This window comes from Lathamus discolor, chromosome 6 (assembly GCF_037157495.1).
Source record: "Lathamus discolor isolate bLatDis1 chromosome 6, bLatDis1.hap1, whole genome shotgun sequence".
Lineage (NCBI taxonomy): Eukaryota > Metazoa > Chordata > Aves > Psittaciformes > Psittacidae > Lathamus > Lathamus discolor.
This window is the reverse complement of record NC_088889.1, coordinates 90,888,726-91,731,636: the sequence shown is the minus strand read 5'-3', so window position 1 is coordinate 91,731,636 and position 842,911 is coordinate 90,888,726. Positions and strand designations below refer to the sequence as shown.

The 842,911-nt window shown below is 53.2% G+C and overlaps 34 protein-coding genes, 3 long non-coding RNA genes and 1 other non-coding gene across 87 annotated transcripts in view; 14 read left to right on the top strand and 24 right to left on the bottom strand.

Moving 5' to 3' along the window:
- TNRC6A (trinucleotide repeat containing adaptor 6A) overlaps positions 1-41,524 on the bottom strand; it is a 47,356-nt gene extending 5,832 nt beyond the window's left edge. The window contains exons 1-18 of one of the 4 annotated variants that reach the window (XM_065684935.1): positions 41,345-41,524; positions 40,702-40,749; positions 38,306-38,341; positions 28,669-28,759; positions 26,038-26,059; positions 18,549-18,884; positions 14,953-15,000; positions 8,934-11,522; positions 8,018-8,182; positions 7,668-7,843; positions 7,404-7,484; positions 6,921-6,972; positions 5,371-5,513; positions 4,569-4,706; positions 4,211-4,339; positions 4,025-4,102; positions 3,554-3,764; positions 1,341-1,472 (exon numbers count right to left, since the gene is read on the bottom strand). In XM_065684935.1, coding sequence (XP_065541007.1) covers positions 1,341-1,472; positions 3,554-3,764; positions 4,025-4,102; positions 4,211-4,339; positions 4,569-4,706; positions 5,371-5,513; positions 6,921-6,972; positions 7,404-7,484; positions 7,668-7,843; positions 8,018-8,182; positions 8,934-11,522; positions 14,953-15,000; positions 18,549-18,884; positions 26,038-26,059; positions 28,669-28,759; positions 38,306-38,341; positions 40,702-40,749; positions 41,345-41,349 — 4,480 coding nt within the window. In that variant the 5' untranslated portion in view covers positions 41,350-41,524. Of the gene's footprint in view, positions 1-1,340; positions 1,473-3,553; positions 3,765-4,024; positions 4,103-4,210; positions 4,340-4,568; positions 4,707-5,370; positions 5,514-6,920; positions 6,973-7,403; positions 7,485-7,667; positions 7,844-8,017; positions 8,183-8,933; positions 11,523-14,952; positions 15,001-18,548; positions 18,885-26,037; positions 26,060-28,668; positions 28,760-38,305; positions 38,342-40,701; positions 40,779-41,344 lie in introns of those variants that run through there. The other 3 variants (XM_065684937.1, XM_065684936.1, XM_065684934.1) reach the window with 3 other exon arrangements.
- A 26,299-nt stretch (positions 41,525-67,823) lies between these two features.
- Positions 67,824-97,071, bottom strand: RBBP6 (RB binding protein 6, ubiquitin ligase). 4 transcript variants are annotated; one of them, XM_065684930.1, is made up of 18 exons: positions 96,453-97,071; positions 90,434-90,533; positions 88,445-88,483; positions 87,758-87,794; positions 83,098-83,142; positions 80,639-80,727; positions 80,425-80,521; positions 79,551-79,690; positions 78,719-78,891; positions 78,117-78,220; positions 77,322-77,677; positions 76,230-76,323; positions 76,071-76,149; positions 75,916-75,973; positions 74,393-74,758; positions 73,936-74,037; positions 70,812-72,560; positions 67,824-70,040 (listed from the first exon to the last, which is right to left on the bottom strand). In XM_065684930.1, the coding sequence occupies exons 1-18, from the start codon at positions 96,616-96,618 to the stop codon at positions 68,246-68,248; spliced, it is 5,589 nt and encodes a 1,862-aa protein (XP_065541002.1). In that variant the 5' UTR covers positions 96,619-97,071; the 3' UTR covers positions 67,824-68,245. The 4 variants fall into 4 exon arrangements, with proteins under 4 accessions (XP_065541002.1, XP_065541004.1, XP_065541003.1 ...); XM_065684932.1 differs by lacking the exon at positions 73,936-74,037; XM_065684931.1 differs by lacking the exon at positions 88,445-88,483.
- Positions 97,072-118,261: 21,190 nt separating this feature from the next.
- CACNG3 (calcium voltage-gated channel auxiliary subunit gamma 3) lies at positions 118,262-144,714 on the bottom strand. Of its 2 annotated transcripts, none has more exons than XM_065686631.1 (4): positions 144,461-144,714; positions 122,452-122,535; positions 120,410-120,550; positions 118,262-119,305 (listed from the first exon to the last, which is right to left on the bottom strand). In XM_065686631.1, the coding sequence occupies exons 1-4, from the start codon at positions 144,669-144,671 to the stop codon at positions 118,794-118,796; spliced, it is 948 nt and encodes a 315-aa protein (XP_065542703.1). In that variant the 5' UTR covers positions 144,672-144,714; the 3' UTR covers positions 118,262-118,793. The 2 variants fall into 2 exon arrangements, with proteins under 2 accessions (XP_065542703.1, XP_065542704.1); XM_065686632.1 differs by lacking the exon at positions 144,461-144,714 and adding an exon at positions 122,828-122,915.
- Positions 144,715-149,261: 4,547 nt separating this feature from the next.
- On the bottom strand, positions 149,262-254,480 carry PRKCB (protein kinase C beta). 2 transcript variants are annotated; one of them, XM_065684927.1, is made up of 17 exons: positions 254,111-254,480; positions 253,949-253,980; positions 213,548-213,630; positions 202,174-202,285; positions 201,007-201,135; positions 190,665-190,821; positions 190,173-190,307; positions 188,586-188,682; positions 185,136-185,282; positions 179,387-179,560; positions 175,523-175,614; positions 174,568-174,630; positions 172,478-172,616; positions 169,111-169,191; positions 168,762-168,869; positions 163,400-163,540; positions 149,262-153,401 (listed from the first exon to the last, which is right to left on the bottom strand). In XM_065684927.1, exons 1-17 carry the CDS (start codon positions 254,278-254,280, stop codon positions 153,249-153,251), a joined length of 2,013 nt encoding a protein of 670 aa, XP_065540999.1. In that variant the 5' UTR covers positions 254,281-254,480; the 3' UTR covers positions 149,262-153,248. The 2 variants fall into 2 exon arrangements, with proteins under 2 accessions (XP_065540999.1, XP_065540998.1); XM_065684926.1 differs by lacking the exon at positions 149,262-153,401 and adding an exon at positions 156,794-158,148 and having other exon boundaries at positions 254,111-254,478.
- Positions 254,481-270,587: 16,107 nt separating this feature from the next.
- Positions 270,588-275,082, bottom strand: AQP8 (aquaporin 8). The gene is made up of 5 exons (XM_065686630.1): positions 274,829-275,082; positions 273,070-273,196; positions 272,165-272,379; positions 271,022-271,156; positions 270,588-270,664 (listed from the first exon to the last, which is right to left on the bottom strand). Exons 1-5 carry the CDS (start codon positions 275,080-275,082, stop codon positions 270,622-270,624), a joined length of 774 nt encoding a protein of 257 aa, XP_065542702.1. The 3' UTR covers positions 270,588-270,621.
- A 7,227-nt stretch (positions 275,083-282,309) lies between these two features.
- On the bottom strand, positions 282,310-303,144 carry LCMT1 (leucine carboxyl methyltransferase 1). 3 transcript variants are annotated; one of them, XM_065684920.1, is made up of 11 exons: positions 302,888-303,144; positions 301,255-301,346; positions 300,624-300,745; positions 299,085-299,161; positions 298,387-298,448; positions 290,155-290,257; positions 288,201-288,321; positions 287,353-287,454; positions 286,842-286,933; positions 284,767-284,864; positions 282,310-283,238 (listed from the first exon to the last, which is right to left on the bottom strand). In XM_065684920.1, exons 1-11 carry the CDS (start codon positions 303,127-303,129, stop codon positions 283,216-283,218), a joined length of 1,134 nt encoding a protein of 377 aa, XP_065540992.1. In that variant the 5' UTR covers positions 303,130-303,144; the 3' UTR covers positions 282,310-283,215. The 3 variants fall into 3 exon arrangements, with proteins under 3 accessions (XP_065540992.1, XP_065540994.1, XP_065540993.1); XM_065684922.1 differs by lacking the exon at positions 302,888-303,144 and adding an exon at positions 302,788-302,875; XM_065684921.1 differs by lacking the exon at positions 302,888-303,144 and adding an exon at positions 302,585-302,763.
- Positions 303,145-303,169: 25 nt separating this feature from the next.
- ARHGAP17 (Rho GTPase activating protein 17) lies at positions 303,170-347,757 on the top strand. 5 transcript variants are annotated; one of them, XM_065684917.1, is made up of 22 exons: positions 303,170-303,308; positions 325,085-325,124; positions 329,037-329,141; positions 329,942-330,018; positions 331,115-331,226; positions 331,421-331,497; positions 332,098-332,209; positions 333,154-333,222; positions 333,379-333,460; positions 335,398-335,525; positions 335,906-336,017; positions 336,576-336,657; positions 337,092-337,172; positions 337,845-337,958; positions 338,317-338,408; positions 338,544-338,700; positions 339,910-340,152; positions 341,778-341,938; positions 342,334-342,951; positions 343,872-343,895; positions 345,824-345,868; positions 346,869-346,955. In XM_065684917.1, exons 1-20 carry the CDS (start codon positions 303,256-303,258, stop codon positions 343,892-343,894), a joined length of 2,538 nt encoding a protein of 845 aa, XP_065540989.1. In that variant the 5' UTR covers positions 303,170-303,255; the 3' UTR covers position 343,895; positions 345,824-345,868; positions 346,869-346,955. The 5 variants fall into 5 exon arrangements, with proteins under 5 accessions (XP_065540989.1, XP_065540988.1, XP_065540990.1 ...); XM_065684916.1 differs by lacking the exon at positions 345,824-345,868 and having other exon boundaries at positions 346,869-346,956; XM_065684918.1 differs by lacking the exon at positions 343,872-343,895.
- On the bottom strand, positions 347,281-351,810 carry TEX47 (testis expressed 47). 3 transcript variants are annotated; one of them, XM_065684923.1, is made up of 6 exons: positions 351,380-351,810; positions 350,452-350,555; positions 350,044-350,108; positions 349,047-349,245; positions 348,432-348,591; positions 347,901-348,025 (listed from the first exon to the last, which is right to left on the bottom strand). In XM_065684923.1, exons 1-6 carry the CDS (start codon positions 351,594-351,596, stop codon positions 347,988-347,990), a joined length of 783 nt encoding a protein of 260 aa, XP_065540995.1. In that variant the 5' UTR covers positions 351,597-351,810; the 3' UTR covers positions 347,901-347,987. The 3 variants fall into 3 exon arrangements, with proteins under 3 accessions (XP_065540997.1, XP_065540995.1, XP_065540996.1); XM_065684924.1 differs by having other exon boundaries at positions 348,432-348,546; XM_065684925.1 differs by lacking the exon at positions 348,432-348,591 and having other exon boundaries at positions 347,281-348,025.
- Positions 351,811-352,066: 256 nt separating this feature from the next.
- On the bottom strand, positions 352,067-365,197 carry SLC5A11 (solute carrier family 5 member 11). Of its 2 annotated transcripts, XM_065684911.1 has the most exons (16): positions 365,002-365,197; positions 363,219-363,389; positions 362,244-362,315; positions 361,504-361,608; positions 361,224-361,283; positions 360,949-361,053; positions 359,681-359,786; positions 358,889-358,969; positions 358,229-358,434; positions 357,551-357,686; positions 356,610-356,717; positions 356,059-356,209; positions 355,661-355,829; positions 354,748-354,963; positions 353,430-353,592; positions 352,067-352,420 (listed from the first exon to the last, which is right to left on the bottom strand). In XM_065684911.1, the coding sequence occupies exons 2-16, from the start codon at positions 363,342-363,344 to the stop codon at positions 352,200-352,202; spliced, it is 2,025 nt and encodes a 674-aa protein (XP_065540983.1). In that variant the 5' UTR covers positions 363,345-363,389; positions 365,002-365,197; the 3' UTR covers positions 352,067-352,199. The 2 variants fall into 2 exon arrangements, with proteins under 2 accessions (XP_065540983.1, XP_065540984.1); XM_065684912.1 differs by lacking the exons at positions 362,244-362,315; positions 363,219-363,389 and having other exon boundaries at positions 365,002-365,016.
- A 2,196-nt stretch (positions 365,198-367,393) lies between these two features.
- Positions 367,394-404,701, bottom strand: GRID2IP (Grid2 interacting protein). The gene is made up of 23 exons (XM_065684899.1): positions 403,860-404,701; positions 399,484-400,055; positions 397,049-397,203; positions 387,610-387,864; positions 386,012-386,097; positions 385,547-385,616; positions 384,252-384,346; positions 382,408-382,591; positions 380,642-380,796; positions 379,326-379,424; positions 378,049-378,146; positions 377,545-377,662; positions 377,061-377,380; positions 376,458-376,871; positions 375,338-375,425; positions 374,145-374,222; positions 373,215-373,411; positions 372,622-372,777; positions 371,655-371,741; positions 371,058-371,187; positions 370,098-370,216; positions 369,347-369,511; positions 367,394-368,976 (listed from the first exon to the last, which is right to left on the bottom strand). The coding sequence occupies exons 2-23, from the start codon at positions 400,045-400,047 to the stop codon at positions 368,905-368,907; spliced, it is 3,705 nt and encodes a 1,234-aa protein (XP_065540971.1). The 5' UTR covers positions 400,048-400,055; positions 403,860-404,701; the 3' UTR covers positions 367,394-368,904.
- Positions 376,948-380,395, top strand: LOC136017027 (uncharacterized). 2 transcript variants are annotated; one of them, XR_010613807.1, is made up of 3 exons: positions 376,948-377,886; positions 378,108-378,530; positions 378,655-380,395. It is a non-coding gene; the product is annotated as an uncharacterized LOC136017027 (long non-coding RNA). The 2 variants fall into 2 exon arrangements; XR_010613806.1 differs by having other exon boundaries at positions 376,948-378,530; positions 378,655-378,779; positions 378,848-380,395.
- Positions 404,008-420,686, top strand: ZDHHC4 (zinc finger DHHC-type palmitoyltransferase 4). 5 transcript variants are annotated; one of them, XM_065684907.1, is made up of 7 exons: positions 404,008-404,376; positions 405,057-405,187; positions 407,785-407,858; positions 409,042-409,220; positions 409,318-409,443; positions 409,766-410,010; positions 418,998-420,686. In XM_065684907.1, exons 1-7 carry the CDS (start codon positions 404,178-404,180, stop codon positions 419,079-419,081), a joined length of 1,038 nt encoding a protein of 345 aa, XP_065540979.1. In that variant the 5' UTR covers positions 404,008-404,177; the 3' UTR covers positions 419,082-420,686. The 5 variants fall into 5 exon arrangements, with proteins under 5 accessions (XP_065540979.1, XP_065540978.1, XP_065540977.1 ...); XM_065684905.1 differs by lacking the exon at positions 418,998-420,686 and adding an exon at positions 411,041-411,461 and having other exon boundaries at positions 404,025-404,376; XM_065684909.1 differs by lacking the exons at positions 404,008-404,376; positions 418,998-420,686 and adding exons at positions 404,784-404,961; positions 411,041-411,461.
- Positions 412,644-422,671, bottom strand: E4F1 (E4F transcription factor 1). Of its 4 annotated transcripts, none has more exons than XM_065684903.1 (14): positions 422,253-422,671; positions 421,700-421,848; positions 421,495-421,594; positions 420,475-420,680; positions 419,954-420,074; positions 419,556-419,708; positions 419,098-419,264; positions 418,367-418,594; positions 417,964-418,069; positions 417,236-417,453; positions 416,588-416,786; positions 415,367-415,527; positions 414,512-414,574; positions 412,644-413,729 (listed from the first exon to the last, which is right to left on the bottom strand). In XM_065684903.1, exons 1-14 carry the CDS (start codon positions 422,407-422,409, stop codon positions 413,382-413,384), a joined length of 2,376 nt encoding a protein of 791 aa, XP_065540975.1. In that variant the 5' UTR covers positions 422,410-422,671; the 3' UTR covers positions 412,644-413,381. The 4 variants fall into 4 exon arrangements, with proteins under 4 accessions (XP_065540975.1, XP_065540973.1, XP_065540974.1 ...); XM_065684901.1 differs by having other exon boundaries at positions 418,367-418,597; positions 422,253-422,670; XM_065684902.1 differs by having other exon boundaries at positions 418,367-418,597; positions 421,495-421,591; positions 422,253-422,670.
- A 107-nt stretch (positions 422,672-422,778) lies between these two features.
- On the top strand, positions 422,779-425,944 carry PGP (phosphoglycolate phosphatase). The gene is made up of 2 exons (XM_065684910.1): positions 422,779-423,425; positions 423,774-425,944. Exons 1-2 carry the CDS (start codon positions 422,807-422,809, stop codon positions 424,097-424,099), a joined length of 945 nt encoding a protein of 314 aa, XP_065540982.1. The 5' UTR covers positions 422,779-422,806; the 3' UTR covers positions 424,100-425,944.
- Positions 425,945-426,922: 978 nt separating this feature from the next.
- On the top strand, positions 426,923-432,746 carry BRICD5 (BRICHOS domain containing 5). Of its 3 annotated transcripts, XM_065684897.1 has the most exons (6): positions 426,923-427,486; positions 428,690-428,818; positions 430,307-430,459; positions 430,705-430,812; positions 431,668-431,821; positions 432,275-432,746. In XM_065684897.1, the coding sequence occupies exons 1-6, from the start codon at positions 427,448-427,450 to the stop codon at positions 432,367-432,369; spliced, it is 678 nt and encodes a 225-aa protein (XP_065540969.1). In that variant the 5' UTR covers positions 426,923-427,447; the 3' UTR covers positions 432,370-432,746. The 3 variants fall into 3 exon arrangements, with proteins under 3 accessions (XP_065540969.1, XP_065540968.1, XP_065540970.1); XM_065684896.1 differs by lacking the exon at positions 432,275-432,746 and having other exon boundaries at positions 431,668-432,264; XM_065684898.1 differs by lacking the exons at positions 430,705-430,812; positions 432,275-432,746 and having other exon boundaries at positions 431,668-432,264.
- On the bottom strand, positions 432,526-437,310 carry MLST8 (MTOR associated protein, LST8 homolog). The gene is made up of 8 exons (XM_065684895.1): positions 437,077-437,310; positions 436,927-436,978; positions 436,683-436,845; positions 436,502-436,577; positions 434,708-434,860; positions 434,437-434,561; positions 433,843-434,006; positions 432,526-433,278 (listed from the first exon to the last, which is right to left on the bottom strand). Exons 1-8 carry the CDS (start codon positions 437,203-437,205, stop codon positions 433,160-433,162), a joined length of 981 nt encoding a protein of 326 aa, XP_065540967.1. The 5' UTR covers positions 437,206-437,310; the 3' UTR covers positions 432,526-433,159.
- A 200-nt stretch (positions 437,311-437,510) lies between these two features.
- LOC136017899 (hexosaminidase D-like) lies at positions 437,511-444,509 on the top strand. 2 transcript variants are annotated; one of them, XM_065686622.1, is made up of 15 exons: positions 437,511-438,246; positions 440,892-441,089; positions 441,287-441,383; positions 441,477-441,717; positions 441,793-441,902; positions 442,139-442,226; positions 442,310-442,474; positions 442,567-442,750; positions 442,925-442,996; positions 443,087-443,291; positions 443,361-443,443; positions 443,612-443,690; positions 443,840-443,941; positions 444,051-444,140; positions 444,236-444,509. In XM_065686622.1, the coding sequence occupies exons 3-15, from the start codon at positions 441,289-441,291 to the stop codon at positions 444,417-444,419; spliced, it is 1,698 nt and encodes a 565-aa protein (XP_065542694.1). In that variant the 5' UTR covers positions 437,511-438,246; positions 440,892-441,089; positions 441,287-441,288; the 3' UTR covers positions 444,420-444,509. The 2 variants fall into 2 exon arrangements, with proteins under 2 accessions (XP_065542694.1, XP_065542695.1); XM_065686623.1 differs by lacking the exon at positions 440,892-441,089.
- Positions 444,510-446,604: 2,095 nt separating this feature from the next.
- CASKIN1 (CASK interacting protein 1) lies at positions 446,605-476,240 on the top strand. The gene is made up of 21 exons (XM_065686621.1): positions 446,605-446,738; positions 459,823-459,874; positions 462,025-462,122; positions 462,215-462,360; positions 462,441-462,536; positions 462,756-462,886; positions 462,971-463,079; positions 463,244-463,352; positions 463,802-463,896; positions 463,966-464,083; positions 465,641-465,856; positions 468,310-468,417; positions 468,526-468,644; positions 469,806-469,893; positions 471,443-471,540; positions 471,823-471,933; positions 472,013-472,114; positions 472,535-472,673; positions 472,752-474,848; positions 474,938-475,328; positions 475,947-476,240. Exons 1-21 carry the CDS (start codon positions 446,645-446,647, stop codon positions 476,041-476,043), a joined length of 4,614 nt encoding a protein of 1,537 aa, XP_065542693.1. The 5' UTR covers positions 446,605-446,644; the 3' UTR covers positions 476,044-476,240.
- Positions 476,241-478,588: 2,348 nt separating this feature from the next.
- On the bottom strand, positions 478,589-506,237 carry TRAF7 (TNF receptor associated factor 7). The gene is made up of 21 exons (XM_065684894.1): positions 506,114-506,237; positions 496,892-497,010; positions 496,631-496,688; positions 495,438-495,529; positions 491,970-492,086; positions 490,623-490,715; positions 488,911-488,944; positions 487,698-487,881; positions 486,839-486,973; positions 485,706-485,923; positions 485,440-485,513; positions 484,557-484,605; positions 483,949-484,076; positions 482,850-482,932; positions 482,409-482,448; positions 481,904-482,020; positions 480,694-480,816; positions 480,260-480,379; positions 479,937-480,068; positions 479,598-479,717; positions 478,589-479,356 (listed from the first exon to the last, which is right to left on the bottom strand). Exons 2-21 carry the CDS (start codon positions 496,970-496,972, stop codon positions 479,342-479,344), a joined length of 2,013 nt encoding a protein of 670 aa, XP_065540966.1. The 5' UTR covers positions 496,973-497,010; positions 506,114-506,237; the 3' UTR covers positions 478,589-479,341.
- A 2,166-nt stretch (positions 506,238-508,403) lies between these two features.
- RAB26 (RAB26, member RAS oncogene family) lies at positions 508,404-533,021 on the bottom strand. Its single transcript, XM_065686620.1, has 9 exons — positions 532,792-533,021; positions 530,571-530,681; positions 513,992-514,033; positions 513,317-513,383; positions 512,956-513,008; positions 511,155-511,220; positions 510,925-510,981; positions 510,425-510,501; positions 508,404-510,273 (listed from the first exon to the last, which is right to left on the bottom strand). Exons 1-9 carry the CDS (start codon positions 532,999-533,001, stop codon positions 510,171-510,173), a joined length of 786 nt encoding a protein of 261 aa, XP_065542692.1. The 5' UTR covers positions 533,002-533,021; the 3' UTR covers positions 508,404-510,170.
- Positions 533,022-542,132: 9,111 nt separating this feature from the next.
- On the top strand, positions 542,133-630,747 carry PKD1 (polycystin 1, transient receptor potential channel interacting). Its single transcript, XM_065684893.1, has 46 exons — positions 542,133-542,415; positions 579,676-579,747; positions 579,922-579,993; positions 581,089-581,258; positions 583,236-583,904; positions 584,198-584,381; positions 587,416-587,630; positions 588,576-588,688; positions 588,761-588,887; positions 589,815-590,092; positions 590,560-591,309; positions 592,357-592,488; positions 594,044-594,219; positions 594,619-594,752; positions 594,866-598,488; positions 599,358-599,504; positions 601,618-601,761; positions 602,947-603,226; positions 604,461-604,677; positions 605,210-605,360; positions 606,280-606,432; positions 608,640-608,784; positions 609,471-610,073; positions 610,533-610,689; positions 611,781-612,033; positions 612,597-612,792; positions 613,907-614,077; positions 614,485-614,628; positions 614,936-615,146; positions 615,482-615,608; positions 616,329-616,445; positions 616,834-616,883; positions 617,020-617,222; positions 617,804-617,909; positions 618,117-618,235; positions 619,241-619,443; positions 619,623-619,817; positions 620,937-621,076; positions 622,193-622,320; positions 622,745-622,913; positions 623,603-623,728; positions 623,853-624,027; positions 624,605-624,892; positions 625,236-625,370; positions 625,631-625,945; positions 626,297-630,747. Exons 1-46 carry the CDS (start codon positions 542,162-542,164, stop codon positions 626,909-626,911), a joined length of 13,152 nt encoding a protein of 4,383 aa, XP_065540965.1. The 5' UTR covers positions 542,133-542,161; the 3' UTR covers positions 626,912-630,747.
- A 300-nt stretch (positions 630,748-631,047) lies between these two features.
- Positions 631,048-663,756, bottom strand: TSC2 (TSC complex subunit 2). 7 transcript variants are annotated; one of them, XM_065684885.1, is made up of 42 exons: positions 663,704-663,756; positions 662,380-662,544; positions 661,584-661,670; positions 660,879-660,989; positions 659,908-660,052; positions 659,656-659,773; positions 659,113-659,161; positions 658,601-658,726; positions 658,173-658,246; positions 657,706-657,832; positions 657,460-657,603; positions 657,102-657,239; positions 656,784-656,887; positions 655,896-655,977; positions 655,139-655,294; positions 654,711-654,827; positions 653,977-654,099; positions 653,582-653,688; positions 652,807-652,960; positions 651,970-652,092; positions 651,519-651,653; positions 650,900-651,089; positions 650,370-650,463; positions 649,997-650,099; positions 649,513-649,607; positions 646,942-647,073; positions 645,113-645,277; positions 644,361-644,513; positions 644,110-644,222; positions 643,175-643,396; positions 642,361-642,576; positions 640,700-640,768; positions 638,374-638,534; positions 637,533-638,032; positions 636,659-636,734; positions 635,767-635,853; positions 635,341-635,527; positions 634,164-634,303; positions 633,884-633,962; positions 633,273-633,364; positions 632,901-632,999; positions 631,048-632,575 (listed from the first exon to the last, which is right to left on the bottom strand). In XM_065684885.1, exons 2-42 carry the CDS (start codon positions 662,515-662,517, stop codon positions 632,408-632,410), a joined length of 5,499 nt encoding a protein of 1,832 aa, XP_065540957.1. In that variant the 5' UTR covers positions 662,518-662,544; positions 663,704-663,756; the 3' UTR covers positions 631,048-632,407. The 7 variants fall into 7 exon arrangements, with proteins under 7 accessions (XP_065540957.1, XP_065540958.1, XP_065540964.1 ...); XM_065684886.1 differs by having other exon boundaries at positions 646,942-647,070; XM_065684892.1 differs by lacking the exon at positions 663,704-663,756 and adding an exon at positions 663,515-663,613.
- A 51-nt stretch (positions 663,757-663,807) lies between these two features.
- NTHL1 (nth like DNA glycosylase 1) lies at positions 663,808-670,081 on the top strand. Of its 4 annotated transcripts, none has more exons than XR_010613801.1 (8): positions 663,808-663,939; positions 664,276-664,505; positions 666,434-666,604; positions 666,894-667,053; positions 668,811-668,916; positions 668,997-669,132; positions 669,209-669,488; positions 669,581-669,670. XR_010613801.1 is itself a non-coding variant. In XM_065684880.1 (6 exons), the coding sequence occupies exons 1-6, from the start codon at positions 663,852-663,854 to the stop codon at positions 669,702-669,704; spliced, it is 879 nt and encodes a 292-aa protein (XP_065540952.1). In that variant the 5' UTR covers positions 663,811-663,851; the 3' UTR covers positions 669,705-670,081. The 4 variants fall into 4 exon arrangements, 2 of the variants coding, with proteins under 2 accessions (XP_065540952.1, XP_065540953.1); XR_010613802.1 differs by having other exon boundaries at positions 663,809-663,927; XM_065684880.1 differs by lacking the exons at positions 668,997-669,132; positions 669,209-669,488 and having other exon boundaries at positions 663,811-663,939; positions 669,581-670,081.
- A 548-nt stretch (positions 670,082-670,629) lies between these two features.
- On the bottom strand, positions 670,630-702,964 carry NHERF2 (NHERF family PDZ scaffold protein 2). 2 transcript variants are annotated; one of them, XM_065684878.1, is made up of 7 exons: positions 702,608-702,964; positions 698,305-698,562; positions 680,071-680,247; positions 677,091-677,244; positions 675,869-675,912; positions 675,205-675,267; positions 670,630-673,342 (listed from the first exon to the last, which is right to left on the bottom strand). In XM_065684878.1, the coding sequence occupies exons 1-7, from the start codon at positions 702,815-702,817 to the stop codon at positions 673,184-673,186; spliced, it is 1,065 nt and encodes a 354-aa protein (XP_065540950.1). In that variant the 5' UTR covers positions 702,818-702,964; the 3' UTR covers positions 670,630-673,183. The 2 variants fall into 2 exon arrangements, with proteins under 2 accessions (XP_065540950.1, XP_065540951.1); XM_065684879.1 differs by lacking the exon at positions 702,608-702,964 and adding an exon at positions 700,449-700,525.
- Positions 702,965-709,934: 6,970 nt separating this feature from the next.
- Positions 709,935-724,539, bottom strand: NPW (neuropeptide W). Of its 4 annotated transcripts, none has more exons than XR_010613804.1 (3): positions 724,379-724,539; positions 722,260-722,584; positions 710,048-710,342 (listed from the first exon to the last, which is right to left on the bottom strand). XR_010613804.1 is itself a non-coding variant. In XM_065684884.1 (2 exons), the coding sequence occupies exons 1-2, from the start codon at positions 712,161-712,163 to the stop codon at positions 710,329-710,331; spliced, it is 399 nt and encodes a 132-aa protein (XP_065540956.1). In that variant the 5' UTR covers positions 712,164-712,220; the 3' UTR covers positions 709,935-710,328. The 4 variants fall into 4 exon arrangements, 1 of the variants encoding a protein (XP_065540956.1); XR_010613803.1 differs by lacking the exon at positions 724,379-724,539 and adding an exon at positions 723,591-723,720; XR_010613805.1 differs by lacking the exons at positions 710,048-710,342; positions 724,379-724,539 and adding exons at positions 719,675-721,338; positions 723,591-723,720.
- Positions 723,773-740,433, top strand: ZNF598 (zinc finger protein 598, E3 ubiquitin ligase). 3 transcript variants are annotated; one of them, XM_065684870.1, is made up of 12 exons: positions 723,773-724,133; positions 727,959-728,071; positions 728,981-729,110; positions 731,245-731,456; positions 731,992-732,209; positions 732,944-733,061; positions 733,707-733,813; positions 734,815-734,887; positions 735,460-736,229; positions 737,138-737,273; positions 738,181-738,325; positions 738,456-740,433. In XM_065684870.1, the coding sequence occupies exons 1-12, from the start codon at positions 723,963-723,965 to the stop codon at positions 738,801-738,803; spliced, it is 2,541 nt and encodes an 846-aa protein (XP_065540942.1). In that variant the 5' UTR covers positions 723,773-723,962; the 3' UTR covers positions 738,804-740,433. The 3 variants fall into 3 exon arrangements, with proteins under 3 accessions (XP_065540942.1, XP_065540941.1, XP_065540940.1); XM_065684869.1 differs by having other exon boundaries at positions 733,707-733,888; positions 734,818-734,887; XM_065684868.1 differs by having other exon boundaries at positions 733,707-733,888.
- Positions 740,434-742,458: 2,025 nt separating this feature from the next.
- On the bottom strand, positions 742,459-760,082 carry SYNGR3 (synaptogyrin 3). Its single transcript, XM_065684882.1, has 4 exons — positions 759,928-760,082; positions 749,864-750,104; positions 747,248-747,390; positions 742,459-744,865 (listed from the first exon to the last, which is right to left on the bottom strand). The coding sequence occupies exons 1-4, from the start codon at positions 760,024-760,026 to the stop codon at positions 744,656-744,658; spliced, it is 693 nt and encodes a 230-aa protein (XP_065540954.1). The 5' UTR covers positions 760,027-760,082; the 3' UTR covers positions 742,459-744,655.
- Positions 753,548-755,591, bottom strand: LOC136017892 (uncharacterized). The gene is made up of 2 exons (XR_010614141.1): positions 754,037-755,591; positions 753,548-753,910 (listed from the first exon to the last, which is right to left on the bottom strand). It is a non-coding gene; the product is annotated as an uncharacterized LOC136017892 (long non-coding RNA).
- Positions 760,083-771,638: 11,556 nt separating the features above from the next.
- Positions 771,639-773,432, bottom strand: GFER (growth factor, augmenter of liver regeneration). The gene is made up of 3 exons (XM_065684883.1): positions 773,186-773,432; positions 772,700-772,911; positions 771,639-771,948 (listed from the first exon to the last, which is right to left on the bottom strand). The coding sequence occupies exons 1-3, from the start codon at positions 773,411-773,413 to the stop codon at positions 771,786-771,788; spliced, it is 603 nt and encodes a 200-aa protein (XP_065540955.1). The 5' UTR covers positions 773,414-773,432; the 3' UTR covers positions 771,639-771,785.
- Positions 773,433-776,791: 3,359 nt separating this feature from the next.
- Positions 776,792-788,035, top strand: NOXO1 (NADPH oxidase organizer 1). Of its 4 annotated transcripts, none has more exons than XM_065684873.1 (9): positions 776,792-776,975; positions 782,124-782,230; positions 784,574-784,654; positions 784,767-784,842; positions 785,062-785,242; positions 785,498-785,700; positions 785,940-786,053; positions 786,159-786,276; positions 786,515-788,035. In XM_065684873.1, the coding sequence occupies exons 2-9, from the start codon at positions 782,138-782,140 to the stop codon at positions 787,179-787,181; spliced, it is 1,533 nt and encodes a 510-aa protein (XP_065540945.1). In that variant the 5' UTR covers positions 776,792-776,975; positions 782,124-782,137; the 3' UTR covers positions 787,182-788,035. The 4 variants fall into 4 exon arrangements, with proteins under 4 accessions (XP_065540945.1, XP_065540946.1, XP_065540947.1 ...); XM_065684875.1 differs by lacking the exons at positions 776,792-776,975; positions 782,124-782,230 and adding exons at positions 784,007-784,049; positions 784,159-784,198; XM_065684874.1 differs by lacking the exons at positions 776,792-776,975; positions 782,124-782,230 and adding an exon at positions 783,973-784,101.
- A 247-nt stretch (positions 788,036-788,282) lies between these two features.
- On the bottom strand, positions 788,283-797,053 carry TBL3 (transducin beta like 3). 2 transcript variants are annotated; one of them, XM_065684871.1, is made up of 22 exons: positions 796,955-797,053; positions 796,748-796,799; positions 796,572-796,664; positions 796,266-796,313; positions 795,849-795,990; positions 795,263-795,347; positions 794,647-794,814; positions 794,277-794,352; positions 793,745-793,841; positions 793,156-793,352; positions 792,882-793,023; positions 792,406-792,464; positions 791,819-791,922; positions 791,556-791,706; positions 791,187-791,417; positions 790,840-790,910; positions 790,285-790,441; positions 789,817-789,875; positions 789,240-789,343; positions 788,939-789,010; positions 788,637-788,795; positions 788,283-788,510 (listed from the first exon to the last, which is right to left on the bottom strand). In XM_065684871.1, exons 1-22 carry the CDS (start codon positions 796,993-796,995, stop codon positions 788,398-788,400), a joined length of 2,421 nt encoding a protein of 806 aa, XP_065540943.1. In that variant the 5' UTR covers positions 796,996-797,053; the 3' UTR covers positions 788,283-788,397. The 2 variants fall into 2 exon arrangements, with proteins under 2 accessions (XP_065540943.1, XP_065540944.1); XM_065684872.1 differs by lacking the exon at positions 788,283-788,510 and having other exon boundaries at positions 788,650-788,793.
- A 256-nt stretch (positions 797,054-797,309) lies between these two features.
- LOC136017003 (uncharacterized) lies at positions 797,310-797,996 on the bottom strand. Its single transcript, XR_010613798.1, has 2 exons — positions 797,911-797,996; positions 797,310-797,508 (listed from the first exon to the last, which is right to left on the bottom strand). It is a non-coding gene; the product is annotated as an uncharacterized LOC136017003 (long non-coding RNA).
- Positions 797,610-797,734, bottom strand: LOC136018030 (small nucleolar RNA ACA64). Its single transcript, XR_010614194.1, has one exon. It is a non-coding gene; the product is annotated as a small nucleolar RNA ACA64 (small nucleolar RNA).
- A 267-nt stretch (positions 797,997-798,263) lies between the features above and the next one.
- RPS2 (ribosomal protein S2) lies at positions 798,264-801,150 on the top strand. Its single transcript, XM_065684856.1, has 7 exons — positions 798,264-798,455; positions 798,585-798,674; positions 799,128-799,235; positions 799,801-799,974; positions 800,050-800,209; positions 800,658-800,749; positions 801,028-801,150. Exons 1-7 carry the CDS (start codon positions 798,300-798,302, stop codon positions 801,106-801,108), a joined length of 861 nt encoding a protein of 286 aa, XP_065540928.1. The 5' UTR covers positions 798,264-798,299; the 3' UTR covers positions 801,109-801,150.
- A 368-nt stretch (positions 801,151-801,518) lies between these two features.
- Positions 801,519-803,709, bottom strand: NDUFB10 (NADH:ubiquinone oxidoreductase subunit B10). The gene is made up of 4 exons (XM_065684857.1): positions 803,514-803,709; positions 802,366-802,504; positions 801,943-802,082; positions 801,519-801,738 (listed from the first exon to the last, which is right to left on the bottom strand). Exons 1-4 carry the CDS (start codon positions 803,659-803,661, stop codon positions 801,638-801,640), a joined length of 528 nt encoding a protein of 175 aa, XP_065540929.1. The 5' UTR covers positions 803,662-803,709; the 3' UTR covers positions 801,519-801,637.
- A 1,795-nt stretch (positions 803,710-805,504) lies between these two features.
- RPL3L (ribosomal protein L3 like) lies at positions 805,505-812,265 on the top strand. Its single transcript, XM_065686616.1, has 9 exons — positions 805,505-805,673; positions 806,294-806,462; positions 807,280-807,415; positions 808,505-808,691; positions 809,224-809,384; positions 809,622-809,723; positions 810,362-810,457; positions 810,883-811,002; positions 812,150-812,265. The coding sequence occupies exons 1-9, from the start codon at positions 805,634-805,636 to the stop codon at positions 812,204-812,206; spliced, it is 1,068 nt and encodes a 355-aa protein (XP_065542688.1). The 5' UTR covers positions 805,505-805,633; the 3' UTR covers positions 812,207-812,265.
- A 459-nt stretch (positions 812,266-812,724) lies between these two features.
- Positions 812,725-820,670, bottom strand: LOC136016997 (testis-expressed protein 2-like). 3 transcript variants are annotated; one of them, XM_065684852.1, is made up of 14 exons: positions 820,163-820,670; positions 819,037-819,189; positions 818,597-818,662; positions 816,784-817,655; positions 816,480-816,680; positions 816,099-816,393; positions 815,613-815,824; positions 815,305-815,451; positions 815,101-815,200; positions 814,828-814,960; positions 814,589-814,726; positions 814,207-814,419; positions 813,790-813,910; positions 812,725-813,287 (listed from the first exon to the last, which is right to left on the bottom strand). In XM_065684852.1, exons 4-14 carry the CDS (start codon positions 817,645-817,647, stop codon positions 813,114-813,116), a joined length of 2,598 nt encoding a protein of 865 aa, XP_065540924.1. In that variant the 5' UTR covers positions 817,648-817,655; positions 818,597-818,662; positions 819,037-819,189; positions 820,163-820,670; the 3' UTR covers positions 812,725-813,113. The 3 variants fall into 3 exon arrangements, with proteins under 3 accessions (XP_065540924.1, XP_065540923.1, XP_065540925.1); XM_065684851.1 differs by lacking the exon at positions 818,597-818,662; XM_065684853.1 differs by lacking the exons at positions 812,725-813,287; positions 818,597-818,662 and having other exon boundaries at positions 813,821-814,105.
- A 20-nt stretch (positions 820,671-820,690) lies between these two features.
- MSRB1 (methionine sulfoxide reductase B1) lies at positions 820,691-823,478 on the top strand. Its single transcript, XM_065684855.1, has 4 exons — positions 820,691-820,799; positions 821,203-821,345; positions 821,677-821,791; positions 822,368-823,478. The coding sequence occupies exons 1-4, from the start codon at positions 820,745-820,747 to the stop codon at positions 822,397-822,399; spliced, it is 345 nt and encodes a 114-aa protein (XP_065540927.1). The 5' UTR covers positions 820,691-820,744; the 3' UTR covers positions 822,400-823,478.
- The last annotated feature ends 19,433 nt before the right edge of the window (positions 823,479-842,911 follow it).

The window sequence follows — 842,911 nt, the reverse complement described above, 5'->3', positions numbered from 1 at the left end:
ATACGATCTAAAATGAAATGTCTCTGAATAATTCAGGAGGAAAATGTAAGAATCATGAAATCATTTCATTCAAATAGGATACTTAAATTTAATAAGTTAAACATCCATTCAAGAGGGCAAGAGCTTTCTGTGAGACCTAACAGGTTAGCAGGGGTAGTGAACAGAATCACAGAATATTCTGTGATGGGAGGGCTCCTGGAAGAAGCATCTAACCAAATCTGAAGGATCTTGAGCTACTGCAAAGTTCTGCAACTCCTACTCATATTCCTGGCAGGGCAAAACAGCGAATGTAGAAATCACTGGAGACAGAGGAATGAATGGAAGCAGAGCACAGCATCAAACAGAGTCTGTACAAGTCCTGTAAGGACAAGCTGAAAAGTTATTAGGCAGCAAAGCCAAAGACATTCTATGGTTCTGAGGGAACAGAGGACTTTTACTAGGGATTTGATGTGATATGGAGTTCAAACAATCAAATTCCTGATGCCATTCAGAAAACATCACCCACAGCTAAAGTAACACAGCACGGACTGCTGTGGGTAACAATCAGACGAGGTTCAGAGGTGCAGTGACAGGACACCTCCACTAGACACATAAGGTAGCAAGTCAATTCACAGTAGTAAAGCAGCTGACAAGTCTATAAATATCCCAACAACCTCAAGACTGGAAAGTAAAAGGAGACTGGAGACATCTTATAGCTATCTTTAGACACAGAACCTTTGTGCTATAGACTCACATTTTAACTGGATGAGATTTCAAGCAACTGAAACAGTTTAAATGTCATATGAATCCTGATTACTGGGACGAACTAAGACGTAACCAAGTCCTCTGCCTCCTCCAACACTGAGTATAGCATTGGTACTTGTCTGTCCTTCTAAGCTCTCCCTGTTTTTGGAATGCAAACATACACATTCACAACCAGAACCTGTAATCAGAAATGTCAGACATGACCAGAGTTAAATCCCCATAAACCCTCTTAAGGCCAGCAGGGTCAGAGGAACCAAACTAGAAACCTGCAGCTTTTGGTTCCAGAAGACATGAAGCATTCCAGTTGAGATCAAGGTAAAGCTAGGAGCAGCAGTCACACTCAAAGACAAGTCTGGTTGGAAAGGGCATTCTGTACATTTCTATTAAATCCCATCACAACATCATTTCTGTAGGTAAAATCACTCAGGCAGCTCTGGGCTGCTGCAGGAGACGAGCAGCATGTTTGGCACAGACAAGACAATACAAATTCTGACAGCTATGAGCAACACAGTATTTACACCTCCAGACCTAACCACAGCAAACCTGCGTGTGAGAGCCAGAAGGTGAAAACAGGCTGTGAGGTGTGAAACACGTACCATGTTTGCTGGAGTTTTGATCCAAGGATGTGTTCACAGAAATGCTGTCGACTGTAGTCCATTTCCTCAAGCGAGATTGTGGCTCTTTAATACTGCTCATATCCATGTTTACATTCAAGTTCGAGTTCATTCCTAGAAACATATATAACTTATGAAATACAGGCTGAATGTTTTTCTTCTGCTAACCACCCCTGTTGTCCTAATGAACATTTAAGAGCATGTTACTACGGTTCTTTCACGCTTCCAAGTCTCTGTTTTTGAGAAACATTCTAGCACTTAACACAGTGAACTTACTCTGGACAGAAGCTAAGCTAAGCAATGCAAAGCACCCGAAGTTCTCAGCTGATGTCTTCATGCAAAAAGGACAGTGGAAGAAGCCATTGGGAAGTCAGAGAAGCTCAAATACCAGCCCAGCGGCAGCACAGATCTCACCTGGATGGAGCAGAGGTACTGCCCTTTGGGGAGCTACACTCAGTTAGAAAGGACACTTGTCTCACTGGGGGTCTGCATTCATCCCTGTTCAGCAGAAGTTAAGTCCTGGTGTCTGCAGTTACAACCTCACTCCTATTCTTGCCCATGCTGTTCCAAGACACCTCGCCAGCCTCAGACCGCACAAATAACACCGTCCCCTCTCCATTTACCCTCCTCACACTGAGCAGTGAAACCTCAGTAAGAAGAAACCAAACACAACCTGTCTTTGCCTGTTCTAGGCTGTTGTCTCCATTTCAAAACATTTATCTGCCAGGGAATCAACACAATGCCAACTCAAATGAAAGCAAATACCTATGAGCACCAGCTATTCTGGGGGTTTGGACAACTATGCCCATGCTCTGGTCTTTGGCATGCCTGCTCCCTTTCCAGGTCAGGAAGAATCCTTAATTCCCAACCATACCTGGTTACCTTTCTAGCCCTTCAGATCTGTTTACTCCAGCTCTGAAAATAAACCACTACAATGTTTTAACTCAGGGCCAGAGACACCCAGGGAATGTCTCAAATCTCTACCAGAAACTCATTCATTCAACACTGAAAACCAGTGCTTAATCGTGCTCCTGAGGGGCTGCTCATTGCCATAGAGGAGCTGGTTTGGTTTTTCATTTGTTTGGTTGGGATTTTCAGTTTAGGCATGAGCAGATGTGGATGCCAGAAAAGCAGCACCTCCAAAAGCCTCAGAGAAACTGTCTCATATACTGCAGATGAGAAAGCAGCTAATAGTACAAGTACACAACAATTCAACTTGGGAAATGAAACAGAAAGGAACCTCATGCAGGCAGGAAGCCTGAACTTAAGAGTGGCCATAAGCAAAACTCCTGTGTGGCACATGCAAGGCAAGAGCATGGCCTGCACTAATGCTCTGCCTCCATCAAGCTCCACCTGTAAGCACAAGGGTTTCAGCAGCAGCCTCTACCAAACAGACTGCTCTACGAGGGGCAATGAGAATGCAAAGAAATCAGGCCAACAGAAATGACCAGATTAGGATAAAATAGAAGAAAAGCAAATTGGAGGAAATAAACTGGGATAAGGAACAGAGGTAAATGGTAAACAGCTGTAGTAAGCATAAGACAGCATTACAAAGGGACCTAAAGTAAGGAGAAAATATACAAGCCTGGAATTTCTGAAGTAGAAATTGGACAGAAGCCTGGAAATGCGGGGAGAAAGAAACAGGAGATGTTTGTATATATAAACGTTCAGACATTCTGCCTGAAATGAGACAACCATTCTTTAAAAATGAACAGCTTAAAGCTTTCTTCCCAGGACAAAACCACCACAGGGGAAATGAACATTTTGCTCTACCTATGCAATTCCAGATGCATTGAAATGGTTTTAAAATCCAAAGAAATGAGAGCACTTCAATGGATTCTTTGTATGGATTCCGTTTCTAAAAGTCCTTTAGCTCCAGGAATTCTAACTGCAAAAGGACTTTGTATCATCCTTGGAACCCAGAGGGTAAAAAAGAAAGAAAACCAGACAGACATTCTTTAAGAATGTACAGCATCTGCACTGAAATACAATCACTTCAGGCAATAAGTGTACTTGCGACATGAGTTCTTTGGTGAACAAAGATAACTGGATAAGCCCCAAAAGAATTACCACTTCCGTAAGAACTGTAAGCGCTAACAGGATTACGGTCCCTGTTGTTTTCCCAGGCAAATGAAAAGAAAGGGTGGGTGTTCTGTAAGCATTTAACTGTATGAAGTTAGTGTGGAGAAACCCACCTATGGGGAAGCTGCTGAACGCATTTATTGGCGATGGCCCTTTCTGCAGCTCAGGAGTAGCGTGGGGTATGACATTCTCAAGGAAGGATTTCATGGAGGGTTGGTGGAGTGACTGCTGCTGAGAGGGTGGAGTTTGCTGCTTCATTAACAGGTTTGGATCAAGCTGACGGGACTGTTGCATCATCTGTTGCTGCATACTAAGAGATCGACCCTTAAAAAAACCAGAGCGGTTAAAATATAAATGGGCAAAAAGCTTTTTCACATTTAAAGAAAGATCAAGAAATGCATCTCTGTGCTCTGTGCACCTATGCGCAGCAGAGCCCAGCCTTAAGCTAAGTCTTTTTATTAGAGCTTGTCAAAACTACATTCACTCTTGCACACTTTAATGGCATTTCTAACAAGAAAGGCAGCTCAGACAATGAACAGATTTTAAAGCTAGCTAGAGAAGTGAATAATAAAAGGGTTTGTTACCTGCTGCTCCTGCTGTTGACGACCACCAGAAGGCATGCTTCTTTGATTCTGCGCTTTTTGCTGCTGAGCCAACAACCGCTAGGAGACAGTGTTTGGTGGTGGTGTTTGTGAGAATAGTTTAGAGCTGATGTGAAGTCTCTACTTAGACTTCCAAACAGAACCGAGCGACCAGCTCTGGTGGCTTACCTGTAACTGGGAGATCTGAGAAAGCTGGTTTAACTGGGACAGTTGATTCAACATGGCTACCTGTTGTGGGCCAAAAAGTGGGCTCAGGCCACCGTTGTTTGGTGCATACTTCAGTAATGATACTGGAACCTGCAAAACAGACCAGAATGAAGAGTGCCTGACAGTAACATGCCACCGGTTACACTGGATGCAGGATATTATAACCTCTGTCAACAGCTGCCTAGTTTCTGAAACCCTCCGCCAAAAGCCCTTTCATATATTGACAGAACAAACATCAGCAACACCCATAAACAAACCCCAATTTTCTGAAGCAGCATTTTGGTAGTTTACACCCAGAATGTTTTATGTACTTTATTACCTGAGGGGATAGTAATGGAGGAGGCACTTGAGCACGTGGATTAGGCTGAGATGAATTAAGAGGTTGTGCTGGAGGCTGCTGCATGCTCCTGGGCTGTGCTGCTAAATTACCAACACCAAACATACTGGGATTGCCATTCTGCGGAAAGGAAGGACAGTGAGTGTCAGCAACCCTCTTCTGCTGCTCCTCCCACCCCTATGCATTTGCATTAGAAATTAAGTACATATCAATCACATAGGTAGGACGTTATATCAAAAGGTATTAAATGCTGTCAAGTAACATGCCAAGGATATGCACACAGTCTTACCTGTCTAACAGAATTCAAGTTTTGCATACCCAGCCCTGCTAGGGAGCCAAGGGCTTGGTTAGGTAGTGCATTATTTGAAGGGGGAAGCTTCATGTTTTGATTGGACATAAACTGCATGTTTTGGGACTCGTCTGCTACAATGCCATCCTGATGGGACAGACAAACCGATGCGCAACACCCAGCCAGCAAGCAAGCAGAAGGGAGAAACCATTGGCAGGAACAGAAGGGAAGAGTCACAGACAGTCCAGCACCACCAGGAAACAGGCAGAAAACAAAAGAGATCAGGTTAGTCATTTGTACTGCAAAGGGGCTACAGAAAGTGCTTAGTATTACATATCAGTAAGTTAAAAAGAACAAACATCTCTTATGGATTAACAAGAAAGCCCCGGTTTTCCCCTCCACTAAATGCAGAAAGCTAAAAGGAGCACACAGGTAACTACTCTGAATGCAGAGTCAAAGAAGTTTCAAGCGTCCACCAGCGGGACGCCTACTGACCTTATCAAAGTAAGGACTGCGATCCATGGAAGACTCTTTGGAAATCTGAGGACGAGAACCAGGGCCTTTTCCAACCACACGGTTGTAATCTCCCACACTGAGGCCATGCTTATCCATCTCCATCCGCTTATCTGGCAATAACCCTGGGAAAAGGCAAGAGAGGTGACTGCAGCACTGCAGGATCCCGCAGTATTCCAGACACCAGCAAGCAGCCTGTGCTTCTGAAGAGCTGCACTGATGCTGCTCTCAAGCTAGAGACTAATGAAAGAAAACACCAGTTTAGCTTTGAACTCTCTGGGCTTTACTGAAAAGGGAAAGGAAACACTATGGATCAATGGGTATAGACAATTGAGAACTTGGCATCAGCACGCGGCGTCAGCAGGTTTTGCTGGACTCCACAAAAATGTTGCTCTCAGTTCTTAAAACCAAGAAAGTTTAATTGTTCAAATGGGAGTTTCCAGTTGTGAACGCCACGTGTCTGGTTTGGAAGCAAAAATCATTGTCTTGGCTTTGAAGCAGTAGCTTTATCACATCCCTACATTCGTGTAGTATTTCAGAAGCCCTTTAATTTGATTCGGTAAAGAAAAAACCCTATTAGCTAAAACCCAACCAAACAAAAACCTTCACAAATGTACAGTATTGGTGTTTATTAAAAGCAAGTATGAAGTTATCTTCTCATGAATTCTAGGCAAGCTACAAGATCAAAATGCAAGCAGTAAAAAAGGGTCCACTTAATCTTTCACTGCATTCAGTGCAAGAGAATTACTTCCAAAACTGATGTTTTAAACTCAAAATTGAAAAAAGAAATTATTTAAATATGGGGCTTCCCCTTAATATTCAGATCTAAAATTCAAAGAACAAGTTCTTTACACAATTAGACTGTGAACCTAGAAGTGAAAATACCCAATTTGATACTGGAGTAAGAAGACTGCAACTCCAATAAACAGTACCGTGCCACAGATACTTTTAAGTAAGAATTCTATCATTATAATATCAGTGTATTACAGAACTATGCTGGTTTTTATTTGCTGGAGGAATCATAACAGTCACTGGATTCAAATAAAACCAGAACTGCTCCCAAGTCATTTCACACTCAGGTTTAAACACTTCTGAAATAACTACTCAGTATTAATTTAGTTCCTAGAACTGAGAATGTGTTTCCAAGAATGAACCACAACGAGGGACTGTGGGATTCGGAACGTGTCTGTGTGGAGTGAAGGATGTATCCCGAGGGCAGGCCAGACACTTACACTGCAAGAAGCAAAATCACCACACCCTGAAAACACTCTTTCATGTCAGCTCAGCTTGATTTATATGGAGTATCACTAGAGCAACCAGGTGATTCATGTGTGCAGCATTACTCACACACACACAGTTTTTTTCTTTACAAGGGTATTCCTCTTCTTTAGGGAAGCATATTTAACTATATATAGCTGTAGCTATATATATGATATATATAGTTTTTGAAAAGTAATTTACAGAAGGATATAAACTAAAAGAGACACTGGGAAGGAAAGCAATAAAAGCCAGGCTGGCTCTCCTAGCCTTACCTCCAGACATGTCCATCTTATTGCTCTGTATGGTTTCTTCTGGTGATTCTCTCTGAAGTAATAAAATGAATCATAATTATTTAGTAGTATTTTTAAAAGCTAACCTAAAGAGATTCCTATAATACTATTTATAGTCAAACCTGCAAGGGGAAAAAAAGAGACAAATCAGATGCTTTTTAAAACCCTTTAGTTGGTATCCAACTGAAAACAGGTATTGCACCAAAATACGTGTGTAAGGTTAAGTAAAAACCCAGAGTACCGGGTGAACACCAGGGTGGTGTTCACAAAACCACTTTTCATCAACCAACTGGTGCTTTCATAATGAAGATTCAAAGCAAAGGGGTGGGTGACAGAGGGGAGATAAACAGAAGTAAGGAGAAAAGCACTACAAAACAAACCCCAGTCAACTGAGCGTGTTACTCCCTGTGCATTACAGTCAGCACTGTAAGAAGGCAGTAGAGCCAGGTAAAGGCAAATACTTACTGAAAAAGCGAGATTTGTGAATTGCTTAATGAATGGATTGATCCATGTTTCATCTTGCTTATTTCCACCTTTCATTATTCCCTTAAAAACAGAAAGGAATTCCTGAGATGCTCAGAAGACGTTTACCACCTACTGCTAAAATGACATCATAGAACATTATGAATGAAGATTAAAGCTTAATGGCCCCTCTCAGGGCAGCACTGCTCTGACTCAGCTTTTAGATATGCCAACAGTGCAGAAACCTCAACCCAGGCCCCTCATTACCTTTGTGGGCATTTTCTTCATGTACGGTGGCCAATTTAAAGATGAGTTAGCTTCTTGTGACGAACTGCTGTTCCACATTCCAATCTCCACATCCTCCTCTTCCTCCCAGCTGGTCTGACGACTGCCTGTCAATGGCATATCATCTCCACACCAACTATCTTGCATAGATTTAGGCCCTGGTTGTAAAAAAAACAAGCCCAGGACTTCAGCATTTCAGTAGCAACTGACTGCCCTCAACACAGACCTTAGCTTGGTCCTTACTTCAAGATCAGAAGCTCTCAGAAACATAAAGCTTCTGCAGAGCTGCTTCCCCATCCCCTTTCCTCAGAGATGACACAGGAAGCACTCACCGGGTTTATTTGAAGCCTGTTGACCAAGAGGAGTGTTTCCCCAGCCAGAGGTGCCTGCTGCATCGCTGATGGGCTCTCCCCAGCTAGTACCAGTATCCATGGGCTTACCCCACGCTGAAGTTCCATTATCTACAGTAGTGGCTGGAGTAGAAGGCTCTCCCCAACCTTTTTAAAGCAGTATGAGTTACTGGCATGTTTTTAAACAGGATTATAAAAGCTACCTAAAGAAACTCAAGTGCTTTGCTTTTCTAGAGCCATAACACAATAAAAAGCATGTTAGTGCACATATACATATTATAACTGTAAGCTGTTAAAAAGTAATTATAAAAATACACACTTCACATGTAAAACATTCCATTTTGGTAATAGAAATGTCCAAGATGTTAAGTTCCTAAGAACTGCTCATTATATTTAAGCTACTCCTCTCCACACTTGAAAGACAGAGCACAAAATACTTTATAAGCACCACACAAGCTCATCTACAAATATCATTCACTGCTCCCGAAACTACAAGATCAGAAAGTCTGATCTTGAGTCCATATAAACCATCCTCCTTCATTCTGTCCCTCCTGGAGTGGGCTCTTTGGTAACATTAGGTTTTAACTGGTTTAGAATCAAATGAAGAAAATCACTTTCATTCCTCAAGATACTAGGAGGTATTTCCTCTGTTTCCACATCCCAGAATTCAGGTAGAGCTGGGTTACTTTAACTCCTCAAGCTATTTAAAACTAGATCTTCCAATCTGCGTAAAAATACCAATGTCTACGAGCATTGCTGTTGGGTGTTTTTCCTAAATAAGAATGGTACTTCACCGGCACCCCCCTTTCCACTTTAAGCTAAAATATTGTTACACAAAGCAAGAACAAAAGAAGCGGTTTACAGCTAGCAGAAAACAGGGCATAAAACCAAGCCTTACCAGAACCCGAACTGCTCTCCTTGCTAGACATGGCACTTGAAGACAGTAGCTGCTGATGTACCTGTGCTTGCTGGTCTGAACTGCTGCTACTGTTTGGGACATTTTTATTCCACATATTCACATTTTTGTAGTTGTACTTGCTCGGATCCCCCCAAGCAGAAGTTCCATCATCAATCTCCATTTTGCGGCGTATTGATTCGGGGGATGGCTCCTCCCAGCCCGTGGGCTCTTCCTCCTTTGCCGGCGCCGGCATCGGCCCCCCCAGCCAGCCCGAGCCGGGCGGCTTGTTCGGGGCAGACGGTGCTCCCCAAGAGCCAACATCTTGCTTGTTCCACTCTGGAGAGTTGATTGGCTTGGATGAATCCCCCCAAACTTGAGGCTGATTGGATTTAGGAGGGTCTCCCCAGCCCTGGTTCTGATTAGGCTTCGCAGGCTCATCCCATCCTGAAGAAGTATTTGCGTTTGTACTATTACCTCCCCAGGAAACAGAATTTGATTTACCTGGCTCATTCCAACCAGATACTGATCTGTCACTGTTGCTACCTCCGGAACTGGATTTCTTAGCCTCACCCCAATGGTTACTTCTTGAGTTTTCACCCCAGCTATCACCGGCAGAAACTGCCCAACCCTGGCTGGCCTTCTGTCCATCCGCCCATCCCTGTTTGATCTTCTGTGCATCATTCCAAGATGACTTTTCCTCTTTGCCACTTCCCCATGATTGATTGCTCTTGACCATTACTGTAGCAGCAGAATCTTCTTCCCACCCCCCTTGGCTGTTTGACCCTTTGGAGTCTCCCCACCTTGTAGCAGACTTTGGATCTCCCCACCCTGATACAGATGAGGTATCATTATTATTAGGGTTAGGTCTATCCACACACCCCCCTGAGCTGGAAGTCTGTGTCACAGAGCCCCCCCAGGCCTCTGTCCCATTGTCAGTTTTTCTTTCACCCCTCGGTGATGTTTCGGTATCCCAGGCAGTGTTCTGTTTGATTGGAGTCTGTCCCCAACCAGAGTTGGAAAGGACACGTGGATCTAAGTCAGTTCTGTTCACTATGCTTTGGAGTAACGCGTGCTGGTCGACTTTCCTTCTCTCCCGGTTCTGTCCTTCCGCAGTGGCTCGATCTTCATGGCACCCAGAGCTCTCAGCGCTGCCCTCACTCTCTGCTGTACCTGCTTTGGTCCACGCGCTGCTCTGCTCCGTGAGCTGAGGAGCAGCAGGACTCTGGCTGCTGAGGTCCTCCTCCTCTGCAGACTTCCATCCGTTTGTAAACTTCCTGCCATTGCCATTCACGCTTTCATTGGAATGCTGATTACTGGGCAGTTTACTCCATTCCCCATTTGAAATGTTAGTGCCAGTGTTTTGTGCAGGGTTCCCCCATCCTCTTCTATTCCCGCCGGCACTCGAACCATTCCCACTTCCCCATGGCATGTTCTGGGAGTTGACTGTCCCTGCCTCCCACACCCCTCCTCCTTTATTCCCATTGATTTGAAAGTTAGTGCTGCCAGGCCCGCTAATGCCTGGCTGCATTAGAGTTGCATTCACAGTGTCACCATTAGCTTGGCTGTTTGGGCCTGAACATTTGTCTCCAGAGTAATTAGAACCATAGGCACCCCATGTAGTACCATAAGATCCACCATTTTTCGCCTCACCATTGCTAAGATGAGAAATGGAAGTGCCATTTGAAACTGGAGAGGCCTGAATCTGAGAATGATTCATTGTGCTCACGCGCCAGGCCCCATGCCCTGTATTATTAGGCAGTTCGTTAATCTGCACTGAACCAGCAGAGTTTGGTAAACTAGAGGTCATAAAGTTAGTAGTGTTATTTGGTCCATTCATTTCAGTGTTAAGGTTTTGAGGTTGCCCACTGAATGAAACATTCCTTGTACCACTTACTTCAGAATCACAACTTTCCTGAAGGCTTCCCCAGGAACCATGGGCTGAACCACCCACCTTAGAGTTAATACTCTGACTATTAGATATCTGACCTATGGTACTGCACTGAATACTTGTGCCAGGATTACCACTCCCTACAGACCCTTTCAGGGCATGTCCATTGTTCTCCAATACAGACCAGGCACCATGGTTGCCATTTGAATTCAAAGTGCTTGGATTTAACCCTCCATTTGATGAAGAGTTTATGGTGCCCCAAGCATTCATTCTATTGTTGCTACTTTCAGATTTGCTGTCAGGAGCATCCACAGAAACTTGACATGTGCTTATTATGGTTCCGTGGGATAAGCCCCACGGCCCATTAATACTTCCATTGCCCACATTATTGCTGTTGCTACCAACCACAAACTTATTCTGAGAACCATGTCCAATGCCATTCCGAATGCCATCGCTTTCTCCACCTGTGCTCCCTGAAGCCATTATCACGAGGTTCCTCTCTGACCCAGAGCTAGAGGCAGAGTCAGTGTCCATACATTCTGATGTCAGCTCTGGGTCACTGCCAGTGATTGATGGCCATGCTTCTTTGTCAGAGCCGTCTACAATAACTTTATCCCAGTTTGTGCTGGAGTCACTATTTGAAGAGACTGGTCCCCAGTGAGAATTTTCATAATGGGATCCTAGACCACTGTGGTTCAGATCTAAAGGGAAGAGGGAAAGTCCAAGAGCATTATTATAAATTTAGTATTATTACTTCATTAAAGCAGAAGAGGAAAATAAACACATAAAGGTGCTAAGCCAAGAATCCTGTTGCATATTTGAACACCCTAGTCCTGAAGATGACAGAGAAAGCTTCCGGGTAAGTACTGCTGCTCAGAACGCTGCCCCACACACAACCTAGAACACTTTTCACCAGCAGGCAAAGCGGCACTCACAAGAGCACGAAGCAGCACTCCTGAAGGTACAGGTTGTCTTTCCCGGAGAAACAGCTGGGGTATTTAAATACTCTGGATTTAAAGTACTTTCTAGAAACATGTCCATATTAAACCTTAATACTACATAAAAATCAAAGATATTTGGAAAGGCAGAAATCTGAACAGGATATTACACTGACCTAGCAGCACCAACTGCTGTGTGACAGGAGCTAGAGAAACACCTTCCCACCTCATTAAGACATCATAGAAGGATTCTTAAGTTATTGAGGAGATTTTCTTTTATCCAACAGCCCATATAAACCCCACAAGACCAGGCTAAAGTTCTGCCCTGCAGAAGCTCAGATTAAGTGGCTGAACTGACACTTCTCACTTATCTAAGAATCACTGCTTCTATTTCACTAGATAAGCTGATGTGGGAATCAGGAAGACACAGACCTTAATTCATTTACACACTTTGCATGGTAAATACGGGCACATTTGGTACAAAACAAGCACCATCAATTCTCATCTCAGGTGTCCAACGCTTTATGCAGAGACCTCCCCCATGACTTGCTTAATCAAAGCATCAGCAGAAGATGGGACTATGGAAGTGTGAAGCGTGTGGAACACAGTGATGAAGCTGGCAAAGGAACACAAGTACAAAAGGCCACTGGAGCTTTTTACTTTGTATTTGCCTGCATTGAGAGAATAACCACACTGGTGCGCGCTCAATGGCTGCGCATGCAGCAGCTTCTCGGCACATAAAAACATTTAGTTGGGGTTTTTTAAGTAAACAACACTTCTTTGTAATATTCCCTTCTTTGCCTTTACTTGGGCTATTCAAAACGTACGTACCCCTGGGAGGGCTGGGAGACATTCCTTTAGCTGAACATAACCCCAGACCTGCCTGTTAATGTGTTACTAGAAAAACCACTGCGGTATCTGAGCAAAATCCAGCGAACCCCAGGATCTCCAGTCTCACACTGGTGTTTAAAGAAAAGAAGTCATTTAACCTGTATTAAAAGACTAACCAAAGGTAAGAGTTGTCTGCACTCTCATGAAGGAGAGAATCAACAGCACCAAAAGCCGCACAAATGAAACATCTGGATTAAAAACATCATCTCAGTAACAGATCAACTGGAAAAGCAACACTGAAGTGTACAGCTGCGAACAGCCCAAATTCAACATGGGGAAAGAGACACAGGTTATGAGTACAGAACAGAGTGAAACAGCGAACAAACCTTCACTGCACAACAACAGAAGCCCTGTATTTAATAAAGACCTATTATCCTAATTTAGATGTGATGCACAGTTTGTAAGGAGCCAATACACAGAGAGCAGGTAATGACTGATTTCCAGCCATGCAGAAAGTGATCCCACTGCATGCAGAACTACCCGGACTGACAGTTTTTCCTCGACATAAACGTGTGTTAGTGCTTTCTAGTGGGAACCACTGTTCTGGTATCTCCCTGCTGGAATCTCCACACCCCATGAACGTCTGAGATTAAGAATACAAATACTGAGTAAGCAGGAGATAATCTCTGGTGTTCTGTGTTTGGCAGGTACCACAAAACCACCATAAACATTGAGAAATCCCAGCTGACAACATACTGCCCTTAGTGCCCAGCAAACCCTGGCAACAGCAGCCCAGGCCTGGGCTTCTCCCCAGGACTATTCAGAAGTTGCAGGTGAACTTTTGCTGCTTAAATCCTGGACATAAACAAATTACATAAACCTGAGCTTCTTACAATCCAGTCTGTGCCTTGCTAAAGCACTCCAAACTCGGGAATGAGCAATTGCAGCTGTTGGCTTCTGCAGTGGTTTCCTAACTGAAGCAAAGGACAGGAGAGCTGCCAGGGCAAGGGCATGGCGTCCTGCTGCATCCAACCCTGATCCCAAAGAGGGACCATGCCACAAGCTTCCCCTCTCCTCTCCCTGACACAGAGGAAGAGGGAGGATGAGGAAAGGAGGCTTAACACCTCCCCTTGAGAGCAGGCTTCGAGGAAAATGTGAAGGATGAAAACTTCAAGGAAAAAACAAAAAAGATGCGATGTGAAATGTTCTCCCAAGCCCTGTGCCTGCTGCAGCCTTATGGGGACATGAGCTAGAGCCACTACAGCCCCACAGCACTACCTGTGCTACTCAAGGCTTGTTAGACCCACCTGGGAATACTGTGTTCAGTTTTGGACCTTGCTATACAGAAGAGTTGTGGACAGGCTGGGGAGGGTCCAGAGAAGGGCCACAAAGATGATCCAAGGACTGGGAAGACACGTGAGTAAAGGCTGAGAGAGCTGGAACTGTTCAGCCTGGAGAACAGAAGGCTCAGGGGAAACCTTAGCCTCATGTTTGTGTTTAAAGAGTGGCTACAAAGAAGACGGAGACTCCCTTTTTACAAAGGGTCACATGGAAAGATACGGAGTGCTGGGTACAAGTTACTCCTGGGGAGATTCTGACAGGATCAAGAGCAAGAGTTTCTACAACAAGAACAACCAGCCACTGGAATAACCTCCCCAGGGAAGAGTGCATTCCCCAGCGCTGGACACTGCTAAGAATCCGCTGGACAGGGTGCTGGGACATCTAGTCTAGGTCATGCTGTGCTTGGAAAGGTTGGAGCAGATGATTCCTGAGGACCCTTCAGAACCCTGGGATTCTGTGGTTTCCTATGCATGTCCCCACATCCTCACATAGCACATTTACTCCAAAATATCCTGAAGAAATAAACAGCCAGTGTTCTTCACAACGACAAAGAGCAGCAGGGAACATGCAGAGCTGCAGGTATTACCCCAGTGTAAACTCAGCATTCAAACCAGAAAGGCCCAGACATGATTTCCTCCACAGTGCTGTGCAATGTCTCTAATCTAAAGCACAGGCTTGCACAGATTATTCAGTTTAGTACCACAAAGAGGCAATTCAACATGTGAGCAGAAAGGTAAAAAATAGAGGATACTTAGTATTTTTAAGCTGAGGTGCCACACAGTCAAAACATCCGTTCTGGTGTGAATTCTGATGTTATTTTAGACAATGAAAAGGTTTAAGCAAATGTAGGATGCGATGGCACAGGGAAGGTTTGTGTCAGACATTCACACAGCACATGCTATTGGAAAACAGAAGCCAAAGGAAAAAAACATGAATAAAACACTCAGACGAGACTGTGTGACACATGTAACTACTACAAAGATACGCAGTGCAAAGCAAAGGGGAGATGTAAAGAGCTAACCTGACTGGTTAGGGGAGTGGCTCACCAAGTCCCGAATGGGAGGCATGCCTACGGAAAGAAAAGCAAGACAGTCACAGAAGTGTTACTCTGGTAAAGTACCAACAGCCCCCAGAGCACTCATTGCTCTAACCCCATGTGTTAGCACCCCGTCCTCAGGAGAGGTTCAGCTGAGGAGCCACACACAGTCCAACTCCGGTTTAACACCAGTGTGTGCACAACAAACTTTTCTCTAGCCCTCTCTCCTAGCTTCTTCCTCCTAAGAGTCCCACAGGCACTGTATGAAATCAAAGTGAATGTTTCCAATTCACAAGTTCTACAGTTGGAGACCACAACTGTTATATTTAAGGCACTGTTTCCTAAAATGAAGTCAGCCCCCACCACTTCTAACTACAGATCCCTGACCAAGGAAAACCCCTCAACTTACAGGAAGAACCTTTTGTTCCCCCAGGCTTTGTCTGTAACATCATTTTGCAGCTCTGCTGGGAGATGCACATGGATAAAACGAGACCCACTTGCGCCAGAGCAGGACTCTGAGCAACTGGACTAACTCCAGCAGCCCAGCGCTGCTCTCCCATTCTGCTCTGTCCCACAGTTGTAAGCAATTACTGCTGGCAAGTATTTCAGTGTATAAATCATTTCATTGTGGAACAACCACCTGGCCAGCCCCATGTGTTACAAAGCAGAGGCAAACATGCTGAGGCAGCATTCAAGACCTTCCTTTCATGTGAAGTTTACATACAGGGGTGAAATATCAGCAAAACAAACAACTGAGCTGGGTATCAAAATGTTCTGATCAAGAGCCACTTATGTAGATTTCTTAAAATAACCACCTTGGTACAGACTCTATCTTTTTCACAAGTACTGCACGCCATGGGCTTCACTTGCATGTTTTTATTAAAGAGATAGGCCAAACGTCCTAGGAACAGCAGAAAAGAACAACTCACAGCACTACCCCTTCTTCAGCTTTACTTGTAAAAAAAAGGGGTTCTTTTTCAGAAGAGGAGATGATTGTCCACACAAAACATATGTGAACCATTGACACAGTTAAAAACTTCTCCAATACCAAACACTTAAAACACTTAGTGTGGCCAGGGCAGTTAAAAGAAGACTCTAAGTTTAGCAGTACTGGTGCTCCTAGCTTTCATAAAGCACCTACCAAGCAGTTACTGCCCCAGCTGGAACTGGGGATTGATCCTACCCCAGGGTATGCCAAGGAATAACAGATCAAACTCCTGCAGCCATTACAAAGTCCTGCAACTCTGACTGCAACACTTGAAGCTACAGTTTTCCTTTTAGCCCTAAAATACAGATCAACCCCAATATCCATCAAATAATGCTTTAAAAATAAAGAACTTAATCTTCAAAGATATTGTGTTAAGGGTATAAAATCTGTCAACCCAAATGGCCTATATGTGGATATTCTTTCAATAGGAAGGCATCTACAGACATGCCAAATTTAATGAGATTTTGAGTTTCGAAGATAACAAGGAGAGCACCCAGAAGGAGGCTAAAAGAGGAACTGGAGAGTGAGACTGGGGCAGGCAAATGTCAGTGGTATTTCCTTTCAGATACCGAGGTGCCAGAAGGCATTAAGCCACTCACATGCTGCTGGACTACAGCCACCTCCGTGTTACAGGAGTCTGAAACCACCACAAAAATCCAGCACTGAAAAGCACTTTCTTTACATTATCACCTTCCCTACATTTCTTAAAGCACATGACAAACGGGGAACTCCTGGTTATAGGAAAGAGCTCTTCCAAGCATACGGACACATGGCACCAAGGCAGGAGACCTTTGCTGCACAGCCCCACTTGTCTGATCCTGGTCCCCCAGAGCACAGCACCAAGCTAACAAAGGCCCAATAGGATGCTGCAGACAATGCAAACCTTTTCTTAAGATGGGAAAGGGCTTTGGCCAAACTTTCTCTCCCTAAAGGCTCCCAGAACCTTTCTGTTACCAGCTCGACGTGTGGACAAACAACTAGCCTATTCTTCAAACCACAGAACTACTCCAGTAAAGGAGGTCTCCACACACTCGCTGTAGCACTGTGGCACAGGGACACGCTGGCATCTCCCAGCCTAAAAGGCCCCCCAGCCACAGCAGCACAAAATCAAGCAAAACTGGGAAGAATGTGATACACAAATGGGAACCCAACAAAGGACACTATGCTCAAAGAGATCCTCTGGATACAATGAGGTGGTTTAACAGGTTGTATAAAGAGTAATAATTCTTGAATCAGTTTACCTGTGAGGTTTTATCTAAATCACTACTGGCTACCATGTAACTTCACCAGTAGAGGATATATGCTAGAGAAAAAGTTGCATCTTAGAAGCAAGCAAGTATACAAAAGGTTACGTTAAACCTGACTATTGACAGAATTATACAGGTGAACTAAAACCCCAAACATTAACTACTTAAAAATGACTTCTTGGAGTGGTAAAGAGTTCTCCCAGGATGTGACAAAAATAATACTGGAAAGTAATACCCAGCATTACTCAGGGGGCACAGGGATAAGCTGCTTCCAATGCTCTGTTTACTTTCAGTTTAAATGTGCTTCTTCAAGATTAAGTAATCAGAACAGCTCAAAATTGAACTACAATTTGAAATATCATGGCTATTTTCCAGAAACATTCTTTTTTTTAGCTGAAGGGAGCAGGAGTCACATCCCTTGTGGTGCACAGAACACCAATATTGAGAAACAAACCTTGAGTGTGGAAGAAACTATTTGTGGGAAGAAGTTCCATCAACATGCAAGTACAAAAATAAGAAGGTATTTGCCCACCATATAAAGTGTTGGCATTAATACCAAATCCCTTTGAAAACCTACGTCCCTATGGAGAAGGTTACTTTTTTATCCAGCCTAAATTAGACTGCCCTTATTGCCTCCCCAAATTGTCTGAGCTGCAGGCCAGTACATTCACTGAACAGCAAATTACACGCATGTTACAGGTAAGCTTACTACTCTTAGAAGGGTATTTGAAGAGAATGTGTAACAAGCCAACATAATAAAGGATAACTCTAATTAAATAGTAAATGGTAAAGGTCGATCCATTTGCTAAGACAACCAAGCTTTAGGTAGATGAACAAAGAAAAACTCTGACCTACTAGCAAAAAGCAACTCTCGTATTCCAACCAAGCTGCATCTTGTCTGTCTTGCTAGATAGGAAGAAGAAAAAACCCTGAAGTCTAGAGATGCTGTTCAGAACTAAGTGAACGACACTTTCTTGGGAAATCTGTATCAAAACTGGATGCAGAAAGTGGCACTTCGTACCACGACCATGCTTGCACCAATCATTAGGATAAAGACTGGTAACTCAGAGCAGAGCAGTGGTCATATTGGCTCCTGTTCAGAACCAGACACATCCACTGTGCACTACTTGCAACAAGAAGCAACTACGATGTCTCAGGTTTCTATATGCAACTTGCACAGGGATGGCCCGAAGCATCCTGCAGCGTTTAACATTAAACTACGACACACGACAATGTCTCATCATGCCATAGCTTACATGGAAAGTTTAAAGGTTAGCTCAAGTATTTCACTGACAATTGAATTGAAACTGTTTGAGTTCAAAGGACCACACGGTACCTGCCCTCACCTGGCTGTTTTTTGCTGCTGTTCGGCACCTCTCCGTTGGTCACTGGCTGTTTGTTTGCGACAGTGCTGCCTCCTGACTGGCCGTTCGATACTTTAGGAGTAGATCCCAGGTTTGCAGCTATCACTGGTAACTGCTGACCTCGTTTCAGAAGCTGTTTCTGTTCCTGGTGTCGAAATCGAGGTGGTACTTCACGAGGAGGGTATCGAGGCAAGGGCTGCTGCTGCTGGCTGCTGGCTGGGGCCCGCTTGGCATTATTATTAGTGCTGGTTGCTGGGGAAGTGCCGCTGGAGGTGACAGGCTGAGGCTGGCTTACACTGGTCTTGGTTTGTTCTGGCACTGCCCCCACCCCCAGAAAGAGAGAAAGTTGGACAAAGTTATTCATAAGAACAGCAACCCCAATTGAAGACTAAGCCAATATTCTTACACATCTGTATGTAGCATGTAACGGCAGCATTTCTTCTCATTCCAGTGGTAACTCATTCCCCATTAAAAGCTCAATTATCCCATAACCACGCAGCTTTAATAGCACAGATTGGGAAGTAGAAATATATCTATCACTCCTAACAAAATTATCTTGGCTAAAGTATGCTACTACTAACAAACTCTTTCTACAGGGTTTTCTGACAAATCAGCTTATTTAAGCATTTAAACTATTTTAATAAATACTTAAGTACTAAACCCCCGAAATCTTACTCCAATGGGAAATTTAAGCGTTATACTTAGAAAAATGTTCTGGTTTTGCCCCAGAAGTACAAGAGGTGAACAGGACACACAGAACACCAGGGACTTGCCTGCTTCAGCAGCCCTAGCATCCCAAGGGACCAGTGTTGGTGCCCTCAGGTCAAGCTGCTCCAGCAGGAGCAGCTAACAGCACCGGTACCCCACACACAGCTTGGCAGGACTGTGCCAGTGGGCAACTGCAGCTCCAAAGTACCCTTCAGTCTTGGCAGCATGGACCCTTCAAGGCCAGATGAAGGTCAAACAACTTACAGAGGGCAGCTGTGAGGGAACACACCAAACCCCGGTGCTGGATGAAGGGAAAACCACAGCGTCCTCCACCCAACAGCTCTGCCCAGCCAGTACAGTGGTGGTGAGCTCGGGGTGTCCAAGTGTAGCTAATGTCACAGGTAAGTGTACTTCCTCTCTTATGCTTACCTGTACTGCCTGTCACAGGTAAGCGTACTTCCAACCCCTCACTCTACTGACATGTCAATGTACTTTCCAGATTTCTCCATGAGATATCCACACAATGTGTATACGTTCACTGTGGAACTCCCTGAGATAGCACAAGACTCGATCACGACCTCCCTCAGCACTGACCTGCCTGTGTGATTGTCACCATCTCTGCTCAGAGCTTCACAAGGTCTGAGTGGCTGAAGGCAAACAGTTTAATCCATGTGGCATTCCTGCTGCTAACAGCAAGGGACAGTTTGGTGGGGACAGCTTCTCCGGTGACAAACACACGGCTGGATTTACTTCAAGAATAGCACTGCACATTGGCAGCATCTAAGCATACACAACTTGAGACTGAAGAGCAGCATCCTCCAACCATTTCCCCGCTGTCTTCCTTCAACAACTCCCTGGCATGGCAGCAGCAGGAACACTGTTACCACATGACCGTGTTTAATTTGTTTAAAGACCATTTTCTCATTTACTTTCAAGAACAGACTTGTGTGAATTCAACATAAAAAATAAATGAAAACAAGCTCTTTAGGCTTTTGAACCCACTTGAACACTGACAGTGACACTTATGACTATTGTTTCTTTTTGCTTCTCCTGTAATACACAGTTACATGCTCTGAAAAACACAAGCGCAAAGGCCTTCAGAATAAAATGTCACCTCAGAGGCAGCACCTTCAGGTGCTCACCACCACACTGGCTCCACAGCAGTGACCCTGCTCCTCTATTTCACAGCTGACTGGAGCGGGACAGAATCAAGGAGAGGAATGGCCAGGACAGAGGTTGATTTAATGTCCGTGGGGAACAGGAGGTGTTCAAATGCCATTAGATACATGGGCAAGTTGATAGAAATCACCAGCACCGTATCAGATGCCACCAGTTTAAGCTATTGCCTGTATTAACAGTAGGTAACTGATTCCTCGCACAGTGTTTTGATGCATGTAATGCAGCAACAGATAATGATCAAAACCAGGTTTCACAAAGTAGTCCTGAACAAAGCTCTCCCGTTTATTCCTTTTAAAATTCCCTGTGTTAAAAATCATTAAAATGAGTGAAAGTGACTAAACCTTGGTGAGAGGAGCGCTATTTCAGCAACTAGCTAAGAATTTGTCACCGCTTCAATGCATGAGCTCTTATAGCACATTTCTGTGGTCTGGGTACTGCAACAAGCTTTGAAACTCAAAAAACCAACAGAAAACCACCAAAATTCTTCACATACCCCAATCTGTGCCACTGCATCCCAAATCTTGCTGCTCTGATCCATCAAAGTGCCTCCTGCTGCCACCCATCCACACCAACAGCTCTGCACAGCGAGAGGTGCCGACAAGGACAACCACTGCCCGCAGGCAGGGCACCCCTATCAAGCAATGGCACCAGGAGGGGCACAAACCCCTCTGCACACTGTACCTGAGCTTTCTCATGAATGTCGGCTTAGGTGGAGAGTACCCCCAGCTTGAGGGGATTTTGATACAACCCACAACACTCCTGAGCAGACCATGGAGGAGACTCAGTTTTCCTGTGCTCTCCCTTCATTCCGTGCAACTGCTCCTTTGGATCAAGTAAAATCATTTCTATGTGACATTCCATGAGACACCCCAACCCAGCTGCCAGCAGCACTTAGAGCAATGCAGCAACACTAATACTTCCATAATTAAAGCTGCTTTAAGACAAAGTGTGCATTATAACAGAATCCAACTTGCAGGTAACCGAATCCCCCTCGACCATAAACACACCCTGTCCTGCCCAGCCAGCCCCTGGGCTACGACACAAACAGCTCAAGACATCTGTATTTCTCATGTATTCTGTGCATTCATTTCCTTAGCAAACATGGCCATAAAGCCAGCAAACTGAATGGAAATCTACCCTGTAATAGCTGCACCAAAGAATCAACAGTTTACATTCATATGTTAATTTCAAACTGGAATTAACCCAAAGTGCAACATGGATTAATTTCAGTTTCCCATCACCTCCCCAAGTACCCCAGACTTCAGTTTTAAGCAATACAATTTACCCTGTCCAACGTTTTCTGGTCCACAACTTCAGCAGACTAAATAATACATTAATATTCCAACATGGCTACGATAAATTCCCACAGCCCTTAATCCCTACCTTAACATTTCAGTTTGTCATAAACGAGTTGCTGGCTTGGTAAAAGTTTGCTCTGCCCACCAGTATGGAATGTAGAATCACATCAGGGCAGAAAGCTTCCACTACCACCAGCACAGCTCATTTACCATCAGCGAGCTTACAGAAGCGAGCAGTAAAAAGGAGGTTTCCATAAAGCACAAACCTGCTGCAAGCCCGGAGCAGGGGATGGAGAGGTTACAGTGAACAGAGGGATTCCAAAGAGAGACGCTTCCAACTTGTGTTGCTTTCCCACTCGGCAGACTTCACCAGAAAATGGAGGAGAAGCATGGTGTCATTTTACTGCTCCCGGAGAGCCGCTGCCAGCTCCTCCTGAGCGGGGCCACGGCTCCCTCCAGCCCCAAAAATGGCAGCCCTGCCACTAACTTTAGTGCAGATGGAAACCAGCTTCTCACTCGCACCGGCTCGGCGGGCAGAGATCAAATCACTCCCGAAGCACACAAAGAGCAGCACCGAGCTGTCATTTAAGTGTTTCTTCTCGCTGCTGCCGGAGCTGACCTCCGAGAAATGTGGTGTGAGGCTCCCTGCCCGCGTGCCATGCCCCCGAGAGTTGTCAGTGCTGGAATGCTGAAGGGCAAGCGGAGGAAGCCTGGCGCTGGCGCTGACACACGTAAGATGTAGTGCTAGAATTTTCCTGCTGGAAAAATGGCCGCAGCTGTAAGCTGAGCGAGCTGAGCTGGAAAATATCCCACCGCTGCCAAGCCGTTAACCCCTGCGCCGCCGCGCCGAGGGGAGCCCCGGCTCTCCCAGCACAGTGCTCCTCACCGGGCATCCACGCTGCTCACCTCCAGCATCGAACCGCTGACAGGCTTCCCGAGCTGCAACAGCACAGGGAGGGAAGTGACAGAAAAAACCCCACATTGACCAGAGGAGTCTGTGCTGGGGCAATGGTGCTTCCCAGCGAAGAAAATGAGTACCAAGTTTCCAAGGTGGGAAATATGAGTCAAAGATTTCAGCTCCACACCCAGCTATTTTTAAAAGCACTTTCCGTTTCAGTGGTTGACTCAAAGTTGATTCTGCTCTGCAATAGGAGCAGTGCTTTACGCCTCTGCCTTGACAAAGCAGAGCAATCCGGGGCTGAAGACTGACAGCAGTTTTCAGCTCCTGCTCGCACTGTTTCCCAACACGCAGCAGCATTGGGAACAGCTCACCACAACACCAGCACCTACACTGCCCTTTGGCTTTCACAAACTACTTTGCTAGGGTATTATGTATGTGCACTGAAGTGTGTGCAGAGAGACATTTCAGCTCCTGAGGACATCTCCTGCTGGAGAAGCACACTGTGATTGCTGAAGTGGGCACAACAAAACTCAAATGTTCTTAAACAGCATCTACTCGAGTGCTTGGCTTCTCAGCAGCTACTTGTGGCCATGGTGCAGTTTGTAGAGCCCTGTTTTAGGAGGAATTGAGCATAAATGGACTGATTTGTCCATCTTTAATAGCACTGACATTAAACACAGCAAAAATATCCTGCTGTGGTAGAAGGAATACCACAACACTTGTCAGTTCTGCAGTATTCTCCTCAAATAAGGCCCTTCAAATGATGCTTATTTTTTCCCCAAAGGCCTGGTACTGGGGCACTCAGAGGGCACTTGTTGAGTGTGAATGTGTTGTGCCAGCTGCTGCACAAACAAACCTTCACTTGGCAGCTAAGCTATACACTAACTCCTATGAACTGCCTCTTTTCCTTTAATACAGCCAGACATGTAAAACTAGACGGGTTGGACCATCTGAAATCCACAGGAATGACATACATGCATTTTTAATGACAATACTACAGTATTAAAACATTCCTTGTACCAGAAACATCTGGATCAGCATCATCTTCATTACGTCCGTCCCTAATCCTGAACAGGAAAAAAATCAGCACTACTAACTTCCTCGGAAGGCAGTCTTAGTGCTTTACATGACCACAGGTACCTACCTTCAGCTGTTAAACAGCAACTTCTACCTTCGCTAAAGCAACATTTTGGAGCCTCCCGAACTACGCTTAAACCCAAGAAATAACCAACTACCCGCGCCACTTAACCGGCTCCTTCCTGAAAGAAGGAACATAAGTGTGAATTATTTAGAGATCCCATACTCTGCTATTTTATCTTCAGCTCATGCACAGAATGAATTATTTAAGACATTAACGTGATGGAAACTTGGAAACTAATGAAACATTCATTTGCATCCTGAACACAAGCAGGCAGAACCAACGATGCCACGAAAGCGCTTTGTGCAAGGTAACCACGAATTTTGTTCCTACAGAAACTGTTGCACGAAGTCCTCTGTCTGAACCCCCTCATGTCCCCTCTGCTTCAGGACAGCCAGCGTGTGTGTGTGTCTCTGACAGCTCCACATTCCTGGTGAACTTCCCGAAATACCCTGTTAATAGTAAGAATGTAACACTAAAGCTGGAACTTAACACTTCCTCAGTAACCATCAGGCTCCAAGGAGAAAATGAACAGAACATAATAAAAAGACTGTCTATGCTTCAGGAGAATCAGTTTTCACCCAACCAGGTACCTCAGGGCAGGATTTGTGCCCTCCTGCTATTTTTAGCCATGCTGTGATGCCAGGATGCCAGCGCAGCACAAGTCCACAGGTCAAATGTTCATTCAAAATGGACCTTATTATTTACACTCTAAGCGTTTCACCACTTTCTTCTTCGCTATCTTTTCAGATATATTTTATTGCTTCAGAGTAAAACCAAACACTTTGACAATTCTTTATTTACATCTGGCATATTATCTTGGAAGCTTTATGGCAGGAATGTGCAGGAGAAAACAATCGCTCAGCCTGTACCACAAGTGTAATTCCATGCACTGTTTGAAAAAGGGTGCTTTAAAAAACAGGCAAAGCGTATTTGTTGATTACAATACTCTTTCAGCAGTTTTATTAAGCATTCATACAAAGACACACACAGAATTCCCAACTGGTTTCAGTGACTGGACCCAGGCTGGAAGGGCAGGACCCACACTCAGCCCTGTGAAACCCAGAGCATGGCTGCACATCTGGAACTTGGGCTCTCATCACCAGCACTGGTGCAGCTCTCACCACCTCAAGTGATCACTACTCACAGTGAAAGCACCATCCTCCTCCTCACAAAGCAACCCGAGACACGAACCCAGGCTGCCCTCACTCCCTCCTCAGAGCCTTGGCACACACCAAAAACCTGCTGCTCCTCCTCTTATCTATTTTCTTTTCCCATTTAAACAGGCACTAAAGTATACATTGCACTTAAATAAACGAGACAAAACCATGCCTCCTGATAGCTGTAATTGCGCTGCAGCCCTCAGCGGGAGCATCAGTGCATTTTGTATGTGAGGAACCTGCCTCCTCCATTCCAACCTCATGTGAACGAGGATGCTGCTTCAAAGGCACACCTCAGTAATGGCCACTTCCATTTGTTTCTCTGCTCTTCCCAAGCACAGTATGTCCTCAACCATTTTACTACCTTCATGCCAGAACAGCACTTCAAACACCTTTTGATTTTCCAGCAGTAATTGCATCTCTGCCAAGCAGGGCTTCTGAGCTCCTGCTTCTACCACTGCTCCAGTGAGTAGTAAATTAAAGCCAATGTTCCCCGAAAACAGGGATGCAGCAAGCACTCCACATGAACACCTAAGCAATTACTGTCCACTTCCCAACTAACAGGTTAAGAGCTAGAGTTAAAGAGCAAGTGAAAAGAATCCCTCTTCGCCTTCTCTGGAGGCCAGCTGGAATGGGGATCTGCATAAACCGCACAAACATTCAGAGTAACTGTGGCATTCTCAGCCTGCCACCAAACATCGGAATTACAGCTTCCAGATATGGTCATTGTGATCATTCTGGCAGGATGAACCCTCCACATGCAATAGCTGGTTACGGCCAGATATATCCATTACTTGTCTATCAAAAAAGGGGGAGGCAGAAAGCAAATAAAAGAACTCAAGGTATTATGTATATGCCTGGTGCTGCCCAAGTAACAGAGCATGGAAACCAGGAAGAACAGAACAGTCCAATCCCTGCAGTACACCCTTGGTCACTACTCTTCTGTGGTCACTGAAATAGTACAACCAAAGTTTCAAGAAGCCCATCATTCAGTTGTGATAAGAGCTTTTGGGTGACCCATCTGATTCAACATATTTAACAATGAAGGAATAACACAGAGAATAGAAATAACTGTAAAGTAACTTACCTTTGATTTTTTGTTCAATGGCCTAGAACAAGAAAAGAGAAGTGTCAGTGATGTGTGCAGATAAAACCCCTGTATGCACATGCCGCTTCATAAAGCAACATTAGCTTCTGATTCCCCTCTTTTAACATGTTTTAGAGTTATTTAATTATCTACTTCAGAAGTGTCTCTAACCACACCATGCCTATTATTCTTCATGCCTAGAAAGCTGTTTAAATGTTATAGAAGACAAAATTAATTTGAAAGATAAGTACATGAAACAGACTGCATTAAACTTGCAAATGAAGATGTTTTGAGCGAGTTAAAAACTGTGCCTGGAAGCAAAGAACTGCCACCACTTTTATTGCAGAGGGAGGGGCTAGACATGTAAAGAAGAAAGGAAATGCAAAGACTTTCCAAGTCATTTTCAAGACTCAACCGGTTACACCAACTGCCAACATTACAGATCTGTTTGACTAAAATGGCAATTAAAAATCACAGGATAAATACAGAGAGAAACACATCTGGCATGGAAGCACACCTTAACTGCAAGGGTTTAACTATAAACCAGCAAAACTGAGTTCTCAAAAGCACAGCTCATAGTTCTCCCTACCTGCAACTAGAGTTTTCTTAATTATCACTATTAAAATGCACTATTGCCAAAGCACAACGAGATTTAATTGGATATGGTCACTCTGGTAGCTGTATACAGCCCATTTTAATTATGGTACCACATATATTCATAGGAGGCAATAAATTTGCCATAATACTTAAGCTATGATTGTCTATAATTGAAACCGTGAGGAGAAAGGAGCCCGTGCGAGTGCAATAGAGATTTACTGATCCACTGATCTAATCTGAGTCTTGGCCAGGTTCAGACACTAGCACTGGTAGGGCTGACGAATGAAACACTCTTAACAGCTCTCCAGTGCCACAGCCTCACTTCTCCTAGGGAAACCAAGAGAGCATTAAACCCCCCATCTCAGCTTCTTTAGCTGACAAAGGCAAGTATACAGACAGAAATTGTAGCTGTACCGTCCAGAAGTTCAAAATCTGGCCTCTTGCTCCCACGAAACCCTGAGCAGAAGCTTTTCAGGTTTCTTATTTATGCTCTTTGCTAAAAATAGCTGCAGATGGAGACCCTGCAAAGCCTCTGAAGAACTCCACTTACTGCAGCGCATCAGCCACCAAGCTAGGAAACCAAACCAGGGCTAACGCTTGCACCAGTGTTACCAAGCCCCCACCCTGCTTCAGTTTCAGTTTTGCCCATTTTACCCTATTACGCTGCCTCCAACACCACTGCCCGTATCCCCATCTGCCAGAAGGCAGCTCCTGTGCTTGGGGCCTCATATAACGCACCACAACTCCTCATCACACTCTGCTCGACAGATCTGGTTCAAAACTGTATTTTGAAGGCTTGGGAAGTTTGTGTATGCATTTCAGCTCCTGGGTGTTGTATGCATAGCAGCTGGCTTTGAACCAAGTGTCCAAACCCCATTTGTATACTGTCATAAAAAGGAGACTGGAATACAGCAGCCGATGTCCCACAGAAGCTGCTCAGCATCAGGATGTAAGTGCAGAGCATGCCTTCTCCAGGTCAACTATGACACCTGTGTGACTGCTGCTGCTGTTCTAGTATGCCTTTTAGTTCAAATTATCATAAAACTACAGAATATATAAACTCAAGTACTGGCTTTCTCTTCCACAGCACAATCACATGATGTCCCTTCAGCTCTTGCCATGCCCATGTGCATGTTTAGAGCTTACCCTGGAGAGCTGGTAACCTCCTCCCCTCCCCAGCTCTGACTTCAGAGCCAACTCACTGACCCATGAACAGCAACATGAGACAACCTAGAACTTTTCAATCAATTTTTTGCCTTTTCTGACCCTCCACAGCACCCAAAGAGATGAGTGGAACAGAAAAGGTCACATTCCAAAATACACCAGAACTTGGTCACAGTAAAACGCTTTAAAAGGCTTTGCTGGAGAGTCTGCAGTCGAGAACACAAAGCAGGACGTTCTTAAGGGACACAGCCTGCTAAGCAGGCTCCCTCTGCTCCCACCTGAAACGGACACGTTTACAGACACATTTACAAGCTCCTCTCAAGCTCAGGGTCAATATGAAGAATCAATGGCCATGATGAGTATCTTGACCATAAACAGGACTCTGAAGCATTTACTCTGAAGCGTTTCTGTGATGTTTCCATCCCAATACACCTCTGCTGTCAATATTTTCATTTTTATCCACCTTCCTTCATACAAACTGTCTTATGACGCATGTTTCCATATGGAAGGATAAGAATATATAGTAAAGGAAGGACGCAGCTGAAAGTCAGCATCTTAAAAAAGAGCTAATTTTATTCTACTAATAAATGCATTAACGTTGAGGAAGTTTTTAAACATGAAACCACTTCAACTGGCCATCAGGAAAAAGAATGCTCATCTCAGAACATTCAACCTCTGAAATGGATCACAAAGCCAATAAACACGTTCAATGTATCAGTTACCACTAAATAACTGACAGTACATTTGAAGCTTAGAACATTAAATTAAACAGAAAACACTTCTGAATAACCACAGCTGACCCAGTATTTACCAGTGATGAAACTAAAGTAACCCAGAAGCTGGGGGGTTATCTTTGAATGTCCAACATACCTTTTTTTGAGCAGCTTCCTTCTTCTTCTTGTCTTCTTTTCTCTTTTTCCTTTCTTCCATCAACTGTTCTTCCTCTTCTTGCACAAAATCCCTGAACCACATAGTTTGTAATTAACTTTCCCAAAATACAATCTGTACACACTTACATTCATTTTAGAACAATTATTTCACAGTGACACAAAAGGACAGGGGAATTCTACTTCTAATTGGATAATATTTCTATAGGGACTGTGCAAACCACAAGTGACACAACGTGAAGAGCAGCTGCAGTGTCAGGGTACGTGTAAGAGTTTCTTTTTCCAAAAGTTACAATGAAGGCTCAGTCATGAATCCCATTCAAAAGGCAGCACAAATTCAGATGTAGGTTAATCCCTGCCTGCTATTGTGCATTGCTATGACTGAGCACACACGTCACGGCTCACCCTGCCAGGCAATGGGGTTCCCTGCAGCCACACAGACCCTTTGGTGCTGCCCCCACTGCCTGGACACCCATCAGCTCCCTGATCCCAAGCACCACCTCTGCCAAGAAACACCCCCTGTGTGCACTGTATGCGTGGCACTGCTGACATGAAGCACACATGAGCTAGATGGCACATGAGCTGAAGAGCATGGGCACACCAGAGCTGTCAACAGCAGAGCAATTCTGGAGCGCCTTAAACAAGTAGCAAAACCATAACTTGACAAAAGTGAAAACAAACCCCATGGCATTAATCTGAATTCAGTTAATACAAGGTTTTACCTGCTAGAACGGAAGGTTTAGCAGCAACAGCACTCTGTGGATTGCACTGTTTAAAAACAGACTTCAGCCAAGGCAAGACGAAAGGCAGGACATGGGGAGTATAAAAAGCAGGAAGAACTGCAGAAGTGCAAGCACACTTGAAGGCATCAGGGACTGAAGGGACTAAGATGTGACACAAATGTCAGGATAATGAAAACAAGCTTTTCTTTAAGGCCATGCTTGGAGAAGTACAGGGATTCTTGGTAAGAATGAGGACATGACCAACAGAACAGACTGCAGTCATGGGCAGGCACAGAAGCATCGGGGCTAATGGTGCAAAGAGCTCGTGACAATATGAATGTGCAAGTGAAGATCGGTTGTGTTGTACATGTGTCCTGGGTTGAGCAGCAGCAGTCATTTTTCTCCTTCTTAGGAGCTAGTACAGTGCTGTGTTTTGATCTTTTGGCCTTGGAACAGTGGTGATAACGCCTATGTTTTCAGTTGCTGCTCGAATGTTTGGTCTGGCCAAGGACTTTCTGAGCCTCATGCTCTGCCAGGGAGGAGGGGAGGCCGGGAGGAAGCAGAGACAGGATACCTGACCCAAACTAGCCAAAGAGGTATTCCATACCACAGCACGTCATGCCCAGGAGGTAACTTAGAGTGACCCGGAAGGGGTAGAGGGACTGCAGGGTTGGAGGAGGTATCGGTCGGTGCTTGGCTGGGGGGAGTGGGGTGAGTTATTGGTCGGCTGGTGTTGAGGTGTTGTATTCTTTCCTCTTGTTATTTCCTTTAGCACTATTATTATTGGTGGTAGCAGTAGTGATTTGTGTTATACCTTAGTTACTAAACTGTTCTTATCTCAACCTGTGGGAGTTGCATTCTTTTTGATTCTCCTCTCCGTCCCTCCAGAAGCAGGGGGAGGGCAAGAAGGGGGGGAGTGAGTAAAAGAGCTTTGTGGTTGGGTTTAAACCACGACAACATGAGAATAAAACCAACTGCTCACAGAAAGGACGATTCTGAAGTTTAGGAAGTAACACTAAAGCTGGATATAAACATCAAACAGTGGTGGCAGTTAGCTTTTGCTACAGCACGATAACAGGGAGAGAGAACATACAGCTACTTAAGCATCTGAGACTTGGATAACAAAGCCTTCCTGTAGACTAGAAAGCCTACCTGCAAGACAATTCTCTGCCCTTTCAGGGTCAGGAATATTTCTGAGTTCAAAGCTCGGAAGCTGTTGCCTCACCAATGCTGACCATACAGTCGGGTGATGAGATTTGAAGAACAGGCTGAAGATGTTTTTCAGACCTCTTTCTGCAGCATATGTCTAGGGTATAACACACATCCCTCCCATGTCCTGAATCTCAACATGAGCTCCACTGCACATCCACCCTTTCACTGGGCAAACCGCTTCTTCACACTAATCCTAATTTCTGTGATACTCTGAGTGGGATGTGGGAACAAATTCCATACGTGTTGAGTAAGTTAAGGAAGAAGATATCAAGTTTACTCTTTGAATAACCTTCAAAGATCAGCACAAGTCCTCTGTTTTAAAGGAACACTTCACATGGAGCTGCTGTTCTTCCAATCTGTGCACACTCTATCCCATCAGCTGCAGCTCAAGTAACAGGAGGTGCTCGGATTCAAAGCTGCTGTGGAGATCTCTGGGCGGCAAAACTGTTCAGAGACATGGAGGTGATTTACTGTGGCAAAAGAAAAGGCCAAGAAACAACTGCTGGAAGGGAATGAACACCCCTGTTTGTGACAAGTGGTCCTGTCTGGTGTCTATCTTCAGAATTCAGCTCTGCACATGAAAAGCACTGCTTTTATCTTTGCCAAGATACATCCACACATCAGAAGCAAAGCCAATTGAATACAGTAAAACCCAAGACACTCCGCAAATATTAGGACTTTCATTACTTATTTAGCTATATAAGTAATTGGTGAATTCTACTTTTAAGACAGCTCAAGTCCCTTTTAAAATGAGTGCAAGTGCAGGCATCACTCTGGTTTGGTTTTGCCTTTTCTCATTTTTGGTTTTTAAACCCACATGTGCCTCCCAGGTGCCTGGCTCCACTGGGACAAATCCACGCCACCGCCTCCCTTTTTAATTAGACAGAAGCTTCTTTCAGCACGTGCCTTCCGCTGCAGTGGTGTCAGTGTAAGCGATACTCAACAGCAGCTCAGCAGGTCTCCTCCTTACAGCAGCTCAGCACACTCTGCACTCTGTAACACTGCCATGCCCTGGGAAGAGAATGTACCCCCCTTCCTGCTGCCCACCTGAGCTCTACCTTTAAACTCTGAGCCTGTTCTTTTGCCCATTGTGTGATTCTTCAGCATGAAAAGTGGTTCCCCTCCCGCTAAGGTCAATGCTGTAATAACGATACTTGTATTTGAATGTCAAGTTGTGGCCACTTGGCTATTATTAATAGCGGTTTCAAACGAGAAGAGCTGTGGCAGTATTTTCACATGACATTCACTGTGGAAGAAAAGAGCTAGCAACATGTAAATTATTTATAGGGCACAGAAACTTCTGAGACTATTAATGTGAGCACACCAGGAAAAAAAACTCAGGACTGCATTTTGGGTAAGTGACCAAAGCAGTTTTCTCCAATCTATTTTTATTACTACTAATACTGCCAGACAGCAGCTATGCTTTATCTGGATGGCAAAAATCAATTTGTCTGGGGGGAGGAAGGTTTCGTATTCCCAAACCAAGTATTTCTTAATTAGAAATCTCTTTTCTGACTTCTCTCTGTAAACAGTCTTTGGAACACTGTTACATGTGTCTGTAGAGCAACTCACACAAACAAGGATCAGTTTTCATCCCCACCTGTTGAAATCTTTGCTCTCACTGCAACTCCGATTTCATCCTCTACTGGTTTCTTTTCCCAGTGCTCCCTTCTGTTGGAATAACACTGATCTCATATACATCCAGCATCCTTTTTCTCCTCTCCCACTCTTAGGGTGACTTCTAAGTGCCCATCAGCCCATGCTATGTGTCACCAGATGCAGCCTGTCACTGCAGACATTTACCAGAGGAAGAGCTGTAGCGTACTCTGACCATGAGCAGTCAAACACCACCCAACTCCTTCACCCTGCATACCCAGATCAGCAGAGCACGGCTCCCAAGAGTTTCCACAGATCAGATGCTGTCTTTTAAGATTCTCTAATACCAGAGAGCAAGCATTAGTTAGTTCTTTTTAAAAGGAATTACTGCTGATGCTTTTAGGTTTGCAAAAAAGAAAAAACACCGCCACCCTAAAAATGTTATTTCTGAGCCCCCTCTACTTCAGTTGCACTGAAAGTCACAAACCATCACATACACTGTGGCTGTTTGGCGTTTGATCACAGTTTCATCACCCAGCTGCAACCAGTCTCACTGGAAATGCAGTGCTGCATTTGCAATTAGGGCTCAGAAATTATTTCATGGACAACTATGAGGTTATTCACGTACCCACAGAACACAGTCACAGTCGGCCAGTTTCATTTAAAGCAACCCCCTGGATGCTTTACAAAGCTGAGGTAATGATTAGCCTGCAGTGACACGTGTGCTCTGTAAAGGTGATGCAGAAGCCAGCTTTGTCCATCCTGCCACCTTCCCATGACATCCGCTTTCCCAAGAGGAGGGAGCATGCTGTGACCCAGAGTCATTGTTGTGCAGCATCAGCCTCTTCTGGCCACTCTCCTTCCTGGGGTCCCCCATCCCCAGGTCTCCCCAGCACTGGCTGTGCATGTCTGACGGGAGGCAGTGTCCAAGGCCAGGCTGGACGGGGCTTGGAGAGACCTGCTCTAGTGGAAGGTGTCCCTGCCCACAGCAGGGGGTTGGAAGTGGGTGAGCTTTAAGGTCCCTTCAATCCCAACCATCCTACAAGCCTATGAGGTGCACCAATGCTGCAGGGTGGTACATTGCTTAGGATTGCGGATGGGAACAAAACTTCCAGGGGTCCTAATAACCTAAGATTTCTAGGAGATAAGAAAGCCACTGGTGCTTTGCCTTGTGTGACAACTTTTCGTATGTCACATTCAAAAGGAACGTGAACTGAATACACGAACTGAAAAACCATTCCGTGTTTAGAAGCAAGCTGTAGCACTTTCAAGACCAAGCAGAATGCAAAGTGGCATTTCACAGGAAAAAAAAAAGTAACTCATCAATCCTGCTGCAGCCACATCAACAAGATTAGGTTTTATTTTTGGAATACAGATGCTAACACTAACACACCAAGGTCTCTGGAATATTCTAGCACAGCATCAGCTTTTTGTTCCCACACAGGAGCTATAAAACTCCTAAATGATGACACCATGATCATTCTGTTTTCATGTATTTAAGAAAAACAGCTTTCAGATTACAAAGCCACGTTAGAACACATTGAAAACCTCTGTGATGACTATCAGAACCTTGGCAACACTTGAAAAAACATTATCCACCTACAGTCCATGACACGTTTTTAAGAGTATTAGATGATCATTGTAATGTTAATTCTCAGTGACTGGAAAACAAAACTAACCCAACTGTACAGTTAAATAACAACAGTAACAGGCTTACTGCCCCTGCTCCTCATAGGAAATGGAATCTCTCCAGGGGGGCAGCCCTATTCCCACCACCCTCCTACACAAACATAAACCTGAGATACAAATCCAGGTTCACCTATTAAGTCATCACATCTGAAGCAGAGCTCCTGCATCGCCATCTCTGACAGCTGAAGGCGCACACTCCCTTTATTCTTGCTAACACATTAACACAGGCCCTCAACAGACAGCAAATGATGGTATTTATGCCTCAGATTCCAGAACCCATTAGAACACACCACAAACAAGCTACATTTTTAATGCTACTCCTTGAGAAACACAAGTGCTATGCAGTGTTTCCCATTTATCAACCGAGGCTTTAATAGCCACCTTTTCCCGCTGTATTATTCTTTGTGTACAAACTATCAGCAGCTTCATGTTATTTTATAGCACATAACAGAAACACTGCAGGAATCTGGTCTCACAGTAACAAGACAAAGCCAGAAAGCGAGCAAGTTCTTTTGCTGGGCTTTGCCCTACATACGGGTGGGTTTAATCCATCCCCCTGTGTCAGAGGTGTCTGTCACAGCACGCTCGGTCCATCAGCTGGCCAAATGAAAAGCAACAACTGAGAACTGAGTTTGGATTTATGAGATGAAGATATAAACAGACCTCTGCTATCCCCCATCAGCCGCCCAACTTTCACTGAAACACATGCACGGGGAGTTTCCTTTTCCTCCTGTATAGCTGGATTGGCTTGCTCAAGGTTAAATGGTCTTAGCAGAAACGCAAACCCTATTTTTCATTTTAGATCAACTGAAAATTAAATACCTCATCATAAGAAATGCACATCTGAGGCTGGAGCAGAGGCCTGGGCTTTAAACAGCTTAACTTGAAAAGGGCTTTATGTTCAAGCGACACCGAATGAAAATGGATCTAGATCTCAGGAGAGGCTGCACATCAATGGCTCTGAGAGGATACAAGCAGAACCTGCCAGAATCTGCCTAACTTCAAACAGAGGGAGCATCAGATAAATATTTACTGTTATTTACTGAAAAATGCCTTTTCTCCAGGTGTGCACCTCAGCACAAATCTTGTTTGTGTACATGGAAAAAAACCAACAAGCTACCAAAACACCTTCCTCAACTAACCCATTAAAGTAAGTATTGTCACCTTCTAGACCAGTATCATTCTGGCAGGACAGAGTGATCCTGGTAATCTTTGACAGCAAGTCTCCCCCTCCATCACCATCACAATTGTGTGCCGTTAAACAAGAGCAGCCACATTGTGACTTCCACAGCCAGCACTCCTCCAGCTCTCCTCACGCCTCCTGTGTCTCAGGTTTTGATGATGCTAGCTTTATGAACGGCTTGCTTTGTTATTTGGCTTGTGAACTGGAAAAAAGCTGTAACCTCACCGTGTAAACATTTCAGGTAACATTTATAGCAAATCATATTTCACTTATTGATTCTTGGAAAAAAAAGTTCTATTCATCTTTAATTTGAAAAGCGCCAGCTTGGCTTTGTAAAAAATACCTGGGCTGAACTAGACATATTTAACCTCTATTCCTACATTATGGAGGAGGAGAATCCAGGATACCCCTATTTTCCTCAAAGACTTGCTGAAGATGTGGTAATTACTGTCTGTGCAGCATGTTATCTTCTGCTATAATATACAAAAGGGAAACATGTTATGCCACAATAAAATTACAATTCCAGTCACCTCGCTGAGGAAATTACAGTTATGAGCAGGATTCTGACACAAACTAAGCCCTAAGACACAGCACTACATTATTACAACCTGAACTCAGTATTCATCTCTGAGTGAAAGCGCGTGAGTTGCACACAGCAAACTCCAGCACCAAAATAAACCAGGCTGCCATCCACAGTGAACACATTACCTGGTGCTCCCCAAACCAGAACCACCCACACAACAGCACTGTGCTTTCTGGATTCTGCAGGCTGGCACTAACTGCTAGCTCTGCCCCCCACAAACGCTGCTCAAGCTGCCGGCAGCATTCCAGATGCTCACACAAACAGCATTTTCTGGCCAGACACCCTCAAACCCCCTCCAAACCCACACCACCCCACAAGACGATGCTAGCGCGGTTTAAAGACGCTGCTTCCATCTCAACAAGTGCTTTTAGAAGCCTTGAGGCTGTGAAGCGGTTCTTCCAGACGTATGTCTGCAGTGGGTCTCCTCTGAAGCACCCTGAAGGCTGCAGACACACTGGGGTCTGGTGTCATTGCAATGTCCCTGCATGCTGAGCAGACAAGGGATCACTGGTCATGGGTCTCACAGGGGAACTGCTTTGCCGTGGGCAAAGAGCAGTGAAACCAGAAGCCAGCCTCTCAGCAGCCTTTGTTCTAACTGAACCTGAAAAGGTAACTAAAAGGTTTTATCTTCTGCCCAGATACTACATGGAGTAAGTGCAAAAGTAAGAATCAGAAGTGATTATACACTGGGGTTTTGAAAGCACTCTAAAAGCTTCTAGTGACAAATATAAAACAGGAATTTTTGGGGAAGGAAACAAATTCTTTCCCCCATTTGCTGCTCTTTTTGTTACACATGAACTTGCCATGCTACAGGTGCAACACTGCCAGATAGCTGCATTTAAGTGTCTGGCACTGAAAGATCCTTCACAATTCTGCGAAGACAGTAAAGACAGATGGATGCACACATGCTGCTACCTATTCAACCTGTGTGTGACATTCCACACTGACTGTCCAACATTGCTGAGGCTTTATGTTTTGATAATATTTCTGTATTCTGACCTACAAGTTCCCTAATCCTTATTTTTTAAATTATGCAATTACACACATGCCAATAAAAATGATTTCTTTTTCTGTTAAACCCCCAACAGCTTTTCTGCTAAACCATCATTATACAAGAATTAACTGTAAAATGTGGATTTTGATTAAAAATGGAACCTCCATGTCCTCTGCCAGCGCTTCCCACAAAATAGCAAACAGAGCACTCTCCAAGTGGATGGAATAGAAACCAGTGCTTTGAAGTTAACAAAGAAACAAAACCAACAAACCCCACCAGTGCCTTAAATGGAAAGGCTCTGGCAACCAAAACCACTCAGTGTTTAACACAGGAGCAAAGGAAGCCTCAGGCACCAATAACAAAACAAAACCACTTTACACAAGTGCCTGTGTTGTTCTTTCCAGCTATTAACATATAGAAGAGGTGCTGCCAAGCTAAAAATTGAAACAATTACTCCAGTGAATAATTAATTCATGTTTGTCAGCTACTTTCTGTTCTGCTTTTAGTACCTCAGTCTTTAAATTATCACCCTAAAAGTGATCGAATTCTGACTACCAGATCTCCCTCTACCAATTGCTTGAACACACTCACCTCTCCCACTCTGCTAACACGGGAGCTGCTCACCAGAACTAACTCCAAACTACAAGCACTGTAAATGCACCACAGCTCCGGAGTAGGATTTCTGTTACAGTTTCACCCTGAAGTTTCGGCAAAGACGTTCACTGCCACACACACATATAAAAGACAAATATCTCTCCCAAGAAGTTTATGATCTAAATACGTAAGGCATCAGTAGCAGCAATAAACAATCCCTATCTTCACTTAACAAATGGGGAACCGAAGGAGACAGATTAAACTGCTTCTCCATAATCACACTGGTCACACTGGGTATCTGTAACAGATGCACAAACCCAAAGGACTGTTCAAGTCCAGCATCTTAACTGTAAGACCACGCATACTCCAGACGGCTTCAGTTTTATTAGCACACCATCAAGTATATGGCACAACGGCCTTGCTGTAAGCCTAGGAAAACAGAAGGTAAAATGCAAGTTACCTGATGGGGACAACCTGATGATTTTGCATGAGCCGAAAAAGTGTGCGGAGAGGAGAAAGTAATGTTTGATTTTGCCCAAGTATCACTAAAACTCTTGAGAAGTATGAACAGATGCTGTCTCTTTGCAGCCAACATTTCCCAGTTGCTGAAGTCTTCCATAAGAAGTTTATTAGGAAAAAAAACCCCAACAGAAATCCAAGAGCTTAAATATCAACAGACACAACTCCATTTCTCACTCTTTCTCTATGCCTCTGTCACTGAGCCATCTCATCGGTTTCCTGCAGCGCACAAGGAAAGCCTCATGGAAATATGGTGGTTATTGAACATGGAAGAGTAAACCAAATAAATTGTACAGTAAGAACTTAGGAGATGGATGGAAACTAGAGGTATGCATGGTTTTAGGCAAAAACCTTTCTCTCCCAGGACATGGGCAGCCTGCAACCAATGCAGATGGAACCTCTGAAGCAGAAACACAGGTGAATGAAAGCAGTGGGTGAATCTTCCCTATGATTTGCATGCGTGTGAAGTGAGAGTCAAAACCCTGGGTTTGGGGAAAAAAATACTGTAAACGTATTTCAGATATTTACCTTCTCTCAGTTCCACATAAATGAGGCAGGAAAGCCCTGTTTACCAAACAGAAGTCAACAGTTAGGTCTTTAGTCATAAGAACTAAATGGTGATTTTTACTGGTCCTGGTTTTGATCAAATGTAGCTCTTGCATTTCTCCAGTCAGTAACAGACAGCTCTCATCCAGCACGAGACTGAACAGGTGACATTTAACTCTTAAACAGGACACAAGACAGAGTGCAACAGATTCGTCTGAATTACTGATGCAAATCGTGCACTCCGCTTATTTCTGCGACCAAGAATATTTGCACAGGACCAGGCATGTAGGCATTTAAAAGAGAACACAGACCAAACGTAGATTCTTCTCCAAAAGGCCAAACAAGGCAAATTGCTAATCCCGAGTTTAAAGCAGTAATCACTGCGACTGGATAAGCAAGCTCTGGCAAAATCTAGAACACTTGTCCTATCGCAAACCCACAGTCCAGGCCAATATTCCCAGTAAGATAAAAGAAGGATATTTACTACCCATCAGTTTAGAAGCACAGACTCCAAAGGTGACTTCAGCATGTCCATGAAGCCACACCAACGTTCCCTGGAGCTTACAGTCTATATATATACCCTGCAGTTTTAGATTAAGAACAACTGTAGCATGGGTCTATTTGCCTTTCCCAGGAAAAGCTATTTGCTCTCTCACAATTTGACTGGGTCACTGCAAATTTAATAAGATCGTAAATAATGACATTAGAGAAAGAATGAGGGCTATCTGTTGAGTTCTACAACTGGAACACTATTAATCAGGCTATCCAGAGCAGGCAGGCCACAGTTTTATCAGCCTGTGTGCTCACATGGTGGAAACTCCCTCCCTGAACATAAGCAGGTTTCTGAAAACAACCGGTGTATTAATGTTAACTTGAAACTAGCTCTTTTAAACACATGAAACATCCACCTCTGTGTCAGGAAACACACAGACCATTCCAGAGCAGAGCTCAGTGAACCTTGCTCTGTCCCCATGCCCCAGCAAGTGCTGAGCTGCAGCAGTTCTATGGGTCACTTTCCCTTCTGTCGCTACCTGTCACGTCTGCCAGCGTGCCCAGAGGCCTCTCTTAAGGTCAGAAAACTGTGAAGAACTACCAACTTACTAAGACTTCATTCGAGTATTGTTTTGTTAGCACTCTGTCCATCCCAAAATCGCTCCTGGCATCACGGCCACACCAAGCGCTTCCCAGCCCACCAACCATTCCATTTTCTATTTACACAGCATTTTGGTACCTTTTCTTGACAGGTTCCTTCAAGAGCTGCAATTTAAAATCACTCTCTTCAAGTAAATGCCATTTACCAGTGACTTTGACACTACATTTAAAAGCAATATGCTCAGTGTATCTTAAAGATTGTAGGTATTTCAGCAACAAAATGGGAAAAACTAGTTGTGTGTAAGCACAGTACCAAAACCAAGGAAGACACACACTGCCAGCAGGGGAGAGCCAGTCAGTTTTCAGTGTAACCACGAATCAACCTGGACACTGGAGACTGATTAGACATGGCAAATAAGAAAAGGTGCCAGACCCGACTATTCTATCAGTTACACTCAGGTTTCAGCAGATTCCAAACAGCCTCGGTAGAAGGCCCTTTGAAGTTCAGCTGCAAAAGTCCCTTTAGGGTCTGATTGAAAGAGAACACAAAAAGAAAGTAGGACAAAAGTCAAACCCAAAGAATGCAACCAACGGAAAGAGGCAGGTATCTGCAAGGAAGGCACCACACTAAAAATAAACGGTGCACAGGAAGTAACTTCTGAAGTACCAAAGGCATGGATGCTACTGGCACAGAATTCCCAACATAACTCTTACTCCTGAGCTGAGGAACTGAGAAAAGGAGCTGAACAGTCTGCAAAGTTCTCAATCAAGAGTTACGTGCTCATGAGAAACTCGCCATGTTTAACTCCTCATGGAAAAAGAGGCAAAGTGCTAAGAGTTATACGGCAACATGGAGCTTATGGAGCTTAAAGCTTCTTGCCAAAAGCAACTACTTCTGGCCTCCCAATAATATTTACCTGAACTTTATAGAAAAAATCCCCAAACCAAGCAAGCCTTTAATTGAATTCTCAGTTATTGTTGGGTGCCACATGTCAGGACAGAAAAGTAAGTTATTCTTCCCTTCGAAACCCTGCCCTATTAAAGAAACTCTATTCTAGAGCCTGATACTGTTATTATGTAAATAAGGCACGATAAAAAGGTGTTTACAGAATTAAATAAATTGCAGGGATTTCGCTATGCAGCAGAGGACATTTTCAAATTCAGGGTGGTTTTTACTCCTTACAATTAACACGAGATTAAAGCTCCAGATTAAGCCCACAACGATTTCTAGCCCAAGGCCAATTCTTGTTCCAAACTGTAGGAGTGAATACAAATGAGCATCTTACCTGCTTAGTTTTCTTTCGACTTCTTTGGTAGCTTTGGCTTCCAATTCTCTGGAACAGAAAGCGGTGTTGGTTTCCATGTCAACAGTAATGCAGCACGAGGCAAAAAATAAACCAGGAGCGGGGTTAAGGTGCCCTCAGGGCTCCCAGTGCGGGCTCCTCCGGAGCAAACACCAGGCTGCCGAGCACCCCGGGGCTGCTCACCCAGGGGCGGGGAGGCGATGGGGCACGGCCACCACCAGCCACCCATCCTGCGCTGCGCACCCGAGCGCTCGGAGGAGAACAATTCTGCTGCATCACTTTCCCCGAGAACTTGCCCGGCGCCCGCCAGCCCCGGATCGGCGGCCACAAAGCGCTGCCCGCTCCGCGGAGCGAACAATGCAGAGCCCGGCGGGGCAAAGCTCGGCCCCGCAGCGGGGAACCCGCTGCCTCCGGCCGAGCCCCCCGGCCGCGGCCCCTCCCGCCCGGGCGGGCTCCGTGCCCGCAGCCCCGCTCCAAGCCGGGCCGCCGCCCGCCCGCCCCCCCCCGCCGCAGCAGGGCCGCCCCGAGGGGCTCCCCCCGCCGCCCGGCCCCTCCCCACCCGCCGGGCCCCCGCTGCGCCTCGCCTCGCCTCGCCTCGGCCCGGCGGCTCCCGGCCCCGCGGTACCTCATGTATGTAAAGTGCTCGGAGTCCGTCCCGGCGGGGCTGCGGCGCGGGCCCGGGCTGCCGCGGCGGCTCTATGCGGGCGGGGCCCGGCACTGCGGAGCGGGAGGGCCCGGCAGCTGCTGCAGCACCGCCGCCATTTCCTGCCTCCTCACCCGGCCCGGCCCGGCCCCGCCGCACAGGAACCGAAACCCCGCCCCGGGCAGCGCTTCCGGGGCACCGCGCTCGCCCGACATGGCGCCGCAGCAAGCGGCGCTAGCAACGGGGCGAGGCGCCGGGCCTGCCGCTGCGGGGGGACCGGGGCGGGGGGGAGCCGAGCCCCGATCACCGCCACCGGGCCCGGCCCCGCCGAGCGCTGCTCTGGGAGGGTCTGTCCGGAGCCCGCAAGGGCCGCGGCGGCAGCGCCCGGGGACAGGGTGACCCCCGTGGGGCGGGCAGCGGCCGGTGCTGGGGCCCAGCGCACCCCCGGGGCTCCTCCTGGCAGCCGCTGCCCCGCCACCGCAGAGCGGGCACTGCGGGACGGGGACGGGCAGGGGGCAGCGGCGCTTCCGAGCGTCTCTCCCCCTGCACGAGCAGCTCCGTGAGGTGCCGCGCTCTGCGCTGGCAGTAACTGCAGTGGTGCAAAAGACGCGTTAAAGTGCGGGTGACCGGCCCGGGGCCAGCCGGAGCGGTCTCTGCTCCCTCCGCCGGCTTTGTGGGGCGGAGGGAGGGGATGGGGAGGTCTCCAGCGCTTGCAAACCGAGGTAGAACCGAGGTAGATGAGTGTGAGCACACAGCTTGATCCCCGCGGTACACAGAGAGGGGCTAAGGTCACCTCCGCGGAACGGAGAGCGAGGGAGAGCGGAGCCGGGTCCGCGCCGCCGCGCTTGGCTTCGGCAGCGATGTCCCGGTGTCGTGGTTTAAACCCAACCACAAACCTCGTCCACTCACTCCCCCCCTTCTTGCCCTCCTCCTGCTCCTGGAGGGACGGAGAGGAGAATCGAAAAGAATGCAACTCCCACGGGTTGAGATAAGAACAGTTTAGTAACTAAGGTATAACACAAACCACTACTGCTGCCACCAGTAATAATAGTGCTAAAGGAAATAACAAGAGGAAAGAATACAACACCTCAACACCAGCCGACCAATAACTCGCCCCACTCCCCCCAGCCAAGCACCGACCGATACCTCCTCCAACCCTGCAGTCCCACACCCCTTCTGGGTCACTCCAAGTTACATCCTGGGCATGACGTGCTGTGGTATGGATACCTCTTTGGCTAACTTGGGTCAGGTGTCCTGTCTCTGCTTCCTCCCAGCCTCCCCTCCTCCCTGGCAGAGCATGAGGCTCAGAAAGTCCTTGGCCAGACCAAACATTCGAGCAGCATCCGAAAACATCGGCGTTATCACCACTGTTCCCAGGCCAAAAGATCAAAACACAGCACTGTACTAGCTCCTAAGAAGGAGAAAAATGACTGCTGCTGCTCAACCCAGGACACCCGGAAATGAATCTGGAGGAGGCAGAGGAGTGAAAGGGCCGACAGGGAGAAAGGGAGGGGGTTAAGAGCCCCGGTGCGAGGAAGTCGCACGGTGCAGAGCGGCAAGAAAGCGTGTTTTAAGTGCTTTTAACATTTTAAAGTGGTATTACTGGCGTCAATAGGAATGTAGAGCAAGGAGCTTGCTTAGAATATTGCTTTGAAACTCTTGAGTCCATTTAACATACCTGCATTTGAAAACATTATGGCTCGTTTCTGCTTCCGATTTCCAGTGCCTACAGCAAGATGCAGATGTGCAGCAAAGTGATAGTGAGTGACTACAGGTAATGGGTTTCTGCTTAGAAATGGAACTGAGAAGGAGTTAGTGCAGAAAAGTACACCGGTCGTGAGGGTGTATCACACTTGTAGCTACACCTCTGCCAAACAACCTTAGACAAGCTATTGAGCTGTACCAGTCTGGCTGTACGCCGTCTGGCTGCAGGGCTGGGTTCCTCCAGTGCAGAGCTGTTGCTGGGGTGGCTGTTACTGCCCTGAGCTCTAAAGCGCTGGCTCAAAACACCCCAGCAGCCCGCACAGCTGCTCTCCAACGGGTTGATTGTTATTGGAGGTGCTACAGAGCTGCTCAGGAGTTTAATTTGCTTCTCATCTCCCACTATTTGCATGAAAATGAGCATCATCCTGTCAGCTGGATTGCAAGAGCTACTGAGGGAAGGGTGTTTGTTGGCATAGGGAAGTTCTTGGTCTCATTTTGCATCTGGCTTGCACATTGTCACAAGCATTTTCCAGCCCAGTTTCAGCTGGCCTTTACCATTCCTGTTAAAGCTAGTTGAGAAATGAATGCTGTTCTGTTCACCTACAAAATAAATGGATGCTCTGGACAAATGAGCAATCGTCTCTGGAAATCTGCTGCAATATCAACTGTCTTTCTGCCAGCATGAACGGAGCAGGGCATTTTTCAGCTGAAGAGGATCCTACATTATTAAAGATAAGCATTTATGACAACATAGCATAGCCAGTAAGGGTGTTTTTGTCCCCTTCTTGGAGGCTTAATAGTACAGCATGCATGGCTGTGAGCCGAACATGCACATGCTTAAAGTGATTGTATTATCTTTGATGTACTTGAAAGGGCACTGACAATTTAAAACTGGTTTCTCAGCTTCTATTAGTAACTCATAAGTGATTTGGCCCTGTTTATTTTTGTTCATATGAAAAAGTTGGGATTGCCATGTAATAGTGTGTAACTGAAAGTCAGTATTTCCTGACGTGTGATTCAGCTTCCTGTTACCGTTTCATTCACAGCACTTCTGTTTTATCTGTCTAACGGCTTGATGTAGGAGGACTGCCGTTGAGTCTGTCCTCAGTTAAGAAGGCTAATAAATGTTATGTCATTTCGTTAACTGCATTATGCCACTGTCAATAAAATTCATAGTCAAGGTCTGTAGCTTTCTTTATTGTTTTAGATTGTTCTCTAATTTTATTTATGCACATGCCCCTAGCAACTAGACCGCTGCACTGATTGCTTCCATTCTGCCTTGTAAATACTACAGCTGGTTGTACACTGTCAGCAGATCCTTTGCATTTACTAACCCTCTACTACTTACCCCACCGTCTCCTCCTTGCATTCGAGTGGCTCTAAAGCACCGTGGTCATACATGAAATTAGGGATAATGAAACACAACTATTCAGGGGCAAACAACCTGCAGCTGCCAAGGATGGATCTGTGCAGTTACACTTCCACCACTTGGTAAACATGCCCTTCTGGGCAGTGATCCCCAAATGCCTTTACCCAGCAACAGCAGGCTCCATCTGCCCCCCGCCAGCCTGGCACGCACCCGGCTCCTCCCGCCTTCACATCCCCATTAGCTTTTTAATTAGGATTTCCACACAATCGGAGCGAGAGACGGAGCTGTGGGAGGCAGGAAAGGCACTGACGGAAAACAGTTCAAACCGAGCTGGCGCCATTTCAGTGCTTCCCATCCCCTCCACCCTTCCCCTTCGTCTGCAGTTTGCTGTCAGGGCTCCACGCAAAATGAAGGCTTCAGCGTGGAGCTGCAAAGCCGACGCGATGTGAGACGCTTTCTGCCTAGCGTCTGGGGAAAATAAAGCAAGGCGCTGCCTTTTCTCAGGCGACCTGAGAAGGGCAGGCCTGGCAACGTGAGGATTTGCTGTCAATAACCCTTCGCCGCTTGTTCCATTCAGCATCATTGCACAGAATGAAGACGCTGTCATGAGCAAAACAGATTGTTTTCAATATTGCACTTGACTTAAACAATCCAAATGAGCTGATGTGACAGACAAGGGAAAACAGTCTTCTCGCTAACACAGAGCTCTGTGTGCTCCTCTGCTCGCAGGCTCATTTCCTTCTTCATTGTGGAGGCTTCATTTGCAAGATTTAAAAATAGCCCCGGCGATGGGAAGAAGTGGTGATCTAAAGGTACAGAGCAGCAGTGCTTACTCATGAAAGCAATGCCCGCTTAGGAGCTCCGTTAAGTCAACCAGATTCTTTACGTTAGCAAGGAATATCTGGGTCTCTGTAAGATGCTTCATTAGGAGGAAGAAACCCCAAATGACAAAGTTGGAAGTCGCTAACAGACAGCATTCGGCTCACCTTCCAAACAGAGCTAGGAAGCAGCAGCACCTTGGGCTAAGGCTTGTGATTAAACACTCGGTGCCTGCTCCACAGGCTGCGGCAGCAAACAGCCATTAGATCTGTGCTCAGGAGAAGCAGCAGCGCTGCCTTTCCTCCAGGCTCCCTTCCCAGCATTTGCACCCTCACACAGAGTGCTCTGAGCAGGGGACAGCAGGCACTTGCTGTTATTAAATGAGAATTTAATCCTACCCTTTAAATCAGAAAAAAAAGTATAAAAGATAAAGACTTTCCCTGTGCTTTACAGCTAGCGCAACTTGCCTCCCCTGGTCTGCGCTTGGGAAGGCTGCCAACTGCAAAATGGAATCGCTGAGCCTGGATTTCACTCTGCATCCAGCCAATTACGCCATCCACACATCCCCGGCCCCTCAAGTGGTGCAGTGCAAGAGACGTTTCCAATCCCCATTTATTTACCAGGCCTGCAGCGCGCTCCAAAAGGAAATCGCAGCGATGGGCTCACTGCGGCTTCCCCTTTCTGCCAGTCCCTGCGCTCTGTTAGCGGTACAGCCCAGCCCAAATCACTGGTGGAGGCTGGTTCCAGAGTCTCCCCTGGCTCGGAAGGCTCCCCTGGAGGTGCTGTCACCACAGCAGTGTCCAGCCATGTGTCCCCTGGGCACTGCCTGCCACTGCAGCCAGCTCGGCACGAAGCCTGCCGGGTCACCGTGTGCTGGTGTCCCTTTCACAGGCATGGCTCTTTCTAGCTTGTTTGTAGGTTTCAGGAGGTAGTGGGACACTGTTTGGAGAGCCCACAGAGCTACAAAGCACTGCCCTTCTTCACCACCAGCAGGAAGATGTGGACGATGCATGCAGGACCCTCCGGTCCCAATATTTGCCATGGACTCATGCAAACACTGATATTCACGGAGGAAATGTTTTCCCTCACCTTCAACCCCCCAGCTACATCCAAGGCACAGCTCAGGCCCCTGCTCTGGGCTGGTGAATTGGGGAGCGAATGAGCCAGTTCTCCAGGGAAACCACCGGAGCCACAGGAGAGGGATGGGAGCCGCAGTGGGCAGCTCCTGCCCTCTCCTTGAGGGATGCACACCCTGCTTGGCCATGGGCTGCAGTTTATGTACATCTCGTCTGTCCTCCATCACGTTTAGCAGGAGTAAGCCTCTCTGTAATCAATGCTTATTGATTGTCTAACTCAACAGCCGCCCTTCCTCACACAGCACCACATTAACAGATCTCACCTACTTCTATTGCACTTCTTGCTGACAATAGCACAAACGATTTCCACTACCACAGACCGTTGCTTTTTGTGCCAGCAATATTCGCTGGTTTAGGCTTCCGAAAGCAACTCGTCTGCTGAATTTCCTGATTACACAGAATAAAATGGGGCCAGGACACACTTTATCAGCAGCACCATAGACCACAACATGAGCCCTGGCACTTGCTACCTCTGGGGACTGTCTCCAGGTAGGTTAAGTGTCCCCATGCAAAGTCATGCCCGTGCTGCCAGTCCATGCCTGGACTGTGGATCTCCAGTAGTGGGTCTCCACTAAACCAAACCACAGTGATACACCTATGCATACACATGCATACTTTTGCCTGTACCTCTGCACACTGAAGCAGATGCATAATACCACATTTTCTATGCCTTGAACTCCACCAGAAACAAGGACAGGCACTGCAATTAATGGATCACATCCTCCAGTGGGTTGTCTTCACCCTGCATTCATCAGCAGCAGCAGGAACTGCAGAAGGGAAGTGGCTGTTCCAGTGGTCCAGTATTCCAGGCTGCCTAGAGAAGCTGTGGCTGCCCCATCCCTGGCAGTGTTCAAGGCCAGGTTGGACACAGGGGCTTGGAGCAAGCTGCTCCAGTGGAAGGGGTCCCTGCCCATGGCTGGAAGTGGATGAGCCTGGATAGTGGAGATAGAAAGAGAATGTCCCCCCCTGCTTGCTGCTGCCCCTCTGCAGCAGGTGCAGCCCCATCCCTGCAGGCTCACAGGGTGATGTGTGCTCTGTGGGGCTATTCCCTGGGTGCAGGTAGAAGCCAGCCCCAGCTCCGCTGAGCCACCGCACCTTGGCTGTGAGCAAGACGGAAGGCAAAGAAACACGGTGTTCTCGGCTGATTGAATCACATCTATTTCTGAGCAGCTATTTCACCAAGAACACAAAGGCTGCTTTGAAATGGATGCCTGGCCTGGCCGCCTGCCAGCGCCGAGCAGGAGACAAAGCCTGGGAATACAAATGCAGCGCTGGAAGTGGCGAGCCAAGGATGCCGCTGCGGCAGGAGCGCGCGTTGCCATGGGGACACAGTGGAGAAAGGGCCCACACTGGGATGGACTGGGAGCCACTGGAGCCAAGAGACAGGGCCCCTGGTCCCCCAGTGCCCCCAGAGAGGGGGGTAGCATTCAGGACCATATGCCAGCTCTTGGTCATGCCAATGCCCAGTCCCGGGCTGTCCCGGTGGGTGGGGATGGAGAAGGGGGTTCTTGGAAAGCACACAGGCTTTAAACAGAAAGGTGGGAACTTGGGGGTCCTCATATGGGTGCTTAGCACTGGGCTGGCCCATGGGGTACCCCATCACAGTCCTCATCCGTGACCAGGCACAAGAACAGGGTGGCTCATGGGTGGATAGCTGGGTCATAAAAGATCAACAGCAGCTCTCACCTGGGCAGAACAATGACTCTCAGCTTGGAGGAAATTCACTTTCCCCAGCCTGTGCAGCTCCCTGGGTTGATGTAGAGCATGGAGAAGGCAGGCTGCAGTGAAGGAGAGCTGCAGTGGTGGCTCTCTGAAGGTGAGAGCCTTAGGATGGGGCAGTGAGGGCAGGTCAGGCAGGAGAGGATGCATCCTGCCGGGAAGCCTGATCTCGGTGTCAGGCTGTGGCTGGAAGAACTGTGGGAAACAGAAGGTGAGCCCGTAACCACTGAGGGCTGGGACCAAATCTGATTTTATACATTCAGATCATCAGAAACGGAGGGGTTAGGCTCTGTCCTAGCCATGGGTGAAGTGGGGGACAAGGTGGACCCTTCCCCATGGGCAACTCAGGAGTGAATGGGAATATAAATCCCTGCACTCTTAATAACTCCGAGGCCCTTCGCAGCTTTGCAGAGCAGATAAGGGAGAAACAAACCATCACTGTTTAAGCAATGGGAGCACTCAGGTACTCTGTGATAGCGGCTGTATAAATAGCTAGAGACAGATTAGACAGAACAGAGCACACTGTCAGCACACGACAAAGAATAAACGAAGGATAAGAATCCCCGGGGAGGCACTTTTCTAATAAATGACATTTTGATCTATAGCTCTAACAACTCGTCCCAAGCCATCATGTACTGAATTAGGGGAAGGAAACCCCTAACCTGCCCTGTCAGTCCTGAGGAGGGTCAGAGAGGCATAAATACAGCGGCGTGCAGGGTAATGAAGACATTTACAGCGCTCGCAGTGTGCCCGTTCTGCCAGAGTCCCTTGTCAGCTTTACCTCTGATAAAAACAACCAGCTGGGGCTCTGTTTCCAGCATTGAACTGTTGATGCTCTGCAGCCCGGCGCCGTGCTCCCTCTGTTCCTGCCCTGTGGTCTCTGCAACACGTGGTGAAACAAGAGCAAAAGCAGCCTGGGTGTCTTCACGGTTGTAATGAACTGCTTAAGCAGGCTGACATCTCGAGACAGGTATTTTCCATTTAAATCAAGCCCACTGTCTCTGCAGAGGGGCTCAACATCACCATCGCTTCCAGGGGCCGTGCTAGACCAGGCTGCGATTGCGATGGCTCCAAAGGCCAAAGAGCCCCGTCCCCACCAAACCAATGGGCAAACGCCTCCTGGCAGCCCTCTAACAGCAGCCTGTGATGGGCCACCTCTGGAACTCACTTGTGCTTGTGCAGCAATTGAAACTTGATTTATCTTGCTTTAATTAAAGCTAAAAAATTCAGCAGCCTTCAACTTCCCTCATTGCTTTGCAGGGAATAAAAAAAAGCTGGGAGGATAAAGGGAGAGGCTGGAAAGAAAGACCTTTGAAATAAACATGTGCTGGTTCCATTGGCTTCCATTTAATATATGTAGCCCTTTCCTTAAAAGAAATAATTACGTTTCAAAACCTCCTTTCCCCGTTCAGAGCGCTGCCTCTTTCCACATTAATGCTATTTGCATGCGCCATCTCCTCCTACCCTTCAATAATTTAAACCTTCATTTTTTATTCACTCAGTTGTCAGATTCATTTCCATATCATATATCTATATTTAACTCTGAGTTCGCTCGCCTCCTCTCTTTTTTCCAACAAGAAATAGATTTCCCTTCTAATTTAACAACATCTCGGGAGCAGCTGGCTGTGAGAACATCACTTACACTTGTGTCAGTGAGCAGAGGTGCTGAGCTCTGCCTGGGTGGGAGGCAGAGGTGCAGGCCGGGGCTCGCAGCCCTTATGGCCAAGCCGGTACCTTCATCTCCTCCATGTGGGAACTGGGTTAAAGCCACGTCCTCTCCATGTGTATGAAGAGAAAACCCCGTTGTTACCCCCCCGGGCTGGGGCCAGGGCATCGCTCCAGGCTTCTGCTCGAATGTTTGCTGTGGCTTGGCAGCTCTGCCTTCGTTAATAGCCCAGTGCAATTAATGTGATTGCTGTTAACACTGTATTAATTGTTGGGTTTGTGAGCCAGGAGCCTGCCCTTGTCCCAAGCCCCTCTCCAGGTTTCCTGCAGCCACTTTAGGCACTGGAGCTGCTCTCAGGTCTCCCCTTCAGGAGCCTTCTCTTCTCCAGGCTGACCCAGCCCAGCACTGTCAGCCTGGCTCCAGAGCAGAGCTGCTCCAGCCCTCGCAGCATCCTCAGGGGGCTGGATGATGTCCCAAGCCATTACACACACTGCATTAGGAAAAGGAAGCCTGTAACCTGCCCTGTCAGTCCTGAAGAGGGTCAGAGAGGCTTACATAAATATACCTATGGCTGCTGGTACAGGTGAAAAGCAAACACCCCTTCCCCTTGCCCAGGTTTTGCTCTCAGACCACCCTGGCCTCACCAGGATAGCATCACAGGCCCCTTACACAGCATCCCTGCGGTGCCAGGATAAAAGGACACGTAGCAGTGTCTGATCTGTCCTATAAGCTCAGTATTGTGGGAGCAAAGGGTTATGTTCCACATGGAAAGGCTTAAGACCTGTGGAGAATAAACAGCATTAAAGGCAGTTTGAAAGAGAGGAGATGATTGAGAAAGGGGTAAATCAAAGTGTCGGCCACTGAGGGAGGCTCAGATCCCCCTCCCTCATTTTCCACATTACCAGAAGAAGGAGTGAACTGGTACCAGCCAAACGAGCCCTCTGGAGCCGGTGCTTCAAGTTAATGAGCTCCCCTTGAGCTCTTCCAGGGAACGGAGCCTCCCAGCACCTACCCTTTGCCACAGCCTCTAATGAGCAAAGCCACCGCCATCTATCTCCATCCCAGCAGAGGAGATGGCTCCTGTCGGATGCTCAGGATTTACACCTTGCGCTCAGTGCAGGGACATCCTCACCCCATCCAGCAGCAGGAAGAGCCTGGGGACTTGCAGCATCTCCGGATGGAGCCAGCTCAGCCTCTTCCCGACCCCATTGCAGCAGGCACAGGGGGATGCTGCCCATGGCAAAGGGGTGCAGGGCCCTGGAGCCACCGGCACTGTAAGAGCTGGGATGGTTTGGTGGTCGCTGCCTCCACAATGAGCACCGACAGCTCACCCAGCACATTCCTGCATTCCCCCGGTGCTTCAGCATCAACCTGCAGCTGAGCCTGTGTGTCTGCCTGGTTCAAACAGAACCTCTTGTTTCAGGAGGAAATTGCTTTTCCTGCCCCCAGGAACCTCTTTGCAGTCTTTGTCGGGAGACTTCAGATGGACTTCAGTGTGTTATTAAAATTCTCCTTCATAATTGCCCTGTGCAGGGCTGTGGGGTGCGGGAGGTGCAGGGCAGGCTCCATGGCTCCATGGCTCCATCCCTCCCCTGGTATCGAGCTTAAATTATCAGGGATGTTTTCATAAATTGAAGGCTAATTTCCCCTTGGGAGCAGATCATTGAATTACGGAATACAAATGACAACTCACAGCATCCGCGGGGGGGCGGAGGGAGCGTTTGTTGGTATTTTGCCCTTTTTCCACTCCTGTCTGGCCATGGTTGCAGCCGCGAAGGAGCTCAGGAGAGGAGCCGGACACATCCATGGAGCTTGGAGGACCAACAACACCCCAGCCCATGGAGAAACGGGTCTGCAGCCCTTGAAGGAGGCAGCAGAGGGGGATGAGACCCCTCCATCCTCTCATGCCAGTGGTCAGAGCTTTGCTTCCCCAGCCACTACTGTGGGCAGTGTGGGGCTCCTTCACCCTGTGCTGTGCCCATCACCCCTCCTCAGGCCTGTCCTGCAGCGTGGCGGTGACCATCGCCCTGGCAACGGCGCTGGCGGGAGATGCGGTGCATCGCGGTGGTACTAAAGAACAGTCCCACTTGACGGCTGTATTTTTCCAGTCGAGCTCAGTTTCTGTGGAGCAACGGAGGCTCAATAGATCTGGGAGCGTGGAGCTGCCTCCGGAGGGGGGGCACACTGGGGAGCATTGTGTCTGGGGGGCTCGGAGTGAGGAAATGCAGATTTCTGTATTGCTTTGATCATGCATAATTTAAATATTCAAACGGCTCTGGGAGCCATTGAATTATACATGAAGTGCGCAGGCAGCAGTTTCGTACCTCCTGGAGACAGTCTGGGGGTTTCTCTCCCTTCCGAACCTTCTCTAAGCTTAAAAAATCCAAAGCAGTCCCAAGCCAGATCCCCTCGAGAGCAGCCCCATGGCTGGTAATGGTGCTGAGTTAATGACCGAGTGATTTGGTGATCACGGTTTGCTGTTGGCTGTAGCTGAATGTGTTTTATAGTGGTGCTTAGGTCAGTCCCGCACAGTGAGCAGGCTCCTGTGAGCCTTGTCCCCACTGGGGTGCTCCAGCATCGATCAGGGCTGTGCATCCCCCTCCAAGCAAGCCCTGGCTCATCAACCTCACACTGTCGGGATCATCCTGGATGAAGGCTCATGGAGCACTGGCCACGCAAGAGGCTGAGCCCCTGCCCTGCACAGAGAGACCAGAGAGCCCAAGCCAAAGGAGGTTCTGTCCCAGCCAGTGATCATGAAAGCAAAACCCATTCTGGAAGCGTAGCCACACACTCAGGGAAAGGTCTCCAGTGGAGCCTCCTTCCTGGTCCCATTTTCCATGGCACTTTAAACCCCAATGCGGGACGTGCTGTGCACATCTGGCCCTCAGACAGCGTCTCCTATCCGTGAGCAGCCAAGGGCCAGATGTTGTGGGATGGAGGGAGCCAGCCAGGTGGAGCAGTGCAGATCAGTGACGGCTGCCAGCGCGTGCACCGCAGGGCCGTGGTGCTGCTGAGAGGCAGCGCGTTACCTTCCATGGGCAGGGTGGCTGCGGAAGGGAGAGCTCTGGGATGCTGCCAGCAGCCAGGCCCCAGCCTCTGCTTCTGCTCCAGCCCTGAGCTGGGGGCTCTCATGGGAGGCAGCAAATGAACCCCCCCAGAGAACCAGACGCGAGAGCTTTGCTCTTTCCCAGCGGGCGCTGGACCAGACACGGGCTTTTCTTTTGCACCTTGTTTTTCCCTCACAGGCCCCACCTGGTTCGTCACTCGCTGTGCCGCTGATTCCCGGGATTGCCTCATGGAAGTGACCCCAGGTCCTGTTCGGCTGGGACCGGACTGGGATGTGTGTTCACTGGGGAGGGGAACACAAGGTGTACAGCACAACGAGCCCAAACCTGGCCCTGCCAGGGGTTAAGATGCTCTGATTAAAGCCCATTGGAGAAGCACAGGCTCGCCTGTCCCTTGCTTCCATCAGATCCAGTGATGAAGCTCCCTGGCAGGGATGAAGCCAGGCGGTGCGCCCGGTGTCACTCAGGATTCCCGTTTCCAGGGGGAACATTTCCCAGCCCCAGAAAGTTCTCTGGGGAGCAAGAGGGAGTCGGGAAGAGAAGCAGGGATACAGCCGCCCTGTTTGCAGCCTCGCCTTCGTTAGCTCATTCTTCATTATCCTTCCCTACCCTTTTAATTTCTCCCTAAACTCAACCAGCTATTGCTGTTCAAACTGAAATAATTAATTGGAACAAAATTGCCACTGTAGGAGAAAAGAATGATTAAACCTATCCAGCGGACAATGGGGCAATCACAGCCTAAGCATCTAATTACAGGGTTAGAGAGCGTGGATGCGGGGATAATAACGGCGCCTTGTGTAAACTGTGTGGCTGGATGAGCAGGGAGGAGGGCCCGGCTTGCCTTCGCTCCAGGTTTAGTGCCTCATTCCCAGAGTAAAGATACAAATGCAAGAGGAAAAGATCATCAGGGACACAAAGGTCTGTGGGAGAAACAGGAGCAGCGGGAGCGCGAACAGCTCCATGTCTGCTGTATGGGTGGGAGATGCTCAAGGTGTGAGCCCCTGCGAGGAGATGGGCGCCGAGCCCAATGGTGGCGTGTGTAACTGGGGGAGTTATTAAAGCACATCACCCACGTGTGCATACCTGTACCCATCGCGCATAAAGAGATGCCACGAGGAATCACACCGTCAGGAGGTCCAGAAGGAGCACAGCAGCCTGGTGACCCCACTGGCATCGCATCAGGGCTTGTGCCCAAAGGGCCATCACGGGGGTCCCTGCAAAGCCTGGGGGCAGCCCCACAACTGCAGAGCTGCAGGAGGAACCCTGCAGATGCTCCTTTAGCCCCACCCACAGGCAGTGAGGTTTTGCCCTCCCTGGTGATGAAGCCCAAGCACTTCTGGAAGCATCCCTGCGATCCCACCAGGAGAAGCATCACCAGCGAGGCCTTCCCAAGCTGGTTTTCCTTTCTGCAGTTACAGCTCTTGTAAGCATTTACATCCTGCCTGGTTTGGGTCCCACCGGTACAGACTCATACTCCTACTGGTTCCATATCCTGCTGGTTGGGTGACCCAGGATCAGCCAGAGGTGGGGCAAAGCAGGACCACGGCAGCTGGAGATGCTCTGGCACGTGAAGACAGTGAGGAACAAACAAGTGATGCTCTGGGGTATCCCCTGCTGCTTCTGCAGAAGCGGGTGCTGGTTGGTCCGGTGCCCAGCAGGGCAGCCGGACAGCACTGGGGCAGGGGAGCTGGAGGAAGCATTGCAATGGGACTGTCATGGATTTATGGACATGGAACAAACAGAGCCATGACAGAAGGGAAGAGCAACACCTGCGATATCCCCTGGGTGACGGATGCACACCTCAGTCTTGGCCTGCAGGCATAGCCAAGCCCTGCACTCTTCCCAACATCCCCATGGTTTACACCTCCGCGTTGAACCCAGCACATCAGAGGCCACTTCCTCCCACACCCATGAAATGTGGGGCAATGGAGAGCTCCAGAAGCCACCTCGCTGGCCCAAAGTGCCCCCAACCATCTCAAGGGGGTCAAAGCAGCAGGAAAACCAAAGAGAAACCCTTTGTTCAGAGCGGCTCCCGCGGGAGCTCAGTGGCCAGCGATGCTCCCCCTCCTCGCTAACGTTGAAGCACATTTAGCAGCCACGCAGGGGCCTGTGACTTCCCTTAATAAAGACATTTTTCATCTCCCCAGGCTCAATGAGGGCGAGTTTAAAGCGGTGTGAAATTGCAAACGGTCACGGTGCGGTAGTGGCCGAGGCTTCCCCAGGTATCCGGCAAACGGGCTCCAGCTGCCCAGAGACTATAAATCCTGAGCAGCTCCGAGTCACCTGCAGGAAGAGTTCATTTTCTCATCTGATTTTGAGCGGAGCCTCTAAAAGGCATTTCCAGCCACGGGCTTGCCCAGGGCTGACTCCGCTCCATTGCCCCACCGCGCCGGTGGCTGTGGTTGGTGCCACTGCAGTGCTCACAGGCTTCCTGCACCCCTGGCCCCGGCACAGGGCATGGTCACAGCATGGGACCAGTGCTGGTGGCTTCTGGCAGCACCAGGCGATCCCTTCATCCCTCACCAGCTGCACCTTTGCTGCCATCGCGGTGCAGCCGCACTCAGGTGCGTCTCCGCGCAGCAGCACACGACAGCAAACCTTTCCTAGCATGCAAATAGCGTGTGCCCCGTCCCCATTGCTGCTGGCAGGGTCTCTTCCCATCTCCCATGCAGGATCCCAGCTAATGCATGGATTTGCCTGCACAGCAGCCCTGGCCTGACGGCACAGCCTGAACAACGGAGCTCAGGCAGCGGCGCTTCCCAAGATCCCTAAGAGCAGCCTGGCCGGGATCCCATGCTCCAGGCTGGGTGCCAGCTCCAGCCATTGCCGTAACTAAACCAAGGTCCTGCACAGCCAGGCAGACACTGCTGACCCCTGCGTGTCTGTGCTGCTCTGCTGTGGTCTAAGCCCAGCTGGTAACTCAGAACCACGCAGCCACTCGCTCAGTCCCCCTCAAAGCGTTGCTGAGAGGACAGGACAAGACCCCATCCCCATCCCCAACACAACCGTTTGTGGGACTAAACTACAGAAAAGGCAAAGAAACAACCCCCTGCAGTCAGACTTGTGACAGAAGGAAAAGGAATGACCAACGTAAAACAGGCAACCAAGCAGTGACCGTCCGGGAAGAAAGAGCAGCTGCCTTACTGTTCAAAGTCTTCTTGCACCAGAGGGTGGAAGTTCTCTTCTTGGCACTTAAAGGACGATGACTCTTCTTTGACCTTTGTGGAAACAAAAGACAGGAGAGGTTTCAGCTCTGCTGCAGTGCCGGGAGCCAGCTCCAAGAGCGAGGGGCAGGAAAGAGGCACAGGGACCCGCGAGATGCAGCAGAGGTTTGGTGATGCTGAACTGGGGACCACAGACTTCCCTGGTCCCAGAGCCGCTGTGACACAGAGAGGGACACAGGCCATGGGCTGCCAGGGGGGATGAGACCCTGATGCTGAGTGAATGCACCCAGCTCCTGCTTCTGCTTTTCTGTGGGGGCTTTCACCCCGCAGCAAACCTTTGTCCTGTGTTCGCACCGTGCAGACTGGCACCAGCTCAGCGGGGTATGGCCTGCGGTTAAAACCAAGCTGTGAACCCAGGCCCTGCAGGTGTCAGAAGCTGGTGGCACAGGACCACGCTCGGCACCCTTGGATTCCACACTTTGAGCTTGTGAAAGGAGAATAAAACTGAGTTAGAGCAGCCCCGGTGACACACTTTCGGAGCAGCTCAGTGAGAGCGGACGAGGCTCTGAGTTATTTTAAGCGCAATTCATCCTTGCAGTGCTAAAAGTGAGGCCAGCGCGGTGCTGGGCTTGGAGATGGCACTGGGAGCAAACCAGGGCAGTGCGGGCAGCCCCAGGGCAGGAACCTCACCAGGGCCCCTTCAGCATCTCCCTGCTCATCCTGCTGCTGCTCGGGGTTTGCCTGGTGCACCCCTCCCGGTACCAGCCATGGCCACGGCCAGCAGCATCCCTGCTTCCCTGTCCCACTGCCTCGTGGCTCCCTGGCACGCCAAGTGCAGCGCATGGATTTGGGTTTTCCCCCTGAATGCTCTAGAAGAGAAGTAACGGGACCGAGCGCAGGCTGCAGATTTTGCTGCCTCTCTGTGAGGCAGCCAAGAGCAAACACAGCCACCGAACAGGCCTGCAACACTAACACATCCAGCCTAATTAATCACATTACTCATGAAAATATATTGGTATAATTAATAACACAAGGCATCTATATTGGCCTCTGTGGCACAGCAAATTACGAGGCAGTGATACTTGGATGTGTTGACCTGCGTTTCATACATAATCCATCAACCATTCCCGCCGGATCGGGTCTCCAGAGGCACCAACAATACAGAAATGATAATTAAACAAAAGCCAGATGGACAGCAATAGCGGCACATTAATCATTCGCATGCTGTGGGGAAGGGATGGGTCACCCTGGGGTTGTCCTGCGTGCCCTTACACTTTGTGCAGGGTTTGGGGGTTTAATGGGTCTGGAAGGGGATCTGTTTGTTGCAGGTGAGAACAGGTTATGGTTTGGTGGGTACCGCAGTGTGGTGATCCGGGAGCAGGGATGCAGGGATGCTGGGGCAGGTGCCTGGGTGAGGGCTGGAGGCTGATGTGGCACCGGGAGGTGATGGGGGCACAGCAGGGCAGAGACACACAGGTCTGTGCCTGCTGCATGGAGGGATAGCACAGGGCCCCCAAGGCTGTACCTGGGTTGGGAGGGCTCCCACCAAAACTTCACCTATAGAATAGTTTAATCACGTCTGTCATGAGTCATCTTTGTTGGAGCCCTCATTTGGAGGCCTTTTAAAGGGGATTAGAGGAAATCTCCTCTCTTTATTCCTACACAAGAGTGATTCACTCTCAGGCATTTTCATACTGATGGAAAGAAGCAAAATGAACTCATGACCACAAACCCAGTGCCCTCACCATGAACCAGGCCTCAAAGCCAGCACTAGGGAAGGAATTATGAGATGGCACCCGGGATGCTCATTGGAACGCAGAAAAGACAGTAAACATGCTGTTTAAAAAACCCCAATCGACAGGAAGATATTAAACGCTACAATTCAGGATGAACCCAATGCAGCTACTGCAAAACCCATCCGACGCTTTGAATTACACAGAGGAAAGCCTTTATCTGGAGGTGCAATTTGTGTGGTTCCAACAAGTGGGAAGCTCGGCAGAGGAATCCTTGCCCTGAGGAGGGGATGAAGCATGTGGGCACTGTGTCTATAAAATCCAATCTATCTAATACAAACTAATTCAACGTAACTCATAACAGAATGTTCAGAAGCAAACCAGGTACTCGCTAAGCCTGCAGGCCACCGGGAGACAGACGCTGGGAGCCAGGGCAACAGGCACTGAACCATCCAGAACAGTTCATTTTCTTGCTCTTTAGCTCTGTGCAGGCAGCTGCCTGCTGCGATCCTGCGCCCTGCTCTCCTCATCATCCTCATCTCCGCGTCAGCCATTCCTGCCCTGCGAAGCCAGCCCGGCTCTGCCTGCACCCCGCAACCCGACCCATGGCATCCCCCTGCCTCCCGCCTACAGCCAAAGCCCCCCCGTGACACAAGCACGCTGACAGAGCCGCTGCCATAACGCCTGCTTGCCCCTTTGCCCCTCGCCACGGTGCTCTCGGGACCCCCCGGCCCCGGCTGCGCTTGTGCCGGCACCTCCAGCGCGGCAGAGCCGCGGCTGCGGCCGGTGACCCCTTCCCTTCCTCCGGCAGAGAGGAGCCTGCGGCGCTGCGAGCAGCCCTGCCCGGAGCGGACCCTGCTTTGGGAGCCTCATTCACCGCTACCGGAGCGCGGGGCTGGGCTGGGACGTTCCTCACCCGTCAGCGCGAAGGGCTCCCGGCGGGGCCGCTCCTCCGGCGAGCACCGCAGGCTTTGCGGGCAGAGAGACGGGCAAACGGAACCCGCTCACAGCAGCGCGGCGCCCGCATCCCCTGCGCCGGCAGCAGCCCGCATCCCGCACCGCCCGCGGCCTCGATACTGACCTCGCCTGGGCTCCGCTCCAGCGGCCGGCGAGCCGGGGGCCGGCGGCGCGGCGCGGAGCGAGGGCCGCATGGCTCAGCGGGGCCGCTGCTTCCCGGTGCTGACGGCGAGGGTGGTGCCGGGGGTCCCCGGCAGCACCGCGGCTCCCCGCGCTGCCGGCAGCGGCTCTGCCATCGCGCAGCGCGGCCGTCCCGGCACGCCGCTCACCGGACATCCCCTGAACAGGAGCGGATTAAAACGCATGGGGGCAAAGCCCGTCCGCGGTCCTGCTCGAGGAGCCTGCGTTCAAGTGGCTTTTCTGACTCCGGTTTTGGATTTAGCATCTACCGAGACAAGTCCTCGGTGCATTCTGTGCTAAACAACTAAGGTTAATTTGATTTGATGCACCACTTCATTATCATAAACTGCTCGCAGTATGTCAGTCCTCTGTAATTACAGTTCCTACAGCCGGCATCCTGTTCATTTTCCATCACTGGTGGTGCTTCCCTAGGATCACCTCGCAGCCAAGCACTTCTGCCTGAACTTCCCTCGGCAGTAATTAGGTGTCATTTATTCTGTGGCTGACGGTTACACTAATTTACAAAAATAGGGGCAGGGATATTGGATTTACTTTTCATCGCAGCCACATTTGCCTCTGTGGCTGCGTGTGCAGGGGGGCAGGGGGGGAGGAGAAGGGATGCTCAGAAGGAAAGATGTTGCTGGTGAGGGGTTGATGTGGTCACCCAGTCCTCCGCTGAAACCTCATCCCACCAAGGCTTCCCAGCCAGCTTCCCTGTACATGGACCCACATCCCAGGAGGGCTCTGCTGGGGAGCATCAATGGCCCCAGTGCCCCTAACACAGCACCTCCAGTGCTAACTGCATGAGATGAGCTGGCACCAGGCCCTGCCATAGGGAGCCAGCATGGAGCACGGGGGTGTTGGACCATTACAGCTCAGCTGAGTTATCACCCCCAACTGCAGCACGAGCCTTCCCAAGACACAGTGGCTGATGAGGGTTTCCTCATTGTCTCACACTTAATTACATCCCTGTTTGGAGGTGCAGTGCTGGAGATGCTCACCGCTGATTGTGCTTGACAAACAACTCTGGTGTCTGGTGTCTTCCTCATTTGCAGCTGCAGAAACCCGGCCGTGTTGGCTCATCCTGCAGCCAGAACAGCGTGGCTGGTGCGGCAAATCCCACAGCACCACACGGTCCAAGCATCATCAGCCACCGGGACATGAGGAGTTTGGGTAAACTCGGATTAATGGTGTGGGAAAAAGGAAAAGCGGGACATGGGGGCTGTGGGTGGAGCTGGGGATGCCATGAACCTCCCCAACCCCATGATGGCAAAGGTTAGGAAACCCCAATGATAGAGCAGCAGCCCTGCCCTGGGATGAGTAACGCTGCTCCCAAGGCCAGCACTGGGAAGCGGTACATGGCATGCAAGAATAACCAGTATGTGACAGGAATGTCCCGTACACAAGAGGAATAGCCAGGTTATGACAGGAATACCCAGTACACAAGCACCACACCCAGTCTATGAGAGGAATACCCCAGTATAGAGGAGGAACAGCCAGTGCACAACAGAAATACCCTGTGTATGACAGGAATACCCAGTGCACACAAGAGGAATACCTGGTATATGACAGGAATACCCGGTGCACCGGCAGCACACGCAGTCCATGAGGGGGATACCTCAGGAGAGCCTTGAACCCCGGCCCCAGGCTGCTCCTGCTGGCTCCATCTGCTCCTGCCGCTCGGGACAGGCAGCGGTGGCCTCAGACCCATCCTGGTACCCGGCTGCAGCACGTGGGTTCCACGAAGCCGCCCCCAGCCTGGCGCCCATCACCGCAGCGCTGTGCCGGGCTCCATCCCTCCTCACCGGGCCGTGCTCCGTGGTGCGATGCTCCTCACGCAGGTCCCTGCTCAGTGGGCAGCCAAGAGCCCGCTGGCAGAAGTCCCTCTCCGTCACCATCCCTGGGCTTTGCCAATTGAAACCCTTCGGTGTCAGTGCCGGCTGTGGGATCAGGGCACCCGCCTGGAGCGATGCCACGTCTGTGCTGTTAAAAGCCACTTCAGGCTCCCTCTGGAACGGTTTGCTGAGCTCTGAGCCCAGGGGACAGCCCTTGGTTACCGCTGGGACCAGAGCAATTGCTCCAGAGCTGAGCAAATCCCTTACGGGGTGGTTGGCCTCTTAAAACACCAACACATCCCTCTCTCGGCTGCTGATGTGGCTCCTGCCCCTGTTGCACCGCGTTGGGCTTGGGAGTTCACTGGCATTTTGTTTGGTTCAAAGCTACATTTAGAAGGAAAATACCCCCAGAGCTCTCACTTTCCCGGAGCCCAAGCTGCAGAGGGACCCCCTGGCTCCCCCCCACTCATAGAACCTGGTTTTCATCTCGGCTTTTGTCTTCCTTCCTGTTGCCTTGTTGCATGGTCTAAACACAGGCCCCAGCTGCAGGTCTTTAATTCGCAGAGATCCTTTGGAGCCCCAAGACTCCCATTTAGCTCTTGCCATCGGAATCTCCATCTGCCCTGCGAGCGCCAGTGCTTGCGGCGGGGATGCTGACGGCCCAGCAGAGCTGCTCCTCTGAAAGCCTCACATCGAGAGGAGGAAGGGGCTGGTGCAGCTGCGGGCACCCCGCGGTGACAGCGCAGCCAGGGGAGGCAGAAAGTGCTTCCCAGGAAGAGGGGGCATTCCTTTCTGTCTGCCAAGACCCAGGGAAGATGGAGAACGTACAAGGGATGGGGATTCGTGCCTTAACCCACTGCGGTTACGCTCTCCCCTTCTTTCAATGCCTTCTGGCGAGATCTCTCCCTGCATCTGATGTTTTATTTTCACGTCTTTCATGGCATTCCCAGGTTCTTACTAAATCAGACCCCAGAGCTCTGTGTCCTGTGCTGCTGCGCAGACAGGGAACCCGGGGACCAGGTGGAGCGGATGGGGATGCCCAAGATGAGGGTCTGGATACGGCTGATCCCAGTGGGAAGCTGGGGAACAGGACATGGGGCTGGTCTGTCGCTCCGGAGGGGCAGCGAGGGGCCTGGGAGGGCTGTGGGGCAGGGCTATGGGGCCTGAAACAAGACAAGTGCCTGGGAGGGCTGGGGCCCAGCAGCGGGAGGCATTGCTGTGGGGACTTAGGGCAGTGGTGAAGCTCAGCACCATGGGGACCCTCCTCTAATGGGAGCACGGGCGGGCTTTGCCTACATGGGTTTTAATCCATCCCCACACCATTGGCACAAGGACATCCCAGCAGGAAATGGATCCCTGGGTTTTCATCCAGCACAGGAGAAGGCTGGGCACAAACCTGCACAAGCAGAGGCAAGCAGGACCCCTCAGAGAGCTTCTTACACAGCACAGTGCGCCGAGAACAGCCGGGGAGGGTGCACAGCCAGGGCGGATGGAGCCGGGGGTGAGGAATAACGATGGGCACTGGGCTTGTGTGGTTCAGAGGAGGGGGAGCAGAGAGAACGCCACAGCCCCAGGGGTCCGGGCAGACCCGCAGGGGTGAAATCACCTTTGGAGCCCCCTGCTCCTCTCTCCACAGCTCCTCCTGTGGCTGGGGTCCTCCTTACCCCGGCTGGGCTCCCGATCCCCACCAGCTTCCCAGGGGCTGCATGCAGCAAAGTCCCCATTTCCCTTCTTCATCACCGAGCCTTTGTTAACGGCCTCAGCAAATCCATCCCGTCACAGCTCCCGTTCATAACTCCCTGATTTCAGCTCCAGCCAAATCTCATTGGCTCTTGCTGGACCCAGGGCTGGACTCATCCAGACACATCAGCTGAAGGGCAACCACACCACGTCCCCTCTTGTGGTGGCAGCAGCCTCCTGGTCCTGACATTGCCCCGAGGATGTTGCTCGCTGCAGCCGCTCGCAGCCCTGTGCCGTCAAACGGCGCGGAGGGCACCACCAGCCCGGGTAGCTCGCAGGAGCCGGCTCTCCTCGTTGCTTACCCCCTTTGTCCCACCGGGAGCGCCCACCCCGGCAGGCTGGGCTGGGAGCAGGCCCGCTTCCCATGGACCTGCCACGGAGCCAAGGAAAAGCGAATCAGAATAAAGTGCGTGAGCAAAGAGCCGTGGCGGGGCAGAAGCGAGCCGGGGCCGCGGCGCCTCCTCTGGTCACGGGCACACGTGGCTCCGAGCCCCAGCATCCGCACCAGCAGCAGACGGGGATGATTCCGAGGCAGCGACGCCGCAGAAGCCGCTTCCCTCCGACCGCATCGAACCGGGCCCAGGCTGGGGCGAGCAGCGAACGTGGCAAAGGGCAGGGCAGGCGCCGGGGGCGATGGGACGCTCGCACGGCTCGTTCCCCGCACGGCAAAGCCCGGCTGCGGGCAGGAGCCCGCGGTGGCCGGAGCCGCCGCAGCGCCTCCCGTGTGAGGCCAGCGGAGCCGGCAGGACGCGGGTGATCGGCAGCTGCATTCAGCAGCGCGCAGAAACCCCTTTTCCTGCTGCTCCCGCAGCACCCCTAAGGCTGTCGCGGAAGCATATGGCCCCCTTCAGCGGCACAAAGGGGCTAACGACGGCCCGGGAATGCCCCGAGCGTTAAACATGGGATGGCCGCGGCTACAGCGCCGCACCAGAGCCGTGATTCCTGCTCGGTGTCAGCTCGAAGGAGAATCAGCTCAAAGACAAAATGAACCCAGCCGGGACTGGTGCTGCAGTGGCGAGCCTGCCGCACTGCCCGCCGCGCTGCCCGCCGCACTGCCCGCCGCGCTGCCCGCCGCGCTGCCCGCCGCGCTGCCCGCCGCACTGCCTGCACTGCCAGCCGCACTGCCCGCCGCACTGCCCGCCGCGCTGCCCGCCGCGCTGCCCGCCGCACTGCCTGCACTGCCAGCCGCACTGCCCGCCGCACTGCCTGCACTGCCCGCCGCACTGCCTGCACTGCCAGCCGCACTGCCCGCCGCGCTGCCCGCCGCACTGCCCGCCGCACTGCCTGCACTGCCAGCCGCACTGCCTGCCGCACTGCCTGCCGCGCTGCCCGCCGCACTGCCCGCCGCACTGCCTGCACTGCCAGCCGCACTGCCCGCCGCACTGCCTGCCGCGCTGCCTGCCGCAGAGCGCCGGCCCCTTCCCTTCCCTGCCGACAATGCCCCGGCACAAAGGCTGCTCCCGAGAGGGGCAGTGGCGGCCCCGCGCCCCGCACGCAGCTGCCCCAGCCACCGCTCCACCCGGCGCTGCGCTCCCGTGGTCTCCAGGGAGATGGCGGTGGAGCTGCATCCTAACGACGGCCGCGCCCGCACCGCATCGCGTGGCACAGCACCACAGCACCCACCGAGCGGCTCCCTCCAGCCCCTTCCAGGCTGGGGCTGCCCGGCACCGGCACTTGTGGCTTTATGGATTCAACCCCAGCTCCTGCACAGCTCCAGCCCTGAGCAGGACATCATAGGGAGTGCTGAGGCACCAGTGGAGCACCAAAACAAACCCACACCCACTCCGGGACCAGCATCTGATCACCAGCACTGCGAGCATCCAGAACCCTCCCCGGGACGCGGACGGAAAGGGGAACAACCCCCCCCAAACCCACCCCACTCAGGACACGTCACTGTTGAGACCCTGGCGTGGAGGCAGGAAGAGCCGGCGGCCAAGGCGCACCCTGAACCCAGCAGCGAGGAGCCCTTTGTGCAGCATCCCAGTGCTCACAGGGAGGCACCGGTGAGAGGACGCCAACACCCACCACGAGCCCACCGCAGCCTCGATGCCCCAACGCTGCCCATCCATTTGGGCTGGTGAGGCTGCACCCAGCGAGCACCCAGCGCACCAGTGAGCCGCTGCCGGTTAACTGCTGGCAGGACCCATCAACTCACCGAGCGCGGAGCTGTGGTGCTAAACGGGAGGGCAGGGCCTGGCTGTGCCGTGCTGGCACCCAGCTCCCCAGGGCCTGGTTTACACTTCTGTGTTCCAACCCTCCTCTCTTGCAGCTCAGTTAGGGTCACAGGCTGCAGCCAGCACCGGTCGGCACCATCACCGGAAGAGCAAACCTAATGTGGCATCGACCCTAAAAACCGCAGCTGTATAAAAACCGCAATTAATGAAGCAAGGAGCTCCCGGCGCCGGCTGCCAACCTCTGGAACCCAGGAACTTCAGGGGGAAGGGGCAGGAGATGGGAGCGAAATGCCAGGGCTTCAATGAGGGTTTAGTCCCCATCAGCGCCCGCGCCATCGCCCACCACCTGTCCACCCTGGCCTTGCCATAGTGGGTCCCCCTTCTCCTGCCCCACCGAGGCCACACGTGGGTCTGTCCGGTCAGAGACCCCCCTCACACTCCACTGCATCCCCAGCCATGTCCTGCTCCTCCGGCCCACATCTCCCGTGGATGACTCAGGCAAGGATCTGCTGCAGCCCAAAGGACCACTGTGTAATTCAGGCGTGCACCCAGTTCACTACCGATACCAGCGCAGGCTTCCAGCGGAGCTTTGCTGAGCGCAGCAGAGCCAAACGCTTCGTTTCCATCCGCTCTGTCAGAGAGGAAAGGGCGGATTTGTGTGAGCACACCACCAAAGCCCAGCAAACCCCCCCGGGCTGCAGCCCGCGCTCACTGACAGCAGCTCCGCAGCCACGTCCCAGGAGATCCATTGGAGATCCATTGGAGATCCATTACCGGGCAGAGCGCGTCCCGGGGGCATCCGGATGATTGGAACCGTGAGTGCAGGATCTGTGTTAACGAAACTCCAACGAGGCGCAGGGACAGGGATGCGGCGCTCCCGGGGCAGGATTGCTCACGCGCTGCAGGGGATGCGGGGATCACGGGGGCAGCTCTCGGTGATGGGAAAGCCCAAACGCTTCCAACCTGCAGCTTCCCTTCAGGCTTCCCGAGCTGCCCGGGCCCCCCGGACACAGACCTCCATAAGAGCCCCACTGCCAAAGAAGGATCCCAAACACAACCCTGGCCCCTCTTGGATGCTGAATGGAGCACAGGGTTTCATGCGCTCAGTCTGGGGCTGTCCCACTGCCGTGCCCATGCCATGGTGGGGAGATCCTGACATCCCTGTGGAGCATCCCTGCTTTGCTCCATCCCAAACTGCGGATGCCAAAGCATCAGCCGTAGGCAGAAAGAGGCAACACTTGCGGGCCGGTACATCCAGCTCCAGAGAAAAGTTGGATGCTGTCTAACCGGGATTAGAGAGAAAGAGAAGAAAAGGCCAGCCCAGCACCACATTAACCACTGCGGGACTGGGGAGCCCGAGTCCATCCTCCAACTGGTCCTGAGCTTCACTGTGTGCTCTTGGAGCTCACCACAGCTGAACCGGGGCAGGGTCCGGCTGCGCTGCCCATCGCTGCAGGGTGGCAGTGGGTGACAGGGGTGCCGCCAAGCACGCAGAGCACCGGAGCTCCCACCACCGAGCGCTGCTCCCGTTTGGATTAGGAAGCCCCCCCCCCCCCCAGCAGGACTCCCCAGAGCCCCCGGCCTTGATTAGCGCTTCCCTTTAATTAGCTGCATCCGGAGGTGCTGCCTCCCTCAACCTTGGGCTGCCTCTGCCTCCTCTGCCTCACCCCACGGGCAGCGGCTGCCTCCCCCGACAGGGCTGTGCCCAAAGGTCCCTCCTCATCAGCAACCAAGGCTGCAATCGCTGCAGCCCTGGAAGGCGCCAGGCTGCACGCAGGAATTAACCTCCATCCCCCCTCCACAACACCCACTTTGGTCACTAACGACGAGCGAGGCTGGCTGCTGCCTGTCTGACCCCTCAGTGGGGAGGCTGCTACACAGACAGGATGGGAATCACCCAACAGCTTTGGCTGCTGAACAAGCCTAAAAGATGCTAAAGGACAGACAGTGGTGCCTTGGCCGTGGTGCCTTACCCGTAGGTGACATGCCACAGGGACCCAGAGGCACTGTGATTCTATGATTTCTCAGTCACAGACCCAAAGTACCTGTTCCATCCTTTGTTCTGGGGCACGAGAAGCCCATCACACCTGTCTCCATCACCTGTAAGGAAACCCCACACGTCCTACAGCATCTCCTCTAACCCCATTTCCTTCACACATTGCAACCTATGTGAACAACTGCCAAACCCTCCCCCTTTGTAATCACTCCTACAAAACCATCTTTGAATCAGAGAAAGCCATTGGCAGAAGCTGTCCAGAATCCAGCTCAAGACAACCCAGCTCCCCAGGCCTGGCTGAGTCCTGGACCTGCTGGCGCTCCCCTGCCCTCTGTGCAGCGCCAAGGCAAGGCAAATACCAGGAACACTTCTGCCTGAACCACAAACATCTTGATCAGCATCACGAGACACAGCAGAGTACAGCGTGTGTGTAAGTGTTTGCTGGCAGCAACAGCAGCTTTCTGAGCGAGCCGAACACTGCTGAGATGCTGGAAACAAGCAGAAGTCAGCCTACTAGGGACAAACCAGACTGGTTTGGGCTGGAAGGGACCTTAGAGACCATCTGGTTCCAAACCTGCCACAGGCAGGGACACCTTCCAGTAGACCAGGCTGCTTCCACAGCTCCCATCTGCACGGGAGATGCTCACCCACTCTGCAGGCTGCTGCCACATCAGACTAGGAACAAGCAGACAAACACACACACACTCCGGATGGCTTCATTTATAGAGCACCTTGGGGTAGATTTCTACTTTTACCATTTCATTCTCTGATCCTCGCCCCCTCTCCTTCAAGATGTTTCTGATGACTGCCGGGTATTTACAGTCTTACTGCTCGATATCCACCAGCAAACCGCAGTCACCTCCACTGCACACTGCCTTACACACCATGAAGAACTCCAGCCAGCGCGATGAGGTGAGGGTCGGAAGTAACAGCAGTTACCATTTAAATTACAGTCTGGGACCACACATACCTTGCACGAGAGCTCCAAGCCTGCCTGGCCCCAGTAACAGCGCACCCCCGAGCAGCACCCCCCCGTACCGCGTCAGATCACAGGATCCAACACCCTACCGCTCACTTCAGAGCCAAACCCATGGGTACGCCGCGGTGCACCCGCCGGCCACCAGCAAAGCCTTCCTCAGAGCAATCCCTGCCGCTGCTCTCCCTGCTCGTGCCCAGCTCTCACCGCGAGTCTCACCACAGGGGATAGTTTACTGAAAACCTTTTATTGTAATCAAAAAGTGACAGAACAGGGCTGCGATGTTCTCCACAAACCATCCCGCCGGGCCCGGGCCGCTCAGCCCAGCTGCTTCTGCCAGGCGATAAAACCCGACCCAGATGTGAAAGTCTTCACAGTACAGGGAACTCACCCAAAGCAACCGCCGGTGGTGAAAAAGAAGATGCCCCAGCAAAACCTTTCATGTTACATGGTCACAACTCACAATTCTGTACAAAATGTTCACTTTTTATAAAGCTCTGATGTAAAAATCAAACAATCAAGCAGCAATAGTTTAAGTGCAGCACAGGGTCTTCCATGTCATTATTTACAACGCTTGAATTCGTTTACATTTTAACAAAATTTAATACAGATGACTTAGGAATTAAGTCATTTTTTTATCATCTGTCATTCTATGTCGTGACAGATTTCACTTTTTGGTCATCTTTCTCTTTATCTTTGCTCTTCTTCGATTTCTTCTTCTTGTGTTTGTGTTTTTGGCTCTTTTCCAATTCCGTTTCGTTGCCGAGGTGTTTCTTATGCTTCTTGTGTTTCTTATGCTTCTTGTGCTTCTTCTTCTCCTTCTTCTTCTTCTTCTTCTTGCTGTCCTGGCTCTCCCCGGAGCTGGCACTGCTGCTGTGGCTCCGAGTCTGACTCTCGGACGGGCTGTGGCTGCGGCTGCGGCTGACGCTGGGGCTGCTCTGACTTTGACTCCTGCTGGCTTCAGGCTGCTCAGCTGCGGGAGGAGCGGCCGCATCCTCCTTCACCTTCTCAGCAGCCTTTTCTTTCGGCTCTTTCGGGTTCTTCGCTGCAGCTTCCTCCTCTTTAGCAGACACGTTACTCTCACTGTCACTCTCGTTGTAGTCTGGGACGAACGCAGCCTCGTCAGTCTCTCGGGTCAGATCAGAGGAGAGCCGTGAGGAGTTGCTGACCTGAGGCTTGGGCTTGACAACGCCTTTATCGTTCTGTCCAGCCACGTTCTCTTTCTCATTCTTTGCCTCTGGTGATTCTTGTTTCACAGGTGGTTTGGTAACACTTGGCTCTTTCTCTTTATTGCTCTTTATTTCTTGGAGGTGCTTCTCTTTCTCCTTTTCTTTTTCTTTCTCCTTTTCTTTTTCCTTTTCCTTTTCTTTTTCTTTTTCCTTTTCTTTTTCCTTTTCCTTTTCTTTCTCCTTTTCTTTTTCCTTTTCCTTTTCTTTTTCCTTTTCCTTTTCCTTTTCTTTTTCCTTTTCCTTTTCCTTTTCTTTTTCCTTTTCCTTTTCTTTTTCCTTTTCCTTTTCTTTTTCCTTTTCCTTTTCTTTCTCTTTCTCCTTCTCTTTTACTGAATTTTTATCCAGAGGTTTGTGTTCCTCTGATGTACGCTTGGACTCGTGAGCAGCTTTGTGCTCAGACTGCTTCCGCTCACGCGAGGGACTGTAGCTGCTCCTTTTGGCCTCTCCAGTGCCCTTTTTGGACGGCTCTGCTCGCTCCTCTCTCGGTTTACTCTTCTGAGTGGATGCAGAGTCTCTGTTTCGAGAAGGGGAGTCTTTTCTCCTCGCTAGCTCACTCTTCTCATCTCTGCGTTTGGAACTAGAATGATCTCTGCTGCCATCATGGTCAGATTTCTTGTCTCGGTTGGGAGTGAAGTCCTTGGCAGTGGATCCACGGCCAGGATCGTGCTTCTCTGATCTGCCCTCCTTGGAAGACTGGGAAACGGTTTTTCCATTTCCTTGCTCAGCTGCACGTTCCAAGTGGTCTTTTTCTGGCTGAGCACTGCTTTTTCTCTTCTCCGAGGTGTCCTTGTCTGATAACGAATGATCCCGCTCTTTGGCTTTGCCTTTTTCACTCGACACAGAACTTTTTGAGCTCTTGGCATCATGCTGGGAGCTTTCATAACTCGCCTCTTTTGTAGATTTCTGTGCTTTCTCCAAAGGCTCTATCTCTTTTTCACTGTGTTTTATGGGGTTTGCTGGCTTAGCACTCACATTTTTTATAACACTAGCAGGTTTTCCTATGCTTGTGGGCACCTGGGTAGATTTAATGTCTTCCTCTTCAGACTCGAAGTCATCTTTATCCCACTTTGACTGAGGGACCTGGATCATAATAATGACATCTTCAGCAGGGGCTGTTATATCATTATTATACTCCTCCATGGTCTTAATGACAGTTCGTTTGGTATCTGTCTTTTCTTCAGGCTTTCTGACAGGGCTTCCTCCAGTAGAACTAGTGCTAAGAGGAAAAAAGCATGTATTAGTAACGGGTGAGATACACACCCCACCATCTTTGTGGCACTTTACAAACAGCTTTTGTTTCAGTTCTCAGTCTTCAGCATTTTTCCAAAAGATGTTCTATAAAACATCTCAGTGAGTGTGGATCTTGGTGAATCCACTGCCTCAGAGTATGAGCAATCAGTTCATTCAGTATCCTGCCCCTATACGTCTAATTAACAAAGACACAAGGTTATCAGCTTGGGGACTTCCTGATCTGGTAATTCCTTCATGTCCTATTTCTACCAACGGCAGATAAATCAGATCTTCATTCTTGTTTCAATATCTAAGCAAGCAATTATGGAGAGGTGACTACAGAGAACCGAAGCTTTGTCCTTGTGCTCCAGTGTTCTTTACAGGACCTTGAAATGTTTAAAATGCACAATACTGCCTGGCGCAGCCACATCTGTTCTCCTTGCCTTTTGAAATAAGCTGGACTTGAAGGAAAACAGAGGGGACACCTCAGTCAACATGTAATGAACAAGAGGGGAAAATGAAGTCCTAGAAGTCAGGGTCAAACATATCCCCAGTGAATTAACGTTACCAGCTTTCTGCACGGCCTGCTTGATTTCTTTAACAAAACTTGATTTTGACCCAAGAGTAGTTTGAGAGGAAGGATTATTCACTCATTCAGCATGGATTTAGCTGTTAGTTCAGTAGTCACCAACCACAACTATACACATTTTGGGAGGGGAGGAGGAAAAAAAGAATAGGAAAAGGAATGCGGAGGTACCTGGTGTAGTCTACAAGAGTAGAACTAGATGCATCAGCTGCTGTTACTTTTCTCCTCACTTTCCCCTTTGTTTTCTCTTGTTTCACTTTGCTGCTGCTTGGCTCAGGTTTCTCCACAGGTTCTTTTGCAGGTGGCGCGTTCTCTCCACTCACAATCTTTTTGCCGGTTTCTCGGTTCAGTTTAATCTTTTTGGCAGGGTTGTTGAGAAAAGCAGATTTGTCCTTGTCTGGAGTTTTCTCTCCTTTCTCACCATCAGGCTCAGCCTTCCCCTTTGGCGATGTTTTCGATTCTGCAGTTTCTGGTTTCGACGCCTTTGTGGAAGTGGCTTCATGCTCTTTATCAACCTTTTCCTCTGCTTTTCGTTTTCTTTTTTCAGGTTTTGCATCAGAGGGTTTGCCCTTTTCTGCAGGTTTTTTTGTCTTGTCCTCTTTGGTGGAGGGCTTCTCCGACTTGGCTTCTTTCGGATGGTCTTTCTTTGCCTTCTCCTCCTTGGCTGGTCTGGTTTCTGGGTGATCTTTTGCTGCTTTAGGGTGAACTTTCCGTGGGGTACCAAGAGCCTTCTCGTCCTTTTGAGAGGAAGATGCTTTAACACTGTCTGTCTTTGGCAACTCCTCCTTCACCTTCTTCACGGGAGGTTCTGTTCGAGGAGATTTTTCCCGGTCAGGGTCCACCTTCTCTTGGGAAGCTTTGCCTGGCTTCACTGCGCTGTCCTTCTTAGGAGGAACGGCCGCATCTGCTTTCCGCTTTGTCTTGTCAGTCTTTGCTTTTGGTTTATCCTTCTCTTTTTTCTCCTTTTCAGACACGGGTTTGAAAGCGATGGAATCTGCTTCCATGGGCTCATCTCTTACAGGAGTGGCATCATCCCTGCTTGGAAGTATGAACAGGGAGTCTGTTTTAGCATCTTCTGTTGCAACTGCCTCTCTTGGTTTTCTCGTACTTTCCAACATCTCAGTATTAGCAAATCCTTCATTCTCATCTCCTTTCCTTCTCTTTCGGTGTTTTTTATGCTTATTTCCCTTGCCATCTCCCAGTGGATTTTCTATCTCCTTCTCTTTCGATTTTGTAGGATCTTTGACACCATGGCTCTCTCTTCCAGAGGGTTTTTCGGGGTAATTTCCAGCTATACTACGATTGCGGTGGCTCTGCCCACCAGGATAATCCTCCCTACGCCCCCGAGCATAGGGAGAGTTCTCCCTCCTGGTCCCGGGGGCACCAAACCTCTCTGGAGAAAAGTTTTCCCTGCTGACAGGAGGCCGAGGTTGAGCACCAACAGCATAGCCCTTGTAAAACTTCTCGTACCATTCTCTGTAGTTCCTTTCCCATTCTCTGTATCTTTCCTTCTCAAACGGGTCTCTGAAGTCCACAGATCTGCCATAATAGGCTTTCATATCGTATGGTGGAACTTCTCTGTATCTGTTAAAATACTCCCTTTCTCCCTCCCCCTGAGGTACAGTTCGTTTAGTGGGAGACTGGCCTCGAAACACTGGAGACCTTGATCGTGAGTGGTACCTTCTGTATGGGGGTGACCTTGACCTGGAGCGGTGGTACCCATGTGACCGGGAGCGAGACCGATAGTTCCGACTCTTCCCTTTGCCTCTCCTCTGGTACGGTGGAGATCGCGAGTAGGAACGAGAATGAGAACGGCTGAACGAGCGAGAGTAGGAGCGAGAGCGGGAGGAACCTGATCTTGACTTGGAGTAGGTGTAGGAGCTCCTAGAGTAAGATGAAGCACTATAGGGAGACTTGGACCTTAAAAGAAAACACAACACAAGAAAATAAATGAAGTTAATTCAAACCAGTCGCGCCCCCCTGGTTTTTATTTCCCAAATTTGGTCTGGTTTTTTTCTCTTCAAATGCTTATGTCAAAGCTTCCTTCAGCTGCTGACATAACGCTACTGCAAACTGAAAAACTTGATAACACGTAAAGTTTCTGCTGACAAGACAGAACAGCTGCTGCTTTGTTAGTGTAAAACATACAGGAAGGGTAAGTCTATTTCCACTCACTTCTATTACAGGAGCTACCAGCGCTAGGGATTGATTTAAGGTGGTGTGTACTGGCCTCTACTGGTACGTGAACACGCACATTTTCCACTATTCGGCTACTACATGCAATGCAAATCGTTTTTGTTGCAGTAAAATGCAAAAAGAGCAAGTCTTAATGGCTACAGTGCAGTATCAAACATCCAGAAAACACAGTTTAGCCTGCAGACAGCAAAGCTCAGTGTTAAAGGCCAGCTCAGTCTGTTCAACCTCACTGCTTGTCAGTTAGTGCTGCAGTCTTACATACAGGACTACTTAATAAACACCTCCAGCCAGATCTCCTAGAGACTTTTGCACATCTCTCACTCTAACCGAGCTTAGCGACCACATTGCAAGAAAATTCCAATCTAAAAGCTTCTAAACTCAGCCTCTAGCAACATGACTCAGTGCCTAGGAAAGATACTGACAGCGTTACTAATGGAGAGCTATTCAGATTCCTGCCCAAGTCACTCTGGAGACAGAACACATAAGCTGTCCTCAGTGGTTCCATCACAAGTTTTTCTTTTATATTTAAGAGCCATTTCACATCATTCCACGTTTGTTCACTATCATCATTCCTCATCTCCAAGTCCTTCACCAAGATTTCCCTATAAACAAGCCTGATCCTTTAAATCCAAAGAAAAATTTAACATTGTCGACAAAATACCAGCCTGCAGTCCAGGTTAACGTCTCTCCAGGTTGCCACATGAGATAAACAGAGGAAATGAAGACAATTTCTCTCACTTATCTCCTCCAAAGGGCTTTGAGGTAATGGTTATAATCAGAGAAGGGAGACGCAGAAAATCCAGTCATTATCCCTGTCCAGTCTCTGGCCTCCTCACGCTGTCTGGAGGGGAAGGATATCACTGCAGAGACACAGTATAAGAGAGCCCTGCTCCTTGACAGCTACTGCTCAATTCTATCTACCAGTCCACTAATCATTGCCGTAACCTAGTAAGCTAAGTGAGCTAGTAACCTGCACATGAACTCCTATCACTGCTAATCCCCTGAATCATCCAATCCATCTAACGACAGAGGTGGAGTGAACTCCTCCTGATTCTTCTAGACAATCTGCTTCTCCATTACGGACATGTAAAGCAGTTACCTGGAAAACGAACGCCTACGCTCCTTTTGAATCTTTTTATATTCCATCAATTCCTTAGCAAAATCATTTGTAAACTCATCAAGTTTGGACTTTTTCTTTTCCCTGTTAAAATAAGTTTGACCTTTATTACAATTATAGTTTGACCTTTATTACAAAAAGACATCAAGAAACAAAACATGGCCAATATGAGAAAATGTATACTGCATGCAACGCAACAGGTGAACATCCTATTTAAGCAAAAACAGTTGAGAATTCCTACACGTTTTAGGGAAAGTTTTAGAATTACATTTGTCTGGTTTAGCTTTGCATGTTTACCATCTGCAATGGAAAAGTATACTGGAAGAAACACTATGTCATTTTTGCTTATCTCAGATGCACTTTAGTGTAACTGCAGTCCGATACACTACCGAAATACAACAATAAAAAGCAATGCAACATCAGCGAGCCAAATACTTACTCCTCTTTTAGTCTCCGTTGCTCTCTGTAAAACTCCTCCCTAGATAAGGGAGGTGCTTGGGTCGTTGGGATGGTATTGGAATGAGCCGTTGGTACTGCTGTTGGTACCCACGCTGATGACATGTTTGCAGGAGCTGGGGGATATCCTGGAGGGGGGACAGTGTACCCAGCGGATGGAGGCTGCCCAGGTGGAAACTGAGGAGGAAACTGTGGTGGTGGTACCCCAGGAGGAAGAGGAAGTGCATGTGGTGGTGGAGGATACAAGGGAGGTGGAGGCACAGGCACAAAGACTGGTGCTGATGCTGGTAGTGATGGGGCCTGAGTCCTTTGGGCACGGTCACCATGCAGGCGTCCTCGATTTGAACTTCTAAAGAAATCCAAAAACTCGTGTCACTGATTGTCACACCATGCCCTGATTTCAAAGAGGAAAGCGAAGGAAGCGGGAGCATGGTGGCGAGCACTTCTTGCTCTCAACTGATGCATTTGTCTCCCTGTTTTCTGTTAATTTGAGACCACAGCTACTTCTTGATCCTCATACTTGCCTTCCACATCCTCACCCCCAGCAGTTCCCTCAGTCTTCACTCCTTACACTCAGCCTTCTGACTGGGGATGGTGCTGCCCATGCTTAAGAGACTCCTATCTCCCATGCACCCAGTGCCCACTGCTCCTCTGCCGCTCCTTGAGGCACTTCACACTTCTGATCTTCACAGTACTGCACAAATGTAAACTCATCTTCTCTCAAACTTCTTCTAACTTCTCCCACCTACGCTTCCTACAGTGTTGCCTCGTGACGATGCATTTGGCCTGTTCTTGTCCCTGAACTCTTATTTTCTTATTTACTGAATATGAGATTTTAGGCAATCTGTGGGAGGGATCCTGGGTTTTGTTTAGATTGATCTTAAGACTCTATAAACGCAACACACCCTTACAATCCATCTGTAACATTATATATATGTACGCACACCAAAAGGACTAACTTGACACTGCAATAACATATAGTACAGATTCCCCTCTCTGCAACTGAGAGAGGGCAGCCTGGCTGTTTGAGATGACTAAATTAGAGAAATTCAAAACTGTCATAAAATAACAGCGTTGATTCTTCCAATCATTTGCTCAATCAGCATCAACTAAGTTGCTGAAGAATGCTGGAGGCTGATTTCTATTAAGCTATCAATTTCTTCAGCCCTATTCAGCCAGTGATCAAATGGGTGGCCTTCCATTGATCTTTACATTAGACTTGATTTTTATAGGTAATTATGGTTTCCTCAAAGAGAGTTCATTTTTCAGAGTCCTCTCTTCAATTATGGACTGGAGTTTCATGTTACATGATCTTTCTGCATGCACGGATCCCCTTTGTTAAAAGTAATTCAAATTAAGCCATTGAAAAATTAATTACCACTTGTATTCTCCACAGCTCTGTGTGTAGTTTCATTATAAATCAGCAGATGTGTAAGTTACATGGTACAGCCTAATTTAACAGCTTACATGTAGCAGCAATATATAGAATTTGTGTAGGATACTTACAGTTCCCAGCCTGGTCTGCCGCCTGCTGAGCGAATGGCTCCGGCTCTCATGGGATGACCTTTGGGAGTGGGAAGAAGAAAAAGAAAAACCTCTCAACCATTCAGTTTATCTAAATAGGATATTTTAGAAGAAATTCTGAAGTTACCGCTACTTACCAGTTGTGGGTATTGATTGTCCTTGAGGGCCCAGAAGACTTGGTAATGCTGGCTGTCTTAGTACAGGAACCTGATAGCCCTTGGAAAGAAAAGCAAACAGTTAGGAAGTGAGCTCTACTGAAGTCCAAGAACCACTGCTTATGTTGAAATAAAAGTTACCTTCTCTTCCAACAGACTGGTGATTGACAGTGGGGAAGATTTAGAAAGCTCAGCAGCAGTCACCAGAGCAGCAGGAGGTATAACAGTATCATCACTACAAAACAACAGATTAGGTTATTCAAACAGTGTTTTGAAGTGCTACTGGAAATACAAAGTCCCAGGTGAGGAAAGGCTGGCTGCTGTAAATAGAGAAAAAAGCAGAATATAATCTTCCCCAGATTGACAAACGTGAGGTTGGCAGATTCCAAAGGAAGCACTGACGAGAGATCAATCTGGGCTCCTGCTATTCAAAGAGCTCACTCAAAAAACATCTTATTAAGCAGGCTGCACGTGAATGGATCAGAGTTTTGGAAGATGCAGGAACCGAAATGCTATTAGGAAATGTGCATGTGCTAGTTCAGAGGCTGCCTTAGAGGTTCTGCTGAACTGTGACCCTCTGTGCTGAGCATTACAGCTGAGCCTGGCACTCCTGTGGACAGAGCAGCTATTTGAATGCAGGGCATAAAGCTGGAAGGATGTAAACCCTGAACTATAGCCCAGATCTTTAATGTATTTTCATGACTTCACTGGGTTGCAAAATTAGACTGTCATGTTTATAAACACTTCAAATCTGTAGTGTTTCAGTTTCATTATGTATCACTGACTACACTCTGTATGATTGAGGATGACTCTAACTTATCGTAATAGTGATGAAAAATAGTGTAGAAAAAAGCAATGTGAAAACACCTGGTCAATTTTACCTATAATCCTGCTTTTACACTTCATGGAAGTATTTCCCCAGTACTAAAGAGAACTTGATGCACCTCAAGGTTTGGCATAACTACGGAATTGCTAGCCATTTAAAATCAAAGGCTCCTGGGGACCAAAAGGCTCCTCCTCCAGGGTAAACCTGTACTGAATGACTGTAAGGGAACCAAACAGAAATACTTCTGAGGAAATTCTTGCATGAGGCACACTTGAACTTACCAAAGCAAAAAGAAAACCCAGAACTTCCATAGTTACCTGGAACTGCCCCTAACTATACACAAATCACTAGCTGAGAACTCAAGAATCTGATTACAGCATATTCATCTTGTCTACAGATTTACTCACCGGAAAGGTCCATCTGGCTTTTCACCACGGAGAGACAGGGACACTGCTGGAGGGAGATCAGAGACAACAACAGAAGATGGATTTACAGGCAGCCCAGCTGCCACGGATGATGGACCTGGAGCCAAAGATGACAGAGCAGAACGCGAGGCCAGAGAAGCTAATGGAATCATCAGTGGTTCCGGTCTCGTTGGCCGGAGCAGAGGCTGCAGGTTGCGTGTTATTGTTTGTCTCATAAGAGGTGGTGGAGGTGGTGGTGGTGGCGGCAGCTGCTGCTGCTGTTGCTGCTGCTGCTGCTGCTGAATCTGCTTACGGAGCCTTTTTGTGTAACCGGTTTCATTTTTGAAGTTGTTCACAGCCTAAAGGCAGAAGAACATTTACAACAAGGTACAGTGAAATTTCAGCAGATGCAGGAACAAACCCTCCACAGAGTACAATTACTTGTGTATTCCTGTAAATGCCATCCATCTTGAACTAAATCAACACACAGCTGTATGAACACAGTACATGGAACACTGATGTTAATGACTGGTAACTCAAGAGCATCTGTATTTCAAGCACTTCAATGTTAACACCAAATGTGAAAGGCAACGATGTTAAACAACAGCATGACCTCAATTTGCCAAATCGTCTCTAATGAGTTGTCAGCTTCTGTTAACAACAGACAAGGTATTTGAAGAGTAAACGTAGCCTTGTTCAATTTACCCTTGCTTAAGGAGATACAAATTGGTATTTTCTTTCCTTTCTGCTTGTCACAAATAAGACTTCCCTTACAGTTTACACAGAAGCAGTTGTTACCTGGCGTAGGAACTTGTTGGCAATTAAAGCATCAGGAGAAACATCTGTCTGATGACACGTTGGGCATGTATGTTCCTCAGACTCCAGTAATGCTGTTCTAATACCTGTGAATTAGAATAACCAAAACTGTTTTTAGCCAAACTAAGGAAATACTTGGGGTTATAACAAATTCTAAAAACACTTCAATGACAACCTTTAGGTAAATGAACAAAACACATCTCAAAACACTGGCAGGTCTGAGTTCTGAACGTTTTAACCACCACTCCCATAGAGAACAACGTGGATTAAACGCCCAACTGTCTGTGTGTTGCAGACCCGAGTAAGTCACCAGACTTGGCTGTATAATCATCTATGAGAAAGGGCTGTGGACAAACTCAGTGTATTTGATATCTAATACTGTAATCACCTTCACATACTTATTCTTCCATGTGTAAAGAACACTTAACTAGATACATAAGAAGGGAAAAAAGCTTTCTACCATTTCTTCCCCTCCTTATACTCTTATATATTCCTGTTTAAAGTATACTCAAGTATTAAATGGAATTAGTAATAATTTCCTTTTAGCAGATTAGATTTGACATTTCAAATTAACACACACTTACATTCATCACAATAACTGTTTCCACAGCAGGGAATAACAACTGCGTCCGTCATGATATCTTTACAAATGAGACATAACAGCTCATCTGGAATAGGATCGTCTTCTTCTGAGGAGGAGGACGGCTCCTCTGGTAAAAAAGGAGGCTTTTCCTTCTTTCCTATAGCATAAGCTTCCCTGGAGGGAGGGTGGGGAAAGAAGAAGAAAAAAGTTAAAGGGAAACTTTTCCAAGCTTTGCATTTTACCAAGGGAAGGTAACAGATGGAATCCTCACTCCACATCAGCCTTCTGAAATACAGGCATTTAGTTTCAACTACTTTTCTACAGCCACACCACTACAATAGGGAGGGGGAACAATCTTCCTTCTGCAGAACTCTCCCACTCATTGGACCAAGTAAGACATTAGCTCAGACTAGAAAAATATTTGACAGCTAGAAATCAGATGAAATGAATCCCATCTCTCCTTTGCCAGGGGGCAAACGTAAATTGCAGGCTCAGGATAAAGCTAGTCTCCAAGTAACTGCATTTGATGAAGGAAAGAAGTCAATGTTACAGCTTCTACAAAAGGAGATCCATGACAGAAAAACTGACGCGCCACCAAGTGCATTTTAAAGCAGCCACTCTTGTCAGCACACACAGTATTTTCTCAGCTTATAGCAACAGCGGAACTTCAGTCTGTTTCACACTATGATTTTAAGGTTGAGATACAATGACAATGACTCCTCTCCCTTCTCTAGAGAAGCTGGCCAACTTGGTTGCAGTGCTACTCAGGCATTTACATACGGTTTCTCTCACTCCCTTTGTGGTCAGGAATTCCCAATGGATTCCATACTTACGCATCAATGGTTGGTATGGCGTATTTTCCAGTGTTTGTGAGCATGGCACCCTTGGTGTTGGGATCTTTCACCTCCATCATGAAACTCCTTGGAATTCCTGTGCTCTTTTTAATTCTGGGAACAGACTCAAAGTTTTTGTCCTGTTAAGAAAAGCACATTCCTCATCTCAAACACACTCTTCAAATGAGACTGCAATTATCATTTTAAGCAGCAAAAGCCTTTAATCCTCTCCTTTTACCTAGCATAAGAGTTGCTCAACTAAAACACTTATTATCCTAAATGAGCATGGCCAGGATGTTCCAAAGGCCTGAGCAGAGTTTTGAGCTCAGTCGATAGTCTTGGCTTAACCACAGGTTCCTTAAGGGTGAAACATGTCTTAGCTCACCATCCCCTGGGAGAAGAGACAAACGTGCTCCTCCTCCAAATTCCAAGGGAGAGCTTAAGTCAAGGCTCTGGATCAGCCACTGGAGAAACTTCTATTCACCAGCTATAGACGAAGGCTGACTTCACACCTCATGCATATATTCAGTGACTAATATTAAATGTATGAATACTCAACCAGAGACTTGGGTAAATAAAACATGAAAATATTTAACACATGGGGTCAACAGAACCATCTTTTTACACAGAATACTAAAAATTATCAACTGTCATGAAAAGAAAGGGTTAAAAAAGAGAAAAATTCCCAGTAACATCAAAATACATCAAAATACACTTGGAAGTTCACAGAGAAAGATCCAGACACGTTTAATGCCTATGACCTAGAAAAAAGCAATTCTTAACATGAGCATGCCTGGATTTGTTACCAGCTGCCAAGGTAACGAAATGCAATCGTCAGCAAGAGCACAAGCCCCCCCCCCCCCCCCAACCTTACCCCATTTGTTGGGCAGTTCTTTATATAGTGGCCAGGTTTCCCACAGCGAAAGCAAGTGTATGATGGTGGAGGCGGACCCACGGGCTTCTTCATGTAACTAGAAGGTTTTGGGGAAAAAAAGAGAGAAGGGATGGGTGTGTGTTTTGTTAAAACCAACGTCTCCACTATTGTTACACAATCTTCAGAGAACACATTTGACATTCCGGACACTTACTTGACGGGATCATATTCATGGCCAGACTGTGTCATCATAGCTTTTATTTTATCTTCTTCGGAAGCATTGGCTTCAGCCAGATTGGCGGTCTGTTTAACAGGCAATTATTTGACACACACATTAGAAACACATTTAAGCCCACACAGCCAAAGACAACACCACTCATCCAATCCTGTAAAGAGCAGCACAACACTAGCTGAGCTTGCATGAAAACAGCTGCTTATATAAAATATATTTGTCCTGAAGATGTTCTGGGGAGTCCTTACGCCATTACATGATGTTTATGTGCCTGTCAGCCTACTTGAAAAGAGCATTGTTGGGCACTCAAACCTTAGGCTCTGTTTGTACCTGACATAAAGGCTTGTGTAACCAGTCCAGTTTTCTTCCACGTGGACTGAAGCAATGTGTAGAAAAAAATATATACACTATCCAGTGTTTTTAAACTGATTTTGAAGCTCCAGACTATTTGAAGGAGAAGATACACACTGTACAATTGATTAAGATGTATGCAAGTAGCATTATCAACATTTTGCAGCATTAAAAGGACACACAACTTAGGAGTTGGGGCAGCTGTTTTTGCTTGCTGAAATTCAGACATGGAAGCACTGAAATGAACCCAGCTCTTTCTGATGCCTCAGAAAGACACAAAGTTCTCTTCAGCAGAAATGCGACCATCATGTGCTATGGGCAGCCCAAACTGCGTGTTCCCCCCACTAACTTCTCCAGATCAAATGATTTAACTACAATGAGAACAACCTGCAGGTTCTTCCCAGTTGACTGTGTCCTTTTAATTTACAAATTGTAATAGAAACCTTATGCAGAACTAGATCTTCAAATTACTGAAGCCAGCTGAATAAAGTAGCATTTGTTAAAGTATTTTTATTACACACTAGTCCAGATACAAGCAGGGTCTAAGGGAGTGACTGTAAATGATTTGGACCTTCAAGCACCTACCATTCAGATCAAGCACTCATGGTTCTGGTTTTATATGCATTCATTCACAAAAGCAACCAACTAGTTTCAACTTTTTATTAAATGGTTGTTTCATATACACAGGAGTTTCCCAACAGTAACACAATCCAGATCAACAGCTATGAAATCATTGCCATTAACACGTACAGAAAACTTTACAGGTATTTGACTAATTTGTTTGAACCCAAACGGTTTACAAAATACATCCAAAGCCCACAAAACATTACTAGGAATAGACCAAAATTCAAAGATGGCATTTAATACAGAGCAATAATAAACCAGAAAACTGTTAACACATTGCCTCCACGCTAAGGCAGCCTGGATTCAAGAGGTTAGAGGAAGTAACAGTTTTGAGCTGCTTTCTGATATGTTCCTGCATTTGCCTGAAATCCTTAGTTTTCCTCCAAAGTTTATCCGTGTACACACCTGGACAGCTTGTCACATTTTAGAGTAAAACTTCACATGAGTTTACAGAGCCGAGGACACGGTTAGGGACAGCACTAATGGAGACCAATTGCTTTTGGTGGCTACCTCCAGAACTATTTTGCGGGGTTTTTTTCTGCCCAATGCACACAATTTGATTTCTGCAGTGGGACAGGGAAGAAGTCACCGGGGGAAAAGATTCCTTTCTTGGAAATTAGCTCCAGCCTTTGTTTTGGGAAGAAAGAACTAGCTCCTCTGCACTGGGCCCTGCCTTCTCTAAGCTGTGTCACTTCAAAGACTAGGAATTAAGTGGCTGGCACTATGCCTTTTCACCGAGTGCAGTCACTAGTGCTTTCCCAGACAAAGTTACACATCGTTGAGCAAAAAAAGCAAGCAGTTCCATCGCAAAACATGGCATTACAACAGTTCCAGAAGGTCACAGCTGCTACTTTATGCCACACATACACATTGGTATATTCCTATGAACAATTAGGTACATTTACACAATTTACACAGTCTGCGTTCAAACAAATTAGATCGGGTTGTCCACTGTCTACTACAGCTTATGGAATTGTGCAGCATTCCAAGAATGGCTCTGTAACTGGAATGACTAGGAATTCAGAAATAAGCCATGCAATTGTCCATGTTATTGTGGCTGTTGCAGCCCCCCTGCAATGTCCGGAACTTACAGCCAATTAAATTCTTCTGCAAAAATTGTGTTAGTTTCCAACGCAAAATAAACCAAAGGTATGAAAAACGGTAAAGAGCTTCTGAAGGGCTTCTTCTTTGTGTCTTGAGGATGAGTAACACTGCAACATTATGCTGAGGCTGATAAGGCACTCCCCTTCTATCTTCCCAAACTGGGAACTACTCTTTACAGGATAGTATCAAAATATACACACATTTTAAAGTTAAAATGAATACTTTAAATTATTAAGGATTAAGCTAAAGCTTTGTTCTGATTACAACAGTTATCCAGCTATAGAGCACAGTAGAGATTTAGAAATAAGAAACAAACACTTTTCTTTAAAGTATTTGACAAGAATATATATATATATATATACCTTAGTAAGCTGGGCCAGAGAAATAGATGCAGAAGAGTCATCAATCTGTTCACAAAAAATTAAACACATATTCAAGTTCTACAATCAAAACATGGCAACAGTTAACCTCTACTGTAGTCTGAAAGGCTGCCCTACACCCACTGAGTGTTCCCTGGAAGAGGCATTTCCAACCCAGTGTCAATTGTATTTGTTCAAAACAAAGTCCAAACCTATGGCAGCCTAAGGGTTCCTATGTGGTTAATGATAAGGAAGTAAAATAACCAAACCCGCCTGAGATGGACTTATTGCTCCAGAGTATCTCACAGAGGGACCCTCCCAAACGCTCACAGGGGCTTAGGAGTCAAAGGGGGAAGGAAACTGTCAGTTTTCAGTTAAAAAGGGCTTAAAAGCATCACTGCAGGAAGCTTCAGCGGAGTTTGTCAGTTAATCAGTTACAAATGCACATGGTTATGCTTTTATGAATCCAGAACAGCTGCTGTCAGAATGAAGCAAGAGCCCTGAACCATGAACTCTGCCTCTCCTGTCAGTAAGTTTAAAAATGCCAAACTCGGACCCCACCAAACCCAACTAAAACCACTGATCCGAAGCATCAGTCCTAACAGTACCCCGCCATTCTGCCTAGAAGAAAACAACTGCTGAAACTGTATTTAAATAAATGTGTTTATCATGACAGAGTAGCCTATAAAAACTGAGAGAACTCCTTTTCAGGGTATTTTATTAGACCACATTATCCAAATTAACTTGGGAAGTGAGAATTTAGTATTTCCTTGCTACCCAAAAGAACTCGGGACTAAATGAACAAAGGCAGAAAGTGCAACGCACACTCCTGATATTGAAAACACGGATTTCGAGCACAGCCCTGTATTTTTCTCTCCAATGGAACTACACTGCTCCCTTCCAGCTACCTACAGCTACAGCTTGTAGGAAGGAAGTCCCGGGCCACTAGTGGGGAACTGGCCACAGTGTTTGCTGAGAACTAAACACTGGAGCAGTTCTTCCACAAGTAAAAAGGGAAACTCTTCCCCCTGATCCACTATATTGAATGATATTATGCCATAAACTGCAGTTAAGCTTAAGTCATTATCAGGAAGGGACTCGAATCACTGCTTATTGTGTCTTTAGTTGTTCAAAACCACTGAATAAAATGTCACAATGAAAACTGAACAGCTCTCCTCATGAGGCCACTGAATTGGAGAAAGCTCCTGTCTTTCCCTGCACTAGGTAATAAAGAATTGAAGGACCAATTTTATCAGACTGGGGAAAAAATACCTCAAATCCATTAATCATTCCTTCTCTACATGTCTAGGAGAGCACATACAACATTACTGCATTACTAACTATAAGCTCTTAAAATGTGCATTTGAAGAGGAACATGCAGATCTGAAAAGAGAGACCTTCTTTCCATTGCAAGTCTTACCAAAGACTGATCTGTCCTCCTTCTGAGAACATTTTGTACCTAGCTCTGTTAAAGGGAAGTCTGATCACAGATTCGGTAGCTTCACACTCCATATGCCACTCTTTTTTACATGTGGGAAAACAGGCCTGCGTTCTCTCATGGCAAGCACAACCACTGTCATTCCATGGTTTTTCAGAAGGAAACAAGGGATTAGGGAAGCTCCCTGTTGGAGCCTGGTGTTAAGTGGTCTAGGACTGACCAGTAATCAAAACAGACCAGTTAGTAAACTGGGGTTTTTCAGGAAGCAGTTATTAGATGGCTTGCAGGCAACAGTCCAATTCCTTAAAGGAGGCAGCAGCACTCCTTTCTACTCAGGAGATACCAAAAGCAGCAAATAGATAATCAGTGGACTGTGTGGTATGTTTGCCCAAGAGCCACCTTCCAATGACCGTACATTCCTGTGTCTATTCCCACCTTTAAATTTCTGCCAGTCCCTCCACTCAGTCCAGCACGAACAACATCTCCATGATACTTGCATACAACCCAGAGATAAAACTGCAGAAGAATTGGGGAGGGGACACGGGCAACCCCCCTCCCAAACCATACTCAACAGTCAATGTATTAATTCCCATTTCATAGAAAAGACTTAGCAGAAACTAATGCAAAGCAAGTGGGACAGGGGACAGAAAATGGGAGGAAAAGGCTGATCTCACTGCTGGAGTGCTACATTTAAATCACTGTGGCTTCCTAACCCCTATAGCTTGGATGAACTAAAAATCCAGCCAGGAAGGGTCACACTTGTGCTTGATGGCATTAAACCAGCAGGCAGGACTCTCTGCACTTCTGCAGCCTCTAAGGACAAGCATCAACCGGAGATCCCTGCAGTTCCTGAAATGGGAATACTAAACCAAAAAGGATCCACCTTCTTGCTCTGGCTGTATTAAGAGTAGGACAGCAGCACAACTTTGGGTGTAGAATGACAGCTAACCTAAGAGCAAGACAACGAAGAAACAGAGTTTGGCTTTGTGCATCCTTTAAAAAAAAAAAAAAAAAAATCTTAACTCATTTCCATTTTGCTGCTTTACCCTTCAACAAGAATTGGCAAGTTTTCCAGGGATTTACTCCTGCCACACTAAGATCCAGGTTCTGCTTTCAAATACAGACAGAAATATGTGTACGAAAAACAAACCCCAAACCCCAATGAACAAACCCCCATGCTTCAGACCAGGCCCTGAGTTAGCTTTAACAGTGCTCAGTGTGTCTCCACCACCAGAAGCACCTGAGGCTGCAGTGCTTTTACAGTAAGAGACAGGACTTAAGAGTGATGTGAGGCTTCCACCCTCCCTATGCTACCCACAACCCAATTCAGGTACAGCCAGAGCAAACAGAAGGGAATGTTTTGCTCTTTCATTCACTTTAATTAGTTCTAACTAACACTAAGTCTTCCCTCCCACTCCATGATTTTATCTTTTTTGATGTATCTATGTTAGCTTATGGTAAGATGCTACTCAGAAATGTAATACAGACATGCCAGGGAACACACAAGGCTAAAAGAATGTTAACTTTATTTATGAACATGTGATTTGTGCTTATACACATGCTAGTAAACAAAAAGAAAAGTAACTGTTTTCAAGAAATAAAAACCCATTGGAATTAGATCAAATCCTGTAAAAGTGGTTTACATAAATGCATTACATTAACTACTAGGGTCACTGGGCAAGCTATCTCCAACTCGAATGAGAGGCATTCATGTCCAAAAAGGAATTCGAATCAATCAGCAATAGAATTACGGATGCAGATTTGGACTTGGTGGTTTTAGACCTACGCACACAAGTTTTCAATTTGCAGTTGTTGGATGGCATTCCGTGAGAATCAGAGGCTGTATCCTTCACAGAACACAGACCCTGACTTCATCAATTTCTACATCAAGGTATCCTAAGAGCTTATCAAATGGTCAGATCCAATGATCCAGGGTTAGTGTAATGCCTCACACCAGTCTAGTGAAGGAAAAGCAGATATACTTGAAATAAAGATGAAAAATAAAAAGCACCAAGTCGTAACTTTTATACTGTAAGGACTATTTCAAAATGAGCATTTACACATCATATTTGACCCAAGAGGCAAATCAAGATCTAGACCATTACCAGCCCAGTATTTCTGTGTGTTACTTATAGTTTAGCAGCAGACAACAGTGTTTTCGAACCTGAAAAATGCTGCCCCTTTTCCAAACGCAAACTCAAAGTGGTGGTATACTAAAGAAAGGCTTAACCTTTGGGAGATGAAAGCAGCACCCAACCCTGAAGTCACCCAGACCCAAAAATGTACTGCAGGCAGTGCAGAAAAACAACAGGGGCTTTTGCCCAGCAATGCACCAGGCTCTGACCTTGTGCCAGAATTTGTTTTAGGTATTTTCATTTGCAAACTATGAAACAGCTTCATCAGGTAAAGGGAAAAGAGCAAATGCAAAACTTTAGAATACCACTTTGTGTAGCAACGATATTTAAATTCATGGCAATCTATTAAAGACATTCAGGTACTCAGATGGGCCCAAACAGTATCACCTTAGTTACACAGTTTCAGGACAAATGCCCAAGTATTTAAGGACATGAAAAGGAATCAATTCAGCTGAACAGAACTGTCCTCAGAACGTACGGGATATGTAGGGGTTGGGACTTGTTTGAACCCCAAGTCAGAAGGAACAGCACCAAGGTTAACAACAGTGGTTTCTCAGTGGTTTTTGATCACATCTTCAAAAACCATTAGGCAAAAAAAAGAAAAAAAAAAGTATTTAAAACAAAAAGCTAAGTGATACAATGTGAAAATGGCAAAAGTACACTCCAAACAACTTTTATTGCAAGAAACAAAAAGCACACAACAACCTATACAAACATACATATTACTAGCTATAGACAGACAGATGTAGAACATGGCACCATGTTCAATTGTGCAAACCTCCAACCGCCAGGATCTGAACCCGAGCGCACAGAATCTGTACAACACAGAGTCATACAGGAATAGTCTATCATATGCAATAGGAAATACAATCCAGTACTAGCACAAATACCAGTATTCACATTAGAACTGTGCAAATAATGGCATTACTCAGTTTTTACTATGCTGAATCAAATACATTGTATTTACAACAAACACTATATTTTACTGGAAAATAGATTAAGTTAATGTTTGGAAAATTAATAAAAGGCTACGTTGTGTAAAATTAAGTGCAGTGTGTAGAAAAAAGTGTGAGATTGGGTTTTTACATACTGCTTTTGATGTTCCACTCACTGGCTCAGTTCGACTTCTAGAAGAAGAAATAAAGGTGATCAGAATTTAAAATAAAGCACTGGTACCCAACACAAAACAGTGAAAACAGATGATAAAACCTGAACATCAAATCATCAAGTCCCTATAGGCTAGGGAATGTGGAAATTTATTCATATACATAAACTGTTCTCTCTTGGTACATTCAGAGCAACTAAAAACCCACCAAATACCACATTTATACTTTGTCAGCAATTACTCTGAGACTCACAGATATAGAACACAACAGTGCAAGAGGAAGTCCTCATTTTGTCTGCTACGGAAGTATCAAAAATAGGAAGCCTGTATCACAGTTTTGTGTTCTTAAATAATCAACTGTCAAGCTATGAAGGTCACTTTAGCCAATCTGTACATCCTTAGTGTTACAACCAGGTGCCAGAGACAGCACTTCAGTTCCTAAGACAGAACAGTGAGAGTCTCAACACCATGAAGTGCAAGCTCACTTCAGTGAAAAACCTCAGTCATCTGACAAAGAACAAAACTGTTGGCAGCTTAGTCTTTACAACAGTGTTTCTTTGTGGAAGCCCAAGCACTGTGTTCAGATATCTACTGTATTTAGCCATGAAAGCACCAAAATACTAAACGTGTTACATATGCTATATTGACTAAAAATAGTAGTAGAAATGTCACCTGAAAGCAGTTTCTAGGATTTTGTGCGATTTAGGAGTCCTGTGACAGAAAAAAAGGTCTTAATTGCCAGAATTTGCTTTAAGATCATCTTGAAAACGCTACAGTATTTTAGGAAATATTTATTACATTTGAAAACCTGCTGAGATTCCACATACTCATCAATCTGTACCTGCATGCTATTCATCATGAACCAGACATGCAACCACGGAGACGGATAACAAACAATGCACACATCATCCAAAGCGTCCCATGAGCAGAGGCAATTTAAAAGCTGCTGCTGTGGAATTTATGTACAAAGAGAAAGGCTCGTGCTTCCTGCCACTGCTAGAACACCCTCAGGCTCCCAATTACAGCCACGTACCCCCTGAAGATGAGGAAGTACAAGGAAATACTTTGGATTACCACACTGTGGTTGCTTCATCCATTTACCTTGAATAGTACAAGGTGAGTAAAGCATTTTTGAAGGCCTCTCCACTGTTGCAGCAGACCTTCACCATTCCCAAGCATTTAACACTCTACCAGTTGGTTCTGCAGTGTTCCCAGCTGCAGGAATAGGAAGCTGATCTGCCTGGTTAATTTTCAACAGCAGTGCCATTCTTTCCTTATCCCATACAAATAATGTATGCCTGCGATCTTTGCTGCCTGCAGCACCTATCTTCTCGCTTTAGGGCAGCATCACAATACCAGAGGAGGGAGGGTTCCACCCAACCCAAAAGGGAGGATGCACTGACAAGACAGCACTAAGCACACATATTTAAACTGACTCCCCAACCAAGGCTACATTTATAAGCACAACGCTGTGGCCTCCAGAATTACTAGGCAGTGCCTGAGAGCAACAACTGCTGCTGTAATATGCCCAAAGTTTACATGCAGAGCCATGTTGAATTAATTCAGGGCTTTTTGCCTGCAAATGCTTCATGGGTACCAGGATGCTGCTGTACTGTTTGTTTGAGTCAGACTGTAACTCAGTCTATTTACTGAGAACCAACATGGGAAAGACATGGCAAAACCACAAGTTAATATCATCTACTGATTGTGGGGGAGAGGTGTGTCTTTCAGAGGGCTGGAAAACATGACCACTCAAACAGTGCTGATGTAGCTGATACAGAAATGGTCTGTATGAATACATAAGTGACATCAGTAATGCCGTTGTCAGGATTGCATGTGAATAGCTGTAACTTTCATCAATACATCTGATGCTCTGTCTTGCAGAAATATTAAGAACTCAGAATTAAAAGCTGGAGCACAGATACCAGCTTAAGGCAAAAACAGACTTAGGAAGATAACTAATTAACATTTGGTAACGTGCTAAACTGCTTCCTGAGTCTCAGGTTTGGAAAGGACTAGCTATTCCTTCATCATACCCGCACAAAAGGCAATGCACTTCAGGATATTGTTGTTCTCTTGCCCAAAATGGACATTGCCTTTAAGAAAGTAATAGGAATCACTTAGGAATGAACTTATTATGTGCATGGTTTGCCAGCTGGCAAGCCTTGGTCTTTCCTCTACAGCTACTATGTAAAAACCCACACTTCAGGTGGAAGAATATTGCCATAACCCAATCTCCTCTCCCAGATGCAACATATAGCCAAACACTGAGAATCAGACTCTTCTAGACGAGAATAAGCCACAAATTCACACTAAAATGCATTATCTGTCTTTACTATAAATGCAAACACATAGAATAAGGAATCTCCCCAAGCAGAGGAACTAGGATCTACAACCTGGCTCTCAGCAAAATCAGCTCCAAGACCAAACCCCATAGAATCATCTTACAGGTTTGCCAGTGTTGGGGTTTGAACCCCGTGTGCCAGCAGAGCTAAAAATGCTAAGTCTACTTTGGGACATACATTAAAACCTACCCCATTCTGACAAAAATTACCAGCAGCTTTAACAAGAAAGATACAACCTGAATGCCTCTATAAACTAAGATAAATTATAAGTTCACCCACTGACACCCTGCTCCGTACATGCTTTATTGACACTCACATAACGTATGTTTTGCTGGTAGCTTTCACTCCGCCAATAGGGATTCTTCTCACAATTACAGATGAGTTCTTCGGAATCAGGGCATTATCATCTGTGTATTCTGAAACCAACATAAAACCAGAACAAACATTAGTCAATTTGTAAGAATATATACAGCTATCACTCAGCAGTTCAGAGAATCCCTTTACTGATCTAAAAGCCAAATTTTAGGTGTAGTATTGCGCTTTTACCGTCTTATCACACTGAAAGTGTATTTCAAGAAAGCTTCAGGTTGGGTTATCAAGCACAAACAACAAAATCTTTTTCTTCTTATTTATCGTTTTTTAATAGTTTGAATGCCAACAGCAAAATCCCTAAAAATCTCTCAGGTCACTAAAGGAGAGTCTGCTAGTGCAGGGGGTGGTCTTTCCCCATCTAGCTTAAGTTGCTTTGGCTGCTGTTAAGGCTGCAAAACCAACAGATCTCTGGGGAAAACTAGGCCACAGCAAAGTCTCACCTGCACAGAGGGTTCTGAAGTGTGATTCGCTTGCCCTGCACAAGGCTAAAGTGTGAAAACTCCATGCCACTGCTTTCACTACTGTTAACCAAGAGCAATTCACTTGTGCTGCTAGTGCAGAACACAGAACCGAGCCCACATCTCCCTTTCTTGGAGCTTAACCCATCAACAACCACACCTCCCAGCTGCTCAGTCAGTGTACAGTGAAACTGAGTTAGTTCTGTGAAGGGACCTGATACCAGCTGGCTGTAATACCTTTAACTTTGACTCAATTCATTGAGCTCATTTTGGTGATGAAATGTTATTAAATATAGGGTAAAGAGTTAACTGGTTACTTTTCAAACAGGAAAGAACTAAAGCTGGAGTGCTGCTCCTGAGGTCCCTTGAAATCTGTGTTTGTTTGGTCTGAATTTAACAGATGCCAGCTCAGTCTAACAGTTCTTGGACTAAACTGGCAGCTCCCAGCAGGAAGCTGTTCCCTGCAGGCAGCAGCATCCCCCAGCAGAGACTTGGCAACCTCCAGGACCTGCAAAGCAGCGTCACTGCCTTACCACATGACTCCACATCTGCAAAGCCACCAGTGGCATCGTGCTCAACAAGGCTACTCCTCACATTTGTTCAAGCTCCAACAGAAAGGGTTCAAAGTAGCTGGAGGCAACGATGTTGCTGATTCCTATTCCCCTGACAACACAAAACTCATTTTACTGCCAGTGATGGCCAGTAAGTGGCACTGGGCTTTTGTCAATCTGACCTGTGATTAAACATAAGGATTCAATTAACTCAGGAAGCTTACAAAAGCAAAGGAAGATTCGGATGCTAAAGTCAAAAGCAGAAGAAACGGAACAGTCTAAAGCCTGCTGTATGTTCTACAAGCAGTATGCTTGAAAGTCAAAGGAAAGCAGTATTTCAAGGAAGGAATGGAGGCAGACAAGAGCTGCCCTACACTGATTTAGAAATCCTAAGCCAACAATTGCATTAGTGTCCACAACCTTCTTCCTGCAGCAAACAGCTCGGGTTATGCTCTGAAGGTTACACTGCTTCACATTTAATGCATGATCTAAAAATCACACTTTTAAATTCAGCTGTAATTTTGAAAATCTACTCATTTTAGTACTATGTGTCACACATTTGCTATGAACAAGGTACTGAAAAAGTTCCTGCTTTATTTCATGGCCTGCTTTAATCCACCATTTTGAGTCTGACAGCGTTGCAAAAGCATCTCTCTGAGCACTGTCTACAGAAGTATTTTCACCCAGATACAGTACACCAGAAGCTCACCAAAACAGATGTCATCAGAAGGCAAGCCTGGGTGTGAAACAACAAAGAAAAGCCTTTACCAGGCTTAGGTGCTTTGCAACCAGCTATTATGCTGCTGGGGGAATGATTTGCAGAGTAAGAGACAAAAATGACTACTCACATGCCAGACTGTCTCTGCTGGGAAAGAGGGTAACTCCCAAGCACACATTTTCTCTCCAGTGCTTAAAAATCTGCTTTCTCATGATGTACCTTTTTAACTCTGTTCTGCTCAGCACCACTGGCACACTGCGACAAGGAAATCATCTCTGTAGCTGGCACCGAAGGCACTGCCTTGAAACATCCCCAGTAATCCTGCCCAGACTACTATTTCTGGCATTTCAGCTTCCACCAGAATAGGTATCAATGATCTCACCTACAACTGGGATATCATCATTCCTTGAATGAGCTAGTTCAGTAGGCCAAGCAGTTCACAGAACTTGCATTTGCATTACAATTATACAGTGCTGTGCTCCAAAAGAGCACCTATGTTGCTTTGAAAGGACAAGTCAACCAAATCTAGCATACTTTCAATCATCAATCTGATTACATTGACTGCCTGATGCCTTCAGGTCTTGTTGGCACTGCTTGTTGCTTCAGTGTGTGACCAGGAAAGCAAAAGCCACGTTGGAAACAAGGTGGTCATGGACCAAACACAGTCTGCCAGAAGGACCTGGCCAAGGGAGATGATCTGAGCTGACAGCAGACTGCCAAGGTCCCAAACCCGCTGGTGACAGAGCCAAAGCACCAGGTGAGCTCCACTGGAATATGAAGGGTTTTAAACAGGTATGTGACTGCCTCCAACCCCACCAGGCAAACAGGAACATTATCATAGAATCATAGAATAGTTAGGGTTGGAAAGGACCTCAAGATCATCTAGTTCCAACCCCCCTGCCATGGACAGGGACACCTCACACTAAACCATCCCACACAAGGCTTCATCCAACCTGGCCTTGAACACTGCCAGGGATAGAGCACTCACAACCTCCCTGGGCAACCCATTCCAGTGCCTCACCACCCTAACAGGAAAGAATTTCCTCCTTATATCCAATCTAAACTTCCCCTGTTTCAGTTTGAACCCGTTACCCCTTGTCCTGTCACTACAGTCCCTGACGAAGAGTCCCTCCCCAGCATCCCTATAGGCCCCCTTCAGGTACTGGAAGGCTGCTAATTATGTCCTTCCTAAAAGCTCCACAGAATAATGCTGCATGGCAGCCTGGGAATTCACCACACTCTGAGCTGGAACCAAAGCAATGCCCCAGACTAGCACTACACCATGGAACAGCCCAGCAATGGCTGGGTTTGAAACTTGCTTAAAAGTCTTCCCTAAAATGCTATGTTGGTAGAGTGTTGAAGACATCCCAGCAGACAGACAAACATCAGCTGTGAGACCAAGTGACTTCATTCACAGTCAGCATGAGCTTGTCTTGAAGACATCACATGGTGGCATTACTAAAACGGTCAAGTGCACACTCCAACACTGAACTCAGGCAAGTTCTGAGCTCAAGAGACAAGTCTTATAAGAGCATCCATTGCCCTTCAGATGATTCCTCTAACACCAGTTTGGAGTTCCAGGTTTGGTTTTCTATATGATTTTGCTCGATAAGGAGAACAGCACATTTCCCAAGTGTCTTGAGTCAGAATGTTACAGGATTTGCAATTCTTGAACAATACTGGGAAAGCATCTACTATAAAAGACAGGTCAAGAAACTCAGATAAAATTGAGAGAAGGGGAGTTTAAACCCATCACTCGATATACTCAAAATGAGTATCTTTTTGAAGGGAATTCTACTTTTACAGAACATGCTTACAGAGTAAGCACAGAGGACACCCATCCCTTTAGACAGGTCCCAGCCACCCATTCTTTCCCATCATCTTAAAAAGAGCCAAAAAGAGCTTAAAATCCTGTTTACTTTTAGCTTTTATTACCAGATATCCATTATGAAAAGCAACAGTTACTGATCCATAAAAGCTCAGAGCACATGGAAAAACCAGAACAAGTCGGTCATCTTCATTCAAGGTTCACTTTGATCTTTCCAAGATCACACCAACTTTCAGTCCAGACTCCTGCACAGAGTTGTGGTATGTCCACAAGTAAGCACTCCAAACATCCCACTGAGGCAGTACATCCTGGTCTAGTTTTTTTTTCCTTTATCTTCTGAAGGAGAGTTTAGGCATCAAATCTGATTGATAAAAACTGAAATTCATGGTTATGCATATAAACCAAAAATTTGGCATATATATTGCGCTGAAATGTATTCTGCAGCCTTGCTCTGAAAACTACTGGGGGATTTTTGTGTTTGCGCAGAGAAATGCCCTTACAAAAGCTTCAATAAGTACCCGTGTCACTAATCTGTAATTTGGAGTTTGATACTGATTTTTCAAAAGTCAAAGTGCAACACAACTGACCCAGAGGAGGATCCCATCCCTGTTACACAAAAGCAATGCTCTTCGAAATATGAAAGATACACCTTCCTTAGCTTCACCTTCAGGCAACATCACATGTAACAGAACCTAGTTAAGCAGATGTTTGTTCTCCACTGGATTCTGATTACATAGAGAACCAAAGCACCAACCTCTGCAGAACTGCATTGTGGATACTGGAGGGCTGTTTTATGGGGTAGCATATTTAAGAGCATAATTTTATCGTCTATAATCTTTGCTTCCTGCTCCTCACCTGCTGTAACACTGGCCTATTTCAGAGCATGTTTTAGTTCTGGTGATGATAACTGGGCTCCATCACAGTTTACCACCATCCAATGTGCTGGTCTCAAGGCTGTTTTACCCAGCCTAGCCTGCTACAGGAATGACGTCAGGCAGTGGCCATTCAGGCTGCCAGTGCTGGGAAGCTGCAAGTACAGCAGCAACGGAAGAGAAACCCCAGAGTCCCCTCTGCAGCAAAGCCCTTCATGAAACAGTTCTCAACACCTCTTTACAATTTTGTTCAGTGCTACTGGAACAATTCAAGACTTCTGAAGTGCACCTCTACCTACGCACATCACACAAGCCAACAGCATCCTTGAGGCCCCAAAGTTGTGCTGTTGAGTCTCTTCACAGAAATTCTCCTCAAGACAGTCTAAGCATCTGTAGATAAAGCACGAGCTTTAGGCCCAACCACTTTAAAGGCTGGGGCTGAAGTTGCAGTTACTGCAGCAAACACACTATTCTGTTTTAATACTTCAAGCAGGAAGAGAAAAAAACCCACCAGCACCTGTTTTAAAGAAAAGACTGTTGTAGGAGTGGCACAGAAGCACAGGGGGGGGAAATGAACAAATGAAACCACTTTACAAGTCTTTTTACTTCTGAGAAGTCACTTCCCAAAGTCTTTAATTACTTGCAAACTTATCAACATGGCAAATAACCAATCTGAAATCTCACACTAAGAGGAAACCCTCATCACAGCTGAGAATCAAGCACCATTTGTTAGATTTAGAAGAAGTTATGACTTCTGAGAACATTTCTTACGTATGTTCACCATAAATGCTCTGCCATAGAACTCCAGGGCTGCCCTGATGTGGCTAACACATAGTACCAGGGGAAATAAAAAAGCATGAAAAAAGGTTAGAGATGAATAAATGAATAATGAAATGAGGCTCAACAGCATCTGAATGACAATGTCTTGGGTGTAGAAAAGTTACATTAACAAGACATTCCAGAGTGTAATTGAGACACTCAGGTGCAAGATGGCTTTAAAAGGCCTCTTCACTCACGGATAAACTCTGGTTCCAAAACGCTGCTAGCGAGCACTTTCGGCAACAGGCACAAAACTAGTTTTCCCACGAAGTGTGGGGTAAAGGACGCTGAAGACAATACTGAGCCAACAAAACCCCTTTTCAAATCAGCCATCTCTTCTATTTCCATGACTATGAGCTTTCTCCTCCGGATTAAAAAGAAACCCGGCAGGTTTGTTGTTACCCTCCTCCATTTCCGCATTATTTTCCCCAGAAGATTTCCAGGAAACCCCGACTGTGGTAACCCCTGTATGCAGCACATCAACCTCGTATTCCTCCACGCCTAGCCCCGCGTCTGAAGCGCGGAGCCGGAGGTGCTTGTCACAACGACTACAAAAGAACAGCTCCGCGAGGCCACAGCGCCCGGCACCGCTACCGACCGCGGCCGAACCGCGTTACCGCTCCCAGCCCGCTTTACTCCCGCCGGCGGCCCGGGCCCCACGCTCGGGGCCGAGGCACAAAGCGCGGCTCCCGCAGGCCGCGCCGCCGCCCCACGCACCTTCTTTGGTCTGGGCGTTGGTGATCTGCAGGTCGCAGTCGGCCGCCTTCAGCTTCTCGCGACCCATGATCTGGCGCTTGAGGTCGCACAGGGAGATGTGGAGGCCGTCGAAGGTGACCGTGTCATAGTTGAGCTTGGACGAGAATTTGTAGTGCACGCACGACATGGTCGGAGCCGGGCCGTGCCCGCTCCTCGATGGCGCCGACAGCAGCCGTTGGCGGCGCGGCCTCCGCGCCGGGCTGGGGCCCGCGAGCGAGGGCCCACCGCGGGGCCGGGGCGGGCTGTGCTCACAGGCCGCGGCGCTGGGCCATGGCCAGGCCGCGCGGCCTCAGGCACACTCAGCCGCTGGAGGCCTCAGGGCTCCATCGCGCCGGCGCTGCGAGGCCCCGGCCCCCGCCCCCGCAACGACTCCGGCCCGCAGCGATCGAGCTGGGCCGCGGCGGCGGCTCCCGCCGGGCTCCTCCTCGCGGCGCTGGCGCAGGCCCCGCGCGGCCCCGGCTCCACTCGGGCTGGGCGCGGCCCCCCCCGCGCTCCCGGGCCCTCCGCTCGCGATGGCGACTCCGGCACCGCCGCGTCCCGCCGAGGGGTTTCCCGGCCCCAACCGCACGGGCCACGGCGAGCGCGTCACGGCGCAGGCGCAACGGCACGGGCACGCCGCGCCCACACGCGCCCTGTTACCCCCTCCCCGCGTGCGGGCGGGCTTGCGTGCCCCACGTGACCCAGCGCATTATGACAAAAGACCACGCCCTCTCCGTCCGAGCCGTGAGCGCCCCCCAGGGGACGGTCGCTACCGGGACTGGCCCCCCCCCGGTCCCTCCTGTGTTCGGTACCGGGCCTCTCAGTGCGAGAGACAAGGAGCTGCTGGAGAGGGTCCAGCGGGGGCCACGGGGGTGATCGGGGTCTGGAGCACCCCTGTGCTGAGCGGAGACTGCGGGAGCTGGGTCTGGTTGGTCCAGGGAAGAGCTGAGAGGGGATCCATCCAAGCAGCAGCTCAAAGGCGCTGCCAGCAGGATGGTGCCGGACTCCTGCCAGTGGTGCCCAGCGGCAGGACGAGGAGCAATGGCCATAAACTAAAACGCAAGTGTCACCTCCACACGAGGAAGGACTTCTTCCCATTGAGGGTGGCAGAGCCCTGGCACAGGCTGCCCGGGGGCGGTGTGGAGTCTCCCTCTCCCACCGTGGACACGTTCCTGCGGGCTCTGCTCTGGGTGGCCCTGCCTCGGCAGGGGCTTGGACTGAGTGATCTCCAGGGCTCACTTCCCCTCATGATGCTGTGACTCTGAGATGCAATGGCTTTGCCGTGCGGTACTTGGTGAAGGGAGGGGAGAACCCTCCTGGCACCCCGTGAGCTTCACCTTCCTGCTTTGTCTTTGGGGAGCAACAGCAGCATCCCCCTTATTTCCCTCGCTGGTGAGCAATGTGCGCAGGAGATCATGAGGTTTCCACTCCTGCTCAGAAGCAACAGTGTGACCCTATCAGAGGAGCGATCCCCGTGCCACTGTCCTGCAGAGCTGACGGCACTCGGGGCAGGAGGGACAGGGCACAGAGGACAAAAACACCAGGGGAAGATAATAGTGCTCTGTCTTTGTGCTTGCATCTCAGAATGCCCCATGGAAACACAAGCGGCTGAATTCCCCACTGCCAAATGACTGACACGCAGCCGAGCATCACCCTGACAGCAGAGACCCGACACAGTGACTGATAAACCAAACAAGAGCAGGTTTCAGGTTGTTGTTTCCAAGGGAAGAATGGTTAATCTGGATGAGAAAAAAATTGATTAGAACAGGGAACAGAACTTGAGCAGTAATAAGGAAGTTAAACATGTGCTAACAGCAAAATAAACAGCATGAGGGCAGAATAATCATTATCATCTTACAGTTTTCATTATGTAGGCAATGACTGTGACTTAAGATATCTATTAATGCTTTATTATGCAGATTATTGCTTTTTTAAAGGAGCTATTTGTTATTTCCACAAATCTATGACGCACACTTCTCTTCCTTTCCAGGCATCTAAGCTTTTTACAAGACCAAGTAATTTATACTGTGCACATTTCTGTATGAATCCTCATTTTTCCTCTACCAGTTATCTGCCCACTAATACGCTGCAGAAAAGTAAGTTATACAGTTAGTCACCTTCTTGTGGGCTTCATACTTCTATTAATGTCATGATTAAACCCCCAACTGTTTCGATTTATGTACTGGTTGCACGTCCACCCATTTATTCAAACTCCCAATCCATCACTTTAAAAATGTTCATTTTCTAATCCTCTGGCCACAAGTGTTTAAAGAGAAAACCTTTGGAACCTGTGCAGTGCTATTGTAAACGAATCAGTCCAAAGGCAAGTACATTGTCAGAGTGAAAATAGGGAAGGCTTGGAGAAAACCACTTCTCATCTAAAACGTCTGGAAGACTTCTGATATCTGAACCCTACAACTGCCACTTAGGGTTTTCATCCCCTCCAGGGTAAAAGGATCTGCATGAACAAGGGTACCTGGAGTCTCCATACTAAGTAAGTTCTACGTAGAACAATTTGCCTCCATTAGAGAGTGGGGAGTACATTGGCTTGGGTTTAGTTTCAATAGTCAGAGAACATCAGCATGCCCAGATTGCCATTTCTTAAACCAGCTTCCACTGTGTACCGGGTGTATGTGCTGTGGATCGCCCTGGATTGATGCACTGTGAGTCAGCTATGGGCAGAGCCATACCGTGCTGCAGGGGTTTGGAGCTGGATGAGCTTTAAGGTCACTTCCAACCCAAATGAGTCTGGGATTCTGTGATTCAATGGAGCCCTGCCTTAGAGTCTGCTCACACAGCCAGGAGATGACGCATCCGAGGTGACCGGCGGCTTTACACCCCCCTGCTCTCCACAGCGCTGCCCAGCCCAGGTTAATCATGCTCCAGCAGAACCTGCTTGGTCTCTCCCTCCAGCATTTCAGCCGGAACGGTGATGATCTCCTCAAGCTAACACTGCTCGTTGGAACCTGAGCAGGACAACGGATGCTCCCAGGAGCAGCCAAGCTGTGGGACCAGAGCAGCGACCACTGGCAGGAGGGTGGTGGGAGCAGTGCAAGTCAGGGCAGCAGTCGCCCAGGAGGATGTGTGATCGCATCCCAACTACCCGAGATGTTGTCACAGCTTTACTTGGACAAATCCATCTTACACCACAGGTTTGAAGCGCCCATTAAAGGATGTTTTCCACGCTCAGCAGAAATGCTCATGTCATAACAATTAGCTTGCTGTTGTAGCACGTAAGAAGGCATTCTCTGCTACCCACATTTAGAACCCTAAAAGCCAATCAGGACCCTCCTAGGGAGGCACAGAAATACCCTGTGGCTTTCAGAGGGAGCAGGGGTATGTTCCGAAAGTCATTTGAAAATGAGAGCAGCGTTAAGGCTCAGTGTGCCCTGCACACCTGCTGGCATCAGGACTGGCTTTGTGGGTTGAAGTTGGTTCTGAAACTGTAATTTAACTCTTTTGCTTCCAAATGCACCCAGCGGCACGTTGTTCTCCAAGGAAGTTAACCCAAGTTATGCTGTCAGTTTTATAGGTCATACTCTCACATTAGTTGAAAAAGAGCAATAAAGAGAAACTATACTTTAAAATGTGGTTTTGGTGTTTTCCCATTACAGGTTATTAGGAGCTGTAGGGAGCATCTCGTTTACCAATTTCTTGCTTTAGAAGCAGCTTACCCATGCCCAGCTCTGCTGTGCTGCATTAAGCCCCTCTTGCTGAGTCCCTGGTGCTTTCATTCTGAAACACACAAGTGCTCGGAGCAAGGGCTGGGACAGAATTGCTCCTGAGGGTCTGCAAAGCACCTCTGGTATTGCTGAACAATAGAAAAAGCAATGAAAAGACCCCTCAAAACCGGGAAGGGTGAACTATTTCTGGCAGCTTCTGAACCTCATGAACAGGGACATGCAAATAAACAGGCTGGCACAATGGGAAGGTGCGTTTGCATTTCCTGCTTCAGTTTGCTTTGTCAGGAACAAAGTGTTCCGTTTGCTTGTTGGGTTTTCCTTTAGCTGTGAATTCTGCGAAGGAGAAGACCCAGCATTGCCACGAGCACCCAGGGGCTGAGCGACGGGAGCCCATAGACCGAGGGCACACGTGGCTGGTTGGGCTGGAATGTCCACATTGCTCTCCAGGTCATGGTTGTGAGGCTCAGAGTCATCAGGCCGGCTTCTGAGGTAGCACAGCCGCTGTGGGCAGGCACTGGTTAAAGTCAGCTTCAATTAAGAATGACGATACCATTGACTTAGAAACCCAAAGCAAAACCGATCCCAGACTCTGATTCCTATCTGCTCCTGCTCACTTGTCCTTAGCTCCTGTGCCTCCATGTGCACACACCGCAGACACACCAAATCCTGTCACACGCCACACCACACCAACTGATGTTTACCCTTGATAAATCATTACATTTTGAGCACAACAATCAAAACTTGGAGCCTGGAGGGGGGTAAGAGAAGGCGTCTGATGAGACAAGAGGAACAGCATGCAAATGTCTGCACTTCGCATTGCTGAAGAATGGAAGCAAGCAGATCCTGGAACCAGCATGTGACATCTGTACGCAGTCAGTGAACGCGTTAGGGGGGGCAACACCTCCTATTCACCACAAATCCCAAATGCCAGCACAGCATGAAGGAGGGAGGAACACGCCTGGAGAGAGCCCTCTATGAAAACCCACCCCTCCAGATTTCTTTCCATAGACAACAGTATCAGCTGAGAAAGAAACCCAGACTTTCCCTTATCTCTGCCACTGTAACTTGAGGAACTTTGTCAGAACCACAGAACCGCTAATCAGAGCACATCCTCTTGGTTTTGATTGTTCTGCCATTGTCCTGACTGAGGACTGAAACAAACCAAAACAGGTTTTCTGGTTTGGTTTGCCTCAAAACAGGCACGGCCTGGTGAATACATGGGAAGTGTGCTGATAGCCCAGCTGGGGAGCTGTGAATCCTCCACTTATTCCCAGAACAACACAGAATGATTACGGGATCAAGAAGCAGAATTCTCTTACTTTGTGCCCAAACTGAATCATCGGCCCTTCTGCTGGGAGAGTGAAGAAGGAGCTTGGCTGTGACATTTGTACCCATGCCTGGAAACTGGAGGATCACAAGCTCCTTTTCCTCCACAGCTGCCCAGTGGGTTGCCCAGGATGGCCTTTATCTACTTGTCTGAGCCCAAAGCAGTTACCCAGATGTGGAAGCTGGTTTTGCTAAAGCTTCAGCTCTAGCATCTGCCTGTCATCCCATAAACCACACAGTTACCTCTGCATGGAAAACTCCACCACGGTTCCAGGACAATCTATTAAAGATATGGTGATGGTCAGGGCTGCACCACCAGCCAGCCGTCTGCAACTGGAGTGGTGCTCTGCACAGGGCACTGCATCAGGGTGCTGGTACTCAAACGATGTATCAGCATCGTACATCATCACACCATCACTGCTCTGCTGATGGATGGCCTCTGGGGTGGCACTGGCTGGGACAGATGGGCCCAGCAGCCCAGAAAGGTGTTATTTATTATTTTAAATGCTAATAAATGTAATGGATATCTGTGAGGAGCTGCTCTGCAGCTTATAAAGTGAAAGGGATAAGAAATAATTAACAGGCAAAGGAGAGGACCTAGACACTGAATAGCAGTTTGATGTCACAGGCTTTGGTCTTTTTGGCAATGCTACATCTATTTCCCAAGATTAACGAGGGAGTTGGCTCTCCCCACAGATTTGGTGCTGCTCACATGGATCACCAGGGATGCTCGGATGTTTTGGGATCCCTTATACCTACAGCTCCTTTGCTATGTAGCATCTGAACAAAAATACACCACTTCTGTTGGAATCTGGTGTTAAAGGCAATGGGGAAGGGAATTTTGTGTGGGTTTTGTCCTGTTACCGCACAGAGGCACATAGTGGCCCTATGGAAGCAGACGCTCGTTTCAGCCTGGCTGTGTTTCAGACCCCAGCACCACAGACACTGGTACTTCAATGTGTGAGTGCCACCAGAAAACATCCAGCAAAACATCACTGTGGGTCAGGCCTCATCCTGACCAACCTGTTCACTGGGGTTGTGACACGTTTGTGCTTTTCATCTCTAAATTGCTTCCCAACCAGTAATTAAGCCTTGCAGTGCTGCAAAGCCAGGGCAGCTGGCGATGTCTGTGGTGACGGTGTGCCCAGACCTCAGAGCCGATTGCTCCCACAGGCTTTTGGGGACACCCGGCCCCTTGCTAATGCCCTGCTCAGAAAAAACCACTTTGGATTTCCTTAAGAGAGTGTCTTTTACCGTGGTTTGTGTCCTGCGCTGCTGAAGATGCTCATGGGCTCTCGGTGCCTTGCTTGCAAGAGTTCCAGGGGTTGGGGTTGGACTCAGATACCTTCATAGCCCTGTGATGGTCTCTGTGGAGCCAGGGTCTTCTCACAGGCATGGAGAGCTCCTACCGATCTCCAGTCTGGGCATCCTTTCTCATGATTTTACATGCATGTCTGAATTTACTGCTAGGGAGGAGAAAATAGACCCAGTCAGCTAGGCAGAGAGAAGGTGAGAGCTCATTCCTTCCTCGGCAGGGGTTTGCTATCATCACAGAATGAATCAGGAGAGACAGAACAGAACGAACTACTCCTCTCTGTGTGAACAGGGCTCTGGAGTAAAAGTGACTTTTTCTGTGCTAATCAGGGCTAATTCACCCAAGCAGTCACAAAACCCACATGAAGAACTTCATTAGTAAGTTTCCTCCTAATGAGGACCACCGCTGCTCCTGCCTGGAAGCAGACTCAGCCCCAACACTGTGCACCCTACACAGAGCCTGTCCCTCAGGAATGGTGCTCTGCTGGAGTCACGATCCCAACTGAAGGCGAGATCCCCTCTGCAGAGGGTTTTCCTTTGATCCTGTCCCAAAACGGTGCCATGGGATGAGCCCACCCCTGGGTCTGGCATCGGAGCACAGACCTCTGCAACCTGACTGCTAGAGAGAGCAGAGGGCTCGGGCTCAAAGCAAGCACAGGCGTCGCTTCAGCCCCCTTACAGCTCCGCAGGGTGGAGAGGGATCACGTCTCCCCTTCTCTGGGGAATCCACTGGCTCTGGGAAGATGCTGTCTCGTTATCCCGCTGTCACTGACAGCGCTCAGCACCACCTCTGGATCCTACCCCTGCTCCCAGCGGGAGCAGCGCCAGGGGTGACCTTGCTGCTTGATGAATTCCCAGTCACTGATTGTCCTGCTCTGCGAAAGAAGACAAAACTAACTCGCCATTGCCACCTCGTGAGAGAAGGAGCTGATGCCTTTCAGCAGCAGCATGGAACAGGGCTTGCAGCCCCACTGAGCCTGGAGGATGGTGGCCCATGGCAGGCAGGAGAATGGCTTCATGTTGGGTGTCCAAACGCTGTCAGCAGCGTGATGAAACTGCCTCTGGACCCTCCATGAGCTGGGTTTGGGGTTTGCCTCCCACTCGGGGGTTTTGCCTCTCACTCGAGGGTTTTGCCAAGCTCCCTCCTCCATGTCCCGCAGCAGGACCCTGCTCTGTTCCCCAGCTCAAAGCTTTGCCATGGCCCTGATGTGAGGAGCCTGAAAGCACCAGGCTGGAGGAGATGGTGCCTGCCCACCTCCTCCTGCTCCTGCCGCTGTGCAGGGGGGAGCCGGGCCGTGTTACCCGACGCAGGCTGATGTTACTCGAGCGCATAAACGTGCACCAAAGTGCTCCTCAGCAAAGCCACCGAGGGCCAGCCCCGCCGCTGCCAGCGCCGTCAGTAGGCTCCAGAGTCACGGCGGCACGGGGCGAGCCAAGAGGAGCCGTGGCTCACGGAGCTGGCGCTCCTGAAGGCTCCCAACCGGCCCCGGTCCCCGCCTGCCACTAGAGGTCATTTTAGCACCGGGATAGGGACGGGCGGCGGCGGCAGCCCCGGGGGGAGCCTGGCTCAGGGGTTCGGGGGTTCAGGGTTGGAAGCATCCAGCAAAGCGCCGTTTCCAGCCGCAGAATGCCCCGGGCAGGAGCTCGCTGCTGGGAGACCCATGGAGCTTGACAGAGACCCCCGTCCATCACCGAACTCCTCTGGTCCCCCCAGGTGCAGTGGGTCCACAGCCATCCGTGGTCCCTGTGAGGATCTTGTTCTCTGCATCACTGTGATGCCCCAGTGATCACTGGAGAGAAACGTGCTGGTGCCTGTGCTGGGTGGTTGTGCCCTCTAGGAATGGCAGGAAACTTCCTCCTGGTATTGCACAGTCACATCCAGGGGCAAGATTGGTACTGGTTTGTGCACAAGAGAGCCCCATGCACGTGGCTGTTCCCAGTGCCATCCATCATTCAAGCAAGCACAGAGAATGTGGATCCTGCACCAGTGAGCAGCCCAAGCCCTCTGCATGCAGAGCAGACACTGCCAGGCCTCAACCAACGTGGAAAACAGCAGCTTCTGCGCCTTTCCCAGTGCCACCGTGTTCCCTGGAGCATTGGAAACATTGCCTCTGTCCCATCGGTGCTCATCAGCCCTCTGCTCCTGGGTCCTTGGCTCAAACCTCTCTTGCCTCCCCTCACCTCTGCCCTCTAGCCTTCTACAGCGCCTTGGCCACATCCGCATCGCACCTCACATCAAAGCAAGCCCCGCTTTCCTCCTAATGCTTAGCTGCATGACACATTTGACATCAGAGTTAATTAGAAGGGATCAAAGGCCCCTTCTCCATATCCTCTGGAGCCCTCCTTCCCCATCCGGCCAGGCCTGGCTGGCCGCGGCTGCAGCTATCGCAGCCGGCAGATGCTGACTTTCAGGGGGGAGAGGCAGAAGGAAGCCCTTTCCCCGTGCCAGCTCCCTGTGCGGCCGCACTAATCGCTCCGGAGACGCTGCTGAGTGTGTGGAATTGGCTGATGATGGGACCGCTGCAGTTTGACTTTATCCCTTGGATGCTGCCTTTCCTTGAGTCATCTTAGTTCTGAGTCACCAGCAGCCGCTAATCCCCCAGCGATAACGGCCTCATCCAGCACTTTCTATGCAGGTACTTTTGCCTCCGCGCTTAATGCTTCCAAATAGGGACTAAATACATGTGAGCAGAGGTGCTGGTGGGAGCACACCAGGACACGCTGCGGGATTGCTCCTGTCACCTTGTGCAGCAGCACCAGGGCTCTCGGCCAAACCTGCTCAGCCCATCCTGCTCCCTGGATCCGCTGCTGTCTGGGGTTCCCTACGGATACACCCTGTCTGCCCCATGCGTGTCCTCTCTCGGCACCACCAGGAGCAGGACCACACCATGGGGACGCAGAGCCCCCCCTGTGATTGACACACCGCCCTCAGTGCGAGGTGAGGCGAGGTGACACACCACCCTCGCTCAGAGGGCGAGCTGAGGTGGAGCATCGTTCATGGCCTTCCTTGTCAAACCTTCTACGCATCCTTTGGTAAATTGTTCCCCGATTAATTCCACCCGTTGTCGAAAGGCGTGCTTGGATCGCAGCTGCAATCTGTCTCACTGGAGCAGCTTGTTATGTCATCTGCTGTCAAAACCTTCACACACAGGTACTTGGAGACCACAGCCCAGGGATCTTTTAACCCCCTCTTGTCAAGACCCACAGGCTCACCTCTTTCTTCTTTCCTCTGTAGCAGATTTCCGGACCTCAAGCAGCTCTCGGAGCTCCTGCCAGGAATCTGCTGTTTCTTAACACCTTCCTGGGAGTGTGGCTGCTGGGTGTTAGTGGTGCTGGACAGAGATGTCTCCTCTCCATGGGGATACCCAGGGATCACAAGCCACAGCATCACTCTGGGATCTTAGGCAGTGGTACCTGTTCTGTGCCCTTGAGCCTCTTGCAGGGTCACCCCTTTCCAGCACACACTCCCCTTTGCCCAGCCCCTCTCTGCTGCCTGCCCTCACCCCTCTGCAGCACCCCCTGCATGGGGCAGCCCCCAGGAAGCACTCTGAGAGTCCCTCTGCTTTCTTCTTCTGAGTACCTGCCATTATACACAAAGCAGCTGCTGGTTCCAGGAGCAGCATCCCTCCTTCCAGTCTCACCCCATACCCGGATGCAGGAGAAAAGGCTTCATCCTGTTTCAGTGAGGCACACCTGAGCATTGAGCTCTGTCTGAGCTGATCCCAGCCCATTTGTGCTCCCTCAGCACCCCAGGGATGCTGCTCTGTGAACCCAGCCTTCCCAACCAGCCTGGAGGGTGGGGAGCCCTCCCTGCCTGCTCCAGCTCCCTGGAGCTCAGCTGCACTGCATTGGCCTCACCCAGTCCTCAGGGATGGTTTTCTCCTCCTGTGCCATTCTCCTTAACGCAGGGGGTGGAAGCCACATTTGCATGCAGAGTTTAGGAGCTGCTGGGCAATTAAATTGCTTTCTAATTATTGTATATCTCATATTAGCAATTTCCACCATGCTAATATTAATTGCTAACAAGGCGATAAGGCCTATCAGGCAGTCATGGTAGAGAGTTTGCTTGCCTGGGGGAGATGCGTGAAAGCAGAGCGCCTGGAGTGAGACCAGCAATCCCTGCAGGCATGGGCATCCAGCAGCTGGAAGATGCTGCCTGGCCTGGGAGCGCTGGGCACACAGGAGCGCTGTGCAAGGTCACACTGTGCGCGGCTACGGACTGGTTACGTTGGAGATGTGCATGGTCCCCCCTCCCACCACAGGGTGTTTGTGCCTTACTGCATTTATGGTTAAAGAAGCCAGTGACCGGTTGGTTCTTAAGATGCAGCTCCCTCATCCCTGTCCAGAGCCGCTCTCCCAAACTCCACCAGGGATGTTCCTCCCGACAGTGACAAGGACAGATATGGGCTGGGAAACAGAGCTCTTTGTCCTGGTCCATCGTGCCTGTCACATCCAGCTTCCTTCACCTCTGCCAGGCTGGTATCACCATTAAAGCCCCACGGTGGCTGTGGGGATGGACATGGACATCCAGCTTCAGCCAAGCTCTGGGGCTGATGTTGTGGTTTAGCAGGACCTGCTCTGGGCTTGCCGCAGGCTCTGGCTGCCAGGAAGTGCTTCCCCCATCACAGCCCATGTGTTAAAGAGCCTGACATCACACAGGGACATCAAAGAGATCGAAGCCGAGGCAGCTGGAACAGCCTCTGTGTATTAGCACAGCCCTTTGAGAGTTAATGAAGGACAGAATGAGCCCAGCAGCTGTGAAATTCACCCAAACAGGAGGCCCGAAGGGGCCTGTGGCAACAGAGCTCTTGGCTTTGCAAGGAAACCCTTCCTCCAGACTTGCATCCCCACGTCACCCAGCCTGGGCCCTCCGGCTGCCCAGGGCGGGCTGCCTGGAGCCGGCTCCTCACCTGGAGCAGCAGTGATGGAATATCAGCTCCTTCCAGTGAGGTAATTCTGTCCTGAGGGTTATTTATCTGTCTGTTGGAAGAGAAAGAGAGCTCTGTGTGAGTCAGAGCCTGCACCACAAACCCTGATACATTACATTTGGACATATGCTAAATGACATTTACCAATAAATTTATGCAGATATCTCCCGTAATCCCTCTCCTCCATCAAAAGTAGTAATACTTTCTCTAATGCAGATGCACCGCCGGAGCCTCACACATCAGACAGGAGCTGTGCCGGGTTGTTAAGAACTAAACGATAATCTCCATTGTGCTCATGAGCAGTCATTTCCTATTGATGATGTTTAGTGATGCCTCGGAGAGCCTGGCTGCACGCAGCCCCCGCTGCGGTCCAGATGCTCCAGCTGCCCAGGCCTGGCTCTGGCCAGCCGTGCCATCACATTTCATGCTCATTTCCCTCCTTGCTTCATGTGTTCCTTGTGCAGCAGAAGATTTAATGGGCTCCACTAACGAGGGAGCTGAGCGCGGCCCCGTGCCGCTGCAGCACATACACCGTGGTGCGGGGTCCTGGGCTGACCTCTTCATCAGCACCCGCTGCCAAACCCTTCCCTTGCGAACCCAGTCTGGCTTGTGAGGCTCTGTGCAGGCTCCATCACGGGATGTCAGGAGGGTCCAGTTCAAGCCATAATCATGGGACACATCCATACTGACCAAAACTTCTGGCTTCCGAGGACCCTCAATGGCTGCATCTTCAGCCTCCAAATCAGTGCTGTGCTCCGTGGGTGTCACAAGGAAAGGCTCCTGCTTTCCATCCCCTCTCAGAGCTGCTTTTCTGGAGAGGGCAGGAGAAAGCAGCTTGGAAATGTTGGGGGGCACAGGGCAAGGTCTGGGGCTCGGTGACATCTCAGTTATCCGGGGCTGGAAGCTGCAGGGTGTCTGCGGGTTGGACAACGCAGGGATCACAGTGAAACCAGAGGGTGCTGGTGGGTGGCTGGGGGTGCAAAGCCCTTTGCCACCTCCTGTCAGTGGGGCTGATGTGTTTAACCATTCTGAAAGCTGATTGCATCTGGAGCAGCAATGATCTAAGCTAATGAGCACCCTGCCTCTTTGTGGCCTGGCAGGGAAAGCCGTGCTGCAGGAGTTGTGGTTTTCCTCCCTTCAATCCAAACCACGGGCATTGTGGAAATGAATTATTCCTTTTCACAGTCATTTAATACAATTTGCTCTGTGCTGGGTTTTATGAGATGCTGCAGCTCATTAAAACAATGATCAGATCGAGGGATAGGACACAGGTCATGAACAGCAGCTGCAGCAAGCCCCGTGTCTGACACGTAGTGCTTGGACTTGATGAGCTTAAAGGTCTGTTCCAACCCAGCTGATTCTCTCTAGTGTCGAGCTGGGCTGGGTTCATCCCCTTGGGCAGCTCCTCCTGGGCTCTCTGTGCATCCAGGGGCTCTGAGTTAACTGGGGGCAAGGGGCAGCTCCAGCCTCAGAAAGCTGATGCTCAGTGTCCGTTCCCATTCACAGGAGAAGTGGGATTTCTGCCCTCCTGGCTCTCACACTTTACACAGCACATTCAGTCCCTCCTTTTAGGACATTTAACCAGTGCCAGAGGTGAACCTGGCCCCCCGGCAGCCCGCAGTGAGGGTTTGCAGCTTGGTTTTGGACTGCGAGACACTTAAAAGACCTCACAAGCAAGACAAAGAGTTCCTGCAGGGCTTCATGATCTGAGAGGTTAAAAAGCACTTGAACCCCAAGGTGAGAGCCTCTGGGATGCACTGCGAGAGTGATTTATAGCTTCTGCATGTGCCCAGAGCCAGCTGCTTCCCTTCTTCTGCTTCTGCTCCTTTCTCTTGTTACCACTGTGAAATAAACACCAAGAGGGACAACAGGGCTGAGGCACATCCCAGCATCGCACCAGTGACAGGTCTCTTCTTCTTCTTGGAGTATCCATAGAAGCCCAGGCTGCCTGCCCACGTTGTGCCTGGCACTGACTTGGTCCTGAGAGGAGCTGCATTGGTGGATGCTGTCTTGCATCCACTGGGCACAGTGGTTCATGCTGCTCAGGTCATGGGCTGCTCCAGATGTGTTGGGACACAGTTCCCCACCATCCCATCACCATCCTGGGTCCCCAGCACTGCCCAGAGAGCCACAGCTAGCATCTATCTGGTGACAACATAACCCCTGCTACTGCTGACTTTAGAAAGGAAGCTTTGAGAGATGAAATCTTGGCCTCTCTATAACCATTTCCATTACAAGTTTCCGGCACTTCTTTCCTAAGATAAACACATTTCAATTGCAAATTGCTTCTGCTGTCTTTAACCATCCCCCAGCACTGCGAGCAGCTGTTTGGTTTGGTGTTTAATGGGATTGCCCCTGGCATGTGCTAGGTTGCAGCAGCAGCCCCGCTCTGCCCATAGAGGGGCAGCAAGCCCTATTCTACACCAGTTCACAGCCCCGCCACGGTCCCTTCCCACCGAGCAGCATCCCAGTGGAAGCAGCAATGAGCGGAGGCACCGTATCCCCTGTGCCCCCACTGCCTGTCCCCAGAGCCGCTGGTGATGAGGAGATGCAATTGGCGCTACGGGCGGCATCCCACACGCTGCCACTCGCAGGTCAGGTCTCTGCGGCACAAGGCTCCTCCTGCCAGATCCAGGCTTAACCCTCACTCCTCACCGGCAGCAGGCTGTGGCTCTGGCAGTGACAGGGGCTGTGCTGGTGCAGGAGTGGGGGGCACGAGGGCTGGGGGCTGCCAGACACCAAACTCCATTCCTGAACACTGAAGCTCTCTGGGCTGAGCAGCAGCGCAGGAGAGATGGCACGGGCAGGGCATCTGCACCAGCACCAGCACCATGGGTGCCTGCTCCCATCCCTGTCCCCATCCCATCTCCTGGCCACACTGTGGCTGCTCATCACCTACTGAGATGCTTCGGCTGTGTCCCCATCCTGCATCCCACCGGGACCCAACCCCTCCAACCCCAAACCCCAGACACCTGTGGGATGATGGCTGTGGCCATGGGGAGCTTATGCCACCTTCTTGCTCCTGGAGGTTGTTCAGTCTGTCCTGGGCAGCTCCCTGCTGCCTTCCACAGCACCTTCACACCAGCCATGGGCTTTGCGTGCGCTGCGGTGACACCAAACCTGCCCTAAATCCCTGGGGCTGTGGCAGGGCCGGGAATGGGACACGTCAGGGTGTTCCCATGGTGAGGCCAGTGATGTCAGTGGTCAGGGATCCGGACAGCCGGGACAGGAGGAGGGCTGCCCAGGCAGGCAGGACCCGACAGCAATAAAGAGCGATTCCCTGGCTGCAGCTTGCTGAGCAGGGGCAGGAAGCACAGGCTAATTAAGCCTGGGGAGCACAAGGAGATCACTCGCCTGCTCTGAGCTCCGGTCTGCACCCGAAAATAGCTCTCCATTAAAAAAGAGAGGTGAAAAATGAGCCTGCAGGGTTAAATGCTCCTGCTGTTTACCAGGAGGTTAGTGAGCACTCGTTAGCCTTTTCTATTGGCTTTGCTGCTAGGTTAACTGGCTCTAAAGCCTCTCTGGAGATATATGATGCATTTAAAGAGTCTCCAGAAGCTCATCTGTGTTCCCAGGGTGCTGGGAGAGGTGTTCCTCATCCATCCCATAGCACTGCTCACCGTGCCGCTCTCACACTGGTGTTACAGGTACAAATAACAGCCCTTTACCTGCCGCCAGCTCCTTGCTTCGCTGTTTGCTGTGAGCTGGGTGAGTTAAACCAGCACCTTCTGCTCAGCCACATCCCTGACACCGACATCGCTTGCAGAGCTCCAGCAGAGCAGGGATGAGGGATGTCCTGGGTGCTATCAGGTCTCACCCCTCGGTGCCGCTGCAGTCAATGCACCCAATTAGCCCCCTTGCTGTGCTATGGGCTCCTCATAGAGCCCCTTGCAGTGTCAGGGGGTGGTGCAGGGATGGGTGGGGGGACACCCATACGGTGATCTCAGGGCAGGCCCCTGCCGTGCATTGGCTGCCTGGACATCCCATCCACAGGCTGTTCCAGGAGCCTCTGAAGCACCCGTGTGCTATGGGTGGTGGCTGTACTGACAGCCACCAGCATGGCACAGGGCACAAAGCCCTGCTCCTGCACTGCAGGCAGCTTCCCACATCCCCCCATGTACCACCCGCAGCCCCTTCAGACCAGCACCCTTGGGACACCCCTACTCCTTATCCCAGCTGCTGCCTTGTCCCAGAACAGGCTGGAAACTGCCCATCAGTGACTGGTGTGCATCAGGACAGCCCTTCCCACAGTCCAGAGCTGCTGGGATGAGCATTTAGACAGTCATTAATATACCCAAATTTAGACAATAGCATGTGCCCAGTCACTGCCCAGGCAGCTCCCCTGCTCCATCCCAGCACTGCAGATCCCTGCTCAGCTCCCATTCAGCTGCAGAACATGTACGTGAGTGCCGGGCTCTCCTGCCAGGTTTCATTACTACATATGCTCTTTTTAAGACCGTCAATAAAACACTGTGGTCATGGCTTACATCGATATGCAGGGGACATCCCCGGCTCCTGGGGAGGCTCTGCTGCTTTGTCTGCTCTCTGTGCTGCTAACACGTAGCTGCAGCAGGAGCCGGCGGGATGCTCCATCCCTGCAGGCTGCCGGCACAGGCAGAGGGACGTGCATCGTTCACATAGCTCAGCAGTGCAGCACCAGCTCCATTGGGAATGAGCCACTGGCACTCACCAGCCCCCCCGGAGCTTGGCCAGGAGCAGATGAGGCTTTGAAGCCTCATTGGAGCATTTACCATTGTTTTTAATTGATGAACATGGATGAGCCCAAGCACAGGGCTCGGATGGCATTTACTGTGAGCCTGCCGAATGCGCAAGGATTGCTTGGAATCACTGGGAAGAGCCAGTGATTAAAGCACAAGCAACATTGCATGTTTATAAACTATGCCCTCGGTATGGAAGAGGAATATTGACGGCCAGCCCCTGCCTTGCTCCGGCTGCACAGGTCCTTCACTGGCTTGTTCTGCTTGAACCCAACCTGCACAGCCCCGCAGGCACCAGGATGCAGTAGGAACCATCCCAGTGCTCCCAAAGCTCTGCCTTTTTTCCTTTGCTTTTCCCTCTCCCTTTGCTTTCCCTTTTTTCCCCCTTTCTCTCTTCAAATCTTCCTTTGAAACCAAAACTTCCTGTAGTTTGAAATGGACAATCAGGCCTCTCCGGCAGCTGCAGCCCGAGAGCTTCAGCTCTTGGCAGGAGGATCAGAACTACAAAACTCTTTCTTTGAGGCAGATTATGCATTCATCGAGCTCATTTGAAACAAAATATGATTTGCAATTTAACTTTCCATAATGAGCTCCTGCTATTATACCGTTTCCATAATGGCTGGTTTCATTGGAACAGATTGTTGGTGCACATGGTTTACAAAACATTTTCCATGCAAGCCCCGTTTTTTCTTATTTTAAATAGCAACAGCTGCTAAGCATGATAATTATTGTATTTCATCCAGATAAACTTACCAAGTTGCTGCTTAATGCTACTCGCTGCAGTTTTCCAGCGCACCTATGGGTTACTAAAGAAGCTGGAACTTTAGCTGGGTAAAGAGAGAGCAGCACCATAGACATGAACTTGGTGCCTGAACGGTTGGAGCGGGGGGGAACCGCATCCTTCCGGGAATGCCTAAATCCTGCTTTGCATTACACATAACAGATTCCTGCCCTTCCTTGCACCTATGGCTCCATCCGTGGTTGTTTCAGGCCCCTGGGCACTGCTGAGCCCGAACCGACAGAGACCGTCCAGAAACTGTGACAACAAACCCCAAAGATGGGAAGCGAGGCCAGTTTGTGCAATCCAAGCACAGTTTGTTATCAGCCTCGTCCTGCACTTGGCAGGGCCAGAGCAAGCCTGGAATGATTTATATCCTTGGCTGGCTCCTTTAGCCCGTGACAGACACCAGCTTAGCAAGAGAAAGGGAGCTCTGCTTCACTTAAAACCCCTCTCTGCTGGCCTCTGAGCAAGGGGCACCCCGGAGAAGTGGCACACACAAATGCTTCCATCAGTCTGCTCCTTCTGATCCTGCTGAGGCCTCAGCACCAGCATCACCAACACCAGTAACCAGTGGTGGGGACCAGCCGAGATGTGGCTGGACTGGTTTACCCCTCTGGGAGTGCACACCCGCACCAATGGACCCCATGGGCTGCTCAGCAGCAGCAGCCACAAGGGCTGGTGCTTTATTTGGGGTTGCTTCCCAAAAGATCTGATCTCCTGGAAGCCCCCAAGACCCCAGAGAAGCTGCACAAGGGCTGTACCTTGTGGATCTATAGCGACCATCAGCTGCCCTCCCCAGGCACAAGGCCCCTCAGGGCTGCACCCGCTGCCAGGAGCAGGTAATGCGAAGCGGCGATAACTGGTTCCTAGTTGCACTTACCTGCATTGCTGTGTCCCGTGGCACTCCCAGCGCACCCAGCAGGAAGCACCATGAGGTGGTTCCCCTGCTCCGGGGCAGCACCGGAGATGTGATCACAGGCACCAAGCTCCCATCCCCACCATCCCAGACACCCCCAGCTCCTGGTGACCTCCTCTAACACAGGCTCAGGAGGGGTCAGGCTGCTTTTCTCCCCTGGTGAGGAGAAGGGGGTTAATGACAAGAGTTCATCAGCACAGAGCCTGGGCTGTGCAAGCGGTGAAAGCCTCATTGAACACGTTCTGGGGGCCTTTTAAGAGCTGGGTTTAGTGGCCGCGGTCAGCAGAAGATTTATGGACGTGCAGGCACTCACGGTGGGTGATAACAATGCTGGAGAAGCTGGTCCAGCCCCTAGTGAAAGGCTGCCCTTTAAAGCATCTCAGCGTTTGGATTTGGATGACATATAGTAATGGCACCCCAGAAGCCATTACTGTCCATCAAGTAAATAATAAACACGTGATAGGAATTGCTTGGACTTACCTGGGCTTTCATGAGCTATTGCAAAGAGTACAAAACCCCAACAAATCAAAGGGAGAAAGGGCAAAGGACAAGGAAGAGAAAGGAGCAGGCAGAGGAGGCTGCTCGACAGAGGGAGCTTCCCTTGCAGAAAACCGTGGTGAAGTCTGGTGCAGATTTGGACTTGGGGATAAAGGGGAAAGGAAAAGCTCTCTGCTGCAGCCCAGGAAACATCTCCCCTCTGTGGCTCTCTGTGCGAGGGGGGCACCTTCTGCAGGCTGATGGCAGGGTCACCGTCGGGTTTCCATCTATTGCAGCACTGATACAGCGATTAAAAACCTCCCTTGAGAGGTAACAGGAACATAAGCCCATGATGACCAGCAAATCAAGGCCCCAGCAATTACTGGAAGCCATCAACAGCTCCCCTTGGTTATCGCTGGGTGCCTCTGCACCCATGGGGCTACAGCCAGCACCCACGGGGCTACAGCCAGCACCCACGGGGCTACAGCCAGCACCCACACATGCAGCCTGTGATTCCGAATCCCATTTACCCACAGTGACAGCCACCTCAGACCTGGCACTGGAATGGAAGACCACTGATGTCTCTTTTTCCCATCCAGCAGGATCACTCCAAGGGCAATGACTGGGTTACTCCAAGTCTTCTGCTCCAGCCAGATGAGCCTACAAGCTTGTGCTCCTTTTGCACTATTTACAGTGATCACACGATGATTTAGCACTGCATAAAGGCCTTGTAGGGTAAATATAGAGCACTGCAGCACCCTTAAATCAGCCTGCTCGGAAGCACAGAGGAGGATTGGGTTGGTTTGTGCGATGTGGGTCCTTCGGGACTCAGTTAAGGGGGAGTGGGTGCATCTACATGAACACCCATCCCCTTCATGGCCACCCTGGGCTGTCCTGCCTGTGATGGAGGTGCCCATGGGCACCGGCACAATCGCAGCTGGTGGGATGGATGCGGGACGGCATGGCTAGCGTTGGGAATGACACTGGCCATGGCACCGGGAGCCACGCAATGATGATGGGCTGTCACACTGTTTAGCAAGGTCTGGCAGGAAGCAAACAAAGTAGTGGGGCATTTGCTGATTCAATTCGTTGAATTTGAGCAAATCTTTATGATCTTCCTCCCTGAAGGCTTGGGAAGGTCAGGAAATGGGCCGAATGAGCGCTTTCAGGTATTGAAATTAAACTGAAGAAATCCATATTGATTTGCACTTCGCTGAAAAATATTGAAGCCTCCAGATTTAGCCTGGGTATTGATTTTCCCTTCCAGGGGAAAGACATTGGCACAATGGAAAGACATTACACGTTAAAGGCAGTAAACACCTTCAATCACCACCCGCACTCCCGGCAGGAACAAATGGCCCTGTGGCTGCAGCCGCTGCCAGCACTGCGACACGGGGACGTGCAGGCAGCTCCACAGGCACACAGTGCCCTGCTCCCTCCCCTCTTCCCAACCCGGCACTGGACACCTTGCCTGGGCCGGAACAAGCACCATGGTCCTGGTCATGTATTGGCCGGTCACTGGGTTCCCTCCAGGCGCAGGACCATGGATCTCCGCAGCTTCCTGAGGAGGGAATGTGGACAAGGAGGTGCTGGTCTCTTCTCCCTGGGATCCTGGGACAGGACACCTGGGAATGGTTCAAAGCTGCACCAGGGGAGGTTCTGAATGGACATTTCTTTGCCAAGAGCGTGGTCAAACACTGGAATGGGCTTTCCAGGGAGGTGGTGGATGCCCAAAGCCTGTCAGTGTTGAACAGGCATTTGGACATTGCCCTTAATGTCAAGCTGTGGCGTTTGGTCAGCCCTGCCGTGGTCAGGCAGTTGGACCAGATGATCACTGGAGGTCACTTCTATTCTATTCTACCCTATTCTATCCCATTCCATTCTGTTCAAACTGTAGGACAGAAACCAGTCACAGAGCCTGGAACCAAAGGGCAATGGCACTGGGAAGAGCAGTGGCCGAAGTTACGCTGCCTTCAGGTCACAGATTCAGCCTTAAGCTAGAACAGTTTGCTGCCTGGTGCCCCAGCGCGCAGCAAGATGCAGGGAAGGTGCTGAGCCGTGCACGTCCTGGGGCACCTCCTGCTTCCATTCAATCACTTCAGGGATAACTTGGTTAAAAATCCATCCTTTCTTTGAAGCAAAATCCTTTCCCAACCCATCTCCTGCCTCACTGCCCCTCAGGAGAGCCGCTGGCGTGACAAAGTGCCCTGAATGGGGCTTCAATGACACGGGAAGGCACCGAGTGTCCTGTGTGCGCACAGGTGATGGCACAGCAGCCCGCTGGGACCTGATAAATGGGTTTACTGCCACGACGGCAATAACCACACAGCGACAGCAGTACTGATACTGAGAACACCTCCTCCAGGTACGTTATCAACGCTCACCCTGCGCCGCATAAAGCAACCCCTGCCTTTGCTCTGATGCTGTTTTCACAGGGCAGGTCCCTGGGGAAAGAGGCTGCAGGAGGAGCTGGGCAGGAGCCCGGCAGCCAGAGGCCAGGTAAGGTATAAACTGCAGCTTGCTCTGTATTGAAACTGCCAGTCCTTCCAGGGCTTTGTTTTGAAACATTTCCCCGAGATCAGAGCCCTGCACTGCACTGTTTTTAACACATGCAATCAGCAGCTCCAGCAATTAAGAGCTCTAATTAGCATCTGAATCAGTGCTCTCACACAAACCCCCTTCGCAGGAGCAAACGAACGGTAAGGAGATGGAGAACCTGCACATGGGTGTGCTCTGGCTCTGGGCAGGAGACCCAGGGCAAGGCTGCTACATGGAACACACAGCAGGAACCAGACGTTTCCCTTCTGCAGAGCACAGTAAAGGGGAGCTCCACTGGCCAGGAGCCCCCGGGTCTGGTGGGCATCATCCCTTTTGCCAGCAGGTTAAATGGCATTCCAGTGAAGCGACACCTCACACTGCACAAACAGCTTCGAAACCGCCTCTCTTCTGATGAGGAGGTGTTCAAAGGCAACCTCCCCTGCGCACACGCACCTTGGCATTTCAAGGCTGATGTCCCCCTGGCTCGGGGGCACGCACACCTCACCCCCACCCTGCGATGCCCCATCCCTCCTCACCCCACAGCCCAAACCAGGGCAGGGACTGCACCCCCGAGCACCGCACGCAACCACAGCAGGGTCCGAGGGCTGCCATGAGGGATGCCAGGGAGCCCCCATGGCACAGAGCGCGCGATGCTCTGCAGCAGGGTCAGCGTGGCCCGGTTGAGCGTGACCTGCTCAGTGACTTGCTTGCCAAACTGGACGATTTTATTGTTGCTTTGCTCATTGATCTCCGGGGCATTACAGAATCGTACACCATCGCACGCAGCCCGAGCCGAGCCACCCACCCAGCTTCTCCTTCAGCACCACCGGGGCAAGTGTTGCCTCCTTGCTTGTGCCCAGACGGTAATTGGTGACCGTGTATTAATTTTAGGGAATTAATTAATTTCCTTGCAACATGAGAGGTTAATTAAACGCTGGCTAGTTGCTACCAGTCATTGGAGGAATTCTGCTCCTGAGTCCTTTCATGGCCTGAATGCGCCAAAGGAAGAAAAAAGGAAAGAAGGAAGGAAGGAAGGAAGGAACGAAAGAAGCCCTTTCAAGACCACAGAAAATTGCAAAAGGATGTTTCTTCCAACCCGACATGACAAAATTGAATTCCAAGCTATTTAATGCATGCACGAAACGCCAGAGGGAAACCCAGCCCGAGCACTCCATCCAGCACGACAGGGGAAGGGGGTTCGCAACACGAGCACTCGCTACGGCACCGACTCAGTGCTACCAACTCCGGACTTCCAGGCGGTTTCGCTCAAGTGTCACTACCGGATTTAAGGAATCTCACAGACAGGGCTATCGCCAGCATTTCCATGGGACATACAGCTAAGGTAACACTGCGGCTATGATCAACATTAACGATGGACACCTCGGGAAGCCACGGTCCCGGGTGGCGCTGGGAGCCCCGCTCAGTCTGCAGGGGCACCATGGCCCCCCCCGCCGGGGAGGGGGTCCCGGTCCCACTGTGGGTGCAGCGGCCCGGCCTGGCCAGTGGTGTTTGAGCAGTGACAAACCAGCCCCGCGGTGGGGACATGGGGAGCCACCTGGGTTTGTCCTTAAAACCGGGGTTTCAGGGGTTACACCGCCACGAGGAGGATGCCATGCAGCCTGGCGGGACGCCCCTGCCCGCCTCACACCGGCGTGGTTCGTCTGTTGGCCGGGTTGTTGTGCAAAGACTCCTTGAACTCTTTGGGGATGGAGTTATGGACCTGTAAAAACCCATGGTCCCGCTCCGAGTTGAGCAGCGTCCCCATGGTGACCTTGGAGGGATCCCTGGAGAGGGTGAACATGGAGATGTCGGTGGAGGGGATGGTGCTGAAGCCCTTGCTGACGGGCGACATGTCCCGGGACCGCGGCTCGGTGGAGCGGGAGCTGGACCGCCGGCGGAAGCGGTACCTGTAGGGCGGGAGGCGGGTGAAGGCCGACTTCTTCAGCAGCTCCGAGTGGGACTTGGCGCGGATCTGGCGGTGCTTCTCGATGTACATGTGCACGGCGATCACCCCCACCATCTCGGCGATGATGAAGGACAGGGCTCCGAAGTAGAAGGACCAGCCGTAGGAGTAGCTCTTCTTGGAGTCGCTCTGCCCCGGGTCCCCCGCGTTGGCCGAGATGTAGACGATGATCCCGATGATGTTGCTGAGACCTTCAGGGGAGGATGAGAGGGAAAGGAGCTTGTCTGAGTGGCAGGAGAGGGATGGAAGACCCCGGTGGAGCAGGAAGGGTGCTGGGGATGATGGCTGCGTCGCCATGGGGCACCAACCCCTCTGCTAGCACACTAGGACCAAACCCCCTCACTGACCTCTGCTGCCATCCCCATGTACAGATACAGCCACATACATATTCATGTATATTCTCATATATTGAAGGAACAACAACCACTGTTTCGTTTAGAAAAGGGACATTTCAAGAGCTGGGGCTGTGGCCTGAGCAGAGCCAACCGATGGGGCAATGAGAGGATCCCTATAGACTGAACCCAGCTTGGCATGGCCCTGGCAATGCAGGGAAGAAGGAAAGGCTCCATCTCTTCTCATTTCTGCTGGAGCCCAAGGGCTTTATTTGGGATCGGGGCAGTTTTTGCACTGCCAGCAGCACCGGGGCTGGGGAGCAGCTGATGGATTCCTGGATTTACTTAATGAATTGATTATGTTCTTTCTGTTGTTTTCTCATCTGCATCAGCAGCTCCTGCCAGCCGAAAGAGGGAGAGCAATTTGTCTCTTTGTGGGGAGAGGAAATACACAAAATAGAGCAGTTTCTTGAGACAAAGACATTGTCATGCGATAATCAGTGGAAGCATTGGGGAACAGCGCACTGAGAAATGAGTAATCCATAAGGAACGGCCTCACAGGGGAGCGGTTTTCCTTGCAGGACTGCAGCATCCTCTGTGCCTGCTGCCAGCACAGTGCCTGCCCTTGCCTGGTCCTGCAACTGCTGCTTGGGGTGACGGAGGGTAGAGCCCCTGAAAACTGCCCAGGGCTGGGTTACGCTATGGGAGCCCCTCCTGGGCTGCAGCACCCACATAGGGACCACTGGGGAGAGCCAGTGGGTGCTTAAAGTGCTGCTCAGCTTCGTGACCATGTGCCAGAAACCTCTGCTGGGTTTTCCCTGCAGTGAGGGTTTATCCAAGGGACAAGAGAGCTCACAAAGCCCTGGGAGGACCCACGGCCCATCCCCGGCTCCCCCAGGTCCTCCCATGCTTCCAGCACGCTGGAAGAGCTGCCTGCTCCCAACCCCGCCAGGCAGCTCCCACCTGCAGAGACGAAGAAGATGCCGGCGCTGAGGATGACGTTGTGTTTGCTCTTGTAGAACTCGCTGGCCGCCACGCAGAGGCCCCCGAAGAACAGCAGACCCACGCTGAGGATGGGGAAGATGCTGGAGGCTCGCACCGCGCCTGCGGGACGGGGAGAGGGAAGGGAAAGCATCACCGCAGTGCCCCGCTTGGTTACTGCCACGAGGGATGGGCAGACCCGGTCCCTGCTATGAATCCTCTGCTTGTCCCCGAGCTGCTCTGGAGCCCAGCAGCAGCGCTGCAAACCCAGTGATTCAGGCCTCCCGTCCCAAAACCGTCTTAAACACTGAGGTTCTTTCTTTATCCTCATAGGAAATTGAAGGAGTTCTCTCTTCTGGAGTTGTCACACACTCAGCACGAGCATTTTACCTTCCCATTGCCAAACACACACCCATGGGTTTTGGCATTGCCTCGAGGCTGGGACTGCAGAACCCCCAGGCGTCACCAGGCTGGCAGGGACCAGCACCACCAGCCACAAGGGTCAGGACCCTGTTTCTTGGCTCCCCGAACTGTGTCAGCTGCTCTGAAAGTCAAGAATTTACAAACTAACACACCTAAAAAGTCATCAAAAAGTCATTTCGTGGTGTAGGGAGAAACACCATCAAAAGGAACAAAAAGCCCACGACCCAGAGCCCACCGCATGCAATGCGATGGCTCCTGTGCCGGGCTCCATCCCCATGGGATTAACTCCAGCAGTGCCCGGCTCTGCACGCTCGGGAGTCACTCATTGAGCCCCACACAGAATGGGCTTTTCTACATGGTCTCTCGGAAGTTCAGCTTCCAAAATGACAGTAAAGAGTAACGAATGCAGCAAAACTCTACCTGCTGCACCGAAAATACGCTGTGCCTTGGTTCGGGCTCTCATCCCCCTCTTAGGGCCTTTGTTAAAAGCACCGAAATACAGAGAAGCCCCATTAAAATGCCATTCTGGGGCTTCGAAATAGACTTTTAATGTCAAATGTGGGAGGGGGTGGGAGAACTTCAATGCAGATGTACCAAAACTGCAAACCAACTCCGCTGAGTTCATCCCCCCCTCAGACGGGTGAGTGGAGCTGACGGAGCCCTGCGGCTCTGGGGAATGGGAGCTCAGGGCAGCAGCTGGGTCAGGCAGGGGCTGCTGCTGGGCCCTGCGCTGAGCACAGGGTGATGGGATCGGGGGTCCCTGCACCTCAGGATCCCTCCTGGCTCCAGCAGCTCAGAGCACCCAGCGATGCCAACGCTGCGAGGCTGCCCTGTGCTCCTGCTGCTCTGTGCTCTTGTTTGGTAACCTGGGGGTTCAAACGAGCCTTTTGCCATGCCCACACGTGTGTGCGCTTGCCAGCGTGCCGGGCAGCACACATCCGTGCTGCTTTGCCTGTCAGGGTGTGTGTCATCTGCGCCCAGCCTCTGTCAACCTGCACCTCGGTGCAGCAAAGGGCTCAGGGACCATGCCTCTTCCCTGCAGGGTCAGCCTCACCCCAGCACCGACTCCCCCATGTAAACCCCTGTGGGTCCCGCAGGCCGCCAGGACAGGAGGACTCTGCTCTTCCTATTGGATCATCCAGCTCTGCTCCTGCTCCGTCTCCCTGCTCAGCTCCTGCCGGCAGAGCACACATCTGATGCTCCCTGTGCTCTCCCAGTGAGCACCAGCAAACCCAGCCCGGGGAACGACCAGGAACACGCACCCCGTGGGGCAGCACCAAGGACCTGCCTTGCTCCCCGGCACCCCTCATGCCCCAACAAGCTCAGGCTGTGCTGCTGCTGCTGGGAGCAGCCTCGGGGACAGCCAGCGCCAGACAAATGTGCCATTAGCGCTGCCACTGCAGCGTGACGTGGCCACGCTCGGGTCACCGCTGCTGCGCGGGGAGCCCGGGGGGCTGCGGCCCATCAGCACCCTGCAGCAGCGGGGGGACCTGCGGGGTTAAGCTCTGCGTGGTGGGGATGGGGGTCCCTATGGAGCGCATGCGGTCCCCGTTGCGCAGCCCCATTGCGCAGCCCCATCGCGCCCCGGGAAGCAGACTCACGGAGCAGGTACTCGGCCGTGTCTTGCTCGTAGTCAGCATCCTCGGGGAAGTGGTCGATTTTCTTGCACACGCCTCGGAAGGTGCCTGGGGAGACACAAGCAGGAAGCCCTCAAACCCCTCTGTGCTGGCAGGAGCTGCTGGATGCGCAACCGCAAACACTGGTCCCCATGGACAGTTCGGTGCCGGGATGCTCCTGCACCCCCAGTGCCCTCCAGTGAGGCTGCACGTTTGTACCTCACTATGAGCCCTATCTCAACACTCCCGATGAGCTTGGAGGAGAGGCTCAAACTGCCCTGGTCCCCCTGCATCCCCCACCAGAGCCCCTCCATGCTCCATCAGTGTGGTGAAGGGGAGGGGAAGCAGGGCAGGCACTTACCAGCACCCAGGCAAACCCCCTCAGCTCTGACAGCAAATCCATGAGATGTGAATAACCCTCCCATCCTTCAGGTCTGACCAACACCTTATTCAGCTGCACTGGGGGCTCCTTTGGGATGTCAGGATCATACAGTCACATAAATCCTGCTGGGAGACCAACAGCACCAGGGTCGGGGGGGCTGATCCAGCAGAGCCCCTGCCCCAGCACTGCAGCACTGACTGATCGGCCTGATCCTCCCAGCCTGGCTCCTTGGCAGCACAAAGGAGCAGCTTGGATTTCCTGCTGACCCACAAGGGCAGGGCACGGACAAGGAGCCCAAGCACGTTTGCTCAAGGAACATCTGGGCACAGCTCAACTTCCGAGATGAGATTATTTTGGAGGCACAGATGAGTCATTTAAATGACTTACAAAGAGATCCCATCCTGCTCACCCTTCCTGCCGCTTCCCAGCGCCGCTTCCTGCCCGGAACACCACTGCTGGGCAGAGCCAGAGCCGGCAGAAGGTCACCCTGATGAGCGGTCCGTACCCTACATCAGCCACACGTCCCCCACAGCAGCCCCATGCATGGCCATGGATGAGCCCCCTCCCTTCTCCTGCTCATGGGTCCCCACGGCACAGCTCCGGACTGGGGGCGAGAGCATCGCCACTGTGGTGGGCACCGGCAGCACTGACTGTAAGGCCTGGGGATGGAGGCAGATGCTCTGGCATCTGCTGGCCTCCCACTGAGCGTTTGGGGGAGAAAAAGGCTCTTTTTTCCCTGTGGTTTTTTGTTTCCCCCTCCCTGCCTCTGAAGCAAACCAAACACATTTCATCTTTAAGCACCCGCCTGTTTGCTTTGGCTTTCTGCTCGCTGCGCTTTCGGGCTCAGCTCTCTCCTGGGCCAAAGCCATATAACTGTGCCACGGGAGGAAAAAGCCAAGGAAAAGCCAAGGACGAGGCAGGCTCCAGTGAGTGATGTCCTGTGGACTCAGCTCCACGCTGCAGAATGTGGATTTGGGGTGTGAATGGGGCAGAATGGCTGCGTCCAGGGCAGGGGAGAGCCTTGGGCTTCGGATGGGTTCATGGGACTGGCTGTGAATGGGCTCTGGCCTCTTCTGCTCATGCATCCCGCAGCCCCAGCAGCCTGGTCTGTGCTGGACAGGCAGGGAGAAACTAAAGGCATTAAAAACTAATGAAGGAAGTCCCGGCTCTGCCCAGTTCCACTCATGGATCTGTTGTGACGGATGCAGCCATCACCTCCTGCGGGTGCTGTGAGCCTGCTCCTCACCGCAGCCTGCCAAGGCCCCATGTACTGCGCTCGGTGTCTGCTGGGGATGGCTCAGAGCTTGGCTCGTGCCATGGTGAGGGATGGGAACACAGCTCCTCAGGGTCCAGGGTGTCTGCAGGATTCATGGATCTGTCCTCTCCAGAGCAAGCTGCAAAAGGTAACGCAAGAGCAGGCGCGATGCTGTCCTCAGTGCTACAAATGGGGAAACCGAGGCACAGAGCGAGACTTCTCTGCAGTGCAAAGGGGCAGAGTGAGGTGGAGGAACCCCTGCAGTGTCTAAACAGAGGAAGGGCAGCCCCTCACCTGGGCACACGGTCAGGTCGTGCTGGGCCTGTCCCTTCTCCTATGGGCCAGACAGGAGCCAGGGGACACGGCAGGAGCCAGCCGGCTCGGTGTCCCACGTGGCAGCACGCTGCTGCTCTGCACCCCGGCTCCGGGCTCGGGGGAGCTGAGCATCGTGACAGGCATCAATTACAGCCTGGAGATGAAGCTCTGGAGGTGGGAAGCTGTCATCCAAGAGGGAGACACGGCACCGAGGGAGAGCCGCCTGCTCCCGTTGCTTTGGGAACTGCGGGCGAAGGGGAGGCTGAAAACCAGCACCACGAATGGGGCTGGGGAGGCAGCGGGCACGGCGAGGACGGCAGCTGCACAGCACAGCCCACCCTCCTCCTCATCATCCTCCTCCTCTCCCTGGTACCTGCCAGCAGGGCTCTGCCCCACACACCCCACAGCCACGTCCCACATCTGTCCCTTTGCTCTCCAGCCATCGGGCACAGAGTGGGGCTGTGCTGACCCACAGCACCCCAACGCACCCCAGCATCCCCAAGCACAACTGCTGCGGTGGGGCAGGTCCACCCTCTCCCACTTGGAATGTCTGCAGAGCTGCTGTCAGCGTGCAGGACATGGCACCGTGTCCCTCCGCAGCAGCCTCCTGGGTCATGGGACCATTGTTCCTTATCTGACCTGGGAGAGGACGCTCTCCCTTGGTGCCATGGGGGAACAGAGTCTACAGCCTGTGTAGGCCCATCAGCACAGTGCGCCAGTGAGGACACTGATCTTGGGCTGGAGCTCTGAAGCTCTCGGAGCTCCCTGTGCTGCTGAGCCTACACCGAAACCCAGTGCTGGGCTGTGGGGACTGACCCACATCCCCCCTGCCCTGAGCAGCAGCAGGCCGAGGACCCCCACATCCTCACTTCCATCATACACAGCATCCAAGATAAACCTGATGTGAGGGAAAGGGCAAGCCTTGGAGCAGGAGACCCCTGTGAGTGCAGGGGATGTCCTGTTCCAATGCAAATACCCCCTGCTCCATCAGTGCGGGCACACTGCTCATCCCTCCCTCCCTGCTGCAGCCAGGTCCGCACAGAGCCATGCTGCATCCACACTGTCTCATCAGCATCTGCAACCTCTCCCTTTCCTTCAGTCCTGCTGGTCCCAGGCAAACACTCCCTTTGCAACAGAAATGGGATAGGAGAAAATAAATATCATAATCATGGAATGGTTTGTGTTGGAAGGGACCTTAAAGCTCATCCAGTTCCAACTCCCACCACACCTTCCACTAGAGCTGCTTGCTCCAAGCCCCATCCAACCTGGCCTTATGAACTAGACGAAATCAAGCACCTTTCTCAGTGTTGCTGCTGCCCTGCTTGGTCCCCAAAGGTGAAGGGACCCCAAGCCCGTGCAGGGCAGCCCCATGCAGGGAGGGGACAGGCTTTGGGGACAGCCCCACTGCCCGCCCGGCTCCGCAGCATCTATTTCATGCTCTGACATTTGTTTTGGATCCTTTACTCCCTCTGTTCATTAACTGATGCTCGTCGCCATGGCAACCGCTGAGTCACCTGACACACAACTTCCCAGCCTCCAAACAAATACCACAACAAGGCTTAAACGACAGAAAGCATCCCCTGACCCCCAAAATGCTCCCTGAGGATGGGGCCCTGCCACTTGCACCCCCAAGGCACAACCTCAGCCTCCAGAGAGCAGCAGCAGTGGCTGCAGCTCTGCCTTTCCTGCTCTGGCCTCACAGCTGGGCCCTGGTGTAAAACAAACATCACAGGCATAAAGGAGGTGGGTTTTGACCCAGTCCTCATCGCTGGAGCCTCCTTCCTCTGCCCATGCTTTCTTAGTAAGGACTCAAGGCAGAGGCAGCGCCGGATCTCCTGCTCCCCCGCCAGAACCAAGGCTGTGGCTGTGAGCTCCGGCACAAGATGCTCTTGGCTCAGCCTCTGCTGATGCCTGGGTGGCTCCATGCCCTGTTGCCATCACTGAGCCATGAGCTCCTGGCCGGGGCACAGCACCCAGAGCAGTTCATGCCGTACAGACGCCTCCCCCTTTGCCAGTGCTCGGGCTCCTCTCCCTGCACAGCAGGAAAGGGAGAGCTCTGGCACATCCCAGCCTGCTCGGAGCAATGCCCATGGCTGTGTGCATCAGTCACGGCACCGTGGGTTAAACTCATCTGCGGGCCCAGAAAGCACCAGCGGAGGCAGAGGCTGCGGCTCTTCACCCCCCATCACCCATCTCTGGTGGATGTGGGTAATTTTCCCTCTATCAGTGTGAGCCCTGATGAGCCAGCTTGGCTTTTCCCTGCGCTTCCCTGCCTGAGCAGCTCTGCTCACAGCCGCTCCAGAGCTGGGAAGCAGGAATGTGCCGGGAGCCTCGTTCCGTCGGCGCTGCCTCCCTTGCCCATCCCAGCACAGGACAGCTTCTCCCTTCCCTGTTTCCATCCTAAGGAGCCAGACCTGCCCGTCCCCTCCTCCAGAACACATGGGGCACATCCAGCACACAAGGCAGTCAATAAGCTGCTGCCCTGGTGCTCTCCCATAGCCAGTGCCACTGCCAGCCCCGGGAGCAGGGGCACTGTTGCCAGCCGGGACAAGAATGTCCTTCAAACACCCACTGTGCTGCCCAGGCTGGATTGAAACCTCCTGAGCTGAGCAGCTCCCGACCATCCCACGGCTGCAGGTGCAGCTCCAGCACCTTCCCGATGGATCAACCAAGCTTGTCCTTTGCAGTGGCTTTAAGCCAGAGCCATCCGCGCCCTGCACCAGCCTCAGTGAGCATCAGCTCGAGCTCTCGAATGAATGGAGCCACTTTAACCCAGGCTCTGCAGGGAAGCCCTCTCCACTTGGCAAATCTTCCAGGGCATTTCCTGCCTGTAAGCACCGTGCGTGGCAATGGGATCATCAGCTGCGCAGTGCCTGCAGGGTGTCCCTGCCTGATGGCTCCGGGCTCACTGCAGCCTTCAGCTAACATCAGATTGAATTTGGATGAGATGAACTCATATCACTAAAGCAGTGAATGCAGGATGTGTTAAGGCATGCCTTGCCTTGCCTTCCCTTCTCCTCCCGCAGGGCTGCTTTCATCCCCTGCTCTGCAGGATTCTTCGATCCCTCTCATCCCACTGGATCAGAGCATCCCCACACCGTGCATTAGATAACGTGACTAAGGCTGGTTCCTGCTCCCGGACAAGGGCTGCCTTCCACAAGGATTTGTCGCTGCTGCTTTGGCTCATTCATATGTCCACGTCCAAACTCTCCGAGCTGCATTTAGTGCAGGATGCAAAGGCAATTAACTGATCTGATCTCAGGCCTTTCTCTTCTCAAAGCCCTTTTCCCCAGGGAGGGGGTTGAGGGAAGCGCGCTCCTCATGATGGTGAAAATACGGCGAAGGACATGAATCCTAACCCGAGAGGCGGAAGACTAACGAGCCCCAGTTATGGCTTTAAAATCTCATTACTCCTCATCCAGTGGAACAGTTTTCCAGGGACTGTTCTGCTTGTTACTGCTCAGTGAGCAAACACGCTCGGGCTGGGGAAGAGGAGCTAAATCCTTCCAAAGCAAGAACCCAATTCCTCACGTTGGCTGGCTCAGCCAGAAGTCCTGGGGCAAGGTCACGTTTCAGCCCTCAGCAGTCCATACTGCCCAATAAATTCAAGTGATTTATATCCCACGTTGTGGTTTACAGTAATGGCCTTCCTAAGGAGACCGTGTCATGGCAAATGCGTTTGGAGGCAGTGGTGGGGCCATGATAGTGCAAGTCCTCTCAAAATTAATGGTGCTTGGAGACCCAGAGGTCCAGGCTTTGCTGGCAAGCGCTGGGGACGAGCCTGCGGCACATCCTCAAGAGATGCTCAGGCTCTGCACTCCCTTGAGTAACAAGAGCAAGATACCTAAATATCTCCAAGGAATTAAAACTTCAGGGCTCATCTTTTTTTACCTCCCACCCACCTCCCAGATGCTTGGAGAGATGGAAAGAAATGCATCTTTATTCCTTCCCTTCCCCAGCTTCATGCTCTGCAAGGGATCCTGAGGCTCTTTGCATAAAGTCCCTGGTGTGAGATTGTGAAGCTGTGTGGTTTCAGGTCCACGTTAGACCCATCCATCACCTGGAGACAAGATGCCGCTGTGCAGGGCTTGGCTCATCCTAGAGCAACCCAGCTGGAAGAGCTGCTCAAGCCAAGGATGCTGCCCGATGTGGAAGCCTTGGGAAGGGCTTTGCTCTCCTTCCAAAGCCAGGAAAACCTTTGGGAGCCAGGCAACCAACCCGTCCTCTCCATCAGCTCAGTTTCATGGCTCTTCAGACCACAAGCTGTCACCGCATGCATCTGTCCGCTTCAAACTTCACTGGGGAGCAGCTCAATTAAGGCAAAACCTTTGCACTCATTAGAAGAGCCCCCTGCTCCGTGTTACTCTCCATGGCTAACAGCTCTCTCCTGCTGGGATGGATGCTGGGATCCTGCCAGCAGGATGAATCCCCCTCCTAGGGCCGAGTTCTCCCCCAGCACATCCCCATCGCTCCAGCAGCCCCACACCAGCTTCCCACCGGGGTCCTGGCGCAATGTGGCTCCATCTCCACTTCACACCCTCTCCCCCTCCCTGCGGTGGTGGCTTGTGTCTGAGCAGTCTCCTACACAGATCTGCCTTTCCTGAAGGACTTTTTCCCTCTTGCAGGAAAAAAAAGAAACCAGTGGAAAAACCCCAAGTAAATGGAAGGAGCACAACAGCGAGGGGGTGGCAGGGGTGGGCTCCGTGGCGCCGGTGCGAGGCCAGTGTGAGCACACACACAGCAGTGCAAGAACTGCCCCCCCCCGTGCACCCCGGCAGCTCAGCACTGGGGGGAGCAGCACCCAGCTCCACACTGGGCATCCCCACACATCATGGGCACAGCGCGGGCACTCGCACCGGGGTGGACCGGGAGCTCCTGCCAGTTTTCGGCAGGGAGATGCTGGTGCTCAGCGTGTGTCACAGACCTGACTCTTCAGCACTGCTGAAAGGGGGAAAAAGAAGGGGAAGAAAATCTCCATTTTTGACAGTGACTCATCATCTCCCGTTCTGGAACCTGTGGGGTTGGTGCAACCTACACAAGGCACTTCAGAAAAGCAAAACAATTCTGAATAATAGAGGAGGAAGGAAAAAAAGTTTGGAAATGATGGGTAATTTCCAGCGTTCTGCTCAAAGGGTTTAGCTTCGGTTTTCTCATTACAGAAGTAATCAGGTAATGCACCGGAGCTGCCTCCCGGGGTCTCCCCCTGGGTTTCCTTCCTCCCTCCCTCCATCCTTCCACTTCCGTGGAGCTCATGGCAGGGAAATGCTGCCAGGAAGATGCGGGGCTTCCCCGGGAAGGAGGGCGCATGGGCTGCGGCAAACGCAGTGCCCAGGGTGGCCAGCACACTGCCAACGCCAAGAGCCTGGGTTAGGCTGGGGAGGAGCACGCTCATCAGCGTGCCGAGGGAAACCGTCCCATGTTTTATCTTGAGCAGTGAATAAACAGTGATTTTGATTTCAGAAGGTCATTGACATCCCTATGACAGTGAAGTGAGCGCCGGAGCAGCCAGAATCAGCGTAAATAAGCCATGTGGTAGAAATTAATGAGCTTCCCTGATTGAGTTTATCCCTTTAAATTAATACAATTCTAGCAATTAAAAAAATAATGATCTTTATCATTAGCTTGTTCGCCTGCCTGGAGACGCTGATGGGAAGAGACGGGGCAGGAGCATCCCCGTGCCTGAGGTACGGCCACAGACGGGCAGGACTCCCCTCTCCTTCCTTTACTGAACATTTTAGACCCACTTGGGTTGGGTGATGGGCTCCTGGGAAGGGGCTGCCTCCCAGCCTCCTCTCTGGCTTCAGCAGCAGGGGCAGCCAGCTCAGCCCCAGGAGATTCCCGGATCACAAAGCTTTTTGCTAACAGGACATAGGGAAGCGGGTCTGTCCCCTAGCATGGAGCTCTGTGCCCATTTGGGAAGGAGAGCTGATGCTCCCGGAGCCATGGCTGCCTGCCAGGCACCCATCCTACAGCAGCCGGGGACTGTTTGAGAGTAAAGACTCTTTTGGTGCTTTTGATGCCTTCAGCAATTTGCCCTTCACGATCATTTCTGCCCCCGTTACAACAGCTCCTCATTGAATTTGTCGAAATTCAGGCCCCTTTCTGCTTCTCTTTGTGGACACAACTTCCATACTTCAAATGATGGCTTTTCCCTCCTCTGCTCTTTCACTGTAATGGGTTTTTTGGTCTTCTTCACTGCCGGTGTCTCCCCAGCCTGGCTCCATCACATTTGCAGCCATCGTTCCTCATCAGCCCACTCCGATCGCTAAATAACAGCACGGACGTGGGATGCAGGACTCAAGTTGTGTCCCTTGCCAGAGCATGGACCAGCTCCTCCAAAAAGCATCATTCACAGTGTCTGCAGCTCCCGTTTCTGCACCTCATCTCCGGGTGCTGCTTCTGCAGCCTGTGGGATAACTGAAGTTTCCTGTTGACAGGATCCATCTTCAGCCTCCGCAGCCTCTCCAGCACCAGGGCTGTGTCAGTGAGCCTCACACACAGCTGCGCTGATCCCAAACCCACCTCTGGAGCCAGAGGTCACCGCTCCAGCAGTCACAGCCTCACAGCAGCGGTCAGCATTAAACCAGCAGAAAGAGGATGGAGGAAGCAGGGACGACCCGAGCCCTCCTCCAGCGCAACTTGAAGATAGTGAGGACAAACCTCACCAAGCAAGCCCAAGGCAGCCTTTCAGTGCCTGCACATCCGAGCTGGCATAACTCACAGAAGGACCTGGACTCATCTATTGGAGCGCGTTTGACTCACATTGAGATATGGGCAGAACACTGAAAACTGGTGACAGAACCACCCATGAGGGACCAGGTGGGAAAACCCAGGATCAAGACTGTAATAACCTGGGATTCTCTGGTTAAACAAGTGCTGCTAATTGAGACAATGCTAACACATAGGTATAGGATGCTCTGGTGCTGCTCCAGAGCCATGCCCGGGCCAGATCATCCCCAGGGCTGCGTAACCGCCTATTTATCATAAGTAGGAGCAAAAGCTGCATTACGCCAGGAAGCCGGAGGTTTCACTTTGCCAGTATTAAAACATCCTCGGAATTGCTAAAACCCTATAAATGACAATCTCATCGCTCTGAAGCGCCCAGCACAGGGGAGTGCTATTTTAGACTCTGTGTTGACAGCTGAAGGGGAATGGATCACAGAATTAAGAACTAGTCGCTGCTCAAGTCCAAGCAATCATGACTTGATTACGCTTCTTATGGGCAGAAGCAAGTCCCAGGCATCGGCGTATACTCTGAACGCTTTGAGATGTCAACGCACAGAGCAGAAAACAATTATAAGGCAAATCAGTGCGGAGAATGGCTTTAAGCATAAAGGCATGACTGTGAATAGAGAATGATTTGGGCGTTTCACCCCAAAACTCACAGCCGCAACAGGAGTTTGCATCTGGTGAAAGACTGCCTGGCTAATATGTGAACAGCTGTAAACATACAAACATGGCCAGCAAAAGGAAGAAAGGAGATGTTCGGAACTCTGAATATAAAGCAGCAGCGAGGAATTGCAGAGCACTGAGAGAGGACACAAACAAACAGTAGAAACCCATCAAAACATCTTTCCGCGCTGCATGAGGATGAACAACCACAGGAGCAACGCAGCCGCCCGTTACCCAGCGCAAATGGCACAAGCATTAGTCACGGGACTGAGCAATGTTAAATAACTGTTATTACAACCGTGGCATTTCATATTCAGCACATTCACAGCCCAGAGCTTAAAGAGAAGCACCGGAGCAGCCAACGGAGCAACTAACAGCGATGCCTAAAACCTCAAACCTCGCCAGGACATTGCTGAGGAGGATGAGGATGGTGATGGCCTGTGGCAGCGCACAGTGGTGGGGCTGCTGCTGTGCGCAGCTCCAGCATGCCCTGACCCCAGTGCTCGGGCTGGTATCTGATGGCACAAGGTGGGACTCAGAACAAAGGGATAGGCCATGGACAGCACTGCTAAGGTTGCGGTCACCAAGTTTGCTTTGGTGCAACCACCAGCAGGCTGTGGGAGTGCTGATGAGGGCACGTTCGTGATGGTGAGCACAGAGCCAGGGCTTGGGCAGCCCAGCAGCAAGCAGGGGATGATAAGCTTGTCGGCCAAAGGAGCTAACCTGGTGCTTTGATGCACAGCAGCCTGCAATAACAGCTTCAAAGTCGTATTCCCTATTTCAAGGTGAAGCAGATGCTCCAGTGTGTGACCAGTATCACTGACCGTATTCGCAGGAAGATGTTTATAGAAGCAGGGAGGGTTCCAAGAGGCTCCAGAGGTGCCATGAGGAGCCTGGCTGGCCAGAGAGCCCCTCCGCACAGCCCGAGCCCAGCACTCTGAATCGTACCGAGGGCTGCGGACAGCAAATCCTTTCCCAAAGGAGCCCCATGGCACGGAACAGCAGGGCTAAAAACACGTGGAAGGGCCCGGGAAGCGCTGTCAGAGCTCCAGCGAGACGAGCCCGTTGCCAAAAGGCAACTCTGCAGCTCCAAGCGCCGCACGAGGCAATAAAAAGGTCACTCCTGAAAGGAGGCTCTTGACAAATAGACCCGTTTGCCGCGGCCGCGGTGAGTCACGGCGGAGCGGAGCGCAGCACCTCCCAGCCCGATGCTTCTGACAGGCCACGAGCGGGGCGAGCGCTTCCTGGTTACAGCTCAGCAATAGCTTTAAGAGCCGCAGAGTCAATCCCGAAAGCACGTTCAGCCTGGGAGGAGGCTCCTTGAAAAAAGAGGTATTAATTTTGTTCTTCCTCTCTCACGGCACTGATTTGGAGGTATTTGAACTTCAGATACGTGACTGCCACTCAAGCACCTGCCTTTTTATATATGTATATTTCTGTCACATCTCCCCAACGATATAAATATTTGAAGTTTTCAGCTGATGCGCTGAAAGGGACTCGATCCATCAAAGCCAATTTATTTCAGGGAATTCAGTGGGCACCGTGCTGCGTGTTTGCTGCTGCAGGAGGAGGCTGCTGGCAACCTGCAGCCACCGGCTCCCCTTCTCCAGCGCTGGGCTCATCCAGGGGGTCGCGGTCCGGCGCAGCCCCAGGCGCTATCCCAAGGACCGGAGCACATCCAGCACGGACGGATTTAGCTCGTTGCTGCCGGGAGGCAGAGCCGCCTCCTCACCATCTGCGGGAGGGGAAGAGAGCCCCGGGAAGCTGCTTCCAACGCCCCAGATGGGGAAAAGCGACATTCGAGAGTAGCACCGTAGTTTCACTCTTGGATTTTTTGGGAGAACAAGAAGGGACTGTGCTATAGACTGAGCATTAGGAGAGGACTGGGCTGGTGAGGGAGTGAGCAATGCAAACCTTGCCTGATACATAAAAGATGCCTACCTATGCCTGGGTAAGCTTTCCAGAAGTTATCACAGAATCCCAGACTGGTTTGGGTTGAAGGGACCTTGAAACTCATCCAGCCATGGGCAGGGACCCCTTCCACTGGAGCAGCTTGCTCCAAGCCCCTGTGTCCAACCTGGCCTTGAGCACTGCCAGGGATGGGGCAGCCACAGCTTCTCTGGGCACCCTGTGCCAGCGCCTCAGCACCCTCACAGGGAAGAGCTTCTGCCTAAGAGCTCAGCTCAGTCTCCCCTCGGGCAGGTTCAAGCCATTCCCCTTGGCCTGTCCCTACAGGCCCTTGTCCAAAGCCCCTCTCCAGCTTTCTTGTTGGTCCCCTTTAGGCACTGGAGCTGCTCTCAGGTCTCCCCTTCAGGAGCCTTCTCTTCTCCAGGCTGCCCCAGCCCAGCTCTCTCAGCCTGGCTCAGAGCAGAGCTGCTCCAGCTCTCGCAGCATCTCATGGTCCCCACAGCAATTTCCACCCTACAGCCCTCGCTCTGCCCCAATGCCTTTGGGAGGGCTTTGCCATTGGAAACACCGTGCAGACAGTGCACTCCCTGCCTGGGGTGGCAGCAAGGGCAGATACAGGATGAGAGTGCATCCTGTCCATCACCCATCGCCTTGGGATTTCACAGCACCAAGAGACCAAATGTACTGGAACAAGCTTCCTTGGGCTTTTAAACACTGTCCTGCCCACAGCAGCACATGGAACTCCTCTATCTAATGCTCTCCTTTCCCCTGCCTGTGTCACAGCCCCAGCACTGCAGGCTCAGCTCCAGCCACCCTTAGGCAGAAAACAGAACCACACTCCCAGCTACAAACCTGCTCCACTTTCAGATGGATCAGACCTGTGCAAACTGCCCCTGAGCCGCCTATGCCATTACCTTGGCCACAACCCAGCCTCATCTTCACCCAGCTCCCAAACCTGAGTGAAAGCACAGAACACTTTGCTGCATTAACTCCAGGAGCATAAAGGACCATGAGATGGATGGGCAGCAGAAGCCAAGGCTTTCCATCATCTTCCTGTTCCGCATTAAACCACACGGAAGAGCCCATCCTGCTGCTGTTGAAGCCAGGCGATGCTTTGCCATCAGCTTTGAGGACAGCAGAGCACAGCGAGCTGGGGGTTTGTCCCTGCCAGAGGCAATTGAGTCCCCCAGGCACACACAAACCACAGTGGCTGCCTCTGCACTGCCCCGGCTCTCCCAGCACCTACCTGGGCCTTCCCCTGCAGGTTTGCTCGCACGTTTCCAGCTCAGGGCCCACCATTTCACCCTCAGCGCTGCTCAGCCCTCACTGCACATCCTCACAGCCTTTTGATGGCTCTGGCCCAGCTGCAGCTCAGCAGCTCCACCTTCGTTAATGCTCATGGCACACACCTGGAGGATGCTCCAGCATCTCCTTTTGGCTGAAGGAGATGACGAAAAGTGCCCTGAAGGCTGGACTGTGGGGATGGGGCAGCCTGGGGCCAGCTTGTCTGTGCTGGGTTACAGTATTTGCTACCATATCACTTCCCATCCCACCTGCAGCTCCCCTGGGACGTTCAGCCCCCTGTCTATTCACTATCCACCGTCAGCGCTCAATGTGCAGCCCTGGCCTCATCCACCTCTCCTGCTGCTAAGGAGGAGCAATTCCCCCTCCACAGGCTCCTGCTCGGTTCCGGCAGCACCGGAGCATCTCAGCGGCTCCAGGGGCTCCTGCTGGGGCCGGTGACGCTGTCCCCGGTGTGCAGATGGGCGGTGGGGGCTGCAGATCACAAGCGTCTGCTCATTTTGGGTGCTCAGCTGGAGCCGCGCGGAGCCGGGAATTCACAGCCCTGGAAATAGGCTCTGCGCGGGAGGTGATGGTGCAGCGGCCCAAAGCGCTGCCAGCGCCGCGCTGCCGCCGGGGCTCAGCACCACGAAACCCAGGGCCAGAGGAGCAGAGCTCCCGAGTGCCAATGGGGTGCTCTGGTGCTGCTTCCTGGGGGACCTCTCCTCATCCTCCGGGAGGAGATGTGTCCACATTGACAATGCACATCACTTCTAATCAAGGGACTGAACCTGTGTATCCTGTAAAGCCTCTGCTTAAGACGTGGGCTGCTTCCGAGATGCTCCCGTGCTGCAGGAGCACAGCTCAGGGTGGAGGAGATGTCATGTCCGTCACTTCAGCGAGCTGGGACGGGCAGGAAAGCCTCACAGAACACTTCAGTGGGGAACGGCATTTGGCTGCGGGGATGCTTCTGTCCCAAAGGACCAAGCTGGTGATGCTGCCTGGGAGTGGGGACCAGCAGCTCCCGTGCTTCCCACAGCAGCGCTGGAAATGGGGCTGGGGCAATATGCAGAGTAGATAGTATTTTAATCTATCCTTTTGATTTAAAGCTATTTAAGATGCACACATGCTTCCCCCGGCCCCACTGCCATCCCCGTGCTCTTGCTGGAGCACACTTTGCTCAGTGACAAGCAGACAGCCTGGCTCCCTCTTCCTACCCAGGCTCAGAGGTCTCACACCTCAGGCTGCAGCTCTCCTACTTCCTACAAAAGGCTGAATCACTCCTGCCCTTGTCCAGCATTCCACGTTGGAGGAAAGGCCAAAGACTGAGGTAGAGAAAACACTGTCACCCTCAGCTAAAGCATGCAGAGGAACAAGAGACTTTCCAGGCACAGAGGGAAGGAGCCTCGGGGCTGCGAGAGGCTTCCAAATGGCAGGAAAAGCCAATGTGAGGTCTTGGGCTGTCTCCCGAAGTGACAGTGACCTTTCCCAGGCACTAAAGCAGCCCCGGGCTCGGCGTCAGCCCCGGGGGGAGGCAGCCGGTGACTGTCACAGCGCCTTGCAATCGCTCGCGCAATGGCACGGTTGTGATGCAACCGATGATGCAGATGCATCAAAGCGCTCTGACAGCTGGAAAAAGAACTGGAAGTCGGTCTTTAACACCCAGGCAAGCACCAGCCAGCCCGTCCTGAAGAGCTTCTGCTCTCTCTGCCCATCCTCTCCAGGAGGAGGGAAGTGTCACCCGTGGGACCTGGGGCAGTTGTGCAGGACTTGGGCACCTCAATGAGGGTGCCGTAGCATCAGCCAATACTGATTTTAATCAGCTAAAATCAGGAACACATTAAAAGGGTAGCTGCTTGTTGGTAGCCTCTCTGGGGGCTGCTTTTCCCTCCCCTTGTGACTCCAGAGAGTAAAGGTATAATTAGAGGACAATTACCAAACCATCAGTGACACTGGAAATGTGAGCATTCGAGAAGCACAGACACAAATGTCACCCTCAAACAATGGCTCTTGTCATTGCTCATCACTGCCCGGGTGCCCCGGGGTGTATTGTTGCCAACCCCAGCACCCCACAGGCTCCCAGCACCCAGAAAGGCTTGGGGAGGGGGGGTGTCACACATCCCCCCTCCTCCCTATGCCCACCCTGGGGCTCCTCTCCCAGCTCCTGTCCCAGCCTGATCCTCCTCCTTCCATGCAAACCACTTGGCATAAAACAAGTGCACAAAGTGCCCAGCGGGGACGGTGGGATGGCAGTGAGGGGATGGCAGCGAGGGGATGGCTTCTCCCACGCTGTCTTTCTGCTGTCCCCTGCCTGCCCTGGCATTTCCTGATGGATCTGTTTGGAGATGTGTTGTTCTGTTATACAAAGAGCCTGACATGGGAACGACGGAGCCATCCTCTGCAGCCCGACAGCACCGGGTCTGCCCATGGATTGCGGTGTCAGGAGATAAGGAGCAGGCAGTACGTGAGGAAATCCTCGCGCAGCATCACCCATCCAGCAGCCACAAGCGTTCCTCCTGCCTCTGCCCTCGATGACTGTGAAAAATCCGGGTATTTTCAAGCCTGTCAAATGCACTCACGCAGCGTGCAAATGATTCCTGCAAGGTGAGATGAGCAAAGCCGTGGACCTTTCGGAAGGGAGGTGAAGCCACTCTCTCCACGCCAAGCACTAACCCAGAATGCAAACACCCGCGTCAAGGAGTCTGCTTCCAGGTGCCATGTGGAAGCGAGTTTTAGACGCTGTAGCAGAGCCGCAGGGGAGCAGGGCAGCGGGAGCCCTCCCTGGTTCCTCCAGCATCACAGGCACACGGTGAAAACCCGCTCTGAATGCACAGCCCTGTTCACTCCCTGTCTCCCTGCGGGTGCTTCAGGGTGACTCGGAGTGGGCACCTTTCCCCTCAATGTCTTTGACTAACTCAAAGACCTACCGCACTGATGTGCATCAATGACCGTGGATAGGTTGCATCTGCAACCCGGCAGTGCAGGGCCATGACTCAGCCAGAGGCTGGCAAAGGGACCCAGGGATTAACCCCCTGCCACGTGCGGCCCCTTGGGCAGCAGCTGAGAGACCCCCCTGTCCTTAAGGGTTAGCACATTTACAACCTTTTCAGAGCAATTATGGAAAAGGAGGTTAATGCCCATTCATGAAGAGCTCATTGTGTCCATCAAAAAAACCCCATGGTGAAATCCATGTGCAAAGTAGCCACCGAGAGCAAGTTTAATGCTGCGGCTGCCTCACCCCATCTCATCTGAGACAGCATGGGCTGCTGAAAGCATCGCAGGGCTCCACACCCAGGCTGTTACCTGGACCGCTGTGCCAAGGAGCACAGCAGGGTCCAACGGGATGTGCTGGTGGGCAGGGCAGGGGCTTGACCCTATGGCCAGTGATAACAGTGCTGTGTGCCTGCCTGGAGCTGTATCAGAACCCGCACGGCCTCACATGACAAAAGGCAAAACTCATGCGGAGGGAAGTGAAGTGATCTACCAAGGGCCACGTAACTCAGCAGCGGAGCCAAGCATCAGTCCCCGCTCCCTGGCTGCTCTCAGCAAACGTCATCCGCTGGCACCTCCCCGGGGACTGGAGGATCCGGGATCGATCCATGGGCATCCTCCCCCAGCGCATGGCTGCGGTCCCAGTGCCAGCCCCAGCACCAGGGTTCGTTAGCCAACACTAATTACCCACAGCCGTAATGGAGGTAGTGACCTTGCATGGGAAAAAAATACCCACTCGAGCCTCATTCAGATGCAGACTTCCACCTCTATTAACCACTAACAGCTCTTGAGATGACAGGCTCTGCACCACGCCTATGCAGCAATAAAATGCCTGTTTCTGAGCTGTTCACAGCACACATTCTACCCATCACGTGCTGCTCGCAGGCAGTGTGGGAACCAGCTCTGCACCCCACCCCAGAAGATGGGAATTGTGTCCACACTAATACCGCAGCATCCCGGGAGGGTGAGCTCTGCGCCCCCCGTTTGAAGCGATGGCTTCTCAAAGCAGAGCTTTGAGCACACAGCTCCTCCCCGGACACGTTCCCAGCAGCAACACGTTCCGAAGGCACGGTGTCAGCTGGCAGCGGCCCGGGACCCCTCTCTGTCCAGAAGGGTTGTTGTGGCTCTTAACGTCTGGCCACATGCCACAGGAACATGGGTCTGGAGCGGAGCGAGGCTCCAGCTAGCCTCATGGCCAGCGGCGTTACAGGACAGGAATTAAAGCTTATTCAGTACATCCTCCACCAAGGTGAGGGGAGACTGAGCTGAGCTCTTAGGCAGAAGCTCTTCCCTGTGAGGGTGCTGAGGCGCTGGCACAGGGTGCCCAGAGAAGCTGTGGCTGCCCCATCCCTGGCAGTGCTCAAGGCCAGGTTGGACACAGGGGCTTGGAGCAAGCTGCTCCAGTGGAAGGGGACCCTGCCCGTGGCAGGGGCTGGAGCTGGATGAGCTTTAAGGTCTGTTCCAATCCAAACCATTCTATTTTATGATCCTATTCTATCTCAGATGCCTCCATTGTCTTCTTTACATCACATGAGTTAACACAACGCCTCTTAGCTCTTACAACATGAAGAGCAAATAACCCCTCCCCATTCATCTGCCCAAACCTTCCATGCTGTCATAGACCCGTCCTGTCTCCCACTCCACCACCTCCAGCCCATGCCAGCAGCCCCCATCCGTGCCACCCATCTCGGCATGGCATCATCCCCTTGAGCTGTGACGGAGCTGGCGAGCATCCCCGGGACAGAGCTGTGCTGCCAGCCAGGGAGAGCAGGATGGCTGCGTACGGAGAGCCTGGCACAGCACCGCAGAGACCCCGCCACAGCGCCTGGACCACGAGCGCCTTGCCGAAGTGTTGGACTGCACATCGGGCTGTTGATGAGAATCTATTACAGACGCCAACCAGACAGAGGAACAGGATGAGCAGCTCCTTAAATACCCACCTATAATGAGTGGTGAGCAAAAGTGCTCGATCATGGATGATTGCAATCTCAGGGACATTTGCTTGGCGCGTTAAAAATTAAAGATAATAACTTTCTAACAGAAACAATATTGCTGTCACCTTGGGGAAATGCTCTGCTTGGAAGGACTGAGAGGAGCTGGAAGCGGGGGAAGAGCTGGTGGCGGTCCAGGGGCAGCTGCTTCCAGCCCGGTTTAACGCCTTCGCTGTGAACCAGCTCAGTAGAGCCAAAAGCAGCCATGGACAAAACCAGCTGGGAGGAAATGGAAAGGCAGAAGCAGGAGTGGTACCTGGGAGCAAGGGGTACCCTGAGCATCCTTCAGGCCTGCTGAAAGGGAACTGAAAATGTAATTAGAAAGTTAAAACCAGGGCTTTTGGCATTGGAAGTAGCAGTCAGGACATGTACACAGCTGATAAGAGAAGCTACTGGGATCAGCTGAAATAAACCTGCCACCAAAAGGGTTAAGCAAAGCAAGTAGGAATTCTCCAGCCAGCTGTAGTCCCAGCTCCACTGCCTATGTAAACCACCACCAGATCATGACAGTGCAACTGTCAGTCATGAAGCAGAAGTGACACACAATTATTTATTCATCAGCTACTCCTGTTCTGTACTTGGAGACAAATAGGCTCCTGTGTTCCTGCAGGAGCTGGTGAGGATGCTGAACAGCGACATGAAGTGCGAACATGAAGCTGGTCAGGCTGGAGAACTCTCTCCCAAGAGCGCTCAGAGAATAGGCTGAGAAGGTGTCTGAAGGCCTGAAATGGAGTTTAATAAACCTTGGCACTCTGTTGGATTTCTAGAGGATGGGATGAGCTGGTTTAATGCCATGAGGGATGGCGCCGGGCAGTGGTAGGAGCAGCATCGCCCATGGGTGAGCAGTAGGAGGACCCCAATGGGGAGATAAATGTCAAACATCCGTGTGGAAAACAGACTCATCAAACTCCTCACATTTTTCCTGATACGGTTACAAATCCAGTTGATAAAGGAAATCAGTAACATAATATGTTTAGAGTTCCACAGGGTATTTGATTTAGCTCTCCTGAAAAAGGAAAAAGACTGGTATTATGCAGAATCAACAGTGCTTTATTAAAGGGACTGGGAGGCAGATTGCAGGGATTGTACCTTGTCATCCGATGGGATATTTCTACACAAATCGCCTGCTACGAGGGTAGCGCTGAACTATGGCAATATCTTTATCAAGGATATTAAAGAAAACATGGAATAATTGCTGGTAAAAGAGACAAACGGCGGAGAAAAGACTGACTGCAATACTGGGGAGTGATGGAGGTGGGTTGGTACCATGGACTCATTCAGTGATGGCCCTTTTATGCAGCCAAGTCCAAGACTAGGAGAGCAAGCTGCAGTCTGGGGGTAGGAGATAACACCCTGGCACTGGGCAGCACAGAAGGGGCTCGGGTCGTGATGGACCCCATGTGTGGGAGCTTCCTGTGAGATGCTGTACCTAAGGGGGCTGGGGCACAACCAGACCAACAGCATGAAGAAAGAAGGAAAACCAGCTTTTGTGGCTATGTGAGACTTAAATACCAGGCATTATTTCATAGAATCACAGAGACATGGAATGGTTTGGGCTGGAAAGGACCTTGAAGCTCATCCAGCTCCAACCCTTGCCACGGGCAGGGACACCTTTCCTCACCTTTTTGCTCCAAGCCCCGTCCAACCTAGCCTTGAACACTGCCAGGGATGGAAATATCTCTTAAAATATGGGATTTCAAGCAGCCCTGTGCAAATCCTCCTGCTATCTCTGCCTGGTTCAGATCCACATGACGCCATGGAGCCAGGCCCAGTGGGTACCGTGCAGCAGTGAGGACAAGGAGGCTCCCTGCCTTTAACCATGCTGAATTTAATTAAACTTGATGAAAGCAGAAGTTGTTTTCCTTTCCCAGAAACAACACAAACCAAAGCAGCTATTTCCCAACACGAGCTTTTTCCCCGAAGTGCCGTGCGCTTCCCTACCTTTCCTATTAACAAGGAAGTCACAGGGGACAAGGACTGACAATAAACAGCCACAGGGGACAGACACACCAGCAAACACTGGCCATGTTGGAGCAGAAGCACCAGATGACATATGCCAAGTATCCACACACTGTAGAGGTGACAGTCAGAACTGAAACGCTGCGGTTTGGAGCAGGGGCTCTCCCAGCACAGCAGCCCAGGAGCACCCGCAAGACTCCAGGTCCCACATCACCCCTGATCCGTGCTCCCCGGTGCCGGTCTCTCCATCGCTCTGCGGTGGCTTCATTCAGGATTTCTCCACTCTGTGCTATGGGTTCCGGTGCTCACGTGCTCTGTGCCACTGGCTCCGGCGCAGGCGCCGTGTGTGTGACTGACACGGGCTGAACGAGCAGCTGCGACGGAGCGTGCAGCAGCCCCGCGTCCGTCACCTCAGTACCCATCCATGCACCCCGCCAGGCCAGCGGCTGGGGCTCGCTCTTAGTGCTTCCATCCCCACACACATTAAACCCCCGATAGCAGCGGGAAGTTCAAGGCCAAGGTGTATCCCGAGGGACAGGGAGCACAGCTCCCTGCTCAGAGCATCCTCTGCACCGCAGGAGAGCCCACCCTTCGCACTGACCGTGCTCAGTCCTAGCACAGGGTGATCAAGTGCTACCTTTGCCCGTCTTTCAAGCCAGATGCAGAGAGCGCACAGAAAGCAGAGACACGGCAGGGCCTGACAGCAGGAAGCAGGCAGGACCTGCTGCATGGGAAAGGGTGCAGGGGCTCAGCACAGAGAGCAGCTCCCAGTGCAGAGAGCACTGACCCTCATCCTGGGGGACCTCAGCCCCCCAGCAGCACCAGCACAGAGCACACAGGAGCCCTGCACAGCTCGGATGTGGAAGTTCTCCCTTCCCAGCATCGCGGCAGTTAGCAGCCTGTGAGACACCAACACCAGTGCCTTTCCCCAGCAGAATTCCAGAGGGTGATGAGCATCCTTGCCACGTCCCTGCAGCCCCACGGCAGCTCCTTGTGCTCACCCCGAGCACTGATGGGACTGATCCAGCCCAGTGCTGCATGCTCCCGCCGCTCCATCGCCCATCGCTCCTCCGCAGCCCTGTCACCCACCCACAGCCCTGTTGCTCACCCCCAGCTCCATCACCCACCCGCACACTCCTGCACACACAGGGAATGACAGAGCCTGTGCCCGGAGTCAGGCCTCAATTGTGCCATGGGTATGGCCAAGCAGCACCGGCGCAGCACCGGGCAGAGCCACCCTGCTCCCACAGTGCCAGTCCAGGGACTGGGGATGATGAGCCCCATGGCCAGCACATGCTCAGGGTGATGGGCTGTGATTCAGTGCTGAGCTCTGCCATGGCACCGCTGAGCCCTTTCTGAGCGTGCTGTGCCCAGAAGAGCGGGGCCTCCCCGGCTCCTTCCCGAGCAGTGATTTATCGCAGGAGGGAAGCATAAAGCATTCGCTGTGAAAAAGAAATGCAGCTAGCAACCCCAAGGATTTTGGAAATCACTCATTGCTTCCAGCGATCCCATCTCCCACAGCCCTGGCTGCTGCCTCCTTGGCTCCCTCAGCCCAAGAGGGCTGACAGATTATCTCAAATAATTTATTATGGAATTAGAGCATGATCCAAACCCTCCTTGAATCAGTAAGAAAGCTCTGACTGACTTCATGGGGTTTAGGAGCGAGCACCAGGACCAGACCGGGTATTTCTGCATCCCTGGCTGTGACTCACCGAGAACTTTCCAATGTGGAGGAAGCAGCTCCGTGCCGCGGCTCGCTGCCCCCACTGATGGAGACATCGCTCCGGGGCCCGCAGGACAGCGGGGACGGTCCCCCCAGGGCACAGGACACCGACTGCTGCTGCTGATTACAAAAGTTATGGCCCAGTGCGATCCCAGCAGCCCCGTTTTGCTGTGCAGGTACCACCAGGACCTGGCTCCAGCCAAGCTCATGCTCAAGCACAGCCTGTTGTTGCTCACATCGCCTCAACCAGCAGCTCTGGGGCGAAATCGCCCCCAAAGCGCGCCTGGAGTGAAGCAATGGGGTGAAGCGGGGAGGTGGGTGCCTGGCTGTGGGGTGCAGTCCCCTAGGGACACGTTGCGGTGGGGCAGCAGCAGCAGCATCAGTGCACCCTGCACCGCTCTGCTGCTGGGAGGGGAAGAGCTGGGGGCTCCGCTGTGAAGATTCGGGGTGCGCAGCGGGGACGTGGCCCCTGCAGAGCCCCGGGAGGAGAGAGCTGAGGGGCTCTGCCCCCCGGGCGCTTCGCGTTTAAACAGCGCCAGGGGCCGGGAGGGACCCGCGGTCCCCAGCCTGAGGCTCCCGCCTCCCAGGGAGGATGCACAGCGCCGGTCCCCACGGACAGCGCCGGTCCCCGGGCACGGAGGGACCCCGCGTTCAGAGCCCCCCGCGGCGGTGCCACGGCCGAGCACCCCCGTGTTGCACCCTCCAGGGTCCGGCTTTGGGGCTGGGGGTCCCGGGACCCCCCCCCCCGAAGTACTTGTGGGCAGGGCCGGGGACGGGTTTTGGGGGTGCTTCGGTACCTTCCAGGCAGCACGTCCTCCAGAGCCCCGAGTGGGTCATCACCTCCTCGTTCTTGCGGCTCGTGTCGTTGTCGCTCGTGGACTTAGTCCTGCACACGCCGCGCGAGTAGAGCCAGTAGTCGGTGCCCACGGCGATGGTCATCAGGCTGAAGGCTGCGAAGGCTCCCACCGTGGTGATGAGCATCTGGACGCCTCTGTCACACATCCTCATGCTGCTTCATCCTACGGCGGCGGCTAGCAGGGGAAGGGCCGGCGCCGCCGCCCGCCGCCGCTCTCCGCGCTCGGCGCCTCATGCCCCCGCGGCCCGCGGCGCGCCGGGCCCCCGCGGAGGCGCAGCGCGGGGCCGCCGAGCCCCCGGGCTCCCGGGCATGGCCCAGCGGCGGCGCGGGGCGCGGAGCGGCTCCGCCGTGCGCCCGCGGCGGGAGCGCGGCGCCTCTCCCGGCGCCTCCCCCCGCGCCGCCCGGACAAGGCAGCGGCGGGGGGCGGCGGGGGCAGCGCAGGGCGGGCCGCGGGGGGGGGGGGGGGGGGGCAGCGCCGACGGGAAAGCGGCACCGCCCGCGGATGGGGCCGGGCCGGGAGGGGCGGGGGCAGCGGGCACCGGGAGCGGGCACCGGCACCGGGCGCGAATGACCCGGGGGCGGGGACCCGCAGCGGCGCCGCGAGGGGGAGCCCACAGCGGGGTGACGGGACCGCCACGGACCGGGACCGGGACCCCCACACCGGGATGCTGGGAGCGGGGCCGGGCAGAGACCCTACCCCGGCGTGCCGAGACCGGCATTGCCCCTGGCACCGGGACCCCCACCCCCGGGGTGCCGGTCGGAACCCGCCCCTGCTCCCCCAGCACTCCCGAAGCCGCCACCGGCACCGGAGCTGCCGCCCCGGTACCGGGCGCTGAGCGCCGGCTGACAGCAGCGCCACAGCCCCGCGCACCGCAGACAGCGGGAGGTCAGCCCGAGGGGCCTCCCCGCCCCGGCGCCGGGTCAGAGCAGGACCAGCCGGTGCACCGCGGAGGGCACATCACGGCCCGGCATCGTTTGCCACCGGTTAAGCCCCTCACCAGTTAAACCCACCACCAGTTAAACCCCTCACTCTCTCCCGCGCCTCTCTGCTGCCTCCTCCTCTTATCTCCAACGTTTCTGCAGCCGCTCGGCTGAGCTTATGACTCATGCGACCTTTCAAATAAGCCCTATAATATACTCACCTCCTAAATTAATAGTCTTTTAAGGGCTACGGGTGAGACAGGAAAGCTGTGATTTACCTGATAGCGTGCACTTGCACAGTGCTCATTTGTATGCACGCGCATGTAAATACTAGTTATTTACTCCCAAAATACAAACAGAAAATTATGGATGTTACAAAAAACTCGGGTACTGAGAAATTAAGCGGTGTGACAATTAAGTAGCCTCCTCAACCTTAAATCACTGCATGCACTCATCAGGCAGGGAGTGCTGACTGCATCCTCCCGCAGCACCCTGCCACACGCAGGCATGGGGGATTCGGGGGCTGTGGTCAGAAGCATCCACTCGAGCAGCATCACAGGGATTTTTCCTGCGTGTTTTTTGAGGAGGGGTTATAGTTGTTCAGATCCTGAACAACCCGTGGGTGGTGCTGGCAGTGGCACAACACAGTCACTGGTGACACCTTGTCTGGACACCGGTATGAGCCCCATGCGTGGCTGCACCAGGATGCTGCTCCTGAGGGATCCAGTGGGTCCTGCTCGGGGCAGGGTGCAGGGAGAGTCTGCAATGCCTCAGCCGTGGCATTCCCATTCCTGCTCCCTCATCCCACAGCCCGCTCTGCTCCCACAGCTGTCACCCAGCCCCGGCAGCGCGTGGGGCAGAGCCTGACACCGGCCCCCGTCCTGCGCGGTGCCAGGCAGCAAAGATATCTCACACCTACAGCGAAGGGGCTGCAAACTGCATCCCGGGTGGGGGATTTTGCAGCCTTAATTGTGTTATTTTAACACAGCGTGTGTAGGTGTGTGCACAGTGCACATGTGCCGTTTCCTAGGCTTTTAACAAGGCGAGCTCCGACAGAACCAAAGTCCACGTCGGAGCATGCTGGCCCTTGTAGGGGTTGGTGGTGGGGGTACCCCTCACGGAGCCCTGCACAGCTCTTACTACTTCTTGCACGGAGCAGGCAGTCCCAGGAGCAGCCACTCGTGGGGACATGCAGGGGGCCCACTCAGATCTGCAGCCAACAGCAATTTGGGGTCCTCAGCACCCTGCTCTGCAGCTCAGGCTCCAGAGGGCTGTGTGCTCCCTCCTGGACTCCTCCAGCTCCTGCCCAGTCACCCCTTGCTGTTCACCCCCTTATCCATCATCATCGCCCTCCCGCTCACAGACCCTCTGGAGCTGGGCAAGGTAGAAACAAACACCAAAACCCAGCCCATGCAGCAAAGGTCGTACAACTTGTGCGAGACTAAAAAGCTGTCCTTGCAGGCAAACCCATCCTGAACCAAGATCTGTGGGGCTTTGTCCTTCCACATGCAGGGATGAAAGCTCTGCTGCATTGAAATTGGCAAAGTGACAGAAAGAAAGTAGTCAGAAATAATCCCTAGCTGGATTAGGTTTTTCCTTGAAGGAAGAGAGGCTGTGCGACAAGGCGAGTTTAGGCTATTAGCAATGCAGCGAGATGCTGAGCTCCAGCCTTGCCTAGTCTCCATTTCCCTGCTCCTGGGGACTGCAGGGGGATAAGATCTCCAGAGCCTTCGGCACATGCGTTCATCCTTCCCCACTCCCACAAGGGATTATTTATATCTGCACACGCTCCGGGCGTGCCGGTTGCGATCTCCTGCCTCGAACGGGATCCAGCGGTGGGGCCGGTGTGTCCTCGGGTGCTGTGCTACCACATCAGGAGGTTCTCTGCGTGTGGCACAAGTGAGCAGTGCCCAATGCGCCACCAGCCCCAGAGCGCGTGGCACGAGCTCCTGTGGCTCCCTACCAGCCCTGCAGCTCCCAGAGGGACTCCCGATAGTGCAGTAGCAATAGGAATAGCAGGGGAGAGAAGCAGAAATCCTTTCCTATGGATTTCTCTTTGCTCTGGGAAGATGCGGAGCGGGTGCAGGGGTGGCCATGGACAGGGCAGCATCGGCCTCCCAGTGAACCAGGACCTTTGCCCACACAGCAGCTCCCCATCCCAGCAGCCCTGCTGGAAACATCCTCATCTCAATCCCAAGGCGAAGGATGGAAGCTGAGGAATCCTTTCTCCGAGGTCATCCAAAGAGCAGCCTCTACACAGAGCACATCTGCATGGGATGGGGTGGGAAAGGAGAAGATCATCAAAGGGTCTCCATGAGGCAGTGGTACCACAGAAGTAATAAGAGAACAAATAGCAGCAGATTAAAGACGTTCTATAGCCCGAGTCCGGCCGGGCTGTGCTGAGCCTCCACAAAGGGTTTGCTGCTGCTCCAGCCCACCACAATTTAATTGATTTGATTTAAATTCTTTGAAGCAGCAGCGGATACCGAATAATGAGGCAAACAGGATTGTAATGCAAATGAAAGAGATGAAAGATGGCTTCAGGGAGACGGCTCTTGAAGGTCAGAGCCTAACGCGAAGCTGCTTCTGGTCACTCAATTCACACATTAATGAGGCTCTGTTCCTCCCGATGCCTTTGATGGATGGAGGGACGGCTCCGAGGCAATCGCTCCGCTGGTGCCTGGCCTTTCTTCTCTCATCCCCTCACAGCCATGGGGAGGATTTTACCTGGCACATTGGGGGGACTTGGGTTGCTGCTGCCTGTGGTACAGGGGGGAAGCAAACTGCTCAACTGGGTTTTTCCAGCTACTCCAATGGAGACTCCAAACTTCAGCATTAATTAACTTCACTATCAGAAGCTGAGTCATTTGTCACAATGCTTTTGTCATTAGCTCCCGTAATTAAGGGAAGTGTCACAAAACCAAATGTTTCATTTATACAAGCCAGGAGAACTGACGCTCAGCAGCATTCCCAGCATGCTGGGGATGGGCATGTAGTGAGTCTGGGTAAGGGGATCGACCGGGCACCACGAAAACCTGCTCTGGGGCCATGGGAGACCTTCCCGATGGATCATGGATCCTGCAGTGCCGACAGCAGGGGCTGTGCTCAGGTAGGAAGAGGGACAGAGCAGGACGAGGGATGCTGGAGATACACTGGCCAAGCCCTGCAGTTCCCTCCCATCCCACATCAGTCGGGATGGGCCCCAGTGACCATCAGCCTCACCAGGCAGGAGAGGCAAGGACGTCTTGCCCAAGGCTTAGCTGAAGTACCCAAAGGGAGAAGGAAAGACCCTTCCCCACGTGCTCACCAGCTTCCACATGGGCATGTCCTCACAAAGCAGGGCTCCTGGATGGGGAAGAGCAGGTATCACTGTGCAGCTCCTCTGCCCCAGGATGCGCCTGCACCCAGCACCCCCATGAGGGACAGGTAGTGGGAACCAGTGCTTATAGAGGGTGGGAAGAGCATCTGCAATGTGTTAATTAACTCATCTTAATTAGCAATAACAACTTACTCCTTCCCTCCTCCTCCCCACTGGTCTGTATGTATGCTTAAGTGCAGCCACAGGTCTCCAGACCCACATTCAGGCAGGTTCCACTCACCAACACCCTCCAGTTGCACCAATATCCATCTTTCTAACAAAAAAAGCCGCAGCATCTCAGTGTTTGGGGGCTCAGTGGGGCTCCTCTGGGTGACCATACTGATGCTCAACAGCCAGAACCAGCACTCAAGGGCCGGGGACCCCCTGGCATACCCAGCCCTTCGGATATCCCCCCCACCCAGCGCTGGAATCCAGCAGGAAAAGGAAGTGAAGCCATCAGGGGTTCTTTAAAATTAGATATTTTATTTTGTTCTTCGTACATGCAGCAAATAGAATAAAGAGTATATGCCCATCTAAAAGGAGGTCTTTAGGAGAATCTTTTGACGACACACAGCAGGTAGTCTAGGATGTAGAAAAGTCATCAAATACTTGCAGGTGAAATCAAGTTCACGAACACAAACTGTTCAACAATAAACATTTCCTTTTTTTTTGTATGTTTTTTCCTTGTTTTAATTGCCACTTTGAACGTGATCAGAACTAAACAGCTCGGGTGACACTCCCGTGCACGGAGCAGGATGCTGTTTGCTTCTGCTGCTGTTGCAGGCTCGTGGCTCGCCCACTTGTGCAAAAGCAGAGAAGCCGCAGCACTTGTCAATGTGTTAATTCCCCCCTCCAGATGTGAGCCCTTCCTTCTGAGCAGCTGGATCCAGGCGCTCGGAGCTGGAAACCTTGTTCTGCGCTTGCATTAGAGCTCCTGCGACTCAATCACCAGAGCAGATCTACTGCCAGAGCGCTCGCTCATCTTCCCGTCTTTGACACTGCCTCTGTGGGCTGGCCAAACCTGCCTTTATTAGATGGATCAATACCTCCTGCAGTGATGGCTCTCTTACCAAGGGATGCTCACATGTCTAGCCAGGGGAGACAGCAGCAGCAAGTCCCCCATCTCTGGCATTGCCCTGGGGCTATCCCCTGGCACCCTCTGGAGAGCTGACACTTGGTGACAGCCCTGCACAGACTCACCCTGAACTGCAGCGTGCTGGCTCTGCAGCCGTGCTCCACTGCCATGGGCACCCGGCAGCCTCCCCACTGCTCCCCAGCTCAAGCTGGGCTGTGCTTTACACCAGGAACATGGACAAACATCCACGGTCCTCTCCCTTTGGCAAAGCAGCCAAGTGAAAGAGTAGGGCATGCCCAGGGAGCACCTTAGGGTATCTGCACCCTAACATCCCCACAGGCAGGAATGGAAACCTGCTCCTGCACCAAGAAATACCTGGTGCATTTCCAAATGCCAGCATTGGGGAAACAAGTTCTTAGCCAGTGGGTAAATTCAGGTGACTCCCTCTCTGCCTCCAGGAACCTCAGTCCTCCTGTCCCATCCATGTCTTCTTCACTCAGCACTGGTCTCCTTTGCAAAGCCCCCGGCCTGGGTGCAGGATCTGTGCAGGTTCTGCTGCCTGGAGCAGCCCCTGAGCAGCAGCAAAGGGGCCAGCACAGCCCCTGTGTGTCTGACCCAACCTGCCCCACTGGGAACCACAGGGGGAACCTGAACCCCACTTACCTGCAGCGCCCAGGTGTGATCCAGCCCAGCAGAGAGCCAGGACGTGACATCCTTCATGGGTGGGTGACTGTCCTGCCTCCTCTGCCCTGCCCTGGGGACACGCAGGGCTCTGGGTCCCACTCTGTCACTGCTGGGCCCCGCTCCCAGTCCCACCACAGCCGGGATGCTCAGTGTGGGACACCAGACTTGCAGAAAACCCCATCCCCAGGCATGCGACAAGGCTCAGGTGCACCCTGTGAGCCTCCTCTGTCCCCATGAGCCTCACCCGCTGCCTGCTTGCACTGTCCCCTTGCTCGCCAGCACTGTGCTGGGGCACACAGCTGTGGGTGCCCCCACAGACATCGTTTTACTGAGCTTTATCCATGCATTGGAGCACCCGGGACTCTCCTGAAGCCTCTCAGCATCTCTGATCCTCTGTGAGCATCTTCCTGAAGCACTGCTTTCCCCATCCAACAGCAACGATTAAATCATCGAATTACAGCAAACAGTGAGTCAACCACTGTCACTCTGCCCTTCCTTGGAAGAGCCGGTACAAATCTCAACGTCTGTGCAGGGACAGGCATATCCCGCTACACAAAGAAACAAGTCATCTGGAAACGGACCTCGGAGTAAGAGTTTGGCAAGCCGCAGAACGGCCAGCGTCAGACACACTCATTGCGTGAGTCCTGCAGACAGGATCCAGCCTTTGCTAAGCTCTCCCTGGAGCACAGACCTTACCCCGGAGCTGCCCGGCAGCACAACGCCTGCTCCATGCACAAGTGCCACCCTGACACGAACACAGATAGTCCTAAACGGAACAGACGTAGCCCTCCCGCAGCAGCCCCTGCGCGTACCCGCGGCTCCCTCGGCACGGAGACCCTGCAGCATCCTCCTGGACCGACCCCGGGAGCGGCTCTGGAGCTGAAGGTACGGAAATGAACAACACTCACCACTGAGGGAATACTAATTCTGCAGCAACAGGTTTGATAGTTACAGCAACGGACATGCTCTGAACATCAACTGTGCTCTGCAGAGGATGGCGACGCGTCTTCTGAGCCTGGTGCTGGTGTTACGAGAGCCCTCACCAGAAACCAGCCCACGTGAGGCTGCAGCTGGGGCAGAGCATCTCATAAACCCGCCCGTCAGTCTGGCACAATTTGCAGTTTTAATGGGGTTCGGTTTGGTTCCTCCAGCCCAGGACAGTGCCTGAGGCCGTGGGCTCCCAGCTCACATCCCCAGCACCCACAGGGCGCTGTGTTTAGTAACAGGGCACGGACCCCGGCCGCTGCCCGCAAGGAGGGATGTTGGCCTGAGCTTCTGGCGGCCTTTTTTACCTCATTGAATCATTAAAAGAAAATGATCGCAAAAGTAGAGTTTGGTGCTTATAAAAGATCTACAAACCAGATTTTCCTTTGTAGGATTCCTCGTGATTCATAGAATTCCACCCCCATCTTCCCCTATAGGCATGGAGTGATGTGTATTTACATTAGAACCAGTAGTGGTTCAAGTATATATATACAGGGGTGGGGTGTTTTGGGAACCAACTGAACTGGTGTGTAATAAGAGGGGGGTAACAGCCAGTACTCGAAGGATGCTCCTCGCACTCAGGGCTTACCCTCTGATGGGCAGCTCCTGCTTGCCCCTACCCTTCCTGCCCCTGCCTGCACACACAGCACAGCTCCGCCTTACAAACAGCTGCTGGAATTGTCTCTTCTGATTCAGATCGGTTTTTGAATGATGCAGAAATTCCTGGATTTCTCAGTAAAATCCCCAGGAATTTTGGCTGAAATCAGGTAACTCAAGATGCTTCTTTGAGCCTTGAGGAGAACAGCAGAGGGTGTAAAGTAGAAAAGTTACCTTTAGAAATAGCCCTCAGTGCAGCCCTTTTGTAGCAGGCGCATTTTCAGTTGGTGAATTGTAAACCGAGGATATAAATGCGTTTTGTTTTGGTAGAATATTAATACCCTTTTACAGAGCTGTGACATCTCGACAGCGCCTGTGAAAAAACCAGGGGAGGGATCTATGAGCGCGCTGACAGAGCGTATCAAAACTGCAAACTGCTCCAGATGTTAGAAAAAACCATCCCACCTTTCGCTTAGAAAAAGGGTTTGCTCTGATTTACAAGAACTGGCATGGAACTGGTTGGGAGCCGTAATGCCTGAGTGAAGGGAAGGCCGTATGGCGAGCGCAGGCTGGCGGGAGGCGAGGGAGGAAGACGGCTTCGGTATGTACACCGCGTTTAAAAATATATGTCTATAAGCAGACTTCTCCACACTGATCAAATGTATCCATGTCTTGAACAAAAGGCTCCTCTAAGACAAGCTCACAGTCATCGCAAGCTTCAGCACAACGGTTTAAGATATCAACCATGCTCAGCATTCAACAGAAACGATTTGTGAGTAGCTAGGGTCACTGGAATCTCAGCAGCCCGCTTCAAAGGTTACAAAGACTGTAGCGATTTGGTATATTTCTGTTTAAAAACTCTATTAGTCACCACCAACTATAGCTCCTAGAAGTATTACTGACTGTTAACTCGAACCCCAAACATCTCCAGCTAAGGAAACCAAGCTAGCAAGTGACACAGACATAGAAAGGCCTCCTAAACCAAGCGATCGGCGCGTTTCACGTGAGGGTGCGTATGTCTGCACTGCTAATCCCGGAAGACTATGTCGGTATGTACAAGGCGGGCTGGAGCTGGGGACTGCGAGGAGAGGGCGGGCGGCCGCGCCGCGACTACACGTTAATGATAAACTCGGGGTTGGTGTAGGAGAATCCAGCAAACTCGTTCTGGTCCAAGTTCATGATGAAGAGTTTGTCCGTGGGTGTGAGCTCCACCGGCTGCCGGGTGAACTCTTTGTCGAAGTTGGAAGTGTCGCGTTTGTCCTTCTGTTGAGCGGAAAGCACAGAGTTAAACGCAGCAAAGGGGTGAGCGCGAGCGAGCGGAGGGTGATGGAGCACCCGAGGCAGCCGGGCTGCGCCCGGCTTCACCCCAGAACCCAGCATCTCCACACCAGCTCCTCAAGCTGTCGCCGATGAGGAACACGTACCCAGCCTGGCAGTGCAGCCCCTGTACAACAGGAGCAACCCCACACCGCAGGCAAGAAGAGAGGAACAACAGCTGAACATGCTTCAAACACACAACCAGAAAGGAAAGGGAGGTGATGAGAGCACGGCGCTCCTCAGCAGAGCATCCCTCTGCTCCTGAGTCTGCGGGAGAGAGCAACAGAGCAGGTCCTCAGCATGCAAAACCACCACTGCAAACAGATCCACACTGCACAGGGGGAAGGAGCCTGGAGGAAGCAACATGCCTTGAAATGGAAGCAAGCGTTCAATAGGGCTTCAGTGTTGGCACAAAATAATCAGCTGCGGGAGCTCCTTCTGCTTAAGCTGGATTGTTAAAAATTATGCTATGATATGGTATTAAGCAGCACAGTGATTTATTGATTTGGGGATGCGATTTGCTCCAGGGTTCTCTGTAGAAAATACACAGTAGCTTAAAACCTCAAAGAACGAACATTCCGCAGACGCAACCTTTCACCGTTGCGATTTCGGAACAACAACAACTTTGCAGCTACATCCAAGCTAATAAATAAATAATAAAACAAAGAGTTATCATCTCGATTAGTGCTGGTAACCTGCTACAGGCACTGCAGAGCCCATCCTTTGGGGACACTTGTGCGGTTGTTATAAACGTGTGTGTATCTGAGATTGCCCAACTCAGGGATGCTCTGCCTGCGGCGCGGTTACGGTGCCTTGGCTGAATGGGGAACTGCAGCACTGAAGACACAATATAAGGACCCAGGATCCTTCATCATAAAGGGAGGCAGCGGAGGGACACCTCCCCTGCAGCGCACAGGCAGGGAATGTGCTCTGCTTCATCCCATTACCAAAGCAAGCACGGACAAAAGACCTTCCCCATCTTTTCCTCTGGGTCTCTGTGCAGGAGCTGAACGGAGGTGGGAGCACAGGAGGTGCCGCTCCCCGGTGTGGCACTGGCAGGGCGCTGCCGCAAAAGTGGTGCCTGGCAGAAACCTGAGAAAAGGCTTTTTGGGTTTTCTCTGTTTCAGATTTGCCTTTGAAGGGCAGCCCATCACACTCACACCACCGGCTCCACCAACGGGCACGCATGTGGGCCATGGCAGGGACCACGCGGGACCTGGCTGTGCCCTGCTCCTGCTCCCTCCACCGCAGCCACCCCCCCCGCTGCTCTGCACTGGCCAGGCACCCAGTGGGTGATGTGTCCTGCCCAGATGCCAGCAGCGGACCAGGACCTCCAAAGCTGCACGGAGACTCCAGATGCTGTAGAAGACATCCCATCAGGACAGCTTCAGCCCTGCGGGGGCAAGACCAAATTGGGCTGAGAGGAGGCAAGGTGGGGAGGAAAACAGGGCTGGAGCTCAAGCAGCAGAGAGAGAAAAGCCAGAAGAGCCAGGACAAGGCTGTGCCATCAGGTCCCAGCCTGTTCCAATCCTGGAGCTGGGTTTTTGCCTTTGCTTTCAGCAAGTGGCTCTTGGGAGCCATCAGAGTCCCTGCAGGGCTCCTCTCCCAACACAGAGAAGGAAGAAGATGCAGATTTGCAGGCACAGAGCAGGACCAGGGAAGAGCGGATGGGGTGAAGGAGCTGAGTTCAGGCGCAGAGTTCTGCCAGGCAAAGGGTGAGGCAGCTGAAGTACAAGTGTAAGCCCACCTCAGTGGAAGCCCGCACCCCTGAGGGTGAGAGGGACTGGTGGGTTGTGGGGCCATGGGAGAGCAGAGGCAGTGCCCTTCGCTGCCAAGAGCTTGTTTCGAAGCTGTCCCACATGGAATCTCTTGCATCCCCACTTGTGTAGGTGGAAGGAGCTGACTGTGGCACCAGGCTCCTATCCCATTCCTGGAGGGATGCTGAGCTGACCAAACAGTTCCTGAAGGCCACATCCACCTGAACCAACACTGGCCGAGCCAGGAGCTCCTCCTGAGCAGGAATGCTGTGGGATGCTGCAACGGGGAATGAAACATCCACATTTGCCACTGCGGTCCCAGCCCTTTGGAGTGGCCTCTGCTGGTGGCACTGGGCAGGACGAGTGCCCAGCCTGGAGCCCTTGAGTGCCCAAAAGCTGCTGCTGCTTTGGCAAGGGCTGGGATGTGCTGGGAGGGGGCTCAGGGCCGCCCATCTCCCCCTGCACTGCTGCAGGGCTCACAGGAGAGCGCAGCACTGGGAGGGCCCAGCTGCCAGCCTCCAGAGTGGGGTTTGCTGGTTCTTACCTTGAGTTTTGCCTGAAATTGGTGGCAATTTGGCCCCTGTCAAAGATGATGGATATCCTGGGAGCTGGTGGGGAACGGCTGCATGGATCCGGCAAACAGAGAGGGGAAGGCAAGGGAAATTCAAGGCCGAAAGTACCTCCAGCATGGGGCTAATGGACTCTGGGAGGTGTCGAGGAGCAGGGGATGGATGGTGCGGCAGAGACACCGCAGCTCCCCATGCCCAGGGCAGCGCGCCTGCATCCTGCATCCCAGGGGATCAGAATCCTCCCTGATCACCACAGCTGCATCCAAGCCCCTTCCCCATGCCAGAGCTCCAGGGCTGTATGGGTGAAGGAAGCTGGGGAGCAGCTCTTGCTGTGCTGATGCTGCTGCTCGGTGCCTTTCAGAATGATCCCACAGAGCTCAGAGCCGCAGCCGTTCAGCAGAAGCAGATTTCCAAAGCCAGGAGGGGAATCCAGACGTGCTCCGAAGGGAGGTGAACGGGAACCTTCAATTCCTCGTTAGCTCAAACTGCCAATTGCTTTTAACAGCAGATCCTAATCCTGTTAAGAGCAATTGCTCGTAACAGCTGGGAGAGCGCAGCGGCTGTGAGTCACCGACATGCACTGCAGCGAGTGAAGTGCATCCCACAGTGGTCTCTGATCAAGGCATTTAGGAAGATCTCCAAGGGGCAGAGCTCTGCAGCACCGCAGGGGAGGGGGTGCTCACACCCCAAAGCATCCTTCCTCCAAGGGATGGCCGAGAGAAGCTCCTTTCCCTGCCTGTGATGGAGCAGGATGAGCTGGTGCAGAGGACAAGCAGGCATTCAGTGTCTGCTTGGAAGATGCTTCCAGTACATCACACTTCAGTTTGGGGATGCTGCAGAGGATGAAGGGGCTGTGGCTCTGCGTTGTGATGTGGACTGCTGCCTGCGCTGCTGCCTGCGCTGCTCTGGGTTGTGCATCCCCAAGCATCCATGGCACAGCCCCAGGTCTCAGCGCTCCTGGCATCCCTGAGCTCAGCACTGTAGAAACTCGTTATTGCCAAACACATGCAGGTTTCTGTGATGTTATTTCTCACTTTTTATTTTATAATCAGTATTTGGGGGGAAAAAAAGTAAAATTGGCACATTACAACTCGAAGCAGATCGATACAGTGACAGCCCACGAACATCTGCAGAGGAGTATGAAGGGAAGCTGCATAATTGTTATTGTTTCAGGAGAAATTCACCCTTCCTGGAATGTTTTCCTCAATGCCAGAAACAAAACCTGGGTCTAGACTGAAAAACCAGATTTAAATACCTAGAGGCATTTTTTAAAAGAGCATTAGTTGAACCCAAATCCTTTACAAGCTTCAGATCAGAACCCACAATACTGTTCACAGTTAAATAGCATCCCATTTGTGCTAATACCTTTTTTGACACCTTTAAAGCGCAGGTAACAAACTCAATCCATTGCTTTGGCATTTGGAAAAAGGGAAAGGTTTTGCTCTGAAGACCAAAGTTGCGTGGGATTTACCAGGGTGACCATGGATTCAAAGCATCGCAACAGCTCTTTCAAACATCCCGGTTACCACTGGAGGTGCTGCTCTGGATCTAAACCATGCTACTTAGAAGCTGCACAACCAGGAGAAATCTTTGCAAGCAGCAGATCTGGCTTCCCTAATCCTTGATCTCATGCTGCAAAGACCCGGCACAGAGAACCACTTGCCCAAGGCTGTGTGCGTATAAGGCGATGCTGGCACCGGGTGCTGCAAACAGCAGGACAGAGCTACCAAAGAAGCCAGATTTGGCTTCAGCTCTGCAGCGGAGCTGCTTAGAGCCAGGGGCTCAGTGGCAGCGCCTGCGCTGCACATTCACACCGTGAAGGGGTCATTAAAAACACTCACTGGCTACTCAGTCAGCTAAACAAGAAGTTTTTGTGATTATATTAGAAAAAGGGAAGAGCAGGAATCAAGACAGATACTGAAGAGATTTCTCCTTGTTGTCACAGCTTACCCCTCTCCGTTCCACCTCCATCCGCCAGGGAACCGTTTCCATCTTCTCCAAATGATATGCCATAAAAGCACAACTGCAGCGTGCATCACTCACCCTGCAATCACCCCCCACATCACCCTTCAGGCTTTGAAATATGGTCACGCGAGTAGTAGCACTAAAGGAAAAAAAACCCATGAGTTCAAGTTTTGCAATGGAAAACGTCACATCAGCAGCTGGGGCTGGATGAGAGGGATGCGGGCACGAGATGTACGCCGCTACTTAGCTCTTAGCTTCGGGCTTAAAAAACTCAGAGTTAAGAAAGGAAAATCCTTCGAATTCTGACTGGTCAATGTTCCTGATGACTTCCTGGTCGGGAGGTGTGAGGACGGGCGGATGGCGGGTGAAAAACCGGTCGAAGTTCTCAGCATTGCGTCCGCACTATGAGAGGGGAAGAAAAGAATGAATGGTGGGTGGAGAAAGCAGCGCATGGGATGGGGCAGCAGCCCCCCCCAGCCTCGCCGCCCACGCCTCCCTGCGGCACTGCCGGGAAGGAAAAGGCACAAAACACTTGAATACACGGATGGAGAATGTGAAAAGTTGCATCTATCCACAGTATCCCATGCTCTGCCTTGTGAGGTTTGCGTAGTGTTTGAATGCGTAAGACCTTGCCCTGGACAGAAAACCAAAGAGCATTTACTTCGGGAGCTTTCACATGGATAAAATAAATACTTTAAGGCTGGAAATTGCCTTTGGGTTTACAGATGCCACATCCAAGCCCAAAGCCAAGGACTGAAGGCTGTCACCATGCACTTGTGCTGCTCTGCATGCGTGTCCTGAGCTGCCCCGTGATGCCCCAATGCCACCGGCTCTTGGAATGTGGCAGGTTGTGTTGCAGTGGCCAAGGCCCAACGCTGCAGGCGTGTCAGACACAAGGTCTGGCCCACACGAGTGATAAGGGAAAGCAGGAAGGAAAAAAGGCTTTATTTTCCCTTTAAAGCTTCCGAAATGAAACTCCCCATTGAAGGGCAGGGGACATTCTGCATGGAGTTCTACATTGATCTAAAGCCACGTTGTGAAAACTCTGCCTCATTTTAGTACTCTATTAATGTACAGGCATCACTCCATCCTGAATGGAGAAAGGGGGAGGGTGGGAATTTGTCTTATATAAATCCCCAATGTGTCCTGTCTAATATTTATAGCCAGCACAGAATGACTTTTCTTTCCGAGCTGCAGAAATAAAACTGTCAGCTAGAAGATAGCCTTTCTATTTTATCAGTTTCCAGCTTGATTTCAAGCAGAGACAAAAGGCATAATATAGTTTTTTCCGTTGATCCCGAGATGCAATCAAAAATCACAAGAAGCCAAGGATGGATGCCCTCCAGCTGTGATGGAGCCCTTGCTCCAGCGCCAAGGAGAAGCAGTGGGCTGAAGATACCCTCCACTTCCCAGGTTTTGGGCCCAAACCAGGGTACAGCCAGAATCCCACAAGCCTCACAGGCATCTCTGGCCTTCCTGGGTTAGAAACCTGGCTCCTTGCTACCCAAGGGAGGATCAGGGCTTGCAGACACCTCTGGCAAGAGATGCATCATGTTTAGGGGAATTTGGGCCCAGCATGAACCTGGAGCCTCACCAAGAGCCCCTTTGCACTGGTCAGCGGCAATGATGGTGCCTTTGTTGGTAAGCGCCTGGTTAAGATCCCGTATCCCTGCTCAGGATGCTCCAGCACATTGATCCTTGCTCCAGGCAACGGCTGGGAGCATTCACTGCGAGGGCTTTCTGATGTAGGACCCTGGCTTTCATCTCTCCAACGAACAAAGCCGAGTTTCTTCCCAGTACACTGGAAATAATCGGCTGAATAATCAGAGGGGACTCTCAGAGACTCAAAGTCTTTATGGGACCCTGAGGCTACCGGGGTAAATCTTGATTACGAGAGGAGATGTTTAACCTGAACACATCCGACCGCCTCCCCACGGCAGCCTCCTGCCCGCTGCTGGCCTCCTCAATCCTTAAATCTCATCTAATTAGGGAATTACTTAGGCAAACACTCAAACTCACCTCGTAGAGACTGCAACTAAGGCTACCGAAAGGCTCACGCAGGGGAAGCAGCGTTTTGACACATCCAGGTCTATAAATGGCATTTCGATATTAATTAATGCAAAGCAGTTAGAGCAAAGTTAATTTATGCAATTAAAAATTATTAGATTAAAAGCCATTTTTTTTTTAAGGCCCTGTCCTGTTGTGACTAATCCTGTGCGCTGCCATGTGATTTCAATGCTTCAGAATGAGGAGACTTTGCAAATCACCAGGCTTTATGGAAAGTAAAGGAGTAATTAGATACCCAAACCAATAATTATCTCGGTGAGAGACAGGGAAAGCAGGCAAGTGTAAACACGCTCCCGGGGGAACCGCAGCCCCGCGAAAGGAATTGTTATGCACAAGCCAAAGCACGGAGCAGCCAAGCACAGCCCCATGTCAAACCCGCCGTGTTTCTGCATGCCAAAGACAGCCCAGCCCCTGATCTGTCTCGTTACCGTCTCTGTGATAAAGGTTAATCAAGCACAAAGCAGGAAGCAACACACGAGCTCTCGGGAATTCATTTTCAGCTCCGTACGTAACATCCCAGCCAGGCGCAGGGCTGAACGGGGAGGCTTTTGTGAGCAGACGCTGAGCCCATGTTTGTGTCTCATTCCATCCCGCGGAATGACAAGGCCAGGTTGGATGCAGGGGCTTGGAGCAAGCTGCTCCAGGGGAAGGGGTCCCTGCCCGTGGCAGGGGTTGGGGCTGGAGGAGCTTTAAGGACCCTTCAACCCAAACCAGGCTGGGATTCCCTAACAACACCTTTACAGAAGCTGATTGAAAGAAAAAGATTAAAGCCAAGGTAAAGAGCACAAACGCCCTCTGCAGTAGGGCTCAACCCCTGTGTGAGCGTTGCTCAGGAGCAGTGAGCAATGTGCTTCCTCTGACCCGGCCAATACATAGCGAAGGTGCCCAAGCCTGGATTGCCATCCCTGTGCCGCTCTGGTCTGCGCTCACAGCTGGCGTGAAAGGAGTAGCGTTTTCCAGCACGGATGCACTGCTGCTGAAATATCAGCTACCAGCAGGTACCTGAGTTGTCTTAATCCTACCTAAATCCCACAGCAACTGCGCCTACCCTTCTGCTAATCTCCCTGTCCTATCAAAGGGCGATTTCTCCTCAGTGCCAGCCGGTAGGTGAGAAGTGATGGGCAGCAGCTTCCCACCCCCCTTCCGAGGTCCAGTGTCAAAAGGGTTTTAAAGAAATCAGACATTTAAAGCGGGATGAAATTTGCACAGTTTAAACCATAAAACCAGTAAGAAAGCACTGCTGGTAGAATCCAACAGTTAACCCCAAAACACCAAACAACAGCACTGTGCCACATCCCGAGGCAAACCGCGGCACTGGGAATCTGCTCGGGAGGAAAGGGCAGGGTGGAAGGGAGGTGCAGCAGCAGCTCCGTTAGCAAAGGAACACGGAGGTGGGAAACAGCGGGAGCTGTGGATTCCAGGAGAAATGGGCTCTTGTAGAACAGGACCGCAAAGCCACGGTGCCTGCCCAGCCTTGCCAATGGGCTCCGGTGCAGAGCAGCATCCCTGCCATGTGTGTCAGCATCCTTTGGGCAAAGGTCATAGCTCACCCTCAGCCAGCAAATCACAGTGTGTACAAACAGCCCCAAATAGTCTTGCACCATTATCCTTCGATATCAAAGCTAATGCCTTCCCAGTAATGCCTTTCCTACATGGTGTAACGGCTTGAAGATTCTATTCCTTCCGAAGGAGAGGAAAGCAGCAGCAATGCAGAGCCCTATGATAACCATCACCAGCTGCCTACCAGCAACTGGATCTCCACATTCCTGACACAAGGAAATTGGGACACTGCTGTCTTGGTTAATGCAGAGGGCAGCCTGAGACTGCACCACACCAAGGCAGCTCTCAGCCATGGAAGTGAAAGGCTCTGAGGACAGCGCCCCATAGAGCTTCTTGCAAACGCGTAGCTGCAGGAGTTCGCATAAAGAGTTGCCTAAAAAGTAACATTTGTATAAATAAAAAAGTAATATTTTTATAAATATTTGTCTAAAAATAACTTTTTTATAAATACTTGTCTAAAAAGTAACACTTGTAGAAATATTTGTCTAAAAAATAACATTTGCATATATAATTGAATAGAAACTTGATAAAAATATTTGAAACTAAAAGGCAGGCCCAAATGCAGGCAGAGCATCACTGGCAGCCCCAGGGCAAGGAGCAGACCTCCTGCTGCCCCATCCATGCTGCACACCAGGAGGAAGAGGAGGCCCCTGCCAGGCCCAGCTAATGGCTTATTCCTCTTTGATCAGCCAAGCAAAGAGCTGTAGAAGGGAAAAGGCTGCTGCAGCAGAGAGTATTTAGAGGGAGGAGAGCTGAAAGAGCTGAGCATCCTGCACCAAATGGGTTCCCACTCCATCTTTTCCCACTCCACGTTTTCCCTGTTTTTCCAAGCACTGAAGGGGTCCCTTCAAAAGGACAGGTTTAAATAAAGCCAAGGAAAAGCAGATGTGTCCAGGCTGTTAAGGGCAGTGGGGCAGGCTCTGTTAAACGCAGGGAGCATCTCTGGACTCCGAGTTATGATCCACTATGACGGATTAAGAGAGCATGCCATCACAGGATCACAGACTGGTTTGGGTTGGAAGGGCCCTTAAAGTTTCTCTAGTTCCAAGCCCTTGGTCACTGGGCATCAACACCAGTGTGTATCAGCCACGTCAATCAGATTTAACTTCAGATTCACAGTCGGCTGTAAAACACCAGTGCCCAACTAGGGCACAGCAGCAATAGGCATGCAGGAGGTGGACGCACAAGAAATGGGCTCGTGCCTTAGGGACCTGGACCACTGTGGAGACCCAGACTTAGCTGTGACCTTACCTCACTGCACAGCATGAACCCTTTGTGCAGGCATTAACACCCACTCTTCAGCTCCTGCTGCACCCCTGCACCGGCACTGCAGGGTCACTGCAATGATGGCCGGGCCCAGGAGCACTCAAGTAATCAGCCTTTGTGTCTCTTTTGACCACCAGCTTTCACATTACTCCTGTCTCTGCCTCAGTTTTGCTGCTTGAAGCTCATCTCCCCCCACAACATGCATGCACAGCATCTCTGGCTAGAACAGCCCATCCCAAAGGGATAGCAGAGAGCATCCAGATCCTCACTGCAGAGCTCCTCCACCTGCAAGCCCTGCTCCATCCTTCCACTGCTTAACCTTGGAGAGAAACTGAGAGTGAAATCCAGCTCCATTGCCAACTCAGACAGGATGGTGCTGAGCTATAGCGCTTGAAATAAAGTTTAGATTAAAGAGACCTGTTCAGATGGAGAAGAAAGGAGGGAAAGAAACCAACAGAAAGACCGACCCCTGGGGTAAGAGACAGACAGCATGGCAATGGAATTACATCCATGAGCTGAACGTGAGGTGCTGCTACCCCTGCAAGCCAGAGAGATGAAGCATCTGAGCGTTATCCTTTCACAGCCAGGGTTTGGCACGTGCCGAATCTGAGGAGACACGGTGCTCTGAGCAGAGAAACGGGGCCTCCACGCTGCACCTATGCGGGTGCGCACCCACCAGCACGAGTGGGAGATGTTGTGTAGGAGAGAACCGGCATGGAGGAAGGGATGGGAGAACCGCGCTTCCCGCGGGCACACTTACAGCCTTTGGCTTGAAGGGAGGCTGGATCTCCTTCCGCTCCAGCTTGTCCCAGTCGATGTAGCGGAAGAACGCGTGCTCCTTGATGTCCCGCTCCCCTTCTGGGCCGCATCCCAGGCGCTTGGCAGGGTGCTTGGTCATCAGCTTGGGGAGAGGAAGAGAAGGAACAGTCACAGCGTGTCCAACGGCAGTGATGCTCCTGGCAGCCTGCACCCGCTGCCCCAGGACACCCCGCACCAGGGCCTGCACCCCAAGAGGGGCTCCCACCTCCTCTGCCTGAGGTTGCTGCTCGAGGCAGAGGACAGAGGGAGAAGCTGGAGCTCCAGGACAGGGATGGCTGACGTCGGCTTGTGAGCCAGACTAAGCAGGCTGCACATGAGCGCTGGATGGGATGAGCACATCCCCTGCTCCTCTGGGAAGGAAACTGGCTCACCAAGAGGTAACTCCCTGCAGCCACAGCAGCCTGCTGCTGGAGGAAAAGGCCCAACAGTCCATTAATGTTGTTTATCATCTAACCTTCTCCTCTCCACTGGCTCAATAAGAGAAGCGAAACGGGCCATGGGAATTAAGGGCAGCCGTACAATATTAATATCCTGGGGGCATTGTTTGAGCTGTGTCCAGAGATCAGATGGAGATTCCAGCGAGTCACAAGACATTGATAAGCACAGAGAATATGAGCTGTACACTCGCTATGAGAGGGCTGCTTTATTAAAAGCAGGGCAGTTAAAACTGAGCCCAGAGCTGTGCAGAGGTTGACTCTGGATCCTGGGGCCCAACTTCTGTCGGATCTGGCCCCCCAAAGGAAAGGGTTTTATAAGTGTTTTGTGATGAACAGACACGTCAGCCCAAGCACTGGGCAGCCCACTGGGCCCCAGGGGTGAACAAGCCCCAGACACATTACCCCGGCCGTCCATGGGTGCACAAACCAAACCTGCTCAGGGAAGCTCATCTTTAAAAGTAATGCTATGGCGGGGAGCTGAAACCAAGGAAAACCCTGCTAAAACCCCCCAGAATAATAAAAAAACATCCTTTAAAGAAAAAACCTCAACAAATGTGAAGCAAGAGCAGAGCTGCTCACCATGGCGCTAGCAAATAGCCCTGCATCCATGGCGAGGCAACCTGCAGCTCCAAGACTGATGGAGCGAGGCTTCCCTGAGCCAGCAGCACTCCCTCGGAATCCCATCTGCACACAGCAAGGGCCCACCAGGCTTCCCAAGCTGGACAAGTGATTTTCCAGATGGCAAGACCTGCCTCTCCGCAGGGCAGGGATGTGACTGGCATCAGCATCAGCCTGCAGAGCCCATCCTGTGCGAGGAGCCACGCTGGAGCCGCACTGGTGGGCTGCAAGTGAGGGCAGGGGGCAGCTGGCAGCAAAAAAGCAAAGCGAGATGTTTTTCTAACCCCTGTTTTATGTTTTGGGGGTAAGTAACACGGTTTGTCTTGGTATTGCAGCAGGCAGCCCTGCATAAGGGAAACCATCAACAAATCCCAGTGTAAGAAGCCTGGTAAGGTGGAAGATGTTCTGTGTCCTGGTCTCCTGAAAGAGCAGCAGGGACAAGCAGGATGGGCTGGATCTGGCCACTGTCCCCTGCCAGGAGAGGAGAGTGGTGCCACCAGCAGGCAGGGAGCCCAGCACCGCCAAGGCAGCACAGCAAGGCAGCTTTCACATCACCTTGCACATGGGCAGGTACCTGCCCACTTCCGGCCCCACTGAACCTCACAGTCCCTCGGCTCTCACTGCATCCCCTTCACGCTGACTTAGGTTCACCGAAGCAAGAGCATCTTTTTGCATCTCCTCAGCGAGCTCTAAACAGCATCCTGACCATTCAGTCGGGTCCCCCTTAGCAGTGAGAAAGCCTCCTATGACTCAATAAGGTTTTCCTAGGTTGAATGGTGCTTGGAGCAACCTGCTCTAGAGGAAGATGTCCCTCTCATGGCAGGGGGTTGGAACTGGATGAGCTTTAAGGTCCCTTCCGACACAAACCAGGCTGTGATTCTAGGATAAAGCAATTTTTTGACAGCAATGTGAAAGTCTGGAACATGCTAACAAACTGATATAGCGATATGGCTGTCACATCAAATAGAATCATAGAATCGTTTACTTTGGAAAGGACCTTTAAGATCATCGAGTCCAGCCATTAACCCAGCACTGCCAAGGCCACCACTAACCTGTGTCCCCAAGCACTTCCAGGGATGGTGACTCCAGCACTGCCCTGGGCAGCCTGTTCCGGTGCTTGACAGCCCTCTCATTGAAGATGTTTTTCCTAAGATCCCATCCAAATAGCTTTGTTTGCAGCAAACATGTAAAGAAATCCATCTGTGAGGCTTTGCTGTGAAGTGCTGCTCCTGAACACACCAACACCTCTAGCTTCAACGGCCACATCACAGTATTTCTACAGATGCCTCCAGAAATTACGTTTTCTTGTTTTCCTATTGTGTTTTTATGCATGTGAGCATAAAGGTACCATCTGTTATTGATATATAGGACCCCATAAACATGCAGATTGATTCTCCTGGCTTACGTAGGATCATCATTTAGCTTTGTTTGTATTAAACAGGAACAGGTTGATTTAATCCCCATACTAACGCAGTGAAAACCCTTCAGGCTTCTGCAGATGAGGATGCTTCAGATCAAATCACACCTGATGTTTGCAGCTCAGATACAGGGAAAGTCCAAGTCTGGATTCAACTGCTTTGCCAAACCCCAGCTTTAGCTGGGGTTCTTCCTGTCTGGAAAGCACATGGATGCTGCGTGTTCGTTGAACAGCACCAAGAGGAACAGAGGTGACGCAGGTGATCTTTGCCCATGTTTGTGAGACCCCACAGCTCATGGACAGCAGCTCCACTAGGACCTTCCCATCAGGACACCACCAGTCCCTTCACCTGGGCATGCTTCTGTGCCATGCTACCATAACAGCAGGGCCTGATCCCATCCCAGCCTCAGCCAGGAGTGGATCCCAATGCTCCCAACCCTCCAGCTGCCCTTCTACCCACAGCCACTGACACGGGCACACGTGAGAGATGCACTGCTGGAAATACCACTCAAAATACATGGGATCTTCACTGCACAAAACCTGACAGTGAATGCCTTTGCTACCAGGGATAGACTAAAAAGGGAGCTTCTATTCACAGCCTGCTCACCTGGAATGGGCTGCTTTGCTCAAGCAGTCAAACCCCTCCATAGGGGATGGAAAACAGCTGATGGCTTGTGCCAGTGCCCTGGAATGGGAGCCTGGCTCCCGATAAGCAAAGCAGAGCTCAAGAGAGCAGCGCTGAGCTACCTGCGCCATGGACCAGCAGCTCCAACACAGCCTTCAGACAAAACCGGAGCTGACAGCAGAGGAGGGAGATGCTCCGTTTGATCTGGTAATTGCTGCTGACTGCGAGTCAAGGAGCTGCGTCCTGGTTAACTCTCCGTTTGCTTCCCAGCCAACGATCCCTGATGAATGCTTGTTTCTTGGCTCCGGCAACACAAGGCTTTCAGAATCAAAGGGTTCTCATCTCTGCGCTGTGCAGCAGTAAGCGGTGACTGGCACCGGCGCGTGGAGCGAAACCGTGTGGGAACACCACCATTGTTTCAGAGAGCACTGAAATACCAAACCCTTCACACGCAGGAGCTGAGGCTTCTCCAACTGATTGTCCTCTGGACTGGTACCGCGCTGGGTTTGTGCCCTCTTGCAAGACCCACCGCGTACAACACAAGCAGCCTCAGCGCCTCTGCAGTTCATTGAGACCTGTGTCACTGTATTCCAGGGGAAACACAACCAGTTGGTTTCCACCTTACTGACAGCTCTTAAACACTGCACTCATTTCTACTTGAACTTCCTGGTGTAGCAGCTTGGCGGTGACGAGGAATGTCACGAGTTTGGGTGCACTTCCTGAAAGAACAGTTGTACAGAGGGAACTGCCACTTCCCTGCAAAAACCCACAGGAGCTCATAAGAGCCGAGCCCTCCCTGCACAGCTGAGCATCCTCCCAGCTCCCGAAGTGAGACAAGCCACTGCAGCTACACCCAGCAGATGTTTCAGTCATGGGCTCTTCTCGTCTATTTACAGCATCCCCATCCTGACTGATGCAACAGCAATGAAGCTGACAGTGAGACTCAACCCTGCTCCAGCCCCCGCTCCCTCAGGCGCCGTGGGTATAACGGTGTTCACAGCGTCACCAAAAGCATCCTTCCTCCATCCTGCCTGGCTGCTGGACTTTTCCCTTATGTCCTGGCCGATGACACAAATGATGGCGCCGAAAGCCTGTGGAAATTCCCCCTTTGATCACCATGTTTCTGAATCAAGGACTTCATTTTCCTATGTTTCGAAGGATGCCTGGACAGCATCCCCCTCCCTGTGCCCACGGGATCACCTGCAGCAGCTTCTCCCACGGGACAAGCGAATACTCCTCTTTAACACCAGTGTTGAAGCCTGGCAACACTGGGAAGAGGCTCTGAAATGCCGCAGTGGGAGCGTGAAGCGCGAGATGTGTCATTTGTAGATGGAAACGCTATTTTGGGGCACAGAATGCTCAGATGTTTTAAATATTAACTGTTAAAAGCAAACATTTTTTAAATTCCTACACAAACACGTATTTATAGCACCGTTTGACACTGCCTGGCTGAGATGAGGCTCGGTCCCAAGCAATAACCACATGCACAATAACATCAGGACCTAGCCAGCCTTTATTCATCACAACGCAAATCAGTGCAGACTGCATCTAAGTCTTGCCTAGGGCCAGCCTATAGAGAGCTCAGGGCATTGGGCAATGCAGAGCTTCACTGCAAACTGAGAGCTATAGTGGAAAGACTGCCCTGACCCAGCAGTACTGGGGCACTGAACCGGAGGTGCCCCAAGGGACAGCTCATCACAGCTACGTGGGAAATGCTGCAGGATGAAGGGTTTGTACCTGATCTTAGGAAAACTGGTTAGAAACCACAGTCATCTTCTCTGAGCATCATTTTTCCTTGCGAGTAAAGATGCACAAAGCTCCCCTGTTGGCACCTAACAGGGAGCAGGATTTCTGTGCAGATGCCTTCAATCCCCACGTCCCAGCCAATGCTCCCATTTCCTCCTGACCTTCGCTTGCGCAAAACCAGGCCTCTGGTCCTACCTGAGCTTCTGCTCAGTGTCATGGCACAGAACAGATCTAGGTGATATTTTTACTTGGTTTCAGTACATATACACACATTAACACCAGCTGTGTTGTAGGAGCACAGCACAGCAGAACACAGCCGGGGTTTGCCACATTCCCCTGGAGCAGAGCAAGGAGAAGCTGGGACCATGCACATAGGACTGCACACTGCTGGAGGTGCATGCACATCCCTGCACCCACGGCTGCACCTCTCCCCCACAGCACAACACGGGCCAGCCCTTACCCCTTTGCAGATCGCCACAGCCTCCTTGGACATGGACTTGGGGTAGGCGACGTTGTGTTCCATGATGGACTGGAAGAGCTCGTCTTCATCTTCCCCCTCAAAGGGAGCCTAGAGCGAAGCAAACAGAGGTTCAGTGGCGTTTCCTGGTCTCTGAGCTTCCATGTGCTCTGTGATCCCCGGCCACAAGGCCAGCTCTGGCTGCACTGCACAGTGCCCTGTGTCTCAGTGCTGCATCCACCATCCCCAGCACCGAGGAGACACCCCCCAACCGTGTGCCAGCAACAGAACAAATCACAGCTCGCAATGGAACCTAACCCAGTCCCATAGGAATCAATTAAAACTCAATTACCTGGCCAGCTAACATTTCATAGAGCAGGACTCCAAATGCCCACCAGTCCACAGACTTCCCATAGGGCTGATAAGCAATAATCTGAAACAACACAAACAGCAGGGTTACGCTCCCGTTTTTAACCTGTTGGCACAACACAAGCCCATTTCCAGTTGTAGTCCGGGTCAGAAGGACAAGGTTATTTACTGAGACATCAGTCCCTGACCAGGGGGAGCTGCAATTACAAACAGCATGCGGTAGGCAGAGGGTTCAGCAGCTTTAAAACATCATCAGGTCTCAAGTGTGCACTAAATATTAGAAACACAAATAGAATATTTGCTGTGATTTGAGACAGATTCACTCGGATTTAGGTGGAACTTCTGCATATTCGCTGCGGTTTCCAGCCTGGGCACAGCCAGGCCCATTGGAGCAGGCGCCGTTCCCATTCACCCTCATCCCCTTTGGAATTTCTCTTCCCCACTAAAATCAGTGCGGTTGGTTTGAAACCTCAGCACGGAGTTTATCCCTGTGCGGGTGGTACATGGCCCTTTCAAACAAACCTGCAGCATACGGGCAGCCAAACCCCTCTGCACCCCAGGCTGCCAGTTTGCTTTTGGATATTTATTGAGGAGCATCCCTCACAAAGAGCCTAATAACTGACAGCCCTACCCTCACCCAGCAGCGTGGCTGTGCTGGAGCCGGGATCTAACTCGGAGGTTTTAGATTTAAAAATACCAACGTTTATTTTGGGTAAGGCACCAAACCACGAATTGTATTTTCCATGATTCACCCTGCAAAACCCGAAATACCCCAAATTCCACCATTGTATGAACCGGCAGCAAAGCCACCTGGTGAACCTGCCGCTGTAGAGTGGGTGCCCTCACCCGTGTGTGTTGGTGCTTTGGGGGAACCTACAGCTGAACCCCATGGAGGCGTTAGTCCCTTGCTACTGAAGCTCACAGCAAGCCCACTTGTTCCCCTTAAGCACGGGGGTCCCACCACCCTCCATCCACATCTGGGGGGAGCAGTGAGAGGTCCCACATGGGGACCACAGGAGGAGCCGGTCTTCCGTGGGTCTTCCACTCCGGTTTAGTTGCTGTGCGGCTGGTGCTGGGCATCACTGCAGTGCTCAGGCTTCGACAGGCCCCGGGCTCCGCCATCTGTTACTTAATGCAAAACAATTACATGATGCATTCATCCTAATTGCAGGGTTCTATTCCGCAAAGATTCCTGCACTCCAGCAAAAATGCAAATCGTATGCTAATCATGGGAGAACGCACGAGCAATCCAGCTCCAGGGGACTGTCCCCAGGCAAGGCTCCAGACCCGCGGGCAAATCACAGAATCATGGAAAGGTTTGGGTTGGAAGGGACCTTAAAGCTCATCCAGTTCCAACCCCTGCCACGGGCAGGGACACCTTCCACTAGAGCTGCTTGCTCCAGTCCTTGTCCAACCTGGCCTTGAACACTGCCAGGGATGGGCCTTCAGCCTCAAGTCTTCACATTCAATAACTCTAGAAAGACCACTGCAGTATCCAAAGGGATCCAGCCAGGGGGTACATCAGGATGCAGGGCAAGTGCTGCCACCCCACCTAAGAACAGGTGACTTCCACCCAGCTCCAATCTTTTCTGCCCTGGTCCTGGTCCAGACACATGCCCAAACACAGTGATACAACCCCAACTGCCTTGACAGCATCCTGTGGTCTGGCCAGACCCTTCCCGTCTAGATCAGATGCTGACTTTCAAGCTCTGAACTTCCTTGACTGAGCACACTTGAAGTTCCTCCCACTTGCTCTTTAGATGATGTACAAGAGCTCTGGGAAACTGAGGTGTGAACTGCTCATGCCAAAAAGGCCTTTACAGGAAAACAGCACTTAGGAGAAATCCTTGCAGGAGAGCATCTCTGCAAATTGAAGCCACTACGGTATGTTGGGGGAGGTCAGAACCCAACACGTTTTGTTCAGAGGGAACTACACGAATGGGGTATCTGCACCCAGTACCTGTGCCCTTGGCACATAGCGCTGTATCTTAGAATAGAAAAAGCCCTAAAAATGGGTCAAGCAAATCACAGGACATGTTTACCCTGAAGATGTGTTGGCTTGAGAGCACTGCAGCTTCCTAAGGGAGGAAGCATGGTCCAGCAGGAAGACCCTGGAGTGTTGCAGGCTTGGCTGCCCAGCTGGAGAGCACAGCAGAAGGGCATCCCCCTGTTGCCAGCCACAAAACAGGCGAGGTGTAAATTCACTCTTCGAGACCCACTACAGCAGATTTAATACCATCCCTGTGCACTGTGGTGATTTGCATCCTCATTTCCCACTTCCTGTTTTCCTTTGGGGGGAGCAAAAACTTTGAGCAAGGAGAAGAGAATGAGTGGAAGTGAATGCTCAGGCAAACACCTTAGAACTGGTCATTTGCCCTGCTTTGAAGGAGTATTAATCACACAGCGACAGAGCTATGGACCAGCAGAACACCAGTATCAATCTCTGTAGGATATGGGTATGTAACGCACATTGGAGTGAGTAATTAAACACTGCTGTGGCTGCAGCAAGACACAATGCAGCTCAGCACACAAGCATCTCCATGTCCCAGCAAAGAGAACCTCTTTCTCTAAAATATTTAAATGAATAAATATTAAATCTCATCATTGAAAATTCAGTGGAGGGAGAAGACTTGGGAGGGAACAGACATTTGGGAACAGTTACCCACCTGAGTTTCACAAGCCTGACATAAAATGGCACCCCATAGCACTTCATGTGTCATGTGTGACTCCATCACGAGTAATAACCAAACGTAAAGTCACTTTGGAGTGATCTAGAGCCGCAGACAAGAAGCCTCCCCTCACTAGACACAGCCCTCCACTGCGAGCAGCAAGCTGGAGAGATCTAAAGGTTTTCCCTTCACATGGAAATATTATCCATTGATAATTCCATTATTCCCAGCGGTCTCATTGTGCTGCAAGCGCTGTCACACATGGGCTGAGCTCCTGAGCTCTTCTTCTCCAGGAGCAAGGAAGCGTGTGAGGAGCAGCCCCCGGTGGGTTTGAGTGTGCCAAGGACCAGACAGGCGTGGTGATGCCAGCAGCACAGACAAGGGAAAAACACCCAGAGAGGACAAACACACTGCAGGGACAGCAGCACGGAGGATCTGCTGTACTCGGAGGCAGAAGCAGGGCAGATAGCCAACAGAGAGGCAGATCCAGCATCACTGCTTCCTTAGGTAGCCCTTGGGGACAGCCAGTGCTGAGGGGATGGACTTCCCAGGCTGATGGTGAATTAACTAATGTCCCTGTTCCAATCAGCTGCCCAAAGCAAGGTCATCCCATAGGAAAGAGCATCAGCCAGGCTGCTGGAACACACACAGAAGAGCAGTGGCTGCCTCTGCAAACCCTACCTCAGGTGCAATGTAGTCTGGAGTGCCGCAGAAGGTCTTGGTGGTCACCCCGTCCCAGATGTTCTCCTTGCACATGCCAAAGTCTGCAATCTTTATGTGCCCCTCGCTGTCCAGCATCACGTTGTCCAGCTTTAGGTCCCTATAAAGCGAAGCAGAGCAATGACACCAAAGACCACGCATGAAGCCACCCAGCAAGGATGCAGTTTGCTGGCTCCAGGAGCCCTCCCACAGGCGAGCTCTGGCTTTGTCTCACACCCAGGCTCTTTGCAGGGTAACGCTGGGGGAAATGAGCACAAATAAGCCGGGGCTCTGTCAGGATGCAGGGTTTAGTTTACTTTTAACCCACAGGAACACCATGCTGGGCAAATCGCTTTTAAGTGTCTGAGGGAAGCACTTTCATCTACCAGGGAGGCAGATTTAATAGAGCTATTTTTTTGCACCTATGGAAATCAAAGTGTACTTAACGCTCCCCGGCGATGCAGCAGCACCTGCTCAGCAGACATCCTGCATCACCTGCGCTGCGCTCCCCCATGGCAACACCGATCACTGCGTTTCCCTCTGATCCTCGGCCACAGAATACCTGTTACTTGGACCCAACCCTGTGGGAGCTCTGCTCTTCAGCACAAACTGCAGAGGCAGTTACAGAGCTCCTGATCTTATCCCTGGCTCCTCCAGGGAGGGGGTTCCAGCCCGAGGTTCCATATGGTTCCACATGGTTCCATAGCCAGTGCTCAGTATTTCATGTGCAATTTGTACATTACCAGCCATGTAATTACCACACGGTTCTGAGATGTGGGACACTCCTGGCTTACGTTCTATGCAGTAAAGCGTTACCCAAAGGTCTCCAGTTCAATATTGGAGCATGGTGCAAGATTTCCCTGGCCTGAGTGCGACAGTGAGCTCCCAGGCAGGTGAGAAACCTGGAGAGGGGCTTTGGACAAGGGCCTGTAGGGCCAGGCCAAGGGGAATGGCTTGAACCTGCCCGAGGAGAGAGTGAGCTGAGCTCTTAGGCAGAAGCTCTTCCCTGTGAGGGTGCTGAGGCGCTGGCACAGGGTGCCCAGAGAAGCTGTGGCTGCCCCATCCCTGGCAGTGCTCAAGGCCAGGTTGGACACAGGGGCTTGGAGCAAGCTGCTCCAGTGGAAGGGGTCCCTGCCCGGGGCAGGGGCTGGAGCTGGATGGGCTTTAAGGTCCCTTCCAACCCAAACCAGGCTGGGTTTCTATGGCCCCGTTGGGAACAGCCTGCTCAGCAATGCTGTGGGGCTGCACAGTGCACAAGGCTTATGTGCAGTAAGCACCCAGGAAAAGAAACAGTGCAATTTACAACTTGCTGTTTTCTAACACTGTTTTATCCAATTACTGTATCAGTTCTCAGAACCCTGACAGGCCAAAGGCAGACAGACACAGCCTGGATTCGGATTCGGAGGAAGGAAGGAAGAAGTGGCACTGGGGACTGACAGACCTAGAATCTCTCTGTAGTGGCTAATGGCAAAAAACATCGCTCACATCAGGTTTGCTCCACTTCTTTCATCTTCAGAACAGTCTTGAGCATCTCCTAACTTCACAGCTGGCATCTCTTTTTTGCAAAGCACTTAATGGTATCTGACACTCATTAGGATGCTCTGCTCTACCTCGGGCTTTGGGAATACTCTGGAGCAGGGATGAGGAGCGGTACACTAGTTTTAGTGCTTAACCAGAGCCTGGTCCAGCATCATTAACACTAAGATAAGTGCAGATAAGGCTTCATAAGTGCATACTCTGGTGTTAATGGTAAGAAAATAGTGCCCTGCAGCAGAACAAGTGACTCAGCATCAGTCCACGCTGCCAGTATTTGTGTTGTATGGACTGAAATGCATGAAACGGAGCAAGAGAGGAACCAGAGCTGCCCTCCTATAAAACAGGGACAAAGATGAGGACCTGCTCCAAACCCAGTGACACTCTGAGGTTCACAGCCCCGGTCTGGGTGGCAGCTGCCAGGCCCTATCCATGGCACGAGTATTACAGAGCCCTGCACAGCATCATGGTCCTGACACTGCTCTGGCTGTGGCTGGAGTCCTGAGGGGGAGTGAGGAAGGAGGAACTTGCTCACCTACCGGTAAATGATGCCTTTGCTCTGCAGGAAGAAGAGGCCGATGGCTATTTCTGCTGCGTAGAATCTGCAATGAAAGGATCGAAAGGGACACCCATCATTAAAGGAGATGAATCGAAATGAAAACCTTTCCAAAGCAACCGCACCCAGTGAAAGGCATGGGGCATACGTGACCAAAGGATAAGACAGCACGGCATAAACCCACCAGACAAGCATCGCAGGAGAATGACACAAGCTGGCATCGGGCAGGGATGTGATCGGGTTGCTGTGGGCTAGCAGGGGCTGTCACTTTGTGTTACACAAACTCGCATCAAGTGAGAGCTGCTCGCTATTGTGAGCTGGCAATGGGGCTTGAGAAGTTATCTGTCATCTCGGGAGGCCGAGGAGGCAACACACAGGGCACTGCCTGCTTTACAGAACGTTCTGGGTCTGGGAGGGCTCTGCCAAGGGCCCAAAGCACCAGCTCACACCCACCAGGCTCTGCTCTCTCGCTGTGTCTTTGTTTAAGCAGATGAAGGCTTTCACAAACACGTTCTGCTCTGTCCACGTTACAGGGAGCAGGAGCCAAAAGCTGCCCGTTAACAGCCAGGCTGGCAACCCCAGCAGAGCAGCCAAAGACCCCACGTCCCTCTTATGCCATGGAAAGGGTACAGGGGAGACCAGAGGCATGCTCCCGGTGTCTCCCAGGAGCCTCCAATCCTCCTGCCTGGTGCTTTTATGGAGGTCAATTATTTGCCTATCAACCACTGCAATGTATCCCACAGATGAGCTGGAGGTGCCAGCACCCTTAGCACCAGGCAGAGTCATCCTGCACCTTCTGATTCCTGCTGGCCTCCCTTTCCCTACCCTTTCTGTCAAGGCACCACAAATGCCTGTGGCTTGGGCTATCTTTCCAGCTGCACGACAAAGGTACATCAAATACCTACCCTAAGGTGTCAAATGAGGGCTACCGAACTTACACAGCATGTGGCTCTTTAAACCTCCCAACCTGCTGGATCTGGTACATTAAGTCTCCACCGTTCACATATTCCATCACAAAATACAAGCGATCCTAGAGGAAAAACAAAAGCAAGCAGTTAGCAGCACAATTATCAGAGCAGGGAATCCGCAGGGGTCAGAGCTGGCAGCTCCAGCCTGGAGCTTTCATGGCAATACAACTGTCGTCATTGCCCTCCCCAAGGGGTGCAGGTGGAGCTGGTGCTCACCCAGAGCCCATCAGACGCATGTGCCAATTGCTTTGCAATGCTCTGGTCTTTAGCTCTGCACCTCTGCACATCAATCCGAAGGGGAAGGCGAGTGGAGGAATTCCTAAACCAGCTTTTTCACTTTCCATTGACGAATCTGCTCTCATCCTTCACCGAGGCCGTTTGCAGGGTGCTGGAGCAGACACCTCCCTGTTGGTATTTGCCCAGGCTCTGCACAGCTTCAGCTAAGGGATGCTCAAGAGTCAGGAGTTGCCACGAGCAGGCAGTGACCGGTGTGATTTGGCCAGGCACCAGCAGGGATGCGCGGCATTCCCAGCTCCCAACTTGAGGTGGGAAGGTGGAAGGAGGCTGCATCACCCCCACCACCCCCCATCCCAGCCTGGGCTGAGGCTGCACTTAATGTTCACTCGTCGTTAATGGAGTAACTGTTAAAGGTAGAACAGGTCAGTCAGTGCCTGTGACATGTGCAGGCAGATGCAGCCACAGCCACCAAGGAGCACACACTGGCTTTGCCTGTGATGTGCAAACCGAGCTTTGCTTGCGTTAATTCTCTCCAGATGGAAGCATTCCTCCTCTTCCATAGCCACAGAGGTGCAGACCTGACCAAGCAAGCTTCTGAAGGGATGTGTTTTGCTCTGCACCATGCTTGGAGCTTGCACCCTGCACCGCCCTAGAGCTGTGGTGAGCTGGCGGCGGTGTGGAATAGTCAGCATGGCTCCTGCATCCATTGGGAGTGCTGGATGTAAGCCCAGTCCTCAAAACATTGCTGGGAATTCTAGAAACTGTGGGAGATGATCAACGCTGAGAGCGGCAAGGCAAGAAGCAAGACCTGAGCATTCCCACACAATCAGATTAATAGTGCAAAAGAAGCTGGATTTTATCGTGCTGCACCCCAAACAGAGCCCTGCAAGTCCCGGGAGCCCTGGGCAAGTAGGAGCTCCACTCACCAACAGCTTTCCCTGGGGAATCGTGCCCTTGGAACACCACCTCCCTCGGATGGTTTTTTCTAATGGGAATTGCCTGTGAGGAAAACCCTGCAAGATTGCCTAAGGCATGAAATTAGACCACTGCGGGATGCTCCTCTGGGAAGAAGAAGCAGCAGCTCTGGACCACCATCCGAGTGGGTCCTCCCTGCCAGCAGACATCTGCTGTAATAAAGACCATAAAGCTCCTCCAGCTCCAACCCCTGCCACGGGCAGGGACCCCTCCCACTGGAGCAGCTTGCTCCAAGCCCCTGTGTCCAACCTGGCCTGGAGCACTGCCAGGGATGGGGCAGCCACAGCTTCTCTGGGCACCCTCACATTAACTCATTGTATTTCCCATTCCTCGTTTCCCCCTTAAACAAACCTTTCCCTGCTTTTCAGACAGCAAGGATGAGCAGCCCAGAAGATATGCAAATGTGATCATTAGCACAACAAGAGCTATGGAATAACTTGGGTAATCAGCTCCTCCACCCATCACAGCCCCAATGCACAGCCCTGACAGCAGGGCAGCCTCAAAGGTAATGAGACTGCACCAGAGGGGCAATCAGGCTGTGTAAAACATGTGGCACTGATGGGATAGGAGGGATTTCGGCTTATGAGTGGGAATTTGGGAGCATACCCCTCTGTAATGAGCAGCCTCTGCCAAGGTGTGGATCCAGTGCAGCAGCAAGGCACGGGGCAAAGTCACCTTCAGCAGCCAGTGCCACGCTTGTCCCCCTGTGACAGCAACTGGAAAGTGAAGCAATGCTATGCTCGCTGCAGCTGCTTCCTAAATATATCGATCGACTTCAAGTAGGAAGAATATTAAAGAGATGGTCTCTTGAAACAGGCAGCTGAGCTCTAAAAGCAGGATTCAAGCTTTCCTCATTTGGGTGGAGAAGAGAACGCTGGTGCTTCAGAGAGAAGAGCTGTCATGAATAAAGCAGCCAGATGGCTGGCGAGCCGAAGGGCTGGAGGGAGGAGGGACATGGAAAGCTCTTGTCTACAGCAGAAAAGGATGGGATCTGTCCAGGTCTGGGGCATCTGAACTCACCGAGCAACAGCAAGTTACGGATACGTAAATACCCCCTTGCATGAGCCAAGATGCAACTCCCAGGGCTCCTTCCAACACCCTCCTCCCAATTACCCACCCTTTGGTCCAGCTCCTGCCTGCGCCCATGCTGGGAGCCAGAGTCAGAGCCACATTCCCCATCCACCCGCTATTTTCATCTCAGCATCACCGCTGCTGCTGTGCCCTTCACTGCTGAGCCCCAAGGGACACCCCCAGGAGCTTTTTGGGGCAGAGCACTGCAGGGCCCCTCAGCCAGGCCAGCACGGGGCTTCTCTGGTGCATCGGCCCCAGGCAGGAGCTCTCTCACTGCTCATCTTCCCTTCTTTCAAATGCAGATCTGGGGCTTTTCTGTCTCCCACCAGTCACTGACAGCCCCGGCTGAGAGCCGTGCTCTGCGCTGTGCTCCCAGAAATCAAAGTGCTTTGTGCCAGCACTCGATAATACACCCTGCTATACATTTTGATTACATTACAAATACGATTACTATTAAGCTACTATAGGTCTGCCAGGAATAATCCTGCGCTGACTCACTTGAGATGCCAGAGATGCTGTGTGAAATAGCTTCTCCTGCCACAGCCTGATTGCTGTGCTGCAAAGCCGGTCCACGGGCTTTAAATACACTGAATGTGTTCCGTAAATGAAATTCCTGGGATAATATTAAAATGTAATCCTCCTGGAAAGCATTGTCATGGCTCTAAAGGACCGTGCAGAGTCCCTCTCCCTTCCCACTCACATGTACGGGGACATTTTCATTCACAGGTCACTCATGGCCGGGCAGAGATTGCTTTAAAGGTCCCCTGTCCCCTTCCCGCTGCCCCTTTCTGCTTCTGATTTGTACAAACTCAATCACACGCCTGTTTCAGACTGAATTTCCTGTGGTTTCTATCAGGCTTCGCTCTCTGCGAAGAGTGAATCCAAAGGAAAAGCACAGCACTTTGCTATCGGATCGCAACAGACATAGGCTGAGGGCCACTTGGGGGGCTGGGGAATCACGTCCAACACCACCAACAGCTCCTGATGAAACAACCTCAGGGGTGCAGGTACTGTATGTTACAGCCTCCAGTTTAACACATGGACATAAAATCCCAGACTGGTTTGGGTTGGAAGGGAGCTTAAAGCTCACCCAGTTCCAACCCCTGCCACGGGCAGGGACCCCTTCCACTGGAGCAGCTTGCTCCAAGCCCCTGTGTCCAACCTGGCCTTGAGCGCTGCCAGGGATGGGACATGTTGTTCATGGAGATGCATTTCCAAGGAAACTGGACAAGTTGTGAGGTTGCCAAGGCAGAAAATACACTGCTGCTTTGGCAAGGGCAGTGATGTGCGTCGGGAAAGAAACATGAATGAAAGCAAAGGTAAGTTGTCAAGAAGCAAAGATACATGACCAGGGCAGAAGTCTCTATAGCTCCATCCCCACGGCTTCTGGGTGCCCCGCAGCCATCCAGAGAGGCACTGGTCTGGGTAACTGGTGACACCGGCTCTCTAAGAGGGTTTCTGCCCATAGACTCACCAGTTACTAAAACCCATTGTGCAAAGTGCCCAGCATTCAGGGTGCAGCAGGGTTGCAGCACTGGCACCAGCACTTACCATGGTCTGAAAGCAGGAGTGGAGCTGGGTCAGGAACGGCGGCTTCCCAGAGAGAGCCAGGACGCGCTTTTCAACCATCGTGCACTCTACATCATCGTCCTGGATTACAACGTCCTTCTTCAAGATCTTAACAGCATAGAGCTCATCTGTGCCCTTCCTCTCCGCCAGCATCACCTGCACGGGGAGAGGACAGCAGTGGGTAAAGGAAAACATGGCTCTGCAACACTTCCAGCTTGCCATGGCCAACAGTTGAACTTAACACCTTGCTGTTTATCCTGCAGCTCCCATTATAACCCCAAAGGGATGCAGAAAGCTACCAGTGGTATATCCAGGAGTATTTAGGAACCCCAAGTCTAACAAGTAGCGCTTCTACATCCTCATCCCATAATCACCTCAAGGAACACAGAAAAGGGTTTGCTCATGGCTGAGCCACTGATCACCTCTTGTCACCTTCCACCCCTGAGTCGTGCCTCAGTTCAGCACCCTCAAAGTGCAAGCAGCATCGGAGCAGGGTGTCAGGAGTCTGAACGCAGACTCCATCACGTTACGAAGTGGTAAAAGCTGCAAGTTGGAAAGAGTCAGTTTATAGCCAAGAGTAAGAAAACCCAGTAAGATTTTCTCCTCCTCACACCTCTCTGCATTGCACACAGTGATCAAAACCCAGCTACGTGCTGGTTCATCACCCAGGCAAAGCCCCCCCTCATCCGACAGAATCCAACCTCCCATTTTAAACCAGTTTCACCCATTTGAGGGTTAATTTATCACAATAAATGGGATGCACTGCTTCTGCTGGTGCAATTTGCCCTGTTAATCCCATCAGCCCCAGTGAGGATCCTCAGACCACGCTCCATCAATGTAAGCTGCTCCTCAGGCTGCTGTAAAACAGACTGACCTTGCTTGCATCTCTCCTCCCTGCACTCCCTCATCACATTAGATTCGAGTGCTCAGTGGAAGTGAATTGCTTTCCATTCAACAAAGTCTGCTGAAAGCCTCCAGTCACAGCAGCAACACGAGTCTGGGTGTTTTGAAAATAAACCATGAGAAGCCAGCATCACTGGGGTGGAACTGAAACGCATTTCAGGCTGGAGCAGACGGGCAGAGGAAACGTGAACGGGTCTCACATGTGACTTTTGAGACACTGAGGATGGTGGAATTCACCCTCTTGTCAGCCCAAGGCAGACACAGGGACAGAGCCCTGTGCTCCCTGCTGCAACATACACAGATTCCCCACGGAGCCCTGAGCATCCCTTTGGAGCTGGGGCAGAGCTGGTCCCGGCGCGGAGCAGCCCAGTTTGGGGTCTGGGGCGCAGGCAGCGCTGTGTCAGCCCTGGAGCAGTGAGGCAGGAGGGGAAAGGCTGGGGACGAGGCAGGGAACACAGCTCAGGGACTGGGGACAAAGCAGGGGACACAGCCCAAGGTCTTCAACGCTCACCCACTTGTTAGAGTGGAGACAACACCATGCTGGGGAAGAGCCCTGTTGGGAACACGCGGCTCTGGCTCGCTCAGGCACTTGGCTCATCCGGGCCTGGCTGTCCTTGACACGCTGCTGGCTCAGGATTAGCTGGGAAAGGCACTGGGGCTCCGCAGCGCCAAGTGCTTTGGAGACGCCTCTGACATTCCCATCTCCATCAGCAGGGCTGGGACTGCAGCAGCCACACACCGTGCTCATCCCTTGGCAGGGCTGAGCAGCACAGTGACAGCTTCAGCGGCTTCAGGAGCTCATTTATTTACTCCCTGATGTTGGAGGAAAGTTGAGAACCGGAGCCCAGAACAGCTCAAAGTGCTGTTGTGATGCAGCCCAGTAAAGCACTGCCACTGGGACTGTATTAGTGCTTCATCCTTGCCACTGACAGCTCCCTGAGGGGTCTTGCCACAGCCCTTTGCACCCAGTGATGAGCTCAGAGCACCCACCAGCATGGGCAGCCGGGTGCCCTGCCTGCAGCCAGGGCAGCAGACACTGCAGCTCCCCTGCCCTCATGCACAAACCAAACAACCCCTTTCAGTCCATCACCTCCAGTTATCTTCACCATTTATACGCAAGTTGAGATTTGCAAGTCACCATGGGCAGGTGCTAAAAGCCAGGACTGGTTTTTAAGTGATAAAAGCAGATGGGCTTTTCCCATTCAAAGGTGGTGGAAAAAGGGAAGTGACTGCTCCAGGAATGCAGTTTATGGGAAGAGAAAACTAGGAGTAAGTACACTTTATGCAACATCAACTATATACAGACCTACCTTGCTATCATAACCCTTCCAGAGTAACTAAACCGGGGAATCCCTGAGCTCACAATATGCTATATTGCCCCAGACGGACCACCAAGACATCCATGTGTGATCCCCACAGGAGCAGGGATGTGGCTACCACCACCACCGCACACTTGGGCTCTGCAGCACAGCGAGAGCCAGAGGTTGGCTGGTGCACCACAACCAATGCAAACCACTGCTCCGGGGTGTACATGGACTGTGAATGTTTCCCGCAGCAGCTTCCCAATGACGTGGCGATCCCGAGCCACAGCTGAGCCATCCAGCCCTGCTTCACTGAGATGCGAAAGGAAAAGGACTCTGCAGCTGCCTGCACCCAGCTGCACCCACAGCGAGGAGGCCCAGAGGGAGAGCGGGTGTCTGGCGAGCGCAGAGGATGCCGATACCCTCACGTCATCTCTCACATCTGGGCTGGCAGAGCGGGCGGCTCCAGATGCTGTCAGGGTGTTGCAGGGACTGGCAATCTGCACACAGAGGGGATTGCAGGCTCTGGTCTACAGCCAACAGAGAAACTACCTCCTGCACCCTGCATGAAGGCACGAAGAGCAGGCTTGGCCTCTTCTCCAAGCAGAAGATGGGGCTGTTCACAGCCCATGGGCTTGTGTGACCGTCTCGGACACTGTTTCGCTCCAACCCTGCCCGTGGCAGCCCGGTGGTGCAGGGCCAGGGTGACAGCTTGGAGCCGCAGCTCATCCCGCTGTGTGTGGAGGAGCCTGCTCTGTGCTCGCGTGTGCCAGGGGCTGGCTCCCGCTGGCTCCTGCATGCTGGCATCACAGCTCCTGTGTGACTGCAGCACGGGGACAGGTAAGGACACAGGAGGAGGACAGCCACCGATGAGCCAGCTTCATGATAAGGCCAAAGGAAAAGATTGGGACCCACTCACTGTAGATACAGGAAGATTCACACAAGTGAATGCCCTCTGCACAGTTTGGAAATGCCATGAAAATCATGGGTGAAGGAGGGAGCGGGCACCCAAACCCCACCGTGTGCCCAGGGACAGGGCACAGCTCTGCAAGTTATAGAGCGAGACCAGCCCTTCTGCCACGTCTCATACCAAGAGAGGGGAGAAAAGCATTTTACAGCTCAAAGATTATCAACAGGACATGGAAATTGTCTCCCATTGCAATGTAATCCATAACCGCATAGGCAAAATAATCAGCCCTGCTCAGAAATACACCACAAAACCCCCGGGAAAGATCGACAGCTTGATAGCATGACAGATTGATTAGCTGCAAAAATATGAGCAAGCCACATAATTTAACTTTCCTCTATTTATATTACAGCGAAGCAAGCCCAGGGTGGGCTGTGCCAAGCGCTGCCTTCTCCAGTCGGGAACATCTCCCATCCCTGTGCCAGCCCAGTGCCGGAGGACTGCCACCAGTCACTGCTCCTGGGGGCACTGATGGACCCCATGCCAGGTGGGCAGCAGCAGGGACCAGGCCAAAGCCACCTAAACCCAGCAAGGAGCCCCCAGGGTCACCCTGTGTCCCGAGGCTGAAGACGCTGAGCCAGGGCCATGCACAGCCCAGCCCCTGCCCCTGAGCTCTTTTCCAAACAATTTCCAATGCAATCATCCAGCCCCTGAACCTTGATGTTCAAGGCCAGGCTGCACAGGGCTTGGAGCACCCTGCTCTAGTGGAAGGTGTCCCTGCCCGTGGCAGGGGTTGGAATTGGATGAGCTTTAAGGTCCCTTCCAACCCAAACCAGTCTGTGACTATGATTTATTCCTGTACTACAGAGTCCTTGTTTGGGAATGCTCCAGCACAGTAACCGGAGATATTCTGATGCTGAGCATAGAACAAGCAAGTTTATCAAACTCCACCAACACATGGATACTCCTGATCCTGGACACCACAGCAGTGGTGGAGGGAGACAAATACCGGTCAGTAAACCCAGGTGCTGATGCCCAGGGGTGAATAAGCTCATGCCTGAGGCAGACTCCCTCATGCAGGAGGATCACGCTCAGAGAGAGCCAGGCAGCAGGGCCCGCAGGAGGGATGCTGGCAGCACGCAGCCAGCACAGGAGCAGGCAGTGCCAGCCCTGGAGGAGGACGGTGCTGCCGCGGACACCACCCGGGGTGCCGAGGGCTGGGGACCCGCAGGATCCGACACCGGGGAGCTGGGCTCCTCTCCCACCGCATGGCACAGATGGGGGCACCTCTGGCTCCTTCCAACACATCCAGCACCTCCGTGAATGCGCAACATGCAGGTAGCAAAGTGTCCTCTGCACAGGGCACTATGGGCACCATTGACCGCACCACCTCAGCATCCCCACCCCGGAGGCAGGCAGTGGGACACCGGGAGGGGATCCGCAGGGAATGCTGCCCGGCGAGGCGCAGGCACACGTGAGGGTGAGGCTGCATCAAGCCACAGAAACCAACGTGCTGTTTTAATTAGCACGAATTAGCATATTTATAACATTCTGTTCCAGGGAACAGTTTCTGTCACACATCCCCTTATATAAGCCACGATGCCGACGGAAGCGCTTGCTAATGTTTCTCAAATTGAAAGGGGGGGGGGAACCACAACTACAGAGTTTCCAGATGCCAGGCACAGATTTAAAAGGGATTAGGTGTTGAGAGGGAGAGAAAAGGGGGCAAAAGTGATGTGGAAACTGGGATGTGAGCACATTCCTGAGGGAGAGCAGCACAGACACAACGCACGGAGCTTTCCTGCTCCTCGTGCTAACGCACAGCGAAGGTGTAAAACACAGAGTAACAGCAGCCTCCTCCCTGGCAGCATCGCTGGTGGATGCTCCACATGCTGGGGACCATCAGGAGCTCCCCACCCTCCTCCTGTCACAGCTGTTTCAGTGCAGGGAGCAGGAACCAGCTCTGAAAGGCGGCTTCACCCTCATGTTCAGGAGATGATGGCTGAGCATCACTCCCCTGGCATCCCCTCCCTGCCCGCCTGAAGGCAGAGCAACATTCCCTGCAATTAAGGCAATTCCCTCATCAGAGCAGTGTTGGGCCATCATCCATCACAGCAGCAAACACAGTGCTGGTGCACAGCAGACGCAGCCCCCTTCCTCCGGAGCCCCAGCAGCCACTTGAGCGCTGGCATTCCTAATGGAAATCATGACAAAGTTGGCAAGACCCCAAGAAAAAGGCAGGCTCCAAGTCCCATAATTACTCGAAGAATGAAATTCTGGTACCACTCACAACCCGTCTGGAAAGTTAATTAAAATGTTCATGTATATTTGTAATTATTGGAGGAAAAAATGGCCACATCAAAGAGGACTTTAAAGGCACAGCACACGCATCGCTTCCCACAGAGAACCCCTGAGATCTGTGGTGGTCTCATCAGACATCTCAGCTCCTCCTCACTATGACATGGCAGCACACAGTCCATAAGAGAGCCAACCGACTGGGCTCCCATCACCTTAACACCAGAGCTCCCAGTCAGAGCAAGGACAGATCACACTGGGGCATCCCCATGGCTGCAGCACATGGGTCCAATACGGAAAGCATATGGTGAATGTTGTGTCCCACCTTCCCAAAGCTCCCTTTGCCCAGCACCATCAGGAAGTTGAAATCCGACAGTTTCATCCGATCTCTGCTCCCGTTGTTGTCGAATTTGGAGATGGCATTTCTTGTCTTCTCATCTGCAGCCTTGGACCCTGTTCCAATCTTGGCTCTCTGCAAAGATGGAGATGGGATGGGGAGAGAAGAGAAGGTATTACTGAAAACTGGGGAGAGAAGTCGTTATAAACCAGTGAGTGCTCCTGAAACCCTGCGTTCATCAGCTCTTTTCCAGCTCCCCTGAGCTACAAGAACCTCTTCTGCAAGAGACCTGGTCTACTGGGAGGTGTCCCTGCCCATGGCAGCGGGGTGAAACCGGATGAGCTTAAGGTGCCTTCTAACCCAAACCATTCTGTAACTGTGACAGGGACAGAGCCAAGAAGGGCACTGGGGGAGTCACCAGCCCCAACACTTTGCCCTGTTTATTTGGCTGGTTCCCAGTTAAATCTATGCAAAAGGATCTGGGAATCAAATCTGCCCATTACCTTATCACCCCCACTGCAGCCTCTGCATCCTGGAGCTGCCCCATAATGTGCTCTAGGTCATCCAAAGTGCAGAACGGAGGCTTAAATAAGCTTTTTTTCTTTCCCCCTCAAAACCGGCTTCTGTCTCTCACCCCACTAGAAAAGGGCAGATGAATAGAACTATATTAAGGTAAAACACAGGACTTTTTATTCAGCTCCACCTCCGTTACTCTCTGATACTGATGAGAATTGCTCTCCTGTGCCGGCTGAGGCTGAACGTGGGAAGCTACAAACGCATTTGGAACGAAGCAGAATAGAAAGCACAGCTCCTGCTCCCCCAGCATCCGCTGCATCACAACTGCCTATTAAGGAGCATCACAAACCCCCCCCCAGTTTTAAACACTGAGTCTCATCGGTGGCCCGGTGCCTCCTCGCTGGGCTGGGGGCTCTCTCCTTTGCTGAGCCACCGTTTGTAAAAGCTATCTCACAATTTCAATGTTTAGAAAGAGGCGATGGGATGAGGCTTGCGCCGAGCTCAGTCTAGCATGAAATTCCATTAACCCGATTCCAGCAGTTCAATTTGGCTGCTGCTCGCCGCTCCTCCAGATAGGAGCCTCACAAGTAATCTCCAAGCCTTTGCTGCTGCTAATTGGTTCTTGCAGGGTTCTCCGTGCTGTAGAAACCTCTGCTCAAGGTCACCTGCAGCGCCTACAAGCATCCCAAGAACTCCAGCACTGAAAACTAAAGGAATAGTCCCCGGGAATTGCCAACATCAGCTCTGCACCAGGGGAGAGGCAGAAACCTCCCAGCAGCTGCTGGTACCCGCTGCTGTGTGAGCAGAGCTGCACACGGGATGTGATGGCTTTCCAATGGGAAAGAGCCATGTACTGACAAGGCAGCAGTCACCTCTCCCCGTGTACAAGCAGTTTTCCTTACTGTAATCCTTAGGCTTCCGCAATGTCCCTACAAGAAGGGGATGCTGAATCAGAGCATTTTACTTCAGATCAGCTCAGGTGGCGCAGAGCAGCTCCGACACCAACCAAAGGCAATGAGGACTCTCTGGGGCACCCGACAGCAGCAGCCTCTGCGTCTCCCCCAAGCCAGCCCTGTGCTGTGTGACTCTGCCTTCAGCAATCCTCACCCTGTTGTAGTTCAAAGCCATCTTCAAAGGGAAGGTGTACTTAGCAGCAGTTATATTCCATGAAAGCTTCCTGAATACTCTATCACGGCTGAGAAGCAACGTCATCAGATCAGCCCTGACACCAAATTAACCTTTGTGAGAACAAGCTGCAATAAAATACAAGGGCACTATTATGTTTCCGTTACATGGCACCCAAAAGAACAGCTCTGTTTCAGACGAGCCCATATTCCTCCACACATCCGCAGCCCAGCAGCACTGGGCTTGGCCATGGGCCCCCATGGAGCATGGACCAAAGCAGGGCAAGGCTTTCAGCCCTGGGCAGAGGGGAAAAGAGCAACACAAAGAGGGGAGAAGGAAGAGGATTCCCATTCACTTCACCGCAGCAAACCAGCCAGCTTCAGGCACAGCGTTCCACCACCCAAGGGTGAGAGTGACCTCGGGTCCCTCCTGCTGCCTGCAGCTGCTCCCGAGCAGTGTCTGAAGAGGGGCTGCTGCAACCACCCTCGGTCTCACACCCGACCTGCAGTCGTTCGCACAGGATGGCCCCAGGAGACAAGGTGAGGACACAGGCACAGCGCAGCATCCCTGGCACAGCGGGCTCAGCAGGCAGCCTGGCCGGGAGGGGAAAGGGGTTTCCAGGGAAGAGCCCATAATAAGAGTCAGGAAGAGGTGAAGATCATCACCGCAACTGACGTGTCCTGCTTTGGCTATCGAGTGTCTCTGATGTCTCTAAGTGAGTACAAAAGTCCTTTAACCTGTATTTAACAGGCTCACACCATCTCAAGACCTCTTCCAGGTTTGAACCGTGGCAAATGCTGCCCACATATTGTGTTAAAAGCACCCCTGACCTTCGCTGCCCGGCTCCATTTGTCAGCGTGAATTTACTACACCTGAGTCTGTGCTATAGCAGCGGCTGAGGCTCCCATCCATCAACCTGTCCCAGCAAGCTGCTGATAAAGACGGAGCAGAATTGGCAGCTTCCCGCAGTGCTTTTGTGGTGTGAAGCCCAGGATGTGCAGGATCTGGGCCACCACAGGGATCACTGGTGCCATGTGCCACCCCACCCAGCCATTGCCCTCCTCAAAACCCATCCCGGCCCCAGGGCACCCGGCTGGGCACAGGGGCTGCCATGATGTGTAAAGGCTCAGAGAGGTTTCCTTCCTGAGATCAGATCCAAATCCAATGCTATTAATATCTTAATTCACCTCAGTTGATGATATTAATTCATAATCAGCAGTATGACATTAAAAACAGATGAACAAGTCCTGTTATATGGCACCTCAGAGGGTGCATCTGCTGTACCACGTGCTGGCATCAGGAGCATGGTTACATCAGGTCATTCTGGGCCATCCACTATTCTCATCCCTCTTCAACTGGAATTCAGTGTTAGAAACACGTTAACTGATGATAATGTGCAACCCGTTTGAGCTGCACTTTTGGCCACCACAAACGGTGGATTGCGTGGCCCTGACAGAAAGACATTGAAACAACGCACATGAAAGGGCAGTGTTTGCTGTGCTGCGAGGAAAAACGATTTAGAAATGGTGTCGGACTCCTTCCTGCTCCCCGGTAGCAGGGGCAGGGGACCAAGCACACCCTTAGCAGCGCACAGGGCGTTACGCAGAACTGCGCTGCGCAATAATCTGCTGTATTTTCAACCTGACGTAAATGCTAAAGCATCGTTTGCATCGCTCTCATCTCCTCACCCACCAGACGTGACTGCTCCTTTCCGAGGTGGCAGGGAGAGTCCCTTGCGAAGGGCATGGCGGGAGGCAGCAAAGAAAACCCCCAGATACGCAGGAGAAATCAATTCACCTCAAACTTCTGCCTCAGCTCCTCGTTTCCTTCTTCTCCCTCCGGAGGCACCGGGACGTTGAAATACTCGCCCTCCTCCTGGCTCAGCAGCTTAAACCTGGAGGGACACAGGGAGGCGTCAAGGTCAGGATGGGAGGCAGGGGGAGAGGTCAAGCAGCAGCTATCAGAGATCATGGAAGCGTTGCTCAGATCCAAGGTGTCTCACACAGCCCAGGGCAAAGCCTCGGCTCCATCCTGAACCTGGGAATTAGGTGGGTGTTATCCAGAGACTGCCCTGAAGGGACAAAGGGGATAACAGAGGGGCAGGCTCTTCCTTTAAGCTTGTTTTCCCCATTAGCTGCAGTTGTTTAGGTATGAAACACACATCAGAGCTCCTGCTGGAGCGCACTCCAGCCAAACGCTGTGACTTAGATTTCCACTCGCAGGAGTTTTAAAAGGCTGGGAAAACAACCAGGCTGTGGCAGCGCACCGACACACGCATCCCTGCAGGAGACGGGGAATCTGGGGGGGAGTAACAGTTTTCTCCTGTTTTCCAGAGGAGAAGCCACATCTCCATCAGGGCCTGGTCTGTGACAACGAAGGCTCGCAGACACCCACACAACATCACAGCCAGACCCTGCTGCAGCCCTATGATGGGCCAGGGCTCCCTAGGAACACCATGGAGGCAGCGGGATCCAGGGAGGGCCCGGTCCTATGTGGGTGTCCAGCCCATCCCCTATTTCTCCTCTCCATTCCCTGCTTTAAAAGAGATACATACTCCTTCCATGGTGGAAAAGACAAGACAGAGTCAGGGGTGTTTGCTCAACTGGTGTCATGCAAATGAACAGCACGGGTTTCGGTTTCCAGAAGACATAATATCTATTTCCAATTATTACATTTGACATGGAAAGGGAACAGAGCTCTCAGGCATCACTGGCTGGGGAAAAAACCCAAGGAAATAAGCAGCATGTGTCCTGCTTGGGGAGATAAAATGGAAATGAAGAGACCCATTCAGTGCGGTGTCGCAAACCCACAATGCTCATCTTCCATATGGGAACGCGGGTAATTACACACTGGAGCATTTCTCCTCCTGGCGAACAGTGCCCCTTGGCATGGGTTCTGCTAGCCTGAGTGCTATGGAAGGGCTGTCCCCGCCACACATCACAGTCACAGCGTGTTCCGTTCACCAGCTCACAGCCGGGCTCTCCTGCCCAGTTCAGACACCAAGGAATTCAACCAGAAAATGCTGGAAAATGTTGCCTTGGCAAATGCTGGGGAAGTGAGAGCCTGCGGGGACACCAGGCAGAGCCACCCGTGGTTGTTCCTGCCCATGGGAGGGAAAACCCCACCTCCAGCAATGCTTTGAGGGGCAGGAGGACGCAGGAGGTGACACAAAGCCAGCCCATGCAGGGACACCCAGGCACCCAGTGCCCACAGGACACCCATATCCTGTTGGAGCAGCACCCTCCATGGGAGCCACAGCGACTGCTGGTTCTTGAACAGAAGGATGCTGGTAAAGGACAATGGGCTGTCACATCTTCCATCATGTACAAAACCCATCAGAGCTGCTTTTGCCCGTTGTGTTTTTAAAGCAATCGCCACCCTTACCATCCATCGACTCCCGACTTCTGCAGCTCAGAAATCCCGAAGGACAAGGAGCCCATGAAATCATTCCTGCTGGTCAGATCCCAGTCCCAGATCTCCACAGACAACCGCCTGTCTTTGTCTGCCTCTTTCAGTTGGCTGGAAGAGAGCAAAGAGAAAGGGCTGGTTTAATTCCAGAAGCCATTGCTACACCACCATGGATGCAAACGGAAAGGATGGTCCTCAATGACTGTTCAATGCTCTAATATTTAGTCTCCCAACCACATCCATTTCAAACGGAGGATGAGGTTCCTGCCCTCAAACACTCAGCTTTGATCAGGGGTCAGGGCAGAAGCTGGCGTGTTTCTGAGTCCCACTTACAGCACCAAAAAGAATTACTTCTCATTGAATCGGCTTAATGCCTCTGAATAATTAAATCAGTGCAAACCCAATCCCATTAATTCTTAGGGGTGAGAAGAATGAGTTGGAAAGTTTAAACGTTTTTCTTCTACTCACAATTTAAATGTCTCGTTCCACTCAGGATTCAGGGAGCACTTGATAGTTTTGGTCTTCTGTTTGCTTTCGTTTTTGGGGTCCGGGATTAGTTTAAGCTTCACGTAGGGATCTGACAAGCCATTAGGGTCCATAGGAACTAGGTTTTTAGCATCTCTTACTGGGGAAGAGAGAAAGGATTAAATTCAGTATCCAAAGTACAAAAATACCCAACAATTGACAACTTCCCTGTGCGCCAAGAGCAAGTGTGAAAACAGTGATTAAAACCGGAACCAAAGCTGAGTATGTGCAGACCCAGCCATTCCATGGGGAATGACGGGCAGTTACCAACGCGAAGCAAGCACAGCTCCAATGGATGAGGGAGGCTTTAGGAGCAACTAAAGAGATCATTTTCCCTTTCTGATGGGATGACTTGTTGTTTGCTCTTGGGTTTAAACAGTTTAAAGCTGCTCTTGCACTTTGGTAAGCAGAATTACACTGATTTGCATCCTTTTGGGAGAGGTAGGAGCATCAGGATAGCACTTTCCATGGAGAGTGGAAATAGGAACAGAACATGGCGCAGCTGGCACCAGGATGCACCAGGCTAGTGGTTGAGCACAGAGCTCTCCCTCTGGATCCCCTCGGCCTCAGATGCCATGGTCCCAAGGGGATGTCCAAGGGAGCAGGAGCAGAAGAGGGGAGAGCAAACCTGTGGGCAACTTCGACTGCTTGCAATTGGGATGCAGCTTTGACAACCTGAATACGATCAGGCTGATACAAGCATCTCTCCCCAGATTAAGTCAGAGTCTGTCTCCTGGGAGAAGGGTCTTATCTTCCCTCTAAGCCCAATAAAGACACCAGAGATGGAAAGTCCAATGGGACATGATGGAGCAGGGCTGTAACCGGGGGAAAGGCTGCTCATTGGAAGCCCAGAGCAGGAACTCCCTCCCCTGCACTGCAGCCGGGACTCACCGCTCCTGTGGTGCCTTTCCCAGGCTTTCCAACCCAAACCCCCCCAGATCTGTGCAGGCAGCACTGCTCCTGCCAAGCCCTGCGGTTACAGAGCCCCCAGCTCCTCCTCGGCACAGCATCAGCTCCCCAGGCCAGTGCCCACCTCGGGATCAGGCACATGGGTTGTGCCAGGAACAGGGAATGTGGCACTGCCCAAACTGCCATGGGATCACTCAGCTCTGCTGCGAGGTTCACTGGGGACGCAGCTTCACCCCCTAATCCGGCTGCGTGTGCAGTGCTGCAGGATGTTAGAAGATCCTTTCAGAGAGTCAGCAGGAGCAAACACAATTGCTCTGTTCCCAAATCACCAGTGAGGCGTTCCCAAGGCAAGGCTGGGAGCCAGATAGGTTTGAAAAGCAAATGAATGCTCCGAAATCTGCAATCTGCTGCTGTCCTCCTGAAGCATCGCCCAATTTCCGGCTCTGTGGAAGAAAACTCGTAGCCAAAGCTCCAGTTTGCATGGATAAACCAGCTCATTTATCAAACGGGACACCCTTGACAGCAGCTCGTGAGACACAGAGAGGGGAGCCTGCTGGGAATTGCCTGCTGCCCAATTGCAGGTGCCTGGCAGCTCTATCGATTCCATAGCACTGGATATTCCCCAGACAGGCCTGAAGAGCCAGAGCCACCTCCCGCCCCTCTGGCAGAGGGGGAAGGAATGACTTCATCCCTGACAGCCCCACAGCAGCGATATACAGCAACCTCACTGCGGATCCATGGTCCCTGGGGCAGGTCGGATCTCTGCTGGGAGATGGAGGCTCACCAGTGGTCCATGAGGTCAGGGATGCAGATGCAGCATCAGCACTTACAAACAGCTTTCTGTGCTCAAGTGCGAGAGGCAGAGGACACGTGGGGAGGCTGTGGTCCCCGGGGCAGTCTCCTCCTGTAAGGTGTTCAGGCAGCAGCCAGCTCATCCTCCCAGCAGGGATGAACTGTGCCAGCGCCTCAGCACCCTCACAGGGAAGAGCTTCTGCCTAAGAGCTCAGCTCAGTCTCCCCTCGGGCAGGTTCAAGCCATTCCCCTTGGCCTGGCCCTACAGGCCCTTGTCCCAAGCCCCTCTCCAGGTTCCCTGCAGCCCCTTTAGGCACTGGAGCTGCTCTCAGGTCTCCCCTTCAGGAGCCTTCTCTTCTCCAGGCTGACCCAGCCCAGCATTATCAGCCTGTCTCTGGAGGACAATAAAACACCAGCCATCTGAGTGGCTTTCAAGCCAATTGGTTATTGCCAATGTGTTATGTATTGCACAGGCTGCTCTCTGAGTTCGGGTCAGCTTTGCCCTGGGCCATCCATCTCTCCATGGGTAGAAACCCACAGCAGCACCAGGGCTGGTGAAGCAACAGCCCCTGATGTGTGTTACCTGCTCTGCACCAACCTCATCCCTGTACTAACCTGCACAGCACCACCAGCCCAACAGTCACACCTTCCTCTGTCTGTAACCATTCCCTGTGACACACAGTGAGCCTTCAGTTCTGTAACATCCTAACAATCACTTGCATGGGCCATCTAATGAGTCTTCCCCAAAGCCTGGACATCAATCCCCACTCTGCACTTCAGAGGATGCTCAGCAGTTACTCTGCAGGTCATTGTGGACTCGCAGTCAAAACCTTCTGCTCCAAGCTTTGTACCACATGAGCAGACAGGCTTCCAATCTGCTGGCGGAGATCTCCAAGTAATGGGTTTCATTTCCAAGGGCCCTGCCAAGGCTCTGCACTGATAGGGCCGAAATGCCTTCCTCACCCCTTATCACAGAGGAGAAGAATACATATTTTCTCATCATTGTTACAAGCTTTTATCTGAGCCTTTTTGATAGGGAAAAAGGCAATCTTTATAACCATGCTTTTGAATGATAAAACACAGAAGTGTATTAGTGAAAAGCCCCGCGGTAAGTCCCGCCGAGGCACTGCCTGACTCCTTTTACAACCTTCCTGGCTTGAAAATGATTACAAACCCCTATTTTCAGTGACCCTGGCCATCTGCAGCATAGGGAGATGTTGGAGCATTGGGGGAATATCCCATCTCCACACCAAAAGCAGCCCGCTGCCGTCATGTAGGACCACTCAACCAGGCAAAACTGACGTCGTTGAAGGTGTCCTTGCTCATTGCAGGGGGCTGGATGAGATGAGCTTTGAAGGTCTTTTCCAACCCAAACTATTCAATGATTCTATTCTATGATTCTCAGAAGCCACTTGCCAGTGGGAATCAAACAAGACCATGTCCCCTCACAGAGAGAGGATGCAAAACCATCTCACACTGACTCAGTGCTGCATGTTTCACCAGTGCAATGTCCTCCAGAGACGAATAAGGCTTCAACATTTATCAGGCCATTGTTTGCTTCTTTAAGGAACAGAAAAAGTTATTCCTGACCCTCACAGTTAATCAGTTTATGCCCTGAAGCATGAGATTTGATTACCTCTGTTATTATCTCAGCATGCAGGCCTAAGAATTTCATTAATGGGAATAATTTTATCTATTCATTTAAAAAACCCCAAACGCTTCTGCCTGACCTTAAGTAACTTTCTGGCTTTTCAAGCAGAAATCAACAATTAAGTGAAAGAGAAATAAAAGCCCCCAGAGGTGCAGCAGTAATACCTCGCCTCGGGAGGAACGCGCTCCTCTCCAACCGCTCCCAGCATTTCTGTGACAGTCAAATTTGATGGAAATTACTTTCATATCAGTCACATTCTGACAGTTTTGTGCATCATTAAGAAGTAGTAACATCATTATTAATAGTGATGAGTAAGAGTATTACAATCCCATTTACAGCAGCTGGTCTTAAATCACTTTGGGTACCAAGCTGAAGAGAAGCTGCTCTGATTGTAGTCAGGAGGAGGCATTGAAAAGCCTTGGACTTCCCTGGATCCAGGGGGGATTTAGGGTTGGGGCCATGCTGGCACATCCTCTGCACACCAGCAAGGATGCTCAGGGGGTGTTCTATGAGGAAGAGACTCTCCCTTACCCAGGGAGTGCAGCAATGGGTTGGGGACACCAATCCCTTGCCAGGGAAGGAGATGGCACCAGCTCCAGCTTGTAGGGCCAGGGCAGGTAGAGCTGGTTGAGTGATATCTGAATAATTTCCTGTCCAATATGTGCAATAGCTTCCAAACAAATTATTCAGACAACATCTTTTAATTACTCAGCCAGCCGTAACTGCAGGAACAGGCTTGGGAGGAGACACTGATTTCAGACACCCACATCTCCAATGGAAAACACGGGGAGAAATAGCACTGGAACAAATGTCCAAAGCAGGAAGGAACACAGCCCTTTCCAGCAGCTTCTTGTGGCCATGGGCAGGAGCTCACAGTGCCTGTGCGAGCAGGGTAAGGCCCTTCCTCCAGCCCCAGCAGGAGCTGCACCCTGGAGAAGCGGGACAGGCAGCACCGGAGCTGCCAAATGCCATAGGTTCCCAGGCTCCCAAGGGAAGGCAAGATGAGTATGCTGGATAAATAAAGACCAGAAAGTTCTTTGCTAAATATGCAGCGCCATATGGGGGTTCACTTTCATGTTCAAAAAAGAAAGCCTACAACAAAACCCACTCCCACCCCGCTCTCAGAGACAGCTTACACCGGCTGCCAGATCCTTCACCTTCATCTCCGAGTAAGCAAGGCCACCACCACACAGTGAGGGCAGAGAGCTCGGCTTCCCGCTGCTCACCGAGGACAATACCCTTCCGAAAGCCCTGCTCACTGCAAGGAGAGGTCAGAGCTCAACACCCCATCCCTGCCCGACCACCTCACCATAGCCTCAGCCAGCAAAGTGCTGCGCCATGCCTGCCGCACCCCCTTTAACACCTCCTGGACAGCACCTGGAGAGGGGATGCTCTTGGGCTGCCCTGCAGCTCTCATCTTCCTCCCTCCAGCAGCACACACCAGCTCCAGCTGGGAGCAGCCACATTCCAGTGAGCACCCAGCGCTGGGATTAACACCCTCATGTGTTAAAACACTGAATTAATGCTCTGCAGGAGCATCTATTTGCACATGCTTCTGCAATAGAAAAGGCTCAGGATTCATTATGGCTGCGTCTTCCTGGGCTGGTGATTATTAATTAACACACTTCCAGCTCGTTTATCTAATCACAGAGTAATTGGTTTCAGTTTTGGTCAATGTTGTACTTCATCAGCTTGGTAAATAGCAATGCTCCGGTCCCGGCAGCCTCTGCTGTAACCCCGAGATGAAGCCTCATTCCACAGCTCCCAGTGAGGTCTTGGCTTTGCAGGAGCCACCCTGGACTCCCAAGAGGGAGGAGGGAACCCAACATTGTCCCAGTGCTCCAGCAGCCCTTGCACAAGGACAGGAACCCTGCGCTTTCACATGGGCATGGCTCAAAGTCACCTGAAGATGCTGAAGTCTCCATCTCCCATAGGTACCCCTGAATGCACAGTATAAACCTGTCATGTTTTTTCTGCCTTTAGTCCCTGTAGGTCACCACTTCCCTGAGACAAGCAATGAACACACTGACACAGCGACAGAGGACAGCATCGTTAAGCAGCATCCAAAGGGAATTAACTTGCTTTGGCAGTTTGAGTCATCTCGGAGCATTGCTAGGTACCTACATCACGTTTACCAGGCCCAAAAGATGACTTCTATTTTGTCAAGCAGCTCAAGGTGCGGGTGGCTCAAGTTGTGAGAAGCTGTGGCTGCCCCATCCCTGGCAGTGCTCAAGGCCAGGTTGGACACAGGGGCTTGGAGCAAGCTGCTCCAGTGGAAGGGGTCCCTGCCCGTGGCTGGGGTTGGAACTGAAGGAGCTTTAAGGTCCCTTCCAACCCAGACCAGTCTGGGGCTCAGTGATTCTATGATTCAAACTAAATAACCAGCCCACGCTACCTCCTTGGTATGACAAAGCCACGAGGAAGAGTTTGCCGTGGTTTACATGGTGGCTGAGGGAAGCAGAGATCGCATTTTGCTGCTCAAGGAGAAGCGACAGAGCCATCCCCATGCCCAGCTGCCACCACTGGCTCCAGAGGCTCCGACAGCCTCCCAAACACCACACAACTTGCATGCACCTTGGCACAAGTGGAAGAGACTCCAAATATCACGTTATGAATGTTGTGGTGTTAATGTAAGGAAGCCAAGTGCTGAACAGGCTTCTCCCTGTATGGCCTACAGGAAGGTAACCCACGGCAGCTCAGGCTTTTGCCTCGAGGACATACATGGGACCCAATTCATCACAGCACCAACTGCAGGGATGCTCTATCCTGATTTAAACCAACACACTCGCAAGCAGAGCTGCCAACACAATCAGCCATTTCTAGCCAGCTACTCGAGGTTTTCCAGCCTCCTGCACCGGTTCCCTGGGTCTGGTCTGTTCAGCACTGAAATAAGCACTTTCAACACCAGCCAGCCTGAACACAGAAACGCCGGACATCCAGCACATGGTCGGACCAGCTGATCCCTGAGGTCCCTTCAACCTGGGATTCTGTTCTATGATCTTGGCTCATCAGGCTCCGAGGCAAAGCCAGCTCCATCTCAGGACCTCGCTCACGCGCAGGATGCTGATCACACAGTCCCCACACAGCTCGTGTCGATGCTTCAGAAGCGCTTGCCAAGAGCACGTATCCAAGTGTTCCTGGATGAGATGCAGGCTGGTTTGTCCCCTTATCAACAAGCCCTCAGAAACCTCCTGCATTTCGGAAACCACCTTTGGCTGGTGGAGCTGTGAGCCCTGCTCCCAGCACGGAGCTGGGGGACACGCTGAGCCAACAGCGCCAAGCCACAGGTGTTAGGAAGGTGCCATTTATTTGCCCTATTATTAGCCAAAGCCTGGCCTGTCCTGGGCACATGTTGTAGATTTTGGGAGATCTGGGGGTTTGGCTACTGAATTTCAACCCCTGCCTCTGCCCGCAGCCTCACTGGCCCCCCAAGGACCGATATGGATGCTCTCGCCAGCCTCCTACCCTCCAGCTCTGAGATTCATCCTGGCTCTTCAGAACCAAGAATGGGTTAAAAACATTGACATTTGGATCCCTCGCATGTTATTGTTATGATTTCACAATCCCAGTATCTGGCAGACCGTGCCGTAGGCAGGCCCGTGCTGTGCCAAGAGCTGTGCATTAGCAGAGCATGAGCACAGCCCTGGCACAGCCTACGGCTGACCTGGGTCTGCTCCATCCCTGCACTATGGTGGGTGTGGGGTCAAACCCGCGCCCTGCAGCAGTGGGATTCATGGTGTGAGTCTGTGTTAGGTTTAAACACGTCTTCTTCTTTGCTGAGCTTCATTTGTGAGCTGAAGACGGGGAGTGCTCACCACACTGGACCCACAGCGTCTCCTACCTGCTGCCAGTGCACAGAGGAGGTCTCAGATCACACAGATCAGGGGGGGAAAAACACCGGCCATGGTCATCTTCAGAGAGGTGGATGCAAGTAGATGCAGCTTTTCAGGCCGCTAGCTCACCAAATAGGTCATTCCAAGTCAATCAACGCACTTTGCTTAAGCAAAAAGCTGCGTTTCACATCGTGAGGAAAAGGTTTGCTTCAGAAAGAGCAGGTTTTAAATAGAAAACCACGCTGCCAAAAGGCACACGGCAAAATCCTGACAGATTCCTCGAGCCGATGGTAAAACGAGAAACAAAAAGCTTTGGCTGTGCCTGTGCTGCCGCCTGCAGGCATCTCTCCCTGCCCAGCCGAACACTGCTCGCTCCAAGGGCCAGCAACAGGGGCCTCTCACGTTGGACACCACAGCTGCGATGCTCTTCGCCATGGCTCAGCCCACCGAAGTTCTGGGCAAGGGTCTCCAGCCCTGGTGGGACAGAGGGAAGATCCTGCCCTGTGTTTTACTGGGACCAAAGGCACCACAGACAGTCCGTTGGGCACAGAGCCCAACAGCTTCAGCCCACTGCAGCATCCTGCACCTCCTGCTTGCGCCAGCAGAGATGCTCATATGAAAACAGAGATCCCAGCACCCCAATTTCAGTCCGGTGTGACCAAGCTCTGCCTGTCAGTATAGGCAGCCCTGCCCATGCTTGGCTGAGTCTCTGCCTGCTCCATGCCAACACAGGGGCAGGCCTGGAGCAGGGAGAGCACACAGTGTTGGAACATGCTGATGAACACTGGGACTGACCATGGGAGCAGAGGCTCATCCACCCCTTAGTGCAGCTCCCGGGCCAGGAAACCCCATCCAGACGCTGGACAAGGTCCATCATTAACTTTCACGTCCATGTCCCTCCCTGCAGCACAAACAGCAGTGCCCAGCCTGTGTCCCCACAGCACACAGCTCCCATGGGCTGGGTGCCCGCGTGTGCTCTGGTCTGAGCAGACTTTTCCATCTCCTTCCAAGTTATGGAGCAGGAATCCTGAGCCCCTCAGCAGCCTGGAGGGCAGGAGGGATGGACAGGCTGCACCCCCAGTGCGCTCCCTCCTCCTCCTCCAAGCGCTCCCACTCCTCCATCAGCTCTGCGGCAGAGCTGGGGAGCACAGTGCGCTTCCTGCCTTCTGGAAGAGCCAACAGATGACATGTTATCACCAACACCTCCATAAAGGGCCAGAAATAAAACAGCCTTTCAAAGCCAGCTGAAGGAAAGGAAAATCCAGCTGCACAGAATGGGGCCGGGGGAGTTTCTCCCTTCCCTTTGGAGCGATGGGAACACGGCTCCGGTGCCAGCAGGAGCGATGGGAGGCTGGGTACCAGTCCCGCCTCATCCCCCGGAGGGAAGGTGCCTGGGAAGCAGGGTTCTGTGAAAGGAAGCTCTGTGTGGTTCATTGAAGCTCCCCTTTAGGGACAAATCAAACCCCAAATGAACACATTTTTAATGTGTTAGTGTCGCACTTTTTTTCATTAATATTTTCAGCAACTTCGTGTTGTTCTTGCAAACATTTCTGGTGGTTCATTAGGCCAGAGATGATCCTGGCTCTTCTCTGCACTCCTGGATCATAGAATCAGACAATGGTCTGGGTTGGAAGGGACCTTAAAGCTCCTCCAGCTCCAACCCCTGCCACGGGCAGGGACCCCTTCCACTGGAGCAGCTTGCTCCAAGCCCCTGTGTCCAACCTGGCCTTGAGCACTGCCAGGGATGGGGCAGCCACAGCTTCTCTGGGCACCCTGTGCCAGCGCCTCAGCACCCTCACAGGGAAGAGCTTCTGCCTAAGAGCTCAGCTCAGTCTCCCCTGGGGCAGGTTCAAGCCATTCCCCTTGGCCTGTCCCTACAGGCCCTTGTAACAGGTCACCCAGCACCCCGAGGACTGGCTCAGACCACCCCTCATCAGAGTAGAGAAGGGGCAGGAGGGGCTGGTTTGGGAGGCTGGAGCCCCTGGCCGGGATCACACAGGTTGTAGCTGTCTCCATTTGGCTCCGCTGAGCCTGCCCTCCCAGCAAGGAGCATCCCAGAGCAGCAGCTCAGCCCCACAGCCTCACACTCCCCCGGGCACCCATCAGAGCGGTGCTGAGCTCAGTGGGACATCCCAGAGCTGACCCCATCCCACGGAAGCAAACCCTGTGGATGTCACAGCATCTCCTGCTGCCAGCCCAGCTGTCCTGCAGGATGAGGGAACCAGACTGGTGCGATGCTGGAGGATCCGGTCCTCGTTATCAGCATCATCAGCCTGGCACCCCCGGGACCCCGTCTGCAGCGTGGGCAGGAAGGTGTCATTTCACACCCCATGGCTTGAACTCATCCTGTGAACAGCTTGGGAACCCTGCAGAGACCAACTGGACCTCCGGAGCTCCAGCTCTGTGCAAGCTGTGCCCACAGACAGCTCTGCCTGCCTCCTACCCCTGCCAGCACCCAAGACACCAGCACCCGACAGGGAGTCACATCTCCAGCCTGATCTCTCCGTGCAGGGAACAAGAGGCTTTACAAGAGCCCAGTTTATGTTTCACAATGTGCTTACAGGTCACGGGGGAAGCAGCATCCCCTAGGAACTCAAAGCTTTTAGGGATGGGATAATCCTGTTTTCTGCCACAGGCTGAGAATGGAGGAGTTCCAGGACAGAGGAAACTGGGATGAGGGACAAGGGGCTCCCCCACAGGTGGCTGTTGGGTCCCTGGGACAGAGCAGAGCACAGCACTGCCTGGCTGCCTCCACCAGCCCCATCTCCTACCACTGAGACGCCAACCAAGACCTGTATGGGCCCAGGTGCAGTTAAAAGGCATAGGAAGAAGAGCAGGGAATGTTCACCACCACAGGGCCAGCACAATCCAAACCACGGGCTTTTTCGCACGGCACAGCTAAACAGAGGAACTTTCTGCCACTCCTCCCTAGGGATGCTGGAATCCTACATGATTCAAAACGCAGTTTGAGAAGTCTCCGACTGGAAAAGCCACTGAACCCAGGAGCCCCCGGAGCACCAGCCAGGGCTTGCCAGAGGGCAGGAGCATGCTTGGAGGAGACCAAAAGCCTTGTCCCACCTCACCTGGGTCTCACACTTACCTACAACAGTGAGCACGTCCTTCTCGATGTCAGCCCTGATGTAGATGCGGCCGCGGCGCTCGGTGTGGTCCGTCCCGCACAGGCTGGGGACGTTCATCACGCAGCGCTTGTGCACGTTCATCATGCAGGCTGCGGGGAGGACAGGAAGAAAGGGACAGTCGGTGCTGGGGTCACCTCTGCCCCGGCTCACAGGGTTTGAGGGGATGGGGGAGAACTTGTCCTCGCTTTAAATGGGGATGCTTTAAGGGATTCGGGGGTAAACGTGCAGCAAATGGAGCTTCAAATGCAGCTGGAGACTGGCAGAGCCCTGCCAGGACACAGGGACCCCCCCCCAGCTCTGGGTCTTACCAATGAAGATTAAAAGATTTCAGCCCTTACTCTAATTACTTGAATTTTCCCGGTTTGTCAAACTTCTCCTCCATCACACCCATGCAGTGCTGGGTATTGAGTGGGTTCACCAGGAGCTGACAGGGGGCATTAAATATCACCTGTGTATGTGTATTCATATACACGTGCATAGAAAGTTACATATGTATAAAATATATAAATATATATATCTGTAATTTTTTATTCTAAAGAAATTCCTTTCCACTTGGTAACATTTTAAAGGTGATAATGAATACACTGTTCCCACAACAGTCAGCAAGCTTCTATATTTATGGGAAAGGCAGCACATGGCGAGCAGCAGAGTGTGCTGCTCCCCGCCGGCAGCACGAGCGCGGAAGCAGAGCTGTGTATTCACAGTCCTTTTAAATAGGAACGTACAAGAGTAACATGGAAAATAACTGATCTCTCCCTCTCCATCCTCTCCCTATTCTTTCATCCCCCATTTCCTCCTCTTTGGACAATAATTCTCCTGGTTTGCAGTGCAAAACGCTCTGCAGAGGCTGTCTCACTGCAGCCAGCATGGCCACGGGGTGTCAGTCGGAGCCAGCTCTGTGAGAGCTGGAGAAGGGATGCAGGAAGATTGGAGGGATGCAGGGATACTGGGGGGGGAGATGTGGAGGATGCTGTGGGGGAAAATGTGGGGATGCTGTGGAGGATGCTGGGAGGGGGGAGATGATGTGGGGATGCTGCGTAGGGGGAGAGATGATGTGGGGGAGCCCTTGCCCAGGACCTTGGGGTGCCAGAGCCCCCCATGGCTGCAACTGCCGTTCCATCACTTACTGTCACATTTCATCCCCTGGTGAATGAGCCCGTAGAGCAACGACCCGCAGTGGTCACAGAAGGTGGGGCTGGAGTACGTGTGGATTTTAAACTTGTGTTTGCTCCGGGGATCCTGGGAGGAAAACACACCATCAAGATTATGAACTTGCATTAAACATTGGCAGGGCCCCACCGCTCTCCACGTTTCACACGCCAGCTGGCTACGGAGGTGCTGTTAATGGACTTCACTCAACTGCCACCGACTGATGTGGACCTTTTCCAACAGTCGCCAAGATCCAGCGTTATTACTCTTTGGATGTGTTGCCATAACAATGAGAAAGCAACGCGTTGGCTTCTCTGGCGATTCACTGCTTTTAAATAACTTGGCCTTAGCATAGCAAGCACCAGGTGAAATTGGTGCCTAAGAACCAGCACAAGGGCTGGACCCTACTCAACTTCCATGTAAAGCAGAAAAAGCCACCCGTTATTCCATCTGTATTCAGGGTACCCAGGGAGCACCTTTGTGCTCCAGTGCCAGTCCCTCCCCAGCACACTCCGGGGGAACTGAGCTGCTCAGTAAAATACTACTTGGATATTTTGAGCTTTCTTAAAGCCAACGGCAGATTTTCTGCAACAGCAGAACATGCAAACCAGGAGGCACCGGTTTATCCTGGACACTGGTTGCAATCCTGCACAGACACTTTGCAAACAGGGCTCCTCTGCTCCAGCAAGGATCTACAGAATCATGGAATGGTTTGGGTTGGAAGGGACCTTAAAGCTCATCCATCTCCAACCCCTGCCATAGACAGGGACACCTTCCACTTTCCACTAGAGCAGCTTGCTCCAAGCCCCGAAGCGACTTCAAGAGGGACATCGAACCAACCATGGGAAGAAATGACTGAGGCAGACCAAAGATTTGGTGTTTCTTGGTGTCTTCCATGCAAGACAAGACAATTCTGGAAGCCCTGATCAAACCTCAGTTATTCAGACCAACACTGAGCATCTTTAAGACAACACCAGGTTATGTCAGAACCATACAGGGACCACATGAGGACCACGGGCACACTGGGGCAGGCAGTGCTGCTCCTGCAAGGGAGCCCAGAGCAGCTCAGCGCTGCAGAGTAGGGTGCTGGCAGCATCACACACAGGAGAGGAAGAGGATTATAGTGAGAAGCTGTTGGCTTCATCTCATCTCAGGTTAATTGCAGGGTTAGGGACGAGGCGCAGCTCCCAGCTTGGCCATTTGAGCTCAGTGGCTTTCTAATGGCCTGGAAAGGAGCCCAGGTGTTAGGAAAGACACCTTTACAGGGCCCTGCGAGCCACCTAAATAAATAAAGAGTGGAGCAGAACTGAGCTATAACAGAGCTGCCAATACATCACCTCCCCCATTCCAATTCATTTTCCTACCACTACTGCGCTGAGCCTTCCAGTCACGTTAATCACTTCATATTCTGCATTATTTCACAGCACCACAGATAACTTGAGTGATACCAGGAAGGCGGAAAAGTAGCGGAGCTTCATTTGATTCAGTCTGTTGAGTGCCAGGGATCAGGCACACGCTTCAGCAAGTTTATTGTATTTGAAACTGAAATCATCTTACAGCTTACCCTAAGCAAAGCGCTCCTATATGTGGAGCGGAGCACAGCTCTGTCTGGTAGCTCGTGTGTCAGCTGGAAGGCAGAGAGGATGAGGGTTCATGGTTAACCTGGCTTCTGGACACCCCCAGCTACCAAAAGGACAGCTCTCCGCGTGACACTGCGCCTTGGCATTCCCCAGGGATGTAACAGACCACAGAACACTTCAGCCTGGGTTTCAGGCTAGAAGAGGTGTGGAAATGAAAGCTTTGGTGGGCAGACTGCAGGCAGGGGGCTGGAGCTGGGCAGCCCATGATGATGAGCGCAGTGCTGCAGGCAGGTACCACGGAGCGCTGCTGCCCAAAGGGACACCAGGACGAGCACACACCCCCCCTAAGAGGCTTAGGGGGTTAGCGCAATCCCTGCACTGGACGTGCTGTAAGCCTCTGAAAACTTGATTTTATGACCTGAGCTCTGCTTGTGCAGCAGCTCAGGGACATCCCCGTAAGCAGCTTTGCCCACCTCCCATGGATGGGCCTGTGTCACTGAGGGCCTCGTCTCCACGGTGTGTGAGCACCTGCAGGGCCGGTGCCTGCAGCCCTGCCCTGGGCAGCCTGTTCCAATGCTGAGCACCCTCTGGGGCAGGAATTGTTCCTCAGCTCCATCTAAACCTGCCCTGGGGCAGCTTGAGGCCGGTTCCTCTTGTCCCATCCCTTGTTCCTCGGGAGCAGAGCCCAGCCCCTCCTGGCTCCACCCTCCTGTCAGGCACTTGTAGGGAGCCATCAGGTCCCCCCTGAGTCCTCTGCACCCTGCAGAGCCCTGGGCACGGCTGCAGAGGACACCCCGGGGTGCTCGGGCATCGTCCCATCACCAGCAGCAGTAGGATGAGGTTGATGACACGGGGGCAGCAATAGCAGAAGCCACGTGCTAAACCCCAGCGTGTGACACGGGGAGGAATCGCCCCCGAGCGCTCCAGTTTCTGTGTTCCCTTCTAGAAACAGATATTCCTGTTTAGGCAAATGAAAGCTTTAGTCATTCATAAAGAAAAAAAAAACCAACCCAACAAACCACAAGCTTAATGCAAAATGAGACAATTCATGTGAAAGATGTTAAATTCCCACTGGAAATGGGAGTTAAAAAAGCCAGAGCCAGAAAAGCAAAGTGCGCACTGAGCCATGCTGCGGCAGCAACAGCATCTTCCAAACTGCTCCATCAGCATCCCAGCCCTGCTCGGAGGGAGCTGGACCCCTCATGGGCTTCACCTTCTGCTCCCACCCCAAGGGCTGTATTCTGGATTGACCCAGCACCCAGAGCCCAAAGGATATGAGGGTGATGGATGCAGCCAGGCACAGAGAGGCAGAATTGCTTCTCTGGTGTGAGGGCCCTGTTTCACCTTGACCGGGGCTTTAGAAGGTGCCAGAAACTGGAAAGTCTGGATATCATTTTCAACCCAGGCTCAAGTCATTTTACAAAGAGCCTATTTTTGTACCAGAGACAGGGATGACGAGGTCCCTGTGTGTGCAGATGCTGAGACTTACACCAAGAATGATTGAAAAAGAAGTTTGCCAAGAAAATGAGAAGTGTTCCTCCTGCATCCCGCCAGCACAGAGGAGCAGGGCAGAGGAGCCCTTCTTCAACAGAGCTGAGAAACACCATGAGGAGAGTTTTACTGCACTGCGAGGCTCTGACCTTTTGAATCAGCGCTGCCACAGACCCGTGACGCTGCAAGGGGAGGGATGTGTGTCTTGAGGATGTGAGCCCGAACGCGTGCGAACATGAGCCAGGAAAGGAAAGAAGCTGTTGGCTTCAACCTGGTACCCTGCAATGACCCATTAGGGGTGGCTTCTGCTTCCCAGCGCGACAGCAGGTTTCAGGTCTGAAATGAGCCAGTGCAGTATCGCATCCTCGAGGTACTGCAGCCCTGACCTGCAGAGCAAACCTGGCTCTCCCCAGAACCCCACACACCTCTCGCTGCTCCCACCCTACTGTGCTGGGTATGGGGGCCTGTGTGTGCTGCCTGCAGCAGCCCGAGCTCTCCTGCTCTCCCAGGAACACAAGAAACGTGATTCATAAGCAAGCAGCCAAGCCCTGGCCCCCGAGGCACTGTGAGCACAGTCCCCAGGCTCAGCAGTCACCTGCACCGTTCTTCAGGGTCATACCCACCACGGAGCTCGCTGAAGGACCACACCAATGTCAGGCACCTCCTGCCAAACACTGATGGAGATGCTGATGCAGGAGCTGCTGCTCCCCAGTTCCTTGCCGGCAGGCAGCTGGTGGCATTGATCAGAAGGACAATTTATGTGCTGCTCACGGTAGCCAGGATCCCTTTGCTCCTGAGCAGCAGCCTGCCTGGGCAGTGGCTCAGCACACAGCGGGAAGCCAAGGGGGGAGAGCGGAGCAGAGCAGCACCACGCTGCACAACAAGCAAGGGCGTTTGGCTTCAGCTATTCCTCATGCCAAGTCCGTGTCCTGGCAAGGGCAGCAGCCCTCCGTCATAGCCAGGGTGCAAACCCTGGGCTGGATGCTGCCTGGGTTTAGTCACTTCTGCACTGCATCAGTGTTGCCTCTCCTGGTGCAGGGAGGAGGTGGGATGCAGGGGGAGGCCCAGACCCTTCCTCAGACCCAGCAGTCTGAGCCATAAAACACTTGCAAAGCGCATCCAGCTCACTTGGATTCACCCCTACAGTCAGTCACACATGAAGGGCACTGAAATGTCTTCTATTCCCTCATGCAAATAACCCCTCCCCAGATCCCAGGTCCCATCACCAGCCCTTCATCAGGGGCTGTTGCCTGCGGTCCCCAGGAAGCCAAGAGCCCAGCTGATGGCCGATGCTGCTTTAATCCTTTGTACTGACAGTTGCTGGACCCCACACAACAGCCACAGAAGTCTGCTGCAGGATGACTTGCCCCTATTTCCCCATCTCAGTGCAGAGAAAGCTTTAAACTGCCTTTTCCAAAGAAGAATCAACGCAGTTCATGTGAAGAGACTATTTCAAAGTGAATTTTCTGGCAATTTTAAGCCGCATAATAGCAGAGCAAATAGAACACAGCATGAGCTTAGTGCCTGCACCTACTGAAACCCAGGCAGCAGATGTAAAACCAGAAACCTCGCTCTTTGTTCCAGCGTTTCCCCTGGGAAAATCCCCTCTGTTATGCAGGGAACACCTCAAGCACATGCAGAAGTGGCCTGACAGTGACTCTAAAGGTGATGAAGGAGAGAAAAGCTTCTCTTTCCTTCCAGGGAACTGAAGACAACAGTGGTCACCAGAAATGGGGCCGCTGTGCTGCTGGCAAGGACAGGCTCTCAAGCAGCACTCACTGGCACTATCCTGTTTGGACCCTACAGCCAGGAGCCAAGGATGCACCTCCCGCACCCAGCCTGCACAGCGCTGGAGAAACACCTCTGGTGAGAAACAGCTCCAAATCCCAGCAAAAACCACGCAAGGAAGCTAAGGAACAAGCAAATGAGCAGTGGGTCTTGTCTCCAATGAAAAGAAACCATAGGGGCTGCACTGAGAGGAGGTTACACACAGGAGGAGAACACAGGTCCTGGTCATGGCTAGAGGACAAAGGTCTGGGGTCCATCACTGGAGCATCTTTTCTGCCAGTACTGAACTCCTCAGGAGCCACATCCTAAAGACAGTTTGGCACCGCTGCACCAGCAAGCGCTACCAGCATTACTGCTGTTGTTTCAGCCTCCCAGCACAGGGCCCGAGGGCACAGCAGTGCAGGCAGCTCCTCTGCCCAGACCCCAGCTGTGGAAGGACAAGTGGTCCTCGAGCACAGCCGGCAACACAGCAGCAGCATCACAGCTTGGGCTGCTTCCATGTCAAACACCCAGCCCCGGATAAAACCTGCCCTTGACAGCTTCCCATGACAGCTTCCAGCAAGTGAATACATTTTTATTGACAGAAGATCTCATCTGCTAGTCAGACAACTGCAGAGGGCTATGGATGACAATTATTCTTCTGCTGCTGCCAACACTGAATAAAACGCACTCTTTTACCCAGCAGCACAAGAGAAAAAGCCAAACTCAGCTTTTTTCCCCTGAGCAGCGTTAGCAGCTCGGCATCATTCAGAAATGTTTGTTATCCTTCACGTACCTCGAGAGTCATTTTATTATGGCATAACCTCTGAAAGAACGGGGTTGCCGCAGTGCTTCCCTGCTCCCTGCAGCCTCAGGGTGGCCTGAAGCAGCACAGAGAAGCCCCCCATGCCCACAGGACCCCCAATTGGTACCATCTCCTACCCCACCATCCTCCTCATGGTGATGCTCTGCACAAACCCAGCTCCAATCCAGCCATCCCAAGCCCCCTCCTTTAACCAGGGGGGCTGGAACCGTAACAGGCAAAACAGACGCACACAGGTGCCAAGAAAACAAGAGCAGCTTCTGAGTGCCGGGGCTGAAGACATGTGCGGGCTGGCAGGAGGAGAAGCCGCGCTCCAGCAGCGCCCAGGGAAGCACCAGAAGGTGCTGGGAGGGCGCAAGGCAGAGACATCTTCATCCCACGGGAGCTGTCAGCGGCTGGCAGGAGCAGCGAGCATGTGCCCTCGCGCAAGGGGCAGATGGCACACCATGAGACGGAGAACTTCATTAGCAAGACAAGGGAAAGCAGCAAGCTGCAGCAGGGCTGTGAAGATCGGCTCATGCACCAGGCCCGGCGCATCCCAGGGGTACGTGGAAGATCAGGATCCCGCTCCCTAAGGCAGGACCTGGGCAAGAGGGTGCTTGGGGTCTTCAGGAGTGTCCTGGCTCAATGGGCATGTCAGAGGGAAGGGGAAGTGGCTGCACATCCCACCCTCAACAGGCAAACCCTGTGCAAAGGGACTACACGGCAACAGGCATCCCTTTCCCACTGAGATAACCCCAGAAAGGGGAATCTTGAACAAGCTGCTAGTTTTTAGGCATCCTCGGTTATTCTCATTGCTGACTGTTGCCAGCCCACATCTCCCAAATCCTCTAAGAGAAGAAACCAAACTTGGGAAAGCAGAATGAGCCTCTGCATCCGGCTACAAGTGCCGGCTTGGATCTGGTGATGCTGTGCATGGGCAGAACGACCACGTACCAATGCTGGGAAGACCACATCAGGCTAACACCACCTGTATGACCCACACTCCCCTAAGCCAGAGTGGCAGCAATACTTCCTTCTGCACAAACACGCATCTCCGGAGCTATCTGAGGAAGGAGGAGCCCAGGACAGAGACAAACTGATGCTGCCTCCAGCAAACAGAGCCTGGAAAGACCGAAGGCACCGTGGTGACAGCATCACAGAAACCCTCTAAAGCTGCAAACAGTGGGAAAATGAAATGCAGATTTGCAATGAAGCTACAATGGCCCGTTACCTACCCACAGCAGCTCTGGGATTTATTAACGCATCCTGATTAGATGACCTTTACCAGGATAAGGCAAAGAAGGTCATTTTCATGATTATTTTGTCTACAATTTAAATAATTATGCATTCTACTAATAGCTCCTACTATAATTAGGTTTGCCAACTGCATTACATTACACACGCCCGACTTCAGCTCCTGAAGACCTTGCCATACTTGAGGAAGCTTCTGCTTGAATGGTCACGCTCGCTCAGCCTCCTGTGAACAGGAGAGCATGGGAGCATCAGAGGTTGCCATGACAACCCACAGAGTGACACTGGTCCTCCTGGGCAGAACAGCTCACCAGTGGTCACTTTGGGAGGCTGGGGAGGGACCTGAGAGCACGTTAATGTGAAGGGTACATGGAGCTCAGGCCTTTTGGTGGGATCCTGGAATGGAGTTGGAAGGGACCTTACGCATCCTCTAGTTCCAACCCCATGCACATCACACAGCCGTGGAGCCCAGCCCAACAACGTGGTGCGGGTAAATCACGCAGCCCTCATCACCAGTGCTTCAAAGCTCAGCATAACACAGGTTCAGACAAAGTTAGGGAAGGAACCGGTAAAATCTGCCCTCAGTGAGCCTGTACCACGTACCAGGAACACTCGTCAGCAACAGCACCACCCAGATCACTGACCCACATCGCATCTCCAGCCATCAGGAAAAGCCACGTCCTGCCACGACTTCAGAGCAGTCCAGCATGAAAGCAGCCCTGGTGTCTTCAGTACCAGCGTTTACAGCTCCAGCTTCATTCCCCATTGCAAGAAGCAATTAGTTTTCATGCTCTTTTCCTCAGAGGCCCTCTATCAGTGTGTAATTAGTCCCCTCCTAGATGGAAGCTTCCTATTCAGTAGGCTTTGCGAGGTTAAACACACGCGCGCTCTCCTCAAGGAGGTTCATGCACAACCAGATCAAACAGAGCCTGCTCCAGAGCAGGATGAGTCCAAGTCTTTCTGTTACCACCGACATTTCACCGCTCTCCACTTACTTGGTCATGCTCCAAAAAGCACCAAGTGCCAGCACCCCTTGGCTGCTTGACACATGCACGAACCACCCCGTAGACTTGAGCACGTACTTAACTTCAAACAGACTCATTTCAAGTAACCAGTATTACTTGGGTGTTTAAAATTAAGCATCCATATGCACCATAAGCACTTTACAGGACACAAAACCGTTCTCTCCTTGATTCTTAAGTGCCACAAGATACAGAGATCAAGGAGCAAAGATAGAAATCCTTTTTGGCTTTGATGTATTTTTTCCCTTGGCTCCGTGAGTCGAATACCAGAAAAGAGCAGCTCTAGGGATGAAACCCAGCAGCCAGCTGGCACTGAGAGCTCCAGCCAGGCTGGGATCCGGCTGGAACGGCAGCATCCATCTCTCCCCTGCATCCCCAGCCTCTCCTGCCCCTGCAGATGCCATCTCACTGAGCAGCCCTTCCCTCCCCAGCTCAGCAGAGTCACGCGGGCCTCTGAGGATGAGCGCACTGCGAGGTTTAAACACATGCAATAAATTAAGCTCATTCTTTCTGCAGGATTACATTGGGTATTAATTATTTGTGCAAGGAAAGGCGGTCACCAGACCGCTGCACCAAATGAGACAGGGCAGAGCTATCACCACCACAACCCAGATGCCACCAGTGCCTGACAGCATCAGTTGCTCTGGATTCATGCTGTGGTTACTGGCAAGAGCAGAGCAGAGGAAGGCTCAAGCTCTGCATCATCAGTTCAACACGAAGCATTCCCAAAGCAGACAGGGCATTGCTGTTTGCTGGAGTAGTTTTACATCTCCTGATTCAAAGCTCCTTAAGGATTATAGCACTGTAAGAAACTTGATTGGCAGTGCTGAAGGAACGATGTCTGCTCTGCACGAATCCCCTGTTACAGCCCAGGGAACAGTTGTGCAGGGCACAAACCAGAGGGCTCTACTGAACTGCCAAAAGAACAGCTACAAAAGGGCCATTTCTGCTCCTTGCTTTAACTCCCAAGCATCTGCATTCCTCTATTCATCTTTAGAAAGGAGGAGAAACAAATCAGTTCATGCCAGCCTGGTGGCTTTTACCTGTCTGCTCCGTGAGCTGCAGTGGCAACCCTCACCCAGCGGTAAGAGCAAGCAATAGAGAACCTGGTTAAAGGCCTTTCTTGCGCCCTGGTATCAAGTGGCCCCTCTTAAAATGTGACACCTTAGAGTTAATTTAGACCTTTCCCATCTCAGGCAGAGGCTGCCCACAGTAACCCATCACCAGCTGGACAGCCACAGGGCAGGAGGCATGTGTAGAACCCCAGGCTGGTTTGGGTTGAAGGGACCTTAAAGCTCCTCCAGCCCCAAGCAGGGACCCCTTCCACTGGAGCAGCTTGCTCCAAGCCCCTGTGTCCAACCTGGCCTTGAGCACTGCCAGGGATGGGGCAGCCACAGCTTCTCTGGGCACCCTGTGCCAGCGCCTCAGCACCCTCACAGGGGAGAGCTTCTGCCTAAGAGCTCATCTCAGTCTCCCCTCGGGCAGGTTAAAGGCACAGGAAAGCTGCTGGCCCAGGATCAAAGGGCTGTGCTGGGGGGAAGGCCCAGGCTGCCCAAGGGCTCCTCACTGCTCCTGGCTTGCTCTAGATTGGACAGGGAGAAGCAGAGAAGCATTGCAACCACTTGAGCCAGAGCTGCGCAGAACCAGGCAAAGCACAATGCCAGTACCTGCTGCTGCCCAGATGATGATGATCAAGGCTGGCGGGCAGGCTGCCCGGCGCTCCAGAGGTGGCATCTGGATCACAGCCCTCCCTGCTCTCCTGCTGCCAAAGCTCATTTTCCTTGAGCAAGGTTAAGTGGCTCCAGCATTCCCACCTCCCGCTGCCGTGGTCACCTTGGCTGGCACCTTCCTGCTGCTTCTGCATCACCCCAGGGCAGGTTCAGACCCAGAGGTTCAGACCACATCATCCTGCAGCACCCACCCTGCTCCCGGGGCTGCTGCAGCAGCAAGGGGCCTCTTCCAGCCATGGAGCTGGTGGCCTTTTGCCCGGTGCCATCACCTCCTCTGGGTACCACAGCCCAGCCAGGGATGGGAGCCAGGGCTCAGCTCAGACACCAGCTCCTTCTCCCCCGCTATAAGTGGCTGCCCCCAGCTCTGACCCCCCTCCCCAAAGCCCCCATTTATCACCACCCCTGCGGCTGACACTGTGTGTTTAGCCTCAGCTAAACAACCCTCACTGCCTGTTGCACCGCCTGCTCCCACTGCTGCTATTTTGAAGGGTGAGAGTTGTGGAGCGCTGCCGTTTCCCCAATTCGCTCCCTTCCCTCCCAGCAGTTCCCCAAATTAGCCAGTTTCCACGGGAAAACACACAAACTGCCAGACAGACCCGAGAGGCGCTGGCAGAGGAGCCGCAGGCAGCAATGCTGCTCCAGCAATCCCACTCGCAGCCCGGGGATGCTCCGGGAAATTAAGGCCTTGTGACAACCGGGATGGGGATTGACTTAGTGGGAATTTGGGTGGTTTTCTGGTCTTCTAAAGCACAGCAATGCTGCTTTCCAACAGGCACACCTAAACCGGTGCTTCCCGGTAATCCTGCTGTCCTCGATGGGGCTGCCCGGTCTGGGCTGTGCTTTCTGAGGGAGTCGGAGCAAACGCAGCAACGCTGATGATGCAAATCACAGGCATGAAATGTGCCTGTGGGCTGTGTTTCCCCCTTGGGAAGAGCAAACAGATGCATCGGTTGAATTAAACCTGCAAGATGAGATGGAACAGACTGAAAACCTGCGCCTGCTTTTAGTGAGGAGACCCCTGCAGCGAGGAGCAGGTAATGCTGAACCATGGGGCAATGCAGGACCAACATGGAAATAGTGATGTGGGGCAGGGATGCCTTCAGAGTAAGGGATGAGCTGAGGAGGAACGAGCTCAGGCACACTGCCCAGGCTGCCTCTAGTCTAGCAGCACTGTGAGCACCTTAAATGAGAGCTAATGCTTTCAGGTGTTTCACTTGTGAAAAAGGAATCGATCAGGACCGAACCAGGCCCTGCCAGAAGAGGCGCCTTCAGCCCAGGACACATCAGCCAAAGCCTTAAAGCAGCTCTTCAGCCCTTACTGCTTCATTCATCTTAATTGAGCCCAAACCTAAAACCTCAGCTCAGGTGGCAGAACCTGGAAATGTCATTTTACCAGTGTGGAAACTGAGGCTGTGAGTCGAGGGACAAAAGGGAGCTGCAGACTCAACCCCAAACAGAAATGTCTCTGCATTCCCACACGTTCTCCCTGCTCTCAGAGCAAGTTATTGGATGACTTGAAAGTGTTTTAGGTGTCTCAGAATCTCAGAGCCCCCACGGCTGTGAATAACAATGAATTCGAGATGCCTGTGAAGTAACAGCACAGAACTGCCATTGCCAAGAACACTGTCTCCAAATTGCTGTGAAACACCATGGTCCACAAAACACCATGTTGTGCCTTCACCCAGAGCACTGGAGCAGGTACTTACATCCGAGGCAGGGCCTTTATCAGCACCGGGGCAGGAGAAGGTGACGAACTCATGGCACCGCTTGTGCACAACGAAGCAGCAAACTGCAAAGAGAAGACAGTGACAGTGTCAGTCACACGTTAAGGGATTGGCACCACGACATTTCAGAGCTTAGGAAAACAAAGAGCTCTTATGTCTGACTTAGGATATTCAGGACTCTAAAGCTGTGGCAGGTTTTAAACCCTATTGAGCATCACCAGCTGGATTTATTGAGCATCACCAAGTGGACCTGTTGAGTATCACCAACTGGGCCCACTGAGCATCACCAAGTGGACCCATTGAGCAGCACCAAGTGGACCCATTGAGCAGCACCAACTGGACCAGGCACTTCAGCAAAGGCAGAAGCAAAGTGCTGAGCAAGGGAGGGCTGGGAGCCCTTCTATTCACTTGGAGCTTGCTGTCATCCACAGCGCACGCTCCGAGGTCACCCCGGGTATGAAGAGAGGGAGAATCTGGCATTTGTGGGGATTGGAGCTGAAAGTGCATGTGTCCAAAAATGGAATGGTGTACCGATGGAACAGGTGGGCATCTCCCTCCCACAGCCCTGCTTCGCTTCAGCAGCTCCGCAGCCTCCCTCTGCCAGACCAGCAGACACACGTCTCCCTCTCCTCAACACACGCAGTCGATGACAGTCACCCTTCTGGGAACGTTAATCCCAACATGCTGCTACCCAGACTTTCAAGCCTAAGTATCCAGAACTAAATCCACATCCCTTCAACTACCGAACCCTCACGGCACACACTAATCTGACACTGTCAGCCCTGGTTTTGCAATCAAAGCACTCTACTTAAAGGCTAATTTCTTCCCTAAATGCAAAATAAGCACCTTATTTTCAGCAAAGCTGGAGAGGGGCTTTGGACAAGGGCCTGTAGGGACAGGCCAAGGGGAACGGCTTGAACCTGCCCGAGGGGAGGCTGAGATGAGCTCTTAGGCAGAAGCTCTTCCCTGTGAGGGTGCTGAGGCGCTGGCACAGGGTGCTCAGAGCACCTCAGCTCCAAGGGGTGACACCATGCACAATGGGAGCAAAGGGAATAAGAGAGCAAAGCACAGATGTGCAAAGACTGCCTCTGTCTGGGGAAACCAGGGCATCAAACTCAGCTCTGTCGCAGGGCTCTCTTACTTGCCACATCCCTTTCCCAAGAGCCATGGTTATGCTAAAGGAAACAGTGATGAGAAGATCAGATATAGCACATAACCCAGGCTGAGCGGTGCAGGCTTCAGCTGCATCATTATCAGACTTCCAAGGAACAAGAAAAAGGCCAAGTGACGTTCGCTATTGAACTCACAATCCCCTTATCGTGCCCTGCTACCTCCAGCTTTAAATTCCTTTTCCCTTTTCCATTTTTCATTGTGAAAAGAACAAACCCAGAAGCTTTCAGAGGCACAAGAGCTGCCAAGAACCCTCCCCTTGCAGGGCCTCTCATTTGCCTTTCCAGCAAATAAACAGCTTCTTGAAAACATTGCTCACCATTTCTGTCATTTGGATACAGAGACAGAGGCATCTGGGAAGCAGGAAGGAAGAAATTAGAACTCTATTAGCAAAGATTTGTCCTGAAGTGTGGGGATAAACTCAATAAAGCTCCGCAGCACGCTGGGCGCAGGCGCTGCCGGGAGCTGATGCCAGCATCCAGGCTGCAGCAAGAGCTTCCCAGTGGAGCTGGAATGATTCCACTTCAGTGCAAGAAATATAGAGCTGCTGGGCTGAACTTCCTAATGCCATTCCTCTCTGCCAGGCCTTGGAGCAAGCTGCTCTAGTGGAAGGTGTCCCTGCCCATGGCAGGGGGCTGGAACTGGATGAGCTTTAAGGTCCCATCCAACTCAAACCATTCCCTGATTCTGTGATATTCAGTTGCCACAAAAATGACTTATAGGGACTTGGTTCTCATTTGCTTATATGAGCTGCAATGCAATGCTTTGAACACTTCAGGGCTTCTTGACCTAAACCACTGAGAAAACCCCTTGAGAAAAACCATAAAGCAATTTCCAAGCCGATCACAGATGCTGCCAAGCAGAAAAACCTCTTCGAAACGTGTTCCTGGAGTATGAACATCGCAGTGCACACGTCTGGCTGCTCCTCGGCATGGGGGGACCTCCTGGGGCAGTGAGGGCTGCGGGTGGAGCACAGCAGAGGCAGAGCATCCGCTAGCACTGGCTGCCGCGAGCCAGGCCAGTGAATTAAAGCTTTATCCAGCAGCGCGTGGCCGGGAGCGTGTTCGGAACAGCGCTGCAAATCACTGCAGTGGACAAAGCTGTTGCAAAGTCCTCGGCAATGGCAGGAGGGAGAAATCCAGCCCTTGACTGCGCTGCATGGCGATGCTGCTGCAAGAATTCCCCTGCTTCCTAAGGGCTTTTGTCACTGCAGGCCCACGCTGTCGGGCAGGATGAGCTGCACGCTGACCTTGGCCAGGACTCCCCTCCAGCACTGCCTGCCCTGTGGTTTCTGTGGGTGTCCCCGATGCAAGGCAAGGTCTTACCCCCATGCTGGCAACCAACATTTGGTCCGGTGAGGTCAACAGCACAGAGCAGATAAAACCACTGTCACAGTGAACCATCAGAGAGGACAGACCCTGCCATTATCCAGTGTGCAGTTAGGGAAGAGCAGGCACCTCCAGCATCATGACCTCCAGCCAGCTTAAACGCACATCACCTTAGCATGGGGAAGAGATGATGGAAACATCCAACACCGTGCACCCAGGGAGCTGCACAGGGCTCTGCACATCACGCTATGGCATGGGAGCTGCTCAACACACAGGACCCATCACAAGTGTCTGTGTCAGCAAGGCACTGGGCAGAGCCACTAATCAGGAATTTCCTCACAGCCACCGCAGCTTGCCCCATAGCATAGCCAGCCCTGCGGGAATGGAGAATCCTCTCATCCCTTCAACACTCCCAGCAGAAAACTCTTTGAGGAAGGGAACAGGAAAAGACATTGCAGCGTGACAGGACCAGCATTTATGCCCATCAGGGCGGCCCTGGGCAGAGGGATGCACTGTCCAGCACTCCTCAGGGGCTGTGAAGGAGCGAGGTCCCCCTCTTCCTGCCCACCCTGTGCAGGGAGCAGCCCCAGCTGTGAGGCCAAAGCCCACCCCTGTGAGGGCCTCCCATGACCGATAGCCCAGGGAGGAGCAGAGCAGCCCTGCCCATGCTGATGAGCATCACAGCTATCACTGCCTTTGTCTCCCCAGGTCTGTTGACAGCAAACAGCACCCATTTGCTGTGCCCCTGCACATCCCCTTCCTTCACCAGCGGAGCGTTTTCTCCTGTTTACAAGATGTAAACAGCTGTAAGAGTTTCCCCACCACGCTCACCTCACATGCTCCGTCTCCGTTCCGATGCCTTCCCAAAAGCAGACAGTTGGGCAGTTTGCCCAAAGAGACAACAATGCTGAAAGGTTTGCTCTTAGAATACAGAATCCTTCCCAGTGCAGCAGTTCCTGCCCAGGAAAAGCCCTTTAGCAAAGCTTTAAGCTCCTTACCCTGGCAGCAGGCTACCCGGGGAGCCAGCCCAACAGGAGCATAGGGGCTCCCAGGAAGATGAAAGCCCAGAGGGTGTCAGGGCTCGTGTTTTATTTGCAAGCTCCAAGTGCCTGACACTGCTGAGTGCATCCTGGACTGCAGCAGGACCCAAGCGCTGGAGCTGTATCTCTGTGCTGTTACTGCCAGGACACATTGCTCAGAGCAGGTCTTTTGGAGTATTTTGGGGTCCCATTTTTCCACTTTAACCTTGCTTTGGATCAGGTGTTGGGGATGCAAGAAGCATATTCGAGAGGGAAAATGGCCTTGCCCTTGCTATGGACCCACTGCAAGGTGCTGGGTGGCTGTGAGGGGTCATAGATACTGGAGGCAAAGCAGCAGCTTGGTGCCACCCATGGGACCACATCTCCACGCAGCCCAGGAGAGCCCCAGAGCTGCCACCAACAGCCCTGACACGAGCCCTTGGCTACCAGCACGGGGCCCTGGCACCAGCCCACAGCCCGGGGCTTACCAATGGCAGGAGAGCAGAGAGCTGCGAGGTGCTGGCAGGCAGAGCCAGGCTGGCTGGAGATGCTAAATCATTTCCTGACCCCTGCACGCTATCGGCTTGGAGCTGCCCCGCGGGATCCGATTAGCCTCATCTCCCACATGGAACATCGTTAGCTGGCAGGAAGGTATCCAGCCCTCCTCAAACCCAGACGCTGTGACAAATGACTTCCTGCAGGAATGAACCCTGCCTAGCAACTCCATGCTGCATAAAGCGGAGTTGCCTTTTATTTGATCTCCATTTGTTGCTCTAATTTCATTGCATGAACTCCCTGCCCTGATGTGCTGAAGAAAGGGCTAATCCATTTTCCCCGAGTCCCTCACAAAATGAATTATTCAGGGAATTCACCTCCCATGCCTCCCCCCAGCGCATCCCTTCCCAGAACACACGTTCCTTAGGAAGGGAAGCCCTCTGCCCACCTCCACTGGGCAAGGCAGAGGGCTGGAGGCACCCAGACCCGTCTCAGATATGTCGAATAAGGCAGACAGATGGAGAGTTAACAGAGACAGAAGAAGGTTCAAGCCAGATTCATCTCTAAAGCAAACCCAGGGAGGAGTTCAAACCTCCCCGGAGAGCTGACAGAGCCGTGCTTTGGCAGATGGTTCCAATAGCACAAAGCTCAAAGATTATTTCGAGCGTATCTCAGTGCGTGGCTGCTCCCTTACAACCTGTGGAAATTCTCCTTCGGGTAACATTTCCCTGCCTAAAGAGCTCGAGATTCAGGAAACAGCTTTGGAAAGAGGATTGCCAAAACTGGAGAGAAAACGCGATTAAAAAGGCTTTTTAAAGGAGCTTTGTGTCGCTCCGCCTACGCTGGGCAAACCCACGGGGTCGGACGCATCGGCCTGGCTCTGCCCCGATGCTGCACCGAAATGCACCGCAGCCAGCACTTGCCCACAGTTTTCCATTCCCACGTTACAAAATGAGCCTTGCGACATCAAGCAGAGCCAGCGGAGCGTGGTAATCACAAAATAAGGGGAAAGAAGGCTTCCAGGAGGGGAAGTCCTGAATTCCTGACAGTGCTTTACAGCTTCTAATCACTGAGAGCACACAGATTGAAGCTGAGCTAAAATTTATGCTATTTGGATTTAATCCCCAGCTTTGGATGAAAGCTTTCCGGAGTTCTTACAACACAACAAAGATCTTCAGCTCCTCATCAGACTTGAGCGGTTTTCCCATTATCAGCTCCAGGGAGATGCGGTGATTGTGCCTGGGGAGTTTTGGGCAGTGGTTTTCCGCTATGGAAACCCACCAGGAACAGCTCCAGGGATTGAGGATGGGGGATTGAGGAGTGGAAAGATAATAAATAAAAGGAAAGCCTGAGCCATCCAAGTCCCCTTCTGCGAGGTCTCAGCAGCCTCATGGCTCTCGAAGACTCTGATTCCCTGAACAGCGACAAAGACTTTCAATCCAAGGGAGCAACTCTTATTCAGACCGGTTAATTCTGCACGAACGGTGCAAAGAAACCTTCATTACAGATATGAAGAAGCCCAGCCCTGCAAATCAGTGCTGGGAAAGCTGTCACTCAGTGCCAGGGAGATAGAGCTGCATTTCCTGGTATTTCTGCTGTAAAGCAGCAGGATACAGTTTTTTAAAGCTATACAATCTTCCAGCCATTATAAAACCAACTGGCTCTGTCCATTCCGCTCTGCAGCACATCCCGTCAGTGGCTCCCAAGGCAGGGACCACATAAGACCCTTTTACACAGGCAGGACTTGCACCCATTATTCCTCATCCCAGGCTGGCTGCTGGAAAGGGATGCAGCATGGACAGGGGATCTGGGCCTGCCATGCCTTCCCCGGGTGCCCCTTGGCTGGTGCCATTCCCTGTTTTCACAGGGAGAGGAGGATGCTCCTGCTCATCCCGGCGCCCCAGGCCTTTCCCCAGGGCTGCGGGAAAGACTGAGCCTTCCATGCGGGAAGCTCAGTGGCAGGGATTAGGTGCCTGAAGAGGAGGAATCCTCTGTGCAAATCCCTGCTGGGGAAAGGGCAGGCTGAAACATCCTCATTTATTCAGGCTCCTTGTCTGCCCCAACGCCCGGTACCAGCTCAGGGCTTTTTGCTCACATCTCCCACTGACTCTGCAGGGGGTGTTCCCAGGTCTCCAAGAATCACAGAAGGGTTTGGGTTGAAGGGACCTTAAAGCTCCTCCAGCTCCAACCCCTGCCCCGGGCAGGGACCCCTTCCACTGGAGCAGCTTGCTCCAAGCCCCTGTGTCCAACCTGGCCTTGAGCACTGCCAGGGATGGGGCAGCCACAGCTTCTCTGGGCACCCTGTGCCAGCGCCTCAGCACCCTCACAGGGAAGAGCTTCTGCCTAAGAGCTCAGCTCAGTCTCCCCTCGGGCAGGTTCAAGCCATTCCCCTTGGCCTGTCCCTACAGGCCCTTGGCCAAAGCCCCTCTCCAGGTTTCCTGCAGCCCCTTTGAGTATTAAGAAAATCAACCCCATTGCTCATCTACTGCTTGCTCTTTGGGAGGGGAAAAGGGTCAACACCAGCTTCGTGAAGAGACCCAGGCCGCTGCAGGAAGAGCCGCTCTCCAGGACCCACGTCCCAGCGCCGGCGATGCTGACCCGCACCCAGGCCAGGGCTGCGGCTATTTCCAGAGACACAAAGGCATTAATTTTACATTAGAGCCTGATCCCGGCTCGGGGAGCAGTTAAATACTTCATCAGCTCCCTCCCAGCCCCGGGGAACAGACTCACTTGCACACTGAATAATTCAGCCCCGTGCACGCTCCCGGCCGGCGCGGCACAGGAGGAGGCAGCTGCGGCTCTGCCAGATGTGCCGCAGGAGCCAGCTGTGCCAGCAGCAGCTTGGTGAAGCCCCCAGGCCTTCTGCAGTGGCATCAGGCTCTGAACAGGCGGAAGGATGTGCCACAAGCCCCAGTGCTGAGCAAAAGGCCGGCTGTGCCAGGCTGGCTTTACCCTGCCCCTGGTTCCTACAGGAGTTACACAAGTTTAGGGACTATCCGGGAATGTTCCTGCATTAGTGATGCCTTAGATAGGGAGGAAAATGCATTCTGGTGCCGAGGGGTTTCCTGAGCAGGATCTGGACTGCTCCTTGCACTGGGTAATTTGGAAGGCTCCTGCAGATGCCATCATCTCCTCTGCTGCAGCTCACGGATGACTGAGCCTCAGCTTGTGCTGTCTCCACGCTCTGGTGCTCATCCGCATTTCCATGGCATCTCCCACCCATGGCTCAGCATGGCAGCACCCACCTCATCTCCAAGAGCAGGCTGGCTCGGGTGCAGCTGCTGAGCCCTTCTGCACCTCCGGCAGATGGGAATCTGCTGCCCATGCCCCTGCTCACACTACTGCAGTGCAGGCAGGACACCCAAGGGAGCTCTCAACACATCCAGCAACAGCATCACTACCCTCATCCCTACCACATACCCACATGCTATCAGTTATCTGTGCCCCTTCCTCATAACCCAGTTATGGCCTATTCACTCTTTGAGCTCCTCCACTTTCTCGTGGTGTTTCCAATGCTCAAGGGCCACATGAACTCCGCACACCCCAGTTTTGCCCCAACCCTCAGCAGTAGCACCCACATTTGGTGAGGGGGCTTGGAGTAAGCTGCTCCAGTGGAAGGTGCCCCTGCCCACAGAAGCAGCTGGAACTTGATGAGCTTTAAGGCTCCTTCCAGCCCAAACCAGTCTGGGATTCTATGATCCATTAAAAGCACAAGCAATGCTTCTGGGCACTGATTTCCCCACATAATTTAGGGACTTAAGAAAACACAAAGAACACAAAACCACAAAGATAACACAGCCTTGCAGAACTGTACAAGGACACCTTGCTGCTCCCTTTGCAAATGGAGGGCTGAGAGACCCTATAGGAGGTGTAGGGTCAAATGCTCCCCTGCTACAGCAGAGCTCCCTCCCTGCTCCATCCAACATCCCTCCAGCGCCAGGGAACATCCCTCCGGCACCAGGCAGCATTCAGGTGCCAGAGCTGGGGGTAGCAGTGGCATTTGTGGCTTCCCGAGGTAAGACCCTGCCAACAGAAATCAAGTGAATGCAGTGCCTGCCATGCAGGAGCAGCCCACAGGGGCTGTGCTGAAGAGCAGGGGCAGGATGGTTGCTCTGCTGTTCACTCCCGACAGAGACATCCTCAGTAGTCCTTTCTTTTCTTAAAGGGTCACATACTTTGAGCTCAGCCACGCACTTGTAGAGGGATTTGTGTACATACGAAGGAAACACTGAAGCAAGTCTGCAGTTCTATATGGAATACCAGTAATGAAGTGACAACACCCTCTGCATGACAATGAATGTATTGTAGCCATGCGGGATGAGGAACATCAATCATCCCTGGCAATGCAATGGGTGTGGGTGGGGAAGGGGATGGTGATAGCGTTAGAACTGGGATCGGGGAAAGATCCTCCTTCTCCCACCACATGTGCCAGAGAAACACCTCGAGCCACATCCATGCTGCAGGGATGGGGATGCTCAGAAGTGCTGCCCCGGGCAGCACACGGGTACTGCTGCTGACCTGGCTTGTGCAGCTCTTGCTGGCACAGGGCTCACTGGCTGGACTCAAGTCCAGCTGCTGCTTCCTCTCCAATGTACTTTGGGCTAATAAAGCAGCTTGGAGCAGTGAGCAGTGCACCCCAGCAGCTTCATCCCAGCATCCAGAGACACCCCACGGGAGCTGCTCCATCCTCCCACTCCCCATGCAGGCAGGGATGGTGCTGCAGGTACACAGCCAAGTCCCACCACAAGCACACTATTGAGAGACCAACAAAAGCCCCAGCAGAACGTCTTGCCTGCAGGAGCCTGTACAGAGAGGCTGTTTGCAGTGAGCAGAACTGCACGCCCAGCACCAGGATGGGGGCAGCCACGTGGGCCACGCACGGTGCAGGCACCACGCTGATCCACTCCTGCTCTCCAAGCATCCTGGGATGCAGCCGGGGCCAGCAGAGGAGTTCAAAGCAAGGAGAACGAAGCCATCAATGTGTTTCCCTGCATGAGGCACAGACACCTTTCTTCTCTGCTCCTTCTTCCTGTGCCAGGTGCTGTTGCAGAGACCCACGCACAGAACTGCACCAGCCGGGAAGCTGCCCACACACCGGCCCTGAATGAACGGGAGGGAAACATGCCATTCCCTACCTAATCTCTCATTATAGCCAGGTGACACGCTGCAGCAACACTAACAGGTAATTTTGCAAGTTGGAATTTATTTCTTCCCATGTTAACATCTCCTCTAACCTGTTTCTTAAAGGCCCAGATCACAATGCTGCACACAGGGGACTTCATCATGGCCTCAGGGGTGAGCCCGTGCTGGGCTGGAGCAGGATGGTTACAGCTCCTGGACCATGGAGGCAAGCAGGGATGCTGGTGGGAATGGCAGGCACTAGAGGAGGAGCACCCAGACACTGGCTGAGGGTGGAAAGATGAGAGGCTTCTCAAGATGCAGGACCGATGGACAAACTCATTTTCTACCTTATACAAACAGGGACAGGCAGCATCGAGGAAACTGCTGCATCCACCTCAGAGCCTGGTCTCTGTGCAAGGGGACATGGGTCCCTAGGGACGGCCTGGGGACAGCCCAGTGCCTGCAGCCAGCTCTGCTCACAAACACCCACCCAACAGCTCCAGATGCATCCCCACCCCACAGAACACCCTCAGCATCTCCACCAGCGAGCGATGTAAGAAGTACTCTGTGATTAATCCAGGCCCCGAGGGACCAGATTAAAGAGTCTTGGCAATTAGTTCTGGATTTCGTCGGAAGGCGCTGGAAGGCAGTGGAAAGCTGCTGCAGTCCCTGGAGGATGAGCACCAGCTCCTCTCGGAACCTGCCTCGCCTGCACCAGTTACACAACCCACCGCTGCCATGTGCTCCGTTACCGACGGTCTCAGCGCAGGGATGGAAAGGAGGCTTGGAAAAACCCCAAACCCCTGCACACGACAAGAGAGAGGAGATCATTAAAAACCTGGCAGACCTACTTCGACTTCAGTGACCTGGTAATTTAAGATTGTAATTGAAACTCGGGGCCAGCCTCTTGAGAGCAGGCAGAAATATGGGCAGGTATCCCAGCGGGGTCCATCCTGCCCAGAGAACAAGTCAGACACTGGGAGGGGGCGGTCGGGGTGCAGGTAACCCACCAGCATCCCAGTTGCTGCATCGCAGAGCCCTGGAAGATGGCTGCTCGCCTGCTTTGAAGACAGCGTGTTTGTAATGGTGTATTAATCCTATTTAAGGAAGATAAAAAGCCAGTCCCCAAAGCGCTAATAATGTAACTGAGTTAAAGCTGAGTTTTGTCACTTATCTCCAAGACAGAGAGGGGAATTTCACTCCCATTTCCTTCCTCACATCCGCGCTGCCTTCAATTTTCCTATCTGAACTGTGTCTTGTTCCCAAAGGCAGAGACGAGGGTAGCCATTAAATAGCAGTGCTCAGATAAACACCACCTTCACCTCCAGCGAGCAAGGAGGCTCCAAGGGCACCAGGCTGGTGAAGGATCTTTCAGCCTTTAAACAGCTGCTGGTGCATGTATCCTCACCCCATGTACCACCGACACGCTTCCATGTCCCATCACCCTGCCCCAATTCCGGCTCATCCTGAAGCCTGGTGCCCAGGCACTGCTCAGCAGAGCAGGTATCGGCTCCTCTGCCCCATCACAACCTTTGTGGCATCAAGGGAAAAGCCACTCTATCCTCTGTCCCCGCTGCCTTCCCTTTCCACAGTGCTGGCTTTGTCTCTGCCCCACCAGCGTTCCAAGATGCTCACCCCAGCAGCACCTGCCAGGCTTGTCAGACATAACCAAGGCAACCCCCAGTGATGCTTTCCCAAATGGGATTCAAAGTTACTGGCAGAAACACGGCAGCTTCTCAAAAGGTGTCATTCAAACGCTACAGAGGAGCCTGTGGGGAGGAACCGGGTGTCACAGACTACACGGGGGGGGGGGGTCAGGAGGTGCTCATAGTGGCTGCAGGGAGACCTGGGCTCGCTTCTCTGGGTTCCCACTGGGAGCTCAGCAGGACCTGCAAGGGCAGCCGCTGCTCCAAGCCCTGTGAGGGCAATATGATCTGCACAAATCCATTACGGTTAGAGTTTTATCTGCCTAAAAGAGCTGGTGTCACGTAAGCCTCAGTGATGCACCACAAGCCGTGGGTAAGCAACCCTACAGGCAGCTCCAGCCCAGGAACCGGGACACTTAGCTAAGGGAAGGGGATGAAGGAGCCTTTTCTACACATGGCAAGCATCAAACCAGTTTCCTGTATAAACCATGGAGCTTGTGTAGGTTCAGAGCATCTCAGGATGATGGGACCAGGGTCAGCCTCATGCCTATGATGACGTGTCAGCAGCTGACCCGTAACCATCCTCTCACTGGCGTCCCCACATCAACTGCCCCAAGGCCCCACAGCGGCGTGGGGTACAGAAATGCTCCAAACAGACCATGTCTTCCTCCTGAACCTGCAGCACGCTGAAACCCATAGATGGAATCAAAGCAGGATGAGGACTTCACAGTGCTCATGAGCCTCTGGCCAAGAGCTGTCAGAATCCCGATATCAACATTAATTTTCCATGGCACTGGAGATCCAGGGACAGACTGAGCCGCGCTTTGTTCCCGAACACTACAGCGAGAGGAATTTATGCTGAGCACAGAGTGCAAGATAAAGCACTCGTTTCCTTTAGAGGCTCTATTTTGGGTACAGAGCCGAGCCTGTGCATGGGTGAGAAACTTCTCAAGCACCCTTGGCCAGAAGCATCACTTCTGCCTTCCCAAGCACCTTCACGTTATCTCCAGACGCTCATAACCAGGTGAGCCCAGGCTGGAGCTCAAAGCTGGCCCTAAAACGTGAAGAACTGAAGATCTTTCACCAAGACAACATCAAGAGCAGCATCAACACGAACGCAGAGCTCCTGCCAAGTCTGGGAGGCACTTGTCTACTGCTAAAACCAGCATGGTCTATAATCGTGTTCCCTCTGTTCCTAAAAAACAGCCTTGAAATAAATCAGGCTAATCCCAGTTTGGGGAGATGCGTAAAGTAAACCCATTCAGAACAAGAGAAGGGGCTTCGTTCCTCGCATCACTGCAGGAGCTCCTTTTCCCTGCATTCATTGCACGCACCATGCAGCACCCAGACCCCACACGGTCCCAGCGCTGACCCTGTAACCGCACCGGAGCTGATGCACAGTCCCTTCGCTTTTCAGGAAGGGCGCAATATAATCGCCGTGCATACAGCAGCAACACTCACTTGTGGGTTTGGACTGATAGGAAGAGTGATGACTTCCCTGCGCTGCCTCCGGCTTCATCCAAGCAGGCTGCATCTTGGGAGCTTGTTCTCTATACACCAAGTGATGTCTGAAGGGTTCCTTGAACCCCCAGGAACAGCAGCAGATCAATTTGAGTACGGCTGAAAGCAGCAGTTATCCAGGGTCCTTGCAAGGTGAAGCTTCCTACATGGGATTTATTAAGTGCTGTAACTGTGTCGTGCGATTGTGCCACCGTCCTGGCTTTCCTGCAGCAAAACGCTGCTGTGTCTGTGCTCTGCTGCCTTCCCCAGATCACCCAGTGCTCACCAGCACCAGCCCAGCATCACAGAGGGCAGGAACCCTCCACCCTGACAGTGCCTTGAACACAAGCACAAACAGCACAGACATTAACATCCCCTCCATGCATGCCACCCATCAAAAAGCAAATGGGAGGGTTCAAGACAACCTCAAGACACTTTCCAGTTTCCCTCTGGCCTTTCTCCCCTGCACAGTGCTGCACGGGACCTTCTGCCCCAGCTCTGCAAGCCACAGCCCAAGGATCAGACCCAGAGTGTCCTTCAGCCCTTCCACTTCTACCTAAATCAACGGGCAGGTCTCCCCAGCTCATCCAGCATGCTTTGGAGCCTGCAAGCCCATGAGACAGTCTCACAGGCCCTGAGATGCAGCAGGAGATGAAGCTCCATCCCTGCTCCTGTGGGGGGGGAAGCCAGAGAACACTCCGGTGTGGCTGGCCATAGGCAGGCAGGCTGGCTCCTGGAGCCCCTGGGAGGTGGGTCTGTGCTGCTCCCCCTGCACCCAGCCAGAGAGCAGCCACTGGACTTTATCTTGGTATTGCAACCACTTCCTCCTGCATCATGCCAGCAGAACACAGGCTCAGCTGCAACAGCTCTGAAGCCGGGTAGCAGTTGCCTTCAGCGTTTGATTCTGCCATGAGAGGAGTGTGGGTCCCAAAGCCTCCCCTGGGGTTTAGAGGAGGGATTCGGGTTTGTGGTCCAAGCATGGCAGCAGGCACCAGCTCTGCATGGCCAAGCCTTCAGCAGCATCACGGAGGCCAGGAGGAGAGTCCAAGGGGCAGAGCAGGGCTCAGCAGCCACCCCCTGCAAGCAACAGCCTCAACAACAAGCTGCTCCACATCCATCAAGTCTACTTTAAAATAGGAAGAACAAAATAACCAAGTCCTGCTTGGTCCTCACTGTCTCTGCTTTAAGATCACTGCTAACATAGGCAGGAGGAACAAATGCCCCAGGAAGCCGCAGGCAGTGGCAGGACATCCTGTGATAGCTGGGATGCTTTCCATCAGCAACTCCCACTGAGGTGCCTCCCCAAACAGCCACCAGCAGCTATTTCCCCTCACTGCAACATCTTCACCTAGGCAAATAAACGCTGCTCAATCAGCAATTGCCCCATTAAGGCTAACAAGGAAGTCAGTAGCTACTTCACCTTCGGGAAGCAGAAGCCACACAGTGCGCCGAGAGGACACAGCAAGGGAAGAGCAAAACCTGAGTTTGTTGTCACCCCAGCAGACACTGCTCATGTCACAGAACCACAGAATCACAGGATGGCTTGGGTTGAAGGGACCTTAAAGCTCATCCAGTTCCAACCCCTGTCACAGGCAGGGACACCTTCCAATAGAGCAGCTTGCTCCAAGCCCCTGTGTCCAACCTGGCCTTGAACGCTGCCAGAGATGGGGCAGCCACAGCTTCTTTTCAAGCCTGTTCAGTCCTAAACTCCACAGGGGAATTTTGGGAAGTCTCGCAGGCTTCCTGCTCCCTGTGCTGCAGATGGGAATGTGCTGATAAGAAATCCAGCCACTTCCTCTGCAGAAAACAGCGCTAGTGAACAGAGGGTGAGAGCAGGGCAGCTCCAGCAGCACACAGCGCTGGGGCAGAAAGGAAGGATGCTCAGCCCTGATTCCTGCTGCATCTTCACCTCTCCTTGGTCCTGTTTGTCCTGCCAATGTAGCAGAGCCCAGCCAAGGCCTGGGGACACCGGATTAATGCTAATTATGGATCCATGGGGATTTGCCCACAGCGAGTCACCAAGCACTGGACCCTGCCTGGCTGCCACGGAGCAGCACGAGGGGCATGAAGCCAGCTCTCACATGAGGCAGGATGCTCACCATGGCATTGAGCGCTTTCCCGGCTCACCTTGGCTGCAGCCAAGGAGATGGATGCTCACTTCCCAGGAAAGGCTTGCCAACAGCACCACAAGCAGCAGGATCCCTCCGTGCTGACCCTAAGACAAGTGCTGCCCCTCTCCAGCCCCCACCTGGCACGGCCGCCCTGCTGCAGGAGGGGATGCAGATCACACTGGGGCTTGTTGTTCTCCCTCCCTTGAAAACAGGCCATTATCTCACGGCAGTTTGTAGCACTATGTGTTATTACACTGCAACATTACAGCCTTTAAGACCTTCAAAGGGCTGCAGCTGGCAAGATCTCTAGTGTACTTGGCACTCCTTTTGATGCTCTACAGATAAGGTATTAAAATAACATCTCCAACATGTAGATGCTCTGCGTCTGCTCGCTCGTCTCTCTCCAGCCAGAGCTGCTCAGAACAAGGTTTTATTGACGCTGCAAGACAGGCGATGCACAGCACAGCACGGGCTGGAGGAGTCACCTTGCTGGGGGAGGCAGCTCTGTCCTGGGGATCTGGGTGTCCCTGACCCACGTTTTCCCAAGGGAAGGTCTGGGATTCAGCACTGGGTAGGATGAACGCAGAGGCCTGTTCAACACAATGGCCATGGAGAGCTGACGGCTGAGGGGCACCGGCACTCGCATTAAGGGAAGTCTTGAAACACGTTTTGGGGCAGGAAGAAATAACCTGCTTAATGTTTAACTTTGCTTTAAAGCTACTGCTGTTTAGGTGAATCTTGCTCTACACGGCTGGTATGCTCAGCTCCTGCTTCACTCACTGAACTTCAAGCCATGAACTAAGTTTGCTCTTCTTGAGCAGCCATCCTGTACAGCTCCATGGCACTGTGCTGGATTAAAGCATCACCCAGGCTGCCAGCCTGAGGAGAGGAAAAGAGAAGAGCCGTTTCATTTACATGGAGCAAAGAGCTCCCTTGGCTCCCTCTCCACACCATGTCCCTGCTGGCCAATACAACTTTATTAATGTTTACGATGTGGCCTCCTTTTTAATGCCGCTCTGGCCCAGGGAAAGAAAGAATCCATTTGCATTTTTAATGGCATTTGGATAAGCAATTTAAGCCTGGCCTCCATCCCCTTCAGCCAAAGCCTGTGGAGCGTCAGCCTGAGGTTCCTGGCTTCTGGATGTCCAAGTACCTTACAGAGCATCCTCCTCACTGATGGGGACCACTGTACACTGAGCCTGTGCTGCTGCAGCTGGCACAGCATCCCCTCCATCCTCAGCACAATAAATGTGGGCCATCACCAGCAGCCCACAGGCAGCTTTCCATTCAGTTTATTTTAATAAAGCAATAGAGGGAAACGCGCCATACATAAGATACTAAATGGCACAATAAAAACCTTTAAGCTCGCCTGAAATCTCTCCCAGCTGTGATGCAGTACTTCACCGACATGAAATAGGGCAGATTTCACAAGTACTGGGCTGAGTTCTGCCTGTGCAGCTCCAGTTCCCACTGGTTTCTCCTGTTCTCCCTCTGCCACAGAGGATAAAGGGAGCACCCTCAGTGCCGAGCCCTAAGGAGCTGCCTGCAGAGCTGGGGGAAGAACAGAAGCTTCCAGTAGCTTGCTGGAAGTGGCAGCAGCCGCTCACGCAGCAGCCCCCAGCCCGTGCCCACCTTTGCCAGCCTGACAGACACCCCGGCTGCTCCATTGGCTGTGCCATGGCTGCCGCGGCATCCCTCAGCGTGGTTTGGGGATGAAAACCTCATCTTCAGCAGAAGGAGATGCTCACCTTCTACCTGCGCCATGCTACAGGGCCAGGCTGATCAAATCCTACCCCTCCACACAACCAGCCCTTGGGCATCTCAAGTTCCCCCTTCTCCTCGCAAGAAGCAAGAGTGCAGCATCCCCCCCATCGAGCCACCTCAGCCATCCTGCAATGGCTCCCAGCACCTGTAGAACCAAGGGAGTCACAGATGTCCTCAAAACTGCTTTGTGCAGCAGCTTCTTGCACACCCCTGCATGGAGATGAATGTTCCTCAGAACCTAAAGGATGCCCAGAACTGTTGGTGCCGAATCAGGAGGCACATACATGAAGCCCCATCACTGGTCAGGCTTGGAGCTGGTGGGCAGAGACCCACCTAGAGGGGGTTATGTGGAGGGAGCTGCTGCCCATGGCCCCACAGCAAGCTCCTCATTGCTGAAGGATGCTCCCCCACTGTTCTGCCTTCAAAGCTCCCCGCAAAGCCACCCAAAAGCCATTGCAAGCACAAACCTGTGTCTGTCCAAAGCATTTGGGATGAGAAAACCTCTAAAAAGGGTGCCTTCCCATCCAGATTTCATTTGAACCCCCCCCCCCCATTTCATGCTGCCTTCCAGTCTCCCCCTGATACCTGCACCATGGTTGACCACCTGCAGGGTCCCCCCAGCCCACTCTGCTCCCTGGCATGCTATGGGCTGGGCTGGAGGAGCACTGACAGCCCTGGGATGGCAATGACATTCCCTGCCACATCAACCACATCTCAGATCCAGCCTCATGTGAGACTGGCAGCTGCCTGGGGGCGGTTTTCCATTCCTGAACGCGCGGCACCCGCTCCTCAGCACGGGATTAGTAATAAATATTTGGAAAGATTAGTTATTCCATATAAACAGGCACAACCTATTGCAGAGGCTGGCTTAGAGCCCGCTCCTTGCTCAAAGCTCTCCGGGGGTCCATGGTGCTGCTCCGAGCCCTGCCAGTTCTGGGAATGACCCACTCCACGCCACGCACCCCAGCACCCAGAGAGGATGCTGCAAGGGATGCCAGATACAGGACCCCCTCATCCCAGACTTCTGGTTCTTCACTTTGGATCTCCAAGCTGTAACCAGCCTCTCCAGAGCATTACCAGAGCATCCCCTCTCAAAGCATTACCAGAGCATGGCACAAGTGCACACCTCTCCCAGCTCTGTTTTCCTAGCCCTCCCTTTGACATGGGAGCCTTGAAACAAAGGGAACCCCAGGCTCATCCCGCTTTCCTCCTTCATCTCCTGCCTGCTCCCATCCCCAAGCACTGGGCAAGCCTGTCAAACGTACAGGAGACCCCCGAGACCCCCAGTGCAGCTCTTCAAGCTAGAACAAATACAGTCCCTCTGTGAAACAATGCAAACACACAGGCTGCTCACCCTGGGATTGATGGAGACGGGAGCTACACGAGCAGCAGGTTCAGCCCAGGACACAAACCCATTTGCCTGCCACCCCCAGGAAAGCACTTCTCTGCCCTTCAGATTCCAGGAACATCAAACACACACCCACAAAAAGGTGTTTTCCCAAAAAATTCATCTGGTTTACACCCTGCCAGCATCCTAATTCACTGGAAATGTGCTTCCCAAACAGAGCACATTCATACAGCTGAATCTCTCTCTGTACTGCCTGTTCTCCTGCCTTACATCATCCTTGCTCCTTTAGCAGCTCCAGGACCTTCCTCCCTTCTATCACCACTGGGGCACTGCTGCTCGGCCGTGGCCCAACATGACACTTGCCTGCCTGTGTCAGCTCTATTCCAACTTCGGAGCCATTAATCACAGTTACATTATAATTCTGTTTCATTACGATGTTATGTGGATGGCAAAGGCTGAACCCAGCATATTCACATTGCTAATGGAATTAATCCCTCACCTCCTGCAGCCCCGAGCACCCGGGCAAGTGGGACCCTTGTGCTCCTCTTGTGCAAGCATCAGCTCATTCCAGGCTTCCAACTTCAGCCTGCAGACAGGTCCCCCCATGCAAGTGTCCTCATGGCCATGTTCACAGGAAGACACTGGCGAGCTGCCCAGCACCTATCTAACAGCCCTCCAACCCTGCAGTAAACAGGCTTTAGAGAGCTACAGGCTTACACAGCCAGCCAGAAGCATCCAGAAGTGAAAAGGAAACTGCTAAAAGCACGCTTTGATGCTGTTCAAGCTTCTTTTCCCCAAGGTTAGAGCCTGGTGAAGCACAGCAGGACTCGGGGCAGGGCTTGGACTGAGGTTCCAACACACACGTGGGATTTTCACCGCCACCACTGATGGCGGTTTAGAAAGCAAGAGGGTAAGTGAGCCCCCAGGAGCATTGACAGAGCCTCTTGGCACTGAAGGCTGATTTCTTTTACAGTGTTGTTCTACTAAAGTTGTAGTGTCGCCCATGTGTGCCAAGCTCAAGAAGAGTAAGTGGGCTGATGTAACCAGGGAACGGCTCCTTTGAAGATGCTTCCTCCCATAAGACTACAGGAAACCTGGAGAGGGGCTTTGGCCAAGGGCCTGTAGGGACAGGCCAAGGGGAATGGCTTGAACCTGCCCGAGGGGAGACTGAGCTGAGCTCTTAGGCAGAAGCTCTTCCCTGTGAGGGTGCTGAGGCGCTGGCACAGGGTGCCCAGAGAAGCTGTGGCTGCCCCATCCCTGGCAGTGCTCAAGGCCAGGTTGGACACAGGGGCTTGGAGCAAGCTGCTCCAGTGGAAGGGGTCCCTGCCCGTGGCAGGGGTTGGAGCTGGAGGAGCTTTAAGGTCCCTTCCAACACAAACCAGGCTGGGGTTCTATGATTTAGCCCACATTAAACCCCATTACTCCCTGAGCAACCTCCTGAGGCCCCTCTAGCAAGACAGGAACATTCTGGGCAATCCTTGTTCAAACCCCCAAACGTTACAAACCAGCTCGAGTTCAGCTCATCGCCTCCATCCTGCAAATTACAGGCTTGTGAAGGCCTCCCCTCCCGTACCTGCCTCCAGCACCTTACAAAGACATCCCCACCTCTCACTGCATTAAAGAAAAAATACCCCAGCTATCAATAGATGCAATATTAGAAGCCAAAATACCCTCTATGGCAACCTGAAAGGTCTTAATTATCCAGGCAGGTGGCAGAGTGAGCAGCCCCGGGGCACACGGAGCTGCTGAACTTTGCTTTTGATAGTGGGTATTGAGGAACAGACAAAAACAGTCTCATTGAACCCCCTGGGAGCTGAGGCAGCTCTTTCATTAGCCAGAGACGTTGTTGAAGTCCCCGCACAACCTGAGAGACCATTGTATTCACAACTCAAATTCCATCCCAGTGTCTTAACTAGGAGGGAGCAGAGAGGAAAGGAATTGAATCAGGTTTCCAACCCGTTCCCGTAGCAACGGCAGCAGAACCCCAGTTTGCCGCATGCAGATTCCTGCTCCGGATGGAACAAACCTCCCCATGGAGCAGCCCGGGATGGGCGCGAGCATTTCCCTTGGGAATTATCAACTCCCCAGTGCATTCCTGAGCAGCCCCATGAGATAGGGCTTGAGGGTGCTGAGGCGCTGGCACAGGGTGCCCAGAGAAGCTGTGGCTGCCCCATCCCTGGCAGTGCTCAAGGCCAGGTTGGACACAGGGGCTTAGAGCAAGCTGCTCCAGTGGAAGGGGTCCCTGCCTGGGGCTGGATGAGCTTTAAGGTCCCTTCAACCCAAACCAGGCTGGGATCCTATGATAAAGATCAGAAAAAACCAATCTTAATCTTCAACAGGATCAGCCTGAAAGCAACTTTCGAGTCAAACTTGTGAGGTGACTCTCAGTGAGAAAAAAGCTCCTTAATCCAAAAGTCATCACGAGAATGAAACACAACCCTTGAGTCTCACCACTCCTCTTTAGAGATTCATTTTTCAACCAGCTCTACACTGACAGTGACCCAACGTCATCGCACAGCGATGCTGAGAACAACAACAAATATGCTCCAAATGCACTCTTTCAAAGCCTGACACGCAGACAAGTGATTCTGGCTCATTTCTGTCTCAGCCATGCGGAGCAGACCTGGTAGAACCACCGAGAAGCTTCTAACAGAGTTAAGACTGAAGAGCTTGGCTGTCCCCATACAAGAGCCGAGCACTATGTGTTTACAGCAGCATCCATATGGCACAGGGGAGTTATGTGCATCAGAAGCCAGGCTGCTGTACGTGCAACGAGGGCACGAGCTTGCCATGCATTCAGCTCACACTTCTCAAATGTGGTCACAGGAGTTCCACCCCCACAACAGCAACAGAGCAAGAACTGCACCAGCACCGCACTGGGCCTTGGGCACACCAAAGTGAGCGATGTGAAACCATCCATCACACTAGAGCTGCCAGCATAGGAAGCACCAAGCATTGCCAACAAGCTGATGTCCAAGGACTCAGTAATTTTCCTTCCTGCAGCACCCCTGTTCCTTGCAAATGCTTTCCATGCAATCATGGACAGAGCTCACTGAAGATTCACATTTGGTGCCACAAAGGTTTGGGCACGTTTGGTTGAGAAGAGGCAGGAGCACAGCCGTGCAAAGGCACCATGAAGGCACCACCTCACCATCCACCTTCAGCTGCCAAAGAAACCTTCGCTTTGGGGATCCACTTTAGCAGCTTCAGGACTCCAGGTTCACACAAAAGCAAGTGCCAGTGAGCCCATGGGGCTGGACAGGAAAGATGCAGTGGATGGTAAGAGCTACAGGCAGGGCAGCAGATGTTGAAAGGACTGACCCAGCTCCTGCATGCAACAGCATCACATTCATACCGGATAGAGGCATTCCGTCTGCAACAGGCCTTGTGCACAGCAAGAGATGTGCCCACCCGTGGAAAGCCCTCACCCCATCTCACCCATCCCTGGGACCTGAAGCCTCAGCACCAGCTGAATCCCTGGGTTTGCCCCTGCCACACGGCTTCACTGCAGGGCAGCCCTGAACCATCACTGCACTGAAACCCAGGCTTCCATCTCCAAGCCCGACCTCAGGACTGCAGCACAAGAGGCTTTCTGCAACCACAGCCCATGCAGAGCAAGGCAGCTCTTCCTGCACACCCCGACACCTTCAACCAGAGAACCTCCTGCGAATCCCATTGCCAGTTTCTAGCAGCAAGTCCGGAACAGGGATTTCTTTAAGCAAAAATAAACGACTGAAGAGCCAGCAGCAGTCAAAGCTGCCGCCTTCATGGGGGCTGCAGCAGAAACTTCCCCTCAGGGCAGCGTTTTGACCTCCCTTGCCTAAGAAGGGCTCACCACAAACCAGTGCTGCTCAGCTGACATGAGGCTCTAGACGTGAGCTGCTCTCACCCAGCATGGGCAGTTACCTTGTCCTCAGCACTCCAAACTTCGGCTGCTACATCAGCTTTTCACTTGGGAGCAGAGACAAACCCAGCTCAGCCTCCCACATGGGTGATCCCATGTGAGGACCCAGTCCTGCTCCTACACCATCCCACTACCCATCAGCTTCAATGGGAACAGCCCCAAGCACTTCTCACCCCCGCTCAGGAGGCTTCACTCCAGCCCTTGCATCCTCCACCTTATCAAGAGGCAGATGGACCATTCTCACGTCAAAGGAAAGACAGACCAAGTCAAAACAGAGGAGATGCCTTTCAAATTGACCGACTGCGGGGAGGGTGCTGGTGCTGCTGACAGAACCAGGCAGCGTCCCCAGGGACACCGCTCAAGACAGCTTTTTGCCTGAGTACAGAAGTGGGAGAGCAATTAGGAAGAACAGCAATGAGCTTCTCCCCCCTTCAGCCTTCCCACTCATGAACACCTTCCACCGTGCCGCAGTGCCAGGGAATGGCTCCCGCCTCACTGGGGCCCCCAGCACCTCCACACCAACCCCAGCGTGGGGGACTTGCCCCTTTGAGCATCACAAGAGGTGACAGTCAAAGCCATAATGAGGTTGTAGAGGGGCTGGGGATGGAGCTGCTGCCTGGTCTCACCACTGGGCAGAGATGGGCTGTTGGAAAGCCAGGGCTGCCACAGAACAACGGCAGCACAGGGGACACCAGCAAAGCAGCATTCCAGCCCTGGCTGCAAGCTGGGCTCAGTACTGCACTCAGCATCTTGGTTTTGAGCTGAGCAAGCAGAGAGGGAAGAGGAAAGGCTGTGGAGCGACACAAGGAGATGGCAGGAGAGCCGGGATGAGGAAGGCGGTGAGCTCCTGTAGGCTGCTGCCAGGGTGCCAGCCATCGCTGGGCCTGTACAGGGACTTCCATCTTGCCTTACAAGCCCTGACCCACTCACAGGAAGCTTTATCGCAACAGGATAAGTCTAATTTGGCCCCAATGCCCCAGTTCAGAGAGCAAAGGAGGTGAACGCCATGGTACTGATGGGGAGTACCGAGAAAAGCAGTGCTCTGGCACAGGAGGAAGAGGATGGGCAATTCAGAGCCAAAAGCTACATGTGGCAGCAAGGACATGCTGAGCACAGCACAGAAGTCCCCTGCAAGGGGAAGTATCCTGACTGCTGCCCAGGGGAACAACTGGGGGCTTCGAACCTCAGTCAGTCACCGAAGGGTGAGCATATTCCGGCCACTTCCCTTTGCTGCAGGACTTCCAGGAGCAAGCCCAGCTGGACCCGGGATGTCCAGGCTTCACCGTGCCCAGGCTCTGCCGGCAGCAAAGCAAGACAAGCTCAAGCTGCTTAGCGAGAGCCTCCAGCTCCACAAATAGCTTTGGGGAAGCGATACTCGAGCTGATGCTCCAGGGCACACACGGGGACTTCTCGAGGCACAGCACCCGGTGCTGCTGCAGCTTCCTGCTCTCCCACGGGCACCAGGACCTGCCCCAGCCTGCGCGCTGCCATCTTCCCTCGGTTTCATTTCTGCTCCTGTGCCTTGGTATGCAGTCATGTGTTGAAGTTATCGGAGAGCTGGAAGTGAGTCAGCGCAGTCAACGACAGCCTAAGAATGGAACTAATTAAAACTATTCACTCAAGCCAGCATGTTCCAACGTACTCAAGACCCTAAACAAAGCCAGTTGCATCAGTGGGATGCAGCGCGCAACCCCGGTACGTTGGCTCCCACCTTCTGCAGCAGATTGCACAAAGAACAAGTCACATTCCAACGCAGAAGTCAGGGCTTTGCTACCAGGGACCACATTCCCCAAGGGAGACGAGTTCTCAGAGAGCTTTACTCCAGCCTCAGAGGCTGCAGAAGTCGTGTTTCAGTTGAGGGAACACCTGAAGCCATCACCAACCCACCGAGGGGTAGAAGGCAAAGAGCAGTGTTCGTACGAGACCGAACAAATTGATGACATGGATGCAGCAGTCAAGCCAGCGGCAGAAATGAACCGACTCATCTTCAGTCCGTGCAGGATGAACCGGGAGGAGCACGTCAGCCAAAGACCTTGCTACCCTCAATATATTTATCCTTCCCTCCTCTTTTTAAGGGGTGGGAGTGAAGTTTGCTGACCAAGACTGACAGACCCTGAGGTGATGCAGATGAAACAGGGATCTGATCCCACAGTGCTTCCCAGGTCCAAAAGCCATGCCTTAAGCCAGATCTGCTGTGACTGGGAAGGACCTAAATGCTCCATTGTCACCAAAGGGCACTGCTGGTGTTATGGAAATGCTATGCAAACGGATGCTGGGACATCCATTTGCAGAGATACCCACAGGGACAGGTCTGCAAAACTGGGAGGAGAAAAGCGTGTTGTTGTAAGCACTCGTGGGCATCCCACGCGCAGAGCAGTGAGGAACAGGGCTGCCTTGGTTTTCATCCCCCATAGACACAAACCAGGGTGAACATCGAGAGACGAGTGGAAAAGGCACCTTCCATACACACGTCAACATCCACATAGGCTGCCCCGCCAGTCAGTGCCTCCTTATACATCAACACCACCCATTACAGAGCACAGGAGCAAGGCAGATCAAAAGCATTTTAATCACCAGCTTCCAGGAATAAAGAGCATTTAGTTACAGACCCTCTCTGCTGCAGAGAGCGCTTCCTTTACACAATTGAGATGGAGTATGAGAGCATGAAACCGAATCCAGCAAGTGCAGAGATGCAGCGGGTGAGGAGGGCAGCAGAGCCTGCAGCAGCATCAGCCACATCAGAGAGTGATGCCATTGAACCCATCCAGGCACACACCACAGTGGGGCAACAGACTTGATTTACGAGACCCCTGTAGCCTTTATTTAGCATTAAAATACAGAGATGCTGAGCACTTTACCACACTACTCATCTTCCTTCCAACCAAGATAAAACATAAAGATCCAAGACCCCGTCATGGATCATTTAATAAAACACATGTATGCGATAAGACTTGGCTTATGCTAACAAACTTTGACAGAACATAACTAACCATCCAGCTAGGAGCCGCAAGAATAACATCAATTAAATGGCACTTCTAAAAATAGACTACCTGACCTGCTACCACTTGTGACTATCAATCCAGCTTTCCCTGCAGAGAAGCTGCTGAAGTTGAGTCAAACCTCAAAATACTGCCTCAAAATAGTTGTTCTCGCATGTGAAGTGGTGCTGTGTCTGTAAGCGATCCACCCCTTCCTCCATTTAGATTGCTCAGAGACCTTCGCAGAAGGATAAATCACTACGTGTCAAGGCAGAAGCAGAGAGAGACAGATATTGAAGGCAGCAGCAACAAAAGCGGTTGCAAAAACTGGGGCGAGATGCACACGCCTCTGGAGAAGTCAATGGGGAAGGAGCAGGCAGCGCTTGGACATCAGCGCACGCTGCCTGGGGAGCTCGAGCTGCCCTGTAGGAGGTTTAAGAAATAAGGCATTTGAAGCCTTTGAATCACAGTTATCCTGAGCTGTTGTCCAGGCAAACTAGACCAGGAACATCCCAGTTCAGCAGAGATGCCTTTAACAGCTCCTCCACTGCTACTCCAGCACTCCCAAACCTGAAAGCTCTCCCAGATCCTGCTCTTTAACCTTTCAGCTTGGTTTCCATCCATCTGACAGCAAGAAAAAGCCATTCACACGAAGTTCCTCTATGGTTTCCGTGTTACTTCAGCATAGCCCCGCTTACGAAACCTGCACCAAGGAGCTCTATGATATGCTCCAGGATAGGACCTATGCTCCAGGATAGGACCAACGCCACCAAAAGCATCCTGCCGGGATTTGCCACCTCCTGCCCAGGTCACCAGCAGCTGGCAGGGACCAGGGGTGGCAGTTCCAAAGGGCAGGCAGCATTATGGCAGGCGTGGGAGCCAGAGGCTTCATAGGAGACACGCAGCATCCTGCACTGCTCCCCAGCTCTTCCACACGAGACAGGGTAATTATCACATCCTTTCTTCCCCCTCCAACAACAGCTATAAGGCTGTGTCGGGATGTCTCCTGACAGCACAGCTGAGCTCAGACATCACGGGAACAGCATCACAGTGCACAGCACCCGGCATCAGACAAGGAGCCCCAGTCTGGCCACACAGACACCAGAGCTTCCAGCCAAGCTTCACAATACAAACACATGGCTATTAGCTAAGCAGACTCTACCATGGGATCCAGCCATCCTTGCAGAGCATCACCCACCACAGGCTGCACCCGGAGCTCATCCCCTCCAACATCTGCTTCCATCCACCGTGCTGAGAGGGCTAGAAGCTGCACACCCCAAACATTTAGAGCTCCAATAACAAAGGAAAAGTGGTTTTGCTTTTCAGGACATCACAAACCACCACTTCTCTCAGCTCTTTCAGCCTGGGTTTGTTGTTCTTCCTAGGCACAAGCAGCACCAGAGCTCCCCGCCAGCTCCCGCTCCCACCGATGCGATCAGCGATGCTGAGCCACAAGCCTTCCCAATTAGGCTGCTCATTTCACTATAATGGCTTGGCAGTCCCCATACAGCAGGGCCTGGGCAGCAAATAAAACCTGAACAGGACAAGACCTGAATGTGCAATAACCCGATCAAAGGGGAACAGCTGCCCTGACAGGCAGCCACCTCCAGAAGGCCACTGCAGAGCAATTCGGAGGCCAATTGTCTCCGCAGCGGTGGAAAGATGAGATACGAGTTCTTTATTAGCCATCCATCAGCCCTCGCTCATTAGACAAGCACATCAAACCCAATAGCCAATAAAGAGGACTTCAAATGCAAGCAGCAGGGTTCATTTACAGACCCCTCTGTTACGAAAGGACCCAGCAGCATCTGCCCCAGCACACGCTCCTGAGTGCTTCCACGTTCCAGGGTCACGAATCTGCCCCAGAAATGTTATGAACAGAAGTGTTAAAAGAAACTGCTTGACTCCAGCTCTCTTGGAAGCTCAGGTTTGGCCTTGTAATAAATGGACAAGTACTAACAGCTCCTCAAAACAGCAGATCGTGGTCCTGAGAGAGACCATCTCAAAGCACATACCCTGTGTGGCTAAGATGCAGATACACACACCTGCAGCTTGCCTAGAGCCCACCAGCACTTGTTTGCTAACTGTCATTCCTAAAGCCATAAGCTTTAGCTCCCTATACAAGTCAGCAGTGAGCTGACAGCTATTATTTTAGGAGTCCATATGGACCCATCACAGCATCTTGCAGCTCTAATTCAGGGCACAGGTGGACATGGGGCGGATGGCTCTGCTGAACAGAGGAGCTGTGGGAGCTCAGACCCTGCTCACCCAAAAATACATTCAAGGAATGAGTGTCTTTAGAGAGGGGGGGAAATACCCTTCCCCTTGTGCATCGCTCACCGTGATGTTGAGAAGGGATCCTGCTCCAAAGACAGCAACAGCCACCAGGCAGCCAAACACCCCTGGGGAGGCTGAGAAGCTCCTGTCAGCAGCACTGTCAAACCCCAGAGACATCTGAGAGCAGCCCCTTGCCCTGCTTCCACAGCACTGAGCAGTGTGTGATGCAAACTGGTCCCACTGCAATGCCGTGGGGCTCCTGCTTCACCCACACCAGTCAGCACGTCCCTATGCTCCCCAGGGACACCAGCCTCCATCTCCCTGCCCCAGCGCTGCTTCCCACACTAACCAGCCGCAGGCAGCACCACCCAGCTGAGCCCACTGCAATGGTTCAAACTGACAGGGGGGGTTTAGATTAGACATCAGGACTAAGCTCTTCCCTGTGAGGGTGCTGAGGCGCTGGCACAGGGTGCCCAGAGAAGCTGTGGCTGCCCCATCCCTGGCAGTGCTCAAGGCCAGGTTGGACACAGGGGCTTGGAGCAAGCTGCTCCAGTGGAAGGGGTCCCTGCCCGTGGCAGGGGTTGGAGCTGGAGGGGCTTCAAGGTCCCTTCCAACCCCAGCTGTGCAGGGGAGAGGATGGCAGCAGAGCCTGGCAGCCCCTTTGCTTCCCCATTCGGAAGTGACCAGAGCAGCCACGTTATTTCGAACCCACTGCTTATTCACATGAATTTCCTCTTGCTTTTTACAGAAGTGTTCTTGTTTCACTCTGACACGGTGGAAGGAAAATGACAGCCAAGCAGGCAGCGATAAGGAAGGAACTCGCAGCTGAGCTGCAGGGTCTGTAGCACCCAGACACTGAGGAATGAAATCAAGTCCCTGTGCCCCATAGTCAGGCAAGTCTCCTATGCTGCCAGAGCACCAGGGCTGAGCGGACACAGGCTTCAGGAAAGGCTTACTGCCTTCAGAGCCCCACACATGGGAAGAGGTCTGAGAAAGGGCAGGATGATGAAAATCACCAAGTTGTTTCCATGTGGAGAATGATGGAGCACCCCATCACCTGAAGGGGCGATAAATGGAGCCTATAGAATCCTAGCTGATACTGCAGGGGTGAGGACCAGCTCCTCTGCCTCTTCCAGGGCCAGAGCTGGAAGCCATCAAACACTAGTGACAGTGGGGGCAAAAGCACACAAGACGGTGGTAGCTGAGGTTGTGGGAGAGCAGGGGCCACCCCTGCAGCCAGTCATGGCATCACCAGCACTAAAGCACGGTGTCAATCTCAGTTTGGTGGCCCTAGAGCGGAGCATCCCAAAGGCAATCTGCAGGTAACCGCTGGATGCGGTATTCCTTTACAAGAAGCACAGCCTTATAATTTCTGCAATTAGAAAGGGAGTTTTTCTACCCTGATCTAAAATAGAAGTTTTTGTCACAAATTACCAGCTTTCACTCCCCTCATACCTGAGCTTAAACTGAAACCAAAATGGAAATTTACAGGAGAATGAGAAAGTGAGTCAGTCTGCCCTTCCGACAGCCGTTTATTTTCCTCCTCATGGACTCACTCAATAGTAACATCAGAGAAATGAAGTTTCTTCCAAATTTCCAAAGCCCAGAACAGGGCAGGTGGCTTGGGAAGGGAGCTTCACTGTGCCATGGACCATTGCAGTGCTGGGATTAGCTGCTTGGCTTCCCTCCCCATCCAGTGCTACGATCCCATCTTTTCCTACCCACACAAGCAAGCAGCTCTTGTACCAACTTGCGAAACTGGCTAAAGCCAACCTAACAAGCCTCTTGCCCCATCACCTGCTCTTTGGCCAACCTGTAGCCAGGTGAAGGCAGAAGGAGCTTTGATTCCTGAAGCATGGCACACGGAGGCCAAACCCATTGGAGATTCCTAACTTCTCTTTGGGAAAGGAACAGGAACCACTTGGAACAAAGCCCGAGACCAAACAAAACCAACCCTCCAGAAAGATCCATGCAGAGAAGCCTCTCGAGCAAGCTCAGAGGGAAAAGCAGCCCCAGGTACCCCCTAGCCCAGCTGAGCAGGGGCCCTGGGGACAGCCCCTTGAGCAGCACAACAGCAGAGACGGGTGGTCCTGCCCCAGGTAAAGCCCTGGTGACACTGCCTTCAAACACCCAGCCTATGCACGGCCACCCACCACCAACCGCAGCCACGGGGTAACGCAGATGCAGAGCCTGGAGCAACAGCCAGCCCAAGGTTAAGAGCTCTGCTCTTTTTGCAGTGACAACGCTCAGCACCGCCGTGTGCAAGCACAACACGGGCAGGAGCCAGGAAAAGTTTCCAGGATGCATTTCAAAGCACCCGATTTTGAGCAGAGCCGAGATTCAGAAAGCACGCTGCAGAGCTCCTACCCCAGTACACGTCCCCCGAGGATTCGGGTCAACAGAGGCGCTGCTGTTCGAGGAGAAATCCTTTCAGGTATATAATAGGGGAGAATCTAATTCTGCTCCAAGGCTGCGGGAAGCAAGCCATTTGTCAGGCAGGGTTTGATGGCATTGCCCGTCCACAACCCAGACAAGTGCTCGCTTCCCTCACAGCAGAGCGAGAGCAGCAAACAAAGGAATCCAAACTCCAAACCTCCTGGCACCGAGACAGATATTCACAGATTCCGAGAAGGAAGAAATTCCAACTGGAGTTTGAAGCTATTTTAGAAACATTCTCTGCCAGGGTTTCGTGCTCAGCCAAAATGCAAATCCCCACCATGGCTTCCCAAGCAAATGAGCTAGTGGTGCTTTTTTCCAGTCCAGCAGCATCTTGCTCTGAGATCTAAGAGCAGCCCTACTGAGCAGCAGCTAATTAAAGCCCTTCCTCCTGCCAAAACCCCAGACTCGGTCTCTCAATGACCCAGCAAGTGAGACTTTTCCCCCCTGCACAAGCCCTGGGAGACTCCAGGTCAGAAGCTCTGCCCTTGTCATGTACCACGCAGCTGCTCATGTGCCATGCTCTACCCACCCGTGGTACCCAGCGTGCGGGTAGCATGGAGTGATGGCAGGTTGGATGGGGCTTGGAGCAACCTGGTCCAATGGAAAGTGTCCCTGCCCACAGCAGGGGGCTGGAACTGGATCAGCTTTAAGGTCCGTTCCAATCAGGCTTCTGGGACAGCCATGTGCCATCCTCTGCAGAGGATGACTCGCAGGGCAAGGTATCAGACCAAGCTGTAGATAGGGATGTCCAAAGCAGGGAGAAACCCCAGAAGCAAACTCTTGGCATCAGCTCCTCAAGGTCACTTTGTCTTACCCAGAAGAAGAACTCGCTGCTGCTACAGACCTACAAGCCTCATTTCCAGAGGACTCTGGCCCTGAGGCACCACTTCATCAAAGACAAACGAGTAAGACAAATTTGGAACTTAATGGACTGCGCTCCTCGAGACGGTCCTTAGACACTTGATGTGAATTAGTTCAGTCTCACAGCTATGCCGGGGGCAGCCAGCAGCAATCTCCTGCAGCAGAGATGTCCTGCTCAGCCCCTTGCTCCCTCCCCTTGCACGCGAGGATGTGGCAGCTCCATCATCCTCAGAAACTCTCTCCATGGAAGTGCACTTTGCTCAGATCAGATCCCCCAAAAGGACAGTTATTCCATCAGACTCCTCAGAAACCAAGTCAGAGATGTGGATAACCCCTCCTATAAAGGTTGCTTTCCCAAAGCAACCTAAAGTTTCCCCAAAGCACATCAAGGCTGAAGCAGCCTGTAACAAAGCTCATCTCCATCAGGACAACACAGCAAAGGCTGCTCCACAGCAAAAGCAATGTCAAGCTCTGGGGAGTCTATAAATAACCATTTTGGAGGAATGTTTCAAGCTGTGCACAAAGCCTTCCATCAGCTTGGGAAAGGTGACAATGCCTTGGCTTACCCTGAGCCACAGCAGCTGAAAGCAGTGAGCACCACAGAGACCACACTGGCACAGCCTTGTGCTGCGTGGTGAGGAAGGTGCATCCATCCCAGTGAGCAGGACACAGGCTGCACTGGTTTTATCACTTAGACAATCCTCCTCTAGGTTAATGGCAAGTTATGGAGTGTTTCCAAGTGTTTTTTCCTAAGCCAAGCTAAAGTTGAAGCGGTGTAATGAATGCAAAGGAAGGAAAAAAACCTAAAAACAAATTACTCAGCCTCTTGGGTAGGCACAATATTAAGCACCAATGACAAGCACCATCATTTTGCTTACAAGGCAAGTGTTAACGGTCCCTGCCAAGTGAAACACCGAGGTAATGATCTCTGAATCAGCCTCTCTCCAAAGCATGGCATTGATAAAGGCACCAGATCTGGAGATGGTAAATAATGACTTTGCACTGCGTCAGGAGCTAATCCACTCAGTGATGCAAATTAAAGTCGTGGGCCACTTCCCCCTCACTCCAGCTTCTGACTGATGTTATAAAACAATCTCCGTACTGGCTCCTGACTCCAGAGCGATGTCACCCAGCAAAGTTGGGTGAAGCCATTCAGGAGAGCCAAGGCAACTTCCCCTCCTCTTCACAACCTTCTTCATTCTTCTCCTATAATTGGGAATCATGAAAACACATCTGTTCATGTGCTAAGAGCGTCAACTTACTGAATACACTTGCTGCTCAGGCCATCAGAATAAAGATATTTAACTGTTCTCTCCAAAGGTGAAGCTATGACTGTTGCATTATTTCACATGGCAACAGAAGACGGGGAGGAATCTACCAGCACAAGCACCAGCATCACAGCATGAGGAAGAGGAGGAGTGGCTGAAGGCTGGGATTCAGGCAGCAGAATCTTTTTTAGCTTCCCTGCTGCTGACTAAATATCAGATGTAGGAAGACCAGAGCGGAACTACAGGAAACTGAAGCTTTTAAATGTGATCCCCAACTGAGAGCAGAGGCAGAGCCCCCCTTGAGCAGCCAGTTATTGCCATTGCTCTCCCTCCGCATCCACCGGGGCTGCCTGCACCAGCATCCCCATGCCCTGCTCGAGCCCAGCAGCTCCAGGGACCTCCCTGCAGTACCATTCATTACCCCCTACTACCCCGACCACCCCTCAGAAACGTTCACCTGCTTCCCTTCTGCTTGGAGATAAGGTTCTCTTGCTCAGGTTGCTCTGAGCACTGAGCACTCCCACCCGAGGAGGAAGAACACAGATGTCACCGGATGCAAAAGAGCCAGTTTAAGGGGAGCTGCACCATAGCAAGCCCGGTAACTTGCACACACTGGAGCCTGTTAACGCTGGCTCTTCTGGCAGGCACTGCCTGGCCAGCGAGGATTAGCAGCGAGCCTGTCCTGCTCGTTGTATTTAAACAAGATGTATAAATCTGGCACTAAAGCAAGACCAAATATGGAAGCAAAACGTTTGACCCAACCAGATCTAACTCAAATGCATTACAGGTATCCTGCAATCAATGCACATCAGCCGGGGCAGGGAGACTCATGCTCCTGTGCTCCACAAGTCAAATTAGCATGAGGCTGATGAGGTTAAGGGTGCTCACCCCAAACTCTCACTGATTCAAGCACCATGCTGGGAACTCGCTTGGGTCGGGTTGGTTTTTCACATGCTGGGAAGAGCAGGACGGCTACAAACGGCAGAGGAATCAGCCCAAATCCCTCAGAACCAACAGCTTGAGCAGAGCTGGGGTTATGCCCCAGGTCAACCATGAGCCACAAGGCCTTGGGCAGCCAAGACACGTGGTTCCTGACTGCAGACACCATCCCACCAGCCTGCGAGCACCCTGTGTGCTGACACATGCCAGCAATGCCCTGTGCAGGCAACTGGGGCGTTTAGATCTTCATCTAGACAGCGTTTATCAGCACCTAACAGCAGAGTGATGCTTGTCACCACTCAGGTCTGCCTGGCCTTGGACGGCTTCCAGATGGAGATGCTTTATAAACAAGAAGAGAAAGCGGCTTCAAGTCACCTCTTTGCAGGAAGATGACGACGAGTCCCACTCCAGCCTGCAATGAGCATTGGAGCAGCGACACAATTACAGGGAACCAAAGCCACTGATGTGCTGCAGACCAGCCCCTGGCCACGGCTGCAGCAGATGCCGAGATGAACAACCACGGCAGCGCGCAGCTCCATCTGCACAGCGATGCTGCAGCAGCAGAGCTGGCACCTTCACAACGTGCCTTTCCTGCTATAGGGAGCCAGGATCCTTCTACAGGGAATCAGGATCAGCCGCCAGGATCAAAGGTGGGGGCTGGCACACTGCATCAAGTGGGACCCTGTAAGCACTCCTCATGCTTCCTCCCTATCAATGAACAGTTAAACAATCCTGAACAGGGGAAAAAAGGGCTGCTGCCTGCAAGTTATTACTGTAATTACACAGAATTCAGGTGGCCTGCTCCTAAAGAGAACATTTAATTTATTTCACTTTTCCAATGGGGGCCGGTCTAACAGGACAGATAAATCCCTCGCAGCCGGTATTAAGGTAATCGGAACAGAACAGCGGTGCTGCCCCAAGGCAGCCGTGCACCATGGACATCCCCTCTTCTCAAGGCACAGCCCACATCAACCGCCGCAGCACATGGGGGCATGCACCCACCCCAGCACCCCAGTTCCTGGGATGGGAGGGGTTTGCTCACCCCCCTTGTCCCCACCAGCTACAAACCCACGGAAGCATCTCTCACGGGGTAGAAGCTGTTGTAGGAGGCAACGGCTTCCAACCACCTCCCCATGCACGGCTCTGGGGCCGACCAGGACTGAACACGTGGCTGCAGCTCCACGTGGAGCCGCAGGAATCCTCCTCATCCCAGGAACATGAGCCAAGCGCTCGGCTGCTTCTGCCCTTGCGCAGCATCGGGTGCAGCATTCCCCAGGAAGAACGCTGCTTCCCGGGAAGCGTTACAGCCGGCACCGCTGCTTCTGGGAATTGGACTGCTCGAGATGAGGTGCTTGGCTGCTACCGAGCTCCACTCAAGCGCAGCTTTCTTCCCGTCACCCATCCCTCCTGGGGCTTCTGTGGAAAACCAGACTCCTCGGTGAGGGCTGCTCCAGGCAGGACAGGGCCAGCCAGGGTCAAGTCTCCTGGTGACTTAGCCAGGGATAGCCCCATGCACTGGGGCTAACATTAGCCCCAACGGGAGCGAAAGCTCTGAAGAGGCTTTCACCTCCATCCACTGGCTCACTGTCTGGAGCACTACAGCATTTACCGCACCCATTTTACACCTCTGCAGCACTATCACCTCTCTGCCTTGAGGGACTCCTGGCCAATGATAACCAACAACAGGTTTGGCTTGGGGCGGGAAGCAGAAGCCCACAGACATCCTTTCCCAAGGGAACATGAAACCCAAGGGACAGCCCTTGTTTCTACTGCATTGGGAATCCCAGCCTGGTTTGGGCTGAAAGGGACCTTAAACGTTATCCAGTTCCAACCCCTGCCACGGGCAGGGACACCTTCCACTAGAGCAGGGTGCTCCAAGACCCATCCAACCTGGCCTTGAGCACTGCCAGGGATGGGGCAGGGTCCAGGCACCCTACATCCCATGTCTCTGCTTGGGTATAAGATCCAGCTGCAGCGCCTCCCTCCAGGAAGTCCTTGCAGGGGTCCCACCCCAAGGAGTGCAGTGGCTCCAGTACGAGTTCCTGCTGAAACTCCAGGTACAGGACACCAGCCCTGGGGACGAACAACTCCTTGGCCGTTCCGTTTCCTACGGCATCATTTGGAAAGCCTGGAGGGTCTCTGGAACACTTTGCCCTTTCTCCTCCCGCTTCCCCTCACCCAGATCTCAGAGACAGCACCCCCATCAGGAAAGCACAGGGTGTTTGTGCTGGCGACACACAAGGCAACACCGGAACACGGCAATGGAAACCCAATCTGCATCCAGGATCGTTGCACAAGCACTGCAGCTCCTCCACTTTTGTTTCTATTGCCTTTTCCACAGGGCTTGGTCCCTGCAGCCTGCCTTGGGTTGCTGCCCACAAGACCTGCAGTTACCCCTCTCCTACAGGGAGCCTCTTACTCACCTCCTCTAAATGGCTCTAATTCATGGGCTCTCAGAACAATGATTCATGAAGCCACCGGAGGAATGAACCGCGCAGCCCTGCGGACGCCCTCCACCACTGCCCCGTGCTGGCCTCCACACCAGAGCTTACCCTGGGCAGAAGGGGGCCACGGGCCCTCGGCCAGGCTCTGTGTGCGTCCATGCACAGCTCTAACACGGCACAGCTGGCTCCTGCAGGAAAAACCCACCCAAACATTCCTCTTGGCCAAAATCCCATCCACCCACCACTACAAGCATCCCTTTGTCCTTCGCACACATGTTCCATTCAGACCAGGGGACACGCTTTAACACTCCCCTTCTGACCGCACGCTCTACAGTGATGCGTTCCAAGCAGCTCTGGCCTGAACTAAATGACGGGCACAGCTAGCGGTTGATTTCTTAGTCACTGCGATCATGCAGCTCATCTGCTGATCAATCCGAAGGGGACTGGATGGCATTGACAAGTGTCTCGAGCATTTTTAGACTGTTGTCTTTTCAGATGCAGCCTGCAGAGCGAGGAGCCGTGCTGGGAAGGGGGGCAGAGCCCACCAGAAGGGCTGGTGCAGCTCCTCTAGCTTCGGTTTCTAGATAAAACCCCATCAGTTGACAGAACTCACACTGAGTTTGGAGAGGAGATTCAACCCCACCTCCTGTTCTACATCAGATATCAAACCCTCAAGGTCTTGCTCTGCTTTGCAGCCCCAGCATCTTCTGCTGGCACCGAGACCAGTGAGCATCCACCCACGGTTACTGCTAGTGCAAGATGCCCTGCACACCCTTCCAGGAGCCCGTGTGCCGCAGGGATTTGTAGGATCACATACACGTGAGCCGGCAGACGTACAGAAATGCCTGCACTGTTTGCTGAGATGTATCCTTAGAGACAGCCCAGGCATTAGATTCCCCTGGAAGACTCACTACACAGAGAACAATCACAGCAGAAGCTCTATACTGGGGTGGTTTAAACCCTGCAGTGGAATCACAGCTGAGAGACACCAGTGAGACATGATGCAAACCCTCCTGCCACCCCCAAAGCACCCAAACACCCCAGAGGCAGCCCCGAGACCCTCTGCCCAGCCGGCTGGTGCTGACACTGGTCAGTGACAGATACCCTGGGAAGGAAACAGACCTCCTCATTAGGAAACCCTAACATCATTTCAGGATGACAGCTACCCCAGCAGATAAAGAAAAATCTGCCATGCTCACTGCAAAGGGGGAAGGAAAAGAGAAACCACTTGCACAGAGAACCCTTCTGCACTGTAAGGAGACACTGACGGTGCTCGAGAGACCAAGTGATCCCTGCTGAATGCCACAGGCACCGGCCCAGTGCTGTGAGAACCTTCTGCAGGTCCAGATTTCCTTCCAAACCAGATCCTCTTCCCCATCCGTTCCTCTGAGATGAGCTGCAGGTGTCTGTGCAGGGGAGAGCAGAGTCAAAGAAGCCAGCTCAGGCTTTAAACCAAGTCTTTGAATGAGACCTGAGCCTTCAACCAGAACACAAAGGGGCCACGTCTTCCCATTTCCCCCCAGTCAACTGTATTCACAGCACTGCAAAACCACAGACCAGCTGATGGCTGCAGGGGACCAGGCCCACTTCCCCTTTCCATTCCTACCTGCCCCAATGGAGGGAGATCCAAGCTCCAGCGCCAGGAATTGTATTATCACTGCAAGGAGCAAAAAAAAACCCCACACCCTCCAAAATGATGTTTCCAATTTCTGCAGCATTATATAATTAGCATCGTTTGTGTTGCAAAAGTAATTGCAGTAACATTTTTAATTAGTCTATTTGAACACTAACATTCCTCCAGCGTGCATAATATGTTGACACAAAATTACTGGGTTGGAGGCAACTCTGAAATGATTGGAGTTTGTTTTGCTTTTGTTTCTCACTTGCTTAATACAGTCAATAGAAGCGCACGCTGGATGCCTGCATGAAGCTGATGGTGAGAACCCAAAACCCGCAGCAGCAGGAGCTGCAGCAAAGACCAGAGCTGGGCTGGGTTTCACTTCCGTCTGGAGGGCAGCGAGGAGGTGGGGGAAGGAAGGGTGGGTTTGAAGCAGACAGCAAGAGAAACACTCACTTGGAAGGTAAAGCCTGGGTAACATTCGCCAGTGGCTCGGGTCTGGTACCTAAGGTTGAGTTGTGAGTGCACAAAGCAAAACGAGAGCCCTGGATTTGGGAAGGAGGAGTTGTGTCTGGTAGGAAGTTTGGGAAGAGATTAGCTCTGAAGAGCATCTTGGCTTGCTGAGCCGTAACCAGGGGTAAGAAGCAAACATTTCACCCAGAAAAGTTACTGCAGCCAGTACTACACGATGCTTTTTTTGTTTCCCTTAAGGAATCACATTCTTCTTTCCAAGACCTTTACTTCTTCGCACACGTGAGCGCAGTAACAGATGCTGGTTATTTTCTGCTCCTAAGTGAGAACTGGGCTGCCTGGCTCTTCGCCTTTACATGCACACCTCTTCCTGAGCTCCCAAGGTGGGAGCCCAGCCCAGCCACTGGGATCGTGACTCTGGGTTAAACAAACCCAGCTCTCAGCAAGGTGCCCCCTCACAAAACCTCCATGCACCAGGTACCCTGATCTACAGGGGACCAGGCACTTCCTGAGCAGCAGGAGAAAGATACCCCAAGGATGCCAGGAGGGAACATGAGCAGAGCAGACGGAGAAAGCTGCCAGCTCCCAGAAGCGGCACATTCCGAGAACGAGACCAAGAATTTCCCTCTCGACAGCTTTCAAACCAGCTCCTTCAGCATCCTCAAAGCGCTCGAGTGAGAAGTGAGCGGCGAGCAGCAAAGCCATCGGCTGTAACTTGGCACCCTGCAGTAGCGAGAGGCTGCTGCTGCCTCCCTCCTCACATGGTCCCTGGTAATGGTATCGGACAAAGGGATCTCGAAACCCGGGAAGTGGAGAACGCATACACCCCCTCTCTGTTATTTATGAGTTCACATGAGAGCTCAGGTACCTCCCAGCTACCACAGAGCCAGAAACCTGCTCTGTACCATGGGCTGACACAGCCGGGAAAGATTCCCCCAGGAAGAGCTGGACTTCCAGGCACATCCGTAGCGCTTCACCCTCCCAGCATCCACAATACATCAGTGTTCGTTGCCAGCCTGCAAGAGCCAGCCCTGCTCCTTGGGGCAGAGCTGCTGCTGGCCAGCACAGCTCCGCTTCTGGGCTCTGAAGAGAGATGTTAGCCCAGGAAGTGCTCAGATGCTTAAGAAGGAGATGGTATACAAGGATAAGAAGCGGATTAGCAGGCAATTAAGTGGCATTTGTGGTATCTGTTAGTACTTCAAGCTACAAAGTGTCAGTTTCTGCCAACTTCCTGCCAAAAGTCACAAGTACTGAGCTAATTACCAAACTAATTATTGCAAATGCCCTAGAAAGAAACCAGGGCACAGGTGAAAACCCACTTAGAGCAAGCACAGCAGCAGGAGACAGCCCAGGAACGAGCCAGGAACACGCCTCAGCTGCATTCCCAGCCATCCCTCTGAGGAACAGGAGAAAACAGTTGGGGAAGTTGTTGAATTCAAGCTGCATTCGATAAAGAGCGAGCTCAACGCTGCAGTCAAAGCTGACTGCAAGCCTGGAGGGCTGAAGGGAAAGAGCCCCTAAGGAGAAGCGAGTCCTGAGGGCCGCAGAACCACCGGAGCCTCTCGGGGTAGCTGTGATTCCCAAGCAGATGGCAGGCGGCACCGACTTCTAGCTCGTGCTTGACTTTCCAACCTGGAAGCATTGCACATGGAGCCTTCCACCGAGTGGCACCAGCCCTGCGAGGCTGTCACTAACGAGGATGGCACCCACAGTGACCCTCGCTAACGGGAGTGCTTCCAGCTGGGACCTCAGAGCCTTGCACAAGGGGATGTGCATGAAAATCCGCTTTTGGGGAAGTGCTCAGGGTAAAGCCTGCTCTGCTCTGCACAGCGCAGCCTGCAAAATTTCCCACTGCAGCACAGTAACGGGGCTTTCATGTCTGTAACAGCGGAATAACCTGGAAAGTGGTTTCATAGGGCAGAAAGGTACATTGCAGACACCCTTAGAGGTGTCAACAAGCAATCCTGCAGGCTCTTAAGGCAGAAGGGTAAGCCACAGACCACACACACGGCAATCCCACCGCACTCCTGCAGCCTCACAGGGCTCCAACCCTAAGATGCACACACCAGGACCACGCTGCTCGACATCCACGAGCTGGGGAAAGCTCTCCCCATCTGGAAGCCAACTACTGCGTGTTAGTACCTTGGTGAGCACCATCACAGGTACCATTCGCTGACCTCGCACGAAAGACTGGCTTAATACTGGTTAAAAGCTTTAAAGAATAAGCCCTGAGGCATGTGCGCAATTACAGGTTTGGACAACAGCTCCTAATGGCTGGGAGAGAGACTTGAAAAGGCTCCAGTTACCCGATAATGAATGCTATAGGTAAAACTGAGGGAAGCACTGCGAATGACATAGGAAAACCCTGCCTGCCAGCACACAACGCCACCCCCCCCCCCAGCTTTTCTAGCACGCTTCACATTTGGGGGCATCGTGTTTGCACAAATCCAGGCGGTGTGAGCTGCCTGCACCATGAGGGAAGTCAGACAATCAACGCCTGGGTGAAGCTGGGAAGACCTACAGCAAAAGCTGAGCTGCACAAAACTCCTCCGAGTAGCATGACCGCCCAAGTATGAAACCTCAGGTGCCAGGGGAAGCTGTGACCTTGAGAAACACCACTAGGACACGGTTTAGTCTCCACATCTGCTTTCCTCTGCTTGCCAGCACCAGCCCAGTCTTTTCGGTGGGGGGTTATGAGGCAGCAGGGAGATGCTTTCGGTATTTTAAGGTTATGCTCCTAAGGATGCAGGGCTATTTAGACCGGACAACGCTTACACTGCTTGTAGAAGCATCTGCAGAGATGCTCCCGAGAGCACACAAGACAAAAGTCCTTCTGCCTGCAGGCAGAGGTGCCCCCCAGCCCCACCAGCTTTGGTTCTGCACCACACCATACCCGGGGGAGGGTCTGTTTTCTGCTTCGGATACAGAGGAAAGCTGCCAGGATGAGCTGTTCTTCAGATACCAGAGCTACAGCGCGTTTATTTTCATGCTAAATACCTCCACTCGCGATTCAGCCACCTGCCGAAATAAAACTCAGCCTCGAACACTCCCGAAAGCAGAATTTCACTGCCAGGAGCCGCAGCAGCAGCCAGCGCTGCCTGAATCCCCTGCCCCGACCCTAACCTCACGCAGGTGGGACCCACAGCATCATAACAAGGGCTCATCACCGGCACCTGAGACCTGCAGCTGGGCGAGCCCCGAGCAACCGGGCACAGCCCCGTTAACCCGCCCCGATTCCCCGAGGAGACACCACAACATCCCAGCGCTACCGGAACAAAGAATCCTGGCCGTAGTAACCCAGAATCTACTGCAACACATTCGGTTATAACGCCTATCTTTCCCTTCACCAGCAGCACACCGAAGCCGTTCAAGTCCTGCCGGGGCTGCACAGCCAGGGTCTGGCACTGCCGCTCCTCCGTTAAAACACCCGGGTTTGGGTTAAGTACGTTTAAAAACAATAAACTTCCCTCTGCCTGTTCCGGGGGGACGCAGCTGAAGTCTCGGCCCCTTTTTCCCTGCTGGCGGCACCCAAACGGCTCCAAAGCACCGAGCGCTTGATTGAAAAAATGACGAAGCTGCTTCCCCGGTGCCCGCGGGAGCTGCCCGCCGGCCCCAGCCGCGATGCTCGGACCCACCGGGGGACAGACAGTGCCCCCCCCATTCCCGGCAGCGCAACACTCACCTTGGCACTGGAAGCCCTGCTTGCCGAAGCCCCTGTGGAAAGAGAGGCGGTGTGAGAGCCCGACCGGGAGGCAGCGGCCCTGCCCGGTGCGGGGAGCGGCACAGGGGGGCGAGGGGAAGGGATGCCCGGGGAGGGAGGGGGGGGTCCCGGCGGGGCGCTCACCAGATGAAGTCGGTGCAGTGGCTGCAGAAGGTGGGCTGCTTGAAGAACCGCGCCGTGAACTTGTGGTTCTTCACCTCGTGCACGTTCTTCTGCCGCAGGGCGCCTTTGCGGGCGAACCGCACCGGGCCCTCCTCGCCCTCCGGGCCCGGCGCTGCCGGCGGCTCGGCCATGCTCTGCGAGGGCTGCCGGCCGCCGGCTCCGCTCGGTTCGGTTCGGCTCGGTGCGGGTCTGACCGGCTCGGCTCGGCTCGGCCCGGCCCGGCCCGGCCCGGCCCGGCTCGGTCCGCCCGCTGCAGCTGTGCCCGGGGCTCGGCCGCGCGCACCGTACCTCTATCTGCAGCTGGCGGGAGGCACGGACACACACCCGGCGGCGCCCCGCCCCCTCATTTACATACAGCCTCAGCTCCGCCCATCTCATCTGCATAACAAGCCACGCCCCCTCCCGTCGATGCTTCTCTGTAAGACTAAGCCCTGCCCTCTTATTTGCATGTTAATTTGCATAGCCCGCTCGCGGAGCGCGCAGTGGTCCAGGCCAGCAGAGGCTCCTCCCATCGGCTCAGTTGCGTTCAGCTTCTGCATCCCCGACCCGGGCTGCCCGGTGCCACCGGGGAACCCGGGCAGGGACCGCGGGGTGACCGGCAGCAACACGGGCAGCGGTGCGGGCGGCAGCACTGCCAGAAGCAGCGTGGGCTGCCCTGTGGGCACTGGTGTGGGCTGCGCTGTGGGCAGCAGCACAGGCAGCGGTGCAGGCAGTGGGTAGCGGTCCCAGTGCATGGGCAGCCCTGCTCTCCCCAGGCCAGCCCCACTGCAGGGACATTGTCCTCTCCGATTGCGTTGCTGCCCATGCAGGCAGGGTGAGGAAAAGAGCAGGAGTCCATGGGAGGTGGGTAAGTACTGATAATAGTGGTAATAATGGTAACAACAACAGTAAAAGCCCAAGGGAAATCCTGCTGCACTGCTGGCATCCAGACACTGAAAATCAGATCTGCCGGCCTCCTGCTCCAATGACCAGTGCTGCTGGTCTGGGAGCCGAGGAAATGAAAATCCAAATCCAAGCAGGACACAACTTTAATTGGAACATAATCATGGACTGGAAATGTTCAAGGCCAGGTTGGACACAGGGGCTTGGAGCAAGCTGCTCCAGTGGAAGGGGTCCCCGCCCGTGGCAGGGGTTGGAACTGGGTGAACTTTAAGGTCCCTTCCAACCCAAACCAGGCTGGGATCCTGTGATTCTATGAAATATTCCTGGGAACAGCAAGACTTTCTAAATTGTCACTTGCAGGATTTAATTCCGGCTCTGCAGCCGTGTGATCATTCTTCTGCAGCTCCAGAGCATCCCTGCTCTCCTGCGTTCCAGCCCTCCGTCCCACAAGCTCTTTCTCGGATCAGCGCTCCTCCAGCTCTATGGAATTAGGCACCCAGGAGACTTACCAGAAATAGGCCCAGAGCTGTTATTATGCAGCTGCTTTAAAAGGCTCATTACAATAATGAGACATAACTGACCTGTCCTGCTGATGTCGTCCTTCCATCAACAGACAGGCTTGTCACTAACACCCAGCCCCGTGTGCTTTTAGTGCTAAGAAGAACTGAATTGCAGGCATCTCTCTGCCTGCCGCGCCTGTGCCGTGAGGGGGTGAAGGGAGCCCTCCCAGGCCTCCCGCTGTCCCAGCGCTGGGGCTGGTTCTGCCCTGGCTGCGGGGTGTCCTCTGCTCACTGCTGGGTGGCACATAGAAATCCCCCCGACAGAAAGAACTCCTTCTGCATGCGAAGGAGCGGGAGCAATCATGAAAATAATAACAGGTCATTTGGATGCCTTTCCTGTGTACTTTCCCACAGCAGAGCGGCGCATTACCCTCAACACAGGCTGCACTTAACGCGTAGCCGCGCTAGGCTCAATCCCTCTCATTTTGATTGTAAACCCTGGGCTTTGCCTGCCTCGTCTTTGTTCTTCTTTCACTGTGTGTTCCCATTTTCCAAGCCCAGCCCGCACAGCTGCTGCACAGGAAACCCAGCAGCAGCAGGAACCACAGAGAAAACGGCTTTAATTTCCCCCTCCAAGCACCGATGCCCGTGTTGGTATTCATGCACGAGCTTTCCTCACTCTGCTGCTCCAAGAAGTACAAAAGCCAGGTACAGGCCGTGCTCTCGGGGGGTGTTTTCTTGTTTCTTTATTTTGCTGTTTCATTATTCAGCACACTCAGAGCTCTAGCACATTAAAGGCAGCATTTTCAAGACCACTTTGGAACGTGGGGCTGAACATCCCAGAGCTCCTTCCTCTGAGGAAGCGGCTGTATTTCTTCATGCAAGAGAAGTCCCTGCAGGTGCGGTGAGGGGACTTCACAAACAGCTCTGGTCCCGCTCTCTCAGGGGAGCAGTGCACGGCCCAATTCATTCCCGTTTCCAGGTTCTGTAGCACATTTTCCCCTCCATCAGCTCCTGTCATCAGATAGAGCAGGGCACCAAAACCCAGCCGGTGATACAGGCAGCCAGGGTCAGTTTTCCCTGTTGAATACCTCTAGGAGCACAGCACTGCACAACCCAGGCTCACCTTGACCCGCAGGCTCAATGGCCTCCCTCTGCTGCTGGGGGTGGGAGAGCAGCCCCGCAGGCACCGGAGATGCAGAGACAACGGGTGCAGGAGCAGGCTCCCATAGAGACATGATTCACATCCTGAGGAAGGGACCTCATCCTCCCACCAGGCAACTGAGAGGCTGCTTTGTGGAAGGGAAAGCACCGGGTGTGCTGCAGGGAAACGTGTGAGCAGGGAGCCTGGCCTGAGGCTGCGGGGTCAGGGATGCAGCAGCCAAGCAGCACAAACCTTTGCTGGCAAGCCCCCTGCACCACAGCGAACAAATCACAGGGTTCAGGTCAGAAACCCGCTGCAATCACAGAGCCCGGTGTGCTGCACCAAGGCACGCTGCAACCGCCCCAGCCCTGCAGCCTGGCTCTGCGCCGCGATGGGGAGAGCCAGCGCCAGCCCCCAGCAAGGAGGCAGAATCCCAACAGACACAGTAAATTCTCCCTGTTTCCCAAGCAAGCTCTGCCTCCAGATGTGCAGGAGCCCCAGACACTGCTGGTGTGGATGGGAGCTGCCACCCCAGAGCTGCAGCTCACATGGAAGCATAAGCAAGCTCCTGGCGAGCACACTGCAGCCTCCAGCCTGGCACTGATGTAGGGATGCTGCTCCCTTGGTGCCCACATTGGCATTTTCTAAAGAGCTCAAAGTAGCTGGAGAACAGATTTTTCTCCTCTCCTCAGCGTTACGTTTCTGAGGGACCTAAATCCGCTGCAGGAAACAGGTGGAGGAAAAGCCAAACTCTAATTAAATATCAAGGTGTCTCAGCAGCCTCCGCCTGCGTTTGCAGATGCTCTCTTGCCCCTGAACATGCTGGCAGGACCAAGGCAGGGATAGGGCACCCTGGAGCAGGGGCAGGGGATGCTGGCGCAAGGACCTGCTGTGCCCTCCCTGTGGATGCAGCCAAGCAGCAATCTCTCCATGAGCAGCCAGCCTTCGCTCTGGCTCTTACACTGTGCAACAACTCATGTGGCTCAGCAGAGCTCATGTGGAGCTTTCTGAGGACATTCCTGAGTGCACTTTAAGCTCATAGGAGGAGGATGCAGGCTGGTGGTGTCCTGGGAATGATGCTCAGGGGTGTACGCTGCAGCAGCAGCACTGCTCTGTTGGGTCTAGGAGACATAAGAAGAGGTTTAAGAGCTTTCACCCAAAATGTTCTTGCCAGGGAAGGGCAGATCCACACACATGCTTGTTTTCTTCTCTCTTTGGAGGAAAGCCCTTGGTTGCAGGTACCCGCAGAGCAGCGTGGCTGCGGTAACAACACACAAGGCTAAAGCCTGAGGGGCAGCTGGGGCATCCCTAGCATTGCTGCTGCTCTGGGGATGGAGTTCTGCTCCAGGCCCTGTGGGGAGCAAAAGAGCTACCTTGCAGGACCCTGCAGCCGGGCGACATCAGCTGTGCTGGTTTTTCCCTTCCTGCTTTCCCAGTTTGGGCATCTTTCACGTCCTCCGTGCACAGAGGATGGAGAGAGGAAGAGCAGAAGCTGCATTCATGTGAGGAGAGACCTAGTTACCCACCCACCAGAGGCAGGAGCATCCTTCGCAGCCAGCCACTGTGTGAGAAAACGCATCCCAGACGTTGGTGCCTGCACGTTACATAAACCCACACGAGTGGCCAGGGTGGGGAGAGCACGGGGAGAGCCGCAGCAGCACAGCCAGCAGCGAAGCACGGTGCAACAGCCGCTGCTCCTGTTCTGGATGCCAGAAGCAATCGTCTTCATTTACCTCCACCCGACTCCTTGAGCAGCCTCGGGTTGGTCCAGCAGTGGCTGCCAGCTCTGGATGTGCTGGATGGGAGTCAGATGGAGCTGTTTCAAACACGGGGAGCAGAGGCACCCAGGTATATTGGACAGAGAGGAGGAAACCTGGGCAAAGAAACAAAGCAATGTTATCCCAGCGGTCCCCAGCGTGCAGGTTGTTCAGCTGGCATCCACACAGTCATCCCAGGGCAGAAGCAAGTGAAGGGACTTCAGTAAATGGTAGTTAACAGGGATCCATCAGCCCAGAGCAGCAGGACAGCATCTCCCCATCACACCAGGGAACCCAGCTGCCTGCAAGAGCAGAGCTCATGTCCCGTTGCTGCTCTGTGCTCCTTTGCCTGGGTCCCACAGGCACCCAAGAGCAAGATGGGATGTGAGGACAGCCCAGGGGTGCAGCCAGGCTGTGAGGGGCCAGCCGGTCCCTGCTGCAGCAGCGGACTTGCAGTGCTGGTGTTCAGGGCTTGGGGAAGCTCATTGCTGTTTTTCAAGCCCACCAATGTTTCCTCCACCCGCCCTCCAGGCAAAGCAGGCTGCAGGTGAAGAAATGAGATGAGGAGCTTGTGCTCTTCACTGCCCCATGCTCCATGCTCCAACCCCCCCACAGAGCGGCAGAACACGGGTACCCCGCACCTGCGTCACACCGTGGGTACACGGTTCAGCACATCACAGACATGGGTAGGCTATTTAAACATTTCTGCTGCTGGCTTTCAGGGAGAACAAATCAATTCTGTTTCATGTGCCCAGCAAGGGCCCACATCAAACTGCCTTCCTGCACAGTTGCTTAAACAAAGTCAGAGTTAAAATCCTTGAGCTTTTGCTGTTTGCTTCCAAGCCCATTTGACTGATAAGTGGCTTTCCTGCCCTATGACTCTAAGGTAGGAAGTGGTCATCACCTCTTGCTATTGATCCATACCCATGGGCATTTCCCGCTGCCTTCCAAGCTGGGTTAGCACCTGGGTGGACTGAATGGTGACATTACCACCACCATAGGTCTCACCAGTGGGCACGGGGTGCTCCAGGCTCAGGGCAGCAGTTCAGGGTTAAGAACACCATTGCAGTTGTCTGCTGGATTATAAAAGCAGGATTCAAAGTGAAGAGCAACGAGACCAAGCTGTAAGTGATGTGCTCAGGCTGATGTATGGTGATTGCCCATCCCGCTGTGCTGATGTTCCCTGTGCTCACCGGTGCCTGGCACACTCCTGGCTGGGCAGCTCTTCATCCCCCTCCCTTCCTTGGGATCGGTCTTATCTGGGCCTAAGCCAGGCTCTTGGAGGCCGAGCAGAGGGGAGCTGAAGTGCAGCAGAGGTGCCACCAGCCCCTGCAGTCCTCTCCCACCTCTCAGCCCTGCAGCAGCCGCCTCCTCTGGGATGCAAAATAACACTGCTTGTGCCATGGCAAACTCCAGCTGCTCCCGCCCAGGAGCTGGATTTGAATCCTTCTCATAGGGATGGCTGGTTTTATACACACGGTTCATCGCATTGCTCAGAAAAATCATCTGATGATGAAGTTATTCACCCAGCCCCGCAAGGAGCTCCATTTAAATAACAATGAGGCTCAGTTACAGGCGCGGGGCTGAGCCACTGCACAACCACTTCTTCATTAAGCTTTGCCTCCGAGGGCTTTCCTCACAGCTGAGCCATTAACCTCTTCTCGTACAGCCACTTCCTGCTGCTCCGCACCCAGCGGGTCCTGCCCTGAGCCAGCAAACCCTGACCCACAGAGCCCCATGGGCCAGGCTGCAGGTCAGGGATGCGCTGGGGGATGCTCTGGAGCATCATCTGCACGTGGAAAATCCCGAGGGATGGAAATCCTCAAATACATGTTCCTTCCAGAGCTTTGGTCTTTGACCGCCCCAGTTTATCCTGGCATCGCTGCTGGCCTGTCCTTGGCACAGGGCAAATCCCTTCACACAGAAGCATGAGTCTCACTTGGCTGGTACCTCTGAAATACGGTGCTCGTGCTCTGCTCCCTTTCCTGCAGCAGCTCTGCTCCCCCATGTCTCCAGCTGCTCGGGTCACTTCGCAGCAGACCCAAGCCTGGGATAAAGCCCAGATCTCCTGTTTGTGTGTGGGGGGGTGCCTGTTCTCACCAATTTTGTCTTGTGTCATTTCCCACTGGGGATCATTCCAGCTTGAAGGTGGGAGCTGCTGGCCAGGCCTGCTGGGGTCCTGCCCTGTGCTCCCACATTCCATTGCCGCAGGCAGGGACCCCTTCCACTGGAGCAGCTTGCTCCAGGCCCCTGTGTCCAACCTGGCCTTGAGCACTGCCAGGGATGGGGCAGCCACAGCTTCTCTGGGCACCCTGTGCCAGCGCCTCAGCACCCTCACAGGGAAGAGCTTCTGCCTAAGAGCTCAGCTCAGTCTCCCCCCGGGCAGGTTCAAGCCATTCCCCTTGGCCTGTCCCTACAGGCCCTTGTCCCAAGCCCCTCTCCAGGTTCCTGCAGCCCCTTTAGGCACTGGAGCTGCTCTCAGGTCTCCCCTTCAGGAGCCTTCTCTTCTCCAGGCTGCCCCAGCCCAGCTCTCTCAGCCTGGCTCCAGAGCAGAGCTGCTCCAGCCCTCGCAGCATCTCCATGGCCTCCTCTGGCCTCCCTCCAACAGCTCCACGTCCCTCTTGTGCTGCTGCCCCAGAGCTGGACACAGCCACTGCTTTGTCATTGACTTATGGCTGCATCTGCATCTGCAGCATCACCTCCCTCAGCTTGGTTGCTCCTCTCCAGCAGGTCCAGCAGTGCAGGAGTGAGCTCCTGTTTGTGGTGGCCTCTCTCCAGCACTGGAGCTGCAGGGATGCTGCTCTGTAACGCACTGCATGGAGCAGTGGGTTGGCCCAGCAGCACTCGGACCACAAACGTTTCAAATCAGGCAGAGCTGGGGAGGAAAAGCAATGGAAGCACTGGAAGGTGAGAACAGCCCACTTGTTGATGGGCTTCCAGAAATGATTTAAATTAAAAAATGGGGGGGGGGGGGGGGGGGAAGAAAAAGCCCCAGGAAGACTTGCTGCTAATTTAGAAATCAAAAGAACTTCTGAATGGAAACCATTTGCATGAGGCTCTCACTCCCCTCTAACTAAATGACTGGGGGCTGGTTTTGGATGGCAGCACCTCAGCTGCTGCTGGGTTTCAGTTACCCCAGAGGGTCACAGGTTGGAGGGACGGGGATGCCGGCGTCCTGTTGTGTCCCCTGGTCCTGCCCCAGCCGCTCACCATCAGCCCCAGCATCGGCCGGGTGTCCCCGTGTGCTGTAAATCACAGCCGGTTGGTTATTCCACCCCTGTGAGGTTGATTTCTCCCTCCCTCTGCTCCCTCTGTGTTTGTCGCTCACATCGCACCGGTTCCATCTGCAGGAAGCTGTCACTTACTCTCTGGCTCCTCCAGCTCCTTCCTGCCCCTCACATCATGCATGATCCAACCGCTGCCCATGGGATGCTGGAGGGGATCCAGGGGCACAAAGCACCAGAGAAGCCCCTGTTTTCCAGGGGATCTCTGCTTGTTTCTGTGTGTGGATGCCAGGCCATGGCCAGCCCAGCCCCGGAGCTGCTGCAATGAGCTCAGGTGAACATAATCCTCATCACCAGCGCTGCTCACATCGCCGTGACACAGGGGCAGGGTCTGTGCTGGAGCAGCTTCCCCAGCTCTCTCCCTGTGTTCCTCTTCCCAACCTCCCCATGGAGCCCAGTCACTCCCACACCGCTAAGGAGGAGCAGTCAATGTCACCCAGGCTTCCCCAAGCATCCTGCCTGCCCCTGGCACAAGTGGAAGGTTGAATCCTCAGCACTCCCAGCTCAGTCCGGACCACATCCACTAGGATCCTGAGAGCTCTTTAGGGACCAACATTTGGCTTATCAAGAGCCATCCTGCTCTTTCCCCCCTTCATTCGAGGTGGAATTTCCTCCCCTGACACGACCTGCTGGATGTCAGTGGGTATCTGAGCATAATTAAATCCCGCTGCTATTCCCAAAGTCCTCGGAAGCCTGACCCAGTTCTGCTGCATCCCAGCGAGGGCAGTGCCGTGGGGGGCTCTGACTGCTCCAGCCCTTCCCTGGGTACCACTGTGGGCCTGGGGGTGACCATCAGAGAGTGAGAGCTGCTCGCAGGGGAAACCCCACCTGAGGGAGCCCCCAGCCGTGTCCCCCCCCCCGGCTGACATGGGATGTCACCGTTGCCATGGCAACGGGAGAGCTGCAAAATAAAGGGAGAAAAAGGAAGAAAGGAGGAAAAAAAGAGGAAAGGAGCTGGGGAGGGGATGCAGAGGGAGGGCTGGGACCCAGAGGCCATCCCTACCCCGCAGGGACAGTCCTCAAGCAGGGGGATGCTCATCAGTGTGTGCATCACGGAGAGGACTCAATCCAGCCCCCATGCCCTAGCCCAGGCTTGGGGGGCTCTGCAGGATGGGAGGGGGTTTCCCATACAGGAGAGGGGTTCCTGGGGCTGGGAACCAGTCACCTCCCCAGTACTGGCCCAGCATCACTCCTGTCAGACCCTCAGAACCCAGGAATGGTCAGTTCACCCTGTCCCTGCCCCTCTGCGACCCCAGCATGAGAGATTTTCTCCATGTCTCCATGTTTTTCCTAAATCCGTGCCATGTCCCAAGTCACGATATCATCCTAGGGCCTGGAGTTGGGAAATAACATTGGGGATGGGCAGCAAAGCAGAGCTGGGGCAGGTCGCAGCCCGCAGACACAGCAGGGCAGACACAGGAGAATCCTGTGTCCGTGAGAGGGGTTTTGCAGCTCAGCATCCTCTGCCCAACCCTCCCCTGGCCTCTTTGCAGAGCATCACCAGGACCATTGCGGCTGCCCCATCCCTGGCAGTGCTCAAGCCCAGGTTGGACACAGGGGCTTGGAGCACCCTGCTTTAGTGGAAGGGGTCCCTGCACTGACAGGGATTGGAGCTGGGTGAGCTTTAAGGTCCCTTCCAACCCAAACCAGGCTGGGGTTCTACGACCGAGCTGCCAAACCCCAGTGACAGGGACCGTGGTCCCCCAGCTCCCAGCGCTGCCGGTGCCCTGCGCCATCCTTCCCACAGTGGTTGCGAAGAAGAGGAAGAAGCCACACCAGCACCAAGGTGCCAATTGCTCCTTCATTAGCAGCCAGTGTGTCTCTTTATCAGCCCCGTGCCTCTCTGTACAATGTTGATCGTTTTGATGGAGCATTTGTCTTAATTTCCCAAATGAGGAAGCAATCTTGTAAATATTGTGCAGTAATTAAAATGGCTATTTATTGTGCAGCATTCCGCCTGCTGCCAGCACAGATCCCATTAGCATTCCCCTTCCGCCCAGCCTCTGCTCCAGCCGGTCCTGCTGCTCCAGAGAGATCCTTCATCCTCGTGCCTCTCATCCAGCCGGTGATGCACAGACCAGGCACATCCACACACATCAGTCCTGCTGCTGAGGTTCCTCGTGCTCAAACCCAAACGAGGGTTTGATGCCCTCCAGAAGCTGAGAAACCCAGTGAAGAGCAGGAGAAACTCTTGTTTCTGAAGCCAAACCCACTCCTTGGGGTCTTGCTGCCTGCAGTGGGATCAGCCACTATGGGGACAAGGGAATAACAGGGGGTCTGAAGGAGAGCGGTGCCCTGGTGCAGTGACCCCTTTGCCAGCTTGGACCTGCCTGCTCTCTGCTTGGCTTGGGAAGGATGGCACCTGCCCGAAGGATCGTGGTGGTCCTGCATCATGGCCAGAGCATCCCAAGGGAGAGGTGAGAAGCCCACTGGGAACTGCCCTTGTCCTTGGGCTCCCAGCCCTGCCATGGGGCCAGGAGGTGATTTCAGCTCATTTCAAGAGCATAGGTTTGTGTCTCTGCAATGGACATCGTCCCAAGGACAGCACACGGTCCCAGCAGAGCCCGTGAGCAGCACCAGTGACCTTGGAGGAGGACATGGGTGCGAATGGGGTGTATGGTCATGTGTGTGGTCATGCAGTCGGCTCTGCAGCCCCCGCATGGGGCTGTGCAACACGAAGCTGCAGCCCAGCGAGGGAACAAGAGGCTGTGCAGGGCTGGGGGGGCAGGAGTTCCTCCGAGATGGTTCAAAATCCTCATCCCAGGTCTCCATGGTGACCAGGAGCTGTGCTGGCTCCGGCGTGGGGTGCAGGGATGGAGGGCAGGTGGTGGACATCGCAGTGCTGGGGACCACAGAGTGCCGGGGACATGCTATGGGGTGCAGAGGCCTAAAGAGTGGGACCAAGGGCTCCTCCGCCACCCGCACGCACACCAAACCTTATGGTGAGGGTCTGAAGGCAGACTTCTCACCCCTTTGCACGAGCGCAGATCGGTGCCTGAGGCTTTGCCCTGCGTGTTTCTGTTCATTTCCTCGCCGCAGACATTCGAAGGGGCCAAAGCTGCAATAAACCACAGCCAGCTGGAAATAAACATCAATCCAAACGCACCGTAAACCCCTCCAACATGGAATCCCTGCAGCTCCATGGTGCTGGGGGAAGTGGGGCTGAACATCACTGGGGGTGCAGAGAGGAGGCTCCGCTCCCCCAGGAGCCGGGGGCAATCGGGGATCCGGAGGTCTCCCCCCACACACACACTGCCCATAGGATGTCAGGAATCCCAGGAGCTACGTTCCTGTGGGCTCCTCTCCGGAGAGCCCGAGTGGGCTGGTGATGGCAGCGAGAAGAAATTGAAGATCAATAAAATGAGGAGCTGAAGCAGAAGCAGGGGGTGGGAAGCGGAGGGATCACCCCTTCTCACCCCGGTTCCCTTCACCAGCCGTGCTCCAGGGTCTCTGCACTCTGATGTGGGGGCAGCCAGGTATGGAAGTGCTTTGGCTCCCAAAACCGTGATGGAGAAGACGTCACCATGAAAGACCCCAGGTCTCTGCCTGTCATTGCTTGCAGAAGCCCTGGAGCTTGTTGTGGTGCTGGGGCTCTGCTCTGTGCTCAGATGCAAGTCAGGGGGAGGCTGCTCTGGCATCCGCACCAGGTTCTTGGGCAGCAGCAAATACAGCAGCAGAGGATGGTGCAGTGATTGCGGCTGCACACAGGGAGGGACGTGGCACACAGGGAAGGATGTGGCACACAATGAGGGACGTGGCACACAATGAGGGATGTGGCACACAGGGAGGGACGTGGCACACAGGGAGGGACGTGGCACACAGGGAGGGACGTGGCACACAGGGAGGGACGTGGTACACAATGAGGGACGTGGCACACAGTGAGGGACGTGGCACACAGTGAGGGATGTGGCACACAGTGAGGGACGTGGCACACAGTGAGGGATGTGGCACACAGTGAGGGATGTGGCACACAATGAGGGATGTGGCACACAGGGAGGGACGTGGCACACAGTGAGGGATGTGGCACACAGGGAGGGACGTGGCACACAGTGAGGGACGTGGCACACAGTGAGGGATGTGGCACACAGGGAGGGACGTGGCACACAGTGAGGGACGTGGCACACAGTGAGGGATGTGGCACACAATGAGGGACGTGGCACACAATGAGGGACGTGGCACACAGTGAGGGACGTGGCACACAGGGAGGGATGTGGCACACAGGGAGGATGCTGCCCAGCCTCGAGGTCCTCAACCCCTCGGGCACAGGAGGGCAGGATGCTTCCTCCTGCCTGGACCCCGCTAATGGCTTCAAAAGCCTCCCCAGAACACATTTCCACTCCCACTCCCTTCTCCATCGCCTCGCTCCCGTCTCCTACATGCAGATGCCAGCTCACGCGCGGCACCGGCTCCGCACGTCATCGCCCACCTCCGCTGTCCCCACGTCCCCATGGCAGTGCCCACACAGCACCCGGCAGCGGCGCCCCGGGGAGCTCCCCGTGGCACCAGCACCAGGGCGGCAAGCGGGGGGCTCCCAGGGCTGGTGCAGGCACCCGGGAGATGAGCATGGGGTGGGCTGGGAGAGACGTGCCAGGCACAGCATGGGCTGCATGGGAAGCATTGCAGGGCTGCCGGTGGTGTGAGGGCTGCAGGAGATACAGGAGCTGCTGGAGACAGGGGGCACGAGGGACACGTGGGACATGCGGGAGATGCAGGAGATGTGGAAGATGTGGGAGCTATGGAAGATGCAGGAGATGCAGGAGCTGCGCTGCTCCCTGTGCCTGTGCAGCTCCTCATATAAGGTCATTGCTGCAGGTGCGATTTATGGGATCTGAAGGTTTCTTTGCACAGGCTGGTTCCAGAGCCCCCCAGTTCACTCCCACAGGAAGGAGGGAGCCAGGAGGAGCAAACTGGTGCCATGGGTCCAGCCCTGCCTGGTGAGGGTTAGAGCATCCTGCTGTGGTTCTGCCCAATGGATAAAATGAGCTATAAGAGCCCAGTCACCTTTCATTTCCAAGGCTGTGATTGCTGCAGCTGCAGGCTGGCAAAGCCTTTCCAGAAGAGCACAGTGAGAATTCCCAGATGCTCTCATGGGGCATGTTCTAAAAGCATCCATCCATCATGCTCTGCCGCAGCCACACTCCTGGCACCTTGTGCTGCCTCTGCTCGGGGATGCTGCTATTGTAGGAGGCTTTGGGGAGCACGTTAAGACACCCCCAGTCCTTCCAAGGGGAGAATGGAAGGAAAACACCCAGGGGCTCCTGATTCCCTCGGCAGCGGGGTCAGGGATAGTGAGGGAACAGCGAGGCCTTGTTCTGCCCACGAGTGAATGAAAAGGCTTTTATGAGCCTCGCTGTGTGCATGGCCCCTCTGATTTCCTCTTGTTCCGAGCGCTGTTGTTGCTAACACACAGTTACTGCTGCTTCCGCATGCTCTTCCTCACCGCTTGGACCATCCCTGTCCTGGAGGTGAGCTCAGCGGTGCTTGGGCATCACTGCAGTGATGGAGCTGGGTCTCCGGCCATGAGGGAGTCAGTCCTGCAACATAGAAACATGGAATCGCAAAGTGGTTTGAGTTGAAAGGACCTTAAAACTCATCCATTTCCAAGCCGCTGCCATGGGCAGGGACACTTACCACTAGAGCAGCTTGCTCCAAGCCCCAGCCAGCTCCTTTCCTTAAGGAATGGCATTAGGAAGTTCAGCCCAGTAGCCGTGTATTCCTTGTGCTGAACTGGAAGCAGCCCAAGTCCACTTGGGTCTTCATCAGGAGCCTCCTGCATGGACAAACCTCAGCTGCTCCCTGTGATGGGTGGCACTGGGATGCTCACCTCAGCACGGCTTCTCCCCCAGTCATAGTTTAACCAGGGAGTTTATCCAGTGTGGAAGAGCTGCAGTGTGAGGGCAGCATGGACACACATCCCCTGACGCTCTTCCCGGAGCACACCCTGAGTTTTTCCATGTCCCCAAAGCGCTGGCACCAACCACAGCCGATAACACCCAGGTGAGGATGTGCAGGATGACTGCAGAGCCTTTGGGTGCCCTGGGATCCCCCCGGGGTCTGCATCCCTCAGGGGTGTGAGCATCAGGCTCCTGCCACCCCGCACCTCACCACTGTCCCCCCATTAGGCTCAGGTGCCCCCCTGCCAGCTCCCAAGCAGCATCTCCATCCCAGTGCATGTGGAAAGCCTGGAAAACACCAGGACACATCCCTGCTCCGTGGCAGATCCATGTGCTGACAAACACACGGTGCAGACCCATGGCCAGGCCTGACGCAAATTGGATTGAAGGGGAATGAGATGTATTTTATGTCCTTAAAACACATCAAGTGCTTGGGAGTTAATTGGTATTTAATTAGCATAAATTAAGCTCTTTAATAATACTCCAGGAAAACAAGGCACTGTTACAGATGCTGTATGAAGAGTCACCCTGACGGAGGAACCCCGCGTGTTCTGAGCAAAGCAGCAGCAAGACAGGGGAGCGCACGCAGCCCTGCACGGGACATCCTCCTTCTGCCTCCCTTGCCTGAGCCATGCAACAAGGGCTGATGCTCAGGAGCATCCCCACCGCAGTGGGACCGTGGCCCTGAGACCCTGCACCCACCAGAAACAGCACCCTAGGGTGCAGCAGGGACTTGGGGTGCAGCAGGGAATCAGCTCCATGCAGAGGCAGCTGTAGCCACGAGCGTGTTTCCTGCACACCCGGGAGTGATGCTTCCTCTCAAAGGGGGAAGATGGGCACCCACCGTGCCCATTGCACCCATAGCCCCAGTCCCACAGGGGTCAACAGCCTGAGCAGGGCCCAGGACAGGTTGGGACTCCCCCATCAGCTTCCCATACCCCGAGGCTCTCTATGGGGAGGAGACAGTGAGGTTGATCCTTGCTTGGTTTGGCACTTTTGGTGGCGTTGCCATGACAACCATCCCAGTGACATCTTCATGCGCTTTGTCTCCTCCTGGGGGGTTGCATCATTTTCCTCCCTGAATGAGCAGCTGCCTGTGCCCTGGTCACCAGGGCGCACGCTGTCCATCGTGGGGTACCACAGGGTACCACATCCCCCTGCCCAGCCCTGTGGGCAGGGATGCAGGCAGACACCCCCTGCGTCAGGGATGCTTTAATTCTGGCACTTCCTCACTTCAGCATCTCCCCAGCCTTGTCCTTTTCTAAATACAGACGCATCTCTGTGCGTGTGTGTGCACGTGTGGGTCACCTCCCAGGCTGGGAAAATAGAAACCAAGCTGGAAATAGAGAGGAGACAGCGTGCAGGGCTCTGCCAGCCCCGCGGGGACACCGGGAAGCTGGGAACATCCTCCCTGCTACAGCAACGGCTTTCCTGCCTCTGCGTGGAGCAGCCTGTGAGGAGAGGTAGGAAGCATCTCCTCTATCCAGGGGGATTCCTCCCTCCAGATCCGCTGGCTGCAGGAGAAAGGGAGAACCCAGGGCTCAGCACATGGGTCCTGGCCCTGGAAAGATGCTGCTGCTCCCACCTGCAGCAGCCTGGCCCATTCGCACTCACACCAGCCCTGTTCATGGACCAGGATCGCAGTACGGGGCTGGTGGGCAGCCCCATAAAGGGGACATGGCTCTCCCAGCACAGCCCCTTCCCCAGGGCACACTTGTAGGGGCTGGGAAAGCAACGGGCATTTCCCAAGGTCAGTTTGCAGCATTCGGAGTGACCAAAACCCAGGTGAGCTGAGGGGCTCCTGGCTGGGAGCACTCCCAGCGGCAGCGGGTGCTGCTTTATCACTCTGAGCGGTGGGGATGGGACGGGGTCCCTATGAACCCCCCCTGGAGCCCACACGATGAGTCAGGGCAGAGCTGCCGTCGGGGCCGGGTACCGCTGACGCAGAGCCCTGCGCTGGCTCCTCTCCCCCTGCCCACACAGCTCCATCACCCTCCTCCTGCCGGCTCCTGCTTACGGCAGCAGCTCCCGCTGGCACACAGCCCCTCCCCTCGCCCCCCGGGCCCAGCACTCATCCTGTGGCAGGGGATGATGGACCCACCCCGAGCTCTTAACGGGTGCATCCCCCCCTGGTCCTCATGATGCTGAGGGGGGCCATAAATCGGCTGTCACCAAAGATCCCTCCTCCCATCACCCTCCTCTGTGGCAGCTTCTGTGGGCATCATCCTGGACCTGCTTGAGGAGCCACAGCACAAAATGAGGAGTGGGATCCCATAGGGGAGCATCCTGGGTGCTGGAACGTGGGATCTCCATGGGCTGGGTGCTGAGGAGGGAGCAGGAATGCCCGAATGGGAGACACGCAGGAGCCAGCGTGGAGCAGGGGATGGAGCCTGCCAGTGCCCGTCAGCACGTTTGGGGCTCTCAGAGGCCCGTGCCCGGGTAGAGGGAGCCACCTCCATCAGGCCTAGGAATTAACATTGCTTTAAGTTCAAAAGTGACCGGTGCCACCCGGCCCCCAGGCAGAGCTGCTCCACCCGGCTCCTCATCACCTGAGCAGGGGCAGGCAGGCTCCCCCCGGGGTGTCTGGGAGCCAGCAGCTCTCACTGCCTGCACTAGGGAGCTGGAGATGCTGCCGGCCACAGGCACACACACCAGAGCACACGGGGATGGCCGGTGCCCACGGCCGGTGCCAGGGGAGGCTGGGACCACATGGGCACTGGTGCAGGTCAGAGGATGCTCTTGGTGAGCTGGTCCTGGGGCGGAGCGGTGATGCCCGGCCCTGGTGCCAGCACGGGGATGCCCAGCTCAGAGCTGCTGCTTTCCATTGTCCCTGCAGCATCCAGTGAAGCATCTCCTGAGCTGGGGCTTGTGAGGAGAGGTAGAGCGGAGGTGGGATCGTGAGGAGCAGGAGCAGGAGCAGGAACAGGGTGGGCTTCACAGCAGCTGTGCTGAGCTGCACCAGGCCGTGGCAGGTCAGTAACAATGGCACAAACATAGCCCCATGCCCAGCATCACTTGAGGAGCAGGCGGGTGCTCCCGTCACCAAGCAGGGTCCTTTGGGGAGGTAAGAGAGAGAAACCTGGGGTCAGTGCTTTTGCCATTGCAAGCACACAACAGAAATACAGTGACGAGAGCCCGGTGCCAGCCTGAGCCTGAAGTTGCCCCACACGACAGCATGGATGTAGCAAATGCATGGATTCAGGCACAGGCTGATGTCTCCCTGTCCTCATGAGAAGGAGAGGGGAAAGGAGTCTCCAAGCCCTTGGATATTTCCATGGAAAAGGGGTTGATTGCAGGCTGCAGGGCAGAGCCCTTGGGGGGGGGGGGGGGGAAGGGGAAGGGGGGGCACCTTGGGGTAGGGGGACTCATCCTGCACAGCTCCTCTCTCTTTACCACCGCAGCATCACCTACCTCACCAGTGTGCTGACAAGGAGGGCAGCAACCATGGGCCCTACCCAGTAAACCCAGTGATAATCCCAGTAGTTGGCCACCAGAGCTGGCCCGAAGGCTCTGGCAGGGTTCATGCAGGCTCCAGACACAGCACCTCTGAAAGAGAAATGAATCAGCCACATCAGCCCTTGTGGGATACAGGACCAGCACCGGGCCCTTCGTAGGGTGATGCTGAGGGCATCAGCAGCACCCTGGACCACCCATTCATGCATGGATGCTTGATGCTCGGATGGCAGCCTAAAGAGCTGCAGCACAGGGGCCATCCCAACCCCGCAGCTTCTCCCCACCAGGCACCTGCCTGTGCTCCCGAGGGCTCACCAGCTAGAGGGGAAAACCCAGCGCTGGGTGGAAGCACAAAGGCTGGGTCTGTTCTGGGGCTGAGGAGGAGCGGGGCTCTAAGCAGGGGATGCTCCGGAGCACGGCTTGGAGCGGGGCAGGAGGAGCAGCAGCGTTTGGAGATGAAAGGAAGCTGAGGTGGGGAAATGTTTGCACGGGGGGGTTGTGCCGCGGTGAAATCACAGCCCCGGATCCCGCTAGAGGGGGCACTGCCTTAACTAAAAAGCGCATTAACATGCAGGGCTGCGCGCTCGGTACCCACCGCAGCGGCACCAGAGCCCGGCCGCACCGAGCGGGTGCGGATGAACCCGCTCCGGCCGGTTCAGGGCTTCCTCGGACAAGCACTGCCCTTGGGTGCTCTCGCCCCATCGCAGAGCCATGCGAAGGCTGCGCTGGTTCCAGTGCAGCAGCTCCCCCCAGCACATCACAGGGGCACCTGGGTCATTGGCAGCCTCACCGGTTTTCCTCAGTTTCCCTTGCAGCAGGCCCTGTGCTGTGCTGCAAGGGGCCACATCCCATCCCATCCACAGGCACTCTCCTCCCTGACGCAGGATGCAGCAGCCGGGATGGAGCAGGGAACCATGATGCTGGGTGCTATGAGCTGCCCCTGGCACTGCAGGATGCTCTGAGCACCAGCTCCATCCCTGCAGCTGATGGTCCCATCCTGACCCCTGCCCGGGGCACCCTGACTGGTGACAGCAGTTGCAGGAGCAGACAGCATCAGCTGCCTGATAGGAATGTGCATGGAGATAGGACTCATGAGCTCACCCTGCCAAGATGTTGACCGTGACCGAGAAGCCGATGCAGAAAGGTGCCAGCGGGGTCTTGGTCTTCCCGTTGGCAGCGCCCATGCAGACCACGAGGACGAGGAAGGAGGTCAGGATGATCTCACCCCCGAGGACGGAGGGGACCTGATCGTCAGCTGTGATGATGGTGAAGGCTCCTCCGCTGGCGTTCCCGTACCGCTCGCTCGCTGCCACAGCCTGTGCAGGAACAGCCCTGGTTGCGCCTCCATGCTCCACACTGGGGGCTTTAGAAGGCACGTGTGCTCGCTGTCAGGACAGCGTGGGCAGCATCACGGTAAGAGGAGCTGATCTCATCGCTTTGCTCCTGAAAGCCAGGCCTGAGCGAATGTAAACTCATTATTGAGGGCTCTTAGCATCAACCCAGATAATAACGATAATGAGCCAGGCACTGAGGCACCGTGCATGGGATGCCCGGATGCGGGGAATGGGCAGCACCAAGTTTAAGCTAACCCCAGAGCGCAGGCAAACACCGGGTGTGAAAGTGCCTGGAGCTGCAGAGGGGCCGTTCCGTGCACAATGGGTGAGGACAGAAACCTCTGGAGAGCAGCTGCCGGGGAGGAGGAATCACCCCAGATGTGCCCCCCCCCCCCCCCCCCGCATCTGCACTGCGCTGCCAGCCCCAAACCACAGCGGGGGCGACTTGTCTGAGCCCTGCAGCCAGACTGTGAAAGAGCTGGAGGAGGAACCAGACACCCGAGCACCAGACAAGCCCCGAGCCCACACAGCAGCCTCCGAGCGTGTCACCCTGTGAGCAATCAGCCTGCAGTCACCCACAGAGCCGAGCACTGGGTCCCCCTCACCCTCCCCATCACACACACACTGCAGCTGGAGCCCCTGGGCTGTCCCTGTACCCCAAACCATCCATACCTTTGCCAGGCCGGCTCCTATGGTTGCTCCGCAGAGCTGGGAGACCCAGTAAGGGATGAGCATCGTGATGTTCAACCCCCCGACCAGCCACATGCCCAAGGACACGGCGGGGTTCAGGTGGCCTCCGCTGTGAAGAAGGGAGGAGCATCAGTGAGGGGTTCACCCCTGGGGCTGAGCACTGTGCTCACCACGGGCTGGAAGCACAAAGGAGTCTTCAGCCCTTCCATGGGAAGATGCTGTGGAGAGCAGAATCCGGACATCTCCTGTCTCTGCAGCAGCTGCTTCAAAGCAGAGTGCGTTCTTCCTCTGGATACCTGACCCCTGCGGTGCTGGCAGGGGCTGGGCTGCCCTGCTGTGGTTTGGTGCAGGGAGAAGGGCTCTCTCCCAGTGCTGCGGGGTGCAGAGGGCACCCACACCCTGCTCAAGGCCCTGGTGCAGGGGGGGTTACCCCTCTGCATCTCCTCCAGCAAAAGCCTTGCTTGTGGCAGCAGCACCCCCCGGCCTCCAGCGCGCTCTGGAGCAGCAGCTCCAGGGGCACAGGCTGAGGGACCAGGGTCATTCCCTGTTACACAGAGCAGCGATCCCTGCCCTGCTGCGGGAGGGGAGGCACGGATGGAGCTGGTACCCAGCCCCGCAGCACCACATCCCCAGGGAGCTGGCGGGAGGGCGGAGGCCGCTGGGACTGTCAGGGTTCATCTGCCCCTGCTCCGTGCCAAGGTGAAGGCACAGGGGTCCCTCTGCATCCCTGCCCACCACGGCCCCAGGAAGGGCTGGACCTCTCCTCCTTACCAGCCAGCCCTAAGTCATTCATCTTGAAGACCACATGCAAGACAAGCTCAGATACCTTCTAATTAAAAGAGATTATCATGAGACACACTTTAATGAACAAGTTTCATAACCAATCAGCCCTAATAATAATTGCTGGTGCAGCCGATGACTCAGAATGTCTAGGAACTATAATCACATCTTATTCTTCAGCTGTAATTAAAGACCCATCATACGAGAGCAGGAAGGGGGGGTTGCTTAGGCTGGAAATGTCTCTGCTGGACAGGGCTCTGGCTGCAAACACCCCAGGGATGGGTGGGATACCGGGAGCTGGAGGAGGACCTGGCTGCAGATAAACCCCTGCCTAGAGCACCAACCACCACCCCATCCATGAGCCAGCCAAGGGGAAGGGAATGAAACTCCACAGTGGCTGTTCCAGCTTCTTCCTTCAGGATAAATCTGTATCTTAGCATCAAACAGCACATTGTTCAACCAGCAGGTTCATCTAAATATTGCTTTTGAGGTATTGAAGACACTTGTGAATGGAATAATCCAGGTTTTCCACCGGCAAATACACAGGGGAATAGACTGCTCAGGTCAAAACATTTTGCTCTGACATCCTTTTAAAAGGAAATTTCTCAGCTTTCCGCAGGAATGCTTCAGCTTTGACCGTTTCTATTAAAAGGGGCTAAAAATAAAGGGTGGCAATCGCAAGCCAAACAAACTCCCCCAGACCCGAGGTGTTACCGGCAACCATACCCCGTGATTCATCGCAAGGAGTGGGTTTGCCGTCCCCTGCCATTCCTCAGGGCGCTGCTGGGCTGCTTCTGGCACGTGTAAAAAGCCACCCAGTAACAGAGGGGCTTGATGGCAGCGCACCATTGCTGCAGACACCAGTGTATGGGCAGGGAGGATCCTATGGGCAGTGGGGCAACACGAGCATCTCTGTCCACCAGCAAGGACCGCACAGCCCCGGGTACCAGCCTGCTCCTACCTGATGTCTCCCAGGACGGCGATGCTGAGCCCCAGGGCCAGCCCGTGCGCCAGGGCCGGCTGCAGCCTCCCGGTGCCCGCAGCATCCTCCACCGACGAGAGGCAGCCGATGCAGACGAAGAGCGCGGTGCCCAGCAGCTCAGCCACGCAGGGCTGGACCCGGCGCTCGTACCAGTGTGGCTGCGGGGGCTTGGCCTTGGTGTCCATGTCCATCACCAGCTTCACCGGGTGGTGACTGCACTCAGCTGCGGCCATGGGATGGAGCAGGGATGGAGAGCCCTGGGGGCAGCCGGTCCCGCAGGCACAGTGAGGAGATGCTGCAGAGCAGAGGCTTGAGGGACCGGAGCTGCAGGCTCAGGTCTCCAGTGGGTCCTGGTGCAGGGATGAGGAGCACTTGTCCCACTGCAAGGCTGGCAGGCTCCCCTTGACCTGTATGAAGAGGTAGTGGATGGGAGGCTCTACAAATGGATCGGATTTGCATTGCTTAAAGAGAAGGGGAAAAAAAAAGGGCAATAAAAGGCGATAGCCCAGCCCCCAGCAATATAAAGCTCTTTATCACCACCCTGATAAAAACTCCTTGCTTCAAGGTTCTGGATTTATTTTTTTCCCTGTGGGTATTTTTTTATCATCGCCAAGACCTGGGATGTGATTCTGTTCCCATTGCTGCCCACAGCATGGGGACCTGTGCGAAGCCCTGCTGGCTGCCTTCGCCGGGTGGCTTTTACCATGCCAAGAGGCAGCACGTACCATGGGGACACGCAGGGATCCAGCAGCACCATGAGAAATGGCTGATGCAACTCTGGGGGGGGGGAACCCCCCCCATGACAAATCACTCCTATGCAGACCCATCACCAAACCCCTTCTACAGCCCCCAGAGAGCAGGTGAAGTGGCTGATTTGCTTTAAGTTACTGAAGGAGCCTGTACCACAGTCAGAGCTGATGCCCCTAAACCTCAGCCCAGGTCCTGCCAGAGCTCCTCAAGTGCCTGTATCCCTCTTGCTCTCAATTGAAGATTGCTGATGAGGGTGCCAAGGGATCTGGGTGCTGGAAGCATTCAAGGCCAGGTTGGATGGAGCTTGGAGCAAGCTGCTCTAGTGGAAGGTGCCCCTGCCCATGGCAGGGGTTGCAACTGAATGAGCTCTAAGATCCCTTCAACGCAAGCCACGCCATGATGCTATAGCCCACCTTTGAAACCTGATGTTGACCAAACACTTAAAACCTCCCAAAGCCCCACTGCACCCAGTAAGGGATCACTGCCCTGAAAGCCAGATTCAAGCCACAGCAGAGGCCGTGGAGCTGGGAATCACCACCACAGGCAATGGGCACGGTGTTACAGACACACAGTCTCTGGGGCGCAGAGGACACAGCTCATCCCACAGGGGATGAGCCCTGCAGCTCTTCACCTTGAGCAATCACCCTTAGTGACTGGTGTTTGTGGTGGGTAATTAAGGATTGGGTTTATAGATGGATTTTCCCCTCTTGTAAGCAAGGGTAAAGAACAGCACGGGTGGTTTATGGTGTTTTCACAGGACACTGGGGACTGCAAGGAAATTTCCACTTGCCTGTCCCAGGGAGTCCTGCTGCTGGCCACACAATGGACAAACACCAGGCTGGAGCTATGGGGGAATCCAGGCATCTCTAAATGAGCCCCTGTCAGCTCATTTCTCCTGCTGAGAGCTTGCTTCCTATTGACAAAAGGTTATAGAAAGCGCAGCAATATGGATAGGGAACGCAGGGGTTGGTGGGTCTTTGGGGCTCCTCTTCGAACCCCTTACATGGACCTATGGAACAGGAAAATACCTGATTCAATGTCAGCTGGAGCCGGTTTCCAACGGGTTCATTGAATCCATCCATCACCATGTCCCGCAGCACAACCAGACAGGGGTTCCATTGGGAGGGATTTTAATTCAGGCAAAAGGAATCCAGATTTCATTTGTTTGTCAGGGTATTTATTATGAGAGATTAATGTAACACATTTCCACATTTCATCTGGTGCTTCCTACCCGCAGCTCTCAAAGTGCTGGAGGAGTGATGCTGGCACGGTGTCAGGGCACCAGGAGGGGGCTGAGCCGCCCCATGTCACCAGGCAGCAGCACTGGGCATCGGGACATGCCCAGGGAGCCAGCCCATGGCTCTGCCCCTCCTTGGCCAGGCCAACAGCAGGAAAACAGCTGCTTCCAGATGCTGATGCCATGTACATGGTGATGAATGCGGCTGATGGCAATGCCACTGTGCCCAGACCACGGCTGTTCAGGCTGCTCGTGGTGACTCCAAGCAGAGCAACAGCTTCAGAAGGTCACAAGCCAAAAGTGAGGATTAACCCCACGTCCTTGGCTTTTAAACATTTACCGTCATTGTCTGGGGAGCAGGGACGTTTGCCTGAGCCTTCCACAGGAAATGCTCCGCGTTCAGGCAACAAAGGAAGTCATTATTGATAACCAAGCACAAGGCAGAGACCCCTTCCACTGGAGCAGCTTGCTCCAAGCCCCTGTGTCCAACCTGGCCTTGAGCACTGCCAGGGATGGGGCAGCAACAGCTTCTCTGGGCACCCTGTGCCAGCGCCTCAGCACCCTCACAGGGAAGAGCTTCTGCCTAAGAGCTCAGCTCAGTCTCCCCTCGGGGAGGTTAAAGCCATTCCCCTTGGCCTGGCCCTACAGGCCCTTGTCCCAAGCCCCTCTCCAGGTTCCCTGCAGCCCCTTTAGGCACTGGAGCTGCTCTCAGGTCTCCCCTTCAGGAGCCTTCTCTTCTCCAGGCTGCCCCAGCCCAGCTTTCCCACCCTACAGCTCCCAAGCACAATACATGTTCCATACTTGACTGCTACAGACCCATTTTAAGCTCCATCTTCCTTCTGTGCCACCCCTAGAAGGGGCTGCTCCAGCACCCATCTCCTGTTGAGAGGCACCACTAACATGCAAAGCAAACAACCCTGCGCTCAGCACCCTTTGCCCCTCCTGGATAAGATTAAATACTTGGCACTAAGGTTTGCTCAGTAAGCGGCAGAGAAACTCCGCTGGGGGAAAGGCGTGGGGATGAGCAGGGATAAATCTGCTCATATTAGCAGACACTTATTTTTGTCCTTGTTTGTGCTTGCACCGATTTGTTAAATGAGTGACAACAGCAACTGTGTCAATTGGGAAAGGAAACGGTGGCACAAAACACGCAACAGCGCTGAGAAATCCCTTTTAGGAACGGCAGGGAACAGCTCCCATGTCCATCTCCCTGGGTGGGAAAGCCACAACACCCCTGTTTTATCCAACACCCACTCCCCACACATTTCATTCTGTTTCTCCTTGCTTCACCCTGCAGATCTGCAACGTTTCAGTTGCTTTTCCATAGGAACCATAGCACCCAAACTCAAAAAGCACTTAGACACTGAAGAGCATCTCCAGGTGCCATTAACATCTATGAACACTGAAGTGCAGGACTGGAGCAGATGTGGACTCTCTGCTGCCCCAGTACAGGTACATTTCTCAGGACAGAGGTCCCACTGGGGTCTATACAAGCAATCACAAAGGATTTCAGTGCTGCACAATGGGGTTGCTTCGAGGAGAGACCTCAGCATCCGTGGTCAGCTCTTTTAATAAGCCATAAAAGCAAAGGCAACTCATTTGACACTGCCTTATCTTGCCAGTGTTTATCTTGGAGCTCCAGAGCCTGAATGATTACCCAACTGTTGGTGAATGAGAACCTGCAGAAGTATTTGCAGCTCGTAGCAGTAACACGGATGAGCTGACCTCTGCCCCCTTATAGAGCCTATCTTGCATAATGACTTCACCTCCCATCGCTACCATCCTGCTCCGGCGTGGATGGAAATTTCCAAAGGCTCTCCACACACTTACCATTGCCTGCTGGAAAACAGGGACAGATTCAGGGCGGTTCTGGGGATTGAGAAGGGAAAATTAAGGATGAAGCCACACTCAAAACCTTAATTTTGGCATTTAACGTTAAAACCCAGCAAGCTCTCAAAGGGAGGGATGCTCCCGGTCCCAGGCAGCTCACACACGCGCACATCTTCCCAGTCACCCAGAACTTGGCTCCCTGTGACTATCCCATAAGGCTGACAACAACGGAACGTTTCCGGCCTCAACAGCCACATTTCCCTTTGCTCCGGCAGCACAGAGACCTCAAAGCCCTTGTAAGTATGAAATGAGGAACTGGCAATGCTGCAGAGAAGCTTGAAATGGTGTGTGCTAAGGCAGCAGCTGCTTTTCAGTCAGTTCCTAGAGCCAAATAATCCCTGTAAGGAACTAAATGATTGAATTTTCTAGAAGGGGACTAGTTTTATCTATCTTTTGAGCAGGCAATGCTCAGACACGAGTAACGTGGATGGAACACAGGCACAATGAAGTGTTATCATCTGAACTGTGGTTGAAGCTTAGACAGACTGAGGACCAACACGCAGGGCTCAGCATGGAGCAGATCAGAGGATGTTCTTGTACCTGACAGAACAGTTTGTGACAGCAGCTCAATGGCAGGCAAGGACCACGCTCGGCTCCCTCCCTTTGCCATGGCAACTGGGCATCCTCATCCTGCAGATGCTTCACAACTGCAGGCAAGGGGAGAAGCAGAGGACTAACAGCACCTTCCTTCACGGACAGCAAGCATGACCAGACAGAACTCCCACGTGTTACCCACCTTTCCTGGCTGACCTTCCTTCCTGGACCCCAGCTCCATCTCCCACCTTGCAGTCAGAATGCAGCAGAAGGATATGGGGGAGTTAGAACTTTTTAGGTGCTCCACAACTCACAACACAGCAAGGAACATCACAGGCTCTGCACTGCAGGAGACTTGGAGACCTTTTTCCATGGATGACATCAAATCTCCTGCTGTTATTATATTTACAGACATAGAAACTCTATTCAGCGGGAAAGAGGAAACTTGTTCAAGTACTTTCAAGAGATCTGCAGCAGAATGGCACAGGTATGGCTGTGACACACAGACCAGAGCTTGATGCAAGGCCAATATGGCATATACCAGTAGCAAAGTGGACAGTGCTGTCCCCTAACCAACAGGTACCAGGAGGCAGGGCCAGGCTAAACCCTTGGAGCATCAGAGGAAGCTGCCAGAGGGGCAGCAGGTTGCAAAGGGAATGCTCAAGCTCCACAGCTGGAACAATGCCTCCCATCTTACAGTTCATTCAAGCTTAAGTGATTTTCTTTTTCCCCTTTAAACAAAGGATTTGCAGGGATGAATTCTCCTGCACTGTCAGTACCAATAAACCAGGCGAAAGTTTGGGCTGGGAACAGAGGAGAGGCAGAGATTTGCCATGCAGCTCAATGGAGCCGTGGCTGACAAATGGAATCACACAAAGCACAGCAAGCAGCAGGCAAAGGCCACCTCTCCTGGCTAGAAAACCTCTCTCAGCCTTTTACTTTGCAGCCAAGTAGCGTCATTCAGCAGCACCAGGCACTCTCAAACCCGAACACTCCCTGAACTGAGGCGGAAGATCGATTTCAGTTAGTGTAATCACAGGAACCAGACTGCCCACACGGGCTGCCAGGGATCACAAACCCCTTTCATCCTTGTATAACCCTGAAGCACAAGGTGACCTACTCCACCACTGCTGCCACCCAGTCTCTTGAAGAGCTCTTGTAGGAATGGCTCCCCGTCTCCTAGCTGGGTGCTCATCCATTTAGCTGAACGGATGCAAGACAGACTCATCTACAGGAAGAGCAAACAGGGCACCATCGTGCCTTCCATCCCACGGCCCCGGCTCTGCTCCTGTGCCACAGCCTTCAGTGCTTCCCTCAGACGAACAAATTATACAGGGACCTAAAATAGAAATTGATGAGCAGCAATTCCAGCAGCATCTGCCTCATGCTGGCAGAGACATCATTTCCCAACACAGACAGGATTAAACTATGACAGAGATGACAACAAAGATGACTGACAGAGCACAGGACCATCTCCTGTAGCGAGCCACATTCAAGGCCCATTGACATGACAAATTCAACAGTTCAAAGGTTGCATCTCAGATGTCAGCTGGTTCAAAGGGAACAGATTTGTTCCAGAGCAGGTAAGACCACAGCACCCCCTCATAAAGAGGCCCAAGAGGGGTTTTGCCAAAATTAAATTGATAGTAGAGATGGGCTTTTACACTACTAAATAAAATGTATTCATCTTACTTAAAAGGAATCAGCAGGATAGTCTTGTTGCCACAGAACAAGCATTAGTCACTGCACTAGACTCCTGCAGTGCAGAGGGTGTTACAGGGCTTCTGGTTTGTTGGTGGGTTTTCAGTTTCTTTAATCCCTTGTTCTTACTAACAGAGAGATTAACTGTCAAGTAACATGTCAAACTTGGCTATGAGCATGTCTGTGACATTACACATTGTCTTGTTTCTCTCATCTTCATATTTAAGCACCTTTGACTCAGCTATTTCAGACAGTTTCTGCATGCTAATTGAAATCAAGAGGTTTTTCAGGACATCATGTCCCATAAGTGCTCAGGCAGCACCCAACAGAGGATGCCAATGCCAGCAAGCCAGATCAGAGCTGTTTGTGGACAGAGATCAAGGAGCAGAATATCAAAGGCTGCAAGGCAGAGCAGCTGCACAGCGGGAATGAGAAATATTCAAACACTCTTGTGTTTTATGTAACCACAGTGTGAAACCAGGAGGCAAACCCAGAAGCTGCAGGCCACTGAATGCACCAGGATAACTGCCCCTGCTTCCTAGAACCTGTCTGCTCCAATCCAGGGAGCAGGCAACCGCGTGGGAAGCCACCCAGAGGCAAACCCTGCAGTCCCTGGTTACAGATGCTGTGCTCAAGAAGGCACTTGGATGGTAAGGTGTAAAAATGAGACCTGTCCTCCTGGTCTCCCGCATCTGCACAGAGAAAGGCTCAACGCTACTGCAGACACAGCCTGCACGCACCTCTTCATGGAAGAGGGGTGCAGATAAGCCCAAACATCTCAAACGTGCAGACATCAGCATACCATTGATATTGTTATCTAGGAAGCAAAGGTTATAAGCTCCTTTCATAACTGCACAGTCCATCCCTTCCCTTTGGGGGCACAGAGCTTGTGTGAACACTCTGCAAAGACCGAGCAGAACATAAACCAAATACCGTATTTCTGAGTCTTGGCATTCACGAAACCAGCTTGACACAAAGGTGACAGCAGGAGGCCTGTAGCTGCCAGTCACTAAACTCGGTGATGGAGAGGAGGGCAGTGCAGGGAAGGCTGTTTCCTTTTACTGCTTCTGTTCCTCTGCAATTATCACTGTCACTTCTGAGAACTCCTTACTTTTCCTGGTATCTCAATAATCCCCTTCCCACATCTCCAGTCCAAGCCCACGTCAACTATTTCCAAAGCCAGGTATTCCCACACCACAGAAAGTCACACACAGCATGAAAATGGTTGCTTATGCTTGCAACTGCTTTAAAAAGATACTCTTTTTGGCAAGGGTTTTGGTGAAAGAGGAGAAAACGCAATCACTAAACCAGATACAAATAAGTAATATCTCATGAGCAAGACACTGGGCAAATTATAAATACCAAACATTTATTGTTTTTCTCATAGGAAGGTCGCAAGATTCCATCTCAAACAATGAGGAAAGGTCTTTCACTGCTGTTGGGATTTTGTTTTGTTTCTTTTAAGGGAAAAGAAAGAAGAATGAGAAACTGGTGTAAAGGTACTACCAGAAGCAGTGCAAATTTAGAGTCATCTCTTTCTTACCTTCACCAGCCCAGTGTGAACTGCCAAGCTAAGCCCTTCCCAGTTAAATAAAGCCTACTTTCACATCATCCAGCTTCTTGTACATCATTGCCCAAGACCCACACCTCCCTTTCTTCTTTCCAAACTACAAGAACACACCCAGTACAGGGAGAGCCCTGCAGCACCAGTAAAGCCTGGAGAAAGCTGACACGATGGCACTGCATAAAAATGAAACCTCAACATAATGAAAATGAACAGGATTTAACTTTCATGATCAGCTATGCACAGTGCAGAGATACCCAATAACGCAGCTCACCAGCGTGCGCTTTCCAGCTTCCTGTCACAAATACATTTTACACATCCACAAGAAGACAAAAAGAGGAAAACTGTATCATCCAGGAACACTTCACTTCCAGTTTTAAATTAAGGAAGGCAAACTTTTAAGCAGGAATTACTGACATCTTATGGAAGTCCATCATTGTGTATTTGGGAACAGGGGGAAAGTCTTGCCTGGTAACAGTTGCTCACAATGGGTGCCAATAATCCATTAGAACTCCCAAAAGCCAACAGGGCAGTGACACCTGCAGCACCCATCACCTCCTGCATTGGCACTGCTTGCACAGAGGGCAGATGGAAGCTGGCACATGCAAAGTCCCATCACATCTATGATCTTGTCTCCAGCAGAAGGCAGTCACTGCGGCTTCCCGGCTCAGTTTCCCTCCAGCAAGCCCATCAGAATGCGATGTTTGCAAGACCTGTTTGAGAAGTGGGTGTGGAGAAACAAGTGTTTAATCTTACCCTACAGGTACTTCACTACTATTAGGACAGCGAGACATGGGAAGAGGGATGCTTTGAGAATTTCTGGGTTTTTTTTCAACTAAAACATGAAGGAATTGGTGGGAGGGGAGGAAACGAGGAAACAGGTTGAGCTGTACTTTTTTAGCCCTTTTCTGATTGTGATGCAGCAATTAATGTGAACAAGCCAATCTGAAGGAGTGCTGAAGCTCTTCGTGACAGAAGGAACAACACAGTGTCTGCCCATGACATTTAAAAAGAGAAAGCTGGGGAAAGTACCATTAAGGAGGGCAGTGAATTCACACCGGATAAAGGAAAGCCGCTTTAGATTAAGGCACAGCCACGCATTAGACATTAGATTATCTCCTTTGAGATCTGTCTTTTCTGACTTCTAAGGTACACTATAACACAACCTCAATACCCCAAATTGTCCTAAACATTCCTCTAATCACAGCAAATAATAATGCTGGAGTTCCCAGAAATACTGGCTGCTATGAGCTGGGGAACATTTTGGCCTTACCTCCTCTAGTTCTGTACTACAGGCATCACCTTTTAGCTGTAAGAAATCAAATGAAACCGCATTTCTGCAGCTCAACACTATCAAAGCTGTGGATTCAGGCAGGCAGAGACCACAGGCTCGCATCTCTATTACAGCAGGGTATTGAAGATCTAGTTTTACCAGCTGTATCAGATGCTTTGCTGCTCAGTCTGGCTGCACAGCTTCAGCCTATTACATCTATTCCATTTGCTCAGGAGCAGACAATAGAATTTGCTTTGAATATTGCTTTGTCAGGAGCAAGGGAAGGGTAGAGAATGAGAAGAGGAAGGGATAAAACAGTGGGCAGAGAAGTCTTCTAGAAAGACTAAAGTCCCTGAAATTGCAGACAGAAACAAAGCTAAAACTGAGCCTGCAACAGAGTTGTCCTTCTTATTTGGACAAAGAACGGCTGGAGACACCCATCCTCCCCCTGAACCATAATCTTGAGGGAATTTTCTCCCCCAGGAGAAAGGAGCACAGAAAACCTAAGTCTCAAGTGGATGTAAATGGGGCCAGTGCAGATGAAGACTGGGCTAAGGAATGCAGATTTATTTTTATGTTGTCAGGACACCATGATTTCATATACTGTGTGCCCATATGGTGCTTTACATGCCTGGGATTTGTAAACCTCTCAATTAGCACTGATAGTATAAAGCAGGCAGTTATTTATGGTAACCCATACGGCATCTTTCAGTGTAAGGATTCTAACTCCCCTCTGCTGCATGGGCTTCCTGCTGGGCAACTCAGATGCCTTATACAAACCCTCAAAAGGCTGTGGAGAAACAGCCATGAGACACCCCTTGGGAGGTGTTCACAGCCCCAGTGACACAGCAGCAGACCCCATTCCTGTGATGGGGTGCTTCTGTCACCTATCTGGTGTGCATAGTCCCAGCCTTCCCACATCAGACCTCAGTGTGAAGGGTCACCTACTAGGCGTTGGAGAACATTACCCAGATCACTGCTGTCCTTTGAAGCCCAGCAGATGCAGTAGTGCTGCATTAGTTGTTCAAACAGCTCCTTTTCATCTAGGAATTCAAGTCCTTCTATCCTGTAGGAATAAAATACAAGTTGTGATGCCAGCTGGAGCCTCGGTACAGTTTTTAATGTATTCTTTCATGTGAAAACTATGGTAAATAAGGCAGTTACCCCTCTAGTAAATTAATAGAGGTATCTGTCCACAATGAAGATACCACTACTCCTTGCCTTTGTTGTCAATGAATGAAACAAGCGACCCACAAGATGCTTCCAACTTCTCAGCCCTGGAAATTCATGTCTGGGGACTAATATGTATAACTTCTCACAAACCCCAGTACTTGCCTTCTAACCCCTTTTACTGCATGTACCTGGTCTTGCTGGATGTAAGCAGACATACTAGTACATTGTAATGGAAGGAGATTTATCTTTATCAAAGGCTTACAGTGAACAGTTGAAGATGGCATTTTCTCCAGACAATAACAAGTCCATATTATGTCTTGGAAGAGTGATGGGTACACCAGTGCCGTTCTAACAACTCTCCCACATGAGCTCATGCTGAAGCACAAACCAAATGGCATATACAAGATCTGAGGATTTGTTTTCCTAAAATGGCTCCTGCCTAGGCTTCTTAAAGCAAGATCTTTGAATGTCTTCCACCAAACAAATGGGAGAACTTCTCCCAAGCTGCGCTTGCTTTAAAAAGTTTAACCTGGCACATTCCTCTCTTTCTCTCTACTTGAATACCAGAGTGCTTAATTTCCATGCTAAGTACTTGGAAGGGCTGCTACTGGGGATCTAAAGTGGGGCAAGAGTTCCTCACAGATATGCAGATGCTGCAGAAGACCACTTTTGTGAAGACTTCCATAAGCAGAAAGCATTATTTGCCTCATTAATACCAAGGGACAGAGTTTACGTAACCCATCTCTTGGCATCTGGAACAAGAGGAAGGAGCTGAACCAATCTAAGGTAGACAAACGTGCTGCAAGAAAACAGCACAAGTTATGTCTCTCCACAAGTGCCATATGGTGCAGCCACACAGCGAGTGTTCCCATTTAAACAACCTATGACTTCCAGTCTCACCTGTTCAGTCCCACGCTTTGAGAAATCCCCATATGTGAACACTTACTCTGGCCAAGGTAAGTGGTTTGGCTAATTCCAGCTATAGTTAATGAATGACCGAGTAATTCACACTTCACATTCAGAAGTCACTCAATAAAAGCAGTTTCCCCATTTTTAGCTTTTCTTCAATGCAAAAAACCTAGTAAAATCCATGGAGATTACTGTTACAACAGTCTTTGGTTATACCCTCTGTGTACTAAGCTCTGTCTGCAGACCCAGCAGCCTAGCTCCTGGAGATGATATGAATGGAAGATGCATCCATCTGTTGAGAAATAATCACACCACGCTGTTGGGCACACTTCTCCTCCCTCTCCCTCTTTGCCTGCACAGTAAACCAGGTCACAGCTCTACATTACTGCCCTGCCTTGGCTCATTACCTAAATATGCTGCCAAGAAAGAAGGGAGGGAAGATCAGGCCTGGCCATTTTCCACTCATAGTGAAAATGCAAACAGGTAAGTAGTCCCACCCAGGCCTGGAGCAAAGACCTGGATGTCATCTCCCTTGGGGACATGAAAAGTGGCTGCCTGTTCTGAGCGTATTTTAGGACTCCACTGCACACACATACTGTTGTGGAGGCTGGATATCCACAAGAACCACCTTAGGTACTTTACAAACACAGCATTTCTGTAGCATCTTTTAGCTGCAAACTGCAAGCTGCTGTCATAAGATGCTTTAGATCACACCCAAATAAATCATGAGCATTGCCAGTCTACTCCTGGCAGCAATAACCCTCTGGATCATTAATGCTGCTCCAGGCATTAGCCTTCAGGCTCTGCAGAGCTCCACTCAGAAATGTTCTGTCTACAAAGCATCTGCACACAGCCTCCACTCCATTATAGTAGGGGATCCCGTACTACATGTCGATGTGAAACTACCTTGGAAATGGCGTCTGAAGATGACTTTTGGCTGCAAGCAAGCTATCAGTAATACCTTTTGACATCGGCCTGTGGCAAAAAGCTGTACACTTTCATCATATCAATGGCATGTGCCGTTTCCCAGCCATTTAGCAGCAGTCGTTCCCTCTGCGAAGTAAACAAGCAGTACAGTTTTCAGATAACTCAAGTTAAAATGCCAGAGAACAGTTTTTCCCCTAAGGATTTTCTATGCCATCTGCCTGACCTGTTCTTTGAAGAGCTCTTACACTCTTTTCTAAGCATGTGCTGTTAACCTCTGCGCAGAGAGGACAGTGGGATAGATGGAGCTGTGTTGTGATCTACTGCAGTTCTTGTACAGTTACCAAACGAAGCGATAACAGGAAACCATGGCACTGATTACAGGGAATCATGTAAAGGGGGTAGGAAAGGATTTCAGCAGGTAGCAGCTGCTCCACCAACCCTGCTTTGGCCATTGCTCTGAGCCTTACAGTGCACACAGAGAGGAAGAAGTTGCAGACAGGTTAAGTTTGCTACCAAACCCACGCAAAGCTCTGTGCCCCTTTTACCTGAGACTCTAAGGACTTGCAGACCTCCACACCAGCCAGGTTACACTGTCGTCTCTGCAGGTTCTCAATCATGATCTGTCCAAACCGGTCTGTCATGTTCACCTCAGGTAGAGAAGGAGACAAAAGTGTTCCCCCTTCCGAAAAGAATGCAATCCCAGTGAAAAGCAGTAACTTGGTTAAACTCTTGAATTGTCCACGTCACAAAACGTACAGGATAACATTAAAGTAAGCTTCATGTTCTTACACCAGGTCTCATTTCCCACTGCCACAATCTCCTCAGCTACCTCAGGTTTACAAGCCGAGTGCTAGTTTAATTGGTCACAATGCTAGGGATTTGGGCACTGAAAACTGACTCTGCTTCAAGTTGTTCATAACTTGGTTCGGCTCTCCAGCTGTGATTTACAGCTTGGAAGATCCTGTTTCTAATTCCTGGAGCCACCTACTTCCCCCAAGCAGCATTTACTTCCATAGAGAGAAGCCGAGTTCATGCTGATGTGATTTTTGCTCCCCTTTGCCAAAGAACACAGAGAGGCAATTACGCAATGTTACACACTCGCATCCAACATTCAGCACCATTTCTTCTTCCTCTGTCTTAGTTAAACCAATATTCTGTGGTTTTTTTCCACATATGGATTAAGTCTCAACTACTTTGGCTCAACATAATCCAGAAACTGTCTTTCAGAATAGCTCTATATTGCATACGATGAGCTTTCCCATCTCCAAGGTAAAACACATTACAACAGAAACTGCTCTCTCTACAAAAGGACATGGCCCACTCTTATTTCACAAGCAGAAATCCCACTCTTGATGGCAATAACCCAGGTCTAAAAGAGCCAGTTTTGTTTTACCTGCTCATAGTTGATGAACATGGCCACTGGGAAGGTGCTGGCTGCCCACTTCAGGAGACTTGCAGACTGCTGTGGGGTCATGTAAACCAGCACACACTCTGCTACCAGCAGCGTTGGCAAACTTGGAAACAAAACACAAGAGAACGATCTCTTCAAAAGAACAAGAAAAATCTATAAAGAATTATAAGCAAAGTAATTTTATGTCCCCAAAATTTCTTAGAAGAACTACCCTTTTTATGAACTACACATTTAAGACTGAATAAAATCACTTCAGTTGACCAGAACTGGGTTTTCTGTCAGGCAATGAATTAACCACAGCGAACTCCTGGGGTTACCACACAGAGACTCTGGGAAACAATCTCCCCATAGTCAGCCACACTACTGAGGAACATGTATTCTCTAAGTCTTCTCTGGGCTGTGCGCATGAACTGGAGTGCATATTGAAAGTCATTCTGCAGAAGAACTGTTCCCTGTATACACGATGTGCTCTCTCTCAGAGATCAGTTAAATTAGGAATAAAAATGGAAAAAGTTTTCTCTTGAAAGAAGTTCCATGAAGAATTTTAATTAGACAAATGTGTTCAGTATCTGCAAAATAAGCTCCACTTTATTATCTAGCAAAATGCAATCTACAGTTTGCACATTGCCTCTTCCCCCTCCATCCACAGAGAAAGAAAAATAGACATCTACACGAGTAGTTTTGCTCAGAATTATGGAGTTTTCTTTTAATTGCTAGAATGAACAGGAAAAAAAAAGTCACTAGAAGCAGGAGAAATCCCACAAGGAGCAGCAATGTAGGCAAGCAAGGCAAGATTTCAGAGGATGGAAGTGTAAAGATTTAAATGGCAATTTGATGCATTCTGCTTGCCCATATGCTCTCTCCCACCCAGCCAGATAGCTGCTATTTATATATCTTATATTTGAAAGGTATGTCCATCATCCACTCTAAAAACTTAAATCTTGCCCCTTCCAGAAACCTAATGCCTGAACAATAAACCCCCAGGTATTAGCTTCTGGAGTTCAGTTCTCAAAAGACTCCATGGCAATCACTTGTCAAAGGTGGAGGGAACAACAGGGGGGTTAAGTGGAGGCAACAGAAAATAATTACAAAGATAAAACTCTGAAATAATTGAAGACTGACAAGAATTATTCTTCATTTTAGCAGCTGAGCTCCCAGAAATCTTGACTCATACAGCTCATGGGGTGGAACATGCTCGCTGCTTTAGGTACTGCCCATCACTCAGCGCTGAAACTAAATGCAACTGAACCAACTCTTTCAAAAGGCAATTTATGACATTTGGATACATTTCTAGTTAGAGATTCCCCTTGAATAACTTGCGATTCTATTGACTAAATTTCAACCTAATTCAAGCAAGGGGTAACTCTTTGAGAGATTTCTAAAAGAGTTGAATCATGAAGCAGAGGAAGAAAACTCATGTGAGCTGAGGCAGAAAATGGCTGTTGAGGGAACTCATCCCCTTCAGGGCAAGGGATAGGGAAAGCAAGAAGGAATCACAGCTTCCTGCTCTGCAACAAGAGCTTGAACTCATGTGAAAGGATCACAGACCCCAAAGAGAACCAGCCACGAGGAGCTCATTCACAGAAGCTATACTTCACTCCCCACAGTGTTTTAAGAACAAGGAGCAAATAGCTCTGTAATGTTTGATCTTTCCAGGAAGGAAGAAAACGCAGTTTGCAGAAGAGGCTACACGAGGAGCAACCTTGCTTCAGCCGTGGAGCTCTGGAGCAGTCCTGGCAGTGCCAGCAGGCTCCATGAGGCTGCAGGAGGTGTCTGCACAATTCCTACTGCTCCAGGGGCTCAGGAAAAGGTAACCATGGAAATGGCATAATGAGCACTGGATGCAGCTACTGTATGCCCAAGCCTGACTTGACTCGCTTCATGAGTACTTTCCATGAGCCCTCATAAACCCCCCCGAAGGTGAAGATAACCTTACTGTACATCCAGGTTATGTTTCTTTAGCTTTTCCTCCAGCTCTGATGAGAAACGCAGGTCTGCTCCTTGTATGGAATATCGACTGGAGTCCAGGCTGTGAGAGTCTGCAAGTTGAAAATGTTGAAAGACTAAAGGTTACAAAGAGGAAGGAAGGTGAAATTAGCAACGAAGAATTACACAGGAACACATGAACTTGAAGTGAAGATTTGACTGTTATACCTAGCATCAACAGCAAACTCTTCCTTCTAGAACACTAACTGCCCTTCTACCTGCCTGCTGTGGTTTACAGATGGTGATATATCAGCACCAGACTCTGCCACAAGCCTCCTCCTTCACTCGGCAGCCACTCTAATGCAGATGGGTTATCCCACCCGTTACCATGGTTTCAAGGAATGCAGAGAGAAGAAAAATGTGAAGATTAAAGGTGTGGGGAGTTGTTTTGATTGTAAAGTCTTTTTAAATGACCCAATGTATGCACATGAGGAACTACATTTAAAAAAGTATATACATTCCTGAAAAACTAAGTAAGAGTAACAATGTTCCAAATATTAACAATAGATACAGCTATATCAATTAATGATACAGACAGATACATATGAGTATTAGACAGATTTTGGTGCCAAAAGAAGTTACCATTTAGCCTTTCTGCATGCTCTAGCAATGGTATTTAGTGCGGAGTCCAGTTAGAAAAGGTATTCTGAGAAACAAATATTCACCCTGGGCTGCAACAGCCAGCGAGCTCCTGCAAATGCTTCCCAACATGGAGGAGGAACTAACACTGAAGTCAAAAGATGCTTTGCCATGCTAGAAGAACTGGAAGGAAGCCAGCAGCAACACGAGCATCTTGCCATCAATAATTCTGACAACCAGTTGCAATGCATTGCACTCGATGAGCCCAGCCCCCATATAAAAGCACTCTGCACGTGCAGCATCAAACCCACTTAAAAACAAAGTTCTGCAGGAATAGATCATTGTTCTTTCATGCTTCAACTTTACTAGAGTGAAGCCATTAGGACAAAATAGCACAAAGCTTCCTCTCTTACCATACAAGGGTAACAGAGCAAGAGATAAAATAAGCTAAACACTGAAAACCCCACCACAGTGAGAGTTTGAAGTGGCAAATCCATATGTGCCTGCAGTGGTGGGCTTGGGATCGGCTGCAGTCAGACACAGCTCCTGAATGGTAACACAGGAGCAGGTGCCAAGAGCTACATGAAGAGACCTAGAGAAGCCAAGAGGCTGAAGAGGCAGAATGAAAGGGTTTCCACTGCAGGAGAGGAAACAAAAGAGGAAAGAAAACATTAGGGGTGGAGGGGAAAAGGCAACTTCTTAACTGAAGCGGTGCTTCAAAGTGGGGGAGATGCACCTTCATTTAGTTCTCAAGAGACCAACTGAAAACAGCACTAGGAAGTGACAACAGCATCTTTCCAGCAACATTTCTGACCAGAGAGAGGAACCAGAACTGTTCATAGAGAGTTACAGGAGGGGAAAAAAAAAAAAAAAAAGAGAAAAAGGGAAAAAAGTTGTGCAGCAAATGATTCAACATTTTGAGTCAAGGCTTTTTTCCATGTGCATGTTCTGTAATAGCTTTACTACTTCCCACTCCCTTCTATTTCAGTTATTACATCAAGGCCATGATAATGGCATCAAAAAAAAGCCACACAAGAACCCCTCACCACACACAGGAAAGTATTTATATAGTGGTTGGTTTGGTGTCCAGAGAGAGCACAGGGTGAGCATCAGCACCACAATTAACATGAAATGGATGCAATCTTCTTGTCCAGCTTCACTGACCTGGCCACATAAACACATTCAATATAACCAGAAATAAACAACAGTTTTTAAGTGATCCAGTAACAGCAGTAGTACAGACACTTCAGAAGTGGAACTGAATGCCTCTTGCTCGCACGCCATTGATTCAAGCATTTTTATCACTGAAGAACAGGAAGGAGCAGGTCAGAAAAACACTTTCCAAAAGCAATCACCATTCCTAACATTGGCTTAAATAAGCCTGTGATACATGAACAAGCCACAGAACTTCTGTTATGCTCTGACATGGTGGGAGAGCGGACAGCCAAAGGAAGCAACCTGGAGAACCTCAGCACCAAGTTGTGCAGCCCAGTACATGAACAGTTGGAGATGGAGGTTGTGGACAAGTGAACATAAGCAGCCATGTAGCCATAGCCCGATTATTCAAAGTTAACTACTGGGGAGAAACCAACCCAACACCAGATTGGAACAGGTTTCTTTAAGGATGATTTGGTTCAGTGGAAACAGTCTTCAAACCTTAAAGCCAAATATATTCATGCCTTAACACAGGAGTCCCTACAGCAGAAAGGCCAAGAAAGCTGACGAGGAACAGATTGTCTCTTCTCTTCAGAAGCCTTTCACTCCAAATACAATCACTTCACTCCCATTCCCAGTATCCGGCTGCCTGGTTCTCCTCCTCTGGTCCATTCAGACAGAATGTACTTGTTCCTCCACACATTCTGCTGCCAGCTTCCCTCGACTCTCCATTGATGGTTGTTGGCAAACACGAGCACAGATAGTACTGAGGCAGAGCAGCACACGCAGTACACACAAGCTGATACAATTGCTAAAAATTGTACACTTTACACATATCTGAAAGCACTTCATTTAATACTTCCAGTATTCGTAGATTTTCACATTTATAATCCACACTTTTCTCTTGCAGGAAATGTGAGGGGAAAATATGGAATTTACACTGGTCAATTTTAAAAAGCAAGGAGAGGCACAAGGACAAAAAGCAAGAGCAAAGAGTTTAAGCTAAGCCTCATCCAAACTTCCTTGTAAGATCTCCTGCTAGCTTCCACCTTTAGCCTGCACATGGCATTAAAAATACCCTTTTATAGCTAAAGTCAAAGAGATGATACTTAACTAGACAAATAACTTGAAGATTTTAAAATCAGACTTACAACAGCTCCATCACTTCACACTCAATAGCAGACACTCATTGCTATTGTGAGAGCTGGAGCTGTTGTTGCTCCCAGCCTGGAGGCTGAAAGTCCAAGTACAGCCATAAACATCACAGACAATGATGTACTGGTACATGGTCTGGCACCAATTTCTACTTTATTGCAGAGCTTGATGCCCTGAGTATGAAACATTGAAAACATGCTGCCAGCCTGACTGAGCAGCGCTGGTACAAGTGTGTTCTACAATACCTGCCTCTACAGAGCAGCTGGAAGGAAAAAGCAAGTTTTGGCCTGGTAACACAGGCACGTGGTCTCCATTGATTTCTTCGTATGAACAAGAAGTTTCTTTTAACTGAATCAATTCCTTTTCCTGTTAAAACCTCACTTGTTTTTCTCACTGTGGTCTCACCCCTCTGAAGGTATCTGCCACAGGGACCTCGGCAGAGAGGAGAGCCCCACATGCTCCAGCGGACCTGTGCTGCCAGGAGCACTGCTGCCTTCCCTCCTGGCTGGGATGCAGACCCCCATGCTGCACTAACATGTACATCATGGCCACCTTGCTGTGACTCAGGCCAACTGCCCTACCGCTGGGATACAAGCAACATTTTGTGGCTTAATTCATTGAATATCCCACATTCCAAGCACTAATTCCAAGCCAGGCACCAATACTTCAGGTTGGTTTTCAGCAAAGTTGTTTGGTCATGATGTTCTTTTCTAAAGCATGGAGCTACCTTATGGTTCTGTGATGCTCACACTCAGCACGTTCAGCTATGTGAAAGTTTCTCTCTTGTACTTGTCTGAAATGAGGGTTTGAGAAATACCAGATTCCAATTTCATTTAAGAAATAAAAGGGAGGGGAGAAGAGGCTGCTCAGAGAAGCTGTGGCCTCCCCATCCCTGGCAGTGTTCGAGGCCAGGTTGGACGGGGCTTGGAGCAAGCTGCTCTAGTGGAAGGTGTCCCTGCCCATGGCAAGGGGTTGGAACTGGATGAGCTTTAAGGTCCCTTCCAACCCAAACCAGTCTGGGACTCTACGAGTGAAAGAGAGCAAGCAAATGAGCCCCACTGCTCCAGCCCACCCCCTCTGCCCAACAGAGACACTCAGCCAAGGTGCACGCTCCTGCTATCTGTGTGAAACGCAGCAGAGAAGGTTTTGCTCTGCTCATACCAGTTGGATGTGTGTTTTCCATGACTCTTGGCACAGAAATAACAATACAAGTGTTCCAAATTTAGACATCATTTCGGTAACTAAAGAGTAGCAGGATTTATTTATAGTTGCCTTCTGACCTGCCTGCAATAAAGTTTTTCTCCACAAAAACATGCCAGTAAATGTTGATTTACAGCAGCCCTCAGGCACTCACCTGCTACCTTAACACATCTGCTGAAGCAGCACTGCATAACCTGTCACAGGAGCACGAAGCAGTGTTTCCTCTGCTACAAGAATCCAGCGAAACAATTTCCTGGAGGTTTTCCAAGAGACAGCATGCAGGATGCTATTGACTCAAACCGATTTCATTAGGATTTTCATCCTAAGGTATCTTTAGCAGCCTTACAAGCAACCAGCCCATACAACCTATTCTGCAGACTCACAGCCATGATAAAGTCTTACTCAGGTTGTTTAACTACAACATCAGAACAGGGTATGTGTCAAAACACAAAGGCATTTAGCTGGTATTGCACATGCAGGATCATCCCCAGCACCAGTCACCAACACCCCTGTGCACTGTCACTGGCAAGCTTGGAAATGTTGGGAAAAGGAAGCTCACCCAACCAACTGGACTAGATGAGGCAGGAAGCACACGAGTGGCACTGAAAGGTAATAGCTCATTAAAGCATAATTAGCACCTGCAAGGTAGCAAAGGTGGAGTGCTACCTTCCCAGCACGAGTGACTGCACTGTAAACCAGATAGTGCCACTGAACTTTGAAAACTATTTAACCTGATATGGCCACAGCGATGTCAAATCACTGCACAGATTCCCTGCTCTCCCTTGGACACCTCATGCATCCTAGAAAATGCCAAAGCTGTTCAATGACAAGTGTCATTTTCCTGCATTCAAGGGCAGAGGCCAGAGATATCCACCCTTGAATTACAAGCCATGCTGTCACTGCTTTGGGTAAAGGGCAAGGAGGAAGCAGATGTTGCCCTGACGCTGATGAAGTTGTCTATTAGCACTAGCGTCATGAAATGAAAACATTTAGTGTGAGAAGAAAAGCAGTAAGGGAACAAAGAGTCATGTCCATCAATATTAAAACTCAATTTCCAAAGCATCTAAGCAAATTATTCCTGATATACAAGAGAAAGCAGTGTGGAACCATCCCCGGCAGTGTTCAAGGCCACGTTGGACGCGGCTTGGAGCAACCCTCTCTAGTGGAAGGCATCCCTGTCCGTGGCAGGGGGTTGCAACTGAATGAGCTTTAAGGTGCCTTCCAACCCAAACCATTCTATGATTCTGTGAACTGATTTGGCAGAGGGAGAGGCCAGGACAATCTCACCCCAAAACTAACAGAAATAAGGAACATTCCCCTGCCTGGAAATGCTGCTTCCTTATGCCCCACTATGCTCCCTATGACAGGAGGCATTCCCAGGACACTGCATTAGTCTAAGAGCTGTCTACGAGCTGTTATCAGGTCAGACCAAAGGTCCCCCTACTTTGCTGTCCTGCCTCTCCCAGATGCCAACAGCAGCTACCTAGGGAAAAGACAGAGCACAAACATGCGCTGCTAATCCTGGGGTCTGTGCTGTTTCCTAACTTTTTTCTTAGAATCCTTACATTTGGATCTGGATTTCTGTCCCATTACTGAGCCACTGTTTTCACCTATCTATTTATTCAATACCCAGATCTTGTATGGGGGCAGCAACATTCATCCAGCATTGACAGTCTCATTTACATGTGAGGCACTAACTATTTTTTCCACCCATGTGCATCACTTGATATTAATCCACATGGAATTTATCACCAACTCACTAAAAAACAGGATTCTTCCACAGTTCTTCACCACTCTGAAGAGTTGGGACTTGCCAACGAACTGCCACTCACTGATCACTCCACTTTCCTAATTATTTCTTGGTGTTGAACAACAACATATCCTTAAGCATAGATCTCCATCTCCCTCCATAATGAGAATTAACAGCATATGCCTAACCGCCATCCCCAGCTCTTTATCCATATGAGAACCATTCCTTTCCCTTACAAAAACCATGCAACTTCTTTGGCACACTTTGGTAAGTGATGCTGCCAAAACACATTTCTTAAATTCAAGCACTGATTAATTCAATGTACTTCCCCAATGTATCTGTTGACTGTCAGAGAGCTCCAATAGGTTTGTGAGGCATAATTTACCCTATCAAAAGCCACGTGGGCTCATTCTCAACACATTATATTACTCCTGTGCTCCACTAAGTCTGTCTGTTAGAGTTTCTACTCATTTGCCCAGTAGAGATATCAGTCCTACTGGCTTGGAGTGCCCTAGATTTCTCCTGCAGCCCATTTGAGCCATAGCCACCACCTTCCAGTTCTCAGGTCCTAAGTTTTAAAACAAGATGGTATATACCAGTTAGTAGCTGAGTGAATCCATAGTCAAGCTCCTTTAGATATGTAAGAAATCTCTATTCATCTGACTATTTATCTACTTATTCCACAGCTTCTTCTGGTGGCACTTCCACATGAAGCAGTTCCATTAATATGTCCTTACAAGATAGTTCCCATATGGATTTCACTTGAACTGACCTGCGGTTTTTGAGTGCCACTTCAAACTGGGATTCCACAACACACTCCCACCAGCTACAAGTTATCTGACAAGATGTTACATCCCAAAGATCTCAGTGTAGTGAAGCCTACATCAGCCTGGTTACTGTAAAATTGCTACCCTAGGGTACTTAAAACCCAGCACTGAGAAAGAACAAGAGAAACAGTTTTAAAGAAATAAGCCACTCCAATACATTCAAACAGTGATATGTCAATTGCTGTTGGCTGCTACAACTTGCTATTAATAGCTTCTGATTACAACACACCACTGTAACTTGATAACTTGGCAGTTGTTTTGCTGTACTACACATATATACAGCTGTTCAGCAGCACAAATACTATCAAACCCTTCTGATCGACCTTGTAGTGATGCCTTTTCAACAGTGCTAGCACAGCAGATCTCATTGTATATGAGAGACATGTCCTAAGAAGGTCTCCTGGCTGAAACACAGTGGTTCTTAGGAGCAGTTTTAATGAGATGGGGCACTGGGCTTTCATCTTTTGAGACCTGAATGCATGATAAGAATTCTGCCACTCAAATGACATCTAAAAGGTTGGTAGGTTAAGAGCCTCTAATATGAAGCAATAAAATGTGCATAATTTGTATTAAAATGCACAAACAAGTCAGTGCGTGGCAGTACTCTGATCCAAGTTAAAGCACAAAGAGCCGTGGGGTGAAGCACCTACACCTTGCCCCCAGAAGCACCTCCTCACTCTTTGCACTCTTCCTCACTCTCTGGAAGGCTCTTTCAAGCCCCCCAGACCCTGAGCTAGAATCATGCTTATTAAAAGCACCTATACGTATGATCATATCAGGACACAAAACACTGCTGGCTCTGCTTTAAGGTCACATCTGCTAACACAAGTTAGTTGGTATGGTAAACACAGATAATCACAGTTCCTCCTAAAGGGTTCAAAGCAGCTGCTACAGTGCCTGAATAGCAGATACTGCACTAAAAACATTACTCAACAGAACCCAGGACTTTTTCCACAAGTAAAGATGTTTTCAAGTTACAGTCCTGACTCAAACACAATGAGGCTAAAGTCAAGATAGGTCAAGCACACTCCACAACCAGAATCTAATGTCCTCTTACTACTAAAATTAAACAGCTGACTCTGGTTCCTGAGGATGGACTCTGCAGGTTCTTTCTTCTGTGAAGACTCTGCTAAATTTAAAGACTTGTGCTCTTAATGAGACAGAAGAGAGAAGAAAACACTCCATAGATATTTTAATCCAGTACACATGACTATCAGTAGCACTTTCCTTTTTCTGTGGCAGAAAAGAAAACCTAACTTAAGCTATATAGAAGAGAGAAAAAACCCCAACAACTTTCTGGCAGACTAAAACCACTTCAAGAGAAGACATCTCTAATATGTCACAGAACAAATGGGCAAGAGTCTGTAAGAGAAGAAAGAAGTTTCTCTTCCCTCTCAATTCTCTGTCCAAACAGCATTTCAAACATTAAAAGCCTGCCCACATAGCAGAACAAAATGATCAGAAAAGTTTTAAAAGTGCTGCAGAACATTGCAGACTTCTTTTTAGGATGACTCACCTATTAGAAGAGAGTCCCCTGAATGGGATTCCATAATTGGTTTTGACAGGGGAGGTTTTGATCTGTGGGAAGAAGGAAGAAGCATCTCTGAGCAGTTAAGCTGGTTTAACAGTGTGAATACAATTTGATTTTTTTAACATATAAATGTGTGTGTGTATGTGTTAAAAACAGACAAGAGATACCTCTGCCCTCTACTGGAAACACAAACGTCTGCAAGTTTGACTTACTATTAAGTTGCAGTTGAGTTTTAGACCCAATGACTCAAGTTCTGAGGTAATCTATCGAAAGGATTCCTGACACTCTCTCCAAGCATCCTCCATAAGCTCTCATGTATTAGTTCAAACAGAATATTCCTGTATCACACCAGCTATCCCACCTAACTGAACATCAGGTCTGGGAATTTACTACTGTCTTCAACAGTAAAAGAAGATGAATTAATGGCCTCTAATCATTGTGAGGCTGCCCCTGCCCAAGCAGAGTAAAGCCTGCTTGCCTTCCTAAAGCTTCCACATACCACCTTCTGCAGTGGAGAATAGCAGATGTAGAGCTACACGTATGACTTGCCTGCATAATGAAACCTCCATTCTAAAATGAGTTTCCCAGAAGACAGCTGAAGTAATTGTAGCTTGCCACTCATGGCATTTTGCTGCATGACACTCTGTTTCAAACAGCTAAACACAGGATTACACCATACTTACTTGATGTGATGTATTTTTCTTGCAACTATCATCGGAAAATCCACTTCAAAATATTTTTTAGGGAGAAGATTTTCATCCTGAGAATTGGAGAGAGACTCTAGAATTAGAGACATTCAAATTTCACAGGCACATGACAAAATATAACCTCCTTAAGTCCTGAACAATTCTGGTCTAGTTTACACTGGCATTGGTAACAGCAGTGTAACAATGTCCAACAGCTGAAAAACTCCACTAAAACGACAAAAACAGTTCAGAGGCATCAGAATGCACTCTAAGCATTAAGGATATTATTTAGCTTTTTATGCCATGCAGCAATCCTAGACACCAGATCACTGGAACAATGTATTCCAACAATGTACTATCAGGATCTAGAAGAGCACAGCAACAGGAAACTATTACAACATTTACCACGCAGCCTTGGTGTATTCTTCTAAGAAGGGAATCAGGAACATTTTGCACAGATTTACACAGAAAGTGACCACATTCCACAACCTGTCCTCAGACAGACATCCAGACTAAACACACATCAGTACTTCTCTGCTACAAAGAAAGGGAAAACCTCTTCATTTCACATTGTCACTATCTGACACCCTGATGGATAAACTGTGCCAAGTTTCTCCCTATGCAGCAATCCTTTTGTGATGGATTTGCACTGCAAGTTCTAGCTTGTCAACTTCATGAATTTCTAAACAGAAGATTGAATCAGCCAGAACACTGAAGTGTTCAGTTAACTGGGTCCCATCTTCTGTATGTTAATGATACCACACCTCTTCACAAGGAGAAAGAATTGGAACTAGAGGTCCCACTTTAGCTTTTAAAATCATTGCTACAGAAAGTTAATAAAACTGTGTAGTGACAGCTTTCATAGGAATGCAAGTAAGAAAAAAGCTTCACCTCTCAGAAACAAAGTAATTCTTTTTTTTCCTTCTATTGAATGAAATATAATGAACTGTGACCAAGCAAAAGGCATCTAGTTGCCTTGGGCTTTCTTCCAGACACCAAACGAACAGATGTAAATGCTAACGAGAAGGTAACTTAGAGGTGTGTGCAGTCAAATGATACTATCAGATGGTATCAGAGTAATCTGCATTTTTGTGAGTTACATAAATACAGAGAGACATGTATATTTACATAAATAAATTCACATTTACATACATAAAGTAACATGTAAATCGATCCTCTACAATCCTGTACTTTGGTACCTTATTCCTGGTTTAATATAGGATAAAAAAAGTGAAATCTTAAAGCTGAAAGAGGACAGGCAAAGGTGGCATCAAGCTCTGCTCCTGGAAGTCCACTAGAGGTCAGTTTCCTGTCACAGACTTTTCGGTAAGTAACAGTGAAAACTGCACCGACATTTAAAGGTACCTAAATCAATCCCAAGCAAGACCTGAGGAAAGACACAGCCTGGCTGCATTACTCCTCACCCTACTACAGAACACAACACCAACAAGCCCTCACAGAATCACAGAAGAGTACTCCAGGCATCCACACAGATCCTTGTGTGCAGCCCAGCTCAATACTCCCAAGGGTCATTACCTTCAACCTCCAGAACAAGGTGTCCATGCCAGCCCCCAGATTTACAATCTGACAGTTGCATTCTGTCTTCTTCAGAAAAGCTTTAATCAGGTAACTGACTCCATGGACACGGGCGTAATAGCCTGTTAACAGCAGCAGGGAACAAGGTTTGGTTTTCATTATTGTTTTCACTTAGTACTCGATGATTAACACTTGCTAAGATTTTTAGGTAGCCTTTTTAAAAATGGCTTTTCTTAGGAAGAATAATGCATTCTTTAGCACACCTAAAAGATTTGTTTGATTTTAATTATTAATAACATCTGATGTACTGATAAAACAAGATACCTCTCAATAAAAGTTTTAGCCAAGTTTCATCTGGAACTGAGCAGAATGATTTTAGCTGGGGAGCACACTCTGCAGAGACACACCCCAATGTCCTGGGTCAAAACAACACTTCAGATTGCTTTGTAATGATTAGTGCACAGAGGCACAGAAAGACATTCCATTAAGAACACAGAAAGCAAAAAAGAGTTTTGATTCAAATTTCCTACATTCCACAATATCCAGTACAGAATGGTTTTGCCAGGTGCTCTTCCAGAGTAGTTAAGAACACATTTGCACTGTCTTCATTCGCATTCACATGCCAACTTGCCTCTATTGATTTCAGGTGCTTTTCTTTCTTTGGCTTGTCTCACAAAATACTGGATGTAAGGGTCCTTCCAGTAGCCAACACTTACAGCAAACCTGTCCAGCAGAGGGGGGAAATGAGAGAATTAGGAAATAAGGCCACTGAGATTTACTCTAAAAGACACACACAGGCTGAAGAGGTCTCTGGCCTGGGTGAGCAGATGGAGACACAGGTTACAACAATCTGTTGAATCAAACAGAACCCCAAACTGGTTTGTGTTGAAGGGACGTTAAAGCTCATGCAGCTCCAACCCCTGCCACGGGCAGGGACCCCTTCCACTGGAGCAGCTTGCTCCAAGCCCCTGTGTCCAACCTGGCCTTGAGCACTGCCAGGGATGGGGCAGCCACAGCTTCTCTGGGCACCCTGTGCTAGCGCCTCAGCACTCTCACAATAATACATGGAACTATTTCAACTAAGAAGTTACATAAAGTGTAGTTAACTTTTTAGCTGCTGCTACATTAAACAAGCAACTTTTCAATGGCCTCTGCGCTACTGGATGAACTTTTGCAGGCGCAGAACCTAATCTCAAATGTTTCCTCTTTGAGGGCCCATCAAACACAGGAATTGTCTGCCCACAGCTCTTCAGAGCACACACAAAGTGCACTTTACCTATACACATCACTAAGCTAGGAGCTGTTTGCCCTAGTTCCAGAGCTTCTGGAGACCACTTTAACCCAGACAACAGTGCTATTTTATTCTAACAGAACTCACTGGCATTACAGCTGATTTGAAAGGGTAAACTCTAGAAAACAAACACAACCACCCAACAATTTGCTGCTGCTCCAGTAACAAAAGGACGGTACAAAAGGCAGCAATAACAGAAGGGAGCTTCACACCCACACACAGCAGAGTAGCAGAACTGACCCCCTCTCCCAGCCCAGCCTGCAGAAAAGGAGAAGCAAGGAATTGTGGAAAGTATCAAGGGATTTTAACCGAGATATCAAACCAGAGTGAAGGTCCCGACCCCGCTATTAGCACCACGCACGCTGCGGTACAAACAGGCTCTAAGCTGGAAGCCGGGCAGTGCTCTAGAGCAGGGCAGGACTGCCGGGAGCAGCCCTACGGGCTAAACCCGAGCCAGGCCGCGCTCCCACAGCGGAACGCCACCGCGCTCCGAGGTTCATCCCCCCAGCCGCTCGGGCCCTGCGCGGACACCGGACACCCTCCCGCAGACAACGGGCTCTTCTCCCTTTCCTCCGGCCCCCGTTATCCGAGGGCCGGCCCGCCCTCCGCCTGCTCTCGGTCCCCCGCAGCACCGTCTCTGCCGGAGGACATCGCCCCAGGACACCGCTACCGTTTGCAGACGGACGCGTCCTCGCACGTCCCCCGGACCGCCTCGTCCGCCTCATCGATGCCGGCAGAGGCCAGGCCGTCACAGGCAGCCGCCGCCATGGAGCGTGCCAAACCCGGCCGGCCGGCCGCCCGCCACTGCCGCCACCACCCCGGCGGCCCGCCCCCTGCTGACCCTCATTGGGCGGCCTCCGCACGGCTACCCACAGAAACTCAGCAGCTATTGGCTCACTGTCCCATCCATCCCCACAGCGTCCAATGAGAAAGGGCGGGCTGCACCGCTCCGCCCAGGAAGCGGTAGTGGTACCGCAAGGGAAGCTGGGAGCGGTAGTCTTGGGGGACGCTCGGTAATGGCGCCGCGTTGGTGCGGGCCGGAGCCCGGTACTGTGCGCTCCGGGAGGACGGGAAGCGGCGGCGGCAGCAGCGGGCGGAGGAGCCTCCCTCCCGCCGCAGCGCTCCAAAATCCGGGCTCTGGGCGGGACATCCGGGTTTCCTCCCCCTTCTTCTCCTCACGGGGGGCGCGGCCACACCCCTACGGGCACGTGACATTGTGGGCGGGGACGGAAGTGACGGCGCGTCGCGGTGTGGGCGGGGCGGCGGCCGGGCCGGGCGGTGTGGCGGCGGCGGCGGCGGCGCGGCAGGAGTCCGGCGGGAGGCCGGGGAGCGGCCGCCGCCATGAAGAAGCAGTTCAACCGCATGAAGCAGCTGGCCAACCAGACCGTGGGCAGGTGGGCGCCGGGGTCCGGCGGCGGCTCCGGGGAGCGGGCGGAGGCCGTCCGCAGTCTTGGCCGCTTCTCGGGGTGGGGATGGCACCGGGCACGGCGGGGCCTGCGGCGGGGAAGGCTTCTGTCTGCTCGGGAGGGGCAGAGGATCCGGTTGTTCGGAGTCGGGAGCGGGCTCTGGGCGGGCGTTTGCCCCGGCCCGCCGTGAAGTGGCGTCGTTCCGCCCGTCTCCGTTAGCGCCGGGCCCTCCGTGTGCCCCGCTGTACGTGTTGTTAGCCCGCTGGCGGGGCGAGGTTGGTGGGGGCAGCGCGGGTCCCAGGGGGGGTTACCTGAAGGGCCCCCAGCGGGTTCCCTGGCGGTGTGATTCGGTCTGTACGGGCCTTCGTCACAGCACGAAGCACATCCTCTGCGGCTGAGCTTCAACAGAAGGGACTGAAGTCTCTTAGGTCTGAGTGACACCTATTTACAGGTGTCTGGGAAAGGCTTTCTTCTCCTTCTGTGGAGAGAAACCTGAGCAGACCCCAGGTGGGTCCTTAACCTGCAGCTCTTCTCCCTGCTAAAGCCTCAGTGCAACCTCACTGTCCCCTGAGGAGAGTTCTGTGTCCCCCACCTAGAAACTCTTCTGCTTTTAGCAAAAGCTTCATCTGGAAGCATGCACTGGTCCTGAGAGTACAAACTGCCGTTCTATCTGAGCTTGTGTTTTCGTGGCCTCCGCTCCAGTCACTCACTTAACACGGTGGTTGTTTTCTTGGGGCCTGCATACATACAAAACAGGTCAAGTATGTCAGCTAATAATGGATAAGTAGGAGACTTTTACTGGGGTGTTGGTTTTGTTATTAAAGAGCAAAACTTCCAGCTCGTTTCGTGCCCATTCATTTGTGCTTGATGGAAAGTAAGAGAGTTTTTTGTTGCGTATTGTTGGAGTGATTATTTTGCGTGTGTTGGGCCCACAGCTCCAAATCCCAAGTGGAATTTCAAGTAATCTGTGTTGTGCTGAGCAGGATAAACATCTCAGGCTGCTTTCAGCTTCCAGGGGCAAATGGATTAAAGCTGGAGATCTGTTCAGAGCCAGGAAGGGGTTGGGAGGCTCCTGATGACCTTTGACTGGAAGCAGCTGAAACCTGTGGGAGTTGTGGCCATCCCACAGTGAAGCTTCCCAGGGTGTGGTTGTCTGTGCAGGATCATTGCTCCTGCAGCAGGTACCTGTGGGTGCCTCAGCAGCCTGGCTCTGGAGCAGTGGTGATAAAATACAGGCGAGAGCCTGTAATTGGTTTTCATTAAAACTCTTTAAAATGACATTGACTGATTCAGTTTTATAAGCTTAATAGGTAGGTAATAAACTTGAACTGTTTCTCTTCCCTATTTTAGTTGGTATTAAATACAAGCACGTTTTTATTGCTTCTCTTAGCTGTGTGTTTTAATAATAACGTATCTTAAGTTAGTTCTTAGTTAAGTGTCTTTGAATAATGAAGTATCTCAAGTTAGTCATATGGATTCTTTACACAAGAACATGCAAACTTTTCTTTGAATTAAATAGAGGTGAGAAGACTCTGAAGAGTGAGTGTGATAGTAAAGCTTTGACCAGTGCTTGTTGCCTTTTTTGTGTGTAGATACGTTTCTGTATATATAACATTTATACCCTCATGTTTGTAAGGGCTTTGAATGCACTAAACTGTTCCTTCCAGGGGTTCCTTCGCATGGTCTTGGTAGCACAAGTTGGCACTCACCCTTTTGTTGCTGACCTTCATATTTGACACTTTCCAAATTAAGGAAAAGTGCTTATGTTTGAGATAACTTTCAGCACTGTAAAGCTGCATTCATTCTAATGAAATGCAGGGAACTTAATTTATGGAGGTGGTTTGGGGATGGGAGGGGAAGAAACAAAGCTCAGGAGGTTTGTGCTGGCTTTTGTGATGTCTGATGACCGTACGTGTAGGAGCTGTAACAGTTGAAACTCAGTGGAGGTGTTTCCATGTTTCTCAAAGCAAAGTGTATTTGTGTGCGTGACTGAGCATTGTTTTTTCTTAAACATGTTTTTATCTGACTGTTGTCTGTGAAGAGGCTGAAATTCATCATTTGCATTAGATGTTCGCTTAGGTACAGTGTTTTAGATAGTGAGTGCATTTGAGTGCATCAAGAAATGAAGCCTGATTAGACCAGTCAGTGTACAGTGGAGGGGAAACGGTTCATTTCACAGTTCTGACCAAAGTTACCTCTTGAAGCAAAATGCTTTTTAAGTTGTCAGCTGTGCTATTAATTAATTGGTGAATATTTAGTGCTGCTCATCTCCTTACACTTCACGTACGGGCCAAGCATTCCAGTAGTCTCCGGGGTCTTACTTCATTTCCCAAAGTGCCATCGCTTAGCAGTGACAGATCTGTAACTGGTTTTGCTTATGAGTATCAGGGCTGAGGCTGTTGGATTTCGGGTGGTACTGCGTTCTGTGGTTGTGGTAAGCTCTGTAGAGCTTGTGGGAACCACGACAGTCATCAGTAAGTAGGATCTTGCAGGCAAGCATCAGCAGAAGCGAGCAGTTCTGGCGCCAGGTACCAAGCCAGGAGTGAACCATTTCCCTTTTCTAACATTGAAAAAGACAAGAAAAAGTTGTGGTGTGCTTCCCATCCAGTACTGCTGCAGATGGCTGCTTTAGGGTGGATTTACACTGAGTTAGTTTTACATTGACTTTACACACTCATTTATTAGCTTTTCAGGCTTGGGCAGAATGAGGAGACAAATCCTGTGTCAAAAGAACTCTTTTGGTTGTGTAAATGCCTTGAAGCGGTGTTTGGAGGAGCAGTTTAAGCTGTGCTGGGGGTCATGTACCCCCATCTCTGCAGGCTTTCTGCTTTGGGACATGATTTAAACTTACTTTCTCCGGGATATGCACCTTTCAATGTAATCTTTAACTGGCAGCTGCTTTTCATGGTCCTGTGTTTGGGAGGGATATCTTCTGCTTTTTCACTCATTCAGAGCTTTTTCTCACCATGACTGAGGGAAGGGAGCACAGGGGTGGTACCATGAGGTCAGTAGAACTTGGCTCTGCATCAGTGTTGTGTCTTCACCATGGTTTTGTTCACCTTAACAGGGGCATTTAACTCAGATAATTCAGGACTTAGCCCATCCAACTTGCCATAGGTGTGAATGACATCCCAAGGTTGGCATCTTTGTCCTTTTACCATGAATATTTGACTTAAGATCAGAGAAGTACCACCTTAGTGTGGAAAATGGGATGGGAAAGAGCTTCCTTGAAGCAGAGCAATGGCATTTATGGGAAGCCTGTGAGTCTGCATGGATAGTATTCTATAGAATTATGAAATATATGTAGGAAACTAATGAAAGAGGGGATTAGCTGAGTGGAACAGGATTCCAGGATAATTAATAGATGTGTTAAATATTTTGCAGCTATTACCTTGTGGATGTTGTTGGGTGCCGTAAGACAAGTATTCAGTCTGCCACCAAGTACTGAGTTTTTATGTGTTAGGTCTGTTGTGAGTGCTGCAGGTGCTAGTGAGGGTTTCTGTTGAGGGGAACAACTCAAGCTCTCATTAACCTGCAAAGCAGAATATCAGTTTCTTGTCTGTTTAAACTTGGGGGAAAGAGGGAAATGAAACAAGATCATTTGCCTTTCATTGGAGCCTGGCAGCTCAAGTCTGGTCCCTCTGGTTTCGTTGACTGGTGCAAGCTACACTGGTGCTTTGCAGGGACTGCCCAAGGTGGCTTCAGTGCTTTCTTAGGGGAGCTGTAGCCAGAGGAACAAACTCTGGGTCATGGCATGTGTCTTTCTCACGTCATTGTGAAGGATCTCCTATTGAGTCACAGACAGGTCAGGGCTGGGGTCTGCAGCGGAGCAGAGGCACAGCTTGCCGGGAAATCACTTCCATGTGAGCTAACGCATCAGAATAAACTGGCACCTTGACCATGACAGATACCAGCATATGACATGAAAGAGCTAGCTTAAAGCTAATCTTATTTTGAGCTCTATCCCAACTCCAGCCCACACAACTGGAAGCAGCTTGGAACTTGTAGTGAGGCTTAAAAAATGAAGGGGAGGAAGTGGAGAAGAAAAAGAGTAACTTTCATTCTGAACTTCCTGATTGTCAGCTGGCCTGTGATTCCCAGAGACCATCTCCTGGGGTTGCTTTTAATGGGAGTTATGTATTCATTCCTCTAAACCTTCATCTGTTTTAAGGACGAAGGCTCATATCCACTGATACGAGCACATCCATATGCACATTTCATGTGTGCTTCATCTGGGTACAGTGCGTTCCGAAATGGAAGTTGTGGAATGTGTTTCTGTATGTGCCATCTTGTGATGTGAGATGCTGCTTTCCTGCTGTGGGAAGCATCCCAGGGATGCTTCCTGAGCGGATATTCCTCCTGGCAGATCAGCTCTGTGTTAGGCTCAGAAATCATAGGCGGGATTATATTATGTACAGCGTCAACAAGGTAATTGTTCAGTATCTATAAGTGCTTGTCTTTGCTTCATACCCATTTATAAATGACAAAGGGAGACAGGTTTTGGTGAGAAGCTCAACAGCTATTCCACTTTATAGCTGCAGTCATGTCTAATGAAAATAAATGGTCAGGGGCATTGTTATTAAAGGCTTTCAAGTGACACTTTAATAAGCATTCAAACTGCATAGCTAAGTAATTTATGTGAGGAATGAGTCCACAGAGGGGTTTGTATCACGCTGTTTACTTACAGAGCCACCAGGCTGGTAATCAATGGCACTTGTTAGGCTGTGTAACATTGTGAGTTGGGCTTTCCTGCCTCTGGGGATGTTGTGCCCATCAATTTTGTTTTCCATCTTTCAGGTGCAATCAGCAGAATAATGTACAGGTTAAAAATTGCTCCAGCCAACCGGTCTGGAAGGTGCAGAGCTGGTGAAGTCGTGTCAGGTTGAGACTGCTGGACGAGTGGATATACTCACTGTCTGCTTGAGAGATACTCTATCTGTCCTTAGGCTGTTGCAGTAATTTAAACCAGGGACAGGCAGATCTGACTAATTAGAAATCTGAAAGAGGCCACAAACCACCTCAGATCTTTTTTTATGCAAGAAGCTAACTTCTGTAGCTTTTTCACTAGTTTTCCGCTGGTTAAACACAACTTCTTGTGTACAAATAAGTTTTTCCAGGCCCTGTATGCATGACATTACTGTGATACAAGGGGAGCATTTGAACGTATCTTTTAATAGCTCCTGCCCTGCATAAAAGTTGCAGTGCTGAACTATATTTAGGATTTCATCAAGCCACTTGGCAACGTGTAAATCGTGAGTTGGGATTGGTGTGGTTGTAACATCACTATTACATTGTGTTAAATGTTATGTTAGAATGCCTGGTACTGAATGATTGTTCAGCGAGGAGCTGCCTACGCTTGCTTTGTACAGGGGGAAACCTGCTGGAAAGTGATAACTTTTAGTAGTGCTTCATGGGAAAAGCAGATGCCCCACATTATTAGTTTTTCATCCCTGCTAAAGTGTTATCCATTGATCCCAGTCTTTTACAGAATTGTCCTGTGAATCATTACTTAAAGAGGTTCTTTTACTCCCTCATCTTTTGGTGATAGTACTTATGTAAGCTAGCTTTTACAAGCATCCAGGGTGGTAAAACAAGAGTACACTCATCTCTGATAAGCCCAAACCACTTAAGTCAGTGTAATATTAACCCTACAGGGCCATTTAATGTCCAAGAAATGGTTCTTTAATGTTTTTCTAGCTCTTGTTTAGAAAACATGACGATTGTGACCCCAGTATTTGAAAACTCATGGCTCACCCAAGCATCCTTTAAAAGGTTACCCATGATAAGCATTACTTGCTTGGAATGCTTGTTGTCATTGGCAGAGATCTGTGGAAGAGTGGTAAACAACATTGAAATAACATTCATATTTATGGGCAGGGGAGAGCCTGCTTTGTGCTTGGTCTTTTAGGCTGGCATCTGGCTGCAGCTGAGTGCTCATGAAAAGGAAAAGCAAAATCTCATGTCCGTGTTTAGAAGAGTTATCTTAAACATTTCCTGTTTATCTCCAAATGAAGTTCGAGGTCTCTTTAATGAGAAAATTGACTTAGATCTTTCTGGAAGGCAGATTAATTCAATGACAGGTTTAAAGGCTTGGAGGAGATTGAATTAGGGCAGATCTGTTTTCCTGAGCATGTGCAGGCGCCTGGACTCTGTGTAACTGTCAGGGACTGATTGAAATAAAATGTGTGTGAATGCTAAAGCACTTGTATACTAATAGGAAAGGGAATGCATTATCTAAACATCTGCGTGCTAGTAGCCTGGCTGTTGAACAGGCGGAGCAAGGAGGAGGTAAGCTTGATACTGACTGAGACACTGGAGCTGGCTCCATAAACTGTTCATTACCTCTTGGCTGCGCTCGGGCTCCTGTATGGGCTCTGCAGCAGCACAAAACCTCATGAAATGGCGTTTCCATGTGAGATGTAAGCAAAGAACCAACAGTTTCCCCTTTAACACCACAGCTCAGCCCCAGCAGGAGCAACAGAGCTCCTTGGTATCTGCGTATTTATCTGTTTCCTGCGCCCTTTGGGGAGCTCGGACACAATGTAATGCCTTGTGCAGCTCGGGAATCTGATTTTTCTAACAGCACAAACTTCCAATTATAGAAAACATGCAGCTATTCTGTTTTCAGTTTGGGGCTGCTTCTGGTGGTAAGACTTGGCACCCGTCGGTGTATTTGTGACTGCCATTAATGCAGCGAGAAACGGAAGAGCTTGGGGATGTGAATTGTGTCCAGGCTGTGGTCTAGGTTAAGCTTTGTGAGCAGGTCTGTTAATCCCATTGGCGAGTGTACCTTCAAAGAAGATTGCTAAAGCCAAAGGAAAAATGACCTGAATTGAAGCTGAGGACTTCATAGTGACTTTCTTCAGTTGTGTCTCAGAGGACAGGCTCTGAGCTGGTGAGGTCTGTAAGGCTGGTGCTGCTGGTGAGAAGCTGTGCTGCTGTATGGGAACCCCCGGTAAGAAGAGAGGTTTTGTGTGGGAGCAGATGGTCAAGAAGCAAAGCAGTGTTTCTGCCATGCTTTTAGGTGTTCCTCCAAGGTCTGTGAAGGCAGTCTGTATATCAGTATCTCTTAACTCCTCAGGGACCAAGAATGCTCCCCAGTTGGTTTAAAGTGTAGGTTGTTAGGAATCCTCAAGATTAGAAACCATTAATAAATGATGCTCTGTTTTTAAGAAGCTTATTTCCCTGCAGAAGCTGTTTGCTGTGTCCTGCTGTGTCCTGCTGTGCTCTTGGTGCATTGCAGGGTCCTGTATCCAGAAAACCACCGTGTGAAACTGTCTGGATACTTCCCGTTGCAGTTGTGCTCTTGCAGGGAAGCACCAGCTTTTAAATTGATGAGTAAGTATTTGCTCAGCCTCAGATTAAAAAGCCTCATTGCTTGTGATCTGATTCCAGACCACATGAAAACCTTGGAGTGCCCTGACGGGGCCGCATCTGCCTTGCCCAACATCAGGGGCCACAAGCAGGATCTGCAGGAAGGGTGCGATGCTTGTGTATCCCAGATGCTTGTGGCTGCCAGTTGTGTCTGCCTTGGAAGGTTCTGGAGCCAGAGGTGGCTTCTGATGTCTGATACCACCAGAAGACACCTCTGAAGCACCGGATGACATTCATACCTGATGTCTGATAGTACAAGCGTGTGGTGGTCCCTGTGTTGGCTGCATCGTCATTGCTGTGTGGAGTTCTGCCTTACCCACCAGCTAGAGAGTGTGTTGGAGCTGTGGCCTGCTCCCCTGCTTCTCAGAAAACCAAACTGTGTGATAGTTCCAGCTATTTGTTGTAACTTTAAGTGAATCTTGTATGAGACAATCATGCTTCTCTGTGCCTGCAGTGGGTGAGAATGAGGCTCTTGGGTGCATTACCTTGTTTTTCTGAGCAGTGGGTGCTTCCGAAGTAGATGAAGCTTCACTGATTTTGCTTCCCCTTAATAGAGGCAGAAAATGGTTTTCAAAATTACAAATTCTGGTATTTGGTGGTGAAGAGTGACTTGGGTTAGTTGTGCTAAATTTCATTCACTTGAAGGCACCTTAATAAGACATTGTGCTTTCCAGTAGGGAGCTAGCTAAAGCCTCTTGGTTAGAAGAGAAAAGTTACAACTCTGTGGCAGAGGCTGTGTGCCAGCTGCTGAGTGGGCAGCATGTAAAATACTTGAGATTTTTGTTGAAGAAAAAGAAATTAAAAGATTCCAAACTCGGAGATTGGGGGAATATTAATTGCCCTCCTGCGTGCATGTCCTCATCTCCTTTGGCTCTGTTCTCATGCTACTGCTTGATGAAACAAATCAGGGGATTGATAAAATTATACAATCCCAGTGTGGTTTGGCTTGGAAAGGACCTTAAAGCTCATCCAGCTCCAACCCCTGCCGTGGGCAGGGACCCCTTCCACTGGAGCAGCTTGCTCCAAGCCCCTGTGTCCAACCTGGCCTTGAGCACTGCCAGGGATGGGGCAGCCACAGCTTCTCTGGGCACCCTGTGCCAAAGAAGGGAGTGTCTGTCTGTCTCTGGAAAGCCCAGTCTTACATTGCCTTAAAATGATGGATAAAATGTCCTTTTTGTGCAGATATTGAGTGGTTTCACAAGCATTTGAAGGCTCTGAGGCAGCCAGAATGGTCCTGCCAAGCCCAGTACTTTGTGTGGTGTCACAGCACATAACCGGAGCCTGAGTCACCCTCCCTGGCCCGGACCTGGGCAGCTATGGTGTGGAGGACCAAAGGGAAGCTGAAAGAGTAGGAAAGGATGTGTTGGCTGGGGTGTTAGGTGCATCTGAGGTGGAGGCTTTGGGGTGAAGGTAAAAATATGCTTGGATCTGCTGTTGTGAGAGCTGCTCAGCACAGGGGCAGCTGGGCACCTGCACTCTTAGGTACAGCCCAACTCTTCTTGCATTTATTCATTTAAATCATGTAATCCTGGTGTTACCCTGTTTGTGGATGAAGCTGAGATTGCCTCATTCTAACATCATCTGATGGTGGCTCTTCAGAGCAAGTAACTTTAATATCAATTTATGCCTAGAGTCAAAAGCCTAAAATAGTGATGATTTAATCTACTAAAATAAGTGGAAGTGATCTACTAAGTGATTTCAACCTGGTACTGTAACGTGACACTTGGAATCTATGAAAGCAAATGTATTTCTTAGATACTCCCATGGTATTTTTAGGTTATGATAATGTATCTGTGCCCAGAACTGCTCTTCAGAGGTCCTTGTATTAGCAAATGAAGTGCCAAATATATAGGGTTTTTTAGGAGGTGGTTCAATGAAAAGTGTCTTAATGTGCTACAAATATGTTCTAATATTAGGCACTGTTTCCAGAAGGAAAGGTTTCATAACTTAAAAGAAGTAGGTCCATTTTTGGTGTATAAGGAGAACCCCTAGACCTGTGTTGGGCCTTGCATAAGGCATCAATTACCTGTCTCCATTTGCCACAGCTCTGATCCGAAACCTGCAGGAGTTTAACACTGGCAATTAATAAACCAGGTAAGGTGCGGCTGGTCTCCTGTAATTCAGAACCAAGGAGCATCACAGCACTTGGCGGTGACACATGAAGTGATTTGAGCAGCTCCACTGGGCTTGATTACCTCATTTTCAGGGCTGCCTGATGGTTGCAGGTACCAGTCTTGACAGGAAAGCTAAATTTGATCCTCACCGACTGTTGTGCTAAAAGCAGCACTTGGTGTCTAGACAAGAAGAATATGGGGAACTTACACATAGCCTTTTTATCTGCAAGGTTGCTTTGTTGACTGAATTGGGACATTTTGGTTAAAATGTATTCCTTAGGAACCAGATAGCCTCAAAAACTCTTCGATTACCATGGCTGATGGAAGCCTGTCGGGGTAGTTGTGCATCTCTGCTCGGACAGTGCCGCTGTCTCCACAGGAAGAGTGTTCAGGAATACCGGGTGAGGTCACGAGCTCTCCTGAGTGAGGTGGAGCCTATTTTTCCTTGACACAGATTGTTTTCTTGTGAAGTTAATGGCATTGCAGAGCGACAGGAACATCCTGGAGTGAATCAAATGAGGATGCGTAATATCCAAATCAGTTTCAGGGGAGAAGGATCAATGGAGGAAAAGGTTTTTCCTTCTGTCTTATGAGTTGTCCTTTGCCAGCAATTGCTGGAGTGAAGCTTTTATACAGATACATGCACTGGCTGTATTGCTGTTTCTCAAGATCCCCAGGGCACTTCCAGAATGGGAATTAATAAAAGGACAACTGCTAACTGGTGCAGCTGAGCCTTGCACAGAAGTGGGTCACTGTGGAGAGCTGCAATGCTGTTGCAGCACGTCCTTTGTGGCATGCAGTTGTACACGCGTCCTGGGTGACAGAGTTAAGGCTACAGAAGACTGCTTCAGCCAGTGACAGGAAGATGCAGTTATAAAGGTTGGCCTTTCTTAGAAGATAAATCTCCTTGCATGCAGTTTGGGAAGTTGTGGCTGTGATACGGCTTTGCAAAGTGCCGTAGTTACTCAAATGCGAACCTTTTGGGCTTCTATGAACTAACTATCAAGCAATGGATAGGAAATACTAATCCACATGATGGAAAGTTCCGTGTTCTGTAGAAAATGAAGGTAGAAAGGTATCATTTTCATGCAGAAAAATGAAGGTGTGAGCTAAACTGCTGCAGCTTCTGTTTCAGTGAAGCATTTAACTGGCTTGTGTTGCTCTGAGCTGATTTAATACGCAGATTAAGTGTTCTGAACTGATGTTTTTTGTAGGAATGGAACAGGAGGGTAGAGTAATCCTGGATTTGTAACAGCAGGTCCAAGTGTGTGCTCAAGTGCAGCTACAGGTTGTTAAACCTTGATCAGAATATTAGTTTGGGGCTTGTATTTCCTTCTGGGAAATCTAGCAATAGAGTTAACATTCTGTTTCCTGTTGGAACAGCAAAAAGCATTATGTGCAGCACATGGCAGGGCGGTGATGATGTGGGGCTGTTACACACAGCAATAGGGTCTGTATGCACTGTATCTGAGCGTTATAAACCCATATAGGTATAGCCAGTGCCCTAAACCCAGTAGTTGGAGGAGTTGTCTAGTTGCGGGCTAATTGTGGGACTTAGCTCAGAAGCTTGCTTTCCTGTCGGTGAAACATAATGGGGGATTCAGGCATTAAGTGTTAATCATGGCTGAAATCAGTGCAGGGGCTTCACTGTGAAGGAGTAAGCACAAAGAATGATCTCTGTTTTGTCACTAACCTGTTGGTTTTGTGTAACTTCAGGTCCCTGAATTCCCTTATACTTGTTTTTCTGTTAGTCCAAAGCTCCCAGCTCCTCCTGGCATTTGTACTTTCTATTCCTACTTCATTGTTCTGTCTTTTCTGTGTTTCCTTGTTTTGCTTCTTGTGTTGATTCAGTCTGGTTCCTTTTCAAAGGCTTTCTCTTGCCAGTTTTGTGAATCCCCAGGCTTAAAATAGACCTGTCTGGACAGCAGATTAAATTAAGAACAGCATTACCTTTGATGCAATGTGCATTTCTGGATCGGAGTTTTTGACACGTATGCAAGGTAAAATGTAGCTGAAAGGTCCTGCGAAAAGGCAAAAAAGCAAACAAATGTGTAAAACAACACCCAGGATTATTTTTTTTTAGCAGTTCAGTGTATTTTGCTCATTACTGTATTGCATATTTTTCCTATTCAAACATGTCTGCACTGTAAGATGTTAGTCTTTGCACAAGGCAGTCCTGCTGCTTGGAGGGTTTTCCAGTGCCTGACAGTGCAGGACTTCTGGTAAAAGAATTGATAACATTTAAAAGTGGCTTAAGTTAGAGGGGCCATCTCCCTAGTTTATGCCTAGATGGAAAGTTCAGGCCATGTTTAAGGGACTTTTGGTGGGTGGTTGAGGTTTTTTCCCTTCTCAAATGTGAAGGAGTTCTCATGTCAGCAGGTGGTTTGGCAAGAGGCTGCTCCTCGCCTAAAACTAGAAGCTGCCAAACCCACACGAAGGAAATTCATGAGCCATTCTCTTACCTAGGAACATCAGTTCCTGCCTTAACTCTGTGGTCAGGGTGTGTAACTGCAGCAGTGCTCTTGCTGCCAAGCCTCCATTCCCTAGTGTCCTTTCATTTACTGCCACTGGCACAGGGTGCCCAGAGAAGCTGCCCCATCCCTTGCAGTGTTCAAGGCCAGGTTGGACACAGGGGCTTGGAGCAAGTTGCTCCAGTGGAAGGGGTCCCTGCCTGTGGCAGGGGGTTGGAGATGAGCTTTAAGGTCCCTTTAACCCAAACCAGGCTGGGATTCTGTGATTCTTTGTTGTTATGATTTAATCGGATTGAAAAATAGGGTTTCTTCCACCCAAGTTAGTTTTCAGTCAGGTCGGTCCTTGGAGCTGGTGACTACTGCAGATGCTTGTGCCAGGCCCAGGGGGATGTGAGGAACCAGGGGGTGGTGGGAGGGAGGACACCACAGCTTTGGTCAGCAGCTCTGCCAGCTGATGTCACCTCTTGTCAGTGAAATGTTGGCCCCAGGGTGCAGTTTCATGATCAGTGTGAGCTGCTCTCAGGTAGCTGAAGGGGACAGATTCCCCTTTTGCTGTGCTGGTTCCAGCTCCCCTGCCTGGGGACAGGGGCGGTGCAGCTGTGGGGTGGCCCAGAACAACAGGAATCCAGTAATTTATTGCATGTAATTCCAGCCAGAGCTGCCTATGTCTGCCAGTGGTACAGAGGAGGGCTATAAGGACCTGTCCCTGAACTTGGAGAAGGGGAACTACTTCACATAGGACTCCTGAAAGGAAAAAGGATGTAGGGAATCATGCGAGGCGGGGATCCAACGTCTGCTCCTTGCCATAGGTTTGATGTGGTGGTGACTGGAGCTGGCACAACTGGAGGCTGCTGTGGAGAGCTGGGGTGAGCAGCTCAGCAGAGGCAGCCCTAGGAAGGGAGGTGGCTGCAGGCACCTTTATTGCTGCTTTTCAGCTGGGTTAATTTTCAACCAGACCTGGTGCTCCGGTGGGACTCTGGCTGCTGCAGAAGCACAAAGGTGGGATTCCCATTGTGGCACCAGCTCCGTTGGTGCTGGCGTGCGGGGATTGTAACACTGCACCTGAGATGTTAAGGAATGACAAATTCAATATGATTTAGGTTGCTTTCTGCTCTGCTGTCTCTTACATCAAAACCGTACCCAGCTAATTTTACATAAAGCTATTCTCCATCAGTAAAAGGTTGTTGCTTGCTCGGAGGAGGGAAAGACCTTGTGTGAAAACAAACTTAATATCAGTAAATAGTGGGCAGTTAAATATTGAAACCAGTTCTTTACTAAGACATGGTGTGAGGGTGCTTGTGTACCTTTGTTAATGAATTACATCAATAACTTGTTTGAAAAGCTCAAGTTTTGTAGTAATATTAAGTAGGGTGCACTTGGCTTGGGAAATGCGAAACTGGTGTGAACCAGCAGGCTAGCAGCAGGTATTTGATTCGCTGGGACAGTAGTCAACTGGAAGCACTCAATTGTAAATTGAATTTGTATCCAGAAGTTGAAAGCTTTCAGCATCCTCAGGCTACTCACTGAAACATCGCTTCTTTCATCAAGCAATTGCTTTAAATCCAGTTCTGCATTTAAACCACAATCATAGTTTTGCTGGAAGTTCAACTTAGATTTAACTATTTCTTGGTGTGTGTGGCTCAATTATCTTTCTGGATCTGTTAGGCTTAACTGAACAGTATCAAACTGCACCGTATTTGGTTTAATTCTCAGTACCTAACTTGAAAACCCAGCATATATTTTACAGGGAGGGTTGGAGCTCTGTAGGGCGGCACAGGGCCCCACTGCAGTCACTGCGCCTCCGAGAGTGGCCCTAAAATAGGATTTGGCATGAACCATGGTTGTTCTAAACAGCTAAATTTACTGCCCCGCTTGGGAAGGGAGCCTTGGATCCATTTCACCGAGGGAGGAATTTCAGATCCCCTAATGTGAACAGTCTGTCATGGGTTTCCCTGCAAAGGAGCAGCCTGCTTTCTCTCCAAGATGATTATCTTCCTAAAGCCTGGCCTGCCTTTAATTAGAGCAGGCAGGCTTCATGCCTCAGCACCGGGTGAGGAGATTATCAGAAACATCAAAGTTGCAGCTTTTAGGATTGAGGCACTGAGCAAAGCTTGATGGAGGAACTCGATGAGGAAATGAAAGAGGAAGACAGGAGCAGAGATCTTTATCTGTTTATTGAGGCCTGAATTGGAGTTGTGCAGCTCCTGGGTTTCTGGCGATACAGATCTTGATTAATGAAACATTTTGGTGCCTTGGAGGTGATGCTCCGTGTTTTAAAGCACTTCTAAAGGATTAGTAACTGTATGGGTTAAAATGACCTGAGTGTCACTTCAGCATGAAAGCTGGTTCTGCACCAAGGACTGTCCATAGGAAGTGAGCTGGAGGGTGTCTCCTCTGCTGTGATTTCTGCTGCTAAAGCACCAGATTGACAGCAGAAGCATTTTAATACTTGTGCAGAAGTGTATGTTGTTAATTTGGGTGGAAAACAGGCATAGTAGGCAAACTCAGTTGAATGGGTGGCTGGCTGTGAGTGGTGTTCCCTGCGTACTAATACTGAAAGTGGTGGTTATCATCTGACAGTCACTCTGATTTTAAATGGTTAAAAATAACTCCGAGAACATTGGTACTTACCCTTGGGTCATGCCGGTTTCAACCACACAGAGGATCCCCGTTCGTCACCTTGACTCTCTGTATGAATTCTGGGCTTTTTGAGTCAAAACCGGATTAATCTGGGGCTTGTGTGATGTAAGGAACATGGTTCCTCTGATACTTGGCCAAACATGTTTCTGCTGTGGCTCCTCTTCAGAATGCTGTGCAGGTGGAACCAGACTCCTCCACCAAGCTGAGTATTGCCGTGGGCTGCCAAAGGAAGCAAAATTAATCCTTTGTAATAAAGTGGGTTTGAAAAGTGGCTTTTAATATATGTGTTTATGAAGGCCACGGGTGTAGGAAACAAGTTTCCTGCATCACCTCAATTTCTTACAGCCAAAACCAAGCAAAAAGGAAGGAAGGTACCACTATAAACACTGATTTATTTCATGTTTGGGTACTGACTGCAGCAGTCCCTTCAGTGTCCAGTAAATGGTACCCAGGAGCTTCCTCCCTGAAAAGGCATCACTGGTTTCTCTCTGGTCTTGTTCAGCTGTTTCAGCTCTTTCACCAGATTGAAGCTTTCATTTAGTCTTAAAACTGACGTATTTGATAATCAGGTTCCATAAACTTGGATTATGAAATACAGGGTTCATCCAGCTTGGGAGGGAAGCCTGTTCCTGGAATTCAGTATGACGTCAGATGAGGAAAGCTGAACCACCTTTGAGTTGCATTTTCTATGGAGTCTCTCGTATTGAATGTTAAAAAGTGAACCTTTTAGAAGGGAAATTGTCACCTAATTCTGCATTCCTTGTTTTGGAACGGAGCTGCTGATTCTTTCATTTTTTCCTGGCAGCAAATCCTGCCTATTGTATGTGGAAAGCAGGCAGGATGTGCTGCCAGCCCGGTGAAGGTGCTCTGAAGTGTTAACTCGCCAGCCAGCGGAGCTAATCTCGTTACTCCTGGTAACAAACAACTGCTTTGTTTAGGGAAAACCAGCAGGGAAGGCTAGCTTTAACTCTGGCTCATGTTTCGGGTGGATTCTCCTTGCTTCCACTGAAATCTTTCCAGAAATCAGGAATGTGGATGTGTTTTGTTGTGAGCTGCCCTCCTGCGGCATCACCTTCCGCCAGCTGCTCCTCCCATCACAGTGTGTGAGTCAAGGTTTCTGTTTCCACTTTGACATCTGAACTGAGTCACTTGTTCTGTTGTGAATGTCCAGGGGGTTTATGGCTCTTCATGTTAGGTTTGCTCTTGTTGCTTCCTTGTTAGCCTTTCGGGAGTGGAAATTTCTACTGGATCCATAGCTTTGACCTGCTCTGGGGATCAGGCCCTGAGTCAGGGTGCCCCAGTGGTGAGCAGGACCCTACTGTGAAGCCAGTGAGATGTCAGCCTTTGTTTTGATGAAGCCTAATTTTGTTAAATCTCCAGTGCTGGTTTAATAGAGCTTCTTCATTTCATATAGGGAAATGTGAATTCTTCCTCTGTGGAAGAGAAACACTTTTATCTCAGGAATTCTCATCTGCTGTTTCCAGATGTACAGAAGGAGGCTTCTGGTCTGGGAGTGTGAAGGAGCTGTACAATGAAAAAGTGAGGGGATGAGTTTTAAACCTGTGGGGTGAGAGCTGTTCTGCACATCCTGCTCTAGGCTGATCCAGGCAGGAAGCTGAGCTGAAGGGCCTTTCCCGAAAGGAGGAGAGAAATAAAACAAGTGATGCCATAAAACACTTAGAGTGGGCCAATACACTTTAAATGTCCCTGCAAGCTAAGGTGTTGTAATTGAGGTATCTGCAATAAAAAATACACTTTTCCCACTCCCAAACCTCTTGGGTTTTTGCTTGGAGTGAGTTAAAGGTAATTACTCATGACCATGCCATCCCCAAATAGAAAATGGCACCAGCATTGATGTGGCATGGCATATTTCATGTTAAGTATGCTATTTGCTGTCTTGGAAAGAAAAGTTGTGTGGAGAATCAATCTGGCAATGAAAAGCTTGTTGAAGATGACAGTTCCTTAGTGTTAGGGTATCAGAAAGGGAGAAGCTGTAGCTGCTCAGGTGTCTTGGTTCTCATTCACTAACTGAGCTGTACTCAGAGCCTGACCTGCTCTTTGCTGCCTGTCCCACCCCAGAGCTGTGTCAGGTTGGTTGTCCCAGGAGTGCATTTTGGTTGTCCCGGGGTGGATTTTTGGAGCTGATTTGGCTGAGAAGTAACTGTTTCTGTCAGTTAATTTCCAGTCAGCTTGGCTGCCTGAGCTGGCTTAGGGCTGAACCCATTGTACCAGTGCAGGAGGGTGAGGAGGCGAAGCCGCCAGCTGCTCGTGCAGGATGGTGCGCTCTCTCGGTGTGAAAAGCAGTTTGAAAGTATTGGTTTGACTGAATTCAGTAGCTTTATCCTCTTCATTTGGTGGGGGTTAATTGTAGCTGTAACAAATGATTGTTCAGGGTTGGTTTTAAAAGCAGCCTTTTAAAAGGCAGAGCCCAATTTTAATTGGAAAACTTTGTGCCAGTTGGTGTGTATCAAGGGTCTGGTGGCACAGGTGTCCTGACCCCGTGCTGTAGCAGCAAAACCTCAGTTCTCAGAGACCTTCCTTTCCCATGGGACCAGCTCCATTCCTGTTTCCAGAGCCCGTGCCAGCCCAGCAGCTCTGCTCTGACCAGCCCTGGGGTGCGATGCCAAGCCCTGTGCATCCCCCAGGCTCCTGCTTATGCCCCATCACGCCAACACCATGGCTGTCAGCGAAGGTGCTGGGAGGCTCCATGCTGGGCAGCTCCCGTTTCCCTGCCGCGTGCCGGCAGATCCAGCCTTCCGGAAGCACGGGGATGGCTCCTGCAGGAACAACTCAGGCTGGGGCCTTGGGAGGGGCTGGGGAGGCAGGGCATGCTTTCCCCATTAGTAATGCCTTGGAGGGACCTCGTTTTGCAACTGAGAATTAACTGTTAGCGTTGGATCAGGTTTGGTTGCCTGGATGTAAACAGCCATAGCTGCGCTAGTCTGAGCTTCAGTATCAGTTTGGGATGGGCTGTGGTCGTGGTATCTGAGAGGGAGCTGCCAGTGGAGGGTCTCCAGCTGCTGGGCTTGATAAAAGCCCTTGGGAAACACTCTCTGCAGCTAAATCTGATTCTTCATCGGTTCTTGATTCCAGAAGGATTTCTTCATCACTTTGTGCTGCTAGAGAGATACAAATAAGACCTAACAAGGACAGAACTTCAGGTAGCAGGGAAAAAGAAATGCTGTTATTTTCTACAAGCTTGCTGATAGATTAGTTGGCAGCATCCCTTGAAGCTGCAGTTAGATGGAAACTTTGAACTGGTTGTACTTGCTGCTTAGAGGGAGACAGGAGCCTTGTAGCTTTTCCCTGCTCAGTAAGGATTAGGTTGTGCTGCTCTCACAAGGTGGCATTTTCTGTTTCATGGTTGTGGGCACTGAGAACCAATATTATTTAGTGGCTCTTTCTTGGCTTCCTTATTAAATTTGGAATGTGGGCCTGCAGGAAGGGTGAGGTCTCCTCTCCATTTCCAAACCCAGCATCATCATCATCATCGGTGGCTTTTCTGAACCGATGCCGTACTGCTGCCACCAGGGACTGGGGAAAATCCATCCCTGACTTCAGAGGGGGAGATCCAGATTTTCCAGCTGAGGCTTTAGATCCTTGATAAACCAATGAGGTGTACAAAGAGGGCTAGAGATAGAGATGAAAATTGGTTTGCATTTCACATGGTGATAGGTAGTCTGTGGGAAGCTGTATTTAACATGGAAACAGTTTCTGTTGACGCATTACTGTCCTATCTCTGCTTTTCACTCTACTGGATAGAATCCTAGGAAAAAGGAGGGGGAAGGAGAAATGAAACTTTTAATTGGTCTGAAGATGTATGGAAGCTCTGTTCTACTATTTGATGGTATTTAAATGGCCAAAGCCATTCAGAAGCATCCAGCAACATCGCGGTAGTGTAATGAAAGATCAACTGAACACCAATATGGAATAATATTGGAAGGAACATTGATTCCTCCAAGGATAACTTCTGTAAAATGCAGTTTGTGATTCCCAGTAGCTAAAAGTGAGTTTACAATATCCTGTAGTGGCTTGGTTATTGCAGCTTGGGTGGGAGGTTCAGTGACCTCTCAGGCAGTGGCTGTGACTATCAGCAGCTCCGAGGTTTAATGATGTTTACATATCCAGTTGTAAGTACTCTGAAAGCTGGTTTGAATTGTGCCTCCCGGGTTGCCTGGTTTCTTTCCTAAAGCTGCCACCGAGGGTAAGGTGGTGTCTTCTCATCTGCTGCCTCAGATCTTCCCTTCTGAGGTGTCTGGTCTGTGTCACGGCGCTGTGACAGCAGCCAGGGCAAGGGAGCTGCTGAAACGCCCTTGTCTGATCTGACTTTCTCTTTATGCTGAGCAAGGGCCAGAGAGACTCATGGGGGAGTCAGCTCAAATCTCGTTGTGTCATGTACATGTAGAAACCAGTGCTGATGTTTTCTTACACAGGTTTCTAGGCAGAAGGAGGAAACTGAGCCCTGAGTGTTTGAATCTGAATCTCTGGAGCTGCTCGAGTGAGTCCAGAGGAGGCCATAGAGATGCTGCTAGGGCTGGAGCAGCTCTGCTCTGAAGCCAGGCTGAGAGAGCTGGGCTGGGGCAGCCTGGAGAAGAGAAGGCTCCTGAAGGGGAGACCTGAGAGCAGCTCCAGTGCCTAAAGGGGCTGCAGGGAACCTGGAGAGGGGCTTGGGACAAGGGCCTGTAGGGACAGGCCAAGGGGAATGGCTTGAACCTGCCCGAGGGGAGCCTGAGCTGAGCTCTCAGGCAGAAGCTCTTCCCTGTGAGGGTGCTGAGGCGCTGGCACAGGGTGCCCAGAGAAGCTGTGGCTGCCCCATCCCTGGCAGTGCTCAAGGCCAGGTTGGACACAGGGGCTTGGAGCAAGCTGCTCCAGTGGAAGGGGTCCTGCCCATGGCAGGGGTTGGAATTGGATGAGCTTTAAGGTCCCTTCCAAACCAACCCGAACATGAAGGTGGAGAAGGTGGCTGCTCCCCCACTTCTGTGGTCTGTTATAATGGGTAATCCCTGTGTACGTGGCACTGCTGCTGTCCTGCTGCTGCTTTTCCAAGTGACCTGGCAAGCCTGAGCACTGGCAGTGGCTGCTGGAGCTCTGCTCAGCTGCCACACTGATGTTTGCTCCATGCCGATTGCTTTAACCGGAGAACCTTCATATGGCTGGAAGTGCAAGGAGCTGTTCTGAAACATCAGAGCGAAGCAATTTCCAGTTGGCTGATTTATTCATAAGCTGCATCTGTTGCTGAAAGAAGTCCCTGGGTTTGCAGAAGACACCTTGGGCTGTGTTTTAAGCAAGCTATGGCAGGTAGATATCTGTTCAGTTGCTTCCTTCACAAGGCTGCTACCCTTCATCTGCAGCCTCTTGATCCTGGCAGTTGCTGCCTCCGTCGGGGTTTTACCCAACAGATACTTGAATCAGTGCCTTTTCTATGCATCTCAAATTCAGTATTAGAAATAGAGGTGCTCATCTTCTGCTCTCTGTTGAAGGACAGAAACCTGTGGGTGCTGAGGAATTTGGTGTAAAACCATTATCATGCACAGCACTATGTTTCTACAGAAATATCTGGTAGCTCTGTATTCTTCCGTGAGATCAGTTTACTCATGTGTAGTACTTGCCACTTTGGGTTAAAGCCTGTTTAAGCGTGTGCTGCTGTAACTGGACTATTCTTACACTGTGGTTCTTCCATGTCATTTCAGGTGGGGTTTTGAAAGACTTAAGAAGAAAATAACTAACTCTAATTGCTCTCTAGCAGGATACACTTGGGATCAGACGCAACATTTCTGTTAGCGTGGAAGTGAAGTTTGCCAACCTTGTGTTTCCCAAACAAATAGATATTGCAGTGCTGGCCGTTTATTTGCTATCAAAGTATTGAAGTGGCTTTTGTCTTCCCGCGGTTCTGAGCATTCCTGTATTCTGGTACTTAATTATTAATCACCTTATGGGTCACAAACAGTTCAAGCAGATAATGCGCCATGAAACTGAAGTCAAATGCCTTAACCCCCCCCCCCCCCCTTCATGTGACTGAATGTTGTCTTTGGGGGCATTTTGCATGTTCAGCTGATGAAGCCCGATCAGGAAGATGAGGTCTCTGTGCATGCCCAGCTTTGCTGTAGGTTATTACACAGATTGCAGGATCAGAAGGAAGTTGGTGTAGGAGATGAGGAACTCTGACAGCAGCGGGGGAAACTCTGAACAGGAAAGCAGAGTACTGGAGTACCTCCAAGGCCTCTATAGCCATCGACGTGCAGTAACAGTGAGCAGCCAAGTGGGAGAGATCACGGGTGAGCTAAACTTCTCTTGCTCTGCTTTATCGATCTGGCAGAGGCAAGATAAAGCAGTGTTACAGCAAATGAGTCAATGCCAAACAAATCTGTGTCAACATTAAACAAATCAAAGTTTATATGTAAGCTGGGATTGGGAAAAAGGTGTGGAATTGTATGTGAATGTTTGAGTGTGTTTGTAACAACTGTTAATGTTTTGTCTGGGAGTATGTGTGAGTATTCAGCTGCTTTTCTGTTGAGGTTAGACCTTTACTGGGAATACTGTTAACTTCTGCTGATGGTTTAAAGTAATAAATCTTCTATCCTCCTTTAGTATTAAAGAAATCAGGAAAATGAGGTAATGGGAGATGTCTGACAGTTGTGTGCAGTAAGGTTGAGGGAAGGTCTTCAGGCTGCCATTTCCACTGACTGCTGGTTGATAAAGCTCTGCAGGGATAAAATACAAAATGAAGTTGGCTGCCCTACTTTTCTCCCGTCTTTATACACCCTTACACTCAGGTACATTGATAGCATTACCTGATCAGAGCATGAAGTGAAATTAAATTGCTTCAGTATATCTTTGCATTCAAGTGAAGCGACTCAGGATCCTAGTTTGCTTTGTGTTAAACCGTGTGCAGTTGGAAATACCATTTGGAGCAGTGGGATGGTGCTGTGGGCCGAGGATTCTGGGAATGTCAGCCTTTCCCAAGCACCCTGTGCTAAGCAAGCCATCTGTGTTTGATGTGCTGGGGCTGGGAGCCAGTGCTCCATCCTGAATGTGGTGCTGCTTGCAGCCATGGTCATAACGGGATTATAGCTTCAAGCTGAACTGGTTTAGTTGCTAAAGTGCTTTCAGCCTTTGACCCCATGTGTGCTAATCACTCTGACAATGGTCTTTTTTTCTTCCCTAGGGCTGAGAAAACAGAGGTACTCAGTGAAGACCTGTTGCAGGTATTGTAACACAATTAATATGTATACTTTCTCATAGAATTGACTGGGTTGGAAAAGACCTTTAAGATCATCACATCCAACCGTTACCCCAGGATGGCCAAGACCACCACTAAACCATATCACTAAGGATCTTACTTACGTATTTTAAGTTGCTCTTTGTGGGGTTTGAACCTCCTGAGTTTTGTGAAGTACCTGATGTGGGGAAAATACTGCAGATGATGGGGAGGAAAACAAGGGGTCTTTGGCTGACTTCTCAGCATGTGCAAAAACTGTGATCCACGATGAGTGGAGAAACTCTAGTACTTCTGTTTCTGCATCTGATCCTTGGCCTGATAAAGTGGAGGAGGAAGAGTCTTGCTTTCCATTAGCTGAACTGTCTTATGAAGCTTATGAGCTAATAGTGCTAATGACTTGCCAGTCTGTCTGCTGGAGGAGCATGAGCTGGGAAGAAGCGATGATCAGGCACAGCTGGTTTCTGTCTTCATGTCTGTTTCTCTTCAAGAGGTCAACTTGGGCCTTAAGAGAAGTGGCAAAAAAAACCCTTGCCAAGTGCTTGCTAATAGATTTTTCTCTGGAAGTCTGGAATTGCTTTATTTAAGTGTGTAAATGCTGCTTGCTTAGCTTGTGATACTTGTTCTCAGTTTTGTCACGCTGACATTTGATGTGTTTGCAGACTTGTCAGCTTTTTGCAGGCATGCCGTCTAATCAAACACTACTTCCATGGTGGGATCTCAGTTGCAACTGTTACATTAACAAGGTTGACTCATTACATAGGACAAATCTGACTGCAGACTTGGTCTACATAGCTTTCTTCCTGTGGTTACTTTGTGGAAGACTAAAAATAAAGAGCCAGAACATGCATTGTCACAGAGGTCAGGCTCAGTGCTCTGTGAGACCTCAAGCGTCACAGCTATTTCAAATAGATAACGAAGCATCTTGGTATGCTGAAGTGCAGGACCTGTAGATGAAACACAGAAGCCAAATCCATGATGCAAATACTTTTATTTCAGCCCTTTCCAGCTGTTTAAAGTAGATGAGAGAACGCAGCAGCCTTAAAACTTGAATTCAGCACAAGCACATGAAATCATCTTGGGTAATGGTGAAACGAGCTGACCCGAAACACTTTGCCCTGCTTTGAGGGGGGCTGCTTCACTTGAAGCACAAATACCTCCCCAGTCTGACAATCCTGGGTTTAGTTCCTGGAGAGATGTGTGCAATGAAATGGTGTAAAGGATGTTAAAGCACCTCGATTGCCTCCGAGAACCTGTGTGTTCTTGGGTAGCTGCAGAACAGTAACAAGAAGTGAAAGCCAAAAGCACTGCTGTGTGTTGCCAAAAGAATTTTGCAAGCAAGGCTTTCCCAGGCCCAGAGCAGCCTGGCTACACCCAAGTGGAAGAATTTACTCACTTGTTTGTTTGCTCTTGGGGGCTTGTGGAGGGGAGGAAGGCTCTTATCTAACCAAAGGGCTGAGAAGCGTGGTACTGTTCACTTTACAAACATGTTTCACTGTGTTCTTTATATTTAGCTCCAGCTCTGACATGGGATTGCCATGGCTCTTTTTCTGCTTTCTGAAGTGCTCCATTTCAAGTATCTCTGTTAAATGTGTTCCTGTCTGAAGACAAGGAGTATAATTGAGTACTCGAAAGGCTTCTACAATAGACCCACTTTCTGGCATGCCCCTGTGGCATATAATAAAGCAATTGTGAGATGTTTTGTACAGTGAAGATGCCCTGGGGGTGCAGACTGCATGGCCTGTGGGTCACATTTTCACTTCAAAGGTAGCTTAATGGAGATTAATGTCATTCATGGTTCTTCTAGCATCTTTGAACTCAAAAGCTGATCAGAAAGGAAGTTGTGGGGTCATGTTCCTCCTATCAGGTTTCTGCCCTTTGAGTTTGGCATTCAGGCTGCCTGGAAGAGACTGTTGGGAATACGTGTGCCCCAGAGGCTTCCAAATGAGTGTAAGCCACTGCACATGGCTGTGTTATCCTGCTGGGGTCTGTCAGATGGTTCCGTTACAGGATGTCCCTGTTTCACGTGTGAAAAACCCCAACTATGCTCAGTGTTTTAAGAAGTCTTCACTACAGAACCTTGCAAGAATAAATAGAATAAATGCAGACCACAAATAGTTCATTCCTTTTCATGTATCTTCACATGGACTGAATTCTGAGCTTGTTGATACATGCTCTGTAATGAAAAGGCAGTGCCTTGTGCAGCTTCTCTGCACCTTTCTCTGCCATGAAGGGTTTTTACTGAGCTTTTTGAGCACCTCAGCTTGGATTCATCTTGTAGCTGCCAGGAGCTTTTAGTCCCTTTACTGCCTCATGTAGCCAGTGAAACTTCAGTCTTCCTGCAGTGGTCCTTCAGCTCACCAGCCCTCCTCTGTTGGTTCTGTTTCACTTTCCCTCTGGCCTTGCAAAAGCTGAGGCTGGGTGGCACAGTCCCAAGGTCCAGCTTTGGGTCCTCCTTCAGGCTGCTGCTCCCCTCCTCTGAAAGGGAACAGGGAGCCCAGGCCAGCACTTGTTTATGCATCAGGATAGGGCTCACACATCCAGCAGTGGTGCTGTGCTGACCCACACCAAGTCCTGGCTGTTCTGTGCCTCTCTCCACTGGCATCTTGAGCTTCTCCCAACCCACACCCTGCAGGCTCTTCTGTTGAATCTCAGTCCCTTTTAGCAGCTGTAGTTTTTACTCTTTGCTCTTGTTGGGACCTAATTACATCCTTCCAGTTGTAACCACATTAGGAATATACATATCTCAGCATAGTGGCACCAAGTAAACCTTTTGGGAGAAAAACCCATGTCATTCTCACCTGGATGTGTCACATTCTAAATGAGAATTTATAGCATTTCATGTTCATTACAACATAGTCTGCCTCCTGGAGAAACCAGCAGTGTATCTCCTGCTTTAAATCCGTGGGGCATCATAACTTAGAACCGAAATTGCTGCTCTGACAGCTCATCTTTATTTATCATGGATAGGAAAGCTGGGGAGAATTACTGCCCTGCTGAAACTGTAATAGCAGTGATTTTAGAGCTGTATCAAAAACTGGAAGTGGTTCAGACTATTTCTGCAGATGAAATCTCCCTTTTCCCCCTTGCTTTTTAACGGGAAGCCATTCCAAAGAGCCTCCTTTTATTCTTGGTGAGTCATCAAAATGCAGATAAACCGCATTCTTTCGGAGCTGTGCGTAGAGAGCTCGCTGCCATAAGCAGTTCTGTCCCAGTGCTCGTCACTTGCTTTGCTTTTGGTGTTCCTTGAAATAAGTCAAAATTCCATACTTGAAATCCCTTAAAAGAGCAGTTTATTAATGTCATATTGTCTTTGTCATGTTCACAGTCTATGTATTAAGCCATGTTTTGAATACAGTGTGACAAACAGAAGTCGTTTGTGCATTGCTGCCTGTTTTTTTCACTCCATATCCCTTTTGAATCCTGTTAATCTACTGTTTTGTAGCATGTAGGAGTGGAGCTTTGTCCTTGTATTTAATGGCCAGAGAAGGAAAAAGCATAGAAAGCAGTGCATAGGTTTGGTGCAGTGTAAAGCAGCAGTCAGATACGTCTTTAGCCTTCTACTTTACAAGGTCACAATCAAGAAATGAGTGTTTTCCTCCCTGAATTAGTGTCTATCTGCATGTGCTGTTATCTCCAATGGCAGGTATCAACCTGATTCTCTTCTACTGAGACAAAAGCAGGGACAATGTTTTTCTTCCTCTTCCACGCTTCCCAGTCCTGTGAGTGTTTCTGCAGTGGGGCACTTCTGCTGAGCAGCTGAACTTGTGAGCCGGAGAGCTTGAGAAACAGTGCAAGCACCAAGTGTGGGGCAGGAGGAAGCTTTCTGCTGAGGCCAGGGAAATAACTTCTGTTTTCTGTTTTGTTTTCTCTTCCTCCTCCTTCCCCCTGCACCGACCAGATCGAGAGGCGCCTGGACACTGTGAGGTCTGTTTGCCACATTGCACAGAAGCGGTTAATTGCCTGTTTCCAGGGCCAGCATGGTACAGATCCTGATAAAAGACATGTAAGTACAACACCCTCTTGGCTTCTCTTCTGAGACCAGTCTGAATGCGGTCTGGCCTGAACACTGACCAGCTGCTGTGCCTCCAGTTATACAAGGGGAGAAAACCCTGTAGAATCATCTCATGTGTTGACATTAGATGGTAAAACACTAATTGTAATTCCCCAGCCATATACGCTACCACAACATTGGAGTGCCTTCATAGTGTCAGGTCACTCACATATTTCTGCAGTGTGCTGAGGACTTACAGCTTTCACAAGACCTGACTAAGAAGAGCAGATACTCTGGAACTCTGGTCAGGCTCCCCATAGTTTGAATTCCCTTTGTGCACTGGTATCTCCAGTTAACTTAAAATGTTTACCAGTACACGTTTGATTTCTACCCCTCTTTAGCAAAGCCATAGGTAGGTATTTGTAAAGTGTTATAACCAGAAGTAATGAGCATTCAAGTCGTCTTCTTTTATTGAATAGTAGAGACATCCTGAATGCACAGAATGGACCTCTGCAGGGAGACATATGCCAAGCTTGTTTAGATCTCAAGTTAAAGCTGTTTACTTGTCTTTGATAGTAGTTGAGGCACATTTTGAGTCAGTTATGTCAACTAAGACTGAAAAGAAAATGCTTTTCAAAGTACCTGAGAACAGGAGTCTTGAAACTTCTTGTGACTTAGCATTTTCTTAGTGCCAAAGAATGAGCTGTGCGTGTACGTAATGGAAACCATATGGAAGAAAAAGAGGGGATGTACTGGGAAAGCTGGAAAGGGTGAGTAGCACTAAGCTAAGCAGTGTTCCTTTTGCTCCATAGAAAAAACTTCCTCTGACAGCTCTTGCTCAGAACATGCAAGAAGGCTCTGTCCAGCTAAGCGATGAAACTCTGCTGGGGTAAGTGCTTGGCTTTATAAGTGGCAGCCTGTGATTTTGTTGCCTGCAGGGCTCTAATCAAGGACTTTGGGTGCACAAAGGCTGTTTTCAATCTAATGAAACTAATATTTCTAGATTCCTTCTCTAATCCAAAGGGAGAAAAAGTGAGCAAGCGTTTCTTCTGGAGTGATGCTGGGGGCAAGGTTCAGGCTTGCTCTGGGTTGCATTCCAGAGGCTTCCAATTCTCTGCTCTCTGCAAAGCTTTAGAAAATGGCTCATGTTCTTGTGGGTTAGCAGAATTACTGTCTCCATTTAAAGTTTGCGATTCAGTGTAAATACTGCCTTCTGCAGGTTGGCGTTAATGGCTTTAATGCTAATCTGCATGAATGACTTCTAGCTTAAAATAAAGCCAGTTTCCTTCTCCTGGCAAAGTGCATGCTTGCGACTTCCAGGAAAGTGGCTGAAACAAATGAATGTCAATATACTGAATTCCTAGAGCAAATGTGTTTCCTCATCGCTGATGGGAATTTGTATGGAAACAGTGGAAAATGACCTTAAAAACCTTGGTGTGCGTTTTTGTGAGCTCTTGCAGGAGATGTAAACACGGATAAAAATCTTACAGGACAGGGGTTTTCCTTAGAACAAGCTTAAAACAAAGGTCAAATCATGGCTTTGGAACCTGAGAGTGCTGCTTATGTGATCGCTTGGCATGATGGTGTTGAGACTTTTTCACATGAAAGGGGCTTAGGAGAAAATGAAATGCTGCGTTAAGCAGTTTTCCTGCATCTGGTGAGGTGGAAGGATGGGCTTTGAATAGATACAAACTTCTCTGCCCTTAGGGCTGGCGTAGTCACCTGCATGAGTTAAAGCCTCCACAAATGTTGTCATGGCTAAGGAATTTTAGAACACAGAGGTTTAATAACACTCCTGGCTTATCCCAAATTTGCCCATGACAGCACAGAGCATCTTGGGCTTGTGCCATTGAATGTTGCCTTGCCTTATGCAAACACAGCTTTCCAGAAGGGTAGCAGACAACAAAGGGCCACCACTGTTTTGTTTGAATCATTCCTCCTTAGTCAGTAATAACTCACATTAAATTTTCCTATAATTCTTAAAGGAAAATGCTAGATACATGTGGTGATGCAGAGAACAAACTGGCAATGGAGCTCTCTCAGCATGAAGTACAGATCGAGAAAGAAGTCTTAGATCCACTGTATCTACTAACAGAGGTAAGTCACCTCGGCCTGCCTGAGGAAATACATCTGGATTTATGTATAGACTGAGCAAAAAGGCATTATCTCACTGCTAATAATAAAACTGCTTTAAGGAGCCATGCATAAGTGATCGAATGTGGATAAGAAATCTACAAACAGTAGTTCATTACGATACACAAGTGAAGGTAAACCTTGACTTCTCCTTCTAGACAGAGATCCCGAACATTCAGAAGCAGAGGAAACAGCTTGCTAAGCTGGTGTTGGACTGGGATTCTGCAAGAGGAAGGTAAGAATTTGAATTACTAGATCCTCTTCATGGCAGCTTCTTATTGGCACCTCATGGCATCTGATCTGATGCTGTCACTTGCTTCTGAAGTGTTCCTGTGTGCATGTCAATACTTCGCTGAAAAAAGATGAATTTATATTTTACTCAAAAAAAGGACTCATAATTACTAGATCCAAAGAGAATTAAGATTTTGGAGCTCTTTCATGCCTTTATATAATTGGAAAAATGCTCAAAACTCAGCTGCTTTCCGGTTCACTTAAGTTGTCATCTTAAATAATAGGAGTCTAATTTTGTAACCATATGAAGTGCTTTTACAGCATTATATTGAACCATCTCATTGGCAGGGTCCTGGGTTGATCAATTTAAGTCCCCTTAAATGGTCTTAAACTGTGGTGATAATTTAAGTAGCAATTTCTGGGATTAGTAGTTCCAATGTGTTATGCACCCATGTTAGACTGTGGCCAGTGTATCATTTCTTGGGGATTTTCAACTGAAACTATTGGATTTGTTTCCTGTCAGAAGAAACCAATGTCAAGGAAGCCATAAATGCAGTTGCTTGTTTAATATAGTTTTCAACCGACCAAAGCTTTTTTTCCACAGGTATAACCAAGCCCACAAGACTTCAGGAACAAATTTTCAAGTGCATCCTTCAAAAATAGAATCACTAAAGGAAGAGATGGATGAAGCTGGAAATAAAGTAGAACAGTGCAAGGTACGACAAGTCTGTCCTTCACACACCTCTCATTAGCAGCAGTAGCAATCAGAATAGGGCTGCTCCTGGAAGCCTTGCGCAGCCACAGATTATGTGGCTGTTAACGAACTGCGTGTCTTAAAGGTATATTGTATCATAGAATGGTTTGGGTTGAAAGGGACCTTAAAGCTCACCCAGGTCCAATCCCCTGCCACGGGCAGAGATGCTTTCCACTAGAGCAGGTTGCTCCAAGCCCCTGTGTCCCACCTGGCCTTGAACACTGCCAGGGATGGGGCAGCCACAGCTTCTCTGGGCAGCCTGCACCAGCGCTTCAGCACCCTCACAGGGAAGAATTTTAATGATGAATATTGATGCTGGCTGAGCTCTGTCTGAATTGCTTTAACTTAGTAGGGTTTGGGGTTTTTTTAAGATGGGTATTTTACATTGTTTTCTGTTTCAGCCTGAGGCACGAAGAACTGTGTCTTAGCCTTGACTGAAACGCTCTGGGTGTCTGTGTGCTCAGGCCACTGAGTAGCTGTGCAGCGTGAGCTAGCTGGGTGAAATTCAAGCTGCTGCCATAAAAGGAGCATTCTGACTATTACAGCTCTGAACAGTTGCCATTCAGTTTCACTTCTTGATTGTCAAATACTACAGTTGAGCTGAGCCCCCAGAACCTCTTAGTAGTACTTGTGTGCAAATATTGGCTGTAAATAACATACTGCCCTACAGTCCAACTGTTACTTCAGTGGGCAACTGCTTTGCTGTATAAAACATGCGTTTTGAATAGATGTTCCTTGAAAGAATACACGTAGCAGAGCAGGAGGATTAGTGGCTTGCTGTGCTGCTGAAGTGATAGTTCAAACTCACTGCAGACAACATAGCCATACATTCTCCTGTCTTTCTGTAGAAGTTGAAATGCCCCTGTGAATGTGATGTCCTATTTTGCATCCTTCTCTTTTTCAAAGGATCAACTAGCAGCAGACATGTATAACTTTGTGTCCAAAGAAGGGGAATATGCCAGATGTTTTGTTATGGTGAGTAGTTTTCCCATCTGACTTCGCAGCACATATGTGCATAGACACTCAATCCTCAAAGATAACATTTTGTGTGCTAAACCTTCTAGTCTTGTATTATGTTCTCATCAGAAGCTAATGCTCTTTTTGTTTTTAAAATGTGGCTTCTGTTCTCAGTTATTAGAAGCACAAGCAGATTACCATAGAAAAGCATTAGCAGTCATAGAAAAGGTCCTACCCGAAATTCAAGCCCATCAAGGTAAAGTAACCTGTGCTCTGGCTGATGCTTCTCTTGCCTGTGCCACCTATGCACAATATTCTCCTCCTTTATCTTGATTCTCTTGCATGCAGACTTATTTAATAAGGCCATTTTGATCTACTTACCAATTTTACATTCCCAAGCATAATTCCATCTTTGTGTTCTCTGGAGTTCTCCAGCCATACTTTAACACACTAATAAAATCCTGAGGAGCTGTCGGATACCCAAGAGGGCAAAGGAAGGATTTTTCTATTTGCTTGCACTTTTTCCTTGACACCATGTGGCCTTTTGCTGATCCATACCTGGCTTTTCAGGCCAATGAAGATTTCATTGTGATTTAGGAGCTTCTTTGGGTCCTTCTTCTTGAATTACTTAGTGATTATCAGAAAAACTCCCCTTATTTTGAGGTTGACTCTTTCCCTTCTCATATGCACTCCTTTTTCTCAGTGTACGTACTGCACTACAGCCAGCTAATGGAGTGTTTGGATTATTGGGTTGAGTATCAGCAGTTAAAGGCTTCAGTTCTTCCCCATGCTACTAAACTTTGTCAGTGGGAGTTCAGGTGTATTATAGTGGTTTGGTGTTGGTTTCCTAAACGCTGGCTCTGCTGTGTCTTAATCTTCTAATTGCTTTGAAGAAGTAGTAGGCTGAACAAAGTCTGAGCAAAATGTAATCTGAGCTGAGCAAGGCTCAGGTATCTTCAGTTGTGGAAAACGTGCAAGTTGTAAAAGGTGAACCATTTGAATATATGAGCATCTTGCTGAAAGACGCTGTAGAATATCTGTTTCGCCAGTCTGATGGGAGACGAGTAACGCAAACACATGATGCTCACACAGAATGAGGGCTGTGTTATGGCTCAGGGCAAGGTTCTCTGTTCACAGATGTGACTGCTTTAGATTTTGTGGTTTCTTAGCTGCTTTGTACAGACTTTCCATATGAACAGATTAGTCCTCCTAGGTGGAATAGGTAGTGTCCAAGTGGTCCAGCGTCTCAGGGTATGGCATTGCTTCAGTTGTGTTTCTAGCTGTGAATTGCTGAGACTCCGAGCAGTTACTAAGATTTCTCATCCTAATGTTTGCTGTAATTTGCAAAACTGGGGAAAATGACGTACTCCTTGTGGAGTGTTAATGAAGGAGAAGAACTAAGGCCTTAGGAGGGATGTAGTTGATGTGGGTAAGTTGAATGCTCTGCAGGAACGCAGTGTGTCTCAGAGGACTCTGTCGAAGTCTTTCTTTCTTAACCTTTTTTCCACATAAAAGAAATAACACATCTGTACTAACAGTGACCTTCTACATCTGCATTTTTTCAATTAAGGCAGCAGAAATGGGAGAAAATAAATTGTGGGAAACAAGAAATTCACATTCAGTTTGGAGAAACTTGTGCCAATTTCAACTTTGAGTTCAGCAACATTAAGAAATGGAAGATTTGTGCAATTTTACAGCAATGGGCTGTTAATGTAATGCTCATGGAAGAGGTTGGGGCTGTTAACATCCATTTTTGAGGTGCTGATTCCTTAAATCAGCAATAAACATTGTGTGAACAGCTCAGTTTTTATCTACGTAAAATACAGCTAAAACTGAGATCAGCCCAGGGTGTGCAACCTGGATAAATGTCTTCTCTAAAGATTCTCTTGTAACTTAATGTAACTTGCAGCCATGTGGTGGCACTTGTGTTGAGGGGACGTGCTCTTCCAGTCATAGAGGATGTGTGTGTTATTCCATCCAGAAAGATGCAGAAGTATTTCTTCTTAAACACCAGCAGGCTCATTCTCTCTTTACTCATGATAGAAAGGACTTTACCAATCAAGGGCTGTAAAACTCCTACTGTATTCTGATAATTTCTTCACTGTACTGGAGGCTTTCTTCTTTTTCTTGTCTGGGACATGATTAAGGTGTTTGTTAGATACTTTGCTCAGTGTTTTGATACTCTCCAACTAGACAAATGGACTGAAAAACCAGCTTTTGGAACTCCATTAGAAGAGCATCTCAAGCGCAGTGGTCGTGAAATTGCAGTCCCCATTGAAGCCTGTGTAATGATGCTTTTGGAAACGGGAATGAGAGAGGAGGTAGGTGATGCCATACCACATGTGAAGGATGGGGAAAAGGAGCTCAAGCTCATGGGCTGGTGTCTGTACTAGTTAACAAGTTGCTTAAGTCATTTGTTCGTTAGTGTAGATGATAAACCTTTTACGTCAGAATAACCTTCAGCACTGTTGGAAGTATCTTTGAGCTAGAATAATAAATTAGGAATGGGCCAAGGGTGTGAGGTAACTATAAAGCACTGTCACATGGCAGCAACACATTTAGAGCCAGGTTGGTCATAATGGTGTAAGGTGAAGACACGAAGCTTAGAACTGTTCTAAAAGAGGCTGTCATAAAACTGCTGTTTCATGCTTGTACTAACGTGTTGTTTCCGGTCAAATAACGCTTCCTTTTTACTATGCAGGGCTTATTCAGAATTGCTGCTGGAGCCTCCAAATTAAAAAAGCTGAAAGCTGCCTTGGACTGTTCAACTTCCCAGCTTGATGAGTTCTATTCCGATCCCCATGCTGTCGCAGGTATCGTGAATGTTCTGAATCAAAACCAGGTATAAACTGGTACAACACAAGTTTATGCTATTGATTTAAGTGCTGGCTTGCTGCAGTTTAAGGTATTGATCTCTGCAGATAAACTAGAAATGGAAATAAGTTTATTTCATTGCACAAACTAACACGGAGAAGTCTAGGGTACGCGAGCTCATGTGCGTGATGTGTTCCTGTCTGCGTGACAGAGGTGTCTAAAATTCAGGTGATCATAATAATACAAGTGTATTTCCCCTCATGATAAAAGTGTTAAGGTGATCAAGGGAGATTAGAGTCATATGAAGACCTTTAATGGGGTCTGAAGAGATGATTCATGGTTTTGTAGTCCATATTTCTGTCAAATTACAGTAATTCCTGGAAGACCTGTTGTGTCAAGCATTGAGCAGATGTACTGGGGAAGCGTCAGGTTATTCCGCTGTTTCACTGGAACCTGGGTCCCATTGAACAGATGAAATTGCAAATTTGAGGACAGAATTTGGAATGCAGACTGAAAGCATTGGCTAAGAAGCCACCTTTTTGTGCTCTGCGTTGCAGGTGCCTTGAAATCCTATCTGCGAGAGTTGCCAGAACCTTTAATGACCTACAGTCTGTATGAAGAATGGACACAAGCTGCAAAGTAAGCATACTAAAACTAGGTATATAGGAAAACATTCTACATAGTCTTATTGAATTTGGTTCTTCATATATGAGTTCAAAGGCAAGACCAAGCTCACACAGTTTACTTTGTTATTTTTGCTCTTAAAGGTAAATATTTTGTGTAACAAATGATTTTAAATGTGGTTTAGCTTAATACTAATTGCATAAAAATGTGGTGGAATACCTGTGGTTAGACATGAGGGCTGCTTCAGACTGTTGGCTGCACAGCAATGATGCTTAAGCAGTTCTCTTTTGTTGTAGTAAGAGATAATTCAGCAGGTTAGAGCATTACTGAATACAAACCAATGTGTTTCTTTGGCATAAATGGAAGGTTGTGCAGTCATCCCTGTTCACTGCAGAAACAACAATTTTCTGATCTGAAAGTAAGGTGTAACAGGTTGGTTTTCCTTTCAGTATCCAGGACCAGGATAAGAAGCTGCAGGAGTTATGGAGAATTTGTAACAGATTACCTAAGCATTACCATGCGAATTTCAGGTGTGTATGAGCATCCGCTGGCATGCAGCACAGCCACTTTGGTGCTGGAGTGCTGCGTTTCACAGCTGGTTAACCAAAACTTAAATCCAGTGGTATCTATCTTGGCCAAATTCAATTAGATTTATAAAAGGACATCCTGTTTGATGGAGCAGTTGGTGTGCATTGGTGGCAATAGACTTTCAGTCAAGTTAATTCACTGTTGACCATAATGAAGTAGTGATGCACAGAACCCTCCTACTGAAGGGTCATGCTGCTGGTAGTCATCCCTATCTTTACACTAGCTGGGCTTTTCATTGTATTTTCCACTTAGGAATCACCTGGATGTATCTTACACGTGTTATTTGTCCTTTTGGTTATTGTCTTTTGGGAATGAATTGGAACAAAACCAACTCTGCTGACTCCTATAAGTGTGGGAGTTCCATTACAGGATATGAAAATAGCTGTTGAGTAGGGACTCACAATCTAAGTAGTTTTTCTGAAGATATAATAGTTCTGTAGTTCCATTTTGCTAAGGTGGGAGTAGAACCGTAGTAGCCAGCTACCAAGCAAGAAGGCTGTTTGTCTTATTTGTTTCACTGGGAGCTGTCTTTGAGTTCTTTTGGTTTTGTTGGCTGCTTTCAACAAGAAATGCTCTTAATTCCTGCTGGATAATTATTTCTTTCCCTCTTGTAGGTATTTAATCAAATTTTTAGCAAAGCTTGCACAGAACAGTGATGTTAACAAAATGACACCCAGCAACGTCGCCATCGTCTTAGGCCCCAACTTGTTATGGGCAAAGAATGAAGGGTAAGTTGTTTGAGGGAAGCTACAAAACGGAACTTCCATGGAGCTGTAGCATTTGTTCTAAATCATGTCAGCTATTCACAGCAACAGATTATTTGCCTAAAAACTACTTCAGATGTTCTTTCAACCTGTGCCTTGAGATCCTTTTAGGCACGAGTCCTTTTAGGAGTGTTTTCAAATGCTATGAATGTACTGATTAGTCTAGACTCCATCTAGTGTGAAGTTGCTCTTTGTGTGGTACTTAGGAGTCTTCAGACATCATATTTAGCATAATTTGTCATTTGGGTAATATGAATTAATCACTATTATTATTTACTTTGATAGAACTCTGTATGAAGTGATGTACAAATTCTTTCTGCAGATCTCTTGCTGAAATGGCAGCAGCAACTTCAGTCCATGTGGTAGCAGTTATTGAGCCAATTATTCAGCACGCAGACTGGTTCTTCCCTGGAGGTAAATTCTTGCCATAGTTAAAAGGGTTCTGTGTTTGTGATAACCGGACACAGGTAATCCTCCAATAGCTTTTGCAGTGGGGCACCGTTTTGTATACGTGTGTCTTAGGATGCTTTCTGTCTGTCTCTCTCTCAGATCAAGATTTCAATGTATCTGGGGCATTTGTTGCAATTCCTGCTGTTAATTCAAATCACTTGTCACACACTGGGAACGAATATGAATCTGGCACACTGGAACGGAAGAGGCCTGTTAGCATGACAGTAATGGAAGGGGATTTATTGAAGAAGGAAAGGTAGGTTTCATTCTTGGGTTAGGTTTCAATTATTAGCCCACTCCTGAGAACTGGACTGATGAGGAGGCTGTGATTGGAAACACTTTTATTGGTCTCAGGAGGAGGATTTTATGGAAGTACTATAGGTAACAATAGTGATTTACTTCCCCCCCACGTGGTGTTGCAGCCTAAGGAAGGTTCAAAGGTAATGTAACAGTATTTGCTTCCAGTTAAACTCTGCATGATGGAAACCAAGCAGATAGTTACTGCTTCCAGTTACCATTTTCCTATTCCAGATCTGGGGGGTCTAAAATCCACTGAAACAGCAGTGTGTATAGTAGCATCTCTCAGTATCTAACTTCTGATATTCCATGGCTTCTTTTTCAAAGCCCATAAGCTGAGGTGGTGCTACCTGGTGCCTTCATGGTAAGACTTCTCAGTTGATGATGGTACAGTATATACCACAGCAAACAGTAGAATGCTAAAAATACACCCAAAACGTGTTGTTTTCCCATATAACACGTAGTGTAATGTTCATTTATTATCACTCATACCATGAATATTCAAGTGATGTGCTGTTTTGGTTTTAGCTGTTGATGCAAATGTTGTTACTGAATGTTAACTATGGCTAGCCACATGCAAATTCACAGCACTGACCCAGGAAGAAGAAAATCACTGTTCTTAACACAGGAATAAAATTAAACCCTAGACTGAATGTGCTGTATGCATTCTAAAATCCGTTAGAATTTTAGTCCATTTATCCTTAGCTTCCCATTAAACACAAATCATAGCGTATATCCAGTGCCTTTCCTTGTCTGTCTCGAAATCTGTACTGCAGCTTAGTGTGTAATAGAAACAAAATTCATGTGGCAAGATATATTCAGTGAGGAGGTACTCTGGTATGTAAGGAAATGGATGTATTTATGTGTAAAATTACTGATTTTGACTAGTTTGACCTCATTGTCATCAGTGTCTGTCTTCAAATGTAATTGAGTAGTTTGTTCCACGTATGTTTAGCTTACCCCTCTGTGTGGAGAAGCCAAATAGTGCTGCATGTCTTAACATTAATGGTGTTCTATGCAGAAAGTTTCAGCTTTCCTTGTTGCTGCTTTGCATGCCAAGCAACAGGGGTTGCACTTGTCTTTGTGGGTTATAACATCCAGTTGTCCTGTTGCTTTAGTTACCTGGTGTTGGCTGGCGTGGTGTGTTTACTCTCTCTTCTTTCTGTAGCTTTGGTGTCAAGGTTATGGACTTCCAAGCGAACCCTCGGAGATGTGGCACTATAAATAGAAAGCACACATCCCCAGCTTTCCAGCCGCCACTTCCACCCACCGAGGCTGGCGTGCTGGCTCAGCCAGGAGCGGAGCAGCACTCCCAAGCTTCTGTGGCTGAAACAAGCCCAGTGGGTGCTGGTTTTGCTCTCTCTGCTGGCACAGCAGAACAGTTACAAAGTCAAGGAAATGAGGATGTCAGGTAAGAGGCATGGCTTCTGCTGGCAAGGGCTTATTAGCAGGCTGCTGCAGCAGCAAACTGATGCGTCAACTGGATCTGCCTCACAAGGCACCTCCTCTAAGTGGCAGAAGTGTAAAGACTTTTCAGGCATGGGCAGAAGCACTATGCAGGAGCTGTTTGCCACACACTGTTCCTCTAAAATAACATACATTGTTCTGTGTGTTCCAGAATTGGTCTTCTAATATAAGAGAATTCCTGGAGGGAAAAATGATGAAAAATACTAAGAAAAGTCTGTGCTTCTACCCATGATGACCTTTCCAAGTCACACTCTAGAGGTGGCCACACAGCGACTATCAGTTTGCTGCTGAAAGAACAAAACCTACCAGTGGCAATACTAGAAACCTGTTGGTCTTATTTGTTGTTTCTCGTGCATGTTATCTGGATATGTCTCTTTTGTCTGTAGCAAGTGTTAGCGATGACCAGACTTGGTAGAAAACAGGAAGTTGATTTATCATATTTCACTATTATTTTCTATAGGATAAGCATGTATACGGGTTGTTTGGTACTTTGTTACTACTGAAACTGTGCAATTATGTCCCCAGTTATTAGTATACCTGGGCTAATTGCAGTAGCCTTGACTTTCCCTTTCATGTATGGTGAAAGCAGTGCTTTGCTTTCAACATTTGTGTGGTATGAGAGAGAAGAAACCACATGTAAAGGCTGAGCGCTCTCCAAGCATCAGCCTCTCACACAGCATCTCGTGGTGAAACAGCACTGTGGAGTAAGGCAGCACCGACTCTTGTTTTACACACAGCTTTTGTTCCCTGGTGATGCTTCTACAGAAACAGCTTGTTCAGAAATCCCCTGGAGACTGAGGCTTCCTCCACAGATACTTCTTGTGGGAGAGGCAGTGAAAACGAAACCTTGAGTTGAAAAGCTGCATTTAAAATCTGCACGGGCTCTGGGTTCAAGTACTTGCAATTTACTGATGGCATCTGGAGAACCTAGAGCTGCAATGTGCCAGTAAAAGTCCTTGAAAGTCACTCCTTTTGAGACAAGTAAGATGCTGCAAAAGATGAGAGAAATGAGTAAGGACTGCAAGTGTGAGCAAGAGAAGGGGGGGCACTGCCCAGTACCCTCTCAGCTGGTGCTCACTCAAGTGCTGTGTTTCCTCACAGTTCTTCATAGCTAAGGGTCAGGAAGAGCTGACTTCCCTAATCTGAATCTCGAAGGTTTTGCAGGGGTTGCTTCCTTGAGACAAGTTCTGGTCTCCCAGCAAGGTGAAAGTTTAACTCCAGCTTATAAAGGTCTAAAGGTATAGAGCCAGGTATAAAGGATTGCAGATGCACCAGGAGTGGGAGACTGTGCTCCTGGTTGTTGCAGTCAGACAGGTACTGTGACAGTGCAGAACTACGTGGATTCCTGATTTGATTTTGGTAACGAATCTTTTATACAGGCTTGCTTAAAGCCGACTTGGCACTGATCTGAGGAGCTGTAGCAGTGGTAGGTCTGGGAGGAAACAACAGCAGTTTGTGGAAGTGTTGGAGGGTCAGAATCATAGCAGAGTTCACAGTGTTAGCCTGAGTGGGTGCAGCTGATCTGGGCACTTTTCAGTCACTTTCTAATATAAGATGCTTACTTTTCAGCACCTCAAAATCGAAGGACAACACATCTGCAGCTACTCCTCCACCCGTGAGGAACGGCGGGCATGCCGCTGCCCAGAGCCAGCCAGCCAGCTGCGTTAATCAACTCCCTGTCAATCAGCCACAGAATTCGGCATGTCCCAGTCCCCATCTCATGAGGAGAAGTGTGTTTCTTCCTTTGGTTTTCCAATAAGATCTAATTCCTCATGTACTGCATAAGTGCTTGCTAAAATACCTGTAATGGTGTCTCTGCCTTTATAGCAGATAATGATTTAATTCACTTGCATTTCACTGAGGCCTAGCTGTAGTGCATCTTTGGCTTTGGGCTCTTTCATGAATGCTTGTAGTAACGTTACTAGTGCTGTTGAACAAACTCACTCAAAGGCCATTGATCTGTAAAGCCTGAGTGCACGTTTCTGTAGCTTCCTATTGCCTTATTTAGTAATGCACCATTTTACTTTGCCAACCTACCTGTGAGTTCCTTTGTGTTACCGATTTCTCCCTCAGCAGTTTGGTTTCACAGTCCATGACCATGAAATGTCACCTCTTCTCTTACCAGCTGTTAAGAAGCCCGCACCAGCCCCCCCTAAGCCGGCCAACCCGCCACCGGGGCAGCCAGGAAGCCAAAGCTCTGCCGCTGCTGCTCAGCCACCGTCTGTGTCTCCAAAGCCACCTGCCAGAAGCTCATCCCCTCCTGCTCAACATGCAACCCAAGGAGCAGCCCAGACCTCCACTTCCCAGGTCTCTGCACCTCGGAGATACTCCAGCAGCCTTTCCCCAATCCAGGCTCCCAGCCATCCACCACCACAGCCCCCAACACAGGCTACTCCTCCACTGCAGCCCAAATCTAACAGTCAAGCATCTCCTCCTGCTGCACCCAGCAGTGAGCACGGACCAGAGCAGCCCTGCTACACTCCTCCACAGACCCCGACACCGCCCGATACACCCCCTCTAGGAAAACACAATGGCAGTTCCCCAGCGGCACAGCCACAGCCAGCTACTCCAGAAACCTCCCAGTCTCACTCTCTACCTCAGAGTGGTACACTGCCGAGGCCACGGCCAGTACCGAAACCCAGAAACAGACCTAGCGTCCCCCCTCCACCTCATCCTCCTTCTCAGCTGGCTGGAGATGGTATTATTGCAAATCCCACCCAAACAGCTTCCAAAATTGTAACAGGTGAGTGGATTCTTCCATGTTCAGTGCCACCTCAGGGAGCGGAAATGTAGAAAATGTGATGCCTGTAGCTGTAAATCTCAGGGGGAGGGACCGAGAGGCGCAAGTAACAGTTAAAATACTAAATTACTCGTCTCCAGTTAAAATGCCCACCACCCATTCTGTGCAGAAGGGTTTTGGGGGAAGTGTAGATCAGCTTGCTTAATTTTTCTTCCTGCTTTGGAAGCAGAGCACTATTATAGCAACCAACTCTCTGGGGCTTTCTCCAGGCTCAGCATCGTGGCAGGCTCAACTATGCTTATACAGCTGTTGCCAAAAAGCAAATATTTGGAGGAGGGAGAGGATGTAGCCAAGGATACACAAGGATAGCACATACAGAAGATAAGAAAATCGCTTCAGTGGTCACTGATACACATTCTAGTAGACAAGATCCTAACAAAGCACATGTTTTACTTTGTGAGGACAAAGTCTTCTGATGGGCTTTAAGCTGGACATCCAGAAGCTGAGGAATCACATACACTGAATTCTGTGTCTTGGGTTAATTTGTAGATTGATCTTCATATTTTAAATGCAGCCTCCTTTTGGTGAGACATTTGCAAAGAGAAACTCCTACTCACAGGAACTTCGTGAAGCTTTTAGTTACTAGTTTGGTAGGGTTAATTTAAGTCTTGGTGGGGAAAAAGTAACTACTGAGGACAGTTAAAAGTAGATCTCATATTCTGCCGAGTCTCTGCTTATTATAGGAAATACTAAAGGAAGAGATGATAAATGTAGGAGACTAATAATGCTTTTAAATCACCTTACATTTAATAATGGTTTAAACTTTCCAATGGCTCTGCAGCTTCTCTAGACTAGGACTAATGTATTGGAATGCCAAGTATAAATTCTGTTGCCTAACAGCTTTACCCCCGATGCCTTCACAGGTGGGGCTGGTTACTGCGAATAAGGTTTGTACTTACAGAACCATGCAATACAAGCTCAAATGCTCCTGCACAGCAATACTTTTCTTTGTAGCTTTATTTTGTATATGTGCTTTGGAATATGTGCTGTCAACTCTGTGTTACCTCATTACTACATATCATTCTGTTCAGAAGAGATTTTAAGACCTGAGCTGCTTGATTTTAATAGTCCTGTGAACATAAAGGTAGTCCTTAAGTTGTGAAAATACCTACAATGAAGGGAGTAACACTTCACACAGGAAGTACATGTCCACAAGTGAAGCAGTTACCTTTTAAGACAGCTTTATTCTCATCAGTGCAGGTAAATACCAAAGCTGATGGGTTTTCCTCCAATCCAGTGGTTTATGATTGCAGTTTAAGGTAGTTTTCACTTCAGGTTTTCAGCTATTAGGAACTACTTGGAATTTATTTGGCAAAATACATGTTCATGTGACTAAACCCTTTTGCAGAAGAGCACCCGGCAGCATCTGCCTTCTGGCATGTGTAGCATCCTGTCAGCTCCAGCCTCACTAATAGCACCAGTCTGCTCAGTCGCAGCTGCCAAACAGCACATTATTAATCTTCCTATTCATTTACAGTGGGTTAGAGATGGTGCCTTTCGAAGGTACCAACTGCATGACAGGCTCAAAGAATTGAGGCTGCACTCCTGAGTTATCTCAAGATTTGAGTGCTTACAGGAAGGACACAAATTAGGATTGAGAGTCAAGTTGAAAATAGTTTTAGTTTTAGAGAAGCTGGCAGTAAATGATCTGCTTGAGCAACTGAAAAGCAGGTTTGCTGCTTAAAATAGGTCTTTTCCTGATTGAAGTTGTTTTTGTCAGTATCTTTACAGTGTAGTTTATGGGCAATTTATTGCCCAGCTGAATTCAGAAATAAGGCTGGGCTCTGGCTCTTTACAGCACTTGTAAGTTAAGACTGGGAACTGTGCTGATGAGTCAAACTTCAAGGAAAGAGCCTTAATTTCTAAGTCACGTTTCCTAGGTTGACAGCATCTGGGAATTTGTCTGGCCAAGGAAATGGCTTTTGTGCCAGCAGATGAGCAGGGTTTGGTTCCCCCAGTGTAAATGGAGAAATAGCTGCCTTCAGACCAACACCCAGCTGGTGTGCTGGTGGAGTTTAAGTTCTCCAAGGCCAGGATCTGCCAGGGGGAGTGATGGGCACAACTGAGGCTGTGTCCAGAGCTAGGATGTAGCCCTGACTCCCTTTCAGCTGAGCTACAGCTCAAACGGAGGCACACAACTGGGTGCATATAGAAAAATACTGACATCAACAGTGTTGAAATTAAACAGTGCTAAAACTGGAGAGACTTCCTATCACTCCTTTGAAGTGCAGCCATGGCAAGTTGGCCATGAAGCTGCGTTCAGTAAAACCACAGCAATGAAAGCTGCTGTGCAGGCAGACATGCACAGGAGAGCTGCTGGCAAAGGGTTCCCTAGCAAAGCTGATAGAGGAGCCTAGGAAATGAAGTGTTTTGCAAAATAACCCCTTGGGGAGCAGTTGAAGTGATACCAGGCTTACCTATAGCAGCACACTAGTGCAGGATCAACACCTTTTCCAGGTGGATCACTTTTTAAAGGATTAATATTTGTTCTGAATTAACACCACTGCATATTACATGAGTATCTGCTCTAACATTTACACATGCACATACCAGCACTTACTATAGACTGACTTACCTAATTCACAATGACAATTAGCTGGGTTTAATTCTAACCTTGAAAAAGATGGGAATAATGGAAGCCAAAATCAAGTTGCCAGAAGTACCTGAACAGGAATTGTGCATGGCTTTCAGGATACTGTTGAGTTCCTTTGTCCACGTGCTGGACTTTAATAATGCCTCAAGTTCTATTAATGGTGTTAAAGTGCTAAGGCCTAGAGAAGAATATTCTAATCAAAAGTTTTATTAAATAATCTAGATGTTTGACCTGCATTCAGTAGGAACTGTATTGGAAAATTAAATGGTAAGGAAAAGGCATATGATTGGCCCCAAATGTTGCTAATTCACAATCATCATGTGTGTGCTCACGCTCACTACTAACCCGTCCCCAGTAACACTGCTTGCTTGCATTACCGTTAGCGTGGCATGCACCAGGAATGGCTGTTTGATGCTTGCTCTTACATTAACGTACTAAAAGTGTTGGAGACTAGAATGTTCACGTTGTCACTGGCCAGTTTCATATTGTATTTATTCCATGTACAGGAAATCCTATCTAGAAATCCATGTTTATAGAGAGGTTCATTTTGTATTTGATAGCTACACTGTTGTGTCAAATTCTCTCCCCTGTGTCTCTTCACCCTCTGTTACCTACTTTTCCGATTCATTCTTCAGTCATGGTAGGGAGAACTTCAATACCTGCACATAAAGCTGGAATACACCTTTCGAATGGTACTTTAAGTGAAAATCCAAGGTAACCCCCAGTGCTGTTAGGTGTTAGAACACAGTGCCTCTCCCTCCCCTCAGAAGAGGCAAAGATGTTCCCTGGTACACACAGGAAAGGGGTTTAAGTAGTTTCTTCTTCTTGTGGCAGTGCCTCCTTCTGACACCAGACATACTGCTGTTCCTTCTAAAGGTGGTAGGTGGTGGTTATGTGGCTGAGGATTTAGGTGCCAAATTTATTTGCTGAGGGACCGTTGTGCTTTGATGTCAAAGCCTGGAGTAAGGTATCACTCGTAAGGGGCATGGAGGAATCTGATACTAAATCCTACTCTCTGCCTTCCAGTCTTCAGAATGAATCTCTTATTATGTACCAGAGTAAAAAAGGTGTGTAGGAGAAGCAAGTCCTGAGCTTTTGAGTTTAGCTTAACCTTTCTGTGTCCATGTGTGCACACGTGTGCCAGCCCTCTGTTTGAAAAGCCTTTGTTGATCTTTCCCTTTTCTTCCTAAGGAAATGCCCCAGCAATGCAGCAGTGACGAGAGGTCACTGGCCAGCCTGCTAAACTTGCTCTTGGTTTTTTGTGCAGACTCTAATCCCAGTACCCAAGAACCACTTCAACCCCCTTCTTCAGAGCCTCTCCCAGAGACAGCGAGCAAAGAGCTGCACAACCACCTCGTGCTCGATGTTGACAATGATACAGAAAGCACTGCTCTGTAGTGGAAACTGCCCAAGTCCTTACAGGTTCCTCTCCTGGTGGGAAAACCCAACGGTGAAAAGCTTCTTTTGACGCTGTGGCAGGACTGTGTAGAGCTGGGAAGGGGATTTAGCCAGTCAGAAGAAGTTTAATGATCTGTGTCTCAACAATGGTTTTCAGAATCCTGGATGGAAGGAACCACTTACTGCAGAAATGTGCATAGGAAGCGTAATTGCTGCTGATACAGGTGGTATTGGCAGAGATTCCAGAAGCAGCAGAACATTAGTTATTTAAAGTGCATGTATTATGGAAATAATCTTTTTAATGTCACGGTTAGACTTTTATTCCTAGTTCTTAGCCATTACAAGGAGCTGCGTTGCAAGAGACATTCCCTCACTGATTTGCTGCAGATTCTTTTTAAACCATGAACCAAAAAAAGCCAGAGTGCTGGTGGCGACCGCGGGTTATCGGTCGCCTGGTCGAAACTGTGGATGTATTTTAGTGCCTTGAAGGACTGTCATACTGTAGAAGGAAACTCACTGTATCTTTAATCATTTCATTGCTACTTAACGATCAGTACTTACTACTTATGTCATAGTTACTTGTATTAACCAAGCCTGCTTTTGTTTATGTGAAACTCGCGACTGTTTCAGGATGCAGCTGTGGAAGTGGGGTTTGTGCTTTCCTTGGAATCGGTTGGATTTGGAAAGACCTTTGAAATGGCTCTTTGGGTTCCTCACTTGGGTGAACATTTATAAAATTAAAGATTGTCTTTTGTCAACTTGAAGGCATCTTTATTCATGTTTGTGAGTAGCGTCACTTCCAGTGGACGCGGAAGGTGACGCAGTCACTCCCCGGGCTTTGCAGCTCACCTGGTCTTGTTCTTGGAAGGACTGGCATTGGAAGCATACTGGGAACTAGGAATGAATATGTATGTATTTTTTAATATGTATATTCATGTTAAGCAAAAGTGAGTTCAGCTGCTGAGGGGAACCCTGGATACAGCCTGTATCACATGGAGAGATAAGATGGAACAGGCCACACCGTTTCTGTGAATGAGAGAGGGAGAGGAAAGCAGTCAGTTCAGGTAACATTCATACAACTACTTGAATTAATTTACTTAACCTGTAAATTCCTTAATATTCCATCATACATTTTATTGAAATTATTAATCTAGACCTCGGGCTTAACTGCGTTTCATACAAGCCTCAACAAGACACATTGCTGTTACTGTCTTGATGCCTCAGTGTGAATCTTGGGGGCTGCCCCATTGTTCCTTGTTCAGACAGCTTGTAAGAGGGAAGATGAGCCTTGCTACTGGCTGCAGACCTGCTTTCCTCTGGCACTACACCAGCACGGTACCAAGTTCTTGTAACTCAGAATTCAGTGTTAGGAGCCACAGTTTCTAATTCTATCGCTAAATTTGATGCTGATCCCAAACTGCCCCTAGGGTACCTGAGTCCAGGGTGGGTTGTGAAGGACCTAAGTAAGTTCTCAGAAACTCTTCAGGACTGGTACACTCCTCAGCTTTACACAAGTAGTTAATTGTCTCTGCTGGGATCAGCAGCTCCTGTTCAACAGTGGGTATGCTCTCAGTTGCATCCTCGCTGTCATCCTTGGTAACAAACAGCACATTCCATGCAGTTACAATAAGAGCATAGGGCTATGATGCTGTTAAAACTGAGGGTATATGCCCAAAGCACCAGGGCAGGAGCTAATCCCCATTTACTAAACACAGCTCAATCCTCTGGTCCTAGGAGTGCCCAGCAGCAAGCAGGGGTAGAGACTATGCTAGGTAATGCTGAGCGAGTGACTTTCACTTGGCTGTGTTGGTCAATTCATTAGTGAATCAAATGGCTGCATGAAATAACCCCACAGAGGTCTAGAAAGAAACTTGGGATAATATAATGAGGTTCTGTAATGCTTTAACACTGCTGTTCCCGTCTGCTCAGGTGTGTGTGCTTGTAAATGCTGCTTGAAAGGCGAGTGGGGCTGCTTGTTTGTGTGGTTTTGGGGGGATTTGGAGCTGAATTAGGTAGGTTCCTTACAGCCCAGATAGCTGAGGCTTACCTCAAAGCTCTGGATGGAGGCTGCCAGCTTGAGCCCGAGGGCAAGGCACCCTGCAACCACCTCTGCTGTCGACTGTGACTGGATGGTCCTTGATGGCCATGTCACGGGAGATGTCGCTACTGCCACTACCCAGTCTGGGAACAGTCTGGTGGGGATGTCATGGGCCACCACTAAAACTTTAATATCCTGGAGTAAAGCACTGCATGGGAAGAGAGTGAATTCCATCCGAAAGCACAGCACGGAGTTCTTATCAGCAGGTCAAGTTCCATAAACTAAGCAGTGAGTTGTTGTTTGCATTCCTAGGGCTGTGCTGGGGGATGGTGCATGCAGAGCATGGTGCACGCTTCCCAGCCAGCCAGCAGAAACCTTTTCTGACTACTCCAAAGGTCTTGAGTGGATGTGAGGGGAAGAAATGAGCATAAAAGCAGTAGGGATTTGATAAGCAAACGCAGGAGCCTGACAGCAGCTTGCTTTAAGAGGAATTCCCTTCACAGCAGAGGAAAAGATGCAGTTTTCATGAACCTGGATTTTGGGGAATTAACACAGGGCCCTGGAGCAACAAAGCTAAAGGCAAGAACTGGCTGAACTTTGTGGGAGTGGTTCGGTCGTGTTGTGAAAGGGCAAATAGCAGGCTGGAGGGCAGTGACTAACAGTCTAAAGATAATTTCTGGAATTCCAGTACATAAATCTACAACTGTTTACAAAGCAGGCTCCAGAAATGGCAGTGATTCCCAAGAAAGGAATTTTCCTGTTTTGTGAAGGCTATTAATGAAGTCTCCGTGCCTCAAAGATGGGCTGTAGTGCAAGAGGGCTGAGCAGGAGCCTGCTGGCAGCCCCTCCGCTGCATCCAGGAAAGGATGGGAGGACCTCGGCTCCTCTGTGGTCAGCAGGTATTCAGTGGGAGAAGAAAAGCTTGATACAACCATAGCTGATGTTCAGCCGAGCCTTAAAGAAGCATTCTCCCACTTCTGGTACTATAGTACTGTGAAACACTTACCTTGGACCTTGGCTTTGGAGGGATGCTAAATCTTGGATGATGAGGTGGATTGTGCTGCTGCAGCCCTGCAAAGGAATTGCTCATTGAAAACTCACTGTGACTATAAAACAATTCATCACCTACCTTACACAGGCTTTCCCTTTCAGTCACAGGTGCTGAGGACAGAGCAGGTTGTTCCTGTTGTGACAGAACATGCCATCTAATTCCATCAGGATAATGGTCTGGGCCAGTTGCCTGAATCCCAAAGCTGGGATCCCTGAGCCCACCCCAGCATTAGTCAGGTCTTTAAGCCTACGTATGGAGTAAGAGATGGGTTAGTAAGAGCTGTAGTTCCCTGGATCTAGAAGCCAAACGTGTACAAGGGTGCATTAAGGTTACTTGGCCACACAGGCAATCCATGTAGCTCACCTCCACTACATGGAACACACGGCTGGGGTAGAGAAGCAGCAGACCTGAGACGGGTTCTCCTCCGTGGTCCTCTAAGATGTTTTCAAGCAGTTCTCTGTGATAACCTTGTTTTAAAGGAGGAAATGGCAATTTGTCAAGTGATTTATGGCCCTAGGTCAGCGTTAGTGCTGTGCGCTCTGTTCTGTGCTCTCTGCTGCCACAGACAACGTGTTCACAGATCATGCTTCTATTATGCAGGAGGGACACCAAATCAGAGACATGAAAGCGTTGCTGCCATGGGACCCTCTTCTTGACGTAAGCACACTGCAATTCACATTAGCTCCTGAAAGTGTGCCCAAACCCGCAATGTTTCAGTAGCTGAAGTCTAAAATCCCCATTAAAGGTGTCCTTACGTCGTTACTGCTGGAGCTGCATCACCTGCAGGCCCCAAAGGTGATGTGGAAGCCCGGTGTGTGCAGCTGAGTCCTTCCTCATTGGCACTCACTGATACAGGTGTTTAAAATCACCTTAATGAGCCTCCGCACCAGATAAAAGCACTGGGCACCCATGGGCTGTTGGAGGGGTTTATGTAGAGCACTGCTCGCAAGACAGCATCAGGCTGTTTATGGAGCCTGTCTGCGCCCCGGGTTTCTCCTGACTGCTCTTCCTTTGCTAAGGCAGGGTTCCCCAGTGGCAGTTCCCTTTGTACGGTCCCGGAGCCCAGGCTTTTCCTGCTGTACGGACTCCGGCAATGCCTGCACTCCCCGCTGCTGCAGCCCCGCTGGGTTACCGGCTGCAGAGGCAGCACCGCAGTGGTGATCCTGGCTGCAGCCCCGCCGCCCCGGACGTGCCCTAGGCCACGGCGATGACCGCGGCGGGGAGCGGAGCGCCGGGGCCCTGCCATGGGGCCGTGCTCGCCCCCCCCCCCCCCCGCAGCCCCGGCACCCACCTGCGGCCGCCGCCGATCGCCGGCCCAGGCGGGCCAGCACCAGGAGCCTGTGGAGCGGGAGCCGGCCCGGCCTGGCCCGGGGCGCAGGGGAGCGGGGGCCGGCTCGCACCGCGAGGGCCCCGCCGGGCAGCCCCGGCCCCGCCGCGCCGTCACCTCCCCGCCGCGGGCCCAGGTTCGGAGGGCCCGGCCGGGGCCGCGCCGCCGCCTCCTCCGCCATGGCCGCAGCGCCCCGAGCGGCGCTCGCTCTTGTCGCCGTTACGGGCGGCCCGGGGACGGGGCTCCGCAGCAGGGCGGCCGCTGATGCAGGGGCAGGGTGGGTGCGGGTGCCCCATGCTGGGGCGGCTGGGCCGGGTTGGATCCCTCGGGGGTGCCCGGGGGCAGCTCCCTGCCCCGACAGAGCCCAGCAGCCTCCTCTGGGCACATGGAGGCGTTACCTGCCACGGGCATGGAAGCAGAGGGGAGCCAGGCGGTGGCTGCTGGTTCTGGACGCATCAAGCGAATCCAGACTGTTCAGGCAGTGCTCTGACCCCAAGGAGCTTAATTAAGTACTTATAACAGCCAAACGCCCCTCTTTCTGCCCTTCTCTTTACCCCCATTGTGTTGCAGGTTCAGGTCTGACAGTGGTGATGCTGAGCACTCGGCGCCTGTCACAGCCCGGCCCCCGTTAGAAATGAGGAAAGGACCACAGAGGAAGGTCTGTCTTCTTAAATAAAGGAAGAACGTTTAGGAAGCATTAAGAATTACATCGACCCTCTGCTAACTATTCTTATTTACACCAACTGACATTAGTCGCTGCCAGCTGGAGGCCAGCAGCCGAGCGCTACGCGAAGTACGCCCAGAGGAAGATGCCGGCGCACACGCACAGGAGCAGGTTGATGTTGAGGACGTGCTTCACCAGCGGCTTCTCCTCTAGGCAAGCCCCGGGGAGCGGCTCGGGTTTGGCCGGTGCCGTGTTGTCGGTGCTGGGCTGCTTGCGCTCCATCCCGCAGAGCCACAGGAGCGTGGTGAGCAGCTTGGAGTCCCCTTTGCTGTTAGTGGGACCTGGGGAGACAGCCAGCAGTGAGGTGTGAGTCGCGCCAGCAGAACGCATCCCAGCGCTCCTGCGCAAAGGGGGTTGACGCTGAAACACACCAGTGTTCTTTGACCGCACACACTAGCTACGCTGAGGTGTAGGGAGCCCTTCCATTAGCACCTCTGGGGGCTGCAGGACCCATTTTCCTCTTCCCTGGAACACTGAGCTGAAGTTCTATTCCCAGCATCGTAAGAAACGGTAACAGGAGACTAAGCCTAAAAGCTGAGCTGCGGCTGCTCGGTGCCCAGCGGCTTCATCACGCGATGCGGGGTTACCCCACGCGTGTAAAGTGGGTTTCCCCAGCAATGGTGTGGGTTAGGACATGCATGACTAAAAGCTGGGGAGACAGCGCTCGTGCCCCACAGGCGTGGGGCTCCCCAGCGCCAGGGCTCTTCCCAACAGCTTTTCCTAGATCAAAGGAACCGGCAGCAGAAGCTGCAGTTACATCGACAGTGTCCCGAGCCTGGCAGGACCAAGGGATGGTTGCTCAGCGCTGGAAGAGGCGCAGCGAGTTGCTCCCCGTGTTTGTACCTAATACGGACAAGTACAAGTTTTAAACACTGCAAATCCTCCTTCACTGATCTGTCAAGCTCTCCGCCCAGGGCTCTGGGGTCTCCCTGCTGCTAGAGGCGAGCAGAAACCACCACTGCAAAACAGAAACGGAACGCCATGAAAAGAGCTCTGCTTGGCCTCCACCCTCCCCTTTTCCGGCCACTCCTCCTGGCAGCACCCGCAGCTAGCGCGGGGCACCGGGCATGGCTTTCTGCATCCCATCAGCTCCTCCTCGGTTCCAAGCATAGGTAATGCCAGCAAGAGATGGAAGAGAAACTAAACCGCTGAGGTAAAACTGTCACTTTCAGCATGCCCTGAGGTGACTGAATCCAGAGGAAGGGGTTTAAGGTTTCTTGTCTTCAAAGCCTTTACACAGTGCCTAGGGTTAAGGGTAGGTGTTACTGGGCACGACGTTGGAGCACTTACATTTATTATCATCTGAACTATTCTCAGAAGCAATGCTTATATCCAGCTGGAGAGCTGGGCGCTCAGCTTCACACACTCCTTTGGCAGCATCAGGGGAAGGGCTGACTGCTAGGTCTGTCTTGGCTGGTAGATCCCCACGTGTGAACCAGGTAAGCCGACTTATCTGATGGCATGAAGAGCGGTGTTAAAGGAAACTGCTTTCTGGTTGCTTAAAGGGCTGCCTCAGCAGCAGAGCCTGCAGAGAGAATACTTAGAGGGGCCAAACCCTGTTCTCCTGCTCGGCTGGAGCAGGGGAACAGCCAAGTGCTCAGTTGGTTAACTACAGAAGTGGTGGCTACCATCAGTGTGGTGGGTTTAGCTGGGTCTGGAACACGACAGTTGTCTGCACAGGATGCTGTTCTTCTCTCTTTAACCAAGGAGGAGGCTTTTCTGCACGGGACCATCACTGGATGCAGATTGGGAGCGGGTCAGTGAGCAAAAAGAATGGGAATTGTGGCCGGAGAGGAATGACTCAAAAGAACTGGGGTTGCTGGGAGAAGACAGGCGGGAGTTAGGGTAATTTTCTTCAAATACGTAAGAGACTCGTGAAAGAGGAAAGTTCTCAATGTCAAGGAGAGGGTAAAGGAAAGGAGGAGCACGATGGAAGCTGGAAAGATTCAGGTTGGAGATGAGTTAAAGCCGGTGCTGGGAGGGAGGTGGGCTCTTGAGCTGAGCACGCACCCCCATGGGCACTCTCCCTCTCAGAGGAGGTTCGGAAAGGTGCAGGTTAGTGCTGTCTCCAAGCAAGAGGATGCGTTGGCTCTTTGGTTCCTGGCCCTCCTTCCTCCTGGTGATGCTTCTCTGTAGCCTCATTCTACCTACTGAAAGGAGTCGAACTGGCACAAACCTGTTCCAGGGGAAGTTTCTCTCTGCCCTTGAGTTCTCTTTTTCCTGTGAGTAAAAATGCTTCCTCGCTAAATTAGTAAGAGAGTTGGTAAAGATGACCCAGAAGCTGGAATTTCTTGGGAAAGACAGGGAAAAAAGCTAATTTGTCATGGTTAAACACACACGTTTGAGCTTAAGAACAGCTCTTTGTAGCATCTACTGTTGACCAGTTTCCAAGGTGGGACTCTGGATTTCTGGGACCTAAATGGCAGCAGGGTGCTGGAGCAGAGGAGGGGTTGTTGTTAGGGGTTAAGGCAAGTGTGACGGTCAATACTGAATGGAAACTTGCATTTCTGGGTTATTTATCCCCACGTGATTCCATATCCATGGATGTAGCGTGGGGCACACAGGGAACCGTTAAGAGATAACACAAGGACCCTGGCGGGTGACGCACCATTTCCTCCGCGGGGGGCTCTGTGAGCAGGCTCACGACCAGCACGGTCAGCGTGGAGATGGTGGCCAGGACCATGGAGAAGTAGAGGTAGTGCATGTACTTCACCACGCCCGGGCGCAGGTCGCTCTCTCCGCACTGCGGCTCTGGGTAGATGAAGTCCAGCACCAGCCGGATGGCGCCCAGCAGCAGCCCGATCACCAGGCCCCAGAACGCGCCCTGGGAGAGGAAGGATCTGCTTTACTGGAGCAAGGAGCACGTTTCCACGAGGATCCAGCCTCCTCCTCGGGATACAGGCTGGGCTGAGGCTGCCTTCTCAGGGGGTCTTTTCCTTCCTTCGCTGCTCTTGCGCTCTGGGTCTGCCGGTGGTGGTTCAGGAGCCTGGTACCTCTCTGTGGGCTCAAGTGGGTCATTAGTCTTGGTGTGGAGGGGAAGGATAACATCCGATATGCCAGGAGACCCTCAACCCTGGTGTTTATATCCCAATGGTTGCCTTAACCTGCAGGGCTGACAGCTGCTCTCTGCCTAACCACAGCCTGGTTTGGGAAGATTTTACCCTTACCCAGCCCCAGTCTTTATGGAGAAGCTGGAGCCTTAGGACTCCTGATGCCGTTTGGTCTGGCTCCTTCACTCTCTGTGCTCACTGTGCTTTCTCTAGTCCACGTAATAAGCAAGCCAACGGCTAACAAGGCCCTAAGAGGCTTCAGGAGGTGCGAAGGACATGCTGCAATGGAGCAGTGCAGTCACCTCACTCCTGAAGTGCCAGTGGAGCCTTGGAAAGCAGCAGGAGTTGCTCCCTCCCATCCATCCTGAAGATGGATGTCTGGGGTCAGGGCTGGGTGTCTTCCCCAGCAGAAGGTGGGTTTGAGTTCTAAAGGACTCCTGTGAGGGCAGCGAGGCCACAGGGAGCTGTTACCTTTTCATTCGCTCTTTTCCAGAAGCAGCCCAGGATGAACACCATCGCCACGGGGGGCTGCAGGTAGGAGCTGATGGACTGGATGTAGATGAAGAGCTGCCCTCCCTGGCCAGCCTGAACCAGAGGGATCCACAGGATGGAGACCACAGTGAGCAGCAGCACAAAGACCCTGGGCAAGAGAAAGGCACCGTTAGGCTTAGCTCAGGCTGTGCTTTTCCCATTGCTCAGCATGCAAGAGCCCAGCTGAGCTCTCTTGTAACCACGAGGCCTCCGCTCCACCACGGGTGGTCAGTATGAAGCTGCTACATCTGTACAGGGGCAGCGGGCTCTGAGGTGTGCCCAGATGTGTCCCTGATGCGGAGGCTCTGATATAACATCCATGTTGTGGCTCTCTGTACCTGCCAACAATCATGAGCTCCCACTCGGAGCACCGAGGACGGAAGTGCTTCCAGAGGTCCATGGTGAAGATGGTGCTGGCGCTATTGAAGATGGAAGTCAGGGAGGACATGAGAGCTGCGATCATCACCGACATCATCAGGCCCCTGAGTCCTGGGAACAGAAGGAGAAGTTCAGCAGCGCTGAGGAGTCCCCAGTGACCCCCTTGGGGTGTCCTCGAGTTCTTCTTTCAACTAGAACAGACCTGAAAAGGTGGGTTTAGCCCCAGTTTTAAATGGCACTGACAGGGAGGAGTTAGCGTTGATTCTTACCATTAACCACCTGGGCTTTATCTCCTATCCAGATTGGACTGAATTGGAGCTCTGGGTGCTGGATCATCACCCATCTCCTCTTGCACGCTGTCCCTTGCCACCGTCCCACCAAGCCCAGCATAAACCCCACTGAAAGTATAGCCGTGGGGTATGGTCCTCTCTGAACCTTTCTCACAGACACCCTTAGGCTGGGGAGTACTGCACCCATCCATCAGTGCCAGCACCGGCACCAAGCTCCTTACCTGTAGGCAGCAGCTCTAGGACCAGCTTGGGATAAGCAATATCGGAGCAGCCAGATGGGTTGCCACAGACTTTTCGGCAGATTTCTGCATCTGCACAAGCCACCAGATCTGAAATGAGCACAGGGGAGGGGGAGGCAGGGTTCTGCAGCCGCCATAAACCTGTCTGAACACGTCGGTCCAGTGAACGCCGTAAATCAAAGAGGGAAATACGGAAAGCTTGGAAAGCTTCCAGCCCAGGACGGGGCTGTCCCAGCACAGTGAGAAAGCGGCTCTGGCCTTCCCTGGTTTCCCTTTTCTTCCTTCCATGCAAAAGATAGAATCAGTGGAGGCAGCTGGCCTGCGTGCCTCACTCTTCCCTAGGAATGTTCCTTGCTTGAGGACTATCCACAGCCCAGCTCCTCAGGACAAGCGCATCCGCACGTTCCCACCTGGTGAGCACTCACTGACATTTGGGGTTGCTCTGAGTGCCCCAAACTTAACTTGCAGGGATAGCAGCACGCGGGGTGCAGGAGGGGCCCGATCACAGCGTGGAGCAGCAGCAGGGAGCAAGCTCAGACCCCATCAGCGCAACTGCTGTGAGCAGGATGACAGCACACGGAGCAGTGCATGGGGAGCCTGTGCCTGGGGTCTGCTGCCAGAGGATGCGTGTTCTCCAGCCACAGCTGGAAGAAAATGTCTTTATACGTGGGGCATTTGATGCATTGCAGCCTTTTCATTTATTGCTAAGGGCTGGTCCCGCTCCATAGAGTAGGCACAGCCAGTGACAGAGAGAATGCAGCTGTGTACAAGGCCGGGTTGGACACGGGGGCTTGGAGCAAGCTGCTCCAGTGGAAGGGGTCCCTGCCCGTGGCAGGGGTTGGAGCTGGAGGAGCTTTGAGGTCCCTTCCAACCCAAACCAGGCCGGGGTTCTGGGATATTATGGTCTCTCCTTCAGCACTTACCTGGGAAGAGAATTCTGCTGATCATGCCTGGCATCACCATCATAAAGAGGGGCAGGATTTTCAGGTAGGAGGTCATCAGGGAGCCTCCTTTGGCATGAGAGAGGTTTTTAGCAGCAAGGGACCTCTGAACAATGACCTAGAAATGAAGGCATTGGTTTGGTGCTGTCAGCAGAGGGGAGCCAGTGCAGGTGATGTGATACTGACTGCATACACTTTGTTCTCCTCTGAACTATTGAAATCCAACAAGGGTGAGCACTGAGCTTGGCTCTAGCTCTGCAATTCTTACTGCAGATCCTGATAAACTCACAGAATCACAGCCCTGAGCAACGCTGCTTGTGTCGCCAAACCTGACCTTGCTTCTGCAGTGCACTGTGCTGCACAGCCTGTGCCCGAACCACCCATAGTCAGGCTTCACAGCAAGGGAAAGGCTTAAGTTAAAAGCAAAGTTGGGATTAACTCCCAAACCCGGTCTGAGCCCTTTTTACATTGAGACGATTCCCCAGATTTCCTTGTGTTCGTCAGGTTTTGCATGTTCAGGATTGAAACCATCAGGTTTTACTGGACCCCACCAGGAGCAGCAGAGCAGTCCAGGCTGTGTCCAGGCACACCCGAGGTCTGCGACCAGATCCAGCCGACCAACCGCACGCTCTTGAAAGCAAAGAGCAAGCGGGCACGCACCTGATCTGTGCACCAGTACCACAGGGACGGGATGGTCATTCCCACCAGGACCCCTGGCCAGGGGAGGTCGGAGTTAACGGGGTCTCGGAATATGTGGAAAGCATCTTCCCTTGGCAAGCCGCAGCTGCTGTTCTCCTTGCGGGAGCTGGGAATGGCAGCGAAGTATTTTGTCTGCAAGCCTTCGAGACCACCAACTTCAACAAAGCCTGGAACAGGTCAGGAGGAGCAGTTACCACCTCTGCCCGGTGGGTACCCTGAGCTTCAGTCTGTAGTTTGCCATGGGTGATGCTCCGCAAGTGCTGTGTGCAGCATCACCCATAGCATCAAGTGTACTTTGCTATGGGTGATGCTTTAAAAACCCAAAGCTATGGACTCATGGGGTGGGGGATAGCACAACGCTAAAGGTTCTGCCTAGAGAAGGTGTTTGTTCACCTGTAGCACTGCTTCTGGATGTGTTTCTTTAGAGGTTTTCAGAGGGAACTTGTGCATTTTTAACACACAAAGAATTACTATTACATGAGCATCTATTCCAACAGGAGAACACAGAGAAAGCCACTCCAGAGCATCAGTTGTGTGTTAATTGTGATGATCCACCTTGTCTGTAGCCCTTGGTACAGCTTCTATCACAGTGTTAGGAATACCCCCCAGGGAAACACTCACTGAAGACCATGAGAGTCAGAGCCCCAATGAGCATGATGAAGGTCTGCAGCGCGTCCGTGTAGATCACTGCGGCCAGGCCACCTGGGAGGGCAGAGAAGCACCAAACTGGGACTGACCTGTAGCATCCTGTGCTCTGCAAACTGGTCACACTGGGACTCGGAGCATGTTGGGCTGAAATTTCTCATGTTTGAATCATAATGAGTCACCACTTTGTCACTAAAAAAGCCAAAGTCCAATGCAAGAGCCTGTACGGGAAATACATGGAAAAACTCCAGAGCAAAGCCCAAGCTGAATAAGGAGAAGTGAAATAAAAGGGTGTCTTTATGAGCAACATCACCAGGGGTGAGCAGTGGGAAAGGAGAAACCTTTATGGGTTTGGGATTTGCTGCTCGCTCTGTGCATGGCTCTTTTCCATTTGGCCACTCATAGGCCCTGAAAGGGCATCCAGGATTGACAATGCTTTCCACATTCCAGGGCTCATTGTTATGGAAAGCACTCATACCTCCAGAAAGCCCAGAGGAAAATGTATTGTGCAAATGCCTCAAGCGTAACTTCTCCTTAAAGCAGAAGTGCTCTGCATCCACGCATCCCTGTCGCCTGTGGCCCTACGAGGGGTATTAACTTACTCCTACCGGGTAATAGTTGCTTATCAGGCAAGTTGTCAGCTGCTTTCCCCCCTCCCTGTTATCCATACTGCTGACAAACCCAGCTTGCATGGGAAAGGCTGGACTCTGAGCACTGGTGCACTCATCACACAGGATCTGTGGCATGATCCGAAACTCAGCCCCGTACCTGCAACGGTGTAAACGGCCGTGATGGCCAGCAAGCCCACCACGGCGATGTAGAGGTCCCAGTGTAAGGCTTGCTGGATGAAGAGGGCCCCAGCGTACATGTCCACCTGGAGGGAGAAGGGTGTCAGCACGGTTCTAGTGCCCCTCGAAGCAGGTAGTGCCAGGGAACGTGAGCGTTCAGCTGACTGAGCTGTCTCCTACAGCAGAACCAACCTGGTTGGTAGCTGCTCGTGACCCCCAGCTCCCCGCTGTGTCCCCTCCATGCAGCACATCCCTCTGCAGCCCAAGCTCCTGCACACTGCGGATCAGGACCTGGTTCAATTCCTTGCCGGTGTTCAGGTGGGATGAGCTGATCCCTTCCCGGAGCCCCAGAGCCAGGGAATTGTGGCACCTCCTGCATTTGCTGTGATGGGAATTTCTCCCTGACGTGGTGACAGGGAGGTAACAGGGAGGAAAGGTGTCCTGGGGGCTGGGGCCAGCCCTGACCAGCTCGCTCTGCAGCCAGGTGAAGATGCTGCAGTTTGGGAGAGCTTTGGGATAGGCAGAGTGCAGGCCACAGAACGACGGGTATGAAAGCATCCTGGATGCAGGAATTGGGTTATCAGAGATCTCCATTAAAGAGCTGGTTTTTCCTAGAGCCACCTGCACCCCCTGACCTGTGGCTGTTTTAGCGGGGACAAGGCAGGCGTGGGTCACACAGCACATCCCTCTTTAGCCCTGTGCGTACAGGAAGAACACGAGCGGGGACCTGTCTGACTTCACAGGTCCCTGCCCCACCTCAGGTTAATGAACAGCAGCGAGGTGTTGTGCAAGGGTCGGGTCAGTTATTTATTCAAGGCCCTGCATCAGGCAGGAGCAGTGAATTGCTCCGCACTCTTCACCTGAGCACAAACCACCTCCTACGTCCTCATTCCCCCCGCATGCAACAGCGTCTGGTGTCTGTGCAGGCAGTAAATGTGCAAAGGGAAGCATCCGGGTGAGCTGCCAGATGTATGAAAGCTAACAACAGACACATCCGCACGCACAGCCCGACTCCTCAGTGAGCCGCTGCTCAGGATGCTGACACCCAGCTTCCCCCCCACTGCAGCAAGCGTTCAGGTGCTCCGTAGGGGAAAAGGAGTTACTCTGGGGGGGTTCTCACAATGCCTATAGTCTAATTTCCTCCGGTATTTTAACACAGCCTTTTCTGCAGCCAGCTGCTGCATCTCGGAGCCTCACCGATCCCGTTTCCAGCCCGAATTCAGGCTGATTCCAGTGTTTTCTACTTACTGATATTTTGGTGAAGATGTAGATGAACAAATAGAGAATCGCCAGGAACATCTGGATTCTTTTGCCTCCAAAACGTTTCTGCAAGTACTCTGGCATGGTAGTAACCTGTGGGAGACACAGGCCATCGGAACGGTGGTACCCAGCAGCTCTCCTCCCCATTAGCCCAGGCCCTGCAGAAGGACCCCAGCTGCAGCAGGAGATGTTAAACCCAGCAGCCAAGCAGGTGCTTTAGATCCCGGTAAATCACTGCTGGACACAACGTCCCACCTACGTACCCCCGCTGCGATGTAAATTGGCAGGAAGAGCCAGGCCAGCACCAGGACAGAGAACATCCCCTGCGGAGCAAACGGGAAGGAAGGTGAGGGATGCTGGGCAGGGTTGCGAGCGGCTGGCTCTGTGGGACACAGGGATGGGGTTATCCTGCAGAGGCCTCAAACCGCAGCAGCCCCTGGTGCCAGCCGGCTCCTGCAGCACGACTCTGAGCCTCTGGAGCTGCCGGACCTGCAGGGGCTGGAGTTGCCCTGCACAGCACCAGCGTCGCTGCTCCGCACTCACATTCCACTCGTAGGCAGTTGCGGCAATTCCCGAGGCGGCTCCTGACCCAGCCAGGCCGATGAAGTGGCCGCTTCCAACATTGCTGGCAAACAGGGATGCGCCCACCTGGAGAAAGAGGGAAAATCGGATCCGGCTCTGCACAAGGTGAGTGGGAACACAGGGATGCTGTTCCCCCGCTTGTGACTATGGAGGATGTGAAATCCTTGTCACCCGCTGCCACCTGCTTCTTTTCCCTACACATTCAGTGTCTCTGGCACCTTTATCCAGCTTCTTTCATTATTCACTGCCTATCGCTCATTCTGGGGCATGTTTAGCCCCATCTTGCTTCCAAAACCGTGTCTGGTCTTGTGCAGGGCAGCAGGGCAGAAGGTGGGAGGTAACAAGTAGAAATGTCAGGTCATGAGGTTCCTCTGTTAGTACGCACTGACTGAGCAGCCCAAATGGAAGACCTCAGTATAAAGCTGTGTCTGTGATGGGTAATTCTGGATGTCTCCAGGTCAAAGCATGCAGGACCAGGCTGGCATGAGGCCCAGGCTGCAGCATGTGGCCTGCAGCAGCTCTGCTCCCCCTGTCTCACATACGGAATAAACCAGGCAGTTTTGTAACTGCATCCATGCAAAACATGGAAGCACTGTTTATTCCTGTTTCCTGTTTGGAGAATTAAGTTCTGCTGGGCCAGAAGTGCTTTTGGCCTTGCTGTAGCCGATGGGCACAAGCGGTGTAATGATGGAGATACTTACAGGCCACCAAACCATCTGGCCTCCAGCTAGGAAGTAGCCTTTCACAGTGCTGCGCTGCGTCTTCCACATGGACTGGGGAAGCAGAAAAGCACAACAGAGGTTTCAGGAACCACTTCTTTGTGGAGCAGAGCATCACCAAGAGGGACTTCCCCTGCAGGAGACTCTGTGCTGCCATCGGGTGAAAGCAAAGGGTTCCTGGAAGGGCCTGCAGTTCCTGTTGGGAAATCCCAGCGGACAAGAGAGCAGCAGACAAGGGAGGGAGCGGCCGTGCACAAGGTTTTCTCCCATCTCAGCATCCTGATTGACTGCTGTGATAAGCAAAGTAAATCCCTCCAGATCAGCGAGGAAGTCAAACGGTTTTGGACAAGAGCTATGGGCATCCCTAAGTTTTGGGTCCGACCGGGAGCAATGCTCAGCATTGCACGTATTACTGACTCCTCTTCCTCAGGGATTTCAGGCGGTTTCATGCAATACCAGCACCATTATCACCGCATTGGAAGGGAGCAGCTATTCATCTCTGCCTTATGACAGCCACATTGTGCTTTTGCTCTTACAAAAGCCATGCCAAAAGGATGTCCTTCTGCCTTAATTACAACCAAACAGCGTTTGTAATTTACGAACTCCGCTGTCTAGACCACTGTGGCCAGGCTCAGGTGATTTATAGGACAGCAATTCCTTCCAGGATGAACAAAACATTATTCTTAGCAATACTTTATACTTAAACGACCTCTTCCTTACAAGGGTTCTTAAAGCTTGGCAAGCACTGGAGCTGAATAGCTCTCCTGGAGCACTAAGCACCCTTCCCCAGGCCGGAGAGAGGAAAAGGACCTGTAGACTCTTATCTCTCTGCTTGTTCAGTTGAACCCAGTGAAGTGCTGCCGGATTCAAGCCAAAGTGAAAGACTCTGGGGCCAAAGCAGCCCTGGTCTTCGGTAGAACAGGGCACATAGGAGGGCTCTCAATGGTATCTGCTTACCCACAGCCCAACCGCGAGGACGAACACGAAGTACAGCACAAGGACAGCGATGTCCACGGCTTCCAGTGTCCTCTGGGGAAACACGTCCCACGGGGGGGTCACAGGGGTGCTGCTGGTGCTCTCCATGGCTCCCTATGCAGGCCCGGTGCTTCTTCGCCTCGATGCATGTATCTGTTAAAGAACGGGTTGCCTGGTCAGGAGGGACCCGGCCTCCTCCTGCCTGTGGCTGGCCAGGTCCTTCGGCCTCTCTTGCACTTGTGAAGCCACATTTATAAGCTCCCCCCTGCAGAAGGTGGGGCGAGGGGTGGCCTTCAGCAGCCCGGGGCTCCCGCATGGACCAGCAGAGAGCAGGCGGTGGAACAAGTTCTTCCTCTGAGCACCATCGTGCAGCAGAGCACGGACCAGAGCAGCCTCAGCCACCCCGTCCCTCGGCCACAACCGGCTTCACCGCATTGTCCACGTGGGAACTGCAGCTGGAACCTGCCCTGAACTCCCCATGGGATGAGGTGAAACCACTGCAGTCCTGCACCCATTGCCAAGGGGTATGAATGAAGCCAAGAGGATGGAGGGGCAGGTGCAGTGGTGATGGAGATGCTGCGGTTTCTCCTGCTGGGCAGTATCCGGAGGGCAAACCTTGCCCTGTGTGCCCATTACACCCAGTCCTGCAGCACTGGGGCTGCGGGCTTGTGCACTTATGGAGAGGCTGGACAACAAATAAGGAGTTTTCTGGTGGTTGATACCATCCCATCAGCCGCTTTCCACAGCAGCAGCCTCCAGTACCAGGGCTCAATATGGTGCTGAGCTATGTTGGGGTTGAGTGGCAGTGGTAGCAGCACCAGGCTGGGACCAGGGGCCTGCAGCACCTTGTCAGAGCCTCTTCTGTGCCTCATAGAGCCCCCACATAACACTGAATTCCTTGGGAGCTTCTGCCTGGCAAGGATGCAGGGCGCCGAAGCTCAGTCTTACCTCTTTAAGAGGCAATATGTCTTGGCTGTCACTGAGTTTTTACTGGCATGTTTAGCTAGGAAAAGACAAACAGGGTTTGGTATGTCAGCCCCGGGATGCTGCTGACCCCATGCTGACACCTCCTGCTTTCCCTTTCTCAGCTCTGACAGCGCTGTTTCTCTCCATCCCAAGACACTTCCCATCTCAGGTGGGTAGCACGGCAGCACAGACAGCGCTATAGGATACACACGCTCAGTCCCAGTCAGGATTCAGCCCACACAGAGGAGAGAGTTGTGTCCATCCCTCCAAAACGCATGTGGATTCAGAGCTCTGCACGCATTAGCTGTGCCCATCGGTGGTGAAAGGTGGGGGATGCTCCAGGGGCATCCCCGGAGCTGAGAGCCAGTGCCCCATTGAGGCTGCTGGAGCCGGCAGGCCCTAGGGAAGGGGCAGCGCTCGGGCGCTCTGGTTTCACATCCCGACTGCACGGCCCAGTGGAAATTTTGCCTGCTTTGTGCATGCAGCTCACGGCTCGGTGCCCTCGGCTCCTGGCACCGACGGCAGCGCTGTCCCCGCCAGAGACCGCGCGGCAGGAACATCCGTGGCATGGAAATGAAGCGGCTGAAGCCAGCCCTGTATCAATGGTGCCGGGAGAGGCGCAGCCCACGTGGGGCTCGAGGGACCCACCGGGACCACTGGAAATGCCTCCTCGAAGGGGGGGGTTAAAGCATCCCCAGGTCCATCCATCCTCCTGAGGACACAGCGCTGGACCACGGCCCCCAACCCTCGCACCGACCACAGCTCCCCGACTCGAGGTACAAGCTGAAAGGGAACTTACTGCGCTCAGCCGGGTCTCATTCTGTCCCCTGCGCCGGGCACCACCGAGCCTCTGCCAGCTGACAGCTTAAATATTGCCAGAGGGTCGGGATTTGCCAGCGGAGCCGTTAGCGGTGTCCCAAGGAATGAGGAGGAATATCGATAGTCAAAGTTAAACTACTGGCCCGGCGTCCCTCTCTCGGTGTCCCGTGGCTCTGGTGAGGAGCCGCGCGTTATTTTCACTCTCAGGGCTCACGGGTCAAACTCCACAGAGTGCCTTTCTCTTAAGCAATCTGCACAGCCAGAGAAGGGACAGGCAACAATAACCCAGCCACGCTGATGTCCTCCGAGCTGACAGCCCGCGGCACGGGGGGGAGCTGACAGCAGAGTGCCGGAGCCTCGCAGAGAGCAGAATCCACCCATGGGATGGATGGCGTTTGTCACTTGCTCCCAGTTAATCCCAGCGCCAGGCTGGAGGTTTTGGCTTCAGCATCATCGGTCTGAGAACCTGATAAACACCTACAGGCAATTCTTGACATTGATAATAGAAGCGAGTTTGTTAACGAGAAAAGGGCACCCCAGGCTCTGTAATAACAGAAAGCAAAGCCTTGGTGTCTGTATTTTGTCCCCTTGTTTCACTTTTGGCTTATAGTGCAGATGAACATAGCTAAAGGTCTTTGAACCTTGCCATTGGAGATGCTTTCATTTGATCTGCTGGAACTTGGAAAACTCAGATTTCCCCAAATTGCGTTGGAATTTGGGGCTTCAGACCCAGCAATCAGGTGCACTGCGCTGGCTCCCCGTCTGTGCCCCTTTTTCCTGACTTCCAGCCCTTCCATTCTGGAGGTGATACCTCAGTTTGTCTCTTTGGCATCCTTTATGGCACCTGGAAAATCATTATAGATAGTGGCCCTTCGAACCATTATCAAGATACTTAGAGAGAGGGTTCAAAGTGGTTGCACTTTGGCTTGGAGATGCCAGCCTCGTGCTAGTTTCCCCCTGCTACAGCTGCCCTCGTGCCTTCACCGTGACTTCGCTAAAGCTGCTCATTTCCTCTTTGAAGCCTTTTCCCCCATTTCTTGCAGGGAAGGGTGAAACCCCTTAAATACTCCGAGCTTCGGGATGTAGCCGGGGTTGTCAGGTCACTGCTCCCGGCTCTGGCAGCGGGGGAAGCAGCACCCGAGGAGCTGGAGCCTGCATTCCCTGCCTGACCCCGCGCTGCTGCCTGACTTATTATTTCCTTCCCAAGGACAGGCTTTCCTGTGCCGAGGATCCCGTGACCGGGGCTGACGCAGGGGCTCTGTTGAGCCGGGGCTGTGAGGGGAGTGCCAGGGCACCGGTTCTGGGGAGAAATGCGTTCCTGTTTGCAGTTACCAAGAAGCAGCAAAGGCAGCGTGCGATGGGTGATGCTGACTGCCAGGGAGGCTCCGGGATCGGTTCTGCAATGGGCAGTGGGAGGTTTTGCATCTGCACTGGGCAGCTTGGGAGCCTTCCAGTGCCTGAAGGGGCTACAAGAAAGCTGGAGAGGGGCTTTGTAAATGGGCACATAGGGACAGGCCAAGGGGAATGGCTTGAACCTGCCCGAGGGGAGACTGAGCTGAGCTCTCAGGCAGAAGCTCTTCCCTGTGAGGGTGCTGAGGCGCTGGCACAGGGTGCCCAGAGAAGCTGTGGCTGCCCCATCCCTGGCAGTGCTCAAGGCCAGGTTGGACACAGGGGCTTGGAGCAAGCTGCTCCAGTGGAAGGGGTTCCTGCTTGGAGCTGGATGAGCTTTAAGGTCCCTTCAACCCCAACCAGGCTGGGGTTCCACGATTATCCCCAGGGCTGCGGAAGAGCCAGGCTGGCTGAGCCGGGAGCAGCAGGAGGGCCTGAGCACTGTAAATGCACGTGTCCAGCAGGGGATTTCTACCGGTCACCTCTCTGTTAGCTCTGCTCAGGGCTCTTTGACAGTTGCCGGTGCTGTGGCCTTCAGGGAGGCACGAGCAGCCTGCTGTAAACAGGCTAAACTACAAGCAGAAAGCCGATAGCAGCCGGCCCCTATCTGCTCTTAGTGTAAAGGAGATAAACCCCTCTGGGGACATAAACCCAGCCTCAGCCAGGAATTCCTTTGCAGAGAGAAACAGCCCCTGGCTCATCCACTCTCTCGATGCTTTCTTCTGAAGGCTGCAGGAATACTCCGCGCTATGCCAAGAATGCGCTGCTCACACCCAGCACATGAACCTGGCTGCGGGTGCGCACGCAGGGCCGGGCGCGCTTGTGCCGTTGTTTGCCCTGTTCCCAGCCCAGGGTCGGATCCTGCAGCTCCCTCCTGGAGGGGTGAGGGTCAGCGGTCACAGCAGTGCCTGGGGCAGGATTCCACCTGCAGCCGTCACACGAGCAGTGTCGCGCACAACACCGAGGTCCGTGCCATCAGGAGGCAGAAGGCAGTAGCTTTATTTCGGGGACGGCACACAGGCATGGGGGAGAGGCTGAACTGTGACTACGCACGAGTCCCATTATCAAATAATACGACCGTAAGTCAGAAGTTCTGGTTCTTCGAAAATATTCCCATAAAAATACCAAAGGGGTTGGAGTTCCACCCGTGCTGGGAAGGTACGACACGTAGCAAAACCTATGTACAGCGCTTTCACCTTTGCGAGGGAAAGAACCTCGGGCGGTTTCGATACTGAATATGCGGTTAGAAAAATAAACCCAAATGAACTGAATGCAGTGTGCAGCATCCCAGCCACGTGGAGCTGGGGCAGCGCTGCCCTGGCCCTGCTGTCAGGGCTGGACAACACTAGAAGCTACCTGGCACTTCAAGCTGTATGAGCTGAGAACACTTGTGGAAATGCACTTCACTCCCTAGAGCAGGGCTTAAAACCGGACTGAACCCCCCAGATTTGATGGTCATCAGGTCCCCCCTAAGTAATGCACCAGTCCCTGCGCTTGAGCAGGGGCTGCAGGAGGAGCTCTGGCTCTGGCAATAGACGGGAGGAAGGTTCCCTACGCTATGTCTTCCACTGGGCAGGATGTCGGAGCGAGTGGAGTCTGAAAGGCAATGGATGCGGGTTGCACGGAGCGATGCTTCCCAGTGCGAACGCACTGGAATGTGGTTGCTGCTGGCAAGCTCGGGGGGCACCGTGTCACCCCGAGGGGCATGCACTGAGCAGGGGATGCTGCTTCCCTTCCGTCCCAGGGACACCGCATCTAAACAACAAGCAGACATTGTTGGAAGGTTGGACCTGCACACTCCGAGTTCCCTGGGTACACTCAGCATGAACAACCGGCCATAGACGAAAGGGACTCTCGGGATTCCAGCCCTTGGGAGCAAATATAGGACAGGGATCTATTTCTCACTGGTCTCTGCCCCTGAGGCACCAGAATGCTCAGGGATTTGTGTCTCCTGGTGAGTTCCAATAAGCCTGTAGTGCTGCTGCTAAACTCTTGGGATGATGCCAAGACCTGCCAGTCTCTAACACACCTTTAAGCAAAGCTGGTGGCCAGGAAGGACTCTGGCCTTCCCTTACTCCAGCACAGCTGGGCAGAACCAGACTGGCTCACATTTGGGACCACACCGACCTGCCAGAAGGGTTCTGAAAGTTGTGTGGCATCCCGTTGCCACCGGCCAGCAATGGCATGCTCTGGGAACACGAGATGGGGGGGCTTTACCCAGGGGCGTCTAAATCCTGGAATAAGCTGGGAATGGAGGACACCAGGAAAGCTCTTGTCAAGACCAGTGAGCTGCTCACCTTCATGTCCCTGTGCCTCACCCTCGCACCCATCCACCACCCCCTGTGGTGCCCTGTCAGCATCCCGACTGCCCCGAGCCCCGGTCCATGCTGTGCTGGGTGGGAGCAGGCTGCAGCAGCGGGCACACAACCGGCCTCAACGGGAGCAAATCGCACTTGGTTGGCAATGAACGCCGCAGCTCATGGGATGCTGCCCATCACCAGGCCAGGGGGGACGTCATCCGGGGGCTGCGCTGGCTCTCGCCGACCTGCACGTCACTGAGCGCCCGCTGCAGAGAGAGCAGAGAGAGGAGATGCGCACGGGCCAGGGATGTCCTGGCTTAATTCTACCCCTGCTTCCCACTGGATGAGTGTTGTGGTTTAAGGCTGAACCCAGGACAAGAAGGCAGTGCAAGTGTCTGCTTTGCAAAGCTCCAACCCAGCCTCCGTTAACCAAGAACGCTGGACCATGACAATCTGCTTGACTCTCCATGGGGCTGGTGACCCTCAACCCTCCTGCACCCACCAACCAACCTGGGCACTGAAACCTGGCACCTTACAGACACAGAGCCCTCATCTGGCTCCCACAGCTCACGTGCAGGTAAAACACGGACATTTAACAGAGCCCCCTCGCCGGCTGCCTTTGCGAGCGGAGCTCACCTCAAACTTGCTCATGAATTCTGCAAAAATGCCAAAGAAAGCCTCAGAAGTTGTCATTTTCGAGTCCTCCCCGAAGAAGGACAGCACCTTGCCGAACTCCTCCATGGCCTTGTGCTGCAGATCGTCCAGGGATCGCATGGCAGGCTGGGCACTCTCCAGGAAGGACTGAGGGAAGCGGCTTAAGGACAAACAGCCTGGTACAGGTCAGGGTCACTTCTGCTTATCAAATGGCTGGGTTTCATCTTGGGTCTAAGAAAGGAGCTGCTGCAGATGCTGGCTGCGAAGGGGGCCCACTGGCACGCTCAGCTTCCCCGGCAGCGCTTATAGAACCTTAGGTTTGGGTTGAAGGGACCTTAAAGCTCCTCCAGCCCCAACCCCTGCCATGGCCAGGGGCCCCTTCCACTGGAGCAGCTTGCTCCAAGCCCCTGTGTCCAACCTGGCCTTGAGCACTGCCAGGGATGGGGCAGCCACAGCTGCTCGGGGCCAGTGTGGAAGGATGAACAGCTCAGCAAGCTCGCTGGCCTCGTGGCACTGGGTTTGCCCTGCGGAAGCAGGGGAACCGGTGCCCATCACCAGGGCTGTTTCCCATACTAAGAGTGGGTGGAGAGGGAAGATTCACCGAGTGCTGAGATGAGGCTTTCCTATAGCCAGACACAGCCCCGCTGCTGCCCAAGGGGCGCAACGACACCGAATGGTTTCACCGGAGGCAGTGAAGTCACCTCGGTGATGTGCCCCATTCGCAGAAGGATACGGCCATCACAACAGCAAACCTGTCCTCCGCGGTAGCTGGCATGTTGTGACAGGCCGTCTGAATGTCACTGACAGTGGTGTGCAGGTCCTTTAGGTCAGCTGTGAGCGTTCTCTGATTCACTGCATGAGAAGAGAGGGGTCAGGGTTAGGAGGCTTAGGGCTGGCTTCCTGCAGCACAGTGAGAGCCATGGGTGAGGCAAGGTCTGACACTGGGTATAAAGCGGCAGCAGTTTGGGCAGCAGTGAGCCTTCAGTGACAGAGCGGTTGGGGCAGATACAAAATCCAGCTGGAAAGCTACAGGTACAGACTTCCAAGTGGGAATTTACATCCCCGGGCCTGCATTTCCTCCTTTATTTACCCACTGTGGCACTAATTCCCAAGGGAATTGCCCACAGCCAGCAGGGGATGGGGTTCAAGGATGCAGGCTCTGCTCTGTGTGCAGCCAGCCTCTGTGGCACCACCTCAGTGGATGGGTGATCCCCAGCAGCTCTGTCACTTGTCTATGGCAGGCAGGGAAGCAGGATGATGCCCAGCAGTGCCATAGCTGTTCCCGGATGGTGAACCCAGCACACAGGGTGCTGTGCACTCTGTACCACCCGCAGCAATAGCGCTGGCGCCCGCGCTGGGGATGCAAGGAGGCAGGGGCTGGGTGGAGCAGAGCAGCTCCCGGCCCTTCCCTCTGCTGCACGGACACCTCTGCACTTGGGAAGCCCTGCTCCAGGTCAGGAGGCTCAGGTCAGGGCGCAGAGCACTGCTGAGGCACTGCCATGTGCGGCAGCACGGGATGGATGGGACCTCCCGTCACCGAGCTCATCCCTCCCTAACCCCATCCTCTCACTCAGGACCATCCCTCACTCATTTCGCTGCCATCCTGCTCATGCCAATGCTGTGCAGCTCACGACTGATTCCAGACCCAAACAGAACCAAGGCACAGAGCTCACAGATGCTTTCGTCCCTTTACCTTTGGCAGCGAGCGGCACTGTGGGAAGATCCTTGGCAAAGCCCAGGAGCTCTGGGAAGTGTTGGCTGAGTGACTTGGCAAGGATGTGCAGGAAGGTGGATTTCCCATCTACGGTCTTGGTGGTGTTCAGCTGCAGCAAAGCAAAACAGGTCAGGAGGTCCCTATGCAGAGGAGACTGGGGTTTGCCGTGTGCTCAGCATCGGTCACCAGACACACAGGGGCTCCTCTGCTCTCTCAGCTCACCCCGCGTTCACGTGCGTGGCAATACCAGCCGTGATATGTGGATTAATGGTTAAATCGGACATTTAATGTTTAGACAGCACGTTGCACCCAGAGGAGTGGTGTCGAGGTGCTATTCGATGCTCTCACCCCATCCTCCACAGCAGCCCACGTGGGATGAAGACCTTTGGTTTCTCCAACCCCACAGCCTCTCAGCGAGCACGGGTCTGAGGCCCCAGCACACTGAAGCATCAGAGCACTGGTACAGCCTCTCTGAAGCCCACCCTGCACATCAATCCGGGACCCTTGTAGAGGGACAGGCACTTGGAGCTCCCAGCATTGGTGCCTCCCCGACAGAACAGCCACACGTTGTCCTACCTCAGTGAGAAAGTTGATTTTGAAGCCCGTGGTTTTGCTGGTCCGGGGCTGCCCGTTGTTCAGGTAGTTCCCCATCGCCAGCACAAACTGCAGGGAGAAACCCCAGTGAGAGACTGACCAGTGACCTCCAGCACTTACATTGTCCCTTCTCCTTCTGGGTCACAGGGACCTACAAGTGATGTGGTAGGAGCAGAGCTAAGAAGCCACCCCCTGTACCTGGGGCCTCTTCTGTGCCAGGTCACTTCTGCTAAGGGGCCCCTAGAGGCGTTCATAGAGCATCAGTAATAAAACACGACCAGTTCCTTCAATGGGTTAGACTGGGTGCGTGGGTACATGTAAAGGCAGAATTCCTGCTGGTTCTGTACACACTGGCAATGCCAAAGCTCTCCTCTCCCTGAAGCCTTTTGTGACTTTTACCTGTAAGGGGGTGTTTCAAAGGGAACAGTGACCAGCAGAGCCGGCTTTCCCCTCCAGAATGCTCCAGTTCCTTCTGCTGCAGCTGCGCAGCCTTGGAGGCACATCAGGACCCCGGAGTGGGCTCACCCGAGTCCCAGCATCCCTCCTGGGGCCTGGCGAGCAGCAGGGACCTCGGACCATGGGGGTTTCAGGCTGGGGCTCTCTGTTCACCTCCCATTAATGTGCAACGAGCCATTGCCCCCTGTTGACTTGGTGTTGGGGGTTAGTGCCCAGGTGCCACTAATCTGGAAATGCCTTTGTCGCATTTTGACCTCATTTGTGCCACCTGCTGCTTTTAAACCCCCATTGAACATCAGTGTGGGGCAGCTGATGTCAGTGGGGTCAAGGAGCCCTGCAGCAGGATCTGTTCTCTCCTGCAAGCTGCTCAAGCTGCACCCGGAGAGGTGCAGGGCTCAGCGCTGGGACCGGAGCTGTGCCTGCGATGCCCAGGCTCCTGCAGGCATTCCTATGGGTGCCGGTGGCTGACAGCAGCAGGAAGGACTGTGCTGACCTCCAGGATCTTGGCCAGCTTCTTGCTGCTCTTCAGCTCCAGAGAGGCCTTGCAGATGCACTCGTAGCTCGCCTTGATCTCCTCTGTCTTCTCCTGCAGAGTGGTCTTAAAGTGCAGGCTGCGCAGGCGGATCTTGTACTCTGGCACTGACAGCATCTGGGATCAAAAGGAGGGGGGAGTTATCACTGCTCCCGTCAGCCTTAACCCTCCTGTATGGGGTTTTTCCTGGGATATTTCCCTGTACAGGGGAGCAGCCTGCACAGGCAACCACATGGAGCAGCCTGACAGTGGCTGGAAGTCGCAGGGCACAGCCAGTTTGCTGCCACAGGATGGGGACATTTCATGCCAATATCCACAAGTGACTTTGTCACCAGGAGCCGGGCAAAGTCATGGAGCAAACATCAAGGGATGCTTCGGCAGTGGGAGCTGCTGGATGCCGCAGCCTGAGCATCAGTGCCCAGCGGTCCCTGTGACCGATGCCACCAGCTCTTCCCATCCCACAGCATGCAGGAGCATCCCGCGGATTGCTCTGTGCTTTCCTCCCCTGCAGCTCCAGCGGGACATCCCTGGAGCACATCCCTGCCCGCAGGTACCTGCAGCACAAACTGGTCGGGCTCACTCAGCTTCCCAGGGTTCTCCTTGTAGCTCTGGAAGCGCTGCACTTCCTCCCCATCCGGCGCGTACAGCAGGAGCTGCTTGATGTGGGAAGGCTCCAGCCGGTCCGTCTCCATCGTCATGAGGATCTGGCGCAGCTCCGTGTGCGACAGCTTGAGGTGGGCTATGAGGATGGCTGTGGGAAGGGAGGGATGTCACTTGGAGGGGAGGAGGACAGGACCCCGGTGGGGACGGCTGTGCTGGGAACAGGCTGCCCAGCAGCGTAGGGCCAGGAGGAGATGCTCAAGGTGTGAATGGTGTGGACCGCTCCATGTGCCCGCACTGGCACACAGTAATCCCTAGGGAAAAGAAGGGCTTCCCACTCCATAGGGCCCTGCAGAGGCTGCATGGGGACCCCGAGGAGTCGCTCTGGTCCTGCAGACCCCCCCAGGGCATTGCATTCTGTGCATGCACATCCCCAATGCGTCCGGCTGGGTTGCTATGGAAGCCACCCCCTGCGTCTCCTCTTCTCCCACATCCCTCATGGACAGGAGACCTGGGCCCCACAGGGTCCCACCAAGCCCTTCCATGCTCCTTTACATCAGAAGCACATCCTGGAGAAGCAGCACTGCCCCTTGCACACCCTCCCTGCTCCATGGGACCATGCAGGCTCTGTCCCTCTGCCCCCCGAGGCCAATGAGCCACATCCCATCTCCATCCCTTGTTGGAAACGCTGCTTCTTCCCCCTGCCCAGGGCTGAGCCCAGCCTGGAGGCTGCAGGAAGAGCCCAGAGCAGCAGAGCTGTGCAGGGATTGTGCCCATGGGATTGTGCTCATGTGGCCTCCTTCCTGTTACCTTTCCAGTTCTCTACATCCCCGGCCCCATCTCTGGGCCCGTTTTGGGCTGGGTTCACCCTGCTCTTTACTCACATGTGTTGTAGGCCTTTTTGTGGGACAAAATCTCAACCACGTCTTTCTTTTTAAAGTTTTCAGGCATGAGAGTTGGCTCTGGAAGAGAAACTGAGAGATTTAATCATGGGTAAGGACGGGCTCAGCCGGCTCCAGCGGGAAGAAAACTGTCCTGAAAACAGGGAAACCATGAGTGACACAACGGATGCTTTGCACACAGCAATGGCTCCGGGAATCCTTGAATTCAGCGATTCAAAGATCTCCTCAATGGAGGACTCAGTTGGAGCTGGAAAAGGCAAAACGAGAGGTGAGACACACAGAAAACCCCAGACTGCCCAGAAACAGCCCCAAAATGATGCGTCCCATTTCATCCCACTGCCAGTCCCAGCTGTATCTGCCCTTTCCGGCTTAGCTCTGCCCATGCTGCCATCATGTATCTCGTCCCTTGCAGCAGAGCTCAGCCATCCCATTGGCATTTTGCTTTCCCAGGGTAAATGAGGCCATGCTGCCCCACGGATCCCTTTGGGAATCCTGTGCGGGACAGGAGCTCTCTGCTTGCACCCTGAATGTGTCAGTCCATGGGTCTGCAGGAGACCCCTATTCAAGAGCAAGAGGGGAGATGTGCGGTAGCTGTGGACCCCATACATAGGTCTTGTGGGGAGCTAGCATATTATATATGCAAAAAGAGAAGTGGTGTTTGTACTGCTCTTTATGGACACAGAAATGTTCTCGTGGCTTTCTCAGGGCCGACTTCCCAAAGCTCCAATTCGCTTCCCAACTGCAGCCATTCAGGCAGGGCCGTGCACGGCGCTGGCCGTCCCCACTGCATGGACCACGGCAAGCAGAGGCTGTGCCCAGCTCATTACTACGTGGTGCAGGTTTGAGCTTCTGCTGTGGTGTGGGGCCACTCCAGCATTCCAATGGCAATGGTGCTGTGAGAGCTGGGAAGCAGCGTGGGGAGAGAAACTCCAGCTGAGTTTCCTGCCCCAACCAACTGAAACGTGGGGAGAACACAGGGAACAGCAGCCAGGGACATTAAGGGAGATGGGGAAGCAATCTCCCCATAGTGACTGCTGAGCCACACAATGCTGAGCATGAGCAAAGGCCGTGCTGGGTGATGCTGGGACCAGACACTGCCCCTCTGCCCCCCAGCTCCTCCCAGCGCCCTGGTCTCTGACCAGTACCAGGACCTGTTCTGGGGCTCAGGTACTTACTCGTAGGCTTCTGCGTCCCGAAGTGCAGCTCCAGGTCGAGGTATTTGACCATGTCGCTGAGCTTGTCGTAATCGGAGTCCTCCCCGAGCTGCGGGAGGAGGGAGAGTCAGGAGCCGCAGGGACACCCAGCACTGCCCAGTGGTGCCCAGTGGCCACCTTCCCTCCGCCCCAGCTCAGCTCCATGTCCCTAAGGAAACCAGGCCAGGTTGGTGGCACTGGAGACTCGGCCATCGCAAACCCTGGGCAGAAACCAGAGCCTGGTGAACCGGTCACCTCCATGCAGGTGGCTTCTGCAGGAGTCACCAAACCCAAGTGATGGGACCTGATCTGCTCTCGGAAGAGAGGAATAAACCTGGAGATGCACCCCAGGAGCGTTCCCTCGCGGCTGCAGCCTGCGGGTTCATTGAGCTTTAGCAGAACCCACAGAGCCCTCCCTGCTGCTCCTCCCTTGGGACGCCATCACCACAGCTGGGTCCGAACAATTCCAATGTTGAGAAGAAACAGCATCAGGGAATGCTTAGGTTGGAAGGGACCTTAAAGCTCCTCCAGCTCCAACCCCTGCCCCGGCCAGGGACCCCTTCCACTGGAGCAGCTTGCTCCAAGCCCCTGTGTCCAACCTGGCCTTGAGCACTGCCAGGGATGGGGCAGCCACAGCTTCTCTGGGCACCCTGTGCCAGCGCCTCAGCACCCTCACAGGGAAGAGCTTCTGCCTAAGAGCTCAGCTCAGTCTCCCCTCGGGCAGGCTCAAGCCATTCCCCTTGGCCTGTCCCTAATATGAGACTTTCTGTAATGTTGCATCTTCAGAGTTCATTCCCATGGCCAAGGTGTTGAATGTGTGGCCCAACGAGGGGTTAGGACATTGTGCCCCATCCCTAGCAGTGCTCAAGGCCAGGCTGGACACAGGGGCTTGGAGCAAGCTGCTCCAGTGGAAGGGGTCCCTGCCCGTGGCAGGGGTTGGAGCTGGAGGAGCTTTAAGGTCCCTTCAACCCAAACCATTCCATGATTCCATGCTCTGGGCAGTGCTCAGGGATGCTCCCGATGACCTGCACAGCCTCAGCACAGGGGCCCTTCCCCATCCCACATGGACCCTCACCCCACAGCCCCCTCTCCATGTCCATACCTGCCCCCAGATGGTCCCTTCCGAGTTCTCGACCTGCTCCCACCGCAGCCTCTTGACGCTCATGTGGTTGGACTCGCTGCGGCGGTGCAGGAGCCCGCGGTGCAGGGGGGGCGCGCAGGGCACCGGGGGGGGCGGCGGCGGCGGCGGGGGGGGCGGGATGGGCTGCAGGTGGCTCAGCAGGGACTTGGCTGCCGGCGCTGCCACCGTCTTTGTGGCCTCGGCCTTGGCGGGGACAGCCTGGGCGTCATGGAACTGCAGGGGGGGCGGCGGAGGGGGGGGGCTCAGCGGCGGGGGGGGGATGTGGTCCGACAGCGTGGAGTAGGTGAGGGAGCTGCCCTCGTCGCTGCTGCTGATGTACTCGCTGCTGCTGACGTCGTTGGTGACGTAGCTGCCCTGGTCATCGTGGAAACTCATCTGGTGATGGAGAGAGCAGAGGATGAAGGTGGGACCTCATCGGGGTCCTGCCCTGTGCTGTGCATCCCTCCCTCTGCCCTCCACAGAGCCCCACGGGCGGCTGCGCATCCATCCCAGTGCAGGCTGCCCATGGGTGGCTCCGCAACCAGGGCAAAGACCGTCACCGAGCCACCCCTGCGCCGCGCTCACCTCCTCGTAGTCATTCTCAGGGGTGAGGAAATCATCCACGATGGTGACCCGGTGCCCCAGCTGCTCGCTGAGGGCATCCAGGAAGCGGTCGGTGTCGCGGCTGCGCGGGGGCCTGGAGAAGGTGAAGAGCTTCTTCCGTCGCGACAGAGGGCTGGGCGCGTAGTCCCGGTGCCGGGGCGATGGGGCCGGGCTGCTGTCGAGGCTGACGTAGGGGTTGGACTCGGTGCTGCTCGGGGAGGCCACGCTGCTGTGCAGGCGGTAGTAGCACTGCTGGGACGACACCGGGTCGCTGGGCCAGGAGATCACTGACTTGCGAGAAGCTGCGGGGCAGAGCAGCGCTGAGGGGCCCTGCAGGTGCAGCTCTGCAGGAGCTCGCGCGTGGCACCATCGCTGCTTCGTGATAACGCAGCACCAAGGGGAAGCTGCAAGCCAGCAGTGCTGAGCCCCCCGGCACTGCCTGTCGCCATGGGGCGCTGATGCTCACCTGTAGCGTGTGGCAGCTCCGGGGCAGGAGGCGATGCTCTGTGCCGGGCAGTGCTCCCCATCTTGCCAGCAAAGCTGCTGAGCAGGCGGTTTTCCAGCTCTGCGTAGACGGCCGACATCTGCAAACCAGGCAAAGAGCTGCTGTTGATGCCTGAATCAATACAGGGCTTGTGGAGACCCCAGAGACCTGCGATGGGGACAGGACAGCCACAGCGGACCCCCAGCTCTTTAATAGAGAGCTTCACCCAGCCCAAGGCTATTCCCCAAGAGCCTCACAAGGCAGCAGGAGGATGCTGGCAGACACCAGTTAAAGCTGTCTAATTGCCCAGGGAAGTGATCGGAGGTGAGCTCTGAGGCAGGGATGCTGCAGCCACCAGCAGGTATTTACATGGGCACATCCTTTCCCATTCCCTTTCCTCTGCTTTCCTGCATTAGCACTAAAGGGGTCAAACTGCTGATGCTGTAAACGCGATGGTCCCGCACAGGTCGGCCAAGGGCATCGCACCATTTTGGGGTTGGGTGTCTCCGGCAGGGATGTGCCGTCTCCAGCCTGTCTCTCCCCAGGGATCAGCCGAACCGGGACCTCCACGGTGTCGCTCTGGCCTGCGGGGAAGGGAAGGAAGAGACAAACCAGTCAGGGACCCCCCTCTGCCTGTGCCCCCCGGTGCCCCTGACCCATCAAGGTTCCCCCATCTCCTGCTGGGACCCGGCACATGGTGAAGCACCCGGAGCTGCCGGGTCTAGGAATCCCAAGGGATTGATGCAGGGCAGGTGACGGCCCCGTGCGTGGGCTGTGTGAAACAGAGAATGTCTTACTGCAGCTCCCCTGGGTGGCAGCAGGAGTCACCCGGCAATGAAGCATCATGTGTGCTAGAAAACAAGTGCGATGGAGCAAAAGTCCTCTTGTGCCTTGCCCTTCGCCTCTCCAGATTCCCTTTGTTCCTCTCTAAAATGAAGACAGTATTCATCTCTCAGTCCACCCAACTGGTAGGTTCGAAGGTGCCTGTAAATCCTCAGCACCAGAGCAGTGCTGTGACCATGGTGCTGTCACTGCGTCCCTCAGTAGTGCTGCACACAGGGGATGGTGCCAAACGTGGGGTTTCCATTGCAGTATTTCAGGGCAAGAGAATTATCCAGGACACGTGCGGGACTTTGTGCTGTGCTGAGAACCCTTGGGTCACTGAGACACCGCCGTGCCTTGGGTGCTCCTTTATGGTTCCTTGTTCAGCCTCCCTGGTAGGTGCTGGACAGGGGTCACCACTTGCAGCATCGAGGCTGCAGAGTCCCAGATCTGATCCTTTCAGTTGCAGATGCCCAGGCAGCACCGGCCACCCCAGCAGTGTCCCTGAGACAGGGCTCTGCAGGGCACATGAGGAGGGAGGGGGATCCGGACCCCATGAAGGCACAAGGAGTGACGTTGGTTTGACGGGCTCCAGATAAAGCTGTTGTTCCCTCCGCATCCATGGGGTGGATGCTCAGAGGCTGATGCTGCAGCCCTGTAAGCTCCCAGTTTATCCCCAAGGGCATGTGAGGCGCTGCCGGGAGGACGCAGCCCGCAATCCCTGCCTTTCCCAAGCCACCGGAGGGCAGGTCGGACGGATTCGCATTGCCCGCAGCCACCAGGCAGGAGCCAGGACATCCAAGCCCTGGGCTGGATGGATCGATGCTCACTCCGCCTTTCCCCCCCGTTCCTGCTTAGACCGGGCCGGGCCGGGCGGCTTGGGCACAGCGGAGCCCGCGGGACCCAGCTCCCCCCTCCCCAGGGGACCCCCCTGTACCCACCTGCGGCCCCGTCCTCGGGGCGGGGGGTCCGAAGGCTTCCCCTGCACACAGAGGCTCCTCGCACGGAGCTGCGGTACCGCTCCTCTGCCTCCGGCTCCGCTGCGGCACAGAACATCCCCGTGAGGCACGGACCCCGCGGCTCCCCCGGCCCCTCGCCGTGACCCGGGGCTCCCCCCGCGCTCCAACAGGACACGGGGTGGCTTTATCCAGCGGGACTGGCATCCAACAGCTTGTGGGGCACATGAGCTCCAGCCCTGGGCTCGGCTGGTCCAGAGGGACCTGGCTGACGCCTTCCGGCCCTCAGGAAGGGAGAAGGGGCCAGCCCTGAAATGGTGCCTGGAAGAACCACGGTGTGTGATGGATTGGTCCATGTGCAGTGCAGGGCTCAGGCTTACAGCAGGGTGAAGATACCGGAGCATCAGGCTCCATGGTATCTGACAGACCAGTGCGTGGACAGCCCGGTACACACAAGCACCAGAGATCATCGCTGTTTGGAAGAAGCCCAGGTGAGGGACTAACCCAAACTCAGAGATCTCTGGCCATTGGGCTTCCCTGCATGGACACACACACAATGCACCAGCACAACCAGAGCTCCACATGGTCTGAGGTTGTCCCTTTCACCTGAGAAGCTGAAAGGAGCGAAGTACATCAGGTTCCCTCTGCTCTAAGGTTTATACGCTCATTTTAGGGTCTAAGTCCTACAACACGTTAGGTAGGCTGGGGCATGATTCCACACACACAGTGGTAATTGAGAGTGTAAATGAGGTGAGCAAACACCCAACAGGTTTCCATGTGCGCCAGGGGAAAGGCTGTGCTACAATAACTGTGCTCCTCCAAAAGTCTCTCTGGAAGCACCCCTTCCTCTTACCTACGTTGAGTCTAGAATAAACACCTCAACACAACGTAAATAGCTTGGAATAGATGAATTTGAAAGCAGTTAAGAAGTCTGAATCCAAAGGTTAAGCCATTTCAGCCCGAATTTGCCCTTGCTTTTCTGCTGTCTGACTGCAAACCCCGTGTTCCTCAGCTTCCAAAAGCCTTTGCTCCTGAAGGCATCATCTCTGGTGTCATCTCCCCTCTCAATGTGGTTTCCTTCCAAAACCGCAAGGTACAGAAAAGGTGACCTCCTGCCTGACATCTGCAAATCAACCTCATCAGTGACAGGAGCTGGAGACCCCTTTGTGCTGCTCTACATCCCACATGTAAGGGCAGTGAATGGGCAGGAGCCAGGCTGCAGCTGGCTCCCAGTGTGAGGGAGCACGGTCCCCATGGACCTGGTGGGACATAGCACATCCATGTTGGGACTTTCCTCTCACCTTCCAAGGACTTGTAACCCAGAAACCTGGCAATCTTTTGCTGGCAGTGCTCCTGCTCCTCATAGGTCAGCAGCTGGTAGATAAACTGCCAGATGACTTGCTTGGCCGGTGTGTCCAGCACCGGGTACACATCCACAATGAGAGTGTCAATGTTCCTGCAGAACGGGAAAGAGAGGCTGGGCAGTGAGCGCATCCCTATGGCACAGCCCCGCTTCCCTGGGCTCTGCCGGAGCTCTGCCATTGGGCATTGACGCAAACAGATCATTCCAGAGGTGTTGGGTTATAAGGAAGGGATGAGCCCTTTGGGAAGTGGAGTTGTGCTGCTGGGGCTAACGGGGAGCATGGGGTGATCAGCAGCACCTGACAGCCAGGGATAGAACCTGGTGCTAGGGAGGGACAGGGTGGGCTGGTGGTTGAGGTTAACCAGGCTCAGTGCTGGGTCCTGCATTTGGGTCACGACAATGCCATGGAAAGCTCCAGCCTTGGGAAGAGTGGCTGGAAAGGTGCCTATGGAAAAGGACCTGGGGGCATTGGCCCACAGCAGGTAAAGATGAGCCAGCAGCGTGCCCCGGTGGCCAAGAAGGCCAAGAGCATCCTGGCCTGTATCAGCATGGCCGGCAGGACCAGAGCAGTGATTGTGCCCCTGCCCTGGGCACTGGTGAGGCCGCACCTTGAATCCTGTGCTCAGCTCTGGGGCCCTCACTACAGGAGAGACATTGAGGGGCTGGAGCGGGGCCAGAGAAGGGAATGGAGCTGGTGCAGGGCCTGGAGCCCAAGTGTGATGGGGAACGGCTGAGGGACCTGGGGGGGTCAGATGGAGAAGAGAAGGCTCAGGGGGGACACGGTCACTCCCTACAAGTGCCTGACAGGAGGATGGAGTGAGGCGGGTCCATCTTTCCTCCCAAGGAACAAGTATCAGGATAAGAGGAAGCATCCCTGATCCCCACAGCCAGCAGCTCTGGGGTGGGCAGCAGGTAAAACACTGCTGGAAGACCAAGCAACGTGTGCTGCCCTGCCCTGTGCTGGGAGGGGAGCCTGGGGGCTTGGCTCATGCTACTGGGGTTCATTCTTGCGCCACTGAGCAAGAGCAGATATCCTGCTAGGATCAGGTCTGTATTTCCCAGTTGCAGACCCCAGGGACTGGATCTGCTCTCACAGCTGCTGCTCCTCAGGCTGAAATACCCAGCTGGGGAACCCCATAGGAGAGCGCAAGCAATGGTTTCTGCTGCCTCCCCCAGCAGTGCAGGCACAGCGGCAGCCCATCCGCATCCCGAGTGGGACCCAGGCTCCTGAGGAGCAGCACAGCCCAGCTCTGCGGGAAGAGGCAGAAGCATCACCCGGCACGGAAGGGACGGCTCCTTCCCTGTGCTGCAGGAAGGTTAAAGATCAAGGGCAGGAAACAAGGGCACTACTGAAAGCCTGGAGTCTGCAAAGGGATCAGTTTCAACCCTTGCAGCAGAGCAGAGTGTGCTCCATCACAGGGTGAGGGCTCTGCCAGCCGCGGCATTCCTGCACTGCCACCAAGGGCGTGCTGCTGCTGAGCTGCTCAGAGTGAGAAGACAAGGATGAAACACTGGAAATTCACTGGAAGAGGTGGAACGGGGCTGTTGGGAACAGCCAGAGAGCAAGAGAGCCTGCAGCATGGGGGACCAGGGTCACCCTGAGGGGTTAGGGATGTGCTGCCAGCAAAGGGGTCTGCATTCTGCTCGGGCATCACTACCAGGCTGGGTACCAGCACTAAAGGGATGGAGCTGCTGCCGAGTTACCGATGTTGGAAGAAGCCTTCCAGCGCCTTGCAGACTGAATAGCGCTCAGGGGGGGTCAGCAGATGCTCCAGCTGCTGCGTGAAGGTCCGTCCTTGGATCTTGATGCTAGAGGGGAGGATCTCTGCCACCCACTGCAGGGAGGTGAGCGCGGAGGAGCTGCTTGGGGAGTCGGCAGCATCCGAGTCTGCAGGGCGCGGGTAGAGAGAGAAGAGACAATTGAACAGATGGAGTCTCCACCGTGGGTTTAAAGGCTGGTCCTGAAACCAAGGGGCAGAGCTGGGGATGCCGGGGCAGCTGAGCGCAACGGGGTTTGGTCAGTGGGCTGGGGACGGTCCTGTCTGTGTGCCCCCAGCCCCTGCCTGCAGCCGAAACACTCGCACACCTTGGGCTCCACCTCCTGGTCCTCAATACCTCGGATAAGGGAGACCTCAGAGCGTGGAGCCTCAGCCCCATAGAAATACAAATCCTGATGTGCTCACACAGAGGCTGTGGCCACAGGGTAGAAACAAGCAGGTTTCAGGCACTGGAAGGCAGCATGGGGACCAGGTTGACTGCCCCTGCCTTCCTGGACCAGCTCCCTGGAGCTCGTGGCTGCTCCAGTAGGACCTGCTGGGCATGAGCTGGGGTATTTTGACAGGGATGCTCTCTGGGATCTATCTCTTCACCCGTGCTTCTTCCCACTTGCTGAGAGCACATGCAGCTGTTGTCCCTTCTCTGGCTCTCTAAAGCCTCTGCTCATGTTTTAAAGTACTTTATGATAATCACTGACTTCAAAAGCAGCATCAGTCAAGGGTTACTTCTGAGTGAACCGAGGCTTGGAAGGGCATTTGCTTTGCCAGGTTCATCTGCACAGGTCCCTGTGCTGCCTCTGCAGTGAGTGCAGGGCAGTACAGCTGCAAAAAGGGACTTGAACAAAACCATGGGATACGCTTATTCATCTAGGAGTATCCATGGGATGTGCTGATCCACTTAGGAATATGAGTAAAGAAGCAGGAGAAAAAATATCCATCTTTCCTTGGTTTCTCCTGGGAGGCAGTGAAGCAGTTTGAGGGCCACTGCTCAGTAGTGTCAAGTAGTGATGTGCTGATCCACTTAGGAATATGAGTAAAGAAGCAGGAGAAAAAATATCCATCTTTCCTTGGTTTCTCCTGGGAGGCAGTGAAGCAGTTTGAGGGCCACTGCTCAGTAGTGTCAAGTAGTGAGGTGCTCAGGTTTGGTCCTAGCACACGTACAAATGAGTTGGTATCACAGATCTCCTAAGGTGCAGCTCTGGAGGGTCCATTGCTGCTCCAGAGGGAAAAGTCAGTCCCTAATTCCTGCCCTGTGGAGCAGCATCCCAATAACACACTGCCCCTCCTGCCTTTGGGAACGCAGCGGTGACCGCGCTCTGCCCTGGGCTGTGGTCCTGTCCCTCTGCTCAAGCGGTGCTGACAGGCACCCGCCTGGCCCCAGCCGCCCTCCCCTGCTGCTGTGCTCACCACAGCAGCTGAATTATTCATCCAGCAGCAGCTATTCCGAGCAGCAACGTCCACACACAACGAGGGGTTTGCACAGCGGCCATGGATGCACGGGGTTGGGTTACTCCAGTCAAGTACACGGCACGGAAAGGACATCGGCAAAGGCTGTCAAGGGCGATCACACACTAGGATGAACCCTTCCGCAGAGCAGCCAAGCCGGAGATCGAGCCTGATCCCAGAAAGCAGGCGAGGGGAGCAGCGCTCCAGGCAGTGCATTGAACCTGCTGAGCCTAGGGCAGCTGTTTGGCAATTCCCACTGTGGGGAATTGGAGCTGGAGATCCAGCGAGGGAGTCCTGCAGCCCCAAACCCTCCTCCCATGCTCTTACCATTGGAGACGTTGACGATTCCCTCTTCCACCACCAAGGTGGGCATCGCCCCGCTGCCCTGCAGCATCGACACCACCTTGTCATGGGAGCAGCTCCTGGGGACGCAGAGAGGCAGGGTTAGGGCAGCACTGGGCAGCAGCTCAGGGTTAGGGCAGCAGCTCAGGGTTAGGGCAGCGCTGTGGGCAGCAGCTCAGAGAGCGCAGCAGTGAAGCAGAGCCTGCAGACACCTCTCTTTGTCTTACAGAAAGCCTCCTCCCATTGCCCCACTCTGACCCCCCCCTGCCCCCAGACTCTCAATCTGTGCTTGGTTTTATCTGTGCTGCACAGAGAAGAGCCCCAGTCTCGCCCTGCGACTGAACCGGTGGTACTTTAAGCTATGCTCAGCCACAGAAGATGAGCTTCTCATTTCAGTGGTGCCGTGCTGCAGGTCTCTCCTTGCCTGGCCTAATTCTGCAGCAAAGGAAAACACAAGGTGGGTGTAAAATGTATTTTTGTAGGCAAAACCATCTCAGAGTGCCCTTGGAAAAGGGTACGGGCCGGCGTGGGACAGCGCCTGTGCAGAGGACAATCTTCAGCTCGTTTCTCCTCTATTCTCTGGCAATGCTGCATCAGCCCTGGGTGTGCTGGATCAGCTGAAACGTGAGGACCTGAGCACTGGCAGAAGCAGCATCAGATGTTTAACCTTTAAATATTCATCACTCGCATCCTGCAGCCTCCTCGCATCTTTTGCTCGTGCTTTTTGGGTGGAAAGCCCAGCCCCAGGACACAGGGGCTGCAGGGGGGGGTGCACGCTCACCTCTGGTTTGATTGCTGTGAGCAAATAACACAGAAGCATTAACTCCTGCGCGGAAATGCATTGCCCGTGGTTCTAAGTTTATGATCCCATTCTGGGAGTGATCCATGGGCTGGCTGGTGCCCTGCTGCTTTCAAAAGCAGAGCCCCAGGGGTTTAACATGTCCAGCATCACCCACAGTGGCTCGGATCAGGGTCTGGGGTGGGTTGCAGTCAGGACACCAGTTACATACAGTGCCACGCATTGTACACGGTTACTGGTACAGAGAAGTCAAAGGAGGAGCAGGGATGGAGCAGAAACACCACTCGCAGAGCCAGTTTTCATATGGGAATGTTAAAGGAGATGTCCACATGGACCAACAGCCCCATGCACCTCAGCAGAGAGCTCTCAGGGGTCACCAGCTCTCATTTGGGTTGCACAAGAGTGAACAATGAAGATACAGGTGCGTGGCCACCTTCCACCCCAGCACCCCTTGGCACAGGTCTTCTAAAGAGCCTCCTACCTCATGTCCAGGCCATTGAGGAATAGGATCCGGTCTCCAGCCTTGAGGGCAGCCTTCTCCGCCGGGCTCCCTAAATCCACAGGGAACAAGAGGGGCTTTAGCTGGCAGATCCCTGCTCACAGGGATGGGGTCCCAGGTCTCCAACTCCTCCATGGCCAGGGACCCCCCCACCCCGGAGCAGGGAATCCACAGCAGCTGGGTTATCTGAGTGAGCTGGGGCCATTCACTGGGCATGGTGATGCCAGCACCCAGCTTGCGTTGGAAACGCAGGTATGATTCCAGGCTATTCACAGCACATGGAACACTTCCCACCTTTCAAGACAGGGAATGCCTAAAGCCAAACCAAAACGCACCAAAGGCACCAGTTACTTGTGCCGTTTTCCATCCAACAGCAGGTGCTGAAAGCTTCCAGTTCAGACCCGAGACAAATCAGCGCCTGAATCCGGTGGCTGGGGGTTTCCTTACCTGGCAGCACGGACTCGATCCACACCGGGGCATGGCCACGCAACGTGAAGCCGAAGCTTCTGTTGCCTTTATAGACTCGCACAGTTCTGCAGGGGAAAAGCAAGCGTGAAACCAGAGCCCAGTGCTTGGTTCTTGTTCCATTCCCCAGCCCCTCCAGAGCCCTGGCATCGCCTTGGGGAGGGCTGGAGGGATGCAGGTGCCATCCCTTACGCTCTATCACCGCAGCCCTGAGGCAGATGCAGTCCCCACTGGGACCAGGCCACCCAGGCTGGAGCTCTGGGGGGGCTCCTTTAGACCCAGTTACTGCTTTCTGCAAGCTAAAGCTTAACATCCATTAACCAGGGCTCCAGCGTGGGGAGGTTGGAGCGTCTGGAGGAGACAACAGCTCTTTAGGGCAAAGCCCCTGAGCACGGACGTTGACTCTACATTAAACACTTAACTCACAAAGCCACCACCCAGCCCTTCAAATCCAATGTGGTTTTAAAGCGGGACGTGGGATATAGCTCGTATATTGCACAGAATAGGAGGGAGCGTGCTTCAAGGGCAAAGATCTCGTCGGCTGATGAGAGGAATTGCATTGCGCTAGGAAATTTTGGAAGGAGCGTTAGGAAATCGCCCGCTGGGAGGCTGATTGGAGCTGGGAGTTGTTCCCTGCAGGAAGCTGGGGGGAAGCAGCGTTACTGAGATCCTTTGCAACCACAGAGCCTGTGGTAGGGATGTATCCTGCGCTGTCAGGAAAGGAGACTGTGCTGGAGCTGGATTTTGGACCACTCACACCAAAAATTACCCTGGCAGAGGCTGGATGCTGCTGAGCACCCTGCAGATACCAGCTGCAGGCCGGGGAGGAGCTCGGGGCATGCCTGTGGCAGCACTGCCCATCCTGGAGGATTCCCCAGCTGCGCTGTCAGAGCAAATCCTGCTGGGAATGCAGCAGGAGGCACCGCCAGCTGAGCTCTGGCCACATGAGCAGTGGGAAATGGGTCAATCCCCTGCGCACCAGGGTTTGTCCCTCTTTCGTCCTTCCTCCCGTGGCCTCAGACACAGACACCCACTGGGGCAGGGCAGGACAGCACAGCCTGTTCTGTGCCAAGGTGCCTGGCACGGCCACGTATCCTGCATCCCATTGGCACGGCCAGGTACCCTGTATCCCACCAGTACATCCATGTGCCCTGCATCCCAATGGCACATCAAAGTACCCTGCATCCCTCCAGCATGGTCAGGTACCCTGTATCCCACTGACACATCCAGGTACCCTCTATCCCAATGACACTTCAAGGTCCTGTGTGTCCCACTGGCACATCAAAGTACCCCACATCCCATTGTCACAGAAGACAGCATCCCCTCACACCCTGCCAGTGCCACCTCAGCTCCTCCTGCGGCTCATCCCAGCCAGCCCTATGGCAGCGAGGAGACAGAAAGAGTGGCTCAGAGCTGGGACAAGGGGCACAAACATGCCCAGTGAAAGGCCTTTGCTCACCCTCATCCCAGTTGGATTCCACCCACTCCTCACCCCAAAGGCACCCCCTTTCCCTGCCATCCCTCCACACAGAACCGGAGGCTGCCTCCATGAACCCAGGGGCACGCAGGAGCGGTGTTACCTGCGGGCAGCCCCCGAGGCCACATTGCTGGTGAGGAGCGAGGTGGATTTGCGCAGGCTCTTGCTGAGCTCCTCGTGGCTGCGGGGCACGGAGCTGGCGCGGGTGGACACGAGGAGCCGCTCCTGGTGGTCCTCGCTCCGGCTGCGCCGCAGGCGGTGGCTGTGCTGCTGGCTCTTGGAGCGGCAGAGCTTGCTGATGAGGCTCTGCGACACCACCTCGTCAAACCGCTGCCGGTGCTTCTTGGGGATGAAGATCCTGCAAGAGTGACCCCAGGGAAGGAGTGAGGAGCGCGGGGCGGATGTGGCCCGGAGCTCCGGATCCAGCCATACCTGGGAGCCCTAGCTCCTCCTGCGCCCTTGGGCTCAGTCCTCCCAGAGCTGCGGACACCAGGATACTGGAGACACCAGGGATGCCAGAGACACCAGGGGTGCTGGGGGCACCAGGGATGCCGGAGACACCAGGGGTGCTGGGGGCACCAGGGATGCCGGAGACACCAGGGGTGCTGGGGGCACCAGGGATGCCGGAGACACCAGGGATGCCAGAGACACCAGGGGTGCCGGGGGCACCAGGGATGCCAGCAGCGTCTCTTGCCCCATGCCATGCACGGCTCCAGCAGGATGAGGATATCAGACCTCTCCAGAGCACTGAGGCTGATTCAAACAGCCCAGACAAGACTCCACATTCCCTGGCTCCAGCCTTGGCCATTGCCACCCTCCTGCTCCCGTCTATGGCCAGGCAGGACCCTCACACCCCTTGTGAGATGCTGATGCTGCGGGGATGAGGATGCTGCAAAGTGGACACCACTGAGAACTTGCTCTGCTTCAGGTCACCCCCCTGCCCGGTAGGAGCTGCCGTGCCAGCAGCCGAGTGGCCCTTGTGCCCCCCAAAAGGACCCCTGAACCCCCAGTGGAGGCAAAGTGGGATCCTGGGAGGAGGGCCCATCCACACCGCTCCCACCTCAGCCAGGGTGCCACCACTGTAACACGCCGAGACACCTTTCCTTTCCCTTCTGCCACCACAACAGTGAGACACCGACACCCCCTCACCTCCTCCCACCTCCCGTTTGCACATTTTGGGGCTTCAGGAGGAGCTGTTATCTCCGGGTGTTTCTATAGCAACCCCACACCGGGCTGCTCCTCGCAGCTGCGTTAGACAATAGCATCCTGTGAGGTTCATTAGTGCTCATCACCTCGCGGTGCATGGGGAAGCGCTCCCTACATTAGCACAAACCCGGACACTTGTGCTGCAGGAGGGACGTGAGCATCACCTCAAACTGCAGGGACCTCATCCCCTGGGGAGCATTAACTGGGGCAAACTCCGCGTCACAGGACCCACAGCACCTTGCTTTATGGGGCTGCATTGGATGCGATGAGGGTGGCTGGAGAGGCTGGGCCTGCCATCGGTCCCCTTCCTCAGGCAGTGTCACCAAAGGAACCCAAAAGCCTGGCTGAAGCCAGAGGAGAAGGAAGGGGAGGCTTCAAACCCTAAACCTGCCATGACCAGGACATCTCTATTTCCCCCCAACAAAAGGCAGAACTCAAAATAAGCGCTGATGAGTAGGAGCAAACAGACCGCCGCCATCCCGAGCCTGGCATATGCTCCCACAAAGCATTTGGTGACGATTTAAAATAAGCAACACGCTGGTACAATTCACAATCACTTTGTGATCAAGCAGCAACCAGAAAAGAGTGAGGTGATGCCAACAGATGCTCCAAACTCAGCGGTGAGCAGGCTCCTATGGGGCCGCAGCCCTGTGGCAGGGAAGGATGCAGCGGAGCAGGGGGTCCCGGCTGCATCCCACACCTCTGGCCCATGATGGGCTCCCACCAGGGAGAAGTCCGGGTTCCTTGCAGGGAAAACCGGCACGTTCCCATTTCAGTTGGCCAAATTAAGCTGCCCTGCTCGCTGCAGCAGGGCTGCCCCACTTTGCGCTGCCTGATGCAGACATCAGGGCTGGGGTGTGAAGTACGGCTCGGCTCGATAACCAGGCGAAGGACGTGCTTCAGGGATGAACTGACTCAGCGCTGGGAGTAAAGCGGTGTCTTAGCAAGGAGAGGAGGTAAAAATAATCCCGTTAAAGCATGCAAAAGAGTTTCCTGCTGCAACCCCCCCTGAGAGGAGCCACAGTGCTGCTGGGTGCTGGACCCCCGAGCTCCCAACACCCTGTGCTTCAGCAGGGGATGCCTCCGAGCTGTGGGTGCCAAGGTCTGGTGCTGAACAAGGGACCCTCCAAAGGTAGCACATGGGATGTCATTAGACATCGTTGGTGCCTCAGCCTGTCCCTTGCTCCAGCACAGTGCCCAGTGCTTAGTGAGGAACCGTGGCTATTTCTGCAGCTCCCGGCAATCCCATGGGATAAACCTGCCTTTGCCCATCAGCCTGGCACCAAGGAGCAGCACCCAGCTGGGGTTTCCCTCTCCCAGCAAATCCCACTGGAGCGCAGGAAGCATGGATGCGCCCACCCTGTTTGGGCAGACGGGGAGGGCTTGGGATCTGTGCAGTGCTGACCTCTTGCCTTCAGCTTCCTCTTCCTCCTCCTCAGGTGCTCCAGGTCAGCCCTGGCTCTGTTCCCTGTTGGAAAGGGGATGGGAAGAGCACCCCCAGCCCGCGCTCTGAATGTGAATTCAGGGTGTTTTCCAGGCCAGGAGAGGCCCAGAGGCTGCAGGGTGCTGCGCCTTCCATCCTGCTCTGAAGCAGCCCAGCCGGGGCAGCAGCACAGTGCTGCAGGATGGTCCCCATGCACTCAGCTCCCTGCTCTGGCGCTCATCTTGGTCTCAATCACACTCACTGCTTTTACACCCCAAGACAGGCCCCTTGCAGCTCCCCTGTGGACAAACATCCCTGTTCCTGCAGCCCGTGCTCGCTGACAACCCCGCACCATGGAAAACCACTTTCACAAGCGCACAGGTCCTGCGGTGGGCACCCAGCGCACACGGACGGTGCCGCCCTGGGATGCTGGGTGCTGAGATTCACCAGTGCCAGATGCATCCCGTTAAGCAGGGCAGTGGTGCTGGCTCCAGCCTTGGTGGGAGTAGGTAGAAGCAGCCCCAGGTTTGCTCAGAGCTCGTGCTCAGGCGGTGCTGGGAGCAAGAGGACCCCAATGCTCGCTCCATCACCCCCTGCACCACGCAGCACCCCCAAACCCCATCCTCACCACCCATCCCTTGCTGGACCACAGTGACGGAGACAACGCAGACCCAGACGGGCTCTTCCTGCCTCTCCCCAGCTCCCACCCCAGTTTTCCATCTGAGCTTCACCCAACTCCCCCCAACAGCTCCCGATGAGCCTCTACGACACCACCTCATGCCAGAGACATCGCGGGGACGTTTCCCACCGCATCCAGCACCACGCACGCCACGCGCCGAGCGGAGCGCGGACACGTACCGAAAATGCCGGGAGAAGCTCCGGTCCTTTCCCATTTGTTAGGATATGGCAGCGGGAACAAAGGGGAGACGCTTCAGATCCTCATGCAGCTGAGCCTCAGCCTCGGCTCACGCCCACGACGCGGCCGGATCCAACAACCAAGCCCTGCGCCAGCCGGTGCCGCCCTGTCACTTGTCACCCCTGCGGTGCGCGGGGATGCGGCCAGATGGGCCGGCGAGCAGCAAACCCGACCTGTGCCGAGCCCCTGCCTGCTGCCCGCCACGCACCCAGCCCCGGCTGGACCCGCACCATCCACCCCGTGCCTCCTGCTCAGCGATGGGGCTCCAGTGCCTGCTCTGCCCTCCCTGCTCCGGCTCCAGAGCCGCTCGCCTTCCCTAAGCACCGCAGCCGCTGCGATGTGTATCTGGAAGGATCTCGCAGCAGAAAGGAGGGCACGGCTCGGCGCCGAACTCCGGGGGGATGCCTCCCTGGTGCTAATTAGTTGACTTCTAAAGTGCTTCTGTTTAAATTACACGCTGCAATAATGGGTGAGAAAGCTTAAAGGCAAACGGCATCGGGGATGTGGCAGGTGGAGATGCCTTGGACCAGGACCAGCATCAGCATCAAAACCATGGGCCCAAAGCTCTCCCCATGCCACAGAGCATCATTTAACACAGCAGCGCTGTGCATTAAGGGTAGAAGATAATAAACCCCACATCTTTAATTTAAATAAAGCCATCTTTAAGCACAGCGCTCGCGTTTGATGAAGAGGATGTGAAGCTTCCCAGAGCTGCCAACATCAGACGTGGTCTCCGGGTAGCAAAGGAAGGAAAAATGCAAAGTGGATGGTTTAGTCCCAAAACAACAAACAAAGGCCTGACCTTGAGTCTGTCGGTTGTGCAGGGAAAAACACATCCCAGAGTGGATTAAAGCCCCGAGCTACTCTTGGGTTAGGTCTGAACTGCGCTATGTAACAGCTCCCAGTCTGGTGAAGCGCTTCCCCACAGTGTGCTGCAGTGCTGGAATTCATACACTTTGGGGAGGGAAAACTCTTGCACAGCCTTACCCAGGCTCAGGACTTCTGCTGGTGAACCTGCACTGAGTTGATCCATCCTAACCGACCCGTGTGCAGCCGTGCACTGGCTTCCAGCCCCAGCAGCACCGACAGCCCCAGGGGACATGGAACATCCGAACCCTCCTGCACGAGCAGGACTCGCTCCAGCCCGGCAGCGAGCCGGACCTGCAGCTTTCACAGAGGCTGTTATCCCATTATCCCTGGTAATGGAGGCTCCGTAATCACTCCTCTGGCTGCAGATGTTTTGCAGATGTGGCCGTTGTTACCATTAAATAGGAATGAAGGTGCTTTTGCACCCAAGAGCCCAGACACGGTGGGATGCAGTGGCTGTATGTGGGGTTCAGGAGCCTCTCACAGCCATTCTCCAGCCACTCCACTGCTTCTTGGGGACATCCCAAACCCCTGAGCCCTGCACAGGGGCCTCTGGGGAGGGTCACCCTCTCCTGACCCATCCCTGCACCGGCTCCAGTGGTGATTGATGCATCAGCTGCTGGTAAGAGCCTCTCTGGAGCAGCGCCGCAGCCCATGCCTGGCTGGGGTCACCTTCCCCATCAGGCCGGGTGCTTTCACTTCTCCCAAACCCAATGCCCCTGTGTGCAAACCAAGAGCCGGTGGCTTTGTCCTTCCCTGGCAGGGACAGAGAGCCCTGAAGCTGCTGGGGACCTTCAAAGAAGCCCCCAGGAAGCACCAGCATCTCTTGTGTCACCTCCTGCTTCCCAGAGCCACAGGGAGCAGCCTGCTCAGCCCCCTGCCCCAGCCTGCTTTCTGCTGGGAACAGCAGCACAAACGCAGCTTTCCATGTTCTATGTAAGGTACTGGCACACTCAGACCACGTAACCACTTCCCAAAGGGAAGAGGTGGCTGGGTGCTGGGGCACAAGCGGACCAGGCTGCCACAACCTGCACTCCAGCCATGGTTCGATTGTCGGAAGAATCTGATCTCCGTTTGCACCGAGGCATTTTGGCCATGACCTATTTGAACTCCGCCAATGAAAACGGAACTCTGCTCCCCAATGTTTCACTGCTGGCACGGTTTTTATCCCTGCTGCCCTAATTCCCTTTTTTTGGGCAGCTGAACATATGCCGGGCCATCGGATTAGGGATTCTTTAGAATGGAAGCAAACCAGAGCTGCTTTTCCTCCATCACCAGAGGCTCTACGCCCGCAGGGGGCCAGTGTCTGTGTGTGGTTTGAGGTGCTGCATCAGGCACAGCCAGAGCGATGCGGGATGGGGGGGGGTCACCCAATACAAGCTGCATCAGTGCCCGAAAGACCTGGAAAGCTCCCCCCAGCCCTAGAGGAGCGGATACATGGAGAGGACCACAAGCAGGGAAGCAGCACAACCCATAATATATAAATCCTGATGGCTCAAATGAAATTTCTTATCCAGAGACAGTCACAGATGGCTGGAGCCTTTTAATACGGGAACACGCCAAGCGCTGTTATTACTGTGAAAAACAAGCCGAGACAAATAGATCGCGTTTGGAGCGCCGTTAGAATGAACCCGATGGAATTTCTCCCGTTATAAGGGAACCCCTGATGGGCAGTGATTTTATCTTTGTCACGGATCAAAAGGGGCTGCAACCAAAGCAGCACTCGCCCAGCCCATCAGGCCAGCAACTTGGGCTGCTCGCTTTGGGTTTCCCATCAGAACAGGGGCTATTTGGGAAGCAAACAGACCGTAACCAAAGCAGGGAAGTGACAAACTACCCCAAACTGTTCTCCCTGCAGCAGAGCGAAGCACAACACGAGCCAAAGCAGATCCATGACAACACAGAGCAGTCCGAACAGCCCGAGAGTTATCACCTAATGAATTAATGGGGCCAGGGTGAGAGGCTGGATGTGCTCCGGAGCACACCCGCATCCCGCTATCCAAATCCAGGTTAATGGGACGATGTCCAGCAAGCGTCAACACCGGTGCTTTATGCACCAGCTTTTGTAACACTGCAGGTGAGTGAGGAGGAGTGGACCTGTGTCCCCATCGCTCCCCAGTTCCCATGCAAAAAGGCAGCTCGGACCTAAACGCAATGCAGAGCACTGGGTGCAGAGCACTGGGTGCAGAGCACTGGGTGCAGAGCACTGGGTGCAGAGCCGGTGCCGTTCCTCTGCTGGAACCACAGCCGTGCCCTGGTTTGAAACCAGCTCAGAAACAAGAGCAGAGCCAAAGCGCTCGCCCCTGGGACCCCGGCGTGCCCAGAGTAACCGCTCCCCTCCACAAGCCCTGCACACGCGTTTGGTATCACCATGGGGAGCAGGGGAGACAAACGCCGCGGTTCCCCCAGGACCAGACCCGGGCTCTGCTATTTGCAACCACAAGACAAGAGATTCCCTCTCCCCGCAGACCCCTGACAAGAGCAGCCCCGACGCCACACGGATGCTAAGAGTTAATTAACTTTTAGCACATCTCGCTTGTGCTCGGTTTGAGAATTAAGCTCTTTAAAAGCCATTCCCCTCCCAGCCGCCCAGGAAAGGTCCATCCGTTACTCACCCGAGACAGCTCATCTTCCCCCCTCGCTGCCGTATTTCATCCTTCTTGAGCAGAACTACAGTTGTGCACTTTTACTACAGCCATATGGGCAGGGGATGGGAGCGGGGAGGAACCGGCGCAGCACGTGCGTTATCCCTGCTATCCACAGCCACAGGGATGAGGAAAATGTCAGCAAATTAAAACCTGCAGGAGCTTAATTCTGGGCAAATGGGATGGAATCCGTTTGAGCTAAAGGGAAATAAACGAACCAGCCCAACAATGCTGGAAAAAGCCCAGCTCGAGGCGAGCAGAGGAGAAACATCTGCAGCCCCCGGGTCGATGGAGTCGGGGGGTCTTGGGTTACGCTGCGCTGCTGCAGTCTGCAGGGAGCACGTTAAACCCCGGGGGGACAGGAGGGGAGGGAGGACAGAGCAGCACCAACAGCCTGAAAATAAACCCAGCTGGTGCAGAGGGAAGATGCAATGAGGCCAGCGTGAGGGTCAGCGGCACACGGGCACGTGGGCACCTAGAGTGGGACACTGCCATGCACCCCATGACAGGGCTTAAAGAGCAGGGAGAGTGTTGGGGACCCCTGACCATCACCCTCATCATTGCTCCCTGGTCCCTGGCTGAGGGGCATCACCACCACTGGAGGGAAGGGTGATCCCAGCCCCTTGGAGTTTCCTGTCGGCTGCTGTCCTCTGGGCTCTGCAGGGCAGGAGGCACGGGTGAGCTGAAGGAGTGTGATTTCACCCCAGCATCTTGGGTGGAAACAGCCCAGAGAGCTGGGCACAGCCTCATAGGGCCCCCAGGGCTGGACGGGGGGTACCCGTGTGGTCACAAGCCCATCCTTGAACAGATCCATGTGCCTGCAGGCGTTGTCCTGCAGGATGAGCCCCAGGCAGCTCAGATGGGATCTCTGTGCACCTAAATTGCACCACCACATACCGCTGCCCGGGGGTGGCTGCTCTGTACCCTGGGGACAATGGGACAGCCACACCAGCACCCCATCGCAGTGCCAGAGATAGGTTTCCCCCTTGCATGAATCTCCCTGCACAGCCCTTCCCCAGTCCCAGGATGCTGGCTCCGGGCACAGCGATGGACTAAACTGGCTCAAGCCATGGGGAAATCACCCACGGAGCACCCAGGAGCTGCCCACACCTTTCACGGGGATATTAAAAGCATTAAAAGCTCTTGCTCAGCACCAAACCCATCGGCTGGGAGACCCCAGGATCAGCCGCTCATATTGGGTACAGCAGCACACACGGAGCTGCCTCTGGCTCCCCAGCACCCTGCAGCTTGGAAACCAGCTCCCAAAGCACCTTGATTTTTTATTGTCCTCACTCCATTAAGATGAAATGGTAAATCTTGTCTCTAAGCTGAATATTTCATTTCCATTACGCCAAGATCAGCTTCCTGATACACGGTGCCTCTTGCCCCAGCGTTAACCCTTTACACAGGGGCATGGGGCAGCAGCAGGGTTTCAATGCGATATCAGGGGGGCTGTACTGTGGTGCTGCCCCATGGCATACAGGGCTGGGCATGGGGATGTCAGCACCGGGTTCAGCCACATTCTCCTCTGCTAACATGGGGGTCACTGGGATGGGGATATCCTGGGGGAACCTGCTGTGCCCCTGCAGATGGGCTTGCGTCCAGAGGAGCTACTTGGATGCTTATTCAGATCCACTCTGAGCAGGAAATGATCTTGTGTGATTATAGGGAATATGTAATCATATGGGATACAATAATCCCCTCCGCATGCTGGCTCTACAGGGCTCTGTGCCTGTCCCCACTCCACTACAGGGGGGTTCCAGCTGACCCATGCTCAGCCACAGCAGAGCATGGGGACACCGCATGGCAAGGGCCACTGACCCGCTCTTCCCACCATCCCCATCACCGGATCATCGGCTGGCGGCGGGCACGGCGGAGACCCCGGCACGGGGACGTTGTTATGGTAACTGTAATATCTCGCAATTCCACTGATTAAAGCAGGAATTGGAAAGCCGGGCCCGGAGCGCGGCCAGATGGAGACCTGATTCCCTAATGGCCATCGTCTCAGCCCGGCTCTAATCCCCACCACGTGTCCATGCACTGCCCTGCAGTCCACGCTGCGGCAAGAGCGGGGGACCCGCTGCACCCCCACTGTGCCAGGGGCTCAGGAGGTGCCCAAACCCAAGCAGAGCATGCCCAGAGCCTCCCGGGATGCTGCGGGCAGTGCCCATGGTCCCAACAGAGCCCCCCCCAGCTGCCCCCCACCTGGGTTATTTCCTGGCCAGGCTCTTGAAGAGCCGCCAGCCCTTCTGCAGCCAATCCCATCTCGCTTGGGACTGACAGCCACAAACGGGAGCCACATCCGTGCTGCAGGAGGAGGTGGTGGCTCCATGGGGCTGTGAGCACTGCAGGGATGGGGATGGCCGGTGGCTGGTACAGTGCAGGTCACCGATCTCCTGAGCCATGCCCGCACTGCTCATCACCCACAGGCTGATGGACACCCGTGGCTTACAGACCAGCACAGGAGGTTACTGTCACCCTGTACCTGATGCTGTCAATGAGATGCTGGTGGGACTCCTGGGTGAGGACCATGCAGAGGGCATAGGCCAAGTATTCCACCTTCCGCTCTGCTGCGTATTGCTTCAGGACAGTGAACACCTTCTCCTTCACCGCCGGCTGGTCACCGAGGATGTCATCCACCTGCAACAAGGGAGACGGGAAAGGAGAAGGAAGGGACATTGAGCAGAGCAGGTAATGGTGTGTATGGAGGCACTGAGGGTGCAGAAAACACGTCCATCTCATCGCAGCACCCAGTCAGCAAAGGGGGAACACGTATGGGGAAGAAGGAGAAACACCAGACACCAGCCCATCATACAGCACTGCTGGGGTCTCCCACATGTCCCTGGTGGGCCTGTTCTGTGTGTTACAAACATGGCACCAGGACAGAGAGGCTGTGGCATGGCCAGGCTGGGATCTGGCTGATCAGTTTGGAATCTGCCTTCCATTGCGATGGGCTTTTGGAGGTGACGCTTGAAACAGCATCAGCAGCACCAAGCTGCTGTCCCGTCCCCTCCACCTGTGACAGCCCTGACAGGCAGAGCAATCAGCTAATCACCACCCAGCCAATCACCCCCAGTGGGACCCTCCTTATCAGCCCCTTCCGAGGCCAGGGGCTGCTCTTTGGCCTGGGGTTGTGCTGTATGGGGAGTGCTGGTACCCGCAGCCTGGCTGTGTGCACTGAATGCATGGGGAGCAGAAACTCCCTGTGACTGCCCTGCAGTCCCTGTGTGCGTCGGGTTTTCCTGCAAGGTGATGGATTTGTGCCGACAGCAGCTCTGTGAGCGCAGGGGGATGCAGCAGTGAGGGGAGCAGAGCCCTTCACCCTTCCTTGGTGTGCATCCTGCAGCAGCACTGCATGGGGACCAGCAGCCATCACCCAGCCAAGCCCCTTGCACCATGTGGGAGCATCCCTCATCCAGGGAAGAGGAAAAGCCAAGTCTTCCAGGTGCTTGTCCCACTTGGCAGCTCTCATGGGAGGGTCGGTGCTGGTGCTGTCCCCCCACTGTGGCTCCCTGGGTGCTTTGGGTCTGCGCAGCCGCCGGCAGCAGCGCTTCAAGGTTATGGAATCTGGGGCAGCCGCATCCCCTGGGCTCACTCGTGTGCTGCCGAGTCCTAAGGTCCAGCTCGGAAATGACAAAGAACCACGGTGTTCCTGGTGGGATGAATCCCGGGGTGCTGCCGTTAAATGTTTGCCTGGGATGGGAATCCCAGGGCTTGGCGGGTGGGAAAAGGGGGGGCTGCTGCCTGTCATGTCAGCGCAGTCCCAGAGCACGCAGGGGACAAGAGGAGATGACCTGGAGCTGAGACCATGAGCATCTCCATCACGGGAGCACTGCACCAGCGCCAGGAGCACCAACCAGAGCTGAGCTCTCCGGTAAAGAGGGGTAAAGTGTTCTATTACTCTCTGCATCATGTAAAAAGATGAAGCCACTTAAATCGCCCCCCATTAACTCCCTCTGGAGAGGTGCTTGCCCGCTGAGCTGTGCTCCAGCACCCAGGAGCCAGCGGCACATGTGCTCCTCAAACCCACTTCTGGCCAGGGCAGCTTTGCTGGGCAAGGAAGGGATGCAGCAGAGGTGCTGCTGTGGGAGCTCGCAGCACCACGAGCATCCTGCTGGCTCCAAAAGTGCTCTCCTGTGCCCATGCAGGAAGTGTTTACTCGGTTTAATGTGACTTCAGGAGATGGAGGCAGCATGGAGCAGCCTCCCAGCCTGTTGTGCATCTCCTGTAATCAGCAGGTATCTGTTTCACACACGATGCTTTGCTTTATGAATCCGAACCTCAGCGCACAGTTGTGAATCTTTAATGCAGAAGCTGACTGAGGGGATTCAGCCGACACCCGCACATCTCTTTGTGAATGTCTTGTTCCTTTATTAACTCAGGATCCAAGAACCCTCAGCCCTGGTTATTCTCATAACAGTATCTTAAAAGGCCACTTTGAAATGGAAATTAGAGACATTAAAAAACCCCAGCCATGATCAAAATTATAGTCAGCGTGAGGAGATGGGGTTGGTAAACTACCCACTAGGAAGCTTTCAGGAACACAATGAAGATGTAATCATGTTGATGTTTTGTCTCTGCAACAAAATTAGAGCTAAAATGTCTGCGGGAGGATGCGCAGGAGATGGGGATCTGCCCCTGTGGGCTTCCACATGCTCTTGTAGTGCAAAAGAACAAGCACTTGGGGTCAGCACCCAGAGGGTCCCCAAGCTCTTTGCAGCATCCATCTGTTCTCCATGGGGCTACTGACATACAGGTGGTTGTCAGGGCCTTCTCTTGGGTGCTGGTGCCCCACATCTGCTCTCCAGTCCCATGACCAAGCCAGAAGCATCCCCATGTCCAAGCACCCTGCAAAGGCCGGATGTGGAGATTTCCAGCGCCTGCGGCAGCGGTGCCTGGAGCCCCACAGCCCATCCTTACCTTCCTGCTGAACTCCTGCGCTTTCTGCCTCCTCTCCTGGCGCACGGCATCAGCGCTGGGGATGGGGTCCCGTGTCCCAGCCCCGCGCTGCAGCCGCAGCACCCCCAGCTGCAGGGACCGCCCGTGGCAGGACCCCACCAGGGCAGCGACCGCCTCGGGCAGCATCACCGGCATCCCATTGACTTCCAGCACGAGATCCCCCGGCTCCATCCCGCAGGCAGCAGCGGGAGAGTCCGGGCTGACCCCGGCCACTCTTGGGGGGCTGCCGCTCGCCAGCTCGAAGCCGAAGCATCCCCATGGAGCAGGGGGGATGCGGAGGTGCTGCAGGCGCAACACCACCCCGATGCTGGGGGGCACGTTGGGGCAGCGCCGGGCCAGCGCCAGCAGCGCCTCGCAGCCCAGGCTGGACACGGGCTGCCCCTCGATCTCCAGCACCTCGTCCCCCGGCCGCAGCCCCGCTGCCGCTGCGCTGCTGCCTTCCTGCACCCAGAGGATGTAGCATGGACCAGTCCCCGTTATCTTGAACCCGAAGGCCTCGGGCCAGCCCTGGTTGGTTGCTGGCATGGCTGCGACTGGAAAAGAAGGGAAAAACAGGAGCTGTGGTGTTTTCTATCCTTAACGTTAGTTCTTGTAGATGCCATGTGGGTCCCATTGGGTGTGCAGGTGCTGCACATCCAAGTGTGGGAAGAAATGCCCCAATGGGGACGCTTTTCCTCTATATTTCACTAAAAAATAGCTTTTCTTCTTCCACCATCAAGCTGCCAGCAGTGCCAGTGCCATTAGCAGTGAGGAAGCTGGATTGGCTGGATGGGGGGGGCTATGCCTGGCACCCAGACCATGGCCTTGCACAGCCTGTGTCCCACTGGAGGTGGCACGTTCCCCATCTCCATCTCACCAGGAGGTGTCTTTAGGCTCCTGCTTGTATTTATTTGTCTATCAATCAAACTGATTACTTCATTTCCCTGGCATGTCCCATTAATGAACAGCTCATCCAATGGCTTCAGACAGCCTGGTTTTAACCAGCTCTTTGCAATACCCAATATTGGAGCTGTTTGCAACTGCGAGATTAACACTAACTCATTAGAATTTGTCAGATCCTCTCAGTTCTCCCAGGGGTATTCTCTGTGTCCTGTGTACAGGATTAACCTGATCACAGCATCCTGACATGCAAAGATGAGGATCCTCAAAAGGACTTGTTTGTGGTTGCGTTGAAGGGTCAGGACTGGCTCCATGGATGCTCAAGGAGAACGCGGGCACATCAGCCCTCAACGTCTGCAGAAGTCATCTTTGCCCCAGGTAAATCAGAGCAGCTGATGTGTGCAGCTCACTTGGATGCCCTTTCGATGCTGCTGATGTGTAAGTATCTCCATGGATGGCTGACACTTGCTATAATGATTTGCATGTAGATTTTCATTTGATCTCGGCTGTCTGCAGAGATGCTTTTTACCCCCATGCTTATTCCACGTGTGCCACTTAACATGTGTTAAACACTTACAAAATGAAACGCAGCCTGTTTTACCTGGGCGAAGCATCTTACAGAGACTATGAGGACTCAGCATCACTCCAGAGTAACATCCTCACTAACGCACCTCGAGTTTTGTGCTCTTCAGATCAAAAAGCCTCAAACACAGGCTCAGAAGCACAGCCTAAAGCTGGCTTTTGGTTCATCCCCCTTGGACAGCTCAGAGGGTCCCACTTTGCTCTGGTCCATGCTGCTGCCAGCACAGCAAAGGCATCACCTCCCACCTCTACCTCACTGGGCAGCTTGGCTTTGATCTGAATGATAAAATGGCTTTTTCTTCTGCTCCTTTCAAGGGAAATATTGGTTTATACCCTATTATAGACCAGGGAGATGAAAGGAACTCTCCTCATGTCCATTTTCAGCAGAGGTAATACAGACCAGCTTGCTCTGAGAGCACAATCACAAGGATGGGCAGAGAGCACAGCAGAGATCTGTGTTAATAACCTGAGCCTGCTCTACTCCTGCAAACAGCTGCTCAAGGCTGTATGAGAGAGCACCAGATGTGCTACCTTCATGAGGAAATAACAAAAAGGAGCAAGCAACGTGCTGTCACTCACATTAGAAGTGTAATGATCTTGTCCTCCTCTGTGGAGCAGTGCTGATTAAAATGCTGTACAAAATCAGGGATTACTGCTATTTTTTAAAGAGGAAATAAAGCCGTTGCCCATGTTAACAGGTACAGATGCGAAGGACCGGAGGAGAAGTGTCCAGGGTGAAGCATGGGGCAAGTCTGGCAGCAGCGGGATGCAACCCATCTGCAGCTGAACACCAGCACACAAGCTCAAGCACTGAAGGCTCCAGCAAGCGCCCAGTAACCACTGGGACAGCCCCAGTGCTGCCGCTCTGGGCTGAGCTCCACAGCGAAGCCCAGCAGAGCAGCAGCCATCGCCTCGCTGCAGCACCCCTTCCACCTCTACACCCTACGCTCGAGCACTTACAGAAGTCTGCAGCCATCCACGCGAGCCTGGCGGGCCCTCACCACCAGCAGGTTGGTCCCGCTAAGGGGTTGGTGCTTTCCTGGTCCTCCTCCATCACCCCTGGAAGCTTTCGCTGGTCCAGGGGTGGGCAAACGGCTCCTGCGCCATGGAGCTGGGGCAGAGCCAGGGGCGCTGCTCCTTCCCAGGCTTCTTACTCAAGCCCTGTGCTCTTCCAGTGGCTCCCTGTCAGCCCCAGGCAGGCAGAAAGGGCTGGTTTGCCTTTTCCTGTTCTAATTAACTCTATTTCCATAGCAAAGAGAAGCAAGGACAAGCTAATTGCTGTGCTGGTCCTGGCTGAGTCTGGGGCTGAGCTGAGCCTGCAGATCTGGGGGGAATTAGGAGCTGGAAGGAGGTAAAAGGGATTAGTGGCCATGGAGGGAAATCCCTCACCCACAGGGCGAATCTGAAGGGACAGCACTTTGCGAAGCAGCAGATGCAGACGGTACCTGGATGTGCTGAGACCTCGCTGGCCCCATCACTGCTGGTTTGAGTGGGACAGCGGAGATTTCGGGAGCGTGATTCTGTCAAATGACGCAGGGTTTGCTGCAGGGATTTGGGGGCCTGGACCAGGCTGCTCCATGCAGGGCCCTCACAGCAGGAGCAGCTGGGAATGTTTCCCAGCAGAGCCCCCCCACTGGCACTGTTTGTTAAGCTGCTATTTCTGGTTTTCTCCTCTGCTTCCTCAGTACTGAGGGATCCCAGGGCTTAGCACACTAAGAGGGTTTAGGGTATTACACGTCCTGCTGCGGCACCAGCAGGAGGGGTCATCTGCATCCCATCCCTGACAACACAGGGATCCCTTGGTCTTCCCTTTGCACTGGTGTGGACTGGGCTGTCAGCAGCAATGGGCTGGAGGGGAAACAACCCTTCAGGAAACCCGGGAGCCTTCTCATGGGATCAGGTAAAGCCTCACGATGGAGAGCTGCATGGACCTGCTCTGCCCAACCCGAAGGTGAGCATGATGCAGTGGACAGTCTTCCTCCTACTTGTGCCCTTCATTGCTCATGAACATCACTGCTGCAAGGGACTTTAAGACCTCTTCCTCCTGTCCTCCCAGCCCTGGTGCTGGTGATGCTCTGCTGGAGAGGGGACATGGCTCCACTCTCACAGGTTCTGTACAAGCACAAATCTCCTTCTCAGCAGCCAAGATGCTCGGCCATGTATTGGGGGGAGCATGCACTGCCCTCCCGTGTTGACACAGAAACACACACACCCCTCCTGCTCAGGGCACCTTCTTCATTACCCGCTGCCCAAACAGGCAGGCAAAACTGTGGTGGTTGTGAGCAAGTGAAGCAACTGATATCAAAGCTATTTTCTGGCTGTTTGAAGACCAGGAAGAGTGGATGGAGCTCCTCAGCAGTGCAGGTGATGGTACCCTGCTTCGTAACACTCACTGCAGGCAGCTCCAGCACCCAAACCCTGCCTGTCTGCCTGCAGACAAAACAACCTCCTTGTGTCCATGCTGATGCCATCCACCCATCCCAGGACCCCTTCTATGCTGCCAAACTTACCAGGTTACATCCATCATCCCAATGAAACCTACCATTGTACCTGGAGCAGCGCAGGAATTCTGGTGTGTCAACAGGGAGAAAACAGCTTTTCACTACAGCCTCTCCCAGGAGCAAAGCACCTCGGGCTTCACCCCAGGATCCCTGTGCCCTGACAATGTTTTGGGTGCATTTCTCTCTCTTAGGTTCTGGTTTAGTGCATTGAGGGGAAGGAACTTACCAGGGAAAACAAGGTCCCCTTCCTGAAACTCAGCCTCAGCTGATGCTGTGCCTCAACCAAGCCAGTTAGCGTCCTCTTGGTGCCAATGCTGCTGTGCCTCAACCACTCCTCTTGGTACCCAAGCATCCCGAGCACCCCTCGGGGCTTACCTGTGGTGCCCGGGATCCAGCCAACGGGACCCCCGGCGCGGGCGAGACCATCACAGCAGTTCCGGCCGCTGCTCTTGGCTGTCTCCCGGCGGCAGCGCCCGGCCCAGTTTCTATGGCAAACTCTACCCGGGCACCGTAACCCAATCGGCCGCGGAGGGCACCGGCCGCGGCGGTTTCAGTTGACAGCCCCCGCGCAGGGCACCGGGGCAGGGCTGCCCCTCCTGCCGCGCCAGCACACGGGTGCCCGGGAGACCCTGCGGGTACCGGGGCACAGGGCCCCTGCACCCCGTGCTCCTGCCCTGCAGCGCCAGGGAGGTGATGGTGGGAGTGGAGGCTCTGTTTCAATGGGATCTAACGCCGGGAGCTCCTCTGGAAGACCAAAGGATTCCGATCACCAAAGGCAGCAACTTCCTGCACATCCCTAAGCAGCGACACACGGAATCGCCAGGCGGGCTGCGGTGCCACACGGACCCCCTAGAAACGGCGAAGAACGGCGCGTCCCCGCTCAGCCCGCACGGTAAGGAGCGGCCCGGGACGGTCCGACCGGACATGGGGTTTGTAACGGTGAGGTAACGTTTATTGCTACCGCTTTACCCTTCGCTTCGGCTGCGCACGGAGGAAGGCGCCCGGCACACGTGGCGCTGCCCCGCGGCCTCAGCTCCTCCGGGAGGCGATCGGTGGCTTCTCCCGTGCCGGAGGCGGCCCAGCGGCTGCCCCGTTCCTTCAGCCCGGGACCCCCCCACCGCGGAGCCGCTGGGCCCCGGGAACGGCGGCTCCGGACAGCGGGGCCTGCCCGCGCTCACCGCGCGGCCGGTACCGGGCAGGCGCTCCCGCCGCTGTAGATCCCCGAGCGACCGGAGGGGGCAGGCGAGCTCGGCGATCGATTAGCCGGCCTCGGCGGGAGGGTTGGCGCTGAGCGCGCCCCCTGCCGGGCGGGGGGACACCCGCCGGTGCGAGCTGAGGGAGCGCCTCGGGCTGGGGTCGTTCCGCTCGGTGACCCCCGGGGCCTGCGACCGGACACCCCGCGGGCCCCGACCGAGCCCCCCCGGGCACCTCGGGCCCGTGTCCCCGCGGGCTCCAGGGCTTGGTGTGAGGCCTGCAGGTGCGCGGCTCCTCGGTGAGGCAGGGCTGGGCCTGAGGGCTGCCCCGAGCGCCGGCCCCCGGCGGCACTGACGCGGGGCTGGTGGTGTGTTGCAGGGCGCGGGATGGACTTCCTGACCCTGTTCCTCATCTACTCGTGCGCTGTGCTCTCTGCCATGGCCCTGCTGTGCCTCTGCTCGGGGAGGAGGGAGAGCGGCCTCGCTAGAAGCGTCAGCGCTGTGAGCCAGGTAAAGAACCCCGCTCTCGGAGCGATGGTCATCTCCAGTGAGCTCAACAGGTTCATTGTGCTAAATCAGTGCAGCTGCTGCCTCTCTCCTCTATAAACCCACTGATATATATGGTCAGAGGGATGGCAGAATCATGGGATGGTTTGGGTTGGAAGGGACCTTAAAGCTCCTCCAGCTCCAACCCCTGCCATGGGCAGGGACCCCTTCCACTGGAGCAGCTTGCTCCAAGCCCCTGTGTCCAACCTGGCCTCGAGCACTGCCAGGGATGGGGCAGCCACAGCTTCTCTGGGCACCCTGTGCCAGCGCCTCAGCACCCTAATACACACGATGTGCTGTGTCTCACATTTCGTCTTATTTTGACAACTGCTCTCAAGTAATTGGGGTTGGAAATAGAACCACACTTCCTTCCAGCTCCTGATATCCAGCCCAAGCAGGTAGGAAAAGCCCATTTGTGTCTCATGGCTCCTGTGTGTGCCAGTCTGGCTGCAGTGCTGAGGGTGGTTGCACGGATGGGAGTTGTTGTGATGCTCAAAGTGTGGTGTTCAGTGACACTGTAACACGTCAGCTTTGAGACATGAAATAACGAGGTCCCGTGTATTCGCAGTTTCATGGTAGTTGCTGCTGTCATTAAGAGGAAGAAGGTGGGAGGAGGTTTGAGGATTAAAATAGAGAATTACAACTGGTGGCAAATGTTTTAGGGGAAGCTCTTTAATGGGAGCCTGTAATAATGCTGCCGGCTGCTGTTCCTAAGAAAGGGGGGGAATGATGAGCTTTAAAGGAGGATTAAGAATTGGCATTTTATTGCAAAAGCAGGGAATGAATTGATAAGGCATAAGCTTATTTTTCTGTCTGTTGGACTGTGAATGAAGAGGGAAAAGGAAAAGGGGCGATATTCTTGGAAGGGAAAGGATAAGAGAATTGTCATTTAAATTATAAATAATACTTAATGCAGTTCACATGAGTCTAAACAGACTGTGATTACTAGTATTATACTTTGTATCATAGACTCCCAGACTGGTTTGTGTTGAAGGGACCTTAAAGCTCATCCAGTTCCAGCTCCCTCCATGGGCAGGGAAACCTTCCACTAGAGCAGGGTGCTCCAAGCCCCATCCAACCAGGCTTTGTATTGCTTTATAGACACATAGATCACTGTGCAGAGAGACATTAATAGCTGCTTCTATGAAACATGTAACAGTCAGCAATTCAAATACTGCTGAGATGTAAAGTCACTTGCTGGAGAAATGGAACCGATGCTTGTCCTCATGAAATACATAAAGGTAATCCTGAGTAGCTTCTCTGGACGCTGTAGTTTAGATTGGTATCTGACTGTAACTGATGAAGGGTACAAGCCTGGAAGTTTAAGTTGTTTGACTGTGCTTTTGTAAGATCCTTTCAGATATTCATTGTGAGGGAGATGAAGGCATTAACTCACACAGAGCACAGCTCTGAGCAGGTCAGCTTCCATCCCTGGGCTGCTTTCCTTGCTGCCAGTGGTTCGGTTGTGCGAGGTGGTTATATTCATGGTGCAATTCTTCTCACTTTCTCCTACTTCCGTCATCCCTGCAGGCACAAATGGTGTTTGTAAGAGCCTCTTGCTCTGGTGTAAGCAGTGGCTGAAATACAGGGAATTGCTGTGCTGTACATGGGAGGATGATGGGTATTGAATGCAATGTTACACCATACTAACACACAGTTAATATTTGATGCAGACTGCTTTCCTGTCTAGTTCTGTGTTTCCTAGTGCAGAACACAGCCTCATTTTTGAAGCAAGACTTGTCACTTGAACTGCTATTAGAGGCATACCAGTTAAAAGAAAAATATTTAGCATCTTCTCAACTCTTACATATGCTTTTTGCCTTCTGGTCTTTCACATCTGAGACAAGAAGCTCTCACTGCATATTTTCTTTCCATGTCAGCTAGAAATAGGCTCAGCTGCTCTAATTCCTGCACTGCTGATGGAGCAGCGTGTTGCTATAGAGATCTATCACCCTCTGAAGAGCAGAGTCAGACAGCTCAGCAGTCACAGACTGCTGCTGAGAAGCTCACTGAATGAACACAGACACTTTCCTTCTTCATCGTGGCTGGCTGGTTTGAAGCAGCAGTCAGACATGGCTGGGCCATAGCTGTAGTTGAAGAACTGTAGATTTGGGGGTTTTGGGGGGGGTTTGTTTGGGTTTTGGTTGGGTTGTGGGGTTTTTTTTCCCTTCTGGAGGGCATCTGGCTTTATCCCTTTGCTTATCTGTGCTTGCATCTGTCAGATGTCCTGATGAAGCATATTGTAGATTGGGAATTGCTCAGTTCTATCCCCTGCTTAACCAGTTACCAGCCTGTAACCCACTATAAGCTCCTTACAACTTTCACACATTAACCCAGATACGTTTGTGCCTGTTGGGCTCCCAAGAACGCAGAACTTTACTCCCACGGTGAAAAGCCCTGCAACATTCCTGCTGTATACTTAGGAGTTCACATACCCTGAAAATGAGCTCCCTCCCCACTGATACAGATCCATAACTGAGGGATTAGGCAACTTGTGTTTCTATTTGACCTTTCCACAGGCAGAAACATTCAGGTAACAACAGTGTTTTCATTTGCTTCAGGCATTGTCATTTGTGATCCCTGCACAGCTCCAGAGGGTGGCACAGAGGGTGCTTCACAGGCTCTTCCACACAAGGTATTGCACTTCTTAATGCTTTTGACATTATTTTTTACTGTATTTCTGGTTCTTATTGTGACCTCCTACCCCTTACAGAGCTTTCAGTGTTACCCTTAGATGCCCTCTCTTTGTTACGGGTGCTTGTCAAGGATGACAGGTTCCCTTTAAGGTTTGCCACACTGTAGTTTCTTTGTTCCTTGCTTATTGTTTAGAAGATGGTGCCCTGAAATATTTGACAGATAAAGATGCTGTGGTTGCCAGCGTAACAGATGTTGGTCACACTGGTGGAGTACAACAGCCTCTAGACAGAGCTGGCAACCCACATCCTCTCCCTAAAATCCCATTACTCTCAGTCCGGCAGTTCGGGTGTCTGGCTGGCTCAAGAGGAAGCTTCACAGCTGCCAAGGTTGGGGGCATCTTCTTGTAGCCCTGAGAGACTTCACAGGATCTTGCTGGATTGCACATGAAATGGTGGAGGAGAGAGCGTTAGAAGAGAGCTTGTCTGCAACAGACTTCCCCCTGTAGTAAAGTACACATCACTAGTTATTTAAAACTCATAATACAAGCCCAGCAAACTGATGTGTAATGCAGAAAACTGTAGTAAGCGAGCATTGCTTTCCTAATGTGTGGCTTATCCTGGTGTCTCTTTGCCAGGCTGCTGGAAGTTGTTCTCAGTGTGATGCATCCCAAACAAACCTGTGTGCCAAGTGGTGGTGCAACGTGCCTCGCAGAAGCTGCAGCCTGGCACCAGTGCTGGCCCTTGCTAACTCCTGCCACACTTGTCTCCTCACAGCTGCTTAGGTCATTACAGGGTTTTTAAGCTCAGCTTTCACTGGGGTTTTCTTTGCTTGCAGAGCAGCACATAGCAAATGTCTTCTGGCAGAATGCTTTGTGCCCTATTGCTGTGGCATGTTTTGTCAGCAGCAGGTGATTAAGAGACTTTGTACTTTACTGATGGGAAAAGAAAGTCAAAGGAGATGCCAATAGTGGAAGTGAATTTACCTGGTGTATTGTAAGGAATATGTGGGAAGAAGAGAAGGAAGGCTTTGGAAGGAGAAAACACTATTAATATGCAATCCATGCTGGCCTGAAAACCTGAAACGTGTCTCCTTGTGTTTGGAAAGTCTTTGCTGGTCACCTCTGAGGGTACCTGTTAATCAGGATGCTGTGTATTGAATAGACTGTCCCCTTGCTGTTACAGAAGCTGTTTGTTTGTTGTCCTGCACGTAGTCTTGCAAGCTGCAGTGTATGTGGAATACACGTGGGAAGTGTTTGTGTACTGCTGGGAGCTGCAATTTCACCTCCTCATCCTCCTCCTGCCCTACCTGCTGCTGGCTGGGAACGTGGGCTGCTTCATCCTCTGCTCCCGGGCCAATCCCGGTAAGCTCTTGCTGACTGGGAGCTGTAGCCATTTGAAAATGAACCTAAAAAAGGCTACAAACACCATTGCTAACCATTTCTCTTGTTTCTTTCACAGGTATAATAACTAAATCAAATCATGCATCTTTGGTTAAGATTTATGCATATGATGGTGTATTGTTTCAGAAGGGCATCGTGTGTCCTACGTGTGGCTTGGAGAAGCCAGCCAGGTCAAAACACTGCAGTAAGAATCTTAACTTCCTTGATAAGCAAAACAGTGGTACCTGCCAAATCAGTTCTCCAGAGCTGCAGTCTCTGCCTTTCCTCTGCTTTGCTGGGCAGTGCTGTCAGAGAAAACAAAGTCTGTGAGCTGCAGTCTTAGGGAATAAAAGAGGAAATAGATAGCACAGCTTTAGGTTTAGTATTGGGGTTAGTGTGTTTGCTTAAAATCATGACCATAATTCTTGGATTTTGTCAGATGAAAAACTATCCTAGACTGTGTAAAAATCAAATTGATCACTTAAACCCCAAGCAACTGACCTGCCCTGTGGCTCCCTCCTCCCCAGGTTTCTGCAGCACGTGTGTGCATCGGTTTGATCACCACTGTGTGTGGGTCAACAACTGCATTGGTGCCTCCAATGCCAAGTACTTCTTCCTTTACCTCTTCACGCTGACTGCCATGGCAGCAACCACTGCAGTCATCTCAGCAACATTCCTTATCGAAGTGGTGCTGCTCTCAGGCATGATGCATGGAAGCTACATTGATGACCAAGGACAGGAGCGTGCTGTTGATATTCTCTTCCTCATCCAGGTGAGTTTATGCTGTCTGGGCTATTAATTTATATATAAAGGTTTAGCTCAGTCTTTGCTCTCAGGAATCTTGTTAATCCTCCTCGCAGCAGATGTGGACAAATGCAGGGGTTTACCACCTTCACACAGCTAATGCAGTGTAGAAAACTGCTGTTGCAGAATGCTTTAAAAGTACAGGGTTTTTCTCATAGCATTTCATTCCAGTCTCCCATTCTTTAGATTTCTGTCTCTGGGCTGCTTTCACTCAGCAGATCTGGTTCATAGGGAGTGATTTCACATTCCAGTGACCATCTACTGCAGGAATGTTTAGGAAACAGTTGAAAATCCTTGAGATGTCTTCATGGAGATGTTCAAGCAGGACTCTACTGCCCTGGAATTTAGATACTTGAACGTTTTCTCTCACATACAAACAAAGGGTAACTTTGAGCTTCTCTAGCACTTGAGCCATTTGCTTTTCAATCCCCTCACCCCTTTCTGTAGTTGGGCAGTGAGGAGATAAATACCAAATGCTTTCTCTTTTCCTCATCCTAAACACCAGATGTTTCAGCCTTGGACTGTTATAAAGGGATCTTGGGGAGGGAGCATTTGCTCATGTTTGAGCTGTACCATTCCCGCTCCCCAGCACTGGAATTTAACTCAGGGAAGAGCTGCTTAAACTGCATCGTGTCAGCAAAACCTGAAGTTGCACCAGATTGTGGCCCCTTTGTTTGGCAGTTTGTTTTCAGATGATCTGCATTAATGATTTTCTTAATTAAGAAACCCAACAAGCAGAACTCTGCTATGAAATACAACATTCAGAGATAGATGGATGGAGAAAATACTCCCACATATTAGCCAGGCTTTGGGAATCCGCATGCTCTACTCAAGGATTCAGTCACTGAGCTGACAGATGGCTGTGACCTCCTTCCTGGGGCTCCACAGTTCCATGTGTGCCCAGATGTTCTTTGCAGCTGCATGCTGAGCACTCGCATCCCTCCATGTGATTTAATGCCCCATCTTTGTAACTGAGTTGTTCTTTTCTTTCTTTGCAGCACCTTTTCTTGACTTTCCCTAGGATTGTCTTCATGCTTGGCTTTGTCATTCTCCTCACACTGGTTCTGGGTGCATACTCCTGTTTCAATCTCTATCTGGCCTTAACCAACCAAACTTCCAATGAATGGTATAAATGCAGAAGACACAGGTGTTGCCACCATCCAACACTGCAGCCTCATGACAGACAAGCTGTCTACAAGAACATTTATTCTAAAGGAGTCTGGAGGAATTTGATGGAAATCTTTAAGCCTCCTGCAGTGCTGGAAAGCAAGAAGAAAACATGAAGATACCAGTGTTTGTATGTTTGTTTTTAAGCTTTTTGTAGGACTTTATTCCAGCAATGAGCTCTGATGCCCAAGCAGCTTTTGTAAAAAGGTGACTGTATCTCAATGAAATGATTGGAAACTGTGTTTGCATAAAGCTGACCAGTCTGTCTGTGGCACTGACATTGCACCGGTGGCAGCTGCCTGTAAGTCTTTTCAGACACAGTCACAGTGCAGAAGCATTAGGATTAGGACCAGCTAAAGAACGCATAGATAAGGAACTGGGGTTTTTATGGTTAGTTTTGTATGCTGCGTAATATATACCACTGTATGACTGAGTTCCTCAGTTGCTTTAGTCCATCTTAAGTAGGTCTTCCTTCCTGCAGGAGACACTGCTATATTCCTGCAGTGTCACAGATGTGGAAGTGGCACTGCTTTGTCAATCATTCACCTTTTTCTTTTGCTCTGTAGGAAAACAGTAACAGAGTTGACTGCAGTGCTCTGGTTAACAATGCCTCAGCAGAGCAATATATAAGATACTACCCTGGGTGAGATCTCTGAGGTTAAGCTTGGTCCTCTTGTTTCCTTGTTGGAGGGAGCCAATAGTGAATTGACTAGTTCGGAGGGACAAGTTGGGTCCATCTTACTGGAGTGAATCTTTCTCCCTGTGCACACTTGCAAGGGAAGAGCTAACAAAGAGCGAGCTGCTGTGAACTGTGAGGAAGCTTCATCTTTGTGTGAGTATCTTTGTTTGGCAAATGATTAACCCATTTCTGTTAATGATATGGAGAACAAGTTGCATGGATTTAGCTGAAAGACTTCATGATTACTGGCAGAATCTGAACAAGTGAGGTGCTTGGTGAGGTGCTGGCACAGGGTGCCCAGAGAAGCTGTGGCTGCCCCATCCCTGGCAGTGCGCAAGGCCAGGTTGGACGGGGCTTGGAGCAAGCTGCTCTAGTGGAAGGTGTCCCGGTTTGTGGCAGGGGTTGGAACTGGATGAGCTTTAAGGTCCCTTCCAACACAAACCAGTCTGTACCAGGATTCTGTAGGTGAGCACTAGAAGGCACTTCATGGCTGTCCCCCAGAAAACCCTTGACCTTAATAGCAGAAGACGAAAGTTAACTTAGAGCTGTGCAAGTGGCCGCTGCCATCCCCCTACCTGGGGATCATGTGAAAGGCTCCCAAGCACACATGTACTGGCTGCTTCTGGAGGCTTGTTTGGGGAAAAAGCATTTGACTCACCTAATGATGAGGGTTTCTTAGGCACAACGTCAAGGGGCCCCGTTCTCTTTCCAGACATCCTTCTGTTTGGGTGACAACAGAGCAGAAATTGGCCAAGTCTAGTAAGAACTTTAAATAACTTTATTTTTACAAAGGTGTTTATTTACATGCTGGAGCTGTACAATATGCAAATAAAAACCCAGATACGCTTTAAAAAAAAGAAACTATCATATACAATATGGCTTTACACTCCACCAGGCCCCTCTCAGGGCAGCCTGTCTGGCACTGCAAGGGTACAATGATGCATTCTTTCATAGACCAGTACATAAGGCTATTTGTCCAGGATATAAAATGAAGATACTGCAGTACCATGCCTTAGCAGGCATAAAGGAGTGAGGTTAAAGGCATGAAAGTTTGAGTGGTGGTGAACACACACCAGAACTCCTTAGGTTTGGTTTCCTTGGTTTGCTTTAAATGCATATGCTAAGTAGTCTCTTATGAGACCCTACATCTTTGTTTCACTTTCTGAATGCTTTTGAACACCAGAACACCACTGTCCTGTGGTCAGAGGTCAATACTTTTACAAGGAACCTTCCTTTATTTGAGGCAGCTGTACAAACTACTGAGACTGTCAACTCTGGTGCATCGGTCACTTCCACAGTACAACCATGTAGAGGATTTTAACTATCAGTACTTCCATTTTAAACAGGAAACATCTCAGCACCGTACCTTCCTGTTAAGTCACTTCCCTATGGAAGCATTCCCTCCCTTGGCAAAGGTAGGACTGCTCAAACTCCCAAACCAAGAAACCCAGGAAGTTTTACATTAGCATCTGTCACAGGGTGCATGCTGCTCATCACACAATGAGAGTCTGGACTTCCACCTCTGCCTCCTGCGAGGCAATCACAAACTCTCCTGCGTGCTCCATGATTTCAATGTCCTCAGATGCCACCATGGTCACCGTCGCCTCTTCCGTCTCGATGCCACCCTCTGTGGTCAGCACTGCTCCCTCTCCGATGGCAGAAGCCAGTGTCATGGCCACCTGCTCAGTGAGGCTCTCGGGGGTGGCGATGGTGATGGTGTCTGCAGCATCAGTGGTTACTTCAGAGTTCTCAGCCACGGTGACGTTCTGCACAATGATCTGGTGACCAGAGTTTGCTTGATTCACTATTTGCTGCACGACCTTCATAATGTGGCTGTCGACCTATGTGGAGAGAAAAGAGGACTCGTTATGTCTCGGTGTGGTGTTCTCTCTTAGAAGTGTGGACAATTCTCACCACCACAAGTAGGGCAGTGCAACAGCATTTAATTCCACTTTCCTCCAGCTGTTGAAGTACTCATCATTCCCGGAACAGCAGACTCCTAGAACATGTCATACCTCACGTCACTGAAGATATTTTGCCAGCAGGACACTTGCCACAGAATCATAGAATGGTTTGGGTTTGGAAGGACCTTAAGATCACCTAGGTCCAACCTGGCCTTTGACACTGCCAGGGATGGAGCATTACCACTTCTCTGGGCAGCCTGTTCCAGTGCCTCACCACCCTCACAGGGAAGAACTTCCTTGTATCCAACCTGAACTTCCCCTGTTTCAGTTTGAATCCTTCACCCCTTGTCCTATCAATCACTACAGTTTCTGATGAAGAGTCCCTCTCCAGCACCCCTCAGATGTCAAACTATTTATAGACAAATCCAAGCAACGCATGCCAGCACCTTTGAACTGACAGAATCCAGGAGTCCAGCCAGCTTCTGACTGTGCAGCAAGAACCATTTTTAGCATTCTGGAATGCACTGCAATGACCTAGGGTTACCAGTACTAACCCAGTCATACCAGTACGACCAGTACAGACAGCTGTGCAAACCTACAGAGGTCAGTCAATTCATTATCTGAAGCTGGGTTTACTCAGCATGACTTCCAGGACACCAAAAGCAATTCATTTCATCTACAGCAAGTCCCCATACTAATCCTTCATGTGGCTGCTTTACCTCGTGTCTTGTTCCCTCTATGATTTCAGTAGCTTCATTGGTCTCCATGTCTTCAGTAGCAGTCTTGAAAGACAAAATATGATGATTTTTAGATTATTACCAAAACCACTTTTATTACCAAGATATAAGACATTAAGATCTTTTATAAGTCTGTCTGTTCCTTTCCTGCTGCAGTAGCTCCTCTAAAGCCAACTCCTCCTTGACATTACCTTCAAATCCCATTGTCAAGAGCTACTTAAAAGTAACTCACAGTGCTCACAGATAACCAGAAGAGAACATCCTCTCTCAGCAGGACTTGGCCAACTGGCAGGTTCTTTTATTGGAGAAGAACTGTGGCAGCACTAAAGGGGCTCAGTAAATGAACTGTGTTGTTCTCCACTGATGAGTACTGGCTCTTTGCCACAAGGGGGGAGAGAGCAAAATGTGCAGAATTCATTGCTTTTGGCAGCCACAGCCAGTTAAAACCTGAGATTATTTCTCTGCTAAATTATTTCTTTAAGTTAAATAGAAATGGGAGAAAATAGAAGGTAAAAGTTGAGGGAAAGCTGAAGCAAGTCAGTGAGGACATAAAATGTGGTGTGGTCAGTTCTCAGTCTCAGCTTTCTGATGTCTTCCTGCATTCCCATTTTCCTGCGTACATTACAGGAAGGCTTTGGGAAGGGGGTGAAGTAGGCTCCCGGTGCTCTCCTTCTGAACAAGATTCTTTAATCCTACTTATTCCTGGGGTCATGCATTGGCTAGATCCTATTTTACCTTCTCCCAAGGGCCTAGGGGAGGAACATCATGCACAACCGCAGTTTCAGTGACAAAACACTGTGCTGAGGTCAGCAGGCAAAGGCATTGCCCACTTCTCACCTCGATGATGTACTCCTGAGTGTCTGCCACCACTGAAGAGAACTCCACCAGCACCGTGTGAGGATCTTCGGAGATGACCGTGGCAGCCAAGTTGTCAGCAGACTGGCTTTCCTCAGACACCATCACTTCCTCCACCTCTTTCAAACCCAGGAGGCAGCCACCTGAACGGTATTCCAAAAATGCCAAAAGAACATAATTTTTCATAATCATCTCAAATACAGGAGATGGTAATTTCTGGGTCCTCATGGAAAATACTACACAGCACAAATAAGGACCTGTAACAGAATACCACTGGCAAATACCAGCTACCAGGCTCTCATCCGACTGAGATCAGCCAAGTAACACCAAACAGAACTGAGACTGGAGCAAAGCCACTGTCCAGTACAGTGCCAAAAGACACACAGCTGTAAATCCACAGATGTAAATCCATACTGGATCTCAAAAGCTGTGTGTGAAGAACAGCATATCTTTTCTTCTTACACATTTCTGTATCTACTGGGGAACTCTTTTTTTTCCTTCCAGTGAACTTGTATTGTTCTTTGCAATCTAAGCACCTCATCGTCACTACCTGACAAAGCTGGAAAATCCATGCTTAGGAGCTAAACTAATCTGATCAAACAAGATTATCTGTGAGAACTCAAGACATTTTCCTCACAGAACAACCATGCTTTCTGTTCTTAAAGTTCACCTCTTCCCCAGCACAGGAATCGAGCTCTCTGGCATTACTCTGTGGCAATGTTCATTTTCTCGCTCTTTGTGTATAGCCTTGGACCAGAGCCCCTTCACAGTTTGGGGTAGGCTCTGGTAGGGTGCAGGCTCTGTCTTCGTTACTCAGGACAGTGGTGACACTGCTGGGACCACTTAGGCTAGAGGCTGGAGCAGAGAACACGCAGCACTGCTGCAATTAGAGTCTTGATGCAAGCCCCGTTTTGCTTATCTTTATATAGATGATCTAGATTTTATATTAGAACTGATTTACAGCTGTTTGTTCAGCTGACTCTTGGTCAGAAAAATCACAATAGAAATATTCATTAATACAGATTAAAAAAACCCATAATACATCTCCTGATGCAACTGGGATGCAGATAAATAGCCCTGGATGCCAGTCATTAGCTCTACTCCAAGAAACCATCACCACTCAGCCAAAGAGCAGCTCATCCAAACCCAACCTAAGACCACCCCACACTCCCACCCATCACAGCCAAACTCTTGCCACCTCACCTTTGGTTTTGAGGTGCCTGTTGAGGGTGCCGTGCTCTGCGAAGCCTCTCCCACACCGGTAGCACTTGAAAGGCTTCTCTCCGGTGTGGTGGCGGATGTGGCGCACCAGCGAGCCCTTCTCCCGGAAGCCGCGGCTGCAGAACTGACACACGTAGGGCTTGTCCTCCAGGTGCGTGCGGAAATGGACTTGCTGGGCGTTCTGTACCAAAGGGAGGAGCAGGATAAGGGAGCTAAAGGGAATTGCGAACTGGAACAAGCAGTATTTTAGCTTCCTGGATAAAAGTTAACATCCTTGAAGACTTCTTCTCATGTAAGATATGATAAAAAACAGGTTTTACTGTTATTACGTAGAGTCTTCCAGACAGTCTCTTCACAAATGTGAAGGTTTTACTAAGATCTTAACCGGAAGTTGTCCCTGCCTATGGCAGAATATTGGAACTGGATGATCTCTAAGTTCCCTTCAATCCAAACCATTCTATGATTCTATGACTAGCCCTCTCTCTCCTTACTAAAAAGCCTCCTTCTGGAGCTTCAGCTCATGAAGAGGCAAGTGGCCTCTGTTTTTCCGGAGCAAAGCCTCCTAACTTCTCCCAAACCCTGGCTCTGGAAAAGGAAACCTGGAGGGCAGGCTGTGGTGAGGGAGTTCACCTTTGTCTTGTACCGCTTGCCACACTTGGGGCAGGAATAGGGCCGCTCATCGGAGTGCACTCGTCGATGTCCCTTCACATGTGCAATGGTCTTGTAGAGCTTCCCGCACTCTCCACAGCGGAAACGCCGCTCGTTCACGTGTACCTCCTGGTGCTTCTTTAGCAGGTAGCCCTTGGTGAACTCTTTGCCACATTCCTCACACTTAAAAGGCTTGTAATCTAGAGAGAAAGAGAGGACACGTGGTTGGTACACAACAACCCACAGAAGCAACTGTCTCCTATGTGTAGCAACAGAATCCTTGCCAAAAACATGACCCAGGAGGAGGAGGGAAATTCTATTAACTGTGTGTCTCATTCAGAAGTGAATTCTGCTCCCATGTTGCTCTCCTGGTCTTTGGTGCCTCTCAAGCAGCAGGTCCAGCCTATCAACCTGTTCTGCCTCACCAACCTTTTTCCTGGCCTCTTCATCAAATTCCACTTGCAAGGATGTAGTGCACCCCCGAAATGTGAAACTTAGGAGTGGTTTTTGTAAGTTTTTTTCTTTTACCCTTTATTCTAGAGCTCGCCCAAAGTCAGCCTTTTCATATTAGTGTGTCACTAATTGATTTTAATCAGTTGTTTTTGCATGGCTAAGGCCATGTAAAGGCAAGGGAGTTGAAACAAAGCAAGCTGTGCTATGTGAGACACCTCACATTTTAGACACTTTAAGCATAAGCAATAGAACTTTACCTAAATGACCTTTGATGTGTGTTTCAAGGGAAGTAGCTTCACTGAAGGCTTCGTTACAGTGAGGACAAACGTAACTTTTGTACCCATTTGTTCTTTCTGCATCTGTCTATTGGAAAGAAAATGGTACAACATGTTTGTACTGGTGTGGATAGTAAGTATTGCAGTTAAATACTCCAGCTTTGACCAGGAAGAGATCTGTATGGTTAACAGGAGAGAGAGAGCACCTCTGTGTCCTAACACCACACTTAAAGCACATGTGAAATATGTTTAACTATAAAATCTGACACAGCTCCCAGGGCATGGGGATTGATGCAGAGAGGGTAACATGCTAACAGTGCTGTGCACAGCCAAGTGCAGGCAAGGAACATTACACAATGAATCTATTTACGGAATACAAACATACAGCCTCTGCTTGCTCTACTTCAACACACTGCTCCCCACATGGCTCCTCTTCTGCTTCCACCACTTCATTCTGCAGTCCTTCTGCAGCAGCCACAGCAGGCTCCGTGTCTGGCTTCTGCATCTCCTCCACAGCGACTCGCTCTATCACGATACCCGAGTTCCTCATGGCCTCCCTCAGCAGGTTCTCACTTGTTGCTTCCCCCTCACATGGCAGCTCCTCGGGATGTGACTGCTGAAGGAAGGAACAGTCTGGTAACTGGTACAGCAAATACACCCTCAGCCCTCTCTTTAGAGCCATTCTTTCTAAGGTATCTAGTGCTGTGATACAAGGTTGAAAAGTCAGCAAGGGAATGATCTTGGACTGGGGAGGAAGAGGAGGTGAATGTGTACTCTGAAGACATACAGTCTGAGGGATGATAAGCCTTTGCTGCTATCACAGTGTCTTGCAGCAGGGAATGATCAACAAGAACACCCTTTCACCTTCTGGGTCATTCAGTGCATGGTGGTGAATCCTACACATCCTCCTGCATACTACAGAGGTGCTGCTAAGCTCAGCCGGACTCTAGCAGAGCAGAACCTTTATGTGCTTGGGTGAAAAAGCAGCTCATTAACCATTTATTCCCATCACACAGATTTTTAGCACCTATGAGAATTCTGTCTGTGAGGCGAAATACTTCAAAATACTTCTCTGCATACAGCACATCAAGAGCCTTTAAGAGAAAATGCACTCACATCTTGGTCCAGCGATTTTGCATCAACAACAGGAAGCTCCTGCATTTGAACATGGACTTCGTGAAGCACATTGCCTTTTGCATCTGTCACCAGGTGAATGACGGGTGAGCTCTCGATGGACTCACTTGCTATTGAGGAAACAGTGTCTGGGTTTGAACTAGAGGATCCTGCAAGAAAAGCAGCACAGTGAGTCACAGGTGTGCTGCCACCCTCCCCAGCCTGCTGTGCCTGGCAGAAAATGTGCCTCAGAACACAAAGTGCCTGCTAAAACCAGCTCTATTCCAGAGCATCAAACACTCTTCACAGTCACTGCCTGGCTATAGAGCTTCAGGTTAATACTTTAGCTCTATAAATTACTTTTTCCTATATAAAATCAGAAATTGAATACCACAGAAGTGGGTTTAATTTATATGCTCAGTTCTCCCAGACATGAGGCAGGTGCTGGCTACAGCACTGACCTGTTGGAAGATCCTCTTTATTGACCACTATTTCTTTGTTCATGTTGAAGCGAATCTTTTCAGTGCAGGGTGTAAGAGATTTCAGGTGCCGCGTCAAAGCTCCTGATTCCCGGAAGCTCTTCCCACATTTCTTGCATTTGTAAGGTCTTTCATCTGGGAATGACACGAATCAAAATGAGTATTAAGGTAACTACTGCCAGCATGAGGAACACTTTCAGCTTCCTACAGCCAGCCCTGTGCTTATCCCTTGTGTTGCCTCCCAGCAGCCCAGCACTGTGGAGCTCAAAAGGCTCAGCTCAGCAGCAGGAAAGCAGTGAATTCCACTGGAAGGTAACCTGGCTCCCCACACACAGAGCACACCCCAGCAAAGAGGAGTTCTTATTCTGCAGAGCTCTTACCAGTGTGACGCCGATGGTGTCGAATCAGAGACCCTTTTGTCCTAAAGGAAGTGCCACAGAGTTTGCATTCATAGTCCTTCCTGCTGCTGTGAGTGATCATGTGAGCTTTGAGGATGCTGGCCTGGGGAAAGAATTTCATTTTAAAAGATGTTTCAAGTCACAGAACCCCAGACTGGGTTGGGCTGGAAGGGACCCTAAAGCTCATCCAGTTCCAACCCTCTGCCACGGGCAGGGACCCCTTCCACTGGAGCAGCTTGCTCCAAGCCCCTGTGTCCAACCTGGCCTTGAGCACTGTCAGGGATGGGGCAGCCACAGCTTCTCAGAGCTAAAGTTACGGATTTTAGAGGTTAAGTATTTTACATTTCAGCTGTAAAGAAAAACAGTGCTCCTTCAGAAAGTAGGACTTCCCTTTTGGAAGCATCACATGCACTAGAACAGCACAATGTTATTGAGCCTTGAGATATCTTGGTGACCTTTTAGCCTAAATAACTCACTAACCCAAACACAGAGGTGATACTTACTGTTTTAAATGTCTTCTGGCATAATTCACATACATATCTCCCTTCTTTGTTAACCAGCAGCTTAACCTTGATCAGTTCCGTGGAGATATCCTGCTCCGGATCGTCAGGGTTGCCTGGCTCTTCTGGGACTTCCCCATCAGTGTGTCCATCTGGGTTTTCAAAAACATGATCTCCTGCAACAATGACTTCTTTGATGTGCCCGCTACCTGGGAAGAGGGTAGGACAGTTATGTCCTTTGCAGAAGAGCTTTACCTAACTCCATCGATTTACTGTTGTAGCGTTTCATACAGCAGGGTCGTTGCACAGTTCTCGCTATTTACTTTAGGTGCTGGACCAGGTCCAGAGAAGGGCACTTGAGCTGGTGCAGGGCCTGGAGCCCAAGTGTGATGGGGAACGGCTGAGGGACCTGGGGGGTTCAGTCTGGAGAAGAGAAGGCTCAGGGGGGACCTGATCGCTCCCTACAAGTGCCTGACAGGAGGATGGAGCCAGGAGGGGCTGGGCTCTGCTCCCAAGAACAAGGGATGGGACAAGAGGAACCGGCCTCAAGCTGCACCAGGGCAGGTTTAGATGGAGCTGAGGAACAATTCCTGCCGCAGAGGGTGCTCAGGCATTGGAACAGGCTGCCCAGGGCAGGGCTGCAGGCACCGTCCCTGCAAGTGCTCACACACCGTGGAGACGAGGCCTCAGTGCCATGGGTTAGTGGTGGCCTTGGCAGTGCTGAGGAATGGTTGGACTGGATGAGCTTAAAGGGCTTTTCCAACCTGGCTGATTCTATGATTCTATTGCAGCATAACTATTAAAATGGCCACTTCCAGACCAGAGTTTTAACTCTTAATTTATTATTGCAGAACAACTGCAGAGCTGGCCAAGGGATGACTCTCACACCCTCAGCCCCAAGTCCTGCAGCAACATGGAGGCATCACGTGCCTGACCACACACAGATCACACTCCAGAGCACACTGGAAGGGAGAACAGGCTCCTGACCCAGCCAGGTACAGAACCAGGCACCCCAAAGCTCACCTACTATAGCAGAGGCATTGCTGATTTCCTCCGCTATCGAAGATGCTTCAACCACTATATGAGCAACAGTTATGGACTCCTCGACAGAAGGAACGACCTGCTGTGACAGACAACACTTTAGCAGAGGAGTTTTATGACCTTTAAAGCCACTGTGTACTGCTCCCTCCCCTCCAACAGCCCCGGCTGCAGGAGAAGCTGCTGTCACCTTTTGCACGTCCTGGCCGAGGCCCGGCGGTGCCGCAGGCAGAGCCTCGGGGACTCTGTGACAGACCTTCTGCAGCTTGTGGTGCACGAACTCTTCCAGGGAGGTGAACTCGGCCTGGCAGCGCCCGCACTTGTGCACGTCATCTTCATCTGAGGGAGAATTCGGGCACGGCTTAAGAAACAGACATGCAAAACGCCTATGCTGCGTGTGGAGGTGAGCTCCCGCACCGGGGGGCGAGTGGTCCCGGGCCTGGGGGTGTTTCCGAGCCGGTTTCCGGCAGGGAACGGGGCGATCCCCCCACCCGGGCCCAGGTCCCCTCCCGGAGCCCGGCGCACGGACGGGAGGCAGAGGGGCACCAGCTCGGCCGCCTGCTGACAGAACCAGCACGGTGAGGGCCCGCTCCGCCCCGCGCCGGGCACCGAGGGCTCGGTTCCGCCGGGCCGGGCCCCCTCGGGCGGCTCCGCGGGCCCCGCCGCCCCACCCAGGCTCCGCTTTTCCCCTTAGCTCCGGCCGGGCCCTGTCGCGGCGGCACCGCCCGCCCCGCGGCTGGTACCTTCCTCGCTGAAGGGCGCCGGGAGGCTGAGGAAGGCGGCGGGGCCCGCGGCGGTCACGGCAGCTCCGGAGCCCGCCGCCACCGCCGCCTCCCGCTCCTCTGCCGCGCCTGCCGTAAGCCCCGCCGGCCCGGCGCTCGTTGCCATCGCGGCCTCCATGTCGCAACGAGCCGCACCGCCAAGATGGCGGCTTTACGGCCGTGTCGTCATAACAACAGTCCCGTGTGCCGCGGGACTGGCCCACAGCGGGGCGGGGGGGGGGGAAGGGGGAGCTCGGCGAGGAACGCGGCCGCCACGCGGGGGGAGGGCGATCCCCGGGGCCGCGCGCGTATCGGTGTCCGGTGCGCGGCCCCCGGGTGACCTCTGACCCCGGGTGCCCACACGGACCGGGAGCCTTAACGAGTTACCTAACGAGCCCCCGCGGCGGCCGGGCGGCCCAATGGCCTGAGGTGACCGCGGGCTCCTGGCCAATGGCAGCGCGCGGGGGGCGGGCAGCCAATGAGAGCGCAGCGGCGGCGCCGTGCGGGCGGGGGCGCGCGGCTGAGGTGCGGCGGCCATGGCGGGCGGCGGAGGGCAGCGGCGGTGCCGGCGGCTGGAGGCCGAGGCGGCCCGGGCCGTGCTAGACGCCGCCGACACGTTGCTCTTTGACTGCGACGGGGTGCTGTGGCGGGGCGAGGCGGCGGTGAGCGGAGCGGCGGCGGCGCTGGGCCGGCTGGCGGCGGCGGGCAAGCGGCTGTGCTACGTGACCAACAACAGCAGCCGGACGCGCGCGGCCTACACCGAGAAGCTGCGGCGGTTGGGCTTCCCGCCCGCAGAGCCCCGCAACGTGTTCGGCTCGGCCTACTGCGCCGCCCGCTACCTGCGCCAGGCCCTGCCGCCCGGCGCCGCCGCGTACGTGCTGGGCAGCCCCGCGCTCGCCGCCGAGCTGGAGGCTGTCGGTATCCCGCACCTCGGGCCCGGCCCCGCCGCCCTGCCCGGCCCCGCGCCCGCTGACTGGGCCCAAGCGCCGCTCGACCCCGCCGTGCGCGCTGTCCTCGTGGGCTTCGACGAGCACTTCAGCTACGCCAAGCTGTGCCAGGCGCTGCGGTACCTCCTGCGCGGCGGCACCGACTGCCTCCTCGTCGGCACCAACCGCGACCATCGGCTCCCGCTCGAAGGCGGCGCCGCCATCCCCGGTGCGCGGGGCGGGAGCGGGTTGGGAGGTGGCTCTGGGTGTCCCCGAGCTCAGCCCTGCGTCTTGCTGCGTAGCAGTGTGGCAGGCTCAGTGTCCCAGAGCCTGTGCCCCACACTGAAAGAGGGAGAATCCTTGCAGATCCTTTATTCGGGAATAGCGGCTCCTTCCTGATCCCGGTGTGACAGCATTCCTGCCTCCTGGCAGGTTTTGTCCACCACCTCAGAGCTCTTTCCCTGCCCGTCTTGTCTGTGGTATTGTGTTTCCAAGCCCTGTATGGTATTGTGCTGGCTTGTGTGGATGCTGAGTTTCCTCTGCAGTCCCTAACTGGCGTTTCCTGCTTTCTCTGTAGGGACGGGCTGCCTGGTGAAAGCAGTGGAGACAGCAGCCCAGCGCGAGGCATTCATCGTGGGGAAGCCCAACCGGTACATGTTCGATTGTGTGGCGAGTGAGTTCAACATCGACCCTGCTCGTACCATCATGGTGGGAGATAGGCTTGACACAGACATCCTCATGGGCAACTCCTGCGGTCTCACCACCCTGCTCACGCTGACCGGGGTCAGCACGCTGGATGAAGTGAGGGGCCACCAGGACAGCGACTGTCCGACCAGGCAGAGCCTGGTGCCCGATTACTACGTCGACAGCATCTCCGACCTCCTGCCGGCACTGGGGGAGTAGGAGAGCAGAGTGCTTGCAGCCTCTGCAGCCGTACCCTCTTAATCACCCTGTGGCAGTAACTAGCATACTGCCCGGAGTTAGCAGCCCTTAGCAGCTTTTTAACCTTCCTGTCCTCCCGATATGATTTTGTTTACATCTCAGTCTTTAAATGCACTTTGAAGCCAAAAGGGCATTAGTGTCACCCATGTCCTGAGGGCTTGGGGCTGTTTTTAAATGAATCCTAAGCCACAATCTATCCAAATGTTTGTTTTGTTCAATGTCACCTTGTCCTGTAGACTGAGTTGAGGGAAGTAGAGCTGGTCGATCTGAGGAAAAGAACCCAGCATCTTGTGGTGTGTACTTACCTGGACAGGTTGTAACTTGGTCTGGTTTATTCAGGGAAACCTGGAATGTTTAGTATCAGCTATTTTGGGTAATGCCTACAGGCACTGGCAGGTGGCAGGATTAGTCTTTAGCCGTGGGTTGAATTTTCTTCTTCCAGCCCAATGCAGATGTCACAGAAACTGAAACCGTCTTTGTTCATGTGACCACTGCAGATTGCACTAGTGCAGATTAGGAGGATTCCCCTCTCACAATACAAGCAGGGTTTTCGGTCTCACTGTGTTTGTCCAAGTGCTGGGTGTATGTATAAAGCACGTGTACATACAGAGCTACCCCCATCCTAAATATATATCAGAATATATTTAAATTATAAATTTAAGTATAGTATATGATAATATATCTTGTTTCCCAAAAGGGAGGATAAGAGGAATGTACTTCACTGATCACAGTAGATCCAAGCTTTTGCATTTGGTAATGCAGAAAGTCTGTACCCACATAGGACTGTCCTTCACTACTGCTGCTTCCCGGATAACTGGATCCGTTAGTAACAAGTTAATTCTTGTACTTCCCTCAGCATCCAAATAGATCTTTCCTTGGCTTTAGCTGCAGCATCAGAGGTGATGCTCGGCAAACAGGGGCTGGATGTAGCACAGCTTTCCTCTCAAAGAATCCTGAGGCTGTGTGTGATGGTGACACGTGCTTCCTTCAGTACCTGAGGTTCAGCTCTTCCCTGTGGGCCTGGGGCCGGGTGCTTGGCTGCAGAGCAGCACTCGCTGGCTCAGGTGATGATTCCAGTTTGATCTTGAGCTGAGTTTGGGTGATGCACAGCTCTGTCCATGATAGCTGGATCCAAGGCCACAGGTGAAAGCTTTTGCATTACAGAATTAAGTGACAAATTAAATATGCAAATAAGCTGCTTTTATCCATAGCTTCCACTGTTGGTAGCTGAATTTAAACAACTTCCTTCCTTCACCTCCCACTGTGCAGCCAGGCAGCTCTGGCAGTGTGTTGGTGCCGTTTCCTTCCAGTCACAAGGAGTCACTTGTTTGTAGAGCAATAACCTTGCAGTTCACGTTGTCTTTTGGTGTTAACCAGAGTATTAGCTGATCCTGTCCAAGGTGTTCCCTTGTGTTGGGAAGCACGGATTGCCTCTTCCCTGCTCCTCCTTCCAGCTGGAAGCCTGTGGCTGTGTGAAGTCACAGATAAACCCTTAGAGGTAGAACCGGGTTAATGTGGAAATGGATGTGATGGATTTCCTTCAGGGAGAGCCTGGCTTCCGGATGAGTTCCTGTATGTGGTGCTTGGAATGTCAGAAGATGACAAGTAAAGCAGCAAACACCAGGAGAGGCCTGTCCTGGCTGGAGCCAGCGCTGGCCCTGCACAAGGGACTTGTTACCTCGAGTTGTGTGTGCTGAAACGTGTGGGTGAAGGTGTCAGCTGTGCTTCGAAACTCTGTGCAACTTCCAAACGGTTTTTAAGCCTCTACTTGAATTCACATTAAACTTCAAAACCTGCTTTCCCCGGCATTGTCTCACTTTGAAGTCTCTTCTCTGTGATCTTTGGCACAGCTGTGCTGCATGGAGGTTGTGGGAGTTAGGGGTTGGTTTGTGGTTGTTTTCTTTATGCCTCACGTGCAGAAATGGGGAGAGAAATCTGAGGTCTGGAGGGTATTTTTGGGGCTCGGGTCCCAAATCTCTTGGTGTGGGCTGGGATTTGCTTCTTGAAGAGCACAGTGCTGAGCAGAACACAGCAATCCTGTCACCACCAGTGTTTTGTAGAGCGTTTTGCTTCATTCTGTGCCTCAGATTAGGCAGGGCCTCCATTTCTTAGAGCAAGAAAGTGTCTCCTGCGTGGCTGTTAACAGTCTCTTTGGGAAGAACCCCCCATCTCTGTGTTGCTGCTTGGTTCTCACACCTCTTGTGCGAAGCTCAGCTGCAGGTGGTGATGTGGGAGCAGTGCTGGGTCCCCTGCGCATCGCCCAGCGAAGCAGAGCTGTGGTTTGGCTGTGCCAGCCCTGTCCTGCTCTCAGCAGTGCCATGGCACAGGGTGTGTTTGTTGGGAACTGGAGCTCGCATCCCATGGAAGCATCGTGCCAGAACTGGATGGATGCTGCCACTGAAATAGCTAACTTTTGACATACAGCAGGAAAGAGAGTGAGTGGGGAGGGATTGCCAGTGCTTTGGTGACGAGAAGCTCCAGGATGAGCTGCCCTCTTGGCTGAATTGGATCAGTCCTGGGCTGTGCTTAATAGGAAAATGTCCAAAAGCCTTATTTTCCCTTAACAGAGACTACATGAAGGAATTCTGAGCTTTTCCTTGCCTCCATCCAGTTGCTTGCATCTCGCTGGCAGGTCTCAAACCCACAAACCTCTCCTGGGGACTCCTGTGGATGGCACAGCCCGGTGGGGCATGGGCATGCGTGCAGCTGGGGTTGTGGTGATGCCTCGCTAGCAGAGATCCTTCTCTTCAGGAGCTACCTACCACAAGGTCTGCTGGAGCACAAGCATGTCTGTGCAGCTGAGGCTTGCAGGGCAGCAGCCTGGAGGAGGAACACTCGGCTTCAGCCTGTGGAGCTCCGGCAGCACGAGCTTTGTGTTGACAGTGGGAAGTAACTGATGACAGGGGCTGGCTACCCCTCCTCTCTGCTCTATTTTCTGCTCTTCATGAGCTTGCAGTGGTCCTGCCAGCAGGGAAGGCCAGGACAAAGTCCCTGACTGTCATCCTGTCCCCTCCAGCCCGCTCACAAGGAAGCACCGTGTTAGGCATTGACAGCGTCACTCGGCACTCCTGGATTCAGCCCTGTCTCTTCCCCTCTCCCCAGGTGGCAACTCTCAGGTTTCAGCCTCCCAAAGTCTGAGCTGAGGAGCTCCTGGCTGGGATTACTTTTGGCACGATGGACCATTTCTTCTAGATGCACGCTTGTTTTATTTTGGGTTTCCAAGTGTACCAGGAGTTGTAATTGTATAGACAGTCTGCATACAACCAGGAGGCAGAGCTGCAGGAGCAAGGTCCTCATTTGAAGCGGAGGATGGAGGGCAGGAATAACACTGGCAGCGCTGTCTCCACAGTGAGTATCCCTTATCCCCTCCTATCACAGAGGGAGACCCCACTCTGGGCTTGATCAATTCTTTATTGAAGGGGCTGAGCTCCTCCTTTTCTGGGGGATCCTGGTGAGGTTTTGTTCATCCTGTCAGATGGATTTTCTTAGACATGCCTGGATTTCCACAAGGCAGGGCAGGATGGTCAGGGTAGAGGTGCTGAAGCACCCCACTTGCACCCTGCAGAGCCGCTCGGGATGTGTGTGCATGGGAGAGCCTCAGGGCTGGGAGTCACTGCATTTTTCTCTTTGCACCTTTCCCATGCAGGGAATTCCATTAGCTATTGAAAACGTGCCTGGGAGTATAGGGCTTGAGCACTATCGCATCTGAATTGCTAAGCCTGCAGCTCTGCACAGGCTGGACTGTAGTGAGACTCACTGCTTCTGTGGTGGGACAGGTCTGGAGGTTACATATCACCAAAAAAGATCCATAACTGACCTAGAGCCTGGAAGAGCCCTTTCCTCGTGTGGCTGCAGCAGTTCCAACCACAGACATGTATTGGATTTCTTCATGTCCTTCAGAATGAGAAACAGGTTGTTTCTTTTTTAATGGGGACTGCACAGCTGGGATTACTGGAAGCACATCCTTTCTGCTTGCAAAGAATAACGTTAGGTGCCATTAAGTTAAAGTTGTTTCCATATAAGCATGAAGGTGAGTGCCAAGCTCTTTTGCTTCAGGTGACAGCTTGGTCTGCATGAGAACAGCTGATCAAGAAGGTGAATACAACCAAACACAGAGTGGGGCATTGAAGCAGCATCGCTCCAACAGGGGCTGTTCCAAATGCTGATGGTTCTCTGGGGATTTCTGCTATAAACCAAAGTAATTTAATTTGCTGCTAAAGCACAGCACCAGCAGTTCGTCTTCATGGAAAGCTTCCAGCTCCAGCCCTTCTCCAATGGATTCCCAGCGTTTCCATGCTCCCGTGGCTGCAGCAGGAAGGTGCTCAGCTGTGGGAGTACCCATCACTGGGATGTTGGACCTGAAACTCCAGCACTGTGGGATAAAGGTGATATTATTCCAGGGCTGCTGCGATGTTTGGGCAGTTCTGCACTCAAACCCCCTCAGTTTGTGCAATGATCTGTGTCATCAGTGGGAATTGCCTGTTATAGGGAAGAAGAATAATCAGTAGGAGGGTTGATTTTAACACCTTTCCTTTTTGCCTTGGCTCCCAGGACAGGAGAGCTGCAGTGTGCTTCACAACTCCACGCAGGACCTTCTGCATCATCCTGTCCATTGCCTTGCTTTGTGCCATTGGCATCGGCATCCTGGGGGTTCTCATCTTCTCCCCCAGCTCTGCTGAGGTAAGAGACCCCAGTCAGGCAGGAAGCCTTCCGCTCACCACAGCCTTAATGTGTGTCAGCACTTAGTAGGAGGGATGAATGGGCTGCTGTCCTGGATTCAGCTGTTTTTCAACTTTACAGTTGTTTTTCTCCTTCTTAGTAGCTGGTGCAGAGCTGGTTTAGCTTTAGCCTGAGAACAGTGCTGATAACACACTGATGTTTTAGTTGTTGCTCAGTAAAGTTTACTCTGATCAAGGACTTTCAGTCTCATGCTCTGCCAGTGAGGAGGGGCACGGGAAGCTGGAAGGAAGCAGAGTCAGGACCCCTGACCCAAACTAACCAAGGGGTATTCGGTCCCACAGCACATCATGCCCATGATAGAAACTGGGGTGGAGTTACTCAGAAGGCCCAGGTCACTGCTCTGGTCAGGCTGGGTTAGTGGGTGCTGGGTAATTGCATTGGGAATCCTTTGTGTTTATTGTTGGGTTTTTCCCTTCCCTTTTTAGTTTCATATTCTCTCCCCTTGTTATTCCCCTTATTATTATTGGTGGTAGCAGCAGTGGGTTTGTGTTATACCTGAGTTACTGCACTGTTCCTGTCTCAATCCATGGGATTTACATTCTGTCAATTCTGCTCCCCATCCCTCCGGGAGCAGAGGTGGACACAGAGGGGGTGTGAGCATGGTTCTGGGTTACCCGCTGGGCTTAAACCATGACAGCTGTGATCTGGGCTGGCTTCAGCTGGTTGCCAGCTGAAAGACCAGCAGGCACAGGGGCAGGAAGGTGCTGGCAGTGCTGCTGAAGTGGATGCTAAAAACAGCATCCCTTCGAGTGAGTCACAGTGTGAGCGCTGAGCTGCTCTGTGTCAAAGCAGGAGAGTTCCAGTGTGTGGCCTCTGAGGGAGAGTGAGCTCCAGTGAGCTGTGCTGGCTGGGGAGGCAGATCCTGCTCTCCTGAGCTCCCCCCTGCATCCTGCATACAGCTCTGGGGCAGCAGCACAAGAGAGACATGGAGCTGTTGGAGTAAGTCCAGAGGAGGCCATGAGGATAATCAGGAGCAGGAGCAACTCCTATATGGAGCCAGGCTGAGAGAGCTGGGCTGGGTCAGCCTGGAGAAGAGAAGGCTCCTGAAGGGGAGACCTTAGAGCAGCTCCAGTGCCTAAAGGGGCTGCAGGAAACATGGAGAGGGGCTTTGGGCAAGGGCCTGTAGGGACAGGCCAAGGGGAATGGCTTGAACCTGCCCAAGGGGAGACTGAGCTGAGCTCTTAGGCAGAAGCTCTTCCCTGTGAGGGTGCTGAGGCGCTGGCACAGGGTGCCCAGAGAAGCTGTGGCTGCCCCATCCCTGGCAGTGCTCAAGGCCAGGTTGGACACAGGGGCTTGGAGCAAGCTGCTCCAGTGGAAGGGGTCCCTGCCCATGGCAGGGGTTGGAACTGGAGGAGCTTTAAGGTCCCTTCAACCCAAACCAGGCTGGGATTCTATGATTGGTGGCACTGTCTCTCTCTTTGTGCTCAGGCTGACTCGCAGCTCGTCCGCCTGACACTTCAGGGCCATCAGGACCTCCTGAGAAATCAGACAGCTTTGGTGGACAAGTCCAGGAGCACCGTGACCTATTACATCACCTCAGAGAGCAACCACACCGCCGTGGTGCTGTACGACAGCAGGAATGTAAGTGTGTTAAATCACCTTCCTCTTGTGCATGGGAGTGAACAGAGGAGCCCAGGCTGGTGGGAGAAGATTTGCAGAGGTGGGAGCAGGAGGTGTAGACCAGGAAATGCATTAACTTTAGGTGCCCTTCTCTGCACCTTTAGTTAGGAAAGAACACAGGGCAAAAGGAGGGATGTCCATTTGGGGCTGTTAAGGTACCTGTGGGAGCCGCTGACTGCTCTAAGGGGGCACAATCTGGCTTGCAGGGCTATGTGTGCTACAAGCCCATGGAGCAGCGTGTGTGCTACCTGAAGAGGATGGACTCCTGGGACCTCCAAGCCCTACAGACACTTCTCAACACGTCTGAGCAGAGAGTGAGCAGCGGCTGCGGCCGCTCCTGGGGCAGCTGAGTGGTCAGGGGTGATGAACTGGGCTTTGCACAGTCCTGCCTTGCTGAAGGCCCTTTCCTGCAGGGATTTGGGTTTGCAGTGCCGACTCTTTAACACCAGCATCCCAAATGTGGCTAAATGAGGGCAGGGGCTCTCCCAGCCTGGGGTAGCAGCAGCAGTTCACTGCTTGGTGGGGCTGGGTTGGTGCCTGGCACAGGAGCAGGGCTCTGCTTTGGAGTGCTGTGTATGAGCTCAGAGCAGCAGCTCCTGCTTCTATGGATACCCAATCTGTGAGAAACAGCAGAGCTGCACTTGGGAAGGGGGGGATATGTCCCATGGGGTGAATAGCAGGGCTCTCGCAGGACCCGCTCCCACTGGATTCTGTTACCTGCTCAGAAATCCAGGGAACAAAAAACAAAGGGGTCTTGTTAGCAATTCACAGGGAGGAAGGTTGGAGCAAAGCATGTACAGGGACCCTCTGAACTCAATGCTAATGGATGCATGGGCAGGGGGCAGATTCTGTTTCAAGAAGACAGAAGGCCCCATGGTTTTGTGCCCCTGTCATCTGCTCTCCATTTACTCTGGGTCTCCTTTGCCTGCTGCTGTACTGTTTAACCCACAGCAGTGAAGGAGCACAGCACCCACCAGGGCAGGCTACCAAAGGAATTGCAAAGAGGAGAAAGCATCTGCCTGGCTCTGAGGCTCCTTAATGGGAGTCAAAGAGTCGGTGGTGCCTGTCCCGGCCACCAAATGGCCTGTGTGTCCTCTGCTCCCCAAACCGCAGGGCCAGGAGGGACAAAGTGCCTGAGGAGGAACTAACAGGGACGTTGTTTGTTCCAGGCTGATGAGCTGCTCCGTTCCAATAACCAGACCAGGCACTACCAGGAGTTCCTGGGTGTTCTGGCAGGGGGAGAGGTGGACCCCAGGGGCCTGGGGGAGGCTGTGCAGGCCCTATGTGAGCAGACACCCATCTTCAAGGTCAGGAGACGCGAGGGTGAGTGGCGTGTGTTGCCCTTTGCACAGGAGGGAGGTGTGGTTGTTCTAGTACCTCTGAGGAGCAGGTTGGGCTGTGCAGAAGCTGATGCATGTCCTAGAATGGGCTGCCAAGGGACAGGTGACCTCTAGTTAGAATCAAACCATTGTTAGTGCTCCCCAAGGGCTGGCTCGTACCCACAACCTGCAGTGAACCGGCTGGCAAAGGCTCCGAGGCCCCTTCTCCAGGCAGCACAGCAGCTTGTGCAGCCACAGAGCAGTCCCCTGCACTGCTGGTGGCTTAATGCTTGTCTCCTCCATCCTCACCAAAGCAGCCTGCTGAGCTCTCCTTCTGTTCCATCTCACTCCAGCTTTAATGGAAAAGGTCATTCCTGGAGGCTCTCTGCTTGGCTGGCTCCCCAGTGACTACAGGAGCTTTCCCCTCACCCTGCTTCTGTCCTTGCTCATTTGGCAGGTCCAGGGAAGCAGCGCTTGATCTACCTTTGCATTGACATCTGCTTTCCAAGCAACATTTGTGTGTCTATCTGCTTCTATTACCTCCCTGAGTAAGTCCTGCAGCCGTGGATTCCCTCTCTACATACTTGAACTGGATTCCTGAGACACCTCTGATTCCAAGGAAGGTAACAGCTTCACCAGCCCCCAGCGCTTCCTGATCTCATGTGCTGCTGGCAAGGACTGTTTAGAGAATGACCATAACTCTGCAGCTGACCATGACAGACACTTTATTTGCAGCTGTGCTCAGGGCTGCACTGTGTACATAGGTATTAGGAGATCCAGGCCTAGAGGCATTTTGTGGTGTAGCTTGTGTTACATGGCTACAAGCCCTGCTCAACACAAGGTTATTACACTTGTTGGGGGGGTTGGCTTTGTACCAGTGCAGCTCTCCCAGCGAGTCTGTGACACACTTTGAATAAAGGGATTGCAAACCAAGGAATCAGCTCCCTCTCCTCTGCTCAGCCTCTTCCAGCAGTTAGAAAGGCTGATTTATTTTTCCCCACTTTGGGGTACAGAACATCACACAGCTGTCAGCAGCTGATGCCACGGGAATTCCTCTGGCTGAACAGCACCCTGCTGCCCTCAGTAGGATCCTGCCTCCCTCTCCCATTCCCTTTTGTCCAGGCAGCTTCCCTTGGAAGCCACATGTGTTTCAGTGATGATGTGCTCGGAGCTGCAGCCTGGTCCCACTGAGGCAGAGGCAGCTGCTGCTGCTGCCAGAGACTGAGCCCTCCACCACAGGAGGGGATGGTGGTTGCAGGTTGTGTCTCGGGCTCCAGAGAGGGTGTTGCCACTGCAGGACAAGGGACAACAAGCAGAGGTCCTCTCCTCCCACCTGTGGCCATTAGCCCAAGACGCTGTCATTGAAAGCCAGGCAGACAACTGCTTTCTGGTGGCCGCTGTATTCCCTCTTGATCTCTCCTGTCTCCACACACCAAAGTCTGGCCAGGTTGTCAGAGGAGGCTGGAGAGAAATGGAAGAAGAATGGGGTAAACTGCATTAACCTTTATACTGACTTTTAAATTACTATTACAAGACTTTCCCCTTGCTTCATTCAACACCATTATTACGACAAGAGGTAAGGGAGCTGTGCAGAGCAAGAAGCTTACTGCATTTCTGTATTACACAGAGGTTTATGTGTTACTGTGGAAGTTACAATGTGCGTGGTTTGAAGGGACCATCCTCCTGCATGCTGCAAGCAGCAGTGCTATCAGGTGAAACACTGCACAGGTGAAAAACATCCCTCCAGTTTAAACAGATGCCCTGTTGCAGCACAGGGAGTTAGTAGACACTTAGAGGAGTTAGTAGATGCTTAAGAGAGTTTAAAAGTAGACACTTAAGGGAGTCAGTAGATGCTTAAGGGAGTTAGTAGACACTTAAGGGAGTTAGTAAGGTGTGTTGTGGGTGTAAAGCTGCGTGCTCTCCTCACACAGCTGGGTATGGCAATGTCCCAGGTATAGAAATGGGTGAGTCCTGTGCTAGTGCAGGGCCCTGGAGCCCAAACCAAGCGGTGCAGCAGGGCCTCACCTGTGACGATGTACTGGGAGTCCCCGGAGAAGGCGCAGTCCCACATCCAGCCCCGAGACGTTTCTCCTGGGTTATTGCTCTTAATGCTCAGCTCCGTCATCAGTGAGAAGTTTGAAGTCCTCCAGATCTTGCAGGTCTGATCTGCAGAACACGTAGCCAAGAGCCTGCGAGGAAGAGATGTGCAAGGGCAGCCTTATTAGTCACGCTGCATGCCCAAGGGCCTCTCGTTAACTTGGGCCTGGACCAGTAGCAAACTGGAGACCTGAGCTCATTGCAATCACATTTCTTTACACCTATGTCATCTGCTTTACCAGATTTGAGCTGAACAGGCTTGTGAAAGACACCAAGTTCCCCACTTTGCTCCTGAAGATCAGCAACTGAACCCCAGCTTTAAAACACCTCAGGGCCACAAAGCTTGTTGAGATCATGGTCCACAAGGCTGGGATGCACTGACAGCAACTCAGCGCCATGTCCTGCTCCTCCCTGGGGACCTGCAGGGCAGCATGGAGCCAGCACCAGCCACATCTGGAGGCGCAGCTGGCCTCTGCCTGCCCAAAAGGACCATCAGTTCCCATTGCTGGCTGCAGCACTCACGTGGAGTCGGGGCTGAACTTGCACTGAAGTGCGTAGCGGTTGTGCGCAGGGATCTTGGTCTTGGGGATCAGCTGAGTCACCTCCTCCCCTATGCCACCCGTCAGGTTCCACACGTAGCAGTTTCCCTGTGGGGAGACAGTGGGTGATGGTCGCCCACCCCAAAGCAGCCTGGACTTCCCATGTCCGGCCCCAGCCACGCTGCAAGTAATGCTGGTACGTGCATCTGAGCACCATAAATCCCCCCCCAACACTGGATGCCATCGGGGCTCACCGAGCTGTTCACAGCTGCCATGTAACTGGCATCGGGGTCAATGTGAACTGAGTTCACGGAAACTTCGGGCTCTGGAATCAGCTGCTCGTTGTGGTCGGTTTTCAGGTCCCAGATGTGAATCGCGCCGCTCTGATCACCCACGATCAGCTCTGCCTGCAAGAGAGCAGCAGAGCCTCGTGTCTCTGGGGAGAACCCCGCAAGCAGCAGCCTCAAGCTGATGCTCAGATCATGCCCATGGAGCCTTGCTCTGGTTTTAAGCATCATGGTCTTGCTTTGCCTCATTATTCTGCAGCACAGGGCTGCTTCAGAGCCCTAGGAGCCTGCTGAGTGCCTGTGCACTGAGAGCAAGCCGAGCACGGACCTCACACTGCAAAAAGGCTTTACAGAAGCATTTGCTCATTTTATATACCCCAGAGCAGGCAGAAGCTGCCCCAATTCCAGAACCTTTGCACAGCTCCAGCAGCTTCCATAGAAGCCAGAGGATTTTCAGCACGTCCCAGCCGCGGGCATTCAGATGCGGGTTGGCCGGTGAACAACCAAAGCACTCAGGAGTGTACAAATACCTGAGAACCTCCAGCCTAAATGGGCTTTTCTCCCTCCCTCCCCTTCTCAGGGGAAGGACAAGAGGAAGCTGAAGGGCAGAGCTCTGGCTCCACTCCCATGCTCGGAGCAGACCGTGCTGGCAGCTCTCCACTAACCCAGGGTTTTTATCGACAGCTATGCGACAGCACCGCTTCAGCAGGGTCCCTGCAGGACAGCAGGTCCCAGGACCAGCTATTCCTGTCCCCCGAAGCAAAGGCTGGTTCCTGAGGAACACAGTTTGGAGTCTTTTTTGGTTCTTGAGACCCAACTCCCTCTTAGCAGCTTTAAATGCCATTGCTAAAGCCATCACCGCTGTACCCAGGCTGTGAGAAGCCTCTCACCAGCATCATGGCAACAGGGAATTACAGAGGGATGAAGCTATCTGCATAAACACTGCCACCTTTGGACTAACTAACTGCCTTCTTCTCACAGACCAGCACCTCAGGAGCATCTTGGCTAGTGATTACTTCATGTGCAAGATCCATGTACAGCAATAATGCTTGGCTTTAACACTGTACATTGACACAGCACCGCTCTATAGGAGCATCAGCAGCGTCTGGGTAAAGTGTGATCCAAATCATTGCTCTCAAATCGGGTCTGAAATTCCAGACTTGGAGGTTAAACCTTCTGAAGATCAAACACAAAGAAACATTTCTGGTGCTCGGCTGTTTACAAAGGTTTGTGCTGCCGAGTCTGTGAACACAAAATGGACCAGATGGGTTATTAACACTGCAGTGATACCACCACCATTCCCTCCAAGGCTCTGTGCTCCAGCTTAGCATCGTTTCTCAAGCCCTGGCCATCCCTCTCTTCATCACCCCAGTGGTGAACATGAACCTTGAGCAAATCTGACCCAAGTCCTGATGGTAACTGCAGCCCTGGGGTGCATGCCTTGGCAGAGGTAACACCCTCACACTCGCCATCCCACCCCGTGCCACCACTTCTACCCCAGTACATCCCCTTAGTCATGTCTATGGGGCAGACAGCCCCAAAGGAGTGGGGACACTCCCAGTGCTGCCACTACTGTCCCTTTGCAAGAGCCACCAGGTAACGAGCACAAATGTGGCTGCTCCATGTCCTGCAATGCTCATGGGTCTTTGCCACCAGATCTCTTGCTGTGGATGCCACATAGAACTCTGCAGCCCCTCAGGCCCACCCGGAGGAGCAAGAGCAAAGCCTGGGCTGTGAAGCCACAGTGAGACCGGTGCTCACCTGGTTGGGGTGCAGGCACACACAGTTAATGGGAGCGTTCACCTGGAAGATGCGCTGGCACTGGAGGTTACGAGACCTGCAAGAGAACAGCGAGCACAGAGCGTGGTTAACGGCGTGTGATGAGCTCCACAGCTTTTGGGATGCTGCTGCTGCTGGTGTTGGTGGTGGTGCCGGTGCCCACCTGAGGTCCCAGATCCTGGCCATGCAGTCCTCCCCGCCCGTGTACATCCAGCGCCCGTCCTCGTGGAACCCCACCGAGGTGATGTTCTTGCTCACGCCGTCGTAGTTGATGACGGGGTTGGGGTTGTTGGAGTTGAGGTCGTACATGCGGATGTGCTGGTAGCCTGCAGCGAGGAGCGGGCAGCGGGTGACCCACGGCCCCGCCGCCACCCGTGCCCGTTGTCACCGCGGCCGGGCGCGCTCACCTGCGGCAGCGATCATGCTGCGGTCCGGGGTGATCTCCAGCGCGTTCACCTGCTGCACGCACCCGTTAAGGTCCGTACGAAGCAGCCGCAGCCGGAGCCCGACCCCCGCGCTCCCGCACCCGGTGCGCGGCACCCCCCGCTGAAGGATACGGAGTCCTGGTGCTGCACGGTGCGGGTGCAGATGCCGCTGTGCGCCTGCCAGAACCGCACCGTGTGGTCGTAGCCGGCCGTGGCCAGGATGACCGGGTCGCTGCCCACCGTGCCCTGCGCTGCGTTCATGGTCCGGCCCAGGCTCACCGCCCCGCGGGCACCGGGACCCAGCGCCGCCGCAGCTCCCTCCCGGTACCGGCGCTGAGCGCTCTGCGCACGCGCGGAGGGCGGGGGCAGCTCAGCGCGCATGGAGTGACGGCGCTTGAGGCGGGCTCTGTAGGAAGGCGCATGTGCAGAGCGGGGCGGTGGGAGGTACCATGAGCACTGCCGGGGGGGGGGGGCGAGACCATGGAGCAACGGGGGGAGGAGCGGGCTGCCAGCGGAGCCGCCAGGGGGCGCTTGCTGAGAGCCGCGGGAGGGCAGCGGGGACCGGAACCGGGCACCGGAACCGGGCACACACCGGAACCGGGCACTGGAACCGGGCACTGGAACCGGGCACTGGAACCGGGCACACACCGGAACCGGGCACCGGAACCGGGCACTGGAACCGGGCACCGGAACCGGGCACACACCGGAACCGGGCACTGGAACCGGGCACTGGAACCGGGCACACACCGGAACCGGGCACACACCGGAACCGGGCACTGGAACCGGGCACACACCGGAACCGGGCACCGGAACCGGGCGCACACCGGAACCGGGCACACACCGGAACAGGGCACTGGAACCGGAACCGGGCACTGGAACCGGGCACACACCGGAACCGGGCACCGGAACCGGGCGCACACCGGAACCGGGCACACACCGGAACAGGGCACTGGAACCGGAACCGGGCACTGGAACCGGGCACACACCGGAACCGGGCACCGGAGCCGGGCACACACCGGGCTCCTGCAGGCCCGCCGAGGAGCGGTCCCGGTGCCACCCCCGGGGCCGGGCCGTGCCGGTGTCCCCTCCGCGCCTGTGTCGCACCGGTGCGTGGGGCCCGGTCCCCGCCCTGCCGGTGCCGCCCCGCTGTGCACGGCTGTGTCGGGGCCCGGAGCATCCTCCGCGCTTCCCACCGCAGCGCCCGCGGTGCCGCCGCAGAACGGGCCCTTTAAGAGCGGCAGCGGCTGCGGCCCGAGCTCGAACTCGCTCCCGGCAGTGCCCGCGGCGGCCCCGCACCTGCCGGTAAGGGCCGGGAGAGCCGGGGATGGCCGGAGGGGAGGGGATGCCGGGATGCCCGGTGGGATGCAGGGATGCTCAGGGGGATGCCGGGGTAACCGGTGGGATGCAGGGATGCTCAGGGGGATGCCGGGATGCCCGGTGGGATGCAGGGATGCTCAGGGCGATGCCGGGATAACCGGTGGGATGCAGGGATGCTCAGGGGGATGCCGGGATGCCCGGTGGGATGCAGGGATGCTGGAATGCCCAATTGCCCGGGGGATGCAGGGATGCTCAGTGGGATGCAGAGATTGCCGGTGCCGCAGTGGGGACCAGGGCCGCCAGGATGGAGAGCAGAGCCCAGAGGCTGCTGTAGGGCATGGGGATGCCTGAGGGGTACCCAGGACGTGGGGTGGCCCCGCTTGTGAGGTGCAGGGGATGGACAGGGCCCCTCCTGCTGCTGTTAGGGCTCAGGGTCCTCAGCTCCCCATGGCAAGGGGCAGCTCATCCCGCAATGGAACACCCGGGAATGAGGGGTGGCCTCGGCCAGGCTGGCGGAGGAAGGCTCTGGAAGCGTGTGAGCGTGCACGTGAGGGTGAGCGTGCACAGCGGGGTGCACGGAGCAGCGTCACTCTTCTCCTGATGGGAGCGAGGGTTTGGCATGGCAATGGCTGGGAATGACAGAGCAGAGGGGTGAGCGGGGGGTGGCATCCAAACCCCACAGCGGCACCCCAAATCCTGCTGCCAGCCCCTGCCTTGCAGCGGCACCCAGCACCCTGGAGGCTCTCAGCTCCATCCTCCCCATGGCCCCACTCTCCCCAGGCCCACGTCTGGATTTGCTTCCGTTCCCCCCTCCTCCAGGCTCGGGAAGGTGAGCAGGGAACCGGGCTGGTTTTGGGGAGCTGGGATCAAACCCCACCTGTGTGGATGCAGGCAAGGGGGTGAGGGTCCATTCGCTCCTTGCCCCATGGCTCCTGTGAGCCCTGAGCCAGGGGCTGCTTTGAGCCTCCTGGGGACCGTGCCAGCACCATCCCCAAAGCGTTGGCAGAGGAAGATGTCACATTCCCAAAGCCAGCGGGTGCTGGCGGCGGGATGCCGGGAGCGAGGGGCGGCATCGATCAGCTGAGCCCTGCCTACAAAGGGATCACCCACCGGCACTGGCACCGCGTCGTGGCTGCCCCGTCCCCCCTTGGTGCTGTGCCCCACGTGCCCACCCTGCCTGGGCCGTGCCAGAGAGGCTTGGATCCCAGAACCTGTTCTCTGTTTAAATAAGATCACGCAGTAAAAGCGCCAGCTCTGAGCAGGCTGACAGCGTCTGTCTCAATATTGATCCCTGCTCCGACCCGGCGCGGTGCGCCCATCGCAGCACCGTCAGCACTCGGCATGGTTATGGTCTTCCTGGGTGCTGGGCTCCCCATGCCCACCCCGTGCCCACTCCCATGTCTCCTTGTGCCTTCCCATGCACCCAATGGAGGTGACACTGGGCTGGCAGCATCCCCAGCCTGGCACATCCCTATCCCCGGCCTGGCACGTTCCTATTCCCAGCTTGGCACATCCCTGCTGCGCTGTGCTGGAGCTGCCAGGAGCACCCAGGGCTGGACAGGGCAGAATGTGGGTGCCACGTCTGTCCCCTGAGCACCGGGCATTGTGTCCGTGCAGGGGTGTGAGTGCAGGGGACAGCACAGGCACAACATGCCCCAAAACCTGGCCCCTGCCCTGCAGCCTGTGCACGAGCACTGAGGGACCTGGTACCTGTGGGGTCTGGGCGATGGGGATGGGGATGGGGATGGGGATGGGATGCTCCAGCTCCTTCCAGCACTGCCCTATGATGCGGCTGTGCTGGGGCCTTGTGCTCTGAGGACAGCGCATCCCAGGCTGGCTCTGCAGGATGTGCCAGGGGTCCCGCTCTCTGCACCCTTCCTGTGCCCCATGGCAGTGGAAGAGCGTGTCCAGAGGGCTTAGTGCTGTGTCTTGGGCAAGGGCTGGTTCAGAGCCCTGGCACGGGGCAGCTCAGCGGCTGTGCCCCGGTGCCAAAGCTCTGGCACCACCAACCGAACGCTCAGGATCGGCTGAGCCTGTTGTGCACCACCAAAGCTGCTTTCCAGTTCCCAAATCCATCAGCTGCCGGATTGAACCCTGAATTCAGGTGCAGCTTGGCCAAAAGGGCTTTGGGAGCTGCTGGGGTGTCCCAGTGCTGTCCCAGTGTGGTGCTCACCAGGGTTTGGGCACGTGGAGCATCTCCTGCTGCTGCGGGGCCGGTGTCGGGGCTGGTCAAGCACTGAACACAAATCTCTGCACAAGCCCTCGAGCTGTGGCCATGGGGGGGGGCAGCAGGGCAGGGGCACCCCCTGCCTCCTGCTCCATGGAGCTGCCTGTGGTTTGGGCTCACACCCGGCTAAACTGGTCCATCCCCATCTCAGGAGTGATCAGAGTTGCTTTAGGGGGGGGAAAAAAAGGACTTTGAATGAATATTATTGACCTTAATTGTGGCAACTCTGACTCGAGCTTTCCTTGTCCCACGGGGGATCAGATGCCGGTTTGTGCCCCTGCCCCTCCATGGTGCGTGGTGCCCGTCCCCGTGGGTGCTGGGGGGTCCGTGCTGGATGCACTGCACTCACGCCAGCGCCCATCCCGTGTTCCCGGTGGTCCAATCCCCTCCCCTCCATCCGCAGGGGTCCCCCTTGGTGCCACCGCAGCCACCGGCCCCGTGTCACTGCCCCGGCCTCGCAGGGCTCAGGGGACCCCGCTGGGGACCTGCCCCGCAGCCACCACCCTGTTTGCTCCAGCGCTGGCAGAGCCAAGGAGGCTGCGCCCGTGCAGGCAGAGGCAAAGGCAGCTCCGGCCGCTGGCCCCAGGCTGGGGCACCTGAGGTAGGAGGGACACGGGGTACCCTGCGCCTGGCCCCATGGGGAGCAGGCTGCTGGGAGGGTACCCCCCGTGTCCCCTTTGTCTGGGTCTGGTGCTGCCCCGGCCAGGAGCAGGGCACGGTACATGGGGATGGATGCGGGTGCTGGGGTCCCTGCCCGGCCCCGGGGTGCTGCCTGGGACCTCCGTGTGTGTCCTGCAGGGATGGGCTTCCAGCGGAGCCACCGGCTGAACCTGCTGCGCCTCATCGTGCTGCTCCTCGTGGCCTTGGCCGGCATCAAGTTCCTGTTCCGTGACAGGTAAAGAGACAGCAGGAGCCCGGCGGTGGGTTGGGGTTCATGGGGACGCCCTGGGTGTGTGGGGGCACCCCAGCAATGCTGCGGTCCCTGCAGCTTTACCCTGGAGCTGCACAAGCAGGCGAGCAAGGACAGCGGGTTCTGGGGGGACGCTGGTGACACCATCGAGGACACCGGCCCCCAGAGCCAGGTCCTGCTGCTGCCCGTGGCCAAGATAACAGCCCCGAGGCAGGAGCCTGGCCAGCAGCAGGTCACCAGGGACATCAGTGCCACCGAGATGAGGCTGGTCCACCTGGACCTCAAGGGAGCTGCGCCCCGCATCTCCTACCTGGAGCAGGTGAGATGCTGGGGATGGGAGGGATGTGCCGGGGGGGGCTGAGCACCAGGAACGAGCCCACGCTGCCCCATGCAGGTGTTCCCGCTCCTGTCCCTGCTGGGAGCCAACGGCGTCCTCATGGAGTACGAGGACATGTTCCCCTTCAAAGGGGAGCTGGAAGTCCTCAAGTCCCCGTACGCGTACAGGTGAGCCAGGGCTGGGCGTGACGTGCCTGGCCCCATGATAACCACGGTGCGAGGCGCGGGCCGTGTGCCCCAGCCCCGCTTCCTGCCCCGCCGGGTCAATATTTGTGTCCCCATAGCAAAGTCCACGCGGTTGTGGGGCGGCCGGGGCCGCGCGGGCAGGGTGCCGGGGAGCAGGAGGAGGGAACGGCCTCGCGCTCTGCCCCGTGCCCGCGCTGAGCCTGTCCCTGCCCTGCCAGCGAGGAGGACATCGAGCGCATCCAGCAGCTGGCGGAGCTGCACAAGCTGGAGGTGGTTCCCCTGGTGCAGACCTTTGGGCACGTGGAGGTAGGAGATGCTCCTGCTCCTCAACCCGCATCGTGATGGGGGGTCCAGGGTGATGGCAGCCCCTGAGGGCTCCTCCGGTGCAGTTCATCCTCAAGCACGAGAAGTACCAGCGCCTGCGGGAGGTCGAGCGCTTCCCCAACAGCTTCAACCCTCACATCCCTGACACCCTGGCCCTGCTCAAGAGCATCCTGGCACAGGTGATCGAGAAGCACAAGCGCTCCACATGGATCCACATCGGGGCAGATGAGGTGGGCACGGGGCTCTGCCGGGACCCCAGCCCTCAGCCAGGCTCTGTAGGTGTTCCTAGGGGTGCTGAGCATCCTCCTTCCCCCAAATCCAGGTCTTCCATCTCGGGGAGGGGATGGACTCCAAGAACTGGATGAGCCACAACAAGGGCGACACGGGGACCATGTACCTGAACCACATCAAGGAGGTGCTGGGCTTCATCACCGCGCAGTACTGGGGGCTGCGGGTGCTCATGTGGGACGACATGCTGCGGAAGATCAGTGTGGGAGCCCTGCAGGGTGAGAGGACGGGGATAAAGCAGCCGGTGGCACAGGAGCTTCGGTGTCTTTGCACGGTGTCGTGGCTGGTGCCTGGTCCTGCAGGGATGCAGGTCCAGGGGAGCATGAGGAGCACCAGGCATCCTCCTGCTGCTGGCACCAGCACCCACATCCCTGTCCCTGCTCCCTCCGCAGAGTCTGGGATAGCAAAGCACGTCTCGCCTGTGGTGTGGTTCTATGCACCCGACTTTGAGGCCGAGCAGCTCGGTAAGGCGATGCGCCGGGGCTGGTGGAGGAGGCTGCCCTCAGGTCCCCCCAGCCGCCCGGGTACGGTACCGCCGGTGTCTCCCCCCCCAGTGCCGTTCCTCACCAAGTACGCGGAGAGCGGCTTCGAGGCCGTGTGGTTCGCCAGCGCCTTCAAGGGCACCACAGGACCAGCGCAGGCCTGGCCCCCGCTGAGCCTGCACCTGAGGAACCACCTGAGCTGGCTGCGGGTGATGGAGGCGCTGCCCCAGCTGGCCCCGCTGCGCCTCCAGGGCATCGTCCTCACGGGCTGGCAGAGGTGAGGGCGCTGGTACCCGCGTGCCCCCCGGTGCCGTGCAGGAGGTGATGGGTGATGCTCCCGCCGCAGGTACGATCATTACTCGGTGCTCTGCGAGCTGCTGCCTGTTGGAATCCCCTCGCTGGCCATCTGCCTGCAGACCCTGGTGACCGGTGAGCCCCCCCCCCGCCCCGCTGCTAGCCCCATCTCCCTACCCCACAGCGAGACCCCGTCCCGCAGGGAAGGGTGCTGGGAGGTGGGAAGCAGGGGAAGGATGGGTTCAGCTCCCTTGGCTTTGCTGGTGGGGTGGCCCCTTCTGCCCCTCTCTTTGCTCTGCCCAGGAGGATTCACGGAAGAGACAAAGAAGAAGGTCCTGGATGTGCTGGGCTTCGAGAGCATGCAGCTGGAGCAGAGCACATGGTGAGTGGCTGTGTTGGGGGTGCCCAGAGCACCGCTGTCCCATGGCATCTGAAGGGATGCACAGAGCAGGTCCCAGACCCACTTGGGGCTGAGGACACCCCAGCCCTGGGCACCCCACATGTTGAGCTCTCACCTTCTCCCTTCCCCAGCGAGGGCAGGGGAGTGTTCCCCGGCGCAGAGATCTACCACATGGTTGAGCAGGTTAATGGCCACCTGAAGGAGAGCATCCATAAAGCCCTGGAGGAGGAGAGGTAACAGACAGCAGGGCTGGAGCATGGGAGTTTTCCCATGGGATGGGACTTGCTCCCCCTGCGGGTCCCCATCCCTGGGTGCCCCCCACTCTCCCTTGTGCCTCCCCAGCGCCATCAAGGGCTGGTTCAGCCCCTACCATCGGAAGCACCAGTTTGGTAACCCCCGAAACATGGAGAGCTTTGGCAGCAAGGTGCTCAAGTACGTGATGCTGGCAGCGCCCAGGGGTGTGTGAGGGGCTCAGCTCTGGGGTCCCTCACAGGAGGGAGCTGGAATCCCCTTTTTGCCCCCACCAGGCTCCATGAGGACTGGGAGAGCTTCATCCGTGACCTGCGCACCCACTTGGAGAGGGTCTATTACCCCGACACGGTGGAGGAGTGGATGGAGGAGAACGTCAACCCCTACCTGGACCAGCTGCGGGACCTGGTGCGGGACTACCGGGCCATCATCCGCCTCAACGCCCGGCCCAAGGCCACGTAGGGGCCACTGAGACATCCCCCCCCCCCCCCCCCGGCTCCCGCTGCCTCCCCTGCACTGGGCTTTGGGGCCACGTTGCGTGCCTGCCGGTGCCTGCGCTGCTGCTGTGGCTGCCCTGTACAGAGCTCCTCCTGCACACCCCGCATCCACAATAAAGTATTTTCGTAGATGCTGCTGGGTGCTGGAGGGGGCCACGGCTCTGCCCACCCTGTGCAGGCCGGGGGCAGCTGGGGTCTGTCTTGTGACAGCCCATGGGCTCCTGAGTCCTGCTCTGCAGAGCGTGATGGAGGGCAGGGAGAGGGCAGCCTATGCCCCGTGGTGCCTCTGGGCACATGGAGATGTCCGTGTGTGCCCTGTGCTGTTCTTGAGAGCGGCTGTGTCCTCCCTGCAGGACCAGAGGATCATGGAATGGTGAGAAGGGACCTTAAAGCTCATCCAGCTCCAAGCAGGGACCCCTTCCACTGGAGCAGCTTGCTCCAAGCCCCTGTGTCCAACCCGGCCTTGAGCACTGCCAGGGATGGGGCAGCCACAGCTTCTCTGGGCACCCTGTTCCTGTGTCCCTTCCCACCATCCTCAGCAGCGAGGGGAGGTGAATCCACCCCCGCCATGCCCTCAGCTCTGCCTGTTCGGGGCTGGCTGGGGCTCGGTGTGTGCAGGGCAGCAGCACAGACGTTTCGCTGCACATTCCTCTGCTCTCCACAGCCCGACTTGGCAAGAGCCCGGAGGCAGCCGCAGGAACGCGAGATGGTTTGAGCTCCTCTGCAGGAGCCTGGCTTAGGGGACAGTGGCCGTGTGCCCCCCTCAGCTCACACAGCCCCGCTGCCTGGGTCCTGGCTCGGTCACAACGGTCCCGGTGCCCAGTGAGGCCAATGGGGCTGCCCCGTCCCGTGTCAGTGCCGGGTCCCTGAGTGCAGGAGCCTGGCAGGAGAGAGCAATGGGCACAAAGGGACCTTTGTTGAGGAGCTTCGTTTGTTATCAAGTGGTGGCAGATGTGAGGGATGCCCCTGACCTGCCTGGGCCCCCGGGCACGTTGGGAGCCCCAGCCCCCAGCCCAGGGAGACCCAGAGCAGCCCAAGCCCCCCATGCAGCCGCACGCAGCCCGGCTGTGGGATTAGAGGGCAGATTAGACGGCGTTTCCCGCTGGCATCCCAAATGTCCTGGATTGGAAAGTGGGGGTGGGGAGAGGAGATGGACCCCGCTGCCCCTGAAGGGGGGGGGCAGCCTGGAGCTGGGCGCTGAAAAGGGAGTTGGAGGCTGCAAAGATCCTTGAGATCCAGCTTGGGGCATCAGGAGGAGCTCGGTTCCCTCCATCATTCCCGCTGCAGCCTCCCATCCCCATGCAGTGACCAATGCATTAGTGGCCAGCTGGGTACCGGTCTTCTGGACCAGCATGCCCCAATATCGGCTTGCTGGAGCCAGGACCTGCGCAGGGCTTTTAGACGGGAACTAACTTGGGAAGCAGGAATTTGGGCGTGATCCTGTGCGGTGATGGCTGGGGATGCACTGACCAGGCTCTATCAGCACATCAATGCCTCGTCCATGGCTGGCCCCATTTCCCATCTGGTTCATCAGCATCCCCAGCCCTCAGCACAGCCAAACACCCCCCCCCCAACCCCCGCCCGCCTTTAATGTCTCAGCCATTTAAGGCACAAAAAAGTGGAAGGGGACGAGTGTCCCTGGCCATTGTGGCTGCAGGAGTGGGAAACGAGGCGGTGATAAAGGCTTTATTTAAAGAAACGGGAAAGCTGCTCCAGCCTGGTTCCCATTAGCGGCCACCGCAGGCTGGCGGTCGCCAGGCAGGGCTGCGGAGCGGGGAGCAGGGGGGTCCTCCCCGAGGCAGGAGAGGCCGCGGGCAGCCTCACGGGGCGGCTGAGACCCCACGGCCCCGGGGCCTCGGCACCTTCCCCCGCACCGGGGGATCCCCGCGCCCCGCCCGCGGGCACCGGCGCGGCCCCCGCCCCTTCCCCTCTTCCTCCTCCTCCTCCTCCTCTCCCCTCCCTCCCGCCGCGCTCCCGGTGCGGCCCCCCCCGCCCCGCCGCGCCCCGCCCCGCCCCGGGCGCCCGCCGCCGCCGCCGCCGCCGCCGCCTCCGGAGCGGGCTGGGCGGGGGGGCCCGCGCCGCGCCGTGCCCGTACCGAGCCGTGCGGAGCCCAGCCGAGCCGCCCGCCCCGAGCCGCGGAGGATGCTCGGGCCGTGAGCCCGCAGCCGGCAGCCCCGGCGCGGCGGAGCCATGGGCAAGGACCAGGAGCTGGTGCAGGCGGTGAAGGCGGAGGACATCGCGGCCGTGCAGAAGCTGCTGCAGAGGCCCAAGCCCGGCAAAGCCAGTGAGTGCCGCGGCGGCGGGGCCGGGCCGGGGGCGCCGGTGGCGGCGGAGGACGGGGAAGGTGGTGGTGGGGGGGGGCTCGGACCGGCGTCGCAGGAGCGGGCGCGGCGGCGCGGGGCCCGCATCCCGGCCGGGATGCCGCCCTGCCCGGCCCCGGAGCATCCCCGGCCCTTCCCCTGTGCGGAGCGGGCGGCCGGGGACCGTAAACGTGCCGGGACCCCTCCCCGGGGGCACCCCGGTATTGAGAGCAGGGGCAGCCCGGCGTGGGGGGCACTGGCGGCTGCGGAGCATCCCGGCCGGGATCACTGCACAGCCTCGCCAAACCGGTCCCGGTGCAGCAGCCCGGTACGGCCGGGCTGCCCTTGCCCTGTGCCCAGGAGCACGTCCCGGGGCCCCGGGGAGCGGGGCCGGGCCGGTGTCCCGGGGCTTGGCCTGGGCACAGACAGGGGCTGTCGGTATCTTGGTGTGCGCGGAGCGTGTGTGCACGGCCCGTGCGTGTGTGCACCGGGGCTGCCGGTGCCTGCACACATCTGCATGTGCCTGTGCGCGTGTACGTGCGTGCACGCGTGTCTGTGTTTGGGTGCGTGTCTGTGTTTGTGTATCCGTGTACCCTGGCATATGTGTGCTTGGATGGGGCTGTGTTGGTGGTGCTGTGTGTGGGGGTGTTTGGATGAGGCTCCACGGGTATCTCCCTGGGCGCATCCCTGCGGCTGGGTTTGCACATCCCCGTGTGTGCACCCTCGGTGCGTGCGTGTGTGTGCCCCGGTGCGAGCCTGCAGGGCCGGACGTGTGGGGATGTGTGTGTCTGCGTGTGGACGTGTGTGTAGCTCCAGGAGTATCTGCTCGCTGTACAGTGTAAGTGCTCTGGTGAAGGCGTTCCACCCGGGACTGAATTATTCATGGTGCTGATGCAGCCGCAGGTTTCAGGCCTGCTGCGTGGGGCTGGGAGCATCCCCGGGCACAAGCAGGGACCACAGGGAGCACTGGTGTGGCATCGGGACACTGGGCGTGCAGCCCCTTTGCCTCCCAGGATGGATGTGGCACCCCATGCCCCTGGAGCTGGTGCAGTGTCCCCCGTCCCTGGTCTCATGAAGGGGTGGTCCTGGTCAAGCAGAGCACAGCTGCCTCTGTGTCCTGGTGCTGAGCAGGCATCCCCCTGTCCCTGGTGTCATGCAGGGCTGGTGTGGCATCCCTCGTGTCTCCAGTGTCTTGTAGGGCTGGTTTGTGGTCCTTCATGCATGGCTGTTGTTGTGCCCCCCCATGTCCCTGGTGCCATCGATGCTCTCGCTGCCAAGGGACTACACAGGGAGAGAAGCGGCTCCAGCTCGGAGCCCCCTTCATCCCAACCCACCCCAGGTGCTGCCGGAGTAGCGTGTGGGGATGGGGATGAGGCCTGTGTCCAGTGTGATCCCCTGCACACAGCTGGCGTTGCTGTGGCAACGGCCAGAGGTGCCTGAGTGCCACCACCTCCTCCTGCATCCATCCCAGCCCTGCTCTGCTGCGTCTCCCGCTGCAGAGCTCTCTGGCCACGGGGCCAGTGGTGCTCCCTGTGCTGGGCTCATGGGACAGGGATAAGGGGCTCCCAGTGAGGCCGTGCTTGGCCAGCCTGCTGCTGGGGTGATTCCTGCTGTGGGCCTGGATGCTTGCACGTCTCCAGCTCTGCCAAACCCACCACTGTTGGTGCTGGGATGCTCTGGTGCTGTTTCCCCCCCTGGACCTGATTCCTGTGTGGTGCCATGCTCATGGCACAGGGTGCACAAACACCTCTGGTTGCAGCAGCAGGGCTGGAGGAGCTGCGCATGGCCCAGGGTGGGAGAGCACCGAGCAGGATCTGTCCCCATGCGGTGCCATCCCCGCATCCCCCCTGCGTGCCAGCCCCACGCGTGCCTCCGGTGCTCCCCACGCTGTGCAGCACGGGCAGGGTTGTAACTGAGCTCTGTGATGTGGGCAATATCCTGTTCATGTGGGGTTTAATAAATGGGATTTCTGAAATCCCTGCGTGAATTACCACGGGTTGCCATGGTGACGTGGGGCCCGATTTAGCCGGAGGAGTACGAGTTTGTGGGGCCCGGGCCGGCCGCAGCGCGCACCGCGCTTGCTTCCCGGGCATCCATAATTGATGAGGTTGTCTGAAAGTTACGCAAATCAGATGCAGGGATTTGGCAGCAAAACTGTTCCCCTCCCTGGTCCCTCCTCCCGGTGCTACCTCGAAGAATTGTGGTGACTTGGCGTTTTCCCCTCCATTCCCTGGCCCCGGGCACCATGGGATGGGATGGGGCGCTGGGGTGGCCCTAACAGCATCCATGCCTGCCCCTATCCCAGGCACTCGGGGCTTTGGGAAGCAGGGGATGGTGCTGTGGTGTGCAGAGGAGCTGTGGTTCCTTGGCTGTGGAATGTTGGAGCGAGGAGGCTGCTTCCCTGCGAGGCTGGTGCTGCCAGCGGCTTTTCCCTTTGGAAGCAACTCCTGTCTGGCACCCACTGGTGCCATAGGAGGGATGTTGAGCCAAGGGTTGGACCCTGTGCCCAGCTTCTCCCATTGGGCTGGGGGGGTTTACAAAGAGCTTCCATGTGGCAGCTTCATCCAGCAAGGATGTCCCAGCACAAGGCAGGGAGAGCATCCAGCGTGGCAGGGGCTGGCTGCAGCCTGGACGTGGGGCTGGGAGCCGGGGCTGCACCCTGCAGAGCTGCGCTGCCCACCCCATGCCTGGCCCTTGGTCCCCCGTACATCAGGGCTCGTGTCCTCATGTGTCTGCCTGGGGTGCTGGAGCTGCCTGGCTGGGCTCCGGACCCGTCCATGGGGCTCTGAACCCCTCTAAGCGAGAGTAAAACCCAGCCCAGCCTGGCCCCAGCGCCAGTGGCTGCCTCCAGCCAAACTCCGGCTGTGCCGGGCAGGAAGAGCTCCCCAGCAGTGAAAAGCCCAGGACAGGAGCCAGGCAGCTCCTCGGATGGATGTGCCCGGTGCAGGCAGCGCAGGCACAGCCTGCCTGGGAGCAGGGCAGGGACCCCAAGGCTCAGCGAGTTCATCACCCTCCGGGGTGCTGGATCCTGTGGGAAACATCCCGGGATGCGAGCGGGGCTGCAGCAGCTCAGCGGGATGCGGGACAGTGGGAACAGGAGCCACATCCCTTGGGAACAGGAACTTCCTGGGCAGGACCTCGCTGGCTGCCTCCTGCCCTATGGCCAGTTAATTCTGGGTTGGGTTTTTGTGTTGCCTGCATTTGATTGCATTAATAATCTCCTCTGATCACAGGATTTAATAAAACCAGGCTAATATGGCGCAGTTGGGAAATGTCTTTGACATTTCACAATTCAATTTCCATGCAGTAAAAGGCCGGGCAGCTGCAAATCCAATTGTGGGGCAGTGCCCAGGGTGCCGGAGCTGCCCGGGTGCCCCCGCTGGCACTGGAAACCTCCCCGGTGCTGCCAGCACCTCATGGCTCCTGCTCCTTGCCCACGGGCACTGGGGAGAAGCCCAGGCAGGGGGGAGCTGGCCGGGACCCCGGAGCCCCTGGGTGCTGCAGCCTCTGGAGCCATTGGTGTTGAGCAGGAGGAAGTGGCTGCAGGTGCAGATCCTGGGTCAGCTTGGCCTAAGGGCTGCTGGGCCCCCCGTGTATCCCCATGGCCCTCCCTGGTCCCCTTGGCACAGATTAAGGGGTGAAACATCGGGATGCGGGTGGTGATGCCGGCATGGGGTGATGCTGGCACCAGGCGATGCTGGTGCATCCCAGGCACGGGGCCTCGGGGCCGTCCAGGCTGAGCAGCTCCTGCTGCTGCTGTGTTCGATGGTGCCAGCAGGTCCCTTATAAACTTCTTGGGGCTTCCAGCCCGCGTGTGAAGCTCGCTCCCAGCAGGACTTGGCAGGAGGGCGCAGGCTGGCGGGTGCCAAGTTCCCTTCCAGCGCCGGGTTCCTGCTCAGCCTGGGGCACAGCTCCCTGGTTTACATCTCCTGGCCTCCCCATTGTGGCTGGGCTGGAGCCGTGGGTCCAAACCCTCCTTTAGCCTCCCATTGCGGGGTCCCTCTTTGCCATGGGATGCTGTGGGGGACCTGGGGCTCTTGGCTGCTGCGGAGCAAAGGAGCTGTGAGCCGACAGCTCCAGTCCCAGCTCGAGGCTCCCTTGCTGGCCTTGATTCTCTTGCACAGTCCCAAATTCGCCTGGATTGACACCAATTCGCCCTTTGCCAGCTCCGGGCAGCCCCTTGTGCCCGTGGCTCTCCCATGGCCGCTGTTTCTGGCTGTTTCCCACACCAGGACCTTGCTGCCGGGTGCTGCGGTACCGCTGCTGCCCGTGTGCTGTGGTGGGTGATGCTCCCAGCGTGGCAGGGATGCGGGTGATGGTGCTGTGGGTGCTCTGAGCCCCATCCGCAGTCCCTTCTCTGCCAGCCCATCGTGGTTTCCAGTAGCCAGGCTGGCGTCTGGCTCCTCTCCCCTGCTCTGCGCTCCCTTTAACTCTTCCTTCCCTTTCCAAGCTGCTGGGAAAGGCTCTGATCAGCCCCCTCCTTGGCTTGGGGTGCCCCCAGCCCATTCCCGCTCCCGTTGTGCCCGCAGGAGGGTGCGGGAAGTGGGAGTGGGATGCTGCACCATCTGCAGCATCCTCCAACCTATGGAGGCAATGCTCATGGATGGCAGCTGCACGGTGCTGTGGCAGGGTCCCAATGGAGGCCAAAGCAGTGCCGGGTCCTCAGGAGCTGTGTTATTGCTGGCAGGGTGAGTGGTGAAAGGGGCTGCTTGGCTCTGGGGTGATGCTCAGGGCTGTTCTTGCATGTGTTTGCCATGGTGCTCCCATCCTGGTGCTGCTCCATCACCTCGTTCTGTCCCACCTGTGGCCGAGGGTACCACGAGGAAGGGCTGTGCTGGGTTAGTGCAGCACTGATGTCCACCCCTGTCCCAGGTTACCATCCCATCCTGCAGCTGGGATATGTGGGTTCACCCTCCTGGTCCCCTCTCCTTGGAGCAACAGGGTCCAGCCCATCCTGCCTGGCACAGGAGTGATCCCGCCGGCGGGCCGGCTCTTTGTGCCGGGCTGAGAGGGATCTTTAAGCTGTAATGAAATGTTAATAGTATTTTCCAACTCGATACGGGAGCAGAAAATGAGGTGTTTAACACTGGGCTCCGCAGCGACAGGAGCAATCAGCCTGAGAAATGGGAAGCTGGGGATGCTGCACCGGCCCTGGCTCAGCCTGATGGCACTGCACTGCTGGGCCTGCTCTGGTGATGGATGGCTACCGGTGCATGGCGTGAGCCATCGGCCAGGGAAGCGCGGTGCTGGGAAGAGCCGCTGGTCTGCATGGGTCTCCTTGGGTCTCACCAGCAAGGTCAGTGCTGGCTGCATGGTAAGAACCAAGCAGATCAAGGTGGTTGTGTGGCTGGGGTGCACTGGGATGATGGGACCCCCATGGCCTGGATCAGCTGGAGATGGAGAGGATGGAGATGGTGCCCAAGCAGCTGCTATGGGCACAGCCTGGACACTGATTCTCTGAGCACCATCCCCTGGTGCTCTGCACCAGCGCTACTCTGCCAGTGTGCCTGTGTGTGCCCCTCTGCATCCGTGTGTGTGTGAGCATCCATGTGCCGTGGCAGGGCATTGGAACTAGGTGGTCTTAAGGTTCTTTTCAAGCCAAACCATGCTGTGATTCTGTGACTCTATGTGGCCAGGTCCATGCTTGCATCCATGTGTGCTGTGCGCCTCTGCATCCGTGTGCATGCGTGTGCCCGTGTGCATCTGCCCTGTGTGCCCACGGCTGCTCCGGCAGTGCCTCCTCCCCGGCCTGCTGTGGGGCTCGGGGCCGGGCTCTCAGCAGCAGCAGCTTGATCCCTTCCAGATGTGTGCCAGCGGCGCGGCTCCGCGTCCCCTCCTCCTCCTCCTCGCTGAGGCCCCGCTCGGTTTTCTGCCGCCGGAGCGGTTGGAGCAGACAAAGCAGCCGCCTGCCCGGCTCCTGCATTGCAGCTGGGCTGTTTACAGCGCGCTCCTCGCTCTGTGCAGCTCCGCAGCGGCTGCATCCTCCGGGATGGCTCTGCCCCGGCGTGTGCGGGTCCTGGGGCTGCCTTTAAACCCCATCTCCCAGCAGCGATGGAGCAGGGGTCCCCCATTGCCATCCTGGGGACTGCACTGGTTGCCTTCTTATTTATCTGGCCCACCTGCATGCACACGCATGCACATGCACACGCATGCACATGCACACGCATGCACATGCTCTGTATGCTGGGGAGCTCCCCACCACTTCCCAGTGACGCTGGGCTGCAGCAGGGTTCGTGGGAGGTCAGATGGTAGCAACTATTCGTTAGTTAATGATGCTTTAAGCAACCCAAAGCTCCTGGTCCCTCCCTGCAGGCTAGCACGGCTGGGTTGGTCCTCCCAGGGTTCCCTGGCTCCGCAGAGGAGGTGAGGATGAGGATGGGGAGGATGGAGCTGGGCAGCCCTGGGATGGAGGTGAGTGGGGCCAGCATCTGCCTCCCTCTGCCCTCGTGTCCTGGGCAGCCGCTGCTCAGGCACCGGGGATGCGCGGTGCCGGGATGCGGATGGAGGGGTGGATGCTGCCGGTAGCTCCGAGCAGCCCCATCCCGTCCCCTGCCGCGGCAGCCTCGCCGTGTGCCGGCGGTGACTCCTTCCAGCCGCGGTGATTACTGGAAATTACCTGTTTGCTGCTGCCTCGGCGCGGGGGGGCCGGGCTCTCAATGCAAGCGACACCAACACGCGTTTCCGCAGAGACGAGGGTGGGCGTGCGGCTGGCACCGGGCTGGAGCGATGCTTGGAGCTGGTTCCATGGAGCTGAGCGTGACACCCGTGTCCCCAGTGCGCTGCCTGCACCCCTGCCTGCACCCATCCCTGTCACCGGCTTCCTGCATCCCTGCTTGCACAGGGCCGAGCCCCTGGCATGGCAGAGCAGTGCTGCCAATGCGCTGTTCAGGGGTCAGCGGGTTTGCCAGCAGCATGGAATGGGCAGGAGGCTGCTGGGAATTCACAGCAGGAAGGGTTTGGGGGGCTGCATGGCTGAGCCCCAAACTGGGGCTGGGGGCGATCCTGCGGGATGCTGCATGGCTTGGGCAGGCTTTATGGCACCACAAGGAAAGGTCGGGTGAGGATAAGGCTCGGTGATGCAGGGAGAGCCAGGATGCTCAGCTGGTGAGCGTGGCACTGGTGGGTACCGTGGCGTGCTGGGTCCCTTGCATGGCTCCCAGCCCCAGGTTGGCTCTGCCTTGAGTACAGCCGTGTCCTCCATCCCTGCCTCCTCCTGCTCCTGCTGCAGGGATCGGCCCCTCGGACTCCCTTGGGAGCAGGAAGTTTCCCTATTTTTGAAAATGAAATCACGGAGGAGTCCCCACAGCCTCTTGAAAGCTGCGTTTAAGTTGCTTCATCCTGGCCCCAGGGGACAGCCCTGCGCTGCTGCAGCACCGTGACTCAGGCTGCCACAGCCGATCGATTCCCAAGCGCTGATTCCCAGCTCCCCAGGGAAGGCTCCGTGTGAGGGATGAGCGTCCAGAGCTCGCACTGGGCACGGGGCAGCATCCTCCACAAGGGCCTTGGGGTTTGGGGAAGGGCTTGTGATGGCACTGGGGCCCTCAGTTGTGAGCGTCCAGCTGTGATGGGCAGTTGTTATCCAGTTGTGATGGGCACTGGTGCATCCAGCTGTGATTGGGCAGTTGTTATCCAGTTGTGATGGGCACTGGTGCATCCAGCTGTGATGGGCAGTTGTTATCCAGTTGTGATGGGCACTGGTGCATCCAGCTGTGATTGGGCAGTTGTTTTCCAGCTATGATGAGCACTGGGGTATCCAGCTGTGATGGGTATTGGGGTTTCCAGCTGCGGCAAGTGGTGTGTGTCCAGCTGTGATGGGCACTGATGCATCCAGCTGTGATGGGCAGCTGTTATCCAGCTGTAATGGTCACCGGTGCATCTAGCTGTGATGGGCAATTGTTGTCCAGCTGTGATGGGCAGTAGTTATCCAGCTGGTGTGTGTCCAGCTGTGATGGTCACTGGTACATCCAGCTGTGATGCGCAGTAGTTATCCAGCTGTGATGGAAACTGAGGTATTCAGCTGTGGTGAGCAGTGTATGTCCAGCTGTGGTGGTCACTGGTGCATCCAGCTGTGATGGTCAGTCATTCATCTGTGATGTGCAGTTGTTATCCAGCTGTGATGGGGAGTTGCTGTCCAGTTGTGGTCACTGGTGCATCCAGCTGTGATGGGGAGTTGTTGTCCAGTGGTGGTCACTGGTGCATCCAGCTGTGCTGGTCAGTCATTATCCAGCTGTGATGGGCAGTTGTTATCCAGCTGTGTTGGGAACTGGACTGCAATAGGCCCATCCCATCCCTGCCACCTCTTTGCCCCAGGCAATCCCTTCCCATGTCCCAGAGCTTCCCGGTGCATTATTTATACAGCCTGAATCGATCAGAAGATGATAACGGCTTCATTAGCATCCGGGCATCGCGCTTGACATGACCTTGGCTGCAAGAGTACAAGCTTCTTGCTGCCTCTCAGCAGCAAGGACCGGCTCCCTGGTGTTGGGGATGCTCTGCCCACCTCTGCGGGGTCCCCATGGGGGCATGTGCATGGGCAGAGCTCGTGGCCACGAGCTCTGCCCATGCACATGCCCCCATGGGGACCCCAATCCTTGCTGCGAGGGAATAAGCCCCCTTTTGCCACTGCTCCTCGTGCAGCGCCCGTTGTTTGCGTGGCACTCGTCAGCAGGGATATAATTAAGAGCAGCTATTTTGGATGCTTCCTTTATCCGGCAGCTCACGGCGATGCCGCTGCGGGGTCCTCCTCCCTCTTCCGAAATAGGCTCCTTGCTTGGCCTTCCTCAGGGGTGCTTGCTCCTGAGGGCACCCATTGTGTTTGGGGCAAGGTGGGGGGGGGCACACATTGAGTCCTGCTGCCTGCATGGGCTGGGTATAAGGGGGTGGCAGGGATGATGGGGATGGAGAGGAGGGGACCACTGCAGCGGGGTGATGGAAAGGATGGAGATAAGGATGTAGAGGGCTGCCCTGGCTCATTCTTCACTGCCACCAAGAGAAGGGGGGGGGAAGCAGCGATGGTTTTCCCCTCATTAAGAAGGTGTTGATATCGCGGAGGCTGGAGCCATCTGCTTGGAGCAGCCCCACTCCCTGCGAGCTGGCAGGAGCTGGGATGTGCTTTGTCAGCGGGGGCTTGGCCAGGAGCCCCTGCGCCCCGGATGGGCATCGATCGCTGCTGGCGCAGCTCTGCCTGCGGATGCAGGGGGCTGGCGCCTGAGCACTGCATGGACCCGATGCTGGGGATGGAGAGGGGCCCCCCGAGGCACTGAGGAGTTCCACTGTGTGGGGCTGTGGCTTTGGACATGTGTGTAGTGAAAGGGCTGGAGCAGCCGGGCATGGGGGTCTCCTCATGGCATGCACTGGGATGCCTGGAGCAGTGGTTGTATGTGGGAGTCACCCTGCAGCGTGCACCAGGATGCCTGGAGCTGTAGGTGGGCATGGGGGTCTCACTGCAGCATGCACTGCGACGCCCAGAGCAGTGGTTGGACACAAGGGTCTCCCTGTGGCATGCACTGGGATGCCCAGAGCAGCAGGTGGGCACAGCGGGCTTCCCATTGCACGCGTGAGGATGCTCGGAGCAGTGACTGGGCACTGGCCTTTCCCTGCTGCATACACTGGGATGCCCAGAGCGTAGTTGAGCACAGCGGTCTCCCCATGGCACACACAAGGATGCCAGGAGCAGTGGTTGGGCATGGTGGTCACTCTGTGGCATGCACTGAGATACCCAGAGCAATGGTTGGTCACTGGGCAATCTCTGTGGCACACACCACGATGCCAGGAGCAGTGGCTGGGCACAGGGGTATCCCTGGGGCATGCACGAGGATGCTCGGAGCAGCGCTTGGGCACTGGGCTCTCCCTGCAGCACACACCGGGGTACCCAGGGCAGGGTTTGTGCATGGCACAGGGGTCCCGGTGAGGAGCCCGGAGGCTGATCCCGAGTGCGCCTCCGGCTCCCGTGCTCCCGGTGCTCAAGCGGAGCCGTTTCTGGAGCCGCGGCCGGGCTGCGCTCCCCGCGGCGCTGCTCACCCGCGGCAGGCGCTGCTTGCAGTCGGTGCCTGTGGAGGCGGCTGCGGCTCCCGCTGCACGCAGGAGCTGCGGGATGGAGCTGGAGGTGCCGGTGCTGGGGCTCGCTGCACCCCGCAGCGCATCCCCTGCCCTGCGGTCCCAAGGACCCTGCTCGGCGCCATCGGCCTTTGCAAGCTGCTCTGAGAGCTGGGAGGGGGGGACTGTGCCATGGGGCGGGGTGCAAGGAGAGCATCAGCTGAGCACCCCATAAGGAGCAAGGAGAGGACATTGAGGTGTCCCGAGGACACTGAGAGGGTCCAACCGAGGGGTCTCAGTGCTGGGGGTGCCAATGCCGCCCTGTGCTCCCTCTCAACATCTGCCTGGTGGCCCCAGCGCCTGCCTCTGCGCAGGATGGTGCTCGTGGGTGCTTGGTGCTCTGTGTCACCCCTCGGTGATCCCGCAGGGAGGGTGGCCAGGGGCACACTCGGTGCCCGCTGGCAGCGTGGCCGTGCAGGAGCCCTGCTCTCTCCTCCCCACCGTGCTCTCTCCTTTTGTGGCTCGTATTTTCACTTGGCAGCTCCCTTCCTGCTCCCTTCCCTCTCCCTTGTTAATGGAGGAGTTTTCCTTGTGCTTCCCAGCCACTACCGAGCTCTCCCACGTCTCACTTCCCAATCCAGGCTGCAGATCGCAGGCGGCAGCAGTGGGGCTGAGGTGACCCAGGGCTATGGGTGATGTGCTGGGTGCCCGTCCTGCTCCCCCTGCACTGGGAACTGCGGGCTCCAAGCTGCAGTGGGGCTGTGCCAAGGGTCTGGTTGGGGTCCAGGCTCAGCCACAGCTTCTCTGGGTGCCCTGTGCGAGCGCCCCAGCACCCTCACTGGGAAGAGTTTTCTTCCTGATGCCTAAGAAGTGCCGCTGCTGGGTCACAGGGAGTGATGGGGACACCAGCGGGGGCCCGAAGGCACTGGGAGGGCCAGGGTACTGCAGGATGCCCACTGCCAACTCCTCTCATCCTCCTTCCAGCAACCGAAAGCCCAAGCTCCACGTGATGGAGCATCCACACTGTTCATTTAACACATGAACAAACCATGCCAGCAACAAGTCCCCATTATGGGGTAACAGCCTTGTGCTCCCCTGGGAAGAGCTGGACGTTGCTGATGGGCAGAGCCCCACAGCATCAGGACCGACCGCAGCGGACGGGGTGAGCTGCTCCCCGCCAGCCCGGAGCTGTGGCCAAGCTCCCCAACAAAGGTGCTATTCAGTGCTGATGGAGAGGAGCCCAGCGCCGCTTCCGCTGCCGTCCAGAGCCAAGAAACAGCTCCCAGGAGAAGGGGGCCGAGATGCACCCCCAGGGATGCAGACAAAAGGAGCCGGTGGGCGCAGGAGCGGCACCGTGCCCGGCACTGGCTTCGATCTCCGGCCCCAAGACGGGCCCCGCTTGTGTTAACTGGTCCTTGAAGAGAGATGGAGGTCTGCAGGGCTTGGTTTTAACCATGGGCTGCTCCCAGGAAGGGGTTGGAATGGGGCAATGCCTGAGGATCGGCGCTGCACCCCTTGACACCCATCCCCAGCATCCATCACCATCATCAACCAAACACACCGGAGCAGCAAATCCCTCCTCCCTGCACCTGCAGGAGAGGTTGTGGCTGCCAAAATCTCTTTAGCACTTCCATCAGTGCCTGTGCCAAGTGCTTAGTCAGTGACTTCCAGCCATGCAGTGGTTTGACTTTGGTTAAAGCTCTGGCAGAGGCCGTGAGCATCCTGGTGCGCTCAGGCCCTGGCTTGGATTCAAAGCGGCCAGGGAAAGGGCTTTAGGTGCAGCATGGGGCTGATGGGGTTCCATAGGGTTGGTTCTATGTCACAGCAGGGTGCCACCCACAAGGAGCCAGGGCAAGGTCCTACATGGTGGGAGCTGGTGTGGTACTGGTGGAGGATCAGCCCCATGTTTGCACCAGCACCAGGGCCCTTGAAGGACAGCGGCTTCACGCTGGCAGGGGATAATGGGTTTAAACAGTGTAGATTTAGGTTAGATCTTAGGCAGAAGCTCTTCCCTGTGAGGGTGCTGAGGCGCTGGCACAGGGTGCCCAGAGAAGCTGTGGCTGCCCCATCCCTGGCAGTGCTCAAGGCCAGGTTGGACACAGGGGTTTGGAGCAAGCTGCTCCAGTGGAAGGGGTCCCTGCTTGGAGCTGGATGAGCTTTAAGGTCCCTTCAACCCAAACCAGGCTGGGGTTCCATGGTTCTTAGCCCACAGCCCCCTGTAGCGCTGTGCTCTGGGGGATGGGGGCTGATGGTGGTGGCTGTTCCGAAGCCATCCTCTGTAGCTCTCACCCACTGGCACTGGGCTGTGCCATTAACAAACGCGCTGCAGCTCCGGCCGTCAGGCAGCTGATGGGGTGCAGGAGGGTGCAGAGCCTGGGAGCCCCTGCATGGGAAGGGAGAAATCTCTGCCACCACCCTGGCCACTCCTGGGTCCCTCCATCACACATGGACCAGGCTCACGGGTCAGAGCCGCTCTTGCTACTGCTGGTGCCCTGTTTGCCAGCACAGGCTTTTGTGCCACATAATGAATGGGATGGTGACCAGGAGACACAGCACAGGGGCAGCAAGCAAGGCCATGGCCATGACGCATCAGGAGCATCCCTCTGCTCCCTGTCTCCCTTCCCTGCCTGAGGTTGCCCCTTTTGGTGTGGACACCAGGCCTGCATCCCCATCCCAGGGCTCTGCCGTGCTGCAGCCACCCTCCTCTTCCTCCTGCTCCTGCTCCGTGTTGCTGCTGGGCTGTGAGGAAGAGCAGGCTCGCTGCAAAGCCTGAGTGGCACTTTCCTGATAAATCTCATGTAAATCTGGCTCCATCCCTCCTCGGGTGTTAATGGGATTGGATCGCCCCGAGGTGCTTTGTGTGCCCACAAAGGCGAGCGTGGGGTGGGAAATGTGCAGAGCTGCAGGGAGCCAAAACCACGGTGGGGAGGGAGATCTGGAGCTGCAGCTTCATCCCCCTCCATGCACCCCTGGTCCCTGTCCCGGCCACCTCCTGTGCTGCTCTCACGTGCTGTCCCCTTCCCTCCCTCACAGAGCTCCTCGGATCCGCAAAGAAAGTCAACGTCAACTTCCAAGACACTGATGGGTGAGTGGGAGCCCTGTGCCTGCATGCAGGGGGGTGCGCGGGCAAGGGTGCGCGCGCTGCGGGGTGCCACGGACAGGGGTGCGTGTGCTTGGGTGCGTGTGCATGGCAGGGTGCAGCGAGCAAGAGTTGTGTGGGCACACCGGGCTCTCCGGAGCAATGGAGTTGGGCTGTCAGGGTTTGGGTGGGCAAAGCATCCCTTGCACCCCCAGGGTCCCCCCGCACTGAGCAGGGTGGCAGGACATGGGGCTGGGCGATGCCACTTGGTCCCAAGGGATGGGTCACTGTGCCCATGGAAATGGTGCTGAGCAGAGGGGCCGGATGAGGTCAGGAATGGGGGAACACGTGGCTGCAGCAGCGCAGGTCCCACATCCTCGCCCCGTGGCAATGGGCATCCTTTGGTACCATCAGCACATCAGCTCTTCTGAGCCACGCATGAGCACGTGTGTGTGTGCACGGGTGCATGCGAGCATGCAGATGTGCTGCTGAGCGCGTGTGTGCGTGCAGGCATCGGTGCACACGTGTGAGCACATCAACCAGTGGTGGGGAGGGGGCCTGGTGCTGCCTGCATGGGGCAGGGGCTGGAGGGTGCGATGTGGGGCAGGGCAAGGGGGTGCATCACCCCATGGACCACCTTGTGTCATGGATGCTGGAGCTGGCACATCAAAACGGGGCTGTGTTGTGGTAGAGGTAGGATGGTCATTGAGAGCTGCAGGCAGGGCCCTGCTCACATCCTGCTCTGGCTCTGGCTGGCTTGGGGGTGCAGAAGCAGCCCTGCACCACCTCCAGCCTCCAGTGATGCTCCTGGAAAGGATCCAGCCCCATTGCTGTGCCTCAGGTCCCTATCTCCTGCTGACTGCAGGGCTGGTGGGTGCCATGGGTGAGCACCCACTGTGCCCGTGTCCCCAGGGGACCGTGCCCTGCACAGAGTGTGGCCATTGCAGCCAGCTGGGCTGTGCCAGGGGGGAGCCCCTGAGGCAGCCCCGGGGGGCGGGGGGTGCGATTGGCACCATCTTGAACGGATCTGAGCTGGGCGCTGGAGCGGAAAACGCTGACATTTCCCCAGCAGATGCTGGGGATCGGCTCCGCAGGAGCTGTCTGCTCACATCCCTGCTCCTGCAGCGCATCCCGGGCGGCAGCTCCGCGGGGAGCGTGGTGGCTGAAGCACGGTACCCAGAGCGGATGTGTCCCCCTTGACCGGCGTCCTGGTGATGGGGGTCAGATGGGATCATCGCCCCATCAACCTCTTGGGCACTGGGACATCTACTGGGGTCCGTGCTCCAGGGACACCGGGTGGCCTGGGGATGGGATGAGGATGCTGTGTGCGACAGGGCCCGCAGCAGCAGGCAGCGGGTGCGAGCGCAGCCGCATGGAGGATGCTGCTGCCGGGAGCAGCAAGTAGGTCAGCTCCTGGCCTGCTTCCCAGCCATGAGCCTCCCGGCGTGGCCCATCCATCCCGGCTGCTGTGGAAGCAGAGCGGGATGTAGGACCGGGGGCTTCCCCCAGCACCGGGCAGGGGCACCGCTGCCATCTGGCAGCCTGGGTCCCCTTGTGCCAGTGCCTGTGGCTGCATTGCCAGCGCTAGGCTGGGGGAAGTGGGTCAGTGGGGAGGGAGGGCAGCTCCACGGCTCTCCCATCCTCAGTGGGGACCCCCCCTGTGCCTGCCCTGCCCATTACCTCCAGCCCCACGGGGTCTTCTCAGCTTCCCCAGGGAGCGTTTCATCGGCATCTGCATCCGTCTCTCCCCAGCATCCCTGGACCACCATTCTAGGCACACCAGCCCTTCAGCATCCCCAGCCCTGCATCCCACTGCATGGGCTGTGGGGTTTGTCCTGCAGCTGCAGAGCCCCAAGGGAACGTGATGGGCTGGAGACCAAACCCCTATCCGTGCTGGCACATCCCACCCTCTGGCCCATGTTGCACACTGGGATGTGGCTGGCTTCTTTCTCGAACACGGCTGTGTAAAAATCCCTGTGGCTCTTTATCCCAAGGAGGGAGGTAGAGCTTGGGGTACCCGGGGAGCTTGGGGGCACATACACATCGGGGGTTGCAGGATGCAGAGCGGGTGCCCTGGGGTGCTGCGATGGGGGCGGGCTGAAGGTCATGCTGCCGGCACAGGGACAATGGACCCTGACACCGCGGCTGGTCCCCAGGTTCTCGGCTCTGCACCATGCAGCTCTTAACGGCAACACGGAGCTCATCTCGCTGCTGCTGGAGGCGCAGGCTGCGGTGGACATCAAGGACAACAAAGGCAAGTCCCTGGGTGCTGGCCACGGCCCCCTGCCCCTCTGCAGGCTCTGGTTGCACAGGCACACCGGGGGCTCACAGCCTGGCCACACACAGGCATGCGGCCCCTGCACTATGCGGCTTGGCAAGGCAAGAAAGAGCCCATGAAGATGGTGCTGAAAGCAGGCTCCTCCGTGAACATCCCATCGGACGAGGGGCAGATCCCCCTGCACTTGGCGGCTCAGCACGGGCACTACGACGTGGTACGGTGGGGCCGGCAGCGCCGGGGGGGCCCGGGCTGCCCTCCCTGCCCTCGCCGAGCTGGGGTCTCGCTCCTCCGCAGTCAGAGATGCTCCTGCAGCACCAGTCCAACCCCTGCATCATGGATAACTCCGGGAAGACACCTCTGGATCTGGCATGCGAGTTCGGCCGGGTCGGGGTAAGTCATCACAGGGCCGGGGACACCAAGGGGAAGACGATGGGGACATAGCGACATCCCTGGGGATGCTGGAGCATCCCTGCGGGGCGCTGGGCAGCATCAGGGACGGGCAGTGGTGGGGACCAGGGTCTCTGTCTGGGGGCTGGGAGCGGGGCCGTGGCCGTGGCAGGCGGCTGAGCCGCCCTTGCAGCCCTGCTCCGTCTGTGCTCGCTGATGCAGGTGGTGCAACTGCTCCTGAACAGCAACATGTGCGCGGCGCTGCTGGAGCCCAAGCCGGGGGACGCCACCGACCCCAACGGCACCAGCCCCCTGCACCTCGCCGCCAAGAACGGCCACATCGACATCATCCGGTGGGTGCCGCGGGCAGGGGGCAGCACCGGGATGTGTGTGTGCATCCCCGCCCCCGGCTGAGCCCACCGCCTGCCCCGCTGCAGGCTGCTGCTCCAGGCTGGCATCGACATCAACCGGCAGACCAAGGCGGGCACGGCGCTGCACGAGGCGGCTCTCTGCGGCAAGACCGACGTGGTGCGGCTGCTGCTGGATGTAAGGGCCCCCCCAGCGCTGCGGGATGGGGATGCGGCACGGCGTGTTCATGGGGCCGGAGGGTGCTGGGGGGACAGCGAGTTGTCTTAGGGTGGTCCAAGAGGTCCGATGGGGTGGAAGGGAGGAGGACAGCGCCTTCCAAAGCTCTTTCCATGCTCTTGCAGAGCGGGATCAATGCCCACGTCAGGAACACCTACAACCAAACAGCTCTGGACATCGTCAACCAGTTCACCACCAGCCAGGCCAGCAAGGAGATCAAGCAGATGCTGCGGGGTAGGGGGGGACTGGGAATGGAGGGATGGAGCACCTCTGCTCTGGGGAATGGCTGAGAGCGTTGGGGTTGTTCAGCATGGAGAAGAGAAGGCTTAGAGCAGCTTTCAGTTCTAAAAGGGGCTTATAAGAAAGATGGGGAGAGACTTTTTAGCAGGGCCTGTTGCAACAGAATGAGGGGTGATGGTTTTAAACTGAAAGAGGGAGATTGAGCCTGGATGAGAGGGGAAATGCTCTTTAGAATGAGGGTGGTAAAATACTGGCACAGGTTACCCAGAGAGGCGATGGATGCGCCATCATCTGCATGTGTTCTGAGCAGCCTGATGTAGTTGAAGATGTCCCTGATCATTGCAGGCGGTTGGAACTGGACGAGCTTTAAGGTCCCTTCCAACCCAAACCATTCCATGATTCCATTCCATGGGCACCCAGCGCCATTCCCGCTCTTCCCGCAGATGCCTCCGCCGCTCTGCAGGTCCGGGCCATCAAGGACTATTGCAACAACTACGACCTGACCAGCCTCAACGTGAAAGCCGGGGACGTGATCACGGTGAGTGCGGCTGGGGGGGCCGGGGGGCCCCGTTGGTGACACCGGCCCCTGACCCGGCCGTGCCCCCAGGTGCTGGAGCAGCACGCGGACGGGCGATGGAAGGGCTGCATCCACGACAACCGCACCGGCAACGACCGCGTCGGATACTTCCCCTCCAGCCTCGTCGAGGCCATAAGCAAGAGAACAGGCAAATAATGTCCCCTTCTCCATTCCTTGTGTGGGGCTGCTCCCAGACTGCAGCCCCAGGGAGTCCCGTTTCAGTCTGGTGGGGACTGGGGTGTTGGGGGTCAAGCTCAGCTGGGGTGATGCCCTTGTCATGCATTTGGGGTCAGTGTCCCCACCATGGGCATGGCGATGGTGCCATGGAATACGTGGAGTTGGTGTCCCCGTCATGTATGTGTGGTTGGTGCCATCGAGCACATGGGCTTGGTGTCCCTGCCATGTGCATGGGGACAGTGATGTTGAGTGTGTGGGGTTGGTGTTCCCGTCATGCATGTGGGGCCGGTGCCCTGTGAAGTCCATGGGGCTGATGTCCCCATCAAGCGCATGGTGTTGGTGTCCCCACCGTGCATGTGGCGCTGGTGTCCCCATGGAGTGTGTGGGGTCGCTGCCCCTGTTGTGCCTGTGGGTTCAATGCCCACCTGATGCACAGGGGGCTTGGTGCCAGCAGCCCCAGTGCTGGTCTGGTGTTGGGCTTGGGGAGGCACTTGTGGTGCCAGGAGATTGGTGCATGGGGAGAGCCGGGGGCATCACTGCAGACTGGGGGGGATTGTGCAGTGGTGGGGACACGGGACCTGGTGCTCGGGGTCTGAGCAGGGCTTGGGCACTGATGCCAGGGACCCGGCACTGCCCCATGGGGGCCAGGGGCTGTCTGAGGGATCGCGCCCTGCTCCCCTGCCCTGCGGCTGCCTGTCCCCATCCCCATCCCCATCCCTGGAGGTTACCTGGGGGGTGTGTGGTCCCCCGTGGCTGTCCCTGCTGCCAGGAGCAGCACAATGGGGCTGGTACCTCTGTGGGCAGCATTGAAAGGTCCCACATCAACCATCTTGCTCCCCACTGCCCAGCCCTACCCAGTCTTGAGGGTGGCCACATCGCTGGTACACGGGTAGAGAATGGCACAGAGGTGCCATGTGCTGGCCAGGCAGGGGTAGGGCCACCCTCTATGTGTCGGTCATGCTGGTCCCACGGGATGAGGTTCAATGTGTGCGCTGTGTGCCGGTACCATGGGATGAGATCCTTGACTCCTGGGATGCCTCTTGGCTCCGTAGCAGTGACTCCAGGGTGTGGGGCTCTGTAGCCACCCCATCGGCTGCAGCCCTGAGCTCCGTGCAGTGGGGCAGCAGCATGGGGCACAGTGGGGTGGCTGCAGTAGCACTTGGCCAGCTGGGCACGGGGGTGCCGGCACTGCAGCCCTGCCCTTCCCAGGATGCTGTTATGTGCCCCACGTCCATGCCCTCATGGGGGGCCGCCGTGCGGCACTGGATGTGCCATGGGCTGTACCCTGCGCCGGGCTGGGCCCTGCGCTGAGCTCCCGCTGCTGCTCCTTGGCTCCGCATCGGTTCCGTCTCGGTTCTGGCTTCTCCACGTCCCTTTGGTGGCTTTTTTCTTTTTGTTTGCTGCTTTGGTTTTTTGCCCCGTTTCTTTTTCTGTTCTTTTGGTTTATTTCCATTTTTGTGGTGGCGCTGAGCGGGTCTCGGTTATTTTGATTCTTTTCATTTTGTCTCTTGTTATGTTTTATTATCAGGTTCATGGGAGACTGTAACAATCCCCCAACAGTACCAAAAGATCCCGCTCCCGGCTTACGGGGCTGCTGTGCTAAACGGTGACGCCTCGTCCCATCCGTTCCATTCCCTGCCTCCACCTCCACCTCCACCACCACATTCCCATCAGACTCTTTTCAGTTCCTTTGGCTATCACAGGCTCTCCCCTAGCAGTGCCGACGAGCCGCCTTACGGACAAGGTAGTTCACCGCTCGCTTCGTGCTCTCGATGGATTTCTTTCGTTGCCTTTAACGTGTGTATCGAGTCTTTTCTCTCTGCTCGGCCTCTCCCCCCCCCCCCTTCTGCCGTGCTGCGTTCGCCCATGCGCAGGCGTGTGCGAGTGCGTGCCCGTGGGTGTGCATGCAGGCGCGTGCATGTGTGTGTGTGTGCATGCAGGCGTGTGCGTGCACAGATGCGTGTACACGTGCATGTCCCTTCCACTGCACCCCCTCACCAGCGCTGCTGTAGCACTGCGGGGCCCATGGCTCTGCTGCTGGGACATCCCCAGTGCCCCGCATCCCACCCGCACCACCCGGTGACCCCCATCCCACCATCCCATGTCCACATCCCACCCACAGCATCCCAGTGACCCTCATCCCACCATCCCATGTCCATATACCACCTGCAGCATCCCAGTGACCCCCATCCCACCATCCCATGTCCATATCCCACCTGCAGCATCCCAGTGACCCCCATCCCACAATCCCATGTTCATATCCCACCTGCAGCATCCCAGTGACCCCCATCCCACTATCCCATGTCCACATCCCACCTGTAGCATCCCAGTGACCCTCATCTCACCGTCCCATGTCCGCATCCCACCTGCAGCATCCCAGTGACCCCCATCCCACTGTTCCATGTCCCACATCCCACTTGCACCATCCTGTGTCCCACAACCCACCTGCAGCACCCCAGTGTCCCACATCCCACCCACACCTCCCTGGTGTCCCCCATCCCACCCACACCATCCTGATATCCCACATCCAACCTGCAGCACCCCAGTGTCCCACATCCCACCTGCACCATCCTGGTATCCCACGTCCCAGCTGCAGCACCCCCATGTCCGGCATCCCACCAACACCATCCTGGTGACCCACATCCTACCCACACCTCCCCAGTGTTCCCCATCCCTCCTGCACCACCCCATGTTCCCCATCCCACCCTCATCACCCTGGTGTCCCCCATCCCACCCGCAGCACCCTGCAGCCCCTGCTCTTCTTCCCACCCTGCCCCTGTGCATGGGGACCCCCAAAACCACCCTTGCCCAGCGGGGAGCCGGGGGCACAGGGACCCTCTGCCTGTTGCAGCCTCTCCCACCGAGTGTTTGACACCCCATGAGCAGCTCTAACCGGGCTGGGGCTGTGGTGCTGGGTGTGCTTCCTGGGGGATGCTCTCGGGGCTGGCTCAGTGCTCAGCTAAACACTGGGGACCATCCCTGTGTGCGGGCAGGCGATGGACGCTGCAGGTCTATGAGTTGAGCAGAGATTTGGTGGGGGGTCTGCATTGTGCAGCCCATGCCATGGCCTGGGGGCTGCCACCGGCTCTCTGGCACCGGGGGTCTTTGCCTGAGCCCCAGTGGTGCTGGTGCAGTGGGGTTGCACTGGGAGAGCACTGGGCTGGCGGTGCTGGCGATGGAGACAAGGGAGCAGAACCTTTCCTGCAGGGTTTCTCTCGGTGCTGGGTTGCACCAAGCCTGACCCCAGCGGCGCGGGCTCCTCTCGGTGCGGCTCAGGGATGTCCCATCGTGATCGTGGTGTGGCCATTTGTCCCCTTGGTGCTTCTTCGGTGACTTTATCAGCTCGGACCATCCCCCTGACTGCTAACGGGGCGAAGGGCTTAAGGAATTGAAACGGGCAGTGTTGGGGTGGCAATGACCGAAGCCGGTGGTGGGACTGGGCTGAGCCAGGCCCCTCGGTGGCTGGTGCTGGGGCTGTGGCAGTGCCAAGCTTCCCAGGGCTGGTGTCCATCTCACCTGGTGCTGGTTTGAGCTGTGCTCTCTCTGTGGGCATCCCTGTGGGCCCCGGTGCAAGCAGGAGGTGGCAGAGGTGGGCAGTGCGGTGAGCCGGCGATGGATGGAGCGGTGCTGCGGGGTGGCTGGATTCTCTCACCCACTGCTGTGTCACTGGTTGCCATGGGGCACCCTGGGGGGCACAGGGGCGTTCAGCTCTCATTCCTGGCCCCACATGGCCCCTGTGTCCTCCCTCAGATGGGCTCAGGCAGCCGCAGGGCCGTGGCCAGCATCGCCTTGGCCCATGGACAGGGAGGTGGGAACCCTGGTCCCCGCTGCTCAACTTTGCTTCCCTGCACTGGGTCTTGTCCCCATCCTGCTCTGTACAGGGACAACGCGGCCCCTGTGCTCTGCCTGGGCTGAGCTGCGGCACTGGGGAATCCTGGCATAGGTCTGGCGGCAGGGAAGGGAGAGCCCTGTGTGGTGTGGTCCCAGGCTGGTCACCGTCACCCTGCGGCATCTGCTTGGGGGGTACCAGCCCCTGGGACAGCGCTGGCACCCCTGGGCACGGCTGGGGACCCCACACCTTCACTGCATGTGGCAGTGATGGGCCCCGGGTCACCTCGTCCCGTGCCACACCGCTGCGAGCCCGAGCGCACGGAGCCGCGCATGCCTGATGGCTGCTCTCTCTGCTCTGCCACCAAGGGTCCCGCGGGGCCGACATGAGCCCATCGCACCTCTCGCCGTCGCAGGGCGGATCGGCTGCACCGGCTCCCACCGAGGAGATCTGGGTGCTGCGGAAACCCTTCGCAGGTACGACCCTCCCCGTCCCCATGGGGAGCACGCCCCGGTGGTGGGGCACGGTGTGCCCCATCCTGGCCATGGCGCCTGGTGCCCTCATGGCATCTCCTCTCTGCGCAGGTGGTGACCGCAGCAGCCTGGGCAGCACGGGCAGCGTGGCCTCGGCGCGCAGCTCGGGCAGCGGGCAGAGCGCGGGCAGCGGGGCGCACGCCCTGCACGCCGGCTCGGAAGGTGTCAAGGTAAGAGGAGCCCCGAGGCGGCCGTGCCAGCCCCTGGTAGCACTCGGCTCCCGGCCGGGCACCGGCACTGGTGTGGGTGTTTGCTGCCCTGGCAGCTGCCCTTGGTCACTGATGGGATTGATGCTCAGATGGGTCCTGTACGTTCTGCCTGCACCCGGAGTGTCGCTGATGGTAGCCACCAGCGTGTCTGCTCCAGGAGGCAAGCTTAGACCTGGCACGATGTCCTGCTGTGCTTCAGGGGCTGCGTGTGCGTGCAGGATCCTGCTAAAGCTGTGTGCTGTGTCTCTGCTGCCACTTGCAGGGTCCCTCTGCGCTGCACTGTACACTGCTGGCATGCTGCCCACTGCAGCTCCACACTGCATAGAGCATCTGCCTGCTGCTGCCAGCACACAGCACACTGCACACTGCAAACTGCTGCCAGCATGTTGCTCACTGCATCCTGATGCTGCTGCCGGCACATTGCCTGCTGCATCCTGATGCTGCTGCCAGCACATTGCCCGCTGCATCCTGATGCTCACTGCATCCTGATGCTGCTGCCGGCACATTGCCCGCTGCATCCTGATGCTCACTGCATCCTGATACTGCTGGCGGCACATTGCCCACTGCATCCTGATGCTGCTGCCAGCACATTGCCTGCTGCATCCTGATGCTGCTGTTGGCGTATTTCCCACTGCATCCTATGCTGCTGTCGGCATGTTGCCCACTGCATCCTGATGCTGCTGCCAGCACATTGCCCACTGCATCCTGATGCTGCTGTTGGCATTCTGCCCACTGCATCCTGATGCTGCTGCCAGCACATCGTGCTTTGTGCAGCACCGTGGAGTGTCCTGGCCTGAGGCTCCCGTGACCCCATCTCCCCTGGCATCCTGCCTTAGGGATGCTGGGCACTGAGGTCGCTGTAGGCTCTGCTTTGCACCGGGGGTCCCCCCTCCACCAGCACCAGCAGCCTGTGCCGGATACGTGCCGGGCTGGATTCGGGGCACCGCGGGCGCTCGCTGCCTGCGAGGCACCATCTGTGCTGCTGCCGCTCTCCCCTCCGCAGCCCGGATCCGCTGCGCCTCTCCCTGCCCACCCTCGCCCGGGCGCAGCACCCGCAGCGGCGCCCGCAGCACCCGCCTCACTCCTGCCTGCTCTTCCCCCCTTTCCCGGGGTGTTTTTCAGCTGCTGGCAACCGTCCTTTCCCAGAAGGCTTCTGCGCAAGAGTGTGCCGTGGGCGATGGGCCGGCCAAGGCGCAGGACATCCCCGCAGGTGCGTGCTGCCGGAGCAGGAGCAGCCCTGGCCCTGCCGCGGGCGCGCCGTGGATCCAGGGATCTGTCTTTTTGTTTTATTGCCACGGCGCCCGTCGCCAGAAGGAAAACGTGTGGGTAAAAAATGACTCTGTCGCCTTTCGGCTGCTGCCAGGCCTTCTCCTGCCTCGGTTAGTGGGGGCCCCGTGGGGGGGTAGGGGGGGCGGCGCGGCGGGCAGGGGACGGCAGCGTTCCTCCCCGGCCCCTTCCCTTCCCCTGGCCCCCCACCAGCCCCACCGGAGTCCCAGCTGGGGCCGGCACCGCCAGGCGGGGGAGGGCTGAGGGCTGGGGGCTGCGCTGGCAGCGGGGAGCACGGGCACGGCACGGGGGAGGCACAAGCTTTTTATTGGGGGGGGGAACACAGATGGGAGATGCTCATGCGAGGAGGATGCACACGTGGGAGATGAGCGTGGGGGGTGCTCGGGCTGCGGAGATGCACATGCAACGGGGATGGGAACCTGGGAGGGAGGGATGTGAGCACGGGGAGGGGGATACGTGCAGAGCGGGGATGCACGCACAGCGGGGGAGATGCACACGCAGAGGGGATGCACACACAGAGGGGGATGCGCACACAGAGGGGAGATGCACGTACACAGAGGGGATGCACACGTTGCTGGAGGAGGGGGAAAGCACACACTGGAGAGGAGGATGCACACGCAAGTGGGATGCAGACGTGAGGGAGATGCACACAGCAGAGAGATGCACATGTAAAGAGGATGCCCACGCAAGTGGGATGCAGTTGCCAGAGGGATGCACATGCAAGGAGGATGCACACGCGCACAGGCACATTGGATACACACGCACACACATTGGAGGCACACGCACGCACATCGGATGCACACAACGGATGCACACATGCAGGGAGGATGCAATTCCCAGCCGGGGGAAGGGGCTGCTCTTGCTGGTCCCCATCAGAAATAGGAGGCAGGAATTTCTGGGCAGCCCTCATCACCCCCAGGGCTGGCGAAGGCACGAGCTGGAGGGTGGGTGGGCACCGGGGGGCCCTGGGGGACAGGGCAGTGTGTGCTGCTGGGCCCGTAGGGGTGCAGCGGGTGGATGAGCCCCGTCACTCAGTGGCATGGCTGGAGCAGGGCTGGAGGCTTTGGGCAGCCAGGAAACCTGCTCTGAAGGGGGTTCTGGCTGGGTCCCTCTGCTCAGAGCTGCACTGGATGGAGGGTCCTGCAGCACCAAGGCTGGGCTGGGGGCTCGCCTGGTGCAAGGTGGCTGTCCCAGCAGTGCCATAGCATTTGCGAGCTGAGTACCCCATGGTGCTGGTGGCCCACGCCAGCCTTGCCAGGATGGAATGACAGGGCTGCCTGCCAGGGCCTGGGCACAGTGCCCTGCACCACCCCTGCCCATCCCAAGGGAACAGACCCTGTGCAGGGCATCCTGGGATGCTCGGGACTGCTGTGCCGGGTGGGTGTCACTGTCCCATGCCTGCCCTGGGCGCCGTGGCGGCGGCACCCGCGGGTGTCCAGCCGCAGCCCTGGTGACCGGTGCCTCCCCGGTAGGTGCCTCGAGGTCGCAGAGCGTGGCCAGCTCCCCATACACCCCCCAGCCCCCCGCCGAGCCCCAGCTGAAGAAAATGGAGCCACCATCAGAGGGGAAGGTGAGTGGGGGGCACCGGGCTGGGGAGACCCTGGGGAGGGGGGCACTGGTCCAGCCCCCATTGCTGCAGGTGGCAGCCCTGTGATGCTGGCACGGCTCTGGTGCCTTTGCCGTGCCGTGAACCAGTGCTGTGAGTGAGTGACCCCATGGCCCCAGCCCCTGCACACCCCATGGCACAGACCCTGCCGGCGCACGGATGGATGTGGGGGCAGCCCAGGGCAGGGGTTATGGGTCCCCATCCCTGCGGCTGCCCTGAGCCCTGCTGTCCCTCTCGCTGCCCCAGAGCTCGGAGGCCGTGTACCAGTGGCTCTGCAAGTTCCAGCTCCAGCTCTATGCACCCAACTTCATCAACGCCGGCTACGACATCACCACCATCAGCCGCATGACGCCCGAGGTGAGCCCGTGGGCCGGCGGTGCCACGGGGAGGGTGGCACAGTGGTGTGGGGTGGCCCTGACCCCTTGCTCTGCCCCAGGACCTCACGGCCATCGGTGTCACCAAGCCGGGGCACAGGAAGAAGATTGCGTCTGAGATCAACAACCTCAGCATCCCCGAGTGGCTGCCGGAGTACAAACCGGTAAGGGCTGCGTGGGGATGGGGATGGGGAAGCCACATCCAGGGTGGTGCCTGGTCCCCTGCACCCTGTCCCCTTCGGGCAAGGGTGGCAGAGGGGGATGAGGCTGGGCAGTGCCAGATGGTGCCAACATCAAGCTTAAACAGGGGAGGTTTAGGTTGGATATAAAGAAGCTCTTCCCTGTGAGGGTGCTGAGGCGCTGGCACAGGGTGCCCAGAGAAGCTGTGGCTGCCCCATCCCTGGCAGTGCTCAAGGCCAGGTTGGACACAGGGGCTCGGAGCAAGCTGCTCCAGTGGAAGGGGTCCCTGCACTGGCAGGGGCTGGAGCTGGATGAGCTTTAAGGTCCAGCAGGACGGGATCACCGCCGTGACACGGGTGCTGTGCTGCCATCCAGCACTGAGCTGTGCCCCGTGTACCCCCCAGGCCAACCTGGCGCTGTGGCTCTCCATGATCGGCCTGTCCCAGTACTACAAGGTGCTGGTGGAGAACGGCTACGAGAACATCGACTTCATCACCGACATCACCTGGGAGGACCTGCAGGAGATCGGCATCACCAAGCTGGGTAAGGCCCGGTGCTGCCGCGCCCGCTGCAGTGCCTCCATCCCCGGGGGCGATGCTGATGCCCCTGTGCCACCCCCAGGCCACCAGAAGAAGCTGATGCTGGCGGTGAAGAAGCTGGCGGAGCTGCAGCGCGCCGAGATGGGCAAGTACGAGCCGGGCACATTGAAGAGGAAGGCGGCCGCCGCGGCGTGCCCGGAGGTGCTGGCTATCGAGTCCCCCCCGCCGGAGCCCCCCGAGTGCCAGTCGCCCAAGATGACCACGTTCCAGGACAGCGAGCTCAGCAGCGAGCTGCAGGTGGCCATGACGGGCGAGGGCCCCGAGGAGCCCGCGGAGAAGGCGGCGAACCCGGCGGGCCCGGTGACGGGGCTGGGCGGCCGCGCCAGGGTGATGAGCAGCTCGCAGGAGCTGCTGGGGGACGGCCCCCGCGGTGCCCCCGCCGCGGCCATCTCCAAGAGCCAGGAGTACCTGGCCGATGGGGCCGGCGAGGGTCAACCCACGCCGCACAAGGAGGGGCGGCCGCCACGGCACGGTCACCCGGTGAAGCGTGCCAGCGTGCCGCCCGTGCCCGGCAAGCCCCGGCAGCCCTTCCCTGCCGCCAGCGGGCAGCTGACACCGCCGCAGACCCCCGGCAAGCCGCGGCCCCCATCCCCGCAGGGCCCGTCGGTGCCCCACGCCACCGCCAAGGTGAAGCCGACCCCGCAGCTCCTACCACCGGGCGAGCGCCCGGCATCGCCGCGCTCGCTGCCGCAGTCCCCGACGCACCGCGGCTTCGCCTATGTCCTGCCGCAGCCCGCCGAGGGCGAGGGCAGCCCCGCGGCCGTGCCCGTGCTGCCGGTGTCGGTGCCGGTGCTGTGCCTGCCGCCCGCGGGCGAGGGCGAGGAGGAGCCGGGCCGGCCGAAGAAGCGGGCGCACAGCCTGAACCGCTACGCGGCCTCCGACAGCGAGCAGGAGCGGGACGAGCTGCTGGTGCCGGACGCGGGGCCCTACGCCACGGTGCAGCGGCGCGTGGGGCGCAGCCACTCGGTGCGGGCCCCCGCCGGCGGGGACAAGAACGTCAACCGCAGCCAGTCCTTCGCCGTCCGGCCCAAGAAGAAGGGGCCGCCGCCACCGCCGCCGAAGCGCTCCAGCTCCGCCATCTCCAGCGCCGGCATGGCCGAGGACTTCCCCAAGGATGGCGAAGGAGAGGCGGCCACCAGGGCCCCCGCCGCCGCCGATGGGGAGAGCCGCCGCGAGCAGCGTCGGGCCAGCGACCTGGGCGGCAGCGTGGACACGGGCAGCGCGGGCAGCGTGCGCAGCATCGCGGCCATGCTGGAGATGTCGTCCATCGGCGGCGGCGCGCGGGCGCTGGCGCTGCAGAAGCCGCACGGGGCCCCGGTGCCGGCCAAGGCGCCCGATGGCTACTACCTGCAGCCGGGACCCCCGCCGGGCAGCCCCGACCGCGCGCGCGTGGCCACCGTCCTGGCCACCGTCAAGCACAAGGAGGCCATCGGGCTGGACGGGGAGGTGGTGAACCGGCGCCGGACCATCAGCGGCCCCGTCACCGGCCTGGTGGCAGCCGCCCGCCGCGAGCGCGCCGACAGCGTGCGGTCAGAGACGGGCACCGACGGCGCTGGCGAGCGGCTGCGGGCGGAGCGCGGCGGCTCCCCCGACGGCATCCCCTTCGCCGAGGAGGGCACCCTCACCATCAAGCAGCGGCCACGGCCGCTGGGGCCAGCGCGGGGCGAGGCAGGTGAGGGGCTGTCCCCAGCGCACCGCCACGGCGACCTGGCCAAGGTGGAGGCCAGCGCCACGCTCAAGCGCCGGATCCGGGCCCGGCAGAGCCAGCAGGATGGAGTCCGCTTCGTACTCACCGAGTCCGACACCGTCAAGCGCCGGCCCAAGGCCAAGGACAAGGAGCCGGCGCTGGAACCGGCCTCGCTCGCCGTCTACCAGAACGGCACCGGCACCGTGAAGCGGCGGCCGGCCTCGGAGCTGAGCGGGGCTGAGCCTCCCGCCACCCCACCGCCCGCTGCCCGCACCGACGGCCCCGACTACGCCGTGCCGCCCGTCGAGCACAAGAAGCCCTTCAAGCCACCGGTGTCCCCCAAGCCCGTGCTGGCTCAGCTGCCACAGAAGGTGCCCGGGCCACCCGCACCCATCCCCAAAAAGGTGCCCATCCCGAGCCCCGGCAGCCCAGGTAGGTGCCAAACCCCCCCCCACCCCGCCCCGCTCCCCAGTGGGGTGGCACCGCGCATCCCACCACCCCTGTGCCCCTTCTCTCCGCAGAGGTGAAGCGGGTCCATGGCACGCCGCCGCCGGTGTCCCCCAAGCCCACGCCGCCCCCCACGGCGCCGAAGCCCCCCAAGCCCCACGCCGCCATCCAGTCGGTGAGCGCCGGCTCGACGCCGGCCCCGTCGCCGGCGCGGCAGCTGGGTGCCGGCACGGCCAAGCCGTCCAGCACGCCGCCCTCGCTGTGCTCCAGCCCCGCCAAGCCGCTGTCACCCGGCGCGCAGCCCGTGCCGGTGAAGCCGCCGCGCTCTGCCATCGCCAGCCCCTCCGTCGACAGCGCCGGCTCCGAGCTGGCGCAGCAGAAGCTGGAGGAGACGAGCGCGTCCCTGGCCGCGGCGCTGCAGGCTGTGGAGGAGAAGATCAAGCAGGAGGACAGTCAAGCGCCAGAGTAAGGGCCGAGGGCGGCCGGTGGCAATGGGGAGGGCGTGGGGCTGTGACGGGCATGGGGATGGAGCGGGACAGGAGGTAACAGGGGTTTGGGCTGTGCCACCGTGGTGGGAGTGGGACTGTGCCGGGGTGACATTGGAAGGATGCTCCTCGAGAGCATCACGAGCCTTTGGCTGGAACCACGTTGAGGAGGTGACCCTAGAGAGGGCACCAGCTCCAGCGCAGGATGGGCAGGGATTCCAGGGCATTGGGTGCACTGTCTTGGAGAGGTGGCAATGGGGAACCTTGAACTGGAGCGTACTGGGGCTGGGTTGGACCCATGGGGAGGTGACACTGGGGAACGTGGTGCTGGAGCAGAACGGACAGGGAGACGTGGGTGCGCTGTCTTAGAGAGGTGACATTAGGGGACCTTAAACCAGAGCACGGTTGGGCTGGGCCGGGCCCAGCCATGCAGCGATGCTGGGGAGGTGACACTGAGGAGGTGACCCTGGGGACATGGTGCTGAGCTCTGCAGGGCAGGAAGGGGCAAGGAGGGCCACGGCATGGAGCAGAGGGGGGGGGGGTGTACAGTGCTATTGCCCCCATACATGTCCCTGACCCTTCCCCACCTCTCACCCAGCTCTGCCGCGGAGTCGAAGAGCACCGTGAGCATCCTGGACGACATCGGCAGCATGTTCGACGACCTGGCGGACCAGCTGGATGCCATGCTGGAGTGAGGGGCGCCAGGGCCCCCCGAACCTCAGGGCTTACGTGGGCACAAGGGCACAACGATCCACGACCCCCCCCCCTGCCCCAACCCCGGCCCCGCCGCCCTCCTCCCCGTCCCCTTTGTACAGCCGTCCCCTCCCGGACGTCCCGTCCCTCGGGGTTTGCACAAAGAAGAAGATACCTCAGGATTGTGCTCACGGACTCGGCGCGGCTCCGGCAGAGCTTTTGCAGCAGCAAAAAAAACAACCAACCCAACACCAGAAGCAGCAAAGCAGCGCATCCCGGATGGACACGGTGCCGGTTGGGGTGGGGAGAGGGGGTCCTCGACAGCCCCGGTGCCGCTGCTCACCGCGAATGTAGCACAAGCCCTGCCCGGCGCGGCGGCCCCGGTGCCGTGTGCCAGCGGCCGATGGCACCGCAGGTGACGGCGCTGGTGGCGGGGCCGGGTGGGCAAATGCACTTGGGTTTCTTTTCTCCTCATTTCTTTTAACTCTTCCTTTGTCAATGCTCTTCCTTCCCCCCGCCCCGCCACGGTTGGCGGCGGCGCAGGGGCCGGGGTTGCCCCATGGAGGGATGCTGGGGGGCAGCGGGACGTGCCCCTGCCCGGCCCCTCCTTGCAAAGGGGGGGGGACAGGACAGTGATAAGCTATAAAGAAGTATTAATTTATTGGAGGGGAAGGCAAGAAAGATATAAAGCAGAATTCCCTCCCCCTTCACCCCCCCCCCCAAGATAATAAAAAGAATAAACTTTAACAAATATATATTTAAAAGATTTAAAAGTATTAGCAATTATATATAAAGCAGTTTAAAAGAAATCAAGAGAAAACTGGATTTTAGCTTGAGAAGAAGAAGAAGAAGAAACAAAACACTATTAGATTATACTAAGCTGTGTGTCTTGTGGCAAACTCATTCTCCGAGTAGCACAATATTTACCTGTTCTCTGGGTGGAAGGCTCGTGCAAGCGGTTTCGTTCCGTTGGGATTCAGTGTTGGCGTCTTTCTGTTCTGCTCCACCGTTCCGAACTCAAAGGATGTGCCTTGTTTTCTGGAGGTTTTTGTTACTCCTTCTCCTGGAGGTGGTTCATTTCCTTTGGAGCGTCTTCAGGCTCGGGTTGGGTTTCTTTCTATTCGTTCCTTATGGCATCCGTTGGGGTGTGCGTGGGGTGTCTGTGTGCGTGCGAGCGTGCGTGTGCTTCGGGTGTTCATCCCGGTGTATATTCCTGTATAAACTGGAGTTGGAGTCTGGTTCAGTCGCTTGAGTCCTGATGAATGCATCTCTCTGCTTGTGGGGTCCAAAGTGTTGCTGGTCCTTTCTCTACCAGAGGCTACGCAGTGGTCTCCATCCCCCTGCCTTCCTCCTCCTCTTCCTCTCCATCCGCCCCCTTGCCCCCTCGCCTCCCTCCCGTTGTGGTCGCTGATCCAGATGTGTTTGGCACAACTTTGACATTTCTTTACAAAAGAGGAAAAAAAAACCGTTAAAAAAAAAAAAAAGACAAAAAAGACTTTAAAAATAGCAAAAAAAAAAAAAAAACATTAAAAAAAAAATCACTCGCCTGAAAATATCTGTTGAAAAAGAAAAAAAAAAAAGATGTATCTAAACCAGAAACCCCCATAAAGTTCTACATGATGGATATATACATATATATATTTTTTATGATTAAGTTATGGACTCTGTATCGTACCCCATCTGTCGAGCTATGCATCTTGGTGCTTCTCCCCGCTCTCCTGTGCTTAGATTTCACCTCTACTCGTCTTATTCTTCCTATTCTGAATAGTAGGTGGCTCGTGGTGCTGTGAAGAAGTTTGCTCCTATACCAAGTCTGGCAACAACTATTTAAAGAAAAATAAAAGAACCTAAAACCCTGCGGGCTGCCAGCACTGTTTGTGTCCCGAACAGCAGCAATGGGGTGAGATGGACCCTGTGGGTGCTGTGTCGTGGTGGGTGTTACACTGTGAGGGCCAACACTGGGGTGGGTGACAACAGCGGCACAATGGGGCAAGCCCCAGCACAGAGACTGGGGGAGAATGGCTTGAGCAGCCCCTTGGTCAGCCTGAAGGAGACCTGAGAGCAGCTCCAGTGCCTAAAGGGGCTGCAGGAAACCTGGAGAGGGGGCTTTGGCCAAGGGCCTGTAGGGACAGGCCAAGGGGAATGGCTTGAACCTGCCCGAGGGGAGCCTGAGCTGAGCTCTTAGGCAGAAGCTCTTCCCTGGGAGGGTGCTGAGGCGCTGGCACAGGGTGCCCAGAGAAGCTGTGGCTGCCCCATCCCTGGCAGTGCTCAAGGCCAGGTTGGACACAGGGGCTTGGAGCAAGCTGCTCCAGTGGAAGGGGTCCCTGCCCGGGGCAGGGATTGGAACTGGAGGAGCTTTGAGGTCCCTTCCAACCCAGCCCAGTCTGGGATTGTATGAACTCACCTCCCCGTCCCTGCACCCCTCCGGGATGAACAGTGCAGCTCTCAGCAGCACCAGGCACAGGATGGAAGCAGGAGGTGCCTCAGGGCTGGTGCTGGCCACTGGTCCCCACCACGAGCCTGCAATAACTCACACTGGCCAGGAACAACTCTTTCCACTTTTATTGTCAATGAGGAAATAATCAAATCTATATTACAATCTTAAAAACAGTAGAAAATGTGAGTAAAAATGCAACGGAGTCTTTTTAATGTGGAGACCATTGTTACATGGCGGTGAACGATGGGCTTGTGTTATTTGAGAACTAGCTGTGGCATAAAAATCGTACCTGGCTACTCAAGGAAACACCTCTTCCCACACGGATCAGCCTGACATCGTGGCAGTAAAATTAAATACTAGAGACAGAAAAGGGGTCAGGGTCCAACCCAGGGCAAGGCCTAATGCTCAGTTCTACCACTGACAAGGGCACAGCCTCTTCCCAGTGTCACTGCCCTGGCTGGGCTGGCTCCTGCCTGTGATAACTGAGCCATTCATCCCATCGGTGGCCCAAGGGCTGTGCTGCAGCCACACCGGTGCCCCATGGGCTGGAGGCCTGGCCCTGGCCCCAAAGGCTGCTCCCTGGCAGGGGAGATGCAGGCAGAGGAGTGCAGCCTGTGGTGATGGAGGTGCTGGCACCACAACAGCGGATCTGAGGGAACATCTGGAGCAGCCATGGCCTGGACCCATCCTGAGAGCTGCCAGCGGGGTCCATGGGGTGGGGACCAGCCGGTGGGCAGCAGTGGGCAGTGGTCGGTGTGGAGAGGAGCTGCAGCAGTTGCTCTGGAGTGGTGCTGTCACCCAGCAGGCGACGGAGGGCAGGAGTTTTTGGTCTTTCAGTGTGCAGGACTAGGGTGGTGTTCTTGCTAGCACGTCCAGACCTGCGGCGCAGAGACAAGAACCATGGCAGTGACTGTTCTGAGCAGCTCTGTGGGCTTCAGCCTCTTGGAGAGCTTCCCCTTGGGCTTCCAGCACCCACAACGCCCTCTGCCAGCAGTTAAACCTCCCACCCACTGAGAACCATCCCTTGTTTGTTTGGAGACGGCTCCTAACTCATGTAATGCCCCAAGTCCTAGGACTGGAAGAGACCAAACCATGGAGGAGAAGCCTGAGGGAACCAACCTTTACAGTGCTGTCCACGGCGCCGGAGAAGAGGCGGCCCCTGGAGACTGCGAGGGCAGTGACACTACCCTGGTGTCGCAGCAGCGTCTGGGTACAGATCATGTTGTCCATGCTCCACACCTATGGGGACACAGGAGGCGTGAGCCAAGCGAGCGGCACGGGGCTCTGGAACAACCCTGAGCACCAGGAGGGATGGGAGATGCTGTGTGAACACCAGTGACATGATACATGCAGGGGTGAGGATGAAGGGATGAGGATGCGGGGATGAGGATGCAGGGATGAGGATTCCCCAACCTTCCTTTCCAAGGCAGATGCAGCTGCACAGCCCTGGCCACATACCCTTAGAGACCGGTCGTACGATGCACTGAAGACTTTGGTTTGATCTGGTGTGGAGATGACAGCAAGGGCATAGACTGTCCCCACGTGCCCGGTCAGCGTGCGGACCTGCTCCTTTGTCTCTATATCCCAGACCTGTGAGACAAGAGCAGGGCCTGGAGGTTGCAGCAGGCTGCAGGCCACCAGCTTCTCCTCCCAGAGGTGTTTCCACCTCCATGCACATCTTCAGGGTGGGCTCTGTGCCATGATGAGGACAGGCAGAGACAGGCACCCATCTCCTTGCCCAGCCTCAAGCCAAGCAATGCCTCCAACCCCTCAGCCCTTACGTGGATGAGGTTCTCGTAGGTGCCACACACGATGTGGTGGTTGGTCACAGCGATGGAGTAGACGCTGCCTCCTGACGTCTGCAGCACGTGGACACACTCCAGGTTGCGGATGTCCCAGATCTGAAAGAGAAGCCGGAGCAGAGGCAGGATGAGACCCGTGCAGGGACCCTTTTCCAGGACGGAGCTGCCTTGAAGCTACTCTGCAGCACTGAGTCAGCCCGGCTCCCTGTGTGCCCACATCACAGGCGTATCCAGCTGGGAATGGTCAGCACTGATGAGCAAAGTCCTGTTACCTTATTTAACTGCCCAGCTTTGAACATCAGGGCTGAAGAAGCTGGGAGACCGCACCCCCTCTGCATGTGCCTGTGCACACAACCCCGTCCCGGATGGCACCAAAACCTGATTTACCGCTGGCACCAGCCTCAGGCTCCCACCTTGATCGTTTGGTAGGATCCACTGTAGAGATAGTTCTGAGAAGCCACCAGCGCCCGCACCCAGTGGTTGAGGCCTGTCAGCTCCTTCTTCAGCTTCAGCTCGGTACCTACAATATCCCAGACCTGCAGCAAGCACAGACAGACACACGGACATGCAGGAGGCTCTCAGTGGGACTGGGGCAGCCTCCAGCACTGCTCACCCCTGCCCAGTCAGCACAAAGCCCAAAGCTCACTATGGAAACCTTGTGCTGGTTCTGCCTGGTGGGAATTGTCTGAACCCACTGCCTTGCAGATAAAACACACAATCACTGTGCTGAATAAGCATGTTCCTAACGGCCCGGGAGAGCCAGCTTGGAGCCTGCATTATCACTGGCAGAGCCCTTCCCTAGCTGAGAACCCTAAACCAAACCTGCAGTAAAGAACTGCAATGGATTACACTCCCAGCCTGTCCAAAGCTCCATTCCCACAGCTCCTGGAAAACGATGCTTGAAACCCTCAGCACACAGGGACCAGCAGAGCTCACTCCCCATTCCAAGCAGAGCTGCTCAGCTCCTCTGGCAGAAAGTGGCTGAGGATAACAAAAGAAAAGGCCCCAGGTTCTCCTTCTGCTCAGCGCTGTCTCATTGCTCCTCCAGCCTGAAGAGCTGAGGCCCCAGATGAAGAAAAGAGCATGTGCCTTCCTACAGACGGACGGTCCCATAAGCCTCACACCAGGAGCTGGAAGCAGAACCAAGGGAATCCAGCCAAGGCTTTAAAGGGCAACTTGCAAAGCTGTTCCCTGATTTCTGCATGCTTTAGGTAAAGAATGCAGATTCGTGATCCTCTGGAGGGGGTTTCAAAACAGAGAGCCTGGATCCCCAGCCAATTCTGGACCGCAGGCACAATTCCCAATGGTCTGAGTAAGGTCTCTTGGGGGCCCAAGGACACACACACTCAGGAACTGTCAAGATATTCCCCCTGCAGCCTCAGGTTCACAGAGTTTGGAGGAAAAAAGTGGTTTTCAGCCAAGTCCCAGAACATCTTTGACCTCAGCAGAGCAAGGGCTAAACCTCTGCAGTGCTGGCTGCTCTTGGAGCTGTGCTCCTCTGTGTGGCTCAGACAGACTAATAACAAGGTCACCTACACACCAAAGTGCCACTTTCTGCCTGTCTGGACACTGCTGCCTGCCAATGTACCACTGGTCCCCAACCAGACCACCCCAGAGCTTTACCTTGATGGCTTTGAGCGAGCCACTGAACAGCATGTTGTGTGAGGAGACCAAAGTGCAAACAGGATTGTCGTGTGCTCGAATCGTGTTCACCTTCTGCAGGTTCTGAATGTCCCACACCTGCAAAGGAGAAGAAGAATGAGCATGAGGGGCAGGCCCCTTGTGCTGGAGCCCTTTCCCTTTGCCTCTGCAGGCAGGGAATCACACACAGGAGAGGGCACTTGTATGAGCCTGCTGAGGACTGACCCCCCTGCCCCAGCTCAGCACCAGCCTCCTGCTCCCCATGCAGGAGCAGGGAGTGGGAAATACTGCAGGAAACAGCCAAATCCAACCCAGGAGCAAGCTGGCTGAAGGCAGGGTGTAAAGCAGACACAGGGTTATCAGTCTTACACCACTGGCAGCTGAAGAGCCTTAGACAAAAGAGGATGCAGGTCCCTGACCTACAGCAGCCTGGGGCTGGGCTGTGGATCTCACATCCCAGAGCAGAGCAGGGGCCCTGGGTACTCACAATGATGGTGCAGTCAGCAGAGCCACTGTACAGCTTGTTCCTGTAACGGACCAGAGAACAAAGAGAGGTCAGTGAGGGACAGCAATGTGTTCCCAAGGGGATCCCAGCACTGTGCTGGGCCAGGAGCTGCAGCCCCATAGCCTCACTAGGCCAAGACTCAACACACCAACCCCAGGAGCAGAGCCCAAGTCTCATGGGGAAGCCAGGCCCTTTGAGCAGGAGGCCAGGCTCCCCTCTGGTGACCAGGGAAGGAGCCAGGACAGAAGGGAAGGCCAAAGAGAGTCACATTTTGTCAGTTTTAAAGAGCAAAGGGATAAGATGTGCCTCTCATTCACAATCTTGGCATGTGCAGGACAGAGGATGGGAATTGTAAGGCCATGCTTAGGAACCCCAGTGCTCTCCCCCCTCTCTCTGCAGGGGCAGGTGTCCCTCTCCACTCACCCCTGGATGCAGAGAGCCAGTACAATTCCATCATGACCCTCCAAGGTCTTTTGGCACTTGTATGTGGTACAGGTATCCCACACCTAACAGGAAACACAAGTGAGCAAGAGGGTCACAAGCCAGCAAACAGAGCAGCTGGGACCAGGGCAGGACGTCAGCAAAGCCACAGAGGCACCGAAAGGAGGAAACGGGCTGTCACTGGGCACCTGCCTGCGGGCTCCCAGGCACAGATAAGCCTGGCTAGGGAAGGAAATGTACTGCAAAGGGTCAGGTTGAAGTCAGTGAGACACTGGACAGCAGCAAACAGCAGCTCTGCCTTTCCCAGCCCAACACAACACACTGAACCAGAGAAGCAGCTCTTGGGCTCCTGCTTCAGCAGCTCACACCCTGTCTTAGGGCTCCAATGGCACAGCACAGCCTCTGCCACTGCAAAGGTTTCCCCACTGAGCTCACACCACTCTCTCAAAGAGAGGGATGTGGTGTCCAGAGCAGCCAGTGGAGAAAGCTGATTTCTATCGATTAAATACATTGATGTCCATTTTCTTCCATGCGGCTCTTGCTATTGCTCGAAGAAACCAAACCCAAGCTCCACTCCTGGCAGGGCAGCCCGTGTGGCTCCCCAGCCCAGCCAGCAGCCCCCACAGTGACACTGGGAGCTGTTGTTTAGCTCAGTGCTGTCATTTTGAGTTACTGAAAACAGGACAAAGAAAAACAAACATGCCATAAAATGGAGAAGGGAGAGATCTGAGCGGGGAATTGGCTGTTTTCTCTGATGGCTTTTTAGAGCAAGGGGAAATAAAATCAGAAGCTGAAATAAGCTGGAATGCTCTAAACACCATATAAAGCCAAGGCAGCAGCAGCAGGGATGAGATTCTAATCAGGCTTTGCAGAAGCCACCATTTGTCTCTCCACAGTTGGAGACTAATCACACAGTGCTGCCCTGCAGAGAATTCTGTCCAATTGAACTGCAAAGAACCATTGTGATTCTCTGGAGAAACTCTGGGAAGTGGCACCTTCACCCCCAAACTGCGGCTCAGCTTCTGTCCCACCTGATGCACGTTTCCAATGCAGCAGATACACGGCAGAGGTGAGCTCTTACCTTAATGGTTTTGTCTGAAGAGCCACTGAAGAGCAGGTCTCCTATGGAGTAAACGCACAAACACCAGACAGGGCCCTGGTGGCCCACAAAGGTTCCCTTGCACTTGAAGATCTGCTGAGGATCATAGGCTGCAGAAACAAGAGGGCAGGTCAGAGATGGGACAGTGCTGTGCCTGGTCATGGTGCTTTTGGAGGGGACAGAGCTCCCTGCACTGGCCCAGTAGGTCCTTGCACTTCACCTTGTTGCAGGCCGGAAGGAACCTTGCAACCTGGTTGGAAGGTCTCACATCCCACCCTTAAAGCTCATCAATGTATCATTGCTTTGAGCCCCAGCACTCATGTCCCTAAAGCAGCTCCTGGTTTGGAGCTAAGGAGGCCAGAGGTGCAGAGGCCACTTGACATCTCCCCAGCAGCTAAGAACCCTGCAGCACTGTGAGCTCCCCTTGGCCAGTGCTTCTGGCAAACTCCCCCACTAGTGTCTTCCTCCTGCAGGAAACAAATTCCTGCTGCACCCAGAGACAACTCTGCATAGCTGTGACCTGGCCTAAAAGGGATTCATTGCGCCACCACCCCAAACCCAGCCTGAGAGGAGGAAAACCTGATACTCACATCCAAGGATGCCCATGTTGAGCCGAGCATTAATGTGGGAGAGCTCATCCTGTAAAACAGAACAAGCTGCATGAGCTGCAGACCCACCATGACCAGCCTGGCCTCCTGGGCATGGCCTTAGGACTGTCCCCTCCACTCTAAAACCACTCCTGCCTTTGGACAGGTCTCTGACTGAGGTCTCTCCTCTAGGACTCCACGTGTACATCCCTGTCACCTCCCTCCAGAGGCCACAGAGCTCTGACAGCATCTCAGACCTGCACTGAACTCTTCAGTATTCAGGCAGGCACAGAAATACCTTTCAGAATTCACTGCCCTTGCTCTGCCATTCACCAAACTGCTAAAAATACTCAACTGGGTTATGGGACTGCTTGCTCAGCTGGGCTCCTGAAGCCCACCTTGCTGGAGAAGAATTAGCAGATCTCTTTGTAGTCTCCTCCATGTGTAGTCTCCTCCACAGTCCCTGGAGGAGACTACAAAGAGGAGCCCCACTGCGTCCATGGGGCTCCTCTTCATTAGTTTGCATAGTTAAAGCAGGGCGAGATCCTCCTAATCAGTACATCCAGTGGGATGCAGCCTGCCTGAACTAGGGAGGAATGTCTATCCAACAGCAGTGCTCGAATAATGTCTGAAATGATGAGACAGCTCTCACTCCCAGCTTGTTAGCAGGGACCTGCTCATCTTCCTGCTTTCCCTGCAGGTAGGGAGAAGGGGATACTGTCCCTGGCCAGTATAAAAGGTACCAGGCTTTGGAACAGAAGGGTCTCTCCCGGCTGAAGCAGGGAATCACAAAGATTCCCCACTGCAGGAGAGGCCTAACCAGCAGCAGAGCCAGGTAACACTGCATGTGATCCCTACTGCACCCCAGGCCCCAGCCCCTCCTCACGTTCAGCATGGAGGCATCCCTGCGGAATTCCATCAGGTCCTCGCTCAGCTTGCTCTGGTTCTCGTCCAGCACATCTACAAGAGATGAACAGGTCCTGTGATGTTCTGGCAGCAGAGAAGTCAATGGAACCCCTATTTGCTCCTCTGCAAGGAATATCTGAGCCTTCCGAAAGCTGCTCAGCACCAGTTTTAAACAGGGAATGAATCTACCACCCAACAAGCTGTCCCTACAGCTCTGACCACAGAGCTCATCCGGTGCAGACTCACCAAACTTGAGCTCCAGGTTCTTCTCCAGCTGATCAATCTTCTCCGAGAGCTTCCCCAGCATGGAGCGCAGGAAGGCGATTTCCTGGTCCTTCTGGGCCATTGCCACCTGCATCTCATGGAAGCGGTCATCTGTCTGCTGCAGGAACTCCTTCAGACCCTCAAACTTGCATGTCTCCAAGTGGGTCTCGTAAGTGTCTTGATTTCCTATGAACGTACACCTAAAGGGGAAGGCAGACATGGCTGGAGCAGGGCTCATGCTGCAGGTCTTGCTCAGCTGGCTCCTCAGAAGGTCTGAAGCCTGTGGTGGGCCTCTACCTGCTCTGCTCCTCCTACCAGGAGCAGTGAAACTGCAGTTCACCATCCTGATGGGTGTAGGCACTGCACGGCAGCACAGAGGCCAAGCAGCTTCCATAATACCCACCAGCACATTGGGCTCAAACTGAACTGCCTGCAAGGAAAACCAGATCTTGGCAAGAGACAGAATGTGGTGCTGGTTTGTGTGCTCACCAGGAGCCCATCTAGAGCCATCAAAACCAATGGATAGAACAGCAGCCAACCTCAGCAGATGCTGCCTTGGGCCTGCAGCATGGCAAGGAATCAGGGCTGCACTCTCAGGACCTGTCCGTGCCAAGACAGCTTGCTTCTGCCAAGCCATCTCTTCCTGCAACAGTAACCTGAAGTGTGCATATTGCGAGGAGCCCCCAGCCTGAGCTGCCCTCCTGCTTGGGTGAGAATCAACCCTGATCAGCACTTCCCTTGCCCTGGCAGAAGGTCTGACTTAAAGACACTGCCAGGATGCCTGAATTACTCTTGTAGTCATCCTCCTCCCTGCGTGGCACTGGCCACATCCACTGACTCTCCTCCAGCTGATTCTTCTCCCTACACACCTCGCCCTCCTCCTCCTCATCTCAACAGCAGGGCTTACATCTGGGCAGTGACCTGCCTGTTCTCAACAAGTGCCTCGGGGCTGCCTTCTGCAAGCCCCGCAAGCCTGGTTTCAGTCTTAGGCCATTGTACAGCACTGGGGAGAGCTGCTCAGAGCCCACGGGGCTACCCCAAAGCTGTGGTAGTCAAAATGCAGCTCAGAAATGAGCTTGGTGAATTGTTGCCACTAAAAAGCATCAGCTCCTTACCCGTACTTGGAGTGGGGACACTTGATGTGCTCACACTCTTTCAGATGTGCCTCCAGGTTCATTTTGAGGAGTGGGGGGCAGCTGGGGTTATTGGGGCAGCGAACAGGCCTGTAGTCACAGCTGCTTTCATGATCTCTGCCCATGGAGAGAAGCCAAAGGAGGGAGAATCAGCAATAAGCAAAACTTAATGGAAACAACAGAAATTAGCAGGAAAGGAGCAAACAGCCCTGTGAGACTCTCAGGTGATTGAAAGCCTCTGCTCCAAGACTGCAATTACAGCTTTAAATTCTTATTTGGACAGTAAGCTGAAAGTAATAACAGGCCACATTTACACAGGAAACATCTACTTCTGCAGCTGATGGGCTGAGCCCTCAGGCAGCTATCAACAGGCAATGGGCAGGGGATAGGGAAGGCAATGAACGCATTTGGGATGGGGAAGAAGACAGATTCCAGGTTATTAGGATATAACTAGAATAACTCCTCACACAGAAAGAATCCCAAGGTCTCTGCTTGACCATAACCACAGTGTTTCAACCTAGATGTGAGGTGGCTGCTTTCACAGTGCATCCCTTATCCTGATGACATGTGTTAGTGGTGGACTTGGCAGTCCTGGAGTAAAGGTTTGACTTCATGATCTCAAAGGTCTTTTCCAACCTATATGACTCTATGATGCTGAGACACTGAAGTGGGAGCAGAGACCTTTCCTGACACCAGCCCATGTGCCACCATCCTAAGACTGAGGCACAGCACCCTCAAGTCCTGCCCATTCTCACAGCCCTGCACACCCCAGCAGCCACAGAGCAGCTCAGACAGGACAGCAGGCTGCTGGTGGTGCGGCACACTGGTGAGGAACACTTACTTCCTGGCACTGAGTTTGATTGTGAAGGGACAGCCGCGGGGATCCACCTCGAAGGCTGCGGGCTTGCTGCTGGCCGCAGGCCGGCACCCGTACTTGCAGTGAATGAAGAGCTCCCCGATCTGCTCGGCCACGGCGATGTTGTTCACCACCACGGTCAGCTTGGCATTGTCCACCGGGCACTTCTCTGCCAGGCAGGGGAGCAAAAGAGACATCGGCAAGGACTGAACCACTGGAGGAACATTGCACACAGCTCTGAGCCTCCTCTGGCCAACAGAGCCAGCTCCCAGATGGGGGCAATGGAACACGCCATGAATATTCACTCAAGGTCTACAAGCCACTATCCTGGGCTCGTGCTGGGGCTTGGTGAAAAGTTATTTATGTTAATCCAGGATCATTTGAGCTAACAGCCCATGAAAAGTGACACTGACTCAGACTACCTTGTGCTTGCTGAAGTGTGAGTGTTCACAGTGACCACAGACCAAGAGATGCCCCATACATAACTCAGCTCAGCACAACACTGCAGGCCAGTGATGCTGCACTAAGCAAAACAGGAGCAAAACTGAACAACCCAGAACTGCAACTACAAAGCCTTCTGCTACAGATCTGTTGGTTGGGATAGACGTAGCAGGACATGGCGACAAGGAATTAACATGGAAAGCAGAGAGATGCCTCCCATGTGGAACATGAACACCTTAAGGCAGGAAGAGCTGCAGAGTTCAAACCAAATGGCAGGTGGTTAGGCCAGGCCAGCAGCCAGGCACTTGGGCTCCATCAGGTTTCTGGAAGAGCTGGGTGAGCTAAAGCAACTCCAAGTGCTGCTGTGCAGGGGCTCAACACTATGGGACGGGGGAGGAAGGTTTTGGTGGGTCCCTGTTGAACCTGTTCCTCAGGCAGCCACAGAAAAGCTTTCTGTCTGCAGTCAGTGGGTAAACCCTGGGCGAGATATGCATTATCCTGGGATTATCCATTGCATACTCCAGGATTTGAGAACATCCTGTGCCCAGCCCTCTGGTGCCATGTTAATAGCATGTACAGCTTGGAGCTGCACAGCCACCCATGCCCCAGCCCCTCACTGCTGCAGAGGCACCCTCTGACTGGCAGCTTGTTTCAAGCCCTTCAGACATCTCTCTGCAGGTCTCTTTCAAAGTGAAACCACACAAACCAGAACACAACAGCTTTTGGCTGCATCCCACACGAGCAGTTCTGTACTCACCAGATGTTAAGGCACATCTCCTACAAAACGTGTGCTGTGGAGACAAAGAGGAACAGCAGCGTCAGCATAAACAACATTGGACAAATGATTCCCTGTGGCGAATGATGGGAAAGGTGGTAGATATCAAAGGCTGTGGCTCAGGGGCTCAGCAGATGTTCTACCTGCTTACAGCTCAGTGTGCTCTTGTGTCTGCATCACAGGGCAAAACCCAGCTGCTTGCTCCTGCAGCTCGGGGTGCAACACGGGTCCTATTCCTGAACATAATACCTGTCAGCAGGTATTAAGCTTGAAACTCTGGGGGTTCTGCCCTGTTCAGGATCAGGCTGTGATCATGGGGCCAGCCAAAGCTATCAGCCACACTGATACTCCTACACTCCAAGTCTGAATAGGGTTTCTCTACTTCACTTTAGTCCCTGTCATTCCTCTCATGTCCCTGAGCAGTCCTTAAGAGGAAGAGCAAGAGCAAGTCTGGCCTCCCACTGTCCTTGGCCAGTCAACCCATCACATATACCCCCCCCTGTAGCTCTTAAGCTCCTGCTGTCAGGTGGATGGGACAGCTGGTTTGTAAGCCCATTGAATGCACAGTAAATTTGGCCACTTTAAATATATCTTTCTTTATTCTCACCGCAGAAATGTATACGAACAATTGAACTTGATAAAGCAGCAAACACAATCTAACATGCTAATGGATATGAAGGGAGGAACAAAGGCTGCAGCAGCATTTCACTGGTCCTGAACTTGCCCCAGGGTTCCCTGGAGCCTCCTCACCCCATTCCCCTGCCTGGCAGCAGCACTGGAGAGGCTGCAAGTCACTTCTCAGAGCTGTTATCTGCTGCCCTGCTCATGCAGCCTCTTCCTGCCCTGCACAGCTGCATGGTGCTCCCTCCCGAGCTGCCAAACCAGGGCTACAAGTGAAGCCAGGCTGCTTCCTGCACCAGATTTTTGTTTCCATATTAACCAGTAAATCTCAGTGTCTCCACAAATTGCTGCCTACTGAAACGGTGCAGTGAATCTGCACCCACTTCCAGCACCTTTGGGGATAGCACCCCCACTGCAATAAACCATCCTGCTCTCTGCTTTTGTTGCTGCAGCTCCATCCCAACAATCGGAAGCATGTCAGAAGCATTAGAGAGCCTATCATAAAGTCATCTTTCTCCGCATGTAGCACAGAACCATAATAATATACAGTTTCTATTAAATCCCAGTAAAATGGAACATACAAGAATATTCATAACACTGTGCCTTTCATTAGAGGATCTCAAATCCCTCTGCAAGCATTAACTAAATGAAGCTTCGAGCCATTCTTGTTTTATAAGAAAGACACTTCACAACTGAAGCGCAGCCGTTCCCGGGGTGCTCAGGAGGCAGCAGCACCCTGCAGAGCCCTTGAGGACAGAGAATGGGGAGGTTCAGACCTCACTGAAGCCACACAAAGAGGCTTGAATGGTGCCAGTTCTCCTGGGGAAAGCTGCCCCGTTTCAAGCTTATCCCAGGCTTCTGTGGGTAAGTGCTGAGTGCCCCACACACCCCACTGCAGGCTGGTTCAGCATCTCTGCTCCGACACTGGCCTGGCTCCCTGGTCAGGGGCTGCCTTCTCTTTGCTCACTCAGGCTGACAGTGGTCAGGGACAATCACTAGGGACAGTCAGGGCTCGGCTGTAGCTCACACATCTGTGGAGCCCACACTTGTGATCTGGAAGAGTGCTGCCTTACCCCACACGTTGTGATGACCGGATCCTTAAACACACTACAGCAGAGCTGGCAGCACAGCTTCACGGACGGCTGTTCAGCAAACACCAGTGGCTCCTGCAGAGGAGAGAAAGGGACAGAGAGCACAGGGTTAGAGCCTCCAGCTCTGCAGAAAGAATGAAACAACTCCTCAGCGGTGATCCTTTGGGAGCCTGGGGCACAGGGAACACTAAGGACTGGATCTGCTGATCTCCAGGGTGTAAGAGGTAGGGAGGAATGCACTTGGGAATGGCTGGAAACCCTCAGCTCATCACAAACCAAGGGCCGCCAGCATCTGGGCTGATCAGGACCCAATCAGGACCAAGTTCTTTCCCCGAGTGACTCAAGTCAGCAGAACTGAATGATCTGCACTGTCTGGTACTTTTTGCTTGGTTGGACTGAATAGAGCAATGTCAAAACTATCCCCTTTACTAAGCCTGAAGTTTAAAAGCAATTTGAAACCAGCTTGTCCCTTGGTGTTTTTAAAACCTCCTGAAGGAAAGGCTCTTTCACTCCCTTAGGAAGCAGAAACAACATCACTTCTGCTGTGACGGGCCCATCTCTCCAGTTCTGTTCACCAGCTAAGACTGCTGGAGCTCTGAGCAATGTCCTCCAGCAGCAGCACCGCTCTCCCCTCTACACCAGAGCAGAGTTTCACATTCCAGAGCATTTCAGATCAATCACTGCAGCTCGGGCTGTCCTTTCATCCTGTGTTCCCTCAGAAATGCAAACACAACCCCCCCCCCCCGCCGGGTTCCTAAATATGAAACACACTTTTATCCCAGATCAGCAACAAAATGCTGCTTGGTCTTTTATGCATCCAGTGTGAGGTTAGTTACAAAGCTCAGCTTAACAGTGTTCTCCTCCAATAAGAATCAATGTGGACAATTCCTTGCACCCTCCTGGGGCTTACAATTAATCAGTGGGGTGCCTCAAGGCCCTAAATGCAGGATGGGGCTCTGAATAAGAGGGGAAATTGTATTAGTCTCACTGCCTGGGGCTAGACCACCAGCCTAAAGACGGGCAACCCCTACTGCTGTGCAGCAGAGCCAGGGAGGCCCACATGACCTTGCAAAGACTTACAGTTGTTCCAAGAAGCAGAAAACTCTCACCATTGTCCTCTCTTTACAGACAGGGAAACAGTGCACAAGGAGGCAGAGAAACTTGCAGAAGTCAGTGGTGGAAACAAAAGTAACATCAGGAGTCCTGCCAGCCAGCCATGCCCAAAAACCTGCCCACCACAGCTCCACGTACTCACAAGAGTCCACAAAGTTACTCTTTTTGACACTGAACTTCCTAATACAGCTCCTTCAGACAATCCCAAATACCTACTGGCTCCTCCTCTTCCTCATGGAGTGAAAACGTGGAGCGCAAGGACATGTTGGACTCGGAGTGCAATGAACGGACGGAGATAGCGGAGTCGGAGCGGCGCGGAGTGCTGATGGGAGGCTTCAACGAGAGGAAAACCAGCCCTGGTTAGAAAATCATTCCCTTGCTCCAATCCCCTCTGCACTGACTTCAAGCTCAGTGTCCCCCCTCCACAAAACTCAGTGGCCGCCACAAGTTGCACGTCTCACCGCTGCCTGCCCTTCCCAGGAGCTGGAATGCTGCTCCATGCTCCAAGACAGGACAAGCATCAGTCAGGTTGAACCTACTAAACCAAGCTGACAACTGAATTCCAAGCACGTAACTTTCTCAAAGGTGCATTCCTCTGCATACTTACCGTGTGCACCAGCAAAGCAATGGCTTGGAAGAATTAATCCTTCATGGAAAGCTTTGGAAATCTCCCCCAGAGACAGCACCAGCTTCTGCAATGCCTCTAATCTCTGCAGCAGCACTTGTTGTTTCACTCGCTATCTAACTCTGCCAAATTGCTTTGCGTAAGTGTGGAGACTTCCTTCTATTGAATTCAGTGCAGACTGGCTTTGTCGCTTCCTGCTCAGGAGGGGACAGCTCAGTGGACACTGCATGCACCAATCAAGGACTATCCCACTGCTTACAGCAGCCTTGGGATTGGCTTGGAGGGAACGCTGCTGCTGGAATATTAACCAGCAGCACATCGCTAAGGGTGGAATATCAACCAGCAGCACGTAGCCAAGATGGGATTCAGTGTCAAAGTGAAGCTGGAGAGTCTTCAACCCATGGGGTGATTGGACGCGGGGTCTAGCACAGCACAGGCACAGCTGGGCTACTCTGGAAGAGAGGCTGCTGGGAAGATGTGACTGGGAAGAGCACAGAGAGCAGGAATAAGTCTTCAAGGATCAGATGAGCTGATGAAGAAAAGGGAGAATGAAGCCATGAGCTTCAGACCCTCGGCAGCAAGAGATGACCAATGCCCAGGCTACCTGACTGTAGGCTACATCAGTCACAAACCCTTAGAAGTGCTGGCAGAAGGAGATCTGAAGGCTCTGATGCTCACTGAGGAGGGATTCTCCCCAGCCCTGGCTTGTATCAGCCCTGGCACTGCCCATCTGGAACAGGGAAAACTGCGTGGATGAGCCTCTGCCGTTCTGAGATCCTCTCCTGCACTACCTTGTGTACACAACAGTTTTCCCTCCTGTTCAATCTGAACCTCCAGAGCCACATTTCATTTGCTTCCCCTGGGTGAACGTGTGCAACATGAGACAAAAGCAATGTCAGAGGCCAGGAAATTCAGCAATGGAAGATGTGAGATGAGGTTCAGGGGCTGCTGCCTTCCCCAGAGACAAACTACACTGCAGTGAGTGCGGAAGAGGAGCCGAGCAGGATCCTGCTGGTTCCTCACACTGTTCTGCTGCTTCATTTTCATGCTACCAGGATCCTAGGAGCTCAGAAATGCTGTGGCTGCTTCAAAGCCAAAGCATACAGCTCTTTTTCTTTAAGACAGCATATTTACTGGACAAACATGTCCAGTTCCTTGAGGACGAACGGTTATAACGAGATAAATCAATTTGATGGGCATCCACTTTATTATTTTCCTCCACTAGTAACAGAAGTCACTGAAGTAACAAGAATGACTGTGCAGAGTTCCCAGGCTGGAGGTGACACAGAGAGCAGGGCAGCAGGGAGGCTCTCCTGGGAGGCAGCTTTATCAGGAGCTACATCCTGTGTGGATCACCACTGGAAAAGGGGGAACTGCAGCCTAAGAGCACTTTCAGGAGGCAGGGGAGCGATGCACAGCCTTACTAGGCTTGTGCCACACTGTGGGCTCATTTCCCTGGGTCCTGGCTGGCGTTAACTACACAGGAGAGAAGAAAGATCACTGCACCTGAGCTGTAGAAACAGCACTGCATGGCAGAGGTGTGTGCTGGCATTTAATACCCCTCGAGGTATCTGCAGCTTTTGTTTTTGCCAAGCAAACAAGGTTAAGAGTTGAGAAACCTCAGCTGGAAGATGGATAGTTTGTGGCTGGCCTGTAACTCAGTCCAGCTTCTGCTTCAGAGATGAAGCTCCCTGTAAACAACCAAGACTTTGGACATCAAGTCAGTTCTCCATCCATTAGGACACGTCTGCTTCAATACTGAGCTGTAATCTTTATGTGCAGCTCCCACCATGTCAGCTACAAAAGCAGCTTGCACATGAAGGCTCTAATGCACTCCTCGCTCCTGCTCCCTATAGGCACAGTGAGGAAGGGAAGCCATGGCACTGTTTTGAGGGAAGATGACAGCAGCCACTCAATCACCCCTGCCTCGCACACAGAACAGGCTGCTCTGCTTTTGGTTTCATTAACAGAATAGCTTTAAAAAGACAGAAAAAGGGGTGGTGGATGTGCAGGAAGGCTCTGACTTGTCTCGAGCTGTCTTTCTGATTGCTGACAAGTCCCTGGCAGCTTCTGGAGAAGGGAAAATTTAGCCATGAGGAAAGGAAATCCCAGGTTATTCCTTGACAAAGTGAAGGAAGCTTCCTAAAAGCTACGATTCTATGGTTCTGTTCTATTCTACTTACTTCATTTGAAGTCTGCTATTAACATGCTTCAATCTAAACAGGAGCTTGTGGTTACAAGATGTGGCTGGAGCACTAGGGACAGGAGAAGGACAAGGCCTCAGAGGTGCCCATCCGTTCACTGAGCTTTGCTTTGCTGTGGCTGTTCTTGATTTAGCTGTTTGAGTTTCTCTGTAAGCAGCTAACCCGGAGGCCTGTGGGACCACTGAATTCCCCCAAAAGAAGCTGCTCAGAAGTGAGTGTGATGGGTAAGAAAGCTGGATATGAAACTGGGAAGTGCTTCACTGCAGAGATACTGTGAGATATGGGAATGGTTTGTGTGAGAAGCCCCCGATGATGTAATCCCCAGGAGCTGAGCACAGTCTGTAGTGCCCCACATCCCACTCTGCAGGCTTCAAACCTGCTTTTGTGGTCAGAAGCCCCATCTGGAGGTGGAAATAGGAATGGATTTTCTGGTCGTAACTGCAGGGGCAGCTGTGCTGCTGGATGGTCCATCCAACACACCCCGATCCACACTGACTGCCCCAGTCCCAGCCCCAGACATCCCTGACAGCAGCTCTGCTGTCTCCTGAGCTTTAAGACCCTCACATCAGGAGGCAGGCACATCCTCACGAGTAGGCCTGTGGGCTTTGTACCCACATACCATTCTCAAGCAGTCTGAAAATGAGCACCAGCCTAATGCCCAGGTCAGAATTAGCCTCTCTGCTTCCCCACTGCACCAACCATAGGAGCAGCCAGGAAATGCTGAGGCTGATCCTGCCTCTGGTACAACACAGCACAGGGGAAAGATGAGGGAGGCAGAGAAGTCCAGAGGAGCACGAGACACCTCTCACTGGACATATAACCAGCTAAGCCAGCCAGCTCCCTGGCAACACCTACCATGCCATCGTCCTCGTCTCGTGGGGAGTAGGTGAGTGTGCTGGAGGAGGATGGTGTCCGGCGGTGCTGTTTGAAAGTGTTGGTCCCGTCAGCTTTAAAGCAAACAAAAGGAGAAAAAGGCATTCATTCAGGCTCCTCGGTGACATTTCCAAGCTACAGCTCAGTCTCCATAGCTGTAAGTGCTCCTTAGAAAAGGAAAAGATTAGGGATTCCCCAACTGCAGTTCATGACCTGGGTATATCAGGCAGAACAGTCCTGATCTCTGACAGCTCGCTGACATGCACACAGACCTTTGAAGGCAGCTTGCCCAGAAAAGAGCACACATAATATTCTCCCAGGTCCTTAGGTTAAAATACTATTAAAAGGAAACCTTATACTCCCACATATCTCAGTCATCAAGATCTGCTTTGATCAAGGGAGGTCTGGATATTCTTGCAGCACAAGGGAAGCATGTTAAATTAAATATGAGAGTTGTATAACGATCATGTTACTGACTTATATATAATTGTGACTGTAAGTACTCAAGAGTCCTAAACCATCTAGAGCCCAGAGCCCTGCACCAGTGTAATCCTAACAGCTAACCCGGGCAGATGTTCATAAATCAGTGTCAAAGGCCATGGTCTGTCTTTAGCAAAATACAGCTTATTCCGAGACGGAACCAAACCTCTTCCTGCATTCACCCCCGTGTCAGGGCACAGACTTCACCTGCTGTGAGGAACAAAGCTCAGGGATTTCAAACGAGCAGGAACACTTGCACCCCCTCGTGTCTGAGCTAAAAACGGCCGCGGGGGTTTTACCCAAGCATCCAGAGTGACTCACAGCCAGGCAGAGCGGAGATGGGAATTTTCAGCGCTGGGAATGACTGCATGAGAAGCCACAGGGCTAAATAAGCTTTGGTACCGAGCTCTGGATCAAACCCTGTCATACCATCCTGGCTGCAGCAGGGGCTTCCCAGTGGAACTGTTAAATCCGCCTAATTTACATGCGCAAGCTCCTTTCCATCATGCCTGGTGATGAGATGCCATGATTAAACACCGCTTGGGCTGCATAATACCGAAACCAGCACCTCAGAGCCTGACTGTAACGAAACAGGGATTCTCTCAACAGCTTTGTGAGTTGTAAAACAACAAGAAACCTGTTAGGAATCACACCTAATGCTTTAGGGAGAAGCTCCATGCATGGAATCCACTCACCCTTTGTGATGGTTGTCACAGGAGGGTAGGCTGGTCCAAAAGTTGTTTCCATTCTTGTCTGAAACATTGCAAAGTGAAGGTCAGTGCGATCAGCGCAGCACAGCCCAAAGGCTTGCTGCCTTTGTGCAGACATATTCCCAGCTTTTATTTATGGATACTGGGATTTTTAAGAGGCAAGAAAACACCTTTATTTTCAACAGGCATCTTCACTGTCTCCGAAGAAAGGATAACACAAAAAGCAGCACCACCACTGAGCCTTACCCCGTTAGTGTTTTCGGAAGGGGTGATGCTCGTTGTGCCACTGGAGAAACGATTGTAGCGAGTGTTCTTGCTTGAGCTCATAATCTAGCCCAGCATCTGTTAGTCATGGGAAGTTTGCTCTGTGGAAGAAGAAAGGAAGAGTCAGGTTCATTGTCTGTATTTTCCTGTGCTCAGAGAACGCTCTCCTGTAGCATTAAGTCCAAGGATTTACCTAAACTCACTTGGAGTTCCAGAAAGAAGTGGAAAGGGCAAAGCGAGCTTCCTTCAAATCATTCCTGATTCATTCCCGTTTTCTAAAAGTGCATTTATCTTTTAAAATAACCCCTTAACAGCCCAAAGACTGGAATACCCGGAATCATCGCCTGCTTTTAAGTATAGAACTGTTTGAACAGCAGAGGAGACTTCTCAGGAGATGACGCTACAAGAGCTTCCCACTGGATCTTTCAGCCTGCTGGGAGCTGAGTGCACGGAGGGCAGAAAAGGTCCCTGGATGTAAAGCTATACCAGTAAAACCCTTATCCCATTAACTGGGAGGCTCAAGCTGAGCTGACCTGGAGGCCAGGGTGCTTGTTCATTCCCAGCTTTGTGACTTAGGCCAATTCCTGAGCACAGGACAGAAACAGCCCATTTGGTCACCAGGGCTTTGCTTTAATGGGATTGTTGTCACAGCCTTCCTCTCTCCAAGGACTCTGATGAAGAGGTGCCCTGGAAGCTTAGCAGCCCCACATCCCCATCAGGCAGGCAGAGAGGGATTCCTCCAAGGAAGCCCCTCTCCTGAGCAGGCTGTGCAGCACCTTCTGCACATCCAGCCAAGGAAACCAAGGCCTGACCTCCCCTGCAGCCCCAGAACTCAGGGCTGTCTTGTACTGAAGAGCATGATGAGCACAGGGCCTCATCCTCTTCTTGTGATGAACTCAGTGGGAGTTTTTCTATTTAACTCAAAGCCCTGGGCTGTGCTGCTGAACACAAAGCCAGGCAAAAAAGCCCACACTTGATTTAGGCACATTTGCATTAAAGGAGTTCTTTCCAGCATGATCTGAGCTACGAGGTCATGGAACCCATGAAAGAAACCTTACTTTCATGTAAGTGAGACAGTTGTGATGCTGGAGCTCACTCCCAGTTTCTGCTCAGAAACAAGCAGCACAGTCTGGATCTGCAAGAGAAACCCTCTCCCCCACAGTCAGCAGATGGGCTCGCTTCTCTTCCTCCATTGTTTACACAGGTTTTGACTGGGTTCAGTTTTGCAGAGTCAAGTATTACACAATAATGATCTGCAGAACACATGGAGTTTGTGTTTAACCTCCCGTGAAACCCAACACTGGCTTCAGGGCACAGAACAATGCTGTTGTCCCAGAGAATGTGATGAGATGCTCTCGGAGTCTCCTTCTGAGCCAGGATACCCATAGGAAGGAGCTGCACCTCTTCTGTGCCATCAGAAGGAGATGTTTCTGGCTTGAGCAGAAGGTTCCATCCAAGACAAGGGTTCAGCAGGGCACTGAGCTCTCCTCCCAAGCTGTCCCTTCATCTGTCACCCCAGACAGGGACTCTGTGCCCCAGGAATAAGGTGCTCAGGAAGGGTCCTGATTAAGTGATCCTTTTACACCCAAGGTATGGTTAAGTCTTGCTGCTCACTGTCAGTATCAGAGTCCAAGGGCTAAACAGACCAGACAGACATCTGCATGGAAGACAGACAGGCCAGAAATGGTTTGCTAAGACACAACCCAAGTCCCTTTTTGCAGGACAAGAGCCAACCACCAGCAAAGAACACCACAGAAGGTGATGCTGCAATCAGCCAACATGGAGCTCCTGGTCCCTGCTGAGATGGAACCACTCAGGGCAGGTTTCTGCACTCCTGTTGCTCACACTTCCAACTTGTGGGGAGCTGAAGTGGCCGGGGTGGTTCTAGTGATTGGTTTTCTCTTCTCGGAGGGTCACAAGTCCTAAACCTCCAGGCTCTTCATAAAGGAGACCACTGATTTCTCCACCTTACAGAAAGGAAAACTGAGGCTCAAAGAGAGACACGAGGTAGCTGTGACCTGGGGCCTCCCAGCCCCTGCCTAAGAGCATGGCCACCTCCTCCCTGAGACCAGCACAAGGCAGCCTGCACACGGGGCTGGTCACATCCTGCACTCACATTTTAAACGCTGCAAAGGCAATCCTCAAGCTGTGCTCAAGCTGCCCTTGGCCAAGAGCTCAGCCCTGCCTGACACAGCACTTCTTGGTGCTCGCTGTGGTTCTGTATCAGACATCTGCCAGGCTACAGCAGCAGCACAGTGCAGGGAATCACTGCTCAAGGCTAAACCCTTGGAAAAAGCTGCAGTCTCAACCCAAACCCCACCAGAAACCCATCAAACAAACAGAAACCCCAAGCCCAAACCCATCTGAAAACCCGGGATCTGGCTAATGTTTTCCACACGTCTGCAAGCACTGTCCTGGCCGTTTGCAAATGCCAGATCCCCCAGGAGATGCTGAGCAGAGTTGTTGGAGCTGTCTCAAGAACAGCAGGAATGAAGCAGTGTTGTGCTGCTGCATCATGGAGACCTGCCGAGCTGAGAGCTGGGCTCCAGCAAGTGGGAAGTTTGGCCACCAGGATCCTGTTATTCCTTTGCTTAGAACACGGACAGCAGAAGGCGCAGGGAGGGTGGGTGGTGGTGAGAGGATGGGCAATGCTTCCAGGTAACACACTGGCTGTGATCTGAACCCCACTGAGGCTCTCATCCCCTGCAACCACGGCCACGCCATCGGAGCTCTCTGCTTCCTCCCTGCATCAGCCTCCTTAGTTCACGTCTTCTGCACAGTGTATCTGGACCACAAAGCCTGAAGATGAAAGTCTTTGGACTCCTATGACTCTGCCTACCTGCAAGCAGCAGCAGGAGCCTGCTTCGTGTCTTCTCCAAACAGAAACCCGAGGAATGTGAGCAATGGAAACAATGTGGGCTATCAGCCAGGCTGCAGAGCATCAGCCACTGCAAGAACATCAGGTTCCAAATCCCCGCAACCACCACATACAGGAAGCGTTTGAACAGAGCAAACACCTCTCCAGAGCACTGCCCACTGGCTCCTTCACCTCTTCCAAAAGGTGCTGAGAAAGGCCTTTGCCAGCTGCTATCTAAGAAGTTAAAAGGAGGCAGACAAGAGCTGGTGTTGGTGACATGAATACCAGCTCCCCGCAGCGCCCGCAAACACCACCTGATCCCTGAGGCTTGTGTTGGCATCTGAACCCCGTTATGGCTACAGCAAAATGGGCTGCAGAGCACCCTGACACCTGCAGTGGGAGGACACACTCGGTTTGATCCGAAAGAACAAGAACTGCTGCAGGAACACAGCACAAGCATTGAAGCAACTTCAACAGCACAGGGCTGTTGACACACGTGGATCCACGTGTCTGGAGATCAGGTTGAGAACCCAGCCTGGATCCAGGCTCCCCTTGCCTGGAGTTCATTCTTATTATTGTTATTTTAACATGGAACTTTAGTGGTTTTGACAGTAAAAAAGAGGGGAAAAATCCACCCTGGAGAAGGAAGCTGTGGGGACCCACTGTTTGCTAAGTCACCCGCCTGATAGTAACCAGATGGAGGGGAAGGGAGAGGTTTCAGTACTTGCACAACACAGGGATCAGGTCTGGCTTTTGAGACTCGGGGAGAAGAAAAGCCTTAAAATTCCTCCTTCAGTAATCCAGGCAAGGGAAATCCAGCCCCCAGCGGCCACAGGGCTGGGGAGAGCAGGGCTCTTGCTCCCCACTGCACAGACCAACAGGACCAACCCCATCTCTGCACCTCATCACAGGGACAGGAACCACCTCTGGAGCAGTGGCTCAGCTGATCCTCTGCTTGTGCTGAAGAGCTTGCCCACAAGAGAGGTCTGGTGGGACCAGCGTGGTCTCCCTCCTCCCAGCCCCAGAGCACAGCCTCCATTTGCTATCCCCAATAGTCAGCAAAAGATCCTTACAACCAACCTCAAGATGAAGGCCAAGGCTTTGAGGGGGGATGTGGCATGAGGAGAAGGGATTAGTGGAGTATCTCATCCTCTACAAACATCATGTAACCTGCCTGGTCCCAACTAGGAGCCAGTTCCTAATGTGGGAATCACAGCATTACAACAGCACCGCTGGGATCGGTGCTGGGGCTGCTCTCTGGGGTTACAACATCTCTTCACTAAGAAACTTGCCCCCATCTCTGCCTTACACAATCACCAGCCCATAAAGCCCAGCACCATGTTCTACTTCTGCTTTGCCCTTCTTCCCACCTCCCTCTCTCAATCCACTGAAGCTGTCTCTAAGGTTCTTCACCCCTCAGGAAGCTGTTGGGTTGGCAAAATCATCCACACAGCAGGGCTGTCTGCTGGCCTCCTGAGCAGGGCAGGGATGGGGTTATCCCGCTCCAGCTGGGAACAGCCTCTGGGTGATGTGGCTTTCCTTATTCCACAGCCTGGGGATTGATGGCACATGACACAAGCTTCCGTTCCTCTTACAACATCAGAACGAGAAGGGTGACACTTGGGAGTATTGGCACATCACTGGGGAAATACTCTTACAGAAGCTAAACCTGCTGCTCGATGGGACAAGGACCAGGCAAGCAGGTCCTGAGAGCAGGAGGTGTGGGATCGTGGACACCCCTTTGTCACTGCATCCTGAGCTCTCATGCTTCCAGGCTCCAGGGGAGGTAACAGGGCAGGTCAATCCAGTCCAGGTTGGGCAGCTCTGGCCACCCTGTCCTGCAGTACCGAGGGGCTGCCCTTACATCTGTGAACTGATCTCCTGGCCCACAGTGACCTGCAAGGGAACATCTCACACCAAAGCACAAACGAGGCAAGACTCACGAGCTCAAATGCCAGCACTTCTACAGAGACGATCACGGGACAGTCACAATGGCCTGCTCTGTCAGTGTCTCAGGTGGAAACAGCACTCTAAGGGCTTGTGAACTGCATTAACAGGGCTTAAAGAACACGGTGACGAGGACCGTCAGCATCCAGTCTGACTCGTAAAACACGGGCCATAGGAATGTGTGTGAGGTACCGCAGACTATGGAGATAGACATCTCTCAGGGCAGGAAGCAGAGGGTGGAGCTCCATGGTCACTGCTCAGGTTAGAGAAGACACTGCAAGAGCTGCCCAGGAACTGCTGAGCAAGCTTTGTCAAGGTTGTAGGTGAAGGTGCTGAACAAAGAGCGAGCAGCAGCTCTGGTCTTTGCTTCAGGAGGGCTCAGTGCAGTCAGAGAAACTTCAGGGAATGACAAATGGAATTATCACAGAACGGTTTGGGGTGGAAGAGGCCTTAAAGCTCATCTAGTCCAGCCCCCTGCCAGGGCAGGGACACCTTCCACTAGAGCAGCTTGCTCCAAGCCCTATCCGACCTGACCTAGACGTTATCCCTAATCCAGCTACTCTGAGCGATGGGAAAATACGAGGCAAACACATGGCAGGATGTGGTCAGGTCCGTGTGCTCTCCAAACTGCTGGAGAACTGGGACCAGGCAGAGCAATGCTCTCACCCATTTCTCACCCTCTTGTTACACAAGGAGAGGTCACTGTTCTTAGGCTCCTTCAAGGCCAGGCTCAGATGCTGAGCTGTGCGGTCAGCACTAGAACATAAAACATGAGCAGCAGTTCAGGCTTACTGAGAGAGCAGAGCACTTCTGTGCTCTTTGGTTCTGTGGAGCAGAAAGAGCCTTCTCCTTGTTCACAAGGTGCTGCAGCGCTCTTTACAGTCACACAGACTGTTGGGAGGTACTTCAAGCAGGACCATGGCTGTACTGAGCCATCAGCAACAAGAGCAGGGGTATCTGTAATTGCTGCTGCTTTTACCAGTGCTTCAGTTGGCTGCAGAGCTGAGAGAGCATCTGAACACTGCCATTCCTTTGTGCAAATGCAGCTCAGAGGAACATCATTTAGAATCAGGTGCTTTTCCTACAGGGTAACAAGCCCTTGGGATAGAAAAGCTTTTGGCAATACCTCATGTTGAAACCTAAAGCATCAAATGTGCCCATAACCTGATCAAAAGTGACTGCTCTGGGGGAATGAAGCATCTCTTTTCCCCCAAAGCCTAAGCTCAAGTCAGAACAGAGGCCAGTGTCCAATGCTATTTCCATGACACAAAAGCCACACTTGAAGCTTCCATGTCAGGAAACCTGGAAGCATTCACCTACTACAGCATTTTCTTACTCATAAGGCCACAGACCCGGGCTCAGCAGCACCAAACCCCTGCAGCTGAGACCAACATCCTGGCAAAATACCAGCAAAGCAGTGATCTCCTGCCCTTTGCTGCACAAGCACGGATTCAGAAAGACACCAGTGGATGGGGACACTTCCACTGTGGCAAAGTTACTGACAGCTTTTCAGACTGACACCATTCAGTGTCCCACAAGCACCTAACACCACACTGGGAAAGCTGGATCTAAATCACTCCCCCAAGGTACCAACAGCAGCTGTACTGAGGCCAGGATGAGTTAGGATGAGGCAGGGGGAGAGACCTCCTCTGCTCCCAAACCTGGCTGCTTTGCTTAGAGAACATTGAGTTCCACATCTGAAACCACCAGAAACCACCTCAGGAATCACTTGCTGGGTTGCTACAGTCAAACACCACACATCCTTGCAGAGGTCACTGTGAACGATCCCCACATCAGCATAACACAGCTCCGACACAGGTGACAGGTACCCGCTTCTAAACTGGCGCTGGGTTTCGGACACCTCCTGCTTCTCCACCAGGATCCAGCCCCAGGGATGAGAACGATTCCTCCCTCCCTGCCTGCTAAAGCACAGCAGCCCCCGGGGAGCACTGCAGAGACAGCCCTGACATCCAGCACCAGGACAAGCACCATTCCTTGGAGGAAACTCACCCTTGGCCGTCCCAGCGGAGCCCGGCAGGATGCCACCATGACCGAGTTCCTACGCTGTGGGCAGCTTCTCCTCGGTCAGAGAGTCTCTTCCGCTATCTGTGTGTGTGCGTGTGTGTGTGTGTGGCTCCTCATGATGCAAACACAAAGGCATGCAGAGCAGTGGGCGATATGTAAATCCAGCTGGAAAATCCCAGAGCTCAGCCAATCTCCACGCTGCCTTCCCTGGCTGCTCCGAGCTGGAGGGGTTTAGGCCAGTGCAGGACAAACAGCCACCCTCTCAGCACACACAGATCATCCTCTGATCACAGACCTCCAGGGACAGCACAGTCCATCCTCACTTTAAAGGGAGACGGAGGTTCTCCCCCTCTTTAGCTGGCTCCCAAGCTGTTCTATATTCACACTAGCTATCAAACAGCGCAACAAACAGCCTTTGTTTGCAGAGACAATCCAAGGAAATCCATCCAGTTAGCTAAGAAACAGCACAGAAAGGCAGAGCGATTGAGCAGCGCTCGCCCCACTCATGGTGGGGGACTGGTACAGCCGGGACACCCACCCCATGGAGGAGAACAAGGGGCTGAGGCTCTCCCAGAGCAGGCGCTGGCCCGCTCCAGCCCCAAGACAGCTCCTGCAGTTCCACACCTCAGCAGAAGCAGGAAGGTCACTGAGGCAGCTCCCAGCCTGGGCTGTGCTGATGCTGAACCTGGGTAAGTTGGGGTGCTGCTGCCCTGGGGTGGGGGGTGCTGAGCTTGAAAGAAAGGTGACACATACCCCTGTGAGCAAGCACGCGCCACCTCCCTTGTCCCGAATGGCTGCTCCAGCCCCTGATCCAACCCACGGGCGAGGGGATGCGTCAGTGTGTGCCTCGAAACACCCAGAGCAGAGGAGCAGAGGAGCACAGGCAGAAGAGGGAAGAGGAGCGACTTGGGGGCATCAAAATGGGGAGGGTCCTGACAGACTGAACGTGTCCATGTAGTCACAGTATTCAGTGAAGCAGGGAGGGGTTTGTGTCACAGTGGCTCAGTCCCACCGCTCTCAGGCAGAGTGGCCGGGATCACATTGTGATCCTTTGGGACAGGGAACCAAACTGCTTGAAAACCACGGATTTGGGGGTTTCCCCCTTGGTTTCAATCAACACGGTGAAAATTCCCATTCCAGTGACAGCACCTGCACTCCCTGAGCGACCGCCCTGGTCACAGCAGCTTGGTTTAGGTTTCCCACAGCCACTTGGTCGAGTTTAACCTCCCTCACCATGAAACCTTCCCTTCCGCAGGGCAGCTGCACCTGCAAGCGCTCTGCTGCTGCATCAAACCAAGCTGCAGAGCTGGAGTTACCACGTCCCTTCTCAGCCTGGCTTGCGACAGCAGTGCCCAGGACCCCAGGACTCAGAGGGGGACCCAGCACACTGAGGACAGGTCCCTGCATGAAGCATTTGAGTTTCTGCTGCCAACTGCCCTCGGCAAAGGCTTTCTGGAGCTGTCCTTCACTCACCCAACCCTCTCCCTTCACCCCAACAGATGCTGTGGCTGTAAATAAGAGTCACTGTCAGACAAACGCTGGAAGCCACAACGCAGCAGCTGTTTAACAGCAACACTAAGTGCTTAGTACAGGCTGAACAGAATACACTGCTGCGGGGGAAACGCACCAGGAGGCACAATTAAAGCGCTGGGATTGAAACAAAGCGCTTGGCAGCAGTGTCAGAGCTGACAAAACCCCTGCCAGGCTGGAGTTCTGCACAACGCAGTTACCCCTGCGGGTGCAATAGCCCGGCCCTGGATTGTTCCATACAGATCAAACCTGACCGATGTTTACGTACCAGCTTCCATCACACACCCCAGCAGAGCCGGTGCTTGATCCAGTGGAGCTCAGAACCGAGCTGCACCGGAAGCTGGCCCTCACCTCTGGCTCTCAAGCACCACAACGGGCTCCTCAGCTCACAGCCATGGCTCAGGCAGGAGGAAAGGGTTTGACAGCGAGTGCCTCGGCGGGGCAGCAGGAGGGGCAGCACTAAACGGCACGTTTGCAATGGAGATCTACCAGCAGACACCCCTCACCGCGCAAGCGGCGACACCGAATCACAAGGGAACGGCGCTACTCGAGACCACGAGAGGAGCAGCAGCGACACGGGCGGTAACGGGGCACAAAGAGGCAAACCTGAGCCCGCGGCAGGACACACCAAAGGGAAGACACGGCGAGGCACGGGCGGGAGCCCCGCAGCAGCTCCTCGGGGCCCCTCAGCAACCACGGCGGCACCAGCACGGCGCTGGAAACCCGGCAACGAGCGGCCCGACCGGAGGGACCGAGCGGCCCCGAGCACCTCCCCACAGCGGGGCCGCCCCCCGGCAGAGCCCCAGCGCCCCCGGCCCTCGCTGCCCGCCCGGCCCGGCCCGTACCTGGCAGCGGCGGCGGCCGCAGCGCCGGTGCCCGGCCCCGGCACATCGCGACCCCAGGCCTGCTCCCCGCTCGTCTGGCGGCTTCGCTGCCGCCCGGGCCGGAAGCGCCGCCCTCGGAGCTCCTCGGGAGTTGTAGTCCATCTGCCGCTCCTCTCCGCGGCTTCCTGCCCTGCCTGGACTACAACTCCCAATATCCCTCGCGGCCCCGCACTGATTGGCGCGTTCTCAGTCACTCTATGCTACAACCACTGTTGCTACTGGCTTGGCTCGGCCTCCTCCAGGGACCAATCAGGCGGCGGCAGACCACCGCCTCGGGCCACGCTGCGCTGCGCCGCGCTATTGGAGGGAGGAAAGGCGGCCACCAATGAGCGCGGGGAGGGGCGGGACGGCGATCACGCCAGCTGCTTGTGACTGGCTGCGTCTGCAGGCAGCCTGACCAATAGCGGTGTGGGCAGCGCTATAAAGGCTGCCGCGGAGGGGTTTCTCGTTCTTTCATCGTTTGGAGGTGAGCGCGGTACCGGTAACGAGGCGGGGAGCGGGGCCGGTAACGGGGCCGCGGCGTGAGGGCCGGGCCGGTGATGATCTCCTCCATGTTCCCTTTCTGACACCTCGTCTGAGGGCGGCGGGCGGCCGCGGCCCCTGCTGAGGAGGCACGGCTGAGGCCCGAGGGAGCGGCGGGGCCGGGCGGGCGGCGCAGCGGCGGGGCCTGCTCTCACCGCGCTCCCTTCTCTCCTCAGGCCGCCGGATCTCGCCGCCGAGGGCACGGTCGCGGCGGAGGGCGGCGTTACCGGGGTTGCCGTGCCCCAAGGGGAGCCGCCGCTCCTGCGGTCTGGGTGGGCTTTGGGCCATGCGGAGCCGCTGAGGAGCTGGGTGCGCTGGAAGAAGCCCGAGGTCGGTTTAACCCTGCCGCATGGGGCGGCTGGGGGTACCCGTGGTGTGGGGAGCGGGGGGGGTTTGCAGCCTGAGCTCCGGTGCTAGGTTGTGTAGAGCTCGTTGAAGTGATGTAAATCTCCGCGCCCTTGGTGCTAACGAGCTTTTTGGTGTATAAAGTGCTCAGCTGATGTTCTTTACCCAGCCTGAGCTCAACTTAAGCCCTTGTAGTTGTTTCGTGTTGCATTAGGCCAATTTTAGAGCTTAAAAATGGAATAAAGCTTTGAAAAGATTTGCTTTGCTTTTGCTTCTGTTATTGACACGTCCCTGGTATATAAAACCACAGGCTGACTTCACACTGTATTAGGGCACCTGGCAGAGTATCTGTGCTCTCTTACCTGCAGGGGAGCCAGAGTATCTTAACACACATGCTACAGCTCAGCTTAGACCTGAGCCCTTTAATTAGAAGCATAGAACTGTTTTAGGTTGGAAAAGTCCTTTGAGCTCACCCAGTCCAACCGTTCCCAGCGCTGCCAAGGCCACCCCTAACCCATGTCACCGAGGGCCTCGTCTCCACGGTGTGTGAGCACTCGAAGGGCCGGTGCCTGCAGCCCTTCCCTGGGCAGCCTGTTCCAATGCTGAGCACCCTCTGGGGCAGGAATTGTTCCTCAGCTCCATCTAAACCTGCCCTGGGGCAGCTTGAGGCCGGTTCCTCTTGTCCCATCCCTTGTTCCTTGGGAGCAGAGCCCAGCCCCTCCTGGCTCCATCCTCCTGTCAGGCAGCTGCAGGGAGCCATCAGGTCCCCCCTGAGCCTTCTCCGGACTGAACCCCCCCGGGTCCCTCAGCCGTTCCCATCACACTTGTGCTCCAGGCCCTGCACCAGCACCTCAGTGTCTTGCAGTGTGCTCAGTGCCCTTATCCAGATCATTAAGACATTAAACAACTGTCCCCAACACTAAGCCCTGGGGAACACCACTTGTGACCAGCCACTGACTGGGTTTAACTCCATTCTCACCACTTTCTGGGCTCAGCTAGTTTTTTACCCAGCAAAGATTATGCTCATCCCAAGCCAGGAGCAGCCAGTTTCTCCAGGAGGATGCTGTGGGAAGCAGTCAAAGGCTTTACGGAAGTCCAGGTAAGACAGCATCCACTGAGCAGCTCACTTTGTGGAAGATCAGGTTCGTTAGACACCAGTCGTGATGTTCCTGCTGCATCCAGTAGAGGATGGAGATGCCCCTTGTTCCTTCTGCTTATAGATTTATAAGAACATTTGGAATGGCAGTAGCCAGATTAAGCCAATTAACACAGAGCACCCGAGCCCATGCTGGTCATTGAAGGCTCAAGATGGGCTCAGGAATGAGCTATGTGATTCCTCTGCAGGCATCTCCATTGGACAATCAGATCCCTTTGTAACCAGAGGGGTTATTAAAAAACTTTATTAACAGGAATGGAACCAAAGCTGTAACCAGGAGGCAGCGGAACACGGAGTTGTGTGCGCGGCCGAGTGCTCTGCTCCGGGAGCGCACCCGGCTCTGGATTCCTAATCGCTTGGTGGCAGTAACGGCCCATGGAAAACCCAACCCCAACCCATGGGATACCAGTCCTACAGCAGGAACCTGCGGCTGGGAATGCTGGGGGCTGAGTCTGCCTTAGGGTTCCGGTGTAACCCCTCCGACACAGTTGTGATGTGGCTGCTGTAGCAGAGTCAGCTCCCAGCTGGCTTAGCTAAAGCACTCCAAAGGGCAGCAGTGACATCTCCCTTGTTTAAATCAGTTTTTAAACTGGTTTTGGTCCCACATTGAAGAAGTGAAGAGCTGACAGCTCCTTCTTCAGAACAGCAAGATAGATGCAAGACTGTTCTGCCCTGCGAGAAGGCTGGGAGCGTGATGAATACCACTGCTTAGGGACTCCCTGTAGCTTTGTGTCTGTGCAACGAGGGGCACTGGGGCCAGGGATGTGCTGAACAGAATGAGCATGGAGGTGGCTGTGAGATGAATCATGGAATGGTTTGGGTTGAAGGGACCTTAAGGCTCATCCAGTTCCAATCCCCCTGCCACAGGCAGGGACACAATAGATCAGCAGCTTCATGAGAGGCTGATGAAGGTCACCCGAGCAGCGAGTGGCTGGAGTCGTGTTGGGGATGGATGGGTTGTGTTGCTTCGCGTGGGTCATTTAGGGCAGCGCAGGGAAACACAATTTGCAAAGAGGAGAATGGCCAAAGGCCGAGCTCTTCCTCTCGCTTCAAATTTGGACTTAGCAGTGCTGCTTTTTGTAAGTAAAAAAAGCCAAAAGCCCGACACAGACCCAAGGGGTGAGGAGCCCATTGAAGGGAGCTGGTGGGAGAGCCTGAAGCCTGTAAAAGCCAGGCCTGCAGCATTGCCCCCAGCTTGCTTCGTTAAAAGAACGAGCTGTCCCAAGAGGACTTTGAAGATACCAAAGCGTTGTTGCAGTCTAAAAATGCTGTTGCACGCACATGAAGGCATTTAGAACAAGCTGCGATGCACTGGGTTTCTTCTCCATTAAAGTACTAGAAACGGCAGAATGGGAGAACCAAAGCCTTTACCCGACAGAGAGGCACCCGGGAGATCTCTGTACAACACACAGGGGAGCAGGAGCTTACCCAGAGCTTACTCGGACAGTGAAGCTCTTCTGCAGGGCAGAGGACGAGCCTCTGTTGTGTTTTACACCACGGAAAAGATGGGCAGATGGACACAACTACAAAAACGGTTGCCTCCAAAACAGTCTTTCCTGTGTGCCCCCGGGCTCTGAACAGCAGAATTCCAGGTATGCAGGGAAAGAAAAGGGAACTCAGGACCTTTTCCTACCTGGATGTCAGTGGGGAGAAGGTGTTTGTTCCCCTTGGTCACACCATGATTCTTACTAACGTCAAAGAAGCTCCTGGCTGCTGCTGAAGGGATGGAGACGACCGGGTTTACCCATCCGGGTCCCTTCCCAAGCACCCACCTCCCATCCACACCGGGAATGCCAATGGATGCGACGGGGGCTCGGGAAGCAGCGCCTGGCCCACGGCTCAGCACCCCAGAGCGCTTTTCCTGCGGCTCCCCGTGCCTCGGCTCACCTCGCGGGCAGGTACGGACAGGACACACAGACATGCACACACTGGCCACAGGGAGAGCGCGGCACACGGACACTTGGCATGAGTCTCTGTACACACGCGCCGGGCGCATTAGGACCTGCAGCAGCCCGAGCCTCGCACTTCCTTCTTCACGTAGTCGTGGAGCTTGAATTTGGGCTCGTTGGGCAGCTTCATGGATCTGTGCTTCAGTTCCCTGCGGGAAGAGGGAACCACGTTAGGCTCCGAGCTGCCTGGTCCAGCAGGACTCGACTCCGTGTCGATCACAGGCCCTTGGAACGGTTTGGGTTGAAGGACCTCATCCAATTCCAACCCCTGCCCCAGTGCCCAGCACAGCCACCACTTACTTTGCAATGGCTGTGAATGCTAATTCCACATTGAGGCCACTTTTTGCGCTGGTCTCCATAAAGGGCACTCCGTATTCCTGCAGGAAAAGGCACAGGGGGGTCAGAAACATCACTGGGGATATCCCTGAGGGCTCCCAGCTTGCACCGAGCCCCGGCCAACATCGGTTCCTGTCACAGGAGCCAATACCCTGCCCTGGGGCAGGGGCTGTGTGTGTTGGGCAGGAAAAGCTGATCAAGGATCCACAGCTCAGGCATTTCTTACACACCCTTGAACTGGGTTTTGAGGGCAAAGAAGCTCAAAATGTCAGTGCAAGCGGAGCAGGAAGGAGAGGAGGAGGAAGAGGAGGAGGAAGAGGAAAGCACAAGGGAAGCAAAGCATTCCCAGAGGTATTGTGGGCCAGGCGGGTCTCCCGTTAACCAGTTCATGGGGTGCACCTGCATGCGCGCTCATGCATCCCCATCAGCGCACGGAGCCACCACCAGCAGCAGCCCTCATGTACCTTGGCTAATTTTTCTCCATCTTCCCTCTTCACCACTCTGTCCTGGGCTGAATCCACCTGCAAACAGCAGCAGCACAGAGCCATTTGGGGTGCTTCGGAAGGTCCTTGTCCTTCGAAACCAGTATCCCCATGGACCCTGACACCCCGCTGGGGTCCCTGCAGCACGTCTCCATCCCAGGACCAGCACAGGAGGAAGAGGAGGCTCTGGCAGTGCCAGGGGCTGCGCTCACCTTGTTTCCCAGGAGCATGAGCACCACGTCTTGCTGTGCGTATTCATGGATCTCTGTCAGCCAGGCCTGCAGGGACACAGCCAGGGGTCAGCGACAGCCCGGGATGAGGAGGAGGATGGATGTGAAACAGGCAGGAGCTGCAGGCAGGGATTCGGCATTGCCCTGCCTGAGGAGCTGCCTCTTCCCCTGTGGCTGCAGGACTTAAAGCTCAGCTGAGCTGTTCAGATTAACTCTCCTTTTGGAGGATAAGGATAAGGGTTTGCCCCAGGATGTGCCCATCCTGCCCGTGCTGTCCCTTGTGCCCAATGCGCTCATCCCGGCATGGGGCTGACCCTGCCTCTCCAAGCCGTGGGGCGCCTTCCCAGCCCTCAAATCCACGCTAATCCAATCAAACCTGCCCTAATTCCCTGGGATCCCGGACCCCGCGGTGTGAGCAGCCTCTTGCTGGGTGGGCAGCGCTGCTGCAGCTCGGGCCCCGGCTCCCAGCACCCATGGGTGATGCTCACCCGGCAGCATCCTGCATCAGCACCCAGAGGCCAGGGAAGAGAAGGGGGATCCAGGGTTAGAGCCTAACCCGTGCAGATGCAGCCCCTGGTCCCCATCACACCCCATCTGGGCTCAGTGCACTCAGCTCCATGGAGGTGTTGGTCCAAGGGACACTCAGTCCCTCATAACAACACTCTCAGCTCCCTTCTGGCACCTTGCAATAGCCCTGGGCGCTGATTCCTCCCTGGAGGGGCTACGAATGCCCCATGGATGTCCCTCCCGTGCCCCCATGGGGCTGATGCTGCAGATGGGGCCATGTTACCCAGCAGCATCAAACCTCCAAGTGATTTTCTGCCTGGTTGCAGCATCACAGCCTCAGTGCAGACCCCCAGCCCCATTAACCACCAGCACCCACACTCCGTTACACCAGTAACAGACACCTCTCCCGGAGCCATCCAGCTGCAGTGCCACCACCGGCCACCCCAGCCTGCAGGAAGCATTCCCAGCGCTGGTGACACGGGAGCAGGGTGCCAGGATGCGCCCTGTCCCCACCACAGGGCTGTGGGCACAGGGGGGTGGCAGGAGAAGGATGCTGCGGAGCGGGGCCCGCTCCAGGCACCCATGGCCAGGGGGGTGCAGGGACCCCCAGGCCCCACACCTCGGGGTGTCAGTGCCTCACGGCAGCTCCCGCACAGGGTGCGTTTGCCAGCTCAGAGCCTGCTCAGCGCACGCTGTACAGAGCGTCCAGGACGTGAGCAATCGCATCCTGTTGTGCAGGGCACCACAGACCGGGTTTAACAGAGCCTTTGGCCCCAGCGCCAGCACCCCTGAAGCACCCAAGGGGGGATCAGCTCCGTGAGGAGGGGACAGACTCGAGCAGCACAAGGAACCCCCCGAAAGCCATCGGGAAGGGCAGGTCTGCAGGGGCGAGGAGCGCGCAGCAGGATGGGATCCTCTCCTCTGCCTGGGTTTGGCACTAGGGTAGACGGGGCAATGCAGTGCCCACACCTGAGCCATTGGGGCCCAAAGGAGCAGAGAAAGACGAGGGAGCATCTCGCTCGGTAAAGCTGTGACTACACACAGCGTTAATTTGCTGCTCAACAGAATCCATCACCCCCTTTATGCGCTACTGAAGAGAAACCTCCTCTGCCTGTGCCCCTGCGTCCTCGTGGGCAGACCCCCATCAGACAGGAGCTCAGCACCAAGCACAGCCCTTCTGGACACGGTTCACACCTCCACCACCATCCCCTGCAGCTCAGACGGACCCACAACCACCCCCAGCCCATCACAGGGGGCCCTGGGGGTGCTGCTGTACCTGGATGTTGTCGAATGATGCTTTGTTGGTGACATCGTAGAGCAGGAGCAGGGCTGCGGAGACAGGGGCGGTGCATTAGTGCCAGGGCAAGCAGAGTCCATGGCTCAGAGCCTGTTCTGCACCGGTCCCCAGGGCCCTGCTGCGGGTCACGCCTGGGGACATGGTGCTACAGCATCACCAAGTCCCCTGGTGTAAAATACACCTTGGGAGCCTTGGACTCCTGGTGCCTGCGCCTTGCAAGCAGAGGCTGCTCCATCCTTGGTGCCTGCTTCCCAGTGATTCCCGACTCCCCTGGCCTGGAATCGCAGCTCGGAGGGAGCCACGGAGCCGGGGGCGGAGGGAGCACGGGGTCCATGCTTACCATGGGCATCCCGGTAATAGGCGTGTGTGACGCTGCGGAAGCGCTCCTGCCCCGCTGTGTCCCAGATCTGCAGGGCAGAATGGAGCAGAGGGATCAGTCATAACCTGGTACCGCCCCAAGGGACCCTCCTAAACCCAGCCCCAACCCCTCAGGGTGCATCCCCAAGAGGCTCCTTCATCCTTTTGCTTCCAAGCGCCGGTAACAAGGAAAATGACAAGTGCGATCGATGCTGCAGCATCACCTCCAGCTCCTCAGTGTGCGGAGATAATGGTGCGTGGCAAAGGGCTCCCAGCGTGCTCCTTAATGGGAAAATCCATCGGGCAGATGGATGAGTGGGGACCCACTGATTTAATTCATCAGTTCTTAATGCAGCAATGTGCTTGCGGAGGGCAGGGGGGGGATCAGCACTAATGGTGTTACTGAGCTCCGGGCAGAGGGATCAGGGAAACGGGGGGGTCTCAGGGGGGCTGGAGCAGCTCCGGCTGTGGAGGGACATGGAATCTCCTGCCTGTCACCAGAGCAGGCTCCTGCCCATGGGGCAGAGCAGCCAAAAGGGCTCACAAGCCTGGGAGATGCAGCAGCAAAGGATGGAGATGGGGATCCTGCTTCTGGGGTGCTTCTCTGCTGGGGGGCTTTGCTCAGCCCCAAACACCCTTTGGGATCATGGGGACGTACCTGCAGCTTCACCTTCACCCCATCCACCGTCAGCACCTTGTTCTGAAAGAGAAGGGAAAGGACAGTGAGGGGTGAGCACGTGTGGGATCCCAAGGGGATGGGGCAGCCGGCCCCACATCCCAGTGTTTCCCCCCCCATAATCCCTCTGCTGATCTCCTCTTCCTGCTTTTCAACTCACATCCCTTCATCCCAGCCCCTGTTGGAGCCATTCTCACTGCGGCCCAGCCCAGAGATCATCCATCCCCTGCACCCGCTGCGAGCTGCTTCTCTTTGGGTACTTCACTGGGCAGTACTTTGGTGCGCGGTGAGGGCTGGGAGACCTCCGGCAGTAACTTAATGAGCACCAGCAGCCCGACTTCATGGCCTCCAGGAGACGGAGCCGAGCACTCCGTACGCAGGCAGCAGCTTAAAAATAACTCCTTTTCCTGCTCTTTGTGCCCGTTTTTCTCCCAGCGAGCGCTGGTTTGTCTCCATGCTGTTTTTTCTTCCGTCTTTTGCTTGGTTTCAGCAGGAAAGGTGGGAAGGAGGAGAGAGGTTTGTGCGGATATGGAGCCCATCAGTGCGCCTCTGGGTGCTGTCCTGGCTAACGAGGGCAGGGGATGGATCCAGACCACATCCCAGAGCATCTGCCAGTCCAACGCACTGCACCGCATTCATCAAACACAATCCCAAAGATCCAGCGGTCCCGGGGGAAGGAGCAGGGAAGAGATTGATTTGCCTGCTTAGATCCACAGGAATCAGCACAACAATCAGTAGGATGGGATGAAAACACAGCCAGGGAATGGTGCACCAGGATGAGGCAGCGTTTGCTGCTGCGGTGATGACTCCAGAGCAGCCATAGGGTGCTCTATGCCCCTATGGGATGGTCAGAGACGCCCTCATCCCGTTTGGCTCCCTGCCTTTCCCAGCCAGGCTCTGCCACCAGCTCTGGTATCACCAAACCCCTCCGAGGCAAACAGCAGCACACACCCCAAAAGCCACCCCCGTGCATCCCGCATCACCCGGCACCAAGCACCGGCACCTCGGGATGTGGGTACCCAGCAGCACCAACCAGGATGATGCCAATGAGGCTTTTCATTGCCAGCTGCTGTAGCCAAGGATGTGGCCATGTCCCCACCATGGCCACGCTCCAAGTGTGCCCGGTCACTGTGAGCAGGATGGAGGGAGGGAGAACATGGCCCTGAGCGTGGACCATGACAGTGGAACATCTGCTGAGCAGCTGAGGAAGCTGGAGCCCCAGTGCTGCACCTCATGCGTCAACCTCCACTCCAGGAGCTTCATTAGCAGCAAAGCTGGCAGCAGCAGGAGACGCACTAATTACAACTGACTTACATTGTGGAGGAGGCGGAATGCTGAAACCTCATTAAAGGCTGCACGTGGCCCCAGGTGCTGCTGGACCAGGAGGAGGAAGGAAATGGATCCCACAGGGTTTGGGTATGGAGCTGAGCAGCGTTTCAGGGTGATGAGCTGCAGAGATGCTCCTGCAGGCAGGAGACACAGGCAGAGCCATCCAGAGCAGCAGCTCCTGCCTGCATCCCTGCACCATCCCAGCCTACATCCCTGCCTCCATCCCTGCTCCATTCCTGTGCCTGAGCACAGTGCAAAACACCGGTAAGAAGCCAAGGAGAAGGTGGGAAGAGCAGGGGTGGGAAGGGCTGGGGCTGCCTCCAGCAGCACACAATGACTCCCATCAGTGCCATGCCAACCAGACACCCAAATCTTCCCCCTACCTCAGTTAATAGACTTCCCAGCTTCCAAATCTCATTACTTTTTAAGGAGCTGCTGCTCAATCCCATACTCCCAGCCCTTCAAAGGCACGGCTGCGGGGCTGAACTGCTAACAAGCATCCAAAGACAAAAGACGGGTTGTCAATGCACCGAGACTGATGGCAACGAGAGCGGTTGTGTTACTCGGGGCTTGTTCTTCATCTTGCACACTTTAACGTAACAGAGGCAGTAGAGCAGAGCACCCTCCCCACCGGAGCAGGCAGGGATCCATCCCCACAGCCCTGCTCTTTGCAATGGCAGTCTTTATGCGTCCTTTTTCCTGGGGCATTGGCTGTGTTGTGTCCTTGCAGGGGCTGCAGCGGGATGCCTGGCGTGCCTGTGTTGGAGGGACATGATGCTCGGGAGTTAAACAACCCTCAGGTCGTTGGATAAATAAAGCTGGAACCTTGCAGATGCAGGGAAAATTGAATTACCAAGTGCAGATGGTCCTCAATTAAGAGCAGCATTAACAGCACAGCAGCGGCCCCAGCAGGATCCTGCCCCAGCGACTGGATGAGAGCAGCTATTTGAAGGCGGAAAGGGAAGAGAAGATGCCCACAACAGAGGGAATGTGCGTCCTGCCATGGGTGATGCTCCCACCCAAATCAAGGTGTCCCCAATGCCCCCTCCTACCTGGTCCACAGGGTCCCCAATGTGCCAGGGAACCACACTGGGAGTGACTGGCACATCCCAGCCCATTCACTGAGCCCGCACCAGCAAAGCAGCAGCAAAACTCAGGGTCAGCAACCACACAACAGCCCGGCCTCGGCCCAGCTTTTCCACGCATTAACTCATTAATTAAAGCCTTAAAGGTTAAATTGGATACATGGATTAACACCCTTCACAATTAAGCTGACAAACAGGAGGCTGCTCGCTGATGCCATTCAGGCTCCAAGCAGTGGAACCCCCTACCCTGACTCCCTGGTACCTCTGATGGGTGCTGGCCCCAGTGATGCTGCCCAGAAGCACCCATCAGAGCATCCCCCAGGGGTGCTGGGCATGGCTGCAAAGGACACACAGCACTTGGGGACCGGCAAAGGGACCACCCCATGGCCCTGCTCCTCCCCAAGCCATTGCGGTGGTCACCAGGAGATGGGGAGATGGGTGATGGATTGGGGCATCCTTTCTTTTGGGAAGCCAAGAAGAAAACAAGCAGCACAGCAGGGCAATGGGACACTGAGGGGATGCTGGGGGCTCCCAGCCCCATGGCAAGGCAGGACTCGGATCCAAATCCCATGGAGCCTGTGCCTCTGCAAGCACAAGGGCTCCAGTGCTGGGAGGAAGGGGATGCAGTGGTGATGGGGCTGTAGCAGACAGACAAATAAACCACCTCCAAAAGCGGCTGCAAAAATAGATTAAGGATCAATGTGGAACCGTGCCCAAAGCAGCAGGACCCGGCATTAACTCTGCTCATTAAAGCCCCCAAGTTTCCACACACACACACGCGCCGATGCCAGCCCCGGCAGCTCCGCATCTCCTCCAGCCGCAGCCGCCTGGCACAGGGATAACACAGCCCTTTGCCAAGGTCGGGGTGCAAAGAGACCCCCCCACACACCTTTGCTCCCAAAGGTCCCCAAAGTTAAAGCAGCCAAACTGGGTGATCCTGATCGCGTTTTCATTGGGGAAATTGAAACCAAACCAAACTGGGCACAAAGAGTGCCTAAAAGGGGGTGCAGGAGGCTGGGATGTGGCAGTGGGGTCTGGCCTGGGGTATGGGCCACCCGAGCAGGCTCTGGGTGAGGAGCTGGAGCTTTTCCAACCTTCCAGCTCTGCATTATCCACAGCCCAGGAACAACGTGGCACTGGGAGCGCGGCAGCAGCTTGATACGAACAAAAAGGAGGCAGTCTCAGCCCCTGGATCCGTGCTTCCTCAATCCAGGTCTGGTCAGAGACACAAACAGAAACTGGGAACAAGGAGTTAAGTTTCATCAGCCCTGAGCAGGCACCGGGGCTCTAAGAGCAGCGCTGAGCTCTCCTCTTGACTTCACAGCAGCTTTCAAAGCAGGTTACAGCAGGGCTGCTCTGCCCATCACTGAACCACAGGGCAGCGCACCCAGCATGGACCCCCATCTCCTCTCTCGGTGGAGAGCACATCCAGCCCAACCCCTCCAGCCTAGGGATAAACCATCTCGGAAGCACATCCCCTGCGAGACAAGGGAGGGAAGAGCCCAGCGCTGTGCTGGAGCCTGTGGAAAGCCGCTGAGGACAGGGAGAGCGGGCAGGGACAGGGGCTGGATGCGGGGCTGTGCCATGGTGTGCCTGGATGCGGTCCCGCTCCATCCATGCTGACCCCCTGGAGGATGCCCCAGGCACTGGGATGCACCTTTGGTGATCCCCCTGTGCCACCACCAGCGCACCCTGCCCAGCCCCTCCTCCTCACCCCATGGACGAGGCGCTTCTCCTCCTCATCCCACGGACCTTCTGCTCTCAGAGACATCCCAACCACTCACTCCAGGGCAGGTGATTCCTCGGCAGCTCCGTGCATTCCAACCCTGCAGCTAAACCCAGCGACTTCTGCCTCGTGTTTTCCCCCCAGGACTCACACGCTCCTGCCTGCTCGGAGCCAGGCACCGATCCCGGGTGCCAAGATCCTTTGGGAAGCACTGACGTGTCAGCACTCGCTGCTCAGCTCAGCAGCAGACCCCATGGAAGGCAGCAGCACAGCACCGAGCAGCAGACGGGGCCTCTGACCTGCTCTGATCCCTGTGTCCCCTCCACATGGCCCCATTGAGGGGTCACACACTGCGTCCCCCCTCTCCTCCGTGCCAGGGCACAACCTGCCCCACACACTGCAGACAACACGGGAGAAGCCACGATCTGCCCTATAGAAAACATGGAATCAACCAGGCTGGAAAAGCCCTTTAAGCTCATCAAGTCCCAGCACTGCCAAGGCCACCAGTAACCCACGGCACTCATCTCCATCTAAACCTCCGCTTGTGCAGCTTGATGGGCACAAACCCCCCATATGCCCTGCAGAGCCCCTCGGGCAGCACAGCCCCTTCCCTGCACCCCACAGCACCCCAGGCATGTCTGCAGCACCAGGCTTTGTCAGGACCCATGTACGCTGCATTAGAGCACAATCAGCATCTCCCTGGCTGCCAGCCCTGCAGCAGATAAGAGTCAAGGCTCTTGTTAGAGCAGACGCACCGAAGAATTAGTGACTTATCATCTGCCATTCACATCAGGCTGCGAAGAAAAGGGGTTTCTGGCAAGGAGAATCCTGTCTTAGGGACAGATTAGAGCTAAGAGGATCTGGTTAGGATCATACAGTTTAAAGTCTTTAAACTCTGCTTCCCGGCATCGCCTGTGCCCTGCAGCATCCAGCACTGGGCCCATGGCATCCTCCCTCCCAGCCCGGCTGCTCCCAGGGGGATGGTTCCTTAAAGGAGACACAGGCAGATGAGGCTATCGATGCTTGCAAGCCCAATGGGGCTGCTCGGGCTCATCCCAACAGGAGGAGATGTGGCTGCATGAGGCTTCAGACATCCCCGCCACATCACAGCAAGCCTGTACCCCAGCCCCATGGACAACCATGGAAAATGGGCTTTCCACCATGAAAAATCCATAGGATAGGATGTGCTACAGCAGCCCTGGAGACCACAGCCATTAAAGTGCAATAGTCAGGAGGAAGGCTGCAGCCCATCCCTGCAGCTCCCAGCACAACGCTGGGTACCAGGATCAGATGGAGCCCATGGGATGGTGATCCCTCCACCCTCACCTGCATTCCTCACCTTTCATCTCTTCTTATTTCCTGCTTTATAATCGATGCTTTAAAACCACCCCTGTTTCTAAAGGAAGCATCCTTGGAGACAAAGGGGCAGAGCAGGCTCCTGCAGATCCTGCCCGCACCAAGGGCCAGCAACGTGCTGCTCCACGCATTCCTCTTCATTTTCCTCATCGAGGACATGCCACGCTGCAAAGTGGGACAGGAATCTCTATGGAGCATTTATTGCCCTATCATTGCTCATTCACAGCAAACACAATGCCTGCCAATGGCCTGGGAAGGAAAAATGGGGCATCCATTGCTGCTATAGAGGGAACTGTTTACTCTGGAGCGGGGGGGGGGGGGGGGGATAAAGACTTGCATCAGTTTTATGAACTTAAAGGTCTTTTCCAACTTAAATGACTTCAAGTTCAATGCCAAAGGAGCCAGTCCTTGTGTCAGAAGTGCAGCGGTACCCAGCGCCCCCATCACAGCAGCCGGAGCCGTGGGATGATCCGGGGAGCCCCAAGCCCATCCCTTCTCTGGGAAAGCCCCAAGCAAGCAGTTAGGAAACATTACCTTTGCGTTATGCTTCATCCGAACCTTTTCCGTTCGGCCTATCCCAGTCTGAAGGCCATTTATAACCTGGCTTTGGAGCCACAGAACCAGCTTTCGGTATGATCCCGGCTGTAAACCGCAGCTTTCCTGAAGGCAGTGGGGTCACTGCTGCTGAGGAAGGCCCTGGAGCCCTGGCCACCGGGACTCCCTGGTGCAGCACAGTGCATGCAGTCAGCTATACCTGCACAGCCCCTTCATGGGCCCACAGTTTCCGAGGGGACTTTGCAAGCCAATTACAAGAAGCAAAACTCGGGTCTGAACACATCAGCGCCAACGACCCAGCAGCAAACCTCTGACACTAACGCAGCATCTCCTGCAGACACCCTTGCAAACAGCGCTGTTAAACAGCGCTTCTCGTCCCTAAAAATAAAAGCAATAATCCCCAGAGACCTGGCAAGGGGATCTGTGGCTTCGTGTCGCACACGCACACAACACATCCCTCACCTGCAGCTCTCGCTGTGCCATAAAGCCAAATCCTTCATAGGATCCGAGGAGAAGAGAGCGGCTGAACAACCAGCATGGGCTTTTCCCAAGTCTGCACAAGTCCAGGAAGAGGCTGGGAATGGCACAGACCAGGTCTGTGATGCTCAGAGCTGTGATGCTCACTGATGCCAGCCTGTCTCTGTGGTGCTGCAGCAGCTCCCATGCATGGCGCAGTGGCAGTGATGGTTGAAGCTGGTGAGCCTTGGCTTCCTCCCAAGGCCAGGACCCTCCTTAGCTCTGTGGCTGCTTCCTGGCATCCATATGGGGTTTTCCGAGGTTGCACCTCCTCCTCACTCACTACAATGGCTCTGCTTTGCCATGGGTGGCAATGCCACCACGGCCCTGCCCAGCCACTGGCACCACCACCCGTGCTCTGGTCCATTGGATGCACTGACCCTGCTGCACCAGCACACTCACACCACCATGGGATGTGTCCTGGAGACGGGGAGGTGCTTCCACACCAACCCCCCCGCCATCAGTCAAACCAGTTCGGCCCAACCAAAGCCATCATTCGCCCTCCTGGTGAGCCAGTGCCGGGCACGGGGAGGCATGAGGGGCAGCACCAGGCTGATCCCACAGAGCATCAATCACGTCCCTGGCAGCACCCCATGGCACCACCGGTGCCCCCAGCAGCTCGGCCTCACGTGTGCATCATTCAGGAGGGAAAAGCACATCTGCCAGGCACGGAGGCATGCTCGGGAACAGGGCTATTTTGGGCATTGTCAAGCGCTTCTCACATTAATTCATGCACATTCATAAGAGCAGCACATTGATGGGTTTGGGGACGCTGGGGTTGAACTCAGTCCCACCTGCCACAGGGAGCCACTCGCCAAGCTCTGATGCACCGGGGTACAGAGCGCACCCCATTGCAGCAGGACCAGCTCTCCACATGGGGTGCTCGTCCCCCACAGCAGATGATGCTCCAGTGCTGTCAAGCGGGCACATTTGGGGTGTTTTCATCCCTGCAACTCTCTGCTGGGGTGCACTGCAGGGATGCAGCACAGGGATGCTCCATGGCAATGCACCACAGGGATGCCCCACAGAGGTAACCCGGAGCCATCCCTTCTCCCGAACAGTGCAGCAGGATTCACCAGGAAGCAATTCCCAGCCCTGCTCTGGGCCCATCACATCAGCCACATCAGCAAACTATGGCAGGTCTAGGGAAGGAGCTGGGGAAGAGGCTGCTGGCCCCATGGCTGGGCTCCCTGGGCAGGAGCAGAGCCAGTGGGGCTCAGGACCCAGAACCATTCAAGCTGCACAGGGTTGGCTCCAGACCACGTGTGCTGCAGCACCAAGAGGACAAAAGAAAGTCCCACGCATCCGAAACCTGGGATGCATGAGCTCCCAAGAATGCTTTTTGCTTGGAAAGCTCTGACTCATGGGAGCCTGAAGATGCAACACAGCAGAGTAATGGCTTGGGATGCTTCACATCCCTTCCATCCACCAGGAGCACACAGGACCCCTATGGAAACACCCAAAAGCTTACGGCCACAGCAGAGCAAACCCAGCGGTGCCGGCTGCCCGGGCAGCGTGCCATGGACCATGCACCACAGGGCTCTGCCCAGCCTGCAGGACCAGCACTGCTGGGCTGTGCCATGGGGGCCGTGCCGGGCACAGCCGGCCCACATCCCGGATCCTGGAAAGCCGCATCCCGGCAGAGCTGGGGGCCCTTCCCGAGGCCGGCGCTGCTCCGGGCTGGGTGGGCGCCGCTGCCAAAGCCTGTGCTGGGCTCTGAAAGCTGACACCAGGAGGAGCAGCAGTCCCGGTGCTTCCGGGTGATGCCATGGATGGGTGCAGGAGGGGAAGGTGCTCAGGAGATGACCCTGGAAACAGGGCTGCTTCCCTGCAGCTCCCGAGAGCCCGGCGCGCTTAACACCGAGCGGGGAAGCACACATTAAAGCCTAAACGCAGTGGGAAGGGGTCCCTTGCACCGCCTGGGGCACTGAATCCCCGTTCCAAGATGCTCATCCAGGGACCAGCCCCCTTCAACAAGCTGGTCCCTGGGGTCTTTGCTAGGAGCCCCTCAGCAACAAACTGGGCTGAATCATTCCCCCTGCCACACAGTTGTGTTTTTCTTAGTCACTGGCTCAGAGGAAGCAGCGAGGGATGGAGGGGCTGACAGGGAACGGTGGGAGCAAACCCAGGGCTAATTCAGCATCACTGTCCAATGGAAGGCAAGGGCCTCGCCTCTGGGGCGGGAGGGGAGGGGGCTGGATGCTTCCAACAGCCTCCTGCTCCTCTGGAGGGAGAGAATACGAACAGGGATTTGTTTCAAGGTTGGGAGCAAAAGGGTAACACCAGCGGCTCACCTCAGCATCAGGAGCCTATTTCAGTCCAGCCTCATTATCCATATGGAGCAGCGCATCCCACCGCAGGTGCTCATCGCCAGCATCCGCGCTAATGCCATAATCCGGCTCCGGGGGGTGGCCGCGCCGTTGCCGTGGTGACGCTGCACCAGCCAAGCTGGAAAAGGCAAAGCCGCCATTTCCCTGGTGTGACACCAGGGCCGGGAATGTCACAGCTCGGCAGGAGGGGACATGTCCTGTGACACCAGCAGATGAGGCCCCGGCTCGGCTCCGTGGCTGGAATCGGCTGCAGTGATGCAGCAGGGACCAGCTCCCACCACTGCCCTCCCTTCGATGGATTAAACAGAGATAACCCACCCGAAATGAAGCCCAGCCTGCCCGGATGCTCACGGCAGGACCAGCTGCATCCTCAGATGGGCTCACAACCCCTCTTAGACAACCTTTCCTTTCCTGCCTGCAGGCAGCACTGACCCCAGACCCGCCATGTCTGTCACAACAGCATCTTCCCCAACCTGAAGCATCCCCAATGCTTCTCCTCACCCTAGGACAGCCATGGACCAGGGCAACAAGCACCGCTGTTTAAAGCTGAAGGGCCACACGCTCCAACACATGAGTTACGAGCATGGAGAAGTCTTTTTTTCCAGTGCAGGCATAAAGATGAAATATTTGTTGTTGCTTTTGAGAGGTTCTTCAATCCTTCAAGGCAATGACTTGGTGCTCAGTCAGGATTAGGAATGCTTTATGCCCCTGTTAAACAAACAAAGCCGCACCAGTCACACTGCTCCTACTGCAGATCCTTGCCAGGGAGCAGGGGAGCTCCATCACCCTTGGATGGAGGCAGCAGCACCACGTGTACAGCAGCACCATGGCTCTGCTCCACTGCGGGCTGGACCAGGAGCAGCCCAGCAAGGAGAGCATCACCCCTGCACGGCACTGAGCTGAGCCCATCCCCTGCTCCAAGGCAGGGATGTCCTCATGGTACCACCAGTGTTGCCTCATGCAGGAATCCCACAGCTCCCTGTGCTTTCCCAACCCTCTTCCTTGGGGCAGCAGCCCCCCCAGGTCGCCCTGCTCTCTGCATCCTTCAGTCACCAACAACGCATTCCGCTTCCGAAGGTTCTGCAGGTAATCAAGCCCTGGATCCCTCACTGCCATAGGAACAGTGTATCCCCATCACCAGCCAAGGACAAGTGGATAAGTGCTCAGACACACCACACTGCAGCCCCATCCATCGGAAACACAGCTCCGATCCACTTGGATGGGATTGGTTTCCCTGTTTTTTCCTCCTCTCAAAGGGATGCTCTTCCACCAGCACTCTCAGTTCCAGGCTTTGGAACAGCCGATTGCCGTCATTTCGCTTTGCCACGCTGACACTCCATCATCCCAGAGCCCAACAAAAGGGACCAGATGGGACCGACCTGACCCCATCTCCACCCTCTGCAGACACAAGGAGGAAAGTGGATCCTAGGGAAGAGGATGAAGGTGCTGGTGTTTCAGGATGATGCCCCTGCACAGGGGCTGAGCGAGGTGAGAGCCATGGGACCGGGGTGCCCCCAAATGCCTGTCAGTGGGGGGCAGAGCACCCCAAAGCCTGCCCATCCCCATAAGCCCCTCTGCTTTCAAAGAAAGCCCAGTTCTGCGCAGCTGAATTTGATGCTTTATCACAAAGATGAGCATGAAATTAAGCCAAATGTATTCCATTAAATAGTCAAAGCATTTAGACTGACTCTAGACCCATTTAAATGTTTTATTGGCTATAAAATGCTCCCTCCCAGGCCCCGGCACCATGAGCAGACCCAGCATCACACAGCAGCTCATGCTCCAGCACCCAAATGGGCCAATTCCTGACCTGGCACCATCCAGAGAGGCACAGACAGACCCCATCTGCGTGCCCACAGCCTTCCTCCTCACCCTGCTCCTCCATGGGGAGCCTGACAAGCTGGAGTGAAGCAGAGAGCGGAGCATGGACCCGCACCCCTGGAGATGGGGAAGTGCCTCAGAGTGGGCAGAGCGGTCCCATGGTGATGGGTGATGCAGGGAAGATGCTCACAAGCAGATCCATCACCCTGCACCAAAACGCGGCTCCCCACAGGGCAAAAACTCCCATGGCTTTCCAAGGCACATCCCTTCCAATGCTCCTGCAGGGAAACACCCTGAGCTATTGACACCTTTCACTCCAACCATCCCAGACCTGGACAGACCCACGTGGATGTGAGCTGCTGGCGTGCACTGGGAAGCCTGGGAGACGCCAGCACCATTCCCAGAGCATCTCCCACGGAACCCCCATTCCCAGCGCTGAAACGCAAGATTTCACACCCGGATCGAACGCGATCTATTCCCGGGGGTATTTCCCCAGGCACCAAAGGGGTGGGAGAGCTCCCTGCGCTCCGAGAGCAGGGAAGGCACTTTCGCACCCTGCAAACCGGTTAAGAGCTTGCTTAACGGCCTCTGTGTCTTGATGCCGCTCAGTTAAAGAGCGGCTCAAGCACTCCTCCGCTTGAAGGCACCCATCCCATCCCCTGCTGCTTTCCCCAGGGCAGGAACGGAGCCGGTTGTCCGCGGGGACCCCGCCAGCACACGGGTGCTTGTGATTTGCTGCCGTGCTGCAGCCCTGGAGCCCATCGAGGGGGGTGAGGAGGAACAGGAGCCACAGGACCATGAATAAAACACCAGGCGCCACGGGCGCCGCTCGCAGCATCTCTTGGCAACTGAGCCCCTGCATGCAAACGGCAGGCTCGGCCGCCTGCAGAGCCCTGTCCCTCTGCAAGGCAGAGAGCGGCGGCTCGCAGCGAAGCAGGGCTCCGCTCCCCAGGAAAAATGGCTCTTTGCTCCCTGGAGCTCCCATCCTGCGAGCGGGGATAGGGACAGGCAGCAGCCACGGAGAGAGGCGGATGTCCCGATAGTCACACATGGCATAAACCCATGGAACCAAGGCTTCTTGTGGCCAGCAAAGCTCCTGCCCTCACTGCGTGGATGCCTCAGGACCTGCCTGAGCTGCTGCTGGATTCAGGCAGCTCCTCATCCTCATGGCACCAGTGCCATCATCTCGCCTGCAAACCAGGGAGAAGAGATGGAAAGCGTCACAGGAAAGCTCCCCCGGGTGGATTCAGCCCAGCTTTCCTCACAGTGAGAAACAGCAAAGTATGAAACCAGCTGCTGGCTCCTATTAAGATTCAGTTGGAGCAGTTGGAGATGCAGAATGAGCCCATTTCAGGCACATTGCTGCTGGAAACACATACCCAAGGCTGGAGCACAAGCATCCCCCTGCCATGCTCAGGGCTCCTGTCGCAGCCTGGTCACATCCATTGGTACAGCAAACCCATGGCAGGGACCAGCCTAACCTCATCCAAGTGCTGCAGCCCTTCACACAACCCCACACATGACCATGATACATGGCAAAGACTGAGAACAGAGGCACCAAACACTGCTCGATGCCAAGACCCCCTTCCCTCGAATGTTCCGGGATAATTTTCCATAAAGACACGCTGGAATTAAACCCCTTCACTTCCTTTCTTCTGGCCTCAGCAAATCCCCTCCCACTTCTTTCCAGATTGATCCATCAGAAAATTAGCCCTGCTAATGCTCCATGCCAACCGCTGAGATAAAAGCCAGCTCTTGGCTTTCACGCAGCTCCAGGTTGCACCAACCCTTCCAAGGGAGGCACCAGGGCAAAGGCTGCACTGGAGCATCACAGGGTGGAGACCCAGGACCTGCTGGATCCAGTGGTGGTTTGCACACCAGGATTGAAGCTTCCCATCTCTCATGCTAAGCTCAGCAGCTGCTGTTGTGCTGATGGAAGGTGCACACACACACACTATAGAAAACAGAGATGCAACAAACCTCTTATACAAAGCCCTATATTATACCCTGCTGATTCCACCCCCAGAGCAGCGCAGGGCTCGCTGTAATCAAGAGTCCTCAAAGCTCAGGGTCACAAGTGACAGCTTCAATTCACAGCAGCCGCCCCAGCGGGAGGATGAACTGAGGCACAGCCAAGGCTGGAGCAGAGCGGGGCAGGGTCCTGCAGGGTAACAACCAGCACAAACCCATCCTGGGGCAAAGCCTGGCTTCAGAGGGAACGTTCCCTCTGCCCAGCTGCCTGCTTGGGAAGCACAAAGCGGTGCTGGAGCTGCTTCCCTCCTCCTCCCGCATCATTTAAGCTTTGCACCAGGCGGACGCTGGTTTGCTCCTTCCCTTGGGGCAGCAAGAGCAGCGATACCAGCGATACCACTATACACCTTGGGGAACACAAAGGCATGTTCTGTCCTTGCTCTGAACTCCGCCAGCAAAGCGCTTCCCGATGGATTCATCCCCCTGACTAACACAGAAACCATCCCCCTGCTAATGCAGAGAAGCTCATTAGCACCTTCCCAGGGAGAAAAACCTCATCTTTCTCTTTCCCCCTTTATGTTCTCCTCTTTTCAGGCCCCATCAGTACAAATGTCTTGACTCTCCTGACCCTGCACAGCTGGGGATGGAGCACGGGGCTGTGACCACCAGCCATAGAGCCCATCGCCAGCGAGGGGCACAGGCGGTGCTCACGTGGCACTTTGGCAAGCCTCCTCTCCCGTTAGCTCGCTGTTGTGACAAGGCAGAGGCACTGTTGGCTGCACAGCTTCGATTCCTGACGAAGTTTCCGCAGCATTCCCAGAATTGCAGCGCAAAGCAGCTCCTCCGGCAGCACCAAGATGGGATTCACACCCCTGAGAGACAAACCTGCTCTTTTCCAGGAGACTCTTCTCCTTGAAATCCCACCATATGGAGCTGGAAAAGCATGCAGGGTCTGCTGAGACCCCGCAGCCGTGGGGAAGAGGAGGAAGAGCTCATAGCATGGCTCAGCACAGCCACAGCACGGCTCATGGGGAGGCCCTTGTTATCCAGCAATGGCTGGAAGCCCCAAAAGCAATGCCTGTGACTGAGATGCTCAAGCAGGGTGTAGTTTTCCACCCCCCCCAAGAGGGTTTCCCCTCTGTAGGATGCAGCTCAATCGCTCAGACAGGAGTTTCTGTTGCTCCAAGCAAGCCCCTGCAGGAGTAGGACCCCTGGCCCCAGGGGTACCCACAGAGTGGGGCTCCATAAACCCGACTTCCAAAGGAAGGAAACCAAAGGGCTCGGCACCTCCAAAGCTGGAAGCCACCAGGTACCATTTGGATGCATTTTCTAATCCTACAATCACCGCTGTTTCCCCAGTATCAGCAGTTCATTTTCCAGATATAATTACATCAACATCCTTCTTCGTTTAACAGATGATGATAAACAAACACAAGAGGTTCTCCCTAAAGGAAAACAGTAGGAGGGAAAAGCCTGGTGGGCCACTAGGAATTGCAATGGCAGACTCGAGCAGCCTGCTCTAGTGGAAGGTGTCCCTGCCCATGGCAGGGGTTGGAACTGGGTGAGCTTTAAGGTCCCTTCCAACACAAACCAGTTTGGGATTCTATGACTCATTTTGAGTGTATTTCTGTTCATTTCCACACCCTCGTGCCTACATTGCCTGTTAGCCACAGCTTTGCATTTATCTGATGGTTTGACACCCTCGAAAACAAGCGGCTGACGCTGCAGCCCACTGGGACCAGTGGATGGACCGGGAGAGGAGGCAGAGAGCGGCTGGGTGGGTGCAGGGGCTGCTCCCCAACACGCTCCATCCCATCCCGGAGAGCAGCGGCATCAAGAGGAGTGAAAAGAGTCCCCAGAACAATGTGAGGAGCTGGCAGCTCCATCCCTGTGACTTCCCAGCCTTTCCCAGGGTCCCAGCAGCTTCCAGCATCCCCAGTTCAACGAGGCTGTGCATGCACAGGAGCACAGCTCAGCCTTGAGGAGGTCCCTGCGGTCTCTGCCAGGACTCAGGGACCACCACAAACCCCACCAAACCCCCCAATGCACCAAACCCCCACCTTTGCTCAGCACCTTACACTGCTCCGAGGCAGCGAAATCCGCGACTGCCTTCACCCAGCGCCGCAAACAGGCGCGCTCGCTGCAGCCAGGAAAGCGGCTGCCAAATCCCGGGATCACAGCGGGAAGGAGCTGCGATGTGACAGCTCTGCTGTTAGATAGACACACGGTAAAGCCAAAATGCGCTCTCGCAGCAGAAGCCTCCAGCGCTCCCACCCAAGAGCTTCCTCTGCATCGTGATGCGAACGGTGAGAGGGGCTCAGTTACAGGGCACCTGCGAGTAGGATTATCCTGATGGAAACGGAGATGTGGGATCAAAAACTACTTCCACGTCCCCCCCGTCCCCCCCCCAAATTATAAGCACCTTTTAAAGCTGATAATAACAAGTTCGGGGCACACACATGATCTTCCCACTGCATAATCTGCCCATTTCAAACCGATGTAGCTCCAGCAGCTCTATCACAGCAGTAAATTAACCCTAATTTGATTGCTTCTCAGTAGCAGTGGTTTGCTCTAATCAATAAGTCACAGGACCGTGCGACTGCCCTCGGTGTCAATCACTGCAATGAGTAATAGAAAGCTTTTCATTGTAAGAACACCTGAAACATCGTGTAATTACCTCTGTACAGAACGATGGGCTCCAATTTACCAGTCCCACCACGCTCGGCACCGCGAGCCTGTTCGCAGGAAGGATCAGCCTTTTCTAAAGGCTTTCAGAGCTATCCCCCATCTCTTCCACTTGTCACCGTACCAGCAAGTTATTATTCGCACCCCAGTGAAACAGCAGGTTACAAGAGACACTCATCTTCCGTAATCCTCCAGGAAAGCGGAAGATGCAAGATGCTGCTGAGGAAAGGCGGTTGGGAAGATGCAACACCGGTGTGTGGCATCACCACCCGCTCTTCACTGCGCCCACCCATCGCCACTGCAGCACCGAAACGGAGCCAAAAAGCATGGAGAGACAGAGACGGTGCCCTGAGATGAGGGCAGGGACAGAACAGACACTGGGCATATACTGGTCCTGAGGGTGCATTTGGGGGGGAAGCAGATGGGTATGGAACTATGAGGGACCTAGAGCACCGATCCTCGGGCCAGAAACCCAAACTTCGGCAGCAAAAGCTCCCTTGTTTGCCCTTCACAGCCACCATAAGGTTATTTTGATGCCACCTCTATAAAGTGACTGCCCCCATTGCTCTGCTGTCCCATGGGGGTGCTGGACCACAGCATCCCTGAGCATCCATCACCAGGCCCAGGACGTTCCCACCTGACAAAGGATGCTCTGCACACACCAGGGCATGGCAGGACATGATGTATGGCCCCTTCTGCCCCTGTTCCTCACATCATCCCCTCCACCCAGCAGCTCCAATGTGCTGCTGTTACATTCTGAGAGCTCAGAGACCCCTTGGCACGGCACATCCCCTCCGTGCCAGAGGGGAGCAGGAGCCACCCCAGCACCACATCCCCACGCTGGCACCCCAGAGCTGTGCCTGGGGGGTGTTCCCAGGGGATTCTGGTTTATGCAAGGTTTCATTTGTGTTTATTTGTTGGTTCTTTGGAAAAGCAAATCTGAAACCCACTGAAACTGACTGAGAGAAACGCTTCCACCGGGCAGCTGCTCTTACACAAAGCATCCCCAGGACCCAGAGCAGATGCTCCCGCATCCTCCTGCAAAGCACCAGTGAAGCGGTGCCATCAGATGGTGCCCAGCTGGAGCTGACACCCATCGGGATGATGAGGTTTGAGTCCTTGGAGCAACGTTTTGTCGCTCATGAGCAGACCCCAGCCGGGGGCCAAGGAGCCCCCAGAGCACTTACCCTGAAGTCGATTCCAACCGTGGAAATGAAGCTGCCGGCCAGGAAGGCGCCGTCCTTGAAGCGCACCAGCAAACAGGTCTTGCCAACCCCCGAGTCACCCACCAGCATCACCTGCATGGAGGGACGGGGTGTGAGAGACTGGCTTTGGGAAGGACCCCCCTCCCCGCCACGGCTGTTACCCGAATCCATCCCAAGAACCCAGTACCGGGAGCTGGCAGCAGATCCCTGCACCATGTGTGTCCCTGAGCACTGGCCAAACTCAAGACTCTTTCCCCCACCCAATACTTAACAGATCCCCATGGGGGCACAAACACCCCTTGAAACCCACAGGTGCTCTCTGGGCAAGGCAAGCTGAGACCCCCTGGGGGTTGTGGGCCCCACGCTGTCCCCAGGGCACCCACAAAACATCCCACACGTGTGGAGCTCCCAGTGCCGCCTGCCTCAGTTTCCCCGCTCCGCAGCAGCCCCAGGATGCAGAGAGGGCAGGCACCCACCCTGCTGCAAGGAAACCACAGCAGAGCAGAGGCTGCTCCCAAACGCAGCTCCCCAAAGCCTCTGCTCCTCGTGAGCCCTCCTGACATCCATGGGCCACCAACCCCATTCCCATTGGCAGGGTCACAGCTTCCGCCCATCCTGAAATCCGGATCCATGCCCCTGAGCTCTGTTAGGGGCTCCTGCACCCGCAGTGACTTCCATGGCTTCACCGTCTCTCCCCAAAGCACTGCGGTTGCTTGCCAGAAGCCATTAGCCCGCGACTGGATTGCAATGGTTTGAAGGCAGGTGCTGCCCTGGGTCACACTGAACCCACACGGGAGCCACCAGGAGCGGCAAATGCCACCAGCACCACGCTGCAGCCCAGCCTCTGAGAGGTGGCACTGCTGGAACCTGGTCTGGGGCAGTGGGATGCAGCCGTGGTGCTCCAGCACCCGGTGTCCCAGCAGAGCCGCACACCAAGCCCTGGCACAACAGGGGCAGGAGAGCCAATGGCAGCGGCAAAACTGTCATTTTTAGTGCAAAATCCCGGTATCGGTGTTTTTAAACGTCCCTACCCCTTCTCTGGAGCAGGACCCTGCAAAGCCACCGCTCCCTGCCCAGCACCACTAACACCTCACCCAAGGCACACCGCAGCACCAGGAGCCCGGCTCAGGGCAAGGGATCGATGGTCAGGATCCAGCCCCATTCCTGGAACTGATGTTTGGTCACTGCCCTGGCAGAGCTGGGGAGCCTCCAGCGAGGGACAGGGGAAGGAGAGAGCTTCATAGCCCAGGTTTTGCTGAATACAAACCCTTTTCTCTCTACCACTAAGATCGTTAGCAGGGGATTTGGCTACCCGGTGCATCCGGGCTTACCCAGCACCTCGTTCAGCTCATCCCTGTGCCGTGGGGACAATCCTGAGCGACAGCCACATCCTGGGCAGGGAGAAGCACGCTCCAGGAGCCAAGGACCAGCGTGAACACAGAGCTGGCTCCATTTTAGGGAAGCTGTTGAACCTTACTGCAGCTGTATCAGGACCAACCGCCTCCCACAGCGATCAAATCCACTTCTTGGACCCCAGGTCCCAAATCTCAACACCACGATGGCCACACCGAGTGCCACCAGCACCGGTCTCCCCAATGCAGCGTGCCAAGGCTGCGCTTGCCATGGCAAACAGCATCTCCTCCAAGCCTAATAATCCGCAGCCTCAGAAGCACTAAGGCAGCTCCAGGCTGGGAGCATGATGGAGGGGGTGCAGGCACATTTCGTCTGTGACTCGCTCGCCAGGCTCTGAAGGAGCAAGAAACCATCCGAGCCCTTTAATAAAGCCTAAGCTGGAGCCGTTTCAACCGCAACCAGTGCGGATCCGGCGCGACCCAGAGCGCACCGTCACCCGCTCCACAACCGCATTTTGACGTTGTTACGGAGGAAGCAGGCGGTTGCGATAACCCAGCGCAGCGGAACGCCTTTGGTCAGCACTTGCTAAAGTTCCGCAGGAGCGGAGGGCTCCGCCGGTGCAGCCGCGCCCGGCCCCAGCGGGCAGGAGGCACGGGATGCCGGGCTGGGCTGGAGGGATGGAGAGACGGTGGGATGGAGAGGGATGGAGGATCAGGGGAAGGACGGATGCAGGGATGGACGGATGCAGGGATGGACGGATGCAGGGATGGACGGATGCAGGGATGCCCGCCCGGTCCCGGCCCCTCGAACTTCTCCGTTGGCCGCCCCCGTGCCCGCCCCATCCCCGCACCTTGAACGCGAGGTCGTAGAACTCTCCGCTGCTGCTGAGCGAGGGCCGCCCGGCCGCGGCCGCGCCGCCGTTGCGGGGCAGGTCGGGGGCCGGCGCGGAGCCCCTCGGGGCGGCGGCGCGGCCGTGGCCATGGCCCTGCTGTGCGGGGGGCAGCGCTGCGGAGGGCGCGGCGCCGCTGCCCTTGCTCCGAGCCGCTTTCTTCCGCGACATCCCGGGGCCGCGGCTCCGCGCCGGCCGCTGCGGGGCGGGGACGGGGTGAGGGATGCACCGACCGCCGCCGCCCCGGGCCCGCCCCGCCCCGCACAAGCCCCGCCTCTCCCTGCCTCGCCACCAATGGGAGCGCAGAGGGGGCGTGTCTTCGTCACCCCACCCCGCGCCCACGTGCCAGTTTGCAGCCCCCCCCCCCCCCCCCCCCCGGTACCCCAACACCGACACCGGGAGGGATGGGGGGGGTTCAGCGGGGTCGTAGCCGCGGCTGGGGGCCGGACCCCTGGGGTACCCCGGGTTTGGCACCGAGCGGGACGTGGAGGCATGGAGAGGTTTGGGTGGGGAAGGAGCTCATGGCCCCGCTCCCCTTTGTGTGCTCATCACCCCGGCGACCCAGCCGGGAGGTGGAAGACCCTCCTGGCCAGAGCAGCCTCCGCGCCAGCGGTTTGCGCTGTAATCTGATTTTCCAGGGCAGCTGCAGTCAATAGAGGCTGAGGCCCTGGAGCAAAGTGCGATGCTGGAGCCATCTGTGCGTCTGGAGGGGGGTTAACTGGTCATTGAGCAGTGATGAGGACGTGGCGGAGCTTTTCCCTGGTGCTACCCGCACCAAGGAGGGGATACACAGCGCGGTCCACCCCCCTAGCTGGTACACAGGGACCTTTCCCCCCTCTCAGCCGATGATGACGATGGAAATCTCCATCACCTGCCTCATGTTCCAGAGCAAACAAAGCCAGCTGCTTATCACCCCTGCATCGGGGCAACGGTGGAGAGGATGGCCTCTTATCACAGTGGGAGCACGGAAACACACCTGGATACTCCTGCCTTTCCCAAAGGTTGTGTACTCAGCGCTGCTCCTCACACCCTGGCACCCCCAAATTTCACCTGGAGCAGGGGCAAAGCTCCGGGTACCGCAGGGAGAAGCATCTCCAGCAAGTTTCTCTCTTGGAAAACGTGTACGTGGAGACACTGCTCAGCAATTGCAGTCACGCCTGGAGATGTTGCTCCTTGTATAGTTACAGGAACTAATCAGATAGCTGCAGCTGAGCGAAGGGGGATATGCTTGCTAAAAATAGATTGATGGAGCAACAGACGCCTGAAGACACGGCGTGCAGTGGGGAAGCAGGGCTGCGGAGCCTGGCAGGGCTCTGAGCAGGGCTGGCCGTGGTGGTGCGTATCTGTTACAGCGGGGAAATCTGCTTTTTGAGGCAGAAAATCAGCTTGTCCCCATAAGGGCCGCCAGCCCAAGAGGTCTGTTGCATTGCAGCATATGGGGGGTGTAAATGCAGCCAGTGCCAGCGCTTCTGCCGGTGCCAACAGCCCCTTCAGGGCCGCGGGGAATGGCACCTCTCTGCTCGGCATTCGTAGCCAGGGGACAGAGGTCTGAGCAGGGCTGGAGACACAAAGAGCCTTCCCTGGGCTCTGAGCAGCTGCTCTGCACAGACACCGTGCTCCAGGGTTTTCAATGTGGCTGTTTTCCTTGGCATGGGAATCCGCAGGGTTCTGCGTGTGCCAGAAGTCACACGTTGTGCTCGGAGCCAAGCGAGATATTTCAGTGCGAGGCCACATCCCTCCTTCCTCCTGCTGGCCCACGTTGCTCCGGCACTGCTCCAGGGATGCTCGCCTCATCCTGGATGCCTCTCCCAGCATCCCAGGAACGTGTTGAGCTGCTGCCCTCCTGGTCGCAGCTCTTTGCCAGCGCAGATGGAGCAGAGATGTCTCTTCAGCAGGCAGGCTGCAAGGACGAGCTATTCCCATCAGACACGATGTCAGCTGCGCCGTCTTGGAAGGCATTCATCTCCTTTGCCTGGTGGCTGCGGGAATACCGGTGCAGGCTCCTTCCATGTGCTGATGGAAACGCGGAGGTCACCTATTGCAGAGCCACCAGCCGAGGTTCAGGGGACTTTTATCCTCATCAGATGTCAACCTGGAGCTCTTCCCACTCTGTTCTGCTACAGGGCACACACAGCTCCCACTCCAAAGCGGCTGTAGAGATAGGGCCTGAAGGCAGTAGGCATCATTGGATGCCGGAGGGCAGACGGGGACAGAGGCGACACTATGCTCGTGGGGCTGACTCAATACATAGAGCTCAGTTTCATGTTGTACATGAACAGGGAGCACATCCACTGGAGACATCAGCCCTGCTCCAGCAAGCATCCCCCCATGGAGCAGAGCCCATGCAGGAGGTGTGGGGCTGCGGGAGGCACAAGGGGCATGGATGGGATGCAGGACATGTGCTGGATATGCTCAATAGCAAAGGGCTTTCTGCCACCTCGGGAAGAGCACGGCCCACGCTGTACTGAGCAGGCACCATTCCCTCCCTCGCCATTTATTGTCCTTCCCTCCCCATCACTCACGTACCTTTGAATGCTCCAATCTCGCTGCCTCTGGCTCTGGCTTTAATTGAAATTCCTCAGACATCTTCCCATCATTACAGCCCATCCGTTAGGTTTTGTGTGGGAAGTGATTGTTTCCTTTTGCAGCTGTGGAAGTTCAATTCCAGCATTTTGCTGCGAGACTGCTTTTATCTCTTCCCTCTCTTACATAGCCACAACCCTCCTTCCTTTGGTTACTTAACTTTCCATCTCTCCAGAGCTCACTCCCTCTGCTTCCATCCCACTTCTCTGCTCCCTCCTTTAGGGCATCTTCCACCTGCAGCTCCATCCAACCTTCCATCACCACCGTTTTCCCTATGAAGCACCCAGGAGGTTTGGAGGACCCAGCCTGTTATTAAGTCTGTGCTTCTTGGCATTCAAATCCATTGAATTCTATTGGCAAAGTGAACTCTGCTGAATGCTCTGCACCATTGGTGGGTCCAGCTCATCCAGCCTGGCACCGGGTCTGGTGTTAGCAGAAGCTGCTGCTTTTGGAGCAATGCATGGTAACAGCAGCAACCAGCCCCTCAAGGGGGGTTGTAGACCATGGAGGTGGTCAGATGCTGTTAGCACAGAGCCTGCCTCTGCAAGTGCAGGGGCAAAGCCTGAGCACTCCCTTGCCCACTGCACTGCCCCCGTTATCCCCTTCTCCTTCTCCTTCTCCTTCAAAAGGCAACGTCAAGCAAATAAAACACTTTTCCCAGCACTCTGCAACTGGGGCAGTGTCCAAGAGGAGGACCCACACTAGTGACAGAAGGACCAACCAAACCACTGCCCAGACATCACCTACACAGGCAACAGGAGGATGGGATTGGATGGGAGGGGATGGGGTTCCTGCCCTAGGTCCAAATCCTTCCCTTGCTCAAGAACCGAGGCTGCAGAAGCAGGGCAAGAGCCCTTTGGTGCCTCAAGCTGGCAAACGACACAGCTTCCCCCTCCGGCATCCAGGGATTACCACAGCACTGGGAGCAGCAGCAGCACCCAGACCTGCTGCTGACACTAAACCAAACCAACCCCAGCAAACACAGCCCCTCCTTGCACTGAAGGGGTTTGCTCCCTGCAGGTGACTTCCCACATCCCTGCCAGCCGTGTGTGGGACATGGGCGCTGCCTGCGCATCCTGCAGCCCTGGCATAGGCATCCCCAGGGAGCTGCGGTGCTGCCCTGGGCCCCACCGTCCCCTCCTGCGCACTCAAGGTGATGGTGCCAGATCCTAATGAGCCTGCACGGGGCTGAGGCCAGGAAATGAATTTTCCCTGTGCCAAGATCAAAACGAGCCAAGGTTTGAGGCAGGAAAGTCCCCGGCTCCGGCATCACCCACGGGAGCTTTCAAACGAGTTGGACCTTCAAAGGGCCTTTGAAATGCATCCTGCTGAGGCAGAGGGAGGGCTGAGCAGCAACTGAGATCCGCAGGCTCTCGGGTGTATTTGACACGCTCAGAAACAGAACATCTCAGCTTAAAACCACCCCAGATATTTTGCAGCCGTACACAGACGCATCCAGAGGTGGGGACGGGTTGCAGCACGGTTCTAGCTTCAAAAGCAATGTATGAATGTCCCATACATTGCTATTATCTGTGCACACTCAGCCCTTTCCATCCCAGGCAGATTCACACCAGTCAGACCCCATCTGGGAGTGCAAACCCAGCCAGTGGCCAGGGGCAACACTGAGTTGAGCACTGCAGAGCTACAGAGATACCCAGGGCCAGCCCCAGCTCTGGGATGCACACAGGGCTCTGGGGCCCTGTAAAGTAATGAGCAGCAGTAATGAGGGAGCATGGAAACATGCGGAGGCTCATAAACTGCTGCTCCAGGGAATAAGTCGACTCCTAAGAGCCAGGCTGGGAATAAGCTGCTGCTGAAGCAAATCACTGCATCACCGCAAGTTCTGAGTAAGGCTGGACGTTTCCTCTTGGAATCATAGAGTCATTGAATGGTTTGGGTTGGAAGGGGCCTTAAAGCTCATCCAGCCCCAGCCCCCTGCCATGGGCCACCCCTCTGACCTTGCCTTGCTGTCAGGCAGGGACCTGCATATAGGAAAATCCCAGCAGCTCCAACCCCCCCTGGAATGCACAGAGCTCCTGACATGGGGGAGAGGGAAGTGGGAATGGGAAGCGAGTGCCTACAGCCAGAAACCAGGAGCCTTGGTTCAAGTTCAGCTTGATGCGAATGTGCCTCCATCAGCCAAGAGCCCCCAAAGCTGTGAATGTTGGAGAGCATCGAGAAACCAGGAAGGTTTGTTTGCTTGGAGGGAGTGTTTGGGAAATAAAGGTGGAATTGCCACCTATGTGGTGTCACTAAAACTGCTCGGCTCTTTCCCACTGAGTCAAAGGGATGAAAATGATCAGCACAAATAAACTCACTTCCTGAGCCAAAACTATCCCCCAAAATCATCCAGGAAAAGCCCAAAGCGGGGCTTGTGCTGCTGCTGACTCAGCTCAGCCCCACGCAGCTGGAAGCCCAGTGCTAAATGACAACCATGAGGTTGAAGCCATGTGGTGGCATCATCTCCTTAGCCAAGGGCTGCGTCCAGCTGTGTCCAGATGTGCCGTGCCCAGCTCTCTGTGCCCTGCAGATGTGCAGGGGAGCTGTTTGATGGGCAGATTCCTGCTTCAGTCACCCAGCACAGATCAAACCCACTCGGGATGTGCTGTGAGCTCTGCTCCTTACGGTCGAGGTGGGATGTTCATGCGCAGCAATGGGTCCATCACACCTCGGTAGCATCGACGGCACGGATCTTGTGCTGCTCTCAGCTCATGGACGGCCCGGTTTAGGGCACCGGAGGCTGCTCCAGGCTCCCTCCCCGCTCCTGGCTCCCGAGGCGGTGCTAGAGGGCGCCAGGGCCCCGCAAAACCGGCCCCGTTGCGCCGGGAGGCCGCGGTGAGGGAGGGCTGGGGGCGATGGGGAGGCTGCGGCTGTGGCTGCAGTTGTCGGGCTGGGGAGTGCTCGGACCGGGAGGGGAAGCAGGAGCCAGGACTGGGCAGAAGAAGGTGCCTCTTGTGCGGGTCACTGTTCAGGTACCCCCTTTGCAGGATGGGTCACGGCATCACGTAGGCAAAGGATAGCACCATGCATCACCCAACACACGGCCATGGAGCAGGAACCTGCAGGGATGGAAACAACAGTTTCCTCCCAGGAGAAATACAGACCTGAGGGACCTGCATCTCTGCACATGGAGACAGATGTGACCCCCTGGACCCTGGCTGAGGACAAGCTGTGTCTTTTCCTCCCTTTCTTTTCCCTCCCCTTCCCCTTTCCTTTTCCTTTCACTTTTTTCCCCTTTTTTTTTTCTCCTTTTCTCCTTTCCTTTCCTTTCCCCTTTCCCTTCTCCTTTCCTTCTCTTCCCTTCCCTTTCCCTTCCCTCTCTTCCCTTCCCTTTCCCTTTCCTTTCCCTTCTCCTTTTCTTCCTTTCCTTTCCTTTCCTTTCTCCTTTCCCTTCCTTTCCTTTCTCCTTTCCCTTCCTTTCCTTTCTCCTTTCCCTTCCTTTCCTCTCCTTTCCTTTCCTTTCATTTCCTTTCCCCTTTCCCTTCTCCTTTCCTTCTCTTCCCTTCCCTTTCCCTTCCCTTCTCTTCCCTTCCCTTCCCTTTCCCTTTCCTTTCATTTCCCTTCTCCTTTTCCTTTCCTTTCCTTTCCTTTCATTTCCCCTTTCCCTTCTCCTTTCCTTCTCTTCCCTTCCCTTTCACTTCCTTCTCTTCCCTTCCCTTTCCCTTCCTTCTCTTCCCTTCCCTTCCCTTCCCTTCCCTTCCCTTCCCTTCCCTTCCCTTCCCTTCCCTTCCCTTTCCCTTTCCTTTCATTTCCCTTCTCCTTTTCCTTTCCTTTCCTTTCCTTTCCTTTCCTTTCCTTTCCTTTCCTTTCCTTTCCTTTCCTTTCCTTTCCTTTCCTTTCCTTTCCTTTCCTTTCCTTTCCTTTCCTTTCCTTTCCCCCTTCCTTTCCCCTCTTTCTTTCTTCTCCCCCTCCTTCCCTCCTTCACTGCCGTTTCAGGGCTCTCTGGCTGAGGACATCCGCGGCCCGTCCAGGATGTGGCCGGAGGGGCCTGGAGGCAGCAGCGACATTCCCGCCCGGCCGCAGCTCCGTCACGTTCTGCTGACCACAGTGTATGTGCCCCGGGTGCGCTCAGCCTGCGGGGCCGGTGGGCCGGGGGGAATTAACACCCTCTTCGTTGGGGTTTTCATCCTGCTTCAAGTAAACAGCGTTGAGAAACTCCCGTTTCTTGCCAGTGGGAGGATCCAGGAGAATCCCATCCCCACAAGGAGCCGTTCCCAGCCTCCCAGCCCACAGAACATTTTCCACTGCCATCATTTTCTGCAGTTTGTGTTTTAGAACCCACTCGACAGCGACAAAACCTTCCTCCGAGACCAGAAACTGGGATCCAATGGGAACAAGTTCTCCTCTCGCAGCTGTACGGAGATTCACTGCCTCCTTTCCCACTCAATCCCTGTTTCCTTGTTTGCTGCCCTCATTGCAGCTTGGCAGCCCCAGCTTTTGGGGGAGAGCCCTTAACTCCATTACATCGGCTGGCTTACATTAGTGATCTAATCTCATTACAATCCATACACAAGATACTTTCTCCTTGCTGTTATCCCAAAAAATACGGGCATCAGTACAGAAGGAAGGGGAAAAAACAACCCAAGAGCAATTTACAATCGAGGGAGAGGAAACAAATCCATCGCAGTCACATGAGGAAGTAGTAACCGCTGAGCTATTTCGGGCACAATACATCATGCAGGGGATGATGTGTCTTTCGAGTCGATTTCAAGTCCAAAAGGCACAAAATGTCTTTGGAAAGTGAATTCTCACATACACGAGGTACCACCTCGAGCAGTGAAACTGAACGTTGTCAGGCTTCTTGTTTGTTGGGTGTTTGGATAAGGAAAGCCGGAGCCCCAGCTAATGGCAGCCCTTTAGTTTCAACACGGTAATACCTAAACCCACACTGATGGATTGGGACCACCCTGGATCAAGCCCACTGGGTCAAGCAGGGAGCAGCTCTGGAGGTGGAACACCAGCTCCATACCCCACAGTGGGTGTACACCCCATGCTGGCAGCTCCGTCCCTTGTTCCCTGAAGAATCCCACATGCCTAAATCAAAAGAGGCTTAAAACATCCCATGGGAGTCAAACCCAAACTGATCGACACCCTCGGCTAAAGATCCTCCTCTGTCCTGACCTATTGATGTTTATATGCACCCGGGGAGGATGGAGCTCAGTGCTGATCAGCTGCTATCCCCCAGCAAAGGGAAGATGCCCATTTCCCCTGTGTGGGACCACGGCAGCCACAAGGTGCATAAGAACCTGTCCCCAAAGCCAGCACACACGGGGGCATCGCACACAGGAGACAGACAAGGTTTTACCCCCATGGCCCTCCTTGCCCCAGGGCTGCTCTCAGCAGAGGGGCAGGAGGCTTCGGGGCTCCCGTTGTGCATCTGGTACCACCCGAACCATTGTCCTGGCTCCATGCTGTGTGCGCTGCTTGCGGAGAGCCAGCACAGCTCTGCTCCCACCCATCCCTGTGGTTCCTCCCTTGAAGGCTGCCTTTACTCCCTTTGGTTGTACAGTGACTTCATTTTATTCATATTCCTCAGCCTTTCCGGACCAGAACCATTCAGATCCCTGAGGAGATCCCTCGTATCATGACAGGGTTGACCTCACCAGCTCTGAACCCTGGCCGGTGCCCTGGACCAAGCCGTCACAGATGGCACTGAAATCCAATCACTTTGCTATGGCTCGGGTTAATTAAACCCACTGAGAAGCACCTGCCTCGTTCTTCATCTCCCTCCAACACACCTGAACTGCCTGCAGGTGTTAACACACACTGCACCCTGCAAACCCCGCTGGACCCCACAGGCTGGTAGGTGCTGCAGGAATGGGCTCCAGCGGTGCGAGCTGAGCATCAGAAGCCTCCGGGGGGCTCCTGCTCTGCTCTGCCCAGCTCGCAGGGGAGCAGAGGCAGGAAAGCCACCCCTTGGCATTCCCAAAGCATCCCCCCAGCAGCACTCCCGGGTTTGGATTTGTCCTCCACCGGGATATCCCTGCTCCCTGGACGCCTGTGACCCCCGGGATGGTCCCTGCCCCCTGAGATCCTCCTGCTCCCAGGACCCCTATGCCACAGATCGCGGGACCTCCCTACCCCACGGGACGCCCTCTTAAGCCACAGGATCCTTGAGATTCCTCTTCCTCCAGGACCTCCTTATCCCACGCGATCCTCCTTGGAATACCCCCGCTTCCGGGGTCCCTCTACTCCATAGGATGCCCCTGCCCCCGAGGCCCCAGTGTGCTCCGGGATCCCCCTGCTTCCCGAAACCCCCCTTCCTCTGGGGCCCCGCTGTCCCGCAGGATCCCGCTGACTCCCGGGACGCCCTTGCCATGGCATCCGCCGGCCCCGGTGCCCCTCTTGCCGAGCAGGGGTGGGCCGGGAGCGGGGCCGGGAGCCCCGCGGTGCCCCCGCGCTCCCCTCGCCGCTGCCCGGAGCGGAGCGGAGCGGGGCGGAGGGGGGGGGGGGGGCCTGGAGCGGCGCCGGGTTTCCGCCGGGCCGGGGGGGCGGAGCGGGGGGGAGGCGGCGGCCGCGGCCCGGGCGGAGCGCAGAGGCGAGCGGCGCCGGGCCGGGGCTGTCAGCGCGGCGGAGCGGGAGCGCAGCGGGGAGAGGCCGCCATGCGGGGCGGGCGCTGAGAGCAGCGGCGGAGCCGGGCGCGGAGCACGGGAGCGGCGGAGCGCGGCGGGGCGCGGCCGGGCCCGGCGGCGGGCCGGCCGGCCGGGGGAGCGGCGGAGCCGGGGCCATGCCATGCCCGTAGGGAGAGATGCCTTTGGGAAATGGAGACACTGGATCACAGCGCAAACATGGCGTCCCCGCGGCGCGGCTGCCCCTCTCGGGCTGGTGCCTGCTCTGCTCCCTGCTGTGCGGGGGGCTGGCGGCCGCCCGGCCGCCCCGAGCCCCGTTCTGCCAGCCCTGCGCCGCCGACTGTACCTGCGCCGGCCCCGCCTGCCTCGTCAATTGCTCTGCCCGCGGCGCCGAGCGGCCCGCGGCCGCCATCCCCGCCGCCGCCACGGCGCTGTGAGTACCGCGGGGCGCGGCGGGCCGGGGCACGGCGCCGTGACCGCGGGGTTGTGCGTGGGCCTGCGGGCGGGCGGCGCGGAGGGGGGGCGAGGGGTGATGGGGGGCGGCTGCGGGCGCAGCCTGGGGAAGGGAAGGCTCGGGGGGGACCTGGTTGCTCCCTGCAGCTGCCTGACAGGAGGATGGAGCCGGGAGGGGCTGGGCTCTGCTCCCGAGGAACAAGGGATGGGACAAGAGGAACCGGCCTCAAGCTGCACCAGGGCAGGTTTAGGTGGAGCTGAGGAGCAATTCCTGCCCCAGAGGGTGCTCAACATTGGAACAGGCTGCCCAGGGCAGGGCTGCAGGCACCGGCCCTGCAAGTGCTCACACACCGTGGAGACGAGGCCTCAGTGCCATGGGTTAGGGGTGGCCCTGGCAGTGCTGAGGAATGGTTGGGCTGGGTGAGCTCAAAGGGCTTTTACATCCTGGTTGGTCCCGGCGCTGCCGGGGGTCCTTGGCTTCAATGGGCATGGCTGGCGTGGATGGGCCGATGGCCATGAAAGGTGACAGCCGTGGGGATGCGCTGGGGCCTGTCTGCAATGGGAGAAAGGGTTTCAGGGTTCAGCCAGCCCAGGTCATGGTGTAACACTGCGCGTGGCCTGGCAGGGGTTGGTAATGGCAAGGGTCCAGTGAGCAACGTGAGAGGCAGCGGCAGGGTCGTGGAGTGAGCCATAGGGTAACGTCCCCGCGGGGATGCTTGGGAGGGCTGAGGGGCCGCGGTGCTGGCAGAGCAGAGGCTCTGTGCTGGGAGTTTTGGTCGGGAAATGTCGGGAAATGAGCGTTGGATGTGGTTTAAATGCTGTGAACAGAGAATCCAAAAGACCCCATTTACAAGGCCAGACAGTGATGTCTGGGTGGAAGCCGAGGGTGGGTGACAGTTGTGTTTGTGTTGGTGTCCTGAGGCTGGTGGTGTTGGTTTGGGAAATCAGTCAGCAAGGAGAAAGGTGTGTTCCTGGAGTGGCGTTAGATGGTCCATGTACTCAGTCACTCCAGTGAAGTCACTGCAGGATGCAAGAAACAGACTTAGGGCAAAAGTAGTTTCTTTTTTTGGTTTAAGTTTATTTTTGAACCTAAATTTGTTTTCCTTAACAAGAAACTTCCCTGTTTCTTGAGGAAAGAGAAATTGAGTGATTCACTTCGGAGGGATGACGTGGGGCCGGCACAACCCTCAGATGAACTCATTGCTGCTGCCATCTCCATAAGTGAAGGCTCTGCTTTTCTGTTTGGATATTCTTACCCAAGTTTCCACTTCTCACTGTTAATGTAGATGAGAGATACTGCAGGAGTACCGCAGTGAGCAGTAAATCCTGGGTCGGCAAGACGTGTGTAGACTTAACTCCAGGAAAACGCACCCCTCGAAATCCATCAGACGAGGTGTTTTCCAACGCTTTCCTCACAAGTTTAGACTTTTCCGAACAAACCAGCCCTCGTTGGTGGCAGAAAGTCCCTAACTGGGAAGGACTGGGTTTTGTGAAGGTGTTTGTGCCGTCGCATTGTCTGTTGTCTGTTTCATTTGGGGATCTGCAGCTCTGGAGGCTGAATGCGCCCTTGTGACCGCGGTGGCTGGTCACTTGCAGAGCAGCCCTGTGAAGCCTGTGCTGATGAGTCCTTCCTTCGGCTTTTTAAGGATTGGGGATTATTACAGTGTGTTTCTAGGAGTATGAAGGTTGGTAGTTAAGCGTTTGAGGCTGTTCGTAGTGTTGTTGTTCAGAGGTGCTGACTTGTAAAAGCTCCCAGAACGTTTTGGATGAGATCCTGTTGTGCAATGACAAATTGGAGATGGACATAAAGCTCTCGCGGGTCAGCAGAGCAAAGTACCCGGAATATGGGAAGGGGAAATGGACTGAAGGTAATGTCCTGCAATGGCAGGATAGTGCTACTGACATCTTCCTCTGGTTGCAGTGGAGAAACCCTTGTTTACAGCCCTGTTGAGAGCAGCGCAGTGAGGGGAATGCTTTGGGATAGCTGCCTCTGGAATTCGGTCTGTAGAGCCATCTTTGTCAGGCAGCAGATCATCTGCTGTGTGCCGTCACGCTGCCGCTGAGGAAGTGTGTGCCGGTGATGGAGTGATGACTGGTATAAGATGTGCTGAAGCACTCTGCTGTGGCACAGGGGTTTCCTTTGGGGGGCAGGTTACGGCCCTGTTTGACCTCCTGAGGATGGGAAAGGAGGGATGTGCGCTCGCGCCGTCCTTCCAGCCGTGGCAGATTTACGGATGTCAGGATGCGAGGGACTTTGGCTCATGACAGAGTGAAGTTATGCAAGCGGTTTTGTCTGTTCATTGCATGTTCCCTTTATTGAACACTGACAGATGAAGTAAATAATGCTTTTAACGATCCCAGTCTCATTAGAGAAAAGCCTCCTTTTTTCAGTATCTGTTTCTTTATTGTCAGTTTCAACTGAGAACAGCCTTTAGGAAGGCTGAGTTCAGGAAATCAGCAGCGCCAAAGCTCCCTGCCTCTGCTTGGAGTTGTGCGCAGCAACTGTGATCCCAAATGTGAGGAAAGTGCTAGGGAATGAATTCCTCTCATATCCGACGTTATGGACGTAACAACTTTGAGGATGCACGTGCCAGCTTCGGCAGCACTGTTCGTGGGGGTACAGAGTAAGTGCCCAGTCCAAAGAATCACTAAGGAAATAGGCTCTGCTGCTCGCAGACACTACATACCTGGCTGGAGCAGCCTCCAGGCTGAGCAAATGGGGATATTGGCCCCATCCCATGGCTGGAGCTGGGTTCTTGAAGTGTAACGCAAAGTCTGGCTGGAATTGGGAGCACAGTCTGGTTTTCCAAATAGCGTGCGCAGCATAAACCCCTGCACTTGAAGGGGAGCACGCTTCAAACAGCAGCGTTTGCACTTCTGAGTTTCCCCATCTCAGAAACGCTCTGATCTGATGGCTTTTCAAGTGCTCTGTGGAGTTTGTTCGCCTTTACTTGGAGACTTGGCTCTTCCCTAAGCTGGCATCACTGCTTTCATTCCTCAACTGCAAATAAACCTCCTAAAGATGTTCTGCCTTTCCCTTGCAAGTATTGACTGCTTCTAACGTGTCTTTCATCTCGTGGCAGTTTTGAAGTGGAGATTAGGATCTCGATTTAAAAGGCTAGCGCTGAAACTCCCTTATTTTCCCTTCGCTGAAGTGGAATGCTCTTAGCGCAGGGATAAGAAGGAGAAGCTGAGATCAGAGGAGCTCTGCTGTCACTGCAGCCCGGCAGAAGCTTTGCAGATCTGGGGGTCACAGCTTTCATCCAGGGGTTCTCTGTGGATTTGGCAGCGAGCCCTGGGGTTCCAGTGCCCAGCGGTGACTTCACCCCAGCGAAGCTGCTTCAGATGAACGCATCCTATGCTTCATGGACCTATAGTCTGTGATAGTTCCAATCTCAAGGGTTGGCAGTGATCAGTAGGCTTTGGTATTGTTATGTGATGCAGTGAAAGCCTTTTCAAGGCTCAGAATGCCTTAAAAAGCTATCAGGAGGGGGGAAAAACATCAGTGGAAGCTAAACTCCAATTCAGGTAAACCCACAGGCAGTGGAGTGTCTGTACAGTAGTGTCCAGTCCACAAAGGCAAAACAGCTTTACTGCTGTTCCTAGCGAAAACTCAAGCAGTCTGGAATGTCATTCTCACAAGGAGCTGTATCCCCAGCGCAGACAAGGCCGGGCTTCTCCTTTGTAAGGAATTCTGGAGGGGGGAAAAGGCCCAAATGAGGTGCTAGGTAAATATTTTGCAAGTGAGATTCATTCAGCCTATGGAAGGGACAAATCCCAGATGCAGATTGTAGCTACAGCCCAAGCACAGAACAAGGAGGCGATTCTGTGTTATTCTGTCAGAGCATTAATAATCTCTGGTGTAAGTGTCACTGTAAGGCCACTGCAGCAGTGGTGTGGCAGGTCTGTGCTGTTTATTGTGCTCCTTCCTAAAGCTTCAGAGGAGTCTGAGTGCTGTGCCTGTGATGGAGAAACCTAAGTTAAAACTGCCTTTTTTTGGTGGTGGTTATAAAGTCCTGCTGGGTAAGAAATGGCATCCACCATAGAGGTAGTGCGGGAAGGCGTTCCTGCTCCGTGGCAAGACTTGCGATGAAATAACCCCTCAAGGTGTCTCGCTTCTTTGCTGTTAACGCAGGATGTAAATGATTTTGGGATTTGCAGCTTGGTGCAGCCCAGTCTACAAACCCTGGTAGGGATGGAAGACCACACGTTAAGAAGTTGTAGCTCCGCATCTCACAGCCCCACTGGGCACATTCAGATGCTGGCTGCGACCCTTGGTAGATGTTAGTCGAGAAGAAGCCCGTGTAGCTGCTCACCTCATCTTTTGGGGTTCCTCTTGCATCACCTGTATATGTATTGAATATATACCATGTCCTGTTTGCACTCATTTTTCCCAGTATTCCCTGCAGTTTTTAAGTGTACTCGTGGTGCCTTTCTGCGTGTGGCTTTTTCCCTGTTGGAGTGAAAGTGCAGGCTCGATCCTGCTCTTTTCCTGCCTGCAAACCCTGCCAGGTTTCTCTTGTGTTTCTCCCAGCTGCTTTCACTCTGCTCTCACAAAGAGGGGTTTAAAACAGAGCATCAGGCAGAAGGTAGCGTGAAACAGACTCATATGGGTTGTTAATGCTTCTCTCCCTGTTTGCCATTTAACGGGATTCCTTGTTTTATCTCTCGTCACGCCGCGTTCTCCACGCTGTGGTTTCCATAACGCGGTTCTGCGTCATCCTTTCTCCATTTCTTCAAGCTTTGTTGTGCTTTGCTTGATCTCTGCAGTTCAGCTGGAGTTTGTATCTTGTCTCTTATTTACCCCAGATGTCCTCAGACATGTCTTTGGGTCGTAATATGTGAATAAGAATGTAAGGAGGGGTGCAGACGGACAGCTCAGGAGCAAAGCCCTGCTTTCCAGCGCCGCGGGGAGCTGCTGCGAGCTGCACAGGGGTTCTTGCACTTACCACGAGAAGAGTGGGGGGGACATGGAACTTGTGAACCAGTCCCACAACAGCCAACACAATGATTTAGGCAATCACTGTCAGGCTCAAAGAGAATGTCTCTTCCACAGTGGAAAGTTGGCAGCTGTGTTAGTGAGCTGTACTTAATGGTGCTATTGCTGTTCAGAGGGATGGCTGCTACCCCACATCAGCCCACCCTTCTCTCACCCCGCATCAGCCCACCCTTCTCTCACCCCGCATCAGCCCACCCTTCTCTCACCCCGCATCAGCACATCCTTCTCTCACCCCGCATCAGCACATCCTTCTCTCACCCCGCATCAGCACATCCTTCTCTCACCCCGCATCAGCACATCCTTCTCCCCAGGCCTTGGTGAGATCAGGCTTAAAGGCTGGAGAGCTGCAGCTCCCCTTGCAGCTTCTGCCTTCTACATGAACATGCTCTGCCCAGGGTCACCGCCTGTCCCAGCAGGAGGGTGAAGGTGTCACATCAGACATCCCCAGCCCTGATTTCTTAACCGGCCTTTGCAGTAAAGAATGAGCTTGTTTTTCGTAGCGAAGGACTGCTGTTTACTTGGACACCGAAGCGAAGCTGGCATCTCTGCTTGCCAAACCTAAAAATGTCAGATTGAAATATAACGTTAGTTCTTGCTTTGCAAAGGGCACAAAAAGCAACCCCATGGGATTACAGCCATTCCTGGTTTTTTTCCGAGGATAGCTGTCATCAGGAAGAGCATCAGCAACGTGTAAGTTGACCATCTCTAGCTTTTGTGATATATTACAGGAACCGTGATCAGTAAACAGATTCTGTCCTCTCTTTCTAGCTCCTCCCTTCCCTCAAAAGGTTCGATCCTCTTTGCTGATGTGCTACCACTGGATTTAAACAGTGATAACCAAAGTGTAATATTCATCAGCTGTTTTGTGTCAGTCCAGCAGTAAACCCAGTTCCCCTCAGGATCGAGTACATCTCTTTGGCTGCCTGGCATCATGCTAATAAGAAAGTTAAGCTGAGATTGGAGATGATGTTTCAGATGTGGCATATGGTCTTGTGGTGTTCTGTTCAAGCGAGCGTCAGTTTTGATTTGATGGTTACGACAGTGTGAGATGCTGCTTTGGTGACAGCACTTGATGGAGAGAAATGATGATGTTCACTTGGTGGTGATGGATCTCCCACCTACGGCATTTTTCAGTCGTGTGGCCCTGCTTTACCTCCAGTTTGGGGTCTGTGGGCTGCCCTCTGACAGCAGGATGTTGGGATGTGATAGGACACTCTTCCCACTGCAGTCATGCTGGTGTATGCTCTTGAGCATCATCAGCATCAGCAGGCACAGTCTGCAGCATCTCTTCCTTTTGGCAAAGCTGTGGTCCAATTTCTAGTGACACAGAATCATAGACTGGTTTGGGTTGGATGGACATGAACTCTGGATCCAAACCAGGACCCAGCCAGCCTGTTCCTATTCATTTGGAGTTGTACCTGGCCACCACACCAGGTCCTTTTTGTCTTGTGGCAGCAGCCGGGCAACTTGCATTCTGCTCCCCTATACAGGCAGCTTCTCGTGTCAAGAAGGCTCTGTGCAATGCTATTTTTGCGTGTCTGTGATGAAGTCATAAGGTCTAATCACTAGTTTGAAATGGAGATTTCCAGGGTGGAGTTTGTAGCCCTGACTGGAGCCTGTGCCCACCTCCTGGTTCAGACATCACTAATGCAGGTCCCCAGCAACGGCCTCTGCACAGCTCCATTGCAGCATCCTCTGGCACGTCGGCCCATAGGATCAGGGCTGCTCTGGGCTCCTCTAGCAGGGAGAAGGACTTAGATCAGAAGCAAAAGAGCACTTTTCCCTACAGATACTGTTAGGATGTGGGGAAGAGCCTCTCCTTCCTCTCCCTGGTGCGGGGGCTTGTGTGGGATGCTGTAAACACCTCCCCTGCTCAGCCAGGGGCCACGCTGGGAACGGGTTAAATAGGTTGTGCTGGAGCAAATGCCTCATGGTCAGGGAGAGGTGGGAGGGGCTCTCTAAAAAGAGGATCTAGGGTGTGGGTTGAGCCCTCCTGAGGGAGGAACGCAGGAACAGCTAAGCCTGGGAACGCCGGAGCCCAGACGAGCTGCCTTGGCCAGAGCTCTCAGTTTCTCTCTCAAAGCCACGCCTGGGAAGGGGGTGGAGGGAGCCCGGCCTGAAGCAGCGGGCTTTGGAAGGTCAGGTTGGTGGAAGCTCCCCTGTCTGGTCCTGTCCGGGATGGAGCGGGGCCGCTGGCTGCGATCCGTGCTGCGCCGCGGGCAGACCCAGGGAGGTGGGACTCTGCTGTGCGCGCAGCGCTGTGGCTCGAGGGGATGCGTCGCTGCGGTGATGTGAGCGCATGAATCCCTCCAACAGCTGCATAAAAACCCCACCATGTTCCTCCTTGGGTGTTTGTTTTTGCAGGGCAACCTCGTGTTGCTTGAAAGAGCGCCTCAGAAGTGGCTAATTTTGTTCTGCTCTGTTCATCTGCTGCCTTGCAGCTGGCCTGGTTGTGTTCTAGTTGAATACAGCTTATCCTTTCCAAGCGTGGCTCGGGAAAACCAGATGTTTCAGTTCCTGCCTCGCTGATGCTCCCACATGCCACATTTCCAACAGCAGCACAGCAGTGCTGGCACACAGGCTGTGCAAGGGCGATGCTCTCCGCTCTCTGTGTCATGTAGGAGCTATCAGAGCTGGCCACACCAACCTTAGCTTCAAGGGGATGTACATGGCTCCTGCGTGCAGCCCAGTGCCGGCACCCTGGTGTCTCGCTGGCAGCACGGGAATGTGCATGGGTTTAGCCTCATGAGCTGCTTCTGTGCTGTTGCTTAATGGCCTTCACATGCGGAGGCTGCTGCGTAGCTGTTTGGGACCCATCCGAGCCACGCTCTGCAGGCAGTGCCAGGCAGGCTGTGTGTGGGGGGGTGATAACAACAATACTGATGGGCCCCATCCTGCGCCAGGCGCTCCCAGTGCAGGGCCTGCGGGCCACATTTCCTCTCCTGGGGCTTAAAGCGCTGAGGGAACGCTTGGAAACCACAACTGGGCAGAGTGCAGCCTCCGAGGAAAGTGTTGCAGCCACATTGCCTGCGCTCAGCTCTGCTGTAACTCCCACAGGCACCTCTGAGACGAGCGTGCTCAGCATACAGAGGAGATGGGCTTTGGGACGGTGTCTCGCTTTGTCACCCACAGGCAGATCACAGGGGTGCTGTGCAGACCCTGTGAAAGGGCAGGGAGCTGGCCCTTGGCAGAGAGATGGGTTTCACTCTTCTCCAGCTGAAAAAGGTTGGAAAGCCTTCTGGCACGAGTGTGTTTTCAAAAGGAAGAGTTTGGGTATGGAAAGAGCGATCGGTTGGTACCGTTAGTGTTCCGTATTGCTCTGCCGCCTCTGGGGTCTCATAGCTTAGGCATAGTGCAGACACAGCAAAGGGGCAGCTCCTACCCAAGTCCTGAAGGCGGTCCAGGCAATCCTGCGTAAGCATAAGCTTGGAATACGGGCTCTTTCCTTTGAGGTGTTAGCAGAGCTGCGGCCATTCCGGCCCCATAAATGATTCCTGCAGGCCGTGCAGTGACTCCGCAGTGATTTGTGTCACGGAACTGCCCTTGCACCTAAGTATAGCACAATTCAAAAGGAATCTTCTCCTGTTTCCTAAAACCAAACAAAGGCCTCGTGTGAAATACGATGCAGGGTGATTCCCTGGGAGAAGAGTTTCCATTGGAAAATATCTTGGCCCCTGACCAACCCTCTCTAAAGCAGTTGTAAAGGGCAGCTCGTTATTGCTACCTGGGTGATTTCTGCAAGAGGACTCTTAACATAAGCACTAAGTTGGTGAAGCCATTACTTGGGATCCCTTCAAAGCTACTTGACTACGTGGTAAGGAAGAGGTTCCCTGGGGTTCGCTGTCCTCAGGAGGTGACAGCAAGTAGAGAGCCAGTGAAACGACCAGCGGCGTTGGCCAGAGCCTCATAAGTAATGAATTAAATCTGTGCAGAGCAAAGGTTTCGATCCGAGTGTGGGAACGTTATTTTACTCCTACAGAGGGAAAACACGAAGTCGCTGGCTTCATAGACTAAACTCTGGCGAGATCTGCACCCTCCGATTGCATGGATCAGTGCAGTGGTTGTATCACAAGTCTTACAGAATTCAGTGTAGACAAAACTGAGGTGGGAAGGCAAAAGCTAGAAGAGGCCAAGGGTGAGACTGTGTTAGTCTTTCAGCTGCGTTAAAACTAATATATGTGGTGGATTGTGTTCGTGCCAGCAGTAAGTAGCGGTCTCACTTAGGGAAAAGAGAGCCGCTGCCCCTTTGTGCAGGGAAGCTGTTACGGGGCATAGCACATCGTAGGACAGCAGCGTGGAAACAAAGCTTCAGCTCTTTGGGTGGTGCTTGAGGCTGTGCTGGACTGACACAACTCAATGTAAAGGAGAGAGAAGACACACCCCCGTTTGTGCAGGGGGTGCCAGGAGCATCGCTGGGTCTTGAATGTGGGTTTCTGCCACGCAAACCAACTTCAGAAGCTCAAGAGGCAGACCCTGCACTCTGAAGCCCTTCCCCTCGCCGCTTTCCCTCCTATCACTCATTGCATCCAGCGATTAGCCAGTTCTTGCGAGGCTTTCTGCCTTTCCCGTGCTGGCAGGACAGTAAGATGACAAGGTGGTAGTGTCACTGGCCTTGGGTAATTGAGGAGATGAATGAGCTGCACAGATTGCAGCTGGTGCAGCCATGAATTGAAGTTGTATTACTTGGGTTTGCTTTGCTCTGAGTGTAGTGACCCATGTTATGCAGCCAGTCAGATGGAGCATCCCTCTGGCCTAATCTAGCATTTAAAGGGTTAATTACAGCTAGCCACCAGACCTCTAAAACAAGCCAGCAGAGCTCACTGCTGCCTTCTGGCTTCCTGTGGATTAGCTGTGACACATCCAAGTCTGCAGCATGATCCCAGAGCTTCGTAGAGAAGCAGGAGAGGAGGCTAAGTTTGGAAATGAATCTCCCAACACCCCCGCTCCCACAGGATGCAGAGCTTGCCCTGGAGTAGATGCACTCTGGAGCTGCTTGGGAAAGGCATTCCATAAGTCCGAAGAGTCCTGGATCTTTTAAGGGCACACAGCCCTGCCCCGTGTCCTCTCCTCCTGCAGGTTGGTCTGGTCAACACGGAGCACCTTTAATCCCTGTGCAGACTGACCACAATTCCTGACCATTCCCATCGAGCAAGGAGGTGGCAGCGGGGCTGGCGTTGTATTTATTGGCTCTCTCCGCAGTTCCTGGAAGCTGCTAATGCAGCAGCAGCCATAGGGGCTGGGCGCAGTGTGCCTACCAAGGCCAGGATTTGCTTCCTGCTCTGTCCTTCTCCCTTCCGCAATCAGGGAATTGAAGTGCATACCTCGGTTTGGGAGGAGAGCCCAGCTACTGGGGGCAGTGTTGTCTAACAGCTGGAGCACGGAGGGGGAAGCAGGGCTTGGGTTTGTTTTCAGTTCTGACCCTCGTTGTGGGGCTGGGCTGGCATTGATTCATCCGCGCTCGGTCTCCCCTGTGGGAGCAATGGGGCCGATGCTTCCTCACCCCCGGGAGGATTGCAGGGGTTGTTTAGGGGAGTTAAACACTTCAGTGCCCGGCTGCTGGAGAAGTGCCCTGCGTTTCTGATTCCTCCTTGCCTCGTGCTCTGCCATCCTCATCAGAAGGCACCAAAACATTGTCCTGCAGCAGCTCTTGGGAAGCTGAGCCTTCCCTCCGAGCAAGGTAAATGGCAGGGCAGCAAAAGGTCCTTGTTTTGACAGGCTTATTGGTGAGCTTGGTCCTGCTTTGCCACCCCTGCTTGTGCTTCGACCTCTTCTTGCTATAGAACTGAACACACAACCTTGTGCTGCGCTGGTACTGGGCGGCAGGTACTGGGGCCAGCAGGATCTCAGGGTGGCTGTGATCAGAACCGTGGGGTTTCTTTTAAAGCATCTGAAAAAAGGAAGAGTTCTGTTTTCTGCCCAACTTTAGGTCTTGTTTCAAGGCTGAGCTCTCGGTTCCCAAACAGACACATCCCAGCCCCAAATGGGAAGTCAGCGCTGACTCCAGCCCAGGGGGACAGCTCCTGGGATAAATGTGGCTGCTTCCTAGGGGCTCCAGGAGCAGAAGGACCTGATGCTGTTCCTTAGCCTGTTGCTGTTACTGTGGCACTGCGGGTCCCACCGTGGTGCTTGGCAGCAGTGGGATCTCGCTGAGGAGCCCTTGCGAATGTGGCGTTATGCCTGGGTTTAGGCAAACCCCAGTCCGTCCATTGCCTTTCCTGGTGGGCTCAGAGCGGAATAGGGGTGCCATGAACCATAGCGTGTCCTGGCGTCGAGACGTGCCTCGGGGCTGCAGAGCTGGGCCTGCCGACACTGCGGGCTCAGGACCAGGCTGTCGGTAGGTCTTGGCTGTAGCGTGCACTACAAGATCCCCGCTGTTCCTTGGTTGTTTAATGATGGCTCATGAGGGGGAGAGGCGACTGGCCCTTTCCTCCTCCTTAGGGTGTTCCAATGAGGAGTTCCAGGGTGTCTTGATCCTCTGCCTAATCAAACCCAGTGGAGGGCACGAGGAGCTGTGTCTCCGGCTGCTGCAGTCCGGCACACGGCCTTCCAGAGGGAGGGATTCTGCCTTCTACAACACAAAGCACGTTGCAGCAGTAGCTTTTTTGTGTCTTTATTGAACCTAGAGCAAGAAAAAGCCCTCAGCAGGAGCTCAGGCTTCCTGTTGGGATGAGACACGGGCACATGAAACGGATGGGTCCCAATTCTCCTTCTGGCTGCAGCTCAGCTTTTACACTTGTTTCCTTTAACTTCTTGGGCTCCTAATTCTTGGCAGCTCGCAAGCTGTCTGGCAGTGATGCAGCCATTAGTGCCCATCTGTGGGGAATATGGGAGTTTACAGCCACTGGCAATGTGGGTGGGAGCAGCACATGGGCAAGTGTGAGTGTCTGGTGTGACCATGAGGACGGTCCCATCAGCTTTATCGTACTGGGTTAATCTACAGAGTTAAAGGGTTGTGTTGCTCTACTCTGTTTCTGCATGGGCCACAGGCAGATGAGACTCATGGTGTTGCACCATAAGGTGCTGGCTTCTGCAGAGGAGTGATTTCATCCTTCCCACCTACCCTTTCGGATGCACCGTGTTGCGCCGAGCAAGGGCTGCTCTTCAATCCCACTTGGTCATCAGTATGTGGAGGCCATGAAATGCCTCTCGTACTGCGAGGACAGGTTTCTGGGTATTGGGGTGCTGCGTATCCACATATTTCAGGTCTCCATGTACAGTTCCAGCTGGTGTCTCTCTGCCCCAGGTGTGTGCCACGAGGGTCCTGGTGTTGAACAACCTAAGCAGATACCTGCTGTGGTTGCCCAAGTGGCTCAGCACCACTAACTGATGAAACCCAAGCATGGCAATGAGAGCAAAAGAGCCGTTTGCTCACATGGTGCTCTCCAGGCCAGGGGCTTTGGTGCAGGCTGTGCTGGTAAATGGCTTTCAGCAGATGCCTCTGAAATTGTAAAGCCCTTCTGCTAGTGGGAGGACAATGAACTTGTGATGTTGGACCCAAAGACCTCACAGCAGAGCTTCCAGCCTCTTGTCTACTGCTACTCCGTGGATGAAGAAGTATCCAGGGATCCTGACATATCAGCAGTGCTGGCATCTTCTCTTATGTAAAGGTGCCAGGAAGCCCAATTCAAAATGCAGAGATTGAGTTGTATCTCTGTGGCATGGTACCGTGGTATGTGTGGGTTCCAGAGCTCTAGGAACTGGTTTCTGTGTGTGTGTCGTGCTATGAGCTCTGGGCAGGATTGGGACCTCGTAGTGCTGGGAGCCACACGCAAGCACACTGCATAACAGACCTTATCCTTAGGATCTTGCAGTAGAAATAGACAAGGCAAAAGAAAAAGGAAGTTTTCCTGGTTTTCAGCTGGGTAAGGCTGTGAGAGCTTCGTGCTCACAGGGAGTAAGGGAGTTGCCTGAGGTCATACAGGGAGTGTGTGTCTGAAGCCAGCACTGAGCCCTCCCAGTCTTCAGAGGTGCAGCTGAGTGTGGTGGGCACGTGGGCTTGCACGTGGGGCCAGTCTGACATGAGCTGACAATCACACTTATCTTGCAGTGTGGAGTGACTTGCAGGGGATGCATCTTGCTGCCACTGGTGTTAAGCATCTTCTACCTGGGAGAGCTGCATTCATGTCTTGTCCTAGTCCCAATAGCAGCCCAGTGTGGTGTAGATGTGGTTCGTTTTGGAGCGGGGAAATCGACACTTAGTCATTGTAGCCCTTGGCTACCTGGTGAAGAGCTGTCCCTGTGCTAGCCCCTGCTCCTGGTGTGCTGGAGGTCCTGCCTCTGGAGGCCTGCATGGAGAGCGTTCCTCCATGGTGACCTCCAGGAAGCAGGATTCCTTTAGGTCAGTTGGTGTGACAAGAGGAACAACATTTCCTCATGAGCTTGCGCCAGGGTTCGGGATTAATCATTACTGCACTTCATGGCTTTTAACTCCAAGCTAGAACCATGCACATCACCTGACAGCTCTGCAAGCAAAACCTTTGGGGTATCAGATTTTGGCAGGGCTTTGCTACCCGGAACTGGGCTCTCTGCGAGGCACGAGGGAATGGAGAGCAGTGGTTAATAGCTAGGATGGAGTTAATCAGTCACTGAATTCCTCAGCTACGCACTCTCCCCTCAGTATTTTCTTTGGTGCATTGCTGGAAAGGAAACGGGGGTATGTGAAGCAAAACCGTACTTAACAAGTCACAGTAGCCCTGGTGTGTGTCGGATTCCTTGCCTTTTGCTGAGGGTGGAGCTCCCCTTTGGGAAGAGATGCTTGAATGAGCTGGTAGAGCCGAGCAGTGCTGGTAAACTTGATCTGTCTGCGCCTTCCACTCTGGATGCCTGGGGCAGAGATTGAAGGAGGGAAGAAGTGTCTGGCCTTTCACCTGCCTGAGACCCGAGGCAGAGATGCGTGTTGTTCTTGCGGCAGACAACGGCATCGCCAACAGCTCGAACACAAGTGGGAAACTTATCTTGGTTAATAAAATAGCAAGGGTGCAATAAGTTACAAGGGTCCGGCCCTGCCAACCAAAACGTGAGTCAGCTGCCTCCTAAAGCTGGACGTTCAGAATAAACCAGAAGAGGCCAAATGTCGTTGCCTTCTGGGGGTTGAGCCTGAAGTCCCATGGGGGGAATGGTTGGAGGCGTCTGTATTTCTCAGTAAGGAGATTGAGGGAGACTGCAGCAAAATGAAAGGGAAGGAGAAAACTAGGGTTTATAATTTTATGTGATCCCAGGAGGCTGCTTTAGGGAGCTCACAACTTTTACAGCAAGGCTGAGTATATCTTCTGATTCCCGCTGTGGGGTAGAAGTGGGTTATGGAGAACCACACACCATGGGACCAGGAGTTGGGGGTGAGGCTGATACAGGCTTTGAGGTTGCTGAAGAGGCAGCTGCAATCTTGAGGGTCGATTCTGGAGGACTTCCCATGGGATCAGATGGGTTGTATGTGATTCCTGCTGTTTGGAGGTGAATATTTAAGCTGGAGGTAACCCCAGGCTGGACTGAGCACTGCACGAGATGCAGCTCGCCTTCGAGCCAGGGATCAGGGTCTGCCTTCCTCTTCCTCCCAGCCCTCATTCACCTCCCAAACCCTACTCAGACCTTGGGAAGCTTTATCCCTCGTGGCTTTTGCCTTGTTCGGAGGCAGAAGAGTGGCTGCAGGGTTGGGATGGTGGTTGCAGGGTGGGTGTGCGATGTGATGTGCCCAGCTGTGCCAGATGTGCTGATGGGAGCCGAGAGGTGTGGCTGTGACTGGGACCTGCAGGGTCAGGATGCATTTAGTGGGGAGCACCAAATCAAAGCACTGGGAAGTGTCTAATGGGAAGGGCAGGTTCCTCCAGCTCCCTCTCTGATTCCAGAGGCCTCTTCCCTTCTCCAGCCTCACCTTTTCCTGATGTTCAATGGGATGATGATACAATGGGAGTATTTTTCTCCTGCTTTGTCAGGACCCTGATGAAAAGCTGTGATTTGAAGCCTGGTTCTGCTGTGTCCCAGCAAACATCGCGGTGTTGTTAAGCCAGGAGCACAGGAGAGAGCAGAGTCAGACTTTCCTGTGCCGATGGAGCTTGCGAGTGCCAAGTGTAACAGCTCGTGCCAGCCCCTGGGGTGTCTGCACACAGCAGACGTGGATGGATTGCTTGTGCAGCTGATTGCTTCCCATTTGAAACTACACCTCCTAATTGCTCACTGGAAGTTGCCCGGACTCCCCACGTGGAATCTCATCAGACAGCAGAGCTAATGGGGGAGCAGAGGGAGCATTTTAAAGTGTGTTTGCCGATACGTTGAACCGAGGAGGATTTGTCTAAGTACAGATGCCATTAGATGGGGAGATGTTGCTGTAGTTCTGTTCCCCACTTGTGAGGCAGCAGTTGTAGGATTGGGGCTGTGTTCACATCATGAAAGGTAGATTATTGTGAGGAAAAAAAGGTGGATTTAATTTGCTGATAGCTTCTTTTGGAGACTTCATGCTCCCAGGTAGGATGAGCACTTGGGCTGTTTCCTGGATCCTTTGGGAGCTGCTGTTGTGCAGGGAGGAGCTCCTGGCACCGGCTCTGTGGTTGCGTTTCTTGGGAAGTCTCTCCCGTTTCTTTCCATGCCATAAGTGATGTTCCCAACCCAGTTTGCCTCCCCCATTAAGATGAAGCCACAGTCTGGCAGGGAGAGGGGAGGTCACGGAGGGGGAGTTCTGAAATCACCCAAATCCCCATCCAGAAACATCCAGTTGCGAAAGGCTTTTCCTGGTAGGGGAAAGTGTTGGTTCCATGGGGTGTTTCATAAACCCCTGCCTAGGCCTGTCTCTGTCCCCGCTGCCAGCTCTGGGCACTGTGTGCAGACACCCACAGCCGGCTGCTCCCTTAGACAAGGAAAAAGGGAGGAAGAAAATCCCAGCCTCTTGGAAGCACAGGGATGGGTTATCGCGCTCAGGAGCATCGCTGCCAATGCAGGAGAGCCTTGGTAAGGCAGGAAAGCTCCTTCAGCTCTTCGCTAAGGCTGAAGCCAGCCTTGTGGGGAGAGTCACTTTCCTCTTTTAGCTCCTATAGGAGTGACCCATATAGCTCGTCATCATCTTCCTTCTGCCCCATCAGTTTCAGTTGCCCTTTATATGAAAGAAAGCCATTTACACATCCCTTTTGCTCACTGAGTTAGGGAATGCAGGAGCTTGTCCCAGCACTTTTATAGTCACAGATTTGCTGTTGAGCTCTTACCCTGCTCTGCGCACATCCAGCCCACTCTTTGTCACTCACCTATCATAGCGTCAGTCATAGAATCAACCAGGCTGGAAAAGACCTGACCTTTAAGATCATCAAGTCTAAAGCCTGTTACTCTGCTGCTCTGTTCGCTTCTCCTGTCTGCTCTGACAGGCAGATGGAGCGAAACGGAAGAGCCAAATGGGAATGCAGAATCACCCGGTTGGTGTCAGTCACGCTGCAGAACCCGTTAGCAGTTCAACAATGGCCTTAAACACCTACTGGGATCTGATTTAAGCCCATAAAAGTGAGGGAGTCCAGACTTGGAGCCTGTTCTACCTGTGTGAGCAGCCCGGGTGCTGTAGCTGTGGCACAGGCAGCGTGGGGAGGCGCTGGGATTTTTCCACCATGAAACGATTGCCATTTGTTTCCAAGGGTTTGCTTTGATTGCTCCTCTTGTTTCACCCAGCAGGAAATGGGAAGGAACCCCAAGCACACGAGACGGAGATGCAGGTTTTCCTTTGCTCAGTGTAGGCTGAAGGCAGGAGCCGGGGCTCCAGGTACCTTCACAGAACTGTCACAATATTTGGTGGCTGTGGATATCATAAAGACCTATGAGGCTCAGGCTTCTGAAACCCAGAGATCTGCCTGTGTGTGGCACATGGGAGCGCTAGTGACAAGCCCTGCATTTACCCCCCAGGCTTGCGCATGGGTGAGGAATGGTTATCTCTCTTCTAGTGCGTTGCCTTCCCTCTTCCCTCCATCTGCTGTCAACCTCAGTGTAATCCCTCTGGCTTAGAAGGCTTCCAGAGCTGGGAATGGCCTCCACACGAAGGACCCAAAGTGCCTGATGTACTTCAGTCACCCCTTGCTCTTCCCAAGTTTCTCCTTGGTGAGGAGCAAGAATCAAGCTCTGTGAGCATCCCAGCGCAGCAGCAGCCAGCCCCGGTGCGGTCTCTCCATACACGTGTGTACATGCGTGTGCACGCGTGTGCTAGCGGGGAGGATGCTGCAGTGGGAAGCCTTTGCCAGACATGGCAGCAGCTCTCGGAGCTTTCTTGGCAGGAGGGTGTGGAAAACGTTGGAAAGGAAGAACGGAGCCAAGGCGGTTCTGTAGCTGCCTGCATCGAGATCAGAGCGAGGAGCTCAGCATCACCCGCTCCTCGGTCCCGCTGCCTCTTGAAGTCCTCCTTCATTCACTGCTGGGCTCTTAATCCCTACATGCTCCTTGCTCTGTTCTGTTTTCTTTTGAGGGGAACAGTAGCTCTTTGATAGCCTTCCCAGGGATAAGATGGGACAAACGCACTACTTATCGGGAAAAGCCTCGGGGTCTTTGTCTTCCTGAGGCCCTAACACGAAGGCTGGCTTCCAGCCAGTCCAAGCTGCTGTTTGCATTGAGAGGGGGCTGCAGTCAGCGTGGGGTGACCCTGTTTGAATAGGCACGACTGGGCAGTGATCCCAGCATGACTGAGGGGAACAAGGGCCTGGTTTTGTCTTCTAGTGCGTGACCCAGGACCTTTTGTGACCGCAGGTGCCCGGGCTGCCATTTCCCCAGCATTCCCACAGCATTCCCAGCAGCTCTGCCCTCCTGGGCACGCACAAGGTGCCTGCCACAGTCATGCTGCCCTCTCGGCTGCTGCTATAGAGAGAGAACTCCAGCATTTGTGATTGTCCCAGAGAGATGGGGGCTTAGTCTTGGCAGCAGAAAGCAGCATCTCTTGTCTGACAGCTCTGCAGAGAGCAGTCCATAGATCAGAGAGAGTCCTCACAGCAGCAGCAGGATGGAGGATCCAGTTCTTGCTCTGTGGCATCCCATTCCGATTGCACTGGCAAGTCCTCTTTCTGTCTTAAACCCCACTTCAGTGCTGGCTCCCACCGTCAGAGAGCAGTGGCTGTATTGCAGGGGTGGATGACATGATCCCTGCTCACAGAGTGTGCCTCAGTGAGTTAATGTCCTTCTGGATCCGAGAGGAAGAGGGGTGCTATGGAAACGTAACTTGTTATTATTATATGGGAATGAAATTTGTTATTTCGCTCTGCTGCTGCAGTTTGTGATTACACCATGGAGCAATTTTTAGCCTTGGCAAGGAGCTGATTTAACATAAGACCAAAGATGCGGCTTAACTCGGTGTCTGCCATAAATCCTGAGGAGCGATGATGCTGTCTGAGGCTGGAGGACTGGGCAAACCTTCCTCCTGCCAGCAGAGCTGATGTAAGGTCTGATTTATGAATGCGATCCTTCTGGACATTGCTGCGGGGTCCAAAGATTACCAAGGATGTTTACTGAAACTCTCCAGAGGCTCCGGATGGAGCCTAAGAAGGGATCAGCCTGAATTTACATGTCCTGCTGTGCCAAGCCTGCTCTTGGTGGCCTTCCAGCCTCTGCAGTGCTTGGAGCAGAGGCAGAGGATGGTGCTAGCAGGGTGCAGAGCGCGCTGCTGCCTGCTTTGCCCATCACATAGCACCCAGAGCAGGCTGCACGCCTCTGCTCCTCAGGGCACTCTGACTGCAGGGCTCCGTGTGCCTCAGCATTGCATGGGTTCATGCTCTTTCCACTCTAAACAAAGCCAATTTACTGGTGGTTTGTATTTACCACTAACACCCTCTTACACAATCACCCGCGTGGCTTTTTATCTTCAGGATAGGCTCGAGTAAGTTTGTACTTCATCATTAAATCATCCTCCTTCCCTGGAGATACTCAAGAGCTGCCTGGGCACGATCCTGAGCTCTGGGGGACCCTGCTTCAGCAGAGGGGTTGGATTACATGGTCCCAGGTAGCTCTTCCATCCTCAACCATCCTGTTATTCTGTGATGGAGACATAGTCCAAGGCAGTTGCCTGAATCTGAGGCAAAGCATCGGCCTCCCCAAAGGCTCCTCACTCAGCACTGTCAGTTCGTTTTGAAGCTGTGCCAGGGAGAGGGGACTCAACTTTGGGCTCCTGTTTTACTCAACAGACACTGGAATGACAGCAACAAGATCGATCTGTTTCCAGTGGGAAGGTAATCTACGAGGTGGAAGGGGTGTGCCAGGTTTTATTGGAGGTGTTTGTCTCTGCTCCCGTGCCGTCTCCCCTGTTGGGGCTCTGATGGTTCATTTCTCCTCTCCTGGTGTGTGCCTTGACAACGGTGCGATGTGCAGTGGCTGCGGGTGTTAGACAGCAGTAAACACCTGTAGTTCAGGTGAACATAGCCCATGAAGCCACTTATTCTGAGGTCTTGATGGGGATAGGAGAGTTTCACAGGCCTTGTCCACAGGGAATGCTCCTGAACCACAACAGCCTTCACTGGGGACTGCTCCCCAGGGCTGCAGCACCCGGTGTCTGAGCAGACACAGAGAGCAGGCTGAGGACTCAGGATGTCCCTGCCTGTTCTTGCTAGTAGGGTTAAGAAATTGGGGCGGAAAAGCCTCACACAAGCTGCAGGGAAGGGGTTCTTGCCTGGAAAAAGGGAATAATGAAAGAAAAAGGGTGGCTGTAGTAGAAGAAAAAAGCAGATTGTGAAGCATCAACTGCCCGTGACTTCCCCGCTGTAAGAGGTTGAATGGTCCAGTGTGTGTATTTGTGCTGGCAGTGAGTGGTCTCTGCAATAACAGCCATACCCTGTTTAGCTTTGCTACTACTTGGAGGATCTGTGCCAGGGTTATTGGAGTCCCCCAGGCAGGCTTTTAGGAGATCTTTTAAAGTGGAGGGGAGCTGTGGGAGCAAAAACCCCTCCAGACTTTGTTTGAAACCAAACTCCACAGGAGGATGCTGAAGTGTGGTGGGATATTTGATGTGACAGCTTTGAATGGGATCAGGAAAGGAATACCTGCCAGGAGCGTTTGCAGGTATTAAGGAAGGTGAGGAAGATAAGCAGAGTTGCAAGGCCATTTTTTCCCCTCTCTCCAGGCAGTTTATTCCACATAATGATGTTTTAAGTAAAGAATATAGGTGTTGGTCCTGTGGGAGAAAGGAGCAGACACTGCAGTGATGCTCTTTAGATCACTGCTGTGACCTGGAGTCTGGAGTGAGTGAGATCATAGAATCCCAGACTGGTTTGGGTTGAAGGGACCTTAAAGCTCCTCCAGCTCCAACCCCTGCCAGTGCAGGGACCCCTTCCACTGGAGCAGCTTGCTCCGAGCCCCTGTGTCCAACCTGGCCTTGAGCACTGCCAGGGATGGGGCAGCCACAGCTTCTCTGGGCACCCTGTGCCAGCGCCTCCTTTCTGTGGTTCCCTCATACCAAAATCAGATCAACGGTGTCTCTGTTGGTGTGTTCAGTTTGAGGGGAAACATCCCTCTTCCAAAGCTGATCAGGGGAAGAAGGAGTTTGCAGAACCTGCCCCATCAGCTCTGTGCCCGGTGAGCATCCCGAGGGAGCTGGCTGGGATCTCCGAGCCTCTTCCCTGTAGGTTATGGAACGGATGCTGTGATTTCCTCCTGGTTTTCCTCAGGCTGGGTTAAAATAGGTGCTGTAGCGATAACGTGTGGAGACCTGAGAGCATGTGTGGTTTAAGCACGTATGGATAATACATGTGCCGGGACAGGGGGTGACGCCTGGCACCAAACTGGGAAGGGTCAGGACCTTCCCTGTCTTTTGCCTATGGAAAGTGCATAGGCTCCTGGACTGGCTCTCCCTAAGAACCCACATTGCTGCTTCCTCCGGCAGTGGTGGCTTTCGAAGGCAGCCCCCGCTCAAGGCTGCAGCAGGAGTCCCTCTAGCAGGAGAGCCTGCGGTTGTGCTGAGGGCTTGTGTGCTGCAGAGAAGCCGCACAGAAGCCGGGTTGCAGCCAGCAGAGACAAGCCCGGGAGGGCCCGTGGCCGAGCCAGAGGTCGGGGGTAAGTGGGTTTCATGGCTCTGGACAGGTGGAGGTCAGCCCATGTCACCGGGAATGCTGAGCCTCTGTGAACCCAGGTTATGTCGAGGTCAGCTCCGTCTTCCCAGGGCAAGCCGATGCGTGGAGCGCTCTTCCCAGGATGCGTGCTTTGCTCTCCGCCCCGTACCTCCAGAGCTGTTGCACAGTGGATTTATCAGCCATTAATACTTGGCAGGAGCGTGCAGTGCTTGGTCCCAGGCAGATCATGTTCAAGTTTTGGCTCTCTCCTATCTGGAGTTCAGCTTTTCCAAGCAGCGGGTAGAGGGTTGGATGTGGGAATCCTGTTTAACCCGTGAGATCCAGCCCCTTTCTGCACCGTCAGGCTTGTGTCAGCCCAGCCTCGTGTGTCAGTTGTGCCATCTGTGGGCTTTGCACCTTGAGGGGCTGTTGGCATGTCTTAACGTACAGCACATGGAAACGAGTGGATTCCTGGGATGCATCTGTTGGCTTCAGGGCTGAATTTGTCCCGTTGCTGCTCAATGCCTTTTGTCCTGAAATTCCCTGTAGCTCGTGTGGATGTGTGCTTTGCCCTTCTCAGCACGCACAGTTGTTGGCTGTTTGGGTGTGTTGAGCGGGGACAGGCCCATCTCCTCTGATGAGGGAGGTGTGACTGAAACCCAGGGTTTAGCTGATAGTGATGCAAAGGGTGCTAAAACCAGGATGGGTTCGGAGGAAGACACGGAGCAGACTCCGTGGTGGTCCAGAAAGGAGCCATGAATGTTCATCACCTGCACGATCTGACTTGGTGAGGACCTCCACCACCCATCACGCTGGCAGCAGGATCTGCAGACACACACCTGAAAGTCTACTGAGGACACACAAACCATGGCCAGTGACCAGAGCAAACCTCGTCTGATGGCTCCTGAGTGCTGGATCTGACCTGGCTGCTGGAGGAGCCTCGGGAGAAAGGAGAGTTCCATTTCCTGCTTTTCCTTGAAGCTCCTGAGAGGGAAGGGTGGACAGTTCCTATGGTGTGTGGTCAGCTGTCACTGCTGGAGTCCCTGTGCACCTAAACCGGGATCAGTTTGGTGATGGAGGATAAGGGAGGGTGGCAGCAGTTCCTCATCGCATGCTCCCATCCCAGCAGTGGAGGTGGTGCTACAGAGAGGAGCAGCAGTGCATGGCTTCCATCCCATGCATTCAGCTTGCAGTGCCCGCGTCCCCTCGTGCTCACAAGGACCCGTCAGCTCCTTCACTGCAACAGCACAGAGACCTCACGCGAGGGACAAAGGGGTTACTCTTTCCCAAGCCCGTTCACAAGGTCTGGAGGCAGCTCTGCTGCGGAGCTGGGGCCCTGCTGAGGCCCAGCCAAGCTGCTCATTTCCCTTTGTACCTACGTCGGGGCCTCCGAGCATCAGCGTGTGTTGGAGCAGGAATATCCTGAGTGCATCACAGATTTACTCACTTTCTAATGCTGAAAGGAAGCAACCCAACCACACACGTTTCTAGTGCCAGAAACACGCGAATGCATTTTGCACTGGGACCAGCAGCTCTACAGTGGGTTCTAACTGTCTTATTTTCCAGAAGGAAGATGTTTAAGGATCTGTAGTGAACATATTCCAAAAACATTCGGAGCAGAGCCCTCCAACCCAAACAACCACATCTGGGGGAGCTTGTATCTGTATCGGCACCGGAACACTGGGATTAAGGAAGGGCTTGTCCTGTGGCATCTTGTAAACCATTCCTCTTCTCTGCCTGCCTCTCTGTCCACTTGCAGAGCAGCCTGCTGCTGTGTTTTTACCATGCCCTGTGATTTATGGCCATAATGTCAGCCCTAGCTGCTGTTCCATGAATTCCTTGAGCTTTCCTGTTCCAATAGGGATTCACGGGCCTGACTTTGAATTATTGTGCTACGGAGATGTTTACAGTGAAACAGTACATTGGAAGCCCTTTCTCCCTGGGAATCATGGAGATGCTCCTATCTGAAGCTTCAGAAGGAACTGTGATGCACGGAGACCACACAAGACTCAGGTCCACCTGCAACCAGAGCACCTCTGCACCTCCAGTTGGTTTAGCCGCTTAATTCGTCAGGTTTGCCTTTTTTTGCCTTTAAAATAGAGGAAACCTCTGTTGGGTGATGCCAGATCCCTGTCACTGGGCAGCAGGCCAGAATGTGAGCTACACATGAGGCAGTTCCTCTGGAGGTGTTTTATTTAGCTGGTAGATACAGCAGTTTGCCTGCATCCTTTAATGAAACGTATTTAGGCATTTAAAACAGCAGTCCCAGGTTGTTCTGTACGTGATAAAATGTATTTGAACACCATTTGATCATCTGTGCACCCACAGCCCTTCTGCTGGGCTCTGCATCCCGTGGGACTTACGCTAGCACACAGGTCCCAGCAGCCCGGTGGCACTTGGGTCTTTGGGCCGCTTGGCATCATCCTAGTGCTGGCCCTCATGGCTCACTCTGGTCTGATGCCCCTGCCAGCACCTCGGCTCATACATGGCCTCTCCTCACCGTCAGCATTCCCTGGAAGGAGTCATCCATTCCCATGTCTCTTTTGCCTTCACAGCTCCGGTGATGCCACCCCCGTGTTCATGTTCTGTTCCTGGGGGAAGCAGTGGAGTTTGGCACGGGCAGGGCTGAGCCTTCATCATCCTGGCTGCATCCCTGGACACAGCTATGGAGTAGGAGGGATGGAGAAGCGCTCAGCGGCAAAGTGTCTGGCTACATTTGTGGTATCTTCAGCCTGATGAATAACAGAGCTTTGCCCTCCTTAGTGCTGAGAGAGCATCCCTTCCTGAGGGCCTGCAGGCTGTCTTCTGGTTGCTGTAGTGGGACTTTTTCCTTTACGTACTCATTTCACCACTTCTCGTCCTGCTGCTGGTACAGGCTGCCAAACGCTGTTTCTTCCTCCCCCGTAGCTGTGTCTGCATCCAGTGCTGTTTGTGTTCCTGCTTCCCTTCAGAGGCTTCTTTCTTCTCTCTCTTTTCGAACATCAGTTGCATTTCTGTCATGGTTGGATCCTGTGAGTTAGAGATCACTGCGCAGTGTGGGGCTGCACAGGTAACATCCCTGTCCTGCCCTGGCTGCCAGGACCACACCAGCTTGGCTGGAGAGCAGTGCCCAAAGGGTTTAACCAGCAGACCTTCAGCTTCCCCTCCTCTGCAGCCAAGGGTGGGAAGCAGCCAAGCTTCCCTCCTGGTGCTCATTTTCCTGTGGCAAACACTGCTTTTCATGGGAGAAACACCTCTTGTCCTTGTCTCCGCAGGGGTTTCCTTCTATACAACAAGAAATTGGGCACCTGGAATATGTATGTATATGTATTATATAAAGAAGTTCTTTACTGTGAGGGTGCCCAGAGAAGCTGGGGCTGCCCCATCCCTGGCAGTGCTCAAGGCCAGGTTGGACACAGGGGCTTGGAGCAAGCCCCTCCAGTGGAAGGGGTCCCTACCCGGGGCAGGGGTTGGAGCTGGATGAGTTTTAAGGTCCCTTCTAACCCCAGACATTCCATGATTCTAAGATGTGGACCAAAGGCCTGGCTTTATCCCTTTGAAAGAGACTCCATGGAAGGGAATGCTCATCCCCACATCCCATCAGCAGTGGGTGTTGGGTCCCTCGGGGCTTCTCCATGCTCCGGGTGCGGGAAGGGGCGCGTGGCAGTGGGATAGGAGCTGGACGCAGCGTTACATAACGCGCCGCTCCGCTCCGGAGACGCGTTCAGATGATGGATTGGAGGCTCTGGCAGCCGCTTCCCTGGAATAATACTTTAAACATGACTTTTCCACTGCTCCTTGCCAGCGAGCGTTAGTTTGCGCCGTGGAGGCTGTAAAATTTCACTTCAAGGATGGGTTTCACTCCCGTTACCAAATGTGTCTGGAATGTGCAGATGTTTCCTTCGGGGAATAGCGAGCCAATCCGCTCTAACACATCATCCCCACCGGGAGGACTCGACGTGCTGAGCAGCCCCCTGGTCACCAAATCACACACACAGAGAGCACCCTGTGGAGCTGTGCCCATGCTGGGCACATCCCCCAGAGCCCTGGTGGTGGAGGAAACCCAGGGTCTGTGCTGGAGGCTTTGCTCTGGGTTGCTGTGGGGCCGCAGGATGCATGGGCTGGTCGCAGAGGTCCTGCGCTGCAGCCCACGGGAGCTGCACGTGGTGTTACTGTAATTGGGTTTTAATATGTCCCGTATTGCTGTTTCCTAAAGGTGGATTGGAAGAACTGTAAACCTCGGGTTAGCTGGGTGCAGATGAGCATCCCGCAGGTATCCAGTTGCTGTAGATGTACCAGAGTTGGAGGAAATGATTAGAGTTGGAGAAGTCCAGAGGAGGGCCACGAGGATGATCAGGGACTGGAGCACCTCCCGTATGAAGACAGGCTGAGGAAGTTGGGGCTGTTCAGCCTGGAGAAGAGAAGGCTGCGTGGGGACCTCATAGCAGCCTTCCAGTACCTGAAGGGGGCCTATAGGGATGCTGGGGAGGGACTCTTCGTCAGGGACTGTAGTGACAGGACAAGGGGTAACGGGTTCAAACTGAAACAGGGGAAGTTTAGATTGGATCTAAGGAGGAAATTCTTTCCTGTGAGGGTGCTGAGGCACTGGAATGGGTTGCCCAGGGAGGCTGTGAGTGCTCCATCCCTGGCAGTGTTCAAGGCCAGGTTGGATGAAGCCTTGTGTGGGATGGTTTAGTGTGAGGTGTCCCTGCCCGTGGCAGGGGGGTTGGAACTGGATGATCTTGAGGTCCTTTCCAACCCTAACTATTCTATGATTCTATGAGTCTATAAGATGCTGCGAGGGCTGGAGCAGCTCTGCTCTGGAGCCAGGCTGAGAGAGCTGGGCTGGGGCAGCCTGGAGAAGAGAAGGCTCCTGAAGGGGAGACCTGAGAGCAGCTCCAGTGCCTAAAGGGGCTGCAGGAAACCTGGAGAGGGGCTTGGGACAAGGGCCTGTAGGGACAGGCCAAGGGGAATGGCTTGAACCTGCCCGAGGGGAGGTTGAGGTGAGACATGAGGAAGAAACTCTTTACTCTGAGGGTAAAAGCCTCAGTAAAGGAGAAGCCTGTGCTGGGGGAGTTGAGAACGTTGGGATCTAAAGGAATTAAATGGTTCTGGTCTGTTCATAGAGGGACATGGTCAAATTATCAATGAAAACACAGAAAAGGCAGGACTGTTCAGTAAATATTGCTGTTTTCTATTTGGAGGAAAGCCAGGTGATGTATTTGTATCATATGAGGATGATGAAACATTTCCACTCCAACTGATGAGGATGTTAAACAGCTGCTGTTAGTGTCAGACCCTCTGAAACGAGCAAGTTCAGGTATTTTGCATCCAAGGACTCAAAGAGGTGTAGCTGAAGAGCCTCCTGGGCCATTAGTGGTCTCTTTTAGTGGGTTTGTGGTATTAGGGAAATTCCTAAGGACTGGATCAAAATGGACACGTTGCCGGTGTTAACACAAGGGAGATGGGATGCTACAAGCATTTATTAGCCCAGTGTCCTGAATTTCTAGCCCAAGGAGAGACAATCCAGTGCACAGCATAGACATCAGCTACAAGTGAAAAGGGGATGGTGTAATTAGTGGCAATCAACCTGGAAAAATCACTTCTGGAAAAGAGATCTCATGAACCTCTGCCTTTTAAGTAGGTTTTCAGATGGAGTAGATGAAGATGATGACGTTGATGTAATACACATATGACTTGTGTAAGACTCAATGTCTCATGTATTGGGCAGAAACTGGAATGACAACCAGTAAGCACTGCGTATATAAAGGGATTAAATCCTGGCTTCAGAAAGCAAAGATAAACTGGAGTCATCACGAGGAGCTGTGTTGCAGCGAGTCTCAAGGATTGATTGCAGGCTGCCTCCATGGTGTGTTTGTCAAGAGGCTGGAAGGAAACAGGGAGCATCAGTGAGCCTGGACTGAGAGTGCCAGAGCCCAGAGGAGAAGGAGCTCTGCTTTGCTTGGAGAGCTGGCCACAGAATGGAGCCTCCTGCAAGGCAGGGATGCAGCCAGGGGAGGTGTGGTGGTCAGTGTGCAGTGATATGGGTACCAAGATGATGAGTGCAACCCAGGGATGCTTAAACAGGGAGCTGTGGAGGAGAGGGGTTGTGTTTCCTGGTGTCCTTGCTGCATGGAGGTGGTGTTGCCCTATGGAATCCAACCCAAAGCCTGTCTGGAGGAGCCTCCTGTGAGGCAGGTGGTGTTGGCTGCTGCCGCAGCAAGGTGGGAGCCTGGGGTCTGTGTGCATAAAACACAATGGAAGAACCCTGTGGGCAGGGGAAGTGAATCCTACACCAGGGAACTGCAGCTGGGCAAATACAGACCAGAAACAAGCCTGACTGACACTGCAGCAGCTCACCAGAACTAGTGTGGTGGCCATCCCATCCTGGTGAGCCTTTGTGTGGAGATGGGAGTGCTCTCTAGAAGGATGGGGAACTGCTTGCTTAGGCTTAGTGCAGGAGCTGGAGGTGAGGAGCAGTACGGGAGTCGTTGGGATAAATGCTCGTGTTCAGACTCTGAGTCATTCTTGCTCTGTGTTGGTGCCAGCAGGGAAGGGCTTTGTGTCCCGTTCCCCCCGTCCCCAGCACTGGCTCGGGTATTGAGTAGGTCCCAGAGCTTCAGAACATCTGGAGAGCCCGTCCCTCGCTGAGGAGGCCCCGGCGAGCAGACAGAACACCAGGATCGCAAGGAAAACGCAGGCGGGATTGTGCTGCAGCCGTGGTTCGGCCAGGTCTGGGGTCCTGACCGTGCCGCCCTTTCCTCTCTGCTCCACGCTGCCCTGGTTTGTGGGCTCTCTGGTGCAGGCAGTGGGCTGTGAGCTCTGTGGCTGTGCTCAGCATCCTTGTGTTCACAGAGCAGCACCATTGACTTTGTGCTGTTTTGAAACCAAGTTCTGCCCCAATCCCAGTGTTTTCTCCCTGGAGAAGGAGAAAACCAGTTCAGGGGCTCAGCATCTCCCCAGCACAAGCTGTGCTGCAGCATGTGGCTCAGAGTTGTTCTCCGTCATTAACACATGGCCAGGCCTGGACCTGGGGGAGTCTTCCTGCTCTTTTCCCTGTGTTTTTAGGTCTTATCCCATGCTTTGTGCTGCAGGGGGTTGGTGAGAGCCTGGAGCTCACCCTGGGCCGCTCTCGCACCCAGAGGGTTACAGGGATGTGGTGATGCTGTTTGACCGTGAGACTGTATCTGTTCTCCCGCTGGTTTGGAGCCAGGATTCCCTCTTGTGGGATGTGTACCTGCCATGTGCTGTTGGGGGATGTCCCTCATGAACCCCAAGGTGTTTTCCTGGTTTATGGCTTCGTTTTCCCTTTGTTTGTGTGCTGCTGGTGCTGTGTGGAGCCTGACACCGTCCAGACTGTTCTCCCAGTGTGAGGAATGGGAGGAGTATTTCCCAACTCTCTGAAGAGGTTGCTTTTGGTCTGATCCTGCCTTATCAGCCTCACTCTATCTCAGCTGGTTTGCATTCCGGATTCAAGGGAGGGGCATAAAGGGTTTCACAGATCTCCTCAGGGCAATTCCAGTACCTAAAGGGGCTGCAGGAAACCTGGAGAGGGGCTTTGGACAAGGGCCTGTAGGGAGAGGCCAAGGGGAATGGCTTGAACGTGCCCGAGGGGAGACTGAGCTGAGCTCTCAGGCAGAAGCTCTTCCCTGGGAGGGTGCTGAGGCGCTGGCACAGGGTGCCCAGAGAAGCTGTGGCTGCCCCATCCCTGGCAGTGCTCAGGGCCAGGTTGGACACAGGGGCTTGGAGCAAGCTGCTCCAGTGGAAGGGGTCCCTGCCTGTGGCAGGGGTTGGAGCTGGATGGACTTTAAGGTCTCTTCCAACCCAAACCAGGCTGGGATTGCATGACTCAATGATCAGGTGGCCTCTCGTGTTTGATTGATGTGCAGGTTGTTCCGCTGTTCCTTTTGGGATACAAACCAGGAATGCCCCAGAAGGTTTCCAAAGAATAAGCCATGTAGATATTTTTTCCTACTGTATCAGTGTTGCAATCTGGATGTGTGCTTTGGAGAAGGCTTCCCTGGAGTACTCTGCATCTCTTGACTCCAGCTCCTCAATGATGCTTCTCTGTTACCTGTTCAAGAGCATCCAGAGCCTCCTGCATGCTGCAGACCTTGCCTGTGGTGGCTCTCGTCTGTTGTGTATTTCAGAAGTGATGGTGCTGGGGAAACATGGCATTATGGCTTTTTCTTATGGAGAAATAACATCCCTAGAGGTTGCCTGTCCAGGCAGAGGCCTCCCAGGAAAATAAATGCAAATAGAATAATACCAGATGAGGATCCAAAGATGATCTGCTCCACCCCTTGTCGTGATGGTGAATTAGTATCCATAATACCTTAAGATCTATTGAAAACCCTTCACTTTGAGTGAGGAAGATGAAGCATTTAGCAGCTCAGCTGTGTAATTCCTAAATTACAGCTTACAGAGCGCTCACTTTGCATGGTAAAATGAAATCACCCTGAGCTCCAATCATGCTGACTTGGGAGCACTCGGGGATTTCAGGAGACCAGAGCTGGGCATTGGAAGAGGAGGGAGCTGTGTGTGGGAATGCAGTGCCACAGGGCATGGGGCTCCCTGGATGGGTGCCTTTTTGTGGGGGAGAAGTGGGTATCTGCATGGAAAGTGCACTGGATTTGGGCTGCCTGAGCTCTGCCACGTGTGCTGGGATGATGCTGGGGTTTGTCACAGCTTTGGTTTCTTTGCAGACTTTCCATGAGACAAACGTGTATTTCCAGGGCTGACATTTAGCTGGATGGAGCTGCATAGAGCCTGTTTATGTGCAGCACTGATTATAGGCATTAACTTCATTCAAATATTTGGGCTGCTGCTTTCCAAAGGCTGAAGTTCTTCCCTGCTCTCATGTTTTAGGGCGATGTTTGAAGGTCCCTTCCAACCCAAGCTATGCTAGGGTTCTGTGTTGCAGAGGCAGAACAGTGCTGGGTGATGCCTGATGCTTGAAGCCTTACTTTGTGCCACATTGAGTCACCTCTTGGCAGCGGAGGACCACATCCAGCGCCAGCTCCAGTCAGTGCCTGGTGGCTCAGGAGGTGGGACACGGTGTGAAAAGCCTCTCTCATACCAGTGGCCATCCCTGTAGCCACCTCCTCATCCCACCGGAGCGCTCTTGCTGACCTCCACCAGCACAGGAGGATGCTGGTAACTCCCCAGTGCCCTCCTCGCCTTTGGCTCCGTGTTTTGGGGTTGGGAATGAGGAGATGAAGTCAGTTGCAGCCTAAGAACAACGTGTAAAGTGAGTCGTGCTGCAGGTCCCTGTGCAGGCAGCACTGGGGGCTGAGCCTCTTGTGTCAGACAGCTCCTGGCCGGGACAGCGGGACGCAGCGTGATGCCATCGCCTGCAGTCCGGCCCTGCCAGAGCATAACGTCACCCCATGAGGTAACGTGTCCCCTTTGTTCGAGTGGCTGCATCCCTGCTCCGGCTTTATACCCTTATTTGGGAAAGTCTGCGGAAAGCTGCTGGCTGCAGGGATCCAGGGAACTGCTTGTGGAGTCTGGGCTGCACTGCAGACAGCTCCCACCTGCAGCGTGGGGATGCCCTGGCCGTGGCTGGGACAATCTGGCTGTGATGGGGATGCCCTGGCCATGATTGGGATGCCCTTGCTGCAGTGAGGATGCCCTGGCTGTGGTGGGGATGCCCTGGCTGTGTTGAGGATGCCCTGGCCATGGTTGGGATGCCCTGGCCGTGGTTGGGATGCCCTGGCTGTGGTTGGGACACCCTGGCTGTGTTGAGGATGCCCTGGCTGTGGTTGGGACACCCAGTTTGTGTTGAGGATGCCCTGGCCGTGGTTGGGATGCCCTGTCTGGGTGGAGATGCCCTGGACATAGTTAGGATGCCCTGGCAGTGGTGGGGATGCCGTGACCGTGGTGGTGGGGGCACAGAGGCTCTCACACCCCCTTTCCTCAGGTGCCAGCAGGGACACAGACACCCTCTGCCCAGCTCCGCCCTGAGCCCACTGCAGGGCACTCAGGGAGCGTTTTGCACTGCCCTGTGCCACTTGCTTCTTGGTGGGATCAGGAAGAACCTGAAACATCTGGGTCTGCTTTGTGTCAAACCCCAACTTTTAGATTGGCTATAAGGAGGAAATTCTTTCCTGTTAGGGTGGTGAGGCACTGGAATCAGTTGCCCAGGGAGGTTGTGAGTGCTCCATCCCTGGCGGTGTTCAAGGCCCGGTTGGATGAAGCCTTGGATGGGATGGTTTAGTGTGAGGTGTCCCTGGCCATGGCAGGGGGGTTGGAACTGGATGATCTTGAGGTCCTTTCCAACCCTAACTGTTCTATCATTCTATGATTCTAACTTACTGTCGTGTCTTGCAAGGGCATCTGTGTGAGTGCTTCGCAGTTCTCCCCGGAGAGCACAAAGTGTACGGAACATTGTCCGCTTGTGTCCTTGTATCCATGCCTTGCATTTTCCTATCAACAGTTAAGATGTTGCTGTGGGAAGCAAAACATTTCATTTTGAGATGAATATTTATGAAGGAGTCTTTTGGGGCAAATTCCTCGGAGAGGGAGCTCAGGCTTTGGCCAGCGCTGACACTCATCAATTCAGAATGAACAAGCACATTGTCACTGTGGTGTGACAGCCTCCGGGAGACGAGGGTGCTCTGTGCTCTCCCTGAGCCTTCTCCTGCACATCCCTCCACCTCCTGCATCCGCTCCCTAACAGGATGCCCCATCCCTGGCAGTGCTCAAGGCCAGGTTGGACACAGGGGCTTGGAGCAAGCTGCTCCAGTGGAAGGGGTCCTTGCCTGTGGCAGGGGTTGGAGCTGGATGAGCTTTAAGGTTCCTTCCAACCCAAACCATTCCATGATTCTAGGATTCTTTAGAAGCTGATCTCTGCAGCGGAGTCCTGGGCACAGGGATGAAATGCAGCTCCTCTGGATTGGGATGCATCCGTTCACAGTGACCCACTGCTGTGTGGCTCTGGGAAGAAAAGGGGTGAAACCCACCAGCGAAAGGCCCCTCTTCATGTTCAACTGCAGCTCTCGGAGGGGATGTGTGGTGGAGCTGGAATCCCTTTGCCTTGGAAAATCCCTGCTTCGATGCGATTCAAACCAGTAGCTGGTGATGAAGATCTCCATATGCTGTTGCTCTCCTGCCCATGTGGAAAGTCAGAGAGATCATCATGAGGAGAGCTGCTGAGACTGTTCCTGCCAGCCAGTGCAGGACCACAGCCTCGTGTCTGGCGCGCAGAACATTCCATGGGTTTTCAGATTTCCATTGCCCCTGTGCAAGATCCTCTATTCCCCCTCTGCACACAAGCGCTCTTACTTCTACTGTGCTTCCTAAGAGAGGTGCAAGCCAAAAGGCGTAGAAAACAAGGAATCGCATCAGCAAACCCCTTTATTTTTTCCTGGCTCAAGCCTGTTAAAACACGGAGGGTTTTTCCTGCTCTCTGGAAAGTCTGTTCTGTGCATCAGGCGGTACTAGCTGCATGGGGCACCGTGCTGCCTCTTACTGCTGGAGGCTAGAAGAGTGTTTGCCATGGTAACACGTAAGACAGTGTCTGGTGTCGTGGCCCTTGGGCAGTTTGCTGCTCCCTGCGGCAGGTCCTCTATGTCAGCTCAGGAAGATGGGATGGGAGGTAGGAAAGCATCTGCCTTCCCTGCAGAGCTGCAGCTTAGAGATGCTTTATCCCTCTGTACTGTTGCAGGCTCCTTAGTGGCCTGGATGGAATCTGATTGCATCCAAGCTGTCACCATCCCCTTGCACCTCTGGAGCTTCACTGACCCCCCCAAACTGTGAGCTTTATCGTGGGTTACAGACCTGGAGCTGCTTTCGTGCCAGCTCCTCTCCACACAGACGCTTCTCCCCGTCTGTGGATGCTTTTCCCATTACTGTTCTGGCCGGGCTCCATGCACCAAAAGGGCTGGGAAGGCACAAACCAGCGCTGCCCCCCTTCCCCTTCCCTTCCCCCCCTCTTTAGTGCGATGAAGGCAGAGCGGGCCCACAAATGACTTAATGGGAGCATGACATCAGGCTTGGCAGGCGGAGGCGCGCTGTACTCCGCTCGACATGAGATGTTCTGTGCTATTGAGAGAAACCCAGCAGAGCACCAGAACCAGCCCGTCCAGCGCCGCACAGAGCTGCAGGAATCACCCCCCGGCTGCTGGGCATCACAGGGCACACACTTCAGCTCCATGCTAGGGAACACCAGTGCTCCACGCTTTTACCCCCAGAACTTACCCGACCCCATCTGCAGGGGCATTTGAGACTGATCCATCCCCATGCTCTCGGTGGGATGGGCTGTTGTTATCCGTGCGGCACATGCAGCATCACACAGGGAGCTGGTAGCAGAGCTGCGATGGAGCTGAAGGCTCCCAAGGCTCAGGTTGACACCCTCATTACTGAATGTTCCCTTATCCCAAGCTTCATCTTCCCCAGCTCTGCTTCCAGAAGTGTTTTCAAACCTTCCTTTGCTAGGCATGGGGGTTAAAGGTGTCTGTGTTTGATGGGGAGCTGCGAGAGGAGCTCTGTGAGGCATCTGGTGCTCAGTTCTTGTTCTGTGCTGTAGCTGGTGATGGGGTTTGGTGCCCCATGTCCCACAGAGTGTGAGCCAGCTCTCCCAGCCTCTGGCATTACACGGCTCCCTTTTACAGGTGTGGAAGCTGAGGCAGGATGCGCTTGCCCATAGCTGCCCCTTTCCAGGCAGCGCAGAGTGTTCTCAGCATCCCCGGTGGCACAGTGAGCTCCGGTTTCCTTTCCTCCCATGGAGAGGGCAGCAGTCTGCGTGTGCTGAGCGCTTCAATGGGCAGCCTTGTTTTCTGCTGGCTTCAGCCTGCTTTGAACCTGCTCCAAATTTCCTCCAGCCTGGCAGTGGGCTGGGAAAACACAGTCGTGGCAGTCTGTGGCACCGGCAGGCTGAGCTCAGCCCCGCAGCCGGTTGCGTTGAGGTTTATTGCTCACTGTTTCCTGAGCTCTGCTTTTTCCCCTTGCAGCCTAGCTTGGTTCCCAGCCATCTTTCCCATGCCAGGAAGGCATAGCATGATTTTCCGTACAGGCTGGAGAGGGAGAAGGCAAGCAGGAAGCCGGGAGCCCCGCTCCGTGACTCGTGGCTGGAGGTGGCAGGCGCTGGCATCCACCATGGTCCTCGCTTCTCCAGGCTGTCAACAGGAGCTCTGCTCCCCTTGCAGGCTCTGGGGAAGCTGAAAGCTGGGAGGTTTTACACCAGTTCCTCATCAGGTCGTGAAGACAAGGGTAGAAAATAGCAAAGGAGCTGGGCTCTGGTGGGGTGCCAGCTAGCGCGTGGTCTGGATGGAGTTCAGCAGCACCTACGGTGCTGATGGGAGCTCAGGCTGTGGAAGGCAGAAGGTGGGAGTGTCAAGGTGTTGGGATGCCTTAGGAAGTGTGTGAGTTGTAGTTCAGTGACAGAATGCCTGGGTGCAGGCAGAGCTTGGGTTAGTTACAGCTCCAAGGGTTCAGAGCATCTCCCAGCCTCTGGGAACTGAGCCCCAGCTTTCTCCTTTGAAGCCCGCTGGTGGAGCTCCTCTGGTGAGTCAGTGCTGGAGGACAGTAGAGGGTGCAGGACAGATGTGTGAGCCCAGATGATAACATCTGGCAGCATCAGCTCGGTGGTGTGTGTGCAGAATGACAGCCGAGTGTACCAGCAGGAGAAGAGGAAGAAGGGATGGGAGCCCTCTATGCCCCATGATGGGCATGGTAGTACTGGTACCCCAGAGATGTGCATCTGAGTGGTCTGACACCTTCACAAGCTGCCCTGGCCACACAAAGCAGCAGATCAGAGGGTTGAGGGTTGTCACTTACTGGTTTAAAGGGGGCAGCTCCTTTTGGCCCTTCCTGAGCAAAGCCCGCATCCCCAGCACCGGGCATCCTGCATCCTCCGTCCTGTATCACTCCTGTTCACCAGGAGCTGCTTCCCTGCGCATGCTGCTCAGTGGGCAGTGACATCTAGTGTCAGTCCTGCACACTGTGTAAAAGCAGTGCTGAGCAGGGAATTGCTGCCTGTGTTTCAGTTTCTACCTGGTGGTGGGAGCAGCTCTGGCTCTGTGCATGTTCCTGCAGCAGATACCAGGTCACGGTCATCCCTGGTCCTGCTCTTGGGTAGGAATGAAGGTGACTGAGACCCAGGAGCTGAGGATTTGGGGTCTTGGTCTTTACTTACCTGAGGAGAATAATGACATAATTGTAAGGGATGTTTGTGAAGGGCTGGGGAAGGCTCAGGACCAGCCCTGCTATTATGGTAGAGGGCTTTAGAAGAGCAGGCCTGCCCTGCTGGGGTTCTTCACTTCATCCTTGAGAAGGAGCAAAGTGGCAGAGATGGAGACGAGGGTGCAGAGAAGGTGGTGGGGCTTGGAGCTGGGTATCCCAGTACCCTGCATGGTTCAGGTGCTCACTTGTGATGGTGAGAGCTTCACCATGCAGCCAAGCAGCACTTTTGATGAGGCTCTTGGAAACGGCACAGCCCTGGGTTTGCAGCATCAGAATGGTTTGGGTTTGGTTTGGTTTGGTTTGGTTTGGTTTGGTTTGGTTTGGTTTGGTTTGGTTTGGAGAGCTCTCTTGTCTGGGGCAAGGAGCAAGAAGGCATCCGAGCTGAAACAGCCTTTCCTTCTGCCTTGAGGTGCTGCCTAAAACCTAAATGGGTTATTGCCAGGTGTTTCAAAGAAGAGAAAGAGCTGCACTGGTCTCCCTGAAAGGGAACAAGTTAATGGTCTGGTCCTGCCCAAAGCTGGTCAAGTAATGCAAGGAGGTGCAGGGGCAGAGGAATGCATTTCACAGAACATCCTCAAGGAGAAGCAGAGCAGAAGCTTCCCTGAGGAAGGGCCGGAGCTGCCTGGCAGCAGCTGGGATCCCGGTCCAAGCTGTCTCTGGGTTTGTCTTGCAACTGGGAGCTGGAAGGGGGTCCAGAGGTGACTGTAATGTCCCTGTGCAGAATGTGGCTGCCATGTGGTCCGTGGTGCTCCAGCAAAGGATGCTCTGTGTGCTGTAACTATTGTCCCACCTACCCCGAGACAAAGGAATATTGTCTTGACCAGATATTTGTGCTAGAATCCTTCTTTTAAGTGTATTTATTGAGCTTTTATTTTGCACATTTCTTGGCCTTCTCTGATGCTGTTGCTGGTGAGCTCTTCTGAATCCAGTCTTGGCTTGGCAAAGAAACCCTGGACGGCAAAATCAGGGAAAATAAACCTTTTAAAGAGACATCCATCCCTGTTCCTTATCCCCAGCTTCCTGGAATCATACATCATTTTCCTGCCAGGTTGGCAGAATCCTTTTGATTCAGATAAATGAAGTTTAAATATCAGATGAAATGAAGAATTAATTGGCGTGAGGATAAAAATGAGAGGTGAGGCAGCAAGGAGAAGGTACGGGATGTGCTGGTAGGAAAGAAGGTGGGAAGAGAGGAGGGAAGGGAACGTCTCTGTTGACAGGGCTGCAGCAGATCCAGCCCCATCCGCCTCCCTGGAGCTCTGCCATTAATCCTTGAAGGATGATAACCAGTGCATGGGCTCGGGAGAAGTGTTTTGATGCTGCTAAAAGAAGGTTTTGGCCACAGGAGATTCATCTGAAACCAAAGAGTGAAGTTTATTGGGAACAAGCAGCAAAACTTACTTAAGCAACTGAGATGAAGAGGAGGAACGTGGGGTGCAAAGAGCCAGGCTGGAGACAGGAACAGCTCTGCTCTGGATGAGCTGGAGCTGTCAGGGTTACAGGGAGCAATGAGAGGTTTCTAAGCCAGGGTTCCCTTCATAAGGACAATGTAACCTGGGCTTAAATGGAAAATATTCGTTGTTATTTCTCCTTTCCTTTCAAGCTGTTCCAAAGAGAGACAAAAAGGTCTTTAAATTAGAGTTGAGCGCATCAGTTGTGTTATTAACAGTCGGTTCTTTGGCACTAGAAGTGGCCTTGGAAGTTCCTCATAAATCTGCCTCTAAGTTCATTACTGTTTACTCCAGATAACTTCTTAATTACTTCTTTGAACATACATTAAAGCTGAATAGGTTTTGAAAGGATCCATCCATTTTACCGATGCATTTATCACGTCTGTAGTTATTCTATGTACGCTGTGGGATGCTGTGTGTCTAGTGATAGTCCTCATCTGTATCTGCACCTTGCGCAAAGCTTGGAGCAACAAATGCTTTATAGTTTTAAAAGTGTTTTCTTTGGCTGGGAGAAATTCTCCACTTCAGCACCAAACCCTTCCAGTCTGGGGCCTGGGGTGCAGTTTGCAGAGAGACTCTTTGGAGGTCTGGTGATGGAGGAAGGACAGAATGGAGTTGCTGAAAATGGTGTTTTCTTTCCCCAGGGATCTGTCCCATAACAAGATCAGTGGTTTAGATGATCACGTATTCAAAAGCCTGACTTCTCTGGCAAAACTGTGAGTACATCCCATGCCCTTCATCCCTCCAGCTCACCGTGCACGTCCGAGCTGGTACCCAGAACACAGGCTTGGGTTGCACAAGGAAGCCTTGTCCTTGCCTGACGCCATATTGATGAGTACATGGGCTCCTGCTATTACCATGATGAGCTTTGCGTTTCCCTTCTTTTACAGAGATTTAAGCCACAACAAGATTTCTACATTAGAAGATGGAATATTTGATAATTTATTTAATTTAAGTGAAATGTAAGTTCATCCTCTTTGTTTCCCAGTTCTTTATGTAGACCTTTCCTTGAAGCAGCTCCTCCCTTCCCGTGGGGTGGGATGCAGTGCTGTCGTGGGGACATGTGGGGCACGTAGGGTAGTGGGTCACACTTAGTGTTCCTGTCTGTGTGGTCACATCTAGAGACCGGGCACTGACCTGCGATATGGGAGACCCTGACGAGTGTCTAAGTCGCTTGAAGATGTTTTCTCTTAGTGATTCAAGTTCTTAGGCCTACAGTGGTTTTGAATAGAAGTACTTAAGATCTGTGCAGTTATGTGAAGGGAGGCCAGGGGAAGCCACACATTTCCAGGAGACACACATGAAGTCAGAGCACAGAGTGCTCTGAATTAGCCACAGGATTAACCCCATGCAATCGCTCTTGGCAAGCCAGAAAACAGCTCAGCCACACGTTCTCCCTGAAGGCAGGACACAAAGGGCATTTTCAGCTCTGCAAGCGGCACTGCAAGGACACAAAGGACCCAGGATGTGGCCAGCAAAGTGGTGCTTGCAGTGTGAAGATCCCGGGTCCAGCCCAGCCCAGCTGGCATCAGCTACACAAACAGCTTTCCATCTCTGTCCCGTGCGCAGCTGAGTGCCAAGGGCTGTAATTTGGATCCAGCTTAGCTGCAATTAAAGTTTCCATCTTTTCATTAAGCTGCCACATGGAAAGATTATCCTTGACTTTGCGTTTCTTTTTCGACACATCAATTTGCTTCTTTCAGTTCTTTTCTAATGGGGCTGTAAATAGTGCCCCTGCCTGGCGAGGCTGCGTTCCACCCCGTGGCTGTTCGATGGCAGCTCTTTCAAAGAGAAGATTGTGTCTGTCATTTGCTTCTAATTGCAACAATTACTTGTAGAGTTAAAAAAGCACTTGGAGCACTTGCCTAATTGTAGCCTCTAGAAAGATGATGTTAATTATTGCTTGATTCCCTATTCATTAACTCCCCTCGCTGTTCTTTCTGCAGCAGTTGAGTGGATGGCGCACATGGGAGCAGGGAGGGAGCCGCACGCTGCTGGATGTAACACTTAGCACGTGGCAAGTTAAAACCTGACTTGTGTCTGATCTCCCACTGCAGAAACCTAAGTTGGAACCCGTTTGTTTGTGACTGCAAACTGTCCTGGTTGCCCCGGTGGGTGGAAGAGAGGAAGGTGAAGGTCCTGCAGGCGTCAGACACGCGATGTGCCCACCCTCCTGTGGTGGCAAACCTGTCCCTCTTCCACGTCTCCTTCCTCAATGCTACTTGTGGTAAGGAAACACCGCGGGATATGGTGGGGAATGATAAAGCCATGGAAACACTGGGCCCAGGGGCAGCTGGGATCACATCTCAGCCTCTTCAGACCTCAAGTCACCAGTTCTAATGTAATTAAGCAAATAATGATAGCACATGACTGCACCCTGATGCCTTAAGGATTGAGTCAGTCACACCAGGGCTGAGATCAACAAACGTGTTAGAGACCAAGCTTCAGGCAGCCATCAGATGACACCAGCTCTGTGATCTCCAGCATCAGGCTTTCATTCTCTCAGGCTTTTAACAGCCTGACTTTAAGCAGTGCAACCTCATTGAAGTTGATGGGACCTGAGGGGATGCCAAGTTGAATCTATGCAGGTGACAGGGCTCCAGGTGGGGAGTGTGGAATGAACACTACAGATCTACAGCCCTGGGTGCATTTATCGCACTGCCTTGCCTAGAGAAACGTTGGGCAGTGTTTAACTGGAAGTTGGGAAGGGGGAGCCTGAAGAAAACTAATCCTGCCTGGATGTGCAGTGATCTCTGAGTAACAGGGAGGGAGAGTGAGTGCTCCCTGGCAGGCATCAGGCATCTCCTTTAGTGCATGACAGGAGGATTCAGTGATGAGGGCTGAAGGAGCCAGCACTGGTGAAGTGCAGAGCTCCACAGGGCCAAATCCTGGCTGGTCATTGCTCCTCATTCGCCAGCAAACTTACCACAGCCTTGCAGCATCTTGCAGGCATTATCAAGGGGAATCACACCAGCACTGTTATTCCCCTTGGTTATTAGTTGTTCCCTTCTCGAACTACTTAAAATGAGTGTGGAAGCAGTAATGTGAGGGTAATTCAGTGTAATGGGAGTAGGCTGGGGACAGCCTGCCAGCTACTGACCGGCAGGGATGAGGTATGACCAGGCTGGTGTTAAAAGGCAGTTCCCATGGCGTGGTCCTCCTCATGGGGCCTTTCTGAAGAGAAGTGGCTCAGCATTTGCAGGAATAAACGTTTGGAGGGAGCCGTTGGATGGATTTGCTCTGGGAAGATCACCCGGAGCTGTTGAGATGTTTGGGGGGAGATGTTGTAGCAACCAGCAGAAACAGAGGAGCAAACAGGCTGCGTCGCGTGGGTAGGGGTGGAGAGGAGGCCAGGTCCAGCTGCACTGCAGCTCTGTGGGGCCAGGCCCTGCCTCTGGGCTCGGGATGGAGAAACCTCCACCCCCTGCAAGCCAGTGAGGGGGATTCAACTCAAGGGCAGGAGCTGCTGCTCTGAGAACGGGGCTGTGTGGCTGCCATCGTCCTATGTGCCTGGGTGTCCATGCGTGTGTGTGTTCCTGCTCCCTGCACCAGGCGCGTGTTGTTGCTGCGCATCCTTCCCAGGAGCACATACATGTGCATCCCTCAGCCCGCGTGAGTTTCCCTTGTTTCTAGCACCAGATTGTGCCTGCAAGTAGGTGAGAAGCCCTTGGCTCTCCCCACAAGGAGACTCCAGTGTCTGCCCAGCTCCAGTGTGTGCCTGGTGGAGGATCCGCTGGTGTTTCCCCCATGCACCGCTCTGCACAAGTGTGTTTGGTTCTTAACGGGTTGCTGGCAGCCCCAGGCAGCGTGCAGTGAAACATTCTGCACCAGCCCAAGCCAAGCTACAGCCAAGGGACCTCCTGGCTTGGTCTTCCTTGGTGGCTGGTCCTGCGGGCTCCTTGGAGGGTCAGGCTCAGCAGCTCCATGGCCCATGGGGCTGTCAGGCTCTCCAAAGAGCCCTTTCATTTACCGAGTGTTGCTGCTCCATAAATCCGTGGGACTGGTTTGTTGTTTCCGTCATCATCAATTAGCAGGAAGCGTTTGGAAATCGTTGCTGAGGGATTAGAGATCTCCCAGGCAAGGCTCGGAGAGGAAACGTTTGGAGTAGGAGACGTCCTTTCCCAGCAGTGCGGGGTGGTGTTTCTTGGAGGGTTTCACCAAGCCAGTGTCGGTTTGGAAGAGCATCTCGTGTTCTGTCCCCCAGGAGCTCAATACATAACGTGTCTGACAAGCAACGGCACCGAAGAGGCTGAGCGTGTCATCCTCTTCACGTCTCTTCACCCTGGGAACCTCACCGAGGGGACCTGCAGTGCCCTCTGCTATGCTGAGGACCAGGACTATGGAGCATTCAGCGCCCAGGGGCAGTGTTTGTGTGGTACTGCCCAAGAAACAAACTCTTCCTCTGGTTGTTTGCCATTTTGCACTGAGCAGGAGTCCGGGCAGGCCTGTGGTGGCCCAGCACTCATCCCCTCTCCCTTCCAGGCACAGTTACCTGTGTCTTTCATAGGACTCCAGCCCCGGTACAGCCTACACCAGGCTGTGCTCTTCAACATCAGTATTCCCATTGCTGCCAGCACTTTACTGTGGGACTTTGGGGACCAGGCAGAGGTTCTCAACACCACTGGAAATGCAGCTCTCCACACGTATGCCCTCCCTGGGCAGTACAACGTCACTGCCACCGTTGTCGTGGGCACCAAGGTGTTACACGTGCAGGCAGAAATCGAGGTGGTGGCTTCGCCCCAGCAGTTAGAACTGCAGTGTCCTTCCTTGGTCAGGACAAACGAGAGCCTGGACATCCGGATCCGCAACAGAGGTGGCACTGGCCTCATGGTGACATACGGTATCACTGCAGAGGCTGGGGACCTGGGCAGAGGTAAGCAGGGTTGGATGGGTGCATGCTGAGCACTGGCTCCTGGGCCTTCCCTTCCCCTTCCTTCCTAAAGAGGAGCAAGGGATGACGCCTTTGGGTGCTCTTGGCTCCCCTGACAGACCAGGCAGTGATTTGCACTGCCTTTGCCCATGACTGCGCAGAGGGCACCTCAACACCAAAGGGGATTTATCAGCTTCAAGAAGGATTGACATTCCTGGAGCTTCACTCTCCAGGTTGGGTTGGGGGGTGTGTACCCATAGAAAGGACATCGTGCTTGTGTTCTTCCCCCTCTGCAGCGGTTCACCCCATGTGTCCCGCTGATGGCTTGGTTTTCCCGGGCAACAACCACTGCTATCAGCTGGTGGTGGAGAAGGCCAAGTGGCTGGAGGCCCAGCAGCACTGCCAGGAGCATGGCAATGGAGAGCTGGCTTTTGTGAGCAGCCCCGAGATCCAGAGCTTCTTGGTCGCTCATGTCATCAGGTAAGTGGGTTGGGGTTTCCTAGGGACAGGTCTTCTGGGGTCACATCTGCAAAGGGGTCCAGAGGGAGGCAGCAGGCAGGTAGGCTGGGGGAGAGCCATGGCTCCAGGATGAGTACAGGGAGGTGGCAGGGATGAGGCTGCTGAACAGAGAGGAGGAATCAGCAGAGCTTGAGCCCTTGCTGCACTTGGCTGCTTTGCTGAAAGGCTGTGAAGGGAAAAAGAGGAATGGGGCAGAAAGGCTGGAAGTGAGAACTGGGAGCTGTGGGACTGCTGCTGGTGGGCATCTTGTACCCAGCGTTTGTGCCTGTGGCTGCATGTGAAGTGGTGCAGAAGTGCAGGAGCAGAAGGAGCCGGGGCTGTGCGGAGCAGAGCTTCCATCTGGGAATGCAGCAGAACGTGCAGACTAGGGCTGGGCAGTGCTGAGGGTGAGTGCTCGTGTCCAGAGGGTGTTTGGCTGCCAGGCAGTGCCTGAGGCTCACCTTGTGCTCCATCAGCACTAGAGCTGGACTGTCCCATGCGTGACGCCGTGGCACGGAGCAGCCAGTGTAGCAGAGCCCAAGGCAGATCCCAGCCGGGATCCTGCACCCTTCCAGCCACGCTGCAGCCTGAATCTCAGACCCCTTCCCCTCTTCTTTCACATCCTGAGAGGGAGCAGCTCCTCTCCCAGTGTCAGCACCATCTGTTCCACCTCAGGAACTGGGCTTTATAACCAGGGAGCACTGGAAGTGTCAGCCGCTGATGAAATCCGCCCCTCCAAGGACCCTTTCTGCACCCGGGGTGGGGGGAGCACAACCAGGAGAGCTTTCAGGGGCCTGACAGCTCTTGTCAGCACTCCCAGATGCAGGTGTTGGAGGTGGCCTTTTCATAGCCACAGCCCAGAAAGCGCATTGAAGGGAAGAGCCGTGTGTGACGTGGCCTTGGCGCGGTCCTGCTCGGGCTCTGACAGCCCCTGCTTCCCACACTTGCACCCTTGCCCTGTTCCCTTCACCCTGGGCTTTATCCTGAGATCACAAACACGTGGTCCCTGCTCCGGGGGGAAGGAGCCTGTCCCTCTGCACGGGTTAGGCACCGGTCACTCGGCGCTCTGATGTCTCAGGCGTTGCGTGCAGGGCTTTTGATGGATGCAGCACAAGGAAATCATGAGACCTCGGAAGGGAACGAGCCACCCAAGCTGTTCCCCAGCTGCTGCCCCTCGTTGCTCTCCTCCCCAGCCCCTTTCTTGCATCTATTTATTTTATTAATCCATTCAGATAAACACGAAGGAGGCAGTTCCAGGATGCGATTTCCCTGGCGATAAAAGGCAGAGCAGCGGAGCAGCAGCTTTCTGGAGCATGCAGCATCCATGGCTTCTTGTGGGAAAAGGACAGAAGCAGGAATCTGTTTCCCATTAGAGCCACAGCAGCAAGGACTGCTCGCTCCTCTCCTCCGCTCCTGTCGTTTGAAGGCCTTCCCAGGGGCAGCCTGTGCTGAGCTGGGCCCGTCCCCATCTCCAGGAGCCCAGTGCTCCAGCGCACCCCCCTCCAGGGGACCCTGCTTTCCCCTTGGAGGCAGCACAAGGAGCCCATCTCCCCTTCCAAACCTCCTCAGGCTTTGTGCTGCTCCTGCTGCTTGGTAGAGGGATGCTCACATCTTCCTTCAGGAAAGGATGTCTAGAGCCCTCTGGTTATTCTCTGCAGGGCATTGGGCAGGGTGGGAAACCAGCCACCATTTTCCTTGATTTTTTCCCCTTTTTTCTGTTTCAATGACTTGCAGTTAGATCATAGCTGGAATTAGAAAAGGAAAATCTCCATTGAGCTTTATTGATGGCAGCAAAGAGGCTGTTTTCCAACCTCTGCTTCCCCCTAATCCCTGCCAGTGGGTCGGGAGCAGTGATTTGTGTTCTCATCTTGTTTGCAATGAAAACTCCTCATTCACAGAGCAGTTATTTCTGCCGTCGTTCCTCAGCATGGCCTCATTCATCACTTCATCTGCTCTGAGCCTGGTGCTGGGGAGGCACCAGCGACCTCCCTGCTCTGCTCTTGAGAGCAGTTGTACCACCCTGGGAGCGAGGGGCAAGGCCATGCAGAAGTGATGGCAGCGTGCAGGAGGGAGCTTTAAAGGGTGCATGATGAGGCTGTTTCCACCCCCCTCCAGAGTTAATACCGAACAAAAGCCTCCCTTTCTGCTTGGGTGCTATTAGAAACAGTTGTCCAGGCTGTTTGTGGCTATGGAAGCGCACTCAGCACTTTCCACCAGGATCACTGCTGGGATTCAGCCAGTTTCCAGATGGGGAAGGGACATTTCCATCTTCCTACAATGATCCTGGCAGCTCCTTGTGTATCTGGGGTTCGGCTGCCCGCAGAGCTTTGGCCTCTGATGCTGGCGCTGCTTCTCGGTGGTGCCTGAGGAGCTGATGATCACCCAGCACCTGCAGCAAGGAGCACAGGAGCTCGTGACAGCATCCGAGGTTTAATCCTGGTGCCAGTTCCACTTGCAGGGGAGCGCTGACTGTAGATTCCACAGGTCTGCACAGATGAATCAGTGCTTCCCAGTGTGTCCCGAGCTCTGTGGTGCTGGCAGAGGCAGTGATTGTGTCCTCTTGGAGCTGGAGTGAGACTGGCATTTTGGGAATGGGGTGACTCAAGCTATGGGGCAGCAATCATCGAGGGTACGTGAGCAACCGTTTACTCGCTCAGCTGCGCACAATGTTCCCCTGAGCTCCCCTTTGCTGCATTGCAGTGCTCGTGTTGATTGCTCTGTCTGCATCCTTTTGGCTGAGCTTATCAAAGGGCTGGTGGCTTTTTGTCGCTCAGGTTTAAAGGGCAGGTAGACAGAGGATGCTGTGCCGTGGAGGAGCTGCTATTCAAGAGCCAGGTTCTGGTGGTAGAATGGATGCTGAAATCCTTTAGTAACTAAAAGGCTCCATTAAATGCAGCCTGTGACACCTGGATTAATCCGTTATTATTTCTATAGGGAACCGCAGATGGCATCTGTCCCAGGTCTCTCTAATACTTATGATTTCCTCAAATCTCCCCCCCCCCTTTACTTTCTGAAGGAGCCTCGATGTCTGGATCAGCTTCAATGATTTTGCGAGCACTGGAGCACAGCAAAGAGGCGAAGGATTTAATCTGGAGAGCTGTCAGAACTGGCTGCCAGGAGAGCCCCATCCCTCCAACGCTGACCACTGTGTCCGGATGGGCCCGACAGGCCAGTGTAACACGGACCTGTGCATGGCCAAGCACAGCTACGTCTGCGAGTACAAGCCAAAAGGTGAGCTCTGCTTCCCCCCTGCTGCCCCCCACTGGCGTGTGCCAAGGGGAAAGAGGGCTGCATGGAGGGGGTCAGCCAGAGCATCACCCAGAGCAGTGGGACTGGCAGCAACCACAGTGTTCCCAGCAGAGGTTTGATAAACCTGGCTTAGCCCGAAGGAAACATTTGGCCTATTCCAACCTTTGCCATCAGTAGAAATAGAGAGGAGCGAAGCTGTGAGGCAGAGCTTTGGAAATAGCTTTTCTCTCTGAGCAGCCGGTGCTGTTGCCAGGGTTTGGTGCTGCCTTGGTGGCTCTCGCTGGCCTATTGCAGTTTGTGAGATGGTGGGGTCTTGTGAGTTAAAAGACTGCAGGGGGTTGGAGATCATCAGGTGAGCTTTAATGTGGTGTGTGCTGTGCAGGTTTGTGTTGTGCAGCCTCCCAGATCTCCCAAGTGGTGTAGGGAGTAAGAAAGAGAAGCAGAAAGGATATGAAATACGGGAGGTTTAGGTGAGAAGGAAAAGCCATCACTGGCCCTGGAATGATGGACAGGATCAACTGGATGTGCTCAGAGCCCGGAGCCAGACTTGGCTGTGGATGAGCCAGGGGTGTTTGCTGCTGCTGGAAACGAGCTCATCCTGGCCATGAAGCCCTGGGGGACAAGGAGGATGGGGACAGCCATCCTCAACACCTCGTGCTCAGAAACTGAAGCAGAAGCAGGGGGGGTTGCAAGGGAGAAGTATTTGCAGAGTTCCTAGATGGCAAAAGTGCTGAGTAGTGCAAATGCAAACATTGCTTGTGCAGGATGAGAAAGAAACCAAAGCACCTGGAAGAGGAAGAAGGAAACTACAGCCTTGCAGTATTCTTGAGTGCTCCGAGCCCTGCTCCAGCTGGAGCTGCGTGGGGGGAACAGCTTCAGGCCTTGCTGAGTGTCGATGCTTTGCTCACGCATTTCCTTTGTAAACAGGAGTTCTCTTAAATGCCGAAAACTTCTTTGTGGGAGCCCCTGTGTTTGACTCGCACGAGGCAGTGAGGAACGTGCCCGAAGATGCGCCGTCAGCTCCGTGGCAAGCTCTGGAGGTGAGAAGGGTTTGCTGGTCCTGCTGCTGCCCAGGGAGATGCAGGAGGCTGAGAGCTGTGTTTGCCTTGCAGGTGATGGTGTTCCCTGAGCTGGCGTTCAGGCACGAGGGATATTTGACTGCGCTGGAGTTTGTGACGCAGGAACTGCATCAACCCGTTCAAGTGAGGTTCCAGGTGCATAGACCGATAGATGGAGAAGGTGAGACATCTCTCGATGCCTGGGGTATTGTGAGAGCCAGCTTCACCAAGGCCATGTCAGACAATGTATGTGGCCTTCTTGTAGCCCTCTGTTTTCAAAGCAGGAGCTTTGAAGCCTTGAAACCTCAGAGATTTGGTTCTATTTCTTGAGATTTGGTTCTGTTCCTTGAGGAGACTTTAAGTGCAAAACCTGCCGGTGTGGGTGAACAGCCAGAGGTTGCCTTGGAGAAGTGATTGTCCTGGAGAAATTAATAGAGGGAGAAACCTGTCCCAGTGCATGAAGAAAACAGGAGCGTAAGGAACATGTGTGGAAGTGAATTGATCTTCTGAGCTGTACTCGAGTACTTTTGGGAAGACATCACGTGTCAAACGGGAATGTGTTCTGGTCCATCTGGCCCCACAGGTTAACAAGGAAGAGCATTTCCCCGAGCCTGTTTCTTCCCGATGGATGAGATAATGTAATAAGCCTTTCATTCCTTGTACAGCAGCCCCATAGTCACAGTTTTGGCAGTTAACTTTGCAGCAGAATGTTTGCTGTAGCCATAGGGTTGGCTGGTTACAAAGGGATATTTTTTGACACTGAAGAGATACTTTTGACATGAAAACATTAACTTAGGAGAAGTTGCTTAATGTGTTTTCAGTGTCAAAGCCAGCTCTGGACTCGCTTTCCCTTGGGCACAGATCTCTTTTAGACTGCAGATTGCTGTGTTCTCACTGGAAAAGAGACTTTGTTAGTAATGGTCTTTGTGCCTTTGTGAAGGTTTCCAGTAAAACAGGGCACTGGTCTTGTGGAGCAGCAGGATGTGTTGCAGCTGCAGCTTGTCCTAAGAGTGGAGCCAAGGTCTAAGTGGGAAACGGTGCATTTGGAGCGAGGAGAAGTGTTACTGGTCAGAATGGTGATCCTTGCTTTCCCTATCACTTCTTCCAGACTACCAGGAGGAAAGAAATGCCACAGAACCGTTCCACGTGGCTCAGGATGATGGGAACTGGACGCTGTTTGAATGTCCTCCTGGTTTCCAGTGGTGCCATTTGACTAATCTGTGCTCCTCATTGAAAGACTGCTGCAATGAGACCCAGTGTGCCAACGGTTCTCTCGCCAGCACCCATCCACCCCTCTCCCCTCTGCACAATGACAGCCAGCTGAGCTATGAACTCATCAAGGAATTCTTCTTTACGATCCCAGCCGGCCCTTCTTCCCAGTATCTGGTCAGTGTTTACTAGCTGTTGTAACCAGTGAGTAGGAGGGGCAGTTCTCTCCTGAGTGCTCTGGGTGAATAAAGGCCTGGTCCCAAGTTGCAGATGGAGATACTGAAGTCCATTGAAATGAAATGACTTGCCCAGTGTCAGACATGCCACCAACTGCAAGCCACGGGCTCCCTGCAGGAACCTGTTGCAATAGGGTAAACCAGTTGCTCAAAGGGCTGGGCAACCATTCCTATTGCACTTAAGCAGTGAAGATAGAGCAGAAGGCTGGCTTCTGTGCTAGCACATTTGACTCAGAGGGGCCGGGGGGAGCAGGGTGGTGACAAGTCTCCCCATGCTGTGGCTGGATCTGTGGCTTTCCAGTTGGTTTCCACTTGGCAGGAAATCCAGCTGTCTTGCCCAGGCAGGAGTTGGGTGCTGAGTGCTCTGAACTTGAAGCATTAATCCAAAGGTGTCTCCTCTCTCTGCAGGTCACATTCAGGAAAGAAAATATCTTTGTCAAGGCTGAGGATGTCTTCAGTCTCCAACACAGTGCAGGCTTGGGCTCACTCCTCCAGTGCCAGCCGAGTACCACATCCCCTTACAGAACCAATGTCTTAAGCATGAACTCTTCAGAGTGGGAGCTTGGCCTGGCTGATGGCTTCTTTGGTGCCTCCTGGATAAACAACACTGTTTGCTCTCTCCGTGTTCTCTATGCTGAGGAGCAACTGGTCCCAGTGATCAGCCCCCACAACATGGGGCTGGAGCATCCTGGTCGCTACACGGTGAGAGCCAACGTGGACAATGGGGTCTTCAGCACCAACGTGTCCTGCAGTTTCTGGGTGACTTCCGTGGTGTCAGGCCTGCGTGTCATCCACCCTGCTCCTCAAGGCGGCAGGGTCTACCTGCCATCCAACCACAGCACCCTGCTCATCAAGCTCTCCTCAGGGGTGAACGCCACCGCGAGCTGGTTGGGAGACAACCGCACCTTCCCCTTCGAGGGGTCCTGCCCGGCAGCTCTTGCCCCGCTCACAGCAGAGTGTGCCCGGGAGAACAACGATACCTGGTTTGCCGTGGTCAGCCTGAGCGGCCTCAGGGAAGGGGTGAGCACCCACGTGCTCGTGGCAGAGAACACCGTGAGCACGCAGAACATCACCGTCACAGTGAAAGTGGAGGAGCCCATCCGCGGGCTGCGGGCCACCCCTGACCCTGAGAGCAGGGTCCTGCTAAACACACGAGTGGTGAGTGCTCACTGCAGTTGTTTCATCCCTCAGCAGTGGTTTTAGCCCTTGGCACTAAGGCGGGGTATGGCTCACGGGGAGGTTGGGCTCAGCTCCACACTGGTGGGGTGTAGCACTGCTTGCTGCTAAGCACCGCTCCCAGGCCGTGCAGACAGCGCTGCTGCAGACAGGGGCATGTGGCAGAAAGCACTGGTGCTTTCCGGCAGGAAGTAGGTTGGATTCCCTCAGAGGTAAGTGCCTCCTGCAAGGGGGACACTGGCTTTCCAGTTCCATGGAAAACCAGAGGCATTCTGAAGGACCAGCAGTTAACTGCTTCTGACTTGTCGAGGCAGTTACTCCTTTAGATTCGCTCTACTAAAGCCTTACATCAGTTGGCTGAAGCTATAAGAATGTTTCACCCATCCACCCAAGTGCTGGAGTTACTCCGGTGTTTATAGGCTGTTTTCCTCCAGTCCCCTGTCCCCAGAGCTACAGCCAAGCCCTCGGAACGTGAGCAGGAACTGCCCGTGGGTGTCTGAAATGCTCTGCTCAAGCTCTGGCTGCTTATGGCAGAACCCTGTGCCTGCAATGCCTGTTGGTCTCACCCTTCCTGGCTACATGATCTGCTCGGGAGGCACTGTAGGAGTGAGGAGGGAGCCTACCCTGTCCAGTGCAGGGCATTACAGACTTCGGGTCGTGGACAAGGGTCGGAGACTCAGCTCAGAGGTGTAGCTAAAGCTGAGTTGTTTGTGCAAAGCTATCGGAAGGGTTTTAGGCAGCAAGAGAGACCCGATCACAAGAGCAGAGCCCTAGGGAGGGGGACAGGCAGCATGGGGCCTGCTCCCTGCTCTGCTGGTGATTTATGGAGTCAGGGGCTGCGTTTGTCTACCAGCAGCAAAGGCACAGATGATCTGGCACCTCTATGTCGTGCTCTGAGCATCCTGTCCTGCAGTGTGTGAGGCCTCCCAGCCTGGCCCTGCTCCCTCTCCAGTTCAGCTGGAGATCTCCCGGGAAGCGCTGTGCCTGCTGTTCTCTTGCACTAGTGTGGAATGTTCTCCTGCCTTTCAGAGCTACATCCCAGTGATGGAAGCTGGCTCAGATGTGACTTTCCGATGGACAGTAGATGATAAACCATCTTTCACTTTTTACAATATTGTCTTCAATGTTATCTACCAAAGCCCAGCTGTGTACAAGCTTTCGGTAAGCCAAGGCCTTTCGCATCGTACCGTTGCAATCCTAGGTTTCCATCTCATCCCACAAACGAAGCAGGAAAAGCAGGAGGGAGAGAAGGCAGAGTTGAGGTTTTCACTATGCACTTAATGAGCTTGTCTGCTACTTCCCACTGAGCTGCTCTTGCACATAGTTTCTTCCTGTTCTTCTGTTACAGCTGACTTCCCTGCCTTCCTTGTCTTCGCTTTCTCCTCTTTGCTTCATGTTCTCCTTCTGTTCATGGAGTGTCTGCCCTTACTCATCCCGCAGGAATGAGGCAGGGAGCCCCACTGCAGGGTGCTGGCCACTGCTTTGGCAGGCAGGAGATGTGGATTCAGAACCAGGCAGAGGCAGGATGCAAGCATGAGGCTTTCACAGGCAGGACAGAGCTTCTGCCACAAGCTCATCTCGTCTATGTCCTGTTCTCTTTCTACTGGTGCAGACTGGAGCTTGGGTTTTGTCATGACCCCAGAAGAAGGATGGAGCAGAGGGGCTGGGCAGAGGGAGGTGTCTCTTATGGAACAGTATCTCTGGCCAGAACATCTTTCTGTGTCATGCCCTGTTCTGCCATGCAGAGCCCTGGTCTGGCTCCAAGCTGCTTGGTCCCTTTGCAGGGTAACTGCTGGCTTCCTGCAGAGAGCCAGCCCAGCTCGAGGGCACGCTGCCACTAACTTGCTTGGTGCAGCACACCGCTGAGCAGCACTAATCTGCTGGGTGAAGGCCTGTGCTGACAGCCTGGATTGCTTCCACTTCCAGAGCTGAGAGGGTGGCGTTAGTCTGGAGTCCACTGGGTTCGGTATAAGAGACCCACAGAGCCTAGACACAAACTCCTGTTATTCATTGGGGTGGGAGGTCTCTGTTCAACTGGGTGTGGAGGATCCCTTCTGTCAGCAGCTCAGCTCTCCTGCAGGTAAAGAGGCGATGAGATGCTTCATCATTAGGTGCCATGGCAGTGATACAAGCCAAGATAATCTTGAGGATCCTGCTCTACTTCTGTCTTGTCTCTTCAGACTCTTGCCTCCTTTCCCCTCCTTTGCCCAACTTTGCTCTCCCTCTCTGTGCCCACTGCACCCAGGCTGCTGGAGCTGCCCTTGGCTTGGTTTCAGGAGTCTCTCCCATCCCCACTCTGTGCTTGGAGCCACTCATCTGCCACTGTCCTAAGGAAACCGGGTGGCTGTTGTCCCCTTGGTGCCAGCAAGTGCCTGGGCTTTGCAGCTGGAGACAGTGTGGAGCAGGCAAAAGGGTAACTGGCATGTTCAGAGCCAGAGGAGTCTCAGGATGAGCTCTTCCCTTTGTCCTCTTCCACTCCTTTCTTGGACTGGCTTTAGTGGTGAAGATGCGGTGGTTCCAGCAAGAGGTGGCTCTACCAGGTAGGTGACTTTCCAGTCTATGCTGCTTTCCAGTGCCATCGAAGCTGCTCTTGTCTGACCTTAAGCTGCTCGCCTGCCTGGTGGGAGCCCCTCAGCACAGTGAAGCCCCACTCTCAGGAGAGGGCAGCACAGCAAGGTGACCCCAGATGCATTCTTTGTCCCACTGTCCTCCCCAGCTCACCGCCTCCAACCACGTCAGTAACTTCACAGTCAATTACAATGTCACTGTGGAGATGATGAATAAGATGAAGAACCTGACGGTGCTGGGTGTCCTGCCGGTCCTGCCTCAGAACAGCACCGTGGAGCTTACGGCAAGAGTTCAGGTTGATTCAGCTGTGGATGCTATGTTCCTGTGAGTCCTTTGCAAGTTGCCCAAACTCAGGGTCTCGCTGTGCACTCTTACCAGTCTTACCTTACTCCTTCTCTTCCCAGGGCCCGTTTCTCAGCTCTGTTCAGTTCATTTGCAAGTGGGGTTCAGCCACACTGGCTGCGACCTAGAGTTCAGGCTGAAATGCTTTTCTTTTAAAGGATTGCAACGCTGCTTTAATATCGGGTTCCTCCTCTTCTTACCAGTGCTGTTCTCCTCTCACGGTGACAGTTCCTCAGCTCCTGCTTTGATACTTGGCATTATGTTTTCTCTGGAAACCCCAGCCCTGAGCCTGCAAGACAGCCGTAGGCCAGGCCAGGGTTCCTCTGGGATTTCCATGCTTCTCCTGTTGTGCAGCGTAACGTGGTTTGCATGTTTCTCCAGGTGGGATTTTGGAGATGGCATCCAGGAGACATACCTGTTCAAACCTCCCTACAACAAATCTTTCCTTGTTCCTGATCCCAGTGTCCATGAGGTTGTAATTGAACACAATGTTTCCCACGTCTACCAAGACCCAGGTATGCTCAGGATGGTTCTTGGGGGGAAGAAGGGGTTCAGGCATGTTTGGGCCAGAAGCTGTTGCAGAAGCATATCCTCACGACTGGTCTTTTCCTGCTCTTTCCCAATGCAGGAGAATATGCCCTGGTGGTTCTCGTGTCAAACCAGTTTGAGAACCTCACCCACTTGACCCCAGTGCACGTCCACAGTTACCTGGTTGATGTGAAGATGGAAGCAGAGGAGGATGTTCTAGTTGTGAGCCGCCCGGTCACCTTCAGGGCCGACCCATCGCCATCTCCTTACGGTGTCCTGTACACTTGGGACTTCGGGGACGGGTCCTCGCTGTTCACGGACAGCCAGTCCACAGTGACATACAGCTACCCCAGGAGAGGGGTGTACAACGTCACCGTGACAGCCAACAACACCATAAGCAGCGTGGAGACAGTCGAGTGCTACCAAGTGTTTGAGGAGATAACGGGGCTCCAGGTTTCTGCGGATGAGGCAGCAGAGCTGGGAGCATCCGTGACCCTCAACGCCTCGGTGCAGACAGGGGACAGCATCACCTGGATATTCGACATGGGGGACGGGACGGTGCTGAGGACTCAGGTGCCGGTGGTGGAACACGTGTACATAAAGGACATCAACTGCACGGTGAACGTGACTGCTGTGAATCCGGTGAACTCTGTCTCCCAAACCGTGCCCGTTCGGGTATTTGTCCTGGAAGTGCTCAAAATAGAGCCTGCTTCTTGCATCCTGGAGCACCCGGATGTGCAGCTCACTGCCTACGTGACGGGCAATCCTGAGGAATACATCTTTGATTGGACTTTTGGAGACGGCTCCTCCAATGTGACAATCAGAGGGGACCCGGTGGTGATGCACAACTTCACCCGCAGCGGGACCTTCCCCCTTTCCCTGACTCTCTCAAGCAGCTTTAACAAGGCTCACTACTTCACCAGCGTCTGTGTGGAGCCAGAGATAGTCAATGTCACCCTTCTCCCTTCCAAGCAGTTTGTGAGGCTTGGTGAAGAGAGCAGCTTCCAGGTCAGTGCTGTGCCTCTGTACCAGTACCGCTACCGCTGGGATTTCGGGAACAATGAGTCCACTAGATCGAGTGGGACTGAGGTGAGCTACACCTACAAGAACACGGGGGTCTTCCTGGTCACAGTGACTGTCTCCAACAACGTCTCTTTCAACAATGACACAGCGTTTGTGGAAGTGCAGGAGCCAGTTGGGGTAGCAAAGATTGAATATAACGGAACGAGCGTTTTGGAGCTGAACCAGATCTACCTGTTCTCTGCCAGCATGAATGGAACCAAAGTGAGCTACTGCTGGGACTTTGGAGATGGCACTACCCAGCCTGGGCAGATTGCTACCCACTCCTACAACAACACAGGCCATTACACTATTAGTGTGATGGGCAGGAATGAGGTGAGCTTTAATGAGACCACCGTGGAGGTCACAGTGAAGCGGCGGCTGCAGGGGCTGACCATCAATGCCAGCAGGACAGTGGTGCCACTGAACGGCTCGGTGAGTTTTGTGGCCACGCTCGTAGCTGGCACCGCCCTCCGCTACTCATGGATCCTGTGTGATCGCTGCACTCCCATCCAGGGCTCCTCCACAATATCCTACACATTCCGGTCTGTGGGCACGTTCAATGTCATTGTGACAGCAGAGAACAAGATCAGTTCATTGCAGGACAGCATCTATGTCTATGTCCTGGAGCAGATTGAAGGCCTGCAGGTGATGAGCAATGACCTGGTGGAGGACATCTATTTCCCAACTAACAGAACACTCCATTTGCAGGCGGTGGTGAGAGAGGGAACCAACATCTCTTACAGCTGGGTGGCCCAAAGGGATGGCACTGCTGTGCAGACCTTTGCTGGGAAAACCTTCTCCTTGAGCATCCTAGAAGCTGGAAACTACACGGTCTATCTGAAAGCCACCAACATGCTGGGATGTGCAACTGCTAACAGGACACTGGAGTTCATTGAAAGCATCGGTGTTCTAAAGCCTTATGCCTTCCCCAACCCAGTGGCTATCAATGCTTCTGTTAACATAAGTACCACCTTAACCAGTGGCACTGGCGTCACGTATGTTTGGTACCTAGAGGATGGCTTCTCTCCTGTTACCTCTGAACCCTTTATTACACACTCCTTCCAAAGCCCTGGAATGATAGAGGTTGTTGTTGGAGCAGAAAACAAGCTGAATTCAACCAATGCAACAGTTTATATCTGTGTAGAGGAGGTCATAGAGGGGCTGAGCATAGGGACTGCAGAACTGGACTGCAGATACGTCTCATCGGGCTCCACGGTGGTCTTTGAGGGGGAGCTGCAGAAAGGGACTGAAGTGACCTGGCTCTGGGAGGTACCAAACGGCACCTTGAGTGGCCAGTCCGTGGCTGTCACGTTCCCCACAGCAGGGTTTTATACAGTCTATCTGAATGCATCCAACGATGTGAGCTGGGCTCTGGCCAGCAGGAATATCTCAGTGCAGGACAGGATCCAAGGCCTGGAAATCCTTGCCAGCAAGAAGGTGGTGGAGCCAGGGGAACAGGTCACCTTTGTGATCAGGATGTCGTCGGGTACCTCGGTGAGTTACTTGGTGAGCATAAGTGGGGACTACTCCGTGGTGCTCAACGGGTCCAAGTACACTCATGAGTTCACCAAGAGCGGCGATTACTTGGTGACGGTGACGGTGCAGAACCAGATCAGCATCGCACATGCCCAGGTGCTCATCTCTGTCCTGGAGGCCATCCGTGATGTCAGGCTCCTCAACTGCTGCGAGCAAGGCATAGCCACAGGCACGGAGAAGAGCTTCAGTGCCCAGGTGGGCAGCGGCTCCCGCGTGTCCTTCTCCTGGCAGTTCTCCCTGTGGAAGGAGCAAGGTCGATCCGTGGTCACCATGGCAGGAGAAAGAGTTTCCTACACTCCAGAAGCTGCAGGGCTGCTCGAGATTCACCTCAGTGCCTTCAATGACTTGGGAGGTATCAATGTCACCAGAACCATCCAGGTCCAAGACCCGATAGTCCAAGTCTTCCTTACTGCCTCCAATGCCTTTGTCAACAGGACAGCACTGTTTGAAGCAGTCGTGGTGCCCAGCAGCAGGAGTGTTGAGTTCTTGTGGACCTTTGGGGATGGCTCTTCCACTCAAATAACCAGGGTTGCAGTGGCCAACTATTCTTACCTGAGCCCTGGGGATTACCTGGTGGAGGTGAATGCCACCAATCTCATCAGCTTCTTCATAGCCCAGCTCACTGTCACTGTCAAAGTGCTGGAGTGTGAGGAGCCAGAGGTGGAGTTGGCCTTGCCCCCCCAAGTCATCATGAAGCGGTCCCAGAGGAACTACCTGGAGGCACAGATTGACCTCCGTGGGTGCATCAAGTACCAGACAGAGCACCTATGGGAGATCTACAAAGCACCCAGCTGCATGAACCTGGATGACTCCAGCAGGATCCATCTGCCAAACGTTGATGTGAACAGGCCCCAGCTCGTAATACCAAAGCTTGCCCTTCAAGTTGGGAACTATTGCTTCATCTTTATTGTCTCCTTTGGAGATACCCCGCTGTCCAAAAGCATCTTTGCCAATGTCACTGTGATACCAAGTAAGCTGGTCCCAATCATTGATGGAGGGTCATACCGTGTATGGTCCAACACGCAGGACTTAATCTTGGATGGGGAGAAGTCCTATGACCCGAACTTGGATGATGGTGAACAGACCCCGTTGTTATACGACTGGTCTTGTACCTACTCCTCCAAGGTAAGACCATTTTTGCACAGCCAGAGAGGCTGGTCGTTTGGGAGCTCCATCTGCATGTCAGCTCCTCTATGAATATGGGTCTGAGTTGAAATGGTGTCGAGGGAGGCTTTGTGAGCATCTTTAATAAACCTGCTCCAGAAGGAGGGTTGCAAGGGTTTCCCAGTTCTCAGTTCAGGATGGTGGTACCAGAATTGCTGTGAGGAGCAGTGCAGAGCATCCTGCTGCAGTCCAGTGCTGGCCTTGTACTTGGCCTCTGGTGCATGGTTTCAGTGCAGCTGTTTCCATGACCTGAAGGAATCAGAGAGCTGGTTGCACACAGGGCCTGGGGGCTCTGGTCCCTCTCCCATGAGCAGTTAAATGTCTCTAATTTCAGCAGTTAGACTTTGGAGCAATCAAGTGACCCTACCGTGGTAGAAGGACGAGGCAGAACTGCCCTTCCTATTCTCATCCATATTCTTAGGAGGAGCATTTATGATTGAATGCGGGATTCTTTTGCCTGTAAAAAGTCACTGTTTTCTATCTTGACCTCAGAATGGATGTGGAGTGTGTCTGGGTTAGACTTTGGAGTTCAATGTGAGCTTCTTGTGTTGATTGGGAATATTTATAAGCTATTTAATGATGAATTAACTGCTGTAAAATATGAATGTGAAGCTCAGGTGAAATACAGTATTCCAATACTAACTAACCTGGGCAATAGGATCCTGTGCTTTGGTGTCCAGACACCACCCTGTTCTGCCACCCCAGTGGTGGCATTGCACAGTAAGATCCGTAACCGTGACGTTGTGTGGACCTGCATGCTTGGCTGTGGACTAACCCGCTGGTCACCCGTACCAAGGAGGGTTTGAAAGTTCTTTTCTCCTTGCAAGCAGAGCTCGGCTGCAGGGTGCTCTCTGAATTTCAGTGCCAAGGAAGGAATTGTCACAATTTCCAAAGCTGTGTTAGAAGCAGATGTGGAGTATACGTTCGACCTCACCGTCAGGAAGGAGGGGATGAGCCCCGAGGCAACGAATCAAACCGTACGTACCCCAGACAACGGTCCCTGCCTGTCCTTGTGTGCCTGGTGCTGGACACAGGAGCCTGAAGTCCATGGCCCTTGTCCTAGGGAAGTTTCTAGAGGAGAGTGCTGCTGCCTTGGGACCATGTCCAGCCACAACTGACTCCCTGGCCTGCATCCCCATCCCCATCCGAGAGCCAGCACCACTTGAACTGGGGGTGTGGAAGCTGCCTCCTGCACCCCCCAGCACCTGAGAGCAGGTTTTAGGGCATCGCTGGGGCTCCATAACTGATCTCACCCAGGTCATTGGCAGGAACAGGCATTGGGGTTTCTATGATACGTTCATCTTTATGCTGCCTTCCACAGCACTTTCTGCTCGCCCTGCCAAGTCCTTTTCGTTTCTTCCTTCCTTTAGACCTTGTGTCAGCCTCTCTCTGTGCAGAGGCTGCATTAGGGACCAACCCTGAATGGTGCCCGGGACCAAGAGTCTGTGGCCACAGGTCTGCTGTGGGGGGACAGTGAAGGAGCCTGTGGTCAGCAGCGTTTCTGGGTGCATCCCTGGGCTCTTCCCATGCCCCAGCACCAGGCTGTTTTGCCCGGCGAGAGCTTCCTAAGAGCTGCTGCTTCATTTTACCTTGAGCAGCTCCTCCCTTCTCTCCTTTTGACTTTATTTAAGGCAGGCTCTTTTGAAGTGCATGTTGTTTGTGTCGGATTAAGCCTGCTGCTGAATGCATCTGCAGCCCGGCAGCAGTTATGGTTTATGTCAGAAACATTCATCGTGGTGTGTTTGGCAGTTGGAGCTGTAGTTAGGCTGGAAGTGGAAACTCTTACCGCCTGGGTTTTAAACCAGGGCTGCAGGATGAAACGGGAGGAAAAAAATGGGAATTGAGAGTCTGTCAAGGACATTCCGTACTATCTGGTTTCCATGCAGGAGCGCAAAACAACCAGGCCAGTGTTGCAGGAAGTTTGCAAATCCTGTAGGAATGAATGGAGCTTCACTGTGCTCCGGCGCAGGGCTTGGGAATAGTTATCCTGTTTTCAAAGTCTGCCATGTTAAACAATGTCTTCATTGCTGTCTGTCTTTGAATGCAGCACATTCGTTTTGCCAGGGCAGAGGGCTCGGTCCAGTGCTGGACAATCCCTTTTCCTGGGGGATTAAGGGAATGCAGACAAAGTGCAGGGCTCAGAGCTCAATAGCTGTTGTGTCTGACCCACCAGTGCTTCTCAAGCTCCCCTGGGTGCCTTTGCCAGGGAGGTGTGTGGATGTCTTGAGGTGTGCAGCTTAGAGCTGAGCTAAAAGCCTGGAATGACATGGTACTCTCTGGAAAAGGCGGTTCTTCCAAGCTGCAGGGCAAAATGCCTTGGATGTGCGGTGGGAACTGTTTTCTGCCTATTTTGATCATCACTCCTGTCTCTCAGGGATATGGGTAGTGTCAGAAATGACGGACGAGAGCCCAAGGGTCGGGTTCTGAAACATGGCAAGTGGTTCTAGCGCAAGTTGTGTGGATGGGAGCAGGGATGGAGACAGCGGGACCGTGCTGCTGTGCACAGGGCAGCACATCCTCACTCAGCTCTGGCTCACCCTGAGCCCTCTGTTACTCTGGACCATAAACACTTCCCATTTATCAACCTTTTGAGTCGAGGACAGGACCCACAGCCCCGGGTCCACAGCTGCAGAGGCAGGACCAAGAGCTGAGCCCACAGAAGGCAAAGCAGAGGTGCAGTCACATCCCAGGGCAGGTGATCACCAGATGTTTGGTCTGTGCTGTGCTGGAGGCTTTCCCTGTTACACTGCTTCTCTTTCCCAGACTCTAACCTGGATCCCATTTGTCCTGAGATGTCCTGTACAGTCAAGGGCTTTGGTTAGCGTCATCCCCACTGGCACCGCGAGCAGGACCTGTGCTGGGAATTCAGCACAGGGCTCCAAAAGGGCTTTTTTGGAAGTGATTTATGATGTTAAAAAGAGCAAATAAAGTAAATCCGGAATTATCTAGATTATGTAGTAAATCCAGAATCACCATCAGGCTGATGCAGAGCGATTCCTCCTTGCAGAAGCAGCTGCTGGGATGCCTACGTGCCTGTTAGATGTCTGGATCTTTGTCTCAGATCTCTGATGGAGCCTTTTGCTTTCCCAGGTATTCATCAAGAGAGGGGGAGTCCCTATTGTGTCCCTGGAGTGTGTTTCCTGCAAGGCTCAGTCCGTCTATGAAGTTAGCAAGAGCTCCTATGTCTACCTGGAGGGGACCTGCCAGAACTGTCACAATGACTCCAAGCTTGGGGTAAAGTCATTAGCAATGCTGGTCTTTGCTTCCGTGTGGTGGGCTTTAGGGATAGGAGAGTCAAGGAGGAGAGGATGGAAAGAGCTGGGTGAAAATACAGTCCTGGATCTAAACTGCCACAGAGAGAAGGAGGGAAACAATCTCTGACCGTAGATGCAGTGGCTGGGTCAGGCTTGGGGGATGAAAGCTGGCTGGTACCAGTCTCTTCATCACAGCCCCTGCGACTGGCTGCAGGACTGGCTTGTAGGGTTGGAGGTTTAAAGCACAGAGGTTGCCTGGTGTGACATGGGGCTCCTGCGTGGTGTACCATGTCTCAGCAGCACTGAGGAGGCCAGGAGAGCCTGTGGAGCAGGTTCTCCACGTCCTGTAGCCACTGGACCCCTGTGAGATGCCCAGAGCTTTCCTTCGCCGCGGGTTGTGGCTGCAGGACTCATGGCCTGTCAGTCTTCCATCAGTGTCTCCTCCTACCCAAGCCCATGGGTGACCATCCCTTCCCACACAGCTTTTCCTAGAATAAGTCTGCCAAGTGTTTTCTTCTCCTGCTGCCTGGCATCCTGCCCATTGTTCTGGTGTCTCACGCAGAGGTTGTTCAGTCTCTTGTGATCCCCCCAAGCCCCTTGTGCCCTCCTGGAATTACCCGTTCCACTGCACAGCATCTCTGCAACCCATTGGAGGAGGCAGGTCTCAGAAGTGGAATTCCTGTCGTGCGAGCTAATCCGCATTGCTCCCAGCATGTCCTCGTGTGGCATTTTCTGGTGGGCTATCTCAGTGTTCCTCTTGTTATCGCAATTGTACGTTTGTGCTATTAACAGCAACCACCCAGGCCACGTTCCGCTTCAGGCGCATAAAACGTGGGGTCCCGTGGAGACTCCACCAGCGCTTCATTGATTTCCTGTGGTTTGCATTCACTGTTATGAAATCCTCTTGTCGGAGGGTGATGTAATCCCAGAGCCTAAAGTAGATCTCACAGTGGAAATATTCCCAGCAGACATTTGGGAAAGGCTCCAGTTCTTGTTGCTGTAGCGCACAAGACTAAAAGCTTGAATTATCAACTGCAAATTTGGCAGATGCTCCCACTGGAAATCTGTTACTTTTTATAAGAGACTCAAAGCTGAAACCGTTTTAAGGACATGAGTTCAGATTGAAACAAAACCTCTCCTGTCTCTCCCCAATTCATCCCGACAGCGATGGGCAGCACACAGCTTTAAAAACAAGTCCCTCATCCTGGACAAAAGGACAACCTCCACCGGTGACACAGGAATGAACCTGGTCCTGAGGCAAGGGGCACTGAAGGATGGGGAGGGGTATACCTTCACCCTTCACATCACTGACCTCACAACGGGGGAGGAAGGATTCGCCTCCATCGACCTGCTCCCAAACCAGCCTCCGGTCGGAGGATCCTGCCGGCTGTCTCCCAAGGGACCCCTCAAGGCGCTGATGGCAAAGGTGCACTTTGAGTGCGCAGGTGAGAGCGTACAGCCTGCAGTACCTGCCAGCCCTGCTTCCCGTTCTCATCCCCAAAGCTTGGCCAGAAGCAGCTTTGTGTGCCCAAATCATGGAGTTCCTAAACTCGTGGTTGCAGCCAGGCACTTCCTTTGCTCCTGGTTCATGCAGTTGAATGGTGCTATCCAGGCCAGGACAGTATTTGCAGGAGAAACTGGTATTGCAGTGCAGGAAACAGAAGATAGGTGCCTGAAACTGAGTCACACGTATGTGGGCAGAGTCAAAAGACAAAGCCCTGAGGCCTCCTGTGCCATGGGGGCTTTATGTTCCCGTCGGCAGTTACCTTCTCAACCAGCTGCAGGGACAGCAGCAATGAGTCTAGCTTTGGAGAAGTGGCCTGGCTGACATCCTGTAGCCTTGGGCCAAGGCATAAGAGCCTCTGAAAAGCAGATTTCCCCAAATGATCGGAGATTAATGCTGTCTGTGCACGAATGCTGGGAAGCCACGCTGCAGAGGAGGTCAATTCTGCTGGGGCTGGGGGGGCTGCTCACCAAAGCCCAGCTTAAGCTGGGGGAGAAGAGGTGGATTCAGCATGGTAAGGTTGTGACTTCGGTGTGTTTTGAGCTGCCCGGAGTAGTGATGAAATCGGGGTCTCTTTGGAGCGGTGGGAATTGGAGCTCTTAGTGGTTGCTTTTAAGCTGAAGTGAAACGTGCAGGATATAGACCCACTGGTCTATGTCCACCTTCACCGGTGCTCAATGGGAACATGCAGTGAATGTCCCGACTGCCTGCCTCCCACAGGGCTTCCCAGAATTCCTGGGAACTCCGAGGAAACCTGTGTGCAGGATTTGTCCTTCACTCAGTTATTCCTGGGATGCTGAAGTGCCTGAGGGCTGCGTTGAGCCCCTGCCTAATACCAGGCTTTGCAGGGCTGGTGCAGGAGCTGTTTGCCCTTGTGTCAGTGCCATTCCCAGCCCCAGCAGAGTTGTTCCCTTTTCCTTTTGATCACAAACTCTTCATAAATCCCTTTGAACGTGGCAGCAGCCAAACCCCTGAACATCGGGAGCCTTCAGAGGGTCAGAGCTCTGCATTGCAAGCCCTGAAGACATCCCCGCAGCCTGGTGGAGCCCTCAAGCTCTCCTCACTGTGGGGACAGCCCGTCCCTGGGTCAGCGCAGGGACCCCTTGCTAGGGACAGCTGAAGCTCTGATGGCTTCCTTGCCCCTCTCAGAGCCCACGTCTGGGTTTGTTTTGCAGGCTGGCGGGACACGGAGGATGCAGAGGGACCACTGGTGTACATCCTCATGGCATCTCGGCACCGGGCCGGGCACTACCACGAGTTCTGTGTGTACAAGGGCAGCCGTGCCGAGCACAGCGCCTTCCTGCCCCCCGGCTTCCATGAGAGTGGCTTCATGGTGTCCGTGTCTGTCCTTGTCCAGGACCAGCTGGGAGCGACCGTGGTGGCCATCAACCGGTAAGAGCCACCACTTGGAGACTGGGCTCATGTGGCAGCTCCAGGCTCCTGCATCACAGTCATGGCTTGGCCGCTGGGCCCCTGTCCTGCAGGGCTCAGCAGATCCTGGGTGAAGCAGGGAGATGAAGGGAGGCTCAGCAGAAACGCAGTGAGAATTCCAGCCCTTGGGGGGTGAATCGCACAACAGGGAGGCTTCCCCATAGGTTACTGCCTTTCCCGACCATCTCCGTAATTCCCTGGTGACACCTTGCTTTGAAGGCACTGTCACGTTCTCAGACCTCTATGCTCTGTGCTCCGCCACCTGCTCTGTATCAGGAGCCCTCAAAAGAGAGTTGGCAGCACCAAGCTGTGGTCCCATCCTCTCAGGCCGGAGCCCACGGTCCTGCAGTGCCTGCAGGAGGAGGATCTGTGTCCCATTTGTTCCTTAGACCCTAAAAACAGTGTAGCTCCTCCCAGCTAAAGGGCAGATTCTGCCCCCTTCTCCAGCCCCATTTGGTTTGCCCTTAACCCAGATGCCTCTTTCCCTTGGCAGCTCCATGGAAATCGGCTTACCCGAGGGCTTTCCAAGCCTCTCCCACTGGCTCTACAATCAAACTGACACCGTGCTCCAGGGCTTAGTGAAACAAGGGGACCCTCAGCAGGTCATTGAGTACTCTCTGGCCCTCATCACCATCTTAAATGAGGTAAAGCAGCACTCTCTGCCCAAGAGAGGCCTCCAGGCAGCCTTGCAATCACCAGTGATGTTCTTGGGCCAGATTTCATGCAGCGATGCAGGGAAATGACTGAGGCTGCAGCTTTTCTTGTACACCAGTGTACGTGCATGCTGGGAGCAGGGCTGGACCTCTGTGCATGCATCAGAAACAGAAACAAGCTCCAGACACATGACGACCAGGGAAAGCAGAGAGGCTGCAAAGTACAACAGGGTTCCTAGCGAAGGCGGTGGCCTGGGTGTCTCCCATGCACCCTGCTGTCTGCCCTCGTATTCAATACGCTTTCTCCTCTTTAATGTCAAACTCAAGCCTAAACACTGGATTTAGAAATGCAAATCAGCCCAAATCCCCCACCTCCTTCACACCTCCCCTGAGCCACCCACTGCACTCCAACTCCGCAACTCCTGTAGCTCCTTAGGTGATGCTGTGGGTGCTAAGGAGCCTTCCTTGTTCCGACTGCTGAGCTGGTGCAGCTAGAAAGACCTTCTGCCTGCTCACAGAGCTCTTAATCCTCCTGGCAGTGTTCCCTTTTCCTCCTACATAAAATAGGGCCCATGTGCAGGGCAGGAATTTCAGTCTGTATTCATTTTTCCTGCCCAGTAGGAGCCTGCAGGAAAACACCAGGCAGGGGCGATCCCCTGAGTTGGGCTGGATACAGGCTGCACAGTGATGTACTACTGAGCTGTCAAGTGCCAGGCTGCTAAGATAATTGCTTGGAGAGCACAAGTGAAATTGGGGAAGTTCTACTGAAAACCCAGCTCATTGGATCACCCCTGGCAGGAGCAGAGCGGGGAGATGCGGAGTGCGGGGAAGAAGAGACTGAAGCACAGCTCAGCATCAGCTGAAACAACCTGATACATGTCCTCACTCTGCTTGCTTTTATCGCCTCCAGTACGAGCGATCCATGCTTCTGGAACCTGAGACTGGGAATGAGTTTGAACTCCGGACCTGGACTCGCAACAACATCACAGAGACCCTGAACTCGCTGAACGTGAACACAGTTGATGACATCCAGCAGATCTCGGCTGCCCTGGCACAGTGCACGGTATGTTCCCCATCACCACCTCCAGCCTCTGCTCGTCCAGGGGCTGTTTGCGTGCTCCTCAGTTCTTGCGCTTCCCTGCTTCTCTCCCATGCACACACCACACAGAGGACAGGACACACATCACATTGGTGATGTCCTGAGTGCTGTTAGCTCTGCCTCTTGCTGTGCCATCAATCTAGCAGGCGCTGGTGAGATCTTGTATTCATGTGGTGGAGGACAGCACCTAAGGGCTCTGTGCTTCTCTGCTATCAGCCCTGATGTGGCAGCTTGCTAGCAGGTAGGTCCCTTCACCTGCAGATGGAGGCTGTAGGAGAGGCCCTGACACACTGGGGAAGCACTGGAATAAGTTGCTGGGGGAGCCACAGCATCTCTGAGGAGAGGCTGGACTCCCATCAGGATTAACACAAGTCAAGCAGGACCTGCCTTGAGCCAGGGGACAGGGCCAAGGACTGATGTTCCTTCCAGCCCTCTTTCTACCATAAGAGATTAGAAACAGTGCTCTGCTCCACGGCTGACTGGAAGCGCTGTGTTCCCCAGCCAGCTCGCAGCTTCAGCTCTCCGGTGCTGGGGCTGCTGCCTGGTGGATTCAGGAGTGGCTTTCTGTGTTTTGTCAGATGGGCAAAGGGAAGAGAGCCCAGTTATATAATACGCTGGGGTTTGGTGGTCAGCCAGGCCGCTCTGGCATGCTCTTCCTCCCAAATCTTTGCTTTCAGGGCTGGAGTCGGGCACCCTTGGACTTGGCTGCGCTTCGTCTCCCCAGCCAGGTCAGCAGCCTCGCCCAGCAGCAGGCTGTCAGTGAAGTGATGGGCAGACTACTGCATCCCACCCACAGAGTCCCTGTTCTGCTGCTCCTTTCTCTGCTTCAAAGGCTGTAAACCTCAAAATCACTTCTCTCTGTTCACCTTTGTTCAGGGATTTGGGGTTCAGCACATCCCATTCCCATGCGGGATTGGGTCGTGCCTGTCTCTCCTATGTGCTCTTGCCTCGTGACTTGATCTCGCTGTGGAAGCTCAGGTCTAGAAACAGAGGTTTTGTTCCATGGGAAAAGCTGATGTTCCAGGGTTAGTTTGTGCTCTGGATTGGAATGAAAAGCTTAGGGAAACAGTTATCTAGAATTCCAAGTGGCTGAGCCTGCTGTGGGGTTCACATGTTTCCTGTAGCAGCGTCAATCGGTGCTGATACTCATTTGATTTTACTTACAGGGGTGAGGATAGAACAGAATGAATTTATCCTGGAAGGGAAAAGAAGCCTCTCAATCTTAGCCAGTTCTCCTCCCTAAGCAGTAGCTCTGCTTGGGTGGCTCCTCCTCATAACCTTTCTCTTCCCCACCTCTTTGATACCTGACCATGCATGGTGGACTTCAATTTAAACAGCATGTCCTCACTTCCCATAGCTTACAAATAAAAGCAGAAAAGGGGGAATTTTAGACCTGCAGATGCTGTTTTGATTCTCCACCAAAACATATGGTGAATCACGTCTGAATCCTGTGATGATTAAAAGCGAAAAAGATGAATAAGAGCAAGGAACGGGGTTATGGTAACAACTTCCATGTGTTGCCTCAGTCCCTCCCATCCAGGCCTCGAGAGTGCTGGGAGCTCCAGGCCATGGCTAGAACATTCTGTTTCTTGGATACATCTGGGAGCAGAGGGAGGGACATCCATCACGCCTGAGTGGCAGGATCCCTCCCACAGCCTTCAGGAGTACTTGGACACTGAAATGGATTCAGCGAGGGCTAAATCTTGATTCCACCTAAGATAGCCGAGTGAATGGAGGGATCCCATCCAGCTCCTCTGGTTGATTTCTCTAGATACAGTGTGTGGCTCCAGAGGGGTGCTCATGAGATGCAACAGCAGGAGATGTGCTTGGTCCTTAGAAATGAACTCCAGGGAACAGGAATATGCTGCCCTTTATTGCTCTTTCCAACCCTAATGCATCCTCCATCCGACTCCCACATGCCTGCCTGGAATGTGAGGGGAAGTGAGTGGAAGAGCCTTGGAGACACCACAGACTTGTTGATAACATCTCTCAGTCTGAGCAGAGCAGCCATTGCCTCTGCAGTCACCTCCCCGGGGCTGGAAAGAGACTTTCAGAGTGCAAATGGTGCTTGAACAAACATGCTCAAGTCTTTGCAGGTCGGAGGAGCTGCGCTTGCCTTCATCCTTCCATGGGGATGTTCCCACTGCCTCAGACTGTGTTCCCCTTTGCAGGTGGTGAGCAAGGAACTGGTTTGCAAGTCCTGCCTGACAAGGACCTTGAACAAGCTGGAGACCATGATGACCATCCTGCAAGGGGAAACCACCCAGGGCACCGTGACCCCGACTGGCATCGCCGACAACATCCTCAACATCACGGGTCAGTTCGCTACCACTGGGGTTTGGCCTCTTCATGCTCAGGACTTTCTTCTCCCTGCACTTTTCCCAGGGTTGTCTTGGCTCGGGCAGCCATCCCTGCGGACACTTAGATACAACAGTTGTTAATAACCTCACTGGTACTCCAGGGAATTCTCTTCTTAGTAAACAGTGAGTAAGAGCTATGGCTTCCAGATGCTCGCCTTCCCCGTTGCAGTCTGAGGGTGCCAAACTTCACCGGGGTGCCTATGAACACTGTGTGGGCATTCCTACCTGGTGACCCTGGGAGGAAGCAGACACCTTCTTTGCACCCCTTATAATGGGGTTCTGAGTGTTCTCCATAGCGCAGGAACTCAGTGACATATGTTTGCTTTATCCATTCCTTCCCTCTTTCCCAATCCGCTGTTGTAGCGCTGTGCAGGAGGGAAATAAAGCCTGTTGTCATTAGTATTCACCACCAAACTCTGCACATTAGCTGAGAGACTGCAGGAATTGCTGACAGCTCTATTTTTAGCTATGGGCTACTGAACACTTCAGTGCAGCGAGTCATGTGCACAGTGTAGTTACAGTGAGAAGACAGTGAGGAAACACTTGTCTGATTGCTTTGGGAAGGTGTCAGATGTTATCTAGACTCTAACACTTATGTAGGCTGTTTACCGCCTCCTCTGCCCCTTTATTTCTCTCCTGCAGGTGACCTGATTCACCTTGTCAACACGGTTTCACAAGAGTCCAAGCCCCAGGAGCTGCTTGCTGATGCCCACAATTTGCTGCTAGCTCCCAAAGCCTACAACCTGTCCTCCAGCCTGATGCGCATCCTCATGAAGTCGCGAGTGCTGAATGAAGAGCCCCTGGAGCTGGTGGGGGGAGAAATTAAGGCCACAGGCAAGAGGTCTGATCCCTTTAACTTGCTTTGCTACGAGAACACACCAAACTGCCAGTTCTCCATCCCCCAGGCATTCAACACCACCCTTTCCAACCTGACGGATGTCATCCAAGTCATGTTCCAAGTGGACTCCAATCCTTTCCCTTTTGGTTACATCAGCAACTACACCGTGTCCACAAAGGTGGCCTCCATGGAGTTTCAGACACACAACGGGGTGCAGATCCCCATTGGGAGCCTGGACTCAGAGAAAGCCATCACTGTAATGGTGTCAAACAACACGGATGCTCACAACCTCTCTGCTGGCACTGAAGTCATCGAGGCAAGAACATCTGTGAACCTCATTGTGGTTATGGAGAGCAACAACAGAGAAGCAGGACTGCACTTCCAGCTCACCTACAGAGTCCTCAATGGTAGAGCAGACAGATCCACCTCTTTATGCTCTTTGCTATTCCCATGGGAGAGAAGGGCTGGGTGCTGCAGTCAAGAAAGAACTGCTGTGGGAGATGTCAGGTGTAGCCAGCAAGTTCCACACTGCATGGCTGAAGTTCTGCTGTCACAGGCATTATCCAGTCCCCAGTGTAGTCCTTGCTTGTGGATTCTGGGCACTGAGAAGCCTTTTGCTTCTCCCAGCCGTTCTCTTGAGCCACATTAGCACTGGAGGGAGCTCCTCTCATCCCTCCTTGGTCAGGTACAGTGGTACCCAGGGTCTCCTCTGCACTCCAGAATGAGGAAGTGCAATCCCGAAAAGCATCTCTCCCAGCTTCCTGCAGTCCTGATACTCCTCCCTGAACAGCCACTGCTGGCAGCAGGCTTGTGACTGAGCTCTGCCTGGTCTTTCTAAAGTACTTTCTGGTTTCCCCCCTCCCCAGATCACTACATTGCAAGTGAGCCTGAGCCCTTCATCATGGCTTATCTGCATCACGAACCGGAGCCCAATGAGCACAACTGCACTGCCTCGAAGAAAATCAGCCTGGATGCCCTGGCTGGGAATGACCACAAGCTCTACACCTTCTTCACCTCTCCCAGGTAAGAGAAACCTGTCTTATAATCTCTGTCACCCCCAGGCTGTCCCATGGCTGAATGTGAGGGATGCTCAGGGCCTTGCCATGGTTTATACCAGGCTGCTTTGCAGGACTGGTGCTGCTGTAGCTATCACAGTGCTCCTCTGTCCTTGCAGCTCTCCTGGGCAGGGAGCTGCAAGCTGCCATTCCCACAGCCCAGCACTGGCACCTCTTCTACCCTGGCACTTCCTCCTTCCCAGACATCTTCTGGTGCTGGTGCAAAAGCAGCTCAGTGCTCTGTGATTTGCCTTTCAGATCCCATTTGTAGGGGTTCCCTGAAAAGATTCCCCTTTTTAGAGCTGTAAATATCATTCCCTGTATCATGACCCTCACCCGTGGCCTCTCCTGGTAATGAGTCCCCCAGCACTGCCCTTTTCTCTGTAGGTTCTTTATGGGCTCCCATCCACGCTGCTTGGCTCGTAGAGCACTGCAGTTGTGCTGTTGGGTTTTGGAGCAAAGCTCTTCTTTTAATCAGAGCAGTCATTATAACTTCAGTTGCTGCCTTGGCCAGGAGCATGTGTGTTCATGCCTTGTGTTATTTCCAAGCCATTCCTAGGCATTATCTGAGAAGAAAAGATAGGCAGCTTGGGAATAGGTGGGGCGAGAGTGGAGCCACTGTTGTGTAAGTTGCTGCAGCTTCCATGGCTTTTGGTAACAGGATGCTCAAAAGAGGGATTAATCGTCCTGATAAGTGAATGTGCTCCCAGCCAAGAATCCAGAGTTGCTGTGGATGTGTCCTATGGATCAGTGGGACACGGGGAAGGGCAGGTGGGAGACCTGTGCAAGGCTGCCAGCACAAAGAAGAGGATGTGCAATGTAGTGCTGCAGATACTGAAACAGTACAAAGATAAAGAAGAATTCAAGTGGTCCATGGAACTCCGGAGTTTGTCTACAGCCAAAGGTGTAAATTACACCACGTTCACTGGGCTTTTCCTCCTCATTGTGTGCTTCCCCATCCCTGCAGCAGTGTTTTCATGGGCACACATCCATTAGAACAGGGTTGGTGTCCCTTCAGCAGGATTCATGATGTCTCCTTGCTGCCTTTCCCTTCTCCAGAACGGATGACACCATCCAGAAGTACTACTTCAACATCACGAACCATTTCAGCTGGTCCCCGGTGGAGGTGACCCTGGGGCTGTACACATCCCTGTGCCAGTACTTCAGTGAGCAGGAGAAGCGCTGGAAGACAGAAGGCATCATCCCACTGGAAGAGACCAGGCCAGACCAGGCTGTCTGCTTAACCCAGCACCTCACTGCCTTTGGGGCCAGTCTCTTTGTCCCCCCAAACTCCGTCCAGTTCATCTTCCCTGTAAGTAGAACAAAGCAGAGGCTGTGCAGCATCACCATGTGCTGAGCAGTTGGTTGTCACCTATAGGAAAGCCTTGGGCTCCTGATGGCTTCACATTCAAGCTGTGCCCAGCTGGCAAACCAGCACCAGTACCCGGGAGCCTTTGGGAGCTGTACATGGGCACAGCTCACACAGGGGCTGTGTTCTGTGATCATGAATCCTGGCTGCTGCTAAATAGACCTTTGCAGATGGCTTTGTCCTGGATACCTCGCAGTGTGTTCACCTCTTAGTGAGATGCCAAGCTCTCCTCCCAGCTGGCACCCAGCACTGGTTTATCCCAGCTGCTCCCTGCTTCCCAGGGGCGTTCAGGCTCTCTCTGGCTCTGTTGATGTGATGTAAGTGGGAGCAGAGAGCTCTTAGCAGCTGCTGCAGGACACTCCACATGGGCTGTGCAGGGAGAGCTCTCCATTTGCACGTGGTATCATGTCTGAACAATGGTGATGGCCAGGAAGGGGGCTCCTGGGGAAAGAGGGGGTCCTCCTGGGGAAGAACAGTGCCTTTCAACATAGCTCTGTACTTTCTAGGCTCCAGGCCCTGGCCTCAACTACATCGTGCTGCTGACATGTGCCGTCTGCTTCGTGACCTACTCAGTGGCTGCACTGATCGTGCACAAGCTGGACATGATCGATGTCAACCGCGTGGGGGTGATTCCCTTCTGCGGGAAGAACGGGCTCTACAAATACGAGATCCTGGTGAAAACTGGCTGGGGCAGAGGATCAGGTTAGCCCCTGGCTGCTCGTCTTCATGCCCCATCCCTGGCAGTGTTCAAGGCCAGGTTGGACACAGGGGCTTGGAGCAAGCTGCTCCAGTGGAAGGGGTCCCTGCTTGGAGCTGGATGAGCTTTAAGGTCCCTTCAACACGAACCAGGCTGGGATTCCATTATATGATTCTGAGATTCCGAGGGTGCCATCTGTGTATTTCCCCCCAGCACATCAGGCACCAAACATTCCCCTGCAGGGCCCACAGCCGAGCTGGTGCTTGAAGCAGCACAGAGCAGGCAGACTGTGCAGGGCTTCCCACAGCATACACACTTTAACTGGTGTGATAATGGGGCACTCAAAGATGGGAAGGAACCACCCAGTATGGAAACCCCCCACCCTGCTTTCCCTGACTGGGCTGTGGTTGCAGGAACAGCCAGAGGCAGTGATTGTTCCTCACATCCTCTCCAGCAGAAGCATCCAGGCCTTGTGGGCCCTTTAGATGGACTATTTTGCTGCCCTTCTGCATCCATTGCTTGTTCTGCTGTATGAAGCCCAGCATCGGAAAGGCAGAAAGCTTCGCTGTCTGATCCAGGGCTGGGTTTGTAGCTAGAGCTGCCAGAAACATCACCTTGGACTTGGAAGTCCAGGCAGTTGGGATGGGGAAGCTCTAAGTAAGGGCAGAGGTGGAGTGCCACCAGGCCAGAAACATGCTGCGATTGATTTATGTAACCACCGGCTTCACTGGCAGCAGCTTTCTCCTGAAGCCACCCCAAGGACCATCCAGGTTGTGCATCTGAAAAGTGGTACAGGAGAGGTGTCAGGGGGAATAAATATTCCATCTACTTGGAGGAAAAACCATCAGAATAAGCATCTCCTCCTGTTAGGGTGTTAGCAAGGCAAGGAAAGTCAGGTTCAGTCTCTTCCAAAGAGAACCATGAGCATGCCAAGGGCCATGCACCAGTCTGAGCAGCACCCTGGGTGTGGGATGGCTCTTGAGCACATTCCTTGCTCCCTAGGCTCCAGTGGCCCCTCTGCAGGAGCATTGCATCTGGTAGAGGCCACTGGCAGGCAGGGCTGGGGAGCAGCTCTGCTTTGGGTGGGCTTCCCTAACCGAGCCCTGTTATCTCTGCCAGGTACCACGGCCCACGTGGGGATCGCCCTGTATGGCGTGGACCATAAGAGTGGCCACAGGCACCTGGATGGAGACAACGCCTTCCACCGCAACAGCCTCGACGTGTTCCAGATCGCCACGGAGCGGAGCCTGGGCAGCATCTGGCGCATCCGCATCTGGCACGACAACAAAGGTGAGAGGAGAGCAGGGCTGGGGCACCCGTCACCCATCCCGGGGCACGGCCAGGCTCTGCTCCGCCTGGTACCTGGGCCTAAAGGCTGGAATAACCCTGCTGGGAGGCCATGGTGACCCCCTGGCTCGGGGGGAGGGTTGCTGGGGGGCTGGATGAGGAGTCTCCATCATGGGAAGTCTGCAGTCCCATACGCAGAGGGTGCAGTGTGCACTGTGACAGTGTCTGAATGTCCAGCCTAGGAGGTGAGCTGGCTGCACCAGGCTTTTGGGTACCGTGCATTTCCCGTGGATGAAGATCCTGTCACAGGGCAACTGCTGCTGATGGGCTCTTGTGTTGCCCTCCCAGCTTCGCAGTTTCACCCAGGGAATGGCTGCCACAAAATACGCTTCATCCCTTTTAACTTCCAGGACTCAGCCCCTCTTGGTACCTGCAGCACGTCATAGTCCGGGACCTGCAGAGCAGCAAGAGCTACTTCTTCCTGGTGAACGACTGGCTGTCAGTGGAGAGCGAAGACAATGATGGCATGGTGGAGAAGGAGGTTTATGCTGCCAGTGAGTGCTCAGCCCTGGGGTGTGGGGCTGGGATGGCCGAGCAGCGTGGCGCTTGTTACATTGAGGAAGGACCTGCAGCAGGGCACCGCAGAGGGACCATGGAGCCTGCACACTGGCTCTTCCTCACTGCGTTGATGCCTCGTGGGTCCTTTGTGCTAGAGGACAAGGCACGGCAAGGAGCCAGCTCTGCCGGAGGGACCATGTAGATGCAGTGTGGATACAAACCAGTCAGCGAGGAGGGACTGTGACCCCTCCAGGTCCTCTCAGTGGTGCCGCTGGCCCTGACGGTCTCTCTCGTTGTGCTCAGGTGAGACAGAGCTGAGGAGCTTCTCCCGCATCTTCCGCGCGGAGCTGCAGCGAGGTTTCTTTGAGAAGCACGTCTGGCTGTCCCTGTGGGACCGCCCGCCCCGCAGCCGCTTCACCCGCGTGCAGAGAGCCACCTGCTGCTCCCTCCTCATCTTCCTCTTCCTCTGCGCCAATGCCGTGTGGTACGGCGTGGTGGGCAACGTGCACCTCAGGTGGGTTGTGTCCCTTGGTGCTCTGGGCATCCCTTACCTCCTGAGGGCCGCTCCTGTGCTTCCCATCACACAGGGCAGGACAGACCATGAGTGCCTTGTTTATGGCCTTGAGTCCGTCCTTCCCATTCCAAAGAATCTGGAAGCAGGACATGGATGACCAAAGATGCAGCTTCCCCCTTATCTGGTTTTGATGTGCCACTGTTAAAAAAGCCCATGCCCAGTTCTTCCTCCGCACATCTGCAATAGCTGGGGGTGCAGTCTGGTCTCCTTGCTTAGCTGGCAACCCAGAGTGCCCCTTCTAACACCGTTCTCTGATCAATCCTGACTCTCTCCAGCAACGGGGCTGTCTCCAACCTGATCCCTGTCAATGTGGACACGGTGGCTGTTGGGCTGGTGTCCAGCGTGGTGGTCTACCCTCTCTACCTGGTCATTTTATTTCTCTTCCGGATGGCTCGTGGCAAGGTAAGGAGGAGATGTAGTCGCAGGCTGCCCAGATGGGCATCTTGCCACTGGGGTTCCTTATCTGAGCTTAGGTTCTGCCCGTTGTGGTCCATCACTTCTCCAGCTCTCTCTGCCCAGACAGAGACCAGAAGGGCAGATTTTAAAGACTGCCTTAGGCACTTGCTCCCTGGAGTTCAGGATGGGACAGGTACCCAAATGCCGTTAAAGGGTAGCAGCCCATTATTGGCAGGAGCTTGGGAGATGCTCAGTGGAGCATCTCTAATGAAGTGTCTGCCCTGGGTACACATTCAGCTCTCTGAGCAGAGCTGTGGTTAGGCAGCTGTGAAGGGATTAGCTGGGGATTTCATGACTAGTTGGGCACAATTAGCAGCCCCATCAAGGACTGCAGCCAGCTGCTCAGGGACTGATGAGCACAAATTGTGTCTGATACTTCTTGTCCCTGGAAGCACTCTCTGCTTTGCAGGGAGTTACAGATTCACCAGGCTTCTTGGGGCCTTGTATCCGGGACAGCCTGGATGGCACGGGGCTGTGGTCCTGTGGGAACAAGTTGGAGGCAGTGGAAGATGTGCATGGGCCTGTTCTCAGCCCTGCTTGGGCTCCCCAGCCCTGCCTGCATGAATGTGGAACTGATGGGATCCACTGAGCAGCCTGTCTCTGAGTCCCTGTGCCATTGTCACCTCCATGCCTCCCTTGTCAGCTGAAGCCTGATGTCTCCTGCAGGTCTCCATCAGCCACACCGTGACTCACTCAGACCAGCACTCCTTGGAGATTGACAATTACCTGGACTCCTCAATCCTTGACAGCTCCTTCCCCACCTTCCCGGGCCTCCAGGCAGAGGTAAGCTGCTTCCCACCTGAAAGCCGGGTATGTTGCAAGGTCTTTGTGCTCCCCTGCACGGACACAGGGCCCGTCCACAGCAATGAGTGCAAGAACTGCTGCGCTCGAGTGCCTCTGGCAAATCCTGGTGATGGGGGAGAGCCTCAGCGCAGCGCAGTCCAGGTTCTGAGCACAAGCTGTCTGCAGCTACCGCTCTGTGTCCGTGAGCACTGACCTTCCCAGTGTGCCTGGGTTATCCCTGGAGCAGAGCAGGCCCCAGGAGGTACGGACCCAGGGCTATTGGCAGCTCAGGCTCCAGGTCTCAGTGACCGCTGATGTTAACAGCCCACTGTTCTAATGAGGCACAAACCAGTGCCGTGTGCCTGAACCGCCTCCTCTTCCTCCACAGGCCTTCTCTGAGCAGACCAAAACAGATCTGTTCTTGGAGGACTCCAAAAGGTAAGGAGGAGCTTAATGTACTTTTCTGCTTCGGTGGACCGGGGTTGTGCTCCCATGGCCGTTTCCCTTCTGTCGCTCTTTTCCTGCTTCCCATTCCCCACAGCCCCGATTGCCCCATTGCTCTGTTCTCCCGCAGCCTCGTGCGGTGGCCGTCCAGCGAGGCCCTGCTCAGCTGGCCAGACCTCCTCAGCGACCCCTCCATCATGGGCAACACCATCCAGAAGCTGAAGAGAGGCCGGGCCAGCCGCCACCTTGGCCTCGAGGCCCCACTGGCCCCCGAGGAGGACAGCTTGTCACTTGGCGTTCACCAGGGGCAGCCTCGCTATTTCTCTGCCTCAGGTGGGTCTGGGGTAGCATCACCGTTTGAATGCCCCAGGGATGCGCAGAAGGAACAGTCTGGTCCCTAGGAGCCTTCTCTTTAACTCTGGAGAAGGCAGAATAGCAGAGCTCTGCCACCATCACCACTACCTGCAGTGTGAAGGGCAGAGGAGAAGGGTTGTATTTTCTTAATGGGGATTTCCGTTTGGGAAAGCAGAAATCCTAATGTGGATTACTTGAAGTGAGTGATCGCCACACTGCCAGCAGACTGGGAGCAAGGAGAGATGTGTTTCCGTAGGAGCTGAATGTTGCAAGCAACCAGCACTTCTTCACTGGGTGCAAAGCCACAGTGTGTCTCTGAACCCCTGTAAATGGCTGGAGAAGGAGAACTTGGCCTCTTACACCAGCAGTTACCTCTGTAGCCAAGCTGGGCATAGGCAGGAGCTAGAAGCCAGGAAGGAGGGGGAGCTGTCTCTTGGACAAGGGCCTCACCCTGTCCTCCTGCTCCCCAGTTCCACAAATGCATCAGAGCAGGACCATGCCCTGGTGCCGTGCTGGTGCTGTGCTCCTGCCAACCCCGTTCGCACTCGCTCTTTCCCCAGATGAGGATCTGATCCGGCAGATCCTGGCAGATGGAGCCAGTGGCATCTCCCACTCCCAGGACCTGGGGCCCTACATGAGAGCTGAAACAGATCTGATCTCAGGCCTGTGAGTATTCAGGGAGCGAGCTGAGCTGGGTTCTGAGGCACCGAAGATGCCTGAGGCAGCCTGGTCACAGGTCACTGCTCTCCATGCGACACAGAGCAGTGCTGCTGCACTGCTGTTAGCGCTGGGTTCTGTCCTCTCTGTGCCAGGCTGCTCCCTGCAGAGCCACCAGTGCCGCAGCTCACCAGCATCACCCCTTTGCCTTGGCAGGTCCAGCGTGTTTGGGGAGAAGGTGGAGAGCGTCATGATGCAGAAGCTGAACGACAAAGGGCAGAGCATGGCAGCTCCTCCCAGGGAAGTGAGCAGATCAGCCAAGTCCACATGGACAGGTACCAGGGCAGCGAGGGTGGGATGGGCAGGAGGAGCAGCCCTTGGGAGGCACGGGCAGGTAAATGGAGCCTTAGGAAAGGCTGCTCCCCTGCTTGGGATGTAGTTGTTATACCTGCCAACTGCTCTTGCAGCCTGAATGTCAGTAAGTCCATCACTTGTGTTGTGACAGTCCCTGCTGTGCACCTTAGGGAAGCTCTGCTCTCCGCACCCCTCTGCAGCCATCAGTCCCTTCAGCCATCCAGTATGAGAGTGTCTCTGTATGAAACCAGAGGCGAAAGGGGGTAAAATGCCAAGGAAGGTTCAAATCTACAAAGCAGAGATGCTTCCTAGTGGGTCATGCAACACGGCAGCAGCCAGCTGGGCTTGCACAAGGCAGGGAGCAAGGCCCTGCAAGGGCTGGAGGGTGAGAAGTGCCTGGGTGCCCACTGGAGAGGCTCAGCATCAATTGTTTTAGAATGAGCTCTTGGCTTCCCAAGGCACAGCCTCCCTGGGACAGGCTGGACATGGAAAATGGGACCCAGCAGCGTTCCTCTTGGGTCTGTTAACATCCAGCCTTGGTTGATGAATGGTTGTGGTATCTCTGTCCAGGCACTGGTTTGCATGGGTGGGTGAAGGAAGCTGTGCTGAGCCCCGGGGAGGGAGACTTGGCAGGCTGAAGGCAGCCAGGACAAGAGATCTGTGTGGCTTTCCATGGCTTTGCCATCAGCCTCTCCAGCCATCTGGGCATGCCCAATGTCCTGAGGCTCAGAGAAAGCAGGGAACCCATCCCGGTGCCCAGATCAGGATCCCATCTTCTCCTCCCCACGCTGTAGCCCACAGATGCTGCTCTTCTGAAGCTGTGTTTGCGTTGCTGCTGAGTGGGAGATGTTTGGGGTAATCCCTCCCGACTCATCCAGGACTGGTGGCGAGCTCTCTGCTTGGATGAGTGGTGTGCTCAGCCCTTCCTGTGCCCCTTAGGGTCCTTTTGCAGCAACGCTTACGCTTGTTTTCCCTCCTCCTTCCAGTTGCAGACCAAACGTTCCGGAAGCGCTTGCTGCCGCCCTGGTGCTCCTATCTGGCTCACGGTATCAGCCTCCTCCTCTTCGCCACCTCCACGGGGGTCTCCGTGTGGATCGGGGTGGGCTTTTCCTCCAGCGTTGCCCTCATGTGGCTCATCTCAGGGATATTCAGCTTTCTGGCATCCTTCTTGGTCTGGGAGCCCCTGAAGGTAAGGATGAGGACACCAGCAGCAGCAGGAGAGGTCGGGCTGGCGGCACTTTGGTTTAGCTACCCCAAGAGAGGGGCTGTGCTGGGCTGACGGTGCTGAAGGGCCCTCAGGAGCTGCTGCCCATGGCAGGTGTGGTGGCCCAGCTCCCTGCAGGCTCACAGCACTGCCTGTCTCCCCAGGTCCTGCTGGAAGCCCTCTATTTCTCACTGGTTGCCAAGCGCTTGCACCCGGAGGAAGATGATACCTTGGTGGAGCATCCTTTTGTGGAGCATGTTTCTGAGAAGATCAGCAAAGTCCGACCCCCACAGGGGTTTGCCCTTTTCCAGGCCAAGGAGGAGGCCAGGAAGGTCAAACTGCTACACAGGATGCTGAAGGTATGACATCTGCTCAGCCTGGAGAAGAGAAGGCTCCTTAGAGCAGCTCCAGCGCCTAAAGGGGCTGCAGGAAACCTGGAGAGGGGCTTTGGAAAAGGGCCTGTAGGGACAGGCCAAGGGGAATGGCTTGAACCTGCCCGAGGGGAGACTGAGCTGAGCTCTTAGGCAGAAGCTCTTCCCTGTGAGGGTGCTGAGGCGCTGGCACAGGGTGCCCAGAGAAGCTGTGGCTGCCCCATCCCTGGCAGTGCTCAAGGCCAGGTTGGACACAGGGGCTTGGAGCAAGCTGCTCCAGTGGAAGGGGTCCCTGCCCAGGGCAGGGGTTGGAGCTGGAGGAGCTTTAAGGTCCCTTCAACCCAAACCAGGCTGGGATTCCTGATGCCTGTGGTGCCGAGGGCAGGGGCAGAGTGCTGCCTCCGTGAGCTGAGCCACATCCTCACGTGGATCCTCCCAATCCAGCTGTGATCTTCTGAAGCAGGTGCATGCCTCCGGTTTCTGCCTCAGTTTCCCAATCTGTAGAAGACTGGCAGTGCCGTTCCTCTTCAGTGTGGGCTGGAAGGCAGAGCCATGAGGGGGTGCATTAGGAGCAGCTGCTGTGTTTGACTCTAACTCAGGTGTTTGAGGTTAGGACAGGGTTTGCAGCGCAGAGCAGGCAGCACCTGGCCCCAGGAAACTCATTTGTTGAATCGTGCGAAACACACAACAGCTGATGCAGGAGCAGAAGTTTCTTTGTAGCTCATCCAGTATTAATCGTCCACACTTGTGCTAGGAGCACACAGCTGCTTTAATGGAGTTCATTTCAACTGAGTGATTCCCCTTTAAAGGATGGAAACCTCCATCACTGTATAACCCTGTTGGTTATAGGAGCTTGTACAGGGAGGTCGTGCAGTGCATGTCAACTGAAACATGTGGTGCTGTCTGGCTGCTTCGACCAAAGGGTAGTGTTAGGAGCCTGTGGTCTGGGTTTCATTTTAAGCTGCTGCCCATATGGAAGAAGAAATGCATGCTCTGGGTGCTGATCCTGCTGCATGGCAGGCAGTGGAGAGCACTGATTTGCTGCAGGACTGGGAACCAACCCCCCTGGTGCCTGGGTGCAATCCCTTTTTGCTCTCTGCTTGCCAGAACTTCCTCATCTACATGATGTTCCTGCTGGTGATCCTGCTCACCAACTATGGAGATGCCACCCGCAACAGCAGAGCCTTCCTTCTGCAGAGCTCCATCAAGCAGCAGCTGGGCAGCAACGAATTCCTCCTCATCAAGAGGTAATGGCGAGGGCCCTGGGGATGAGGAGGAACAAGAGGTTGCTTTGTATCAGAAGGGCCTGTAGGGCCAGGCCAAGGGGAATGGCTTGAACCTGCCCGGGGGGAGACTGAGCTGAGCTCTTAGGCAGAAGCTCTTCCCTGTGAGGGTGCTGAGGCGCTGGCACAGGGTGCCCAGAGAAGCTGTGGCTGCCCCATCCCTGGCAGTGCTCAAGGCCAGGTTGGACACAGGGGCTTGGAGCAAGCTGCTCCAGTGGAAGGGGTCCCTGCCCGTGGAAGGGTTGGAGCTGGGTGAGCTTTAAGGTTCCTTCCAACCCAGACCAGTGTGGGGTTCTGTGGCTGCATGGCAGTGAGCAGCTCCCTGTTACTCTGCTTCTCCCCTGGAGAACAGAGGGACCTGAGCTTTGATGTGTGAATTGTCTTTATGTCCCGGGTGGGAAGGGACCGGGGATGTTGCAGAGTTTATGTGCTCTGAAGGACCCAAGTTTGCTCTGTCTCCAGAATTTACAGCTGTGGGGTTTAGCCATAACCACGTCACAAGACCCCAGAATAACATCTGACATAAATGCAGAGGCCTTCCCTTCCTGGCTCTGCACACACGCTTCAACGGGATCAGCTTTTCCCAGCTGCGTGTCCACGCTGCTGCCGGCCCCACCAGTGCCTGGGATCAGCAGTGTCTCTGTGCCCATGTCCCTGCAGCCCCCTTGACTCTGTGTGAACAGACGCGGCCGGTCTGTGCCGCACGAAGCCGCAGGAGCTCTGATGCACACAACATGAATCGGGAATGAACTGGTGATGTTCTGGGGTGGAAGTGGAGCAGAAGCAGAATCTGCTCCTAAATGTCACCTCTTTCCCACTGTGCTGCCATAGACCCACTGCTCTGATCCTTACTGAGGTGCCAAGTGTATCCAGTCCCCTTTAGGTCTTGCAGGGTAAACACCTCCTGACCCCAGCCCATCGTGGCATGGATGGGAATGCTGCCTGTGCCTGCGAGCCAGGGGAGCAGCTCCTGTTAGCCCTCCAGAACCCGCTCTGGAACTCGACTGCTCATGGGTGAGACATGCGGAGACCCCCCCAGCAGAGCTGCCCAGGAGCTCTGATGCCTTCTCCCTGTTGCAGGTCGGATCAGTTCTGGGTGTGGATGTCCCAGGTCTTCCTCCCCTACCTCTACAACAACGGCTCGGGTCAGGAGAGCCACAGCACCACGCTGGGGGCAGCGCGGCTGCGCCAGCTCCGCCTGCAGGAAGGTTGGTGGGGATGAGGTTGGTGGGGATGAGGTTGGTGGGGATGTGGCCGGTGGGGATGAGGTTGGTGGGGATGAGGTTGGTGGGCTCAGGGTCCTGCTGCCATGGGGTGGTGGTGACGTTCCTGGAGGGAGGAAATGGGCAAGTGTGGGTGTTTATGGGGCTGAGTGAAGCAAGGCAGAGGTTACGGAGGCAGGTTTGTCTTTGCAGCAGGGGTATCGGTGTGCCCCGAGCTCCGCTCCTGCAGCGGGGCAATCCATGGGGATTTGCGCTGCAGAGAGGTTGAGCTGGTTTCTGGAGGTGCGGCTGAGGAGGTGGAGGGGGCTTGGGAAGAAGGTTGCTGCTAGGTGTGAAAGCTCAGCCGTGTGCCCCAGCACAGCCTGGCTGCGCTGGGCTGCCCGTGGGGTGACCGCCGGTGTCATTGCAGCCCAGTGCCAGCGCAGCGCCCAGGACATCCTCCATGGCATGGGCACGGCTCCCGGCGGGAGCTGCGCCGACTCCCACAGCTTTGCCACCGCTGACTATGGAGCTGGCTGGGAAAGGGCAGCCCTGAACGTGACGGCTGCGTGGTCCTACTCACCCCCCGACCTGCCCGGGTAAGGAGCTGCGCCTGCCCCCCTGCTCCAGCTGCCCAAGGCATCATCACGGTTGATCGGGTGCCTGGGGTGGTTCCTAGCCCTCGCTGCAGTGAGGCCAACCGCAGCCCCTGAGCAAAGGGCAGAGAAACGCAGGAATGCCGGAGGCTGCCCTGGGCACATCCACGTGGGCAGTGGGAATGGCGAGAGGCAGCGCGTGGCTGCTGCTCAGCCGGCGTCCCTGGAGATGGGCGCTCACCTCGAGGTGTCTGAGCAGCAGCACAGTGCTGATGGCAGGGGCATGGGCAGAGGGTTCGACTCCAGCTTCAAGGGCAGAGTGAAGCTGCTGAAGAAGGCAGCCCAGCTCCCCACAGCACGGCACCAGCTTTCTGGTAACATGGGTTATAGGAGACTGGCCTTTACCAGCGTCCTGGGCATTAAGGCACTGTTGGTTTCTGCTCTGGCTTGTTCCTGGATGTGTCTTCATTGAGGTTTGGGGCAGCAAAGGGCTTGGGGCTGTTCTGAGGTTGGGAACACGGGGACGGATCAATGTACTGCTGTCATTTGTCTTGTGAAACGAGCAATGAGGCAGCTGCCAGCCCTGGATGTGCAGGCTCTGCATCTCTTGCTCCCGGCCTGCCACGCAGCAGAGCGGAGCAGCGGCTGCTCTGTCCCTCAGCCATCACCCCATGGCTCCTCTCTCCCCGCAGGGTCTGGTACTGGGGTTACATCTCTTTCTACGACAGCAGTGGTTACGTGCAGGAGCTGGGGGCCTCGCTGGAGGAGAGCAGAGCTCAGCTGAACTTCCTGCAGCAGCACACTTGGATCGACAACATGTGAGTGTGGCGGGGCCAAGGAAGGTTCCGTGGCCACCAGGCTTCCGGGGGGGGGGGGATCTGTGAGCACCAAACAGCATCACCAAAGCCCGTGTTAGCCCTGAGCTGCTCTCATCCCCCCCAGGAGCCGGGCGGTGTTTGTGGAGGTGCTGCAGTACAACCCCAGCGTGGACCTGCACGTGGCCATCACCCTGCGCCTCGAGTTCCTGGGGGCCGGCCAGGCCATCGCCGCTGTCGCCATCAGCCCCTTCCCGCTGCTGCGGCTCAGCGCCGGGGTCACGCTGCAGCTCCTCATGATGGTCAGTGCCTGGCGTCCCCCTGGCTCCTCTCCCCTCGGTCACCACACAGAGGCCTCTGGGGACCCGTGGCCGCGGTTCCTGGAAGGGCCGCGTTGGTCGCTGTGGCCTAAAGCTCCCCTGCCTGAGGCCGCTTGTCCCCATGCCTGTCACCCCTCCTGGGCAGCACATAGGAAACAGCCCAGCCCCACTGCAGGGAAGAGGATCCCCCCTGTCTGGCAGCACGTGTCGGCCTTGTCTCAGCCTTTTGCTGCCTTCAACCCGTGCCTGTTGCTGAGGAGCCTTCGTTACTCTTCTCCTCAATGGGGACAGCAGAGCCATGTCCCCAGGGACCTCGCCTGGGGTCCAGGGTCCAGCGCGAGCAGAGCCCTCTTGCCCTGGGCACTGTCACCCGAGCACTGGACCTGGTCTGGGGAGCAGGGCGCTGAGTGGGTGAGGAGGGCATGGAAGGACCCATGGGTGCGCTGCAGCTCTGGGCTGGCAGAGCTCAGCCTCGCACATGGGCCTTCTGCTGCCTGTGCCGCAGAGCAGTGAAGCGTTGCCCCTTCCTTCCCCGGTAACCTCTGCCTGCCTCCCCCAGGTCTTCCTCATGGTGTTCGTGGTCTACTTCGTGGTGTCCGAGTCTCTGTCCATCAAGAAGGAAGGCAGAGCCTACTTCACCCTGTGGGGCAACTATGGCCAGTGGCTCTTCATCCTGCTCACCACGTGCACCGTGGTGGTGCACCTCAGCCAGGCCAGCCTGGCTGACCAGCAGTGGCTCAAGTACCTCAACAACCGCAAGGGCTTCACCAACTTCTACCAAGTGGCCTTTCTCAACACCGTCTTCAGCACCTTGGCTGCGTCCCTCCTCTTCCTCCTCACCGTGCAGGTATGGAGCAGCACCTCCCGTGCCGGTTTGCTCAGGGGCAGCAAAGGGTCACAAAGCAAACCCAGATGCGAGACGCTGGTCCTGCTGCGCCAGGCAATGGGGCTGCTGTGGGGCAGAGGTGGTGGGCGCTGATGCCACGTGTGTCTCTGCTGCAGCGCTGCCGCCTCTGGGCCCTCGGTTCTCTTGGGGAATTGAGCCTCATGTGGCTGCTGGGATGGTTCTGCAGGGAGCCCATCACGAGGGTTTCCTCTGCCCTGCCACCAGCTGCATGGCTCAGGCTTGCAGAGGTGTTTGAAAGACCTTGTGCTGGGCCCCTGTAACTCCATCCCCACCTTGGTCCTAGGCCGCCCAGCAGCTGCGCTTCGTCCGGCAGTGGTCGGTGTTCGGGAAGACCCTTCAGAAGTCTGCGAAGGAGCTGGGTGCCGCGGGCTTGGCCTTCACCATCCTCATCCTGGCCTATGCTCAGCTTGGCTTCCTGGTGGGTACCGGCCCCTCCTCGGCCTGCACGGGGCCTGGCTGCCAGCAAGGGGTGCTGCTGCCCCTCGGTCCTCAGCAAGCCCTTGGGTCCTCTGGGTGCTCCCGTGCCCGGTGGGGTGGCTTTGGCTGGGGGCCGTGTCTGTGGCCTGTCCCTGTCACAGCCGATTGGTGGGTTGCTCTTTGGGGCTCATGCTATGGGGGGTCGGGGGAGCATTTTGCCACCGATCCCTTCTCATTGCATCCCCGTTGTCCCCTTCGCAGCTTTTCTCCTCCTCCTCAGAGTCCTTCCGCAGCGTTGGCAGCAGCCTCCTGCTGCTGCTGGCCATGCTGCGGGGCAGCGGGAGCCTCCGGCCCTGCCTGCCCGAGTCCTCGGGCCTCTGCTACCTGTTCTGCACCAGCTACGTCCTGCTGGAGGCGTGGATCCTGCTCCGGCTCTTCGCCGTGGTGCTCATCTACAGCTACCGGGAGATGCACTTCGAGCTCTACCGCCCTGCCTTCGAGCCCCAGGACTACGAGATGGTGGAGCTCTTCGTGCGCAGGCTCAAGATGTGGATGGGCTTCAGCAAAGCCAAGGAGGTGAGTGCAGAAGGGACCGGGGAGCAGGCACAAGGCACCAACCGCTATCCTTTCCTTTGCCTCTGGCTACTTCCCACTGCTGCCCCAGCCAGGTTCCTGTGGCAGCTCAGTGCTGGAGTGGCCGAAATTCCTGGATGCCCAGGAGCTGGGTTGGTGATGGGCATTGCAGGGGCATTGCTGCCAGTTCAGTCCCACAGCTCCATGTGCTTTCGTCTGGGGTCTGGCCCACCAGGAGTGGGTGGGAGCAGCCCTGGAGCTGCTGGGAGCAGGACGCAGTACAACAGCGCAGTGTTCCCAGCACAGCCTTCCCGCTGGTGCTCCTGCCATTCATGCTCCCTCATCCTCTTCCAGTTCCGGCACAAGGTGAGGTTCGAAGGGATGGAGCCGCTGCCATCCCGAGACTCCAGCGACTCCAAATCCTTCCGAGGCCCCACTCCCAGCGCTGCCTCCGACAGCTCCAGAGCCTCCACCTCCTCCAGCCAGCTCGATGGGCTGAGCCTGGTGCTGAGCACCCGCGACAGCCTGGAGGTGGACGCCGACATCCAGCGCCTCCTTTCCCTCTTCGAGATGCTGCTCGCCCAATTCGACCGCGTCAACCAGGTGACGGAGGACCTGTACCGCATCGAGCACCAGCTCCAGGGCTCCCGCTGCCGCAGGAGGAGCCCGCAGCCCTCGGAGGACGCCCTGAGCAGGTACCGAGCGGGCAGCACGGAGCGGGGGCCCTCTCCCGAGCTCTCCTCCGACACGGACCTGCAGCTCCTGCGGGATGCTCCCTTGTCCCCCTGCTCTGCTGCCACCCCCCCGGGCAGCAGGGGCTCGGTGCCCAGCCGGCTCCTGCGCGCCAGCAGAGGCATCAGTGCAGCTTCTGGGCTGCCCCCAAGCAAACCCTACACCGGAGGGGCTCCGGTGGTGAAGAAGAAGCGGCCGCTCCGGGCCAAGAACAGGGTGCACCCCACTGTCAAGTAGCGGCAGGCAGGGAGGGAGCTGGGCAGTGCAGGGAGCAATGGGAGAGCACGGGAAGGGTTTGCCAAGGGTGGGCTGTGCCTGCCCTGCAGCCCGAGGGGCCTCGGGAGCTGCTGCTCCTGCTGCTCCGGCCGTGGCGGCTGGGCCGGCCGGGCGCACGGGGCTGCTGCCCGCAGCGGGGCTGCGCAGCCACGGCCCCCCACGGCCCTGGGTGTCCCCAGCCGTGCACTGACCTCCTGCGGGTGGCTCGCACTGGGCCGTTCCCTGGGAAGGCTGTGCAGGGTCCATTGGGAGCGCGAATCCCGGTCAGGGAAGGGCAGTATTAACACGGTGTCTGTTGAATGGGGCCATGTGCAAGCAGCCCAGGTGTGGTGACTGCCACAGGGGCGTTGGGTACAGAGCTCCCCTCCCTTCCCCGCTGGCTGTGCCGGATGGAGAAGGGGAGCCCCAGGCCTTGAAGGTTTGAACTGAGTCTTGGATGTTTGTCGACCAGACACACTGTGCAGGAAAGCTGCAGCTTTCGAGAAGATGTTTAACCCTTTTCTTTCTTTCTGAAGCGTAAATAGCGATAGAGCAACGATAGCTACACCCAGCCCAGTTAACGTCCGGTATCGGCTCCTCCTTATCCTCCAGAAATTGGTTCTTTGTATTTAAAAGCCCAATATTTAAAGGAGCGACATCGCAGCGAGCTCCGGCCCCGCTGCCCGGCCAAGGCTCCGCTGCCCGGCCAGGCTCCGCAGGGATCGGGAGCAGCGGCGCAGCCCGAGGGGCTGCTCTGGGTGTGGGGTTGCCGAGGTGCTGGCTTCGCTGCGCTTCCCCCCCCCTGCCCCATCCCCGGCCCCTGCTCCCCGCTTGGCTTTGTATCGACGTAAGTACCTGTACCTGTTACTTGGTTTACTTGGTCTTTGTACTGCCCAGCACTTTAAACAAGGCTTTCCTCGGCTCCTGCCGCACGCAGCTCCCGGGCGGGCTCACAGGGCACAAAAAGCAGTATTTTTGGTTGTTTAAATCCTAAACTGAGACTGAGGAAGCGAACGCAGCCCCCGTCGGGCCGGGCCCTCCCGGCACCCTCCGACACAAGCACAAAGGCACTGGGGAGGCAGGCGAAGCCCTAAAGGAGCTTCAGTTGGGGTCCTGCGCCTCCCCGGGACACTGGGCTACAGCTGGGCTGTGCCATGGGGCTGGGCTGTGGGGCAGCCCCTGCTCACAGCGTGGCGGGGCTGAGGCCTCCCCGGGGCTGCGCTCCCTTCGCCGTCGCCGTCTCCCCTTGTGTCTATTGTAAGTAATTTATATGGGTTGGTTTTGTTGTTTCCAAATGTGTATATTTTTGTATGTTTGCTATATTTTCATAGCATCGGTCCCGTTTGAACCATGTAGATAGGAGACAGATCCTATTGTCAGAGTTATTTAAAGGATGTATTAAGTGCTTCTTCCTGGGAATGTCCCGTGTATATAAGGTGTGCGTGGGGTGCGTGTGCTCACCCTCCTCCCCACCGGGGCTGCCTCTGGGCTGGTGGCAGGGGAGGGGATGTCAGGGTGTTCCCAGAGCAGGGAATGGGGAAGGGTTGAAGGGAAGAGGTCAGCAGCAAGAGCAGGGAATGTGCCTTGGGTCGGACTGCAGCTTGTTCCTGATGCTGGTGGTCCTGGATGCATCCTGGCCCTGGCAGGGAGATCATTCCAGGTAGAGACAGGGTCTTCTCAGCCACTTCCATTGCTCACCTCATCACCTCTGGAGTCTCCCCATCCAGCTCCAGGCACTTCTGCCATGGTACTTTTAAAGCTTTCATTCCAGCTCTCCATACGGCCCCATGTCCTTTACGGACTGATGGAGGATGCAGGAGGACACGGGTGCTCTTTGGGAGTGGTGTAAGGAAGTTACCTTTGGAAAACTCAGCTGATGGAAGGACAGACTGCGGCGAGGTTGCAGAAGGATGTGGGCAGGAGCAGCGTGGTGCAGCTTGAAGTGGGACGGGGGTTGGTCACCATAGAGGCTGTTGCATGAGCAGATTGCACAGAGGGAAGTAGAGCGCAGAGGGGAGGAAAATACCAGGAACCACGCTTGGTAATGGGAAAGAAAGGAGGAGCTGACAGGGACGTGCCTGTGGTTCAGCAGCAGGAGATGGAGGATTCCAGCGAGGTGGCAGTGGATGCCTGGTGCAGGGAGAACCAGGCATGAGGGCCACAGAGCCTGGATGAGGCCAGGGACAGGGCCCAGCACAGCTCAGGGAGCTTTGGGTACTGAGCAGCAGCTCCATCTGCTCCACAGCCCTTCTGGTGGCTGAAACTGGTTTTCAAGCCAGGGTTTAGCACTATTTGCTTTGTACTTTTTGGCTCCTTTTACTTACCCAAGCAGCCCTGATTGAGACCCCACAACTCTCTTTGGCCACCATGGCCACCAGTGCTGGTGCAGGTGCCTGCAAGCCATGTCCAAAACCCCCTAAGGCAGTAAAAGGAGCAGCAGTGGGATGTGCCAGGGCACCCAGATGTGGCTCTACAGCTCTGGTAGTGGCACTGGGCATGTGTCTGCAGTCCCATCCAGCTCCCTGGGGCCCAGAAGGATGTATGTAAAGTTAAAGCCTATTTGGTGAGACAGGGGCAGGCCCTGAGTGAAACTTGGGAATTCTGTTCCATCCTTAAAGCCAAGGTTTGGGACTCATTGTGCATCTAACAGGGAGGTGCTGGACAATATTTAGATGCTTTTGTGGGTAGCTGCTGTTCATGAAGTTGCTCATTCCCATTGCTGCTGCACATGCGTGGCCAACAGCGATGGGTAAAGGAGAGGGGCTGTGGGCAACGTGCTGCTGGTGGCCACCAGCTCTCTACTCTCCTTTGGGCTCTTACGTGGAAGATCTACATCTGCACTAGAAGAGCCACTTTAACCTCTAGCTCTGGTCCTTGCTGTACCCACTGCATCCTTCTCGTGCTGCAGCGGAGCCACACGCATAGATCCAGCCACCCCCGAGGGCCGTGTGGGAATGGTCCGAGAGTAAAACGAACCAAGCAGGTCTTGGGAAGCCAAACAGTTCAGTTCTCAGCCCCTCATCACCCCAGGGCTCGAGTGTGCTCATAGAGAAGAGGTTGTTGATGGGAGCGAAGAGTGGGAAGGAGACAGAGGCAAGAGGCAGCGGGTGCAGGGCCCCGGCTGCTCGGACCAGCCAGCACAAAGCGAAAGGATGGAACAGGGATGTGGAGTCAGGGATTTTGTTCCCAAGTGCCTGTTTCTCACCCAGCTTGTTCTGTGTGTGTGTGTGTGTGTGTGACTTGGTGTGTGTGACTTGACTTACCAAGTGCTTCTTCTAATCAAAGAGGAGCAGAAACGGGATCAGACAACTGCCCTACTGCTTCCCTTCACTTGAAAGAGCAGCTCTGGGACCCAGGGTTGGTTCTTGCAAAGCCAAACGCCTCCTCCCTGAGGGCCACCACTGACAGCTTTTGGGCAACCACAGTTACCCCCAGCTAAGGTACCCTGTTCACATACACTTGGCTGCAGGCAGAGCTCCTTGTCCCGGCCTTAGCCCCTCACGCAGCCCTGGCCAAGCAGTACTCCTGAATGTATATGTCTGGGTTTGTAGTCACCATGAGATGGTCTCTTATTTATTGTCTTAAGTCTCACAAAGATGCAACAGTATCAAGCTGCTTCAATAAACCCCCATCCATTAGGTTAAAAGGGAGAGGGAGGGAAGTATATAAGTGCTTTCTTTACAGAGCAAAGGATGGTGACCATTATGCCAACTGTTAGCGTGGGCTCAGCATTTCACTGCAACCAGAACCAGTGTATTTTGTAACTGTGGGGATGTTTCTTACAGAATGACAAGGTCAAATAAAAGATGACTGCTGCAGCCTGGCTCTGGTGCTTCTGTTCTGGCTAGCCCCTTCACCACGACCACTGAGAGCTCAGCAAAGGCAGGTTAAAGCCATTCCCCCCTTGTCCTGTCCCTACATCCCTTGTCCAAAGCCTCTCTCCAGGCTGCTTTTGTGGCCCCCCAAGCTGCAAGAGGTTACCTGAAGCTGAACCAGAGGGACTGTCCCCAGGAGAGGAACACAGGCAGTGTCACACCGTGTCCAGCTCTTGGCTGGTGATTACAATACGGATGGGAATGCTGGAAGGAGGAAGGAATGTCCATTACTATGCAGCACGATTTGACTCTTCCCAGGCCAGCAAGAACGCACTGACCAGCTGAATATTTTATTTCCTTTACGACTTACTTAGAAACACTCAAACCACAACATACACTTAGAGTTCCCAAACAGCCCTGCACAAGCTCATAGCATCACTTTGTCCCCCTCGCCTGTCACTTCACAGTTCCATGTGCAGATTGCACTTGTCTTCATCATCTCCATCTCAAGGGTGCTGCTCTTGGTTGTTACCAAAGAGCCACACTTCCCATCTACTCATAACCCAGGAGATGAAGTACTCACAGTATAGTCCAGCTTACATGGTTCTTCCATTTGGTAGTGTAGTGTCTGGTGACCATCTTACCACAAGATGAGCTACATAATCCCATTCCTCCTGTACATGTGTGCTGAAAGGAACCACTTGTGACCTGCTTCGGTAGCTGAGGGCTGGGGAGGAGAGACTGTCACTGTGTGTTAGTGCAACAGGCAAAACTCAGGCAGAGATGATGCCCCAAGACATGTTAACAGTCATTCAAGAAGGGATTAACCAGGTACACAGAGAAGAGCAAGAGTCACCCCCAGTACTGCTGCAGTGGAAGTCCTGCAGCTGAATCTAGAAGCCAGTCAGCCCCTTTATCACAAGTGATTCCCAATACAGCCCCTTCATAACAGGTAATTCCCAGTCAGCCTGTTCATTCCCAGTAATTCATGGCTCAGTGCTCTGCTGTTCTGCTCTGGCAAGCGGTATCCACCTCCCTGCTTTGTGTTATTCCCGGTGCCAAAGCCATTTCTGGTGAATGAGGGAGGGTTTGTTGTGCATCTCTCAAAATGGAGACAAATCCTTTGGGATTAAAGCAGCATGTCTGGCAGGTCACGGAGAACCCAGGTTAACTCTTACCAGAGCTGGCAGCAGAACACATCTGAGCCTGAACAGTTCAAGTGCTGAGAGGCAGCGAAGTCTGGGATGGAGCTGGGATTCTGGGGTGCTTCAAAATAGTGACTGGATTTTCAGTACTTCACATTTCATTCCCTATAAAGTCATCAAAGTTCCCACGATTTCTGCACCTTTCCCTATGGGATGAACTGCAGAATGTACCTGCCTGCTTCCCACAGCCACTGGTGTGGAAGGAGCCCAAAGAAAGGTTCCGCCAAGTTCCCATCAGGGATGGAAGCCTTGAAATAGCTCAAACCAAATCAAACCAGAACACGAGGAGTTGGTCCTTTCCTGGAGCATCTGCTGGGGCTACAACGTCCTCCTGTGGGGTTCCAGGCCGAGTCCACATGCAAGCAGCACAGCCACGCTGCGCCGGCCAAACCCCGCTCCTTCATGTCCAGGTAAAACTCCTCCTGCCTCGTCCATCCCAGAACAGATCCCATTGGGATCTACACGAACTCCGTGAAGTCGTCCACCGAGGAGATGAGCCGCTTCCTCTGCCCGGTCTCGTAGGTGGCTGGAGGGTCCTGTGGGATCTGGGGAGGGGGCTTTGTGGGAGCAGACGGATGCATCTGCAGGGGGAGGCCGGGGGTCTGGTACTGGGTTTCCTCACGTAGCTGAAAGCCAAAGGAGAACAGATGAGCTCCATTCTCTCTGAAACTCCTGCACCCTTCACGCGGGCAGGGGCAGGACACCCTGTCCCTCCATCCCTAGTATGGTGCTGAGCTCTGTGTCCAGGTATTCGGGTTCTCAAACCCCTTGCTAGCAGGGAAGCTGAAAGCTCCCCAGTCCAAACCTAGATCTACACAAGAGCTGGAGTCTAACCTTCATCCACATACTCCTCCTCCTGTTCAGCAAGTGCTGAGCTGGTTTTATGTGCCTTACTTGTACTAAGACTCTAGAGCCCACTTGTAACCAGTGAGAACAGAGAACTTTACTCACCCGGTGCCTCAGCCTCTTGATATGACGGAGCCTTGCAATCCATTTGGATGGGTAGGTGTCAGTGGGGTTGGATCGACTGTGATGAACCTGGGAAGCCATCTGGAAAGGGAAGGCAAGGGAGAAGCAGGGAAAGAGAAGAGGCACATTAACATCACCACAACAATAAAATGAGCAGTGTTTCAGTACAGTTTGACAGCAGCTGAAACACAGCTCGAGCTGTTTATGTGCCAACTCTGACCTAAAGGTCGACAGCAGTAACTGAAGCAGAAAACTTCCTTATTTGCTTCAGCCCTACTCATTCCCTGGGAAGCTGGTGATGGACCAGGACAGCAGCTGAAAGCCAGAAGGGCTCAGGGAGCTCAGGGTACTCACGTTGGCATGCAAGGCCATCTGACGGGCCACGAATGGCAGGTTCTTATCAGAGATGATCTTCGCAACACTGGTGTCTACGAGACCTTCCATGTCTTTGTTTTAAAAGGATAAGAAAAAATAACTTGTCAGACAGTTAAAAACAAGGCAGAGGTTGTCAGTAACTAAACAGATCATATAAACCTGAGGGGCTGCATCACAGAATCCCCATCAAGCTCCACAGCTCCAACGGTTTTGGTAAGAGGAAAGCAGATGCCCCTGCAGATCACTGCACCAGCACTGACTATCATGAAGTCATGAGCTGTTTCCATGTATCAGGTCCTGCCGTCCCGGGAAGGGCAGCAGAGGCTAAAGACACAGGGACCTCTACCTCATATCTCCTCCCCTATTCCCAAGCAGTGGTTGAAGGGACCTGCTCTACTCTGCTGGCACTTTGCCTTAAGCTTAAAGCTAGTGAGTGGTACAGTGGGAAGATGCATGAATAGGACAGATCCAGACAGACTGGTTTCTCCTGGAAGTTTTCACTTGTGAAACACAAACCCACTGCAAAGCAAAGGCAGTTACTGCCCAACAACACAGGAAAGGCTGGGAACAAAGGCTGGAGAGATTCCTACCTTTCCGACACTGCAGCGTCACCAGGTTACAGTCATAGTCCAGTGGTGTGATGATAACATGCACAAAATTGAACTGACCCTGAGGAGAAATCAATTAACAGTCACATACACTTCCCTGTCAGCCACTGTGATTCCTGTGAGTGTTATGAACACACATGGAAACACACCAAGGCAAATCACCTCCATTCCTGATCAGCACTATGTGTTAACACACGAGATGAAGGTTTCACAAGCAGCCACGTGCCTGCTTTATAACACATCAACAAGTAAAATGTGGTACCTTTATTGTTCCCAGTTTAAAGTCTTCTCCAGAATCATTGTAAACGATGGAAACGAAATCATTCCCAAGGTGCCTTTTCTTGTCGCAGCGGTATTTATCCAAATCCTTTGTGGGCATCAGAGTAGCAATGTGGAAAATGGCTGAAGAGGGAACAGAAACATCCTTAGGCTGGCCCGGCAAGCAGTGCTGCAGGCAGCAATGGTCAACATGCAGCACTTGTCTGGAAGACAAAGTAGTACCACAGCACAATAATTAACAATAGAAGCTGTGCTCCCTTGACTGCTTTGTCCCCATTTGTGATACCTGGATCCTGTCCCATTGGACTGCTCCAGTGGTGCCTGGAGCATGGACCACAGTGGCCAGGGAAAAGGCAGCCTCTGCAAGTTCTGCTCGTGCCAGGTTTTAGGTACAGCCTTCTCTAGCACAGGCTCAGAGTGAATTCAGGGCCTGGCTTTCAGCATGTGTCTGATGCACGCTGGAAGAAGAGTTTTCATCAAGCTGGGCTAGGTTTCTATCTGATCATAGAAAAACAGGGGTTGCAGGAGTACTTCTGGGTATCTTTTCCAGGACCACAGTAGCATGGTGAGTGGAATCTGCTTTGAGGAGGTGGAGTTACATAGCTTAAACCAGGACTTCCCCTAATTGAGCCCTGGAGAGCACCAGGGCTGCAATGAGTAACCTGCAGCTGCACCACTGAAGCATGCTAAGCATGGTGGCTGGGATGCTTAAAGCTGTAGGGAATAACTTGGGAAGTTCATTATAGCTTGCTGGGTCCTGGATGACACCTGCACTGCAGTTCAATTAGCAATGACCATGATCTTCCTGCTTTCAACACTGTTCTGCAGAGAAACCATTAGCAGAGTGTGCACATGTACACACACCCTCAGTTAACAGCTTTCAGAGCAGCTCAAGAGCAGCTTATTCCACAAACCTCTACCCCCAACCATGTCAGCCTTAGTTTAGAAGTGGTGTAATTGGTTTCTTTCTTAAATAAGGTATGCACCTCTCCCAGAACCAAACACATGGCTTGCAGAGATACCAAAGAGAATGGGAGGAGATCAGAACCTCAAGTCATCTTTACTACATCCCTGGAAAGGGAACAGATTGTAGAAGGCAGGTCAGCTTTAAGATAAGAGACAGACTATCCTTCCACTTCCAGCTTCTGGAGCCATCTTACCTTGCATAATGTCATCGTGCCAACAGTAGGTGAACTGTCCATCCTCCCCACACACGTCCAGGCCACCAAGGTAAATTTTGTCTGGCTGACAGTCCTTGAGCTCGATGAGCTTCCCTAACCCCGTCAGGAATTCTGTATAGCGATAGGATCCATGTTCATTTGATAGAATGGCAATTTCATTGTTGCTCTAGGAGAGAAGAACATGGGAGTCCCACACTGAATGTTAAAAGCACTCAACCAGCACCAGTGATCAGGTTATTGTCTTCCTAAAGGGGCTTCACGAAGGCACTGATTCTAAGTGCACAAAACTAAGGAAAAGCAAGGCTACTACTGCAGGAGCAGGACAAACCTCAGCTGGAGCAGTGGTGCCTGGCTTTCTGCTGAAGTGGAACCATTAAAGGATTGATGCGTCTGCACACAACTCACCTGCCCTTCTCCCACGTAGAGCACTGCAATCTTGTGTGTGTCGTACGAAGGGATTTGATCCAGGAGCTGCACTGATCTTTCAAATGTCTGTGATCCAAACATAGGTCACATCATTAAAAACTCGTCTCCACAAACCCACTGCTCTCCCCTAAAACCCCTCCAGACAATGCCAGCACAAAGCAGAGATTCCTGACCATCAGTAGTGTCTTCCTTAATCAACACTACCCTACCCTGTTCTGCCAGAGCACCGTCAGTCCAAGGCACAGAGCAGTGCTCTACAGTACCTGGCACCACGCTTGCTTGGTTTTACACCTCAGATGAGATTAATCTGACAGACTCCACGGGTTAGATGCACTTGCCATGACAAATTACATCCCATCTTCAGTGAAGCTCCAGGCACGGAAAATGATCATGAAAAATGATCGTGTCTCTTGCTCTGAGGAGCATCCTTAGCACAAGGCATCACCTCACCTCACTCAGGCTGCCTCCTGCCTGACCACCCAAGCCTAAAGTGAGGAGAGGCCTGTGGTGTTCACAGGAACCCCATTCCAGCTCTGCCTCTCCAGGAAATTTGTGACTCATACAACCACAGAAAGCTTTTTGGCCACCCCCGGCTATACAAAGGGCTGACAGGTTTGTTTGGTGATGTTCTGCCAATATCACCTCAGGTTCAGTTTTCATCCTGCACTCCATACCCACAAATCACCCTGCCTTCTGGCTGGGACTCCAATTGAATCCAGAGCCATAAAGCAGGAGCCCCCAGGATTGGGGTACAGATAATCCCCTATCTGTTGGTGGGAACCAACAACGTTCATTACTGTCGTTTATGTTCAAAAGAAGTAATGAGGGTAGAAAAATTACCTACAAGAATAAAGAGAAAATCCTTGCCTACCTCGTTTGGCAACAAAAGGGGCTTGTTGTTTTCATCACCAAAGAATGGGGAGTGGTACAACTGTAAAAACACAAAGCTAAGGGAGAGAGGGGGGGGAAAAGTCCTGTTACCATAAGAATGAAGTCAATTTTGATCTGTGCTATGTAAGAATGTTATGTACAGAAGAAAAAGAGGAGCAATTAAAATGCTAATGGAGTATTACTCATCTTCTAGAAACACTGTAGGTGCCTGGACTACCTGCGGTTTGTAATAGCACCCTGTCAGAACAAACAAGGGTTATGTCAAACAGTGCCAGCTGCACAGATTCCCATTCAAAAGGCAATCACTGCAGAGAGCAGAGGAGTAGGAACGCTTCTAGACTAGCAGAGAAATGAGTCTACATTTGCATTTTCCAGCCCTCACCAAAATGAAGATTGTCTCATAATGCAATTCAAGGCAACTCCCAGTACTAAAGCTCAAAAAGCAACCATTATATATAACCCTGTCTTTTCCTTCTTCTTAGTATTTTGCACATTGTATTTCTTGAACTGCATGACCAGTAATTCATCCTGTTCACAGCAAAATTAACCCCAGGTTACCTGCAGTCAAGCCACATGTCCATTTGGGCCCTAAATTTGGATTAAGAACATGAGGAAACTATCTATTTCTTTCACCATTTAAGAGACCTGTTTCCTAAATCACAAGGTTAACTTGGTGGTAGTGGGTTCAACGTGTCTGTATTAGCTCCTGAAAAAAACAGGTAATTAACCTTTCTTTTTAATCGGATACTGTTGTGTAGATCCCCCCAAACCAGCTGACTACTGCAAACCAATCCAGCCGTGGCCACAGCCACTGAGCTCATCATTTCTAGCTTCAGATAAGCCCCTCCACGTACCTTGGGTTTATTCCAGGTACTTTCTCAGCATTGGAGGCTGCTGTTCTGCTCTTGAAGGCATCTCTCTCGATCCTCTTCCCCCTCCTTGATGGGGCTGAGTCAGAGATGGTGTATCCTCGGGGCCGGAGCCCAGATGGAGGAGGTGAGGTGGCAGGACCGGTGCCATCCAACCCACCCGACCCTGTCACTCTGGTGTCCTCCCCCTTGCCCAGCCAACTGCCCAGCCCTTCCCCTTCCAGGTTCCCAGACTGGGATTTTGATTTCACTTCCGTGCTCAGCCTCCTCGTTACTTCTCTGCCACTGGCATCTCTGAGGACCTCCTGCAGTGTCTGTAGCTCGGGGGAAGAACTGGACTTGCTGAGCGGTTGGGATGGCTGGAAGGAAAGCTCCTCCAGCGTGCGGCCGTCCTCTGAGGGCAGGACTCTCCCGATGGGAATTCCACCCTCCACCAGGTCTTCAGACTTCAGAGATTTTTCTTCTTGGCTTGAGGTTGAGGAGGACTTAAAGAGAGAGAACAAAGATGAACAGTTTTCCTGATACTCAACAGGAACGCTCGGGCACCCCCTGACACTTCCAATGGGAGATGAGCAGAAAGGTGCCAAGTAGCAGGCACTGCAGTTGAGGGCCCTGCATTAACCAGGTCTCTGCTGCTGCTGCTCTGCATGCAGTCCCTCACAAGCCACCCAAACTCTCAACCATAACTGCATGTGCATTTTGGTATCAATAGCTACGTCCTACAGAGGGTGTCAAGAAGGACCCAGCTGAGCACAGACAATTCTCCTGTGTGGCTAAGGACAGGGCTGTCCTACAGGACAGAACAGGATAACCTCTTTCTCCTTACCCTGCTGTAAGACTCCTGGGGTTTACCAAACCTTTCCTCACTCAGGACTTGTTCAGAACATGAAGTATCAATGTCCTCACTCTCCGGAGACTCAGCTGGGGACTCGGTCTCCTTCAGCTCCATTTCTGAGGGGCTCCCCTCCTCCAGCACCACTGCTGACTCTATGGAGACACAAGGCAGAAGAAGTGAAGTCTGTGGAGAGGCACAGACCTGCAGGCCCCCATCCTCTCCTCTGAAGTACCAGCCTTTTCCCTATGGGATTTCAATGGCAGGCCACATTGAATGAATGCTCTGGTGCTTTGATTTCTTGCCATGTCAGACTTGCTCCTGGTTCCCCTTTTGTATGAAATAACCGATCACCTCACAGCAAAGGGCTGCATCTGCTTTGGTCAAAATAAGTGCTGTTGCTTCCAATTGTTACTGATGGGACAAGCAGGGGACAGAATGAGGAAATGGGACCTTGTACATCAATGCTTGGTTATCAGGACAGACAGGAACTACAGAGATGTAAGAAAGTACAAAACTAGGATTAAAGTTCATCATTATCAAGGCAATGAAGACATCACTTCTATGCAAGTGTGCAAAAATGAAGTTTTTCTCGTACTGAAATGCAATGCTCCTGTGCCATGTAGTGGCCTAGGAGGAGATTTAAGGTTTTACTAGGAGCCATTTACTTGCAGTTGGGCAGTTTTCCTAGTATGTCTCAACAGAAGCAAACCAATTCAGCCCTGGACATGTGAAAGGACAAGAGAGCAAGAGTGACACATGCACTGCAGCACTACTGGGAAACCTGCATGTGGCATCTGATCAGACAAGCGGCTCATGAAACCACACTAAGAAAGCTCCTTGGAAGCCCTGCCTATGGTGGAGGAGGTTAGCACAGCAATTATCCTTGTCTCTACTCCAGGCAGTGACCCTGACCACAGGGATGAGTCTGACCAAAGGCTCCTCTTGGCCTGGCTTTTTTGTCCTGAGGAAAAGGCTGGAGAACAGGAGGCTTCCCATTACGCACACAAGGGACTGGAAGACCAATCTGAAAGGCCAAGATTTGTTTTCCAAAGTAAAATTAAAAACAAAATTAGCACACACACAAAAAAAAAAAAATCAGCAAAATTAAAAGAATAAAATAAGAATAATAGGAAAAAAAAAAGGCACTAAAGCAGCTTTTCCTGGATTGATTTCAGCTCGCAGGACCAAAGTTATTTCAAAGAAGCGATTAAGAGTTAGCATTGCACACACATACCTTCTAAAGAAAACAAATCAAACTAAACCAACAAAAGAAACCCCCAAACAGCGTGCTGATCTGGTTAGCTGTCCAAGCCAGAACACACCTGCACATACCCAGTGTTTCCAAGCTTCCCCAGCTCCTCCAGCACTGCCAAATTGCTGGGGTTTGAAGTGATGGGAGCCCTCACTAATTAGTCTTTAGGTGGGAAGAGAATAATTGGAGCAGAGAGGAAAAGTACAGGAAAATATTTTACTGCAGCATCTTTGTGTTGCTTTAAGGGTCTATGGCAACAACCAGCAGTTAACAATACCCTGCTGCTCTACAGAGAATTTTCCAGTGAAGGAAAGGCGGCAGAAAGTCATTTCAAGCCTCTAATTAGACTCACAAAGCACTGCAGATTAGCAAAGCAATGCAGGTGTTGTGCTCATGGGGTTTGCAATTTGATCTCCACTTCATTTAATTACAAAATCAATTTTCCTGAAGTGGAGAAAGATTTTACACTGCTACAGAGCCTCCAAAAAGCAGGAATTTAGGAGGTTTTCACCTGAAATATATCACTATTTTTTATTTAAAGAGCTTTTAACCAGCATCTGTTGTAACGTCAAACTTTTTATGTATATCAGATAGATATATCAGCTCCTTTTATCTTTTCTGTGTCCAATTCTGATGGATTCCTGTGGGCTGAGTAGCATGGGACTTCATTTCAGGGCAGCTTGTCCTGCAGCACATTTTGCTGTTCTCAGAAGTGGGAGCTTTTCCATTTAGCAGGACACAAAAGCCAATCGTCAAGTGAAGCTGAAAATAAGTAATTCAATTCCTGTGACATTTGGACAGCTCATTTCCCACTCCCAGCCCACCCCAGCTACGGCTCAAGTTGCTTTAAGAAATTGTCTGCACTTGCAAATGTTGGATCTGGCTTGGACTTCTTCATGCTAGTCAAGATCCCATTTGTTGAGAGTAATGAGACTGGGGACAGACAGGAGACATGGAAGGGGAGGATGAAGTATGAGGGATACATTTGCTATGAATCAGAGGTGTTCTTCTATGGCAGTACTTTTTAACTTTTTTGTGTGTTTCCTTAAAGATATATAAATATACCTGCCCAGGATATGCTCCTGTGCAACTTCCCTTGACAACTGGACTGGTACATGGAAGAGAAAGAGGCCACTGCAAAGGGAAATCAAGTGAGCAGCTACATCAAAAGGAAGGAGAGACTATATGAAACAAAAAAATAAAAGTAAAAAATTAAAAAGCACAGAGTTTAAAATGTAACCAAGAGCCCAGTTTAAAATAAACAAAGGAAGAAACAAAAACAAAGGAAAGAACAAGCTGGGATAAGCTCACTAGATGCCGAAGGGATATTTTAAGGGTACAAGGTCTCAACATGAATAAGGAGGCATAAACACATTCAAACACTGCAGACTGCTCCCTTTGAAGAATGCATCTGGGGGAGGTTTAGAAACAGAAAACTCCTCGGTGATGCCCCAGCACACGCGGGAAACCAGCCTGAGCTTTTCCTGAGCTACACACTTCCCGCAAAGGATCCTTTTTAAACCCACAATATGGATACGATTCCCAAAGCTTTAACCTCAAAAGAGGAAGAACAACATGCACATGACAGTCTGACAGCAATGCTTCTTCCAAACACCCACTGACCAGCCAGCCCTGGCAAGTCTCCTGTTGAGTTTTGATAACCAGAATGCAGCCAAAATGATGCTCTCAGGCTGCCACAGGAGTGGCACTGAGGTGGGAGCTTCTGTCAGCTCATCAGTTAGCACCTACATACCACAAAATCAGTGTTCACAAATAAAAGTGTTCATTGATAAGCATTTTAATGCTGCTTTTTTTTAAGGTACTAATTTGATTTTGATTCTAATTTTGTGCTTACACATTCTGAAATCCTAAAATCATACCCTGCCCTGTTTAAAGCAACCCCAAAATCCAGCTTTTTTTACCAGATTTCCCAACCATCCATACCATTGATGGCACCTCCCCTAAAAAGCCTTGTCTGCTGTTACCACTGCTTCGTTTTGATAGTGCTATCAGTGCCAAGAGCCTCAGTGTTAGATGCTGATAAGAGCTCTGAGGCAGGGATTATATCCAGCTTTAAAACTCACAGCTATGGGTCAACACTAACGTCAGCATTAACAGCTCTCTTGGAAGTGAACTAGCACCAAAGTCAATACAGCCCTGGCCACTGTGTGAAAACCATCGAAAGAAAGTCAAGTGATTCAACTGCACCTAAGGCTAAATGCTCGTTTAAGGAAGTGAATAAATCCACAGCCAACAGGATCTGCATTCTGCTCTCTCATGCTGTAGGTTCTCCCAGGGACCTACAGCTCTCAGTGCCCTCTCAAACTCCAATACTGAAGACAAATGGAAATGGAAACGCTGCATGGGAAAATCCATCCACACATGGGATGCCCAGATCAGCCCCAAACAAGTGGAAGAGGGGGAAAAGTCCACAACTTTGCTCATTTTCATTTGGGAAACAGCATAAAACACATTACTCCTCCAAAGAAGCTCCATTAGTTCTCTCTTCAAGAAAGAGAGTTACTTTTCTGATGGAACATCACAAGCAAGGAGGAAGGGAATTTTTTCACTGAAAGCTTGGGACAAGAACAAATTCCCTTTCTCTCTGCTGTGTTATTCCTCATGCTACCAACTTTACTGTTCTAAAGCCCTGCAGTAACTTCAACACACTTTAAAGAGGGTAGTGACAGCTATGCTGGGCACGCTACTGGCCTGACATCTCTCACCTGTGTTGGAGCGCTGGAGAAGTGATGGTTTGGTTGTCCCAGTGGCCAGGCTGGAGGAGGGGACAGAGAGGGATTTATACAGAGCTGTTTCTCGGTGCTCTTTAAATCGCTCTGCAGCCATGAGTGCATTCGAGAGCTCTTGCAGGGGCATATTGTTGATATCTGAAGAAAAGGGACTGAGTGGGTTCTCTAGACTCATCAGCCAGCTCGTGTTACCTGTAAGAGAGAATCAGGGAAGAGCGTTAAGTCCCAGCTCCAGGAAGTTTACAACTCACATCAAAGAAAGCACAAATTGTGTTGGATTTTGCAAGTAACAACCAAACCAGACCAAGCTCTCAGTTCTCCTGCATTTGGAAAACCACTTCATTAATACTCTGTTTTCAGTAAGGAAGTGCTCTGTACTTCACCCCAAGCCCTTCAAGAAACCCTCCTTATTACAGCAGATTCCCAAAAGACATCCAAAGCACTCAGGTATTTTAATTCATGATACCAGGCCAGTTATTTCCTCATGAAGCAATTTTCAGCTGATACAGACAAATCCCTGTGAAAATGGGAAATGCAAAGTAGGGTTGATATTACGTGGCTGTTTCTGTAACAGTACTTAATATACAAACTGAAGTCTTTGCTTCAATCTTTTCACAGGTCTTTTGTAGATTAAAACCACTAAGAAGTGATTTCAAAGAATCAAGTATCGGCTGTATTAGTTTCGAGAGGCAGGAAGCAGTGAAGAGATCTGTTTGTGACTAAATACGGCTTTTCCTTCAGGCTCTGGTTTGGAGTCAGAGGAGCTCACTCCACACTCAGGTGAAGATACCTGTGGGTCTGCGCACCAGGATTTCTGCCCAGCCCTGTGTCAGCAGTGGGACATACGCAGCCAGGTTTGCTTTTTCTTTCTGCAGAGGTGTCTGTGGAGCAGGATTAGTCTTCTCTGACCGAGGTGCAGGAGCAGGAGCACCCTGTGTCCCTTGGGAAGCCGAACCACTGGGAAAATGGGAGGCTGAGCTGTCTAAGGCACCAACACGTAAGGCATGACCACCTGGCGAGACAGACACGAGACAGAAGGGAGAGCCACGCTGAGTTAGCACTGAGAATATCTCACTAGTAGTAAGTCTTTAAAGCTATTCTAGGAGCTGCATGCACAGTACTGGGAACTGTCCTGGTTTTGGCTGGATAGAGTTAATTTTAGGAGCTGGTAGAGTGTTGTGCTTTGGGTTTAGGATGTGAGCAATGTTGATAACACATTGATAGTTTAGTTATTGCTGAGCAGTGCTTACCCTAAAGCCAAGGGCTTTTCAGCTTCTCATGCTCTGACAGTGAAGAGTCTAGGGCACAAGAAGCCAGGACAGCTGGCCCTGGCTGGACACAGGGATATTCCAGACCACAGGACATTGTGCTCAGCCTATAAACTGCTTCTAAGTTGCCAGCTGGGTTTAAACCACAACAGGAACCCAAGAAAACTTAACCTCCTATGTGTTTCTTCTAAACCAGGAGGTCAGATAAACGTAGGTGATTCTCACTGCCAGTGCTCCCCGCTTAACCCATCCCCAAAGCTGTCCTGCAAGGAGAGGGAAGCAGGAGGAGCAGCACCACTCCTGAGGCCAACAGCTGAGCTACCTGCCCTCTATTAAATACTAGACAGGTCCAGACTCTTAAATTAGTTTAGGCATAGCTCTCTTCAGTAGGCACTTGGACACTTAAGCCTATGACACAGTCCAGAAAAGGCAGTAAGACTCCAGGGTAGGAATTTACCAGACATGGATCGGACTCTGTTGCGAGAGCTTCTGCAAACCTGCTGCCCAGCTTGAGATTCCAGTTTTGCTGGAGCTTCTTTTGTTTGTCTCACTTGCAAAACAGGGTCTGAGCTGTGGAAAAAGAAGATGTTGATGATACTGAGAGAGGAATTAGTCATGCTGGACAAATAAGATATTTCTTTTCTGGTCAGAGGAAAACCAGTGCTTTAAGAGACTTTGTTAAGTGGGAATATTTAGAGAGAAAATTACCTTGATTCTGTGCTGCTTTGGAGCTCTCCAGAGTCTAGGCCAAGCAGGGACCTTGTCCCCGTTCCAACGCTTGTAGTGATGGTCACCAGCTTGTTACCAACTAGCCATGTCTTCGTCCTTCCTCCCGCCAACAGAAACTCACCCACAGGAGACCTGGAAACACACTGGTAATGAAGACAACAGAGAACAGAGCCTACACAGATGGCTTATTTCATGTTACTGTGCAGGAGGTGCTGCCTGCTTTCCTTCTTTATACAGCATTTTCAATGTATCCTCTGGTGGTCCACATACACATTATCCATCAGGATAAGGGATTTAATATCAATTGATAGTAGTACTACAGGACACACCTTACAAAACAGTTTAGTTCAGTCCTGGACACATCACAGAGCAGAAGGGAACAAGCCTTGTCTGAGCTTTGCCATCCCTTTGAAGCCAGCTGGCATGACACTCGGGTCTGCAGTAAAGACTGATTCTGCAGCAAGGAGATGGAGCAAAGCACTGCTCACAGACAGCATGCCTTCAAGGCATCTCCTTCTGGAGAGTTCAAGGCTGAAGCAAAGGTTGGTTGGCTCCAATGGACTTCTCTCATCTAACCTCATGTTTAGCCAAGTCAGATTTTATCTGTGAGGAACAGCTTTGGAGCCTGGGCCTGCCAGAACATCCCATGTGTCGTGGTGATTTTCCACTAATGAACAGAAATATAAACCTCAATCAAACCATCTCTCCCATTGTCCCAAACTGGCCCCTACCTCTTAGGCACAGCAGTGAAGTTTGAAAACACGTATCGAGCCATCATATCCAGACAGGTCTCTGTGAGCTCCAGGTGGAGATTCTTTAAGTTGTCATCAGCCTGAGCCATTGAGTTTTCATCTGCAGAGCCCAGGCTTGAGCTGGTGATGGAGGTTTGTATCCGACTAGAAGAGAACGTTTCCAACTGACACATCACATTGCAAAATGCTTGTGCCTGTCACCCAAAAGACAGCGTGATGCAGAACAACCTGAGATACATGCATATGCCAGATCAGAGAGGTGGCCAGACCTTAAACCCAGAGCATCATACAAACAGTTTTGCATCAGCCTCATGATGTGCTTCACAGATTGTCATTGCAGAAAGTGTATTTCAGCTTGAGAGACTGAGAAATGTTTCAATGTCCGCCAGCTGACTCAGCCAAGCCAGTGCTCTCTGATGTTGGTGGCCCATGGGCAAGTGCACCAAGCAAATAGTAAGAGGCAGCTCCATGCTTTGAGTCCACTACTCTATAGTAAGGGCAAGCGTCCCATGACCTGCACAGTTCCCCAGGCAAAATGCTGCCCATGAGCCATCAATCAGGGCACTCCAGACTTCACTTTATGATCCTGTGGTTTGCTTTTTTCTCTGTTGCATCCCTTTCATGCATTGGTCTTTTTCTTCCAAATTCAACAGCGATATAAAACCTGATTTAACTTGAAATAGAAAAAAATTGCACTCTGAACAGGAAGCTGGCACGAGAATAGAGAACAGCTCTGCCTTCAGATCAGCCAAGTTAGCAATGCAATTGTAACAACTGCAGTATATCCTAAAGACAACTCCTTATGCCATCATAATACAAGCTTAGCTGATGTACAGCCAAATTTTTTATGACGTGGCAACTTCTTTGGCATCACTAAGGGTAATTACATGAGCTCCCAGTTGTCACCATTTCCATATAAATACAAGAGAAGAAAACACCTAATAGATTAACGGGGATATTAGAGAAAGATGTGCCAGAATCATACTCACAACTCAGTGTCTTTCCCCCAAACACCATACAGTTATAGTCAAATATAAACCACAGAAGGCAAAGTTCCACTGACAGCAATCCTTAGAGACGAAGGCACAAATCTTCAGGTTCAGATTTTAAACCAACGTGTTACAGCAGCAGTTTAACACTCAAGGGAAGTGATCCAGGAAAACGTTTTCAAAACTAGGACAAACTGTTTCACCTTCCATGTGAGCAAATCAATGGCTGGAATCGGAACTTGTTTGCTTCAGTCATGAAAGCAGTTGCTTCGTACAGGCTGAGCGTACACCTCATGGCATCACACTTCCATCAGCTCCCTTTGCCTCAAAGAACAAATCCTAAACTGAGGCCAGAACTACTCCTAGTCTGGAAGGAGGGCCTGGATGTAACTTTGCAGAGTATCAAAAGCCTCTCCTGGCACAAATCACTGCTTAGAAGGCTGAAGATTTAACCAGGACTCTCACTTGCACAGAATGCAACCTTTTTCCTTTCTTATTCCTTTGGTGTTTTGTTGGTTTGGTTTTCCCCCTTCACCATCTTTACTTTGAAAAGAGAAATTTGCTAAAGCATCAGAGAATAGGGCAAAGTCACCATACAGAGCAGAGGGTATGATGCGACAAGCCCTTAGCCAGCATTGGGAAGCCATGGGATATCCATGACACCAAAACCTTTGTCTGTAGCTAAGGCCAGTTTTTAATTGCATACCAACGTCATGCAAGCATCCCACATGCAAATCCACCCTGCTGCCACCCTCCCTTGCAGTAAAATTTCCAAGTGCTGAGATGCTCTTGGATTCTCCCCATTTAAAGTGCCTCTACCTGCGGACCACATGTTCAGACACACTGATGCTGCGGGATCGGAAGGCATCAACTGCAGAGGATTCTTTCAGCTCTTTCACTGGAGGAGAGTTATTCAAGCCTTGCTTTGCATTTTTGGCTAGTCTTAAACTACTAGGTGGAGAAGCACCAAGCCCCAAAAGAGGTCACAGGAAGGGAGGAAATCATTGTAGGGATGTAGGTTGAAAAGTCACAGGTCACAGGGTCAATATTGGGGGATCCCGGAGGGTGATGGAAAATCAAATAAATGCCAAAAAAAGGAAAACACAAATTAAATCGTACAAACAAGCAGAGCTGAAAGCATTAAAAAGACAAACCACAATTCTGAAACCAAGGTTTTAAATGTGCTACGAAACAAATGAAATTAGTACAAGTTAAAACAAAAACCAAACTGATTGAAATGACAGTTGGAATACTGCGCTGTTAAACAAAGGCAGGAGCACCTGAGGGCTGATTAGGCGTCAGTGTGTGAAGTCTGAGTTTTGTGCAGTTCAACCACCTCTTGGGTTGCCCCAACTCACCGCTTCAGCACAGCTAAAAACCTTGTTACTTCCAGAGACCTGATCCTAAAATGCTTTTACTAATACAAGGAGACATAGAAATATATCAGCCATTTCTACCTCCGTTAGGCCTGGCCCAAATCTGAGCTTTTACCCTGAATCACACAACACCCAGGACCAGTCAGACATAAGGGAATACTCAGCCCGTCTATACACAACTGATCCTCCTCACACTGCACAGATCAAAGGGCAAGAGGACAAAAATCCTCTTGCTGTTGCTGACTGTGGGATGCTTTTCTGTCCAACAAGCTATCTTATTTCAGGTGGCTCGAGGTAACCCACTTGACTTTGAACTGGAACAGAAAGATAAGCCTTTACACCATCAGGTGCCAACCACATGTGGGAGATGACAGCAATTAACACCTAAGAGGCACTTTAATTAGCACAGCTGAGATGCATGCCTGCCTGAGTACTAATCTGGATCTCACAGCTGGTTCAGCAGTTCACATCCCCATGTGTAAAATGCAGATACTAATTTAACCCTTCTGGACCCTTCTCAACATGATTTGTCTGCTGTTCCCTTCCATGAATTACCACCTTTCAGGTGGCCACCTGGAAGGATCAGAATTTATTTGTCCTTCCAATGACCTCTGAGAGATCACTTTTGGCCACAGCTGGAGATATGACTGCACAGAGCACAGGCTCATACCCTGACATAATCACTATGTCAACATCATCAGGAACCGTTGGGATCTTGGATCTCCTGCAACACCCATCACCTCAGCCAGGGCACTGGAATACTTATTCTTTGGGCTTAAGGAGTGAAAGCAAGCACACCGGCTTCACAAGCAAGGAAACAGGTATCTGCTTCAAGCCATTTCCTCTCTCTTTGCCAGAATCCAAGCTCAGCCAGCCCCAGAGGCAGTGGCATCAGCAGTTCTGGTATTTCAGGTTGCTGCCTGGGTACAGCCCACACTCCTTAGCAGAGATTTCTGTGGGAAGTGATCCAGCAGCATTAGCAAAAGCCTTTAGATGCAGTAGTATTCCAACCTGGTAAATTTAACAGGTTTTGGGGGGGAAAAAAAGGGGAAAAAAAAAAGATTAGTTGAAATTTTAATTTAAGAGACAAGTGTCAAAAGGCTTCTCTTCCAAGTTTCTGAATGAAAGAGGAGGAGATGGGAGAGATGAAACACAAAACAGGGTTTACAGCTATAGCATTAGGGCAGGGATGGTGTTTCTTCATTGCAAGATACTCCTTGAGCCTTGCAGTTAAAGTAGAGGCACTTTCCCCAGGGTGCAAATGCCACTGTATGCTTATGCGCATTAACACTGAAGCAAGTTAAGTGAACCAATTTAGGCAAGCCCTGCAGGTAAAAAGGACATTAGAGAAACCCTGAATGCCTGCCAAGCAATATTCTCCTATTGTGGCAAATGTTACTTTGAAAGATTGCTGGTAAGATATGTTCTGACTTCTGAAGTCATGAAGCTTTGCTTCAAACTGACATAATGGCTTTGAGATTCAAAAGAAGGATGAGGATATCCAGATACACAGAAGGCAGCCGTCTGCCACCCAAAACACTTGACAGATAACACTATGCGAAAACACAGCACTCGCTCTCTCCATTTACACAGGCTGCTAATCATAATGTCTCTGGCAACCATTTAAGTAGCAGTTAGAGATCAACCATCAAAAGGAGTTAGCACTATGAACAGGTATTCTATTACTTCTGGTAGCACTGTACTGACACACATCAACCTGAAAGAACTGTTGGTTTTCAAAAATTAACAACAAAAAGCCTTACACCTTCCTGCAAAGGTTTACAGAACAGCCAGTGATGCCCTCTTATGGACTAGCAGACTGTCAGCTTGGTTTGATTCCAGCTTCTTACCATTTGTCTTTTCCCAATCCCCTGACCTAAAGAGGTTTACTTTGCTTGCTTAAATGCAGTCAGATTTTGGATAACTAGACCCAGCCTCCTTCAGAAAACACAGGGAAGGGTGTGAGGACTAGAACAGGGAACACAAGACCCTTCTGGAGTCAAACATAATTTACCTTTTTGGCCTCTCGTTCAGGCTTGTACTGCGAGCCCTGAAACTGTCCTTCTCAGGTGTGTCATCGAAGGAGAGGAGGACGTTTGAGCGCAAACCCTGCCGATTGAGACAAACAGGTCAGAGTCTGAATGGGCAGGACGAGCAGCTGGAAGACTGCAGTGATGCAGAACTCATAGCTATAAAAAAGATGCTGTGGTGAAACGCTGGTACAGGGTGCCCAGAGAAGCTGTGGCTGCCCCATCCCTGGCAGGGTTTAAGGCCAGCTTGGACGGGGCTTAGAGCAAGCTGCTCTAGCGGAAGGTGTCCCAGCCCACGGCAGGGGGCTGGAACTGGATAAGCTTTAAGGTCTCTTCCAACCCAAATGGTTCTACGATTGTGTGAAGTTTCCTAGCTTCAAAGAGAAGCTCTAATCTTCTCAAACCATTACTTTTATTAGAATAGCATAATTTGTATTAGATACTTTTTGAATCAGTAGTGTCCATTACCTTTGTAATAAAGGGGACAAAGTCCTTTCGGAAGGGAAGGCGACACCGGATGAACCACATCGCTATCACATGATGGGCCAGGCAAACGATGTACTGGTTAAACCTAAAACAGCACAGAGATAGCCACAGAGTTTAATGCTGCATTATGATGCCATTCCACAACTGAAAAGAAGGGTTTTTCAAGCTGAGAAACTGTAAGCATAAAGACAAAACCCTCAAAAGTTCTGTTTGAGAAAAACACGTATTTCGACCAGGGTGAGTATGCCCCTTCTTCAGAAGAAGCCTGGAGATACCAGAATGAGCAATATCCAATAAATAACCTTGATCCAAGTACTACAAACAAAGCATATCTCATTCTCTTAATTTTACTTACTTAGAAGGGTTTGTGTACGGTAGGGAGATGGCGAACACACTGGCATACTGCTCTGCTGCGAAGTTCCTATAGAGGTGAGGCAGCCTGGCTAGAGCTGGAATAGGTCAAGAAGGAAACCAACATGGGTGAGGCCTGAACACGAACTATTCAGTATCACAGTTCAGCTTAATTTGAATTGGCTTGTTTCTTTCAAACCATCAGCTGATACGGAAGTTAAAATCAAGTTATAGTTTCATGCTGTTTAAGTTATAAGCAACAAGGCGGAGAAAGCACCTTTGCATTTCCAGTCACTGCATGGCTGTACTACACAAAGCACGACCTCTTCAGTGTGTGCCAGTGCTTTAAATAGAAAACCAGTAACAAGCAAGAGATGATCAAATATTTATATGTTGAGGATGGTGCAAAGGCATCACAAAAAGCCAAGAAACCCTTACAATGCATTCCATATGACTGACACAATCAAAACGCCCACATTCAGCGCAAACAATACAACTATAAGAGGTCAAAAGTACAAGAACATTACAACTCACTTGAAAGAAATTCCAAGAGGGGGATTGCCATGTTGGCTGTAGCAGAAATGTGGGTTAATTTGACTATTAAGACAGGAAGTGCCTTTATGATGATGTCGGGCATCTCGACACTACAGACAGAGAGTGCCACAACGCACTGGTTCGCGCAGCGGTAAATGAGACCGTGTTCCAGGCAATACACTATTTCACGCTACAAGAGTAAAAGAGAAAGAAAAGCCATGATACAGGGAAAGAGAAACCTCTGAGTTACCATCTCCTGGCTTCAGACAGCATTTCAGAATGGCTTGGCATGTAACATACCGCCAGGCCTGCATGGTGCACACGAATTCAAATCCAAAATGCACTGACACAGAACCCTACATAATGCTGCATATATTCTAGGCTAAAATCTTAAGATGGGACTTTGATCAAGTCAGTATTTTAGAAGCTAAATATTTCAGTTTCTGATTAAACAGAATTTTTACGTTTAGCAGGGTCTTCCAGCAGATGGTGAAGTCACCCAGCAACCTGCAAGAGGCTGTTACCTTGCACTTTAGTCTCCTAATCAGCATGTATGAGAAAATGCTCTATTATACAGGATTTTGCCCTGTCCCCCCTCACCCTCTTACTTCCCCCATACCTGTTTAGCTTTGTCCAGATAATTATGATAAGATATTAATGCTGTCAGTACTGGAACAACAGCCAGATGCAAATCCGTGCGAGAAAAGCCTTCTGGGGTACCATGGAGCCTGTCAGTAGTCTTTTTGTCTGTGAGCTGACAGATCACACAGTAAGTTAGAATGCCTCACACCAAATATACACTCTAAAAGACAACAGATATGCACGGCCTATAGCTCCCTTTTTACATGTCTACATATGTACAAAGAGAAAGAACACTCATTATTACCTACTTCTGTACCTAAAGCAGCCCTCACAAAAGGGAAGGTGAGTGAGGATTGACAAACAGCATGTTTATCTTCAGAATATTAGACTGAAAGGGAAAACCAAACCCAAACCCCAATCAACTCTAACCAACTCTCAAGCAAACTAAAGATCTGGTGACTGTACATCAGTAGGGTGCATGGCATTACCATGTAGCTCAGTGCAGAGGCCAGAAGGTCTATGTTACAAGGAGAGGTTAAAAATAGCACTTTATAACGGAGGGATTCAGGTAATTTGTTGAGGACCAACTTCAACACCTTCCAGTCTGTTTCCTGGAAAGAAAGAAGAAATTAAGCTAGAAAATTTTGGTACAATTTCAGTTCAGTTTGAAAGCAAGACCAATCCTCTGCCATTTCTTAGGCAGATGTATGTCTTGTCATGATAGCTATATAAAAAGAGGTGGCATTTAGCTGTCAAGTTACTTCCTGTCTGTCATCCAGATCTAGGTGCAATACTGGCACCACAAACTGGAAGACAACTTGCATCCAGATCTGCCTGAGTTCAGAAAGACAGAGCCAGAAATCAGTTCTCCCAACCATTAGCACAAATTAACTTCCAGAGCAAGACAACCCTCAGCACATAACTAAGGCCAACGCAACACTAATGAACAATACACATTTACAGTTTACAAGCAACTGAAATACTTATCAGTCCTCAAAATACTTCCAAAACTTGCAGTAGGAGGGTTTTAGTTTCAAATGTCCTTTCAGAAACGAGAAGACTTATTTGATCTTTGATAACACACACTTTTTGCCCTTGTCTGCTCTGAAGCAGAGTGCCATGAAAGCTTTGCTTAGTTTCTGAAGATCTGAACTAGTGCTCCCACTGCTGGTTGTAAAGCTACATGATTACACACAGATTCTGCCCAAGGAGGATTTACATACTGCTTTTCAGATGTTATTTAGATACTCTGGGATAGAATTCTCTAACCAGCTGATTTAAATGGACACAGTTCATATGAATTATGATATTAAAAGTGGACATACTTGCTTCAAACACTGCAGAAGGACGCCAAAGACCATGGAGTATGGCAGATGCCCGATACGAATGGTGGTGTTTTGGGAAGGCACACTGGGACTTCCTGAAGGCGGAGAGAGTGTACCAGTAGGCTTCTTCTCAGAAGTCCTCTTCTCCGCTTCTCTACAACATGGAAAAGGAGAACAATACATGTAAAATGCATGTAATGTAAAATCAAGATTGGAACAGCCTATTATTCCTGTGACCTACAGTGCTACCCTATTTGGTAGCTAGTTTAATGACCAAACAACAACTGCATTTTCAATTAAAAACCACAGGACTGACAGTAGACAGACAGCAATGAGTTGGTTTGGTCAGGTTAAGGATTTTTCCACCCAGACTCATAGCAAATTCAGAAAGATCTCTTTTGGGGCATGCTACCCAAAGCATTTCAGACCAAGCTATAACATTAAAACCAGAGAGATTCATACAAATCATTGACGCAAACCTCAATGTGAAAACTGGTTTGAGGAGGGAAATTGCAAACATTTTGGTGAAGTTTTGTGAGCAGGAACAGATATTTCACATCTCATTGAGAGCTTTGTAGGTAACTGATTTGTAAGAATAATTCACTAATGAGTTATTGAGACAATCCTAGGTTGTAACTATAGATTGTGTACAGGCTGATACATCAGGATTGGGAAGAATTAGAAAAACTGTGGATTGTAGATGGACCATTAAGCTCGTGCAAAAGTATCAAAGAGTTTGGAAAACAGCTTTTGCTTAACGCAGTGAGAAACCTACACAAAATCACAAAGACAGTAAGGGCTGAACCTCACTGCCCCATCCTTGTTGGAAAGACCAAGGCGGTGGAGGGAGTCAGCTCGAAGCATCAGCAGGAAATCAAATACCTGTAACAGAGAAGACATTGGAATAACTCAAACCCCAAGCCAATAGAATACTCTCCCACCTTCCCATGTGATACTTTTGCAAGTACAAAGAGGTTTTTAATAGATGTGTGGCTAGCTCTGTAGGAGGCATCACTTCTTGTGTTACAGTACATATACATACTTCTATTAGCCAAGAAACATTTCATTCTACTTCTGGCAAGCTCTAGAGCACACATTCCCACCTGCCTCCCACAAACTGCAGCAAGAACATGCAGCTCTTGACCTGAAAGCACAAGTTACCTCTCATACCTGCAATCTGATGCTGCTAGCAACAGCAAGGCTGTATGCATAAATATAGTGGCGCTGGACGTGGTGGATCAGCATCTCGTACACCCGCATTGCGTGGCTGGAGGGTAAGCTGTAGAGTTTAGTCTAGAGAGGAGCAGAAACACAAATCAAAAGGCAGGCTCACACTTCTATTCAGAAATGTTCCCTGCCTGTGGCAGAGGGACTGAAACTAGATGGTATTTTAGGTCCTGTCCAACTCTAACCATTCTATTCTATAAACGTGTATTTGCACTAAGAATTCAAGAACACCACAGCAAAAACTTGCTCCTGAAAGCAAGATGAAGAGATGGCCCCAAGCAGAACTTCTGCAGAGGCTCTAGAGCAACTCTGCCCAGCTCCAGAAGGGCACTGGCTGGAACAACCAGCCCTTCACAACTGCTTAACCGTATCTCAGAACATACTACCCAAACACAACACATCTATTCAAGGTTATGAAGCACTCCCTTTCTAGTAGTTTATGAACACATGGAAATGTGCTCACAGTCCTTGTACAAGGGAAATTAAACAAATGAAACATTTAGCAAACAGTGATACAGTACCCAAAAGCAAAAGGAATGACCGAACCAAGAGTTAAGATATTATGTGGGCGAAACAAAAGGCAAAATATTTAACAGTGGGAAAGTCGTTATCTAAAAAGCCAAGTCCAGCAGAAGACTGTTCTGAAGAAGACACGTTTAATGCTCTGTAGCATTTACCTGAAGAATTATCAGGAGTCCAAGAACTGCTGTCTTGACATCCTCCAAAGAAGCTGAATACGATAGCAAGTCCCTCTCTTCCAGTTCAGAAGGAGATGAGAGAGAATGTGCAGCCACCTTTTAAAAAGAAAAGCAATGCATTGTTTAAATCTGTGAGAAACCCTTCCTTTATTTCCATCCTGGAAGGTCAGGAAGGACCACGGGAAGTCATCCTTGCTGGAAATTCTGCAAGCCCTTTCAGGTAACTTAAACGTGCATTGATAGAGCTCTGCACTTCAGACTTGCATCCTCCAAAATCCATCAGTTTTACAATATCCTGCTCAGCCACACAACTGGTAACAGTCACAGGTTAGTCTCCTCAGTCACAGTAAAAGGATGTGTCAAAAGGTGTGGTGATGCTACTGACAACTGGAAAAGCTCTGCCTCACCTTTTCTATGATATCAAGCAAGCTGTTGAAGTGATGTGTGTTGCAGCCTTCAGCCAGGTCTACAAGTAACTGAGTGGCCAGTTTTCGGACCTGATGGTCTTTATCCTCTGGAATGTGAGCCAGCTGAGAGATCACAACCAAGTTTATCAGCTCCTCCTGCAAGAGGACACACCTTAATAAGTCTTTGCTGTCCACTGTTCAGTCAGCACGTTCAAGAGACAAATCACTGCAAACAAAAGAACATTGATATCAGGTTAATTCCTCAACTGTTTGGTTCCTTGATTTTTACTCTCCCCTGCAAATACTTGAGACTTTTGCTGCACTTCAGTGCTTCCGTTTTCATCTATCCTACTGACTTGATAGCCCATGCTCAAATACACTGTTGAAAGAGATTTTTAGGTATAGTGTTTTTTGAGAAAGAGAGGAAACATGCAACAGCATCATGTTTTGACAGATCTTGAGGGAATCCAAGCAGCACCTCTGCTCCTTCCTGTCCTCTGACACTCCGGGTACATTCAAAGAGCTGAAGACATCCCCAGAGCTGAAAAACATCTTAACATCTCTCTCAGACAGCTTCTATCTTGGATCGCAATTAAACTGCAAGCACCAAGACAAATCAATCTGCTCATGTCAGATTATGTCCAGACCTCATCCTTTTACAAAGCTTTTATATAAACTCTGCATCTCTGCCTCACCAAAGCCTTCCCCACCCACTTAGGATCCCACATGTCATCATCAGAAACAGACAAACACACACCTCATAGAACTGCCTGTTAATACTCAGGACAAAGGACAAGACATCCAGAACTTTAATCCGAACAGCACTACGACTTTCGTTCCTAGAATGGGAAGAACAAATTCAACATGAACAAAATAAAGTTGCTGATATTTAGGGAAGGGGGGAGAAGATAAAGGGAAGGTAAAACTAAACTAAGAAACTTCTTAAGAGTTAGCACAGTAACAGTTAGAAATCAGCTGAGCCTTCAGTTAACATTGCTACATATGAAATCAGATTCAAGAATTGAACCTGGAATCCCAATTCAGCTTTTACTACTTCTGGAGACCTGTAACTGCAATTTTCCCATTCCAGTCCAAGCTAGGAAGCACATGGCAGAAGAATACATGCTCTGGTGAGCAAATTTAAAACCACACATATGGCACTAAGGAAGAGTTGCTCTTTGGCAGCATTTCACAGATGAGACAGAAGTCTGTTACTGCTGTATGCTGGTATTTTAGAGCACAAGAATACTTTTAGCAGCACCAATTTAAAACCAGATAACTTTAACACTGGATAACCATATGCAATCCTGATGCTGAACACGAAGGTCTTGTTTGGTGTCAGAACTACAAAGTGCTGTGGAGTGGAACACTTAACTGCCTAAGCTAACTGGAATAGCACCATCCAATAGACATAAAGAGAAAAAAAAGGAATCATAAATAGCTCAGTGGAAAGTTTTTCTTCTGTTAAACAAAATCCTTTCACATGCTGTGCCCTGGATCTACCATGCTTCTTATCAGCCATTTACTAACATCAGAACTTCAGAAAACAAAATTATCTAACTTCAGAAAACAAAATTATCTAACATAGAAACACAGCAAGAAACATTTGAAAGTGGCTTGTACTCACAAAGTTATGATTTCATACCTGAAGAATCTCTCCATTAACATCTGCAGGTTGTGAATCCAGCCGTCTTTGGCAGGATGAATGGACTGAGCTCTGTATGTTATCAAGTTTAATACAGAAGATTCCTTTCACAGAGAGATCAAGAATTTTTTCTTTTAGTGTATAAGCAAATACAATATATCCATTCCTCAGCCCCCCACGCCAAGAATAAGGCTCATATAAGACCTTGCTGTGATTTTCTGGCCACTAGCTATTTTAGGACTCCCAACTTTCAATGTACTAAGTAACAAAACAGATTCAACTGGCAACAAAGGAAGACAATAATAGGCAAGGTCTTACTGGTCTCTGATCAGCGCATCTTTCCACCAGCTCAAAAAACCTCTCTTCAGAGCCATGGAATTCATTCTGGTCACAGAGTTCTTCTACTGTAGTCAAAAGATCATGTACAATGGACTTAAGTTCTTGGCTCTCCAGACTCTGAAACAGAGACGAAAGCATTCCTAAAAGACTTCTACCTTACCAGAAAGTGCTAGCTTTGAAATGCAAACAGAAAACTCAGTTGAGAAGCACAGAATTGGGCTCAACCTTCACTCAGCTTCAAAGTTCACTTGAGTGTACAAAGAGGAGATCAGTTTGCCAAAATATCTATGGCAAGATCTTTAAATTGAAAGTACATCAAGACAGGCTCAGCACTCACCTGCAGCTGCTGCAGTAATCGCTCCATGATGTCCAAGAGGATGTCCCACGTTACAGCTTGCAGCTCCTTCCCATACTTCTTTATGAGACGTGTTATGGACAGAACTATCTCATAAGACACAACTGCATTGGGACATGTCATGGCCTGGAACACAAAGCATTTCAGTCAGTTAACAGTTAGGAAGCAGCGATCAGAAACTTTGTATGGGTCCAGACATATGTCTGAATAAAGTTCCTCCCATCCTACCTTGAGGAACGACGGCAGCACTGAAGTTGGGGAGTTCTTGAGTGAACTGAGGCGATGAGCACCCCACAGAGCCATCCCAACAAAAAACACAGCTCCTCTCAGCAGCGCTGCATCTGCCATGTAAGCTCTAAGGACAGATGGAAGGGAAGTCTTACACACAAGGAGTACTTTAGCATACAAGCATCAGTAGGAATACGCACTGTCACTACAGGAATTCAGGTCTGTTACACATCAGAGCTTTGCACAACAATTTACAAACATGAAAATCATTTAGTACAGCATTAAACAAAGCAAAATTAAATTCAGGAAAGTCAAAAAAACAAGCACTTCAGCATCATAATGAGGAAGGGAATTAATTCCTAAGCACCAGAATCTTCAGCTTGTTCTACTGGGGTCAGTGACTCCCCATCTATCTTGACAGGACCTCTACTGAATTCCTTGGGGTTTGATAGATACACCTGCTTTACCTGTCTTCCATGATCCTGCACATGTTGTAGATGGCACTGTGTCCCAAATGAGTTCCCAAAAGGTTGCGCATAAGCTGCAAATTCAAAGAGAACATTTAAATATCCAAGTGTTAAAACACTCTTTAGCCTAAATATGCATTTGGCTGCCTGATCAGGCCCTGTTAGGGCAAGTTAATGTGTAAACCATGATACCATGTCACAACAGAAGCCTGTCACATCAGCTGAGAGGAAACTGTGGGTAAACTCCACAGACGCAACACGACTTACACTAACAATGTGCTGATCTCTTAACACTCGAAATAGGTTTTCTTCTACTCTTAAGACCAAGCTGAAATTTATGGCAGATGTGCACAGGCACATCCAACACTTTGTCTACAAGGCCAAAACAGTGAACTCATTAAAAACCAAGACTACAAGGAAGTTCTGACCTTCCAGCATGGTTCACAGAGCTCCTTCACATTGATGGTACGGCACAAAGTGATGATAAATACTGGCAGGTTCTCTGATGGCAGGCAATTATAGCAAACAACTGCATCGAGGACTTGCAAGGAAATCTTTGGGAAGGAGAAAAACCAAACGGTTACATACTTCTCTATGAATAAAGGAGGTCAAACACTAACCTGGCAGACCCAGGAAACCTGGGAGTCAAAAGGGATACAAATATGTCTTTTGCTTTTGCCTTTAATCATTGCAAGATGGAAAGTAAACCATAAAAAGCTCTACTGAAAGTTTGATACACTTATTAAATTTATCAATGCTCTGTTTTAGAGTAAAATGATTATCGGTATATGAGACCCAATGGCTTACAAATACTTCATAGCATTGTATTAGCTCTCTTGTAAGATGAGAATAAACCGTGAAGAGAGTTTGATGGTCTGAGTTCGTGAAAGTTACAGTTTCAAAGAATTCTAAAGGACTAAAAGAGATTCAGATTACTGACCTCTATGTCCACGGATGACGAAGTCTGAATGCACAAAAGGCATATCTTGCTGTTAGGAAAAAAACACCATAATTATAATTGATTGGTTTATATGATTTTAGGCAAATTACAAAGAGCCAAAAGAGACAAGTAAATTGGTATGTTATTTTACTCATCAGTCCCCTTACCGTGGCACTGTTGATAACACTTCCAGAGATACCAAACTCCTGTTCAACACTACAACCTCTTTTCCTAAGTTAAAGTTGCATTTAAATGCAACACAGTATGCCTAGATGAATACAGTAGCAGAGACCATTTGTGGGACTAGGCAATGCAATCAGATCCACCTCATGAAATGGGAAAAGCACATGAAGGTAAACTAAAATAGACCTGAACTTTGCAACAACTGAGAATCAAAAATTTGCCAGAAACATCAGGTGTGACCTGGAATTAAATAGATCCAGATGGGACGAAAAAGATCCCACTTATCCATGCATTGATCTGCAGCTTTCTCCTGTAATTTACCAAGAATAAGCAGGTAGAAGTTAAAAAAAGAACACTTACTGCACCATGTCAGCTACGTAGTCTTCCAGATAGCAGCTATTGAATTTCACCAGGTTCACTAAAACCAGAAGGAACTCAGAAGACAAACCCACATCCATCCACTGCAGCACAAAGTCAGCTAAAGAAGGGAAACAAATCATTACAATGCACTTCCTACTCAGAAGTGCTATCTCTACCTTTTTATCTTGTCACTGGATGCCTGTCCCTTAACTTACTCCCACAAAACTGAAGAGGGGCAGAGATGATACTCACCTAACTCTTCTTCTAGGTAGGTGATGTAGCGTCCATTCTCTGTTAGAGCCTTGAACACTTCGAGCCGTTCGTGCAAATCTTCATTGGAGGGATAATCCTTAATAACCTTAAAAAAGTGTGCTCTGAGGATCCCTAATCTCTCACCCTTAAAAAAAAAGGGGGGGTAGGGAGACAGATAACAGTGTCACTAATGGAAAAAGACAATCAAAGTCTATAGCAGTAACCTTCGTGCTTGAAACTATTTCATTTTCCCACAGGCTATGAAAGTCTCCTGGAAGTACCTCCAACCTCTACTGGCTACTGACAATGGCTCAGGTCTTCTCAATTTGTTATCTCAGCACTCCGGGCTGGAGGCATTTTGTCCAGCAATACAGAGACAGCATCCAATACACAAAGTATTCCATGGAAACAGCAACTGACAGCTCTGCCAGCAGAGCATGGAAAACAATAAGGCCACAAACCAGAATCCATGCCTGTTCTTTCTGTAAGCATCTATCACTGCTTTTTCAGACTACTGAAAACTAGAACTTTGGTCTGATAGAGTTTGTACAGCCCACTGTGAAATCAGAAGAATCTGTAGCATGCTTAACTTGGCCAGACTAAGAAAATAGCTCATAAAGATCTTGTTGCATACTTGACATGCTGCAACATCAAAACCAGCTGCAGCCCAGGACTGATGGGTCTGGGTACAGACCAGATAATTTGCTGTACTATGCTGAACACAACCCAAAGTATTTCTTCCTTTTCAAGAGCATTTCCCCAAACCTGAAAAGTTTCCTATGAAGTAGATGAAGTTTTGCTATGAGGTCAAACCACGGCTGAAATTAAAACACTTCCCATTCCCATTTACGAGGCACAGCCAGCATAAGAAAAAAGTTGTAGAAAAGAGCCACCCAGCATTTCTCACATCCATCCTCTGCACAAACCCCAGTGTAAGTGCAGTGTTTCTTCTATAGTTTGTTTGTTTTCACCTGGCCTTGAACAATTGACTTCAGCAGATGAAGAACAGCGTGTCTGGCTTCAGCGGGGCGCTCTGGCTGGAGCATATCAGCTACCACTTTCCATATGGCTTCCACTGCATGCTGAAAGCAAACACAGGACACAGGCAGCAGTAGGAAGGTTAGGCTTCTTCTGGGATCTTTACCCAGTAGGTCAGTCATTAATTATGGCACCTTATGAACAAGATCTTCAGGGATTTCATGTCTGGAGTTGTCTTTTCTGAGGGACACTCTCACCTGATGAACCACAAGAGACACCAAATCCCATTCTACATGACAGCCTGCACCCCTGTAACTGAAGTTCTTCATCCACACGCTTACTTCAGTGTAAGCACTGGTGCAGAAACCTTCACCCAAATACAAGATGAGTCCAAAACCAACTAGAAGTTGTTTACTAACAAGAGAAAAGGAGCTAGCAAACACCTCTGAACATCGTCTCCCTTGAACCATCCCGAACAGGCCTGAATATTCACAGCACTGAGCTCAGGAAGCCCATCAGCTATTCTCTGCTCCACGGCTGATAGGTTGGACAGCACTAATGTCCTTTTACAGGTCTGGACAGGACAAAACAGCTTCTGGGATTATCAGTTTTAAAAGCCACTTTAAACTCCAGAAGCCTCTCACAATAGGTTTAGAGCATCATCCTTGCACTATTCACTGACCACTGCAGAAACTTACCTCCTCAATCTTTTTGGTTTTCACCACTTCACAGATCTGGCTGATTGCTCGGATCCTATTGCTCAATCCACATTCTATGCTCAGTTCCTGGAAAGAAATGTAGACATAAGCTAACAGTTAATCTGGCTAAAACACTTATCCATTCCTCAAAGGGGATCACGAACCACAGAAAAATGAATTACACATTTGTGCAAAATGACCTGAGCGTTAGTCATCACTGGAGTTTTGCAGGAATTTCTCCAAAACCTTTTTTCCATTAGCAAATGATCCATCAAAACCAGAACTTTCATGGAACTGGGGCCAGCTTTGACCTTCCAAGAGAGAACATCTCCTTTTTCTCAGGAAAGCTGGTAACTCACTGGCTGTGGTGCTCACCCAGTTCATGGGAGAAGGGCAGAGAAAGGAGGGACATGAGGTCCAGCTCCCCAGCCTTTAAGGCTTTCATAAACCAGAAACCGTTTCCAGCTCGTGCTAACTGCCACCACACAAACTCAGTCTGGGGGAAGAGCAATGCATGCAGAGGAAACACGCTGTGAGCCGACGTAAGACACCACCACCCCATCAAACACCTCAAAAGGATCCAAACGCTGCATAACTAAAACACTGTAACTTCAAAGCAGACGAGTTTTACATCCATTTCGCTAGAGAATGAATGGAGAGATAAAGGGAAAAGGCACGCTCAGAGAGGGAATGAACGTCAAAACCAGTCAGGAGAATGAGCAAGCCCTCGCTGAGATCCTCTCAGCGCAGGTAATCCAGGCACTATCCCCACCTTTCCTACGCTCAGTTCTCACACCTTGAGTATTTCCGCAGTGATGATGAACTCTGTTTGCTTGCCCTCCGACAGCTTGGAACTTCCCCGGGATGTTCCCAGCCCCAGGAGATTCTTGAACTTCTCCTTCAGTCCAGAATCCTTGCTCTGAGGCTTTGCCATCGCTGCCAAGGAAGCAGCGCCGGGCCCCTGCAAACACAGAACAGGGATTCGGTGAAAGGGAATCTTTGAGCAGGAAAACACCAACACCAGCCATCGCAGTGTGGCGTTTACTGGTAGCTCTAGTGTCTCCAGCCACTTCAAACCCGGATGAAGCCCAACGCTGAGATGCTGTAAGTAGCCAGATGTAAGGAATCATGGAATCCCAGACTGGTCTAGGTTGGAAATCACCTCAAAGCTCCTCCAGCTCCAACCCCTGCCACGGGCAGGGACCCCTTCCACTGGAGCAGCTTGCTCCAAGCCCCTGTGTCCAACCTGGCCTTGAGCACTGCCAGGGATGGGGCAGCCACAGCTTCTCTGGGCACCCTGTGCCAGCGCCTCAGCACCCTCACAGGGAAGAGCTTCTGCCTAAGAGCTCAGCTCAGTCTCCCCTCGGGCAGGTTCAAGCCATTCCCCTTGGCCTGTCCCTACAGGCCCTTGCCCAGAGCCCCTCTCCAGGTTTCCTGCAGCCCCTTTAGGCAGTGTAAGGACAACAAATCTGAGCGTCCAAGCATCCAGATGCTGCCACGGCAAGGAGCAAGAGGGGAGCAAGCAGCAGCGCCCCCATTACAGCACATCCCCAGCAGCAGCCCTCAGGAACCATCGCCCCAGCCAGCCCCAACCCGCTGCCCCTCGGGGACCGCAGCGCCCGTCTCAGAGGGGGACACCCGCTCCCCTCACACAGCACAGCCCCAGCCCCCGAGCCCGGCAGACGCGCCCACAGACACAGCGCAGCCATCACTTGTGCTCCACAGGGACACACCACAGGCCTTGTCCTGCACCCTGGGGACCCGGCAGCACCGGGGACACACCGCAGCCCCTAACGCAGCCCAGGACACGGCACCCCGGCCCCCCATGCCCCCACACAAGCCGGGACACGCCACACACCCCCCCCCCAGGCCATGCCACAGCCCCTCACGGACACACCACGGGGGACACACGGCAGCCCCCGGCCCCTTACCGGGGGACACCGGGGCACAGCGCCGGCCGGGGCAGCTCCGCAGCACGGCAAGGCCCCGCCTCCCGCTAGGCCCTGCCAGGCCCCGGCGCCCCCCGGCCTGGACAGCGCAGAGCACGGGGCCCCCGCCCGGCCCGCTCCGCTCCGCTCCGGCCCGGCCCGGCCCGGCCCTCCTCTCCTCCACTCACTCACCCGCCGCCCCCGGCCCGGCCCCGCCGCCCCCGGCCCGCGGCCCGTTCCGCGCCCCGCCCCCGGCGGAAGTCCCGCCGCTTCCGGCCTCCGCGCCCGCCGCGGAGCCCGCCGGGGCCGGTAGTTCCCGGTAGTCCCCGGGGCAGCCGCCATGTGCGCGGCCGGGGCCGCCGGTGGTGGCCGGGTTGTGGCCCGGCGGCTCGGCAGGGCCGGGGAGGCGGCCGGAGGTACCGGGAGGGGTGAGCGGGGTTGTGCGCGGCCCCGGCCCGGCCTTGGCACGGGGAAGGGGACCCGGGGACACGGACATGGGTGCTCGGGATGGGGCCGTCCTGACCCGGAGGACCCAGCGATGCGCCTGGTCCTCCGCGGGCCGTGCGTGGGAGCCGTGCCCCGCACAGCGCCGTGTCCCCAGCTGGTCCCTGCATGGCCCCTTCCGGCTGGGGCTGCTGGGCTGGGGCTGTGGGGACAGGAGCCGAGCCTCCGGCACGGTCCCCGGGGTGGCTGTGGGCACACGGGGTCGATGCCGGGCTCCGGTGGGTGGTGAAGGTGCCTTTCCCTTGCCCCGTCCCTTGCAGCCGCGCAGGCAGGCAGCATCCCGAGGCGCAGCGGCAGGAGGAGGAAAAGCGTCCCCATTGCCTACGAATGTGGTGAGGAGCAAGGGGTGCCTGAGCCCCAGAGACCACGCTGGGAGCCCAAGGACTGGCGGCAGCAGCTGGAGCGCATCCGGGAGATGAGGAGGAGCAGGGATGCTCCCGTCGATGAGATGGGGGTGCAGAGGTGTTACGATAGCAGCGCGCCTCCGCAGGTAACAGCGCCCTGCCCCGGCGGGCAGGCAGGTGGGATGCAGCCCTGCAGCATCCCGCATCCTCAGTGGTGCCCCTGCGTATGTCCCGCTTTGGATGCCTCCAGAGCAGGACAATCAATGCGGGGAGTATCTGGACTCGAGGCTGGGGTTGGCCCCACGAGAGGTTAACCTACAAGTATGTATATGAGAGAAACCATTCATCCTGTTAGAGGAGGAAAATCAGCCACTGCCTCTCCAGTATTGGATTCGTTGGCTTCCAACAGCCCTTGTGAAGTGGCAGTGGGTGTTTGCTGAGCTGTTCTCTGCTCACATTCAGCCCGTGATGGACATCAGGAACCAAGCAGCAAACACAGCTGAGAGAGGTCCTTGTCCTCTGCTGAAACTGCTGCTGGGAGAGCTGGCAGGCTGAACCCAGAGTGGGAACTGGGGCAGAAACAGGATGATTTGGGGTTTGCGAAGAAAACCTGGAGAGCTTGTTGTGGCAGGGCTGTCCGCTGGGGCAGGCTGGCAGCGCATGAGGGCACGGCCCTTTTTATCTCTATGAGAATCCAAGGAAACGATGCAACAAGCTGCCTCTGGAATACAAAGGAAAAACACTGTGGAGATAAGAGCAGCACATAAGCATAGGCTGGCTTGCTTCCCTCTTGCAGTTAAGGGGATGGATGCAGGTTGAAAGGAAGGGCCGTGCTGGGATGACACAGTGCTTCCCAAGCTTGAAACACAGTCAAAGGCCCCAGAGGACACTTCCAACCAAGGGGACTGTTTGCATCAGTACAGAAGCCAAAGTGGAGTGAGGCCGTGGTGCGGTGCTGGGATGTGGGGCTGTGCATGGAACAGAGCAATGGGAAGGCTGTGCTCCACAGCGACCTGCTGCCCAATGAGGGAGGGATCTGGAAGATGCAGCTGCACAGCTTCAGCACATGCAGCACTGTCCTTGTCGCTGGCATTGTGCCTTGGGATTGGATCCCTGGGGAAAACGATTGGCTCTGCCTCTGGATTCAGGCAGTGTCACACGCTCCACAGCAATGTGGATTGGCACCAAGTGCAGCTGCGGGGCCAGGGGGACCACGGTGCATGATACGGAAATAACTTCTCTTCCCTAGGGAAGCAGGGTTGTTGCTTCCAAGAAAAAGTGGATGTTGTAACCCTCGGCACGCAGCAGTGCTCCTGGCACAATTCCATGCACTCGGAGATTACCCTGCTTCCATCCACTCGGGTTTTTCCTAAGGCATCTGCAGTTTTGGAAGCTTTAAGAGCTGGAGGAAGGATTGTATCCCACGTTATCCGGGGTCAGGCCAGGTTAGTTGCATCCTCCTCATTCTGCTGGAAAATCAGTTGAAAAGCAGGAGGTGAATGGTCTGAGCTAAAGCCTGTGTGTCAGCACCACAGGAACTTTGGGGTTTGTGCTTCATCTCCCAGTCTCTCTCATCCCAGTTCTTTAGGTTTGGTTTCATAAGGAGCTCACTAGAGCCAGATGCCCAATTCCTCCCAATTCCTACTGAAGCCTAGTGGGAAAGGGATGGGATTTTCAAAAGCTGCTTAAAGCAGAAGTTGCATGGAAACTCATTGGGTGTTTGTACTTCTATATCCTGTGGGGTCTCCTGAGAATCCCATCATCAGGAAAAGCTTTGGCCCTTTGTGGCTAAGCACTGGTGTCTTTGGATGTGAGATCCCAGCAGACAGTAGCTGCCCTTTTACCCACCCTGTCTGCTTGGATTGAAGGTGTTTCTTATCTCCCTTTCTTGTGTGGTAGCATTAAAAGGTGATGGATTATTTCTGTTGCAGCCTTGCAGACGGATATGGCTGATCCTGGGTAGGTCCATATAACGCACTGGCTTGAAGATGGTGCTGGGTGGAAGACCCAAGCCCCAGAGGTGGCTGGATCCTTTTGGAGGTCTTGGGGTGTCTCACAGCCTCCTTGTCCCCAGGTCATGCGCTACCAAGTGCTGCTGTCACTGATGCTGTCCAGCCAGACCAAGGACCAGGTGACATGGGCTGCCATGCTGCGCCTCCGGCAGCGCGGCCTCACCGTCGACAGCATTTTGCAGATGGATGATGCCACGCTTGGACAGATCATTTATCCCGTGGGATTCTGGAGGGTGAGTGCCTATAGAAGAACCCCTCCACTGCCCTCTGCTCCCATGCCGTTGTCTGAGGTGGCTCAGAGGGCCTGGAGAGGAGCTCAGTTGGCTGCAGGATTGTCCTCGTGGCAGGAGATGGTGAAGGAGAAAGCAAAGACCTCTGTCTCCCTTCCACAGCCTCCAGTGTGTGGCCTCACATGTAACGTACATTCAGGAATGCTTTGGTTTCTGAGCTGTTTGCCTCTTCTCCCTGTATTTGAAGGCACAAATACAACAGGATTTTCTGCCTTTCCCCTTGCTTTTCCAGAACAAGGTGAAGTACATAAAGCAGACGACAGCCATCCTGAAGCAGAAGTACGGGGGAGACATCCCGAGAACCGTGGAGGAGCTGATGCAGCTGCCAGGAGTTGGGCCCAAGATGGCTTACTTGGCCATGAACATCGCCTGGGACAGCGTGTCTGGGATAGGTAGGTGGGACCATGTTTATCCCATGCCTTTCCTAAATCCTGCCTCTCCTAAGTCCTCCTGTATTCCCCACGCAGAAGGGAAGCATTGCAGCTGGGTAAACTGCCTGCCCCAGGAGCCCAATAGCATCGCTTTAGTCATCTGCAGAGTATTTGGGTGGGTGAAGGATGTAACCCTCAGCCACTCACAGTGGATGCATTGCTGTAGGAGTTAAGCATGGATCCAGCTACTATTTTCCCCAAATTCAATAGCAGAAATCCACAAGGACAGCCATTCCCTCCCTCTGTCAGATGCTGGTGGGCAGTACAAGCATTGCCTGACTGGCTTAGCATCCAAAAAGATGTGCTAGCAGAATAATGCTTTGGTATCTCTTTTGTGTCAAGTCAGAGAGAGGTAGAGGGAACTGTGGGATTTGGGGATAGTTGTAGGGTAGTCTGAAGCTGTTTGAACAACTCTCATTGGGCTTTCTGTTTGACAAGCTGTTGGAGGGCAGAAGCAGAGTTTCATCAGAATTGCCATTAGAAATCAGTCATTCATGATGGGTTGTAGGAAGAAATGGTCTCAGGCAATCCGCAGCTAGGGAATTTCTGGTCTGGTTTAGTTCCTGCAGCTGCCTAAGAGGCGACCACAGGTCCATGTGTTTATTTGCCATGTTTATTGTGCACAGAGCATAGAAGAGCACAGAGCCGTGCCCCTGGAGCCGTCTGCTTTAGCTGGGAGGAAGATGACCTTTGAAGGTCCCTTCCAACCCAAACTGTTCTCTGATCCTGAGCCTGTGGTGGAGCAAGCCCAGGCCAGACCCAGGGCAGGTTTGCTCCTGTATGGTGCTGCTTTATGGAGCATGGCTGGCAGCAGAGCTCCCGCAGCAGCCAGCAGATGGGGCTGGATGCTCAGCTGCAGGGTCCCAGCCTGGGGACCTCTGGGGACACATTAATATTCCAAGTGTAGCTGCTGCTTATGGAGGAGCTCTAGGAATGGTGCCACCTGATGAATGCCTGCTGCTGCTGCGAGCACACAGCCCAGGGCTCATTCCTGCAGCCCCACTGCTGCCCATCAGCTGTACCAGACATGGCTGTAGATTCAGACTGGGGTCTGATGTTCTCTCCCTGCTGTGGGGGAGGGAAGTCGAGAGGGAGCCAAACAGAGCAACTGTTTTCCAAATAATGGTGTGCTCAGTTTTGATTTCGGAGGCAAGACTTTGTCTTCCTGTTTACAGCAATTTCCTGGGGTTTGCCCAATTAGCCACAGAGACAGGTTTATCGCTGCTGATCTAACAATAATATACTTTGCATTCAGGGCTTTTTAGCTCAAAGCACTTTCTAAACATTTGTTTAAGCCTCACAAACCCTCTTGTGTTGGTAGGTATTATGAAATGTGTTTTCCATCTGGGTAAACTAAAGGGCAGAGATTGCAGCTTGTGTAACATCAGCTGAAACACAGGGAGGAAGAGAACCCGGGACAGGCTGCCCTGTGCCTGCTCGATCGGAGCAAGCAAACCTTTGAAGGAAGATTGGGTCAGATTGAGCGTGTCACTGGTGTGTGGTAGGAGATACCCATCCCACCTTGCTTTTGGCCCTGGGCCTAGGAAGAAAGCAGCACATTTGCTCTGTGAATAAGCCTCCCCTCCTGTTCCACCTGACCCATGAGGGATCTCACGCAGGGCACTGGACCTGGTGTGATGTGACTGCAGCTTTTGGCTGTGCTCTCTCTGTTCAGGGGTCTCTGCCCCCACCTAAACTCTGGATTCTCCCTTCCTTAGCTGTGGACACCCACGTGCACAGGATCTCAAACAGGCTGAAGTGGGTGAAGAAGGAGACCAAATACCCTGAGGAGACTCGGGTGGCACTGGAGGAATGGCTGCCCAGGTGAGCCTCCTTCCTCCACCACCCCCAGCAAGCCTCTCCCTGGCTGCTGGAGCCAGGTCTGCACACAGTCCTGTTTGTAGCCTTTCCAGTGACTGCATTTCGGTTCCCTCCTCTTTATGGGGTCTGCTCTGCAGTTGTTTCTCCTCTCCCAAAGAGCTGCAGCATCTCAGCTCTGTGATTGTTTGTTTCCTGGCTATCAGGCACTACTGCAGCCAGGTACCTGGAGGGCTCAGTGCCCAATTCTTACCTTGACAAGTTTAGCATGACCCAACCCAGGTGCTTTTCTCCACAGGCCCTTGCTGAGTGCAGTGGCCACAGCAGTACCAAAGCAGGATTGGATTCTGGCTTTCACTGATGCTTAATCTTCAGCATCACATACCAGTTGATGGGTACTCTTGCACCTCCGCATCCGTCACGTGTCTTAGCACAAGAGAATGACCACAGGCACTTTGTGTGTCCGTCCTGTACTCCCCAGCCCAGTTCGGAGGGCTCAGGAAAGGCTGGGAGAGCTGTTCTTAGCAGGAGGCTGGGAGCCGCCTCCAGGCGCCTGGGGAAGCCAAGAGGAACAGGCAGTAGGCGAAAGGGATCTATTTAGAAGCACGGGCTGTTCTTTAACCCCTCCAAGCAGCTGTATTGGGGCTCATGTTTTTTCCTCTCACTGCAGGGATCTCTGGAGGGAGATAAACTGGCTCCTGGTGGGCTTTGGCCAGCAGACCTGCCTGCCTGTGAATCCGCGCTGCACCGAGTGCCTCAATCAAGACATTTGCCCAGCTGCTAAGAGACACTGAGGGGTCATCTGGTCTTTGGAGAGCAACAAAGCTGCTTCAGCTCAGCAGCAGCCCGGAGCTGAGCCCTGGCAAAGCTGTGCATTGCACGGGGCTGGCTGTGTGACTGCAGGGAAACAGGAGCCTGCTGCAGCCAGCTCAGCATCACTGGGGAGCGAGCAGCCGCTGGCAAGGGCTGAGCTCTCAGAGGAAAAAGGGGCTTTCAGAGTGCAGCAGTCCTGCTGGGTCAGTGCTAAAGGCTCCAGCCCCTGTGTGAATGCCTGAGCATGCCCCAGCTGTGCTGCAGCAGGAGGAGCTGTTGAGAAGAGCTTTGTCCTGGAGGACTTGCTGCTGCTGCTGCTTGTAAATACACGTGTAATAAAGGTGGTGGGGTGTTTCTACCCGTGAGGTTTGCTGGCATCTGTGCAAGGCAGGGCACAGGGAGGAGAGCACAGGGGACCTCACCGAAGTGTGAGACCAGAGCAACCAGCCCTGCCAGATGACAGCAGGCAGCCTACAACATGCCCAGCCACCTCCTAGCCCAGGCAGCAAGGGGCACTGTGATGAGTAAAGGTACAACCAAAGACTTGAGGAGCCAGGATCAGAGGAGGGCATTACCTGGATAAATGACCTGGGTCCTGGTAGAAGAGGAGGGGCACCAGGAGACAAACCAGCATCACTCTCAGTTCAGCTTCGGTGTAAGCCAGGAAGGGTTACAGTGGCCACAGGCTGGTGTATGCCTCAGAAGCTGACAGGAGGGACACCACCACCGTCGGTGTTTTGTTCTTCAAAGAAAGGGCAGCGCTGACTTCATTGTAGAGCTTCAAAGGAATAATTCCAGCTACTCTTTAAACAGGCGAGGGAGGAAGCAAAGTTTATAATGTGCTAAAGGAGGCTGTAATTCCGCTCTCGAGTTCCCTACCAAACAGATGAGGAGCGAGCAAATAAGTACTTGGTACATGGGAAAACGAAGTTTATTACTGACATTACAGTGTACATTATGGTTTTGCAATGCAGCTGACAGCCTTATACTTTATTGATTTTTTTTCCAAGTTAAAGGTACAGGAACGGAATGATTATAACTGAGCTACAAGATGTCAGGAAGACGCTAAGTGCTTTAACCAGGAGCAGTTTCCATGGAATAAGCAGAGATTAAGATTTTAGAACTTTATCGGTACACATTTGCACACCTGATTTCCTTTGATCTGCATTCAAAACTACACGTTCTCTTTCATCCCCCTCCTCAGCTACAGCGGTGCAGCCTGGTGTGAGAAACGGGCTATTTACAAACAGGTCTTTGCTCTCTGACATGCATCAGAGTGAGACGTGGAGGCTGGTGGCATGGGGAACGTTCTGCCCTGCTCAGACCAGGGCACTGCTGGGGCTTTGGCTATGCAGGCATGGGAAGCAACGTGCAGACCCTGGGAAAGGGCTCCTTCCAGAGATTACTGACTTACAGAAGGAGGTATTGGGGAAGGGGGGCAAAAAGAGAGTAGGGAATTGTCTTGGAACAGAAGGGAAGAGGTGTCTTAATGGCAGAGTCCTGGAGGGGAGGCAGACCTCTCTGCATCCTGAGCCACCACCCCGCTGCCAGTCTCACCCCATAGCCAAACGCCTGCACCATTTCCTCTCCCAAGTCACTGTTTCCAACCTGTTCAGCCCATCCATGCTCCTATAAAAGATAACTTCCATAAAAAACTCATCTCCTTCACCCCTGAGGCTCTCCACACTCTCCTGTCAGCCAGCAAACAGCCAAGTGTCCCTGCCCTGCACCAACCCATTGCTGTGCTGAGCCTGACCCGCTGCCAAGGAGAGCAGTGAATGTTCTAAGGCACCTTTTAGCTCAATACGTGGGCAACGCACGCAGAGCCATTACAATATCCAGAAGATACCAATCAATCCAAAGGCCATGGGCTTGTGATGCAGGGCAAAATCACAGCCATGTGCTTTTAGTCCTCCATGTCCAAGGGATTGCTGCCATTTGCCTTTAGCTTGGGAAAGTGGTTTTGTACTCAACTGTCCCACTGTGCCCAGTCCCTTCCCACTGCTGCCATGGCATTTGAGATGAAATACGGGGCAGCAGAGCCTGGGGAGCTGCTGGGGCACAGGAGGGATGGGGCAGCCCTGTCATGACTGGGCCACTGCTCTGGGAGAACACCTGCAACCTGTAAGAGGGTTATAGTTGAGCCTCATCCTCCTCCCTCCCTTACAGCTAAAGGCAAGTAATAAAGAGCTTAAATGGGCTTAATTTGTAATGCTTTAACAATATGTTTTTGAGGTTCTATTACCAAGAGCAGGGTGTTTCCAAAGGAGGCCGCAGAAAGCCAAAGCAATTGCCCATTCCCTAACACCACTACCTGCTTCATATCCAGCCCCACGGAGACCTCAGGCTTCTGAGGACACCTTCCTATTGTCAAGACAGAGCCGGTTATAGGATGGAGGCATCCAATACCAGCTCCAAATCTGGAGCCCAGATACCAGAAGTAACAAACCAGATGGGACCAGGACCCTATTCCAGGACCCAGCACCAAGCCCACAGCTACAGCCCCATCCCCACATTCCTCCTTGGAAACAGATGCTGGGTTGTGTTCATTTCCAAGTCCAAAGAGGTTCTGCAGCATCTCAGCTCTTGTCCTCTCGCAGTGCTGCTGGAGCCAGGCAGGCAGCACTGCTCCTCACATCACAGGGCACAACTGGCCCCGCTCCCTGCCTTCCGCCAGCGCTCAGCACTGCGCTGATGGTGTGAATGGTGAGCCCTGTGGTGTCTGGGGTTTGTGTTTAAATCCTGCCCTCTCCCTTCTGCAGAGCTGTCAGCAATGACAAAGGGCTTTTCTCACCCGGGCAGATGTCACTGGTGGGGAGGGAGGTTCCTAAACTAACCAGAAACATATGGGACTTCACTTAAAAAACCAAGAAAACAACAAACCAACCTTTTTCATTTCCAGAGCAAAGCCAACAAGAGCCATTTACAGCCACTGTCCGTGTTCCCATCGCGTGAGCAGAGCATGGGGTGCTGGGGAGGGCTGCCAGGTATACCCCAGCCTGCAGGTCCCCACCACGATGGGGGTATGAGGCCGTACAACATCGCACAAGGGCACGGAGCATCCCATGGGGCTCAGCCTGGGACACCCACAGACCACACCCCCCCCCCAAATACAACTAGAAAAAGGTAATAGAAGCCTAAATGATGCAGGTAATAAAGAGTTAAACTCTTCCAGTCTTTTCTCATAGGAACAGGGGACGGCGGGCAGCCAGAGCAAGCAAGAAGAGGAGCTTTGGTCACATTTGTCTTATGAGAATCGCTGGTGAGTAACAACAATAATAATAACAATAATAATAATAAAAAATACAAAATAAAAGGACTTTAAAATACGCCTTGTAAAAGCAACCAGTGAAGAGCAGAGCACAAAGCATCTCACGTGGACACTGAAGGACAGGGCGTAGGCACCTCAGAACGTCCAGGCTGGGGCAGGATTGAGGTGGACGGTGGCCACCAGCAAGGCTCAGAAGTTGCTGAATATCTCCCTCTTCTTGTTCCAGTCCATCTGCGGGGCTCTCTTCTTCACACGCTTGGCCCTCACCTTCTCCTTGGCCTCGGCAGCCGTTGGGCTCAGGGACAAGCCGCTCTCCTCAAACGGGTCTTTCTTCTCTACGTCCCCATCCTGCGTGGAGAAGGGAGCAAAGCTGTCAGCATCCCATCACCACCACCACAGCACGGCCGTGGTGTCCTGCAGCGTTTCACCCCGCATGCCCCAGGAGCGGTGTTTCTGCAGCACGGACCATGAGCAAACACTGGGTTATTTTGGGTTATTTTGGAGCAGTCAAAGTCCCTCCTCCATGCCGGGCCTGTGGTTTCAGTGGCGGCAGCAGCATCCGTGTGGCCACGGCGTTAATTATGACATTGCACCTTGTGGGTTGTTTTCTTTCCCCCACCTGAAGAATGTGTGGAAGTGGAAAAGTAGGAACATAGAAGCTGCTGCTGGGGGGGGGAAAGGAGCTGCTCCGCGTGTCTGCTGGGATAATGGCAGCAGCAGGCGACAATATGGAAACACGGAATCCTGGAATGGTTTGGGTTGAAGGGACCTTAAAGCTCCTCCAGCTCCAACCCCTGCCCCGGCCAGGGACCCCTTCCACTGGAGCAGCTTGCTCCAAGCCCCTGTGTCCAACCTGGCCTTGAGCACTGCCAGGGATGGGGCAGCCACAGCTTCTCTGGGCACCCTGTGCCAGCGCCTCAGCACCCTCACAGGGAAGAGCTTCTGCCTAAGAGCTCATCTCAGTCTCCCCTCAGGCAGGTTAAAGCCATTCCCCTTGGCCTGTCCCTACAGGCCCTTGGCCAAAGCCCCTCTCCAGGTTCCCTGCAGCCCCTTTAGGCACTGGAGCTGCTCTCAGGTCTCCCCTTTAGGAGCCTTCTCTTCTCCAGGCTGCCCCAGCCCAGCTCTCTCAGCCTGGCTCCAGAGCAGAGCTGCTCCAGCCCTCGCAGCATCTCCGTGGCCTCGCTCCAGCAGCCCCACGTCCCTCTTGTGTTGGTGCCCCAGAGCTGGACACAGGATGGGGGGGTCTGGGCTCAGGCACACACTGCCTTCCGTGTGAAGGAAGCATCTATACCTGCCTACACTCGCTGCTGCCCGACCACACACAGAGCTCCAATGGAATGATTGCACAACCCTGCTGATACCCATGGGCACATCTTCCACCAGCACCGCAAGACAATGGCCCTGGCTTAACGAATGCAAAGTGAATGGGGTGGTGGCTTCAATGAGCACACCAGGGAGTCACAAACAAAGCCTCACCAGCCCCAGCACCTCTGGTTCCTAGTGCAGAGGGGACACAGCCACCTCTGGAACACCCCATAGGAGGACCTGCTGCTCTCAGGCACCGGGACACAGCCCGGCTCCCCAAGGGCAGCAGCCATCGGATCAGGACGTGTTATTTAATGCTCAGGGACACACGGAGACGCCAGGCTGCAGGCGCTCGGCCATGGCTGGGCACAGCTGGCCTGCGAGGCTCCACCAGAGAAACAGCCCCAGTCCTGCAGTCACCAAATCCACGCTCCTCCCATCTCGAGCAGCTCTTTATACACCGATAAACCCCTGTGGTCCAAGCTAAGAGCTTGGATTGCCTTGCTATTTCCTTTCAGCCTGCCTTGCTCCCAGTAGCAGCGCTTGAACCTCACAGCTCCATCCTGCCCTGCAGCTTGTCAGTAGAACCACACTTAAGATTCAACCCCCCTGTAGACATCCTTTCATCTGGCCTTGACCAACCACCTGAAGGGGTGATGGATCCATCCCAGCAATGCGGACACCCCCATACTGGAACCAGTGCTGTGGCACCAGAGCTCATGGCTCCATTGCGTGCACATCTACAGTGCAAGGGATGAACGAAACCTGGGTTTGTTGCTGGGTGGATGTAAAGGTACCCAAGTCTGAGAGATAAAACTGAAAATGCATTGCAAGGCTCTGTTACACCATGAGGCAGGTACGGACAGTGGTAGGTAAAAGGGATGGGGACTATTTGGGGGTTTTACCTCTGATTCCTTCCCAGGACTCTGAAGGTCACTGTGAGATGAAGATGTGGATCCTCCATTCAGCTAATGGGAAACACAGTGTTAGTGCAGTGTGCACAGGGACAGAAACAGGGATAAAATACAAAGCCTAAGCAGAAAAATCACAGATCATGAAGGGACCTTAAAGCTCCTCCAGCTCCAACCCCTGCCATGGGCAGGGACCCCTTCCACTGGAGCAGCTTGCTCCAAGCCCCTGTGTCCAACCTGGCCTTGAGCACTGCCAGGGATGGGAAATCCACAACTGCTCCATCCTGGTGGGGATGGACATCCCAGCCACTCCTCCAGGGGCAGGACCTGAGCCCTGGGACCGAAATGGGGCTGAAACCAGCCTTGTTCAACCCTCAAATTCAAGCTGCAGCAGGAAGCAGTTAAAAGCAGGCAGCAGCAGTAAAGCTGAGCTAAATGAGCCTTAGGGACATCACGAGCATGCCTTTCAGCTCTGCAGGCTGGCAAGTCACCCCGACAGGCTTGTATGTCATAGGTGGGAGCGGAGGAAAGCCAGCATGCCAGGAGCCTGGCTTCTCACCCTTGATCCCTCTGGACCACTCCAACAGGATCCCCTGAGCAGAGCTAACCCAGGATGCTGCCCAGCCATCGGGGCACCCTGGAACAGGCAAATACTCACCTGAGTCTGTGCAGATCCATTTGTCATGGGCTGAGGCACCACACCTATGGACCACATCGAAACACACAGTAAATACACTCAGGTGGGATTGCTGGTCCCAGATCGCAGGCAGGAACCCCTCAGCATCACGCACCCATCACCCATCCCCAGCCTGATTGCCCTGCCCACCCCAAGCTCTAGCAGCTCCCTGCACCTCATCTCTTGACTTGTACCCTTGTCAGCTTGAGGTCAAAGCAGTGCAAAGAATGCAATTAATACTTCCCCTATTCCTGCAAACACCAGCATTCACCAGGACACTTCATCATCACCGCATGTGCTGTCACCGGGCCTTGGTCCATGAGGAATGCATCGAGATGGCCACGAGAGATGCAGGGGCTCCAGCACCCACCCGCACCCACTGTGCATCCGTGACCCTGGCTGCATCCCCAGCACAGGGAACAAGGGCTCCTTTCTCCCCGGTGCCACCAGACAGCTCCTGCCCCAGCTCCTCCTCGAACCGATGCGCAGCATCTGACACCACTCTCACCCTGCGCTCCCCAGCATCCTCTGACCCATTTCTTTGGACAAATCCCCCCATTGAGCATCCAGGAGCCGGAGCACAGAGCAGATAAGGAACAGCTCTGTTGGGAAACAAGAGCCGGGGGCAGGACGTGCTGGGGAGCTGCAGCACGACGGGTTGGGGAGCGGACAGGCAGCTTTCCCTGCCAGGTTTCAACAGCAAGGAAAACATTTGATGCAAGAGCCACCCCTGTGATCGCTGTGGCGTGAAAACCTCCCTCTGGTGCTTCTTGATGCGCACTCAGGCTCCTTCAGCAGCGCAAGGGGGGTTTGTGGCACTCTCCCTCCTGAGATCCCAGCTCAGCAGCCGAAAACAGAGGCGATGGAGGAGCTGCCATCAGGGAGATGCCCCAGCCGCATGCGAGCATCCCGCATCTCATCCCTCACCAAGCACCCGGCTCCCCCCCTGCGCTCAGCCTCAGCCACGTTCGGGCAGCAAGTTCCCAGGTTAATCATTCACCCTGCACAAATACCCCGCTGGGTTTGGGCTCCAGTAGGAAGCGTTCTCACCACTTATAAATAGCTGGGTGGTGCTCAGGAAACAACCAGGGGATGAGGCAGAAGGGAAACGGGACTCTCCCTGCTTCTGGAATCCCACCCAGGACACAGTGAGTCACGGGAATGGCGCAGGATCATGCAGGGAAAGCAAAGGCTCAGGGCTCACCTTTGGTGTGTTCCTCCGTGGGGGTCACCCCCAGCTTCTTGAAGTAATCATCTGTCTCGGGGTCCACCACCAGGAGCCTGGCTTCGTTCTCCCTGGACTTGATGTGGGACACGACCTCCGAGTGCCGCAGCCCCTCCACATTTATGCCATTCACCTGCAAAGCAACAGCATCAGATCCCACGTCTGTGCCCCCTCCTCGCTGGGCCCCCAGCAGGCTCCAATCCCCTCAGGAATGGGATTTTCCTTGTTTAATTCCTATGGGATGATAGGAAGGCTGCAGGCATTCTCCTTCCCTTTCCTGCCATGGCCTCCTACCACCCTGACCTGCCTGGTCCCCTGCTAGAGCATCCTTTGCATTACCGCACACTTCTGCCTGCATCCCAAACACATCCATTGGGAATCGCAGAGCCCAGGATCCACCATCACCTCACCCACCCAGGTCCTGCCAAAACACTCTGGCTGCCCTCCTCAGTGATTCCAAACCAGCCTTCACCTTGGATGTGCCCTGGGTATCTCAGGCTGTCTGCGGGGTGCAGCCATGTGCAGGAGTGTGTCCTGCTCCCCATCCCTGCCCATCATCCCCCCCTCCGCCATGGAAAGCCGTGCATTTCCCATGTCCCCCTGCCTGCTGCACGGATTCATTTCTCCCTTCCCTGCGTGCGAGCCGGGACCTGGCAGGGAACGTGATCCCTGCTCCAATTGTTCCCCGCAGAGAGGGGACAATCGTGATTTGGAGGCATTGTGCACGGTGGGGAATGAATCGCCCTTTGTCCTGCAGGGGAAGGTCTCCGCACCGCCCAGCCGCTCGCTGCTGGACCTGATTCACTGTGAGAAACTCCTGCTCCATGCTCCAGCTCATCCCAGCCCATCCTTCACCCAGCCAAAGGCGCCTGCCCGCAGGGCAGCAGAGCCATGAGCTAATTCAGCTTGGGCAGAGAGTGCTGGTGGTGCGGAGATGACCAGGAATGGGGTAACCTCCTCTTAAACACAGCTACTCCATCACTACGACTCTGCGGAACAAGACAAAGGCTCCGCAATCTGTCTAGCACAGAAAGGACTTTGCTAGGAGAGTGGAGAGCAGGTTTTGCTGGGTTTTGTAAGCCCCACATAACGTTATCTCTGCGTGCTTTGGATGCACACATCTGCCAGCATCACCAGCATCAATACGTTTCTATTCCTCCTCCTCCTGCAGACGGACAACTGCCTTCTCCCATGCACACAGATTCCAGAGCTCAGGACTGAGCCCAGGAGCAGGATAACCCCATCCCAGCCCCACAACAGACCCAGCAGAGCCACCTGCTTGTCCCAACCACAGAGGGACACAGGCAAACGCTGCAGAGCCTGAGCCAGCTCCAGCCTTTGGGCTCTCCTTTGCGTTTCGGATGCCTGAACACAAACCTGGGGTACAAGCGGGTCCTGAGGGCCAGGACAGGGCTGCAAAAGGCTGAGATGGAAACGGAACCCCCTGCCCTGGCTTTGCAGATGCTGGAAACCTCAGCTGCCGGCTTGTAACCCTGCTCCATCCCCGGCAGCATCCTCCTGCCACGCCAGGTCACCCCGATTCACACCCAGCGCTCACCCCGGGTGAGCTCAGCCAGGCAGCACCGAGCTGCTCCCCCCGTCCTTGCACAGGGCTGGGGGGGGGCATCAAATATTTATCAGAGCCCCATAGAGCAGGCTGGGAGGGGATCGAGTTCCCGAGCTCGGTGGCTCACCCCTCATTGCTTTGTGTGCGCCAGGCACCCAGCCAGGCACCCATCAATAAATAACAGCCCCTCAGCGCAACACCGTGGAGCTGCCCTGCTCCCTGCACTCAACCTGCAGGGGCTGGGAAGAGGCAGTGGAGCAGTTATTCATGGGGCTGGAAAGGGCTTCGGTCGTAGTAATGCCCCATCTCGCCCAGCTCTGTGGGATTAAAGCGCTCTCTTCCAGCGGTGCAAGCACCATTCGTGCTCTGAGCCGGCAGCGAGGGACATGGATTGGTCCCCTGGGAAGGTTTTGGGGTTCATCCTCCTCAGGAAAGGCTACACGTCACCCCAAAAGGGGACACCGACATGATGTGATAGTAGTGAAAGGGGTGATGGCTGCTGTGCCTGGGCACCGGCTGCTGGGTCCATCCCTGCCTGTCCTGCTGTCCATGCGCTGCCCAAAGCACAGGCAGCTCTGGATGGGGAACCTTGCTCTTCACGAAAAGCACAAGACAAAGAAGGCAAAGGGAGGGTGTTTCCCAGCTGCATCAAATGCAAGTTGTGCCGCACTCAGAGACCAGGAAGGTGCTTCCAAGAGCAATTTCCCTCCCATTCTTCCATGATTTAGTGCCTTAAAATCTCTGCAAAGCTTTTCCCCGCTCTGTCTCCCAACACGTGCCTGGCAGTGCATCAGCTCAGCTGGGTGGCACCGACCCATCACTGCGCCCAGACACCAGACCAGAGGGTGGCTGGGCTGGAGGCCACCCCTTGTGCTGGCGGTGAGACACCCATGTGTCCCCACAGCCCTTTCACTGCAGTGGGCAGATGCAGCTCCAGCACTGGGTGGCATCAGGCAATGCCATCAACTATGGGTCCTGACAGTATCATAGGGGGGCAGATGGGCACCCACCAAGTACCTCATCTATCCAAAGGGTTCCATTGCCATCCCTAAGCCGCTTGGACAGGCACAGGGGCTGCAGTTTGCCTGTGTCACCCTCCCTTGTGCCAGCAGGAGCCTGGAGCACCATTTGGGTTCCAGCACTCGTTTTTGTCCCATGAGGTGCTGAAGGACCACAGAGCCATGGTCTAAGCACCTACATTGGTCTCACGGCTCTGCAAGAGGGGAATACATGGGAATTCTGATGGAAAAGATCATGGGATAGGGGGTTGTTTCAGCATCAGGCTTCCAAGGGTCCCATCACTTCTGCAAGAGGGGGACAGAAGCCGGCCAGGCAGGACTGCACATCCTCGGTACACACCAAGGAACCCCCGGATGCTCCCTGAACCATTACCTCCACCAGCCGGTCCTGGGGCCGCAGCCCGGATCTGGAAGCCGGTGAGTCGGGATCGACCGAGCGGATGAACTGCCCCGGCCGGGACTTCTCGCTGTGCAGGTTGAAGCCGTAGCCATTGGGACCCTTCTTCAGGTGGCAGAGACGTGGGCACAGCTCCTTCTGTCCGTTTAAATCCTGGTTAACAGAGAGACAAGAACGCGGTGGTTGATTTATAGCTTTGGCTTCGCTCTCAAGCAGATGTCATCATAAATAAAGCTACCAAGGAAGCCCCGTATCTGCACCCTGTCCCCCCGCTCCCCCGAGCAGGGACAGGCGAACAAACGAGTTTCCTCTCATTGAGGCTATTTTCGAAAGCCAATTGTCCAAAACCGCTCCAGAAAGATTAAAACAAAACAAAAAACCTGCATTTCCTTCACCAGATAGAGTCCACCCATGCACCAACCCCCCCAGCAGCAGCAGAGCCCCACCAGACCCGAGGTGAAGCACACAGGGTCACCCAGGCACGGGATTAACCTTACTTATTCAAGGCAGTGCCGTGCCCTTGGTGCTGGTGACAGCAGCATCACCCGTGGGTATGATCACCACCCAGCAGAGGGGTTCTGGGGCAATGAACCCCACTCTTGCTATAGGATGAACAGCACAGGAGCATGGGAGGAGTTTAGTGCTTTCCTCCTGTCCATGGAGAATGCTTTATGGCTCCTCAGGGGAGCAAACACCAGCTCTCCTCCAGGTCTGTAGGACCCATTATGTTCCCTTGGACGTTGCTCCCCTCTCCAGCCCCTTCACTGAGCAGCACCAGCTCCAGCGCAGCATCGGCTCTGGCACAGCGCTGCATCCCTAGCAAGGGGGATACAGGCTGTCATTTCCACCCGGGCTTTAAGGCAGAACAGCCCCTGTGGCTGGGTTTTAATCTTCCAGCGCAATAAGTGCGTGAACAGACCAGGTTTTCTTCACATCAGTTCTGGTGAAATCTCTCACAGCTTTTCCTTTCAAAGCAAAAACCCACGCTGCAATTTCCTCTCCAGGCCAAGAGGCACGGTGAAACGCCAAGCCTGCCTCCCACCCTGCCCGGGGAGGTCCTCCCTCCTCCGACAGCTCCGCACCGGCTCCATGCTGGAGCTGCCTTTGCCAACAGCCCCTTGTGCTCCCAGCACCTTGGGGTTATTCCTCCAAAACACCCCCAATGCTGTTTAAAAGCTGCTTCCTCACCAGGAAGCGCTGCAGGAGCTGGGGGCACCCAGGGATGATGCCAAGGGGCTCCAGCCACTCAGGAACCCTGTGTGGCACCAACCAAAGGATGTTTCCCCTTGGAATTTGCTCCCTCGCCTCAAGCTCCTCCAAACCACAGCCCCTGAGGCCAGAGCACCAAATTCCACGGAGAACCACTTGGAAAGGAGTGAGCAGCGCCCATAACGGGCATCGGGGCACACCTGGACCAGCTGCAAACTGTACCTGTGCATTTCACGGAATCAGACTGGTTTGGGTTGAAGGGACCTTAAAGCTCCTCCAGCCCCAAGCAGGGACCCCTTCCACTGGAGCAGCTTGCTCCAAGCCCCTGTGTCCAACCTGGCCTTGAGCACTGCCAGGGATGGGGCAGCCACAGCTTCTCTGGGCACCCTGTGCCAGCGCCTCAGCACCCTCACAGGGAAGAGCTTGTGCCTGAGAGCTCAGCTCAGTCTCCCCTCGGGCAGGTTCAAGCCATTCCCCTTGGCCTGTCCCTACAGGCCCTTGCCCAAAGCCCCTCTCCAGGCTTCCTGCAGCCCCTTTAGGCACTGGAGCTGCTCTAAGGTCTCCCCTTGAGGAGCCTTCTCTTCTCCAGGCTGTACTTGGCAATGCAGTTTTCTATTAAGACCCGCCTTGTGCCATCAACACCTCAATGCACGGGTTCTTAAATGGGAAAAAACCATCAGTGCAACATCCAGGGATGAGCACAGCCTGGCTCCTGCCGCGCAGGATGGGGCTCCCAAGGCGCTTCAGTCACCTGCTCAGCACAAGCCAGGACCAGCCCCATCAAGCACCATGACCCTGTGCTCGCATCCTCTCTCCTCCATATGGACCCAGCAGGCCTGGACTTTTCCCATGGCCCCAGCGCAGTCGGATCACCCCGTCTGCAAACATTTCCAGCCTGCCTCCAGTTCTTCAAACACTGAAGAAAACAGGAAATGATTCAACTGCCCAAAGCGGGTCAGATCCATGCGACCTTAAAGGATGCAGGGGGCTCTGCGCAGCTCGGCAAATGGGACGTGTCCCGTAAGCGGAGTGGGATATGTCTGCGATCACCTCTTTGGGTTTTAAATGGCTTTTAAACCGTTTTCCTCTTGCTGCCAAAGCTCTGACCCTGTGAGAATGGAGCAGCACGAAAACACTGAGAGAATCACCCCGAAACGCTGCGCTTTGGGTGCCATCCCAGTGTGGGATCCCCAGGAACTAACAAGGGGAACACAGCAGCAGGGCCAGCCCCCCCTGCATTGGGGATCCCCTGGGATCACCAGGGAGATCAAATCCCTCAATAAATAAACCACACAGGGGAAAGCTTTGTCTGCAGGATCCCTTTGGCTGCGAGCGCGGTGACCGCTGCCGTGTCCTCCATGGGGTCATTCTTCCACCCCAAAACCCAGAGGTCAAGGTCCTGAACTGAAACGGGTTCGAGTCCTTTAGAAGCAATTAAACCCCCCCCAGTTCAGCATCTGCTCTGAGCAGAAACCCTCGGGCAAAGCTGCTCATCCTCCCGCAATCTCAGCCACTGAACAAACCGGACCCTAGCCCAGAGCTCAGCAAAGCCCCTCCCTGGGGCTGAGCACCCACTGCTGCTCGCCCCGCTGCACCCATACCCGTGCTCTAACACCCCGCCCGGACGCGCTCGCAACACGGAGCCGCTGCAGCCCTTGCCAGCTCCGCTCTCGATTTCCTATCCGAGCGGTGCCAGCGTTCCCTGGTTGGGTTCTGGGAAGAGATTTCCTAAGCTCCCGCAGGGATTTTGCCTTTGTGAAACCCAAACCCCGCCGCGAAGCGCTCCCTGCAGCCGTGGACGTTCTCTGGGCTCGCCAGGGCCCCGCCACCATTCCCTCCTGCAGGAACACTTCAGCTCTGCTCGGGAGGAGGCTTCGCCTCCCTGTTACACGCCAACAGCATAAAATGCAGCTTGAGTTGGATTCACTTCTAGGCTAGAAAGCGGCAGGAATTCGCCGCAGTGTTGTCCATTTGCATGCAAAACCAGGCACGGAATGAAGCCAATTTCTTTCCTCTAGGAATCCAGATACTGCCACTGGCCACTCATTCCATCAGCTGGATTAGGAAGCAATGGCACATCATACCGCACCTCTATATGCTCCATCTATACCCATCCACAGGCATGCATGTGCCAATAAAGGCTGCCTGCATCCTAAGTGCATTGCCACACCACCCCTGGCACTGCTGCCCGAGGCAAATCACGGTCCTTTTCGAAGGAAAAAGGTTTCGGAAGCGCTGCTCAAGCTGCTCCATTTAAAGCTGCACAAACAAGACATTAAATAACAATGAAAGGCTTCCAATTAAACATTAAACCACCCCAAACACCGCTTGGGTGCTGCCAGCTCTCACAAAACCACTCCAGCACCTGAGTTGTTTTTCCCCTTTGGTTTCCAACGCTGCTGCTGGGAACAGGGTCCCCCAGGGACATCCCTTGGCTCAATGGTGTCCCCTAAAGCCTCTCCCCCCTGCACGGAGCTGGGTGTTTCAGGCACACTCCACCACGGGGCTGGCATCACCAGTGTCACCAGCTCTGATTCACGGGGGTTTCCATGTAATTCATTAGTACCTGGAACCTCCATGCAGGCAGAACCTGCTCGAGAAAGCACCCAGCCTGGTTCCTGAAACAAAGGCAGCTCCTGGCTTCACCCTGGAAAAGCTCCTCCCTGGCTCCAGCACCCACAGGTGAGCTCAGATCAATGCCACAGGGCTGCTGGTGTCAGAGACCCACTCGCCCTCCCCATGGACCCTGTGCCGTCCCTGTGCTCCTCCACCACCATCCCAAAGGATGCTAACTCACAACCAACGCGTGCCTTCAAACCACCACCTGCAGCCTGATCGGAGCAGGAACGGGGATGAAAAGGGCTTCTCAAAGACCTCTGTGTCACAGAGGCCCAGGTTTTGAGCAGAACACAGACACTGCAGGCTGCACGATGCAAATTTGCCACCAGGAATGGCCATGGGTCCAAAGCAGTGGTGGCCAGGTCCCAGGACCACCTCCAGCCCCTCTGCCCCCCAGCTCCCCATGCTGCGCAGGCAAATGCACACCCCATGGGCTAAACCGCCTTGAAAAGTCACACTTTGGGGTTTATTCCAGGAATAAAACACCGGTATCAGTATTCCCCAGGCCCCCAGGAGAGGAGGAGGAAGAGGAGGACACAGAGCACACACACAGAGCCAGTCTAGTGGCCATGGCCAGGTCAGTACCATCTGCTACAGGAACCCGTAGGTCCCAGCACACCGTGGCTCCTGCAGACCAATGTGCCGAAGCCCTGATGCTGCTGTGCACCTCAACAAAGGGGGTTCAACCCTGAACCTCATCCATGGCTGAAGGGATGCTCAGCACAGCCGGGAAGCACGCAGTGTGCCACAGCAGCATCCAATGGTGGCACTGCAATGGGAATGGGACCTCCAGCCCCAATCATCCCCACTGGAACGGGGATTTGGTCAAACCAAGCTGAGCTCATCCGCCACAGGCATGACAACCACCTCTGCCCATCACAGCAGCATCAGGGCTCAGCACCTCATCCGCTCAAACCTGCTTGGACCACCTCACCCCCAGCACCAACCTCAGCCTCCACGGCCCATCCTGGTGGGCTTTGCCATTTCCTGGGAGTGTCCAAATAGGCTCTAACCACCGCTGTTGGGAATTGCACCACCTGGATACGCTCCAGGCTCCGGATCGCCCTGCGACGCGTCAAACCTTTCCTCCTCTGCTCGGTGGAGCAGGAGAAAGCAGAGGCAGGAGCGGTCCGGCCCCGTTTACATTGTTAGCATAGTTTCTTTTAAGTCAGCTCCCGTGGCGTTTCCTCTCCTTCCACATGTGGTTTCGGTCAGAAAACACCTCCTTTGCTCCCCTGCTCCTTGCAAACAAAGCCTCAGCAGCAGATCCCAAGGGACACAAGGCTCCTTTTCCTGCTCCAGGACCACCTTGGGACACCAAGATGTCTTGGGAGGGACAGGGGACACTGCTCAGGGCCTCAGTGTCCATCCCCACTGTCTTGCCTCAAGATGGGACCTCTCCATCCCCTGCACTTTGGCTTCTCTGCTGCAGGCAGTGAGGACCAAGGGATGCGCGGGGAGGGATGCTCGGGGAGGGATGCTCAGGGAGGGATGCTTGGCCACCTTTGGGGGTCACAGAGGAGAAAGGCACCTCCAGCAGTGCAGGATCTGCCCCAAACCCCATCATGCAAAGCAGTGAGGGGCAATGGTGGGAGCTGGGAAGGAGGAACCCATGCAGGAAGGAGCCTGGGGCCACAGCACCACCAGAACAAGGGGCCCATTTACACCCGGCCCGGCATGGGCACCCTCCCTTGGCAGCAAGGGTTCTACTGGCAGCCGAGCCGAGCCGCGGGCAAGCTTTAATTGCCACTGTTACTACTCCAATGCCATTGGGAGCTCAAAGGCTGCTGCCTTTGCTCGGAACTGAGGGATGCACTTAACTTTGAGCAGATGACCCGGGAAGGGGAGGCGGCTCCTCACATCCCCAGCATAAACCCCACTGCCTTTCACACCACACAGATGAGGGAAGCTGGGAGAAGCAGGAGCCCTCCCCGCAGCCCTGCTCACCATGAGAAGCAGGGCGGCTTTGGGCTCACGCCATGGCCAGGAGCAGGAATACCGCCTCCATCCACTGCCGTGCCAGGGAGCCGCTGCAGCGGGGCTGGTTTTCATTCCCCTTCCCCCAGGAATGACTCAAGTTTTCCTATTAAAGCAGCACCAGAATGGGGGCTATTGTAGCCCTGCACCCCGCAGGGCCAGGGGGACCTCGGTGACACAACGGGGACACACAACTGCTGATGGCAAATGGCAAAGGAGCCCTCAAAGCCAACCTGAAAGCACTGCAAAGGCGGGGGGGGGGGGGGGGGGGTGTGCAGAGCACCCCCAGGTCTGTGCTGCAGGGTGAGGACGTGGCAGCAATCCCACCATCCCCACCACTGGGAACAGGGGAGCGAGGATGCTCCTGGGGCTTCCCAAGCCCCGGTTGGTCCTCAGCTCCACACCAGGATGCTGCGGCCCCCCCCATATGCTGCTGGGAAGGGCTCTGGGGCTCATTCCCTCCTTCCCTCCCTCCTTCCTGCACACGTCCCACCCAGCTCCATCCCCCGGCTCAGTCTCAGCCAGCGCCGAAGCGGCTCAAGCTCCAGATGTTGGTGAAACGCTATAAATAACAGAGGGGGAAGGGGAGCCTGGCGTCCCACCAGCCCCGGCTCACCCAAACACAGGCACATGTTCCCCTTCCCTGCAGGACCTGGCTGCTGATGGGGCTGGGAGGCAGGGAGGGCTCCAGCACCCACAGCTTTCCCTGGATAATGAGACTCCCCCCCCCCCCCCAGCACAAGGGGGGCAATGGGGGGTTTTCCACCAGCCAGGCCAGGAATAAAAGCGCGGGCAGGACCCAGCTCCGTAAACACCCTGCTTCCATTTTTACACAGCCACAACTCTCACTACAGCCGCCCGCCAGCCGAGGAGGTGTTCTGGCTCTGACACCAGTGGTCAAGAGAAAAACCTCCTTCCCTTCTCCAATACAGACCCTGACTGGTGCTCGTTGTTAAAGCTCGTTGCTTCACAGCATCACCTGAGCAGCAGCGGCTGCTTCCTCCACATCATACCAACCAGGGGAAGGTACCAGATGCTCCCGGGATGAGCAGAGACTACAGCAGTCCCATGGCCCTGAGAGAAAAGGAGGGACTCAAACACACCTGAGCCACCATGAAACACCTTTTGGCAGAGCCTGAAATGAGCAGAGTGATCCTAAACATCACCAGGGTTATCCTAAACATCACCAGAGTTACCTTAAACATCACCAGAGTTACCTTAAGCATCACCAGAGTTACCTTAAACATCACCAGAGTCATCTTAAGCATCACCAGGGTTATCTTCAGCATAGAATAGTTAGGGTTGGAAAGGACCTTAAGGTCATCTAGTTCCAACCCCCGATCACTGGGAGGAGATGAGGGATGCTGCAGGTTCCTGATGGAGCTGGAACAAGCACCTTGGTGTCAAAGCCTTGTGTCACCACTCACCCAAACTGCCCAGCACAGCCCTGCCCTGCCCTTCCCAAATGCAGGGTCTAGGGTTTTGTAGCTTATTTCAATCGCTGCCATTATTCCAATTGCTCCAATTATTCCGATTGCTCCGGCTGGGCTGCACTGATAGAATCACTACAAGAACAATTCAGGGTGTTGTAACAGCAAAAGACATTGAGCTTTGTGCTGCTTCCCCCACAGCTCCCCCCTAGCATCCTCACTGCAGCCCAGGGGGCTCAGTCTGGCACCTTGAGGCTTGTAGGATCCACACTGGTACCCACCCCCAGTGCCCTCTGGATGCATCCCGCTGCTTTCCCAGCCAGCACAGCACAAAGGGAATGAGTGCGGATGGCAGGAGACGGCCGAACGATTCCAGTGCGCAGTGGAAGGCGTCCAGCACAGGTACTTGGCAGGATACGCAGCCAAGTGCGGCTGCTGGGGTGATTTGGGTATCTTCAGGGAGTCTCCAGCCCCTGTGGTGGATGGGAGCACTGAGACAGGGGCTGGGGTGACAACAGGTCCCTGCACTGCCCTTGGTCACAGCCCCTGTGAGGAGGAGGAGGATGAGATGTGCAATGGAAACCCTGCACCACAGGAGCAGAAGGATGATGCCCGCAGATGGGGACTGAGCCTCAGCAGGGACCTGCCCCCCCCAGGGACACTCACCCTTCCATGGCAATGCAAAAGCAATCAGGAGAAATTAATGAGGTTCCTCGCTGTCCCCTGGCACTGCAGGAGCAGCAAGAAGAGGCACAAACCCTTCCCAGAGCCATGCATCAGTGTCTGGGTCTCCCCCATGCCTGTACATCCCAACCTGGTCCCATCCATGCTATGGGATGCAAACCCCACGGGAGAGCGGGATGGCTGTACCAGCACCCTGCAGCAGGGCCAGCCCCAGCCCCAGCCATGACAAAAGGTTCTTATCCCGAAACCGCCGGGCAGGAGAAAACAAGAGCAGGAAGGATGTGAAGGGTGGGGAGGACGCCTGATCTCCATCATCCAGCCCATGGTGACAGCGCTGCCAGGAGGGGCTGCCCTGCAGGACTGCGCAGCACCCAACCCAGCACCCTGCACCAGAGCCAGGTGATCACAGAGCAGTTTGGGTCGAAGGGACCTTAAAGCTCATCCAGCTCCAAGCAAGGACCCCTTCCACTGGAGCAGCTTGCTCCAAGCCCCTGTGTCCAACCTGGCCTTGAGCACTGCCAGGGATGGGGCAGCCACAGCTTCTCTGGGCACCCTGTGCCAGTGATGGGAAAACCATTTCACTGATGGCTTCCCATCAATATTTCACCTTTAAGGACCTTGCTGCCACGGAAATAAGAGCCTGACCTTATCCACTGACGCCTCAAGCAAGGGGTAAGCCTGGATTTGCCCCTCTCCGCAATCCCCAGCGCTGCGCCAGCTACGGCATTATGGAAATCCCTGAGCACAAAGGGGCCTCTCAGGAGAGGGGGTGCAGCCAGGCCCCATCCTGGTGAGGACCACACATCCCCAGCAGGGACAAACCCGGGTGAGCCTCCCCACAGTCACATTCCCTGGCTGATGTGGGAGCTCCCTCCCAGCCTGACTCCGTGGGGTCCATGTGGTCCCCCCAGCAGCGATGCCTCCGGCTGCGCTGTCCCGGCTGCAATTCCACAGCTGGGGAATTTCTCAGCCACAAGTTGAGAAGCAGCTTTTTTCCCTTCCCCAGCTGCTGGCTCAGAGAGCGAAGGGGCTGGAGCCAGGAACAGCAGCACAGGCTTGGCTGGGAGCTGGGAGCAGCTGGAACGGCCCAGGGAGAGACAGGCAGGGAGGGAGGAAGGAGGATGGAGGAGACCGAAACCACCATGTGCATGTGTTGTCTTTAAGAGAGACTTTTCCAGCACCATCTGCCAAGGGAACACGCAACCGGGATACCAGGGAGCTCCCCTTCTCCGGAGGGATCAGCTCTGGGACAGCAGCAAGGGTCCTGGCAGGCTGGGGTTTATCCAAGAGGAGGAAAGGGGGATCTCTGTTCCGGATTCCAATGGATCTCTCTGGATCCAGAAGGATGTTTTCTGGTGGATAGGAAGGAAAGGAGGCGAGGAGCGTGGGTGATGGTGCACGGCTGGAGCTGCTGGAACAGGGGGAAAAGTCCTTCCCATGCTCACCACGAACCCCCAGGCGAGGGGAGGGATTGCTGCGGACAACGGGAAGGCAGAGGGAGATGCTGGGAATGAGCTTCCCGGAGCTCCCAGCCCCTGGGGGAGAGCCGTGCCCTGCTCCCCAGCACCCCAAATCAGAGGCACGACTGCCACATGTCAGCATCCTCAGCACGGATCCAGGGATAGGGGACTGATCCCACATGGAGCCTCCTGCACAGGACGTGGCCCAAAGCACACCCTGCACCAGCGCCTTGCACTATCAAACCGCTGACCACAGCGTGTCAGCCTGCCCTTCGGACTCCTCCGCTTCTTGCTGAGGCCAAGCCTTGAGCAATCCCAGTCATTCATTAATGCTGGCCCCATGCGTTACCTTTAACAACCCCGGGTCAGCAGCAGCAATCCGGTCACACCAGCTTTGGGCTCCCGTGGTGACCAGCTCGGCACCAGCGATGCTGAGGGAAATCCCCCTTGAGATGGTGCGAGCTCTTGTGCAGGTCAGTAACTAACTCACAGCCCTGCAGAAAGCTGCTGTTAGCCGCGATGTCTGCCATGGGATGGGGAAGCCTGTGCTCTGCACCATGGACCAGCAAGGACATGGCTCCTCATCCTCCCCATGAGCCCTTCCCTAGAGGAAGAGGCGATGGGTGCTCCAGTTAGACTTGCAAAGCCTACTATGCCACATGCAGGGTAAGATACACATCACACAAGCCATGTACTGACCCTTCAAGGATGATCTTCTCCCTCTGCTCTGCCACCAAACCCACCCCATGCCCAGAGGATGAGGGATGCGACGGAACCCTTGGACGCACCGGGGTGCATCCACAGGGCTTGCTGCACGCTCACCGCTGTCCCCATCGGCCCCATCACAGGGGCACGCGTGCGCATCCCCAGCCCGGCCCCTGCCCGGGCAGGGGGGAACAGGCTCTGCTCTGTGAGCGCCGGGACCAGGGAAGTTCAAGAGTTGAGCACCAATATTTGTGTTGGCCGGGCAGGGCTCGCAGGAGGAAACGGGGCAGGGGGAGCGCTCCCGACATCCTCGGCATTCCTCAGAGTGAAAGTAAAGGCAGCGCCGTGGCACCGCGCTGGGGTTAACCCCATGCGAGGCCGCTCGGCTCGGAGAATCCTGCAGTAAAACAGCCGGGGTGCAGGATTCCACAAAGCAGGAATGAGGGGGCCTCGGTCCCAGCCCTCGGCTTCACACCCGAGCTGATCCCTCCCTGCCTAAACCCCACAACTCAAAGCTTGTGCACAAAAGCTGCCCATGGAGCTGAGCTGGACACAGCACACAAAGCTCTGCCTGCGGCTCTCCTTAAGCTCCCTCCGCAATTCAATCCTCCTTCATCCTCCCATTGCAAAACCAGCCCTATCCCACAACACTGCTGGAAAACACGGGATCAAACCGAGACCTGACGCAACCGGGGAGCACCATTGCTCACTCAGCTCATTCCACCGCGATGCCCAGCCCCACAAACGCCGTGTTTTAAACCCAGCTCCTCAAAAGCTACAAGACCACAGAAGATGCTCCCCGCTTGCCAAGCGCTGCGGGGAGCTGGACACGGGGCCAGGGGCTGGTGCTTATCTGCAGCCGGGGCAGCCCAACAGCCCCTCCGTGCTGGGGCAGATAAGGAGGTCCGGAGGCATCTCCGCCAAAGCCGGGTGGTCCAGGACAAAGCGCGCTGGGGAGGAGCTCCTGCGATAACCCCGGAGGCAGCGCCAGGCTCCGGCTGCTCCTGCTGATAAAGCCGGGTGCGCGGTGCCCGGCACACACCGGTGCGCGCTGCGGGGCTCCCAGCGGCCTCTGAGCCCATGGGGAGGGCTGAGGAGGACCAGGAAGAGGCAGGAGCAGCCCCGACACAGAGCGGACAGAACCAAAGAGGGATCCAGGCACCAGCAAAACCCGGCACCCGCCTCAAGGAGCGGCACAGGGTGACCTTGATCCCTGCGTTCAGGCTGTCCCAGGCACCCCTCCAGGACAGTGCACTGCTCCCATGTATCCCATCGCAGGGACATGGGGCTCAGACTCAGTCAATGGGAGTCCTGTGCTCATTAACAGCTGCCAGACGGGAGCAGGGAACCCTTCCAGGCAAAGCAGACTATTCACCCCTCTTAGAACTAATTAGGGCTCGCCTTAATTAAATCCTGCTAAGCATGAACAACCCCAGGGCCGGAATTAACTGATTTACCTGGGACGGCCTTTGGCTGCTTGAGGGACTGATAGCCCAGCATGAGAGAGCCAGCCGGGCACCAGCTACGGACACAGCAAGGCTGGAGCTGTTGGGGCTTGGGAAGAGGCACTGGAGACAGGCCCCATGGAAGAGCATCCTAACCCACGGAATGTTGGTCCAGGTACAGCCCCATCCCCAGGGTGGGAGCTCAACCCACCAAGGCAGGAGCAGAGGGATTAGCCCTCCTACCACCCCTTTGTGCCGCTCTTCTTTAACAGGATTAGTCCCTGTGAGTCCTTAAGAGGGCTTAATCCCATAACACCATGGGGGGAGCAGCGGCGGTCCTGCTGGGACCATGCAGTTAATGGGGTTTACAGCAGAGAGCGATGGAGGGACCCAGAACCACATCCGGACACCAATGCACTGCAGCTCCCAGCCCCAATCCCTTCTCCATCACATGGGACGGCTCAGTGCTGGGGCTGGAGACCCCAAGATGCCCACAAAGCAGCCCCAGTACCTACTGGGAGCGCGCTTTCTTACCTTCTCCTTGCTCACAACCCTCCTTTGAACGTGGCTTTCACAGCCCCATCACTAACAGGCATCTGCCACCAGCTTATTTTACCCAATAACAAGCCCTTGCAATGCTTTAGTGGGAAAAGAGACACATTCAGCCAACAAAACGCAGCTCCAAGCCTGGCTATGGCTCAGACACACGCAGCAGCAGGACCGAAACACTCGGGAGCCCAGGCAAACGCTGTAATGAAATTAAACCACCATACGCATCTTGCCAGGAGTGATTATGTTGACAGCTTGGGGTTTAATTCCTCATTTAGAGAGACCTGTGGAGCTGGAGAGCCCTTGGCTGCTGAGAGTTTCATTTTCTCTCTCATACCCCAATGCGGAGTCTCCCAAGACCACTGCCTGTAAAATCTCCATAGCCAGAGATAGACCAAGGACAGGAGCCAAAACCAGCTCGATTTAGGCCTTAATTTATACACCGAGTTCTCCTATAGTGCTGGGTAAATCACTTCACCTCACAGCCTCAGCCCCCCAGCCCAAAGGGCAGGAGTGAAGCGCACAGAGGCAATGCCACAGCCGTCACATTGCACTCGCATGCTGCTGGGGCTGCAAGCAGTAAAGACATGCTTCCTTATGGATTGAAAGGAGCACTTTAAAAGCTCATCAGGGACCTGGGTGTATCTGGCCCGCAGCTGGTCCCCTTGAGCACAGGAATGCTGTAAGTCAGCATTCACAGGGCACCTTTGCTCCATGTGTTTCCATTCCCCACAAGCAATTCCTTGACACCAGCACCTGCTCCCTTGGGTGGGAGCAGCCTCAAAGCAGGAGGAGCTGGGATTCACCCAGACCTGCAGCATCACCCCCAGGTCCAGGGTTAACCTCCTGGAGATGCTTTAGCCAGCCACGCTCCACAGAGGCACCAGGGACAGTGCTGGATAAGAGGCTGGAAGCATTTGGTGTGTCCCCTCCTCCAGAACTCATTTGGATCTCGGGAATACATAGAGAATCCAAAAGCAACAAGCAAAGCCAACATTGGTTTAGGGTTTCCTCCACTACGACAGGACCAGGAGCGCCATCAGCACGGAGAGACACCAAGGGATGGAGCCGAGCCCCAGCGGAGGCTCTGTGCCGCTGCCAGGGCACACGCAGAAAGCCCCAGTGCTGCCAGATGAGTTTTCATTTATTTGAAACCATTTAATACTTTTCCTATTGAACAGAGCCATTAAAGAGCTGGCGAGGAGCCACTTGCAATGGGGCTCTTATTAAAGCAAGCTGCCCGAGCGCATCCCTGCGAGCAGAGGGGGGGGGTCGGGGCCGGCTGTGCCGGAGCAAGCTGCATTCCCGATGCCTGCCATTTAATACCGGTTTTCCAAGCATTTTAAGGGAAAGCTTTGGGTTACTGAAGGATGCAGAAGGGAGCATCACCGGCTGGACCACACGCAGCATCTCTCGGTGTCAGCACCATGACCACACCACGTGCAGGCAATGCGCCGGGATGCAAACCCTCCTCATGCGCCTTCCCTGTTCCCAGGAAGGTGCAGGGTACCAAGGGTGACCCCAACGTCCCCCCCACAGGACCGGGTATCCCTTGGGAGCGTGCGGCCCCAGGAACAAAGGCCCTTGGCAGGGCACGGCTCCTCCCGATGCTGATCTGCTCCTGCCCCCCGCTCCCTTCCACCCGCTTTGTGTTCCACTAAAAATATCCCAGCAGAGGAAGTCTGTGCCGCGGGGTGGATGCTCTCCTCCCCGGGAGGGGCTTCCTGCACTGAAATAACCCCCCGCGAGCTCCTCCATGGACCCACTGCCCACAGTGAGCCCTCCCTCTGTACCCACAGCTGCGGGGTGCTTGGGGTGACAAGACAGGCATAGAATTAGGGAATGGTTTGGGTTGGAAGGGCCCTCAAAGCTCCTCCAGCTCCAACCCCTGCCCCGGCCAGGGACCCCTTCCACTGGAGCAGCTTGCTCCAAGCCCCTGTGTCCAACCTGGCCTTGAGCACTGCCAGGGATGGGGCAGCCACAGCTTCTCTGGGCACCCTGTGCCAGCGCCTCAGCACCCTCACAGGGAAGAGCTTCTGCCTCAGAGCTCAGCTCAGTCTCCCCTCGGGCAGGTTCAAGCCATTCCCCTTGGCCTGTCCCTACAGGCCCTTGGCCAAAGCCCCTCCGCAGGTTTCCTGCAGCCCCTTTAGGCACTGGAGCTGCTCTCAGGTCTCCCCTTCAGGAGCCTTCCCTTTCCCACACTGCTGGAGCTCAAGCCCACCCGCAGCACCAGCCCTGACTCATGACACACGATGCCGGGAGCCCAGCACCATCAATAATGCAGCAGGGTCAGTGCCCGCATGGGGCCGAGGCTTCCCCGCAGCCCCAACGCTGCCATAGGGGCCGCATGGAGGTGCCGATCCCAAAGGCAAGGCTGGTAACACCCACCTAAAGAGCTGCAGTGGGAAGGGCAGAGCCATGGGCACAGCTCCATGGGCTTCCCCAAGCTCTGCCTGCGCAGAGGTCCAGGTTGGACCCTGGATGCTGCAGGGAAGTGCTTTAATTTAAACCATGCCCTTTGTTTTGGGGTATTTTTCCTTTAATCCCGTAATTACCGCAGCCCGTTCTGCTCAGGGCGGGTTCATTACATCCTTGTGGTTATTCTACAAGCCCTAAATTTTGGGCCTCAACTGAGCTGGCAAAGTTCTCCCAAAACATCTGTCCCGCGTTATCCCCCTTCCAGCGCTGTGGCACAAAGCTGCCGGCTCAGGATGCTGCAGAGCAGCACAAAAAGCTCCTATTCCCGACCCAAACAGGAGGGTAAATGTTCACTGCCTTGATGGCAGCGCTGCCGCACACTGCGGGTCCCAACAGGCACCCAGCACCCATCCATCCTCCTCCGGAGCCCAGCGCATCAGCTCCGGCACAGTGCAGCTCCTGCCTGCAGCAGCACTCAGGTGACACTGACACTGCTCCCCCCCAGTTAACAACCGGCTGCTAACCCCCCTGCATTAAACTTCCCAGGTCCAACGGGCTGCTGGGATCCAGCAGCTACAGACGGGGGTTGTTTTCCAATGCAAAGCTCCCTTTGCACCCCCCCTACCCTGCAGACGGGAGCAGCGATGGAGGGGAATTGCAGCACTGTGACCGTGCCCCAGTGGCTTTATGGCTCTTGTTTCTCCTACAAACACACCTGGAGCAGGCGGTGAGGCAGCAAGTCCCAAGGACACAGAAGGGTTTGTGTTGGAAGGGACCTTAAAGCTCATCCAGCTCCAAGCAGGGACCCCTTCCACTGGAGCAGCTTGCTCCAAGCCCCTGTGTCCAACCTGGCCTTGAGCACTGCCAGCGATGGGGCAGCCACAGCTCCTATGGGCACCCTGTGCCTCAGCACCCTCAGTGTCTCACACCCCGCAGCACCGCTCAGCACCGGCCCCGCGGCACGCTGCCTTTTCCACGCCGTTAGCCCTGGCATCCCATTAACAGCCACCACCAGCTCCCCTGCAAAGGCACCTTTGCAATAAAAGCAGCTCACAACCAGGCACCCAGCACCCAACACACCCAGAGCAGCTCCCACCACCTCCAAACCCCCCAGGCAGGATAATGCCAGAGCCCTGCAGAAAGCAGCAAAGCAGCACAATGGCCACAAGAGCATGTGTGTGACAGGGGACCACATGGCACGGGGACACGTGTCCTGTGGCTTCCACTCCCAAGGGATGCAGTGTGGCAAACCCAAACAGCCCAAGCAGGCACAGAGATGGGGGCAGCAGTGTGGGATGGGGCAAGGCAGACCCTGCTCCCTGTGCCACCATGGTCCCAGGTCCCCAGGGACGGGGGCTGGCAGCACATCAATGGGTGCAGCCCTGCTGCCGGCCTGCTCTGGGGGCAGCAGGGATTTAAATCCATCCCCAATTATCCACGGCATGACCCCGGTTCCTGGAGCACACGGTCCTGGATCCCAGGTCTCTGCCATGGGTGCACATTGACCTCCCCATCCAGACTAACGCCGGGGACCATGCCCACCCTGCGTCACCTCCCAGCCTGGGTCCCAGATTCCCCTCCCTTTGCCTCAGTCACTCCTTGCTCTGGGCTGCACTGAACAACCCGGCCTCAAACCAAGGAAAGCAGCAGCTTTACATCAGCAAATAGTGCCCAAAGAAACCTGCTCCTGGGAGCAGCCTCCAGCATCGGCACCGGCTCCCCCACGTCTGCAGGGGGAAGGGAGCTGCTCTTCTTCACTAAACATCCCCAAAGGCCCCACATGTGGCTGGGGACAAGCCTCAGAGTGGATCCCAGCTGCCACAGCCCCACTGCGAGGACAGGATCCCCCCAAGCTTGGAACAGCACAATCCACGCGGTCGCAGTGCCTGTGGCCAGCAGGATAAGGGTCAGGTTAGAGCTACCCCATGGCGGGACAGGGTGCTGGAGCACAGAGCACTGCAGGAACTGGGGTCCACCATTGCTCCCCCCTGGCCTCCAGCTGTACATGGGGATACAGCTGGAGCACCACATCACCCAGACCAAGAGCCTGCAGCACGTCTTACCCCCTTGAAACCCTCACACCAGAGCGACCCACAGCCATAGAATGAAGTGACCTTGCCCAGGAAAGCCTGCAGTGCCTGCTCTACACAGAGCTGTGACCTGCGGAGCCAGGAGCAAACCAGCCATTGCCCTGAGCCTCTGCAGTCACCCAACACGCTCCGCATTGCCCCGTCCCCAACCCCACACTGGGGGCATCACCCCAGAGTCCATTCCCCCTTTGTCCAGCTCCAGCACAGGGAGCACCAAATGCCCCAGCCCCTCTGAAGCTCAGGCACCTCGCCCCCCCTCTCCCTGTCCCACCCTCTCCTTGGAGGAGCCCAGGCCCAAAGGCCGGAAAGGACCGTCCTGTTCCCCTCGCCTGACTTCCCGTCCGCGCTCGCTGTTGGATTGGAACCAGCAAATGAAACAGAGGCAGGACAGGAAATCCCCAGCTTGGAACGCGATCCCCAGCCCTGCCCACAACAGCTCCGGTCCCACTGCGCCCCACGGCAACGCTCCCATCACCATCATATGCACCTTTAAACCATGCAGTGGGTAATTAATCAGTGCCTCCAGCCCTGCCCCTGCCAGCCCAGGGAATGGGGATCCTCCCCTGCAAGATGCCAAACAGCTCCAGAGGGAAGGACCAGGGGTGAAACCTGCTCCTTATCACCAGAGACGCAGGTGCCTCGTGCCAGCATCGCCTCTAATCCGCACAGGGAACGTCTTCAGCTGCTTCTCCGCAGGGAGCTCCTGAGGACACGAAGCTTTCCCAACTTTCCCACCTCCCACCAGCGAGTTCTGGGCCAGCATCCAGCCACCACCCCACTTGCGAGGTGGGGGAACAGAGGCCAAGCAGGCACTGCGGCTCCACAGGGAGGAGGAGGAAGAGGAGGAGGAATGCGCCTATGGCAGCTCCGTGCTGGAGGAGGATGCTGAGCATCTTTGCTCCCTGCCTGGAAGCACAGGGCGGATGCAGAGGGGATGGAAGGGGATAATGCTGCAGAGGCGCTGGAGTCACCACCAGCCTCACACAGCTCCTGCCACGTTCACCCCTGAGGAAGGCAGAGCTCCACTGTTATCTGCTGAGTGCAAGGCTGCGCCGTCTCCAGCACAGCCCCAGTGGCGAGGCAGCCATGGAAACTGGACCTTTTCCACCCCAAATTCTTTCCTTGTTGGAAAGGAGTTTACCAATAAAAGGCACTTCACTGCAGGATCGCAGGCCAGAGCCCGGCCACTTGAAAAAGAGCTAATTTCCTCCCTAGTTAAGCAAAAAAGCTGAGAACACATTCATCCCAGATGCTCCCTCCCTCCTGCACATAATGCAGGGGAGAAAAGCTCATTCAGGAGCTTCGCCACCTCCCCGGTCCACGCAGCCTGTCCCCACCGGGACAGCAGCCTCAACTGAGGCACTATGGGCTCACTCATCCCAGGGCTGGTGACCCCCAACAGCTCCTGGAGCCCCTTAGGGGACACAGGGGAGTAAAGAGCAGCACAGCCCCGGCAGCCAACACTGTGCAAGAACAAATGAGGCTAAAGGGGTGCAGCTCACCCGCTGCTCCAGGACACAGCGGGGTCCCCAGCACCACGGCCACAGCCAGAAGGTGTCTCCCAATGGGAAGCAGAGGGATGCGCCCCCAGGGTGCCTGCACCCAGTCCCCATCTCACCCTCACCTTCCTGCTGCCGTGCGAGGAGAAGCTGTGCGAGTGGCGCTGGAGGCTGTCCCCGCTCAGCTCCAGCTGCGGCTTCCACACCTCCCCGTTGTCGCTGCCCGCTGACTTGGCCGGAGACACGGCGGAGTTGAGCAGGATCCCGCTGTGCACCATGTCCTCCGTGCACGTCAGGCGCAGGCTGCACAGGTACTCGTCCGTCTCCTTGTCCACCACCAGCAAGCGCGTCTCCGTCTCCACGGCCTTGATGCGCTGCACAACCTGGAGAGGAGGGGGACAACTGAGCCGAAAGGCAGGGACCCGCTGGGGCAGCAAGAGCCGGACCCAAGGACCATCGACTGCCCCACACTCCCCTGCAGCTCCATCTCGCTGCAGGGCTCACCTTCATCACCATCACTTCCAGCCACTGGTGATGGGGGAGACCCCAAGCATTAGGGAACCCCCAGGATGGAGGAGGTGTTGCCTGCACACCTGGGTGATGGAGATGGCTCTTTCCACCCCATGCTTGCAAACACAGGGCAGCTCTGCCCACGCCAACTGCACACACCACCCAGCATCAGCGGCTTCCACAGGGGCTGCTTCATCGCCTTTGAGCATCAGAAACCTTGCTGCCTGCTTTTGTCCCTTAGGGGGACAACACAGCCTGTCCCAACAAGCAAACCACCTTGCACACCCTCATTGCCTTCATCTGGCGTGTCTTTCTTTGCCCAATACCCAGGGCAGGGCAGAGCTAAGATGCACAGGGAGGCACCAAGCACCAACGCATGCATTTGGTGGCTGGATGCAACTCGCCACGCTGGTGTATTGGCTAAAACCCATCTGTAGATTTATGAAAGAAAGCACCTGATCTACCCATTCATCCTCGCTCTGTGCTGGGGGCCAGCACAGATAACAGAAGCCGGTGCCGGGCGCAGGAGCTGGGCCCATCCCTGCTGGGGTCCAGCTCCACACAGCACTGAATGGGGACCATTGTCCTGCTGCTGCCCGGCTCCGGGAGGGATGGGTGACTGGCGGAGGCTCTGAAAGGAGCTCACGGTGTCGGCGCGGTGGGAAGAGCCGGGAGGAGGCGATCCCGGCCAGACAAGGGAGGAAATCAGAGCAGGGTGGGATGTGATGGGAGCAGGGCACATCCAGGGCATCACAGGAGCAGGGTAAAGGGAATCCCCCTCCAGCCTCCCTGCACAGGCCTTCACCGCGAGGAGGAAGGGGAGAGGGACCACTGGCAATGCTGCCCCACAGCCATCCCCAGCCATGGCGTGGCCCTGAAGACCACAGAGCCATGACCCCCCCCAGGAGTGCTGGGAACCCCCAGAGCAGCACTGGTCTCCCTCCCAGGGCTCCTGCTCTGATCTAGGTCACACTGGGCAGACAACGCCAAGGTTAGAAGTGACAAATGAGCCTAATGAGCAATTAGCCAGCATTTATTTACTCCCTGCGAGCTCCATTCAAGGTCAGCAGAGCCGGTGTCTGCGAGGGAGGCACAAACACACACAGCCAACACGAAACGCATGCACTGCAGACAAGGCTGCTTGTCCCAGACCAGGCGATCCGCTGCAGGCTGCAGCCTGCCTCCCTGCGCCGCGGCAGCGTGCCCAGGGCTCCCATCCGTAACCAGCCTGAAGGGTGCTATTCCAGCAAGCCCCAGAAAACCCATCTGCTCCCTTTCAGATCTATTTACATGAGACATCAGACGGGGCTGCTGATACCAGCAAGGCAGCGCCTGTGCGAGGGCACATGTGCCAGAAGGGATCCAGGAGCAGGCAGCCAGCGCGCAGCGGTGGCAAGAGATGCAGATGGGCAATGCCAATGGGGTAGGTATAGGAGGGAGATGCCGAGTCCCACACCCAGATCCTGCAGTTTGGGTGCTCCAGGCATTAGGGCTGCAGGCAACTGGTGAGAAGCAGAGTCCTGCAGAGCACAAGGAAATGCAGAGGGACCACAGAAGATCCCGACCTGCCGTGGTGCAGTGCCAAGGATCAGCGCGCTGCCGAGGTCCCCAGCAGCCACAGCGAGAACAGCCACGGAGCAAGCACCCCCCAGCCCCAAGAGTGGGTGAGCAGAAAGGGCTTTTGGTGACAAGCTCCCCAAGCAAGTCACTCTGGGGGCACAGCAGAGAGGTGAAAGGCAAAGCAGCAGCAGGACCCTACCCGCTTCCGAGCCATGGTCACAGAGCCTTGAGTCCGCAGCTCCTCTGAGGACAGCGCAGCCTCCCCTGCGCATCCGGCACCTCGGGACCTTCGCAGCCCCGGTCCAGCCGCATGATTTCCGCAGCTCCACCCAGGCTTTCACCCTGGAGACACCAACACCAGCCTGGCCAAGCCGTCCCAGGTCCTTCCACCCTCATCAGACAAGGGCTGCCCAGGAAGGAGGCTCATGGTGCCACAGGGAGCAGCTCCGTTCATCCCTTCTGCTCCAAAGGAGATGCCTCTGCCCATGCACTGCAATGGGGATCCGGAGGTTATCCTCGCTCTGGGCACAGCCTGCTGCTCTGCCCACCCGGACAAGGAACCAAGGAGCCAGGATGCAGCTCTGCATCCAAGACGTGAAACGCCCTGAGGACACGTTCTGCCTTTGCTCCTTGGGTAAGGCCAGGAAAACACAGAGAACAAAGACACAAATGCTGCCAGCTTCAGCTCGAAACACAGCTACACCCAAACAGCGGGGCCTTGTTTGCAGCGGGCTCTGTCCCATCGCAGCTTCAGAGGCACACGGACAGGCTTAGTTACTCATTCAAGGTTGGGGACCTCAGGAGAGGCCACAGCAAACTGGCTGCTCTATCCCATTGACAGGAGCCAGCATGAGACCTGCCATGGCATCGCCCTTCCCACAGTCCATCAGTGCTGGGTATCTATTTTAAGGGCCGATGTTCTTGCTGTATCGATGCAGCAGGAAGAGGGATCCCAGAGTGGGCTGCTCCCACTTGCACACTCACACCTACTGATGCCATCACAGCAGTGAGATCCACAGCACCCCGGATGGAGCGGGCACACTCCATCCCATTCACTGCTCTGTGACTGCCAGGGCTCCATCCTGCCTCCACCAGCAGAAAACGGAAGGCAGGAGAATTTCTCCCATTTCTCTTGCCTATGGAAGAGCCCTGCACGTTTCAAAGGCTCAGCTGGCTGCCTCCGCTCCGCTATCGCCCATCCCAGCATCCCAGCTTCAGCAGGGAGTTCTGATGGCTTCCAGTACGACGCAGCGCCTCGCAGGAACACACAGCCCTCCTTTCTGCCCAGCTGGATCAAAGACGGGAATCCTCCTTCAAGGGGTTTGAAATCACATTCAAGACAAACATTAACTACGCACAGCTGGCTCAGATCAGCCAGCCAGGCTCAATCAGCCACAGAACACACCAAGCCTGTGGAGAGGCCTTTACTGAAGCCACCTGGAAGGCTTTGCCTCACCTCCAGCACAGCCACATCTACGGCTGGGACCCTACAACCCCCCAAAACCCTGCCAGGTCCACAAGCTCCATGAGGCCCATCCCTGCTCTGCCCTGATAAAGCGCTGGCAGCGGGGCTGGATGTGTGTTTTAGGTTACTAAAGCATCAAACCTCCCAGAGCCCCACAGGCCAACCAGCACACTGGGGCTGTGCCCCAGAGCTCTGTGTCCCCAGAGCAGCTTGAATCTCATTGCTTGTGTTTTCGGCCTAAACTAGGTAATAAACGCAAGTTTCGGTTTACAAGCAGAAAATGACAGAGCCTGAAGCATGCAGCTTCTGCTACAGAACTGAGAAATGGCTCAGCTCCCCCCAGTCACAGCCGTGGTCTAACACCAACCATTCTCTCCCCGCAAGCCCCATCTCAGCAAAGCCAAACGGCTGAGCATCTGCAGAGCTTGGTGGGTAGATTTTCAGGCACCTTTCTACGCTCTGGGCTGCGTAAGCAGGAGCAGCTCACCCAAAGGGGCCAAGAGCTGGAAATAAAGCCCAAGTCTCCCCATTCCTTTCCACCAGAGATTGCATAACACAGCAGTGCCCTGCCCATACCGAAACACCTTCGGCTTTCCCACCTTCACACAGCAGCAGCGAGTCAGACACCACCGCGCAGCCATTCTCCTGGGAACCCGGTGTCCCAGGCACACAAAAGCCCCTCCACCTTTGCAGCCCAGGCCTCGAATCTGGGGGGCACCCACCCCGCTCCACCAGCATCATCCCCCTGAGGATGCTCCAACACAGCTGTTTTGGGTGCAAACCACCCCTCTGTGAGCACCCGGTGGTGGCTGGAGCAGGGCAGAGCCAAGCCGGGGATGCAGGTCCATAGCCGGGGCTCTCACCCCGGGGGTACCGCGGTCTCTTGCCCGTACCTGGTGGTGCGTCTCCTGCTCCACGTTGAGCCCGTTCACCTCGACGACGCGGTCCCCGGCGCGCAGCCCCGCCGCCTCGGCGGGCGAACCGGGCTCCACTTTGCGGATGAACTGCCCGCTCTTGCCCTTCTCGCCGTGCAGGTGGAAGCCGTAACCGCTCTCTCCCTTCAGCATGCGGCACAGCCGCGGCTTCAGCTGGTCCTTGGCCATGGCCCGGTGGCGGCGGCGGCGGCAGCGGGAGGGCGGGCACGGGCGGGCGGCAGCGGGGCCGCTTTTATGCGCGGCCCGGGGCGGGCGCGGAGGGGCGGGACGGGGCCGGAGCCGGGGCCGGGGCTGCGGCCGGAGCCGGGGCTGGGGCCGGAGCCGGGGCCGGAGCTGGGGCGCTGCGCACCGCGGCCATGCTGCGCGCTGCCCCGCGGCGCCGGGAGCGCGGCGGGCGGGGACGGGCAGGGGCCGGGGCCGGGGCCGGGGCGGGCGGAGCAGGGGCGGAGCCGCTGCGAGGAACGGGGACGGCGACGGGCGGGGGACGGGCACGGGCGGAGTCGAGACCGGGATCGGCACCGACACCAGAACACCGGGATCGGGACTGGGACTGGGACTGACACCGGGGCCGGCACCGGGAAGACGGAGCCGATGCAGCCCCGGTGCCGCCGGTGCCCCCGGGGCTGATCGAGGCCTCCCGCACTCACGGATCGGAGCCACCTGGGCTCCGCGGGCTCCGCTCCGGCTTTGGTTCCCGTTCCCCCGCTCCCGGTGCAGCGCAGAGCCCCCAGGCGGTGGCGGCCCAGCGGGCACCGGCTGGAGCCCATCACCCCCAGGCCAGCCCCGGGCCTGCTGCCGGGCACGGAGCCGCTGAGCTGGGACCCCCGGAATGTGCATCCTCGGGGTACCGGGGCCGGGGATCATCATCCCCGGCTCAGCGCAGCCGCCCCCCGCCACGGGGCCATGGAGGGGAAGCTGTGGGGAGCAGGGCCTGCAGCAGAAGCTGTGAATGCATCCAGAGGTCATCCTGAGCTGATGGGATGCACTGGGATCCCCTGGTCCAGAGCAGGGAGGATGGAGCCCAGCAGCTCCTCTGCCCCAGCCCCAGCCTGTGACTACAGTGGGATGCAGAGGTCCTGGTGGGATGTCTCCACTGAGCTGGCCAGACTGGCACCCACTGCAGCTCATGGGCTGATGCACTCCATAGGTTGACATGAATGAGCTCCAAAATGTTCTGTGTCCTGCCAAGCCCCGGACTGGGGATGGTGCTCATCAATGGGCAGCTCTGCTGGCCCAATACCAGACTTTCCTGGCAGGGAAAGGCTCCTGTTCCATCCAGGTGCCCCTGGGAGAGGTTGTCCAGGTTTCACCTCGAATGGGCTTGTTTGGGTGAAACCATCTTCACCCTTCTTCATTCCTCATCTTCATTTCCTTGAAATCTTTTACAAGGAGGAAATGACCTGGATCAGTTCTCACACTGCTGGGCACCGCGTTCCTGTGTCACAGGTTCCTCACCCTCCTCTGGTATTTCTCCTTCCTCAACTGCTTTCGTACCTGGTCTTTGCAGAGCTGAAGCAACCACAGCTTGAGGTGGCAAAGAAAAGACTCCAGAAGTGAATATTGATTCACTTAATTTGTTGTCTGCTGAATAAAAAGACTTCAGTGCAGTTAGATGTAAAATCAGTCTTCAAAGGAATGATGCTTGAAACTAAAAGATGCTTGGTGGTGTGTCTTAGAGGAAAAGAATGGCATTATTCCCCTCCAGCAACCCTGCCCACCCTCATTCCCATAGGAAATGTGCTGTTTGGGTGTTGCATCCCAGGAGAGAAGGACAACACCGGCTGCCTTTGTGCCGAGGCCCCTTTGCCACAGAAGCTCTGATCCCGGCACAAGATCCTGGGTGACACCGGAGGAAGCCGGAGAGATGGGAAGCTCGGGGCCTGTTTTATTGCTGTAGAACACAAGTGCTCCCTTGAGGCTCTTTGTGGAGTCCCGGAGCCTTTTATCGCGCTGGAGGAGTGCGAGTAATTGATTTTTCCACTCAATGACCAGAGCAAAGCCCAGGCGGGGGGGAGGAGGAGGGGTTGTGTCAAGTTGGTTTCAACAAAAAACCCCTTTTCTCTTTATTCAATGCAATAAAAACAATGGGGGAGAAAATCTTTTGGGTGGTCGGAATATTTTAACCCTTTGGAATGTCTTTTGAAACGGCAAAATGAGAAAAGGGAGAAAAGCGCGTTTCAAAAAGGTGAAAATGGGCTGGGTTTCATTGGAGCACAGGCATTTTCTCAAGTGTGGCCGGGATTTATGCATTTTTTCCAACTTCAGTGTCCCTAAAAGGCATTTTTCCCCCAGAAAACATCTATTCCTCCTAGAGGAATACAGGAGGGCCAGACACCAAGTGTTACGTGCCCGGCAAGACGACATAACCCGGCGGAAATGCCCAAGCATCCCTGTCTACATCCAAGGGCATCCCAGCCTTCACTCCCAAGGGCATCAGGACCCTAGTCTCAGCCACCGTCAGGTCCCCTCCTACAAGGACATGTATGGGACTTGGTAGAGCCCAACTCAGAGCAGGAATTCTGCCTTCCTGCTGCTGGTCTCACACTCTGGGAGCCTAAACTGGAGCATTTATTACCTGAACCCACTATTTTGGGAGCTGTGCTGTGCCCTCAGCTTGGGCACAGGGACCCAGGTCTTCCTCCACCCCAAGGCAGAAGGTGGCCGAGGTCTCCTGTGATGTGAAGCCTGGCTGTGACCAGTTCAGTGATCCCCAGCTCCGTGGTGGAAAGCCGGGTATGGAGCAGGGAGTGGATAAACAGCAGCCAAACGCGCTGCTGGGGAGGAGGAGGCTGAGCGGGAGGAAGAGCATCTCCCAGGGCTGAGGTGGAAACGGTGTCTCATGAAAGCCGAAGGGAGGAGTGTCCGGCAGCGCCTTTTCCTTGCCCTCCCTTTGGCGGAGCTCCTACCCCAAGCAGGATAAGCCCAAGGCAGCGGCCTGCATCCCGGGAAGGGAGAAAGGGAGCAGCCACCAGGTCTGCCCTTGAGAACATATTGCAAACATGTCTCCTCTTTGGCAGATGATGGCCCAAAGGCAAAAGCTCTCCTTTCTTTGGTACCTTCATCACTGGGGGTGTCTGATGGTCCCCACAGGAAGCTGCTGCTACTGCAGCAATTAGCTCTGACCACTAATAATGAAGTCTTGGGCTTTCCACCCGCATGGATGTGGCTGAGCTCATTCCTCCCTCATTTCACCATCGCCCAGCATGGGGCTGCCGGGTGCTGTGAGCAGCGGCTCACATGGAGCAGGGAAAGGCCGATGACTTATCTGTGCTGCCAGAGGAACAGGGAATGAGAGGAGAGCTCATAAAAAGCAGCATCTCATTTTCTCAGAGCCTCTGTGTGTGGCACTATTGAGCTGTAAACGGTTTCCAGGTTAGATTTCTGGGGGTGGAAGGGGAACCGATCATTAGGGGGATTAATTGTACGCTTCGTGGCTTGTGACAGTCCAGAAAGTTCAGTTCCGCTGCTGAGAGCTGGCACATCCCTCTTGCACAACCTGCCAGGTCCCTTCTTGTTTGCAAGCAGATGCAGTGCTATAGGTACAGAGCTGGAGGGGACCTGAGCTCTCCCACATCCATGGATACGTGTGGAAGCAATGATGTTGCTCCCACATCCCGGTGCTGTGCAAACCACCCTGCTCTGCACCCACCATGTCCCCACAGCACGGGCACCCCACACTGACCTCCATTCTCCCCTGGAAGAGCTGAAATGGCTCTGGCAGCTATAGGAAAACCACATGGATACGGGACTGCAGAGGGATTTGCTGCTGGAGAGGCTGGTGCTGGCACAGCCCATTTCCTGAGCCGGATGCCAGCCGGTGCCAGTGCCACTGTGCCTGCCACAGCAAGGACACGGATGTAAGAGAAGCACGGAGCCCTCTGGCTGGCTCTGGGGTGCCCTGTCCCCGGGAGCACCCATCCTCCAAGCACCCCTTCCCAGCAGCACCCATCCCCGGGCGAGGCTGGTGGCGGAGCATGTCTGCGGAAGTGCCATCGTGGCAGAAGGGACCTCCCCAGGCAGGAATGCACCCTTGAGGTCCCTGCCAGCACCCAGCCTGCCACGCTGCACCACAGCCACCTCCTGCCCTGCCAGAAGAACAGCAGGGCGATGCCACCAGACAGGGGAGCTGGACCTGAGCCCCAAGGTGGTGGTGGCCTGAGTGAGGAGCAGGAGAAGCAGATCAGGAGGGGTTTGCAGGGCTGGAGGTGGATGGAGATGAGAAACCTCCTCTTCCAGCCCAGTCACAGCAGCACAAGGGGCTCATGGGTGGGAGCGTGGGACCCACGAAGGGTCCCAACCCAGTGTTTCCCCCCAGGCACCCCAGGAACAGCCCGGGGCTGTGCAGCCAGGAGATCTGTGTCTGTGTCTCTAAGTCACTGTCACCTTATCAGCACCCTGGACATCTTGGAAGCAGGCAGCGCAGCTGGCACAGAGATACCATTATCTCCTGTTCTCTGCAGCTCCTGCCCCTTATCACCAGCCTTCCTCAATTCCCCTGGGTGGTGTCAGTGTGAAGCTGTGGACAGTTCAGTGGGACAGGATGAGACCCTCAGCAGTGGGTCCTGCAGCCTGGGGTTCTGCACCAGGACTATCCAGCTCTGCCCAACAGTTCTCCATTCCCAGCCGCTCAAACTATCCCAGCTCAGCCCCAGCATCCTGCATCCCAGCGGGGCGAGGAACAGCTCCTGGGCAGAGCCGACAGAGGAGGAAATTCCTTGGGGAGTTTTCTTCCTCCGGGTACACGCAGGGGCCCTGCAGTCATTGTGTGTGTTCATGGGCCAGCCCCTCTGTGAGCTCACCCCACCTCCCCCGGGGCTGCCGGTTCCTGCCCTCCCCAAAGCCCCCTGTCCTGGTGTGCCCGGTGGATGCTGCTGCTCCCTTGGGAGAGGCTGGGGAGCTGGGAAGGAAAGGGAGCTGACCTGGGCTTGGGCCGGGTTGGGGTGGGACGTCTTCCTGCCGATGCAGCCCCTGGGATTCCTCTTGCACTAGAACAAACTGCATCTCCTGGCATGGCAGGCTGGGTGATGGCACACTCCATCCAGGAAAGCCAGGAAAGCTTCCCTGTGCCAGCCAGCCCCGGCTCCAGAGAGTGGAGCTGGGTCCACAGAGATTTCAGGGGGCACCTCAGGGATGGACCTGGACCAGCAGCTGGATCCAGGTCCAAACCCCACGTATGCTGTGCTAGGACCAAGAGCCCAGGAGCAGCCCCATTCCTGGGCTGCCCTAATCCTGAGATGGAGCAGCAGGACGGGCTTTAGCACAGAGCTTCCATCCCCTTCCGCTTCCATCCCCTCCCAGGCCTGTGGCCTTGGCTGGTTCTGTGAAGACAAAGGGAGCATGTTCCCTGCTCTGCAAGGGCACAGGGACGGGGGCATGGTGGCCGGGCTCATCCTCCCCTCTGCTGCAGCTCCCCAGCCCTCTGCATCCCCTGCCATCAGTGTGGCCACAGGATGGAACGGAAAAGTCACCCACTCCTGGCACTCCCTGCAGCCTGCCCACCACTCTACAGCCTCAGGGACCTGGTGGGACGTGACAGGAGGGAATGGGTGATGTGTCCCCCCATCATCTGGTGGTTCCTGAGCCCTGCCATGTCTCCCAAACCCAAAGAGGTGCTGGGAATCAACCTCCTTGGCTGCAGTTACCCCCCACAAAGCTGCTTCATGGGGATCAGGGGGCACCAGGGCCAGGATCCTAACATGGTGCTGTGGTTCTCGGCCTGTCCATGCTCCCCTGAAAGCTTTTGTCCCCCCTCTTTACTCCTCGCTGCAAATGCAGCCTATGGTGGGCAGAGACCAGCATCCTCCCCGAGAACCCCTGAGGTTGCTTTTTATCTTGGAGCATCCATGGGGTCCCCATGGTCCAAGTTGTGGGTCTGGGCATGGAGCTCCAGAGTGAGAGGGGCAGGAGGCAGACTGTGGGAAAGTCAGCATGTCCCCCAGGAGCTCTCTTTTAGAAGGGATGAGATGAACATCCATCAGGGATTGTTGGGTCCTGCCCAAGGCAGGAGGGATAATTAAACACCACCCTAAGCTTTCCTCCTTATGGGGCTTGTTGATCCCCAGGGAAAGCCCAGACCTCTCTGGAGAGCTGGGAGCACAGAGGAAATCATCTTACAACCCACTGGGGAGTCAGCTCATGCTCCTCAACAGAAAACATTATTTTACAAGGTGAGAAGTGAAGGGTTTGTGGTTAACTGAGTGTCTGGCTGCCTTGCCCCAGTAATTGCACATAGAAGCATCTCTTTCGAACAGATGAGGGTGAAAGTGCACACTTGAGCCTCATCTCTCATCACATCACCCTTCATCCCCCTCTCTGTGCATCCCACTTTACCTTTTCTACCTCATTTATCACTTACTTCCATCAAGAAGGGCACTTTGCCTCAGTGGCCGCTCCACAGGCTCATTGGCACTGGGACAGGTACAGCCCTGCTCAAGTGCAGCTGCCTAATGGGTTACTGGCAATCGCGGCTCATTTGACCCATCCAGGCACTGCACTGATGAAGAGCAGAAGTAAGAAAACCATGGAGGGGGGAAGGAGAGAGGCCATGGAGTAAAAAACAGTTGGGAATGAGCTGGGAGAGAATGATTTTTCATGTGTTATAGCACCTGAAATACAGCCTGAGACCTGGGGAGGGGGGTGATGCAGCCCCTCAAGGGGCAGCAGCAGGCAGGGCTCAGTGTGCACCACACTTCCTAATGAGCACCATGAGGAGCTTTCCTTTCAGATCCAAACCAAAGGCAGCACAAACCCCGCTGTCCCAGCTCCATGGTCAGCCACAGGGGCTTGGCAGGAGCAGGCAGCTCATACAAGAAGGGTGGAAACGTCTCTTTTTGCCAGATTTCCTGCAAACTCTGCCAGCGCCGGCGGGTGAGAGCTCAGCAATTCACAGGAGCCGGGCTCAGCCCCTCCAAACCTCAGTTTTCCTTTGGGCTCCTGCCTGGCCCTGATGCTTCTCCCTACTTTAATGGGGAATAACATTTATTTTTCATCAGTGGAGACGTTAAATTCTAAGCAGGCAAATAAAGAACTGGAGCAGCAAGAACTCACAGAGCTGTTGTGCAGCCCAGTCCGGGAAAGATTCTAACTCTGTCATCGTAATTGACACTTGGCCTGGCAGGAACTCCCATACAGGCAGTAAAAGGGATTTACTGTAAAGCTGCAGAAGAAACTGTGTCAAGGAGTTAAATCATGTCAGAAAAATCTGGGAGTGACCCGTCTGCTGAAGTGTCTGAACCAGGTTTTGCTTTGAGAAACCCCACAACACAAGAGCACAAGGAAGGCAAAGTTTCCTTTGATCGATTCTCATTTAATGAGGGCAGGTTCCTAGGAAGCAAAGGGACATGGTTGTGTCAGACTGCAAACCAGCTAGGCCAGACAGCTAAAAAAAATCAACAAAAATAAACTCTGTTCCCTGTTTATTTCTCCCCAAGTTCAGAGCATGGGTTGACCTGAAAACAACATGAATTTACCACTGCGTCTGGGCAGCAGCCATGAAAAACCAGGGTTGGTTTGGAATGCAATTGTCTATATGGTGTCAGAGAGGTCAGAGTACCAGGACATCCACCGGTGAGACTCTTCTTCACCAGGCAGGGTGAGCAGTTTCCACCTCAGGCAGTTGATGCTCCTCTGGTGCTTGCAGCATCTCTGCCAAGCCCCTTCGGCGGATCAGAGCCATGTCTTCAAGGGGGAGAAGCTGGAAGAGAAGAGGGGATGGGTTATTTTGGAGCCTCACCTGAGCATCCAACTGTGCACCATTGTCCTCCCAAAGCGGGACCACAATTCTGCTCTGTACAGTGCTTAAACCAGTGCTGCATCCATGATATTCATCCAGTATTCTCTTCCATGGGCTCAGATCCAACCTGTGGTGACTGCGACCACTCAGATGAAACCCATGCAGACACCTAAACACAAGGCTTGGAGGATTCCATGGGAAATATGCTGCGAAATCAAGGGATGTACGCATGGATGCAGGTCTGGAGCCTCAGAGTGGTACCTGGGATGTTCTGCCGGCACACAGCCAGGCAATGGAACGGGTGCAGACGTAACACAGGGCTGAGCTTCCCTGTATGGGCTGTCCCAGAGAGATCCTAATCCCAGATTTCCTCCAGAAAATGAAGGAATGAGGAATACAGCTACATGCTTCAGGGGCTGATCCAACGGCTAAAAGCCTCAGTGGATTTCAGCTGGATGTTGGCTCCAGCTTTACGTAAAAGGCAAGAAAGTGACTGTCCGGAGCCAGGCGCAAGCAGCCCCTCGGAGCTCAGCTGAGCCCCGCAGGGAGCGGGGTGCTGGCGGGGTCACACTGGGAGCACCTCACATCGGGGCAGCCCAGCTCCATGCTTGGAGCACCCTGAAACCCCACTGCCTGCAGGATGGGAGACTGCAGCAAGGCTCCCTGAACCCCCAGTTACCTGCTGAACACCCTCAAAGGTTCTGTGCACGCCCAGTTACCTGCTGAACCCCTCTATAGCTCCATGCACCCCCAGTTACTTGTGAACCCCCTCTATAGCTCTGTGCAACCCCAGATAACTGGTGACATCCCTCCAAGGCTCCGAGCACCCCCATTTACCTGCTGAACCCCCTCCAAGGCTCCGCGCACCCCCATTTACTTGATGACCCCCACCAGGGCTTCATGCACACCCAGATACCTGCTGAACCCCTTCCAAGGCTCCCTGCACCCCAGATACCTGGTGAACCCCCTCCATGGCTCTGTGCACCCCCAGTTACCTGTTAACCCCTCTCCGAGGCTCCATGCACCCAATTACTCCCTCTAAGGTTCTGTGCTCCCCCCGTCAGCTGGTGACCCCCCTCCAAGGCTCCATGCACATCCATTTACTTTCAGTGAACCCTCTCCAAGCCTCTGTGCACCCCAACTTATGTGTTGAACCCCCTCCAAGGCTCCGTGCACCCCAATTACCCCCTCAAAGGCTCCATGCACCCCCACTTAGCTGGTGAAGCCCCTCCAAGGCTCCGTGCACCCCTGTTACCTGGTGAGCCGCCCGCAGCACCCCGGGGTGCCGCAGCCACACCGCCCCACGAAGCCCGCAGTCCGGGCAGTGGCTGCCCTCAAAAGCAACCTTCGGTGCCCGACCCCGCCGCCCCCCGCCCGCCCGTCGGGACCGGGGTTACCTGAGCCTGGCGGGGCCCGGGCGGGGGCCGGGCGGGGGCCGCCCCAGCTCCATCCCCGCCGGAGCAGGCGCTGCAGGAGGCGGCCGGGGCCGGGGCCGAGCGGCGGCGGGGCGGGCGGTGCGCTCTCCCCGTCGGGGCGGCCCGGGGGCAGCTGCGGGGCAGCGGCCGGTCCCGGGGGGCGTCGCGGGAGCTCGGCCGGCAGCTCCCGGCGCCAGAGGTACGGGGAGCGGCGGACGCCCATGAGCAGCCCCGAGGCGCGTCCCACCGTGTGGTACCGGGGGCTGGCGACGTGCTTGTACCAGGCGCCCGCCGGCGCCGCCGGGAGCATCAGCCCCAGCAGCACCAGGGCCCCCCAGGCACCCCCCGAGAGCTGCCCCCTCGCCATCCCGCCGGGCAGGGCGCACCCCGGCCCCGGGCGCCCCAGCGATCGCTGCCCCGCGCCCGCTCCCCGCCGATTTATAACGGCCGTCGGGAGGGGCCCCCGCGGCTCCGCCCCGGCAGCCCCCGGCCCCCCGCACCTCCTACCTGCCGCCTCCTGCGGGCCCCCGCCTTCCCCTTGCAACCCTCCAGCATCCTCTCTACGGCCCCAAGCATCCCTCCCGTCCCTAAGCATCCCCCTCCCCGCAGCCCCGAGCATCCCCCCCCGCAGCCCCGAGCATCCCCCCTGCATTCCTGAGCATCCCCCGGGAGCCCCGAGCATCCCCCCTGCATTCCTGAGCATCCCCCCCACAACCCCGAGCATCCCCCCGCATCCCTGAGCATACACCCTGTAGCCCTGAGCATCCCCACTCTGTTCCTGAGCAGTCTTCCTGTGTCCCTGAGCATCCCCCCTGCAGCCCTGAGCATCCCCATTCTGTCCCTGAGCATCCCCCCTGCAGCCCTGAGCATTCTCCCTGTACCCCTGAGCATTCTTGCTGTATCCCTGAGCATCCCCCCGCAGCCCCTCGCATCCACCCTGCAGCCCTGAGCATCTCCCCTGCATCCTTGAGCAGCCCCCCCGCAGCACCGAGCATCCCCCTGCAGCCCTGAACATCTCAGGCATCCTTGAGCATCCTCCTCACTGCCCAAGCAACCTCCCTGTGGTCCCCTTTGCAGCCCTGAGCATGCTTCCCATGACCCTCAACATCCCCCTGCAGCACTGAGTATCCCCCTGCACTTCACAGACCTCTCCACAGCCCAGCACCCGCCCCAGCCCCTCAGGACCTGCTCAAAAGCAGCAGGATTTACTGCTGGAGGAAGAGATGTTGTAAACTGACTGCAAGTGAGGACCTTCAGAGGGTCCTGGATCCCTCCTTTAGGTAAAGCTTGCTGCCTAGAGAGGGACTGACTGACTGCAAGGCACAGGAATTGTAAGTAAGAACAAATTGCAGTGATTTTCAGCAAAATTCATCCCAAGTGGGGTCCCAGAGGGAGGTGGGTGGTGGAGACTGAAGCCCTGCCTTGGTTACTTGCCGTGGTGAAGAGATGATGCTGGTGCTGGGGGGCAGAGGGCCCAGGAAGCATTGTGTCCCATGGCTCCTCTCCATCTTCCTGCCTCCCATCTCACTCAGCTCTAACATCCCACCCGTGCTTCAGGTGCCCATGAACTTGCCTCAGTGCAGGGCAAAGTCACAAGTGTTTTGGAGGTGTAAAGTGATGGGAAGAGACAAGACACAGAGTCCGTGGGGAGGCTCAGACTGCAGCTGTGCTCGTGCACAGTTCAGACCCTCCCTGGTCACTTCTCCATCGCAGTTTGAAGTGGCCACTGCCTGACTTCCACCTGAACAGCTACTTCAGTGAGTTGCTCCTGCTCTTCCAGGTCTTCTTTAGGAACAAAAGATTACCAGAGATGAATCCCTGATTCCCACGAGACATCAGCCAATCTGTCTTCCTTTCACTGAAGCCTTCAATATCCAGAGGAATTTCAGGACCTGGTATTCCCAGCCACTTCTGTGCCCATTTCTCCCTGTTGGTGTTATTTTAACCTGCTTCCAAGCAACCTGGAAGCCGGCTTTCCCACCATCAGGCTCCCAGTTCTTTCCAGCATCCAGCCAGCCCCCATCTTCTCCACGCAGCAATGCTTTCTCCACCAGCTCAGCTACCACAGGTTGGTGCTTTGTGACCCTCTGCTGAGGTCTGGGACGTGTTCGGGTATTCAAGCAGCAGACAGACCCATGCTGGGAACCCCTTGGTGTGCAAGAGCAGGTTCTGCCCATCTTGGCCAAGCAACAATCTCCTCCAACAGGAACCAGCCCCTTGCCCAGGCACGGGCAGGGAGAGCAGGGCTAGGGGCTGTGGGGAGGAGGAGGAGGAAAAGGGAAGTGCAAAGAAGCAGTAAGACATGGGGAGGTGTAAGATGGTCAGTGCAGAGCCTCACAGTTTTCCTCTTCTAGGAAGGCCAGGAGCAAGTGAAATTCCCAGTTGGCATGGAGGGGTTCCCAGCTTTTTCCCAAGTGGAGTACTGGAAATTACGTGCAGAGTATGGCTCATTTCTATTAATGAACCAGACCGACAGAATCCAACTCACCTATGGCCCAACTTCTTGGAAGCATCCAGGCTTACAGTAAGGATGAAGCCAGGTTCCCATCTCCCATCGAGCATATCATTGATGGGTGGCCTATTCATGTCACCCTTTGAGTGCTCTGGACATGCCAACAGCCTCACCACTCTCCTGTTCGATAGAGCCATTAATGAATGGCTTCAGTACAGAACACTGACAGCATCACATCCCTCCCTGGCCACCCAACCCTGATCACAATGGGACACATGCTGCCAGGTTTGGTTCACTCAATAAAAACCATTATAATTCCTTCTCCTCCCAAGAGATGGATCAATTCTGAACGACCTGACTCTCAGTGTGCACAAGGCAGAGGCTCCTTCCTGCCTCGGCCCCATCCCTGAGCAAACAGCAGATTTAGGAGCTGACGTTTCACTGCACCAATGTGGGCTCAACCTTCCCACCCGGGAGTGGAAGATTTGCTCATTCCTAGAGATCTGCCTGAAGTGTCTTTTACGTGTATTTTTGGCATAAGTTGAATAACTTGTCATGCTGATAAAGTCTCCGGGAACTGAACTGAACTCTTTCCACCCAGTGAATGATTCCTGCCTACAGCCTGTTGTGTCTGCAAGGCTCTGGGAGATCCTTCAGGGTGATAGAGCAAAGCTCCGGATCTGTAGCAGGGAGCACGTTTCCTCTCCCAAGTACTTTTAAATATCTCCCAAATGAAGCAGCTGACAAGCAATTTGTCTTCTATTTATATTCTAAGGAACTAAAATATGATTTTAGGATTCCTATTCCCCTCACAGGAGCTGATGCTCCTACAAACATCACAGCACATCAGCAGACACATAGCACTGTGCTGCTCTGAGGTGGTCTCTGTGCCAGGATCTCCCCCAGAGGAGAAAAATCCTGGCTCTTCTTAGTAGATAAAAAGGTTTCGAACAGATCCTGGCTCCCATGGAAGTCTTCTACAGACTCCCATGGGATAGAGATTTCAGCCTTTTGTATCACTTCTATAAGCTGCAGGTGCTTGTGGTCACCCAAGAAGGGCCCAGCTGATCTCAAGCCCTTTTGAAAGCCCCACTTTTACATTTTCACTTTAATAAACACAACCATTAGCTCCAGCATCACATTTACCAACTACATGGACACTGAGCTGAGACTTTGCTCAGCTGCCCCAGTGCTTGGATGAATCCTTAATGATGTTATTCTATATATGTCAAAGTGAAGGGGAGTGGGATGTAACCATAGGGCTGAAAGGAGTTAAGGTTTTCTTTTATTCTGGAACAAAACCGATCTTTTTGTAAGAGGCAGAATCTGCTGCTTGGGCTCTCTGAGAGGAACGTCCCTTTTCCTCACCACAGCTCTAAGCAGAGATATCAGAGCATGAACCAGGCTTTCAGCCTGAAAAACTGCCAGAGACCCCATGGCTGGGGGTGAGAAGGACAAGCTGGAGGCATCACGTCTTAAATCCCTGCACTAATCCCAGCCCCGCTCTCTTAGAGCCCTCTCACCCGATTTAATGCCTGAAGTGCTCTTGCCTCCCACCACACACATTACTGCACCCATTCAGGATTTGTGGCTTTTGAGAATGATCTAAATGAATTTGATGTCCCAGAAAGAGGCACTTGAAAACTAAAGCGGGCTGGTTTAATGACAGCATTTCCCACATTTTGATGATAATGACTCTGGTGTTTATTGGAAGGTCTGAGACTCAGCCCAGCATGAAAACAAAGCAATTGCAGGGGCCAGCCCTGTGCTGGGGGCTCTGCAGGCCTGGGCACTAACACTCCTGCTCTACATGACACTTCTGGGTCATTTGGGCTCTACTGCATCTCCCTGTGGGAGTATGATGAGAGGATGGACACAACATCATTTTGAGTGAGGAGCCTCCTGCACTCTGGCACAGAGCCTGCCCTCTGCAAAGTCACACATGTCTAGTAATTGGGATCATCCTGTTTTTCAGGTTGGGAAATGGAGGCTTAGAGTGTTCAAGCGAGGTGGCAAAGACCACACAAGGGAACGGCAGGGCTGGCAAATAACAGAGCTCGGGTACCAAGGTTCTTTGCCTAGGGACTCCGTCTGGCTTTGCCTCCCCATGAAAGATGCAGGTTTGTCCCAGAGAGACAGGGACAAACCAGCCAAAAGAGGCTTCACCTCCATGAAATCAGCTGGAGGCACAAAACCGGCCAAGGAGCTGAAGTTAGGGGTTGCAGCAGGGATGAGTTTTGCTGCTCATCCCCTGCCAGGCAATGCCACACTCATAGAATCCCAGACTGGTTTGGGTTGGAAGGGACCTTGAAGCTCATCCAGCTCCAACCCCCGCCACGGGCAGGGACCCCTTCCACTGAAGCAGCTTGCTCCAAGCCCGTGTCCCACCTGGCCTTGAGCACTGCCAGGGATGGGGCAGCCACAGCTTCTCTGGGCACCCTGTGCCAGCGCCTCAGCACCCTCACAGGGAACAGCTTCTGCCTAAAAGCTCATCTCAACCATCCTGAGCCAGAGCAAAGCCTAATGCTGCTGCAGGCAGTTGTTTCAGATAAGGTGCAAAGCTCAGCCTCTGCACAACTTGGAACTGCAGATCTGATCTGAAGGGGTGGATGTGATAAATACCCATCCAGCTGCAGAGGAGGTCAGTTGTTTGCATCCTTGCATGCCGAGTTTCTGCTGTTCACCCTTCACCGACTTTCCCAGACTCACATCCCAGCCTCCTGCATTACTCTGACAGGAGTGAGTGAAGTCTTAATGGCAAGAAGAAACCCCTATTCCCACAGATGTGGCTGAGCAAAGCCTGACTCTTCCCAGCACCCAGTACACCCCTGAGCTTGCTGGTGAATCAGAGTGAGCGTGCTTTGCCATGGAGTGGGGATGAGCCACTCCAGGAGCGGGATCCAACTAGTCTCAGTCCCTTGGGGACCACAGTGACAGCACCCCAGGCACATCGTCCCAGGAATAACAGCCTTTGCCATTTTCTAGCAACTAGAGTGTGTCCTCATGTAATAAATTGAGATTACGGAGTGATTCCTTTCACCAGTGATTCAGAACATGCTGATTAAATGCTGTTTCTTTGTTCCTTTGAAATAAGGGAACTGATACAAACAAATTACGATTTCCAACTGGGAGGAAAGACACACCTTGACTTCTTGAGAAAGCTGCTGCATACTTTGGTGGCTCTGAAGAGCAAGAGGAAACAAGAAGTGGTGTTTCCTAATGCTGCAGATCTTATTAAAGTGCACTAAATTAATTCTTCTATTCCTAAGAAATGAACAATTCCTCACTATTTTTAGACTCTTGTACTATTTTAAGAGATTTCTTTCCAGGGTCCAGTCACATGGAAGTTAAACAGCACGCAGAGAAGTCTCCAAAGGATAATAAACTATCTCAAATTACTCTGCTAATGGAACAAAGAGCACTGTAAATGTCACACATGATATAACAAGAGCAGTAGAAACCTTTACTTGAAACAATGGATCCATTAGCGCTAAGTTAAAAACCCACCCCAGACTTAGGATACTTTTGCACAGTTTCATGCAGCCAAAGGAACTTGTTTGTTCACTCAGATCCTGAGATCCCAACATGCATCCGGGTTACTAATCACACACACTCTCAAGACATCGATCATTTAGGATCTCAAAGCCCTTTACAGCCCATAATTAAAGCCCACTGCACTCAGCTGAGTCAGTGGAATTATTTCTGCTTAAAACCAGAGTACAGAGAGGGAATAACTGAATCATTGACTAGAGTCCAAAACTGACCCAAGGTACCAGCCCAGGTTTTCTGCCCTGCCCACCACACTCCACACATGGGTCCTCACCTACCCAAGCTTAATGAAGCTATCCATCATCTCAGGAGCTACAGGCACAATCCTTCACTTCTTACATGACTCATCAAGTTGACAACCTGACTCTGATGGGGTTACTTGGGAGAAAGGATGAACTGTCAGGAACCATTGCATCGCCCATCCATCCAGGCCTGTGCTCTGCCTATTCTGCCTCCAACAGGTTGGCAGAGTACTGAGAGTCTCTAAATACCTCAAAAGCTGAAGCAATGTCATCACAGAGTGATTTGGACATGACATAACTCCACCAAAGACTCATGATGAAAAAATCCTGATGATGTGGCGTGACAGCGTTGCCTTAGAAAAGCAAAGAGGAGAATGTGGAATGCAGGTGAAGCAGCGGGGAGAGAAGATGCCATCAGATGTGTCTCCAGTGCAAGCAGATGTCTCAGCCCCCTCCCAGCCCATGATTCAGTCTTTCTCCTAGAAGTAATTTACAATAGAAAGCGAGCTAATCCCCAGCTGTATGAAGTGCAGGGTATATTTGGCTCCCATCTGAAGCGTGTTTACTGTATGGAGGAAGAGTTGTGAGATGCATCTTGTCTTTGACAGCTCTGAGATCTCTTATCCCAATCTCACATAGCCCCCAAGTGCTTTTCTATTTTCTTGAGATGTAATTAGGTGAGGGTATATAGTACACACAATTATACATGTGTAAGGTAATTGGGGTAGAGGGCTCTAAGGCATGGAGATGAGAACAAAATCTGTCTTCAAGCAAAGATGCACAGGTGGAGTATGTTTTGCTTGGCATGAACACTTTGCCAGATTAAGAGCTATATTTGTAAACCCCTTGGAGATACCAAAAGGGAGGCGTGTTAGCAGTCTTATTCCTGGACCAGCTTTACAACTAGATTTAAATATGCTACAAATGTGTTGCAAGAAGCCGAAATCTACAAGAAGCCGAAGTCCTACATGTAGTTCTCACTGTTCATGGTGTCCCTGTAGGTGTGAGATTGCTAAAACCTTGCTAAAAACCAGCAGTAGACAAAAAGCATCCAATTACTCAGAGCAGAGTGGCTGGGCAGGAGCTCCGAGCTCACTCCCAAAGTTACCATCTCACCTCTCCAGCTTCCAAAACTTTAGCAATGCTGAAATGGGGATGAAAATGTATCTTGTCACTTGAAAAGTGCGCCTGGGGCAGGAGCAGGGAGGGAGCTGGAGCTGTTTGGCTGCTGCCCACTGACGTTGGCTCATTGAGCTCTCCTGAGGTCCTCATCCATGTGGTTCTGGAAATTTACACACTTGTTTCACCCTTAAAGCCTAATGCTGTTCCTTTCCCATGTTGTTGCTCTGAATTCCCATCTAGGTACTACACTTTCTGTTAGATGCACTTTGCTCTCATCCTTCAAACAAGCCGTTGCTAAAGAAAACTCTATCTCTAGGCTAATGTTTATGAATGCCTTAAAATACAGCTCTTCAGACTGTGAGGATCCTGCTCCTCCCTGGTCATCCTCCCCCTCTCTTAAGCAATCGTTACTTTTCAGAAAAGCTTGTATCACCAAATTACACATGGAATTGGAACCTGCCCTGAAAAGAGGTACCTGGGTGATGCCACTGCAAGTAAGAGGCTGCTTGAGGCTTATTTAAAACACAGAAAAGAAAGAAATTATCACTTTTAATAGAAACTTTGACAAATAGAAGCAAATTTCCCTGTTACACACGAAGCATCCTGCTGCAAACAAACCGCATCCACATCAAGCTGTGCATATGAAATTAATCCAAGGCATAACCTTTAGCTCTACACTTGCGCGATATTTTAGTGCCAAACTATAAATATTTGATCTGTTGCTCTTCTAAGCAAAATGGATTTGTTGTGCTCGTCTGCAGAGTTATCAACTATTCCAAAGTATATTTATTGCTGGCTAAATGACTTGAAAAGTGCCTTTTCCTTCTTATGTTATTAGGTGATATTTAGCGACTAAATGTGGAAATTTACTATCCTGAGCATCAAAATTAACCCTTTATCTTGGAAAGGAAATGTTTCCTGTCTGGCAACACACAGAACTAAAGACCAACCAAGGTATTTAGCATACACACTGCAGCCTAGTTAATTATATATGATTATGTTCCTTTATGTTTTGGGGTCACACTCAGCGCTACAATCCAGCTTCCATTTGCAATCACTAGAGAAATAAACCAGCATCCTTAAGTCATCAGCAAAGAATGATTCAATGCATTGGAAGAGTATTATAAAAACCTCTTTGCACAGCAAAATAAATTAATCTAAGCCCATGACTCACATACAACTGCAGGATGAGTTTTCAAAGTGATGATAGGTTGAAAACAGGCTTTGGTGAATAGTTGGAATATTGGCTTTTTAGCAATTCTTTGTTCTGCTGGCTGAGAACACACACATCAAGAAAGCAGTAACTCTATAGGATCATGGAATCCTAGACTAGTTTGGGTTGGAAGGGACCTTAAAGCTCATCCAATTCCAACCCCTGCCATGGGCAGGGACCCCTTCCACTGGAGCAGCTTGCTCCAAGCCCCTGTGTCCAACCTGGCCTTGAACACTGCCAGGGATGGGGCAGCCACAGCTTCTCTGGGCACCCTGTGCCAGCGCCTCAGCACCCTCACAGGGGAGAGCTTCTGCCTAAGAGCTCAGCTCAGTCTCCCCTCGGGCAGGTTCAAGCCATTCCCCTTGGCCTGTCCCTGCAGGCCCTTGTCCAAAGCCCCTCTCCAGGTTCCCTGCAACCCCTTTAGGCACTGGAGCTACTCTAAGGTCTCCCCTTAAGGAGCCTTCCCTTCTCCAGGCTGACCCAGCCCACCTCTCTCAGCCTGGCTCCAGAGCAGAGCTGCTCCAGCCCTCGCAGCATCTCCATGGCCTCCTCTGTACACACTCCAACAGCTCCACATCCTTCTTATGTCAGGGGCCCCTGAGCTTTATGTTGGTTTGTTCCAGATAAACTGCCTGGACCTAGTTTGAAATGGAGCACTAGTGGGAGTGTGTCATCTGACTGGTGTAAGCTTCCACTACTGATGGAAGTTCTGCTGCACTGTGAAAGGACACAGAACCTTCAATGGTTTCCCTCTTCACACACCCACTACTGTAAATACCACCTGAGAAGCAAAAGATGCCCCTGTGGGTGACTTGCCAGGGATGCTGCCTACCAGCAGCACACTGGATGAGAGCCAGTGCTTCGTTTCACCAGGAGTATCACACATGCTATGGGTGGGAAAAACACGCTGGCACAAAGGTGCTTTGCAGGAGTGAGTCCTCAGTGCTCCTGGCCCTGCAGGTAGCTGAAAGACAGAAAGCACAAAGCCTGGTTGTGCCCAGTCACTTTGTCTCCATGTTCCTTGTGATGAGTAATGTCACTTTTAGGGCTAACGATTTAGGTGTGTTTGTGCTCCTGTGCTGGCCATGCGCGGGGGGACATGCGTAATGGCACAGACGAGTGACACTCAAGACAGCACATTACTGCTGCAGCCTCCAGCTCATCTCCTGCTAATTGCTCTCCAAAATGATGCAGTTTGGACATAAAAACATTTTCAACAGTATCATTAATTCCAGAGGGGAGGGGGAACATTTCCTGCAATGATTACAGTCACCAACCTCAGCCATTCCTCATTATTTAATAGCACCCCACCAAACACACTTTAACGTTTATTATCAGAGAGATCTGTATTATCTGCTCAACTCTGGAGTGGGATAAATGGGTCTCTTTAGGAGAAAGTGTTACCTGTTGTAGCCAAATTCATTTATCTGTTTTCCAAAATACTTATCAAACCTATTACTTGATTTATTTTAGAGCACAGATGTTGTTGAATGATGCTGGTGCTGGACTAGACAACACCATGGTACATTTTAATGAACTCCGCTATGTTTTCCATGCTCCTTTGTCCTAAAATGATCATTTATGCCTCAAAGAAAATGAGGAGCATCTTTTAACTCAAATAACAAGGAATTCAGTGGGAAAAAAAAAGCAGATCTGAATGATAAGGATTGTCCTTACCATCCTAAGGAATGACAAGGATAAGCTGCTTGTCCCATCTTGAGCAAGCCACGATGTGCTCAAGCACATCCTTGGAACTTACTGTATGTTTTAATGCGTCACTCAGTGTGGTTTGTCTCCAGTCTCCTTCCTAAATACTGTAGTTTATGCTGAGATGGTTTGTCTTAAGGGTTCTCATGTCATGCCAATGAGTAACCTGAGCACTGACCTGCTCCACGGAAGCTTGGAATGAGCTGGAATCCTGCTGTGCTCATCCTGTAGCACCAGCTCTGTGGGTCACGGGAGGCACCCCCCACAATGGGGGTCATTCTGGCAGCCCTGGGACACTGGCAGCCCTTGACTCAGGGGACAGGACTCCAGGAATGTTTGCTCAGCGGGTGACACACGTGGTGACGTGGCACAACAGGAGCCTGGTGTTTCTGGAGACGTTTTGGGTAGATCCAGCAGCAGAACTTCCGTGTTTCCCAGGGATCTGAGCTGGTTTTCCACACGGGGAAAGGAAAGTGGCTCCACCTTGGTCATTTAGTGGGAATCTGGGAAAGAAAAAGATGGGGGACCTTAAAGTTTGGAAAACTGCGTCTCTTCCTCTGTGCTGCCCCCAAACGAGCTTTTGTGCTTTTCTCCTCTACTTCCAGAGGAACATGGCTGCTGAGCCGCTCGCTGCCAGCGCTGTTCTCCATGCTCCTGGAGCACCCTCTTCTGTTCAAGGAGCTGCAGTTCCCACCTCCCACCCCAGCAGCAACACACAGACCTTCCAAATACAAAATCAACCAGCAAAGCGAGTGCAGGAACATACATTTACCTCGCAACTAATGGGACATGTCAATGATTAACTCTGGTACCACTTCACTCTCTCTGAAAGCGCGGAGAGCAGTGCAGGTACTGGATGTGTGAGTGACCACGGGCAGCACAGGTTGTGCTCTGACTGTACCAACATGAGCAGAGGCCATTTGTGGTGCTGTTCTAATGGGTGCAACATCACAGAACCGTGCAATGGGTTGTGTTGGAAGGGACTTTAAAGCTCCTCCAGCCCCAACCCCTGCCATGGGCAGGGACCCCTTCCACTGGAGCAGCTTGCTCCAAGCCCCTGTGTCCAACCTGGCCTTGAGCACTGCCAGGGATGGGGCAGCCACAGCTTCTCTGGGCACCCTGTGCCAGCGCCTCAGCACCCTCCCAGGGAAGAGCTTCTGCCTAAGAGCTCAGCTCAGTCTCCCCTTGGGCAGGTTCAAGCCATTCCCCTTGGCCTGTCCCTACAGGCCCTTGTCCCAAGCCCCTCTCCAGGTTCCCTGCAGCCCCTTTAGGCACTGGAGCTGCTCTCAGGTCTCCCCTTCAGGAGCCTTCTCTTCTCCAGGCTGCCCCAGCCCAGCTCTCTCAGCCTGGCTCCAGAGCAGAGCTGCTCCAGCCCTCACAGCAGCCCCGTGGGCTCCTCTGGACTCACTGTCCCACTTTCCACGCTGTTTCAGGTACACTTTTAAACAGGCTTTTTCCCAACCCATCTATGGGACTCCAACCCCACCACATCCCCTGTGTCCAAAGCACCTTGTACCGGTCACGGCTCCGCCGCCGCCGGCACACGAGGTCCGCCTCCGCCTGAGGGGAGATCAGCGAGACCCTGCTAGAGCGGCTCCGCGCGGGGGGCGCTCCAGGCGCCGCTTCTCTATGGTCGAGTGCCTACCGCTCTATGGCTCGGGCTGGCGGACGTGCGGTGACGTCAGGAGGAGTGGCGTTTTACAGCCCGAGGGGAGCGAGGCGCCGCTCTAGGTGGAGACTCGCTGCTCAGCCGAAGCCGGTTGATCCGCGAGGTCGCGTCTCTATGGTGGCTGAGCCGAGCGACGCTCTAGGCGTGCCTCTCGATGGTGTGGGCTGTTGCTAGGCGGTGCGGGGCCTAGGCCTCGGCGGGTCGGCGCCGCCATGGCCGCCTCGGCGGGCCCGGCGGACGGGCCGTGCGTGCTGTGCTGCGGGGAGCTGGACGTGGTGGCGCTGGGCCGCTGCGACCACCCCATCTGCTACCGCTGCTCCGTGCGGATGCGGGCGCTCTGCGGCGTGCGGTACTGCGCGGTGTGCCGGGAGGAGCTGGCCCAGGTGAGGCGGCCGGGGCTGGGGCTGGGGCCGGGTCGGCCGCTGTGGAGAGCGGGGCCTGGAGCCGGGGCACCGGGAGCTGTAGAACGCACCGAGGGGAACGTGGAGCGGGGGGGGAACGTGCCCAGCCCGGAGCGTTCTGCGTTTATCGCTGCCTGCTCCGCCCCCCCGCCCCGTTCGGAGGGGACGGGAGAGGGTCGGGGGCAAAACGTGAAGGAAATGGCGTTCAGAAGGGGTGTTTGGTTTACCAGGAGGGCTCGCCCTGCGGAGCTGGCGGTGCGTGGTCCCTGTGTCATCCCGCCCGCTGCCTGAGCCGCTGCTGAGCTCTGGGAGCAGCGCGCGTTGTGTCCGCTCAGGGCTGGCTCTTGCCTCGCCTCCCGTCCCTGTTGGCTTGAGCTGGAAAAGGGGGTTTCCCCTCGGTGCTCCTGCCCCTCTGCTCTGCTCTGGTGAGACCTCACCTGGAGCATTGTGTGCAGTTCTGGGGTCCTCAACATGAAAAGGACATGGAACTGCTGGAACAAGTCCAGAGGAGGCCACGAGGATGACCAGGGACTGGAGCACCTCCCGTATGAAGACAGGCTGAGGAAGCTGGGGCTGTTCAGCCTGGAGAAGAGAAGGCTGCGTGGAGACCTCAGAGCAGCCTTCCAGTACCTGAAGGGGGCCTATAGGGATGCTGGGGAGGGACTCTTCGTCAGGGACTGCAGTGACAGGACAAGGGGTAACGGGTTCAAACTGAAACAGGGGAAGTTTAGATTGGATCTAAGGAGGAAATTCTTTCCTGTTAGGGTGGTGAGGCACTGGAATGGGTTGCCCAGGGAGGTTGTGAATGCTCCATCCCTGGCAGTGTTCAAGGCCAGGTGGGATGAAGCCTTGTGTGGGATGGTTTAGTGTGAGGTGTCCCTGCCCGTGGCAGGGGGTTGGAACTGGATGATCTTGAGGTCCTTTCCAACCCGAACTAGTCTGTGATTCTATGATTCGTTCAGGGGAGTCGCTCCCGTGCTGTGACTCGGTGTGGATGGAGCGGAGGGGTCGGCCCTGAGCAGCGTGAAGGAAAGGTGTTTGAGGGGGTTTGTGGAAGCAGATCCTCATGTGCGGGGTTGGGTTTGTGGGAGTAATGGGGAGAAAAACCCTTTTAGGAGTAAAAGGATTGGTCCTGGCGCCGAGTGAAACCCACCGAGGTGGGCTTAGGAAAGGAGATAACCCAGATACATCAGGGGAAATGGGGCTTTCCCCTTAACCCCTCCCCAGCTGAGCTCTTTGCTTTGGCTGCTTCTTGTGGTGATCAGAAGGTTGGAGGGGCTGAAGATCCTCAGCCTTTGTGGAGGCCAGAGGGGTCCATGTGGTTTTTAGCCTGAGCTTGCAGGCATTGGGTAGCCTCTGAGTCCAGCAAGATGCTCATGGAAGTAGTTTTATCTCTGCTCATCCTCTGAGGAGCTGCTGCTCCGCTTGAGGAGCAAGATGTGAGGTTGCTTTTCATTACGAAACCTGCTTGGTGCTTGGTAGTCCTGAGAGCTTGATAGTGCTGTGTTCTGAGCCCCAGCTTTGGGTCATTGAGCCACCTTTCCCCTCCTTTATGAACTGTTTGAAGTGATCCTGTTCTAATGGACCGCGAGGTCATTTCTGATGGCGCTGCTCTTCTATCCCCATTGTCTCTAAGCGCTGATCTAACACTGTTCTCTCTGCTCACCCTCTGCCCCAAGGAAAGAAACCAAAGATAGGGAGTGTATAAATCCCATCAAAACTGCTATTAAATGAACTGAATGTATTTGTAGGACCTAAACCCAGGTCTTTTAGTTTGCAGAGTGTGTGTGGAGTTAGCAGAGGCAAGGAGCAACACTGCCAAGTCTCGGTGGTGGTTGTACAGAGCAGCGTGGCCCCAGTGGGTGAAGTCACAGCAGTGTCCGAAGGAGATGTAAGGATGAAGATGAGCACAGGCAGGGATGGAGGAGAAAGCAGGATCTACCTGTTATGGTAATAGGTGCTTTCAGGGATGCATAATCATGGCAGTGACGTGAGCAAGGGTTATGTGTTGACCTGTAAACTCCTGCGGGCTTGGCTCAGGCTGGGAGGATCTGTCAGGAGGCGTGTGAGGCTGTTCCTGGAACTGCTGTAGGGAACCCTGTTGGATTCTGGTGGTAAAATCTCCTTTTCAGCAATCCATTCCAACTGCAAATGAGGCTTGGTTAAAGAACTGGAGGTAGGCTTAGTTGTCAGTTATCCAGCAAACTGAAACTTGCATCCCCTCTATTTGAAGCTTGTTTGAAGCTTGATGTTTCAGCAAGTTGGGTGCATTTTTTTTGCCTTGGTTAACTTAAAATTAGCCCAACTGTGAAGTAAGCTTTTCAAAACACCACAAAACAAGACACAAAAGGCTTATTCCATGGTATTTCATCCCAGTAAGGGTAGAGGAGTGATTTAACAAGACTGAACTACACGTGTATTGTACAACTGGATGCTTTTGTTAAGGTTGTAAGTATCTCTAGGGTTACCATGGTTACTGTAAGGACTGAAAGGTGCATCCTGTATCCATGTCTCAGCCTTTCCGAGCTACTGCAGGTAACTCCAGCTCTGTCAGCACTGCTGCTGCTATGCCAGCAGTTCCCAGAGTGGGAACGTGCACCGGAGCAGATCAGCAGCTTCAGAGGAAGGGTGAGATGCTGTAATGGCTGCAGTGTGAGACCTGAGCTGTGGGAGGTCTGTGGGAGCAGCTGTGAGCGAGCAGGTCCCCTCTTTAGGGGTATGGTTTTGTCCTGGGTTAGGTTGGGGTAGAGTTCATGGAATCCCTAGTGCTGTATTTGGGCTTAGTCTGGGAGCAATGCTGATAACACACCGATGGTGTAGTTGTTGCTTACCCTGACCAAGGACTTTCCGGTGCTCACGCCCTGCCAGTGAGGAGGGGCACAAGAACCAGAGGGCAGCAGAGCCAGGACAGCTGACATGAACTAACTGAAGGGATTTCCATAGCACAGCACATCAGGCCCAGTATAGAAACTGGGGGGAGTTGGCTGGGGGCAACTGATCACTGCTTGGGGACTGGCTGGGCATCAGACAGTGGGTGGAAAGCAATTGTCCAGTGCATCACTTGTCCACCTTGGCTTTGATTCATCTTTCTTTTTGTTATCTCAATTAGTGTATTCTTCTTCATTTTGATTATTAAACTGTCCTTACCTCGACCCACAGGGTCTTTTCTGATCCTCTCCCCCATCTCAGCAGTGCAAGGGAATGGTACTCACTTGCCAGCTGGAGTTAAATGGTGTCAGTGGTACAGATAATTTGGGAAGTGATGTAGTGTTTTGTTTCTTGCTTTCCTGGTAGTTAAGGGAAGCAGGAGCAGTGGTCTCCCCGTCAGACCCTGGGTAACGCCCCTCTTCACTTACACACTGTTGGTTTGTGGGTTATCTCCTACCAGCAGGTAGAGAGGAGTCGAGTGCGGGGCTCCTGGCAGCGCTCACTGCAGAAGGGCTTGAATTGGTTGAAGGTATTTCCTCACAGCGCAAGTGTAGTAGCAAAACCAACCATAAAAGTGTTTCCTAATCTGGTTCAAAATCCAAAGCCCAGCCCAGTCCAATCCACTTTTGTGGAATCTGGCTCCTTGGCTGGAAGTTGATAAGGAGCCGTCACGGTGGCTTTGCTGACAGCTTCGGGGCCAGCAGTAACTGGAGGGTGGTGACAACCAGCTGGGGCTCACCCAAAGCTCCGCAGGTGCCATCCAAGCTTCAGGCTGCAGGAAGTTCCTGACAGAGAGAGTTTATGCTGAGGGGTTTATCCAGCCCCCCAAGGCTGCAGCCCCAGTGTGCTCCCACTGATCCTGTGCTGCCTGTCCTGCAGGTTGTCTTCGGACGGAAGCTCACGTCCTTCTCTACAATAGCACTTAACCAGCTGCAGCATGAGAAGAAATACGACATTTATTTTACAGATGGAGATATTTATGCACTGTACAGGTGAGTCCTGGCATCCTTGCAGTAACCTGTCCCTGCAGCAGCATATTCTGGTCTGCATTACGTGGCAGAAAACGTGTGCTATAGAGAACAGTGTGGGTTTGTTTTGTGGGACTGGAGTGGCTGGCGGTGACACGCAGCACAGGGACAAGAGGCTGGAGCGGCTCAGTCAGTGGGAATGCTCAGTTCCATGGGTGGCAAAGGGAGCAGCTCCTCAGGGCTGGGGTGTTGGATTCACTGACACCTTGCTCTGTCAACAAAAATTGCTTTTTGTTCCCTTAGCAAGAGCAAGCTTGCTGAAAGGCTTTTCATGCCTTGCATGGCTGCTGCGGGAAGCAGTGAAGCTTGAATTGCTGTTAGGTAGACTCACAGAAGCACGGGCTGGTTTGGGTTGGAAGGGACCTTAAAACACAGCCAGTTCCAGCCTGCTGCCAGTGCAGGGGAATGGGGTCTGCCACTGAGCCCTGCGACCTCAGCTCTTGGTGGGAATCACTGGGGTTTTTGTTTGTTCCCCCCATCCTTTCCTGTTCATCTCTCCCCACTGTATTCTTCAGCTTCTGGCAGTAGAAAGGGTAATTAAATTGGATGCGAGTGCTGCATGCATCAGCTGGATCTTCAGTTTAAGCCAGGGGCTTGTTGCACACGTGGTACAGCACACTCAGTGTGTTACTTATCCTGTGACCACTCAGCTCTTCTCTTACTGCTCAAGCCTCTGTGTAATTTGGTTCTGTTCTGTTCCTGCTGTATGACAGAGTATTCCTGGAATAAGCAGGCCACTAACCTCAGTACCAACGGCTGGGGAGCTGTGAAAACACAGCCTCTGCCACTGAGGCAACATTTGGTTTTCGATACAGGTATGGGGTTGCTGAGAGGGAATTGGATCATTTCCAGGCAATCTTTCTTGTCCCTTAGGAAGCTGCTGCAGCACAAATGCTCCTTGTGTCCAGATGTGAAGCCATTCAACACCTTTGCAGATCTGGAACAGCACATGAGGAAGCAGCATGAACTCTTCTGTTGCAAACTCTGTGTTAAACACTTAAAGGTGAGATAATTCTGGGTCAACATGTGGAAAGGAGGGATGCTTCCTTGTACAACCTGCAGGAGTCTTTTGGGGAGTGGGAAGAAGGGAATGGCTGAACAGCATCCAGAGTTTCCTTTGTCTGCCTGCATGAGGCCAGTTGCTTTGTTTTATGTCTGTCTTCTTCCATAAACTGATTAATGGAGAAGGCCTGGAGGTTCTCAATGCATTGAATGTTAAATTAAACCCAACCATATTCAAAACCTTCTGATGCTGGCTCCTCTCCACATGTAAATACCAAACCCCAGTGGTGTGGTGGGAAGTTAATCCTAACTCGTAGGCAGACTTTATCAGAACTCTAATGGTAGAGATCCGATGCCTGTTCGGAGTTATACTTGTCCCAATTTTAGGAGCTGAAACTGTAACTGAAGGAAGTATTTGATGCTAGTTCAGGAAGCAGAATGCACCATGGAGTGATGGATTGATTTCTCGGATCAGAGTGAACGTGGCATTTCCAGTTAGATCCTGGACAGGATGAGAATCCATCCCACTGCTTTAATGAAAGATAATTCTATTTCATTGTTGTATTTATTTGGTCAGAGCAAATTTCCTGTATCTTATTGGCTTGATTGGGAAATGAAACTCGCTGTTGCCTGCAACTGAGGTCTCTGTGCACACACACGGAATGTGACCAGGGGCTGCTTTAAATGTATTTTACAACCTGCTGAAGATAAAACAGGTACAGGAAAGCTGAGTTGTCAATAGCAGAAAAGATGACGTGTGTTGAGCCTCAGAACTGCTCATCTTGCCATCACCATCAGCATCCTTTCTTCTTTGTCTTCATCCCAAATTTCCCTGGGAAGGGCTGGTGTTATATCACCAGGTGATACCTTTTCACAGTCTCAAAGTCAGAATTCCACTTAGGGTGGAACCTAGAGTGGGTTTTGTACTTCTGAATTACACATCAGACAAAAGCAGCAGCTACTGCTAAATGAATTCTGGGGCTGGTAACCTCTGTGTCTAATAGCTGTCAGCATTCCTTAGTGTGGGAGGAGGGAATTTAATGCATGAATGCATATATTTAGAATTCATGACACATGGGGTTGTGTGTTTTCTTTGAAACCAATTCAATATCAACTCGGGGAAGTGCCTTTATCCTGCAGTGCCACGGTTGGTTTATGCCAGAGCTGAGCTGTAGTTTGCTGCTAGAAGGGACAGGAACCAGAAGCGATCAGGTTGGCCTGGGTTCTTTCTCAGCGGATTGATTTGCCTCTTTCCTGTGGTCCTGCAATCAGTGGAGCTAATTCAAGGGAAGTGTTCAGGGGAGGGCAAGACCACTCCTTTGGGGTGCAGTGTCCTTTGAGCTCAGGTGCTGCGGTGTTTCCATGGGCAGCTGAAGCAGCCAGCCCTGACGGAACACGTTTGTCACTGAGAGCTCACAAACTGCGTTAGAGCTTGGGTTAATTCCAGTGTGTTGCAGAGATTCTTCTTTCACAGATAAAAAGTTCCCACTGAAAAGAAGCTCTGACACTTGAGCAAAGCCAAGTAAAGCTTTTCCCAGAGCAAGTCACCAGCCCTTGTCCAGGCAAGGGATAAAGGAGGTTCTGTTCTCAAGGCTGTCTTGATCTTCCTGGCATCTTCAGAACCTGTCCTACCAAAATAGCTCGTGTGTTGGTAGGGACAGAAGGTTGGCTTGGGTGGTAACACAAGGTTTGCTCCCTGTATCCTTTGCATGTAACTATCTTGGGGTAGTTGCCATGTGAGGGAAGTAAAAGAGCTCACTTGTGGTTTATGGGCTTTTTTAGTCCAAATACGCAAAGCACTGCATGTTCATAAAGACATATTTAGGAGTTTTCCCCACCAGAGATTATAATTTAGTTTGCTGCACTATGTTAATACAGCAGAAGAAATGTGAAAGGGGAAAAGATGAACCAGGTCTCATTCCAGTGTCCAAACTAAAAAGCAAGTTGGATTTAATCTGGATCTATCACTTGAGTTTTGTTTCCTATTCCCTGAAAGTTTGAGGTGTTGGCTGGCAAATGGCATCCTTCTGAAGGGAATCTTCTACTCCTGCAAGCAAGCAGGCTGTGCACAGCCCAGCTTGTTCCAGTTAGGTCTCTGCTCCCAAGAAGGAACACATATATATCTGTTTCTCCAGATCTTTACGTATGAACGGAAATGGTATTCCCGAAAGGACCTGGCTCGCCATCGGATCCATGGGGATCCGGATGACACCTCGCATCGCGGCCACCCCCTGTGTAAATTCTGTGATGAGCGGTACCTGGATAATGACGAGTTACTGAAACACCTCAGGAGAGATCACTACTTCTGTCATTTCTGTGACTCCGATGGTGCTCAGGAATACTACAGGTTCGTGCAAGAGCTTTTTCCTCTTCCTGCAGCTTAAATATTGAGGGGAAAATTGCTTGGATCTGCTTTGGATTTGAGGGGGGAAGAAGTGCTTGGAGACAGTGCAGGAATGCGAGCAGGTTGCTGCAGTCTCTTCAGCTCCTCAAACCGACAGCACTCACGCCCTGTCTATTCATGTTTTCAAGTTGTTAAACATAAAAAGCTGCATTTTGCAGCATGGCAGCAGCTATCTGCAGCTTAGTGTGTTAACTCTCATGCTCCCCAAGTCAGTGCAAACCAGGTAGAAGCTTTCTTGTATGAAATACATCCCTTATGTGCAGCTGGATGGGATGAGTATCGGCCGGTAGGTTCGGGTTTACTTCTGGGATCATGCATTAGGGTCTGTGTTGACTGTACACAAGTGGTTGTAGTTGAAAGCTTGCCTGGGAATAAAGAAAGAACCGACCACCATGACTTGTCTTCACCTTGTAAGAGGGGCCATACAGCATCCGTAGAGTGTGTTGGGAAGGTTGAACTCAGCCCCTTCTCTTCCCAGTGATTACGAATACCTCCGGGAGCACTTCCGTGAGAAGCACTTCCTTTGCGAGGAGGGCCGGTGCAGCACGGAGCAGTTCACCCACGCCTTCCGCACCGAGATAGACTACAAAGCTCACAAAACAGCCTGCCACAGCAAGAACAGGGCAGAGGCCAGGCAGAACCGGCAGATAGACCTGCAGTTCAGCTACACTCCTCGGCACCAGAGGAGGAACGAGGGTGAGTGGGGATGAGGTGGATGGGAACACGTTCATTCGACCGCTTTGAAGGGTTTTCGAGGACATCTGGTGAATGGTTCTGTACAAAGAGGGGGGGAAAGTCCTGGGACAGCATCCTCAGAGGTTGCAGAGTTGGTCCTTGAAGAACTTGAAGGGCCCTTGGCAATCTCATGTTGTGTCAGAGCTTGCCTTGCTTTGGGCAGGGGGATGGAGCAGAGGACACCAGAGGTCTCTTCCTACCTGAATTGTTGCCATTTTTTTCCCCTTTTGTGGATTTAATGAAGATACATAATTTTGGGAAAATTGCTGACTTCCTGCTCTAGTTTGTAATTACATGAATGACTTCTGTTACATTTAACGTAAACTTAGTGATGAATGTAGACCATGAGGCCAGAGTAGCATACCCACTTAGGTGTGCAAAGATCAATAGATACATAACTTCTTTGTGGAACTGTATACAGAGAGCTGCATAAAACCAAAATTACTCAAAACTCGCCTCACAGGTTACAATAAATCCATATAATGCAAACTGTATTGTAATGCTTCAATCCTGAAGGCTATACAGCCTGCTTAATCATCAGAAAGAAATCAGGATAGACTTGCTTGTACTGGTGTAATTCTGCTTTTTTCAGGTAGGGTGTGATGCCCTGATTAATAACTGAGTTAATGCCCAGATTAATAACTTTTTTTGCCCAGAGAAATAACTGAGAGTGATCAACCATCCCTTCTGTTTAGGTGTTGTAAGTGGAGAGGACTATGAAGAAGTTGACAGGTACAACAGGCAAGGGAGGTCAGCCAGGTTGGGTGGCCGAGGAAGCCAACAGAACAGAAGAGGCAGCTGGAGATACAAGAGGTGAGCAGCACAGTGTGTTTTTCACTTACCCATTAACAATGTTTGGGTGCACCAGTAGGAAGGGAGTGAGTACAAAATTCAGAGGCCTCCCTATTGAATCCTTAGCTGAGAGCAGAACTAGCTTTCAGTCTATGCCTGCGTGCTGACTACGTACTTGGTCCAAGTGGATTTACTTTGTGCCTTGTACATAGTGCACATCTAGCCTTCTTTTTCTGGCTGGCTTGTTACTGGTGATTCCACTGGTGGAGAAAGCCCATCTCAAACCACTTGTTAGTGTCACATGTGGATCATGCACGTGTGAAGAGTTCCTGACAAACCGTGCTTCAGAGAATTACTGTGGCCTACAAATATGATTTTGTATGTTTGAAAACGAATGGGAGAGATGGGTATCCACAGGTACTGTCTCTTAGTTCACCCCAGTTTCTTCTGGCCTGGATTGTTATTAGCACATATAGAAGGTTGTAAATCCAGGGGGTGAGTGCTGCCTGTCTCACCCATCGGTGCCAGGCAGGGCTGTTGGAGTAAGTGGGCTTGAGCCTTCTCAGGCCCTGCTCCAGAGCTGACTGGAAAGGTGAGAGCTGGAGTGAAACAAAGATGCTTGGTGATGCTTAATGTCTGACCAAGAAAATCTGCCCTGTCCTGCAGGGAGGAGGAGGACAGAGACGTTGCAGCTGCAGTCAGGGCCTCTGTGGCAGCTAAACGGCAAGAAGAGAAAAAACGGGTGGAAGACAAGGAGGACAGCAGCAGTAGAGGTAGGAAAGAGGACGTGAGGGATTCTGAGGTGCTCAGCTCCAAACGTGTGCCAAAGTCTTCAAACGATGCTACAGGTTAGTGTGGAACATGTGCAGCGGGATGGGTCTGGAGATCAGCCTGGGGAAAGCAGGAAATGCCATGCAGGGTTCTCTAAAGCTGGTGGATGTGGATAGAGCTATGCAGAACCTTAATCCAACAACATGGAGTTGTGGTAAAATGTTTCCAAGTGGGTTGGGATTCCTGCAGCAGGTTATACTTGAAGTGGAGCTGGATAGAAATCTTACATGTAGTTAATGTCCAACAGTATGTGTGATTAAGTATGGGCTGAGAGCTCTGTGGTTAATGGTGCAGCTCAGCTGGGGATGACAGGCAAGGCTGTCTCTGCCAGTGGCCCGTCCAACCTCTGCTGTGTGCATGTTATCAGCCCACAGCTTGGGATTTGGATTCTAAGGCAAATCTAAATGGGAATGGGTTATGTTTCAATATAAAATGACTGTCCAGGAGCTAATTGCTGAACAGCTTGGGCATCTGTGCAGCTGAGGTGTGATGGACTGCTCCAAGGAGCAGCTTTCCAAGCAAAGGAGCATTGGCATCCATTAGATGGAGCACTGAGGCTCTGATGAACATCCTGACCCTATGCAGGCAGCTGAGTGCTCGCTGCTGGCAGAGGTGAGGAGCAGGAGTGCTGGGGCATTGACTTCTTGGTCTGTAGAAGGTTCCCTCACAAAGCACTTGGCTGATATGAACCCTTTCCTCATGTTAAGTAGCATGAAAGTTGCAGCCAGGACAGGGTGACATAATGGTGAATGCACTTAATTGAAGGAAGTGGTGATGCACAGATAGAAATTGTTCCTTTGGAATGTCACCGTTAATGACATCACCAGCTGCTGAAAATAGGACTTGTTAATGCTGCTGTCATGTTCATTGATAGCCTCCGCTCCGAATCAAATGGGTTTGAGTTGAAAATGTCTCTTTGCTCTTTTTGTCCATGCTCCAAAAGAAGCAGCTGCTAATGGTGCTTTAAGCCGGGATGACTTTCCAGCCATCGGTTCAGCAGCAGGACCTCTGCAAGGGTAAGTCTGGGCAAGGCTGCAGCCAGGAGAAAGCAGATTTAGAAACTTCCTGGTGTTGAGCACTTCTGGAGAGAATACACAGCACTTAAACCACAAATGCTTCCCCGCTGCCCTGGCCCCCTTCTGCCTCGAGCTGTTCTGTGCTCGTCACCTGCATGAATGCCAGCAGTTGTTGTTTGATCTTTTGGTGATGGGAAGTTCCCCATATTCTCCGTTCCAGCCATTGATAAAGCTGTAGCTTATCTTGAAGGAGTTGAGATTCCTCACCTTCTGAAAGGGGTGATTATTAGAGCAGTGCCTCTGCAGGATGTGGCAGCTCAAGTGCGCCTGTGTGTACAGCTCTGTGTGGTCGAGGTGAGGTGTGCTGTCATGGTCCTGGTGACCCAGCAAGAGGACACCCATTCCAGACACTGTTCAAACATAAGCCTGAGCACGTTTGCATCCTGTAACATTGGGTCAGTTGTGCCCCCGCTAAGTGATAGAGAAAGGGTGCAGAGGTGTGGAGCTGCTTGTCGGAGTGGTGCTGTCTCTGCAGCACTGGTGTAACAGGATGTGCTTTTCCTCTCTTACAGCTCTTCCCAGCCAGCAGTGGTTAAGCTTAAAGAGGAAGATTTCCCAAGCTTGTCATCCTCTGCAGCACCCACCATCTCTTCTGGGATGTCTTTGACCTATACAACGACTGCAAAGAAAACAGCTTTCCAAGAGGAGGATTTTCCAGCTCTGGTATCCAAAATGAGGCCTAACAATAAAACAGTAACTAACATTACATCTGCGTGGAACAATGGCTCTAGTAAGAGTGTGGTCAAAGCCATTAGTAACCCCTGTGTAAATCAGATAGCCAAAAAACCCTCCTCCTCCTTGCACAGCACTAAAGGAAGCAAGAAGAGCAATAAGCTCCCGCAGTCAGACGATGAAGACGGCGGTAGCGGCCTGACAACCCAGGAGATCAGAAACACGCCAACCATGTTTGATGTGTCGTCCTTGCTGGCAGCTTCTACCTCACAAACCTTTACGAAAGTGAGCAAGAAGAAGAAGGTGGGGGTTGAGAAGCAGAGCCCATCGTCCCCACGCCTGTCGCAGGAGACAGCCTTCCCCAGGGCACCCGCTGAAAAGCTGCCAGAAGCAGAGCAGACCTCAAGTGCATCATCCTCTGCTCTTCACAACCCTGACAGACCCACAGCCGTCATGAATGGTCATTCAGAGAAGCCGTTAGTGGTCTGTAGTACACCCAAAGAGCCCCCTGGCCTTAAAAAGCCCACAGTGACTAACAAATGCCCTTTACCTCAGGAAGACTTCCCAGCTCTTGGGAGCTCAGGATCAGCCAGAATGCCCCCACCACCAGGTAAGCGCTCCAGGGCATGGTGAGCTTTGCTTGGAGGTAGCTGAGAGAAGTGTGGGATGTGAATGAGATACAAACTGTTCCTCCTGGCTCTGTGTGAGGAGCGGCTCTGCCACCGTGTCTAGGTCAGGCTTTGAAGTTAAAAAGGCAGCCTGGGGGATGTGGAAGAGTTTGAATGTCCTCTGGGAATCATGGTTGAAGCAGTGGCAATGGTGGGAGACTCTGAGGTGTCTGCTCTCTGGGAGTGCTCACACATGAGCAGCCTTTACCTGTCACTGCTTTCTGAGTCATGACAGACACATCTGTGCTGCTCTGCTTCACCAGCGAGGTTGGAAGCCCCTGCAGGCAAAGGGCGTCTCAGTGCCTGTGGCCAGTACCTGCGGCCAGTACCTGCTGGCACTTATCACTTGGCTTCCTTGGTCGCCTTGCTTCTGTCCTTGCAGAGGTTTAATGCCCTTGCTATAATCATGTAGAGCTGGAGTAACACAGCATCAAACGTGACTTTTACAATGGACGTGATGAAAGCAGCCCATCAGGAGATGCTGCGTAGCTGTTCTGCCTGCGCTGCTCTGCAGATACTGCTACAACACACACTGCCTCGTGCTGGGGTGACTTCTGGAGTCACTTCACTAATGCAAAAGTGCTTTTCCTTGTGAGTTTGGGTGTTTTGATATTATTTTCTATTGTAAAGGTAGATTAATAATTAAAGCACTTTCCCTGCAGAGTAAGAGCCACTGGGCAGTGCTCCTTGACCTGGCTGTTAAGGCAGCAGATTTCCACCTCTACTTCGCAGATTTCTTCCAATAGAGATGCCTGCAGGGCTTAGTCCTTCTGGAGAGTGCACCAGCCCACTGGAGGTGGTTGTAGATGGTGGTGCTTTAACTTCTTGCCCCTTCTCTGCTTTCATTTAGGCTTTAACACTGTGGTGCTATTAAAGAATCCTCCTCCACCTCCGGGACTGTCGGTGCCTGTTAGTAAACCCCCTCCAGGTTTTGCTGTTATTCCATCCACCAACATCACTGAACCTGTCACTACGCCTTTGAAAGAGTAAGTAGAAGTCCTCTGGGGTAGAGTTGCTTTCCACACTGCATCTCTGTTCTGTTCTGTGGGCTTCAAACAACGCGTGAAACACTCTGAGGGGGTTATTCAGAGCAGGTCCTGACACAGGCCAAGGCTTCCTGATTCCCATTGGGAGTCCTGTGGCTGCTGGGGGCTGGACTCAGGAGAGCTGTGGAAAAGGAAGCACAGGCATTGTGTGGAGGCAGATCTGAGGAGATGGAAACCTTCACAAAGATCTGAATATCTGCAGCTTCAGGGTATTTCTGAGCCTTTCCAGTGATTGTGTCTGAGGAGCTGCAGCCCATTCTCCTTAGTGACCCCTAAATGCCTTCCTTGCTCTGAGCTTTCCGGGAGCTGGTCTCTGCTGGGGTAGAGAGACAAGTTCATGGGAAAAGGGATGGGGAAGATTGGTGTGACTTTAATAGAGGCACCTGCATTGATCTGTTTGGGTTTATTCGTGGTGCAGTCTTTGTTGCTCACGTCCTTTAGTGACCCTCACTTACAAAGCTGCTACTCAAAGCTGTGTTAAACTTGCATTTGCAATACTCTCTCCAGGTAGAACTGGAATCTGATACAGTAATCCCACAGGATGCATTTCCATTTCATTGTCCTGTAAAGGCAGCTTCGTGCTGCTAATAGCAATTGCACGTGTAGCTGGGTGGAGAAAAGGAATGCGTCTTCTGGAAGAGAACAGCCATGTAATACATCTCTTGTGTATGTGCTCGGAGCAAGCTGCTCTAGTGGAGGCTGTCCCGGCCCAGGACAGGGGGCTGGAACTGGACGAGCTTTACGCTCCCTTTCAACACAAACCAGTCTGGGATCTTAGGAGCCTATATTATGTTCTATGTACGACACGAAGCAATGTCAGAGTCACTTCTGGTCTTCCCAACTCCAGGCCGAAATCCTGTCACGGGTCATACCTGATACCTGAAAACTTCCAGCAGAGGAACATCCAGCTCATCCAATCCATTAAGGAATTCCTGCAGAGCGATGAGTCCAAGTTCAATAAGTTTAAAACTCACTCGGGGCAGTTCAGGCAGGTGAGTGAGCAGGAGCCCACGGGGGCTGGGACCTTCCTGTGTGCAAGGGGTGAATCCCCCTGGGGCTTTCCTACATCCACAGCTTTGGTTTTCCTGTCCTGTCATTAATCCAGCTCTGTTTCCACCCAAGGGTCTCATTTCTGCAGCCCAGTATTACAGAAGTTGCCGGGAGCTGCTTGGGGAGAACTTCAGGAAGATCTTTAAGGAGCTGCTGGTGTTGCTGCCGGACACGGCGAAGCAGCAGGAGCTGCTCTCTGCTCACAACGACTTCAGACTCAAAGAGAAACAAAGCTCCAGCAAACCCAAAAAGAACAAAAGGAACGTTTGGCAAACGGACTCCAACTCCGAGCTCGACTGCTCCATCTGCCCGACGTGTCAGCAAGTGCTGACCCAGCAGGACGTTGGCACCCATAAAGCTTTGCATATGGAGGATGAGGAGTTCCCGTCCTTACAAGCCATCAGCAGGATCATCAGTTAGCTTTCCCGGTGACTGATAAAGCAGGCTCTGTCTGTGGAGGTGTGCTCCTCGGGAGGAGGTTTGGCAGCGCAGCGCGGCCGAGAGCCGGGGCTGGATTAGTCACACGCAGGGAAACCACCGCTGGAGAGCCCTCGGTGTGCTCCACAATGCAAAGGGATCACGGGACTGCGCCGGAGCTGAGGAGCAGCCAAAGTCTGAGCTTCCAAAATGCCTGAGTAGAATTAGGCTCCAAGCGCGGGGCGGGCAGGAAGGGGCCACCTTCCTCCTGTAACATGCAATAGCTGGGAAAATACGCTCTGATCTGAAGACTGGCAGGGGACACAATAGGGGAATGCGCATCTGGTTTGAGGGTTTTCTTTCTTTATTTGGGGGCTCTGGGGGAAGATTACTGAAATAACAGACACAGAAGTGGCTTCCTTTATCATCTCCTTCTCTTCTTGTGCTGCTTGTGTGACCACAAGGATCGCAGCAGGCAGGGGCACAGAGCGGGGCAGAAGAGATGCTTCTCGCTGGAGTTAAGGCCACAACAGCCACGTGTACAGCAGGAGCAAACCCTTCCTGTCTGAAAGCAGAATCCATTCTGCTGCTTGAAGAACGGGACTGATCAAGTGCTGAGCTGAAGGGGAAGACCTGAAGTTGCCTCTGCCCTTTTACCCTCCCCTGTTCTTTACAGAATCTTCTTTTGTAGCACTGCATGCAGAGTATTGCTGAGGCTTTACCTCCTGTAAAGCACTTCACAGTGATTTTGTTTAACGACTGCCATGTTCCTCCTTCCTTGCCTGTATTAATGGTGGGAGCTCCAGGCCACACAGTGCGTTGGGCCATTAAATGCTGCTGATCACTCACCGTTGTTCATCTGCAGTGCCTTGAAGTGCATTTCTCTGGTTCCAGTGCTCTGTGCTACCCAAGGATCATTTGTCCAGCTTGGCCCTGCCTTAGTGCCACCGCTCTGGAGCAGCTTTGCTTTCATTGCTCAGCATCCTTTAATCCCACCGCTCGCAGCCAAGAGGGGAATCTCTTCGTGCTCTGAAGTTCCTCCTCCTCCAGCAGCAGCGGATGCCAGGAGCCCTCCCTCCGTAGCTGTACCTCAGTGTCTGCCTCTGCCCCATCCCTCCAGACCAGGTTTAGTTCTTTATAACACGTAGGAATAAAGATGAGATTAATTTATGTAAGTTTTAGTGACAAAACACTGCTTTTCTTTAAGCATCGTTTCTATGGCATTGAGCTTGGAGCATTTCAAGAGCTACATGAGGTTCTCCTTGCCTTATCCTTGGTTTTTCTGCTTGCTGCAAAGTGCTTTTGGTTTCTTTCCTGGATAATTTAAGACTCTTTTGGATACCTGGATGTGCTGCATTCAGCACAGGGGCCCTGAAATGGGCTGGGGAGGGTTCTTTGGCTGCATGAGACGCATGAGTGTGTGACAGGAGCTCTGCTCCCATTGCGTCCTTCACTTTGGGAAGTTCAGGGGAGCGTCTCTCACCTCTTCCCTTGCTTTCCAGTTCATTTCCTTAGCAGCAGCCACTGTTCCCCCTTGGCTGTACCTTTCCTTGAGGATCAGGCTCCACTTGCCTTGCTCCTTGTGCTCACCTGATGAAATAAAAGATGACCACAGGTTTTTTTTTTCCAGGCCGCTTCGATTTGGGTTTTAAAGTCTTTATTGAAAATAAGTTGCAGTGGGTACACGGACACTGGAAATCCATCATCACAGCTTGTTCCCCCAAAAGATAGCTTTATATATATATATAATATATACAAAAGTTGTAAACATTTGTAACTTGGTTCCATACACTTGATACTACACCGCACATAGTGACAACTGCACCTCCTGGAAGCGGTCTGCTCACACAGAGGTATCTGGAACCCCAACCCGACATCGGCTAAACCCCGTCTGGCATCGGTCTCATAGGAAAACTCTTGAGGAAGGAGAGGTGTAAATGGCTCTTGCAGCTAAGGACCAGCAGCTGAACGTGGGGTTCAGGCTGATGCAGCGAGGGCTGAGCCTGAGCCTCACTAAGGGTGGGAAGGGGGTGTTCTGTCACACACACAGGTTCAGATGCTGTCTAGAGGAGCACAAGGAAGGAGCAGGAGCAGCCCCGGCTGCTCTCCCAACACACTTTGGGAAGGCAAAGGCTGGAAGGAAGCCTACAAATACCTACAGGAGCTTTCCCTGAGGGAAAGACGGAGCCCACCACAGTCGTGATGTGATTTCCTAAGGACTGGACCATGACGGCGCTTGGCTTAGCGTTGTTTAAGTGACCTCGTAGGGTGGCTGCAGAGGGAGGAGGCTGTGAATCCTCCCGTAAGGAATTGCTGGTCGACAGAAATAGGAAGGAAATGCTGGAATCATCACTGAGCTGATGGGGAACTCATCCTGCAACGGGTGCAGGTGCTGGAAGCCCGATGGCCCGTAGGCAGGACAGCAAGGAGGGTCTGCTCAAGCTGCATGATACAGAGCCATCTGATGCAGGTACTAAGTTCTCAGGCAAGCAAAGCTTCCAGCTGGGTAGGAATAGCTTAAAACGTTGGGAAAAATCCAATACTTTTAAAGCTCTTAACATGCTTCAAATAAATGCACAAAGCCCGTGCTGGGGTTAACTGGGAATTGCCTTGTCACACTCCCAGCATGAGGCCATTGGAAGACCCATCTCCAGGGAAGGTCCAGGCTGGTTTGAACTCTGCTCCTGACACCCAAGCTCAGCACCAGGCAGCTGAGAGCAGCACAGCCTTGCCCTTGGCAAGCTGGAGAGCTCCAGGAGAGCCAAGGGGCCATAGGACAGCACAGCCCTGGTACCCCTTTCAGGCCATGGTGTGGATGGGGACAGGGCAGGCAGTGCTGCTGTACCAATGCCAGTGTGCAGGGGGGAAAGAAAGGGAAGTGCAGAGATTGATGTCACACATACTTGCACCTCAGATAACGCACCGCAGTTATCACAGCGATGGGCTCAGCTCTAACTGTACTGCTCATAGGCTGTACCTGTGCACACTGGTCTGCCTGACAGGTCACAACACGCCAATGGGTGACAGCAACAGCCGGCATGGCAGGCGTGGATGCTGTGGGAGCTCGTGGAGAGCCGGGCAGGAGGATTCCATGCGAGGGGTGTGCTGTCGTACCACAGTGATGATGGCTTGTCCCGTCCTGCCTCAGTGGGCTGATGGTGGAAAACACTCAGCTGTGGGCTGCCTGCCTGTACCTGCTGCCTGCAGAGCAGCCTGATCCTTCCTATACGCCTTGCTGGGATGCTGTCCCTTCCATCAATGGGGACTGATGTTTTGGAGGGTGAGGCTTCCTCAAGGTGCCTGGTGATGTGGTTGGACACGTTAGTCCCAGCTCCCATTTAATCAAGGAGCAACCCTGCCTTCCTGCTGCGCTTGGATACTCCAACCCCTTCCTCCTGCTCCTCATCCTCTTCTCCTGCCACCAAAACACATCCAGGTCCTCACTGCCATTTACAGGTGGTTGAACGCTGCCTTTGGGGAGCTGTGATTGCTGCTGACCGCAGACACCTCATCCTGCTGGACTCGCCCCACGTCCCCGCTGCTGCTCCCAAGGTCAGTGATGGCACAAGAGCATTCATGGGGTGCGGGGGGGGGTTCTGGTCCCCACCGGCAGAGGATGGGAGCGGGGCAGGGGGGGGAAAGAAAGGCAACGCAGGCCTCGGTGCGTACATTCAGAGCTTGTTAATATTGAGCATGGGTACACCAGGGGGCAGGACGCATCCTGCCCTCAGACAGAGCTTTAGTGGGTTACGGTTACAAGGAAACTCTGGAACAGGTATATAGTTAGAAAACTACAATGTACCGAACAGACATTACCTCACGTACAATCAATTTAAACACTTAAATTGATTCTATTGTTGCTAAAATATTAACACAAGTTACTGGTTGTGCTGCTAAAACGTCAGTGTTCCCTCTAAGGAAAATATTGCTACGGTTCTACCGTACCCTGTATTAAACCCCTTTGCCTCTCTTTAGCTCCCAGCAAATCTGACTCTAGAAACATCCAAAGGGTCTGGTTTAGATGGACCCTTATTTAGGGTTCTATTTAGGGTCCAATATATTTAGGGTTATAGAATATTGGGGTTTGGGTGTCCCTGGTCTGCTTCATGCAAGGATCTGGCACCGATCACCTCTTCCTTGCCCCTTACATGAGCCAAGCAAGGGACACCTCTGATAAAGCAGAGCAGCATCCCCTGCTCACACTCCTGCCTCTGCCCAATGCACCCCAATGGCCTTTGGGCCTCCAAAGGGGTGCAAAGCTGCTCCATAGGGGAAGGCACCTCCTCTGCTGTCCCTGCGGGGAAAGCCCACGGTGGGGACCGCTGCAGGACGCAAGGTCCTGGTGCCACCACACAGCAGCATGGGAGGAGGATCCAGGTTGGGAAACGCTGCCTGGAAAACCCCGGTGCGGCTCCGGTGCCACCAGGGAAGAGCTCAGCACCAGCCTGGCTGGAAATGCACATTTAGCCCGGCCTGAACAGTGCTCAAGGAACGCACTTGGTCACTGGAAATGACCCCGTGTGATGGAGTCGCTGTTGTTAATGGATGCAGCAGAAAGGAGCTGTGCTGATGATGACCAAAAACCTGCTGCAGGCAGAGCCGGGGCCGGCGGTCGCCAGGTCGGGAAGCAGCACACGACTCCTGCCCTCCTCTAAGCATGGGGCTGGGGTTCAAGTCTCAGCTCCTCTGCTCAGTCCTTAGTGACAAACAGCCTGTGGTCGGGCAGGGAGCGGACAGGGACCCATTGGGGTTTACACACTTTCGCCACGGCAGGAATTTCGCAGCTGAATCCAAACCTGAGCCTCTTTCCTGGGACCTTTTCACTCCCTCTCTTCTCCCACTGCTTTCAAACCCGGGGTCCCCTCACAATGGACTTCAACAGCCTCTAAAGCCTTTCCAGTTCTCCTGAGTTCCTCACTTCTGGAGACAAGGGCACAAGGAACGTTCCCACCTGAGGTTCTGCTGCAGCTGACGACAAACAGTGCCTGCTCCCAGTCTGAAAACACAAGTTCAAGACTGCTCCTGATTGCATTGGGCTTTGAGCTGCTGAGGCCTTTGTGCTGGCAGCTCTGGGTCTGAGCACGGTTAAGTGCTCTGCGTTGCCAACCAGAAGCCATTAGTACAGCTACAGACTGTCCCAGTCCCTCGGGGAAGAGGTGGAACTGCCGCACACAGCTGTTTGCTGCTGCTAAAAGCCTATTCCTAACAAGCAGCCACCTATTGCTGGGCTGGTTTCCAGCTTCCAACAGTCGCTTTGGACATCCTCAACCAGAGCCCTTTCGAAGCGCTGTTCCCCATAGCCCCCGCCTGCCACGTGCCACTGGCATCCTAAGCTAAGGGTGAGCCGCTTGCGTGGAGATGATTTTGTACAGCAGCTATATACAAATGGAAGGGACACAGACACCACTCATCTCTCTCCGGGTTTGGCACTCGCCGTGGAACGTGTACAGGAGAGCTCTGCGGTGGGAGCAGCTCGGAGCTGACCCCCCCTTCGCCACCACGAGATTCTGTGTTAGCTCTGGAAGAACGAGATCAGTAACAGCTCCTCAGCTACTGTGGTGGACAGGAGAAGGTGTCCCAGGCACAGCCCGGTGCCAAGCCTCAGGCAGAGATTTCCTCATCCTTCGCCACGTGGAGGTGATGCGGTAGCAACCTTCCTTCCTTCTGACTTAGAGGGAACACTGCTTTTATAAAACCCTTGGACAGGTAAGACAAGAACCAATACCACTGTACAGAATCCACTGCACGACTAGCTAATAGTAAGGAACCCAGCACTGACTTGCCACATGAAGGAAATGGGACTGAATACATTTGCAATCGACCGGCTCAGGGTACGGCACCGCAGGACTCGCCCCTCAGTACGCTGGCACTTGGTAACCTTTCGGGTTGGTGTCTAAGGTCTCGGTGAAGGGGGGGCTCTGGTAGGTGTCTGTGCTCTCCACGCCGCTGCCGCTGGGGTAGCCGGGGTAGGGAGCGCCGGGCTCGGCGCCGAACTGATCCGTGGCAAAGAGCGACATGTCCGTCCCCAGGCGGTACCGCTGCAGCGCCTTCACCGCCAGCGCCACCTGCAGCGAGGGGCCAGGGTTAGGGGGGATGGAGCCCACGTCCACCAGGATCCTGCATCCCACAGGGCCCCACATTCCCTCCCAGGATCCTGCATTGCCCCCAAATCCTGCATCCTCCAGGATCCTGCATCCCCCTGGTCCCTGCATCCACCAGGATCCTGCATCCCCCAGGATCCTGTATCCCCCTGGACCCTGCATCCTCCAGGATCCTGCATCCTCCAGGATCCTGCATCCCCCAGGATCCTGTATCCCCCTGGACCCTGCATCCTCCAGGATCCTGCATCCCCCTGGTCCCTGCATCCACCAGGATCCTGCATCCCCCAGGATCCTGTATCCCCCTGGACCCTGCATCCCCCAGGATCCTGCATCCCCCTGGACCCTGCATCCCCCAGGATCCTGCATCCTCCCAGACCCTTCATCCTCAAGGATCCTGCATCCTCCCGGACTCTGTATCCTCCAGGATCCTGCATCCCCTCCCAAGGATGCTGCATCCCACGGGACCATGCATTCTGGGGAGACCTTATTGCAGCCTTTCGGTTCTTAAAAGGGGCCTATAAGAAAGATGGGGAAAGACTTTTCAGCAGGGCCTGTTGTGATGGGATGAGGGGTGATGGTTTTAAACTAAAAGAGGGAGATTCAGGCTGGATGAGAGGGGAAAGTTCTGAGGGTGGTAATTCTTCAGTGAGGGTGGTAAAACACTGGCCCAGGTTGCCCAGAGAGGTGGTGGATGCGCCATCCCTGGAGACACTTAAGGCTGGATGTGGTTCTGGGCAACCTGAGCTAGGTGAAGATGTCCCTGCTTGTTGCAGGGGGTTGGATTCGATGACCTTCAGAAGGTCCCTTCCAGCCCAACCTATTCCATGATTCTATGATCCCCCAGCTCCCTGCAAAGCTCCGAGCATATCCGAGCATCCCAGTTCACTGCTGGCCCTGCTCCATTATAGCCAAGAGCTAAACCAAGCCCAAACCACAACCCTTAATGCTAAAGAAGCTATTTCTATGTGACAGGTTGACCTCCAAAGGCCTGTGTGGGGTTGCAGCCTGTGCTCCAGTCCCTGCCTGTGCTGATTTGGTACCAATAACCCCATCTGCTGCGGGGAGGGAAAGCAAAATAGGTCAGTTCTGCCGAGACTCCTTCATCCTCTTCCAGGTTGCTGGAATTGAGGTCACAAAGGGTGGGAGAAGCGGCGGCAGAGCTGTGAGCACCCCACGCTCATCCCACTTCCGGAGGTTCCATTAACAATTCAATCAGTTTATAAATGATGGGCTCAGGGGGTGGAGAAAAACCACTCAGACACTGAGAGCAGCTCCCAACCACTGCCCAGAGCCCACTGCCCTGCTGGGGCTGGTGCCGGGGGGGGCAGGCACTGGTTGGTGCTACCTATTGATCCCAATTGCTCCTGGCTTTATTCATGGTGCCAATGGAGGGGCTGCTGCTGGGTCCACACATGCCAGACATCCTCCATGCTGGCAGCAGGGGACCAGCATCCCCAGTGGCCTCCCTGGGCTGGGAGCAGATGCTGATGGGATGGGGGAGAGCATCCTCCCCAGTCCCTGGGGGCTGCAGTGCAGTGTGAGAGAAGAGCTGTGGGGGAGCTGGGATTAAAAGGGATTTAGTTGGATAATAACAGTGGGGAGCAGTTAAACTGGTGAGTAACTGGAGCCAGGCCGGCAGCTGGAAAGCCTCAGACTGGCTTTTGCCCCAATTCCTTTAAGGCAGTGTGGGACTGCTGCACATCCTGGGTGCTCTCTGCCCATGAAAAGCTGCAGGAGAGGGATGGAGGCCATCCCTGCTTCTCCACATGCAGCCCCACAAGCCGTGCAGGTACCGCCAGTATCACAAGACAAGGGGCCCTGCAGGGTTTTGCACCCATGGCAGACGTCCCTCTGCCACAGGGGGTGCACAGAGCCAAAAAGTGGGAGCCAAGGGGGGTTCTGCGAGTCCTGGCAGCAGGAACCAGCCTGGCTTCCCCCGGGGGGGTGGAGCTGATGGGCCGAGAGCTCCCCACATCCCCCTCCCATCCCATGAGAGCGGCTCACTGCAGTGATCGGCTCCTGGGGACTCATTCAGTTCCAACCAAGTGGCTCCCAGGGCCCCGAAACGAGGGCAGCTCGCGGCTGCTGACACGTTTTCAATGGGAACACAACTTATCCGCTGCAGGAGAAGGGGAAGCGCGGAATTCCCCAGCGAGAGGGCAAGGAGCTGATCTTCCCGGGTACCAAACCGCAAGTTCCGTCTCTATCTGCAGGACCACAGTTCCCCAGAAGAGCCCCGCGCTGCCCACCAGGACTCATTTCTCCAAACCAAGCCCCAGATTCCCCCTCCAAGCCCTTGAGCCCAGAGCAGGTTTAGTTTCTCCCCTCCTCTGAAGCTGAACTCACCCAGACAATGATGGAGAAGAAGGAGAAGGTGATGGCTGCCCGGGCAGCGTCTGCTCCTTGCGAAACCCCTATGCTCATCGTCGTCCGTTGCCACTGGTTTGCAAGGAAGCAGAAGGCTACAAACCACAGGAAGGACAAGAAACCTGGAAGAGAACAGAGCTGCTCAGTGCTGTCCCTGCCCCGCGCCTCCCCTGCTGCCAGGACCCCGTGTGCTGATGCACAAACACCTTGACATCAAACAGCAGCAGTGATCCTGGGTGCTCCCAAAGGAGCTGCTTTAGAAGAGGCTGGTTTGGAATTGCTGGCAAAACAGGGATGGAAGGAACCTTGTGCGGTCACCCAGTGTGTTAACTGCCTTAGGCTCAGCTTGCCTGCATCCCACCCTGATCCCTGCAGGCACAGCACAGGCTCTCTGGACATGGGGTCCTCTCAGTCTGTGGGATCTCAGCCTGCTCACTGATGCCGAGGTGCTACCAGCTCAGTTCCAGTTCCAGCACCCCAGTGTGTCAACTCACCATTCCCTCTATTCCCTGTTCCTTAAAGGCTTTGCACTGGATACTGCAAACCTCACCCAGGAGGAAGCCTGCACTCCTCAGAGCAGCACCAGCAGGAGATGGTTTTAGAGCCATTCTGTGGTAGGCCGTGCTTTGGTCCAGGGCCACAGCCAGATTGCTTCAAAAAGGCAAGTCACAACCACCCAGGAACAGGGGCAGGCTGGGATTAACCCCTGCTCCCAGGGATCAAAGTGACCTGGGATGTCCGTGCATCCCAGCAGCACAGCTCGTTGCGTGTCATCGCCTGGGGCAGGGATGTGGTGGAGCTGCCCATGGAGCTGAGGGACACACGGGCTTCATGTGCCAGCGCTCTGCTCATCCCTGCTGCCCTCCGCTGACTGCTCCTGTCCTCCGCCTCCCTGGGCTCTGTGGGACCGAACAAAACCTCCCTGCTGATGACTCCTTACTGGAAGCCGATCTGGCTGAGCAAGACAGGGCTGCAGCTCCCCTAATTCAATCACAGCCTCCAGCACTGCCTGATGCCAAGGAGCTCAGGAGACAAGAAGCAAGGCACAGGCACACAAGTGTAAGGAGCAGTGATGTTTTCCAGTGCTGGGAAGAGGAGCAGCACAACCTGGAGCTTTCAGTGATGCTGTTTTAAGGCTCTCCAGCTTTCCCGAGCATCCCTGGCACAAAGGCACAAAGATGCTGGGTGTTCAGGCACCGGGATGCTGAGCAGCCCAGCACCTTCCCAAGGATCATCAGCACATCAGGATGAGCAGCCACACTGCCAGTCCTGTGGGGCAGGCGGCTGCAAAGCACAGTCTGACTGCAGGGAGAGGAAAGAAGCTTCCTTTATTCCCCTTGATCTTGCCAGTTGTTCCTAAGTGCAATATAAGATGCATGAGCGCATCCACATCCAGTGTGAGTTACAGGGCTCTCTGCACCCCCAGCACTGGTGCAGTGCTGCAGCCTGGCCCCAGGGCAGAGCACAACCCCTGCACAGCACATCAGCAGGGCAGAACTCATCCTCCCCAGCTCCCTGCTGAGCCTGCAGATGCGCACCCATGGCAAGCACCAAAGAGAAAGAAGGCAGAGGTGGAGCACGGTGCTGGTTCCCGCATGCCTGGCTGGGAGAGAAGGGCTGTTTGGAAGGGGAAGGCAGGATCCTTGCACCATGACACACAGCATCAGCCACAAGATGGATGTGATGTTACTCTTCCATCTGAATCAAAGGGTTGCAGGCACTGAGCCCCATGGAAGGGGCTGTAAATATCCTCTAACAAGAGCTGGATGCCGGCACTCCGGCACCGTGGAAATGAGCTTTCCAGTGAGAAGAGAACATCCTTAACAAGAGGCGAGCACAGGGAGGCGATGACGGATGTTTTCATTTGGGGCCAGAGAGCCATCAGCAGTGCTTGTGTCGGATAAATCACCTTCTGGCTTCGCTAACAGCAGAGCCTGGAACCAGAGGACATCAGCGCAAGCTCAGGCAGGTGATTCCCCCAGCAGCAGAGAGGAGGATGGCTCTCCCAGCTCAAGGCATCCTGCATGGATGAGCCCCTGGCCAAGGGGCTCAGGACAGCACAGAGGATCTGTGCCAGCTTTTGGGACCCCCAGACCCCCCTGCACCCCCTGGTCCTGGAGGCAATGAGGGATTGCAGTGGTATGGAGCGTTTCTGCTTTGTTCCAAAACACACGCACAAAGTGAACACAGACCCAGGTGTAACCGAGGAAACGACATCTACCTGAGCCAGAAACAGGGATGTGGCAGGGGAAAACGCCCTGTCTGGTCTCTGAGGTGTGACCACCAAGCCTCACTTCTGTGGCTGGCCTCACCGAAAGCAGCTCAGTGAACACCTCCAACTGGAGACATGACACGGAGGAGTGGGACACCCACTGTCCCCAAGCCACCCCACACTGGCTTCCCCCCTGCTGCCTCGGAGCTCATGGCTGGATGGGACAACCCACCTGCCACCCCTCTTCTCCCTATCAGAGGCGCAGGAATGGTGCCGTGCCATGGGAGGGAGGACTCAGGTGTGGAGCTGCAGGGCACAGCAACAAGCCCACACTGCCCATGGAGCCAGCATCATCCTTGACGAGCCAGCAAAGGCAGAGGTACCTGAAAAGCCGAGGTCCAGCAGGACGGCCCGTTTGCGGTCCTTCACGCTGCTGATCTGCTGGAAGTAGAGGTCCACCACAAAGAAGAAGATGCAGCCAAAGAAGGCGATGATGCCAACGGCGATGCCGTAGCTGCAGGCACTCTCATTCTCGTTGAAGATGCAGTGCAGCACGGGGGTCTGGCTGTCCTTGTTCACGTAGCACTCGTTCACGATGGAGCCAAACACCACGATGGAGAAGATCTGCAGGAGGAAGGAGAAAACACAACTCGCTGCCGCTTACATTGAACTCTGTTTCCCAACAGCAACGTAATTGGATTCAATCTTGTCTTTGACTCCATGGCAACGTGGCACTTGTTAGACAGATCCTGACTCTCATCTGGTTGGTGGCCCTGATGAATGAGCTGGTGGATGGTACCAAGGTCTTCCTTCCCTGCGAGCCTGGCTGCCTTTCAGTGGCTTCATTTGCAGAGTATTTTAAGAGATGTTGTTCCCAGAGAGGCTGGGGAGGGAAAAAATAGATGGGCCAAGGCTCTGCTTTCCACTGTCAGGTTGTGCTCGATAAACCCCCTTGTGTCACTGCAGAGCAGGGAGGAATGAAGTTACAGAGGACAACTGAGCTGCTACCCAGCCCTGGCGCAGGGATGCCTGGCAGAGAAGGGACCAGGACACGGCAGTGTGGGGAGATGGGAGCAGCACACTCAGTGCAGTGGGGCAGGGGACGGGCTGCCCCATGAGTGGCAGGGCAATAATGGTTGGACTTGATGACCTTAAAGGTCTTTTCCCACCATGATTCTGTGATTTCTCACCTGGCTCAGCAGGGGCTGAAGGATGCAGCGTCTGCAGCCATTATCCAGTGACCTGGTTTTGGCCCTGAGAGGGACAGGGGGGGTTGCTGGTGGTCCCATTGCTGGGAGCTGGGGGTGTTCCACATCCCCGCAGGCAGGAAGGAGCCGGCTGGCTGCCTAAATGAATACCAATCCTGCTGCTGCACGCTGAAGTAATTCCCTTATCTCCCAGCACCAAGCGGACGCTGCGGGAGCCGCTGCATTACGATTTGCTCCGGAGCCTGCTCTGTTAAAGCTGCGCCGCTGCTGGATTCCAGTGCTGGGAGCAGGGAGGGAGCCAGGCCGCAGACCCCCCTCCTGCAAGCTGGGAGCCTCTGATCTCGTCCCTCGCTGCCAGCACCAGCTCCCCGCATCCCTGCACGCCCGCAGGACACAGCTGGAGGCCTCGTATGCAGGCAGGGAGACAAGAGGCTCCCCCAGGATGCTGCCGTGGCTACCTGGGAGCATGGGGTTTGGGTGTGATACAGCTCCTGCTCTGGACACCCTGCTGCATCTTCTGAAGGGGCACGAGACCGAGACAGGCGACAGAGGCAGAAGAGGCACAGGAGAGACTGCAGCTGGTGGCCTTTGCAAAGTCACCTGCACCTCGTGGCTGATGCCTGGCCATGGGCCACCTCCTACAGCCCCACACTCCTCGAAGCACAGTGTTAGCAGAAGCCACTACGAGCAAACCCTTCAGAAAGCTCTTTAATGTGATGTGGTGATAGATACTTACTCCCAAGCACATGCCAAATGTCTGCCTCCTGCCTGCCCTGAGGAATTTCAGTCGGATTTCTCTCCTCCACACTCCTTTCAGCGCTGGGATGAAGCTGAAGCTTCTCCTCTCTGAAGCTACTTCCAAATGCAAGCATCCCATTAACAAAGACATCTCAGACCGTCTCCACTGAGTCTCCTCCAAACTGGAGAACAACCAGATGGATCTGCAAGGGAGACTTCCCTCCTAGAAATGTGGGATTCCAAATGTGCATCTGCAAAATCCAGGTGCAACCTTTGACTTCATCTGGACCACTAACAGGGATGGAAAGTACGGGTGTCCCATGGACCTCCCCATGGCTGCACAAGGAGATAACCAGGCCTTCCTCCTCCTGGAATTTAACCGTGACCCAGGTCCTGTTCCCATCCATCCCCACCTCATCTCAGCTCTGAGCAGCAGCCGTGAGCCTGATGGCAACCTGAGGCACCCACTTCCCTTGCACCCTGTTCCTCGCTGGCGCTGCGCTCAGGGAGCACTCGGCTGTCACACGGCGACGGGCACATCATCCTCATCACGCTCGCAACAAGAGGCTTGCATTGTAAGGAGGAACAACAACAAACAGTAATAATCATTTTCGCAGGGCTTTGGCAGCAGCTGTAATATCAGCAGTTGTAAAAATCTGTTCATAAATAATGCAAAATTGTTATTTACCATCAGAAATAGCAGCGGCATTTATAAAACAGGCCCTGGAAGAAATAATGTGATTCTGGAAAACATGAATAATTGAGAACCTCTGATTCCATGGGATTATTTCTCTGGCAGGCCACAGAACTTGTGCTCAGCTTCTGCGAGTGCACACTAAGTGTTTTACTTAGTCATAGAAGCACAGAATCGTATGGTTTGGGTTGGAAGGGACCTTAAAGCTCCTCCAGCCCCAAGCAGGGACCCCTTCCACTGGAGCAGCTTGCTCCAAGCCCCTGTGTCCAACCTGGCCTTGAGCACTGCCAGGGATGGGGCAGCCACAGCTCCTCTGGGCACCCTGTGCCAGCGCCTCAGCACCCTCACAGGGAAGAGCTTCTGCCTAAGAGCTCAGCTCAGTCTCCCCTCGGGCAGGTTCAAGCCATTCCCCTTGGCCTGTCCCTACAGGCCCTTGGCCAAAGCCTCTCTCCAAGTCCTCCCAGGATTAACTGGACTACTTCTCTGTGCTTTCAGGTGCTCACAGTTTCAGTGGGTGAGGGAGGGCTCTGGTAAATTAAAGATTAAGGATTAAATTAGTAATTAAGGACATTACAGGGGTCCTGGCTGCCTGCACGCAGGTTTGCGCATATGGGGCTGTCGATGGAGGATGCCCACGGAGCACCTCGGGATGGCTGCAAGCACAACTGTTACCAGAAATGGGGTAAACCAGGATGTTTCAGCACTTCCAGCTCCAGAGGGCTTTGCAAAGCACAGCATCCTCCTTGCTGCCAGGTGACCTGAGCCACCCCCCCCCCATGACACCCCCTCGACTGGGTGCAGGCAACAAGGGACACGCGTCTTCTTCTCAGGAGGCCGAAATAGCAGCGAATTGCAAGTGTGCATTTGATAGATGCAAATCTATCAATGTGATGCAAAACATCAGTGCTGGCTGAAATCTTCCTGTCAAAACATGCTTTTCAGTGCAAACAAGTCTTTGCACGGCTTTTCTCTCCTGATTGAAACGTTACAGCTTTTCTTCAATAAAAACCCCAACCGGTGCTGGTGAAACATTTTAATGAGAACAGATTTGGAGGTGGCCTTCGAAGTCCAGAGGCACAAATCTGCTTTGAGGAAATGGGGGTAGGTGTGTATGTGGGGAGGGGGGGAAGTAAACCCCATGCTGCAATTTAAAGTTCATGCAAAACAAATGCCCTTTGCCAACCACCTCTGCAAACCACGCTCGCTCAAACCCACCACCAGCACATCAGAGGCTTGAAAGGGAAAATCCAAGGTCAGATTTGCCCCTGCCAGTGATTTCATGCGTGAGCAAGGATGCAGAGATCCTGCTCTCCAGAGGTGCTCCTCCATCTCCTCCTGCTTGTCCCCACAGCTGCAGTCCCTATGACCAGGCATGGCAGGGACAGCATGGACCCAGTGCCAAGGTCGCTGGCATGCACAGCACAGGGGCATCTGCTGTGTGAGCTGCTGCATCCATCCCAAGCCTGCCCACCCTTCCAATGGGGTGCTTCCATATCCCACAGGCCTTGCAAAGGAGCCTGAGCATTCACGGGATGCTCCAGTTTCCAGCTGAACAACCCAACACGACCAGCAACAAACAGTCCTCTTGCTGGGCGGACTGCTGCAAACATGGATAACCTGCAGGCACCCCGCTGTGAAACTGCATCTCCCCTGCCAAAGCTTCCACATCAACCCACTTGCAGCTCAGGGTCTCAGCCTGCTGTGTGGGATGGTCACATCCTGCCCTCCCCAGTGTCAAAGCTCCAGCAGCTCCAGTGGCACAGACCAGTAGTGCTCCTCTTTGCATTTACCTGCAAGGAAGGATGGGAAGGGGGAGAGTTTTCTCTCATCTTTTCCATTAAGACTTGTACTTTACCCTCTTTCCTTGCTTGCTGCCCACCTCCCATTTTCCCCCATCACCCTATTTTAGGCAAGACCTCTCTCTTCCTTTGTCCTCTCTGACAACGGCTGTGATCCAGTGCCAGGTGTCCTGTGCTGATGGATGTCCCATAGGGACTGTGCTGGAGGTGCTGGAGGTGCTGGGCAGGCTGTCAGCAGCACAGAGGCAGCCCTGCAATGGGAGACTGAGTGAAATCTCATCCTTTTCCCCCTAAAAAAAGAGAAAGGGGAGCCTGAGAGGGCAGGTTCCTTGTGTGGCCACAGCTTCTGGACCCACAGCTACCACCAGACCCCTCACAGGAGCCCAGAGTGCTGAGGATGCCCATGTGCCCCATGATGGAGACACTGTTTTAGGTGTGCATAACGCTGGGAGACCTGCATCTGCCTTCTCTGCACCAGATTCCTGCCGTCTGGAAGAAGGTGCTGGCCTGGCTGCCTGGCTCGCTGCTGTAATTATACTTTACAGGGCTGTGTTCCCTCCTGGGGCTCGAGCCGCCTGCACCCCAGGACATGCACATTGTTCATCCCCATTGCTTTTAGCCTCCTGCAGCCCAGGCACCTAAAATGTGCCTCAGGAAACCTCGTGGTCTGAGCAGAGCCATCACAAGGAGAACAAAGAGCTCAAAGCCCCAGTGTGTGAACAGTCAGCCATTTTAAGGTGAGATGTTTCCACTGCTGATGCACTGCACTTGGATTTGGGACCTATAAAAAGCATTACCAGAAGGTGTGGGGATGTAGGAGACTGTGAAGCCTTGCTTTGATTACACACCCAAGCAACCATTAACGTCAACAGCAAGGAAATGTAATGCATGAAGAAAATAATCCACAGCCAGTTTCCTCTGCTGGAGCTTACACTCAATGGTGCTGGTAGCATCCTTCACCATTGTAATGAGAGCATCAGGGAGACAGATACCCTGCTCAGCACCCTGCCCTCCTTCAACCACCACCAGCAAGTGAAGGATGTGCTACCAAAGGAGAAGGGAAGACAATGAAGGTCAAATCCTGCCTGGCACTGTTTCCTTATGGCTTATACCCCAGTGAAGCCCTTGTCTCAGTCACATAGATACCTTGTGCAGATACTCCGCTCAGGGATGAGTTAGACCCTTGGCAAAGGACCAGGCTCCTTCAACACCCACCCAGCTCAGATCCTGGTGGAACCAGGTCCTGAGTCCCTCTCCAGTTTCCCTTTACGGTTGTCAGTCATGGGGACGTTTCCAGCACAGATCTGCATAATTTATTGGAGGCTGTGAAGACGAAAGAACTGCTTTGAGCACTGCCAGATCTCCCACCAGGATTACGGATGTGACCACAAAGCAAAGACCCGCCGTGGTTTCTGGCACAGAAAGAGGTGGGTATGGTGCTGGCTAGAATAGGTTTATGGGTATGTCTACCCGGCCCATCAGCTGGGAAAGGGTGTACATTGATGACCACATGGCTGAGCTTGACTGAATTACTTCTAATGCGATGAGAGCACCCAAAGTTTCCAATCTAGCGATGAGCACCAGGCTCCCACCTTGCATTTCCCATTGATGTCTACTCCAGCAGGAATGCTTCCCAGGCTCCAGCTCCAGCCCTACACAAGAGCTGCATGTTGTAGCCCTGCAAACCCAAATGCTTGCCCCCCGGCACCTCAAACCAGCGCTCCTGCAGCTTCACCCCGGGTGTGAAGCTCCTCGGAAGTGCTCTGTCCTGAGGGTGCAGGGTACTGGCAATGCTTTGGGTTGGAAGGGACCTTAAAGATCATCTGGTTCCAGTCCTGGAGCCATGTTCTTCTTTGTTGCCTGGCTCTTCTGCTCTGGATAACAACAGATACACCTTTTGCCGTGAGCACACACACTGCCTTCTCCATCCCGCTGGAGAAACAAACACCTGGTCTAGGATGGAAAGAGCACCCTCCCTTCTTCCAAGAAGCACCACCTATTCCTAATACATCAGACCACCCCCCAGCACATCCCTTACCAAGGGCACAACTGAGCAAAGCACAGACAATGCTCTGCTGCAATATGGACTGAGAGCGGTATCAGGGCAGGGCCGAGCACATCAAGACTGGGCTGGACCTGAGCCCAAGTAACCTCTGGTCATGAAGGTTTCCTGCTGCACATCAGAGGCTACAGGGACTGTCTCTCTGCTGCCAGGCCTCTGCCCAGTAATCAGATCTGGCTGCTCGAGTCCAGGCCCCTAATAAAGGTTTTGCTCTTAAAAGCATCAGACTGCTGCAAGGGAAACCCAAACAGAACATTGGGCCCAGTGCGATAAAACACTGCAGAGGAAAAGCTCTCTCCAGTGATCCAGGGGATGGAGCACAGATCTATTCAGCTTTAAGAAACAGGAGAAGAAGGCAGGAGATGGGTCAGACTTTAAAGAAAATACTTAAGGGTTTGTATTGTAGGGTGGGCTACAGGAAACCTGGAGAGGGGCTTTGGCCAAGGGCCTGTAGGGACAGGCCAAGGGGAATGGCTTGAACCTGCCCGAGGGGAGCCTGAGATGAGCTCTTAGGCAGAAGCTCTTCCCTGTGAGGGTGCTGAGGCGCTGGCACAGGGTGCCCAGAGAAGCTGTGGCTGCCCCATCCCTGGCAGTGCTCAAGGCCAGGTTGGACACAGGGGCTTGGAGCAAGCTGCTCCAGTGGAAGGGGTCCCTGCCCAGGGCAGGGGTTGGAGCTGGAGGAGCTTTAAGGTCCCTTCCAACCCAAACCAGGCTGGGATTCTGTGATTACAAAATCAGGACCTGGTTTCTTGCTGAGCTCCATGGAGGAAGCGGATTGGTGAGCGTGGCTGCATGGATGGGACCGGGCATCGCGCTTGTGCTGTTGCTCCTACAGGAATTACTGCAAGCATTTACTCTGCTGGAATATCTTCCAGACCTGCTTTTAAAAGTCAAACCTAACCCGACGTTAAACGAACAATGCCCCTGCCAAGCTGCGTGGCCACTTGAAAGCCCAACTGTCTCTGGTAGCCCTGGAGAAGGGAACTCATGATCCTGTGGGCATCCTTCCTGAATAGCTGGCTTGTTTTGTTGTGCAAAAAATGTCTCCAAAGGAAACCACAAGTGATCACATCTTCATCTGACAAACAGCATCAGATGGAGGGGGAAGAGATGAATGAGGAACTGTTACATGGTTCTTTCCAGCTTTTGGTTTTACAGCTCAAGCCAGGAGGGCTGTTTTCCCTGCAGATACTCTGAATTACTCTGTCTGTCAGGGAGACGTTGCCGAGTGCGGTTGAATCAGGAATCCCCTCTTGCCATTCACTTACATTTGGGGATTTCCACACTGAAGTCACCATTCACCTGCCAGTCTCTTAGATGTTTGCCAGCGTAAAGACTGAGCCCAGGGCCCCAAAACGCCTTCCACAGACACAGAAGGGAGCTGGACCCCCCCTTTGGTGGTGGTGCATTGTGAAACCCCAGCCATGGCAATGGGCTGGATCGGCACAGAGTGGCTCACATCAGGTGGGTGAGGCTGGCCCCAAAGCCTCATGGTGGTTCTCCACCACCTATGTCCTGGTGTCCTCCCACCCGAACCAGGACATCTCCGCTCCCTCCTTTTCTCACCAAAGGAACATTGATGTCCTCTGCACAGCCAGGGTTATGGATCTGAGGTCTGATCCAACTGCACAGGTTGAACATGTTTAAGAAGATGAGCACAGGAAGGAAACCCATATGAATAAAACCCAGTCTAACACCTAAACTCAGTCATCCTCAAAGCCTCAGTCAAGGGCTTTCTGAACAACCATTTAGGGTTGTGCCCTTCTGCCACACGCAGGCATGGGGAGCCCATCTCCCCTGTGACAGCAGGCAGGGACCTGGGAAGGTTTCTGTTTGCTTTGTGAATGAGGCAGCATCCCAGGGGGACTTTGGTCCATGCTGCTGGCTCGGCCACCAGCACGCTGTGATAAGGAGCAGACACTGCCACTTACCACATCCCCACCTCTCACCCAGCTGCAGGCCCTGCCCACACTGGGAACTGGTTTGAGACAGAGGTAACTGGACTGCAGCAGCCAAGCGAAGGCCAAGCAGGGCTCTGAACCCCCAAGCTGGAGCAGTGATGAAGAAGGGTCCTCAATAGATCTGCCAGCAAATAGGAGACCTGGGGAAAGAGGCTCTAAGGGCTTCCACAGCGTGATCCCCCTCTGAAGACAGCAGAAACGCTCCCTTTGAGCTCAGTGACTTCGGAGCCAACCCCAAATACTGCGAACCTTTCTGTCTGGGCCAGCACAGCGCTCATCCCACGCTTGTCCACACCAGTGAGCCCTGCACTTGCTTGGGGTTAAGTTGATGTGTTTCTGTAGCTGTAAGCTCTCTGGTGAACGTAGAACCATGAATCGAGTGACTCTGCCATTGAGTAAATCACCCAGCAAATGTATGCATGGCTGTTTTCTAAGCTGGGATTTTTATCTCTATGTTCCATATTTTGTTCCTGCTTCCCAGCAGTGCAGATCCCCTTCTGTACGACAAGGATGATGAGCTCTTTATGGAAGGCCTAACTCATCATCAACAGGCCCACGATTTATCTAACTGTACCCCAAACCAACACCACTGCCAACAGTTTGTCACTCGAGGGGGATCGAGGAGGATCCATGTGGATCTAGACCAGGTTTTCTGGACTGAGGCCATTCTTCTAGGAAACAACTGCTGCCAGGTACCCAAACCCTACCCAAAACACCCCATCCAGCCTAACCTGGATGCTCCACATCCACACTTGACCTCCTGTTCTTCTCCAGTAAAGGGGTTGGGGGCTGTCTCAAAGCTCTGGAGAGCACACTGGCCCCCATGCAGCTAAAGATTTCAGTATGTGGTTTAACGATAAGCATGTGATTGCAGCTGGAATTGCTCACGTGCTTAAAGATAAGCACATGCTCCCGTGCTGTGCTGCACAGGGCCTCACCCGGGCACCCCCAAACACACCCGCTGGGTCAATGTGAAGGAGGGAGCCGGGTGGGCAGCACCTTCTCCCACACCTTTCCTTCACTCCCTGCCTCCATGGGGCACTGCTGAGGGTGGCACAGAGCCAGTGTGGTGGCTGAGGGCCTCCATGCACAGCAGGGATGTGACACGGGTGAGGATGAGCCCCCCAGGCCCAGCTTGGCTCACCCACAGCCTCCAGCCAAGCACTGGAGCCAGGAGCCGGCTACTGGGAGCACCAGTTAGACCCTTTGCACTGGGGTTTTTTGGGAAGGACCCAGCATTGCCGATCTCTGGACTCACGCATGCTTGCAAATCCTAGCAGGTAAAAGCCAGGCTGGGGAGGAGAATCAGTGCCTGCCTTTCCCCTCGGGCACCACGGCCCCAGCGAGCATCAGCGTGCAGCTCCCTGTGCTGCTTATTCACGGACCATCAGCGAGCAAAGCCTTCCCTGAGCTGCTGCACAGCATATTCCAACCTCCTGCTCCAAGGGAGGAACTCAGATGGGAAACAGCCAAAAAAGATGACATTCTTGTGGAAGAACAGGGGCAGCTGGGCAGGGCTGGCTCCCAGATTTCTTCTGTCACACACACACACATATGCACAGAGCATGGAAGGAAAATGTCCTCTGCCTGCCGATTTAGACCTCATCCGCTTGCTCCTTCCTCAAGCATCAGGGACACATCCACCCGCCGCACCTTGCCCAAGGAAACTCCGGGCAAACACCCCCGGGAGCCCCTCAGCCGGGCACCACCCGGCACGGCTGCACCAGCTCCGCACGCCTGCAGCATCACCGCACGGTACCTGCGCCCCGCGCACGGCACGGGCACCGCACACTGCAACGGGCGCCGCACAAGCACCGCACGCTGCGTGTTGCAGCGGGCACTGCACATCCCATCAGCCGGGCACTGCCCAACGCGAGGGGCACCGCACGCTGCAGTGTGCTCTGCCCATCTTCCGGGCATTGCCCAACGCCCCGTGCCGAGCCCCGCGGCCCCGTTTCCCGGCCGGGATGACCGCTCTGCCTCACCCAGGTCGTCACCCGGAGGATGGTCTGCGGCTGCTTCAGGAAATCCACGGGGTCGATGGCTCCCCCCGCCCGGCCCGCTCCGAAGGAGGCTCCTTCCATCTTCCCCCGCCGCCCGCTCCGCTCCGCGCCGAGCCGAGCGCGCCCCGCGCCGGCAGCGCGCCTGCCCGGCTCCCCCCCCCCCCCCGCGCGTCTACCGCGTGGGCTCGTCCGCAGCGCCGCGTGCCGGCAGCGGGAGGAACCACCCACCGGCTGGGGGGGGGAACGGCAGGTGCGCGCACCCGAGCTGCGGCCGAGGGTACCACAGCACAGCCCCGCGCATCACTGTGCTGCGGCCGAGGGTAACACAACACAGCCCCGGGCATCGCTCTGCTGCGGCCCTGGGTACCACAGCACAGCCCTGGGCATCACTGTGCTGCGGCCGAGGGTACCACAGCACAGCCCCGGGCATTGCTGTGCTGCGGCCAAGGGTACCACAGCACAGCCCCGGGCATCGCTGTGCTGCGGCCAAGGGTACCACAGCACAGCCCTGGGCATCGCTCTGCTGCCGCCGAGGGTACCACAGCACAGCCCTGGGCATCGCTCTGCTGCGGCCGAGGGTACCACAGCACAGCCCTGGGCATCGCTCTGCTCCGGCTGTGTGTACCACAGCACAGCTCTGGGCATCACTGTGCTGCGGTCGTGGGCACCGTGTTGTGTCTGGGGACAGCACGGTACAGCCAGAAGACCTCACCACAGGCAGGATCACAGTGTTATCCCAAGGATAACCATCCTATGGACATAGTCACCATGCTGCTTCTGGGGACAGCATGCTATGGCCAGGGGTTGGGGGAGGCCAGCATCACTGTGTGATGGCAAGGACCTGGCTACAGCCAGGGCAACCCATGGCTGGGCTGTTGGCAGGAGGGAGATGCCATAGACTGGAGCACAGGGAGGTCACCACAGCGCTTGGCTCACGCCTGCTCCCATCACTGTGGACCGCAGCAGAAAGGGACACCTCTTCTAGGGGTCAAGGGCCTTGGGGGCCCCACAGCAGGCCCTCAGTGGAGGCAGGGCTTCCTGCTCCACAGGAGGAGTAGGGTGCTCCACTGGGAGCTTGCCCTTGGATGAGAGCAGCCTGTTGCCGAGCTGAGGGAGAGGTTTGGTGGCTGCCTCACTTCAAAGCACACTGCTACATAAACATTAAGTGGTGCAAGAAAAGGGAAGTGAAGGCTGGTGGGGCTGAAGCTTTTGCTTTCCTCATGCAGGAAAGGAGGCACCCAGAGCTGTCCTGGGACAGGAGGAGGCCGAGCCCCATCCCCACTCCCTCTTCCAGTAGGAAGGAGGAAAAAGAGAGGAACCTTGCCGAGGGAAACCCTCAATTACAGCAAAGGGAGTTCCCCCCCCCAGCTCCAGGACCAGCTCCTGAGTGAGGTTTTCGTAGCACCGTGATGATGATCCCGGTTCCATAGATACCGATGCCATGACAACTCTGACATCATCTCTGCTCCGGCCGGGAACTGCAGGGAAAGTCACAGGGAGGAGTACGCATGCACGGTGCAGGCCTTGGGGCTGGGGGCTTCTTGTGGCTCCATTACAGCTCTGCTCCATCCATACCTCCCCATCCCTTCGTGCAGGGGCCCGTGCTGCTGCCACATCACACGGGACACGTGTGTAACAGGCGTGTTAAGCCCCTCACATGCAATGCACTAACCAAGTGAAGGATTCCCATGTGCTGGGCCCTGTCTCCAGCTCCTTTTGGCCTTCAGCAGCTCTGTCAGTCTGTTCTTTCTGGCAGGTGGAATCAGGCTTTAACTGTTAAGGCTCATGATGATGCCATTCAGTTTCTCTCAATTACAGGTGAGTCATCATCTCTCCAGATCTATTTCTGACGCTCAGCAGGAAAAGCAGAATTCAGCCTTTCACTCCTCAATGTCACCAGCCCAGAAGCAATCACATTGTACAATGCAAATGAGAAATGGCCACCAAGAGAATGCCAGCTTGGTCCCTCCTGGGTTCTTCTGGCAAGATGTCTCATGAGGCTGGCCAAGGATTGCATCCCAGAATCAGAGCATCGCCAGCCCATGCCTGAATTGCAGGTTAAGCACAAAGACTGTTATTAACTCGAAGGGATTACCATAGGCGAGGTCTTTATACAGGTTTAGCAGTTTAGAAGCAGCTGTTCCAATGTCCTCAAAAATCACTTTCTTGCTTTGAGAGCACATCATCCTGCACCCATCAGCCCAGAGCTGTATGTGATGCTGAGGTTGCCCCGTCTGTGCTGGGCTCAGCAAACCCCAGAATGGGTTTCCTATACACTCACGACCACCCCACACATCCCAGCTGGGCTTGTGCAACATCAGCAGCTCACATATGTAAAAGGCTATGGATAGACCCTTGGAAAAGTATTGGCATTAGGAAAGCTGTGTGGTAGGACATAGCAGGAGAGTGGTGTGCTCCTGGGGCCACCGCACAAGGAACCACAGAGACCAGGAAACCAAGAAAAGAACCGGGTCTGTTCTTGGTTTCCTGATGACATTGGGGAAGACACTTCAATCCTGCCCCTCTCTGAAATGTCTTGTCCAGCCCCTCTGTCCTGACTGGAACAAGCCTATTTCAAACAGTGCAAAATCACAAGGGACCAAGACACCACCTCAACCTTTTAGATGCTCCCATAGAACAAATCACATCCGTTTCCATAGAGAGATCTGGTTTAGACACTTCAGTGCATGACACTGATGCACTAGGCAAGATCCCCACTGAAATCCCCACTTCTGAACTCATCCTCTTTCAAGGTCCAGCTCTCCAACTTTGCTGCGTGCAGCACCACTTCCACAATTACTTCTCATGTCATGCGAGCTCTCCTCCCCTGCCACAGTGCAGATAAAGCACAGCAGCTATCTCAAGCCTCCACACAAACTGTAGCTCTGTTTCACTTCCTCTTGCTGCAAATAAGCCAACAGATACACAGAGCCAGCCAATAATGGGAAAGGATATTACAACCTGAACGTTTTCCCCATCAAATGGGGGGGAAAAGAACAGCGTTTGGAAATGGCACTTTCCAGAACGTTTGCACAAGTTCTGCCTGCATTTGCCATTCCCCCTGGATTTCAGTGACAGGGAGCAAACAGAGCAGCACACAGACAAGTGCCTGAGATCTCTGCATGGTTTGATTTTACATCAGTTTCATTAAGGGTAAGGAAAACAAGGCTTTGCCTCCTACTCCTTGTAGCCCCCCCTGACTTCCTCATCCTTGTCTCCAACACAAAAAAGCAATGGGCTTTTTATCCAGGGATAAGCACATGGTCATGACAACCCTGAGGAGACAACAGGGGCTTTCTCCTCCTTCAAAGCCTGATGGAGTCAGCCCCACACACTCAGCTAAGGGCTGATTTCAACCAGCTCTATAAAAGCAGTGATTTTCAAAGCCATATGGCTGAATATAAGCAATTCACAGAAGCTGACCAGGTTACCTGTTGTAAGCAATGCTGGCACTGCTCAGGGAAGCACAACGTATCTGCTCAAATCCCCAAGCAGATGGCTGAGGCTTCACAGTCCCAGTGCTGCCAGGGTCAGGATCTGGCCCATAGGAAACCCAGTAATGAGCAAGATGAGTTAATATGATTCACACCTTGAATCCTGAGCTCACTTCTGAGCTCCTCACTACAGGAGAGACATTGAGGGGCTAGAGCAGGGCCAGAGAAGGGAATGGAGCTGGTGCAGGGCCTGGAGCCCAAGTGTGATGGGGAACGGCTGAGGGACCTGGGGGGGTCAGATGGAGAAGAGAAGGCTCGGGGGTGACCTGGTTGCTCCCTACAAGTGCCTGACAGGAGGATGGAGCCAGGAGGGGCTGGGCTCTGCTCCCAAGGAACAAGGGATGGGACAAGAGGAACCGGCCTCAAGCTGCACCAGGGCAGGTTTAGATGGAGCTGAGGAACAATTCCTGCCCCAGAGGGTGCTCAGGCATTGGAACAGGCTGCCCAGGGCAGGGCTGCAGGCACCGGCCCTGCAAGTGCTCACACACTGTGGAGACGAGGCCTCAGTGCCATGGGTTAGTGGTGGCCTTGGCAGTGCTGAGGAATGGTTGGACTGGGTGAGCTTACAGGGCTTTTCCAACCCAGTTGATTCTATGATATCTTTATCAAGACTGACCACATTTTCTCCATGGTAGCAATGGGATGCTCCTGATTTATCAGACAAAACCATCCGCCCCACTTTCTACTGAGCATCTCTGAAACCAAACAGTGATGTGAAACTGCTCTGCTCTCAGGACAGCTTTGACAGTGTATTGGTACGAAGCAATCCAGCTTCACAGAACACAGGCTCTGTGCAGCACACGGCGCAAGGGAGCCAGCCAGGCTCCAGCCAGGCTTTACAGCCCACTGACTTCAGCAGCTCCACGAGGTCCAATACTGTCTTCTGCACAGGCATAGGTGGTAAAACAGCTTGTCCTTCACATTCCCCAGGCAGCACGCTTGAAACAGGACTTTGCTAGATGCTCACTTAGTTGTTACTCTGAAATGCTTTCCTGGAGCTTGGCTAAACATTGCTTTCAGCAATTAGTCTCTAGAACAACAAGAGAGTTGATGGAAACATTTAGGGGTGATTAGAAATGCACAGTGCCCAGCAGCAGAGAGAAGGGACTTCCTGATCAGCAACCTGAGCACGCTATCGCTAGAAAGCTACTTAATGCCTTCCACCCTAAGAGATCCCAAAATATCTGGAAGATCATTTATTAGCTGGTTACTCATCCACTTCTGAAATGCAGCCATTTCTCAAGTGGGATTTGGCACAAGTATAAATGCATGATAAGAATGCAAGGAAAAGAATGAAGAAAACTTTGCTAAGTGGAATCACTGGGGAGAGATTTGCGTGACAGAATTCACTTCACCGAGACAGCAGCTGTTTTGAACTGAAGAGTCAGTATTCCAGTACTTGCATAAGGCCCAAACTGAACAAAACCCCAAAGGATTTTAAAATGCTTCCCAGTGGTGCAATCGTGAGCTTGAAGTCTCATCTGGCAAACTTACTCTTTGCTGCTTGTTATAGCATGAAAAGTTTGGGGTTTCTGGCAAACCAGTAAGCTAACCCTGTCAGGCACTGGGCTGCACAAAGGTGCACAACACCCTGGGAGGAGCTACAGGGATGGGAAGGCAGATCCCTGTTTTCCAAAGGGACCTCCTTCGGACCACAGCAGCAAGTCACACCATGTAGGGCCTGACCAACAAGTGGAGTTCAGTACTTGTTATCTGCTGCCTGCACTGAGCAGGGGTGGTAATGTGAGCAGAGCTGACACGAGGCAGCCTCTCAGCAGCTCGAGCCATGCTCTGACATGCAGAGCTTCTGCAGCTCTCATCTGAGCTACATCAAGCTTGGCCGCCAGAGGTGCTTTCCCATTTCATACCTTTTGTTACTCTCATTTCTGCTTATTTTACAGCACAGAGCCAGACCCACAGTGTAATTTCTTGAGGAAATAAGGGCCGTGATGGTTGTGTAATGAATGTGGTTATTTGTGGTGAATATAGCCTAAATGTAAGAGACACTTCATTTCTCAACACAGCAAGTACCAAATGGCTCCTCAGGTTCAAAAGAAAGACGTAACCTGACGTAAAGGAGATTTCTGGGATTGATTGAGTGATTTTATTATGGGAAACAATCTCAGGCCCAATAGTGTGCAGTACAAGCACATTAAAATAGCCTCTCTGAGAGAGATTTTCATCTACATGAGATACACACAAAGGCTGTTGAAAGTGCTATTTTTATCCCCATTTTGCAGAAGTGGAAGTGTAGCTACAGAAGATGAAGTGACTTACCTGGAGCCCAGCAAGAAGCTTATGACCGAGAACAAACTGAATGTTGATCTCTCAAGACTCCAGCTGTATAGGCCTTGTCTTAGATGCCTTGCATATCTTTGACCCCATCCAAGAAGCGTGACATGAGGCACAGTCAGAATCCACTTTTCCACATTCCTGACAGCTTGGGCCAGATGTCAAGGACGGAAGAAGCAGGGAAAGCCCAGCTTTGCCTCACTGTCCTCAGCATTTGAAAGGAAAGTCCCCATTCAACACCATTGAGTACTGGGATTTGAGTTTAGACCTAAAGCATGGTGACTTGGGAAAAATGGGAGCTTGAAGGGACTGCACAGAATAGCTGCCTGGTGTCTGCTGTGTTTTATCCTCACAGATCTGCTAATTCAAAGCAAGGCTCCCATGAAATTCAATGGGATTTCTTCTTAGCTCTTCCCATGTGGAAAGGCTGGGCTGCATCCCTGTATCTCAAAAGGAACAGCTTTGCTGAAGTCATGACTGTCTTGTGATCTTCCTTCCAAACCCTCTCTTTCCTCTACACAGCCTCCAGAGCAGATGACAACCACGCCAAATAGGTTTGATCCCTTCCCTGACTAAAACCCTTTCCAATCTGTTAATGACCTGATAAAAAAAAGACAGAACTTCACCATGTATGACCAGCTATGGGCTAAAGATCAGATAGGAAACACCCTGGAAACACATCCAGAAAGTGTTTTATTATACTTCCAAGCGCAGAATTTAGCTGCAGGCAGAGAACTAACACATCCCTCATTTAGGTAACCACACAAGTTTGAAAAGTAACTGAAATCACCAAAATCTCCTCCCAAAACCCCAGGAAAGGGACCCTCAAGAGGTAAAACATTCGGTACCCAGAGCAGTTTGCTCCAGAGCAGTGTAGGAGACAAGAAAACCAAGCCAGCACATGGTTTGTTGCCCTCTACTGTTCGCTCGCTTAAGATGCAAAGCAAATTCTCCCTGTAGCATCACCCCTGTGAAGCACATCGCAGCGACAGCACAAGCCAGCAGCATGATGGTGAGTGATACATGGGAGCGAAAACATGGGATCGGGAAGAGGCTCTGCATGGGAAGTGCTCACAAGGAAAACCAACAGCCTGGAACAGCACAACACGCAGAAGCAGAAGGCACCTTTCTGCTGCACAACACAGCAAGGTCATGGGAAGCAGGGGCAGAACTCAGGAGGCCTGAGTACCAGGAGCTCCATCTAAGTGCTAGACCAGGCCAGATGCTCTAAGCCCAAATGCAAGCCTAACTTTCTGAGCTGTATTAGCTACTCTTCACTAGCCCAGTACATGCACATGGGACTGTCACACACCAAGGGGAACAGAACAGTTTCAGTGCTTGGCAAATGCCAGTGCTGCTTGTTAGACCTTACCTCTGGAAACGTTAAGGGTAATAATGACAAAGACTGGGAACTGGCAGCAACAACAGATACCCTGGGATCAGCACAGACCAGGGCACTGAGCCCTGGTTATCCTCAGCTGGTAGGAGCCACCCTTTGTTCCAGGGTTCTGTGAGTGGTGTCAGGTTTGCTGATGCACAGGAGATGCTGCTGCATGTCAGCTACCAGCATCTCAGCTCCCTTCACTGGGAGCTAATTGTGCATTGGTGCAGACACACCTGAGCTGCGTCAACCAGACTGGAGTCAGCATATGGTGTTGGTATGCCTGTCCCTGTGGAACTTACCAGTCCAGGTCAGGGCTCCAGCTACCATAGTGTGGATCCCCATCCCCTTTGAGAATCCTTTATGCTCTAAATGATGATTTCCCTATGTACTATTAGCTGTGGGTTTGCTTTATTCCATTTCCTATCAGCCTACAAAATCAAGAGTTGACTTCAAACAACCTTGTTGGCAGTTTCTACTGAAGCTTATTCCTGACTCCACAAAATCCTCAACAGCTCCTCTCCATCATTCAGACAAAATACCTGAACAGCTATTCCAGGAATGGGAAAAAGAAAAACAATGCTGATAGGAAGGGGCAAAAACCCCAAACTGAAATCTAAACCCTTCCCTCTCCAAGCCTGTAAATATCCAGTGGGAAGAAATATCACACATTGACTGGAACAGGCAGGAGCAAGAGACACATGCAAGCAAAGCAACTCCTGAGAATCCTACTGTAAACAGGAGACTCTATTCACCCAACATACTGCAAAGGAACAGCTAATCCCTGGGAAAACGTTAAGGGCATAGTGGTGCTTCTGCCAACATCAACACTTGTTACTTGCTTCAGCAACTCCACTTCCCATTCATGAAGTGGACACTTCGCTCATGTTTCCCTGCTCTTTACTTTCTTGAGGAGGAGAAAAAGAAGGAGAATTAAAGAACTTCAGCTATGAAAGCAAACCAGTGCACAAAACCAGTGAGTCTGTGAAGCTGAAGGTTAGCCAGGTGCTTACTGCACACAAGCAGCTCTTGAGTAAGGTCCCACAAGCTCCTTAGGCAGCACCAGCTCCTGACTGCGCTTTGTCTTGCAAGTGCTCCTCGTACTGGTAAGAAACAGCTTCTCCCTTCTGGCAAATGGGATGGGATGTGCATGGTTGTGTGGTGAACACCCCGTTAACAAATGCTGCCCCTCACTGCAGCATTCCTCTGTATACCTTCAGTACACCATTCCTCTGTACACCTTCAGTACACCTTCCTCTGCCACCTTGCTCCAATTCAGGATTTGAGCTACTCCCAACTGTAGCACTACCCTTAATGCTGTTAAAAACATGCAACACTTAAACTGCATAAATAACCCCACCAGTCCCCACATGAAACCCATCTTCCACCTAATGGGCAAGGACCTGCTGGACAAAACGTCTGCATCATCGTAGCTTCTTGGCACACTGAGAACTGCACCAATTGAGCAGCACAATAGAAAAGGTCCAGGTGCAACCCCACCTTGGCTGATCAATACCGACAGAATCACACAGCCTCAGCTGAGCAAGCAAGCTCAGACCTTAATATATCAGCACGCAGAAGGTTAGACACCCCAGCATAATATGATGCCTTTTCCTAAGGTCTCATGCAGTAGGGAAGCCAGGAATAAACTCTGTTGCTTTATTATTTTCACATCAACAGAAAATATCACTTGAATTACAGGTATTTTTAAAACTAGATTTAGTCAAGTGCATTTAGAAGAGAATTCACAATTTTCTGTACACAAATACAAGTCATCTTCAATAGGAATTCCTTACATAAGATTAAAACTTGAGATGCGGTACAAATGAGCAGCAAAAAAAATCCCCTCCTCCCCATACAGTCAAACCCACAGAGATGATGATATCCCTGAGGATCACCTAAGTCAAAGCTCTTCTGCAAGCAGTAAAAATGAGAGAAGAGAGTGCAAGCATCTATTTTACCAAATGGCCACTTAGTGAAGCTACAAACTGCCCCATTAACATCCCAGCAGCCACAGGGGTGGCCTCATTATTAGGAAGCACTCACTAAAGACACCAACTTCAGCTTTAAGGCTCTTCCCCTGCCCCTGCACCACTGCCAGGACATGCTGGCAAAGGGGGTTTTCCTTCTGCATGCTTCTACCACCTCTTTGAGCAATATTAGGTGACAAAAACATGTTGCCACAGCTGCTCCCTTGATTTTGAGCAGGATACACCTTTGGTTTCCTCTCTGCACTCCTGATACGCGGATGGTGGAAGGTTACCCTGCACCTGCCCAGCACCAACTGCTTGCCAGCAGAAGGCAGCGGCACTCCCAGGACTCAGAGATCAAGTGCACTTGCACACAAGTGCCACTCACCACTCTGGCCCATTTTCAGTGTTAAGATGGAAAGGGAACAGACAGGGGTTTTCCCAACCTGCTCATCTACACTGAAGCAAACAAAGAAGAATCTCATCATCTGCTCCACAGGTGATGAGACTGTCACGGAGAACAGTCAAGGGCAGATTGGAAGGTAAAATGAGTAGATTCCTCCTCAAACACAACCAAGTCCACAAGCAAATGCCTGTCCACACACCCTGCTGCTAACACTATTCAGATAGAACTGGGTAGTTTAGATCATGCTGACAAAAGCAGAGGGTTACAACCTTTTTGTTAGTCCTCTCCCCATTACTGGTGTCGTGGTTTAAACCCAACCACAAACCTCGTTCACTCACTCCCCACCCTTCAACTGGATACCAACGTACTTCACTTTGGGGACCGAGTTTACCACTCAAAAGACAAAACCCAAGGGCTGGAATTTATTTGTTCTAAGCTCAACGTACTGATAGGGAAATGAGCCAAGCATTTCTCATAACCCAAATGACACCTTCAAGTCATAAGCTAGACTGAATGCTTCACAAAGTACCTTATCATTGGCTTTGGGTTCATGTTTAGAAATGTTACTACATAAAAAATTCCCAGGAATAACTAGCCCATAAAATTTGCCTACTAACAGGTCTGACTTGAAAGAACTTGAATGTACCATAAAACACTGAAATGCGTTTCTGAAGTTCTTATGCTTTTCTAATCAGAGGAGCCCTATGCACGCAGGTCTGAAGATCAAAGTTCTGAAACAGGAGCTTGTTATCACACTGCTATTATCATAAAAGCCCCATTGGTATTTCCAGGTAACACTCTATGAGCAAGAGTAAATTTACAGAGGTACAGCAGCACGTGAAATAAGGAAGCTCTAAAACGCACAAGAAAGCCTCAGCAGGAAGTACAGGAGGAAAAAGCCTTCTATTGTCGTGGTTTGTTCAGACTCTTCACAGCCAGAAATGGACTAAAGGGCATTATCTCAATATCTACTCTAAGAACTTGAAATTCTTTTGACTTTTTTTTGTTAGCTGACTCTTTTTATCAAGAGATACATGTTTACATGCATAGGGTGTTAAATCATTTATGCTGCTATTGCACTTGAATCTGAAATTCACACTTCTGTATCGATACACGGATGCAGTATAGCTGACCTAGGAAAAGTACACATTGCATGGATGCTGACCAGTACCTACAGAGGGAAGCTACCCAAGGGGCTCTGAGTCCCCTGTGCAATAAACACTACATTAAGCTGACCTTGCAGCCTGACACAGGACTCAAATACCGTAGGGGGCTTGTAAAGTCCTTTTGATCTAGAGAGGTTTTTAGCTAGGAGATAACACCACAGTATCAGCCAGGTCAGCAAGTCCCAACCAAGAACTTCAAAACACATCTCAGGAATGCTGTATGTGAAACAGAGCTGAATATGCTTCATTACAGATATAGGGGTCAAGCTATTTTCATCACAGACTGAAGTTCACAGCAGAGATTAAGAGGTTATCTGCTTTAAGAGTAAATAGTTCAGTAGAACGTAGCACTTCTAGATCCAAAGAAAATTGGCAATCAGTTTAAAACATATGAATTTCACCCAGGTATTTCCTTCAGATATTTCACCCACTGATACTACATTCATTAGATGAATGTTGCCTACCCCTGGTTTAGTCTCCTTTCTACAACATCCTCTTACACGATAAGTCAAATGCAAAATAAAATTAGGAGAAATCTGGGCTTCATTATTTCAGTATTTAAATTCAATGTACCTCCCTTCAGGCCTTTTAGCAAAGGAACTGGATGCAAATTTAACAACAAGCACTGGAGATGTCAGAGAGAGAGAGAACTGGGGGTACAGACTTGGCGCAAAACACGGCATGAATAGCAAATGAAAGGCGGAATTAATCAGATGCATTTTCTAAACTATCAGGATAACGCCTGCAGAAAAACATGAAATGCCACAGGGCAGCTCTCTACAGCCATGTTCAGGGAAAACGAACAAAACAAGCAAATACCCCTAAAATAAGGAAATGTCAATGAAAAAGTCCCCATGACTTTGTCAGTGCCTTCATTTCACAGGTTCCTGGCAATTGCTGTGTCAAATGTGAGGCCCCAGTCCTTCAGGTAATACATTTTTGTCATCAGTTATCAAAATATTATTAGGATGAGCTTTTCAAATCCACTTTTAGAATTGGTTTACCTTTATTGCCACGAGCCGTAGCAGTCACACACACACAAACCCACAGTCACTGACTCACACATCTCCCTGTAGTGACTCCACACCAGACTGGATTGGTCTGATAGATTTGCAAAGCAGTCTCTATGGCTTAATCACAACTCCCATCTTTCCAACCATCTCGCCAGCGCTCATCCACACGAGAGCAGTCAAATTCTGCTTTCCCCAGTTTCCTGTTCACTTCATTATGAAGAAGACACAACCACTGGGAGAAGTTAGTTCTGTTGCTAGTATCAGGCTGATTTGTACGTAATCTGCAAACAGGGAAGAGGAAACAAATGTTACTTCTTTATAGCCACCAAGCTCAATTCCCAAAGCAGGCATAGAGCACACAGCCAGAATCACCTCTCTGCTACTGCAAGATAGGTCCCAGAGAGAACCCAGAAGCTAATCCTCCACTATAAAATACTGATGGCTGCAACTTGATTTCATTCACTGCCTACTCTTGTCAACTGGAAAAGATGCAGGAACCGAACAGCTCAGCTATGATAAAAAGCAAGAAGTACTCGAGTTCATCAAAATGCCATGCAGCTGCTTTGCCATGTGGCATCTGCTAAGTCAATAATCAAGTTTCAAATGGGTTTTTTTGCATGTTCATCATCCAGAAAAGAGGAGTTGAAACCCTCAAGAAACAAGCTGACAGTAACAGGAGTGTAACCCTTTGTGCCTCCACTGCTGAGGCTGCCAACAAAGGGGGTTTTCTGGGGTACAGAAACACTTGCTTCCTGAAAGCCAAATTACTTCAAGTCCCAGCCTAATTCCACAACTGAGCACAAGTCCCGTTTGAACCAGACAATCACGCAATTGCCCCGGGGAGGCCTCGGAGGCAGCACGCAACCTAACAGCACGAGAAGAGCTATTGGGTTTTGAGTTAAGCGCGTCTCTGATGGATGCAACACCGGAACGAAGCCGTTCAGGGAGCTACCAGCGCAGGAAGAGCTGCCCATACACAAATCACGGCTTCAGCCCAGCGTTTCAGGCAGAAACCACCCTAAACCAACTCACCTTTCCCTCAGATCCTCAGCGCAGTGCTCGCAGGGGTAGAACTTGGAGAAGAGGTTGATGAAGTCTCTCATGTCCTTCTGCTGGGCGCCGGTGGGCTGGTCGGGGTAATAGGCCGCCATGGTGTGCAGGAAGCCCCATGTGCTGCGGCCCAGCTGCTCGCTGTCCAAAGGACAGTTCGGTGGTGGCTCCTTCTCCTCTGTGGCCGTCAGGTCCTGCAGCAGGAGAAAGGGTTGGGAGGGGATGTGGTACTGGGTGGGGAAAGAGCCCCTCTGCGTTCAGATGGGGAACAAACCCCTCGCACCCAGTGGGACAACATGGAAGCGCCCTTCACCCTCTCACTGAGAGGAATCCTTGGCCCCTTCACGGCCTGAGGAGGGGGACACACAGCCCCATCACAGCTGGGGGATGGAGACCCAGTGCACAGCTCGGCAAGGGTTAAGGCCGACAGCCCGCCCTCAGGGTGGCAGGGGAAAGCCGCCGCCTCACCCCGCCGCCCGGCGCTGCCTGCTTCCTCTGCTCGCGGAGCCAGCTCTTGAAGTCCGTGCAGGCTCGGCACGGCTTCTTGGACGGCTCCTCCGCCCCGGAGCCCGCGGCGCCGTGCGGGACGGGGAAAGGGAACGTGAAGGGGCCGCCCTCGGTGCCCGGGAACGGCGAAGCGCCGCGGCCCGGCCGGCCCTCGCTGGGCGCCGCCATCTTTGCGCCGCGGTGCACCATGGGCTGGGGGGGAGCCCGCCATTTGAACTGGCCCCGGGTTACCTCAGGCGGCCGCGGGCGGCCGGGCCCGGGGCTGCGGGACGAGGCTCGTTGCTAAAGCAGTTCGTTGTTACAGCAGTTCGTTGTTACAGCAGTTCATTGTTGAGCAGTGAGAACACCACACACACGAAGTGTGTGTTTCTGGTGGCTTTTGCCAATAGAGTGGCAGGTTCTGGGTTTGAGTCTTCTGAGGAGAGTTCTTGAGCTCTGAGGAGAAGTGACATGAGCCTCCCGCCGGCGCTTGCCCACCTCACATCTGTGTACGTATATATATAATAGAATCACAGAATGGTTTGTGTTGGAAGGGACCTCAAAGCTCCTCCAGCTCCAAGCAGGGACCCCTTCCACTGGAGCAGCTTGCTCCAAGCCCCTGTGTCCAACCTGGCCTTGAGCACTGCCAGGGATGGGGCAGCCACAGCTTCTCTGGGCACCCTGTGCCAGCGCCTCAGCACCCTCACAGGGAAGAGCTTCTGCCTAAGAGGTCAGCTCAGTCTCCCCTCGGGCAGGTTCAAGCCATTCCCCTTGGCCTGTCCCTACAGGCCCTTGTCTAAGCCCCTCTGCAGGTTTCCTGTAGCTCCCCTACCTGCCATGGGGAAGAAGGGCGCCTCAGCGTTATCTCCAGCACAGTGATACGATCACCAGCGTGATTTAAAAGCAAACAAGCCGATAACTCCATTCCAACTCCTGCAACTGAAGTAGAACACATCCGTATCATATTTACATGTTTTAACACCTGTCGCATGCTTGTAAGCCTATATTGAGGAAGGATTTACTCACCTCTTTCCAGGAGTATTTGCACGCTTTGCACCAGGGTGAGTACATCAGCCCAGGCCTTGCCCCTGCTCTTCCATCCTGAGGGGACATTGAGCAGCTCTGCTTTGACTCTTGGTGAGCTACAGGCTTGTAAGCACATGAGGATGGTGACACAGCTCCTGGGCAATGGTCCAGCATGGCATCAACTTCAGGGCTGAGTCTCCCACCCCTTGGAAAGGTGAATTAGTGCAGATAAAGCTTCGGGCCAATTCATCCTCTAGTCTGGCGGGTATGACCCGCTGAAGCACACACGCATCCAGCGTCTGAGACACAGCGGCCTTGGGAAGCTGTTTGCAGGAGTGAGAGGTTGAAAAGTCAGAGGGCAGCAGCACAGACTTGCTTTTCCTCTTCTTTTTGCCTTGATGCCATCATGCTGGTGGTGGGTTTGAGGCCACAGGGTAAGTCTCCCATTGTGGACAATGCACTCTAGAATGGGAAGTTTGTATCCTCTGGCACTTTTCACCTCTTCATGTCCTGCAGGTCAAGTAAAAAATAGGACTGTTTTGTTTAATGCAAACAAATGTATGGAACAGATGGAGGGAGAACAAAATATCATCTTCAGATATCTTGTGTTGGAGGCTTTTGCCTCCTGTCCCTATTCCTCTTCCCTTTCAGCTGTTGTAGCATAGGACATTTCTCCTTAGCAGCTCCTGTCCCTAGAACCAGCTGTACTTCACCACATCGTGTCCCTTCCAGGCCTATCTGAAAGGCTTTGGAGTCTCTGCCTGACATTAAGTGCTGTGCTCCCACCAGTTCTGCACAGACACAATTTGTATGGAAGTTGTTGGAAAAACCCTGCTCATTTTCAGCTGTTACCTTTGGATGCATTTAGCACAAGGTGGGATAAAATGTTGAGTGGGTAATGCATCATTTTACAGAAATGCTTCACAGATTTGCTATCAAAAAGATTTCAAACCCTCTGTGCTTTACAGATCTGTTCCCTGGTCAGTGTAGCGCTGAGCTAGTGATTGGAATCTCCATCATTGGGCCTCCTGTTTATCAATGCTCCGTTTCTTATTTCATGAGAATATTTCCTTGTTGACATTTGGGAGGGAGGGAGAAAAGACATGAATAGGAACTACTGAAAATGGCTTTGTTGAAGTCCTACACAACCATATATCTACATTTCATACATCAAGGAAAGATCAAGTAAGGAAAAATATATCATTTATGTTTGCTTTCCTTCCCCACCAATAAATGTTTAAATGATGTTGATCACATCATTCTTTTCCTTTAATTCAGAAAAAAAAAGGTTTGCTGGTATTTGGAGGAGGGACCTGGGGAATTTCCTGCTGTGCTTTATTGCTTAGCCTTCAGCAATGAAATAGTTGCGGAGATGTTTCCAAGTCAAAGCAGCCTGTTAACAGTCTGTTTGCTCTCTTGTTAGTGATTTCATTTGTTGAGCTAGTTAAAATACAAGCCTGATTTATATTTCTTTAAAAGGAAGAAGTTCATAACCTGGAAATAAGCTGTTGCTTACAGAGGGATTTGTGCTCAGAGTTGGTCAGCTCTTTAGGAAAAGGTGCTCCCAGTTTTCCCCATGCACCCTCACCACCAGCATCATCTTGTTTCAAAGCAAGCAAGGACAAAAATGGAGAGATGCTCTGATGCAAAACAGAGCAAGGAAATTCACTTTACTGTCTCAAATTGAATCCCAGCACAGAGCCTAATTAATTCCACCCAAAGGAAGGAACACAGCACAGAGCTCACTGAATCTACCAAATAGGTGCCTCTTCCTGAGAGCCGCTTAATCCCTGACTAGGATGGCAGTGATGGGTATTACCAGGAAGCATTAGTAAAACCTGTGCTTGAGAACAAGAAAAGGGTGTGTTTACCTTTCTCAGAGGAAGACTGCTGTTTGATGTTCTTATCTTTGGCACTTGCTAAACATGAGCTTGGGAACTGACAGGGGGTGCACAGGGAAGGAAGAAGAAATGGGCAGGTAACGGGAGCTGACCCCTGTTTGAGGCCAGATATGCATCCATCAGCTGGGGATGGACACCCCCTGGCCCTCTGAGACTGAAATCTGAGTCAGGATGGGCAAAATGCGTGGCACAGACATATTCAGGATGGGTTTTGGGCAAAGAGAAAGGCCTGAGTTTAAATGTAGCTCTTGAACAGGGTGACCTTAAGGACAGGTGATATGAAGGAGGGGTGGCCCCAGGGAATGGAGACCCCAAGGATGGGTGGTGGAGTACTATGTCCAACTGGCACAGGTTGCCCGGAGAAGCTGTGGCTGCCCCATCCCTGACAGTGTTCAAGGCCAGGTTGCACAGGGCTTGGAGCAAGCTGCTCTAGTGGAAGGTGTCCCTGCCTCTGGCAGGGGTTGGAACTGGATGAGCTTTAAGGTCCCTTCAACCCAAACCAGTCTTTGATTCTATGAATAATATTCTGAGATGCTCCTGCTTCATTTGGGACCCTAAACACTGAGTTTTCATTAAATTATTTAATGTTCTTTGGAAAATGTTACCCTACACCTTCCGTCATTCTACCACACTTTTTGTGTTTTGCAGGTAGTTCCAGTTGAATATAACTGTTACCCTCTCCAGGGGAACACATCAGCAGGAAGCTGCCTTGTATTTACATGTAAGGATGTAAACCTGAAAGTCCAACCAGTTACAAAGCCAGCACCAGGAATTAGTCATGCAGCTGTTTGTGAAATTACAGGCAACTAGGAAATGACAACAGAAAAAATAACGTATATTTCCAGGTGAGTGAATCATATATTGAACAGTTTTGCTTGTATACAAGAAATGCATCACCTGCAGAATTTCCCAAGGTGTAAATTTATCTCCTAATTTCCAGGAAGGAGCATGCTGCTGTACTGACATATTTCACTGCCAATGAATGGGAGAGACATTGATCTCAGTTCAGATCCATTGATCTTAGTTCAGATCCATCCAGAGCTTTAAAACATGCTCAAAAGAGTCTAAGACTTGGTACACGGTTTACAAAGCCTCTGACTTGCTCAAATCTGGGGTCTATACCAGAAGGTGCAGTATGTTATTTTGCTGTTTATGCTGTTTTTTTTGTGTGGATCTTCTTGCTGGTTAAAATGAGGATACACAAGCAGTGGGGTATATATTTGCAATGGCAGGGATAGGGAGAAAATCTGATTATTTCCTGCAGGTTGGCACAGTCAGTCATCTTATGTGTGCTATGCTCCAGTTGGTCTCCAACATCCCAGACTCTCTCCAAGCATCCATGGACTCAGTTAATGCAATCTGAGTACAAACACAGCAAAACTGAGGGGTTCCTTTTGTGCTCTTGAAAAATAAAGCACAAAATCCTCAGCAATGCAGCTCTCCCTGATTATGGGGTGATCCCTCTCTAGAAGTAGGTCAAAGCAAGGACAAAACAAGTTGCAAATCTCCATGATGGTGGAGAAAGATTATTCTCAGCTAACAATAGCTATAAGAATGTGTGGAATCATTAGGAATTAAACATTAATGAAACAACAGTTCTTCCACATTACTCTTCTCCCTACCAAGCTTATGAGGGAAGATTAAATATTGTCTTTTCCCTGTTTTCTGAAGGGGGAAAGGAACATCTTTCTTTGCTCTGAAAATAAAGGTGAACTGGAGAGATAAGACACTTTGCATATTGTGCTTGTTGACGGCAGTGGGGAATGAGGAAGGGGTAAGAATAGGATGAGCAATGTCTGACTAATCTGGGAGGAATACAGTGGTCTTGTTTCTGGTCTTGTCTTTGATCAGACTTCCCCATATTCAGTGTGAAGTAAGAATAGATTTGTCCCAAGTGAAAGCAGTGTTTGTACCTGTTCTCTGGTGCTTGCTTCACATGCTGTTGTCTGTACAGGTTGTGCTGTTGGGATGTTGGGATTTTCCCCTCCTGGATGTTGGAGTGTGCAGGTCAGGGGCTTGGAACCCCTTGGAAACTCAACCTTGCCTTCTGTATCCTTCATATCCTATAGCTGGGGCCCAGCATGTACACACATATGTGGCCTTGTACCATGCAACACACTCATCAACCACCTTTTCTGTAGGAAATGATGCAGGAAGCTTTCTCTTGCAGCAGCTTAAGTTACATCCTCATCCTTCATGGAAATTTTCTTCTTGAATCATGCTTTTGTCCTCTGCATCACCTTAGAAAAACATGGAGCTAGGGAGCTATTGCAACAAGTGCTTGTTAAACAGACTGTCCAGTGTGCCCCACGCAGCCAGGAAACCTGTGAAAGGCAGCTTTCTCCCTGGGCTGGACAGCTGGATCCCAAAGGCATTCCAAGTTTTCTCCACTCCTCTCACCCCTCTCAGATGGCTACTGTGAACTTTGGGGGAGTTTGATGCAATGTTGTGATTTCACTGTCAGTGCCCTGGGGGGGAGCAGGATCCCCATGTCCTGCGCCCTGGTGTCCTGTGTGGGGCAATAACCAGAGATGTCCCAGCATGAGACCACCACAGGAGATTGCAGATTAAAAGGAGTGGGACTCAGAATTGTTTAGGTTGGAAAAGACCTTTAAGATCATCAAGTCCAGCTGTTAACCCAGTACTGCCAAGGCCACCACTAACACATGTCCCCAAGTGACACATCTACATGTCTTTTAGGTCCCTCCAGGGACGGGGACTTCACCACTGCCCTGGGCAGCCTGTTCCAATGCTTGACAACCTTTTCATGGAAGAAAGTTCTCCTAATATCCACTGTAAACCTCCTCTGGTGCAACTTGAGACAATTCCCTGTTGTATCACTTGTTCCTTGGGAGCAGAGCCCAGCCACCTCCTGGCTCCATCTTCCTGTCAGGCAGTTGTAGAGAGCAATAACATCCCTCCTGAGCCTTCTGTTCCCCAGACTAAACTCCCCAGGTCCCTCAGCCGTTCCCCATCACACTTGGGCTCCAGATCCTGCACCAGCTCCACTGCCCTTCTCTGCCCCTGCTCCAGCACCTCAATGTCTCTCCTCTAGTGAGGAGCCCAGAACTGAACACAGGATTTGAGGTGCAGCCTCACCAGTGCCCAGTACAGGGGGACTATCACTGCCCCCATCCTGCTGCCCATATTAGTGCTGATACATGCTGGCAAGGGGTTTCCTTGTGGAAAAGGCAGAACAAGGTGAGAATGAGGCTTTGCTGGCTGGGACTGTTTCTAACACAGCTCAGGCAGCAGCACTGCAGAATTCCTTTGTCCTCCTTCCAGCAAGCACTGCCTTACCAGCCTGAGCTGGGAGAACAGAAACAGAGAAGTGCTGCTGTGTGTGCTCAAGGGATTCCTGAATCAGATTTCTCTGCCACTGAAAAATGCTTTCGTGCCTGCAGCAGCTACTGAAATCAGAAGGAAATGAAATACCTTCTCCTGGATCAGATATTGCAATAACTCTCATCTCAGCCTGTGTGAAAGTTCAACTGCTTCCCTTGTTCAGGAGCTGAAGGATGGTTTTGTCAACTCCAGCCTCTGATTTTTTTATTCTGATACTTTTTTAAAATAAGAGGCTCTTTATCTATTTATTTGAAGTCTGAAACCTCTTTGTACTCTTCAAACCAGCTTTTAGCAGCTGGGCTTTTCATTAAAGGTGCTGATAGGTCATGTGTTATCGCAGGTGACCTTCAAGAACAGCAGAGGGCAGGTTTTGATCCTGACGGTGATGGTGGGAAAAGATGAAGCTTTCCTACCGGCATCATTCCAGGCGAGGCCCCCCTGGCTGTGCCTGTGGCTCCTTTCCATATCTCCTTTTTGCAGCTGTAGTTTCTCAATGGTTGTTTGAGGACCTTTTCTCTCTTTGCCTTTCCCTGGTGAGTCTAACCTCTAGCAGTTCCTCCTGTTCTGGGCATAGGAGGAGAAACTATTCACAGCCCCACAAATATTCAGCCATCTACAGGTCACTAACCAGCTCAGACCTGACTTATGTACGTGGTAAAGGATGTTCATAACAGGGCTTCTTCCCTTTTTCATGTGTGGGCATTTGCGACAAGGCCATGGCTTGTCAGACTTGGAAAATGGCTGCGGTGGAGCTGTGAAGAGCTGCCTTTGGCTGCCCTAAGCATCTGCACGCTCAGACTCTACTTCTGGCTCTCATTTGGTTCTGTAAAGGACTGGTCCAGGCGCTTGTCTTAACAGGCACTTGTCTTTACTTACGAGGCTGCTGTAAGCACACTGGATTAAGTTATTCCTGATCCATACTGAAATGACATGAAAACCAGACCCCTGGTGTTTCACCCTCAGTGGAGGGAAGCTGGTCTTGTATTTGAGACAGCAGAGGGGGCAGCCTGGGTGGCTGGGGACTCCCCAAAGCCACTGGATGTCCTGCCCTGTCCTTCAGGGTGGGCTATCTGGGTCAGGAACCCTGGTGGGACTCCCCATGATTACACCTTAGTCCCTTTCTGTGACAAAACCAGTATTTCATATACTCAGAGCAGCTCTTTATGGCAGTAGTGATGCTTCTGGCATAGCCAGAGGCAGAGCTCTGCCTTTGCAAGGCATGTGTGCCTTTCTTCTCCATTTCTTTTTGCTTTGGTTTTACAGCCGGCTGCAAAACAACAGTTTTATTATGGAGGAAAGCTTGTCAAAGATGGACAGTCCACTCCTATATATGACTTGTTAATTTATGATCTCTTTTGTACCTTGTGAAATGATTAACGAAAGAAGTAACTGCTCTCCTCAAAACCTGTGTAAATAAATGCTAGCAATGAAACAACAGTGCCCAGCGATACTTGCTAAGTCTTACTTTTTCCAGGCAGACCACTCCTCCGCTATGGTTAATAATTACACACGAGGTACCCGTTTATGACAGGATGACATGGAAGTAGTAGAAGACATTGAGTAAACTTGACAATGTCAGGAAAAGGGTTGGTGTTTTGGGGTTTTGGTAAGTGTGCTCAAATGTAGTGGAATTAATGGCTTCTAATCAGTTCTTCATCGCTCCCAGTATCGATGCTGCTGAGCTCTCAGGGCTTTGCAGTGATGCCCTGGAGGAGCACTTATGCTGATGCAGAAGCAACTTGGCATAGCCCTTTGCTTCTGCAGTTAAGGATACTAGAGATGATGTGACTCTTAGATGAGGCTCTTGCGCAGTTTCATGACATCAAACTTGACAACAACAAGGCAACAATACTGCTGTAACTGCAGAGCATGAACCAAACACTCCAGGTTGACACCAGAAGTGTTGTTATGTCTGAGTAGTGCCTGGCCACTCTCCCCCCATACTCCATACTTCTGTCCTGCATGGCAGTAACCTCCACTTCTGGACTGTGCTCTCTTTGTAACTAATTATTGAGTCCTGAGCAGTTTTGCTCATACTTTGCTTTATACAAGGTTCCTGTCACCAGCCAATCTCCCCCATAAAATCAGCTCTCCCACCTGCACGCCAGCTTTTCAGCCTCAAGTGATTTGAGCAACCTGGTGTAGTGGAACGTGTCCCTGCCTGTGGCAGGGGGTTGAAACTGGATGAGCTTTAAGGTCCCTTCCAACCCAAACCATTCCATGATTCTGTGATTTACAAACCCCATGTACTTTCACCTTCCTGATGTAACATTTAATTACATGGCTTTGACACCCCCCTCCTTGAATTCCCTGAGAATGGTGAAACACAGCAAAGCCTTCGGAACCAGGAATTGCCAAACCCAAGGCAGTTTCCTTCCCTTCTTGTTTTGACTGACACCTGCAGTACCTGCCTATGTGGAGCAATGTGCTGTCTGGTGCACAGAGATTGCAGCTCCTCTAAGGTCTTACTTATCTTTGGCTTTTCCCATTCAGGGTAGATACATTTAAACCTTTACAGTCTTGCAATGGCTTTAACCTGCCAGAGGGGAGACTGAGATGAGCTGAGTAAATCCTTCCTCAATATAGGCTTACAAGCATGCGACAGGTGTTAAAACATGTAAATATGATACGGATGTGTTCTGCTTCAGTTGCAGGAGTTGGAATGCAGTTATCTGCTTGTTTGCTTTTAAATCACGCTGGTGATCGTATCACTGTGCTGGAGATAACGCTGAGGCGCCCTTCTTCCCCATGGCAGGTAGGGGAGCTACAGGAAACCTGCAGAGGGGCTTAGACAAGGGCCTGTAGGGACAGGCCAAGGGGAATGGCTTGAACCTGCCCGAGGGGAGACTGAGCTGAGCTCTCAGGCAGAAGCTCTTCCCTGTGAGGGTGCTGAGGCGCTGGCACAGGGTGCCCAGAGAAGCTGTGGCTGCCCCATCCCTGGCAGTGTTCAAGGCCAGGTTAGATGGGGCTTGGAGCAACCTGCTCTAGTAGATTTATGTATTTTTGCTGAACCCTTTGTGAACAGAGAGATTGAGGGTCCCATTCCAGGGCAGCTGAGGGCAGTAACCTGCTCTGCATCACCTCTCTGTAGGGCAACTCCTGTCCATAGGCCAGGAAGTGCCCTGGAGATGCATCAAAGGGGTTTTCCCATCACATGTGTTCACAGAACTGCAGTGCTCACTGTATCACTTTCCTTTCCCAACAGAGGGCAGATATCCAGCAGCAATAGATTGAAATGCAATGGAAACACTTCTCTGGCCCTAGAAACTGCCATGCTGCTGTGCAGGAGTAACTTCCCGTGCTCACGAAACACAAACCAAGGCCCTGCTCACCATTTTTTCTGGCTATCCAAAAGGAATCTTGTTTCCCTTCCTAGTCAGATTCTGAGGGGGGTGGTTGGTAGATGAAAGATCATCTGCAGCTGCTGCTGAGGGATTTGGGACACCAGGTATAACTGGAAAATGAAAGGGAAGGCACAGCTGAGCTCTCAATTTGGGCTCCAATAACGATAATGATTCAATTCAGGCTTCATCAAAGAAGAGGAGGAGGGGGGACGGAGAAGGCGGTTTGATCACACGCTGCCCATCAGCCAAGTCATAACCTGAAGCACTCTAAAGGCATGTGCAGTGAAAGGACAGGCTTTCAGGGCTGCAATTATGGGGCCTGCAATGCCTCTGGGCAGTGTGAGCTGGTCCATGGGATGAGCTGGAGGTCACCATGGGTGTGTACAGGGATCCTTGATGCAGGATGGGGTGCACAGCACTTGGAGTTGATTCTCCATCGTGTATTTACACCCAAGAAGCTTTGGGACTTTTCCAGTTGTGCCCTGGGGATGTGTTTGTTCATCCTTTGCTCAGCAACATTGGCATCAGCATCTCCCACTAAGTTCTAAGAGCATGCAAACCTACCAGAAATCCACTTAAAGTGTTTTAGCAGATGCGACAAAGCAGTAAAGAGATGAGATCTGTAATCAAGTTGTGCTTGATTTGTGCTTTACAACGAGCCATGGTGTGAATTGGGCTTTAGGGTTGGTGGGAGTGCAGCTGCATATAACAACTCGTTATATGTGTTATAAATATATATGTTATATGTAGATATTGCCATATGTAACATATATGGCAATATAGGCATAAACACAACGTATCCATCCCTGGAAATGCACTTCAGTGCACAGCAGGTATCGCTACCCCAGTGACCTCCTGCCACCCAGGGATGATGAAGGGAGCAGGCACAGGGCCAAGCTTGCTTCCTGGCAGGTTTCTGGTAAGGGTGTGATGTAATAAGATAAGGTAAGATGCTTCTCTCCCAGCCCTCTGAACTCTGACCCTGCATCTGTACTGGGAGTATCTGCATGTTCAGAGCAGGTAAAAGGCACACAGTAGTTTGCCAAACTATGGAATTTCTACCAAGTTAGTGGGTGGAGGAGGAAGTGGGAACACCTGTGCCCTCCCTCCTGTTCCAGCCTCCTGCTCCAGGGTATTTAATCACTGGAGTGGTGTCTGGAGCCACATCTCTGCTCGGCCTCTGGTTGCCCGAGGGAGGGAGGAGAGGCTGAGGAGGATGAGCTGCATCAGGTACCCAGTGGATGTGAAGGCTGTTGGCTTGATGCAATGCAGAAAGCAGAAGGTACTTTAATATTGGGGTTGCTTTTGATTTATTTTACTCCTTAAATATAATTTACAGGATGGGATACCAGAGGCCTTTCTGAGCTGCTCTTACAGGGGTATGTTTGCTCATTTCCCTGCAGTGTTGGGATTAGAGCTTTGTGATATAGGACAGGGGGCTCTTAGACTTGTTTTTCAATCATAGTATCTTAGCATCACAAGAAAACTGTGATCTTGGATTCTGCTCTCTTTCTGCTCTCACTGTCATAAAATTCCTCTGGTTTCAACAGCAATTTGTTGAATATCCATTTGGGGCCCTAAAATTAAGGAAATATTGCTGTAGGTCTAATGTTTAATTTCATTTTCTGATGTGACAGTCTTGCAGCATAAAGCCAGCACTAAACCACAGCCCCTGGCAAATGGTGGTTGCTTGAAAGCACTTGATATTGAAGCTGTGATTAAAAATGGATTTCTTTTCCCTTTTCTCTTCCCAGAACTACATGATGTTTGTGTCTTGGTCAGATCAGACCAACATTCTCATCTACCGGACATTTGAGGACTTTAAGAGATTCCATGTAAGTGAATATCTCCCAGAGAACAGGGTTCCCATGGTGGGGAGGGGGAAAGAGCCCAGCAATGTGGGAGGGTTGCAAAGCACTGCTGTTCTTTCCTTCTCTTTCCTGTTAGAAAGAGCTGAAGAGAAAATTCCCCATTGAGAGTGGCTCGCTCAAGAGATCTGACCGGACACTGCCCAGGTTTAAAGGTGAGAACAAATCCCTGATAGACCCACAAACACAACAGAGCTGTTGGGGACAGTTGTAACAGATGACACAGACCTCAGTCTCTAACCTTCCTCTGGAGCAGATTAAGTGCTTGCTCCTGCTCATGGCACCTAGAACTAGGGTTACAGCAGCTTGCTTTAGTCTATTAAAGACCAGAGCTATTGTGACCTTACACTGACTTTGTTCTTCTGATTTTAAAGATGCAAATGCAAAGCAGAGGAGGAGTGCGAAGCCAGACAGGTGCCTGGAGATCCTGAAACTGCTGGAAACTTATTCCCAGGAGCTGCTGAAAACAGCTGCCAAAATCTCCCAGGGTGAAGATGTGATTCAGTTTTTCAAGGCACAGACCCAAGACCTCGATCCCTCCTTTCCTGAGAACAGGTGTGGAATCATACTTGTATTGTCTTCATGAAACAGAAATGTTACAAGATAGGGATGGAGGAGAACATATTAGCAGAGTTACACACCAGGGCAGCAGGGCAGGGAAGCTCTACTGACTGTTCTAATGCATGCTTATGTTGTTTCTGATGCCTGAGCATTTCTGAGCCTGCTGCTAGATGATTTGACCAAAATGAATACTAAACTCAGCCTCCTGCATGAGTTTTCAGTAAGCAGATATTGAATTTCATTTTGCAGTGCTGTGATCATGCCATCAGACATTGGAGGGGAGAAGAAAGCCCAGGCACAGCGGCAGCAGCAGCAGCCCTCCTGTATTACATGGCCTCAGGCCTCCCAGAGCTACCGCTGCATCGAAACCTTCGAAACCAAAGACACAAAGAACAAGAGTTTCAAAGTCACTAAGAAGGAAATAGTTGAAGTGTTAATCAAGGACATGACTGGTATGTTTCATTGGGAATCTTTGGTTGCAGGGAGGGACGGTAGAGATGGATTCATAGGGTCTCATGGGGGTTTTTATATGGTGTGCTTACCTGGGTTTACACAGGAGGGAAAAATCAAGTGTCAGTGAAGCACCAGCCAGGCACTGAGCTGCTCTGCACAATGTCCTGTCTCTTGTGGCAGAGCAGGGATTATGGTCATCCCCAGGCTGTTAAAACCCTTTCTTTGCTGTTTGCTGCAGGGTGGTGGCTAGTGGAGAACGCAGACAAGCAGATAGCCTGGTTCCCAGCCTCCTACCTGGAGGAGATTGATGTCCATAAGGACATCCATAATGCCTTCTGCTCAGACAAGGAGGGTGAGTCTGCTGCTGGCTCCCTGGGACCCCACATTCCTCCTTCAAAACACAAGGATGGAGGCATTTTCCCCTCGAGGCAAACCCAACCTCTCCCTCTCTCTGCAGGCAGCCTGTACTTTGTTGTGAGGGCCTATGAGTCTCAGAAGGCAGATGAGTTCTCGCTGAACAATGGAGTCGTGGTGGAGGTGGTCAGGAAATCTGAGGATGGCTGGTGGCTTATCCGGTAAGGAGGCTTTTCCAAAACTTTCATTCCTTAAGGGAACTGGTTGCCTGCTGTAGGAGCATCTCGCTCACTCCTCAAGCAGGGTGCCAAGGAGCTTCCCCCTGAGCTGACTGCCCTTGGCTAGGGATGGTTTCCCTTTCCTCACACTCAGTATTGAGCCGAGTCCTCACCTGCCTCCCCTCGGTCTGAACTGGGAGAAGGGCTCTTTCCAGTGTTGCTTTTCATCCATCCCCCTCAGATACAACAACTGTACTGGCTACCTGCCCTCCATGTGCCTCCAACCCTACAAGAACCCCCACCACAAGCTCCAGTCCATCATAAACTGTGGGCTCAACATCTCCACCCCAAACCTCTGTTCCTCCCTGATGGCTCCACAGCCTCTGAGTGAGCACAGGGTCCAGGCTTGCTCTTCCCTTGCCTGTGAAGAGGACCTGAGCTCTCTGAGAGGCAGATCAAGGTCTCTGCCCACAGCCAGCTCCACCCCAGACTTGGAGTCAGACAGCACATCCCTCAGCTCGGGGAGCAGCAGTGAGCAGGATGGACAGCTGAGCTGGCAGCCCAACCTGTCAAGATCCCTGCCTGAAGTGGAGCAGGCCCGGAGCCCTCCCCTGGGACATGCCTTGGCCATGCACAACACCAAGTCTCCACACCTCACCCCCAAGGACAGGAATGATTCTGGCTTTGTGGAGTCATCTGCAGCTGAGCTCAGCTCCTCCCTCACCGACCAAGATGTGGCCACTTGTGTCCCCAAGGTGCCCGCACGCCCCTCGCCCCAGGAGATCCTGCAGAGGTGCAGTACAGTGACCAAGTGTGCAGTGCAGTGCTCCAGGCTCTGCTCCCCAGCTCCAGCATGTGTTCTGGGAGGCACAAATCCAGCCCTGGGCCAGGCATCCCCTCATCACTAACACCCCATGGGAGCCCTGGAGCAGCAGCATTGTTGTCCAAAGGCACTATTAGATCCTAAGGAACTCCAGGGAGTGGCTGTACTGGAGGATTTAGTCGTTTAACTTAGAGGGGCGTCAAGGCAGCTCCTGTATAAGTCAGAGGTCACTTTGAACACAGTTAATTCTCCCTCAGGCAGGTATTCACACTCATTCCTGCATTATTCCCCATGCTACAGCCACCAGGAGAGTGGAGGAGTGAAACCCAGACACTGAGGGACTTGGTGAAACCCAAAGCTACTGTTATTGGTATGGCTGGGATGATGCTGCCATGAGTGTCATTTACTTGAACCCCCCATTTTATACATTTTTATAAAACTCTTTGCTTTTTTGTGTTTGTTTGGGAGTTTTTGTTTGTTTAAAGTTTAAATCAACTCGGACAGTGCAGAACTGACCCTCAAATACATGAACTGGCTGGAGCTGCTGAGGGGCTGTGAACAGAAGTACCTGTTGGCTGGAACCCTCACCTCTGACTGTTCCCTACAGTGCTACCTGTGCAGGCACAGAAACAAGTGGTTGTAACACAGCTTCCTTCCCAGCTGGACCGGGGCCAGAGCCCATTTTTAGGGGCAAAACATGCCCCTTTCAAGGAGGTCTGTGAGTTAGTGAAATCCTCACCCTAAACTCTTCTGATAGAGCTGAGTTAGAAGAATAGTTACAGGAAAACTTAAGACTTTTATGGATACCGTTACCATTAATTTTAGTTATTCTCACAAACATATTTTATAACAAGCAATTCAACCAACTTGTGAGGTGGTGATTGTTCTAACTTTCATACACTGTCTCCAAAATAAAGCAGTTAAATACCTATGAAGATATTATGAAGATGCTTGGGTTTTATACTGACACTGCCCCACTGGGCTTTGGACATATCATTGCCAGTAGCATCTCCAAACTCCATAAAGTCTTTAAATCCCCAGTAAAAAGCCAGGTTCTGCCTTTCCTCCAAACTAAGTGTTCTTTAAGTGTCTGGGCATGAAGATACAAAGGGAAACCACAGCTTGAGCAAAGAAATGACCCTTTCCTCTCATTAAGCCCAAGGAGAATGAAATGTTGGACATGTGGTAGAAATCAAAACTTCATAAATTTATTATAAAACACAGAAGCAGTCCAATTGCCATACCTGGCAGGAATCTGGTCAGGCTCTTCCCTCTGGGAAGGGCCACTGGTAGGATTGGGCTCACAGAGTCACATCCTCCTGACGGGTTGCATCACCCAGCCTCATGTTTTGCCACATGAAGTCAATGAACATGGTGGCCTGTAGCAATCGGCTCAGCCTCTGGAAATGGCGCTCTGCAGAGAGAGAAAAGCTGCCTTTGCTCACCAGAACAGGGAAAATCTCCCTTTAAACCAAGGCAAACAGGGAATGTTCACACCAGGAGGAGTCCCGAGGCTCACTGCTCCTGCAGCACAACTCACCAGTGTAGGGCAGCAGGGACTCCACAGCAGGTTTAATGCCCGAGTACTGCAAGAGGTTCTCTGGTGCTTCATGCTTCAGGAGGGTTTCAACAACAGCCTGGGCCTCATGACAGTTCCGGGAGTTGGTATTCCATGTCACCAGGAATGCTAACACAGCCTCTAGGGAGGAAGGAAATCTGCACATGCTGCCAGTTGCACTGACTGCTGAGCTCAGGGCAGAACAAATACACCCAGAACCCTTTCTTGAGCTGTCAACAAGAACAACATAAAGGTTTTAGCATTTAAACCAGGTTTCAACAGACCTTTCTGATCCTTTCGGAGCCGAACAATGTTCTCTTCCAGGTGCTTTCTCCCATCAGTTTCCTTGAGGATGTCTGTAGGAAAGAGAAACGAAGAGTCCTGTGCAAGAGTCCAGCCCCTGCACCCAAGGACTGAGAGCAGGGAGACCCTTTGTTATCTACGGTGATCCCACTTAGGAAAAGAGGAGTCACAGCAGAAAGGGAAAGCTGAGGCTTTCAGACAATTAGTAGTTGTCTACTAGAAGAGATGTTCTGGAAGGCAGAGAGGGCACAGAAGAGCCTTCAGAGCACAACATGGACCCACCTTTGATGACCATCAACACCGTGTGTGGCCGATCCAGAGAGATTGCCAGCCCTAAAGCTTTGAGGTATCTCTTCTCATGAAGCAGGTTAGAAAGCTCTTGTTCTCTGGAAAGCAAATCAGGATCAAGAGGGAGGTAAATATTTGGCTGGTAACAAAACCGTTTATACAGAAACCAGCAGATTTGGCAGTAAGTGTGCTGAGGTTTAACACCAGAAGTCAATGGTGCTGCCAGTGAATGCCTCAGTGCTCTCACTGTGCACATCATCACCCTGGCACAACCAAGGGCTCCCTGAACTATTCAGTGCTGGCTGAAACAGGAGAAAGTGAAAGAAAACAGGTTTTGACTTCGCTTGTCTTAGAAGTGCATATACATGAGATTAATCAATTGTCAAGCTGACAGTATCACAGCAAGGCTTTGCAGGAACTACAAAGTAGAAGAGAGTACTGTGCCTTGCCAGCCTCTGAATAGCTCTGTGATGTAATGTCTGGATCAGAGAGAGCTGCATGGCTCTAGGTGTAGACAGATTCACTGGACAGTTTGTCCTTCACACCTCATCATTGCACAGGATCAACTTACTTAATAATCTGCTCCTCCTCTTTAGCTTGAGCTTCTTTCTCTTCAATTTCAGTGACATCCTATTAAAACCAGAATAGAACTTTGTCAAATCTTGCTTTAACACAGATGAATTTTGATTTAGCCACCAAGTGATTGGGAGAACAGTTTCTGCAGCAACATCTCCAAGTCATGCAACTTCAGTGTTAAATCCAGCACCCCTCCTCCAAAGCACCTTTAGAACAGCAGCACTGGGGCAGGCTGCTGGGGCCCATCTGCTGCTCCTTTTACAACATCAACTGGGGAAATACACTAAGGCAAAAAAAAACACCCCAAACCCACCAGATGGGCCTCATTGACCCCATTTCTAAGTGCACAAAAAAGCACATGCCATGCTGGGACAGTGAGGAATGAGCCACTGGAATCCTGAGCTCTCCAACTGCATTCTGATCACTAATCCCAGAGGAAACACAGGAACACTCTGTACTGTACCTTCCACAGCGTGATGCAGGAGTCAGTGGATCCTGTCACCACCATATCATCTTGCTTGTTGGAGTGAAGACCCCAGATTTTATTTTCATGACCATCTAATGTTTTCACACACTCATTTGTTTTAATTGTCCAGAGTTTTAGGAGACCATCAGAACCACTTTCGGAAGAGAAAGAGACACACCAAAAAGAATCATTGGATAGATCCATTCTGGCTCTGCCCCACCTCAAACACCAGATAAATCTGTGCCATTCCAATGCCTTCCAAACAGAATTAACCACAAATATCAAGGATGAGGTGCACCCTCAGCTCTCATGCACTAACTATAGTGTGTGTCACCAAGCCAGCAGCTCACTAGAATCCACTGTGTAGCTGGAGGAGATAATTCAGCCCCTGGAGAAAGCTTGGCATAAACATGGCATCTTCCTATCAGTCATTCCAAAACTAAATCCATTACGCACATAAGACCCTTCCCTCCTGCTGCTGATATCAGCAAAGAGGTTTCTACTTCTGATTAGTTTTAGCATCTTCTCCAGACTCCTGGTGCAGGCACTTACCTGCTGAGTAGTTGTGTTCCTCGGCTGACAAAGATGATCTTCAGTACAGAGGCATCGTGACCTTCAAAGGTCTGAAAACAGAGAGAAAGCTCAGAAGTGCCAGAGCTGTTGCCAGGCTTTGAGAGAGACCTCTTCCAAGAGGGTAATATTTATTCCTAAAGCCCAAATAAGTTCCAAAAAGCAGCCTCTATCCTCACAGACCCAGGAAAAAAAGACCAGATCTGGACAGTCAGCATGTTGCTACATTTCAGCTGCATTAACCAGCACATTCTATCTTGAAGCAGCTTAATCAAGCCCTGTAGCACACAAGGGTTACCTAGAGCAAGGGGCAGTGTGATTCTCATTACCTTCAGACAGCTGAAGTCCCGAATACCCCAAAGCTTCAGGGTTCCGTCTGCTGAAGAGGTGGCCAAGACCTGATCCACTGGGGAGAACTGCACACACCAGATCCCACGCTTATGGCCAGTGAAGACACCCAGCAAAGAGCAGTCGGAGCAGGACCAGAGCTTGGCCAGCCGGTCCTGCGAGCCTGTGGCAATCAACTTGTCATTTGGAGACACTGTCACACTGTTTATGTCCTAGGGAAGGCACACGGAGAGTATAAAGCAGTTTAAGCCTTTGCTCTAGCTGTTGGAAAGGTAATAAATGCAAAGTGCAACACAGGAGGGGAAGATGTAAGTACTAAAAGCATGTTCTAAGATCAGGTGGAGCATTACCTTGTTATGACCCCTCTCAGTCACTTTTGCATGAAGAGTTTCTGGGCACGAGATCAAGGCTGCTTTCGTTTTGGAAGAGAGGGACTCTGGGATATTCCAGATCTTGATTGTGCAGTCCTGGCTGCTGGTTACTATGAACCTTTCTTTCAGTCTGAAAGGAATAAACATGTCAGGCGTAAAGAAACTTCACCTACACAGAACAAAGGCCTTCTCCTCCTGTGCCTCATGCTTGCAAAGGGAAACCCTTGTCTGATTTGTATTACCTCGAGCAAGCGACAGCACCAACCCCATGAGCATGACCCAGTCCTTGGGCAACACAGATCACCCTTCCGTCTTTGTTCATCCTCCAGACTCGAATGCTTTTGTCCTGGAATGGGAGAGAACAGAACCCACTGTGCTTTTTGGACAGTGATCGGTTCCCAATGCAGTCACCGCATCCATGAGCTTGAACCTCTGCCTGCATCCATTGGAGCAGGTGAGGACAGACATAGCCAAACAGTGCTCTGCAGTCTGGGATGTCAGCATGGAGACTTGTTTCTGAGTGTATCTGAGCACTTGGCACCTTTGTTTCCAAGAGTTTTTACACACAGCTCCCCATCAGTCTCACACTAATCCTATCTCTGAACTCTAATGCAAAGCCAAAATGCTCAGAGAATGACACATCTCCTTTCAGGCTGATAAAATACAACCACGTTTCCCTAGGGATGTTAAAAAGGGATAATGGAAGAGCCTTATGTTGGAGGGATGTAGCAGACAGGAATTCTGCCCTTTCTGGAGCACCAAGAAGGAATACAACTCTGCCCATAAAGATCACTAGGAATGAAGGGTTTAATGAAGAAAAATAACACACCTTAGCACAGCTGACAAACATCAGGCCTTTTCTGAAGACATCCAGAGCAAGAATTGTTTCTAAACAGAGGAAAAAACCCAGTTAGATGCAAAGTTAATACTGAAACTGGTATGAATGGGGAAGTGACAAGTCCACCACTTTGTGACTGGGAACAGGGTTGGGACACAATGTGTCCACACGCACTACAGTGACTGGCTGCTTATGGTGCTGGTGCAAGCCCATCACTTGCAGCTTCAAAACTGCACTCATACCTGCATCTTGAGCTCCAATTTAAAGTAATCTCACTGCTAGTGAAAGGGACTGAACAGGCAGACACAGAAAAACTGATGTTTGCAAACCCAGAACAGCAAAACAGCTCCAAACCTCTGGTGATGCTGTTCCAGAGAACTCAAGCACTCCAGTCTCCACACGTGGGTTGTGAAAGATCAAGCTATACTTGCACATCTCGCCCATCCACACCAGAGCTGATCACTGACCTGTGTGGCCATAGAGGATCTGGCAGTGCGACGTTGCCAGTTCAAACACCTTCAGCTGAGGGCTATTGGTAGCCACCACAATGTGAGAATCAGCAGGCCCAAAGAACTTCACATCCAGAACCTCATCGTTGTAACCTGCAAGCTAAAAATGGCAGAACAGAAACAGCTGAATAGCAAAAGCTGGCTAGAGAAGTACTGAATGCTTTCCCCAGAAGCAGAGCTGGTCCCAAAGTATGGATAAAGGAAGAGGAAAAGGGAGGCTAAGGGTTGTTACCTGCTTCCTGAGCTGAAGAGTTTGAGCATCATAGAAAACAATGTTGTGTTCCACAGACACTGTGACAATCTCATTTCTCTCAGGCACCAGCATGCACTGGGTGACACTGCGCTCGCTGGCCTCCTCCTTCAGCTCAAAGGGCACAGGCTGGGAATACACACAAGCAGCTGTGGCCACTTCCCAAACTTTCAGGATACCTGATAAAAATAAGGATATAAATTACTGTTGTTTTAGACAGTGATTGTCCAAAGAATATAAAACAAACCCTGGCCTTGCCTACTGGAAATTGCTCAGCAGCTTTAAGGCAGGGCTACGAAGAGATCCAGTCACAGCAGCAAAGGGCCACAAAGTTTCCTTCTGTCCAAACCAAACTTCATTGCAGTTTGAAAGCATACATAGATAAAGCTCCACAGCATGCCTGATCAATCCTGCTCATTTACTGCTGTTGGATTCAGGAGAAGGCTGTGCTCTCCAGCCCTCGGGAATTCAGCTCAAGGATTCTGCCACCCAAAGAACACCCATCCCAGGTATACTGGCAAGGCAGTGTCGTAAGCCTCCAGATCCGGCAGTGACACACCAGGACACTCACCTTTGCTGCCAGCTGTGACAAAGTGCAACCCTTGTTTCTTCACACCCAGCTGAGAGAAATCTGCCTTTTCTGGTAACAAGACAGCAGCTTCCACGCTCTGCAAATGAATTGGCCAAGCGCCAGCTGAGCACAAGGGACTGGGCTCCCACTTCAGCAACCAGAGCTGTGAAGAGCCTGCTAGTGCTGACAAACACACAGCATCCACACTGCTGCCCCAGACTGCACAGCTACTGAGGACAGGCAGTAGATACAGCAAGAAGAAAGGTTTGACATGAGTGTCCTTCCCTACTCTAGCACTGGGGCAGTGGAGGCAGCAGTGGCATGTATTCCCTCAACTGCCCAGGCACAACCACACTGACCAAAGAGAAGAAGAAAATGAAGAGCTTTACATACAGAGTTTAAGGCCTTTGGGAAGTATAAGGGGGAGAAACCTGCTTTCACCATACAGAGGAAGCTAAAGAGGGAGAGGTACTGTAGGACTGAGCTAGAAACTGCACAGGATCTCAGAGGAATAAGTGAAATGCAATTTCACCTCATAGACAGGGACAGTGTGTTTGTTTTCGCTGGTTTTCAGGTCCCACACGATGCAGATTTTATCCCGGCCAGAACTGGAAGGTAAAAGAGCAGTTTCAGTGCTAAATCCATTCAACTCAGACTGAGAACTCAAGCTCTGAGTGACAGTTTGGAATTGTTGGGGTTCAGCACCTCTCTGAAGAGGCCCATGTGAAAGAAAGCACCAGCTCTCCATATAGCAGCACAGGATACTGCCAGAAACACCCCTCAGGCAGACACTGAATACTTGTAGTTTGCTTCTCCTCACAAAACCTTCCCAGACCCTAAAGAAACCCCCAGTCTCTGGCAGGTGAAGGGGAGAGACAGGCTAAAACCCTACAGACTTTTACCTAAGGAGCGTGTTTCCATCTGCAAATGCCAGCGAGGTGACAGCACTGAAGTGTCCATCCAACACAGCAACACACTTGCTGGAATTCAGGTCCCAGATGCGGATTTTGTAGTCAATTGAGGAGGAGAAGAGTTGCAGACGGGACATATCAGGGTGGAACTCCACAAGGCTGGACAGAAGGAGATGCACTTGAATGGGACAGGAATAAACTATCTGGCGTTAGCCTAACAAGTAAATGTGTATTCTACACAAAGGGTTTGATAGATTGATTGACATCAATGTATAAGAGGATGTTTTTTGTAGGACTTCATTCCTCTGCCACCCATTTACAATTGATCTTTGACAGTCTTTTCATGTTCTTAATGTACATCCATTAGCAAGCACAGATATTCCATTTACATCCCAACAAATTCCTTGACCAAACACTTTTCTCTCTGGGCTAAGGTCAGTCATAGCCCTCCTCCTTCTCTACACATCTCACAAGGCAGGAAGCAGAAGAGCCCAGAACCTGCTTGGAATGGGCCTCTATATTCCATTAACCCAAGACATTTCACATCAATCCCAGCATCCAAGCACTACACTAATGCCAGTGATGGACAAATATGACTTGTCCTTACTGTACAACTCCTGAAGATCCTTTTAGGTTGTGTGTGCAGTACTGTTTGATCATATCCCAGATCTTAATAGTGCTGTCACAGCCACCTGGCAAAAGAAGGGCATGTAAGAATGAGTTATGAAGGAGAGAAGGGGTCCAACATATCAGCACCTGTAAAGTTTCATGGATTGCAATGGCAGCAGAAGGAAAAATGAATCCAGTAACAACCACCCAGAGCAAGAGGAGCCCTTTTATACCTTCAAAGAGGTGGACAAAACCTGATAGCTCAGAGTCAGGCTTAAAGTACAATGAAGTCACAGGTAAAGCCTGAACAGGAGTCCCTGTTCTACACCAGGATAACTATATTGCACTGCCTCATAGATGTCTGATATTTATGAGCATTTTACTCTATGTACTTTAGATAGAACATTGAAAGGATTTCTTGCTGTCTGCCAAGACATCATTGCTATCCAAGTAAAACCTCCTCTGACTCTGCCTGACCTCAGGAGATCGCTACCTCAGGCTGTGTCCAGCTCAGCTGAATTATTCAGAAGCTGAAGGGCCACTCGATATCCCTGCCACCGTGTGAGCAAGAGGTAGGCCCATACCTGTGGCCAGCAGCGTTGAGGTAGAGTCAAAGGCCACGGCAGCCACGGGCGCTACGTGCACGGCCTTCCACGTGCGGACACACTGGTTCTCTCGCCAGTTCCACTGCTTGAGCAGCAGCGCCCGGCTCCCGGTCACAAGGATCTACACAAGAGTAAGGGGAAGGAAAGCACAATGAACCACTAATTTGAGTTCAATTTCTTTCAGTCCCTATGTACAAAGCATGGAAACGCCAGTTGATGTGATACTCTTTACAGCTCAGTCTCTCGGTGGTCCTCTAACTCAAACCTAGAGGGGAGACAGACAGAAGCACCTCCATAGAAATCTCTGGAAGCACACGCAGAGCGGCCTTCAGCTTCCACTGGCTTTATCAGAAGACCTGACAGAACAGGAAAGAAACCCACAAAGCAAACACATACCTCATCATCAGGACTAACAGCAAACGCAGTGATGTCCTCCTCCTCATCCTGTGAAAACAAAAGGTAAAACCCCATGGTTAAAGCACTCATGGAGGCTCTCAGAGGTCCCTTCTCTATGCGCTTCTGCTGGTGCTGAGCACAGTGGCTCCCAGCTGCACTTAGGGACAACACAAGTAGCATCTGCCTGGGTTTAGAACCTCCTCATCCTCCCCTCTGCTTCAGATCAACAGCAGTGAAACACCCCAGGAGCCCCTGAGAGCCCTCACAGGTTTCACCACCAGCCACGGAGCCTGGACCCCCCCTCACCTGCTGGAGGCTCTGCAGGGCTCCCGTTTCCACCTCGATGATATTGAGCTTGTTCCCGCAGGGGCAAAACATGAACTTCCCATCTCGGTTCACCTGGAGGAAAGGGAACGGGAAGCAGGAATGGCACAGAGCCAGGCGACGGGGTGTTCCTACACCCGCCTCGGGTCGGGCATTACCTGGACTCTCCCTCCCTTGTAGAAAGGCTCGATCTTCCTCGACACGGCGTAGCTGCAAGGCACAGAGAGACCCGCGCAGGAACGCGATTAAACCCGAACCGTGGCTGCCCATATGGCCCCAGCAAACACGTCCAGCCCCAGCGGCTCCAGTGCCCCCGGCCCCGCAGCCCCCCACGCCCGGCCCCGGACGCTCCGGTCCCTCCTCACTTGCTCTTGAAGCGCAGGGTGCTGGCGGCCGCCTCCTCCATGTCCGACACCGCATGCGGGCCGCTTCCGGCGCTCCCGGTTGCTACGGGAGAAGGGCACCGTTTCCGGCGCATGCGAGTGATGCGGCGGAAGGGACACCACCAGCGCCATAGGTGGTGTGGCACCGGGGAGCCCCCGGGATAACCGGTGTGAACATCCGGTACCGCAACGCCGGCGGGGCCAGAGCGGCTCCGGACCACGGCCCAGTACAGCATCCCTGCTCTGCCCCCAGGGAAGCGACCTCCCGGCCCCAACCACCGCGAGAAACGGGCGGTTTATACAATAGAAACAGCCACCAGAGACTCAACACACGGGCTTTCGAGTAATTCACCCTTTATTGTGCAGACAAATACAGAACAGGACCATTTCAAAGTGTTTCTGCTGTGAATACTCCATCACCGTCCGCTGCAGCACCGCCTGCTCTGCATGGCTCTCATAAGCAGTGAGGAGAGCCCTTCTGAAGGCGCAAGGAGCACATGGCACCGCTGTCCATCCAGGGAGGAAGAGCGCAGCCCCTGCCGAAGGAGGCAAAGTCAGCGATGAGAAGAGCCGCTCCCTCAGCGCGCATTATCCCCCATTAACACCCAGGGTATAAACGGGTACGTCCCGGTACGGGGGCTATGGGAACATGGGTTTCACTCCCCGCACGCCACTGCGGGCAGTAAGCTTTATGTTCCCTTTGCTGTCGGCACAGTTACCTCACCAGGGGCCACACGAGAGCCCAAGTGATTTTCAGACCGCGCCTGGAACTAACACGATCCCCAATGCGCCTTCCAAAGCCACTCACCGAGATCCCACCCAGCACCAGCTCAGGACCACCACAGACACAGCCCAAAAAGTGCCTTTATAAGCTTAAAGAGCACGAAAAGGGGTAATACACCGCATCAATCACAACAACAGCATAACCCACAACCTACCGCAGCTCCTATACTGAGCGCCCTACGCCTGCGCTCCCCTATATATACACACCGCACGGCGACCGCGTGGTCTCGGAGCCCCGGACCCTGTATAAGTGAGCGCAAAGCACCGCACTGCCCCGCCAGGTATTCCTCATTCAGCGCCTGGGGCCGCACCGCCGGGCGGTGCTCTCGCGAGACCTCTCAGACTATAAATACCCAGCAGCGGCGCCCTACGGGCCTTCTACTCTGAGAACACGTGAGTGGGGGCGTGATGGCGGCAGGGAGGGATGGCGCCGGTGCGGCCTGCACCGGATCCGTGTCCATCCGTGCGGCCTGAGGAGCGGGGGCACCCGCCGGAGCGGCGGTGGCCATGTCCCGCCTTAACGCGCCCTTGTTTTGTCTAGCAAATGGCGGATGACGCCGGTGCTGCAGGAGGTGCGGGAGCGGCCCGAGGGGGCTTCCGCGGCGGCTTCGGGACCGGGCTGCGGGGCCGCGGGCGCGGCCGTGGACGGGGCCGAGGGAGAGGCCGTGGGGCTCGCGGAGGCAAGGCCGAAGATAAGGAAGTGAGTGGTTCCGGGGGTGTGCGGTGCGGGGCCAGGAGGGCGGTGGGAGGAGGCCGTGTCTGTTCGGAAGCTGGAGCCGGTTCCCCCGGGGTGCTGCCGGTGACCCTTGTCCGTGGATTTCTTTGCTAGTGGATTCCTGTCACCAAGCTTGGTCGCCTGGTCAAGGATATGAAGATCAAGTCTCTTGAGGAGATCTACCTCTTCTCACTTCCGATCAAGGTAAGCCTCCATGGGCACTGCGGTAATGTACAGGAGAGCTTTAACCTGAGCTGTGGAGCCGGCAGCGGCAGCTGCACTTGCATTCGGGGTGCTCAAGTGATGTGTTCGGGATAATGACGTGAATGGACAGTAGCTGAGGGCTGGTGTGGGCGCTGGTAGCGATGTGTGCTGGGGGGTTATCTTCTGCCTTGTGTGGGGAGGCAGCACATTGCTCCAGTGCTTCTGTGATGGTGCTGCTCAGGGATGGAAAAATGGAGCTTTAACTTGTATTGGCCCGTGCAGCAGCTAGAGCCAGCTCAGGCCTGTGAAATTAACATATTTAAGCAAGTTCCTTTAAAAACATGCTTATTGTTGATAAAAACATGCTTATTGTTGAGGGTGAATGTAGGAGCTTTACAAGCTGTGTTGTTTAGAAAGTGAGGCCCTGTGTGGCTCAAAGTCTGACTCTTCCAGGAGTCGGAGATCATCGATTTCTTCCTGGGGTCCTCCCTGAAGGATGAGGTTTTGAAGATCATGCCTGTCCAGAAGCAGACCCGTGCTGGTCAGCGCACCAGGTTTAAGGTGGCCTTTTTTTTCTCTTGTGTTATGTGTGTTGTTTGCTGCTCTTTTGGTATTGAACTAACAAATCAGTTCAAATACCTTTCTCCTTTTCTGTAGTAACTACTGAATGCTCTGGTGTGAGGATCACTTTCGGTGGCTTGAGAAGTAGCTGTGTAAACTGTAGCAGTGTGTTCAGATGTTACTTAAAGCAGTCACAGCACAAAACTAAGTTGTGCTTGCTCAGCAGTCTTGGCTTTTCAGGGCCTGTGGCACAGAGAGAAGCCTTGGGTGTCATGTCATGAGGGAATGATGCTTGGGAATTACTGGGGTTTTTGACTAGTAGGAGGCTATAGCATGGAATTGAATCCCAGTTCTTCAGCTTTGGAAGGATGAGCTCTTGGGCAGGGAGATGCGCTTCCTGAACTGTGAGCTCTGGTGTGCAGGTTTTAGCACGTGGGATTTGATTTGTGTCTGGGTGAGCTGTTACTGCTCGCTGCTGCGTATGCAGGTTGGGTTACCCTTTGCTGGGAGACCCCACTGGTCTGAGCAGCTCAGCTGCAACTGAAAACTCCTCTTTCCATCCCAGGCTTTTGTTGCTATCGGGGACTACAACGGCCATGTTGGCCTTGGTGTTAAGTGCTCTAAGGAAGTTGCCACTGCTATTCGTGGGGCGATCATCCTGGCTAAGCTATCCATTGTGCCAGTACGACGGGGCTACTGGGGCAACAAGATCGGCAAACCCCACACCGTGCCTTGCAAGGTGAGCAGGGCTCCCAGGCCTGGGCTTGGTGATCAGTGGGTGTTTTGGGAGCCATGACCTGGTGTGTCTGTGCAGGTCACTGGCCGGTGCGGATCTGTCCTGGTGCGTCTGATCCCGGCTCCCCGTGGCACAGGGATTGTGTCTGCGCCTGTCCCCAAGAAGCTGCTGATGATGGCTGGGATTGATGACTGCTACACCTCGGCCAGGGGCTGCACGGCCACCCTCGGCAACTTTGGTGAGCTTCAGGGCTTTGTGCTGCATCTTAGCTGTGTGTAATGTCATCTCTGTCACTGACAGGGGCACAGTGTACCCATCTCCAGAGTTTAATCGGTGTTGATTCAATTTTAGCAGCGAAACAGAAGTAAAGGTTTCTGCTGATACCTCTTACAATGCAGGTTCATCCTGTTGCAGATAATCCTGAAGTTCTGTAAAAATTAATTCTAAGGAATTGCCTTTATGTGCCTTGATAGTAAAACATCTCCCAATCTGCGCGATTGCACTTGGTTGAAGTAGTGTAATTGTCGTATATGGTGAGAGAAAGAAACCTGAGTTGTGTGTGCGCATCAGGGAGACCCTGCTGTGGTCTCCCTGTTCCATGCTAGATTCTACACCTTTGGAGCAGTGGGGCTGGGCACAGCTGGTTTCTGTGGCAGCAATGAGCAATGTGTGACTTCTGTCCATAGCTAAAGCCACCTTCGATGCCATCTCCAAGACCTACAGTTACCTGACTCCTGACCTCTGGAAAGAGACAGTGTTCACCAAGTCTCCTTACCAGGTGAGAGTGATTCTGCAATTCACAGCCCAGATCCTGCCCTTTAAAGTTCAGGTGCTGTTCCCAAAGGATTCACTAGGACAGTAGGAGAGTGGTGGTGCAGTCAGAGTTGACTGCCAGGTCATTTAATGGGTGAAGGGAATAGGAAAGCTTTGAAATACTATCTTGTATGTGAAGTACCCCAGGCCTCACACAGACAATTGTTGGGAAGGGATGTGGTGCTGAGAAACCCGTGAGTGTGGTTAAGGAAATAAAACACTGTTTTGATTGTTTCTTTGCAGGAGTTCACTGATCACCTGGCGAAGACCCACACCAGAGTGTCTGTGCAGAGAACCCAGGCAGCTGCTGTGGCAACCACTTAAGCGGGTTTGGAGCAAGACAATAAAAGTGATCAGTGAATAAGAGATTGCAACTGGTTTAATGGGATGGTGAATGCTTTGAGTGGATGGATCTGCAGGCCACAGCCTGAACATCTGTTGAACTGAAAGTGTATTAGGCTGTGCTGATCCTTGTTCATCTTATATTAGTCCCTAAGTGGGGTCTAGAGCCAGCTTTGCTGTCCTACAGCATGTGCTCTTCGCCTTAATTAGGGAGGTGGGGAGAGGTCCAGTGGGAAATCCCAGGTAAGGCAGCCAGGAGGGCTGACCATGTTTTTAGGGGATGGTGATGATCACCTGGAATGCAGAGATGCTGCTGTTTCAGCAGAGCTGAATACAGAAGACTTCTCTTAAGGGTTTTCAGATCCCCTCAAAGAATGAGTCCAGATTCCAGCTGTATGGCGGATGTGCTGTTCTGCACATTTATTGTAGAGGTCAGCAGCATCAGAGCTGAAAGATGCAGCATGCAGAATCAGGTACAAGCACCACAGAGGGACCTGTGAACCATTCACACCTACTCAGAGGCACTGGCTTGTGCTTTCCTCTCCTCCATCATCCTGTGCTTCTGCTTCATCAGGCAAGTCCTCGCATTTCCATGGACACCAAGATCACCATCTAAAAAGAAAGTCAGTGTGTGAAGAGTGGCTCTCTGCAGCTAAAAAGAAATGTGCCCCTGTTGGGATGCAGCTCCAGATCCCTGCTGCCTGTGTGCCCCTGTTGGGATGCAGCTCCAGATCCCTGCTGCCTGTGTGCCCCTGTTGGGATGCAGCTCCAGATCCCTGCTGCCTGTGTGCCCCCACAGGCTGTTGCTGTACTCACATCTGTCCTGGTAGGCTTTGGTAACCTGTACCAGCAGCTCTGCCTCCTTGGCACAGTTCTGGAACTGGTTGGGTCCTTCCCTCTGCTTGCAAGCACCAAGCCTTTCCCGGACTATCTCCACGATTTCCTGATCAACCATCCTGCGGGAAAGATAGAGGTGACTCCTACCCCAGCCAAGAGGTGATAGAACAGCCAAGGGGGGGGTGGATCCTTGTGGAAGCTCAGGTGTAGGAAGCAGACAGCATGGGAGGATGTGTTCTCATGGCCTGGGGGTGCTGCAGGCGACAACAGCCCTATGAAAGGGGTGTTCTGTAAGGGAGTGGGTAGGAGGTGCTGTCAAGGCCCCGGAGTCTGACAATGCTGTGAGTTCAAGCCAAGGGCTGCAGGTCCCAGAGGTGACAACCAGAGCAGTGACAGCCATACCTGTCCCTCCTCCACTGTGCTTCAGCCTCATAGAAGCAGAGGTAGTCTCCCTCCAGACACTCGCTCAGGTCGGGCACACGGCGGAACTTCTGGTGGTAGTAGTAGTACTTGTTCTTGGCCTGCTGGCGCTCGATCCACTCTGCAGCAACAGCCCCATGGTCAGACACCCCTGACCCACAGCTACAGAGGGGCAGCACGGCCCCAGTGCCTGCCAAAGCTTCACTGCCTGGTGCTGCTGCTGCCTTCCCAGGCCCCAGGTTGGTGCTTGCTGTCCCTGCTGTGTTCTTGTCCATGTCCCTGTGTTTGTCCTCCTGCCTCTGCTGTGTCCTTGTCTGTGTCCCATGTCCCTGTGTCCATGCTGTGCTCTGATGTGTTCCACGTCCCTCTGTTCCTCTGCTGTGTCCCACATCCCTGTGTATGATGCTGTATACACATTTTGTTCTTACCTGTATCCCGCATCCCTGTGTCTGTCCCTGCTGTGTCCCATGGCCCTGTATCTAACCCTATGTGCATGCTGTTGTCTGTATACCACATCCCTATGTCTTTGTGTCCCATGTCCCAGTGTCCGTGCTGTGTTCTGTGTCCCACATCTCTCTGTCCATGCTATGCCTTTGTATTCCAAGTCTGTGCCTGTCCCTGCTGTATCCTTGCCTGTGTCCCGGTCTGCCCCACTCCCGGTGCCGGTCCCTGCTGTATCCTTGCCTGTGTCCCGGTCTGCCCCACTCCCTGTGCCTGTCCCTGCTGTATCCTTGCCTGTGTCCCGGTCTGTCCCACTCCCTGTGCCTGTCCCTGCTGTATCCTTGCCTGTGTCCCGGTCTGTCCCACTCCCTGTGCCTGTCCCTGCTGTATCCTTGCCTGTGTCCCGGTCTGTCCCACTCCCGGTGCCGGTCCCTGCTGTATCCTTGCCTGTGTCCCGGTCTGTCCCACTCCCTGTGCCTGTCCCTGCTGTATCCTTGCCTGTGTCCCGGTCTGTCCCACTCCCGGTGCCTGTCCCTGCTGTATCCTTGCCTGTGTCCCGGTCTGTCCCACTCCCTGTGTCCTTGTGTGCCCGTCCCTCGGCCTTACCCCCGCTCCCCTCACGGCACCGCGGGGCGGCCCTAGGCCCGCCGGCAGCGGTGTGTGTGGGGGTGCTCCTGTCCCCCCGGTACCTCGCACGAAGGTGACGGGCGCATCGACGATGTAGCTGAACGCGGTCCGGAAGAAGGCGACGGGGTCCGGCAGCGACGAGGTTCTCTCGGAGACCGGGGTGCGGGTCGGGGGCACCTTGTACGCCTCCCGGTTGCTGTCCTCCGGCATGGCGGCGGCGCGGGCGAGATGGCGACGGGGCCAAATGGGGCGTTCTACGCATGCTCCGCCGCGCCCGGTGCACGCCGGGAGGTGTAGTCCGTGCCGCGGACCGGCGCTGCTCCGCCTCCGGTCCCGGTCGGAGCCGTTGAATCAACGGGCTTGGAACAGCCCTTTGAGCTCACCCAGTCCAACCCTTTCCCTAGCAATGCCAAGGCCACCCCTAACCCATGGCACTGAGGCCTCGTCTCCACGGGGTGTGAGCACTCGCAGGGCCGGTGCCTGCAGCCCTGCCCTGGGCAGCCTGTTCCAATGCTGAGCACCCTCTGGGGCAGGAATTGTTCCTCAGCTCCATCTAAACCTGCCCTGGGGCAGCTTGAGGCCGGTTCCTCTTGTCCCATCCCTTGTTCCTTGGGAGCAGAGCCCAGCCCCTCCTGGCTCCATCCTCCTGTCAGGCACTTGTAGGGAGCCATCAGGTCCCCCCTGAGCCTTCTCTTCTCCATCTGACCCCCCCAGGTCCCTCAGCCGTTCCCCATCACACTTGGGCTCCAGGCCCTGCACCAGCTCAAGTGCCCTTCTCTGGCCCCGCTCCAGCCCCTCAATGTCTCTCCTGCAGTGAGGGGCCCAGAGCTGAGCGCAGCACACGAGGTACAAATCCCATTGCTCCAGGTTCGCTGCAGCTGCCCCAATCCCCTCATCCGGAGCCACAAAGCCATTCCTGCCTGGGCCGATGGAGGAGTTTCAGTGTACCCGTACCCAGGGCACCGCAGCGAGCCCGGGGTGCCCATCTCCATGTGTGTGGTGCCCGTTATCCCCATCATCCCAACGGCAGCCGTTCCCATTCCGGTTGTTCAGGAGGGACAAGTGTAAACTGAGACCCGGGCCATTGACCTTTATCACACCGCAACTGCTACGTCCGACCTGCCAGCCCGGGATGGATATAGCAGCGGGTGAAGCTAGCGGCTAAATTTGTGTCTTGAGGCTGATAAACATCTTAAGGCTTGCCTGGGCAGCACTCACCCGCGGCCTCCTGCTGCTGCTGAGCGGGCTGAAGACATCCCATGGTCTGTAACGCCCGGCGCTGCTGCCTCCCCTTTGTGTGCACGGGGCGGTGGGAGATGAGCTTGGTGGGATGGGTCACCCGCTGCTGGCACTGACCTGGGCAAGGAGGGGATGCAGTGGGTGTAGAACTAACCCTGTGCTGCTTGGGCTGCCCCCCCCAGCTCCCTGCCTTGGAGCCAACCCAGTCCGTGCCTCTCGAGCGCTGTTGCTTCCTCTCGGTGTGACCTTGTGCTTGGGGTTTATATATTTAGCTCCGCTAATTTGGTTTCCAGGTGCGTGTTTAACCTGCGCGCGGTCTTATTACGGGTTCCCTTGGGCATCCCTGCCTGTTATTCCTGATCCTTAGCTGAGATGTTTGGTGCCACTGGTCTTGATGTCACGAAGCCCATCAATCCTGAGCAGGCCCTTCTGGTGCTGCAGAGTGCAAAATAAGCCATGATAATTAACATCACGGGGCGGACGGACCCATCAAGGGATGTCTTTCTCGTTCAAAGTCCTCAAGCAGAAGGAGGGAGATCTGTTCAAGTTTCTTTTCATTTCATTGGCATCATTGGTCCAGAAACTCACTAAATTCTCCCATGCATGTGATGGAATTTTGAACAAAATCCCATCCTGTTATGGGATCTTTTTCTCCTGTTGGGATCAAGGCAGAATCCAGACCCCCTCCAGCATTCACTGATGTTAAAGGGGGTGTTTCCCATTGTGCTTTCCCTGGTGCCTTCTAGCACCCCAAAGTGAAGCTCATCCCCTTTGTTCTTCCTCCCTGCAGTCCCACCGCAAGTTCTCCGCTCCCAGGCACGGCCACTTGGGCTTCCTTCCCCACAAGAGGAGCCGGCGCCACCGAGGGAAGGTGAAGTCGTGGCCTAAGGATGATCCCAGCAAACCAGTCCACCTCACGGCTTTCCTGGGCTACAAAGCGGGAATGACGCACACCGTGCGGGAGGTGCACAGGCCCGGGCTCAGTAAGTCCTGCCTGGGGAAAGGAAGGAGCCGCATCCAGGAGGGAAACAAGGGATGAGGCTTGCCGGTGGGAGAGGCCGCTGCTGGGAGCGGGTGGTGAAGCACATAGCATCCAGGCTGTGTCCTGGACCACCATCCAGGTGTTGGGTGGCCAAGGGCTGCCTTAGGGATTGCTAGGAGGTCCCCACACCAGGATGGTGACCGGGGGTTTGTTGGATCCTGCTGGCAGAAGGATCATGCAGGGTAACTCCTGGGCTTGAAGCATCTTGCTGGGGAATTTGTTACCCTCTGAGGTACCCAAGGCAAGAGCCACCCAATGTGGTGGTCCTGCCAGCTGGGAAGATGGGTTCATGCTGCTGGACCACTGGGTCTAACCTCTAGAGATTGAACCCCATGTGGTCCTCCAGCAGGTGGGAGGTGGAAGGGCTGATGCTGGCTGTGAACGTAGAGTGTGACCTTGCCCCCAGCACACTGCTTGCTCGCTGTAACATCATGGAATCATAGAACCAACCAGGCTGGAAAAGACCTTTAAGATCCTCAAGTCCAACTGTTACCAAGTGGCTTTAGGGAATGATCTGATCCTAGACAACACTGAGCACCGCTTCCCTTTCCTATCTTGCAGAGATCTCTAAGAGGGAGGAGGTGGAGGCCGTGACCATCATTGAGACCCCGCCGCTGGTGGTGGTTGGGGTTGTGGGGTACATAGAAACACCGAAGGGCCTGAGGAATTTCAAGACGGTGTTTGCTGAGCACATCAGTGACGAGTGCCGGCGGCGCTTCTACAGGAACTGGTGCGTGCTGGGGAGGGTCCCTGGGGTGCTGCACGTGAGGGGTCCCCCTCTGGTCTCCCCCACAGATACCCAAGCATTGCAAACAGCTCAGCCGCAGGCAGCTGGCTCCGGGCTGGAGAGAAAACCGCAGCTTTAGTCATGCACATTGATGCTGCAAACAGCTTGGTGCTGGCAATGGGCATATGCGTATGTAAATGTATTCTAATAGCTGAACTGGGTGAGCTCTGCACAATATCACATGGCAGCATGTGCTGCAGGTTCATTTTCCTTAGTGTGGGCTCATCTGCTCTCCACTGAACTGGAATGCTTGAGCTGAGGCACCAAATGAAGGGAGGAAAACCCGATTTGTCAGCGGGAAAGCTGATGCAGAATGTGCCCCTTGGCTCTTGTAAACATCAATGCCCCAAGCCCCACACCAGCAGAGAGGAAAATGGAAACACAAACTCCGTGACTGTAGGAATCCTGTCTCCCATAAAGTGCTGTTGAGACCCACCCACCACATCCCTCTGATCCCTGTTAGAGGCTGCCTTCCCCGCTTCACTCTCAGCTTGCACTTGTATGTTGGTGGCACTGAGCCCGTCAGTGGGAGACAATTGGATTCCTCATGCAGAAAGGTTTGAATTACCAGCCCTTGTCACAGCTCATTATTCACTTGCCTCTTCCCACTTCACACCCCTGTGTGCTGGCCCTGACAGTTAAGGCACCGGAGAGGTGCCTGGCAGGGTGATGTGTCCCTCCACACTGTCCCCGGGCACGGGGATGTGCAGAAGCACTTCACCATCCCGCTTGCCTGGGTGTTAAACCACTTTGGTTGTAGGCACAAGAGCAAGAAGAAGGCGTTCACCAAGTACTGCAAAAAGTGGCAGGATGAGGATGGCAAAAGGCAGCTGGAGAAGGATTTTGCAGCTATGAAGAAGTACTGCAAGGTCATTCGTGTCATTGTGCACACACAGGTCAGACCTCATTCCTGCGGTGGGCAAGGGGGGATCTGGGTCTTCCTTAGCTTGGGAAGTGTGGACCTGGGAGGTGGGATCATGGGGGTGTCTTGGTGGGGTCACAGGAGGCTGAGCAAGCAGACACTGGTCAGGGGGTGTGGGATAGGGTCTAAAGGCAATGGGAGGCTCCTTCCTGACACCAACACTGTCCCTTTGAGGCCGGGATTACTGCAGGGGCTGTGGTTCAGGAGCCCACACACCCCATAGGGGAGAGCGGAGCACGCAGAGCCTCAGCAGGTGCTGAGCCCTGTGTCAGCAGAGGGACCTCAGGCCCCATGAGCGCCTCAAATTAGCAACTGGTGTCAAGTGTTTTGGGCAAAAATAACCCAGGGGCAGGCCTGGTTTTGCCAGATGCTGATTGCTGGATACACAGGGCCTGTTTTCCTGCTGATCCCTGGAGTTCACGTCTGCTTTGGAGTCTGGGACAGAGCTAAGCTGGCTCCAGGCTTCCCCTGTAGCTGGCACAGAACCTCAAGGCCCCACTATGGCAATTTGGCAGGGGCTACGAGCAGGGAGCTGGGAGTGGGAGAGAGCGGAGGCACCTCTTGCTGGGAGCTAGGAATAACTGCTCAGTGTGGAAGCAGAGGTGGAGCACGACCAAAGGAGAGGCACTGGCTGTGTCAGAGCAGGGAGCTGCGTCCTGGCTCATCACAGTGCTCAGTTTTAGAGGGTGTTCTAGTGCTGGGCTCCTCTGGGGCACTTACCTACCATGGCTGTTACTGCTGTGCTTAACTCTTAGGGTAGGATGAGGCTGGCTTGTTCCTGTGCTCCCTGGAGAGCGGGTGTGCATCAGCTCCTGCCTGGAATGGAAGCACTGGGAGATGGGGTGGTTGGGCTCAAGGATAGGGAGTTACCTCCCAGATATACAGGCATGGTGACCCAGGCTGCTGGCTGTTGTGAAATGGGTTGAGAGTGTAATAGAGAGGGGTGTTGAGCTCGGCTCACCCCCTGTGCCCCTCACAAGCGGGGTGTGACACAGCCCTGCTTCTGTGTTCATGTCTATGGGGCAAGAAGCAGCATTTTGCCATAATGCACTGTGCAATGCAGATGAAGCTGCTCCCGCTGCGGCAGAAGAAGGCCCATGTGATGGAGATCCAGCTGAACGGTGGGACAGTGGCTGACAAGGTCGACTGGGTTCGGGAGCGGCTGGAGAAGCAGGTCTCTGTGCACAGCGTCTTCAGCCAGAACGAGATGATTGATGTCATTGGCGTGACCAAGGGGCACGGGATGAAAGGTACAGAGCAAGGAGGCCTTTGCCAGAAGCTTGATGCTGTCCTCATCTGACAATGTCCATAGGGCAGCACTGGGGTAAGGCAGTGTCAGCGAACCCGCTGACTTACTGCTTAAGGAATAGCAAAGCCCATAACGTGCAGTTCCATTGCACCAGAGCTTGGTTTCCATAATCTCAGTGAAGCCCATGTTGCCTGCTGTGCCCGGAGGCCTGCCAGGAGCCTCGGAGGCACCGTGAGTACGCGGAGCCATTGAACTTCTCACAAACCCCACGTGTGTGGAGCTGTGGGTGTTCCTGTGATTGCACTGCCTGTGCTCAGCCAGAGCAGATCTCAGCCTGATGGGATCCAGGGGAAGTGAGAACAGCTCTGTGCGCTGGCCTCTCGCGGTGGTGACGGCTCTTGGGCTCCTTCCAGCACGGTGCCTTCTGAGAACTGCAGAGCGATGATGGAGCCTGTCCCCCTCCTCCCCAGCACTCGAACACGAGCTCTGCCCCTCGCCGGCGTTCCCAATGCCCTGTCTGGTCGCACTTGCAGGGGTGACGAGCCGCTGGCACACCAAGAAGCTCCCCAGGAAGACGCACAAGGGCTTGCGCAAAGTCGCCTGCATCGGAGCCTGGCACCCGTCCCGGGTTGGCTACTCCATTGCCCGGGCTGGCCAGAAGGGCTACCACCACCGCACGGAGCTCAACAAGAAGGTATGGCCCCGATGGGCTCCCTCAGAGCGCCTTCCTCCTCCCATGCTGTCACCATCCTCCTTTGCAGGGTGGCCTCTGCACCCCAGAGCTTCTCCGATGTTTCCTTGGAGATTCTCCGTATCTTTCCCGGTGTTTTTCCCTGCTGAAGGCACATCTTGGTGAAAACTGCGCCATTCCTGCGGCATCCCTCAGTGACGGGACACAGAAGTCACCATCTCCGTGTCCTTTCTGTTCTAGATTTACCGCATTGGCCATGGGATCCATGTGGAGGATGGCAAAGTGGTGAAGAACAACGCCTCGACGCACTACGATCTCACAGAGAAAACCATTACTCCTATGGTAAGGGCTGAGGGGGTGCCAGGGCTGTGACGGATCCTGGCTGCAGGAATGCGAGCCAAGGAAGTAATTCCATGCCTGGAGACAGCTGCATAGGAAATGATTGGAAGGAAATTCACTGAAAGAAATGCAGTGATTCCTTTCCTCATGTTTTGAACACGGAAAACCACCTCTATGTGGTGTTTTTTTAGGCCCATTGGTAGACCCAAACGTTAAACTTCCAGCTGATAACTTTGGCAGGAGCTGAGAACTTTGTGTAAATAGAGAAAGAAGTATAAATTACATTAAAAATCTGATACTTAACAGATAAACGTTTGTAACTTGGTTTAAAAGTTCACTTTGGCTTATTAAAGCTGTTGGCTTGGGAGTCCAGCCAGCTCCGCTATCTGTTCAGCCCCATCCTGCAGGGAAGGAAGCAGGGTTACTGCCTCCCCAGCTCTTATGGGTGCCCCTTAGCTGGGATCCTGCAGTCAGTGTGACGTGTTCTGGTGGTCCTGAGCAGGCAGGCTGATGGGTGCAGAGTGTCATTAGCTGGAGGGACTGTCAGTCACTGCCTTCTTTGCTAGAAAATGCCACCCATGGGCATGTCTCCCATACCCAGCTCTCCTGCCTCCCAACCTTCCCTCTGCCTCTCCCCACAGGGTGGTTTTCCTCACTATGGAGAGGTCAACAACGACTTCCTCATGCTGAAGGGCTGCGTCGTGGGCACGAAGAAGCGTGTGCTCACCCTCCGTAAGGTGAGAGCGCGGCGGCGCTGGAGGGGGGGGGACAGTCCATAGCTCTCCGTGAGCTGATTCACCAGGTGGAGAATGCCAGAGAAGACTGGTGAGGTCCTTGGCTCTGTGCTGCTGGGGGCATTTGGCACCTGATGTGGTGCTCAGTGAGGCCGTTCGCAGCTAGAGGGAGGCACTCTCTCTGGAGACAGAAGCCGCAAGCATTTGAGGGCCACGATGCAGGGCCCAGCAATGGAAACCTTGGTGTTAAGCACATTGAGAGCTGCTCTGCAATCCAAGGCATCACCTGAGTACCAGGGGTGTCTCTGGGAAGGCAGGTTTTCATGGAGGTACCTGTCTGACCTAGGACTCAACCCTGCCTCCATCAGAGCAGATGTCCAGATCGTCTCTAACAGTCATCTTGATGCATTGTGCCTCTTCTTTTCCAGTCCCTTCTGGTGCACACAAGCCGCCGCTCTCAGGAAGCCATTGAACTCAAATTCATTGATACCACTTCCAAGTTTGGCCATGGACGCTTCCAGACAGCTCAGGAGAAACGGGCTTTCATGGTGAGTTACGCTCTGCTCCAGCTCCTAGGCCCTGCTTGCAGTGGGGTTAAAGCAACTGATGGACTTCAACCAGGCAGCTTTGTCTCCACATAACAGCAACCAAAGGAGTGACCAGGACCATCTTGCATTAAAGCCAGGAAAGAATTCAATTCACACAGCAGATATGATGCTAAGAAAGAACATGATGCTTGTGTGAGTGATCCAAGACAACCCAACCAGCAAATAATACACCATATGGCCACGCAGTTCCCATTCACCACGGGAGGTTTTAGACAAGCAGTTAACTTGGCAGGCACCACACTGGACATACGGTCCCTTTCACCCGCAATTGTGCACGTCTTTGATTTGTTTGGGATGATTTATGATGTTCGTGCTCTTAAGAGGGTCAGATTCAGACACCAATTGGTGATTCTTTCATAAGGAAGCTTTTAGGAAGGCCGATCAGGGTAAATTTCTTAAATTCAGAGCAAAAAAAACCCCATCTACATAATTCCAAACCAAGCAGAGTTACTTGAACAGCTTTGCAACCTACCCCGGCCTGGTGCCTAAGCCTGTGTGTGACACTGAGGAAGTGTTAATGGCCTTCAGCTAGCAGAAACAACTGCCTGGGTACCACACAGCCATGAACAGTGTCTGGATGTGGCCTGTCAGCTAGAAATCCCATGTGCCACTGCCTAAGCCTGCTTAGCTCTGGGAAGGGGGTTGGCTCTGCAGTGCCTTTGCAAGAGCTCTTTAGAGGTTAAGCTGATTTCCTTTATCCCAGTGTTAGGAGCTTGTTCCGTGTTCTGCTTTGCTGTCACTGCAAGTCCTGAGTAGCTGTGACATAGATCTTAGTGACAGGAGGTGGTTCTACCTGGTTGCAGCTGGTTCCTTTGCTGGTTTCTACTGTGAGATGAGAGTTTCCCCCATGGATGCTGTGGTAAAGCTTTACATTTGGTTGGAAGGAATGCTCCCCATTCCTGCAGGGATAGGGAGCTCTGGGGGTGGCTGGTGAATGGAGGCACAGGGCTCCCAGCGGGGAGCAGAGACCAGGAGCAGCAGGAAGGGGCCAGAGCTGCATTTCTGCTCCCCACAGCTCAGACGCAGCCTCACAGGCCAGGTTTGTCTGCCATGAACACCCAGAGCTCTCCTCTCTGCTCTCTTCCAGGGCCCTCAGAAGAAACACTTGGTGAAGGCGAAGCCAAGTGGGCAGGAAGAGGTGTAAGGATGGAGATGCACGAGGCAGCCTAACTTTGGGCACTTCAATAAAGGGGCTTCAAGCCATGTCTGCTCCTTGGTTTCCTTCTGGAGGGGTGTCTTGTCTGTATTCAGTGCTGAGCATGTCCTCAAGGCTCCTGGGACAAGTAGCACTTGGGACTGGCCCATATAGACAGGGACTAACTGGGACAGGCAAGTGTCTGCTCTGTCCTCTGGATCCTCCTTTTCCTTTGCCCAGGGAATTCTTTCCCTCCTGCCTGCATTCATCCAAACCACAGTGAACTCCCCTTCCAGAGGAGAGCAGGACAGGTACTGGCACTCCTGCTCCAGTTTCCACTGGGAATACAGGGCCTTCCCATGTCCTGCCCCTTACCGGCCATCTCTCCCCTCTCCACCTCTCACATGTACCCCCCAGCACTCCTTTTGCATGACCCATGGACTCTTCACCCTGCACAAAGCCCCACGATCCCGAATCCATCTTCAGCAGCTGTGGGAGCTCATGTACAATAAGATGCTGCTAGGTAAGACTGGGCAGTGATGGATTTATTCAGCTTTGGACTCATTTCTCACCCCTGTCTTCCTTGCAGTCCAGCTGCCGGCGGGGAGGGTGGGATGTGCTGTGGAGCTGTGATGTCTTGGATCAGCGCTGATCCCAACTCCTTCAGTGCAGAACCGCTCTGAGCGTCCTGCACCCTCTTTGGGAACCAGACAGTGGAAAGCTCAGCCCTCCGCTGCTCCAGAGCTGGGAGAACCCGGTAGGAAGTGCACCAAGTTCTTGTGTCTCCAGCAAACCCCTTGCCCTGTGTCTGGTTCTGCTCTGAACGTGTGCTTGCAGTGTAACGAGGAGGCTCATCTACAGCAGCGCTGCGGATGAGATGAACCGAGAAGCTCAGACCCCACGGCACCGGCTGCAGTCAGTGGCCAGGTCCGGGTTGGCCCCGTGTCCCAGTTAGCTCCCTGGGCTCTGTGCAGTGGCTCTGCCCTGCCCGTGGGTCCCTGGGCAGTGCCCCCATGGGTGGCTGAGGATCCAGGCCAGAGCTCATGATGGGAATGATGAGATCGTCCATGTTTGGCATCACCAAGATTTTCTGCAAAGAGGAAACCAGAACAAGTCAGTGGGTTTGAACACTTCAAGAGTGGTCAGGGCAGAGGGTAGGGACCAGCACTTTGAAGCCATTTGAATGGGCAGCTCTTTGGGGGGATTTGGGTACCTAAATACCAGTGGGGACACTTCTATTCTTAGAGGTGCAGGTATCTTGTGGGGGAGCATCCCAAACCCAGGGTGGATGGGGGAATTCAGCCCTTCTGGGGGTGTCTGCCTGTTGCTGACACTTGTAAATCCCCTTGCTTGGGGCAGGGCTGCATGTGCTGGGAGGAAACCACTTTTCCTCAAGCACTCCAATGCCCGGAGCACCCGCTCTTGGAGCTGCTTCCTTGGGTTGTGTTTCTTGACTGCCCAAAGCTGGACAGACCAGATGAGGTGATGGAGCTCTGTTTAGATAACCCTGTCCCAGACTGAGGTCTCATTGTCCCTGATGGCAGCACTGATGCTTCAGGTGGCTTTGCTGAGCTCTGCTACATTCCAGGCACCTGGAACTCGTGCTGCAGCTTCCTCTCGATCCACTCGGTGACATGGAGGAACGTCACCTCCCGCTCGCCCAGCTTCGGGCGCACCTTCAGCTCCAGCTGCGGCGGCACTCGGAAGCTGTACCTGCGCGGGGAAAGGGAAGAGGCAGAAAGCATCACGTCCTGACTGTGGTACAGCCTCACTGCGGGGCTTTAGGGACCTGCCTCCTGGGAGGAGGTGCTGGGTTGCAGTGGGAGCTCTGGGTCCCCACATCCTGGGTGGAGGCTGGGATTGATGAGTGTGAGGTCTGTGAGTCCCTTTGGGTGCTTGCTTGGCCCCCTGGATGAACCCAAAACCCCAGAGATGAGTCCCTGGCCAAGCCATGGGGCGCTGGGGGGAGGATGCCTGTGTCCCCGCACGGGAGGAAGGGGAGCAGGTACCAGACACGGTCCGTCGGTGGCGGTGGGATGTTCACAGCCAAGGTTCCTGCCAGCTCCTGCACCTCCACCGTCAGCAGCAGCGGTGTGTTGGAAACCTCCTCGATCTTCTTCTTGATGAACTCGTTTTCAGTGGCCCTTTGGAAGTACTTGGACTTGGCGATCTTGTCCACGAAGCGCAGGATCTTCCGGCTCGTGCTGTTGCCGCTGACGTGGCTGCAGTGAGACCCAGACCCGTGCTGGCTTCCGGCATCCCTCAGCCACCACCCACAGCACCCGCAGGGACAGGAGTCCGCAGGGAAGGGCTGGCACTGTGCGCCTGTGCGTGCCTTGCAGGGAAACCAGCCCCGAGCCTCCCACGGCACAGACCCCATTCACCCCTTACCCCTCAGTGCCGGGCGGTGGCACCCGCTCCCCCAGGACTCCCATGGGCTCTGCAGCAGCAACATCTTCCTCATCGGAGGATCCGGCGCTGGACGACTCCGCATCGCTGTCTGCCAGGAGGATCAGCCGCGGCCTGGCCCTGCAAGCCCCGAGCAGCATCACCGCGTGCCCCGGGGCCAGCACCCTCTCACCTCAGCAGGCAAGCGGAGGGTGAACCCCGGCCATGCACGGTCTCCTCACCCCTCTCCTCCCGCCTCTGCTGGGCCGCTCTCCTCTGCAGCGCTCTCCTTCCCCAGCTTGCAGAGGTTCATCTTCGTCTCCAGAGTCATCTGCAATGAGCCGCTGTAGGTGACCTCCATGTCCACCCAGAGCCCTGCCAGGAGAGGGATGGGGTGAGCCCCTGCCAGCTCTGCAGGGGCCAAGCCTGCCGAAACCCCCCTGCTTCAGGGATAAGGATGGCACCTCAATAACACCTGCCGTGGAGCCAGCCCTGCGTCCCTGTGAGGCTCTTACCTCGGTCGTTCATGGTGGGGCTGGAGGCGCTGAGGACCGAGGGGATGGATGTGCCCATGTCCAGCTCTGTCAGTGTCAGCTCGTTCATGAAGTAGGGGAGCTGACAGAGGGAAACCACACAGGGATGGTCACCACAGCCTGGCACCCGCTGCAGAGCCTCGCGGATGGAGCTTCCCCAGGTGCTGCGATGCTCCTGCCTCTCACCTTGATCTTGCTCAGCTTCTTCTGGATCTTGTTGGACACTTGCTCAGCCCAGTACTGCTCCCGGAGGAAGTCCCAGAAGATGCGTCCCACCAGCGCGTTCATCCAGGCCATGCAGGGCTCACCGTGCCCCACTGCGTCCTCACCGAGCTGTGGGGGGACAGAGGTCACCGGCTCCTGGAGTGGGGTGGCCCCATCAGCAGTGGGACCCGTTGGTTGGCAGATGAGCCACAGGGCTGGAAGTGGCTGCACACAGGATCCATCAGCCCCTGCCTGCATCCCGCTCCCAGTGCTGGAGTCACCCCACTCACCTTTGTGGGGCTGCTCAGTGCTCCATGAGAGGGGCTCTGCTCCGGGCTGCCCCCGGCCTGCGCTGGCACGAATCGGGCCATGTAGGTGCTGTAATCCAGGAAAATCTCCTGCTGGATGCTCCCTGCCAGCTCCTTGGGTGGGAGAGCGGAGGGGATGTCCTCAGAGCTCCCCCCGCTGCTGCTACCGCTGCTCTGTGGAGCTGGGCCCGTGCCTGGGGACACGAGAGGTGACATCCTGGCTCTGATTCATGTGTGACGTGCCATGATGCCCATGTGGTGACGTGCTGCCTGGCCACGATGCCAGTGACACACCACCCACCCTATGCTTCTAAAGGGGGTCCTCCAGGCTCCTGGCTGTGCTTTAAGCTTCTTCCCGTCCCCATGTACTCACTGCTGCCTACCAGGGGCTTGTCCTTTTCGCACGCCGGCAGCTCCCACCCTGGATCATCCCCAGCACGTAGCATAGGACACGATGCTGCTTCTCACCTTCACCATGGCTGCTGCTGGGTGTCCCGCGGGAGGCTCGCACGAGGTGCTGGTACCACTCCTCCTTCTCCCTCCCTGTCCGCCCAAACAGGTACAGGCACCGCTCCCTGGGGTCCCCTGGGATGTCCTGCCCTGGCACCGGCGCCTTCTTTGTCCCCTCATCCCTCTGCAGCTCCTCGTCCTGCTCCTCGCTGCTCCTGCACTGCCCCTCGGCCGGCTCGGGGAGGAGGACACAGATGGGGTATTTCTTGTTCCACGTCCGCTTGCGTGCCAGGCTGGGGGGGCAGAGGAAGACCTGCAACACCGAGGGGACCGTGAGGCCAGGCCAGGGCATTGGGATGAGGGTCTCCATCGGAGGGCCCTGGGCACCACCAGGCTCACCTTGGCGTCGGTCAGGTCATAGGAGCGGTGGCTGATGAACACAGCATCCAGGATCTCCTCCTCGAAGGTGGCTCTGCGCGGGATGTTGCTCTTGGGGTAGGAGAGCTTGAGGGTGGCTCCTTCCAGCACCGCGAGCACCGAGTGCGTGAGCGAGGGGTGGAAAAGCTCCGGGTCGTAGACGTGCAGTTGATTCATCCAGCCCTGGGTGAGGGGAGACGGAGCCGGCTGCTTCCCCCTGTGCCGTACGGGGCAGCAGCACAAAGCTGGTGGTACCCAGCACCCCCGCCCCGTGTCCCCTCCCTACCTGCAGCCGCTGCGCTTCCCGCGGCTCCCCCGGCAGCAGCCTGGGGCGCAGGCAGCCCCGTGTCACCGGCGGAGCCCTCGCTACGAGGAGGAGGACGGCGAGGAAGCCGAGCACCAGCCCGCAGACGAGCCCCAGGCACAGGCCGGCGGCGTAGGGCGGCAGCGGCAGCACGAAGTAGCCGTAGGCGAGGAGCGCGATGGAGGCGAGGGCTCTGCCCGGCACCGCGCTCCCGGGCCGCGCCGGCGGCGGCTCCTCGGGGGGCGGCAGCCGCGGCTCCGCGTCCCGCTGCGCCACCTCCACCACCTGGATCACGTCCCCGAAGGAGCAGATCTCGTAGCGGCAGTCCAGGGTGGGCTCCCAGGGGCTCCAGTCCCGCACCCGCGGTCCCCGGCGGCCCCCCGCATCCTGCGCCCCGGCTGCCGGCTTCGGCCGGGGCACGGCGCCGCTCTCCTCGGCCATGAGGCGGCTGAGGCGGCTGAGCGGCTCCTGCACCGCCTCCGACAGCCGCCTCCTGGTGTCCTCCAGCCGCGCCTCCCGCAGCCGGAGCAGCGCGGCTCGGCTCTCCGATGGGGAGACGCTGGGGGAAGACGGCGCCGTGCGGGACCTGGCCGGGCTGAGCCGGGGCTGCGGGGCCCGCGGGAGGTCAGCCAGGAGCATCCCGCTGGACTGGGATGCAGGGGGCGGCTTTATGTCCGCATCCAATGGGAGAAGCCCGCAGCCGTCCTGGCCTCCGCCGTCCTCCCTGGTGCCGGTGGGGTGCGGCGTTATCCCATCGGTGTCCCCACGCCGAGGGGAGCCCGGGGATGGTGCCAGGGCCGGAGAGGCGGCCGCCGCTGCCGCAGCCTGCTCTGACATCGCTCGCATCGCCGGTGCTGCCAAGGGATGGGGGGAAGCGGCTCGGGTCCGTGCCACTTTGAGACGCAGCCCATCCCTGTCCCTCCCCATCAGCACCGCCATGAGCCACCGAACGGGAGCAGGGTGTCCCAGGGGACCCCATCACCTTCCAGCCTATTTCGGGATGCCCTTGGGGCCACGGAGCTGCCAGCGGATGGGAGGCTTGTGTCTTTCCCTGTGCATCCCAGCAGGGATGGGATGGAGAAGATACCATGGTAAGAGTGCAATGACAGGGGGAACCGCTTGTATAAGGAGGATAAAACTCAGCAGGGAATTAGCAACGGGGCCTCTGGGAGCCTGGAGCCATGAGCCAGGTCTGCAGCAGAACAACGGGGATTTTCCTGCACCAGCACATTCCATTGGTCCCGGTGGAAGTGCAGGGGCTGTGAGCAGGGATGCAATGCCAGCCACCAGGACTGACTCCTCTAAATGTTCCTCACTTCATGCTCTAATGGTTTGGCCTTTGCTTAATCCATTGCAGGGACTTGAAATGAAGCAAGCCCAAGCTGTGGCCCCGGTTCAGCGTGAGGGTGCTCTGGATGCAGGGCGTTGGCAATCTCTGTGTTTACTGAAGAGGCACAAAACTTTTCCTAACATATAAAGTTTCTGTATCCCTGAGGGTGTTCCTGGCCATGGCAAAGCTTTGTCCCATCCCCAGCAGCCACTGTGATCTCTCCATTGCTCCGTTCCTGCCAAAGCCATGGAGCTGAGCCCGCTCCAAAGCTGCGCCCCTGATTTGGGGAGGGACGAGGCCTGCAGGATGGGCTCAGAGGGACCATTGCAGGGCTGAGCCCAGCATCCAGCGGCTTCCCCTCGCAGCATCCCTGCAGCAGGAACCAGGACACCACCCCAGGGAGCTGGGGCTGAGCAGGGCAGCGGGTGCTGCCCTGGGGCTGCCTCACACCCGCACCCTCCTCACCCTGGATCTTCAAAGCACTCCAGTGCCGTGAATCAGTGACAGGCTCTGCCGTGGCTGCCTCCAGCCCTGTTTATAGAACACCACGCTCTGTGGCTTTTGCTTTGCTTCTGGTTTACAGGAGCCACTTGTGAACCCCAAATGATCCGTGGGTGATACCCAGCACCCAGCAGACACCCGGCTGTGGCGCTGTTGGCACCACCAGCACCAGCCAAAGCACCGAAACAGCAAAATGGGGAGTGAGGGGAGGAGAATGATCCCCAGAGCTGGGCTTTAGAAGGGACCCCTTCCCCAACACCTCCCACCCAAGCATAGCAAGTGGGGGGCAGCTGAAAGCCCCACTGACCCCTCGTTCATGCAGGTTTCTCAATGGCACCATGCCATACCCATCCCCAGTATCCCCAGTACCATCCATCACCTTCCCAGCCCTTGGCTGTGCCTACCAGAAAGCCCCGGGGCTGGTCCTAGGCTGGTCCTGCCAGGTCACTGCTCCCTGTCCCTGCTGGGTTAGGGGGACATCAGCTCCCCTGTACTTGTGCTCTGCTCCGTGTCTGCCTTTTCCTTACAACCGCTCCAGTATCCGTGGGTTTTACAAGCTAAAAACACAGAAAAAGACTGTTTCCTGAGAGACCATTAGCACAGTGGGAGACAGGGATAATAATAGCCTGGGGCTGTATGGGAGTCTTCATCTGTCAGGGACCGCAAGTGCAGTGGGGGCTGTAGATGCGCTGCTGAAACGCAGCCACCCCTGGGTGCCTGGGAGGGTGGGAGCAATGGGATGGACCCGGAGGGGTGCATGGCTGGACCACAGGAATCATCAGTGCCAAGGGCTGGAGTGAGCAGCTCAGCCTGCCCGGAGGAGAGCCTGAGCTAATTGAAGGTGGCAGCATCCAGTGGGCAGGAGCATCACCAGTGCTGGCCCCACACTGGGGCCTCCATGGGGTGATGGACATGTCCATTGGCATTAGGGAGCAGGGACCTATCGGAGTGCTTTGCTGCCAGGCTCTATACAGCAGCAGGGCTGGTTCTTTGGGATAGTCCCCAGCTTCTGTCCGAAAGGCATCAGCGTTTTTGCTCTTGGCCGAAGGAAGGTGGAATTTCCATGGGAGCCCACTGGGTGAGGACTCATCCAAGGGTCCTCGGGTAAAAGCAGGGAAGACGAGACTCGTGGTGATGTGAAGGATGCTTCAAACCAGCCGGATGCTCCTCCTGAGCCTGCCAAGGTTCACCTTCAAAGCCAGGTTTGAAGGCTTACCAAGGTTTACCTTACACATGCCAGGCTTTCTGCCTACTCCTTCCCTTGGCAGCCCCACACAACAGAATGTCTCAGCCCCACATCACCTCCCACTGTGGTCTCCAGGGGGGTCCCAAGGGTGACCCCCAGCCCTGTGCTCCTGGGGTGATGGGATGGGGGTCCCTACTGGCCATGGGTCTGCACCCCATCCACTGAGACCCCCAGGACAGGGGGAGCCCCGAGGTCACCCCAAGAGCTGCCCAACCGCCACCACCCGGCCCCGATCCCGGTCCCGGTTCCTTCCCTGCCGGGCCCCGCTCCCGCAGCGCCGGTACCTGAGGCAGACGGGGAAGGGCCGGAGGAGGACGAGCAGTCCCGGTGCAGGCGCAGAACCGGTGCTGGTGCGGGGGGAAGGATGACGGGAGGCTCAGTGCCGGTGCCGGGGGCAGACCGGACGCTGTGCCGGGGCAGAAGCGCCGGTGCCGGTGCTGCAGGAGGCCGGCCCGTCCTGGTGATGCCGGGATCCAGGCACTGATGCCGGGGCCGGAGCGAGGAGCGGCTGCTGGAGGCGGAGCATCCGCCCTGATCGCGGTCCTGCTCGGGTGCGGGCGCCCCGCTCCAGCCGGCGGGGCCGCAGCATCCGCAGGACGGTGCCGGGTCCCCGCGCCGCCCCCCCACCCCGGATGCCTCCCCCCCCCCCCGGGAGCCCTTCACCGGGGCGGCGGGGCCCGGACCGGGGTTTCGCACTGGGGGAACGGGGCGGAGCGGTCCCGATAACGGGATCCCCCCACCCGGTACCGGGCCCCCCCCGTCCTGCGGTACCGCTCGCCCTTCGGCGCCCTCTGGTGGGCGCGGTGCGGCAGTGCCGGGGCGGAGCCGGGGCGGAGCGGACGGGTCCCGGTGCGGCGGGGGCAGCCATGTCCTTCTGCTCCTTCCTGGGGGGAGAGGTGTTCAAGGACCACTTCCAACCGGGTGAGCGGGGCCGGCGGCGCCGGGAGGGGGCTCTCTGGGGGCCCCGTGGGGTTTGGGGACCCTCCTGTAAGGGCTGGAATCCCGGCGGTGGGCGGTGGGATGCGGTGTTCCTGTGGGCATCCTTCGCCGTGAAAGCCGGGCTGCGGGTCCCTCTGTTGGGGCATCCCCCCGTGGAGGAGGGGACACGACCCGGACTGCAAAGGTGGGGCTGGGGGGGGTTCCTATAGGGCCCCTCTGGGGGGATCCTGTCCTGCTGTAGAGGAGTCCTTATACGGGATAAGGGTTGTGGCCACAAAGTCCAGTGTGGGTGTCCCATGTCCCCATCGCGGCGCCTATCCCAGTCCCTTGGGAGCCATCCAGGTGCTGCGCCCATCACTGACCCCTCTCCCACCACCCACCCCAGGCATCTACGTCTGTGCCAAGTGTGGCCATGAGCTGTTCTCCAGCCGGTCAAAGTACGAGCACTCGTCCCCATGGCCAGCGTTCACCGAGACCATCCATGAGGACAGCGTGGCCAAGCGCCTGGAGCGGCCGGGGGCCTTAAAGGTGCTGACGCGGAAACCTTGGGGACAGCAAAACAGCCCCATGGGACTGTAGCGACAGGACAAGGGGGAATGGGTTTAAACTGAAACAGGGGAAGTTCTGGTTGGAAATGGGGAAGAAGCTCTTCCCTGTGAGGGTGCTGAGGTGCTAGCACAGGGTGCCCAGAGAAGCTGTGGCTGCCCCATCCCTGGCAGTGCTCAAGGCCAGGTTGGACACAGGGGCTTGGAGCAAGCTGCTCCAGTGGAAGGGGTCCCTGCCCGGGGCAGGGGTTGGAGCTGGATGGGCTTTAAGGTCCCTTCCAACCCAAACCATTCCGTGGTTCTATCATTTGTAGGTGTCTTGTGGCAAGTGCGGCAACGGGCTCGGCCATGAGTTCCTCAATGATGGGCCGAAGAGGGGCCAGTCCCGCTTCTGAATATTCAGCAGCTCGCTGAAGTTCATCCCAAAAGGTACCGGCTGCGGTCTGGGAGCTCTTCCACCCCATGCGGTTCGTCTGGGGACGCTGCTGACAGCCACACACGGTGTGCGCTGCGCTGCTTGCGGCCGCGTGTAGCTGGTGCTTCCGATAAGCCCCGGAGCCACTTCCATCCTGTATAAATCCCCCGTGCTTCACTCCGCTCAGCTGGGCTCCAGTGGTGAAATGGGGAGTGTGGGGCTGTGGGTCTGCCTGTGCCCAAGGGGCAGCGCAGCACTGGGGGTTCCTGACTGCGGTGCAGGGCAAGGGGAGGGAGCTCCTGTGGTGGCTTAAACGGGGTTGGGAGAATTCCTTGGGGAAGTGGAGAGTGGATGCTCCGGCTATTGCTCGGTGGGAAGGGGTGTTCGCTGTTGTGGTTACCTTGCTCGGTGCTCCCCCTGGGTCAGAAAAGGCTTTGGGAGGCAAATTCAGGGCAGCTCCCTGGCCATGGCTTGCTTCCCACTTGTGGGATGCGGGATGCTGGCCGCATGTAGGGAAATGACCACGTAAAGAGGGCTGGTGGCTCCGGGGTGGGAAATGCGAGCCCAGATTTTTCCTCTCCTCCTTTCAGGTAAAGCAGACAAGGACCTGAAGGAGAAGTAAGCACAATCCTGCTCTGCCTGCACGCTGCTCTTGGCCTCATCCTGCATTCACCTTGGGGTGCTCCGTCCAGTCGAGGGGGCACCACCAGCAAGAGAAACCCCGGAGAAGCTCCTGGTGCCCCCGGGCCGGTTCCTTCCCTGTGCTGCTCTGATTTGGGGTGCTGGGAGGAGCAGGGGGGGTATGGGGGAAATGGGGGTGCTGGAGCTCTGTGCTCGCTGCGTGGGTTGTGAGCTGCCCCCAAGGGTGTTTCACATGACTTGGGGTGACGCAAAGGCCACAGCCCTTCACTGTACCCACCCTTACCCCCTCTGTTCTCCCCAGCATCCCTCTGCCTGTAGCAGAGTCCATAGGAGCAGCTCATGTGCCTGACGTGGCACTGATGCAACCCAGAGCCGCTCCTCCGGCGTTTCCAGGGAATAACTCTGCATTAGCTGAGGTCAAAGTCTGGGTTAATCCCTGGTGCTATTCTAGGCTGGGATCATGGTATGAACTGCCCTATATAAACCCTGCCAGGGTGCTAGGGTGAGGATGGGTTTATGATCCCACTAGACAGCAGCCAGGGATTTTACCCCTCATCTTGCACACAGGTCTCGATCCCCCACGTCCTCTGGGCTCGGTTCTCACTTGGCCTTACACCAGATTTATCACTGTGCTGTGAACTCCAGTGGCACCAATGGTTCCTCAGTGCAAGGGAGGGCAGAATGGGGCTCGGGGGGTGCACTTTGCACAACTCAGGCTTTAGGGGCTCTGATGGCTCCTGAATAGCATCGTGCCCTTCCCTCCCTGTCCCCAAACCAAATCCTCCTCTGTAATTACACACAAGGAGTTCCGAAGATGACGAAACCCTTTGCTCACCCAGGGTCTGGTGGTGCAGCTCCAGCGCAACACATGGCTGGTTTGGGGAGGCCTCACTGCTCTTACGGTGCTGCTGGGCTCAGCTTTCCTCTGTCTGGGTTTTCCCTCAGTTCTGGCATGAGGAGAGCACCCACACCAAGTGCAACGCACCAGTTCGTTGCCTGGAGCTCACTGCTGGTCTTGTACCTCTTTCTATACTGAAAATAAAGCACTGAGTCACTGTGTTGGAGAAATAACCTCTTCTGTTGAAGCGAGGGCACCGTGGAGCATCTGCCAGGGGTTACCTTCGCTGCTCGCTTTGCTGGTGGTGGTTGCAGTGATGGGGGGGCTGCATCAGTGATGGGATGCGTGTGAGGCAGGCACAGATGCAGGCACAAAGCCCTGGGCAGGTTTCATCTGGAGTCTCCAGCCTGCAGGGTCAGCTTGAAGTCAGAGTGTGTGGTTTAATCCTGTATCTGTTACCATTACCCCCAGGATTTGCCGTGTAAAAGGGGGATGCGTTGGAGGCCTTTGCGCAATCCCAGGGGCAAAACCTTCACTGGGGAAGGTTTCCTTTCCGCTCCACTCCTTGTCTTTGCCCAACTGAAGCTGTTTTCAGCTTGTTTCACAGTGTCTTGTGGAACCTGCTGCGCAGAAGGGGTCTGAGTTTCAGCAGTGCCTTGTGGTGGTTTCCTCACACACAGACTGGAAGCTGCAACCTCCTGTCTTGTAAGGATCCCTTCACCCCATCAGAGCTGGGTACCAGGTTTACGGAGACCGGAGACCTGAGCTGGGCTTTGCTGGACCCCATTTCCAAAGGGGTAAAGTCCGCTTTGGAGCAGGGGAACCAGCTCCATGTCTCCCTTCTGTCCCACCCCTGGCTCATGTGCCAGGGCATCACCCTCAGCACCTTCCCCATCCGCATCCCGCTGTAATTGCTAATCAAGGTCCAGCCTGAAGGTTGCTTCAAGCTGCTTTTCAACCAGTTAATCCTCTTATGTGTTGCTTTGTCCCTGCTCTGGTGACCTCCACACAAGTCCCGTGGGGCAGGAGCTGCCCCTTGGCTTCCCAGTGGGGACCACTGTGGATCCATCCATGCCTGTGAATCCTGTCCTCGCCTGCCCCGTTGGGAATGGAGGTATTTTGGGGGTGGTTTCCCTCGGGATGCTGCAGTAGAAGGAAACCACAGGTTGGGAATCGCCCCTTGGGAGGAGCAGTGGTGATTCCTGCTACCCGTGGCTTCCCTGCACTGTGTCCCACAGGAACGCACCGTGTTTCCACGCTGCCTTGCAGTTCGTGGCCGCAGGCACGGGAGGGTGCAAGAGCTTTTCCTAACCGTTCGCCAGGCGCTACAGGGAGGGAGGGATGCTGCTGGTGTGGGTACCGCATCCTTGGAACAACGAGAACAAACTCAGGATGGTTGAAATAGGGATGGGGCATTTACCTGGAAATCCATCCAGGATTTCGTGTTCAAGACTTCAGGCTGGAGGTTCTGGGCAGTGCCTGGTGCTGAGGATGCAGGATGTGACCCTGCAGAGCAGATCCCATCCCTTCCTAGCACCACCATCCCCAGTATCGTCTGGTCCTTCATCCTTTCTGAACCACTGCAGCACTGGGCATCCAGTCTCCACCAGTCTATGGCCGGTCCTTCCCCTCCACCATTCATCCTCATTTAATCATTACTCTAATGGCAATTTGGGTTGAATCAGAGGATTTTGCTTAGTTGGGCAAAAGCATCCCCATAGCAGCGCTGCGGTTTAATGGCAGAGATTGGATTATGCTCCCAGGCCGACACACACTTCCCTGCTCGTTCAGAAGATCATTCATTTCCTGCGCCATAGCCTCCAGCTGACCTCCCCTTTTAATTCCTTAATTTTCTTATCCGCGTGCCATGGAGAGGAGCTGCCTCTTTGACCCTCCTCGGGATGGCTCCGGCGGCAGCAGAGCACAGCGGGGCTGAGATTAATTCCCCCAATAAAGATGACAAGCCCCAGAGAAATGACGTTATGCAAGGAAAGAGGAAAGGACCTGGCGGCATCGGGAAGCTCTGATTGCTGTGATTCCTTGGAGCCAGCGCAGCAGGAGCGAGCCGGCAGCGCTGCACCCGGCTGCTTCCCCTGGGATCATAGAACCATGGAAGGGTTTGGGTTGAAGGGACCTTAAAGCTCATCCAGTTCCAAGCAGGGACCCCTTCCACTGGAGCAGCTTGCTCCAAGCCCCTGTGTCCAACCTGGCCTTGAGCACTGCCAGGGATGGGGCAGCCACAGCTTCTCTGGGCACCCTGTGCCAGCGCCTCAGCACCCTCACAGGGAAGAGCTTCTGCCTAAGAGCTCAGCTCAGCCTCCCCTCGGGCAGGTTCAAGCCATTCCCCTTGGCCTGTCCCTTTTGGGGTACTTTTGGGGTTTTACTCACTGGGACATCCCTTGGGGCAGGCAGCGCAGCCTGATTTGGGGTGCTCTTGTACAGTCCCATCCTGGCAAATGGGTGCTTCAACCCCAGCCGCATCCCTGAGCCATGCTGAGGTCCCATCCCGGTGATGGGCTCTGGAGCATCAGTTTGCTTAAAGGGATCATTGGAATTCCTAACACCGAACCACTCTATGGTGTCCCCGGGATGCTGCAGGAGGCGAGGTGCTTGCTCCATCCTGGATTACTCATCGCTCCCTCAGCACATCCAGCAATAGCTGGAGAAAACTAAAGCCTTATTCCACTTCATTCACCAACAATAACTTCATCTCTCCCTGTTCCAGGCTTCCTCTCGCTGGCTGGGTGCTCCTCCTGAGGTCTGATGAATCCTCCCAAAGCCACAAGGTGGAGAAATGAGTTTTCCATTTGTGGCATGTGTTAATTTGGGAGCTCATGGCTGGAATCATCGGGAATGGGTCTGGGCAGGCCGGAAAAATGTTTAGCCCAAGGAAAATGTTAATCTTGGGGTTTTTTTTCCTTCCCTGGCTGTTGAGATCTGGCTTTTTAAGGCAATCAGTGAGGGGTTATTTGTTAATCAGTCACACTTCGATGCTTGCGTTGGGGTCTCATCTCACACTCTCAAGTGCACATCACCTCTAATCATGAGCTTCACTTCTGATGTGGGATGTTCCTGTCCCGGGCTGGCTGTGCGTGCCGTGGTGCAGGCACAATCCTGCATTCAGGAATGGCTGCTGGATGCATCGGGATGTGATGTGTGATGATGGTGGGGCTGCCCTTCGCCTGCCCAGAGAGCTGTACCCACCATCCCCATGGGTTGCTTGGGCAGCTGACGTGCTCCATGCCCAGCCCGAACACTTCCCATGTTTTTGGGGTGCATGGGTCTCCCAGAGTCTGCCCAGGGTGGGATAATCACCCCCAGCCTATGAATGGGTGCAGGCAGAGCCGGTGCCATCTTCTTGGGATGGTGATGCCACGCAGGGGTGCCCACAGCACTCCTGCCCTCTCCATGCTGTGGTGTTGGGACCGGATGAACCATCCCCCAAAACACATCACCCCATGCCCTGGGGGAAAGGCCTAACCAGGGAAAGCTGCTTTGTGCTGCACCAGCATCATTCCAGCTCTGTGAGCACCGGTCCAGCCTTGTGAGCGTCAGTCCAGCCCTGCAAGTATTGGTCCAGGCCTGCGAGCAATGGTCCAGCCCTGAGAGCATCACCTGAGAGCATTGGTCCAGCCCTGAGAGCATCAATCCAGCCCTGCAAGAGTCAGTCCAATGCTGTGAGCATGGGTCCAGCCCTGCACCAGCATTGATCCAGCCCCATGGCTGCTCCCTTGGCCACCCCACTGGCCCACAGCCCAAAACCCCACTGGTGGAGGGTGATGTCCAGCTGGGGTTCTCCTCCCTGCGATCCTCACGGTGTGCTCTTCTAAGCGATGCACTTCACTGTCTGCTGGAATGATTTGTTGCTTGTAAAACCACCGTGATTAACTACAGTTTAGCCTCCTGGTTTCATGTCTTATCATGTTTCATCTCACACAAAAGACATTTACAGTCTATTTTCAACTTCAAAGCAAATGCTTCTTGCGTGAGCATTAAGGAAGGCAAATATTTAAGCAGAACCTGTATGGTATTAGCGTCTCTTGATGTTCCCTGCTGAGTGAGGATTGATGGCTGCCTCAAAAGGCAGGTTTTTCCTATTGTTTTATGCACCAGTGATTAATATTTCATGTTCCCACTGTTATATATTTGCTGGCTGGCACTGGCCTACCCTGACAGTGCTCTCTTCATGTCTTACATGTCCAGCTTTTATGCACTTCAATATAGGAAGTGTGACTCTTGGCAGCGTCCTCCGGTCTTATTGAAGCCTCCTGCCTGAGCTTTCTGAATGAGGCTCATCTTGATGGCATCAGGGCTGATGGCATGTCCTCCTTCTTCACTGATACCTCTGTCCTGTGCTGTGCCCCAGCCCAGACCCCTTTTGTGCCCCAGCTTTAAGCGGGTACTGCAGGTTGTGCCACGTGGATGGGCACTCATCTGGATGGGGACAGTGAGGATGGTGCCGTGGGGACCGGATCCTGCCAGAGGATGTGGCTGGATCCTGGTATTCCTGCTGAGATGGGAGGATATGGACCAGGGTGAGAAGCTGCTCCTGTCCCCGGTAGCACCCTCTGCTCATTGCCTATGCAGCGCCGGCATCACCCGGAGCCCATCTCAGTGCGCCATCACCATCCAGCACCAGTGGGAGAAGCCCAGTGGTTTTGCACTGAACTCACAGCACTTCTGCACCACCATCCCCAAAACCCCACTGCCTTCCCAGCCAGCCTTGTCAGGGCAGAATGAAAACAGCCCAGGACCAAATTCCTCCGCTTTGAACACGGTGACACACTGGCGTGCGCTCCTCTGGACGCTAAACGTATTAAGACCAGGAACTGTATGGGCCGGCTCTGCTTCTCATCCAGCTCGGAGTTAATGTCACTCAATTAGCATGAGCGGCAAACAGAGCCCGTTTTCATTTAGATGGAGAGGTTGCTGTGGCTCGAGCCTTTCCCTTCAGGAGCAGGGAAGCAGTGGGAGCAGTGCCAAGAGTTCCTGCAAACCCTGAGACCATGAGATCCGGGTGCTTGGGGGGCAGCACCCAGTGAGGAGCTTCCCGGAGCATCCAGGAGGATACGGTGGTTGTGAACTCTTATTAGGTGCCATATAAAAGACTGGGAAGCCCCCAAGAGGGCGACTGTTTAAAGAGTCTATTTAAAGAGCACAAGATCAGCTTGGCAGAGAGGTTGGAGCCATGTGTCTTCAGGGCTGTGCTGCATTCCTGGGACATGATGTGGAACGCGTGCATCTTCCCTGCATCACAGTCTATCTTTGTTCCCCTCTGACGTCTTGAGTCGGGGCTGGTATTTCATGGCCACGGCTGGGCCTGCCAGCGGCACGGCAGCTCTGCTGGGAATTAACTCCTCTGAGCTTTAAAAGCAGTCTCAAAGGCGTAAAACTCAGAGTAAGAGATCAAACCTGTTCATCCAGGACTAATTCAAGCTGCTGGCTCCGGTGGGTAAAGCATCGAGGCTCTGGTAAGGATGTAATGCAGGCAGGAGGTGCTGCTTCTCCCAGCCACATCCCATATCCATCCACCCATCCACCCATCCATGCGTTGGGGCATGGCACACTGCACAGCGCTGTAACCCCAACTGCGGGGCTTCCCATCCACCCATCCCAGGTGGTGAGACAGGAACGGGGTGGGATGCTCTTTTCCTGGGAAGTCCAGCTCAAGGGAGCAGGGTTTGTGCGTGCAAGTGTGTGTGTGGTGAGGTCAGTGATGGACCATGAAACAAAGCTCATGAAATCCATCCTGTTGTGCTGGCAACGCCGAGGGGAGTGTGTTCCACCATCAATCCTACAGTGCCACATAACTTAGATTGCACTTAATTGAAATAGCTCATTTCACTGATGGTTTCCAAGATGCAATACTGGACATTGCCTCATTTTCTTGTCCAGCCCTTGCACTGCAGCAGGATGGCAACAACCGGGCATGGCCACTCTGGTGGGATGCAGGGAAGACCGGCAGGACCGGCTGCCTGTGCCGCTCTGGATCGGAGCTTGGATGGGAACAGGCATGGAGGGATCGCAGGTTTGGTACCCAAAGAGGTTTTGAACCCCCTGAGTTGTCTGGTACTGGGGATCTCAGACTCCCTGTGGCCCAGCTCATCCATGAAGTGAGGTAGGGACCAGTAGCCCCCATAGAGATGGTCCATGCTGTCCCATTGCTCCATGGTGCTGCGGGATGGGAGCTGGAGGCTCTGCTGGTGTTCAGCTAGGCCAGGCTTCCTAACGTGCCTTTGAGGTATGGAGACACCCTCCTTTATTGTACTGCCAAGCAGCTCTTTATCCACCTCTCAGGGTTCATGATGCCCTCAGTGGCTGCATCCCCTCCCTGGCTCTTTAGAGCTCATTGCAATTAGTGACCTGCCAAAAAATGAGCTTGAGCAATGGGCAAATATGTCCTTTCCCAGCCCAGAAGCACTGGTGATGGGCACAGAGAGCTTGTTCCTGCTTGTCCTATTGCTTTACAGAGCTGGATGCGTCAGTCGAGGACAAACCCAGATCACTGGTGCGTGGAGCCTGCGGGGTCCCTGCTGGTGGGAGCCCTGCAGAAGTGGGGCACCACTGGCCTGATCCTGCACAGGCAAAGCAGGTGGTGCGGTGGGGATACTGATGGGGCTGAGTTGCTCCACCCGGTCAAGCATCACCCAGAGTGGGGTTTAAAGGAGGGAGCAGCCAGACCTGGTCCCTATCAGGGTGAGGTCAGCAGCAGTTTGGGGGAGAGGTTGCTTGGGGGCCTCTGTTAATGCTGACACCCCAAAACCCTCCAGGTAAAGCGTGCTGGGGTCGGCAGGAGCAAACCCTCTGCCTGATGGCCCCATTTGGTGAGTGGATGCTCTGGCTGAACGCAGCAAATCCCTCAGACCAGCTCTGAGCTGTGTCCCTGTCCCCATGGACATTGTATTTCACTGCCTTTAACTGTGTGATTTAACACCTGAACAATAGACGTCGCATAAATGCTGGCAAACAGGAGGGTGGAGGGTTGCTGTGGGGTGGGAGCCCCCAGTTTGGGTGGTGGATCATGGGGGTGGCCCTCAATGGGGCTCCTGCACCGCCTACCCCAAATACACCTGCAGCCCCAATAACCACCTTGGTTTGTGGGTGCACGGCTCCTCCAGAGAGCTGTGAGCAGGCCTTTGCTGGGGAATTCATTACTGGAGCTTGTGTCCATCCCTGGTGGGATCCATGTGGATGGTGATGGAGAGATGGAAGCACAGGATGCAGTTCTTAACCAGGCTTCCCATGAGGTGGGGGCTGCCGTGGTCCCTCGGGCTCTCAGTGAGGTGGATCTCCCTTCAGAGCAGGGTGGTTGCTGCAGCCCAGCTTGCCCATGGGACGCATCCCTGGGCTCTTAGTGTTGAAGGAGGCTCCTTACAAAGCTGCATCACTGCTGGTGCCCCTGTGCTGCACGGCCAGGATGGAGCTGCCGTTTGCAGTGGATTTTGGGGTGTTTTCTGCTGTTTGCCTCAGTGACTTTAGCCTGGGGGTGCAGTGTTTGTAAGGGGGGAAGAAAAACCCAGTGGCTGCGTGTTCCTGTGTACCTGGGCTCCCTGAGCAGCACTGCCTGCTGCAGCCCCCACCGCGCCGGGCTGCAGCGGGGCAGCCACTGATGTGCATTGGGTTTTATCCACATGGGTGTGTGCAGGACGGGGGAGGATAAGCCTGGAGCGCTTCTCGGCTCTGAGGGATGCGTTGGGAGCCGGGTTTAAACCAGGGGGGAGCTAACGCCAGGCTGCATTGTGTGCCAATACGTGCTGAAGGGCGAGACGGATCGTGCCTTCAATTACAGCTGCTCACGTGCACGAGTCGCCAAAATATGCAAGGCATCCCTTTAATTTCTCCATCGGAGGCTGGCGCAGGATCCTGATGCTTATCAGACCCCTGGCTTTGGATGCAGGCTCTGGGGAGGAAACGTTGCTCTTGTTGACAGCTTGTGTCAACCCAAGGCACGGCTTAAGCCTTCAAAACTGGGCCTGAACGGGAGCTGTGCATGGGCAAGGATGGCTTTCACCCAGTGTTGTGCAGGACCTGATTTTCTGCTTTGCATAAGAGCAGGAGGGATGTTCTGCATCCTGGTGCCCAAGGGGAGCTGTGACCACTCTAAGCTTGGTCTCAGCCAGGCTGTGAGTGCGTCCTGGTGCTTCCCGTGCTGTCCCCAGCATCCTGGTGCCAGGATCCTGCTCTCCCCAGGGAACCACTGCAGAGCCATCCTGGTGCTTATCAGGAGAGCTCTGCCTGGAGGGCTCCAGCCCACGAGAGAGGTTAAATCACCGCTAAACCATAAAGGAGTCTGTAAAATCAGTGGGTAATTAGCAGCGCTGTGATGTACATCATGGCACGCTGCTGCTCCTGCAGGGATGGGTGCGTGTGTGACATGGGTTTGCTCCTGAGACATTTGCATTGCTTTTAGCCCAGAGCTACCATCTTGTCATTGCAAAATTAAGACAAAACAAGCGATTTGTTGCTATAAATGATAAAAGCAAATGGAAACACCCCCCAGCAGAGCTCTGGCAGGGAGGACATCTGCCTCCTGGTCTGCAGGAGGGGAAAGGATGTGCGGTGGGAATGTGGCTGTGTGATTGGCACCACTTGGTCAGGGTACTGGGGGAAATAAGGGTCTGAAGCTCTGGATCACAGCACACGTGTGTGGATCACAGCACACAGTGATGGATGGATGCAGGCTGGAACCGAGGCTATGTGCAGTCCGGTATCCCCTGCCGTAAGACCTATTGTCCCCTGCTGCTGCACTGGGCCACGGGCTGGTACAGCCCCCAGTACAGGCTTCTGCTGCTTCTGTGTTGCTGCTGGTGATGCTGGTTGGACATGGGTCGTTTGCTGGTGAATTCTGGGGTTGATGTTTTCCCTTTGCCCTGGGCTGGGCAGGCGCTGAGGCAGCGGAGCCGAGGACTGCAAAGCATTTGCCATAGAATCTGAGGAATTTGGAGTGAAACCCCCAAAGAAATTAAGGACAGATGGGTTAGAGGGGAAGAAAGAAACCCAGATTCCTTCTGCTGCTCAGTGCCTGCCTCCACAGCAGCCCCTTATCCCTGCTGCAGCTCTGTGCTGGCCATGGGGCTGGATGAGCATCTTCCTCCATCATGGGGACACCAGCACCTCTGCCCTGAGGAGGATGCCAAGTGGGGACGATGCCCCTGCAGCAGCCTGGACCATCGCCACTCCCATACTGATGACCCAGGAGGTCTTAGGGGCTTCCTCTGAGGAGATCCCTGTTTCCATCCTATGGCCCCTGGTGAAGCACCAGGAGCAAAGCGAGACGCGTGGCCAAGAATTAATCTCTCCCTTAACTACCAGCTCCAGGAGAGGTTCTGGGGCAAAGCCAAACCCACCAGCAGCAGTGGCTGGTGCTTCCTGGGGTGAGAGCCCCATGTCCATGTCCGTGTTATTGGTTGTAATCTCCGGGATTAGGAGCTTTTGCTTGCGCTGGCTCTGGCTCTCTGCCTGGCGCTGCATCGGCCCCAACACCTGCGTGCTGACTTCAGCACCTCAAGTATTTCTGATGCAACTGCTTGTTTGTTCCTCCTGAAGCAAGCTCCATGCTGCTCAACGTGTTAATGGGGAGAAATGGAGCATAATTGTTCCTTTGTGTAGAAGCAGTGGGTAAACAGCAGTGCTTGGCTGCAGAGCTGGAGCTGCAGACAGGTTTTGGTGTGATCCGCCTGGGCTCTGCTCTGTGTGCCCTGCGAGAGCAAACTTCCCCCTGGGAGAAAATCACTGCTGCACGCGGCTGCTTTCCCCTGGCATCACAGACTCATGGAATGGTTTGGGTTGGAAGGGACCTTGAAGCTCCTCCAGCTCCAACCCCTGCCACGGGCAGGGACCCCTTCCACTGGAGCAGCTTGCTCCAAGCCCCTGTGTCCAACCTGGCCTTGAGCACTGCCAGGGATGGGGCAGCCACAGCTTCTCTGGGCACCCTGTGCCAGCGCCTCAGCACCCTCACAGGGAAGAGCTTCTGCCTAAGAGCTCAGCTCAGTCTCCCCTCGGGCAGGTTCAAGCCATTCCCCTTGGCCTGTCCCTGCAGGCCCTTGTCCCAAGCCCCTCTCCAGGTTCCCTGCAGCCCCTTTAGGCACTGGAGCTGCTCTCAGGTCTCCCCTTCAGGAGCCTTCTCTTCTCCAGGCTGCCCCAGCCCAGCTCTCTCAGCCTGGGTCCATAGAAAGAGTCAGGAAACGATGCATCTTTTCCCCCCTGAAGGTGCTGTGGGCAATTACTCCTGTGTAGGGATAATTTGCTATGGTGTTTTTGAGATGTCCCCATAAGCCAAGCCATGGTAAGCAGCATCCAGATGAAGCCAACGCTGGCACAGCCATGGCCAGGCTGGGAAGGAGGAGAAGGAGGCAGAAGGAGTTCGTGTGCTCCAGATGCAAACAATAAGGGCAGCGGATCTTGATTTCATCTGTCAAGTAATTGGGCTGGAAGTCTGTGCATGCTAATGACTCCACATCAAGCAGCTCAGTGCTCAGATGTGACCCATCCTGCTCCATGGGGAGAGTGGGGGGCTGCAGCCCGCCGTGGCCATGATGAATCTCCCCCAGATGTTATCCCATAGGGGAAGCGAGACCCACATGTATGTTATTAATGGTGCCAAAGATCTGAGGTTAAAAATGGCCACGGGGCATTCACATTAGCCCCAGGATGTAGGTCCTGCGGGATTGTCCTGCTGTGGGGGAGAGTGGGAGAAGGGCTTGGGGCCCCTGGCCCTATGTCCTGACTCTGTACCTGCCGTTGCATGGGGTGGGTGAGCACCAAAGTGGTCCCCAGCATCCTGTTGTGGCTGTTGTGGAGAGGAAAAAGATGCTTATAGCAGCTCTGACAGCCATGACTGTTAAAGATGGGGATGACATGAGGAGAGGGATTCAAGGCTGCCCAGGTTGGACACAGGGGCTTGGAGCAAGCTGCTCCAGTGGAAGGTGTCCCTGCCCATGGCAGGGGTTGGAACTGGAGGAGCTTTAAGGTCCCTTCCAACACAAACCATTCTATGAAGCACCCAAATATTCAGCCATGGGGTGCTGGTGGGTACCACGAGCCCACATGGAGCAATGCTGGTCTGAAGGCTTCCCGTGGTAGCTTTTCCCTGTGGAACAGAGCTTTTGGGCTCATGAGCCTCAGGTTACTGGTCCTGGCTCCATCCTTCCCAGATGTGTCAGAGCCTGGATGCTTGGCCTGAAAGCTCCTGTCATCAGCCCAGCTCCAGGCAAAGCCCCATCTCCTTCCTGCAGAGCCAGCAAGCACTGACCTGCCTTTGGGGAGAGGATGGAGCCCACGGGGTCACACAACACGTGGGGGTGCATGTGCTATAGGAATCGGGCCCTTCCTGTCCCCAGGAAGGGGGATCCTCACCTCCAGAAGGATTTTTGTCTCCAAATGGGACTTTTTTCCTACGAGGGTGCCGGGATACTGGGAAGCAGGATCCTGCTGCTATTGAAGTGCATGGGCAAGTGCTCGCAGTCCCCCAGCACCTGCAGGTTGTTGGGGCTGTTGTTCTGCAGCCCCGGGGCTGTGGGAATGCGGGCGTACCCGGCACCCTCTCCCATTCTGGATGGGTTCCAGCCTTTCCTTGCTGATTGCTTCAGCATGTGCATTGCAGATGATGAGAGACGAGCGGGACCAGCCCTTGCTGCTGGGTGAGACAGCAGCCGGGGCTGGACCCTCTGTTCATGCTGCTCGTGGCTCTGTTCCGTTCATCTCTCCTTACTCCCATGTAAAAACCAAGCTTTTTGCTGGAAAATAGGTGTTTTCCACTCAAAAAGCGAGGTCGGGGCATTCATAGCTCCAGCATGACCTGCTGGCTGCTCAGGCTTTGATTTCGGTGTCTGTAGCTCATGGATGCGCATGATGCATGCCACTATTTGGGCAAATGAGTGTATTAGCTCCTTCTGCTCGTTACCCGAGTCATTATCTGTTCATTAGCTCTTCTTAATGGGGCGATATTTTGCTGTCTTAAGGCTTTTGCAGAGTTAAGACTGGAGGAGACAACGCAAACAGACAAAGAAAATGCATTACCCCTATATATGGCTTAAGTAGTGCTGGGAAATGGAGCCTGTGTGATTCTGGGGGCACCTGCAGCTACTGACCTATGTCATTGAAGGATGGAGTGGGACCATCTCTGCCTTGTGGCAGCCTAAAAACCAGGGGTTTGACCCAAAATAGTGGCCTGATCCGTCTGCTACCACTGAAAAACATGCAAAATTCAGCTTTTATTGTGTTAAACCCTGAAATCTGTGTTTCCCACAGCTGAGGAGCAGGTTTTGCTGGGGGTGCCCAGTGTTTAACCCAGTGGTTGCTTTTGCCTCCCTCCTTCACACCCCATTTCTTACTTTCCCTGTCGCCAAACCCCAACCAAACGCATGCCAGGACACTCGGGACCCTGCTTCCCTCCCCTTTGAGCTCCACTTTGGCTCCTCCGTCCATTTGAGACATTTCCTTTCATGCTTTGCTTTGCTATTGCTCCAGATGTTCCCGTTCTCCATCCCACACCTTGCTCTCCCTTTGGCCACTGGATGCGTGGCTGAACCAGAGCCAAATGAAAGCTACCCCCCACCTGTGCCTGGGATTAGCAGTGGCCATGCCAGAGCTTCATAGACTTGTAAATGCAGCCGTCTGCACCTGGTGACTGTGCTTTTTTTTGATGGCAAAGAGGCAAAACCAGCCCCTACCACCCAAAATGGGTTTGGGAATTTTTCCCTGGAAAAAGGAGGGGAAAAAATGGCAGCTTGTAAACAGATTTGCTTGGAAAAAGCTGATTCCTGCAGAGATTGAGCGTGGTGGCATGGGGCTGGCTGCGGCTCAGGGGAAGCCGGTGTGCTGCAAGTGAGCAGTGAGGATGTGCTTCGGCTCCAGAGGGAACGGCTCTGCTCCTCACCAGCTGATGTTGGGAATGGTTAGGATACAGTTCACCAGCTCTGCCCCCAGGGCAACTAGCTGTGCCCGGCTTTTATGGCATGGAGGTGGCCCTGCTTGTCCAATGTGTGGGATTGCTCAGCTGGGCTCCAGTCCTCATGGCTTTCTGCAGTGGGTTTAGCACTGCAGTGATGGGAGAGCAGGCTCAGGGCTGGCATCCTTCCTTTGCCATCACCTTCTTATGGGTCCTTCCTTTGCCATCACCTTCTTATGGGTCCTTCCTTTACCGCCATCATTTCATGGGGTGCCAATGCACCTTCAGGGCTCCCCAGTCTGTCTCAGTGCCCCCAGCTGAGCAGCAGCAGGGAAAATGCAACAGAGGCATGACCCAAATGGGGTCAGATTCGTTTATAAGCTAAAAAAGGTGGAATTAAACCATGTGCTGACCCTATTGCTAGCCTGCTGTAGATGGCTTTTGAAAAGAAACTAGGAAATCTGGTGTGGCCAAACTGGCCATAGATGGGGCTTGGAGCAAGCTGCTCTAGTGGAAGGTGTCACTGTCCATGGCAGGGGGTTGGAACTGGATGAGCTTTATGGTCCCTTCCAACCTAAACCATTCTATGATCCTACATTGCTATCAGAGCTGATGGGTTTGGGGCTGACTCAGTGCTGGCACTGCCATGGGTCAGGTCTCAGCTGCTGTGGCCAGAGGTTCTCACTGTGCTCTCCTCCTCCTATGAAGCTGAGCTGGTGCCCCATCTCCCCCATCCTGGGATAACCCTATTGATGCAGACCCACAAATAAAGCACCGTGTGATGAAACACCCGCAGAATGAATACCTGTGTTTGCATCCATACTGATGGGCCTCTCAGTGCCTTTATTGGGATGCTTCCAAGCACATTAGAGAGGTGCGTATTTGGCATGTAATTACCTCCAGATGAGACCAGCAATGAACATATAATCATGGCTCCAGAGAGTTACTAAGCTTGTAAAGAGCAGGTAAGCAGGTACCTGGAGCTGGTCAGTCAGCTGCTCGTTGTACAGACTGATGCAGCAGAAATAACTGCTGGGGATGCCAGGGCTGTTGGAGAGGCTGATGATGAGTTGCCAATGATGGGATCTTGCTCAGGAAAGACAGAGGTGACAACGGCTCACCCTTGGGTTGTGGCTCTGGTAAACCCACAGGCACTTGGCCACCTGCACAGCACTGAGCCCACCTTGTCCCTGGGCTTTTGGGGCTGTAGATCCCCCCCAAAACACCCATCAGGGTGCTGGGTGCTGCACTGAAAGTCCTGGTTCATCCACAGGCTGCAGCTGCAGACATCATCCATCTGCAAACAGCGACATTTCACCCCTGAGGAAGGGGCCTTTCTCAGCTGGAAATGGCCTTGCTGCCCCATACCTCCAACCAGGATAACGAAATCCCTCTGCTTCCGCAGACCTGTGTGACAGGCACTGGGTAGCAGCAGGTTAAATGCAAGAGAAGCACCTTTGCTTTTGTGCCTCTTCCCCATCCCTGTGTGTTTTCACACTTGTGCCTTCACCCAGGAGGGCACCAGTGGAGGAATCACTGCAGCCAGCTCTGGGTTTGTACATGTGGGAAATGAGAAGGGAAGCGAGGGCAAGGCCGCACCGGGAAGCTGCATGGAGCATGCCGGACGGCAGCTGGAGTCCCGGCACAGAGGGCTGGGGAGCGAAGGGCTGTGTCTGGTACTGCACCGCTCTGCCCGCTCTAATAAAAATCGCACATTTTGTGTATATTATTTTTCAAATTGAAGCTTTAAAAAAACCCCGGTGGGTTTTGGCTGCTTTATCCCCTTATTGGGATTATTTAAATCAAAACCAGAAACAGGGAATGGCTCCTTTTGTAACTCCAGCTGGATGGGAGCCAGCCGTGTCTGCGCTGCCGTGAGCAGGCTCTGCTTCCCGGTGCAGGGGCAACGGGGATGCTGCTGCCCCAAAATGCCAGTGCGGGATAACGTGGAGCTGTGGCACCTGCATCCCTCCTGGGTGATGGAGGGAGCCAAAACCCTCCCTCCTGGGATGCTGCTCCTAAGACAAGAGAAAGGCTTTGCCTTGGTCAATGCAACACGGACTCAGCCCCCAAATCCCAGCGGAACCTGAAGATGACTGAGCATCCCAACGGCAGGGGATGGGACCCTTGGAGCCGGTGGGTGTTTTTGCTGTCTCCAGCTCCCTGTTATTGCTGCAGCCACGGGCAATTCTGTGCCAGGGTTTTGCAAAGCCATATTAAGGAAACTCTCGCCCTGGTGCTGCTGGCTCTCCTCCAGGCTGGAAATTGCATTCCCCCCACTTGAAATTCCTGCCGGGGTTTCAGATGGGGAATGTTCGGCTTCGCTTTCCATCCCGAGCTGCTGTCACACGTTTTAATAACAGGGGCTGTGCTACACCCCGGAGGTGGCCGTGAGCCAGGAGCTTGGAGCAGACCCATTGGAGCGGTTGTGGTGAGGCTTTGGATGGCCACAGAGGCGCTGGAGCTGCGGCAAAGCCCTGGCCCTTCCTGCCCACCCCCCCCAGCCCAGCTCAGCCCCTTGTGTTGGGGATGGAGTCTGTAGGTTCATTCATCATCCTGTGCGGGGTGTGGGGCTGAGTTTGTTGGTGTCTCCTTTGCTCCAAGTGATGGGAAACCCGGTCTGGAGGGGATCGTGGTCCCAGTTAGAGGGAGACACGATTCATTCCTGCTTTGTGCTTGTATCCATCCCAGATTGGTTGGGCTTGGGGAGCTCAGGCCAAGCCCAATGGTCCTGTCTGGGTTTCTTCCTCTCAAACTGCTTCTTCCCCCCAGCAGGACCAGGGCAAATTCCCCCCTCACATTACACTGGGGATGGGTTTTCCTTTCAATACCTGGGGGATAAACCTCAAAGCTTACTGATTCCCTGGGGAAAGGCTTATGGGTGTCACAGACTGAGCTAGGTGACATGGGGTGGCCTTTGCTGAGACTCTGGAGGGGACTACAGAAGGGTGGCACTGACAAAGACCCAAGTGGCATTCCCCCATCTGGATAAGCCTGCGGTCCAGCTCCAGATGGGAATCTCAGCTTGGAGAATGACCCCGTCTCCTTGGCTGTGCTGCTTTAAGGACAGTCACAGGGCAGCTCTTCCGCGCCTGGGGTTTGGGCATCCCAACCCCTGCGGTACCCACATCCCTGCAGATGGGGACCCCTGCATCCCAGGGCTGGGGTTTGCCTCCCCTGGCTGCAGGCACTGGTTTGCCTCTTACCCAGCTCCCTTTCACAGATTGCTCTTTGAACCCGGGCAGTTGTGCTGCATTTGTAAAACACACCGCTGTAATCAGGGGAACAGCGTTCCTAATTGGATTGGAACAGCCTGGAGTAATTGGCTGTTTGGGAGCAGCCGTTTCGAATCAAGCTGTGCGCGCCTTAATAAGTTTGCTCTCCTTTATCAGCTTGGCAAACTCCGCGGTGGAGGTGACCTGGTAAATGATCTCCCGTGTTTCTAAAGCATTTTTCATCCCCGCTGATCCCTTGAGCCCTTTTCTTTCTCTCTTTGTAATAACAAACTTGGGGAAATCCCAGAGCACCCACGCTGCGGCTCCTGCTCCGCGGGCAGAGCGGAGGTCTCTGAGGACGGGATGGGTTGTGATGCTGGGGACACCAATTGGGATGCTTCTTGGTGGTTATCCGGGGTCCCATCCTGCTTGGACACACTGGGTTTGGGGCTGGGGAGAGGACGGGCTGTAGGGGGGGTTCCCGGTCACCCCCTTGGATGCTGCAGTGGGTGGTTTGGAAGGAGAGCTCATCACCACTGACACAGCTGAGGTGGGTAGGGCAGGAGGCAGCCTGCAGCCATAGCAGCCCTAGGACCACATGGATCAGCCAGGCTCCCTGTCACTGATGAAAAGTGGCCCTGTGGTAAACTGCAAGGCTGATGGTAGGTCTGTGCATGGATGGGGCATCACCGTCACTGAGCATCCTGTAGGCTGGACCACTGCTCCCTGGTACCCTGGGGGTTCTGCCACTGATCAGCTTCAGCCTCTCTACTTCTTTATTCACCACTTTTGTTGCTCGCCCATCACTGCTGGGCATCACTGCTATGGGAGCTCCCTGCCAGCTCGGATGTTTGATCTCTTCCCCTTGGCAGCTGTTGCATGCTCCTTTGGCCATACTCCAGCTCCTCGATGGAGCATCTTCCTCCACGGAGCATCATCCCCTGCATGTCCACAGTGTCCTGCCTGCCCCTGGGCTGCCTTAGCCCCTGGTCCCCAGGAAGCTGCTGAGCCGCCAGCCCTGTCATGGGGCTTCCTGGGACATTCCTGTTCCTGCTGGTACCCGGTGTGGGGGGAATGACCCTTCTCATCCTCAGTGGAGACAAACAGCTCCGGGGTTCACAGCGCCCTGGGTCAGGGGCTGAGGCAGTGGTGATGTAGTACGTGAGCGGCTGCGCTTGCATCTCATCAATCAGGGCTCAGAAGCGCGGAGGCTCCCTCCACATCCGCAGTGTCTGTGCTGCTCCCGCCAGCGCTCGCAGCCCATCCATAACCGGGCCCGTGACGGCCCCGGATGCTTTCATCTGCCTCTGCCAGAGCAGCCCCGTGGCTCCTGCAGGATGTGAGCAGCCCTGGGGCTGTAGGTGCCACCTGAGGGTGCTGAGCCCCAGTGCCAGGGCTTATGCAGCAGCCACGTGCTGTGCACCAGCCTTGGGAGCAACGTGAGGTGTTGGGGTGCAGCAGTGCTTGTCCCTTCTCTCCCCAGGGGTGAGGGTAAATCTCCCCAACACCATTCCCTGCTCTGCACTGGGAATGGTCAGCAAGGCATGGTGCTGGCCGTTGGTGCCCATCTCAGTGGCATTGCCCCTGCCCGTGGAAGGCAGCCCTGTCTGATGGACGCCAGCACTACCAGCAGTAGGAGACCTTCCAATGGGATCACCAAGCTCTTGGAAAGCTGCTGCGTCTGGTAGGTTGTGATATCAGAGCTACAGATGAGGATGTACAAGCAGAGGAGAAAGGCACTTGATGCCCTGGCAGGGAATAGGGGATCGGAGAAGAATCGGGCATGAGATCCATGTCCCATTATTCTGCACAGTCATCCTTGGGTAGCCATGAGGCATGGGGGTGGTCTAAGGGCACCAAGCACCAGGAACACTGGCACTGCTCATTTCAGAACTCCTTTATTTTCAAGCCAAATGTTCTCATTTTGCTGAAAAATTGCTCCTGACTGCTCCTTGGTTTATACCCCTGAGCTGCTGGCAGGGCAGTGAGATGTCCTGGCCCAGTGGGGTCCTGGCTGATGCTGGGGTGCCTCCTGCATCATGACCCCCTGCTCATCCAAATGTGAGCCTGGGAGGCCTCGGGCACAACAGCTCACAGTGTTCAAGGCTCTCCCTCTTCACCACTGCAAGCCCCAGCTCATGTTTTAAGCCTTTCTCTTCAGTTTTGAGGGTGAGAAAGGAAAAAGAGCTGCTCTTTTGACCGGGCCAGAGCAGCAGCAAGCACTAGGGGAGTGCCGGCAGTGCCAAAAGCAGCGCCAGCTCCCCCCTTCCACCTTTGCAGAGCCTGTGTTTTGATGAAGTACCTCAACATGGATATATCCATGCCAAACGTTTCCAATTGGAGAGATTGCTATTTTCCAACAACAACAACATTCTCCCCCCAACCCAAACAGGGAGCTGGAGCCGTTCCCACACGCCCCAAGTGAAACCGTCCCTGCTCCTGATGGCTTGCGCAAACCCAACAAGAGCCGGCAAGTGCCGTGCGGCAGAGTTTGGATGTGGTTTTAGTTATCGCACTGCTCCCGATAACAGATTCGCTTCCTCGTCATCATCCTCCCCCCGTCCGCCCCCGTTTTCCCTGGGGAGCCCCGGCGGGGAGCGCTGGACGGGATCTGCAGCGCACTCGCGCTGTTATATCCGCTCCTTGACAAGCCGCGGCGCAGGACGGGTCCGGCAGCCACGAGAGGGCACAAAGCCCCGTCCTGCTGCGGCCGTGCTGCCCTGAACCCGTTCTGGCATCGCAGCCTGGCCACCCTGCATCCCTGATGCCATTGAGCCTCGGCACCCTGCAGCCAGGCCCATGCACGGCCATGCAGGAGCATCACTGCCTCCCAGCGCTGCCGTGTCAGCACAGCTCTGCACCCTTCTGGGGCCAGGCTGCGGCTCTCCCCCTCCCATCCACGCTCTAACCCGTGGGAGACTCGTGGGCTCTAATTACAAGAAGAGCTAATTGCATTAATAGGTTAATTAAGACACCGCTGATTTCAGACACAAAAAGGGGAGGCTTTACATGAGTCCCCCTTGTCTTGAGGCATGTGGTGAGATAGACCTGGGAGCACTTCAGTGAAGCCAAAGTGGGTGCCAGAACCAGCAGTCCCGTGGGACTCCTCAGCACCGGGTCTTGGCCAGTTTGGTTTGGTGATGGCACAGGCTGCCAGGAGGACACAGCCAGGATGTGATGGTGCCATCACTGCATGCAAGGCCTGGGCACAGCACCCAGGGGTGCTGCAGGGTCCAGCTCCCACATCCCACTGATGCTGTAGCACCGGATGGGAAGTTTGTTATTTAGCACCCTGGTTACCTTTGGGACCCGGGGAATGAGGGGATCCGCAGCAGCAGCAATGAACCACCTTATCCCACCCCATCACCCATCACACACACGCGTGTTGAATCACAACACCCAAACTGCTGCTCTGGGGCTTATTTCGGAAGGTGCAGGGGAATGGCCGGAAACGGGGACTGCCCTTCCCAAGTACAGCAGAGACACGCACAGGGGGGTTGTGTTTCCACACCTGCAGTGGGTGCAGCCTAATAAGCGCTGCCTCATTGAG

Bases quoted from the DNA above. Each gene is read 5' to 3' on its own strand.
- RBBP6 (XM_065684930.1), bottom strand. From the start codon at position 96,618: ATGTCGTGCGTGCACTACAAATTCTCGTCCAAGCTCAACTATGACACG. The intron at 78,221-78,718 runs GTAAGTGTGTGT...TCTAATTCACAG, and splicing joins AAACAGTTATTGTGATGAAT to GTATTAGAACAGCATTACTG. The intron at 76,324-77,321 runs GTGAGTAAATCT...GTTGTTTTGTAG, and splicing joins AAGCCAGATGGACCTTTCCG to TGATGATACTGTTATACCTC.
- CACNG3 (XM_065686631.1), bottom strand. From the start codon at position 144,671: ATGAGGATGTGTGACAGAGGCGTCCAGATGCTCATCACCACGGTGGGA. The intron at 122,536-144,460 runs GTACCGAAGCAC...GTGTCTCCCCAG, and splicing joins GAGGACGTGCTGCCTGGAAG to GCACCTTCCGAGGCGTGTGC. The intron at 120,551-122,451 runs GTGAGTCTGCTT...CCCGTCCCGCAG, and splicing joins CACGGCCGAGTACCTGCTCC to GCGCGGTGCGAGCCTCCAGC.
- PRKCB (XM_065684926.1), bottom strand. From the start codon at position 254,280: ATGGCCGAGCCGCCGGCAGCGCCGGGCCCGGAGGGCGAGGAGGGCCCG. The intron at 179,561-185,135 runs GTGGGACACAAC...CTCCCCGTGCAG, and splicing joins GCAAAGGGAGCTTTGGGAAG to GTGATGCTGGCGGAGAGGAA. The intron at 168,870-169,110 runs GTAATTGAGTTT...GCTTCGCTCTAG, and splicing joins ATGAAATGTTAGCTGGCCAG to GCTCCCTTTGAGGGGGAAGA.
- AQP8 (XM_065686630.1), bottom strand. From the start codon at position 275,082: ATGGCCGCAGCTGAGTGCAGTCACCACCCGGTGAAGCTGGTGATGGAC. The intron at 273,197-274,828 runs GTAGGAGCAGGC...CCTTCTTCACAG, and splicing joins GCCGTCCTGGGAGACATCAG to CGGAGGCCACCTGAACCCCG. The intron at 272,380-273,069 runs GTATGGATGGTT...GTTCCTGCACAG, and splicing joins TAGGAGCCGGCCTGGCAAAG to GCTGTGGCAGCGAGCGAGCG.
- LCMT1 (XM_065684920.1), bottom strand. From the start codon at position 303,129: ATGTCACGTGCCCGTAGGGGTGTGGCCGCGCCCCCCGTGAGGAGAAGA. The intron at 299,162-300,623 runs GTAATGACCCTT...TCCAATTCTCAG, and splicing joins CCTTGTTCTGGAGGTTGAAG to GATGAAAATCTTCTCCCTAA. The intron at 286,934-287,352 runs GTAAAAGGGGCA...TTTACTTCGCAG, and splicing joins GCAAGTCCTTAGAGTCTCAG to AGGGAACGACTGCTGCTAAA.
- ARHGAP17 (XM_065684915.1), top strand. From the start codon at position 303,256: ATGAAGAAGCAGTTCAACCGCATGAAGCAGCTGGCCAACCAGACCGTG. The intron at 331,498-332,097 runs GTAAGAATTTGA...TTTTTTCCACAG, and splicing joins TGGGATTCTGCAAGAGGAAG to GTATAACCAAGCCCACAAGA. The intron at 336,658-337,091 runs GTAAGCATACTA...TTTTCCTTTCAG, and splicing joins GAATGGACACAAGCTGCAAA to TATCCAGGACCAGGATAAGA.
- TEX47 (XM_065684923.1), bottom strand. From the start codon at position 351,596: ATGGCGGAGGAGGCGGCGGCGCGGCCCCGGCCGGGCCCTCCGAACCTG. The intron at 350,109-350,451 runs GTGAGCTACATG...ATTCCTTTGCAG, and splicing joins GTGTGTTCCATGTAGTGGAG to GGCTGCAGCAGCACAATCCA. The intron at 348,592-349,046 runs GTAAGCCTCAGC...TTTGTTACCAAG, and splicing joins CCTCCATCCAGAGCTTTGAG to GATGACAGCGAGGATGCAAC.
- SLC5A11 (XM_065684911.1), bottom strand. From the start codon at position 363,344: ATGGAGAGCACCAGCAGCACCCCTGTGACCCCCCCGTGGGACGTGTTT. The intron at 355,830-356,058 runs GTACAGAGAGCC...TCTCTTGCCCAG, and splicing joins GAGCTCATGATTGTTGGCAG to GGTCTTTGTGCTGCTGCTCA. The intron at 353,593-354,747 runs GTGCGTCACCCG...TCATGCCATCAG, and splicing joins AGCCCCCCGCGGAGGAAATG to ATAAGTCGGCTTACCTGGTT.
- GRID2IP (XM_065684899.1), bottom strand. From the start codon at position 400,047: ATGCCAGCAACCAACCAGGGCTGGCCCGAGGCCTTCGGGTTCAAGATA. The intron at 385,617-386,011 runs GTAAGGAAACCC...CTGTGGATTTAG, and splicing joins GATCGAGTCCGTGCTGCCAG to GGAGCCCGGCGGAGAAGGCT. The intron at 376,872-377,060 runs GTGAGCGCGGCG...CTCCATCACCAG, and splicing joins CTGAGAATGACTACGAGGAG to ATGAGTTTCCACGATGACCA.
- ZDHHC4 (XM_065684905.1), top strand. From the start codon at position 404,178: ATGGTGGGAGTGGAGGCTCTGTTTCAATGGGATCTAACGCCGGGAGCT. The intron at 404,377-405,056 runs GTAAGGAGCGGC...GGTGTGTTGCAG, and splicing joins GTCCCCGCTCAGCCCGCACG to GGCGCGGGATGGACTTCCTG. The intron at 407,859-409,041 runs GTATTGCACTTC...TTGCTGTTACAG, and splicing joins CACAGGCTCTTCCACACAAG to AAGCTGTTTGTTTGTTGTCC.
- E4F1 (XM_065684901.1), bottom strand. From the start codon at position 422,409: ATGGAGGCCGCGATGGCAACGAGCGCCGGGCCGGCGGGGCTTACGGCA. The intron at 421,595-421,699 runs GTGACAGCAGCT...TGTCTGTCACAG, and splicing joins TCGGCCAGGACGTGCAAAAG to CAGGTCGTTCCTTCTGTCGA. The intron at 418,598-419,097 runs GTGAGTGCATTT...TCCTTCCTTCAG, and splicing joins CAAAATCGCTGGACCAAGAT to CAGTCACATCCCGAGGAGCT.
- PGP (XM_065684910.1), top strand. From the start codon at position 422,807: ATGGCGGGCGGCGGAGGGCAGCGGCGGTGCCGGCGGCTGGAGGCCGAG. The intron at 423,426-423,773 runs GTGCGCGGGGCG...CTTTCTCTGTAG, and splicing joins AGGCGGCGCCGCCATCCCCG to GGACGGGCTGCCTGGTGAAA.
- BRICD5 (XM_065684896.1), top strand. From the start codon at position 427,448: ATGGAGGGCAGGAATAACACTGGCAGCGCTGTCTCCACA. The intron at 428,819-430,306 runs GTAAGAGACCCC...CTTTGTGCTCAG, and splicing joins TCTCCCCCAGCTCTGCTGAG to GCTGACTCGCAGCTCGTCCG. The intron at 430,813-431,667 runs GTGAGCAGCGGC...TGTTTGTTCCAG, and splicing joins TCAACACGTCTGAGCAGAGA to GCTGATGAGCTGCTCCGTTC.
- MLST8 (XM_065684895.1), bottom strand. From the start codon at position 437,205: ATGAACGCAGCGCAGGGCACGGTGGGCAGCGACCCGGTCATCCTGGCC. The intron at 436,846-436,926 runs GTGAGCGCGCCC...TCCTCGCTGCAG, and splicing joins CAGCATGATCGCTGCCGCAG to GCTACCAGCACATCCGCATG. The intron at 436,578-436,682 runs GTGGGCACCGGC...GTTCTCTTGCAG, and splicing joins GCCAGGATCTGGGACCTCAG to GTCTCGTAACCTCCAGTGCC.
- LOC136017899 (XM_065686623.1), top strand. From the start codon at position 441,289: ATGGGCTTCCAGCGGAGCCACCGGCTGAACCTGCTGCGCCTCATCGTG. The intron at 441,384-441,476 runs GTAAAGAGACAG...CGGTCCCTGCAG, and splicing joins AAGTTCCTGTTCCGTGACAG to CTTTACCCTGGAGCTGCACA. The intron at 442,751-442,924 runs GTGAGAGGACGG...CTCCCTCCGCAG, and splicing joins CAGTGTGGGAGCCCTGCAGG to AGTCTGGGATAGCAAAGCAC.
- CASKIN1 (XM_065686621.1), top strand. From the start codon at position 446,645: ATGGGCAAGGACCAGGAGCTGGTGCAGGCGGTGAAGGCGGAGGACATC. The intron at 471,541-471,822 runs GTGAGTGGGGGG...TCGCTGCCCCAG, and splicing joins AGCCACCATCAGAGGGGAAG to AGCTCGGAGGCCGTGTACCA. The intron at 472,115-472,534 runs GTAAGGGCTGCG...TGTACCCCCCAG, and splicing joins GGCTGCCGGAGTACAAACCG to GCCAACCTGGCGCTGTGGCT.
- TRAF7 (XM_065684894.1), bottom strand. From the start codon at position 496,972: ATGAGCTCAAGCAAGAACACTCGCTACAATCGTTTCTCCAGTGGCACA. The intron at 484,606-485,439 runs GTGAGGAGGGGC...TCTGTTTTACAG, and splicing joins GGGATGCCTCCATGCTGAAC to GATGAGCTCTCCCACATTAA. The intron at 480,380-480,693 runs GTGGGAGCCTGA...CTTCTCTTTCAG, and splicing joins GATCCTACCAAACGATCAAG to ATCTGGGACATCCGCAACCT.
- RAB26 (XM_065686620.1), bottom strand. From the start codon at position 533,001: ATGTCGCGGAAGAAAGCGGCTCGGAGCAAGGGCAGCGGCGCCGCGCCC. The intron at 530,682-532,791 runs GTGCGGGGATGG...CCCTCCATGCAG, and splicing joins TCTACGACCTCGCGTTCAAG to GTGATGCTGGTGGGTGACTC. The intron at 513,384-513,991 runs GTACGTCCCCAT...TCTGCCCTGCAG, and splicing joins GGGTGAAGGTGAAGCTGCAG to ATCTGGGACACAGCGGGGCA.
- PKD1 (XM_065684893.1), top strand. From the start codon at position 542,162: ATGCCTTTGGGAAATGGAGACACTGGATCACAGCGCAAACATGGCGTC. The intron at 588,689-588,760 runs GTGAGAAGGGTT...TTTGCCTTGCAG, and splicing joins CTCCGTGGCAAGCTCTGGAG to GTGATGGTGTTCCCTGAGCT. The intron at 612,793-613,906 runs GTTAGCCCCTGG...TATCTCTGCCAG, and splicing joins TGGCTGGGGCAGAGGATCAG to GTACCACGGCCCACGTGGGG.
- TSC2 (XM_065684885.1), bottom strand. From the start codon at position 662,517: ATGGCAAAGCCTCAGAGCAAGGATTCTGGACTGAAGGAGAAGTTCAAG. The intron at 655,295-655,895 runs GTGTGTGTTTGT...GTCCTCTTGCAG, and splicing joins TTAACAGGCAGTTCTATGAG to GAGGAGCTGATAAACTTGGT. The intron at 644,514-645,112 runs GTAGGGGCCAGT...GTGTGTTTCCAG, and splicing joins TTCACTGCTGTGCCTAAGAG to GTCTCCTGTGGGTGAGTTTC.
- NTHL1 (XM_065684880.1), top strand. From the start codon at position 663,852: ATGTGCGCGGCCGGGGCCGCCGGTGGTGGCCGGGTTGTGGCCCGGCGG. The intron at 664,506-666,433 runs GTAACAGCGCCC...CCTTGTCCCCAG, and splicing joins ATAGCAGCGCGCCTCCGCAG to GTCATGCGCTACCAAGTGCT. The intron at 668,917-669,580 runs GTGAGCCTCCTT...CTCTCACTGCAG, and splicing joins CTGGAGGAATGGCTGCCCAG to GGATCTCTGGAGGGAGATAA.
- NHERF2 (XM_065684878.1), bottom strand. From the start codon at position 702,817: ATGGCCAAGGACCAGCTGAAGCCGCGGCTGTGCCGCATGCTGAAGGGA. The intron at 698,563-702,607 runs GTACGGGCAAGA...CCTCCTCTCCAG, and splicing joins AGCAGGAGACGCACCACCAG to GTTGTGCAGCGCATCAAGGC. The intron at 677,245-680,070 runs GTAATGGTTCAG...GTTGCTTTGCAG, and splicing joins CCCAGGACCGGCTGGTGGAG to GTGAATGGCATAAATGTGGA.
- NPW (XM_065684884.1), bottom strand. From the start codon at position 712,163: ATGGCGAGGGGGCAGCTCTCGGGGGGTGCCTGGGGGGCCCTGGTGCTG.
- ZNF598 (XM_065684868.1), top strand. From the start codon at position 723,963: ATGGCCGCCTCGGCGGGCCCGGCGGACGGGCCGTGCGTGCTGTGCTGC. The intron at 724,134-727,958 runs GTGAGGCGGCCG...CCTGTCCTGCAG, and splicing joins GCCGGGAGGAGCTGGCCCAG to GTTGTCTTCGGACGGAAGCT. The intron at 737,274-738,180 runs GTAAGTAGAAGT...TCCCAACTCCAG, and splicing joins GTCACTACGCCTTTGAAAGA to GCCGAAATCCTGTCACGGGT.
- SYNGR3 (XM_065684882.1), bottom strand. From the start codon at position 760,026: ATGGAAGGAGCCTCCTTCGGAGCGGGCCGGGCGGGGGGAGCCATCGAC. The intron at 750,105-759,927 runs GTGAGGCAGAGC...TTCCTCCTGCAG, and splicing joins TCCTCCGGGTGACGACCTGG to ATCTTCTCCATCGTGGTGTT. The intron at 744,866-747,247 runs GTGAGTTCAGCT...CCCTCGCTGCAG, and splicing joins TCTTCTCCATCATTGTCTGG to GTGGCGCTGGCGGTGAAGGC.
- GFER (XM_065684883.1), bottom strand. From the start codon at position 773,413: ATGGTGCACCGCGGCGCAAAGATGGCGGCGCCCAGCGAGGGCCGGCCG. The intron at 772,912-773,185 runs GTGAGGCGGCGG...CTCCTGCTGCAG, and splicing joins AGGCAGCGCCGGGCGGCGGG to GACCTGACGGCCACAGAGGA. The intron at 771,949-772,699 runs GTGAGTTGGTTT...CCCTGTTTGCAG, and splicing joins GCTGAGGATCTGAGGGAAAG to ATTACGTACAAATCAGCCTG.
- NOXO1 (XM_065684873.1), top strand. From the start codon at position 782,138: ATGCAGTTATCTGCTTGTTTGCTTTTAAATCACGCTGGTGATCGTATC. The intron at 782,231-784,573 runs GTAGGGGAGCTA...TTCTCTTCCCAG, and splicing joins GCCCTTCTTCCCCATGGCAG to AACTACATGATGTTTGTGTC. The intron at 784,655-784,766 runs GTAAGTGAATAT...CTTTCCTGTTAG, and splicing joins AGGACTTTAAGAGATTCCAT to AAAGAGCTGAAGAGAAAATT.
- TBL3 (XM_065684871.1), bottom strand. From the start codon at position 796,995: ATGGAGGAGGCGGCCGCCAGCACCCTGCGCTTCAAGAGCAA. The intron at 793,353-793,744 runs GTGAGTGTCCTG...TATTTTTATCAG, and splicing joins TGTCACAGCTGGCAGCAAAG to GTATCCTGAAAGTTTGGGAA. The intron at 788,511-788,636 runs GTGAGTTGTGCT...CTCTCTCTGCAG, and splicing joins GTCCCTGCTGCCCTACACTG to AGCGCCATTTCCAGAGGCTG.
- RPS2 (XM_065684856.1), top strand. From the start codon at position 798,300: ATGGCGGATGACGCCGGTGCTGCAGGAGGTGCGGGAGCGGCCCGAGGG. The intron at 798,675-799,127 runs GTAAGCCTCCAT...TGACTCTTCCAG, and splicing joins TCTTCTCACTTCCGATCAAG to GAGTCGGAGATCATCGATTT. The intron at 800,750-801,027 runs GTGAGAGTGATT...GTTTCTTTGCAG, and splicing joins TCACCAAGTCTCCTTACCAG to GAGTTCACTGATCACCTGGC.
- NDUFB10 (XM_065684857.1), bottom strand. From the start codon at position 803,661: ATGCCGGAGGACAGCAACCGGGAGGCGTACAAGGTGCCCCCGACCCGC. The intron at 802,083-802,365 runs GTATGGCTGTCA...TCTTTCCCGCAG, and splicing joins GCACAGTGGAGGAGGGACAG to GATGGTTGATCAGGAAATCG. The intron at 801,739-801,942 runs GTGAGTACAGCA...CTTTCTTTTTAG, and splicing joins CAAAGCCTACCAGGACAGAT to ATGGTGATCTTGGTGTCCAT.
- RPL3L (XM_065686616.1), top strand. From the start codon at position 805,634: ATGACGCACACCGTGCGGGAGGTGCACAGGCCCGGGCTCA. The intron at 807,416-808,504 runs GTCAGACCTCAT...TGTGCAATGCAG, and splicing joins GTGTCATTGTGCACACACAG to ATGAAGCTGCTCCCGCTGCG. The intron at 808,692-809,223 runs GTACAGAGCAAG...TCGCACTTGCAG, and splicing joins CAAGGGGCACGGGATGAAAG to GGGTGACGAGCCGCTGGCAC.
- LOC136016997 (XM_065684852.1), bottom strand. From the start codon at position 817,647: ATGCGAGCGATGTCAGAGCAGGCTGCGGCAGCGGCGGCCGCCTCTCCG. The intron at 815,825-816,098 runs GTGAGAAGCAGC...TCGTGTCCCCAG, and splicing joins CAGCAGCAGCCATGGTGAAG to GCACGGGCCCAGCTCCACAG. The intron at 815,452-815,612 runs GTGAGTGGGGTG...GTCCCCCCACAG, and splicing joins CACTGAGCAGCCCCACAAAG to CTCGGTGAGGACGCAGTGGG.